We start from the raw sequence: 1,153,433 nt of genomic DNA, 5'->3' as shown, positions 1-1,153,433 counted from the left end.
CATGCCATATATAAGGTAACAAATGGTAAGTACAGATAATATTTTCAGAGGAGCTTGGAGACATTGAAGGCAAATGACTTGGCAATCAAAAAGGATACCAGAGAGAAGATGGAGCTAGAGTTGGGTGTGGAGGAAAAGCAACACTGAGCCCAGAAGTGCATGATGATCACAAGATGAATGTAGGTTGAGGCTGATAGGCTTGGATAGGCCTGAGTGTTGCAGAGTTTGCAAAGGGGCATAAGGGAACTAAATTAGGAGTATTAGTTGAGGTTTCAATTTTGCAGTGCATTTAAAGTAAGACTAAAAAACTAATGAAACTGCTATGAAGGTTTTCTTAGCAAAGAAGTCGAGTGATGAAAATAAACTTTTAGGAGATGTAACCTGGGTGTTAAAATGTTAGAAATAAAGACACTGAAAAAAAAAAAAGAACCAAAAAGGGAAGCTCTCAGGATCCTCTATTAGTTTGGTTTTATTTACTCTTTCCTGAAAACTTATTGTATTCTGGATGCTTCACAGAGAAGGTAGAACCATTTTTGAGCCAAGGTTTCACTAGCTCTTTCTTTCTCTCTTATGAAGCAAACTGGAGTCCATCAGACATGTCTTTGGTTTGCACATCTCAAGGTCCACCATCTATCTGTCAAAAACTAATTTCTATACTTACATTGACATTATTTATCTTAGAAAATGGAAGTTTCACATTTTCCTAGCAGGAAATTACATCTTTAACTCCATCAAACCATTCATCCTCACTAGCCATTCCAAGAGGTCTGTTTCTCACTAGCAGATGGACCCCTGTACTCCCTCTTTGTGAAATGACTTTAGAAGTGGGAACTTCAGGATCCCACTTTCATTATTCAAGACAAGAAATATGAATTCTCCCATCACAAGCTTTTCAGATTTTGTGCAAAAGAAACATGTTATCATTATGTTGTTACTGTACCACTATTGAGAATATTACATTTCAATTCTATAATACTTTTTATTTTCCAAGTACTTCTAAATAAATAATAAAACTCTCTAAACATCTACCAACTGTGGTAAACACCAGTATGAATTAATGGAACATCTGAATTCTAAAATGTATTTTTAAAAAAGCAATGCCATTACAGGAAAGATTGGTTCAAGCAGTAGTTGCTGGGGGATGTTACCTGCTGATGTAGACTATCAGGCCCTCTCTTATTTTCAGACAAGTGTTGATACAAGGCTACCCAAATAAATAATAGTTTTCATCTCAGCTGATACAAATGGCAGGAACAGCCAGGGTGTGTTGTAGTGCATGGGCTGGCATATGAGATACTGTCCTTGAACAACATCAAGTCTGCCAGTGGGACCATCCAGCTTTTCTTTTCTTTTGCCACGATTCCAATTATCCTATAGCTGACATTCTGTATAATGTGAACATGTCAGCTATTACAATGGAAGGAAAACAGACATAGAGAGGTGACGTATCAGAATAGTGCAGGAGAGGCATTTCATTGTTTAGAAAGGAATCAGCACTGATACCACACATTTATCCCAAACTAAAAACATTTCTCTCAAATGTGTATGGCTATGACTCAACCAATAAGGAATCTTAGGGAAAAGAAGATACTAAAAAATAGTAATAACTTTTATGACCTCCGTTTCAGTTAATTATCATAAGAACTCAATGAGGTAGCTATTATTATCCCAATATTATAGAGAAGGAATTGATGCTCAAAGATATCAAGTAACTTTCGGGGATCACACAGCTAGTGAGGATTGCGCTAAGGATTCAAATGCATATTTGATTGTATACCATGTGGCCTTTACCTATTCAATGAAAAGTTTCCTGAAGAAGAATTTGTAATTAACATATAACGGGAACTTAAGGGAACACTTCTATGGAGCCTGTGGAGGCTTGGATATATTATGCTCTCATAGGAAGCAAAACACTTTTTCAGTGATCTCTTATACAGCCTCCAGTGTCCAGACAGGAAATATAAATGTATGAATGGGGTTGGGTGACTGTTCCTGAGAAGATGTTGGGGTTGGACAGGAATGGAACATCCTGCCCTGCTAATGATAGCAAAATTGGTGCTTTTACAAACACTGTGGGGTTAAGTAAAACTTCAGTTTATTATTCAGTAACCTCACTTTTCCACTGATGAATATTCAGAATTATCACATGTATTTTTTTCCATCATACATGTTAAAAAGACCAGAGCCTTGTATAAGTATGAACTTGTTGGGACCAAATCAGGGAAGACCTTTTTTTTTTTTTTTTTTTTTAAATTTAGACCCAGAACAATAAAACTAGAAGTACTGGGAAAGTATTATGAGCCCCACGGTAATGTTGGGCCAACCTACAGATGAGACATATGCTGCACAGCTCATAAGTCATAAAGTTTGTGCCCTGGTTCAGAATGGATGGGGACTAGTTGCAATGGAAGTTCTCCAATCTGATGCAGTGAGTGGTGACATGCTGGTTGACTGGCTGGAAGTTGGACAAGCTTCGGCAGCTAAAGACAGACAGACATACGAAGTAGAACAAATGTATATAATATTCTGAATAAGTAGAAAAACTTTCTTAAAGGATTGTAACATAAATATTTTTGAATATAAAGAGTTGCCTATATCTTCATAAAATTAAAAAGACATTAGTGTGGTAAGAATTTAAAATGATGTAATCACTTGGAAAACAATCTGGTGGTTCCTCAAAAGTTAAACATAGCATTACCATAAGACCCAGCTCCACTCTTAGGTGTATACCCTCAAAGAATTAAGACAACAACAACAACAACAACAGATGTTCAAATAAAAGCTTGTACATGAATGTTCATAGCAGCTCTATTCACAATAGCAAAATGGTGGAGACAACTCAAATGCCCATCAGCAGATTAATGGATAAAAATGTGGTCTATGTATACAATGGATGTAATGGAATCAAATATTATTTGGCCACCAAAAGGTGTGAAAGTGTTGACACCTGCTATAACATAGATAAATCTTCAAAACATTAGGCTAAGGGTAAGGAGTCAATCACAAAAGACCATATATTATATGATTCCATTCATATGAACTGTTCAGAATAAGCAAGTCCATAGAGACAGAAGGCAGATGTGTGGTTGCTTAAGACTGGGGATGATGGGGGAGTAGAAAGGTGGTAACTAAAAGACATGGGGTTTCTCTTTATAGTAATAAAAATGTTGTAAAATTGACTGTAGTGATTGTTGCATATAGCTGTGATTACACTAGAAACCAATGAACTCTAAATCTAAGTGAGTGCATTGTATGGTAAGTAGATTCTATCTCAATAAATCTGTTTTTTTTTTTTTTTTTTTTTTTTTACAAAAGATTATTATGTCACATGGGACTCCATGCAATCCAATCCTTCTAAGGCAGTTCTGTATTCTATGTTTCAGCCATGTGTGGTACCGGTTGATTGCAATGGCCTATGCTTGGGTGGCACCCTTCTTTCAAGGCTGTCAAGCAGTTTTCAAATGCTAATTAAGCCAGTACTACTGGAAGATTGGTAAACATTGTTTTACTTCTTAGACAAACATTCCAGGAAAGCTGCTCTGGGAGTCCCTGCACTGGTGCAATTGATGTAACACTTTTCCTCCTGCTGGTTGACTCTAGAGCATTTTTAAGGATTAAGGATGTAGAAAGGGAAATCATACTTAGTAAATGTTTTCTATGAATTTCCCATTGCTGTAGAACATACTATGAACACTATATGTCATTTAGCTCTCACATCAATTCAGGAAGTAAGGATAGTCACTATATCTCATGTAAGGAAATTGAGCTCCAGAGAAGTTGAGTGTATCAGGGTGCTTGGTTCCAAGCAATAGAAATCAACACTAAGTTGAAGCATCAAGGAATTATTTTAGGATTCCTGATAGGATCAATAGGGAAGGTTGGAGCACAAAACACGAACTAACTAAGGGGGAATGTGGGAGCCAAGAGCATAACAGATTTTATCATTGGTACCCCCATCTCCAGTACACTCCACACTGCCACTGCAAGTATTGCTGACCCTGGACAATTGGGGTCTATTCCGTAGGCTCTTAATTAAACCACTGTCTCTGTGATTAATTTCTGATGGTCACTATATTTTGTTCTCAAAATATAGACTCAAAGTTCTAAGCCCATGCATGTGATTTGCCAAGCTTAAGTCACACTGTTTCACTGCACAACCAAAGTGCAGATATATGGGATACCACTCCAATTTACCTTTTATAGGGAAGGGAAGGCCTATCCAGGCATCCCCAAAGAGGGCAAAGTTCAGTGACTGTATAGCCAAAATGACACAGAAGATGTGAGCATCTGATTCTAAGTCTAGTGTTCTTACTAGTAAGTCTAGTGCACTTACTATTCATTGGGTAACTGCAAGCTGCTGATCATGTGGAGAAAGGAACCACACTCTCCCTTATTCAGGTTTAGACCAGTGGGGGAGATGGTGAAGGGGAGGCAAAATTAAAACGTAATGTGTCATATGGAGATATTTCCAATGGTCTATGTGAGCATCCTGGAGGGGTTTGTATTCCAGACCCCAGGGAATCAGGGAAAGGTATAGACCAGTTTAGGGAATGCCTTCAGCACAAACATTAGCTTTTGACTAACTTTCTCTCCTGTAGATTATGTGGTTTCCTCTTTCCTATTAAGTATTTGCTGAAAGTGTATTTATCATCCTAGTCACCTGCCATTTGAATCCATTAACTGAGAGTGGATATATTATACTTAATGAAGAAGATTCTTATTATGGTGAAAATACTACACATGTCACCAGGGATGGTTTCCTGCTTGTCGTGTCTTCATCAGGCTATCAACACCTTACCTTGATGTTCATTCATTCATGTATTCAACATATATTCATTGGGCATCTGCTATTTGCCAAACCCGGTTCTAGGCACCGAGGATGCAAAATAAATAAGACAAAGTGCCCACCTACATCCTAGTGGGGAAGGCATGCAATAGACAAACAGATAACATTTTGTCAGGTACTGATAAATGTTGCAATGAACAGTAAAATCGGGTAAAGTGTTAGAGATTAATAAGACCGGAGTGCCTGATTTTCTAGATAGAGGAGTCAGGGGCCAAGTAGTTAGGGAGAGTCACATGCATAGCTAAGTTTTTTTTTTTTTTTTGATTGGGTCAGTTTGAAAGTGTTTGAAAAGGTGGAAAGCTTTCTTTGCAAATGACTGTATATGCATTAGTTACTCCATGGAGTGTCCAAGTAGTCCAGTTTGACAGGATTGTAGAAAGCCAGGTAGGTGAGAAGTGAGGTAATGTTGAAGAGGTAGGTGACGGTCAGACAGTGGAATACCTTGTGCACTGTGCCCAAGAATTTGACATAAATATATGTTGGATCCATACAACTAGAAGGCCCTAGGAAACACTAAGCAGTTTGAAGTGGAAGGGTGCAGATGTGATCAGATTTGTGTTATAACAAAGTTTAATCCAGTGGCAGGATGGAGACATTATTTGAAGTGGGGACAAGAGCAGAGTCAGGAATACTGGTCAACATGTATTACAGAAATCCAGACGAGAGATGCTGAGGGCTGGGCTGGAGCACTCAAGGCAGATGGAGAGGAGGTGTGGATTGTTGTTTTCTCTCTGATGTTATCATCAAGAATGCCCTGGGTACAGAGAGAATTAGGCCAACGGTATCACCATATTTACACCATTTATTGAAAACTCCAATGGGACAATATATTCTAGGAGACTGGAGGTAATTTTTTCTTTTCAATGTAGATTTGTGAAGCCCTTAAATATATTAGTATACTTGGTAACCGTTTTAAAAAATCAATTTAGCTTATTTAATTGTGCAAGTGTCTCCCCTATGACTGTGTCTGAGGTGGACATGCTGTAAGTCTCAAGGATTTTCCTTTCTCACTTTGCTCTCTCATTGCTTGTTGGATTCTAACAGGAATTGAGAGAGAGGACAGAAACTTCATAAATACTTTCCTTTTTATTACTACCTCTCTGAGGTTCCTTCATTCCTAAGGCAGTAGAATCTAGCATCTGACCAAATCACTCTATAGTGACTGTAGTCAGAGATATTTTATTCAGAGTTCTGTTTCCTCTCATGGAAGCCACAGTTGGAGCACAATGACAGTGATTTACTGGTGTTCAGTGGTCCAGTTCATGCTGGAAAAGCAGCTGTCTCTGAGTTGCATGCTATGTGTCACCCAAGACCCAGGTTTTGTAGTCATAGGTGGGCATTCTGCTCTCTTACCCAGGTACCATTAAGTATAAGCCAAACAAACTGGGGATGGATAGAGGAGTCCTGTCTCATTTTTGGGCTGGCCAGGAAGTGCATTGCTTTATATTTGGGACCCAACAGAATCAGGAGACTCAGACTGGGATCTTTGAGGATGGAATCTCTTGTAGACTCAATCTGGCTCATAATATCTGGCTTTGCTAACTCATTCCTATTTTCCTTTCTTCCACAGATTATGGTCCACTATGTGCCAAACATTGTTATAGACACTGGTGTGCAAAGAAGAATTGGCTCCTGCCCTAAAACTGCTCACAGTTTGTTGGTAAAGAATGATAAATAAACAGATGACTAAAATACAGTAAAATAAGCACTGTGGTGAAGATTTATCTTTTCACTTTTAGAAGGTTTTTAAAAAAATCCAGAGAGGCTTATAAATTTTACTTTAATTTCCTGTTAGAGATATATTTTAATGCTTCACCAACCCTATATCAAGAAAAAAAAAACTTACCTTAATCTGTTCATCTATATTTCTCCATAAGAGCCAATTGCCATTTCAAGAGTCACAAACACCCATGTGTCCTTAAGGGCCAGGCAGGTGACATGAATGAGTGGAGAGGCTTCATGAGAGAGATAGAGACGGTACAAACTGAGGAGTGCTTTTCCAATGGGGGCAGCTGCTACTCAGAGAAGGCAGATTGTTGCATGCAGAAATACGCATCCACTGATGCCAGCTCTTATAATTTTTCAAAAGAAACTGGGTTTTATGTGAAATCTCTGATTTTTAAATGTTAGCAACCAACTGCAATTAAAAAAAAAAAAAGATGAGTGCCAGGGAATGTCTTCTTGGGCTGTATTGTCCAGAGCAATAACAGTATTGTCAGAGAAAGGTTTGTACCAACTCCTAAAGATGGGTGTGAAGACCATGGCAGAAATGCCTGGAGTTATCAAATAACTCTCATCCTTTGTTTTGGAGAGACAGAAAAGGAAACTCAAATACTTGTCATTTGCCTTCTTCCCTTTGTTATTGCAAAGCACTTTGCAGTATTTGAAGAAAAACAACTCAACTAAACAACACTATTTTTCCACTGAAGATGAAAGACATCCCAGAGCACATCCACTGGAGGTTTTTACTAAATCTGACCATTTTCATGCATCCTCTGACACCCACATTGAGTGACCATTACACTCTAAATTCTCCTTTATAGAAGCAAGAAGAAGTACTGAAAGCTAAGGGGCACTGGCCAGCCTGGGGAAGTTTCCCTTCTCCCAGTAGGTCCACCCAAAGGACTTCCTGGTCCTTTGATTCTGAGGACTCTGCCTTCCTCCCTCCCATTCTGTTAACTCTCTTTTGTAGCACTGCTGAAGGGAGCATCTGGGATGGAGGATCTATCTTTAGGGCTGTGCCCCTTTTATCCCCACTCCCTTAGGGCCAATATTTCTGTGTCTGGTAGCTACAGCCCAAGTCAGGGAGACATGCTTGATTTTGGACTATTTGAAATATAGCTGGTGTGACCTTCCTTGAAAGATGAGTGGGGCACAAACCACTGTGAACTGTGGAGCCTCCCTCCCTCGTTAGGGAATGGGATGTAGTGTGAGAGGTAAGCTTCCGACCTGGGGGCCTTGCTCCTTTGGCAGGCTGTATTCTCCAGACTGTCAATGGGTGCCAGCTGCCCTTTTGCTTTGCACAAGCCAATGGCTATAAATACAGTCACATTTCCCACATACTGTATTTATGTTTCAGAAAATGTCTGCGTTGCATACGTAATGGAGGAGATATAATTATAATATTTCAAAACTGGCCAAATTTCATGAAATATAAAATAACAGATGGCACCACACAATATTGGTGTGGTGCGCTTCATTTAAATCATAACTCAGGCCTGAAAATGTTCCCATTTGGTACAGGGTGGTGACAAGTGTGTATGTTCTGGGAGTTAGGGGGTGGTGTGGTTCCTCTTCTTTGTCCTCTCTAAGCTTTTCAGGGAAAGTGGAGTTACAAAGCTATACATTCCCAGGAATATCAAGTTTAGGTCTTGTCCATCTATCATTTTATGCTGCTTGGTATTTCCTTTAGCTGGCAAGTAGGAAGCGTGACTTCTAACTTGGGTGGTATTGGCCATTCACCGTTTTCCATTCTTACTTAAGCACCACCAAGAAGTTGTTGCTAAATTTTAAAAACTTCAGATACTTATTTTCCATCTTCAGCAGCAGTTCCAAGAGATGTTCCCGTGTTGTGGGTTGTGCAGGATGGATGTGTTGGTACTTGCTTTGTTTTTACTCAATTGCTTGTTCCCCACCTTCACCAGATTCCAACACAATCTGAGGTCTCACTGATCCTCAGAAAGCCTGTGGCATGCTGGAGTTTAAATGGTAAAATTTAGTAAGCTCTCAAGGGCACACAGTCTTATCCAGGAGCAAGGTCAGAGTAAGAGACACCCACACCACCTGTGCTGCTCAAATCTTGTGCTAAACCAAATGACTCATTGATTCAGATAGATAAGGATTCATAAAAACTCTTCTATACAACCCAGATTCTCCAAGTGGTAGTATTTCGCTCCTCCTTTTTGTTTGTCATCTCAATTGCTCTTCCCATCTTACTGAAGGAACCATAAAATTTAGCAGTAAGGTTTCAGACTCCTAAATTGTTGATGAACAATACAGGCTAAGGAGCCATGAATGCCTGTTGTTGGCTCTCCCAGACTATATGTGAAGTCTTTCGTAACAGCCTTTATTGAATCAAAGGACAGCATAATAAGCCCCACTTGTGCTTCTGTGATGGCCTCTGTGTGTCTGATAATTCTTTCCTTGTTCCAGTCTTGACTTAGAATGAGCTACCAAAAATCTGCTGGAGAAGTTATGTGTTTGCAAAGCTACCTTTAAATTTATAGCATAACAAGAGTCAAAAGGTAAACACATTTTATTTTTCTTCTCTATTTTCAGAGAAAAAAACCTCATGAGGTCCAAATTAGCCTTAAATTCCCTTCTCTCAATAGATTGAGATGTATCATTCTCTTTCTGAGTTTTCTTCTCTACCAGTATCTCCAATCAAAGTTGGAAAAATGAGTCTATCCTGTTGTGCTATGATAGTGTGCAATGAAAGTAGAAATCTCTTTATCAGTGCTAATAGAATGTTTACATTGTAACAGCTGCGGGGGGGGGGGGCAGAAAAGGATTGTGTGGTGGCCCAAATGAGCTCTAGGAAAGTAGTGAGCTGACTTCTGTTTGAGACAAGCAAGTGGAGGCCATGGCTATGGTCTATGCTTTGTCTGTATTTATCTGGGGCAGCACCAATTTACCACAAAGAGTAAAAATAGTTACTGGGTGTGCTTTTGGATTCTGTGTTTACCATTCTGAATGGAATTATGTTTTATAGCTCCTGCCCATCACACATACCCCGCCCCCCAGTGATTTGTGTGCACAGTAAAATCTGAGAAGCACTGTTGTATAAGATTCCTTTTAGGGGCGCCATGGTGGCCTCTGTCGGTTGAGCGTCTGACTTCAGACCAGGTCATGATCTCACAGTTCATGAGTTTGAGCCCTACCTCGGGCTCTGTGCTGACATGACAGCTCAGAGCCTGGAGCCTGCTTTGGATTCTGTGTCTCTGTCTCTCTCTGCCCCTCCCCCACCTTCAAAAATAAATAAGCGTTATAAAAATTAAAAAAAGATTCCTTTTAAGGTTCAGATATATTTCTAAGTAAACTGTGTAAGATGCATGGGTTTTACCATGAACATATGATTTTCTTTGGCACCCAGCACCTACTCAATTAGAGAAACCACATAAAAAGAGGATGTGAGGAGATTCCCAAAGACTCCTTCATTCATACATACTTTGATGAATTGGAATTAGAGTGTTCCTCCCTATCTTCTGTCCTCCACTCCACTGTAATCTACCACATGTGCTAAAATCCACACCACAAGTTATTCCTTTGAGTGTGAACATTGAAGGACAACATGAAGATGATAACATCTAAATTAGATGGGGTAATGCTTTAAGCTATTATTACCAATTAAGTTATTAATGTTAATTAGTGCATCAATTTGTTATCAGAGAGCAGGGATTATCATCTTCGTATTCCTACTATTTAGCATGTTCCTGACAAATGTTAATATATAATTTATTTTCTATGATAACTCTTTCCAAAAAAGGATTTAGGATGGCATTGTCTAGACTAACAAATACATGTTGAACTGGAATGGTTCAGACTCTGTGGGAATAAGTCAAGGGTCAAGTGGGTGTTGGGATTTTTCACAGTGGAATTTCTGATGATAAGGTTCCAGAGATGTTGTCAACCATGGGTGGCACAAAAGAGGAAGAGAAGAGAAGTCATGGAGAGGAGTCCCTGCACTGACATGCACAGATTTAAAAAAAATTATACAAGAGTGCATCTTATAATGTTTCTGTTTTTCTGTACATTTGAAATACTTTTTGGTTAAAAATAATTTTGTAAACTTGATTATTTCTTGAGAAGCAGGTAATAATTATATGGTCAAACTGCAGAGAAGACTCAAGTTGACAATGTCTCTATAGAATCTTAGTGAGTCACATAAAAATGTGCTCCCACTGCCTATATGCTCCTTGCCTTTCCTATAATGGACTCTAGAACTGGAATTGTGTGTCAGCATTTACAAATCCAAATGTGATACTGTAAAGTGGCTAAGATTGTGAACTCTAGGGGCAGAATATCTGCGTTCAAACTCTGGCTATCTCTTGCTTGAGTAATAGCCTTGGGCAAGTTACTCAGCTTCTTTAATCGTCTGTGTCTTCATCTGTAAAATGAAGAAAATAGTGGACCAACCCACAGTGTTGCTAAGGGGATGAAATGACATAATACCCTGTGCTTTGCACAGTGCCTCACTCTTAAGTGGTAAGCAAATGCTAAATGCTCTTGTCACTGCCATTGTTGTTATTATTGTCTTCTATGGCATATTGCCCAAGCTATTTAAACTTGCAGTCAACTATAATCATACACTTTAGTAGCCTCAGAATGTCGCAGATGATTTTATTACTTCTTAGTACAACCTAAAGATTTCAGAATCTGCCGTTCCCTATGATTGGTTTGTATACTTTTGCTACAGACTTCACCATTCTTTTGCAGATGCAAGTAGTTTCTTGGAAAATCTTCATTCTTTATAGGGGTATGGAAGATCCGTATTCCCTTATAATAAAGGGACAAAGCTAGAGATATTTTATTTAATATTCATTGCCATGTGATTGTTAAATATGCTCTCCTGGAAGCCTTCAGGGATGAGAACAAAATACTACAGATGGAACTAAATAGAATAAGTTGTGATCGAGCTCCTTACACATCCTGCAAGCAGAACTCTCCCCACATTTAAACAATCCTGTGTGAAGGAAAACTGGGTGGGGGTCCTACAAAGGAGGTAGCCACCTTTCTCTTAAAGTTTTTTTTTTTTTTAAGAAGGCTAACTTGTTTAGTAAAAAGACGTAAGAATGTCTCAGATATCATTTGACCTTTCCACACTTTTCTGTTGGACTGCTTTGGAGGAAGAGATTACACATCTCTCAACTGTTTCTAAGAAGTGAGAGTCTTGGGTACAAGTGGTAGGGCTCAGTGCCTCAGGTTGGGTGCTCTAAGGGCATTTACCAGTTTCCCCACTAATTTCTTTCTTCTGTTCCAGAATCCCATCCAGGATACCATATTGCATCTAGTCATTATGTCTCCTCAGTCTCCTCTGGTCTGTCTCCAACACAGAAATCCAATTTTGTCAACAGACATCACCACGAGCATGGGGAAGGATGCTGCCTGTTTCTCTGTTATTTTACAATCACTTATTGAGTTGCTACTATGTGACACAAGTAAAAATGATTAAATCCCTGCCCTAGAGAAATTTACCAGCTGAGGATGGTTATAGATAGGTAAAGAAATAATTACTGTACCTTGTGATAGGTAATATAACAAAACAAAATACTCGAGGTGCTATAATATCCCTGCAAAGAAGGGATGACTCCTGATGATCCTTGCCAGGAAAACACAATGACCCAATTCATATTTTCTGGTAGAGGACTCATTGGGATGGACCTCATGGTCAAATGAATCAATTGAATTAGGATATTCAATTTATATAAGAGATTGTGTTTCAACACAGTTCTGAAGGGAAAAAATGTCTGTAAGCAGTGTGCTTATGCATCCATGATTAAGAGGGGAGTCTGGCATGGTAGTGGGTGTGGGGGAATTAATACACAGAGCCAAGCTTTTCCAAATCAGCTGTGAAATGCATACTAGGGATTCCTTGGAACAGAGATCTAGATTTGGTTTTTAGAGAGATAAATTACCACTCTTTCTCTGCTTTTCTAGAGCTTAATTTCTTGAAAAGTTGCCATCTGAACTTTCTCCTTTTCCTCACCTTCCAGGCATCTCCCAACCTACAGCATTTGGGCTTCTGTCCCTCTTTCTGACTATATATATATATATATATATATATATATTTATTATTTTTTTTTTACCAAGACCTCCCTGACAATAATCTAATAGAAAATTTTTAACATTCATCTTACCCAACTTCTTGGTAACCTTCTGCATTGTTATTCCCTCCTTCCTCACACTTTCTTCTCTTGGATTGTGTAACACATTTCTGTCTTAATATCACTCCCCTTCCCTTGTCCTTGACTAGTCCTTCTTTAGTCAGAACATTAAAAAGGGTTAAGACTCAGTTCTAGACCCTCTTATTCCTGTACATTTTTCCTGAGATTATCCCACTGACATCAGCGATTGCTTCAATTACTGGTGGGATTTAAAAGGCACAATTGATAATTTCTCTTCCCCTACCAAGGTCCGAGCCAACTGAGAAACACAAAGTCAAGCAGGCATCAAACTATCAATTTTATTATGGGGAAAGCTGAATTGCAGAATGTGATCTTGATTCAAGTCCAAAATGAGATTCTCACTTAATACCCTTCTTTCTCCCAATTGGTTTTATTCACTCGGCCACAGGCAGGATAATTTGTCAACTGTAGCTGTAGGCCTTCCCCTGCAGAGACAGGACCTGACAGGGAGCTTACCATATAGAGGTGGATGGAACAGAAAGGAAAACACATATGAACTACAGATAGTCCTTTTAAGGGGAAAAAGGGAGGCAGAGGGAGGGAGGGAAGGAAGTGGGGAGGAAGGGAGAGGGAGAGAGGGAGATGGAAATGGAGATGGAGAGAGAGAAGGGGAGAGGGAGAGAGAGAGAGAGAGAGAGAGAGAGAGAGAGAGAGAGAGAGAATATGAATGCACAGAGCCTGGTAACACATTAATCCTGCTCAGCAAAGAATCAAGGACACAGACATGTCAGACCTTTGTCATCTTTCTGATCAGATAGGTCAGATAAGTCAATCTTATTCTTGTAAGGGGAGAAAAACAAAACAGTGAGAGGTGAAGCAAAAACAGCCTCTTCTTCTCCAATACTTTTTCTGAGGAGGCAGAAGTTTCTATTACATAAACCTGAAGAAATTCAGAGAGAAGGAAAGATTACTCCACTAATTACTACCTACACTAAGATAGCTCACAAATCTTTATCTTAGTCAAAAACTCTCATCTCAGATGCAGGTTTGAATGTTTAATTTCTGACTTGATGTCTCCATTTGGATGTCTCAAATGTATTTGTGATTCAACATGCCCCCAGATAATCCTATTAGAAACCAAGTATTGAGTTATACTATGTGCCAGGCACTGTGATAATAGCTGTATGTCAGTTATCTCATTTGATCTTCATACCAATTCTACAAGATAGGTGGGGATCATTAATAAAATGGAGCTTTGAGAGTTTCAGACTTGCAAGCAGTAGATAAGAGGTTAGAACCCAGGTTTCCAACTCTAGAACTGTTAGCTGCTACACTACTTTCCCAACTGAGTCCATAACTGCTGTCTTAAGTTGGGTCCAAATCCAGTAAATCTTTTCTCAGTTATTGGCATTATGTCCATCCAGAAACCAAACTAAGAACAAAGGTATGAGTCTTGAAAACTCTGTTTACCTTATTCCCATCTCCACCAAATCCTGCAGATTATATCCCCTAAAAATCTCTATGGTCTATCCAGGGGCATCCACATCTGTCACAATTGATTAATACTTTTGACAAAGCTCTTCTCATTCTTGCCTGGATGGCTGTGGTGCACTTCCAAATGGCCACACCATGTTGGCTCCCTTCCAGTCCAATCTGGATGCTGCCTGCAGTGTGGCAATGCATGTTCCCTTCCCCCACCTGAAATCTCTTGCAAAACTCCCCATCAGCCATGGGATGAAACAAAGCTGCTTTGAAGACTCTGTTGATCTCTGCGTGATTTGGCTTTCCTCTCCTCTTCCAGCCTCCTCTGTCCACTCATTCCCTATCCTCTAGCTATCTGCACCTTCTTTTAGTTCCTTAAATGTTCATTGTCATTTCCCACATGTGCTGTTTCCTCTACCTGGTATACTCCTCTCTCACCAGATTTAATTAACTTCTCCTTCTTCAGATCTCAGATGAAATATCTTCTCCCCAGGGAAGCCTTCCCTGACCTGTTTAACTAGGTCACACTTCCCATTTCTCCTCTCTTAATAGAAGATATCTCCATTTCAAGGCAATCATACAAATTGTAATTGACATCCATGTATGTGATTATTTGACAAAAGTCCTTGCCTCCCTCTAGATTTTAAACTCGAGAGGCCAGAGTCTCTGCTTGGTATTGCTTTCCATTGTATCCCAAGTGCCTAGTATATGGTTTAGTACAAGAGTTGCTCAGTGAATGATAGTTGGATCCCCTTATAATGATGGTTCCATCAACTGGGTATTTTCTATATGCCAGTCATTGGCATATAGAACATTCAACATTGTGTTCAGTGTTGAACACATTTTGTCATTCATTCTCTCAGTGGTGTGGGGAAATAGCTACTTTGCTTATGTCCATTTTGCAGATGAGGAAACTGAAGATGGGAGAGGTGTGGCACCCTGCCTGGAGATACCACATGTCAGAGCCAGATCCTGAATCCAGGTCTGCTTGGTTGTTTCCATGAAGATCTTCCATCTCTGTGATGTTGATTGCTGGGCCATCTATTTATTTGAGAGCTTGAAAGAAGAAATCAAACCCATAGTTATGCATAAAATGGCCTAGCTCTCTATTGCATACATATTTTAAGTGTAATTTTACTTGACTGAAACAAAATTATTTGCAACTGTCTTAAACATGAGTTTCCTTGTTTCTGATGTTTAATGATTAAAACAGGACAATGAGAAACACCAGACAACATACAGTCAAGCAAAAAGTGCCCTAGGGAATGCCACAGGGAACACGCTAAGAAAAGAGCACAGGGACTCAAGGAGACAAGTAGGTAAGAAGCTGGAAAAGACAAATCAAGAAATAAAAGAGGGAAGAATCTAAAGTTCAGTCAAGAGAACTGGAAGAGCAGTCACCTTGTGGCTTTATTCAAACCCAGGCTCTGGAGGAGAAACTTCTCATCAGCATGACAGTTCAGAGAAAGAGCTTGATGAAGAGTTCCAGAAGTGAAATCCTGGGAAGCAATCTGCTCAAGGTCACTGTGTGGGAGAGGAGTAGTTTCCATCTGGCATATGAGCCAGGAAATTTCCAACTGGGAATCTGCAGGATTGGCCTGAGATTGAGACTTTCTAGAAATCAATAAGCCAGGTTGTTGCAGGGCCAGTAATGACAACAGTTGACATTTATTGAGTTCTTAAGCACTGGGCTAAGTGATTTACAGACTTTCTCTCACTAATCCTCATGGCCACCTACCCAGATGGACATTGTTATCTTAATTCACCAGGTAAGGAAATAGAGACTCAGAGAGGGGAAGATGTTTGTCTAAGGACACACAGGTAGATTCCAACCAGACTGAATTCCAAAATCTCTTTGCCATCTGCATTTTGCCTGAGTATGATCTATGGCTTATGATGCAAAAGTGGTTTTATATGAAGCCTGGCATGCTCATTCATTCATGCCTGCATTTATGCATTCATTCCGTACACATTTACTGAGAACTCTCTGAAGACGAAGACTGGGGATCAGAACAGCAATATTGAGAATGCCCTAACCCCAGAGATGCAAGAAGCAAATGTGGTGATCATGGCACCCAATGTGGATTTCCCGTTTCCTGGTGTTCCAGTTGCTGACATCACAAGCTGTGATAGGATACCTTTTTCCAATGAAAGCAACACAAAGCAAGGAGCTTACCCAAGATAAGGAAGCTGCCCATGATCCCTCTCACCATCCAACAATAAAAGAACCCCAAGATGTTACACACATCATCACTAGATGACTATTTCCATGTCTGTGCTATTGGGAACTTCTGAGGACTCGTGACTCAAATGAGTTCCTTGCCAATTAGGTGCTCCATGGCTTCTACCATGTGCTTTCTCAGCTTGACTTCTTGCTTCCAAATGCCCTGTTCTCCCAAAGCCAAAATCTGTACCTAGCTGTGCTTGCTTTCATTCTGTGGAACCAGCTGCTTCACTACCCTCCACTCCCTCCCCACCTTATTTATTTCCATCCCTGGGGGGCAATGGGGACTTTCCCTTAAACCATAACTCAAATTTGAGAGTCCCTCTGACAAAATTTCTGCTTAAGAAATGAGATGAAGAATCATAGAAAATAAGCTGTTTTTTTCCTGTGTGTGTGTGTGTGTATGTGTGGTGATGGTGGTATTTCGAACAGTTTCTTTCCTGCCTGAATACATCACTGAAGAATTTTGCTCTTTTATTTTTGCATCTACGTCCTGGAAAATGATTTGGGTATCACTAAGCAGACCCTTCCTGGGGACTTCTTCCTTCCCCTGCCTGTTATTAAAGCCCAGCTGACCTGCCCTGAACGAGTAATGGAAGCTGTTCTTTTCATTTTATGCTGGTTTCTCTATCTGTGTGTGCCTGTGAAGGTCACACATGACTTTTCACCTCCCCTGTCTCGTTTTCCAAGTTTTCTGGAACATGAACATCCCTCTTGGGAGGACAGTATTATCTGCAACTTATTATAGAAATGTAATGAAAGCATCATGAACAGCATACTGAGATATCCAGATGGGTAATGTTGAGCCCTTGCAAAATGAGCTCTTTACTATTTATCTTACTTGGGGGGAAAGTTTGATCATTTCTAAGCCTCTGGTGGTGTTTTCTTGGGTCAAGATAAAGGCATTCTCTGCTTGTTAGCTTATAATAATTATAGAAGGAGGGTGAGAGAAAGAGGGAGGAGGGAGAGAGAGCGAGAGTAAGAGGGAGAGAGAGAGAGAGACTGGAAATTTATTCCATAGAAGCAGATGAGGCCTGAGGCCTGTGGGCCCAGGGAAGCCATGTAGATAAATGCAGTAGGTCTGGTGAGGCAGCAAGATGGAGGATGCTTCCCTTTATACAGGGGCAGCTAGAGCATCAGATGATTTTTATTCAGACAGAATGAAGAATCAGCATGACCAGGTCTTCTCATTTTTCAAGAGTAACTGAAAATCTGCATGAGCAGATGTTTAAATACTGGCAACATATTCCATTTAAAAAGTACTGCTGGACGTAGAAAGTGTGTCTGAAGGTCAGATCCAGCCCTCAGGCTGCCATATGCTATTCCAAAAGAAAGGCATTGGAAACTGTGGATCAGGTCTTGGGCCTTCTTCATGGGAGGCAGTTAGAGAGGTTATCTTTCTTTAATGAAAATTCCAGTGGAAGAAATGTTTCCTCTTTGTTGTCAGAGATCAGAGCACTGGCATTAGGAGGTCCTGTGCTCTAAGGTGGTGGCAAAAAGGTGAAGGCTGAGACACTCAGGAACAAGAGGGCCCTTTGGCATTGTTGGACCCTTTGTTGTCTGTTGTGTCCAGGTCTGTATCCCTTAGCTCCAAACCTTGTCACTGGCAGCTTCTGGCAAAAAGCCCCACTGGCTGAGTTCCACCTAAATTGCTGTCACATGTTGGTGGGAAATTCTCTTTTTAGGACTTTAGAAACTTCTAAGGCCAGGCTGTAATGGCAGGTGGCTCCTAAAGGGACAAGTGGTAATATGGTTCATGAGTTATTCCCTAAGTGACCTTGAGGAGTCCATGGTAGCTTCCTAGGAACATGGGGACACTATGCAGAGGTCTTTCTGTGTGCAGACTTAGCTGCAACAAACAGACTCCCTCAGCGTCCATAATGGTGTTTTGCCACAATATTAATGAAGTTATTTTCTCCAGCCACACATTTCTGATAAGAACGTATGCATTTAAGTGAGGCTCTGGAAATATTGATGTCAGGCAACAAGAGATTCATTTGGAAAGGAGGCCAATATTCATCAATTGATCATTCTTCTTGCTCCAGGGTGGCTGGGGCCATAGGCCCAATTTTCCTGGAGAATTCAAAACCTGTGTTTGTGTTGGAAGTAATGAGAGACACACAGTTTCTGTTGAAAATAATAAATAAAAGGAGGGCACGTCCACTCAAAATTCTGCTCTATGTGAACGAAGTCCACATAACTTCTTCTTCAGATTCTGATCTCTCATTTTATATCAGCTTTTGTGTCCAGGCATGATATGACAAAAGTTTGGGGGACAAAAGTTCATTCCAGGGACTACTCAGTGTGCCTTTCAGAAGCAAAAGAGGAGAGAAAGAAAGAAAGAAAGAAAAAGAAAAGAAAGAAAGAAAGAAAGAAAGAAGAAAGAAAGAAAGAAAAATTGATCCACACTTCCCCTTCTGACAATTGCACTTCAATAGTATAGCCTTCTGAGTAGGGGTATCTTTAGGTTAGCATCCGAACATGTGAGCCTTTAGTTTAACTGAACTTTGGAGCCTCTGAGGCTCTTACATCCTTCAAGGAAATACTGAAAGGAGAAGAAAGTGTGTCAAACACAGGTACCTAGTGAAGCTTGAAGAATCTAATTTTGCAGGAGGGCATCTTCATATAAATGCTGCAGTTCTGCTGTAAAGTAAGTCAACCCTCTGCTGAGGAGGGAAATCAGATTCATTTCAGTCTTGAGCTATCCACAATTTCCCATCCAAATAGATGGAGCTTGAGTTGGTTTTTTTCCCTGTCATTACTACTCGGTCCAGTGTTTCCATTTTAAAAGGTGTGCATGTGGACTGAACCAAAACAGGGATTATTTAAAATACTGTGCCTGCTGATTTCATTTAAATGGACCCAATATCTTTGGCTAATAGTAGGTGCATTTTTAGGAAAACACACAGATTTGGCCAGGCCTAGTGAATTTAATACCGTTCCCAACAACAATACTATCGGGCATTTTTAGGACTGGTTATGATTTCTGAGGGTTTTCCCATTCATCCCTGATTTGCTCCCTCCCTTCCCTGGGAAATGTAGAGCAGGAGGGCAGGGCCATGATGTTTTCTACAGTCTTCCATTCAAACCCAGTTCTTCATGTGTACAGTGGGTGTTCAGCAATTAAATACTCAGTAAATGTTACTTGAAAATAAGCTAACATGGCCCTCAATTAGATTGTGACTTCATTTTCGATGTAGATAGACACATGGAAAATTAGGTTCCTCAGCCACTTTACCACGTAGAGTATGTGATACTCCCAGCCCCCAGAGGTGACAAACTTGTACCTGCATCTCTGTGCAGTTTTTGAATGGTATAATCCTTTAAAGAATGTGTGCATTGCCTATGCATTGAATGTTGGTCTCTGGAAAAGTCGAATATGGAATTAAGTACCTCATGGCTGGAAAATGTCAGAACCTAGATCGTAACCTAAGTGTATGATCCCTAGTTGTATACTTTTTAATTACCTGAACTTTATTTTAAAATCGGTTAGAGCAGCAGGCACAACCCTGAAGTCACTGTCATGTAGTCTCTGGGGCCAGCCTATGCTAATAAGACCTCCTGCCTCTCCTGAGCTCCTATACTGCAAGAACACTTCTTTGGGTCTCCAGTCTCACACAAAGGGTCAGTGTCAGCAATGTCTGAGCATACGAGTGGGGGAGGGGTGAAGACTGAGATGTTGTCTCTGTGCTGGACGCCTCTCAGCAAGTGGGCCTGGGCTGGGTGGGGGGAAAACAGCAGCTGGTGTGATGGAGAGGCTGGAGGAGTTGGGAGGCAGAAAGAGAAAGAGACACAGTTAAAATTCTTTGCCATTGCCTGACCATGTCCCCTTGGTAGCCATGTAGTCAGGGAATGTATGGCTGTGTGTTTTTCTTTTTCTTCACCCCCCCCTTTCTCTTTTTCTTCCCCCAAATGCAAATCAATAGATGTTTATTCACAGACTAACATGATGTCAAGGAGAGAAGAGTAGCCTTTTCATCCAGAGGAGAGTGCAGGGAGCAGCCCAGCCCCTTCACACAGGGAGGAAAGGAAGACAGGAAACGAAATGTGGGGAGAAAGGACAGAGAGAGAAAGGGAGACAAAATCTGGGGAGAAGATGGTGGACAGTGTTCTGGGTAGGCATGGGCGTTTGGCCATGCATGTCCACTTACACGTGGTGTGGGCACCCTGTGACTTTTTTCTCCACTAGCTAGAATATTTCAGCTCTTTCTTGAAAGTTGTCCTGGGGAAAAAAAAAAACGCATATATAGGTGAAAATTGTATGCCATTTTCTTCAATACCTCGCTAAAATTTGATCAGGCATATCTAAGTGGAAGGCTTTATGATAATGTGAGATTAGATAATATATTATCTTGAATAAATCTAGCCAGTTTCTGAGCTGTAAGTGAACCAGGGCAATACTTATGTAATTAGTAACAACAACAAGAACAATAATAATGATTGAAAGGAGTACTCATTGTTGGAATTAGCTGATCACTTAAGACTTAAGTTAGAATATGTGGATTTTAGTCTTGGCTTCTTCCCTCTGGGTCTTTTGAAATATATATGTAAATTTCAGGGGCACCTTCAGGTGCCCTGGCTGGCTCAGTTGGAATAGTATGTGACTCTTGATCTCAGGATTGTGAGTTCCAGCCCCACTTTGGATATAGAGATGATTTAAAATGAATGAATAAATTAAAACTTAAAAAAATAAATTGCAACGTCTCCTTATTTCTCTACCTGGAAAATAGAGCTAATTAACTCCTTCTCTATGTTACTTCATATGGGAGTGAAACAAATAAATGAGATTATAAATGTCCAAGTCTTTGATATGTACATCAGCAACATTAGCTCCTATTTTAGTTACTTCCATTTATGAAGGATTTTAGCTTTATATTGGAAAAACAGATTTTTGTGCCAGGTGTTTTGAGAATTTTGTTTGTAATCTTTTTTGCTTTATGGTACCAAGTGTATGAACTAGTGTTCAGTTCATCATGGAGAGCTGGCTGCCATCTTGGTCTTCAGTGTCTTCTCAAATCTCATGAAAATGATAACAAAGGATTAAAAAGGTGCAAACCCCAAGGGCAAAAAGTTGGAAGAAAAAATAATAATGGGTGAGAGTGGGTTTTTCTTTGAAAAGAAAAGGAAGAGTGGCAATTGATTTAGTAAAACACACACACACGACAACAACAACAACAACAACAACAATAAAACAGAGGTGTAAGGCATCTGCAGAGGATGTATAAATAGAACTATGTGGGTTTATACCACTGAACCCAGGACAGCCCAGGAATGACAGCTATAGGGTACTTCAAAAGGCAGAAATTTGAAGGGATGAATTGAAAGCCTGTATTAGACACACCCTCACTTCATTCTGCTTCTCCTATATCCCGTGAATGAGAAATTAACTTTTTTGAAGCAATTGAAGAAGAACAAGAGACAGTTGAAGTAACCTGGTGAAAATAGAGAGGTTGTGGATCTCCAACCTGAATGGTAAAACCCACTGGTCACCTTTAGAATATTGGAAAACAGGATTTTACCATCCTGGTGGGTGAATGAAGGCCTCTTTTGGAAACCTGAGTGACTCAAGACAAACAGACCTACAATACTGACATTTGGAGGAAATGGTTCCAAGGCCATTCCTTGCCTAATAATCTTTAAAGCGTCCACTAGTAAATAAACTCCACTGGAAAACACAGATGCCAGCCAGTCTATTGTTGCTTACTCTTAAATAGGAAAAGAAGACCAAAGATCACCAGACGGTTGAAGAAGCTTTCTTACATGAAAGACAAATATAAAAACAAATAAGCAGAATAAAAGAAAATTTAAAAAATAAAATAAAACAAAGGAAATGGAAACAGTGCTGACAGTAAAAGGAAACATCACCAAGTGTTGATTAACATTCTCAGAGAAGATATTGTAACTATAGAAAAAGAATAGGCACTATAAAAAATCAGACAACAACGAAGTTTTGAAATTAATAATTTGATAATAATTTTTTAAATCAGTAGGATAAATGGAAATTAAAATAAAGAATACTTATAAGAAAAAGAGGAGTAAATATAAGAAAATTAGGGAACTAATCCTGAAAACTAATAGTCACTTAATAGAAATTCCACAAAGAATGAATAGTATAAAGGAGAGAAAACTTTCAAAGCTTTGAAAAAAAATAAATAAAAATACCCAGAGTTGAATAAAATGAAATTTCTATATTGAAAGAGTATACTGAATGCCTGATACAATGGAAGAAAACAGATCCACATGAAGAATTTCATCTTTGTGAAATTTTGGAAAGCTATGGATAAAGAGAATATTCTAAATGTTTACTGAGAGAAAATCAAGTCATTAACATACAAAAATGCAAATTGATATAAATCAGATGCTTCAACAATGTTTAAACTTAGGTCAAAATGGAGAAATGGCTTCAAAATTTAGAGAGGGTAATAATTTTCAACCTAGAATTCTCTGTTCAATGCTTATTTATTTATTTTTAAAGAGAGAGAATGTGTGTGCAAATGAATGGAGGAGGAGCAGAAAGAGAGAGAGAGAGAGAGAGAGAGAGAGAGAGAGAGATTGAGAGAGAATCCCAAGCAGCCTCTGTATCATCAGTGCACAGCCTGATGTGGGGCTTGATGTCAGGAACCATGAGATCATAACCTGAGCTGAAATCAAGAATCGGACTTTTAACCGGCTGAGCCACCCAGGTGTCTCTCAAACTAGAATTTTATTGGCAGCTGAACTAACCATACTTCAGTTGAGTGAGATTAAAGACATTTTTGAGTATTCAAGGTCCTGCATAATGGCCATCTATGAATGTTTTCTCAGCAAACTGTTAAAAGCTGTGTTGAATTAAAACAAGGAAGAGCACCAAGAAACAAGACCTAGGTTACATGTCCGACTTCAGCTCAGGTCATGGTCTCATGGTTTGTGGGTTTGAGCCCTGCTTCAGGCTCTGCACTGACAGTTCAGAGCCTACTTGGGATTCTCTCTCTCTCTCTCTCTCTCTCTCTCTCTCTCTCCCTCTCTCTCTTTCTCTGCACACCCCTCCCGCTTGTTCTTTCTCTCTCAAAATAAATAAAATAAACATTAAAAAAAGTGATACTGATAGATTACTAGATGTATTTTTATTTTTTTATGTTTATTTATTTTTGAGAGCAAGAGAGACAGAGCACAAGCCAGGGAGGGGCAGAGAAAGAGGGAGACACTGAATCTGAAGCAGGCTCCAGGCTCCAAGCTGTCAGCACAGAGCCTGAAGTGGAGCTCGAACCCACAGACCACAAGATCATGACCTGAGCCAAAGTCAGATGCTTAACTGACTGAGCCACCCAGGTGCTCTGATTGCTAGATGTTTTTAATTATACTGAGATGAATTATAGAATTCTACAGGGCAGTTGGAGACATTTAAATATAAGTCCATAAAAAATTCAGCAAATGAAACAAAAAGGCAAATATCATCTCTGGGAAAAGCAAAAAGGTACACAAGAAAGACAATAGTTAAATAATCATAACAATGTAAATACTAAATATTGATGTATTAAAAATTGTGACATTTATATCAGGTTAATGAAAGATTTGTGGGGGTTAGTGGTGAACAGGACTAAATCCTTATCTTCTGTGGTACAAAGTCAATAGCTAATTTTAAAAAGATCATTAAATCAGGAAATAAAAAATAAGCAGATTAAAAAAAATTAATGTTTATTTATTTTGAGAGAGAGAGACAGAGCACAAGCAGGGGAGGAGCAGAGAGAGAGAGAGAGAGAGAGACACAGAATCCAAAGCAGGCTCCAGTCTCTGAGCTGTCAGAACAGTGTCCAACATGGGGCTCAAACTCACGAATGGTGAGATCATGACCTGAGCTGAAGTCAGACGCTTAATCAACTCAGCCACCCAGGCGCCCCATAGGTTTTTAAAAAGAATAGGTAGAAGAGATAGAAGTGGCTGCTTCTGAGGAGTGAGATTTGGAATCCTGTTTTCAATCATAAGCCTTTTAGTACTAGTAATTTGGTAAATCATGTAATATATCTTTGATTAAAGTTTTTTCAAATGAAAAATAAAGTGTGATGGAAAAAATTCAGTCTTTGGAGTCAGATAGTTCTAAGACAGCTCTAAGACAAATCTTAGCTCTGTCAATTCTCTGCAGGGCCTTGGGGAAGTCCTAGTTCACATGTCTGAAAGATGTGTGTCATGGGTCTATTTTATGGAAGGGATTGGTTTGCAGTCCCTGGGACTTCAGAAGTGTTTACTCTTTCAGTCATAAGTCAGTTGCTTAATCAATTCTTGCTCCTTTGAACTAAATGGTACCTTGTGGTTTATGGGAGTTATGGTACCTTTCAGAGTCTTCAGCTTGCTCTGAGGGAATCGCTTGTAGCCCAGGAGGCTCCAGTTCATTTTGGAATATTTAAAGCTAAAATGACAGAGTTAGGTTTTAATCTGTAGTATTTTACCATCTGTACCTTTTTTTTTATTTTTTACAAGAAAAAATTCCAATGTTACAATATCTAAAATTCTATCCTTCCTTGTCCCTTAGTCAGGCTGCAAATGCAGTGATCCATCATTCTAACACTATTTACTGAGTTGATTTCAGTAAAAGTTGCTGAATGTGAATTGTAAGAAAGAGCCTTTAGTGTCTCCGCAAGTCAGGTCCCTGCACTGGGGCTTCTGCACAGGCTGTACTTTTTGCTAGGAAGAATCTCGGCTTCTTTCCTCCTGGCCAGTGCCTACTTTAATTTCAGTTTAGAAGTCACTTCTTAGGGCATTTTCCCACACTCTCCATCTCCCCTTTGTTTTGTGCTCTCCTACCAACCTGTATTTTTTTTTTCTATAATCACTTATAAATGTGGTCAATGATACAATTAACAGATTAGTATTTGTCTTTCCTATTAATCTGAATTTTAGGTGGGTGAGGACAGTCATAATTTTATCTTGCTTTATATTACATGTCCTGTACATCACTCATAGTAGATATTTACCTGACCCATAGCAGGTACATGATGAATATTTATTCCATGAATGAATGAGTGAATGAATGAATGAATATATATATAGTACCAAAAGGTAGTATACACAGTTTTTAAAAATGTGGATCAGAGAGTCCTTGTATTCTTTACTCAAGGCCATACAGCTAGTAGGGAAAGAGGTAAGACAGTGACCCAGGTTTATTTGTCACAAGAGAAGGCCCCAGTTGTGCCCCAGCCTTCCCCATTCTACATCTAGCTCTAAGAAGCCAGTCACTGCATTTGAAGAGGTATGCCTAACAACCATCCCTGGTCCAGAGGAAAGAAGCATAGGCTGGAGTAAAAGTGTGACAGTCAGCCTCATTGCACAATTGCCTGGTTTCAGTTGGTTTGTTCCCCTACCTTATTGCTATTTAAATACAGTTTTGATGATTTTGTTTGCTTTAGAGGAAGAAAAAAAAATCATAGAAGGTATAAAATTGCATATTATTTACCCCAGAGAGGAGAACAGTCCCCTTAGTAAATATGCATTGAAGCATTTTTATTTGTATTTGTATTTTTTTAAGGTGTTTAAATAGACCCAGTAGACTGTAATATCTCTTTTCAGAGTTGGTGCCATCTATTGATTAAATATGTATTTATACATTTCTTCTTCTTCTTTTTTTAAATAAAAGAGACATATTTTAATCATATAATAGACCTAGAAGAATTGATCAGTAAAAATACATATTTATGTGTTTCCTTATGGAAGATTTTATTAGGCATAACATTTTGAAAACTAAAATATTTCTTGATATATATTGATGTTTCTTAAGTGTGAATTTAATTAAAGATCCAGGGTGTGTGTGTGCATGCATGTGTGTATTAGGAAATAGTCTGGTTGAATAAATGGGGTGTTTTAAAACAAAAAATGTAACTCACAGGAAGTAGAGAAAGAACATAAACTTTGTTATAAGAAAGAACATAAACTTGGTTGTAACAAAGACCAAAATTTCTCCATTACTTATCCTTGGAGAGGGAACTTGGAGATTTCTATAAGTGTGTCTATTTCTTCACCTGTGGAATGAGGGTAGAGATAGGGGAGAAAACATACATGAAGTTCCTAGCATTGTGTCTGGTCCAATAAAGGGAGATAAAGGTTAATTCCTGTCTACCCAAATAGCTCACAAAGGGGTAGTGTGTGTGTCCTTTTACCTAGAGAGGGGTTAGTCTGCCCTACGCATCTCAGGGTAGCCTAAAATAACAGCACATGGTTGGCACTCAGGGAGTGCCTGCTGAGGGCGTAAAAGTCCTTCTCTCTCCTCCTTGTGGTGAAAGCCCTGTTGGTGAAGGCAGACCTGGCCCCAAACCCCGGCTCTATGTCTGAACAACTCTGTGACTTTGTGGAAGTTATTTAAGCTCTTTGAGCACTATGGGAATAATAATGACTAGTTCACTAGCTTGTTGAGAAGATAATAAGGGATATATGAAGCCAATGACAGAGGACTTGGCACGCAGATATGAAATAAAATGAGAGTACTCAGAATTATGAATTTTTCTTAGGGAGGCATTCACTTTGGAAACCGAAAAACCTGGGTTTGCATTTTAGCTGTGTCATTAAGTAACTGTGTGGCCTTGGATAAATTACCTAACCTCTCTGAATCTCGGTTTCCTCATCTCTCAAAAAGTTATAATGACACTTTCTAGGAAGACAAGTCTTCAGATAAAATGTGATTGATATATTTCAAAATCTTGGTCCACAGAGGGTGCAGAAGTGATGTCTATGATTTGTATGAGGCCTTTAGTTGCTGAGACTGACTAATTTTTCTGTTTCACACCCAGCCCCCAGCTTTTCCTCTTCCACTGTTACCACCTAGTTCCAGAAGGTGTCAAATCTGGGCCAGACCTACTAACAAGTACCCCAGCCTCAATAGACCCTGTTCACCTTATCCAGATTAACTTACATAAATAAACTTCCCCTTATTCATAGAGCTTCCCTGCTTAAAAAGATATAACTTTTTTTTTCTTAACAGCAGTAGGGAATTTCTAAATATAATTGATCTGGAATTCAAGGCCTCTTTTACTCTGTCTTCTGTTTACTCCCCAAAGTCCTCCCCAGTTTTCCCCTAAAGGGTTTCTGTCTGTGTCTCCTCAGCTTCTCCAACTTGGCATATCCATCTAATTTCTCTGGTCTACCTCCCTTTTCAAGCCAGTTCTGTTCTGCAGCAGGTTCAGCAATTAGTTATAATTCTTATAAACTTCTATAGGATTCTAGCATGGCCAAAGGACTCACAGATCGATTTTTCTGTGAATGGCATGTTTTCAACTTTGGTGTGTAGATTATGTGCGTGTCCATTATCTTCTACATAGAGTCAAAAGGTATTTTAATTTTTGGCTGGTCTTTTCAAATATATTGTATACCCTTTTCAAAGAAGAGCAAATTATATTCTTTATATTCCCAGCCTTAAAAAAGGACTTTATATTAAGTACATAGTTTGTAAGTGCCAGGTGATGATTATATATATTCATCATGTATTTTCTACTTGACTCATAAAGCTTTCAGACTTGTTTATAAGAAGGGAAGTAATTAATTGTCTTACTTCTTTAAAAACAAATGGGGTTCCTTTTGGAAGAAGAGAGGAACTCTGTTAGACTGCAGTAGCTTGCTGGTAATTGATTGAGGCATAACCACTTTAGTAGAAATGGTGGCTTTTGCTGTAGGACAGACCTGGGTTTGAATCCCAACTCTTATTAGCTGCATGGCTTTTAGTAAGTTGCCAAAGCTCTCTGAACCTCAGTTTCAGTCTATTGAAATCCAGGAGTGGCAAAGCCTATGTGGCAGGGCCATGGTGAGGATTAACTAAAAAGATACATGTGAATACCTGTGCTGTAGTAGGTACTTGGGGGAAATATTAACCATTGCAGTGGAGGAGGAAGGTGCTCTTACATGGGGGACAGGCACTTAAGATCTCCAACCCTGCACACACTTTGAGATGGGAGGGAATTCAAGGCACTGTGGATCTTTGGAGGAAAGCCTGGGACAGAAGTTGTGTTTTAATATATCTGCTCAGTTCCTTCTATAATACCTGAGGATCTTATCACAGATCCTCAAAGTCCAAAGAATACTTCAGGGGTAGCATTTACTCAGCAAGCAAACCATACTGCTCACAAGCATGCTTTAGGGAAGGCTACAGGCCATGTTAGAGCAGGTGCTGAGCAGGAGAAATTCTGAGGTACATCACATCCAGAACTACTGTGGGACAGGCTGGACTGTGAAATGGAAGACAAGAAGCCACAGGTATTCTTTCATGGCCTCTTCCTGAAGATTTCTGATGACTTCAGCAAGTTTCCTTTTCCTTGAGATCTAATCTGAATATATCCCTGCCTATGCTGTAATCATAGCAATTGTTTGGGCTTCTATAGCATCTTGTCTTGGTAGAGTTTCAGAATGCTCTAATTGTGGGGAACTGGCCAATTCTCTGCATCCTTGGTGAAAAAATCCTAACACACCCATCTTCCTGCTGGGAAAACTGAATTGTTTCCAAGTGCTCTTAATAGCAGAATGGGGGAGCAGGGATAGATTTAAAGGTCTCAGTGTTCTCTGTGGGTTATGGCTCCTTCTGCCTCCCTACCTGGAGACCAGGAAGACAGAACAATGATAAGGAATGGATTGGCCGGGGCTTTAGTAACATTTCCTTTCTTGTTGTGTCCTGAGCCCTGCTTGGGTAAGGATGACACCAACAGTTTCAGCCTCCTCCCCACTGCCCACGGAGGCGCTCCTGTGTGCCCACGGAAGCCACACTCTGGCATACTGACACAGACACCGGTGCACACTGCCGTGCTCGGGTGAGGGGTGAGGAAGGGACAAGATTCAACTCCCCTTGGAGTCAAACCTCCCAGATAGGAAAGCGTCCGGGTGTCGCTCAGCAGAGTGGAGCCAATGCGTGCTTTGGAGGAGGTCTGCTTTGAGCCCTGTACAGATTGGTGCTGATGATTCTTACCAGTTGTGTGTATGTGCAAGAAAAAAAAAATCAGAGAGGCTGCCTGCCTGCTCCCATCTCTCGCGCGCTCTCTCTTGCTCCCTCTCTCTTTTGCTCTCTCCCTCCCTTTGCAAACATTGGATTTAAACCTGCTCAGAATTCAGCACAGAGGAAGGCAGCAGCGGTAGCAGCAGCAGAAGCAGTAGCAAGCCCAGCAGCTGAGACACCGCAGCCTCAAGATGTACCACCCCGCCTGCTGGATCGTCTTCTCCGCGACGACCGCCCTGCTCTTCATCCCAGGTACAGGGAAGGGGTCTTTCTCTTCCTGGGGCGATTTGGAGATGTTAGAGCAGAAGAAGAAGGGGGAAAGAGGAGAGCCCAGGAGGAAGAGAGGGAGTGGGAGACGCATGTGGGGGAAAGAGGTAGGTTTGCTGTATGCACGCACACACATCCGCTCCCTCACTCACAGGCACGCAGATGCTTGCAGCACAGGATTTGCTCTCTGTTCCCGGAGATGCGATCTGTGAACTGGGTTCGAGAGCTGCACCCTGCTGTGAGGCACCTCTGTTTCTCTGCAAGGTACCAACTGGCATTAACCAGTTGTGGTCCCATGGGTCTGAGAAGAGGGGTTGAAACTCCCAGTTGTAAATCCTTGTCGATGCTTGTGTTGGGACCTGCAGGGCAGACGGGGCATCCTTATTTCTCTCCCCATCTGGTGTCTCTCTGTTTCTGAATCAGTGTCTACCTCTCCACCTCCTATATCTCTGTTTTTCCTGTCTCTCTTCCTGTCTCTTTTCTCTCCACTCCTCTCCCTCCACCCCTTCCTCCCTCCCTTCCTCCAGAACCCTGCCCCCCCCCCCCCCCCCCCCCCCCCCCCGTTTCCCCCTGCTCTTGTATTTCTTGCCTACCACTTCTCCTTTCTTTATCCTTCCACCAAATGGGCAGATTATGCCTTTGGAATCCACAATCTTCTCCGTGTCTTCTCTGACTCCTCACCTGGGAAATGTGAATTTCCCTTGACAGAATTTGGAATGTTCTCATGGGGAAGGCTGGGAATCTGGATTTACCTGATTCTCCTCAGCACCTCCCCTATCTTATCTAATGATTTAGATGTGATTCTAGCTATCACAGCAGTTACTTGTTTGGGGAAAACAAATCTGCAGTGACATAGGTAAGATGCTGCAATGCTACCAGAAAAAGCTTAGTGGAAGTGTTGCAAAACCCAACACGTTTTAATAGATTTGATAATTGCACGCATGCTGTTCTCAAGCAGACAACTGAACGCCTGCAGGCATCCTTCAAACAATGCTGAAGGGACTGGTTATGCTTGCCAAGGTTTTAGGCAGCATCAAAGGGTCTGTGGGGTTTCCATACTAAACCCCAACCCAGTAACGATTTTCTTTTCTTTTCCTTTTTTTCCCCCAAATTGAGATACATGCATTTAGGTAAACATTCGCTTAAATGTAAAATCCCAGACATATATACACAGACACAAATTCTGAGGTTCTTAAACCTTACATATCCTGATATAGGTAGAGCATATAATTTTATATTTTTATATACAGAATCACTGGTTTTGATTTTTATTCTCAAGAAATGAAAGTCCTAAGTATTTCTAAGCTACCAAAGTGAAATTCGAAAAATTAAAGTTTACTGGGGAGAAAGAAGAGAGGAGTAACTTTAAAAAAATAAGAAGAAATCCCTTGTATGATGTTTTCTAATTTTTTTTAATTGTACTTTTTGTAGCAGAGATGAGCTCTGCATAACCATGTTCTTGGCTGTTTTAGGCTGCAAAGTTCATAGTGCCAGATGCTTCTTCCAGATTCAAGCCTGGGAGGTGGGGGGGGGGGGTGGCCAGACAGGGTTGGGGGAGGGGGGGGAGGCAGGGTAGGGAGGGAATACTCAGTACCTGCTCCAGCCTGATAGAGGGAGCCAGGTGGGCTCTTTGGGTCCACAGTGTGAGAAGACAAACTTTCTCCTGTGTGAGCAAGTCCCTGACTGGCTGGCAGCTATTAGGGCCTCCTCTTGCCAGATTGCGCTCCTCCCACTGTGCTGGGGTCCAAGCAGGCAGAGCAGCAGAGCTCAGGACCCTCACCCCAAGTGTTCTGGGCTGTGGGTTTGCTCTTCTTCTGGCAGGAATCAGAAAATTACATCTCAAAAGGAGAGGGGGTGAGTCCTAGTCAGCTGAAGCTGCATTGCAGTGCACCCTGAAGGAATCAGGGTGATACCTCCCTCTAGAGGTCCCATGGCACCCGAAAACGCAGCTCTACTCCATTGGTGGGGAGTGTTGGCCTTGCTTGCTGGAGAAGCCTCCATACCTAAAGGCAGCTGTGCTCAAGGGAATGACCCTCACCTCCAAGCACCTTCAGCTCTCCCTGGAATAAAGTGTGGTGGACGCAGAGCAAAGGCAAGACACAGGGGAGAGCCTAGTGTCAGTCCTGCTTGGAGGCTGCTCTCTATGCTGGTTGTGCCAGGAGTCTGGCCTGAGAGGTCTCACAGGGAGGAAGAAAAGTTGGCTTTGTGAAGTGTATGTGGAGAGAAGGAAAACATCACTTCATGAAGGATTCCTGTGGGAAATGAAACTTGGCTGTACCCAAAAGTTCTGATTAGCAGAAACGGCTTACTTGTGACTTCCTCCTTGCTTCTCTTACTTCCTTCATTAGGATTTTAGACTTTTCTTTTTCTTTGTTTCACATGCTTTTTCTCCCATCGGGGTTAATACCAGCTCGTTAGCCATTTACTTTTCCTGTGTCTAAAGACAGAGGCTAATGTAATAATGAAACCCTGACCTGGTTGGGCCTCGATGCCATTTTATTCTGCAGCTTTCTGTTTCTTGGTAAACATGTTTCCATCCCAGAATAATTTTAAGGCTAATGTTGTTGTCTCTTGGTGCCTTCCAGGAGGAGACTGATGTTCATAAATTGCTTTTCTGGGCTGACTCTCTGGGATAGGAAAGACAGTAGCAAGTGGAAACTATAATGAACCCCCACCCAAGATTGGGAGAGGGCATAGGCTGACAATTCAAGTGTCACGCCAAGGCTCAAGAAGCTTCTGAGGCCATGAGCTTTAATGGTCCTAGGTAGGAGGAGAGATGGGTACCTGGGGGAAGCAAGTCAAGAGAAACCTGGAGGAAAGTACATTTGCATCTGAATCATGGAGTGGGGGTGGGGTGGGGAAAAAGGATTAAAATGCAGACTCTCTGCCCCCATCTCAGACTTGCAACTTTAATCAGCATCCCAGAACCTTCTGAAGCGCTGTAAACCCACTTGGTCTGCAGTTTAAAAACTATGTGTCTATGACCTGCAGGACTCTTGTAGAAACCCATTTTCTGCCTGCCTTTTCCCTTCAGCTGTGAGAAATGGCAGGATCCTGGGGGTGAGGAGGTGTTGCTATGTTTAGTGGCCAAGGCTCAGTTCCCTGGAGCACAGCACAGTCCCTCTTTCCTCAAGTTCAGACCATTACCTCCTGTTTGCCCCCTTCTCCTTGGCCCCGTCCTGCTTGTGGCTTCTATGCTGTGACTCTAAGCAGGGAAGTTAGCTGTGAAGCATCCCCATCTACCTGCACTGGACTGAGTTATGCCCCATGCACAGTTCTGTCAGCTTGGATTCACGGCCACAGCCACATCTTCCATTACTTAATCAGGCTTGGCCTGAGAGCACTGGACTTGCATAGGCAGTTCTGTGAGGTACAGGGTTCTTCTTTTCCCAGCACATGTGCTTCTTACATCTCTCTTCAGAGAAGTGCCCTGGGCCTTGGGCTCTTTGGGCTGGAATGCTTGGCTTTGGGGTGAGTCCTGGGGTGGGCTCTATAGCCAAGTTTCTGTGAATTCTTTCCCCATCCCTTGCTTCATCACCAGCACAGAGTTGAGGAGTTGGCTAAGATTGCCTGGTTTGCCTGAGAGACCGAGTAGGAGAACCCTTTGCCATTAGGAGTATCCGAGGCCTAGACTCACTACAAATGAGATATGAACAAGGAATGAGGATCCAGTTATGATCAAGACCTAATCATCCTTTTATCAATCATAGATTTGTGCCTCTTTTTCCCAACCTACCTTGTGGCTTTCAATCCCTTACAAATAATGGGCATGTTAATAAGGTCAGACTACATGCTGTCAGCACTCAGCACTGGCCCACTGGCAATAGCAGGTCTGAGAAGGAGACAGGTGTCGGCAGCCTCATAAAGATGGCTTTTTCAGTAGCCTGGAGCCAGTCAGTGTTGCTCAACCTGAGATTAATCAGGGATAGATCCTGAGTGGCTTGGGGTCCTGGCATGTTGCTTCAATCCTGTCTGCTCTGTGCTTTCTCTCATTCTTAGAACCCTCTGCCATGTCTCAGTAGCCTGGAAAATTACAGAAGAAAAGTCTTGAGACAGTTGGCACTTGCCTGGGTTTGTTATTTAGCAGTTCTGGGCCTGGGCCTCCCACATCAGCTACTGACAGCTATACCTAATGCTCACTGTGTCAAACCTGTGTCAGAGCTTCATGGGGCAGAGTGCACATATCATGAGGTGGGATTCTGCCCAAGCCTCCAAAGGTGTGAAAAGCAGAGGACTGACAACTCTGGTTAGGAGCGCTTTGAGGTTTCTTTGGTTGGCTCAAGGTATTCTCTTGAGTCTCAGCCTACCAATCTGTGGAATGGGTTCCAGTGACATATGCTCTTGTTCCATTTAGACAGAGTAGCCAAAAGTGTAAGACAAGAGGAACATGTCTGAATTTTTGTCATTAAAAACAAAAACAAAACACCTCATTCTGGTCTCCTAGCAATAGGGCAAAAAAGAGGCTTGTGCACAGAAGGAGACAGCACTCTTTATTGCTGAAGGAGGAGGAAGACAAGCCTGGCCCATACCAGCTCACACAGGGCTTTACCTCAGCAATGAAAATTAGCAGAACATAATTCATCCATTCATTTACCCAGTAAGACAGGTTCTAATTAAACAAAATCTATTAAGTAAGATGCTCTCCTGCCCCAAAAAACACAGGTCCAGTAAGACAGGAAATTATTCTGTATTCTCCTTTTGGACTCCCAATGAGATATGCATGCTGACCTTGAGCTTCCCAGGCCTTGGTTTCTCTGCATTGAAAACTAGGGCAGCAGACATGGCTCCAATGGTCTCCCAAAACATTGCTTTGCAATATTTTTAGTGGGGTGCTATGGACATGGAATTATTAATCAGCACTAGACAGTGCCACTCCAGGAACCCCATCACCCATGGCCCTGTACTATGGCTTGCCTGTCCCTGGCTCACTAAATAGCGGCCCATGGCCTGCTGCCATCTGCTTGCAGCTGGCTAGCACTGGGGAGAGAGGACAGTGGGAAAGCAAAGCTTGGCTATTCCTGTCAGTGAACTCAAGTGTCAGCCCACAGATGGCCTGTGGCTGCTGACAAGCCGGGCTGTCAGAAGCGGTGGATATTAGCACATCTGGATGCTGAGTGGCACCTTCCAGACACAGGGGCTGAGAAGGCACTCAGAGGAAGGAAACAGGTTGGCATCACCTTGGGATTGCTCTGCTCCACTCTCCCACTCCTTCTGACCCTGCTATAGACACCAAGCTCCTGGGGACATTTGTCCCTCTTGCTTTTTTATTCTGCTGGTGGGAAACAGAGACTTGGGCTTTGCTTCTTAATCTGTGAGACCTTGGTTACCTCAGCCTTTTCCTGAAGGGCAGGGAGGTGATAACACAGTGGGGCATGGATATTGTTCCATTTACCAGATTCCTATACCACTTAGTTCTGTACTGAGACAATGGTGCTTGTAGGGCTTGGGGCAAAATTGAAGTACTTCTGAGGATAGGGAAAAATGAAATCCTATAACCAGAGAAAAACTTTAAGACAATTTGCTTACTATTGCCTTCCTGGAGGTTTGTGAATCACATTCCCTCCTTTCTCTACCCTCCCTTCTGAATGTCAACTCACACACACACACACACACACACACACACACAGTACACACACAGATGAGAGTTTAGCTACCCTTAAAATCATATACATAACTTCTTAAGGAAAGCAAGCCACTTCCTCTTGACTTCTGTCTCTGCCTTTCCAGAACTCCCTTCTGTGGCCTCCAGGCCTTGGTGCTCTTCCTGTGGGCACCTATGGCAAGGAGCCTACAGGTTGTCTCTACCAGATACAACCATGACCAAGATGTGTGGGTGCTTCCCCTAGTGATGCAGAGACCCCTTGCAAATTGACCCCCTTACCTCTGAGCCCTTCCAGCTGGTGCTGGAGGCAGGCCTGTTTGCTGCCTTGTTTGCTATCACCTCTCTCCTACCCAGACCCTTTGGTGCTGAGACGTAGGGACTCCCCTGAAGTCACTAGACTAACTTAATTAAATGTTTGCAAAATGCTTTGAGACACCCCTGGGCAATGTGCTGGGTAAGTGCAGAGCATTATCATTATGATGCAAGCACATTTCCTTTAATGAGCAGAGATGCTGTGCAGAGAGACCCCTGTAAAGGCCAAGATGAATCAATGCATTAGGACACAGGCCATTGATTGGAATGGCTGCTTGTATGTTAGTGGGGGATGATAAGTGACAGCCAAATGACACACTCAAATCCAACATGGAGAAAACCAGCTTGTTTGTCATTTCAAGAGAGAGTTTCTGAAATGGTCTGCGTGGTCACTTTTGAACCTTTATTTACAGGGAATTTTCACAGGCTTTACCATTCATGGAAGTTTGCTTAGTGGTTACACGAAGAATAATGATGGTCTCATGTTCTATGGTTTACCTGGAAAATTTATCTTTGGTCTCATTTGTTCCTCAAAGTCATCATGACATAGGCCAGGCAGATATTGCCCAATTCTGATCTTTGCTTTCCTTTGCATATAACACCAGGTAGACTTCTGGTTGCCTGTAGAATAGAGTCCAAAGTACTCAACATAGTTCACCAGCCATGACCGGCCGTGGTTCTCATTTTATCTCATCTCACACCTCTCTCCCCTCCCAGCTGGTGGCTTTAATCACTCTGGAGTGTCTCAATCCCCCCAAGCACACCATATTCTTTCTTTCTTCAAGGGCTTCATCTGTGAGGTTACCTGATCCTCTTATCATGTTTCTGGCTAAACTTCCATTCCATCCTTCAGGGCTTAGCTTAAATATTGCTTCCCAGGAGAGCAGAGCATTCTCCATGCTCTACACTAGGTTAGCTCTGCCTCTTTTTTATGCAAGTCCATGATACTGGGTGCCTTCTTTCTAACATTGTGAGTCTGTATATTTTAAAGTAATTCTTTGTTTTATGTCTCTTTTCTTTCTTAGACCATGGTCCATAAAAGTAGGGAACATGTTTTGTTCTCTAGCATATCCTCAGTGCCTAACACAATGGCAGGTATTAAACAAGTGCTCCAAAAGTATTTGTTGATTAAGTGAGTAGGTGAATTGAATGGACAAATGCACAGGTAATCAGCCAAGGTTACACAAATACCAAGTGTCAGATCATCTATTCTATCATTCTGTTCCATTCCATTGAATACTCATAGGCATCTGGGACCCTGGTTCTCAGCCTGCGCATCCACTTCCCCATCTGCAGAGTAAGGACACAGAGGCATGGAGATGTGCTCTGCTAATGGCAGATGAAAATGTGCAAAGAATGCTTATAATGATTACTCACTCCAGTGTTCATGCTTGTCAATAAACACCAGCTCTGAGCTACCAACCAAACACACAGCAGCTTGGAGCTAGAGCTGCATGTTTTCAGATCTCACATCACATGGTGCGACAGACATGACTGACAGTGAGAGTCATTCCGTAAACACAGATGTGGGTCCTGATGTGGGCTCTTGGTTTAATGCAAACCCAAATTACTTAGCAGACTTAATCAGGGTGTCTGTTGAAATGGCCCCAATTATTTGAAACAGAGTCATGCCTGTGGCACCAATAAGTATACCCTTTACCAGTACAAGGAGGAATTGTGTTGTTCACAAGAAGTAAAATGTTGAGTTACAGATAGTAAGATGCTAAGAGTGGAGGAGTGAGTTATGCTTGAACAATTGAAACTTAAATGGGTTGATGTTCTTATGGAAAAGGTAAAAAAGGGGTTCAACAAATCAGAAGAAATTGAAAAAGGCCTTTCTCATTCCTTGTACCCAGTCATTTTTTGTAGCCTTGCCTATTTCAGACTTGGTGTTTCATGGCTGTGGGATTTGGAATAGGAGGATCTTGCATTATTCACCTGGAAGTGCTCTAAGCGCCAAGCACATTAACTTATTTCACATGTTATTTATTGAGTGATTACTATGTGGCAAGCTCTATGCTAGGCACTAGGAATTCAATGCCTGAACAAAAATATTTATGGTCCCTGCTTTTGCGAAGTTTACAGTCTAGTGAGTGAGACAGATATGCATCAAATAAATACCTATATGGTTGTGAAATCACAACTGAGAAAAGGCTTTGGAGGGGGAAATGTGTGCTGATATGATTGCCTATAAGGAGGGCTTGATCTTGCCAGGGAGGCCAGCAAAGCCTTTCCTATGAAAGTGACAACTGGGATGAGCTGTGAAGGATGAAGAGTGAAAATTATCCAAACTCAAGGGAGGAGGCAGAGGAAGAGGCAGAGTGAACAAGATACACAGAGACAACACAGTGGAAATAATCTGAAGACATTCTATTGGGCTGCAATGGAGAGGTAGCGAGTGGAATGCAAGATGAGATGAGACGTCTAGGAAGAAGTTAGAAGAATCAACATCCTCCTCACCCCTAAGTTCATGTTTATCATTTTGGTCTTTATTCTAGAAGTGATGGAACACCACTGATGTGACTCATGTGGTGAGGGTGAAGATCATAAGTTACATTTCTGACTCTTGTTCTTGTTGCATTTGCAGAATGGACTAGAGGTGAGCAGACATGCAAGAGGTAGGCCAGTGGGAGGCTACTGCAGTAGTTCAGATGGGACAAGGCTGGTGGTGCATGGAACGGGGAGATATGGATGACCTGAGAGACTTTATAGAGATGTCAGAGGCGTGCCTTATATGTTTGAAGAATAAAATCTAAAAGTAAACCCACAATAAGCTGACAGCCTTTTTGGGGAGCATTAAGAAGAGAATCTGTCCTCAAGTTCCTGCTCACAAGCCACATTTTTCAGTTTAGGTGCAATCTTTATATGAGATAAGGAATAGACTGTTTTTGGAAATTCCATCATTTCTGGAAGTCTAATAATCTCAGATCCTTAACTGGTGTTCTCTCAGTGGTTTACTGTGGAAGCTTAAGATTGCATCACTCAACCCCCAATCCATCAGAAGGATAATAAAGAGCTCTCACTGTGTTAACTGCTAGATTCTACCCATAGCTGTTTCCTCCTGGAAGAAACCAGGCATTTTAGAGTTTTGATTGGGGTCTAGAGTGATTTTGGAGCATGAAGATGCAATCATTTCATAAATATTATCATGATGATAGGAAAGAATGCCTGACCACTCCCCAAGATCAACAAGTTGGATAAATTACATTAATTTATTTAGAAAAGTAAAGGTCACTGGAACTGAGAAGGACCTTGCAGATTATCTAATCCATTCAATTCATTTTATAGATGAAGACACTGAGGCAAAGGGAGTCTAAGTATCTTATTCATGGTCACATTATCACATAGTGACTGAGCCAACTTTTGAACACAGCATTTTCAGTAACCTGTGTTCATAGCCTGCCTAGTGTCATTTCAGCATGATAGTGAAGGGATGAGTTGAACTTTGTCCCCCTCTCTGGTACACTATTGGAAAATGAACTTACAACCTTGGCCACTACTCTGTTTCCCTAAAGCTCTCTCATCTTAGTGCACAAAGAACATCGTGGAACAGGGCAACTCCACAGTATCTTTTACACAACGATTCAGGTGGGGGGTCAAGAAACAAAAGAGAAACCTTGTCCTTTTCAGAGGCTTTCTCATACTTTGAAGGACCTTTGTAACTGAACTAGGAGACATCTTAAAATCAATCATTTCTTGATATGCAGAATGATATGCTCAGGGTAGTACAATATTGAATTTCAGACATGTGTCCACCTGACTTGCTTAGTCTACACACTATGAAAGACACCTGCATCTATCATCACTAGGCCATCAAAATACCTATTTTAAACTTGTCTATTCAGTCTTGGCTCTGAACTAAGAAAGAGAAAATCCACATTAAGAATGCCTGAGTCTCTATATTAATGATTCATGTTTAAATGGTGACTTGCAGTGTACAAAGCACATCCACGTACATCATAACTATCTTGTATGCTAGTGAGTGAAAGAGCCAAAACGTCTAGGTCTTTCTACTTCTTCACTCCTACACCATCACACTGCCTTTCAGAATGGACAACATGGGGATGGGTGGAATCAAAATAGGTTCAAAACAGCTATAGACAAATGCAGAATGGAAAGCAAGAGTTCAACGATATGCCAGATATGACCAAGGATGGTTGCAATGATATATGTAAGATGGCAGGATTGCTAAAACATGAGAGTGGTGAGGCCAGGCACCTATGGGCATTTCTGTTTCAAGAAAGACAGGCCTAAAGAAGCCTTTGGCTTCTTTGAACAAGCCAACCTTATTCTTCCGCATAGCCAAGTGCCAAGGGATTTCCCACTCTCCTCAAAGAGAGGAGAATGTTGGAAGAGAGAATGTGGCAGATGGAAATAGCCCGTCAGCCTACAAGCTTCAAGAGAAGCTGGAGTTTCCTTGGGAGTCCCCTGGCTTTATCCCATGGAGAAGAGAATGCCCAGTCTTACTTGGCACTGGGGTGGATGCCTCTTTGGGTGAGGCCCAGATGGGAAAGGATGATGAAAACCACTATCAGGATTTTGCATCTTTCTCTTATGGGCCTTTTCCTCTTTTTGTTTGGGACAAAACCTTGGGAGTAAAAGGTAACTGCCTTACAACTGCCACCAATTTAGCTCACATGATGTTCATGAAGACTGGGCAGCTTTTTTATTATGACCTGGGCAATTCTTTTTCCTTGTTTCATTTATATTATTTATTTTTTAAGTAGACAATTAACCCTCTCCATTACCTTATGGGAAAGCATGAAAACACTGGCTTAGAAAGCAAAAGACACTGTCTCTGGCTTTGTCTCTGCATTTCTGAACTGAAATGTGGTGGGCAAGTGGTTCAATGTCTCCAAGACTCAATCTTCTTCGTAAAATCCTCTTTGTTTTGCTTCTTTCTTAGGGTGGCCATAAGGGTGGTAACAAATGCATGATAGATGTGCCCTCTTGGAGATGTTCTACAGTTCTAACTTGCCAGGTCTTATTTTGTCTGTTGGGTTGGCCAATTCTGTCTGAGTATTTCTCTCTTCTTTTTCTGTGTAAACTTCCTTACTCCTGATTTTCTGTCTTGCTTTGACTGTCGTGGGTTATGGTTATAATTGTCAGTGGAGCATATACCAAATTGCCTGTGACATTTGTTTTAGAGGAAGATGCCTATTTCAGGCAACTCCTGCATTCACTCCTCTAGTCTTAAAGCAATATTTGGTTGTTTTTTCCTTTTTCCATGGAGAGTACTGATAAGTGCTTTATGTTTCCTCAGCTGAGCTACTTTGGCTCTGCTGAGAACATGAACTCTGCTTTTTGGGTTGGGGTGAAAGAGACCCAGATGGAGTTGAGAAGAACTCCAGTATGGAGCCTAAAGTCAGGCAAAAAAGAGCTCTTCAGCTCTGTGAATGCCAGGCCTGGGCTAATGACACCTGCCTCCGAGATGTGCTGTCACAACTTAAAGTAGAATTTCTGGAAGCAGTGCGTTGATGAAGATAATACTTTTGTGGAAAGAAGGGTTCTCTTTGGCTCTCCTAAACACGTAATGGAGAGGGGACTAATTTGTCCCCATATGGGATAATTAAATGAATACCTAGAGATTAGAGTCCTCTTTGCCCAGGCATGTAGGGAAACTGTATAGCACAAACCCCCACAAACCCACACAGGTCCCCACAAACCCACACAGACTATACTGGGTTGAATCCAGAATGAGATCCATTGATTCAATAGTGTTCCTTGGGTGGTAGAAAGAGGGTAATCTCATGAGTCACATACCTGTCTTGTACCCTGCCCAAATCCAACATGTTCAGTTTAAAAAGCCTCAGAAAAAGACCCAGCTTGAGTGGAGATGGTGAGGTGGCCCACATTTCTGGAAAGGGCCTTTGAGACCAAGAATCTTCTAAGCACATTGCACTTGATAAGAGTCTTTCTGTCTATCTTGCTGGGCTGTCTTCTGAGTAGCTAAAGCAACTGGACCATGACTATAAGCTTGGTCTCTGGAGTAGAATACAGCTTGCTTGAACCTTAACCACATACTGAGTCTTTGTCTTATCTTAGGTGAGGTAGGGCATAGCTCCATTTTGGAACTAGAAAATTATTTTTTTTTCATCATATTTTAACATCTATAAAGATCTGTGAGAGTAACTTTGGGTGAGCAGACTTTCAGAGATGTAGGGCTGCACCATCTAGCTTTGGTTTTGAACTGCTCAGTTCCCAACTCCCAGCCCTGGGTCTCACTCATATGCATCAGAAACTGTGTTGACATGATCAAATTCCACAGAAACAGTGGATGCTTTTTTGGAAGCCAGTTAGCCAGGGCAGAGTATGAAATTCAGGCAGGCACATCTACTTATAGATTAAAGAGAGAGGAACTGCTGACATTTCCACAGGTTAGACTTCCAGATGCATCACTGAAGTCTTTGTGCCTGGGAGGGCAACAGGTACCAAAAAAGGTAGCAGAAGTAATGGAAGAGAGATCAGGAAGATGGGGGAGAAGTCAAAGATACATAATAGCTTTTTCCCCCTATAAATGAACCCTACATTCTCTATTCCTCTTTATTTTCAATTCTTCATGACTACATTTTTCTTCTGCTTCTTGATGATGGCATCTGGGAAGAGAGTGGCTGTGATAGATTTTTTTCAATGGAGAGAAAGCCCGCCCGTGTAACTTATCTGTCTGTTATGGCTCCCAGATATTGGCCATAGGGCTTGGTTAGCTATCAGCAGATCTCTCACTTAGGCCTGTGATTGGATTTCATTTTGTTCAAAGAAATGGATACATAAGAAATATCTTAAGTACTCTCTCAAAATTCCTTGAGGATTTCTCCTCTTTTGTATTGCACTGGACATTTGGTGGTGGATGACAGAGTCAATGTGAAGCCAGGGAGCAAGTGTCAGAGCTGGAAGGAAAGTTAGAAGAAAGTGGAACTATGCATCACTTAAAGTCAAAGACAAGGAAGGATAAAGATGAATCCCTAGGCTACCAAGCAAGAGGATGCAGGAACAGAGACAGGCAGAGGAAGAGACAGCTACCCAGTGAGTGGAGCTGATAATGCATCAGGGAGAAAGATGTCTGAGTCCTGAAGATGTTCCTGCCTCAGAGCAGGGTACCTTCCCAGTGCTGAGGTGCTATATAGTGACTTTTAGCCACTGAGGCAAACACGTCTGTGGACAGACAGATGCCCAAGTTATCAGAGGGCAAGTCATGCAATTCAGAAATATCAAAAACCCTAACGAGTAAACACAGGTCACCTGGGTATGTACAATAACTGCCTGCCTTCCAGCCTACCCCTACTTACCGCCCACCCATAAGGATACATTGCTCTATACCTCCTCTTCATTAATAATTTCTGCTAGTAAGTTAACCACCCCTCTTTTCTGCATTAAACTTGCTTTGTCCAAAGCCTACAGGCTTGGTTGCAGCTAAGTAGGTGGGAATCGATCTCCCATTCACTGAAAAAAGTATTTTTTTTTTGTTTTTTGCTTTTGTTTTGTTTTGCTTTGAAGGTTATGTCTCTGTAACATCAGAAACAGAAATGTCATAGGACTCCACTTTTTTCTAATCATAGGATGTTAGAAATGGAAATAGATTTAAGAACTCTCTAGTCTTCCTTGCTAATTTGGTAGGTGATGCTTACGGAGAAGGACATCCTTGCTTGTTCCCTTCCTGCACTCACCTATGGCTACAGATGTCCCTTTTATTAATGTTTATTTATTTTTATTATGTTTATTATTATTTTTATTAATATATAAATAGTAATAATATTTATTATTAATATTTTATATTAATAATTTAATAATTAATAATTTATTATAGAATATATTTATATAAATTATTAATAAATTAATAATTTATATAAATATAAATATATAAATAATAAATAAATATTATTATGTTTATTAATAAATGTTTATTTATTTCTGAGAGAGAGAGAGAGAGCATGGGCAAGGAAAGGGCAGAGAGAGAGGGAGACACAGAATCTGAAGCAGGCTCCAGGCTCTAAGCTGTCAGCACAGAACCTGACATGGGGTTCGAACTCATGAACCTGGAGACCATGGCCTAAGCTGAAGTCTGACACTTAATTGACTGAGCAATCCACGTGCCCCTACAGGTGTCCCTTTTAAAACCTACCATAGTTATTCATCTACTCAGTTCTGCTAGGAAAAATTTCTTATCTCCAATCGCCTCTTCAGAACTACTTTACTCTTGCCTACGATACTTCCTCTGTTCAGTTCTATTGCCCAGCTCTTCATAGCTGTTTGGACTCTTCATGCTGATGGCTTTGCTCAAGAGTTTGCTCAGCTCTAATTAGTTTTCTTCCGCCAAGACGATGCCTCTCAGATTACTTCCAGCAGCTCCATATCCTGCTGCCTATGGTGTCCTATTTGTGTTGTTCAGAGCCCTAAGGTTCTGCTGAAGCTAAGTGGATGGGAGTCTATTCCCCACTCCCTGACCACAGCCGCCCTTAACCAGAGTAGCTTCACCTTCACTTATTTTATACCATCACTTTTTGCTATTAAAAAAAAAAAAATTAAGACTCACAGTATTATCAGTGGTCTCTGAATTTTTTTGCTTTAAAGCATGTACACACAATCTATTTATTTATGTAGAAATGATAATATGTTGCCACACATGTATGATGATATAAAGTATAAGATAAAAATGAATAATAATAGGTATTCTAATATCCCTTTCCTTCACATCATTGTAACATCAGACCATTCCTGGGGGCAAGCACCACATTGGAGACCACTGCACTAAGTCATACTGTGTCCTTGGGACTAGAATCAAGACAGAAATATCAAATCATCCTTGGCAAAATGATTCTAATGGCTCAGCTCTGGCTGCTTATCTCTGGGACTTAGCATGGGGATGTGTCCTTGGCTACAGATCACTCTGGATATTGGTACAATACTGTTGGAGAATATTTTGCTCCACATTCTAAACTTTCTAGTTTGATGTTATGCTATCCATCCCACTCTGCAGAGTTGAGTTAGGATGCATTGGGCATTACTGAGATATGTGCGGTTTTCAATACCAGTAGAAACTTGTTTTTTGGGACTCTCTTAAGCAGAATCCAGTAGCCCTGCTCCTTGGAGGCCCTATTCTGACCCTGGAATAAGTAAAACATTTTTAAAACATGTCTCTTAAAATTTCTCACCTAGGTTTCTGGCTTTTCTGGACCTTACATTCATTCCTCATTCTCCTGGTTTGTTATCTACTGCATATCACTATGTAGCTCATAAAGCTGGTTCTACCCTTCAGTAATGCTTCAGTTTGTAATTGTTATGGTTTTGTCTTAGCTTCTTGAACTCAGTTTTCCTAATGTTTCCATGGCATGTTTTTTTTTTTTTTAAGTTGGCATTATTGACATTTTAGGCAGGATACTCCTTTGTTATGGGACTGTCTATACATTGTGGGATCTTTAGCAATATTCTTGACCTCCTTTATTCATTAGATTCCAATAGCACCCTTTAATTTGTGACAATCAAAAATGTCTCTAGACAGACAAGTGTCCCCTGGGGAACAAAGTTGATCCCAGTTTAGAATCACTGTTCTGTGGTTTTCGATGGTCAGTACAGCATGCTAACAACCCCTCTGACTTATGTCAGTTTTCTTTTCTTCAGCTAATGAAATATGGGCTTCTTTTTTTTAAGTTTATTTATTTTGAGGATGAGAGAGAGAGAGAGAGAGAGAGAGAGAGAGAGGGCATGAGAACATGGGTGTGGAGGAAAAATGGAGAGGGGGAGAAAGAATCCCAAGCAGTCTCCATGCTGTCAGCGCAGAGCCTGACACAGGACTCAATCTTATGAACTGCAAGATCATGGCCTGAGCCAAAATCAAGAGTTGGATGCTTACCCAGTTGAGCCACCCAGGTGCTTTTGGACTTATCTTCTTATTTCATAGGCATGCACATCTGACCTAGTCTAGTTTCAAATCTATCAGAAACTTCTAGTTCTCAGTTTGTTTGTTTCACTGAAAATTTTGTTTATTCAGAACCTGTAAATTAGGTAATCATCTTTTTCATCTGTGTCAGGTGGCTAACAAGATGAAAATATTTGATAATAATATTAGACATAATAGTAAGCTTGTTCTCTGGAATGGGATATATGGATTAAAACAGGTATGAAAAATCTAAGCCCTAATTACGTTATCAGTCAGATTAGCTGGACTGACTCTCTCATTGAACAATTTTTATTAACCAAACTTTTCTAGCACCTTTTCTTTAGGGCAGACTTACATTTTAGTGTAATAGCTTGAAAGTGGTCAGAAGTGAGAACAACAGCCCAGATATGGTTCCTGTGCACAGACCTAAAACTAAAACTAAATGCAATATCTAGAAATTAGTGCATTGTAAATATAGGATATGCCTACCTACAATTGTGGCAGTAGAATTTTGAGATCAATGAAAAGTATTGTGCCGCTTTGAAAAGAAACATGTTCCTACCAAATCAAGAATGGAGAAGGGTCCTAGATATTAAAAACAAAGCCACACACACACACACACACACACACACAAATTCTTGACTAAAATTTCTGGGTTACTTATTAATGAAAAGGAGGGATATTTGGCAGAACATGAATAGTCCTGCCCACAATAATTTTGGTAACAGAGGAGTCAAGAGCTTCAGGTAAGGGGGAGACACAGGTAAGGTGGAACGGAATGTCAGTTCCAAACAAGTAGGGATTTTTGATTGATTCCTTTCCTTTAAGCTTCTTTGGGAGTGACCTGTAGCCCAAAGCATCAAGCCCATATTCAAAAGGTCATTGTCTTAGGACTCCAAACCCAAGGAGCAGCCCAAATGTCTCCCTTTAAGTAACTATTGCAGAAAGTATATCTGACAATTATTTGACCAGCTGGCCCCGTATTGGTTTCTCATTTGGATGCAAGCTTCTTATGACCCCTATTGCATATACTGAGAATGTTGGAGCTCTTAAGATCTTGTAGATGCCAGATGATATGATCTCTTACTATAGCTCTTGGATGTCTTTCTTATGGTCTTGACCAGTCTTGAGGTATCTCTTTATCTTGCAGGATGTGCTCTCCAATTCCCTGTTACAGAATCCTTTATAGCCCTAGAGGGACTTGTTGTCTAAGGACTGACCCTTTGGGATTCTAAATCATATCTTTCTATATTCAGCTGGCCTCACTGACCTGATTTCTCTGCTGCTATGTTGTTGACGACAATAATTTTAGAAGCTAAACTATTAATTTCTGGGATCTAGCTTACTGATTAGGATCTTTTCAAGAACCATTATAAATGCCAGATTTGGTTTAGATAAAAGTTACTTCCTTGTGAAACACCACATACAGTTAATAATTCTATAAGGTCATTTGTATAACTGGCCTTCATTGAGTGCTTACTCTCTACCAAGCACCAGTGGCCCAGGATAGCAAGGTGACTAAATCAAGGTCACTGTCATTGAATGCTCCACTTAGGAAGAGACAGGCCTATAAACTTATAAACACATTACAGTGTGTTACCTCAGCAACCTTTTTCATAAACCATGTCATGAAAGCATTTAAAGAAGGAAGAAACTCACTCTCTTAGTTTCCTCAGGGAGGCTTCCCAGAAGAGGGGACATTTGAGGTGAGGTTTTAAAGAAGTGGAGAACTACTTCATGGAGAAGATGACCAAGAATTCCATTAGCCACATGCATTGATGTCTGGGAATTGGCTGGGAAATAGGGAGTAGGAGGTAAAGCAGTGAGAGAAAGGTAAGGGAATGATCTAAGACCTCCAAAGTACAGTGTTGAGAACGTGGCAGTGCTTTGTAATCCAAGCAATAATGCTCTCATTGTGTTGTGGATTTATGTTGTGTAATTTAAATGTCAAAGACATGACTGGCAATACTGGTGAAATCTGAATTTTTAATATTTCCACAAGTTTCTAGATGTCCATGTTATGAATGGAGTCAAAGGGGTGAAAGAAACTTTGTGTGTGTGTGTGTGTGTGTGTGTTCTGGATTTCACACATTATCAGAGACAGGGAGCATTTCTCCTCAGATTCTTCTGTTTCTTTCAAGATGGACTTGCAACCTGTAGGTTTATGAATTCCAGAAAGCAAGACAAGTAATATTAAATTCTGATTTATGCCTTGAAGGGTTTGTTTTAATTGCAAGTTATGCTCACCTTCCAGAATGAAGGTATATTTAATTGCTTACTGAGTTCTTGAAGATGAATTTATATGGTGATTGCTCTTTAACTACATTCACTCAACAAATATGTAGTGAGGGCCTAGCATGGGTCAAGCACTGTTCTAAGGCTTTGGGATTCTTCAATGAATAAAACAAAGACTCCTGCTCTTAGGAAGCTCATATACTAGTGGGGGAATCAGATAATGAGCAATAAACATAATACGTATATTTTATGGTATGTTAGATTATTGGAAGTAATACAGAAAAAAGAAAAGTACAGAAGAGTATGGAGACTGGCTTGGAATGCTGGGGAAGAGAGTTGCAATTTTAAATAGGGCAGTCAGGGTAGGTTTCATTGAGATAGGTGTAACTGAGGAAGTGTTGGAAGGAGGTGAGGAAGTTTGCCATGAGGACATCTGAAAGAAAGAGCATTCCAGGCAGAAGCACTGCCTAATGCACAGACCCTATGGTGCAAGTCGAATCTACCTGGTTTATTCAAGAAACAGCAAGGAGGCAAGTGTGCTTTAAGTGGGGTAAGCAAATAGAAAGTAGTAGGAGATGCAACCAGATCAATAATAGGGGACCCAATTAAATAAGCCTGTACTCCTCTGTAAGGAGTTTGGCTTTTTCTCTGAGTTACATGAGGAGCTTCTTCAGATTTTTGAGCAGAGAATTTGTTTAAAAATATCATTCTGGATGCAGAAGGGTAGAAGTAGGCAGACCAGTCAGGAGCTATGGTCATAATCCAAGCAAAGGATAATAGTGGTTTCAGCAAGGTGAGGTGACAGAAGTAGCTAATAGCTAATATGTTAAATGCAGAGCTACAAGGCTGGCAGATTGAATATGGGGTGAGATAGAATAAATAGATCTAGAATAAATAGATCCAGGGGAGGACTCCACTTTTTTTTTTTACCTGAACAGTAAAAAAGGAAGGATCTATTGGAAGGATAGATTTGGAAGGATAAAGTTGACATCAACTGTGATGAAAATCTATGGGTAGAGCAGTGTTTGGGGGGGAAGGACCAGAAGTTTATTTTGGACATGTTGAACTGGGTATGTCTCTTGGACATCTTTGGAATGCATGGGAAAGTGGCATGAATATGATATTTAAAGTCAGAAGGCTAAATGATCTTACAGAGAATAGAATAGAATAGAATAGAATAGAATAGAGAAAAGAGAACTCCAGACCTTAAGCTCTGGGAAACTTCAATATTAAAAAACGATGAAGGAGGTGATTACATACAAGTATGAAGAGTTCATGTATAGTAACATGTAGGTAGGCTGGTAAATGGGTCAAGGCAACAACCAATAGGTGAGTGACAAGCAAGGCTTGTTAGGCACACAATTCTTGATCACATGCCATTCCAAATCACTGCAGTATACAAAAGGTGGTGTTATTAAAGTACAGGACACATTCATAATGCTATCTTAAGTATTTAATACTAGGGCATGAAGAGAAACCCAAGACAGGGGGAGGCTAAGTCTATGCCCACAAATGTTGAGCATATCACAAGGGACATTAAGATCATTTAAGCCAAACAACTTGATTTACAAATTAGAAGACTCATGTCTCAAAACTGAACTGGTTTAACCAGGTTCACACAGCAAGCTATGGGACAATCAGGTACAGAAATGAGGTTTAATTTTTCCCTATTTAGAGGACTTCCCTCTCTACTATCTTCCAGAACTCACTGAGAGTCTACTATTGATCATACCCAAGAAATAATATTATGAAAATCTGAAAGCCTTCTCTGCTTGGGCAGCCAAGCTTTGAGCCACAAACGTAAACAACAGGTCTTCTAGGCTGTTGGTCTTGTGCTACTCAAACTTGCATCTTGTGGTCATGTACTCTCTGCTCAGTGACCAGCTTAGAGCAGGTTGAATGACTGCACACGCCTGCATTTTAGAGGTATAAAATTATCAGCAAACCTTTAGTGGAATTCTCTGTTTAAGAACTTCTCCATGTGACCTCAGTGCTTTTCCTGTGGTCAGTGGTTTGACTAGTGTGTCTGATCTGGGGAATGAATGTAGGCATGAGGTAGATTCCAACAGCCTTTAAGAGGAGGCACCCAAGAGGTGGTGCCCTGCACGTAAAAGGCTCTCAGTAGATATTTACTGAATAAATATCTTAATGGGTGACTCCACCCAGTAGAAACATCTTATGTAAGCAGGTTAACTGGAGAGTAGAAAATCTGCAATGTTGCTGATTACCCATATGCCTTTGGGCACCTTCTTAACCCCTCTGAGACTTAGTTTTTCTGCCTAGAAATAAGATTGGAGCTGCTGACTTAGATCAATGGGAGAAGGTTAGTTGAAAACAGTTATAGAAAGCATAGAAGAGCATTTCAAGACAATTTGTAAAAGCTGAATGTCATCGTCACCACAGCCAAATTAAAGAGGGGCCTTGAGTAATTCAGGAAGTGTTGGGAAGTGCAGCCCCCTTCTGTCTGTCCTGTCCTCGTAACTGGGTGGTGATGTGGTGATGCCAAGAGATCGGTGGGAAGCCCAGCATGCTTCCAACTCCCACTTTAGAAGCCCTTAGTTCTTTCCTTACTGTTGTTGGGTGTGTGCCCAGTTGCATCCAGAACTGAGGGAAGAGCCTGCTGACAAAGGCAGATGAGATCTGTGGTGTAAAGCCACAGGAGAGATGATATTTGACAGATCTCTCCACAATTATGTCCCTTCTTCCCACTCCCTCATGCAATTAGGGGTCTGGGTCCAGTTCCTTACTAGGCCAGCAACTTCAGCAACCCCAACCCCCCAGTTGATTTCAGTGTGGAGTCAGATAAGCAAGAGTCAGGTCTGCTGAGCTTGCAGGCTTCTGTCTCCAAGGGCATGAGACCTTTTTAAAAAATGGTCTCACCTACTTCATATGGGAAACTGGAGGCAAAATTGTCCTGGATCATTATGCAGAAGATGGAGACAAAGGCTCTAAGAAGACACTAATGTTGAATGGATCTTGCTACTCAAAATGTGCTTCCTTGGTCAGCAACATGGAAGTGAAGAATCTTGGGCTCACCCTAGGTTCTTGCCCATCTCTCCAATTTCAACACAAAACCCATTTCAAGTACATTTTCTTCCAAGCAGCCTTTCCTAGACACTTCATCCAATAAGAATCTCCTTCCCTCTGACCTCCTAGAGAAAAAGTTCAGAACTTAGCTGTGCATCAGAATCACCTGGGGGAACTTCAAAACCTAATAGATGCCTACCTAGAGCCTGCTCCCCAAGATTTTTATGTAATTGGTCAGTGTAGAACATCAGATATTAGTATTTTTTAAAAGATCCTAGTATCTGTGTTGGGGAAAACTGTTTTAAACATGCATTATCAGCCCTGACTTATTTAGGATTTTAATGATTTACTCTCTCAACAATCACTTTTAAAAGTGTCTTTAGCTTGTCTCTATAATCAGAGAGTAAACTACTTGGGAACAGGGATTCTTTCCTCCTGTTCCCCCCAAGTGAACACATGTGGTGCCAAGGAAGAAGCAGTAGGAATGAGGACCTCTCAACTCCGTTCTTTCCTGGGGGTGCCTGGCTGTGTGACCTTGGGGCAGGGGTGAGGGCATCCATTGGGCTTTTCTCAGCCTTGAATTCCTTCTCTACAAAAGAAGGTTGAGTTAGATGATCCCTTAAGGTGCTTGCCGGCTCTGATGTTTTGTAATTCTAATGAGCACTTAGAAAATGGGGATTGATTGCAGCCAGCCCACTGCCTTGAAACCTGGTATTTGACCCATTTTAGCATGTTGTTGCCTTCCTCCTGCTCCACGGGGGTAAGATGCTGGTACTTCTCACCTCTGAAGATGTGTCTTCTCAGCTGGCTATTAGGATTTTCATGAGGTCACTTCTACTAAGCCTTATCCTAGTCCATGGTGTTTCTCAGTCTGCATTGCAGCAAAGAATTGATCAGGTCCCCAGAATGAGCTAGCAAGACAGTGGAAAAAGGTCTTCTCTGTCCTGACTCCCACTCTATGGAGCAAAGGGAAAACAGGCACAATATTTAAATAGACACACACAGGTTAAAGAAGGGAAGCAGGAGAAGGATCCATACTGCAAGAACAAGAACAAAAAAATCAGAGATGTCAGGTGCCCACTGGACTTGGAGGGAAACAAGTGAGTGACTGGGGAAACTATGGGAACTATAGATTCAAGTGGAGAAACATGATCCAGTCCAGAGGAAGTTAGCCACTCTCCAGCCCTGCACAGGTGTCATCTTTGGAGGCATGCAGAAAATTCATTCTCTTGCCCCTGCTCCAGCACAAAGCATATGAGCAATGGCATTTGCCCTTGCTGGTTAGACACTAACTATTCTGTTTGGGGATTCCAGGATAAAGTTTTTTTGTTTTTTTTTTTCTGTTCATATGGTTAGGGCAATGTCCCCTGCAGCAACTACTGTCTCATTTTCTCAGAATTGCTAGTACCACTTCATTCTGGCTTCTGCAGCTAATGTTTCCTTCCTATTCCTGCCTTCCCACACAGTCCTCCCAGGATGCTTATCTCAGGCTTATCTGAAATTAAAAAAAAAAAAAAGAAGTATTGCTAAACCATGCACACATTTCCTAAAGGATCATGATGACAGAGCAGGTAGAGGAATAGAGAGGCAAAGGTAAAAAGACCATCTTTTACTACAGACTGCACTGGAAGCTTTGGGAAGTAGTGAGCTCATGTCAGCAAAGCCCTCTGAGCTATTGCTCTTTACTGAGAATTTTGGAGGCTCTTATGTGCCAACCTATTTGCAGATATTTAAGAATTAACCCTCTCACAGCTCTAGAGGGGTGTTTTGTTCTGCTCTTCAAAACTTAAATGAAGTGATTCCAAATTTGAAGTAAACTTAGAGATAAGATATGTGGCTTTTAGTCCCTCTTAACTATGGGCTGTGGAAATTTAGATAAGACATTTTCTTTGCTGGGGTCTTGGTTCATACTTATTATACAGGCTTGTTTTTTATTTGGTGAAAACAATAGTCCCTAATCTCAAAGAGAAAGGAAATGGTGCCAACTTCCAATCATAGGTAGTAGTCCCATGGACCATTTGGCTCACTGGGAAAGAGGCCCATGATTAGTTAGCAACTTCTGAAGAGGGTGTGTGGTGAAGGAAGCTGAGGTGGGAATTCAATACATTCAGTCACTATTCCTAAAGGGACAGGCTTCATAGGGCTTTTATCGGCAGGGTGGGGGAGGGGAGTAATGGTGGTAGTTAGAATTAATGTCCTTTTCCCAAGGATACAAGGGAAGGATTTTGTTCTCTTCCTTTTGGCGGGGGTTGGGGGAGTGGGGGTGGGGAATAGTACATCATTGCTTGTTATGGTTAATGTATGTAAGAGTAGGGAGGGTATTAAAGGCAAATATCCATTGGTAGGAATGAGAAACTCAGTAGATGGATAATATGTCACTGGAACCAGATTTCTGGTATCAGTCCAAGGTGTCAGTGGGAAGTGGGAGTGAATGAAAGAAACAGTGAAGAGTGAGGGGTCAAAGGGAAGGTGGGATAAAATGACAGAGAGTAAATGTATTGGAGATGAACCCGTGTGTATGATAAGGGTTCCTGGGATAAGTGTTGAGTTGTAATCAGAATAAGACTGAGTTGTAATCAGAGCCCCTGTCTCCATATCCCACACCTGGGCTCCCTCCTTGTAGAAGATCTTCTCTCTGGCCAAGGTTCACCTGTTTGAGCAAACCAGGAACTGACCATGTGAGGACATTTCTGTGCTGGTCAGATGCAATTATCTCTCTGAACAAAGAAGCTTCCTGCCCCCCTTCTCTCCAAGGGACCATCCTCAAGACTGTGGCCATCTCAAAAGACCACTTCTTTATTCTTTCCTACTTAGAATGAATGCTCTTAACAGAGACATGAAAAAGATTATGTTACTTTCCCATTGTCCTAGAGATGGAATTCAGGGGTTTGGTGAGGTTAAGTGCCTTTTCTAAGGTCATGCAATGTGGGGCAGCAGAAGAGCTTGTCTGAGTGCCACAGCTCTGCTATGGCCATGAGCGGCCTGTTGCTCAGTCACTGTGCTTGTTACATTCATCTTTCCTGTCTCCTTAGGGGGTGTCTCAACCTTTCTTAGTCTGTCACATATAAGGTCCCTGTTGGCCATTTTTGCTTCTGTATTTTAATGGTTGGACTAATTTCCACTTTATTTTTGTATTTATTTTAACACAATCACTTATAATGAGGCTAATGACATTTTGTCTCCATGGTGGCGCATTTTAATTTGGTCTCGGAAATGTCAAAGCGATCAGACAATTTTGTATCTCAGAAACACAAAATGTGGCAGGGACAATAGATTCTTCTCCCCATCACTCCATCTCCCTTGTTATCTGCTAGCTCCTGGGGCCATTCTGTCCCACTGGCTGCTTCTCTATGCTGGCATGGGCAGAGATCAGCCACAAAACATTGCCAAGACAAGAGACGAGAAGGATCCAGCAGACGGACAATTTCCAGCAAGCACAGTTAACACAATTTATTAGATTTCAGCACCTGAGCTAAGTTTGTTATGATAGAAACATGGCATTGTTTTCCTGGTGCCATTTTGTATTGATCCTTGTCCATCTATCCATCTCAGTCTTTCTTTTGATCCTGCATATAGCTTTCCACATCTCTCCTTTAAGACTAGGTTAGTCATTTTTTTTCTTTTCTTTTATTTTCTTTTTTCTTTTTTCTTTTCTTTTTTTTTTTTTTTTTGAAGTAAATAGCTTGGGCTTTCTTGGCCTCATAAAGTCTCTCTGTCATATTCTTCTTCCTCTTTTTACAACCCTTTACAAATGTAAAATCCATTCTTAGTTTGCAAGCCGTATGAATTATCAGGCAATCTTGGATTTGGGGGTTTTTAGGGAAACTTTTAGCAGTATTTGGATTGAGGAACTGAATCCAAGTCCTTTCCAGCATGGAATTCATTAGAGTATCTATCCTGTAAAACAGAGCCACTAATAGTTGCCTGTGCTGAGGTTGGGTGGTAGGTAAATTCTCTAATGATGTAAATATATAACACATCTCCATAGAGATGGTTGATTTTAGCTTTGTTGGAAATGTAGGATTCAGGGCTTGATGGGTTTTCCTCAGGAAGGTTGTGTTGTCCCGTGTTTATTCTAAAAAACTGGTTAGTGTCAGGTCTGAATTTGGAGGTCTCTCATTCTGGACTTGCCTTCCCTGCCTAGCACTTCCCTGTGGCCAGCCTCCTCTCCACCCTGCTTTGTCCTTGAAGGGAAGGAGATGGATGGTGTCTGCAGATGGGGCAGTGCAGCCCTCTCAGCCCTGATAGCAACCACATTAGTCTTCACTTCAGCACCAAGGCTCGTTTCTTGGAAGCTAATCTCTGAAGTGGAAATCAGAACAGTGAAAGGAAGAGGGTCCTGGTGTGGCGAAATCTTCAGGCCGAATCCCGGAAATTCACAGCATAACCCAGATAGAACCCGTGCCTTAGGAATGGCCTCAGTCAGGCGTCTATTTAGAAGCCATTTTGTCAATTTCTTTGCCAGCTTTTCCATGTAGTAAGGATACTTTATCTCTATAAAGCAGCAATAAGTGGACAGTATAATATATTTCACTTTTAATAAGGTGTTGCCAGTTGCACACACTCTGTAGAGCAATTAGTGTCAAAAGCTGCTAAGCAATGGAGGGAACTGTATCTGAGTGTTTACAGACTGGAAGGATTTACAGCTGGGTTTGGAGGAGCCATAGCCACAACATGGAAGGCGGGGAAGCAGATATTGACCAGCTGAGTTTAAATCCACTGATATGGGCGTTTCTGAGACTTCTCGAAGGCAGGCCCTTGCATTGTGTTGTGATCTTTGCTCCTGGGGCTTGGAGATAGTGATTGTCCTCACAGAGCTAGCTCACGGGGCTGGGGAAAGAGCATGGGTTTAGTGGTGCCATAGATATAAGCCGCAAACTCAACTGTGCCATGTAAGGATGACTCCTTGGCAAACATATTTTATGAAACACATTTTCTCCATCTATAAAACTTAAATGGGAAAATCATCAGAGAATTTAGAGTATGGAGCCTTTTTGCAGTTTGTAGCCCTTAAGTCAGGCTGTGTCTTTTCAAATTGCATCTTTCCTGTCCCATCAATGCTAATAAGGATGGGACATTTTCAGAAATCAAGTCTAAACTAGATTATCCACCTTGTGTCAGTTTGCCCAAAACTCTTCTGACTTTGAAATGAAAAGCCCTACACCCTGGGAGCTCTCAGTCCCAGGCAGACTGGGATGGTGGATCATCCTGTCTAGTCTAGAAGAACTTCTCTTCTGTCAAGTGATGAGCTCAAGTATTGACAGCATACAAGTCAGGAATTCAGACCATGCATTTCACTGCACACAAAACACAGGCAGAGGCAAACATCTGTGAAGGACAAGGGTAGAGATCTTTGACAGGCTGGGGGACAATGGGTCCAGTGATGAAGTGAGCCTCTGGACTAAAAGTCAGAGAATCTGGCTAAAAGGCTCTTAGATTCATTTTTTCCCTGAGGATGTTATTTTGACTGTTGGAAGGGAGAAGAGGCATTTGTATTTCCTTGTTCCAATTTGTTTGAATGTTTTGAGGTTGTGTCCATGGATTCATGCCACACAATGAAGCTACTTTTCTAAATCATGTACAGAGCACCCCTCAATCCAACCCAAGGTTGGTGCACTCAGGTCATACCCTGAACACCACTCCAGAGTGACCCCTACTCCCCACCTAGGGAGCTTGTCTCCTACTTTGGAAGAAAAATGTCAGGGAGCACTGCTCTGGTCTAGGCAGCTGGCCAGCTACCCCATATCTGTCTGAACCTTTTGCAAAGTGGGGACAGAAGAGCCTTCACTCTGGCATAATGCTCCTCACTTTATCAATTAGGAAACAGACTGAGAGGAAAAGTTAAAGAAAATCCCAAGTTGGCTGGGTTCAAACCTATGTCTTGAGTCTTGAGGGGGCAGTTTCTTCTCACTTTTTCTTTTGTCTTACTTTTGCCAAAAAGTATAGTTGTCTTCCATGACAAGATATACACTTTGCATATGGAGGGAATTTAGCAGGGGTGAATCATCTAAGATGTTGAGTGAGAAGGGATGGCTGGTTGGTGAAGAGAAGGGGTGACAGCTGGTTCTTGAGGGTGGTGGCTGTGGAAATGGCTGAGGAGTGGGGGAGACTCACTGTGCAAAGGGAAGGTGAGAATGAGCACAGAATGTAGGCAGACAACAGGATATAAGATTAGAATGAGGGGTGTGGGGGGCAGATGTGAAGAACCTGGGCTGCTTAGTGAGGGGGGCTTGCTTCTTGGAGGCCTTGAATGCCAGGAAGACCACACTGAAGATTATTCACGAGCTTCTGAAGTATCTTAGTCACAGAATGGTTTGCAGCCCTACTCCTGCTTTTTGTGAAGTAAGTTCCCCTTTAAGTAACTATGGGGGCTGGGGAATATAGAATAATTCTTTCCAAGTACTTCCTTATGTATCCAATGGGAGTGAGAGGAAGTGTGGTCTCACTGGATACATATATTCTGAGTTAATTCCATGGGACTATGTCTTCCTTTTCTTGTGTAACAAGATCAGCTTTAAGGATGTCAGAGCACCTTATTTAAAATGTTATTTCAAATATTTGTTGGGTACCTTCTTCATTTAAGTTTTATAGGGGAGAGTATGCCAATATGAAAAGGTTGTGTAATTAATTTTGACCACAAAAGCATAAATCAGCACTGTACTTAATTTTGTAAGTGTTACCTGGTTCCTATGTATGCTTGGACTTTACATGTCCATTGCAAGGTGGTGTCCCATTGGCTCTCCTAGAAAATCTGCAATGAAGGTAAGGGCCTCCTGTAAATCAGTACACAGTTCACACTGACCACAGATAGGTTGCTGAATTCGGTGCTTTTCTTTCTCCATATGCTGCTCTTTCACTAGATCCCTTATGGTGGGCAAGGATCTTAAAGTATGCAGGCCCTACAGAAGTTAGGGTTCTCAGAGCTTTCTGTCCAGTTTAATGTCCGGCAGGCCTTGGTGCTGGAGCTCTTACAGGCTCTGTTTGTTTCTCTTTTCCTGCTGGCTGTCCCAGCTCCAGGGCTTCCCCCTGGGTCCCAGTTGCTCATCCCAGGGACCCTCACTGTGTGCTCATCCTCTGCAGACTCCCTAATTGCTTGAGAACTGTCCTCCCCTTCCTGCTCAAACTCCTCCTCTCTTCCCTCCAGCCTTCTTTCTCAGTTCAGTTAAGTCCCTATCTCTGGGTTTGTTCTCAAAATTTGAAATTTGAAGGTTTCTATTTTCACACCTCAGTAATTGGTGCTATCCGTTGAAAGTAACTCTGTAACTCCAGCCTGCTGGGGTCAGGAAGAGCTGAATTGAATTAAAAAGAGTAGAAATTGGCTAGAAGCAGGAGGAAGACTTGAGCGGTGTGCTTTCTCTCCTCCATGTGGCTAGCAGTCTTTGGGCAGGAGCCTGCCTTTAGAGCTGGCTGGTGGATATCCCACCTTATTCCCTTCACTTGATGGGGTTCCTGCAGAGGAGGTGGTAGAAGGGAATGAGACTCCCTGCCTGGCATACCCTCAGCCCAGGGAGTGACACTGGGGACCCAGGAAATACACGCCAGCAAAAAGTATTATGTCAGTGAAATGACATTGGACCCATTAAAAATGCAAAACACTCCCTGTTTTAATAGCATAATGGTGGGGAGAAAAGCTGTCAGAAGCCAGGAGTCTCTTCGTGACAGCAACTAATCCATCCACAATTCATGCCAGGATGGCAGATACAGTCCCTTGAACCTGGGTCATGGTAAGGCAGGCCTGGATCCCAATTCAGACTCACAGATGCTGCCTGCTGGTGCCCAAATGAGAGGAAACAGTGTTTTTTTATGATTTCTCTTTTGATGTTAAGAATTGAATTAATCCTTAGATTTAAAAAAAATGTATTGTTATTTTCTGCTAGTGTTGTCGATCATTTATTTTTGGTCTCCTGGGAGATTTTTCAATTATTAGAAATAACTCTTCTACTTCCAGGCAACAGGTGTGTCATGGCCATTCTTCAAAGCTGTGACAGATTTATTCTCACCCAAATCCATCAGTGGGTCTACCTCCAGGGTAGGGATGAACTTTGGGTGTGATTCAGAATCTCGGAGTCTCAAAGAATGTGCTTCCCTTGGGGCTGAGAAAAGGTCAAAACAATGAACTTCCACTGTGGTTACAGAAGTTATTATTGTTCCAGTGCCCCCCCCGCCACCCCCCCCCCACACACACACACAGGGTAAGGAGCGGATCATTAAAATACATACAGGTATTTTTCTGATTAGAAATATGTCTCATGTTAATGGTGGAATATTTGGATAGAGGAAGAAAATATAAATTATTTTTCTTTGATGTTTGGAGCACTGGTAGAGATTTCATAGAGGGAAACTTGCTTTGATGCTACCTCTGATTCCTGCCACCTGTCCCCTTCTTGCCCCTCAGCATAGTGGTGGTGATGTTTGCAAAGGCTTTCCCCTCACTTTTCACTTTCTGTAAAGGTGGGTTTGGTTCCAATTCAGCAAGAAAGTTAGGGTCTAGACAGACTGGATTGTTCTTCAATGCATCTTCACTGGAGACTGTCTTTCCTTCAGTGACTAAATAGGTCAGTAAATAGTGGTAAACATGGTGGTTAGATGTCTGAGAACACATGCTGGTCCTTTCCCTTCCTGGCTTGGAATTTGTGGACACAGATACGTAACAGAACCTCCCTGTGCCTCAACTTCCTCACCTGTAAAGTGGCAATAATGCTACTACCTTACCACATGGAGTTCTTGTGGAACTTTAGTACCTCATTCGGTGTTAGGCAAGTCAAGCTCCATAACCCAATCCACAGCAGTTACTCTTACATATAAAGTTACCACGAGGGCACCTCTCATCCTGCCTCTTTTTTACAGGTTTAAATTTCTAACAGTTGCCTCCTTTTTACATTCTCCTTGGGTTCCTGGCTAGTTACTTTTCATATTCTTCATGTCAAGTGGAACATAAAATTAGATGCACAGCTCAGTTGGACTCTGATTCTAATAAGACTTGAGTCTGTATTCCTGAATGTGGACTTTAAATCACTGATTTAGCCACATTTGTGTAAATAAGTAGAGAGAAGGACTCACTGTATTTTCAAAGTAAAGTTGTCTCAATGCATCCAGAGATGCCCAGACCAGGCAAGACAGGGTGCCAAGAAGGGGACGTGTGTTCTTTGTTGTTGTTGTTTTTTTTTTCTTAATGTTGATCCGGTCCTCATTCTATCCAATTTTCCTTGGTCTCTGCATGGTTTTCCCTGCTTCAGCCTCTGTTTCCTTTTCTGTTTGTCTCTGGTCCTGCATTTGACTCAAACATTGTCTCTACATCATGTCTTGATGCAGCACAGAATTTCAGTTCTTCCTTGCAGACTTGGGGATGGAGTCCAACAGACAGTGCAGAGTACGGGGTGGGGGACTGCTTGGAGGAAAGACACAAGTCCACTTTGGCTTTGAACTGGACACCCTCCCCCCCGCCCCGAGATCCTGTACCCACTCAGAGATATTTATGATGAAGAGGAGCAATGGAGTAGCTGCGGCTTGCCTGCTGCCTGCCTGTGTTCTTTCCTTGTCTCTCCCTTGGTGCAGAGATGCTGTGCAGCCCTGGCCCCTGCACAGCCTGGCCTGAAAATTATACAAGTGTAGCTGATGTTCTTTTTTAAATTGATAAAAGCAGAGGATGGAGCCTGGGAAGCCCTCTGACCCTGGAACCTTGGTCCATGAAAATTACAGGCGGTGTGCAGTGCTCTGTCTCTTGATGTGTACTTGCAGTGGGGAGATGCTGGTTAATTTCTCAGGACTCAGAGGTGACCCAGGTTTAATAAAGAGGATTAATGGATTTGAGCTAAAGGTCCTGGCTGTTTCAAGCAGATAGCCTCTTCCTCCTAAGACAGTTTGCAGGCTCTTGTTCAGTTCCTTCTCTTTGGGGAAAAAGCTCAAGCTGCCTATTTAAAGGGGCCTTCCTCTCCCTTCCTTCTCGACACTAATTGGACTAAGGTGGCCATCTGTCCTTTATGCACACTCCAAACCAAAGGCACGAGGGCATTCCTGCTGACAAGAACATCAGCAACAACGAAAAAAGGGACACTTTTACATTCTGCTAGCCCAAGCTACCACTTTTCCAAAAAGCATTTTTGTCACAAGCATCAAAACTTAAAAATATTGTATATACTCTTCCACACACCAATTTATTTTCATGATTTTATGTTATGGAGTAATTAAAGACGCCTGCAAAGATGTTTACCCAAAAGATACTTATTTAAAAAAAGAAGAAAAAGAATGGGGATCAAGAGATGTGTAACAATAGGGATTAAGTTAAATATTGTATATTATACTAAATTTATGAAATGGAGTAATGGCCATTAAGAAAATATGTTGTATTTTTATTGACTTGAAATGTTCATAGATTCTAAACCATTATGTGTAAAATGGTTATGTATACAGTTAAGGGATGGAGACCAAGTGGCTGAACAATGAGATTCAGAATTATTTTATTTTGATTTTATTTATCCTCACTTTCTAATTATTTCCACAATTGTATGTCACTTGTGTAATGACAGCAGGGTGAGACATGAGTGGGATCTCCCAGAGGATGCTGGGTAGCTCCTCTGTGTGTCCTGTCCAGGCCCAGTACACTCAGGTCAGGGCTACTTCTTGTCCTCTTATCTTCTCTCAGGAGAATGTAGATCATAGGCTCCTGAGGGACAGCAAGTGGCTCTCTGGGTGGCAAGGTCTTGATTTGGCCAAAGGCACACTTACTATGACTGGTCCCAGGCAGTCTCTCCCAGAGTCTCCAGGAGAGAAAAACCCTCCACTGGAGACACAAGGGCTGAGACCATGGGACAGAGTGACCCTTCCCAAATGGAGAGGTTTTAATCAAGCCCCTCTGTTTGACCCTCGTGGAGGTGCCTACTTGTTTCCTATCATGTATTCTCAGATGTGCATTTCCAATCCTGTTTTAAATGACTCCCATATGGGTGATCCTGCCATATCCCCAAAGGAGTCTGTTCTGTTTCTAATAGACTATTCTGCCATCTAATAGACCTCACTGTCAGGATATTTTCCCTTGTTTCCATTAGTCACTAAGTGCTTATATGTTTTTACCCTTAAAATTCATTCCAATTTTTAGTGGGCACTGAATTTGGACTTTTTCAACAGTAATTGCCCTCTTGGCTCTTCTTTCTGATATTAACATCGGGATTACTTTTTTATGTTTTCCCTTTGATAGTTTGGCATCATTGTCTCCAATGTAATTCTTCTGTAATCCTGAGATGTGTTTTAGTCTCTAATGACTTATCTCTCTATTCATATGACCGTGGCTTAATTTGCCATTACAAAAAAATATCTTCTGAGTGGCTTTTTACCACTGATTTTAGCTTCAAATCTTCATGACGTTGGCATTGTTCCTCTCTTTGCTTTTATGTGCTTTGCTGTTATCAAGGGTAGAAAAGGGGTGAAAAGCTGATTGGGGAGTGACAGTTTATCTCCTAGGGGACTAAGTACGAAAAGGAAAAAAAAAAGGCAGAATGCACCCATACAAAGCAAGGCTTCAATACTCCGCACACATTTGTGAAATGGAACCTGTCCCAGAGTGCCACAAACTAGCCCAGCAGGGAGGTGGCTACCAGCTGTGCCCCAGCTCAGCCACAGCTCCCTTCTTTCCCCCACATCCAAGGATTCCACAAAATTGGCCCGGCCAGGTTTTTGCTTGGAGCAGGACAGAGAACTCCTGATATCCAGCCGTGTAAAAAGCAGGGTACCCAGAAATGACATGGGTTCCCCAGTATTCTACCTGTGGATTAAATCTTGTGTGTGATTGTAGAGTATTGTTTTAAATGTGCTTACCTCATCTCCTCTGCTGCCTACCCCAGTCTGTTAGGAGTTTGAATCAACGTGTAAAGCTTGCTGGGAGATCCCAGGACAGAAAGGAGCTATAAGTGAGAAATACAATAGTTCTGCTATTTCTGGGATGGCCCTAAGTTGGGTTCCTGATCCTTTCACGCTTCTGGCTCCATTTTCTCTTTGGCTTACCTGTTCAGTTAACTGAGTTATAAATGCTCAGTGCTTCTCCCTTCTTTAAAATACGTCACCCATTTCTTAATGTACTGGAAACCACTCTTTCTCCATGGCACTGTGGCCAGACGGAGGCTTTAGTGTGTACCAGGAGATCCAGGAGAGTATTTCAAAGCTGATAGTGCTGCCACAAACTGCCTCAGTCACACTGTGTCTCTAGGTGGTTTTCTGGAATTTCTCACGTGGCTTATGGGTACTCCTTGTCTATGTTTCTCATCTCCCAATCTTCTCTAATGTCTTCAGTGAAAATGGGAAGTAAGGATTCATGGCACAGGTATATATAGACATGATAAGGGAAATTTTGTTTATGAGCAGGAACTAAGCTAAAACCAGATAGTAGATTTTTTCCCCAGCCTGTTCTTTTCCCAAGAGGCTCATTACAGTGAAATCGATCAAACGAGGTGTTTTTCTCTCCTCACTGGGTGTGTAGTGATGCCTTCCAAAAATGAGTGGAAAGAGGCACTTTTCAAGGCTGAGTGATGCTGAGGTAAAGTGGTAAAGCGACTGAGGTGGGGAGACACCAGCAAACTCCACATACGAGATGAGTTACCCCTGGACCAGCCTAGCACCTCGTCTGCCTTCTGCACCTCCACTGCCTTCTTACGGCTGCAGCCCCCAGTCACTGTCCTGAATATCACTGCTCACCACATTCAACCTTTGCTCAACTTTATTAAAGAATTTTGCAGTGCTGACTCAGTCAATAAAAATTTACTGAACACCTACTTCTGTGTCATGCACTCTTCTAGGTACTGGGGATTCAGCAATATACCAGGTAGATCACAATTCTGGCTTTCATGGAGCTTATGTTCTAGGGGTAAATCACATGATATGCTATCAAGGGGTAAGAGCTAGTGGGGAAAAAAAATTAACCAAGGTGGAGGGTGAATGAAGATAGTATTTACCTAGGATTTCAGAGGGATGAGATAGTAAGCTGTGAAGATATGTGGAAAGCAGCCTGTCTTGTGCATGTAGGAGCATATCTGGAACACTTGGAGAAGTAATGAATGACTGGAGAGACACAAACAAAGGAGAAAAAATACACAAATTTGGTTTTTATTCTGGTTGAGAGGAAATAATTGAGATGGGAGGCCATTGGAATCTTTTCCACAGAGAAATGACATGGGTTGATCCATGTTTCTATGTCTAGGACAAATGGCACCTCCTCCTTTATTGGAATTTTCTCTTCTACTTGGCTTCAGCAATTGCTCTCTTAAGTCTCACTTTACTTCATTGACCCTGCCTGCCATCCTATCCTGCAACCTTATTTCACCAATACCTTTGTAAATATATTTCTTATAGAATATGAGATGCAGAGGATATAAAAACTAAAAATATAAAATATTCAATATAAAATGTATATTCATATACATTTACTAAAAATGTAAAATATTAAGCTGTACAAAAGGCAGGTCCTTTGGTGTTTTCTATGGTTCATATGTAGGTCTGGGATGGAAACCTCATGACAGTATGTTCTTGCTGAGAGTTGCAACATCCTGTCACCATGTTTCCACTCTCACCCTCAAAAGTTTTATCTCACATGTGTCCTTGTCACAATGTCATGCTGATAACAACCAGCTATCTGAAGGACAAAAAAGAAGCCCTTTTACATGATTGTCCAAACTTGGAAGCAGCATGATGTGTTTTAGTAGTAGGTGAATGGATAAATAAACTATGGTTCATCCATACAACAAGATACTATTCAGTGTTAAAATGAAAGGAGTTATTCGCTGGAAAAAGACATAGGGTAACTATAAATGCATATCACTAAGTGAAAGAAGCCAGTTTGAAAAGGCCACATACTATATAATTCCAACGATATGATATTCTGGAAAAGGCAAAACTCTCAGACACAGTAAAAATATCGGTGGTTACCAGTTACTGGGGAGAAGGAATGTATAGGTACAGCACAGGTGAGTTTTATGGCAGCGAGAATACTCTTCATGATAGTATAATGGTGGATACATGTCTTTATACATTTGTCCAAACCTATACAATGTATAACATCAAGAGTGAACCTTAATGTAAACTATGGACTTTGGGTGATCATGATGTATCAGTGTAGGTTCAATTATAACAGATGTACCACTCTGCAGGGGGATGTTGATAAGGAGGCTATGCATGTGTAGGGGTAGGGTTATCTGGGAAATCTCTGTATTTTCTTCTCAATTTTGTTGTGAACCTAAATCTTCTTTTACAAAAATAAAGTCTTTTTTAAAAAGCCTTAATTCATAACATTTGCTGATTCCAGGGTATAAATACTCCAACTCTGATTAATTTCAAGCCACCAAAGAATGTGGTGGGAGGTACCTAAGTCCCCATTAATATGAAATAACCACTTTAGCTGTCTGCTAAGTTCCCATATATAGGTTTTTTTTCTTTACTTTTACTTTGACACCATTGATTTATTTGTGTATCCCTGTGACTGAACCATCCTACTTAGAATAATCATAGAAATCATATGTTCATGGGTCATCTGAGTGGATCAGTTGGTTAAGTTTCTGACTTTTGATGTTGGCTCAGATCATGGTCTCGCAGTTCATGGGATGCAGTTCATGTTGGATGCTGCACTCATAGCAAGAAGCCTGCTTGGGATTCTCTCTATCTCTGCTCTCCACCCTGTCTCTCAACAAAACAAAACAAAACACAACACAACACACACAAAAAAAAAAACAAGAAAAAACAAAACAAACTAACAAACAAACAAAAAAGAAATCATAGGTTGGTTAGCTTAATAAAGTTCATCCAGACCAAGTCTTACTGATTAGTCAAGTACCAACTTTACCAGAATTTTGATTGGGGTTACTTTACTTTCTTTTTAAATGTTTTAATGTTTAGTTTTGAGAGGGGGTGGGGAGAGAGGTGCAGAGAGAGAGGGAGACACAGAATCTGAAGCAGGGTCCAGGCTCTGAGCCATCAGCACAAAGCCCAACATGAAGCTCGAAGTCATGAACCATGAGATCATGACCTGAGTCAAAGTCAGATGCTTAACTGAATGAACCCCCCAGGCACCCCAAATTGTAGTTTACACACACACACACACACACACACACACACACTTAGCATCTCTACGCTATTGAGACTTTACAGTAAAATGACACATTCCTTCAATGAATATTTATTTAAAATCTATTATGTACCTGAAATTACCCTGGCTCTGAGACAGACAAAATTGCCAAAGTTTTTCTCTAATAAAACTTACATTCTGGAGGATGAAATGGGGAAGTCTCATGATGAGCAGGTGAATAAGAGAAAAATATCAAGACCAACCGTGGTGAAAAGACTATGGAAAGGAAAATAACAAGTTAATAAAATAGAATATGACTAAGAAGGAGGTGCTTTTTTTTTTTTGTTTGTTTGTTTTTGTTTTTGTTTTGGATTGCATATTCAGGGAATCCTCTCTGAGGGAGCTGTATTTTAGCTAGTACCTGATCATGAGGAGTCAACTAAGAAAAAATCTGAGAGAAGAACATTTCAGAGCTATCAGCCAGCACAAAGTGCCTAGGTTGGTAACTACCTTGTCAGTTTCAAGAACTAAAAAAGACAACAAGGTGCAAGATAAGGTATTTTGTCAGTGATCAGAGATATAGACAAAGATAGATCATGTAGGGTGATAGTAAAAGATTTAGATAATATTCTCAATACAATACAAAGCCTTTGGAGGGTTTTGAATAAAGTGGAATCATTTGATTTGCAATTTACCAGCCCATTCTAGTTTCTGTGAGAACAGATTGTATGTGTGTTGGGGAGAAAATAGAGAAGGTAGGAGTTGTTTAAAAAATAGTTGCCGTAATCAGGATAAAAGATGATGGGACTGTAGATTATGAAAGAAACAGTGAGGTGGAGAGATGCTAATTGATTTAGCATATATTTTCAAAGTAGAGACAGGGAGTTTTCTGATGCATTGATTGTATGGAATGAGAGAGAGAGTGAAGAATAAGAAGTGGCTCCAAAGACTTCAGGTTTGAGAAGCTAATTGAATGAGAAGATTGGAGAGGTGAAACATGTGGGTCCATCTAGAGTTGTTCATGGATTCTGTGCTAACTCTAAAAGGTCATCCATGTACAGATGTCAGGAAGTAGTTCTGAGTCTTGAGGAGAGTTCTGCTGGCTATAAATGCCTGAGAATTGTCAGCATATTGTTGTCCATTAAAGCTATTGGTTTGGAAGAGATTCCCAGGGAAGAGGCTGATAAGAGAAGCAGATTAAGAGAGTTCCAAGGAACTCCTACACAAAGGTTGAGGAAAAGAAGACAGTAAGGGAGGCTGTGGAGGAGCAATGATGGAGATAGTGCAGTTTTGAGAAAAACCCAAAAAAGTTTTTTCAAGAAGGTGTGGTTATTGTACAGAATGTTGTGGATGGTCAATGTGATGAGGGGAGAGAACAGATGTCTCAGACCCTTGGAATTGGTAACTGGCGACCTTAGCCAGAGTTAATTATGATGAAATGATGAGTTCAAAAGCTTGCCTGGAGTTGAAGAAAGAATGAGACATGAAGAAATGAAATACAGTCAATTTGCATTATTTGTGGTAGTTATGTTCGGTAAAATCACCACAAACACTATACTAGTGATTATGGAACCACTTCTCCTAGGTTCCTAGGTCTCTAGGAAGGAGCCTCTCTTTATAACATTTTTATCAACCAATCAATACATAAACTCATGTGCATTTCTCTGTAAAGACACTTTACTACTCTATATTGTTGATTCATTAACATTGAACTCATGGTAAACAGCACTATAACTCATCCCTGAACATTTTTCTCATTAAGGTACATCACAACTTTTTCACTCTTAAGGACATTAGAAAGCAACTCAGCACTAATCTTGGGTGTTATTTTAAACAGCAAAATCACCAACAAAAAAACACAAAAATGGAGAAAACATGGCACTTGATAGACCAAGGAAAGGACACTTAGAGTTAAGAAAGCTGGAACAGAAAGGCAGAGCATGATCTTGTTAAACCTCAGATGGAAACATGCATGTGAGGTGACTCACATTTTTTGCTGCTCGTGTCCATGAATGACTACAAAAGTGCCATAAGAACTGATTTGGGAATTACACAAAAATTTAGCAAATAGGCAGCTAGGCATATAAAGAATCTGTGAATTACGAAGATTGGCAGTAGGAACGATAGGCAGGTCTTTGGAGATATATTAATCTGAGGTTTTGTGTGGCAATGGAGGTCTTATTTTGCTTTTAATCATATGGATGATACTAAAGTGTGTTTTACAATGAGAGAACTTCACAGTACGGACAGAAACCTGACAATGCAAAACGGAGAACCATAGGCCAAGCAAAGTCTCCAGTAGGTAGGGGCGAGGTGGAATGCAAATCATCAGTGTAGGAGGATACTCGGATCAGAACAGTAACTGTTCATCATAGCTGACTATCATTCAGGGCTTTTTAAAATGTTCTTTCATAATGTTTTATAGTTTCATTTATATAGCTCTTGTGAATTTCTTATTAAATTAATCCTTATTCATGTTGTAATTTTTGACATTGGTTTGATTTTTTAAATGTTTTATTTATTTTTGAGAGACAGAGAGAGAGAGAGCGAGAGAGAGCGAGCATACATAAGCGGGGGAGGGGCTGAGTGGGAGACAGAGGATCGAAGCAGGCTCTGTGCTGACAGCAGAGAGCCTGAGGCAGGGCTTGAACTTATGAACCATGAGATCATAACCTGAATGGAAGTCAGGTACTCAACCGTCTGAGCCACCCAGGCACCCCAAATATGTTTTTAATAATTGCACCTTATAACTACTTATTGCTGGTATAAAGGAAATCTATTGATTTTTGGTTGTTTATTTTTTGTATATTCTTTTATATCCAGTCACTTCACTGATGTTTTTTGTTTTTGTTTTTATTTGTATTTATTTGAAAGTTTTAATAATTTGCATTTCTAAGGAGACACTTATATTTTTGTTACATAATAATAAATTTATTTATTTATTTATTTTTTGTCTCCCCAACCCTCTCCACCCTCATGTTTATTTAAAATCTCTAGATGGGTATTCTTTTCTTGTTCATAATTTTATGGAATTGTCTTCTGTGTTTCAAGATTCAATGAGGTTTGCTGCTAATTTTTGCTATACAACTTTATGAGCTTTAGGAAATTTACCTTTTTTCCTAATTTGCCTAAAGTTTTCATTCTTTTTTTTCCATTGAATAGTTGTTAATTTTAACAAAACTTATTTGGCCATCTAATGATATTATTACATGATTTTTTTTCCTCTGTATTTTAGTGCAATGCTTTATCATTGATGGATCTAATATAGTTGAGATCTGGTATACTTGGCATGAACCCTACCAAATGTGGTACAATTTTTAGTATGCTGCTGAATTTTATGTTATTACTGTTTTACATCATATTATGTAGTAATTGATTTAAAATTATTTTTTTTGTTTTTTTCTAGGTGGTTTTGTAGCAGGGTGGGTGTAACCTTATTAAATAAATTGAGAAAGTTTCTATTGTTTTTTTTTTTTCCTGTGGTTTTCACTACCTCTTCTGTGTTCTCTGTCCCTCCTGCTTTCTTTTCTTGGCTCTATTCTTTGGCAATGTTATCTACTGCCTAACCACAGATTTAGCTATCACTTCTAGATGTGCCTTTGCCAATCCCTCCTCTATGTCTCAGTTCTCTAAGTTGCCAACTCCTATTTTCAACTACTGGTTGGATCTTTTTTCTTTTAATTTAGAATCTTAGGTGTAGACGATTGGGTCTCATATTCACGGGACATTATCATCATTGGACAATGCATTAAGGCCCCTTTTTCTGTTTTATTTATGTAGTTATTTCCTGTTATCCCCATATCTGATAGCTATGCCCCCATTAAGGACCATTCAAATGTATTTCATGTGTATCCTTTTAAAGCTCTTTGATCTCTCTCTCTCTCTCTCTCTCTCCTCTCTCGATAGATATAGATATAAACATATAGTTTTTATGTAACATAAATGGTGATGTGTTACATATTATATACTGTTACTTAATTTTTTTCAGCACTGTTTAAAACCCAATAATGTTTTTATGTAACTTTATGTAACTTTTAACGACTTTTAACTTTCAGTGGGGCACATCTATCAAATTTCACTTGTCCACTATTCCAGTGATTGACACTTGTTGCCTTCAGTATAAGTGCTAAAATGAGCATCTTTAAGCATGGTTTGAAAGAGGCCTGTGTAAGAATCCTGTAGGTTTATATACTTAAGAGTGGGATGAATGGTTCCAGACTGTACATTGCTTTATCTGACTGCCCTATGCTGTGGCAGTTCTATTCTGCACTCCCACATACAGTTCTGTGGGGTATTTTTCTCTTCCCTTTCTTCAATATTTGGCTTTATCCAACTTTCTAAACCTTACCAGTTAAGCAGGTTATTAATTGATATCTCATTTTTGTTTTACTTTGAAAATTTGCTGATTACCCATTAATTTCAGAGTTTCTTTATATACTTCTCAGCGTTTTGTGTTTCTCCTTCTTTAAATACATCATTTACATTTTTGCCCCTATTTTCTCTTAGGGTTGCTGTCCTTTTCTGTATGCATCCCTGATGTATTCTAAATAGTAGTCTTTTGTCAGTTTCAAATACTTCAGATGTCTTTTCCTAATCTATCACTGTCTGTTAATTCTATCATGGCTTCTGTTGAAGTACATACTCCAATTTTGATGTGATCATATTTGGAAACTTTTGCATAATGTTTTGGGCTTTTGTTTAAACATTTGGTCTCTATCCTTAGGTTACAAAGATCTCCCTCCATATTTTCTTCTATTATATTTCAATTTAACTTTTTCATTTCAGCCTTTAATTTATGCTGCATCTACCTTTGAATATAGAGTTAAATAGATAAGAAGTTTTACTTTTCTCCATTTAATAAACTGGTTTTTATAACATCATTTTTCCTTTCCTCAGTTATTTACAATGCCATCTTCATTGTATCTGAAAGCTCTAGCAGCTGTTTGCAGTGGTGCTAGAACAGGTGAATTTTGCCAAAAGGCAAAATAAAATGAAATAAGAGAACTTGAAAGCCTTCCTCCAACTTACCCTCTCACTCCCTGTCTCTGCTGTCCTCAAACCAGGGGTGGGGGCACTGCCCCTGTTCCAAGCTCCTACAATAGAACCACTCAAGGTTAAGACGATGTTCAGATTTTCTAGGGATTTCTCACAGGCATTTTTGATAGTTTTGTCATCATAACTTTGTAAAACCGATGCTGTCCTCTGTATTCTAGTTTCCCCATGGTTGATTTTAGGAGAAAAAGTCAGAAGTCCAAGCTGTGTTGGTACTTTGACAAGGAACACCTTGCTGGACATCCTTAACTACATGTCACCTACCACCTCAAATTTGGAACAGCTAGATTCAAGCTCACATTTCCTCTCAGAAGTTCTCCTTTCATGTCACTGACACCATTGTTGACATTGTCATCAGCTCTTCTCACCAGCAGGCATGTAGGTCCCATCAGCTATGGGGAACTGACAGTTCTGCATCGAAGTATCCTGCATTTTCCCCCAGTTACTGCACTTATTCTAACTCCATTGCCTCCCTAGTCTGTGCACTTTAATGGCCACCTTATCTGCTTTACTCTGATCATGGTATCTCCAGGTGCCAAGTGCCAAAGTCTATAATTTAAAGACTACTGCACAGACGATACTATATAGGTTCCTTCTGGACAGGCTCCTTCACGTGGTACTCCAATCCCATCATGTTATGACCTCAGCCTTCTCCCTCATCTCCTTCTAGAAATATGAATTCTAGCTAGTCTACTTTACTTGGCAGTCTCTGAGTAGAAGTTCCTCAAGGTCCTCTCCTCCTTCCTTTGTGCTCTTCTCTCCCCTGTAGATGGTTAATACCTTGAATTTGTTTTATTTTGTTGAAGGTTATGAACACCATCCTGTGTATGATTTCATTTAGGCTTCCCCCTTATTTTTTTTTCCTGTTTCCTGTCTCAGTCTGTTGAAATTTCTACTTTTTCTCAAGGCTCCACTCAGATATACTTCTATAGCACTTACTATAGTCCTCACTTATTTTTCATTTGAGGATAGAATTTTAAATAAACAATGATTCCTGTAGGGACTTAAGGACATGATCTTTTGTGGACTTCTGCTACAAAATAATTCCCCTCAATGGCCTGAGTGTTTTATCTTTTCACTAACTGAAATTGTAGCCACTGTTACATTGGGTTTTGTTATTCTGGGAAGAAGGGTTGTGATACAATGAAACAGATTCAGGTTCTAATACTGGATGTGCCCCTAGAGAGCTGTGTGGCCATTGTCAGTAGCCTCCCTTCTCTGGGTCTCACTGTTCTCTATTGCAAAATGAGGTGATTAGATTCCTATTCTCCAAAGACTCGTTAAGCTCTAATGTTATATTTGATTAGTGTAAGCCCTTTCGGGACAGAGGCAGCCTTATGCATTTTTGCATATAGAAGCTGTCCAATGAATGTCTCTTGAATTGAATTAGCTTCATGATAAAATTCTAGCCTTAAATTTGTGCAATACATTCACATCCATATACACTTAATCTCAATAAAGCTGTTTATCATCAGTGGGTCATATTATCTTGGTAATAACTTTAATTCTCCTTGTCACCTATGTATGCATCAGCCTGGTTACAGCCTCACGAGTGCCTGCCTCCACCCCCACACTCAGTGTGAGCACAAGCCCTTGCATTCTTGATAATCCCAGTAAGACAAGACAGTAAGACTTTTTGTTGATACTCTCAGACTATGCAGTTCATTTAGTTCAAAATTATTCAGTCATCTCATTCATATTGTACCCGTTATGAGTAGAGCACTACAGAAGATGCCACTGAGCTTAAAAAGACCAATATAGCATGATACTCTGTAAGGAGTTTGTAATTTACCTAAGAGAGTCAGATATGGATGACACTGAAACATACACATAATAATAAAGGATAGTAAGTAATTACAAAAATGATTTCAGTAGAAGGGGATAGTGTTTTGAGGAAAAGTGGCCAGCAAGAGCTTCATGGGTGATGTAAGTTTTAATCTAGGCCATGGAGAGAATGGTTAGGAGTTTACAACCAGGAAAAAAAAAAGATATTGAGTCATGTTACCTGTAGGTACAACTGCAAGTCTCAACAAGGGACCAGTACACAGTGTGGGGACTCATCAAGGGCAAGAGAGTAACCAGTCAGGAGGCAGCAGGTCATCAAAGGCACCTTAGCTACAACACCTGTCAGGTGAGGATGGAACCAAGTACATGGTGACCTAGAGCTCAGAAAAAGCAGAAACCAAAGGGAAGGACTTCAGGGTGAAGTATAAGGAGGGTGATGCCAGGGTTCAAAAGCTGATGCTACCACTCCTGAGTGTGTGGAGAGGATAAGTGAGGTGACTACGTGGACATTAGTTTTCTCATCTGTAAAATAAAGATAGTAGTAGCAACTGCTTAGGATGTAAGAGATGTGAGAGGGCTAACCAAAGCCAAACATTACTTCCTGGCCCAGAGTAGTCCCTGAAGAAATTTTGGTTAATTGTAGATATAAGTGATCAGACTGAGGGAAGGGAGGATGGGATGTACTTGGACACCTGCCTTAAGAAGGAAAAAACTGGGCACTAAAGTTGAATGGGGAGACTGGGGCACTGTTGTGGGTCAGGGTTCACAAAACAAGCACACAGAAGTCATGCTTCAGTCAGCAAGAGCCCCCCTTTGAATCCTTCCTCCTTTTCTTCATTATGAAGTGACAGGCATGGTGGGCTGGCTCCTTGGGTAGATGCTTAGCAGGCAAGATTTAGACTTCAGGGCTGGTGCTGATGACTTTAAGTAGGGATGCTGCATTAGAGCGGTGCAGGGTAAGGAGTAGAAATCAACGATGGGGTGACATTCTTTGATGGCCATGCAAAAGCCACTGTGGTATGGGGCTGGTTCACAGCACTTGTCTCACTAGGGGTGTGTGAATTGGTTGGGGCCCAAATGGGCAAGTACCACTCAGGAGCTAGAGCCGTGCTAAGGTCAATGCTGCTAGACCTTATCTGAGTCACTGTAGGATATAGAGAGAACGCTGCCTCCTTACCTCTGAACTCCCTGGGAAGCACTTCTGGGCCTGCTGTGCACACACCAAATCTGTATGCAGGGGGTGCTAGGCCAAGGCTGTATTTCTGATAATAATATCACATTGACAATGGATATTTCCAGGTTGTTCATTTACCGGGTTTTAACTTTCTCTTTAACATGCTCTGATAATGACTCAGGCTGAGGTAGGGGGTAAACCCACCCAAGAACACTCCTTATGTTTGGTGTAGCGAGTTGTTCAATCCTAGTGCTCTAAAGGGAACTGACATCTCTTCTAGTGGCCCTGAATGGTCATAGTGCATGAGAATCACCTGAGGGTGCTTGTTGGCACTATGACACCTGGGCCGTGGTCCAGGGTACTGATCCAGTCGTCTCTGGTGGAGCTTAAGAATGTGCATCTGTTATATTCACTCCCAAGTTGTTCAGATATAGATGGTCATGGGCCACCTGAGGAAGACTGATTTACTGAGCCCTTGTTTATAGGCCAAGAACTGTGAGCTAAACTCTAAATAAATTATTTCATTTAATCCTGATGTATCCTTTAAGATCTACACAGTTATTATCTCTAGTTTACAGATTGAAGGTGAAAAAAAGCAACAAAGCAGCCCTGAGGCTTAGGTAGATTAAGTGATTTGCCTAAGATAACAATGCTACAAGGTGATGGCCCAGGATCCATTTAGGAGGATGGGACTTTTTTTCACTTGACTCTACCTCCTTTGATGCCATGGTGGTGGGTGGGAGTGGGGGGGTGGGGAAGTGGAGAGAATCTATTAGATAGCAGGGAACAAAGTTAAAAAATGAAAAATGGTTATGGCATCAGCTTTCAAGGAATTCAAAGCCTAATATTAGAGACAGACAGAAGCAAATGTTAAATGAGGAAACATGTAATTGAAATGTCAAAATAGTATATCAAATGGAAACAGAGGGCAGAAATTATTTTTTTCAGTTTGTCTATAGTTTAGGTTCATCCCGATGGCCTTTGGAGGAGGTAGATCCTGTACTCCAATTATAGGTCTGTCATTTGTCTTACGTAACTTATGGAAGAAAGGTGGCTTGAAAGAAATCAATCAATTTACAATATACCATGAGTCCTTAAGCATTGCAGGCAGTATGTTTAGGCTCAGGATAGTGAGGCTGTTATGGGCTGCTCCTTCCCCACGTGGGATCCCAGACCAATGAGAACACTGAGGCACTGTGTTCTCCAAGTTCAAGATGCAAGGCCCTCAGTCAAATCACTGTGGTCTCTCACTCAAATTTTTCCACACTCACATAGGCCTGCAACTTCCCTCTGAAGGACTAAAGGCTGGGATTCTGGGGAAAAGCAGGGGGAGAAGAGGTGGAGAGGGGCAGGGGGAGCCACATCACATGTTGTTTGCTCCACCCTCCTTCTTTTCCCAGCTCCTCAAAGCCCAGGATGATCTCTGGGTAGATTTTGGACTCTGCCTTTTACCCCAATACACCCCATCCCGAGCAGATTTGCCCCTTTTTCAATACAGGCAAACCAAAATTAAATCTATAATTATCATTACTAATTCCACTTAATTAGTCACAAGCCAGCAGCCAAATTGGCTTTCTCATAATTATCTGATAAGCAGTAAGCACATCTCATAGATTATAATTAACACTACTTAATTAAAATCTAATATACATACACCCTTTCCTCAAAATACATCTAATTGGGTTCATAACAGCAGAAGATAAAAATTCCTCTTTGGTTACCCCTCCATAAGGATTTCAAATACCCAATTTCTTTTCTTTCATTCCCCTCTGAGAGATCTGAAGGTGCACTGCAGATACTTTTGCTGATTTGTTATTTCAGAAAGTTATAAATACTCCCCCACCCCATTCCCTCCCCAGGGGACTGAGGAAAGTCTCTCATCTTTCCTGTCTCTTGAAGTGTCTTCCCTCAAACTAAGAAATTCTTGGCCCACAGTGGCCACACAACTGGTTCACACTTCACACCAGGGAAATTTCAGCTCCCAGCATAGATTTCTTTACAGTTTTGTCTTACTGTGAATAGTGTTGAAAAGTTCCTGTCCACCTCTAACCTGGAAAAAAAAATCCCTATCAAACTTCCACCAAAAATCCTAGCAAAATTTTTGAAAGTGAGTAGGATCCAAAGCTTTTTTGAAGTTCTTAATGGCTGTGATCTGTATTTTTCAACCACTTCCATCTCCGGCAAGGCTATAACACAGGTATCTGATGTTATATTCCCGTGGGGGTGCTAGCTGGGATTAGAAGGCAGAGTATTCAACATCTTGAAAGTAAAAAGACTATTCTACCTGAGATTGCTGTCCACCCATTCCTTGGGAGGCAAGTTCAGAGAATAGGTCAAAGAGGACTAAAGATGGTTGTTATTTCATGTCTTTACAAGTTAGTGCTATACTATCCAGAAGGCAAAGAGCCATGGACATTCTTCATGTGCTGAATGTAGAAAGGGTAAAAGGGAGAAAAGAGAAGAATAAGTGGATAGAAAAGGAACAAAACTTTGTCGAATGGAAGTAGCCCTCTGATTGGCACAGTGGCAATGCTGTGCTTGTAACTGACTTTTTGTTTGCAAACCACAGGGAGATTTATGCATGACAATGCTGTGTCTTTCCCAGGGACTTTCTACCACTTGTATCTTACTTGTCTCACCCTGCTTGCCCTCTAGTTTAGAGCCAGGAAATGGAAGGGAATCGATAAATAGTTTCTGTATTGATACCTAGGTGGTAGATGGTTTTATACCCACTTTTCAGAATACAGAGAAATGCCTTAGAGAGTCAGCTGAGGTGTGGCAATGAAAGTACTAGAGCCAGCTACCCTTCTGGTTACTTCTCCCTGGTCACTTTTCTCCATGACACTCATGTTATTAATCATTACAGTGTAAATTCTGCCCTCCCTGATAAATTATATGTTTCATGAAAGCAAGACCTGGGTTACTTGTTCACTGCTGTGTTCCCCACCACCTCCACATTCTAACATATACTAAATGTCCAACATATTCCTGTTAACAAATAAATTCATTTCTTATGACTTCTTTCTTATTTAACAGCAAAACACACAAACAAACAAACAGCAAATTCATTATCAATTATCCCTGCACAGGGCAAATACTTGAAATCTGTACTGGGAGATTGATCACTTATTCATTGCTACTAAATTTCTCCTGTGAAGTCCATTTTGAATCATGAAAAACTAACCACCTAACAGTAATCAGAAGGGAAAGAATCTGCTTACAACTTGTCTTGGTATTTGTACCTATCTACCTACTTATTTCTCCAATCAAACTGTTTGACCAGTAGGTCGATCATTAGCAATTTAAGCTGGCTCTGGGAGAGTAATTAGATGTTGAACAGTCCATCTATTTATAGTCCACCAAGGAGGTAGCTATAAATGCCTTGGAGGATGATCTTGTATGATGAAAATCACCTTAATGGGTTTTGATCCAAATGCCATTTCTCTTCTTGTATCTTGGGTTTCTATTTACTTAGCCAGGTCAGTTGGGTGGTGACAGCTGTGTGAGTACAGGGAGACCTCTGTCTGGGCAAGAGTTTTGCTCGTGGCCCTTAGAAGCTTTTGAAGCCTTTTGGCTTTCATCCTCTTTCCACTCCCAGGGAGCCTCCAAATGAACACAGCTTGCTACTCACCTCCCATGGCCCCTGGGAGGGCCCTGCAGCCATCCTTCCTCTCTCATCCTTTTTCCCACCTGGCAAGAGCTTTTTAAAAAATTTCAGTATCTTGGAGGAAAGCATTTTCATCCTGTAGGAATGATCTCAGGGGAAACACTCCGTTTATCCTGTTTCTTTGACGCCGCCTTGGCCACCTAATCCCCCACCCACGCTGGGCTTTCTGTAATACACTGGGCTTGAATAAATTATATTTTCAAAGGTTAAGACTGGATTTAGTAGTCAACTGTCCTGCTGATGTCTCTGTTATTTTCTGAACGCAAGCAAAATGGTGAGAACGGGTGGGCATATTATAAAGGGAAGAGATCTCTTCTCCAGTGCCATCCCTGGGAAAATTTTTTCTTTTGCAAAAAATTGAATTCTGTCTTCTCCTCCAAGTCATGGCTGTGGGACTGAGAGAACTATGTCTCTCTGGTGCTTCTTGTTCTGGAAGTTCATGGACATGGGTGGCTCCTGTGACTTTGCCTCTCAGCCTGTACCAGTTAGTGCACAAGGGAAGAAAAGGAGGGAGAAACAAGATGGAGAATGGTTGGAGGAGAAAGGTGCAAAGGAGGAAGAGGAGTAAGCAATTGAGCAGCTATTTGTTACACTGGCATTTGCATCTTATTTGGCTTGAAATATTTACCTTCTCTTGGATATGGTACCAGGTGGCAAGAAAGAGAAAAAAAAAAAACACATGCGTGTGCACACACACGCACACATCCACAACCAAAAACAAACACTTCTAAAACATCTAGTTGTGTAGCAATGATATTAAATAACTACAGTGTCTGCCAACATATTTCTGGAGCAGCATCAGGGTAGGGAAGGGCAACCAGAGCACACCTAGTCTAGCTAGTCTCAGGGCTAGGGTGTGAAGGTGGCATATTCCAGGTATAGTCTGAGACTTTGTTGGTAGTCTCAGGAAATACGTGTGTGACGTGGCAGGCTATGGTTCCTTGGCAGGAGCATTCTGTCTGCTATGCTTGCAAGTCCTTCCACAATTCCTCAGCATCCTTTCTCTTTGACATTGTCTCTGAAGGAAGAGGACTACTTGCTGAGCACACTCAAAAGCCAGTGCCCCAGCACACCTGAGATCCCCTACCTTCCTCTCCTGTATTCTTTCTTGCCCACTTCCCTGCCATCTGTCCTTTTGTGCAGAGAATGAGTCTTGAAATGCATAGGTTCAGACCAAGTCTCAGAGGGTATACAGAGTGAATTGGGTCCTGGGTTGTTTACAACCAATTGGCTTTTTGACTTTGATGTCCTGAAAGGAATTCATAGTCGCATGAATCAGTGACTGCTTGTGGAGTAGTTAGGCTCTACAGAGAGAAAAATCTTTTAACACTGGAATTCTCAATACTGTTGATGTGAAATTAAGATTAAATACTAAACATGAAGATCATTTCCTCTCACTCTGCATCCCCATTTCTTCTGTCACCAAATACTATTAATTCAATATCTTGAATATTCCCAGAGCTTCTCTACTCCTCTCCTTACCCACTACCAGTATCGCAGTTTGGGTCCTCATAATCCTTGCCTTGCTCAGGTTAGCATAGTCCAAACCTGTGTGCTCATCACCGTTTGGGAGTGGCTTGCCTGTAATGCCAAGCTGATCCTGTCTCTCCCCTGCTTGTAATCCTTGGACTCCCGGAGGCCTGAAGATTTTTTTTTCTGAACTCCACAGCACAATATTTGAAAGCTGGCCCCTGCTCACCTCCACAGCCTCATATATCATCAGTTTCCCCACCCACTCACTCACTATTACTGTAAATAAGTAGATTGGACTCCTGTAGCTCCCCCATATGTTACATGTGCTTCCTCCTCTCTTTGGATTGTTCCTCTGTGTTTCTACCAATGCTTCTCATCTGTAGGGCTCTACTTCTCCAGGAATAATTATTACCTTGTTCTAGCCTCAGTCTTGGTCTGAGATGCCTCCCTAACCTTCCATAGCACCCTGTGATTTTACTCATATTTAAACTTAGTTCAGTGCAGGATACTTCTCTATTTCTTATAGTTCTTTTATTTTGGACTGTACCGTCATAGAGGATAGCCATGCTTATCTAGAACAGTTGCAGGTAAACAGTTGTTGATTAATAAAAGATTTCTGAATTCATAAATAAATGGCACCTTTAGTTGCTCACTTTAGAAGGTGGAGATCTGATAAAAATGAGGGAAATGAATGACAGCCTGTGATTTTACAATCAGTGCTGGAAGAGTCTGTATTTTCTTATCTGGATGTTGCTCTTTTTCTAGGAGACTGTGATATACTTGGCTTGGACCACATACTGTGTACTCTAGTTCAGGCAGGGACTGGCAAATTCAGAGCTTTCAAGAAATATTAAATTAATGTTTACATAAAGAATATCACCTTTGCTTATATGGCAATCCATAAACTAATTTACTTGTCAATAAAAATAGAAAAAAATAAGAGCAAGTAGGTCAGAAAACAGAATGTAAAAAAAGGAGGTCTTGTATATACCAGAAGTATCCTCTTTCTTTTCTTAACTAGTCAATAACAGCTTTGCCTTAACTATTTCTAGTTCAGCCCATGTTCACCTGTTTTCAATGTTTATTTATTTAATTTAGAGAGAGAGAGAGAGAGCGAGAGCGCACACTTGCATGCATATGAGCAAGAGAGGGGCAGAGAGAGGAGACCAAGAATCCCAAGTAGGCTCTGCACTGATGTGAGGCTAGAACTCACAACTGTGAGATCATGACCTGAGCCGAAATCAAGAATCAGACGCTTAACTGACAGAGCCATGCAGGTGCCCCTATCTTCACTTTTTAAAATACATTCCATTTATAAAGATTGTATTCTTGTTAAAGTGTTACTTCCTTTAAGTAGCGTGGACATTGGTTTTGTAAATTTGTACAGCAACTCATCCCTCTTCTGGTTGTCAGTGTCCAGATAGTCTTGGAAATGAGCCCTCCCACCAATTCAGCCTGTGTGTTTGAATGCACTGCAACAAGCCTAGCTTCAGAAATGGGCCAGTGACCCAGGGTGGCCCTGGTCTTTTTTCTAAATAACCCATTCAGAAATAGAGACCCTGGGCCTCTTATTCCCCACCCCCTCATATTTGCCCAATACAGCAAAAAGTGCCAACTAAGCAAACACCAGAAAGATCCCCAGTGTGAAATCCAACTTCCCAGAATGTGATAGCCTCAAAACGACCTCCTTTTAATGAGATTAAAAGTGGCAGTAGAGTAACTAATGGATGAAATGAATAAATTTTTTAACGGTGTTTAACGTTTTTATTTATTATTGAGAAACAGAGAGAGACAGAGCATGAGCATGGGAGGGACAGAGAGAAGGGGAGACAGAATCTGAAGCAGGCTTCAGGCTCTGAGCCATCAGGACAGAGCCTGATGTGGGGCTTGAACTCATAAACTGCAAGATCACGACCTGAGCCAAAGTTGGATGCTCAACTGACTGAGCTATCCAGGTGTCCTGAAATGAATAAATTTCTATTTCTTAGTCTTGAGTACTTGTAAGGCTAAACACTCTCCGCTGAAAGGAATCAAGGCACCTGGGTGTAATGGTTGGTTGGTTCCAGGTCTGGGGCATGGAAAATTCAAAGTGATACTGAAATATTTTGTACCAGAAAACATGAAAATACTCAAAAACTGACGGGAATGTGTTAAAACTATAGAAGAGGCAACCTGAAGAGGGTTACAATGGCTAAAATTTGGTAACATTTGAGTCTCAGAAAGAATAATGATAATGACAGATTATAACAGTATGGGTAATAAAACAAAGACTCTTGAGTCCAAAATATTACAGAAATACAGATAAGCTCTTTTTATGGAAGAATGCCAGCCAATAGTTATAGAAGGAATGATAAAATTATAATATAACTATTTTATAATTACCAAAATAATTTAGGCAAGTATCAATGATGGGTGATAAAAACCATTGGGTGAATGTTGTTGTAGCAGGATATTCACATCGTCTGACAGTATCATCCCACAGGTTATATATTAATTACAAATGAAAACATGTGACACTTTGCAGTGCAGAAATCCAGAAGACACTTCTCACCAGCTGAGCATATTAGCATCATCAACAATGAAAAAAACTGATACTCTGTGTCTCTTGATTTAATATAGTAAAAAGTCACAACAACACCTATGTAATACTCTTAGGTAAGAATGTTAACCTGAATCTAATCATAGCAAAGTAATCACATAAATATAAATTATGGGATAATCCACAAAATAATTGGCCTGAACCTTTTAAAATACCAATATTATAAAACATTTTAAAAAATAAATAGGAGACTATTCTTGATTAATAGAGTTTATGAAGATATATCAACTAATTCAATGCATGACCTTTGAATTCTGGGTCAAATGAAGGGAAAAAGCTATGTAAGAATTTGTTCAGAGAATTGCAGAATTAAATATGGGCTGTAGATTGGAAAATATCCTTTAAAACAAAGAGAAAATATTCTGGTATTGATGTTCACTTGTTTTGAGAATTTTATCATGGTGCTTTTAGGGGACACTTGCTATAGTATTTGGGGGTAGATTTTAATCCAAATGTCTACAGTATACTTTCAACTGGTTTGTGAGGGACAGGGAGGGAAGATGGGAGCATAGAGAATGCAAGCACACATAACAAAATGAACAATTGGTGAATCTGAAGGAAATATAAGTGAATCTTCATTATAATATTCTTTCAATTATTTAGTAGGTTTTGAATGTTTCAAAAGAAAACGTCGAGGAAAAAAAAAAAAAAGAAAAAGAAGCAAAAGAAATAAGCCTGGCCTAAACCAGTCCTGTGAGACATAATTCTAAGGCTGGTGTGGAATGGTTGGGAATATTATGCATTTGTACCTCCAGTGACTTCCCTTCCTCCTTGACCCTCTTCTGATTTTGTTTTCCTTTGTTTTCTGGTTTTTTTTTTCAGTGACAAAATATGAAGCAACCTTATTCACCAACCAACTCCTATTTCCTCATTTCCCTCTAAGTACCTGACTCAGCAATCCAACTTTTAAGGAGTTCAAATTATGGCAATGAGAAAGAATGAAGTCATTCCATTTGCAGCAATGTGGATGGAACTGGAGGGTATTATGCTAAATGAAATAAGTTAGAGAAAGACAGATACCATATGTTTTCACTCATGTGGATCTTGAGAAACTTAACAGAAGACTATGGGGGAGGGGAAGGGGAAAAAAGTTACAAACAGATAGGGAGGGTGGCAAACCATAAGAGACTCTTAAATACTGAACACAAATTGAGGGTTAATGGGGGGTGGGGGAGAGGGGAAAGTGGGTGATGGGCACTGAGGAGGGCACTTGTTGGGATGAACACTGGGTGTTGAACAGGAACCAATTTGACAATAAATTTATTAAAAAATAAATAGAGGTCAAATTATTTAAAACCACAGACTACTGTAAAGTCAACAAACCTAGTTAGCATCACAGTTTTTTAAAATATTTTTTAAGTTTTATTTATTTATTTTGAGAGACACAGAGACAGTATGAACAAGGGAGGGACAGAGAGAGAGAGAGAGAGAGAGAGAGAGAGAGAGAGAATCTCAAGCAGGCTCCACACTGTCAGCGCAGAGCCCAACGTGGGGCTTGAGCTCATGAAACCATGAGATCATGTCCTGAGCTGAAACTGAGAGTCAGAAACTTAATGGACTGAGCCACCCAGGCACCCCAGCATCACAGTTTTAAAATAAGAACAAACACAGATTTTCACAGGGACTTGGATGCCACTGGAGAAACAGACATAATGGGCTTTTTCTTTTTCTTTCTTTTTCTTTCTTTCTTCTTTCTTTCTTTCTTTCTTTCTTTCATATAATTTATTGTCAAATTGGTTTCCGTACAATACCAAGTGCTCATCCCAACAAGTGCCCTCCTCAATGATGGGCTTTGTTTTACACCTCCTTATTCTTGGCCCTCTATCTCTGGATTTATTTAAAGTTTGAGACTGGGTTAGGTTTCTGCACTATTGTTCTCTGCTATCAACACTCTTGGACCTCCTGTTATGCCACAGGGTGAAAGGTTATCTATTGAAAGAAAGCCAAAGCCAAGATCCTAGAGGTGGTCTAGATAACACTCATCCTCCCTGAAAATGTGATCCAAAGTCCTAGCCTCTGTGGGCTGAAATGGACCAGAGGGAGAGACAGTCCCAGGCACAGAGAAGTGCCACCTTTGGCCCTCGGTTATCTGTGGGCATTTGTGTGTGGAAGGCAGAGTGGAGGCTGAGGGAGTGCAAGAAGAGTGGTTGCAGGCAGTGTTCCTGGTCCAGGTAGTAGGATCAGGTCACTATCTCCACACCCAAGGGAGGATATTGCTAATCACTGCAGGGTCTGCTCACAGATCTTTTCAGGCAATCTCAGGCTTTCAGTTTTCAGAAACACTGGAGAATTTGTATGCACAAATGAGAAAAATGCAAAGGTTCCTTGCAGTAGGAAGACAAAGTATAACTGCCACTGGTTTCTAGATGGATACAGGCACACTATTTGGGGCTCTGCTGGCAGTCTCAACATTAAAACTCAGCAAGATACCCCCTGAGCCACGGTGATGCAGCTTTCAGAGAGCTCCTCACCCTCCCAAAACAACGGTAGGAAGAACAGTGTGTCAAGGCTGTGGCTCCAGGTGTAAGATTGGACAGTGACCCACCTGGGTCACATTATTATGGGAGGAAGAGTGATATGGTTCATGGTAAATAGAGAGCCTGTTCTCCAGCTTTGCCCAGGTGGCAATGACTATTTAAACTCTTGTTCCCCAAATATTGTCAAGATTGTCTTGTGTCTGACTCAGGCTATCTGAGTAGGGTTGCTTCCTCCAAAATTCATGGCCCATAATCTCTTCTTTGTAATCATCAGAGAGATGTGTTTCTATTGAAAAGGCCATTGTGCTATTCAAAGTTTCACCAAGGAAAGGTTTGGCCTGGCTTCTGGCATTTGCAGAGGATTTAAGGATTAGTGCTAAGTGTTGTGTGCAGAAAAGAAAAGCAACTAAAAGACCCTCATCTCTGAAACAAAGTGTGTTAAAAGGGTTCACTTGTCTTTTTGCCAGTAGCAAAAAAATCAAATGTAACTTTCCATTCTCACTTCCATCTTAATGCAGGAGCCATATGCTTGGTCTGCTGCTGGAGCCTTCTGCCATCAACATCTCCCTACTACAGCATACCTGCCACATCTGTACCCATATTCCTAAAATAAACTATTTGCTCTTAGCCCACCTTCGAGAGCACCCATGGTCACTTTCCATTTTACTACTTCAACTCTCCCTCCTAGATCTTTCTGGCACAAGCTTTCTGTTTCAGCTCGAGGTGTAGATGTGATATTTTTTCACTCATTCCATTCCATTCTCTCTCTCTCTCTTTTTCAAAATCAGATGTTTCAAATTCAAAAGGCAGAAAAGGGATAGAAATGCCTGTGAAATGTCTTTCTTCCATCCCTGTCACTAGCCAATCAGTTCTTCTTTCTCAAGGCAGTTAATGCCATGAAAAGTCTTCTATGAACACATAAGCACATATTTTCTCTCTCTGTCTCTCTGTGTGTCTCTGTCTATCTCTCACACACAGAGATGGTAGCCTACAAGACACCCTATTCTGTATTGTGACCCTTTATTTAACAATATTTATTGGAGATCATTCCATATCAATACATAAAGACCTTCTTCACTCTTTTTAACATATCCTTTTGATTGCTTCTGCATTTCATTCTTCTGTTCCTCCAAAATCTTTTTTCAAATCTTGAACTTCAAGGCTACTTTTCCGGGGAAGTGTTTCCTAGTGACTCCAGCACCCAGTGTCTCTCACAATGCTCAGCCAAGGATTTGTTGTTTATTTCTTTGTTTTTTAAACTACTTATTCTGTGTATTGCTAGCTTTCTTTAACGTTCTTGGCTACAGCTTCCCAGATAGACTGTGATGTCCTTAAGGACAGGGGCCAGGTCTTATCCTACTGTGTAACTCTTACTATACTACCCTAACAGAGGGCCATGTCCTTAGTAGGGATACAGTTAATTTTTTGATTTGATAGCTCAAATAACAGAATGTGCCAATTTTCTTCCTTGTTATAGAGTCTGTGTCAGAGACCAGGTTTGTTTGCATTGACCCTGAATGATCTCTCCAGCCAAAAAAGCCTTCTCAAGCATCTCTGGTAATGTAAATGTGTGCTTGTCCTAAGCAAGGCATAAAGGGCATTTCCACGCTTGTTTTCCTTCAACAATCAATTGCTCTTTCCATTTTTTTTTCCTCCAAAAGTCAACCAATGGGTAGGTTCTGCCAAAGCACAAAGTACAGAACAGAAAGATCAACTCTCTTGGTCAGAAGTGCTTGGGGTCAAGCCCACTTCAAGATGACTGGCAGAAGTATGGCATTCTGTCAGGTCTCCAGAAATCCCACTGCTGTTCAGGGCTACAGAGACAAGGGCAAAGTGGGATATCACATTTTACCAACTTTCTTACCTGCCCTCATTCCAAGTGATGGCTGTCGTGGTGTCTGAGACCAGCTGTGTACACCTGCATCAATCACAGGGATAGGGAAAGCTGTGGTTTCTTCCCACACTCTGGTCAGTTCCTCCCTGGGGAATTTCTCCACTATGAGATTGTCCCCAGATAAAGTAAATAACTTCACATTAGTCTAATTAATTCTAATAGACTCATTATTTCAGTCTTAGAGCTCATTCCCAAGGGAGCAATGGTCAAAAGCTGTGAAGTGTATTTCCTTTGTGAGAAAATCATGTTTTCTTTCAAGTTGGAAATCCGAACTTGGCTTCTTGGACTTAAAGAACATGTCTAGTTTCTTGGAGCATCAGGAATCTCAGTCCAGATGCACAGAGTCAATATGCTCTGGTGAAGGTGTCCTTGCTGTTGCTGCTCTGGGATTTCAAGACAGAGTAAATCAGCTTGCAGTGTCAAAGGACTCATTATAGTTAATGAAGACTAAGCATGCACAAATAAAAACATAACTAATATATGGCCTGAGTGTCACAGAAAGGAAGTGTTTTAATTGTTTGGAGGTGGGATAAGTTCAGGAAATGTTTCCCTGGGGAGCTGGACTTGGAAGACCTTTTAAGAATGAGTAGGACTTGGGTCACATGGGTGGCTCAGTTGGTTGAACATCTGACTTCGGCTCAGGTCATGATTTCACAGCTTGTGTGCTTGAGCCCTGCATTGGGCTCTGTGCTGACAGCTCAGAGCCTGGAGCCTGCTTCAGATTCTGTCTTCCTCTCTCTCTCTGTCCCTTCCCTGCTCACACTCTGTCTCCCTCTCTCTCCAAAATAAATAAACATTAAAAAAATTAAAAAAAGAATGAGTAGGACTTTATGAAAGAAGAAGAAAGGAGGAAGGAGTTAAAGGAACATGTGTAATCCAGGACCCAGGACAGCCTGAGGTTTTATCACAGAATGGTGAGGGAAGCAGTCTAGCCATAGGGGAAACTTTGTGTTGGGGCTTAGGACATTGACAAGCTTCAAAAGGCAATTGGAGTGTGGTGGTCAATTGAGGAGTGTGGTGGTCAAATTTACAATAGTGGATTCTTTCTGAAAACAGTGAAAGACTCCTGAAGGGGTTGTTGTGAAAAGAGGTAAAACACTGAGAACAACTGTTCAGGAAAAGCAAAGAGCTGACAATGTGCAGAATGAATTGAAGTGGGCTGAGGCTAGGGCAGGATGAAGCCAGAGAAAACAGGTGGGTTCAGAGGCATTTGCATTACTATTTCAGGTGATTTGTCAACAATCCAAAGGAGGTATTATGCCACAAATATTTCTGAGGGACATAGCACTTATTTGGTAATCCATACCTTAGTGTGAACAAGCTGCTCAGAGACTAGGTGAGGAAGTGCAGCCAGCCAATCCTGGTGTCTGCTCAGGGTGGTCAGCACCCTTGAATCTGGGGCCTTCTGTTCCTGGGTGTCCACCTGCCTCTTGTCCCATAGGGGAACTCGTGATACACATTCCTGGTTATCAATAATTATTGTTTATCCGTAATATCCTTGGCCCACCACCAGAAAGCAGCGTTGCTGAACATATGGCACTGATTACCTTCACTGTCTCCTCCACCCTAAAAGAGGGGCTGCAGATCATTTCAAAAGGTAGAAAAGGGGGCTGGGGAGTAATGAACAGAGCATTACTGCAGAATTCTCATGAATGCTTGTCAAGAAGCCTTTTTCTCCTGGACATCTCCATGGAACCCATTATCTCTCAGGGCCATGGTGCCTGGAAGGGCTTTACGCCAAACATGATTTTGTATTCTAATCTCATTTGCTTTGGACGTTTTCTCCAGGGCTGTACTGTCATTGTTAAGTCTGGTTCTGGGAATGCATCAGAGGCATTCATCCAGCTTTGGATAGACCAGTGCCCTGCAGCCAAAGCTACCACAGGCTAAATCTTAGTTTTGGGAGGCACTGTCCATGCCTGGTAGCAACAGCAGGAGCTCACACTTCCCATTCCAGGGCTGTAGAGCTCCAATGTCACATGCCTCAGGAAGATCTGAGTATGTCACATGTCCCAGGAAAGTCTGAGTGTGCAGGGGACCATTTCTGCCTTAGGTTATCTTCTTCCAAGACCTCAGCCTCTACTGTCTGCAAGCAGGATTCCTTTCCCTCCACAACTGTCACACAAGAGAGGGACTCGACAAGCACAGGGCTGTGTTTTGACTGTCCCATGGGACGGTGGGGAGGGTGGCAGAAGATCACGTCTCAACTGCCACCAGTGAAAAGTGAGGAGAAACCCCTTGAGTTTTGAAATTTGTTTTAAAACCTTTACATCATTTCAATTTGCAGCCATTTATCAAGAGCGTTTACCGTGTGCCAGGTACCAGGCGTCTTACATGAGATGTTTGCCATCCCTGCTGTAGAGATGAGAAAATTGCAGTGCTGGCAGATCAAATTGCCCAATGCACAGAGATAGTAAGTGGCTAAGGGGGAGGGTGCTGTAAATTCATTATTATACAGATAATCCATTATTATATAAACAAAGCTTCCACTCTTTCCCCTCCACAACACTGCTTCTCAAGTTCAGAGGCTAGATTGCTTTATTCCCTTTTACTTATTTATTTTTATTCATTTATTTTTTAAATATATGAAATTTATTGTCAAATTGGTTTCCATACAACACCCAGTCCTCATCCCAAAAGGTGCCCTCCTCAATACCCATCACCCAGCCTCCCCTCCCTCCCACCCCCCATCAGCCCTCAGTTTGTTCTCAGTTTTTAAGAGTCTCTTATGCTTTGGCTCTCTCCCACTCTAACCTCTTAGATTGCTCTATTACATTGAATTCACTGTTGTCTTTTTTCAGCCTGGGGAATGAGCACTGAACAAGTAGCCAATGAAGTAGAGTGCCATAGAGTCATAATGCAGCAGAAAAAGGCTGGGAAGTCAAAGACATTGACTTATGCACCAACCCTACCATTTGGGACATGCAGCATGAGGCAGGGTACTTACCTTTTCCTCAGTTTGGTGAAATGAAAATGACCTCTTTATCTACAGGTGTGTTGTAAATATTGACCAAATAAACTATTTGGCACCTGCCATGAGAAGAATGGGAGCACTCAGTAATTCTTAGTTTCCTCTCTGGTCTTTTTATTTTATTTTTTGATGATTCTCTTCCCCTCTTTAAAAGTATTGTTAATCTAAGTGTGCTGGAGCCATTCAGTTAAGCATCTAACTCTTGATATTGGCTCAGGTTGTGATCTCCTGGTCATGAGATCCAGCCCCACTTCAGACTCTGTGCTAAGCATGGAGCCTGCTTGGCATTCTCTCGCTACCTCTCTCTGTCTGCCCTTCCCCCGCTGGCACGTTTTCTCTCTCTCTCAAAATAAATAACTAAACACACACAAAAATAAAAGTGTTTTTAATCCAGTGTTTGGGCTGTTGTAGATGTTCAATATATAGCTGCCAAAGTAATCAGTAAACATAAATACACAAATGTGTGTAATTTTATTGAATTTGCTTGAGAACTTTTTTTGAGACTTCTCAGATAGGCTACAGACAGGGGTAGAGGAAGTGATTTGTAAAACCAGGTGTAAACAGCCTGAAGGCACTTATGAAATGCATGAGATCTTCCCTCCATATCATGGATTTTATCAGATTTTGCACTTGAAAAGAAAGAGCAAGGATAAAACTGTAAGCTCTTTAAGGCCAGGACCTTGTGTGCCTTTTGCCTTTTGCCCAACATTGGGTCTGGCGATGCAGTGTAGGGGAAGCAATTGTCTTCCTAGCACTGAGAATGGCCTCTTTGTATCCCCAGTGCCCTTAGACTTCATCAAGAATAGCAGTGGGTTCATACATGGTTCACAGATGCTCTGCATAACAGATGCAAAATGCAACAGCTTCGTCAAATGAATTTTTTTGGGAAGGGGTAAAAAAAGTAGTTGACTTTTTTTGTTTTGAGTGCAAACTAAATATAAATACTTGTTTTTCATTTTTTGTTTTTTTTTTGTAAACCTGTAACAGAGAAATGACAGAAGTGTTTGATGCAGTGGGTTTCCATTTTCTTTCATAGGATGTTTGGGATGAAAAGCTCACTTGGGAGCATTGATACCATCTGTCTTTTCTGTTAGATATCAGCTAGGATACCCGTCTTTTTCTCCCGTTCTTCCTGTCTCCACCTTTTTGTTATCCAGATTAGTGAATCTGAAGTATTAGTGCATTGCAATTGAAATTCATCCAAGTTTACTATTATGTATGAAAAAATGTTTTTGTATATTTTCTGGAGTGAAAAAAAATGTAGTTAGCATTTGTACTGTAAAGATGAATCAGGGCGCCTGGGTGGCTCAGTTGGTTAAGGATTAATTATAATTCCTTGGCCTGATATTGAATATTCTCATAGTTTAATTGTAAAGCATTTTGTTGGCTTTATTTCCCACTCTTCCCCAGAATGGTCTTTTGCTTCAACAAAACTGTTTTCCTATTCTCTTCATCTTGTGACTCCACTGGCCTCCTGCTTATGAATCCTACTCATTTGCTAATGTCCTCATTCAGATTCTATTTCTTCCAGAAGAGATCAACAAAACCACAATGACCTCACCTTCCTCGATTGCAAATTTACCAATTACTCGCAAATTTACCTGTATCAATTACTTATACTGAATGGTCTTGTGACTTCTCTTTTATTTTGGTCTCAGATTGCATTTTTCTTTAACCTTCCAAATATTTGTCTTGTCTTCCATATAGATTCCACTACAAAGTTTTCTTGGACTATCTCCTTAATCCTACATAATCTCTGTGAGGTCCATGATATTATTATGTCCATTTTACAGGTGAGCAAACTGAAGCTTTGGGAGGCTACATAATCTGCTCAAGGTCAACCAAAAAATGGAGAAACTGGGATTTGAGCTTTCATCTGACTCCAGACCCAAGACTCTGACTGACCAAATTCACTCCCTCTCAGATATCCTATCACAAAACTCCAGACTCTGAATGACCAAATTACTCCCTTTCAGATATACCATCATGGAATTTATGATATAAAATACATGTGCTTGTTGACCTACAACAACGTGAACACCATAAAAGAAGAAAGCTTACTGTTATAACCCCAGCTCCAAGGACAGTTCCCAACCTAGAGCTTAGATGCTCAAAAAGTATTTGTTGGGAAAGTGAACTGAAAACATTCTGCACATATGATGGTGGACAGAATAATGGTGCCTCAGAGATGTCCAAATCCAGATTGCCAGAACCTGTGAATAATTTACCTCACATAGCAAAAAGACCTTTAAAATGTGATTAAGTTAAGGATCATGATATGGGGAAATCATCCTTGGGGAGGCACAGTGTAATTATAAGGGTCCTTATGAGAGGAAGGAAGGTCAAAATCAGTAATAAAGGATCTAAAAAAGTGAGAGTTTGAAGGGATCTGAGGGAGAGGCCAAGAGTTTAGGAATGCAGGTAGCCTCTGGCAACTAGAAAAAAAAACAAGGAAACAGAGTCTGCTCCTGTAGTCTCCAAAAGAAATTAAGTTCTGCCAACACTTTAGTTTTACATGCCTGTCCTCCTGAACCATAAGGAATAAATGTATGTCGTTTAAGCTGCCACGTTTATGGTAATTTGTTACAGCAGCCATAGGAAGCTAATACACATACCTGCTCTTTATTCTCTTCTTTAGTCCCTCCAGCCCCTCATCTGCACAGCACTGTCAGAGCAGGAGCCTCTACTGCTGCAGCACCAGCAAAGAGGAAGTAGGGTTGAGTCCTGCTGAGATCAAGGGCTGAGATCAAGACTTGTCCTAACCTTATTCCTCTCCTTTAACTAAATGCCAAATCCTTCTAAATGTCTCTGTTGTGCCAACCTCCATCCCTGCACCCCATCTTAGTTTACACCAGTTTTCTCTTAATTTAGATTTCAGAAAATATCTTAACAGACCTTCCTGTCGCCAGACTTCCTGGTAAAATCTGTTATCTACATATATCACCCTCTGCCACACTGACATTTTCTCAGTTTCACACAGACCTCCGCTCTTGGGCCTTTCTTTCCACAGACTGTATTTCCTGACAGAAATGTCTTGACTCATTGCTCTTCCATTTGCAAAGATTCCAATTCTTCCCCAATGCATTAGTCCTTAGTTTAAATATGACTTTTAAAGGGAACCCTTCTCCAAATCCTTCCACATCAAATTAGTGTCCCCTGACACATCTTTTTACAAAGTTTATCTTTTTACACTTGTATTTACTTACAATAGATTGTTTCTTACCTATATTTTTGACTATTAGCTCTGTATTGCTTACCACTATAATCCATAGATTAGAACATTGCCTGACATCCACTGAATATTTGTTAAAAGAAAGAATAAATACAGGCATGGGAGAATGAATGTGGACTACTTCAAAGCAATAACTAGAAAATGGGGATCCTGGGAAGATGGCGGCGTAGGAGGACGCTGGGCTCACCACGCGTCCTGCTGATCACTTCCACCTACATCTGCCTAAATAACCCAGAAAACCGCCAGAAGACTAGCAGAACTGAGTCTCTGGAGCCAAGTGCAGACAAGAGGCCCACGGAAGAGGGTAGGAAGGGCGGTGAGGCGGTGCACGCTCCACGGACTGGCGGGAGGGAGCCGGGGCAGAGGGGCGGCCCGCTGGCCAAGCAGAGCTCCTGAGTCTGGTTTGCAAAAACTGAGGGGCCGGATAGAGTGTGTTCCAACAGCAAGAGGGACTTGACATCTGGAAGGTTATAAGCTAACAGCTCTGCTCAGAGATTGGGAGGGCTGGAGGACAACGGGAGGGAGAGTTGTTGAGCCCCAGATGACAGAGCTCAGCTTGGCAGGGAACAAAGGCGCTCACCAGCACCATCTCCCTCACCCATCCCCCAGCCAAAATCCCAAAGGGAACCAGTTCCTGCCAGGGAACTTGCTTGCACCGCGCAAACACCCAACACCGGCTGTGCTTCTGAGGATCCATCCCTCCAGTGGGTCTGACTCCCTCCTGGTGCCACAGGGCCCCTCCCAAAGCAGACCTCCGAAGGAAAAGTGAGCTGAGCCTGCCCCTCCCGCCCCTGTGCACCTTGCCGATCCACCCCAGCTAATAATGCACCAGATCCACAGCACCACAAGCCTGTCAGTGTGCAAGTAGCCCAGACGGGCCACGCCACCCCACAGTGAATCCCGCCCCTAGGAGAGGAGAAGAGAAGGCACACACCAGTCTGACTGTGCCCCCAGCGGTGGGCTGGGGGCAGACATCAGGTCTGACTGTGGCCCTGCCCACCAAAGCAAGTTATTCAAGACAGCACAGGGGAAGTGCCCGGCAGTCCCGCACAACTCCAGGGACTATCCAAAATGACGAAACAGAAGAATTCCCCTCAGAAAAATGTCCAGGAAATAACAACAGCTAATGAACTGATCAAAAATGATTTAAACAATATAACAGAAAGTGAATTTAGAATAATAGTCATAAAATTAATCGCTGGGCTTGAAAACAGTATAAAGGACAGCAGAGAATCTATTGCTACAGAGATCAAGGGACTAAGGAACAGCCAGGAGGAGCTAAAAATGCTACCAATGTGTTGCAAAATAAAATGGAGACAACTATGGCTCGGATTGAAGAGGCAGAGGAGAGAATAGGTGAACTAGAAGATAAAATTATGGAAAAAGAAGAAGCTGAGAAAAAGAGAGACAAAAAAATCCAGGAGTATGAGGGGAAAATTAGAGAACTAAGTCATGCACTAAAGAGAAATAATACACGCATAATTGGTATTCCAGAGGAGGAAGAGAGAGGGAAAGGTGCTGAAGGTGTACTTGAAGAAATAATAGCTGAGAACTTCCCGGATCTGGGGAAGGAAAAAGGCATTGAAATCCAAGAGGCATAGAGAACTCCCTACAGATGTAACTTGAATCGATCTTCTGCATGACATATCATAGTGAAACTGGCAAAATACAAGGATAAAGAGAAAATTCTGAAAGCAGCTAGAGATAAACGTGCTCTAACATATAACGGGAGACCTATAAGACTCGTGACCGATATCTCTACTGAAACTTGGCAGGCCAGAAAGGAATGGCAGGAGATCTTCAATGTGATGAACAGAAAAAAATATGCAGCCGAGAATACTTTATCCAGCAAGTCTGTCATTTAGAATAGAAGGAGAGATAAAGGTCTTCCCAAACAAAAACTGAAGGAATTCATCACCACTAAACCAGCCCTACAAGAGATCCTAAGGGGGATCCTGTGAGACAAAGTACCAGAGACATTGCTACAAGCATGAAACCTACGGACATCACAATGACTCTAAACCCATATCTTTCTATAATAACACTGAATGTAAATGGACTAAATGTGCCAACCAAAAGACATAGGGTATCAGAATGGATAAAAAAAAAAGACCCATCTATTTTCTGTCTACAAGAGACTCATTTTAGACCTGAGAACACCTTTAGATTGAGAGTGAGGGGATGGAGAACTATTTACCATGCCACTGGAAGTCAAAAGAAAGCTGGAGTAGCCATACTTATATGAGACAAACTAGACTTTAAATTAAAGCCTGTAACAAGAGATGAAGAAGGGCATTATATAATAATCACAGGGTCTATCCATCAGGAAGAGCTAACAATTATAAATGTCTATGTGCCGAATACAGGAGCCTCCAAATATATAAAACAATTACTCACAAACATAAGCAACCTTATTGATAAGAATGTGGTAATTGCAGGGGACTTTAACACCCCACTTACAGAAATGGATAGATCATCTAGACACATGGTCAATAAAGAAACAAGGGTCCTGATGACCTTATGAAGATAAAGAGCTTCTACACAGCAAAGGAAACAACCAACAAAACCAAAAGGCAACCAACGGAATGGGAAAAGATATTTGCAAATGACATATCGGACAAAGGGCTAGTATCCAAAATCTATAAAGAGCTCACCAAACTCCACACCCAAAAAACAAATAACCCAGTGAAGAAATGGGCAGAAAACATGAATAGACACTTCTCTAAAGAAGACATCCGGATGGCCAACAGGCACATGAAAAGATGCTCAACGTCGCTGCTCATCAGGGAAATACAAATCAAAACCACACTCAGATATCACCTCACGCTAGTCAGAGTGGCCAAAATGAACAAATCAGGAGACCATAGATGCTGGAGAGGATGTGGAGAAACGGGAGCCCTCTTGCACTGTTGGTGGGAATGCAAATTGGTGCAGCCACTCTGGAAAACAGTGTGGAAGTTCCTCAAAAAATTAAAAATAGACCTACCCTATGACCCAGCAATAGCACTGCTAGGAATTTACCCAAGGGATACAGGAGTCCTGATGCATAGGGGCACTTGTACCCCAATGTTTATAGCAGCACTCTCAACGATAGCCAAATTATGGAAACAGCCTAAATGCCCATCAACTGATGAATGGATAAAGAAATTGTGTTTTATGTACACAATGGAGTACTACGTGGCAATGAGAAAGAATGAAATATGGCCCTTTGTAGCAACATGGATGGAACTGGAGAGTGTGATGCTAAGTGAAATAAGCCATACAGAGAAAGACAGATACCATATGGTTTCACTCTTATGTGGATCCTGAGAAACTTAACAGAAACCCATGGGGGAGGGGAAGGAAAAAAAAAAAAAGAGGTTAGAGTGGAAGAGAGCCAAAGCATAAGAGACTCTTAAAAACTGAGAACAAACTGAAGGTTGATGGGTGGTGGGAGGGAGGGGAGGGTGGGTGATGGGTATTGAGGAGGGCACCTTTTGGGATGAGCACTGGGTGTTGTATGGAAACCAGTTTGACAATAAACTTCATATATTGAAAAAAATAAAATTAAATTATAAAAAAATAACTAGAAAATGGGAAGTTTGAAGCTTTTGGTGGATGACTGAATAGTTTGAAATGTTGGATTTTACATTATTTTAGGAATAATAAAGGATAGTTTCAGGTGGTTTAAGAAGGTGATGGGACATGAGTAAGTTGACTCAAGTAAGTGAAACTGCGGTTTGAGTGTGGTGCAGACTGGAGTTAGGAGTTCCTTTTAGCAGGTAATCTCTTTGGGAGGCTGTACCATTGTGTTGAAAGCAAGAATGGGACCATGAGATAGATATGATTTCAAGGGGAAAAAAGAATTAACAGAACTTAAAGACAGGTAGAATGTAGAGGGGTAGAAGAAGACATTGCCCAGTTCTATTGCCAACAAACACCTGTCTTGTGGGATGCCTTTTTGGATATTCGGATTCTCCTGCCTCTTTCATGTAATTTCTGGTTTTTTTTTAATATTCCAACTCATTTATCTGATGATTTAATTCTTCTTGCTTTTCTTGGAAGATAGAAAACTAAGGTATAAAATACTTCTTTGCCCCAAAAACCCCATCTGCTAAATTCTGAGTACTCTACTGGGCACATAGTAAGGTATTCAGTATATTAATTGATTTAACACATTTATTGAGAATTCAGTATAGGCCTTTGTGCCCTGTCAAGAGATAAGATCTGGAAGGATTTACTTTGAAAATTATTTAACTAAATGGTATTTTTAATATTATTCAATGTTGTGAAGTGGAGGTCTTGTACTGTTGGTAAGAGTAGAAGTAGTAAATCCTTTTAAGAGTATAATATGTATTAAAAGTCTTTAAAATAAATTTAAATGTCTTAAAAACATTTAAAATGTTGCTTTACATTTTTAAAACCATTTCTAATGGTTTATGTATTATGTATATATACATACTATAAAATTGATCACTGTAACCATTTTTAAACATATAGTTTAAAATCTTTAAGTACCTTCACATTGTTGGAACAACCATCACCACCATCCATCTCCAGAACTTATGCTATCTTCCCAAACTGACATGTTGTACCCATTCAATGATAATTTCCCATTTTCTTCTTCCTCTGTGCCTCACAATCACCATTTCACCTTCTGTTTATATGAACTTGGCTACTTTAGGTATCTCATATAAGTGGAATCATACAGCATTTGTTCTCTTGTGACTAGCTGATTTTACCAACATAATGTTTTCAAGTTTTTATCCATATTGTAGCATGTGGCAGAATTTTCCTCCTTTTTAAGGATGAATAATATTCCATTCTGTGAATATACCACATTTTGTTAATTCATTCAGCTGCTGTTGGACACTTGGATTGCTTTTATATTTTGGTTATTGTAAATAATATTGCTGTGAACATGGGCGTATAAATATCTGTTAATGTCCCTCCTTGCTTTCCCTTATTCTGGGTGTACACCCAGAAGTGAAATTGCCAGACCTCATGTAATTCTATGTTTAATTGTTTGAGGACTCACCATACTGTTTTCCATAGTAGTTTTGCAGTTTTACATTCAACCAGCAGTGCACAAGGAGTCCAATTTTTCTACATCCACACCACCACTTTCTTATTTTCTGTTTCTTTCATAATAGCCATTTTAGTGGGTATGAAGTGGTATCTCAATGTGGTTTTAATTGACAATTTCCTAATGACTTGTGATGTTAAGCATCTTTGCATGTGCTTATTGGCCATGTGCACATCTTCTTTGGAGACATATCCTATTTTTTTAAGATTATTTATTTATTTATTTATTTAGAGGAGAGAGAGAGAGAGAGAGAGAGAGAGAGAGAGAGAGAGAGAGTCTATGTAGGCAGGGGGAGGGGCAGAGAGGGAGGAAGAGAGACAGAGAGACAGAATTCCAAGCAGGCTCTGCTCTATCAGCATGGAGCCCAAAGCACAGCTTGAACTCACAGTGAGATCATGACCTGAGGTGAAATCAAGAGCCAACATGTAACTGACTCATGAGAGCATGAGCATCAGGGGAGGGAAGGAGAGAGAATCCCAAGCATTCTTCACCCCATCAGTGCGGAACCCAATGCAGGACTCAGAACCCATGAATCCTGAGATCCTGACCTTAGCCGAAACCAAGAGTCACGCTTAACTTACTGAGCCACCCAAGCACCCCTTGAGAAATATCTATTCGAGTCATTTGCCCATTGTAAAAAGTAGGTTATCTGGTTTTTTGGTTGTTGAGTTGCAGTTGCAGGTGCAAATATTTTTTTTCCCATTCAGTAGTTTACCTTTTCACTGTGTTCATAGTATTCTTTAATGTATAAAAGGTTTTATTTTTGATAATGAATCCCTATTTATCTATTTTTTGTTTTGTTGCCTGGACGTTTGGTGTCATACCCAAGAAAACATTGCCAAATCCAACATCACAAAGATTTTCTCTATATTTTCTTCTAAGAGTATTATAGTTTTAGCTCTTACATTTAGGTCTTTGATACATTTTGAGTTAATTTTTGTATGTGGTATAAGATAAACATCCAATTTCTTTTTCTTTTTTTCTTTTTTCCATGTGGATATCGTTTTCTTAAACCATTTATCAAAATGACTATCCTTTCCCCATTGGCAACCTTGTCAAAAATCATTTGAGTATATATGTGAAGATTTATTTCTATAATATGTATTTTATTCCATTAATCTATATGTCTATATTTATGCAAGTATCACACTGTGTTGTTTACTGTAACTTTATATTAGGTTTAGACATTAGTAAGTGTGAGACATCCACGTTGTTCTTCTTTTTTCAAGATTGTTTTAGTTTTTTGAGGTTTCTTGAGTTTCCATATGAATTGTAGGATGGATCGTCTATTTTTTACAAAAAAAATCATTTTGATTTTAATAGAAATTGTATTGAATCTGTAGACTGTTCAGGGTAGTATCAACATCTTACCAATACTACATTTTCCAATTCATGAACATGGGATATTGTCCATTTATTTGTATCTTTAATTTCTTTCAGACATTTTGTAGTTTCCAGTGCACAAGTCTTTTTCTGTTTTGGTTAAGCTTATTCTTAAATATTTTATTCTTTTTAATACTATTGTAGGTAGAATTATTTTCTCCATTTCCTTTTTGGATTATTCTTTGTTAATGTACAGAAATGCAAGTGATTTGTGCATATTGATTTTGTATGCTGTGACTTTGCTGAATTCATTTATTAGCTCTAATAGTGTTATATATGTTTGTTTATATGTGTAGAATTTTGAGTGTTTTTTACATAAAATATCATGTCATTGGTGAAAACAGATAATTTTACTTCTTTTTAAATTTAAATGTTTTTTATTTCTTCTTCTTCTTCTTCTTCTTCTTCTTCTTCTTCTTCTTCTTCTTCTTTTCTAATTTGCTCTGACTGGTACTTTCAGTACTATGTTGAATAGAAGTAGTGAAAATGGGCTCTTTGTCTTGTTTTTGATTTCAGATGAAAAGTTTTCAGTCTTTTGCCATGGAGTGTTACTTTAGTTCTAGGTTTCTTATAAATGGCCTTTTTTATGGTGGACTAGTTTCTTTGTAGTTTGTTGAGTGTTTTTATCATGAAATGGCATGAAATTTCACCAAATACTGTTCATGCATCAATTGAGATTATCATTGTGGTTTTTCTCCCCTTTAATCTATTAATTGTAGTGTATATCATTGATTGATTTTTCATATATTGACCTATCCTTGTATTGCAGGAATAGATCCTACTATGTCATAGTGTAACAAGGTAGCTAATATTCTGTTGGATTCTTTGTGCTAGTATTTTGTCGATGGTTTTTGTATCAATGTCAATAAGGGATATTGCTCTATAGTTTTCTTGGAGTGTCTTTGTCTGGCTTTGGTATCAGGGCAACATAGGTCCTCTAGAATAAGTTAGAAAGCATTCTCTCCTCTTCACTTTTTTGGGAGAGTTTGAGGAAGATTGGTGTTAATTTTTCTTTAAATGTTTGGGAAAATTACTAGTGAAGCCATCTGGCCATGGGATTTTCTTTTTGGGGGAGTTTTTTTGATTACCGATTTAATCTTGTTCTAGTTATAAGTCTATTCAGATTTCCTATTTCTTCATGAATCAGTCTTGATAGGTTGTATATTTCTAGAAATTTTTTCAGGTATGGTATCCAATATGTTGGCATATACTTGTCTGAGATGCTCTCATATGATTCTTTCTTATGTTTTCTATTTCCTTTTATGCCTTATTATATCTTTTCCTTACTAATTTTACAGAAATAATTAAAATTGGTGGTAATGTCCTTTCTTTAATTTTTGATTTTAGTTATTTGAGTCTTTTCTTTTTTCTTAGTCCAGCTAGCTAAAAGTTTGTCAATTTTGATCTTTTAGAAAAACCAACTCTTGATTTCACAAAAATTTCTACCTTTATTTTCTATTTTATTTTTGTTTAATTGTTATCATTCCCTTTCTTCTGCTACCTTTAGTATTGGTTTATTATTTTTGCTAGATTCTTCAGTTTGAGATTTAAGTTTTTAATTTGAGATCTAATTTAATGTTAGCTTTTATAGCTACAAATTTCCCTCTTAATGCTGTGTTTGCTGCATCCCATAAGTTTTGCGTGTTGTGTTTTCATTTTAAATTGTTTCAAGCTATATTATAATTTTCATTGTAATTTCTTTGTATTGTTTAATTTTCACATATTTGTGAATTTCCTAGTTTTCCTTCTGCTATTGATTTCTAGTTTTTATATTGTGATTGGAAAAGATGCTGGATGATTTCATTTTTTTTTTTAATTAAACTTGTTTGATGGCCTACCATATGACTTAATAACATATGGTTTATCATGGAGAAAGTTCTACACTCACTTGAGAAAATTTTGTTTTCTGCTGGTTCTGGGTATAGAGTTCTATATATGTATGTTAGTTCCAATTGGGCTATAGTGTTGTTTAAGTCTTCTATTTTTTCTAAAAAAAATAATGTTTATTTTTGAGAGAGAGAGAGAGAGAGCAAGCAGGGGAGGGGCAGAGAGAGAGGGAAACACAGAATCCGAAGCAGGCTCCAGGCTCTGAGTTGTCAGCACAGAGCCCGACATGGGGTTCTAACTCAGTGAACTGCAAGATCATGACCTGAGCCGAAGTCAGCCGCTCAACCAACTGAGCCACAGGGTGCCCTTAAGTCTTCTATTTTCTTATTGATCTTTGTCAGATTTTTCTATCCATTGTTGAAAGTACGTATTGAAATCTCCTCCTATTATTATAGATCTATTTCTCCCTTCAATTCCGTCAGTGGTATTTGAAGGAGAGAGAGAGAGAGAGAGACAGAGAGAGACAGAGCATGAGTGGGGGAGGAGCAGAGAGAGAGGGAGACACAGAATCTGAAGCAGGCTCCAGGCTCTGAGCTGTCAGTCAGCACAGAGGCTGGTGTGGGGCTTGAACTCACGAACCGTGAGATCATGATGTGAGCCAAAGTTGGACGCTTAACCAATTGAACCACCCAGGCACCCAAACCCCTTTTATTATTATATAATATCTTTATTTGTCTCTTCTAATAATTTTTTACTTAAAATTTATTTTGTTTCCTTTTTATATAGTTTGCTCAACTCTCCTTTGGTTACTACTTTCATGCAATATCTTTTTCTATCCTTTCACTTTCAACATATGCATGTTCTTACATCTTAAGTGAGTCTTTTGTCGACAGCGTATAGTTAGATAATATTTTTCAATTCACTCTGCCAATCTATGTCTTTGGTTTGGGAGTGTAATTCATTTCCATTTAAAGTAATTACTTCTACAAAACACTTCCTTTTGCTATTTGTTTTCTGTATGTTTTAGAGTTTTTTTGATTCCCCATTTCCTTCATTGTTTTTTTTTTTCATTGTGTTTATTTGAATTTTCTTTTATAGTGACATATTTTGATTATCTTCTCATTTTGTTTATAGTCTATGTATATTTTATTTGTGGTTACCAAGAAGATTACATACAACATCCTAGAATTATGACAGTTATTCCTTTTTTTAATTTCTTTAATGTTTATTATTTTTGAGAGAGAGACAGAGAGCAAGCAGGGGAGGGACAGAGAGAGAGGGAGACACAGAATTGGAAGCAGGCTCTAGGCTCTGAGCCGCCAGCACAGAGCCTGCTGATGCAGGACTCAAACTTACAGAAGATGAGATCATGACCTGTACTGAAGTCTGCCACTTAATGGACTGAGCCACTCAGGCATCTCTTATGACTGTTATTCTTAAGTTGACACCAACTTAACTTCAACTGCGTACAAAAACCTTATTTTTTAATAGCTCCTCCTCTTCCCACTTTACATTATTCATGTATTGTTACATCTTTATATATATTGAGTACAAATATATTTATTTTTTTTTGTTTTTGCCTTTTAAACCTCATATAGTAGTTAGAAGTGGAATTAAAAACCAAAATTGCAATGATATTATTTTAAAATTATTGTCCATGTATTTACCTTATTGGAGAAGTTTATGTTTTCATGTGGTTTTGAGTTACTGTCTAGTGTCCTTTCATTTCAACTTGAAGGACTCTTTTTAGCACTTTTTTCTGAAGCAAATGTAGTGATAATGAATTCCCTATGCTGTTGTTTACCTGTGAAGTCTTAATTTCTCCCTCATTTTGGAAGCAGTTTTTTCTGGATATAGAATTCTCAAGTGATAGTTTTGGGTTGCTGTTGTTTTTGTTCCCTTTTAGCTCTTTAACTACATTATCCCTTTTCCTCTGGCCTGTGAGGTTTCTGGTGAGGAATCTACGGAAAGCTTACTGTGGATCATTTATGCATTATGAGTTACTCTTCTTTTCAAGATTCTCTCTGTTTTATTGTCTTTTGTCAGTTTGACTATAAAGTGTCTTTGTATGGATCTCTTTGAGTCCTTCTTATTTAGATTTCTTCTTGTATTTGTATATCCAGTATTTTCTTCATTTCGGGAATGTTTTCAATTATTATTTTTAAAAAATAACCTCTGTTCCTTTCTCTCTCTCTTTTCTTTTTGAAACTCCTATAATACATATATTGGTCCACTTGATGGTATCTCTTAAGTCTCCTAGGTTCTACTCACCTTCTTTCGTTAGTTTTTTTTTTCTTTTTTGCTCATCAGACTCCATAATTTTAAATGACCTGACTTCAAGTTTATTGATTTTTTTCTTCTATCTGCTCAAGTCTTATGTTGACCTTTTCTAGTAATTTTTTTAATTTAGTTCTTGTATTTTTAAGTTTCAGAACTTCTGTGGGGGGCTTGTTGGGTGTAATTTCTCTCTATTTGTTGATATTTTCATTTTACTCATATATTATTTTCCTGATTTCCTTTAGTTCTTTGTCCATATTTTCCTTTAGCTTTTTGAGAATATGAAAGACAGTTGTATTTACATCTTTGACTAGTAAGTCTGATGCCTGTGTTTCTTCAGGAACAGTTTTATTCCTTTAGTTAAGCCATGTTTTTCTGTGTCTTTGTATGCCTTTTAATCTTTTCTTGGCAATTGGGCATTTGAAAACACAGTTATCTTTTTAATTTTAGCATACTGGCATGGAAGATCACAAATAAATAGTGGACTTCTGAACATTAGGATCAGCCTGAGGTGAAGGCTTGAGATCCCAAGATCTTCTAAAGTCTTTTCTGGGCTTGCATAAGTATTTGTTTGTTTGTTTATTTCCAATTTTATATTTCCCCTGAATAAATGGCTACTTTTAAGTTTCTTAATTTTTCAAGTGGTCTCATCCAAGCTTCTGGGGCTTTTAGATGTTCTATCATATCCCTCTGCCTTAATCTCTTGCCTACAGTTATCTGTTGGTCTATAACACCCATCTTTTTTTTACCTACTGCAGCACCTGCCACTGCCTCCCATGGCTTCCACCAGCCTGAGATATAAATTATGTCATCATTCCCATCTAAGCTCCAAGTCAGGTAGGATAGAAACCAGCCTTTTGGACAGCCCACAGACAGAGTAGGACATTGTAATTATGTTTTACTCTGGTCCTATGAGACCTAGGAAGGAAACCAGGAATTGAGGCATTTCTTTCCAACTGCATTAACCAGGGAGGGGGATAGAGCAAAGATGAGTTAAAAACACCATAAAAACAGCCACCTGGGTGGCTCAGTGGGTTGAGTCTGATTTCAGCTCAGGTCATGATCTAACAGCTTATGAGTTTGAGCCCTGAGCCCCACATTGGACTCTCTGCTGTGGGCATGAAGCCAGCTTCAGATCTTCTGTCCCTCTGACCCCGTCCCTTCCCCATCTCTCAAAATTAAAAATAAAACATTTAAAAAAAAACATGAAATTTTCCCCTATTTAAATGTGGCTTTTGGGGAGCCTGGGTGGCTCAGTCAGTTAAGCCTCTGACTTTGGGTCAGGCCATGATCTTACCATCCGTGAGTTCAAGCCCCACGTCGGGCTCTGTGCTGACAGCTCAGAGCCTGGAGCCTGCTTCGGATTCTGTGTCTCCCTCTTTCTCTGACCCTCCTCCGTTCATGCTCTCTCTCTGTCTCAAAAATAAATAAACATTAAAAAAATAATTGTGGCTTTTTCTCTATTAGGCATTCACTTGGTTACTGTAGAACTTTGACTAGTTTCCAGAGCTGGTATACAGTTACTTTAGTCAGTCTATCATTGTTTTTATTAATTTTCAGTGGGGTAATAAGGGCAAAAATCTTTGTAGTCCACCATCTTGTTGACATCATTCTTACAAGTCACTTTTGCATAGTACCTGGCTAGTAGAAAGCATTGTTATTAATTACTATTGTCATTACTTTTTCCAATTATATACCTATTTCAAACTATTTATCCAGGCAGTTAGGAAGGGACACAGCAGTGGTAGCATACTGGAGAATTATTTGAAAAAACTGTACAGAGAGAAAATGGGTTTTGTGACATCCTTAAATTGTACCATGTTCATATCTGCCAAATATCTTGCTGGAGTTTGATTTTCTTAAGTGAGAACATTCACTAGATCTGAAGGCAACCCCCATATGGCCTCTAGTATATAACCCAGAAGTAGAATATGCAGGAATCACAATAATGAAGTGAGAATTTCTTAGATAGCTTTTCAGAAGAAAGCTGGACTTGAATAAAGAATGTAAGAATCCACACCACCGTCTTTTGGTATTTCCTATTCTAAGAAGGCTGACCCCATATCAGGGTGATCTGGTAGCAATGTGAGACATATTTTAAGACTAGTGTTGATAAGAATATTTTATTCTAAACCTTCAAAAATCAGTAGTTAACTTTGTCTTTTGGTGATAAAAGTGTGTTTTTTAGCCTCACAAAGGAAGCAAGACAAACTTTGGGTTTTGATGAATGAGTTTTGGCTCTAAGACTGTGTCTGTTAAGTCATATGGTGCAAACTTCCAGAGGTGAAAATAATCCTGATGAGGAAAAAAAAAAAGAGTCTTGTCTCATACTTGTTTTCTCCCTCTCTCTGCATAAGTGATGAAAATACGTGAACTTTTAGGGCCGTTCATTCTTTTACTCAACTCTGGTCCACTCCACCTCTCCTTTTATAACATCAAAGAAGGAGATATTGATCATGAACAAGTGACATCTTTCTTATCAGGCTGTGTTTTTCTCAGTTCAGTCAAGAAAAATGAATGTTCGACCTATTCTTAAAGTTCTCCAAAGAGATCATGATATAGATGATAAATAATTTCTTCTATCACATTTATAATCAGGATACAGTTTTGCTTTCTTCCCCTCTACACCTTTTATCTCCTTTTATTCTATTTTCTGGAATTAAATTAATCATCATTGATCAACATCTTATTTAAGATAATTTTAATGTATTAGAAAATAATTGAATTCTACCTCAGGCTTGTATTCACTCAGCTAAACAGTTCCAAAACTCTTTAACCTTTTCCAGCATACAGTCAATGATCAATGAATATTGACCCCATTTTCCAATATTTTAAACAATTTTGACTCGGAAAAAATTTAACAGGATTCCTAAATTCAACTATATTTTTTTGGTTGCTAAACTAAGACTATGATTCCCATTAGAACAGAAACCATCCATGTGTTTTAAACTCTCTCACAAACAACAGTACAAGGCTAAGAACATACTGACCTATATCTTATCATTGCTAGGCCTAATGGATTAACACTACATTTTTGGTAAGTCATATCTGAGACATATAAATATGTTCAAGATGAATTTTAAGAACCCAGAATTCAGGACACTGAGACAATTAGGATAAAAAGAATATAAGATGTGATTTCCAAAGCTCTGCAATTTTTATTACTTTGGTAACTAGTGAACCTTAATTTGGCTCTTCTGGTATGAATTCCTAAAATATTAAGTATTGTCAACTTTCAGGATTCTTGCTTTGGGAATGTAGTTGGATTGGATGGCCTCTAAAGTTCCTTCCAAACCTCAGATTATGTAATTCTGTGAAACCACAGTGGACATAAATTCTTTTTTTCCTTTCACTAGATTCCTGTGTGGATGAACTTCCTTTCATCTACATGCACATATCTCATTAATATCATCACTTTAGACAACCTGTGTGTTTGAATTCACATGTAGGCTCTGTCCCCAAGCATTCATATTTATTTTGGCTTTCTTTCATCTCCATCTGTACGATATATTTCTGTGTTACTTATGGACATATAGGTCTCTTATCTGTGGCAAAGCTTATGCCATGTTTGTAAACAGTCATCAAAAGAACATTTTGAAGATTCAGGGTTGATGAGCAGTGCCCTGGACTAAATTGAGAAGTTGTGGCTGAGCTGTGTTTGGAAAGCTAGTGTACCCAACACCAGCCCACAGACTCCCTGAGGATAGCTAGGGTTGTCAGCTCAGCACAGAGAAATGAAAAACAGTGAAGTTTTAAAATACACATCCATTTTTAAGCAATTTATATATATTTGGCTTGTCTTCATTTTTGGCACTTGTTTGTCAGAGGAGGAAAGAAAACAAACTTCTGGGAAATTAAATAAATAATCATTCTTTATAAAAGGGAAAAGTAAAGCAATAAATTATAAATACTTTTTTCCCCTGTCAGAGTTTAACATTCCAGTATCTGATCAAAAGTTTTAAACTTCCTTTTCTATGCTTACAGTACATTAGATAAATAGGTTTTTAAAATGCACATACTCACAACAGAACCTCATTCTGATTAAATTTTCAACTCAGTCACCACCCACTTTATTTTTGATGGGCTTCATAGGAGAAACTTTATAAAGAAAATTTGATGCTTCAAGCATTGTTGGAACTTCCTGTGATGTGAGTTGTTTTGATTTCCAAATGCAATTCTACTAAATGTAGATTGGGAGAGAAGTAAGATATATGTTTACTCTCAACTACAGCATTTAGTCCAATGCTCTTTAAGACCTTTTCATGAAGCACATACTAGGGTCTTTGTGGGGTAATCTGGGAACTGGGCTGGGACTATCTTGTATTAATCTATAGAGGAATTACTGAAGATTATATATGTTTGGTTAAGATTTTCTGGTTTCTTTTAGTTCAGGTGTTTACAAAAGTAGAAGACCTGTATGTTGGTCTTAACCTTTATTCTAATTAGTTTGAGGACTGCTAACAAATCAGCCTTAGAAATTTAGCAAAAGGCTTAGGTATTTAGCAAAAAGATTATTTAGATCCAACCTCACATTTGATAGAGAAACACAATAGTGTCCATGCAGACTAAATGTCTCACTCAGTGCCGTAAAGAGACTTTGGTAGTTAAGATTTGGTTTTCTTGACTCAATGTGCAATATTCTTTCCTTTTTACCAGACTATCTGCTACCATACTTTTTAACCTCCAAGATAACACATGGTGACCAGCTTTCCATGTTGTTTTTATTTAGAAAAAAATAGACGTGGAATTATTTTCAAAAATATAAAGCGGATTATTAAAGTGATTTCATTGTTCATTTTTATAATTTTTTATTTCCCTGCTGATAGTTTCTCATTGTTCATTCATTTTCCTTCTTATTATTGAGATAGTTGTAATAGCTGCTTTTTGAGTCCTTGTGTACTAATTCCATAATTCGTGTTGTCATAGATTTGGTCTTCATTGATTACCTTTCTTCTTCATTATGGGTGATATTTTTCTGTTTCTTTGTAATCTAGTAATTGTTATCATATTCTGTACATTGTGGCTGGTGCAAAACTCTAGATTCTGTTGTGCTCCTATGAAAGTATTTTTTGTTTCAGAAAGTAGTCCACTTGGCAAGATTCAAACTCCAAACTGTCTCCCCTGTGGTGGGCAGCAATAGAAATCATCGTTCAGTCTTTTTTAGCCTAACTGGGTGGCTTTTAGTCTTCCCTGTACATGAGGAGTTCTGGGATAAGCTAGAGATTTAAACAGATTTTTTTATGCAGAATTTAGGACTCTCTCTCTCTCTCTTTCTCTGTGAATATCTCTATTTATGGGATTTCTCTTCTCAATTTGTACCTGCTGTGGTCACTTCAAACTCTACCAGTAAAATTATAGGTATTCTTTTGAGTTTTAGTAACTCTATTTGATGCTGACTAGAACTGCCTTCAGACAAAAGTTCATAAAATATTGGAAATTTACCCAGTCCCATTCCATTCTCTTTTTTTTTGAGTGTAAATTTTCCTCACGTTTGTTTGCTTGCCATTGCCTTCAGGTAATGTGGGGGTTTCTCCCTTTAATTTGCTTGTTTGTATATGTGTATGTTTGTGTGTCCAGATTTAATAGCTACTATCTGTGTAAAGGTAAACCCAGTAGAAGCTATTCCTCCATTACCAAAATGAAGAAGTAAATTTTCTTAAAAGAACTTCTCTTAGAAGTAAATTTTATAAATTATTTTTGAGTTTTATAGTCCTTTTACTTCCCTAATTACATACAAAATAAACACTCCTAGTGTAAAAATGGTAGAAAGTTTTATATGACATATCATTTTATTGTATAGATTACATACACATATATGTAGCACATTTAACATTTACACTGTATATATACATTAAGTATGGAGAACACATGTTATATGACACACTTTTAAGAAATACGCTGTGTACTCAATGCTTTATTTTGTTACCTGGACTGGCATACCAGACCTTTGATCTGCATGCTTCCTTGTCAGCATCCCTGGTGCCTCACGGTATCACTGGAGTTATCTGGGACAGCTATTTTACCTCCAGACTAACCACCACCTCTCCCCTCTACCTGTGCACTCTCCATCTCTGCTTACAGCCATGGTCCTTTTCTCTTTTTACCCATAGAAGTAATAAGATGTAGAGGAATTGCTTCCTATACAGGTTAGCCTTCAAAGTTAGCAGAGAGAAGGAATCAGTCTCTCTCATTTTTAAATATACCTCCCATTTTATTTTCCTTTTTTTCTTTCTGGATGGTCCCATTTTTTGAAGAGAACTGTTGCCATTCCCACTGGGTATTCCAGTGCTTTTTCTGCCTAGCCTCCATATTATGTCCAAGCATTAAATTTGAAAGTGGTTATAGACTTTGTGCTCAGCAAGTCAATGTCAAAGTAAGAAAATTTGAAAAGAAAATGGATTTGTACTGATGCTTCTTCTAATACTGGGGGCCAGATCAACAGCTTCCTGAGTTGCTATGACTTCCAGTTGTTATCTTCTGGAAAAGTATCGTAGAATACTTAGGATGATTTGACTGCAAGTAATAGTAAACCTGAATTCAATGCCTTAAAAATAGGGGTTTTATTGCCTCTCCTAACAAGAATCCCCAAATTAGGAATTTGGAAAGTTGGTTAATTCAGCATCTCCATGATGAACAGACATATCAGCCATGCTGCACTGCTCCTGGCTTTCCCCTTATACCCACAGATGATTGCCTCAACTCTTAGTATCATATCTTCCTGTGATAACATTCAGATACAGGCAGGTATAAAAGTTGCACCTGTACTTTTTTTTTTTTTTTTTGTAATCAAACAGAACACATTTTTCCGACATCACCCAGTAGATAGCTTTTTTGGTCTCACTGGCTAAAAGTGACTCATACGCTCTCTGCTAGATAATTACTATAGGCAGGGGCAATGGGATTATCATCACTGGCCTGGATTAGGTTGAATATCTCTTCCCAAAACAAACTCATATCCATGTGGAATGTCACACTGTGACCTTATTTAGAAATAAGGTCTTTACAGTTGAATTATACATGATAATAAGCAAATAGTTAATTGTCCACACTTGTAATCCAGTAAATTCATCAAATGTATAGGCTCCCAGGTGGTTTTTATTATTAATACAATTGTCAATAGTACTATATTTTATGTGTTAATATTTTACAAATTTGGCAGAATAAATATTCATAGTGATAATCTTGATATTATAGATTGTGTATACAAAGTACAAGGTTACAAACATTCCTTTTTATATTTTTGAATCTCTAGATGATGATATTCAAGACGTAGGGCTAAAAATACTGAAAAATTCTGCAATAAACAACCAAGGGTAGTGCTTGTGCAATCTTATACATATAGCTCATATCTGCAAGTAATAGTGATAGTAAATCAAAATGTGGAATCCAGAAAAAAAATCCTTGTAGTATTCTATTGATTACCAGTAAAGATGCCAAGGGTAATTTTACCCTTTTAACAGGTAAAAGATAATCTTTTCTACAAATAGTGTTAGGACCATTGGATATCCACTTGCAAAAGGAATAATTTTGATCTTTGCCTCACACTATACACAAATATTAGCAAAAAATAAACTGTAGACCTAAATGTAAGAGCTAAAATTATAAAACTAGAATAAAACATAAAAGAAAATCTTCATGACTTGGCTTAGGAAGACAGTTCTTACATATGATACCAAAAACATGATTCATAAAAGAAAGAAATAATAAATTGGACTTTTCAAAATTTAAAACTTTAAGCTTCTAAAGACACCATTAAGAAAATGAAAAGACAAGCCACAGTTAGGGAGACAATATTTACAATTTATATATCCAATAAAAGACTGGTACACAGAGTAAATAAAGAACACTTACAAGTCAATTATAAGAAGACCAACAACCCAACTTAAAAATAAACAAATAGTTTTTCTCCAAAGAAAATATTTGAATGGCACGGAAGTACATGCAAAGATGCTTAACATTACTACTCATTAAAAAATGCATATTAAAAACCCAATGAGAGGGGCACCTGGGTGGCTCAGTCAGTTAAACATCTGACTCTTGATTTTGACTCAGGTCATAAATTCATGGTCCGTAAGATCAAGTCCCATGTCAGCCTCTGTGTTGACAGCCCAAGGGCTTGCTTTGGATTCTCTCTCTCTCTTTACCCCTCCCCCATTCACACAAGGGCTCTCTCTCTTTCTTTCTATCTAAAATAAATAAATAAACATTAACCCAATGAGATACCATTTCAATCAAAAAAGACAATAACAACATTGGCAGGGTGTAGAGAGACTGGCATTTTCATACATTGCTGATGGGAATGTGAAATGGTATGGCTACTTTGAAAAAGAGGTTGGCAGTTTAATAAAACTTTCAACATCAATTTACTATATGATCCAACAATTCAACTTCTAGGTTTTACCCAAAACAAGTGAAAATACATGTCCATAAAAAGACCTGTACACAGAAGTTAATAGAAGCATTATTTATTATAAACAACAATTGGAAACAATGCAAGTGTCCATCAATAGATGAATGGACAAGGATAATGAAAGGACAAGGTATTCTGTACAATGTACTATTCAATAATAAAAAGGAACAAACTATGGAAATATAAATAACCCTTGAAAAAAACCATGCTATATAAAAGGCACCAGAGGGATGCCTGGCTAGCTCAGTTGGTAGAGCATGTGACTCTTGATCCTGGAGTCATGAGCTCAAGTCCCACATTGGGTGTAGAGATTACCTAAAAAAAAAAAAAAAGAAGCACCTGACACAAATGGCAAAACGTGTGATTCCATTTTTATGAAATGTCCAGAAAAGGCATATCTATATAGAAAAAGTTGCAGGGTTGCCTGCAGCTGGGGCTGGAAACAACTGGGAACATGAGACCTTTTTGAATGCTGGAAAGTTTCTAAAATTATGATGACAGTTGTGCAATTTATAATTTATACTTTAATGAAATTTTTTAAAATATATATAACAAAGGTATTTTTAAGAATCTGCACATATCTAACTTTTGTCCAATAGAAAACATTGATGCCAACTAATAAAGTTTGTAGACTGTATCGATTGCTATCTCACCCAGAAAACTGATTATGAAAGGGTTGAAGGGGGATTGGGGATTCTCGTTCTTGTCAAAGAGATGTTTAAATCTCATAACTATTGTGTAGCTCAGAGTGGAATGCCTGAGTTTCCTGGCCTCCCACTGACCCAGTAAGCAGGGTAAAAAAGGAAGAATCCTATTAGCTGAATGAGCAGAACATACCTTTATAGCTTTCCTCTCTTTATTTATTTTACCTTTATACCATCCTGTGATGTAGGTTGAATAGATGTTTTTGGTCCCCTTTCAGATCCTAAAATCAGACATATCACTAAGATAAACTCATATCTGACTTTTTAAACAGTCTTGGGACGTCCACCTTACTTTTCTTACTCAACTCCCTTTTTCCATCTTCCTAATAAAGTCTATATCTTGTACCAATATTACATTTAACTCTTTCATTTCTCCCTTCTCCTTTTCTCCTCAGAGAAAAAACCTATAATCCTAAATTCAATCTGTTTAAAATCTACCCTGGAATGCAGACAAAGCCAGTTCCAGGAAAACCTTTTAGCCAGGAGGTAAATTACACTTTGCAAAATTATTATTTTGTGAGTTTCCCTCCTTTACCCAAGTTGAATCTAATTTAAATTAAATTTGACCATATTCTCTAGACTATAAATGATGAGAGGACTTTGTTGCATGGTATAACAACTACAACATTTGTAAAACTATTTAGTGAGTGCTAGGCAGTCTAGGAGAAACACTTTGCTTGGATTGTCTCATTTACTCCTCATTCCTGTTCTTTGAGACAGGTGCCTTTTTTTCCATTTACAGATGAGAAAATTGGGACTTAGATTATATTTAGCTAGAAAGTGGTAGAATGCAGATGTAACCCAGATCTTCAGAGTTCTAAACTCTTGTCCTTAATGCTTACACAATGCTGACTTCTTGTCACTTGGCCGACACATGTTTAGGGAGAGAGAATTGAACATCATGATCTCTTGGTGTCTTTTCTTACTGTTTTAGTCTGCTTCAGCTGCTATTACAAATATTATAGACTTAGTGACTTAACAAACATTTATTTCTCACAGTTCTGGAGGCTGGGAAGTCAAGATCCCAAGGTACCAGCAGATTCAGTGTCTGATGAAGCTTTCTTTCTGGTTTGCAGATGGCCATCTTGCTGTTATTTTTACATGACCCCATGGAGAGAGAGAGAAAGAGAGAGGGATACAGAGAAAGAAACAGAGAGAGGGAGAGAGAGAGAGAGACAGAGACAGAGACAGAGGGAAAGAGAAAGAGAAAGAGAGAGAAGGAAATATCTTTCTCATGTCTCTTCTTACAGGAGTCTTAATCCTATCTTGGGAATTCCACTTTCATAAACTCATCTAAAGCTAATTATTTCCCAAAGACCCACCTCCAAATGCCATAAAGAATTAAGGCTTCAACTTGGGAATCTTGGGGAGAAACAAACATTTAGGCACGGTTGTAATTCTACAGATGCATAGACTAATCTCTATTCACATCCAAAGACTATCATGAACGCAGCTGTGTAAGAAAAACAGTCCTGAAGTTAGAAATAGGCAAAGGGATAACTGCATGTTTTTTCAATGTCATGCCTGAACATCACCTATTAGGCTGACCGAAGTTTATCTAGTCCTCTAGGGGGATGATTGATTCTTTGTTTGATCTACTTCTTATTATTGATTAGTATATTTTATCCCTCTGTGGGAGTAAATATTAGCTTTTATAAAACTGATATCAGTACAAATTATTCTTGTTGAAAGCAAGAAGATATAGCCTTAGAAGTTACAGTTTTATTGCCCTGTAGGATTTTAACCAGTTTTGTATGTAATTTAGCAATCTAGCATTTTTTTCAGAACCTACATATAACTAACTTAGTCCTTCAAGTCCTCTTTGAACTAGCTTTACCATTCTTCTGGTTCTCCCATTAATGAGTTAAATAAAACTTTGACATGTGTTCACTTAATATTTGTAGAAAGGCCTGTTTAACTTTTTTTTGAAAATTATACTCTGATAGCTTTACACTTGTTGAGAGCAGGAAAACTATTTTTTTTTCTATGCCACCGAGTGACTAGTATATTGATTTTACTCTCTAAAAACATATTACATTCTACATTTTTTATTCCCTACTCCTCTTCTGCTTATACATGCTTGGGGGCAGCATGGGGAAGGGTGAAGACTGTTTGCTGTGCTCCCATCTGCTGCCTCTACTTGAAGCATATGGAAGCATGTAGAAGAGGTTTGGTGTCTCCCTCATGCCCGGTTGTTCCCCGTGCAAACAGGAAAGCTGATATCTGGGTGCTGTGATTCTTCTGTTCTTCTGGGTCCCAGGCATGTTGCCCAGTAACATGTTAATAAGACATGCAAGACTTCCTTTCTAAATACGGGGCACCTGCTGTGGACATCCACACTGATGCTTTTGCAGGCAGCTCATCAACTGGGACAGAGGCTCAGCAAACTTGAACTACTGCTTCTCACAAAAGAAGTGCTGCACACACAACACTTAACCCACTTCAGAGCTGAATGATCCTGATTTGGAATATTGGTACCAGGAGGAAATAATAGGTGCTAACTGCAGCAATGAAAGGCAGAGTAACCTGGTTACTAATGTACAATGGGGCCTATTATTTTCACCCAGGATGAAGTGTTGTGAGTCTGATTAACTGTAATGAGCAATGCTGTGCATGTTTTAACAAGGAAAAGAGAATAGAAATCTAAAGTTCTTTCTGCCACAGGTACCTCTGCATCTGTCTGTGGTATTAATTCAGGATCAATCTTGTGTTAAGGATGCAGCTTCATGTTGGTAAAATGAGAGGGAATCTGAAAACTCCAGGCTGAATTGCCACCAGATCTTAGTAAAATGATTTGGCATGACATAAAAAACACTCAGCACAGAAGCCATCTCTCTCCTAAAATAGAAAGATGTTGTGAAGTTTGTATAATAGATTGATTTTGGCTCTTTTTCTTAAATAGTTAATTCTAGACCTCTAGTGCGATAGATCACATTTATGTTCCAGATTTTGTAGATCCTTGCCATGACCCTGAATTGGGGTGATACATGCAACACCCTGAATTGGGGTGATTGATGCCAATTATATGCTGCCAAAGGTTTTTACCTTGTTGTTTGTGCTTTCTATGGCTTCAGTTTCAATTCCATTACTTTACATTATTTATTTTTCTTTGTATTCTTGTTGTTGTCTTCATGACATGAGCATCTTCTCATTGTAAAAGATTCAAGGAATAGATATTGGTATTCAGTATAAAGTTAAAGTTTATCTTCTTCCTCTCTCTGCCTTCCATCCACATGATTCAGTTTCTCTCTCCAGCAGGAAACACTGATCACAGTGAAAAGTGCTTGGTGTGTGTCTTTTTAGTTCCTTTTCTAAGCAATTACACACACACACACACACACACACACACACACACAAATCCCTCTTTCCACCCTTCCCTCCCTCTCTCTCCTTCCTTCCTTCCTTCCTTCCTTCCTTCCTTCCTTCCATTTTTAAAAATCTGAAGGTTTGTTTCTGCAATTTGCTTTTTTCAGGGAACATTAGGTCAATCGGCTTTGCAATCATTCCCTATCAATTCTACTTCATTCTTATTAGAGGCTGAATGCTATTTTATTGTAGAGACAGCCCCCAAATTGTTTCACTAGGCTGCTACTTACTGACAGATATGTTGGTTCTGAGTTTCTAATCCTACAACTATTGCTGTCATAACATTCTATTTCAAACATCTTTTGCATATGGCAACTATTTCTTAATGATAACTTCCTGAAAGTGGAATTCTTGGGTCAAATGGTAGGCTTTAAAATGCTTTTAAAGAGTCTGCCACACTACTCTTCAAAAAGGCTTTATCAATTTATACCTCCATCAAGAATGTTTGAGAATAAAAGTTTTCCCTCATCCCTACTAACACTGAACGTTACCAGTCTTTTAAAAGACTTAAACTAATTTGATGGAGAGAAGAAAAAACAAAACAAAACACGGCAGTGTAGTGAACCAGTTTGTGAGCCAGACTGGCTTGGTTCAAGTTCAAACTATCTCACAACTATCTGTGTGCTGTGGACAAGCTCTTTCAGTTTTCCACATCCTCTTTTCCTCTCTTCACAGTGGGGCACACACCCATCCTGCAAAGCCTGCTGTAAGGCTTCCATAATCTGCACAGGCCAAACCCACAGACTGGTGGGCCAGGACAAGCACTCCACAATGTTAGGTATACTTATTATTATTAGCATTAATATTATTAAAGCACAAATGTTAGGTATACTTATTATTATTATTATTATTAGCATTTTGTTGACTCTAGTAGAGCTTTATATATTTGCATATATTTATATATACGCAAAATCTTATGAGAATTACTTTTTAATGTAATTTGTGTTCTAGTAGGTGCTTTAACTTTTTCTTAAAAATTTGAAAGTACATTATATACACCCACATATATGTATGATATTAAATATTAAACTGTTTTCTGATTTTATGTAGAAAATAGTTTTCACAGCTATTCATATGTCCTATAATGTTGCTGTATTATTTTATAAAGTTATAGAAGTTATAATTTTTATTTTCATCAAATTTGGTCTGCCTTAACTAACTGTGACTTATGATTACAAAGCCTAACTTAACTGTGACTGAGGGAAACCTCCCCAACCAAGATTTTTGGGAAAAAATCATGAAGACATATATATTTAATATTTAGTTCCTTAATCCTTTTGAAATTCTGAAATTTATTTGAATATAGTATAAAAAAGTTCTGCTTTTATTTATTTTCTTACAAACAATTAATTGCATAGATAGTACATCTTTTCTGTACTTACTTGAAGTGACACCTTTATGCATTATCATAAAATAAGTGCCTATGTATCTATGGAGTTGTTTCTCAATTCTCAAATTCTGTCCTATTTTTTTATTAATAGTCCAACTGTTTTTACTACAATAGTTTTTTTTTTATATTACAGATAGTAAATTGATAGAACAATTGACTTCTAACTTTCTTTTCAAAATTTCCATGGTATTCTTGGGCTTTTTTTTTTTTTTAATGTTTTAATAGTGTGTGTGTGTAGGGGTGTGGTTCTGTATATAATCAGGATTTTTAAAAATTACATTTTCTAGTTTATGCCATATGCTAACATATAAGACTATTACTGATTTTTCTACATAATGATGTGTCTGTCATTTTATGGGGCTTTCTTATTCTAATAGTTTTTATCTGTAGAGTCTGTCAATTCTTTTAGAGGTGGAAGATCATACTGTAGAAAAGTGTGACAGTTTTGTAGCTGCCTTTATGCCCTTTACACCATTTACATATTTACTTTGACATTTTCATGGCTAGGCCTGCAGTGTAATGTTGAAAGGAATCTCTTTCCCCCCAAACTCCAATAGGAATGGTGTTAGTGAGTCATCTTATATATAATTGCTGTAGGCTTCTGTAAAAAGCCTTTGTAACATTGAAGACATTCCCATCTATTTCCAACTTGCCAAAATGTTTGTTTGCTCAAACATGGCTGCTAGATGCTATCAAATGCTTTTCAGTTTTTATTAAGATGATTGTATTGGGTTTCTCTTTGAATCTATTATCATACCTAATGATATTAATATATTAATAGTTTTGGTGATATTAAATCATTTTGGTATTCCAGAGTTAAACTTGTCACCATACAGTAGTCTGTTAATTCATAAGTGAATTTAATTTGCTCATATTTTATGTAGGAGTCTTAGAGAAATTAAATTACTCTTTTAATTTCTTCTTTGTAGTTTTTGCTTGATTTTGGTATCAGAGTTAGGCTGTCCTCATAGGAATTTCCTATTTTCTGAAACAGCTGGAATGTTTTTATAAACTCATTTCAGAGTGGTTTTGTGATTTGTCTTTATTTTTGTTTTTTAGAAGATATCAAATGATTGGAAACTTTTGAGAAAGCCATAAATATTTTTCTGCTATTATTTGTTTATTCAGTTTTCTGAATCTTCTCAACTGACTGGAATAAGTTGTCTTTCCCAGAACATATCCTTTCTCCCTCTCTCCTGCACTCAGTCTCCCTTTTCTCTCTCTTTCTCTGTCTTCCTCTCCTGACCTGTGTCCATTCCTCTTTCATTCCTACTCTATCAACAGTTCTCGAAAGAGGTATGGTTAAAGTTCCTTCCATGTTTGAGGATTTTTTAGTTTCTCCTTGCATGTTTATCAGATTTTGCTGAACACACACACACACACACACACACACTTGTGCATATTTAGTTTTGCAGCTAGATGGATAAAAATTTTTGACTAATTTCATCTTATTAGATTACATGTTTTATTAATTCTGGGTATTCACTTTATCCTATTAAATACTTATTACTGTATTCCACTTTTTGTTGGCATTTACCTAGTAAACATTTTTACACCCTTAAAAAATCCATTGTCTTTTAATTTCAGTGGGCATGTTGTAGTCTCCATGTAGCCAATTTTTTTTTCAGAGAGTTTAAAATGTACATTATTTGTGGTTGCTAATATACTTTGATTTTACTGTGTTTTTGTTTCTTTCTATATTACCCTTTGCTGAATTGATTATACATTATATAATATATACTTATATATAATATAATCCCGTTAAATTTTCTCCGTAGTTATTTGAAATTTATATTTTTCTATTTAAATTTATATGTTTCTCTTTTTCTAGGATCACACATAGTTTTTAACAATTTTAACAATCTGTCAATAGCTTAGTACTTATATCTTCCTCTTACATAAGAATAAAAATTTTAGTATTCTTGCACTTCCCACTACCCTCTCTGGCAGACTCCATGTTGAGAACATCTGGGATTTTAGTTCCAGATGGTTATTTTATACATTTTTAAGTAATCGAGCATCAACAGTTATTTAATCCATCTATAACTTTTAGTGTTTCCTTTGATCATTATTCTTTTTGGTATCCTTTTCTTGGTTTTGTTATTTATCGTATTGGTTTATCCCTTCATCAATTTTTTCAGAAGTATTTGCAGGTGTCAAAATTCCCAAGTCTTTGCAGGTTCAAACTTCTTCTTTTTTTTTTTTTTTTTTTTTTTTTTTTTTTTTTTTTTTGTCTCCATACTTGAATCTAAATTCGACAGGGTATAAAGTCTGGGTTTCGAGTAATGACATGGGGTTTGTTTTCTTTTAGCATCCAGTATTGCTATTGAAAAATGGGATGTGAATTTAATCTCCATATCTTTGTAAGTAATCCATTATTTTCACTTTAGAACTTTTTAGGATTTTTCTTTATGCATCAACCGCTGTTTTGACCTTGTGTCAGTTCCACAAGCCTACTTAAGATTCTCTCTCTCTGTCACCCTCTGTCCCTCTCCTCCGCTTCCACTCTCTCTCTATCTGTCTCTAAAATGAAAAAAAAAAATTAAGGAGCTATGTATTCACCTCTAAGTAAATTTCAACGATGCTGGTATTCCTCTTCATTCTTCTTTTCCAGAACTCTTCTTCTTGTCTCTTCAATTCTCTTATGCTTTCTATTTCTTTTTTTCTTATTTATGATGTTTTCTAGGAGAAACCCTTAGCTTGATTTTCCAGCTTACTAACTTATTTCAGTTATATATTTTAGTATTTATTTTACTTTAAAGATTATATATTTTTTTTGATCCAAAATCTAGTTGTTTCTGTTTAAAGATTTCATACCTTCTAACATAACTCTAAGGCCATTAGTATAATTTAAAGTCTTCATCTCTGTTCTACTAAGTACTTTTTAAAAAATGCATGTTGGTTTCCTTCAAATGGTGTGTGAGTCCTGATTGTGTGTGTTTTCCTTTTTATTTGAAGTTGCTTCCCCTTTTTTGTCTGGCGCTAGGTTTTCTTGACTGTTCTGGTTTACGTTACTATGGGAGAAGGCTAATGATGTACTGTTGAGGGTGATATGGCAGGTAGGGTTTGACGTTGGGTACAAGTATCTCTCATCCTGGAAGAACCCATCCCCTAGGTCTCAATTTCTTAATGCTCACAGAAACTGCTTTTCAGTGGTACAAATGCTAAGGAGCTCTGCTGATTTGGTCAAGAACACAGGTAGAGAGACCAACAGACTTAGTGACTTTTTGCACATATCTTAAATCACCTCTGAACAATTTTTCAATTAACTATGCAATCAGAACTCCTTGCATATTTCATTCCACAAGCCTTCTCTTCATGAGTCATGCACTTTTGGACTCTTGTTTTACCAGATTTCATTTTTTTTTTTTGTAACTCTGATTCTATCTGCTTTATATTGTTTAGAGAATCATCAAAATCTGTTGTTCACTGTTACAACTCTTGTTTCTCTGTACTCTTATAGGTTTTCTCTCACCAGCCCCCACATATGTTTCTTGTTACTCCATAGGATTTGGGATCGGTTAAAGGGAAAACGCACATGGTTCAAGCTTATCTTCTTAAATTTTCTTTTTAATGTTTTTTTTTTTTGAGAGAGAGAGAGACAGAGACAGAGACAGAGTACAAGCAGGGGAGAGGCAGAGAGAGAGGGAGATAGAATCCACAAAGTAGGCTCCAGGCTCTGAGCTGTCAGCACAGTCCCCAATGAGGGGTTTGAACTCATGAATGAGATCATAACTTGAGCTGAAGTTGGACGCTTAACCGACTGAGCCACCCAGGTGCTCCAGGCTTATCTTCTTGATCAAATTTTTGTTTTATCTATTTGAGATGGTCTTCCTCTAGGGAGCAAAGCCTTAGATTTTCTAACTCTTTCAATGTAAAGTGTCTTTCCTTCATCCATTCATCAATATTTACAATATTTGATACATACAATATTTGAGTATGTGTTATGTGACTGACACCTTCCTGGGGAGGAGTATGGGTCTTAAAAGACTGTGTAAGATTTGGATCTTTTCTCTGTAGAGTCAAGCTCACTTGGTGTATACTTCAAAAATGTTTCATGATGGAAAAAGAGTCATGGGTAAAAAGATGATAGAGTGACAAAATCTTCCATTAGGGAAGATGTGGGTAACTATTTCATAGATAAGATGAATTTTGAGTTGTTTCTTTAAGGGTAAGTAGAAGTATTCAGTCAGAGAATGTGGATGGGTGAGTGTCAGAAGTGGGGAATATGAAGACATTCCAGGCAAGAGTGAATAGTTGAGAGGTCTTGAAGTGCATGGTGTATTTAACAAATGCTAAGTGATCTGTTATCTTGTATATTTGAAAAAGGGAGAATGAAGAAACCACTTGGTTGAGGGGTGATAGACCTCCAAAGGAAATATATACCAGGTGCTAATGGTCTCCAATGGGATTTCTCTACAGGTGGACCCACAATTTCCCAAGTGTGCATGATATTGAATCATTTACATTGTGGACTCCAATACCTGTGGATTTTCCAGGAAGGGACTAAGAAGGGGTGTCCAGAGAGTAGGTAGAAGTGGCTCTTGCACTTCATCTCATCACAGCCCCTACTGACATTATTGATCATGGCTTTTGTCTGTGGCAGATAATATAGACTGCATAATTCCCTATACCTATCTAATGGCAGTATTAGGCTTGGCTGATATATAACATGCTATGATCTGGACCCTGGTCATTAAGCAACATTATCAGTTAACAGTATATAAATATTGATTTACTGTCAGAGAAATAAAATAACATAGAAATTAAATAGATGTGATAAAAACTTGAATAATCATTAAACTTATATGAAAAGAAATAAGTATGAATATGTATTAATGAACCAAAATAAGAAAGCATTCCAACAGACTGCTGGGTGATAACAAGGGAAAGGAGGCAGGACTATTTAGTCATGCAAGGGTTTTCATGTAAAGTGTTACCCTGGCTCTGCCGAAGAATCATGTGAGTTACATTCTATTATCCTCACTCTCTACCTAACAAAGCTGAACATTTTAGTAACTCTTTCAAGCTCACACAGCTAGTAAGTAGTGCAACTGGGCCTTAAGTCCATATTGCTCTAATTGTATGCTTTCATTTTCACAAGTATCCCTTCTACCAAACATGTTATGTCATGGTGCTCACACACACGAGTGTGGGAACTCTTCTTATGCAATGATAGACTTTGAGATAATATTTATGAGCTTCATAGAACTCATCCCTTTCAAGGGAAAAGTGAATTGAGTGAAATTGTTAACTCACTCAATATGGGAAATTTCACTTTAACTATAATTCATATGCAGACTTTTTTCAGGGTAGGGGAATTTTATCCTAAGAAAAGTCTTGGAGGTAGAGGAACAAAGGACAAAAAATGGCCATGTGATTTCCCACCCACTGCCTTACTGTATTCCAAGTTGTTGCTTTGTGCCAAGTAAGAAATAAATTAAGTGGAATTTCCAAAACTTATCATCTTTTAGCATTCATTTAATGTCACTAACTGATCCTAGTCCTTTCTTATTTATTTTCTTTATTTCTTCCTTTGAAAATGACAATGTAAGCAATGGACCATTCTGTTATTGTTCTTGCTGCAATGTTAGGTTTCTTTTTAATTATAGGAATTGAAAAATTTGTTGCCAGTTCTAAAATACATCTACTCAATTTTCAATTAGGTATTTTGTGTATATGTTTGTATGTGGTTGTACAAGTGAGTGTGTATATGAGTGTGCATGTATATTTTGGAAAATGTTATTTATGCTCTTAATTAGTATTTTTTTTTAATTTTTTTTCAACGTTTTTTATTTATTTTTGGGACAGAGAGAGACAGAGCATGAACGGGGGAGGGGCAGAGAGAGAGGGAGACACAGAATCGGAAACAGGCTCCAGGCTCCGAGCCATCAGCCCAGAGCCTGAAGCGGGGCTCGAACTCACAGACCGTGAGATCGTGACCTGGCTGAAGTCGGACGCCTAACCGACTGCGCCACCCAGGCGCCCCTCTTAATTAGTATTTTTAAAAAGAACCATACAGGCTCAGTACTTTGTTTTCAAATGTGAGCAGCTGAAATTAGCTCCTTCTTACACCTTTTTGTAACAAAACTGTGTAATATGCATAATGGCTGTCTTCACCCACCCATGGAGAGTGGAAGTGGTTAATCCTCTTCACAGGGGCTGAATTGGAAATGAAGCTTTGCAAATGAAGACAGAGATAATTTCCCATCTTCATTATTTATGAAAATCAGCTACTTAATTTTAATTATCCACTGTTTGTATCGTCCACATAAAATGCCATTTCTTTTATTTAAACTGTGAATAATTTCTGGTAGAATTATTCATTGGAAATTGGAATCCACTTTTTTGATCTCTAGAAAGCCTATTAATAATGAATGAGGATGTTATTTATTTGTTACAATTTCACAAATGGAAACTGAAGAAAGACTCTATATTCCTCACTTATTCTGATGTTACTTAAGTAAACTCACCTAAAAAGAAATGCAAGAATGTGGAGAAGCAATGTAAAAATGAGAACAGCTTCCATTTTTCCTTCATTTTTTCTTCTTCTTTCCTTCCTTCTTTCAGCAAATACTGACACGTGGTTACTTTGGGGAAAGCACTGTTAGTTAAAAATGAAGGAGAGGAGTTAAATGCTGCCTAGGATCTAAGAAACATTCATAAAATCCTTGACATTCACAAGGGATACACCCTGAGACCTTCTAGAATCCCCATATTTATAAATCTTACTGTTGCATATAATTTCCTACATAAAATGCAATAAAATATAACTGAAAAATTTAAGTGACCCCTTTGAACCCTTAATGATTCTATAAATAAAGGATTCAAGTAATTTATAAAGCCATTAAAATAATTTTTTCATTAACATAAACTCCATACCATGTATCTCTCACTTGAGCAGTTTTGGCACTATCCGCAGTACTTGCTAAAATAGTTTCATGGATTATTTTTCTCAGTTTCCACATAGAATGTGTGGTAGAATCATTCAAGTCTGAGCAACTGCAGAAACTGAATCTTTTGAAATCATAAATTTATTTTACAAAATCTATTTTCTGGCCGTAGCCATCACTTGATTGGATTTCCTCATAATCTCATCATGTTCATTACCAAGAGTAGAAGATAATTTTCTTATTAGGAAGCTGGGTTTTTTTTTTCCCCCTTGAGAGAATCAAAGTTTTGCCATCTTATTAGCATGTGTATGGAGATAAACATAGATTAACTAGGACATGGATGCCCAGGGCCTTCCCAGCTGCCCTTAGGAGCTACTGGAATCACTTCTCACAATAGCCATGGAGTATTAGATTCAATTTTGGGCATCAATACTAAAGTATAATATCAATAATGAAACTTTGAAGGCTTTGCAAATGATCAAAGCCCTAACTTCTATAATCACAAGTGAACAGTGTCTACCATATTTAGATAATCAACACAGGAAAGAAAAGGATAGATTTCCAAATGAAAGGTACAGATAAATTTCTAAATTAAGAGCTGCAAGAAAGATTAAAGAATGCTTCATGGAGGAAGCAGCATTTGTCTTGGACTTTGAGTACAGGTAACACTTAGAAATGTGTGAAGGACAAAGACATTTTAAGTAGCAGAACGGGATGATCAAAGACATGTAGGTGAGGGTGTAGGGAGCTTACACAAGGAAAACGAATAGTATATTCCCACCTAATTACAAAGATAATGTATCCTTGATGTAGAAAATACAGGAAATCTTTCTCTTCTTTTAGCAATATGGCAGACGAGGGATCCAATATTACATTGTTATTCACCAAAATTGTCTTAGTGCTTTAATGTTTTATTATTTTATATTTAATATTTTAAAACATCTGCAATATTCTTTGCAGTATGTACTAATGTGAATATCTATTTTAATTATATTTCCCAAATGTTTAACCCTACCAGTAGATCCACTTTATTCCCTATTTCTCTGTTCCTCTTTAAAGCAAAAATCTTATAAAGAGTTGTCTCTACTGAGAGTTGGCTGTTAGATCCCACCTTTCCACCAAATTACCTCTTATCAGAGTCACCAATGAGATCCACTGGTCAATTTCTAGTCTTCATGAAATTGATCTATCAGTGGCATGTGCATGTTTGATCACAGCCTCTTCTGGCAACACATTCACAACCACAACCTCCGACCTCACTGACCATTCCTTCGCTGTCTTTTTGTTCATTCCTGCTTGTGATATCAATGCTAAATGTTGATAGGCCTTAGACCTCAGTCCATGGACTTCTCTCTCCATACTCACACCATCAATGATTTTATCCAAACACATGGTTTCAAATAAAATCTATATATTATGACTCCCAAATTTATACCCCTAACCTGGATATCCCCCCTTGAATATACAATAAGTTTCTCAATATTTCTAACTGGATGCAAATTCTTGATCTTCTCTCTCCAAACTGCTGTCTGTGAGGCCATCCCAACTTAGCTAATGGAAACTACATCCTTCCAGTGCTCAGGCCAAATGCTTTAGAGTCATATTTGTTCTCTCTCTCTTCAGACCTCACTTTTACTCCTTCAGTAAATCCTGCTCCAAAATTGCCCTTATCATCTTCACTGCTATTTTGTTCATCATATCTTGGTTGGATCATTGCAATAGCCCTCAACTGATCTTCCCAATTTCCCTCTTATTTCTTTACAGTCTATTGACAAAGCAGCCAGAGTGGTCATTTAAAAATGAAAATCAGGTCATGACATGCTTTTGTCCTCCTGTGAGTGAAAGTTAAAATCCTAGTGCCTATCTAGCCCCGTTTCCTACTACTCCCCTGCCCTGCTAACTCCAGGAGGAGGGATGGCTTGGTTTCTTAGTTCTTCCTTAAACAAATCAGGGCCATTCCCAGCTCTGAGGCTTTGCAGCTGCACTTTTCTTCTAGAGGCTCTCCCCCAAGATATAAGGGTGGGACACTCGTCATTACTTCATCTTCTCCAAATCCTTCTCAATTTACCTTTCCAGTGATCCTTTCCTCACCATCCTCTTTAAAATTTCAATCTCTCTCCACACCACCATTCCCTTTTCGGACCATTGTTGTTACCCTTGTCATCTAACACATTATTATATGTATTAGAGTTTAATTCTTAGCAAACTTCATCTCTACTGATCTTTCTGTCAATTATTGAACCCGTAGATCTGCTTTAATCATTGTGATTTTGTAAAATGTACTTAATGCCTAGTGAAGCAAGTCTTCTTTATTATTGTTCTTTTACAAAATTCTCTTGGTTATTCTTAGCTTTATGCCAGCTTAACCTTAAAAGTACTTTGTCATGTTCTAAAAGAAGAAAAATCAAGTTGAGTTTTTTATTGGAATTTCATCATACATGCACATTCATTTGGAAAGAATTAATGTCTTTACATTATTCATTCTTCCTTTCCAGGAATGTGATATGCTCCTCCATTTATTCAGATCTATTTTCTTTTTGGTATCAAAATTTTAGAATTCCACATTTTTTATACTTCTTACATATTTCTTAAGTTATTTGTTTTAGTCAGTGTTTCCCCCCAATACGTTTCTATTGTTGCTACTTTCTTCCATTATATATTTTCAAATGGTATTCTTAGATGAATTTTTTTTCAAATTTGTGTCCAACAATATATTGTTCAACGATCTTCTTAGTTGCAGTAGATTTTCAACTTATTCTTTTGGTTTTCTAAGTAGACATAATGATAATTCTGTCTCTTCTCTTCCTCATATTTTGTCCCATGGTGTAATGCCTTGGCTAGACTTCTGAAAGGATGTTGAATAACTGCAGTGATAACTGGTCTGTTCCTTTTCTTCTTCTTGTCATTCTGGAGTCTGTTGTTGACTTTTTTTTTTTTATAGTTTTTCAACAGACCAAACTTTTTTTTTAAGTTTATTTATTTATTTTGAGAGAGACAGACAGCACAAGTGGGGGAGGGACAGCGAGTGGGAGAGAGAGGATCCCAAGCAGGTTCTGCACTGCCAGCGCAGAACCAGACTCGGGGCTCAAACTCACAAAACTGTGAGATCAAGACCAAAAGTCCATGCTCAACCAACTGAGCCACCCAGGTGCCCCCTTGCTGGTGACTATTGGTTTAAGATGCCTATCTTTCAGGTTAAGTAAATATCTTTACATTCTTATTTCACTAAAGGCTTTTTTGAGAAAACAAGGAACAATTGAGAAGTTCATCTTGTGCTTTGTGTTTATATCAATTGAACTTAATACCACCTATTGATTTGATGAATAGATTTCTCCATAATAAATGACAGAAATGGCTCTCATGAGTGTTTTTTTTTTTTAAATTTTGTGGAATTTAATTCTTAAATATTTTTTTATTTTTTATTTTTTACATTTATTTATTTTTGAGAGAGAGAGAGAGAGAGAGCACAAGCGGAGAAGGGGCAGAGAGACACGGAATCTGAAGCAGGCTCCAGGTTTTGAGCTGTCAGCACAGAGCCTGACTCAGGGCTGGAACCCATGAACCTTGAGATCATGACCTGAACTGAAGTCAGATGCTCAACCCACTGAGCCACCCAGGCGCCCCAAATTCTTCAATATTTAAATGAGGATATTATATCCATATCCACAAGTGTCTCTGATCTATACTTTTCATATCAGTGCAATCTTTTGTAATTTGTTGGAATCTGTGTTAGGGTATTTATAAAACAAACTGAAAAGCAGTTTGTCTTATTCCATACTTAGGGTAGAAAAGCAGGACATGTGTGTCTGGGTGTGTGCATATACATATATACATACATAAATATTTCTATGGTGATTACCTGCTTTTAAGAAATTTGACAGGATTTATTGTTCAAAACTACTTAGTCTCAAAGCCCCATAGCCCTTTTGGCTAACTTAATGATTTTTTTCTATGTCTATTGCTATATATCAGTATTCTGCTTTTTTTTTTTTTAAAGTTTATTTATTTATTTTAAGCGAGAGAGAGACAGAGAGGGAGAGACTGTGAGTGGGGTAGAGGCAGAGAGAGAGAACCCCAAGCAAGGTTCATGCTATCAACACAGAGCCCGACATGGAGCTTGATCCCAGGAACCATGAGATCATGGCCTGAGTTAAGATCAAGAGTCAGATGCTTAACCCACTGAGCCACTCAGACTCCCAATGTTCTACTGCTTTTAATAGGAATCTTTATAGGTTTTGCTTTTCTAATAAATAGTCTATTTCAACTGAATTTTTAAATTATAACTGTGGAATTGTACATAGCATTCCTTATAGGTAATATATATATATATATATATATATATTCTGAATCTGTTGTTTTAGCCTATACTCATTTCTTAGCTTTGTTTATTTTTATTTTTTTTTCATTTTTCATATTGGTTTTTCAAGAGGCTCACCTTATTAATTAAATTTTCCTTTCTAAGAATAAAGCATTTAAGACCTGTAAGCCAATATTTTGATAAGTTTTGACATCAGTTCTTTTTTAATCTTTCAAAAACCTGGCTTCAAATTTAGTTTGCCTGAGATATTATATATATTGAAGAGAGTGATTTTTAATTTCCCATTGATTAAGCTTTTGTTTATTTGTTAAAATTATCATTCTTATTTTCTCTTCTTATTTTAGTGTAGTCTGTGAATGTGGCCCATGTAATTTTTGCTACTGAGATTTATTGGTGCTTTTTTGCAATCTAGTAGATTAAGTTTTGTAATGGTTAATGGTTACTTCAAAATAAGGTGCTTTTCAGGGCATCTGGGTGGCTTAGTCAGTTAAATGTCTGACTTGATTTTGGCTCAGGTCATGATCTCATGATTCATGAGATCAGGCCCTACATTGGGCTCTACAATGACAGTGTGGACCCTTCTTGGGATTTTATATATATATATATATATATATATATATATATATATATATATAAAGGTGCTTTATATATATATGTATATACATATACACATATATACATGTATACATATATACATATATATGTATATATATATATATATATATATGGTGCTTTTCTAATTGTAGTGAAGAAAATTACATTATTTCTACTTCTTGAATTATAAGATCATATTCTGTATTTGGTTAGGGGCTATTTTATGTCTTAAGGTGTTACAATTTCCTGCAATAATATTTATGCTGATTTTGCCTCATTCTGCCAACTGGTTATCTGTTTCACTTTATATATTGATTCTTCAATTTTTTGCATACACATTCATCAGAATTCAGTATTTTTAGAAACCTACTTATGTTCTCTGTACTATGTAACCTACATGAAATAGCTTCACAAATTGAATTCTTCTTTCACTGATAGTAATATTTTTTGTGTATTTATTTATTTTGAGAGATAAAAAGAACAAGTGGGGGAGGGGCAGAGACAGGAGAGGGAGAGAATCCTAATCAGGATCCGCATTGTCATCACAGAGCCCCACGTGGGGCTCCAACTCATCAACCATGAAATCATGACTTGAGGTAAAGTCCGATGCTTAACCGACTGAGCCATCCAGACACCCCCTAATATTTCTAACCCTGCTTTCTGCCTCTCCTTTTCAGAAAAAGTGAAAATCAACCTTCAGCATTTTCTGATTCTGGGACCCTACCCTTCCTACAACATTTGAAGTGACAACATACCCATCGAAGATTCCCCGCCCGCCCCCACCCCTACCCCCACCCCCCGCATTTCTGCTCCCTTGACTCTTTGTTTCTTTTCTGGTCACAGCATTTTCTGTACACATTGTGGTAGTAACTCTATGACTGCTTTCCATGGTTTCCAGGCTGCTGTGGGCTGTGGGCCCCTGGAGCAGGGGGAAGGTGTGGCTTCCTATTTCCTTTTGCGTCCATTATTGGCACCTTCACTGTTTCATCTGTAGGCTTCTTCAACTCTACAGTGTGTGGGAATCACCCTCACATTCCCATAATGAGTCTGTCTGCTTTTAGGGATATATTATGTTTCTTTTTTCTTCCTTTTTCTTCCAGTATTTTAATAGACATTTTTGTGGACAGTTGATAGAGACAACATCAGGAGCCACTGGTCTAGTAAAAATAAATAAAATAAAATAAAATAAAATAAAACAAAAATTTTTGCTCTTGGCGTGTTTCTAAGGAGATGTGGAATATTTTATCAGCTGTGTACTCCAGAACTCTCACCTGGTCAGAGTGTAACAGAAGGCTGACCTGGGAGGAAAGTGCAGCAATCCTCGAGAGGTCCCAGGTCCTTGTAGTAGGGATGGACCATGGAGTACATGGACAGATGCATTAGGGGGGCGGAGTCTATAATGTGGAAAATAAATACTCTTGTACATACATGTACAATCATGAACTGAGGGTTGGGTAGTAAGAACAAAATGTGTGGGAGAGCTCACATCCACACTGAACTTCTCAGCACAAATTAATGGAAATGTTTGGCCTGTAGTATGGAAATGTTTGGCCATACTGCCCTGAACACGCCCGATCTCATCGGAAATGTTTGGCATGTTGCCAAAGGAAGAACAATTTTGAAAGAAAAATAATTGTAGTAATGCAGAATAAGGGTTTCATTTTATTTTTTAAGGAATTTCATAGGGAAGCAGTAAAATGCAATGTTGTAGAAAAATAGCTGAATTAAAGATGAAAATATGTTTAAAATGTTTAAATCAAGGAAATGGGTATGTTTATATTTTACTTTTTTTTTTACTTTTCTGTATGTAGAGAACATTTTCATAATAAAAAGCACGAAGGAAAGAGGAAAGGAGAAAAGTGACCTAGTTTGGGACACACTGTCTTAGGCTGCTAATAGAGCCGCCTTCTCCAGGTGAAATGGGCAGTGGCCACTGGAAATGTGAGAATAGACACCCAGTGATAAAGTAGGAAGAGTTGTAAGTATACAAGTTGTAGATGAAGTTATTATATGCTGAGTTCATGAGACTTTCTAACTATGTAACATTAATGTCATCTTCTGTTGCCAGTAAGCTGTGTGGTTGTAGACAGTTTCAGTTTACAGGGGATATTATGATATGGATTATTTCTATTAGATTTTAGTGTTTGTGGCATACTGCTGCCTTCACAGCAGATAACACCCATTGTTTGGTAAAGTTTAATGAAGCTTCTCATTCATTTAGCAATATGTATCAAAGGCCATAAAATAATCTTTGAATGAGTAGTTTAACTCTTAGGAAGCAGTTATTCAGAACCATGAAAGACATGGACAAAAGATGTGAGCAAAGATGTTTATCATCATACTCTTAGAACAGAAAATGTAAAGTAAAGAAAGTGATCTTAAGTGGGCAGACAGAAAATAGATGATGATTTAGCCACAGGAAGGGGCACTGTGCATAACCAGGAAGCATTGTGGTTTTGGCAATGATGTGGGAGATTCTCTCCAAACTAGATGAGACCTATTTCAGGGTTACAAGATGACAGATTTTTGTCTTCATTTTTGTAATTTTCTGTATTTTCTGTAAATATTGAAAATAAACACTGTTGGGGCACCTGGGTGGCTCAGTCGCTTAAGTGTCCGACATCAGCTTAGGTCACAATCTCACGATTCAGCTCTGCATCAGGCTCTCTACTGTCAGCACAGAGCCTGCTTCAGATCCTCTGTCCCCCTCTCTATCTGCCCCTCTCCTGCTCATGGTCTCTCTCTCTCTCAAAAATAAACATTAAAAAATAATAAACACTGTTTTTATCAGAAAATAAACACTATTTAAATAATAAAAATAAAAGTAAAGTGGTGGAAAGGAAGTCTCAGTGCCTTCCAAAGAGAAAAGGAGTTTGTCTATCTCTCTTTATACAGCAAATGATGCAGTAGAGCCAGGGAAGTCTAAGTGAAAAACACTCTAGAAATGGAGAGTTGGTTTGGGGTTCAAAATCGTTCTAGACAATGGATTGTTACCTGTGTTAATACATATTAGCACATTATAGAATATGACTCTTGCTATCAGAAACACTATCACTCAGTGCCCTTTGGTGACAAATAACATTAAGAATTCCACAAAATACTCAGCAAATGTACTTATTTCTCCTTGTTTCCCCATCCCTCATCACCCTTATCGGATCTACTTTTTAAAAAAGAATTGAAATTCCTTGAGGATTTCTCACTAGTGATTATTTTCTCTGCACTGGGAACATCTATGACCCCTTGTTGCCAGGAGGGTAATAGAATCCAGAGAATTTAAATAATTTGCCTACAAATACAATATAAACTGAATACCCTGGATCAGTTGTCATATAGGGGAACTTGGAGTTATGATCCACTATTATTTATATGCAGCTGCAGCCCAAATGGCCAACAGATGATGAATGCTAGCTGGATGTCCATTAGAAGTGTATTTAACCTACCTAAAATTCTAATTGTTGAAATGAAGAAAATAAATAAGGTATAAAAACACCAGAATGAAGCAATTAAAATGATCAGGAAGATGATTGGGTGCTGAAGAAAAAGATACATTTTTTTTTCAAATGGAAAACTAAATGCTGAGAGAAGATGAATGTTTATAAGATTATGAAAGGCAAATATAAACCCATTTCTTAATTCTGGAGTACACATTTGAGGGTATAACTTGAATTCTAAAGGAAGTAAAAAGAAGAAGAAAAGATCTTTGGATGGAGCAATGAAGAAGGAAGTAAAAAGGAAGGTATTTTGTACACATTCTGTCATTACATGGCAAGCTATCAAAGCATGTTGTTACAGTTCCAACTCTGCCACCAGCCATTCACCTGATTTTCATTTGTTAGGCCTCTCATTTCTTTTGTATAGAATCGGGAATAGAATCAGTTGGACTTGAGAATGTTTTCTGATTCAAAAAGATTTTTTTTAATTTTTTAATACAAAAAATTATAAATATTCCAGTGTTACTTGTTATTCTCCAAATATCGTAAGTACTGGAAATGTGAAAATATCTGGGAAGTGTTTATATATGTTTGGGGTTGCTGGTGACATTATAATTATTAAAAGAAAATTAGTGGGTCCTAACAAGACCCAAACCTAACATGGTTGCAGGTTTCCTCTCCCAAGATTAGTACCCAGGCAATGATAGATGGGACACAGATTTGATGCAGTGTATATATGTATAATGTCTTGGTCTGAGAAAAAGTGCAACATGATATGGCTTTCCCATGAAATGGGAAAATAATTAAACAATTCTGTTTATTCCTCTTACTCCATGTCTTTGTGCCTAACAGTGATTCCCACAACACACTTGTAGCAACTCAGATCCTTGTTACAGGGGTCATCAGGTATAAAATCAGTGAAGAACTGAGGATTTTTACTTGTAGGGAGTTACAATAATGCCCAGCCCCACCCCCAAGCCTATGAATTACAATCTAAACAGTATGTACATTTAAGGATGAGATTCTAAATCAAGAGTTGTCTTGCCCTGTGGTGAAGAGCTGACCACTTCCCTGGCTCCTAGTTTCTACCTCCTCTTACCCTCAGAGCCATTGAGGCTGAGGTTAAACTATGTTTTTGTTTTTGTTTTTGTTTTTGTTTTGAGAGAGAGAGAGAGAGAGAGAGAGAAACTTGCAGTAGAAAGCGCTAGCAGTAGAAAGCACTAGCAGTAGAAAGACTTGATCTCACAAGGCTCAATTTCACGATTTGGAGATCATGACCTAAGCTGAAATCAAGATTCAGATACTTAACTGACTGAGCCACTCAGGCACCCCTGAAGTGTGGTCTTTATAGTGAGATTTGCCTGGGAGTGTAGTTAAAGCCTCAGAGGAAAATGTGCTTAAAGATATTTGAGAAACACGACTATCTCAAAAGAAATATAGATACCAGATTATAGGTTCCATCAGAAGCAAAAATACTAGAGCAGCTGAACCAAAAAATTAAAATTAGTTTGAAAAACAAACAAAAAAGAGATTAAAAACTTGAAATAGGAACAAGAAAACATAAAAAGAACAAAAAAATACCCCATTAAGTATGAACGATGTATTAGTCATATTTTAAAAACAAACAGTAGAGGAATAAATAGCTGAGGAGCTAATTAAGTCTTTGGAGGATCATAGTAACCAAATCTTCAATACGGAAAAAGGAAAGACAAATAATGGAATATATAAAAGAAAAGCCAAGAAGTATGAAGAATATAGATAGTCAAGGTAATGTGTGGAAAATAGAGATATTAGAAAAACAAATTTTAAAATAGAGATGAGAAAATATTTAAAATAACAGATTTTAAAAAATTAAAATGAAAGATTATAGTTGGGAATCATTTAAGGAATATCAAAGGAGAAAGAGAAGGAATGATTCACTCATAGAAACAGAAAACATTAAAGTGAGAGAAAATTCCAAAAGCTTACAGAGAAAAAAGAATAAAAATCAAATGAACAGCAGATTATTCATCAACAACATTGGATACAAGAAGACAAGTTTAAAATCTAGAAGCATCTATATAGTCAAGTTTTCACTGAAATATAAAGATATGATAAAAATATTCTTATAATTATAAAATCTCAGAAAATTTGTCAGAATTTCAGAATCAATTGGATTAAAATAGATTTTATAAATTATTCAAATAAAAGCCAAGACAATTCTGGAAGTTGTCACAAAAGCTATAAAAAAATAAAGATGACCAAATATTTTGGTAATGTTTTTAATTGCATTTTTAAATAGTAAATGAAACAAAAAAGAAAAGTCTAGATCTGTACTAATATGACAACTGCTAGCTATGTGAAATGTAGCCATTTTAAAAATTTATAATGAAAAATACCTCAATATTTTTATATTAATTTCAATTTGAAATGATATTTTGAATATATTGGACTAAATACAATTATATAATAAAAATTAATTCATCTTTTTTTAACTTTCTTTTATGTGTCCACCAGAAAATTTAAAATTTTTTCTGTCTCAAAAATAAACAAAAACATTAAAAAAAAAAGGGGGGGCGGCTGGGTGGCTCAGTCGGTTAAGCGTCTGGCTTTGGCTCAGGTCATGATCTCACAGTCCGTGAGTTCGAGCCCCATGTCGGGCTCTGTGCTGACACTGCAGAGCCTGGAGCCTGCTTCAGATTCTGTGTCTCCCTCTCTCTCTGCCCCTCCCCTGCTCATGCTCAACCTCTCTCTGTCTCAAAAATAAATAAAAACATTTAAAAAAATTTGCATATGACTTGCATTTGTAGTTTACATTTTAATTAGACTACACAGATACAGATAACATCAACATGATAGGAATTGGAGAAAAGGGAAACAAAAGTTCTAGTCTTATCAGGTCTAGTCTTACAGGTCTCAAAATAAAAAGAAGTAAGAATAAGAAGTAGAAATAGAAAACAAATTAGTATGATAGAAACAAATCAAGAATTATAATAAGCATAAATGGACTAATTTTATATTTGAAGATAAACATCAACTAACTGGATTGATTGCAAATATGTAGAAAAAATAGATTCTTTACAAGAGATATAGTCAAAGCGTAAGGATATGAAAAAGTTAATAGTAAAAAGATGAAAAACAGACAAATTAGGCAAATACTAACCAAATAAAGGTGGTATGGCTATATTAATATCAGGTGAAAATGAGGTTAAGACAAAAAAATCAATAGCGAGATGGAATAGAACTTATATGTTCATATGATTATATGAACTTACATGATCAATTTGCTGAGACAATATAATAGTTTTAAGCACAAAATATAGGCAGGAAAAACTGACAAAACTACAAAGAAAATGCACCACCATATTGGGAGATATCAACACATATCTCTTGATAATTGATAGCTCAAACATCCAGGTTAAAGAAAAGAAAGCAATATAAACAAGAAGACTGATCTAGTGGTTTCATATAGAATTCTACATTCAGTAAATAGAACTGACAAATTTTTATCAAGCATGCATGAAAAAAAAGAAAGCATATATTTGGTCATAAAAAAAGCCTCAACATATCTCAATAACAACAACCTCAATAACAAATCTAAATAATAACAATACAGACCATGATCTTTTACTACAACATCATTAATTTATAAGTTAATAGCAAAAAGAAATGTAAAGATCCCCACATATGTATAAGTTCAAAAATACTGATAAATATCACATATTATGAAAGAAACTATGAAAAAATTAAATAATACATAAAACTAAATAATAAATATGCTCTATAGAAACACTTGTAAGATTAGCAAAAATGGTGGTTCAAAAAAGTATCATCTTAAATATTTATAATACAAAGGAAAAAATTGTCAAAAATAATGAGCAAAATGTTTAGCTCAGAAATTTTAAAAAGAGTGATAGAATAAGCCTAAAGAAAAGAGAAAGAGATAATAAATAGAAGTGTAGAAATAAATGGAATAGAAAAATATATTAAAATTGAGATCAGCAGAGTAAAAGTTATTCTTTGAAATACAAATGCTGTTACAATGGATAAACTTCTGGCAAAAGTAATCAAGAGATAAAGAGAAAAGGTAAAAATATATACTATTATGAAAGACGAGGACATAACAACAAATAAAATGAAGATTTAAAAGATGAGAGATTCGGGGCACTTGGGTGGCTCAGTCGGTTGAGCACCTGGCTTCTGCTCAGGTCATGATCTCACAGTTCGTGAGTTCAAGTCCCACTTCAGGCTCACTGCTGTCAGTGCTGAACCTGCTTCAGATCTTCTGTCCCTCTTTCTCTCTCTACCTCTCCTCCACTCATGTTCTCTCTCTCAAAAATAAATAAACATTAAAAAAAAAGATGAAAGGATCTTAGCAATCTTATGGTGAATTTTGAAAACTTTGACAAAAAAGACAAATTCCTAAAAAGGCATACCATACTAAAATTCATTCCAAAGGGATCAGTAACTATTATTACTTATAACTAGTAAAACAAATGAAAAAGAGGTTAAGAATTTTGTCAGAAAGAAAATAGTATGCCTATATAGTTGTGTGGACAAATTTTACTAAGAACTTACAAGAGAAGTTATTCCAATTTCACATAAGCTTTTCTAAAAATACAGAATAAATGAAATACTCTGCAGCTCATTTTAAAAAGACAGCATTAATTACTAAAACTGTACTTTTAAAAAACGAAAACATTTTCCCATAAAAATGGAAAGAAAGGAAAACTATTAATTCTTTTTATTCTTGAATATAGATGCAAAATTTGTAAGCTATACATTACCAAATTGAAGTACTTAAAAAAATCATATAGGGGTGCCTGGGTGGCTCAGTCAAACTCTTGAGCCCTGCATTAGGCTCTGCACTGAGCATGGAAACTGCTTAAGATTCTCTCTCTCCCTCTGCCTCTTCCTTACTTGTGCACACTCACTCTCTCTCTCAAAAAAAATTAATTAAAAAAATCATAGTATACCATGATCAAATTTTGTTTATCCTAGATATTCAATAATTATTTATTATTTAAAAAATCCATAATATAATTTGGATTAAAAGATGTAATTGGATAAAATACATTAAAAGACAAAAAGACAGAAAACCATATGAATATCTTAGTAGACATATACAAAGTGTTTAATACAATTCAGTACTCATTGTTCACTAAGAAAAAAATACCATCAGGAAATTAGGAGTACGTGAGAACTTCTAAAACCTGATAAAGGGTGTGTTAGTAAGAGTTCTGCAGAGAAATAGTACCAATGAAATGTGTATACATAGAAACATTGACTTATAAGATTATGGAGGCTGGAGAGTCCAAAATCTGTAGGGTATGCTGGCAGTCTGGAGAACCAGAAAGAGCTGATGTTACAAATAAGTCCAATGGCAGTCTGCTGGAAAATTCTCTCTTATGCAATGGATGCTGGTCTTCTTGTTCGCTTTAGGTCTTCAACTGATTGGATGAGGCCCACCCTCACATGGAGGGAAATCTGCTTTACTCAAAAGCCACTTATTTAATTGTTAATGTCATCTAAAACACACTCACAATAACATTCAGAATAATGTTTGGCCAAATATCTGGGCACATTTTGGCTCAGCCAAATTGATGTATAGAGTTAACCATCACAATGAATATCTAAAATATATAACAGGTAGGGGTTCCGGAAGATGGCGGCGTAGGAGGACGCGGGGCTCACAGCGCGTCCTGCCGATCACTTAGATTCCACCTACACCTGCCTAAAGAACCCAGAAAACCGCCAGAGGATTAGCAGAAGGGAGTCTCCGGAGTCAAGCGCAGACCAGAGGCCCACGGAAGAGGGTAGGAAGGGCGGCGAGGCGGTGCGCGCTCCACAGACTGGCGGGAGGGAGCCAGGGCGGAGGGGCGGCTCGCCGGCCAAGCAGAGCCCCCGAGTCGGGCTGGCAAAAGCGGAGGGGCCGGACAGACTGTGTTCCGACAGCAAGAGCGACTTAGCGTCTGGGAGGTCATAAGTGAACAGCTCTGCGCGGAAAGCGGGAAGGCTGGAGGACAAAGGGAGGGAGAGCTGCCGAGCCCCCGGACGGCAGAGCTCAGCTTGGCGGGGAACAAAGGCGCCAGCGCCATCTCCCCCGCCCATCCCCCAGCCAAAATCCCAAAGGGAACCAGTTCCTGCCAGGGAACTTGCTCGCTCCGCGCAAACACCCAACTCTGTGCTTCTGCGGAGCCAAACCTCCGGCAGCGGATCTGACTCCCTCCCGCTGCCACAGGGCCCCTCCTGAAGTGGATCACCTAAGGAGAAGCGAGCTAAGCCTGCCCCTCCAGCCCCCGTGCACCTTGCCTACCCACCCCAGCTAATACGCCAGATCCCCAGCAACACAAGCCTGGCAGTGTGCAAGTAGCCCAGACGGGACACGCCACCCCACAGTGAATCCCGCCCCTAGGAGAGGGGAAGAGAAGGCACACACCAGTCTGACTGTGGCCCCAGCAGTGGGCTGGGGGCAGACATCGGGTCGGACTGCGGCCCCGCCCACTAACTCCAGTTATACACCACAGCACAGGGGAAGTGCACTGCAGGTCCTCACCACGCCAGGGACTCTCCAAAATGACCAAACGGAAGAATTCCCCTCAGAAGAATCTCCAGGAAATAACAACAGCTAATGAACTGATCAAAAAGGATTTAAATAATATAACAGAAAGTGAATTTAGAATAATAGTCATAAAATTAATCGCTGGGCTTGAAAACAGTATACAGGACAGCAGAGAATCTCTTGCCACAAAGATCGAGGGACTAAGGAACAGTCACGAGGAGTTGAAAAACGCTTTAAACGAATGCAAAACAAAATGGAATCCACGATGGCTCGGCTTGAAGAGGCAGAGGAGAGAATAGGTGAACTAGAAGATAAAGTTATGGAGAAAGAGGAAGCTGAAAGAAAGAGAGATAAAAAAATCCAGGAGTATGAGGGGAAAATTAGAGAACTAAGTGATACACTAAAAAAAAATAATATACGCATAATTGGTATTCCAGAGGAGGAAGAGAGAGGGAAGGGTGCTGAAGGGGTACTTGAACAAATTATAGCTGAGAACTTCCCTGAACTGGGGAAGGAAAAAGGCATTGAAATCCAAGAGGCACAGAGAACTCCCTTCAGACGTAACTTGAATCGATCTTCTGCACGACATATCATAGTGAAACTGGCAAAATACAAGGATAAAGAGAGAATTCTGAAAGCAGCAAGGGATAAACGTGCCCTCACATATAAAGGGAGACCTATAAGACTCGTGACTGATCTCTCCTTTGAAACTTGGCAGGCCAGAAAGGCTTGGCACGATATCTACAGTGTGCTAAACAGAAAAAATATGCAGCCGAGAATCCTTTATCCAGCAAGTCTGTCATTTAGAATAGAAGGAGAGATAAAGGTCTTCCCAAACAAACAAAAACTGAAGGAATTTGTCACCACGAAACCAGCCCTACAAGAGATCCTAAGGGGGATCCTGTGAGACAAAGTACCAGAGACATCACTACAAGCATAAAACATACAGACATCACAATGACTCTAAACCCATATCTTTCTATAATAACACTGAATGTAAATGGATTAAATGCGCCAACCAAAAGACATAGGGTATCAGAATGGATAAAAAAACAAGACCCATCTATTTGCTGTCTACAAGAGACTCATTTTAGATCTGAGGACACCTTTAGATTGAGAGTGAGGGGATGGAGAACTATTTATCATGCTCCTGGAAGCCAAAAGAAAGCTGGAGTAGCCATACTTATATCAGACAAACTAGACTTTAAATTAAAGGCTGTAGAAAGAGATGAAGAAGGGCATTATATAATAATCACAGGGTCTATCCACCAGGAAGAGCTAACTATTATAAATGTCTATGCGCCAAATACCCGAGCCCCCAGATATATAAAACAATTACTCATAAACATAAGCAACCTTATTGATAAGAATGTGGTCATTGCAGGGGACTTTAACACCCCACTTACAGAAATGGATAGATCATCTAGACACACAGTCAATAAAGAAACAAGGGCCCTGAATGATACATTGGATCAGATGGACTTGACAGATATATTTAGAACTCTGCATCCCAAAGCAACAGAATATACTTTCTTCTCGAGTGCACATGGAACATTCTCCAAGATAGATCATATACTGGGTCACAAAACAGCCCTTCATAAGTTTACAAGAATTGAAATTATACCATGCATACTTTCAGACCACAATGCTATGAAGCTTGAAATCAACCACAGGAAAAAGTCTGGAAAACCTCCAAAAGCATGGAGGTTAAAGAACACCCTACTAACGAATGAGTGGGTCAACCAGGCAATTAGAGAAGAAATTAAAACATATATGGAAACAAACGAAAATGAAAATACAACAATCCAAACGCTTTGGGATGCAGCGAAGGCAGTCCTGAGAGGAAAATACATTGCAATCCAGGCCTATCTCAAGAAACAAGAAAAATCCCAAATACAAAATCTAACAGCACACCTAAAGGAAATAGAAGCAGAACAGCAAAGGCAGCCTAAACCCAGCAGAAGAAGAGAAATAATAAAGATCAGAGCAGAAATAAACAATATAGAATCTAAAAAAACTGTAGAGCAGATCAACGAAACCAAGAGTTGGTTTTTTGAAAAAATAAACAAAATTGACAAACCTCTAGCCAGGCTTCTCAAAAAGAAAAGGGAGATGACCCAAATAGATAAAATTATGAATGAAAATGGAATGATTACAACCAATCCCTCAGAGATACAAACAATTATCAGGGAATACTATGAAAAATTATATGCCAGCAAATTGGACAACCTGGAAGAAATGGACAAATTTCTAAACACCCACACTCTTCCAAAACTCAATCAGGAGGAAATAGAAAGCTTGAACAGACCCATAACCAGTGAAGAAATTGAATCGGTTATCAAAAATCTCCCAACAAATAAGAGTCCAGGACCAGATGGCTTCCCAGGGGAGTTCTACCAGACATTTAAAGCAGAGATAATACCTATCCTTCTCAAGCTATTCCAAGAAATAGAAAGGGAAGGAAAACTTCCAGACTCATTCTATGAAGCCAGTATTACTTTGATTCCTAAACCAGACAGAGACCCAGTAAAAAAAGAGAACTACAGGCCAATATCCCTGATGAATATGGATGCAAAAATTCTTAATAAGATACTAGCAAATCGAATTCAACGGCATATAAAAAGAATTATTCACCATGATCAAGTGGGATTCATTCCTGGGATGCAGGGCTGGTTCAACATTCGCAAATCGATCAACGTGATACATCACATTAACAAAAAAAAAGAGAAGAACCATATGATCCTGTCAATCGATGCAGAAAAGGCCTTTGACAAAATCCAGCACCCTTTCTTAATAAAAACCCTTGAGAAAGTCGGGATAGAAGGAACATACTTAAAGATCATAAAGGCCATTTATGAAAAGCCCACAGCTAACATCATCCTCAACGGGGAAAAACTGAGAGCTTTTTCCCTGAGATCAGGAACACGACAGGGATGCCCACTGTCACCGCTGCTGTTTAATATAGTGCTGGAAGTTCTAGCATCAGCAATCAGACAACAAAAGGAAATCAAAGGCATCAAAATTGGCAAAGATGAAGTCAAGCTTTCGCTTTTTGCAGATGACATGATATTATACATGGAAAATCCGATAGACTCCACCAAAAGTCTGCTAGAACTGATACATGAATTCAGCAAAGTTGCAGGATACAAAATCAACGTGCAGAAATCAGTTGCATTCTTATACACTAACAATGAAGCAACAGAAAGACAAATGAAGAAACTGATCCCATTCACAATTGCACCAAGAAGCATAAAATACCTAGGAATAAATCTAACCAAAGATGTAAAAGATCTGTATGCTGAAAACTATAGAAAGCTTATGAAGGTAATTGAAGAAGATATAAAGAAATGGAAAGACATTCCCTGCTCATGGATTGGAAGAATAAATATTGTCAAAATGTCAATACTACCCAAAGCTATCTACACATTCAATGCAATCCCAATCAAAATTGCACCAGCATTCTTCTCGAAACTAGAACAAGCAATCCTAAAATTCATATGGAACCACAAAAGGCCCCGAATAGCCAAAGTAATTTTGAAGAAGAAGACCAAAGCAGGAGGCATCACAATCCCAGACTTTAGCCTCTACTACAAAGCTGTCATCATCAAGACAGCATGGTATTGGCATAAAAACAGACACATAGACCAATGGAATAGAATAGAAACCCCAGAACTAGACCCACAAACGTATGGCCAACTCACCTTTGACAAAGCAGGAAAGAACATCCAATGGAAAAAAGACAGTCTCTTTAACAAATGGTGCTGGGAGAACTGGACAGCAACATGCAGAAGGTTGAAACTAGACCACTTTCTCACACCATTCACAAAAATAAACTCAAAATGGATAAAGGACCTGAATGTGAGACAGGAAACCATCAAAACCTCAGAGAAGAAAGCAGGAAAAGACCTCTCTGACCTCAGCCGTAGCAATCTCTTACTCGGCACATCCCCAAAGGCAAGGGAATTAAAAGCAAAAGTGAATTACTGGGACCTTATGAAGATAAAAAGCTTCTGCACAGCAAAGGAAACAACCAACAAAACTAAAAGGCAACCAACGGAATGGGAAAAGATATTTGCAAATGACACATCGGACAAAGGGCTAGTATCCAAAATCTATAAAGAGCTCATCAAACTCCACACCAGAAAAACAAATAACCCAGTGAAGAAATGGGCAGAAAACATGAATAGACACTTCTCTAAAGAAGACATCTGGATGGCCAACAGGCACATGAAAAGATGTTCAACGTCGCTCCTTATCAGGGAAATACAAATCAAAACCACACTCAGATACCACCTCACGCCAGTCAGAGTGGCCAAAATGAAGAAATCAGGAGACTATAGATGCTGGAGAGGATGTGGAGAAACAGGAACCCTCTTGCACTGTTGGTGGGAATGCAAATTGGTGCAGCCGCTCTGGAAAACAGTATGGAGGTTCCTCAGAAAATTAAAAATAGACCTACCCTATGACCCAGCAATAGCACTGCTAGGAATTTATCCAAGGGATACAGGAGTACTGATGCATAGGGGCACTTGTACCCCAATGTTTATAGCAGCACTCTCAACAATAGCCAAATTATGGAAAGAGCCTAAATGTCCATCAACTGATGAATGGATAAAGAAATTGTGGTTTATATACACAATGGAATACTACGTGGCAATGAGAAAAAATGAAATATGGCCTTTTGTAGCAACATGGATGGAACTGGAGAGTGTGATGCTAAGTGAAATAAGCCATACAGAGAAAGACAGATACCATATGGTTTCACTCTTATGTGGATCCTGAGAAACATAACAGAAACCCATGGGGGAGGGGAAGGAAAAAAAAAAAAAAAGAGGTTAGAGTGGGAGAGAGCCAACGCATTAGAGACTGTTAAAAACTGAGAACAAACTGAGGGTTGATGGGGGGTGGGAGGGAGGGCAGGGTGGGTGATGGGTATTGAGGAGGGCACCTTTTGGGATGAGCACTGGGTGTTGTATGGAAACCAATTTGACAGTAAATTTCATATATTAAAAAATAAAAAAAAAAAGAAAAATAAAAAAAAAATAAAAAAAAAATAAAATATATAACAAACAAAAAAGAGACAAGAACAAACGATTGTAAATGGAAAATGTTAGAAGCATTTAGTTTAAAGCTAAGATGAGATCAAAAAGTGACTAATAACACATATATTTAATATTGTAGTGACTCCCTTGCTAGCACAATGAAACAAGAATAAAGAAATTAGAGGCATATAAATTAGAAAGGAAGAAATAAAAGTGTCCAAATAATTTATATTGAAAAAACAGTCAATAGGTGAATTATTATAAGTGGGGAGAATTTCAAACATAGTTGGATACAAAGTAAAATACACAGTCAGTTGCCCTTTTGTACACCAGTGACTAAAACCCAGAATATGTCAAAACCAATATATCATTTACAATAGTAGCAGAGAATACCAAGTACCTACAAAAAAAATCTAACAAAAGTTGTATAAGATCTCTACGAAAAAAATTGTAACCTTTATTTAGAAATGTTAAAAAAATCTAAATAATTGGAAAAATGCATCATATCCATGGGTAAAAAGAAAATACTATGTAGTATCAATTCTCAAACTCACCTGGATTCAGTACAATTCAATTAAAATGTCAGCAGGGTATTTAATGGATCCTGATAAGATTCCTCTAAAAATCTTTATGTTTGATAAAAGAATATCATTGAAGAGATGAACTACAATGAAAGACTTGTCCTACACAATATCATTTATTTTGAAAAGATGTATTATAAAAGTGTGATAATTAAGATAGTACAATACTGACAGAATTAAACAGAAAGTCCAGGAACAGACCATGCATACATGGAACTTTGATATAAGACAGAAATGTTATATCAAAACATTAAAACATTTTTAAATTAAAAACTTAATATTGATAAGAAAAAAATGTAAAATGAGGGGCTCCTGTGGCTTAGTTGGTTTAGTGTCTGATTCTTGATATTGGCTCAGGTCATGATCCCAGGGTTCTTGGGTTTATCCCACATCAGGTTCTGTGCTGAGCATAGAGCCTGCTTAAGATTCCCTCCCTCTTTCTCTCTCTCTTTCTCTCTCTCTCTTTCTCTCTTTCTCTCTCTCAAAAAAAAATAAATAAATAAAAAATAAGAAGAAAGAAAGTAAAATTAAATCCCTGCCTCACACAGTAAAACAAAAATCAACTGCAGAGTGATTAAGCATTTCAATATATAAAAAGTAAAACTTTGGAACTGTTTGTAGAAAATATGTGTGAAAATGTTTTGGACCACAGGGAAGTATTTTTTTTAGGACATAGAAAACATTTCTGTAAGGACATTGTTGAGTTGACCAAGTGATTCTACTCCCTTCGTCTATACCCAAGCAAAATTCAGGCATATGTACACTAAAGGAAATGTTTAAAAGTGTTTAGAATAGCACTGTTCACAATAGCACTGTTACAGCAAAAGCTGGAAACAACTCAAATGGCTATCATCAGGAGAACGGTGGAGCAAACTATTGTTTCTTCACACAATGTAATATTATACATTGATCTAAACAAATATAGTACAGAATGTGGATGAATTTTAGCAATAAATATCAAGCAAAAAAGTAAATTCCAAATTATATAGCATCATATGTCTTATAATCACATATAAAAAAAAGAAAGCAATGAAATGATTAATATGGAATCCAGGATATGGTTTCCTTGGATGATGTGAGGTAAGGGTATGGGGACTACCACATAATTACATATAGATTATTGTGAAAGTCATATCTTTTGTTTTGCATTCTAGGTTCATGTGTACTTACTATATTATTAGAATTAACTGTTTTATGTTTTTAGTCAATTATGAAAACGTAGTCCTTATGCCTAATTCTACTCCAGTCAATCATGCTGCAGACATAGTATATCTTCAGTTAACTAGAGCTGTGTTACTTACCTATTGCTACCTAAAAACTATGCCCAACGTTTGAGGCTTAAACCAATAAGTATTATTTCTCACAGTTTCTGTGGGTCAGCAATTCAGACAGATTACAGTGAGGATGGCTTGCGTCTGCTCCATGGTGCCTAGGGACTCAGCTGGAAGACTCAAAATCAATTGATATCTAGAACATTAAGGACTGTTGTCATTGCTGTGGTCTGTTTGCTAGGATGTTTATCTTAGTTACTCCTTACTCGCAAGAAGGAAGGCAAGTTTCAATAAATAAAAGGTTCATTTAGATCTAAGAGGAATAAAGTAAGAGTGAACAACTGGGCTCTTACATTCAATGGTTATTGAGGTTAAAACTCCCAGTTCTCAAATTGTCTTTCTATATAACATAAAGTAGCTGAACCAACAATCCCAACTCTATAGTTTGAAACAGTTTGTGTGAAGACTGAGGAGGAAAAACAATCAAAGTGTGTAGATAACTATAAAAATGATAATTTTAGTTTTATCTCTGAGCTCCAACAAGAACAACTGGTGGGAAACAGACACAACCAAGTCTTCACTTTTCCTTCTTATGGTCCCCATGAGGCATTTTGTTCACCATCTTGATGCTTGTGATCTTTTCCTATATATATTCCTTTAAATTCATTCCCTTGGGATGGCCACATTCTGCAAATGATGTTTCTTCATATATGCTTAGCAAGATGAGCCAACCTTGTGCAGTGGGACATGGGGCTTGCCTCTTAGATAATACTGCTTTTCACCTTGGGACTAGGGACTATCATTATGTTTTCCCAACAGTTTGTCCTTTATTAGAGTGTGGAGAAAATTTATAGGGTTAGGTTGGAAAACATTTGTGTAACATTGATGTATTAACCCAACAGTATGATTACCCTGAGATAATCAGGCAAGAGCTCAAGACACAATGCAGATGTCATGGTTTTATCATACTTTAGTTGAATTCTAGCCTCACAAACCACTTTTTTCACTCATGCACTCACCTGATTCAGAGGTCTCATTTTCCAGGCAATTATCAGCCACCGTGATCCTTTTTACTATTTTGCTTGAAGGCTTATGGACACTCATAAACAGAAATTTGTTTTGACTACCAGGACATACCAAATTTACCTTGGTGTGAAGTCTCCCTATATTCTTCTAGTTTTCAACTAATACCAGATTAGGGAATCTTGAGTTTTAACTTGAATGCTGAATTCAATTACTGTATAAATCTAATTGCCAAGCTCTTGGCATGCCCCTGAACAATTTTTGGCCTGCTTAGATTCATCCTTTTTCAATTTGCTGATTAGAACCAAAACTTTCTGAGGCTCCTATACCCTTAATCCCATGATCATTACCAAAGATAATGATAAATGATAATGTTTCAGTGTTAATGAGGGAGTAAATAGCATGCTAATGACGTTTGCAGATGTATCTAAATTAGGAGAAGTTGTTAACACCAATGAGGACGGAAAGAAAATACTGGAAGTTCTAAGAAAGTGGAAGCATGCAGAGGAAAAAAAATGAAAACAAACTGAGATTCAACTGATATAATACATATTATTGTTATGAACAAAGAGCTAATGGGAAAATAAAAAACAACTACTGTCCCAGAGACCTGAGGAAAGAAAGGAACAGCAAAGGCTATCTAAAGAGAATTTTCCCCATGGCTTAAATATAAAATTCCAAGGATTTTATAACATGAACTTTTAAAAGTATTCTTTCTTCTTTGATGATTGCTGTCCTGGTAAATGTTTAACAAGTGGATCTCTGACCAAAAACAAACAAACAAACAAAAACAAACCAAAAACAAAAAAAAAAAAGGAAAGAATAGAAAAGGAGAAATGTGTGTGCGTATACACACACATTAATTATTATAACATTTTCTGGCATAAAGGATGTATAACACAACACACCATTTACAAATAATCAATATGTAATACCCTTTGTTATAAATTAGATATAAACGATTGATTCTCATAGAAAAAATTCCCTTCATTTTTGCCAAACTTCTATACTCATAGCCCATCTATGATGTGCAAAAATAATTCCAACATTGATTCTGGTTGATATTTTCATCTACATTGAATAAGATGAAAGTAAAATAGTAAAGGTGTATGTCAGAATTTCTTTTGTCTGTCAATGACTTAAGCAACTTTTTTGCTGAACCAAATAAATAGTCTGAATACTCAAAGAGTATGTCCTCCATTTTTGTGCTATTCACTATATGATGGTTGCATACATAAAACTTTTAAATTTAATGTCTATTATTAACATTTTCTTCATCACTTTCTTAAGTCTAGACAATCAACAAAGCAATTAATCAAGCCTTGATTTGTAGTTTTTGCTGATTTCCATGGTTTAAATACTCTTACTATGGATAATTTCAAGCTATCAGCCTGCTGTCACTGATCATGGGCTTCTGAAAAGATGCACGGTAGCATACCATTACATATGGTTTTTATCATATAATGAACATAGTTATAAATAAATTTAAGAACATAGATAATAGAAAACTAGTAAAATGTTGAAACTTATGGCTTTTGTATTCATTGTCTTTTAAAACATTATTTAGTTGAAATTTTATGTGATTTAATTTTTAATAATATCTGTGTTTAATAGCTGGCTCATAAAATTTTTGAAAATTTAACAGCTGACTCACAAGTCAGTATGAATAGGTTCTAGCACATTCCACTCAGTGACTTTACTCCTGAGACTCAGGCCTAGGGTCTAGTTTGTGCTGGAAATTATAGGATTCACAAATTCAACATGTTCAAAAACAAATTAATCTACGTGCTACCAGTGATTACTCTTATTCCCTTATCTACCTAGCTGCACAAGATAGAAGCATGGAAAACTTTAAGACCGCATCGTATTCAGCTCTCAAATCACCAGTCACCAATTCCTAGGTACGGTGTTTCTGAATTAGCTCTTGAATTTTTGTCCTTTCTATTCCTCATCATCTAGTATAAATTCTTACTAGAATAGCCCTTCCTTCACAAATCTCCCATATTAGTCTACAACAGTGTTGGCCTTGGCCTTGGCCTTGGCCTGCTTCAAAACTGATCAATGTAATAATTAGGTGACTACTCTATTACTCTGCTATGGCAGACAGTTGAGAGAATTTCTTGTCTTTATTGCTCATCTCCTGCCATTTTCCCCATAACTCCATGTTCCTCTGTTCTTAACTCCATACCTCTGATGGCATATTCCACAGGTAATGCTCTCAATTCAATTACTTCTCCACCTAGTATGTTCTACCCACTCTTCTCCATCAGAAGAAATTGTATTTGTTTTTCAGAAAGCAATTCAAATGTAAAGCTTTGCTTAACTCTCTGAAAAAGAGTTACTTATTCCCTCTTCTGGACTTCTGTTACTATTTTTAAAAATATTTTTCTTAAATAATGTATATAGCATGCTTTATACAAGACATAGCATGTAGTGAATATTTGCTTGGTAGTCTCTCTTCCAAACTTCTAGTGGCAAGGGCATGAATTTAAGAATTCAGGTCCCAGTGACTTGCTAGCTCTGTGATCCTGGGCAAATTATACAACCTTTGTACATTTCAGTTTCTTCATCTATAAAATGGAAATAATGATGCTATCTTTTAGAGATATAGGGAAGACTAAATTAGATATAGCTGATAAAGCATGAGGCCCATTTTAAGTACCTAGTACATGTTAATTCTTTGTCTCTCGAACCCCATTTTTTCCACTTTATATATTATTTGTTCTCATGTTCTTCTTTCTTATAAGACTATGAGTTTCCTGGGTGCTGAGGCCATCCTTAATTTTCTGTGCTTCAAGCTGACCTGGTGTAATCCTTGGAATATGGTGTATACTCAGTGACTATGACATGAATAAAGATGGAGTATGTCTTAGATTTCCTTATTGTGTCTAGATTTAGTATAAGCAACCTAGAAATCTGAGGGCAACATGAATCCATGGAATGAACCAACCACCTGGTAATAAGTGAGCCTCTACTATGGGCAGAATATGAGAGAAACTTAAGACAGTTATTGTCTTAAGTGAGTTTATGGTATAAGTTGGGAGACAAGATATCTCTGTATAAAACTTTAGACGAAGAACTTGATAAGATCTTTCATGTGCAAATTCTTCACTATAAACAAAATATCAAGTAGAATATAAGAGACTGGCAGGTTTCTCTGGTGGGCAAACACATTCAGGCATTAGTGGAGGAAGTGGGATCTTAGGAACCATGTGTACTAGATTAGGTAAAGTGAGTAAATCTTAAAAAGCTATTGATGGTTCTTGAGCAACAACAGGGCATAATGAGAATTCATTAAACAAATTAACATGTTCAAGTTCTGCACAAGAGTCTGAAGAAAGTAGCCATTTGAAGTGGAGTTTTCATTAAAAAACAAACACAACTGAATGTTAGGAGCTGAATTGTGTGCCTCGAAATTCATATTTGAAATTATAACCTCAATAGCTCAGAATGTGACTGTATTTAAAGATAAGGTCTTTAAAGAGGTAATTAAGTAAACTGATATCATATGAGTGGTCACTAATCCATATGCCTGGCGTCCTCATAAGAAGAAGAGATTTAGGACACAGATGGTACAGGTTGAGAAAAGATCTTGTGAGGACACCGAGAAGGTAGTCATCTGGAAGCCAACCCTGTTGAACACCTTGATCCTTGACTTCCAGCCTCCAGAACTATAAGAAAATAAACTTCCATTATTTAAGCCATCCTGTCTGTTGTTTGTTATGGCATACCAAGCAGATTAACACATTGAGCAAGGTTGACAGCAATAAATTCCTAAAAAGAATGGAAGTGAATCTGAGGTTCACTGCAAAGGAACCATGAGAAGGACCGAATGAAACACTAGAAATTGGGGGTCAGCATTTAGGACGTACACCATAGCAAACTCATCTGGAGGGCTGTGACCCTCCCAGGTCCCTTTCAGTAGTTTCTGTTTACTTCCTGACATCTTCCAGGCTTCTACTCCTCCTTCTCCCACAATTCCTTGTTTTGCTTTCTTTCAGAAGTCTGCCTAGTTTTTCCCATGCCCCTGTCAACCCTCCTTGTAAGATAACTTGTTCCCTGTCTCATTACCCTTCATACTGACTTTGCCACAGTCTGTAGTCTAGGGTCTGTCTCCCAGCTAGTTGTGAGCTCCTGATGGATGGGGTCAGTTTTAGGTATATTTATAGATCTAGAGCCAAACACAGCATTTGACATGTAGCAAGTGCTTAATACATATTTCTGGCCAGGACTACACTTGGTTTATGCCTTAATCTTGATACTGTTTTATGCCTTGACATATGCCTTTAGTACTTTATATGCTCTTTAGTGGAATAGAAAATTGACATTTTGGGTTGGTTTATTTCTTCTTACTGCTGTTCCTTTGTGCCCTTCCTCCTACTCCTTCTCCACTGCTCCCACCAGGCAATCTAGGCTATAAAATCACTGATGGTGGAATTTGTTGTTTCATTATCTCTGCCCTCTTGTCCCTTGCCACCTCTCTGAATCAAGAATTCTGCCCCAGAGTTGCTGCTGCTGGTGCCATTGGTCAAATGTAAGATGAGTTCACAGGTCTGGGCTTTGAGAGTTTTCCTTTCTAGCTCTTGTTTACAGAGTTTGGGATACAGAACTCAGTTTGAAATCACAGTCACATGAAAGGGTAGATGATCATTCAATGAACATTTGCTGGGATACTGTTAAAGGAGTTGGAGATATAGGAGAAAGAAAAGAAGCCTGTCCTCAAAGAGCTCACAGTGAAGGAGACAATAACAATAAAGCAACAGATTGTAAAACAACAGTATTAAGAACAGTGTATCAGTCACCTGACTCACATTAAAGGTACTCAGAGAATGTGACATCTGTACAGGACACTCTTCATGGGGAAGTCAGAGTTAGTCAAGTTTGGTTGGACAAGAGAAAAGATTGTACTGGTAGAGATGGATCAGGTAACTAAGCACAGACAAATTATAAAGACACTTTTATTCCTCTACACAGATTTAAGCCATTAAAGTGTTTTAAAGGAGGGTAGGGGATTATTATGTTCAGAAGGAAATTTTAAAAAGCTCTCTCTAGCTTCTGGGTATAGTGAATCAATTACAGAAAGAGACTAGAAGCAGGGAGATGAGAGATCAATTTCTATTTTATCTTGAAAATAAAGGAGAACTTTCTTATATTTTTTATATTTACATGGGCAGTCATTTGCATGGTGGTGTATTAGTCTTTTTACCACTGCAAATTATCCCAAATTTAGTTGCTTAAAACAAGAAAAAAATATTATCTTCCATTTCTGTAAGTCAGAAGTCTGGTATGGGTCTCAGTGAGCTAAAATTAAGGTATAGGCAGACAGTGTTCTTATCTAGAGGTTTTAGGAGAGACTCCCTTTCATTAATCATTCGAGCATTGGCTGGATTAGTGTTTTAAGCTTGGCCATGCATTTTTAAGATCGAGGCTTCTGAATCTTGCTGGCTGTCAAACAGGGGTCACCATTACCTCCTAGATGTCTCTCTTCTTTATTTGCACATAGGCCCCTATGTCTCAGAGCAGTGAAGGGTTGTCAAATGCTTCTCATTATGCCATTTCTCTGATTCAACCAGGCAAGTTTCTCTGATTTTGAGGATTCACGTGATTATATTGAGCTTTCTGAATAATCCAGGGTAACCTCCTCATCTCAAGATCTTTAAATCAAATCGGCAAAATCCCTTTGCCATGTAAGCTAACATATTCACAGGTTCCAGGGATTTGAATATGGATATTTTTGAAGAGCTATTGTTTTGCTTATCACAGGTGGTGACCTTCTGTCTCTCATAGTCCTGGCTGACCCTCATTGCCTGTAACACTGTTTTGGCTCTCGGTGCCACATCTTGATTTCTCTCTCTAAATCTTTGTCACTTGAAGTGTGATTGAAAATGTGGAACCTTGGACCTCACCCTAAATCTACAGAATGAAAATCTGCATTTTAGCTACACTTCCAAGTTATTTATATGGATATTAAAATCTGGGAAGCACTGTTCTATACCCCCCTCTATACTTAGAACATTTCAACTCTTGTTGTCTAGTTGAATTGAGTTGTGGAAAGGAGATTTGGTCAAGCAGATCCCCTGTGTTGGCGACCGATATTTCTTTATGCCTTCTCATCATTGCTAACAACTGATGCCATTCCTGGGACTGGCATCAATATCTGCCTTTCTAGAATCACAAAATCTCCAAGGTCAAGATGTCACTGCCTGCAGGGGGTAGAAGGTATAGTGAATTCTGGGGTAGAAAGGAAGAAAGGGAAGTATTTTTAAGTGGCACAGTCTGTTCAAATCACTGTGCTGATGAGTCAGGGAAGAGCAGAGAACTAGGAATTTCTGAATCCAGGCTGTTAACTGGGTTTTATGGGGAGTTGTCAAAGCCTGGAGAATTGGCTTCATCTAAAAGTCTATGGGGTTAGATGCATTCTTAAATTCACAGGGCCAGATTGACTTGTTGGAGGCTTTATGTAAAGAAGACTTTATTTTAGAGCAGTAGTTTTCAGTTTATTTCTGTCATTACCATACTTGAGGACCTAGACTCACATCTATAACTAACCACAGCCCATTGGTCTCAGTTTGGTGTGTGGATGAAAGAATGACTGAATGCAAAGTGATGGTAGTGATGCTGGGAATTTCCCCTATGCATTCTGCCCACTCCCCCAACCCTACTATTCTGCCAGCCATAGGATGGCATATCAATGTTTCTGAGAATCTGGGGCACAAAGAAAAAAGTCATGAAAGTGATTTTGATAAATCCCTAGGAAGATCATGCTTGCCAAGAATTTCTTAAAATTTCATGTATTAAGGTGAGAGGTCCCATTATAAGCCATGGAGGCTTTAACAGGCCTGACCCTCTTGCCTTGATGATTCAGAATGCTGGTAAGTTGGGTTGCTCATTCCAGTGCCCATACACACCACAAGGAGCAGAGTGCTTTGTTTAAAGTAGCTCTAAGTAAGGAACTGTTGAAAGAAAAACACACAAATGAGTATGAACCATTATATTTCTTCTGTATTGAAGCCACCACACTTCTAAGAAAACACATACATTTAAGTAGCCTCAGGGAGTAGGAGAAGGAGAGGGAGCACTTCCCTTGCTCATTCATATTGGCTTGTGAGGAAACATCTCCATAGACTCCATAGTCTGGCTCCTTTGCTCCATCCCGCTCTTCCTGGGCTCTCTACTTTTCTCCAGCAGCATGTCCTTGGGCCACCCATTGGACTGGATGAAAGGAACTTTATTAAGTTTCCCTTCACACCCTGACAAGTGCAATCACTCTTGTAGGTTTTAATTAAAATGTTTAATTAAGCACAGTTCTAGTGGCAAAAAGTTAGCTCTCATCCTGGCAAAATCCCCAGGCTTGGAGTTGTAGAAGGAGAAAGAGAATGGAGGAGGTGTAGCAGGAACCTTTACAGTTTTCCATTATCTAAAAAATATAACATGATGAAGTGAAGAGAGACATTTTGTTGTTTTTCCACTTGATATGGGTTTCAGGTCAAATGAGAAAGAAATTAATTTTTGCTGCAGTATTCTCCTGTCCCTACTTTTGACAACCCTCACCCCCATGGATGGGTCTCAAGGCTTTCTGCATTTCTTCAAAGCCCCCTGCAGCATCTTATCAATTCCATACAACATTCCATATTCTCTGATTTTCCCCAGCAATAACTGTCCTGTCCATACACACTGTCTTTCCCCATACTTGCCCATCCTATGTCATTTTCTCAGGCCCCTGTCTCTGATGAAAGTCAATGGCTTGGCTGTGAGTACTAGACTGAGTGATGGTGCTTTCAAGCCATACCTTGATCTTAGTGACAAAAAGCCTTGCAGACTCTCCAAGATAAAGGAAAGGATTTTAGCCTTAAGGGGAGATAGTTTTGATCAAAAATAACCTTTTGGCACTCCTCAAGTCAATTAAAATTTACTAGTTTTAGAGTGGTGGGTCTTGTATGTCGTAATCACTCAGTAAAGAGGCTGCCCAGACTCTCCATTCCCTTTCCAGGCATATTCTCCCTTGCTGATAGACACCTTACTTCCTTCCCTTTCCAAAATTGAAGCTGAAGCAACTACAAGCAAAAAGAGCAAACCGTACCAGGAAACTTTGTTGAGAATACAAAGAGTAGATAGAGCCATAAATGTGCTGTTTTTTTTTTCTTTGTCTTATAAACTTGGCTGATGGTAATGAGACAGCTTCTATTTTTTAGGAAATAGTTTTCAAATAAAACCTCCAAAACCAATGGGTACCATAATATAATGAAATGGTATCATGATGTTAAAGATGAAGATAAAGGTGTTGCTAGATACCTTCCACATCGATCTCTAAAGTGCTGTATGTCCTGAATAGTTGACCTCAATAAAGCATATCAACATGCTCTCTTACCCTCTGGTTTCCAATTGGCTTGCCCAAAGTAATTCATTGACAAGAGTTAGGAGGGTGAGAGTAAGGTCTAGGTATTGATTCTCCCAATTCCTCCCTTGGCTAAATCATATTTCCTCTTATATGAGCATTTCCAATAATTCTTTTTTTCTAGGTCACTGCTCCAGTAACTATTTCTACTTTAGGTCTAGGGTGGTAACAGTGTTTTTAATGACCAGTTCTAAGGTACTGCATTTTTTACACATTGGGGTTTCCTTATAATCCACCTTTGCTTTGTAGCTAGTGCATTTATTACTCACCTTAAATTAGTCCATTAGAATATGCCATGTGTTTCCTTCTGGTGCCCTGAAAGATTCAGTGGTAAAAGGATAGATATGGAGGGACTGGTCCATAAGTAGTCAATTTGATGAAATCAATGGCAGAGCTGATAAGCATTTTCTGATTCTTGATGTGTGAGAAAAATCCCGTTTCCCTTCCCAAACTTTTGTCTTACATAAGCATTGTTTTACATATCCACTTAAAGACAACAAAAGAAGGTAGCACTGAAGGTAGAGGTATTCCTTCTCTTATTTTCCACAACAAGCAGTAAAGAAGCATAGAAAAATCTGGGAACTGAGAGAGTTCGAGCTATATCTTGGATTCCACTGGCTCATTAATAAATTGAGATAATAATACCTGTCCACCTACTTCTGAGGTTTGTTGTGAGAATAGCATGAAATAATGTCTGTGAGCACTCCAAGTTGCTGAACAAGCCATCCAGGTGCTTCTAAGATTGAGAGGTGATAGGGCCCAGAATAAAGGAATACTGTGAGACCAAAGTAAAGAAGACTTTCCTCTAAAGTAAGAGCCAGTTAGGCCTTGTAATCTTCATTCTGTTCCAAGGGTTTCTTACCCGTCACCACTGGCTGCTACTTTCCTCTGTTGGACTGGAACTTTTGCCATAAGTGGATGCATTCTAGGACTGTGCTGTCATGACTGAAGATGCATTCTGAGGAAAGGTCAGATAATTACTGTACTTTTCTTCATTAAACCACTTTTCAGCAACCATTTCTTTAAAACAATGGCCAGGGAGTGAGAATGAAACTTTTTCCAAAAACTCAGATATGAGATATCACATGTACTTAAATAAATTCTTTTTTAAATCATACTAAATCCAAGTTTGAGACTGTATCCTCCCAAGTTGACAGGAAAATCAATCACAGTCTTTCTTAATCCATCCCTTCCAACTCTTCTCTCCATCCCCAGTTGTCCAAAGGTCTCTGAAGTCTCAGGAAGAACAAAAACTCCATAACATGTACTTTCTACTTCATACCACTGAGGCATGCATTATCCATGTCCTCCATGGTCTCTGAAGTCCACCAGCTCAGTTGCTTCCATGCTAAGCTTTCGAAATGAAAAGTCTTTGCCTAGACTCCAGCACCCCTTTGGAGTAGCTGGCCTTCATCCACTGCCTCTCTAATATCCATCTAATTCCATAGGTTCTTGTAAGGGAGCTCCTCTCAGGTCTAACTACCTGAGAAATTCAAAGACTTTTATTTGTCCTATTGGTAAGCTTGAGGAGATCTGCTACCTCCTTTCCTGCTTCCATTTCTCTTTTCCAATGCCACCCCTTCTCTCTTCTTAATACCTTATGAGCACAGGCCTTCAAATAGGAGGGACAAGAGGTTATCCTTGAATATTTTGGCCTAACATGCAAACCTCTCCCTTAGGCAAATAGGCAAAAGTTTGGTTGCCTTATTTAAACACAGGTAAGAAAAAATAGAGAATGAATTCCAAATAGTACTGCAAAAACATCTTGCCACAATTGTTTTCTGCATGCAGCTTGTCTTAAACCAAGGAAGTTAAAAGTGCATGGAGGCTGGGGCACCTGGGTGTCTCAGTCGGTTGAGCATCTGACTCTTGATTTTGGCTTGGGTCATAATCTTATGTTTTATGTGATTGAGCCCCACACTAGGAACGTAGAACCTGCTTGTGATTCTCTCTCTCTCCCCCTCTCTCTCTGTCCCTCCCTTGGCCCTCTCTCTCAAAGTAAATAAAATGCAAGGATGTTTGGCAAAAGAATGAAAGGTGTTGGGATAACTTTTGGGGACCATGCTTGGTTCTGATGCCTCTATTTTGAGGTCACTGGGGTGGGCGATTCTATAGTTTCTAAGAGTTAAATTACTCTTCTAAATTACTTGTTTACAGGCCCAGGAAAGCTCTTCCCTTGCAGAAGGAGGATCAGAATGTATAACACATCTCCAAATGATGCTTTCTGCTTTAGGGTTTATTTAAAATATATTTCTTCTTTAAAGCCCATTTGGAGACTCGCTATTGCTTGCTTTGTCTCCCAGCAACTTCAAAAAAGCCGATGGGAATGACATTTTTTTTTTCTTAACGTGTGCTTTCATTCAAGGGGAAAAAAAAGGCAACAAAAACCTTGCGACTTCTAAACCAGATCCCAAAATAGACCCAGAGAGAGAGAGAAACCAAAGCATGCCATGCAACCCTTCTTAGGGAGCAATTATAACCTGGAGAAAAAGACACAATGAGTGCATGGCTTCCAGAAACAGAACCTATTACAGAGGCATATTCTTTTCCTATTCTCCCACTAGACACAAACATATATCATAGCAAAAGCTAGGTTTGTCTAAAAAATAAATTTACCAGGACTCTAAGAAGATTGTAGTATTAGAACTGTTCAGAGAATTTTGGACAATCATCAAGTCAGGCCACCTGGAGATAGGGCTGGAATCTTGATGTACTCCAACATCCATTTATTCACATATCTACCCAATAAGGCATTGAGAGGTGATTCAATGGGCGGGCACTATGGTAGGCTTTGGTGATATAATTGGAAATACCTTTCAGTAATGTAACAAACACTCCAGTCACTTCTTTCATCACTTCCTTCTATGTTGTATGGTGCGTACCAGTCATATTTGACCAGGAGTTTTCTGACCTTATTTTTGTTCTTGAGGCTTTGCATATGCCATCCCTTCAACCTGATACATTATTGTCTCTCTCTCTTTTACTTTCCAGTGCATCTTTCCCTTGACTATTACCTGACCCAATTCTACAGGTAGATGTATGTCCTACTTGCGAGTTCTCATAGCATACAGTATTTGTTTTTGTAGTACTTAATCATGGTTCTGAGTTTTCTGTTTGTCTCTCCACAATCCCCAGACTGTAAGATCTACAAGGGCAGATATTTTATTAGTTTTTCCATCTGTGTTCTGCAGGCCTAGCATGGTGCCTTTTGCTGCCTAGTAGGCATTTGACTATTACCTAATTATGGTTTAAGAAGTTAATTCTAGAAACTAAATTCCTTGTTCTGAATAGGCAAAGGAAACATTCAGACTTACAACTGTCTATCAGGCCTCAGGCAACTCTCCAGGTCTCAGTTTTACCAATTGTAAATTAAGGATGGTAATATCTTTTATGATTGGTAGAAAAACCTAAGGATAAAAAAAATATGTAAGACATCTATCATGTGGCACGTAATAGAAGCTCAATAGTAATAAACATTATGATGCTTAGATATAATGTTAAAGAAAAATTTTTGATGTTTGAATTCTTCATTTACAATGGGAAACCAGGTGCTTTTAATTTCAATTTATGGATTAAATATTTTCACTGGCAATACCACCTTCTTAGCAACTCATGCCATAGAGTTTTCTAAATTCTCTAATCACATCATTATTTTCATATGTCAAGGTTTTATGAACTTACAAATTAGGCACAAAATAACTCTGGAGTAAGAATTAAAAATGGTACCTCTGTGACAGAAGTAAAGAGCTCAGGCTCTGAAGTCACACTGCCTAGAATTGAGTTCTAGAAAGCTGTCATATATCTCTGCGCCACAGTGTCCTTATGGGTATCATGGTGTATTGATTGGTTCTTCTGGAAAGAGACCCCTGCTCTAAACAGTTACAACGTCCTTCCTTTGACAATCCACATATGTCCTTAAAATTTCCTGTTCTTTGCTCAGGTACATACAAGTGGCTGTTTTTTCCAGGTGTTGAGGGATATGCATGAGGCCTGGTTGATATTTAGCAAAACTTCAAGGCATCAACAGACAATAAGCAATGTTTGGCTGGGATATAATAGAGGGTATTTGATCACCATAGGATTGAATGCCATAAACTTTCCAATCCTCAGGTTCCATGATTATATTCTAGGACAGCAAATTGCTAGGCACACAGTGAGTGCCTGGCTCTTAAAATGGGTCTCAGAATAACATGACTTTATATGTGGGAAAATCTTAGAGTTTATCTGCTCCAGTGGTCCCTAGCTGAGGGTAATTAGAATTAACCAGAAGCCTCAGTCCCTTGAAGTACTGGTTCAGGATAAAGCTCACATAATTTTTTTAAAAGTGTGCTGGGTAATTCTGTTGACACCCTCTGATCTATAGTCCATGTTTCTGTTCTCTGGGGAAAGCCTCTAACCTGTAAAATTTCCTTCCTCTAAGAAGTAGTTATAAAAGAAAAAGAATCTGAAAGTGGTAGACTTCCAAAATCTGACTAAGCAACAGACCCCTGTCCACATTTCTATTAGATGGAAATCCACACTGGACATTCTTGGCAAAGATGGAGACACAAAGGGAATGTAGATCTCATCACTGTGCTCAGCATTGAGAATTGCAAGGAAGCATCCTTCTGTCTGCCCCACCACTGCATGCTGGGATGCATTTCCATAATCAAGCTCTCTCAAGCACAAAATGTGCATCTAATAGAATATCATTTTTCAGGGCAGCAAATTCACATGTAAGCATCAGATTTTTACTTTATTGCCTTACATCATGAAATACAACTATGTCTGCAGATTGATTACTCCAGTTAACCCTCTACTCCTAATTCCTTAGATAAATATTGGACACTAATTGAAACTTTGCCTTCTGATACTAACTCTAGATGTTGATTTCTTGAATGCTAATAAAAGCCTTTATCCTGTGGATTATTCTCAATTTTAGACCCACCATTCTAAGACAGATTTGTATTATCTTGAAATGTCAGGTGGATGGGTTTGATCTGAGACCTAGAGGGGAGAAATAGACTGCTTAGTAGTTCAAAGATGAATGAAGGTAGTCAAGACAAAGTCACAATGTGGCTTCCATACCACTACAATGTTGAGTGGAAGGTTTGGGAATTTGTGGCTGGAAAACCAGACTTTTCCAGGTTGTTTTTCATAGGGTGATCACTGATATATTTATTTCTCTGATTAATGAACTTTGCAAATTAACCTCCATGCTACTCTGTAATTGTGATTTAGGTTTCAAAAAATCACTTAGGCATACGGTTCCTTTACTCCTGAGTCTATTCCAGCTGGATGGCCAGCTCACTGTGTTGATTTCACAAAGATACTGCCAGTCTCCTGACCTCTGAGTTTACAATTAATTATTGCATTCAGCACCCAAATTACCCCCAGCCTCCATGTGTCTGGCTTTATCTCTCTGCACACACAAGCCTGGCTTTTAATTAAAGGCCCTCCAAATTAAATGAAAACAAATTCAATTATTACATCTCATTGGAACAGCTTACAGCATATCCTGACAGCATTTATCCAATGGACAACTCAGGGAGAGCTCAGCTCCCACAACTGAAATTAATGTGCCCAGTAAATGATTTTTCTTATCATTGCTTGAACAGGCTTTTTGCCATTGGGTCAGCCCTAGCTGTGGTCTTTGCTGCCTCTGAAGCAACTAGGTTTAATAATTTTTCTCTTCTCTCAATCTTTTCTAATCTCTACCTAGCTCTTATTTGGTCTGCATGGAAAAAGAATGGCCTCATGTTCTGCTTCCTCTGAGGCTACAAGATAATTACCCTCCAGTCTCTGCAGGTTCAGAGGTGCAGCTCAGAGATGCACCCTTTAAATTCAGATCCTTATGCAAAGCTCTTAGATATATACAAGGGACTTGGTATATGTTTCTTGCTCTCTATGCTGCTCAAAGTTTAGAAGAATGTGCATTGAATTGAGATTATTGTTATGATATATCATAACGATAATCATAATAATCGTGTTTACTCAGGACTGTAATGTGCCAGGCAGTGCAAACAGCTCACAATTGGACACAGTCTGTACCCAGTGGGCCTATTACATAAATAGGAAGCAAGGCAAGATCCAAACAAAAGGAAAGATAGAAATGAACTGAAGGGGGAGTTGAAAAGGGAGGAAACATGATTTCTTTTGATCACTGCAGACTGAGTCTATTTTGCTGAGGCTATATCACTTAGACAGCACTTTTGTTTGTTTGTTTTTGTTTTTAGGTATGAAACTCTTCAGCTAAATGGCAAGTTGGGACTAGGATTGGAGGATTTGTAAGAAGAAAAAGATTATTAAGAGGCAGGGAACTGGATCCTTTGGCTTCTGCAGGGATTGACATAGTTTGATCTGGAAGAGGCTTGTTTAGGTATGGGTACAAAACAGATGATGTTGTGCCTGGCAGGAGCCCAAGGTAGCCCATAGGCAACATCATCATCCTACTTCCCAGGCACAAGGGCTGGACCATGCAAAGTGGATACAAGTGAGGAGAAAGGCTAGAAATAGAGTTCAGTGGATTTGCATGGAAAAAAGTAGTTCCCAGGTCTTATACCTGAGGGTACCCTTTTTTAAAAAAATGTTGATTGGATTTGTCTTATATCCCATGTTGCTGAGAAAGAAGACCCAAATGTTGATGAGAATGGTAAGAAAACATGTAGATAATAAAAACTTCCTAACCCACTCACAACCCAGTAGGTAGGGAAAAGCAAAGCAGGAAAAAGAAGTATGGGCAAAGGAGAGGGAGCTGCAATCTGAAGTCCATGGCTTCCAGAGAGTCTGTGTCACATTTCATATGCCCTGAAACATAGGCCACACTCCTCAGAGGAAACAGGTTTGCCTGGAGAGCTCTGTTGAGTATGTGAAACTCCAGGAGAGGGGACATCATGTCCCTGTGCTCAGCATGCACAGGTGTCACTAATAGCTCCTGGGTTTGTCAAGCAGTTGGGAGAAGCAAAGACTTTAGGGAACAGCACAGCTCATGCTCTATCATCTTTTCTACATCCTTGGTTGAGCAAACATCCTTAATAAGCACTTTCCCTGAGTGTCCTATGTGCAGAAAGCATTGCAAAACCCTGTTTGGAATAGATACAAGGGAAATGGAAGATCATCTCAAGGTATTTATAATCTGATTGGGTGGTAAAAAATACACAATCATGCAGGAACTCTAAAATGTCAAGTTGCATCTTTCCATGATGATTTCCACAATTTCCACATATGTTTGCAATTCATCTTAACACTTTGTATTGCAATTGTTTGTTTATATCTTATTATTCTGCTCTAGACTAAGCCTTATCAGCACAAAGTCTACTTTGTTTTGTGGGTTTTAAAAAAAAGTTTATCTCCAAAAATTAGTACTGCCTCTGGCATTTGGCAATATCTATTTACCTTTGAAGTGTATAAAGTAAAAGTCTAGTTCAAATGCTCCCATCCAGAGCAATATCAGCCTCTCTGGTCTCCTGTCACACATTGTTTATGCTTCTTTTATCATTATTATTTAATCAGCCTCATCTCACCTACAGGTTGTAAGAGATAGTGTAGAAGAGGATTTAAGAGGTCAAACATCAAAACCAAGTTGTCTGACCCTGGACAAGTTACTTCATCTCTCTGGTCTTTCCCTGTCTATAAGTTGAAAAGGATGACAATAATATTCACTTTATAGACTTATAATAAGGATTATTTGAGTAACATATGAACTGTAGCAATGCTTGGTATATGGTGAGTGTTGTATAAGTGTTACCTCTTCTTAGTATTAGAACCCTAAAGGGTACTTACTCTGCGTCGGATTGTGTCCTCCAAAAAGATATATTCAAGTGTCAACTCCCAGTACCTGTGAATGGGACCTTATTTGGAAACAGAGTCTTTGCAGAAGTAATCAATTTAGGATGAGGCAATACTGGATTAGGATGGGCTCTAATCCAATGACTGGCGTCCTTCTAAGAAGAAGGAAATTTGGATACAGAAACACACACAGAGGGAAGATGTAAAGACACAAACAGACACAAGGAGAATGCCATGTGAAGATGGCAACAGAAATTGGAGTGATATGTCTACAAGCCAAAGAATGCCAGGGATTGCAAGCAACTGTTGGAAGCTAGGAGAGAAGCATGGAAGAGATTATCTCCCTCAGATCCTCCACAAGGACCCAACCCTGCTAACAACTGGATTTCTAGACTTCTAGCTTCCATAACTAGGAGAAAATAAATATATGTTGTTTTCAGCCACCCAGTTTGTGGTCATTTACAGACTAAGCAAGCTTTATCTTCTTTGTATTTATCCAACACAGCACCTAGTAGAATGCTTGGAGGACAGAAGATCTTAGCCAATGAATATTTCCTGAAATGGATAGAATTAGCTACGTGATCATTAATGTGAAGACAGAATTAAAGAATAGTTTTAGAGTAGTTAGAGTTTACCAGTCTTATTCTAGGTATCACCTATTTGAAATTAATAAAAGGGCAACTTGTTATTGGTATGATGATATCACATATAAAGTTCCCTTTAAAATGTAATAATAAAAGGAAAGGATGTTGTCATAAAAGGGTAATATTCTATGGGGACCTGTTCTTAATTCATTCCCCACCCCCAATTCTTCCCAGTATTCTGCAAATTCTGATTTCTTCCTATGATTCTAGGAAATTCTTAAATGATAATTGGTAATTCCGCATAGAAAAAAAAAGAAAGCAAAGTATGATGTATGTTTAATATTATGTTGGTTTTGAGCAGAATTTCATTCATAAAAATTTATCAAATGGCTTATTGTGTGCCTGGAGCTGTGCTAGAGCAAGAGAATAGGACAGAATGAAAACAATGATTAACATTTTATGAAATTTTTATTATGTGCCAGGCAGCATGCTAAATGCACTATTTTATGTGATCCTTTCAATAACTGTATGGTTAGGAAAGTCCATTTCATAGATAATAAAACATGCTTAGTGAGATTTAGACACTTGCCCAAGGTCATAGAGTAAATGATAGAGACCCAGTTTTATACCTCAGCAGTCTGACTCCAGAGCTTTTCAATCACTGCAAAGAAATTAGATACCTTTTATCCTCATGGGGCTTATGGTATAGCACTAAAACAGGTAAGCAGAGTCATGGTTAAAACATGGATAAGAATACTTGCGGCAGAGAACCTAACTTAGGGTTTTCCTGGGTTCAAACTACATACCAGCTAGGGCAAAGAGAGAGGGAGCCATAGCTGTGGCTGACTGATCCTTACAAATCCTACCTTGGTTTGGCCTCAGGGGTCCAGCCTCTTGGGCTTTTGTGGGTTAGAGTTTCTGTAGACGCCTGCAGGGCAGAAACCAGAAGACCAGGTTTCTCAGCAGTTTTTAGTTAAGAGCCAAAGGTAGGATCAGGGGCCTGAGCTGGCTTATCTCAGGTTCTGTCTGCTTTCTGTCCAGGTCTGTTTGTCTTATAAAGATCCAGGACATCCGATGTTGACATAACTCCAGGCAAGGCCCATTTTTTATGGTAAATTGAAAAGAATCTCTTGTCCTTGCCAAGAGATGGTAATCCAAGGTGAGAAACTGTGTTTTTAGGATAGAGTCATCATCTACATGGCATAGCTGCCTTCCTTCTACAGATTTCAGCTAATCTTAGAATGTACAGTTTCAGGAATCTTTTTCAATCTTGTTGGAGTCTATGCATTTGACTTTCCCATGGCCCAGTTGATTTAGAAGTTGACAATCAGCATTAACTCTATCAAAGCATTTGCTAGGCTGCTACACTGAGAACTCACTGCCGTGAGCATTGTCTCCAGTCTCAGTGGACTTTCCAGGGTTTCCCTTAAAAATTCCACACTCAACAGTTTCTCACTCACTGAAGGCTTAAAAAAGGATACTCTTAAAAAGAATGGCTATTTAGTAGGGAGTCAGTTGTAAAGAGATTATTAGTGGGAGAGTCAGCCTGAGGGAAACTAGCATCTTCCCAGCTATCCTGAGCTTTTTTTCTTTTTTTTCTTTTTTTGGAGTGTATGTCCCAAACATCAGTCATATTAAAACCAATCCCACCAAAACTCAACTTGCATAAAGAGGGTTAAAGAACAGTAATATCAACCTAGCATTTAACAATAGAAGAACTGTCTAGGGACCCAGCTCTTCTACCTAGAGACTCTGTGACCCTGGGCCAAAATGCAAACCCTCTATGCCTATTTCCTCCATCATAAAAGTGGAATAATAACAACAATAATAGTTTATTTCGCAAGGTTTTGGGAAAAGTCAAATGAGATAATGTTTGGACAGTGTTTTGCAAATTGCAAAATATTGTACAAAGCTTAGTTATTTTTACAGAAAATACATATGGATTTTCTGCCCTTTTGAATTATTCATTTTCCATCTCTTTCTAGTGGTCTGAACAATTGGGTATTTGATTTTTATCTTATTTCCTGGGAACTCTCTGTACTCTCACATCAATTATTTCATTTCATTTTCACACCACGTCTGTTTTACCTACAAAATATGGAGTGTGACTGAGTTGTCTAATATTTAAAATAAGTTGAGCTCTGACTTCTAAGCCTCTTGGTATTTATTTTTTAGTTACCTTTCTGATGTGAACTTGGGGAAAATTGTTAGGGTGGATAGTTGGAGTATTACTTATCAAAGCAAACAGACTTAATAAATTACTTTTTCTTCAGATTCGTAATATTTATAAAGAGGAAAGCAGTTGGATGCTGGAAAGAAAAGAGTTCCAGTGTCCCATGTGTCCAGTGATTGTTTTTCCCTGAATATATGGCATTTTTAGAATGTAAGATTTAGCATCCTTTCAGGCAGACTTCTCAGGAACTTACTAGCTTAGGGGCCCAACATGAGTTTGGGTGCAGATGGAACCAGTCTTAATGAGCCAGACCATCACAGGGTCCAGAGAACACATCGTTCAGTGGGAAGAGCCTGGAACTGAGGATCAGATGAAGGTGGTTGATAATGGAGGGGTCAGTCCTAGCTGGATTACTTGCCTTAAGCATGTCACTTCCCTTTACAACATTACCCATCTACCTCAAAGACTGTTTTATTTTTAATTAAAATTTTTTAATGTGGTAAAATATACATAACATAAAATTTACCATTCTAACCATGTTTACATGTACATTTCAGTGGCATTAAGTACATTCACATTGTCATACTCACCACCAGTCATCTCCACCACTGCAAAAGGTTGTTTTAGAGTAAAATGAAATAATTTCTGTAAAAGCCCTTAGAGAGGCATAAAGCACCATCCAAATGCAAAAATACTGTTATGACTCTTTTTCATCCAATAGTTTAGCAGAAGGGGCAAAGATGGGGTTAAAAACATTCCTTAACTTCTAACTGGTTAAAGGAAGTTGAATGAACTATCTTTTTGGAAGGATTCACATGAGTAGAGATGCCCTCATGGTCAGGACATGTGGACAATTTGTTGCCAAGGGCAAGAAGTACTACCTGTACATTCGAAGTCATTTCCAACTTGGAATTTCTACAAATTCACAGCAATCACTTCTTTGCTCTAGTCTCAGTTAGAAGATGTCATTCCCCCCCATGTTGGGCATTTGAAACTTACAGATCAGATAAGTTGGAACAGCAAAGAAAGAAGAGCATGTGATGCCTAACAGATAAATTAAGGGATAGTTGGGGGAAATCACTCTATAAAGTGAAAAGTTTTGATGTTCTTCTAGATGATGAGTAGCTTTCTAACTTTATCCAAATCAGTTTTTTTCATCCTAAATTCACAGGAAGGCTTTCCTAGCTTGCCAAATGCAAACTGGAGCAGACCTTTGCATTCATTAGTAGACAAATGCATAAAAGCATTCATTCAACAGTATATGTACTTTCCTAATCTGGTTAAGTTTAGGAAATTGGATTAAAGAAAAGACAAATCTAGAAATTACATGCTGCTTAAGGGAGTAGAAATCCAGTGGCATAGGACTCTGTCTGGGGGTGTTGTGCTTAGGTTATTTTGAGAACTGCCATTCTCTTTTGAAATTAACTTTGTAGAGTAAGTAAGGATAATTGTTGCTTCTAGCCAGCTGTCTATGTCCTTCTCATCTAGAGTAGTGGAGTAGAGTAATGGTGTATGCGTATGTGTTGTTCATTGGACTCCCATTGTCCTGGGGATTCATAACACAGTTGTGCATGGCAATGAAGTTGGTCTGCAAAAGCACTGTGAGAGGAGGAAGAGAAGATGGTAATGGTGATGATGAAGGCAACAACTGACACTATTAAGAACTTACTATATACCTACCATTTTGCTAAACATGTTAGCTGTTTTTGCTACTTAATTATTGTGTTCACTGAAGCTTAAACAGGTTAAGCAAACCTCACAAGGTCAGTGTAGCCCAGGCTTCACTTACTGTTAAGTCCAAATTCCACCATACACCATCAATGGAGGTGAAAAAAAATCACAAGTTTGAAGAAAGTACAGGGCAAGTTCCCTTCAGTACCTTTATTCTTTATATTAACATTTCTTCCTTAAACCTCTTTCTACTTTAAAGAGGGATTTTTTAAAAAAGCATATATAAAATAATTTCAAAAAAGAAGTAAAGAGTTTCACAATAAATACCAAGATTCCTGCTTAAGGAAGAGTATACCAACACAATTGCAGATCCAGGTGTATCCCTATCCCCAGGATGATGCATATAGTGAATCTGGTGTTTCTTTGTCTTTGGCAGGAGTGAGTCCTTTAGCATAAAAAAGTCTTGCAGACTGGACTTAAACTCTATACTCTTTAGTAATTTTCAGGACAGTGATTCTCAACTCACATGGGAAAAATAGGACTAATAGAAACAGATTTGGTAAAGGGTGGCTGATCAGAAGGAAATGGTTGGCACTTGCATTTTATGTGGTTGAAAATGGGTGTAGGGGCCTGGATTGAGAAGTATAAGGTGAGGGTCTGGGGAAAGGTTAATACTCTCTAAAGTGCCTATATAACTTAGAATGTGGTTAACACAGCTATTTGGTTTGTTAAAAACTAATTTTTGAACATTGTATCTTTTCTGTTTGCATCTCTTTAGATTGCTTTATTCAAAAATATTTCTAGTCTTGTCCTTCCTCTCAGATAGAGAGAAGGAATATGTATATCTTAAGGTGCCACTTTACTAAATGGTCCTCACAGTTTCTCCTGGGGGAAGAGAGAAGAAGCAACTCATTTATTCAATTAGTATTAACTGAATCTTTACTATGGACCAGACATTGCAGTAGATGCAGATATCAAGAAGAAAGACATTCTCACTGCCTATGAGGAGTGTGCAATAAAGTGATCTTTGAGAAATAACCCTGTCCTAAGCCAGGAAACAAATGGTTAACATAGACCTGAGTAGGAAGTAGTTTTCTAGAAGGGCTGCACTGGACAGTACTTAGTAAGACACCTGAGAGATTCCATCAAAGCTAAAGATCAGAGACAAAACTTAGAAACGTCAGTAGAATAGGGGTGCCTGTGTGGCTCAGTCAGCTAAGCATCCAACGGTTCAGGTCAAGATCTCACAGTTTGTGAGTTTGAGCCCCGCATCGGGCTCTGTGCTGACAGCTCAGAGCCTGGAGTCTGCTTCGGATTCTGTGTCTCCCTCTCTCTCTCTCTGCCCATCCCCTACTCATGCTCTGTCTCTCTCAAATATAAATAAACATTAAAAATTTTTTTTAAATAATAAAAACAGAAATGTCAGTGGAATAAATGTTACTTGCCATGAGCAAGGTTTGAGTTTTGGGCTGACCAGTGTAATTTTATTAGGGGTCTGTGATTCCTAGGCACAGTCTCCCAGGCCAGGAGATCATGCCCCTTTGTATTAGTGGCAGTAGATGAGGTCTCTCATTGCAAACAGGTTTCTGCAGGAGCATGCCCTTGGCAACACAAGGGACTAGGTAAAAGGGCAGAATTGGATAAGCTCATACCCATCACAGCCCCTAGAAAAATATTTCGGAAAACAGGCCATACTAATGATGGTCAAATTGTGTCATCTTCCTTGAAGAAATGCCTTTCCTGCATCAGGACCTAATGTAATACCCTCAACTTTTATGTAGGATCAATATGAGACCTGGCAATTGAAGAGAATTTCTCTATGTTCTATAAAAATGGGGTTGAAAGTATTTTTCCACTGTGTCAGTCAAAGTCCTTTTTATAAATCCTGTCGATTGCAATCCACACTATCTCTCACAGTTAATTTCTGCTTAAGTTTGGTTCCAAGGAAAATGCTGTCTGGACTGATGAATTTGTCCACTTTCTGTTTTTAGAGAACAAATGACATAAGCCGATGTCCTTTCCATTTGCCTTAGCTGGCACAAACTTAGAACCAAATGCATTACCCAAGTGCTATCTGCCCAACTCAGGTAGCTAGAGCACTCATCCTTCTACTTCCTCCAGATGACTCCCATTTTTTTAAAAAAATTTTTTTTTTCAACGTTTTTTATTTATTTTTGGGACAGAGAGAGACAGAGCATGAACGGGGGAGGGGCAGAGAGAGAGGGAGACACAGAATCGGAAACAGGCTCCAGGCTCCGAGCCATCAGCCCAGAGCCTGACGCGGGGCTCGAACTCACGGACCGCGAGATCGTGACCTGGCTGAAGTCGGACGCTTAACCGACTGCGCCACCCAGGCGCCCCCAGATGACTCCCATTTTGACTTACCCTTAAAAGACTTGCTTTTCTTGACAGGGCCAGCTCGAGTCCACTTAGTAGGTAAGACACTTTTTTAGTTAGAAAGATATACAGTTTTACTTGTTCATCTTTCTATCTGAAAAGTAGCACAGAACCAAGTGAAATCAGGCCTTCTTGAGTTATTGGCCAGCAGGATGGCATTTTACTGATACTTGAGAATAAAAAAAATATAGATAAATGGAGAATTTTTTGAATATAGATGATTTCACATTTCTATACTGGTTATTGAAAGAGAGAAGAGAAAAAGAAATAGATATAGATGTTGCACTTGGAAGATAGCAGTCCAACCAAGGTGGGGGGACCACCTTTACTTCCATTTCCTCTCCACTTGCACTCACTAGGAAGTAACTCTGGAATATCCATCAGTTGTCTGAAAATAAGCACTAATTATAGCAACACTTCAATGACTAAGAATATCCTTCAGGACCACTTCTTTAAACACATGGACATGGAACCCTACAATGTGCACACTATTAAGGGGTGAAGGCCATGAGTCACACTCAGTTTTTGTTCTCAAGATCTGGTAGTCAAAATAGATGTTACAACAACTCCATGAATTTCTCTAATATGGTGGAATGTAAATTCCTCGGTAGAAGTGGGAACATAGTTCAACCCAGAAGAGCAAAGTATCATTTTTTGTTGTTGGAAGATCAGGAAACGGTTTATAGATGAGGTGATATTGCGCAGAAGGACAGTCTAGGTTGAGCAAGCAAAGATATGAAGAAGAGCAACTTCTGAGGGTGTTCAAGGATAGTGGAAGTACCATTTGTCTCATAGTTATCTGACGGGGAGAACAGTAAGAGAGATGAGTGATGAGTTAGGAATACATCACTGCATCCTTGAGAAGTTGTACTAAATATTGTAGTTAAAGGAGAGCTATTGAAGGTTTTTGAGCAGAAGTGATACACTAGAATTGTCCTTCAGAACAATGGAGTAGAGCGCTGTAGTAAAGAAATACCAGCAATTTACAGTCCAGAGAAGTTTATTGTAGTAACATGGAGGACAAATAGTACTCCTTCATTGGGAATTGTTGATGGGAATGAGAAGAGATAAGGATGGATGATACAGATGTGGGAATGATTGTTGACAACATAACTCAGCAACTGATCCTATGTGGAGTAATGTACAAGTGCTAGCCACAACCTGTGATGACCCTGAGCTTGGGTGACTACAAGTCTCATGATGCCATCCAGGAGGAGTGATGGGGGGCCAGGAATAGAAGTTTATTGAGAGGGCTTAGATGAGGGATGGAGGAAACCTGATGGGGCATTTTGCAGATGAGGAGCTGCTGAGAAGTATCATAAGGGTAATGTGCAGTGGGGAGGCCTGCTGGGCTGTATGGGAACAGGTGGGGCATCATGGAGAGAGGCCATTCTATTTCCTCAGCACTGGGTGAGAGAAATGGAGGGGAGAAATGGAGGAGTTGGAGATCCTTCTTAGTTAAGTGATTGAAACTTCTTTAAACTCCTGAGCCAGATATGAGGGGAGAGGTCTGACAAAGCCATAGTCATCACATTTTCTGTATTAACCATCCTCCGGACAATCCTCTGGAGTTTGGGTTGTTCCTGAAATTAGCTCAACATTTTGCCAAGAAGTATACCCAGCCTGAAAAGGAAACAGAAGATCAGTGACTGGCTTTCCTGAGACTGCCATGCTACCCCAGTGAGGGCTACTGGTGACAACAAATTCACAGAGGCTGCGGTCCATTGAGCAGCTTACTCACTGCGTACCAAATATCACACTACACACTTTATCTCGCTGACCAGTTGTAACTTGATTAGGCAGATTCTATGATTATTGTCATTGTATAAATGAGATAACTGAGGCTGAAGTGGATTTTTCAATGTCATATAGCTACCAAAGAGAGTAAGCAATAGCCAGGCACACTCTGGGGTGGAGGAAGACTATAGTCAGTTTTATTGTTTGTAGTAGTTTTAAGGCATCTCAAACACTGAATTAGCAAACACTGAACATTGCTCCTGAGGGAAATAAAGAGTTAGGGTCCTTCGAGGCTCTGGTCACATTTTTGTCAACCAATCAATACATGGTCTTGTCTTATGTGTATTTCCTTTTAAAGTTACCTTATTTGATATATACTTTTCACTTGTTAACATCAAACTTGGCCAACAGGACTGTAAGTCATGCCTGAGCTCGACTTCCCTAACACATGTATTTCTTTGTAAGGCACATCCTAGCTGTCTTGTGATCAGCACTAGACAGCCCTTCTGCAATACATGTGGGGCCACTTTACAAAGGGAAACTACCATGAAAAAGTGCAACAATGCAAAAAACATGACACTGAATATACTTCAAATGGGACACTGTTTATGGTGGGAGAACTGAGACAAGAAGGCAGGATATTGCCTTGTTCCACTGCAGCTGGGAACACATACACTGGTGACTCCGGTTTTTCACCACTCTGCCCATGTCTGCAAATGTCCGTGAAAGAGCCACAGGTATTGATGTTGGGGTTACAAATAAATTTTGACAAGTAGGCAAGTTAGAAAATGAAGAATCTTTGCATACTGAGGAACAACTCTACCTCAGGCCATGGGCACATTTCTTGAAATCTATGCACTTTCAAGAGAAACCTAGGGAGAAGTGACCATGTTTTATTTTGCTTGCTCTTGTATTTTCTACCTTCAGCCTAGGATTCATCATTTCCTTGTTCCTGAGTGTAAAGAACAGCCTCCTTAGGGGTAAGTTGCAAGCCCCGAAATGAGCTGCAGGCCCAGATCACATGGCCCTCAGCAGAAGTGTCAGACTAGGACCCAAGTCCTCCTGAAGACCCACAAGGGAAGGGCAGGGTGACCCAGCAGGTGCTATAGGACTGATGAACCCAGCACCTTGCATCCTCCCTCCTGTACATTCCGGACGCTTATTTACCCTTTCTTGATCTCTTTTGGGTTTGACAGCAGTGAGAGTTATAGCAGTTATTCTAATGCTAAAATTCATACTCATATAACTGTTTATGATTGTTAGTATGTTACAGAATATGGCAGGTTAGGCTGAAAGTTTTAGAGTCAGAGAGAGATATAAATTTATTCCTGGTTCTGACCCTTAATCCACTGTGATCTTATATAAATACTTTAATCTTTTCAATCTTTGGTCTCCTCATCTGTAAAATGAGGGTAACAGCTTATATGCTTCTTTTATTTTTAGTGAAGATTAAGTGCATTGATTTATGCAAGGGGCTTAGAATGGTATCTGCAATATGACAAACACTTGGTAAGCATTAGCTTTTAAAAATTTTATATGTAATTCAAAAACAGTGCCTCTGATTTTTTTTTTTTTTTTTGCTTCTACAATCTAATGATCGAGAATGGGCTTTGAAGTCATATCTCCCCAATTCTGCTCCTATCTTCTCCTTTCTCTATCTGGATAACTTTGGATGGAACTTCCTTGAATGGATGGAACTTCCATTGAATGGAACTTCCTTGAATCTCAGCTTCCTAATTTGTCGAAGATGGGGGAAATGTCTAACACTTGGATTGTTTTGAATGTTAAACAATATAATATATTTAAGAGAATTTTAGCACTGGTTCTGACACATGAGAAGCCTCACTAAATCCTTGCTGCTACTGTTATTACTAATATTATTAATACTAATATGGTATCTGCATTTTGGAGAGTGCATCACAATGCATTCTGTAGATTTAGGACTTATTTCTTACCTTTGTTGACACAGTGCATCAATGGAATGCACCCTGCTTCTTCATAGGATTGCTGTATGGTCCTGCTGAGCATTGTCAGTGGAAGAGGGCCAAAGGTCCCTCCAAGAAAGGGTGGCTGGGGCTGGAACTGGAAAGGATGGTGAGACAGCACAAGTTCTGCTGGAAAAAAAGTTTTTTGCATCCTTAACTTCCAATTCTTATCTGTCTGGGGGATCATGGAGGAGGACAACTTCTTACAAGGATCTATGTTTATACATCATATAGCCCCACTGGTTAGTTAGATGCTCAGAGCTTCTGGTACACCAACCACAATGACAGAAGTCCCTGAAGAGACTGATGGGTCCCCTTGTGTGCTTGGAGAAGCAATGTCAGAGAGCCAGTAGGTCACTTTGCACTCATAAATGTGTCTCCACCAGTACATCTCACTACATGGATGATTCATCAAGGCTGCTTGTCCACTGCTGCTTAGCAGGACAGCCACATGCAAGCCACTGCATCACACCATCCTTGAGGACACACCAATTGATATCACACCAATATCAACTGCAAAACTGTTGATATTCATTCTGCAGCTGACCTTTTCTTTCCCCCTCTCTCTTAGCCAAACTTCTCCTTCCACGAGTCCTGTAGGTGGGTAAATCTTCCTATGCTACATCCCCATGCTGGGGAAATTGGCTGGCTCTGCTAAGTGTGATTGGAGCCGTTTGTTTTTAAGCTGCACATAAGCATCGGGTGAGATTTATAACACTTTCCTTCTTGCCGAATCGACCCACTGGGAGCCATTAAAGTTTTATTGCTCTCTGCAGTTGCCTGGCCAGAGTGGAATTGAGGGGGCCTGCAGTTGGAAAAACTTTTTCTTCCATTGCCTTATTCACAGAGAGCATTGGGGGCAGGGAATAGAAGAAATGGTGGTTTTATTTGGTCTCCCCATTTTGGTCCCAATTCTTTTCCAAACTGCACTGAACTTTTGCAATGACCCCTCATATAATTTGCACTGCATGCTATACTTTCTCCTTCTCTCAAGGCTTCCCAGGGTCCCACCTCTTCCAGGAAGTCTTCTTGTATTGATCAAATGAAGGCCAAGACTTTCTCTGAGATCCCCCTTACTTCTCTTGGCTGGACACCAAGCTCTTTTTCATTTCACTGGTTTTTGTCCCAGATTTTGATACCTATTTTCCTTCTGACTTGCAGATACCTATTTTCATCTTATTGGATAAATGTACATGAATCCTAAAGTTGTAGGATCCTAAATCTGGAAGAAGTATTAGAAATTCTTTGGTTCAACTCAAACAGTAAATTAAATTACTTAAGTTCACATAGCAATTAAGGTATTCTTATCCCTGTCCTCAAGGGGAAATTTTGACAAGGAATGTTCATACACTAGGTTAAATAAAAAGAACAATATTTTAGTGATGACTTCAACTATCTCCCACACTCTCATTGAGCCTTTAGATGCAGTACATAGGCCTGGCTTGATTTTCACTGGAGGAAGACATCCTAATTCTCTGTCAATCCATAATAGTTATTCCATATTTACCAGGTTCCAAGCACTCAGGAGGTCCTGAGACAATAGACATATAGGTCCTATATTGAAGATGTCTTGTATAATATCTTCTGAACAGCACCTGGCCAGGGTCTTGTGACCATTTATGCAGCTATGAGGGCCAGGCTTCTATCAAAACCAGTCTTTAATACAGTAAGATACAGTTTATATTGATAGCAATAAAGACCATTTTTGAGCATCTATTTTATTCAGGCACTGCACTAAATACATAAATAATTTCATTTTTATTCTGATAAAAACCTCCTAAGATAATTGTAGCTGCATGCTATCTATAAGGAAACCAGAGATGAAGAAGGATGCAGTGACTGGTCCATGGTGGTACAACCATCAGGTGGTGGAGCTGGGCCTAGAGGCCAGACTCAGGCCCCATACATCTATATACTCTGTCTCCTGTCTCATCGCAGACCTGTCAGCCTCAGGAAACTCTCAGAGTCATTGATCCCTCAGTGTGATGTCAGGTTGCTATTCTCCCTTCCTTACATATTTGCATTCAGTCAGTTCAGCATCTGACTCTTGATTTCAGCCCAGGTCATGATCTCATGGATTGTGGGATTGAGCCCTTCATCATGCTCTACACTGTTAGCATAGAGCCTGCTTGAAATTCTCTCCTCTCTCTCTCTCTCTCTCTCTCTGCTTCTCCCTCCTCAAATAAATAATCATTTAAAAATTTTTTTTAAAAAGCATAAATGTTTTAGATGGGATGTAAGATTTTATTAACAGGGATGGGAATTTTAACATAAGCACTTTGTATGAAGTCACTCCCTAAGAGGTCTACTTCATCAACTGTCATCCCAACAATCATTGATAACAAGGACATTCCACTTTTATTGGAGATTGACAGCAACATAGCAAAACAGTTGAGAGCCCAGTGCTGAGGTCAGGGTTCCAGTGTTTGATTCTTGGCCACTGTCACTTATTAGGAGCTAAGTGATCTTAACTTTCTATGGGCCTCAGTTTCTTCATCTGTACCATGGGAATGATAAAAGAATCTACTGTACATGGTTAATGTCATGGCCAAATTAAAGCTAATACATCTAAAACACTTATAACTATATCTGGCATATAATAAATTCTCAATTAAATTTGATTTTTATTTTCTCTCTTTCAAGTGTCTAAAGTCATTCACATTATCATCACATTTAGCCTCATATTCTGGGATAAAAGCTATCATTAAATGATCACTTAATTAAGGAGGCATTTGTAGACAACAAGGAAGACACAAGTTCACAGGCACTGGAATTCACTGAGATGAACCAAGGCAAAGCAGAGAATTTAAAATTCCTCATTACAGATCTCTCTCTAGAAGAAACCCATCTTCTCAATACTGTGGATGTAGTATGGTGAACATTCTGGATCAGCAGCCCTTCTAATTTTGGGACTAAACTGAAACGTAACATTTGGTTATGTTACCAATTCTCTTGACAGAGACACTTCCTTTTCCCAGTCACCTAATCCTGCCCCAGGATTGTTGGTACAATGTAAACATCCAGAACTCTTGTATCTCTCCAGTGCTCTGTTTATTCCCTTTTCCCTAACACATCCCAAAGGACAAGGTCAAAAGTGGAATACAAACTCTTTCCAAATAGTTCTCAAATTTTTTACAATTCCCAGATTGATAGATGAGGGGTAAACTGGCAAAATGAAACCAGTGGGGAACTTCAAAATATGTAGCTGTTATACTTCGTGTAACTCTGTGTGCTAACACAAGCCCACCTCTCTTTGGCCATTGTTATCAATATAATAGTTTTAGTGATATAAATATAATAATAATTACTATTGTCACAATAATTTTTACTGGGCATTTCTTTGTGCCAGTCACAGTGTGAGGCAGGTGGATCCAAGAGATGAAGGCTTGCAACAGTCTTAAAAGGCAAATACATCTGCAGCAGAGCTTTTCTTTAGATGCAGAGTAGAAACTCTGGACATACTCTAAAACTGAATGCCTATCTGACCCTTCATATCTCCAGCCTCATTCGACCACTCTCACCACAGCTTTCTTGCCCTCCCCAAACATATAGAGCTGGCTAGTTCCTGTTTCATTGTCTCTGCATTTGGTATCCCTCTTCTGGGAAAAGTTATACTGGACCATGAGATGTCTCACTACCTTTTGAGATTTGGGTCTTGTTCCTGTTGTTGAGGCAGGTCTGCCCTTACGCCACATTCTGAATTAATCCCCTCACCTTTAGTTTTATTTATAGCACATTTCTTTATGTATAGAGCATGCCATGCATTTGCCAGTCTAACTTCTTCATTAGAATCACAAGCCTGTGCAGACAGGGATTTTGTCTGTTTTGCTCACCCTGCATTTCTATCTACAGAAACACTTGGAACGTAGCAGGCACTGAATACATATTTATTGAATAAACATAAACACCAAATGAAGGAATTAATAAACTAAGGGAATTAACTTCCTAAGTTTGCACATCTGGTGATTCTGTCAGTAACTTCTTGTGGGAGAGCCCTGGTATGGGGTAGGAAGCTTTACCTTCGGTGCCTGGAGAAGCTGTCTCATCCAGTCCTCTTATTGAAAAGGTGAAGAAAGGCAGGCCCAGGCCCATAAGTCATGACTGCGACATGGTCGACCATAGTTTCCCTCTCATCCATAAAGTCTCTTTATGTAATGGCCAAATGCTGATGCCATTAATCACACTTAAATGGCATCTTGCCTCTTCATCGGGCTGGCCCCCCTACAAGTGATTTGCTGGTTCCTGAATAGAGGGCAAGTACAGAATGGTGACTTAGGCCACTGCCCCCTCTCCACCCGAGGCAGAGCCTCCTTGATCCCTGAGCCTGAATCCTGCCTCAAATCTAAGCCAAGGTTAGTCCCTTGTTAGGAATTGTCTCAAATTCTGGCCATGTGTTTGATGAACAGTTGTATAGAATATGGTGCAAAGGGCACAGAATATGGTGCAAAGGCCAGGGTATCTGAATTGAGGGATGCTGCCTGCCCGGCCAATCTAGAAAGGGTGTTTTCATCTTGTCAACCTCAGTTTTCTCAGCTGAGATACGATGGACAGGTGGCACCATCTGCAGCCTTCAAGACTCCTGTCAGCTCTGAGGGACCCTCTCTAGTGTCCACCTTGTTCTGCTCCTATTACTGTGTGATGCTCTGCTTGCCAGTACAGACCTGGCTGCTTCTCTCTCCCAAAGACCCTGGGGTGAAGCATGGTCACTCTGCCAAGAGCCAAGATGCAGAGAGAGAGAGAGAGAGAGAGAGCGCACAAAGGCGGAAGGATTGTCACCTATTAAGCAGTCTGACTTGCTTAATCTGACTTGCTTGACTCTTTCCTGCCCCAGTGAATTAGAAAAGGACATCTCAGGAAAATAGAAGCAGGGGGACTTAAGCAATATTTTTATCCTGCCAATTATCAAGAAACTGTAATCATGGGAAACACCTAGCAAAGTCTACAGCTCCTCATGTGCTTGTTCTCTGAGTGCAGAGACCGCCCCCACCCCCAGGATAAGCAGAAAGGGGAGGGAGCCCTTTTGAGAGAGGAAGAGGAAAAAATAGTTCCTTAGAGCTGGGAGCTGGCCAGTGTGTCTTCTAATTTAATTACTTATCTTTCCCTCAAATTGTTTATGGTACACTAGGCTATTAAATGTGCCATAAGCAAACTGCTCTTGAAAGAGGAAGTGGATTTATTTGTTTTAGTTACCACTCCAACAAAAGTCTATTTCTTCCGCTAATTAAGATTCCATTCGCTAATTTAAATGTTATGCTAATTAAAGTATAATTCTGGAAATGTAAAAAGGAGTTAAAAAAAAAGAAAGAAAAAACTGGGTTGGCCTTTAGGAATTACATTAAATTTATTGCGTTGTAACAATGGTAAGCTGGGTGATTATTTCATTTGCCTCGCATGCTGTATTCACGCTTCTGCTTATTCATACCCATTCTCTCACTTCAGCTCATTAACACACACTTCCCCACTCCCTCTCTAATGGGAGTCTTCTTGTGATGGTTTAAGATGAGTTGTGAGTTAGATCCTTGAAGCAATGTTTAGAATTTCTTCAGCTGGGCCACACAGAGTGTTGCAAGCTGCCGCCCGACTTGATGTTTAGAGAGAGAAAAAAGAAAACATCTGGATTTCTGCTTTGTAACCAATTTCTGGAGCCAAGTTGCTGCTGCTCCAGCTTTTCCTCCATCCTCTCTGAAGTCTGGGTATGTTACAGATAACAGAGATTATAGTATTTTACAAGAAAGAGAATGATTTTCCTTGGTCACGTTAGTGCCTGGTGCTTCTTTTCTGAGCTCAGGTGTGGGACTCTGGTGACCTCAGTGGATGTTCATGACATGGGCAAACCCTTCTCCTAAACATCAGCTTCCTCATCAGAAAATGCAGGTTGTTAGTAGGATTGAACACACTGAAGTTTAGGAAAGCACGCATCACAGCAACTGGGACATAGCAAGCTGCCCATGTGTCCACTTTCTTCCTAATTTTGAGACTGTAGCACCAGACCAGAAGCTAAGGCTCTGGAATTTCTCAGCTTGAACTTTGCCCTGCAGGTGATCAAGAGAGAATACTTAGCTTCTGCCTCCAATTAAGGCAAAACACATGTAGCCAAATGCATTTGTTTTTTATTGCTGCATAACAAATTACCCCACAATTTAGTAGATTAAAGCAGCAGACACTATTATCTCCATTTCTGTGGGTCAGGAATCTGCAAGAGGCTTCTCTGGGCTTTTCTGGCTTAGAGACTTTCAAGAGACCTAGCAATTAACAGACCAGCCACAGCTGCAGTCTTCCGGCCTGACTGGCCTTGAGGATCCAAGTCCAAACTCACAGGCTGTCAGCAGCCAGGAGCTTCATGGTGCGGGGGGTGGGGGGGGGGAAGGGTCTCTCCAGAGGGCAGCTGGCTTCCCATCTACATTTCCTCCTTCTTCTATTCATTACTAGTCACTAAGTACTACTCACAAGCAACAAGGAGGGGATTTCACAAGGATGGGAACCCAAGGCAGACCACAGGATCATCTGAGAAGCTGGTGTGCCTTTTTGGGGTACTTACTTTATGACTCAGTGCTTTGGTCTGTCTTGCCCTCTTCTTGTCAGAACAATAGCTTATGTCCATCCATCTCCCCACTGTCCAGTATGGACATCTTGGGATGGAAGTCTTCAGACTCTTGCTCAGAGTCAGCTGTCCAGGGATGTGTGATGTGACCACCACAGAGGGACTTAAAAAGGACTATCACAAGGGTGTGTGCAAGGATGAGTGTTGTCTGTGTGTGTCCTGAAAATCCATAGGTGGACTCTGGGCCATATATCTGACGATGCTAGCAGCCTTCTGACTGTGGGACACTTCGGGGAAGCAGTTGGAACTCAGTACAAGAGGTTGGGGCAGGGAGGTTTCTTTTGCGGTAAGGCACAGGAGCTAGGACTAATAGAAAAGGAAGCTAACAAAAATGAATTCACTTGCATCTCAATTTGACTTTCAATGCCAGAAAGGAGAAGGAAAACAGCATCACAGAGTTAATTGTCTTTCATTTCTCATCTGGTTAGGTTGGCTTCTTCTTTTATTAGTGTCTTTCTTGCCAACCCTTGAGTGAGATGTTAACACTATAAACCTAAGGCCACCATCTAAGTGAATCTTGACAATTCCTGCTTTCTTCTGGCCCGTGGCTTGGAAGGGAGAGGAAGGTGATAGGTGACAGGTGGGAGGGGGCCGGAAGTAGGAAGTCAGTGCTGGGTAGTTGGCGTCCACAGCAGAATAGCCTTTGGCGGGCACATTAATCTATGGGGCTGTTGGAAAACTGCTCTCAAAAGTCTCCCCAGAAATTGTATACACTGTTGCTAATTGAATCACACAGCTGGGGTAGTCTGGCATTTATACTGGCAGACTACAGGAATATTTGCTTGTCTTTACTACTAAAGGAGAGGAGGACCAGGTGGGTGGGGAAGTGATATTCAGAATAGGTCCACAGGTAAGCAGAGATGGGCATGATACCCTTCTGGGACACCACTCACACATCCCTGCTGTGCTTGGGAGAGTAGTTAGTTTGCCCTGGTCTGTCATACACCCCTCCCTCCACTCACTGTGAGTGTAGACTGTGTTTACCCAGGGTGTGCAACACAGGTGGACTTATTCCCTACTCACTGCTGTCCTCGTGTGAGACTTAGGAACATAGAGTCTCAGCCAACAGAATGGACCCGTAAGCTCATTTATCGCTCAACAATGAATAGCTGGTTCTGATTCTATTAGGGTTTATAAATCACCTTCTAAGAACCTCAATTGCTGTTCACTTCATTCACACTTCACACGATCTCAGGATGGAGTTTGTGGTATGTTTAGTGAGTAAATATTTACCAAACATTCCCTAATATTCTGAGTGCTGTGTTTGATGCTGGGAAATGAGTGGTGGTGACAAAAACAAATGCAGTCTGATCCCTGTCCTCAGTTTACATGAAGAAGGGATAAGTGTCTCGGGTGGGAGAGTGGTGGATTACTGATGGTCCAACTGCGTTTACATCTTCACTCAGATACCTGCCAGCTGTGTGACCTTGGGCAAGTTACTCAAATATTTCTAATCAGGAATGAAATGATCAGATCTGTGTTTTAGAAAGAGCGTTATCACCGCAAGTCCAGAAAGCTGATGGCTAGGGTGGAACCAGAAAAAATGGTTATCAGTTAGTGAACTCTTGCAGTGGTCAGTGTAGGAGGTATCAGAATTTGAACTAAGAAGAAAACAGGATGAAAGTGAGGTGCATTCAGGAAGCAGCAACTGTTCGGGCATACAGGAAAGAGAGGGAGGCATGCAGATGGCTCAGGTTTAATCTCTCGGTGACTGGTGCATGTTGGTGTTATTAACTACGGTAGGAAAAGGAGTGCAGAAGATGGGAATGTGGCAAAGAGAAGAAACTTAGAACTTGCCTTTGGGATGAGTTGTACTAAGGGCTCCTTGGTGTCTGTGCTATGATCTGTGACCTGGGTTCTGTGCTCCAATTCCAAGGAGGTCACCTAGAGGAGCTGAGGATCAGAAAAAAAACTGTGGAGGAACGGGATTTTGGTGGCAGTTTTAAAAACTCCTTTCATAAGCAGTGAAATAAATCTGGAGAGATGCCCTCCTCTCCCCTCAGAGGCTTCTTCTTTGTCGGGCTGGATGGAGTGGGGTGACAGAACATTGATCGGTATGAGATAGATGGGAGGAAAAGCCCTCATTGCCTGCTGAATCAATGCTCCCTTAAAGACTGCAACAAACAGGATTAAAGGTTGAAAGACATTTATTGAGGGGCGAATCTGAGTGTATGTTTTATTAGTCAGCCATGGTCCTGGGTTTATAGAAATGCCCAGCCTAGACACTGCCAAGAGCAATAAATCAGGGCTTTCTTCATTGGCTGGCTGCCTGGGCAATGATGTGGGGGTGTGTAGCCCCAGGCCAGAAGGATGGAAGAGAGTGTTGTCTCTAGTCCATCTGGGGTGGGGGAGGGGCTGGGGGAGGCTTGGCCAACACGGGCTCCTGGCTTCCTTCCCCAGTCACTCACAGACTTAAGATCAAACATACTTACTGCATGGGTAGAGGCCTCGGGGCACTCTCAGAATTAGGATGTTCCCCACCCTTCCTGCCAAAATCATTTGCCTAACCTTTTGCCTGAGTGATTCAGAAGCTATTAAATATACAACATCCACACAGCTGGGCATTAATTGGAGGCCAGAGCTTGATTAATGAACATTATGCTAATGTCGGGTCAGGGGGCAGATTATGTGTAAAGGGCCAAAACAGTAAGCCGAGTCAAAAGTAATAACACCACCTTTCCATCCCTCCGCCTCCCCAAATTAGTTGGCAGCTGGAGGCAAGCAGAGAAAAGGCATATTGATGAGATGGTGCATCACAGTCTGGCACTTGCCCTGGCTTGAGACATCCGCAGAGGATCATCGCCCCAAGGAGGAGTGGCAGCCACCCTGGAAAGGTGGGCTCCTGCTCCAAGCTTCCCTCTGGGAGGTGCAAGTAGCTATGGGTTGCGGATGTGACACTTCTCAGGCTAAGTGGCTCTTTCGAGGACTCTGAAAACTTATAGAGATGAGTAATAAAATATCCCACTATGAACATGTCCACGTAAAGTGTTTGTATCTGAACACTGAAATGAACTTGGACAAACAAATCCTTGATCAGTCACTCCTTAGAAATCTTGTTTCATTTGTCAGGTAGAATACCACTCACTTCTGAGCCTCCATGTGCTTGCCTAAGTGTTCTGTAGTCTCTCTTCCTCTGATTCCTCCTCCTGAGTTCTCCCTTGAATACAGAATTTCTATCATGTTCTTTCTTCTTCTTCTTGTCTTCATGCTCCATGATTTCTCCAGGGCTGAGTGTAAGTTATCACAGGTGACTTTTTATGAGGTAAGTTATCACAGATGACTCCAGAAGGTATATGTCTGAGCAACACGTCTCCACCATAGATTTGTTGCCAACACCTCTGTGTGTAAATTCTGTAAAATCCCTAATTCACTGTACAACATGCTGAATTCTTCTTCTTCTATTACTAACATACATGTACTTGCTGCCTGATATAGAAACAGAAGTTTCTGTTTGGGCTTCCCCCTCACTTCTTTTTTAAAGTTTATTTGTTAATTTTAAGAGAGGGAGAAAGCATAAGTGAGAGAGGAAGAGAGAGAGAGAGAGACAGAGAGAGAGAGAGAGAGAGAGACTTGGAGCTCAATCCTAAGAACGATGAGATCATGACCTGAGCTGCAATCAAGAGTTTGATGATGCTTAACTGACTAAGCCACCCAGGCAACCCTCCCCCTCACTTCTTAAACTGCCCATGACACTTTCTCTGCCAATTTCTACATTTCCAGTGTCTCTGCCACTTGTGGAGTTCAGAGTCCCACCCTCTCATTTATGCTATAGCACGGTCTCTCAACCCATCCCTCCTTACCCAGTCAGTGCACCATCCTGATCAGCGGATGTATTTCTCTCCGTGTTGAGCCTAACAGTGCTTTCCCACTGCCAGGCTCCCTAAAGGAATACACAACCTTCAGACTCTGGGTTTAACTGATACTTAATCACATTTCATGCCCTTCTCACCTTTCTCTCTTCCCTTCATGCCATGGGGCTAATGGCCTTTCTGGAGGATGTAACCCACATGTGGACCTCCTTGGCCTATACGTGGTGTTGTGTTGATGTGAGTGTGCAGGACCTCAGGTTTCTGTCCTAGACCTGTCTTGGGAAATGACTTCATAGATGACTCAAATGAGGGTACATATAACGATAAGCTAAGGCATACCTACAAGACTGGGAATGACAAGAAGCTGGGGGGAGAGACTAAATATGTTGGATGACAAACTAAGAATCACAAATGAAACTGACAGCCTGTGAATGGAATGTAACCATATTGAATTTAACAGGAATAAATATAAAGTCACATTTTTGGGTTAAAAACAATCTTTAAAAAGATACAGGATAAGAGAAATATGGTTTAGCTAAGGCACCAATTAAGAAAATTTCTATTGACAGCAAGCATAATTTAGGACAATACAGTCCAAGTTATCAAAAAAGAAGAGAGAATTTTAGGCAATATTGAAATTTTCTACCAGAAGGATGGTGACAGTCTTCATTGATTCCATGTTAGGCATTGTATATTCAGAGTACTATACTTTTCATAAATTAGACAAAAGGGCATGTTTTATGAAGATTAATTAAAGAAAAATTATATATATGTATATATATTCATATATATATATGAATTATTGAAGGAATTAGGTGTCTCCCTATCCCTTCCAAAATTGAAACTGTAAATGGTCTTTCTCCCCCTAACTTCTGAGGCCCTTTGAAATATTCTTTATTCTTTTGATCTAAATGAAATGTTATTCCTTTAAACCCTCCCTAGTACACTTCATGTGAATTGACTGCATCCTCTTTCATGATCCCATTGCATTTTGCCTGGTCTTGTATTTATATTCTGGCCAGTCATTTGTATTTCAGCCACCAAGTTTTAAGCCATATGAGACTCAATTTGATATTTCAGAATCAAGCATATAATTAGTAAATGTTGAACAAATTTACATACAGAGACAATATTACCCTTTAATCCAATATTTCCCAAACTGTTTTCTAGCTGTGTTCTGAAAGCTCTAAGAGAAGCATAGTCTCACAGCTATTAATACATATTCCAGAAAGAGTTCTGTGGTCAATTAAATAGGGGAGGTGTTAGGTTAATTAAGGTGAAACTGGTTTCTTTACTACAGGACATTTTGGACTCTTTAATATGTTAATGTAACCTGTGAATCATCAACAGATGGCTATTATATGCAGGGTCTACCAAAATCATTTAACTATAGAACACAACTTTTATGTAACACCATTTGACATTTAGTGGAACATAGTTTGAGAAATGTTGAACTAAGTCTACCTTTAAAGAAATGGAGCATAACCTGTTCAGGGAGGGCCAAGAGTTAAAGTGAAAGGGGTAAGAATCTGGGAACTCACCTTATAAAGAAGGAGATACTACATAGCCATGTACTTGAGACTTCAAGCAAATATGTATTTAAAATTTGATGGCAATGTTAGCCATGATGATAGCTAAAAAAGATTGGGACACTCTGAATACAGAATCACCAAATCTCCTGATAACTAGAGAGATAAGTGGAACCTTTAAAGAAACGGGTGTGACCACAGAGGGAGATCTCTGAGTTCAACCCAAAGGCTGGAAATGGAGACAGAAATATACGAGGTAGAATGTACAGAAATGCAGCAGAGTGGGGGAATCAACACACAAGATGGTGATGGCCCAGGGCAAAGGGAGCCAATTTTTAGACCAAATCATTAGTGTGTGAACTAATTAGAAGGCGCACAGGTTCCTTCAAAGTACATACAGTAACCTGTTTTGGGTGGCTGATCTGGAAAATCATTATGCATGGATTTTGATATAGGCCCGTTTTGAGTTCTGCCTTTTTCAAAGATTTAATGGCGAAATAAAAGGCATGATTACCAAATTTGCATACAGCAAAAATCTGGATAGTTAACAATGTTGACAAAGGGAAGTCAAGATTTAAAAAGATTTCAGTTGCTGAGAATAATTGATCAAACAATTACAGAATGAGAGCCAGTAGAGATAAAGGTGAATATTTGCAATTAATTTCCAATTTGCAGGGGTGTGGGGTTTGACTTGATTGTATGTGGAGAGGGCACCCTTACAAGGCTATTGGCCCAATAGGAGGAAAAGCTGACCACCCCGCCCACTGCCAATACGTACCACAAATGTTAAATCTAATACAAGTGTGATGTTTTGGGTAAAGGAGGTAGTGGTTTTACTGTTCTCCTGAGAGGTCATACAAAATGTGAAATGTTTTGTTCTCTTTTGGGCAGGATTGGAGATACATATTGACACAAAACTTTGGTCCAAGGGAAGTGGCCTAGGAAAGTGAAGGAAAAGATAAAAATCCTATCTGAAGAAAAATGGTTGGAAGGACTGGAGATAATTAATTTGTAAAAGAAAAGACTTTGGGGAGACACTGCTTTTTCCAAACATCTGAAGCATAAAAAGATAAATTGGATCAACTGGATGGCTTCTGGTGTTAGAATAAAGAGTAATGCCTGGGATTACAGGGAGGTAGATTTCAGCTCATTGTGGTGTATTAAACTTTTTAACAACTGGTGCTATTGAGCAAAGAACTGATTCACCCTAAAGGTCTCGAATGAACTGCCTGTGATTAAAATGAAGTAATGTGCTAGCAGCACTGAGCATAGTTCCTGACACAGGGGAAACACATGCTTCATGGTTATTTTTCCTTCTCTCTCATAATGTTCATCTGTGTCCAGTGACGAAATGGGAAACCACACTATGTATTTCCAACAGAGAGAATTCAATAAAGAGAATTAGCTACAGCAGTGTTGGGGAACTAAAAGATCCAAAAGAAATGAATATGTGCCCCCAAGATAACCATAGGAAGTAGCTACCACTCCATGGAGATGGAGGAGAAGGGGAAGGGGTGGAACTCGGGACATAGCAGCTCAGAGGACAGACCGTTTGGAATTAGTGCTCAGATTTCTGAAAATGGGGCACCTGTGGGAGAACATGATGAGATTAGTTCTGGGATTTCTAAACAGAAGCTAGAGGTTGAAGCCAACTGCAGCCACTGGAGGTCTTCTGCCAATTCTGGATACCCATGACAGAAACACGGGAAAAGAGGAAAAAAGTAGCCTTCTCATACCCCACCTTTTGGATTCAATTTGTACTCTCAATTGGCAGGTCTTATGAGCTGACCAGAAAGTGTATTTCTCATTATTCCAGGTATAGGGCAAAGTCTGGAAGGTAAATTTGGAGCCAAAGGAAAATATTCAGCACAGTTGGCCCCTTGACTACTCTGAATCCACATACACCTTTATATACTTTACATGGGTGCCCTGCAACTTCATGCTTCAACTAAACTTTCTCTCATGCATTGCCCATGACATGTGCCCGTTGCCCTCAGGCAGCACCTCCACCTGGTAGGATTTCCTATCTGGTGGGATGACTCAAATCTCCATTCTTGATTTGCTTTCGTTTTGTACCAACATTGACTACTGGACATAGAAACACTAAGGCAGATGTGTTCCCTCCTCCTCCTTCCCTTCCACCATTTCTCTCCTTTCTTTTTCTTCCTTTTACCCCCTCCCCTTCCTCCTTCTTTCCTATTGCCCTACAAAATACCTGGAGGGCTGTTGTGGAGGGGATTCCTATAGTGGGTGAGAAGTTAGATCAAAATAGTTTTCATGCTTCTTTAATGCAAAATGTTCAAGGTTTTAATAAAAACAGATTGTTACTATATTGTGATTTTGTATTAACTAGTTTCACTGCATTAGTTTCTCTTTGCCTCTGGATATCTTCTATCTGGACTCCCTGATTCACATGCCTGGCTATTCCCAATTACTCTATCAAATAGATCATATTTAACGGTCAAAATTTAGAAAGTGCAGGCAAACAAGAAGACTACAAACAGCTCATAATATAATCTCAACTCCAAGCAGGCATCACTGTTCAACTGTTGGTAAATACCCATGTAGTCGTATTTCTATATTTATGAATTATATGTAGATATAGATACAGATATTTGTATCATTCACTACAAATGGTTTTATAATCTTTCTGGTACTTTTTGGTAATTTTTTATGTATGTGAGTATTTTCCTTTTACAAATAATTCCTATACTATTTTTAATCTCTGTATAGTACTGCAGCATATGGCTGTATCATAATTTATTTAACCAATCCTCCATCACTTGGGCATTTGGTTGCTTAGAATTTGTTGCTGTCATAAATATTGTGCATGTTCTCAATGATCATTATGGAATAAAGTCTTTATTGCCTACCCTCTTGATGGTTAAACAATTTATAACTTTTTAATTGCCAAAATATGTACACACGATTTCATTATAAAAGGCCTGGGAATGAAGAACAATGAGAAACCAATAGTTCTGTCATGAGATTCCCAAGGCACCTTATTTAATGAGCACTGTGTGTCCAGCACCATGCTGGGTGCTGTAAGAGCACAGATATGTGGTGTTTCTCCTAAGAGAGATAATAGCCCCATAGAAGAAAACGAGGCAAGAGACTATCAGAAAAGTGTTATGATTTAAGTAGAAGTGAAAGCCACAGCAACAGCTCAACTGAGGATTAGGTGAAGCTTACAGGAGATAATAAGAAGATCCCAAGTTCCGTCTTGTTAGGCAAGCCACACAGAGTGGTCATGTCAGGCCATGGTACCAGACCCTGGACACTGCCATTTGGGCATCAAGTTTATAGTTCTGTTCTCAGGTCATCTCTAAAAATAGTTCCAGGGTTATTTTCTTCTTGGAATCTGAGAAATGACACCTAAATCATACCCAGAGGAGAGGGTACCTGGGATTCTTCTTTCCCTTCACCTGAAAACAAGTTTTTGTGGCACATTGTCTGCAATGTGCATCTGCCAGGAGACGGTGAAGACAAAGGTGAATCAGGAAGTCCTGTCTTTGAGCAACTTACCAAAACACGTAGAAGGAAGTTATGTGCTTATATGGCAAGCATACAAACTTAAGTATGTGATAAGCATACAAGTGTCATGAGGTAAGCACATCTCACAGATCATGAAAATTCAGATGTAGACTTATGGAGGAAATGGTCATGAAGGGTGGGCAGAATTGTGATATGTAAAGACAGAGAAGGGAATGGCATATATGAAGTTTGAGGAATGAGAGCACAGTTTGAGGAATGTCTAGACAGAGTAATATGGTGTAAACTAACAGTTTAAAATTCTGCTTTGAAAAATTTTATTACAACATTTTAGTCAAATAATTACTACCCCATTTTACAGATGAGGAAATTGAGTGTCACACAAGGAATGACTTAGTTCAGTGTCATTCCCACTTGATTACTCAGTTGGCACATGCTACACGGACTCCATAAAATAAGTAGAGTGTAGAAAGGGAGGTAGGGGCCAAATAATGTTGGTTCATGGATGCCAAAATAAGCAGTTGATATGGAGAGTTCACTAAGTGAAAAATGAGGAGCAGATGAAAAGTTTTGATCAGAACTGAGCTTGAGGAAGATTAATCCAGCAAAAGGGATAGTGTATAGGAAGGTCAGATTGGTAGCAGGGCAATCTGTTAAGATGTTATGTTTCTAATCAGTGCCCAAGGCAAAAAGATTCTAAGGAAGGAATTCCACTAGTTCACAGAGACACTTCTCACCATTTTGAATCACTTTATTGAAATATAACTAACACACAACAAACTGCACATATTTAAACAAGTCAATAGGTTGTGATATATGTACACAATCACCACAGTTAATATAGTGAACATATCTCTCATCTCAAATGTCTCATGTCCTTTGGTAATGCCTCCCTACTCCCTCACTCCTGGGCAATCACTAATCTAATTTCTATTCCTCTAGGTTATATTGTATTTTCTAGACTTTTATATAAATGGAATGTTATAGAACAAGTTCTTGTCTAGCTTTTATGGATGAACTTAATTATTTTGAGATTCATTTACGTTACTGTGGCCATTATTTTTCATTCCATTGTATGGATGTACCACAATTGAGCCATCCATTCACCCATTGAGGGATTGATTATTGGGTTGCTTACAGTCTCGGACATTATAAATAAAGTTTCTATGAACAGCTGTCTTTTTGTAGACATACACTTTCATTTCTGTAGGTTATTGACCTAGGAGTAGAGTGATTGCATCATATAGTGGGCATATGTTCAAAGTTTTTTAAATTAGCTGCACAGCATTTTTGTATTAGTGAAAAATCAGAAGCAATTTAAATTAAATGGCTAAGTGCATATGATACATACAAATGATGAAAAAGCCTAATGAAGGCTTTGTATTTGGCAGAAATATGACTGGAAATATGGCAGGTTATAGACTCTTGTGTATATATATATATATATATATATATAGGTGAATATGTAAAATGTGGGTATACTTTAATGTATTTTTAATTTGCTTTTATAATAAATAAAACATGTTTATAATCTGCAAAAAACTAATAAGGCTATTCTTATATTGGAAGTGGAAAGAAAAAAAAAAAGCTTACACAGCTTCAACTAACCAAATAGTCAGAGGTAGGCAGGTTTTGGAGTGTGGGAGCTTCTGGAATGGGAAATGAACCATAACCACCTTGTATTGTTTTTGTTTTTGGTCTTTTTTGTTTTCATTTTTGCTCTTTATTTTTTATTATGAACTATATGCTTTTCTCTGAAAGAGAAGAAAATTTTATTTTTCAGAATACAGGAAGAAAATAAGAATGAGTGTTAATAATAGCTTGATTATTTTCAACTCAAATGCCTAAGTAAAGTAACAACTGATGTATAACTTATGCAGATCTATGCAAACAATTATTTAAATTGGAAAAGGAAGGATGGAATACACAAGAATGGCAATATTTGCCAGATTGTTAATATGTCAGGCAAGTTCTTTGGTACAAGGCCACCAGAATGAGGAATGAAGGACATTTAGCTTTGAGAAGGTCCCAGCTTGTTTCGGTTGGAGGACATTGGGAATTTCAAGGTTAACCTAATATAATGACAATCATTTATGAAGTGGTTTATTGTTTCCCAAACACATCCATATACATGAGCTTGCTTAGTCCTGAGAAAATCCTGTAAGGAAGCAGGAGAGGGATTTCATTTTAACCCGAATTTGATAAAGGAGAAAAGTCAGGTCCATAGACATTAAATATAGTAACAAATGTTGGTATAGCTCCTCAAGGTTTACTAGGAGCTTTCCCATGCATTTTTTTCATTGAATCCTCACGACCACTTCAGGAGGAAGTAAAATGTGTAGTTATTTTTAACCCTTCAACCCATTTCTCAGGTAAAGAAATTGAGTTAAATTATAAGTTGAACAAGGGACCGATGGTGGACTGGTTGTTATAAGATATTAACTTTAGATTTGGGTTCCAAAGCCAATGTTCTTTCATTTGCTCTTTAACCATGGCACACCTGAAATCCCAAGCTGGTGAATAATGGAGCCAGTGCTTAACTTCAGTTTTCTGACTGAATTTAATGCTTCTTATCGAATACTGCATGGTCAGGTAAGTGTTAAAGCATATATTCTTTACCTTTCATCATTGTTTTGTTTAACATAGTAGAAAGTTGAAGTTGTGTGTGTGTGTGTGTGTGTGTGTGTGTGTGTGTGTGTGTAAGTAATGGTATAGAATTGGGGACTCTTTTCAAATCCATGGAGTTTTGAGTGCATGGCATGGGGTTGTGGAATGATGTATTGTTCCATTACAGCTCATGACTCCCTGTACTTTGTGACAATATCTTATGTCATGATGAAATATGGTGTGTGTGGTTAGAAAAGTGCAGATATGCCAACTGGCCCTGTGCTTTGATTCAATTATTTACTGCTACTACTCTTATCCTACTAAAAAGCTTTCCTCTTCTGTAGCATTTCTCAATAAAGCTAATGACTTGGTCTCTTCCTTCTCTTGAAAATCCTTTTTGGAAAGCTTCTCCACATTGACAAGTTGAGGATGATGTTTATTGTGGTATTGCCTACTAAGAGTGAAATTATTGGCTTATCATTGTTTAGTAATGCATTTCTCTTTTGTTTTTGTTCCTAAGTATTTTTTAATAAGGACAAGAAATTCCTAATTCATTTTAAGTTATTGTGTAACAAATTATTACTTTTGTTGCAAGCTAAATCAGGACGCATACGTTTCCTTTTCTTAGAAACAAGAGGGCAGACAAATACCCTTGGAATTGATTTAGCCTTGCAATCACTTGAGACTTCGTTCCACCAGATCTGATTGGTCTGAATATTTGTAGATGGGACTTCCTGGCCCTCTGCCCAAGATCGAGAATGCTTTTGATTTTTAGCATCACCATCCTTTTGAAAATCTAGAAGGCATTCTTACAGAAGTTTTAAATTCATTTAATTGTATAGCTATGTTTATCTGGCATAGAGAAGTCAAGTGAGGAATCAGATATCTAGGACAAAGTCTTGAGACTTGGAATCCAGTCCTTTACTCCACTGAGCCGAAGAATAGGCTGGATAGTAACAGCATTATTCTAAAAGTGTGAGTCACATCCAAAGTGGATACCTAATTACTGTTTCTATATCTGCCCATTGAGATTTTTAATGAATATCATAAGAGTTCTGGATTTTTAAAACATTATAAACATTATATGACTTTATCTTTCATCCCTCTTCTCTCTTGTGCTTACTTAAATACTCTTCACAGATAATGATGGGGGCTGGTGATTGATTGGATAGTCTCAATTTGTCCATTGTTTTGCTTGGCTTTTTTTTTTTTATTAGTGCCAATTTTTATTTGTGCTCATCCATTATTAATCAGAGCTTGTCAGCAGTCTGAATATGGCCTGAACACCAGCACTAAAAATAAAGATGACAGTAAACAATTAGAGGCTATTGGTGTAGATTAAGAGACAATGAATGAGTTCAACTTACAGATCTCAGTTTCTTAGGTCCTACTTTTTCCCTTTGAAGCCAGAGAATGACAGCTTGAAGTCCATCAGTTAAAATCTATTGGTAGAGCCCCTCCTGATCCCATGACCCCAGGAGAGTGTTAATACAACTGCCAAGGCAAGAACTTAGAATTTGTTTTTAAACGTTTATTTATTTATTTTGAGGGAGAGAGAGAGAGAGAGAGAGAGAGAGAAGTGCAAGAGGGGGAGAGGCAGAGAGAGAGAGAAGGAGAGAGAGAGAATTCCAAGCAGGCTCAGTGCTGTCAGCGCAGAACCCAATGACACAAACCATGACATCATGACCTGAGCCAAAATCAAGAGTCAAAAGCTTAACTGACTGAACCACCCAGGCACCCCAAACACCTAGAATTTGGATGCAGGGTCATAGGAAAGTTGGGAAGACAGGCTTTGTTTTGATAGCAATGGGATATTTGTTGAAACAAGTGGACAAAGAAGAGAAACAGGTCAGCAAGAAGCTCCATGGAGCTGTCATAGGGAGAGTAAATTGCCCTTCATGGATTGTCTCAAAGTGTTTGACCTAGTTGGGAAACTCCAAAGATCTTTTCTGTTTCTATTCTATTGCAGGATTGGAGAGACAGGGATATACTTACCTTGGACCAAAGAGGCTGGGCAATAAATAATTTTACATTACTATAGTGCTAGGTTCCCTTTGACTTTAATGGTTGAATCTGATCCCCCACTCTGTCCCTCTGTTGCCATCCCCCAACACACTCACACAGAACATTCACAAATTTTCCCTCTCTCCCTCCTCCTTCCTCTCTTGCTTTCACATTGGACTGATAAGAACCAAAAGGAGTGAAAGTGTGAGGGCTTCTAACACCAATTCCCAACCTGCAGTAATATCACAGAAGCTCAGTGAACAGCCCTGGAGGGGCACCTTCCTCCGAGGACTGCCGAGGCTGTTTACACCATTTTCTTACCAATTTTTGGAGGGTATGAGGAACAGATAATGCAATTTCCCATCTTGGTAGCTAGACAGAGACACAAGTTGCAGGCACTGTGGAGACTCATGCTGAGTCAGGAAACAAGTCCAGTTTTCACTCAAACATCCCCACATTTGTGCTCAGATGCAGGGCTGCTCTGTGCCAAAGAAATGGCTAATGGGGTGCTAAATCAGGAAGCAGAGGTCAGCTCCCTGAAGGGGAATGACAAGTTCTCTGTGGGTGTTTGTGAGGGTGGTGGAAGAAGGGCCAGTGTATACAGTTAAAAGAAAAGGAAAAGAAAATAACTAGTCTTTGGGTTTTGCAAAACTCCTCAAGTAGAAACAGATGGATCTGTGTCTTAATTGAGCTATTATTAGACGCTAAATTTGAACCACTTTTAACTGTGCCACCTTCCCTCAAATTACCGATTTACTCAAAAAGCCCTGATTGTGTTTCTGTGGTTTTTGGCAAAGGTAAATTGAATGAGCAAAGATGTCAAATTTTAATTGTCTTTTTCTCCCTTATGTCAGCTGCTGAAGGAGGTGTTATTCTCCAAGAGACAAAAGTGGACGCTGACAGTGGGGATTTTTTTTCCTTTTCATTTAGAGTGGAGTCAATGAATTTCTGGCTCTTGAAGAAGTATCTCCACCCTCAGCTTCCCTTGATGAGCTGATTGTGTGTGTGTGTGTGTGTGTGTGTGTGTGTGTGTGTAGGTAGGTAGGGGTGGGGAGTGGGGAATGGAGTCAGAGAAAAAAGTAACATACGTGCTGTTTCTTTAGCTACCTGAAGCACTTTACTCCTGTCTTGGAAAGTACATTTTATGGTGTGGATGATTCAAAGGGGAGGGTGAATAAAGACACTCAGCTCAGCACATTGGGGATCCTCTGCGTGGCTCCTCTGCACCTTTAGTTGGCACACCCTGGGTGTTAGCATTGATGTGTGGTGCGTGGAATCTTGGACACGATCATAGCTTTGTACTCATCTCTTAAATGCAGAGCTCTTACATGTGCATGGTGAAAAGACTAAGTAATCTCAACATTAAATCACTCTAGAAATTAAACATTGCAAGTATGAGAACAAAATTTATTGTTGCTAATGCTAAGGAGTAGGAATCTGGACTGGACATTGTGATACCTATTCTGCAGAACTTTCTGCATCATCCTTCCCTGATACTTTCCTGGCTCCTCCCCCTTACCATGTGGGTATAGTTGTAAAGATAGAAGGAAGAGAAGGAACTGATGGTTTCCTCCCAGACTTCAAGCCCCAGCTCAGTATAATTTTGGCCTTTGTCTTGACACTTTCTGTCATGTTCTTCGGGCATGTTGAGTTCTGTTCTTTCCCATAGGGAAGGGGTGAAAAGTTCAGCTTTAGTTCAGGCCAGGCGCCCTTCTTTTTTCTGGTCTCCTGAAAAGAGTTGCTGATGCTCGCAGTTGATGTCACTTAGTCATGCAGCCTCATGCTCTCGACCTGCTCACCTTCCATGCCTTCAATAAACAGTGACAGGGCTGGGCTCACGTCTCCAGGATCTCCCAGCAGCATTTGTATTCGTGGACTGATTTACACTTTTTTTCTCCCTGCCAACAATTTGTGAAGCATTTGTTGAGATGTGAAAAGTGAGGAAGGTGGTAGCATGTTTCTCTGGCCATTAGCCTATGTATTTCAAAGACCAGCACACTCTAAGTTAAGAGGAAAATGGAAGAAGGAGGAAGTGTGGGTTGTGGGAACACTATTGGGGGCCCTAATACCCATGCCCCTTACTGGCTCATAAGATCCCTGCTTGGGGCAGCTGGTGGCCTATCCTAAGGATTGACCATGCTTCCTGATGTCCCAGCCTCCTCTGCACTGCGTTTGGCCAGTGGGATGTAAGTGGGAGTTGGTTTCCAGGAAAGCTTTTCCATAATGAATAAAAAGCTCAGTTACCACTTACATTAGCCTTTTCCTTTTTTCTCGCCTTGAATGTCAGAAGCTATTTTGTAGGCACAAGGTGGCAAGTGTGAACACAAATGTTGAGGGTAGAAAGCTAGAAGGTTGAGCCTGGACCCCAGATGGCCTCTCTCAGTATCTCAACACTAGTAACTTTCTTCCCATCCCCCAACTTCATGTTCCAAGAGGAGGGGAAATCTCTATTCTTATAACCCACTTTGCATGAGGTTGTTACTTCCCATTGGAAGCACTCCTAACAGGTATTGGTACAGCTGTGTGAGATCCTCTGAGAGGATGCTGAGTAGGTCTGTGTAGGTCCTGCTGACTACACATCTGGACATGGCAAGCTGATGCTCAGAAGTGGTTCCTAGGGTCTGAGAGAGAGAGAGAGAGAGAGTGTTTGTGACAGAGAGAGAGAGAGAAAAGGGGAGGGGGAGAAAGGGGGAAAGAGAGGGATGAAAAGAGAGAAGTAGAGAGGGAGATAAACAAAGAGAAGAAGAGAAGGGGAGGGAGTGGATGTAGTGGGCAGAAGCATAAGAAGAAGAAGAAGAAGAAGAAGAAGAAGAAGAAGAAGAAGGGGAGGAGGAGGAGGAGGAGGAGGAGGAGGAGGAGGAGGAGGAAGATTCCAATCCTTGGAATATTTACCCAAATCAAGTATTTGGAAAAGAGGTAGCTTAAGAGCAAGAGTCACAATAGTTTGCTCTCAATTTTATTTACCATTTTAAGGCTCACCCTCCGCACCCTCACCTCAGTTCTCTGTCAGGCATTTCCCCCTTTCAGGAGGAAATCTACTTTTTAAAATGTATTCATTCTACAGAAATTCAGAGTCCTCACTCAGTGACAGTGTTATTCTAAAGACTGAGGGAACAAATAAAAACAAGGGCTAGAGCTCACATTCTTGGCAGTGCCTATTTATTTTGCAACATATTTTAATGCTTGAAATAATATTATGAAATAAACAGTTTTTTTACCACCACTTTACAGATGGAAAAAGTGAGTATTGGTTTGAGGTTAAGTAACTTCCCCCAGATCACCCAACTAATCATTGTTGGAGCTGGCATTTACAACTGTATCTAAATGCAGAGTCAGCTTGTTTTCTGCTGAACTATCATTTTCTGCCTTTTAGGGGTCCCACTCTAATGGGGTGGAGACGATAGGGAATATACTAATGAAGAGTATGGCTTTGGAGTCAAAGGGACAAGAGTTGGAGTCCCAACTCCAGCACTAGTTAGTTATGTATATTAGCATAGTTTAGCCTTTGCTTCTTTATTTGGAAACTAGAAATATTAATGGCCAGAATTTAGTAAATATTAAATACATGATAGCTTTGGTATAGTGTGTGTGTGTGTGTGTGTGTGTGAACCAGATGACTGAAATATAATGTGATAGCCATATTATTTGCACTTACAAAGCACCTACAAATACCAGTAGGTACCGAATAACTGAGGGAAACCAACAACAACATCACAGAAAAGGGACATGTGAGCTGGGACTTACAGGATGACAAGATCTCACTAGTCTGAGAAGAGAGAGTGGGAAGGGGAGACCCTCTGAGCAGAGAGCTTGTGCACAAAGATGGAACTATGAGAGAACATCAGGTGTTAGAGTCATCGCCTGTGCGGAGGCTTGGGTGTGGCCCAAGGAGCAGGGAGAGAGGGAGGTGAGAATAGAAAACTATGCTCAAGGTCAGCCTATGAAAGTTCTTGAGAGCCATGCTGAGCCAAAAGAGACAGTGAGCCTGGATGTCAACTCTTTTTTTTTTTTTAACACTTATTTATTTTTGAGACAGAGAGAGACAGAGCATGAATGGGGGAGGGTCAGAGAGAGAGGGAGACACAGAATCTGAAACAGGCTCCAGGCTCTCAACTGTCAGCACAGAACCCGATGCGGGGCTCGAACTCACCGACCGCGGGATCATGACCTGAGCCGAAGTCGGATGCCCAACTGACTGAGCCACCCAGGTGCCCCCTGTCAACTCTTTATTAAGGGGAAACAGAGAGCCTTCTGTTTGGTTTAGAACACAGCTTCCAGGTGCTGACACGCAGGTGGGTAAGCTGATGGAATTCATGAAGGTGTCATTCAGGATGGTGAGGGTGATTCCTTTCTCCTCCCTGCCCATCCATCCTGCCACATTTCCCTTCACAGCTCATGTACAGAATTGCTGCTTTTTCAAACAAGCATGAGAAGGCACCTGTGTGGGGAAGATTGTGCCTCTGCATCTCCCTATCAAATAGCATCTCTTAAGAAGGTGATAGCTCTAATGGGTGTCTCTATTATAGTAATAGCCAAAGACATCACCCTGCAAGTAGTATTAAAAAGGTAGAGAGAAGATAAGTCAACAATCTGTGTTTTGGTTGGGGGAGTGTAATCTTCTCATACAAGGAGAATTTATCCAAAACATCTGGTACTATTTCATGAGAAAACTCACCAATATGCCATCGTTCAGCCCCAACCCTTGACCTTTCTAGTTGGGCATTTCTATTTTCCATCATCATATTCTATTCAGCCCATGAAACCTCCTAGAATATGTGTAAGTAGAGCTATCTTACTCTGTCCCTGAGAAGCAAAGTGGAACCCCATGCTCATTCACATGACAGTGTTTTCAGTAGCCCTTGGTTACCCCCCCCCCCCGTCCTCTTTCAGTCACAAAGAAAAGTGCTTCTTGTGGCTTTCCCCACAATTTCTCCCCTGAGTGATCTTTCCATGGGGGCAGGGTTTTTCCAGTGTTAGGATGCCTGGCTGGCTTAGTGTAGTGCCCTTCTCAGAATCTTACCCAAATAGTTAAGCTGCCATATGATAATTCAGTCTCACATGAAGACACAAGAGCATGCTTGCTTTCTCTATATCTTCTTCTAAGCAGTGTTAGAGTACAGAGCTGTTTCTGTGAATTTTCTCACTCTCCACTTTTTAGGAAAAATGGCTTTGCCTCATGTATGAGCCCTGGGGAAGACAGAAGGTAAGTAGAAGAATTACAGGGTGGGATGAAGTGCTGATTGTTTCACCTTGGGTCCTCAGTTTTAATGCTGTTGGATCCTGTGGGAGTTTGGAACTGTGCTCTTGTAATCCTTCTTTCATGGCCTACTTTATTTCTCATTTCTAGATTCCCAGCCCAAGGCGGGGTTAACATGTGTGACTAATATCATATCCACCCAAGATGCTTCTCACCTCATTCCCTTTAGCCAGCCCCTGCTCTTCGGCCCTATGTCTCCTGTTACATTTATCTCCATCAGAAACAGATGGAATATTGTGATTATGGCAGCTTGACAAGGTTCTGTTTTTTTTGAGTGAATAATCCCAGAAGACCCAAGCCCTCAAGTCTGAACCTCCCTTGGTGTGTCTGTAGGATAGCCCAGTCCTGTCTGATGGCAGGCAGCTTCCAGGGGTGTGGGAAGGGAGGGGACAGCATGAGAGGGGAAAGCAATTCCAGTGGGGAGGGAGCTGGGTCTCTTTATTCTAGCTGTGCAGCTCTTTGCAGTACAGTCTAATTGTGAAGCAGTCATTTGGCTTACTGAGCCCAGTCCCTTTCGCATTCATTCTTCATACCACATGCCCTTTCTCTCCACGAATCACCATATTTTTCAAAATCCCAAGTAACTCTGCTTCTTTGCAGGAAGCCTGTTAGATGGGCTCTGCTTCTGAGGGAGATAGTTATGTGCCAGTGAGAGGAAAATACATTTAGTAGTGAATGGATGATCTAACTTCAAGACTCAGGTCTTATGTCTATGCCTTGTTTAATGCCTAAAACCACCATAGTAAAGACACCATCCCATCTAGGCCTCACATGAAAGTGCCCTTGTACACTTCTCAGATGAATATTGCCATGCCAGTACTTTACCTTTCAGAGAGATTATTGCTTTGTGAGGGCCTTTTGGTTATTTTATGTAGCTAAGTGTTTCCCTTGAGAGGCAGGGTTGAGACTCATACGGCTTCTCTGTCTCCCATGTTGAACATCTCACTCTTGTACTGAATACATTTTGAGAATTGTGAGCCACTTAAAGGATGAACAAATGTACCTGTTAGCTTTATTTTGAGCTTTCTTTTGAGTCACATACAATATGTGAGCAGGGGACGTGTTCTTGGCTCCTCATGCTTCTTTCATCGAATCCTAAGTGCCTCACTCAGGGTCCTGCTTGGAGTGAGTGCTAGCATGATGATTCTGGCCCTGGGACACCCACCAGCCTGCTTTCCTCCTGATTTGTATGGAAGCTGAGCCACATCACCCTTGGTTCCAGTAAGCCAGCAAACCATGAGCTGCCAAAGCCAGCTCCATCAATTGGGCTTCACCCTAAAGGGACTTCTCTTCTGAATAACCCAGGGGACACTATGGCCTGTTCGGCCCAGGGAACTCCCTAGAATTTCCAGACTGAGGTAAAACCATCCATCTGGGGGAGCTCATGGGCTCCAGGAGCCTGCTGGACCAGATGGCTAGCGGCTGCAGGCTCTAGCCCTACAATAAGCAGGGACCATAAATACCCACTGAGGCTAGGGACGCAAAGCAGCAATATGAACTGAATAAAGTTAACAAGGACGGGAAAGGAAGAGCATTGGAATAACAGTTCTGCAGTTAGAGGTGTATGGTTTCAAGGCCATCATTGTTTGAGCATTTTCCTTGTCACAGACTCCATGGCAAACCATTTGACCTTCATAATAGCCCTTAGTGTTGGACTATTAAGATCTCCATTTTACAGATTAGAAAATGGGGGGCATGGAGATGGTCATTTTCTTGGCCAGGTTAGATAGGAGCTGGAGCTGATATTTGAACTGAGATGAGTCTGATTCCAATGTTTCTGTCCTTAAATAAATATTCCCCTATAAAGTGTGTGGATAAAACAAATATAATGAATAATGGGAACAAAGAAAGCTGGGCTGGACAGACATTGTTAATCAAAATTAAGCATCATGAATTCCCTTCCTTCCTTCCTTCCTTCCTTCCTTCCTTCCTTCCTCCCTTCTTTTCTTCCTCTCCATCAACATTTATTAAAAGCTTCCTACCTGTGTGTTCCACAATTACTGTCAAAATCATGTTTTCCCAGCTATGGAGGCTCATCTCTCTACCTCACAGCATTAAAACTACCTCAACTTTCTATCCGCTTCTATTCTTAGTGCTAAAATCATCTTTATTCCTAAGCCCCAGGACTGTAGACATTCTGTGGAGTTTTTGTATGCCCTACAGGCCAGGGAACTGTATGGAACCTTGTGCAAGCACATTGTTGAGGCTTCTGTTATGATTATGTAGGTATAATGATAATATTAGGCCCCAGTTTGATGTAGTAGAGAGAAGAGGTTTGGAATTGGCCAGATATAGAATGGCATCTCAGCTCTGATACTTCCTTACCATATTCTTTCAAAAAATATATTTATCTTTTTTGATATTCAGTTTCCTAGTGTTTGATAATTCATTCTTATGGGTAATTAAACAAGAAAGTAGATGTCACACTGCTAGCACAGTACTTGGCATATTATTGGTGTACAATAAGTGTTAATTCCCATTTCTCTTCTCTGATTGGATTTTAAGTTTCTTGGGATCAGTGCCAATTGTATTTACCTTTGTATTTTCCACAACACAAACATCCACCTCTACATATTGGATCACATAGTTTTGTGGAACAAATAGACACAGAAATGAGTGAATAAATTTCAAAAACTGGGCAAATGTAAAGATTTTCATGGATGATGCCTCTGAGATCTTTCCCTTGTGATCATTCTCAAAGTTGTAGTTATATTAGCAAGTAATTCTTAAGCAACCATTCTGATAAATACTAAGGATAACAAGATGAATTAAATTTGCTCTATGCCATGAAGGAGCTTACAGTTAAATGAAGCAGACATTCAAAAATAACTACCTACAAGTGTATGAAAGAACACAGGCATCTGGGATAATGGGCCCTAATTTTTGCTCTTACTTGCAGTGAAGTAAGTTTTGGGAACTCACTTCACATATCTGACTCAATCTTTGCTTTCTCATCTGCAAGATGGAGGTAGGGATATATTCAAGTTTCTAATGAGAAGTGCCAGCAGAATGTCATACCTATTGTAGGTGCTAAATAAACAATAGTTGATAGGATGATTAGCTAGATATAGTCATCAGTACCATGCTCTAGGGGCTTAAGTTCCAAGAAGATATCACTCATTATATGGCGTTCTAATGAATATGAACAATTAAGAAGGAGAATAAAATGTATTCCTGAAGGCAGAAATATAATACATCAATTCAGCAGCCACAGGCAGAGACACCAAAAAATTTGGCTTGAGAAAAAAGCAAGGATATGAGAAAGTGATGGGGAAGAAAGCATAATTCTGTATCATAGAGGAATTTAAAGGTCAAGTAAAGGCATTTGGAATTTATTTTGAAGGAAATAATAAGCAAATAAAAAATTTAATATCAGAGAAATGTGATCAGAGCTGTGTTTAGGGATCATAATTTAAGATCCCTATTCAAATTCTTCTGATGACTTCCCATGTAATTCAGAATAAATTTGAACATTCTTGCCATGGCCTACCAGGCCTCCCTTCCCCATATCATCCCCTATATCTTATCCCTCCCTGGTCTCCCACACCCCTGCACCCCTGCCACACTGGTCTCCTTGCTTTTCAGAAGCCCATTAAGCATCACTTTGGAGCCTTTGTGCCTGCTGTTCTCTCCATGTAGGGTGCTTTCTCAGGAGATTTCTAGATGGCACATTCCCTCCATTCATATCTCTGTTCAAATGCCAATGAACCACAAAGGCCTTTCTCAACCAGTTGTCTAAATAGCACTACCCAGCAATTTGTGCATCCTCACCTACTTTGCCATCCCTAATATATACTTGTATCTTATTTGGCCTTTGCTTCCCTAAATTATAAGCTACATGAGACCAGAACAGAGCCCAGAAAAGAAAGATGCTCAGTTGATATTTGTTGAATAAATGAATGATCTAAATAGTGATGAATAAATAAGATGATTATCAAAAAGCACAGTTTACAGATGATGAGGCTCAACCAAGGGAATGATGGGAATGAATAGCAGTACATGTGTTTGTTAGTCAGACACTAAGTTTATGTTATTGAGTATCTAGTCAAAGCCCCATAGTAAGTGGTGAGAATACAAGACAGATGGAATCTTTGCCTTCTCTGAACTTAGACCTCACTAGGAAAGAGAAAAAACAATAGAACAGGTGATTATAAGACTGTACAATAAGAGATTTGGATAATTTTGGAGGTGATAGAGTACAGGGATAGATTAACATGATAAGAGTTGTCATCAATTTATTCATCATGGAATCTGTGAATCAATCAATCAGGCAAAGAAGGAGAAGGACAAGTCAAATCTGTTTCCATTTGGGCTTAACTGTGAAGGGGCTAATATATTATCTGAAATGAGAATGATGCCGGGGAAGGTAGGGGCAAGAGGGAAGGGTACCAGCTTCAAGTGTCTACGGTGTGCAGTGGGAAAGCTGGATGTGAGAAAGAAGTAGTCGGTGCATATTTCTTTTCCAAGAGGTTGGCGGTGAAGGTATGGAAAGAGTGAAGAAGAGCCAGCTCAGAGGGGAGGTTTTGGTTTAGTTTTGAATTTGGCTGTTTGTTATTTTGGAGGGATTTCAGTCTGTAATCTGGCAGGAGAGGAGTGAGCATGAAGAAGTTTCCAACAAGTCACTAAACTTGATGAAAGATCATGGAGGACACAGGAAGGTGAGGGGTTAAGAGCAGGATATTTATCCTTCAAAAATAGGAGGAAAATATTCTTCAGAATCAACACAGAAGTTGATTTCAGTAGCGGACACATTTTGATTTGGACAAGTTATGGACCCTCATGAGATCTTGGTCTTTCTCGTCGAAGATTAAAAGATGAGATTTGAGAAGATTGGATTTGAAAAGAAAGCAGGAGGTGGTACTATGAGGACTAGACAGCAGATCCAGTGGTGTCCTTAAGACCATTAAAAAGCAGCTGAAGTGAGCCCACGTAGGTGGAAAGTCTCCCCCCAGCCACCACATGCACTTCTTTAAAAAGCTTTGGTTTATCATCCACTTACTTATGCCAGGCATATACCCTTGGCTTTTCATATATTATTTCTGGTAATTATCACCACAACCCTATGGAGACAAGGGTACTTTCTACATTCTATGGACAGACAAAAAAATCTGAGAGTAACTTTAGCAGAGTTAGACAGCTACTAAAAAGAACCGGGTTTGAATCCAGATCAAAGCACACATCAGTGCATCCAAGTTATTAGGTTACTCCCTCCCGAAGGCCTCATCTGAGATGGTCATTTACCTAGCAATGGCCTCATCTGGGGTAGTGTATAGTACATGACGTGGGTATGATTTAAGTTCTGTAAGTCTGAGGTGGTTTTAGGAGCACTTTCAGAAATGACCATGAGTTTATATTCCTTTCACAGAGCAAACTGTAAAATGACAATTCCAGCATAAATCTGGATTTTTCAATACATCTCTGTATGACCATAGGGTGCCCTTTGTCTTAAGTGGGATTAGCTGGTGGTCTAGTGTTGATAGAACCAGCTTCTAAGATTACAAACAAGTTTCTTGATTCCTTCTGCAGGAAGGTCCTTTAAAATGAGCTGTCTGCTAAGCTTGGCCAGTAGACTGTTTGCATGAGCATTTATTTAAAAAAAAAAAATTCAAACCTGACCTGGAAGAGACCTTGGGTTTCCAGAATTAATATATGTCCTGTTCCTGCCACACCTGTGACACTGTGAATTTGTAACCACAAACAAAACCTGGACAGATTCCATGCCAGCCGTGACTTTAATTAAAGCTATTTGGAGGGGCTGAAGGCTAATTTAAAGGTGACTGCCAGATGGGTTTTCTCAACTCTAAAAGTGCTAGTTTGACGATTAATGATAGCGCAGGGCTTAATTGGCTAGAGTTAAACAAGGAAAAAGCAATAGAGGGAGAGTATAAGCTGACAAGGCCCTCTGTCCACATGGTGACAAGTCACCTGAAAACCCATTGCGTCTATTTCCTCACGTAAGCAGAAGAACAGAGAGGCAAGCATAGAGCTGGGTGTGGATAGATAATAGTGGGCAATCATTTCACTACATTTACTTTGCTTCAGTGTGTGATCAAACCCTGTTGAAACACAACTTTTTATTAAGATTTGGAAACTTGGTAGCTTGGAATATAAACTGTGAGGAACATAACCACAACATACAAAACACCCTTCACCTGTAATTGGATGTTAGTTCTATGTCCCAACCCCAGCAGAGATAGCTCCCTAAAGAGTTAGACTATAAAATATTTTTAAGAAACTTGTGAAAGGAGAAATTCCAGCTTTCTCCCAATCATATCTGTCATTGCTAATTGCTTGTTTTTCACCTAGTTCTACAACTGAAACTCTCCTCCCCACCAGCTTTTGGAAGCTTTCAGAGATTTTTTTTTTCCCTTCTGGCAAAATAAACTAGGTTACACTGAATGCCCACTCTATTTCAATCCTTCTGGCCTTTCTTCTAATACTAAGAGCGAAATAAAGCTGGTTAGTGAGGCCATTAGAAACATAGGTCCTAACTGTATAACCAGGGATTCTGTAAATTATAGACCTCACTCACTACAGCTGCAAATTTCTGTAACCTTTAGGGATGTGTATGAATTTGACTGAAATCTACTTTAAAAGACAGAATATATAACCACTTAAGATTTTTTTTATCAGCTGCCATTTTCTTTGTAGTAGTTAGACTGAATCACTTCAAATATTTCTTAGACTGGTAGAGCTAAAAGTTAGTAATGAAATCACCTGATATGGGATGGAGAGCACTGGGCTGCAGTTCAGGAGAGATAACATTCCAGACCTAACTGTGCCACTTGTTTATCAATGAGTTCTTAGGCTAAATTCTTCCTCAGTATCTCAGTCCTTTATCTAAGTGTTGACTTTGCTCTAAATGACCTAGGAGTTTCTTTACAACTCTATATTATTTCTGTAACTCTAGTTCATGGTCACCAATGAAGTTCCTGGATGACTTGAATTTAGAATCCTGGATTCTGACTTGTAACCCAGTGCTCTGTGCATTCTGCCAGATAGAGTTGAATTATGACTCAGAACATGTTATTAAAATTGGTTAATTCCATTAACAGTTACTGGGGATCAGAGAAACAGAATGTGCTAGAAGGATGAGTTGCAACAGAGACCTCATTTTATTCGGTCAATTAGAAAATAGATTTGAGGTTTCCAAATCTATTCCTTGTGGGCAGCTGCTATTTGACCTAATTTGAAAAGTCATTGGCATTGACTTCGAATTTGTAGAACTCCACTTAGTTAACTCAAAGCCCTTAACCTTGTGTTAAGCACTTATTACCTTTGTTGGGAAAGGCAGACCTTATGACCTTTCCCTTCTAGGTAAATGGAATCAAGAAACTGGTAAGAAATTTGTGCAATTTAGTAGCTAGTCATTTTTTCCCAACTCTACCCCATCGTTGTCCTTCTTTAATTCATGTGGGATTTTTGGTTCTGTTTAAGAATATCTAGAAGTTTATCTACTTTTTAAACAAATTATTTGAGAAGAAACATTCTTTCTATAATTTCATGTTCCACATGCATGTCATGTCATTTTTATTTCTGAGGCATTTGCAAAGCCAAATTCTTGAATGGAGTACCTTCTGTAAATACACATGTTGTGTCACTCTGCAGCCACTAATCCTGGGGTTAGAAAAGTGTGTTGAATAACATTTCATTACATACTATGCATCTTTCTTCAATAGCTCTCAAACATTGAGATATTACAAATAGAATACAATTGTTACATCTCCCAGCTTACAAATGGCAAAATAAGAGTATTTTTAAAAGTTGACCAAGGTTAAAACAGTCTTTTAGTTAAAGGCTGGTATTCTGTACTTAGGCTGAATAGATTGAAATCAATTAGAACAAGAATTCAGTTCCGCTGCTTGCTAGCTAAGTTAATTATAGAACATCTCTGTGCCCCTGTATTTTTTCTGTAAAATGAAGATAATAATACCTCCCTCATAGGGGTGTTATAAGAATAATATTTTACAGTAAGCATTCTGTACGTGTTAATTCTTGTTTTCTTCTTCCCCTTATCACCATCACTACCACTACCACTTCATCACCACCACCACCACCACCATCACCATTATCACCTGCACAACCTCCACCACCACCACCACCCTCCTTACCACCAACACCACCACTACACCACTATCATCACCATCACCCTCACCATCATCACCATCATCAACATCATTACCACTGCTACTACCACCACCATATGTGTAACTATTTACATTTTGGAAAAATGGCCTATGAGTGTTGCAAACCTAAATCCAGAACACCAGAAATACAAAGCAGACACAGACTTTGAAAATATGTTTTGGGCTACAGTAAAAAGAGACTTTGCTTACACTCTGGGGGAAGAAACAGAATATCTGATTCCACAGCCTGTAATAAGTGCACAGAAGTGTGATAAAAGGAATAATTCTTTTTTTTTTTTTTTTTTGAGGGTGGGTTGGGAATGGAGGACGTCATCTAAATTAACCAGGTCCACCAGACAGGTAAACTTCCTATAGCTTGAGCCCTGCCTAGCCTTCTTCCTAGAAAATTGAGGAAACAGCAGGCATGAAACCTCAAATTTTGTTTCATCTACATTATCCAAAAGTTTGAATCCCTGTGATACCCTGGGATAAGGTCAATCTAGAAGGAATCTGGCTTGGTGGTATAGTGGCTGGAAGCAGAGAGCAGGCTCCTGTCTGCCAAGCGAGGATCTTACCAGTTAGATGGTGGTGGAGGAGCAGTGAGCTCACTGATTTACTTGGAGAAAAGGGACCAGAGGATTTACACAGACTGATTTCTTCTCCATCATCTGGTTTTTCAGCCCCCATTAGCATGGAGACAAAACACTTAAAATATGCAATCAAACCAGATGCTTCCTTCCATCTCTAATGAGAACTGGCCAAAATGAGGGCTTACAGTAAAAAGCCAGAATCTTTTGGATAGATATGATTCTGAGGCAGATTCTAGGGAAGAGGATGAAGCCTCCATCATTGGAATTGTTTCAATATGGGAATAGATATTTAGATATACAACCCATAAGTGAGACAAAAAATACTGAGCACTAGTTGTAACTTAGAGACTGAGGCAATGATTACTTAATTAGTCTTCATGGTAATTGTAGGGATTATTATTTTCATTTAGTAGATAAGGAAACTGAAGCCCATACTTTCCTCAGGTCAAACAGTTTGACATGAACCTAGATTCACTGGTTCCAAGTCCACTGCTTCAGTGATATTTGTCTAAGCCCTAGGAAATGTTACTTTTGGAAAATAGGGATGGAAACTGACTTTTTGCCATCCTTCAATTCTAAGTATTCTTGTGTCCAGGGAAATCTCATTCATGCATTCTCTCATTAATTCATTAATTTATTCATTCAATAATTTTTATAATCTACTATTCCGTGAGTATATTAAGTACAAGGATATAACAGTGAAGGAGGCAAAGTCCTTATTATCACAGAGATTCCCCATTTTTATTCATGCATTAGATATAATAAACATGTAAACTTACATAAGTAGATTTATTCTGTGAAGTAGGCAGTGGTAGAAAAAGCCACCAGTGATGGGTTTGAGATACTTGAGCTCAAGAAGTCAGAGAAGGCTCAGTGAAGGCTACTTTGAGAATAAAACAACTACTTTATTATCTATGGGAAAAGGCATTCTTTATAGATAAGAAAGCAGGCACAAAAGTCAAAGAAAACAATGAGCATTGCCTGTTTTGGAGGAATAGAAAGAAAGTCAGTGATGTGGAAACATAGCGACAATGGGAACATTTCAGGAGATGGGGTCCCAAAATTTGCCTCAATCAGTTCATCTAAGGCCTCATAAGCAAGGTAAAATAATTGAAGTTTATTCTAAGTTTAATAGTGGAGGCATTAAAGGTTTGGACCATCAGAGTGAAGTGATCTGATTTGAATGTTAAAATTACCCTGACTGATAGGTAGAGAATGAACTTCCAGAGAGAAAGAGGGAAATGGATTATAAGGCTATTCCACTAATCCAGGTAAGAGACAGTTGTATAAACTATGGTGGTAGCCATGGAAATAGAAGGAAATGGAAAACTAGATATTCATTGGAAGTAGTATGGAGAAAACTGACCAATGGATTGAATATAAAGTAAGAAGGAAAGAGAGAAATTAAAGATGATTCCTCATTTTCATCTAAAGAAATTAATTGGTAGATGGAGGTGTCATTTGCTAAGACAGAAGCATCTCAAGGAAGGAAATATATATGTGGCAGGGGTGTGGTATGCCATGGAATTCCATTGTGTGTGTGTGTGTGTGTGTGTGTGTGTTAAGTTTGAAAAGCCTGTTGAATTCAAGTGGACATTTACATGTATGAACTTTGTACTCTGGGAGACGAACTGGATTGAGAATAGGCAGTATTCTCAATGGAGTAAGCAGAATACAAATGACATTTAAAACCATGGGCTGGCATGAGGCCATCCTAGCAGAGAGTGTAGTGACAGGAGAATTGGGGACTGTGGTACTCCTTTTAGAGGTGAGGAAGAGGAGAGGCAGAGACTATCAAGAAGGGACAACTACCTAGTGGATGACAGGCAAATGAACAAATGAACAGGAGAGTGTGATGTCACAGAAATGCAGAGAGGCAAGTAATTCCTTTAAATGTTGATGAGAAGAGAGCAATACAATGGGAAGACTGAAATGACTTTTGGCAATTTGGTAAGATGGAGTAGTTGATGATCTCGATAACAACTGTTTTGTTGGAAAGGATGGATTTGAAAGCTCAATTGTAGTGGGTTGAGAAGGAAGGTGAGAAAGGGGAGAGATGGAGAATATAGACAACACTCTCCTCAATCCACTCCTAATTACACTTAGTTCCATACCACAAAAGCCAGATATTGACAAAACTTTGAAAGGCCATTTACTGCTCCTAAAATAACCATGGCAAATGGGGGAAAGCCATTTTGTGGTACCTCGTTGGAACTCAGTCCATTTTTAAACAACTTTCACTGTCAGCAAGTTTTTCTATCTATTGACCTCAGAGATTTTTATCCATTTTAATTTTATGAAGATAGAGACATACTAAGTACATTCACATACTGCTCCTTATGCCCATGTTTCCATAGCTTTCCACCTTTCTTGACTGGGCTACCCCCAGCTCTTCATGACTAATACCTCCATGTGAGCTCCCTGCAGTTTCCAGTCTGTACTGTGTGTATTGATTTGTATGTTGGACTCTTTCACTAACATGTTAAGTTCCTGGAGAGAAGAAGTGCCTGCTATCAAATGTGTATACCTGGCCCATGTAGATAATATTTTTTTAGTATAAAACTGGTCTTTGGTAACTTTTAAAGTCTAGATATATTTGCTCAGTTTTTCTTAAGTTAGAATAATGGTATTCTAGGCCACCCACTATACATGGGGTATGAGATTGGGGTGTGATTTTTTTTTCCCCATTCCCATCCAAAATTTCTTAACTCTGTTCTTATTCTGGTGGGGGTAATACTCCTATGCTATTATTTGTTCTACCTTCACATTATGACTTTCCATTTCTAGAAAGAAGATAAATGTGAATTTCTTTACAAATAGGATGTGCTTCCTCACATCCTACTGATGTTTTCAGTCTAAGGCCAGGGGTGGAGGGGACAGCAATCTGGATGATTCCCTATTAGAAGTGTGCTATTAAGTTGTCAATTTCCTGAACTACATGGTTGAAAAACCATCATTCCCACCGCCCCCCCCCCCCCGGGTAGTTTACCCTAAACTATATACCTGTCACCAGGCAGTGTTCTAGCGTGTGGGTACAGAGAAACTGTGGGAAGATCTGCGTGGCACTTAAATTACATTCTCCCTTTGATTTTGAAGACATTTAGTGCCATTTAGTAGAATTCCAATGCAGTTGGTTCCATAGAGGATGGGGTTGTGCCTTTTAGAAGTGTCACTGCTGCAGTGACTAAGAAAAATAAATAAAGGCATCAAAACAACAGGGTAGCCTTTTTTTATCCAGATCATCATGGAATTCTGTGGCTCTACTACAATCTGGCAATGGTGTTAACTGCTTCACATCTGTTCCAGAACTGGATAGACCAATCATCCCACATTTTTCTATCCCACTATTTGGGCACTAATGTTTCCAAGAAAAGTTGGTTCTTTTAAGAAGGCAAGTGGGTAAGGACAAGAATGGATTTCATGCAGAAGATTGCTCTTTCTATCTGGTAGTTTCTAGAGAAAGTTTGTTCTGTGCATAAGTCAAAATATTGTTTTGATTGCTAAACATGTTTCACTATTTCCATCTGAGATCTGAGAGCACAGCTGTATTCTTCCTGTCTCACACCTCACCTTCAGAAAGAAAATCCTCCAAAGGCAATGTGGTCACAGACTGCACAAAATCTACAGGGAAGAAAGATACCACGTTGTGATTGCCCAGGCATTTTAAATAGATTCTATAAAGGTCATGGAGATATGGGTCACTATCCCTGAATCAGAAGGGATTACTGGTGTATCTCTGGCTGGCACCATGCTCTGCTTGTAATATGAGGTATTCTCACTCAGGGTAGACCTAGCTCAGAGCCCATCCTGTGATGAGTTCTGTTTGTCTACATCTCTGAATACTATTTTGAAAATAGTATTTTCAAATGCTATTCAGTTTTTGAAACAGAACCACATGGTTTAAGTACCTTCCAATGCAGTATCTGAAGGAGTTCTTTCTTCAGAATGAAGAGTTGAGAATTTACACAATGCTACATAAAGAATTAGCACTTAAAATGTTAACGTTTTTCCTCAAAACTGCAGATGGCTAAGTAAACAGTTAACAATTGCAAATTTAGAGCACAATTTACAGATACAAAGGTATTTGTTTCCAATCCATACTCAAGAAGGAACTGTGAAATAAATATTCAGTCAGTTTTGGCTGAGGAAATGGTTTCCATCTTGCCCTTTGTTAGGTTCTTATCCTCTCATAAAAGTAAACCCTTGCATTTATTGACTGGCTACCATGTACACGCACTGTTTATAAAGGCTCAGAAGTGGATACAATTAATGCTATTTACAAAGTGAGACTTAGAGAAGCCAGGTCACATGCCAAAATGTCAGTGTCTGAGTTACTGAGGTGCACAGCCTGTGATTCAAACCTGAGCCATTTGCCTTCAAGGTCCGCATGTCAAATATGTCCACTCCCTGGTGTCTCAATTCACGGTGCTCTTTCTTTGCCACTAGACTGTGAATTCTTTGAAGGTCAAGGACATGTATTTTTTGTCTTTGCATCCAGCTCATGGTTGGTGCTTACTAACTATGGTTTAAATGTTGATTGAATCTGTCTCACATGGTGTACTTCCCCTTGACATGGTTTGACTTATAACCGTGTATCAGGATTTTTATACTAACTGAAATGAATTCATGACTTCTTTATCTAGAAGCACACAGATCAGATTTTAACACAGCATTTTTTCTGTCAGTTTTTATTGCTATTAATGCTTAATCAAACCATGAAATCTTAGAACTTGCTACTGAAGTTCAAAGGCTCTCAGAGACTGTGTGCCCATCTGTTTGTGAATAGTTTCTCTGAGTAGCAGTAGTGAGGGGGTTGGGGGAAGTAGACACCTTTCCAGGAGATTGAGGATCTCCTGAATAGGCCCTTCTAAATGTTTCCCTATATGTACTGCATGCATTATATTATCAAACATTTCTCTTCACTTAAGAAAGCTGTCTCCTATCAGTTGCTCTATGCAAGGCATCATTCTAGGTGTTGGGGGGACTCAAAGGGAAATTAGCCATAGTCCTTGCCTACAAGAAGCTCACAGCTGAGTTATGCTAGATGAGATTCAATCGGCACCTGGGCTCTGGTGAATCAATGACTCTCATTTGCAGTAGGTCTTATTCATCATCATCATGGAACTGGGATAATAATAATTCAGGCGATCTGAGGATCATTCTTTCTTATCTTATCCTGGATTTCTACCCCAAGTACGTTCAGTGTTGAAGTGAATGAAAGCAATTCCAGTCCCATCAGGCAAAGAGAAATTGGCTAGCAGAAGCCTCCTTTCCAGGTCAAGATAATCTCTCTTCTCATTTGGAAATGAAATTAATGTTTTTTTTCTGTGTCTAAATGCAGATGGGATCTTCACCCATTAGAAGTCCCTGGTGTACATCTTTAGCCTTAATTTCAGAGGCCAACCTGTATTCTGCCTCAGTAGATAGTGAGTCACATATTGGATGTAGGACAAAATTCTCATAAGAGCAATTGAATGTTTTATATTGCTTTTCTGCTCTTAATCTAAGCCTACTTTTGGTTTCCAGTTACCAAAATCTCAATTTGGAAACTTATCAGTCCTGTGATCTTCCAAGTGTGTGTCCAAGGAAATGCCACCAGTTTTAATGACCTCCAAAAGCTATCTTTATAATTCTTGCATGTCAGAATAAAGTAGATGCAGCTCCCAAAAGAATTATTGCAGTTTTGTTGGGCTGCCCTCTAGGGCAAAGAAGTAATTAAAGAAGACATGGAGAGGTATAGTAACAACATGCCACTCTCTGGCCAAGTGTGCTTTCCAAGTGGCTTAAAACCGAAGCTAAAGCATAAATCAACAACTACTTTCTGAAGAACAAACAAAATGGTACGAGTAATTAGTTCTCTGGCAACAATAACAACAAAAAGTAAATAAATAAGAACATAATTTTGTGCTCAAGTTAATGCAGGAATTTGAATGCATTTATTGTCTCCACCTCCAAGTAGTATGCACCCCCATTATCCTTTCAAAATAATGTGAAGCCATTCCTTCTGGAGGGCTGCCAAAAGTTACGAAAGATGGTCTTCTGTAGGACCTATTATAATTATAATTATAATAAATTATACGAGATCTGCATCAAAAAGACCACAGCTAGCAATCTAGTTGAGAAGTTTGATTTTATGGATGAGTTTTTATAGAGGTTAAATAAATAACCTGAGCTCATATAGCTAGTAAGTGGCAAAACACAGTCTGAAACCAGGTTTCTGATGCACAATTTTGTGTTCTTTCTACTGCCACCATTTTGTTTTGAATCTAATGCCTACTTGAAAATGGATATGGCTGAAGTACCTATCTAATCCATGCTGGCCCTTCCAAAAGCTGATATGAAGAGACTAGATACCCTGGTGGCTGCATATCCTTCTACATGCCTTCATATTTCCAGTGAATTGTTCAGTAGGGTGCATTTCAAAAACTGCATTTGCATTTCTGTTCTTCTGTAGCCCTCTAGTACCATTCACATCTCGAAATATTGGCCTGTGTTCTTTCTTCTGCTTTTGGAAGCAAGAATTACCTATCAAAAGAATGGGAATTGCCTCTCACATGCTGAGGCTTAGTTTTCATCAGGAATTTGGCTGACTCATGAGCATCCTGCTTGACATTCAGGGATGTGTACCTGCTGAGGGGTTGGAGGAGGAATCAACCTAAGCCAGACCTGTCAACCCCCCTTAGGGACTCGGACTCTTTGCCTACGACAATGGTAATGTTGATAACCAAAGTCCATTACAGCTAGGGGAGCCCATGTCACAGTCTAGTTCCTGTCAGGGCCTATACCAAATTATCCAAACTCTCAACACTCAGTTCATCATTTTCATGGAAATAAACAAATTTTATCATTGGGTGAACATTAATAACCTCAACGTTAGTCAAGAACTACTTTAATGCTGATAAAATTCTCAATTATTCTAGTAAAATCTCCTGGCTTCTTATTGGCATACCAGTGGCCAGAGCTACAAATGTAACAGCCTTGCTTTAGTTTAAATTGGTTTGACCAGATCCAGAGTGTCTGTGTTCCCTGCAGCCACCATGCTTTATGAGGTATATTGATAATTGAAGAGAACCAAGCAGAAGGGACCCGGCTGTTACTAGAATGTGAAATGTCATCAGAGTAATCATTGAAGGCTCAAGTGGATTTTAGCCTGCAGGACATAATTAGAAGAACCATGAGAACTTTCTTCGTGTATTTGAAGACTGATTAGTTTGCTCCATATAGCCCTAGAGGACAAATCTGAAAGTTCAAGAAAGAAGTTATTTTGTTAAATGCAACAAAGAATGTTGTGGTAGGGAAATGACACAAGCAGTAAGTTCTCAAATCAATTATGAACCCAGAACTGATGTAGAGGGGAGCCAAACATTTAATGAAGGATTGGGCTGAGTGATCCTAGACCAGTGTGTTTCATGGAACATTACTACGATGAGGTCATTCACTACAGAGAGTAGATGACATGGTAAATATGTTTGGGGAATAAATATACTGTATTTATGGAGATACATGATTAATATTAAAAACAGTAAATAAATTTGTTTACAGTTGGTTCATGTAGGTTTTCCCAAATGCATTGGGCTTTCATGACTGCCTGTTTTTAAGTAATGCTGACTTATACCCTTTGAAATACTTCCCTGTAAGTTCTTTTCCTATTCTGAGATTTTATATATTTAGAAATTCTAAATTCTTTAAAACAGATGTGACTTTGATTCAATGGCAGCCCTTGTAGACACTGTATGGTTTCCAGTTATGAGAGTATTATTCTAGGACGCTGTGATTGATGTAGGGTCAGGTTGTTTATGTTATGTGAGATAAATGTGATTGCCTAGATTAATTCTAAAGAGAGATAATGGAAGCCATTCAGATTGTAATGGTGAGGAAGAGCACAAGGCTGTAACTATCGATCTGCTGGAGGAAATCTCTGTATGGGACATAGCTGGACAAATCCACTCACTTTTTATTCTTTCTTCTTTGAGGTTTTACAATTCCCAGAGAAGCAAATCAAAGAGCACATAGTGCAAGTCTCCAGGTGCTGAGGTTTGCAACCAGAGATTTTTATGGGACTCTCATGAATGGAGGTGGCATCATCTTGAGGTTTTTCTCTTAGCTGGATCTTCCAAACTTTCAATAAAGCAAATGGTAGTCCTGTCACTGAATCCTGGTATGCAGAGTTCCACCTTTTGATATAGTCGGAGACAGAAGGTTTTCAAAAAGAGAGAAGTGGAGAAGTCAGGATTCTTGAGTTGATTTAGTCAAAGGTAATGGCTAGCATGCTACCTGTGAGAGAGAAGAGTGTGTTTGCTTCATTTGAGCAGCATGTTTTCTAAAGCATCATGGGAGCTGGGGGTAGTGACTTGGGGAGATGGGAGGGAAAGAAAGTCTTGACTATATGAATGAACTGTGGTTTTGTCCATTGTTTTAGGAAAGTGTAGTATATGTGAAATGTTCAAAGTACAGTGGAGAAGGGTATCCTGGACATCAGGTGGACAGGGTGAGGTCAAGAAAGAGTTACAAGCCAGAACCATACCACTGAGTCATGTACACCTCCTCAAAGACAGAGAGCCTGGCTCTAGGGGCTAAGCTCAGAGAGATGTCAGTGTATTCATCTTTTCAACAGTCAGCAGGAGCACTGTAGGCTGGACTGCCAGACCCAGTCCCTCACTCCCGCCCTGAACTGGGGCTGCCACTGTGTAGATGTGACTGACCTGAGTTTAGGAGCAGGCATGCTGATTATCCCATGGATCCTGACTAATAGAGAGGGCATTCATCATGCATTGCTGAGGTGGGTGGAATTTAGAGTCTGCAGCTCACCTTTTAAATGTGTTTCCTTACGTGCTTTAATCTTTTATTGTGAAGGCTATTAGGGATTTCATCACATGCTGCTTTGGCAATTAGTTCAGAATAAACTGAGAAAACTCCAGGGGCATTGCTGGGGAGACTTTAGCCTTTGCATTGACAGCATCTTTTTTAAGTGAAATAATGAGTGTGTTTAAATTGTACAGAGATATTTCTAAGAGTGATGAATTTTCAAGCTGCTGTGAGGAAGTGTAGTACAGAAGAAGAGAAGGAGGGGGGAACACAACAACCACCTTGCATCAGTTGTTTATTCCATTCCTAAAGTGATTGAGCTTTATTGTAAACATGGATGTTTTTTGTTAAATTCATCCTAATGCTAGGCAGAGAGCTGAGAAGAAATGAGTCAAATCTTTAAGTGTTAGTGAAATTTAATCCCACTACTCATTGTTTTGAAGTAAATATCTTGGTTGGTAACAGTTTGGAAACTGCTCTGGCTCTAGGGGAGAAAAGCCCCTCAGCTCGCAGGATGGGAGCTCCTGTCAGACAGCCCCACCCTGCAGCTCTCTTTGATCACAGGCAGAAGAAACCTACAATAGAAGGTTTGGCTCTGTGTCAATAAGCCATGTGGCCTGATAAGGGTAATTGATTTCCATTACTTTAATTAACAAAATTTAATTTTTATCTAATGAGGGAGACTTGGGTGTGACAAGGGTAGATGGCAAGCTTCCAAGTGCTTGGCCCCATGGTTTAAAGGGGGAGTGAGGATGACTTGGGCCCTGTGAGGATCTAAGGGGGCAACACAAAGGAGTCATTAGAGATAGGTCACTACACCAGTAAGCAAGCCAAGCCTCCTTCTCTTAGGACTTTTTGCAGCCCTTATTGGAAAGGACTCGGGATCTGTTATTCCCTTGTGATGCCAGATTTCCGAAACCCATCACTTCCTCCTCAGGAGTCCCCAGGCTAATGATTCTCAGCAAAAGCTCCACAAAAGGCTGAGACACCAATTAGTCTCCCCCCTCCTAGCTTCCCCAACTCCAGCCCAGTCTCTTGCTCTCTCTCAACACCAACTGCCTTCAAAGCCAGCAGGGTCCCAGACCCCAGCTGCCCTCTGACTCTCAATGGCCACTCAGTGTCCCTGCCTCTTCACCGGCTCCAGAGTGCCATACATCTTCCCCAGTCTCAGCACCAGCTCATCCTGCGGGATGACTTACAGCCAGCCTTGGGTATGTGTGTGGCATCATCAGTAGGCAGTAGGGAGATTTGTTCCTCATTGGTTTGATCAATCTCTCCGCCGTTGAAGTCTCTCAATGAGTTAAAAGTGATTTTCCCCTCCATATGTACAGGTGGGAGTAGATCACTTTCAATTTCTAGTGTAGCTCCCGCGGTGCCCTCGCAAGGTGCCACATTGCATAACCATGAGCGCAGGCGTTTCAAGTGCACATGGACTGATGGCGATGCTCGGCTGTGTGATCTATCTTAGCCCCGTTTGCTGGAGTGCTTCATGTCAAAGGCACAGCTATTTCTAGTGCGTTAGTTCTCCTCTTCCCTCTGGGGGTCTCTGAAATACAGGAGGCCCCTAGCGATGGTTAAAAGAAAAACTGCAAAACTGCCGTGATTAGTTCTGATACCTTAGGAAACTCACGCATAGCCAAGAGATATCACACGGAAGCCTCAAAGCTGTCTTCCCACCCTCCCTAGAAACACGTTTTCACCCTCTTTAAACAGTTTAGACAACTTCTTATGGTTCTCCTCTGTGGGACATGGTAAAGACACTCTGCTTCTTCTGGCTTCATGGTGTTAATCCCCAGTTCTGTTTCAGAGGAATAACTTGGCAAAGGCATTGTAAGGGAAGCTAATTCCTCTTCCTCCTGCAAAACCAAAGGGTGCGATCTGGGATTGTTTACAAGGAAGCATCCAGGTAGACCTTGCTACTGAATGCTCCACCCATCGAGGGCTGTGTTTTCAAGGGTGGAGGGGAAGTAGCATCACCAAGATCACCCAAAAGTCATTTAGAGGGTAGGACCTGCTGCCCAACTTGTTCACATCAAGGGGATTCAGGGAGACTTAGAAACAGGCAGTAATGGGTTGCTAACCTTGTTTAGCTATCTCATTTTACAGATGAGAAGGGTAAAACGCACAGAGATGAAGTCATTTTTTGAGGTCCCTGATTCGGTTAGCATTAAATTAGAATTAGATTCAGGACTTTTTTTTTTCCCCAAATCTACTTATTAGAATTCACTTATGTGTTTATCTAACAATTCCTCATTGATGCTTTATTAAACATCTGTGATATTCCAGGCGGGGAGGCTTCTAGGTCTTTGGAATACAGAAATGAATGAGCTGGACAGGACTCCTACAGTCATGGAGCTCCCACTCTGGGAGTGTGTATGAAGGCAGAGGAAGAAATGCACGCAGGGCATCAGCAGTACCACTGCCATGATAAAAACAGAGTGGGAGATTGAAACTGATGGGGGTACCACTGCATAGAAAGCATTAGGGAAATACCTGTCTAACACTACATTCAGTAGAGACATGCAGAAAGTATGGAGCAGTTGTGTGGCCCCTGGAGGGAAGACCACTCTAGACAGAGGGAATGGCAATTGCAAAGGTCCTGAATTCATCATTTTTTTTTTTACCTGTCATCACAGAAACAGGTGTCAATTTATACACATTCTTACACATACAATTAAGCCTCTCTCTTTCTTTCCCTCTCTCTCTCTCTCTCTGTCTCTCTCTGTATCTATCTCTCTCTTTCATGCACATACAGACACATGAATACACAATTAGTGGGCTACAGGGGTTATACACAGTTCAGCTGTTAAAAAAAAAAAAAGAAAAAAAGAAAAGAAAAGAGAAGAAAGGTGATGGGGTGGGGGAAAATGTTTAGGATCTGGAGACTGTCCATGGATATTACAGCATGTACCACTTAGGCACCAATTGCTGGTCTACTCTAGGATGGATAGGCAGGTAAAGAAACTGAGAAGTGCATTTTTGACAGCTAGAATTGGCCAGGAACACACTGCATGTATCTGGATTATCTGAGAGTAAAATGATCCTCTTTGGGGCTTGGATGTTGGTTCTTACTTTGTGTTTCTTATATATTCAGAAATCAGTGCCAGCAGAAAAGGGGGGTGATGTCCTATTTCAAGTCAGAGTCCTCACTGTCACATAAACAAAGGCAGACCTTTGTATAGGCACACCTGGGTATTCTTCAGAGTTAGAAAAGAAAACCATTTTTCCCAGCTACAAACAGAGCACCAAAGATTGTAGGGAGCAGAGGTGCATGTGGTTTGATTCAGCCATGTGTGGCATTAAAGGCACAGTAGATTATGGTAGCCCGTTCATTTTCTCTTACAGTTTTTGTGAGACATGGGGGTTAGAATATTCTCCGGAGTCCCACACTAGGCTGATCTAATTCAATTGAGTATTTGCTATGTTTCTCATATTGGCAAGATTTTACAAGGGATATAAAATAATATATGACAGTTTTCTTTCTATTAAATGGCTCATAGTCTCTGATAACAAGGCAGTACACAGACATAGACAACAGGGGCCATCACGCAGTGACTCTGATTGTGTGCCACAGGGTCCAAGGGGATGCGGGTGGGCTTGGATCCCTCAGAGAACATTGCAAAGCAGACTGGACTTGAGCCAGTCTTTGAGAAATGGTAAGATTCAAATAAGGGAAGACATAACAGGCCAGATGGGAGAAGGGATGAATGTGAGCATGGTTTGTTGTATAAGACAATGAAGTGGCTAGCCTGAATGGAATGCAGGCTCTCTTTGGCATAGAGGGGGCTCTGGGTGAGAAATTGAGAGAAACAGTGGGCAGGCTTCCATGCCAAGTAGAGAGTTTAATGGTGAAGAATATGGGCTATGGAATGAACCACCTGGTTTTAGATCCTGGCTCTAATACATACTAGCTGTGACCTTGTCAAACTGTAACCTCTCAGAGAATCAATTTTCTTCATTTTTAAAATGAAGAGGATAATAATACCAACTTAGAAGGTTCCTGTGGGAATTAATTAATATGTGTAAAGTTATAAGAAAATTTCTAGCATATAGTAAGTGCTCAGTAAAGTGTCATTGACATTAATAGAACAGCGTATTTTGCTTTAGTGAGGATGGGCGGGCATGAGAGATGATTAGATAGAGTTGTGACCTAATAGAGGATCAGGGGAGGAAAGTCATGTTACAGGAAGTGGCGGTGTGAAAGGTGGTTCTCAACAATTGAGAGGTGAGAACAACAATGCTGGCTGGCCAAGCTCAGGCCTTGCAGCAGGAAGGGTGTTATAAGAACAGGGAGGAGGGGGAGAATCTCGGATATATTTAAGGAGGGCATCGGCAACTTTCCTTTTGTGAAAAGTCACCTCCTTGAACATTTATTCCCAGCTTTAAGACTCACAGAGAGATGAGGAGCCAGCTGAGGAGACACATTCTTCACAACACTGGCCAGCCCAGTTACTGGTGCACAAAGCCTGTTCCAGCAGGAAATCTTCTTTCCAAAGCCATTTCTAGGGATGATTGGGGTGAGGGGATGCCTATTTTCCCTTCTCACAGACCAGAATGAGGCATCATTTTGAGCTTCTTTCTGTTGTTCTGACCTGTCTTACCTACTTTAGCCCTAACCAAAGTGGCAAATGTTACTACAGATGCTTTTCTTCTGCAAGCTCGGCACAGAACAACCCTGCAGCGTGTTGGGGGCCCAAGGGGCTGGCAAAAGTGAAGTTTCACTGTTGGCCCTTGTTATGTAAAACAATCAAACCAGAGTTAAGGAGCCAGAATAGCAGGAGCCCAAGCACGGACCAACACACTTCTCTTCCCCAAATCCCTCTTGTCTGCAGCATGAAACCCCACACAGTCATGGAATCGCCCATCCTGTCCCAGGGGACATGGCATCACCCATCTGGCTTAGTCACCAAGGCCCAGGCTGACCGGAAGAGGGGCTTTTTTAGCCAGTGGATGGTGATGGGTAAGTGCCTGCTATGCTGTTTTCCATACCACCTCTGAGATGAATTAAGTGTCTGCAAAATTGCGGCATTCACAGGCTGCCATCCAAACAATTGCATTCGAAGGAAGAAAACAAACTCCCTGTCCACAGGCAGTCATGTTTGGATTCTGAAGAAACAGTAGCAAAGCTGATGGAAAGGGGAGGAAGCAACCAAGCTTTCTTCCCCCACAACGAAGAATTTGGAGATTTGATACCCCGCACCACCCCTGTTCTGCATCAGCTGTCAGGGGGTGGTGGGGTCTGGCCAAGGGACAAACGCTCTCCAAGTGGAGACAGAAAACTCACTGGATATCTAAGTGGTTGGAAATGGTTAGTGGGGAAATTGTGTGCAGGACTCTGCAATTTCAGAAGAAAGACTTGATATGCTGATCATATTATATTGATTTAACATTCTTTCCTTTTTATTTAAACTTGGTGTTTGCAAAATTCTAAAGCAACTTGTGAGTTTCTGGATACCCGGTTTTCCCCTGGGTGAAAGCTAGCCCTGTGTCCTTCCTCCCAATGTTATGTGGAGGCCACACTTTTACATGGAACTGTTGATGAGGAAACACTGTGAATGTGGCCTGGTGAGGTAGGAGTGAGTATTGACAGAAATGAGAGCTGGATTCCCTTACTCAGAAGTCAATTAACTGTGGAATATGCAAGGTTTCTTCCCACAGCAGATAAAGGCACTAAAGTGGTTGCTGATTTCCCCAAATAGCTCAGGAATCCACAATGTGTGTCAGAAGCTTAGGGCAACTGAGCTTTCCATTTCTGGCGTTGCCTTGGCCAGGAGGCGGACCCTGCAAGCCTCCTGCATGAATCCCTGGTTCCCCAGGCAACTAGGCTATTGTTTCTGGTGCCTTGTAAGACCAGACTTCTTTTGAGTGGGTGTTTATCAGTAGCAGCCCAGTGGATGAGCAGGACAGCCAGGTGATAGTATTTAGAAAGTAAGGGCGTCTTTGTACCTCTAACAGCTGTAGAGGGGCCTGCACAGGTGACAGGTGTAGGGAAAATCTCTCTAAATAGTGGCTGACTCCTTGGCACCCCTTGCCATGGGACAAGCAAAGGAATTATTGACATGTCATGTCTTACTTATCATATCTAAAAAGGATAGTCTTTCCCCAACTATCTATTTCTATCATCATAAAATATCTTTCCAGAGTGTGCTGTGTGTGTGTGTGTACATGCACACACGCACACACATGCACGCACATGCACACAAGTGTTTTCCTTTTGCCTCCAAGATACTGTGCCCCATGTTAAGTAATTCTTCATTATACATTTATTTGGTTCTCTGTTGCCCTTGCAAGCTTAACAACCTTAAAAATTGGATGCTTCTCACTGGTTCTATAATGAAGTAGCAGTTTGTCTCTAGATCCAAATCCAGGTGTAGCTATGCTAACTTGCAGCCTGGCCTTGAGCATCTGGCGAATATTAAATATCTCTGGGTGTAGGAAATTCTTGGATGTCACAAAAAGGGGGAAAAAGTCTTCATGCCTTTTAATAACATATGGAGGTGAGAGGAAGTGAGGAAGGAGAAATACCAAGAGCAAGGACAGTCACTAAAATTAGAACCTCTGACAGTAGCAGGAACCCACCTTTCCTTCATCTCCTTCCTCCCACTTCAAGTGAAATGTTAAATTGAGGCTGGGAAACAAATTATTTTATTTTAAGATATTATTGCTGAATTTTTCCTATGTTCCAGGTTTAAGGGTTTTCTATTTCTATTGCCTCATTTAAATTTCTCAGTCCTATGAAAGAGATTCTATATTGACCCCCACCTTAAAAGCAATGACATCACATGCTGAAGATAATAAGTGCCTTTCCAGGGCCATCCAGTTGTCTGGTGTGCAGACTTTAACATAGCTTTACTTGTTCCTATGTTCTTAGCTACCATGTCCTACTTCTTGAGGGTTTGTTATTGTTGTTGTTCAATTAGGAAGAACTAAAAATTCTATGACACCCAAAGAGGCCAAAGTGCTTTCTCAAAGTTGGCTTGGCTCCCAAACCCTGCATCTCACACCTGACAAGCCTTCTCCCCTCTGCGCACCATTCCCATGGTCCACACTGTTCAGAGACAGGGTGTGGGCTAATTCTGACCCTATACCCTGTGGATTCTTCATCAATTGACCTTTGCTTTTTTTAAACTTTGATTGGTACCTTGGTCCTGACCACAGACATCCTTTCTATTTTGAAGTCATTCCCATAACAATATTGATTCCATTCTCTGATCTGGTCTCCTAGTTTCATCCTGGGTTAGTCATCCTGGGTTGCTCTTAATGGTCCCTCCAATAACTGGGAGCTCACCCTGACTGGATCCTCTTTAAACAGAGCCCCTAGATAGAGACTCCTTTCTTTCAGGGTATCCATATTGTTTTATCATATCCATATTGTCCTATCAAGGACATCCTCAATCTTTATTCAGCAAATCCAGCTGTTAACCTTCTGCTTGGGTATAACAATTCCTTAGATTAATTCCTGGGGGCTGCATTTGCCAGAGAATGAGCCTCTGCTGTTAGTGCCACTGGGCCAGCTTTGCTGCAGCCTCACCTGGGCAACTGTCCAAGATGCTCTGTCTTGTGGAGATTCAGAAAAGAGAAAGGAGAGGATGTTGAAGGTTTACCAGATATGACTCAATGGTTGAATTAGCTGCTTTAAAGTCAGGGCAACTGGGTAGCTCAGTCGGTTGAGTGTCCGACTTCAGCTCAGGTCATGATCTCATGGTTTGTGGGTTCAAACCTCACACCAGGCACTGTGCTGAAAATGCTGAGCCTGCTTGGGATTCTCTGTCTCCCTCTCTCTTCCCCTCCCCCCACTCACACTTTCAATAAATAAATAAATAAATAAATAAATAAATATGTCAACTTGTCCTCTAGTCCTTCATTGAAAACTAGGCATTAGGGAGGCTGATGACTCTTAGCCTCATTTAATTTGTATAACACCATGGTCCATAGAGTTTGTCAACACCACCAGCAGCATCTTAGGCAGAGGCTTTTACTTCCTTGGGAAGCATCTAACCAGTGACATAGCCTGGGGGGAATGCTGCAAAGAAAAATCTGCTATTCTTGTTCTCAGGCAATGTCCCAGTTACTTGTCTAGTACAACTATCAGCATAAAGTACTGAAGGGAGCACTGGATGCTCCTAGATCTAGGTACTACTCTACAACTCTGTGTGATGTCTGCAAGTTCACAGCCTCTTGGCCTGAGTGTCCTTCTTTATAAAATGAAGAGGGGTAACAGCTGTCTTGTTCATCATGAAAAATGGACATAGCTCAGGTCATGATCTCATATAGTTCATGAGATGGAGCCTCACAGCAGGCTTTGCACTGATAGTGAAGAGCTTGGTTGGGATTCTCTCTCTCCTCTCTCTTCTCTCTCTCTCTCTCTCTCTCTCAATAAATAAACATTTGAAGTGGCCATAGGATTAGATAAATCAGTGTTTCTCAGCAGGGGGTGATTTTGCTGCCCAGAGGACATTTCACAATTACTAGAGAAGACATGTTTGATTGTCACAACTTGTCTCAGGAATTGCTACTGGCTTCCCAAAAGGTAGAGGTCAGGGCTGCTGTAAACACAGGTACAGGAGAGCCTCCCACAACAAACAAGTATCCAGCCCAAAATGTCAAGAGTTCAAGCTGTTATATGGTTTCATTTAATCTGTTTCAGGTGTTATGTTCCAGTACCAAACAGCACCCTATTCTTACCAATCCTACAAGGAAGTAGCAGCAGAGAGTTCCACATAACTAATAGGACATGTTCCTGCTGCTCCCTCCCAGGCTCCACCCAAAGGCCTCCCTAAACTGACTGAGGACATCTGCCATGGAGACTTGGAGGCCACAGATGAATCCCTACAAAAGTTCTAAGCTTCTATACAACAGGCACTTTGGATTTACTAGAACATGCAACTGCAGACTGGTCCTGGTCTCTGACTTCCACACCCACTGCATTAGGAGAAAGCTACTTTAACTTGTGGTAAAAAGGTTAGATTTAGAACTCCTCAGACTTGAGCCTCAGCCCTGGCTATGCCACTTAATGAACTAACTGAATGTGAACCAATTGTCTGGTTTGTTTGAGTCTCATATTTCTGACCTATAAATTAGAAGATATATTATTTAGCATGGTTTCTCACAAATTAAGGCTGAATGATAGTAGTAGTAGTTGTTGCAGCAATTGATTTTATTCTTATTTATATTGGTAATACTAATATTATTTTTATCATTATGCTATGAACTGAGATCTTTTTAACCTGCTCAAAGGGAGACCTTATATTCCAGTGATTCTTAGCCTTGGACACCTATTAGTCACCTGAAAATGTTTTTAAAAATATTGATGCTTGCTCTCTCTCTCAAAAATAAATAAACACTGAAAAAAAATTTAAAAAATGGGGGGCACCTGAGTGGTTCAGTTGGTTAAGCATCCAACTTCAGCTCAGGTCATGATCTTGCAGTTCATGAGTTCCATCCCTAGGCCGGGCTCTGTTCTGACAGCTTAGAGTCTGGAGACTGCTTCAGATTCTGCCTCCTTCTCTCTCTGCCCCCCCCCCCAAAATAAATAAACATTAAAAAAAATTTTAAACTATTGATGCTTGAAGCCCACCCCATGCCCATTCACTTGATTTCTCTAGAGGACAAGCCTAGGCATGGGTCATTCTAATTCTAATAAGGTGATCCCCAGGTAATTCTAATAAGTGACCAGGATTGAAAACCTATTGTTTTAAACAATATCCTGGGCCTAACCTTGCTGAGGACACAGATGGCACTGAATATTCTATTAGCACATCGAAAGAGGGAGAGTAGAGGTCTATTCAAACTTGTGGACCCATTCTGCCTATAACAGACAGTCTAGGACAGTCTAGCTCATGGACAGCTTATAGGAAGACCCATTCTGTATACAGTAACTCCTGGTGTCTTCCTGTTATTAGAGGAAAGCATGAGCAGATCAAACTAGAAGAGGCCTCCAGCATCTGTCATTTGTAGGCTTAAGTCCATCTTAATAGTTGATGATTACCATCATTTACTAACAAGACATTTTATGTGTACAGTGCTTTATAGATTAAATTGCTTCCTGCTTATAAATTTATTTAATTCATGGGTGATCTGAAGTCACATGTTTCAGTAAATTAAAAATGCCCTCTATAGAGGCTCAGAGCTTTCATAAGGATGAAATTGTGCAACTCCAAGTATCTATGGCAGAGATTTGTGGAGGACACTTTTCAGCTGGTTGGGATAACCTTGTGTGGAGTTTGTGGGACAGTGGTGAGAATAACTGTTGATCATGCTCTCGCTATCTGCCCTTACTTCCTGGTAGACTCCATGAGAGGTCACACTGCTCTGGACCCGAACATCTGAAAAGAGCCTGATTAAATTTTTTGAATGAAAAATTTACCACTATGATCATGCTTTTTATTGGTTATTATAAATAGAAATAAAATATAAGATAAATTCAGGTCACAATGGGAAGATATTTTATATATATATATATATATATATATATATATATACACACACACACACACACACACACACACATTAACTATAATAAAAATAGGAAGATAGGAGAGAATTCTTTACAATTGCCAAAATTGCAAATAGAGATAAAGTAGAATTGTAAAATAGCAGTGATCAAGTCACAAAAGATAAAAGCTTAAGAGTTACAAAATAATGTATAATATATGAGATTTAAAGATATAAGAAGGCTTTTAGAAGCCAATAAAATACAAGATTAAAAGATCAAGACAAAAGGCTAAACCCATAACATAAAAAGTTAAAAACAAAGAAGTATATAGAATTAAGAAGCAGAAATAAACAGAAAATTAAAATTAAAAAATAAAAACATGGAAACTATTGCAGTACTTTTTTAAAAGAGCTTTTTGATGTGTGTGTGTGTGTGTGTGTGTGTGTGTGTATTTAGTTTCTTTTTTTTTCTTTTTAAGGAAATAAGCTAGTGTTTGAAAATTAGAGAGAATGAGTAAGAAAAACAAAACTTTAGTTAGAAGCAGACCTGAGTCCAGGGCTGTAAATGAGGCCCCAGGTGGCTCTGATTCCCCTGTGGAATCCTGCTAGGAATCACAATATCCCTCCTGGGCAGAGAGACCGGGATGGGGGCATTGCAGACCCCTGACTCCCACATGCAAGCCCACATGTGGCATGTTCCATGTCAGTTATTCCTATCAGCCCCGCTGCTAAGAACATGAGATATGGGAGACCCTGGACAGGTGGGGAAAGCCAGAGTCCACAGCCAACTCTTCTTTTGAAATTTACCAGCTTCCCAAGGGACAGTACAGTCAATGGGATTTCAGAAGTTCTGATCTCCCAGTGCTGGTTCTGAGTCTACTCCTCTCCTCTGTCTTGCTCATTCTTGAAACTTCTGACAGAATAAGGCAACATATAAGTTCATGAGTGACCAAATCCAATTTCTCTTTTGCTTTTATTACTGGATCTATCTATACTAATTGCTATGGAAAGCAAATAGAGGAAATCCTTTGTAATAACTTGGATTTAGGTTCTAATTGCACTTTTGTCAATTAACAGCTGTGTAACTTAGACACTTTATTTATTTGAACTTCAGTTGCATCATTTAAAAAAGAGGAAGAATAAAAAAGTCTACCTCTCTTAATTATACAAGTGAAGAATTTTCTAGATTATAAGCTAGTCAAGGTCATGACCATTTCTTATTTGCCTTTATGTCCTCAATACTTGGTAAACTGCCCAGTATATGTTACTTAACATATCAATGCTTGTCTGATAATAAAAATAAAAGCCATTTTTTAAAATTATGCATTGCTATGTGCCAGGAATTATGCTATGCATTTTACTATGATTATATCAATTAGTCATTATAAACACACATACAAGAGGTTTATAATCTCACTATCCCATTCTACAGATTAAGCCTAGCAGTTAACTTGTCAATTCTCAGCTACTTTTGAGTTTTTAACCATAACTTAATGAGTATCCAGATCTTTGGTAAGCACAGGAGTTGAAGCAGGTTAAATAGGAACTTAAGGATGGCTGGAATACCCAACTCACTCTTACCATAGTGTTTTCTGGAGCTTTGCCCCCAGTACCTCAAAGTGGCTTCCCAGTACTCATGGTTAAAGTCCCTGAGCATTGCAGTATAAGCCCCATGTTGCTCTGATCAGAACCCAGGGGCATATCAGTCCCATCTCAGGTAGACTGTTTTGGGGCCTCAAAGTGGGATCTATGTCCATGCGTCTTGGACTCTCCACTGCAGCCCCACCCTGCTGGCCAGGATTGAATGGTCATTCTCTGCCTATCAAGAGAAGAGGGGCTTCAGTGCTGCTCAAAAATCTGGAGCTATAAAATTGGGTCCGTAGACTTCCCCATATCCACTTGGTCCTAAAGGAGAAATTAGGTAAATAAGCTTATTGAGAGAGTTAGAAGAGAAAGTGAGCATAAGCTAAGTAGATGTGGGGTGGGGCAGCTTTATCAGAGCCTGAGAGCTCTCCTCTTAAACAATCCAGTGCTCACCCATAATAATTTTCTCTTACTTCCCTGTGTAGGAGTCTGACCCTGAAGAATTACTCTGAGCTGTTACCACTCCAGATGGGAATATAAGACCATTTTATCCCTGCAGTTAGCATAAACTGGAGCATAGCCACTAATTCCCGAGTCTGGGCAAAAACTTCATGCCAAAATATACCAAATGGACGCTTCTAGTACATATTGGGGGCTTAGTTAAGTAAAAACACCCTCAATTCTCTCCCCTGCCAACACACACACACACACACACACACACACACACACATGCATGAATCTCTTTTCTTCTATTTCCCATACAAAGGAGGGGTAAAATTGGGTGGAATAAACTATCTTGATTGTTTTTGGAGGAAAAGAACATTAATGAAGTGACAAGCTATGAAGTGTTATGAAGTGACAGGAAAATAAAGCAGCAAGAAAAATAGGTTCTGTACTGCACTCAGTTTTGCTGAGGAAAACAGGAAAAGATGAGCGAGAAATGAGGCTTAATTTTAATGAAGGGAAATTTGCTGCTAAGTAAAGAGATTGCAGGAAGTGGGGGTTAATGGGTTTCAAAGAAGAGCAGGGCCTTACATTTCATTGTGATGGACAAAATTTTGTTCCTGAAGAAACAGTCTTAGCACACAAAGGACTGAAAACAGAAAATGCTGGAGGTAGAGTACAAAACAGACTTCTGCAATGCAGGGAAGAAGAGACCCACTTTCTTCCGAGATGAGCTCTGTGGAGGTCGATTAAGGATATGCCTTTCTCACTCTGAAATTCCTATTTTTTCTCCACATGACTGCTTTGAACACGCAAAAGATGCTGCATATCTTGGCAAGGACTCATCTCTCTTCCCTAGAGAAACTTGGTCAGATTTCCCATTCAGGGGCTTCTGGGATATCTTAACAATCTCATTACCATTTATCACCTATTTATAGAATTAAAAATTTATATATATAAACTTATATAGTCTAATATAATAAAAGTAGTATATATATGATATATATGTCACTATTTGGGGGCTCTTTTTGCATTTTGACAGGTGTTAAAATTACTTCAGTGGTAATGAAGTTTTGTTGGTGTAAAAAGACTAAGGTAAATTTTCTTCACTTACTAGTTCAAGTTAATAAGTTAACAATAATCAGAGTAATTACATTTTCAGGTATTTAAACAGAAGTGGATTAGTGAAAGATGGGTGGGGTCAAGAATGATTTCTCTAAAATAATGCAGCCTAGCAATATAATATTTGGAAGGGTGAACATAGAAGATAAAAAGGAATGCTTTGGTCTATATGTATGCCAAATCAGATCTTCTAATATTTCCAATCAGAATACAATGCTTCCACAGCAGTATGTACCGGAAAATTGAGGCTTTTGATACTAGAGCCTCTGCTAGGAAGTGAGTCTGGAGCCCTCTGGCTCAGTGCTCCCAGAACCTTGCCATTCCCTGTGCTCCAGGACTCTCCCTACTTCTCTTGGAGGACAGTCTTCACGCAGAGGACACCTGCAAAGTTTCAAGTATCTATCTGGAATGGAGATTACAGTATTGCAAATCTTAATCATAGATGTAGTAAAAGAAATTCCAGGGTGTGTAGAGGTATAGATGTAGAGTATATGTAATACTACATGTGGACTATACATAGAATTGTATGTATAATACTATATACAATTCTTTTTCTATATATATATATATATGTATAATACTATAGATACAATTCCATATATAAATATATATATACACTTATATATTTATAAATATGTAAATGTATACACCTATATATCTAAGCTAAAATTTAATTTAGCATTTAGTGCCCTGATGGAGAATACAGCAATAGCAGCTTTGTTGTAGTTTGGGACTGCTTAGTGACAATTTAACATCGCAAAGGCAGGGGAGTAAGACCAGCAACGACGGAGAAGTGTACTCATTAGAGGATGTCACAAGGCCTTCAGAAAGGCAAGTTAGCTGGGGTGCAGTCAGATTGTGGAGGCTTCTGAGCAGTTAGTTTCTTCTCAAAATGATGTCCTTCCCTTCCCTAGCAATAAGTGTTTTCTACTGACCCAGAATTCTTCATTTTCTTAGAAGTTCTAGGTTAACTGTAGACAGTAAAGTTTTTTCTTCATCTTGATTCCAGCCCTGCATTCTTAGATAATTGATTTTTTCACTTTGGCTGAGCAGAGGCAGTATGGCTATAATTACAAAGTGGTGGCATGCCATCCCTACATTCTTTTTTTTTTTTTTAAATTCCCCCAGAAATGGCTCACACCTTGGATTTGAACAATGTGGAGGCAATCTCTTCAGACAGTGGAAGAGGCAGGGATCAGACCACATTTGCAGTTAAAAGGAGGGAAAAAAAGACCCTACTCAAATATTCAGGGAGAACAACAAAATGCTGAAGTAAATCCTCATCAGGAATTTTAATGAGCAAAATAAAATGTGAAATCTCTGTGATTAAAATCAAATCTTTCCCCTTCTGCTCTGCTAGAACCCACTGCCAAAACCAAGGCACAAGGAAGGCGCTGAGAGGCCTTTTGTATTTAATTACTGCCAGGGTTTTTCCTGGGTTCAAAGCAATCTCCCAAGCCCCCACAGGGGTAATAGAGAACTTGAGAACAAATAAGCTCTCTTCTGAGTGATTTAGAATCCTGGACAACAAACAATAAACATTTTAACTGAATTGTAGAGATCCAAGCCAGCTTAGAATTTGTGTCCCGGTTGGGGAGGGGGACATAGTGACGTCTGGAGGAAGCTGGAAGGTTGGACCACTATTTCCCTTTCCTGGACCATCCTTCAGGGGCCACTCAGACTTTTTGTTTTGTCTCCTCCTTTGATCTCTTCCATAGTCTCTGTATGTATCTCAAACCCACAAGTTTGGGAGTTGAATAGGAGAGATATCCATCCATAATAATCCAGGAATATCTGGAATATAATATTCATCTCTCATGCCTAGTGGCCTGGTTGGTGCCTCAGCTCATTTGGAGAAGTTACTTCTGTCAGCTCATCTCCTAAACTCTCAGTGCTGTCTGAACAGCACCAGTGGAATTACTCAAAAGGATTGTCCTTAACCCTGAAACATTTTCCTTCTTTAGTGGTTACAACAGCTGTTTTTGTTGGGGTACCTTTTGGGGGCTTGTATATTTGAGGTGACTATGCAGTGTCTGTCTTTTCAGTTCAGACATATTATCTTTCCATTTACATTCAGATTTGTTTCATTTCAAGCAGCGACTTCACCACCTTTGCCCTTTGTGAGGAGCAAGGCTATTTTGTGTAAGCTTTCAGACTGGATAGAACACATGTGGGCTGTAGAGACTCTCCAGAAATCCAATCCTCTGCTTCTCAGATGAGGAGGCGCTAATTGATATCTTGCCACCTGATATCCCTGTGTGGACTGTGAAGATGGTAAAGCTCTGGCACATGCATTCCCTAGCTGTACGCTTTTTAGTAGGAGGGAAACAGGAGATTGGGCAGGCTTGGACCACAGGTTTCCACATCTCTGGGTGCTCTGTGTGGCCAGTGTACCATTGGGATACTTTTCTTCCCTGGTATTTACTCCAACCCTTAGACATATTATTAACCTTTTTTAATTCAGTGTCTACTAACATTAATTCAATCTTATACATACCAGGTCTGGTGCAAGTAGTTGAAAAGTACATCATGAAGAATGGCTCAATTGTTTTTTTATTCTCTCAAAAAATGTGTATGGAGCAGGTATTATGTGTCAGTCACTGTGCTAATCCTCGGGAACAAGGCAGTTGGTGGGCAGGGGATTACAGCTTGGACTACATTGGTATCTGTGAAGTTGACAGAACATGTGCCTGAGAGTGTTTTGGAGATAGATCCAGGAGCACTGGTTGGTGGGCTAGATGAGGAAAGCAGGTAATCAAGGATTATTCCTATATTATTGGTGATAGCAATTGTGTCAATGGTGGTACCCACTGACACACCCAATAGGTCTTGGGAAAGACCAAAGACTCTTCTTCAGTGCCAAAACAGCTGCCATTTTAAAATTCCTTTAATGCAGTAGCTTAATCAGTACATATCAGAATTAACTGTTAAGATTTAATTTTTTTTTTAATGCAATTGAATTGGACCCACCCCAAGTCTTACTGAATCAGATTATTTTGTTGGTGGGACCTAAGCATCTATGTTTGAAAAAGGTTCCTAGACATTCTTTGCATATCTCTGGTTAAAAAAAAAAATTATTGCTGGAAAGCATCACAGGAAACACACGTGGGTATTATGTGTTTGTGTATCAATATTCACATAGGTCTGTATAATCCAACTGTGATATGTTTTTAACCTCAAACTGAGTTCTCCAAATAACTGTCTTTAATTAATCTCTGCCCAATTGCCATCAGTCAATGCATCTTCCTTGCCTTTGAATAAATAACTGAAAGCTGATACTGTCTGTTAGTATAAAATCACATATATAATTTTTATTATTTTTCAGCAGAAGCCTTCTGTCTGGTGCCACACTTTTTAAGACCATTTGACTCCTAAATGCAATCTTGCTTGAGTTTTGCACTCAGAAGTGATCATAAACACTCATATCTCTTCACATGCTTAAAATAGTAATACAAGTATCTTCCACAGTAACCACCACCCTGAATCCATGGGACCAAGCTTGAGTTTCTAATAGCTGGTTGGCACTTAGTACATATGTGTATTATTATATATTCCAACTACATTAGAGTCAACAGCTAACCTGCATTGATATATGGTAATGAGAAAAATGGGTATTTGCTGCATAGGAAATCAGAAGCAGAGTTAAGATTCCTGGTTTTATGCTTTTGCCATAACCAAAATCACAGTATAATACTCCCATCCAGAGTGGCCCATACTGTGAAAATTCCTTTTCAGTCCCCAGATACCCCCAACCATAGAAATATTTAGGTCCACACACACCACGGGGGGGTCTGCTCTTGCAGCTTCATATGTGCTGACAGCCTGATACGATTTATCTTTTGAATACCCCATCTAAACCAACTATGAAAAAATCAATTTAACCAAAATCAATGTTCTTTTGTACAGCTGCTTAAAATCTAAGTGGAAGTGAAATCTTTGAAGCTGCCTTCCCTCAGTAAATGCAGCACTTACTGAGCTTTTGATGGTTGCAGGCACCTGTGGAATCCTCCTGTGTCAGGTGATTTGGCACCTACATTCCGGGAGCCGGACAGTAATTAGGGAATGGGCAGAAATTGAATCAATTATGGATTTTTTTTTTTTTTTACAAAACGTTTCTTCCTCCCTAGTCCTGAGACAGCCCGGTGTGTTTGTCCCAGTATTCTGTGTATCTGGGCTGATGTATCTGTAGACTGGTGGGTTCCATAAAACACTTTGCTTTGCACACTTTACATACAGCAGAAAAAGAGGACCTGAGACAACATCCAATTCTAAGTTGTGGGATGGCCAATGCCATTTATTTACGCATTAAAAAAGTTGATTGTTTTCCAGAACGAGCATAATTTTTAAGAGCTTTTATTTTAAATTATTAAGTCAATACTTCATGAGCAACAGAAAGGCATTTATAAGATGTTAGCATTCTGAAATTGGTGAAAATACTTAACATTTTAATTTATGAAGGAAGAAGTTGATAAGAACATTTATTAGACGTTTATTATGTGCTAAGTACTCTGATACTTGCTTCATGCAAATTATCTCATTTAATTACAGCAAGAAACTCTGAGTTGGGTGGGGTTATTATTCTCATTTTATGTGTAGAATAGATGATTAGAGGATGTTTCAAAAATGTCACATAGAATGAGAAGCAAAACCAGGACTCTAACCCCATTCCATCAACCTGACTCTCTAGTTCATGGGATAAAGAAAGACAGCTATCATTAAAAAAAAAAAAGAACAAGAAGAAAGAGAAGGAGGAAGAGTGGGGGGCAGAGGAGGGGGAGGGGAGCACTAAGAAGGAGGAGGAGAGAATAAAGGAAAAAGCCCAAATTATCTTTTCAAGTAGATTGTCTCTATTCATTAAATTAACTACATAATTGGTCAAGTTATAAAAATTAAGTGTGTCATTCAGTGAGTTTTGGTACATATTAGTAGGAAGTAAAATGTATATAGTGTTAAACACAGCAAAATAGTCAGATGGAATGAAAAAATGGAATGGTGAGGAAAACATCCCCGTTAGCATGCCCTGTGACAAGAACAGAAGCTGCTTCACCACTGGCATTCATTCAGTGTCAAGGACAAGGTCAACTCAAAACAAATTTTTCCAGGACATTTCCTGGAAAGCTTCGAATGTAAAAGAATATGGTTCTGCACCACCCTAATGCCTTGGAAATTTCAGAAAATGCAGTTTTCTCTGAATTACTCAATTAAAGAAAATTGGTGGAAGAGTTTTATCAGCACAGAGGTGCTTTTTGGTGCTTCCAGGGGGCTGTCTCCAGGAGCTGCTGGCCATACCAGCTGAGCTGTCCTAAGTTAGGGACCCTCCTGACACTGGCATCTCTGTGTTTCTTACTGTGTACCTTTATTTTAAATTTGCTGGATAGGTGGTGTTAATGCTCAGACAGGCCCAGACTTAAAGCAATGGAAAATGTGTCAGAGTCAAGAGTGAAGGCAAAACAACAATCTTTTCTTTCCTGTTTTTTTCCCTCTAGGCGATTAGAGGATCCAGAAAATAAGCGTCAGATTGATGCTGGTTATGGGTGATGTTTTAATTCATGGGTAATCTTCCCTTTTGGGAGACCACAGCGGGGTTGCCACTAAATGCCACAAATTCCAAGTGGTTCTGAGCTACGATTTTGAGCAAAGAATTTCACCCTGTCAGGAGCTCAAAAGCAGCCTCTTGCTGTTGTTAAGGGAGGCATATGGAACAGCTGGGTGGTCTGTGAACTGTGCCACGTGCAGTCAATTCTGATGCAGGGCAGGTAAAAAGGGTGCTCTGATTTTCCATTCACGTGCATCTCACCTGGGTGCACAACTAGACTGGGCTGCTGGAATGTCTTGACTTGTCAACAGGATGTGCCCTGAATTTTGAAAAGAAGGCACTGAAAAGGACAGAGTAATTACTGTCATAGGTTACAAAGATCAGGCTTGAAGTAAAGAAGTCTCAGCATCTTAGACCAGTGAAATCACTGAAGCTGTGAGCAAAGCAAGTTTTGATACCTACATCATATTTAACTTAGCTTGTCTAGTCTTTCGAGCTTTGGGCTTATGGGATGGAGCCATGCACTTGGCTGGTTGGGATGGAACACAAATATGATTGTGTTCATGACTGCGCAAGATGAGACAGGGTGATCCAGCAATTGTAATGTGTGTGTGTTCCGGTGCAACAATTTGATTCTCATAGAACAGCTAGTATGAAGCATCGGAATTACTGACCACCATAACGTGGAGGCTATTTTTCTGGGGTTTTGTCTATTGACAAATAACTGAACCTGTCTATGCTTCTGTTTCCTCATCCCATCCATAAATGGAAATAATAATAATGATAATAATATTATCTACTGCATAGGGTAGCTCTGAAGCATAATTGCACATGATAATCGGCATGTAGTAAATATTAGAAATTATTATAACAAAAAAGTTATATAGGTCTGGTATTTCCATGAACTTACGATTTTAGACTAACACACTAGCACTGACACACACACAGCACCCACAAGAGAAGCTTAAGGAGCAGAATTTGGATACCCTGCTAGAAGCCACTAGTGTGGATATAAAGTAAAGAAGACAGCACTGGTACAATCACTTACCATGCTGATTGTTGCCGACCTCTCTCATACAGTTTTAAATTTATACGTGGAGTGTGGCCAGGTAGAGGCAATAGGCAATGACACATCAGCATATAAATATCCCATGAATCTGTAGCGATAATATCACTATGATACTAATTTCTAGCTCTGCCACCAGTATTGCAATTACCACTTCCATTAATGAATATTTTGTTCTTGCTATCTCCCCTAAAGACAGTATCTACTACGTAGTAGAAGCTCAACAATTACTTGTTGAATTTGTTCATTGATGATGAAGATATTGATGCTGAGGCTATTTATAATATAGGGGAACAAGAATAGAGACATGAAGTGGTTTTAAAGTCTCTGCTCTAGCAATGGCCTCAGGTGTGAGTTTCACCTTGAGATGACTTTGGAAAGAAAGAGAGGTCTTCTAGTTCATTGTTGGTGGGGATTTGCTCATATATCAATCCAACATATATGCCTCCTCTAAAATTGAGGAGTCCTTCCAGTGGGAGAGTTATTTTTATAAGCAAATGAGTTTTGTAGCACATAAGTTAATATGGTGTCACAAGAGTAATATGTCCAATGCTGACTAGGCCAATTGACTTTTATTGCCATTAGATTCCACTTTAGAAACTGCACATGCATTAACTTTCATAGTTTAAAAGAGGAAAGGTAGATGCATGGTTTTTCTGGACCCATTTGAAGCCTTAATTTTTTAAGGTTAGAAAAAATCAGAAGTGAAATGGTGCTAAAAATGTTTAGGAGACAAGCATCTAATTTATTTATTTATTTATTTATTTATTTAAAAAAATTTTTTTTTCAACGTTTTTTATTTTTGGGACAGAGAGAGACAGAGCATGAACGGGGGAGGGGCAGAGAGAGAGGGAGACACAGAATCGGAAACAGGCTCCAGGCTCCGAGCCATCAGCCCAGAGCCTGATGCGGGGCTCGAACCCACGGACCGCGAGATCGTGACCTGGCTAAAGTCGGACGCTTAACCGACTGCGCCACCCAGGCGCCCCTCTAATTTATTTTTAATGAACTGGTGAAGTTCCCTATTTTACCTTATTCAGTTAGTTTTTGATTAACTTTTTTAAAGTTTTTGTTTCAAGCTGTTTATTTATTTTTAGAGAATAAATAAAGGGACAGAGACAGCATGAGTTGGGGAGGGGCAGAGAGAGAGAGGGAGATAGAGAATTTCAAGCAGGCTCTATGCAGAGCCCAATGCAGGGCTTGAACCCAGGAACCGTGAGATCATGACCTGAACCAAAACCAAGAGTCAGATGGTTAACCAACTAAGCCACCCAGGCATCCCATACTTGGTTCACTTTTTAATTCTACAGACTACTCAGTATACATAGTCTTTCTTTAAACATATACATATGCATAGACACCTGCACACAGACACACGTACACAGGCATGCACATGCAGACACACATACACAGACTCATGTTGAGGTGTGTTTTTCAAGGTCCTATCATGTTTAGCAAATATTTCATATGAAACGATATGTTCATCTGTTACACTGATTGCCAAGATTACAGCATGACAACAGACATTATTTGGGGGATTGAAGCTAAAATTACAGCCCACTCTGCAGCGATGAATGGATGCATGTTAATTTTCTGCAGCAATGTCCATTACTTTAGAGCGAGGACTCCCAGGGCATTAGTGTCACAGCCGGCAGGCCGGATGGCTCTATGGTGGAGACAGATGAGCCAGTGGGCTGTTGAAGGCTGTAACAATTAGTGTTCTCAGGAAGATGCAGATACCATATGAAAAAAAAAATGTGCTGATTATGAAAGGCAACATGGAAAGCCATAGCAGAGGAAGGTTTTGGCTCCAGATGTACAGTGCTACCCACTGCTTAATGAATAGTATGTGGAAGCCAGCCACATTTTTGGAACAAAGAAATCAATGGAGGTTTCAAGTTTTCCTTATAAGCACACACAGAGAAAAACAAATTGTGCAGTCATCCCCAAGTTTTTAAATTCTCTAATTTTGGCCCTAAGTTTGGAGAGCTGTTTAGAAGGAAGTTTATGGAATCAAGTGACTTTTTTTTTTAATGTCAATGAATTTTTTTTACAATGTCGAAAATCCTATTCTGGTAGCAAATAAGCAATGGACTTCCTCAGACTGACATTAGTTTTCTATCACTACTGTAACATAGTATAACCAATGTAGTAGCTTGAAATAACACACGTCTGTTATCTTAGAGTTTGGTCCATCAGGAATCTGACTTGGGTCTCACTTGGCTGAAATCAGGGTGTGGGCAGGACTGCATCCTTTATGGGGGTTCTAGAAGAGAATCCATTTTCTCATCTTTTCCAGCTTCTTGAGGCCATTTATGTTGCTTGGATCATGGCCCCCTTCCTCCATCTTCAAAGCCAGCATCATACTGTTTCTCTGACCCTACCTATCTCACATCACTTTCCCTGACCACAGCCTGGAAAAGTTCTTCACTTGTAAAGATCCATGTAAATAAATCGGGACTGTCTGATAAATCAGGATAATCTCCCAATATATAGGTCCTTAACTTAATTGCATCCTCAAAATCCAATTTTTTAAATAAATGTTAATTCATTTTTGAGACAGTGTGAGTGGGGGAGCAGCAGAAAGAGAGAGGGAGAGGATCTGAAGCAGGCTCTGTGCTAACAGCAGCGAGAGCCCAATGCGTGGCTTAAATTCACGAACGTTAAGATCATGACCAGAGCTGAAGTCGGAAGCTCAACCAACTGAGCCATTCCAGGTGCCCCTGGAAAATCCATTTTGCCATTCACCGGTTTTGGGAATTAGGAGGTGGAAATGTTTGGAGGACATTTTTCTGCCTACCAAAATTATGTGGGAAAGACCCAATATGGGTGTCAAATAAAATCTGCCTCCATCATTTTTAGAGTTTATTCATTTATGAAGAGTTAGCATACCTTACTTGGTTAAGGGCATAGGCTTTGGAGTAAGTTAGATCTGAGTTCAAAACTTGACTGCTGCATTCATTCATTCATTCATTCATTCAACACATATTTACTGAATGTCTGCTAAATGCCAAGCTTTGTTCTGGTCACTGGGGATGTAGCAGTGAATAAGACAAAAATATCTTTGCTGCCCACAAGATATTTATATTGTGGTAAGGGACATAGATAGTATAAATAAAGAAATATATCATGTAATGTCAGATAGTGATACATACTATAAAGGTAAATGGTAGTACAGGCTTATGCTGTTCATGTATAAAAATTACTCAGTTACTGTAGCCATGTGTCTGTTCATTCATTTGTGTCACCATCAAACTTTTCGCTGAGAGACTGATTGTGTATAAGGCATTAGAAAAGAGTTTCAGTACACATTTTGCTTTTTTTATATTCAACATAAACCTAGGAGATCGTTGGTGTTTTCTGACTTTGTTGATGAAAACACTGAGGGTCAAAAAAGCTAAATGGCTTTTTATCATGTGGTAGAGCAATACAATGAACCAAGTTTGAAGCTTGTTTGCTTTAATTCTGTTTGTTCTCTACCAAAGCAAGGAATGACCCCCTTGTAATTGTAGATCGGAGAAAAAAGCCTGGCATGGCATTTGAAACACTTTATTTTCCTCCAAACCTGAGATAATATGATTTCTTTGAGCTTCCCCTAATTTCCTTTTGATCATTATGTGACTATTCTATCTTTGATCAATCATTTAAATCTGTGTTTACACAGGCCAGGGAAAAAGGAAGAGTAAGACAATTACCCATGCCTTGGAACTAATCTAAACAGCCTATTCAGGGCTTCAGCTCATCCTCTATTATTTCATTCTCTCTGCTCAGATACAGCTGCTGTGTACACACAGATTGGGTGAAATGAGGGAGAGGAGGTTAGACGAGAGACTGTACAAAACAAGAGCCTTTCAACAAGGTGTTTTACTATTGATGCCATTGGTAGTATTGGTGGCTATGCTTTGCGGGGGAGTATTTTCTTCTCTTGGTTAATTAGATGTGCTTATAAGCTACATACATGTATTATTTGAACATATTCTCCATAAAATATTTTTGAAAGGATTTGGATATAAATGCATTCTCAATGTCTATCTCACAGAGGAAGCTATTTAGTCTCCAACTGGCTTTTTTCTTTAAGATATCTCCTTCTATAATCTGATTGTGTGTGTGTGTGTGTGTGTGTGTGTGTGTGTGTGTGTGTGTAATATTATATATATAGCATAACATAATCCTTAACTTTCTGTCCTTCCTACCCTAACAGAGGTCCCTTTCCCAGGTCTGGTTGTGAGCCCTGGAAATAATTCTGCAGTAGAGAGTTAATGAATCCCACTGCAGTGAATAACATGTCTCAGCATAAAGTCTACTTCTGTGTCACTTCTGTTCTAACTTTTGCCCAGCTCTTGGTGGAGAAGGATCCCAATGCTTCTGTCATACCATGCCTGCATGCCTGCCTTCATCATTTTTCTCAGGTCTCAGTTACTGCAGAACTTGGCCTTTGCTTTGACTTGCTCCCAGACATTGGACTCCAGTCCCATGGTGTGGATCCTCCTATCTGCTTCCAGGCCATATCTAAATCTCATCTTAGCCTCCTAAACTCTGTGAAATTTCTCTTTCTGGACCCCTCTGAATCATATTTAAAAAAAAAAAAAAACTTCCTACTTAGAGCTTATTTCATCTCATATAGCTGGGTTTGGCCCAAACACCCCTTCCCACTGTCCCTGAGCTTCCATTTGAACACCAGCTGGGCCTTTTGCTTTTAGAATCCTAAGACTCTACCACTAATGATGCTGTGTTCTTGCTTAAAACCTCTAGAAAGTCTGGGCCAAAATCTCAATGCTTCCAACACACTGAAGGAAAGCAGCATATTATATAACAGGAAGAAATAGATGATGTCTTGTATCCTTCTAGTCTTTCTCCCTCTCACTTAACCACACTTCCCTTTAAAGTCTACCCCTAGAAGTGTTTCAAGGGAAATGGCAGTAAGTGCAAAGATTATAAATTAATAATCCACAGCAATACTTTAAAATGAATTTTTTCCTGAAGTGTTAGCATGAGAAAAAAAAAATTGAAAAGGGGGGGAGTGGGTGGATAACTATTCCAACAGTGAAAGAACAGGATTCTGAACACAATATCCTCCTAAATGACACACAGAAGGAGTTGGAGCTTTGTAATACCTTTTATATTGCTGCCTGCCATCTGGTCAGCAATTCTTAAGCCTAAAATATTCAGGTAAGCTCTTTTTTCCCAAATAGAGTGGTGTATGGGGATTTCAGCAGCCACTTGTCTTTTTAAATATCATTATATTTTACTGTTTTCCAGGGCAAAACAAACCACGTTAGCAGGATATTTGCATAGCATGCAGAGAGTTACATTGAAGGTACTGGGGAGGACTAGGCAGTGTTTCTGTGCAGAGAGGATTTCTGCATGAGAGCAAGGTGTTCTGTTTGCTCTTTGAGCCAAGAGTTCAGATTGAGGATTCTCATCTGACATGGATTGACTCATTCATCTGAATCCTGGCTGGAAACAGTCTTCTCAGGGAGGAATGACTCTTGGACACTCAACAAGAACAGTAGGAATTATTAAATCATCTCCTTTGTTATAGATGAGGCACATTGGCAGAGTGTGGGGCCCCAGGCCAAGCATTTCCTAGGATTTTTTTTTAATTTTAAGACTGCTTGTTGATTATTTTTATCATCCTCTTAGAAAGTGGTAAAGGAAATAAATAGGTCATATATTACCTGACATTATACTTTTAAAGTATAATTTACTTTGAGGTATCAGTTCTATCAATAAGCTAGATATTTAAACTCTGGGGAAAGGCTTTTTAAATAAAACCTGAGATACAGGGATGATGAACAGATGTAATGAAATATGCTTAAAGGCAGATTTAAACATCTATGTAATACAGGTGTCTGAGAAGATGGAGTTATTTCTTCCTCCACACATATGTTTAATACACTTCATGGAACCACTTTTTTTTTTTTTTTTTTTTTTTTGCCAGGCACAATACTAAGTGGTAGAACACAGATATGAATAAGCTATATCTCTTGTTTGTAAACCGAAGTAAATGTGAACAAGAGTTAAATTTCAGTTTCATCCTTGAGACATTTTTCTCTTCACCACTCATGTTCTTCCTCAATGATTCCATCCATTCCCATGCCTCCAGCTAACTTCTAGATGTTGACTTTTTCACAATTTATATTTCTAATTCATCCCTCTCTCTTAGAGTCTAGACACATTTACCAAACTGACTAAATCATGTGTCCATCTGAATTTTCTAGAAGCACCTCAAACTCATCATGTTCCCAAATGGAACCCTCATTACCCTCCCACGCCTGCACTACTACCTGACTTCACCATACTGCTGAGTGACCACCATTATCCCTGACACTCCACATTTCATTGATCACTGGTCTTATAGATTCTACCACCTTTCTATTGTTCTCTGGTTCCACTCTCTACAGCTTTGTTTAACTTTTCTTTCTGAAATAAAGTTAAACAGGCAGAAAAGTTACAAAAGTAGTAGAGAGAGTCCCAAATACCCTTCACCTATGTCAACATCCTGCATAATCATAGGATAATTATCAAACTAAGAAATTAACCTTGGTACAATTCTATTAACTACAGAACATATTCAGAGTTCACCAGTTTCCTCACTAATGTTTTTTTCCGTTCCAGGATTCAATGCAGAATCCTATGTTGTATTTAGCTATCATGTCTTCTTAATCTTCTCCAACCTGTGACAGTTTCTCAGTCTTTCCTTGTCTTTGGTAACATCAACACTTTCAAAGAGCACTGTTCATGACTCTGTGCAATATCCTACAACTTAGTCTTTACTGATATTTTCTCATGATTAGCATGAGATTATGAATTACTGGGAAAGATGCCACAACAGTAATGTGCTGCTAAAAGTCCACAATATCAGCAGGTACATGATATTGATATGTGTCTTTCACTAAAGATGTTATCCCTGGGAGTGTTAAGGTAGTATCTGCCAGCAATCTCCAGTGTAAAGTTACTTTGTTCTCTTTGGGAGTACTTAGGGTGAGAAACATCTCCTGTTTCTGCTTAAATTTTTGCCCATTAATTTTAGCATTGATTGGTGGTTCTTGTGGAAGCAATTATTACTGCATGCTTTTAATGTTGCTTTTCCGTTTCTGTCATTTATTTTCTCCAATTGTTCATTGGAATCCTTTTGCAAGAAGGAGTAGTCTCCTCCTCCTGTTAAGTGTATATTCAGTTAGTTATTTATATCAATATAGACTCATGGCTATTTATTTTAATCTTTGTTATTTATTTTGTTTCTCAAGTTGTTCCAACTTTAGTCATTGGGAGCTCTTTCAAGTTGGCTGCTGTAACTTTTCAATATGGACACATTCCTCTCTTTCTTTAGGCACTTTCTTACTTTCTGGTGCCAGAAAATGCTACAGTCTCATCTTATATTTTCCTTTCCCTCTCCCTGGAATCTACCATTTCTCTAAAGAGCCTGGTTACTTTTTATTGGACAATGGTATTTAGAAACCAAGGTGTAAGTGCTAGGTGTGTTTGTTGCTGCTGTGGGGTGACTGCATGGAGTCTGTCTCAGTGGAGAGGGCTCATGCATAAGTGAAACCCACCCCTATCTGTCTCTCTCTATATATCTGTAGATATATTTAAATCCTTTGACTCCACACTGATACCTGTGACTCTAATGAGCACTACAGTGCTTATCCTTGTCTTTTTCTTTCCTTATCTGAAGCCTCTTTCTCCAATGGTGAGAAACCTGGCTCTTATTATCTACAATACATTGGTTTGTTTAACCCGAGTATGCAGATAAAATCATTTCAGAATTGTTAATCCCTGCCCCATAAGGAAAAAAAAACCACTAAGTACAATGTTTGGTTTGGGTTCTTTTGTTATTATTCTTACAATAGCTTACTGCCTTAAGCTTTCCTCATTTCTCTGTGGCTAGCCTGCTGGAACTAGAATTCCTAGTGAGTTTTTCCTACCTATGATGCATTCTTCACATGGCAGTCAGACTTGATTCAGCCAAAATAAAAATCAGATTATCTTACTCTGCTGCTTACAATTTTCCAATATCTCCCTTTAGCCCATAAGATAAAGGCTCGAGTTTTTGGTATTGCATATAAATCCCTTCCCAATATGGCTCTTATCTCATCATTTTGTTATTAGCTCTCTAGCTCCTTGCACTGAACCTGATTCAAAACTCCCTGTATGTTCATTGACAAATATATATATATATATATATATATATATATATATATATACATACAGTCTTTGATTGATAAAAGTGCTCTGAGAGCACTAAGTCCATGACAGTTTTCTTGAAAGGTAAAATAGAAAAAGGGAACTTGGAAATAAGAGAGGAGAGAAATAAGATGGTGGACCTAGTACTTTAGAAAAGTCATCTCCTACAGCCTCTTGGTCACTCTGAATGTGGCACAGTTAATGGTGCAGCTCCTGGGAGCAAAACAGACCTGAGTTCAATCCATTTGCCACTTGCTAACCACACCTGGAACCAAAGCTGGTGTTATTGTCCTGACACCATGCTCTTTCCCTTGGAAGTAGTTAAGATGGTGGGGCGCCTGGGTGGCTCAGTCGGTTAAGCCTCCGACTTTGGCTCAGGTCACGATCTTGCGGTCTGTGAGTTCGAGCCCTGCGTCAGGCTCTGTGCTGACAGCTCAGAGCCTGGAGCCTGTTTCAGATTCTGTGTCTCCCTCTCTCTGTGACCCTCCCCCGTTCATGCTCTGTCTCTCTGTCTCAAAAATAAATAAAAGTTAAAAAAAAATTTTGAAAAAAAAGAAAAAGATGGAGGCTCAGAGGAGACACCATCTGACCTGAGTCAGGGAGGAAAGAAAAGCATCCAACCTAGACATGTGAGCGACCAAAAGAAATGCTCAGGAAAGGGCAAAGGGATTACCTAAAACAACAAACTATCCATTTCAGTCTTCTCCCTAGCTACTCTTTTATGTATGTATTATATACATGTACACTGTGTGGAAAGAGACTTTGCAATATAATGTAGCAGAAAGGATATAGAAATCAAAATTGGAAGTTTCATTTCCAGTCTTGGCTGTATCCCTGACTAGCTGTGTAATCTCAATCATGCCATTTCATCTCCTTGAATCTCAAATTATTCCTATTTGAAACCCTGGAAGCTGAATTTATGACCTCTCACATCCCTTCCTTCTCTTTGCTTTTAGGATATTACTCATTTCCCTAGCCTTAACTACCTCTGCTCGTCCCACTTTGCTCTCCTTGACACTCATGTAACTTTACTTGCAAAATGGACTTATAAATGCTGTGGGATGCTGTGTCTATGACTTTGAAAGAGGGAGGAGGTGAAGGACGATGGCATGAGATAGGGGAGAGCAAAGCAGTGGCCACTAGGTGACCATGACCAACTGACCCCAGCTTCAAGTCTGTATCATTACCAAGCTACCAAGTGTTCTTATAGATTCCCCAGTGTATCCACTGTATAGGTGATGCAGGGTTAACCGACTACAAAAATACTGCCCCAAAGTTGACTAGACAATTTTGAATCACAGAACATCCTATTATGTGGCTGGTTGTATGTGTCTCTGTTAAGGTAAAACAATAAGAAATAGAATCAAATTGTGGAACAAAAAATTTTATGCTAGCCGTGAGGAGAAATCTGATGTCAGGCAAATAACTCACAGGCATCTAGTTTGTAGAATATCTTTCCCTTTTATCCCTTTCACATTTAACTGAACTGCCAAGAGGTAGGATAGACCAGATCACTCCCTTAACGCCTGTCACCCCATTTATAAAAATACCAGATTTTTCTTTCTTTTTTTTTTTTTCAACGTTTTTTTTTTTTTATTTATTTTTTTTGGGACAGAGAGAGACAGAGCATGAACGGGGGAGGGGCAGAGAGAGAGGGAGACACAGAATCGGAAACAGGCTCCAGGCTCCGAGCCATCAGCCCAGAGCCTGATGCGGGGCTCGAACTCACGGACCGCGAGATCGTGACCTGGCTGAAGTCGGACGCTTAACCGACTGCGCCACCCAGGCGCCCAAAAAATACCAGATTTTTCTACATTTATGTAACATTTGGATTTTTGCCATTGTATGTTAATAAAATCTCTTACCAACTTTCACAGAAGATGGGGACTACAGGTCACATGTATACACTACTACTTCTGGTAAGCTGTCCTGTATGTCCAAAACATTTCATAGCAATTATGTGAAAAGAAATTGTCCCTTGTAAATTGAAGTCAAAGTCGACTTTGGACTAACTGAATCACATTATCATTAAAACTTAAATCATCATCACCATTTTCTTAAAATAATTATGTACAGTTATGCAATTGTTTTTGGTATTTTGCATTGCTTCTATTTTATTTAGATCATGAAACTTCTGAATTATTTCACTGTGGTATTTAGAGCTTTCCTAGTATACTCAGACATACAGATACCCATTTTATTGACTTGTAATATAGCCTGCATATAAACACACAGACATGATTTTAGCACCGAGAGGAGTCCGCCTCAGGATCGTTCCACTGTTACATGCCAGTTAAGGCTCTGAACAGCTACATTATTGTGTCACCAATTCAGTCAGGTTGCAATATTTAAGAGAGTGGAAAAATACTACTAATGGTGATATACTTTTAAGCACCTTTTTAGCTCTAAAAGGCTCTTCAGGCAATACACTGATGCTTTTTCAGTTGAAATAAAGATGTGAAGGTCCTTATTATTTAAGACTTTTAAATAAGCCAGATTTACCAATGTCAAATTACTGGTGAGTCGTTTGACCCCATATTTATTTCTAATTTCCACAAGCTGTTGGTAAGAGCTGCTGTAAATCAGGTTGCCATTGATCTTGGCTCCCGCTCATGTAATTCTAAGATGAACTGCTTATGATGAACAGTCTTTTTCTAAAGACTGTCGCTCTGAAGAGAACACCTGCAGAAGGAGTCCCCAGGACACCCTGGGACATGCATGGGTGCCGGCCATTCAGAGAATAGAGGAGGCAGCCACCTGTGCACTTATGTGGGGTGGAGGGGGACTACGAAGTGAACCTATGCATCAGGACATCTGAGTGTGGAAAGCAGTGAAATTTGGCCTTAGAGGAGGCATTAGGGAAAATGATAAGCATGACTATAATACACCATCACTTAAAACTATCGATTTAATTAAAAGTAACTGCATATCCATGTGCAGGGCACTTAAATGATTCTCACTATCAGACCTCCTATACGTCATGGTGTTTTTATTTGAGTACTCTGCTTTCTTAGCCAGAGGGAAGGCTCTTCGATCTCCCACAGGCTTTGCCTATTTCCACATGCAATGGAAATTGTCTGAGTCAATCATCCTTTTCCAATGTTGGCATCCTCGGGTAGCTGTGGCCATCCTTGGAGAGGAGTGCAGGGGAGCCCATTGTCCGAAGAATAATGTAATAATCAGCTTTCCTTAAGTCCTTCTAAGACTGTCATTGTGCTCCTTGCTTCATGGCTTTTATTGAAGCCTTCAGCATCTCTGTGAGATACGTATGAAGAGAAGGTGGGCTTTTCTCTCTAGTTGGGAACAGGAGAGAGAATGATTTGTGATAAGGGAGAAGAGTTAGGAATCATGCTCTGCTTATTACTCTCTGCATAAAAAAAAAAAACTATGGGGGAAGAAGGGGCAGGTTGCTTACTCCTTCTGAGCCACAGTGTCTTGAGGCAGTGACTGCTTGGCAATTTGGAGCCCATATCTTGGTGCAGGTGGGTCTCCTTACACATAAGAGAGAGCTCAGGAAATTCAGCTGGAAAGCAAATTGCCATAAATGAATCCTATTTTCTACTAACTCCCATTACATAATTTGAGATTCGTTTTGACTAGAAAAAACTCTTCAAAGGTATTTTTGGTGAGGAAGAAGTTAGGTGGTGGTAAGATATCTGCTTTAGGATATCCGTTGTTCCCTTTCCATGGCAACATGTGTGGCCCTTAATTCTACTGTTGGGTTCAGGAATTTTAGACTGCCTTTCCTTATCTCAACCCAAATGCTTGGGGAACCCCATGATTTCACACTTCTGCTTTCAAGAAAGCCTTGGCTAAGTGAATGGTTGTGGAATCCAAGTATAAGCTGGGGAGCTCGAGTTGTATATGCTCTCTGGACATTGTCTCTGCATCTAGAAAATAGAAATCACACCAGTTTGCAGTCCACGATCCTTGTAAAGTGCTGAGTCCAGTGTTTTCTGTTTGCTGAGTTTATTCTGTTAATTTTGTGGTCTGTCAGGTATTTGCTATTCTTCCAAGGAAAGGGGCCAGAAAACAGATTTTCATAAATTTCACCTGTTATTCAGGTACTCTGTTTCCATCCTCTTGTTATCTTACTGATGACGGGGTTGGATTGTAGTGAATAGAAGTTCTACTTCACAATAGGTGTTTGCTGTGTTCCTGAGTCTAGATGTGGTATAGCTGTGATCTACAGAATCATACCTCACTTGTGGATTCAGCCATCTAGCACACTCTGCTTCTTTGTGTGAACACATCTGATTTTCAAAGAGTTTGTAAACTAGAACAACAAATGTATCACCAATATCAGTGAAAACATTTTACACATAAACCTTACTAAGACAGAATGGTTTTCACGCTAAGTTTTTCTGGTACTTATTAAAGTTTTAATCTACAATCAAGAACATAGGATGAGAGCAATAAAGTTTTCAGCTTCCCATTGTTCACAATGGTTACAAAGGATAGCACAAAGAAACTTGCTACAAGCATTATTTTCTTGCGTGACTCTATGTGGAACTTTTCTTCATCTCAGCAGTGTTCTCTCTCTCTCTTTGGTTTCTGCATACTTTTTAGAGTTCTCTTCTGTGTATTTCAATCTACTATCTGACAAATAATGTATGCTAAATTGTAGATGACTGATGTCAGCTTATAAATAACATGCCATCAATAACAGATCAAGGTCAATCCTGGAACACAATGGTAGCACATTTCCTAAACGCCTCATTCAATACCATACAGGATTCAAATATCCACTGTAACACAAGCTATTAATAGGATCCAGGTGTTCATTGTTTTCTTGCTAGACTTTCTAGTTCTATTATTTAGTGAAAACTAAAGAACCAACAGGCTAACTGCAATGAATAGCAGACTCAGCAATCAGCAGTCATGAAACCATCCAGCTTACCATTTGCATGCTGTTATGCAGTAGGTAGTTGAAGGTGGAGACCGTGTGATAAGGCACATTTTTGTTAGATTTTTCTCTTCTCGTGCCATATGTATGATTGCCTCCTGGTAACGAAATTGGTTCTACATGCTTAAATACTTTCCAAGTGCTGCTTTCCCCTTATGCCAATTTCCATTTCTGTGTCTTAATTGTCTTTCCTGTGCACCGGAGGGCCTCACATTTTCCCTCTTTTGCTCCAACTTCATTATCCAAAAACAGACGTCAGTGTATTTACTTTTGGGTTGCATATTCTTTCTTTCTTTCTTTCTTTCTTTCTTTCTTTCTTTCTTTCTTCTTTCTTTCTTTTTCTTTTCTTTTGTTAACTTCTATTTATTTGTGAATAGTTCATAGTCAAAATCAGACCAGGTCACCCAATGTTTAGGTACCTTGAACAGTAATCAATATCCAAACATACTCCTTTGATGAGAGGTGTTATTCATGGGAGAGCTGGAAATTCTAGTAAGTTGGCAAATTAATCATTCCTAAGCTGCTTATGGTTCAGTAGTACTAGAGATGAAAACTGTTTTGGGTAATCTTTCCTAATTAAATTTATTTAAGTTAATTTTATTTTGCTCCATCCCAATGTATAACATTGCATACCTTCAACTTGTGAGAATATAATCTAATTGGCTCAATTCACAAGAATTTAGTTTCAGAGAATAGGTTGAAAGTTTCATATTAGTCCAAGGACTAGAGAGTAAGGAGCTCTAAGTTCCGTGGAATTTAGAAATACTGTAACGTATATAACATATATTTTAAAGCAAATTTAGCAGTTCATATTGAGTAAGACAAAGGTGACATGTGATGTTCTTTTCATATGACACGTGAAATTCCTGCCATACACTATTTTCCCAGATTGGCCTTGCACATTCTTCCCTCTGCCCCTATTAATACCAATGTGAATCCCATGCTATGTATTCAAATTCCAGCACAAAGCCCAACTCTTTATGAAGCTGTTCACAATTATCTTAGCACACAGTGGACTGTCCCTTCTCTTAATGTTTCTGGTACCTGCAGTTAATGCCATATAATTTAGCACAATAAAGCCTTGCATTGGCTTTTGATAGGTTAAAGTCTTCCATGTTTCTCCGAACCTTCCATGTCCCCAGTGAAATTGTAAGTAGACCAGAAATTGTCTAGAAAATAGAATATATTTTATGCTGTTTGCTTCATTCCAGTGTTTAGTATATAGTGATTTACACTCATACATCATACTTGTTACTTGATTCATGTAACTGCTGGCTCTGGATCCTAAGGATTTTATTGGTTGGAATTATGTTAACTTATTATTTTTTTACATGCATACTCATGCTATTTCATATATAGTCAGTTAAATTGCTTCCTGATTGCCCCCCCCCCCCACCTGGACACACACACACACACACACACACACAAATATGCACAAACAAGCAGATATTTACTTTGACAGGGTCCGTGTACATCATCTTAGCAGTGTGTCAGTAGTCATTTCAAATGGACCTTCCAACTTCCCTCTTCCATTCTCATCAAATATGTTTATGTAGATATTTCCTCTGACATAACCCCACAAAAGACATAAAACTGTATTTACTTAAACATATAGAACAGGCCCCTTATTTGTATCAAAAATGTTATCAATTTTGAAAATCTAGTCTGAGATTAAGATCTTTATTCATTTTCAGGACAAACCTCAGGTTTTGAGTGAAGCCAACTTGAAAAACCTCACCTTCGAGCAACAAATATCTCTGAGCATGTTCTCTACTTCAGTCAAACAAACTATTTCCTTATTTCTAAAATTCATATTTAAAATTTTTTAACGTTTTTGTTTATTTTTGAGACAGAGAGAGACAGAGCATGAACGGGGGAGGGGCAGAGAGAGAGGGAGACACAGAATTGGAAGCAGGCTCCAGGCTCTGAGCCATCAGCCCAGAGCCCGACGCGGGGCTCGAACTCACGGACCGCGAGATCGTGACCTGAGCTGAAGTCGGACGCCCAACTGACTGCGCCACCCAGGCGCCCCTAAAATTCATATTTAAAAAAGCTTGTGAGCAAATCATTTCTAAAATGACTGGGAATTTTCTTCTTTACTTCAGAAACTGTACACTGCTTGCCTACAGTAGGCATGGCATTGTGTTAAGTGTACTGTGGATAACACAACAAAGATTAAAATATCGTCTGCATCTAGGCTGATCATATAATTTTTCTCTAAACTAGAACAGTTAGGGAGTGAAAGGGGAGCTATTATAATTACACCAAGAGGATAGGCATACAGCAGGGCTGTCCAGGGAGATTCTGCTCCTATAGTCACTTGATATATTCTGTATTAGTTTCTTAGGGCTGGTATAACAAATTACCATACACCTGGGAGGTTGAAACAATAGAAATTTATTGTCTTACTTTCCAGAGAAGAGCAGTCCAAGATTAGTAATGCTGAGCCGAGATCTTCGTGTTGGCAGGGCTGTGCTCTCCACAGACTATAGGGGAGGGTCTGTGTGTTGCCTCTTCCAGTTTCTGGTGACTGCCAGCATCCCAGGGCTTGTGATTGCATTGCTCCACTCTCCGTCTTTGTGGTCACACAGCTTCCTCCTCTTCCATCTTGATGAAATCTCCCTGTGCCTCCCTGTTATGAGGAAACTTGGGAGGGAATTTAGAGCCTACCAGGATAATGAAAATTAATCACTCAATCTCAAAATCCTTAACTTAATCAGAGCCTGCAAAAACCCTTTTTCCTTATATAAAGAGATGTTTATAAATTGAGGAATTAGGACATGACATCTTTGAAGCCATTGAATAATGGCTTCCACACCATCCCTGCCCTTAATGTATTCCTGGTGTCACCAAGGGACAAAATACACAGTTAAGGAATTAGAAATCATATCAGGGAGTATTCATGACTCAGTTCCCCATGAATGGTGTGGACCGTATTGTGCTGTAGTAGAAGTAGAAATGAGGTAGACTTATCATTAAAGAATGACAGAATTTGGAAGGATGTGGGAGAACAATTGAAGGCACACACAGCCTGAGCAAAGTTTGAGGATGGGCATGAGCAGAGAGGTTTGGGAGACATGCCTTAAAAGCAGAGGTCATGTTAGGAGCAATGGAATTAAGTTGAGAGTGAGCCTGACATCCTACGCCAAGCAAGTCCTTCACATCCTCCTACCTTATTTATTCTAGCACTCCTTCCTTTCAGCCTCCCAGTCAGCTCATCCTCTTTAAATCTCCATGATTCATCTGTTCTTTTCTCTTTCACAATTTTTGTAACTTTGCTTCCACATCCTGAGTCCCACTCACCCTGTTCTGCCTGCCAGGATGATTTCTACACCTCAGTCCCACTGTTCTTTTTTTTTTTTTTAATTTAGTTTTGAGAGGGGAAGAGAGAGAGAGAGAGAGAGAGGAAGAGAGACATGAGCATGAGTAGGGAAGGAGCAGAGAGAGAGGGAGACACGGAATCTGAAGTAGTCTCCAGTCTCTGAGCTGTCAGCACAGCTGTCAAACATGGGACTCAAACTCACAACTGCAAGAACATGACCTGAGCCGAAGCAGGACACTTAACTGATTGAGCCACCCAGGCACCCGCCCCACGTCCTTACTACTTTGCTTTGCAAACCTGTTGTACAAGACTATGAACTCTTTGAGAGAAAGGGCCATGCCATGTGCATCTTGGTATCTCCAGTGCTTTATTAGCACAGGCTAATAAACGGATATATAGATTTATACCAAGGACACTGAGACTCCTTTGAATGTCTTCAATTAATAAGAATGATAAAAGTGGTGGTGGTATTTGTTTTTTGTAAGGTAGTGATCCCTTCTCTTCCACCAAAAATGAGTCTGTAACTCCTTAGACATCATCTGGGCCAGCCCAATAATTTCACCCTCAGTCTACTTAGAGGTAATAGCAAATTATCCTTGTTAGAAGCTATGTGCAGTATGTTCTTTCTAAAGATATTTGGAAGTGATACAGATGATTTTCTTCTATCAATTTCAAGCACGTTTTATCTCACTTCCTCCTTCATGTTACCCACTTTCATAATCTACACATTTTCTCTTGTTCTGCCTTCAGGCAGTTAGGAAATAAGTAATTAGCTACTTGTTCTTGATAACCCACAAATGATATTGGTTTCTGGTCACTGTAATTAAAGGTGACTTAAGTAGAAGAAATTGGGTATCTGCTCATTAATAAGCAAGGTTATGTTCATAAGCTGCTTTGCCACTGTCAGGCTCCTAAATCCAACCCCAACAGCTTTCCATTAAAACAGGGGATTAACTATCGGTGCAGCACAATGGAAGGGACAAGAAGAACAGCTCCTTGGGTCCCAACAACAAATTACTTCTGAACCAAACCTCTGATTAATAGCTCCAGAGTTGCCTCTCTGCTTTGCATAATTAAGTTTCATGGAATGTTACAATTAACAGCCTTGCCATCACCCAGGTAGACACAGCCACCATTTATTTGGCCAGCAGTGTCAAAAAGTGCTGGGTGGTGAATAAGAGGCATTTATAAGGGGATTAGGTGCATTCTGGTCATAAATTGAATAAGACTATAATAATCTTCCAACAAAAAGCTACAAATATGATGATCCCATGATACCAACCCAAAGTCTCCTTTCATTTTTTTTTTCTGCTGATGTGGGTGTGAGAACTCCCATCCCTAGTCAAATACTAGCTATGGTGCTGTGAAACTTGTAGATATGCATGCAATTTGACAGCTTCCTCTCTCTAATATGTCATGGCCTTTCTGAACCTCCAATGAATAACTGAATAACTTGTTTTATACCATTTATTATGGTGGCATTTGTTATCACACAGGTAGTCAGACATGCACTGCAGATGTCAGGTAAGCTTCAGACTCTTGGAATTATCTGGGAAGAAAGCCAAGATGTCATTAGAAGTACCAGGATACAACAAAATGCTGAGTGCTTTGTTGGTTGTGAGCAGGCCAGGAATTAACCATTCATCAATGCCTGGGATTAAAACATGACCAGAAAATATCCCTTTTAGAGTTTCTTTTCTTTTTTTTTTTTCTGTGAAATGTCCTTTCTCTGACACAGTTACTACCTTGACCAATGTTATTTTTTTTATTTTTATATTTTTAAATGTTTTTATTTATTTTTGAGAGAGAGAGAGAGAGAGAGAGAAACAGAAAACTAGTGAGGGATGGGCAGAGAGAAAGGGAGACACAGAATCTGAAGCAGGCTCCATGCTCTGAGTTCTCAGAACAGAGCCTGATGTGGGGCTCGAACTCACAAATTGTGAGATCATGACCTGAGCCGAAGTCGGACACTTAACCAACTGAGCCACCCAGGCGCCCCAATGACAAATGTTATTTTGACATTTCAGGCAGATAAACAACAGCCATGATATGGATGATAGCCTCTGTATAGTCAAGTTCTTCTTAAGTCAGTAGACATGAAGGAATGGATGATAACAACTAGTTTTATGGGGTTTCTTACTGTCAAGTGTTTTTCCGTTCTTTTTACTTGCACAAATGTGTTCAATAAAGAACTTGTAGCATATTTTATTAGCTTTAAATCTTTCTGCCTTTCCTACTTCCTTACCCCTTCCTTCCTTTACTACGCTCCTCTTCCTCAATTTGCTCATTCCCCCTTCTTCTTTCTCTTTCTATCCTTCTCCATGTTTCTTCTTAGCTACCTTTATACAATGTCTGAGATTTGATCAAGAGTGAATAATGGGAAACCAGGAAAGCCAAATTCGAGTCCTGGAACTGTCATTCTTTCGGAGTCTCGTTTTAGGAAAGCTGGTTAATTAGACTAAGTCCCAGGTTGCTTACTTCAAAAAAAAAAAGGGGGGAATAAGGAGAAGAAAGAATGGAGGATAAAGAAGAGGAGGAGGAGGGGCAGAGATAAAAAAAAACAAAACATGTTGTACCTACAATAAAATGTTGCTATGAAAACCAAAAGAGATGGTGTCTGTGAAAGCCCTATGTAAATTGTATAAATTCTACAAATTTCACTTGTTTTTGCTAACCACCTAATAAATATTTTCAGGAATTTTACTAGGTTTTAGAGCCAGGCATATCTGAAAAAAAAAAAAAAAGACAGACCATGCTCTAGACAAATTGGGTGCCTCGTTACGCACTTACCAGGAGGAAAATGCTGCCATTGCTTGCTAAAATCCCATTTGTCTTGCAAATGTCTATAATGAACAGATTTTGGAATAAATACCATGTAATCTGTGATGACAGTTCTCTCATTTCTTTTTTATTAGTTCAATCTTCTCAGCATCTGAACCACATAGCTACAGAACCTCCATAATCATTAAGGCAGCTGGGTCGTATGCATTTTTCCCCTTTTTTTGGCACATAACTGAGTCCCCAGCCAGTCTCTTGTTACTAGGCCCATGTTCTGGTTGCTAAATGCACCTGTATAAGAACACCAAATCGGAAAATAAAAACAGTGAGCTGTGTGGCCTTTGCAACAATATGCCATTTCCCCACTGACCTTTACCTGGGTATAATTAAAACTTGAATTTTACTTGGAGCTTGTGGAGAACTTGAATTGCATTAAACAATAGATTATCTTAAAATAGATCATCTCTATGGAACATAATGTGGTTGTGGTAAACGCTAATCCTTCTTTTTCTCTATGCTTTTTCTCTTTTGTCTTTCCCTAGGTAAGTGATTTTTGATTATTGTTTCGAGCTTCTTCAAGAGACAGCTCAAAGGCCTGCTCAGTTCTCAGTCCCTTTGGAAGGAAGTCTTTGGCCAGTTACTATTTATTCTGCTCAGTGGTTCCATTTCATCTCTTGGATTCTACAGCATGACAAGGCACGTGGAGGTATGGCTGTTTACCATTAATGGTTTTGCATCTGTTCGTGGTAAAAGGAATGTGAGTATTGGATCATTGTCAATGATACAGTTAAAAGAAATTGCTAAGGATTGAATGCCAGAAGACAGTCATTTTACCTCTGCCTATCAACTCATTTTATAGATTCTCATGAATTCTATGTGAATCTAATAGTAAAAATAAACTTGGTGAAACATCTAAGTGAATTATAATAATTTCATTTCTACTAACTAAAGACTTTATAAATAATTTTTACTTCTTTTTAAAAAGGAGAAAACAGGTTTAAATATATTATTTTGTTTATAGACCAATTGGGTACATATCGGAGTGTGAGTATTCTCAGATGATGGCATTCAGTATGCTTGGACATATAATTGAAAACATTAGGAAAATACAAGTATAGAGTGTCAATGGATAATTCACTTCAAAGACTAAAATTATTCATATTCCTTGTGTTTTTGACTTTTAGCACATTAAGTCCTTGCCCTATAAAATTTACTGTAGAACTGTTCTATCAACTCTGAAATCAGAATATTTAATGGAATTGCCAAGAGGACATTCAGAGTCATGAATCTCACCCCACAGCACCTGAAGAGGGTCTTCTAATTCAGGTGGTTGTGGAAGTCAAAGCTGGGCTAAGTGATAATGACAGAATCTGTAGCAAGAGCAAATGGTGATGACATAATAAACAGTTAACTGCAGACTTTAATCTAGATGAAACACAGGTATGATTTCATTGTAGTATTTCTACTAGAAATCTCCTCTGTCTGCTAAGTTGATAGAAACTTTAATCAGGTGTGGCTAAAAGAGATTTCTTACTCTGATTCAAGTGGAAGACATACTCTTCCTTCATCACCGTGGTCCTATGTCATTCACTGACACGTTCCATGATAGTCTATGTCATTTCCTTTATTATACTAAATACATGGAGCATCCCTGTCTACTTTACTTGTTAAAAGATAATTCTCAGAAAAGGTAAAATGATAAAAGCAATATTTTTTTATGATAAAACATGAACAATTTATTGTTTAAATCATTATGAATGAAGAAACAGGGAAGATGGTATATATGTTCCAAAAAAGAAGTCACAGAAGTTCAAATGTGTGTAGAATAAAGGAATATGGAAATCAATTTGAAATGAACAGGAGACTGGATTTTTCCAAGGGAGAGAAGGAAGTTGATTGAAACTGCATGAGACTGAATTTATTTCCACGTCTGTAGATGGAATTGTGTTTGCAATGCTATCAGTTATCTATAATTTACAGAGTTGTAAAATATCACAAAGGCTAGAATGAGATAGCCCAGTAGGGTGTGCTCTAAACAACTCACCATTTTCCATTAGACACTCTGTAATCTCATTTGCTTGTTTCAAATTCTCTTACATACTCAAAAGTGTCAATTTTAAAACAGGAAGTCACCATCTACCATATTTTCAGATTCTGATAATCTATGCTCCTATTTATTAAAGTTCAGATCTGTGCCATGTCTGGAACTTCAGGTAGTACAAGGCTTCCTTTGATTTTGTGAACAATTCTACCTTACTTTGTGTGTGTGTGTGTGTGTGTGTGTGTGCGTGTTTTCTGGAATGCTTAGTTTTACCACTGCTATTAAATAAATTCTTAGTATTTCACTAAAAAAAGTACACATTCATAAGAAATGTTTGCTCAATCAATGAGACCTTTAAAGCTATGCATTAGCTAGAAGCTCTTTACTTTTTGATTATTTATTAAATAGTATTATTAAAGTATTCCTCCAATGGAAAAGGTTGGATTTGAAACCTTATGCTTGCAGTACCTTTGCCCTTGAACACATTTTGTCCCTGTTAATTCATCTTCCTAAGTAGTGTGGTGTTTCGCAGATCTCATATCTGTTTCATATCAGTGAGATCGTGATGTAGCTATAGCATATTATCTAGTTTTGTTGGCTGTTTTTCCAATGTGGATGTGCATCAAGGCATCTCATTCACCAATTTGGGAACACTTCCCCAAACGGGTAGGAACCAGAGGGAAAAGAGGTGGCCCAAGCTGAAGGGGAGAGAAAGGCAAGCATCACAGAGGCATGGGAGGTTGTCTTCACAGAGGAGCACTGTGATTTCAGCTCCCAGTCTCATGTGGCAGGGGAGTCTGTGGGTGTGATTGCCTCCCAGCAGACGTGCAAGAGTTGTTGCTATGCAAGCCCATTTGCCTCTGCAGAATTCTGCTTCACGCTGTTGTCACTGATGAAAATCCCTCTCAGTGGGCTAAGGCTATAGTGCCACGAGGACCCACAGTGATGACTGTTTCAGGAGAGGCAGTGCTTCTTTCCAACACTTCCCAGAAAATCATATCATTTTCACTGTTAGCAACTCTCCCTGAGATTTCCCTAACTCCTCTCACGTAGAAGATCCAGCTGTGCTGCTGGGAGAAGTTTGAAAGTGAAAGACCTGTTCCAGTATTTTTCTTCCTCATAAACCATCTGGATTTTTTTTTCCTTTCTGAGATTGTTTTCTTTTTAGGGTGCAAAGAGGAAGCTCCCAAAGAGAACAGACTCATCAGCCAAGACTTCCCACTGATTCGATTAAACTCTGATGGGAACCTATGTGCTACTGGATTTACTGTGTAGATTCCTCTTAGAGTGTACAAGGTCACTGCCATGACATGGTTCATCTTTGAACTTTTCTTTTTTGGTGTAAATTGGAACCAGAAGGTTTGACTTGATTAAGGCAATAAAGATGGCCATTGGTGCGACCGAGTCAAGAACACCAATCTGTTTACTCTTTGTTATTTCTTTGTTTGATTCTCTATGGCATATGCAATGTGAAGTGTAGATTCTAAACATTTAGTGTTTTACTGTTTCATAGCTGATTTTACTTCCAGTTTCGTGAAGGGGCCTTAGATCTCTACACATTACCTGTCAGACATATCCTTGGGATGAGGATAGCCATCAGCCTGAAATCTATTCACTTTTTGTGAAGTGATTTACTAACAGCTCATGCAGTTCTGAGATAATCCATTTTCTGGCTTTAAATTCTAAAAACCAAGTGTGTGGGGTGCCTGGGTGGCTCAGTCAGTTGAGTGTCCAACTTCAGTTCAGGTCATAATCTCACATCTCGTGAGTTCGATCACTGCAGCTGACAGCTCAGAGCCTGGAGCCTGCTTTGGATTCTGTGTCTTCCTCTCTCTCTCTGCCCCTCCCCTGATTGCTCTCTCTCTCTCTCTCTCCCAAAAATAAATACACATTTTTAAATTTTTAAAAAAATTTAAAAATATTCAAAAATCAAATGTGTTTTGTAAATAAATAAAAAATATGATTTCTCTCCCATGAATCCACTGAAGTCACAGAGGGTGTATGTCTCCAGGATGATAGGAAGGAAGGCCTGAGGCATGTGATGCCTGTCATTCGTGCAGGGCTGCTTGGCCGTCTCAGTCCCTGTTCTGTCCTCCTACCTCATTCCCGTTCACAAACTCTACCCAGCTCTGAAAAATACTGAGATTTCCAAGGGGCCATCTCCCATACTGAGAGAGACAGGATTATTAGGTGGCTGTGGCTTATTAAGCTGTGCATATCTGTGTTCTCGGACTTCTTTACAGAGCAGGCAGTCATTGGAGCACAAGGCTGAGTGATCATCCCTTCCTCCCCCCATAGCTTCTCTTCCTTTCTTTTTAATTCTCTCAGTATCATATCATACCCCTCCTGCCTGAGCCTGCAGTCCAGAGAAGAGCAGCCCCATGTGCAAATTTTAGCTGCAGATTGATTTCTAGAATCATGATGTGAAGCCACAAGCAATATGCCAGGTGGAGGAGAGTGTGATCTAGCTTCCTTATATAACCCTCTGTAGCTCAGTCACTGAATGTCACTATTTCTCAAGTCCATATATTATCTCACTATAGCAGATGCAATAAGGCAGAAATACAGGGTACTTGGAATGCAGTTTATTAAGACATGTTTTGGAGCCAGTTGGAGGGCACTGGTTAGAAATGTTAATCACAGTAACCACCAGGGTATTGACCTGCTTGCTGTTCTCCTCTGCCTTGGGGGATTGGAACAGGGCACCCAGCCCCTATCACTCGAATTCTGGTTGATTATGATTATGACTTCCTTCTGGCATGTGTATCAAGCTGTATCTTTTTACTTATTTGGAAAACAACAAAATAATAGTGTGGAGGTCACAGCATACTCACTGTACTAGAGTAGGAAAGAAAGAAATTCCTGCAGGGAGGAAAGGGGCAATTTTTTGAACCTCTAGGAAATTTTCTGGATGTTGGAAAGAATCTGAAAAGCCACAATCAAAAAAGCAATATTGCATCTATATCGCAATGAGCTTTTCTAGGAGCTGAAAATGGCATTATTACTCCTGGAGAAAAGAGTGCTTTTTTCCCCTCCCTTTTGATTTAGACTTCTGTGAGTTAAAGTGTTCTGGTGTTTTAATGGTCTGTTTTAAAGATGGAAAGGGCCCTTATGTGTCAGAACACAAGCCTGTCCCAGTCAGCACGGGGCTTTGTTTGATTATGAAGCTTGTTTGGGATAGATGATATTTTTATAGCTTCTGCTTTGCTTCACCGACAGCCATATTGATGTAGCTCTCCAGGACGGGCCTAATAAATAGTTTATAAAACTGTAAGACCATTCTCTTGGGTAATCTACCACTGTGCCTTCCCAGACTGCAAAATTGCACATCCAGAGTGAGCTGGCTTCTCACACACACAGCTGGCCTCAGGCCTTGGGTAGGAGATTTCATGGTGTGTGTATGTATATGTGTGTACCTTCAAAAGCACTGCCTGAACTTTCTTGTGAACATTTTAGAAGAGCAGTGGAGAGTGAAATGCTGAGATGGAGTGTTTCATTAATGTTGCTCAATCTGTGCTCAGATATTGTGGCTGCTGGGAAAGCTGGGGCCCAGGAAAATGGTGGAAAACCCTTCCAAAGTGTTTTAAGCCTCTGTGATCTCATTATTTGCCAGAAAACTAAGAAGGAGCTGGGAGACAGTAGAAAGATGGTGAATTGGACCTGCTGGCACACCAGGATAGAGGTGGTAAGAGGTGATCAAGCACACAGCCTGCTCAGGACCCAGGTGAGACCTGCAATTCCTTTAAGGAGGATGGCAGAGGCTAGCTCCCCCTGGGCAAGGATAGGGACTGTGCCCATGGGGGACACTTTTATAGCAGCACGCTGACAACCAGGGGAATGGGGGTGGGGCAGAGCTCACCGAGGCCATGGATGCTTGCATGCTAGGACAGAGGAGGCTCTGTGTTGACATTAGTAAGTATCTGCAGATATCTGTGCCAGCAGTTCTGCGTTCATCATCTACCTCAATAAATTATCACAGTGTCACAATGTTGAAGATGAGGAAATTGCTTCAGAGAGGGTTGCAGAACAGACAAAGCAAACTTACCAAAACAAAACAAAACAAAACAAAACAACAGCAGCAACAACAACACCTGAAAACTTGCCTCACGGTGGTTCAGCTAACTGGCAGAGTCAGAATTTGAACCTGTATTTTTGTCTGACCACACAGCCTTGCACAGTGAACTATACATGACATGAGCAATGTTGGTGTTCTGTGTAAGCTATGTAGGCAACTATTTATGAGATATGACTTTAAAAACTTGGGGAAATGCCCTTGCCTAGAAATCCCCACTGCTCCAAATACCTGAGCATTTCAGGCTGATCTGTCTGAAAACATACCTCTAGTTTGAGGATTTCAGACTTATTAAAATTCAAGTGTCCCTGGGAGAGATAAAACATAAGCTGCTATTTATTCTTGAAACTCCATTCCGTTGGCTTCACCAGAGCAGGGTTTAATGGAGTCACAATAATAGTCCCAACAAGTCTTTCTCAAGCTCTGCCCCCACCCACCCAGTGGGAATGGAGGCTCTTCTAAAGGCCCTTCCAGCTAGTTCTGGGAATCCAAAGCACGTTGCAAATGAATTCCTGGAGGAGCTTCTTGGTTTCTTGGGATTGTTTATTGTTTCCTGTTCTCATCTCTTTGTTCTGGTCACATCTCCTGGTACTCCTAATCCTGTGCTAGCTGTAGGTTCTCACCCAGAGATGTGCTGGCAGGGGCAGCTGCCTCTGACAGCCCAATGTGGATGGCAGCTGTTTGCCCCTACTCTGCATGTGCCAATACCTCCCATTCATTTACACAGCATCCAGTCACCCACTGTAACTACTAAGCTGCTAGCCCCTTCCTTTTGGGTGGTCCATACAGGATGGAGTGAACTAGCTCATTTAGTTTTTAGTTGTTCCTATATTGAAGTCAAAATCACCCTAAGGCTCAAGCACAGGCCATCAGGCTATCTGAATCACAGGTAACATTTTCTGTTGAGGATTGCCACCCTAATCCAGCATTCACCCACTCTTGTTGAACTCAGCTGTGTGACTCACGATCCCTCATTCAATGCTTGACACTCTGGGTCTCCAGAGAGTCCCAGATATGTCTGAATACCAGTGTGAATACAGGATAGCTGGAGAGGTAGAACTTTGAGATGCTGTAGGCAACAGGTTTTCCCGAGGGCTCTTTATGTGAGGTCCCACTTTCTAGATATAGCCTTTGTCACTGGAATGAATGAATAGAAATGCTGAGAGTGAATTGTCTCAGTGGGTTAGAAAGGGAAGTCTCTGGAAGCTGGAGTATTGGGGAAGGGGCTTTGTGTTTGTCTCAGGTCACGTCTTCCTCCCAGGTACCTTGCCCACCTCCACACCACTGGTGGTCTTGTCAGGGTAGCATAGGCAATGAGTGGCTGGTGACCCCCAGAGTCTGCAAAGACCCAGCATTCTTCACAGGTAGTTCTTCACAGGCTTCTGTGGACCCTAGAATTTTGTAGTGCCCAAGGAAAAGGAAATAAGAATGTAAACCCTTGTCCAGGCTTGCACATTAACTAACTGTGTGACCCCAGCCAAGTCAGTTTAGCGTGACTAACACCAGCTTATCTCCTTACCTGTGACTAACAAACAGGAATACTGACCCTACTTGCCAAAATTCAACTAATGGTAAATATATGCAAATAAATATCACCAATTAAAATGGAATTAAATTGCCATCCAAATATAAAGCAGAAGAAACCTAGAACATAAATATTTGTCTCATCTCTCATGTGAAAGTTTCCTAAATCAGTGTTTATCATCCAAAGCAAACAAACAAGTAGTATCAACTTAATCCATTATTCATTATACCCTGATTTCAACAAAGCAAACATCATCTAGGATAAATCTGGGCCTTGTTATTTCTTTTTTTTTTAAGTTTATTTATTTATTTATTTTGAGAGAGAGAGAGAGAGAGAGAGCATGAGTGGATGGAGGAGCAGAGAGAGAATTCCAGGTAGGTTCTGCACTATCTGCACCAAGCCTGACACAGGGTTTGAGCCCACAAACTGTGAGATCAGACCTGAGCCAAAGTCAAGAGTTAAACACCTAACTGACTGAGCCATCCAGGCACCCTTGGGCCTTGTAATTTCTTATCCAAGTTACTGCTATGATCTTTTAGCTCATTCCTAGTGCCTTTAATATATTTCCCACACATCTGTGATAATGCTCTTTTTAAGGGTTCATCAAAAGCAAAGTAAGCCATGATGGATCTGGCACTGTGTTAGGCCCGGTTGTGGGATGATATCGAGTTGAATCTTCTATATTCAGGACAACTAAAGGCTATGCATGTCTCACCTTTTACCACTCCCTTCAAACTTCCAAGAGAAACAGCCAAGAGGCAAGGCCAGGCAAATGTAAAGTACTGACTTTCATGAGTCTGCAGCCTAAACCTCAACACATTTGGTCTGCCTCAAGCTAGCCTGATGGTTAAGAGCAGAGTCTCTGCTCTGGCTGTTCATGAGAATCACCTGGGAGATCTGAAAATAAAAAACAAACAAAAACAGTGGTTCTCAGGCTTTTTCTCACAGGATTCCAATTTAATTGGTCAGGGCTAAAGCTTGGGCATCAATGTTCTAAAAGTGCCCAGATGATTTTGATGTGCTGCCTGCATTGAGAGCTATGGATTTGGGGAACTTTTGCAGGGGCTATAGCCTGGTTTGGACCCCAGACAATCTATTTTCTATTTCTTCCAAGCCCAAAGCAGAGTCTGGCCCCTCTCTTTTAAAGCACTTGACTTGAAAGGAAATAAGCACTTTGGTTGAATGGAGACTGAGGAGCTATAAACCTGACAGCCTGTGGAATTTGCCCAGTGTCTAGGAGCTGCTTATAGGTGCTTGACTTCTGGATGTCTCAGGTTGGGATAGCTCCCAGCAGGACTATTTCTAGGTCTTCATAACCTCTCCAGGCTCTAGGAAGCAAGAGTCCAGAGAGAGACAGAACAAGGGGGCCAGGAGCCTTCTGGTACCTTCCTAGAGCTCTTCTTCTTATGCCAAACTTAGCCTTGAAAGAATGGAGTTTAAAGAGAGAGTCCTTTACAGAAGTCCAGGAAGTTTCACTCTTATCACTGATGCCCAGAACTTACCCACAAGAGGAACTCCATTTGGAAACAGCATGTAGCTTCCTTTATCCAGAAGTCAGCCAGACAAAAAACATGTAAGCCTGTCTTTGAGGGGACTGTAAGCCGGGACAAAAAGACTACAATCTATAAGCCTGTCCTTGAGGGGACTGTAACCTAATGATGGGGGCCAGAAGTCAGCTGCAACCCTGGCCTCCCCTCTGCCTTTGCAGGATGCAATCTGAATTCCAAAGTCTGACAGAATTGGTGATCTGATGGTTTCCTTCTTGTGAGTTTTCTGTCTCTGGCCATCCCCCATACACACCTAAGTAGTTCTCTGCATGATTATTTCCTACCAGTATCTCATGCAGATCCTCTGCCTTCTCCTGCTTTTCCCCATGGCTACTTCCTGCTGGCCTGGAAACGTCTACCTCAGCTGTTTCTTCCTCTAGAAAGCCTTCCCTGGCACCTCTCGTCAGTGGAAAGCTCCTCTCCTATGCTCCAATAACATAGTATGTACACTTCTTCCCCAGAAAATTCCATATCCAATTTTGTTTGTTTCTTTGTTGGTATTTTTTAATTCCACTTTCTGATGGAAGAAACCAGCCAGTAGCTATAGATGTTCTGCCCAGTGTGGTGGTCACTAGCCTTATGTGATTTTTGAAGTGTGGCTAGTACGTACCCATGTTGAAAAGATAATATTTTTAATATATTAAGTTAAAAAAATATGTTAGAATAATTTAACTGTATATTTTAAATTTTTTTAATTTAAATTTATTTTTCTTAAATAATCTCTATGTCCAACATGGGGCTTGAACTCACAACCCTGAGATCAAGAGTTGCATGCTCTACCCACTGAGCCAGCCAGGCGTCCCTCACTATATATATATATATATATATATATATATATATATATATATGTAACTATTTACTATGTGGCTACTAGAATATTTTAAATTATTTTTATGGCAAAAATTATATGTGTGGCTCATATTATATTTTTATTGGATTGCTTTGGTCTATAATATGAAATAAAGGGTCAGCCACTGCCCTTCACATTGTTCCTGTTTATATATATATATATATATATATATATATATATAATTTTATTTTTTTTTAATTCTTTTTTTATTTTAGAGACAGAGAGAGCAAGAAGGGTAGAGGGGCAGAGGGGGAAAGAGAGAGAATCTCAAGCATGTTCCATGCTCAGCACAGAGCATGACTTGGGGCTTGATCCCACAACTCTGGGATCATGACCTGAGCCAAAATCAAGAGTTGGACACTCAACTGACTGAGCCACCCAGGCGTTCCTATTCCTGTTTATATCTTATCTTTTCTTCCTGTCCTCATCCTCCAACCTTTTCCTTCCAGATAGCGAGCTGGTGATAAAAGGATGAATAAGATATTGCCCTTGATCTTTTAGTTTTTATGGAGACATATTTTACTTTTGCAAATCTTCTAAACTTCCTTTCCATGGTGCCTACAGTAGAGTCACTGCTCCACAAGTAATTATTGGTCAATTCATTCGTGCAATTATTATTTATCCAGAATTATAAAGCATGGTTTTATGTAGCTCTTTTAAAATTTAAATGGTCCCTTTTTTCATGGAGTTTAGAGTCCCTCACCTTTATTTCATTTATAAATGCATTTATCTCCTTAACACACTTGAGGTTAGCAAAAGGGTGTGCAGTCAGGTTCTGATTTTATTGGTGGGCAAGCGAATCATACTGAGAATAAATTAGCAATGAGGAAGGGATCAGCCACAGATCCTCACATTATATAACACACTGCTAATTCAGTTTATGGACAGAAGAGCCAATATTTGGAAACTAATCAGTGAAAAATCAAATGAAATTGAGGTTGTCTTGAATATGGTATCTGCTCCTAAGTACTTTGTCAGGTGTAATGCTTCCTCAAGTGCCTTTGAGGGAAGGATTTAGAAACTAAGTGCCCCACTAAGGTGGGGCAGAGGGAGGGTCCTCTCTTGAAGCAGATGAATGTACCTGCTTTTACAGTTCCACTCATGTCTCCCTCTCAGGGAAACCTACCCTTCCCAGCCCCTCTCAATCCTTTCTCTACCTCAGAGTTCTGTAATACATTTATTTTGCAAATACATATGTTTTGTGCTATTTATGCTATTATTTTGGGTGGTCAATGATCTTTTGAACTGCCCCATACACATGGTGTGTGTTTGTGTCTCCCCAGTGTGGCAGTCAACTCATACAGGATGGGACTGTATGGTATGCTGCCCACGCCCTTGCATACAGACTTACACAGTGTGCAGACCTATGGGGAGTGAGAAAGTAGCATGGTAATACACTTAAGAGAGGTTTAGGAAGGGGTACAATTTCATATACCTTTTTAAAGGAGTCAAATCATTAGCCAAATCCATGGAAGTTTCTTAAAGTTTATAAATTGTTTAAAATTAATTAGGCAAACAAAGTTCAGTTCATGAAAAGTGGTATCACAAATAGGTCTGACTGAAGCAGAAATAGCACTCTCTCCTCTAGCGGACTCCCTTTAGCAGCTGAAGATTGTTCCGTTGATATGACGCTTCCTCTCCACTGTCACTGTCATTGTCCCTTCCTTAATTCCAAAGCTATTCCAAATGAAGCATAGCATTGTAACAGCAACTAAAGCACACCCTATGACAAAGATCTCATGCCTACAAGTCTCCCAAGGCCTCATAGCCAGTGTTCATTCAGATTGATCTTCAAACCACCTGCTGAGTGGTATTTCTAAAGTCACTCCAAGGTTGAGAATGACTTCAAAGGGTCCTCATTTCCTGTCTGTGTGAGGGAAAATCCAGATAAAGTAAATCAGCGTACTGACCCTGTGTCTGTCTTGCTGCCTGTTTATCCTCCCCACACACCCTCTGCTTGGCCATAAACATCTCAGTTGGACAAACACATCTTGCTTGACTTGCCTTTCTGAAATCAAACTTACTCTTCCATTTCCTGGATCCTCATCTGGAACTCCCTCTTATTTCACTTATTACTCATTACTTATTTCTTATTGCTTTATGCAGAATTAGTTACTCCACTCCTTGTATTCTAACTCATTCATTTATGTATCTTCTAGCATATGAAATTGCAAGTAACTGTGGTTCTCCCCTGCCTCCCCAGAGACTCCAACCTCCCAAAGCAGGAACCTTGTCTACCAGCTCTTGTTTGGTGAGTGCCTGCCATGTGGCAGGCATTTTACTTGTAATATCTCATGTAAATCTTTAAACTGTTTTACTGGGTCATGTTATTTTCCTTGGTTGAGATCAAACTGAAGCTCTGGGATTTTTTGTCATTTACCTAAATCATAAGTAAAGCCAAGATTTGAATCCAGGTGTGTCTATTCTAAAGCCAATGACTTTTACCAGGCAACGTGTTACCTTTCTTAATTGAAATTTATCTGTCTGTGCCTAACATGCAGAGTTGGTAGCAAATGAACTGACAGCTCAGTGAACGAGGCCAGATTTCCAGCGCCCATGGCCCTTGAAGGGAGGTGTGACACTGGACCTTTTCTAGTTTTCTCTTCCTGTTCTTCTTTTCCTCCTCCTCCCCACCCCCCCGCACCCAACCCTGTCTCCATCTTGCTAACCGTGTGGGTCATTTTCTAGTTGACTGTTTGTTGTTTGTTCTGCAGACATTACAACTGCTCCCCAGCCCTCAATGACATCTCCCATACACTCCCTTTGCTTTCTGACATTTTCAGTGTCTGCTGCCAAGACCTGCTGTGATCCCTGTGACAGTAGCTTTGTGTGTGAGCTTGAGGCAGTCAGAAGGGCCTCTGACAGAACAGGTCATCTCTAAGCCTGTCAGGATGCTGGGGCATAATGAGCTTGCCATTTAAAAGACCTGAATCCCAGGTTTTGTTTGGTTCCTCCTCCCTCTCTTCCTCCCCTTGCTACTTGATGTGGATTGGCACAGACCAGGTTTTTCTCAGTGTAAGAACATAAAGACATGAAATATTTTCAGAACAGGAAAAGGCCACACAACTCAATATATTGACCTCTCCTGTTAATATTTCCACTGATTCTTCACTTTGGTAAAAGAGTTTTGCTGATTACTAATGGAACAAAGCAAAGGAGTGAGAAGTTTCTTTTGAGTCTGACGTTTGGGTATTAGAAGGTAGGAGGGGTCTGCACGAGTGTCAGGCCCAACTCCTCACTTTAGAGATGAGAATAAGTGGCTCTTGAAGGAGGTGAGATTTCTCAAGGAACACAGGTATTTAGAGCTGAGCTCAGATCCAAATGGAATTCGTAAGTCAGGAGGCAGTATTCATAGCACAATCCCAAACCTCTGCCCACAGCAAAATGAACCACAGCCATGGAAGGTTTATTCTCTCAGTTTGCATTTTAGAATTTATTGGGCAGAGCCACTTGAAGACTGGGATTCAGCACTCTTCTTTGATCTATACTAAGTTCAAAATAATCTGGTCCCGCAAAGATCTAGGATGCAGGCTGTGGATGATGACCTTCTTTTTCCACAGAGGGCTTCCCCATTGCAATTTTTCTGCAAGGTGTCTCTAGAGCTAGGAGTGAGCTCCAGTAAGGGACACAGTCTATAGGATAAATCAGCCCACAGTAGACATTTTCTTGTTCTGACCATTGCTGTACTGTCTCTGTAGAAATTCTTTAGCTACCAGGCTAGAATAATCTTCCCTAATGGATTAGAACAATTCCAAAGATGTTTAGGATAGTGAGTGGAATTTACGAGGGGCAGGACCTGACCACTGCTCTCTCCTTGCTCTTGGTGAGAACTGCTTTCTCACCAACTGCCATTCTGATTAGCAGTGGGTCCCAAGTCATAGGGCTTCCTTACTCTCTTGAAAAACTTGACACTCTCAGCACCACATCATCATAGATAAAGTGGTTCACAAAAGATCTCAAAGGTCTTATTATTTTTATGCAGCTAGGGTAACAATTTATGTCAACATATCAGTCCCCCATGTGCATTGCATGCTTCCTCCTTCCTGAAATACATATCTGTCACTTACTACATGCAAGGGACAAAGAGTGCCATTATTCAAACATGCATCCTCAAGCACGTGTTGGTCAACAGAGCAACTGTTAAGTGTTATTCTAGAGATATGCATAAACATTAGGGGATCTAATTTTGTCTTGCATGTAGTGGGAGGAGGGAGCAGAGTAGACTTCCCGAATGAAGTGCTCCTCCAAAGCCATCTGGTAATTCATATTTTAGCTGAGGCAACAGAAGATCTGTTAGTTCATTGAAACCACTTTCTCCCTTACTACAGGTGAAGAATGTTAGACCAGTTTCTGCTCAATTTTTTTCTACTGCAACATCAGATGAAATTTGTATTCTTAAATCACTTCCCTGGACACTTCTAAGATTATGCAAAGTTCTGAACATGAGAAAAGGAGGGACGGGAAAAAGATGAAATTTATTTGCAAGGCTTAAGTAAATGGAAGCTACAATGAGACATATAGAATGGTTTCATATGCAAATGTAGGAGGGTGAAGCTATTTTGTCTGATAAGTATAAATTCATTGAAAACAGAGGCCATATCTGTCTTTGCCATGCATTCCCAATTCAACTGCTGAGGCTCAAGAAATACATCTACCCTATCACAACTCAATTCTTATTCTGGCGTCTCCCTTTTAGTCCTGCCTTTTTATTGTTATCTAGGTAGAGGGATGGTGACAGTGTCTGGAGGAGAGGCCACAGATAACACCTGCCTGACTATTTCCTCCAAAAAAAGAAATTAACTAATTGTGCACCAGTATTCACACAAATATCTTCAGCTTCTCTAAGTTACGAGAGGAAATTTAATTCAAAAAAACTTGGATTTCTTTTTTTATTCTTTATGAGCCAAATTGTTTTTCACTTCTTTGCTTGAGAAGGGGAAATAATTGAAATAGGGGAACATTTCATTCCCCTGCCTGCTGTGGAAAGACATTTTTCAATCATGGTTGAGGTTCTCTGAAGTGGTGTATGGCCAGGCTGGCAGAGACACCAGCAGAAAGCAGTGGAAGCTGGGGCCTGGACTGGGGGTGAAGGGGAGGAAGGGGGGCTTGTTTGAAAATGACTCCAGCCATCATCCTAAGACCTGGGCAGCAGCAGTTGGAGAGAGGAACTCTGGCAGGGAGGAACAAAGTGGCAGGCTTGCTAGGATGGGAACCTGCTTTTCCTTGCCCTCCTTAGCCAGACAACTGCTTATCAGGAGCCCTCAGACTAGAAGACAGGAAATTAATGCTGGATTGTAGGGTCGTTTGTGCTAAACTGCCCATGGTTGCTTAGGAGAGCTCATAGGCACTGAGCCCTGGCCACACCTCTGTGCCTGCAGAGAGCAGCACCAGGCATTTCATAGCAAGAATTTAGACCTGAAAAAGAAGTGACCTGTTCTGAGTGGGTCATAACATGATGCCTACCTTAGACATTGAGAGATTCATGGCATGCAAAATGCTCTAAGTGAACAGATTTAAGGAAGGAGACTGTTGTTTATTTATTTATTGCCATATGACTGGGGGCCCAGGTTTGGGATTGCTGAGGCTCTCGCTTCAGTTCCTTCTATCAACCTTGGGCTACCAGTGGCAAAGTCAGAAGAATAAGACCTTGGTTCTGTGAAATCACCCAGGGTTAAGCGCCAGCACTATAATTCAGTGGGTGAATGCACAGGCGTTGCAGTTGAACAGACTTGGGTTTTAATGCCCAATCTGCTGTTGACTAGGCGAGTGAAAGTAAGTTACTTAGAGGCTGTAAGTCCCAGTTTTCTCATCTGTGAAATGAAGATAATATAGACCTCAGGGAATTTCTATGAGTGTTGAGTTTGGGACCTTAGAGTTAACATACTCCTTTATTCTTCACTGCTGAATTTGGAATCAATCAAGCAGATGATAGACAGATTTGTTGCTGTTGTTGTTAAGAAACAAACAAAAAGATTAGGTTTATTGCTACTAGTGTTATATTAGAGAACAAGCTTGAATCCACAGATAAAATTTGGGCTTTTTAATATTCTCAGAAGGAAACTCACATGTCCGGAAAAGCAGACTTCTGTCTCTATCCTCTCTTTTGTGTGCACATGCACACACACACACACACACACACACACACACACACGGGGTGGGTATTTCTTTCAGGAAGCAGAAATTCCCCATGGGAACATAAAGACAGGGGACTATGAGTCCAAGCTGACAGTGAGAAAGGTGAGTCAAATAATTACTAGCACCCTATTATTATTTTATTGATATAGCTTCTCACTCATCTCTAAATAAACGGGTTCATGAAACACTTAAAAAAAAAACCAAAACAGTAACACAACAGAAAACCACATATATGTATCTTTTCTTCATTTCCTGCTGTCTTTGTGTTGGTTCTCATAGGGACCTGAAGGCAGATACTGATATTCATGGTTTCATTCTCCTCAGTCATGACACATGGGTGATTTCTATGCAAGAGTTCCAAGCCTGACATCCAAACAGGCTTTGAAAAGCTAGTCGTGGTGTGGGTTGGGTATACACTACCATGGGACAATGGATATTACAGCCAATATATTCCAGATTTACTCTCAGAGTTCCATGACCCATTGAATCACACTTCTAGAAAGAACCACAACATTTAAAAGTGGCTTCTCTGGCATTCCAGAGAGAACTATAAAGCTGGAGTTGAGATACATGCTTGAATCCTACCTCCGCCATGTACTAAGTGAATTTAGACATTTCTTATCTTCCTCTCTCTTTACTTCATTCTCCCTACCTATAAAATACAGAAAATAGGGTTGCCTGGATGGCTCAGGCAGTGGAGTCTGCAACTCTTGATCTTGGGTTTGAAATCAAGATCTTGTGAGTTTGAGTACCATGTTGGGTATGGAGATTACTTAAAAAATAAAAAGTCTTTAAAAAATATGGACAATAATACCCATATCACAGGGTTCTTGACAGGATCAAATAAAGTAATCCTTGGTAACAGTCAGTTTCATATGCATATATGTCAGATCTGGAAGGAATACATATAGAAAGGAATCACCCAGTTTACTCCCCTCACCCCCACCCCCAAAACCCCACATGACTTGAAGGGGAGGGATTTGAGGGCAATATAAAACAGTTATTTTGCAAGCTCATATGGCCAGTCAGCAACATTTGTTTTTCAGTACCATTTCTGCATGATGGTATAATGTTATCTAGAAGTGACCCAAATGCCTAAATGAATACAAAACTTAATGAACATATAAAAATGTTTGTCTTTTTATATCAGAAAAAATAACATTCCTTTGGCCATAAAAATGTATGACAGTCAACTCCTCATGTTGATCTATCTGCACATTTTATTTAATTTAAGATAAGTATGAAAACAGGACTTTTGGACAGGGGAGAAAATTGATTGCAACTGTGCAGGCCTGGTTAGGGAATTGGTAGTAAGTTAAAGCTGATGGCTGAGATTGACAAGAATTTGAAGATGAGAAGTCAGCCAAGCATAGAGAGGAGTTGAAGATGACTAGTAAGTTTTCAGTCTGTGTAACTTGGCCTAGGGAGTGAGAAAAGGGTTCTGGAGCGTGTTGCAATGAAGAAATTAAGGATACCAGGAAATAGAATTTGTTTCTGACTAAAGTAAAGGAGTGGATGAATTTAAGATACCTGTAGGAGATAATAGATGATAAATAAACAGATGGTAGATGATAGAGTTTGAAATATGTCTGAAATTTGAGATTTGCAAGTACTAAGGAAGTAAGTGAAGCCATTGAAATGGATGGGGTCATTCAAAAATCTGGAGTAATGGCTAAAATTACTGACAGGGGTGAGAAGTGGATGGAGAGATTTGTTTAAAAAAAAGATGGAAAAATCAATAATCTGGGTGGTCCAATGGCCTCAGTGTCATGGGAGAAGAGCATTTCAAGAAAGGAATGATCAGGGTCAGGCCCTATAGAGATTAAGAGAAATAGAATATAAGAAAAAGGTCTCTCAATTTGGTATTTGGAAGTTGCCATGGATTTAGAATATTTCCACATTCCAGGGTGCTAGGGATTAAGGAGTGGATAAACATAGGGGTAAAGGCATTAATATTCTTTTAAGAAGACTAGGGTAACAAATGAAGGAAAGAATCAGTTTCCTGAGTTTTTTGTTTGTTTCTCCTTTCTTTGTAAAGAAAAAATTGGACATGAGCATGTTTATAGGTAGAAATAAAGATGAGTGGAAGAGACTGAAGGTCTACAAGTGGGAAAGGACCAAGATCCTATAGGATCTGGAAGGATGGGCCAAGAGCAAGGGAGAAGTGGAGGAGGGGCTAAGGGGGACAGACATGAGATAAGCTCACCTCAAATGAATTTACTGTTATAAGAAGTGGGATCCTCTCTGAGATGGCAGGATAGATAAGGATGAGGTTTGCAACAGCCATCAGGGGAATGAGGTAGGAATTTCTTGAGAATCATGAAGGGAACTCCAACAGTGAGCACTCAGCTGATGCTGGAAACACAGTGAACATCACAGTCAAGTTCTTATTTTGCTCATCACTTCATTTTATTTGTATAACATGTTAGATTTGCCAAGGTCAGAATTTATTTTTCAGTGCTGCACTTTGGGATGCATAAGGAGCCACCTATATTTTTTTAATAAGTACCCTCCTAATCATGTTGACATTTCTGGGTGAGTTTTCTAATATAATTGTCATTTATAAAACATTGGCTGTAACAGATAGATACTTGATTCCAAGTTGTGTATTTTCGCAAAGATAGTTTCCCATTATTAGTACTCATTCTTTATTCTGAATCTTGAGATTAATCTTAACTTTGAGACTTTGGCCACTATTCACCCTCTAACCATCTCTCTTTGGTTTTATTTTGTTTGGTCATACTTTAGTGGGGATGTGGACATCCTAAACATCCGAGAATGACCAAAATGACCAAAGGGTTACAAAAAGGTAATAGTTTGGGTAGTTTAGTGACATTGATGCCAAGAGAGGAGATGAGAACAGCATCAACAATTATTCCTACAATTCCTTTCTTCTGTTTATCAACAGATACATATTTAACACCCACGTACTGGGCACTTTGTTTGATGCAAGTAATACTTGGTGGATGAGCAGATCTTCAGCTCCCAACATGCTTAGTGTCCAGCAGAGAGAGGGAATGTTTTCAACCGTGGTATATTAATCTCAAATTGTCATTCTCCTGGTGGGGCTGGAGCTCATATCAGTGTTTGTGGAGCCAAAGCAAGATGGATAGTGGTAACATTCTTGAGGTCATGGTTTCTAAATGCCAATCCAGGGACTGATGCTCGTCCATAATGGAACCGCAATCTGTGGAGGAATAAGAAAAAATAAGGAGATCAATGTCAGTGTGAACAACTGTCCTTTAAACTGAGATTTTATCCCCCCCCATTTGTGTGATATAAAAATGCTCGCTTTGTTTTTAAGAATTAGTGGTAAGAGAGAGTAGATATTTACTTGGCAAAATAAAATATTTGCCACATAATTCTGTCTTTTTTTTTTTTTACCTTTTAAATTTTATTGGCCTCTACAACTCCGAAGTCTAAGAGTGTCTGCTCAAAATGATCCCTGTTATGCAAGCAATACATCTTTTTTGAGGAAAGAAAAACTCCTCAGTTCGGAAAATCCAGGCTGAGTTGAGAGTTGGTCCAATTTCCCTGTTTCCCTTTGCCTGGATAGAGTGCACATTCTGCTAAGGAAACCCACTATGAAGCGGAGGGGTGGTTTGTCGGTAAATCAACTTGTTAATGGGGGCCCGACCCAGAAATGTTCTTGGGACAACTAAAATCATAGCTGCCTCTCTGACCATAAGGACAGGAGACTTAAGTTTCAAAGACAAAATCTAAGTCAAGTGTCCCAAGGCAAATTAAAACAAATGATACCTGGGGCGCCTGGGTGGCGCAGTCGGTTAAGCGTCCGACTTCAGCCAGGTCATGATCTCACGGTCCGTGAGTTCGAGCCCCGCGTCAGGCTCTGGGCTGATGGCTCGGAGCCTGGAGCCTGTTTCTGATTCTGTGTCTCCCTCTCTCTCTGCTCCTCCCCCTTTCATGCTCTCTCTCTGTCCCAAAAATAAATAAAAAACGTTGAAAAAAAAAATCTAAAAAAACAAAAACAAACAAAAAAAAAAAAAACAAATGATACCCACCCAGAGTTTCTGACAAAGAGAAGGTGTTAAGCTTTTCAGCTGAATTGAGTTTTCCTTTTTATCTGACTGCCCTTTGTAGGATTAAAGGTGGGAATTCTGAGAGAAACTTTAAAGTTGGGATTCAACTTGATTAATTCTTTTCAAAACTTCTGTGACTCAGTAGCAGTGTGGGGGGCTACTGTTGGGTGGACTCTAAGCTTCTGGAAACTGGGAGCTAATCATGTTAATCAAACCTAGCATTTCAGTGTTGGGTCAGTTTCCTAGGGCTATTGTAACAAAGTGCCAATAGCTGGGTGTCTTAAAACCACAGATTTTTATTGCCTCACAGTTTTGGAGGCTAGAAGTTCAAAATCATGGTATTGGCAGGACCATGGTGCCTCTGAAACCTATAGGGAAGACTCTTTCCTTGTCTTTTCCTAGCTTCTGGTATTTTATCAAAGATTCTTGGTGTCCCTTGGCTCCCTTCAATCTCTGTGACTCTGCCTCTGTGTCTCTTCTTATAAGGGATCCAGGCGTGTTGCAGTATGGGCCCACCCTACTCCAAAGTGACCTCATCTTAACTAATTATATCTGCCTTGACCATTTAGCAAAATAAGGTAATATTCACAGATACTGAGGGCTAAGGCCTTAACATATCTTTTTGGAAGACACAATTCAACCCATAAAAAGTACTCAGTAATGGAGTATGAATAAACAATTCTTGGAACTCCTACCAGTTAGGACTTTGGCTGTGAGCATGACAGATAGTGAACAGAGAAGTGTATACTTTCTCTAGATCTGAATGTAGCTATGAGCATGTGTTTGCATGTGGGTAAAAATATTTTGTTGTATTTGGATATTACCTATGTAGCATTTAAGATTATATTAAAAATTTGAGTTTGTGTTTTTGAAAGATCTAATACATGGATTTCGAAGTAGTAATAATTGAACTTGCACATATTGTGGATCTTGCCCATGGCCTTACAATTTCACACTCATGAAGTTTTACCTTATTGAAAGACTCCATTTGTACTGAGGGAAATCAGCTTGCAATGGGACTGACCATTTTCTCTGAGAACAATTAAGTACTCCTGAGGTTGAGAGGGCCTCCAGAAAAGGTAAGTGGTTCTTACCTGTTTTTTAAGAAAACAGGACTCATTCTTCCTCTAGAAGGAAGAAGACCATCTCTCTTTGGCTTCTGGCTTAACAGTTCCCATGAGGAACTATTTAAAGCCCAAGAATAATTTTTACTAATTAATTTTTTTTAGGTTTCTGGAAAAAAAAAACACTTCTGTCTCTTGAACTCCAGTTCTGTAAGAGAAAGAACACAAGGTCCTCACATTATTACAAAAATGACCTTTCATGGAGAGGCATAATGAGACAGAGGAAACAGTTTGAGGGGTGTGTGTGAGGACCAGTTCTCAGCTCCTCAGGCCTCTGAAGGACTTGAAAATAGGGTTTGGTGTGTGACAGGAAGAGCTGATCCTCAGGTCTCCAGCCTCTTGTACTTGCTCTTGGGTTTTCCACTTTCTCACGTGTATCATTTATATCAACATCCATGTTCCTCCAAAGCTCAGAGGCCTGCTAGTGTTTCTAGCTTGTTCTTAGGGCATTTTCTTCCCTTTTCACACCTCCCCATTTTTCCTGTTCACTTCGTTGCTTGAGAGAATGTGCTGATTTGTGTCTGCTCTGTGATGCTAGCTAGAATAAAATAAAAGGAATGGTTTCACAAGTCAAGAAGCTTTTAATTTCCTTGCATGGTGACACCCACTTCCTTTGGTCCACTGCTGTCTCTTGATCTGTCCATCTGTACTCGACACTCCTGGCAGCCATCTGAGATTAAATGCAGAGCTCTTGAATAATCCAAACCCAGCAAGAGCCACTATCTCAGCAGCAGGCTGAGTGTTCTAGACTGTCATCATAGTAAGAGCAAAAGGGAAATTTTTGACTTAGAGGAAGGCCCTTAATTTTCCAACAAGGAGTGGAAGTGATAACATTTCTTCCACCCCCTGCCAACTTACCACTTTATAGAAACTTGGCTTCTCCATGTCCCACTCATTCTATTGTGCTTGGATATTTTGTCAAAGGCTTTCACAAAGAGATGTTCTTTAACAAGAAATGCATTGAACCTGTGGAAGGGAACAAACTGATGTATATTTGTGAGTTTGGCAAAATAAGAAAGATATGTTCATCAGGAGACTATAGATGCTGGAGAGGATGTGGAGAAATGGGAACCCTCTTGCACTGTTGGTGGGAATGCAAATTGGTGCAGCCACTCTGGAAAACAGTGTGGAAGTTCCTCAAAAAATTAAAAATAGACCTACCCTATGACCCAGCAATAGCACTGCTAGGAATTTACCCAAGGGATACAGGAGTACTGATGCATAGGGGCACTTGTACCCCAATGTTTATAGCAGCACTGTCAACAATAGCCAAATTATGGAAAGAGCCTAAATGTCCATCAACTGATGAATGGATAAAGAAATTGTGGTTTATATACACAATGGAGTACTACGTGGCAATGAGAAAGAATGAAATATGGCCCTTTGTAGCAACATGGATGGAACTGGAGAGTGTGATGCTAAGTGAAATAAGCCATACAGAGAAAGGCAGATACCATATGGTTTCACTCTTAATGTGGATCCTGAGAAACTTAACAGCAACCCATGGGGGAGGGGAAGGAAAAAAAAAGAGGTTAGAGTGGAAGAGAGCCAAAACATAAGAGACTCTTAAAAACAGAACAAACTGAGGGTTGATGGGTGGTGGGAGGGAGGGGAGGGTGGGTAATGGGTATTGAGGAGGGCACCTTTTGGGATGAGCACTGGGTGTTGAGCACCCATTGGATGAGCACCAAATTGACAATAAACTTCATATACTGAAAAAAAAAAAAAGAAAGAAAGATGTGTTCTCAGCATGTGATTCTACATGTTCAGACCTAGCTCACCTGTAACTCCTCCAAGCTACCCCCACCTCCTGGCTCCCTTTCTCTTGACTCACACTCTGTACCATGACATCACCCTCCTTGGCTGAAAGGGAATGGCCATGCCTTTTATGTGACCACAGGGGCTGAGTCAGAAACACAAATATGATTCCATGACAAGGAATACTGTTTAAAAGTAGTGTTGTGTACATGGAAAATCTACATCTTGATATATGCCCCATAAATATACTGCCTTGTGGGTCTAGTTGCAACAAATTTTAGTTAGTCAATAATCCTATACAATATTGTCTGATAAGAAGTAACTGTAATTTGCATGATGTTCTGGGCTGTTATATCTTTTCTTGTTACTCTACTAGCAAAATGCATTTATCTTTCATTTTGTTTTCAATTCAAATGTCCTGCAACTACTTTATAGAGCACTTCAACTTGCCATTTATCACTAATCTGAAATATGCCAGAAAGCAGTATAAGGGCTAAGAGAAAACTGTCTCTAATAAGAGGTGAAGCAATAGTTTGGGGACTGTTAATACAGATAGTGACTAGATAGTAAGCAGCCCTCTCCCCTTGGGAATGGTCTCCAATCTCCGATGAACATCACAGTGAGACACACAGATGGGGATGTGAGTGGGGGTCTAACCCAAACATGTCATCTTGTTTTACTAGGTTTGTTTGAACAATTTAGGTTCAGGGACTGTATGTTTTCATCTTTATAACCCTTGCCTTTAGCATACTGCCTGGCACATAGTGAGTGCTCACCTAATTTTGTAGAATGAATCAGTACACAAATGAATGAGGAAGTCATTCTGGATTCTGTACAGTATATCAGTGTATAACTGACTCAGGTATAAGGCATGATTCTAGTGGCAATTTTATATTTGTACTAGTTTCTGGAGTATTGCCATTGTGTAGTAATACTGCACAAGGTTAAGAATGTTAGTTGGAGCAATTACAGCTTCTAAGGTTCAGTTTCTTCTTCTGTAAAATGGGAGCCACAATCCTAGCTCCTTCATAGTGTTGTATGTGTATGTGGTCAGTGAAGTAATGCATATATTTAGCATGGCACCTCACAGACAGTAAGGGCTGCTCCAGTGGTGGCTAAAGTGGTATCATGATTATTATTGAGACTATGATCATATCCTCCCCTCTTCCTACCATTTAATCTGACTAAATTTTTTTTTATCTCTAATATATTTAAGACCCACGTGCCTTCATGTTTTCAATTTACATTCAGGCTACATCCATCAACATCAAAGATCCAGGTGTTAAGAACTGAAGAGTCTGTTCTCTGTGTATGTGCATGTGTGTGTGTTAGTCTTCAAAACCTTACAAATGTCTCAAGAGGACTACTATTTACTGGGTGTTGAGACTCTGTGCGAGGCTCTGGAACAGCAAGACACTTTATAAATGCTATCCTCTTTAATCTCTATAATTTTTTTTTTTTTTTTTTTTTTACAAATTAGGGAATTTCAGCACAGAAAGCAATATACAACTCACTCAAATTCTTATGTTAAGAAAATGGCAGGTTCGGGCTTTCTCAGCTACAATAGCCATTCTCTTTCTGCCATGTTAGATCAGCGTGCCCTTCCTTTTAGACTCAGAGTGAATGCCAAATTGGTGAGCCTATTTTAAGAAGTAGCTCAGAATCAAATATACAGATCTTAACTAGGATACGGCAGACCTGATACTTAGTCAACCACTTCCTCAAGCTGAAGCTTCTGGCGATCTCTCTGAGCCTCCTAGGCAAAGATGGTAGCACAATGGGGACCATGGCAAGTAAACTCAGGATGTCCTTTACACAACCTCATACCTATGACTTCAGACTTGGAACGCGTCAACCTTGTGACAAGATTAGGATAAATGTGAATCATTTAATTGGAGAGGAATTTTCTCTTTCCTTGTCTTGGCTGTCTGAAATTCTGTGAACCCCTGCATTCTTTAAGTGTAAGTTGCTAAAACTAGCTGCTTGTAGTGTTCTCAACCTCTCAACCAGTAAAATTCCATTTTGAATTACACAAGAAATTGTTATGGAAATGCACACATCTGAAAGAATAAACAAATACCAGATATCTATGTTAAATGGAAGCCAAAAATATGTCATTGGTATTTCGTATTTCTCTAGTTAAATGCTCCTAAAATAGGTCTCCAGGAACCAGAGAAACAGAATTTCAGACCCTGGAGGGACCTGAGATAAGATTTGTCTAGGCTTCTCATTTTCCAGATAAAGAAAGAGGTTCTTTTCCCAACTGTATAATATTTTTAAGTTCTCCAGTGGCCTAATTCCCCATCTTGCTAGTGTTCACTGGTGTGAGGCCACATGGAGGAAGTATTGAGAAAGTCATACATTCCACAAAATGCCAAATGGGTTATTGCTCTGTATTTTCTGTCAATCAATTAGTCAAGCCAACCAAAATATCTCATCAAAATAAACCTGAAATTAAACACAAAAATTACCAAGTAACAAGAAGTCTGTTCTTGCTATCTTTTCTGTAATTGTTAGCACCTCTACATTGAAAGAGCCATGAACTATGATGTGAGAATTAGATTCAAATGTCTGCATTCAAGAGCTCCCAAGTATCATCTTTTACTTAAGATTTCCTGTATTTTTAAGTTATACCTTGGAGTTATCCAGCCACAAAAATAAAATATATAAAGTCACACCTCTTGGAGGTATTTTCCTTTTGTTCATTCCTTTCATTATCATGAAGAACTTTCCTGCAGGGATGCTGAGGTTTGCCAGAACTCTTGTATACTGCTCTCTTCCTTGGTAAATGATAGGGTATTCTTCTTCCTCTTACAAAAAAGTAATCTTATCAACAATGCTTCCCTAGTTAGAGAGATGGTTTGCTGCATATGGATGATATTGTCTACTTCTGATATGGAGTTCAGCCCCCACGTGCTCCCAAGTTTAGCCTGTTAATGTGAGTTTTTGCCACTGCCTAAAATGGATAGCACGTGGGCTTAAATGAAATTCAGTGTTCTTCATTCTTTTTTTTTTTCAAACTATTATTAAAAAAAAAAAACTAGTAGAGAGAATCCAGTCCATAGCAATATGATAAACTAGATTGGCTTTTGGGAAATAGAATGTTAGCACATCAGTGAGCAAGAAGGCCATAGAGTTCCCAAACCAACTACGCTATCTTCCTCAGGGGGAAAACACCGATTGCTCTGAGGTCTTTTGAAAAGCATCTTTCCTCCCTGTTGAGAGTCACATACAACTACTCTCTGCAAAATGTATGTGTCCAAGTTTATTTTCCACTTCCCCAATATCCCCCCCACCAAGGGAATTGCAGTTTGGAATTGGATCAATTCTAATGTTTGATGCTATCACTGAAAAAGCCATGAACATAGAGTGTTATTGTTCAGAGATGTCTTCCCAAATAAGTGAACCATCACTCCTAGACATAAAGTGAAGTCTCCAAACTAAAGAACTCATAGGTCTTTGGTGATCTCACACTTGCGTCTGAGCCTGTGGATCTCACTGTCTCTGGGAAAAGGAAGGTTCTGGAGCCACCAGCTGCCACAGAGCACTCTTGTCAAGTATATGTCATTTACATATACTACAGTGTAAATAAATGGTGCCCTCTATATTGCAAAAACACAATACCAATTGACTGTGCACTTTGCATTCAATGCAAATCCTTGGGACCAACATTTTCTACTCTAAGACTTAAACATCATGGTGGCAAAATCTACCTTTAGAGAAATGCATGCACTACTTAGCCATTTTCATTTCATTTCATGTTAAAGGAGAGATTATCTACCCATATCATACTCAAAGCTCTTCTGTCTCTATTCATGCTAAGTTATTATATTTGGAACTTATAAAGTCTCTTTTATAGAGGTGGTGAATTTAACCTGCTCAACACTAATCATAATTTTGGAAACATTTTTTAATATGTGCGGTACCTAAAATTTGTTAATCTACAGTCTTGCACTTTTTCCTGTCGATCTATAATTAAATCATCTGAAAACACACTGATTTTACATCATTATAATAAAGGTGTATTCTGATGTCTCTGATGACTGTGGCTCCCTCACATTCATTATTTAATTGCTAGACATTTTACTATCAGCTCACACAGTGTTATCTAAATTAATTGTGAACTTTAATATACTTGGATCTAAAAAGGAAATCAGCTGTCTCCTCTGTAAAGAAGTCTCAAAAAGCTGAATAGACCAATTTTATGTTAACAACCTAATATCCTCTTATGGTTAGGAACAAAATCTAAATGTTTGGGGAAATGCCCACTTTATAGGAGGTTCTAAATTGTGACATTATTCTATCAGTTTATTGGATATCAGTTTTATTGAACTGTTTGGTGAGTGTATTTCTAAATCAATTTCAAGACAGCAAAATCCATTTAAGAAGGTTCCTTAAGTGCACATGCACCCCAATGTGTATAGCAGCACTGTCAACAATAGCCAAAGTATGGATAGAACCCAAATGTTTATCAACTGATGAATGGATAAAGAAAAAGTGGTGTATATATAAAAGGAATATTATTGGTGATCAAAAAGAATGGAATCTTACCATTTGCAATAACATGGACGGAACTAGAGTGTATTATGCTAAGTGAAATAAGTCAGTCAGAGAAACACAAATATCATATGACTTCAGTCCTATGTGGAATTTAAGAAACAAAACAGATGAATATAGGGGAAAGGAAACAAAAATAAGATAAAAACAGAGAGGGAGACAAACTATAAGAGACTCTTAAATACAGAGAACAAATTGAGGGCTGTTGGAGGGGTGTTGGGTGGGGGGATGGGATAAATGGGTGATGGGCATTAAGGAGGGCACTTGGTAGGATGAGCACTGGGTGTCATATGTAAGTGATGAATCACTGAATTCTATTACTGAAATTATTATTACACTATGTGTTAACCTGGATTTAAATAATAATAAAAAAGTTCCCCTAAATATGGTCTGAATATCCAGACCCCTCTACTTGGGCCTGGAGAGTTTGCTGGAAATTCTTCGCTGGGCTAGGAAAGAGACACAGGAAGGAACATAATCAAGGGAAACACCAGTGATACTCATTATCAAATCCATGAATATAGAAGCTGCAGATCATACAAAAAGAAATATATCTATTGGATGGACTAGAGAGGGAAATAAAAGGCACAAAACAGTTACATTTTATCATGGATCGGGACCAAAAATATTTGAAAAAAATTATTATCAATATAATAAATGAATGGTAAAAAATTCTGTTTGTCCTCTGTTATGATTCAGACACTCAATTAAAAACTTTAGTATGTATCTCCTTTAATCCTTACATTGTGTATGTAAGAAGATTTGTTCCATTTTACAGATGACAAAACTGAAGCTCAGAGTGATCAGAAATCTTTCTTAGTAGCACACTGCTAGAAAGGGGTAGAGACAGGATATGGAATCCTTTTTTTTTTTTATCTGCCATTGATAGTAATTATTGAAACTCGTCTGTAATATAATATTAATTTGTATAACTCTATAGCAGTGCTAAGAGTTGGGCTGAGAGTGACTGTAACTTGGTCCAAATCACACTGCTAGTAAATTGCAGAGCTGGGATAGGAGCCAAGGTCATTTTAATTCCAAAAGTTATGCTCTTTCCAGCATACTGCCTTCTACCGTCTACAAAAGTCCTCTCTGTTATACTAAACAGTCTCTCTAGGGAAACAAACAATTATTTATCTTCCCAAGGTACAGATTCATAGTTCTGCCTTTAAGACAGACAACACAGTAGATATATCCTGCAGGTCTTTATCTGTCCAAAGTTTGACAAGCAAGTTTCCGAGATCATATTTAAAAGGGGGCTCCCCCTTTAGACATCTCACCCACCCTGAAATCTGGGGAAACGAAACTCTCCAGCATAAAATAATCTATTAGGCTGGGATTCTAATCTAAAGCAATAGCATATACCATGGCACGAACCATAATGTTCTGGTTTGGAATGTTAAAGCTTGCTAGTTCTATTCTTACTTTATGCTCAACACTTACTCATTCCCTTGGACCGCATGTCTGTGTTACCCACTAAATTGAAAGCTTCCTCAAGGCAAGGAGTGTGTCTCCAGTTAGTCATGCAATATACATTTATTGAGATCCTGATATGTGCCAGGCATTGTTCTAAATCCTGAGGATAAACTGTTAAGCTGGACAGACATGTGTTCCTGCTTGCACATTTTAGGAGGAGATAACAACAGACAATGAGAGCAACATCTTGTGACAGAGTGTGATGAGAAAGAGTAGTATATTGTGGGAGCACATATAACCCAGATTTAGAGGCCAGAGGAAGATTCTTGAGGGAACATCTAAGAGAATCCCAAAAGGATAAGCCAAAATCAGTCATGAAAATTTAGGGTCATGGAGGCTGGTGAGGGCTTATAGTGGAAGGAACAGTCTGTTTGAAGGAGTGCAATGAGCAAGAGAATGGGGTATTCAAATAGTTGAAAGGTCAGTTTAGGTGCATGTGGTCAGGGAGGGCTAGAGGCAGGGGAACACTGGGAGCCCACTGCTACCCTCCTCAAGTCCTGTGGGGCTTGCATAAAAGATTCATATATCTGTTTGCATGTTTGTTTGGTTGGTTTGTTTTGAGATGCTTTGGATTGGTTACTTCTATTTGGTATTTGATGTCTACTTTCTTGGCTTTTTCTTCCAGTGCTGCTATCAAATTGCTATTTTGATCTTTGGCCAGGTTGCCTCATGTTGCTCCACTCCCTACTCGTTTTGTAAATGGAGGTCTATTAATACTTTATTCACAGTGAACTTGTCAGGACTAATTATCTGATGCCTGCAAAGCCTTGTGAGCCGATTGGCTGAGAGATGTGCCACCAAGTCTCATTGCTTCTCAAAAGCCCTGATTGCTTCCGGCACATTCTCCCCCTTCTGTTTTTGTGGTCTGCAGCAGCAGTTTATCCCAGTGCCTGTTATTCCAGAGTCTGTTACTCATGAATCATCTGACACCTGGGAGGGGTGCTGGCAGCATCTCTGATGTGCAGCCTGATTCCTTCAGACAGATCTTCACCCACAAACAGAGAAGGGATGCTGATGCCCCTGAGACGGAGACACAGCCCCATGTTTGAATTCTTGTGCAAGAGCAGAATCAACTTCCCTACTCCCCAACCCTCATTTCCCTGTCTTGTTTCAAAGTAATCAAATCCTGCTTTCTCCTGCTCTCTTGGATATTACATCCTTCAATACTTGTCAGAAACAATTAATGGTGAGTTTTTTCCCCTACTTTTTTTCCAGAGGAGAAATTAATAGTAATTATTCAGACCTCTCCCCTGATGTTGAAGTTTCTGGAAGACAGAAAAGAGAAAGTGGCAGCATCAGAGGTAGAAAATGCCTATCAGACTGTCAAGACACATTTCACTCAGTGATGAGGGATAGGAAGTGCCAATGCAAATAGCCCAGAGATCAGATACTTGAGGAACTTGGCTGAGGAAGACAGATGCTCACTTTACTCCATTTCAGGCTCATTCTCTGCCCCCCTCTCTACCGGCTGGTTTCAGGATCACACTGTGTTGATCATCTCTTCCAAAGAGTTCTTTAAAGTAAGGTCATTTGCCACTGCATTCCCATAGTGTGCTTTTTCCAGTGGATGGATGGCAAAGAACAGAACTGGGCTCAATCCTCAGATCTCCTGGGGGCTCTCTGTGGGGCCCTGTGCAGGTTAAAATCTCTGAGATTTTCTTCCCTCCATGTAAAATGAAGAGGCGCACTAGATCTACAAAGGTGGCAAAAAAATTCTAACACATAATTAACTTAAAGGGTCTATTACTTGAAGCAAATATTAGAATCCTATCTCCTTAAAGTATTTAGTTTACTGAATTTTTATGCACTGTTTATAATTAATTGTGATATATTGGTGACAGTTGTAAAGCCGTGTACTTTTTTATAAAGAGCTACTGTATGCATTTTTTTCTGTTGATTTGCAAAAAGCCCTGTGAATTGGATAAAGGAGGTATTCCTATCATCTTGATTTCAAAGTTGGGAAATCTGAGGCTTGCACTTGTTTCTGAGTGCTGTTATAGGCTTGCCATCTGTGCCTTAGTTAATGGTTAACTCCAGCATGCAAGTTCACCCACAGAGCCCAGGAGGTTGGCTATGCAGTGGTCATGGTGGGAGGAAGTGCCCTCTTGGTTAGATCAGACACTGACCAAGAGAAAGACCTCCATTCCAGGGCCCCACACATTTGTATTGAGTACACAAGGGTAGATGGAAGTTCTCAGGTACTTGGTTATAAGAGGAAAGGCTTCTGAACATTTCCCTCTTGAGAATTCACTGAGAATGCTTTTGATTGTGTTTGTCAGCTTCATCAAATTTGGGAGATGAGAGCATGCTTTTGTTCGTGAAATGATAGCATCCTGTCCCACATGTAATAATTTTCAATATGGTGTTGTCATCACTTGGAAGAAGTTATTTTTTTCTCAGCATCAGTGCTTACTTTGGGGATTCTTTTCCTTCAGGTATTAATTGGTCTTGGTCTTTACATTTATTCTTATTCCTCTTATATCTCTAAATAAAACCTTCCAGTTTTCCCCACCTTCCATTCTCAACAAATCCAGCGGTGGATTTTTCTTTCTATTTTTCAGTATCAAAATATTTATTTTCAGTGGAATTTTTTTATTGTTGCCTTTCAATTCTAGGAGAGAAAACAACGTAAGATGGTATCTTTTCTCTGTTCTGTTTTAAACATGATATCGAGAGTCTTGAGGACAGGTGTGTAATGGAATTGTTGCCATGCTCTCCCAAACTGAATCATGTAGAACTTTTACAAAATGACTGCAAATGCAGTTTGGAAAGCACCAGGTCTAAAATATAAGTCAGATTTCGGTATCTGCATGAGAAATAAAAGGAATTATATGCTATTATGTATTTCTGGTATCTGATTTCTCTTCCTGGGTAGATCTTTCTCATGTGTCTCAAGAAGACCTAAAAGCCCATATTCTGTCATCAAAGCCATGTCCTTGGCTAGTTGTCCATTAGCAATGGGAATTTCATAGATGAGTAAACATAGGCCACCCACCCCTGCCTCCTCACAGAAATACAAGTCATGATCCAGTGCAGCGGTTAACTACTGGAGTGTCTTTTGCTTTATACAATTTTTTTTTAATCTCTGAAAAAACCTGTATCAGATATGTAACATTATCTTCTATCATTTACATTTCAAAGAAGTCACTTTTTTGTGTGGTGTCACATCATGGGAAGTTTCTGAGCTAAGATCCAACAAGGTACCCTTCCTTTCAGATTCCATGCTTTTTATACTACATGACCACTTCCCCAATTGGCTTGGGATAACACTAAGTTGGGCATCCCTTCTTTTTATCCCTAGAAGTCTCAAGGTATCCTCCCCAGTTCCATCCTGGGGCATTTCTCCTAGACATCATTGAACTATGGATGCTGGGTCAGTGTAGGATATCTACCAGCCATTTGCTGCTGCTAGACACTCCCCTTTGGGGCAAATCCACCTTCAGGCCTGAAATCCTCTTCTCAGGGACTTCACAGGCAGTATCCCTTGGCTGGAACGGCCCTGCTGCTACTCTCTAGTCAAGATATCCTAATATAATTCTCGACTAGAAGTACATCAAGGGAGCATGCTGGTAAGAACTGGATGGGAATCCCCAGAACATTGCTAAAGTTATTCAAGCATTGACAAATGAGGCAGTGCCTGTAGTGTAAGGGTTTCCAGATGTACATTTCTATCCTCTCTGTTCCCTGTACCAGTAAAGATGCCTCACTCTGCAAACTATTTGAGAATGATTGCTAATGCTTCTTGAACACATCCTATGTTCAAGAATGTTTCTTAGCATTTATAATGCATTATCTCATTTAGACACGAGAACCTGTTTTTAACAGGTGGATCCTATTATTAATTAGATTTTACAGAAAATTGAGGCAAGGAGGAGTAAAGTAGCTGTGCCCCATGTCAAGAAGCTGAGTGAGTGCTATAGCCATCCCACATACAGGAAGGCTAGGAGAAAGGGGCAAATATGTGATCAGGAAAACCAGGATGCTAGGAAGCAAAGCAGAGGCAAGGAAGAGAGAGTCTGACAGTAAGAGGAGAGGCTCCACAGCCCTTGCTCCTGTGCATGGCATTCCACTACAGCTCCTCCACAGCCAGAAGCCAAGACTTCATGTGGCCACTGAAGGTGTATGATGATTGAAAAAGAATAGGCCCAGAAAAACTTATTCTCTCCTTCTCTTCCTCCCTTCCTCTTTCCATCCCTCCCTTCTCCCATCATCCCCTTCCATGTATTGTGCATCTATTACATGCTGTTCTCTAGACATTGAAGACACAACAGTGAACAAGAACAGTGAGAATCCACCCATCCCAGAGGTCATCTGGGGAGGCAGTGCTAATGCCTAGATGCTTCCAAACAGGTAGAGATTGATGTAGCCCATGCTGTAGCTTCCAGGACTCTTTCCTGGAATGCTCTTTCCAGGGATGCTAGCCTGAGCATAGATAGAGATACCATGGTTCCATTTGATATTCAGCTGCTGAAATGTTTCCAACAAGAAAACAAGACTGAAGAGACAGGACAGGGTCAGACCTCCTAGGCTCTAAAGCAAAGGAGAGTTATAGGAAGAATCAATCACCTATTGGCCCAGAGAGGGCAGTTCAGGAATGAGAAAAGACACTCCTTTCTTATTCAGAGGGCCAAGGAGTGGTCAGATCTGGACTATAATTCAACCCAGTCCTGGATCTCACATCCTGAGGCTTTCTTCACATTTAGCAATAGGTCCAATCTGAGACTCTCAGCAGTGACTTGGAGCACTTGCCTCTGCACCTACAGCAGGTCAGACTGGCTAAAGAACTGAGTTCATAAGTCAAATGTACTGAGCAGCCAGGAGACCTGTGGTGTGTAACAATAAGAAGTTAGTGTTGTAGGGAGTACTCTGTCCTCTGTGTTCCATTTTTCTGTTTCTCCTCTTTCCTTCTTAGTCTGATTTGGAAAAGACCATGTTGTAAAACATGGAGGAATAAAGTAAATTTTCCTATGTGTAAATCACGGGAGCTCAGAGGAGCAGAGTATCTACAATCCAGAGGCAGTTGTGGCAACCGAAATCTGGGCTGGGGCCATCTACTCTGTCTCAAGTTTTAGTCATCTTGACTCCTCACTCCATCTCTAAGACAACCTCCCCCCGCTTCCTCACCCCCACAATCTTGAAGCAAATCCAAGTGGCTCTATCTTCAAAGCCTTTTTAGAGTATGATACCTCATCACTGCTTATACTGTTACCATTCTGGCCCAAGTCTCCTGGGCCTTGGCTGCCCTGCCTGGTCCCCATCATCAGCCCGGTCCCCCACAGCAACCAGAGGGAGTTCTTCCAGATGGAAAGCAGACCATCTAAGTCTTCTGCTCACATGCTCCATGTATGCTCCAGTGAAAGCCAAAATCTTCAAAACTCCCTCCAGGACAGCACTTGATCTATATCCCACAAGCTTTCTGGCTTGGCTTCTTTCTCCCTTCACCTCATTCACGTGGCACTAGCCCCACTGGCCTCCTGCTTTCTTTGAAGTTGCCACATATGTTTCCACTTCTGGTCCTTTGCAAGTTCCCCTTTCCCTGGAGCTCTCTGCTGTTGCTAGGTATGGGCTGACCCCATATTCACTTAGGGTCTTCACTGACGCACCTCGATAAAATCGGACCCTCCCCTGCCTCCTCTCCTTTTCTTTGAATTATCATTAGCCAACATATTACATATTCTGATATATTTCTTTTTTGTTTATTGGCTGTCATATTTTTGATTAAAATATAAGCTCTATGAAGATGGGGGCTTTGTTATGTTCACAACTGTCTAGAACTAAGAAGGTAATAAATAATAATAAATTGATTTAATGATTAATAACTAAGTAGTTAATATTCATTCAGTGAAAGTTCCTAGGGCCTAAAGAATTGATTTGGCCTTCTTGTTGCTAACTGACCTTATATTATGGTTTCCTCTCAGGCAAGATAAGCTTGGCTTAATAATTAACATTCTAGTTTTTTAATGTAATTCTCATTTTTTAATTTTTTTAATATATTTTTATTTATTTAATTTACATCCAAGTTAGTTAGCTTAGAGTGCAACAATGATTTCAGGGGTAGATTCCTTAATGCCCCTTACCCATTTAGCCCATCACTGCTCCCACAACTCCTCCAGTAACCCTCTGTTCTCCATATTTAAGAGTCGCTTATGTTTTGTCCCCCTCCCTGTTTTTATATTATTTTTTATTCCCTTTCCTTGTGTTGATTTCCTTTTTGCTTCCCTTCTCACACTACTGCATCAAATATTGAGAAGAATCAGCTTATTTCTACCAAATACAATTGACGTTTGAACAACACATGTTTGAACTGTGGGTCCACTTATCCATGGATTTTTTCTTTTAAAAATACAGTGCATTTGGGGCACCTGGGTGGCTCAGTCGGTTAAGCTTCTGACTTCAGCTTAGGTCATGATCTCACGATTCGTGGGTTCGAGCCCTGTGTCGGCCTCTATGCTGACATCTCAGAGCCTGGAGCCTGCTTCAGATTCTGTGTCTCCCTCTCTCTCTGCCCCTATGCTGTTCATGCTTTGTGTGTGTGTGTGTCCCTCTCTCTTTCAAAAATGAATAAGCATTAAAAAAAATACAGTGCATTTATAAACATATTTTCTCTTTCTTATGGTTTTCTTAATAACATTTTCTTTTTTATAATTTATTGTAAGAATGTAGTATATAATACTCATAATACACAAAATAGATGTTAACCAACTATTTATGTTATTAGTAAGGCTTCTGATCAACATTACTCTGTCAGCACTTAAGTTTTGTGGGGAGCCAAAATCATACACAGACTCTACAGTGCCGGGGGTGCCGGTATCCCAATGCCTGTGTCCTTCAGGGCTCAACTGTAGATAGAGATACGTGTGCTTAGATGGAAATGCATGGGCTTTTATTACATTAAGTGTTCTCACATCTCAGACTTCACAAACTAGCCTTCCTTTGAATGGCAGAGTATTATAGGAAGAAATACACTGTTCTGGGTTGCAGCCTGGTAGTGGTGAAAAACACTGACTTCATAACCTCACTACTGAAGTTCAAATATCAGCCTGTTTCAGTCACATACTCTGTGACCTTGAGGAAATTACTAAATCTCACTGTGCCCCAGTTTCTACTTTTGGAACCTAGAGAAGGTAATGATGGTATTAGTTACATAATCCCACAAATTTGAATTGAGAATTAAATGCGGGAATACTTGAAACGTATTTTGAGCCAGGCCTAGCATAAAAAATGTTTGTTTGAGAAACAAAAATGGGTGCCTGGGTGGCTCAATTGTTTAAGTGTCCAAATTTGGCTCAGGTCATGATCTCGTGGTTCAGGAGTTCGAGTTCGAGCCCCACATCAGGCTCTGCGCTGATGGTTCAGAGACTGGAGCCTGCTTTGGATTTTGTGTTTCCCTCTCTCTCTCTGCCCTTCCCCGCTCATTCTCTCTCTCTCTCTCTCTCCCTCCCTCTCTCAAAAATAAAAACATTAAAAAAATTAAAAACAAAAACATAACAAGGCACTTCCTTTTCCTATATCTGGGATCATGAACAAGTATTTCCCATCACACTGGGCCTCAGTTTCCCTATTATAAAGAGGGATAGGAAAAATTGGATTATTTCTAATTGTGATTTTATCCACTCTAACATTAGAAGTCTAAGGTGAGGTTGTCTAAGAGCCAGGAAGACAGATTTTGTGCTTCTATTTTAATTTAATTTTTACATTACTTCTGCCCAGACCTTGAGGTTTCCAATGGATTATCCTGATTTCAAATCCAAACTCTGGCAGGCCCTTCTGCTTCTCTTGCAGTTTCTTCCTGAAATACAGAGGGGATGCATTTACAGAAGCTGCTGAGGAGCTGGGCTGGGTGGGGTGAGGCCATAGGGTCTCATCGCGTCCAGGACCCCTTAGCTGTTGGGACTCCTGGGGAGCATTGGGGGACATTGGATCACCAGAACTATGTGTGTTAGTGGGGTGGGCCAAGGGTGAGAGGGTAGCATGTGTGTCAGAAGAAGTTGGCAGAAGTCTTTCCAGAAGTCCCCAGTGACACTGCCCAGCAAATCTCCAGGGTTGTGACTAGCAATGTTAACCTCTGCAGGAGGTTTTCCTGAGAAGATAAAAAGAACCCAATGAGAACAGAACTTTGGGTGCAGAGGCTGAATCATTGTAACATCTGGTGGGTCTTCTCACTCAAAGTGACAAGGAGTTCATTGTCACTGCCTGCATGATAAAAGGGGAGTTGAGCCTATAACTCCTATGCCCATAGGCAAGAACCTAACTTCCTACTCTCACTGACCAGAGCCCACTAATTCTCAAAGCCTTGAACAAGATGCCTAACTGTAAGGCTCGCCTTATAGAGCCAGTTTTTTTTTTTTCTACTCAGATCATTTGTTTGTTCATTTCCTCCATGCCCCATTCACAGAAATAAAAGGATCTTTGTCATTCTATACTGACTGTGACGTGTGTGGCCTTCCAAATCTGGATGTTGTTCAAATGGCAGGGACTGGGGCCAGCAGGATGTGCCAGCCTCTCTTTGTCTTTACCCTTGGTGCCAATGTCCCCGCCTGTGTGAGCTAAGGCACGAGGACCCTGGGGAGACGCTCCAGAATACATTGCTGTTTGTGGCTGTCATGCCACCATGAGGACAGAGGGATTTGAGGCCAGTGTTGAACCACCTGAAATTCTCAACAGCTTAGTACTATAGAGTTTTTTAAATCACCCCCAGATACAACCCTAGAGCAAATCTTAAGGCCAATAAGCTTTTCCAGTAATCAATAGATTTAGTAGTCCTGACCTTGTCCCAAAGGTGTTCAGCTACACTGATCTTCCTGAAGAAAGAAAAGAAGGGAAAAGTGAGATAGGTAGGAAAAGAAAAGAGAAAAAGGAAAATAAAGAGCACCTGGCATACAATAGGGTCTCAGTAAATTTTTGTTGGACAGGTCAGTGAATGGATGGCGTGAGTCATAACAAGCTTGTTGTAACAATGGAGAAAAGAACACTGAGAGTAGACACCTATGTTCTTAATCTGCTGCTGCTATGCTGCTGTCTAGTGAGGTGTGACCTCTGGAAAAATCCTTCACTGCAGCAGAATTCAGGTTTCCCATTTGTCCTTGTAGGGAATCAATCAACAGAATACCTTAAATTCTGCTGGCTCTAAAAGCTGATTGTTTATTCACCCATTCCACAAACATTTGTGGAGTGTATGCATCTTCTAGACTCCGAGAATAAAAAAGGAAGACATTAAGGAGTTGAAGGAGTTCCCTACCATGTGGGTAGGGTGGGGTGGCCCTGGGTGAATGGCTCCTGCAGCAGAAGTCCAGAGACCACGGTAGAGAGGACTTGCGCCTGGCACAAATCACAAGTACAAAACAAGTGACTGGAATGCATTCCATCCTTCTTATTGGAGAGGTATTCCTCAGACACCATGGCTCTGTTTCAAAACACAGTGAAATGAGAGTCATCCCACAGGCTACCTGTTCTCTACCTGAATATTGCCCTTTAATTTAGGAACCCTCGCTTATTCCTAAACACTTGGACCCCTATTCAGAACTAACCATCTCTTGCGTATTTTTGAAATTGTAGATCATTGAGATAGAAATACAACCTACGGAGACAGAATGTTGAATGCTATTTTTATACCTGGTTTTGTCCACTTCAGTTCCCAAAATCTTTACTTTAATAGTTAAGTAGGACAGTGGTGTTTCAGAGCCGTCACAGATCAGTGTGTGAGGAGCTGATTGTTAAATATTCAGGGATTTTGTAGCCCAGTTTAAATTGTTGGCAACTTCAAATTGGCCCTAGTGGGAGTATTTACCTCACAGAAATCAGCAAGCAGTACAAATCAGAGCTTTCTTTTCTTTTTCTTTCTTCTTCTTCTTCTTCTTCTTCTTCTTCTTCTTCTTCTTTTCTTCTTTCTTCTTTTTTTCCCAGAGAGTTGGTTTACCGGCCTGAGTAGAACCTACTTTGTGTAGGTACCAGTTAATGAAGTCACCCAGAGGACTATTTCAAAACAAGCGTATGCAAAATAATTGAAGCAGTGCGTGAAAATAATACAGAATACGAATCATTCCAAAACTTCAGGCATTTCCAGACATTGCATTCTTTGCCATATTTGTACTAACCTATATCAATATGTTTACTATTTTCTAATTTAAAGCTAATAATTTTTATATATATTTTAAAGGAATTTTTCTTATTGCTAGAAGTGAAAAAAAGTATCTCTGTTCTTTTTTTTTTTTAACATTTATTTATTTTTGAGAGAGAGAGACAGAGACAGAGTGTGAGCCAAGAAGGGGCAGAGAGAGAGAGGGAGACACAGAATCTGAAGCAGGCTCCAGACTCTGAACTGTCAGCACAGAACCTAACATGGGGCTCGAACCCACGAACTGTGAGATCATGACCTGAGCCGAAGTCCGGCACTTAACCAACTGAGCCACCCAGGCGCCCCAAAAGTATCTCTGTTCTAATTGTAATAAATGAATAACATTAAAATAATCTCATATAAAAATGAAATAAATTTAAATAATCTCATATATATATAACCATGCATATATAGATATATAACTATATATAGATAGATATACAACTATATATAGTATAGTTATATATCTATGTATAAAACCACTTAAAATCATCCCACATACCATCAGAGGTGAGGAAAATGAAAAATAAGATTATAAAATGAGCTCTTATCATAGTCTTCCGTGTCTTTTCTCTAAGGAATGATCATTGCAAGGGTTATGATACGTATATTAATGTATATCACATATAGTTATATATACATCAATACAAGTGCATTAGTTACAGATATGAACTCATTTAAATACTGTAAAAAATTCTTTGAGGGAGATATCATACTCCAGTGTTAGAGATAAGGAAACTGAGCATGGAAAGTTGAAATAATTTGCCCAAAGTTTGTGGCAAAGCCAAAATGGAGCCCAGGCAGCTGAGCTCTTGAGCTTGTGCTCTTTACTTCATGGGTAGGTCAGTCCATGTGGTGTGTCTGGCTCTTGATTTCAGCCCAGGTCATGATCCCAGGGTCCTGGGATTAAGACCCACATCAGACTTTCCACAGAACATGGAGCCTGTTTAAGATTATTTCTCTCCCTCTGTCCCTTTTCCCCTGCTCATGTGCTCATTTTCTCCCTCTCTCTCACTTTAAAATAAATAAATAATAATAATAATAATAAATAAATAAACTAAAAATACATATAATACTAGGATTTCGTTAGCAATCCTAAATCTTAGAAGACCTGGAAAAAACTATCCCATAAAAATAAAAGCAATATAATTAAAAGTATGTATTTTTGACTTGTGCTATTATAGTTTTGGCAGCAAAATAAATAAATAAATGTCCACTAGTAGGTATGTTACCAAGAGTGAGATGGAAAAGGAAAGAGGCCTTGGTTCTTTTTGCTGCCACAGTGAAGAATTGTAGGGCTGTGAAATGAAAGTAAAGCAGAGCAAAGTTTTATTAAAGTGTGTTCCAAGGAAGGAGCAGGGCAGTCAAAAGAGACAAGGGCCCTGAAAAGTCTGGAGTGTGAGGTTACCTCATTTTTTTTTTCTTTTGGGTGTGTCCTAGGGTGGCAACTTTGAGTGATAAGCCTGTATTACACAATAATTAGCTAATTAGGCGTGTGCTTTCCCAAGGTGAATTCAAAATACTGTATCTGCAAGGGGTAGAAAACTGCAACGTTGTTTCTGATCTAGAGACAGAAGTCAAATCAGAACAAGCAGCTGCTTTCTGCACAGTTCAACACTCTTTAACTCTTCCTCTGCTTGGGTGTTCCTCTGACTGGTAGATGGGTGGAATGGGGTGGTCCCTGGGCGATCTCTGGGTGGGCATCTCCATCAGGACGTCTAAGGTCATCCTCCGGTCACTCAAGCCTCGCTTCCTGCCAAAAAGGTACATGGTAGAGTGAATGAGGTTATACTTACAGCAAGGAATTTATGCAGCTTCTAAAAGGATAAATTCAAACTAGGCCAGAAAATTTGGAGGGATTTCCATGGGGTACCACTGGAGTAAGAAAAAGAAGATAGAGACAAACATGTACAGTCCTCCTGGTTTTGTAACATCACACTGAAAAAAGTATTCTTTCCCTGCCAGCGGTAGGTGGTCTCAGCCTTGAAAGCATCTGCCCAGTCTTGAGTGTGGAGCAGCAGGCTGTGATTTGTGTTTCCCAAACTACTGCAGAGATGCACACAAGTTCATGTCACCTTTCCATTTGTACTTGTTCTGTGAATAATCCGTTTGTTGCACATTTTAATTTGTTTATCAATCATTTCTTTTTAATTTGCAAGAGTTCTTTTTTTTTTCTTTCTTCTTTATTTTAATGTATGGCCTCTTCTTTGTAAATCTCTCTCTCTCTTTTTAAATAAATCTCTTATTCGTCTTTTGACTTTGTCACAAAGTTTCAGGTTTTCATGTAGTCCCATATGTGTATCTCCTTTTTAAAAAGCACTTGTTTGTTTTCAGTCTCAGGTTAAAAGTAGAGAAAAGGAAAATAAAATAGAGGCAAATAAAATCTTGGTTGGAGGGATCCTCTCCTTCCTAATAAGACTATGAACCTAAAAGGAATCAATCTCTGTGCCATACTCTGACTCTCCCTGTAAAACAGCATTAAATCCCTTTCTCAGGCAGCAGGGGAGAAGACGTTACTATTTAAGCATTCTGGGGCCCAGTTGTGTGCTGTATACCTCCATTTCTGTCTACCAACCAGCTCGTGTCATCACTGGACAAGTTTCCGATAGGAGTGTGAGAAAAGAAGGTGGCAGGTTGAGTTACATTAGCATATCGATGGCACAGCACTCCTTATATTTTATTATCCTAATTAGATGGGTATTAGGTTATATTTAAAGCTTAATTCTTCATTATACCCTATTACTTTTGTGGATTTTTAAAAATCCAACACGACTTTGAATCAAGGCAGATTCTTAATTTGGCTTGCCTGTCTATTATTTTGTCTGTTTGCCAGATTCTTCCCACTTTTTGAACTCAGTGCTATATTTAATGGGCTCATCAAACATATATATAATTTAGTGTTCCTTATGAAGATTCTCTGGGGCCTCATGAAGCAAGGTAAAGATTACCAATTCTGTGGCTCCCCTCTGCTTGTGTCACTTCCAGTATACTCCCATGCAAATTTGTCTCCCTCCAGCTACCCCCGGACGAACAAATGCCCCAGCTTGAAACTATGGATTCACCAGACTCCTCTATCCCTTCACCCCAGCCATTTAGGAGTCAAGTACAGTCTAAGGAGACCTGTCTTCTAGCTGGCCCCTCTCCTCTCTTCTCTCCTCAGGCTTATCCTCAGCTTCCTTGGCCCTGGACTGTCATTACAGCATCAGGCGCCCACCCAATTCTCCATCCTAGCCTCCATTTGTTCCAGAGCTGTCCTTCTGGACAACACATATTTTACCATTCTTCTTTGAAGAACCTTTCGTGCATGGAGGATAAAATCCATGTTCCTTGGTGTGGCCCCCGAATGCTAACCTTATCTGACCCCAAAGTTACCCTCATTGACTGTCCCATAGACAAGTAGAAATACCCTGGTAAGATGAGTGTGGGTTGAAGTGTGAAATGGAGCAAACTCCTGCTAATCATGATTTCTTAAGGGGGCTGCTCTTGCTTTCGAGGCTGCCTGGAATGTCCTTTTCTTTTTCCCTGGGGGATTAAATACTCGTTATTTAAAGCCCCATTCAAGTGTCACCTCCTCTCTAAAGCTTTCCTAATAACCCTAGTGAAAACGAATCCCCCCTCCTTTGATGTTCCTTGAAAATTTCTAATACCAGTTTTGTTGTCACTCAGCTGATTGCATACCTTTGAAGGTAGAACCAACATCATGGTCATCTTTGTAGATTTTGCCCATAGCACACTTGAGTGTAGTTGTTCCTCACTGTAAGTATGTGGAAGGAAGGGGGAAAGGAGTGGGGAGAAGGGGAGGAAAGGGGAGAGAGAAGAAAAGGAAGGAAGGAAATATGTGGTAACCTTAAACAAATACCTCCCTGGACTCCACATATCTTGTTTATTTCTTGCTTGCTTGCTTTGTTTTACTTCTTTGTTTATTTTCTTATTTTTTTAAATGATAAAATAAGCACTACCACCTAACTGTGGAGCTTCAAGTTTTGCTTGTAGTGAAGATTTAAAAAGTGACTTGCACTGTATAAGACATATTGTAGTCATTCCAAAAGATCACTTATCATTATTTTCATCATTAATCACATGAGCATTCCTATTTTTATTAATTCCAGTTCTTATTCTAATGCATTCTAAGCATAAGAGAAAATAAGGACACTTGCACAGAATCTAGGGTCAACATAGTCTACCTATATTTTGCTGTACCTCATTAAGATATTGATCCCTATCCCTTCTACCCAATCCCCTACTCAGCAAACAGGGAAAGAAGAAAAGGCCATGATGCTGGCATTTTTGACTAGAAGCACAGGGGAATGGGCAAAAGCCAGATGGGAGGTTCTGTGGAGCAAAGCCCAGTAGCTAATAATAATGAGATTCCTAGAGAAGATAGTCAGAATTAAAAACATTTAGGGCAATGCTGAGAACCATCTGAACTAAGAAAGTTAATCAGAAATGGGGCCTCCAGAGGTTTGCCCATCCCTAGCTAAGCATTACAGCACCTGATCAGGTGACTTCAGTTGCTGATGGGTGACAGCTTAATTTACAAGAATGTAGAGCAACAGCAAATTTGAAAATAAACCAAATATACACTTTATAAGGAAAGGGAAATGTGATTCTGAACTCCATTGCATAGTTTCCCTGAAGCTTCACCAACCTTATAATTAGATGATACCAAAACTGGATAAAACGTTCATATTAAATATTATGAGAAATCTATTGGAGATTGTGCTATACCTTCTATTTATATTTCTGGTCTAGTTTGTCTGTCTTATATTAGTAGAGAATATGTATGCATGTATGTGTATATGTACTTTAGAAATTTCCATTAGGAATTATTTCTGATGTCTTAAAAAGATTAACCTTGCTGGTACCTAATATAATTTATTTTAAGAAATGAAATTTCTACCACTGCAGAGGTTTTAATGGGTAGGCTTTCTTGGTATCCCTCCAGAAATCTCCCTGCCTAAGGCTGCAGTTTTCCTAAAAGATTCACTCCCTGCAGATTCTGGTGGGAAGCTTGCCTGCACAGCAGCTGTGAAATCAAACCTTACTTCTCAATAGAATCCCACTCTCAGACAAAAGATGGGACTCACATCTACCTAAGTATTTTGCGCAGTCTGAAATAACTATTTATTAATAGCATGAGCCTCTGTGCACCTTTCCAGCCTTCCCTCTCTGGGTAACCAAGAGGCATTTGACTATTCTAGAAAGACAGACAAGCATTAGACTCCACATTAAGGGTGGTTCAAAGGACTGAGAACTTAGCTCCTCTTAAAGCCTAGTGCATTTTGATTCTCTGAGATATGACGTTAGCAAACTCTTTGATACTGACTTTTCTGAGAAATTGTGATTCCAGCAATTGTATGTGTTTCTTTACACAAACCTAAGAAAACTCTTCCAGGGCTTCCAAAATTACACAACGAGGTCTGGTTCGTGTGGGCACTTGAAGGGTAGAGGATGAAGGAACAAGGTTGGGAGTTCCTCATCTTTATCTATCACTTTCTGTCTCACAGAAAAGGTACATGGTTCTTTTTGCCTCATCAGGACCATCCTGCTGTTTTCTAACAGATTCAGAAAGGCTTTGCTTTTCTGTGTTCTCCTAATAAGTGCCAGGACAGCGCTGTTGACTAGAATTCCACACCATCTAACATTGAGAATGCACAATTGGCTCTGTTTCTGTCCCTATAGATATTTGTCTGTTTGGGACACTAAACCTTCTGCTCTGTCTCCAATTCTGCCTTATACTCCTCTTTTTCTGCCCTGTAAAATGGTCCATGTTCAAACCCAGAGTGTCTTAAAAGATTTCTACATAGAGTCTTCAGCTCTCTAAAAACATGTTTACTGAGCATCCTTGAGGTTTCCTGTGTTTGCTGAGAAATTTCCTTCTCCAATAATCTTTTAGCAATCCATGTGAATATGGAATTTTTCATATAAACCAGGTAGGGTCACTAACGTGTCCATGGGTTCATACTACTCAAAGGACAAAGGTTTCTCTTATTCCCAGTGGACATCTTTTCCCCAAAGACACACTAGGGCCACACTAGGCCCTTTTCCCCTAGGGCCACACTAGGACATGTTGCAGAAATCCAGTCCTCCTCCTTCTCAGTACAGTATTGTGTTGACAGGTGCAGCAGAGATGAGAAGTGGAAAGGGACTGCAAGGGTGGCAAGCGTTTTGAATCCTAGAGGTCCATTGCTAATGATAGTCATAGTAATTCAATTAAAGAAGAGCTGCCAATTACAGTTCTTTCTTTGCTCTTTAAAAAATGTTTTCTTTCCTTTCAGGTGTCCTTTTTATGAGCTTGAAAAAAATTCTAATTAAGGAAATCTCTCCTGATTTGGTCCTTAGTAAACACTGTAGTCTTTCAGTCCAATAGAGGAAATAATAGGATGATGTTTCTGCTTACTTTCTTAATTTACTGTCACAATGAACTATGTTAAAAATCTTCCATGTTGAAGAGATTTTTGTTTTATCTCTTTGTACTCTTCTTCTTTCTTTCCTTCTTTTCTCCCTTCTTCCTCCATCCTTCCTTTTCTTTCTTTTCCTTTCTTCTTTCCTACTTTATTGATGGAAAATTTATTTCATACAAAACCTGGATTGCTAGTTTGGCTGATATAGAATTATAGGTTATTGTTCAAAAAACATGGAAAGATTCACTCTTTTGTAAACCTCTTCCTTTTTAAAGTAAATGGCTCAATGAATTATATCATAAATATAGTGGACACAAATGATAAATGTTAAGCTTAAAGAAAAAATTATTTTTTTAAACTCTTTTTTAATGTTTATTTATTTTTGAATGATAGAGTCCAAGCAGCAGAGGGGAAGAGAGAGAGGGAGACACAGAATATGAAGGAGGCTCCAGGCTCTGAGTGGTCAGCATAGAGCCCAACGCAGGGCTCGAACTCACGAACCATGAGATCATGACCTGAGCCATCACTGAAGTCGGATGCTCAACTGACTGAGCCACCTAGATACCCCCAAGCTTAAAGAAAAATTTAAAAGATAGACATACCCATGTTATTACCTAAGAGGGACCTGGGGTCACATGGATGTGTTTACTTTGTTACATTCTGAGCATCTATGATGTGTGGAACAAACTTGTGCTACATGAGGATAAGCTGAATTTGGCTCTTTGGTTGATTCCTTCATTGCCTCCAACCAGGGAAGTTGGGTAACTGGGGGTTATTAAATGGTATCTCCCAAGCTCAGAGTTGGCAATCTGAACTGTGTTGTTTCTTCTTGGCTAAGTCCTGATCTAACTTCTTCCCATAGTCCATTTTCTTTTCATCACGCTTCTGACAAGTCTTGCTCAGACTGTTGGACTGCCTTCTGGCATTGTTATGTGAAAAAAAAAATTAATAAGAAGAGTCATAAAGTGCTTTGACATTCTAAAGTGCTATAGAACTGTTTAATGATGATAGAATTACCATGGAGCTGTCTGGTTCCAATCACATCTTCAGAGGGAGTCTAGATTGAATTGACAGCTCTGGTAGGTGAAGTTTAAAATATGAACTGTCAAAAAGATCAGAAATGGGTGGTGACATTGTCAGCTTTCCTTCTATTGCCTTTGTCTGGGTTGCCTCAACCCTGTTGTAAAGTATCTCTTCTAGAGCAAGAGATATATCAAAAAAAAGTCTGTTTGTTCAAGAGTCAAATGGGATGGGCCAGTAGCTCTTCTTGTTGTGGGTTTTGTTGCATGGGCTCCAGGTGGTTTCAAAAGAGGGGCTAGAAGAAATAACTGATTTTGTATGCCCAAAGAACTCTACAGTGGTAGGTAATGAAATCCTGCCATTTTTCCCAAACATGGTCACATTCAAGTAGATGACACATATAGCACTTTAATCCCATAACTTCTCTTGTATTCTGAAGACCTTCACCTTCGCTCCCTTTCAGCAGTCCACTCTCCTGACCACACGCTGAAATTGGAAGTTACTTGAAACTTCTGTGACTTTAAACTCCACTGTTTGATACTATCATTTCCTCTGTCTATGGACCCTGATCTTCTATCATATCCTCAACTCTTCTACCATTTCTAAAAAGTCCTCAGATTATTTCCTTTTGTCCAGGTCTGCCAGTTTCTTCTTGGTTCCACCTAACTTCTGTATCCATTTTAGAACACACTCAACTTACCTACCACCTTTTCTTTTTGCCACAGATGCCTTGAACCACCTCACTGCTGACCCTCCACATCATCATATCTTCTTTATATCCAGGATTCCAAGCACTGCTGCAGGGAAATTATTTAGCTGTGTAGACTGGTATCCTTATAAAGTTATGACTGGGAGCTAAATCTGTGCCCTTTGCATTTCTTGGTACATCTCTACCTTGACTATTTCAAATCTACCACTCCCTTCAGGCTTCCTATACATTTTTTTTTTTCATTTTCAACAGATGACCTTGCCCCAAGTTCATCAATGAAGTAATCATGTATAACTTCCCTCAAATTATTTACCTGCCTCCCATTTACAAATTTATCTGCATTCATATCCCCCTTGCCTTCTTCCATTCCATCTTAGTCAAAGAAGTGGCTCTCATCCTGGTTATAGGTAAGCCCACTTCATATGAAGTCAACTCCATTAGTGAACCAATATGCTCTACTTATTTTCAAAATTATCTATTTAGTCATTTTCTTCAAGTGAAACAATATGTTCAAGTCGTTCCCATCTTTTCAAAAACCTCCCTCAACTTTCTTGCTCTTTCACTGGGTGAAAGCATAATCTATACTCATTATTTGTTTCCTCACTTTCTGAGCACTCATCAAGCTACAGGAGTTTAACTTCTTTATGTCCTTGTCTGCTCACGTTCCTTTCACTAAAACCAGAATGGTCTTCCAATGCCCAGTCTTGTACTCATCTTATTTTACATTTCTCTGGCATTGATGCAATCAACTGCTCTTCCCCTTTCTCTTTAAAACTCAAAGCCTCCTTCCTAACACTGCTTGCAAAAAAAAAAAAAAAAAAGTACATTTCTGTGATTATTGGATAAATATTCATCTCCCCAATTGTACTGTAACTACATAGAGGGAGAAATCATGTCTTTATTGATACACATTTTAAACCTACTGCCTAGCACACATATTAGATTTATGATTTATGTGTAATTGAATGGGTGGATGCTTTCATGGAAGATGTAGCACCATTCTTTCTCCTAGTGTTTCTCTTACTTTTCTGGGCTCTCCATTTCAATTTTATACCTAGCACACTCTTTACATGTTGGTGTTTCTCAAGGTATCATTTAGCATCTTTATTCTCATTCTTGAGAGCATGCTTATATATCAATCTACTCTGTGTCCATATTTTCAAGTGTTCACTCTCTCCTGAGCTACAGCCTTATATAGCTGTCTTCCTATTGGATGTTTCATTTTAATTTCCATAGATACATTAACTTCATCTCCATCAAACTTGATGTCTTCATCTCCTTCTACTTTCATTCTTGTCTTATATTATAGTCCATATCATGGCTGTTGACATAATGTGCAATGCCACAGCCCAAGAGGCTGGCAATGTTGGTTCATGCACATCATCACCTCAGGAAAGACTTTTCTGAACTAGCATGTATTAAAACACTCCTTTGTACTTCCATAGATTCTTGCCTCTCCTTCTATTTTGTGATTATCACATTGTTTTCTATGTAAACTATTTTTGTTTCTCTATCCTTCTACTAAATTGAGAACAATTTGAAGGCAGAGACTACATATCCCCAATGCCTAACAAACATGGTATCCATAATATAAGAGTTTAATAAATCTACATTGAATGGATTTTGAACTCTTCATATTTGTGTGCCTATTATGAAATAATTGGACCATTTTCCCATCAAGCCTCTTAATTCTGGGAAAGAGAACCCTGCAGTTGTTTGAGGTAAAAGAAAGAATGCATTCTCAGCCACTGTTGAGCTGTAGGAAGGATGTGTTGAAAATTTCAATACATTGGAGTCAAGGAGGTTTTAAATCAGAGACTCCAAGACTCATTATTTCCTGGGGCCAACAAGCTGCATTGGGTGTGCATGTAGTCCTCCACATCAATGGCCAAAGTAATGGGAAGCCCAGATGGCTTCCCTTACCATTCAGGCAGCTTTGATCTGTCTTCTCCAACAGCCAGCTGGTGTGTGCTTAGGGAATAGAGACCCGTTTTAATACTTCTCTAAGAAAATTTGCTGTGCCTAAGTGTACCTAAAAGATAACTGTAAAAAAAAATTGAATTATCCAAAGGTTTGTGCGTTCCTACCTTTAATCTTTCCCAATAGTGCAGACAGTTGAGAATTGACTATGATTAAAGTGACACATTGTTCTGTACAGCCACATACTCCAGATAACTAGGTGAGAGGTGTGTCCTTAAGATCTGATCACAAATTTTCAGTAAGTCATTTTTTATACAATGATAGACTTTAACATCTGCTAAGTACAATCATGAAGAAGATATCCTTAAGGGGAGGTTGCTCACATCCTTGTGAATTACTGCAAGAGCACAGAGATTGCCTATTTCCTGACAGGCTGTAGGGTCTCTGGGAAGCATTCTCCTCCGTGACAACTTCACATTCTATATTTACTCCAGAACTTACCTGTTCTAGGCCTCATGCATTCAGGAACACACTCTTCGCTAATTTGGTAGGTTAACACATTGGTCGTGATCATATTGGTGGTTAACAATACAAATAACTAACATTACCGAGTGCTTAGCAAATACTCAGAGCATTGCATAAATTCACTTCATCCTACCTCAGCCCTTTCAGGCATGTCCATGCATTACTATTTCTGCTTTTTCAAATGGAGAAATTGAGATATAAAAGATTAAGTAACTTGGCTAAGGGCACTCTACTACTAAATGGCAAACTAGAACTCCAAGCCACACTGTCTGATTCCAAAGTCTGTCTTTACCCTCCAGATGTTGTGTGTACCACCTGTGTCCTCTGAATTCCTACTGTTAGTACCTGGGTTTCTCCACCTAAATATGGAGCCCACCCATTTACTGCTGGAGCCCACTCTGTGTCCAGGAGACAGAGCAGAAGGGCTGGGAGGTGATGTACCCCCATCCACCTCCCAGAGCAGCCATCTGCCTGTGACTGCAGCAGTTGGTGCGTGCACTTTGTTGTGGTTCTTGCCTGCCTCCAGTGGGATAACTGAGGTGTGGGTTTTATGCTGGCCCTCGAGTTACCAGATGGGATGAAGGTTGCCCTTCTTTCCTTGTCTCAAGACCCTGCTCCCCCACAGGTGTTTTTCTTTACCTCCTAAATAAACAAACTGTCCTTATACCCTTATCTCAGCAGCTGCTTCTAAGAGAATCCAAATCAAAGCGAATGACTTGCTGTGTTAACCACTCCCAGATCCCCTGCAAGGACTTTCAATGCCCTAAATAGAGCAAAGCAGAGACTGACATGGGGACTTTGAAGCCTGTGGGAGTGTCTGGCTTCTCTGTCTATCCAGAGCCCTGGCTCTGCCTTTCCCTGCCTCTCAACATTATCTGCTTTTCTCCCTTTCTAAAAGCAGATGTCTGGTCCCTCTACAGGGCCTCCTCACCTTGCTGTGAGCACATTTGCAATAAGCCACTGTACCTCGCTCCATTGCACCTGGAAGGATAAATGGTTCTCACCTCTTGTCCCCTGGATCAAGTTATTTGGCGGCTGGTTATTGCAACAAAAATAACTACAGGTGAAAGTGGCAAATCATCCCCACTCTTCTCTGTGTGGCTCGCCTGGAAGCCCAACCCACACATTTCCAAGAATGGCTCTCTCCATCCCCACAGCAGAAACCCCACTCACCTCACCTCATTTAGCATACTGACTACCTCTGGGTTTTTGGTACCGTACTAGACACTCTCTCAGGCTTGCACCTAGTATTAGAAAATAGTTATTCTCAAGGATACCTTGTTTGCCCTGAGCCCTGGGCTCCTGAGTTTTTACCAGATTCTGGAATTTCACAAGAATCTCCCTGCTCCAAGTGATTGCCTGCAGCAAACACAAGATGTGCTCCCCATTTCCCCGACACAAAGAGTCTGGGGACAAATAAAGACCAAGAAAAAAGAAAGCAGAGGCAACAGAGCGAAACTTGTTTTGATTGTACTGCTGGATTTTGTTGGACGTTTTTCTTTCACCTTAAAAAAAAGAAATGTATCCTTACTTCTTTTGAATCTGGGACTTGGGAAAAGTTCAAATATCTCTTGTCACTTTAAGCTGGAAAACAAAGACAAACACAAACAAAGGAACAAAAAAATAGAACAATCACAATATTCCCTCTCCAAAATTAATAGGTCAGTTTCTCAGTTACACTTAGTATTTAGTGTATATATAGCAATTATGTGCAAAGTGCAGTAAGAATACTGTTATAAGCAGACTGTGTCCCCTCCAAAAGCCATACATGTATTGAAGCCCTAAGTATCAGTTCCTGAGAATGTGACCAAATTTGGATATAGGGCCTTTAAGGAGGTAAGTTAAAATTAGATGGTTATGGCAGGCTTCATCTAACTGACTGATGTCCTTATATAAAGAGGGAGAAACACTGGGGACACACACAGAGAAAATGTGAGGCCACAGGGGGAAGGCAGCCATCCTCAGGCCAATGAGAGAGGCTTCAGATGAGAACAAACCTGCCGACATCTTTATTTTGAGCTTCTAGGCTCCAGAACTGTGAGGGAATAAATCTTTGTTGTTTGAGTCAGTCAGTCTATGTCATTTTATCATAGCAGCCTTAACAAAATAATATAAATCCTCTAGTGTGAATCGGGGCACCTGGAATAGAACCAGAGCTGTGACCTCTAATTCACTCTTTGATCTTGAGAATATCGCTTGTCTCTCATAAGCTCAGCTTTTCTAACTGATAATGTAATTATATGATTCTCTAAACCTTGGTAAAATGACATATTTATAAAATGTGCATGAAGGTACCTACCCAGCACACAGGGTTCTCACATGCATGCTTAACACATATTGGTGATTTGTTTTCTGGGTGTCAGAAGAGGAGACAAGATCCAAATTTTTTTACAACTTAGCTGCCATGTAAGTCACAAACATTTATGAAGGCTAACTAAAATATACGACTTATGTGTGAATGTGGTGATAAATACACCTTAAAAGATTGCAAGAAGGGATGTTGGTGTATGATGTTCTCTGGGTGGGTACCAGGGAAAGATTTTCTGAAGATGCACCCTGATCTAGACCCCATATGATAGGTAGTATTGGAGAATCGTATGGAGAGAACAGACTGTGCAATGTGTCGCTGGAGTCATGTAAGCTGGTGGCAGCAAGGAGTTCTGCAGGTCAGAGTGTGCCCTTTGTTGGTGTCCCATAAGAGATGGCCTACAGGCCAGTGGGCAGTGCCATGCTTTTCTCTTTGGATTTTGGGAAAAGGGCACCCCAGAAGAGAGTCTGACTTTGGGAAGGAAGTTGTTCTTACATGGTCTATGACCTCCTTTGACTCTAAAATTCCCTAATATGACATGAAAGTTAGTAGGGGCTAGTTTGATACATTGACAGACTTTACCATTGGGTAATTGGAAGCAAATTTTTTTCTTTCTTATAGGACATGATCGGTGATGTTAAAATGTGCTCTAACAATTCATCCAACAGTGCACTGGAAGTATCTGCCAAGGGGACTAGTCTGCAATGCAGCAGAATGAAGAGCTAGGTCTTGCCTCTGGCTCTACCATTCACTAGCTGTGTGACCTTTGGAATATGATGTCACTCATTTACTTCCATGCACATATTTCACTCATTGGGGAATAATTTAGTTTGTGCTTTCCATCTCACAGGCACACTGCAGAACAATGAGGAAGTGGTGGTAAATAGTTACTGATCACATGTAACCAATACCTAGTGTTCATGACAGAGAAAGTGTTGAATGATATAGGGGTTAAAAGAAGCACAAAACTGGTCTTCAGGGATCAAGGAAGTGATATTGAGGCTTCCCAGGAAAAGTATGTGAAATGAGCCCCCTTTCCCCTACCTACTGAAAACAAAAAGGAAGGAGGGTATTTTGCCTGCCTATTTCATCAGTTTCCTAAGAGCACAAATAAGAGGAATGTATGAGAATTGTTTAGAAGCTCTAATTGCTAAATGAATATAGGGTATTATGCTTCAAAGAAAGAATTGGCAGAACTTCACAGCTGACTGGATATGGAGGAATGATAAAGCCATAAGGAAAAGTAGGCTATAGTTTTCAACCTGGAGAAGGGAAAGATGTGGGATATTTTTAAATTCTTTGAAACTAAGTGGAATGGTTTAAGAACAGACACTTGTTGGCTGAGGAGAAGGGGCAGCAATGAGAATGATGTTGACTTTTGAGGTGATCTATGACTATATGATGAATGTGTCTGAGACAGGTAGGGCTCAGCTAGAGGGGAAAAAAAAAGGATTACCAATATAAAGGTGATGTCTGGGAGCTAGGTCAGTGTTCAAATAAAGAAATGCAGAAGATCTTTCCTTATCTTGATTTTAAAAAGAATGTTAGATAGAACATTGGAATTATATATCCCCCACACGAAGCCGAAGCCTGGTGTGCTGTCTGCTGGCTACTTTGCTCTGTAGTGGGTACTTCTGGCTGCAGAATGCAGGCTTGCAGGGGTGGGGGGAGGGGCGGCTGGAGGGAGACAGAGAGACCATAGCTCTGATGACTGGTTTAATGGACCCACAGATAAGGATTTGTAATCTACTAGCTGAAGAATTGTGGGTGAGAAGAAAGCAATTGATTGAGCCCTGGGGAAAGCCCACACTTGGTGGGCAGGAATTAAAAATAGTTGGGGAATGATGAATAAAACATTATGGATAGATTTCCTTAGCATGAGATAGGGTGCATGCAAGTCTGGTTTTCTGCTCCGCTCTATGACAAAGGGTGAGGGGTATTCAGTCCATTCCACACAAGACTCTTGTACAGGAAGGAAGCAGCACATAAGACAGAGCATTTGCCGGGAACAGTAGGGCTTCTAGGGAGGCCTGTGCACTGTGCACATCTAATGTTTTTGTTGGAGCCATTTCCCATTATTTAATGTTTGAATCTAATCATTTCCTTGATTTAGCAAATCAAAGATTTTTTTCCCTCAATGGCAAAATACCTTCATTTTATTTTCTTCTCCATAATTAAGTAATTTCTTAATTAGTAATGTTCAATTTATCCAATCTGAAATGACACATTTTATTTTATTTTTTTATAAAAGCTTGCATACACACACACAGCCCCCACCTGATGGTGGAGTGCTTGTCACTCCGGTGCTCTTTTGTGTCCCTGAGCTCTGCCCCCACCCCCCTCATTCTCTTTCTCACTTGGTGAGAGATTAGGCATCTCCAGCAGTTCTTCCTGAGCAGTGGGGAATCCAGCTGTGTCATCTCACACTGTGACTTCCTGGTGGCTTTAATTAGCATAAAGGAATTTCTCCTCAGAGGGGATGTCATACTGTGGCTTTGCACCTGGTGGGCAACCCTACTTTTTGGTCTTTCACACTTGGCAGGCAGGGGGTAGGGTATCTTCTGGAGAGCTGACCCAGTGGCCTTAGTTGTGGCATTCCTCAAGTACTTCACACCTGAGGCTGGGCTGAGGTCAGGCTGCAGGGAGCTTGCATGGAGTATGCCCCCTTTCTATTTTTGCAGGCTTTCTCCCTTTGCTTGATTAAGCACAGCATCAGATGTCACTTCCCTCATGTCAACCTGCTGTAGGCTCCAGGAAATGGTAGGGGTCCTAGCAAAGGCTGGTCTGATTGGACTGAACATCATATTTAAGTGCTATGTCCTGTGTCAGGCTGTCTTGTCTGCCACCAAGGTTAACAATTCCTGACAGATAACCTTCTCCACCAAACAGCTCAGTCAACCAGCGAGCACCTGAGTGCTTGTTAGGTGTCAGCTCTGTGAAAAATTCACAGGGAATGCAGAGAGAACACTGAGGAAGGAATTATTTGGTGCAAGTTCTCAGGATCCCCCTCTGTATATGTGTGAGTCCAGTCCTCCAAGATAACTTTACCTGAGACCCAGGCTGGATGCAAGGAGGGAAGCTCTCCCCAGCCTGTGTCTACTGCTCTTCCCTGACCACAGGCAACCTGTTACTTTCTCTCTCCCCAGCTACTCTCAAGCCTGGTAGCAAGGGAGATAATGATTCAGTGCTCCAATGAGGCACAATTAATGTTAAAGTAATAGAACAATAATGCCTGCCTGTGATAGGGACTTTGAAATCTCCAGATGAAAGGCCCACAGAAGTACAGAAGTATAGCTATTATTAGCATTTATGTAGCACATTTCATCTTCAAAGCACTTTGCAAATATTAACTAATGAACACAGAATACTGTCTTTTTTCTCCCCTCCATGAGCCTCTGATGAGTTTCCACTTAAATGGAAACACTACTCCATGACATAGAGGCCGAGGAAACTCCTCTCAGTGGCCATCTTCAGTCTGTTTAGGGACAGTCCATGGAAAGGAGATGCAAGCCTGCTGTTTCCCTATGGATGTCTAGGAAATCAGAGCACCAGCTCAGACCAGTGCTGTCCAATAGAAGTATAACGTGAGCCACACATGTGATTCCAATTTTCTAGGGCTAGTCTTTAAAAAAGTAAATAGGTGAAATTGGCCTTAGTAAGTTAGCTTACATGACTTATCCATGATATTATAATTTTAGCAACATAAATTTATTGAGATATTTTATGCTTTTTTTGTACCGTCTTTGAAATAAGCATATATTTCATACTGAGAGCACATCTCAGTTTGCACTAACCACATTTCTCATGCCTAATTGCCACATATGGACAGTGGCTACTGTATAGGATAGCACAGATCTAGACCCTTTTTGAGAAGGAAAGCCCAGAATGCCTGGTGGTTTCATCCAGGGCTATAACTCAAATGGCAGAGTGGACTGTGGTCAAGTGTGGGCCATAGTTGAACAAACCTAAAATCCCATCCTGATTCAGAAACCAACTAGCTGTGTGACACTGGACTTATTTAACACATTTGAAGTTCCCCATGTAGAACTATGAGTACTACTACATCCATTGTCACAGTTTGTATGAGGATTAGATGAGATTTTTGTAAAACATTTAGTGTAGTACTTAGCATGTAATGACAATGCAATGAAAAGTAAATATTGACATCTGATCAGAGTAAGCTCCTATTTCAGGACCTTGACTATATCTCATTCTCCACTAGCATCAAATGCATCCTAGTTCTGTCTCTGCATTTGGTTGGGTTTTGGCAATGGGGTGGATAGATGCAGTCTCTCAGCCTCAACCCACAGTGGTCTGTGTTCTCCACATGAATATACACTCACAGCTTTGTATGGCCAGGACAAGGACCCCTTGTAGGGTCACATGACTTGAAAAGAGGAAAGCTAAAAGGGGGCTGGAATCTGAAAGTTATTTCTTCAAGTGTCTTGGAGTCTCCAATTACTTTCTGCTGTCTACTTAACAAGAAACAATAGCCCTTCCATAACTCTCGCCCACCTTTAACCTGACCTTGCCCCTCCCATGATGCAGGCACTCCAATCCCTCTATCTAGAAAAGTTCTTCCAACTCAACCCACAGATCTTGTGTTAACTTTAATCCCAGCACTTGTAGCATATCATTGCATTTACTTCTTCAGGGCAGAGTTGGATGTACTAACTTCTCAATAAATGCTTACTGAATCTTTGCTAAGTTACAGGGAGGGTTGTTAGTGGTATGGGACACACCTGCCAGGGGCATGCAGGCCAGGCCTCCACACCCCCTCTGTGCATATTGTGGGTGCTCTGTGCTGTCTCAACCTGAAGCTCAGTGTTATTTACACAAACATTTCCTCCTGTTTAAATAATTTTAAAATAAGAAACAGCAATGGAATTATAACTTGTCCTGTTTTAAAATGTATCACTTCTAGAGACATCTTTTCAGCAAGAAGCTTTCATATTCTAAAGCATTTCTTATGGCTTCTCAGCTCAGGAAGTGGACCTCTTGCTCACAATCCTAGATATTCTAACACAGAATGTGCCCTAGCTCAAGCCCTCCCACTTACAAGGAGGAGACCAGTGCTCAGCTACTTCCAGTCTGAGCTGGTAACTGATCCTAGACCTAGACCACCCACTGGTCATAGCTCTCTGACTAGATAAATCCAAAATGACCATAGCATCCAGTTGTCGACAAGGAAGTTCTCTGGTCCCTAATGGGTGTCTCTCTTTGTTTAGGACCACAAGGAGTAATCCAATGGGGGCTGTTGAGCCTCGGTTCATTTTCATAACAGGATGATCTCTCCCAGCACTACAAGCAGCTGCGCGCAGTGTGCTCTGACGTTTGTTGCATCTTGTAAAGCAGCTTGGGTGCTGGTGCTGACATAAGCTTTGCTGCTCTGCCCTCCTGTCTGAGTTGAATATGTTTGATTCTTTCCTACTTGCTTTTTCCTTCCCCTCTTTTCTCTTCATTTTCCTTTCTTGCATTTTATTTCCCTACCTTTGTTCTCATTTCCCTCCCCCCATGTAAATGTCTGGTGCTAGGGTTACAGAATAATCAACTACCTGTCAGGAAAGGGAGTGGGAAAAATAGGAATTGATTTTCATGAGATAAACTGGCCCAAGTTGGACTTGTACCAAGGGTTCCTTGCCTCCAGGAATTTCCTCTGTTGGGCTCTTCAGAGCAAAACACAAAAGCACAAGACACAACTGACCAATTGTACAGAACTATTTGTAGGGAAAGATAGTGTGGTCGGGTGGGGAAAGGAATTCTTTGTAAACCCCCCCCCCCCCCCCCCCCGCCCCAGGTGGCCAGCCAAAGCTACTGAGCCCCTGAAGCATGAAATTTGATTACTCTTATCTTGGTGCACAGCTCCTGATAACTGCTGTCAGTCATTCAATTACCCAGCAACCTCAACAAATGTCTGCAACAGAAGGTAACACAGCATTAGAGTGGAACACTCCACCTTCCTCAGGTGGTACCTCTGAAATGGCAGCAGACCATGGGCAACATGGAAATGGCTTGGCCAGGGACGACTCAGGGCTTTGATTGTTACTCCTAGGCGCTTCCATCAAATGAATGCTTTCTTCTGCTTTGAAGATTTTGTTGACTCCCTCCTCAGATCAGATACATAACAATGGCTTGAAGAGATTCCAAGGTGATTAAGGAGTTTGGAGAATAAAAAGCTCCAAAGAAAGGCTAAAGAACTAGCATTATTTAATGTGGAGGAGAGAGGCTGAGGGTGATTTACTATCTTCAAACGTGCAGAAAGGCCCACAAGTTGGGAGATGATCAGCCACTCTGAACTATATCCGAAGAGGAATTGGGTCCCCATGGAGTGCAGGATACAAGTGCTGGTCTGGACAGTTGGGAGACCTTTTCCCAATCGTGTCCCTTCCATTAGAAGTTCTCTGTGTGACTTTGGATATATCCCTTAGCTTTCTGGGCTTCATGCTAGATGGCCTGCTTTATTTCCTGAATTTTTTATGATTCTATGAGTCATTAGGTTAAAATAGTGGGTAGCCTGAAAAATAGCAAGTTTTCAATGGCTGATAGAATACTGCCCAGAAGCAAAAGAACCTGCTAAATAATCCTTCAACTTTTTAAAGGCAGTTTCCAAAGATTTTTGTTAGTTATTTAAAAATGGAAATTGAGGTGTTTTTGAGGGAATTGAGGAACTGGACTCTTTCAAAGAAGAACTAGGTCTGAGGAACAACATCAGCTTCCACTAAGACAGACAAAATCCCAACAATTCTGATCTCTGTCCCTATAACAGTATCCCCATTGTCTTGGAGCCCGAGATGGTCTAGTTGGGAACTTTAGGTTCCCAACTCCAGGTTAATGCTGGTGGCATTTCAGTTGTGCAACCATTTCAATTATCTAGCACATGACAGGAACTGGAGAGCAGGAGAGAACAGCTGTCCTGGTTGTTCTGAGTGTTGTTTAACATGAGCCAGCCAATGGTCCAGGCAGGTGACATGCCCTGGGCAATCTGGGTTTTATCAGAAGAGGAGGAAAGACTTTTCCTTTACCCTTTCAAGTTCTATAATTAGGACCTATGACTTGAGTTGACAAGATACAGTTTCATTGGAGAAAAGCATATAAATTTTACTTGATGTTAATATTTTTTTCTTAATTTTTTTAAACATTTTATTTTATTTTTTGAGAGACTAAGATAGAGGGCAAGCAGGGAAGGGGCAGAGAGAGAGGGAGACAGAGAATCCAAAGCAGGCTCCAGGCTCCAAGCTGTCAGCTCAGAGCCCAATGCAGGGCCCAAACCCACAAATGCAAGATTATGACCTGACCTGAAGTCAGATGCTCAACCAACTGAGCCACCCAGGTGCCCCTTGATGTTAATAGTTTTTACATGACACTGGGGGTCTTCATAGAAAGAAGAGGTTAGACCCAGGGGCTTATCTACACTTTAATAAAGAGCAATATGTTGTGGACACTAGGCAAGACATAGTAAAAAGGTGCTTGGGTGAGGGACAGTAAAATTTGGATAGTGACTAGAAAATACATGAAGGAAACTAGTGAAAAATCAGTGTTATTTTAGTACATCTGTTTGTACAGATCCATTTTGGTGCTCCCAGTCCTTGGTGAGAAGAATGTTCTTCTCTTCCTAGTACAGGGAGATTTTCTAATGGGAAATTTCATGTCCTGCATTTAGGTAGAAAAGGGTGGGGGGCAGAGACCCCTCTGTGCACCTGCTGTTTCTCAAGTGCCTTCAGCCCAAAATAATCAATGTGACAATGCGGTATATTTTGGGGGAGCACATTCCGAACCCCCTCACATCCTTTCTACAAAGGCTAGTGCAGCAGCTGGGAAATGCAGCTGCATCCTCACCCTCCATGACCCTCTCTCCAGTCCAAAAGGAAGTGCAACACCTATTTTGGCCCATAATTTATTTGGATATATTTCCACAAAAGTTGCTGTTGTTCTTTGTAAAAGAATCTATCTGCTACACAGTCCAATGTGGGATGGCCCCATCAGGCCACCAGGCTAAGAAGAGCCCCAAAGAATGGCCCAAGCTCCCAGGTGCCATGACAGTGGAAGCAGGTGTTATTTAGCAGAAGTCAACAATACCCCTGACACAATCCCAACTACAAAGGCAGTATATCCTAATTAACTGCAAATGTCTTGCTCATAAACCTGTCAGCACTGGGCTCTAATGTCTGTACTTTTAATGATGCATTTGATTAGTAGGTAGTTTTATTCACTCGGTGGCAGTCAGACCTGTTTGGTGAAGGTATCTTTCCCCTGCTCTTTCTCCACCTTTCTTCTCCTGTTCAAAACATTTGTAAAATTGTGATGCCCAAAACTATCTGATAAGTAAATAAATAAATCCACAAAGCAATGTCACAAAGACTGCTCAACACCAGCCTGTGTGTGCGTGTGTGTGTGTGTGTGTGTGTGTGTGTGTGTTGTTGTTGTTGTAATGGGGTATAGTGAAGTGTGATTTTTCTCATTTCTCATAAGGGCCCACACCTGAAATCTCTTCTTTTCCAATCTAATATTCTTTTCACTCCAAGTCCAAATAATTAACAAGGCTTCACAGAGCATCATAGTTTTCACATTGATTCCATGTTCTTTTATTTTATTTACCTCTAGCAATATACCCATGAGATAGTTGTGCCTCTGATGTTGGAAAAGAAATTCAGAGATGATATCATCTGTCTTGGGGACCCAGTCAGTAAGTCAGGAATTCAAAACCAATCCCAGTTTAAATTCCAGGCTTTCTCTACTACACCACACATCTTTCCAAAGAATAGTTTTATCTCTTTTCATTGAAAAGGAAACATGAGGCTGACCTGTACTGGTAATTGTTGCTAGAGGACACCCAGGGAGAGGTGTGGCTGGGTCCAGTCAAGATTATGCACCTCCTAGATCCCATTTCTTGCTGTGGAAGCATAAGGTCATGTTTAAGGTAACTAAAAATACAGATTTTGGAGTACATCCAGAAGCCCACATGAACTGTGCTCCGCCTCTCTCCCTACCCTGCCTCGTCCCCCCTGTTCTTCCTGAGGGTGCATGGTCTCTTCCATACAGGATCTGGGCCTCTTGCATCTCTGGATTCCATTCCCATCTCCTTGCATGGTTTCTTCTCCTTGCATGGTTTTTACGTGTATCAGCTCCCTTACTCTACATATAATGTAGACACCGTATTATCCCCTGAAGGAAACTATGTTCTCAAGGTCATCTCACCCAAGGTTACAGAGAGGGTGAGTGGAGGGGCTACCAGCATGACTCCATTGACTGAGGTCTCCATTGCTGCTTGTGTGAATAAGCATATTGCTAGCAGGTATCTGATGTGCTTTACACTGAGTTAAGTGCTATGAGAGGCACCACAGGAAAAATAAGAGATGATACATAATTTTTAACTTGGGATCCCAGAAGAAGAGCACTTCTCTAAATTACCATTTAACATCTGTATGTCAAGGCACACACACTCTCACCTAGGAATCTCCAAACACCACGGCCTGAGTATGGAGTGTTCTGTGCTTCTCTTTTACCTTGTTTTGTAATTGAAGGTCATAAAGGTTAAGTGGCTTTGATTTGTGTGTTGGTTGGTGGTTGGTGGCAGTGCAGGGATTCTATACCAGGTTTTGGGGCCCAAGGGCCAATCCTCTCTCCACTTTACTGTACCTCCTGTCTGTATTCATCAAGGGGCAAAACAGAAGAGTCTGCTGTGCCCATCTCCTCTGAGCTTAATTTTTATTCTGAAATGTTTCAAGCCTAGCTACTCTTTAGGTGGTTGATTATATTTCTATGAAATCTCCATTTGAAGGAAAATTGTATCATGTGTTAGAACAGCGAAGAGAAGAACTCATGACCTTGCATTGCTTTGTATTATGTCGCCTTCCCCGATATTCTCTTGTGCAGCTAGCAGGGAGTTTGACACATTGAGTCAGACAGCCCCTTATTATTAAATCTGTTTGCAAATGTGTGGAAAGTGCCCTGCACACCCACCCTCGTTATGAGTGGTGGCAGGTCGTGGATATGAATCATAGGCTCCTAGAAGCACTTGCCTTCTCCCTTTCCTTAAATCAGATTGTCAACATTTCAAAAACAGTAATGGTAATAATGTCGGGCCATCTGAGCCATTGAGCTGCATCCTGCAACATGGGGCACATCACTCTGAAGAAGTGGACCACTAGGTGAAAAAGGTTCATCTTTCAGTGAAATAGGTTCTACCTCACCCCCATTGCGCTAAGATGGCGGCATTGTGTGTGTGTGTATACCATCTACTTCTATGATGACCTTGATTGTATGGAATTAATTAACTGAGTTATGATTACCAAACATTCTAGAAATGTGAAATGCTGGATAAGACCTTGTTAAAATAATAATCTCATAAACTAAGCAGGTTTGAGTGCGGTGGGTGCCCAGGGGAAAGCCCCCCTGGGAAAGCTTTCGCTCCAGTTCTGGTTCAAAGCCTGTGTTCTGTTCCTTAGGTCAGCATCCCTCCCTCCAAGTCTACAGGAGTAGACCCAGGGGCTTATCTACCACTTTAAGATAAGTACAAAGTATAGCAGCTGCTGGCTCTCCAGTGCCTTGCTCTGACCAATGGCCAGAGTGGAATGTGAACGCCTTTCCACAATCTACATCTCAGGCAGGGCTGCCGCTTCACATTCATCTGACTGCCACGCGATTCCCCCCACTCTTAGCCACCACTGCACTACATCAAGATGAGACTTTTCGTTTCCACTTAATTTGGAAAGTAGTGTTTCCATACTTCTGCTAAAATTCATTCAGTTCTTCATTCATTCAGCAAATCTCCAGACAGCTGACTGTGTGCTTAGCAATATGCAGAATTGCATGTCAGATGCATTGGGGCACGTTTTTCTAATCCTATGAATTGATCATTTTTTCCCACTCTGGATAAAAATCAGCAAGGCAACTTATGAAATATCTAATATAATCAAGACACGGGCTGAGGCAGTCATGTAAGAATACATGCATATAGTAGGGCTTCTTAGGTGAGGAAATTATATATTCACACATACATGCCATGAAACTGACAAGGCAATGTACGTTAACTGTACTCTGTAAAGGACTCTGGGGATTTATTAAAAGGATTGAGAGTCCTAGATGGGTTGTTCTGGGAAGGCTTCATGGAAGAGGTGAGAACAAGGTAGAGCCTTGAGAGGTGCTAAAATCTTATATTCAAGATCTCCTAGGCTTTGTCCTCCAATAATGAAATAAATTTTAAGTGAGTGCTGAGCATCCTGTCCTTGCCCCAGGCAACCTGATAACTGCAACTTTAACAAAAGAAAAGCAATTTAAACAGGCTTGGCTTCCTGGAGTGTCCTTTGCAGTCACTTTAATGCCCTGGACCTGCTTCTGCTCTGGCCTCCTCCAAGTCCAGCCCCTAGGTGAAGCCTCTTCCTAGTTTCTAGATTTTTTTTTCTCATAAGGAGAAATCTGGAGATGAAGTACAAAAACTTACTGAGAATTATGGGGTGCCATTGGGACACTTTGGTTTTAAATTGAGACCTCAGCACATAAAAAGTCTGCTGCAAACACAGAGGTTTGGCTTCAGAAATTAAAGGCTGTCACTTTAAACTGATTTCCTCTTCCTGGGTCTGCTCTCCTGGCCCCAGCCTAAGGCAGAGGAGAAGGGATATTTTAAAGTGACAGGTTTAAACAGCCTCCGTGTGTGCGGTGCAATCATTTTTCACGTGTAGCCTCCTGGGCTCCTGCTGAGGGGCCCTGCAGGATCCAATCTCCCTCTATAAATTCCTGGGAAACCCCATGCTGCCTGGAAGCAAGAACTGGCAGAAGGGGCTGCCTGAGGCAGAGTAAGGGAGCAAGAAGGCTTGAAGAAAAAGAGTCTCTGGAGGGCACTGCACCCTCAGGCCTCCATGCACACTTTGGCTGGCACCGCTGAGCACCAATGGGCACCTCACAGTTGGCCCATCAGAGGTGAGGAGTAGATTCTGTGAATGCCTTTGAAAATTATGTCTGAGAGTCTATTTCCAGGAGGTATAGTAGAAAGAGAATAGAAATTAGAAGCAGAAAGCTTGGTATCTAGCCCTATTTTGTCCAGTATTTGTGCCGTATTGACCTTCACCAAGTTCTACTTTTCCAAATCTCACACTCCAGATGCCCCTCAGGGCCTGTTTCAGCTTGTACACTGGAGGTGATGACACCTGCCATGCTCACCTCTCATGTTCCTCCAGTTCCTGGAAGGAACCCCTGAGCCCTGGATCTGAAAGAGTTTTGTACAGTGTAGTGTGGTACAAGGAAATGGCCTTTATTGCGTAGCCACAGTGACACCTGTAGAATTGGACGCCAGTGGCAGAGGTGTGCACCTAACTCGCTGTTCTCACAGCATAGTAGTGAAAGCCAGTCTCCTCTTAGCACTTACTCAGAACCATTACTGTAAATAATGAATGGGATACTCCCACCTCAAAGGCAAAGGTCTCCTAATAAAGATGAGATCCTCAGCTAAGAAGTGAAATAATCCCAGCCCCAGCACTCCAGGCAGAGTCCCCAGGATTCTGGCCTTGGCCATTGCCCTCTGGGCATGAATGGACACTGGGCATATTGCCCTCTGGGTCAGAACCTGACCCAGCTTCCCTTTGCACATGGCCATAAGGCCCTGCTCCCGACCTCAGGAAGTCTTAGATGCAGAGATTTAATCCAGTTCCTGTTTGCCTGGATCCCAATGAAGCTCTCCCCCCTTGTCCTGTAAGGAGAAGAAAGCTGTCTGGGAGAGGCAGGTGGCTCCTGGTCACTGTCTGGCTCTGCTCCACAGAAGCCCTTCGTGCAGGTGGGCTGCAGAATTTCCAGACAGAGCCACAGGGAACCTAGTCTAATGGGTGGGGGTGGAAGAACTGCCTTTTTTCCCTTCCCTTGCTTTAAAACCCTGTGATTTTTCTGAGCAATTCTTAGCTTGCCGGCTGAGCATCGCAGCCACTGATATATTTAAACTTTCGGTATTAAAGATCTCAGAAGCCTCTCCCAGGAAATTACCTCCCCAGTTCAAGTAAGCCAGGTGCCCTCTTGAGATGTGTGAGATTCATGTCCCCAGCAAAAACCTTTCTCTTCAAACTGGTAGATGGCAGTGCATAGGCCTATTACTGGAAATAGATGCATTTATGAATTTCAACATCCTATTAGCAGTGATGATCTGACAAAATCACGAGAATGGAGATATTTGGGTGTAGTGCTGACAGATGATTTATGTGCTCAGATATCACGAGGATGTTGAGTGTGTCTCCAAAGAGGCCCTCCAGGAGACAGTGCGGGTGCAGCCTGGGGTGGGGGGTGCAGAGATCCCACCATTGTGACACAGGGGCTGCCTTGGAGTTCATGAGGCCCCTTTGGGACATTCTTGATGACCACAAAGCTCAGGCAGTGACACAAAGGGGTGTGCAGGTACTGGAAAGGAGGAGCAGCTTGTGAGGACAGCACTCCTCACTCACGCGCCAGTCTCCTTGAAACAGGTTTGAACTGACACAGGCAGATCAGCCAAGGTAAATTTCTTTTCCTCGGATGTAATAATTTAACTGGAATTGATAAAATGAAATATATTTTGGAATCACTATCTACCCCAAGTGAGATTGGATCATGACAAGAATATATTGAGTTATGCATATCTAAATGTGGCCGTTGAGGGACTCCCTCTCCCGATGTCCATTGGACATGGGCCCTGCTATTATTAATTGCCTGATTTGGGCTCCTATGGCTGTGTTGACTGTTTATCCAACCCATTCTCCCACCCTTTTCCCCCAGAGCAGAGAGTTACCTAGATCTTTATTGGCTTTTATGCTTTCTCAAGCTCCATCCATAAGAGAAAAATTGAATTGGTCCCATTAGCTTGATTTTAGTAGTCATGGAGAAGGTAATGGATTCCAGGCTCGCTTGCCATTTAATTTAGATGTTAAAATATTGCATATGATTGACCTAGATACATCACTGCTGCTGCCATAGGGAGTTGGAAGTGCACAGGAGGGAGTACCAACAGCCCTTGTAGGTCATCAGTGACCCCATTTGTGAAATATCTAGTAAATTAAGTGAAGATGGTCACCAAATTGAATTCCTTCAGGGATAAAAGAGATTGGAAAAATAATTTGTTATAGCTGGCTTTCTTCATCTCAACCATCACCATCTGAAGAACATAAAAGGAAGGGAGCTTTGTCATCCTGGTGGGAACAGAGCAAATCACTCCTCTTATCCCACCAACTCACACACAAATTGCAGTGTTTTAGAATCATGGACCACAGCTCCCAAAGGACAAAAAACATGCCTGGCAGGTTCACTGCCATACCCATAGTGTCTCTCCCTGTACCTGAGTGGGGTGGGAGTGGGAATGGGCTGGAAAGAGAGCAAGGGTGTGGAGATTTGGGAAGTATTTGTTGAAGATACCATAAGGTTGGTAGATAATTTGGACTTCATCCTCAATTTAATCTCCTACTCAAAGAGGGCTCTGCAGCCAACTGGAAACTTTCAAATCCCAGCTTTGCACTTAATTGCTGTGCAAACTGCTGCAGGTCACCTAGCCTCTCTGTAGAGTTTCCTTATCTGTAAAATGTCAGTCCTAATGATACATACTGCATACAGATTTTTGTGGGCTAGAATACTTATTGCATGAAAAGCTCTGTGAAGACTAGTGTCCATTATAAACATGTTAGTGTCACTTGGTATTATTATTAAATGGTGCTTGCAATTTGCTTTTCACTCATCTGTCTATATGCCTATTTAAGATAGGAAATGCCAAATTGTAAGAATTTTCAATCTATTTTGTTATATGTTAAACCACCTTTCCTTATACCAAACTCATAAAAGTAACACAAATCGACTATCAAAGCTACCTGGGTGACCATGGATAAGTCTCTGTTCTCTGTGGACCTCAGTTTTGCTTTGTTTTATATAATGTGGAGGCCAAGCTACATCATCTCCAGAGGACTCTTTCAGCTCCACTATGGTTATTATGGGCCATAGAAGCAGCAGCTACACTTAAATTATTAGCTAAGCACTGTTGTCTTAACTTCTTTAATTCATACAATGATCCCACTCAGGAATTTCTTTTTTTTTAATATTTTAATGTTTATTTATTTTTGAGAGAGAGAGGGGGTGGGAGGGGCAGAGAGAGACGGAGATACAGAATCTGAAGAAGGCTCTAGGCTCTGAGCTATCAGCACAGAGCCCACCGCGGGGCTCAAACCCATGAACCACAAGATCTTGACCTGAGCTGAAGTCAGATGCTTAACCAACTGCGCCACCCAGGCACCCCTGCACTGAGGAATTTCAATGTATATCTTCATCCTGAAGATGAGGAAACTGAGGCACAGAGTTCAGGTAGCTTGTTACGGTTGCCCCAACCGTAAGTAGAGGAGCCAATATTTGGATCTAGGAGAGTCTGTGAGTATATGGAGTAGAATCAGTGCTTCCATGGTTTTCTGTTACTATGGTTTTGTGAACCTTCCTGAACTCAGGGCAAATCTAGAAATCAGAATATTTCTACTCTATTGGCTAAAGGGACTTGACCTTGGCATCAAAGAATATTTTCCATCCATAAATAGCGAAACACATCATTGCCAAATAAATTAGAGAATATTTGCTACTGTGAAATGTCCCCAACAAGCTGAGTTATTACTACTGTGTCATGATTATAACAAGAATAATGTGCATTTATGGAACACTTTATGTCCTCCAAGTACTTCATGGCCGTCCTAATTAGGCAGTCTGTTGACACATTCCCAGGAGATGTCTGCAAATGTTTATTTCAATGCTTTGGTGCCAGAAAATGTAGAAGTCCCTCTCAGCTTGGGATGGAGAGCTGGGGAAGAGGTATAGGAAAGCCAACAAGGCTGAGTCCCAAACAATGACTGAATAAGGATCAGACCTAGTATGTTAGAAATGCAATTCTTGATCCAAATCTCTTTGGACTGTGTAAATCAAAAGTTAATTACTGGGAGGGCCCCATTTGTATTTTTATTGCTCTATTTACATTTTATGAAACCATCTGGTATCATTAATATGCTCAAAGTCAGTTTAGCTTTATTTGTAATTTTACAGCAAAAGAAAAAGTTCATTCTTCCTTAAGTGTGAGAAATCACAGGCCTGGGGGAGGAAGGTGGCTGGCATGGGTGTGGCCTTGGCTGGAACAATGACCAATGGAGTGGCTCCTGGGGTTCTCTCTGGATGAAATCTGGGCAGGTTTCCAGGGGTCCTGGCAGCTTTTTGGCTGGCTTAGTCTCGTGGAGGGAGGGAGGTGACCTGAGCTGAAGGATAATCTGCATCTCTGGGATTTGGACTTCTTAAGAGTTGTACAATGACAGGTTGAAGACCAGTAGAACAAGCCCACCAGCTGCCCTTTCTGGGCACCAGGCTACAGTGAACCAGTCCAAGATATCACTGTCTCCAACCAGGCCCATCTGCAGAGCATCCCAGGGGCCACACACATGGATGGTGCCTACAAGCCCTCTTGTTCTTTTTCTCTTGTTCAGCTTCCCTAGGACACAGCTGAGTGGCCCCCTTGGAGGTGGCTTAGGGAGATGAGGAACCACCTCCAGCCACTCTTGGCTCAGGGATTAATGGCAAAAGGCTGCCTCCCAATCTCAGCCCAAAGTGAGCAGCTGCTGGAGGATTACAAAGCACTGGACCTTCTCGTTTTCATTTTAAATGTTATCTCAGCTGGGCAGTTCTTGCAAATAAGCTCTTCACCCTCCCTTCCTTTCTAATTTCCACTCCCTCCACCCCACAACAATCAACGTACACTCTACCCAAATATGCTCTGGCCAAAACCAGGGCCTACAAGTGGTGCACATTAACTAAATTGCAGCTTACTGGCTATGTTGGTGATGTTCCCAGATTGAGTTCCTCTGGCTTAACACTTGGATGCTAATGACAGGAACTGGTGGGTCAGATGTGGCAGAGGGATAGCCTTCAAAACCTAAATGGGAAGAGTTAGCATCGCGGAGCTTCAGTTTTAAACTAGTTCATGGATCCATAAGTAAGGTACAGTGGGGGTGTATTTCTTTTAAACAGTGAAAACATCTTTCTTTCTGCTACAGAAAAACTTGTACTTCATAACTGTCTGCAATCGTGCCCTGCAGGTTTCAGAAACACAAAACAAAACCTTTTATTGATTCTGCTGAAAAATAACCGTAGTTTCTTTCTCTAAGTGATCCCCCGGTGTGGTTTCTTCCCTGTGACCCCTGTCTCCGTAGTTTTCCTGACTCTGCCTCCTCCTCCCATCCAGTTTTTTCTCTGCTACAAGATAGGAAGGGGAGGGTGGCAGTAGGGGGGCGAGGATCAAAGGCTTTGAACAGGAAAAAGAAATAAGAAAAACAGAACAACAACACAGTACGTACTTGATCATTTCTATCAGATACTACAATTGCTTGGGACCCAGAAAGAATGTTTTGTCCGTCCTTCCCTATTCCCAGCTGGAGGCCATTTCCACAGCTGAAACTACAACAGGCAGTGAACAAGGGCAATGGTTAAGGAACTGAACTCACTCACTGGGCACTGGAGAGTGGAGAAGGGCTTCTGGAGTTAGGGCTTGGTCTGGTACTCCATGAGGAGCAGAGCAGAGACGACTTCTCTCCCTGCCCAGGGAGGCGCCATTGCCCCTGCCTGAACTGGTCAGAGTTCTGGCCCAGCTCTTGGCAGGATGCTGCCCTTTGCGCTGGTGTTTGTAGTTTCAAAGGAGGTGGAAGATCTGGCATTCTCCACATGAAATCCAAATGCCCAACATCCATGAGTCTGGGACCCGGGGAGGGTTGATCAGGTGCTCTTCTAATTCCAAGTGCTTTCCAACCTGCCCTTTTGTTTCCTCCTGTTACTGTGCAGTCCATGTTTGATTCATGATGGGGTCCTCGCTTCCTAATGCCATCCCTTCCTTCTTGCCCCCTTATGCCTCCACGCATGTCCATTTTAATCCTCTCCTCCTTCCTTTGGCATCTGGTTTATTTTGTATATAAACTGCTGATGCAAATGTCCAAAATAAATTATGCTGAATAATAGATGAAGACAGCTACATAATTTATAATGCTAGAGGCCAGTTAGAGCTGCATGGGCTGTGTTCAGGCCAGCGGCCCCTCCTCAGGTGTTTACCACAGCCTACTGAGTGTTTACAGCCTTAATGTTAGGAAGCAAAAGGGCCCAGTGTCTGTGGCTCAGATGGTCTTCCTTGAGGTGTGTGTCTGCCCTCACGTGGACCCAGACTCTTCCACCCAAGCAGCAGCTGTGCACTCATAGAAGGACTGGGTGCCACATCTGCCCATCAGCCCAGACCCTGAACCTGGCTCTTCCAGCACCCCTGGCCTCCCAGCCTGCAAGCCCCACCTGATGCTCTAACCACTACCCCTCACCTGTGTCCACACTTCTGAGTCTTCTTCCTTGCTTTCTTGCTACACCTAGCCTGTGTGCTGTTTCAGCTTCTCGTGTGCTCTTCCACTCACCCATACCTGGCAATGTGGTTGTTCATGGGCCTATAAATTCACATAGTCAACTTCCCTGTCAGGGCACCTCAGCCCTGATCACCCACAGCCCAGGAACTCAAGTGTGTGGGCCTGCTGGACCTGTACTGGCTGCAGGCCATATACCTGGGGACTGGCAAGTCTTGCCTGTTTTCCCTGCCCTTGGGAAGCTGCAGGTTGGAGCAAGTGCATAGAACTGGTGTTGAAAAGGGGAAGAGAAAGTATCCTTCAGCTTTGCAAACCCAGGCAGCTGTCTCTGCTCCTAGAAGACATCTTCAGAAGAGGGGGCCATCAGTTATTTTTCCCAGTCCTTGGTGTCATATGATAATTGAGAATTGTGGAATGGCTTAGATCACAGCACTACGTGATCAGCTAACAAGAAATCCTAGTTGTGTAATTATGACAGCAAATTCACACAGGTCAAAACTCATTAGCCAAAGTGTAAAAACAGCATCTTTTGCTGTTTTTTGGAGTATATTACGGCATTCACTGTGTAGCCATGTGCATTCAACTTAATTCCCATCATGCCTCAGAATATCAGCAGATGACACCCTCCCCACATGTGCATCTGTTGCTCCCTGCCTTGTACCTTTGCAGATGTGGCAGGTTTCTAAATCCAGGAGCTGTGACCCAGGGTTATGGGCACCATGCTAAGAGATTCCGAATTTCCTCAATGCCCACTATGGTCGAGGAACTGTGCTGGCACGTGAATAAGTGTTATCTAATTCACGCCTTAAACTACCCAGGAACTGCTGTCTGCTCCATGTTCCAGAGAAGGAACCCAGGCTTTGAACTAAGCAACACTGTTCAGATCACACAGGTGGCATGTAGAGGAAAGGGGGATTTGGGATGCTATAGAAAGGGTCAGAGAGCAGGAGGCTGAGGTGTCTTCCGGGACACAGCTTTCTTCATAGGTACCAACCAATTCCAACCTGTTCATTCTGCAGAAGGGATTTATTTTCCTCACAAGAGCTAGTCACCAGAGCCCTGTGCCATCATGTGCTGGTACCTTCTCTATCCTGAGCTGCTGAGAGAGCAGTGGATGGAGCATTACCAACCACAGGCTCAGAAGAGGCATCTTGTCAAACCCTTGCTATGTAATGTAGACAAGTGACCGGGACAGCAGCTGCATTTGAGAAGGCCTTCTGAGCATTGGAAAATAGTTTGGGGATCTAAAAAAGGAAAGCGCATTTGGGCCATGAGGATAGTTGTGGAATGATTTCAGATTCTCATTTCCGACAAAAAGATAGAAAGGCCATATAACTGTGAGATTAGTTCTGTCCACTTTCACATCTGTGACTCACCAGCAAGGCCTGGGGGATCTTGCACTGCTAAACAGAGAATCCAGAAAAAAACAGTTTTGTAAACAGACCCCAACAGGGGCAAAGGCCTCTGGATTTGGGGGCCTTTCATGCATTTAGAGGCTCCTCCAGCTCCCTTGGAGTTGTGGCTTACAAATGGAGTAGGGGATCTGTGAGTGGGACTTTGCTGTCTGAGATCTTGGGAGAGAATTTAGTGGTGGCACAGGTGGAATATCTGAGTGATTTTAAGACCTGAAGTAAGAACAGCCTCAGGCAGGAAATATCCAGAGTTTGCTATTCTTAAGCAGGCTAAAAGTGACTTGCATGCCTTGAAAACCCATATGCTTGCTATGTGTCCAGAAGGCACAGTGACAGCCAAGGGGAGGCTTCCCTACTCTGGCCTCTGCCTCCCAGGGACTCCAGGTGCCTGTAGCCCCTCTCCTGGAGGTTCCTGTGTGACAGCTTGGAAGCCCTAGGAAAGCAAGGGCAACCGTGACAATCACCCACACAAAGCTGAAGAAACTTCTTCAGAAGAATAGCAGGAGCCCTGGCATTTCTGTGACCTTAACTCCTATTTTATTTCCTAATGCGCTTCTCAGGTTAATGTCTCCAACACAGCTCCTTGATGACTAACTCTCATGTGATTCACATGCAAAAATTAGACACCCCATGTACCTCTTCTCTGAAAGATTAGATAAGGAAGCCATTTGCGCCTCTTGTCTGGCAGGCTTTTCACCTGTCAAGCAAGTGCTCTCACTGGGACTTGGTGGCCTAGGGCACACCTGTCCCATCTCCCACTGCAGAAACCTGGGGCGGGGGGAACCTCACATGCCAAACCCCAGCATTTAACTTCTCAGTTTGGAACAGTCTTAGTGTTGATGGAATAGATGGGTATTATAGCAATTGGTTGAGGAATAATGGCACAGCCTGTTAAGGATATGGGGTAATATTGAATAGAAATGATGTTACTGCAACCACTTTGTACTCAGAATCTGATCAGCATGAGCAATTAGCAGGATTTCTCAACTCTGGCATTACTGACATTTTGTACTGTATAATTCTTTGTTGTGGGGACTGTCCTGTGCCTATGGTATTTAACAGCATCCCTGATGTCTACCCACTAGATGCCAGTATCACCACCTGCCCCCAATTGTTACAGCTCAAAGTGTCTCCCGATATTGTCAAATGTCCTCCAGGAAGAAAAATTGTCCCTGGTCCCATAACTACTGTGGAAACTAATCTCAATCTTCTCCATCAGAGCCAAACAAAGTGAGGTCCTGGGACGTGTAGCAGTGGTGTCACCTGGGGGCTCCTTACAAATGCAAATTCTCATATCACACCCAGACCTCCAGAATCAGAAGTTCTGGCTCTGGGACTCAGGGTCTTATGTTTTAACAAACCTTCCAGGTGATTCTTATCCATGCAAAAATTTGAGAAATATTGCTACAAGGTAGCCACTTCCCATTTGTGGCTATTGGAATTGTTTCAATTACATTAATTAAAACTAAAAATTCAGTTTCTCAGTTGCTCTAGCCACATTTCAAAAGTCCAATAGCTACATGTAACTGGTGGCTACCAATACTTGCTAAGACAGTCATAGAACATTTTCATCACTGCAGAAAGTTCCATTGGAGTGCACTGTTTTTCACCATAATGAAGTTGCTGCCAAAATGTGGATGCCTCCAAGAACCATAAGACTGTCACTTTTGCTCTCAGCCAAGTCTTATGGAATAAGCACTGGCTACCTTATGGTATTATGTAGCTAGATATAGAAGCAAACTGAGAGAAGCCACATTTCTTCCTCGCCTGTATTTGCATGTAAGATAGATATAATAGTATTTACCTCCCCCACAGCCTATCTATGGTAACAGTCAAGGCAACTGGCCAGAAGAACATAAAGTTTGGGGTAAAATACACAATACAGAGCAGGCCCAAGTCTTACTTTAAGGGAATACATTATGGTAGGGAAATAAAAACAATTATAAATTCAACTATAACTACATTGATAACAAAGGACATAGGGATATGGTGTTAGTTACTTTGGTGGGGCGCTGGGCTTCTGGTAGGATGATGGTGGACTAGCTCATTCTAGTGCCTGTACTACTGGCTCATGTACAACTGATGAACTTGGATGAACACTAATCCCCACAACTTCTGAGGAGTTAATGTAGGGCTCTTACTCTAGCAAACTCAAAAATAGAGTTTAGCAGCTCCAGAATAAGACATAATAATTCTCATAGCACCAGACTTCCAAGCAATCCCTGGAGTAGAGTAGCTGTAGCACATTCACCACCTCTTCTCCCTGCCCTGCTTGCTACAGACATCATTAGTCAATTGAGGATGCAGTCAGTACCAATCAATCCACATTTACATGCACAGGATGCCACCCATTCACAGTCTTTGTCTAACTAAGATTCTCTTATTTACCTCTGTTTCTTTTTGAAATAGCCCAATGCAATAAGATGTTCTACCACATTTCTCCTTTAGTGACTAGAGTATTTCTTGGCTTCTAGAAGGTGATCACTAAATGTTTACTGTAATCATTCCTTCTCTATGGCCAAACCCTGTGTTTTGGCATAAACTGTAACTCACCGTCCAACACTAAGCAGCTGAGCCCCTGGAGCTGCACAGACACAAGTCTACATCTGAGGTACTCCTGGGTTGGTTGATTCCAATTTGGATTATACCAAGCCTGGAGTTCTTTATGATTTATTCTCAACTAGAAATAAAATAAAATAAAATAAAATAAAATAAGACTTATAAAAATGCACAGGACATTCCCACCCCAGTCTGTAACAGTTCAGCAAGACCTTCTCTGCAGGAACCCAGTCTTGAGTGAAATCTGCTCAATGAGGAAAATCTCTTAAACCTCTTCCAGACAGCTCATCAGGCTCAGTGCTATTTGTCTCCAGCCTCCCTCATATTCCCAGAGACAGGCTGGGAAAGGGCTTCACTGAACAGGAAAATGTAAAAGGTACTGACCCCGTTGGCCTGGCTGCAGTGGCTGGCCAACTGGGGCACCCTCCACCCAGACTGATGGTTCCTCCTGCTACTGTCAGTTCTCTGGCTGACTCAGTCCTCTGGTTACCATCTTGGGTGCCGTAATACTGTGTCCTCCTTTTGGACTTCACTCTCGTCCCCCCACTGTACTTAAATTAGAAGTACTTTAAAGCATAAGAACAAGCAGTGAGCTTCTGGCATGCTCATTTCCTGAAGGCCCCCAAAGTGCATGAGCTGAATAAGACAATGAGCTTCCACTTCTACCTATGGGAAAGAGTGAAACTGATGAACATTTAAAAGAATGAAGGTTCATCCCTGGTGACCTGATTGTGGGAGAGTGCCGATAAACAGCAAAGGGGCTGCAGCAGCAGACCAGGGTGCTAGAGAATTCTAGCCAAGAGACATTGTGAAGGTTGACTGGAAACTAGAGGAACAGGTATGTTTGGTGGAAATTGGGCCATAGATCTGAAGGTGAGGGATTGTCCCTATTCTCTAAAAGGAAATGACAAAGTTCCTACAAAGATGTGGGATGAATGTAGTCAGTTGATTTGGGGTGAAGTTTTTTTTAATGTTTGTTTATTTTTGAGAGAGAGAGAGAGCAAGAGTGAGAGAGCAAGAGCGAGAAAGAAAGAAGGGAGGGGGCAGAGAGAGAGAGGTAGAAAGAAAATTCCAAGCAGGCTACGCACTGTCAACACAGACTCCAAAGCAGGACTTGAACACACGAACCATGAAATCATGACCTGGGTCAAAATTAAGAGTCAAATACATGGGGCGCCTGGGTGGCTCAGTCGGTTAAGTGTTCAGCTCAGGTCATGATCTCACGGTTTGTGAGTTGGAGCCCTGCGTTAGGCTCTGGGCTGACAGCTCAGAGCCTGAAGCCTGCTTCGGATTCTGTGTCTCCCTCTCTCTCTGCCCCTCCCCTGCTCATGCTCTGTCTCTCTCTGTCTCAAAAATAAATAAAACATTAAAAAAAAGAGTCAGATACTTAACCAACTGAGCCACCCAGGAGCCCCTGAAATCTTATTCTTCAATACAAGCTACAGATTACACCAGGCCAAGCCACGTGCTCTGATTAGCTCTATTTCTGAGACATACAGAGTATTTGCTTGTGACCCTATACCTATTTATACATGTACCATACATATTGATACATAGATTTCATATGTTTATTTGTATGTAAATTACCTATATACACATACATATATATAAGCACATTATTTATATATAAAGATATATGTATATATATATATCATGATAAAAAGGTTTGACTGCAAAATGTCTATGTATATACATATTTGTACATATAAATGAACATGTGTGCAAATTATGAGATCATAAAAAAGGCATAGTCTTTGCTATGAGATAGTTTCAATTTTGAGTCCCAGTTCTGTCACTTAGGGGCGGTGTTCCCTTGGGTGGAATATTTAATTGAGCCTTAATTTCCTGTTCTGAAAATAGGTATAATGACACACATAAATTTCATACAGATGTTATAAGGAATAATATAATGAATATAAAACATACGGAGCAGGCAATGAATGGTAGATATAGCTATGTGCCCACCTTTTCTGCTACTACATTGAGTTGAAGAATGACTCTCTTATTCTCTTGGGTGGGTAGTGAAAATAGGGCAAAGTTGGTGGCATTTCTGTGAGTGAGGAACACTCATCCAGAGTGTTCCTAAGGGATATCTTTACTTTTTTTTTTAATCAAGTTGCTTCTATTGCAAGAATGACTCATTTCTATTTTATAACTGGGTGATTTATTGGAGGTGTTCCTTGTTGGGGTTTGTAAACCACAAGGATGCAGGTGACAGCTTGTAAATTCAGTTTCAGGGAGTTAAATATCAACTCCATACAAAGGAGAACTTTCTAAGACAGTTGCTTCTAGAGGGAGTGAGTTCCATGTCATGTTCAGCAGAGTCAGAGAAATCATATTGGGAATTTAAATATCAGATGAGTGTTGCACTACATATTTTTGAGGGTCCCTTGGAACAAGAAATCCATATATTCCGTGGCTTTTTAGATAGTGCCTTCTGAATGTGGTGTGCTGTGATTTCTGTATTACCTGCACCCCCACCCTCACTCCACCTCCCTCCTGGTGGCCTCTATTCATCAGTTACAAGCAAGGCCTGAAGGAATCCAATAGTGAGGAGGTGAGATTACATTCTGAGGAAATGGGTAAACTGAAATGGGCCTGGGATTGAACTCAACCAGGCAGCCAGCTTCATTTAGCGGCTAGGGCAGTCTTATTAGGAAAATGCAACGATCCAGAACAGCAGCTCTTACCTGCTCTCCTGGTGGCAGGAGGGGGCGAGGCTAGGCACGCTGCAGTTGGAGGATGCAACCCTTTGCACTGTCTATGAGCTGCCTCCCTACCAAGACAGCTCCCCTGGGCTCAGCTCCCTTCGGTGATCAAAGGGTACGCACATCCTGATGCAATTCAGCCCCTGACTGCCATGTCTGTTCTCTGGGAGCTTCCTTCCAGATGAATTTCTTGCCTTGCCTTGCCTTGCCTCACTAAGTGTTCTCCCCAGGCCATTTCTGATGTATGTTTCTCTTCACTAGTCTACAGAATAAAACATGTTGCAGTGGACTGGGAATAGAAGGTAGACTACACTGAATATCTAGATCAGAACACTCATGAGGGGAAATTAGAAAATGACATATGAAGAACATTGGAAACATCCATGAAGACAGTCTCTGTCCCTTTGAGGACAGGCAGCGAATGAATAAGGACAGAGAGTAACAACTCAAACAGAAGCTATTCAGGTTCATCTTGCTAAAAAGAACGCCTGGAGTTCATAAGATTTCAACCCCAGCTATTCGTAACCTCACAAGCCACAAGAGAAGGATGTTTCTGCATTTCTTCAATCCTCAGGCTCTCCTCTCACCCTCTAACTCCTTGTCTCTATTTGTCTGCCCCTGTCTCTTTGTCTCTTTATCTCTCTACCACACACACACACACACACACACACACACGCTCAAAATACCACCTTTTCCTGAACTCCTTTGAGCTTTACAGGACCATAAGCCTGGGAGGAAGGACTTTTAGTTCCCTGCTTTATAGTTGCTTAAGCCTTTCCCATCTATAAAAAGGTAGAAATATTTAAAGATATGACTAGGTATTTTTGTGTCTGTGGCACATTCAAAGATATATGCTCATGCCATTCTAAAGGCAGCCATGGCAATTTTCAGATGAAAAATGTCATAGAAGTTTGAGATTCTGTAATTATCTATTTATATGCTATGGATGCCCAATGAGGAGTCCAGAGATTGCCTCATTTGCTGACTAGATAGCTGTTCATAAGTAAGTGTAATGTGACACACACCCTATATTGGTTCATAGGGATGGGAAAATTAGTTATGTCACATCTGAAAGCCACTTTACATTCATAGGTCATAAACCAAGAGGAAAAATAACCCAAAGTTTCAGTATTCAATTTGTTTACTCTGAGCAAAATGCAACCTCTTAAGCTGATGAGCAGAGGGTGGAAGAGATGGAAACGGCTTTTAGGAGCTCACTTTAAAAGCTCAAAAGGTGTCTGGGACATTAAATAGCTGTTAAAAGCTCTAGTTGGATAATTTAGGTGTAAATGAGTATGAACTATATGGATTAAATTTGCCTTAAAATACCAGTCTGAAAAATTAAAGAAAGACTATTTGAGACAAACACAGTTTGCCTTTTTTCAAAACCTGAACGTTTTGAAAAAAATAATTCAGAGTCTCAATGAAAGCTTAAATGCAGTCAGATTTAACTGTCCCTAATGATCTCCCCATTAAAAGCTACAATTCAGTAATAATTACACCGCCATTAAAATAAGTACATGTGTTTATACACACACCACATAAAGTGTACAGATTTAGTCTAAGCTTTTAAAACCTTTTCTACCATAAATATATATAGTATATATAAATACACACACACCACACACACACACACACACAGGAAAGTTCAGAATTTGAAAATGTGGATTAGAAAAAACTTTACAATTTACTATGCTTGTTTATTTTGTCCTTTTGGGTACTGTCTTATTTTTATTATTATTAAAATTGTAATATTATACCTTTATTGTATATTTTGCTCCCAAATTACTACTAAAGTCTCTCGTTTTGCTAAATTAATATATAAAGAATTTTTGTGCTTCCTTCTGAGAATAGTCACATTTGAAATACTGTTACACTAAAATACCATGTTTTCAACTTTAATTATAACCTGTAGAGATGACTTTCTACATTGTGTTCCTTATGCAATGAAGTCATCCATGAAGGAACATCTTTTTAATTATTCATTATCATTATCATTATTGTTCTATTAAGACCATACTTTTGCTTGATTTTAATGTGTTTTTCTTTAGAATTTAAACATTATGTGCAACATTTGGCAAAAAAAAAAATTCCATTTCAAATATCCTGTACTCTGTAAGGCCCTGTTTTTTAGAACATGTTGCCTTTTCTCTCTTCTTAACTCATCAGGGTGTTGTGGGTTCATAAGGAAAGGGAAGAAAACTTGAGAAATGAGAAAATTGGGTCACAGAAATGCTCATGACCTTGCCCTAGGTTACAGTGGCAGCTAGTGGAGGTATTAGGCTACAGAATGATTTACTATTCTTTCAATTTCCAGGGTTCCATTGCAATATACCACTAAAGTTTAAGGTGTCTAGCCTAATATCATTGACACAATTTTTGAAGTTTTTGAAGTACCATCAGAGTAACTGTTTGATGTAAGTTTGAAAAGGATGATACAGATAAATACCTGGAATTTTAGTGTCTGGAAATCCACACTAACGATGATGTGCCATGAGATTACTCAACCTCTTAACAGTTCTGAGACCAGGTTCAGTCCCAAAGGGTCTGACACATGCGAGGGCATCCCTGGATTTCACACTAATGGCTCATGTGGCCTGTGACAATCACCATGGCAGTATCAATTTAAAACTGACTCTAAACCATAATTTCTATGAAATCATGGGCTTAATTTTTAAAATACCCCTTTTGAAAATATTCACTAAATCAATATATAAAATTTTTTCTAAATTTCCACCCATATACCATCCAAAATCACTATGCATGGCATGCACCCTATAATTTCTAAAACACCAGTCTAACCTATTAGTCTGATAGAATGTCTTTGATTAAATCCAATTAAATTCAGCAGACATTGGCTTGCTGTGTGCCAAGATCACAGAAACCCTTAAGATTTAAAGGTGAAAAATACTCATTTCCTGTATTTGAGGTGCTCATTGACTCTTTATATTCTGGTAGTAACATACATCTTATGTATCACTTAACTTGTGCTACATGACAAATTACCCCCCCCCCCCAAAGCTTAGTGGTTTTAAGCAGCAAATGTTTATTGTTTCTCAAGGAATCTATGGATAGACTAAGAGCTAGTTCTAGTCTGGGCTAGTTCAGCTGATCTCTAAGGTCGGCTGGAGGCTCAGTTGGGCTAGATGATTTCACTCATGATTTTGGCTTGATGTCAGCTAGAGTAACTGGAAGGCATGGCCTTACATCTCTCTTCATTCCACAGACTAACAAGGGCTCATCCCTATGGTGGTAGTCACAGGTGTGAGAAAAGTCCCAAAGAGTCAGTGTTATGGGAGTGTCTTCTAGGGCAACTTTGCTAATGTCTCATTGGCTAAAGTAAGTCCCGTGGTCAAGCCCAACCTTAGGGAATGAAGAAATAGACTATGTGTTTTGATGGAAGTAGCAGCAAAGTCACATTACATATGAGGATATGAGGAATTTGTGGCCACTTTTGTAATCTACCACATCGCATTACCACATAATATATCTTTTAACATACCCGAGTAGAAATCAGTACAAGGAACTAAAAAAGGAATCAGACTTGATATATTAAGGAAGACTTTGCGGAGTTGATGACCTGTGCATAAGATTTTGGAGGACAAATGGAAGCTCTTTGAGTTTAAGAAATCTGATTAGAAGAGCTAGAGCCAGGAAGGACAGAGACAGAGAATCAAGGAGTCAGAGTGCACACAGAGAGAGGTAATCAGACTCCACTGTCCTTGCTGGAGGATAAGGCTGCGCTAGAATCGTGATCCTGAAATTATATACAAAGTACTGTATTGTTGCTATTTAAATTTTATTATTATAGGTTTTTTCCCTAATTTTAGATTTTCTCTCAACACAAATAAAAATTAAATATCTTATTGGTAAAGGAAATTTTTCTTTTTCTTTTTCTGTTCTAAGGTGTGTTGTTTGCAAGCTGTCCTTTGCAAATTAACTATAAATATTAAGTTTGCTTTTCTTTTGAGCATCTGGAAGACACACACAATTAAACCAAGATCTGGATGCTCTCTACAGTATAGATTCTCAGAACTTAATTTTTCTGAGCTCCTCCTTGTGTTCTATCTCAATTTATTAAAACATTAAAATGATTTCTTAGCCACAATTTGACTCATCTCGAGTTGTAACTGGATGTTTCATTTTAGTATTTAGAGCCCTGAGTGTTGAAAAAAAATAGGTTAAGCAAGATTACTTAGCTCAGTCATTCACACAAATACTATTCTAGGCACCGGAGTAAAATAGGCACAGAGCCATAGAGTCATGGAGCTTCTCGACTAACAGGAGATGGACAATAACAACACTCATAGTAAGGAAGTAAATCATACAGATTGTTAGATGACGAGTGCTTTGGAAGAACTACACAAATAGAACAGAGTAAGAGGAATCAAGAGTGCAGTGGAGTGGGGAAAGTAGGCTGCAGTTTCAATAGGTTGTTCAGGGTTGGCTTCCTGGGGAAAGAGACAAATGAGCAAAAGACTTGAAGGTAAGATGTTGGCCAAGCTTTCAAGGAAAAGAAAACAGGGGGTGCAAAGATCTTGATACAGAAGTGCACCTGACATATTTGATGAACAGCAAAAGGAATCAATGTGGTTGGGATGAAGTAGCAATGAAGGAAAGTGGTAGGAGTTGAGATCTGAGACGTGATTGGGGAAGAAAAGAGACAGATTATATACAGTCTTAGAGACTATTGGAAGAACTTTACAAACTTCACACTATCAGATAAATAAAGCTATCAGATTTGTTTTATTGTTGTTCTTGCTAATTTGGTTGATTGGGTAGTTGGTTGTCATCTTGTGATTGAGGGTATTATGGGTATTAACACATTCAGGTTCAAGTACGTGAAAAATCTTGACTCCATGTCTCACTGTGCTAGTATACTCTATATCTTTGAAAGACTGCTCACAGTGATATATACTGTCAAGGCAACAGGGGGCATGGCCAGGCTGATGCCACCAGGGTTTGTGGCACCGTTTGAGTACATGGACTACTTCATAGTATTTGTGATCAAAAGTTCCAGAGTCAATGTCTTGGTTTCCACTCTGCATTCTTTCCCTCCCTAACTATGTAAGTTTAGGTCAAATGCTTACACTCTTAAAGCCTTAGATTTGTCTATAGGGTTTTTTTTGAGACTTTTTAAAAGAGGTATTGTGTGAAAAGCATGATGTGATGATTATAATGGTGATGATGGTGATTGATGATGATGATGTAATCAACATACTCCGTTTTGCACAAATCTGGATGGTTCTCTGTCCTGGGAATGTCTCCTATCACAAGATTCACAGGTGTAGATATAGAGAAGGCCTCTGAGTCTCTTGACTTCCTCCTGGGAAACTACTTTCCACTCTATTGTGCCAAATCAGAGCATGGTCACAAAGTCTTTGAAGAATTCAAGGTTTTAATAGTCTCCAACACACACATACACTTATGTCACCTCTGGCTTATATGCAGACTGTATGTGGGAAAAGTCTCTAGGGGCTCAAGGCTGTTTATTGATAATGTCTCATTGCAGTACGGTAAACACTTTCATCACAGATGTAAAGCTTTGATGCCCCATTGTTCTATGTCTCTGTGTGACAGAAAGGACTCAGAACTTCCAAGAGTTCAATCACTAAAGAAATCAAAGGGACACTTTGCCTGGAGAGTGAAGTTTGGGGCACTGGGAGCTGTTGTCTCACAATGTCCTCAAAATGATAAATAACAACAAACTACCTTGCTCCCTGGGCTCCAGAAACCATCATTGGAAGGCAGAACCTGAAGGGATCTTGACTAAATTTTCCAAACTTATGGAAATATTTGACTCCTCCTGAGAGGCTTATCAACCAGATGATGATTGGAAAGCTGAGGTTGCAATGGACAGGCCTCCATTTGGAATGATGCTTCATTTTATCTCTATTAGTAGGTAGTTGTTCATAAAGAAATTTCCCTGTATGTCTTCTTTTATTTTGCTAGATTTTTTCCTCTTATGAGGATAAGAGAATTATGGCAATGATTGAAAATCTGGGATGAAGACACGTTACCAGAGGGCACCAATGTGTAAGAGACCCAAGTCATTCTTACTGTGCACCTGTTCTGCACCAGGCACCATAGACAATCCTTTGTTGCCTCATAAAAATAGTGTGTTCAGTAAAGCAGGTTCAGAGAAGTTAGGTAAACTTCCCAAGATCATATATCTATTAGGAAACAGAAGTGGAATTGGAATCCTAGTCTTTCTGAGTTAGGGTCCAGGTTGATTTTCACTAGAAAACAGCTTAATTCCATCCCACATTTCCCCCAAAAGAAAAATAAATTGTAATACGTATAGGGACCCCCAATTCCACTAAAACTATTTTTTTAGTCGTTTCCACTGTGATGAAACTGGGGATGAAGAAGGCAACAAAGAAGATATGTTCCTTTGAGCCTAGTTTCCATGGTTTTGCTAGCCAAAAGGAAAAGAGGTTCAGTCAAAGCAGCACACAATTGAATATAGGCTTTTTTAACATAAATCTCAAGAGGAAGTTCATCAGAGAGAGAACACAGGCCAGCAGAAGGAATCTTAGCCAAGGAACTCTGTTGTGTCAGTAATAGTACAGCTGCAAAATACCACAGTGGGGCAGTCCTGGAAAGAGGGAAAGAGAAAGGAGGGTCAGGCAGGAGAAAGAGAAGACAGGGCATCAGAGCAAGGAAGAGGCACATCATTTTCTTTATTATCCTGTCCATTTGCCTTCATTTTCCTGATGTTCTGTCCATAAGTTGCTAACACCTAATTCTCTAAAAAATAAATACAACTTGAGCAAATTAAGTGAAAAGGCTTTGGAAAGCCCAATTACTCTGTGTCCCCCAGTTGCTTGGAAATGGACTTCATTTCCCTGTAATGAACAAAATGGTGAGTGACAGCCTGGCCAAATGAGGCATGTCCCAGCTCTGGCTTCATCTGTCAGGCACAGGCAGAGAGAGAAAGACTTTATGGATTGTCGCTGCAGCACACACAAATGTGTGTGAGTGTGTGTGTGTGTGTGTGTACACATGTATACTTAAACTAAATTGAAAGACACCTGCTCCTGGGAGAGCTGCTATTTTTTTCTAACCAATTCATCATAGCATCATAGCAGTTGCTACCTCTTGAAAATCTAGTAGGTTTCTGAGAAAAGTCATGTTTATTATGGAAGTCATTTATTAATAATAAATAGAGGTGAAATGCAGAAACAGAAATATTTTGCTTCCCCATACCTAATATGAAGGCATTAATGGATAACTTCCTTCTACCTTACAGACTGGACTCATTGTTTTTAGTTACTTCTCTAGATATTTTTGGTTCATTCATTCATTCATTCATTTGATACTTAACAAAAGTCTACCCTCTGCCATGACTGTAATAGGGGCAGGGTGGTTGCAAAGCTGATTAAACAATATTTCCCTACAAGAACTTCTTATCTGTGAAGGGATACAGACATATAAAAAACAAATATCTAAATTATAATGTGTTATATGTAATGCTAGAACATTCCCTTTGAAGAATGATATGATATCTTTCAAATTCAGATTGGTAGTTTTTGCCCTTTTATTTTGATGAGTGTGCTATTTGCCAAATTATCTCAGGGTAAACACACTTGCATTTCTATTTTTGACCCTAACTTTGGCATTAGGGCAGCTGACAAGTGTGCCTTTTCCTATGTGTGATGTGAGACTTTCATTCTTAAACTTCTCAATACTGAAAATAATGTAGTTTCTTTATCATCCATTTGACAAATAATTGTTGGGCATCTCTTCCATTCCAGGTATCATATTGGATGCTGGGATTTTAGAGGTAAACCTGACTCATGCAGTCCCTACCCTTATGTAGTTTCTAATCTATCAAGGGAAATAGATATTAAACAAATAATTACACCATAATTATTTAATTATAGGTGTAATTAAGTGATGTGATGGAAAAGAACAGAATGCTTTAAGAACGTATAATAAGGACCTGATATAATTTGGGGGAAGTGAGGGAGGGTCCACGAAAAGCTTTCTTGATAAATGAAATCTATAATGAATTGATCACATGGGAAGGACATAGGACGTCTTTTCAGGATGATTTCTTTTATTGTTGTTCCCATAGAAGTATCTTTTTCTGAGAGTGGGTGGGTTTGATTCTGAGATATCAGTGGGTGTGTGTGACAGCAGGGCTACCTCGAGAGCAGTTAGAACATGTAGTCTGCAGTGGCATGATTTATTGGGAATGGGAAGCCCCATACCCTGAACTATCACCTGCTCCAGCCCTTCATATATTCCTTTGGTTCTGGATGAGGCCATTGATTTAGACAAAATGTTTTTCAGTCTTATAGCATCCTTTATTCATGTGGGCATTCTTCTAGGATAGCCAAAACTTGTAAATTCTTGAATTAAAAGAATACAAGGTGCATGAGGCTTAACAGCAGAAAAAGAACACATAGTAGGTGAGATGTGTGTCAAATGGGTATCAGAGACCATCTCTTCCTACTCTGTGTCCATTAGTATAGATATATGGATAGCAAGTGCTGGTGTTGGTTATATTTACGATGCCCTACCAACATACGTCATTTAACTTTATCATTCCAAACTATTCATGCAAAAATTGAGTAATTTAGAGAGGTTTAATGAGTTACTCTGTGTCATATCCTGTGCAGAGTTTACTTGAGAGATTCAAAGTTCTCAACTACTGTTCTTTCTATTATGGCCCAGTTGCCCTGTCAAAAGTTCATAAATAGCAGAAGTAAAACCAATGAATCACTGAAGTATGAATTAATAAATGTTTATTGTGCACACACCAAAAAGACAGTTTGTAAACTAGGACCACTCAAACCAAAACATGAAATGAGGCTCAGAGTTATGTTGTTATAAAGCAGCATATATAGTGAAAAGCAGTGACTATATATTCTTCACAGTAATTGTTTACAATATTTACAATATTAGGCTTTTCTTAAATGATAGAGAATTGGCTAGTGGTTATATCATGTCACCCTGGGAACCAGCTTAAGCTTTGCTTACAATTTCCAGAGGCATAAGCAAGAAATGACCCAGGTCAGGTTAGGTCTTACAAAATAATCTAAATTAAATTTTATATGACTAAACTGGTCTTATCTGCTCAGGGAATTTCAAGGTTGGTCTCCATTGTTTTTTATTGTAATCGCCTCTCCACAATGATTCTGACTATAGCAAAACACGTACAGTACAGACTTCTTCCCTGCATCAATTTACCCACTCATGTATTTATACTCGATAATACAACACAACAGAGTACAAAGCAACACACCACAACATGACACAGTGCAACACAACACTACACAATGCAACACAACACAATACAATACAAATACAGTACAATAAGTGTTGCTAAGTAGTTTCTATGTGCTGAGCAATGTTCCAAGAACTTGGGATAAAATGGTGAGCAGAATAGACAAGACTCTTGCCCTAATAAAGTTTATAATCAAGTTAAAAAGAGCAATAACTCTTCAATATAGGGTGATAGGTGCCCCTATGTAGAGAAAGTATAAGATGCCATGGAAACTCAGAATGGGGGATGCTTCACCTTGCATGGATGGTTAAATGCAGTCTCAAGTGTTAATTATGTGCCTTAGAGGTGCTAAACAGATGGGGAAAAGGAAAAGTTCAAAGTGAAAGGACAACTCAAGTGAAGATCTCATGCTGGTTAGAACAGAACATATTGCAGAGTTCAATATGACTGCAGTAAAGCATGAGGGGGGTAGTGGCAAGAAGTAAGGACATCACAAGGGTTGTCTTATTTTCTAATATTAAAAAATGATCATAGTGATAGCAATGTATCCAGAAGCCTGGGCCTGAAAATTATATTTAACAGTTTGCCTTCTTCCTCTGTTGATATTGTTTTCTGAGAGTCCATGTACTACACCACAGACTTACGGTGCTTTTGCATCTAACAGTTAATGCTCATCTCAGCAATAGGCTTTTTTTTGAATGAACATATGATTAAAAATAGAATTTGAAGAAATCCAAGTTCTACCAATCCTGTCCCAATTCCTGCAGATGAAAAAACTGAGGCCTAGTGATAGTGAATTACCCAAGGTCACAGAGCTACAGGCACATCTGAAGTTACAATCAAAATCATGCAGCCCAAAGCCTTTAAACTGGATTATGATTATTATTATTCATTATTAAGGAAAGTGCCTAAAAACTCTAATATTCAATTGCTAATATTCTGAATTTAAAACCTGTTAATTTGTTCAGTAGCAAAGCCACTGACTTGAACTGAGAGTTTTTATGGCTTTCCTCTGGAAAATCAGGTTAATGTATTGCTTGGTCTGAAGCTTTACTCAGCACCCCCACACTCCCTTAATCTTTAAGCCCTAAGACTCTGTCAGTGGGTCATTGCAGCTGTGAGTACATAAGTGGGAGCAGAGAGGGCAAAAATGTGTGCTCTATTCATTCACAAATTTGCTGACCAGAAGGATCTTCTGAATTAGTGTACTTCTGGTTTCCATTTTGGCCCCAGGGATAACAGCTGGTAAACAAGTATACCTGTGATACAGGAACAGAAGGTGCATAAGGTAAGACAATGTGATCAGCCCTAGTAATCTCTCAGAGTAACACTGGACACTTGCTTATTGGGCTAGCCTATAAATGGCCTTTCAAACCCACTAGGCTTTATGTACTTAATGGCTTAGAATTGCAAATGTTTCAGGGGCACAGGATGTTACAGAGGAGCGATAGGGAACAGTAATTCTCTTTGTTCCCTTCCTCTCTAACACATTCTTTGTACTCTTACTGAGGAGTCATGGAATCCAGCAGTTTTACAGCTGAAAGAGCCTTTGATTATTTAGTTTTTGTATTTTATAGCTCAGGAAACTGAGGACCCCAGAAGCTACACAATTTCCTGAAAGCTCCCTAGTTACATGGTAGTAAATACAGAACTGAGTGTATCAATGTCTCTGAGAAAGGATAGCACACACAGACATAAATATGGTAAGTTTTTCTTACTGTTTGATTACTCTGATTTTTTAATAGCAATGGTTCCCATCCATTGAGTATTTATGATTGTTAGGCACGATGTGAAGTATTTTTGGTTCATGGTCTCTTTTAAGCCTTAAAATAACATTATGAAGTATAGCTAGTATCATCATACCTGTTTTACAGAGTAAGAGTTGATTATTAAATGCTCACTGTGGGCACCAGACACTGTTCCAAATCCTTTATGTGCATTAGCTCTTGTATTATTCATAACAGTATTGCTAGAAATCCCCATCTCACTGATGAGAAATTGAGGCAAAGCAAAGGTGCATAAGGTTTCCAAGATCATAAAGCTAGCAAATATTTGGAGGCAGGATTTGTACTGGAGCCCTCACTTCGCTGAATCTCACTTCACACCATTACATCTTCATGAGGCAAGATGTGAATTCACATCTGTCAGAATCCAGAAAACTTGCTCTTTCTCACTGTACTTTATTCTTTCTAAGTTTATAAACACAAAATATAACATGCCAAATGACATCTTCTTGAGATTCTTAATGACAAGGGATAATACAAACAGTAATCATTTCTTTTTTAAAAAAAATATTTATTTTTGAGAGAGAGAGAGTGGGAGAAGGAGAGAGAGAGAAAGAGAGAGAGAGATCAGGGGAGGAGAGAGAGAGAGAGAGAGATACAGAATCTGAAGCAGGCTTCAGGCTCTGAGCTGTCAGCACAGAGCCTCATGCAGGGCTCAAACTCACAAGCCATAAGATCATGACCTGAGCTGAAGTCAGATGCTTAACCAACTGAGCTACCCAGGCACCCCTCATTTCTTTATCATGAACCAATTTAAGGTCAGTATCAACTGATGAACTCTGATCTTCACCCTTCTGAGAAAGAACAGCTACAGGACATCAGACATCCTCTATAGTCCCTAACCTGTCATTTTCCTGCCTTTTGGAAAACTAAAATTGCTTTTTTTATTAACAAGTGCATATAATCCTAAAGAATCTGATAACTAATTATATTCATTGTATTCCCAAGCCACTCAACATCACCCCCACCAAAAATAAACAAACATATATAAAACTTCCTATTTGTTTAGTTCTATTGTGTGTGTGTGTGTGTGTGTGTGTGTGTGTGTTTCACAGATGATTGGCAAAGGTTATGCTGTAGTGTGTGGATCAGGCCACAGGGGAGTGATGAAGTATCAGCCTATTAGCAGTCTTTACATCTTCCTTGGTGCTCAGCTATCATAATTTCCTTCTATATAAAGGTTTTCCGTGCATCACATGATTTGAATGCCATATAATCCATTCATTTTCCATGTTTAGAGTAACAGAGAATGGAGAGTAAGTATAGGCTTAAGTGGTGAATATCAAAATAGAAATGTCAAATTTGGTTTACAAATAATTTTCAATGTAAGTCAAATGACCAGTTTATTCTTCTTCTAATTTGGCATTTAGATAATAACTTTGCCCAATTCTGTATTGTTCTTTTATTTTCAGAATATATATTTTACATAGTTCAAATAGTTCGTAATTCATGATGCAAGTTCTCTGTTGAGATGAAAGAGATCCCTTTTCCAATGTATATTTTTAAATATTTTTTTAATGTTTATTTTTGAGACAGAGACAGAGTGTGAGCAGGGGAGGGACAGATAGAGAGGGAGACACAGGATCTGAAGCAGGCTCCAGACTCTGAGCTGTCAGCACAGAGCCTGATGCAGGGCTTGAACTCACAAACCATGAGATCATGACCTGAGCCAAAGTCGGACACTTAACTGACTGAGCCACCCAGGTGTCCCTCCATTGTATATTTTTAAAATTATCTTGCAACAAAGATAAATTATGTTATTTAAAAACACTTAGCATAGTCTGACAGAAAGATACAGTATAGCCTTATTAACTTGGACTCCACAAATTCAGAATTTTATAATAATTCGCACATAGGACTGGCCAGAGATTGCAGATTATTTACCCTTATTGATAATTCTCTTCCTAGTTCCACAACTTTATACAAATAATTCAGAACTACCTATTGGCTGTATTTTGAGACAGAAAAATATTGTATGGAGAGTCTCTGAACTGAGCACTAATACCTCTCTTCCCCTCTAGCCTTCCAGGTCCTTCATGGATTTCACTTGGAAAGCAAGGATACTCCCTGTTGGCCATGTAGACATTCCAAGACAGTGGTTGAGGGAGGAAACAGTAGCAAAGGGAACAGTACTTCAAGCTATTGTTATCCTATTCTACAGATAAGGAAAATAAAGTCCAAAGAAACTGAGTAACTTTTCCAGATTTATGATGGAAAGCTTGGGATTTGAAACTAGATCTGGGTTTGAATTCTAACTCTACCTCCAGTTCCCATCTGGCTTTGGGGTCTTGAGCAAGTTACTTATTATCTTTCTTTGTGCCTCTTTCTCTGCATTTGTAAAATGGTGACACAATGGTACTTCATATGTAATAGTAGAACCTCATGATGTTCCTGTGGCAAAACGTAGATAAATTCCACTCAGCACTGGCACATAGGAAGTACTAAACGATGGTAGCTATTTTTACTTATTGTTCAAGTATTGTTCATACTGCTTGTAAGAGAAGAAATGAGGATAGAAATCTAGGAGGGACATTCCAAAGCCTGAGCCTTTCCCCAGTGCCTACTCCCTTATACACATTTGTCCCAGCATCTAAGATTTTCTGGTGGAATGAAGCTGTGTGCAATTAATATTGGGTCCTAGCAGTTTCCTTGGGAACTGTGACAGAACATACGAGCTTTCCACAGATTCCCTAACTCAAAGAACTAAGCAGGTCATTACTTGAAGAAGTTTCTCTGTAAGGAGCAACACCTTGAAATCATCAAAACCACAAAGATGGAGCTTCTGGACAATTGATCCTTGTCCCAGGCACTTAAGCAAGACAAGGGATGACAGAGGCCCTTAGACTTGCTGCTCCTGCTGCTGCTAAGTGGTCTACATGGTCCTTTTTATGTTAAAGACAGCGAGGTACCTCTGATAGCACTCTTATTTTGTAGAAACATGACACCAGAGACTATTATTATTGGTGGAAGGACTAATTAGTGGAAGTCATTAATTCAATTGCTTACACAAATGAGAAAAAGACACAGGGAGTAGAAATATCTGCCCAAGTTTATAGAGCCAATTGGTAACAGAAAGGAAAGAATGGAGGAGGTGGGGGCAGGCAAAATCTCAGCAGTCTTTCCATTCCATCTACTAAATGAAATATGATTTCTGCCATATAGTAGCATGTCTGGCCTTGTCACTGCACTCAGATCTCTTGGCAAACATTACATCCTCTGAAGACCCTACCTTGATTATTAGTGCAAAATCTTTCTCTATTTCTTGTACTCTTATTCCTTTACTATTTAATAGTGTTACCAGTAGCTGACAGTGATTATGTATTTTATTATGTAACTTATTGTCTGCTTGTTCCATTGGAGTATAAGATCCATTATGCAAGGAACTTTGTTTTGAAAATAGCTTTATCCCCAAACACATGGAACAATACTAGTAGCATAATAATAAATATTCAATAAATTTTTCTTGAACGACAATGATATAAAATACTAACCCAAGAATTTAATAGGTAAATATTGGGAGGTAAGTTTGGAGAGGCAATGAGAAAGAGAGCAAATTTTCCATCCTTGTCTCCTGGTATGGCTCTAGAGAGTGCTGAGTATTTGTAGAGGCAGACACAGTACAGGAATAAAGTCTTCCAAGTTACTCATCTCCTGCTACTCTGCAACCTCAGCTTTCTGGAAATCCGGAAAATCTCACCTTTTCCTGTTTTTCTTTATTTACTTCCTCTCCTTTTGCCTTCTTGCACTCTGTTCTTGATTTACAACTGCATATCTTCTGAATAATGAATCTTTCAGATTGTCAACATCTTGCTCACATGCTACGTACCTACGTACTTGTGATAAACTGAAGTGAGTTATGGTTACCTAATTAATCTAAAAAAAAAAGCTTAGAGTACATGAAGAGAAAATATTCATCAAAATGTTTGACCACCTGGAATTGTAAGTAGGACCTAGTCATTTAGCATTGTGCTAAGTCTTAGGAATCCACAGTAGATTACATTGTATAAAATATACTTCCATGCTATGGAATCATATTCAATTGTAAACAAAACAAACCAAAAAAATGTGTTATTTTCTGTATATACTGACATGGGAGATATCCAGGCCATATTATTAAATGAAAACAATAAATAAATTGCAATTTGGTATACATATATTAAGAACTTGTTTTTAAAATATCACAATTTGTATCTATTTCCGTATCTGTATGTCTATGCCCATGCCCATATCTCATCTATATCTATAGATTAGATATATACTCAGAGATTTTTGAGTGATAATATCTACAGAAAAAAATACCTTTAAAACAGCATAACAATTTGATACTAGTGGACACCTCTACAAGAATGGGATTGATGATAGCAGACTTTTGCTTTATGTACCTTGCTATTTTTCCAAACATTTTATGTAATGAGAATAACATTTATAATTAATTTTTTTAATGTTTATTTACTTTTGACAGATAGAATGACAGAGCATGAGCACGGGAGGGGCAGAGAGAGAGGGAGACACAGAATCTGAAACAGGCTCCAGGCTCTGAGCTGTTGGCACACAGCCGGACGTGGGGCTTGAACCCACAGACTGCGAGATCATGACCTGAGCCGAAGTCTGACGCTCAACCGACTGAGCGACCCAGGCGCCCCTAACATTTATAACTTTAAAACAAGAGGTAATAACAACAAAAATGGTTGTGCAATCAGCGTCTACAAAATTGCTCCCATATACCCCCCTAAATAAGCTATGGCCCTCTTCTTATGGGAGACAGGCACATATAAATAATTGCAAGCCAGTGTGCAAACTATTGCACATCTGAGATGCATAAAATCTTATGAGATTACATGGGGGGGAGGGGCTGTTCTTGCAGCAGTCAATGGATGATTTCTCAGATTATTCTTGAACTGGTTCTTAAAGCGTAAGTGGGAGTTTGGGAGGCAATTAGGGCTTCCCACACCCAAGGGAGCATGCAGACAGGCTTGGGAACTTGTCTGAGAAGTAAAGAGCAATTCAGCATGGATGGACGGCAGGGTGTGGCTGGGCAGTAGCTTGAAGAAGGCCAAAAAGGTAGGCTGGGTAAAGACTTAATCACTTATCCTTTCAGAAAGCCCCCAGAAGTCAGTGCAGAGATTGATTCACTTTATTCTTAAATTTCGGAAAATTTTTTGAGCATCCACTTGGTTTTAGAATTTTACTATGTGTGAGGACTTAATAATAAACAAGAAATATAGAGACCTTGCCTTTTTGGAGACTCTAGTAGTCTTAGAGATTTTTTTTTTCTTCTCAAGAAAGACAAGAGATAACAAATGATCATATGATTTGTAGGTAGTTAAGAATTAAGAATTGGTGAAATCAGGTGTTGCTAAAGGACCAGTGATTCAAATCTATAGCTTGGACATTCCATACTTTGGGGAATACTTGCCAAGGATTAAAATGTATAGGTAGAGTTGATTTCTTAAAATCAACATTGAAATGGAACAGAATAGAAAACTCAGAAATAAATCTACATTTATATATTCAGTGAATCTTTGACAAAGTAGGAAAGAGCATCCAGTGGGAAAAAGACAATCTCTTCAACAAATGGTGTTGGGAAAACTCGTCAGCTACATGCAAAAACAAATGAAACTGGACCACTTTCTTACACCATATACCAAAATAAACTGAAAATGGATTAAAGACCTAAATGTGAGACTTGAAACCATAAAAATTCTAAAAACAAATACAGACAGTAATGTCTCTAACATTGGCCATAGCAACATTTGTCTAGATATGTCTCCTGAGGCAAGGGGAATAAAAGCAAAAATAAACTATTGGGACCACATCAAAAAAACAAAAACAAAAAGAAAAACAAACAAACAAACAAACAAACAAAAAAACTTCTGCACAGTGAAGGAAACAATAAAAGGTAACTTACTGAATGGGAGAAGATATTTGCAAATGACATATATGATAAAGTGTTAGTATCCAAAATATATAAATAATTTATACAACTCACATCCCCCCCCCAAAATAAATAATCCAATTAAAAATGGCCAGAAAACATGAACAGATATTTCTTCAAAGAAGACATCCAGAGGGCCAACAGACACATTAAAAGATGCTCAACATCACTTATTATCAGAGAAATGCAAATCAAAACTACAATGAGATATCACCTCATACCTGACAGAATGGCTAGAATCAACAACAAAAGAAACAAAAGGTGTTAGCAAGGATGTGGAGGTAAAGGAATACTCTTTCATTGTTGTGGAAAACTGTATGGAGTTTCCACAAAAAATTAAAAATATAACTATCCTATTATCTACAATCACACTACTAGGTATTTATACCAAGAATACAAAAACACTAATTGAAAGGGATACATGCACCCCAATGGTTACACAGCATTATTTACAACAGCCCAATTATGGAAGCAGCCCAAGTGTCCATCAGTAGATGAATGAATGAAGAAGATGTGCTAATATATCTAATATAATCTTGTCATTTGCAACATGAGTAGAGCTAGAGATTATAATGCTAGTCTCAATAAATCAGTCAGGGAATGATAAACACCATGTGATTTCACTCATATGTGGAATTTAAAAAAACAAACAATGAACAAAGGGAAAAAAAGAGAGAGAGACAAACCAAGAAACAGACTCAATGAAACTATAGAACTATAGAAAACAACATGATGATTACCAGAGAGGAGGTGGGTGAAATAGGTGATAGGGATTAAGGAGTGCACTTGTCATGGTGAGTACAGGTCATGTATGGAAGTGTTGAATCACTATATTGTAAACCTGAAACTAACACAGCACTGTATATAAACTATACTGGCATTAAAAAAATTGAAATAGCTGCAGCATTTATTCTTCTGTCAATTGTATTGAGAGTAGAGAGTTAATTTGTTTAGCTCATCTGTCTAGCTAGCTACTTTCCTCTCCATGTTACTGTTATCTCCATCACTCTGTGAATAGAGAGTCATGGGTCTGTGTTGGCACACTAAACAGTGAACCTTATATTAAAAAGAAACAAAACAAATTCTCTTAAAACTAAAAAAAAAAGGAAGAAAGAAAAAGGAAAAGAAACAGAAAAGGAAAAACTGATTACTTGTAAAACAATAGTAGAAGCAAAGATAATTTTCAAAGGCAACATATAGAAATATGTTACTTTTCTCTTTGTTCTCCCCCAGAGCTAATTTTAAGCCAGAAACTGTTTTCATATCCTCTAAAAGAAGTTCACTTAAAATTATCCCTTGTCCGCCCTCTCCCCAACTTTTGAATAAGATCAGGCTATTCTCATTCTTTTCGAATTTCATTGGCTCTTGAGAACTTAAGTGTGCCAAAACTCTCTGTAAACTAGAGCTTTCTGTTCTTTTCAATTAGCCAGTTTAATATTTTTCATATCCTTTTTTATGTGAATTTTTCCCTCAGGAATTAAATCTTGCCGTTCTCTTTTCCATCGTGTTGTTTGTACCTTGTGTATGGGGGAATATGTTCTTTATTTAAATACCTTGAGCGATGTATATTCCCATATAAAGTATTTTGATGTACAAAAAGATTGATTTCAGAGATTCATATACTTTTATTATTAGAGTAAAACTATAGCTCATCATTTGATATGACCTCAATCCAATATGCATGTTGTCTACAGTCTTTCCATTGAGTACTCAAAGAGCCTCTGTTTGAGCATCCCTGAGGACATGTCTTCTACTTACAACTCATGCCATTCTACGTAGCTATGGTTTTTAGATGGAGTTTCTTCCCATTACAATTCCATGGTCCCCCAGTAAACACCCCCCTGTCAAATATTCATTCAATTTCGGGGAACATATAGAACAAATGTGATCCACTTCCCCATCTATTCAAAGGGACCTATGTTGTGTCTCTTGGCATTGCTCTTCTTCATATCCATCAAGAGTCTGATAGTGAGGCCCTCCTTAATTCTGGTTCTTTTCAGGCAATGGTCTTGGTTTGTACAGGCCTTTATTATGTGTTGTCACCAGATATAGTCTGATCAATGGAACTAGAGTCTTTTTTCTTTTGTTTTTATACTTTACGTGTTTAATATGCCTACTGTGTAAACTACATGAAATCTATGATAAAATTTACATTTTAAATAGTGATTTCATCATTAAAATTTTAACTCAGGGCTTTGAGAATACTATAAAATTGTTAAGAATCTTTCACACATATTACTATTACAACACACCTTCTCATTGAATTTTTAAGTTATTGTACAGGAACCTGCTTCTTTCTTTGTAAGAAGCAAAATGGAATAGGGTTTTACATAGTCTCATCAAGTTAATCCATATACAAATCATTAAATGGGACATAAATCTTTTGAACCCATTTTGGAAGGATACAGAAAAGAGTTTTTGTTCTAGGAAAGCTTAAAAATAACAATTTCATTCATTTTTCTACTAGTATAAAAAGTATGGCTACCTTATGTTGGGAATGAATAACTTAAAAATAGGTTGTCTGTCTGGGTTGATGACTGTTTTTGAGGAGGGCCTGGTGGTTGTGCAATGGAACCTCCTGCAAGAAATAATTTTAGTATATGGCACTCCTCTTTTTTTTCTGGCTATGCCAAGGCCTAAATTTTCCATAAAAGATACCTGTTTTCTCCCTTACTCACTTGCTCCTTGACTAAAAGCTGATTTGGGAGACATCCCACTCAGATCATACCTGCTCCATTTAAGCAAGGGATCAGTAAAGTCGATCACACACAGGCACTTTTGAAAGATCTGATAGCTCAGACTCTCTGGATCCCACTCTTGCTGGATCAATACCCACTGAAGCAGTGTGGCTATTGACTCAGAATTCATTGCCATAAACACCATTTGTCAGCCTTCCAGAGAGAAGAGTTCCATGACCAACCTAAAGACTGACTCACTCCTGTGATTAGTCATTCTAACCTAATTGCAGTGAATAGTTTATTATCTCAGCACCTCCAGACCTTACTCACTTGTGAGAAGCAGTGAGGTGTGGAAATGAGTCCACACTAGCATTCTTACTATTATGGTAGTTCTGCTATTGTCACATGTCTTAAGCAGGTACCCATGAGCTAAATTTAGTACAGAACTTTGAAATGACATGGTTTCTGCCTTTAATAAGGGGAAAAATTAAGGTTTAATGATATTTTACCAAAAATCTGATCCTTTTGTAGGTAAAGGGCAATATATTACTCTAGAAGTAGAGTTGTACTTTATACCTCTCAAAACCTTTCAGATTTTATACAGCAAGATTCCAATGGGATCCATTATACCCTGATGCTATCATTTAAGATGCTAAAAGGGGAAGAAGTATCTAGTGGAGGAAAATCTTACTACTAAAATGCTGTATTATTTGTAGTGAGTATAAAATATTGCAGAGATGATAGATTCAATATTCCAGTGTGGGAAAAACTTAATTTAACTTAAGACAGCCCACTTCTAGTAGCATACTGATTTGGATCAAGATGACACACTCAGAGCAAGTCATTCCCAGTTGACTGGCTTCCTTAACTGTGTAGTCCCTGCACCCTGTCTTTATCGGAAATGGTGAGATGCCCTCTCTTTGAGTAATGTCAAATTGTACACAGAATCACGCCTGCTTCCAGTAAGCCTTTGGGTCACGACAGTTACAGGAACAAGTCCTTATGCCTCAGACATGTAAATAAATAGCTCTTTAGTATTTCAGATTCTCATCAATTTACAAGTGTCCCACCCCAGTGTGACTGGGTAATTGACCATGTATCTTGGCTCACAAACTGTTTTTTCTTTTATTTGGTAGCCCTGCTCCTAATTGTTCCTCACTCTCCTCACTAACATTTCCCTTTCTCCCATTATTCTGGAAGAAATAATATTTGATTGTCAATAAATCTCTCAGTGAGCAGTGCTATTAAGGGGCAAAATATTTTTATTTAAAAGTCTGGTTCCAGGCAATGGAGACATTTCAGAATTGGTACTTAGATTACCAAGCTATCCCCTCTGGTATCAAGAAGCAGACTGCCTGGTAAGAAAGTCAGAAAATAACCTTCACCAAGGGCATTAGATTTTGCCTTGTCATCTTTGCAAAGATTAATATGCATGAGCATTTCCCAAGATTCTATAGAATAATTGTTGGATGAAGGATGTAAACCCAGTCATTGTAGTCCCCATGGAGAAGAGATAAGGAGTCAGAGTGAGCAGCTGCATGAATGGATGTATTAAGCTGATATTAAAATCGCCAAGGTGGTTAAGAAATCCACTAATAACACCTTGCAAGGCTCAGGGGCAGATTTGACTTAGGGAGTTCAGGAAATTCCACACCTGGCTTGTTGCAGTAAACCCCAGAGTCATTATGAAGAATTAGTTAAGCCCCCTTGTTCCTTATACATTTATTTTCCTTGATCCTATTTAGTTCTTTCTTCAATTTGCTAAGACACAGGTGTACACTGATCTCAGCAGCCCATGAATATTTGAAAACTAAACTTTCTTGTCCCAAATCACTGCCTTAAATTTGTATTGTCTGATCACTTAAGCTCAAGGAAGCCTTTGGGAATGCTTCAATTTAGAGAGAGAAAAGGCAGAAGGAGTCTGGCCCATAATTATTCTACTTCTAAGGACCAAATTTAGTATGACAACAGAGTTCATTCATGTCACAAATATTTATTCATTGAGTGTATACTATATTTCAGTACTTGGTTTGGTGCTGAAGATCATGACCATGAAGACAGATGTAACCCTTGTCTTTATGGAGTTTATAATCTAATCAAAAAACAAAAACACATAAGCAGGGAATTTTAATATGTAACAGTAGATGTGATCCTTTCAAAATAAAGACCATTTTCATGATAATTTAATCCTGTGCTTCTCCTTCCCACATTAATTTAATACTGTACAGATACCATGATGTGATTGATGACAGAACATAATAATTGATTCTTGTCAATGATACTTGATTGGATACCATAACGGATGCTAGAAATAGAGTCCAAAAGAACTTCAATGTATTAGAGAAATGTTTATCAAAGTCAGCAAGAACAAGCAGAATTTTACAGAAAGGCACAGATTATACGTGTTGAAGACGCCAGCATTTTTTCTCATGGTTCTCACCCTACTTTAACAATGGACTGTTAATGAACATTTATTGAACACCTAGTGTGGACCATACACAATACATGAGTAAACTTTTACATATTAGAGAAATGGTTGTTAAGATGCAGCAAAATAAAGACATTAATATGGTTTTACTTAAAGCCATAGGTCCTAACATTTCAAGATATTGATGTTTTCCCCATGGGTGTCCTCCCCACTGTAGCAATAGAATTCAAAAATATATATATTAAACAACTACTACATACAAAACTCATGTACTCTGGGGTCTTACAACCTACTAGGGGAGAGTTGTGTATACATTTAATTTTATACAAAGGGGGCACCTGGGTGGCTCAGTCGGTTAAGCGTCCGACTTCAGCTCAGGTCATGATCTTGCGGTCCGTGAGTTCGAGCCCCACGTCGGGCCCTGTGCTGACCGCTCAGAGCCTGGAGTCTGTTACAGATTCTGTGTCTCCCTCTCTCTCTGACCTTCCCTGGTTCATGGTCTGTCTCTCTCTGTCTCAAAAATAAATAAAAACGTTAAAAAAATAATTTTATACAAAGAAGAACTAAAGAAATGATCTAAAAATGCTATAATTATGATTGCACTGGAGTACAAGGAAATCAGGGATCAACACTAAGTAAAGGGACTATGAAAGGCTACATGAAAGAGTTGAGATTTGAGCTACACCTTAAAGAAGAATCTCAGCAGATAGGGAAGTGAATTCCATGTGGGAATTAGTCTGAACAAAGTCACAGACATACGTAGGTGCATCAAGTGGGAGGGTCATTATAAGTATGCCAGTAGAAGTAGGTTCTGAAGAGAGAATATGGTGCAATGTGGAGCTGAAAAGCTAGGGTGAAGACAGGTGATCAACACAGATTTTTAATTTCATTTCTTCAATTTGTTATTATTGAAGGATCTTGAGAAAGGGGTTATCTACGTTTTATGAACCTCCTTGTGTAGGGAAAAAGATGGATGTGGAAAATTCTGGGTGTAGGAGGTAGTTATGAGGTTATTATAGCTCATTATAACCTCGTCATTATGAGGAGATGTGGCCTGAAGTAAAGCTAGGGTGGTCATTTTCCATGACTGAAGCAATGGACTCAAACTTCACCTGTGAGTAAGCTGAGTCTGGATAGGCTGAGAGAGTCACATGGACTTATGTTAGCTTCTCTCCTCAGTTAGGATAGGCAGCCTACCTCCTTAAAAAAAAGTTTATTTATTTTTGAGAGGAGGAGGGACAAAGAGAGGGAGGGAGAGAGAATCCCAAGCAGGCTCCATAGAGCCTAATGCTGGACTTGAACACACAAACCATGACATCATGACCTGAGCTGAAACCAAGAATCAGATGCTTAATGGACTAAGGCACTGTGGTACCCTTAGACAGCTTACCTTCTTCAGAAGCAAACAAAAGTACATTTATATCTGAGACACATCTGTTCCTGAATCCAGTAATTTAAAAGTGCTTGTGAAATCTTCCTCTTTTTCTAAAATAATAAGTTGTATTATTCTAAGTGTTATTTTCTTTTCCTTTATTTTTTATTATAAGACATTGATTATTGTTATTATTATAATTCTTAAAATTACATTTTCTTTGAATCATAAATCTATGGATTATCTTCCCTCAAGACACTTCTTCTATTTAAAAAGCCAGATCGATTTTTACAGGATATGCCAACAATAAATCTTTAGGCACTATTTTTTCCTCCTGAAGACTTTTGGATAAGGATTATTATTATCATTATTTATTATTTATTGAGTGCTGTCAGTGAGCTTAGCAATATACAAATATAAATGGATAAACATCATCATTAAATTTGTTTCCAAAAGGAGCAGGTGTTTATCATTTAAAAAGAAAAGTATTTGAATTACCAAAATAATATCCATTAGTGGTTTTCAGTTCCTGGAAAATATTGCCTTTGTGGTCATTCAACTCCTGTGGCATTTCAAGTGGAATAAGTGGGAGCAATTTCTAATTTCTGATTCATTTCCAAATTGGGAATTACCTCCTGCTTTTTGAAAGTTATCCTTTATTTAATCGGATTAGCTTTGGCGTGATACCTTTTAAGATTTTCTCTTCATTAGTGACTTAAAGCCCAGCTCCCTTCTTCAGGGGAGAAGCTTTCATTTACCTCTTGGTCTTCTCCCTGTGGCCACCTAAAAGGAAGCCAGCCCAACCAGGAGTTGCCTTCTTTTATGCCATTTATGATAGTTAACAAGAGGAGTGATTATAGCCTGAGCAATACAGGTCCAGAAATCTTCTGGTTCTATGAACTGTGAGTTGGAATGGGGCAAGTTCTATCACGTACAAACTGGAAGAATGTGGTAGTAACCCCCTTTCTCTCACTAACACCTCAAGGACCACAATTAACGAAAGCATTCCCTGTCATTCTTTTGGGTCAGATTTATGCAATATCTAGGTATCCATAGAACCATTTTCCCTTAAACTCTCCTATAGTCTGTGTTAATGGAAAAGAAACACAAGGTCAAGAATCAACCATTTATCTCTAACTTTTATTTTAGTCATTTGTTTTAAACTATTTCCAAATGTCACATTAACAAAGCTGTAAAGGAGAAAAAAAAAAGCAGAATAACTAATGGGTTGATTTGAGGTTGCCAAATGATAATAGCAACCACTGGTAACATTTGTTTTGAGTTTAACTTTTTGCAAGGTACTCTCCCTTATTACCTCAACTTATATTCACAACCATCCTGGAAGGGAGGGTAAAAGCATATTATATTTAACATCTCAAATCTATGGAAGAGGAAACTGAGACTCAGAGAAGTTAAGTGACTTGACCACAATTAAACAACTAATATGTTGCAGAAATTGAAGCCCTGTCCCTTTTTATTATTTTTTATTATTTTTATTATTTTTTATTATTGAATATGACCAAGTAAGGACCAAAGGACAGGTAACCAGCGTTAGAAACAAAGGAAATACAAGGAATATAGTTAGTCTTCAGAGAATAAATGTTAAGGGCAAGGGTGGTGGAACTGCTAAATAAGTTACTTTTAAACATCCTTCTAGATCTGAGTAAACAGGTGGTCTGATAATCACGCATGACTTAGATCTGTTTACCTTCCCAGAACTAGATAAAAACCATCTCATGTATATATAACGACCTACACTGGGAAATAGACATATTTATAGATAGGGCTATCAATCTGTAAATGAGCTTCTCTCCCTGATGAAACTTGGAAAAATATTTAGGACCATCAAAACATTAGTATTATTGGCTCTGGATTTGGAAGAGCAACAACTCTCTGACCAAGAATGAAATAAATCTGTCTTTTCATCGGCTTTTCTAAATGGACAAAGCCAAACATTTAAAACCAAATGCTTCCCAAGAAATTATGGGCATTTCATCACGTCAACTGACACTTACTGAGCACTTACTATGTGCAATGATGTTTTATTGTTCTTTTTTAGTGTATGTATCTCAAATGAATATGACTTCAAATTTGCCTCAGGACTGAACAGTGGACAATTCAGGTGTTTCTGTATAGCTCTAAGGTTTTCTACCAATGAACACACCAAGGTTTTCTACCAATGAAGTTTCAACATGCAATACCCATGGGCATGTCAATGGGAATCTATGGGAATTTAAGAGATGAGAAGAATTATACGAAGATATGTTCATTCTTTGGTAGAAATCAGAATTTATCTTGTTCTAATGATTTTCAATGTTGTGAAATATACATTCAACTTTATAAATTTGCATCTAGAATCATTAGCAAGAAAGCAACAGGGAAAAACTCTTACAACTCACTAATAAAAAGGCCAATAACCCAATTTTAAAATGACCCAAGAGTTTGAACAGACATTTATTTGAAGAAATACACAAATGGCAAATAAGTATATGAAAGATGCTCAGCATCACTAATAATTAGGGAAATACAAACCCAAACCATAATGAGATATCACTTCACACCCACCAGAATGGCTATAATAAAAAGGAGAGATAATAACAAATGTTGAAGGGGAAGTAGAGACATTGGAGCTCTCATATAAATGCAAAATGGTCCAGCTGCTTTTAAAAAAAATCCTGGTTGTTCCTCAAAGTTTCAAACATAATTACCTTATGAACCAGAAGTTTCACTCTTATACATATACCCAAGAGTAATAAAAATATATGTTCACACACACACACACACACACGCACACTTAAATATCAGTATATATAGCAACATTATTTGTAATGTTTAAAAAGTGGAAACTGTCCAAATGTACAACCGATGAATGGATACACAGTAAGTGGATGGATGAATAAGTAAAATGTGGTATACCCATACAAGGAAATATTATTCAGAAATAAAAAGAAATGAAGTACTGATGCATGTTACAACATGGATGAGTCTTGAAAATAAAAGCTAAATGAAAGAAGCTAGCTAGTTACAGAAGACCACATATTGTACAATTTCATTTATATGAAATGTCTATGATAGGCATATCTATTAGAATGGAAGTACAAGTAGTGATTACCTACGGCTGGGGATGGGTTTGAGAGATTAAGGATAATTGCTAAAAGATATAGGAGTCTTTTTTGAGGTGATTAAAATGTTCTAATTGTGATGATGGCTGTGCAAGTTTGTGAATGTACTAAAATCCATTGAATCACACATTTTAAGTGGATGAATATATTATATGAATATACAAAAAAAATCAGAAAGCAACTGGAATTCATAGACAATGGTCATCCTTAGATATCACCAAAATATTTGTGATGCACATTGATTCCCTTCTTCCTTCCTCTTTCTTTAATCCCTTAGAATGGCTCTGGAAAAAGCAGCAATTATGTTTGTACATGCTGCCTTGCAAGATGGAAGCAAGACTATATACAGCTTTTTCATCTCTTGTCTCCATGGGGAAATTTTAGATGTTGGGGACTTATAATAGCTTAGAGCAAATTCCCAGCTGGTCACAGCGTGTTTGGACTCTGGCTTTCAGGATTGGAATTCATCAAGAACTTTTGTGTTTGCTGCTGTCTGTAGGATTATATCTTTATTGATCCTCCCTAATACCGATGGGAACTACGTGGAAAAGATAAAGCCCTTTGGAAAGAAAATTCAGAATCTGGTGAAAACTAACCAGGTCCCACCAGGGGAGGATGAAGCATCTGTGTGGAGTCTGTTCAATACAAAACAACAACCATTCCTTGTTTTCCCTGTTCAATTAGAAGAATGTTCAATTGCCCTGGCTGTAAGCAGCCCCTAGGGATGAATATGGCTTTCCCCCCAATTACTTAGACAGCTGGTTCATTTGGGAATCAACCATGAGTTGATTGTAGCCATACCTGATGAATACCCTCTAACTTATTTAAAATGGCAAATGGAAACTATACCATAAAATGGCATATGGAAACAATGGATGGGAAGGGATGAGGCATGGGATTATGAAGCTCTGTGCAGCCTCAGAGTACCCCAGACACCTGATATGTGAGGATATTGGGAAGGATTCTTGTTTGTAATCAAGAAGAGAAAGGGACCACATGGCTTTTCAAAATTTTGGTATTTATAAAAATGGGTACTATACTTATTTATCAGGTAAAATTTAGCTGATATCATGTATACAATAGTTCCTAATTAAGACTCCATTTTCCAGTAAGTGTTAAAAATATAAGAGATGAATATTGAAGGGAACATTAAATACCAGAACTTGCCAGTGTGTATATAATCTAGAGCTTTCTACCCTGATCTTCAGTTTCCTCATCTATTAAAAAAAGTGAGTATTTAGTCCAGATGAGCTCCAATGCAAATTACACACCTAATATCCAGAACTTATGTCAGCCTATGAAAACCATAATGTTTTCTGTTTCTTTATCAGGGTCTTGATTTATCCATTATGTAGCAATACATAATGAGCACTTACTATATGTTGACCACGGTGTCAAGAATTGGGACCACAGAAGTGAAGTACCTGCCCTCATGGAATAGGCACTAGAAAATAAGCAAGAAAATACACAAACTGTTTATAGAATCCAGTGATTACACCAAAGGGAATAAACAGGTGATGTAACAGAGGAGAACAGAGGTACAGGTAAAAGTTTACTTTAGAATGGGCTTATAAGGGAAGGCTTCTCTGGGAAGGTGGTATCCAACTCAGTGATAAAGAAAGGGAACAAGACAGTCATTCTAAGTTTTTAGAGACACAATAGGTGGAGGACAGCAAGTTCACAAGCCCTGAGAAGAACATAAAGAAGACATGTGACAAGAGCCTGGTCACCAAGTCAGAGAGGGTAATGGGAAGCTGGAGATATAGGAGATATAGTTAGACTATAGAAGGCCCTGGAAACCCTAGCGGGCAGAATAATATTTATTCCAGGAGAATGAATATTTTAACTTGACTTACATTTAAGAATGATTACTGGGGTGTCTGGGTGGCTCAGTCGGTTGAGCGACCAACTTTGGCTCAGGTCATGATCTCACAGTTTGTGAGTTCGAGACCTGCATTGGGCTCTGTGATGACGGCTCAGAGCCCGGAGCCTGCTTCTGATTCTGTGTCTCCTTCTCTCTCTGCCCCTTCCCCACTCATGCTCTGTCTCTCTGTCTCAGAAATAAATAAACATTAAAAAAAGAATGTTTACTAGCTATTTTGTGGAAGGTCAATTTGGGAGTTGAAACTGAAAACAAAGAGGCCAGCCAGGAGGCTATTGTATAAGTCAAGGTGACAATGGTGGCAACTTTGACAATGGTGGTGGCAGCGGAGAAGAAGAAGCAAATTTAGAAAAAATATCGGAAGAACAAATAAAACATGGTGATGGATGGGAAGTCGGGGTGAGGGAATAGAAGGAAACAAGGATGAGCACCTGGATAGATGGCTGGTATGATTGACCAGATGGAGCAGAGCAGGGAGAAGCATGTCTGAAGGCTGGCGACAGGTGGAGGACAAAGTCCAAGAGCTCTGTCTTGGATGTACTATGTTTGTACAGGGATACCATCAGAAATATAAGCTGAGATAGCATGTGTATAGTTCTGCATGCAAGTCCATTGCTAAAATGGCTTCCTACTCTGTCAAAGTACAGAAATCAGGCCTGGAGAGGAAGTAAGAGGTACAAAGGTGAAGTATTCAGGGTACATGCACTATGTCACATCTAAATGCGGCAGAACCGCACTAATGGGGATGATTTAAAGACCTTCAATCTATAATTTTGAGGAAGGTAGAGTACCTATAGTTAAAAATAGAAAGTAGAAGGGAAGATTTTCATCACTTTCCAGTTATTAAATTTCTTTCCTAAAGCCTGGATGCTCAGCTTTCTGTATTTTAAAAATGTTTTCATATAAGCACATTTTAAAACAATAAATATATATATTTTTTCTATCTCCTGTGTCTATGACAATTTTCTCTTATCTTTCACCTAGGACAAATCTCAAACTATTGTCTTTTTTAATCCAATCTTCTACTGTCTATGAATAAGAAATATTCTTTTCTTATTTTTTTCTCATTTTTTCTTTGTTTTTCTTCTTTATTTCCTTCTTTTATTCTTTCCTTCCATCCTCGCTCCCTCCCTCTTTCTTATTCCTTCCTTCCTTCCTTCCTTCTTTTGAATTAGGCTTGTAGCAATACAGATAGTTATGGGCTTGATAAATTTTTTCCCATTGTTCCTCAGAGATATTATTATTATTTTTAAAATATAATTTATTGTAAATTTGGCTTACATACAACACAGAGTGCTCATTCCAACAAGTGCCCTCCTCAATGCCCATCACCCACTTTTCCCTCTCCTCTACCCCCCATCAACCCTGTTTGTTCTCTGTATTTAAGAATCTCCTCAGAGAAATTATTTTATTCTGAACAGGTAATTTCACAGAAACAGTCAATGGTAAGGACAAAATGAAGAAAAGCTTGCCCAAATATTTGTTCCTGAAGGTAGGAAAGCCCCTTCTAGTGTATGAAGACATCCGGACCAGAGTTCAGTCAATTCTTAACGATATTTGTGATGTCAGTTTGTTGGGAGATAATTTCATTCTCTGCCATTCAGCTGATTCTGACCAAAAATGACCCTCTTTGTGGATTGGTGTAATTTTCTCTTGCGAGCAAAAGACTAGTAAGATTTTAAAGGTTGGAAGCTAGGGAAAATATTCCTGGACCTTCAGCTGGGACAGAAGTTTTCAAAACCCATTTTCTTTTGTCACCCAGAGCTGACTCAATGTTCTGGAGCATCTTGCTTCAGAAGTATAACAAGTTGGAAGTGTGTCTTGACTCAATCACTTGTCAGCTGTGTAGTCTGGGACAGTTTATTCTGTCATTCTTATCTCCAGTTTTACCTCGTTATCAGTTGGGAAATATAAAAATCTATGTGACAGTTGCATCTGTATGACTTACTTCACAGGGATATTATAAAAATCATGAGAAATGAAGGATATACTAACCCTTAGAAATTATTGTACACAATATATGCATAACAGTATACCTGACACTGGGTAAGGAGATGAGCTATCACATTTTCTAAACACAGTAGCTATAGTAGACTACATTGTACAGCTGCCAATGGCCCATTTTCTGAAAGAGCTTAAAGTCCCAATTTATCTTAACTCTGTTTGCTGCTCTTGGCATCTGCTCACACCCTTCTCTTGGTGAGCAGAAGGGGGGTGTGGTTTGGAGGAGAATCTGAAGAGAAGGAAACAGTCAGATCAAACAAAGATTAGAGACTGGGTGGGTATGTGAGTTTGGGGCAGACGGCTAGCTGATCCAACATCTGGCTGCTAGAATTCTCAATAGAAATCCTCAGGGGTGAAGCCAATGCACTGCAGAGCTGATTTTGAAACTTGGCTCTGGACCATCCAGGAATTTCTTTTGGAATTCCTGCCAGAACTGGAGCTGATATCCAAGTAGAAGCAACCTTGAGGAGACCTACACCCCAGTGAAAAGATAAGGGGAGTGTATTTTAGGTGAGAACATAAGTGTCAGTGTGTAAATGTGGTTTTAGGTGCAAGTCAGAGGACAATATCTGACCACCACTCCCCACCTCCATTACAACCACACTGACAGGCAGGGATTACTGCAATTGCCTCCTGCCTGTCCTCCCTGCTGCTATTCCTGTTCCCTACAATCTGTTATCGATATAGCACCCTTTATGATATCAATCAGGTTATGCCCCATCTCTGTTCATAGTGTTGTAATGGCTCCCTATTCCACTCAGTAAATGTTCAGGTCTTAATGGGCTCTATATCTTCTGGAATCCCCCACACTTCCTTCCACATAACCGATTCCTCTTTACTTCCATCCCTTATCCTCCTCTTCTTCACTTTTCCAGCCACACTGATTGCCTTGTTATTCTGTGGTTACCCCAGGCATACTCTGGTCTCAGGGCATTTGCTATAGCTGTTATAGAATATTTTTTCCCTAGATATTTGCATGGGTAGTCCCCTCACCTGCTTTAAATCCTTGTTTAATTTTCACTTCTTCAGTGAAGCCTACTCTGACAATCATATTTAGGATTATAGACGTTTCTCGAGCCCCTGTCCTCATACCTTTCCCTATTTGAAAAAAAATCTACAATAGTTAACACCATTTAAAAGGCTGTCTGATTGGCTTATTTATTATGACTTGCCTGTACCTTATAGAATAGAATATATGAGGAGACAGATCTTTGCCTGTTTTGTTCATGGGTATAACTGAAGCAACTAGAACACCTGGATATTGTAGACATAATAAATATTTGTCAAATGATGGAGAACAGAAGCCAAAAAGACACAGAGTAACCCAGTAACCCAAGACAAAGATAATAAAGAGACATATGAAAGACAAGGCTTTTCTCCTTATCACTCCCTTCCCTAATCTCCATTTCCCCTATTTCCTCTTCCTTTCTTTTCTCAGCTCTCTCTCACTTCTCATATGGCCAACTTTGTCCCATCTGGTGTGAGCATCTACGGCAGAGGCTACTGAGGCAAACAAGGGCCTGGACATGAATGACTTTTCACTGTTAGGTCACAGATATACTCACAAATAAATATGTATCCCAAACTGGTACAAGAAAATGAGTAATGTGCCCTTAAAATCTACACTTTGGGAGACCAGTTACTTCCACCTTATTGTGTCCATTCTTCTCCATTATACCACTTATAGGAAACTTCTGTGCTAGGACTTACATGCACAGCCTGTAGCTCATCCTTTGACATATTCTCAGAAGTAACAAACCTGATTTCCCTCAGAGTGGGACCACTTTTGAGAAGCAGTGAAACATCACAGAAAATCAAGTCTGACACACAAGCTAAAGGACCAAGCTGATGATTCATATTTGGATCAGAGCCAATATAACTACAAAGGCTTAAAGCTAGGTTTCTGGTCTACTAGGTTACTATGGAAATACTCAAAGGTAACTATAGATGTCCAGAACTGTGGTTGTGCCATCATTGGAATAAGAACATATACTCTCAAAGTGACTACTTTGACAAACAGTACTTATGAATGTCTTCTGAGAATATAATTTAAAAAATACATTATTCTACCATCATAAATCCTACATTTTATAGAATTCACAAACCATCTGACTTTGTTTATGCATTGGTAGAAAGGGAAGAAAGATTTCTTTCCACATCATACTAGGGAAATGGAAATATGAGGAGGAAAAGATATACTTGCCATAGTTCTACCATAGAAAGGTAACCATATCAACCATGAATCGTTTTTTTTTTTTTATCCTGAAATAAAATAGTCATGGGACCAGAGAACCAAAATACACTATTTTTCTTGCTTTCCATTTTTCTATCCATCCCCCACCTCCTCCTTTGTCTTTGAGTTTTCTTAGTAGCTTTATCCTTCTGGATTTTTCTCTGTGCACAATTGTTCTCTAATTCCCCCATCCTCCACATCCCCACTGTGCCACCATTTTGTCCCTCCTGTTGGAATCCATTGTAGGTGGCTGTCTGCCTTCCCTGAGATTGGCTAGAGCCTGCAGCAGCTCTCAGAGAGGCCCTGCTGACACAGTGAAATAAAGTCAGAAAGCTACATTAATTTAAATGACTTTTCTTCACATTTAGGACTGCTATTATGATGTTGATGGTAATAAACGACCTTTTTAGTGTGGGAAATCAAATAATCTTACACAAACATAAATGGGTCTGTACAATAATTATCCTAATGTATTTGGAGAGTGAACTCTGATTATGGGTGTCAGTTCTTGCCTTTCTTAAGGTATTGTAGGGCTAATATAGCAATTGATAGATTGACACTCTTTGTAAGGTGTGGAGTTTATCATTAACATGCTGCATTTCTTACATTTGGCTTCTCTCTAGCTAAGACGTTTTTGAGGATGAGTTTTGATAGCTTTGTAAATATTGGTTTTGTAGAAGTTTCCAGAAATTTTTGGCAGTGAAGTATGAAAGTATCAAGATTGGGGGGAAAAAGTCAATCTGGTCATCAAAGTTTCTCTATACAAAGTGTGCTCATCACTCACTCATCTCTCAAGAGAAGTAAAGGAATTTGCATTTAGGGAGGAAACGTGTAATAGAGACAGAAATGTCCTGTGGGAAACAATTCCCTGTTTGTCAGTAGACAAAAATTTACCTGCCTAGAAAATGATTTCCATTCATCCTGGAAAATGTCTTTGCTCTACGTTAAATAACATATGGCTAAAAACATATTTGTTGAGATTTATGTTTTTATTTTTTTTTCAATATTGCTGAGATTTAATAACCCTGCAATCAATGTCTTCTGTGAATAGCTGACTAGTTGGTAATAAAGATCTACTGTCCTACTGAACTGAGGCAGAGCTCCCTGTCTTAATTATTTTAAATAGATAGTTAATTTAATGGACCTGGGTTTTATGGATCTGCCAGTGGTGGTTTTTATGTGTACATAATAAAGGGCCAACAGACAGACTTACACTTTCATCTAAGGGACAGGTGTTAGTGCCAAGTCCAATCTTGCTACTCAGCCCATTACACCTTTACTCCCTTTCTTACCTCCTCACAGAAAGCCCTCTCTCTCCTTCAGCTATCCTCTTCCCCATCCCTTCCAGGCCATGTCTCACCTACCACATCCTATGAGGCTGAGACCCAGAAGGCCACCTCATCCAGGAAGCCTCCTCTGATCTTCCTAAGAAGTCAACTCTTCCTCCTCTTCTTTTTTTTGGTTATAGCAGTCATCACTTGACCCCATTTTGTATCATATTCACCATTACATCTCCCTGAACATCTAGTGGTGTCTTATTACAAAGTAGCACTCAGTGAAGGTTGAATGAGTGAGCAAACAGATTAATGAATGAATCTCACACTGAATACTCTGGTCACTCTTAACCTGAAGCATCTATCTTTGTAAACCTCTTTATTCTGCTCCAGGATTAGGGTCCCAAGCTGAGGCCCTACTTCCTCAACTCATTTATTTAATATCAGATTATATCTGACAAGCTTGACAACTAGAGTGAATATTATCAAACAGGACAATGGTTTGTGCTTCATAAATAAGTGGGCCTCTTAGGTGAGAACCAGTTAATCATATCTCAATGTGAGTGAATGTAGGCTTGAACGTGATTGAAAAGCAAGACATTTGTTTAGAGTGGATGTTCAGGAAGCACTCTGCAGCTCTTTCGAATTCTTTGAGTTTATTTTCTCTTCAGGGTGTGAATTTCTCTCAGGCTTATGAGCTGACTAGTTCATTAGGCCCTAACTCATACACTGCCTTTTACTTTTGTTTATGTATTTTTAATGTTTGTCTAATATCTCCAGATACATTATGAGCACCTGGAAGGCAAAAACTAAACCTTACAATTCTTTGTATCTCTTAAAACAACATGGCCATGGTGTAATATAGTACACATTCTCCAAAGTTTAAGTAGGATTTTGCCTGTACAGTGGAGTGTAATAACTGAGTGGAAGAGAGAGGTTGTGAGAAAGTTTGTTTTAATGGGGATGATACTTATCTCACAGAAGTTAGAAGAAATTATTTTACAGTCATGAAATTGTAATTCAGCAATATTATTTATTTATGCTATCTTATTTCTCAGCTCAGAATTCTGCCACCAACCAGAATGTTTTTACTTTAGGAAATTCTACTCTACTATGTGGAGTAAAAGTTTTCCTAGGTTGTGAGATGTGACTTTGCAGAATGAGATTGGATTTAAGACATGATTTGAGATTACTAACAGTTTTTCCTCTCTCTGCTTTATCCAGCAGAACTGCACAGCCCGTGAACATTTCCTATTTACTTTTGGTAGAGTCCAAAAGGATTTAGCCAGAAACAGATTTTATTTCTTAGACTCTCATGTCTATCTATAATTCCTATAAGATTGGAATTCATGAGATTTTCTTTTCAATAGATATTTATAATCAGCGATATGGACCCACAGAAAGCTATAATAATGAGATTTTATTGTGGGCTAAAAATGGCACCATATGGCCTCTTTGCCACCCCACCTTATACAGTGGTGGTGTTGATAAAATTAGCACCTTTTCAATTTTCTTGACACACTCTGGTGATCACCTTGGTTGTTTATGGGCTAGAATTTTAGACTAGTCAATTGACTTGGGGTAGACTCCCTCATGGTTATCTAGGAAGAAAGAGTTTCTTTCTTCTTTGAGAGTACAGGGATTTATGACCATTCTCAATATCCACCACATGCACTTTCTTTTGCTTCAGTTCCACCAAGTTCCTTGACACTCTTATAATGTAAACCTTTATTAACCACAGAGTTTTAGACCCACTTGAACAGGAATTCAGTTTTTCATGTCATTTTGCTTTTCCTTTTTTAAATTTTTTAAATGTTTATTCATTTTTGAGGGACAGAGACAGAGCACTAGTGGGGGAGGGGCAGAGAGAGAGGGAGACACAGAATCCAAAGCAGGCTGCAGGCTCTGAGCTGTCAGCAAAAGGCCCAATGCGGGGCTCGAACTCACAGTGAGATCATAACCTGAGCCGAAGTTAGATACTTAACTGACTGAGCCACCCAGGTGCCCTTCATGTTGCTTTTCTGAAGGTAAACCATACTTTGGCATCTTGGCTCTGGCTTCCTCACTTTCTCACAGGTAACCTTGCCACTCTTGGCAGTCCTGGAAATTCCTAACACCTGGCAACTCTTGCTGGAGGTTTATGACACCCCTTCAGAGATAAGATAAAGTGACATTCTTCTAAGCTGAGCTTTCATTTAGTGGCCTTCTTGTGCAGGAGGAGTGTCTCTTCCTTTCCTTCACTGCTATGTCATCCTTGCAGGACATGACTGGTGGTCAGCTGGCAGCTGTGCTGGCCTTGGGTTGATATTAATAAGAAAGAATAAGAAATATGTTCAGTTTAGATAACCATACAAATTGCACCGCTGCATCTTTTCTCGACATTTTTAAAAGGTTAAGATGTTTTTCTAGTTCCAAAATAATAAGAAATCAAGGGAATGGCTAATCTTTTGGTCCCACTTTAGCATTGATTTCAGCTATAGGAGATGAACCATCTCTCAGAAGATTGGCATCTTGCAGAGGAAGCTTTTTATTCCCATTACATGGATTTTCCTCGAGATGCTGAATCTTCAGCCACATCATGGAGGAGGATGTTGTAAAAGAGAGTAAAGTGCCAGCAATGAAGGGGAGAGTCGACATGAGGGTTGCCCTCCAATTACTTTGCTGAGGAATCAGTACCAGTCTGTTGCTTTTTTGAAGATGGGGCTTTGAGAAAGTGGCCAGTAATGAGAGTGCAGAATGTGCCTAATTTATGTAAATCTTCACCATACACCTGAGCACATGGATTAGTGATTTGTCTGATGGCGGCTTTTTGCCAGTCATATCTTTGGCTAGACTGAGGACTCAAAGCACATTGACCAACTGAGGGAGATCCACTCATATCCCATCCAGAACAGAGTAATTCCTGATGAGAAAGGACCACACTAGAGTTTAACTTTGAGACTTATAATTTAAGGAAGAAATGAACATTTCGTCTACAGAACAATGGTATATTGACGGGTAAAGTTTGCTTTCCCCCCCATATCATTTTTTATTAAACCTTTTTGAGTTAATTTTAAATTTGCATGCTGTTGTAAGAAATAATATGGAGACAGTGTAACTTTAACTCAGTTTCTTCCAGTGGTAGGTAACACCTTGTAAAACTATAGTACAGTATTACCACCAGGGTCAAACATATAATCCATCCATCTTATTCAGATTTGTTTTATGTACTTTTATCATACACATAGTTGCCTGTATCTACCATGACAATCAAGATACTGAACAGCTTCAACAACATAAGGATTCCCTGAGTTGCCGTTCATAACCACTCTAGCTTTCCACCCTCCATCCCTAACCCCTCACAATCACTACTCCATTTCTATAATTTTATCATTCTGATAATTAAATCATAAAATATGTAATTTTTAAGACTGACATTTTCTCACAGCATAATTTATCTGAATTCATCCAGGTTATTGTGTGTACCAATAGTTGATTCCTTTCTATTGTTGAGTAGTATTCCATAGTCTAGATGTGGCACAGTTTATTTAACCACTCACCTATGGAAGATCATCTGGGTTGTTTCCATCTTGGGGCAATATAAATAAAGCTAGTATAAACTGTCATATATAGGTTATGTGGATGTGACAACCTCTGGGAAAGAAGGTTGTGTTCACAATCGTAGCTCATGGGCACAGCATATGCATCTTCACAGATTGTGCCTACTGCATGGATATAATCAGGTGTTCACCACTTTCCTGCAGTAATGATGATGAACAAGGTCATGCCTGTGGTGTAGGTGGGAAACTAAGACAGGAAATACAGGGGCTCACAGCCTCTCCTTCTGATCCATGGATCAGAAGTCTGAGCTCCATCTTTCTTTAAAAACCCTTGCCCCTCCTTTCAGGGTCCATCTCATTTCCCTTACCTCCGGTTGAAAGGAGCATTCCCTGCAGAGAGAGCAGAGGTGATGTGGTTCTCATGTCCTTTCAATGACCTTGTACCAATTGCAGATGATTTACATGAAGCCCACATTTTTTCTCGTTTTAGTTGGATTGACACTGAGGAGGGACATGGGGTGGTGAAAGGGAGGGAGGTTCCGGGAAGAAGCAAGAGCAGTTCATTGATTGTTATGCATTTGTAATCAACCTCTGATGTTACATGCTCATCTCTACATGGCAAGAACAGTCTCTTTCTCACTCTTACCAGTGGCCAAAAAAGCATTTTATGAACTCACTAATGGGTCTGAATGAAACCCATGAGGACTCACCTGGGCAGGGTGTACAAAAACGCTGGCACTAGTTCCCTGATTCATCCAACCCCTTCTTGTTAAGGGTGGTCATGGGAAGGTATGGGACCTGTGTGTGAAGGGCCATGCTTAGTACAATTATCTGATAGGCATGGAGCTAAGTTGCTCATCACTGCCATCCTAGTCTTTTAGCCTCTTCTTGTTCTCACTGTCTTTCCTACGCAGGGACACAGATTCATGTGTTGGTCCTCTGGTTACCTTCTGTGGGTTTCTATTGGCCTCAAACAGAGGTTCTATCGTTTAAGGCCCTCCATCACCTTCTCAGTGCCACCCCACCCCTCTGCTACCAGGAGCCAACTTGTTCCATTGAAATTCCCACAATCATCTCTTCATACCTTATTCTTCTTACCTGGAATGTCCTTTCCTCTGCTCTTCCTAGAAAATTTCTAGTTCACTTCCGGGGCACAGTTCCAACATCCTGTCTCCTGTCTTGCCCACACTTTTTGCTTTTGGCATGTATCAATATCACAGTGTTGCTGTGCTTCTAAATTTCCATGGACTCTGAGCTCTTTGACAATTGAAATGTATTCTTCTTTGACCTCATAGTGTCTAGTATTTTATAGCCACCTAATACATGTCTGCTGCATGAAGGATGGAAAAGAAAGAGACCAATGTCAACCTGGTGACTCCCTCCTTGGACTCAGAGACCTGCTTCTTCTGCTCACCATTTCCCTTCCTCTGTACAGCAGTAGGGAGTGCCTTCCCCAAGTACCATGCAGTATCTTTGGACATCTGCATAGAAAAGAGGCTTTGTCCCATTCAATGGGAATAAATTCCATGGTACCTACACACTCCTGAAGTTCCAACCAAGTCCTGTAGTGTCTGTTATTAGTAGTCATAGTAAAATGATTTCCCTTTTTAGGAATTCCCTTGTGGAGTGTTACTCTTGCCTTTCTCTGATTTTTTTTTAAATTAGTTAATTATCTTATTTATTTATTTATTTATTTATCTTAACCCCACATTTATATCCTTCAGGTGCCTATGTATTTGCTGAACACATTCCCAAACCAACAATACCACACAGACAAAAATTAGACAGACATTTCCTCCAGGGTTTCTGTTTGTGTGAGGGACAAAGGTGGCTTATTCTGGCTTACCAAAAGAATAATAAATAAAATGGGTGTGGTTCAGAGGAAAAGAGGCAGAAATATATGGGACAGCAATTTAGAAAAACACCTTTTGCCTACTTAAGAAGCTTTAAGTCAGAGTCTTTACCCCTCTTTAGAATCACGGAGGAGAAGTAATTTTTAGATAGAAGTAATTTTTCTCTGAAACATCTGCATACTGTACATGCTGTGTAGTGGTTCTTTCCATTCCAACATATTGTTTCTTTCAATACTTTGCTTTCAGGTGAATATGTCTTATTTCCCTCAACTAGTGCACAGTCTGTGAGAGATAGGAAACATGATTCTACTATGTACTTTGTACCTAGCAAGTATCTAAATATGTATATGTATATATTCATATTCATATTGATTATATATGAATAGTATATCTTATTATTATTTATATATTATATATATTCACATGAATATATATGAATGCATATTCATATTAAAATAACAGACTTCTGGGTTGCAGAGGGTCTCAGAGGCTGGGTCCGGTCATTTGGGAAGGTCACTGTGACCCATTCACTCAGAGCAGGCCACTCTGAGTGATGGATCCATGTTCACATCTGCAGAATAGCACACAACATACTAGTGTTAACACCCTCCAACCTCTGCCTAAACAAAAAGCAAAGAAACTATGCTTCCAGAAGGCAGTTTCTTACAGTTGTCTACACATCCAAGTTGTATTCCCATTTTATGCCTGAGGCCAATGAGGCCGAGGGACATTTCATGGCCTCATTGTATTAGTACTAGGATTTGTAATGGTAAGAGCTCCTGACTTTAAAGTGCTCATGAATTTGGTCGTTTATTGTCATTTGTCCTTGGAAAATAATATCCCTTGTCTGATCCAAATTAATCCTAAAATATATGTATCAACAAAGCTATCATAAGTTGGCCTTGAACCTTGGAATTGCCTCCTGCCAGTCCTCATTTATTCAGTGTGGCTTAAAAGAACAGAGGCATCTTGAAAATGGCCAGATGGCCCTACACGTCAGTCTCCTTTCTTCTTTCTTCCTCACAAAGTAAATGAAAGTCTGCAGTAAGTGATTCTGAATGTTTAATTCGATGCTTTGATATCAAAATTTGGAGCCATTTCTGTGAATGTGTGGCACCAATTCCATAATGAGATCCTGCATTTGCTGCAGCAGCTGGAAAAATCTGTGGATGTTAGTGTAGCACCCACTGCTATTCAATTGGCAGTTCTGAGAAGTCATGTTCTCCATGAGAATCAAGTCATGGGAAGAAAGGGAAGGGTCAGGGAAAGAAGTGGAGTTGGATTTATGTTTTCTTACACTACCTCAGTAAGTAGATTCTAGAGTTTCTCTCTCTGAGAAAGCTTAGCCCTGGTGCAATCTTTCATGTCCAGGGGATATCAGGATTCTGATCTGTTTATTTATTTGTTCAGTCATTTCAGTGGATTAGCTAAGCTTAATAAAATTCAAGCAACCTGTCCAAAATCATAAATTAGCATTAGTGATTCAAGAATACTGATTTCCTCAGGGTTCTGGCAGAATTTACAGCCATCTTCACTTCCTTCTTTTAAATTATAGAATCTTAAAAAGACCTTGGAAGTCATGCAGCCCCACTACCACCCCTTATTAGATCTCTATTAGGCATGCATCCAGACCCTGCTTGGATCAGTGGCTCTCAACAGGTATGCAGAGATACATCTGTGTTCCTTGATCCCTTCACAGGTGTGCTTCTAAATATTAATTAAGGAGTAAACTTTATATTTATAAAACTAACACATGCAGTATTATGGTGATGCCTGACACTTGACCTCACATGACCTCCCATTGAGAGGATTGCAGTTTGTGCTAGTAATACCACGGGAGAAGCTGAAGCTGGTGCTAAACATAGGTTGCATGCCTCAGGAACTTCACCTGGAAGATGTCTAGACTGTGGAGAGCAGAGTGGGGGCAGACAGCTCTGTTCACACTGCTGGTTGGTGCTCAAATTTGGCCAAAGGGTTGTGGGACAATTGTGGAGGCTCTTGTGGACAGGGCGACTTATTTTTAGACCATGGGAGAGATTGTGAAGCAATTATTGCTGACTTGCCTAGAAGATTCTGTGTTAAAATAGTGCCATGAATACAAAATAATTCAAGACTACTGCACTGCTCCCTTTTCATGATGGAGTCTCATTACCTCAAAAAGCAGTCTATTCCAGTTTTGCCCAGCTTCAGTTTTATACAGTTTATATTAAAAATATTTTCTAATACCAACATAAAATCTGGCTGTCTATAACTTCCACCCAAGAGTTTATGTTTTGTTTTTGGAATAGAAACAAATACATCAAACTCCATGTTTACCAAAACTGGCTGTATACTGAATCCTGTAGGAACCCACTTTAAAGTTTGGACTCAGAGATTCCACCCCCAGAAATTCTGCTTGATAGTGGTCCAGGAGATCCTTATTTTTTATTAAGCTTCATAGATACTGCTAATGGACAGCCAAGTTTGGAAAATACTGATGTCTTATAATCTTTAGCTGGCAGCTAATTGTTTTAGGTTAATTGAACAATTTTTCATAAGCTAAAAACCAGACTCCCAACATATAGATCTTATTCATGGCACATTTTCATGCCTTTCATGTGGGTGTATGCCTCTCTTCTATGAAGGAAAAGAATTTAGGTTCTGAGTACATACATTTACACCATGCATACCTGCTCAGTGTGGGTTGGTCCTACCTAATGCTGTCATCTACAGACACTTTAAATCCAGACTCTTAAAAAAAAAGACACACAATCAGTGAATTAGAGTATTTTCTTTTAGGGCTCATCATCCTTTGTTGTCCTTTCCTTTCAATTTCAAGTTTCCTAATTAAATGTGTGAACAGAGAAACTGTGTTCTTGATAGATATTACCTGTCATGGGTTGTAGTCCATAATAGAAAACCTAGTTGTTCCATGGGTTGTAGTCCATAATAGAAAACCTAGTTGTTCTTTCTCCTTCTTCTTCTTCTTCTTCTTCTTCTTCTTCTTCTTCTTCTTCTTCTTCTTCTTCTTCTTCTCTTATACTTATAAGCCTATACCAAAGTAAGTAAGGTATAAACATGTTTAGTAACAAAAATAAATAAGCAACAGAGGAGATGACTCATCAGACGTTGAGTGAACTTTATCACTATCAGGCCTAAAATAGAATGCGCTGTTACTGCTCATGACTCCAGCAGACTCTTAGCAGATACAAGTCCTTCCTTTTAGCCACATCCTTTCTGATCGTTGTGTCTTCCATTTGAATTGAGCTGTGGTCTTCTGTCTGCCCACATAGTTCTTGTTCCTTTCAAATACAACATAGTCTCCTTTTTACATCTGCTCAGACTGATCCTCTAACACCAAGTAAATCTTGTAAAATACTAGCAAGCTCATGACAAACAGATCTATATTCTACTTCCAGGATTTGGGAATTCTCTTTTCTAGTCTTCACTGAGACTATTCTTAAAGTACTTGTTTTCTAGTGCACAAGAAATAGATATTCATCACAAAGAACTAGAACACAGATTTTAAGAGACTAAAAAATAGGCACAGAGATGAAAATATAGACACACACATTTTTCCCAGACAACAGCAAAACCACACTATACATTCTATTGTCTCTTTTTCCCCACTAAACAATATTCCATGAACAATTTTCCATACAAATGAATCATTTTGCATACAAGTAAATACATATATTCACCATAAAGACATAGCACAACTACTTTTACTGTTGTTGGGTATTTTGTTTCTAGTTCTCCACTATTATAAATGGTAATGATCATAATCATCTCTTAACCATAAGAATTTAATGTTAGTATATATATTTTTTAACTCTGCCAAGAAAATTATTCTGTCTTTCATAGTTGGAGGTGGGGTTTCAGTGCCCTTCTTTCCACTATTAAGTTACAGAATATGGTTCTTTTAAGAAACTAGAAAGTAGTAATTTTATCTGACCTGGAACTTGGGTTCATCATGAGGTTCTTCATGTCTCTAAGTTTGGGAAGAATGGTGCTCATTCTGTTCAGCCTTCTAGAGTCTACTATGGTGCTCCACTTGCTTCTTCCTTTCCTGGTGGTGGGGCGCAGCACTTCTTTGTGTCAGAGAAGGTGGGGAAGGAGGGTGAGGGAAGACACAAGGGACAGCCTGACAACACAGAAAATGCTGACATAAATTAATCAAACAAGGCATCTCACAGGATTGAATTAGTTCCTGATTTATGGTTGCAGTGCCGCGGCTGCCAAGCCGTTTCTTCATGCTCATCTGTTGTTGCCCCTGATTTATGTCGGAGTCTCAGTGCATTGGCTGACTAGAGATCCTTGCACGATGGATGGAAGGGAGAGGGCTGCTCCAATAGTGGCCGTCCCTGGTCCAATCTTCATTCCACCCTCAGAGGGCAGACCCATCTATCAACTTCATTATTTGCCTCATAAACTCAATGTCTGCATCTTTAGGCTCTGTTACATTGCCATGCAAGTCGGGATGGTGATAAAGGGAAAAAAATATTATTTTTTGACTTCCGTGTTCTTAGAAATTCTTAAAACTGGATAAGATTAAAGCTAAGTCTGTGCTGATGTTATTACCTGTAGGGAGTTGCCCACCCTTCTGTTAGCCACCTTAAGAAACTCTTAATTTTTGCAATGAGAGACACCTGGGGGGTGATTTGTACAAAGATGTGGTTTGGATGCTCGGGGGCTTTTTCCTTCAGAGAGAAAATTTACCACTGCCACACTTTGTTATGGGAAAAAAATTGTTGGGAACACTTTGCTGCTCATTCTAGAAATCTGTCTGTGGCCTACTGGATATTCATTAATTCATTTATGTATTCTTTTTCAGAGACCTTGCTAAATGCTGTATACTGATTTCCTGCACTTTTGTCTATATTCTCTGACTTCCAGTCTTTAAGAATTCTATGGCCTACAGGAGGAGACAGGCATAAAACATTTTATCAAATAATCATATGATTGTAGATGTATAATTGCTAATGGTAATAATTCTGGTAAGTGGATTCAAAGTTATGCAGAGTATGTCTAATTTTTTTAAGTGAACATGGAAAACATCAACATCTTTGGAATTCATATGAAACATTCTTTTAAATATATTTAGAGTAGGTAGTGTTGTTTTTGTTTTTGTTTTAAACATATGGTTGGTTGTTGGAAATGGCTAATGTTACTTTAAAACAAGCCTTATTGATAAGGTGAAAGATCAAGTTCACCAATAGTAACTGTGTTCACAATTATCTAAATGATGTGTGATTGCCAAGGCACAGGATTATTTTTATTAGTCTTTAAATGTTATGACTATAATTTCCAAATCTATATCCTAGACAAAACTGTAAACATCTCTAAAACTCATTGTTCTCATCTCTAAATAGTATCTGATTTATAAAGTTAGTGTGAAATAAGATATTTAATATACTTAGCACAACAGAGATACCTGGGTGGCTTGAGGCCCCTGGGTGGCTCAGTCCATTGGGCATCTGACTCTTGATTTTGTCTCAGGTCATGATCTCAGAATTTGTGAGGTTGAATCCTGTGTTGGGCTCCGTGCTAACAGCACAGAGCCTGCTTGGGATTTTCTCTCTCCCTCTCTCTCTGCCCCTCCACTGCTTGCATGTGCATGTACTCTCTCTCTCTCTCAAACTAAATAAATAACCATATATATATGTATATGTATATGTATATGTATATGTATATCTATATCTATATATATATATGTATATCTATCTATATATATACACATATATATAGATAGATATACATATATATATGTGTATATGTATGTGTGTGTATCTATCTATAAATAAATAAATATATATATCATATGTATATATGTATGTGTGTGTATCTATCTATAAATATATATATATATATATATATATATATCATATATATGTATATATGTATGTGTGTGTATCTATCTATCTGTATATAAACCTAGGACAACAATACCTGGCATATAGTAGATATTTGACAAATTCCTGTTATTATTTATTGACTTATTTCTAGCACAAATATTTCTCCTATGTTTAAGAATCACATATTATTTATTGGATATCACCAACTGGTATCCTATAGAAACTTCAAAATTAGAATATTAAAAATAAACCTGGATTGATTGTCTTCTCACTCCAATCTGCTAGTACTGCTACTTGCCTTAGATCAATGAACAGCTTTCACCAAAAACATAGGTGCTCCAGTAGGAGTCTAGTTCAGTCTTCCCATGTATCAAAGTTCCAACCATATTGAATGCTTTCACTTCCTCCACCCTGCCATGGTTTTCTCCCTCAGAGCCTTTACCTATGTGGATCCCTCTGCCTGAAACACTCTGTCTTCCTTCATTTCAACTATGTATCTACTATGCATCCTTCAAGTATTAAGTAGACAGCACTTCTTCCAAGAAACTTTATTAAACCTCCGTACCTTTTATGGGATTCTTCTAAATATTTCATAGTACCTTATAGTATTCCGATTATGGCACATAACTTCTTATATAAAAAAATAACTATTTTTTGTTACTGAGTCATGGTCTCTACTATTCAGTCACTGAAATACACATTACACTTTATCCCTTTCATAGATTGAGGACTAGGTGCTTGGTACTGCACTACTGAATGAATGAGTCTATCTTCACGGTCAATTCCAATACTTAAAAACTAATTTAAAGGGTATTTTAAATTAAAAGAGAGGTAATCTTCCAATTGAGTTCAAAGCATCTGCATATACGCACAGGCGGCTTATGCTATGCATTCACATAAGTACCATGATTCACTTTTTACAGAATGAACAGATCAACATGAAATCAATTTCCATGAAGTTTTCCAAGAACTATAAAATAAGCCAACTACAGTAACTAGATTCTAACCATTGGTTTTCTTAGCGTCACAAGCATCACACTTTCTGCATCTCTTCTCCCCCAAACACCCCCCCCCAGGTAGTTCTTATACCCTGGGAAAAAACAAATATCCTTCTAGTCCCCCAACCTTTGCTATTTCTTTGACATCATTCATGAATTTCAGTGTTAAAGGGAACTTTAAAAGTTTTGACCTCTTCTCCTGGGAGACCCGATCTACAGAAGAATTCTTGAGGTAAAAGATAAGCAGTCTTAGACTTTGCAAAATTTTTCCCTACACAACCTGACATCAGACAGAAGAGCAAACAGAGCTTTTGGCTTCCTGTGGGATATTGATTTTCCCTCTCTGCTACAGCATTTTCCTCATCCTCTTGGCATCCTCTGCAAAAATGAAACATGAGACTTGAAAAACTAAAAATACTGAAAGTGACAGGTTATTCTGGCATCATGGGTTATGTGAGAATTCTAGTGGAGAGGGGACCGATGTAGCACACTATTGCCCTTCAGGGGTCATCAAGTAGGCTTTTTAGACCCTGGAGAAGATTGACATAAATAATAGGTATTAGGAATGGCAACATAAAAGCCTTTTGGAAAAGTAAGCTAGAAGGACATCAAGAAGCAAATCTGAGGAGATAATGGAAGACAGAGGTAATGGCCCCACAAAGCAAACAAGAAATGTCTTTTTGAGTTCCTCTAGTAGCAACAGAGCAGGTAGCGGCAGACAGGTAGAACATGTGAGTCAGGATGACTGTTTCTTAAGTAAAACAATGAGGTATTGGCCAACTTGTTCCCTGAATCTTATCATCAGTTTGATAGTGGGTGGCTCTCAGCTCTCGTACTGGTGAGTCTCCCAGATGTCCTACTGGCCTCTCCAAGGCTGACTGTGCCTATAGTTCAGCCCCACTCCCATAGTCTGTGCTGAATCCCATTTTACAGAAGGAAAGATTTGAGAAGCTCTTGCCTCATGCTCAGTACTTCTATTTTCAGTCTCACCCACTGTCTAACTGACTTTCATTTAGCACCCATGTTCAGTTAACAAGGGAATTGTTCCAGATACCTGTTGCTCACCTTGCCCTACAGTTCTGAATACTAAATTGGGTTCTTTCTTTCGACAACTGAATCCCTGTATTGACAACTTCTCTAATACTTCAGTTCCCTCTTAGTTTTTACATCTCTTCTGGATTGTGCCTTGTTTCTAGTGGTTGAAAAAAAAATTATTACTTTTTGCAGTCTTATTTCCCCAACTATCATGATCTAAAACTTGACCAAGCCACCCATCTGTTTGCTGTCTTTTTCCTTTGATATTTTGTCTTAAGGTCATATCAGACACCCAGCCAGTACCTGGTCACTTTAGTGGAAAGATTTAATCTTGGGTTCTATCCCCCATCTCACTGTAATTAAATGGTTCATGCCCTGTACCTGGACATTTGAGACTTGTCTTCTCTGCTTTTCAAACTGATCATTTAGTCTAGCTGCACAAAGACCTGTACATTATCTTCTGATTTATATGTTAAGCTGTCCAGTGGACATATTTACCTGCCTTTATTATGGTCAACTCTAACTCAGTGTTTAGGAGGCCAAAGTGTATCACTTTCCTTCAAATTCTGCTTCTCCTTCTCTATCCTCTTTTGGTTAATGAAATCACCATCTGTTTACTAACTCAAGCCAGAAACTTAGGCATCAACTTTGACTCACTTTTCCTTTCACCACCTATTCCCTAGGTTCTCTATTCATATCTGTGACTTCTTTCTCCATGAGTGACCTCATCTGATCTTACAGCTCTAAATATTACCCATGTTTTGATGAGATCCAAAACAATTAAAAATAATGTGTGTGTTAGTGTGTGTGCATGCGTGTGCATGTGTGTGTCTCCTTGATGCTCGATAACTGACTTGGCTATCTAACAGTCATCTCAAACACAACATATTCAAAGCAGAACACTTCCTGTCTGACCCCAGCACAAGTCTACACTCCCAACAGTCTTCTCCCATCTCAGCAAATGGCATCACCATGTTGCTCAAAGCCAAATTCTCATAGTTAGCTTTAATTCCTCCTACTGAAATGTAGGCTCCAAGAGAACAGGGTCTTCCTGAGTCTGGCTGAGCACTGTATCCTCAGTGCCTGAAAATACTACATACTTAATAATATTTGTTCAATTAATTAATTGATAGTTAATCAACCCCTATATCTTTGCTTGTTAAATTATCATTATTTGACCTTTCTCTATAAATAGTAGTTTAGCCATGTTTATAACTCTTAATTTAGCTGTATTTAGAATTCTCAGGTAATGTTTCCCTTTTATCTTTTTCAACAGCCCTAATGAGGCAGATGCAGGTATTTTCTGGCAACAAATGAAGACAGTGAGCAGAGAGATGTTAAACTAATTATCCAAGGTCACTCTGCTGCCCAGTGACTGTTTCAGGATCCCACCAAGGAGAGTCTACATCCAGATTTCTCCTTTTCAACCAGTCTCATGAGGAGGCAGCTAATCGTTGCTCTTCTCAGGATAACCTGCCTGGCCTTAGCTTCCAGGTTTTCACCAGAATCTAGCTCCATCTAGATGCAGGGGGCTTGTGGCTGGAGGTTGTCCTTGACTGTTTCCAGTCTCATAGTTTTTTAGGTCCACAACTTTTACCTTCTTTAGAGCTTCAAGGTAAAATACAGAATATCTGTTTAAATTTGAATTTCAGATAGAAAATAAATCTTATCTTTTAGTGTAACTATGTCCCATGCATTTCATCTGAAACTCAAGTTTAACTGTACATTCTATATTTTTATTTGCTACATTGGGAGTCCCTACCCCTCCTCACTTATATATTTGCCTTTCTGTTCTGACCCATGAAACATTTGGCTTGCTTTCAAGTGTGGCTATATCCTTTTATTCTCTCTATAAATGTAGCTTAAGTGTAATATATATATTCCTCCGGTTCTTAAATTTTTTTAATGCTTATTCATTTTTTAAGAGAGAAAGAGAGAGAGAGCATGTGTGCACATGAGTGGGGGAGGGGCAGAGAGAGAGGGAGACACAGAATCTGAAGCAGGATCCAGGCCTTGAGCTGTCAGCACAGAGCCCGATATGGGGCTTCAACTCACAAACCATGAGATTATGGCCTGAGCCAAAGTTGGACACTTAATCACCTGAGCCACCCAGGCGCACCATAAATTTCTCCAGTTCTGAGTCTTAAATTGTATATATGTATATATAATTTATTATTGTTGGGTCTTTGGAATAGAAATTAGTGACCACAGTGTAATTCATTGTAGCATTTTGATAAGAAATCTACTTCATTTTCAAAAAAAAAAGCGTATCTCAAATTTTATAATACTTTCCCTCTTTTAGATACAGAAAAACTCATATGATGTTCCTTGATCTTCATACACCACCAGAAAAAGTGATTTCCTTAAGTTCTAATGTTTGGTACTAATATAAAAATAATGTCTGTTTTGCTTTTCAAATGTAAATTTATTATAAAACATGTTTTTCTTCAACTATCTATGTTTCTTCTAACAAGATGGGTCTCAAACTTCTTTAAAATGATTCTTAAGTACCCCTTCTACAAGAAACCTTCTTGGGCTCTCTCAGGGAGAGCTCATCCCTCCCTGCTCTGGGCCACAGTGCTCCTTCAGATCCACCTGTCAATTCCTATTGAACACTTTGCCTCTGAATTTATGAATGCATTGAACACTGAGGTGCACATAGCACAATGTTTTGTTTTGTTTTCACCTCTATGCTCCCAGCCCCTTGCAAATTCAATAAATATATGTGGTCAATTACTTTTCTAATAAATGTTTACAAGAATAAAGAAGAGCGATATGAGAGCAGCAAAACTTCTATCCCAAGCAAGAAACAATTGGCTCCTCAAAGTTATATTTTTGACTGAAAATTGGCAGATATTAGTGCCAAATAGTCAGTTAACATTGTTTCTCTCATCTATGCTTATATTTTATATATTTTCCTTTGAGTTTTAAACTTTGGAAAAGGGCATTTATTCTCCTTTCTTGTGTAGTTTTCGTGAACACATATGACAAAGTAGATAAGAAATTAGCATCTGGACCCAGACTGGTTAGGCTCAAGCCAAGACTCTATTACTTTCTAGCTGGACAATATGGGAAAGTTGCACTTTGTGCCTCACATTCTTATATGTAAAGATGGATTATTAACAAGTGCTTTCTCATGTGGTTCTGGTAATAGTAGGTGGATTAATACGTATAAAGAATTCACACAATTCCTAGAACACAGTGATGAGCATGATGTACATGATGAGAGCATGCAGGTCTACATGGCCCAGCTCTTTTCTGAAGCATCACTTTTTACTTTTGGAAGAGTTGTTGGTTTCTGAAGGCCTGCGGTAAGATGTGGTGCATGTGCTCTTGTGCAAGATAGGACAACCCAGAGCTTGCTGTCCAGCAACTCACCATAAATTTTCTAAACTGTACAATATTTCATATTGCTTGTTTTAATACTTAAAGTCCTCTGTCAGCCCGACCTCTGTTTTATTCCTTCAGCTTTCTGCTTTCTTTGTTCTCAGAACACCATTTTTTGTCATTCATTGTTGACTGCTATGTACCCCCAAACATCATTTTCTAGAGCATTAGCCCACATGAAAATCTTCTGGGTATTTCTGATCATCTAATCAGAAAAGGCAGGACTCTACTGCCAGAACCATCTTCCCCACTTTCCTTTTCACTCACTGACTCTTCCCACTTCCAATTTTCCTGTGTTGGCCTTTTGGAGGCCATTTTGCTAACACTTTTTTCCCAACAGCAAAGCATTCCCAGTCTGGGAGAAAAAATCATCCTGGCACCTCTTCCTGATGTCATTGTTGCTGCTGTGCAAATTAGGAAGGCATGTCACCTGGTTGTCCCCAAGCACACAAAAAATTAAGATTGAATATTCTGGCTCCCACCTATAGTCAAGTGAATTATCTTCCCATATTTCTTATTGGGACAGGCAGCAGAGCTCATCTTTTTCCGTGGAATTTTTCACGGGAATTTGTTGACATGCCTTTGTTTCCTCCTATACTTGTGAAAATTGAAATATAAGTGAACCTAATACTCTAGGAGGAAACTGTTTTCCTTAGTTTTCTTGAAAGAAGGAGGAAGAGAGAAATGAATGGACGTGTGAATTAACACACTGATAGGCGTGTGAAAGAAAGGGATGGGTCAAAAACACATGCAAGTTTCTGGTTGAGGTGGACAGTTAGATAACAACTGAGATAGAGAAAACTGGAAAAGAAGTCAGAGTATGAAAGGTTATGTGATAGACATGTTGAATTTGCATTAACTGTTGCGGAAAAGTCTGTGCTGAAAAAGGCTAGGGAATCTCCAGCATGTGGGTGATGGTTGAAAACCCAAAATGGATACTATAATCCTGGAGGTTATAAAGAAAGAGCACGAAAGGTGAAGCCTAGAAAAATGCTAGCATTGAAGTCATGATTTCTTCAGGAATGGAAAAGCTTAGGCATATTGATAGCCTGAGGAAAACAGCAAAGAAAATTATCGCAAGAAATTCCCATACATTGCTCACCTGTGGGAAAGGCATTCGACACGGTCCACGGTGGTCAAACCTCTGGCTCAAGAAGTTAGAAGTTAGAAGGTGACCAGCTTTTAGATCTGCTTGGAATTCAACTGAGTTAGACAAGATTGTGTTTACCCATAATAGCTAACATGGGTCCAGTGGTTTCACTTATTTATTTCATATTTCTCAACAACTGTACAATTTAGGTATTATTCACTTGTTATTAGAGATAAGAGAAACAAATAAATGGAGACCCAATGGATGAGGGTACATGCCCAAGCGACATACCTAGTTAGTGCCAGAACTGGCTTCCAGCCCTAATCAGCTGACCCTAAATCCTATAATTTTTAAAGAAAACACTGTGCAATTTTTTGCTTTATAGCAGCTACTCCTCTAAAATCATTTTGTGGCTCTTTAACTCTTTTTACCTCTTGCTTTTATGTGCTGATATTTTACTATTCTGATAAGAACCCTAGACTGATAATAAGAGGATGGGGACAACAAAACACCAGGGAGAAAAGGCCAGCCTATTTGCCAGTAATCACACACTTTTCTTCTAGATAATATGCAAGCAACAACGCAGAGGCAGTGATCCAAAACAATGCCAATACTCACTGAATGGAATTGCTAAGAGGTTTCAGTGCTCCCCCCAAAGAGGACAGGTCTGGTAATTGCAAATGAGTTTAATCTGTTTCACATCTGAATTATCCTGGGCTTAGTATCCAAATTGGCTTGCTTCTCAAGTTTGTCAGGTTGGTCTCCTGCACGCTCACCTTTGTCAAGGGAGAAGGAGGTCTGATGAAGAGCAGAGCATGGCTTGGAGCCAGTCTGCTCATCAAGCCACTATATATTGCACACCTATCCACATAAGTCAAATATGATTTTCCTCGGCAAATCTCCTGCCACCCCATTTCTACCCTAGCAGAAGTAATTGCTCCTTCTGTGTATTCCTACTGCATATGCCAACATTATAACATTAACTCTATCACACATAGACTAGTGTTAAGAGTGCAGATACTTCCTGGGTTTGACAGAGGTCAGCCATTATTAGCTATATGACCTTGGGTAGATCATATATTCTCTATGTCCCAGCTCCATCATTTATAAAATAGGATATAGTTCTTGTGTAGATTAAATAAGCTAATATGCATAAGGAACATGTAAGAGCTCCTAGGATCTAGGAATTACTATTTAAAGGTTAGTCATTATCATTAGTTTCTTTAAACATTACCTGTTCCACGAAACTGTAGGTAGTGGTCATTCCTTAATTAATTTATATTTCTCCTCATAGCACCATCTGAGATAGAGAAGATGTTCAGTTACTACTGGCTGCAAAAGGAGAATGAATGATTCTCATCTTGGAATGACTAAGGCAGTGTCTGACAATTAGTAAACTGAGCAAGGGAGAGAGTGAGGACCGAATGAATGTAAAATCTGTGGAATGGTAGCTGACAGCAGAGTTGGCATTCAATACACTTTTGTGTCCATCACCAAGCATCTACCTGCTTTTTAGGTAGGTCCCATTAAGTCTTCCAGTTGCCTTTGTCTAGGTAGTATGTATCTGAGGTGTACCCCACCAGAGGACTCCAGTGTTGGGTTTCAGGCTCTGGAGATGAGGGTGGCCTACAGCTATCAAAGAAGCATCCTGGAGAAAAACTCTTACAGTGATCCTAGAAGGATAGACAAGTATTAGAGACCATAGCAGGAGGGGAGGGTCTGCCAGAACCAGCAGCTTCCATCTTCTTTTGCTTGGTGCTGTGTGGTAAAACAAACATGAAACACGGGAAACAAAAACCTGAAAGTACAACCTCCACCCTCAGGGAAAAGACCATTGTATTCATTAGATAAAAGCTTGGAGGACATTTATTCTGCTGGACTCTTTAAAACTGAGAAATTAGAAAACATTTTATTTTTTTTAATGTTTATTTTGAGAGCAAGAGAGAGAGTGCACGTGCACAGGCAGAGGAGGAACAGAGAGAAGGGGAGAGAGAATCCCAAGTAGGCTCTGCACTATCAGCGCAGGGCCTGATGCTCTGTGAACCATGAGTTCATGAACCATGAGATTGTAACCTGAGCCGAAATCAAGAGTTGGACATTCAACTGACTGAGCCACCCATGAACTCCAGAAAACTTGAGACGTATGAAGGTGTAGGTTCAGAGACAAAGAAGGAATGAGTACTTTTGATAACCCTAGTTAGCACTAGGAGCTGTGTTTGCCTGAGTTTGGTCAATCAAGACTCCTCATGCAGGTTCCTAGCCACTGAATTGGAAGTTGGAGCTTCGGGGTACAAGTAGACGCCTCTCCTGAGCTCACTACAGTTGGGTCATTGTGGTTCAAATAAGCCAATTATCCCCATGGGACCCCTTCTCATGGCTTCAGTGCCACAGCCTTGGGATAGGAAAGCCACTGTACTCCAGCAACTGGAGAATGGACTGCTACTGGCTGAAGCCACTTCAAGCTTTGTAAAGACCCAAGACCACATGGCTGCAGTGGGTCTGCTGGACTGTGGCTCAATATGCTCTATGAGTGTTCCAGCTGTGACCAAATCACAGACATATTTTTCTCTTGAGTGTGTTCCCCCTTAATTTTAAAATGTATATGTATTTCAAGGAAAATTAAATCCATGGGTTTCTAGTTCATTTACCCTTAAATCATTAAAATGCCGTTTAAGAACATTAGGCATCCAAAGAGCTTTGTGAGCCATTCTAATAAGCATTTGAAAGACTCTTCTATGGTTTCCTCTGGAGCAAATGGATGTGGAGTTTCACAGGATGCAAGTGTGATTTGGAATTCTGAATCAATGTTTTATATAAGGCAAAGGGCCTTAAACCAGATGAAAACACACTACTCTCAATACAGGGAGGTCATAAAAATAATTCTGTTTATTCTACCAACTATGAGTCTAGGAGCACCTCCTGGGATTCTTGAGGAGTAAACTTAACACGAGGTCACATTTTCAGAGCACTGAATATAGTCAGTCCCTGGGCTCTGTGCCTTAATGTCCCTCACCCCTACAGCACTGCAAGGAAGAAATTGCCCCCATTATTTGAATGAGTTTGAGAGAAATAGATTCTGTTACCTGAGATCTCAGGGTGGTAGCCCTAGGATCCACCTTTCCAAAAGCACTTACAATGTGTCCAGAAATTTACCAAACAATCCATTCAATATATATGTTTATTCATTTGAGACATATTTATTCCAGACACTAAATTAATCCTTAAAATAACCCAGTGAGATGGGCATGATGGTTTCCATTTAACAAATAGGGAAGGGGGGGGAAGGCATGGGGAACAAGAAAGGCTCAGAGGATTAGTGGCTTGTCAAAAGCCACCTATATAACCTGAAAATCCTGTGTCACTCTGTGCCATTGCCTTTTTAAGACAGATATGTCTCAGGCAAAGAGTTACCTGATTGTTACCACACTGTCGCTGCTCTAATTTAGACAACTTCTTAATAGCAACTTGGACGTTAGTTCATACAGTTGGGTGGTTTCATGCAACTGACAGAATAGCTGCTGTGTTTTAAGTAGAATTGTTGGGGCTAAGACATCGATCCCTTATTCATACAAGGGGAAAAGCAAATGTATTGGGTTCATTAGCAAGGAGAATTTATTCATATCACATAGACACTAAGTTGAAAGCTGTATGGTAGGTTTTTAATTGAAAGTCTGGTCAGTGTTGCTGTGATAGCAAAAGCAAAATGAAATTTGGGAGGGGCTAATGGTGACAACTCATTTGAACTGGAGTTGTTATTTATCTAATATAATAATTGCAGGGTTAAAGGAGACAGGGGCACATCTCTGTAGTACTAAGGATAAAAAAAAAATGGAAGAACACTCTAAAATTAAATCAAGTCTTTCTTTCAACACCCATGCCTACATACTTGGAAAAAAAATGTGGCCACTAGAGGGTACTGTCCAAACACCCAAAGAGATGGAAAGGAGGTAGCTCCTGCTGTATATTTGAAATCCAAAGGAATAAATTAATTCAAGAGGTACTGCAATGAATAGTCTGTGACCTTCAAACTATTATTCCTGAATCACACATGCCTTGTGAGCCTTTTACTTTTTTTAATTTTTTTAATGTTTATTTATTTCTGAGACAGAGAGAGACAGAGCATGAGTGGGGGAGGGGCAGAGAAAGAGGGAGACACAGAATCCAAAGCAGGCTCCAGGCTCTGAGCTGTCAGCACAGAGTCCGAAGCGGGGCTCGAACTCACAAACCATGAGATCATGACCTGAGCCGAAGTCCGTCGCTCAACCAACTGAGCCACCCAGGTGCCCCATCTTTTGCTTTCTTCATGGGACTGAAGAGGAAATTTTCACTCATTTGCATCATATCTCGTTGCATGTGCTCCAGGAACAGTAACTTTCAGGTTTATTACATTTTCTCCCTACCCAACTTTTATCCTACAGACCACACAGTACAAATCTAACCTTAGCATAACTTAATGGTCCCAAAATATTTTATAAACCAGACTTCCAGGAACATGTACTGAATACCTTCTGATGTGTTTACTGTGTTATAAAATGATAACCCCAAATTAAAAAAAGAGTGGCTTTTGGCTAAGCAACAACTTACCATCTAAAATAACCAGAGTAGATGGAAACACAAGAAACATGCCAAGAACCAGCATACATATAATTAGTATTTCTGTGCCTATATGATCTCCCATTTGGAGAGCAATTTTTGACAACTTTTCATCTATGTAGCTCATGTGATCATTTTATCTTTATACAGATGTCATGATTTAGGAGATCCTTTTTTATCAACACACCCATTTTATAGAACCATAAACAGAGGCTCAAGGGAGTAAAGTGGATAAGACTGGTTACTATAAATCCAGATTCAAATTTCTTTTTTTGAATCTAAAAATGCTTCCAATACAGTGAGATGCTTCTTGGTTTTCAGTACACATATCAATGAAATAGATTAATTCCTGATTTCAGTAACAAAACAAGGACATGTGCATTAAGCAAATTAAGTCAAGAGCAGATCAGGAAAGCTATGCCAGCCTCTGGGATATCTTTCCAGCTGACTTGACCATGACTCTCTCTTTTTCTTCCCTTTTGGCTGTTAACTGCAAAATTTCCTATATGTGGATTCTGTTGTGATGAATGTCACAGCTGTTTATTTACCATCAAATCCAGTTTGGTATAGCTCATAGTGGGTAAGTTCCTAAATAAGCCAGCAGTGGAAGCCTGCAGATCCACAGACTCTCTGGCTAAACCCCACCAGCACTGATTCCTGAGGGATGTCTTGCTAGTCTTCCAGCCAAAGTAAGGCAAGATGGATTAAGACAGGGGCCTTTTTTTCCCCCCTGCAAACATGAACTAGAGCTGCCATACTTCAGTAGTGTTCCATTTTACCTTTGTACCAATAAAATCTCACAGTAAAATGCTCAAGTGGAGGGCAAAGTCAGTGGCCAACTCATCACCCTGAGAGTGCTTCCTTATAGGACGTGGCCAGCCAGCCCTTGCTGCCCTCAGGTTCTCAGGGCTGGCTCCTGGTTTGATTGATTTTATCTGCTGCAGGGCCATCTGCACATCTCGCAGACCTCACTCTATAGTGAGGGTTCTCTGTGCTCTCCTTTTTTCTTATTCCTTCAACTGAGTTGGTTTGTATGCACTTTCCCTTCCCCTTCACTGCCAAGATCCAGGTACAATGGAGAGTGACAAGCCTGAGATTCAAAGTGGAAGAAAAAAGGAAAGAGGCTGATAAACTGTGGATGCTGAACAATTTAGGAAAAGCTCAATCTACGGACATGTAGGATATGCACGTAGCACAATTTTATGCAAAAACAAAACAAAACAAAACAAAACAAAACAACAACAACAATGACCAAAAAAACCAAAAACCACAAGAGACCTCCTATCCTGGGCTAAAAATAGTCATCCTTGTCTATTTGTTGTTTTCCCTGATGGGGCTAGAATAAAGTGTCGCTGGAGGGCTAGGTGCTGTGCTGGGTTTTGAAAATGTTTTTCAAGTTTTGGTTGTCCTATTTTTCAGCTTTATTTTTTTCTGTGTTAAAACAGTATTTATTTATATATTTGGCAATTGCTGTGTATGTGTTGAAATCCCATGACATACATACACTTGGGCTTATCCAAGGTAGAGGCTACAAAGAAGTATGAGTGAGACCCATGCCTTCAAGACAAGACACATCTATGTATATATTTACTACATTAATAAAAATTAAATTACAATACAACATCTATATCAAGCCTCTTAGTTGGACACCACTTATGTGAAACACTATTCCTGTTATATGGTGAACTCTCAAGATTAAGTAGGCAGAGAACTTTTAAAAATCATCTATGGATTTCCCCTAAGCTGTCTTACCAGACTAAATTCCCACTTCATTCATAAAGATGAACAGACTCTGCTAACCATCAGCTACAGATGTTCTGCCTATCCATACCTCTGTCCACACACCTGTCCACACCAGAGCTCAGTTCCCCACTATTCCTGCACACTAGGGTTCTCATCTTCTGGTACTTAAGCTCCACCTCCACTATGAACCCTCTCTGTGGTCATTTCAGTTAGAAAAGCTCTCTCCCTCCCCCAGAGTCTAGTAACAGGTATGTTGTTTGACAACTCTTCTACTGAATTCATCAACTTCTATTTTAAAAGAAATTACTTAATTTTTATTCTTTGTATTTTATGTCTTGCCTCTGCAATGGGCCAGAATTTCTACCTCTGACTTCCTTTCTATCTTGGAGGCCACAGAGTCTATGGGGAAACACAGTAAAAGCTGTGCCCGGCTTGCCTGATTTTCCTTCTATGGATTCCCTTTAGTTAAATACAAAAATGAAGGAAATGTAAGACAGGGCCTATGATACTTTCATTCGGCCTGCTGCCTGCTCCTTGTTGGGCCTGCTGCCTAAGTTCTGTTTGGCTTGATGTACCTGGGCTGGGGCTATTTCCAGGGCAGGCCCCGTGCCGTGAAGAACATGGCAGACTGCTTGCTTAGTGAGTTGAGCCATGTGGCACTATAGCACTCCATATGCTCATTGGCTTTGTCTGTTTCCAGTACTTCATCTGACTTTTCTAGACCTCTTCCAGGAATGAAGGCAATGTCTACTTTTCATGGCCTCAGCACAACCTGCCAAGATGGGGATAAGTCTAGTCAAGGTTACTCAGGCTTGTAAGTTCCTAGACCAATTCTGGGAGGAAAACTTTCTTTACCAGGCTGATAGTCTATGGAGGCACTGTACCAGAATAGAAAACTGGAAGGTTGGCAACCAGGAAAGAAAATCAGGAGGCATGGTGATTTAAGGTAAAGCTGCCTACCAACTTTGTGGACCAAGGCAGGAAGCCTGGGGCTCAAACAAGGATCAAAATAGATACAGATAAGACAAGACATGCTCAGCTCCAAGGGAGACTCAGGGCTAATGTGGCCTTTAGGTCAGTCAATGGCAGAATCTTTCTATTAGGCTAGAATCTGTCTATTCTTGGGCAAGACTTGGGGACTGAACATTAATGCCTGGCACACAATAAGTGATCAATGATTATTAAATTGTGTTTCTTCTCATCCTGCCCAAGGGCCACCAAGGCTTTGGAAGTAGATGCTCACTGTAAACTAATTCACTTAGTTCCTTTTACTGGAAATAGCTGGGTAGGTTCAGTTCTATTTATCATCAAATGAGAGATCTGGCGATACTGTAAAATTGGTAGTTACACATTTCACATTAAAATTTCCTAGAAATTCTTCACTGAGTATAATTTTGAATTGCTGAAGTAAATAGAACATAATAGAGCACATAATCCCTTCTTCTGGGTTTGTTTAAAAGATGAAATGTCAGAAACCAATGTATGTTTTCCTCAAGCTTTTACTCAGCTGAAAGGGCCTTTTGATAGCCAGTTCTTCCTCCACTGTTTATGTCCTCTCTGTCTTTGATTATCCCTAAGACAAGGCTGAAACCACAGTGTACCAAAAGGTGGCCAGGTAGTAAATGTTGCACAAAAGATAAAACCCTACTGGTGATAATTTGGGGTGCCCTGGGACACTATGGGCTGGAATGTTGGATAGGTCAGGGTGGGTACACAATCTTGAGCTTGTTTTGTAACGGGGCTGGAGGACAGTGCTTTTGTGAGAGACTCCACAATGGTGGGCTCATTCCATATTCCAAAGATGACAGAGCACTGACTACTTTGTTAGGAGATTGCAACAATCTTTGTAAATATTTGCCTTCCTTCTCTGTGAAATAATGAATTATTGCCTTCCTGTTGAACTCAGGAATGGCCACATGACTCGCTTTAGCCAAGGAAATGAGGGAAGAAATGATAGTGTCAGTTCCAAGCAGAAATTTTAATCCACGATTCCTTCTTCCTCCTCTAATGTGAGACTGGCAATAGACCATTTAGAGGTTGCCTAGCCACTCTTGGTCTAGAGGGAACACACTGTGGAATTGGATGGACATCTACTCCTTAGCACAAAGTACAGAGCTGCTTGTCACATCCTCTAAGATTCAGGGTCATTTGTTATCACAGCATAACTTAGCCTGTCCTGACTGATGTATATACCATACCCCAGAGACCTCTGACCTCTCCCTATTCCACACTGCAGAGCACTCCTGAGAAAGGAGCATCACATTCAGAACACAGAGTATGTGCTGGTTATGTTTTCAAATGCCTAGATGTGTGAAGAATTTCTTGAATATCCCCTGTGGCATCAGTCTCAATCAGGATCAGGATCAGAATCGATCTTAATTCACTTTCAGTTAGCTCAGGAGCATTTTGCAGACGAAACCCAGGAAACGGCAAGGAGACTTCCTGAAGAATTTTAAGAATTGGGGAATAATGCAACTCTTAACAAATCCATGATGAATGGAACAGAACGTGACACCTAAGTGTGCAATCTAGGTATCTCCATCTTGCCTGGTGCAAATCAATGGCAGGAAATGGACTACTGACCGCATTCCCACTCTATTGGGTAGGGAAAGCCAACCTTCTAGACAGAAGAGAATGGGTAGCCCAGCTTGTGCTATGTTCTTTAGGATTTTCCTCCCATTTCTCATTAGGGGCTTTTACACCTCTTGGAGCTTACCTTTGGGAAATAAACCTTAGACACTTAGACACCTTTCTTATCATTTGCTGATGAGGTTTTGTTTTTGTTTTTTGATATCTCATCTAAGCTTCTCATTTATATTTTGTTTTGAAACACAAATCATCTTTGGTATCAGGGAGAGGCTTCATTTCAGGAATGGAGAAATTGAAATGTGAGAAGAGGCTTGCCCCACATTTCTGAACTCAGTGTGTAGAACACAAGAATCTGATAACCCAGTTCTCAATGCTAAGTCTCCACATTAAGCCAAGCATCCTGCCCTTGCTTGAAAATGTTTGTCTCGGCCTTTATCTTCCTCCGGAGCTAAGTTCCAAATGTACATTTAAGGCAAAGCTGAAATGTTTGTTTCACTTTTCCCCTGCTATTTTTCAATTTCCCATGGCTCTGCACTTCCTGCTGGCCCTTGCTGGAGACCTTAATACAGACCCAGGAGGAGTAGCCTCTTGCATTACCAGGGTCCCAGGAAGCTGGCAGGATGATTTGTTTTTGAAGATGTGCTTTCTTTCATTTCTCATTTTCTAGGATCAATGCAGAGGAAGAGGCAGTCCCGGGTCTCAGGTTTTTGGACGATAAAATTAAATTAGCAAGCTAGGTGGACAAACCAAAATTGGACAGTTTAGGTCCCATTTTCCTTGGATTGTTTAGACAGATTGGTACAATTTTAGTTTGCAGTTTGATCCAAAGAAGGAGTTGATTATTGGCTCTGAAATGAGCTTCCTTCATTCCCTGCGTGAGCTGGTTGAGAAGATGAATCCTACAGCAGCCAAAGGAGGCTGCTAACTGAAAAGAGAGAGCTGAGGAGGGTTGTAGGGACAGGGGAGGAGGAGGGGCATGAAGAGGGGGGTAACAAAAAGTGGGAAGGTTGTGGTGTTTCTTATTGCTGCCCAGCTAAGCCTGCTGGTGATTAACCTGGTAATAAAAGTCAACTCTGTGAGGCATGCCTGGAAATGAAAAGAGGGCCCAAAGTGGATATAAAACAATCTCCCTTTGCTTAGAAATTGACAGCTGATGTTGTGTCCCCTCGGGGAGCCTGTGGGAGGCGACCAGCCTGTTAGCATTCTGAACAGGGCTCCTGCTGCAGCCGCCCGGTCCTGATGAACTGCGAGATGCTTCCTTACAAACTCAATAGGACAAAAGTTTTCTCCATGGCTTTTAATTTGTAAGGTCTGGTGATGGTTTTTTATAATTATGACAGCCTGCCCGTGGTGTCTGCGGTACACCGTGCGCACTCCGACTTTTTCTTGTCCTTCAGCAAGAGCTATTTTGCTCATTAGCTTCAGTATGAGGGAGAAATTGCCGGCTCCCTCTGAAGATTTTGCCATTGGGTGACCTGATAAGCAGAATGCAAATGTGCAAATGTAGCTGGAGCCCAGCTCTGGATATCTCTGTGGCTGTGAGGGTGAAGTTTTCTAAGCGGTTTCATGGACTGGGATTTAGGGGCAGACAGGGAACAGCCTACTGTGAAGACTGCTGAAAGGGACCAGAGCATGCCAGCCTTCCTGATTTACTTAGTCTAGGATCCAGCATGAAGTACGTTGTTTTGGTGTCAGTGTCAGATTTTTTTTAAGCAAATATAACAACAACAAAATACAGTAGTTTTGATTTTGTTTTAGGGCGTGTGTAGGTTTTCCTGCGTTGGGGATTAAAATAGCCATTTACCCAAGGGACCCTTATTTGGAAGACATCTTTTTAAGTAAACACTGGTTTTTATTCATAATTCTTTGTAGATAGCCTTATGGTTAATTGTGTGTGTGTGTGTGTGTGTGTGTGTGTGTGTGTGTGTGTGTGTGTTTCGGTATAGTTTATAAACAATTCAACAAACTTTTTATTAGTTCCTATAAAGAGACAGACACTTTACTAAGAGATGATACAAAAATGTGGTTTTCCTCTTCTCAGCCCAGTGGAACAATCAGATGAGTAAACAAAGATGCTGGGAATGCATATGGTAAGTACTCTCATAGAGGTAGATTCTTACCCAGACAGAGATAGGAACATGGAGGAGGGGCACCTGAGGAACTATTCCTTTCTGCAGACAGTGACAAGAGAGCTGACTTGTGCAGGCTAGGAATGGGCAGCTAGGTAGACAAGGGAGTTCCCAAAGGAATACATGTCTTCAGGTAGCTGCTAGAATCTTGAGTTGGATAGAGTGAAGGGTGTAGGAAAGAGGGGCTGCAAGGAGATGAGGATGGCCATGAGGTGGGGGATCACATAAAAATGGAAGCTCTGTCCACCATGCTAAGGAATTGGGATTTTATCCTCAAGAACAAAGGGAGACTTAAAAATAATTTAAGCAGGAAGGTGATATGATCAGATTTGCATTTTGTAAAGATACTCTGACAGCCAAGAAAAGGGACTGGTGAAAATTAACACCGGTGGCACAATATCTAGTTAGTAGACATGCTGATAGGTTAAATAGGAAATTCTGAGGCTCTGACCTTGGACAAAGACCAGAGGATTACAGAAATAGGAGGTCTGAGAGATAGTGGGTAGAAAGGTGAGGATCTGTTATTTGGATGATGAGAGGGAGAAGCAGGCAGAGATGGTCCCCAGGATTGTCATTCTAGAAACTGGGTAGATGAACAAGTCATGTTCAAAATGGGGACTAGAGTAGGAGGAACAAGCTGGGAGCAGGCACTGGAGGAAGATATAGGTTTAAATTTGGATCCGTAGAGATGAATAGCAGGCAGTTGAATAAATTTGAGTTCAGAAAAGAATTCTGGCCTGGATATAGATATGGATACAGACATATAAATGTATAGATTATATATAGTAGACTGACGTAACATAGCTGATGCTGAGTGTGTGAGCGGAGGATGTACAGTGACAAAACATGTTGAAAAGCTGCAGGTAAAGGAGCACTAGGGAGCACTCCCATGCAAGAAATTGTAGATGTCCCAGAAAGATGGAGGGAAAGCTATGGCCAAGAAATTAGGAGAAATTTTAGGAGATGATTTCATGAAAACAAAAGTGTTTCAAGAACAGAGCGGTCAGAATGATCACAAAGAGGAAGACAGGCAGTAAAAACGTATCTTTTGAACTTTCTAACCTGGAGTTTCTTGGAGGTCAATATTGTGTAGGAATAGAAACCAGTTGGCAGTGGGACTGAATGAAAGGTGAAGGGAGGTAAGAAAATGTAACACCAAAAGTAGACCACTCTTATGACATTTCCCTGTCGGTGGAGGACAATCAGAGTCCTGACTCTCACAGCTTCTTGGCCTTCAATAGCAAGGATTTCTGTATTCCCCTCCAATTCTCCACTCTGGCTTTAAGTGGCTTTTCTAGTAATGTAAGGGGCAAATTTCCCCTAAGTGCACATTTACAACATGCTTTTTTTTTTCCTGTGGAAACCCTTAGCAACCTATTTAACCAAATAATAGGATAAACAGAGTAAAATTTGATCCTATCTTGTATCACTTTTCTAGAAAGACACAAGAAACAGTACTAATGCAAAGTTCTCTGAGGTAAGAAAATGGTAATTCAAGACATTGCAATGCCTATGTCTTCCATTCCCAGAAACCTAGATGCTTTCACTCACAAAGTTTAGCATTTTACTATTTTATTTTACTATTATTCACACTTATCTGCTCTTTTCTTTTTATTTTTCCCCCCATTGGCCATCTTTCAATTTGGATTTATTCTCAATTCCTAACGTCCCGTCAATCCACTCATTACATGTTCAATAGTATTTTTCTGATGTGCTGGAGTTGTTTCCCTGATGAATGGTTTTTCCCTTTAATTTTCAGGCGGCCCTTTTAAGATATTGTAATGCTGATAATTAAAAATAACAGTAGGTTAAAGACACATTTTCCCCAGTGAATGAGGTTTCCCAAATATTTGGACAGATAAAAATGAAACTCAATTCCATGTGGAAGCATAGTCACAGCTGCATAATCTGTTATAAAAGTAAGAGTTCCCAGTGACATGAGAAAGTGGAGAAAGACTAAAGTCACTGAAACACACACTTTTATAAAATTTAAAGAAAAAAATAATGATTAGGTGGCATTTATCAGGTGACTTATTTTGTCATATTTTTTGCAACTTGCTCATGACAATGTCTTCTTTGGAGAAAATAAAAATGAACTCTATGGGGGCATGAACGCACTTGGGAAGATGGTGACAATGGCATTCATATATACCCTTTCTGGTCTGTCTGCTCAGCAGCTGCTCTAGAAACCTGACAGATGGGGACCCTGAAGTGGATGGGGTTGAGCTCTCTGGATGAGATGCTTCTAGGCATTATTTCTGCAGGGCTACCCTGGTGACTAGGGGAGCCCCAATCAACCCCCTGCCTCCTAAGACTTGCTTCTTCTTCCCTAGGGCCTCTGATCAAAGAGGAGTCCCTTCCAATGTTCTCTTCAAAGAGCAGGAAGAAGTGTCAGTTGGTAAAAATATATCTTCTTGGCTTACTTGTATGTGCATCTAATTAAAGGGACTTTAACTGCATTATCTAAATGCAACTTAGGTGTGTGGTACTGGACATCGATGGGCCAGTCATCTTACTGCACTGTTTAGGAGGAAACCAGCACTCTTTCCTTTTTCTTCCTACTTTTAACCTGGATAATGAGAGGAGAAAATGAAAGCCTAATGAGAACAGTATCTGGGCTGGAAACTAGAGATGTTTTCATCATGCTTCTGACCCTCTGCTCTTAAACCAACTCTTTGGAAAGAAAAACTGAGTAAGGTAGGCCTAGATCCATCCTTCAAATAAATGGGGTGGTGGCAGAAGAGCCAGCTCTTTAATGAGGAAGAGACTCTCCAAGCCACCAGGCCTTGGGGATGGAGAGCTTTTTAGCCACTCCACAGGAAACAATGCCAGGAGGAGTTTAGAATGTGATCTAAGCACCAAGCTACAACTGGCTTGCTGGGCAAATGCCCTTAGAGCCCCCACACCTCGCTTCAGTGTGATTGCCCAGAAATGGGAAACACCTGAACCTGCCATTTAGGCAGCTGGGTTCCCTTCTCTCCCTCTGGAAGATTAGTTCCCCTGTGGAGAAGCCTTCTTTGTGACTCCAGCTCTGGTTTCTTGCAGCAGCCTCAAGCCCTCTCTGTAGCTTCTGCTGGAGGTGAGAGAAATGGCCTTTCACTGCCTCCCCTTCAGAAAGTGTTTCCAGGTATCTGGCTGTGGGGCTGGCTGGCTCTTCTCCACAGCCCCAGAAACTGCAGAAATTTCTAGTGCTTTTCTTCTGGCTGCAGGAGGATGTGGGAGGCTTGATTAAGTCCTGATTGAGATGCCAAAGCAGCACTCCCCACGGCACCACCCTCACAACCTGATGGCGACCCTTGCAGGCAGGTTGCAGAATGCCACACAGGGAAAAGGTCACTGAGGAACGTCACAGCACTCAGGATACTGCCCCTCACCAATCGCTGCCAAAGCTTTCAGGCTGTGAAATGAATATTTTATTACCTTATGAAGGGGGAAAAGATTAAATTAGCAAAATGACGATAAAAAAGGGATAACCTGACTTCAACCCTTTTATTATGCTTCACACAACTAGACAGCAAATTGCGTTCTGGGGCTTCTGCTTAGATGGCTGTAAAGAATCTAACTTTTGCTTTCAAATTAACCTGTCAAATCATATATTTATAAAGGAATGAAGGGAAGAAAATGAGGGGCCTAGGCAGTCCCACGCATCAATTAGAGAGAAATTAATTACAATTTATGTGCATTAGCACAGGAACACTCCCAGATTACTCAAGAAATGTCTCTGTACCAGGAAAGGAGTCAAAACAGACCACGTTGGAGGGTAGAGGGTGTCAGGAGGGAAGGGGTTAGGTTCGGCCCAAAGCTAGAGTGGAAGGGGTAGGGGATGATAGAGACGGTCATGGTTGCTGGCAATTAGACGCTCTTCCTGGTGCCTGCTGATGCAGGAGCCTCTAATGAGTGACATATTTTGAGGAAGCAACCTTAGAAAGATCCCCCACACTCTGAAATTATGAAGTGGGCATCCGCATACAATAATACCACACTGCTCCAGATAAAGATAGAGTGTCTCGTACTGTCAGTGAATAAGAAAGAACCACATAAAGAAAGGCAAACATCCTTCTTTCTCTTCTTTTGGGACACTGCTATGTGAGGGAAACTTAGTGGCTGCCCAGAAGGTTAGGAAGGAAATTAGAAGGGGTGTATGATGCTCCTTCAAGTAGTTTCTCAATCTGGTGGATGGCATTGGAATCTGAAGAAAGTCTGTGAATGTCAGAAAACTTCACACTCAAGGTCAAGACAGCCCATGAGAAAATAAATCAACAAGTTAGCAGATTAGACTTTAAATCTTTGTCTCTGTTTTTCATAACTGTGAACAAGGATAATGTTTTGTTTCATATAAGAATCACAGAAGCCTTCTGGAAGGTCAGGAATTGGAAGCACTCTCTTCCCTGGGGGCCCGGCCAAGGTGCCACGACGCCTCCTCTCTATAGGTGCTGGGCTGGGAAGCTGGGTGGACACCCTCTGTGACTAACGTCTTTCTTCATGCCTGGGAACTGAGGCTGGGATCTGTGCTGGAACCCAGACAACTCTAGACCAGAGTCCCCACCTTGGTCTCCCAGCTATTTCTCTAGAAGACCTAACAGCCCCTGCGATGGAAGGAATACGGGAACCATGAGGGGCATCTGTGGGGTGTGAGGAAAGCCTCCTGGAATGAGGTGCAGAAGACAGGGGTCTGTGTGGTCAGCAAAGCCTTAAGCTCTTGAAGATGTTTTCTCATCTGAAAACATTAGCTTAATTAAAATCACACTATTCTCACTCAGTTTGTTTTAAGGAGCAAAATGTGCATATGGAAACTTTTTGTGAAGTCTCAGGAGCTGTACAAATTTAAGGTCTTACTGTTATAGGCTGCTCTCACTTTAAAAGGTGTACTTTTTTAAAGCAAATGCTCTTTTCCCTTCCTCCTCCATTCCCCCCTCCCTCTCTTTCCCTCCACCCTCCTTCCCACTTCCCCTCCTCCCTTTCTCCCCATCTTACCATACTCCAGCCTATGAATCTGAAAACGACCTTTACCAGTTGTGTGGGAGTCTCTTAGGCCCATTAGATCTTTGTTTTCCTCTTTTTAAATTTTTTTTATTTCCCCTCTGGAGTTGATGAATTATTCATGTCTTTGAAATAGTTTCTGAAGCCACTGCCTCCAGAGAAAGGTTCCCTTGGCAGGGGACCCTGTGGCTTGCTTATAGAGCTACCAGCCCTTCTCTGATACCCTTCCAACCCTGCAACCTCCACACACTTGTCCGGGTCTGCAACCCCTCAGTACAGCCTGATGGCTTCTGCAATGCTCCAGATACAAGTGCCACTTTTATTTTCATGACTAGGATCAAGGGGTCCATTTGACATCCCTGTAACCTGGAAGAAGGGAAGAGAGAGAGGAGAGAGGAAGCCACTTTATAAGATGCCTGGCAGAGACGTGCAAAATGGGCAATGGGGTGTACAGGGATTATTGTCTTTAGGCAGCCTGGACCCTGCAGGGGTTGCTGCTGAGACTGGAAGGGGGAACCAGATGCCAAATCATCATAGGGCTTAACTTTTGAAATGGAACCATATTGAGCAGCATAAAGCACATCAAGTGAGAGAGCTTGAGAGAGAGTATGAATTTTGAAGACTATACATATGGGTTCAAATTCCTGCAACCCTGATATTTACTCACAGCACAGGCTCTGGAGTGCTGGATTGAAACCCTGCCTGCACCTTTTAGTAGCCATGTTAACTTGGGCAAGGTACATACCTTCTGTGAGCCTGGTGCTCCCCCTTTAACTGAAGATGATGATGGTGCCCCTTGGGTTGTTGGAGGGTCCAGTAAGATCATCCACACAGAGGTTTAGCACTGTATCAGGCAGAGAACGGGGGTCCAATCCACCTTAGATGTTGCTATTACCCACTGTGTGTCTACAATGTGTTAAGTGATGTATCTGTGAAGCTGTGTTTCCTCATTTGTAAGTTAGGAGGTGGTGACAGACGTATAAATACCTAAGACACCTTTCCCAAAGCTACTGTTTATGTTTTAAATGAAATAGCAGAAGAAGACTACTCATACTGAGCCTAGCCCAGAAGGGAAGGGATGACCAGGGTGGGCAGGGTTAATCTAGGAACACTTGCTTTCTGGAGGCCCTGGCTTTAGCTCCACTGCCTGGTGCTCTCCTGTAGGCAGGGATGAAGCTCTCTTAGAAAACAAGTTCTAGATGGTTGCCTTCACCAGTGCTGAGTACTAGTGTTATGGTCTCTTTAAGCATTGCAATGGTTCATCCTCTGTGACTTGTCTCCTTGGGCACAACCACCCTCACTGCCCCCGCCTCCCTCCCAAGAAGGCTCTCCTTTGATCTCACCAGACAAGCCTCCTCTCAATAGTCAGGCCTGGAATCCAAATTGGATGTCTGCTGCTCAGACTGAAGGATTACCCAGCTGATAGGATGTGTGTTCTCAGCAGCTTCAAAGGTCACCTGTACAGACACTGAGAAGCAGGCTGGGGCTTCAGTGAGCAAATAGCACCACCCACACCTGCAAGATGCCCTTATAACTAAATGGACAAGGTGTTCACAGTTGATTATTAAACTGAAAACTGGTTTTTATTACCTCAATGGCAGGAGCAAATGTGGAGGTGGGGATTGAGGAAATTTTCCTGGACAAGTGGTTTATCAGTAACAAACTGAACAGCAGAGGAGATGAAAGACAGGACACTTAAATTTTATGTCTATTTTTTGCAACTAAATTAACATTGCTGTCCTTGAGGTGGGAAGGATAGGAGTTGCCTGGGGCCTCTCTCTGCCTTGACTCAAAGAGGTAGGCTGGGAAGAGTAGAAATGGCCCTTTGTAGGGGAAATGTATGGGTTTTATGTTGCAATGTCAGGAATATTTTCTCATCTCCACAAACTGGGGCTCATCGTGAGTCTCCTGTAGGACCTGCTCCAGATGGTACCATTACAAATTCTTAATTTACATTGCCCCATGTGCAAATATTGTTGTGTGTCACAAAGTTAGAATGGACAAACCACAAGACCTAAATAACAGACCTTCAGAAGAGAAGACGAGAGCCATCAATTTAGATTTTTAAAGTGCTAAACAGAATTGAGGTGGCTGTCTGGGTATACTGCTTTTCGGGGAAGGAGGAGAATAGGGCTGAGGGTGGGTGAGGGATATTTCTTTCTTCTACCCTTTCCCCTCTGCCTTATCCTATCTCCTTCCCACAATCTAGTGTGCTTGGTTAATCAGGATCCTAACTCCTGCATCTTGGTGGTTGCTCTCTCCATGTGCTCTTTCCCTGTCTAAAATCACCATTGCCTGTCTGGTCTTGGACAAATCACTTAAACTCTGCTCCTTGTCCCTGGTATTTGTAGGGCTGGAACACTAGGTCTGCCTTCCATTTCCAACCCTAGAGGGTCATGGTGACAGAATGACAACTGACTTGTTCTCCTTGGAGGCACCACCCCTGTGTCCTCTAGGCCTGGAGGCCAAATCTCCCTGATAGGTGGGCAGAGCTTCCAAACCAGTGCTCCAGGGCTACAAAACCCAACAACCTGGGTAATTCTCCTTTTGCATTTTAAGGGAAGTTGGAGTGAAGTAACTCCTTCTCTTTACTGACTAGCTGAGTATTCTCTATCCAAGTTATCTCATCAAAGTCACTGGGTCACAAACTCAAAGATACAGTTTGCAGTGGGCAAATCTCCCTTCACAGCTCTTGAGCCACAGGAGAGGGGCCCTTCAGTTGGCTGAGCAGGAGAGATTATTGAAAGACCCAGTGACTTTCCTGAAGAGTAGAGAGAAATGAGATTCCTGGTTCTTTTTTTTTTCTTAAGAGAGATAGAGAGAATGGCAGAGAGAGAGAGAGAGAGAGAGAGAGAGAGAATCTTAAGCAGGCTCCATGAGATCATGACCTGAGCTGAAACCAAGAGTTGTATTCTTAATCAAATGAGCCATCCAGGCACCCAAGGCCCCTGGTTCTAAAGAGGTTAACATTTTGCAGAACCTACTTAGTGTGCTTCTAAAGATAATTGCTTTGGGGACAGACTATGGTAAATCTGGCAGCTCAGATCCCTGATACCCAAAGGTAAAATTCCCACCTTTAACACTGCTGTCCTCCCTGCCTCCCTCACTCTGTCAGACAGATCACCAGGGAATTGGCAGAAGACAGGCAGGAGGAAGGCATTTGCTGAGTGACTACTGAAGGACAGGCAGTGGGCCGGGTGATTCTGAGTTAAATGTGATCTTCATTCCATACTTGCAGATAAAGGATGGATGGAGGTTATCAAGTAGCTGAGTTTGCACAACTTATAAGTACCAGAGTGGTGGACTGGATTCCATAAGTGACAGGGATTTGGTACAGCCGGGGCCAGCCTTCTGTGAGCCTGGCACTTGGTGGGCACTGATTTAAAGATTAAATAAAAGAAAAAGACATGGTGAGTTGACATTAGGTACATGATGTTAGCATTTGCTAGCTCCCTAGAAAGTGCCATGCAAACCACCTGATCATTTATATATATATATTACTTCATTTAATCCCCACAAATCTATCCCAGGCAAGCATTATCATCCCTATCTTACAACCCCATACTTACTTGTTAATGTTCAAGTAAATGTTATTAGTGATTTTGGAATTGGCCTTTATCCTGCTCACATGATGTGTTCTTCACCTTTGGAAGCAGGATGCATTCTCATCTACTGTCTGCTCAGAAGTTGCCTCCCTTCTCCCAGGTGCTGAATCAGCCAGCTGTTGCTCAGCCTAGATTTAGTGCCATCTCAAACTCATCATTCAGTCCATCAAAATCTGAAAACTCCTCAAATATCCTGTGACCTACGGCTACTCTGGTATCCTGCCACCTGCCTCTCTCCCTTCTGAATGACCAGTAGGCTTCCTGTTCCTTTATGTTTTGTCAGAGGTGCTGAAGCCAGAACCTGCATATGGAAAATGACACAGCAAGAAGGCTTATAACTTTCAAAACAAAAATATTCCTGTGACAAGCCATTTGAAGTTCAAGTGGGAAGGGAGCTGGGAGGCCCTGACACTCAGGAATTGGGCCCCATATTCTACTGCTGACTGAGGGAGTTGTACTCTTCATGTTTGATGAGGATGCCTTAGTGACGATTATTTGAGTATGCTCCATTCATTGAGCTCCTACAGATGAGAAACATGCTGGGGGAGGCACCACCACTTCTCAGCACTCAGCAGAGGTCAGGAGGGGAACAGCTGACAAATTGGACAGCTCTTTTTAGAAGTTTAATCTCAAATGTGATTTTTTCTCCTTGTCTATACTGAACACTTGCACTAGCCCTGTCATGTTACTAAGCCTGGGAAGTAAGTCCTCCGGTTTTGCAGGAGATGGACATGGTGGGAGATAGAGTTTTTGCAGTGAAAACGTCTGCACTCTAATTGATCATGGCTTCTTGTTCCCAGAGCTCAGAGCATCTTATCTAGAGGTCCGTGCATTCATCATCCCCATGGCCTTATCAAGCAAGCCATTATTGGGCATCATTAGCCCCATTTCTCTGTTATGCAGCCAGAGTCCCAACAAAGCTGAGTGATATATCTGGCAGTATACAGCACAAATGGTCAGCCAGGAGTAAAATGGAGTAAAATTCAGCTCTCAGAACTTTAGTTTACTGCTTCAGTCATGGATTCAAGCTATCATTTTATTTTACTTTTAAAATTGTGTTTATTTATTTTGAGAGAGAAAGAGAGAGAACGTGCACACACAGAAGCAGGAGAGGGGCAGAGAGAGAAAGAATCCCCAGCAGGCTCCACCCTGTCAGTGTGGAGCCTGATGCAGGACTTGAACTCATAAACCGCAAGATCATGACCTGGGTTGAAATCAAGAATTGGTCATTTAATCGACTGAGACACCCAGGCACCCCCATTGCTAGCATTTTAAAATAAGGATAATAAACCAGTCTCACAGAACTGTCATTAATAGAATTGTATATGAATATCCTTAAACTTGTCAGGTGTTTGCTAATGTTATGTCTTGTTCCTTTACTTCTTTTTTTTTTCTTTTTTGCAACATATTTGAAGTTTAGTGTAGAGGCCTTTAAATTATTGGAGTCTAGAACTGATACACTGACATTTGTAATGGTCAGAACATTTGCTGTTGAACTTAGTATTGACTCTATTCATTCTTTTCAATAACCTGTGTCCCAAACCCAGAACTTTATAAATCACAAAGGAAGCTGTTAAATCTGGGGTGTCTGCACACAGTGAGAGTCTCTCTCCCTGATCCAACTGGCCAGGCTACCAGAGATGGGCCATGATGGGGACAGATACTGGAGGAGACATGGCATGTCACCAGGAATACACATTGTCCAGTGAAGACAAGAACCTTCTCCAACCATTGGAGGGAAGTTCCATTAACACATGTAGATGATCAGTTAATAGCATTCAAACTTAACCATGTATTTAGAATAGAAGAAAATCTCTTATTTTTCCTTCTCTAATGCCCTAATAAATCCACAATAGCCCCTTCATATATTTGCCACTCCTTAAAACTCCCAAATCTATCTCTGTCACCCTTTTTCAGCTCCAGACCTCTGCCATTACTCTAGAGAAAAAAAAAAAACAACAAAAAAAAAACAGGAACCCACCAGTGTCAACATACTCTCTTTGCACTTCACGACTTTCTTAATGGCATCCTCCTCCTCCTGGTCACTTGGGTTCCATCTCCTAGAATTTCCATCTACTTCTGCCTCTCTTTCATACTTATATTCAGTCAGCAATCACAGCCTCCTCATCTGGTCCTGCCCTTGAGCTCAGGCCCCTTCCAATATACTTCCAATAGCACTTCAATAGCTCACAGCCTCATGGCCATACCTCCACTTTCAAATTAGTCCTCCTAATTCGAGTCCTTTCCTTATGTGACATATCTTGGGCATTACCTCCAGAGCAACCTTCCTAAAATACAATTTTTGTCCATAACTCCTATACTCACAAGCTTTCAATAGCTCCTTGTTATATTCAGAACAAAGCATAAATGCTTAAGTTTCACATTTATAACTCTTAACTATGTAAGCCTATCAAACTTTCCAGTCTTCTTTACAATAAAACTTTTTATTCACTCCTATACCTAATTTTCCTAGGCCAATTTAATAATTACCTAGGACATTCCTTCTTGTTCTTATCTCTTTTCTTATCTTCTCCCTCTCCTATAATTTCCAGCCAACATCATATCTAACTTACAAAGCTTAAGTAAATTCCATTTCTTTTAAATGTCCTACCATATATACCACCACCCCGACCTTGACAAAATACGTCTTTCACTTACATTCCCATAGCACTTTGTAATTCTAGTGAACCACTCATTATTAATCATAGTCAACCTTAGATTAATTAGTAATAGATCTTTATCTCTATTGTTTCTTTAACAGATACTGGTGAACTAAGTTCTCTTTGTTTCCTCCTAAGGAACAAATTATTGTTTATTTATTCCCTGAATTTGGACCCACAGATCCTTTTTTTCCCCACTAGAAAATGAAAGACATATATCTCCCTTACTTATTAATAATTAACATGTAAAAATTAGCTGTAGCTGTTAGAATATAGATATTTGATCATTTGTCTCAATTCACTTGAAATAAGATTGGATATCAATGGACAAATATACCATATAGAAAGTAAGACTGTAGTCAAAATCATGCATTAACTTTTCCCTCAGAAAACATTTATTAAGCTTTTGCTATGTGCCAGCCACCATGCTAAATGCTGCTCATGTGTAGAAAAGTACAGCTGAGACCTTCCCTGAGCTCACAGGTAGGCTACTATTGGTAGGTCCACTCATATCAAATCTGTTCCTACTTTGCATCATTTCTGGATTTAAAGGTATTTGAAACTGATACATCAGCCACCTGAAGAAAAAAAGTCAAAATTTCTGAGAAAAGTAAAAATGTAACCCACCAAGAAAGAAGGACTCCATGTTGCTTGATGGCACTGGCATGTCTCTTCCTTTGGGCATGCACCAGGTTCTACTAAGAATTTGTGGCAGGCAGGTGGTAAGGAGAGAGACTGTCGGGGTAGGGGCTAGATCCTTATTAATCCCTGGCAACTAGCCCAAGGAAGAGAGCACAGGGAAGCAGAGAAGGGCTGCTGTTTTTGCTCTTTTCTTCCAGTGACTGAAATATCCATTGTGCAAGGAAAGGGAAGTTACCCCTCCTTGCATTCCCTTCTTGAAATTCTCCTTAAAGTCCTCTCACCACAAGAGAGAGGGGGACAGGATACAAGGAGGCAAGCAGACTCTGACTAAGAGGCATTTCTTAACGTTCAGATATAAAACAAGAACCAGACAAAACAGTGTGTACTCAAGGGCCAGCGTGAGCTCTCCTCCACCTTCATGTAGCAGATCTCAAGAGCCCTCTGCCTTCCTCCTCTCCTCCCTCTTCCTGCCTCTAAAAAGAGCGATGTGATTTATAAACCTGGATTGCAGTTGGTACCACAGAAATAGAATGTGTTGATCTGTGGAAGAAAACAATAACAGTGGCATTGAACAATAGTTTTTCTATTTAGGAGAGATAGTGTGGTCAAGTAGAGAGAGAAGTAGACAATTTTCCCCAAAGTCCTAGATTCTAATTGAGGGATTTAAGACAGGCCAAGTAAACATTTCTATCATCACAAAGAAAATAGCATGTCAGACTTATCTCTCCTTTATCCCAGGTTTGCTCTGTGGTTTGACTGAGACAAGCAATGTGAAAGTGCTTTGAACAGTGTATTAGTTAGCCTAACCAATACTAACTGTTATAGTAAATAACCCGCAGATCATAGTACTTAATACAAAAATATCTCACAACAGTTTGTGGTTCAGCAAGTGCTCTCTGCTCCATGTATTCATTCAGGGCCTTGGGCCTACTCACATTGAGGCTCTGTTGTGCCTCAATGCCATGCTGGCCATTCCAACCACAGAAAATGGGAGAGAGGGCAGGGCTTTGTACTGGAATTGCCACTCTTTCATCCCATTCCATTCAGGAAAGTGGATGCTAGTGTTCTAGCTAAATTCAAGGCAGCTATGAAATATAGTTTGTGTTAGTCCCAGAAGAAGTGGGTCTGATGACCATCTTGCCCAGTCACTGGCCCAGTTGCTGTAGGTTATGATTCAAATGCCATCCATCATTCTATCTAGCTAATAATAGGTTGTGACACCTCATCCTCATGGCAACCATCCAAGGTCAACTATACTCTGCAGTCAGATTCACTAAGGCCACACACATGGAGTACACACTGTGGCTGACTGCTCATGAGACATGTGGTCTCTGACCACATCTGAGGACAATAGCAGCAACATGGCCTATGCCTGGGCTACACAATTACTTTCACATCGAAGGGTGTGTGATCCAGGAATGTGATAAGACCTTTGGCGGTCTCTTCTCAGACTGCGTCAGACAGACAGCTATGGAGTTAGAGGGCTTGGACCTTACCCTGTAGCCATCAGAATTCCCGTTATCAACAGCTATCTCTATGCCATGCTCACCCACTCACATGTAAGCTCCTGCTTTATCTCTTTCATGTCCCTTCATATCTTTGCCTTTTATTTATCAATCCCCTAGTATTTCAGCAGAGATAAACACCTCATTTACATTTAATTAACAAAAATAATTGAGAACCTACTGTGTGCCATATTACTGCCAGTGCTACAGATGTAAAATCAAATTTCAGACATCTGCGTTCTTATATTTTAGGAATAAGAACAATAAACAAAAGACAGTATGCAATAGTATTAAATTGGTAATATTGACAAAAATGCAAAACGGGGTCAGAGGAAATTAAAGTTACAAGCAGCCCATTGGTGCAATGTTTTGAGTGGGATTTTTGGTTCCAATCAGAAGGTAGACTTAGAAACAGCAAAGATTGTAAATCGATCACTCTGACAGGACTAGAATGCAGATAGACTACTAGGGAAAGTGCTTAAAAAGACAGTGAGGGCCAGGCTACAGACATTTTATTTTATTTATTAAGCATTTTGGAACCTTTTGTGGTTTTAGATTAGTGAAATTGTATTGTCATAATAGTGTGTTAAGAAAACTATTCTTTTGATAGAGAACATGATGGATTGGAATAGATGCAAAACTAAGGGAAAATAAGTAATATTAACAAAATAACTACTTACTAAGAATTTACTCAACATGTGACTACTTAATCAAATCAACCACTTTATGGGTATGTATTATTGTTATTTTATTTAATCAGTATAACAAAGTCAGAATTTGGGCAGTAGCCCAGCTGGTTCATACCTCTAAATGCTAGTAACTTGGCAGAGTAATAAGGACATCTTGAAATTCGGGATGGTGGTAATGAGAATACAAGGAAAGATGAATGAGGCAGAGATTGTAAAAGAAGAATGGATCAGCTGTGTGGATAGATTGGATTTAGGGAATACAGGAAAGGTGAAACATTATCCTCATTTTCATCCTAGATGAGTCTAGAAAAACAAAAAGTATCATTAAGGAAATTAAGAGGAAAGCATTTTGAGGAGGAAGGAGAAAGTAATTTAACCTTCAGGTATATTGAGTTTCAGATGCACATGGATGTAGATAGTAGCTATGTTGGTGGTTCAGTGTGACAATTGATCCTCATCCAGGAAAGAAAAGAGATTTCAGTTCTTGGCTGGGGATACCCAGGTACAGTGCCCAGGAGGCGGTGGAAATGTGGAATCAGTAAAAGCGTGGGAGTCATTTACGTAGAGGTGACAGTCATAAAATACAATAGTCTGTAGGAATTTAGGGAGAGATAGAGAGGATTAGGGCTTCAGAAGAGTGAGAAAAGCTGGCATCCCCCTTGTCAAGGGAGGGCCAGGGAACCCAGAGAGATGAAGGCTATCTTGTCCAATAACATGTGGATACTTGTTGAAACTAGTTCTGAACACAGGGGATCTAGTGAAAGGGACAGGCAGACCAAGAGAAAGAGAGAGAAAAATGTGAGCACATCATGGGATGGGTCTAGAAGCAATAGCAAAGGATGCCATTTGATAAGTGTGCCATGGTGAGCAAGACTTGAGAGCAATGCCCTAGCTGGAGTGAAGAGAAGCTGCACACTTATTCTTTTCACTGCTCCTCCCCTTTCACATGCTGCAGTCATGGTAAATCTACTTTATGAGGCAATCTCTCCCAAATTCACACACTCTCTTTTAACTCACTTTTTTTCTTCCTTTTCTACTTCTAGCTAAAGACTCCCCAGTAACCTCAGGAAAACCACACTTGCTCTCTTCTATTTTCTTTTTTTTTTTTAATTTTTAATGTTTATTTATTTTTGAGAGACAGAGTGTGAGCGGGGGAGGGGCAGAGAGAGAGAGAGAAAGACACAAAATCTGAAGAGGCTCCAGGCTCTGAGCTGTCAGCACAGAGCCCGACGTGGGGCTCGAACTCACAAGCCATGAGATCATGACCTGAGCCAAAGTCGGATGCTTAACTGACTGAGCCACCCAGAGGCCCCCTTTTATTTTCACTTGTAAGGGAAAAATGTCAAAGACTAGCCATGGCTGATCCAAGCGAAAAGAGCTTTAGCCGTGCATCTACTACAGGAATACTCAAGCCCTGAATCCAGATGGAAAATTAGACACAATAGAGGTGGTGTTCCCAGTTCCCATCACCTCCAAAATGCAAAACATTTCCATTAAAGAATATCATTCTAATCTGCCTTGCTTTTTCTAATTAAGCAAGCATCAGAACACAAATAGATGCATAGCTGTTCCTTTGCATCTATATATTCAGTAGATAACTTTTCATTGCTTTCTACAGCATATAATCTGGAAGCAGACTGAGCTTAAATTCCAGTTCTATCACTTGCTAACTAGTTCACACTGGGCAATCTTTCTGGTCTCAGTTTCTTCAGCTGGGGATAAGAGATCTTACCATATTAGGGGCGCCTGGGTGACCCAGTCAGTTGAGTGTCTGACTTTGACTCAGATCATGATCTTGTGGTTCATGAGTTCAAGCCTCACATCGGGCTCTGTGCTGACAACTCAGAGCCTGGAACCTGCTTCGGATTCGGTGTCTCCCTCTCTCTCTGCCCCTACCCCCCCATCAAAAATAAATAAACATTAATTTAAAAAAAAGAGATCCTACTTTATTAGGTTGATGTGAGGAATATATTAATTAATATATTAAACACTTAGAATAGTATCTGGCACACAGTAAGCACCACATTAGTGCTAGCACTATTATTGCTATTATTATATATATACATATATATATATATATATATTATATATATATATAATTATAGCAATTATTGCTGCTGTTGAGCTATGCAAAGATAAATATGATGTGTTTTCTATCCTCAATGAACTCTCATAGAAAGAAGACTGATTTATTTAGCTTATTTTCACATTTTTCTTAATTATTAGTTTAGCAGGGCCATAATGAGAGTATTTCAATGACATTAAGAATTAAAAATATTTTTATTGGGTCAGTGGAAGACTCTGACAATCATTTATGGCATTATATCTAGAAAAATGCATACCGAGCTCCATATAATCAATACACAAATACCTATAAATCACATCCTATTGTAAATTTGGGGTCTGTTTTTTTGGCCAGAGAGGAGACTCATATGTCAGAGTGACACTCCTTGTAGGTTTGTGAATGGGAAGAGGCTTGACTACCTTTCAAGTATCCCTGGAAATGGTTGAGAACCCAGGAAAAGAAGGTTTACTACATAGTCATCTCCAGGAATGCTGTCTGGGAGGACACCTCAAGGATTCCCTTTAAGGTGTGGATTTAGAGTCATTACAACCTATAGCATCTACCAGTGACGGGACAAGAGATGGGTGGAGGATCTTTCTTTAAGGCATACATAGGATTTGGTAATCAGGGGTTGGGGAATGCCTATGAAAGGTGAGTTGTGTACTATGGTACACATGTGTACCACAAGTAGAGAACTGAACAGATTGTCCTACTTTGCAGATGAAGAAACTTGATTTTGAGAGGTTAGGAAACTCTCTTCAAATCAGAACCAAATCCTGGCTATCTGGCCGCCATGAAAAAGATCTACATTTGGGGCAGAGGCAGAGAACAAGCTTACAAAGATTTTCCTTACCCCACATGGCTAGTTTGACTGAACACAGGCACCCTTACTTTTCTATTAAGGACTCAAAAAGAACTGTGTTTTAGCTGCTAGGTGCATGTAATTTGCTATCTGTAAACTTCTCTGAAATATTCCCGCCTTAACTTATAGAGGTTGATTTTTTGATTGCTAGAAAGTGAAATTTGCTGCTAAAATGTGAAACTTCACCCTGAACGGAAAGGGGAGGAATATGAAATGACCACAACATTTAGCTTATTTTTCTCAGGGAGGAGATAGAATGTTAAGGTGCAGTGAGCCTCACTGCAGACCAGGACACCGGCCTGTTTCATGCACTCTTGACATTCAGAGTGGGTTTACAAGAACAGTATGACATGATAGCATGCTGATACACCACACTCCATGTTATGAATCTGACAGATATCAGAAGCAATATGGCTCGCTTTACATTCATCCTTATGAAGCAATCTAATACGTGAGAGCCATCTTGAAGTCCTTAACATTCCTTTTATTCATCAGTCAGTCCTCCCAATTTAAAACAAACAAACAAGCAAAGAATATTGATGTGATTAGGAGTAAATTCTTGACTCCTTGTTGTCTTCTTTGTGCCTAAGTAAAATTCCAGAATAATATAAACAATTTTAAGCAGAGTTAAAAAAAAAAAAAGCAAATGAATAAAATTAAGAACACCATTTATATGTCTCAAAGAAGATTCCATACCTTCCAAAAGAGTGATTTTTTTTTCCAGGCAGAATAGCTGATCAAGTTTAAACTCGTTATAAATAGCCAAGATTAGAAAAGTTTTCCAAGAGATGCTCATCCAAATTTTCTGTAAAAATATTTCTCTCTCGGGGCGCCTGGGTGGCTTAGTCCGTTGAATGTCAGACTTCGGCTCGGGTCATGATCTCACAGTTAGTGAGTTCAAGCCCCACATCGGGCTCTGTGCTGACAGCTCAGAGCCTGGAGCCTGCTTCAGATTCTGTGTCTTTCTGTCTCTCTCTGCCCTTCTCCAGATCATGCATGCTCTGTCCTCTCTCTCTCTCTCTCTCAAAAATAAACATTAAATTTTTAAAAAATACTTCTCTCTCTTCTTTTCTCTTTCTTTCTTCTTTCTTTCTTTCTTTCTTTCTTTCTTTCTTTCTTTCTTTCTTTCAATTTCCGCAAGTACCTAAAGCTTCCTATTGTTAAATGGGCCTTAAACCAGTAATGACAAAATCGTCCTTCACATTAATGGTACTTTTGGCCTTTTTGGTCCTGAAATATGAAAATTCCTTGGAAGATATTGGTCATAATTGTTTCCCCCAAATAGTTTACCTTTTCAAAGGCATATTTCTGATAATCATTCTCCTTTGCTAAAAAATATCCCCTGAAACACCCCAAAACATATCAAACTCTGCAGCAAACACATGAACATACACAATGACTTCAGTGGCTTTCCTTAATTAACAAATAAAGCACATGCATTCCAGGTCCTTCAAAATCCAATCACACCCTAATTTTCTGATTTATTTTCTTTGTTGTTGTTGTTATTTTTTAGAAAGAGAGTGAGAGCCCATGCAGGTGCATGAGCCGGGGAGGGTCAGAGGGAGAGGGAGAGAGAAAATCCCAAGCAGGCTCCATGCCGAGCACAGAGCCCAATGCAAGGCTCAATATCATGACAGTGAGATACTGACCTGAGCAGAAATCAAGAGTCAGACACTTAGCAGACTGAGCTACCCACCCAGGCCTCCCCTGATTTATTTTCAAGTGTAGCATCTTCTCCTCTCAACCCTCTCCATCCCTTATTCTCTCTCCCATTCTCTCAGAGATCTGACTCTCCCAGCTTGCATGCCTTTCTGCCTGGGATGGCCTTCCTTCCACCTCTACCTCTTGAAAATCTACCCAGCCCACAAGGAAACAGCTTTATTTTTAGTGTTGGAAGATTCCAAGCTACCATCACCTTGTGGTGTCCTGCCAAGGCTTCAGTATTGATCTGGAAGCTTGGAGGGTCCTTTCTCTGACTCTGTAGTGCTTGCAAACTCCCCATGTTCAAGGCAGTGAGGAAAGAGCCACTGGCTTGCCTGATGGAGATATACTTCCACCTTGTTTGAGGATGAGTTTGAGTTTAGCAGTAGAGGCTTGGACCTCAAAGTCAAATGTTTTATTCCCTCCCTGCCCTTGCCTTATTTCTCATCATGCACACCATCCCAAACTCTTACCACCCTACCTTGCCTCACAAGAGCTCTTCTTCAGAGATAGAAATTAAATGGGTTTTACTGTTTGCATTATTAATTTTTCTTGCCTGTCTCCTTCTCTCAGACACTACATCCCTGAGTATCTGCAAATACCAGTAATGAATTTCTCATAATAAGTAGTTAGATCCTAGGTCTCTTGAATAAATGGGGGTGAGGAACAAACAATCAGAATGGGTCTGTGAAGGGTAATACGATATTTCTTGGTCAATATTGCTTTTTTGTCCCACCATGGAATTCTGCAGCTGTCGTATATGGCAAGTTTCTAATTTGGGTAATTACAGTCTGCTTACCTCTGTTTCTCTTGTGGTTCAAATATAACTTATTTTTCATGTCCTTTCCTAAATAAAACAAAGAAGCCTACTTGTGGTATTGCTATTTGCAGAAACAAAGGGGGTGGAGAGGGGTAGAAGAGTAGAAAAGAAAAGTGCTTTCAGAGTCAGAGGCACAGGCCTTGCCATGCATGCTAGGAGGACCCTAAACACTGAAGACTCTCAGGTTTTGCATCTGTAGTTTGGGAATCTTATCCTGACTGCTGAAGGGATTACATAGGATAATGCAGCTACATAGAAACTTTAAGTTGGTAGGAATAGGTTTAGCAGAGCATTTCATGTAAGCAAGGAAACCCTCCTTTTTTCTGCAGTGTACGTCCAGTTCATACCAATTGTTAAGAAAAGCACAATGAAGTGGAGGAAAGAAGAGTAATCACCATGACTACCTCTTGCGCAAGGAGATAGCTAACCACTATGGAAGGAGAACCAGCACAGGAGTTAAGAGTCAAGGGGTTCACATCTGGTTGACCTCAGCTGCTAACCAGCTAACCACCCATCAATCACAAGGCCATTAAATTCCTCCCTAACAATCAGGGAAAAGTAACTTCAGTTGTTACTTATTGTCACAAATGTTGTTGTAAAGCTCAGAAGAACTGACATAGGTGTGTGCACAATGATCAAATATAAGTCCTGTGTATTCATTAAGTAGAGAGGAAGGCCAGCCTTAGTAAGTTAGGTAACCAGTAAGAGCGATCTCTTTCAGATCATTTCAATCATTTCAACGATTGTACCATTCTGTGCACTCCGCTGGCTTCTAAAATGAACCTGATGGGGCCCTTGGGTGGCTCAGTCAGTTAAGCATCTGACTATTGATCTCGGCTCAGGTCATGATCTCATGGTTCTGGGTTCGAGCCCCAAGTCAGGCTCCATGCTAACAGTGTGGAGGCTGCTTGGGATCCTCTCTCTCTCTGCCCCTCCCCCACTCATTCTCTTTCTCTCTCTTAAAATAAATAAACTTAAATAATTAAATAAAATGAATGTGAGGTTGTTATGCAATTTAAGAAAAAAAAAGGAATCAGTAAATTTGGATAAAATGTGCAGTAGAAAATTAGCCAAGAAATGAAGAGAAGGCAGTTCTGGAAACAGAAAAAAATACTCCAGAAAATACTGGTAAAGGAAAGTGACTACAATAAAGCACAGAAGCTCTTATCAAAGAACCTTATTGGTGATCTCTGCCCCCTCCTGGCTCTGGGGTCTCTCACTCCCTCCTGAGTATGGATTTAGGGAGAAGAGCTCTACCCAATTCTACCAGCAGAATGCTGCCCCATCTGTGTTGCCTTCACAAGTTACACAAGATTTCCCAGTCAAGCAAAAAGCCAAAGACCAGGACTGGGACACATTATGGAGGCAGCATCCAGAGAGGAGCTTCTGAGCTGATAGGACAGGGCAGGAAAAGAAGGCTTGGAGTGAGCCCCCAGGACTGACCCATCCAGCCCTCCTGTCCTGTCTCACTGCCCACACAGGGGTGAAGGCACCCCCACCCTCTGCCCAGGTCTCCCATGGGAGACCTCTGTGAGTGATTTCAGCTCACTCTTAAAGAGTCTCCTGCTCTTATTTTATATGGATTTCATTTTGTAGACACTAAATCGACCTGCACACCTTTCCCTAGTTAAGTCTACAAGTGGGGAAGTTAAGCAGGCTTTGCAGTGCTTGCTATGTGAGCAGGAGAGGGGTGTGGGGGCACTGCAGGAGGGGGATGTAAGACCCAAAGGAGCCTTATTAATAGTTAAGTGGACAGGGCTGATAATGGTATATCTTTGTATTGTCCCAACAGATAAGTTACAATACACAAGCTTGCAGGCAGCTCCCGTGATTTGCATTGATACAATTCAGGCTGAGGTTTTTCATTATATGGCAGGAATGATACAGGAGCCTGTATTATCAAAGACAGCTGAAAAGCGCTCGGCAGCTAGCTCATATTCTGTGTGTGCTTATTCATTAACAGTTAGTAAGGTGCTTTGTCCCCGGTGGTATTGGATGTTTCATGGTGAATCATTAACAACTTGAACAGCTTCATACATATGTCTTATTGATGTGTAAAGTTATTGCAACCCAGGCTTTTTTTTTTCTTTCTTTTTTCCTGAATGAGTGAATTCTGCTCTACTCCAGATTTTGAGGAAAGCCTAAGTGACACTTTCAGTGATTCAAGGATCTTTGAACTAGAGACGGGCTGCTATAAGGCAAGCCCCCAGGAAGCTGACAATCTGGCTGATGAGACAACAGGTGGATAGATTTTTTAAAAAGAGTATGGAGCAGGAGATGCTCTGTAGCTATTCCTCAAGGGCAATAGAAGGGCAGCCACTGCATTGCCAAGCAGACAACATAAAATGAAGACTGTGGACAAGGGTGACCGGTAGCCCCTCTGGACAGAGGGCAAGGCGGGGAAACTGAAACCCTAAGCATCCCTAAGGCAAAGGAAGGACTATGTGAAGGAGGGAGTGAAGTCTCAAGAGGATGGAAGAGACAAAAATGCTTAGCAGCTGACAGTAAGAAAATTTGGAAGCTAAAAACAAAGGAGCCAAGGCAGCTTTTCCTGGCTAGGGATAGAAAGAATAAATGGTATCAGAGTTAGAAACCAATTATCTCTGATTGCACAATCAGGAACCTGCTTTGAGCCAGGCTCCAGCCCCACCACCACCCAGGGTCTGGGGCCACCTGAGAATGATGTCAGACCCCAGGAACTGCTCCATCCTATTTACTTAAGTCTGGATTAGCATTAGACAACATTTGGGGGCCATGCCTTCTGAGTTCTAACAAAGCAGAGAATTTCCTGGCAGTTGTCAGAACTATTTTGTTGGCAGAATTTCAATTTCTGAGTCATTAGGCACCAAACAATCCAAAATATATTTTCTGATTTCCATGACTTTTGTTCCAAGCCTTCAAAGAGCTTCTTCAAAAGAACACATACAGTTGACCCTTGAACAACACACGTTTGAACTGTGCAGTTTCATTTATATGCAGATTGTTTTTATAGTACCATACTATAAATGTATTTTCCTTAAGATTTTATTAATAACAGTTTCTTTTCTCTAGCTGACTTTATGATAAAAATACAGTATATTATACATACACAAAATGAGTCAATCAACTATGTTATTGGTAAGGCTTCTGGTCAATAGTAGACTATTACTAGTTAAGTTTGGGAGAGTTGGGGCATCTGGGTGGCTCAGTCTGTTGAGGGACCAACTCTCGAATTTCAGCTCAGGTCATGATCTCAGGGTATGTGGAATCGAGCCCGCATCAGGCTCCATGCTCACAGTGCAGAACCTGCTTGGGATTTTCTCTCTCCATCTCTCTCTCTCTCTCTCTCTCTCTGCCCCTCACATCTGTGCACGTGCGTTCTCCTTCTCTCTCAAAATAAATAAACATTTTTTTAAAGTTTTGGGGAGTCAAAATTTATATGCAAAGTTTCAACTACAGAGTGTAGGTGTCCCTAACGCTGACAGGGGTCAACTATACTTTATGCTATCTCTGAAGCCACTGGTCTCACTATTCTATATGTTTAATCACTGAGTGCCTTTGTGTCTAACCTGCATTAGGCCACCACTGTCTTCCTCCCCAGTCCCATCCAACCAGATGTGATCTACTGCAAAATCCGCACAATTGCTTCATGGTCTGTTTTTGTTTGTTTGTTTTTTTAACAGTTTTATTGAGATTATAATTGACATACAAGAAACCTCATATATTTAAAAGGTATAATTTGATTAGTTACAGCAAATATATATGTCCATGAAATAATCGCCATCAACATAATGACCTTACAACACCCACAAATTTTGTCATTTCCCTTTGTAATTCCCTTCTCAAAGCTGGAGGACCACTGATCACATTAAATAGTTTACATTTTCAGTATTTTAAGATATTTCATTTATTTTAATAAATGGAATCATGGAATATATAACTCTTTTTTTGTTTTTGCTTTTGTTTGTTTTTTGTTTTTGTTTTTGTTTTGTTTTGTTTTGTTTTGTTTTTGGTCTGGCTTCTTTCACTTATCACTATTGTCAAATAGTATTCCATTGCAGAAATATACCAAACATAGTTTGGATATCCATTCACTTATTGATCAAATTTAGTTTGTTTCCAGTTTGGGGCTACAATAAATAAAGTTGAGATGAACATTTTTTAAGTTTATTTATTTATTTTGAGTGAGAGAAAGCAAGAGTGAGTTTGGGGCAAAGAGAAGAAGAGAGAGAGAATCTCAAGCAGGTTCCACACTGTCAGTGCAGAGCCTGATACAGGGCTCGAACTAACGAAACGTGAGATCATCACCTGAGCCGAAATCAAGAGTTGGACGTTTAACTGACGGACCCACCCAAGTACCCAGTGATGAACATTTGTGTATAGGTCTTTATGACCATATACCTGAATTCATCTTGGAAAAATACCTAGGAGAGGAAAGCCTGGTCATTTGGTGGGTTTACTTCTAACTTTTTAGGAAACTGCCCAAATATTTCCCAAATTGGTTCTACCATTTTATATTTCCATCAGCAGTATAGGGGAGTTCTAGGTGCTCCAATCCTTTCAGGCACTGGTTATAGTCAATATTTTAACATTACCCATTTGAGTAAGTGTAAAGTGGTTCTCACTGTGGTTTTAATTTGCATTTTCTCTAATGACTAATGAGATTAGGCATCTTTTCATGTGCTCATTTGCCTTCAGTGTATCTTTGGTGAAGTGTTTTTCAAATCTTCTGCCAATTTTTAAATGGGTTGTTTATTTTCTTACAATTGAATTTTGAGAGTTGTTATATATTCTTGATATGAGTCCTTTACTAACTATATGATTTGCAAATATTTTCTCCCTGTATTTAGTTGTCTTCTCATTCTCTAAACAGCAATTTTAAAGGAACAGTTTTTAATTTTAATGAAGTCTAATTTATAAATTTAACCTCTTATGGATCCTTCTAAAAGTTTTATGCTTTGTATTTAGATCTGGGTCCATTTTAATTTTTGTATGTGGTCTGTATTATGATTTGAAGTCCATTATTTTGCATATGGATATGCAATTTTTCCACCACCACTCAGTGAGAAGTGTGTTCTTTCTCCACTGAATTGCCTTAGCATTTAAAAAAATGTTTATTTTTTAATATAATTTATTGTCAAATTGGCTTACATACAACACCCAGTGTTCATCCCAACAAGTGCCCTCCTCAATACCCATCACCCATTTTCCCTTTCCTCCAACCCCCCCACTCCCTCCACCTTCAGTTTATTCTCTGTATTTAAGAGTCTTTTGTGGTTTGCCTCCCTCCCTCTGTGTTTGTATCTATTCCCCACCACCACCCCCTTCTGCCATGGTCTTAAGTTTCTCAAGATGCACATATGAGTGAAAACATATGATATCTGTCTTTCTCTGACTGACTTATTTCACTCAGCATAATACCTTCCAGTTCCATCCACATTGCTGCAAATGTCAGTAGACAGAACACGAGTGGGGGAGGGGCAGAGAGAGAGGGAGACAAACAATCTGAAGCAGGCTCCAGGTTCTGAGCTGTCAGCACAGAGCCCCATGTGGGGATAGAACTCACAAACCATGAGATCATGACCTGAACCGAAGTCAGATGCTCAACTGACTGAGCCACCCAGGGGCTCTGTGTCTTAGCACATTTATCAAAAAACACTTGTCCATATACATATATATTAGTCTACTTCTAAATTCCCCATACTGTCCCAATGATAGATTTCTCCACTTTTACATAAAACCACACTGTTTGGATTGTTGTAACTTTATTATACTCTGGACTTAGATTGTGCTAGTACTCTGACTTTGCTCTTCTTTGTCAAGGTTCTTTGTTCATGCTGGGTCTAACATTTTCACATAAATTCTATAAAAGTCAGTTTGTCAATTTCTAATGATAACGATAATAATAATAACAATAATAGTAACAATAATAACAATAATAAACCTGCTGGGATTTTCATTGGAAATGCATAGAATTTAGAAAACAATTTGGGGAGAATTGGCATCTTTGATTAGTTTTGGTGTTAGGCTTAACTAATAAATTGAGTTGGGAAATCTCTCTTTTTCTAATTTCTGAGTTTGTGTAGCATTAGTGTTATTTCTTTGTTGAGTATTTGATAGAATTTACCACAGAAGTAATCTGGGACTGGAATTTTCTTTCTGGAAGGATTTTAAACTATAATCTTAATTTCCATAATGGGTATAATAGTATTCAAGTTACCTGTGTCTTTATGAGTGACCTGTGGTAGTTTGTGTCTTTGGAGAATGTTTTTTTTTTTTCTTTTTATTTAAGTTGTTGAATTTATTGGCACAAACTTGTTAATAATATGCCCTTACTATCCTTTAATTGTCTGTAGAAATTATAATGATGTCTCTTTTGATTTCTGTTGTCTCTCTCTGTTATTATTCCCTGATCAATTAGAATTTGATCCTTTTGGGTTTTAATTTTAAAATTCCTTATGGGTCTTGCTTTTAAAATTTGTTAGGCTGAACTGGAGTTATGCACTCTCTATGGCTAATTATTTCCTACTACTAAAGATAGTTCTGTGTACTCTACCCAATGTCCTGGGAATAATGTGTTCTTCCAATCTGGCGGGTAGCAACAGGCACTTTTCCTGACCCAGTGTGTTGTTACTGCTAATCACTTGAAGTGATCTTTTTCATGGCCTTGGGTACCTTACATGCATGTTCTGATCAGTACTCAGCTGAGAACTTCAGGGGAACTCTTTGAAGCTCTCTGAAATTCCCTCTCTGTGAAGCTAGCTCTCTCCTCTCCAGCACTCTGTTCTGCAAACTCTAGCCGCTTTGGTCTCTCCCGACTCTCAACCTAGTCTCTTCATTTCGGAGAGACCTCAAGGCTCCATCTATTTCTGTAGCCTGCATACTCCTCTGTATCACTGCAGAGGTTACTTTCTTTGTTTTCCATGTCTTATGGGTCACTGTCTCTCACTGCCTGATGTTCAGGGCCTTGGAAATCATTGTTTCATATATTCTGGCTGTGTTTTTGGTTGTTGCAGTCGAGAGGAAAAAACTGGTCCCTGTTATTCCATTGTGGCTGGAAGCAGAGCCTTTGATATAGAGAAGACTTCCCAGAGCCCTCAAGAGAAAGAAGGCTGCACTGTTTCATTTCTGCTGGCATTTTCTTTTCCATTCTCTTGGCCTTCCTGACAGCCCTCCCTCTCCCAGGGTCAGTGAAAAGCTGTTCCAAAAATGCAGACTATCCAAAGAGCTGTGCTGATAGACCTTCTCTACCCTGGAGTTCTGCAGTCAGCAAAAAGTTCCCACCCATGGGAAGCCTGCTTTGAAGCCAGAGCTGTGGTGAGGCTCTTCCTCTGACTTACTTTTCTGAGATATCTCCAGTGGTTCTTTTCACTGCCAGGGATTACACCATTTAAAAGTCAGAGCCTTCTCCTCCACAGGAGGGAAAACCTCATTTTGTGGAGCAAAGAGTTTAGTTTAGAGAACTATACGTAAAAAATTTGACTTTATAAGGAACAAAAGGAACTATTCTCCAGGGATTATTTTCCTCCCTTTGTCTCTTCTACTTTTTACATTTGAAAGGGATGGAAAGGCTGAGAAAGGTATCTGCCAGATCCTTCAGGCTGATTCTGCAAAGCCAGAGTCCAATGACTGTAAAAGCAGCAACAAATCAGGATTCCACCTCCTTAGAGGTGTCCGCAGAATCCATCAGGTACGAGGTTGGAGAGGGGTTGCCAATCAGCATCCTTCACTAATTCCTTTATTCAATAAATTTCTGCTGTCTTTAAATCCACCAGTCACTATGAGATGCTGAAGATAAATGATTGAGAAAACCTGGTATAAAGGAAAATATCAGGAGTGAGGGCACAAAAGAGGAGACTTTATGGAGTATCTGGAAAAAAATTCAAGGGAAATTAGTCCTACTGTGTTACTATGGACTGATGGTTATTTACACTGCAGAACCAGCATGTCCTAAAAATCACACTGTCTTCTGGTATGGACTAAAGCACATGGCTATTCCCTTCTTTTTTGGCCAACTCTACCTGTTTCTGAGGGCTTGGTTTGGAAGCCTCTCCTATCTCTTATGTCTCCATTAGGTGCCTGTCTTTGATGCTTCTGAAGACCATTATATTTGCCCCTTAGTAAAATACACTTTAATGTTCTACTATTGTTTTTTTTTTTTTCTCAAATAGATCATAGGCTTCAGGAAAGCAGCAATTCGTCTCCTTCATAGTTGTATCCCTACTGCCAGCACAAGTCTGTGCACATGGCTGGTAGTTGGTAAATATTCCTTAAATAAATGAATGTTGACTCATTATTTTTTTTTCCCTTCAAGTGAATCTGTGAGATAGGAAGAAGACCTGTAATTATCATCATTTGACAGATATGCAAAGGAGGCCCAAAATAGTTGGATCCTGAAATCTTAGAATAATAGCATTTTAAATTCCTGGGGATCTTGAAGAATGTGCACTACAGGGTATGGCAAGACCCCTTTGAACTTTGAGGTACAAGATGATGAATCAAAAGAGAGAAAGGAGCCACATCTAAGGGCAGCTCAGGGACACACTTCTTTTCTAGTTTCACATATATTACCATATTCTTTTGAAAGTTTGAGGATGGGAAAAGAGGACATGCCAACAGAGTTGGAAGTACAGTGGAAACATGGAAGCCACCTCTGAGCACTATCCAGGCACTATTTCAGAGCACTGGTTTTTTTAAAAAAAAAACACATCTTTCCTTACCTGCTACTTTTCTAGGCATTGTCTTTTTTGGTAGCGATTTTGCATCTTTCCCATTCCTACTTTTCTGTCAACCTTCTGCAGGTGCATTTGTGTGCCCATGGCTCAGAAATCCAGAAAGGATGCCTGGCTGGTTTAGTCAGTTAAAGTGTCTGACTTTGGCTCAGGTCATGGTCTCATGGTTCGTGAGTTCAAGCCCCACATGGGGTTCTGTGCTGAGAGCTCAGAGATTCTGTGTCTCCCTCTCTCTCTGCTCTCAAAACAAATAAACAGTTCCCCTGCTCTCTCTCTCCCTGTCAGAAACAAATAAACCAAATTTTTTATTAAAAAAAAAGAAAAAAAAAAAGAAATCCGGAAGGGATCTGGCATTCCAGTCTGTTTCCCCGCTTAACTGAGTAGCAGTGAAAAAGTTATTCAGCTTCCCCCAACCTCATCATTCTCCACAGAGAAATTATAAAAATATGGGGAGGAAGAACAAATGTCATCTTCAGGATAGTGGCTGCCTCTGTAGGATCAAAGGGGTGAGATTCAAAGGAGATTTCAACCCTATCTGTAAGATTTTTCATTCTTGAAAATTTATGAGGAGCACCTGCGTGGCTCAGTCAATTAAGCTGCTGACTTTGGCTCAGGTCATGATCTCACGGTCTGTGAGTTCGAGCCCCATGTCGGGCTCTGTGCTGACAGCTCAGAGCCTGGAGCCTGCTTCAGATTCTCTGTCTCCCTCTCTCTCTGCCCCTTCCCCACTCATGCTCTGTCTCTCTCGCTCTCAAAAATAAATAAACCTAAAAAATTTTAAAACACTTATTAAGTAAAAGTGGGAAAATGTAATACTTCTTAATTTTCAGTGCTGGGTACATGAATATTTGTCCATCATCCTCTGTACTTTTCTGTATGTAGTTTACATAAAAAACATTAAGGGGTGGCAATAGGGTGATAATTAAAGTACCTTGCAGAGTTTGGGTAAAATATGGATTCTGTATGTAAAACATTAATACACAGCTGACACAGCCATGGCGGGTGGTGAGGGAGAGAAAAAGAGTGAGTTATGAACAGGTCAGGGAGGTAAAGCTCAAACATAGACCCCGAGAATGGCTTTGGTCCATTAATCCAGGGAAGCAATTATTTCACTTATGGAAAATAAATCTATCATGGATATTTTTAAGTGTCTATATAAAAACCTTGTGCAGGGGTAAGCCCATTGACTCCCTGGGATTGGCTGCTCCCTGTACACATCCTTAACATCAGGAAGGGAGCTGGTCTCCCTGTTGTGCTACTAATAACCATGAATACAACCAGTTGGTGCATCTCCAGTGGTTACACCTTCCAGTTCCAAGAGGTTGCTTAGACAACAGAGAACTCAGATCACTGCGCCTTTTTGTTCTTATTTGCATTAATTCCTGGCCCACAGAGGGTTTAGCCAGAGCCCACTGACCAGTACACCAGTTGTGCACAGGTAAGAAATGGCTTCCACTTTGTGTCCACAGGAAACACCTTGGTTCTTTGGGTCTCTTCTGTCTCATGTAAATGGCCAGGTCAAAAGGAATTGAATGAGTGATTATTCAGGTTTCCATGCTACTGTGGAAAAGACTGTAGGCAAAGTGTTTGCAAGGAGATGTTGAGGAGGAAGATGGCGGGGAGGACAGAGATGAAGAGAATATTTCAGGCACCGAAATGGGAAGGGTTTCTCAGAGGCACAGGAGACCTCAGGGCTGCAGGAGGTGGGGCCTGTGTGAAGCTGAAGATGACAGCTCCATCTCAATGCCACCACAGTGCCTGCTCGGCCCTGCAGTGGGGCTCTGTGATTAGAACGGGAACCTTTGCCCTCTGGGGATGCTCAGCAAATGTCAGGCTTTAATGAGATTTCCCACTCTGTTGAAGGGCTCTTGTGAAGTGTGTGCCACTCACAGCAAGAAACCAGCTGGAGGTTGCATCGACCTGCCACTCTGGGAAAGGTCCCCTGAACCTGCGATGAAGCATAGAAACCATAGAAACATGCCCAGGGCCCCTGGGCAGAGGAGATGTCCAGGACTCCATGCTTCCATCCTAGGCTGTCCCTGAATTTGCTGAAGGCTTTGCACAGAACTCACAGATGGGGAATGCTGTGGTAGAGAAAGAACCATAAAATGTCACACTGCTTAACCTTCTACCTTCAGGAAATACTATACTTTAAGCAAATCAGAGAACATATGCACTTTCTTAAAATGTCTTTTTTATTCCTTGAGGGCATAACTTAAGTACTGGAGAGAAATGGACAAATTCTCTCCCACCCACTTTGCACTCTTCATTCCACATTTCCTTCCCTGTAAGACCTAGAAGGCTTTGGGCTACCCAAGTGCAGAACAGAGATAAGACCATTTTCTGTGCCTTAAGGGCATGGTAGCCATTGCTGGCATTACTGCTGAGGGACAATAACCAAATTGAGAACCTTCAACCTGAACGGTGCAAGCTTGCATTGGGAGCTTGCTCTGTTAGCATACTCCACATCCTTTTTTCAGATTTATTTTCTTGAAGGCTCAGATGAGATAGCAAGGTTGATATCAATGATATTAGTACTTAAAATAATTATAATAATGCATTCATTAAAACCCCACAATGCCTGAAATCACCAGGGTACTGACTCCAAATGAAAAATCACAAAGAGAGAACCAGGAAGGATGCTACTCTGGTCGAGGTGACCTTTTGGCATATGGTGATTCAGAGGTTGGGTGCATTGGTTCTTAAAGAACTCTCTAAGAACCCATCCATCTGGACCCCTGTGTTGCTCCTCCAAGCATTCTGAGCTGACCATATGGCCCTTGATAAAGCAGCTACGGAAGAGGGAGGTAGGGAACCCATCCAGAATAGCTTGTCATTCTCAAGGCATGCTGCCCTTGGCTAAGGCACATCCCTTGTTTAAGTCTTAAAAGCAAAAATATAAATAAATAATGTAAATTTTAAAAATATACCTTAAAAGAAAAGTTTTTTGTTCGTATGTTTTGCTTGTATGTGTTGTCATTTCTACCAGGGCAAACAATAAAAAAGACCGCCCACCAAATATACATTTGAGTAAAACACAATCGGACCTTAATAAATAAAGAAATGGTCTCTAGCATGAGAATTTCTCCACTCAGGGACTCTGTTTAATATGCATGATCATTTTAAAATCTTTTAAAGCCTGAAAAATGCAATGGTAATTCAAGGGCAAGAATTATCTCTCACCCAAATGGGCTAGCTGACCCCAAACCATACAATCAATACAGAGTCTGGAATTGAGAGAATTTCTTCCTGAATGATGTCATAGGTGAATGTTCTTCAAATCCATGTCCTTGGGGTTATCCTAGTGTACACAGTGATCTGAGAAGGAATTAATTCTATGGATTAAAGTATTTTTTCCTGGTGAGTTTTCTTAAGAAGAAGTCATGGAGAAACATAATTTCTGCTTTAAGAAGACTTTAAGAAAATTGTAGAATATATCCTCCACAGTAATTTAGACACACTTTGATAGTAATTTCCAAATGAAAAGACTCTTTAAGTACCTTACAGGGAAGAAAGCAGCTGGAGAATGGAAGAATTACATGCTGGTCATTGGATAAAATGCCATAGTAGTGAAAATGAGCTTTTGCCAAGTCGTTATTTAGAAACACACTATAGATTCCAACATACCTTTGGAAGCAGGTATATTGGATGGCCTAGCTAGGCTTCTTTGAAGGGTGATCGAGGTACATGTTAGAATAATCAGAAAATTGATAGCTAGGGGAATTGAGGTTGAGTCATGTTGGAGAAAAGAGTTAAAGTGGAAGGAGGGCAAGTATATGTTGACTAAAAGATCCCTGGATGACTCTGACGTGCTGTCTCCACACCTCACCCATACTCTATGAAGAACCACTATCCAATTATGCTCAATGCACATAAATGTGATAAACCTAAAAAGTCAATAAAAATAAGAAGCCTCCTGTCCAGAAATGTAGGAGGAACTCAATACTATTATTTTGAAAGTGAAACAGAAGTCAGGACATTTCTTGCCTAGCACAAGATTGTCAATAACCAGCAGGATGACTTTGCAAAAACCCATTTTACATAGAGATTATGTCACCCTATAACTCTACTATGGCCAAGGAAACTGAAGTCCCAAGAGGATTGTCACCCCTTTATCCACTACCTTTCAAGGTCAGGCAATCATTTAGTTAGCAGAACTGGAACTAGAATTCAGGATTCTCCAGCTCCATTTGTGCTTATACAATTACTGCCATACATGTTCTTTTCAAAAATGCATCGCAATCAATAAGGACAACTCCCTATAATCCATAAGGATCATCTCTGTTATTACCAGGAATAATAGCTTTACTATTCCCAAATGACTTTCACAAATGTAATATAGATAAATATGAGGATATGGGGAACCTTGACAATATGGATCTTCAAATAAGCATTTGAGCAGACCCTACATCAAGAAATACAGCTTTAAAATAATCACAAGGAAATGGCACTGGTATTTTGTCATTTATTTGGGTCAAAACAAAATGCAATTACACATGATTACTTTCCTGGGAATGAAAATATTAGCATTAGATGTTCCTTAGGGAATTTTTTGAGATCATTTTTATTAAATATTTGTACTCATAGAAAAGTTTTCTTTTGGGGCGCCTGGGTGGCTCAGTCGGTTAAGCGTCCGACTTCATCTCAGGTCATGATCTCGCGGTCCGTGAGTTCAAGCCCCGCGTTGGGCTCTGTGCTGACCGCTCAGAGCCTGGAGCCTGTTTCGGATTCTGTGTCTCCCTCTCTCTGACCCTCCCCCATTCATGCTCTGTCTCTCTGTCTCAAAAATAAATAAACGTTAAAAAATTTTTTAAAAAAGAAGTTTTCTTTTTAATTTTGAAAACTTTAGAAGGTCTTAAGGATTGTCAAGAAATGAAATGGTATTCATCTGGAAAATATGCTGGCAGATTTCAAGAGCTTTAAGTGGGGTAGGCAAACAACAAAGTCTAATGTGATCAAGTATATATTAAAAGATCTAGGTGAGTGAAATCTAATATATGTAAAATGTTTTCCTAGATCTCATCAGTTTGGGGGTAAAAATAAAACTATATGAAAAGTAATAAACAGATACAACAGTCTTTACTTCTTGCTGATCCTTGGCCAGGACACCTACAAATGCACTCCCTTCCCAGGTATTTCAGGGCAACCAAATGCCTATTAATCCCTGCCAGTCACTCACTAAAAGGGCAGATGAGTAAATATCCCAAGTTTTGATGATTTAACAAAAGTTAAAAAGTCTAAAAAGTTCCTGCCAGCCATAGGAAATGACTCTGTGTAGATTTAGACTAATTGAAATATTATGGTTTCCTTCATAAATGCCATATATATTAATACAATGGGGTGTTTGGTGAATTGTAATAAATAAGGGAAACTGAGAAGTTATCAGAATAATTTAATGGTACATAGCATCTTCCTTATAGTTGGAAGCTCTGGTCCTGGAAATAGATCATCTCTAATCACTGGAAAACTTTTAGGGTGCACATGATAATAGTAGAATGGCCAATGTATGAGTTTTTGAGACAGATCAGAATCAGAGTGATGTTTACAAAATTATTTAGTCTCTCTGAACTTTGACTTCATCCTTTGAGGCACAGATCTTTTCCTATTTAAAACTATTAGGTGGATGGCCTTGGATAGCTTCCTTAACCTGTGTTTACTTCACATAGTATGGAGTCAATCAATATACCTTCTAGAACTGAGATCAAATTAGTTGATTTATGTAAAATGATTAGAACAGGACCTGCATCACATGGTAAGAGCTCATTAAGGCTTAGCTCTTGTATTTTTCCAACTTGATTTTAAACTCCATGAAGGCATGGATTTTGCTGCATCCCCAGTGCCTAGAACACTGCCTTGTCCATATTACATGCTTAATAAATATTTAAATATTAACTGAACTAGTCTTTGCAATGGAAATAATACCTACACATATCAAGATGCAAAACATTTTCTTCTGTGTATATGTATATGTATACATATATATATATATATGTATACATATATATACACACACATATATATATGTATACATATATATACACATATATATATACACACATATATACATACACATATATACATATATACACACACACATATATATACACACATATACACATATATATATGTGTATGTGTGTGTGTGTGTGTGTGTGTAGCTTATACACACATACACTCACACACACACACACACACACACACACATACATACACCCTGGGGAGATTAAAAGGCTTAGAGGATCACCATAGACAGGGCTGGCACTTTAGTTCTGGGCCCAGAGCTCAAGAGCTTTGATCAGTGGTCATGGAGCAAGTCCCGCAGTTATGCTGTCCCTGAGCTTCAGACATCCAGGTTAGGTCCAAAGCTCAGAACAAACAAAGCTGGGCCTGGAGCTGTCGTTTCCTAGGATTCTACATGATTGTTGATTTCCATGTTTACAAGCCTCCACTGGTTTTCCAGTGCTCACAGAAAGAGTCTGCATCTGCCAAAACAGCACCCATTGCCTTCCCCTCCAGCCTTGCCTGCCTGCCCAGCACAACTTTCCCCATGCCCTTGCTGCTGCTTTGCACCATGTGTGATGTGAAAGTAGACTCAGCTTCCCTTAGCCTAACTCCCAGGCCTTGGGAAAGCTGTTCCTTTCCCTTCTCTTCTACTGGCAAGTTTCTCCTCATTTGTGATTATACTCCATTGCCTTCTTGTGTTTACCTCAATTTCCTTCCTTGGTGTGAATTTTATCCTTTGAAAGTATCCTGCAAGATTCTGTGTATACCTTTAATATTCCAAATGATATTTTGAACTATATCTGTTTCCAGATTCATATGAGTTTCTCATATATATTCAAGTGTATTACTGATCTTGGTGTTCTGGTGCTTTGTCCTGGGCTTGGTACCAAGAAATGCTTGGTGAAGATTTGCTGAAGGAACATTCGAGTGAAGAGTTGATTTTATCCCTGGTCCCACTGGCCAGCCAGGTATTTCTAGCATAGTTTCCTACAAATCAGGGACAAAGGGCCCTACTGGGAGAGCATATAATTGCAAATATATCTTTAAGGAGATACAGATGTAGAGATGTGTGCCCCTGATAGCTGAGTACAGGAACATGGACCTCCAAGGAGAGGCCATACCTGAGCCACTTAGGCCTCTTCTCTCACCAGAGAAGAGACGTCTCTTGTCCAGTATGTTCATCTCAGGCTTGGCTGCAGTGATGAGGCCCTTCCAGTGCCTGAGGCATAATGGTGCTAGAAGGAGTTTGGACTGATACTGATAACACTTGCCAAGCTATGGCATGATGTGGTATTTATATGCCCAATAGGCCTCTAAAAAAGTAATTATCTAAAGGAAGGAATTGTTTAGAGCCTCAAATTGAATTCCAGTCTTCCTTTGGCCTTAAGGGCTAACATTGCTAATCAGTGCCAAATTACCACTATTTTAATACTTGAATTAAAAACAAGACCAACCATTTGCTCAGTGGGAGGTCTTAACTGGACCATATCCATGCCTGGGTCTCTGTAGAGGGCACTTTGCTATATTCCTGGTTGCCAGTGAGCACTTGTGGACAGAAGCAAGGCCAGGAAAACTGCCAGCCAGCTTCCTGCTTCCCCCACCTCGTCTCTCCAGTGGCAGGCCCTGCGTACAGGGGCAAGTAGCAGTTCTGTGGGCAGAAACAGTGAGTAGATTGGAATTGAAGAATTGTATTTTTTGATATGATAAAATTGAATTTCATGTGAGAGGAAATTTTCTCACGAAGACAGATGGTCACAAAGGCAGCCTCTAGGAGACTGCTTCTCCACCTTGCCTACCTCTTGCTTTTCATGCCTTTGTGATTCTTACTACTGAGCTCATCTCTCTTCATTCTGTCTCTTTGACCAAAAGATGGTATAAGGGGAGGTCTTTTCAATATTCTTCCAGTTCCCTGTCCACTTTAATCAGGGCCATTGGGTAAATGCCATGAAACAAAAGCCACCCCTGACTCTGATAAAGACTCTAGTTTATGACTCTCACTATTAAGGAAATTAACTGCCATACTCCAGCCCTGGGCCTGAGCTCTACAAGGATAAACTTTCCTTCAGAACAGCTTCTCTATGGCTTTGATGGTGTGAACAAAGCCCGGGACATAGACATGTCTCAGATATGTCCGATGTAGTCTCTGGAAAGAATGAGGCATCTTAACTATGGAGACAGATGCCACACTACCGTGTATAGAGTCATATTCAAAGGCTGTTAGTGTAGTCCAAGATTTTTTACCCGAGTTACAGTTAGTTAACAAGGGAGCTGGGACTCACACTGTGACATGTTTGTTTGTTTTCTGAGGAGTGTTTTCACCTGCTGGAGAAACATTGTACCTTTATAGGCTTAAATTGAAAACAAAGGCTATTATTTGATAATTATTTGATATTGTTTGATATTGATAATCCTCGTCCAGCTCTCAAAGGATGGTGGATTTTGAACAGAACCTATTTCCTCCTGGAAATATCTGTTTGCATATTACTGTAGACTTGACTTGATAAAGTCCCTGAAAAGGTTCCAGTGATGCTTTTACAATCTATTGATATCATTATTATTACAATCATTCAAAAGTTAGAGCATAGTCTGCTTGAGATCTAAGCAATTTATATAGCTTCATTTTCCATTGCAGTTGTGCATTACTTTCATTTTTATTTTCTGTAGTTGAAAATAGTTGTTTTTCACTTTGAAAGTGATTATCAGACTAATCACTCTCAGCCCAATTACAAGGTAAATTGTCTAGTATGTCCCAACATACTAGGTTTAAAATTAGGTTCTCACTTGAGCAATTATCTAGTTAAACAACTTCTCATATGAGCATTAGATCAAAAAGTAATCTGTGCTAGACATAGACATGTGGGAAGGAAGGAAGGAAGGAAGGAAGGAAAAAGGGAAAACATAAAAGGGAGGTAATGAGCAACTGCAATAGAATATTAAGCTAGGGAAGTTGCTTACATCAGAAGCAGACTATGCTCTAACTCTTAGAAAGAAAGAAAAGAAAGAAAGAGGTAAGAAGGAAGGGATGAAGGAAGGAGGGAAGGAAGGAGGGCAGGAGAGGAGGAAGGAAGGAAGGAAGGAAGGAAGGAAGGAAGGGTCATAGAATCTAAGTCTAAAATTCTCTTTTGTCTAACAAAGGAGCGGACACAGGATTAAAATGAAAGATGGCTATTGTCCTGGGAAAACACACACACACACACACACACACACACACACACACACAAAACAAGAGCCCCCGAATAAGGGTCCTTGCCTCATATTTATTCAGATCAGAAGGCTTGCAAATGTGATGGGTGTTTACAAAGAGACAAACTAGAAACTTTAACTTGTGGATGTGAGGAGGAAAAGGGGATTTTGAAGATATACAGTGTTTGGGGTTTGGGTCAATATAAAACAAAATCCAGGTGCCAGGCAGATGAGTAGATGGTTGTTAATGGCAGACAGGAGGCGTGCTATCTGTTTATCTTTGCCAGCCTAGGGGATGAGACAGACAGGGGAATAACCTCAGGGTTAACAAGACACCTGTTTTTTTTGTTAACCATGTCTGCTCGGGGCTGCTTTGCCTGAAGCACAGCGGTCCAAAGTCCAATTCACCAATTTACCTAACCTGGCCCTATTCTCCTATGAAAGCAGCTTTCTGCTGTAGTACTAAACTTGGGGTGCTTTCACCCTGAATTTCTAATCTTGTTATTCCTATGCATTGGGCACCTTTGCGCCGATTCTATTTCAGGCCTTTGCCTCTCTCTCTCTATTTTTGGGGGTTCAGCACCCCCCTATTTTGGGGTGCCTTTGCACCTCCTTATTCTTGGCACCTTTGTGCCTCCCTATTCTTAAAGTGCCAATCTGGTTACCCAAACTCGGGTGTGAACATTTTATGACTTTGTGTTTCTTTATGCCTTGTTAACCCACTGGTGTAGGCCCCAGGAGATTCCTAAGTTTATCCCCCACAAGGAGGGAAAGAAGGAAGGATGGAAGGAAGGAAGGAAGGAAGGAAGGAAGGAAGGAAGGAAGGAAGGAAGGAACGGCCATCTGCAATAGGGCCAGGTCCGGTTCTCTATGGTCCCTTTATAGCCCAACATTAGTCTTCTTTCAAAAGTCTGTGGGAATCCTATACGACCATGGTTAATGGAAAAGATCAACGAAAGCTCTGATTCATCCCAGACTCTCTTTAAAAGTAGCCAAAATTCAAAAACGTTCAAGTTAATGATATATATGAGGTGGGAAAGAGCTATATACTCTACTCAAAAGTAGTCTAAACTCCTTGCTGACATAGATGGATCCAGGGCTGAGGTAAAGGGTCTACAAAATGAGTCTTGAACATTTTCATAAGCCACAAAATAAAGATAATGCTCAAGAAAACAATTGGAATATTTATTTTTAAAATTATTTAGTGTTTACTTATTTTTGAGAGAGAGAGAGAGAGGAGAGAGAGAGGGCAGAGAGAGAGAGGGAGACACAAAATTCAAAGAAGGCTCCAGGCTCTGAGCTGTCAGCACAGAGTCTGACATGGGGATAGAACTCACAGACTGCAAGATCATGACCTGAGCCAAAGTCAGATGCTTAACCAACTGAGCCACCCTGGAACCCCAACAGTTGGAACATTTAAAATGACATGGGAGGCAGTTTACAGAGGTCTCCCTGAACAAATCTGAGATAATTTGAGCATCAAAACAAAACAAAACCGTTTTTAAAAGCTTATAACATAAATAAAAGACTTTAATCCCTGAATAAAATAGAATCAAAGAGTCTGTATGGATTTAAATAGAGGGATGAATGAATGAATATATGAATGCATGAATGAATGAATGGAAAATATCTTTCTGGCAGTATAATTCTGACTCAGAATGCAGAATAAAAGAAGAAATTGGAACAGCACCTTTTGCAACATCCACAGAAATAATTGATACAGGCAGTAATCATCAGCAGTACTAAAACTAGCTGATGAATGTTTGATGAGGAATAAGACACGGATATAGTTATAAAGTATCTTCTCAGAAACTACTTATAATTTACAAAAGAAAAAGAATATTCACTTGACATAATAAAAACCCACCAGACCCTAACCAAGTAATCAAAAAGTTAACATCCCCAGGAATGGTTCAAACCTATATCACATACCTTTATAAAGAGATGCATTCAAGAAGAACATGGTATCATTTCTATTTATTCCTGTCAAGAATGTGTAACCAGAATCTAAAACTGGAAAATATTTAGCACACTTACATTAAGGACAATTCTACAAATTCACTGGTCAAAATCTTCAAAAACATGAAGGTTTGAAAGAAAGCAAGCTTGAGGAATGGTTCCAGACTAGAGCAGTGCCAAAGCTATTTCACAACTAAATGTAACGAATCTGTTCAGATTGGCTTCTGAACCTGGAGGATAGAAAACTACAGGGGATATTATTGAGAAAACTAATAAAATTTGTCTGTAAATGGTGCATTTGATATTAATGCTAAAATTTCATGATTTTGAAAATTGTACTGTGGCTATGTAAAGAACACCCTCATTTTAGGAAAGAAGCACTGAAGTATTTCAGGGGTAAATGGACATGATGGTTCAAATTTATTGCTGATTATTAATAAAAATGTAAGAAAGCAAACACATTAGCAAAAATACTAAGAAAAAATAGGTACAATATTACCCAGTGAATCTGGGTAAACATATGAAAGATTTTGTATTTTTTCCCTAAATTCAAAATTATATAAACATACACTTAAAGGGGTGGCTGGGTGGCTTGGTTGGTTGAACATCTGACTTCACCTGAGGTCATGATCTCACAGTTTGTGAGTTTAAGCACCGCACTGCTGTCAGTGGTAACCCACTTTGTAACCCCTGTCACCCTCCTCCTCTGCTTGCATATGCTCTCTCTCTCTCTCTTAAAAATAAATAAAATATTTCAAAAACTTTAAAAAACATACACTTAAAAATAATTTTTAAACTGTTCAAAGCAGACCTAAAAAGCTATAACAATTCAGCTAAATTTATAGTCCCTTAGTCTTTAGCCATTTCATAAGGCTGGTTTTATCATTAATTTTTAGTAAGAAATGGAATGTTTGTCAAAGTGATGCAGAGGAATGGGTTTCTTACATCTCAGAAATGTTTGTGAATGTTTATAAGACTCCAATTACTTTTTACTTCTTTAGACCTCAGATAGATCCATTTTTTGTTAGAATGGCTTCAGAGTAGAAATTATAGTCACAAAAAGTTAGTTCCAGGGGAGATTACCTTCTCAGCACCCTCATTTGCTTCATAACCCCTACCTGCGTGGGCTGGACCAGCACAGTGGTAGATTTGCAAACAGCTTAGAGGAAACACCCAGAAAGCATTGCTACAAGGCAGACAAAAGTGCAACTACTCTCCCAGATCTGTAACCTGACCCACAATGAGGTTTCATAATCTTAGACCAAGATAGCAACTCCCCTTTGTGAATAGTGTCAGGATAGTATAAACCTTGTTGGGGGACCTCAGGACTGGAATGTAGATTGAATAGCTACAAACAAGGAAGTGATTGGTATATAGGCAAATGTCAGTGTCAGCTTGTGATATGCTCTTCAACCTCTCATTCAATGATATACAAATAACTTGTAAACAAAATTGAACAGACACCCTACATGATCCAGCCTTTAAAGAGTGTCAAGTCAAAGCCACATTATACTTACAGAAAAAAGTAGAACTGAAAACAATTTCAATTCAATTCTAAGAAAACACGAAAAGGGAGGGAGTGACTTTTTAATATACAACAAGACACCTTAAATATCCTTTACCCCAAACCACTGCTCTCTCTAAAACTCTCAATCCAGTCTTTGAGGCTCTTAAGTCTGCCTCCTTATTCACCCATCCAACAAGTATTTAATTAGCACTTACTTCATGCCAAGTACAATATTTTGCCCTGGAGATACAGTGGTGAAAGAAATAGACACAATTTTCTGTCTCTGTGGATTTTGTATCTGATAGAAAAAGTAAGCATTACATGAGGAACTATTGCATATTTTGAACATGATCTGGCTTAAACCTTTAAAAAATATCTCTGGCCATGGGTTAGAAAAGGGCTTCAAGGCAATTGAAGAAGAAAATGGAAGACGATGGTTTGGTCCAGGATGATAACATTAAAGGTAAAGGGTAATGATAATATTCTAGAACTTGAAGGTAGAGTTGGCAGTATTTGCCATGGATAAGGAATGGGATATGAAAAAAAGAAAGTAATCACCATGGCCACAAGATTTTGGCCAGAGCAACTAACGAGATGCTATTAGCACTTCTAGAGGCTGGGAAGACAGTGGGAGGAGTGTGCTGGGAGAGGCCCAGAGTTCAGCTTGGGTACCTAGTAGGTAGACTTATACACTGTGAAAGCAGTTCAGGGGAGTAGTTTGTGTTGAAGATGTCACTGTGTGCATAATCAGTGTAAGTCTTTCACATAAGCTTTTTGTGAACAACGGGATAATAAAGCAAGTAGAAGGTCTTCAACAACTGTAAATATGAGGAATTCTTCTTATGCTTGCTTATGCCCCATTTCTGATGAAAGCAGAGGGTAACGTGTATAGACCCTGGTGTGTTTCAGAATGGCCTCTTTCCAAGCATGGGTCCACAATCTCACAAAAAATCACAATTTGGTCTAAATGCTCACACTGTTTTGTTTTTTGTTGTTTTTTATAAAAATGAGTCTTTCAGTAAGGTACAATGCATTTAGTTTTATGCTAATGAGGAAAGAATCCTATTTGTGCTTGAAGCTCAGAAGTCAAAACACTGAACTGGATAATAAAAATGAGCAGCCTTATTCACACATAGGGGGAGAAAATCATAGTTTATTATCTATGGAGGGGAAACTAAGAAAAATCATATAATTTCTTTAGGATTGGTTTATTCTTCAGCCCTTAGTCATTAGTAAAATTGCCTTATCCTTTAACAGAACAGGAAATCAGTTAGCTATTGCCAGCATTTGGCTTCAGCCACAGTTCAAGTTTCTTCTTTCCTCTTGAGCTATGTTTCCATTCTATTGTAAAAAAAGCATTGAACTTTCAGTCAGAAAACCTGAGTGTATATCCTGACTCTATGTGACCTATGAACATTAGTTTCTTGGCTATGATAAAATTTGATGTACGTATCCCTTAGAGGTTTTAAAAGAATTGAATAATGATATACATGCATGAAACCATCATAAAAATGAAAGCAGTTCTATTATTTTTCTCTCCTTCTTCTTTATTTCTCTATCTTCTGCTCAAGTTTCAAATTCTTAAGGCCTAAAACCATGCTGTAGGCAAATAAAAGAGTGACCAATTGGTTGATTTAAAAGATTATTTTTAATGGATTGCATTTTCTGAAAAATCTTCATTCTTTCTAAATAGTAATTCAAAAAGATAATGTGAAACCATGGCAAAACGGCAAAGCAGATACAAAATAAAGCAAAGGGAAAGAGCTGGAAAAAAATCGTTTTATACCCATGCAGTTTAGCTCTGAGCAGACAAAACAAAAAGGCCTTCTTTTCACATGGTGATGAAGAGGAGACTCACCACTGTCACTGGGCTTTCAATGAGGCATTTAAAAAATACATTTGGTGCATTTTCAATTTAGCTGGGAGAGCGAGAAGGTTTTCACCTTCTCATGTACACTGTAATTGCAAGTCAACTGCAGGTGGGAATTGTAAATACTAGGACTTGCCTGGATCTGGGTGGAGCAAGGGAAAACATAAGTCACAGCATTTTCCTTCAGGGGCTGGTGGCTGAGGCAGACACAGTGAAATCCCCCAAAGGGCAAGAGGATGACAGTTGTCTAGTCTTGAGCTTTGTGCAATAAATGAGTTGCCAAGTGTCTTTTCACTGGCTTGCTCTGGGCTCACATGGAGCACTTCTGAAGGTGGCAGGATGATGTTTTTACAGAAGGCGGGTGGAAGTGCTACTGAACTACAACAAGATAGAAAGAGGCAACTTGTTTCCTCCTTAGCTCGGACTTGCTAAACCTGGGGACATTGATCTATCCAAAAAAAAGTATAAGGTAAATACCCCCTCATCTCGGGTCTGCTATTAGGACACCTGTTATTCTAAAAAAATGCAATGTCATTTTTTCTCTGAAAAAATAAAATACATCTAAAGGACAGCAGCTCTTTTTGCCCATGTTCAGAAAATTGTTTGAAATTGTTCTGACAAGGAAAAAAAAAACAACCAAGACCAATCCGGTTATACTCTTTATTAATTACTTCTTTACTTACTTTGAACTAATTTCCAATCTGTTAGACACTCAGCATCACAGTAACTGAGTTTTAAGATCAACATTCATTTTTACGCATTTATATTCCATAGAGTTCTATAAGTAATATTTTTTTTTCTTTTAATAATTTCTTCTTTGGGAGGCTCCTGGGTGGCTCAGTCTTAGGTTAAGCATCTGACTTTGGTTCAGGTCATGATCTCACAGTTTGTGAGTTTGAACCCTACATTGGGCTCTGTGGTGTTTCAGAGCCTGCTTGGGATTCTCTCTCTCTCTCCCTCTCTCTCTGTCCCTCCCCCACTTGTGCTCTGTGTCTCTCAAAAAGTAAATAATAAACTAATTTTTTTTTAAAATATTTTTTCCCTTTTTGGCCAGAAGTGAACAAACTTGAACTTCAAAAAGCCTGAGTCTTCTTCAAAATTCTTATAAAGTACAAAGTCAAAAAAAAAAAAAAGATTTGATGAAACCATACTCTCTGGATTAATATAAGGAATCAATAAGTTTGTCATCAAGCTGCCTATCACCATATCAAAACTAGGGTAATGAAAGTGCATAAATGCATTATTTGAATATTACACACAAGCTTGGCAATATATTTCCTAAGAACCAGCATGAAGGTGGAGGTACAGGACAATTTCCCCAGTCCAATGTCTGTAGATCTATAACAGCATCTTAAGAAAAAAATAATATCCTTCACTGCTGCCCTTGAGTGACAAAGCTGATGAAAAATAAAGTCATAGATAACTCTGGCTGACAATATAAGCATCTTTTACCCATCTTGCAGGTTATTAACAGGTGTCAATCACAGGTGGGAATCTAATCAAATATCAATGTAATTCCCTAGGCAATGATAAGACCAATATCACCTATGAAGGATCAGCTCATCCCCCTCTCCAAACAAACAAACAAACAAACAAACAAACAAACAAACAAAACCTTTCCTGGAACTGTGTCTTATGGGAGCCCTGTCTGCCTAGGATAGAAAAGTTACCCAAGTTCATTGTTTTTCTAGACAGGTGGTGTTCCATGAGTTTGAAGTGGGCTCCAGATGGGCAGAGATGATGAAAGAATCATCCAAGTGAAACACATCCCTCCTGGGTGTTAAATAGTGCATTGACTGTGTCATGGAGCTTTGAAACCAATAAGGCTAATGACAGAGCTGGTATCTGAGAAGGCTTGCACTAACATCGGGGAAACATGTCAAGTGACCTCTTGGAGAACTGGGGACAGAGGGAATATGATCGTGGAAAGTCTTTCTCCCCAGCCATAGCAAAAGAAAGGGATGGATATTTTCTCAGGGACACTTCAGTTTCCATCTAAGTTGCAGATGCACCAGAATAGACAAAGAAACCAGTTACAGTGCCAGTAAGCGAATGATTTGTATTTTACTATTATGTTGTAAATGGCCCAAGAGTATTCTGCTGGGATTATAGTAGATTTGTGTGGTTTTTTTTCTCACTCACATGAATTAAGCATATTACCCCAAACAATGTTCAGCGTTCTCCTTTCTGCAGGGATCAGACTGGCTTGGAGAAGAATACTCCTAACCTTTGACCCAGAAACCAAATCACACTGGCTGGTCCCATTTATTTAGCTCCTTACTCAGGGCTGTCTTACATACGTTTTGCATATTATTTCAGTTTTGCTGCCAACAACCATGTGGGTCAGTATTACTATTATTATTCCTACCTCATACGTGAAGGGAACTGAGGGCTAAAAAAGTTAAAGAACAGCCTGATAGCATGGAGATGATAAGTGGCAAAAGTCAAATCCTGTCACAATATGACTCCAGAGTCCATGATCTTAACCACCACACCAGATTTTTCCCAGTTAGTTAGTTTCTGTGTTCCACACTATCTCTGCCCTTAGTACTATTGATCGTACTCAGTTCATAAGGGGAAATGCTGTTACATAACTTGTTTCCCACCTGGCTCTTAGAACTAGGAGGGATATTGGGGAAGGAAAAATAATCTTATAGATTACCAGAACTTCTACCTTTGAAGTGCAGGGTTACCATTCATTCTGAACCCCAGAATGAAGAAGACAGAGGTTGTTCTAGGTAATGTAAAAAAAAAATCCTACAGCTGAGCTGAAGAGCCAAACATCTTGACTTTTAGCTCAAAACCCTTCTCAAAACACTAAACACTGTACCTTCTCCTCTGATATAGGAACTCAGTTTATGGTCTCAAGATAAATGTAAGATCACTCACAAAGATCTGTCACATCTGCTACATACTCAGAACCTGAGTGACTTAACAGTGCACAGAGCTCATACTGTGAGAACACCAGACTGAGGCAAGACTCAGGAAGCCTTGTCTTTTCTGTACCTGATGAATATAAGGTGTTCTTTGGGGGGGCAGGGTGGTATCATATTTACTCATTAATATTTAAATATAGGAGTGCCTGGGTGGCTCAGTCAGTTAAGTGTCCAACTTTGGCCCAGACATGATCTCATGGTTTATGAGTTCTAGCTCCAAATCAGGCTCCATACTGTTAGCATGGATTCTGTGTCTCCCTCTCTCTCTGCCCCTCCCTGCTTTCTCAAAAATAAATAAACATTAAAAGAAAATATTTAAGTATAGTCACATAATCTTCACCTTACAGAACACCCATTATCCTAAAGTTTCTGCTCTGTGGAGAATATACTCCAGAAATGTAATGTAATTTTATCTCTTCAATTCCATCCTTGTCTATGTTATGTTGCCTTAATAAACTAGAAAAAAGGTTTTCCCACCTTTGCACTATTGACTTTTTGGACTGAGAAATTCTTTACATGTGTGGGCTATCCTGTACACTATAGGATGTTTAGCCTCCCCGTCCTCTACGTACTGGATGCCAGCAGCACCTCCTACCCAAGTTATGCCAATCAGAACTATCTCCAGGCCATGCCAAATGCTCTAAGGAGGCCAAAATTGCCCTTAGTTGAGAACCACTGGGCCATAGGCTTCCTGAGTTTAAGTTCCATGCATTCTATTTGCTTTCTATTTCTGCCTCACTTTCTTCGATTGCAAAATTGGATTGGATGAGATAAACTCTAACTTACCCATTTTCACATTTTTTAAATGTTTATTTATTTTTGAGAAAGACAGAGTATGAGCAGGGGAGGAGCAGAGAGAGAGGGAGACACAGAATCTGAAGCCAGCTCCAGGCTCTGAGCTGTCAGCACATTTCCTGATGTGGGGCCTGAACTCATGGACCACCAGATCATGACCTGAGCCAAAGTCAGACCTTAACAGACTGAGCCACCCAGATGCCCCACTTACCCATTTCCAAATATAAGGACTCATCTCTCTTTTGGGATCTGATCTTCCAGTGCTCAACAATATTTTCTGGGGGGCAAAACTCATAGATAAGTTTTGGGGCAAGGCCAAGATCAATTTACCCAGTGTACTAACCAAATGCATTCTTTGGGGGTTAAAACTGTAAGTGATAAGGATTTCACTAGAAAACACAGAAGGAAAGCTAGCTAGAGAGAACCAATTAACCCACCCAGAAGATAGGAAGAGCAAGCAGGAAGTCGGAGGAAAGAGCAGGAAAGTCCCAGCCTTCTGAAGCAGTCAGCTTGGATGTGAGTCTTCCTGAGGCCTGGAGGCTTGCAAAGGGCTTAAAGCAATAAAACCACAAGACTTCCTGCATGTGAAGATACACATGCAGGAAACATCAGTAAAACCTTTCCCTACCTAGTATATTTCATAGAACGTGCTTCATTGTATATTTAACATGTATTTTTGATCACCTATAGCTTTCAAAGTGCTCTCTTTGATAAAAGGAAGGTATAAAGATTTATTAAATCTGCTTTATCACAAAAGGACTTAAAATTAGTGAAGGTGATACATTTGTATTCAATCCACAGAAGTGAGTAAATGGTAACCCAAGGAAAGGCAGGCAGGCTTAGTGTAGACTCATTATGGAAGACCCAGTCGTATGTGTAAAGTGACTTGTTTGCTAGAACCCCAATGTTTCAATTTACCCCCCTGAAAAGCTCTAGTGCAGAACATTCTAACACCCTTGGGATAGTAAGCTACAAGGGTCTTTCTTCCTCGAAATATAATAAAGAGTTGACTATAATTTTATTAGGAAGGATTGAATTTTCATTTTGTATTCTTAGACCAACCAAGTAAATGTGTACCCATAATCCTATAATTTAGTAATATATGGCCACTTAGAGGACTAACCACTTTCTAAGGACTAAGAATAGAAGTAGAGTTGCATATTAATTCATAGAAAATTTGTCTCTTGGTCCAACCTGAAAATATATCTTGACACTGATCAGCAAATGTATGCCAGCCTTTACTCTGAAATTAAAAGAAAAAAAAGGTAATTTTCAAGGCTTATTTCTTTGTTATACTTCTGTCTTGATCTAAAGTGAACCCTCTCCTGCTATAAACAAGAATAATTTGGCTTCTGTGCTTTTGTGAGTCCCGAACCCTTTCCTTTAACAATCTTGATGAGCATGTGGGGTTGTGTGCTGCATACCAATAGCCACTCCAAGCCTGAAAAAGAGGTAGTCAACCCAACCCACACCATCTGTGGTCTCAGCTAGATTTGTGGCATGTCTCCCTGAGCTGAAGCAAACCTCCCTCTGTCTCAAGTACATTGATAATCAGAAATAAAAAATAAATTAAGACAAGTAGGCAAACATTAAAATGAGTTGTTACAGAACATTTGTGTACATTCCAATCTTCATGTCAAGAGAGCATCATTCTGTTATAATGGCATCCTTTCCTGAGAGCACCTCATGGCAGTCAGTCATAAATAAGAAGCCATTGAAATAAATAATAATGGGAAAATGGAAACTGAGTCACTAAGGATCTTTATTACCATTTAGACAAAGCATCGGTGACTATGAAGAGGGAAAGACAAACAAAAACAATGAAGAAAAGAAGTCCCACTATTGTATTGCTGTCTTGTCTATGTCAACAAAAAATCTGTCTCTGTTTGGCTGACAAGTTGTCTGAATAAATAAGTTAGAGCCAGAAGTATTCATTTGTGATGAGAAGTTTCTTATAGCCTGTATCAGGAGTTCCAGAAGCCCTGACAAGGACAGCACTGACTCTATAAATCAGTGAGGTCATTTTGTCTTTCTCAAAAATATTATCTCAGGGTTCATCTGGGCAATTTTGAAGGGCTCTCTCCCTCCCTTTTATCAGAGAGCAACAGCTTTAAATGCAGAGAGACACCCTCTAATAAAAATGCAAGCAGAAGTCTTCAATCTGTATTAAGTTATGGTTAATCATTTATTTATACGTACTTTGGCATTTCTATTTAAATATATACCATTTGTTTACTACCACCATTCCAAAAGTGGTCACAGTTATGCCTGGGGTAGGCATCCCTTGCAATTCTCCTCTTGAGTAGAGGAAAGGAGTCTGGCCTGAGGTTAGGGAGAGTTTTAAGTCTTGATCCGGGCATGATTTACCTACAGGCCCTTGGCCTTATTTTCCAAATGAGGTTGCCTATGACTGGAATATATTACCAAGCATCTTATTACCTACTGAGTTAACATAATTGATAAAGAGCTCATCTCTCCCCCTAGTGCAGTGAGTGGTTGATAGTCTCTTTAATGTTGAGTGGGGTCAGACCAAAGGAGGCTTAGAGGCAAGAGTGGGGAATGATGACTGATCTGAAAAGCACTGAGTGCTCTTTGGAAGTAGTATCATGCATTTGTATTTATGTTTATGTAGTGTATATTTACTTTTTATTTTTGTCTCCTCCTCCCCCATCCCAAGCAGCTGACTTTGACATGTGCTCCATTGTCTGGTCCTGGATATGTCATTTGTGCTTACATTTGCTTTGCGGTTTGCTATTTGAAGTATCATTAGTTGCTTCCTCATCCTGGCTTTACCATCATCCCATTTGCCATCTGGATGGAACACATTGCTATAAGCACTGCAGCCCCATATACACAATTATGTAGTTCCTTACACTGCTGGGGGGTTCGTTATTTCTTTAGAAAACAAGGATGTGATGTGCATAAAAGCGTTAGCTCTGATTTTACCATCTAAGACATATGATAAATTCTTTGAGACTATTTCTAGTTGCCATCATCATTTCTTGCAGAAAATCTGCATTATGTATCTGCATGGTGCTTTACAGACTATGCAGATATCGCTAAGTGCAATGTTTGTCTTCTAGAAACCTGCAGTTTCAAAAGGACAGGATGAACAAATGTTGGTAAAGATACCCAACTATACAGTGCACAATTTTTTTTTCTCACAAGTGAGTTTTTGTGAAAGTAAGTTGATAAAAATCACTGTTAAATTGGTATAAGTGTACATGTGCTATTAACAATTATAACAACTGCTTGAGAAAATGAGGAATTTAAGACATTAAAATCATTCAGTTTAGCCATAACAATGCTGGATCTAGATGGAATATTGTTATTTTCAAATAGTGTCATTGAACATGATTTTTCTACAAAACTATTCTTTTTCTATTTGTGACCCCATAATTCCAGTTGCCCTGGCTAAAAAGCTCCAAATCCTCTTTGAGTCATTCTTGTTTTTCTTCTACTAAATCAAATTTGTTATCAAGTCCTTTCATTCAGAATGTGTCTTAATATTCACATTCTTTCCATCTCTATTTTAGACCTATTCTGAATTTTGGCAGCTCTCCCCCAGGAGATCTCCTTACCATTGTTTTCCACTCATTTCAATGTATCTGCCCACTGACACTAAACAATGGCTCTGACATGCACATATCACCAATGATTATACATATCCACATCTTTTCTTCATTTCTTGAAGGTGGAAATCCCCTCTTTGTACCATTCAGTTACACAAATCTTATTTTCACCTCATGACCCCATCAACGAAACCCTCAGCAACTATACTTAGTCTGATTAAAGCTTTCTCTGCCTTGAAATTTGTGCTTCTAGTCAGAACCACAGTTACATAATTAATTGTTTTCTTAATGATTTCACATATACATTTCTCCCTAGCTCTGGCTCTAGGTTTTACATTTCATTTTTAGTTATCAGCTCACCAAGCATAAAGTTGATCAAACAGACATAATAGGTGGACAACAAACCTTTGATTGTTTTTCCAGGCATATCTCTAAACCATAAAGTTCAAAGAGACATAGAAAATTCTTAATGTGTCTAACAACCCATTATACACCTACAGCATATAATTGGTTCAAAATTGTTTTGGCCTATTAATATTTTGCTTTACATTACATCTTGGGTTAGCTGGCATTAATGGCTGAAATCTGACTGAGAGTGACCTTTATAGGAAAATTATTCCCACAGTTCCTGATTTGGATTTGAGTCTTTAATATTTTTCTCTATAGCTTGGTTGTGAACTATGCTTGATTTAATTAAAATCCACTTTTAGATACAAAAGAAATCAACAATCTGAAGAAAAGTGAAATGTCATATTCTTCAATCCTCTCTCTTGAGTGCTCTGAATTTTTTCTTAAAGCATTTGCTGAAGGCATTTATAGGCCCTTTTCACCAGAAATAAAACCTAACACCAGCTGAGTCAGAATCAAGATTAGTTCAAATCTTGGACATGTTTTAATTTCAATGTTTTTACATCTTAGCAACATTACAAGAACATATTTTAATTACCATATGTATCTAGGATGTATACTTTCTAAAGCACAGGGAGATAGAATGCCAAACCATCACCAAATGGACAAATGCCCAAAAAATTGGTAAGTATTGCTAAAGAATTTGTTTTCTGAAAATTTATTTCTTTTGCCAGGATACCATGAGGTTAGGGTATGTTTATGCTAAGTAACAAAACATTTAGAGGTTTTGGGGAGCTAGACTGTGAGATCCTTGAGGTTTCTGGCTCTCAGGCAGGCCCAGCCCTCTGTCTAATGAAGGGAAAGGGGAAGAATTGATGATGACTCTTCAGTACATTGGACAGCTCCTGCTGCCAGCCTGCCATGGAAAAGCTTCATCAACAGATTGCTAATTTCCCTCCTTTCTCCCTGAATAGCATTATGCCTTCTGGCAAGAAGCAGTGTGTTGCATCCATCCACAAGATCTCACCTGTGGACATGTGAAGCTATCTAATGGGCTCCTGCTTTTTGCCCCACTGGTCTGTGACTGAGCAGGGAGACAAAGCTGCACAAGTTGCTAATTGTCTCAGCCTGTAACTCTTGAATGATGAAAAATATTAAAATGGAAGGAAAACAGCTATTATATCTCTTTCTTGAAAAAACTTGCACTGTGAAAGGCTCATTAACATCATTAGTGTTCCATTAACCTCTAGCTAGACAAATAAACTGGAGGTAATTTCAGAGTAGAGAGAGAAAGAGAGAGCGAGAGAGAAAGGAACTTAAAAATTATCCAGATCTAGGTGACATTTTCCAGCTACCCTGACTGAACATTTGGACAGACACCAGGAACTTTACTTACTTTAATGCCAGCCTGGCACTGGAGTATAGCCAGAACCCTGGCTGCTAGAGAGGGCTGTAGGTAATAGCAAGTGGGGAGATTCATTGATTGGGACAAAATGAAATTCATTTTAACACAACATATTAAATCTTGCAAAGGAACACTGTGTGATACAATACAAGCTTAAAAAATATCTACTACAAAATTATGTTCTATTGTATGAACAAGAGGCTTTTTCACCTTGTAATTTTTCCCCATCACATTTTGTTTTATTCTAATCCACACCTCCCTACCTGGCTCTCCTTGTTTGATCCCCATTCTCAAAGTCTACTACAAATCTGGAAGTTAAATGCAAGCATTGCAAAGGCTGTTAATCTTTAGGTTTCTTAGTATAGGGTGTAATTTTTTACATGGGAACAAATCTTAGGTTTTGTTTTTGACTCAGTCTCAAAATACAACGTGGATTTTGTTGATTGCATTTTTCCTTCTTTAAAAAAAAAAGATCTTTAAGTTTTCTTGAGTACTATTTGTGAAAAATATAGATGTATAAAGTTTGATCAAAGTATAATAGGTAGCAAAACTATAGTTTCGCAATTATCTAACATAAGCCTAAACAAATACATAAGTTACAATGTCTGCCTCAAAATAGAAATCCTCATACCACTGTTATAATAGTGTTTTTTTAATGTTTATTTTTGAGAGAGAGACAGACAGACAGACAGAGAGACAGACAGAGCATGAGTGGGGCAGAGGCAGAGAGAGAGGGAAACAGAATCCTAAGCAAGCTCCAGGCTCCAGGCTTTGAGCTGTCAGCAAAGAGCCTGATGCAGGCCTTGAGCTCACTGATCGCAAGATTATGACCGAAGCCAAAGTTGGACTCTTAACTGACTGAACCACCCAGATACCCCACAATAAAATAGTGTTTTAGTTTTATTATTAATTTTAGATATAACAATTATTTGCATTATTTCCTTATTTTTGTATCCAGGTATGAAAAGTTCATGAAAATAATTAAGGCACCTTTATAGGGAGGGACACTTTCCCCAGTAACCACTGACCATCCTCTCTATTATTTCCCAGAAAAGGGATGCTAGCTGTCTGTTGAGAACTTGATATGGCACCTGGGGTTTTACTCCAGCTTCATACTTCATGGGTCATAAACTTATCTCATTTAGAGAGATTTCAGTTTCCATCCATACAGACATTTACGTTGGATATTCAAAATCAAAGTTGGCTTAGTCATGGAGCATGTATTTCTCTACATATTATGTACTTAAGAGTATTTCTCAAACTGAATAATTCTCTTAGCTTTGATGGAATGGTTTAGCCTTTTTGATTATAATTCAAGGCCACTGAATCATTAGTTTCAAATTAAATCTTTTTCGTTTGCATGCCAGATAAATTTTCTTTTCTCACTTGGATCTGGGAAGTAAACTTTGAACTTATCTCTACCATAGAAGACTCTGGGTAAGGTCAGATCCATAAATAGATAATCTTTCTGAATTCTCATTTGAAGCTCTTAAACCTTTTCTTTCACCACACAACTGTTCACTTACTTATTCCTTCCCTAAAAAGTGCCCAATAATTATTAGGCAATATGCAAGACATTAATGATCTAAATATCATGAGTTCCCTCTAACTCCTCCCACTAACCCAATTCTCAGATGATCTCCCTTCTTCTCTTTGTCTTCTTAGGTCCCATCATCTTTATTCTGTCCTGTTTCCCCTAGCCAGAAACAGACATGCAGTTGCAAAAAACATTTGCATTAAAATAATTTTAGCCTCAACAAATCAGGCTAGTAGGGCTGTTTTATGGGAATATATGGCTGGAAAACATCTTACTCACCAGATGAGGAAATGCATACAACTCATTATATATTGATACACTGAGATACTGTCTGGCATCAGTAGAACAGCTAGATAAACAGTGTCCTAATGTTGAACCTTGACACAACCATAACACGCAGATACCCAGTATCTAAGGACACTGCTGATTTCTCCTTGGAAATGTAGCGCGTTATATGATAGGATGCTCTGGTGTTGGTGCATACATAATTGAGCTTTGTACTAAATATCAGCAACCAGATGAAATATTTGCACAAAGCTGCTGGTATTTGAATGCCCAGCAGCACTAAAGTAAAAAATTAATGTTATATCCCAGTACTCTCTTTATATTCATGTTTTCATGAAATCTCCTTCTCAAGCTCAAACATCTGCTAGATACATGCTTCAAGACCCTGCGGTTGCTAACTCATTTCCAGCATCTCAAGAGAACTTTAAGGCAGGTGTTTGAATGTGTAAGCATATAGTTCATTCCAGACATTGATTCCCTAATAAGTTGTCATTTGGTACCGTCTTGCTCTTTCCTGCTATTCCTTGAATAAACAAGATATTGTCCTTAGTTCTGGTGATTTGAGCATTCATCCAGACCCTTGCATCAAGATAGAAGTAGTAGATCATTGTCTAAAAGCAAGATAAAAACTCAAATGATGCTTCTGAACAACTTGCATGTGTAGAAGCATTAACAATGCCATGTGTCACCTACTGTAGGTCATTCTAAGAGAAGCATTGCAAAGAGCTAACAAAGGACAGTGATTTGCCAAGGGATTGGAAAAGTTGCTTCAGGCTCTCTCAGGGAACCATGGGTTGAAGACTTGAAAATAATGTCTGGACATTTGTCCCCAGTTTTGCAAATTTTTATCCTGGAGTTTTCAGCAACATAACCTTATCTGGTAAATCTGGCCTGTAAGCAAACAGATTTAAATCAAATATATTCATTGGTGCATGGGTGATTTCTGTTAAATGTATTCTTGTGACTAGCTTTCTTGACTGAAACAAAAACCACTTCTCCATTTAAAGAAACTTTGATCTGAAAGCCTCAAAGGCAAAGTAATTAACAGTTATTCTCACATCACACAGTACAGGTAGATAATTATAGCCACACCTATATTTTTTCAGAAACAGTTTATCCCAGATTCATACAAGTGGAGTAATGCTATTAAAATAAGGGCAATATTTAAACACATCAGGGGGCACTTGGGTGGCTCAGTCCCTCTGTTAAGCATCCAACTCATGTCATGATCTTATGGTTAATGAGTTCGAGCCCTGTGTCAGACTGTGCTGACAGCATGGATCTGCTTGGAAATCTCTCTCTTATCTTTTCTCTCTGCCTCTCTCCTCCTTTCTATGTATCGATCTCTCTCTCTATATATATGTATATCTATCACTCTGTCTCAAAATAAATAAATAAACTTATTTTTTTAATAAAAAATAAACACACCAGGACTCCTGATTTCTAGCACTCAGATCACAGCTAGCAGAAATGAAGACCACCTGGCCAGTGAAGCCACTGGACTTATTTATCAACTCATATTCTTGGCTTTGACTTAACTTTATGTTTCTTGTAAGAGAAAAATTAAGATTTGTCTATTTTTTAAGTGAATTGAATTAACTGAAGGAAATGCAGAAGCATCATGTGCATTGTGAGCCCCTTTACCACCACACTCAAAAACTCTAGCGGTGGTTGTTCAGAAAGTTAAGTACAGATTCCTAACTTTGGCATGAAAGACCCTGATCAGCATAAGTCTGCCACTTTCTTTGGAAATAAGCCCTTGTACTCCAGTAAATCTATGTATTTTTAAAGCTATTTTTAATGCACATATACTACTTGCTTACTACTTGCTTTCAAGACAGATGGAATTGTGTTTGAATTCAGGCCCGTTATTTTCTGAGAATAATAATAATCTCATAGATCTTTGTGATAATTATGTAAGATTCAAACCGTAACTTACCAAAGGTTGTGCTGGACGCGTAACAGGTGATTAATAAATGATAGTCATTACAGTTACTATGCATTCAACAATTACTATAGCTTGGTTGCAAGCTATAGAATCCAGTCAATCGAGCTTAGAAAAATAATGGGATTTATTTGAAAGACGCTGGATATTTCTGATAAGCAAGCTATGGGATGGGAAAGTGCACAGCTAGACCTCAGAGATACCTGACATTAACAATTCAAACACTGTTACCATAACTCTTCTGTTTCTCTTTTGTTTCTCACATTCTTTTTCTTTTGCTCCTTCCTATAAGTTGGATCTCTATAATGTTTGTATTGTAGACTGAACTCCTCTGCGTGAAAAGAATAAGATAATTGAGAGTTCTTGGGCTTCATTTCATGATTGACTCCCATTCTCTGTGGTTCTTACTCCAAAAGTAGAGGCTATCCCAGAGTGCAAAGACTGTTATCAGATGAGAAGTGCCAAGGATTATCCATTATAATTATTGTAGAATATGAGCATATAAAGATAGCATAATTAAATCCCTATCTTCAAATTACTTAAAGTTGTAATTAAAGTAAAATAATGTTGTTGAGAGTTATGTTAAGAAAGTCAAAAAGATTAAAGTGTAGACAAAAGAGTGCCTAACTTGGAGGGGATGGGAAGGCAGGGAGGGTCATGATTTATGTGGGAAGTGAGCTGATGACTGAAAGAGTGTGTGCATGTATGTGTGTATATGCAAGCACACACAGCTGTGCAGGAAGGAACTATTGTGAGTAAAGATATTCCAACCAAAATGAGCATCATTTGTAAAAGTACATAAACCTGAGTAAGCTTTCTGTCTGTGGAAATTCCTGGGCAGTTTCTTATGGCTATTTATACAGTCTGTTAGACCCTGTGTACATGGAAGAATCTTAGCAGGAGAATTCATACTTTGAAATGCCTTTTATGAGATGTGATGAGGTTGGATGATAGATTATAGATGGTAGGATCCATTCAAGTATTTAAATTAGGAAAATGATATAATCATATTTACTTTTTAGAAAGATCATTTTGATAGTGCAAAGAATAGGTTGGAGGGGAATAGGCCGAGGACATAAGAGAATCTGTATAACTCAGGTAATATAATGATAATATGAACTATGAACAGTGATTCTAGAGATAGTAATGAGGCAGAAATGATAAGGCCTGCTGACCTATCAGACTTCAAGGAGAAGAACAATAAGTGTGGCTTATGTATGTGTGGGATGCATGGAATAACAAATGGAAAGAAGAGTCAGATTTAGAAGAGAAAAATTTGATTGAGCTCATATTTGGATAAACTGAATCCAGGGTATTTGTGGATTGAACCCACCCACCACTTCTCTTCACTTCCCTTATACTACACTTTCAGTTCTTCAGACTTTCCATACGGGCAGGTACATGCACTGCCCTCTCACTACTGTGGTCTTTCCACTGTCTCATCAACTTAAGTGCAACCTGTCTCTGAATTGCAATTCAATATTTATTTTCTCTGTATATACAGTCTTCCTTGTTTCTCCTTATCCTATGGTATTATGGCCCCAGGTATCTCTTCTTCACAAGATTATCATAGTTATAGTTTCAGATTTTGTTAGAGAGAAAAATTACACCCGATGTTTGTTAAAAATATCAAAGAATACTTTATTCAAGATGATTACAGTGAGGGTCAATACTATTAGGATAGGGGAGAGAGAGATTAAACTCAGCTCTGAATACAATAGGGCCAAGAAGGAATTTGAGGCCAAGGAGCAGATGGAAAATCACTTAAGAGGAACTTGGTTAAGGTATCAAGGTTAGAGGAAGGGAGGCGAATTAGCTATCAAGGTGAGGAGTTCTTCACAGACTGGCTCAGCAGGCCAAGGACAGGGCCAGGGACAGAGTCAGGAAGAGAACACAGAGGAGCCAAATAAAAGTTTGGTCAATGAAGGAGTTCTTGTCAACTTACATGGGTGAGTTTTTGATAACTTTGTATCCTCCATTAGAATGATAGCTCCGAAAGATTGAAGATCCTGTCAACTTCAGATCAGCCTTTATTCCCAACCCTAAAGCAATGTCTGGCACATGGCATGTGCTCAATAAATAACTGTTTAATCATGGAAATAGATGTCAAATTTAGAGACTCAATCACAACTTTCTACACACAACTCTTTCTGCTTCAGTCCCCCCCCTATCCAGTGTCTCTATCCAATCATAAGGCCCTGGGCTTTCTTTTGGGGGGTGGTTGAAGTCCCCACTTGTCAACAAGTCTTCTCTGATATCTTTAGTTCCAAGTATATCCTATTTCCCTGAACTTCAACAAGTCCTTATTATCTGTTTTATTTATCAAGCACTTAATCATATTCTTCCTTATTTTTTAATGAATTCAGTGAGACTCCCACAACAACTAGATGATGTGTCCTTAGAGAGCAAGAAACTTGTCAGAAGACTTTTGCTTTAACTTTAGCACAGAGAATGCTGCTATCACCTGGTAGTTCTCAGTCAATATCTCCAAACAAGTGAGTGACTTCATTAATTAATACAATTAATTCTTATCCCTAAAGAAGTTTATAATTAATAAGGAGCATAGGATAAATATTTATTATTTTTCTTACAAAAATAATATAACTTATCTGTCTAGGTAAGTAAAATTGCCTTCAAAGAAATCACCTTGGGAAATAATACACTGTTGTTAAAATATATTCATTGCTCAGAATGTACTCAGAATTTCTCTTTTGGCATAACATATGCTGTTTGACATATTTCCAGATGCTACGTGTTATATCTATACTTGCCACGTAGTAGCAATGATCTCAAGAAGGCAATTGGTCCTGTTCACTTACTATTATCACACAGAATGGCTCAAGATCAACTGTTCTTCTTCTTCTTCTTTTTTTTTTTTTTTTGGCACTTTTCTTTCAAAATTTAATTGGCTTAGATCCAACAATTCTTGATAGTGGGTCAAATCATTCCATTACCGTGATACATTTGGCAGTGTATATCAGCAGGTTCCCCAGAAACTACATTACTTACTATTGGTCTTCCTATGGGAATTTGTGGAGATATTTTTATTGCTGTGATGGACGATTGATAACACTTGCTTTGAAATTTTTCTGGGATAAAATTGTAGTCACTCTGCTTTGTGTATTAAAAAAAATGGGTACTTGATCACCAAATATCCCTGTTTAATATAAGTTTCCAACCTTATTCTTCACTCAAATTGATGGTCAAAGCATCTGAATCATTCTGGATTGGTAACAACATAGACTACCTGCATTCTGGATGTTTGCCAGAAAGCTATGTTGTCCTTTTTTTTTTTTTTTTTTTTTTTTTTTATTGTTCTACTGTCATTAAAGTTCAATTGCGGGAAGAGTTATTTATCCAGATTGTGTAATCCTTTAGTTGAATTAAATTAAGACAACCTCATGTTTTAACTTAGTATCAAATTATTTTTATTGTAATCCCCTTTTATATTATTACCTAATTCACTGAAGGCCAAGGGAAGGTGATAAAAGTTGTTTTCTATTGAAGAGTGTTATGGAAGAAAGTGCCTGCTGTCACTTTTATTCACTGCTCCCACTTTGTGGGCATGGCACTCCACCCAAGGGCACTTGCATCTTCCCACTGGATGGAAGAGGACATTCTGACTTACAGCTAAAGTATCCAACTAAGGGGCCAAGGTGGATCTCAAGCCCAAGTCTATGTGACTTCAGAGTCTATGTTATTTTTTTCATTAAAAAATATATTTTAGAGAGGGATAGAATGAGCAGGGGAGAGGGGCAGAGGGGGAGGGAGAGAGAGAGAGAGAGAGAGAGAGAGAGAGAATCCTAAGTAGGCTCCATGCTCAGGACAGAGCTAGACATGGGGCTCAATCCCAAGACCCTGGGATCATAACCTGAGCAGAAACCAAGATTCAACACCCAACTGACTAAGCCACACAGGCGTCCCTCAGAGTCTGTGTTCTTAAGACATAATGAAAAACCATGGAGTTTTCTGATAGACTCAGTATTGAAAAGAAAGAAAGAAAAAATAAAAAGAAGAAAGGAAAGCTGTGGTTCTCTTGAGAAATGAGCTCACTTTTACTTTACCAACTACTTGCCTGTAGTAAGAGCATGTTTCTCTTTCTGAAGTTGATAGCACACAGTCAAATTTGCCACCCACTGTTCACATTTGTATAAGATTTTAAAAGATATTTCTACAGTGATTTTCTGTGTAGTTGCATTTTTTTCTTAACCTTATTTTTTCTGCACACACATTTTTCCATATATTTATTTCATTATGCTCTGTAGTAGATACTTTTGCATGTTGTCACAAACTTAATGTGATAATTACAGCTTATAAGTTTTACTCACCTATACCATCTACTAAGGTGAGTTCCCACTTTACAGATGAGAATTCAGGTTCCTACAGTATAATCTGTATATGCAATATTACTGAGCCAGCAAGTATGGGAAAGAACCTATCACAAACCTGGGCTGACTTCTGCAGCATTGGAGTAGAAGGTAACATTTCCCCAACACTGTTCTCTGGTCACTAGGGTCTGAGATGTGGTAATAGATACTTATAAAAAAATAAGTTTTGAAAGGCCTGTGGTCACATATGTGGGTCAAAGTATGTATAGCATCTCTCGCTCCCTCTCTCTCTCTCTCTCTCAGGGAGTTACCAAAAATGAATATTATAAATTCTCTATGAAGACCAGTAATAAAGAAACCAGTAAGCAAATTTATAAACTACTGAGTCAAACTGGTACTTTTAAAGTTTATTTGGGGGGCGCCTGGGTGGCTCAGTCAGTTAAGCGTCCGACTTCAGCTCAGGTCATGATCTCGCGGTCCGTGAGTTCGAGCCCCGCGTCAGGCTCTGTGCCAACAGCTCAGAGCCTGGAGCCTGTTTCAGATTCTGTGTCTCCCTCTCTCTCTGATCCTCCCCTGTTCATGCTCTGTCTCTCTCTGTTTCAAAAATAAATAAAATAAACGTTAAAAAATTAAAAAAAAAATTAAGAAAATAAAGTTTATTTGGTCCTCTTTTTTCTTTTCATTTAAAATATCTATTAAAATCTTCTTGGGAATTGTTATTTTTAAAAGCACAACTTGGAAAATGTTGGTAAATGAAATAAAAAAATATCAAAGCAGAAATATAAGCAGCAACTAGATGTTAGCCTGAGCTCTCTGCTAACCAGCAGTGTGACCTTCATTCAGTCACTTAACCTCTTTGGGTTGTAAGATCATCCTGTGTTAAATTATAGGTTTGAACTAGATGCCCTCAAATGCGCCTCTCAGTGCTAACATTTTTGATGCCTGACTCTAAGTGCAATCTCATTTGAGGCAGGTTCAAGTGTATACTTAGGTTTGAGGGTTGAATGTAGCATCTAGAGGAGTTTTGATTCAGGAATGAGCTCAAAAAGAGTAAAGTCCTAGTTCATCAAGATATATTAGGAAGCACTTCAAAGACACAAAGGAAGAGTATCATGGCCCTGTCATGGGGATGGGGATGAGGAGTAGGGAAGGAGGAACACAAGGAGCGGCAGAGAATCTTCCTTCTCCCAAAATGAAAAGGCAAGCACAGGTCCTTTGGCAGAATTTTCAGCTGCAAGAAGGAGATGAAGTAAAGAAGAGGATATTTATTAGATAATAAATTGATTTTTTTTATTGCAAACTGGAAATTGAACTTACCTGCATTTCTTTTCCTATTTATAATATTCTCCAACTTGTAGGAAGCTCGGAGGGAAAAAAAAAAAAAACAAAACTAGAATACATAAAAAAGTTGATGTCCCTTGCAAAGTTAAAAAAATCACATCACATTTTATGTTAGGCTTTTAAAATAGGGAAAAAATAATTACACCTTGAATTGAGAACATTGTTTGACTGTAATATCTCTTTTCAAGTAGATTCTACTAATTCCAGATTTAGAAAATGAAAATGTGTTCATAGAAACCATCAGAGCAAGGCAGATGGAATAAGGTATTTGAAAAATCTTAAAGCTGCACTTGAATTATCACCTTCAGATCTGCATATTTGAAATATATTATTAAAAGTCTTTCTCTAGCACTGCTTTATACCGCCTTCTGATATGTACAAAGGGGCATCATTAACTGTCCTCTATTTTCTCTGAGGACTGAATAAAGGGAGGAGAGATTTTAACAGCAGCAGGAAGAAGCTAAGTTAGCTATTAGATGAACTGGCAGGTTAATTAAATGATGCAACTACATAAATATATGCATGATCTAGATTCCCTTCTATTTCTATAATTTATTCTCAGATTGGATTTGCAAAAGGACCCAGAAAGTCTTTATTCTTCTACTTCCTTTCCAACATGGAATACCTATTTAGCTCTTTGCCCAAACCCCAATAATTCTTTGAGGTGCACATAGATGCTTCTTCTTCTTTTTTTTTTTTTATATATAAATGGTTCTTTACTTCATGTAACACTCTATTACATATTGTTCTTTCTTTTCATCAATAACATAAGCTTTGGCACTTTATATACATAGAGTATGTAAATGATGTTACATAGGCTACAGCACTGACTTATTAGTTAATTGTTACTTATGGTTTGTCTTGCCAAATGTACTGAAAGTTCTTTCAAATCAATTCAATAAAGAGTGTCTTCTCTTTGTGCTGGGTACTTACAAGATCTTAAAGATAATGGGAACCTCCACTGTCCCAGGTCTCTAGGAGCTTCGGTCAAGTGGGGAGTGGCATGCTTGCAACTGATTAGAACACAGAGCAGCCCAGAGCAAGGGTGGAGAAGAAAGAGAAGGAAGACATTTTATGTAGGAGGTAATGAAGAGAAACTTCCTTCTGGCAGATTAATAGCCCTACTATGCAACACAATGGCATATATTAGTTACTCATGGAATACATTTAATTGCATGAATGAAAGAAGAGAGGAATGTATGTTGATAGACAAAGACATGAGGGGAGTGAAATGTAAAATGAAAGATAAACATTAATATTTAATAGTAAGGATTCCATTTAACTGGCTTCTATAAGAAGGGAAGGTAAAGGAGATAAACTTGGAAAATTGGGTAGGAACAAGGTATTTGAGTGCTTAAATGACAAAATATGTGGTTTATTCTTCATTCTGTAGGTAATGGGAAAAAAAGGTGGAATTTGAGCAGAAGAATGACATTATGGAGGGTTTTGATGTCAGTATTTTTATATCATGATTCTTACAATAAATGTGTATTGCATGGTAGGTGCTTACTAATATCTGAATTACTGTTTTGAGTTCTAATTTAAAAAACGGCAATGGGTTAGATAGAAAATGCAGGAGTCACATTCATATAAAAAAACAAAACAAAACAAAAAAACCCTGATCTAAGAGGCAATCTTGCACTCACTGTAGAGAAGGCTATGGAAACCAAATGAGGTTCAACAAAAGAGCTAGGATCAGAACCCAGGTGTCCTGTTTCCAGGTCAAGCACCATCCTACTGGTTTAGGCCCCAAATGTCCCTCCGGGCAACCCACTCCCACAAAGGCTTCCAAGCAGAGCCTAATCTCCTTCAATTTCACTTGAAAAGATGAAGTGCTTCAAGTTTCAAACTTAGACACCCTCTAGAGGTGCCTGGGTCAATATTTGCCTCCTGGGTATGAAGTTCTCTGTGTCTAAGCTGTATCTTACTGCTAAAGCCTAAGACCAATTTATGAGGAACTAAAATTTGAATTTGAAAATTGACCTTCATCAAATTTTATTTTACATCTTCAAACATTGATGGTTAAGGATAATAAGACTCAAACAGCATTTATTGAGCGCCTAGTGTGTACAAGGTACTGTGCCAGGGTCTGTGGGGTGGGCTGGAGTAGAACCTTCCCAGTGCAAATCCTAGTTATGCCACATACTAGGTGTTCTTAAATGAGCTATTGCCTTCCATTAGTCACTTTCCTTAAAATGAGAATAATAAAACCTACTTTCCAGGTCTTTTCTGTGGTTAGATGCAGTATAGAATTTTGTCTTTTCTAGCCAGATAAAAATAGCCAAGACAGGTCTCCACTCTCAAAGAATTTGCTGTCTAGTTAGGGAGACAAGGCTGGAGCATGCAAAAAGTTAATTAGTAACAAAAGATTAAAATAACAGTTCCAGACAACAATAGGAAAGATGTCACAAGGCTGTATAAGATTAATTGCCAAATGAATTCTTTACACAATAATAATCCAAAGAAAGAACGAATCATTTAAGATTCAGAAGCCAACCAAATTCATCACCCCCTCCTTCAATACTCTTCTATAGGTGGGGGTGGGGGGGGATGTTCCTACACCCAAATTGAGAAGCCCTGGATTCTCAGAGCTCATGTGGAACTCTACCCTGGTCTTGAGAGCACTTGACCTGGTCTTCCCCTGAGTTGGGTATGTGATGGCATCTTCCCTAATAACAAGGCCATGTTCATGCTAATATTTCCTAGGGTACCTAGAATATAAGGCATTTATTCCATTAATAATGCATTACCTGGTCTTTTTTTATTAAAAGTGGCAAAAATGCAAGTAACTCAGCCCAGCTTTTTTTATATGTGAATTTATTGGCTCAATGGCTGACAAAATAGAGGGTGCAATTACTGGCTTCAGGTACCCCTGGATTCACAGGGCCAGGTGACCTCATCAGGACTCTGCCTCTTTTCATCTTTTGTCTTCTCTCTTTATTGAAGGGAGCCCCCACTCAGGTAAGCTTTCTCCACAAAGTGAATGCACATAATCCCCATAATCCTAATAGCTGTTAACCACAGAGGAAAGAGCACCAGCCATTTCTCCAGTCTCAGGACAAGTCCCTTCCAGGATGACCTGGCATGGGAACATGTGAATTACCATTTCTTCAGAATCATGGGGAGGGATGCTGCACAAAGGAAAAAATTCTGGGCTGACAAAATAGCAGTATATGGCCACTTCATAGTAAATTCTAAGCTTGTTCATATTTTTTATCATTGGAGATAGAGGAAAAACTACAAAGAAATTTGTACCTTGATGAGTGTGCATACCCAACTCGTTGGTGTGTGTGAGTGTATGTGAGTGAGTGAGTGTATGTGTGAGTGTGTGTAGCAAGCAGGTGGGTAAGGCTGATGGGGATTACTAGCATTGGTGCTCAACTTCTCCCTCACACAAGACTCACCTGAGGCTCAAAGTCCTTCAGATGGAGAAAAGATAACATAAACTCATCACCATGGTTTCCTATTATTTCTCTTATCTCCTGCCATGTTGCAAAGAAATGCTAGGTTTGAATTTTCCCAGGACTACGAGAAGTCTTCATGGATTTCCATGTGTCCATGAGGACACAGCCTTGGCCAGCTGAGCTCGGGCAGCCGGGGGGGGGGGGGAGAACAGATCCCCTGACTGCAGCAGCCTAGTTGTGGAGGGAGCAGGTTGCACCCACTTTGTCACCTTGTGCTATGCTCAGCCCTTGAGCATCTGCTTGATTGACTCGCTGGTGCCTGTCCAGGGCATGCTGTTAAATTCCTTGGTCACAGTCCTGTTTTCCTTTTGGCCAGAGCCCTTGTTTTTAAAAATGGATGCCTGGTCTATAATGAGCTATACAGCTCAAGGGAGGTTTAAAGACTTTCTGGGTCAGTGAGCCAGAACGAGGTACCAAAAGCAGGGGCAGATGGCAGAAAGGACGGGGACCTGTGGGTGGGGCTGCAGTGTGTCTCCAGACACAGCCTGTGTGTGGGTTTCAGTGCCCAGGTGATGGGCTGCTGACAGGATCTGCCAATCAGAGGGGTCTTGCAGGTGTAAGACAGCTCTCCTGTTCCCATATGACTGTCTGGAGATGCGATAATCAGTACTATGGCTGAGGGAAGGTGAGCTCTGCAGCTGCACTGACAACCTAGGGTAGGAGGGGAGGTCCTCCAGATAGAGGAAGGCTAGGCAGGAGCCTTCAAGAGGTGTCCACCTTGAAATGTATTCCAAGGAAATGAGCTGGAACTGAAGAAGGGAAGGTTAGGTAGTGCTGCATCACAGACTCCTTCTGAGGGCATGTATTCCTTCTCTCAGGAGAGAAGTGGCTTGATGTCTGCTCCTGGGACTCCCTGGTGCTCTGTCCTGGAAGAACTTTTTGCTTTCTGTGATCTAGAGCAATGCAGGAAACTCCTGGCAGTTTATTTGGATGCAGGGCTCCCTCCAGGGGCTGTTATGGGAACTGAAGTACTAAGCAGGGTCAGGCTTGTTCATCTTCTGGGTCTGTCCAGGAAGCACTGGGCCAGGCACTAGGCATTCCAGGACCAACCAGACATAACCCTTATTTTCAAGGAGCTCTCAGCAGAGGAATGAGCTCCAATAAACAATTTAGCACAGTAGCATAGGAGTAAAATGGAAGTGTATATGTGCATACTCTGGAGGAAGGGACCAGAACTCCTCAGTAATCCTAAGGATGCTTCCCAGAGGATGTAGCACTTTAATTGGGGTTGAAAGAGGGAAAGACTTTTGTTTGATAGAGAAGAACATTCCAGCCAGAGAGAATGACCTCTGCAAAGGCAGAGAAGACCATGTTTGAGGCTGGTGAGAGGTGGGCTCAGTAGGGTGGTAGGATGTGTGCAGTAGAAGTACTCAGATATGAGTGGAGGTAGAAAAGACTATCTGGAACTTTACACACTATGTTCATGACTGCATCCAGAGTCTTCCTTCAGCCTCAGTTTCTTTTCCTAGGAACGAGATTCTTGACTGGGTGATAAGCACAATTGAAATATGCCTCAAAACCTGGACTGTCCAAACTTCTCAGCTGAAAGGGTCCCTCGAGAGGCCCCACAGCAGGGCCCCACAGTGAGAACCCATGGCAGAGCCCAACAGTGGAACCCTACAGTAGGACTCCTATAACAGAACCCCATAACAAGGGTACATTGTATACGCTACTGGGCCTTTCACAATCTACCTCTGAGGTTGTGGCAGAAGCTACTATCTGCCACCTCAAGAGGAGGTAGGACCTACCTATGGATTGGTCAGTGGCTCTTACATGTGCCACCAGTCCCACACGTAAAAGTCAAGAGATGGGCTGTGAACATCAAATACATTACTATGTGTCAAACGCTTCATTCACTCATTCTCTCACTTATTTCTGAGTTCAGCAAACTTTTGTTGAGCTTGTACATCACAGCACAGGTCAGCTAGGTGTTGAGAATACAAAGGAAATGGGATTTCGGTGCTAAGTCACAGAACTTGTAATTTTGAGGGAGATGTTCACCTGCATGAATAATTAGGATGCAGTGTCCAATGAGATGCCTCTTAAGTATCTCCACAGTGTGAGGGCATCCCTGAGGAAAAAGGGAAATAAACTCTTCACAGAATGCCAGGGAGTTTTGGAGAAAAGCTTCCATCAAAGAAAAGTTCATAGAGTCTTTCCAGGCAGAAACACTGACTTCTAACTTCATGTACCTCATACGGTCTCCTCCACCACCCATAATTGATGCTAGAAGGGCCTGTAGCCCTGAAATCCTGAACACAGCCTGGGGGATGCTGTGGCAGTTCCTACAGAGGATAGCAACATTGAATGGACTTCAGATCCCTCTTAGTCTGTTCAGGCTGCTATCACACCAGGTGGCTTAAACAACAGACATTTCTTTCTCACAGTTCTGGAGGCTGGGAAGCTCCAAGACGAAGGTGCAATAATGGTCAGGTACTAGTGAGGGTTCTCTTCCCAGCTGGTGGAGGCCACGTTCTCACCGTATCCTCATCTAAACTTAATTACCTCCCAAGTCCCCATCTCTGAATAGCATCACGTTCGAAGGTGATGGATTTGTGAAGGACATAAACATTCAGTGGTCCTTTCCAATTCTAAATCTTCTGATTTATATATTTTAATATGCTTTTGCAAATCATTCCCACCAAAAGCTAGGTGGGGCCTCACACTCTCCACAATGCATTCTGCACCCACACCTTCTGCCACTTCCCATCCATCTCCACTGGACTGTGAGGTCCATGGACAAGTCTTGTTCTATGCTGAAATGCCAGATACTAGACCAGAGTTTGGGATGTAGTAGAAGCCTTGAATAAGTAATGAATAGACAAATATGTGAAGAAACAGACACTGGAGAAGTGGTGAACACACCTAGTCCTCCAAAACAGTGTTAGCTTTTCTCTATCTTCAAGTTACTCACAGGCTGTTTTAAGTGAAAAGACAGGAGTACAGTGAGATCAGGTACCTTGCTGGCTTCAAGGCAGGGACGAACTTGTTTAATGAGATATGTGAATATGAACCCCGGGGCTGTGGGTATCCTCACAGCCAAACCGTGGTCTCAGGCAATGTTACAGCTAAAATCTTCCACAGAAGAGAGGAGAGCCTGTTTCAGGGAGAGCCATTTCCACAAGAAAATGGAAATGACTTATGGGTCCACTTTGCATATAGATTTTATGCTCCCTCCTGGTCCACACAGAAGCTGAAGTAAACAATTCTTAGAAATGAAGGGACTCAGGTTACACCCAGACCTACCAAAGCAGAACCTGCATTTTGACAAGCCTGCCAGGTGGCTAACCAGTGTGCACCTAACAGCATGAGAGTCACTGCCCTGTGGTCCATTTTTGTTTTTTGTTTTTAACATTTATTCAGTTTTTGAGAGAGAGACAGAGACAGAGACAGAGACAGAGACAGAGCATGAATAGGGAAGGGGAAGAGAGAGAGGGAGACACAGAATCCAAAGCAGGCTCCAGGCTCCAAACTGACAGCACGGAGCCCGACAGGCGGGCTCAAACCCACAGACCGTGAGATCATGACCTGAGCCTAAGTAGGACACTTAACCAACTGAGCCACCTAGGCGACCCCCGTTTTGTTGACTCAGGGTCAGTTCTTTACCTCTGACTGTTTGCATGTCTGGCTGGATTGCTGTAGGTAGCTCTACCTACAGATTGGTCAGTGGCTCTTGGTGTGGGTGGGTGGGGACAATCTTCCTAACCCTTGAGGAGTTTTTCTGTAGTGGCATTCTTCTGCTCACACTCATCCACAACTGGGCTCTGAAACCTCTGGTAAGATGCTCTCTTTCGTGTCAAATCAATTCTGTAAATCTGTTTTGCTAACATGGTTGAAGTTCAAAAGGCATTCCCAATGAGCTGCTTCATTAAGAGGGAAGAGTAGAGCCTACCTTCCTGTCCTCCAGGAGAGGCATCACAGCATGCCTGCAACATCTACAAGGAGAAAAGGCAGACCCTGCCGCAGGCTGGAGAAGATCAGGGTAGGAGAGGTGGATGGAATGTTGGAGATCTCGCCATTCATTCCAAACAGAGGGTGGTTATGAAATTGATGAGCTCACTCGATGACCTGGTGTGAGGGTTGAGGTGGGAATGAAGCCTGGCCTGTCCAGAGCCTCCCGCAGTTCCCATGGGGCGTAGCCACCCTTGACTGTGCTCTACATGGAGATTTCCACAATCACTTTCTCTTCCCCCTGAGGACAAGCTCCGAACACTTCGGGTGCATTTTTTACTTTCTCCCTTTTCATAAAGAGGATTTTAATTCATTTTTATTTCCTTCAATCCTGGATTTATTTATTTATTTATTTATTTATGTACGTATTTATTTATTTTAAATATAATTTATTGTCAAGTTATCTAACATACAGTGTATACAGTGTGCTTTTGGCTTCAGGAGTAGATTCCCACGATCCATCGCTTACATACAACACCCAGTGCCAGATAGGAGATCACAAGTTGTTTCCACTAAGACCAAAAACAAATTAATGGTTAGTAATAATGGTAAACATGATCTACTCCAGCTGTGTATCAAAAACATGGGCCCTGTCTCCAGCATTCCTGCATCATTGATGTGTGGCCTTGAACACTTCTAAGAAAAAAGGGAAATTATTCTGGAATAAGAAAAACCCACTATGAGCTCTAATGAGTCGTATGGTCACTTTTTCCTTCTGTTGAGCTGAAGTATGTCTCTCTTGATTTACACTAGCACAAATGTGTATCAAAAGTATCTGCAAAGACATATCTAATACTTTTCCCAACAACCAATGTCTTCATCCTGAAGCAGGGTCAGAAGAGCAATTCAGGCAGATGTGCATGCAGAAAACTGCGTGAGGCAAGATGGGAAATGAAGGTGGCCAGAACGAATGCTGGAGTGGGGATGATCCAGGATGATAAGAGGAATAACAAGCACGGCATTTCTGGGGAACACCAGGAAACCAAGCCACTCAGTAAAGAGGCTTTTTCTGGCTCAGGATTTTCATCTGCCATTCAAGACCCTGTAATAAGTGTATACTTTGTATTTGTCAGGAAGTGAAAAAATAGAATAGAATAAAGGTCAATAAAGGACATATACGTAATTCTGGTGGGAGTCATCCTCCAATATGAGAGGTTTCTTTTATATTTTAAGTTTTGAGAGACAGCCAGGATTATGAAAATCCATGGGCAGAGAGCGCCCTCTTGTGTCCTACAGGAGTCAGTACAGTAAGTGAATTACTGTGCTAGGGAAATGAGTTTAAGGAATGTTGGAGTCTTGGACTGAAGGTGATTTCAGGGCTTGTGTTCTTCCTTCACTACACAGAAAAGGAACAAGGGACTTGGACAAGAGGAATGGAGGATCAAGGGTAGAATGTAGGTTTCTAAACGTCCAAATCCTATTGCCTTTCATTTTACTGCATTCATTTTTCATTCAGGCACAGACCAATGAATGAATCATACTTCTTCCTTTCTGGTATGTCATCATTCTGGCTTGCAGGAGGACTCTCTCATTCCTTCACCCCTTCTTTAGTTTCCTCTAATCCATATTCTCCACTCAAATCACTGCACACAGGCAACGTTGCCTCTGTTTGCACATCTAGTGTAAAAAAATATATATAGACATTCAGCTGTTGACAACATTCAGCTGTTTAGGTAAGTGATGCTGTTTGATATCTTGTTCCCATTTTTGCCACCCAGAGTCATGTTGTTGCCCTGTGTGTACTGAGTTAATGGCTTCTAATTGCTGTTCTGTGCTGTGTATGTGCACAATGTGCTGCCTCTTGACCACCCAGCTGACGTGCACCACGAATATCTGCAGCCTTCTTCCACCAGCATGTCCGTGGGCATTCTCCCAGGTGCACCCTTAAGGACACACATATCTGGAGCTGATCTGGACCCAGAAATGAAATTGCTGGGTTACAGAATATCATTTATTTAATCTAAGTGCTTCCGGATCTTTCTTCAGAATAACTGCTTCCACAAGTTTTCTGATATTTCCTGTATCCCCTACAACACTTGATATTATCCACCTTTCCAATCTTTGCCAGTCAATTAAGTGTAAAGTTATTTCATTCCCTTTTCTCATCATTGTAATCTCTATTTATTGGATCACCAATGAGATGAAGATCGCTTCCTGCAGTGATAGCCACGTAAATTTCATCTTTAAATTGCTCATATATTTTGCCTATTTTCCTTTATAATTCTTTTCTTTTTTTAATGATTTGAATAATTTATTTGTAGAAACAAAGTACTAACTCCTGGTTTTTTTTAATTCATTACAAACATCTTCTCCTAGTAAGTCAACTATTTTTAAAACGTTTCCTTCATTGACCAGAAATGCTTAATTCTGACACACTTAGAGTCATCAGTTTTCCTTGTGCTTTTGCTTTTGAAGTTATTTATAGAAATTCAGAAAACTCTTCTCCTGTTCTAGTTCACAAAGACGTGCTCCAACATTTCTTTCTATTGATTATATAATTTCACTTCACATTTCACTTTTTAAATCACACAGAATCCAGCTTTGATAGTGACATTAGGCAGCAAAGGATCTGACTTATTTCATTCTTGAATTCAAACTGCTTTCTACTTGTCACTTACACAAGGCATCACACCAAGGCCACAAGGAAACTGCAGGCAGATCTGTAAGCCTTAGACCTGATTCCACGTGCTCAGCTCCCTACGTCGAGGGAACAATCCCAAAAGCTTTTTTCAGGATGGGCAGAACCCACGATCTCTTTCAAGTACCCCCAGGCATTCCTAGCCTTCATGATATCCCATCAGGAGTGGGTCCTTAAAGTCTCATGTTGCTATATGAGAAGCTTGTAAGCTGACCTTACCTGATTTTCTCAATGTCACATGAGGGAACCGAGGTCTCATACAGACTGGCTCCTCATGTTCAGAAATCAGTGATTTTTGTCTGTTGCAGGCCTCTCTCAAGGAAAAGGCATCAGGCACCTTTTGTAGGTAGGTTAATAAGGAAGAGCAAAATAATCCACATGTGCCACTTACCATCATCCCCTGAAGACTTCACTATCAGAGGGCTAAGTATTTCCCCACACTATCTTTTAAATATTATGTCCCTAGGAATCATTCAGAGCTTACATAAGAATTGAAATTGACTTGGGGCTTTTGTCTCCTTGAAGGAAGAGAACTGGGTGAAATTCATGTACCAGCATATAAAGGATTATGAAGTGGGAGGCAGGAGATACATTTTTCTTCCAACCTGAGCACTGATTTCAAATCACTTAGTTCCTCTGAGCCTCAGTATCTTCATGATAACGACAACAATGATGATGGTGGTGGTGGTGGTACCATCACACGTGGTTTCACAAGGGTGGGCCAGTGAAGGTGACAGCTTTAGAGGTCTACAACACAGAGTAGTGATGAGATCCAGTGATTTGTCCCAGAAATGACCCTCTCCTCCAAAACCTGAGTCATTAAGATGGAAACATTTTTGGAATAGGGGACAGGACAAATTATTTGGACAAGTAAATGTAGAATTAGGCAGAAGTAGCCAGTTTGTTTACCAAAGATATACATGTAATGACTTGAAAAGATGTCTACAAAATATTAAATAAATAAAACATAAATACATTGTTTTTTTATAAAACATATTTATTTATAAAAACATAAATACAGAGTATTGCATCCCTCTGTCTATTAAAAAAACACAAGTGGGTGCCTGGATGTTCAGTCAGTTAAGCATCCTACTTTTGATATTGGCTCAGGTCACGATCCTGGGATCATGAATCCAGCCCTGCATCAGGCTCCATGCTGGAGCCTGCTTGAGATTCTCTCTCCCTTCTCTGTGCCTCTCCACTGCTTGCATGCTCTCCCTTTCTCTCTAAAATAAACAAAGCAAGAAAGGTGTACAGATTTTATATACATTTTTTCATGAAAAGAATAAATTATGGAAAGAATATGCAGTATTTTTCCAAAATTCTAAAACATTGTAATATCAGTATAGACGGGAGAGGCAAAGACTATGGATTTTACATTAGATTTTTTTGTATTTTTCAAGGTATTTCAATGAACATGCATTAGGTTCAAAATTCAAATAGCAAAACAAGCTATAGGATGATTGGGATTTTGGAGACAGATTCAATTGCTGTTGGCCCCTTCCAGTTTCCATATAGATTTATACATATCACCAGAATCCATGCCTCAAGAGGGCCCCACTCTTCTAGGCCTTATCTATGGCTTTCTGTTGCTCCAAAGGTCAAGTGTGCCTGAACCATGAGGAAATGGGACTCTCTGGTGTCCTGGCCTTGCCCTAAAGAATATCCTCTTCCTGATTAAGTGGTCAGAGTCTTCAGGGAAAATGGGTTATGTGTTTTTTTTGGCCAAGTCTTTTAGGGCCTCAGGTGTGAAAGGCAGCACTGCCAATAAGCAGTCTGTGTGGCAAGTGAGGGTGTTCAAACCTGCAGAAAATAGCAGTAAACCCAGGCCTTCCATGCAACCTTTGCACCCCTACACCATCAACAATATCCCACAAGTTTTTCTGAACACCTCCCAACAAGCGCCTCTTAGAAATGCCAGCAATTCTTTAGAGAGTCATAGGAAGAATGAAGGGATGTGCCTGTTAGAAAGCCTTCTCACGTTTGTGTCTCTGTTAAGGAGAAGCTCTAAGACCCAATGAACCTGTTCTCAGGCCCAGTCCTGGGAGAAAGTTGGCTTTTCTACAACCTAGTAATAAAAGTCTGATAAGCATATAGCAGATTGCCAAACCAATCTTGACAGTGTCATAGAAATATTGATCCTACAGTCACTTCTGATATCTGTCAGTGTCAATATTTTGCATCCTTGTGGTTACTTTGAGAGAAAGAATGAGAGAAATGCCTGCTGCATTCCTCTGTCCTGTGTGACAAAATGCAGCTGAGGCTGACAGGAACAACAGGGAAACTTGAGAGGTTCACATCTCTGCTTTCTTCTTCTTTGTTTTGATTCTCTTGTCCTGAGGTATTTGCCATAGACACCGTTTGGCTAGGACCTGAAAATCCCTGCAGGAAAGTGTGAGGGTGGTGCACAGGGATGGGGCAGGTTCTGTGTATGATTATTGACTCTGTCCTTCACTGTTTACAATTTTTGAAACAGGACTAGAAGATATGGTTTCCGATTGCTTTCTTTTCAACTATATCAACATTTAAAGCACTTAGAAATCTGTGTTGCAAAGAAACTGGGTAATGATGAATGATCATGGATACAGCCAGATCTGTTACTCATATTTTTGTAAGAGTAAATAAATTAGATTAACAACAGGAGTGTCCTATCACTCACCCTCTGCAAACCAGTCTAATCTGGCCAGTTCATCAGGGATCTTGGGGTCAAGTTCCACTCACTGTTGGCTATTACTCTCCCCAGCTCTCAGCTTCCCTCTTCCTGGGAGCTGGAATAAAGGGTCTCTAAAGTCAGGTGGCAAAGTCTGCATTTGTCCCCTTCAGGCTAAGGGCTCACATTTTCTTCTCCACTTAAAAGGGAGCTGAACACACAGAAATGCATTATAATGAACTAATACCAGAAATATGTGTAAGTAAAGTTTCTAGAATTCTGAGCCGCCTACTAGCCAAAGTAAAGACAGGAGTCACCATTAAACTAGCATCAGAAGAATCAGATCTCTGAATCAGAAGGAAATTTAGAGGTCTTGTAGTATAGCTCAAATATGATACATAAATCCCTCATATAACATCTGAGGCCATATGTCAGGGAAGCCAAGTAGATCTGTTACTTGGTGGTCTTAGAAAAATGAAGGATTAACATTTAAAATGAGTTCTAGAAAGATATAGATGTTTCAAGTAGATTTGCATATTGAGAGGAAGAATGTGGATTGACATATTCTGTAGGGCCCTGAGGGCTCTCTAAAGATTGAACAAGCTATCTCGGCAAATAATGAATGAGATTCCCATTATTGGAGTCATTCATGTAGAGAATAGATGGCATGGGATGGAGGATAGATTAATATTTAAGAATATACGTTTTGGAATAAGTCAAACTGGTTTTGAATTCTGGTTGTGATAGATACCATCTGTGTGACCTTGGACCACTATTCTAAGCTTGTTTTTTTATTCACAAAGTAGATATGGTTATTCATTGCTCTACTTTTAAGGGATTTGGGGAGTTTTCAAAGAAATACTGTGTATAAAGCACATAGCATTTTACTTGGGTCAATAAATGGTAAGTTTCTATTGCTATTGTTTATAATTGGTTGGCAAAAGTATTGTTGGGAGTTAGGATGTCAAGACCAAATGATATTTCACCTTCCTCCCAATGCTATGACTTCACACTCACAAGCTGTTTATTGAGAATTTGTTGTGTGACTGGCACTGAGAGAGGCATGCTGAGTGCACAGGGTCGGTGAGGTTGACATAATCCTCACTCTCATGGAGCATGCAGTCTAGATTCTGTGATGGTTTGTGTGAGGGGCAGGAGAAGTACTGACTTCTGTTCTAGTGGCAATAGATTGACTTAGTGCTGAGAGCTCCCCACATCTCATATCTCTTGGGTTCCCCTTGTTAGAATATTGCTAATATAGTCGCTTAGCATTCCTTCTCTTTGGCCCAAGAGGTCTACGGGAATATACTGTATTGGACACCTGCTGTTACCCAGTTCACATTCTTTTCCTCTGTCCACCTTTTATTTCAGCCAGTGCTACAATGAGAAGCTTCCTACAGATATAAACGAAAACCATCTCACTTCAGCTGCACCTTGCTTTTCTGCTCCAGGGCTTTGTGGTGCCTACAGGAACCTTCTAGGCACTCAGACAATAACGTGAGTGTGAGTGAGTTAACAACCAAGGAGCGACCCATAACAAATGAGGAAGTGGAGGTGGAGGATGTGTTCTTCCCTCTCCACCCCTCAGGCAGGTCATCCTGAGATGCATTTACATGGCTCCTTAGAAGAAGTCTGCAGGATTGAACCCCACCTGAACCTCAGTTTAGATTTAGAGACTAAGTCAAGATCTCTCTTTTGTATTGACTTTTTCTCCTTCCAGGTTTCACCCTTCCTGGTCGCCCACACCTGTCACCTGCAATCACTTCCACAAACAACCTGTCTTCACACAAACCCTTGTTTCTGCCTCTGCTCTCCTGCATCAGTAAAGTCTGTATCCCAACACTCAGTCCAAGCCCCTACTAAATCTCACTCTTTGCAGTGCCTGGCTGGCTCAGTCAGAAGAGTGTGTGACTCTGGATCTTGGGGTCATGAGTTCCAGCCCCATGTTGGGTATAGAGATTACTACAAGATAAAAATAAAAATATGGGGCACCTGGGTGGCTCAGTTGGTTGGGTGTCTGACTTTGGCTCAGGTCATGATCTCACAGTCCGTGAGTTCAAGCCCCGCATGGGGCTCTGTGCTGACAGCACAGATTCTGTGTCTCCCTCTCTCTCTGCCCCTCCCCCGCTCAAGTTCTGTCTCTCTCTGTGTCAAAAATAAATTAAAAAAATAAAACATAATAATAAAAATAAGAATAAATAATATTTGGTATTCAGAACCCAAATGTTCATTGAAGAAGAGGTTGTGTCGGTGGTATGTCCCAGACCCACTGTGGAGACTCGTCAGATTATTAGAGGCACAATGCCATGCCCTGTGTTTATCCCAATATTATACTCAGAGTTAACTCACTTCCTTAGTACTTAACTTTTCTCTAATGCACAGAGAATTATGCTTTCTCTGTATATTATATTATATATAGCTATATAGGTAATATTATAGCAGTTCCAAAAATATAGTTTAGACTTTGCAAAGTTATTCCACCTTTGATCACTAAGCAGTTCCTAGAAGTAAGTAGGGTAAGTACAAGAATGAGTTTTCCTTTGGGTGATATCCCACAGGTAGAACTCACCAAAATCTCTTTTTTTGAGATTAATAATACCCACTTTTTTTATTTTCTTAAATGCTTTGCCCCTCCCTAAAACTCATAGGAAGATTATGTTGTTATTGTTTTTCAATTATAGTAACTGTTTAGTCTCCCATTTATTTCCTTAAACACAGAGTTCTTTAACAACATTTTGAATGATTGTCATAGTAGTTTTTTAAAAATTAAGATATAGTTCACATACCACAAAATTGACCATTCTAAAGTTTACAATTCAATGTTTTTTAGCATATTCCCAAAGTTGTAAACCCATCACCATTAGTTAATTCTGGAACATTTTTGTCATTAGTAAGAAACCCATATGCATTAATAGTCTCATAGCCTCACCAGTTGCTATGTTGCTATCTTCCCACTGCATAGCTTTATTTTGCCCATTTCAGAATGAGATTTGTGAATCAGTGCACAATGTTCCCTTAGGAATACAGAGTGACAAAAGACTGTCCTGGATGCACAATCTTAAGTGCTTTGCTAACTCTTTGACTTTGGACAAGTATTTGATCCTTTCTCAGCCTGTTTCCCATTTGTAAATGAGAAGACTGGGCTATATAATGAAGACTACTTTGGGATTTGCAGGATCTGAAGAATACATTTTCTAGGAGGCAGATGAGTGCGAAGTCTCCAGAATTTTTAATGAATGTTGATAGATGCATTTTTCTGAATCCAGATAGCAAAATTTTGAGAGAGTCTAGCACCTTCTTCACCACTTAAGAAATGAACAACTAATGGACTTGCCAATAAAGCTCCTTTTGCAGCTCTAACATCTCAGTAGTGTCTATAGTTTACCTTTGAGAAATAGTTTCAAGAAGTGACTTGCCCAAATCACCCAGAAGTTACCACAAGCACACAGCACATGTCTGAATCTTGGGCCAGTGATTTCTCTGGGTCTTTGCTATTCCTTTGATAAATGTTGTGCTTCAAAATCAGAAAAATCTCCAAGTCTTATTTTATACACCTAAATATGCAATGAATACTACTCATCTACTAGTAATACTAGTTGCCCCTCAAAGAGACAATATGAGGATTTTAAAAAGGGCCCTTCGATGGAGTAAACACTCAGTAAATCACATTTTTATTCTTTGCTTTTGAGAAGGGATCGTAGCTACATGTTTTACAAAATACCCCTGCAGCACACTTACACACACGTTGCAAAATTCCTTGCTGAACTAGTAGGAACCATATACACAATTTTTTTTTCCTGACTGAGTTGTGAAATTGCTTGGATGTCTGAGCTCTGTGTTGGTTCTCCTGAAGCACAGTAAAACTTTTGGGTGTCTCAATCCATCTCACTGTGCTTAGATGGGGCAAAACCATCATCTCTGGTAAGATCTGAGGAGCTGTGAATTTCCTGCTTCTCTTGCACAGTACTTCACACACACCAATGTGGAATGTCTTATTTTTTCAGATGAAACATATCTGGGTGTATTTAAAAACATCGTCTCTCGTTTGACCTTTTAAGACTGTGCACTGCAGGGAGAACCACTGTTCTTTCCCCTCAGTCCCTTTGCTGGGAACATCCATATTCACCTGGATGGATGGAAAAGAGCCTAGTTTGCTGGCAAAGGATGTGTGGTGCCTGTCAGGAGATTGGTGGCTGCCACTGTGCTTGTAGGAACATATGGAGCTCAGAGTGTGACCCCGCCTGTCCACCTCCTGGTCTGCACAGAGTCCTGGGAACTAACACCAGTCACCCCTAAGCTCATGTCCTCTAAGTTATGCCTGGTACAGTTTCATACTCATACTTCCCGCTGCCTGCCCTGACCACCCAGCCAGCGTGAGCCCAGGCGATGGGAGCTAATTATAACATCAGCTTAGACACAACATAATTATAAAGGAAACTGCAACAAACAAGATGGATTTATGCATTCCAAAATCAACTGAATATTACCTTAGGTTGTATCCTTTTTAGGAATAAACCACTAGCTAGTTCTCTCCATGGTGTTCTAACATCTGATAGTAGAGAGTAGATGTGTATAACTATGTCCCTTTGTCTGCCTGCCAGAGGATTTAGAGCTGGGCCGCTGTTCATCCATGTCCCCAGGTGACCTGATATCCACTTATCCCCAGGGGGGAAGTTGGACAGAGATTGTGAATTCTTGAGCCTAAATCATCCTGTAGGAGAGAATTTAGCAACTGGCAGAAGTAGGGCCAAGGGGTTCCAGGAGCTTTAGACAGAACAGGGACACGCAGTGAAGCACAGAAAATTGACATTGAAAGTTGCCTGTTTGAAAGACACGACAGCCTTTGCTTGCTGCAGAGCTAATTATTATGCAAATTTATGCTAATAAACTCTGCCTTGAATGTTGTTGAGAAGCTGCCTTTTCCCGTTAACATAGCTGTAATGAGAGGTAAATTTGTAATGCAGATGCCCGAGGTAATATATCCTAAATCACTTTATGGTGTAACGGACTCTTTCTCACCCCACCCCACACAAATGTCAATTTAAATTAGCTTTTGCTTTGCATATTTATTGAAGCTTTATTTATTGTTAATATGTACTAAGGACACCAACTAAACAGCCCCCCACTATTTGTTAGAAGTGGAATTTAGCAGAGAGCCGGGGATTGGCATTTGTTCATCAGGAGATGGCAGATTTTTTTTTTCTTCTCCCAGACAGAGCCACAGTATCAGCTTGGATGGTGCCAGAATTGCTCACATGCCTCCATCCTCCTCTGAGTTTGCTATCATATCGGGTTCTGCAAGGAGAGAGCAGTTCTAAGATGGTAATTATCATAGGGCATTTCTCCCATCCAAGTACTAACCAGTCCTGACTCTGCTTAGCTTCTGAGATCAGATGAGATCAAGCGCGTTCAGGGTGGTATGACCGTAGACTATTATAGAGCATTTCTAAGAGTCAATAGTCTTTGCACCTCTACTTCTGTGTCTGTGATACCATCCAGAGGTGCAGAAGCTTGCTCCTGCCCAGGAAAGGGAGTGCAGTTGACCTCTTTGGAAGCTTACACATGTACATGAACACATGTGTACACACACACACACACACATAGGCACTTAGGTCCACATGCTCTCACACACTCTTATCTACATGTTATGGCTCATATACAGTGTCCTGGCCCTGTTCCCCTTGTGTGTGCTCACTCCCATTTGTGTAGACCAGGCACACCTTTATTCTGATAGTCTTGTGCAAATCTTTTCTTGGGGTCTACACCTGGGGCCAACACACACAAACCACCACTCCCCACGTACCCCAGCTATGGTCTTGGGGTACCACTCTGACTGTCATGAATTGGAAGGCGTGGCATATGTGCTCTGCAAAGTTACTGCAAGTAATTCTGATATGAACCTTCCCTGGCTTGGTAAAGACACAGCACTAAACCATGAGTAATTTTCTTCTAGCTCCGGTTCTGTACCTTTTTAAAACATAGAATGACTACTATACGTCAGTCATAATGTTAAGCATTTTACTTGCATTTTCCCCTCACAGCAGCTTTTTTCTTTAACTAAAGTACAGTTGATATAGTGTTACATTAGTTTCAGGTGGACAACACAGTGATTTGACAAGTCCATATGTTATTATGTGTTCACCACAAGTGTAGTTACCTCTGCCCCTATACAACACTATTACAGTACCATTGACTATATTCCCTGTACTGTACCTTTCATCCCCATGCCTTATTTATTCCATAGTTACTTTTGATTTAGCTATTATTATGCCTATTTTGGAGATGGGAAGACAGGCTTTGTGGTTTAAATTAACCTTCCCAAGGTTCTCCACTTATTGCACACAGTAAATTAAATCTAAATACATGTTATTAGGTTCCAAAGCTCATGTTCTTTTCACTACACCATTCTACTTCTTAGCTAATATCTCAGTAAATTTATATTTTATCTCCCTCTATAAGTTAAGATGTTGGATTTGAAGATCTCAAAAGTTCTTTGATCCCTCTAGTGCCAAATGATGTTATTCTATGATGATGTAAGTAATTATCTCTTGATTCTAATCTGGTCTCTTCATCTTTCATTGTGACCTAAGTGTAAACTGGTTACTCGCTTAAAGATCTTTGAGTGCTGTTACCTACCTCTTTAGTTGCTCATAGGTTTCTTCTAGGGCACCTTGACCCTTACTAGCATGGAAAATGAGCATATAAAGAATCTGGGCTAACTGAACACAGTACGATGTCAACCAGATGTGTTCATTTATGTATACATAATTCAGAGAATGCCAAAATATCCATCTGCTAAGAATCGTCTCAGGTATTTATGTGTCACGTCCCTAGAATTTTCTTCATTTGCATAACTCCTTTGAATCAAGCTATCAGGACGCTTGGGGAACATGTAAATCCACATGACATGGGGCAACATATCAAATGTTTGTGCCAGATAATTCATGGATATATATTTATTAGAAATCAGAAGCTAAATAGGAAGCATTGCAAGAACAGAGACATGAATTTTGATGAAGAAATATGCTGAGAACTGGCTTTCTCCTCTATGGTTCCTACATCAAGAAGACTATTGCTGCTATAAATCACCCCTATGTAAATAAAAATCCAATTAGTCAGATTGTTTTTAGCTCAGATTTATTAAGGAAAAAAAATCATCTTGTGGCAATTTAGGGCAAATTATTGAAGCAAGCTTTGAGGTCTTCTTCAACTCCCGGTACTCATGCCCCCGCTGCCCGAATCCTAAGCTCTGTTCCAAATAAGCCAGAATGTCTTGATTTCACATAGAGTTTCAGAATGTTGGCTTAAGGAAGTACACTAGGTTATAATGCTGAGCTGGAATCAATACACAAACTATCGGCATCAATCTTTGATACCTTAATATAAATAAGTTTATCAGATCAATTTTGGCTGTGACAACGTGCTGAGAAAAGGCTTTTAAAAAGGCATATTATTTCATGTTTAGAAAGAAAATACATGGGTGAGTGGGTGAGATCAAGCCCTGTATCAAACCCTGTGTTGAGCCCAGGTCAGGCTCTGTGCTGAGCGAGGAGCCTGCTTATGATTCTCTCTCCCTCTCCCTCTGCTTCTGCCCCTCCCCATCACTTGTGTTCATTCTCTTTCTCTGTCAAAAATTAATAAAATTTTAAAAATAGAAAGTACATTTTCTTTATTAAAATTCCCCAAAAGTGAAAACACTGAACAAAATAGAAAAGAAGGTAATAATTATCTATAACTCCACCCTCAAAAATAACCATTCTTGGGTCACCGGGGTGGCTCAGTTGGTTAAGTGTCTGACTCATGATTTCAGCTTAGGTTGTCATCTCACAGTTCATGGGATTGAGCCCCACATCGGGTTCTGCACTAACAGTGCAGAGCCTTCTTGGGATTTTCTCTCCCTCTCTTTCTCTCCCCTTTCCCCCCCCTTGCACACACTCTCTCAAAATAAATAAATTTGTAAAACTGATCATCCTTCAAACTTCTCTATATACCATAGGGCAGAGTTAAGATATTGCATGTATATATCATGAATATTTTCCCAAGGAAGAACGGATTTTGAAATGTAGGATATACAGCACCTCACTCCAGGAACCGGCAGAACTGGGTTTGAGCCACATAGAGCATCAGGGATGACCATGCTGATCCCTGAGGGAAGGAAAGCAGGATGGCAGGAGGGAGCAGTGAATGGGACAATGGAAGGTTACAAAAGACACCTCTATCCAAGTCACCATTTTGCCAAAGTGCAAAATTTGGGCATACAATTGATTCAAATCCCTCAGCCCTTCTGAGTCTTAGTTTACTCCTTGGTGAAATAAGAAATTCAGGCTAGCACATCTCTGAAGTTCTCTTCAATCTAAGGGTTTGTTCCACTTGAAAACAGATTGCAATTCTGCTGACCCTGAGTTCTTTCAAAGCTTCAGCCAACATCAGGGGTCAGAGCTGCCAGGTTCAACGGTCCCTCACTCCAACCCCCAGAGAGTCCCTCTAAATAGATTAGAATTTGTGGCTTTTAATGGGAATACTGAGCAGTGGTTTGCAGTAGGAAGAGCCTGGAACCTGGATACAGAAGGTCCTATTCAGATTCAAGCTATATCCTTTACTGACTATAGAACTCTGAACAAATGTCTTAACCTCTTTGAGCTTCAGTTCCCAATCTGGTAAATGGCACTAATTATACATACTTAAAAAAAATGGTTGTGACACTGTGCTACTATATATATATATATATATATATATATATTATAATATATATATAATATATATTATATATATAACCATGTTCTGCAATTTCTAAAGTACTTTATACCTTAATTGAGCCACAAAGTAGAGAATAAGAACTCAGTGATTCTTGGGGTGCCTGGGTGCCTCAGTCGGTTGAGCGTCCGACTTTGGCTCAGGTCATGATCTCGCAGTCTGTGAGTTCGAGCCCCGTGTTGGGCTCTGTGCTGACAGTTCAGAGCCTGTAGCTTGCTTTGGATTCTGTGTCTCCCTCTCTCTCTGCCCCTCCCTGACTTGCACTCTGTGTCTCTCTATCAAAAAATGAATAAACGCTAAAGAAAATTAAAAAAAAAGAACTCAGTGATTCTTTGGAACCAATTGTACAGCTCATTATTGACCTTTTTTTTTCTATTTTATTTGTTTACTGGTTTTACTGTTCAGATCACTTTCATCTTTATCATCTTAGTACAGTTTTACAAGGATGTGGGGGATACCTGACATGAGGTGGCAGCATCATTTGATGGATGAATGGAACCCCAGGGTATTCCAATGGCTGCACATGGTATACAGTGACTTCCTTGTTGCTGACTGCCAGAGTCAGGATTTGGAAGTGTATTTAGTCAGATGTATTGAAAATATTTCAAGACTTAGGTCAGGTACTCTAAGTTTGGTTCCTTGAACTAACAAGGAACCTCTAGCAAGTGTTGTATCCTCTCTGGACCTAAGTAACGTCTTCTTTAAAGGATAGTGTATGGTGGGCACTGGCATTTTCTAAAGTCTCTTTCCAGTACTGTTAGCTCATTATTTTGAGTGTTTACAGAGTATTTCTACTGTTTGGAGAAGGGCTATGAGTTAAAGTTTCACTTTGTTCACTGGTTATAGGATTGGCTTCCCCTCAAGGGAAATGGCTGTTAGCATGAGCAGAGGTGAGATAAGCCAGGGTATCTCTCACTTTCCCATTCACCCTGGATATGCTCCCCTTCTTGGTAAACAGTGCTATCGAAAGGCGGCTGCTGGCCGCTCTGGAAAGCAGTGTGGAGGTTCCTCAGAAAATTAAAAATAGACCTACCCTATGACCCAGCAATAGCACTGCTAGGAATTTATCCAAGGGATACAGGAGTACTGATGCATAGGGGCACCTGTACCCCAATGTTTATAGCGGCACTCTCAACAATAGCCAAATTATGGAAAGAGCCTAAATGTCCATCAACTGATGAATGGATAAAGAAATTGTGGTTTATATACACAATGGAATACTACGTGGCAATGAGAAAAAATGAAATATGGCCTTTTGTAGCAACATGGATGGAACTGGAGAGTGTGATGCTAAGTGAAATAAGCCATACAGAGAAAGACAGATACCATATGGTTTCACTCTTATGTGGATCCTGAGAAACATAACAGAAACCCATGGGGGAGGGGAAGGAAAAAAGAAAAAAAAGAGGTTAGAGTGGGAGAGAGCCAAAGCATAAGAGACTGTTAAAAACTGAGAACAAACTGAGGGTTGATGGGGGGTGGGAGGGAGGGCAGGGTGGGAGGGAGGGCAGGGTGGGTGATGGGTATTGAGGAGGGCACCTTTTGGGATGAGCACTGGGTGTTGTATGGAAACCAATTTGACAGTAAATTTCATATATTAAAAAATAAAAAAAAAAAAAAAAAAAAAAAAAAAAAAAAGAAAGGCGGCTGCTGGCACACAGTCCTAAATGGACTGAGGAAACAGGATTCTGGGCCTCTCTGGTCTTTATGCCCAGGGGATGTTTTTCTCCTATCAGGGAGTTAAGGAACAACTAAAGGAGCCTTCCTCTCAAGTGGAGTACACTGTTTGGGGAGAGAAGAGGTAGTCACAGGAAAGATCTCATAAGACAAAATGGGCTGCCAAGCTGTACGTGTTGGGGTTCAGCCTCTGAGCATTCGTGTTAAGAGGAGGCTCAAGGAAGGTTTCATCCAGGATTTGAGGGATGAAGAGTTTAGATAGGTGGAAGGAGGAAGGAGAGCACTCTGGACAAAGGAGCTTAGGAGCATAAGCACATGCTGACAATGCACCTGCCTGTGAGTGGGCAGGTACCTTGGCCTAGATGACCAAGGCAGTATCTGAACTTTACCTCTGTAATCATTCATATCCCACCCCACCTTGTAAGTCCACTAAAAGTACCCTGTCCACACTGAGAAGACACCCAGGGAGAGGCTGACAGAGGGCCTTTGTAATCTTTGTTCCCTGTCTGCAAAGACTGCAGACAAGTGTAAGACTATCATGGACCACAGGGCTCCATGATGAGGCTTATTGCCAGTGCCCTTTCTAGCCAACTTTGGCCACTGTGCTGGAAGAAAAAACATAACAGTGTACTTACATAGGAGAAATAACATGTAAGCATTCACTTGTTTTTAGCATTGTCACATGTTCCGGGCTCCCCTGTGCTATGGGCAGTGCCGTGGAGATGGCCTGCCTCAGGATGGAAGGCTGACTAGGTGACAGAGGCCCCCCAGGAGCACAGGCAGCAGTGGGGTGCATCCTCTAAATCCACCCTTCGAATGCCACCTCGTTACATTGGTGGGTTGGCAGGCACTTGCATACATTGTTTAGAAGTGCACTTTCCCACTTTGCCCTACATCTTGTAGCTCTACTTCAGCTGCCTGGCCCAGGGCTTGGCACAGGGATCCACTTTCTCTCATAACAATACCCCTGTTCCCCGTGGGGCTTCACACCCACTCACATCCAGCACAAACACAATGATTCCTTTTCCAAGCACCAGATTGGAACCATTTCCTATACATCCTGCTCTCTTCCATCTGGGGCCACAAGCTATGTGCATCACTGAAGATATCAATCCTTATTTGCACCCCACTTCAGACCCCTGGCAATTCCTCCATCCTTGTTTTCTTTTTCTCCTTGTACTTATCATTATTGAACATATTTTACAGATGGAACTTGATGAATGTCTACCTCAGTGACAGAATACAGACTCCAAAGCAGGTTTTTATCTGTTTTGGCCAGTGTTATATATCTTTAGCACACAGTAGGCCTCCAATAAATGTTTTTGGAGTAAATGAATAAAAGCTTTTTAAATATTTCTTACATTACATTCACTTTCTTACATTCACGTGACTATTGCATGCCAGGCAATGTAGCTACAAAAACAAATAAGATTCTGGCCCTGCGCTCAAAGAGATCTATAATTTGTGAGGTTCTTACTAAACATGATCCTGATACAGCCCTATAGTCCCATTCATCTGCTCCTAATGAAAGGCAAGCTTGGTGTCAATCCATCCTAGGAAATAATTTCACAAAGCATATTCACAACATAGAGTGCATTTCTCCCTCCAATGGACTTCTGGGGTGGGAGGCACCAAAGAAAGATGGCCTCTGAGTGGCCACATGGGGACTTCTAAAAGACACAGTCTCTTGTAGAATCCAGCTTTTAGCTCTTTCTCCCCCTTTGGCTCTCCACACTTTTCCCGGGTCACAAGCAACATTACCAAGTGCTGTATAGCTGCAGCAAACTTCTTCGCTTCCACTATGGCAGGGCTACCCACCCACCCATTGTCTGGCTGACAGGTACTGACTCCTGTCCTATGGGAAGGGCAGCTGCACTTGGGCCTCAGCCAAGAAGCCCCATAAGGTTGATGTACAGAGTGGATGTGTAGTGCTAGTGACTGCCCACCAAGTGGAGACAAACCTCTATAAATGAGCTAAGAAACTGCACTCTGATCAGGCATCATTTCTTCAGCTCCTCAGCCTTCTCATGACAGGAGTCATCTGCTTTTCCTGTCCCTGCACATCAGGGCCATACATTTTCCCCCTCCTCGCCATGCCTGACTCTCTACCTGAACCTTACCTGCCACTCTAATGCTTATCTGACTCTATCTGGGGCCTTATTGCCCCCTCCTTGCCTTGCTTAACTGCCTAGCCAGGCCTTAACTTCCCCTCCAAAGTCTTGTCTGATTCTCTACCTGGGGCCTTACCTGCCCCTCCAAAACCCTGACTCTATGTACCATTCTTTCCTTCCTTTGCATCAGGGCCACCTCTATTTTTTTTTTTTTTTTTTTTTTTTTTGCCTCCAGCCCTTTCCCTATAATCGGCCCAAACACAAGGGGCTTTAGGAAACCATTTTTTGAAAAAACAGATGTTAAAGCAGTATCTTCCCAGCTTTGTCTGCATCTGACACATTCAAGTGATCAAATCCTGCTCATGGTTAACCAGTTTGACAAAAACATCCAGGAAATTTTTCTCAACTCAGAAACTGCTTTGAAGATCTGTCTCATATTAATGATCACAAACTGCTCTGTAAATGACCTTTTTTTGAGAATGAGGCTGATGAAAACCTTACAGCATATAAATAAGACCCAAAGTCATCATTCAAATCCTATTAAAAGAGTGCTAACACAGACATGCTTCACAGTCTCACTGCATGAACATCACTGAAAAATCTCACAGAGCCATGGAATACGGATCCATAAGACCTTTTATAAGAGTACAGTGTACCTTTATGCCTTTTTGACACCATGAGATGCTGTCTAGTCTGTTGTGCTTAACAAGAAAAACATGACAGGTGGAAAAGAGACCTCTGGAGAGTAGCCAGAGCCTGAGAGAACCAACCACTGGGTTCCTTCTCTCTCCCTTGGCAGGACACAAACTGTCAGTTCTAACTCAGGACTTCACCACTCTGGTTCACTATTATAGACTGGTGCAATCAGAAAGGGGCAAGAAGGAGAAGGACAGACTAGACCTGGCCACTGGCATAGCTGGTGTCTTGACAGACAGATCCTGAGGTGCACCAGGAGGTGCTGACAGAGTAACTAGAATACAACAGAAAGACAGCATGATATCTAAAAACCCAGAGAAGTTCAGTGTGGAATGATGGTGATGGATACTAGGCAGATATAAGGATGGAGCAGTTGTCTCCATAGACACTGGGGTTCTGCAGGGGCATCTGGGAGCAGCCACACCCGGGGAGCCCAAGGCTACTCTTGCTGCAGGCTGGCTACATGCAGTGGTAATAGGAAAAAGACAGAAGCCCATTTATAGACAGAGAAGTATGGAATACAGTCTACCAAAGCAGCACTTCAAGCATAAGAATGATGCCTGGGTGGAGTTATCAAAATTGGTGTTAGTGGTGTGGTTGTCAAGACAGTCTGAAATCAGAATGGGGACAGGAGCAGTGCCTGGGTAGCTCAGTTAGTTAAGTGTCTGCCTTCGGCTCAGGTCATGATCTCACGGTTTGTGAGTTCGAGCCCCACATTGGGCTCTCTGCTGTCTGTGCACAGCCCACTTCAGATCTTCTGTCCTTCCTCTCTCTCTCTCTCTCTCTCTGTCCCTCCCCTGCTCATGCTCTCTCTCTCTTTCTCAAAAATAAAAATAAATAAATAACTTTTTAAAAAAAGGAAAGGGGACAGGAGATCAAGCCTGAAATAGCAGTAAGAGTGATGTGGTGTCCCCTCCTAGAAGATTGCTCAGTCAGTCCTGTCTTAGTGACATGTCAAATCGATGAGGATCAGAAGACTTCATCTATTGAGAAGAGAGGGTACAAAGTAGAGAAAGGACAAGGCATAACATTTTGGGCCCAGAGCTTTTTTGCAAATCTTTGGCATGGAAATCCTAAACTGGAAACCAATATGTTACAAGAAAGGACGATCTAAGCCCCATTTTGTTAGATCCTATTATTTGCAAATGTTTCTGGGAAAACTTCTCAGGCCCATTTGCAATACTGGTGGTGAAGTTCAGGGTATAAAGAGATACTGATACTGACTTCACTTACGCGTGGACAATGAGGATCCATGAGATTTAACATAGTGAGGCTCAACAGATTATCATGAACCTACTTTCACTCAAGTTTTGGCCAGTTTGGAAGAGTCGAGGCTAGGCAGTGGGGGTGAGATGTTTAGAAACAGGTCTTCTGAAGGTATGGACAGGAGTGAGAAGCTTGGCTGCATCCTATTGTTGGTGGACACCTGAAGCTTGAGCACCATTGAGATTAGCACAAAATAGCCTTGGAAATGACACTGAGCATAGGCTGGATTAACAGACCCCCTCTAAAAGGTGTCTTCACACTTATTTCTAAGAATTTTTTGGAAAATTATTTTTAGTGTCCCTTCTTGAAGCTAAATAAGACCCCATGCCCTCCTTCCATAGGGTTGCCTCTAAAGCACTATTGAAATTCTCATTTTTAAAACCCCATATTCCCTTTTGATTTACTTTTTGGTTCCATTTATGAACATACATAATGTGCATGGATGGAAAGAAGAAAATAAATGAAATCAAGGGCCCCCACCTAATTATACTTGTGGAAAAGTTATCCGAAGAAAAGGTTAGAAGACCCCTTTTGCATGGCACATTAAAATAATTTATGGAGAACCTCTCCCTTCCAGCTGAGGAGGTGGTCAAGATGAGAGGATAAATCTTTAAAAGAATAATGTTTTCAAAATCAGATTCCTTGTCCTCAGATCCTTTGATGTATGAGTGTAATAGTAGGTAGGACACATAGTGAAATATACATGAGATTGTCTGAGAGCGCAGAGCTCAGTGGAGGAAATATTAGTGTTTACATCAAAACTCAATTGGAACACTCATTTCAAGATGATAGTTTGTTATGTTGAATGCAATTTAGCTCCACAAGGATGTTTTCTTGCTGTCTCTAGGACTCTCCCCATTCCTGCCCCAACTCTGTCCCCACTTCCCCTCTCTTTTCCTCCTCCATATCACTATAAGGAAGCAAAGCACAACTACCTTGTGATTTGTTCTTGTGGCTGCCAGACTGAAAAGAGAAGGAAGAAAAGGAGATAGAACACTTGGACATTACCAACAATTCTCTAGATTTGTGGCGACTTAATCAGACAGTTTTAAACAAAGAAGAAATTAGTACAAAGGGGATGATTTCCTTGTAGAAAACCAACCAAAGAAACTAGCTACAGGCAAGAATATCTTCCTCCTCCCTTTCCTCAGCTCTTATTCCTCTTGTCCACACTTTAAGATACTTCAACGATAGTAAAGAGAAGTGGTGGCGAGACTGACCTTGTTGGGAGAGCCAGCTTGGTTAAGAGCAGCTTCTGCAGCCTCTGAAGGCAGCAGTCCCATTGGTTAATGCAAACTTTGATGCAGGCAGAGATTGACATGACCATCATCTCTGCATGCAGTCGGTCCCCCAGTCAACAAGCATTTAGTGAGGAACTGCTGTTCACAGCCTTTCCAGACCTCCGTGTGGGGCCCAAAGAGCAGTGCTTTTAAAATGTGGTAAGGCTTTTCAGCATCCTTCACTTACACTCTTGAATAGGAGGCTTCCTCCTCAGCAGGATGCTTGTTTTTCTCATCAGGCAGTTTCTGTCAGTCTGCACTATAGGAGGACTGCAGGTGCCTTGGCCCAGTGGAGCTGGCAAACTGAAGACATGGTGGTCGTTTCCTCCCCTCCACACCTGGCTCTCACTGAGTATCTCCCTCCATCCTTTGGCATGACTTTGCCCTCAGCAGGGAGTAGACAGGTCTGAGCAAAAACCCTTAACACAGGTGCTAAGTTATAATTCAAGAGTGGAGGAGAGCTGCCTTTCTGTGTGTGGTTGGCTACATAGGTAATGTGTGGCTATTGTGATGTGTCAGGATCTCTTGTTTCCAGACTCTGATGGTGCAAGGTCCAGTAATAATGAGGGAGACAGTTGATTCCCTTCTAGAAGTTTTGTGGACTCCCTCTCGACCCTAGTAGCAAATATCCTCTCTTCTTTCTGAGAAGCTTAGAAGCTCTGAAACTTGAGTATGAGAGAAGGAAAAAAAAAAGAAAGGACAGGACCGAAGATGAGAGAATATAAATGTAAGAATTAGAAGTAACTGCAAAAAAAAATCCCTTATCCTAACTTAATTTTGTTTTTGAATTTTGGAATGTGAGAGCCAGAGAGAGGAGTGGCTTAACAGAGGTTTTATAGATAGTTGGCGGCAAATCTAGAATTCAAAATCATGTCCCTTAATTGTGAATATCACCACAGATCTCATTCATGAAGTCTGAGTATTAGAAGCTGTTAAGACAATGGGAGCTGATAAAAGTTTTCCAAAATTCTAATTTTCACCTGAAAATTTTGGCATTGACAACAGATACAGGTTTTTTTTTTTTTCTATGAAGTGATTGGCTTCCTTCCTTCACTTTTGAAAAAATGACTGGCAAGTACCCAAGTCTAAATAACTATGGATTGGCCATCATTTTTTCAGGTAAATATCATGCTCTATGAAAACAGCAGCTAGTTCAGCTTGCAACTCAGACACAAGTGCTTTTCTTTGTGACATTGTACTTGAGTGTGCAGGAAAAGTGCTTTGTGTGAAATTCCCATTTCATTATACAGAATACTAAAAACATTTATACTTAAGAGATTAGATCTAATAAAATTATTTTTTTTTAGTATTTAATGAAGGACATTATTTTTTTAAGTTTATTTATTTGTTTATTTGAGAGAGAGAGAGAGAGAGAGATGGAGTTGAGGGCCTGAGAGAGGGAGAGAGAGAATACCAAGCAGACTCCTCATAGTGAACATAGAACCTGATGTGGGGCTTGAACTCACAAACTGCGAGATCATGATCTGAACTGAAGTCAAGAGTCAGATGCTTAACCAACTGAGCCACCCAGGCTCCCGTAATGAAGGCCATTCTTAAGTAAAACTGGCTTTGGGGAGTTACAATGTTTGGAGGTGAAGACCATAATGACACTGGCACAATTCACTGCTGATCCTGTGGTTTGTGCTAAGGCCCTGGAAGTTTTGCTTTTGCAAAAAGCAAATTGGTTTCTGCCACATGAGTGCAAATATCAACATGATAAAAAAAGTAAATAATGTCTTAATATCATTATGAAAATAGCTGTGCTCTCACAGATACCCTGAAAGGTCTTGGAGACCCTCAGAGATCTATGGATAATACTTTAAGAACCATTAAATTAAAGAATCAGCAGATGTTTTGAATATCAGGGTGCTGGGCCCAGAGACTTTTGCGGTATATTTGATCTATACGGTAACAAGTGTCAGGATGGCAATACAAACTGCAGACAGGTCCATAATGTTTATCTGTGATATTACTGCATTGATCTCTGAATGATACTACATAGAATCAATAGTTCCTACCACTGAGTCTTTAGGATAGAAATCCACATGGTAATCGTGGAGAAAAAATTGGTTAATTTCAATGACCAACAATGCAGGTCTTTTCAAATTATCATATGTCTGAAGCTTATAGCAAAGTTTCCCTGGCACTGTCATTTCCTGGTTTAACCTTGGCCCTACTGGAGGTGACTTAGGTTAGTGAGGCTACAACTGATTTGGAACCCACTGTGAGAGTATCTTCAAAAGCCAGGCTTCCTTTGTCTCCTGAAGTGCAATTATTACTTCTGTATATTTTATGCAAAAACAACTTGCTGTTTTATTTTTATCCTTATCTTCAAAATACTTAGGTTTCTCTCTCCTGTCTCTCTCTCCCTCTCTCTCTCTCTCTTTCAAAATAAAGAAACCTAAAAAAAAAACATTAAAAAAAAACATGAAAAAGTGGCACCTGGGTGGCTCAGTCAGTTGTGTCTGACTCTTGATTTCAGCTCAGGTCGTGATCTCATGGCTTGTGAGTTTGAGCTCCACATCAGGCTCTGCACTGATAGTGTGGAGCCTGCTTGTAATTCTGTCTCTCCCTCTCTCTGCCCCTTCCCCACTTGCTCTCTCTCTCTCTCCTCTCTCTCTCTCTCTCTCTCTCTCAAAACAAATAAAGAACCCTTAAAAAGTAAAAAATAAATAATATAAAATACTTAGGTTATGCATAGACTCTTAGCAATGGACAGAAACCTAAGCAAAAAGCTGTCTTGTCCTGGGAGATGCTGAGAAACACAAAGGAGGGGTGGGGGCATTTGGGGTGCTAACACTAGACAGAGCCCTTGACCTCTGAGATTGAATTCTTTCAAGATGCTGTCATGGTGGGAGGGGGACTGCTTCTTCTTACTGAAACAAGAAGGCCCCTGTAATGGTACCATAATGTAGAAATCGAGGCAAGAAGAGACTCTCTAAATTATTCCCTGGTGTGCTGCATTCTCAGTGTAACATGTCTTTCCTATCTTACTTTCCTCTACTCTTCCTAGGGACCCCCATGTTTCTGTATATCAGATAATCAGGATGTTCACCAGCACCCCCCACACACATCATGATCCTCTATATATTTGCTGCCCCATGTTCAACCATGTTTCCTCTGTTTGGAATGCTCCCTTATGCCCCCCTTACTTTCTGAGAAGCTTCTATTCATTCTTTAAGTTTTATGTCATGTCACCTTCTCCCCAAGATTTCTATTCTCATGTCCTCATTCTGACCAGTCAGAATCAATCCCTTCCTCCTATATGTTGTGATAGCTTCAATCATGCTACAGTTAAACATTATTATATTACCATTAAGTTTTCACCTGGCTTTACTAGTCAGCTTGAAATTTTTCAAAAGCACTGACAAATGTACATCAGCTTAGTGGAAGGTACTGGCCATGCACTGGGTGGATATATATTGAGTAAAACAGACATGGTATTGGCAGTCAAGATGTTCCCATTCTGGTGAGGAAGGCAGATAATAAACCAGTAAAGATAAAGTATACTATGATGTGTTACAAAGAAAATAAGCTTATAATGTTAGACAAGGTATGATGCTTTATTAGTTTTGTGTATTACAAACACTTAGAATATTGCCTTATATGTTGTACGAGTTCAATATAGTTTTGGCAGTGCATACACCCTCAATGGGCACACGAAGACCAGAGAAGACTGTGTAGGAAATCCAATACATTTATGGAAGAATATGTAATAAAAGGACTGTGACAGAGATATGGGCAGAATTCAGGAAGCAAATGTGATGATGAAATACTGGTGTGGGCTATTGCTTTGAGAAAAGGACTGTTCAACAGCAGCTGGGTTAAGGGTCTTCAACTCCTCTCTCTTCCCACCTGCCATCTTCTGCTGGAGGAAAATATTGGCCAAACCCAACCACAAGCTGAAGGCAAGGGAGCCTGGCTGATGATGTCTGTAGAGATCAGTCTCCAAGGGCACAGAGCAGGGCAGAAAGGGTGAAAAATGGAACTAGAAAAGCAGTTCACCTAGAAGCAGAAGGACCAGCACATGTGATCAAGTGTGTACCCATCATATCTAGCTATCCTTTGGCCTTGCACAATTCCTAATCACATTCCATGCCAATCTGAGGTCTACACTGTCCCTCTGGGTAATGGGGTTTATGTAAGGGGTATTCCCTTAGGCCCTGGAGCCAAGCACTTGACATAAGATTCTGGCTACCTGTATACAGGGTATAGAACCCTGCTTGAGTAAAATTAAAGACAGAGGCTAAAAGAGTGAGAGATGTAGTAATATCTCTCCCCTAGAGGAGTTGTAAATCTGTTTTATGAAGAAAACAATGTCCATGAATGAGATTTTATACTTACTAAGCCATATATAATAATTAAAAATTAATATAGTATCATCTGAACACTGCACATGTTTGAGGGCTTGGCAGAGATTTACCGTGATCAGAATCAGGTTGAATTAATCAGGCAACAATGTCTTAGAGTTTAGGATAAAGTCCAGTCAAGTTGAAGTTAAAGGAATGTTGCCCTGCCCTGAGAACAGATATTTTCTCCAGACATTTAATTTGGGGGACCCTTGAAATTAGTAGTTAATTTCATAGTAGATTTATTCTTTAATGTGTCCTGGTTTATTTCCATTTTCACAGAAAGAGACATTCTCTCTATGATTAGAGATTTACTGAATCTTGGGAGAGATTTAGCATTGATCTGGCTTACCTTATTGATTTCCAATTCCCCAGAGACTCTCAACAGGTATTGATTGAGATGTTTATGCAGCTAATCATTCTGTATTCATGTTCCCTATGCCTGTCTTTTTCCTATTAGGGTATGAGATAGTTTATGAAATTACAATCAATTTCATATCAGATGTTCAGGAATGACCACAGATGACTTTTTATTCAATGCCAAATATAGCATGAAAATTATTTGTAACTTTTTCTCCCCCCTCCTCTGCCAAATCCCCCCAATCCATGATAGTTGGAGTACTTTGAGTGTCAAAATTTTAAAATTATTATTTCTCTTACATCAAAGGCAATTCATCCAGGAGGTAAGTCACCACTTGAAAGTATGTTTCTCAACTCAAAGTTGCAGAGTAGGCTGAAAGGAGACAGTTGAACTCTCCACAGTGTTATGAGTAGAGAGAAGACTCAGACGTTCCCCTGCTGCTCACTGATAGATCAGAACAGTCCCTGCCAGTGCTTTTAAATCCCTATATGCCTTTCATCTATGCTTATGTGATAATGTACCCAACCAAGGAAATTAGCCAAAGGATAGGTGAAAATAAATAATAAATAATTTGAAGACAATAGAGCACAACACAAGAAAGAGAGTGAATAGAGATGGGAAAGAGACTTTTTTGGGTGGCATGGTTGGGCAAAGCCTCTCTGGGGAGGAGGCATTGGAACAAAGAACTATATGATCAGAAGCCAGCTGTGAGGAGACCTGGGAGCAGTGGTGAGGACATCTGGAGCCTCCTGCGAAGCTGTGGCACAGTGAGGAAGGCAGGCAGGCACAAGTAGGCAAGTGATGGGCAGAGCAGCCTTCCAGGCCACATAAAGCATGGTCTTAGGGGAATGTTCAGATTATATAATAGGCATAATGGGAAGCTTCTGAGGTTTTGAGGCAGCAGAGACATGATCTGATCTCTCAGCATTAGGGGCAAATATGAAACATGGGAACCAGTAGGAGGCTGCTGCTGTGTGGTCCTGTACTTAGACTGAGGAAGGAATGGAGCAAATGGGGAAGAATATAATTCAGGACTTAGAGTTTGCATCTGCTGATAGATTGGACATGATGATGAGGAAGAGAGAAAACAAAGATGATGTGTAGAGTTTGGCCTGAGAAAGTAGGAATGGCCATGACATTCACCATCATGGAAAATACAGCAGGAGGAACAGACTTGCTGGAAGGAGAAGGATGGCGGAACCAACAGGTCAGTTGTGCTCAACTTGCATGTATTTAAGGGCCTTCCTAGCCATCCAGGTGATGTCGTGTGGATGGTGAGACGGAGGAGGGAGCCTGGCACTAGAGTGTTTGTTTCACATGGACCACACAAGAAGAAGGCAGATTAAAGTAGAGAGAGATGATCAGAAAATGGAAGATGAGTCAGCAAAAACAGAGAGAAAGTAGAGAGAAAGGTTGTAGAAAAGCCAAGTGAGTGGTTTACCAGAATCAAGTAAGGAAAATGCTTCCAGGGAAAACATGCATCCACTGTGATCAATGCCACTGAAGGGCTGAATACAATGAGAGAAATTTTAATCATTGTTTTTGGCAGGAAAGAGTTCACAGGCGACCTTGACAATAGCAATTTCAATAACATAATGGGAACAAAGCCTGATTGGAGTAGATGGAAATCAGGGGATAGAAAGTGAAAAGTGCAAAACAGAACACAACTTGATTTTTAAAACAGGGTTTTATTGTGAAGGGGGGCAGGGAAACAGGGCACTTGCTGGAAGGGAGGGCGTGGAACCAAGGAAAGGATTTTAATGTTTATGATGATTATTATGATAATAACCACTGTCATCACAATCATAATGCCTACCATTTATTGAGTGCTTACCATGCGCCAGGCACTGTGCCAGGCTTTCTCCATACATTATCTCCTTGAACCTTTCAGCAAACCTAGAAGGAAGACTCTGAGATTATTATCAGTTTTAATGTGTGAGAACAGAGAAACCAGGGTCCTAAATTTGCTGAGTGATAGAGAGCAATCCACTCTCTAAACGTACCTCATGGATAGGGTCACTTTAAAAGACCAGCTGAAAATGGGTGAAATTCCTAACTGCCCTTAGTCAAGATCTATTTTGGTTGCAAAGGATAGAATCCCAGCTCAAACTGGCTTAAGAAAAAAAAAAGTGAGAGAAATTTAATTCATGTATCTCAAAAATCCAGAAGTAGATCTGATTTCAGGTATAACAGGATTCACAGGCTCAAACAGTGTAATTAGGATTTAGTCTCTCTATCTCTGCACCACTGGGCTCTGTTTTGTACTCTGCTGACTTTATTCCCAGGGAAGCTTTCCTCACGTGGTGGTCTCCAGCTGCTCCTGGCTTACTTCCAACAGTTTGGAAAACCGGTTTCAGGCGCCAGAGTCAGAGTCACGGCATGGGTTGGGGCAGGGGGTTGAGGGTGGAGGGAGATGAATCTTCTCACAGGACTTGAGTCACCTCTTCATCGCTGAAACAATTGCTAAACCCCAAGGGCACAGTGTGATCTCAGGGTCTGGGCCTAGGCCCCGAGCCTGCCTCCAGAGGCTCAGGACTGATGTGGATGTAGAGGTTGCTCTGTGAAAGAAATATCTGTGTGTTATTCACCAAAAAAGGGCTATGGGGCAGGCCAAAAGGGCAGATGCCCAGTGAACTATGAATGCATTCAGATGTTTCCTCTTTTCTCTTTTACAAAGATTTCTAGAATATAAATTCTAAGAGGACAGAGGTCTTTCCAGTCTTACTCAACAAGAATAAATAGTCTTTTAGCACCTGAGTGGTACTTTATAAGTTCAGGTTCAATCAGTTTCAAACATATAAATATATATGTATGTGTATATAATTATATATATTTTTATTTACTTATTTATTTACAAAGTTTATTTATTTTGAGAAAGAGACAGCACAAGTTGGGGAGGAACAGAAAGAAAGGGAAGGAGAAAAAAATCCCATGCAGGCTCTGCACTGCCAGCGCAGAGCTCAACATGGGGCTCAAACTCATGAACCTGTGAGATCATGACCCAAGCTGGAATCAAGAATCAGATGCTCAGCTGACTGAGCCACCCAGGTTCCCCTATTTATTTATTTGAGAGAGAAAGAAAGAGGGAGAGGGCATGCATGCAAACACGTGGGAGAGGGGCAGAGAGGAGAGAGAGAGAATCCCATGCAGTCTACTTGCTATCTGTGCAGAGCCTGATGCTGGGCTTTAACCTGCGAACTGTGAGATCATGACCTGAGTCAAAGTTGGACACAAACAACTGAGCTACCCAGGAACCCCAAATGTGCGTGTGTGTGTGTGTGTGTGTATACACATGTTCATTTATTTTGTGAAAGAGAGAGCATGTGTGTGCGCAGATGCACAAATGGGGGAGGGGCAGAGGGAGAGACAAACAATCCAAAGCAGGCTGCACACTCAGCCTGGAGCCCTATGCAGGGCTTGATCTGAGGACCCTGAGATCATGACCTGAGCCAAAAATCAAGAGTTAGATGCTTAACTGACTGAGCCCCCAGGCGACCCCAAAAGTATTTTTTTAATGAATGAATGACTTCAAGTGATTCTCCTATAATGCTGTCTGTTTCACTGGATTTATTTACTTAATTCTAGTTGGACAGCTCTTTATGTATTTGAAACACATGATTATTTCTCCTACCTGAAGTTTTCCAACTTTCCAAAACCCTTAGTTTATTTGGAAATGGTATTTTCAGTTAATGCCCTCCTCTTCAGAACAGTGTTTCTGATGTTATTTTATTCAAAGGGGAAAAACTGCCTGGGTACAAAAACTGCAGCTCTTGCTGTGATGTCCCCTGAGGGTTAGAACCTGAAGGTTTAGCCAGAATTGAAATCCCCACAAATTCTAATGAAGCTTTGCTTTGTCTCACCCCTGGGGGTTTATTTTCTCCCCACTGACTCCCATAAGGTGAGCAGAGCTCTGGGGAAAGACAGGTACACGACAAAAAGCTTGTTTGGGTGCATTTGCTTCTGAGGCTGGAGTGCCTGTGGCAGAACCATCCATCTGGAAAACTCTCAAGTGGGTGGAGAGATGAGCACTGCACTATCTTCATAGGCGTTCTGAAATTTTACGTTGTGTAGAGTGTCAGTATGAGGATGCTGATAGCCCTTTAATTGTAGAAAAAGAAATCTGAGTTTTCTGTAATGATGAGGGGAGCTTATAATAAAAAATCAGCATGGTCCATTGTGTCCTACGTAAACTGAATGCCTTCTTGAATGTTTAGAGTTTTTTTTTTTTTTCATAGCAAAACCTTATGTGGAGCTATATGGAAGAGAGCATGGAATAGTATCTTGGACAGAAAGCAGCAATTTATCATAAAGATAAAGGGCATGGGCTCCAGAGTCAACCGCCCAGCTTCAAACCCTAACTCCCCTTTTCTTTAATTAGCTGACTGCAAGCCAGATGCTAATCATCTGCATCTTAGTTCCGCTCTTGGTAAAATACGGACAATGAAAAAGTAGTACTTCATAGATGGTAGACATCAGTTGATATATTTAAAGAATTTAAAACAGTGCTTGGCACACAGGTAATCAATATATGTTTGTTTCTACTGTTATTATTTTGAATGGGAAAAAGATAGAAATGTAAGTATGAGTGTGCATAAAAAATTGGGAGCTTTGGTCTGAATATTCAGAGGAAATGTGTGTGTGTATGTGTGTGTGTGTGTGTGTGTGTGTGTGTGTGTGTTGAGGAGCAGGAGGAGGACGAGGAGGAAGATGGGGAGAAAAGTTTGGTTTTGAGGCTGATCTCATCTGGCTGTTGGCAAAATATTTTCACATTCTAGGAACTGAGAGCACCTGTTGGCTGTTTCACAAGTTTAAGAGCAATTGCTCTGAAGTCAGAAATGGAATTAATGTCATGGAAAGAACCAGAGGCTGATGTGAATAATTAAGCCTCCTAATGAGAACATTAATATTTCCCCAATAGATTGATTTAGTGTTTCTCTTGCTGGGATTGTTGCACAAACTTACCTGAAATGCCATTTATCTTGATTGCTCAGGACAAACTGCACCGGCAAAAAAAATAAAATAAAATAAAATAAAATAAAATAAAATAAAATAAAATAAAATAAGTTAAAAAACCAGGTAGACCACCTAATGTTATACCAAGGACCCTAAAAATGTGGGAAGAGAGCACTTCACCTAGGAAATCATGAGCCCACAGGATAATTCTTAGTAGTAAAGATTTCCAAGCAAAGCATCTCTGGGCTTCGGCTTACTATGCTTTACTAATTTTTATGTGAAGATGGGCTTACTTGCTTAGCCTCTTCCTATGGCATTTAAAGTGCTAGAAATTTGGACCTCTCAAGTTCACTGATGACAACTTTGCTTTGACCATGAGAACACTCATGCTACTCGAACAAGCAGGCTAGGAATGGTGCTTTAGTCAGCATCCAACCACAGCAGTGGGGCCAGGAGGAGACATACACATATCTAAATGGATTTTTCTGAGGGATGGCCTACCCAAATGTGGGCTAAGTAAGTCCAGAGTTCTTAGGGTAGGCAACCAGGAAGGGAAAAACATGAATAGGCAGGAACTTTACTGGCATGAGCCAAAGTTTGTTGTCCTAAGGTGACAATGAGGAAGGAAGTTCTAGGGAGAAGGGAGAACAATTGTGGCTCTAGGGGTCCAGTCTCCATCGTGGAGGGTCTAAGCTTTCCAATGGTTGAGTTAGACCCATATAGGATAATTCGTCCTTTTGATTAACTTAGAGTCACCCACTGGGGACTTCAATCATATCTACAAAATCCCTCCACAGCAGCACCTACATTACTGTGTGGTTGAATAACTGGGAGAATATGTATGTATGATACAAGGTGGCAGCTGCTTCCTCTCTGTCCTCATGTTTGCCTGAGAGAAACTCCCATGTACTCCAGCTAATGGGAAACATACGAGAAAGAGAATTCTGGGGGCTGGAGCTCAATCTATCCAAGCCAACACATCAAAAACTAGCACAAATGGTGTGCAAAGGATAGGAGTGAAAAACAGTTCCTAAGACAACTTTGACCTGCACATTGTCAAGGAAGCAGATCAGGTTTTGAGGACACATTGATCCCAGTTTACACATTATTTTATTGGTATCAACATCTCACATCTCTGAGCTAGTTCATAGATTCCCAGCAATGCTCACATCTGCAATCCATTTCCATTTTGCTTTGTTTGGCTTCGAGCTTTATCTAACCCTTTCAAATAGCTGCTGTGGGTATCATTCTCCTTCATTTTACAGGTAGAGCCTCTGAGGACAAGGGAGTAAGTCATGCAGTCAGTGTGAGGTAGGCCAGATAAGCCAAGATCTTCTGACTCCAAATCCAAGGCTCAAGCCATGTCTGTGACTGTCCAGGATGAGATTCAGCTTGCTTGGTGTCTTGAGCACTATCTCCTCTGACAACACTTTCCATTACTGCCGAGTCTTTAAATGAATAGGAGATGATCCGAGATGGTTGTGTCCAAAAAAATGACTCTGGGCTCTCCTTGTCTATGGATAAATTCTACTTTAGGTAACTAATAGTCTCAGAAAATTAAAGACCACACAGAAGCTAATGTTATACTCATAGGAAATTCCATATTCAAAAGACAGCCATTAGATTGTAAGCCCCATAAGGGCAGCAAGTTTTATCTGTGTTATTCACTGTTGTATCCATTTGGGCTCAGAATAAAATCCATCAAATAGCAGGCTTTCAATAAATAGTTTTGAATATAGATTAATGTAAATGGAGCTATGAATCCTGAATCCATGGGGAATCCTGAATCCATGGGGAACTCAATGTTATTGAGTTTTTGTAAAGTAAGATCTCCGGGACTTTTAAATATACTGTGTTAATTAACAGTACTAACTTGCCATTTCGTGGTCAAAGTGCACATTACACATGCTGGGCATCTTGGGGCACATGTTCTAAACATCCTCAAAGAGTCAGGTCCTAGAATAATCCAGGAGAATTCAGAGCTCCATGTCTTAATCTCACAAGACAAAGTCTCTCTGGGGCACAATAGCAAAGCATCTCTTGGTATCAGCTGAATCTCCTAGAATTAACTGATGATTTGTTGTGGGGTATCTTGTAGGTAGGAACCAACCAGGAGCCCATAAAAAATGATAGATTTTTCCCCAAATAAATATTTGCCATAGACAAGGGGAAACTTTTACTTCTTTTGAAGGCAACACGAAGTCACAAGTTTAATTAACCTGCAATAAACTGAGAGCTGCTTTTATCCAGTAACCACTTTCTATCTGTTTAGAGTGTGTAGTTTCTGGCTCCAAATGGTATGTGTTCATTGCTTTTTTTACAGGATTTTAGCAATTTTTTGTAAGTGGAAAATCATCCTTGTGATGGTCAGTAGAGAGCAGGGATTGATGCGGGCTGCTCTGCCATCATCCTGCTTGCCTTTGAACATGAATTTCAAAGTTAGTTCACTTCTCTGATAAAATGGGAATGATAAAAGTATTTGCCTTACAGAATTGTGAATATGAAAATGTGTTAATCATGTAAATCATGTAGAAGAGTGCCTGGTCTGGCATAAGTTCTCAGTATTATCAGTACTATTAGTATACTGGTTGAAATCCTTATTGAATTAGCAGGACATAATATTTGGGGAAGAGGGAAGTCTGAACCTCTTTAGGAAGCCTGGGATCTCAAGTCCTGCACAAGTGTGTCGAGAGAGGGACAGTGGCCCCATGGACTTGCTCCACCAAGGGTGTCAGGGCTTTCAAACAAAGACAGACAGGGCAGGAAGCACCCCACAGTCTCCTGGCTGTAACATGTTACAACGGAGAAATTGAGCACGTCCGATTCTCAGAGGAAGCCTGGCTAATATCTCCCAGGGGATTCTTCACATTCAGAATTCAGACAAATTGCTGCTTTTTAATTAACAGAGCCCCAACAACTCTGTTATCTGTCTTCTCATGAATCTATTTTCTCTCTAATCCCTTCTCGCTTTCCCACCCTGTCTGCTGCTGAGCTGTAATCTTTCAAAGCACTCCCTGAGGAGTGGAAGAAGGAAGGAAGGAGCAGAGAAAAGGGTGGCAAACTTTAGGCAAATGATGGATGGCTTGTGACCAATGGTCAGCAGTCCCCTGACTATCTGTTTACAGCTGCAAAAGACCCATGACTGAGACCCCCAAAGTGAAACACGTGGGCTGCAGTGTGGTCTGTGAGCTGGGTGTTATTAAAGATCTAGCAGAATTCCCTTGACAGGAACAAGTAGAGAAAGCATTAAGGGATGTCTCCCAAATATCCCATTAATTTAAATTTAATAGGACAGTTATTGAATAATAAATAACAACTGAATTAAGGGGATATATTTATCAAGGATTTATGCCCAGATAACACAATAGTGGCCACACCAGTTGAGAAGCCATAGTATTAATGGTTGCATCTTTGTGAAAAGATCCCCCAGTGATGGTGAGGATAAACTCAGAGGAACACTCAAGGCTCTACCTTGTCCTATCAACCCTCCAGGGTTCCCAGAGGAGTGGCATGTTTTTTCAGGCTGAGGGAGCCTCTTTTGCTGAGAAGGTGGACACACATCTTCACACTGGGGCAAGTGAAGCTGTGATCAGGTTTTGTTTTCCAGAACATCCACCATGAGGCCTGTGTTATGGAAATGTAAGATATGATCACCTTATCTCAATCACCATTTCATGTCTGTCCTATGACTCTGTTTGATGCATTCTCAGTTTCTAGAAAACAGCTTATTTCCAGCTCCATTCCCAGCAGGGTACTTCAAAATGACTTTTGAAAAAAAAAATCTAAAGTTAAAAATATCCCCTTCCACTTTCCTGCTCCTAACTTATTAGAACAACGCCTAAGGCAGCCGGGGTGTCATTGGCAGCTCTATTTGTGATGGGTCTGGAAGAGTTGATATGTTTATGAATATTTACATCTCCAAGAGGAGACTGCTGTTAAGTAGATTTTTTTAAATTCTGTAAATCTCTTCTCCTGTCATTAAATGCTGTAAGCCACAGAAAGGCAGAGGAAAGAATGCCAAGGAAAATGAAGAATAGGCCACTATGGGCACCCCAAAGACTGTGCTGCACAGACACCTACATGGCAGTGGATAAAAAGGAGGAGGGCATGGGCAAGGCATGTTGTGCAGTTGTGTTGTGATCCCTCCGCTTTGTTTTCATATGATGGGGCTGATGCTTTCTGATATTAGAGAAAAATTCCTGGCATTGCAATCTATTTATAGAGGACAGAAGAAGGAAGGCAGTGGCTCATTCATGCAAGAGCCAAGTGTAAGAGGCAAGAAGGCAATCATCTGAGGTTGCATGGAAAGGGCATTGGGATATGTTCTTTAGTCGACTAGCTACTTTGAAATTTAATGCTTCTTCATTTTCATCCTGTTACCTGTCTCCACATACATACTGCCTCCTTCCAAGGAACCTAAGCATTTACATTTTTTGGAAAAGTTTCAAAGGTATTCACCTGGTACAAAGTTAGGTTACAATGCTCTCCTCTTAGTGATCCCAGAATCTAAATAAATCACTTGAGAACACACAGCAAACTGAGAATCAAAGGTTGTGCTCATCCCCACAGTCATCTTCAGGCCATCCCTCGGGCTGGTGTCTCCATAGTATGACAACTACAAAACCGTGTATTTTAGCATCACGACCTATAGGAGAGCAGAGAACAGGCTATCTTCCCTTTGCATAACCCTCCTTCAGGGAGGCATCTTGACACCTTGTATTGTTAGAGGACTGTCAGGGATTTGGGTCTCTTCCTGCTTGGCTACAGAGGCCATTTGAAGCTGGTGACTATTGAGCCATTACTGTGCCCTAATTTGCAAGTTACTTTGCAAAGATGCCTTCCCCTTAGCAGGCTCTCTAAGCATTATGAAGCTGTCTATCAGTAGGCAGTCTTGTGCACATTTTCTAGTTAATTTAAAAAAAACCCAGAGTAAAAGTTTCTAACATTCTAGAGTAGATGTCTCTAACTTGTAGACATCACTAGATGTACCTTGTTCAGTGAATGTGGTGTCCAATTATGGGTGACACTTCTGATAGGGGAGGAGGAAGAAATGACACAGTCTGACTCATAGGGCATTAGCTCTCTAGCAAGGAAGCTTTGCTGAGCCTTGGCCAACCAGTGGGACCCTGACTCCTTATCTCCCATTGTAGACTTTAGAGAGACTAAATTCCCCATTTCTCTCTTCATAATGACCATGCCACTTCACTGAGCATCTGCCACTCCATTTCAGGGATCCAGTACGACAGCCCCTGTATTTTAGGAAAGAAAAAAGATGAAACCATCTGTGACTGTTCCTCTGAGATGGGTATCTCCTTTGTCCATACAACAAATGCTCTTAAGTACCTAATGGAATGCAAGACCATAGAAACATGAAGAATCCTACAAAACTTTTTTTCTGACATGGGAGGAACCAAGCATCAAGTATAAGGAAACAAAATTCATACACAGGAAATGAATCAGAATCCAGCGTGTAAGCAGGTCCAAAACAATAGAGCTCAGAATTGATGACATCATTTCTAGAGGGACCCAAGTGTAGCAGGTGAATGAGGGAGTACATGTGATTTGATCTATTCCCACATTCTCAATTTGTTCCCCATGCTAGACAGTCCCAAAACTTGACCTGCAGCCAGTAGTGTGCATGAGATCCAATGGTACATCCCCTTCCCAGCACTATACTCAATGATATCACATTGGTAGCTTGAAACTGGCCATGGCAGGAGGACATTACACCAAGGAAGTAGAACAACACTAAGAATCAAGGGTTTTGTTCTCCTTTCAGAGAATTGGTTGCCACATTTACCATCACGCCTTTGCCCCAGCCTGCATCTCTGGAGTTTCACTCCCATACATCTGAATGCTTAAAACATGTCCACTAGCTGGTTTATGAATACTTTTAGCTCAGTATATTTAGCCCCAATTTATTTATTTGTTTTCTTTATTTGTTTCTCCTTTGATTCCCTTCTGAGACAATAGCACCCACTTGTTCATGTAGAAACCCAGGAGTCATCCAGACTATTTCTTCTCCCATACTTCCTAAATCCTCTAAGCCAAAGTCCTATTGATTGTGATAATATATTTCTTCTTCTGCTTTCCATCCACTGGCCCTATCCTAGGTCAAGACACCATCATTTATTGCCAGATAACATCATTATCAGTCTTGAAAAAAGGTTTTTCTGCCTTGCAGCTAACCTAGTTTTAATCAATGCTAAAATCTACAGCTAGGTAGTAAATTTTTAAAAACCACACATGGAAACATGTCATTCCTTGCTTAACCACTCTACCCCCAGTGATTACTCATGTACTTGTTAGAAGTAAATAATTCTTTACCACTCTATTATAGCTTATAAAGCATTGCATGATCTAACCATTGTTTTTCTCATTTCTTACTGTCTTCCTAACACATAATTTTTTGCTTCTACACATATTTCTTACCTATTTTTTCCAGCTCTCATCTCAAGCAAAAGGATGCATATGAACATACACCCATGCATCCACACCCACACCCACTTATACACAAGCATGTGCACTTGCAAGTACACGTACATCCTTTTCACCTGGACCATTTCTACCCATCTTTGGCTTCAGCTTAGACCCAGCTTTCTTGTGAAAGCCTTTTCCTGATCCTTTCCATGTGATCGCAAAAATCTTGGATTTCTCCAGCATAGCATGTAACACCCTACTATAAATGTGTAGTAATACATCTTCATTTCCCTCAGGAAAGCAAGTGTGATGAGAACAGTCATTGCTGTCCCCCATTCAACACAGTGCCTGGCCTCTGGAAGGTGACCAATAAGTATTTATTTATTAATTCAATGTATGCATACATGAATGAAGATACCAAGATTAATTCACTCCTAGATATACTTTTTTATTGAAAGTGTTTACTGGCTCACAATTATTGAGATCTATCTGCTATGAACTATTTGTCTGGATTTCTCCCATTATTTTTCTTTTTCTTTTTTCCCTGTCCTTTTTGTAATGCATAATACAAATGACCTCACACAATCACTCACAATTGGGAGCATCAGCGGATGGACAAGAATGCGTGAGGGAAAAAAAATGCTCTGCATGGACAAAGACGGATTCTGTTTGTCAGAACACGTATTGTCAAATCCCACACACATCAACGCTGTGGACTGGAGCACGGATCCTCCTAAAGCAATATCATGGTGAAGCCGGAAATCTATTTTCCTGGGTGTGCACAGCTGTCTCCTAGCACTTTGGGGAGCTGCAGGGGGTACACGAAGAAGGCAGAAAGGGAAGTCTGGTTAATTTAGGAGTTGAGGAGCAGAGCAGCCTAGTGGGGTGGAGGCCTTTGGTCAGCCCGGCTTCCTTAAGGAAGGAGGTAATGAGAAGAATGGCTCCTTAAGAATGCTTGGTAGGGGTTCATATGTGTTCTCTCACGATCAATTCCAGGGGAAATTTAGGCAGGTTTCAAGTCAAAATAGGATTTCTCTAACAGCCAGAACAGAAAACTGCACCTGAACCCACCATCCCAGCTGAGCTCTCTCCGCCTCTTGCATCCTCCTTGGTAATGAAGATTCTCAAATGAGAGGAGAGTTGATAAGGTTGACGATGAAAGAGAATCCATTTGGGGTTTACTTCAGCCTTCTCTGACATGCAGGGGCCTGAACTTGTGTGTGCTGGGCTAGTTGGGAGTGATGGCTGAGGGAATGTGGAAGCTTCTTCACAGAGAAGACGTAGGGCTTCTGCAAGTGTTTTGCAGGAAGCCTTCTCTGTGTGGAATGGTGCTCGAGAGGCACTTTCTTTCTCTCTGAATCTCATCCCCTAATTTTCTCCCTTGATAATTAAATTACAGTAACAGGTTGACACCAAAAATAGAGGGGGCGGCTTGAATGTCTTCAAAATTAAATTCATCCTGTGACAGAAATATGATTTGGCTCTACCGAGGCTTTCTGCTTCAGCGAGTAGCTAAGGGTTCCAGTGTTAACCTCAGCAGTTAAAGGTGCCCTCTGATACGTTTGGAAACTAGCCAAGGTCTCACCATTTGGCTCCCCTGAAGAATTTAACAGCAGAGCTAGCCTAGGGCAAAATACAAAAGGAATAGGGCAGCAGTGACAAGAAAGGAACAACACATTAATGGTGTTCTTTGAGCTTCACGAAGCCAATGTGGGGATAGCACTTGGGAACAGAAACCCTCAAACCAGACCGTTAGGGCAGATGTGTGGTGGGAAACAAGCAGTGGATTTCTGTGAGTGAAACACTGCCACTTGCATTTAGTTATTGAGTAATTTCTGTAAGCTCTATCCCTCCATGTGTAAAGTGCAGAATATGATTCACCCACTTAGCAGAATTGTTGAAAGGCAGAGTATGCGTCTGTCAGAGGTAAGGTGTTCGGTGCTTGGCACACAAAGGCTGCAAGTTTAAGTTTTCTCTACATTGCACACATGAGGCCATTGCTATCCATTAGGATCCCAGGGTCCTTTCTAATTAATGCTGGGAAAGGCAGCTTTTTGTGGAAGATGAGCAGTGAAGGCGTGAGACGGGTTGCTGAGTTGGTGCGGCCGTTGGCATTCTTAGAGCATTGCAGCCCTCGCATACCCCAGGAGCCTGCCTTCATTAAACGGGAGTGGGGGCCTCTCTGCCTTCCCTTGTCACATGTGAATGTGGGCCTAATGGTGGTGATTAGTCAGTGTCCAGCGAGGGAACGGGTGGGCTCCCACTGCCCCCCACTTCTGCACAGCATGCTGAGTGATGCATTGGATGAGGGGATGGAAGGGTCATTAGCCAACAGGACTGGATATTGATCCAAAGAGTGAGATCCTGGGATTTGGAGGCAAGTCACAGCCCCTTCTTGTGGAAAATAAGCAGTTATGCCTTCTTGGAAGGCTCTGAGCACCCAGAGGGCCAGGAAGACCGTTTGGAGTTGGAGTCCCAAAGAGAACCCCTTTTCCAAACCCAAATCAGTCTGATTGTATACAGTAATGTCAGAGATGCCTTGAATTCTAGTTTTTTTGTCTTTTTAACACGTTATTCCATATTTGTTCATTCTTTTTTAAAATGTTTGTTTTGAAAGAGAGAGAGAACACAAGCATGAGGGAGTGGGAGAGGGGCAGAGAGAGATGGAGAGAGAGAATCCCAAGCAGGCCCTATGTTCTCAATGTGAAGCCCAACTCAGGGCCTGATCCCAAGAACCAGGCGATCATGACCTAAGCCAAAATCAAAAGTCAGATACTTAACTGACTGAACCACCCAGGCCCCCTATCTTTTTCCATTCTTAATTCATATACAGTAACTGCATTCCCAGGAGATGCTCTCTCACTGTGCTGTTAGAAGAGCATGTCAACTGAGCAGTACATTTCCTCTGAATAACACTAAATGTCATCCTAGAGTTAAAAGCAGAGGGTATATGTGACACATTTGCTGCAAGAGGGCAGGCTACAATACTTGGAGAGAGACGACATGATGTTCTTCTTTCCTAGAAGTTGTCCCTCATTTCTTCCTGACAGTTCATTTAAAGGCCATTGCCAAGCACTGAAAGAAACTACCAAGGGTAAGAGAGGTGGTTGAAACCCTTGGAAGCAGGGCTGTAGCAACTACAGAGGAAAAAAAAAGTGAATACTTCAAGAAGTAGATCCAAACCATAGCCTTCACTTGTGTTTGAAAGTTAATTCAGTCAGCAACAGTAACATGGTGCCATCACCTAAGATTTACTTATACAGTGAACACTTAACTGTGTTCCAAAAACCTTTGTCAAGTGCTTCATGCACATTATCCAATATTATCCTCATAACTACCCTAAGAAATGGTTGTTATAGGGGCACCTGGGTGACTCAACTTGAGCATCTGACTTCAAGTCAGGTCATGATGTCACGGTTCATGGGTTTGAGTCCTATGTCAGGCTCTGTGCTGACAGCTCAGAGCCTGGAGTCTGCTTCAGATTCTGTGTTTCCCTCTTTCTCTGCCCCTCCCCCACTAACACTCTATCTCCCAAAAACAAATAAACATTAAAAAATTTAAAAAAATATAAATGGTTGTTATTGTTACTTCCCATCACCCAGATTTAAAAAAACAAAACACACACACGTGAATAAGTAACTGAAATGTAGAAAGTCTCAGGAATTTCCCAAGGTCACTAGCAAAAAACTGCTTGAGGTTTAAGTAAGAAGCTGGGATTTGAACTCAAACTGTCCCCGTAGTTAATCCTTTCATCTGGCTCTTTCCCGGGTTACTTGCAGTATTTCCAAGACTTTTATAACCAAAGCCCCTGCAAAGTTTTCTGATTCCTTCCCCTCTGATCTTTACCAGGTAAGAAGATACTGTGTCTGGTTGTATGTTCTGCTCTTTGTATTATGAAATCCACAGGTATTGTGTTCAGATGGCACAAATCACCCCCCAGAGTGCTTGATATACACCCTCCTTTTCTCCGTTTCTCCTTCCCCTGTCCTAGTGGCATTCATTCATGTATTAATATGACAGCATCTATTGAGCCCCTATAGTGCCTATAGGGAGAGACAATCATACAGTGATGCTCTGGATGACTCCCTGCCTCCCAGGCAAGCAAGGGACCCCCTTTCATGCAGTGGGTGTTCCAGGTGGGAGCAGGGCTACGTGTCCTCCCACCACTTCTAGAAGTGAACACAACTCATCTGTCTGCATTCACTCCAAAGCATGCTCCTGTGGGATGCCTTTTCCAGCCACTGCATGCCTTCTCCTCCCACACACACATAGGAATTAAAATAAGACATTCCTATAGGGAAGTCTCAGAAAATCAAGTTGGAAAGACAGGTTCGGCTGGATGAGAAAAGGTCTCAATTGATAGACAAAAGAGCTTGGCCTTAAAACAATAGGCAATAGGAAGTGATGGAGGGCATTTGAAAAAGAGAGCGGCATTTAGCGATATGGAATTAGGACAAGACTTATGGGGCAGGTGGATGAATATTAAGAATGAGTTTAGGAGGAACCAGACCAGATTAGGGGCATAGAGGAAGGAGGAGGCGATGTGAGGCATTCTCAGACAGGAGAATATTCTTATTTGGAACAGGGGCAGGAGTCAAATAACACTGTTAAGAAAATGCAGTGAAAGTCAACACCTTTTATTCACCATTCAGGATTAAGGAGTTGACTTGAGGATGCCAATAATTTAGGACATGTTTCATTTGGCCAGTTGAGGAAGAGAGAAAAGGGAAGTTCTTCCTTCCCAGATCCTCATGTGACTGATGAGCCTTCCTTTTAGTCTGTGGCATCTGCCCTCTGATTGGTAATTCAGGCATGCCTGTCCAGATTGCCAGTGAAGACAATGTGGTTTGCAGTCTGGGCTCCAAGACTTCTGGCTCCTGCACATGATGCACTTCCTATAGAGCCCAGACCAGGTGCTCTGAGCTCTTCTGTGTATTGACAGACAGCCTGTCCACCTACGTCATACTCTTGGCCTGCCATCCCCACCCCATGAAGTATAGTCCCTCTGTGTGAGAGGATACTGAGTTCAGAATCCACCTAACCTGACACCTCTGGTAAGCGCTGGAGGCCTTTGGAAGGCATACAGAGGAAGGACTGAGGGACATTTAGTGAACATAAAACTATTATTCCCTGATTCCCTATGCCCATCCCAAGGTCTGTTAAAGATGCCTTGAACGAGGTGGTTCCAATGGGCTAGAGGCTGGCACCTGCTGGCCAACCCAGGTGTTTCTGTTCACTGTACACTCACATGCTCAGGGACATAGATACCAGCATCAAGCTGTGGGGAGAGTAAAGTGTATTCTCTTTTCCCTTCCTGGCATCTCTAATCCTGGACCTGTGGAATTCGTTCTGAAGGCACCACAAGGCCTTGGAGTTCTGAAATCTCTAAACACATGGATAAGAAAACAAGTCCCACTCAGCAGGAGAAGTGGGAATGGGAGCATTTGCCACTTTCCTGCTAACTGCTTTGAAAGGAAAAGGACAGGTGTGGGTCCTGCTGATTCCTGAAACTGTCACAGATGAGAAACAGCATGAAATGGCAGGACAGCTTTGTAGATCTCAGTCTGGCACTCTTGCCAAGATCATAGAGACTTGGGGGAGGAACTGTTTCAACCAAAAGAAGCAGCGGGATTTTGGTTTGTTTTTTGTTTGTTTGTTTTGTTCTTGTTTTATTTGTTTTGGCAACTTAGAGGCAACAGTGAATCAAAATGGTAAAAGGAAACTAACCCTATTACAACCAGTTTTTTTTTCTTTTTTATGTGGCCTTGCACTCACTTCTTCAGACAGTGGAGGGTGGTGGGATCTTATCCCAGCTCTGCTAGCTGTGTGGCCTAGGTATTCATGCTTACCCTCTCTGGGCTATGACTGCCTCACCCATAATGAGGGTAATAATAACTCCCACACAGGGATTTTTGAAAAAGTTAAGATAGATATCACTTTGGACTAGTGCCTGGCAATCTAGAATAGCTCAATTTTTGTTGTCATTATTTAGAAAAAAATATTTATAAGTTTAAACATTTATAAAAAAATATAAATCCTTTTATATAGATAACGTTGTATATGTTGATAACCATGGTCTATTGAAATAACTCGTGTTTGTTAAATAACAACCTTGAAGCAGGGAAGTTTTTATTTTTCCCACATTTTATAGCTAAAGAAACCAAAGCCCAAAGAGGGAAGGTTGGCAGACAAGTGCCCCACCTGAGCTGTAAACAATCTCTGGGGGGAATGCCAGGGCAAGAGAAAGGATTCAGGCCACATGCTGGGTGTGTGAAGAGACATGACAGATGCTCAGGTTTCCTATTCTCCACCTGGAGCTCTTCTTGCCCTGCTCCTTTGCCAAGAGCCAGGCAAGTATCTAGGGTAAGAATGAGGCAGCCACTTCCCCTGTTTGCAGGGACATGGTCCCAGAGTTAAAGGGTCTCTAAAATCTTTCTGCTGAAACATGAAATTTAATATGGAGAAATATTTCACATATCCATCCTCATAGTTTGCATTTGTTAGGTCCTTCAGTGGACCAGACACTGCAGTCAAAGTGGGGCCTTTCCTCAAGGATTTGCCCTCAAGCATCTGGAGTGGGCATAGTAGACTCTCAGACTCACGCATTATGATCAAAAGTTGTCCCAATTCACACAAATTCTAACCATTTCATCATGTTGGCCCTTCTTCTGGCCCCTAAGAGTTCTAAGCAGCATAGCTCAGAAGAGAGAGGTTGCCTTGAAGGTCAGTGCTAATTGCAAGGTGACCGTGACCCTGGCCCATGAAAGGGTGATGAGTTTAGGCAGCTGAGTTCTCTTTTTCTTCAGCAGGATCTGCGTTCCCTATCCAGCAGCTGTGGGTGCCTAAAATTGACATTTGAGCTATGTATAAATTTCACTAGCTCTCTAAAAAGGTGGCAAAATGAGCCCATATATAGGATTGTGTACTTTCCATGCCAGCCTGGCTCCAAATTAAAGAGTCCAACTAGGTTAGAAGAGAATACAAAATTTAGAAGCCACATTGGAGGTCATTCAGCCCTACCTCCTATTCAATGTTAAGAATCCTTTTTGCAAGCTCCTGCACATGGTCTTGTAGTCTGAACTTGAATACCTCTAATAACAGAGAGCTCAGTACTTGGCAAGATAATCAAATTCAATTTTGAACACTTTTATTTTTTATTTTTTTTTTTTTGCTTAAAATGAATCCCATCTTTGGGATTTAAGCATTTTGCTTAAAATGAATCCCCTATAACTCTTACCTGTTGGGTTTCTTCCCAGGGTGAATAGAGTCTATCCTCTCAGTAGTGTTCTGAATTGTTTTGAAGTAGGCTCTGTTGACTCAAATAAGTTTTGTCTTTCTACTTTTGTTTTTTACCATTTATTTAGCCTTATGATTTAGTCCTTATGATTTTCAGCTATTCACTCTCTAACCTCAATGTCCTCTGCTAGGGCACAGGATGAACCTCATATGAATGCTTTCCAATGTAGCCAGGCAGAGGGGTCAGGGATGAAACCCTATACCATCTAAGTTGACTGAGGACAAAGCTCATATGCTGGAAGGGAGAACAAATGTTATGGTCACAAAGATCACTCATTGCATGAGCCCCAATGAGGAAGCAAGCCTAGAAATGTAAGGGAGAAAGTATAGCAAATGGACAGAAAGAGGCAGAGAAGTAGAAGCAGGATGGCTCAAAGATCTAGATTTGTTCTCTTGCTGATAAATGAGGCTCCCTCCCACTTCCCGCGTCAGCAGAGACTAAAGCTGTCCATTCTTTATCCAAATACAGGACATTGTCCTGAATCAAGTGCACCAAATTAGTCTTGGACCATTGTCCCAAGAAATCAAGATCTTTTTGAATCCTGATTCTGTCTCTCTGGATGTTCATTATTTTTCTCAGCCTCATATAGTCCATAGGAGACATTAGCATACATTCCACATCTTTCCTCAGGTCAATGCTTAAATTAAATATCCAATAAGACAGGGCCATGTGCAGAACCCTGAAACACATCCCTGTGTTTAGTATGTATTAGACATGCTGAAATATACCTATTGTAATATTTGGTGAGTGAATATGAGTTAAGGAGAAGATAACAATGTAAAAGAAATATCAGATCATCTAATTATAGCATGTAAACAAATATGAACAATAAAATTTAACATTTATTTCATGAGACCATGGAGAATATTTTATTGATCTTTGTAATCTTGGCAGCTAAGCAGTGCCTGGCACATAGTATGAATTTACTCCATGTTTATTATTTTTTTTAATGAACACATACACCTTCGCATCATTCTAGGAAAGAATGGGGATTAGGGAGGCTCTCAGGTCTGTTTCTCTAAACTTAGGGAGGGACCATGCAAAGCAAACATAATTCATCATCCTCCAGCCACCCCTGCCTCTTCTCTCACTCTCACTTTATCTGTAGAACTTGAATTTTTAGTTTATCAAGGTCCCAACTATCTTGAGAAATTCTATATTTCTTGGTAGATGTATGAGTCTACTCAGGCTGCCATAACAAAATACCACATGCCCAGAAAGATATTTCTCTCAGTTCTGGAGGCTGGAAGTCCAAGACTAAGGTGTCAGTGTGGTAAGTTTCTCTTGAGGCTTCACCCCTTGGCTTGCAGATGGCCATCTTCTCGCTGTGTCCTCACATGGTCTTTCTTCTGTGTGCTCTCCTAGTGTCTCTCTGTGTGTCTCAATAATCCAAGGTATAAGCGTGAAAATGGAATTTGCTGGAGAGATCTGTGAACATGCACCTGCAATATTCTTTTTGCAGTTGATGTAGTAGAAAGTGTCTCTAGGAAGAGGAAGATTTGCTGCCACTCTGGTAATTTGAGAGAGAGGGTGCCAGGACACTCTGCACACTCCTCACCTGTGAAGCAGACTGAGCCACGATAAAGATAATCTGAAGGCAAGAGTTCATGCCCTTCCTCCATATATATCATAAGGGGCAGAAAACTTAGGGAAAGTGACATTCCCAATGCATCCCTACTTCCCATCTGGGGCATTATCCAACTGGTGTTGAAGGTCACATCTGACAATGGTGAGGGTGGGGGACATGAAGGGGAGGAAGGAAGGGATGATAATCCTTGCAAAGAGTTCCCCTTCATCATCCCAGTGTTAAAAACCTGCCTTTTCTTGTGCCTGTAGGAACTGGTGTTGTCAGTGTGCAAGATAAAATAGGGTCTGGGTTCCAAAATGGATTTTCCAAGTTAACATTCAGGCTATATGTACCTCTTATGGCTCAGTTCTTATACCTTGGTTACAGTGATTTAAAAGTTAAGTTTATTAAACCCTTATGATAGCTCAGTAACAATTCTCAATGTTCTTACATCACACTCACAATGCTCAATCCAGTGGCATTCTACTTTGGGGAATACTGAGGCACACTGAGGTTAAACAACTTGTTCAGGGGCTGACACTTGGAAAGAGATGAGGCTGGCATTCAACCCCAGACAATCTCACTCCAGACCCCATGCTCTTAAAATGCTCCTCTACTTATGAATAAAACCTAATAAAAACTTATTAAGCACTAGATGTGTGACAGGCACTGGTCTAAGGTCATACAACTAGTAATTGGCTTTCCAGTATCACATACATGCTTCTCCCTCTCTGTTTTGCTTTCTCTGTCTGACACACACACACACACACACACACACACACACACACACACAGCTCCTCTTCTATTTGGAATCAAGCCACTCATCTTGGGGTAACTGCTTGGGATTTACCCCTCCAAAAAGAATCCAGACTGAGGATGAGTGATAGAGGCATACTAGGCCTTTAGGACAGACCAAAGCAGGCCTACCTCCTGGAAGAACATCCTTTCCACCCCCTTTCTCAAAATAGCACTGTTGCAATCATTCATTGGCAAGCACACTCTTTCACACTTATTGGATGGGAAGCATGCCCAAATTAATTGCTATACTTATTTCAATCACAACTAAGTCATTTTTTTCCATTTGCATCAAGGAGCCAATAAAAGATGACAGTTTAAGACTCCTGTTTTTGGAGACAAGCAGATTTAGCTATGCCTTATCTTGCTTGTATTGGTGAGTTGGTTCTCTGCAAATTAAGTAATTTAACTGTTTCCTGAAGGATAGTTGCCTGATCTTACAGTGGGAATACCATACCTACCTCAGTCTTACTGTGAGGTTGATGCCCATGACCACACAGCTGGTAAGTTGCAGAGATAGGATTCAAATCCAGTTTTGTCTGATTCCACATCCATGATCACTAGTTGTTGCACATGTTTGTTTTTTTTTTTTAACTTTCTTTAGACTAAATGTTCTCTTTTGTAAAATGGGCATACTTATTCTCACCTCACTGATCTGTGGTAATGAAATGAAATGATATGTACAAAAAAATACAGCGCTAGGCACAATGGGTTCAATGTGGTAACTGTTGTAGAAAGATCAGTAGAAGCTATAAGAGAAGGTTTATTCCCTGCAAGCTGTAAGTAATAAGATACTTATATATGATTATGTTCTTACATCTACTTTTGCTTTTGATTTCAGAATATATGCATATGCATCTACTTTTTGATTTCAGAATATATGGATATGAATGATATGTGTAATTTTTAGAGTGTCTGAGATGGCAAGTAGTCAAAGGAGCTAGACCAGTAGAGAAGACATAATGAATGCATAGTCCTAAGTGGGAATGTATTTATTCTGGAATGTGACCCGCCTCATGCACAGAAGGACGGGTGAACTGGTTCTGCTGTGGAGATGGAGTTGTAAGCTTTGGAGCAATCAAGGCACTTTGTCTTGTCAGCTTGCTGGTAATTCATCAAAGAGAATAAATGGACAGAGTACCCTGTGTGAATCTAATCTCTCCTAATTTACCAGACTCAATTCCCAAGAAGGCAGGAGATAGAACCCAGACCAAAGCACAGGGTAGAAAAAATGAAAGGGACATTTCTGTGGTAATATCTCTACGTTCTTTTTTTTATGACTCCAGTTTTAGTCCTTGAACAAATGGACATAAATAATTCCAACCATTAGTAGCTAAAAATGGACAACCATTTCTGGATCAGGAGAGAGACAGACTAATTATATTAATGTAGAGTAATTATATATATTTATGTTCCATATCCTCACTGCAGTTCTGAGATAAAATTCTCTTTGGGAGGGAATTGGTGAAGTCAGAGAAGCAGTAGGGCACTAGGCGGATGTTTCAGAAATTCCAATTGTTTGAAAGTAGAAGAAATGTCTGCATTTGAGCCTTTAACTTAACACTAAATGCTGGTCAGACTAGTGCGCTGGTCGCTAAGGAGCCTGCACCAAGTGATAACTGTTAGATACCAGCTGCTGTGAGAATCCAAGGGGAGTCGCTTTTAATTCACATCTTGCATTAGGTTCTTGATTTAAAAAGAGAGTGAAGTTCTGCAGCTACCTTGTACATGTGAGGGAGGATTATTGCTAGAAAAGGAAGATGCTTAAGTGGAGTTTTTGGCCATTTATTGCTGCTAGTTCTGGACTGCCTGCCTCATAGTCTCACATAGACTTGGGGATTCAGCCACCAAATGATGTCCCCAAGGTTTTACAGCCAAGACCAATGGGAGTGTATGACAATTTCAGTTCTTTTGTGAACCCTATTTTGATTTGAAAGGTGGATGTGTATGCTGAGTGGGGCGCAACTTCACATCCTGCATGATGACTGAATCACCAGTGAAGGCAATGTCCCAGGATGGGTGCGCTGATTTGGACCTCACTATCTTGTGCAGGGTACAACTAACAGACTGAGGCATTATGGAAGGGGGAAAGTGGGGGAGGGGGTTGTCTGATCAGTCAGACTTGGGTCATTTGCTCAACTTTGGGTCAGTCATTTGGTCCAGAGAGACTAGTAATCTGACTAACTAGGTCTAGGTCATGTGACCTCTGTTCTATCTAGAAGAGGACTAGTCCCACCAGAACCCAGTGAGCAGGAGATGACAAGAGGAAGTCTCCATTTTCAGAGCAGATAAAAAGGGGGATGTTGGGGAAAAAAACACACTATAAAATACCCAATCTCACCATCTTTCCCTGTGTGATCTTGGGCAGAGAGAATGTTATCTATTTTAGCTCAAGATAAATGATGATGATAATTTCTCCCTCATAAGGTTGAAGATTAAATGAGTTAACAGACATAAAAAAACAAAGTACTGTGTTTGGCATGGAGTAGGCACTCAATAAATGTTAATTTCCTTGGTACTAAACAGATACCTGTATTTTAATACTTTTTAAGAGGTCTTGAAGTGCTAATTTGAAAGCTTGGTTCTAATGTTTCTGACCAGGCTGTGATTCAGAGAGGAAGGAAAGAGGAGAAAATACTTTTTTGTCTGCCATACTGCCCTGTATTATTAGTCCAGATCATTCCAAAACTTCCCTGTACCTCTCATCAACCATCACTGAAGCAAAAGCTATGGCTATGCCTTCTATTACCATACTTGCTCTTTGGAAGCTTCTCATCCATCCATCCTTCCATTCATCCATCTGTCTTTCCATTCCTTCAATAGGTATATTTGAACACCTATTAAATGCAAAACACTATGCTAAGTACTGTCTTTACAGGCATGTTTTAAACAGAGCCCTTGCTTTATGGAGACGTCTTTGAGGTCACTTTTCAGAATTTATATCCTACTCTATCTATCCTATAGATTGTGGGGGTGAGTGAACAGACAAAGGACCTTCCCTAATAGAAGCTATTGAAACTTCCAATGTGTAGTTACTATACTTTGAAAAAAAGAAAAGCCCAAACTTTGAGCACAGTACAAAGGTTAGTCGAATGTTTTTCGATACCTCTGCTTAGTAGAGAGAAATTTATTATGGAAAAAAGAGGCAGGAGTTCAAACTTTCCTGGATAGCTTTTTAAAAGGCCCAGACTATCAAAATCATCTCCCAAATAACCCTTTTAAATCCAAAAATAATAGTCTTGCTAATTAAATGTTTAACGAATATTATAGCTGGCATATCAATTGTAGGTAAAATTTATGAAGCAGTGGGCTGAATTTTATATGCTGCATTACTTTATGGCTGTTGTGAATATTAACACTAGTTTTTACTTTACTGTTTTGGCCTCAATGTGGGTTCTTTTCTTAGAGCTTTGTGATAGTTCTGTTACATAGGGCAGAGTGCCCCATCCTTATGTTACAAATTAGGAAATGAAGCTCAGAGACCTGGAAGATGAGATGAGTCACACATTTTTACACACTTTGTAGACTTTTGAATATAACTGCTTTAACCTAGTGTTTCAAGGACTTTATTTGTCTTTAGAGCACATTATTTGCTCTGTCTAAGGCCTTTTTAGCTTTGAGACCTTGATGACAGCATGATCTGGTATGGTGCTGTTGTTATAACCAGAAAGTTCATCCACCTTGGAGGACTTTCAAAGGCATAAGTCTCCAAATATGCCCCTGTGCTAAGGGTCTGTTGTAGCAGATGTCAGAAACAGGTTTCTGGAGCCAGTCTCCCAGGCCCGAATCCTGGTGTCTCATTTTAAGATTATGGGGAACCTGACTGACTTATGTCACCTCTCTGTACTTCATCCCCTTCCTCTGTAATATGAAGATAATAGCATTTCCTATTTGGATTGCTATGGACATTAAGTGAGCATTATCAGCTGTATGGGGGGCTAGGTATTCATGGGATTCCTTCAGGAATCTCTCTCTCACACACACGCACACCCCTCCCATCAAATAACTCAAATTTGCACACTTGTTACAAACACATTATAAATGTGTGCACCTCACAAGAAGTCATGTGAAGATTCTTGTCAGAATGAATGAATGATGGGATTTGGACAAGATAATTATCTGAGGAAGTTTCTAGTGAGAAGATGAGACAAGAACTGACTTTTGGCAACTACCTGGAGGACAGAGTGGTATAGAAAAGCACCTTTCCAAATATGTCCTTCGCAGCCTGTCACCCGGCCTGACATTCTGCCAGTAGTAAAATATTCCATTAGGTCTTAGACTTTTTTTCTCTAATGGACATTTGAAGTGCAACACTTACAAGCAACCAGATTCTCTAGAAGTATAACAATAAATGGTGTTAAATTTGAAGAGACACGAGTAGGAAAAAAAAATCACTGGTTGAGGAGAGATGTGGGAGATTTTACAGCTCACAGATAAATTCTTCAAACTTCACTTTTGTACCTGAAGAGGGGCTAAGCCCCGAGTAGCTAGAAAGTAGCTTTTTATTTTTCCCTTTTTCTTATTTTTTAAATTAATTCACTACATGAAGGATTTGTAAAAGCATATTCACATTTGTTAAACTCTGACTTAAGATTTATGAATCTCCCATAAGCCTCCTTTACCCAAGGAAGGCTTTTATTGGCATGCAGATGAAGCACACACACACACACACACACACACACAACATGCATCACACACACACACCACACACACACATACACACCAAACATAGATACTCCTTACACCACACCACACTATACACTCACATACACAGAAAATAGCCCAGAATCTGTAAATCTTAATCCCCTTCCATCATTTCTTGCTGTGTGACAATGTAGGAGACATTGAGGAATTAGGATAACTAATGTCTTCCCTGCCTCCCTCACAGAATTGATGGGAGGACTGGGATGTCACGTGGAAAAGTGCTCTGTAGCCATGCAGAGCTCTATAGAGGTCAGTCAGTGCATTCTTCACTGAATGAGGTTGTGAGCAGGTCTTCCCCACAGACCACCATGAGGGGTCATTGGGACTGTCAATCCCTCTCAACCCATGCCCAGGGCTGGCTGTGTGCTGATGAACTGATTCATCGATGGCATGACCCAGGACACCACAGACCACGCAGGGGCACTTGGGCAACACTGCCCTGGCCTCATGGAGAAACTCTCTTGTAGGGAATTGTCTTTGCACTAAAAGTATCAGCTGTGCAAATCCTGTTAAGACCACTGTCAATTCTTCATTTTGCTTTGACCAGCAAGTCTTTGGCAAGTGCTTGCTTTTAACCTATATTGAACCTATGTCATATAAGAAGAGAAAAATTTCTCTCAGCACTTTCTTAGCACCTAGGAATTATTTCATAATAACCCCATGGGATACATACCATTACTATTATCTCCTCTGTGACATACAGGTGATGAAACTGCCAGGACAACCAGCCATTCTGGCTCACCTGGGTCTGAGGGAAATCCAAGAACATGACATTTTCAGTGTTAAAACTGTGGAAGTCCCAAGGCAAATGATGACAAGTGGTCACCAGAAAACCGGGGCGCAGAGAGAGGCTATGTCACTTTCCTGGGGTCACACAGCTAGTAAGTAGTAGAGCTGAGATTTGATGCTACTCAAGCATTTCAGTTATGGATCCCTCAATCTTAAGTTCCTATTTGCCCTCTGTGACCTGGCTGAGCTCTTACAATTTCCCACCATGGGAAATTTTTTTAAGGTTAATGATATGAAAATTAAAATTAAAATTTATCAAGGTTAATGATGTATCTCATAAATTATTGTGTACATCAGGGCACTCTTAATATATTTGTCTAAACTATCTATTAAGCATATGAAAAAACAATGTATTATAAATCTAATATTTTTCATGTAAAGCACAAATAAACAAATACAGGCATAACATGCAGTCCTGAAAAGATAAAAACTGATCGAACTATTTATTTATTTTTTAAATTTCTTTAGTGTTTTTATTTTTGAGACAGAGACAGAACATGAGTGGGGGGAGGGGCAGAGATAGAGGGAGACACAGAATCCGAAGCAAGCTCCAGGCTCCAACCTGTCAGCACAGAGCCCAACGCGGGGCTCAAACTCAAGGACCATGAGATCATGACCTGAGCTGAAGTCGGATGCTTACCCGACTGAGCCACCTAGGTTCCCCGAACCATTTATTTATTTTTGATTGAACTATTTAAAATTAATTACTACTAACCACCTAGGAATCCAGAAAACAGAGAAAGCAGTGAGAGGCCGGTCATGAGAGAAAGCACTGTGAAAATGTAGGACCTTAACTGAAAGGTTTTGTCTAGACCAGATTTAGATATTTGGAGAGGAGAAATTTCTAGGTAGAAAAACAAGGGGAAAAGCACACATCCAAAACACTGCACAGCATATACCACACACATAGTACACACACCATACATACATGTCAGGCAAGAGAAAACCTACTGTATCCAGATACTTAGGATGAGGTTGGGAGCTAATAGGAAATGATGATGAGAAAGGAGGGTACAAAAGGCTCTTATAGAATTTTTTAAAAATGTTTTATCTTAGAGAGAGAGAGTTCAAGGGGCGGGGGGAGAGGGCAGAGGGAAAGAGAATCTCAATCAGACTCCTCACTCAGTGAGGAGACCGACCAAAGCTCCATCTCACAACTGTGAGATCATGACCTGAGCCAAAATCAAGAGCACTCAACCACTGAGCCTCCCAGGTGCTCCCAGGCTTTTCTAAAGAAAAGGCAGAACAGCTGTCCTCAGTCATCACTCAGATGACCACAAACTGTGGTATTACAATGGGTCATTTTCCAAAAAACCTGATAAAATTCTTTATTCCTTGAATAAGCCAAAACTCCAAATCCATTTTGACATTTTTTTACATGTACTATTTGAGTATGGGGAGGGATTCTACAATCCACTTCTATAATTTTGTTCAAAACTTTATAGATTACAAGTTTTCACCATTTTATTTTTTTATGTTTATTTATTTTTGAAAAAGATAAAGAGACAGAGAATGAGTGGGGGAGGGGCGGAGAGAGAGAGAGGGAGTCACAGGCTCCACTCTGAGTTGTCACCACAGAGATCACCTTGGGGCTCAAACTCACAAACCATGAGATCATGACCTGAGGCAAAGTTGGAAACTGAACTGATTGAGTCACCCAGAGTGCCCCACAATTTTTCACCATTTTAAAGGCTCCTAAAAACAAAAGAATTATTCAGATAGGCCGTATTTCTTGAGAGTTATTATGTACAACAGAAAACTCTAACATATTTGCCCAAATTACTTGAGCTTCAATGAGGGAAACAATAATATATTAAAAAATCAAATTTAAAAAGCACAAACATAGCCGAATAACCCACTCTTTTCCAATTTCCAGCCTTGCTTTCAACTGAAGAATCCAGTGTTCCTGAGAGACCCTATTGACTGACTTACCAAATAGTTAAGGACCATAAATTCTTAAATACAGTTATCCAAACTCCATGTGAACCACACATTTTGAGAGTACCTTTGCCCAGCAATGGTTTTAATCCAATAGACATGAAGCTGTATAATCAAGAACTTCATCACAGTTGTAATCACCCACAGAAATGCCAACATTGAAAACAGTCCCAATACTTGGGACTGCAATTCACAAGTGAAACGAGACTGCATATATTTGCTCAAAGAACAATCATTTACATTTCTGTGAACTATAGAATGAGTCACTCCATATTTATATATTTATGCTTATCGCTGGGTTGTATACTGCAGCCTAATATTCTAATTACTCCCAAATCAATCCCATTTTTCTCTCTATGGAGGGAAATGAGCTATAGGCTCATCTATGCATATTCTGCATAGAGCCCTCAGCACATCAGCCTACAAGTTGTCTTAAAGTAGAGTTTGAGGGTTGCTTACTTTTGAATCGTCAGGGTTATGTGATAAAACGTAAATTCATAGGGCCTGAACAGAACACAGTTTCAGGAATCTGAATACCTAAAATCTGTTCTCTAGTGACCTTTATCCACTCTAGTCTGAAGGATCATTGGTATAGAAAGTGCATGAAAACAGGCTCTTTTTCTCACCAGGTCACCCATGGCACTGTTAAACTGAGTTCTAGAAGGTGATTTTGCATCTAGGTCTTTGACAAAATGGCCTTGCTAACCCAGCTTCAAATGTTGGAGGGCTAGCAAAAATGCATCGCATGGGAACTTTCCCCAGAACCTTTTATTGATGAAATGTCTTCACCACTACCAGAATTGTCTGGGGAAAGTATGAGACTTGCTTGACATGTTTTGCAAGCTGCAATTAAATATTCACAGAGCAAAAAGTCATATGTAGTTCTTTGTTGTACATGAATTACGTGCAAAGGGTATATTACAGTAGGCAAATAACATTTCTTAAACTGTACATCTTATTGACTGTGAAATCCAACCCACACTGCCCTGTGAGCATCTGCTCCTCTTCTCTTTTTGTGTGCTCCACCTGCATTTCTTCTGTATTTACACCTCTCCGGAAGGCTTGAATTCTGATGAGTTAAGGGTAGTGGATATGTACACTGGTTCACCTGGTAAAAACATGTCTCTCCCAAAGAATGCTCCTAACTTCTATCAAAACCCCTCAACACACTTGCTCTGGTAGCCTTCTCTTACTTTCTCTTCATTGCTACCAACTTGACTGAATTATCTGGTAAATCATTCCACCCTCCCCACCTTCTGTCTTCTGTAAAACAGCATGGGGTGTCCCCAACTTATCTATGTAGGTTTCTGTAACACTTACTCATGTGAACTGACACTCATCTTTGCTTCCCCATGGACCATAGTGATCTCAAAGGATGGAGGTGTTCGCTTCTTCCTCTGTCATACCTAATGATAACCAACTCAACATTCTGCACAATTAGCTCTGGGCCTCTGTGCATAGTGGGTGCTCAATCAATGCTGCCAACTGACTGACTCAGTGATGGTTATTCTTCCTTCACCTTATTGCTTAGAAAGGCAATTCTCTCTGCCACCCACAGAACGAAACTTGATTTCCCCAAGCATTAATTTTATAAAACCAGGAGAATCCATCTAATATGAGGCCATCACTAGGAGTTAGCCTCATAGCTCTCATCAAGAAAACTCATGCAGGCCTTTCTTTTCCTTTTCTTTTTTTACCCCTCACAGACTATTTTTTAAAACTCTCAGTAAATACATTTAATAATCAGTTGGTAGATTAGCATACAAAACTAGTCTTAACTAAATTAGAATTCAATCTTTATTTGAGTCAGTGATGGCTAATATTGACTGTTGCATAGAATTATGAGAAACCCCTGAATAGTGAGCTCCAGTGGAGCCTAGATCTATTTTTTAAAACCAGTTATTGATTTCTGCAAATAGGCTTTCCTTGAGGCTCCAGCAGATCATGGTCTTTAGGTGAAGTGTGGTGAGGTGATGGATAGTAAGGGAGAGTACATTTTCCCTTTGTTCATCTACATTCTTATTAATAATAATATCTTTCATTTATAACTCCTTTCATCCCCAAGCATCGAGAAGTGCCTTGCAGATGTAATAATACTGTATGGAGAAATCCATCACCTAGCCTGGAGGCAAAACACAGCAGTTGTCTAGCTACACAGCTCAGATGAACCATAGCTTGGGACACCAGGAGGAGGTGAACATCCAGCCAAATATATTTTAAGAAGACAGTGACAGGTGCCTAGATTGGAGTGGGGCTAGGCCCTTTGACCTAACCACCACCGGTGTGATGAAGGGCTCTGCACCTGAATCCCCAACCACTGTACCCAGTGCAGGGTGGCAATTGAGCATGTTATCTCAAAAAGATAAACCATTTAAGAAGCAAGGTCCCATTTCTCTTCCCCCCACCCCCAAAATAAAGGAAGGACAGAATTAACTAGGCAAGTTTGATGGAATGCACTATTTGTAGAAATGTGTGCCTGCCCTTCATCCACAGGCAAGTTGAACTGTAATAACATCTTCTGTATTGCTGTGATCCCAGCTTGTAAGCATTTCCTCTCAAAGCCTTTGTTTCTCTTTTAACTGCATAAAGGCATATATGGAAGAATGACTATCTGGGCATAATGGGTAAACCTCAAAGAGGAGGTTACATTAGTTCACTTCATCACTTACTGATTGTGTAAACTTAGGCAGGTAGCTTAACCTCTGTGCCTCTGTTTCCTCATCTGCAAGAAGAGAGTGACAATCGAACCTATCTCTTAGGCTCTTTGAAGACTGAATGAGATGGTCTACGTGCAGTGCTTATAGTATCTGCCACACAGTAAGTGCTAAATGTCAGTTAGTATTAGCATTATTATTCTGTAGATAGAGTGGAAAAAATTTTGAGATTAATCTTTAAACCCCTTATGATTAATTTTTATCTGGATATTTTCCTCCAACTTGGTTGATAGCACATTATAAATATTAAAAATATATCTGTTGGTTAAAAAGCAAAATAAGAAAACAGAAAGGCATGTGTAGGCAAGAATAAGTTCATCCATTAAGTTTCCCTTCAGAGGAGGTTGCCATCAGGATTTATAGTTGATTTCTTTTAAGTGTTTGTTGTATGAAGTCATTTTTTTCTGATCACTTGGACATCTTTTGAAACCCAGGAAAGCTTGCCATCTTGATCAGCAAGGAAATTGCCCACCTATATCAGGAGATCACATGATGAGCCTCCCAGGTCCTACTGTTAATTAGCAACCCAGATTTTTCCCACCCCCAAGCAATCCATTGACTCAGTCCTGCGTAGGATGCCAGTACCTTTCTCTCCTGTATGGCTTAGTTTAATGGTTTTACTTCACTGTGCTTTGACCTATCCATGTGCATTCAAATCACCACTAGTGCTTAGAAAGCAGTCTTAGAGAGTAAGCATTCAGTCTGCTCGGTTCTCCAGCACAGGGCCCACAATGTTGTCGTGTCATGGGCAAGTGAACACTTAAATGTCCCCTGATGCCAATGATTCAGGTGGTGCTATTTTGCTGTATGCACTGAATACAGATTATTTTTGACCAGCTTAGTAGCTGCTGTGTGAGCAAGACACTGGCTTAATTACCTTTCCTAATGGCTGATAAGGATCAAAGGATGGGTGAGCTGGAATGCTGAGTGGCACCAGCTGCCATTTCCCATTTCCTTACTGTCCCCAGCCTTGTCCATGAAAGGCAAGATTAGAAATGACATCCACTTATCGCCACTTTTCCTCCAATGACATGTGGCTCATACCTTTAAGTGAGCGAGTTTCTCCCTCCTGCATGTGGCAAAAGGAGAAAGCTATGTACTCCCTGCTCACTTGATTATTCTCTCTCCAGCTGAGATGCAGAAACCTAATTGCTGTTGAGTAAATCTTATCTACAACTGAGCTGACCACACAGGACAACAGAGTCCTCAGCTCAGGAACTGGGATATATTACAAAAAAACTGGATTGTACAACAGATTTCCTTCACTAGAGACATACACTGAGGGCTCTCTTTTGAAGTCACCATTTGCCTTCTGAGACTCCTCTCTGGAGCTATAATTATTTCTAAGCAAATGCTCTGGCCTAAAAACTTGGGAAAATATTTCCATATCAGAAGTCAATGATCTCTGCACATTATTCTGTTCATTCATTTACATAGATGTATTCACTTACTACACTGTAAGCCCCATGAGGACCATGGATTCTCAATTCCTAATATCTGGTCCATGACAGGTGCTTGATAAATGTTTATTGGACGTCTGAAAGAATAAAATAAGGAGTGAGTTCTACATTAGACATAAGAATGAATACACCAACGAATGAGCAAACATATATTTGCATTTTTGGCTAAATGTCCTGTGATGTTGGTTAAAACAATCTACACGAGGACCCCTGGGTGCCAAGTTGGGGGAATTGGGGAAAAGATTAAAATCCATTCTTTGCTCAGGTCACTAATACAAAATTTTCCAAAAAACATAGGAAAACAACAGAAAAAGAAAATTTCTTAATGGGATATGTTGCAATTGGTGTGCATGTGCCCAAATCTTAAAAGGAAAGCCTTGGTTCTCCATACCATTAAGTAATTGTTGGACCCTGAAGTTGTTTGTTCTCATACTTTTAGCTCAGAAAAATTACCCTCTAATGTCCCTAGGTGCCAGCCAAGAGCTTTAGAAGTGGGTTTATTTTTCCCCATCTGGAGCATCACCCTTTGCCCACTAACCGCAAGTGTCTAGAAAAGGAAAGGAAGAGAAAGAGTCCCAGCTGCTTGTGCAGTGCAGGCAGCTCTAGGCAGAAGAAACCACTACCGAAAGCACTCTTAGGGCAACGGATAGCCCCTCCTTCTCAGGACACTTCCAATGGGGGCAATCCTCTTGACGTAGGCACTAAAGAGTAGGAACCAGTTAGGTCAGAGGCAGCACAAGGTTTGAAGTGGTCCATAGCAGACTGACGGTCCCAGTGTTTGTGGGGAGGGATGCGAAGACAGATGTAGGTGAGATTCCAAATTGAGGTGAACTGGCAATCCATTTCAAATCCTGGGAGGCCACACCTCAGGCCTGGCTCATTGAGATGGGCAGGCCGTTTTGGAAACTGTCTTTCTATGTATATTTATGTAGAACACCCAGCATCCCTGCAAGGAGCTGTTGCTTGTTATTTTGACTGATTACAGCAGAGTGGCTTTGTTGCAATGGCAGCAGCCACGCATTAGCTCTGGTGAGCCAGACAGAAACCATCAGCTCATTCCGACCACATCCACCCCTGGAGGTGAATATTCAACAGGAATTGATCTCCTTAATGAGAACACAGCCCACACTGCTTTGATTAGCAGCAGTGGAATTTTAAATAGTTAATTATGACAGAGAGTTCAGCATGTGCACATGTGTGCACTGGGGAGCATGCGCATGTATGAGAAAGTTGACATACAGATGGTAAGTCAGCACTCAGCCAGTGCCTGGGCCTGGAGCCTTGCAGGATGTCCAGGGAGGGTAATGCCAGAGAACAACACCAAGCCACTGGTGGTTGGAACAAGAATGGCCCCGCCATCAGAGAAATCCCTTAAGGGAAGTGCTTGATGATGTGCCCTTCACTTGTTGCCCGTAAGAAATGCTTTCCAGTACATTCTGTCCAGACTCTGTCTGATGTCCCTGTCCTCTGATATGGCCATGGGACATATGGGATGATGCAGATGAATGCAGTGGTTTAGGAGAGCAGATCTGCCCATTCCAAACAAAATAGCTCCCTTTTTCTAAAACTTGGCTGAAATACCTCCTCCCCCAAACCCAATGAACATAATTAAGAATAAGCTGAAATGGACAAGAAGACATGATAATTGATTGTGGCCTTTCTGCCTGGCAGCTGCACTTAATTAACCTTTAGATTCAAATATCAAGTGGTGTCTGCATGGAGAGACTTGGGGAAGGAGCTGTCTGACCACACTTATCTCTGCTCACTGAGGGGCTGGTTCAGAGGTCACCCTGGGGATGAGCCAAATCTCAACCATCCATCCCCATTCCCACCAAACATCATTCAGATACCAAGAGTTTCCTCTCAAATCTTCCAGGACATGAGAATGCCTAACATGTGCCTGTGTTTTTGCAGCCTGGTCTCTAGCTTTGAGTCATAACACTTGCAAATGAGAGTTTATTACTTGAGATCTTCTTAGCTAGGCTTTTCAAAAGGCAAACAATGACACAACCCACAGACAAGATGTCATGTGTCCAGAAAACAAAAGCATGACAGTCCTGCTCTGGTCTTTTTCATCTCACCAGCCTGTGGAGATCATGATCACTCAGTCACATCCCCTTTAAGAACAAAGCACAGCAAACGTGAGAACTGCAGGTGAACACTGGGAATTTGGGACTCTGCTCAAACTCACTCAACAAACTGAAAAGGCAGGAGCAGCCAGTTTCTCAGCAGCATCTGTGTGGCTCATGGGAGCTGGACACAGCTTTGATTTTGTCAGTCCTTGTTTAAAGGCTGACCCTGGTGCAGTCACCTCAGCCTCACTGTTTTTGAGGCATGTTTCTGGGGATGACACAAAGTGTGCTTCAGGGCATATGGGGCCAGGGTGATGCACTGTGTCCCCAGACTTCTCTGCCCCCTGGGATCAGGTGGAAGCTGGTTCTCAGCCCATGCACGGTTGGAGCTCTTTACTGTATGGCTTCTCAAGGACTGGTGTGAAACCAGCAGCAGGACAATGGACTGTCTGACCTCTAAATACAGTTCAGAGCACAACTCAGGTCTCTTTCCCTCGTCTCTCACTAGCAGTCTGGTTTCAAAAGAGGGTCAGACTCTACTGACCTACAAAATGGCATATCTAAATTGTCATACATTTTGGAGGGTAATGTCAGTGTTTCTGGCTATGCTTTGCCTGTCTTGGCTAGCCACATTTAGAAGAGGGAAAAAAAGGAATATAAAAAAGACAGAGTAAGGGAAATAACATAGGAAAGAAAAAGCAAGAAAAGAAATAAAAGAGGAAAGAAGAGAAGGAAAATATAAACTCATATTTCCTCTCCTTATTTCCTACACCCATTTTTGGTACCTAAGTTTCCCTGTTCAGTCGACATCTTAATGGTGGACCTATTCCTCCCTCTCCAGCATTTTTTCAAAAGCAAAGTAATAAACCTAGCTACCAGGCTTTTAAATAAGAGAGTAATTACTTTTAACAACAGGACAGGGATAGTAGGCATACTGTATGTCACAACAAAGAGCATCCCAGCTCTTCAGCAGATAGCCATCTCCCTAGCAAGTACTGCCTTCCCATCATGGCTCTAGTTGTCGAGTGCCTGGTGTCCTTCTCTCATTGGGTTTGGACCCATTTTATAGTTTCTATAAAACCAAAACAGTCATTCAGAATAACTCCTGACCAGTTACTCATTGATCACTCCAAGAATGTGTATATTATTATTCTTCCAACTTCCAGTAAGTGGTGTGACAATGGTAGAGTCATCTGTCAGCTGAAATTCAGGTATAAAGAAAAGTTGGCCATCAATTGCCCAACTGAACACTGACTGGTATCATGAATAAACATTAAAGATACAAAATATCATCTAAGGAAGAAAGGCACCCAGAGTGGTGGTTCTCAAATATTAAATTACCTAAGGGTGACCTAAGGATCACTTAAAAATGCATACTGAAAGGCACCATCCTCAGAGATTCTGGTTTATTAGATCTCAAGTGGAGCCCAGACCTCCACATTTTAACAAGAACATTGGGGTAATTTTTCTTACATGTGGTTCCCAGGTCTTACTTGGACAAACATCAGTGAAAGTTAACAATGTATCGTTACTCTTTGTCTTTTCTGAGGATATTTCTCCAACATTGCTTTGGACCAAGGACATAGGCCCAGTTATAAAAGAACAAGGTGGACTGTGCCTCCTGGCATGTCATAATGTTTGTAAATATATGTGAGGATGCTTGTGTGTATACGTGTGGGACAAGTGAGTGTGCTGAAATAAGACTTCCTTTTTCTCTCTTCCCTCTTTTCTTTTTATTCACTATGGAAGATACTGAATGTGACAGGGAAAACTTCTAAAATGGCCTCCTAAATATGCTTCATCCTGATTCCAGGTACTTTCAAATATGATATCTATCACTCCAGTGATTATGTTATACGGTGCAGTTGACCTTAAGATAGGAAGACTATTCCTGGATTTTCCATATGGGTCCAATGCTATCATAGGAATCCTTAAAAAGCAGAGAACCTTCTACAGCTGGTGACATAAAGAGACATCAAAGAGATCTGGACCACGAAGGGGAGCTGAAAGGTCTTAATTGGCTTTGAAGATGGTAGGTAGCATATGCCAAGGAATGAAGGTGATCCTTTGGAGCTGGGTGCCAGCAAGGAATCAGAGACGTTAGTCCCATAACTTCAAGGAACTGAACTCAGCCAATAGCCTGTATGAGCTTAGAAACAGATTCTTCCCCAGAGTCTCCACATAAGAGCCCAGGCTGGCCAACACCTTGTGAGACCCTGAGCAGAGAACCTGGCCAAGCCCACCTGGATCTCTGAGCCACACAAACAGTTTTAAGCCACCAAATTTTTGGTAAATTGTTTCACAATAGAAAACTACTACTCTTAGGGAATACCAAATGGATAAAATATAACCCTATCCTTCAGGATCTCATAATACAAGAGAGACCAACAATACACTGCAAATCAAAATGTGATGTACTAAGCATCTGTTAAAGAGATGAACACAAGGAACTATGGAAACTGGAACAGAACCATTCTTGCTTGGTGTGCTAGGAGTCAAGGGAGGTCAGCAAAGTTTCCACAGAGAAGGTGAATGGGCTGGTTTTAGAGGGTTTTGTTAGGTACAGAAGTAAGAGGGGACATAGGTTAAGGAAAGAGCAGAATCAAAGGCAGAGTGGTCTGAAAGTACTTGTCAGGATGGGAAAGGAAATTCAGAGCCAAGTGTAGCTGGAACCTATATGGACAACGACCACAGATGATGTTGGAAGTCATGCAGCAGTCAGGGGGAGGATACTTCACATCTTGAATTTGTGATGGGGAGTCCTGGAAGGTGGTGAGCATGTAGGAATGACTAGTCAAATTTTCCTTTCTGTGTGCAACTCAGGCACATAGAATGGGATTAATTACAATTATGGGTTCATGCCACACTCACAATTGTGGCTTTTTTCTCATTCTTACTTTCTTCCTCCTTCGCTCCCTCCTTCTTTCCCCTTCCAAATATAATGCATACTTTTGAACACTACACCCAGCACAGAAGCCAGAGCACTGGCAACTTATCTACTCGTGTGTATCCTCCCCTATCCTATCTCGTATCTAATGATTGATTAATCAATAATTTTATCAATCAATCAATCTTCCAACCTACTTATCTGTTTTTCTCATATCTATGTGCATTTCTCATTTGTAATTGTTTAGGTATTTTCTTTTTAATTTACAAGAGGGCACCATGCTGTTCATAATCTTTTGTATTTGTGATTGAGTTACTAAAGTTTCATCCCATATGTTGCCTGGAGCTATACTTCATTCATTTTGATTGCTGTACATTATTACATTGAGTGCATATGCTGAGATGAATTGGCCTATTCTTCCATTCTTCTAGATCTGGCAATTTGGGAGGTTTATGCAAGAGTTCACCTAGCAGAAAATATGGCATTGGGATTAGGGCAGTAGATGTGGGTTGGAAAACAGAGGGCAGGAGAGAAACATAGAGATAAATTGGTCATGATCAGTGTTCAAAATGGCTAGCATAGGAAATAGTTGAGTAAAACATACATTAAAATCCTATAGTTCTGCTTCCCACTTCCCCCACTGGACTTCCCGTGTGCACACAAAAGGAAGCCTCATGTGGTTGAGCCCTGTGGTCCAAGAGAACACAGAAGAACATGTATCTCAAAGTAGTGCATTCTATGCATCACAGAAGAAAATCAATGGATCTTTTCCTGCATGGAAATATAGATGTGGGCAGCAGCACTCTGGATCCTGCTGGTAGATGGATGGTAATATTTCAATGAACTGGGAGGCTTTAGAATCCTTGAAAAAGGCCTGTGGTAGAATAACCATCTTGAGATGGAGAAGCAGCAGGAACAGAAAATCTTGCAGCCTAATAGGCAAGAATTGGAACTGAATATAGAGCTATGTTTTTATGACATTTGCCCCAGACCAAATCACCACTTGCTGCAGGTATAAGTACCCCTTGGAGTTCCAGTAGGACACAGGGCTCTTCTTCACTCACTGCTGTAAGCAATTCTGAAGAGCCCTGACTATACAGTGTTAAGTGGATTTAGGAGGAGGTGGATCGAGGGACATTTTTTACCATCTCTCTTTTAAAATATGTTACAAAGTAGGGTGGTAGAAGAGAGGCTTTTAATTTTTATTAGAAATTATACTTACATTTAATTCCTTCTGTCAAATGGACCATTATGCTTACAATGAGTAATTATCTTTATCATCCTAAAATACTTCATCTTCAAAAGAAAATGTTTAAATAAACCTTTGTTAGAATACTTCAATATAAGAAGCTTTAATGAGTTTCACTTTAATGAAATTTGGCCTTCTTACAGGACTGGTAGTAATTGGATGTGTACATTGTTTAAATTCATTTTTCCTAATTCATTGCATTATTTTAAACATTTTATTTTTGAGATATTGTACACTAACCAAAAAGTGATTTAGGCCATGAAAAAAAGGGAAAGTCCTTGTAATTTTTATATCAAAGAGATGTTTTATCTTTTGATAAGTAACTGTCATTGTCTGTACAACAGGGCCTACATGGTGTGGGGGAGTTCAGAGGGGCCTCATGGAGAAAAATAGTTCTAGATTCAGTCCTACCACTAAAAAGCTAGGTGACCAAGAGCTAGGTACCTGACATCTCTGTGCCTGTTGCCTTGTTTGTAGAATGAGGGGGTTGATTAGATAACAAGGGTGCTAATGCCTGGGGGAGATGCCAGCCCAACTCACAAGCCAATGGAAGTGAGCCATCTGGGAGTCCTGTTCCAAATGCTAAAATATCCAGGAAGCTATGAGAAAGTCCAACTGCAAGCCTATTGTTGTTCAGCATTAGATGATCTCGATTTTACCTTTGTTTTTAATCTAACAAATTTAAATTATGAGTTGAGTTTCTGCTATGTGTAACATATACCATTATTAAAGAAAATGCTTCTTTGATGAATGTTTACATTGAATTATTTTACCATTTATTTGAATTAACTGAAACATTCACTATTCCCCTCTTTGTTTTCCAAGTGCTTTGAACCCAAATCTTCTGGGGCTCCAGAAATCAAGCAGGAGGTTGAGCTTGATGCTGAGGAACTCTGATAAGCAAAAGGGATTATTTATTTTGTCTAGACCAGTGCTTCTCAACCTTGACACTATTGACATTTTGATCTGATAGTTCTTTGTTGTGGAGGACAGTCCTGTGTATTGTGGGATGTTTAACAGGGTCATCCCCACTCTCCACCTCCCGGGTGCCAGTAAAAGAACATCACGACTCCCAGTTGTGATAACCAAAAATGTCTCCAGACATTGTGCAATGCCTGTATGGGGCAAAATTGCCCCCAGTAGAGAATGATTTGTCTAAATCAGGAACCAGCAGACTATAGCCTGTGGCCCAAGACTGGCCAGCCACCTGTTTTCTAGATTAAGCTATATTGGAACATAGTCATGCTCATGTGTTTACATATTTTCTATAGCTGTTTTTATGCTACATCAGCAGAGTTGAGTAGCTGTAACAGAGATCATATAACCCACAAAACCTGAATATTTACTATCTAGCCCTTTACAGAAAAGCTTATCAGCCTTTGCTCTAGACCAATACAGTGAGTGAGGCAGGTGCTTTCCCTGCCAGGCAAGAATACATTACAGCTCCTTACAGGAGAATGAGTGATGCGGGGGATGTAGGTGAATGAAGGAGTAAGAAGATCTAAATAGTGTTAGTGTCAGCACCCACAAGGATGCCAGGAGCACGTCAATACTGCAGGGTACTTAGTCAACTTTTCTAGCAGCTTTCAGTACATGCTATTCTATTTTACTTTTTAACACCTTGTAAGATATGCAAAAGAAGTGATGGTGGGCCCATTTTGCAGATGAGCAAATTGGTTTAAGAATGGCTATATGACTTGTCACATTCTGTCAGAACTTAGACTATAAACCAATTTTGATTGTCCCAAGTCTTTCCATTTTACTTCAGAATCCTTGATGCTGAAGGGACTTCGAATATCTTCCATTCTAGCTTCCTAGCTTCCTATCAAATACAACTCTCCTTACTATAACAATATTTCCAGAGGGAAAGAGAAATCACTGCTTATTCAATTTTTAAATTGAATTTAAATTGAATAAATTTAAATAACTTTAATCTTTTTTAAAATTTTTTTTAAGGTTTATTTATTTTTGAGAGAGAGACAGAGTGTGAGTGGGGTAGGAGCAGAGGGAGAGGGAGACACAGAATCAGAAACAGGCTCCAGGCTCTGAGCTGTCAACACAGAGCCCAATGTGGGGCTTGATCTCAAGAATCATGAGATCATGACCTGAGCTGAAGTCGGTCTTTTACCGACAGGGCCACCCAGGCGCCCCTAAATAACTTTAATCTTAAGAGGGTTTGCCTCTTAAAGGGGCGCCTGGGTAGCTTAGTCAATTGGGCATCTGATTTCAGCTCAGGTCATGAACTCATGATTCGTGAGTTCGAGTCCCATGTCAGGCTCTGTGCTGACAGTTCAGAGCCCGGAGCCTGCTTTGGATGGATTGTGTGTCTCTGTCTCTCTCTGCCTCCTCTGGCCCCCATGCTCATGCTTTCTCTGTCTCTGTCTCTCTCTCTCTCTCAAAAAAAATAAACATTTTAAGAAAAAGAAGGTTGGCCCTTGAATTAATCTTAGCCATAATTTTTGGAGTTTATGTCTCCTCCAGGCAGAATCACAGAGGTCACTTCCTGAGAGAGTCTCAGGAACCCCAAAGACTATGGACTCCAATTACCCATGCTGTATGTGAATCTAAAGCAGAGGGTCCCCAATGGGTGTTAGTCTCAAAACCCTTAGTCACTAGTATTAAGGGAGCTCACTTTTCCCCACAATGGCCAACACCAAGGTTGCATAACTGTGACTTTAAGAATTCATCATCCTTCTACTAAATAGAAATAAGTTTTCCTATACCTGCTACCATTAAACATCATTCTACTACTTAAAATTGACAGAGTCTGATCCTATTTGCTAGAAGCGAATCCTTCAGCTCTTACTCATTTAACAATAGGATCTCTACTAAATGTTCTTGTCTTTGTCTTTATCCTGCTGGATTCTTATTTCCTTAAATAACATGGTTTCAAGGACTCTAGCCATGTTCTGTTGTTCTGTCCTGAACCCCTCTTGCAGCAGTTCATCTACATCCTTCTAAAACATTTCCAGGTATTGTTGCACTACCAATCATGTTTCCTAAGTTTGCAAGTCGATTCAAGATATGAACTCATTATCAACTTATCCTCAACTGAATTCCCTGTGGATTTTTACAAATGCTGCAGCTTGGCTACACGTTTCTCATCTTCTATTTTATAGTTGTTTCGGGATCTGAAGGCATGGCTTTCTATTTCCCTCTTTTTAATGTCAGCTTGGTAAACTCAGCTCATAATTCTAGCCTCTTGAGATATTTCTAGATCCTGTTTTTGTCTTCCAATTTATTTACTATTCCACTTGGCTTCATGTCATCCATAAATTTTGACAGTATAGGTTTTGTATCTTTATTCAAGACATTGATAAAAATATTGAATAGGATAAGGCTAAAGACAGTTATCACTGGGAAACTCCTTCCAGATTGCCAGAAATTCATTAATCAGAAACTTTTGGTCACAGTTATTAAATTAATTACAGATTCACTCCATTAAACTATGATCCAGTCCACATTTCTTTATTGTGCTACAAGGATACTTTAATAACTCTTTAAATATTTGAAGACTCTTCAACCTCTTCTAAGTCTGCTTACCTCTAAGCTGTCCCCTCTTGCATTTAGAATTTGCTTCTTAGCTTCTTCATTTGTTCATTTTTAATTTGTCTATTTATTCACACATCTCATTCAATTACCAAATACTGATAAATACTTTCTGTATATCAGACACTATGCCAGAAACTAGAACTACAATGATATGATACACTGACAGCCCTGTGTCAATTAGCATAACTAGAAGAAGATGAGTCATGATGAATGCAGTGATAGACATATGGACACACTGTCCCTGTGTTGCACAGAGAAGGGAGCCACCAACTCCCCAGATGTGGAAGAGTTAGTTTCACTGAAAAGGTTGTTTTCAAACTGTATCTTGAAGCCTGGAAAGGACTATTCCAGGTGCAAAGGACAGTGGGGACTAAAATACAAAGGCACAGGGAACATGGATCTGTGACACTCTTTGGTTTTAATTGCAGATTATGAAAAAACACCAGGGAGACCTAGTCCTCAAATATGTGAATTTCTGGATCTTTCTCCATTCTGGGCATCATGTACTGAATGCCCTCTGATGTTGGTACCTAGCACTGAACCCAGTACTTCATACTGTCCACCTGGTGCAGAACACAGCAAAACAATACCTCTCTTGGTCTGGATACTATTCAGCTGAATCCAATCATCTAGATTTTTTGCACTTTTATCGTTAAGCCAGGTTCACCAATCTTCTATCAGTACAATTGATTTTAGGAACTAAAACACCAGACTTCCTTAATGTGCTCCTAGTAATATAAATTTGTTATATTTGGACAGACCATGAGCATCTTTTTTATTCTAGATTCTGTTGTTTCTCACGTTAGCCAGCTCTTCTCAATGTGTGCTATTATATTTTTGACAAGCAAGTCTTTTATGTCTGCTTACTTACAAAATTTGAAATTTCATGAGATCAGAGATTGTATCTATATTGGTAGATACAACGTGCCTTTTTCTTGAAAGGATAAAGAGTAAATAAATGCTCATCTAAGTTATTGTTTATGTTAAACAGGAAAGCATCAAAGAATGCTTTTAATTCCACTGGAAACTTCCGTACATGCTGACTCTGGTTCAGTAATCAAAACTTTTTATATAGATGTCCTAATAATAATCACTCCACATCAGTACACATAATCCATACTAACACCCTTAGCAATGTGGAAAATTTACCTAGTCTTCTTGCTGTGACTTCTTAATCAGGCATGTTTATGAAGAGATCACTCATATTACCAGATATCTTAGGGTGAGTTCCATGGAAATAGATTCTCAACTGGAGAATTTTGTGCAGGAAGTTTATTCTTGAGTATGCTTGGAACAATATGTGCAACAAGGGAAAGAATCAGAATTGGCCAAAGGGAAGGCTGGTTTCATGTAGTTTACCAGAGGACTCAGTCAATACTACAGGAGACTCTGGAGCTAAGATAACCCTTTAGAGTTGCCCCAGATGAGGAGGGAAGGGTGCCAGAATTTTGTATCCCCATACAACTTGGGCCCTGGAAGTGGGCTACCCCATTAATGTGAGGTGATCTCGGATGAGATAGCCTGACCTCAGATAGAGCAAAATGACCTTTGATGAAACAAGGTGACCTCTGATTAGGGCATTTCCCAGAGAGACGGTCAACTGGTAGAAAACTTCCAGGATGAATATTTCTGGCATTTAGGAAAATGAGTGCCTCTCCAAGGATTTGTGTAACACATCATGGCATCCACAACAGCAGGAAAAATAACCCAGGGAAGAAATATTCTCAGTATAACCTTGGAACTCTTCAGAAATTTTGCTCTGATTTTGATGGGAATCTTTTTTTTTTTTCACCACCTAATTTTCATTTACATTTTAATTGTCTACCAGTCCACTGGGATGTGTAATGATCAATTGTCAACTTCCTATGACGCACTCGTTCTCTTTCCATAACTCACAAGTGGCTAATCCATAAACAAACTAACCTTAATTCTGTAGCAAATGGGACAACCCAGGGATTCCTGGGATACTGATGCTATTTTAAAGCCATATTTCTACCCAAGAGACTTGGAAAACTGAAGAGCTTTAGTAGTTGGTGAACTCTTTGGAGAACCAGAGAACATGTAGCCATATTACAGGGTTGCACTGACTTGATAACTCTAATGATAAAGCACCCTGGGCACACTTTGAGTATTTGTATACATGTGTCTGCCCTCATAGAATTTTCTGCATTTCTAAGAGGATAATCATATAATTGTAATAGCTCCCAAGTACAGGACAATATATGCAAGAAAAATATAAACGATTTTTCCCCAGAATCCTTTGTTTGTGGATAGTATTGTCATCTGTTTTGCAATGAAAAAAGCTGAAAGAAGATAGGAACCCAAGAAGACCTGATACATGTGCTACACTATTCATAATTTCTATGCCCAGCCTTTCCTCCAGGCATCCTGGGCTTGGGTCTGTTTCTATTACACACTGAATTTTTTCCAGCCTAATTTATTTGTCTCTCCATGTGCCTTCTATTTCCGTAAGAGATTAAAAGACAACAAAATGAAAACAAGCACCTGTATCTCAGTTTCCACAGGTACTTCCAAAGTTTTAAGCTTCAGCTCTGAGGGCTCAAACCCCTTTAAATGCTCAATTTCCCACCCTGCCTTCCAAAGGAACAGAGAATCTGTCTACTGGACAGGTTCATTAACAAATTAATAGAATAATCAGCAGGGCTTTGTGTGCATTTTGGAGATAAAAAACTGGTAACAGCATTCTTTGACTCTTTAATGGGCTGATAAGCACCAAGTATCTGCTCTGTGGCTGAGCTAATCACACAGATAACGGAGGTTAAATCAATCCAGAGTTCTGCTGAGGTCATTTATAGATGGAGCTGTACTCTTGCACCAGCTAGCAGAATTTCAGGCATTTTTGAATATGATAACAGGGAGCTGCTAAAAGCAAGAAAGGGGGCAGAGAAGGCAAAACAAAACTCTAAAATGAGTCTTGTTAAGCTGTGTGTATGGGGGAAATCCTCAACACCACAATTTGTGGGGTTGAACCCATAGAGGTGCCTGATCAGTTTGGGGGCAAAAATGCTTTGGGGATATGTCTCTTCTTGAATTGGTTTGACATGTGATCTGAAAGTCAGAAAAGCGAAGGACTTTCCTTTCCCTGCTTTTCCCTTCTCTGTTTTAAATTAAGTGACTATGATTGCTTTTGAGAGTGAAGGATTAATAGCTCAGGTATTCTGTAGATGATTATTAGGCAGGTCTCCAGCTCAGACCGCAAACACTACTCCATCTCAGCCAGCCCCTTGACAGAAAACTGCATGTGCCTGGTGTCCTCCACCTCTGTCCAGGGATGTTTGGCTGCATTCTGACATAATTGTCTTGGCCCCTTCCAGGGCATTGTCCCTACCTCCATAGAAGGAAGGACCTGGGAGCACATGGAGGGCTGATGTTGTCAGGCCAATGCATAGACGCTTATAACTCACAGGCAAAAAAGTGTAGGAACAATTGTAATAGCAAAAGTGGAAATGGCAGACACATGGGACTACAAAAGACGGTATATATATATATATATATATATATATATATATATATATGATGAATGCAATGTACATAAATATTTTCTAAACACAACAGTGAATTATTTGCATTTTTTGCTAATGCCTCTACTTTCTTTGGCATATAGAATGAGCCAATGAACCTGTGTCCTGTGGAAAATGTATAAATGTTGTCTGATGTTGCTCTTAGATATAATGCTGACTAATGTTAAATCACAAATAAACAAACAGTGTTTTAAGTAGAAAGAAATGGTGTGTTTTACATAGTTCTGGCCAGCAAAGCATAGCAGTCAGCCATCTACTTTTGACACTTCCTGTACCAAACATGTGCAAAATCGGAGTTCATTATTTCAAATTAGGTTAATCTATGACAAAAATATTATGATGATTAAGCAAGACAAGACTTTCTTGTTCATTTAAAAGTAAAGAAGCAGCTTGTTCAAGGTCTTACGGTGACTTAAAGTCAGAAAAAGAACTAGGTCTCATTGTTCTGCTGTGCACTCTCTATTTCCAATGTCACTTTAGGATAACCAAATAGTTAATCTCACCGGGTCCATGAAGTCCACATTCCAAACAGGAAGAAGGAAGAAGTACAGGAAAAGGGGTGCTCTTGCTTTAAAAACTCATCCTGGAAGTGCCACACAACTTATTTGTCAGAATTTAGTCATAAGGTCACAGCTAACCCAACAGATGCCTAGAAATTCCAGGATTCTGTGATTAACAGTAAAGATAAATATGGATACTGAGTAACAATCAGCAATCTCTGTCCCACAGGGCCAAGGGAATGCCCATCTCCAGAAAGGAAGGAGATTATAGAATAATGGAACTTGGAAAGAAAAAAAGATTACAAAAAAAATGAGATTCACAGAAGAGATTCATTGGGGAAATCTGGATCAGATGTGCATAATACATTGAGAAATATCTCTCCATGCCTAACAGTTTCTTCTTGGGTCACTGAACTACCAGAAAGGAATGCTGTGAAGGTTTGGGATATATCTGTAGTCCCCGACAAAAGACAACATACACACAAAAGACATCACACACACACACACACAGACAGGTGTGTGTGTATGCAAAATCTTTTAAAAAGTGTATCTTGCCTCTGGAAATGGCAGAGGAGACCAGAGGCACTGGTCTCATCCAATATGATCTGCCACATGTTCCTACAGAAGAAAAGAATACCCAAGTGGTATGGAGGTAGTGGTGATGGAAAAGTGTAACTTAGGTAGAAACCACGTTTGCCAAATATACCCACATCACATTTGCCACCTCTGTATTTCCAAGCAATCTGGGAACAAGACTATAGACATTCATTCATTCATTCATTTGTCCCACAATTAATCTTTTAGAATCTCCTCTTCCCCAGGAGCTGTGATTGGCAGTAGGAATGTGATGGAAAACAGTGTCCAGGGATATTGGTTGGAGAGGTAGGTGAGCATCAGAGCATACCATGATTTAATCTAAGTTTGTATTTCATTCTAGCTTAATGTGTAACCATCAAGGACTTTAAGCATATGTGAAAGATGGCTCTGACTGATGAGGGAATGGTTCAGAAAAAGGGAAGGATGGAAAGAGGCAACAGTGGAGAAGCACTCACAGCCCTCTAAATGGGAAGTGAAGGCAGTGTTAGACTAGCTCAGAGCAGTGGAGGTAACCAGAAGGCAGAGCCACTGGAGAGAGTCCACAGAAGTTAGTGAAGGGATAAAGAAAGCAGAAGCATCATAACCCACTGATATCTGTATGGGAAATGGTATTTGATCCAGCTTCTCTTAATGCAAGGGAGGGGCAGAGCAGGAGGAATGCAGTGGAAGGAAAGAGAGACAGTCTCAGTCCCTGTCCACCCAAGGGCCTAGTGTAGACCGAATCTGTAGAGGGCTAATGTCAGCTAACATCAAGTGGACCCTGAAGTGAAGCAGCAGCACAGATCTCCTCGCCTGCTGATGGGTAGAGCAGAGCAGAGCACTTCCTCTGAAATGGGCTATGCCTATGTTGGCTTTCACTGGAAGGGATTAGAAGAACTACAAAGCAAAGTCAGCATGACAAGGTCAGGCCTCAGTAGTCTGCAGAGGGCATTTTCAGGCTGGACCCTGCATCCCTTCTGCCAACCACCCCACAGCATTCCTCTATTTTGCTCATTCTTGGCTGTCAATTGCAGATGATAGACAGGATTCCAACTGACTCTAAGGAGAGCATGGAGCCATTAACAGAACATCAATACCACAGGAATCCAAAGGAGCCTAATAATAATAATAATAATAATAGCTACAGCAAAATCACACTTTCTTTCCTCACTAGAGTCTCTAAGGAGACAGTTCTGTCCCAAGGGGCGTTGACTATGGGAAATGATTTTCAGGTAAGGTGGATGGAGGCCGTCTCAGATTAAATAGCAGACACAGAGTGGGATCTACTCTCTGGAATGCTTGCTCCGGCTGTGGGAATGTGTGGGTGCCCAACTTCCTTCCAAACTGGAACACAGCCGCCAATGTCCCCACTCCTTTGCCTCTTCATCTCCTCTTTTCCAGCTGGCTTTTCAGCCCAACTTCAGTGGGTTGAGAGACATGTGCCAGCTTTAGTGGCAGGTGAAGAGACTGGGGGTAACCTACTGCATGCGGAACAGAATGACAGGTACCCCAACCTATGATTCCAGATGCACACCGGGAGAGTGAGGGATAGTCTGACATCTGTCATAGGTAGGGGGTAAGAGCACAAGATGTACGCAAAGACCTGCTTTGTTCATTTTTCCATTTCTTGGAGAAGATTTGTTTTGTTAAAAGTTAGATATTCAAGAGTTAGGGACCTTAATTCACTACAAGAAGCAATAGCATGCTATGTTTTCCAAATATGCTCCTATAAAATAATGGAATTATGTGATAGACTGAAAAATGGCTCTCCAAAGACATTTACATTCTCCTCTGGGAACCTGTGAATGTCAGTTTATATGACAAGAAAGAGATTTTGGAAGATGTGATTAAGTTAAGGATTGAGATAGGGAGATTATCCTGGATTACGTGGGAGGGCCCTAAACACAATCACGTACATCCTTACAAGAGAGAGGTAGTGAAAGATTTTATGACACAGATGAGAAAGTGATGTGCTGATAGAGCAGAGAAAGATTTGAACATGCTGACCTTGCAGGTTGGAATGGTGTGGCCACAGGTCAAGGAATGTCAGCAGCCAGCAGAAACTGAAAAAAGCAAACAAAAGATTCTTCCCTACAACCCCAGGAAGGAGCATAGACTCACTTGATATGGGCCCAGTGATGCTAATTTCAGACTTCTGCCTTTTCAAATCTTTGCCCTATGCTAACAATCACAGATGAATGAAGAAATTGTACTTGATATTTTGTGGCATATCAAAAAAGGCCCTGTCTTACAGGTCTCATTTTCTCCCATTGATGTAAGGAACATAATACCTACAACTCATGGGGTTATTTCATCAAACGAGAGATCAGTGTTTGCAAGTAGTCTTGAAACATTCCAGCATCAATCACGGCAAATTTGATTATAAGGTCTTATCAGATTGGTTAATTCTAGAATAATTTACAATTATCCAATCTCACTCTCTTGCTCTGTCTCTCTCTACACACACACACACACACACACACACACACACACACAACTTATGGAAAATAATTCTATATTTAGGTGAACACTAGGTTTATAAATGTGTCTTACATTGAATAACATGTTACAGGTTACTGAGAACTTTTACATGTACCATCTTATCTAACCTCACACTACCCCTACAGGCACACAAAATGGGCATCATCATCCTCATGTATAGGTGAAGAAAGCAAAGACACTCCCTACTCTTGGTAGAAAGTGTTGAGACTTACTCAGGGTAACATGGATATAAGTGGTTAGCCAAGATTCAAAGACAGATCTTTATGAATGCATGAATGAAGAACTGAAAAGCCTTTCTTGTCTGTTTAATTCAGTGACAACTAAGTAGGTACTTTACATTCAGATAGACCTGGAATGGAATTCTAGCCTTGCTCTTAGTAGCTCTGTAACTTTGGTTAGTTATTTAACCTCTGTGACTTCTTCGTCATCTATCAAACTGGGATAATAGTGCGTATTTTATCAGGCTGAGTGAATATTCAAGGCTGAATAAGTTAAGGGGGAATCCCTGGATCCATTCCTGATCTTAAGAATTGTCCTTTCAGTGGGCTTGGGTGGCTCAGTCGGTTGAGCGTCTGACTTCTGCTCAGGTCATGATCTCACAGTTTGTGAGTTCAAGCCTCACATCAGGCTCTGTGCTGACAACTCAAAGCCTGGAGCCCGCTTCGGATTCTGTGTCTCCTTGTCTCTCTGCCCCTCCTCCACCCTCCCTCTCTCTCTCTCTCTCAAAAATTAATAAACATTAAAAAAATCTTAAGAAAAAGAATTGTCCTTTCAAAATTATAAGGTGGTTTTTTTTGTTTGTTTTTTGTGTTTTTTTTTTTTTTTTGGAACTCTTGTCCAGACCTCGAGTTCAATCCCAGTCTTAGCATCTGACCTATTTATTTAACTCCTTTCAAAGCATTTGTGCTCAACTTTTCTCTCTTTACGTTTATCAAAAAAGTAAAGTTATAATCTCAGCCATTTGTTACTTAAAAAATAAATTTGTTAATTGTAATTAAAATGACTCGTTGCAATGATTACACCATATTAAAGCAAGGGTGCTAGGAACACCACTGGCAAACGGTTAGGATCTCTTTGAACACATCTTTCTTATGCCACAGCTACAGAGGAGCTCTCTCCTATAGTTCAGCTGAGCCTGGGGTCCATACTTATGTGCTCTGAGGCTGAGCTGACCTAGAGATCTCTATCTCTGATCTCAGTACCTTCAGCGGTCCCTACTTTGGACAATGTTTGATTGAAGTACACTTGGAAGGCTGATACTCAAGATGATCCCAACAATTTATTTATTTTTTTGATCACACTAGGTCTGTGACATGATCACTCTTCCACCCTCAAAGCAGCCGCAGTAATGTAGCCAGCTATTGACTGGGTTTTAGCTAGTAGGAAAGGTTTGGTGTGGACAGCCACTACTTAGTGTTCAGTTACAACCAATGACCATGGTGTGAGGGAAAGACTAAAGGTTAATCCACACAAGAATACAGTCTAGTGAAAAGCTCGGCCTAGTTTACCTTCTGCTGAGACTTCATTCTGCCAACTGGGCCTGAAAACCAGGGACTGCTTTTCTGGTTATAAGGTTTCACTCTTAGGAAAGAAGGAGTCCTGCCATCTCAGGAGCATTAGTTTCTCTGTGTGTGTGAACATAGGTATGGGTGTGCTAGATATTGAAATTAAGATTTCCAGTCTGTTGTCTTGGCGCCTGGGTGGCTCAGTCGGTTGAGCTTCTGACTTTGGCTCAGGTCATGATCTCACGCTTTGTGGGTTCGAGCCCCACGTCGGGCTCTGTGTTGAATGCTTGCTCAGAGCCTGGAGACTGCTTCGGATTCTGTGTCTCCTTCTCTTTCTGCCCTTCCTTTGCTCGCACTCTGTCTCTGTCTCTCAAAAGCAAATAAAATGTAAAATAAATTTTTAAAAAAGGCTTCCAGTCTGTTGAGCATAGTCCTTAGTTATTATTATTTTTTTCTTCTTAAGACTCCTGTTTAACCATTCCATATTCTTTCTCAAGAAGTTCTTTTCTTTCTTTCTTCTTTCTTTCTTTTTCTTTTAATTGCAGGGCATTGGCTTATCCTTTGAATGACATGGAATTATGGTTTTTATGTATCCTTTATGACTTCTCTTCCATTCTGGAGTTTTGCATATTTCCTGGAGGATTTTGCTAGTATGAGAAATGATAAAAGCAGCTGCAATTATAGATTATGGACATCCCCCAATGCAGACCTTGAAAGCTGATATCATTAAACATGGATTACTATCTATTAAGTATTTGACTTGGTCAAGGGTATTTTATAACAAATATATACCTCTAGGTTTGGATTCTGCAGTTTTAACACATCCTTCTCTTGCGTCAACTTTAATTTTTATTCATTTGGCCTATTGAAGTATATGTACAGGAAAATGGCTCCCCATGTCTAGTGGGCTGAGTCCAGGCAGACTTCCTGCAACAGGTTGCATTTGAGATGTTCTGTGGTAGGAGGCTGAGATAGTTTGGCAGAAGAAGGGGGGAGTTTAGACTTTCTGCTCTGGGATAGACCCCTATCTCCTTTCCACTGTGTTGCCAAGGGAATTATCCAAAAATTCCATTTTTACTATCTGGTAGCTCTATCTTTAAGGGAGACTCAAGCTGTTTAAACCCAGGTTGGCAGCCTCCTTGGCACCTGAGTTCCTGACATTTCTGACACCCGCCTCTGGCTGTACCACATGTACATGCTCATGGCAGCATGCAGAGGTACAAGAAAAACCTAAATTTAAATGTTAAAAAGCTTTTGTTCATTACTGGTGGCATTCCCACCCCCCCGCCCCACCCTCCATTTGTCACTTGGAGCGGAGCTGTGACTCTTTTAATATCAAACAAATAATAAGCTCCCTCTAAAGTGATTTTTCTGACAAGGAGCTCAATATATTAAACTTTATCTATATTTTAATAGCCAATTTCACACCAAACTGCCTTCTTAATAATGTATTTACCACCTGGGGATATTATTCCAACCCATCTGGAAAGAATTGGAAATTAACTGTCCCTAAACTGAGTCTGTATGTGCTTTACACTTGCTGTAGAAAACAGCAGTGTCATTTCTAGGGGTGGGGGCGCTGGGACAAGAGGGAGACTCCCCACCTGGGGAGGGTGCAATCTGGAAGAGAAATGATAGTAGGCTTCGACGCATGCATGCATGCATGCATGCATTCCTTCTCCAGAGGCAAAGCTCATCCCCATGATGAGCTGAGAAAACCTAGTGCCAGAACGGGTAGGGGTGCTGGGAGCAAGGAACTATCCCAACCGTATTTTAAAGAAATATGGACTTATTTTATTACCAACTGACAACACGCAGACTTGAGGCAAGTTTCTTATTGTCTGACCTTTAGTTTCCTCATCTGTAGGAAGGGGTTTGGCCAGATGACTCCAAACAACTTTTGTGTATGTAAAACATGTAATGCACATTGGAGGCTTGTGATCCCTCCAGAAAATGCTTTCTTTACCCATTCCTAACCATAATGGGAGTTGTTTGGGGACTATTGTTTTACCATTTTGGTCATTTATACCTATGGAAATTGACAGAGTGAGAGGCTCTATAGACACTAAAATGAATAATGAGCCTTAGGACCATACAGAAAAGCTTCTCACTAGGGAGTTGTAAGTCCATGGTCTGCATAGAAAGAAGTAAACATAGGCTCCCTCCCAGTGATAAGGTGGAGAAAATGACCAACCTGTGTCTAACAAAGCCATTGAGTGGGGCTGTCAAATCATGCAGATTAATTCGGCAAGCCCTACCTAACTTATATTCTATTGGTGAAGACATAAACAGATTGTTGCATGATTATGTGATATGTTTTATAAGGAACAGAATATGACAGGGCACAGACGTGGAATACTTCTTGGAGCACTCAGAGAAGTCACCCAGAAAATAGATATTTCACCTGATTCTTGAAAGATGGACAAGTGGCCACTGTTCATTCAGATATAGGGAGTGGACTTATGTCCCAGCCCTACTTGATGGGCTCTGACAAGGAAGCAAGAAGAAAGGTCTTTCTGAGGGTCAGGAAAGTTCTTGGTTCCAATTTGCACAGAACATGAACCTCTGGTGTTGGGCTAAAACCAGTGCCAGCTAGATTTCAAAGAAACCAGGGAGAAACTTTGGGTTTTGTGAATCTGGAGACATAATTTGTGTCTGGAAAAAAATATTGGGTCTAAGATGTGGTGAGTACAAGTCAAGATTTCAAGAGTGGGAGAAACAGGTAACTGAGGAATGAGTTGAAAATTGTGGGAAGCACACAAATTTGCTCTTTGAAGCAAATAAAATGAAAAGTAAGATGAATCCTGCTGTGGCTCATGTGGGCTAGCCTCATCCAGGAGTCTTCTCTTGAGATCCTATGAAGGATGGTGATGAGGGTAGCCTCACTCTCTCCTACTGACATCCAAGTGTCCTTCTTGGCTCCATGACTTCTGAAGATCCAGTGCATCTGGATGAGTGCTGCGTGGATACTATGTTCATCCCAGTCAAGCCCAGGCAGTGCAAAGCAGAGGCAAATGTAAAGAAGGCATTCCCAGGAGGAACAATGGTAAGACAGCAACTCATTGGTCTTCTTGGAGGCAAATGAATTTGATTCATCCAGACCCAGACAGAACAAAAAGTGTAGTTGGGAAGGGAAAACCTGATGGGATGTTTGGTGGCTTGGGCTGATAGCAAAACCACAGAAATACCAGAAAGTCGTGGTGTCAGAAGCCTGCCATATCTAATCTTGTGTGCCTGTCTCCTTCCAGGGCCTGAGGAGCACTCAGGTGCCCATGTATGTGGGGGTGAGGAGAGAGAGGTGATAGCTATCTTCCAGGTCCTAAGGACCCAGAGTCCCAAATTAATCAGCAATCCAGAAGACTAACCATGACAGACAGGTCAAGGAGGAAAGAGGTAACAGTCTCCTTTAATCCTGTGATCGGAGGATGTGCATTACTGACAGTTACCTGGGGACCCAGAGATACCAGATTCCCTAACTTAATCAGACAGATAACAGAGCAGCCGTGGCTGAGGCCTCACCAGGAAATGTGCAACAATAGGAGAAGTCCCCTCAGGGCCTGTGCTGCTACAGAGATAATAAACTATATAAAAATCTGTCACCAGGCGATAAGTGATGAATTAGAATCAATTATATGTTTAAAATAATAGACATCACCAACTTCCCTACTGGAAGTGCCATGGTTTTGTCTGGCCTCAGAGGTGGTAACAGAAGGATGACTCTCCATTATGTCGTCTGTACTAGGTGGACGAAAAGTACCATATAGACAAGACTTTTTCAGGCCAGATTGACTGCTTTGTGGTTAAAAGAAAGAAAAATACACAGAAAGCTGTGAGCCAAGTTTCCATCTTTACCCCCTCCCCAATTTTGTATTTGCCTTTATGTCCTGTGTGCTGGGACTGAAACACTTGATGAGCAATTGGTGTAAGGAGGTCTCCAACAAGGCATTTGCTCTGTGCCTTTAAATTTTTCCAGGTGTACAACATGCTTAATAACCTAATCTCTGATGAAGATTGACATTTGTTAAAAATATGCTAAAGTTTGTAGAGCATTCTATGCAGACTCTTAATCCAAAATGGATACACAGCAGTGAGGGTACATTTGGAGTGCTGGTTGAAGTCTTTTCCATTCTCCCCTACCGAATCCCTCCCTTACTGAGATGAACACAGCCTACATTTGAAAAAGAAAAAGAAAAGAAAGAAAAAATAATCAAGAGCTTTTAAGTTTCTTTAGCACTTTGGATTCCAATTCCAAATTTCCACATTTTCTTTTATTATATTCTTACTGTTATTGTTGTTTCTACTACTACTTCTGCTGCTATTTAGGAAGAGCCTTTGGTCCCTAGATCCAAGTTCTGTCTTTGTAAGTGATGGCAGCCACAGCTCATTGAGGTTTTCATACACTCCATTAGTAATATCCTCCCTCTCATCTTCCTGTCTGCCTAGCAAACTTCTATCCATTCTTCACATACGCAGCTCATCCTTAGTCCACTTGGAAAGCTCCTCTTTGGCCATCACATCCCTCCATAACATTGAATACCCTTTCCTTTATACTACTGCAGTTGCAATTTACACACTGGGCTATGATGCACTTACCACAGTGCACTAGTAGACAGAAAGGTGACGCATACTCAGGGGCTTGGGTTTCAATGTCAGCTATTTACTAACTACAAACAGTTGTCTTTTTAAAATCTCAATTTTCTCAGCCAACAATGGGTATTATGATGATAACATTCAAATCCCAGGGTTTCTTGCATATTAAATGAAACAAAGCATGAAAAATGCTTCTATGTATTAAATGCTCAATAAATAGTGGTAGTTGATGTTATTATAATTCTTTCTTATAATGTCTGCATTAGTTTGATTACATGTCTGTATTATTTTCAATAATGTATCTTGAAGGCTGGAACTATGTTCCATTCAACTGGTAAAATTCTAGCGCCGAGTACAGAAGCTGAAGTCAGGCTTCCCTATGTCCCATTGGGCCCTCAGAGATTTCAAATGCCTGTGGACACTTGAATATCCCTGCCCTTGTCCTCTTACCAAATTTGGGACTACCCAGCACCCTCTGATCTACTCTGCCATCACTCTGCCCCCTCGGCCCCACCCCTGTCTCCGCCCCTCTCCTGCTCACCCAAGCCCGCTCTCCCCCACCTCCTCCTCCTCTTGCCCTTCCCGCTGGACTCTCTCCCTCTCTGGGACACCCCCAACTCAGCTGTACCGCGGCCAGGCCACTCCCCAGCCCGCTCGGCTCCCTCTTTCCTCCCACCGCCTACGCACCCCTGCCCCTTCCCATCCCGGCCCGGCCCCACCCTCTCGACCCGCCCCCTCCCGCCTCCTCTCCTGGGCGGTGCTCGGGCTGCCCCTTTATTCTTCGAGAGCACCACCCTCTTGTCTCCTTTGCTCCTCCTCCCTGTACTTACGCTGACCTGGTAGATTTAGTCTTTTGAGTGGTTCTGTATCAAAAGTTTAATTAGAAAATCGCGCCTGGGCTTTTTAATAGCCTGTGTTCTGGCCGTAAAGCCCTGGACGTGGTCCCGAGCGCGCGCGCCGGGCGCCGGCTAATGGCAGGAGCGCGCCAGCCACCGCAGCGCGCTGGGACTCCCGCCCTGAATCTTATTTACATTCGGACTAACAATAGCTCTGGAGCCGGGCTATAAATAATTTCTGGGGAAGAGTTGTCTAATTAAACGTGCAACAGTAAGGAAAGTGCTTTAACCACAAGGCTGGTGTCCTAATGAACGTAATCACTGGATGGGGACAGCTTAGGAATCACATCTAGACATCTCCCAGTGGAGGCAGAGAGATGGAGGGAAAAATACTCGGGGAGAATTTCCAATCAATATTTAATTGTGCAGTGTGTTAAACTCGTTAGAAGACCTCTTTTTTCCTTCCATTTTCCCATACCCAGAGGTAAAAAAAAAAAAAAAAAAAAAAAAAAAAAAAAAGATTTCAAAATGCAGCTTTGTAGGGTGGTCTCAGTCTCAGACTGCAGTGGGAAAATTGTGTGTTGTCAATACTGAATAAAAATTAACCGAACATGTAAGATGTATGAATTAACAAGTAGCGGCATACAATCTTGATAGATGCTGAATCAAAGATAAAGATGAGTATAAGGTCTGATTCCAGAGTCTTTTTGCCTGACCTACTGTATTTCTAAACTCTAGTTTCCTAGAAGTCAGGGGCTCTGAGCGGTGTGTTCTGCCCTCTTAAGCATGGAGTTGGGACAGGGGCCTGCTCCCAGCAGTGAATGACGACTACGGAAGGGCAGCTTTTCCCACAGGGATCTTTATGGAGGGCACCATGCCCCTGTCAATATCTAAGCGGCTGCCAGCCAGCCAGGAAGTAAGCCCAAGGCAGCCATGCTTATTTCTGCTCCATTAGAAACAGACAATATAACATCAGCCAGATGGAAAAGGACAAAATCAGAATGCAGTGTCATTATCTTTCCACGTTCCTAATACTAAACTCCTGAGGACAGAAAGTGTATGAGGCAAGGAAGGACAGCACACCATCAAATTGATTATGTGTAGGCGACATGGGAAATACACGTGTACACAGATTCACATAGATACCTAGTAAACACAAATATATATATCAATACATCAAATGAATAGAGACGCACAAATACATATGATAACACGCAAGCTGGTGAAACTCAATCAACCCAGTGTAGGAACAATGTAAGGACGATGACAGGAAGCTGAAGCTGGTGAGGATGTGGTTCTACAGAGGACCTCCTGCTGAACTGTGGTAACAGACTAGTAGCTAGTATTCATATCCCTGACATCCTTCCCACATGCCATACACCATACCCATAGATGAAAAAAAACAGTGTGCCACCTGTGATTAATCTAGTTCACCACTGGATGTCAACGTTGCTCTAGCCAATTAAAGAACAAATAGAAATCCCAATATCCTGTCTTGTAAAAGGAGAGTTTGAGCTCCAGTGATGTGTTGAAGTTATGAATGTACTGAAGAAGAGGAGGGTTGGATACCCATCCTCTGATAAAGTCCAAAAAGGAAAATTATCAATTTTTAAATCCATCCTGTTCCCCTTTCATCTCAACCACTACACTTTTCCCAACACTCCCAATTCCCTTTCCCCAGCTTATCATTCCCCACAATTACCACTTCCTAATATACCATATAATATTCTCATTTATTTTGCTTACTGCTTGTCTCCCCCAGTTAGAACATAAATCCCATGAGGACACGGAACTTTTTTTTTTACCTTGTGCTGTACTCTATTCCTGATGCTTAACACAGTGCTTGGCATCAAGTAGGTGTTTGATAAACATTCATTTTGAATAAATAATACATAAAGGAATTAACGAAATTTGATCAATAAATACAAACGCAACAGAGACCTTATTCCGATACTTCTGGAAATTCTCTTTCTTTCTCTGGAAGAAGCTTAGATGGCTAGTGAAAGGGTGCAGAAGCTGAGACCTAAACTCAGGAAATATCAGACTTGGGAGAGATTTCAAGGCTTCATCTAAGTGTAATCACAAATTCTGCTTCTACCTTGTTTTGTCCACTTGGGAAGATAGCACATCCTCCCTCAGCCTTAGCTTCCTTATTAATACAGTGGGATAATCATGATAATATTGGCCCCACCTACCCTTTAAGGTCTTATGAGGTCAAATGTCACAGCATTAGTACAAAATGTCTTCTCTTGGCTAATATATTCCAGATCCTCCCCAAATTCCGACATTCATGCAGTAAACATTGAAGCCTGTACACATGGTACTGACAATATAAATATTATAATCCTTTTCCAAAGATGAATATGGAATTTATAAACCTTCTTGAAATAAATCACTTGACTCAAAGATCTTAATTCAAAAACTAAACTACAATGAAAACAGGCATCACAAATCAGTCTTGGATTGGACAATAAACGTTTTGTCTACCCCAAGATATCAAGGGATTGTAAACAGAGCATTTCCTTCAGAGGCAGGAGCCTCAAGTTTGCTGCCGTTTCTGTATCTCCTATTTTAGGAATATATGCAAGACTTGGGCTGCCATGGAAGCCGAGCTAGCATTTTTCTAAATCTATATGTTTAATTTTTAATAAATAAATTAAATTAAGCAAAACTAGGTCTACAGTGTAGACCCCTTTCAAATTATTTACTATGCTGTCACTTTGGGCTCATTGATGCTTGTTAATATTTCAAATTCAATGATAAGCACCATTTATAAGCTAAATAAGATATTATTAGCACAATAATGGTAGAAACATATGAGGACACTGCTAAGCTAAGGTGAAAAATGCATTATTGAATGAAATTTAATTAGCAGATTTTGTTCTATTAATGGCTTATATATTGCATTTATGAAAATGAATACAAATATGATCCAGGCAATCTTTCCACTGAGAAAATGTCACTGGTAATCTAACTTCACTCCTACTCTTTAAAGCAGATGCAGGATGAAAATTGATGTCCTGGTCTCTTGCCAGTCAAAAGATTTTTTAGTTTGTGGTTCTAATAATAGCCAAGCAGTGGAGACAGATGTCTTATGTGGAGCTATGGCAGGTGTGAAGAAGGCTTTGTGGTGAGAATTAATTGTGGACTCTTTTCTTATGGCAATCCTTGGGGCAGTGGGTGTCAGAATGGAGCTATAGTTGTGCATTGCTTAGCTGGTTAAGTCTGACTTATCTTCATTATGTGTTCCTATTCCCCTGTTGGGCAACATGGCTTTGGTAGAAAGGAAAGGACTTGGAATCATATACCATGGATTCAATACTTACACCATTTATAAACTTAGTGCGACTTACCTTTTTTAAAGCAAAGAAAACACATTAGCTGTCTTACTCTTCCTGACAATAATTCCATGAGGTTAGATAATATTAAAATCTCTGTTATATAGATAAGGAAGTGGAGCTTTAGATTCTTGAGTGCCTTGCTCTAGGTCACACAGCTAATAACCTAAGGTCTCTGAAGTTTCCATTTTCTTCTTGCAAGGGAGATAATGATATTGCCTACCTCCTAGGGATATTGTAAATATTAAATGAGATAAAGGTTGCAACGCAGTGACACATGTATTCAACAAACGTTAGTCTGAACTCCTTGTTTCCATTTGGCTCCTTCCTTTCTATAAGGCATCTTGGAAAGGACATGGAAGGTCAGTGACCAGAATTCTCACTTCTAGGTGGTCAGTGTGAAGTCTCTCCAGATGTCAGCTCTTCCTTATGACAATAAGAAAGCAAAACCCCTACCCTTCTTGCTGAGGTCATTGCAAGAATCAATTGGACAGAATACCAGAGTGCTGTTGTTAGTGCAAGTGACTATTCTCTGGATTCTGTGCCCAGATGCACTGACAGGCATGCTGGGAGAGGAGATGCCCCAGACCAATGCTATAAGAATATTTCTTTGCAGTAACTTTGGGCTTAAAGGTGAATGCAGGTGCTCTGCTACCCCTTTACCCATCCGCTCCAGCAAGCTATGCCTGAAAATCTGTCCCTCTGAACAACATCTTTCTGGAATCACCCAATCTATGACTCTGTAGCTGGTATGGAGATTCATCTGACCTCAGTTTTCCTCTTCATAAGCTCTTGTGCTTCCACACAAGGATGCTATGCCCTTTTGCCTGTATTTCAAGATTAGCTAACCTCAGACATTCTAATCCATTAGTAACTTTTCATGCTATTATTTTGCCTGTCTTTCTTTTCTTGCCACATCTTTGGTAAATCAGGAAAATCACCCAATGGTGATAAAATAAATGCTTTTGTAGGGAATTATCTAAATTAATGATAGATCAGAAGGACATTAAAAAAAAACAAACAACCATTATAAAGGAAAAGACGTTTGATGGTCAAAGTTTTTCCTTTTCTAAATGAACCTCAGGTGGACAGACTTACATTATTTATAACCATTGGTCCAAGATACACTTTCTTCATTATTCTATGCATGGAGTTATTTTATTTTTATTTTTTTAAAAATAGCATAATAAGTAAACACAGGTCCATAACCTCTCCAAAAAATGCAAAGGGTAAGACCTTGTCATCAATATACAGCTCAACCAAATGGTCCCTCCACCAATCCCTCCTCTTGCCTCCTTTCTACTTCAAGACAGTCATCATCCAGGATTCTACATTCATCTCATGCTTTCCCCGTTATACAATTTCATCCCATATATATGAGTCTTTAAAGTTATTTTTTTTTTATTTTTTTATCTTCATAAAAAGGGCATGCATTCTGAGATACATAATTTTGGGGATTTTCACTTCTGAGATTTCTCAGATTCTCATATTTTTGTATTTTGCTGGAGTTCGTTTGCTTTGACTGATGTATATTATTCTGATTTGTGAATATACTTCAATTGGTTTGTCCACTTTTATGTTAATGGGTATTTAGGTAGAATTCACATTTTTTTCCTATTATAAACAAGTAACATATATACTGAGGAGTGAAATTGCTAGGTAACAGTTTGGGAACAATTAAATATGGAAGGTATTGCCAAACTACTTTGGTAAGTAGCACTGGCTTATACTCTCACCAACAGGGTATAATGATATAGAGGAATCACATATTCTCCAACACTTAGTGATAGCAGACAATTTAATTTTTACAGAATGATTCTGCATAAAATGCTATGTAATTACAGCCTTAATTTAGAGTCTGTAGGGCATCTCTTCATGTGTGTTTCCTCCCCTCTTCTGTGTCTAGTCATTTTATTTGCCATTTTTTTTTTTTATTGGTTTGCTGTGCTCTTCTCATTGACTTATTGTCAGGAGTTCTTTAATATTCTTGACATTGATTTTTGTCAGTTTTATGAATAGCTCCATTTTCAATCCAAGTGAGATAATTAGCCTTAAGAATAAAAGAAGCATGGATTTGTTTTATTCTTTGATCAAATAAACCCACTATTCTTGACCTCACCCCATCACCTTTAATCTTCTATCCTGTGACACTAGCACAGGGAATGGAATTGATGTCAGAACTAGAAAGAAGACTATATTCATTAGTACATTCCAAGAGGAAGTGATAGACTCGGTAAAACCAAAGCAAAACTTTGTTTTATTTATTTTAAAAGAAAAGTGGAGCAGTCTTCCCAATTCTGTCCGGGTTTAATTAATAGGCCTACTTGATGCCTATACCATCTTCTCAAAAAGCAGACTATCTTTCCTCAAAATGATCAAAGAACTACAAATGAGTAATTCTTGCTTCTGTACTTCCCTTGGCAGAGATGAGACAGACATTGGAAAAGGCATATAGGGATTCATTATTCATGCAGATGAGTCTCACAATTCAATAGAGCTAATTAGGAAAATGATGGAGTAAATTAGCACTTTATGCAAGTGTATTAATATTAATAAAACTGCCATTTTACCCTGAGGTTAAAACAGATAAAGAGGATAACACGTACCTGACCAGTGGGTGGACTGTCAACATGGTTGCTTGCTGGAACACTGACCACTCTCGTCTGTCCTGGAGAAACTTGTTCCTTTTGTGTTATAAAAATTTTCCTAATAAAAAGAGAAATCAAAATATTTCAAAGGCAGGGGTGAGCTTTCTTTGCTTTAGTATTTGGGCTGTTTGAAAGAAAATTCTCCATTTTCCTGTCTTGTTGACAATCATAACTAGCAACATGTGCATATGGCAGTTTCAAAACCATTGTCTTATTTAAGTTTGCAACAAATGTATAAGGTAAATTATTAGTATTTTCCAATTTTTAGCTTAATAATCTGTCCATATGTCTTCAGATCATTCATTTTTCTCCATACCCATTCCATGATTATTGCCTTAGCTCTAGATGCCATCCTTCTCTCTGTTGCCCCCTAGATTTCATTCTCCAAACTGTAGCTAAGATATCAATTGAAATCACAACTGATTGTGTTTCCCCCACTCCATCTATAAACGTTTGAGTAGTTCAACCTTGCTTTCAGAATTGACCCAAACTCTCTAGCACTTGAATTTTTGCCCAGTTGGGGAAAGTTCAGGTCATCCCCACTGTCACTATTCATTTTGTCATATGCCAACCACAGGGAACTACTTGCTGTTCCAAAAGTATACAGGGATCTCTGGGTCTTTGTTTATGTTTTCACCGCTACCTGGAAAGTTGTCTTCTCTCAGGCTCTGTCACAGGCTCCTCAAGATGTCAGTAGGGAAGTCTCTTTTCCCAAAGGCCCTCCTTTGCAGCTTTCTTCCACAAAAACTGTTCTCAAAGAACTTTCTACTTTTCTCCTCATAACCCACTCATGTGCTAAAGATAGAACTTCTCATTTATCAAATCTTGTATTTACTAATCCTTCTATATAGGACAGTAAATTCCTAGAGATAGGGGTCATTTCTTGTTCACCATGATGTGAGGAGGTGAACTGAAGGAGGATTTAGAAACCTGTCTTGAAATCCTGTGCTCTTTCTAATATTCACATGGTGTCCTTGGCTCATTCAGGTTCATTACTTTTAGGGTGCTGGTTTGTATAACCTGTAAGATTACTCATTAGATGGAGTTTAAGAGGTTGAAATTTTACAAGACTCATTATTGGAATTCTGTCTACATCTTCAGTAGATTTACTTAATTTGCCTCCAGAGTATCATGGAATCTATAGAGAACTTCTGATTTTAGTTTATGGGACTTTTCTTTTTCTCTGATCATAATTAACTCTCTATTACCCATTCTTGTTTTGGTATTCCAAACCCTAAACCAAGATTCAATTTCCATTTAATTAGAAGAAATATTTCTAAAGCTACAAAGATCCAGAATCTTTAAAATTAATTATAATTCCCTATATGGTTTCCTAATATAAATTATTTATTTGTTTGAACAATTCTTGATTTCATTCAAAAACTTTTATCATGTAGCCCACCTATTATTATCATCCAGGCCAGATATTACTTCCACTTAGGGATTAGTTTTGGTAATAGTCATGGCACATTCCTAAATACGTGATCTTGGATGTCCAGTTTTGAATTGCTGGATGGTTCCTCCATCTGCTGGAGATGTGTTTCCTATCTCCCGTTCTGACTCTTACTGAGTATGTGATATTCAGTGACATACTTAACCTTAATTATCCTGTTTCTATAAGTGTAAAATGATTATTATGCTTTCATTCATATAGAGAGTGTTTATTTGGTAACTCTTGAGGTAGTAGGTATTTGGTTTTTTTAAACGCCAAGGAAGATACTTCCTATGATCTGAAGGAATCAAACTACAGTGATAGAGGAATAAATTAGTGATTAGTCCACAAAGAGATAAATGCTGGGTTAGAATTTGCAAGGAATGCTGTGGGGAAAAAAGGCCAAGCACCAATCCTAGAAGGCATCTACCCAGCCTTGTTGTTGGGTGACATTTCTCTGTTTTTCTTTGCCCCCTTGTTTGGGGGAAAGGTCACTTGACAATGGCTTAACAGAGATTTTGACAGGAAGAAATGCCTGGATGACTCTTTTTCTTAGAAAAGTAACTTTTGAAGCTTGAGAGGGAATGGGTACCGTTCTGCCTGTGGTGATTGAAGACAGAGCATATCACTAGCAGCTGTTCAGAGACAAGAAAGGCAGCTTCATTCAAAAGCCATCATAATTTGGCAAGGAGTGCTCCAATCAGTAGCCTTCCTAATGCGTGTAATTGTTATGCAAATAAGCCACAGTGCATTACCCAGGCTGGGAACAGGAATATCAATTCTGTGATTTACAAGGGGCCCAGAGTCTAAGAGAACCCTGGCATGCATCCCATCCTAACGGGGCCTGCTGAGCTGTCTTGATGCTAGGCTTATGGTGAACTAGTTTATTAAAGTTGATCATTGGATTGAAGCTGATTCCTTAAAAACTGAACATATTTGAGTTTAATAAGGTGATCAAGGCCTGGATTTTTAGTTTCTGCCTGCAAATATCAGAAACAATATTAAAATGCACCATGGTTTCAGTGATTGCTGGATACCCAAACCCCTTATATTTTGGAGGAGGAACTGAGTCCAGAGTGGTGAAGTGACTTGTCCAAAGAAACTGGCTTTCTTGCCTCCAAGTTCAGGGTAAATTTATACCTCACGCTACTGCCCCTTGAACGTGCATAGCTACAAGACATGTCATTTCTTAAGCCCAAGACCTTTTCTTTCCTCCCTTTTTTTTTACCTTCTCCATTTCCTGTCCAACAAATTCCTATTATAAAATAATTATGAAGATTACTGGATAGATAAGAAATCTTATTTAATTCTCAAGAAGATGCAACCTAATATTATAGATGAGACAAACACCCAATAACTGCAATATAAGTAGCATAGAGAAAGGTAGAGAGGAGGTAGAGCATGAAAAAGTTTCATAAGGCAGATGATATTAGGAATGGTCCTTTAAATCTTAACTGAGACAAGTAAGGAAGGAGAGGAAGAGACAGGGGATGGTGGGAATAGGAAGAACAAAGGCAGAGGAAGCTGGGGCTTGCAGAAGGAACAACAGTTGCAACATTTGTCTGGAGTATGGGGGAAGTGTGGTAGAGTAGAGGTGGATACATTTAAAAGCATATATTAGAGCAATAAAGCCAAGACTAAGTCTCAGAAGATCCTTAGACATTGGAAATAGCCCTGGACTTAGAGCCAAATGGCTGTGTTTCGATCTCACTTCCACCAATACCCAGATATGTGACCTTGGACAAATAACTCAAATATCTAAACTTGGACTTTTTCCCTCTCACAAAGGTGTGGTGAAGGTTAAAAATATGAAATGCCTAATACAGTACCTAGCATCTGATATGTGCTAAATGAAAAATGTTTCCCTTTTTTCCTTCATTACTTTGGTTTGGTTAGGAAACTGAGAATTATCATTGAACCTTGACTTTGCTGTCATGGTTTTTTGTCCATTCTTATTTGGTGGTGTCACTTACTTTTACCTTTAACACTCTTTTTAGAATTAGCCAAGTGTAAGTTCATTTAATAAACCAAGACTCTAATAATTGCTGTGTTTTCATTTCCTTTTTAAAACTCTCTTCTCTAATTATTCTTACCTGTAATGTCAGATTAATTTTCCTTAAATACTTCTGCAGCCACTAGTCAATTGTTAACTGTTTAGAAATGCGGAAGGGTTCCTATTTGGGCCCTATTGTATCAAATCCACGTTCCTCCCTCAGTCAACCAGGGCCCTTGGCCATCAGCCTGCCATACTCCTCCCAGGTCCCTGAAAAGCCCCCTCTATGTTTATGTTAGGCCATTTCAAGGTTTGTCCTCAGATATAGTGAACACATACGAATCTATTATGTCTACAACTTTCCCTTTCATCAACTAACACAGACTTGGCCTTTCAGTGCTCATCTTTGTATATGAGGCCCATCTCCACCATCTTTGACATTCCATAACTATAATGTGAACTGTCTGCATCACAGCATTACACTGTTAGGTATAGCAAACCATGTCTCATCTTTATCTGTCTTATGGCTGCTGTGGCACTGAATATACCTTATTTTTATTTTTTTAAGTTTATTTATTTATTTTGAGAGAGAGAGACAGGGGTGAGGAGAAGAAAAAGAAGGGGAGGAGAATCCCAAGCAGGTTCTGTGCTATCAGTGTGGAGCCCAACATGGGACTGTATCTTATTAATCGTGATATCATGACCTGATCCCATGTCAAGAGTCACTCAACTGAGTGAGCCACCCAGTTGTCCCCCCTCCTCTTTTTAATTTATTGAACATACTTTATTTATTATTTTAATGTTTTTTTTTTATTTTTGAGAGAGAGAGAGAAAGAGAGAAGAGAATGCTAGTGGGGGAGGGGCAAAGAGGGAGACACAGAACTGGAAGTGAGCTCCAGGCTCTGCACTGTCCACACAGAGCCTGACCCAGGGCTCAAACTCAAGAACTGTGAGATCATGTCCTGAGATGAAGTCAGAGGCTTAACCGACTGAGCCACCCAGATGCCCCAAACATACTGCAAAGACCTTTCAAATTCTCTGTGTATCCTTCCTTGTGCCTCACACCGTGCAAGGCATAAAATAATGCTTACTATATGCTTATGAGATATATAAAGCCACCATTGACCTCAAACTGAGAGAAGACATTTCTTTCTTGCCCACAGGGACACAGCAAATTGAAGGGAAACCCTTGGGCCTGTTTTCCCAGTTCCAGACAGAGTTTGAAGATGTGTCATTTTCCAAATTATCTCTTGCCTATGAACTGAGCAGAGATGGCCCAGACACCACTGAGAGAGAATAAAGATGGAAATGTACATGCTTGTTTGTAGAGTCAATTTTCTGACTATATTATGCACTTAAAAATTAAATTTGCTAAAGGCATTTCAAGTGCCTTTCATGCTAACACTTCATTATAAGGTACTTATCAGTAATAAATCCACAGGGCCTATGTTTTTTTTTAAGAAAATAAGAAATACTAAGAACAAATAAAAACATCTTTCTTTTTTCCCACTCCTAGAACTATTTTTGTTCTAGGGGAAACAAGTAATTTCTAGTTGAATATATTAAAAATGTCAGCCTACTATTAATATAGTATTTTTAATAATAACACAAAATGCCAAACTTTTCTTTAATTCCTCTTGCAGGAATTTAATATAAACTGGTAATTAAGAAAGTAAGGGGTGTTTCTTGCTGACGTCATATGTCAGTTTTTGATTATCCACCTAAGATTTCTCTCTGGCTTTCTTTTCCTACTTCCAGATCATAGCTAGAGGTTGGTGACACCTTAAGAAATACACTGTCTGCTTATACACCTGTCTTCTGTTCAGCATCCATCTTGCCTTCTGTCTTCCCTTCAGAGAGTTTGTGAAAGGGAAGGGCTACATTTGCTATCCATATGTCTTTATTTCTCATTTCTCTCTCAAGTCTCTCTCATATTGTAGCTTCTGTTCAGCTAAAAGTGATTTGAAGGCCGCCAATATCCTATCAAGGTCCAGACTCAAGGTGCAGTGTTTAGCTTTTATCTTACTTAGCCTTTTAATGACACTTGACAAAATGGCTAAATCTTGTGTTTTAAAACCCTCTACTCTTTCATTGTGGCATGTTTTCTTCCTAACTTTATAATTCTCCTTTCTGCTTCTTCATTAGCATCCTTTCCTTCCCACTTCTCTTAAGTGGTTGTTTCTCCCCCTCTAAATCTTCCGGATGAAACACATCCACTCTTCTGAGCTCAAATGTTACAATCTGAGGTCTATCAAAGCTGCATGGCCACCTGCCATGTTTCTCTTGAGTGCTTGTGATATTAAGCAACCTTTTCTTCCAGTGGAAGAAACAATAAATGCACTAATTAGTAAATACATAAAGGAAAATACAGTACTTGGTGGCAATATACACCGGAGCAATAAAGCTGGGGAAGAGTGGGAGAATGTGAAGCAGGGGCCTCACAGCCAGAGAAGATGACACCGAGAAGGTGATATTGGAGTAGAAGCCTTGAGGAAGGGCTGGCCATGTGGATGTTTGGAAGAAGAACTTCTCCTGAAGGTGGGGCTGCAACCTTACATGCCTCAAGGCAGGAGTGTTTAATAACATGGAATAAGGAAATATGGCTAAACTGGTACAGTGAAAGAGGAGGGAAAGTCAGAGGAGATGAGGAGCCAGATTATCCAAGGCTCTGAACTGCAGTGAGATGGGGTCAATGGAGTCTTTGGGTCAGAGGAATGTCAGAATCTGAGTTTTAAACAGACTATTTCTACTGCTGTTCTGCAAATCCATTGTATGGCAGACAGTGTAGAAGCAGGAGACCACCAAGAAGCTATCATAGTGATCTGAAAGAGGAAGAGGATTTAGAGCAGGATGAGACCAGCCAAGGTGGTCAGAGAAGGGATGGGATTCTGAATATATGTTGAAGGTAGATCTGGAAGTATTTGCTTATGGACTGGGTATGACAGGCAGACTGGGGACAAGGATGATTACAAAGTTTATATCCTGAACACTGAAAAGATCAAGTAACATTTGCTGAGATGTGAAACTTGCAGATGGAAGTTTGGAAAGGGTGAAAATAAGGAGTTTGGGATTGACACCTCAGATGGCTGTCCAATGGTTTTAAGATGGCTGCTTACAACCCAAATGGAGAGGATAAATCAGAAGAGTATTCAATTCTGGAATTCAGAGAAAGATTTATATGCATATATCATGTGAGTTGTGAGCATAGGTAGCAGTGATCTCTAAGCCATAGGACTAGATGATCTCCAGGGTAAAGCCTGTAGATAGGGAAGACATTCACAGTGTGGCGCCTTCTCCCTCATCCTGAACATTGCCTTAGTTGAAAAGCTTTGCCAATTTAATCCCAGAAATATCTTTTATTAATACCCTCTTCAGAATCACAATCAGCGCACCTCCAGGGGCATCCTTCACATTATAACCTATTTAAAGGGAACCTCTGGAAGACATTTACATACAATATGAAGACTACGGATTTTGCTCCAGTGCTGTCTCTGCTTTACAGACTAGTTTAAACTCTTGTCATTTTAAGTCCTCTCAATGACAAAGGCTTCCTGATTTGTCCCCCTGCTATCAACCTCTTATTTCCATTGTGACAACAGAGTAACTATTTTAACCAAAATCTGATCACACCATAGATTTCTTAAAATCCTTTGTGTCTTGCTTATTTGAGATTAAAAGTTTCTTTTAAAGCCTTCTGGAGCTTGGTGCAAACTATTTCCCTACCTGTATCTCCTACCTGACCACTCACTGTTAATCAACTCCTGGCATTTCTTTCTACCACCTATGCTCAGAATGTGATGTCCCTATCTTTCAGACAGGAGTGCTAGGTGTCCCTCCTGCATCCAGCATTTATTTATGCCTCTACCATTCTGACAATGCCATTTCTCCATTCTTATTCTTTCCTCTGAGTGTCTCCAAGTCCACAAAACATTTTTGGTCCAGCTCAGCTCCCACATCTTCTACCTGGACTCCCATGTGTACTCTGGCCCATTTCAGTTCTTAATCAATCATGTATCATCTCATGATGTCCTCCAGTTTTTTTGTGTGCATAGCTTATCTCCCCAATGAGATTATAAGCTCCTTTAAGGCAAGAAACTGCACCATATTTCTTTCTATTCATCATAGCACCAAGCTGCAGAGAGGCATTTTAATAAACACAGTTTTGAACTGAATTAAATATATTGAACCAGCTTCTGATTTTAACAAGTTCATAGATCAGGGGTGTCACCAAAGACTCCTATATATGCTCTATATGATTCTGTCTACCAGCTGTTGTTGTGCACAGTAGCTTCTACTGCTCCTAAATATTTCTTCCTTATATTTACAGTTCACAGGTTCGATGACACAGATTCTGCCAAAGTGTATTTATAAGAATATGAAACTCTGGCCACATGAGCCTGAATTTGTGCCTTCATGTATAGTGAGTGTGATACATGATTTCTTCTGATTTGAGAAATGCAGTATAAAGAGATAGCTAACTTTAAGCTAAATCTAGGAGGAAGCTGGCCCAGTTCCAGATTCTGGGTATTTTGGTGTATTATTTAGTTATTATTGACACAGTTGAGAATTCAGCTCAGAGATCCAACAGTGAGAGAGAAATCTTTCTTAGGAGCCTAGGGCAGGGGGAGCAAAGAGACTGTAAATAGCTTAGCAATCAGTGCTTCATGTTTGAGTGTTTCCAACAAGCAAAAACAAAACAAAAAACAAACAAACAAAAAACAAAGCCCTTCATAAACAAAAATAACTAACATCCATTGAGCCTGACAATTAACAAAACATGTTCACGTTTATTATTTTATTAGACATACCAACTACCTAGATGATGAGAAGAGATGATAATCTCCACTTTTATAAACGGCAGAATCAAAACGCTTAGTTACTGAGAGACTGGTCCAGTGTCACCCAGTCAGGGAGTAGGAGAGCAAGTATACGGGGCAAACATCTTCAGGGTCAATATCCAGTATTTTCTGGGGTTTAGTATGTTGCTCCCAAAACAGTGGAAATTTAAAAAAGTTTAGATGATTTCATCAAAAGCTTCTGCCTCTTCTCTCCCTATTTCCTTTCAAAATAAGAAATTCTATGGAGACCCTATCACTCACACATATATTTGGCAGCAATGTGAGAGCAATGTGGGTTTTTTAAGCTTTAAAAGGTAATTTAATAAATAAATATGAAACAAGCTGAGAAGAGTAGCTGAACCAGGTCTTATATTTCTAATAGAATCATAAATGCCAGAAAGTGCTGGGAATGATTTATTATCCTGTTATTATAAGTGACTGGGAAGCTTTCAATGGAGTCCTTGCTAATTTCTAACAGCTGCATTAAATCAGAAACTCTATTAGCTATTATAAAATCATCATCCCATTTTTCTGCAAATCAACTTGAACACCTGATGGGAATTTGGAGCTGTTTGTTACTATATGTGCTAACTTCATCTTTGGCCTCCAAAAAGGAAATAAACACAAGGCAGGGGTGGCATGATTTTGATCACATCTAGTGTTAGGGATTAATAAATGACTCTCAACTTTTTTTAAATTTTATTTATTTTGAGAGAGCAAGTGAGCATGGGGGAGGGGCAGAGAGAGAGAGAGAGAGAGAGAGAGAGAGAGAGAATCCCAAGCAGGCTCTGCACTGACAACATGGAGTTTGATCCCATGAACCGTGAGATCATGATCTGCGTGGAAACCAAGAATCAGATGCTTAATCGACTGAGCCACCCAGGCACCCCAACTGTCTACTTTTTATAAGAGATATTTCTGATAAAATAAATAGTTTTCTTCATCAAATACCACCTCATTAATTAGAAGGATCTGAGACATCATCAAATACTGTGTTCTGAGTTGGAACCCCTCCCTCAGCTTCATTCTACTCAACCTTACACCCAAATCTAGAAGCTGTCCACCCATTGTGTGAACAGGACAAATAACCAACTATATACAAACTAAATTGGAAATTTCTGGCACCATTGCCCTTCACTCTGAGTTTTACAATGGAATATACCTCCAAGGACTCATTCTTTAATGACCAGAGAAGTAACACCTTATGCTGAGCAAGTAACAAGAGTCAGAAGCAGATATTACTACATCTTTGAATACAACTTTGGCCTTATGGCTCAGGAATGAGCTGGCCAGGTAAAGGTTAAGTGCAATCTGATGGAGGCAACCAGGAGAAGCCACTACCTAGGAGATATATGCCTGCTGTGTTAGGGAAGATCCTGGAGTAGGAACAGCAGAGTGAGAGGAAAAGAGGCACCTGCTGATAACAGCAAATGTCTAACTAGGTGGAATAAAGTGGAGTTTTCAGAGAAATAAATTTTACAGGATTTAGTAATGGACTGAATATGGAAAGTGTGATTTCTTGCTTAGAAAACTCAAATGGATATTCAGGCTGAAGGAGTTGATTAAATTGAAGGAAGCTTTAAAGTTATATTTTTATGATGAGTTTATATGTCTATATATTTACCTTATATGTTCCCATCAGATTGTCTTTATAATTGCTATGTTCTGTGCTTGAAATTATTTTCCTCTAAAACTTCACATAGTCCATTCCCTCATTCTGAGTGTTTGATCAAATATGACTTAATCAGAAAGTACTTCTATAACCTCACAATTTAAAATAGAACTTTTATCATTTCTTATTCTATTGCCCTGCTTTAATTTTCATCAGGGCACTTATTGTTTACTACTGTTATATTTTACTTTAATATTTTATTTATTTATTGTCAATCATCCCACTGAAGGTCACATTAAGTTTGATCTGGCAATTACCTTGTGTATTTGTTCACTTTTGTATTACCAATGCCTAGAACAGTACCTGGTTCATGGTAGGTGTTCAGTAACTGTTGAGAGAATGAATAAATGAGTCCCAGAAGTAATGTTAAAATGGCAAATGTGTATCTACATAGATAGATAGAGAGGTAGATTGACAGATCAATGTAGGTTTAGATATGTAGAGGGCTCTAAGCTTATAAGATAAATTGGTGAGTTATCTTCGTATGAATAGCAGCTGAAACCATACACTCTGGAAAAAGTATAGAATAAAAAGATAAGAAGGCCTTGAAGAACCTCAACAGTTGAAAGCCATGTAGAAGATGAGGAGTTTGCAATGAAAACAAAGATAAAACAGGAGGAAATCAGTAGTGTCTGTCTGTAGGAGGAGAAAGGGTTGAAAAACACAGAAAAAATATGATGAATATTGAAGAATATCCAGTGGAAATAGTATTATTGAAGTCACCTGTAACCACAGGAAGAACTTCTCTGGTGGGGTGATGGGTTAAGAGCTGTATTGATGTTGGGGAGTGTGACTGGGAAATGGGAAAGAGCATCTTTAGAAAACTCTTTGAGATACTTGTCTGAAATGAGAAGAAGAATAGAGAAATAGCTGTAATAAGATGAAAGTCTAGGTATTTTTTTTACTTTAGTTTAATTGTTCATATATTTAAAAGTCAATGGGAAGGATAAACTTGAGAGAGTGAGGCTGAAAATACAGTGGATAGAGGGAGTGCCCATTAGAGTTTTCTGAGAAACCAAGAAAGATGGAATCCAAAGAATGGGTAGAGTTATTAGTGAATACATGAGGAGACATAGCATCTCTACAGTAACCAAAGGGAAGGAGAATCTAAATGCAGACAGTTTTACATGCTTGGTAATGGAAAGTTAGGGCATTCCCAACTAGTGGTTTCTCTATTTCTCTAAAGTAAAAGGTGATCATCTGCAAAGAGCAACAGGATATGAGTGGGAATTGAAATGATGGAGTTGAATGGAGAAGGTGAAAAAAAAAACACTGCAGAAAGTAGCAGTATGAGTTGACCAATGAAGAATAGAAAGAAAAATTGTAGGCTAGCTGTGATGAGCTGATTGACTCTGGTGAGCATGACCTAATAATGGAATCATTCTGCCCTGTTGTGTCCTTAACCATGCCCAGAAAGCTGAGTTCATCCAGTGCTATAAGCTGGTAAAAAGTTGTGGCAGAAAGAGTAATGAGCAAGGGAGTTTAGGGTACTGGACCAATTGAAATATGGGACCATGATATCCAAACTGTTTAGGAGAAAAGCACAGAGAATGAAGGTCTTTAGAATTCAACAGAAAATAGGGGAGTCAATGGTCAGGAAGTCCCAAAGTAGTTAAAGATGCATCATAGTGGGGATGGTTGGACAAACACCCAGAAGGAGAGGGAATTGAGGTATAAGCATGGACTAGTCAAATTAGGAATTTTGTGGGAGGTGGGTGATAACATTTTTTGACAAGGCCCATTTGTTCAGAGCAAGGCTGGCATCATGCATTCCTTAAATCCCTCAGAATAAGGACAACATTTATCTTAAAATCTAGACTAAGACCTAATTTGAAGTAAGGATGAAAAGACCTCACCAACGAGTTGCCAAAGTAGGCTCTGGCACTAGTAAACAAGTTTATTAAAAATAAGCAACAAATACAGAACTGTCATACTTGATGTTACTGTTTGGGACAGAGAGATAGCTGGAGGTTGAATTACAGGACTTAGGAGCCTTAGGACTCCTCCTAAGGAGCATAAGGTGCTCCTTAGACCTGGGGACACACATATTTTCTAACCTGTGGTTCCAGGTGGCAGACAGATCTAAAGAGTGAATACTGAGTGCTTTGTCTCATCAACAAAATTATGTGCCAAAGGTACCCAACATCTGATATGAGCACTTGGTGCCTCCAGCAGAGAGAGCAGAGGGCTCCAGTTTCCCATGAAGATTGCAGAACTTATTGAAAACAATAAAAAGCCTGTTTCCCATTCTGTTTTTATTCAACAGGAAACAGAGCCACTTGTCAGGCTGAAGGTACTTGTCCATTGCCACTGCAGCGATGGTTTGAAAGAGGGTAGAGGGAAATGGAGGAAAAAGACATTAAAAGGAAAATGTCACCATTTCCAAATGCCATATTATTTGACAGTTTCTCTTTATGTTGCAACAACTGCTTAACATGACAAATGATGGCTTTAATAAAAACGCACACAAGGAGATGCAGCACCAGAAAATGAATAATAGAGCTTTCTATTCTGACATGTTGTGGAGCATATTCACTCAGCAATGAATAGGACTCGGGGAACTGTATGTTGCTTGTTGCTTTCAGACAACTCCTGGTAGGTGGTTGGCCCTGTGTCAGTTTCACTTGTGGGAAGCAGAATACAGTGCAACTGATTTTAGCAGTGAAGTTTGGGTAGGGAGCATTAAATGGCTTGCTTAATCATTGGAAGGGGGTTGCTGACAAAACAGGTCGAACTTTTAGAAAACTGCATCACAGAACTGGAGTAACCAACAGATCCCATTTTACAACCTAGAAGCTGCCACCACTCCTAGTCAAAGCCACCAAAATCCTGAAGCCAATACTGTCAGGAAACTACCGCCTCTAGGAAGCTTCCTTGACCAGAAGGCCATACCATGTGTGCCTAGGTGACCAGCATCAACATGGTTGACCCTTTCCCTGTCTCTAGGTACCTGAGACAGAAAATTCTTGGGTCCCTGAACTCTTGCTAATGCTGCCCAGAAAAATTAGGGGCAGTGTTTTCCAAGAGGAAGAGCAGCAGCAGCAGCAGTGTGGTGACTCTTGTACCAGTAATTGAAATATAGTAAGTTTCACATGAGGTGTGGGGGCTAAGTTCGGGCTGGTAGGGTTTGATGATCTTAGGATCCTACAAGTCCAGATTTGATATTGATAAATCCAGTATTGGTGTGGTTTAGAGCAAGAGGGGTAGATAGTAATTAAGAGGGTGGGAAAGTGAAAGCACAGGGAAAAGCAGACTGTCTTCAACCCCAGGACTTCAGTGGACAGGGATTCTTTGGAGTTTGTTAACCACGTGTCTTCATACTTCACTTACTGTCTTGTCACCAATGTGCAGTCACATAGGGGAGGAAACCCTCAACCATTGAAAGTTCCACAAATGTGCAATTCCAAATCACTGTTCAGAGTTAGATGCAGAAAGTTAAGAAAAGCTACAGTAGCAACACACATCAATAATGCAGAAAACCCAGAAATGGGCCTGGTTGGAATCATGGGAAGAAAGGCATGTTTGTAGGGGAGTTGAAGACTTATGACATTGATAAAGCCATGAAGGTCTGCCATAGTTTGTTTTAGCACATTGGGAAAATAAGCAATAGTTAGTGCAAAGGAACAAAGTGGGAGGAAAATGGCACAGCAAAGTATATGTCAGTCAACAGCGAGTTTTATTCAATTTTTACCTATCATCTACTGTTTGCTAGTAATTAAAATGCTGAAAATAATATTTTGTCTGCATCCTTAAGGGAATTTAGACATTCATTGATCTTGTCAGAGTCATTACATGAAGGAATTTAAAGGATACGAATTTTTAGCCTGTATTCTTTCTCAACATCTAGAAGAAAAGACATCTTTATTACAGCTAGTCACTATATGTAAAGGGTTAAAAGCCCTACAGCACTCTGCTGTGAGGAATACAAAGAAAAGTAAAGACTTTATTATTATACCCAAGAAGGTAATAGTCTATTTGAGGAGTTAGAACACACCAGGAAAAAAAGTGGTACATGTTTTAATTGGCAAAGACTTAGTAAAACAGAGGACACAAATTAATGAATTTCTAACTGCCAAAGGTAACGGATACAAAGTAAATGCTTTAGTAGATAAGAGAAATTAAAGACCATTTCCGTTTGGAGCGCTGAAAAAGTTTTCACAGTGGGGTAAAATTTAAGCTGAATTTTGAAGGAAGGACAGAACTTGCTCTGATAAAAAAGGAAGAGGAAGATTGTGCTGAGTAGGAAAATAACACAAGGAAAAACATGGATGGGAGACAATGTGATGTTTCCACTGAAATGAGGGTTTATAGGATACACAGGGAAAAATGATTTCATTAAAAACAAAACTATTAATAGTTAGGAAAAATAGGACTCTTATTATTAAACAGCCACAAATGCCAAGATAAATAGTTTGGCATATGTGCTGTGGGCACTGGGAATATTGACATTCCAAAGGGGATCCACTTGATACGTCCAGAATCAAGTGTATGTGATCTGGAATTTTTAGACCATGATTACAGTTTGATTTTCTTTTTTTTAATGTTTTTTTTAAATTTATTTTTGAGAGAAAGACAGGGTAAGGGCAGAGAGAGAGAGGGAGAGAGAATCCCAAGCACACTTTATGCTGTCATCATGGAGCCTGAACTGGGCTTGACTTCATGAATTGTGAGATCATCACCTGAGCTGAAGCCAAGAGTCAGATGCTTAACCAACTGAGCCATCCAGGGACCAGAGTTTGATTTCCTTTTTAATTGAAGCAAGAATTAGGGTTTTTGAAAAAAATGTTTCTACCCTTTATATTTTTATCTATATGATTACATTAAAATACACCCTCCCAAAAGGGTGCTTATGTTTTTTTTTTTAATGTTTATTTTTATTTTTGAGAGAGAGATAAGACAGAGCATGAGTGGGGCAGGGGCAGAGAGAGAGGGAGACACAGAATCCAAAGGAAGTTTCAGGCTCTGAGTTGTCAGCAAAGAGACCGTACGTGGGGCTTGAACCACAAGTTCATGACCAGGGCCAAAGTCAGATGCTTAACAGACTGAGCCACCCAGACACTCCTTGGGTGCTTATATTTCAATCAAAACATCTCCAGGGGTGCTTGCATGGCTGTGAATCTGTGATTTCACCATAGGTCATGGTGCCAGGGTCATGGGATCAGGCTTCACATCAGGCTCTGTGGTGAGCTTGGAGTCTGCTTCAGATCCTTTCTCTCTCTCTGCCCCTCTCTCCTGCTTGCATTCAGTCTCTTTATCTCTCTAAAATAATAAAAAATAAATAAAACATCTTCAAATATAAATAAAATACTTTGTATTTGCCTATATAAATGTCTTCAGGAATTTTAAAGACAAGATAAATTTGAAAAGAGAAATGCATACTTTGAATCTATGAAAGGGTATGTGAAGAAAAGGTGACTTGGTGCACATGGTACTTTTACAGTGGAAGTTGAAAAAGCACAAAGAATTGGAACCCATAAAGACATATATGACCAACTCACTAAACACATAAACAAGCAAATGAAATACATCCTAGAGAGGGTGTGGGAGAATCAGTATATAAAGTTGCCACAATATTATCTAAACTATATACTTTTCAAAAAAAAAATTATAAGACATGAAAAGAATCATAGTGTGGTCCATACAAAGAAAACAATCAGGCAACAGAAACTTCCCAGATGTCATATTTAACAAAGACTTCTAAGCAGCCATTATAAACATATTTGAAAAACTAAAGGAAGCCATGTTAAAAGAAGTAAACGAAGGTATTATGACAATGTCTCACCAAATAAAGAATATGAATAAAGATATAAAAGTTATAAAAAATAATCAAATAGTAATTCTGTAGTTGGAAACAATAATAACTGAAATTAAAAATTCATTAAAGGTGCTCAACAGTAAATTTCAACTAGCAAAAAAAAAATCACCAAACTTGAATATAGATTGATAGAAATCATACAATCTAAAAAACACAGAAAAAATAATTTAAAAATTGAACAGAGCCTTAAAGAAATATGGGATACCATTAAGCACATCAGTGTATGTGAAGAAGGAGTCTCAGAAGGGGAGGAGAGAGAGAAAGAAGCAGAAAAAAATATTGGAAAAAATAGTTGTTGAAAATTTTAAAAACATTGATGAAAACATTAATCCACGTATCCAATAAGCTCAACAAACTCCAAGTAGGATAAATACAGAGACATAATAATAAAAATGTTGAAAGACAAAGAGAAAGTCTTGAAAGCAGAAGGAGAAAAATGACTCATCCCATACAAGGAAGCCCCTATAAGATTAGCAGATGACTTTTCATTAAAAACAATGAAGGCCAGAAGGCAATAGGATGACATATACAAAATGGTTTTTTTTTGAGTCAACTAAAAATCTTATATCCAGCCAAATTAACACTTAAAAATGAAGGTGAATAAAGACATCTCTATACAAACAACAACTTAGAGTGTTTGTTGCTTGCAGATTGCCTTATAAGAAATACTAAAGGATGTTTTTTAGACAAAGCAAGTGACTCTAGATAGTAAGCAAATCCACACACACACACACAAACATACATACACAAACACAAATGTCACTGATAAAGGTAATTATATGATTATAAAAGGGTATAGATGCTTATTCCTTATTTCTTCTATTAAATGATATAAAAAGAATTATATAAAACAGTGTGTATATAATTATATTTTTGTGCCTATAACATATGGGAATGTAATATATTTGACAATAACAGTCTAACAGGTGACTAGAAGAAAAACTATTTTGGAGTAAGCCTATGACACCAGACAGTAACTCAAATCCACAAAAACAAATAAAGACAACCAGAAATAGTAAACAATATGGTTAACATGACAAACTCTATAAATACATACATGTTTTTCTTTCTTCCCTCAGTTCCAATAAAAATCATAAAATTAATTAAAAGAATTTATAACAATGTATTGTTGAGTTGAAATATAAACAGATTTATGTGTAAGAATAAAAGCACAAACAGTAGAAAAAGGGAATAGAGCTATGTAGGAGTTTCTATAACTCACTGGAATTAAGTTAGTATAAATCTGAAGTTGATTCTGATAAGTTAAGGTGTATATGGTAAGTCCTAGGGCAATCACTCATAAAATGTCCAGAAGTAAATTGTAAATTGTTAAAATCATTAAAATGTTACATTATAAAATATTCACTTACTTCAAAAGGAAACAGTGAAGGAGAAATAGAAGAATAAAAAAGACATGAGATATATATAAAACATAAACATAAATCTAATTATATTAATAGTAACATTATATGTTAATGTATTAAACAAAATAATCAAAATGCAGAATTGTTAGAGTGGATAACAACAAGATCCAATTATATTTAATCAATGGGAGACCCATATTAGATATAAATGTGTTAAAAGTAGCAAGATGGAAAAGATATACCATGCAAATGGGAATAAAAAAGATGGAGTAACTATTCCAGAAAATAGACTTTACAACAGAAAACTGACTACAGATTGAGGGACATTTTAGAATGATAAAAGAGTCAATCTCACAGGAATATGTAAAAATTATAAACATATATATATATATATATATATATATATATATATATATATATACCTAACCACAGAGCCACAAAATATATAAGCAAAAGCTGACATAAATAAATGAAAAAATAAACAATTCAACAATAACAGCTGTAGACTTCAATAATTCACTCTCAATAATAAATATGAAACTAGGCAGAAGATCAACAAAGAAAGAGAAGACATGAATACTGTGAAATAATTAGAACCAACAGACATCTTTGGGACACTCCACTCAACCATGGCAGAGTATAGATTATTCTCAAATATATATGGATCATTCTTCTGAATAGACATATGTTCAGCCACAAAACAAGCCTCCATGAATCTTAAAGGATTTAAATCATACAAAGCGTAATATCTGACCTTAATTAAATGATAATATAAATAAATAACAGAAATTAATTTGGGGAATTCACAAAATGTGGGAAGGTACAAAATCTTAATCAATGGATCAAAAAAGAAATCACAAGGGAAATTAAAAAATACATTGAGAGGAAAGAAAATGAAGTCACAACACAGAATAACATATGGTATGCAGCTAACACATTGCTTAGAGATAAATTTATAGATGTAAAAAGCTATATGAAAAGGAGAAATGTCAAATCAATAATCTAACTTTTTATCTTAAGACAATGGAAAACAATAGTAAACTAAACCTTTAGCAGGCAGAAAAAGGAAATAATAAAGATTAAAAATGAAGTTAGAGAAAAAAAGAATAGAAAATAATAGACAAAAAGAAATGAAACTAAAAGTTGGTTCTTTGAAAATATCAACAAAATTGACAAACCTTCAGCTGGGTTAAAAAAGAAAAAAATAGAAAAGACTAAAATTGCAAAAAGCAGAAATAAACAAAGGCCATTATTAATAACCTCACAGAAGAATTGCAAGGGAGTGTTATGTATACCAATAAATTAGATAACTTAGATGAGATAAAGAAATGCCCTGGTATGACACAAACTACTAACATTGACTCAAGAGGAAATAAAAAATCTAAGTGGACAGTAAAGAGATTAAATTAGTAATTCAAAACTTTCCACAAAGGAAATCCTGGGACTAGATAACCTCACAGGTGAATTCTACCAAACATTTAAAGAAGAATTAATATTTCTTTACAAACTCTCCTCAAAAAATAAAAGATGGAGAATACTTCTTAAATCATTCCATTAGGCCAGTATTATTCTGCTTCTAAAAGTGGACAAAGGCACCACAAGAAGTACAACTATAGACCAATATTTGCTGTGAATTTACATGCAATTTTTTTTTTTAGAGACTAGCAAATTGAGGAGCACCTGGGTGGCTAAGTTGGTTAAGTGTCCGACTCTTGATCTCAGCTCAGGTCTTGATCTCAGGGTCGTGAGTTCAGGTCCTGGGCTGGGCTCTGCACTTGGTGTGAAGCCTACTTAAAAAATAAATAAAATAATTTATGCAATAAAATAATTAATGCAATGCCCCCATATTAATAGAACACATGTGTTCTACAGAACACAAAACGCAAAAACTACAGAATATTATAATAGAGGCATCAAAACTACTCAACAAAATCCAATACCTTTCATAATAAAGATACTAAATGAATTATAAATAAAAGGAAATTTCCTCAACTTGTTAAGAAAAATCCAGACCTAACATCATACTTAATACTAAAAGACTGAATATATTTTTCTCTAAGGTCAGGACAAGTCAAGGATATATGCTTTTACAACTTTTACTCAACATTGTACTGTACTAGCCAGGGAGGTTAATCAATAAAAATAAATAGAAGGTATACATATTGCAAAGAAAATAGTAAGACCATTTGCAAATAATATTATCTTATATAGAGAAAATCCTAAGGAATTCACTAATGTACTAAAGGAACTAATAAAAAAGTTTAGCGAAGTTTCAGGATGAAAAGCAATACAAAAAAAATCATTAGTATTTCTATAAACTACTAATAAACAATCCAAAAATGAAATTAAGAAAACAATTTCTTTTATAAAAAGGAAGAAAAAAACCTTAGGAATAAATTTAACTAGTAAAGTATAAAATTTTTACTCTCAAAACTACAAAACAGTGTTAGAAGAAATTAAAGAAGAACTATATATGTGGAAAGACAGCCCATATTCATGGTTTGGAAAACTTAATATGGTAATATTCCCCAAATTGATTTGCACACTCAATACAATCCACATCAAAATCTCAGCTGGCTTCTTTGAAGAAGCTGTTCTTAAAATTTATATGGCAATTTAAGGGACACAGCATGCTCAAAACAATCTTTAAGGAGAACAAAGATGGAGGAGTCATACTTCCCAGTTTAAAACTCACTACAAAAGTACCGTAATAAAGACAACATGGTACTGGAATAAAGAGGGACATAAATATCAATGGAATAGAATTAAGCATCCAGAAATAAAACTGTCACCTTTACCTTAACCTGATTTTGATAAAGATACAAAAAATATTATTTTATCAAAAAAAATGGTGCTGGGAAAACTGGATATATAAATGCAAAACAATGAAGTTGGTCCTTTATTCACACCATACAGAAAAATAACTTCAAAATGGATCAGAGACCTAAATGTAAGAGCTAAAATGATGAAACTCTTACAAGAAAATATAGGACTAAATCTTTGTGATCTTAGTTTAGGCAAAGACTTTTTAGATATGACACCTAAATGATATGGCTTTCCTTTTGGGGGCAATGAAAGTATTATAAAATTTATTGTGGTCATAGTTGTACAACTCTTAGATTATACTAATAACCTTTATGTTGTATGGTATGTGAATTATATCTCAGTAAAGCTGAGTGTGTGTGTGTGTGTGTGTGTGAGAGAGAGAGAGAGAGAGAGAGAGAGAGAAAGAGACAGAGAGAGACAGAGTGAGGAAGAGAGAGAGAGAGGAGCGTGGTAGAAATAAGAAACAATGAGTATAGAGTGTCTTGGGAGATAACAGTCTCAGGGAAGTGAAAAAGTGGTAAGATAAGGGTTAAGCCAGATATTAGAGTGTATAACTGAAGATGAATCCCTTAGAACTCTGGGAGATAATATGCAATACGGGCTTCTGAATTATTCCCAACAAAGGTTAGGAGCTGATTTATTTATATAGTCATACCTGTCAATTATTGATTGAGGGCTGCCCTTGGCATTTTTGACCTGTTACATGCATTGTGAAAATGGTTTTCTGTGGTTCCATAGAGGCCCTCAGGCACAGAGATGCTGATACCAGAAGTAGGAAATTATCTGCATCACATTGAAATGGTAGGGTCCAAGGTACTTTGGGTGGGGCACTAAAATAATTAGCAAGATTAATAATAAATAAGAGATGACATAAAATAATTAATATTTTATCTCTGATTTAGACCATGTATTGAGAACATAAAGCTTTTTGGTGTCAGCATTTCATAAAACTGGTAAACTGGTGATCTCTATGGTGGTGGTTTAGAGATTTCTTCTTCCACTTTTATTTTAATATCACTGGCAACATTACTTAAATGAAAACATAAACAAATATGAGGCATCAACTCTCATCCTTGTCATGTGAATAGCTCCCATTTTTATTCCCCACAGTGACTCCTCCAAACATGTATTTCCCTTCTCAAGCCCCTGACCTTTTCTCACATTCTTCAAAATTGATCTTGATTCCAACAACTTCAAGACAATGGAAATTGCTGCATGCAAATTATTTCCATTTCCATCAGTCTAATTAATATCTCACTTAACATCAAAGTTGAGTTTTTAGGATATTTTTAGGGAGTGCCATTTAGAAGGGATGAAAGAAAAGGGAGCAGTAGAGACTGAGCTACTGTGTAGAACCAATAGCTTCAGCCAAACCTACTGAGTTCTAGAGTTAAAATGGACTGGCAGAATGTCGCACCAAAATGCCTTGGCCTTTAAACTTTACCTCAATCACTCATTGATTGAGAGTTTTTCTAGGAAGGCATGACTTAGAGCCAGGAAGTTTCCTGCAGCAGAAAAAATTCCCTGAAGGGGTTGTTAATACTCCTCATACCAGAACAACACTACTAATTGTTTCTTTAAAGGAGGATTTGCATAGCACCTCTATATATCCTTCAGAGTTCATGTTTATGCCACTCAGATACATTTCCTTACATATGTTGAGAGAGTAGCATCTCCAAGATTCCATTGCGCTTTCTTCCTGAAGGAAACTTAGAAGATCAATGTTAATGTGATAAACTACAGCCCTCACATCTCCAGCTGGTCCTGAGATCACACTTGATACTCATCATCTTTTTCCTCCATTCTTCATTATAGATAGTCTCACTCTCACACCTCAGCTAGTTCCTCTGCTGCATCTCCATGGCTTACCTGGTGGTGTGACCCAGACACTAATCACAGTGAGCTTTTTTAGCCCAGGGCTACTGCATTTACCCATTCATTATGACGACTGGGCAAGGAATGCCAAGAGGTGTCCAAATGAATAACATACATTGCTCCCTGCCCCACTGAGTCATAGCATGATGATCAGGTGACATGGGGAAGCTGAGCTAACTTCCATGGAATTGCAGCATTACTGTATCCTTATAAGAAGGCATTACCTTAATTTTATCCAACTTGTTCCTTCCAGTTTCTTTCCTACCCCCTCTCATTCCATCTGGAATCTAGCCTCATATATTATTTCTTCTTTTTTATAACACCTTTGTTGCTCTTCCTTCTTATTCACCTACAAATATATTCAAATTCCGAAACAAATTAAAAGCCAAACACACAGCAGGGATGACAATAACAAATTTCTCTCAGTACTCCCTCACTTTCACGTTGCTTATCTATTTCTTTTTCTCTTTATTATAAACCTTTTGAAGGAATAGTGTATATGTTCTCCTATACTCCATTTACAATTGGCTTTTTTGACCCATTTGAATCTGGCCTCTCTAGTACCATTATCTCCTCATTCCAAGGTCAAAATTCTGACCTCCTAATTGCCAAAGATAGAAGTTAATGTGTGTCCTTCATACTGGACTCCGCATCACAGGACAGAACTGCCCATGCATTTTTGCCTTTTCCTTCATCTTAGTTTCTCTGACATTTCCTTTGTTCTCAGGCTAAACTTCTGAGGCTACGTTCTCCATCATCTTCCTAGGTACATTTTCTTTGTCTTTCTTCCGGGATGCCACCAATCTTCAAGGCTTTGTCTTCTGCCTTCTCTGTCCCTGCATTTACTGGCCAATTTTATCACTCATTTACAACCAGTTCTATTCCTAGATAACCCCAGACTACCTCTACATCTTACAATTTTTAAAATGTTTATTTATTTATTTTGAGAGAGAGAGAGAGGAAGAGAGAGAGAGAGAGGGAGAGAGATTGAGAGAAAGAGAGACAGAAATACACAAAATCCAGTTTCAGCTCAGAGTCCGAAATGGGGCTCAATCCCACAAACAGTGAGATTATGACTTGAGCTGAAACGGAGTCAGATGCTTAAGCAACCGAGACACCCAGACACCGATACCTCGACATCTTAACTTCTCTCCTGCTGAAGGAAGTTCCAATTCCATGTGGTATAAACAATCCACTAATTTCTTTCAAATCATCTGATGCCATTAAGATATCTACTCTCTTGTTTGATAATGGTATCATTAGCCTTAAATATTGAAAGAATGACTGAGTGGTACTAACTTCTCTCTTTTTTTCACTTTTGTTGTCTCTGGGGTTGTTTATCTTGGAAACCTGTCTCTTGATTCACACCTTTCCTCCAATTCCCACAGTTATTGATCAGGGCCTATTCTATATTGACTGAGCTTATGTGGTTGAATCTGAGTGAGTTTCAATCAGGCCTACTCAGCCTTCGGCAATGGCTTTAGGACTCATTTTCTTCAGGCAGAGCTCAGGGTCAGCTCAGGTTTTGTGCTCAGTCTGGTAGAGTTTGTTTTGTTTTGTTTTGTTTGTTTTTATTGTTTGTTTTTCTTTTTATGCTTTTCTCTTCACGGTGAAGGTGAGCAGAACTTGAAGATTCTACATTTCTACCAAGGGGTGGAAAGAGGGTTGAGACAAACTGAAAAGCTGTCAGGTAAAGTGGGATGAATTTTGGCTAGGTATGTACTCTGGGAAATGAATTTTTCAGAGGCTACAATTGTTTTTCCTTGAGCACATGGAGTTAAAGAGAACTGGCAGTGTAGAATCAGATAGACACACATGACATCTGTAATCCAAACTGAGGACCTATTATGGCCAAATCATTCAGTTTCATCTACAATGTATAGAATATATTATACACACACACACATACACACACATACACACTATATATATATATATATATATATATATATATATGGAAACTACATATACTATAAATGAAAATGAATATATATATATATATATATATATATTTGAAATAGTATGTTGCTCCTTTTCACAAAAGATTTTAGTCAAGTGTTTAAAATATTGCTTTTATGGCTGCTTGGGTGGCTCAGTCAGTTAAGCATCAAACTCTTGATCTCATGGTTCCTGAGATTGAGCCCTGTGTTGGTCTGATCTCTGCACTGACAGTGTGGAGTCTGCTTGGGATTCTCTCTCTCTGCCCCACCTCCCCCACTCATGCTCAGTCTCTCTTTCAAAATAAATAAAAGACATTTAAAAAATCTTTAGGACATCTTTATCTCTTGGTATGCTGGTATAATTATTATAGTTAAAAAATAAAAATTTCAGCCATGAGTAAAATAATATGTAGTAAAGATAAAAAACTATGTTTATGAAATAATTTCAGAACCTTTGCAAACATTTATGGACCAGTGTTGCTGTGAGAGCAAAGGGCTGCTGTAGAATGCAGGGGTAAAGGGAAGTGATTCTCAGGATAACAATTCCTTCTTCCAGTGGCCAGAAAGCCTGGTAATCATGGGGTTCTCTGCTCACAGAACCTCACCTCTGCTATCTCTGGCTCACTGCATTTTAGGTAAATCAATTGCCAAATATGCATAGAACTCTTGGGACTGTCTACCAGGAGTGTGTGTGTGGGGGGAGGGGCTGTAGCAATCACCAATGCACAGCATTTTACTGAATACTAACTAGAACTCTTTGAGGTAAACTTACTTGCAATTAAACAGAGGCTTGGAGGAGCTGATAATGATCGTGATGGTGATAATGGCTATGGCTGTCCCAGGTTGGGTTCTCTGAGATGGTGGTTAGTACATGAAGAGTTTATTAGGAAATTCCCTTTGGATCAACAACTGTGAGGGGATGGGGCAGGAGCATGATGAGCAGAGGTCACGGTGTGACAAAGTCTTATCCTATCTAGTCTGTCTCTTTTTGGGTGGAAATAACCAGGTCTGTACTTTGAGTAGTCATTGGAGGGGGGCCTTGTGGGAAGGTCATGCACTTGGGGAGAGGTCTCCTTGCAGAAGAGGAAATTCCTGAAGGCTGGCTTCAAATAGCACTGCCAGTAGCTAGGCAAGTAAGTGTTTCCTTGAAGAAGAACACAACCAGCTCATCTCTATGTCTACCACAATTTGGGAATTAAAATGTATAAGTACTTAAGAAGGATTAATGGATTTAATACTAATAGCAACCCAGTAAGGTAGGAACTCTTTTTTTTTTTTTTTTTTTTAATCAGGTAAGGAAAATGAGGCTTATGAGGATAAGCAAACTGCCCTGGGTTGCACAGCAGAGAAGTGGTAGCATCCAGATTTGAACTCTGGTTACCTAAACTTGTTTTCCTGCAGTGCATCACCCACACAATGAGAGCTACAGGAAAGTACAGGGAATTGTTAATATCCTGAAAAAACAAACTCTCCAATTAGACATATAAGAATAACATCCTTGATAAACAAGAATGCAAAATATGGCATGTTGCAATATAAAAACAGCAGGGAATAGGAGTCAAATGATTTCAGTTTGAATCCACCATGGCAGACAGTGATGCTACATAATGGCACAAGTTGAACTTACATACTGCAGGGATTCAGAGGAACTCAGTGAGGACTGGAAGACCATGGAGGAAGGGGTATTAGGCTGGGCTTTAAGAGTGGTGCTGGGGAAGGAAGAGGAGGAGAAATGTTAATAGGAGAAACTGGTGAGAAGGTTTAGAGGTGGAGAAGGCACACTGGCTTTCTTAACCAAGGTCTTAGACATTCCAAATGCCATCTCATGAAATCACCTCACAGCCAACTAGGTAGGTGCTGTTGCCATCCTCCATTTTCACATAAGAAAACTGGGGCTCTGAGAGGTTATGAGATATGCCTTCTATTGATAACCTCTGTGGTGGAACAAGGATTTGAACCCAAATCTGGAGAATTCTAAATTCCCTGCTCTTACACTAGTGTCAGGCTAATGTGTGCTCCATATGTGTCCATAGCACATCTGTTAGGAAAAACAGCAGCAATCGTGAGGGGGGAGGTGAATCCAGTGTTTAGCTGGTGAGTCTCTCTTCTTGTTCAAGTAGCATTTCCATGGGTGTTTAGAGTCTGGACTGTTCGGACAGGGTCTGTGCAGAAGGGGGCCTTTCCTATTACCCATGTTTCCCCCTTCTCTAGTTTTATCCATCATTTGCTTCCCTGTGCTGGGCATTTCCTGGACTGAACCTTTTTTTCTCACATCCATGTGTATGTCTTGCCCTCTGGGCTCAGCACAGAAGGTTTATCTGCCAGCCTTGAGGCCTCCCTCATGCACACAACTGCTGTTTGCAGGGTGGGCACAGGCTTGATTCTGCAATTCCGAGCCAATATCCAATGCACAAAAAACTAAACTCAATTCCAAGTGTGTGAAGTTGGGGGCCAGTGGAGGGAGATTCCAGACACAGTTCAAGGCCCCCTTGAAACCTCGAGGGCCTACCTCTAATGTGTAGCTAGGACAGAGACAATATTCAAATGTAAAATAGACATAATAATGATAAAACCACCACAGCCACCATGTAGTAACCAGTAATAATATTGTAATGGTGATAGGAAAAAAACTAATATTTATGGACAACCTAGACCTCAGCATCCTTGTTGCCTCACATTTTCCTTCTTCTAGGTCAGAATAGTAGAACAAAAGGAAATAGGAAGAACATTCTAACAGCAAGTGCTGCCTGTCAGTATTGTAAGACCATCTGTGGTGCGTGACCATAGAAATACCCAAATGAAACCTGGTGACCACCAGCCAGGCATTGTATATAGGAGTTTCCAGCATTAACTTCAGTTTAACAAAGCTAAGCTAATGTCTAAGTCCCATCCCCAATCCAAAATTCTATGATACAGTGATTTCTTAAATGTCTATTTCCCAACCTGAAGCTGCTCTATCATGCCCTTGAGGACTGAAATGTGGGGTGGATAATGTCATGTCAGTTTCCATGTCTCGAGGTGCTGGGGCAGTATCAGATGTCAGCGCTGTAGGTCCACATTTATGGATACCTATGTGCTCTGTCAAGCAGCGCTGTTGTTCCAACAGATAAACCAGTCTCTGTGTTTGTTTCTCACCCACCTAGGGAAGTCTGACTAATGGGAAGATAATGTTTTTGAGGTCAAAGTTGCTGAAGCCAAAAGCTACGTTGGTGGAGAACCCCTGTTTTAAAGTACATGTTGTATAAAATAAGGCAAAGACTGAAAAATCGAATGCAGTTAAGTGTCTGCTTGTGAATGGATCCAAATGATGTTTCCCCCAATCTTTGTCAGGGCCTTTCCTGAAAGGTGGACTGTCTTTCAAGTTGGAACAGTGCAACAGTGGTCTTAGCTAAAACAGTAGTTTTAAAGATGGATTTGCATACTGAAGGAGTAACTATAAAGAAATAACGGACCATGTCCTTAATTTGGTGCCCTGTTCTATGACAAGTATAAGGATAACAGACAGGGTTTTCCTTTGGACCACAATTTTCCATTATCTCACACTATGGTCTAGACTTCAAATCTTTCCCTCAAGCTCTGAGTGGAAATCACTGATTAGGCAAACTGCTGATGTACGAGCAAAATTAGACTGTTTACCATGTGGGAGCTTGCTAATTGCAAGGAAACGTGAGTTCCCAGGCACACTCTCCTTTGTCTGTTAGATGCTGTCTTCACCATGACAGGGAAGTGTGTACAGTCAGGAAGAGCCCAGGCAGGGTGGGGTATGATAATTGGGCTAGTTTCTGTGCTTTGCTTTCCTATGATGAGATGATTCATCAAGAAGCCTCCTTGGCACTCCATTGTGCTGTGCTCTTATACATCCAGTTAAAAGTCAATGCCGCTATGAAAATGGATCTCCTGCAGAAAAATGGCACATTCATTCATTTAGCAAAGCTTTACTGAACACCTTTTTTTTGTTAAGCATTGTGTTTGGTGCTGAGAATAGAGACAGACATGATTCTCACTAAATTAGCAAAGAGAAAGTGTCCTGTACTCAACTATGTCAAATGTATTGTAAGATTATAGTAAAGAAGGATAAAATTCTGAGGAGGTACAGAAGAGGAATGAGTTACTCATGCCTAGGAACTGGGGAAATGCCCAGACAAGGTAATATTTGAGCTGGGTCTTAAAGATGAGCTTTGGAATTTCATTGGCAGAGGAGGGGTTTTGGATAGAAGAGGCATCATGGGCTAAAGCAGAGAGAGATGCAAATGTGAACATTATTGTGGAAGGATCCAGTGGTCCAGTGATGGTCATGGATCTATAGGCTATTACATCTGAAAGTGGATTTGCAAATGATCTAGTTCAATAGCTTATTTTACAGTTGAGGAAACCACAGGCAGGAATGCTGGACTGACTTCTCCAAAGTCTGAAATTGATCTGCTCAGTTCCTTCCCACCAGCTCTCTGTGTACTTGCATCTACCATTCTTTGGATATATTTATGCAATGGATGGAGTTACTTACATCTTATATCAGTGTGCTTTGCACTGGCTTTGTCCCCTTGCCAAGTCTACAAATAGCATTCTCTTGGCTCTTCTACATTAAATACATCCACCAGTCCACCAATCAATCAGTCTATCTATCAAAAATGTATATAGAAACTACCAGTCCACCAATCAATCAGTCTATCTATCAAAAATGTATATAGAAACTACCATGCCTGGAACTTTATACACTATTTGTTTATTTCTTCTGCTGTTTGGATCTACTCATTTCTTTGTGTTGCTTATCCTTAAAATGCATTTATTCTTGATTGATATAAGATGCGAATATCTGAATCTATACTTCAACATTTCAATGCACTGAGAAACATAGGTATTTCAGAGCCAAAAAGATGCTGGGATATAACTTGGTGTACTGTTTATGTGTGTTCCAGTTTATTCATTTCCAAGAAAACTAGTTTTAAGACCCCATTCCATCACCATTACTCTGAGTTAATTAAGATGAGAACAATGAGAATTCATTTCTGACAAACCCTTGCCACCTGCAGAAGAAAGTTGCCAATGCCCTATTCTGGAATCTGGGAGTTTGGTTGCCTGTAGCAGGCAGCACACGATTATTATGTGAGTCCCCTGATGCTTCTCTTCTGGACCCTCCCCTGTGTCCTCAACCTCACTCTCACCCAGCCTGGCCACAGTTACAAGGTTGTCCAGCTGTAGACCTGGTCTCTCTTCTCTGCAGATTTGCAGTGACATGGGCTTATTGCATACACAAAGATGTCAGAACAAATAACTACGTCTGGGAGCTGTCTGAATAACAGCCTGTGGAATAAAATGCACACGTTGTCGAAGCAATGGGGGAGGTTAGAAAGCAAGGATATCTTGACAGAAAGAGAAAAGTGTTGGAATTAATTCATAAACGTGTTGGATGGAAATTAGCAGATGAAGATTTGCAAAGGGAGTAGAGACAGTGGAAGAGAGAAAAGGGAAGCTAGACAGATGGAGAGGGGGAGGGAAACAGTGGAAAAGAGAGCAGAAGACACAGCTTTATTTCACGGTCTTGCTTTACCCTCAGCTGAAGCAGCCTGTGCTTTTACAGGGATCCCGCTTTGCCTTTTGTCTTGTGTTCCCCTCTTAACCTCCACCATCCTCCATCAGCACTCCTGTTCCTGGCCTTGTTCCAGCCTCCCACCTTCCCTCACAATTGTGCTTTTTGCACTCATGGGATTCCTGATTTCTTGATAAGGGGACTCTTAAGAGGCTAAAAGCACCAAACTTGTGGCTCAGGCATGGTAAGGAGGAAGGACTGGGGCTTTAGAGGAGCTCTTATCTCCTGACACTCGGGTCTGTACAGATCACCCACTCTGAGCCTCAGGTTTTCAACCTGTCAAATTAGGATTGTTGGCTAGCTGATGTAATTCTGTTACATGCCATTTATCTTAGAATCTGGTATGTTGTATGTATTCAATAAGTATCATTATCTCATCATCATCATTCCTATCATTAATAACAGCAGTAAGAGTAGTAGATTCTAAATTTTCTCTCTAGTGTTTTATACCTAGTAGTTCAGTCTTTCTGATACAAGTCAAGAGGTCGAAGCTGTGTGTTTAAACTCTGTTTTAGAGCCAAAATGGACACATGCTTCCCTATTTCCATTCCTTAATTGATGGTTGGAGTTTTGCCACATGACAGTAAGTCTGTTGGATCATGTTCCATTCTGGATCATATACAGGCAATCACCCAGTTTCATTGAAGGAACAATTGAGATTACTATGTGTGATATAAGAAAAGACTGCGTTCATTTTTTCCCTCTATTAAAAGAGTTTGCCTTGAAGTATCTTCTCTTAATTTCCTCTCCACCTCCCCAGATTCAGGTAGCACTTCTGTACCTGTGCCTGCATATAGTCTCAATGTATGTAGATTCTGAGTTTTTCCCAAAGTAGATGCAGATACGTCCAGGCCACATGCACAGTTATGCTTTTTACAAAGTTATTTTTCACCTCTTTCTGCTCCATTTTCTTCCTCTTTCTCTGTGGCTTCAGAGTCCTTGTTTCTCTACCACTCTGCCTTATGGCCTTTTCCTTCCACTTATGAAAGGGAACAACAATTTGCACTTTCCATAAAATCCACTCACACCAACATATGAACTCTTTTCAAGTGTCTTGTGATTGGAATTCCTTAAACTCTAATTGGGCTTTATTTTTTGAGAAAGAAATCAGGCATTAGCTTGCCCAAAGTAAAACTATCTGGGGAGGGGTAGAGGTCACTTTTCCTCCCCTTCCTTTTCTATGACGTCCCTGAGAGAAAGCACATTTTAATCCTTTCAGTAGGGCTGCTTCAAAGGGCAATTGAGATGTGTAATGGTTAATTTTATGTGTCAACTTGGTTAGGCCACAGTATCCAGATATAGAGTCAAACATTATTCTAGATGTTTCCTTGAAGGTGTTTTTTAGATGAGACTAACATTTAAGTCAGTAGATTTTGAGGAAAGAAGATCACCCTCCATAATATGGGTGGACTTCATCCAATTAGTTGAATACCTTAATAGAAGAAAACTGACCTCCCTTGAGAAACAGGGAATTCTACTAGGAGACAGCCTTCAGATTTGAACTGTAACATTAACTCTTCCCTGGGTCTCAAGCCTGCTGGCCTACCCCACACACTTTGGACTTGTCAGCTTCCATAATCACATAAATTAATCCTTAACACACACACACACACACACACACACACACACACACACACACACAGAAGGACAGAGACAGGGAGAAGTAACATATATGCAAAATTCTACTGTGTCTGTTTCTCTGGAGAACTCTGACTCATACAAGATGCCTGGACCTGTCCTCTCTCTCCCCTGTAATTCTCCTTTCTTTCCTTGTCTTCTGCTTTTGTTTTGCCACTTCCTTTCCCTTTATCTTTCCGAAGACTTCTTGACCCCTGGAGGAGGGAAAGTCAAACACTGATTTTGTCTTCTCCCTTCTCAGGAAGGGAAAGACTTCTTGCCACCACAGGCAATTTACAGCCCCATGATCCAGGGAGGTTTTTTGTTGTTGTTGTTGGTTGTCTTCCCCCCCACCATGTCTCAGTATTTGTGACACTGAATGCATCTAGTGAGGTAACCCGGAGCTAGGAGCTAGAGCAACTGGGATGAGATGAGACAGAATTTTCAGGATTACAGTCAGCAAAATTTTGGTGCTAAGTTAAGAGGTGGGTGGGGGAGCATTCCTGGTGATAAAAAAGAGGTGGTTTGTAGACAAATCCTAGATATTTCTGAGGCAGTGGTGATGATGCTTACAGCCCAACAGAATTTTAGAGACTATTTCGGCCAATGCACCACAGCCTTTTTTGGCCAAAAATCACAATAAAAATACATTTTAAAATGTCACTATACCACAAGTGCACACCCGAGAGCCTGAGAACTCATACAAGTAAGTGAATAAAGTCTGCACTCTGTGATGTCATAATACTTTATGAGAGGCTTACTCATTATGCTAAGTGACCATATATCACAGTGATTATGTAAATCACAAGCTATGCTTCTGATTAATATGGCTATGTTTTATTAATTAGGATATTCATATCTGAAGCCCATCCACCTAACTTGTTAGCCATGTCATACAGCAACTCTTTTCCTCCCATGAAGAGCTTCTCACAATATAAATAATAGTATGGTCCAGCATCAGTCATATATGGGCACAGAGCATATAATTCTAATTCTTTTTCTTCACCTCAAGCTAAACTGCTATCAGTAAAATCACATCCAATGTCTAAATGAGGATAAATATATTCAACTATGTATTATTTGGTGTGTGACTCTTGAATAGCTATGATACCTGTGAGATTTCAGAGTAAGGGCTGGAGACACATGACTATTCTTTATAATTTATTAAATAAATATTTATTGAAAATCTGCTATATCCCAACAATATTGTTATGGGCACTGGTGACAGGCCAGGGAACCATGGGGGCGGGGGCAGGAAAAGACTTAGCATTTTCTACTTAGAGTTTCTAGAAATCACTAGGAGTAATCTTTCTTCTCTATGTATCAGTTTTTTAACCAAATAATACCTTCCTAATACAGGTGTTAAAATAATTATATGAAATTGTGAGGTATATATTCTGGTGTGATGATGATGATGATGATGATGATTATAATGATGAGGAAAGCCACTGTCAGTTTTTAAGTGTTGGTTGGTTGGGCAGTTGGGGAACCCGGGTGGCTCAGTTGGTTGAGTACCCGACTATTGATTTCAGTTCAGGTCTTGCTCCCAGGGTTGTGGAACTGAGCCCAGCATTGGGCTCTGCACTGAGCATGGAGCCTGTTTAACATTCTCTCTCTCTCTCTCTCTCTCTCTCTCTCTCTCTCTCTCTCTCCCTTGTTCCTGCTCCCTCTCTCCAAATAAAAATATAATAAAAAATAAAATGAATGCTGGTTGGTTGGTTGGTCTGTCCCTGAGTGGGTCCAGACATGGAACTTCTAAACTGAAACAATTAATCCTAACACAGTTATTAATCATTAGCCATGTTACAAGATGCTGTGATTAGCACAGGCGGGTCTATGGCACCTCCAGGGAACTCTGACTTCAGATACTACATATCAATATTCAAGTCTCTCATGCTGAAGTGAAATAAAACAAAACACAGCACTAACCCCTTCCAGACCCATATCTCTGTCTAGTTAGAGCTGCGCTTTTTTTTTTTTTCTTTTCATTCACTCAGAGGTGATCTTGAAAGCCTGGCCACATCTGCTTTCTGCACTACTCGTATTCCATCCCACCTAAGTTCAGCACCTAACTTCCACAACCCTGCCAGAGAAACTGCTTGTGCCAATGTCTCCAGCATCTTCCACTGTGCAGGACCAAAAGCCTGATTGTCCATCCTTTGCTAACCTGAATTCTCTAGCATCTGACACTGTTAAACAATCCCTTCTTCCTGATTAGCCTCCGCCTTGATTTCTATGCAGCTATCAATCCCTGATTTTCCTTCTGTTTTTTAGTTACTCATCAGACTCCTTCATGGGTTCTTCTGCTCACTCCTTAAATGTTTGCATTGCCCAGAATCCACACTAATGCTATATTCCTTCTAACTCCACTGCCCTTGTTGACTGACTTTATTCTTACCCAGGGCTTCAGCTCCCACTTTTACAGAGGTGATTCCAAAATCTGTAACTGTAAACATTGTCTCTTTCTCAAGCTCAGAACCTAAATATCCTCATGCCAACAGAAATCTTTACTTGGATATTTCACTGGCAGTTTCCATTCGGCATTTATCATTGGTCACCCTCCACTCAGTATCAACTCCTCTTGCTGTTTCTCTGATTGGTAACATTATCTGCTCTGCTGCCAACATCAGAAGCCAAGTGGCAGCCTGAACCCTAAAACTTCAGCCTATAGGAGTGAATTTAGGGCTCACTTCCTTTGATCAGCTTTCTGACACCCCAAATCCAGTTTAGATGGTCCAACTCTGAGATGCTGAGGCATCCTTGCATACTGTTACTTTAAATCTTATATTGTACTTCAAAATCTGATTTATTTGCCTTACTAGGCTATAAACTCCCTGGGGGTAGGTAATATATCATATTGTTAGTATCCCCAGGCCCAGTAAAGTGCCCAGATATTCAATTAATATTGGTCAAAGAACCCCCAAAACCAAAACCACAACAATGAATGATTGAATGAACTGGTCAACAAAATAAACAATATAAAACAAATTGGCCAATGTGATAAGATTGTGATAATATAAATGCACAAGTTCTAGTTCCTCTCTAAGAACAAGAGAGAGCAGTTTCGTTTTAGCCCAGGTGAAGTAGCATCCTGCTTATTGATACTTACAATGTGTCCAGACCTCTGCTAGGTATTTCATGTAAAACTTGTTCAATTCTTCAAAGAAAGAAAATAATGTTAATGTTGCCCAAATAACCATTGAGGAAACTTGGCCCCAGAGAACTCTGGCCCATTGCCCAAGGCCCCAGCTTCTCCGTGGCAGGTCCAGATTTAGAGCCAGAGAGATTGATCCCTCTCTCCTTCACACCTTGGTTCCCTGAGTGGAATGATCCATTTCCCACCCATTACAGTGGAAGCATGAGTGAGACCTGGGAGGAGAAAGACTGTAATAACTCCTATTGAGCTTTTAAAAATTCATTTTATGGTTTGTAGTTCTCACTATAATGTTTTTGTTATTTGATTTCTAGAATTATATGTTATTTGATTTCTAGAACTCATTACTATTAAGTAATGAGGCTTTGGAAATTGGTCCCTTTAAAGGAGTCTCCATTTTTTCTAGAAGGAGTTACTTTAATGTGGTTGATGCTTTGTGATGTCCCACCCTTGGCGAGTTTGGGGGCCAGGGAAGAAATGAGAGCATAGTAAAGAGAGTCCCTGGTGGGGATGGGGTTGGACCCTCTGCTGTCCACCTCACTGACTTTCTACAGATTATGTATAGTGGACATCAGTTCTCTCATGCAGCAAATATTTGATATTTACTCTGTCCCAAGCTCTAGTCCACAGTAGAGGAATCAGGGATGACAAGACAGATATCCTGCTCTCACGGACCTTGCGTTTCTAATGGAGAAAGATAATTAAATGCATGTGCACATATGCCACACACACACACAAACACACACATACATTTTAAAAAAAAGAGAGTAAGATAAGGAGGATGATACATAGACTGGATTCTACAGCTATCTTTAGATCACTCTCTATGTGTTGGGGAACACCTCACCTATATATTTTTACAATGCAAATATTGTGTGCCTTATGTTTTCCTGTTGGCTTTGTTTATTTTAGTTTTTTGCTGCTGTTTTTGTTCATTCCTTGGGCTATTTTTGTTGTCTTACTTGTTTTGGTTTGGTTTGGTTTGGTCAGTTTTAATAATTTTGGCATAGAGAAGGGGACTTGAATGCTCACTGTCACTGATAGCTGCCATCAGGCCGGGCACTATAATAGGAGCTTTCACGTGTATCATCTGTCTTAATTCTCACAGCAACCCTTTGAAGAAGCTCTTATTAACCCTGTTTACAGATGAAAAGATAAAATCACAGTGGAGACAAGTAATATGCCCAAGATCACAGAGCTCATAATTGGCAGAGCTGGGATGTGAAGCATGAATTTTAATTCATGCCCAATATTGGTTCTTTTTACCAGCTCAAGCAGATGAGCCCTGTATTAGAAAGGATGTGAAATGGTCTATGATGAAAGAAGAACAGATTAAGATTCAAGTGACCTAAAGTCTGGCCTCAAGTCAGCAGCTGACCAGGAAAACCGTTTGACTTATATTTGCTTCATTTGCAGAAGTTCAAAGAGACAACTGGAAGTGAAGTTCCTCATTCCCACCTAGCAATGATCACATAGGTAGCTATTATATGGAAACTGCTTTAGGTTTTACAGAGTTCACTACCTGTGTCTCATTCATAGTATTGTGTTCTGGCATCTGTTTCTATTTCTTGGAACTTCCTTGACCCTAGAAACTGAAGGCCCAGTCAGTTCTTACCTCTCTGATCACTAGCAAACATTTCTAGTTTACTACACCTCCAGGTCCTGAGGACCTTGAGAGAGCCACCTTCTATAGGCTAAGTTACAAAGCCTCCTTGATCGTTCCACCCCACTGGGTCCTTACTGATTTAGGTAGGTTTTTGTAATATAAATAAGCATCATGCATGGGCTTCTTACTTTATGTTTATTCCTAATGCACACACAGAGCAGCTGGGTACAATTTTTTCTCAGATAAACACAAGCTGTAAGTTTTCTTTATTTATGAATAACACACAGTTTGAAGTTGCTTTTACAACTGGATACAAATTTCATTAGGCAAATTCAGATATGTCTGTTGGATCCAGAATTCCCCCAAAGTCATCCTTTCCTAGGCAGCTTCTCCACGGTAAAATAAAACCTTATTAATAACCACTTTTGATCTGTAAGTGATCTTTTGGTGACTTCTAATTCTAAATTGGCTTTTCTTTGAAATCATAGAAATACCTATCCTGTTTCCCATATTACACACACACACACACACACACACACGGCCTTCAAACAAGTGGGAATTTGCCTGTTCTGCACCCTACAGCTTATCTGTCCACATAACCACTTCAGGGAAGAAACTTGTGCATGGGGAGAATTAGGCACTTTGTATAGGTAATAAGAACTAACATTTATGTTGAGTGCTTACTGAGTGCCAGACAGGATGCTGATGACATTACATGCAGTATTTCATTTTAACACTCACAAATACTGTATGTACTCAATATTATCATTGTCTCTACTTATAGATGGGAAACTGAGGATTAGCAAAGTTAAGAAAATTATAAAAAGTCACACAGAAGTATGTATTTAGAAGAAGGATTCAGACAGACTCCAGTGTCCCTGTTCTAGTCTTACTACACTTTAAAACAGAGGCTTTCTTTCAATTGACCTAGATCATGGTAGACACATGACTTAAATTTGGGCCATTTGACTCTTATTAAGGGGAAGTGAGCAGCATGTTTTCAAAAATGGACTGATAACTTCATGGCCTCATTCTGAGTCAATCTTAAAATCTACTCTCAAGAGTTCAAATGTAGCTAAGGAGAGGAAATAAACTAAGAGACAAATTGAAATCCATGGGATTGCTTAAATTCTGAAGCTTAAGATAAGGGGGGCTGTTTCTAATGTACAAACAAAGGCAGAGGGGTTCCTAGATCTGGGATAAGGGTTCCATGGATAACATGCCCCCCCAAAAGAATTTTACCACATCTTTTAAAATAGTAAGCTTGGAAGCAGGTTTCCTATGAGATGCTAGTGTTGTCCTCAGTCCTGTATAGTAAGCTTCAGACTCTTTTCTCCCACTGTCGACCTCATATCTCCATCTGACGGTCTCAAGGAGCTTTCTATTCACTCTTTCAACTCCTGATTCTCAAAATCTATTCCTTCTGGAAACATCCCCTTCACAGGAAATTGTACCACCCAATATCCAGTTACCAACCAAAACTTAGAAGTCATCCTCAAACCCTGTTTCTTTCTCAATCCCAAAACCCAAACTCTCAGAAAGTTCCTAAATGCTGTTCATCCAAGATATACTCCTTACATTTTCATTTTTATTATTTTTTAAAATTTTTTAATGTTTATTTATTTTTGAGAGAGAGAGAGAGAGAGAGAGAGAGTGAGAGAACATGAGCTGAGGGTGGGCAGAAAGACAGGGAGATACAGAATCTAAAGCAGGATCCAGGCTCTCAGCTGTCAGCACAGAACCTAACGTGGGGCTCAAACTCACGAGCTGTGAGATCATGACCTGAGCTTAAGTCAGATGCTTAACTGACTGAGCCACCCAGGTGCCCCACATTTCCATTTTTTTCCGTCATCATTGCTACCATCATTATTTCCTTCCTGTTCTAATCTTGAAAATCTCCCTGCTTCCATTCTGTACCCTTGCAAACCATTCTCTACATGACAACCACATTTCAAAACTATCATTCATTTCATGTCACCTCTCTGCTTTAAGTTTTCCGAAGTGACTGCACTGCATTGGATCTACCTCTGCCTTTTCTATTGTAAATCACCATGAATATCAAGATGTCTGTAGATCTGAATCAAATCTCTAGTTTGGACATGGGACATTTATAATTTTTCACTCATGTCTTTCTACATGTCACAAGTTGTTATCACAGGAAAGTGGTAGTTATATTGTATAATCATAATTTATGATTACGAAATGCATCCAAAGTGCTGAGTTCTTTCGTGATGTGCTACCCATATTGTCTCATTAATTGTCACCTTGTATTAATCATGTTTTTAGTATTTTCTGTATTTTATGATGCCTTGACATCTGGGAGGCTTGCTAATACTGGATAAACTGCCCCTTCTAGGGTTAGCTAATTCCTAGAAGCAAGCAACTTGCCTTCAGCATGTCTTTTATAGGCAAACCAATCAAGTATGAGCCCATACCCCAAACCACCTTTTTTTTATTCAACTGTTACACACCAATATATTTCCTCTGCCCTAACTCACCTCAGGAACACTAGATACCACCGTTGTAGCCCAGAGTCTGCCAAAATTACTCGAACAATCTGATCCTAAGCTTGCTCAAACTCACCAACCCTGCCTCACCCACTCCTTCTCATGGAGACTGCAGCTGAGGCTCTGGGCTTTTGCTTTCTCTTCTCTTGACTTTTCTCTTCTTGACCCACCCTAGTGCTTTCATTCGTGGCTCTGCACATCCTCTCCTCTTGGGAATGATAAGAAATAAATAAATTCTTTCAAGGAAGCTGTCTCCATGTCTATCAGCATACTAGATCTCAAAACAAAACCTTGGGGAAATTTCAAGACATCCCCACCCCCATAAGATAGGTATTAATAGGTACCAGTCACACAGCTGGAGGCTTGAGGAATCAGTATTCAAAGAGACAGTCCAAATTCAGAACAAACACTCTTAGTACTCTTAATCTGTCCTCATACAATTTGTCTTCATGTATGTGGATATATATCCAAGAGGGGTTTAATTGGGAGTCTCCCCATCATGGTACTCAAGCAAACATTTCTTAGAGAACCCCCAATATAAACCACTGTAGTGCTTGTTCATTGTGAACCTCACCTCTGTTTTCTTTCCCATTCCAAATTGGTTGGGCTTCCTATTCTATAATTGGAATACAGGCCCCTAGCAATGCCTTACACATGAGTGAAGTCTCCCCTACAAAACTGCAGACTGGCAAAGATTAACATAAGGATTAGGTCACTGCAGTCATTTCTCTGATTCACTAGCTCTTGAATTCAGCCATTTATTCACCCACAAATATTGAAGTTGGGAAGCCAGCTTACAGAAGAGAGCAAACACAATAAGCCCTGTTCTCTAGAACTCCAGATACCCATAGTTGGGGAAAGCCAGCCCAGCAAAACACAGATACTTATCCCTTCCTTAAAAGAAATATTTATTACATATTATTAAGAATATATATGGGGCACCTGAGTAGCTCAGTGGGCGTGGCCGACTTCAACTAAGGTCATGATCTCACAGTTTGTGGATCTGAGCCTCCTGTTAGACTCTGTGCTGACAGCTCAGAGCCTGGAGCCTGCTTAGGATTCTGTGTCTCCCTCTCTCTGCCCCTCCCCTACTCACGCTCAGTCTCTCTCTCTCTCTCTCTCTCTCTCTCTCTCTCTCAATAAATAAACATTAAAATATTTTTTAATAAAAAATATTAAAAAAAGAATATATAATGTCTTGCTTCAACTTATCTCTGCTGCTCTTCTTTTCTTGTCCCTTCTGTTCTTTTCCCAGCTGGACTTGTTCCCCAAAAACTTTTCCCACTTCAAACAATCCTTCATAGATTAAGTTAGCATTTAGCAACAGCCCCATTTGCATTTCCTGAGAATCACTAGGACCAGACCTACAGGTGCATTAGTAGGAAATGCCATCTGAGCCCACTACAACCAAGTGGCAAGTGCTGACCCAACCCCATGTCACCATCCCCCAGGGTTCGAGATACAAAGTATGTAATTGAAGAAAATCATAAGCACAGTCTTATGTTCTCAGCTTTACTCAGGTTAAAGCACTGAAAAAAGGCTTTACAGTCTGGTGATAACGGATAAGAGCATCTCAGAGTTTAGAGGATTTCATATAATGTGTATACAGAAAACCCAGGTACACTCAAATCTTAAGGAAAGATGTATGCCATTAAAACTGGCAGGTGGTTCCAAAGTAAGTAGTTTGGCTGCTTTTTGAGGCCTGAGCCTCTCTTCTGGGCATCTTTTCTCCTCCCAACGTTGTAGCCCAAGAAATCAGGATGAGTGTCCTGCCTAACTCCTGCCTTCATTAATATCTCCTCTCTGGAAAGGAGACGGTATGTGTTTTTTACTATATTAAAAGATATAAAGCATACATAGCAACACTGGTGATACATATTCTTTTTTCCTGAGGTGTAATGCTCTCATTAAAAACTTTAAGCCTAAGAATGTATGTGGGCTCCCATTTTACAAGGGAGGATAGGGCAGTATTTATTTGTGTTCAGTCCCTCATAACCAAGAGCAGGTATGATGTCTTTGTATCCTTAAACAGCTAAAGTAATGAACAAGAGTTTAAAGCTTATTTTTGAATTAAATTCCATTGTTCAGAGCCCTGCCTAAATTAACAAAAGGATGTGAGAAAGAATAAAGAAAATGCACATAGCAACCATTAAATTATGATATAGAGTATAGGCTATGCTTCTGTCAGGTATGAAGTGGCTTCTGCCAGGAGCGACAAGAAAAGTGACAGGAGAGGCCCAAAGAAAGCCTGAGCACTCTGGTTTAGAACTGAACTAAATTAATCTAAGCCCCAAAGAAACTGATAAGTTGGCATTTAGGATAGCCTATCCACCAAGTCCCCTCCCAATACCATTATGGGGCCAATTCATGTTGAGAGCATAAAGCCATAGACTTTCTGAAAATCAACTCTAATACTTTTTAGGATCTCCATGTGTTTTTCCTATCTCTTACTTTTTTTTTTTACAATAAAATACTTGAATAATACGCATGGAGCAGGTTGTGGACCATTCTGTATGTTGTACAGTAAGAAGAAATTCAGAATTGCCAGTTTGGGAGACAGAGTCTGGAGCCAGGCGTAGCTCAGAGGTGGGTCATCTGAGCAGAGAGTGTACTTCATCTTTTTACAAAAGCTTCGGGGAGCTCTGCCATAGTACTGTATGCAGCTTGGCGGGGTGGCAAACAGCGACAGTGGCGAACACGCACACACCAGTTTAGCTACCTCCTAGGAAATGATGTTCAGTTCTCCAGGGCAGGGTCTGCCAACTTCTGCTTGAGCACGGGGAGGGAAGGTGCGAGCATCAATTTTTCATTTGCTGCTCCCCCCTGCCCCCCGCTACTGAACTCTCTCTTCCCTCACTCCCCTCCCCTGCCCCCCCCCCCACTCCGCCCCTTGCAGGAGAAGCCACCGAGAGGGGCGCGGCATCCTCTCGGCTAGCTTGGGTGTCAGGGGGAGAGGGAAGCCGGCTGCTGCACCTGCCTCCCGCCGCTCCGCGATACAGCCCGTGTGGGCGCGGCAGGGGTTAAGGTGGGCGCCCGCGCCCCGAGCCTCGCGCCTCGCGCCCACCCGCCGGGATGAGCGCGCAGTCCGCCCGCTCGCTCGGCGCCGGCCCAGGAGAAAGTGGCGGTCAGTGATGGAGCTGCTGCCATGACAACCCAGGCGGTCGGGGCCCGCGCGCTTCTGGACTGCTCCCGGGAGGAAGGCTGCGCGGAGGCCGGGGGCGGCCTCTGAGCGTGGCGTCCGCGCGTCCCCGCGTCCCGTGCCACGTCCCCGGAGGAGGCGGGGGCGCCGTCCGCCAGCTCCCCGTGCGCCGGGAGCCTGCGCCGGGCGGCGCTCCGCGGGCTGGCGACGCGGGCCGGGCTGGCCACCAGTCGCCGCCCGGGCTGCGGTGGAGGACGCCCACGGCACCGACGGATCCTCGGGCTGAGACGGCCGCCGGTCCCCGCGCTGGAACTTTTTGCCGCCTTTGGGTTCCAGATTCGAGACTCGGGCTGGTCTATAAATACATCTATACATGTGTGTGAGCTAATAAAACATTTTCTCCTCTCCTTGAAGCGGCAGCTTTTAGGACATCTCTTTTATGTCAGAGACACTTGCCTTGCTTCTTTGGGTTATAAACTTTTGATGCCAGACCTCTGCAGAACGTGCCCAACTGAATCTTAAAGTAGCATCTTGAAGAGAGAGGCAGAGAAAGAGCAATCTGTGACCTTCATCCCTGCACCTTCCTTCTTCCTCTCCCTTCCCGGCTGCCTCCCTCTTCCCCAGGGGAGCGTCAAGAAAGCTCTTTTTGGATGCAGGAGGGGGCATCTGGTTCTGCTAGGCTGGAAAGCTGAGGCAGGATTTGAGGAAGAATCATTAGACTCCGGAGAGCCTGGACTCGTTTCTCCTCCTTCCCCCTCTCTGCTTCTGGCTTGCTCCATCCCCTTTCCGTCTCCCCACACCACCGCCTGAGACCCGCTGGTGTGCGGGGCGGGGGACAAGGACCGTGCCTCTGCTGGAGTTCTGGGAAGTTGTGGCTGTCGAGGATGGGGGTCTGTGGGTACCTGTTCCTGCCCTGGAAGTGCCTCGTGGTCGTGTCTCTCAGGCTGCTGTTCCTTGTACCCACAGGAGTGCCCGTGCGCAGCGGAGATGCCACCTTCCCCAAAGCTATGGACAACGTGACGGTCCGGCAGGGGGAGAGCGCCACCCTCAGGTAGGGAGATGTACTTCAGCGGGGGACTGAGCCCCTTGGATGTGAGGATGTGGGTAGGGGCCAGCCAGACAGGGAGAAAGAGAGAGAGGGAGCATAGGTTTGGGTGGGGAATTGGGCGTGTGAAGGGCCTTTCTGCAGCCCCAAGAGTTGCCCACTTGAAGACTGTGCCTGCCAACACCTATTTTCCTGGACACGTTTGTCATTTGTTCTGGCTTTTCTGGTCCAGGATGGGATCCAGGACAGTGAGGTCGGTTCTTGGGACTCCATGTATCTATGGGGCAATGACATGGCTAGATTCACTTTTGCCCTGGCACCAAGGTGAGAACGTGAGAGCCCTGCCAATTGCAGTAGTGGGGGTTAGTCTAAGATCACTGAGAGCTTTGGTGGCTCTCTCACAGACCAGAAGGTATGTGACAAAGCAAGATAGTCTTCCGGATGGGATGGCTTGCTCCTACCAGAGAGATACCAAAATGTCAGGCTCTGGAATTGCCAGTGCTGGGCCATGGCCCTTTATGAGTCTGCTCAAGATGCATCCATCCATGTCAACCGTGTGTGGTGCTCCTGGGACCCCTATTATAAATTATGAGGGCAGTTTTATCTTTGCAGGCTATGGCCAAGGAGCAGAAACGTGTAGCTTTTATGCAACGACATCACTCCTGTGCGAAAAGCACAATAGAAAGCTTTTTGTTTTACCTTAATGAGTTACAGAGAATCACTTACATGCTCCAGGCAGAGGGGTGGAGATTCTTGGAATATGAACCTTTGGGGACTGGGCCCGCTGCAGCAGAGACTTTAATAAAAATGCAGCCACCACTTTCCACCAGCTCAGCAGATATCATCTTTTATCCCTTTAATGAGGCAGTTCTGGTCCTGGGAGACAGATTCAGGGACGTCCCAGCTTAACTCTGGCTCACAGTGTACACAGGCTGAATGTGTTTGCCCTGTCTATGACTTTGATGGTTATGGTGAAAATAAAACATGCTGTCCCAGATTCTGCAGCTGAGAAGTCTGGCTTCTCCAAGGAACAACTGGGGATGGGGCTTCCTTCTTGTTCCTTTGGCTTTCCTGGTTGAACTCTTTCTGTTTCTGGACAAGCTGCTCCCTGGGTAAAGAAAGAAGAGACCTCTTGGGACACTGGCTATTCTTCCCTAAACTCCAGGTTAAGGTTGGATTCTTGCCACTTTGGGAGATTCTTAGCTGCATCTTCTTTTGAGGAAGAGAACAGGCTTTGCAGTCCTGTCTCCTGGTGCCCTGGGGGCCCTGGAAGAAGAGAGAAAAAGGGAGGCTAGGGAAAGACTCCCCTCCCTAACAGCAGGAGGGGAAACCCTTCAAGCCATGTGGGCACTCCTCAGCCTGTCCCAGACTAGAGTGCAATGTCTGATTCAGTGTCCCAAGAAGTTTCAGGAGCCGAATCCCTAAGAATTAACTTGTGGGATACACATTTGCAACACACCTGTCGACTCAAAGATAAGAATGGTACGTGGGCTACAACACGCATTAACCATGGAAATGTTGGTAAATGTTAGCAGATGTGAGGGGATGTCGATGCTGCCACCCACCTGTCTTTATCTTCTAATCTAGTATTGGGAGCAAAGAGGCATAGCACCAAATAAGGCCTTCTTACTGAATCTTCCAAATCTTCTGTCCCTTTCCTGCCCCTGAAAGTTAACGCAGAAACTTAAAAAAACTCCAGCTTTCTGCTTTCTGGGATGCAGTAGGACTATTCCACCAGCAGAGGGCCAGCTTTGCTCTACCTTTTTTTTTTTTTTTTTTATTAGCTGCTGGCCTGGTTTCCTGATCTTCAATTCAAATGTTCAGCAGCTGGGCTCCGTAATGGGAATGGGAATAAAAACGGGAAAAGCTGAATAGTTGCTTTTTGTGCTTTGTGGAGGAAAAAAAAAAAAAACCTTACATGTGCGAGTATAACTGTTATCTGTTACCTGATTGCATGCTTTAGTTTTTAAAAAGTAAATACGGCTTGTGTTGATTTTGCCTCTCCTCCTCTGTATAATTTGCTCTGAAATAGAGATTCAGCACATTGTCCACATTGTAATCTCTTTATATTCTCTTCCTTTTGCCTCTTGTGTTCTTCTCTCTTATTACTTTAATCTTCATTTTTATCAGGTGACTCCAAATTACATGCTTTTGCCTATAATGTGTTCTCTTCTCCCTTTTTTGTCTTCATCATTTAATTTTTATTAATTTCTGATTTTTTAAGTTTTTTTTTTTAATTTTTTTTTCAACGTTTTTTATTTATTTTTGGGACAGAGAGAGACAGAGCATGAACGGGGGAGGGGCAGAGAGAGAGAGAGACACAGAATCGGAAACAGGCTCCAGGCTCCGAGCCATCAGCCCAGAGCCTGACGCGGGGCTCGAACTCACGGACCGCGAGATCGTGACCTGAGCTGAAGTCGGACGCTTAACCGACTGCGCCACCCAGGCGCCCCTCTGATTTTTTAAGGTTTTGATTTCACTCCTGTCAGAATGTTTCTTAAAACAACATACAAATCTCCTGAAGTTTTCTGGGGGTCCCAATCCCTCTCCAAATTTGTGTGCACTTCTGCTTTATTGGCTAACAGCTGGGTGCCCACGTCAATGGAAAATTTATTTGTCAGTACTCAGAGGGGGAGTCCTGGCTTCTAGTCTCAGGAAGTCCTTAGCCTCAACTCCAGATAAATGTATCATGTTTTATTTTGTGTTGTATTTTTCTCTTAAAAAATTGTAAGTATGGTCACACTTCAGTCTCCTTAAAGATGTTCCCTTGGGAATGCAGGGTTTGGACATTTAGCGTTCTGAATGCATCAAATATGCAAGAGTTATTGAAAAAAAATCAAATGATTCCCAGGCCTGTCAGCCAGACAAAGTCTTTTCGTATGTGGCTGCCCTGGATCAAAATATCCCAAGTCTCTATAAATCTTGAATGAAGTCACATAGGAGGCTAAAGACCTAGTAGAAAAGCAAAGAGTGGGGAAAACTGGGTCCCTGTTTGAATTTTCCAATGAGAAATAGCAAGGCTCAGAGAAGGATGATTTCCTTCCTTGGAGATATCAGTTTTGTTTTGATAGATCTTTGATTGTATTGAAGGACATTAGGAAGTGATGTGCCAGAGATCACACTGAAGTTTTGAACGTGGATAAAACTCATTTTCTATAAGTGAGGCAATATTATCTTCCTCATAACTACTTCACAGGGCTGCTTGAAAAGTAAAAATAATTATTTGAATATTGAGTAATTTTGCCTTCTTGGAAGAGAGATGATATGGAAAATGAAGGTGGTATTCACTATGGCTGAATTATAGCTTCTATGAATCTGATTTGAATTCATTATTACAAATGGGCCCTCTTGGCCAGAATCATTTCATTACAATTATCTGCTGTTGGGTTAAAAATGTTCTGTGCCTTTCCATTAGATTAGATATGACAAGTATCTAGAAGTCCTACGTCTGAATCAGTGCCCACATCAGGAAAAGAGTCCAGGATGCTCAGTGTGGTCAGTTGGGTCCTATTAAGCCATTTCAGTTACATGGATGATACCAAGATGTGCTTTCTTCCTGGGTCTCAATCTCCTCTAAATTTGTTTTAGTTACTTAGTCGAACCACATCATCTGTATACAGGAGTATTGTGAGGAGCTTAAGTAGGATGGAGGTAGGGCTTGCTGCTGTAACAAACTGGTGCACTAATGGCAAAACTTGCCAATAACATACTGTGTGTATGTATGTATGTATGTATGTGTATTATATGGCAGGATTATCATTTTTGCTGATCCAGGCTTTGTGATCTGGGATTATGCTTAATAATTCTTTTCTAAAATGTCCCTACATTTTCGTTTGGTGTTCTGAGCTAATCCATTTGGAACCAAGTATTTGAGGGTTAACTACTGCCAAGGAATAATCTGAGCAGCAGGATTTTGCCCAAGCAACTGGGGCAGTCAAACTCCCAAGGACAATGCACTGTTGTTTGCCTTGGTGTTTTTCTCTATTTTGCACTCACCCTTAGTGGCTTTTCTCTTTGTGAAAATTAGAAAACTCAGAGCAGCCACTCTATTGTTGGAAATAGGTGCACGACTTGTGCACATTGCAGTATTTAAGTTGCCCAAGCTGAATAAGGTCATGGGTAAGTGCAGAGTCTTCACTATTGGTCTGGGGAGATGAAGACATAAAAGGACACTGAAGCACGTACTGGTCTGTAAGGAACCCCGCATATGGTGATGCTGCCCTGAGCTGCACACTGGAGTTTCCTGGGATGCTTTAAAAAAATTCTACCGCCAGCCTTCCAGACCAATGAAATCAAAGTCTCTGGAGTTAGGCTAGGAGTGGACTTGTGAGATTTAAAAAATCTCCTCCATTATTTCTAGTGTGAAACCAGAGTCAGGAACCACTTCTCTTTCCTTTCCTGCCCCCAGAGCATCTGAACAAGTGGTTTTCCAGGGACCCTACCTCTACTTAAGTGTCTCCCACGTGCATGCACGTACGTCACCACTCCCGGGCTGTGTTAGTGCTCTAAAAGAGGCACTGAGTTCAAGGGCCTGAATACCTGGGTTTGATTCTTATTCTACCCTCAATAGCTACATGATTTTAAGCACTTCGGTCCAACGGTGTATATCTAGAAGCAATGTCTGCTCAGTGTGTGACGTCAGGTGAGATGAAGTATATGGTATTATTCTAACTACAAAGCAATGTATACACCCAGGTTGTCACTGGTGCTACATGGGACTCCTCAATAACAGCCCATAATACTCTCAGTCTTTTACAGTTTCATGTGCTCTGCCTTCTCCCCCTTCCACCCTCTCCCCCCATATATGTACAAACATTTAAAATGTGCTAGTTTCTTCCCACTTCCCCTCAGCATCCTGCTTTACCCTTGAGGACAAGAATTACCTTCAGTTCCAATACCATTTGCTAAGTATCTCTGTTCTAGCAGATATACACCATGGGCCTATCATTTAGGTGTGGGCACAGTTAGACGGGGAGCTCCTGGAGGTTACGAGCCATGTGTTATGTACCAAGTACAGATATCATGATGGATACAAAAGATTAACAAATAAGTATTGTTTGGGGGCACCGGGGTGGCTGAGTCAATTAAGACTCCGACTTCAGCTCAGGTCATGATCTCGTGGTTTGTGAGTTCGAGCCCCATATCAGGCTCTGTGCTGACAGCTCAGAGCCTGGAACCTGCTTCAGAATCCGTGTCTCCCTCTCTCCCTGCCCCTCCCCTGCTAGCACACTCTGTCTCTCTGTCAAAAATAAAATAAAAACCTTAAAAAAAAGTATAGTTTGAATGCTTGAATCCTTTTTAATGGGACTCAATCTTTTATCATGTATTATTACCTCTACAGCAATGAAGTGCCCATATATACACGGTTCCGTTCTTTTCAGAAGATGACGCTGGGACACTCAGGAACAGCAGTTGGTTAGAGGTCTTGGAGGGCTCAGGGGATTTTGGATTCTGCTTAAGTCCCTTGCCAGAAGGGGCACCTGAATCCACCAGTGGTCTCAGTCTGATCTGAAACTATGCAAAAGGCCCAACTATCCCTGAGGGCAAGATGCTGAACAAGGCAGTAGGATTGAGAGGAATGTTCTTTTTTTTTTTTTTTTAATCTTTTAAAAAAATGTTTATTTATTTTTGAGGAGGGGAGGGGCAAAGAGAGAAGGAGACACAGAATCCAAAGCAGGTTCCAGGCTCTGAGCTGTCAGCACAGAGCCCGATGTGGAGTTTGAACTAAAAAATCTTTGGGGCGCCTGGGTGGCTCAGTCGGTTGAGCTTCTGACTTTGGCTCAGGTCATGATCTCAAGGTTTGAATGACCCTCCCCCATTCATGCTCTGTCTCTCTCTGTGTCAAAAATAAATAAACATTAAAAATTTTTTTCAATATATGAAATTTATTGTCAAATTGGTTTTCATACAACACCCAGTGCTCATCCCAAAAGGTGCCCTCCTCAATACCCATCACCCACCCTCCCCTCCCTCCCATCCCCCATCAACCCTCAGTTTGTTCTGAGTTTTTAAGAGTCTCTTATGCTTTGGCTCTCTCCCACTCTAACCTTGAGAGGAATGTTCTAAGGGGCAATAGACTTATATATTTATTTATTTTTATTTTTTTAATTTTTTTTTTAACGTTTTATTTTATTTTTGAGACGGGGGAGACAGCATGAATGGGGGAGGGTCAGAGGGAGAGGGAGACACAGAATCGGAAGCAGGCTCCAGGCTCTGAGCCATCAGCCCAGAGCCCGATGCGGGGCTCGAACTCACGGAACGCGAGATCATGACCTGAGCCGAAGTCGGATGCTTAACCGACTGAGCCACCCAGGCGCCCCAATAGACTTATATATTTAGAAGTGAGGCTGTATCTGCGAATTGCCTTGCTGGAGTCGCGAGGAGATACACAGAGCAGGAGGTAGTAGGGAGCAGACAGGGATTCTAGCCTGGAAGTTGGTGTGTCAGCACTGGGGCAAGGCTGCAGGAGTCAGCAGGCTGGGGTTGGGGGGTCGCAGGGCTGCCTGGTTGCTGATGCTCCCTGACTCTCTTTGAAGTCACTGATTGGTTGGAATCTGTGTGCTTCTCCCAACACATACACCAGGTTCTGCATGTCAAAGCAGGGGAAGGAAGTTTTAAAGTGTTCATGACATATGCTCCATTGGCTTTCTGGATTGCTGTGGAAAACTCAACACTTCTTGTCATAAGCCTTTTTGTTCTTTTTTTTTTTTTTTTCTTTTAGGTAAATTTGGCTCTTAGGTTCAGTTTCAGTCTGTTCTTTCCTTCCAGCTTCTGAAAAGGGACTGTGCCCTTGGCCTGCTGACCATGCTTACTATGTGGTGGGCTCTGAGGGTGCTGGGGAAGACAACAGCACTGGCAGGCATGTGCTATAGATCTAATGGGGTCTGGTAGTGAGAGGAGGAGCCAAATAGGTCTTATTTGACCTTCCCAAGGGAGGACTTTGAAAATTACTTATTAGTGGGAAATAGTCTTCACGGTCCTGAGATAAGAGGAATTATGGACCAAGACATCTTTAGGGCCAGCAGAAATTTGCATTGTCTATTAAGTTAGGAACCAAGTATTAATCTTTTTTGATGTTTTAAAATTCAGACAAGAGAGCACCAGTTCATTTCAGATTTTTTTATTTGTTTATTATTTTCCCTGCAGGGAGTTGCTGTTGCTGATGGTGGGTCTAGTTGAATTGGAGAGAATGCCGGCATGGGGTGGGCACTGGGGGAAAGGCTGCATTATCAGTCCCTTCCCACCTCCCAGTAAATGGCACCTTCCTGCAGTTCTTTGTACCCTGGTGTATCTTTTTTAAGATGTGAAAATTGAATTTGTAATATCTCTGCAGCTCAGCACTTACCCTGCCTCAATCCGTGTGTCATTTCCTTGGTAGAGGTTAGAGATGGGACATGTTTGAGCCTTATGTCACTCTCCCTGCAGGATCATACCACAGACCCTTTAATAAAATTGGCAAATCAGGGGAGCTTTTAAAACAAACACACTCTATTATCCATGATTAAGTGTGTGTCAGAGGCCAGACCAATTATTTATTGTTTCATGTGATTTTCAGAATAATTATTATCCCTAAATACAGCCTCAGAGGCTGAGGTTTAGAAGAGTTAAATCACTTGCTTTTGGTCACATGGTTATTATGTGTCTGTATTTGCTCCAGGAAGACGTTTTTCTTCTTCTCAGTTTTAGAGGAACCCACACCCAAGTATAGAGAACAGAGAAAGTTTCCATGTGCTGCCAGCAGGAAAAAAAATTAAAAAAAAAAAGCACCCTTCCTGTGCCCCAGACCTGCGCCTGACAAAAGGTCAGGAAATCTGTGTTTCAGTTCAGGGCTGTGTGTTGATCTACCTTAGTGGTCTTTGCTTTCTGCTGCTCACCTCCCCTCACCTGCATGTGAGTCTGTTGTCTGGGACAGGACTTGAAGCGAGATGCAAACAGTTCACAAAGAGACAGCTGCCAGGAGGGTCCAGGGTACTATCAAGCCAATCACTGGTGGTCTTCACTTTGAAGCTGTCCTACAGGTTGTACTCTCCTGTTGCGTGACATCCCACAGTATGCCAGTGTCTCCAAGGACCCTGCAAACTAAGACAAAGTGAGCAGGTAATTGTTGACAAGAGTTCACCAATGCCAGAGCATTTCTTGTAAACCGTGAGGAAATGAGTGATTTATATGGAAGTATAGAATGAAGAGAAGTTATTTTTCTAAATCCTAAAATACATGTCATGTCACAATTCCCTGTCCCCATCCTTATATTTTAGTTTAAACCATTCAGCTGTGAAAACAGAGAACCACAAGCTTTGTACTCACCTTGCCTCTGATTCATACCCTGGAGGAAATCATGTGACCCCTTTTGGCCTCCTCTTCCCTGGAGACTGCACATTTTGCTTAAATCAAAGAGATGCTGAAGGACTTGACCTGGCTTCCCATAAAAGTGCTGATCAATAAAATGTTTAAAAATTAGTTTTGAATATTAAACATTTTCAGTGGATATGAAAATTTATGGCATCTCGATTAACCAAGTTTCCACTGCATAATGGGAACAAAGAATGTTTTATAGTTGTTGCTAAGTTTTCTGGCTAGCCCACAGAAGATTATTTAACTCATAATTATCCAAAATAAGATATACTAGCAATGAAGAATAATAGAAAACAATGTTGTTTTAGAAGAAGTAATTACACAAAAATGAGAAAAAAAATGAATATGACAATTTTCTATTTATCACGAATGCCAATGCTGAAGATAAGTAGGCATAATGAGAGGAAGATAATATGGAAACATTTTGTCAAAGATATTTCTGAATACTTTCAAAAGTTTGGAGTTTGTCTTGTTTCTGTTGTGCCAAATTCAATTTTAAGATGTATAGCTTTCATCTTATTGAATTCAAGTATATGTATACATTTGCCACTTCTCTGATGATTGGATTTTTTTCATAAATATAGATGAAGAAAGGAAGATACATATAGGAAATGAAAGACAAAAATGGAAAGAAGAGAACACGAGAGAAATTTTCCCAAGGTGTCAGCTAAGAGTTGAAGGAAGACACAGAACTAAAGAGGAAGGGATAGTGTGTAGTTGTGAGAAAACAAAACAAAATAAAACAAACAAAGAAACAGCCTAAAGTGGAATTACCTAGTAGTCAGAGGTAGACAAAAGAAGGAGAAAGAAAGTGGTAGATAAGAATCAAGAATTACCAGGCCCCATCTGCTTAATATCTGGTGTGTGAATGCCTCCATCCCCTCTGTCCAGGTCATAGGACCACACACACAGGTGTCCAGTGCCCATGCTAAATCAAGGCAAAGAGCTACTTAGGGCTTAGATTCTCACTTGCTGCTAGGATCCAGCTCTTTCTGAACCTGGTTTCACACCTGTTCTGTAGCTGTTGATTCCCTTCTTGTTACTGAGTTTTTAGTCCATATCTTATTACTCTGCGTTGTACCTACCATAGGCCCTGGGTGATTTGAAGTCCTGCCCTGTCTTGCCAGGACCTCTTCTCCGAGAGACCAGGTCTACCCTTGACCCTACTCCTAGAAGCCTAGGTGTTCACAGACTTTGCAATGCTTACCGTTTGCCCACCCACCCAAATGTCCGTTTTGGAGACCATCTCAGTGCACGTAGCATGTGAAGTCTAGGCCAAGTCATACTTGCTCCTGTGCAGTTAAACCATTTACTCTCAGTCTTTCTCAGATATGGATTGTCATATGAGCTATTTGTCCACTTTGACTGGGATGGGTTGTGATTGATGCCATCACAGCATAAGGTCTCCTGGTCACTGTTTGGAACTTCCCACGATGGATAAAAGGCAGAGCCAGCTTCTCTTACACAAGAGGATTCAGTCAGTCAGGTGTTTTATGGGAGTGGCTGTGCTCACGTGGAGGTATATTCTATAAGACACTGTGTAAGAAAGAGAAGGGAATAATGGTATTCGCCTTTGTATTTTGTTGTGCTTTCTGTGCCATCTGAAAATATTCCTCTTCCCCTTGTTGTTTTTACTACTTTCTCCATGTCTTTTGCTCAAAACATTAATATGCACTCTTGGCTTTTGTATCCCCAGTGTCCAGTACAATACCTAACATGTAGTAGTTGCTCCAGTTTGTTAAAAAGGTAAATATTTGTCCTTTATCTCTATCTGTCTCTTTCTCCACCCGCACACATATGCGTGCGCGCGCACACACACACACACACACACACACGTCTACTTTTTCTAATGAAGATATTCTCACCCATTTTGAGGTAATCGGGAAGTCGCTGAAATTACAACCAGAGATTCTGACATTTGAATCCTAGTTGAGATAATGACCTCTCCCTAGATAGTTGGTATTTAACTTGTCCTGTCTCCTCCTGCTTGTTATAATTGCAGTATTCACCAATTTCAACAATATTCTTAAAGGCACTGGCAGGAAATTCTGATCCGTTGCAAGGGAGGTGTGCCTTGCTCCTCCCTTTTTATCACAATTACAAAAGACATGAAGTATATCCAGCACATTCTGGAAGTATATCTGCAAACTTTAGGGGCTAGAAAAGCCAATGTGAGTAATCTAAAATTGCAGGAGGCATTTTAGAATGAAGGGATTTATGGACCCATTTTCCCAGCCATTTGAAGTACAGCTGTTTCTGTGATAAGTTCTCACTGAGACATCCATGAATGTCTCAGGAGCCCATAGGTCTGCCTGCCTGGATAGGTACAGCAGGACCAGTTTACAGGTTGTTCTTGATCATATACCTCATTTATAATTGGATAGTCAGAGGCATTTAGTGAAATATAAAGTAAAGCATAAGCATAACCCCTATCAAAAGGTTTATAAACACAGATTTTACAGTGAAAAAGGTTCATTTCTAACCCCAGCTCTGGTGTGTATTGGGTCTATATGGTTGGAAATGACTAAGTTTCTCTAAGACCCAATTTCCTTATTTAAAAAAGAGGACTCTGTACCTACTTCACTGTGCTGTTAGGGAGGCATACATGGTATCCAGTTTGTAAGAACTTAAAGTCTGGCATGTAGTATGTTCACAATAAACAGTAGCATTACATTAAAAAATAAGTTACTGAATTAACAATTTTGTTTATTTTATTTTTTTGTTTCATTTTTGTATATTTTTTAAATGTTTATTTATTTTGAGAGAGAGAGACAGAGAGAGAGGAAGCACAAAAGTGGGGGCAGCAGAGAGGGAGAGAGAGAATCCCAAGCAGGCTCCATGCTGTCAGTGCAGAGCCCATCTTGGGCCTTGATCTTACAAACTCAGGTCATGACCTGAGCCGAAATCAAGAGTTTAACCAACTGAACCACCCAGGTGTCCCTTAACATTTTTAAAAAGAAGGTTTTGTTAACCACTATATGCCAAGCACTATACTAAGCAGTGTGGATATTACATAGTTGAATTAATCCTAGACTCTCCTCTTTAAACACTTAACATCAAGTGAATGTATTAGCAGGATAAAGGGCCCACAGATCAGGAAGGAGAGGAAAAGACAAGGAGAAAAAGGGAAAAGGGAAAGATAATTTACTTAAAATGCACCAAATTAAGTGTTCACTGAAACAAACTTGGACATTTGTATTCACCCATGTAACCATCACTCCAAATGGAACAGAACATTTTTATCATCCTCAATGCTTTTTGTATTACAGTAAAATATACATAACATGAAATTTACTTTTTAACTATTTTTAACTATTTATTTATTTATTTATTTGAGAGAGAGAGAGAGAGAGAGCAAGCAGGGGAAGGGGCAAGGTGGTGTGGGTGGGGGGGAACACAGAGAGAAAGAGAAAGAGAATCCTAAGCAGGCTCCACACTCAGCGCAGAGCCTGATGCAGGCTTCATCCCAGGACCCTGGGATTATGACCTCAGCTGAAATCAAGAGTTGGATGCTCAACTGACTGAGCCACCCAGGCACTCCCCCTTTTAACTTTTTTTAAGTATACAATTCTGTGACATCAAATATATTCACATTATGTACAGAAATTACCACTGTCCATGTCCAGAACTTTTCTCACCTTTCCAAACTCAAACTCTGTACCCATTAAACACTAATTCTCCATCCCCTACTTCCTGCAGCCTCTGGAAACTATCATCCCACTTTCTGTCTCTATGAATTTGACTACTTTGAGTACCTCATGTAAGTGGTATCATGCAATATTTATCATTTTGTAAATGTTCTGTTCCACTTATCATAAAATCTTCAAAATCCATCAATGTAGTAGCATGTATCATGATTTTTTTTCTTCTTAAGGCTGGATTATACACACACACACACACACACACACACACACAGTATCTATATCAGTATGCCCATCAACAAGTAAACGGATAAACAAAATGTGATACATAATTTTGTTTATCCGTTTACTTGTTGATGGACATTTGGGTTGCTTCTACCTTGTGGCTCTTATGAATAATGCTGCAATGAACATGAGTGTACAAATATCTATTCAAGTCTTTGTTTTCAATTCTTTAGGTATATACCCAGAAGTAGAATTGTATATACCCAGAAGTGAATAATATGGCATTCTATTCAATTTTTGAGGAGCCATTGCACCAGTTTCCATAGTGGCTGCACCACTTTACGCTCCTTCCAGCAGTACATAAAGGTTCCAATTTATCTACGTCCTTGCCAACACTTAATTGCTATTTTTTGATAATAGCCATTTTAATAGATAATGTGAGGTGTTATTTATTGTGGTTCTGATTTTCCATTTTCCTATAGATTAATGATATTAATATGATTATTGGGCATTTATGTATGTTCTTTGGAGACATGTCTATTCAAATTGATGGCACACTTTTTAATCAGGTTGTTTGTTCTTTTGGTTGTTGTTGAGTTGCAGGAATTCTTTATTTATTATGGATATTAATATTTTATCATACATGTGATTTTCACATGTTCTCCCTCTGTAGATTGCCTTCTCATTTTGTTAGTAATGTCTTTTGATGCATAAACATTTTAAATTTTGAGGTCGTGCATTTTATGTGTTTTTCCTTTGTTGCTTATGCTTCTGGTGTCCTAACTAAGAAATCACTGCCAAATACAATATCATGAAGCTTTTTCTGTATGTTTTCCTTTTAAGAATTTCATAGTCTTTGCTCTTACATTTAGGTCTTTGGCCCATTTTGAGTTAATTAATGTATATGGTATGAGGTATGGTTCCAAACTAATTTTTTTGCATGTAGATATGTGATTTCCTCACCACCATTTCTTGAAAAGACCATTTTTTCCCCATTGAGCAGTCTTCATGCTATTGTTGGATATCATTTGAACATTTATGCAAGGGTTTACTTCTGAGCTTTCTGTTCTATTCCATTGGTCTATGCCTGTCTTCATGCCAGCACTATACTGGTTTGATTACTTTAGCTTTGTAGTAGGTTTTGAAATCAGGAAGTGTGAGACTTCAACTGTGTTCTTTGTCAAGATTGTTATAGTTCTTTGGGATCCTCTGATATTCCATATGTATTCTAGGATGGATCTCTGACATTCCATATCTATTCTACGATGGATCTTTCCATTTCTGCAAAACAAAACAAAACAAAACACCATCACACTGAAGTGTTCATAGGGATTGCATTGAATTTGTAGATACCTTAAAATAGTATTGACATCTTAACATCTTAAATGTCAACTTAAGTCTCCCAATCCATAAATGCAGGATATCTTCCATCAATTTTTGTCATCTTTAATTTCTTTCAGAAACATTTGGAAGTTTTTGGTGTATCTGTCTTTGACCTCCTTGGTGAAAATTGTTACTAAGTATTTTATTTTTTAATATTATTATAAGTGAAATTGTTATTTAATTTCCTTTTTGTATTGTTCATTGTTAGTACATAGAAACACAACTAATTTTTATGTGTTGATTTTGTATCCTGTAATTTTGCCAAATTCATCTATCATTCTAACAAGTTTTGTTCAATCTTTAGGATTTCCTGCATATAAGGTTATGTCATCTGCAAATAGATAATTTTACTTCTTTCTTTACAATTTGGATGGCTGTTAGGTATTTTTCTTGCCTAATTGACATGGTTAGGACTTCTAGTATGATGTTGAAATGAAGTGATGAAAGTAGGTATCCTTGCCTCACTTCTGATATTAGAGGAAAAGATTCAGTTTTTCATTATTTAATAAAATGTTAATTGTGAGTATTTCATTTATGGGCTTTATTATGTTGATGTAGTTTCCTTCTACTCTCAATTTGTTGACTTTTTACCATGAAAAAGTGTTTAATTTTGTCAAATACTTTTTCTGTATCAGTTAGATTATCTTTTTCCCACTTCATTCTACTAATATGGTGTATTACATTGATTGTTTTTCAAATGTTGAGCCATTCTTGCATTCCAGGAACAAATTCCACTTGGTCATGGTATATAATCTTTCAGGGTCCTGTTTGAATTCAGTTTGCTAGCATACTGTTGGGGATTTTTGCATCAATGATCATAAGAAATATTGGTCTATAGCCTTCTCATCTTGTAGTGTTTTTATTTGACTTTGGTTTTAGGATAATGCTGACATCATAGAATGAATTTGGAAGTGTTTCCTCCTCTGCAAGTTTTTGGAAAAGTTTGAGGATGACTGTTGTTAGTTCGCTAAATGCTTGGTAGAATTAACCAGTGAATCCATCTGGTCTTAGGCTTTTCTTTTCTGGGAGATTTTTGATTCAGTCTCCTTATAGTTATGTATCTGTTCAGATTTTCTATTTTTTTCAGGATTCCATTGAAGTAGGTTGTGTGCTTCAAAAAAATTTGTCCATTTCATTTAGGTTATCCAATTTGGTGATACAGTATTATTTACATTATTCTTACAATCCTTTTAATATCTGTAAGTTTGGTTTAGTATTCCTTATTTCATTTTTGATTTTGGTTATTTGAAAATTTTTTTTCTTAGTAGGTCTAGATAAATGTTTATTAATTTTGTTAATCTCTTCCAAGATCTAACTTTATAAAGTAACCTACACTCAACATGAACTCACAATCATAAGATCACGAGTCACAGACTCTACTGACTGAGCCAGCCAGACACCCCTCTCAAAGAACTAACTTTGTTAGTTTTGTTGGTTTTGTTGATTCTATTATTTTTCTATTCTCTATTTCCTTGATCTCTGACCCAATTTTCATTATTTCCTTTGGTATGTTGATTTTGTGTTTAATTTGCATAGAGGTCCTGTAAATTTCTTCTCTTAAACTATACTGCATGCCCAATGAGTGGAACAGAGACAACTAAAACACCATGCTTTTCTTAAACAGAATAATGCATTTTTAAAAAATTTGACACTTACTTGGTTGCCAAAGATCTTTGATTGATTTTCAGAGTCCCTATAAAGTCACTCTATTCAGTTTCTAATTCCTTATTCAATGTTTCTGTGGGTAAAAAAGGACTTGAGGCTTTCTAGTCTGTTATCTTGCTGACATCGCCTTCCATGCCCTTTTGAAGTCAGTCCTTCAGCACTGGGCAGAAATCCATTTCCAGAAACTGTACATTAATTTTGTCTGTTCTGGAATTTCTTATAAATGGGATGATACTGCATTATACAGTACTTTTATATATGGCTTCTTTTTCTTAGTATAATGTATCTGAGATCCATGCATGTTATTGCATATAGTCATTCCTTTTTTGACTGCTGTATTCTATTGTATGGATATACCATTATTTTTTCCCTATTTATTTGTTGATGTCATTTTTTGTTCTTATGAATTAAGGTACAATGAATATTTGAATATAAGTCTTTAGGAGGAAATATATTTTCATTTTTCTTAGGAAATACCTAAGGATAGAATTTGAGTCGTATGGTAAGCGTAGGTTTAACTTCTAAGGAAACAGCTAGACAATTTTCCAAAGTTATTATACCAACTTTATTCCCACCAGTAATATGTGGGATTTCCAGCTACTTCACAGTCTCAATATTTGGCATTGTAGGCTTAAAAAAATTTTATTTTTAGCCACATGAGTGTGTGTATTGAATAGTGTACCATTGTAAAATTTTAATTTGCATTTTTGAAGGATTAATGACATTCAATATCTTTCTGAGTGTTTTTCATATTGGTAATTCTTATATTTTTTCATAGACCAAGGGTGATTGATGTATTAATCCATCCATTCATTTAACAAATATTTCTTGGGGTGTTTGGGTCATATAGTCAGTTAAGTGTCTGACTCTTGATTTTGGCTCAGGTCATAATCTCACGATTTGTGAGTTTGAGCCCTGCATTGGGCTCTGCACCGACAGCATGGAGCCTGCTTGGAATTCCCTCTCTTCTTCTGTCACTGCTCCTCCCCCACTTGTGCTCTCTCTCTCCCTCTCAAAGTAATTAAACTTTTTTTAAAGGAGAAAGTATTCCTTAAAAAAAAAACAAAAAACAAATAATTCTGGAACATTATGTTCCATGTACTGTTTTCTAGGGAATGATATAGGAGCTGGAGTTATAGTGGTGAACAAAATAGACTAAGCTTCTGCTGTTTTAGAACTTACATTCTAGGACAGCCAGATATGTGATAAAATATAATGTTAATAGTAATGTATGTGTTAAAGAATAATAAAGTAAAGCAAATGAATTGAAAAAGACAGGTAGCTCTAATTTAGGTTAGAAACTGCTTATTTCATGTGGTAATATTTGAACAGAGTGCAGGAGTGAGCCAAGCAGATGTCTGGGGGAAAGGTTCCAAGGAACAGGAAAAACAAAAGCAGAGGGTTCATGGCAAGCATGTGTTCAACATATTCTGAGAATAGTGAGGAGGGGTTGGAACAGAGTAAGCAAGGGATTGAGTGATAAAGAATAATAAAGAGTCACAGACTAAGACTTTAAGTTCCTGGTTGAACAAAGCAGATTGGAAACCAGGACCTCTGTCCTCACAAGTAGAGAAACCTGAACAAACTGAAAATGAACAGCTCTTCACTTAGATCCATCAGAGAGCTGAGACCATGGGATAAACCTCCACCCTGAAACCTAGAGACAGATACAGAGAATCACAACATATTCTGAGGTGAAACCACTGCTTTAGTCAGATTCTTCTAGGAACACATAAAGGGTAATTGCGAGAGATTGATTGTGGGCTACCTTGAGAAAAGTCCAGGTGTCTGAGTCTCGGGGGTGGGGTTCACACTTTTGTGAGATGTACCTCCAGAGGCCCCAGCAGGTTCTCAGGGTGAAAATGGGAGAGATAGCAAGAGGAAGTAACCATTTTGAAGTAAACCCAGGACCTTCTATTCTCTTTAACAGAATCTTGCCCTCAAGGAAACTAGTTTACCAGAGCTTAACTACATTGGGGTTTGCTAATGCTTAAACTCCAAGGGAAAGGGGAATGCCCAACTCCAATCCCCTCTAGCTAAAAGGCAAAGAATAGTTTGGAAATCTATCACCAGAACCCGACTCAGATATTGCAGAGATGTTGGAATTATCAGATCGGAAATTTAAAATAACTATGATTAATATGCTAAGGACTCCATTGGGAAAAAAAAAAAAAAGGAAAACAGGCCAGAACAGATGGGTAATGTAATCTAAGAAATGTAAATTCTAAGAGATAATAATAATAATAAAAGAAATGCTATAAAAATTGTTACAGAGGGGCACCTGGGTGGCTCAGTCGGTTGGGTATCCGACTTCGACTCAGGTCATGATCTCACGGTCTGTGAGTTCGAGCCCTGCATTGGGCTCTATGCTGATAGCTCAGACCCTGGAGCCTGCTTTGGATTCTGTGTCTCCCTCTCTGTCTGCCCTCCCCCACTCAAACTCTGTCTCTGTCTGTCTCAAAAGTGAATAAGTATTTAAAAAATTTTAAAAAGTTGTTATAGAAATGAAGAATGCCTTCTAACAGCTCATTAGTAGATGGGACATGGTTGAGGAAAGAATTAGTGAGTTTGAAGACAATGTCATTAGAAACTTCCCAAACTTAAAAGGAAAAGAGGAAAAAAAAGACTGGGTAAAAAAGAAACAGAACAGAATATTCAAGAACTTTGGGAAATTTACAAAAAATTGTCATGTCCATGTAATGAAAATATCAGAAAGAAAAGAGAGAAATGAATAGAAGATATATTTGGAACAATGACTAAGAATTTTTCAAGGTTAATGTCAGGCATCAAACCACAAATCTAGGAAGCGTAGAAAACACTAGGAAGGATAAATACCTAAACATAACAAAACAAAACAAAACAAAACAAAATCAAAACAAAAATTATATTCAAACTGAGGAAATTCAAAGGTAAAAAAAAGATTCTTGAAAGAAGCCAGAGAGGGATGTGCGGTGGGGGAACGGACATTTTAGTAGACCAAGGGTAAGAATTACCCCAGACTTCTCTTCAGAAACCATGCAAGCAAGAAGATAATGGAATGAAATATTAACTCCATCTGCCAGTATTATAGGTATAGTTGACTTTTTGGCAATGAAATTGTTCATTCTCTCTCTCTCTCTGTCTCTCTGTCTCTGTCTCTGTCTTTCTCTCTCTCTCTTTCTCACACACACGCACACACACACACACACACACACACACACTCACACACACACACACACACACACACACAGACACACACACAGACACTTCTTTTTTCTTCAATTGGATGTTAGTACCTCTGGGACAGGAATAGGATTTCAATTCATTTGTCTCAAATACCTACAATATTCTGCAGATGGAGCATATTAATCAGGTCTGCTTGACAAGAAGCTGGTAGATAGCATCTATCTCTCTGTTCTCATCTCCTTCCTCATTCTATAAGTAGGGGTAATGCTACATTTATATTTTTGTGACCATACAAAAATAGCAAAATAATAGACATAAGCAACTTTTATTTGTGTAATGATGTACAGTTTGCCCTTTCTCTTCCTGAAAAATTCTTTTGTAACCTCTTTCTACATATGAGAGGTCTTATTCATCTTTTAGCCCCCTAAATGTTACTTCTTCTGTAAATGTTCTTCTGTAAATGTTCCCTGCTTTTCCTCAATAGCCTTTATCTCAATGGTTTCCAAGCCTTTCAAGCCTGGCTAGGCATCATAGTGACCCAAGAAGTATTTTAGAATGCATGTTCCTGTGCCCAGTGATAGACATATAGAGTTAAAAATGCTGAGACATATATTTAATAACCTGATCTTCATGCAACCAAAACTAGTTCTGTGTACTATTCTTTGGAAATATTGCATCTGTCTTTCTTAGTGTTTCTGAAGAGGATGCTGAAGGAATAAACTAGCTGTCTTCTCTCCCATATGTCAAGTTCTTAAATAATATTTACCTGTGTCTCACAATTGCAGGACTTAAGTTCCTGGAAGGCAGGGAAAATATCTCATTCATCTTTGAATCTATGGTTCTGAGTACAACCTATTTTTTTTTTACCTTAGTCATTTTGTAAACCTTATGAAAACCTACTCAAATTATTTAAACAAAGAAGTAGTCTCTGTTATAAGGACCATGGAACCCAAGAGAGGTGAAGAACATTGGCTTCTGAAAGGAGACAAATTAAGCCACTTTGTGTGCCTCTTTCCGTGTGGTCACATGGTCTCTTATTCCTGCTTTTCCTACACATCTGTTTTCTTTATCCCTTAACCTTTCAGCTTTCTGCATTTCCACAAGGTAGAATATGGCCACCCTGCATCCTCTAAATTCATAATTCTCATTTTTTAAAATTTTTTAAAAATGTTTTCTTCATTCTTGAGAGAGAGAGAGAGAGAGAGAGAACAAGAGCGGGGGAGGAGCAGAACGAGAGAGGGACACAGAATTCAAAGCAGGCCCCAGGCTCTGAGCTGCCAGCACAGAGCCCTACACGGGGCTCAAACTAACAAGCCGCGAGATCAACCGACTGAGCTACCCAGGCATCCCCATAGTTCTCATTTAAAAAAAATTAACGTTTATTTATTTTTGAGACAGAGAGAAACAGAGCATGAACAGGGGAGGGTCATAAAGAGGGAGACACAGAATCTGAAACAGGCTCCAGGCTCTGAGCTGTCAGCACAGAGCCTGACGCGGGGCTCGAACTCACGGACCGTGAGATCATGACCTGAGCTGAAGTCAGCCGCTTAACCGACTGAGCCACCCAGGCGCCCCCATAGTTCTCATTTTAAACTAGTTTCCACTGATTGTCTAGAATATCTTTCTCAATGTAAAATTTCCAGGAGATAAAATCTGATGGTCTCAGCTTGGGTAGAGCATACACCCCTACTCCAATCACTCCATGGCTGGAGGAGGAAAATCCTTGGATATTTTAACTCCAAGTAATAAAACATAACACTTTTAAGTGATGTACATCACTTTTAAGTGGGGTAAATAATGGCAATATTTCTAATCTGACTTGATGAGGATGCTGGAGGGAGGCAGTTCCAGGGTTGAGTGCTGAGGTCATTGCCTTTTATGGCCACAGCATTGCTGGAGTGGCTCCAGGCATCACATTCTCACACAACAAAGTCTAGAAATAGTCATTAAGGGCTTGTGGGTGTTTCTTTTCAAGATATTTTCCAGAAAGTCCTTCTCAGCAGATTTATATGTCTAGTCTCTATCTGGAAGAGTGTGCTTGGGAAATAGGCATTTTGGGTTTTCGACACCTACAGTGGGAGGCAGACCCCATCAGCAAGTTATTGGTGGGAAGCTTTTGGGTTGGCAAATTGTAATGTAGTGGTATAAATGTGGCTTGCTAATGTGGTTGGAGGGACAATAGAGGAGAAAGTGGTCAGAATTCTCAGAGAATGGTAGGTTATGGCCTGGGCAGGCCCCCGCTAGGTGCTTTAATTTAATACAGGTGGGTTGAAGGGACAAACCAAAAAAATCCATGTCCAATTTGACCCCTGTGGTCCAATCTGATAAAAAAAGAAAACACCAAAGGTGCCTCGCTTTATATGGTCACTGATGACATCTGAAACAATACATACACATTTCAAAAAACAAAAACTGAAAGGAACATGAGAATCAGGAAGACTCAAGGCCAATGAAAGGAAGTTGTAAACAGCACCCCACACTAATCAGAAGAGGAAACAGGCATGGTAGAAGGAAATGGGGGGAAGCAAAAGGGATGGAGAGAGACAACCGAGTTGGGTGAAAGGAAGCCTTGGGGAAAACAGTGCGCAGTGGGAAGCTTCTGGAACTGAATGGGTCAGAGCAGTACACTTCTTAAATCATGCTGGGCAAACCAGGAGACGAACTGGAGGACAGGAGGGAAAAGGTGCGGGGAGGAGATAGCTGAGATTAATGAGGACAGGCAGTGCCAGGCTCCTGCTGGCCAGGGCCGGCGACATGATAGCACAGGCCCGGGATGGCTCCCCTCTCTTTTGAGGTCAGTTATTTATTTATTTTGTAACGGAACCTAACAAATTTTAAAACCAGATAAATCCAATTACCCATGTTTTGCCTTCAGGGAGTGTGAAAGATTAATGGTGGTATTTTGGCAGTAGCATAAAAAGAAATAGGTGGTAATAACAAGGAGGCTCATAAAAGGAGCTCGTATCCCAGGAAGGCCCAGAAAGCTGGCTGTAGCTCTGGCTGGGGCACTGGCTGCTTGTCTATACTCAGGATGCTATTTGCATCCTCCATGTTTTCAGGGCTTGGGAGAGGGCCCAGGGAGACCATCCTCCTCCGCTGCCAGTGCCAGGATCAGAGACAGTGGAGCAAGGGCATGGCGTCCTTTCTTAGGCTGTGTTCTTTTTTACACCCTTTTTGTAGATACCCCACAAACGACAGTTTTGGTTTCTTATGTTTTAGAATGAACAAAATATTTCCCCAGGAGTTACCTCCATTGGTGTTCTCGTAACTCCTTGGGGGGCTTGTTTGGCAGTTGTTATTCTCTTCAGTTTATAGATAAGGAGGCTGCATGATAAGGTTCTACTTCTAGAACCTACTTCTGATACTGTTTTTGGTTTTGTGCTCTTTCTTAAGCTGCTATTAGTATAACTATTTTTGGAAACATTGACACAGAAACAATAATGCCTCTAGTGCAGCTTGTTACAAACTTCCTTAGAGCCAGGCTGCCATTGACCAATTGGTTCAGTGAAACCTACACAAGGGGGTAGCCATTGGAATGTTCTAGTCTTTTGTATTTGCTGTTTTCGCTGAAGTGGCATTATGTAAGACTGCCAGTGTCATCCCAGAATAGCTTTTGGCTTCTGAAATGTTTCTTCCAAAATGTCTTGCTTGATATTCACACATTTGGCTTTTTTTAAAAACATAATTATTTTTATTGAGATATAATTCACATATCATAAAATTCACCCTTTAAAAATGTACAATTCAGTAATTTTTAGTATATTTCTAAGGTTGTGCAACCGTTACCACTTTCTAATTCCAGAATGTTCTTGTCCCCCCTCCCCCTGAAAGAGACCTCATACCCAGTTGCAGTCAATCCCGCTGCCCCTTCTGCCTTGTCCTGGGCAGCTACATGTCCTCTTGCTGTCTCACTGTCTCAATGAATTTGCCCATTCTGGACATTTCACATACGTGGATTCATACAGTACATGTGCTGTGCTTTTCACTTCTCTTTCATCCATTCTTTCATTCATTCCCTCTCTCATTTATCCACAAACATTTTTTGCACTCCTATACAGTCCAAGCATTTTGTTAGGCACTGTGGGAGGACATAAACAAGCATGGTCTTTACTTTCGAAAAGCTTGTACTTTTGAGGTGGGGAAGGTAGAAGCAAGCAGTTCAACATCATGCTAAGTCATCCTTTCCCCCTGAAAAGGTGCACATGTATTATCAGGATCTACTTGTTTCTCCCAGTTGTGTTCTAGCAGTGACTTCGCCTGGAACCAGCCATTCCACTGCAGTGATGTGCCTCGATGAGGCCTCTTTCCCCAGGACTCAGTACTGCCTTCCACAATTGTAGCCCAGCTTTAACATTACTGCCTAAGAAACAGGCTCTACTTAGCACCCCAGTCCTCACTTCTTATACCACTGGTGTCCAAACTGTAGCCAGTATTGGGATCACCTGGAGAGTCTGTTAAAACAGATTACTAGGCCTCAACCCCAGGTTCCTGATTGAGTATGACTAGGAAAAGGCCTGAGAATGTGCATTTCTTGCATTTCCTGGTGATGTTGATGCTGCTTGTCCAAGGACCACATTTTGAGAACCACTGTTTTAGAATATACCCTTTCACTTGTTGGTCCCTGTCCTGGTAGCCTGCCAAGTAAATTAATACCTCCAGAGCTGAGACTCTTCTTTTCTCTTACTAGTCTCTTATCACAGACCCAAGCCTTGCAATTAAGTCTTGATTATTACCTACTTGCTTATATTCTCAAACACTGTCTATTTCTGGCTTTGATGGTCTTCTCTGATGCCAGTTCATATACTGAATCTGGCCACTTTTTATGTATACTGAGTTCTGTCTATTGTATATTTTACCAAAATCCACACACAGTAAGCTCTTAGGCCTAATCCAGTCTGATTTTTCTCCCTGTATTTAACTGGCAACATTGCCCAAAGATAAGGCATCAGTCAATTCAAGATGTCATTGTCAAATTTCCTATTCCCAACTCCCTGATTTTATAAAATGGATAAATGACAAAGATGACATTGTTTTTTGTTTTGTCTTGTTTTGTTTTGTTTTTTACTCACCTCTGGCACTTTATGTTGGCAAATCCAAACTGAGAAGGAGGATGTGCAGTAGACATCTTGCTACCTTTGTGGTTAAAATTTTCTCATATAAATCCACTTGTAAGATTGGCGGTGATTGTAGAGTCATAAAAAAGAATGTGTTGGTTCTTGGGAATTTAAGAAAGACCAAAACCAGCTAAACATATTTAAAATAGGATTGCATTATTGGAGTTAACGGACTTAAAAAAATTAATCAAAGACTCCTGACTTTGATATATGCATTTTTATTTTTATAAATGAATGCTTCTCAGACATAAAGGTGTACACACTGTATGATTCCAATTTTATGAAGTTCAAGAGCAGGCAAAACAATTCAATGATGGTAGAAATGAGTATAGTTATTTCAAGTGGTGGTAGGAAGAGTTTTGAGAGTTAATGCCTAAAAACTGGCATGAAGAAAATTTGGATCATGGTAGGAATGCTCTATATTTTGATCTGGGAATGCTCTATGTAACACAAGTGTATGGTTTTTTAACCATTGAACTGTACTCCTAAGATCAGGGACCTTTATACACTTTAATATTTTTTAATAGTTTTTTAAAGTGTATTTATTTAATTAGAGAGAGAGAGAGAGAGAGAGAGAGAGAACATGCACAAGTGGGGGAGGGACAGAGAGAAGGAGTGACAGAATCCCAAGCAGGCTCCACACCATCAGTATAGAACCTGATGTGGGGCTTGATCTCATGAACCATGAAATCATGACCTGAGATGAGATCAAGAATCCAATGCTCAACTGACTGTGCCACCCAGGCACTCCAGTGCACTTTACTCTTTAAACATGAACCTCAATAAATAGAATACTAAAAAATGATGCAAAACAGTTTAAAAATGAATGTTAAAATAAGCGTTAGAGGAAAGGTAAAATAAGATTTTATTTATTTAATTAAATTACCAAATTAAAGACTATGTTGTGCTTCTTGTGAGATTATTTGAAGAGTAGTGGCATAGCAGCAACCTCATAACATAGGAAAATAGCAACAGCAACAAAAATGTATACTCCACAGAAGGATGGGGATAGAAGTGGAGAAGCTTCTCTCGAAAGTCATGGTGTGCCAGAGATTAAAAGCTTGTTTTACACATAAAGAACCATTAAACTTAAAGTCTTATTTATTTCATTTCAGGGTAAAGGTAAGGGACTTCGGAGCAATCTGAGTAGACCCTTGAATTGCATTAACCATTGCCACCATCGCCACAAAAATCCTCGGCCATCACTCTCCTATATAGTAGGGCATGTAGACTGATAGGCAGAGTAGCAAGCTCTTGATTCAGACTCAGGGGAAGGTTAATGGCTAACCTTGTCCCAGGTACCATGACAACCCAAAAATCTACAACTTCTAAACTTGGAATCTCTGTAGAGGAAACCAGGCACCTCAGAACACTGTTCTGTGGTTTTCTTCTTTCCCAAATTCCCAGGAAGCAGCTCCGTCCATACTCCTCACTTCATCTTTTGCTAGGCCACTGCCCTCAGTCCAGCTGTCCTTCAGGAGCAGAAAGACTTCTTTAAAGCATAAATAAGAAGGAGCATGTCAGGCTCAGCAGGAGAACATGCTAACTGCTCTGCAGTTAACCAAGAACATATATGCCTGATGCCCAGACTTAAACTTTAATCGATAGATATTAATTAACAGAGAGAACAATAACTGTCTTATTAAATCAGGAGTGATAAAAAACAGGCTATAGATACTACTGAATGCTAATTGTCAGTTGATGACTCCACAGTTTCCGATGGTGAGCAGGCACGTTCAAGGTATAACACAGCATTTCCAGTACATGCCGTGATGTTAAATCCTCGCTATGGTGTCTTAATAATCAATTGGAATTTAGCGTACGATATTTGTCTAATTAACTCCACATCGACAGTCGGGAGCCAGGCTTGATGGCCACAGATGATGGATTCGTTATGGTATCTTGGACTTGATTATTGGCGGGGGTACATTTTCTATGCGCTGGGGGGCTCATCTCCAGAGGCCAGGGTCTGTAAAATAACCTCAGGGCCTGAGCTGAATTTTGTATCACATTTTACAATAAAATATGAATGAGAGGGATGCTATTCCTTAATTACAGTTTAATTTTCCACTTATGGGAAGGGCCTAGTTTCTCATCTGCCTTGAAAACCACCATATCTTGCACCCCCCAATGAGTTCCTGAAACCCTTACATAAAGGCAGAGGCCGGTGGAGAGGAGCCCCACCCTTTACTTTCTGTCTGCTGCCTTGAAATGCCCCCTACAGTCTTGAACAGTCTTCTGTGACATCCTTCTCACCTTAACCCTCACGTGGCATATTTCCCCTTCTCTCCTAGCAGTTCATACCTCTTCCTTCCTTCAGCTCCCAAAAGCCCGAGTACACATATTTGTGCACATTCTTTCATCCTTGTGGGCCATCTTCTGTTTTCTGCTTCCTTTTCACATCTATTGTCTTGGGTATTTAGCTTGTATGTTCAAGTTCAGGAACTGTGAATTTTATATACTTTTCTCCATCTTGACAATTACACAAAGGGCTTCTTCAATGTGACTGTTCTAGAGTGCTTGTGCATGAACAATGGAAGAGTAGCTGCACAACTCTTCTTTTCATGCTTTTGGTGCCATAACTTTGCTAGGCTGTGGACACCCAGCGTCAGGAAGAAAAGCGGTCCTGGGTCAGGGATGTCAGTGCAAAGCTCTGAGAAGGGACTAAATCTCTTGGTAGTGACATCATTATAAAGGTTTTTAATTACTTACTTATAGTGAACTTTTTCAAAGAAGTTTAAGTAGCCTGATAAGGACACAGATATGTCATATGTTAGTATAAGTTTAAAGTTAATAAGACTGTACCCCATAATAGAATAAAAAAAATAAAAGGCAGATGGATTGAAGAGCCAAGTATTAATATAAATATAAAAATTCTGACAGCATCAGGAAAATAAAGAATTTTATAAATGCATGTACATGTAATCTTGGGAATGGGGAAGTATTTTGTAATTAAGATGGGAAACCCAAAAGCAATGAAGGAAAAAAATTGATATATTGATAGAATGGCCTCATTAAATGCAAAAGAACTAAACAGAAAGAGATAATACAAGCAGTTAAAAGGCAAGTTGTAGACTTGGGGAAAAATGGTGAGCAATATTTATAACATTAATATCTGGACTATAGAAAGAACAGCTACAAATCACCAATGAAAAGATAAATAACCCATTAGAAAATAGACAATGGATCAGCAATTCATTGAATCCAAATTGTGCATAAGTATGTGAAAAGATGCTAAACCTCATGAGTAATCAGGGAAATATAAATTAAAACAGAAAAGACAAATTACCTCTCAAAAACTAATTAAAAATACAAGCTTGTGTCAGTGAGGACTCAAGAAAAGGTAATTTTTGGACACTATTGGTGAAAATATAAATTTGTTCATCTTTGGAAAAGGTGATACCTATGAAAATTAGAAATTTAAATACCAGTTGACTTCCGGATTTAGAAAAATCTTTTGAGTAGTACTCCTGGTGATCCAACCCCAGGCAGAATGGAGGCTGGGAAAAAAATTGGACACAAAATATGACCACTTAGTGTGAAGCTTTGCCAACCTTTGTATGCTGTGCCTTGCAGCTCTTAAAAAGAATGAAATACTGCAGCTTTTATGAACATCAGAAATGTACACATTTCACTGGAAGGTAAAAAAGCAGATTGTATAAAAACACATATAACATGTTTACAAAACAGTTAGATGTATATGCACATCCCCAAATGTAATGTTTGAAAATGGGTAGAGGACCTCTGAAAAGTTGAATAAAGATGAGATGGTAAGATAAAGGCAGGGTTCCTGTGTTTTGTATGCTTCTTTATTTTATGAATCTCTTAGATATACTGAATTGATGTCATTCAAAAAATGTTTTTAGAAGGAAAGGAAAATGGGGGTACCTGGGTGGCTCAGTCAGTTGAATGTCCAACTCTTGATTTTGGTTCAGGTCATGATCTCACAGTTTGTGGGATCCAGCCCCGCGTCATGCTCTGTGCTGACAGTGCGGAGCCTTGTTGGGAAATTGTCTCCCTCTCTCTCTGACCCTCCCTGCTCACTCTCTCTAAAAATAAATTAATAAACTTTTTTTTAGAAGAAAGGGAAATGAAGAGTAACAAAGATAACATAGCTGATACACAGGACTGTGTAGCTGTCAAAGCCCAGAGAGTTATGCACCAATTATGTCATTCATAATGTCTGTCTCATAAAGATTAATCAGCTTCTGGGGAGAAGCATAACTGTTTCTAAAACTAAGACCATAGCAAAGCTTTTCCAAGAGTCACACAGACCTTGTGATGTATAATAGTGTATATAGTCTTCCATCCTCTGCATGCTCAACCAGCTCCTCAGGGGATTGATTGATTCTGTGCCTCTATGAGGATCCCCATCCTTTCTGCCCAGTTTGTTCAAAACTCAGTGGCTGCTCTGGGTTCACACTGGAATCAGCCAAACCGTATACAATTGGATGTCCTGGTCAAACAAGGAGCTTGAGTGAGGTAAAACCTGGCTGGCAGCTTCCATGGGACTGAGATCCAGTAGGGAGCCTGCCTTCTGGAACAGCAGCTCACTCCTCTGTGGTTATACTTTGGCGTCTTCACCTACTCTCAAATTCAAATATCAGGGGCAAAAGGATAAGGATATTGAGGCCTTAGTAGTAACTCAGTTGAATTTAGTTCATTCTTCCATACACAGAATCAAGAAATTCAATAGCATTTAGTACATTTAAACAATTACATGAACATTATACTGGAATAGGAAACTTATGGTCACAATGGATTGACCACATTACATAGTAAGATAAACAGCCACAGTATTTACTGTTTTTTCTAAAGAGTTTCAAAAATAATGAAGATGTGCAATCAGAGGTGCACACTTAGCTGCACTGAGTTATCACCAGTTCAGAATGGATAAAACAATGTTCACTTAAAACTGGGAGGACCAGCACTGTGGAGGTAGTGAGGAGCCCCAGCATGGATCTGGGGCAGAGACCTAGGGTGTCAGCACATTGCCAAGGGTTGTCAGTCCTCTCTTTGCAGCAGGACAATTGGGAACTTGCTTTGTGAGATCAGTGAGATGGATTATATGGCCTGTGGCACTTTGAGACAATCAAGTTGTCCTTCACACTCCAAGTGGATGTAATTAACTGCACTGATAGGATGTTATGCCAATAGCAACACAGAAAAGAGCGGAAAATGAGTCAAAAGGATGCCTAGTGAAATGACGAAGGGGGGTATTGAGTTAGCCAAGTGTGCTAGGTGACTCACCCTCTCATGTGTAGCTTAGAGAATGCCTTGAGTCCCATGACTTTCTAAAGCAAACATGAATTTTTGCTCCAAAAAAGGAAAAGAGAGTGTATGCCCTTTGGTTTTCTGAGTTATGGGTTATTTCACGAGGAAGCCATGCTCAGAGAAGTGACTATTCTGAAAGCCAGAGTTTTAAGATACTGGTTGCAGGATCACCAGCAATTGGCTGCGACTTCTTGGGCAGCCCAGTTCACCTCACTGAGCTTGAAAGTTTAACTTGTAAAATGAGGAGGGGGAATCCGATAACCTCAGCCTATCTTCCAGCTCTTATGGTCTCTGGTTCTTCATGATAGTAATTCACAGAGAAAGGCAGAAAAGGGGAATGTGAAGTGAAGTTACTTTCAATGACATAACATTAGTCATTTTGTTTCCTGATGAACCGTAATCAGAAGTGATATTTGTAAGCAAAGTGTACCAGTGTTTACTATCGGATCATAATTGTAAGTAATTAAATACTAGTTAATTGGTTTCCTGAATAATAAATTTATTTTCCAGTAATTGTCCTCCATTAATGGATGCACTCTTTTAAGTGTTTTTACTATAATAAGTCATTAAGATTTCCTGAATAATTTCTCTCCAAATCATTGATTTTAAGTTACTTTTGCTAACGCAAATGCATAAAATCTCATAATGTTGCCATGTATCAATTTCAATCAATGTAGCTATGACAATTTGTAATTTGTTTATGTTTTAGTTTTAAATAATAAAAGAAGGAATAGGAAAGAAGATTACCATAATAGCTAAAATATTTTCCAGGTTGCAGATAACATTTTCCAAATTGTGTCTTTAGGCCACTCTAACTGCATCAAATCCTCTTTAAAGGATTATTTTAAAGATCTCTCAAGATTATAAACATGAAAATATCAAATGGTTCCTGACATACATTTGGTATATGGTAAAAATTTGTCTGCTAATTTGTTTATTTGTATCCAGAAGGCCTGAGGAAGACATAGCAATGGATTTTATCCTATGGGGAGTCACTGAAAGGTTTTGAGCAAAGTCATGATGTTTTAATATATCATTCTGGCAACAGTAGATGGAAGATGTAATAATGTGGGCTAAAATGAGAGTCAAAAATAAAAGCAAGCGAACACTTCCGGTTAGGATGTTATTCAAACTAGTTGACACAAGAGATAAAGCCCTAAACTTGAGAAACCTGTGGGTGTGCCTAAATAAAAATGATTGTTTTGCGAGCTGCCCTAGGAGTTAATTCACAAAACGTGGGCACCATATTGGATCTGCTGGTAAAGAGAGAATCCTGTCCATCTTTTGACGACTGTTCTGCAACTGGTTCTGATACTTAATTATTTAAGTATCCCAAATCCAGTTCAATAGAACCTCTTCTCTCTATCTCCCTCACTATTCCCAGAAATTATTCCTTATATTTCAGCTTTAGGAATGATACACACAATGGAAGTTATTAAAATAAATGAAGAGGGGTGAAGGAAGACAGTGAAAGCAAGAGGAAAAGAAGGGAGGAAGGTTGCAGAAGTGAATAAACATTCTGGAGAAGATTATAATGAAGAAATATCAGCTTCACTGAACTTTGGATAATCCAAACATAATATTTTTGAAATGATTGAATAAGGTAATATTTTTCCATGGCAGTACCTGAAAATACAGCCAAGTCACTCTTTGAGATATTTTAAAATAAAATGTTTTTTTTTTCATTTTTAAATAAACATATTGATTACTGGTTTCCAAAGATTTAACTTGTTTTGCTTAACTGCTTTATAAAAATATAAATTTTATAATAATGGCATTGTTGATGTGTAATGACTACAAATTGTGGTTTTCTGATCTCATAACCAAGAGGTAGAAAGGAGTTCATCATATCCTGGTTACCTATGTATATCAGTCCACATGTAATGATTTCATTATTATTCAAACTATCTTACTCACCTACTGAGTTCATAACTTACTATGTTATATAAATATTTTCTGTATGATATTTCACCATTGTAATATTTAGTTTTATGAAAGGTCAGGATTTTAATATTGTAGTGGAGAGTCTTATAATTTTATTCATTTTGGTGTCTTTCCTTTTTTTATTGGAGTTTATGGGGCCTCAATTTCTTCTATATGTGAAAGATATTCCATATTATTCTATGGTTTTGTATGAGAAGGGAAAGATTCATTGTTCTAATGGTACTCTGAGCCTAATACACAATATCTAACTGGTATATCTCAATTTATTCCATTTTTTTTCAAGATGATTAATGTCTGCCTGCTCCATTTACTCTGTTCTGAAGAAGACAAAAGGAATAACTCACCAGATATATTTCTCTCTGTTTGCTTTCTTAATAAGTATGGAAATAATTGAAAGTGCTTTATATTTATTTAAATAAACAGAAAACTTCCAGATATATCATTTTCAGACTCTACATGGAGAAAGGTGAGACTTTATGCAAGGTCTCTGAGCCATAGCTCTGCCCTTTAGATGTCCTTGTGGTTAAAAAGGCCATGGAATGTGAATACAGGGGTGAAGGTCCCATAGTTGTGTGTATGTTGCCAAGGCCCCTGGTACATTGTATAACTGGAGAGTCACTTAACCTGGTCTTTGCTGTTAGGTGGTGCCCACTGTTATCTGGGTTTGACTTTCTTTTGCTTATTAGGTCAATCTACTCACTCTTAGATAATTACCAAAATAATCAGGAAAATGCTCCTTGGGATGTCTGGATGAATCTGTGAAAAGTCAGGATATTTTGCCAATTGTGCTTTGATAGGAAATTATACATTCCAACTTCCTTGTGTTCAGTCCCTTCCTAATACCATAGAATGCCTATTTGTGGAGTCATTCTGGGTTCACAGAATTGGTGGCTCTTCTTCTGGTTATTTGGCAGCCAAGAGACTGGAACACATATTTGTTGCTCAAATTTCTGGTTTCCAGCTGTTGAGGTAGTCAAAATTCCCTTGTGACTTTTTACCAAAGGTTGATCCTGCTCATTCAAGATGGTGGTGGTTAGGAATGAGACTGGAAGTGACCATTGTTTACATGTGGACTTGTTTAAGAACTGGCAGAAGTATTAGGGAGAAATGTAGGATTTCTGGAATCAGAGATTTTTTAACTGCAGCTCTAATATCCAAATCTATAATCTTAGATAATTGCATAGCATTATTGGTTTCAGTCTCCTCATCTTTAAAATTGGGGATTTGTATTAGATGGTCCCCATCATTATTTCCACCTTTACATTCCAACATCTATTTTTCTCCAATTTAGCCTGAGTTTAAGTGACTTTAACACTATTTACCTAGAGATAACATCAGATTCCACAGGTAAAGGGCTCAGGCCCTCAAGGCTTCCCTCTACTTCAGATGTCAATCACAAGGTCAGATTGTTACCTGTGCTTCTGACCAATGCTGTAAATCAGGGGTACCACAAGTCCCTCCTTGGGTTCTACTAATTTGCTAGAACATCTCACAGAACCGAAAAAACCTGTTTACTCACTAGATTACTGATTTGTTACAAAGGATATTGAAGGATACAAACCAACAACCAGGTGCAGAGAAACATAGGGTGAGTTTCTGAACAAAGAAGCAGCTCTTCTTGTCGAGCTTGGAACCTGGCATGGTGGCCCATGGAAGCGTTCTGTTTCCTTCAACCTGGAAGCTCTAGGAACCTTGCCCTTTTCGGTTTTTAGGGAATCTTCATTATATAGACATGATTGCTGGCTATTGGCCACTGATTTAACCCTCCAGCCCTTCTCTCCTCCCCAGAGGTCAGGGGTTGGGACTGAAAGTTTCAACTCACTATGTATCGTTGAGATGTCTATCGAGGAAGAGTCGGCACTGAAAATAGAAATCCCTCTTTCATGTGAAATCCTGGTAGAGGAAGCTTTCCTCCTCTGTGAACTGCCTTCAATAAACTCTTTTAATTGCGGTTAAAACAACCAAAGGACAAAGGTAGTAAGTCCTTTCTCCACTACTCATCCTTAAGTGGGGACCCAAAAGTCACATCATTAACTTACTGATTGTTCTCTTTACTGAAGGAATTCCAAGGGCTTTGGTAGCTGTGATCCAGGAACCATGGACAAAGACCAAATATATATTTCATATTACAAATCACAATATCACACGGATGATGGACTGTATAAGTGGAACAGAAATGACCTACAAATGTAAAGATTTTGATTCTCCATTAAGTTCCACCAGAATGAAAATGAGCTTATTTTCTCTGTGTACACTTAATTTATATTTAAAGCTCTCATAATAATAATACCCAATTTCTACTTCATAGAAATAGTAAGGAAACGATGTGATGAAGGGATCATTTCTCTCTCACAGGGTATAAATTAATCCCCTATACACATGCTTGAGGAGTCCTGATGGAAGAATTTTGATAAAACAGAAGAAAGTGACACCATCCCCACCACACCAGGGGTATGTGCAGGGCTACCCACTCTGCACCGTCCCCATGTGGAGATTTTAGAATTTCCAACTTTTATTCTGTGATATCCCTGCATTCAACTCTGCCTCTGGCCGTAGGAAATTCTGAGACTCTCGGCCGTGTAATTAACTTCACATTTGAGAAGTCACTGTTGTGCAGAGCTTTGGGTCCTTGCCATTGCTTCAGGCTGCTCAGGGGCCAGGCCTGCCCACATGGGGTCATAGTCTGTGCCAATGAGTCTGTGCCAAGGCTCCCTCGCCCCCTGTACCACTGCCAGGCCCAGCACCCATGGACTGCACTGGGGAATGAGACTGAGTCTTACCTTTGTCCTGTGGTCGCTTTAATCACAGTAAAAAGAGTTTATTGAAGGCAGTCCGCAGAGGGGGGAGGGCCTCATCTACCAGGATTTCATTTGCAGGAGTGATTTCTATTTTCAGTACCGACTCTCTCGATGGAAATCTCTTTCTCCCTGGCTCACTCCCTTTCTGCTGAATAAAAATTCTCCACACAGTGATGGTTAAAAACATCAATTAACTCTAAAACAATTATTATTTTTTGAAATGCCATTTTATAAATGTAATAACACGACACAATAATCCAGGGTTATTTAACAGAGCATTTACCCTGAAAACAGTCATTACTCTTTAAATGCAGTAGACTCTAGAAGCCTCTTAACATTAAATGGCAAGTGAGGCAGAAGCAATATTGTCAGAAATGCCACATCCGCTGCATATATTAGCAAGAGAAGGCTGGTGATCACCCTGCCCACTGGCTGCCATTTTCTTGGCATTTCTTGGGCCCCAAAGCTTTCTTTCTGTGAGTGACAACAGTCAACATGATGTGACAGGCTGACAGTTGAAAGAAATGCCCTGTGAAGTGTTTCCCCTCATGTGCTCATCCTCTTGGTTTTCCAGGAGGGACAGAAATCTGACTTCATGGTCAGTAGAGAGGTGCTTCTTGCAAATTCTCTGTGGAACAAACCACAGATGGCAACAACAGAAGGATTGGGGATGTTGTCACTTAATGTCCCGTGGGTTGTAGGTGTGCGGTCATCTCCCAGCAACCTTTGGCACAGGATACAGAAGCTTTCCTGGCTCAATAAATTTCTTTCAGAAGAAATGCCTCCTCATAGATTTTTAGCTAAACCTGAACTTCACTTCTATTTTTGGATCTGAAGAACACATAAAAGTGTTTTGACCTACATGAAATTTCTATGACACTCAACGCTAAAGGTCTTACAGTTGCATGTGGAATCATTAACAAACCATTAGACTGTTTTTTTTTTCAAGCGTAGGTGTGTGAAATGTAGAATAATGTGCCCCTCAGTGTAGCCTCCCTGCAGGTAACTGTTCACACTGTGGAGCCAGGAGGGACTCCAAAGGATTGCAGCTAACTGCCCTGCAACTGCCTGCAACTGCCTGCAACTCAGCTGTGTGTGGCTGGCAAGCACCCTGCACTGACATTTCTGTCTCTGAGGTGTCTTCGCCCTTTTGAAGAAAAGTGAGCAGTGACACCAGAATGATGTTCTAAGTGGTACTTGCAGAGCTTGGGAAGCCTGTGATTCATGTGGCAGAACTCCTCAAGGTGGCTCCCACAGTGGGCTTCGGGCAGCAAGCCTTTTATGTTTGGAGGCTCAGCACTCTTGGCTGTAATCCCCAAAACACAATGCCTAGAGAGTCCGAGTAGATTCTGTCTAAGAGACTCCTCTATCTTCATTTATTAATATGAACGTGCAAAATTCGATGCAATTTTATTGTACAGACAAATCAATTAGTTAAGTATTTCAAACCACGAAGCATCTTGTCTCTGTGTTTACACTAAAGAAAGCAAACTGGCTGGCAAGACTTGATGGGACTGTAGTCAAACAAGGGTTGCCGAACACACTGGTCATTCTGGATCCTTTAGGCTGTGTCACCTGAACAGGAGCTCTGATTGAAGACTCTAGAAAGCTAATGGAAAACCCTGGGAAAGGACTTACATAAGCTTCTAGAGAAAGCATGAACTTAGATTTCATATACGTTATATATTTTTAATTTTAAAATAATGTGTATACAAGGGCACAGAGAAATTGAGTGGTTTTCCTGAGGTTTAACAACTAATCAGAGTCAGGGAATCTGATGTGGGGCTTCTTGCTTTAAGCTGTGTGTGTGTGTGTGTGTGCGCACATGCACATGCAAGTGTAAGCTTACACTTCTTGAATGTGAGTAGATTTCTTTCATTTTTGTTTTTAATAACATAATGGCCCTTTTCTCAGTCTCCTGGTTACTAGGCAGGCTACACTTGATAGAAAGGACCTCATCCTCTTGCTTTTATACCATTGTTGTTCTTTTGGTCTCCCAGAGGTGCACACTACTGTTCAGCTTCTTTTTTTTTTTTAATGTTTATTTAGTTTTGAGACAGAGACAGAATGTGAGTGGGTTAGGGGCAGAGAGAGAGGGAGACACAGAATCTGAAACAGGCTCTAGGCTCTGAGCCATCAGCACAGAGCCCACTGCGGGGCTCGAACTCACAGAGCTGTGAGATCACAACCTGAGCCGAAGTCAGATGCTCAACCAACTGAGCCACCCAGGTACCCTTTTTAAAATTTTTTTTTAATGTTTATACTACTGTTCAGCTTCTTTTGGGAAATACCTAATCCTGGTATCAGACCTCTGACCACAAAATATTTCAAAAGACAAACATAAATTTCCCCATGAAATAGCCTCTAGGAGCACTATATGTTTTTGTAACTCATTTACTCAGGCTTTTATTTTTCACTGATGCATTGATTCTTTGAACATCTTTTTCCTGTCTACCATGGTTCAGAAGATGTATGAGGTATGGGACTACTAAAACCAATTAGACAATGCCTCTCCTTGCAAGGATGTCATCATTTAATGAGGGAGGCAGTCACATTAACTACCAGCTAGACTGCAGCGTCCTGCTGGTGTAATAAAAAATGTGCAAAGAGAAACCAGATTGTGTGTGAGCAAGTGGCTTATTCTAACAGAGTTGGGGCAAGGTCTAAGGGAAGACGTCATGTGGGGAGGTCACATAGGTGGATTCACATTTACAAGAAGTTGCATTTCTTGCTGGAGACAAAAAATAAAGTGGAAGGAAAAACATTTCAGGAGAGGGGAACAGCACAAGGAAATGGATACAGCAAGGGGAGCCCATCGAGTGACTAGGAAATGGGAAGTATCAGAGAGTAATAGAAAATAAGACTGAGAGAGTAGATAGGGACCCTATTGAAGAAGGAAATGTGTCCCCTGATGGGAGCTAGTGACATGAATAGTTAATAGTATTTCAAGTAAAAAATGGATGGCCATCTGCAAGATATATTAGAGGGCTCGAAGATAATAAACAGGAAGATCCAGCAGGTAGGAGGTGATTGGCATATTCTGGGTGGATGTCAGTGGTTAGGGTAGGAAATGGTCATTGGTTCTAGGGAGAAGATATATTTGAATCATCACGTATAAAAGTGTTATGGTTGTTCTTGCTTAAATTAATGTGAATATCTTTTATCATTCTTGATTCTCCATTTTGTTTCAGTCCCCACCATTCCCTATTGCTTATACCTTAAGCAGTCTCATCCTGATTCCTGTAGCATTTTGGTTTTAACCAAGGAGATTTTAGTGGGGGTGCAGAGGTGAGCAATCTTTGCCAGCCAAGAGAGGTATTTAGAAAAGAGGCAGCATGCTCCTTTCTGGAATATCTAGTTCCATTTTTAGCCTTCCCCTGAGTTTTCCCAGCCCTGTAGCAAGGGCACTGCCTTTTCTCCTTTCCTGTAGACTCACTGACCTTTTCCATGGCATTGGGAGAACACTGCTTGCACTTCAAGGGTATGGATTAACTAGCTGCTTCCTGTGAAGCAATTTTGAATGGCAAATGAGCCTAATGGAGTAATATTCCTTTCCCCTGTTTCTGTGCTGCCACCAAATAAGAATTAACATTACCCCAATGATTTGACTCCACCAGCACAGAGACCCCCCAGAAAGATAAAGCTTTGGTAGGAAACACTTTTGGGGCTGTACTTGGGGGAACAAGGACCCCTTAGAGCCGACTGTTCACAGAGCCCTGAAGATAAAACAAAATAGCTTTATTTAAAGATTTATTTAAGATGTTTTAAAAATTGAGTAGAACATACATTTTTAATACTGATTGATATTATTGTAAAGCATTCTAATGAGAATCTGCCCCACGGGCCCTTGCTGGCTACACAGACAGAATATTCCTTTTCATTCCTAGCATGAGTCATATTTTAGCCATGGACTAATACATTGATGAAAGGTGCCCCTGTTCTGGTAGGAGCAGAGGGAAAGAGAATGTAAAAAGGCAGCAGGGAGAAGAAAGAAGGAGAGAGCCGTGGTGTATAAAAGTCACGTTTTAGGCTGCATTTCAAGAAACCTTTCCAAAATACAGAGGCTTCATGTTCACATTCTGAAACATTCCTTGTAGTTTTGAAAATGTGTGCATTTAAGAAGTTATTAAAGACTGTGAATGCTAAGACATGCGCTGTTTATCAAATTATGGTTCCAATTTACTGGACATCGACTAGGTCCCAGGTTCCTGTTTTTAGATACATTAGTTCATTTAATTCTCAAAGCAGCCATGATTTTATTACCATTATACAGATATAAATGATAAGACTTAGAAGCATTTGATAGTTTATCCAAGCATGTATTATATATTGTAAGAAAGTGCTAGAACTAGGATTTATAAAAAGTAATTTTGACTCCCAAGGCCCACTTTTTTTTAAGACATTAGGTTATCTTGACTCTATTGAAGTCTTCCTAAAATGAAATAAGTCGCATAATTTTGTATCATATGAACTATTGATCTTCCATCTTCCATCTTTGGGAACTATTGGCATAGCATGGTGATTAAACTTTGAGCTCTGGAGACAGAACTGTTTTCCAATCCCAGTTCTGCCCCCCTATTTCCATGGAGCATTGGATAAATTATATAATGTCTGAGGCTCAGTGATTATAAAATGAGTGTGGCCTTGCCACCACCTCTTAAAAGTACAGGAGGTGGTCCATGTAGGATTTATACAATGCAAGGCATCACATCTCAGTAAATGCACTCCCCAAAGGAAGCTAAAATTCTAAAAAGAAAGGGAACCCAGATTACTAAAGCCCATTTGCTGTTTCTGAGTGCACCTGGAATCTTTCGGGTCTCCAAAAAATTTGGCTTCATGTGGACTATTTTGGCAAACTCTAAGTTGTAAGGCTACTCAAAATCCCAAATACAAACAAGTTTGCCACCTCTGACAGGGTTTCATTAGACAAGTTTTCCACAAGCGGCTCTAATCACTACCACTCAGATGGCCCCAGGAGAGTAGCCTGCTAACTAGGTGAGGATCCAAGGAGACTGCGTGGCCAGCTGTGTGTGGGCAGTAGGCTCCTGGTTCCCATCCTGAGCTCAGGACCCTTCTGCAGGCTACTGTGGTATGTCTTGCTTTTGAATTTACAGAAGCATTAGTCTGGAATCCAAATAAAACACCTAGTTTTAATAGCTTAGTCAGTAGGTAGTTCACCAACAATTTCAAAAACCAGAAGCAATAGTAAGTTCCCAGAGGAGTAGCAGTTGTTGCTTGGAAATAATTCTCCAAATTGCATTTATTGCACAACGGTCTGAGGTCACAAATTCAAGAGCAATCAGGACTCTATTCAATTAGACACCTGGATCAGTAGATCTGTCAAGAGGACATTCTGTCTAAAGGACCGGTTGGGATGGAGAAACAATTTAGCTGCTGCTACTGTTTATTTAAGTCTTTTATTATTATTTTACAATTTATTGGGAGTTAGGAAGCTGGCTGTGGATGAGTGCTGGGCAGTTCAAGGCATTTGTCATTCGATCAGATAGAAATGCATTCCCCACTTTTTGGTGTTTGTGCTGTATTAATGGCCAAATGGGTGAAAAGTATTTCCTGAATGGATGGAGAAATAACTGCTAGCTCCAGAAGGGATGTCCATGATTTTTTCCAGCTGTGTGTCAAGCCATCTCTTCTCTCCTCTCTCCCCACATAAAGGACGGCCCATCTGTGTTTGCCAGCCCAAGGCAAAACTTCCAAGACTCATAAGGCAGCACTGGCCCCTGACCCAGTCACCTAGGAGTGTATATTGACATTAAAGTATTATAAGATAATATGTTTCCTACAGTCACATAGCCAATTTCTAATTTCAGGTAGAGCAGACCATTTATCAAAGACAGATCGTGGAGCTGCAATTTAAGAACACTTCCATCAACCACTACCAATGGAAACTACACACACACACACCTTTTTCCCCTACAATGATAGAAGGTAGAATAACAGTGAGTGCAGAAGTTAGGGAAGAATATTCCCTAATATATTTCTTGCTTTACTGTTGTAGTGTTCTATTATATATACATATACATATATATATAATTACATATATTATTCTATATTCTATATATGTTCTATTATGTATATTATATATAATATATATATATATAATATATATAATATTGAGCCTGACATGGGGCTCGATCTCATGAACCATGAGATCATGACCTAAGCTGCAGTCAGACTGAGCTAACCGACTGAGTCACCCAGGCATCCCTAGTGTTCCACTATTGTAATCTCAGCTGGGAAAGTAATGATGGACTGACCTCAAAGCCCCGATTTATCCCTAACCCCATCCATTTTTTTTTTTCATCAACAGTTGGAAGTCATAGTTCATTTTGAAAGAATGCCTATGGTGCCAGGAACTGTGTCTGGTGCCAGAAATTTCTAAAATTCTTAGGGCTAGAGAATGCATGAAAGTTCATCCACTTATACTCCGTTGTATTGGAGCTTATCCAGTTGGAGATAACAGTGGCTCAAAGAGGCTTGGGACTTGACAAGGGCACTGTGATGTTCATGGCAGGTTCCACGTATGACCCAGGATCATGGCCCAGCCTCTTCTTCTCATCATTGCCACTGCCTTTTGGAAGCCACATAACATTTGACTGCAGTCAGGCTTCTGAAGCTATTGGATGCATGGAAGCAGGGAAATGATAGCCAGTATAGTTATAGAGCTCAGCCTGGGTGGTTTACTGCATAAATATTTTCTCAAGATCTGTTCTCTGGTCACATGTGGGCAGCCTTTGACAACAATGTTGTAACCCAATAAGAAACTCCTATTACCATTTTCTGAATTCCTCCTGTCTTCCCTCTGCCCCAGGTCAGAGCCCTTGTCTGGCTCTCTGGTCTTTGTCCCTTGGTTCAGGGTAAACCATACCACCAGCAGTTGAATAGCTCAGTCACAGAATAGCTGAGTCACATAAACACCCTCAATGCAGACCCACCATTTGGCAGACACTTTCTAAGTACATGGCACCGAGCCTCTTACACAAACTCTCATGAAGTCTTTTATAAAATTTTTCTTTCTCCAAGCAAATTAAGCCATTAACCAACTCATTAGAGAGCCCTGACTTCTTGAGCCTGATTCTCACAGGATGCAACTTCGTGTGTGACTTACTAGTACATCCCCTCAGCTCATTCAGTCTTGGTTGGTAAATGAAGAATGTTCAAGTTGAAGGTCTCCCTGGGAAGGTCCAAGAGGCTCCAGTGCTATCTATCTATAGATGCTTGGGCCTGAAGCTTTGATTTATTGAATGCTTCCTCTGAGCTGGCCTCCATGTTGATGGCTTTCCATCAAAAACTAACATTTAAAAGTCTCTTAATTTACATAAAACATAGGTAAATTTGCCCCAGTCTGGACTAAAAAGGGATTACATAATGCCCATGGTACCTACACAAGAGGGAGAGGTTAGTCATCACGCTGGTAATTCTTTTTCCAAAAGAATTCAATAAAGGATCTCTTCAAATACCAAGATTCCCTTGTGAATTCAAAGTATAATTCAGTTTACACATATTTTTCAGGAACACATCTGTCATGTGTAAATCAAGATGTATTTGAATAATCCACTTGCCATCCTAAAGACTGTCATTTCTCTTTCTTTTATGTATCTTTATCTTTTCTCTTCCTCTACCTCCTGATGACTCTTCTGTCATATAGAACTAGAAAGGCAGGGTAAAATCTGAGGATGCACAGTGTCCATTTTTGAGAAAGACTTCCATGATGAAAAAGGAATGCCATGCATAGTAGGGGGGAATCTTTACCACACATTTGTTGTCCTTATTTTAAATCATGGCTAGTTGTACTTCACCATCTGGCTCCATGCCATTATGTGTGTCTATTTTGCAGAGAAATAAAGAAAGCTAACCTTTACTAAGAATCTGTTACACAGAAAACACTAAGCTGGGCTATTTGGATATATGATTTTATTTAATCCTTAACAGAGTTCTGTGTAATAGTCATTGTCCTATTGTCTACTTTTAGGAAACTGAAGCTAAAAGAAGCAATATGATTTTACTCAATCATTTATTTAGTTTAACAATACACTGTGTTGCCCTTGGTAATTCATTTTGGTGAGATTTTAATTACTTAACCGAAATTTATTTAGCTTCCCTTGTGTAGCAAGTACTGTTTTGACCACTGAGACTGCAACAGGTGCAAAAACTGGGTGTGTGTGTGTGTGTGCGCGTGCAGGGGAGACATTAAGGAATCACACAAATCACACAAGAGGCAATTGCAGTGGCACAGGGAGAGTCGGTGAAGAGACACCTGGCACTAGGGGAGCAAGATTTAGAGGATTAGCCTAGTAGGAAATACCCAGGACAGGCTCCCCTCAACCCAGAGCTGAGTGAGTTGAAGTAATTTTGTTAGAGATGGTTTCTTACAGAAGGACTAGAATGCAGAAAGGTCCTAGGGCAGGAGGGCCTAAAGGAGACCAGCATAGCTGGAGTTCGGAAAGTGCAGACATTGCAGAGTATGATAAGGCACATTTCAGAAGTTCATTTTTATTAAGCCAGTAGAAGATATGAGAATGGATGGGGGGGGATGACAACGTAAACAATTTTTAATTTAATTAAATTAATTAATTAATTAATTCATTTTTAAAGATCATTGGACTTGCCATGTGAGAAAATGAATATGAGGGCACCTGAGGGCACTTGGTAACACCTTTGGGATTCAATGCAGTAGTTCATTTGAGGGATGATGGTGGCATAGATAGAATGATTGGTAGAGATAGGGAAGGCACACAGACTTGAGCACTTCAGAGATAAAAATCAATAAGACTTGGTGGTTTTCTGGGTACCAGAGAGGATGAAAAGAGAGCCATCAAGGATGACACCAGTGTTTCAGCTTGCCTAACTGAATGGCTGCTGGGCCAAATGCTGAAATAGAAAGTGCATAAATAAGACCCAGGTGGAGAGTACATAATGAGCCAGTCATGAACCACTTTGGACCTGGATGTTAAAAGCATGCAAGGCATACACAGAATAACTTTGACAGAGCTTTGGTATTTGGTGGCTTGAGCCTAGATTAAAGAGGGACAAGAATCAGCCAGAAAGTTAGCAGGAAAACAAGACTCTTAAAATATGAGAAGCCCCAGGAAGACTGCTTGAAGAAGGAGAGAATAGTTCATAGAACCAAATGCTTGCTGGTAAGTCAAGTACAACAACCTAATGGATTTAATAAAGATAATTGGTGGCATTAATATAAAGTATTGCAGTCAAGGATAGGACCAGAGCTTTGATTTGAGTGTGCTGAGGACTGAGTGGGTTGAGAAATAGAGACAGTAAACATAGATCATTCTTGTGAGACACCTGGCTATTCAGAAGAGAAAAGAACAGAAACATGACTGAACAGTGAGGTCAGCCACTGTGTGTGTGTGTGTGTGTGTGTGTGTGTGTGTGTGTGTACATGTGTGTGGGTGTGTGTTATAAAGACAAAGACCTTACCTTTCAGATATTAACAGTTTAATGGAGAAACCAGACACAGAAACAATCATATAGTACTTTGATAAATGGGAACATGTAAAGACAGTCTCTAGCTCTGTCATGAGCAATCTTTTGAAACTGGCTTAATATGGGATTCTTTTCCAGCTTTGACTGAAGCCTCAAAACAGTGAGTGCCAATTATGTCCACATTGCAGAGCAAAGTGCCTGACTAATGTTAGTACTTGCAGAGGAGCTGACTAAACAGTTATAAAAGTGGTTGTACACTATCAAAATGGCTCACTTCTAGCCTTTGAGGCTGGGGGTTATTGGTGAAATGAGATTTGGAAATTAGAGAGGGGTACTGATACTTCCTTCACATATGGCAGCTGATGATGGTCTTTGGGTTGTGCTCCTCCTGGGGGCAAGTACTGTAGAAAGTACTCTCACCTCAAGACTAGATGGAGAATCTACAAGGAGGCAATATGAAGAGCTTGATGGTTCCAGGGGACCAAACACAAGAGCACAGGTGCTGGGCTGGCAGAGGGCCTCATGGCAGCAGAGAATGGGCTGCATTTGGGGAATAAATGCGCTACTAACAATGGAAGTTTAAGAGTCTGTGTTTCCTGATGGTGAAATATGAGCCATGCCACAAGCTTAGGCCTTGGGTTTGTATAGATTTTGTCCAAGACAATGGCCAAATGATTTAGTATCGCAGAACAATTAGAGGCCAAAGGCATCCACTGCAGTTAGCCAGGATATTGGTGATCTTAAGAAGAGTGATTAGTGGGGGTGGAAGACTGATGGCAGAAGGGTCAAGTGTCAGTTGGAATTGAGGAAATATATACAGTGAATGAGGACAACTCTATTGAAGTTGAGCTAAGGAGAGAGATATATGACACCAGTTACAGGAAGGGTTTTGATTTGATTTGGTTTGGTTTAGTTTAGTTTGGTTTAGTTTGGTTTCAAGAATGCTAATCATGGGGTGTAACCCAGATGAAACTGGCTTTCTTACTTCCAAATTAGACCCTGCTTCTATATTATGAATCATTCAGATGGATAGAAGTCCTGCAAGCTGTAACAAATAATATTGGAAAGCAAATGAATCTTTAGTTTTGAAAACGAGAAAGGGTCTCTTACTCCCTTTATAATACGTATCAAAGTATCTTAAAGCCCTTTCTTTCTCCCGTATTTCTTTAAAAAAATTAATGTTTATTTTTGAGAGAGAGAGAAAGAGAGAGAATAAATGAGGGATGGGCAGAGAGAGAGGGAGACACAGAATCCGAAGCAGGCTCCAGGCTCCGAGTTGTCAGTACAGAACCCGACACGAGGCTTGAATCCACAAACTGTGAGATCATGACGTGAGCCAAAGTTGGATCCTTAAATGGCTGAGCCACCCAGGTCCCCCCCCCCCATATTTCTCTTAATGTCTTATATGCCCAGCATTGTCTCCCCACCCCAAAGAGCTTTCTTTTCCTTCTTAACCACCCAAGCTCTCTTCTGAACCCAGTTGGAATAAGTTCTTGATTCTCCTACATTCTTCTCAATACACCCATGCTGTTCTTCTACAAGGGGAACTCTGCCTTTTCCACTTTAAATTTGTTTAGTTCTGACCTTTCCATCTTCCCAACCCCCTTTTAGCCCATTACTATTCAACATAATGATAGACTCTTTCTGGATAATGATATAAGAAATGAAAACTTTTACCTCTTCGGGGGATGAAGGATAACACCTTGAAAATTCATGTTTCAATATTTTAGCTTTGCTTTGACATAATCATTCTTTTTTAAATTTATTTTTTAAATGTTTATTTTTGAGACACAGAGACAGAGCATGAATGGGGGAGAGTCAGAGAGACAGAGGGAGACACAGAATCTGAAGCAGGCTCCAGGCTCTGAGCTGTCAGCACAGAGCCCGATGCAGGGCTTGAACTCACAGACCATGAGATCATGACCTGAGCTGAAGTCATAAGCTCAACCGACTGAGCCACCCAGGTGCCCCTTGGCATAATTATTCTTAAATATTGCTGGAAAAAAGCCAGAGAAAATGGAACTGGTGGGTTGGTACAGCAGATCCTTAGGAAGAAGGAAGGGTGGGACCAGAACACGGGTGAGAGGAGGAACAGAAGTAGGACCCTTCCTTCATTGCAGCAGGGATGGGAGTTGGACAGGCTGAAGGGGGACAAAGAGAAGATCTTTGCAGGTGACGTTTGAAGTAAAGGAGTCTGGATGTTAAGGGATTTCTTCCATGCAGCTGATTTACTCATCCAGCTAACAAAAATAGTGAAGACAGTATTTGGTCCAAATTAGTGAGGACAAGATTTTACCCCAAATGGTCATTCATTCACTCATTTGTTCATTAATTCAGCAAACTTTCATTGAGCACCTACTCTATTCCAGGCCACATATTGGCAACTGGAGGCATAAGAGTAAACAAGAGAGACAAAATCACTATTCTCATAGAGTTTATGTTCTAGTAAGTGTGGTGTTGGAAGAGACCATTTACCCATAAACAAACTAAATTTCAATATTGGTAAGTGTTTTAAGGAACATAATACAAGGTGATGGGAAAAAAGAAGTTGAGATGGCACTGAGAATGGCTACTTGAACTTCAGTGTCAGAGAATATCCTCCTGAGATAATATGTGAGCTCAGATCAGATGTAGAAGAATATTCACAAATGTTTTGCTCCTAAATTGTCAGTGAAGTTAACAATTGAACCAGGAGAGATAGACACTTTGGGGAATGGAACATACTTGTTGTAACATAGACTTGCAAAAATGTAACCAACAGATGCCTAAAACTACCTTACCTGATTTATTTAAATGTTCTAAATTATGTATGTGCCTTTCTCTTTAAGGCGAATAAATTTGGGCATTGTTTATAAATTACATAATCCCAGCAAGCAAGACAAAAACGTGGTAAGATTATACTGACATACCTTATGGGAGAAGATAAGGGGTGGAGATGTAAAGAATGTTAGTATTAAGTGGAGATTGGCAAATTATGACTTTGTTCTCCCTATGTCTTATCCTAAGGTCAATTTTCTTCCTTATTTTTAATTTATTTTATCTTGTTCTTTTGTATTCATCATCGCTATTCCCCTTAAATTCTTTAGGGTAAAGAGTTGTGTTGATAAATAAATAAATAGCGTACTCTAGAAACTGAACTGCTTTTCTCTTCTGCTTCTTTACTTCTCTCATCTCCAAATACTGATGTGGAGGTATGCATCTATCATGCTGAATTAAAATGAAAGAACCCTGTATTTCTAACATGTTGACTCTTTTGCACCTTGACTCCCCTAGAAGCTGAGCATGAAATTTGAAGGGCGAAAAAAAGGTGTTGTCAGTAGAGATAATTCTAGTATTATAGGACTTCTTTGTAGAATATAAGGTATTTTAATCAAGACCCATATGCCTTCAAGAATACCCCTGATATCAGAATTTCCTTAAAACAGACAGTAGGGCATTAAAAATTAGATTATAAAAGGAAGGGGAGGATGAAAGATGGAAAAAAAATTACAAAATTCCCTGAAAGATAGAAAGTTGCATTGCTAATGAAAGTGGAAGCTTCATCCAGAAACTCTTGCCACAAATATGAAATTTCAGGTTTTGCCACTCTCAAAAAATAGCCCATTTCTGCCTGCTAAAATGGGTACATAGCTTACAATGTCCACTCCCTTTTTGCACACATAAGGTGAGACTTTTGACTTAAGTCTGTGGTTTCTACCAGCATTGTACCAGGCCATATGGACAGAATTTATTGATACAAACTCTATCCCCATCCTAATTGTAATATGAAATTATAATGAGTTCTTCTATAAGACTGCTACCCCTCTAAGTTCCAGCTGGACAAAACGAAATCATGGATTTGGAGGATAATAATATTGATGACAGAATGTACTAATGCCAGTACTATTCTGGGCACTGGCTACTGGAAGGAAGCTTCTGAAAGAAAAACCTACTGGTTGTGCTGTGTTTTTTGCTATCTATTACTTTAACCATTCAGTGACCACATTTTCCTTTCTAATGTGGTAGGTGATGCTTGCAGATTCCAAGGTCCTCAGATGGAAGGTGACTGGCTATATTGGTAGTGCATTGTTGCCATCCTTTATATAGATTTAGAAGTCTCTTCTGGGTGAATATTCTCCATTCCATGGATGCAGAAACACCTGCTTGCTAAGCATCCACAGATTATGCCTGATGCACATTTGAACATATGCAACCTCCTGGTTCTTGACCATGCTTGGCGGGAGGATTTAAGAGGGTGTCTGAACTCAAGAGCAGCAGGAACCCACATCATTGTGACACCTTCCTTTGCCCAGAATTTAATGTGAGTTGTCCTGAGCAAATCAGCTTTCTTCATGTGTTTATCCTGGAGGATTTCTTTGAAATGGTATCTAAAGATGGAGTTCTGAGGCAAACAGGTAGATGTTCTCTCTAGACCCTCTGAAAGCCACTTTTTTTTTTCATTCTTATACCTTCATCCTCCCTTTGTGCCTGGAAATAAGTCTTGAGAAAAACCACCTACTACCAGCTGTCCTATAAACCATGGCACCAACTTGTGGATGAAGAAGTAAAATGTATGATTTCTAAGAGTTTAGGACTTATTTGCCCTTTTCATCTATTCTGATATGATTTAATGTTCCAGGACTTGTAAAAGGAACATATTTTTTCTTTTTTTTCTTTTTTTTGTTGTAAAATTTGTGAATAATTTATCAAGTGACTGAAAGAGCTGCAGCTTTAAATTATTAAAATGCATTTTGGTTTTGAAAGAAGACATTAGAGATGTTTGCCTTGGCCCATTGTTATGCCTTTGTGCAGCAGCAAGAAACTCCTACAAATTCAGGGAGTGGTAAGGTGATTTGCAGTGATTTATGGGGTGACTGAGAAGGAGCCAAAAAAAAGAACCAAACAAACAAACGAACAATACAGACAACTTTCATTTATTTAAGACAGAGCCTTTTTCCAAAGCAAATAACCTTTTGTCGCATCTCCAGAGAAATGACATTTCCTTTCCCTTCTCCTGCTTTGCAAGGACAGCAGATAGGTGGGGGAAGAAACTGAAATAAATGAAAAGAAAAGCATTTGCAGACTCTTTCCCATTCCTTCTCAGTGTCCATCCTTCACCGAGCAAGTTGAAAGCATGGCTGTGTTTCCTTCTATGTGTCACACGTCAGACATGGTGCATAGCCTCTGATCTCCAGAGAATATTATCCATTCCATTTAGTCTGACCTAAATAATAAATCCATACTGGGCCAGGAAAATAAACAGAAGCCTAGAATATTTCCCATCTGGCTTGGAGGTCCCCAGTCTGGACCAGCTGTCTCAGCCTTGTGGGTGTGGCCTTTACAGCGATCTGGGAGCTCCTATCAGTGACAGAAAGGGAGCCAGATACCCAAACCACTCTGCCTGTACTTGGACTCATTAGCTCCTACACCTTGCTTTTCCTTGTTCCTTCCCTCTTTTTCCACTCTTCCATCTTTGCCCGTAGTGTATTTTAGTGGTGCCATGTGAGGGCTACTTTTTTCTCTAAAATTCTCCCAAATCTTACTCTTATATGGAAAGAGGACTTTCTTCCATCTTGATCTTAGAAACAACAAGACATAGCCTCTGGCCTGGCCTTGACCTTTCATAGGTTAGATATAAATCCCTAAAAGGAATTGTTTGTGGAGTTGGAAATACATCTTAGACGACACAGTTTAAGAAGAGTAAGTACAAAGCTAAAGCATAGTAGAAAATTTGGCAGAGGTGTTGAAGTGTGCACAGTGTGGTCTTTAAGAGAGCAATCCCTCATGTTTTTGACACTCTTTCTTAGATAGAAAGCATTTCTTATCACACAAGCACTGCCCATTTCTCTCACGTTCCCATTCTTTGCTCTGAAAAGGAGAAGTGAAATTTACTACCCCTACATTCTCTTTTGGAAACTCCCAGCATAGGGAGCAACATCCTCACTTACAAGTTTGCAAACATTGCAGTAGGTTTTTTTCATCATATGTGGTGGCTAGGTGGCATGGGTGGAGTCATGCTCAGGTTGTGTGATGGATATGGAAGTTTATTCTATGTGGTTAGGCCCTGCCTTTGGGATGAATTCAACAAAGACTGGGAAACAGGAGCGGGGTTCTGTCCATTCTATCTTTTGTTTCTCCTGCTCAGAGTAAGGAATTGGAAGATGAAATATATGGATTGGGTCTTAGAACAAAAGAACTTTATAATTTGTGGGAGGGTCTTGGTTTAATCCTTTAATTTAGTTTAATCCTTTCCTTTTAATGATGAAACTAGGGTTCTGAGACTTTCAGTGACATGAATTCATTCACCAAGGAGCTGGTGCTCTTTCCATTTTATTACACTATCTCTGTTCTCTCTAAGCAGGGCATGACAACATTCTGGGATGCATACATGGGAAATTAGGAAACATTCTGTCAACAGAGAGCCTATTTGTGATGGCAGGAAGGTTTTTACAAAGCACAGAAGCAAAGGACCATGATTTAAGACAATTGCTCCAGATTGTATTTCCAGAGATGCTGCAATGACATCTCCCATCCATGTGCTTTTCTTCAAAACTAATGTAGCTACTACTTTCCTGGCAAGATAAAAGGAGTCTACTTCCCATTTGCATGAGCATGGTCTGTCTTTGTGACTTTCTCATAATCAAGAGAATGTGGTGGAAGTGATGATACATGGCTCTTAGGCTAGGCCAGAAAAGGCCATCAGCTTCTGCCCAGCTTGCCTGAGGTAGTTGACTAGAGGAACCAGCACCCTGGAAGAAGTTTGACTGTCCAGAGTCTATGCTGGGGCGGCCTCCAGATGAGCCAGTCCTTCCAGCCATCCAGCAAGTGAATGAAGATGCTTTGTTGGATATTAGAAGCCCCATTGTTGTGGTTGCTCTAGTCATCTGAGGCTCCTCAGACGTGATGGAGCACAGACAAGCCACCCCTGACCTGTCCACATTCCTGTTCAGAGTCTGTGCCAGTAATAGCATGGTTGTTTATGTTTACCAACTTTGAGATGGCTTATTACACATTAACAGATAACTTGACAGTAATAAATATTTATAAGATAAATATTAAAATAAAAAATACTTGTAAACAAAAATAATTGTTAAAGTTTGGCCAATATAGGACTGACTGGTTATATAAAGCATGCAGTTACAAAGCAACATGTGTACTATGACATTGTATGTCGAAGGAAAAGGAAATTGTGTGTGTGTGTGTGTGTGTGTGTGTGTGTGTGTGTTTCTGGGCGGGGCTTATATATGCACAAGAAAATTCTGGAGTGATACACAGAAAGAAGACTCTTAAGTTTTAACTCTGGATAGTGGGAATGAAGAGTGGGATCAAGGAGGTGTTAAGTGACAAGATAAATTTTCTTTCCATGTTACTCCCTTCCCTACTGTTTGATATTCTACCATGAGTTTGTTTTCTGAAATTAGTATTTCCCCAAATTTTAAGGCAATGAAAATTCTATATGCTACCACCAGAGAAAACATTTTGCTTTGTTGCAAGTGCCAACTGAAATTGTGTATTTCAACTATAGCACAAAGACAGTGACAAAGATGTTTCTCAATATTTGAGAAGACCCTTTTTCCCCTAATACCAGCTTCATTTTCTAGATAGCTCAGTCCTAGGTATCATGCACAAAATAATATAAAATATGATGTCATGTAAAACAGATGATATTATTAGAGAATTAATTATATTTTTTTATGCACCTCCTGACCCCCAACGAAAGCAATATAAACAGCATGTTTAACCACAGACAGAAATTAACTCAGTCACCCAAAGAGAATGGTAATTAGCAAGATGTAGTTTTAGATTATTGGACATGCCAGCTCTTTTATATTAGGTATCTACATTGTGTTTTGCAGCCATTAAAATGCAGACCTTACTAGTTTCCCACATTTTAGACATCTTTTTCAAGTGGCATCCATGATAGTGCTCTGCAGTTAATGTCACAGTCCATTTAGGAAGCGATCTTATGCTATGGCTCATATGGAGGTCCATAGTATCTGGTGGTGGGGTGCATTTGTGGCTCATTAATAAGTTGATTTATACGGTGGAAAGAGGAGGTGGAAGAGAAGGGGTAGAATATGATCTTGAGATTTGCCATCTACTGCTCATGATGAACATCCTAGCTAGAGTTGCATAGCTCAGACTAGTCTCGGGCACCTGGGTATTTTTGCCAGTCTTTAGTTGGGTACAGAGTTCTATAACTGAGCCTTTTCCCTTTAAAGTCTCCTATTAGAAACCACATTTTCTTAACTGATGTGTCACTGATCTGAGCAACCATTTCCTATTTCAGGGAAATAGCACCTTTGGGTGTATTCACTATATATTTTAATAGAAACAATTTTGTGATGGTTTTGAATTCTTCTCTCTGTGTGTATGTGAAATGTAGTAGATTTTTAGTTGTAGCCACTATTGAAATCTTACATAAAAATAGGAAGATTGCTCTGAATTTGTATATAGCTGTCAACAGTTTTCATCTCAACAAACCAAAACCCTATGCAATTTTGCAACTTGTGATATCCTCTCTTTAAACCAAACAGAAAACAACTAAATAGCAAACCAAGATATATCTTCACAGAATTCCCACTTTACATGTCTCCCATATATTATATTTTCTTTTCCAAGATCTCATCAAATGAAAAAAAAAAAAGCAATCTTTCTCAACGTTGCTATTTGTCTCTTTGTATTATTTTCCTTGTTTCTTTGACAAGTTCCAAGGCAACCAAGGCACTATTAACAGCCATGGACAATCACTTCATTTTTTTTTTTTTTTTTTTTACTTCTCAAAGCCATTCAAAAATTTTGATTACCCATTCCTAACCATCTGTTGACCCTGGTGTGAGAGGCATCTCACCATCTCCTCCCCTTTACAAGAAACCACTTCCCTATCTTATTAGTGAGCCTCATTCCTTCACTCATCCCAGAAAGGTAGACACACATAAAGAATGGCAATTAGGCTTCTAATATACATTTTCTCTCATATGGTGATTTCATTCATGTCCTAGTGAGTTAATCTTCCCATATGGACACCCTCAGCTTTAATCTCTTTCTGGAACTTTGGTTCTATGATTATGTAATTTTAAACTTCCTTCCAGCCCTATATATTTATGATCCTGTTATGTCTAACTGCTCACCAGTTATTTCCTCTTGGATGTTCCACTATTATCTCTAACTCACCATGTCCAAATCTAAACACATCATGTTTCTCTTCAGAACATTGGAAGTATATTGAAAAGAACTAGGACAGTGTAGCACAGTGGATCTAGGATTCAGTTTTGGCTCTCCAATTTATTTAGGAAATTTGTACTACCTCTTTTTTTATTTTTTTTAATTTTTTTTTTGATGTTTATTATTAAGAGACAGAGTGTGAACAGGGCAGGGGCAGAGAGAGAGGGAGACACAGGATCGGAAGCAGGTTCCAGGCTCTGAGCTGTCAGCACAGAGCTCGACATGGGGCTCGAACTCACGAGCTGTGAGATCATGACCTAAGCCGAAATTGGGGCTTAACCGACTGAGCCACCCAGGCTCCCCTGTACTACCTCTTTGATTTGCAATTTCTTTATCTGGAAAAATTATTTTTTTTATCTTATAGGGGTTTTAAAAGGATTAAATGAGCTAAATAATGTAAAATTGATGGGTAAATATTAGAAATCCAAGTCATCACATATGTTAGTTCTCTTTCCCCTGTGTTCCCCCATCTTCCTGATCTCCTTGTCCTTGTCATTCTCCTAGTGACCCAGACACAAAACTTTAGCAGCATTCTTGGATATCACCGCAACCTAAATCAAATCAAGTTTCAGAATGCAAAATGCCATTTATATTTATATTTATGTCCCCTTGAAATCAGCCTAGCGGAGAATTTCATCTCTTCATGCCTGGTATATTACACCAGCTCCCTACAGCCTTCTACAACAGCTTTCTGGTTTCCAGGGCTGATTAATCCTGCACTCCCTTCAGGTATCTTCCTAATTCCCCTGTCTGTGCTTTCTACAATGGAAGACTAAATATGTGCACCACGCACAGCACAGTGCCTGACCTAGAAGTTATTTAGATTGTTTCCTCCCCTTTATTAAAAAATAGCCTCCATCATCTGTGAAATATTGTTCTTAGGCACTCTTGTCTGTATTTTACTTCTGCCTTCCCGTGGCTTTAGTTAAACCAGTATATTCATTTCTCGCATAAGGCACATGCAATCCACTATCATGCCTCTTGTACAGGCTCTTCCTTGCGGGAATGCCTTGTCCTCAAATCTGGCCACTTTGGCCTTAAGAAAGTCTCCCCTCCTCTGTGAATTCTTTCCAAGTTATCATTGTGGAAGCTCCTTTATCTTTATTCCCATAAATACATTATATATTTTTGGATCTATTAATTGGACAATTAAACCCCGGGATGTAAATGCTTTCATTTGCAAAATTCCGACTACCTGGAAAGTCTTCTCACCATTTATAGAGTTAGTGAACTCCTTACTCTTTTAGTTTGAACAAGATGAAACATTATATTCTTTTGTGAATCTTTAATTGCCTCTTCACCATGCTTTTTCACTCTTCAAGCTGATCTAGGCGTTTGGTTTTTTGTGCATCCATGACATTCTTCCCATGCCTCTCTTCTAGAACTGACTAGATTGTGGTCACTTTCTCTTTCAGTTTTCCATGGATTTCTTGTTCATCTTCATACCCTCAACCACAGTGGACTTCCTATCACACAAGAAGTGCTTTACAGGCATACATTAGATGAGGTAAAGGGGTGGAGTGGGGGGAATTAGTGCAATATGATGTGCAGGAGCATGGGAATGAATGTCAGGGTTCCTGAATGATCTAGAAATATCAAGTATCTCTCCAGAGGGATAGGAGGGCCACAGGAATAAGAGCATAGGATGAAAATCAAAGACTAGAAAGCAAAGACAACCTACACCTGGCCATTTGCTGCCTTCCTTCAAGGTTCCTGTCACTGGCGAGGGCTTCTTCCTGTCTGCACACCCATTCATTTCCATCCTGATACGGATTTGTATGTTATGAAGAGTGTGGTGCACTGAATTTGGTTTCACACTATTTTTGTTTTGTTTAAAAGTGATTTGCCTTTTATTTGCTTCTCAAAATACTTACATGGTTAATTTTTTATTTACCTTTTATCAAGTTGACATTTTAAATTTACTTGTTGGGTTAGGAAATACACAGCCATATATTTCTGGATATTATTGGTTATTCCTTTTGTTTTCCCTCTCCCTTCCTCCATAGGAGGGAATGTCTCTCTTGAAATGTCCCCAGAACACCAAATGACTTCTGGCTCCAAGGGGAATCAGCCAGAAGGAGGAGGAAGTTGGGTTAAGTCTCCTTAGCCCCTAACCACAGGGCTAGAATTGCAATGACAGTAAAATGTACTAATTTATCTTATTTTACATAATTAGAGTTAGGGGCTATTGAACACAGAATGCAAATGTATGCTAAATATGCAAATCAGCCACATTTCCCAGATTCAGAGAAGGGGAAATGTGGTAGCCTTATGTTGGATGTTCTCTCTTATCTGTGAACACAACTTTTCAGCACTACAAATGCGAGCAACTGCACAGTCACAGTTGGGGCTGCTAATTTGGAAATCCAGTTTAGGCTGATTTGAAAAGACAACAGCATTTTTGCAATCACTGGTGTATCTTTTATGATGGAGCTGGTTCTGCCATTTCTTCTTTTCTGAAGATAGAATTTTTTTTTTTTTAAGTTGGGATCCTGCCCAGATCTTGAGTACAAGGTCTGGGCCTAACTAAAAATGCAGAGTTGAAATTTACTGGGAATTCCCTCAACCTGACTGGTTTATGCAGAGATGAACCCTTCCCAGACTCCTGCCCAGATGCAGGGGCCTGTGGCCTGCAGACAGGTCTGCAGATGTCACCTCCATCAGAGTCCTCTCAGCTGTAGTGAAGCTGCTTCTGTGTGGCTCCATGCCCCTCTTCCAGGGCAGCTCATGTCCAGTGACGAAGCTGGGTAGGAATATAAGCCTCGGGTCCCTTTGGCACATGGTGAGACATCTATAATGGGCATTACTGCTTCAAAGCTCCCACTAGGTTGGCCAAAATTGTGCTAGGTCTGCATTGCTGGTTGACTAACTTCTTTCTGACCCTGCTTCCTTCTTCCTTTCCCAGGTGCAAATTCCTAAAAAGTAAATCTTGAACCTCAGATTTCAATTTGGCATCTGCTTTCAGAAACCAAATCTGCTACAGAGACCATTCCCTTACCGATTTCCCCCCAATTTAGAAAACTTTTTTTTTCTAGGCATCTCCTCCTGTCCCAAAAGCCCTTGTAGGTGGATCAGGTAAATTACTTTCCAGTGCTTTATCCTAATTAAGGTTTAAACAGTGGCATTTTAAGCTGTCATGACTGCAGAGTAGTGAGGACAGCTTATTTGAGCTCCTTTCAAACCATGTCATGTGGATGACCACACCATGGTAAGGTCAGATTTATAAAACAACTGTTTTTAGCGTTGTATGCCACCTTACTATTACTCTGGACAAACTTTGCATGAGGCTGGGAATGGAGAGTTGGGGTGGGAATTGTCTGCAGGTTAAAGCAATGTCAAACTTTATTTCAAAGGTAGGGGAGGAACTATGGAGATCCTGAATGGGTATCAGTTTCAAATTACTATCTGGACTCTGTCAAAGAAATTACTTGCAATTGGTATGCAACATTATTATAAGGAGTAGAATAATATGACCATTCTACCAGTAATTTGGTTAGTAATTTGTAGTAATCTCTAGTAATTACTGTAAACGCTAACCAGTTCATTTCCTGAATCACATTTCCTTTTGGGTGTTCACTTTATTTCGTACACTTTAATTGACTTTTTTGTAAAATGTACTAACAATGTTTTACATTCCATGGCCTCACCTAGGGCTGAGAGGCAGAAAAGGCAAGCTAGTATTCTGCATTCTATTTTGAGCATCTGTATAGTTGCTGATTAATTCAAATTAATCCCTGTGAGTCTTGGTTATGGTTTTAATCAACTAAGGCTTTTTTTTTTTGAACACTGAATATCTTTGTGATATTATAATGGGGGAAAATAAGATACCAAGTTAATCAAAAGATAAGGTCCACTGGGTTTGCAATTGGAAGAGATAGATAGGCACAGACATACTTAGATTTATAAGAGTTTTAGCAATAGGTGATAGACACTCAAAAGAGAGTCTGTGTGCAGTCTATGTGTGTGAGCATGCACAGGTTTCAATTATTTAATTTCATGTTCTTAGTGACTTTACAAATTGATTAAAGAAAGCCTGGGGACCTGAAAGAGGGAAGTTAAGAAAAAAATAAAAAGATGAAGGGATATTAACATGATGATATGTGCTAGGATTTGGAAGTAAGGAAAAGTAGAAGCATTTAATGTCTATCTGGAATGAGCTCGATTATAACTCTGCAGGTTAAGGATTCGGATTAATTCTGGAGAGAGGAAAACCTGTAACTGGCATGTCTCTGAAATCTTTTTTTGTGAAATAGGACTTAGAATATCCCAAATACCAGGGTTACTATAAAGAAGGTATGATGGAAAACTGCGTGTTTTTGTTGGTTTGCTGTTTGCCCAAAATGATCCATGCATGAAATAGACTCTCAGAATAGATCCTGCTATTATCACAAATACAAATAGAAGAAAAATCTACTTACTGACCCTGAACTGGCCTTAGTGTTAATTCATTATGCTCTTTCTGAAGACAGCTGTTACCTGGGAGTTACTTTATAGCTCCTCTGTACAAGGGTTTTAATAGATGCTCAGTGCAACTTTGCACTGAAGTTTGTTATTCTCACCCGTCATATTTTTATCACAGAAATGTCACTCTGAAGGCAGAAGCTCACTTTTCCAGTATCTTTCCCACTTTAATTCTTGCAAAATGTAATTTGGTTCATGGGCGGCTACTAATAACTTGTAAAGTCTGACTTCTATTTTAAACCTTCCTTTCTAATAACACTTTATTTTGTTTTTGAAATCTGCAGAAGTTTTTGTGATTCTTTGCCTGTCTTTAATTTGTTGGTTTCTGAAAAGCTAAGAAGTGGAGAAGGTCCGAGTGGCCTTCAGATCCTTCACCCTGTGCCTTATCACTCATGAGGTTATTCTATGGCTTTGTAACATTGGCTGTGTGCTTTTGATATTTTTACTAACAATATTTCATATATCTTTCTTGTCTAAGTGCCTAGTGCAATATCTGACATACAGTAGAACTCTGAATCTCTGTAGAACATAATAAAAACACAATCAGCAGTTCCCATTTTGCTTTGTTTTAGATTTTTGGCTCCAATAAGGAGAACGACTCACTTATCCTAATTTCATTTATATGAAGTCCCTACCCCTGAGCCATGTGAAGTGATGTGTGTTGAAAAAGCTTATTCTGATACCTCTTGTCACCCACGTTAAACAATGACTTCAACCTAGTGCATGGGCCATTCATTCACCTCTGAGTGTTTGATGAGTTTACCCTTTAACCAGAGTATACAAAATGGAATGTGAAGCACTTAATGGTCAGATCCTCGAATTTTATTCATGCTCTGTGCTGTATTCATCATGGTACCTGAAGAGAATGCTTGGACATTCCAGATCTGGAGGTATGGCCAACACTTCTATGCCAGCCATCATCAGAGCTACCACAAGCCCATAAGAAACATTCTACCTAAAGGGTGCAAAAATTAATACCATTATTTATATTTGTCAGAGAGGAGAAAAAAAAAAGAATAAAATGGAATGCAAACAGTTAGAAACTTCTAGGTAATATTCCTGTGACCACATGTCTAAGCTTGATAACAATTCACATTAATCTGGTCAGTAGGGTTTATTTAGGTCCTCAGTATTTTGGGGAGAAAAGCTGCTTTGCATGGCCCCAAATTTGAGATTGGATGAAGCCTGGGATAGGGTACTGTATTGACAAAGATGCTGGTAAGATCTTCCTTGATGTAGTAAAAGAAGCAGGCCACATCTCCATTCCACACAACTTCCCACAGGACTGGAGACTGCCAGCTGAGAGATCCGGGGACTTTGAGAGCTTTTGGTCCTTGCTTTTAGTATTTTAAATATTATATATTGAGACTTCTTAGAACAAGTACAAGAAGTAAGTAGGACAACTATTGCTGCCTCTTCCTACAAATAAGGAATTAAGAACTGAAGAAGTCAAATGAACTCTTGAGGTAACATAATTAATTTGCAGGCATGCTGGGACCAGACTCCAGTGTCCCTGGTGTTGGGTGCTGCTGTATGCTCAGTTCATTGACACCATGCTTGAATTCTTGATTATCTGAAGGCCTCATGTTTTCTTTCATCCTTACTCAAGTGAAGATTTCATCACCATTTAAAAAAAACTATCTCTTCAGTTAAGGTATTGTTATGCCATTCTCTTTTCTTTTCTTTTTTTTTTCTTTTGTTTTGTCTTCTCTTCTTTTCTTTTCTTTTCTTTTCTTTTCTTTTCTTTTCTTTTCTTTTCTTTTCTTCTCATTTCCCCTGCTGGACAGCTTTGTTCCTGTCAATGACTGCCATCAAAAATGCTGACCATGAATTTCAGAACAGAATGACTTAAACTTCTCTGAAGGTTGAAAAGACAGATCTCACATTTTTCACATCCATCTCTGCAGAATGTGGCTGCTTCTCCTCACTTTTGTGGGACATAGATCACTTTTAAAAGGCTACTGCTGCCTCTTGCACATTGAGGAGTGGTTGGGTAGCTTTCTGTTGCAAAAAGTAGTCGGAGAATTCCACGGCAAAGCCTCTGTTTCTTTCCTCCCTCAAGGAAAACCACTACCAGTCATTCTTCCTGATCTAAAATTACTCCCTGGAGAAAATTAGGCATGTTTTTGGTTTACTTTCTTTAATGGCCTGTGGTTGCAGCCGCTCCCTAACTGTACCTGTCTTGAAAAGCAAAGACCACATCCTTTAGCCCTAAAGATCCAGATTGACATTACACACACACACTCCCTTCCTGAAGCTGCTGTGTTCTGATTCCTTCGAAAGCACCAGGCATATTTACCTTTTATTTTCATCTTCAGTCTCCACCTACCATTCAGGGCAGGTCAAGATAAAACTGGGGCACTAGCTCATTCCTAGCCTTTCCAAATATCCTACTGTCGGCACATTTATATTAGATATTGATTTCTGTTTAATAGAATAAGCCAGAAAAAATCACACTCTTTGTTGGCGTTCAAAGGATGAACCATAAAAGCCATTAAGAAGTACTGTAAGTATGAGGATGATTAATGGGACTTGAGGTGCTGTCCACCGACTATTTTCAGATAATGTCTTTGAGAGATTCCATTGCTTCTGGCTGCAGTTTCGAACTATTTATTTGCAAGGTGAAATTCTGAGTAATGATGTTTCCCATGTAGCCCTGACTGACAGTGTTAAAGAGACAGAGCTGGATGGCCCTGAACTCAAGTCTCTTCAAGGGTTTGTGCCAAGGAGTAGCTAGGATTACTTCAGAGGTCATAGTTTGAAAGACCTAAGGTCTGCCCTCAAAATGCCCCTCCTTTTGTGAGCCGGGAGTCTCCTCTCCATGAGGACCTGCTGGGATGAAACTTTATCAAGAGGAAGTGATTGTCAAAACTTATTGATTCCCAACTTGTGTGAAACCAGTGTGGATTTCTTCCTTCTTCACATTGGACTTTGTTTGGATTTAGCAGTAGTAAACACCCTGAAAACAATGCCATACCAGAACACACCAGGATTTTACTTTACTTTTTTTTTTAATAGAATCTTAAACAAATTACTTCAAATGTTCTATCATTTCTCAAATTTTCCTTTTATTTGTTAAAATGATTCCATTTATGTTCATGAAATTTCCAATACTTTTTTATTGACATCTGGGCTGCAGCAAAGTTGTATATATATCAGCATGCTTTTTGGTGCTTGAAAATTTACCCCAATCCTTCCAGCAAAGCAATCAGAGGATCCCATATTATTTTGATAAATGGTGAATCCCAACCACACAGAATAGTGTCTGCCATGGACACTTCAATAAATGTTTATTAGATGAATGAATAAATGGATGGATGGAAGCTACCATTTTTTGACTATCTATAATATTGTGTAAATTACTGATTTCTGTAACAAAGTACATGTTTATTATTATTATTCCCATTGTCCCAATGAGAAAATCAAGACTCCACAGTGGCTTTTCCTAAGTGATAAAGATAGGGCTTAAATGTAAGCCTATTTCATTTTTCAATCTAACACAGAGAAGGGGGGTTCAATAGTATATAGAATGGCTACATTATACTTTGTACTTTATTTAAAAACAAGTAATTATACATTATTACAATAATGGAAAGTTTCATGTATTCCAAAGTACACATCCTCTTTTCTTTGGGAATATTCCAAATATAATGATTGGGATGCTTAAAAGCTTATGAAGATTATACATCAGACAATCTTAACATTCCATTAGGATCTGAGACTGTTCCTTAAATATTTACTTGGGCTGGTATTTACCTGAAATCTTTTCTGGTAGTCGGAAAGGAGGGAGACTTTAATTCTATGCAGAGAAAAAAAGGCACTTTTAGCTGTTGTAAGACTTGAACCCATATTTCTCAACATTAGTTTCCATTTTGACTCACTGTTAAAGTAAGCATCTTAGATTTCTCACCTACCCCTGCTCTCCAGACCTTCATGGCCCCAGGTACCTCACCTGGGGTCAAAGCAATTATTTTTTTCCACTTTTGAGCTTCGTTCATAAGGTTTCCTCCAGTCCCAATGTTACTTAACCAAAGCCCATCTATTGGTGGTTTTACCTGTCTGTTCTGAGTAGTGTAATGACTTTGTTTCCTCTTTAGACCCAGAGGCAAGAACAGGAAGAAACTATTTCCTAAGAACAATCCAAAAGCCACTCTGGGAGTATTCCCAAACAGCTTGTGGTTGAAATACATCTTTCCAAAGAAGATAGCTTGTCCTTTAGGGAGAAAAAAATTGTTACTTATTACTCCTTTGGATTTCAGTGATGATTTTCTCTCAACGGCTGCAGGTTTCTTCAAAGTAATCAGTTATGCCGTCCTGAAGTCCAAGATACAGATAGGTTTTCTATCAACTTAGCCAGTGTGTCTTGATAGTTTATCACTGAAAACAGTAATGATAATAATAATAGTAAAACCCACTCTGATTATGATTGACAAAATGGCATGGGGAGAAAAGGAGGGTATCACTGATGGTAGTCATTAAATATAGATAGGGACTCAAGTGCGAAACCTGCACCCCAAAAGGACACAGAATAATAAGAAATCTGACCCCGGGCTGGTGTGGAAAAGGTGAGGCCCTGATTCAGAGAGTGACAGTATTACTCATTTCTTTAGCAACTGATTTTCAAAACTGCATAGGGGCAAGGAAGAGAGGTAAATTTGTTGTATCTGAGCAGTATTTTATTTTTTAAAACAAGTATACAAAACTGAATCACTAATGTTTTGATTACATTTTAATCTATCACCTTCTCCTTTGACTTAAGAAATTTCTTACTGGCTTTAGTTACTTTTCATCTCTTTTCACATTTATTACTTTTCACTATTTTTTTGAAAATAATATTACCTTTCTGGGGCACCTGGGTGGCTCAGTCAGTTAAGTATCTGACTTTGGCTCAGGTCGTGATTTCACGGTTCATGAGTTCAAGCCCTGCATAGGGCTCTGTGCTGACAGCTCAGAGCCTGGAGCCTGCTTTGGATTCTGTGTCTCCTCCCTCTCTCTCTGCCCCTCCTGGGCTCACACTCTGTCTCTTTCTCAAAAATAAACATTAATATATATGTATATATATATATATATATATATATATATATATAATTACCCTTCCACCTTCCCCCCACCGTGCAACCTCATCCCAGCCTCCGACTTAATTTCCTGTCTTTATTCTTTTATCTTTATTGTTCTTTATACCTCTTCTGGTTTTCTTCTCCTTCTGCTTTGCCTTAGCTTTGGTACCTCTTACCCTCTTCCCTTTGCCATTGCCACACCCCTCTACACTGGGTGATAAGGATGACTTTGTTCCAGGATTTTCATCCCACCAAGCAAGCAAGGACTTGTAACCTATTGCTCTCTCCCAGGGGGAGGACTGCAATATGGAGCAGGGGCCCCAGGGAGAACATGTCTACAGCAGCGTCCACAAGTCTCTTACACTCAGAAAGAAACTAACATGGTCTACTTGAAGGAAATATGCCCTCTAACTTGGTTCCAGAGTCATCATTAAAAGATTATTTAAATTGACTAGAATGCTTGGGGCACTTGGGTGGCTCAGTGAGTTAAGTGTCCAACTCTTGACTTCGGCTCAGGTCACGATCTCATGGTTTGTGAGCTTGAGTCCCATGCCAGGCTCTGCATTGTAATTCTTTCTCTTTGCCTCTCCCCTGCTGGCGCTCTCTCTCTCTCTCTCTCTCTATCTCAATAAATAAATGGACTAAAAAATGGTTTAAAAATTTACTAAGATGCTTAATTTTTATCTGAATGTACAGAAATATTGATCAAAAGGAGAAGAAACAGAAGCTATTAAGTAGAATCATATAGTGGTTAAAGTGGAATTTTTATGAAATTTAAATTCAGCCCAGTTTACAAAATGATCACGGGAATCTATCAGTTGGATTTTTGACCACTTCTGGAAGGAAAAATGAGTCTCTTTCATGACAAGGTAAGAAGAACCCCAGCCTGAAGGGTAACCTCAGCTTTTACAAGACAAGGCAGAGGGTTATACAATGGATCCCTCTGCACTGCGGGCTTTGGTTTTGAGGATGACCGGCAGACCTTGCATTTCCTTGCAGGAAGGGGTGTGTGTGTGTGTGTGTGTGTGTGTGTGTGTGAGTTAATTGTCTCTGCACTGCCGGCCACAGGACTTCTCAGACATTGAAGCTCTTCCTGGAAGAGAGAGGTCTCATCCTATGGATAACTAATGACACTGAGCAAATCAGGGTCAGGGGCGAGGTAGCATGGCAAGAAGAGAAACTGAGTTATATAGGAAGGTAACAATGTCAGGAATGCAGAGCCCTGTTCATAAATTCCTTTATCCATTCATTATCACCTTACAGGTATATTTTTAGTATCTCAGAATAGCAGTTTAAACAAACCGGGGATCTTAAATCTTTTGCATGTGACTAGTGGGAAGTTACCTAACAGTTCTGGGGCCTCAGAATTCTGCCTATAAACTGGGAATGAGCATGGTGCCTCCTCCTGGCTTCATTATGGGATTGAGTGGTCAGAATGCAAATCTCAGTCTGTTAGGTGCTAGCTTGGCAAACTGGACCAGAAGGGCCTGCTCAGTCTTTGGCTCCTTACCTGCAGAGTGAGGTGACTTAGTGCCCTGCCCTCCTCTGTACAGGTTGCCAGGTGTGGAGGGGCACATAAAATCGTTATGTACTTGGTAGCATTTTAGACCTGTGATTAGTTCATCAACATGCCAGATCTGAAGCAGCCCATTGCATCTAAGTCTCCCAGAAAAGAATCACGTTCAGAAGGCTGATTAAATGACAGCAGAATATTTAAGAAAAAACAAGTGCACTCTTAAAATACTTTTAGAGTATAGGTTACACTCATTTGGATATCTCTAAAGTTGAAAAAAATGTTTCCTTTTGTTCAAGAAACAATTTTTGAGCACAAACTGTACGCCAGGCACTGTTGTACGAACTCAAATGTAAAGAGCAAACAAGGTAACAAAATCGCTGCCCTTGACAGAGACCAATGAATAATTTAAAGTCATGTAATATGCTAGAAGGTAAACAATGCTAAGGGAGAAAAATAAAGTATTGAAGAGGGATAGGAAGTTCTGGAAAAAAAGAGATTAAATTTGAGTATGGAAGAGGCTGAATTTGGAAACAAGGACAAGTCAGCCAGATTCAGGTTTGACGAAGTGAGTTTGATTATCCCCTTGGGTGAAGCAGGTCTGGTTTAACAACAAAACAAAACAAAAACACACATACATGAATGATATATGTTCACAAAGTAAGGAGAATCATGTCTTCTGGAGGGTTCTGCAAAGCTGAAATTGATTCCAGCAGTGGCAGCTGAACACATTCATTCAAAATACGGTTGGTGACTATGTACTCTGAACCGGGTGCTGCTGCAGGAGTGTCCAAACTTCAATGGGCATTGAAAATTACACAATGGGCATAGCAAATAAGTAAACGACAGTGTCCACTGGCTTACTTTGCCCTCAAGTAACAGTGCAGTACTGAGGCAGTAATGTCACATTTACTGGAAACAGTATGGGTTCTGAGATCAGGTAGATGTTCTTGTAGCTACTATCTAGCCTTCTGTCTGTCTTTGATCAAGTTGCTTAGGCTCTTCCAATGTCAGGTTTTCTATTTTTAAAATGGCATTAATAGTATCTCATAATATTAAAGATAATATGTTTCTGGATGCTGAAATATTGTCACATGGTTAAAGAAGGTAGTGTGCGGTAGGTAGGAGAGAGTACAAGAGAGAGTAGACCATAAATATTGTTATTTAACCTGAATAATGTAGAATATGGTAATAATTATGATTTCTACTTAATTTAGATAATTTTTGATTGTTTTTCTTTAGATGTTTTTAATTATTTTTTTTGCTACACGTTGTAAATGGATATGAATATGAGAAGTGCATCTGTGCTCAGACATGCCAATGACATCTAGTATTTTTCTAAATCTTTGAGACAGTCAAGTTACCCATATGCATTGTGGCTGACTTTATGGAAGGTATACTTGATACACTAGGAAAGTGCAAAAAATAAGCTATCACAGTTCTGCCCTTCAAGAATATAGCTGAGGAAATGTAGTCCCTGTAAGATTGCTAATGCAAGGTGATATACTGTATCAGATAAAGGGTACACATGATGCTATGGCATTTCTTCTGTTTATAGTAATGAGGGTAACATCCATGGTGTGAAAGTTATTAAAGGGAAACCTCACTAGAGTGGAGTCGGGAGACTGAAAGGAGGAACAGTTCCACTAAATGTCAATTACAGGCAGAACTGTCAATTACAGACCCCAACAGAAGAATCTCAACGGGCAAGAATGATCAATTATGGGCCCCAGCAGGAAAAGATGCATATTGCATCTCCTACTAGAAATTGGCTACCCCTGCACCTCAGACAATGAGAAACTGTCATCACGCTGAACTCTTGCTTTTCTTCAAAGGACTTCCATTCAAAACGACCACTCCCCTCTTTCTCCTCCTCCATGAAGCAGTGTTCTCCTCTTTTGTTTGTTGGAGTTGTCTATAGTTTTGCCTTAGCTTATTACATGTCCTGAATTGCAATTCTCTGCTTTCCCAAAATAAACCTATTTTTACTGGTAAAATAACTTTTATTTTTAAGTTTAACACTAGCAAATTACCAAGTTTTTTTTTTTTTTTTTTAAGATAAAAGACCTGTTGTCCCACTGTCTGATTTTTACCATTTCTGGGTCATTCCTCCCAAGTGGTGGGTATTTTTTTAAGATGCATAGGTGTATACATATATTTACACACATACTATGCAAAGATGTTTGTACCTTGTTGTCAGGCACACTATTATGTAAACACAGTGTTTTGTCCCTCACCCCTGAGAACCAGGGGATCTGCTCAACTCCCCTGGATCTACTCTCACTGTTCCCTCCCCTGCAGCTCTGGGCAGCCCTGGGTCTTCCTGAGCCCGGAGGCAGATATTAGTCTGATGTAAGCCTTTGTCTTTACACATGATTGCCACCTCCCTGGCTTCCCAAGACTCTAATTTTCCAGTTTCTCCAACACAAAGCTGGAAAGACAAGACAGACTTAACTGAGAATCTAGGGATGCTTCTATGAAAAAGAAATAGGAAAACAACACCACAATGTTACATATTATTCTAGGTCAGTAGGAAAAAAATAGATTAAATTCCCTGTGGTGGAATGGGTGGGGCATGTCCCCTTACACTCCAGTTTCCAATCTTACCTCCTGTTCTGAGTTCCTCAGAAGGAGCCTTTTCTTTGGGTGTTCATGAATTGAATTGCCACACCAGCTGCTATGGAAAAAAAAAAAAAAAAAAAAACCTCCCTTCCAAGCTCAAGAGACGCAGATACCCTTCCAACCAAAGGCTGCATTAAGCCACATACCTTCCATAGCTGCCTCTTTGTGTAATGAGGGGAGAGTTGTGCCCACAGCCTGCCTGCCTGCTTGCACTGAGCAAATTGGAGATCAAGTTCACACATGCACATGCACACATGCACACTCCTGTGCATGCACGCACATGAAAAACCCACTCAAAATCAAATGATTCTCAAAGACAGTGTGATCTAAATCCACAGAAACCTGTTCTTACCAGCAATGTCATCTGGTACCATCGCCCTGGGCATAACGTATCAAGACACAGCTTCTCCTTGTTCATCTCTCTGTTTTTGAGCCCATGGTCCTTGAGGCTGTAAGAAATGATGGTCCTGTAAAGCACCTTTCCCAAGAGAAAATCAGCATGAAAGTTTTCCTTCCCCAAGGCCAGAACAAAATCATAGGCTGGATTTCACACTTCACTCTGACCACTTATTCCCATTTGAGACACAATCAAAGGAGGAGATGAGGTTCATTCTAATTATTTAAAAGGCATGCCCATTGATCTATAGAAAAATTAAGTCACTTACCTAAAACAGTATGATGCCTCCAATAGTGCCACTGTTTATGATCCAAATCATATGGTTATTCATCTACTTTTCTTTTCACTGAATTTGATGCATTCCATGACCCTAAGCATATATATAATACACCCTTATTTTAAAAAAATCATAACAGCAGTAAAAAAAAAAATAGAAAACAAACATGGTTTTGTTGGCTAAAAATACCCTTAATATATCCTTTCCTCCATTTATTATTTAAATTTTAAAGTTTATATATTTATTTTGAGAGAGAGCATGGGCAAGGGAGGGTCAGAAAGAGGGAGAGAGAGAGAATCCCAAGCAGGTTCCAAGCTGTCAGCACAGAGCCCAATGCGGGACTCAGACTCACGAACTGTGAGATCATGACCTGAGAGGAAATCAAGAGTCAGAGGCTCAACCGACTGAGCCACCCAGACACCCCTCCTCCACTATTTTTAATCCTTGTCCTCATTGCCCAAATTGGGAGAAATTGAGAAGAGACAGCTGTTGGTGCCTCAGTTCCGTTTGTGAAACTGAGAAACTAACACTTGACATCTTCCATTTCCCACAGAAGTAGGGAGGCTTAATAAGTTAATGCAGGAAAAGCACTCTGCACTCCAAGAGTACATTTCACTAAGAATATCAAAGTATTACTGTGCCCATTATTAATAAATAGGATTGGCCTGAACATGGAGCCCCATGAGAACTCCATTGTTACTTCCTGGCATGTAGATTGGGTGCCATTCTCTAGGAGCCTCTTCATTTTGCCTGCCAACAACCTGCTCATTAACCTACATAACAACACTGTTTTGTATTTTTCCACTGCTTTTCATTTAGGGAATTCCAAATGCCCTGCTAGCACTATTAAATCAAGGATCGTTACACATAGGTAAGGTGTTACAAGTGCCATTATACTTAGCAGGTGGGTGGATAGAGGGATCTGAGGAATAGAAAGGTAGGGGCAGGAAGTAGTTGTGACTTCCCGAGCCAGCCCTGCTAAACTGGCTTTCCGCACCTGCCCCAGAAACTTATACCTCCTTGGCTGTGGGTCTTTTCATCCTCCCTTCTTGAAAGCCCACTCTAAAGTGTAAGAAAATTGCAGTGGATTCACGGGCATGCTCTATTTTCAGCTACTTCCATAAAGAAATCAATTCAATTTGTCTGACAGTCTACTTTTCCTGAAGCTCTGCTGGCAGAAGGTTTAACTTTATATCATCTTCCACAGCCCCAAAACAAAACAACCATTTTATTCCATCCTCAATGAAAGTAACTTCTATTTATCTTGGTGAGGCTCCCATGCTAGCTAATCTATAGTCACCCGTCGGATGGCCTTTGTTCTCAGCACCTTTTGGCTATTGAATCTTAGTGCATGAGACTCTGAGTCCGTGACAGAGGAAGCATGCTGTCACTTTAATGTATGGAGTTCTCTTCCAGTGCCACTCTTCCCAACAACGGGCCACTTCCATAGCCATCAAGATGTCAGATGCAAAATAAAACCAGTTGTGGCATAGTACTGTGCAAAAGGCAATTCAGATCAGTATTGAATTGTGTGGCTGGAAGAACTTTGAGAGATGCTTTGCTCATCTCTACCTTTTTGAGACTTCCCTCTAATTGGAACAAAATTATCACCAATTACAACGTAGCTTTTAAACCTCAAAGGATCTAAGCAAGTGGAAGGAAATGGGATGTGTGAGGCGCTGTGTTAAGAAAATAGCTAAGCCTGGGCCTGTTTCTCTCAGCACCTAGCTTTTGGCTGCCATCTCAAACCTTTAGAAGTCAATTAGTGAATACAAATGAGCAGGATTATAATGTGGCAGTAAGAACAAGGGGTTTTCAGAGCTGTGTGATCTGAAGAAAGTTACATGGTGTCCCCAAACCTTGCTATACTCCTCTTCGAATTGCAGGTAATGAAACCCACCGCGGGGTGCCTGGGTGGCTCAGTTGGTTAAGTGTCCAACTTCGGCTCAGGTCATGATCTCGTGGTCTGTGGGTTCAAGCCCCGCGTCGGGCTCTGTGCTGACAGCTCAGAGCCTGGAGCCTGTTTCAGATTCTGTGTCTCCCTCTTTCTATGACCTTCCCCTGTTCATGCTCTCTCTCTGTCTCAAAAATAAATAAATGTTAACAAAAATTAAAAAAAAAAAAGAAACCAACCACCTCACAGTGTGGAAGTGATGACTTGTGAGGGAACATTTAAAAGTCTTTTGTATATTCTACAATTCTATGCATTATTAATATTATGAGTTCGAACTTAATGACAAGGAAAATCCACAGTGAAAAAGGTGAGGTGCATCTGAAGCAGACAGAAAAGACGCTTTGCCATCTACAATCATCCCTGGTCCATTATGAAGACCCACTTCTTTTGGTACAATTTGGGGTGAAAAAGTAGAAAACTGGCAAGAAAAGCACTAAGATCTCTAGGTGACTAATCAGGATTCTCTTCCTGGCACGGTGCTTTAGAAGTAATTTCTGCAGTGCTTAGAGAAGTGTTTTAGTAACAGTAAGGGTGCATCCATGGCTTAATACCACTAGGATTAGTATTTGATAATTTAGTAATGAACTTTATAGAGTTCCCTTGGTTTTTCAGAATCCCTAGCTTGACAATGACTTCACCTGGACAAATGACTTAACCTTTTTTCTGCCTCAGTTTCTTCATGAATAAAACAATTTATACCCTTTCGCACCTTTACCACATAATGTCATAAGAATCAAAAGCAATTATATGTGCAAGTATGCATAAATGCTCACTATAATTTAGGATCTCATTAAGGTTGAGTCTTGATTTTTTATGTGCTATCATTTTTAGGCTACTTTTCTTCCTGCAAGGCAGAGAAAAAGATGGCTAGGGCTGATGCTAAGAGTGCTCCAAGGAGATGAAATTTCTAAGAGTAACAGGATGAAGTGAATATGAAAAATGTCAGCTGACCACCAGGAATAAACAGATTCCTGGCAATAGCCATTATTAGATCGTGGAATTGCTTCTCTCAGGAAGTGGTAGAAACATTTACTGCTCAACTGGATAAAGTGCTCTCAGGGGCCAGATGACCTGCCATTTCCTTCTACATTATCGATGAGTTTCTTCTAATAATAACAAAACGGCTGAAATTGGCTATAGTGCTCTAATCACTCAAGTATAGGTTTCTAGCTACATCATAATTATGTCTGGCCATGTTCTCAGATAAGTTATCTCTATTTGGTCTTGGTCTTGGCAACTTCTCCAATTTGCTGCTGGGTCTGCATCTGCAAAGGGCTACACTAATGTCTACACTAGCATTACATGCATTTAACAATGTTGAGTGACTAGAGAGGGAGGGAGCCAAACCATAAGAGACTCTTAAAAACTGAGAATAAACTGAGGGTTGATGGGGGTGGGAGGGAGGGGAAAGTGGGTGATGGGCATTGAGGAGGGCACCTGTTGGGATGAGCACTGGGTGTTGTATGAAAACCAGTTTGACAATAATTTTAATATAAAATAAAATAAAATACAAAATAAATAAATAAACAGTGGTCTGGGTTCAAGCAGCTTCAGACACACCACGAAAACATTTAAATGCTAATGCTGAGACCAGGGAGGGATGGTACCTAACTGGGAGTCAGAGTGCCTCTGCTGAGTTAAGCATATGATTCAGCTTCTTCTATTTGTTCAATTGTAGTAAACATTTTTTCATGGACTTTTTACAGGGTTTGCAAAAATGCCTCTTAAGCAAAAATAGAAATGTGTTGTTTCTTTTTTGTAACGGTTTTCAAACATATACTTTTTGAATTGAAAAAGCTTATGGAAGAATGAGGAACTTCTCAGGAAACAAACGACATTTTATATTTACAAATGTGTATTATTGTTATTAAATTCAGTTTGTAAGAAGGTATATATTAATATATAGATCTATTACTCTTTTCTTTCTTTCTAAAACTAAATTTTGAAGCTGGGGTTTTGAAGACTCCAGCAATTTCCCCAAAGCTTTTTTTTTTTTTTCATTTCTTTTTTTTTTTTTTGGTAGGAATACCATGTTTAGAATTCTAGCCCCTCCTTTGACTTGCCAAAAAAAGGAGCAGATCTCACTTTCAGAATTGCAAATATTTTTTTAAGAGTAACTATGCCTGTTTCAGTAAATCAAAACCTAAAATGATGACTCATGCAAGAAAAGGGTAGTGACTGGCCCGGAAAAGCCTCCTATTCTGCTTCTGCCTCACCTGTTCCTGGCAGCCAGTCCCGCTGCCCGTGTTCCTGCTATCATGTGACTCCTCAAAGCTGGGCCCGGCTTCATCCAGCCTGGTATTTCTGGCTCGTAGCAGAGTGCCTGGCACACAGTAGATGTTCGATAATTGTCTGTAGTAATGAGCTCTGAGGGCCTTTCCAACCATGTTGTTGCTATTATTTAAAAAAAAAAACACTCTAGGAAACACTCTCAAAGAGACTTCCATAAAAAAATAGTGGGGCACCTGTGTGGCTCAGTTGGTGAAGCTTCAGACTTTGGCTCAGGTCATGATTTCATGGCTCTAGAGTTTGAGCCCCATGTCTGGCTCTGCTGACTTCTCAGAGCCTGGAGCCCTCTTCAGATTCTGTGTCTTCCTCTTTCTGCCCCTCTCCAGCTCCTCTCCCACTCGCATATGTGTTGTCTCTCTCTCTCTCTCTCTCTCTCTCTCTCTCTCTCCCTCTCTCTCTCTCTCTCTCTCAAAAATAAATAAACATTAAAAATAGTTTTTTTTCTAGAGAATTATTTTGAATTGCAGTGTGAAACTTGTGGTCTGTCCTTCCCTTGTGACTCCAGATTTTATACATCTTTCTTTCCTTTTAATCTGAAGTACATTTTCCTATCCTGTTTCATGGTCATAATTTCATTCAAGTTTATTGAATTTCTGCTTGTAATTTCTATTATATCCTACACTTTGTAGACAACTGATGGCACAGAAGTTTAGACCCCATATTTACATTATACTTTGCACTTAAAGCACTTTTTATTTGCACTTTATCCAGCAAATCACTTAGACTGAAGTGGAAGCATAGGTATTATGACCTACATTTTATAGGTGAGGAAACTGATGTTCTGAGATGTGCAGTGAATTGACTGAAGTTGCATAGTGAATTAGTGACAGATTTGAGACTTAAACACATTATCCTGACTGCAAATCCAAAGCTGTTTCTGTGATGCCACAGTTGCTGTAAGCAGCTGCTGACTCTTACATGTTGTTTACAGTATTTCTACCTAAGCCATCAACCTGCCAATGTCTAGATGGCAGAAGACTCACCATCTCTTGATGGTCTTGCCATCTTGGACTGCTCTGACTAGAAAGTTCCCCAGGTCAAAGTCTGTGAAATTAATTTTCAGTCAACAAATCAATTCAAGAATGTTATTGAAGACCTACCATATGATGGAACCACTCTCTCCCTGTCACTGGATACAATCCACATGTCAGGAGTGCCTAAGGTGGTCAGCTGGCTTAAATCTAGGAGCTTCAACAGCTGTAGCCTCTGGACAGTGAAACAAAACCAAACAGAAAAAAAAATGAGGCTGGGACATAAACATGACTAAAGAAAGAGAAGATAGAGGAGGGAAAGGGAAGGATACCCAGACAGAGGGAGAAGGGAAATTAACTCAAGTGCAGTGTGGACCAGTGGGAGGATGTGATGGGGACATGGAGAAGCCTCAGATGGATGGAGAGAAACTGGGAGGAGAGAAAGGGTCAGAGTCCACTTTTGCGCCAGCGCAGAAAGCAAATCACTGGAAAAGGATCTGCTTGTGAAAAAGTATAATCAAGAGATGCACCGCAGCTCAAACACATCAATTAATTGTAAATCACTTTTGTTGTTGTTACCGTGAGCTAGTCTAAAAGAGTGTTATCCACAATTCCACTTGCTATTTTCTGTGTCTGGACATGAAATCCACTTGTCCCCCAGGCCTTCCGGCCTCTGTGCACAATGACGCACATCCTAGTGGCCCACATATAGCCATCAAGTTTCCTCAGAGCCTTCCCAGGGTGGAGGAGCATGTTTGCTCTGGAGCAGATCTGTGCCTGTTCTGTGGATCCATCTCATTAACTCTGCAGCGTGTTTCCATGTTGCCCCTGTGGCCATAGGCATTTTATGCTAGTGGTTGACTGGGACGTCAGAGCAGCAAATCCCAAGCTATGCTGTGGAGGCAAAATTTGGGGAAGATGGAAAAGAAGGACATTTTTTCCCACTTTATCACCTGGGCCCCAGAGGATACTGCTTGTGTCGGAACATTATATAGCTTCTTCTAACATGACTCATCTAAACTGAACCCTTCTCTTTGGAGGTACTTAGAACCACTTCATCAGGAAAAGGGGACACACACACCATGCCCTATCCTCACCACACATCCCTGTTTTCCACTGAATATGTTCATTTGTTCCTCTGTTGAAAGCTTCAGTATATATTAATTTATGCAACTCTATTTCTGGTTACCAGAAACAGCAAGACTGGATACCAGAGTGAGCTCAGTGGGTTCAGGATTCCCTGCTACAAAAACATTGAAGGCCAAATAATGCCCCTTGTAGCCTAACTACACGTAAGAAGGGTCTGACCTGTAGTGACCATCCTGTGAAGTAGATATTGATCCTGCCCCCAACAGAAGTGCATACATTGTACATGGAGAGTCATCTTGAAAGCAGTAAGAGGGATGCTTTCTATAGAGAAAATATGTTCTTAACCTCAAAGAAATATCTTAGAGTAACCATGCAAGATAAGGTTTTGCATAAAGGGTTAGCTTTATGATTTATAATCTTCTTTTATGAAAGAATAGCCTGGGAACTTTAGGTCACACTTGTGTCTAAGGATTTGAGATATTTTAATCCAAAGAGAAAAGCTTTCGGGAAGAGTTTAGGTGCCAGGGAATTTTTTTTTTTTTTTTTTTTTTTTTTCTGTAGCACTCAAGAATGAGGCAAAGGAAGGTTAGCATAGTCCAGGAGATGGGTCCCATTAAAATCTTATTAACATGCTTTGAAGTTACAGTGTCACCATGTCTGGCCTATTTTCTCAGCCCACTGTCTGCCCCAGCTAGGATACTTGGCCACAAGTAGTGGAAGGACCCCTGAACTTGGCACTTGTTCAGTCCTGAATTCAACCCAGCTAGTAATTTGACCTGTGAGAAATGATTGTATTTCTCTGGCTCTCAGTTGCTTTACATGTAAATAAAGGAGTTAGAAGTGATGATCTGTAAGCCCTGCCCTGTGAGCATCTATGAGGGATTTGCTACACTGCTTTCATTGGTTAGAGACCCAAATACCATGGGATATTTCAAAACAAAGCCAAACTGGAAACAGATGATGAGCCCGGATTACTCAGACCTCAGTTTCCATCTGTGGTGCAAATATAGACAAATAAACAGCTTAAGTGGATAAGTGCTAAAAATACTTGGGTGCTTTATAAAATACTAATTATTACAAGTAATAATCAGTACATTGGAAAGTTATCTCTGAGATGCATGGTATTATTTTCTCCAATCACAGTGCTCCCTTGCCAGCTATTTAAAAACCGGATTGTTCTAGTTTCTTGGCTGCCTTTGTTTTTCATTCTTAGTTGCAAAGTTGGTAAACATATGAAATGGAAATGATCACTAATCCAGGTTAAGAGTATGTTCAGATTAATAAAAAATTAACTTGAGAAATGATTTAAAGGAGAAAAAAAAATCAAGGCTAAACACAGCCAACATCCAGTAGGAGTAAATTCATTTCAAAACCAATTTAGCTTGCTTAGGGAGAGAATAAAATTAATAAAACAGTTTTAATTAGTGAATCTCCTACTCTGTGCCAGATACTGTGATACACACATACAAACATGTATATGTGTGTTTGTGGGAGAGTATGTTTGTGTTTATACACATGTGTATACGTGTAGGAATACATAGTTATTTTGAGTATTCAATATGGCCTTAACATATAGGAGTGATTTTTTCTAATTTTCAGTTAAGGAAACTGAAATTCAGGACTGATTCACCTGCTGCCCCTCAGCTAGTAAATTAAGAAGCCTAGAATTTAAAGTGGGTGCCTGGTCCTAAAGATAATTGTTTTCACATTATACCCTATTTTCTGAAGTGAGGGCCTTCTTGTAAAACATCCTGAGGGCTTGCTGTTTAGAAACTATTAAACTTAGCTTAAATAAGTTACCCAAGTTATTTAACATTTTGAGCTTTGATTTCTTTCTCTGTAAAAGGGGGGACTAAAAATATCTGCCTTAGGGGACTGTTGCCTGGAATAAACAAGATACAGTTAATGAAAGTGTCCACCAAAATTCCTGGAAGTTCACCAGCTTGTGTGATGTATCCGTGACATTTTCTCCAACCCCCTTTGGACTTGGACCTTCGTGTCAGGTTAGGAAAAACAATTCTCTTATTATCAGCAAGAAGAAGAAACTTAATTGAATGTCTCCTATCATGCTACAACTTTGTGATGAATCAACGTTCAGAGTTGGTCAAGGTGCCAACTGCAGAATCTTTTGTGGGGCGTCGTAATAGCTAACTACCAAGTTCAGTCTCTTGGACCCCAGGGCTTCCAGCATCCCCAAGAGTTCAAACTGAGTTTTTGTTAAAATTAACTCTGGGATACTAAAAATAACCTTACTCTTTGCCTTTCCTACTGCGTTGATCCTTCTAGGCAGTTTTCCTCTAAGGGCTTTGACAGAAAAGCTTTCTGCACGTCACACTCACCTTGAAGCTGGACACAATAGATGGTGGTTGCCTTTGCCATGCATCTTGTCTCAATCTAGGCCTTCAGGGGACAGACCTGGTACATTACCCAGTCTACAAGCGCAGGTAATTTAATAAGGTTATCATATTTTGCCTCTATAAATTGACTCAAGAACACCCTTTTAAAAAAGTCACGTCAGATGGTGTTCCATTTATTTTATTTTTTTTAAATATATGAAATTTATTGTCAAATTGGTTTCCATACAACACCCAGTGCTCATCCCAAAAGGTGCCCTCCTCAATACCCATCACCCATCCTCCCCTCCCTCCCACCCCCCATCAACCCTCAGTTTGTTCTCAGTTTTTAACAGTCTCTTATGCTTTGGCTCTCTCCCACTCTAACCTCTTTTTTTTTTTTTTTCCTTCCCCTCCCCCATGGGTTTCTGTTAAGTTTCTCAGGATCCACATAAGAGTGAAAACATATGGTATCTGTCTTTCTTTGTATGGCTTATTTCACTTAGCATCACACTCTCCAGTTCCATCCACGTTGCTACAAAAGGCTATATGGTATTCCATTTAAAAATAGGTTCCCAAATCAGGCAGGTGGGACAGGAACCAGTGGACAGTGGGTATAACTCAGGTTTTAAGGAGAGAACTGGATCTACAGCCTTTGTACTACATCAGGTTTGGAACATAAGGAATCTTGTGGCTGTCCCTAAGTTATTAAGGTCTCTGAATTAGAATGACATCAATTAGACCATGCTGGCAAAGTCCCTTCAACTTTCATACATTAAACTTTTAGAAATATTTACTTACATTATTATATCTTGACTCCCCTAAACTGCTTTGCATATGCGAAATTCAGACTTATCTGAATTAACACAGTCCCTTTTAAGGGATCTTATGAAGTATTGTCTGTCAACCCATGGTCTAATTTCCTTCCATCTTTGTATAGTGTGGTTTTTTTTGGTATAATTATTTAATTTTTTTAATGTTTATTCATTTTTGAGAGAGAGAGAGAAAGAGAGAGTGAGAGAGAGAGAACACGAGCAGGGAAGGGGCAGAAAGAGGTAGACACAATCCAAAGGAGGCTCCAGGCTCCAAGCTGTCAGCACAGAGCCTGACATGAGGCTCAAACCCGCGAACTGTGAGATCATGACTTGAGCCAAAGTCGAACATTAACCAACTAAGCCACCCAGGCACCCTGGTATAATTATTTTAATGTTTATTGCAAATTTCTTTTATTTCTTTAATGAATGTAAAGCAAAAACAATGAAAGGATTGGCATTAGAGTTAGGACGCTGAGATACCTATTTATGTATAGCTGAGCTCATAGGTAGTTTAGAGAATGAGGGAAATGAATCATTTATAGCTTTAAGAACACATAAAAACACTGGAAATGTCAAGAATTGTCTCTGAAATGTAAAGTGTAATTAGGAAAATGATAATATTTTTGTGGTGTTCTCTTTTAATCAGGTTTTACAAAATATAAGCCTGTTTCTGACCTTTAACGTTAGAATTTCATGGGAACATTATAGAAAGCTCTGTCTGGCAAAGTAGGGTGCTGTCTGTAATTGTCAAACTCCTGCTCTTTTGACTGCAGCCTGGTTCTTCTGCAGGACACAGATGCAACTCTGGGAGCGTTCTTGGACAGAAAAGATTTCTCTCATTACTGAAGGCCACACATGTTTCCTCATTATGGAAGAATGCATTTCGGGATGTAAAATCTAATGTATACAGCTGTATATGGTTTGGGACCCAGTTAACTTAGAAATTGATTCTCTTCCTCTGCACAGTCCAGATGATTGAAATAAGTTGAATGTTTTCTTCCAATACAATCGCCCACATTTGAGGCATCATAACATAAAATTTTCCCCTGAGAAGTCACATCTCTGAAAATATGTTACCTTTAGTCCTTAATGCTTGCTGCAGAAGCACATGGAGAAACACAGCACAGCATACAGAGTATACTTATTATTTTGTGACTGCATGTGGGTATTTCCCCTTCCTATACTGCCTTCAATCTGCCTTCCCCTAAAGTGACATGCACTTTCATTCATCACTATCATCATCATCAACATCATCAAATTAAATTAAGAGATTAAATATTCATATTTCAGAGAGAAATCCAACCCATTTGAGGGGAAAAAAAGGAACATATTTAATATTTAAATTAACTGAGCTCTAGGGGCGCCTGGGTGGCTCAGTCGGTTGAGCGTCTGACTTCGGCTCAGGTCACGATCTCGCAGTCCGTGAGTTCGAGCCCCGCGTCAGGCTCTGGGCTGATGGCTCAGAGCCTGGAGCCTGCTTCCGATTCTGTGTCTCCCTCTCTCTCTGTCCCTCCCCCGTTCATGCTCTGTCTCTCTCTGTCTCAAAAATAAATAAATGTTGGGGCACCTGGGTGGCGCAGTCGGTTAAGCGTCCGACTTCAGCCAGGTCACGATCTCACGGTCCGTGAGTTCGAGCCCCGCGTCAGGCTCTGGGCTGATGGCTCAGAGCCTGGAGCCTGTTTCCGATTCTGTGTCTCCCTCTCTCTCTGTCCCTCCCCCGTTCATGCTCTGTCTCTCTCTGTCCCAAAAATAAATAAACGTTGAAAAAAAAAATAAAAAATAAATAAATAAATAAATGTTAAAAAAAAAAATTAAAAAAAAAATTAACTGAGCTCTAGTATCCTTGGATCAGAGAATGAAGAGAGTGTAGAATGCCTTGTTTTGATTTCCAAATGTATACATTAACAGCGATACTTAGAAACTTTTACATTTTTCTGCTGAATTACCCCATGGCCAAAGTCATTCATGTTTGTTTACGAAATACTCTTAATAACCCATTGAGTTAGGTTTGAAAAACTGCTTTCAGACTTAATAAGAATAACTTACACTGATAGAGTATTATATTTAAAAACATCTGTGTAAGTATTTCTTCAATTAATATGAGAAGAATCCATAACCCCCGTATTGTCGATAAGATGTTGAGACACTGAAAGGCTAAATGAAGCTGGCAGAGTCAGGACTTGGATTAGATTGCGAACACCAGAACCAATATTCTTCCTGTTATTGTAAAACAAAGGCCCTGTAGGAAATCCTTCTGGGTGGTGGCCTCACAAGCCTTGAGGGGAGGCTCACAACATTCCCTTGTGGGTCCCTTGTACTGCCCTTCCCTATTTCCCTGCAGTATTTAGCAATAAACCATGATTTTCAAGGATACCTGTGCTTCCTTTTATGCAGAACAAGGAAGGGATGCCTGAGGAGGCTTCATGCACCTGTAGCAAGATGAGAGGGGGCCATGCAGGTGTTTTGAGGGAGACAGCCCAGTGGCTGGGACCACTGTAAAAGAGAAGGAAACCTGGGAACGCTGCCTGAGCTGGGAGAAGCAATCAGAGTAGCCAGAGCAGAGCCTCAGTGTGGTGTTTTGGTGAGGAGCCCAGAGCCTGAGTGATGTACAGTACAAGTTGTGGATCTGAATTTTCTTTGTGTGTCTAACACTGCACTTAGTACCCAGAGAACTAGGTCACACGATCTCTTCCTTCCTACCTCCCATAAGTGAGGGGCTGTTTGCATACATGTATATTGTATCCATAAGGATACCTGCAAGTCCTCCCCAGCCCTGTCCCCCTGAAGATACCTCACCATCTCCCCTAAGAAGGATAGAGCTGTCTTCATCTCGTGGGGTCCCATGCCCACCTACCTTGTCTTTTCAGGGGCTTAGATTAGCAATTATCACACTTTTTGGTTGCAGGACTCCTTTACATTTTTAAGGTGATTGAAGATCTCAAAGAGCTTTTGTTCTTATAGGTTATATCAATACTTCCATATTAGAAAACTGAGAAAAACTTAATGATTTACTCATTTAAAATTAACAATAAGAGCCCAGTACATGTTAACACATTTTCTCCTAGTAAATACATTTACCCCCCAATAAATTATTGAGAAGAGTGACATTAAATTTTTGAAGATCTTTTGGCAAACAGCTGCATTCTTATATGTGCTTCTACATTCAATTATTGCAAAATATTGTTTTCTTTGAAGTGCATAAAGAAAACATGGCTTCACAAAGATTATATTTGGAAAAGTAATGACTGTTTTAATAAACTTTTAAGGTAGTTATGGATTTTCTTCTTTGATACTCTATCAAAACTCAGCAAGGACAATTTCTGAAAGAGAAGTTGCAATCTGAAATATGAAACTGTATCAACTAAATTGTCTTACTCTGTTACATTAAAATCTGCTGATGGGTATACTGTCTTTGCAATTTCCTGTGAGTGTGTAAGTACTTCAAAATAAAAGGTTTTTTAAAGTGGGTGAAGAATTTGAATACACACCTGTCAGAATGGCTAAAATCAACAACACAAGAAACAACAGATGTTGTAAAGGATGTGGAGAAAAAGAAACCCTCGTCCACTGTTGATGGGGATGCAAATTGGTGCAGCTACAATGGAAAACAGTATGAAGGTTCCTCAGAAAGTTAAAAATAGAACCACCCTAAGATTCAGCATGTGCATTAGTTGATATTTCCCAAAGAATACAAAAACACATTCAAAGGGGTACATGCACTCCTATGTTTATAGCAAAATTATTTACAATAGCCAAGGTATAGAAACAGCCCAAGTGTCCATCATATAATGGAATATTATTCACTCATGAAAAATAATGAAATCTTTCCATTTGCAATGTCATGATGGAGCTAGAGAGTATAATGCTGAGCGAAATAAGTCAGTCAGAGAAAGACAAATATGATATGATTTCACTCATATGGGGGATTTAAGAAAGAAAACAAATGAACAAAGTGGGGGAAAGAGACAGAGAGAGACAGAGAGAGAGAGAGAAAGAGAGAGAGAGAGAGAGAGAGCAAGAAACAGACTCAACTCTAGAGAACAAACTGATAGTTATCAAATGGGAGGTGGGTAGGGGGCTTGGTCAGGTAATGGGGATTAAGGAGTGCACTTGTAATGAGCCCCAGGTAATGTATGGAAGTATTATACACGTGAAACTAATATAACATTCCATGTTAACTAACTGGAAGTAAAATAAAACTAAAAAACAAAAACAAAAAAACAAAACTGAATAGACTTTTCTCAATAGCAGATATACAAATGGTGAATAAGCATATGAAAAATTTTCAACATCATTATTCATTAGGGAAATATAAATCAAAGTCACTGTGAGATAGTACTTTTCAAATCCACTGTGATAGCTATGATAATTTGGACAAGAGCAAGGGTTAGGGAGGGTGTGGAGAAATTGGAACCCTCGTATATTTCTGGTAGGAAGTTAAAATGGCATAGTCATCTTAGGTATTTATCAAAATATTAAACATAGAATTACCATATGACCAGCAGGTTTTTTTAAATTATTTATTTTGAGATGCGACAGAGACAGCACAAGTAGGGGAAGGGCATGGGGGCAGACAGAAAATCCCAAGCAGGCTCTGCACTGTTAGCATGGAACCCGATGTAGGGCTCGAACTCATGAAACCGTGAGATCATGACCTGAGCCAAAACCAAGAGTTGGATGTTTAATTGAGTCATCCAAGTTCCCCATGACCAGAAGTTTTAGTCCTGTGTATCACTATAGAGAAATGGAAGCTTATGTCCATACAAAGATGTATATGCAAATGTTCATAGCAGCATTACTAACAATAGCACCAAAGTGTCCATCACCTAGTGAATGGATAAACAAAATGTGGTATATCTATGTAATGGAATACTGTTTGACAGTGGAAAAGGATGGAGTACTGATACATGCTACAGTGGGTATGAACCTTGAAAACATCCTTAGTGAAAGATACCAGTCATGAAGGAATACATACTTTGTAATTCTACCTAGGAGATATCCAGATAAGGCAACTCTATGGAGAAAGTAGACTAGTGGCTGCTTAGCACTAGGGGTGGGAGTGGAGAGCCAGTGTAAAAAAAAAGCAGTTCATTATGGGCTGATAGGAATATTCTAAAATTAAGTTCTGGTGCTATGGCCCAATTCTGCACATAGACTTAAATGCATTGAATAGTACACTTAAAAGGGGCAAATTTTATGATACGTATATTTAAAAATATTCCAGTTTTTATTTTTATTTAATTTTTAAAAATTTGAGTACAGCTGACACACAATGTTACATTATTTTCAGGTATACAAAATAGTAATTCATCCTCTCTCTATATTACCCTACGCTCATTGCAAGTGTAGCTACCATTGGTCACCATGTCTCCTAAGGCAAGGGAAACAAAAGCAGAAATTAGCTGTTGGGACTACATCAAAATAAAAAGCTTTTTCACGGTGAAGGAAACTATCAACAAAACAATAAGGCAATCTACTGGATAGGAGAAGATATTTGTAAATGATATATCCAATAAGGGTTAATATCCAAAATATGTAAATTTTATCCCTATCATCCACTGGTCTTTCTTGCACTTGGATATTTTGCCATGCCCAATTTTGAAAAACCACATGATCTTTTGGAACAGAGTAATACAGATTTTCTGAGTATGGGCACACCTCATTACACAAAATTTAAAAAAAAATAACATTTGTTAATAATACCACCAATATCATCTGAAAAGTGTTTAGATACTCAGAGCTGTCAAAGTCATGGTGACAAGTTCAAGTTTTCTAAAATTCCTATTTTCCCCATGAAAGTTCAAATTGTACCACTGGCAATAAATACTACTAATTGTTTTCCTTGAAGTGACACTTCATTCATTTTTGAAAAAATACCTGTGAGATACCAATTCTGAATAACCAGGGTTTGTCCACATTTATTCAAGGAAAAATAGTTTGTCTTGAAAAATTTGGTAGTGTAACTCATAATTCAAGTGACCCACAAAATTGCTTTTCTCCTGCTGGAATTTTTTGCGGGAGAAGGGCCAGAGAGCAAATATTTTAGGCTTTGTGAGCTATAGGTCAAGCCAGATGTGACCTCAGACCAAAGCTTGCCAACCCCTACTTCTGCACAATCACCATTCTTTGGTATATAGAAGTGCTGTTTTTATGCTTCCTGTTTTGTCACGAAGAGTGTTAAAAATATGTACAGTCAAGGGTCAAGATTTATATTGAAAGTATCAACTTTCTTTGCTTTATAAAGGACATTCTTAAGTGAAACCAGCACCCTTTCATCCATCCTCCTTTTCTTTTTCTTTCTTTCTTTTTCTTTCACTCTCTCCTTCCTCCCTCCCTCCCTTCCTTCCTCCCTCCCTCACTTCCTTCCTTCCTTCCTCCCTCCCTTCCTTCCTTCCTTCCTTCCTTCCTTCCTTCCTTCCTTCCTTCCTTCCTTCTGTGAAGGCATGGTAGTGAAGCATGCAATGCCAACCAATACACTTTGGTATCACTGCTTTGATTCACACCAAGGCACACAAGTTTTAACGCCTCCCCCCCCATTGCTTTTGCACCTTTGGTGAAAATGCTAACACAATGAAAAAGGCAAATATGTCATGGAATTATTCTGACAACAGTTTTGACCTCACAAACCCTCTGAAAAATCTCAGGGAGCTCCAGGGCTTTGCGGACCGTGCTTGGAAAACTGCTGGTCTAGATGTCTTTTTCGCATCCTTCCTTCCCATCATGTTTTCAAGAGTGAAAGAGTAATCACATAAAAACAACTCCAAGAACCTAGTTGACTTTAGTTGTGAAATGGTCTAGTTCGGTATTCTTAGGCAAGGTACTTGAACTTCTGAAACTCAATCTCCTCCCCATCAAATGGGGAAAATAATAGGAGCCACTCATTTTTTTTTTTTAAGTAAAGAAATTTTAAGTAAAATACTTAGCTAAGTGCCAGGAATAGTAACTGGTTTGTTGCCAATTATATTCTCTTCTTTTCATGTTATAAATTAATTTCCTGTGTGCTGTTAATTATGTGTATGAAGAAATATCAGTCTCAAAGTGAACACTCTTGCTGGTAGACTTTTAGGCACTGTAAAGAGAAAACAGAGGAAATCTATTTGGGTGTAGCCGATCCATACTGGACCCCCGCCCCCAACAGAGTCTCTTAGGAATGGCAGGAATGGCAGGAATGGCTCTGGAAGCTTGGCGTTCATCATTTTTAAGCTCTTGACAACCTTTGACATATACATAGGATTACAAAGAAAGCCGATTGTATTTGGGTTATCAAATATTTTAAAATGAGTTTGCATGTGCCTTATGATTAATGCATTAAATAAAGTCTAACAGTGAGTCCAACATAAATTTGAAAAAATGTCGAGTGAAGTGGGATATTGACAACAAGTATAATATGATAAGAAAATAACTGTGATTTCTACAGTGATAAAGCTACAGGCACTGCTAACACTACTGTGATAAGTTCCCTATATTCATAACTGCACTGCAATTAGAGGGCAGTGGAAATAAAGTTGTAAGTTTCCTCATCACTGAAATTGATATACCTTCCTGAATTCTATTCACAGACCGCTTAGGGAAGCCATAGACCCTAAGTTATAACCTCTACTCTATATTATCTCCTTTTGCATTTTTGTTTGCCTATAGTTAGAAAGTATGTAAAAGACAAGGAAAAAATGTTGGAAAATTGTCAGTTGTTCGATGAATTTGGGTATAAATATATATATATAATATCCAAATATATATATATATATATATATATATATACACACACACAAATATATAAATACCAGAGGCATCTAGCAAGGTCTGGTATTTTTTACCTGGATTATGATTATTTGTATGCAGAGTCTATTTGCTGAATGATTCCTCATCTCCCATATAAATTTAAACTCAGTTGACCAAGGTTTAGGAGATAGGAAAGCTACAATATGCTTAATCACAATTTGCAAAGTTACAAATACAAGCCTTTTCTGACTCCTCAAATGGTAACTTCACACTCAGTGGGTAGTTTCTACTCTGTTCATGGATTGAATTATACAAACTATACACGAGTGATTTTAAATCTGAACTGAAATGTAAACATACACACACACACACCCTTTCCACAGTGTGCAATCATAAGATAGACAAATTATTTAACTTCTAACACCCTGTCTGGCCCTAATTGATTCTTCTTACCTAACTGTGCATTTTAGCATGTTCCAAGTTAGAGAAATCTACCAGCACTAATTCGATGCTGCAACTGTTTATGAGCCTTTTAATGGGCAAAGGGGGATTGATCTAATTTCTCAACTCATCTGGGGACTATGTTAAGTGGCACCTGATTGGTGTACTGGGATGAGGTAAGAACAGTCATCCATAACCACTGGGGGTAAGAAGGGCTTATTTTCATTCCACGAGAAGCAAATTCTGACAGAAAGGGAAGTTTTCTTGTAGGGATTTGAGACTTTGTTAATGAGGATGCCTCTTTGGTGGATTATTTCAGTAAGAGCAATGGCTAAATACAAGACTTTAAATGAAATGCACACAATCCAGTTTGAACTTTCTAGTTGGGGCAGAACAAATTTGTCCTCCTCATTTTCACTTTAAGATTTAAGATAAAACTACTTAGGGAAATAGTTAATATATAAGGTGAAACTTGTTAAAATGGACTGGAACTGGTTAATTTTCCTGTTCAAGTGAACACACAAGGAACTGCAGAGATCCATGAAGTTTCACATCATTCAGAATAAAATCTTAGGCTGACAGGGACCTATGGACTCCACCTCCCCATCATGCACACAGCCTCATTTGCACCTTAAAATACTCTTATTTGGTCAGGTGACCCACTTCAGCCACCCTGCCCTTCTTGCTTGTCCTGGAACAAGCCTGCTTGGTACCACTTATGGGTTGTGCATTTGCTTGGTGCTCGCTGATCCCTCTGCTGAGAACACTCTTCCCTAAGATATTAGCATGGCTCCATCTGACCTCAGTGAGGTTTCTGCACACACATCATCTCCTCACATAAGACTCTTCTGATATATGGAGCACCTGGGTGGCTCAGTCGGTTAAGTGTCCGACTTCAGCTCAGGTCATGATCTCAGTCTGTGAGTTTAAGTCCCGCATCAGGCTCTGTGCTGACATCTCAGAGCCTGGAGCTTCCTTCAGATTCTGTGTCTCCCTCCCTCTCTGCCCCTCCCCTGCTCATGCTCTGTCTCTCTCTGTCTCAAAAATAAATAAAAACATTAAAAAAAGAGACTCCTCTGATATATAGAATAATAGCATTTTACCAATCCTGGCCCTCTCTGTTCCTCTTGATTTTGACCCATAGCACTTAGCAGTGTTTGGCACAGCATAGTTATGTGTGTTTATTTGTTTTTGGCCAGCCACCCTCCTCTAGAAGATCAGCTTCATGAAGGCAAAAGCTCCTGTGTGAGCCATTGGTGTATCCTCCATGCCTAGAAGAGTGCCATGGCATACAGTGGGTACTCAGTAAATATATGCTGAATAAATAGGTGAATCAAATAGGCAGTTGGTTTCCTCATATGATAGGACCAGATCACATTAAACCTCACTCTTGAATTCCTAAGGTCTTCTAATAATCAATGGTGTGACTGAGAAAGTTACTTAATTTCTCAATGTTAGTTTCCTTGTCTATAACATGGAGACAGTAGTGTTTATACCTTGAGATTGATAAGACAGTGCAAGGAAGAGGACATTGCAAACTGTTTAGCATCATGCAAACTATATTTTAGTAGATAAGAACCAAAGCCCAGAGAGTTCTGGTCCTATATGATGTTAAGTTCTTCATGTTGGTGTTCCATTGAGCGGTACCAGTTGCCCAGTGCTATGATTGTGTGTGAGAACAAGACAAGGATAGAGGAAGTGGGGCAAATCATTCCCTTCAACAACTCTGCCCAGCAACAGATCTACCTTACATTTGGAGAGGACATTAGAAAATTTTTGTTGGCATGATCCAACTTGGTTTTCATAATTACTCTGTAAAGAGTCATGAGATGCCATAATTACCATTTTATAATAGGAAATGGAACACAGAGAAATTAAGAAATTTGCTCAAATCACACAGCTGATAAAAGGCAGAATAAGGACAGACATTCTTGATTTTCTTAGTCAATTCCAATATTTTATTTACTATATCTTATTACCTGGAATCAGGAAAGGACTTATGTCGGGATCATTAGTGTATCATCTTCATGAAACTCAATGCTCTGTCCAAATTTGGTCCAGTCACAAATTCATGCTCTTCTAGTCCTCACAAAAATCACCAGTACATTGAGGAAATGCTTGTAGCTCTCACCTCATCTCCTCAGAGACACTGATGTCAGAGCACAAGCACACACAGAGATCTCAAGACTTAAAGGAAACATCAAGTATTCCTTGCACACACACGGAGCAGAGAATCTCGAATGATTGGCTTGCTTGGAAGGTCTTAAGGGATGACTTTGCTATTTTCCAAGGCGGGTGGAAAGGTGTTTGAATATATAATAGAACACAATGGAAACCACCACCTGTCACCTTTGCAAAATTGTATAAATTGTGTTTACGACAGGGAGGATATTCCTTAAAGGTGGCATTATACTTTAGAATAGCAATATCATTTGTTACAGAAATGTGTAGGAGCTGTCACGGAATACCTGGAACCAGTGTTTTCCCTTGAAAGACATAAGCTCACATGGGAATATTTACAAACTTTTTCCTAATTTCCTACTGTCAACTTATGAAATTTAATCATCCTGATCCCGACAGATCCAAGTAATGGTGATTTAGTGCTGCATGCTTTTACATTTTACTTCCTGATACAGTGAGTGTTTGATCAACACCACTGCCGGGCAGTGAATTGTTTCTTGATGAACCTGCATTGAGACTGGGGGCGGGGTGGGGGGATGATGTGCAGGTTCTGGCTGAGTGATATCCCTGACTGCTACAGAACTCTTTCTGACTGATTGGGGAGCTACAAGTTGAAGCATCTGGTGCTTATGTACAAAACAAACATAAATAAGAAATCATGTACAGATGTGACTCTAACAAATCCCCAGCAACAAGAAAAGAAGTAGCATCAACAAATGAAAGGAGAAAAATCAATACTAAAAGAAGAGAAGAAAAGAAACAGAATCCTCCAAAGACTATACTTCAGAAGTTTAATTTCAGGCTCAAATATCTGACCAAAAAACAGTATTTGTAGTGATATCTAAGATTCCTGAAAAAGAGTTTATGAGACCAAATTAGAAATTGCCTGTTCCATTCTGCTGTCTCCCTCTAAGGATTAAGAGTGATGCTTACCCAGAACAATGGATGCCTAGAGAAGAAAAATTAAGTATTACAGATCACTAACACCAACATTTTGTATTGTCTAAAGGAGGCCCCATAAATTCTATCCCCATATATCCATATATTCTATTAGGTCCAAGTAAAGGAATGTGAGTTGGATTATTTTAGTTGTTTAATGCTAATTACAATGTAAAAATTAGCACAATTCTGGAATCTTACTCCAAGAACATTGTTAATGTATATTAACAGGAAGATATTCTTCTTATTCTAATGTAATGGATATATATTTGACTAGCAAAAGAAATATTTTAATAATATATAAATAAAATATTTAACAAAATAATGAGGAGTCAGATTGTTGGCTCAGAAGTATCCTATGCTTGACCATGAGAAAATACCAATACACCTCTGTCACCATGGGTCCATGACCTTCTGCAGGGTTTTCCTTTGGGTTCTGAGAGACAGCCCAAACTCTTCAAGATGGGTCACAATACCTATGCCCCATGAAGAATGGTATCATCTCATACTTTTACTAGCACTGGGGGAACAAATTTATATGTTCTGCATACCATTTTCTTGGGCTTTATACTACAGTTAGGTAAAGTATACCATGTGGATCTCAAGGGATAGAATTAGGATCAATGCATGGAAGCTACATGAATAGCTTAAGTAAATATTTAAGACACACAGAGCTGTCTTAAGTAAGAGTAGTATACATGCTAAGTTTTCTGTCACTAGAGATTTTGAAAATAGAGGAGAAGGAACTTTGAGAGGCTCGCTTCTGTAACTCTGGCATTTATCACAGTACCTGACACATGGTAACTTCTCTACAATCAATTATTGCCTGATGACTACATGACCATTTAACAGGTTAGGAGAAGATGCTATGCCATTGAACTAGATCAATGCCAAGGCTCATGTCAGCCTAAGATTGTATAAGTTACCATTTTTTTGGCCTTGTGTAAATGGTGTGGTGCTATAAAGTCATTTCTTAGGCTTGTTCTATTTTGTGAGTATTTGAGGGATTTTTTTTAAATTATGTTTTCCTCCTAATGTCTACAAACATGCAAGTCTTTATGAGAGAGAGAAGTAAAAATATTTTATACTATCTAGCTAAAAGGATTTTTTCCAAAAACTTTTGACTTTATCTCCTTACTGCCAACTAATTTGACTAGTAGAACTCAGGAACCATTTTAATATTAGTGTTTTCAGGCTGAAATGAGAAAGTTTTGGAGAACCATCCATGTGTGGGCATTTGTCTTTTGCAGCTGGTTACTTTTTTGTGGGGCCACATCTTAGTCCATTGAGACAATGGAACCCATGGCTGTAATCCTGCACGCTTATAAACATTAATCTTGTAAATCTTGCACTATTTCCAAGAAGCTCAGTGAAACCCTGCAAAGAAAAATCTGATCAACAGTAGTAAAAATATACTATAAATGAATTTTCCCTTAAGTGTTATGATGCTTAATGGAAATGTGCCTGCCCTTTTCTTTAATTAACTTTTAATTTCCATGATATTGTGAAGGAGTGATGATGACAACGTTATTCTAAAGCATGATACAGGAGAGGTCAAAGTTAAGCATCCATATTGAACCAGATATCTTGGTTCAGCCCAGTCCCCCATGCTGTATAGCAGCCAATCATGTGAAAGAACTCTTCATCACCTGGAAGACTAAACAGGGAGTAGGGTATATGAACCTACATTCATCACTAGGTCTAGAAAAAAATAGTAAGGCAGAGAGGAGGAAGGGGAGAGAGAGAGGGGAGGAAGGAGAGTAAGGAAGGAGGAGGGGGCTTTCAATTTGTCTGCAAATGACATAGAGTGGAATCTAGATGGAGTAGAATATAAGAGGTTTCCAGAAGGTTCTTTTGGATGTGAATGGACAGAAGTCTGGGAGTCAGAACTTAGAGAGAGAATGTAGAGCCCTACTAGGGAACATCAATATTATCCACCTACTGAAGCTCCTTGTCCTTGGGTACCTAAAGAACATTTGGGGATGTGCAAGGTAATCCCTACCTAAGTCTATTTGTAGCTTATCTTCAGTGCAGTTACACTGCCCTATATAGCATTCTACACATTTTTAAAGGATATTTGAAGTTGAAATGTGATGTTTTGCTCCATATTTTCTTTCCTATATTTGCTTTTCTTAAGCTGTTGTTAAAAGGAGTTTGCCTTCATCAGTGATAAATAACTGAGGTGGCCCAAGCACATAGTGACAATGAAGGGTTATTCTACTTGCAGAAACTCAAGTACTAAACTTATTAGGAGAAAAAAATTACAAATGAATTTAGCATGAATACTGATGACTAAAAGAAAACCACCAGGAATCATGCCAAGTAATGATTTTAGATTCAAGTTACAATGACCCACTTTGTGGTTTCTCAACAATGATTTTTGTAGAGCTTCTGTTACTTCACCACTAGCAAAGGAATTGGAGAGGTATGTGGAAGTGAGTACGTGTTTGTTGTCTGTGAAGGTATATCTCTTTTTATTTTTAATGTTTACTTATTGACAGAGAGGGAGAGAGAGAGAGGCAGAGAGAAAGGAAGAGATAGAATACCAAGCAGGCTCCGCGTTCATCTCAGAGCCTGACTTGGGGCTTGAACTTAACAACTGTGAGATCATGACCTGAGCCAAAATCAGGAGTCAAATGCTTAACTGACTGAGCCACCCAAGTGCTTAAAAAAGTCTTTTTAATTTCTTTCCAAAACCATAGTGTACTTAAAAAAAATTCCCTTTTATTTCCTGTAGTTTTCTTACATATCTTTTAATATGGGTAGCGACTAGTCATCTATATAGATCCACACAGGACCCACGTATATAGTGACCCATAAGGCATGATTCCCTTGGCCTAAACCCAGGGTGGCACACTACAGCACAGGAACCAAATCTGACTCACCACCGTTTCATAGGATCAAAACCTTTCTTGATCTTGGTACATATTTTCTATGCGTGCTTTCCAGCTACAACAGAAGGGTTGAATATTTGCCCTAGAGACTGAATCCTGCAAAGCTTAAAATACTTACTACCCAGCCCTTTACAGAAAGCATTTATTTATACTTGATCTAGACTCTATAGATACTAGATCATCATCATGGCTCATCTGGATTAATTACAGAAATTCCTGAATTCGTCTTATCTCTCATCTTTCTAACATATGTCCTATTTTTGTAGGGATCTTCTTAAAACTTGAATATGATTAGGCCGCTCCCCTTCCCATTGTTTGCATAATGCAAATCTAGCCCCCTTTTTGGGTGAACTTTCCAAAGCCATTTCTCATTGCTTCCTTGCCAGTCAACTCTCTACTCTCCTCAAATGCGCCATGCTCCCTTTTCCTGAACCCGTGTGATCACAAATACTGATTCATTTTAGAGTGATTCCTTGTTCCTTTTCTTGTATCACTCCTTATGTGAAACCCAATGCAGACAGAAGTCCACCAGGGAAAGTTTTTATGACCTCTGTGCCTGTAGCACCCTTTATATATCTCCATGATAACATTCATTTATGACACTATATTGTCATTTCCCTACTTACTGGTCTTTTCTCCTAGTAGATGGCAGGCTTTTAAAGGATAGACCCTGCTCTGTTCTGAGTGTCAAGAATACATGTGTTCTATATGCACACATATTCACACATGCATTTAAAATACTGTCAGTCTTAAAAAGAGGTCCTCATTCTATTTATGTGTGTATCATTTTTTTGTGAACTACCCCATAATAGTTCTATTGCATCAGAATCTTGATGGTAGAATTTGTTTATTTTGGAAAAAAAGATTTGCAGGTGAGTTTGATGCTTCCCTCTAATTATGAAACACATTTTACAGTATCAGAAGCATAGAAGAGTAGATTTGGTCCTTTACAACTTATTTCTACAAATAAATGTAATATCTTAGATGGATTGATTAAGACATTTTTGAAAGCCGAGAACCACCTGAGCATGGGGAGCTGGGGAATCTGTGTACCTGAAAGCCAGCACGTTAGGCTGATGAACATAAACATGTCATGGAACTTTTCTAATGTGCAATGTCTTGACATCAGTCGATATTTTAGGGTGTATATAAGTCTTATGTATCAAAAGTGAGGACTGAATTTTAAGCATGTCTGCATTTTTGCAGGAGGTCTTGGCCATGTGTGCAAATAGATACCTGTGACCAAGATCGACAGGAACCCTTGAATGGGTTTGGTGGGAGGAATCTTTTCTATCTATAAGGCCAGGAGTTGGAGACAGTTCCCAGAGGTGGAAAAACTCTGACAGGCAAACATTAAATCGCTGAAGAAATCTTTCTTAAATTCTAGTATCACCAGGGTTTCCCCCTCAGGGCTGAAGGGGCTACTGCCTTCCTAAACCCTGTGGCTAATAATAGCACAAAGGCAAATGACTTCAGTTCTTTGGTCCTCAACCAAGTTTGTTTAGCCCTTAAGCTACTGTGAATATTGCCAGAAAGAAGGAAAGCTGTGGTCAAAGCTGCAGAGTAATGTGGTGACAGCTTCCCTGAGTGCCTGCTAATACAGATATCATTTCATCAGTGTGATCCTCAGCGACCTCTTGCAAGGATTAATAATGGGGAATAAATCACTTGAGGGAGACTCAGCAGCAGGCCCCTCATGGGAGCTCTGGGTGACTACACCAGAATACTGGAGAAAGAAAATGAAGGGGAAAAGTGGCAAATGGGATTAACAGAGAAACACATTGCATCGGGGGGGGGGGGGGGAGAGGCCCTGGTTGAGGGAGTGAAGCAGGCCCATGAATAAAAAAGTGCAGTGCTAGTTCTTTCATTTCTGTGTTCGCCCCATTTCCATGGCTCCTGAATCCACCTGTCTCATGGGAACTTTCCCTGCAGGATGTAATTTGAATGTTATTCTCTTTCTATAGGTTGCAGAGAGTTTGGCCTGGTTCTAACCAAGACAATATCTTGTCCTTTTTTGAAGCTCATTTTATAAAACAAAGACTTACCCATTGTTAATGTCAATTGCTCCTCCTTGTCTTAAAGTATATTGTACTTTTGAGGGACTCTATTTCCTAATGTACCCAATCTCCTCTCCCAGCCCGGGGAAGTTTTTGGATGTTTTCAATAAACAGTTACAAAGAAATCTTTTTTTTTGTTTGTTTGTTTTTAATATTTGTTAGAGAGGGAGAGAGACAGAGAGAGACAGAGAGAGACAGAGAGAGAGACAGAGACAGAGAGACAGAGACAGAGAGAGAGAGAGAATGAATCTTAAGCAGGCTCCATGCTCAGCACAGAGCCTGACACAGGCCTGATCCCATGACCCTGGGATCATGACCTGAGCCAAAATCAAGAGTCTGATGCTCAATCAACTAAGCCACCAAGTCACCCCACAAAGAAATCTTTATTTTCAATTGAAACCCTTGTGGGCCAGGCAGCTCCCTCACAGGCCATGTTAAGAGTGGTCTATCTAGCCAGCCCCATCCTTGTCAGACCCTTTGAGTTCACAATTTTATTTTCACTCTCTGGACCTGGAAGTCCTATCTATTCTCTTAGTGAATAGGACCTTCCCCTTCTGTTCTCTCTAGATAGGGAATAATTAGTGGTACCATTGGGAGAGGACCAGGGGATCAGTGGGTGCTAAGTAAGTGAATTCCAAACTTATGCATTATATTTAAAAAGGGACAAGAATGTGGCATTTTGGCTCAGAGGAAAACACAAGTGCCTTTCCCCTAACACAGTGTGAAGTGTGGGATAATTGCATGCAGCATTTTTTAATGGCTAATTTAATGGCTAATGCTTATGAAGCCCTTACTTGTGCTAGGTACTTTATAGGCATTCTTCTTCTTTTTTGTTCATTTTCGAACAGCACTATAGAGTAGGTATTATTTCCCCTTCTTTAAAGATGAAGAGTATGTGGCAGGGAGGTTGGAGAACGTGGCTGGGACCACATGACCAGGGAAGGGTGAGGGCCTATCTGTGGGCTCACTGTGGAGGCCCAGACCACCTCACTTCACCTGGGCCCTGAGCTTTTCTTCTGTGATGTACCTCCACCCACCCTTCCTCTGCTTCTCCTTCCCCTTCTTCCCTTCTGATGCTGTGCTCTGGTCTCCCTCTGACCTCATTTTTACCTCTATAATCAGTCTTCTCCAGCCCTACCATGTTCTTTATATTTCCTGTCTTCCTCAAAAAAGAATTATCATAGTTTCTTAGGAAAAGAAAAGATAAAATTATAAAAACAAATGTGAATGCCATTTTACAATTTACTGAGCATTTAAAGACAGATTTCATACTTTTGAGCAACTGCATGATAGAAATTTTATCACATCTTTCTTAGAGATTAGGGAAATGAGGTTTAGGACATGAAACCCCTGTCCCAGATGCTTCCATCACCAGATGAGGCCCAATGTAAAACTGTATCTCTGGACTGTGAAGAGTTTTCTACTTACTAGCAAAAATTTCAAACTCCTGTGGTGGCACCATTAATGAGAGTAAGCAAAAGGGGCCCAGTGGGGGTATTTTGGGAATTCCTGCCTTCCACCTTGACCGCAGAGTGGCTGCTTCTCAGCCCCAGGCTGCTGCTGCCATGTGGGAAAGAAGGCACAGGGTTGACAGATTCTTTCAGCATCTCAAAGGAAGGCAGAAATCAGAATGGTTAAGAAAAATTCCCTGATCTTCATTTTTTGTTTTTAGTTTATTTATTTATTTTGAGAGAGAGAGCATGAGCAGAGGAGGGGCAGAGAGGAAGGAGAGAGAATGCCAAGCAGGCTCTGCACTGACAGCACGAAGCCTGACATGAGGCTTGATCTCATGAACCGTGACATTATGACTTGAGCCAAAATCAAGAGTCAATGATGCTAAACCGACTAAGGCACCCAGGTGCCCCTAAGACATCCTGATCTTTAAATGTCAGTAACTACTCCGCATACCTGCATGAGATCCCAGGGGAGGCCAATATGTGCAAGCTGTGTACTGTCCCGAGACCACTAGCTCACAAATTCTCCACCAGACCCCATGACTTCCCATCTCATCTTAAATTGTCCGATTCCCACTGTGACCCCTAGTCTCATTTCCGTTCCTTTCCCATTTGCATTCCTTCTGCTAGCTGACCATTTTCACAGTAAACAGCCTCCTATAGTGTTCTCAGGGGCTCCCTCCTCCCCTCACATGCTTCCTCCCAGCAGCTAAGATGCTTGGTGATAGAATCAAGAATGGCTATTTACAAAGAAGAAGGAGGTAATAGGACGAAGGAGGCTCTGTCCACAAAGCAAGAAACCCTCTATTCAGGCAGTCGACGAAGGGAAACAGAATTGGAAATGATTTTTATTTCAATTAGATTTTAATTAGCTTCTGTCTTGGAACTATCGGATCGGTTCCCAAATAATTGAAAAAGCAACCGTATTTACATCTGTTGCTCCTAAGAATAGCAATTTTGTAGCATCTGATCCATATTGTATTCAGAGGGTGAGAGAGAGGAGGGAAGTTCGATGGGGAGAGGATTTCAGATGAAATAATCAGTGCAACAAAAGCAGTGCAGCGGGTCAGCTGGGAGACTGTATGAGCACTCCTCTGTAGCCTTGCCCTAATTTCACATGGAATTAATATGGGATGGGTGGTAAGAAGTATTTCATTAGCAGCTTGCACAAACTTATTATAGAGCTCTAGCAACTCTGAATCAAGCACACTGGAGAATTAAGAAAAGCAGATATTGCAGTCAAGTGTGTAACATACAGGAGGGTCAAGTGAGGCATCTTAGGGAGGGAGTCAGGAATGTGTCCTTGGGGCCAGGTGCTCAGCATTGAGAGTGTGTTGGCTCCAGCTGCAGCATTCCTAGTGAGTCACATTTCTCTGTGCTTCCTCCCTTATGGTCTGCTGAGATGAAATATCATGCAGTGAGTGGGGCTGAGACCTGTGTCCCACCTGATTTCCGAAGGCCATTCAAAGATTCTGATCATAACTTTGCAAGATCTCTTTTTTTCTGACAAGACAAACAGGGCTTGCAAGGCTATGAGGTTGATGAAAATGCTTTCCCCATGGGAAAACACAAGTGGATAGCTCTGTGAATTTTCTCTTGAGGAAAATGTGGTGTTTGGGAGGCTAAGCAGCTCATGGCCCCAGTTTCCTCCAGAGACCAGTTTCCTGTTCACAGAATAGCGTGTTTCAGAAAAATTTCTCAACAACATTTTTCTCTGTTGGTATGTGGTTGGTAATGTCTTTGAATAAATACTTAAGGATCCCCTTCCTGCCACAAATTAACCATATACTTGACTACACTTCTTCCCCCTTCTTAGAGGATGCTAGAAAGATGATTGCTGAGTCCCGGTGCCTGAGTCATCTCTTCAGCATCTCTTCACAGTTACGCAGCTTCCTAAGGCCCAGGAGAGGAAGGTCATGCAATTAGTGATTCTAACCCCTAAATTTCCTCTCTTGCTCTGTGTATTTCTCTGGTGCCTGAATCTTTTGCAGTGGAATGCATTCATGTGGTACTTGCATAATGCAAAAATAAATTTTACAAAGTCTGCTGCCTGAAAATAAATTTAATATAGCAGATTGTGATTGTGTTTTATGCCATCAGAAATAAAATTATGTTAATAATACTTTCAAGAGTCTTATATAATATAGTTATTGGTCCATTATCACAACTGTTAGTTCTGTCTCCAGCATTGCCAGTAGACAGGTGGTTCTGCTGTAATACCATAAATTACGTGTAAGCAGGGTCTGTGCCATTTATTCAGGACAAATGTCAACACAACATGCATACATATATTCTTTCAGAGTTTTTTTTCCTTAACTACCCTATGTAACTTTATATTCTCTACACCCCAGCACCATTCCCTTTATTCTGTCCTGTTAGATTTATTTTCTTTATTGAACTTATTACTCTTTAAGATAATTATGCATTTTGATTGCATATGAACTGCCTTGCTCCTCTTGACTGTTAGTACCTCGGGGCAGGGACCATATCCCCAGTGTCTGGCTCATAGTAGGCTTCTAATAAATATTTGTTTAGTCATTCAGTAAGTATTCCTAGAGACCTCCCATTTAGCCAGAATATTTCAGGCATGAAAACATAGACATGAACATGACCAAGAAGGCTCCTTCTCTCATCAAATATACAAATTAGTAGGGAAGGTGGCCAATATGCAGTCAGTTAAGTAAAGGAACAAGATATGAAATAGAAACATGTCATAGAACACCAGAATCCCGAGGATAGGATAAAACACAGTGATGTGACAGTGGCTTTGCACTGCACTTGAGGTGTGCCAGCTTCAGATGCCAGGGAGAGGAGGTGGAGCCTCACAGCACCCCCAAGTAAGGGGCAGAACAATAGGTTCATGTTGTCACAAGGACACCAGTAGCCCCTGTTGGATCATCCACACCTCCCTTTGCCCTGGCATGCCCTTTGTGTCTCTTCTGCCTGTTGGATACCTATTTTTCCTCAAGCCTTCTCTTAGGTATCATTTTCTCTGTGAAGTCTTTCCTGTTCCCTCCTCCCCGAAGAGAACTGGCCACTGTCCCTTTGCACATATATATACTATCATCCCCTACACATATTTACATTGTCACCGTGACCTACCTTTCTTTCTCTCATATGTTCACATATATTTCTTGATGTCCTGTGGTACTGTAAGTCCCTGTTAGACAATAATGACTCCTCCTTGTATGCCTAGAGTGTGACACAGACACGGATTTTAGGTTCTTGATAATTATTTGTTAGATGAAGAGTGAGGTTGGTCCATGTAATCATGGATAAATATATAAATGAAGGAAATGGAAGGACTCAGAAAGGCTCTTGCATTGCTAGGATTTCACAATTACTGTTTTTAAAAACTTGCCCTTCCTTTCTCCATCCCAGGAACCTTCATTAACTGCATTTTCTTTGGCTCCTTTTGTATTTGTATGTATGATATGTAGTCCACAGCTGTTGTCATCACATAAATTATAAAATTACATTGAATCCACTTCTGCCTTAAGTATAAGTTCCAGTGACTCCCCACCCCCACCCCAGTACACACCCATATGCACCACTCTGTTCTTCACTATGGTCTAGAGTTCCCTTACTCATTGATTTTCCTGCTAGGGCTTAAATAAATTTCAAGTCATGAACATTTCTGCTTTCAGCTCTCTGTGGTTGACTCTATCTGTCTTTTGATGTATGTATTAATAGAGAACAAATATTAGCAGATAATGTATTGGTGGCCAAAAGATGAAAAGAGGATTCCTGCTAGTGTAATATTCGTGAAAGTCTTGACTTGAACTGTCATAATCCAACAAGGCTAAATTTATCCTTAAATAGATGAAATAACACCAGAGATTCCCCTAAAAGTTATAACATCTTAATTACTGCCATTAAAATCTCATATCCACACATCATATACATCTTGAACTTCAGTCTTAAAACAGATACGTTATTTTTCAGAGAATCCTAAGGGGACAGAAGTCACACAGTACTGCTGAAGCCTGCTCATACTGGACAAATAATTTTTGGCAGAACACTCAATCTAACCTAATAGATAATGCTGAGCAAGCAGAGCCTTTAGTTCTTCGAACACTGATGAGATTCTATACAGTGTTTTCCTTTGTGTAGTTTCATTATTTGGGAAAGGCCAACATAATATTTATCTGTGGATTAGGCACCATGGACACAGGCAGTAAGCCTTTTAGATATGTCTCCCTAAGTTCCCTATTGAAAAAATATAGGTGGCTAGCGTTCTTGCTGGTTAATTTTGCATTTTGAAATACACAACTTACCACTGGTTTAGGAGCCAGCATATAGACTCATGTGTGAGCATGTTAGGACACAATTGTGCAGAATGAATTCCTTCAAGCTTCCACTTCTCAACCAAGTATGGCAGATAATATGGAACAAAAGGAAGGACGTTTTTATATAGATGGTGCAGGTCAAAACCTACCTGATTTTTCATAGGTGATAGAAAAGAAGAGAGATAAAAGATAATGTTTTGGGTTTTTTAAGGATCAATATTTTAGTCTATGAGTGATGTCCCCATCAAATAGTGAACACAGAGAAGGAGGTGGTGTAAGGGGTACAATGATTCACTTGAATGTTGACATATTGCATTTGAGTTGCACGTGGCCATCAAAGGCAAGATGACAACAAATATTTTCTGTGTGTCTGGGCCTCTTTTAGGGTCTGGGGATTAAAAAATGAAAGTAACACATGGTATCTCATGGTGGAGGGGCAGGGTGTTTATAATCTTTCAGGGAGCAGAGATGTATAAACATACAGCTATAACGCAAATGCAAATAGAAAGTGCTGCTTGAAATCTAAAAAAAGTAAACTCAGAACAGGAACCTGTCCCCAGGGTCCTGATATTGTCTAGGGAGAAATAAACTTCAGTTCTAGATTACTGATCTCAGAACTTTAACCTATTCAGTGGGCATTATTAAGTACTTCTTGTGTACGCTGTGCTCCATTTCTTAATTATAATGCTTCTGAAATGGAGAAGAGCAACTTTTGATGCTTTGTAATTTAATTATATTCTTTAGGGATATTACAACTTCCTTTTGTACTAAGCCCACACTTAACCAGTAGTTTTCTCCTCTGTAATTTGTTCTTTCCAGTATATTTGCCCAGGAGAAGGGCCTGGCCACTGTGCATGAACTCCCCATTTCTCAGACCAGGGAGGAGATTTGTGAGTAAGTGGTAATGGATATACTGTCGTGCTAGTTCATAAATCAGTCTTCTGTCAGCTAGGTGGGCATGAATCCATCTTTCAAAACTTGATCACCTTTGGTTGAGCTGATTAAATTAATTTTATGATTCTGCAGAGTGGAGGTCCTGGCTCTGGAAAGGTGGTCACCGCTTGGCTGCTCCATTTCTGAGTGCTTCCATCCAGGGGACTCTTCCTGAAATGACTAATTGACCTCTTCGTGTAATGGCAGAAGTCACTGCTACTCATTTCCAGTTCCAGATTGTCTTTTTAATTTTTTTTAATCTTTATTTATTTTTGAGAGAGAGAGACAGAGTGCAAGCAGGGAAGGAAAAGAGAGAGAGAGGGAGATACAGAATCCAAAGCAGGCTCTAGGCTCTCAGCTGTCAGCACAAAGCCTGATGCAGGGCTTGAACTCATGAACTGAGAGATCATGACCTGAGCTGAAGTTGGATGCTAAGCCAATTGAGCCACCCAGGTGCCCCTAGATTTGTCTTTTTAATACCAATGTCATTGCACTGGTAAAATTTCAAGCTAATACAGTGTCATGGGTTGAATTGTGTTCCCCCTCAAAACAAAATATGCTGAAGTCCTAGCCACTGGTACCTATCAGTGTTACCTCATTTGGATATAGGGTCTTTGTAGACATAAGCAAGTTGAGATGCTTTCATTAGGGTGCATCCTCATCCAAAATGACTGATGCCCTCATAGAAGAGAGAAATTTGGACACATACACAGAGGGAAGTCAGCTGTATGAAGCTGGAGAAATACACTGGAGGTTTGCTGCCACAAATCAGAGAAGGATTGGGGCTACCAGAAGCTGGAAAAGGCAAAGAAGGACCTTTGATGTTTTAGGAGGGAGCAGGATCCTGCCAACACCTCAGTTGTGGACCTATAGTCTTCAGAACTGTGAGCTGATCAACTTCTTTTGTTTTAGCACCCCCCTCCAGCCCCCACCCCCCTCAGTTTATGGAGCTTTCTTACAGCAGCCTTGAGAAACTAATACAACAGGTTATGGTTAGCTCTCAAGTTGGATTTAAGAGTTCACTAAGAATTCCAATTGGATTTAGGGTTTCAGATCAGATTTCAGAATGTTTCTTAAGTGTGTCTTCTCTGGAAGGAAAGGTTAAAGTTGAATCCCAAGGACCCTGAAGTCATTTTGGATCTATCCACTGTGACTCTCAATATGCTCTCTTCCTTTGCCCCTTTATGAAGAAAACCCCTTCTTTATTGAGTGCAGTATAATCCAGCATCAGAGAACTTCCCAGAAAAATAGAGCTATGAGCTGGGAATTAGTGACCTGCAATTGTAAAAGAGCAATTCATTAAATCAAACAAACTTTCCTTAAAATTTATTTGGAAGCAGGATACCAGTAAGAGTTAAGAGTTACCAACTCTTTTTTTCTAAATTGTTGAACATGCTGGGATAAATGGGTATTTTTTGCTTTTACATGCTTCATTTATTTTTATGATTAGACCCTTCTCTAAAGTATGGTTCCTCCTAAATACATTTATAGAATTGTCCTTAAATACCTAAATCTATATATCGTTATGATATATGGTTATATATATATGGTTTTGTGTGTTTAGATGTGTGTGTGTATGTGAGTGTAAGCTGCGTACCATTTCGGAGGCTAACAAATACTGTCTGAAGCCTACCCATGGAGTGTATGGGCTAAATAATTGTCCACAAATAAAGGGTATCTATCCTTTGGTTGGGATAAAGAAGTCAGACAGAAATCACACATTAAACTTTACCATAGCCCTAGTCTCTTCGATTTGTGGTTTGAAGTTTGGGCTTCCACCTTTAAAGAATGTTGGTTTGATCTTCTCTCTTCCTTTATTTTGGACTCTTCTTTTTTCCTGGAAATTTAAGTAATATTTTTTTTCCATCACAAGCAAAGAGAGAGGTTGGGAATGAACATGCAATTAGATGCCTAATTGCCTTTTGATGAGGCTGCGGGTTGTAGAGTTAGGGCATGTGACTAGGGATTCTTTAGCTACTTAAAGCATTGCTGAAGAGGCTGTGGTTCAACAGGACCACCAGTTTCATGGTCACTCTTTGAGAGAGCTGCCTGCTGTAAAGACCCAATAGGAGAGGTAAGCATGGTGGGAAGGACTTGGGGCATGCCTCTTTCCCCTTGAATGGAGAGTAAGAGGGTACTGAAGACCAAGAGATGGTAGAAGCAAGAAAGTGAAATGAAGAGGGCAGACAGGAGGTACACTTGGGAAGACAAAACAATTGCTATTTAATGTGCATTATTTTGTAGGACAAGATGAAAAAGAAAACTCTTCACATGGCAATAAAGGTCTCCATTGCCACAAGGTTTGTACAGGGTTTTTGGGGCCTACACCAATTTGACAGCCTAACTTTGAAGTGTTTAAAACTTGAAGGGAGGAATGCAGAAAGGCAGCAGTTATGCGGGGGAGGTTGCATAGTAGGGAGAGGGAGTCAGGAGAGAGGGTCAAGAGAAAATGACTGCAGTGGTCATTTCTGGCCCTATTACCAATTATGATGGATGATTTTGGAGAGGCAGGAGGAACAGTGTCTATTTAAAGATGGCAATTAAGAAAATATGTCTAAGTAGAGGGAAAATGGCAGTTCCGATTCTGGCTGTTGATGTGTCTGATGAAGCAGGACTGATTCACCTACAAACTGACACAGCTGCATTAATGTGGCTGAAAATAGCAGTTCTCATCTGCCTGTGATGGAGCTGTGGTGGAGAGTGGCTCATCACCTGTGGGCTTATGAATGTAGATTATTCCCCTTTGACTGAAAATCATTTCTATCTGGTTTCTTCCAAGGGTGTTGAATCACTGCCTTCCATTGTCTGCTAAATGAGCATTTAAACGCCAATTTGTTGTTTGGAGTTTGGACCTCTGTTCATTGGGTGATAGTGAGGTATATTAACCTTATGCTTTTGAAATTTTCTCTTGTATTTTGTGTGAATCTTTTTTTTTTAATGCCAAGTGTAATTGCTGTGATTTGCCCAATTGCTTTCATGTACATGTAGTGAGACAGGTTTATGATACTGGGATATACGAGTCAGTGAGCAAAATTAAGCCTTCATTATCTGAGTCTATGACTGTAGCTCAGTTATAAAAAAAATGCAGGTGAAAAAAATTTGATTCTGAACTTAAAGAGACCTTGTCTCACACAGACATATTTTAAATATATCCTATGGCATCAAAACTATTGAATTTAGTTATGCTTTCTCTGCATTTTCTCTCACCAATACTGCTGAATATCAGGATTGCTGGGTGTAAAGAGAAGCATTCCCTTGTAGTTTTAAATTAAAACACATTTCCATTTTTCACTTAGGAGATAACACCCATGTATGTTTCTTGTCCTTAGAAAGGTAAGACACATGTACAATTTAAGGGAAAAAGTAGAGAGGCAGAATTCATTAGAGAATGGTAACCCCCTACCTTCTGCTTTTCATGGGTTATGCTCCACAAATGAATCTTCTTAGAAATCTCTCTGGGTTCCATCTACAAGCCAGCACCTCCTGGGGTTGTCTGTAATTGGGCATTATGATTTCGGATTCTGGTATTCTTTGAGGGAAGAGCACAAATAAAGGGTCTGATGATAAAGTGAGAATTGCAGAAGGGATCTTGGTGAACCAACACACCAGGGATAGAGTGTACACGTGCAGAGAAAAGCTCACACTGTGAACTGGTTAATCAAATCAAGGCACAAATAGGTACTTCACACGCTGTCCCTGTCCCAATCTTACATGTCAAAATGGGGGTACTCCATTTAATTAGAAGGTACAGTCCAACACAGCTTTCTGAATGTTGAGATGAAATTACAAATCACATACTTACCATTTGGGGAAGTCTAAAAGCTCAGAGAAGTTGGCATAGTTCAGGTTTGATCTCTATAGTAATTGGAAGGAACACCAGATGTGCAATAACCTTATGGGCAATTGATGAAAAAACATTACAGAGGCTAAATTGATGAATAGAGAGGAGGAGCAGTGCATGAGCAATATGCATATGGAAATAATACAGACTGGGGAAAAAAAAGTGATCCAATACAGGTTCTGTTCTGCTATTGCAGACCAGAAGTTTTGCACAGCCAGCTATCTCCAGTGTCATTGAGCTGCTGTAAATGTTAATGGGAGTATTTTAATTTCTCTACTGTAGAAATATCTACCGATATTTTCTCTGGACTGAAATCTGGTTTGACAATACACAGCTAACATTATAATTAACATTAAAGATATATTATTAATATACAGTTAATATTAACAGAGGTAGATAGCCAGGGACTTGAAATGCAGACCATTTATGAGAAAGACATGAGAAAAGTATAATTTGTGAACTCTAACTATAGACCAGGGAGGTTTTGGCCAGACAGACATAAAGGGTAGCACCAGATCTGAGGCGTAAGGCTGTTGATGTTGGCCAACAACAGACGCCAGGTTTAGAGAAACGGCCCTATGCCTTTAGATCTTTGATCTTTTTGCTTCTCCTCAGGAGATGAGTCCTTTCTCAAATACTATCTGGTGGGAGATCAGAGGCCTTTCTCAAATACTATCTGTGCACTGTAGCTATTTTATAAGTTTCAAGGCTTGTGTTTTTGTTTTTGTTTTTCTGGGCCTGTCCTGCTTTCCCATCATTCATTTACTGACACATTCAGTAATGTTTACTCATTCGTTTATCCATAACAACAGCTACCATTTCTCGCATGTCCACCCCCTGCCGCTGAGCTTTACTGTATTATTTCTGAGCCTTACTAGAGAGAGAGAGCCTCCAGTAAGTTATCCTTTCTTTGATTCCATTTCCTCACCTGCCAAATTGAGTTAGAAATATTATCCACCTCCATAAGGATTAAACAGCTTCGTCCATTTGAGGCATTTAGCACATGACAATTACCCAATATTTCCGAGCTGCTCTTATTTTTTTTTTTTATTTTTTAAAGTTTATTTACTTATTTTAAGTAATCTCTACACCCAATGTGGGGCACAAACTCACACCTCTGAGATCAAGAGTTGCATGCTTTTCCGACTGAGCCAACCAGGCACTCTCAAGCTGCTATTATTTTTAAATCAAATTCCCATTTGAGTTAGTTCACTATAATCACCTGGAGCTAATGTGTCCCCTCCAGAAATGCCAAATTATACTTAGGTTAGCAGGAATAGACATAGCTTGACCTAATTCTTCTAATACTGGAACAAATAGTATCCTAACTAAAACCTTCTGATAAAATTAGGTGAATTTTAAAGTTGGAATCATCTGGGTTTTTAATGTCAATTATTTCAGTTCTTCACCATGCTGTTGGAAAAGTTATTTAAGCACCCTGTGCCTCTCTCTCTCTCTCTCTCTCTCTTTTTATTTCTCTCTCAAAGAAGGGTAGTCTTCAGAGGGTACCCTTTCTGGAGACCACGAGGCCACCTGCTCCGTTCATTGTCTGGCCTACTGTACAGCACATGGTCATCCACTTAAATCTAGTTCCCTGCCCTCTGCTGCCTGCCTACTTCATCATTTATTAGGAAATTTACTGAGCTTTCTATGATTTCTAAATAATAAATAGCCGATGTTCTAGATAACTTCAAAGTAAGCATTGGCTTTCTTTGGGGCAAAACTGAGTTTTTTTTCAGCTAAGATGTGATGTCCAAAAGTTTGCCATTTGTATATAGCATAGGACAAAACTAGCAAACACTAGAAAAAATATTTTTCCCTCTATTGGTAAACAATAGAATGATTTTCTTTTCTTGTTCCTTGAACTTGTTTCGTGAATGAGTAGATTCTAATTTTAGAGCAGCTTTAGGTTCATAGAAAAATTATGTGTGAAGTACAGAGAGTTTCTGAATTTTCCCTCTTTCCCTACACATAGCCTTCTCCACAATTAATATTATGCATTAGTGCAGTTCATTTGCTGTAATCTATCAATCAACATCGACACATCATTATCAACCAAAGCTCAGAGTTTATACTAGGGTTCGCTCTGTGTGTTCTACAGTCCATGGGTTTTAACAAATGCTTAATGACATGTATCCACCATTATGGTATCATATCAAATAGTTTCATTGCCCTAAAAATCCTCTGTGCTCCACCTGTTCATCCCTCCCTTCCACTTAGCCCCTAGCAACCACTGATCTTTTTACTGTCTCCATAACTTTCCTTTCCCTGAATGTGTTCTAGCTGAAATTGTACACCACATAGCCTTTTCAGATGAAGCTTCATACTCATTTCTTTTTAGCACTGAATAATATTCCATTTTGTGGATGTATCAGTTTATTTACCCATTCACTTACCAAAGAACATTTTATTGCTTCCAAGTTTTGGCAATTACGGATAAAATTGCTGTAAATATTTATGGGCACGTTTTTTGTGTGAACGTAATTTTTCAGTTCATTTGGGTAAATCGCAAGGAGTGTGATTACTGAATCATTTAGTAAGAGTAAGCTTAGTTTGTAAGAGAGCCAAACTATCTTCCAGAGCGGCTGTATCATTCTGCATTTCCACCAGCAATGAGTAATGGTTCCTGTTGTCCCAGCTCCTCGTTAGCATTTGGTGTTGTCAATGTTCTGGACTTTAGCCATTCTGATAGGTATGCAGTGCTATCTCATTGTCCTCATTTGCAAGTTCCTACCGAGGAGTGGTGGTGTTGAGCATCTTTTCATAGTCTTAATTGCCATCTCTATATCCTGTTTGGTGAGATGTATGAACCTTTGCCCATTTTTTTTAATTGGGTTGTTCATTTTTTTTATTGTTGAGTTTTAAGAGTTCTCTGTAGATTTTGGAAAGCAACCCTTTGTCAGATGTGTCTTTTGCAAATGTTTTCTGTTAGTCGGTGGCTTATCTTCTCATTCTCTTGATGGGTCATAGAACTTTCAAAATTAATTTACCAGTCATGAAAAAAGAAAAAAAATGTGTAACTAGAAATCTTTTTTAATCTTAAATTAAGTTACAAAGTGTTAGGAAGAATCTGATGCTGAATGGGTCGATATTTAGAGACTTACTGTCCTATTACTTTTTTTTTCTTTTCTTAGTTGTTCTTTCTTTTTGCCTTCACTTTCAGGAGCTCTGACTTCGAGAGTGGTGATTCCTAGTACAGGCTATTTATAGTCGCTAATTGTATTCAGACAAGCCTCTTTGTATGTGTTCACACAAGCGAACCTTGTTCGACCCTACCTCGTATCAGAAAAAAGGAACAACAAATACCACCTTCCCTATAGCTACATATTTTCTTATGTATTACCATGACTTATAAGAATCATGGGTATAAAAGAGAAATTCTGTGGAAATAATGCAGTAAGAGATAAGTTGAGAGAAATATCTTAACAGACAAGTGGACAGTTGATCATTAAAACACTGAGGCCATTTGGGGAAGTGCTCTGGTCATGCTTTATGAACTAGGCTTTTTCTGCTGTCTGGAGTAATCTTGGCATGAGCAGAAAGGGAAAAAGACAGATCACATGGCTGTGGGACGTGTCTATAAAAGCAAACACAGATGCCTTTTGCATTCTCCCCCTGACTTTGCCATTGCCATTGACTGGGGGCCCTTTCACTAACTGTGTTCAAAGGAAACTATCACTGTTCCACTCATCCTGGCAGACTGGAAATTCAGAAGATAAGAAAGCCTCCCTGGCATGAAATGCACTGTGAAATGTGTTTGAAAATAAAGTTGTTAATGACAATTGCCATCAAAACCAGTTCTTTCAAATGCATTTTTCATAGTTTCCAGGCCAAAAAGAGCTTGTCTTGTATTGAAATTTCAGATGGTTGGCTAACTGTGTGACAGACAAGCAAGCATATTTAAGTATGTACAAAGACACATGAAAGAGCACCTGTGCATCTGATTACCTGTCTATAAACTAGATCCACACATACTGTTCCCAGAGACACATGAGATTTAATAGTCTGGGGAGCTTCTGCTCACAGTCACTACACCTCTACACCTGGATATTTGTGGAAACTGCCTTCTGAGAGAGAATGAAAAAAAAATCCTAAAAATAAAATAAAAACAAACAAACCAAAAACCTGTGTGCTTCAGAAGGTGGTGGCATCAGATATGGACAGAGAGGGGGAAAAATAACCTAAACAGCAAGGAGAACAAGAACAATTAATGTGAGGCGACCCCACTGGCCCATAGACACATTCCTTTGTTTTGGCCTAACAACCTAGCCCAGAGATATATTCCCTTCTCTGTCTGAACTCCCCCCACCCTTCACTCTATTAAACTAATTGAAGTCCTACCAATTAGTAATGCATTTAGGTTAATAAGCTTCCTCTGGGATGACTAAAGGGCTAAGAGGCATTTGTGCATTGGTGTAAATTTGTTTAATTAGAGTTGTTTTTTAACAACCCCTTTTCAGATGGCAAGCTGAAATCATCTACACTGTGGAAAGAAGAAAGGAATTGCCATTTATTGAGAGCCTATCATGTGTCAGGCCTGGTCACTTTAGATTCTTTATTTCATCAACTCTCCCAGTAGTTTTTCAAAGTAGGTATTATTTACTGTTGAGAAAACAGAGACACGGATGGCTTTAAAAACTTGTCCAATGACACCTGTCAAATGGACAGGGTGAGGTTTGAATACACGCTGATCATGTGGAGAGATGAAGGAGTTGGTTCTAAAATATTTAGGGTAGGCAGAGTTGATGTTTGGGCAGCCTAGATTACTGTGTATCTAGAGGCCCATCTACAGTCATAAAGTTGGACTCAAAGTAATCCATTCATTCATTTAAGAAATCAATATGTTTTAAATTAGACCACACACCAGATACTTTTAATAGTTCTGGGGATATGGATACTGAATAGGCAGGTGACTACTGTCATGAGGCTCATTGTGTAATAAGGGGAGACAGATAATAACCAAGTAAATGCATAATTTAAAATGTAGCATCAAATAATGCTAAGGGCAGTGAAGAATGGAAAAAAAAAACAATGGGATAGAGGCTCATGGAGGTACGTTGAATTGTGACTTTGGATTATATATCAGATTATTCCCTCTCTGATCTAAGACCTAGAAGACAAAAATATCTTCCTAAGCAAATATCTATGGGGAGAAACTTCCAGACATAGGGAAGAGAAAGTGCACTGGCTTCTGGTGGGTGGAGTTGACTGAAGGCCAACGTGAGGGGAGCACAGTGAACAGGGTAAAGTGGAATGAGAGGGAAGCTTGGTAAACATAGAAGGGTGCTCTCTCTCTTTTTCATGATTGATGTTTAAAGCCATTGGGAGACTTTTTGAAGGCAAGTGCTCTCTGGTTTTCTGATTAGAAAGGTTGCAGCTGAATAGGGATTGTATGCACAGAGGTTAGTGAGAGCAGTGAGGCCAATTACAGATTATAGTGCCCAAGTGAGAAGTGAGGTTGACTTGGCCTGAGAGAACAACAAGGGATGGAGACAGATGGGGGAGATTCTAGATATATGTTGGAGCTGGAGTGGGCAGTGACAGCTGGTGCATTGGGTGTGAAAAAAAGGCAAGAGAGAAATCAAGGCGATGATTAGGTTTTTATCTAGAACAATTACATGAACGGACATTGTGTTTGGTGAGCACAAGCCAGAGAAGGACTAGGTAATTTTGGAGAAGGGTGGGTGATGGTGCAGAAAGCAAGATTTTAGATAGAAGTAGTGATTCGTATTAGACATTCATATGGGAAGGTCCAGTAAGTGGTACACACTCACGACTCAGAATTAAATTGGGGAGTCTCCAACACTTCAAATTTTTACTGACAAGATCAATGAGGGAAGGAATTAAATTGGGGGATCTTCAGCACTCTGATTTTTTGCTGACAAGATCAATGAGGGAAAGATGTAGGCAGAGAAGAACCTAACTCTTCAAAGTTTAGTTGTCCAACAGAGGGGGGTTGGGCAGTGAAGGACCCAGAGTAGGATAGTCAGGGAGGTAGAAGAGAGTGTGTGTCACAGGAAACATGTGGTATGTTGTTGTTGTTGTTGTTGTTGTTTTTAAAAGACAGTGGTCATCTGTGTGGAATGCCAGCTCATCACGAAACAAATGCTTTCAAAAGTATGGAGGTATTTGGTGATCTTGAAGAGCTGTTTCAGTGGAGTGGTTGACATGAAAGCCCAAAGGGGTGTGTTCAAGAGAAAATGCACTGAGAGTAAGTGGAGACACAGAGTGTGATGTGTTGCAGCATGGCAGAACAAAGGAATGAGGTGGTAATGGAGAGAGATGCAAGTTAAAGGAAAAGCTTCTGCTTGTTTTGTTGGTTCTTTATAAAGGGAGATGTTCCAGATAATGTTTCCGTGTTGATGGGAATGACCAAGAGAAAAGCATCTTTGATAATGCAGAGGAGAAGTCATGCCCACAGTCGTGAAGCTCTTGAGCATTCAGGCAGCAGGAACCTATGGCACAGGGAAATGTGTTGGCCCCTGAGAGTGGCTGAGACGTGTCTTCTCATTTATCAAGTGGGAGGAAGAGTGTGTGGACAGGTGGTTGTAGTTTCCTAAATATACTGACAGTAAGAAAAGTTGGTCTCTGTGTGAGTGCTTCTGTGCTCTCAATAGTTTATGAAGTGAGATTTTAATGGCCGGGAGGGATGGCAGGATGTGCAGAGGTGAGAAGGTTTGAGGAACCTAGGTGTAAATGGTGTAGACACAGAGTTTGCAAAGGAGCAAGTAAACCAGAGAAGCAGGGTAGAATGACCTGGCAAAGGTGGGAGCCCATTCAAATCCTAAGAATAGGATTTAGCATTCTCTTGAGATTACTGGCAAGGCATATAATCTATGAAGAAATACATTCAGAGATTGAAAATGGACAATCTACATACATTGCAGTATAATAATAATGAATATTCATTAAGTGCACTTGGCATGCATTATTTCACTTAATCCTTTCAACTTCATGAGGTGGATGCTATTAGGGTCTTCATTTACAAATGAGGCAATTGAAACCTGGAGAAGTGAAGTGAGCTATAGAAGGTCCCACAGCTAAGGGCTTTGAGACAAGCAGGGTAGAAACCAGTCTACTTAATGACAAAGAGGTGACCTCACATCTCCATGCTCAACCACCTACTCAGAGCACACCTGGACTGTTCAAAGGCAAGGCCTTCACTTGGGTGGGAACACAGACATATGGTACTTTTATATTATTAAAAATCTCAGCTGTGTTGCACAAGTACCCCTAGGGAAAGTGAAGGTCTTGTTTCCGGATTTTGTCTGCTTTATTCAGCTCTCTGGGATCTGGGACTTAGGTCACCAGGAAATGAGGGGCAGGCTGACTGAGCCATGGGACCTGCTTTTGCAAGGCAGAGTGCACACATCCACATACCTGCTCTCTTGTCATCTGCAGCAAAGGGAAAACCTTTCTCTCATGTTTCTCCTTGTAATCTATTCATCACCCGAGAGACTCCTATTTCCCCAGGGGAATGTTCCAGATCTGCCTGGTATCCCTGAGGGCCAACTGGTGCTGGGAGTTGGAGTCCTTTGCGGTGTGATAGGGAGTGATACAAGTGGTAGGAAGAGATATGAAACTGCTTCATCCATCAGGGAAATGTATGAGTACCAGTGATGCAGCAGGGGCGGGGCTGCGAGTGATCCCTGAGGTCCTAGAAGGCTGAGGGTCCTCAGCAGCTGTGCAGCTTTGAGCAGGCTCTCTTGATCTCCCACCCAGGAGAAGGCTGCTCTGCACATCATCTGTGTAGAGTTAGCTCTAGTGGAATCCCAGTGAGTTACACAAAATACCATCATGGGGTCTGTAATATACCCTGAGCCAGACTTGCTGGCCTGAGGAGAGAAAGTAGGCAAGGAAAGGTGAATAAGAGACAAATCTCCGTGTGTTTACACCACATTTTAATAATTGGCTGATTACGGTCCATTTGTATTTGGTTTCACTGGCCGTCAGATAGAAAGCTGGGATATCCACTCACACCTTGTAATTGCCACTAATTTTTTCCCTTTTCTCTGCACAGTCAAGACAGAGTTGGCAGAGAAGCCATGGGAGGTGGGATCAGACTGAAGTCAGATGCATATGCATGAGACAGGACCAGCCAAGGTTCTGAGGAGATGTTTGGTGGGGCAGGATGGGAGGGGAAGAAAGGAAGAAGGCTGGAGATGGAAAGAGAGGGGGGGAAATACCTTGAATTGGAGACAAAGGCAAATGGAAGAAAGTGTCGAAGTCAGCACAACAGCCTTGCTAGCTTAATTACCATAATGATGTAAAATAGCCCAATCAGCAATCTGGGGCTAATCTTTCATGTATTACAGGTCTCTCCTTCGTAGAGCTTCACAGCTTAAATGCATTTTTAATGAAGATATTCGAGGCAAGCAGATAATTTCCTCATCTTTACAGGAGAGAATCAGAGCACATTAAATGGGCTGTTCCTCTTGCCTGTAGCTGTCCAAAGTTCTGGCTTTGCCTGTCACATGAGAGCAGATCCTCTTCCAGAATGGGTTGCCCTGCTCTCCCACCCCTCCTTCCAGAGGCAGTTGGGGAATTGCTTAGATTGACTGACATGGAGGGAGAGCTAAAGCTCATCCCAAGGGACCTGTGCTGTGTCTTGCCCAGTGCCTAAGGGATGTCTGGATCTCCTCAATAGGGATGAGAGAGAAAGGACTCCAGGGACATTGCCAGCCCCATGCTGTCTCAGCAAGCAGAAGCTCAGCCTGTTTTGCCTGTGTTATGCTAACAGTCCAGATACGACTGGCAATCATTGGAACATGAAGCCTAGACTTAAAAGTTCATCTGAAGAAGTGCCTGTGACCCTTGCATGTCAGCAGGATAAAAGAGCAGTCCAAACCAGCATCTCTAACCCCACTACTAGCCATGGCAGCTGGACAATCCCAACATCTGAGGTCTCATTGTTTACAACACATTTAAGTGATTATGGAATCAGATGGATTTGACCAGTGTAGGGTTTTTGTGCAGGGTTTAATGACGTTGGGACAGAAGCCGAAAATGGCTGGGCTAAACAAAATGCTAGGTATCTGTAATAGGGCTCCCTTGAAAGGACAAAGTTGGGGATTAGGTGAGGGGAAAGAAAATACCAGCTACCGATTGTGAATGTCCTGGTAAGGCAAGGGCAGACTAAATTCTGGGAAAGCTTTAATTATTCCTTTGCTAGCATATCCTCCTTTCACCAAAATGCCTAAGATAACAACTTTAACTCTTTTGATGTGTGTAGTGAATTCAGCAGAGTTTCTGGAAACCATGCCTTCAACCCCCTGCCCCACCATTTCCCATTAAACTCCCTGAGTTCTAGTCAATGGCATACATCTTCTCAGTGGATCAGTGTAGGGTCTCGCACTGTACAATACATTTTCAAAAGTGAACTCTATCATCTGTCTCACTGTTGATCTCTATTTATCATCTATCTCTTTTGCTTCCTTGAGGTGGGAGCTTGAATGTCTCTCTAGATGTCTATAAGACACTGGGTAACCTAATTAATTCAACCTCAAACATTCATGTGTGGAATATGAAATGCTTTGCTTCTTTTCCTACTTTTGTGTTTTGCAGAATGATGACAAGGTGGATAGTAAGAACTTGCAGTGTTAAGGTTATCAGGACTCACATGTGAAAGTAGGTTCTTCACCTTCTAGAGGTTAAGGGTACTGCCTATTAATGATCCCTAAGACCTCAAGATGGCAGACACTCTTCATGTTCTTTATCCCTTCCTTTGTTTGATTCATCTGTTCATTCTTTCATTCATTCAGATCTTACCATGTTCAGGCTATGTGTAACACCCTCTAACATGTGTAAGACAAGGAAGGTGCTTGAATGAGAGGGATAATATAAGCATTCAGAACAACCTCCAGACTCTGAAGATTGTGGTTTATCACACACTATGAAAGGAAGCTTGATAATGTTGTTCATTCAGGCCATTATGAACAGACTAGCAGCCCCCAGTTACAAACATGCTTTGTTATGTAAGTTTCTTGGTTGGCTCTTTGGAAATAAAAAAATATGCTTAAAATAATGTAATGATGATGTCCCTTATTATATTCCTTGAAGAAAGCATATAATAATTAAAAGAAGAAAAGTAAAATCACTCATCCTACAAATGGAATTAAATACTGGTACCTTTGGTACATACATTGTGTCTTCCCAACATAAATGGGAGAATACAACTGTTTGTAACCCACTTTTTCACTTCATAGAACATGTATATTTTTGTGGCATTAAATATTCTTCTATCACATAATTTGCAATGGCTGTGCAGTAGTCACCATATGGCTATACTCTATTTAATTTAATTAATTCCTGCATAATGTTTTACTACTATAAACAATAAGAAATACCCTTGTAAGTAACATCAAATCACATTTCCCATGTCCAAAAGCCTGCTCAATACATAAATAGCTGAAATGTACATTTGTAATGAAAAATGCAGAAGGTGTTTTTTTTGCAATGAATATTTTGAGGCTTTCCTATTGATTATTCTATAGCTATTGATTTTGTGCTCACCACTGCCCCATTGTTCTGGGGATGTCATGTAGAAATAGAGTTGCAAAGTTCCTCTTCTTTTGTAGCTTACAGTTCTCTAAATCACTTAATCCCTTCATTTTGTCCAAATATAACTTTCTCATTACTTTTTCTTTCTTCTAAGAGACGAGTTTTTTTCAAGGTTAACCCAAAATGTATCATATGGACTTCTTTTCATATAGTGAAGCTTTATGTAAATTTCTGCTGTTTTTATCACTCCGTGGTATAGTTATCTCTCTCACTTTCTCTCTTTAAATACCTATCATGCTTATCCTTGCTTTTTTAATGCACTGGAGGTCAAGAACCTGGCTATCTTTTTCACCATTGTCTTTTTAATGCTGCACATAGTGCCTGACACATTATAGGCACCTAGTAAATTCATTGAATTAATGGATGAATGAATGAACCAGTGCCAGTTTTGTCAATTTGTTTAGCAAAATATTACACACATCTTGTGCCAATGTGGTGATATTAATCTCCATCCATAAAGCTACCACTTATCTTTTATTTTCTCTCATAAACTTTTCATTTCCCCACCTTCCTCAATTCCTGTAAGGGTCCATTCTTCCTCTAACAAAGCACATCACACCTTTTTGTTTAATTTTATTTTACTTTATTGTTTCATTTTCCTTTGGTAAGCAGTAGAGTAAAAATTCAAAAGGAACACAATGAAAATAGTGAAAAGACTCTCTCCCACTTTTGTTTTTTTAGCAACCCAGTTTATGGAGACAATCTATTACTAGTTTTGGGTCTAGTGTATGTTTCAAGAGATTTTTTAGTCATAGAAAGAATATATAACTTTCTCCTTAATGCCCAAGTGGTAGCATATTGTATAACACTATTCTTTCTTATCAGTTATTCACTATGAGTATTTTCCATTAGCCTATGTTCCAGGTTGCAATTTCCATGTCCAACCACTATTAACTCCATCTTTTATATTAATGATTTTAGCCATTGTATTTTTCAGTTCTAGAATTTCTGTGTGATTCTTTTCTAACATATTAAAACATTTTGTTAAAATTTCCAATGCTTGTATATATTTCATCCATTTGTCGCTCTACTGTCTTCACTAATCATAGTTATTTAAAAGCTTTGTTTGCAAACTCCAACATAAGTACCATCCATAGGTCTGCTTCTATGTCTTCTTTTTTATCACTGATTAGCAGTGATACTTTCTTGCCTCTAGTGATTTTGTACTAAATACCAGACATAGCATATGAAGGAATCATAGAGGCTATAGATGTTATTTTTCTACAGAAAAGTTTCCATCACAAAATTTCTGGCATTAAAAATAATGTTGGATGCATGAAAGGACAAGGTCATATGATTGGTAATCAAGAGAAAAAATGATAATAGAAATAGATTTATATATGACTCCTATATTGGGTTTAGTAGACAAAAAAATTAAAATAACTATTAGGGGCACCTGGGTGGCTCAGTCAGTTAAATGTCCGACCTCAGCTCAGGGCATGATATTGCGGTTCTTGAGTTCGTGCCACACATAGGCTCTGTGCTGACAGCTCAGAGCCTGGACCCTGCTTTGGATTCTGTGTCTCCCTCTCTGTACTCCTTGCCCACTAACACTCTGTCTCTCTTTCTCTCAAAAATAAACATTATTTTTTTAAATTAGCTATGATTAATATGTATATTAGTCAGCGTTCTCAGGAAAATCAGAAACAATATGATGTATGTGTGTATGTGTGTGTGTTTGTGTGTGTGCGTATGTATGTGTGGGTCAAAAATATTTAAGAAATTGGCTTGCATGATTTTGGAGTCTGGTTAGTTCAAAATCTTCAGGGTGGGCTGGCAGTTTAGACACCCAGGGAAGAGCTAGTGTTGCTGTTCAAATGCAAAGGTCCTCTACTGCAGGATTCCCTCTTGCTCAGGGGAAATGAGTTTTTTTTTTTTTTTTAATTTAAAGAAATTTTTTAAATTTATTTTTGAGACAGAGAGAGACAGAGCATGGGCAGGGGAAAGGTAGAGAGAGAGGGAGACACAGAATCCGAAGCAGGCTCCAGGCTCTGAGCTGTCAGCACAGAGCCCAAGGTGGGGCTCGAACTCACAAACCGCGAGATCATGACCTTAGCCTAAGTTGGATGTTCAACCAACTGAGCCACCCAGGCGCCCCAGGGAGATGAGTTTTTGTTCCATCTAGGCCTTCACCTAATTGGATGAAGCCCACCTACATAATGAAGGGCAACCTATTTTACTCCAAAGTCCATTGTTTTTCATGTTAATTTTATTAAATAAAAACAAAGCAAACAAAGCACCCTCACAGAAACATCCAGAAGATTTGACCAAATATCTGGGCACTATGGCCCAGCTAAGTTGAAACTTAGATACAATTAACTATCATAGGGGTGCCTGGGTGACTCAGTTGGTTAAGTGACTCTTGGTTTTGGCTCAGGTCATGATCTCACCATTTGTGAGTTCAAGCCCCACGTCAGGTTCTGCACTGACAGTGTGGAGCTTGCTTGGAATTCTCTCTCTCCCTCTCTCTCCTCCTCCTACTTGCCCTCTCTGTCTCTCAAAATAAATAAACTTCAAAAAAATTAAAAAAAGAGATTTGAAATAAAATAAAATAAAATTTTATTCACTATCACATTTATGAAATAGAGAAGTATATGAAATAGAGAATTGCAACAGAAAATTAAAATCTATAAAATGAATCAAAGACCTTGAGGGATATATTTTCTTCATAAGCACTGCAAGACTGCACCTAATTTCATTTGTCCTTGCAGAAGTTTTGGACCTAGCTCCCCAGCTTTCTGTGCAGCCTTAGAACACAAGGTATTTCACAGTGGAAACTGCCATGCATTTGAGGTGACTGAAAATTTCAGTTTGTCACTCTGCACACTACTGGTAAAATCTTTGTTGCTTCTCTTTTTCTCTTTTTTTCTTTTTTCCTGTTTTCCTTTTGCCATTTTTCATGGAGTTATTCTCCCTGAATAGAGTCCCATTTCCTTCCCACATTTCAGATGGGGTGGTGAAGGAAAAGAGGGTGATGATCCACTCACTGGTTTTTCCCATTCTGGAGCTGAGTTTATTCATCTTTATGTCTGCAGCTCTCTGGATATCTTTAATTTACACAGCCTTTTAAATTGTATTAGGAAGAACATTAGTCTGTTATGACTATTATATCGTACCCAGAAACATAAGTTTTACTCATTTTTTGTTCATATAATTTAGTGATTCTTGATTATGACTGCTCATTAAAAGCATGTATATGAAACTTACAAAAATGAAACGTCCAGGTCACATGCCACACCTACCTGATTTTGGATCCATAGCTACCTTTCCGATGACTTACTATTTGTGACTTCTTTTCTCTATATGCATCCATTTCCTATATAAAATCATGTCCTATCCTACCTACTCCCCTCTCCTCACATTCACATTCTGTGGACTGCTCTAGCAACAAAGGAAGGAACCAAAATTTATTTATTGTTAGATTTCACCCATGCTTTATGTTCCACCCAATTTTGATGCACAAATCAATGCTTTCTTATTTCCAACTTGGCTCTATTTCTTGATCCCTTCCTTTCCTTTGTCCATTTATCTAACAAACATTTATTGAATACTTTTTACAAATGTCCTTGACAATAGGTTTAAGGAAATAAAATAAGACATGTAACTCAGCCAAGCTAGGGAGATGACTGCTTAACAAGTGATCACAAAATAGAGTGTTAAAAACTATTAGTTGGATGTTTCGAAACAGGGCAATGCAGGAGAGTGTGATGAATCGAATGAACTATGGGTGAGGGCAGGGAAGTAAAAGAAGGTTTTTCAGAGAATGCAATTCTTTAGATTCATTTTGGAGTTCTCTGTTTTCAGTCTCAGAGTTTCTACAGTTTCTCCATCTGTTAACGGTGGGTCCTGGACCCTCTTCTAGTTCTCAGCATGGCTCAACACTGTTAGTGGGGGTCCAACAATCATGACATATCTATTCTCAGGGTTATTCTTTCTAAATCAAAATGCCTCCTTCTAACTTCTCTTCTATCAGGTGTTACTTTAGAATGAGTTCCACACTTGTAACTGCTCTATTATGGTCATTACTTCATCATGTATTGGTGATACATAAATGACTTTAGTTTACCTCTTTGAAGTTTAATGTTCACTTTGTATATTGCAAATACTGTGCTCCTTGCATTGATACACATATGGACTTCGGTAGCCATAAGTATTTTCTCCTGATAATTACTAAGCACTTCTTCCATTACACTGTTTTTTGTTAGATTGCCCTTATTGTCTTCTGAAAATATAGTTTTATTTAATTTCCCCCCCAGGTGCCCCTGAAATTTAAATTCAAAGCCCTCCTTGTAAAGCTAAGTTGTCTCCTGCCAAATTCATTATTCTATTTTTGGGAATTATGAAAAGTTCTCTGTCCTTGTCTTGGGGTCACCTCTGTGATAGTACAAGCATCTTTCCAGAAAACCAAACCTTATTTTCCTTCAGTATCCTCTACCTAGCCAGCTGTCTGCTTCACAAATCCTATTTTATTTTCAAAGACAAAAAAAAAAAAAAGAAGATATGAAAACACCACTTATGGTCCGCAGTCCTTCAGTTTCCTACCTAGGACTATAGTACAGGGTCAATAGAAATGCAAAAAAAATTTGTTTGGAACTCCACATTAATAAATTATATATACTGACCTCCACTGGATGGGTGGATTTGAGTTTTAAAGAAACTTTCTCTTTTCATAGTGGGTCTTCAAAAGCAAAGCAATATTTCACTTCCACCCCACCCCAGTCATTTGTGACTTTCTATTGTATGATGACATGATAGTTCTTCCTTCAAGATTGAATATGAAAGCCTCAACCATCACATCAAGCCACAGATCAATCATAGCCACCACACAGAGAAAATTACCATTTGACCACATCCATCATCTTTACAAGGGCTACCCACAACCATTATCACCTGAGCCATCATCCGTTGTTGCTACTTAGTCCTGTTTTCAGTGAGACTGCACGTCAACTAAAGGCTCTTATTCCATTTTTTTTGAGACAAGACAGAAACATAGAAATGGTTTTATGATGGGGGAACTCCAATCCTGGTGTCTGTTGATGGCATCTCCTGATGCTCTGCTCACCTGTGATTTTTATGACATCAATAAAGAACTGAGATTACTCATTATTTAACTTGCTATATTATACCTCTCTTCCCTTTGTCCCACTGACTTTGAAAAAGACGGGTATAGCTATGGAGAGGAGACTCTAGTCTAGGATGAAGAAAAATGCAGAGTGCACATCTGTTTTATATCTGGGTCATGGAAATGTTATAATGCAGCCTGACAAAAGACCAACACATCTCTCAAGGCTCTTGAACTTGCTTTGAAAATCTCAGTTCTCTTCATCTCCTGTGAGTAGTAGCCTTGCTCCCTGAACACCCAGGTATAGGGTATCTCTTCTTACTATAAACAAGAAGTCTTTTCCACAGTTAGAGATAAATGTACATGTCTTTAGTGTGAAAGTTCAGCCATGAGAACTGAATGAGAAATAGAATGCATAGGCACTAAATAGATGTGAATATAAAACTACATGAATTTATGCATTAGGGCATTTGAGATATTCTAGGGAAAGATCAGGAAACTATGGCCCATGGTCAGCAAACCAGCCCATTCCCTAATGTTGTCATCCATGAGTTAAAAAAAATTGTTTTTACATTATTAAATGATTGAAAACAAATCTAAGGAAGAATAATATTTTATAATACATGAAATTCATATGAAATTCAAATTTCAGTGTCTTTAAATAAAGTATGGTTGGTACATGCTCATCATTTACATATTGTCTATAGATGCTTTCAAGGGGCAGAATTGAATGTTTGCAACAGAGACCATATGGCCCACAAAGCCTAAAAATTTATTATATGATCTCTTATATAAATAGCTTGCCAAGCCCTGTTCTAGAGCAGAAGAGCTATCCTAGGAGAGGCTGTACATCCATTATAATGTAAATCACAGTACCATGAAAATGAGAATCAATACTATCCCACATGATTTCTCATGATGCTTAGAAACTCTCTGGGTCCTCTGCCCAACCCTTCTCTTATTTGAGAGAATGGCTATCCCAAACATTTTCATTCTCTCCCATCTTGCAATCTCCCTTGCTATCTTTCAGAGTCTCATGAGCTGACCTCATTTGCTGACCTCCATGTTTCTCATAGAGGAAAATTAAGCCATCAGTTGTGAACTACCTCAAGCTACTTTTTCCTTCCCTTCTCTTATTTGCATCTGGTACCCAGCTAGTCTCCCTCTGTACATCTCAGATTAGCATTTAATATATATCCCTCTGTCTACATCTATTCCTTTCCCTTCCATGGTTTTATTCCATCAAATATCCTTTTCCTCCTTTAGATATCCACCTTCAACTGGCGTTTTATGTCACAATATATGAACATGATTAAAAATATGAATAATAATTTTAAAAATTATCTTAACCCCATTTTTTCTGTTAGTCATCATCTTCTTCCTTATTCTCCTCATAACCAATCTACCTGAAAGAGTACTCTGTATTCATTCATTCTTCTTCTACTTCTTTGTTAAATTTATTTGTTAATTTTAAGAGAGAGAGAGAGAAAGCATACAAGCAGGGGACGGACAGAGAAAGAAGGAGACAGAGAGAATCCCAAGCAGGCTCTGCACTGAGTGCAGAGCCCAACATGGGGCTCAAACCCATGATCTGTGAGATCATAACCTGAGCCAAATTCAGGAGTTGGAACCTTAACTGACTGAGCCCCTCAGGTGCCCCTATATTCATTTTTATTAACCATCCCATTCACTTCTCAACCCACAGAAATCTTAAAGAGACATGAAAGAGCATAAAATATTTGAGGAGCAAAAGAATCTAAGATTGGGGTGATGAGTCAGGCCCAAAAAGACCTTAAATTCAATTGCTGTGAACTTTGAATATGATCCTAAGAATGAAGTCAGTCATTGAACTAAACCTTGGATTGAGAGTCACTTGTTCTGTGAGTTTTCTACAAGATAAGAAAACATTTCTAATAAATTTTAACTTGATAAACAAGTGATGTCTTGCCATGTGAGTAGTATGTGACACCCAACGTCATGTAATCACAACTGAGCCAATGGTTCTTGAAATTCACTTTGATATACAAGTGCTTTGGAGTATAAGCATATTTCTGGAACTAATTGTGCTTACAAACAAAGGTTTTACTGTACTTAAAGCTTTATCTCTTACCTATTTTTTTATTTTCCTGATGCATGTTATGTTTGCATAGCCCCCCTTCATATCACCATGTACTTCATAAGAAGTTCTTGCCATCTGAATTATAATCTACGATTCTGCAAATACTCAGTAGACCAGTAAGTCAAGATGATGAGCCTTGTATTCTCCTAGAAATACTTGAACATCCTGGTGGGTCATCAAAAGGAAAGACATAATCTGACACATGTTTTAGAAAAATCACTCATAAAAGAATAAGGAATGAATTTAGTTTGGTTGACCTGGGAGCAATGGATAAATTGGGAGTCTATTAAAATAGTCCAGGTGGGTAATAATGATGGATCATGCCAAAGGCTTTAACTTATAGCAGAGGTTTTAGGGGGGTGGCTAAAATCAGATAAGAAATAAAACTGAACACTTTGGAGAAAGATGCTTTTTAAAAATTTATTTATTTATTTATTTTTGAGAAAGCAAGCGCAAGCAGGAGAGGGGGGAGAGAGAGAGAGAGAGGGAGGGAGAGAGAGAGAGAGAGAGAGAGAGAATCCAAAGCAGGCTCCAGGCTCTGAGTTGTCAATGTAGAGCCTGACATGGGGCTCAAACTCATGAACTGTGAGATCATGATCTGAGCTGAAGTTGATCCTTAACTGACTAAGCCACCCAGGTGCCCCGGGGAAAGATGCTTTATAAATTCACAATAAGAGCTTCACAATGATTAAGTATAACTTTTTTACTTCTAAAGGGGTCATATTCTATTTAGTTCAGAAAACTTATGAGTAGCTACATACTACTGTCCATTGTAGGTAAACTACTTGGTAGTGTCTTTAGGACCTCCCTCATCCCACTTGCTTCTTGTGAAAGTGCTGTCACAAGGATCTTCTATTCCAGTGGAGTGTGAAGTCTAAAATCCTAATGTTCCCATAATGCCCTACAGTAAATTCTAGTTACAATGAACTCCATTAGGGGACGCGGTGAATCCAACGTAGTCTCCAGTGTCTATGATACACTGTTCCAGTGCCTAGTATCACTTGGTACACAGTAGGCCTTCAAAAATATTTTGAGTTAATGAAGGAAGGAAGGAAAGAAGCAAGGAACTTGTGAACTTGGAAATGATTACTATAATTCATCCAACATTTACTATTTTATTAAACACATACTGTATTCAGAACTGTTCTAGACATTGGGGTTTTAGGATGACAAGGACAAACTTAATATTTTTAACAGGCTTAAGGTCTAGTTTGTGGAGGAAACTACAATCAATACAGTGGACATGTTCTTTGAAAGGGTGTTATTTTCAAGTATAAAAGGAGTACCTATCTCAGAGAAGGGAGAGGATCTGGCTTCCAGAATGGGTTTGTGTTTAAGCTGAGGCTGAGAGCAGACAGTAATTGGCCACAGAAAGGCAGTATTGGGGAAAGCAATACAACAGGGAGGCAACAGAGATGAAGGGAAGATGGGGAGTTTAGTGGACTGAGGTAGTTTGGCATTGCTGGAAGGAAGTGTTTTGCAGGGTCAATGGTGAGAAATGAGGCTGGAGAAAAATCAGATGGTGAAAAGTTGCTATAACAAGATGTTTGGACCTGATACTGACCACCCTGACATGGTGAACCTTTAAAGAAGTTCTCTCTAATTAAGACAGAACTCAGATAAGAGTGTGAAGACAAGGGTACAGAAGAGATGAGAGAGCTCCTACTGTGAGCACTGTGGTACCAGTGCAGTGTGGTAACTGATGATGTCTATTTCTGATGAAGATAGCTGGATTTTTAGTGTACATTATACATTAACATGATAATGTAGATGGTTAGTGTCTACCATTGTACTGTAAAATTAAAGAAGCTTTTGTGGGTTTACTTGGTAAATTAATCAAGTCTCTTAATACTCTTTCTATGGGAAAAGATGTTTGAAGTTCTAATAATCACTTTTGAAAATGGACTTAAAAATACTATCTAATTATAATTCAGGGATTGTTTCTAGGTATGTTATACGTTTTTTAAAAAATATATTTTATAAAAATGGACATGACCTTTGAACCAAGATTTCCTTAAGGCAACATCAAAATAGAAAGTTATCTAGAAAGAAATGTAGCGGAAGATGGCAGCGTAGGAGGACGCTGGGCTCACCGCATCCTGCTGACCACTTAGATTCCACCCACATCTGCCTAAATAACCCAGAAAACCACCAGAAGACTAGCAGAATGGACTCTCCAGAGCCAAGTGTAGACGAGAGGTCCACGGAAGAGGGTAGGAAGGGCAGACAGATGGTGTATGCTACATAGACTGTCAGGAAGGAGCTGGGGCGGTGGAGGGGCAGCCAGCCCACCCGACAAGGCAGAGCCACTGAGTCTGGCTTGCAAAAGTGGAGGGTCTGGATGGAATGTGTTCTGACAGCCAGTGGGACTTAACATCTGGAGTGTTATAAGTCAACAGCTCTGCTCCGAGAGTGGGAGGGTTAGAGGACAATGGGAGGGAGAGTTGTTGAGCCCCGTAGGACAGAGCTCAGCTTGGCAGGGAACAAAGGTGCTTGCCAGCGCCATCTCCCTCACCCATCCCCCAGGTAAAATCCCAAAGGGAACCAGTTCCTGTCACGGAATTTGCTTGCATCCTGCAAACACCCAATGCTGTGCTTCTGTGGACCCATCCCTCAGATGGGTCTGCCTCCCTCCCGGTGCACCACTGCACCCAAAGTGGACCACTGAAGGCAAAGCGAGCTGAGTCTGCCCCTCCTGCCCCTGTGCACCTTGCGGCGCCACCCTGGCTAATACGCCAGATCCCATCGAAGCAGTACCACAAGCCTGGTAGTGTGCAAGTAGCCCAGACAGGGGCCACACCACTCCACAGTGAGTCCTGCCCCTGAGAGAGGGGAAGATAAGGTACACACCAGTCTGACTGTGGCCCCAGTGGTGGGCTGGGGGCAAACATCAGGTCTGACTGCAGCCCCGCCCACCAAAGCAAGTTACTCCAGACAGCACAGGGGAAGAGCCCTGCAGTTCCAAGCCACTCTAGGGACTATCCAAAATGACAAAACAGAAGAATTCTCTGCAAAAGAAACTCCAAGAAGTAGCGACAGCTAACGAACTGATCAAAAACGATTTAAGCAATGTAACAGAAAATGAATTTAAAATGATAGACATAAAATTAATCGCTGGGCTTGAAAAAAGTATAGAGGACAGCAGAGAATCTATTACTACAGAGATAAAGGGACTAAGAAACAGACAGGAGGAGCTAAAAAAATGCTATAAATGAGCTGCAAAATAAAATGCAGGCGACCACAGCTCGGATTGAAGAGGCAGAGGACAGAATAGGTGAATTAGAAGATAAAATTATGGAAAAAGAAGAAGCTGAGGAAAAGAGAGATAAAAAAATTCAGGAGCATGTGGGGAGATTAGAGAACTAAGTGACACAATTAAACACAATAATATATGCATAATTGGAATGCCAGAGGAGGAAGATAGAGGGAAAGGTGCTGAAGGTGTACTTGAGGAAATCATAGCTGAGAACTGCCCTGATCTGGGGAAGGAAAAAGGCATTGAAATGCAAGAGGCACAGAGAACTCCTTCAGACGTAACTTGAATAGATCTTCTGCATGACGTATCATAGTGAAACTGGCAAAATACAAGGATAAAGAGAAAATTCTGAAAGCAGCTAGGGATAAACATGCTCTAACATATAAAGGGAGACCGAAAACAGTAGTGACGGATCTATCTACTGAAACTTGGCAGGCCAGAAAGGAATGGCAGGAAATCTTCAATGTGATGAACAGAAAAAAAAAATATGCAGCCGAGAATCCTTTATACAACAAGTCTGTCATTTAGAATAGAAGGAGAGATAAAGGTCTTCCCAAACAAACAAAAACTGAAGGAATTCATCACCACTAAACCAGCCCTACGGGAGATCCTAAGGGGGATCCTGTGAGACAAAGTACCAGAGACATCACTACAAGCATGAAACCTACAGACACCACAATGACTCTAAACCCATAACTTTCTATAATAACACTGAATGTAAATGGACTAAATGCTCCAACCAAAAGACATAGAGACTCATTTTAGACCTGAGGACACCTTCAGATTGAAAGTGAGGGGATGGAGAACTATCTATCATGCTATTGGAAGTCAAAAGATAGCTGGAGTAGCCATACTTATATCAGACAAACTAGACTTTAAATTAAAGGTTGTAACAAGAGATGAAGAGGGGCATTATATAGTAATTACAGAGTCTATCCACCAGGAAGAGCTAACAATCATAAATGTCTATGCACTGAATACAGGAGCCCCCAAATATATAAAATAATTAATCAGAAATATAATTGATAAGAATGTGGTAATTGCAGGGGACTTTAATACTCCACTTACATCAATGGATAGATCATCTAGACACAGGATCAATAAAGAAACCAGGGCCATGAATGATACATTGGATCAGATGGACTTGACAGATATATTTAGAACTCTGCATCCCAGAGCAACAGAATATACTTTCTTCTTGAGTACACATGGAACATTCTCCAAGATAGATCACATAGTGGGTCACAAAACAGGCCTTCATAAGTATACAAGAATTGAGATCATACCATGCATACTTTCAGACTACAATGCTATGAAGCTTGAAATCAACCACAGGAAAAAGTCTGGAAAACCTCCAAAAGCATGGAGGTTAAAGAACACCCTACTAAAGAATGAATGGGTCAACCAGGCAATTAGAGAAGAAATTAAGAAATATATGGAAACAAATGAAAATGAAAATACAACAATCCAAATGATCTGGGATGCAGCAAAGGCAGTCCTGAGAGGCAAATACATTGCAATCCAGGCCTATCTCAAGAAACAAGAAAAATCCCAAATACAAAATCTAACAGCACACCTAAAGGAAATAGAAGCAGAACAGCAAAGACACCACAAACCCAGCAGAAGTAGGGTATAAATAAGAAGAATAATAAAGATCAGAGCAGAAATAAACAATAAAGAATCTAAAAAAAAAAAAACTGTAGAGCAGATCAATGTAACCAAGAGTTGGTTTTTTGAAAAAAATAATCAAAAGTGATAAATCTCTAGCCAGGCTTCTCAAAAAGAAAAGGGAGATGATCCAAATAGATAAAATCATGAATGAAAATGGAATTATTACAACCAATCCCTCAGAAATACAAGCAATTATGAGGGAATACTATGAAAAATTATATGCCAACAAACTGGACAACCTGGAAGAAATGTACAAATTCCTAAACACCCACACACTTCCAAGACTCAAACAGGAAGAAATAGAAACCTTGAACAGACCCATAACCAACGAAGAAATTGAATCAGTTATCAAAAATCTCCCAACAAACAAGAGTCCAGGACCAGATGGCTTCCCAGGGGAATTCTACCAGACATTTAAAACAGAGATAATACCTATCCTTCTCAAGCTATTCCAAAAAATAGAAAGGGAAGGAAAACTTCCAGACTCATTCTATGAAGCCAGCATTACTTTGATTCCTAATCCAGACAGAGACCCAGTAAAAAAAGAGAACTATAGGCAAATATCCCTGATGAATATGGATGCAAAAATTCTCAATAAGATACTAGCAAATTGAATTCTTTATACTAGCATATAAAAAGAATTATTCACCATGATCAAGTGGGATTCATTCCTGGGCTGCTGGGCTGGTTCAGGATTTGCAAATCAATCAATGTCGTACATCACATTAATAAAAAAAAGGATAAGAACCATATGATCCCGTCAATCGATGCAGAAAAAGCATTTGACAAAATTCAGCATCCTTTCTTAATAAAAACCCTCGAGAAAGTTGGATAGAAGGAACATGCTTAAACATCATAAAAGCCATTTATGAAAAGCCCACAGTTAATATCATCCTCAATGGGGAAAAACTGAGAGCTTTCTCCCTGACAGGGAGACGACAAGGATGTCCACTCTCACCACTGTTTAACATAGTGTTGGAAGTTCTAGCATCAGCAATCAGACAATGAAAGGAAATCAAAGGCATCCAAATTGGCAAAGATGAAGTTAAGGTTTCACTTTTTGCAGATGATATGATATTATACATGCAAAATCTGATAGACTCCACCAAGAGTCTGCTAGAACTGATACATGAATTCAGCAAAGTCACAGGATACAAAATCAATGTACAGAAATCGGTTGCATTCCTATGCACTAATAATGAAGCAACAGAAAGACAAATAAACAAACTAATCCCATTCACAATTGCACCAAGAACCATAAAATACCTAGGAATAAATCTAAATAAGGATGTAAAAGATCTGTGCTGAAAACTATAGAAAGCTTATGAAGGAAATTGAATAAGATATAAATAAATGGAAAAATATTCCATGCTCATGGATTGGAAGAATGAATATTGTTAAAATGTCAATACTACCCAAAGCTATCTACACATTCAATGCAATCCCAATCAAAATTGCACCAGCATTCTTCTCGAAGCTAGAACAAGCAATCCTAAAATTTGTATGGAACCACAAAAGGCCCCAAATAGCCAAAGTAATTTTGAAGAGGACCAAAGCAGGAGGCATCACAATCCCAGACTTTAGCCTCTACTACAAAGCTGTCATCATCAAGACAGCATAGTATTGGCACAAAAACAGACACATGGATCCATGGAATAGAATAGAAACCCCAGAACTAGACCCACAAAAGTATGGGCAACTAATCTTTGACAAAACAGGAAAGAGTATCCAATGGAAAAAAGACAGTCTCTTTAACAAATGGTGCTGGGAGAACTGGACAGCAACATTCACAAGGATGAAACTAGACCACTTTCTTACACCATTTACAAAAACAAACTCAAAATGGATAAAGGACCTGAATGTGAGACAGGAAACCATCCAAACCCTAGAGGAGAAAGCAGGAAAAAACCTCTCTGACCTCAGCCTCAGCAATTTCTTACTTGACACATCCCCAAAGGCAAGGGAATTAAAAGCAAAAATGAATTGTTGGGACCTCATGAAGATAGACAGCTTCTACACAGCAAAAGAAACAATCAACAAAACTAAAAGGCAACCAATGGAATGGGAAAAGATATTTTCAAATGACATATCAGACCAAGGGCTAGTATGCAAAATCTATAAAGAACTCACCAAACTCCACACCCGAAAAACAGATAATCCAGTGAAGAAATGGGCAGAAAGCAGGAATAAACACTTCTCTAAAGAAGACATCCAGATGGCCAACAGGCACATGGAAAGATGCTCAACGTTGCTCCTCATCAGGGAAATACAAATCAAAACCACACTCAGATATCACCTCACGCCAGTCGGAGTGGCTAAAATGAACAAATCAGGAGACTATAGATGCTGGTGAGGATGTGGAGAAACAGGAACCCTCTTGCACTGTTGGTGGGAATGCAAACTGGTGCAGCCGCTCTAGAAAACAGTGTTGAGTTTCCCCCCAAAATTAAAAATAGACCTACCCTATGACTCAGCAATAGCACTGCTAGGATTTTACCTGAGGGATACAGGAGTGCTGATACATAGGGGCACTTGTACCCCAATGTTTATAGCAGCACTCTCAACAATAGCCAAATTATGGAAAGAACCTAAATGTCCATCAACAGATGAATGGATAAAGAAATTGTGGTTTATATACACAATGGAATACTACGTGGCAATGAGAAAGAATGAAATATGGCCTTTTGTAGCAACGTGGATGGAACTGGAGAGTGTGATGCTAAGTGAAATAAGTCATACAAAGAAAGACAGATACCATATGGTTTCACTCTTATGTGGATCCTGAGAAACTTAACAGAAGTCCATGGGAGAGGGGAAGGAAAAAAAAAGGGGGGTTAGAGAGGGGTAGAGCCAAAGCATAAGAGACTCTTAAAAACTGAGAACAAACAGGGTTGATGGGGGGTGGGAGGGAGGGGAGGGGTGGCGATGGGTTTTGAGGAGGGCACCTTTTGGAATGAGTACTGGGTGTGGTATGGAAAACAATTTGACAATAAATTTCATATTAAAAACAAAATAAAAAAATGTAGCAAATGCACAGAAGTTAAATTTGAAGGAAATCAAATTATAAAGAAAGAAAACAAATCTGAGTCAAAAAGGGAATATTTTGTTGATTTCCATTGAAGTTTCATTTTATATTAACTTGAGAGTTTATATCTTACATAGAACATATTAATATATTCAGGGAGGTCTCATTTACTAAATCACAGATGCACAAAGTCCTTTTCTTTTAAAAAGGCTTCATGCCCAGCACAGAGCCTGACACAGGGCTTGAACTCATGACCCTGAGCTCAAGACCCGAGCCGAGATCAAGAGTCAGATGCTAAACCAACTGAGCAACCCACCTCAGCAAACTTCTAATTATAGGACTTCCATGAAGATCTAATCTTTCTTGCTTTCAACAAATATTTTTGAGCAGATACTATATGCAAAATCACTATAGAAAGTACTAGGGAAACATAGAAAAGTACTAGTGAAAATAGATGACCACCCTCAAGGAAAATTTAAGTTAGTAAGATAACTAATAACACAATCTTTGTAATTGTGTAATCTTTGTAATAACAGAGTAGGAAATGAATTAGTAATAAGATAGTCAAGATCATTGTAGTTCTGAGGAGTGAACAATTAAATTTAGCTGGAAGTGAATATTAGTTGAGCTCTAAATCTTGGATCCATTTTCAATAGGCAGAGAAAAGGAGGAATATCATTTGGTTTTCTACTTCATCAAGCTATTGAAACTATACTTTAAAACATTTTCAATAACCTTCTAATTGCTATCTCAATAGTCTTTCCTCAGCTTTCAGTCTATATATATATATATATATATATATATATATACACACATATATATATATATATACACACATATATGTATATATATATATTGCAGAATTTAACAGAATTTAAAACTTTGTCCTCCCTGGTGTCTGTAATGTGAAGTAATGTGGTTTTTCTAAGTGCCAGTGAAATGCTAGTTCCTTGGTTGCATTTCTTCCTCCTGTGGTGCAGGTCAGGAACATTTAGTGCAACAGACTATATTATTCCTACTTTTTATTGCCTCCATTGGTTCATCTGACACAGGTAGTAAAATGGAGGAAACTTATTTGCAATTTGCAATGACCAGTATAAGGACAGTCCTGCTAGGCTTCTGGGAGGTGGAGTAGATCAGTGGTCTTCAATCCTGGTTGCTCAGGGGGGAATGGTCTAAATCTTAATATCCTTCTTTCAATCACCTTCACTCCTTAAAATTCCAAATCTGTAAGGTTGAATTAAAAGGGATCTGTGAAGCTGATACATAGCTAACAATGAGAAAATTTAGGTTAAAATTTGGGGGGAACCATTCTAGGACAGATATTTTTGCTGCCAGCCACAATATCTAAGTTGGAGTAATGAACAAAGATATAGAATAGATGGCAAATCACTGCATATATTTGAGCATAAGCAACTAATTGTTCTGTGATTATGCTCCTTTCTTCCTATTACCAGGTTGATACTTTAATCCACCTGCCTATTGATGGAGTGTTATACTCTTAAAACTCATGGGCTGTTGTTGTTATGTTTTTAAAATAGGATATGATTGTGCTACCATGTCTGCATTTGAACCCTTGGTGGGCACTGACCTTTCCAGTCTCTGAGTGATTAAAGCACTTATTAATTTCCTGTAGGGATGCCAGCACTCTAACGCAGTAGATTGGTGGGAGTTCATCAACATGTGGGGCTCTAATTAGCCAGCAAAAGAATTGTTTCTGTCCTCGCTCTGTATCTAACACAGCTATAAGTATAGACATATGAGGAAAAACATGAAACCATAACCAAAAGCAAGATGTGTTGATATGTCCATGACAGATCTTTAAACCACAACATCCATGCTGTTATTCTCCCTCACATTTTCCTGGGATACACTCAGGCTCCTCTATAAAACTGCATGTGGATGGGATGGCATGGTATAAAAGAAATATGAGGGGGGTCTAGATCAGCCCTGGAAATAATAATCAGTTGGGTTATTTTAAGACCCTTCTGAATCTGTGATTCTATGAATAGCAAGTCTAAGGAGAGTTAAAAAAAAAAGTGAAGTTATTTGGCATTGAAAAGAGAAGAAAGAAATTTAATAATAATCTTTATGTCTGAATAGGACATAGAACTCATGATGACCACCTTCTCCATTACCCAAATTAGAGAGAAGCAATTTTAGATTACAGCTGGGGAAAGTTTGATTGGCTAATTAATATTTTGAGGGTCCTTTCAAGTTACTAAGGCTTGTAGAGGGAGCTGGTAGTGCACATCTCTGGGGGAGGGCACCTAAAACTGTGCTAGATGTGTATACAGAATATCCTCACACTGACAGAAAACCAATTAGGTGAGGCTCCAGGAGGCACTCTGAAGATTGTTAAATGCTGGAGTGAATTCCCAAGCAGACAACATTTGTTCCTTCCCCTCTAAATAATCTTATAAACAAGAAAGAAATCCATCAAACTGAGAATAAGGATCTGACCTGACTTGAGATGGAGAATTGGTCTAGGATTCGAGAGAGGTGAACCTCTCCTCCCAACCACTTGAGGTACCAAGAGCACACATTCTAAAGGTAAAACTACAAATTCCATGTTCAACCTTGCTTTTTTGGTGTTTTCTTCAGATTGGAGTCTAGACATACCGGTGCTTGGAAATCTCCATTACTAGAATCCTTCCTTTCTTACCACACCTGCAACCATCTAGGTAACATTTACCTGGAAGTGGGAATTCCAAGTACCTAAGAGAAAGGTTCCCAGGGCAAAACTTTTATCTGTAGTCTGACCTGCCATTGTATGTCCACAGTGTCTTGATCTCACTTCATTCATTTCTGGCAGCCTGCATGAAGAAATGGCCTTCAGAACCCCGTTTGAGAAAGTAGGAGAGAGAGGAGCCTTTTTGTACCTGTTACCAGGTGAAATAACTCAGCACTTTCAGATATGGCTTCTTGGCCACCCTGTTCAGAATCTCTGTGCATTAAATGGGGATGAATATGTGCAATGCAGAGACCAGTTTTCATAGAACTTAACTATAAATCATGAATAGATACTTGGAGATGGCATTTTTTTTAATTAAAGTTTTTATTTTTTAAGATGACATTTTAAATAAATGGGCTAACAGTGTATTATGCTTATTGGATACTCCAGTCTCTTATTAACTCTAGGGAGCTTTTAGAAATATAATATTAAAAATGGTGTTAAGATTTACAGTCTGTAGCAAGGAACATAAAAAAAATAAGCTCGATAAGCCCACATGAGCTTAAATGAAATAACCCTGGTAAAGTACTTAGCGCAGTGCCAGGCACAGAGTGGGTGTACGGCAGGTGTTAATTACTTCAGGTAACTGCTTTGTTCAAGCGAGTTTCCTAAGTCAGCACTCCATCATGGAGTCGGGGTGAACATGTCCCTCACATTTGTGCTTACTGCTCCCCTCCCTCTTCCTACCTCATTAGGCTGTTTTTCTACCTACCAAATGCCACAATCCATGTGGATAAGGGAAAGGAGTCTTTTAGTCATTTTTGCTGTTGCATAGCTTCAGTGACTGATTTAGTAAGGAAGATGGTTAACACTATTGATCAAAATTATTTTAGCATTAATTTTGCTTCTTCTTCTGTTTGTTTTGTTTTGTTTTATTTTGTTTTCTAATTTTAAATCCCAAAAGTGACATTTCCTGTTCAGTCTCTCCAGACAGCTTCTTTTAGTGCAGCCTTCCAAGGACCACTATTGTAGGGGGGTGGGGTGGGAGGGAAGTGGGGAAAGATAAAGCAAAACATTTCTCCTTGGACTTTTAGTATAACAAGGTATTGACATCTGAATTATATTCATAACTGAAAGCGTGCACTTTGGACAGCTCAGTGTAGTGGTCTGGCCAGAGGCCCTGGTTTTCACTAAGAGACCCTCTCAGTGGAGGCTCAGAGGCACATTAATAAGTCAATCAATGATGTGTTACAGTGTGTTAGATTCCTTTCTTCTGCATTTCCCCATACTTTGTCAAGAGAACTTCCATGCAATCCCAAATTGCTTCAAATCTCTTTTTATAATTAGTCAGCAGCAAGTATGTTGAAGGAGAAAATAATGTAAGGAAAGAAGACAATCATACATAGTCACAGTCCTGTTTGTTTTCCACTAATGAGTGACTTGGATACTTCATTGCTTGGATTATATCCAAATCTGGAAGGTCTGATCAGAAGATTATCATCAACTTTCTTTGGAAAAAATGTGGTGACCTTAAGGATCCAGCCTGCAGCCTTTTCTGCACATGCCGCAATACCATCACTGCCCTTGGTCATTTCCATTGTGCTTTTTAATGTTTAGATATAAAGAATCTTTTCAAATTTTCCTTACCCGGACTTTCTTATAGCTTTAAGCATTCACACATTCTGTTCCCAATGCCTGGAATTTCTCTCCTTGTGATTTTCTTATTGAACTCATACTCATATTGCATGTCAAGACGGAGCAGATAAGGATTTCCCTTCCATGCTCTCCCAGCACCGTGAAAATGCCTCATCCTGTTAAAAAGGCATAGGGCTTATCACATTTCCCTACAATCATCCATGTAATGTCTGGCCTACCTTCTTTAAATCATGAACCTCCCTAGGTAGAGAACTGTATTTAGTTCATTACTGTGTTCTCAGTGCCTAATATAAAGTTGAATCAAATAAAATTTCTGGTGTTTGGCAGTTTCTTAAACCTACAGCTATATGGTACAGGAATTTCAGATGTCAGATTAATACATTGTGGCATAATATCACGTAAAATGTTTCACATGAATGAATGAATGAGTGACCAATACATATCTATATATGTAATATGTAGATTTTTTTCATTGTAATGTCTTTGTCAGGTTTAAGAATTAGAGTTTTGTTGGTTGCACAAATGTGTTGGGTACCATTCCCTCTTTCCCTATTTTCTGAAAGACTTTGTGAGATATTAATTTACACATATTTTGTGTAAATATTAATGAAGGAAGGTATTAATTCTTCCTTCAATTAATGGTATAATTTACTAGTGAAGCTAAGCCTGGAGTTTTCTTTGTAGGAAGTTAATTTTCTTTTAAAGTTTGTTTACTTGTTTTGAGAGAGAGAAAGACAGACAGCAGGAGGGACAGAGAGAAGGAGAGAGAGAAAATCCCAAGCAGGCTCCATGCTGTCAGAGAAGAGTCCAATGCAAGGCTCAAACCCACAAACCATGAGATCATGACTTGAACTGAAATCAAAAGTCAGATGCTCAACCAACTGAGCCACCCAGGTGCCCCTGTGGGAAGTTAATTTTTAAAAATCTATGAATTTTATCCTTTTAGTTGATATGGGGCTTTCGGATTTTTCTATAAAATGTGTTTGTTCAAGGAATTTTCACTAATTTTACTCTTACATTTATCTTCTTTTGTGTGTCTAAATACTTAGATTTGCTATTTCTTTTCTATCCTAAGGGTGGGGGACATAGATTATTGATTTTATTTCTTACTTTCTAATATAGGAATGTTGAAACGATAAATGTCCTTATGAGCCTTGCTTTAGCTGCAACCCTCAAGCGTTGATATGTTAATTGTTATTCAGTTGGAAATATTTTATACTTTCTCCATGATTTCTTCTTGACCATTGGGTTACTTAGAATTCTTTTAAAATTTGATTACTGGAGCATCTGGGTGGCTCAGTCGGATAAGCATCTAACTCTTGAGGTTGGCTCAGGTCATGATCTCATGGTTTGTGGGTTCAAGCCCCACACTGAGCTTTGTGCTGACAATGCTAGTACAGAGCCTGTTGGAATTCTCTCTCTCTCCCTCTCTTTCTGCCTTTCCCCTGCTCATGAACTCCATCTTTCTCTCTCTCTTTCTCTCTCTCTCTCTCAAAATAAATAAATAAATCTAAAAAAATAAAATTTAATTATCAATTCAGGCTTTGAAATCTTCAGATTTATTTTATAGCCAAGAATGTAGTCTATCTTGGTGAGTACTGCATGTACACTTAAACAGAATATGTGCATTCTGTCACTTTTGGGTGTAGTGTTGGTAAGTGTCAGATCAAGTTGCTTAATGACATTGTTGAGCTATTCTATTTTCTTGCATTTTTTTGGTTTACTTTTTTCTAACAATTAGTGAGTAGAATAAAAATATCCAAGTTTAGTTATGAATTTGTTTATTTCTGCATTCAATTTTGTCAGTTTTTGCTGCACAGATTTTGATACTCTTTTCTTGGGTGAATACATATTTACAATTGGTTTGCCCTCCAGGAAATATTTTTAATCATGTAATATTTCTCATTGTATCTTCTCATTACCTTCTCTATATTTCATGTATATACTTTATATATAGTGTATATTTTCATATTAATGTAGCCCTATCAGCTTACTTACACTTACTGTTTCTATGGTGTGTCTTCTTTATCCTTTTATGTGCACCTGTCTATATCTTTTTATGTAAAATGCATTTTTTCCTCTTTTTTTGTGTTTTTGTTTTATTTTTTTAGCGTTTATTCATTTTTGAGAGACACAGAGAGACAAAGCACAAGCAGGGGAGGGGCAGAGAGACAGGGAAACACAGAATCTGAAGCAGGCTCCAGGCTCTGAGTTGTCAGCACAGATCCCGATGTGCTTGAACCCATGAACCATAAGATCATGACCTGAGGTGAAGTCGGATGCTTAACTGACTGAAGCACCCAGGTGCCCCTGAACTGAATTTTTTGTTTGGGCACCTGGTTGGCTCAGTCATTTAGGGGTTTAACTTTGGCTCAGGCCATGATCTCAAGGTTGGCAAGCTCAAGCACCCACATAGGGCCCTCTGCTAATGGCAGAGGATCCTCTGTCCCCCTCACTCTCTGCCTCTCTCTCTCCTTCCCCCGTTCTCTCAAAAATAAAATAAACATTTAAAAATGCATCTTTTGTAGATAGGTTATAGTTGGGTTTCACTCTTCTATTCATTCTGGTAATCTCTGCTTTTTACTGAGATTTTAAATATATTTGTATTTCATGTAATTATTGTCTTGGTTTAATTTAAGTCTATCATATTGCTATTTTCTTTTTAATTTGTACTTTTTGTTTTGTTTTGTTTTTCTATTTTTCCTTTCCTAGTCTTCTTTCATGTTAATTCAGTATTTTTAGAGTTCTGGTTTATTTCTTCCATTAACTTCTAGCTATATATATATATATATATATATATATATATAACTATTATTATTTTTAGTGCTTCTTCTACAACTAACAAGATGCATCCTTAATTCTTTACACTTCACACCTGACACTCCTTGATTCTCACTTCCCATTGTCCACTTCATTTACCTGTCCCTGGTTTCTGTGTGATTATTGCATATCTTTTTAAATTTTTTTAAAACATTTATTTATTTCTGAGAGACACAGAGTGCAAGTGGGTGAGGGGCAGAGAGAGAAGGAGACACAGAATCCAAAGCAGGCTCCAGGCTCTGAGCTGCCAGCACAGAGCCTGATGTGGGGCTTGAACTCACAAGCTGTGAGATTATGACCTAAGCCAAAGTTGGATTCTTAACTGACTGAGCCACCCAGGTGCCCCTCAAAACTTTTACTTCTGCATGTGTTTTGAGCTCCATCTTATACTGTTATCATTTTGCTTGAAACGGTCAGTGTTTTTTAAGTAAAATGTGAGAAGTAAACATAGTACTTTAAATTTACTTACTTATTTACTATGGCTGGTGCTCTTCTGTCCTATCTAGATTTGAGTTTCCATCGGTTATCATTTTCTTTTGAATAGAAAAATCTTTTAATATTTCTTGTTTTGCAAATCTGCTGGCAACAAAATTTCCAAGTTTTCACTTACAGAAAAGTTCTTTATTTCACTATTGCTTATAAAATTTTCACTCGTCATTGAATTCTGGGTTGACCCTTTCTTTTCCTTTGGCAATTTAGAGAGGTTGTCCCATCATTGTCTTCCATACTCTGTTTTTCTGATGATAAGCCAGAGTATTGTGATTGTACCTATATTTAAGGTGTTCCTTTTCTTTGATTTTCAGCAGGTGACTACGGTGTGTGTGTGTGTGTGTGTGTGTGTGTGTGTGTTTGAGTGTATGTGTGTGTGTGGTTATTTTATATTTATCCTGTTTGATGCTTGCTGAACTTCTTGGATCTATAGTTTCATGCGATTTTTAAAATAAAATTTGAGAAGTTCTCTGCCGTTATATTTTCAAATATCTGCCCACTATCATTCTCCTTTTTGGGGGGACACCAATTACATGTAAATTAGCCATTTTGATAGTATTTTATGTGTCCCAGAAGCTGTAATTACTTTCATTATTTTTTTTTTCTTTCTGGTGTTAAAATTGGATAACATTTATTTGTCTGATTCCCAATTCACTGATTTTTTTTCATGAATCTGCTAGAGTCCATCCCATGAATTTTTAATTTTAGTGGTGTAATTGTCAGTTCTAGAATTTCCATTTGGTTATTATTTTTCAATAGTTTTCATTTCTGTGTTGAGGTTCTTTATCTGCTTATGCATTTAGACTATATTTCCCTATAATTTGTGAACACATCTTTGTTTAATTCTTTGAACATATTTATGATAACTGATTTAAGTATATCTGCTAAGCCCAACGTCTGGGTGTCTTGAGTTCAGCTTCTATTGGCCGTTTTTATTCTTAAGTATAGTTCATATTTTTCACTTTCTTTTCATAAATATTGACTTGACTGAATATTGAAATTATGGATAATACATTGTGGACTCCCTAGATTCTATGACCTTATTCTGAAGACTATCGCTTCTCATTTTAGCAGGCAGCTCAATCACGGACTTGATCACATCGACCTAACTTGCCAGGTTTCAGCCTCCCAACTCTGTATCCACTTTAGATCTTGGTAGGGCTTTATTTTAGGCTTTGCTGAGAGCATCTAGAGTAGTTGTTGCTCTATTGTGGCTCTGACTCTTCAGGTCCACCCTTTTGGTGTTTCAGCTGGAACCCAGTGTGTTAAAAAGTAGATCTGATCCTTCTAACAGGGTATAAACTCCAAATCTCTGGGCATTGCTTTCCCCCCCAGCACTACCTGTGGTACCTAGGTTGTGTTCTTAACTCCACAGTAGCTGTTATCTGGCATACCTTTGGCTATCTTGCCCAATCAGCGACTCCCTCAGCTACAGATTTGTAGGTGACTCCCCTAGTGATTTCTACCTGTTTGCACGGTTTTCTCCTCTCCAAGGCCCTCCCTGTAGATCCCAGCATCTCCAGCTTTCCTGACTGTGATCTCTGCCACCTTAGCTCAGCAGGAACACAGTACTCTGGTGTGACACTGGGCATCGACAGCGTGTTTGGGAATTTGTCTTGAGATAGAACCCTGGGCAACTGTGGGACTTACCTCTCAGCCATTGCAGTCTTGTGCTGCCTGTTGTTAATTATTTGAAAACAGCTGTGTCATATCTTTTATAACTGTTTATGACCGTAGGGTTGGTCTAATGTAGTTACTCCACCATGGCTGAAAGTGGAAATTAATTACATAATTGTTATCAAGTATCCTTATCAGGAATGATAATTTTTCTTCTTAATAAACATACTAAGAAAATAATAGTTAACATGGCTTATAATATGCCAGGAATTGTTTTGAATGTCTTGCTTATTAAACTCATTTAATCCTTACAACAATTCTCTAAGTTAGGTACTGATGTTGTCCCTATTTGTATATTAAGAAATTGAAACAGAGAGATTAAGTAACCTGCCTAAATTCATACATTTACAAAAGTACTGAGTCATGTGCTGGTTTGAGCTCCTATGCCTTAGTAACCGTACCATCCTGCCTTTTCATAGAAAGTGGGTCATGATTAAACAAGAGGAAATGATCAGAATAAGAAGTGAATTTAAATTCATTAGTAAAGTGTGCGTATAATAAGTTGAATCATGGCAAGTCTGGGCTCTAGGGCTTTGGCTCCCTGCTACCCCGTACCACCACTTTTACTCACCAGGTTGTTCTATATTCACCATTAAGTACTACATAAATACAGAAAAAGTGCTTGGAATAATAGTGAGATTCATTCTTATTCTCTTTCACACTCCCACCCATTGCTTTTCTTTATCTTAGTTTGGATGTGAAGTCATAAATGTGCCACCCAAAGAACCTAGTTGAAAATGTAAACCTTTAGGTGGAATAATATATGTTAGATTGGTCGTTTGATCTATCTGTGACAAGTGTTAAAACACATGTGCATTGATTTTTTTTTTTTGAGGAGTGTATTTCTAAGGGTAATTTAATAGTGGTATTGAGCATAGCTTTTACTGGTAGGGAGGAGGAGGGGAGAACAGATGAAGAGAGGGAGCTGCTAATGGCGTTTTCCTAATTCAATTGCTTAGGTCAGTGGAAAGCTGTCACAGCTTAATGCACTTGCTGTTTGAGGATGCTATCATGTATAGGATTAAGCCATTCCAAAACATGAAAACAACAGCAGCTTGTTACAGTGGGAGCTTGTTAAAGACCTTCTATCAAGCAGTTCTGATCATTTGAATAAAGAAGCTATGGTTCTTATTTCTCCCTCCTTTAATTCTAAGTCAAATCTAAGTGCTAGGAAGAAAAATCATTCCACTAGCAAAAGAGGGCCACAAAATATATTGCTTCAAAGACGATTCTCTCTCCTTCCCCATCTACCTGTGGAAATAAGACTTTCTTTCTGGAAGGAATTGAGCATTTTTGCTCTAATATATTTCTGGAACCAGGAGAAAGTTTAATTTCTGAAATATCTTGACTTGATGCTCAGTGCTAGTGCTCAGTGTGAAAGTAGACCTTCATTGAACCCACATCTTCTGATACTGAGAAAAATCTAATTTGGGGGTATATTTTAAATTCATATTTATTTTCTGTTGTTGGTTTTTGTTAGGTTCAGGATATACAATTCAGAAAGTCTCTGTGATAGGGAATTAATTAAGAAATCATTGGATCATAAAAAGGTTTTAGTAAGAAATCTTTAAGGATCAATTCTTCATTGATCCCTTGAACAAATGACCACTAGGTACCAAAGAGCTAGTGAGCATAAATCATATTGAGTAAGTAGGGGAGTGACTCATGATGAAGCCAGAGAGACAAAAAAGTACTAGGTATGCAAGTCTGTTTCAAAGAATTTAGGCTTAATTTTACATACAATAGAAAGCCATGGAAAGGCCTTAAGAGCCAGGAGGGGTGATATGATCTCATTTACATTAAGTAAGGATCACTCTGGATTCTAGGTAGAGAATGGATTGGAAAGGAGGGAACAGAATTAAGAGCTCAGAGACTATGATGATTTGGACAAATGAAGGTGGAAAGAGTGAATTGATTCCAGATATAGATTTGAGTCAGAAGCGAAATATTTTGTGCTGGTTATGAGGAAAAAAAATAATCAAGGATGGCTTCTAGGATTTGGCTTGAATCTGGTGATTGGTCATATATATTGAGATGATGATGACTGGGTCTTAAACCCTATAAGGTGGCATGGGTGGTAAAGTGACAGATTTGTAGAGAGAGGAATCAAGAGTGGTATTGTGAGGTGTTAGATTTTTTGGAGGGATGGAATGGTGTTAGTTATGAAGTGTCTTAAAAATACTGATTTCCAAAGTTGAAAATTTGATTCAGTACAAAATGTAATTATTGAGGGTAGGAACATCATCTGTTCTGTATAAGAAGCATATAGAATCATGCATGGTACACAATAGCTCACAATAAATATTCCTTGAATTAATGAGTGTAGAGCTCAGAAGATAGGCTAAGACTTAAATATAAGAAATGACAGCATCTATTTTAAACACAAGAAAGAGAAAACTTGATATAAGATAAAGTTCTCATTTGTCTCTAAAAACAGTTTCAAACTGTAATCTCAGAATTTTCTAAACTGCTCATATTCAATGCAATTGAAAGTTTCTTAGTATTATGTAACAAAACAACCTAATTTGTGTTCCTCACATTTATTATACTAGGAACTGATGACATCTTATTCTGGTATATAACGACAGTGAAAGAGAACTGCTTTTCCCATTCTGGAAGACCTCACACTCTCTATAAGCATGAATCTTTAGGACTTCTGGTATAAAAAATATCAAATGGAAGTCTGTGTCAAAAATCATTCTAAAGCAGAACTACCAGTGGGTTCTTCTAAAAGGCTGACAAAATCAACAAATCTTTTTTTTTTTTTTTTTAATCTGAGTATAGTTCACACAATGTTACATTAGTTTCAGGTGTACAATTTCATAATCGACAAGTGTGTACTTTACGCTATGGTCAGCACAAGTATAGCTACCCTCTGTCCCCATACATCACTATCACAATATCATAAAATCCTTAGCTAGACCAATCAAGAGAAAGAGAGAGAAGACTCAATTTACTTAAATTAAAAATGAAAGAGGGCACATCACTAGTCACCATACAGAAATAAAAAAGGATGGTAAGGAAATATGATGAACAACTATATGTCTTCAAATTACAGAACTCAATTAAATAGACAAACTCTAAGAAAGATGTGCACTGCTAAAATTAACTCAAGTAGAAATTGAAAATCTGACTAAACCCATAACAAGTAAATAAGTGGAATTAATAATCAAAAAACTATCCACAGAGGAAAGTCCAGGTACAGATGGTCTCACTGGTGAGTTCTACTAAACAAATAAAGAAGAAATAGCATCAGTTCTTCACAAACTTTTCCAAAAAATGGAATATCAGGAAATATTTTGCAATTCATTCTGTGATGTCATTATCACTCTGATACTAAAAATAGAAACTATGAAGGAAAATTATAGAACAATATCTCTTAGAATATAGATTCAAAAATTCTCAACAAAATATAAGCAAACTGAAGACAGTGATATATGAAAAAAAGATTACACTATGACCAATAATTAGAGTTTGTTTAATATCTGGAAATCAACTAATATAAACCATCATACTAACAGAATAATGGGAAAAAAACACACATGATCATCCTACTGGTACAGAAAAGAATTTGACAAAATTCAACACCACTTTTTTGGAAAAAAAAAAACAAGCAAGAATGTGATAAAGGTCATCTATGAAAAACTCACAGTTCACATTATACTAATGCTGAAAAGTCAAAGGCTTTTCCTAAAAATTAGAAACAAGGTAAGGATGTCCACTCTCACCACCTCTATTCAACTATGGGTTCCAGTTAAGGAAATTATTCATAAAAAAAAAAGGCATTCAGATTAGAAAGAGATAAGTAAAACAACATCTTCTTTACAGATAACATGATCTTGTATGTAAAAAGTCCTAAGGAAACTGCTATAACTCTATTACAACTACTGAGAGAGTTAACCAAGATTGCAGGATAAATCACTATAAAAATTGCTTACATTTCTATACACTATCAATGAGGAATTCAAAAAATGACATTAAGAAAAAAATTATATATATAATCACATCAAAAAGAATTAAATTCTTAGAAAAATATTATCAAAATAATTGCAAAATTTATGCTCTGATAAGAAATTAAGGAAGACCTAAATAATGGAAAGATACCCAGTGTTCTCAATGCCCATGGACTACAAAATTTAATGTTACTCTGAAGGCAAATTGATCAACATTCAACATAATTCTTATCAAAACCTCAGTGGACTTCTTTTCTGAGTTGGATATCCTTATGATAAAATTTATAGGGAAATATAAGGGTCCAGAATAGCAAAAAAAAAAAAAAACAAAAAAACAAAAAAACAACTTACAAAGTAACAAAGTTGTAAGAATCACACTTCCCAATTTCAGAACTTACTACAAACCTGCAGCAATCAAGAAAATGTAATACCAGCTTAAGGGTAGACAAAGATCAATGAAATAGAATTGAGAGTCCAGAAATAAATCTTCACGTTTGTAGTCAATTGGTTTTTGACATGGTTGCCAAGACAATTCATGGGGGAAAGAATAATCCTTACAATAAATGAGGCAGAGACAACTGCATAGGCACATGCAAATAATGAAATTGGAATATTTTCTCACACCATACATAAAAATTAACTCAAAATGAATCATAGACTGTATGTAGGAGTGAAAACTGTAAAACTCATGGAAGAAAAATATGGGAGTAAATCTTCATGACTTTGGGTAGTGAAAGGAAATCTTAGTTTCTCCCTCTACTGACCACTCTATCTACACCCAATACTTCCTAGAACATTTCAGATACCAGATGTTTTTTCCCACACCAAACGATTCTCCAACACCAGCTGGGTGTCCTAAAATTTAACACAATTCTGGCATGAACTGCCTGGAGTTAGTACAGACCTTCCAGGCTAAGGGCTCAGTCCTCCAAGATGCCCCCACCTCACCCCTGCAAAATAAACTGCAATTGGTCTTCGGGTTAACTACAACCGCTATGCAACTTGGCTACAAATCTGAGTTTCCTATGAACCCCTCCACAGGTTTGATCATTTGCTAGAACCACTAACAGAATTTAGGACAACAGTTTCCTTACCAGATTACTGGGTTATTACAAATGATATATTAAAGGGGCGCCTGGATGGCTCAGTCCGTTAAGGTCTAACTGCTGATTTCGGCTCAGGGTCATGGGATTGAGCCCTACATAGAGCTCCATGCTGAACATGGAGCCTGCTTGAGATTCTTTCTCTCTCCCTCTGCCCCTCTTCCCCACTTGTGCTCTCTTTCTCAAAAACAAAACAAAACAAAACAAAACAAAACAAAAAACAAATACAAAGAATATATTAAAGGATGCAAATGAATAGCCAGATGAAGGGTGAGGTCAGAAAGGGTCCCAAGTACAGGAGCTTCTGGGATTGGGACACTCTCCAAGCAGACAGATGTGTTCTAGTTCACCAACCCAGAAGCTCTCTAAACCCCATACTTTTGGGGTTTTAATGAAGTCTTCCTTTTGTAAGCACGATTGATTGATTAAATCATTGACCATCTGGAATTAATTCAACCAACAGCCTCACTTCCTTCCCTGGGGGTGTGGATTGAGGGGCTTAAAGTTTCAACCCTTCTATCACAGAACTGGTTCTTCTGATGACCAGCTTTCACTCTGTGGTTATTTAGGGGGTATCCAAAACTCATTTCATTAATAAAACTCAGATGTAGTTGAAAGGGGATTGTTTTGAATTAAAAAAAAAAAAAGACATCTTTATCACCCTGGAACTATTTCAGGAGCTGGGAACAAAACCTAAGTTATAACAGAAGATACTCTTATCACTTTGGAAATTATAAGAATTTTTAGGAACTGTGTGCTAGGAGGAGCCACATACCAAGAAGAAAAAATTAACTAAATCACAATGCCATAGGTAGGTGAAATCTCCTGTATATCATACAAAAGCACAATTAACAAAAGAAAAAAAATTAGATTTTATCAAATTTATAAACTTTTGTGTTTCAAAGGGTACTATCCAGAAAGTACAAAGAAAAACCACAGAATGGGAGAATATGTTTGCAAATCATATACTGAAAATGAACATTCATCTAGAATATGTAAATAACTCTTAACCCTCCATAGTCATCAGACAAATAATCTTAAATTTTAAAATTAGGCAAACAATTCATATAGATATTTCTCCAAAGAAGATAAACAAATGGCCAACAAACACAAAAAAAAGATCTTGGAGTTAGCCATCAGGGAAATACAAATCAAAACCACAATGAGAAATCCCTTCATACCCACTAGGTTGACCACAACCAAAAAGACAAATAATAATGAGCATTGATGAAGATGCAGATAAAGTGGAACCCCCATAGACTGCTGGTGGTAATGTAAAGTGGTTCCACCTCATTGGAAAACAATCTGGCAGTTTCTGAAAGGGTTGAACCAAATCATCTACCAATTCCACCTCTAGGTACATAATCAAGAGAAATGAAAACGTATATTCTGATGAAAATTTGTACTAATATTCATAGCAGCACTATTCATAATAGCCAAAAAAGTGGAAACAATCTAAATGGTCATCAAATAGCGAATAGATAAGTAGTATTTGGTACATCCATACAACTGAATATTATTTAACCATAAAAAGAAATGATGCACTGACACATGCTACAGCATGGATGAACCTTGAAAACAGTATGCTAAGAAGCCAGTCACACACACACACACACACACACACACACACACACACACGCCAAAACCCCATAGTATATGATTCCATTTACATGAAATATCTAGAAAGCAGATAAATGGTTTACAAGGGCATGGAATGGAGGGGCGGTGAGGCAAATGGAAATTGACTGCTCAGTGGCATGGGGTTTCTTTTGGAAAAGATGGGAATGCTCTGAAACTTTCTATGCTGGTTGTACAACTCTGTGAATATGCTAAAAACAGTAAATTGTACACCTTTTTAAAAAAATTTATTTATTTATTTTGAGAGAGAGAAAGGGAAAGCGACAAGGTGGGTGGGAAAGAGGGGAGGGAGGGAGAGAATCCTAAGTGAGCAGAGCCCCATGAGGGGCTCAGTCCCATGAACTGTGAGATTATGACCTGAGCTGAAATCAAGACCTGGATGCTTAACCAACTGAGCTGCCCAGGCACTCCAATTGTACACTTTAAATGGTTGAATTATATCACAATAAAACTGATCCAGTATACAACAACAACAAAAAAACAGAATTTCCACTCATTTAAAGATCTATCTTATATAATTATACAAAGTTAATCATTACTAAATTTTAAAAATTCTGAAGTATTTGAGAGAAGGGGAAAATTCAAATGTATGGAAAAATGGCAGCAAAAACTCACTCATCAGCCAGATATTTGAAATGTTAACATTTTTTTTGCATTTTCTACCACACATATTTATATATAATATAAATAAAATAAATAAGATGTTTTTATTACATACATTGGTGTATAAAATAAAATAAAATGAATAGGCATCAGTGAAGCCCTTTCCATACTGTCTTCCCCAATCCTGTTCCCATGTCCTTCTCTGAAGGTTACTGCAATGTATAAATGTGCAAAACATATTTATCTTTCCCCCTAATGGTTGACATTTTAGGATGCTTCCAATGTTTTGCTCTTATAAAGAATACAGCAATTTACATCTTTGTACAGATAAATACTTCTGTATATGCAGGATACTGCTGCTGCATATGAGTGATGGATTCTCTAGGGCATATGTGAGAAGTGTAATTGTTGGATTGTTTGAGAATTTTCAGTGTCATGAACTAATGCCAAATTCCTCTCTAGTTTTTTTTTTTTTTAACAATTAACAGGAGCATGTAAGATTTCCTCTTCTCTATGCATTTTCTGAACAACTTTTATTGTCAGCATATTCTTTCTCTTCCCCCTCCTTTCCTTCCTTCCTCCCTCCCTCCCTCCTTTCCTCCCTCCCCCTTCCTTCCTTCCTTCCTTCCTTCCTTCCATCCTTCCTTCCTTCCTTCTTTCCTTCCTCTCTCACTTTCTTTTTCCCAAACTGAAGAGTATGGACTCACCACATTCCCAGATTTTCCCAATCTGAAGAGTATGGACTCAACACATTCTTTTTTTAAATATGTTTATGTCCCTTGGTGCCCGGGACTGGCTTGTCTGCCCAGGGTTCATCAAGTTGCTTGTTGATATATACATGTCAAATATATACATGCCAAATATATACATGCCAAATATATATACATATATATATATGTATATATGTATATATTACACTAATATATATATTATACTAATATATATTACTAATTACTAATAATATATTACTAATATATATATACTAAGTATATATTATATACTAATATATATTATACTGATATATATATTACACTACAAATATATATATATATATATATTATATGTTTGAAATGTATATATGTGTCTATGTGTGTGTGTGTGTGTGTGTGTGTAGTTCCTCATTGGAAGGAACTTTTTTTAAAGTTTTTATTTTAGTTCCAGTTAGTTAACATACAGTTTTATATTAGTTTCAGGTGCTCAATACAGTGAGTCAACACTTCCATACAACACCTGGTGCTCATCAGGGCAAGTACACTCCTTAATCCTAATCACCTATTTAACCCATCCCCCCACCTACCTCCCCTCTGGCAACCATCAGTTTGTGCTCTACAGCTAAGAGACTGTTTCTTTGTCTCTCTCTTTCTCTCTTTTTTCCTTTGGTCATTTGTTTCTTAAATTTCACAAATGATTGAAATCCTATGGTATTTGTCTTTCTCTGCCTGACTTATTTCACTTAGCATTATACTCCCTAGCTCCATTTATGTTATTGTAAATGGCAAGATTGCATTCTTTTTTATGGCTGAAAAGTATTCCATTGTGTATGTGTGTGTGTGTATATATATATATATATATATATATACACACACATATATGTGTACATATATACATATGCATACACACATGTATATATATATATACATGTGTGTATACACACATATGTATATATATGTATATATGTATACACATATATATATGCAGTTATATAATGGAATATAATTACTTTAAAGTGGAATTTGGCATTAATTCCTGGAACTGAAAAGTATCAAACAATCCAACTATTACATTTCTCGTATATGCCCTAGAGAATCCATCATGCATATGCAGCAGCAGTATCCTGCATATACAGAAGTATTTATCTGTACACAGATGTAAATTGCTGTATATATGTGATATATATACACATCTGCTTTGTCCATTCATCAGTCAAGCAGCACTTAGTCTGCTTCCATATATTGGCTATTATAAATAATGCTACTGTAAACAGGGGTGCATGTAGGAGGAGGGAAGGAGGGACCTTACTGTAACATAAATGGTGAGTATATATTCTCTACTATATACAGACTGACTAGCATACATAGTACATATGCTTAGCTTAGATTATCTGGTTTTGCATTTGGCAACTATGGACTCATTCTTAATTTAATTTACATTTCTTTGCTTCCTATAAGCCTGAACATCTTTTTGAATATTTATTCTTCATCCAAGCTTATTCTTCTGGTTATTGCCTATTCATATCCTTTACCCAATTTTCCCCCGAATTGTGTTTTTTACTGTGTGTTAAGATTATAAAGATTTTATATGACACAGGGCTCAATCTCAAGAACTGTGAGATCATGACCATAGCAGAAACCAAGAGTTGGACACTCAACCAACTGAGCCACGCAGGAACCCTGTATAACTTTTCTTTTTTATAATCTTTCAAAAATGTTTTTTTACAGAACTGTTTTCCTTATCGATTTTAGAATTATTTCTAAACACCTTAATTTTTTACTACCATTTTAAATGGCATTTTATATATGTGTCACATATCTAAATGGAATGATATTTTAATACATTTTTGCTGGTATATGGAAACACTATCACAAAATGATAGTACATTTTGTCTACTTTATTCTGAATTCTTAAATCTTTTAAATTTTATTAAGTGTAATAGTGTCTATGTTGTATTAGGGTCTCCAGAGAAACAGAACTAATAATATGCACACACACACACACACACACACACACACACACACCACACGACAGAAAGAGAGAGAGAGAGAGAGAGAGAGAGAGAGAGAGAGAGAGGAGATTTTACAAAACTGACTCATGATTTCCAAATCTTCAGGGTAGGACAGTAAACTGGAGACTCAAGGAAAAGTTGCATTTTGAGTCCAAAGGCAGTGTGCTGACAGAAGTTCCTTTTCATTAGGGGATGTCAGTCTTATTCTTAAGGTCTTCAACTGAATAGATGAAGCCCACCCCTGTTACAGAGGGCAATCCTAGTCAAAATCTGATTTAAATCCTGTTGGGGTACCTGGGTGGCTTAGTCAGGTAAGGATATCACCAGAATAGGTCATGATCTCACAGTTTGTGAGTTTGAACCTCACATCGGGCTCTCTGCTGTCAGCACAGAGCCCACTTCAGATCCTCTGTCCCCTTGGTTCTCTGCCCCTCCCTAAGTTGAGCATGCATTTTCTCTAAAAATAAAAATTTAAAAAAAGTTAAAAAATAAATGTTAATCCCTTCAAAAAATTAACTTCCGAGAAACATCTAGAATATTACTTGATCAAATATCTGGGTATCATGACCTAGCCAAGTTAACACATAAAATTAACCATCTCGTGTTCCCTGAGATGTTTCACATCATAAATAATGACAATTACACTTAAAAATTTCTTAAAGATCCATTTCTTTGGGTGTTTTTATACTATAGTCTTTATGCTTAAGTAAAATGTTGAATAGAAGTGATTGCAATCATAGTTTTCTTGTACCTCACTTTGAAGAAATGCTTTTATTTATTTATTTATTTATTTACAGTATTCTTTTATTTTTTTATTTAAATCCACGTTAGTTAACATATAGTGTAATAATGATTTCAGAAATATAATTTAGTGATTCATCAATTGCACATAACACCGAGTGCTCATCCCAACAAGTATCCTCCTTAATTCCCATCACCCATTTAGCCCATCTCCCCACCCAACACCCCACCAGCAACCCTCAGTTTGTTCTCTGTATTTAAGAGTTTCTTATGGTTTCTCTCACTCTCTGGTTTTATCTTATTTTTGCTTTCCTTCCTCTATGTTCATCTGTTTTGTTTCTTAAATGAAGAAATACTTTTAATCTTTTATCACCAAGTACTATACTTACTGCAAATTCTGGACAGAGGTGCTTTTATTGGGAGTGGAGAATTATTTAAGGATAATCCTTTGTGTTTCTAGATTTCTAAAGTATTTTTTTCTTTCTAATCAACAATTGGAATTTACTTTTATTACATTCTTTTACTATATCTCTTGAAATTATGTTTTTTTCTTCCATAACTATCTGATTCCTAAATTGCACCTAATAGCTAAATTCCTAAAATAAACTATTTTATTTATGTCTGATTTTACTTGTACATACATGCACACATGTTCATACACATTGCTGGATTTGATGTACTAATACTCAGGATTCTTTCACTTTTGTTTGTAAATCTTGTCTATATGTTTTCTTTTTGTGTATTATTTTTTATGAGTTTAGGTATCAAACTCATATAGTAATGAGTTAGTTGCTCATCGTTGCCCATTAGCTTCTGTCACAGCCTCTTACAAAATTGCAGTAAAGATATTGGTTGGGCTACAATCATATGAAGGCTTGAATGGGACTGGAAAGTCTACTCTCATGGCTGGCACATTGGTGCTGGCTGTTGGCCAGAAATTTCAGTACTTCTTTATATGGGTATCTCTCAGTATTACTTGTGTATTCTCATGGTATAGCTTTTAGTTTCCACCAGAAAAATAATTCAAGACTGAAACTGCAGTGTGTTTTATGACCTAAGTTGAAGTCATAGAGTGACACTTCTGCAGTTTTTGATTGGCCATACACCAACCATGATTCATCATGAGAGGGGCCTAAACACCAGGAGATGAGAAACATTGGCTCACCTTAAAGCCTGGCTATTAAAACTACCTGTATGTAATGTGTGTGGTTTTTCTCATCAGCTGGAAGAACTTGCCTTACGTAGAAGTTATTGATGTTTGAAGAATTTGTAAAGTCCACCAGTCAAACCATATGGTGCTTTATTTTGAAAAGAAAAAATGCCTTTTGATTGAACATTTTGCTGCTGATAAATCTACTCAAGTTTTTTTTTTTAAGTTTTCTTTGAGTCAATATTAATCATTTAACATTTAAATAAAATTTACTTATTTCACATACGTTTTGCATCATAGGTATTAAGTTAATCATGGAATTTTCTTTTTTTAATTTTTTTTAAGTTTATTCATTTCTAGAGAGACAGAGAAAATTAGTGGGAGAAGGGTAGAGAGAGAGAAGAAGGGAAAGAATCTCAAGCAGTCTCCACACTGTCAGCTCAGAGCCTGAACGCAAGGCTCGAGCCCACGAAATGCTAGAACATGACCTGAGCCCAAACCAAGAATCAGATGGTTAACCGACTGAGAATCATGGCATTTTCTTATGTTTTAAGCAATTGATGTTGAATTTCTGGCATATACAGTCTTTCATTACTAATTTTCTTACCTTCATTTTACCTTTATTCTTGATCAATATTGGAAAAATGTATCTTTTTAATTATTCTTTTCAAAGAAATAGTTTTATTGATCCTCTATTTCATTATTATTTATTATATAAATAAAATCACATTCAACACCTATACATAAATTACATTATATTATATAAGTACAAGTAAATTTATAATAAATGCAATATATTTTCATAATATAAATAACATATAAATAGATAACATTCTTAACTTTATTTCATTTCTTTACTTTTTTATACTGTTATTTTCTAATATTTTCAATTGAACATTTATATGATTAATTTTCTTTATTCTTGCTTAATGTATACAATGAAGGGTACACATTTCCTTTTATGTAGTACTCAGTTTTATATGTACCATTTTGTCATTTGTGTCTACCTATTTTATAATTTTTATTATAATATTTTTGATCCCTGGGTCATTAGCCCATGCTTAATATTTCATACCAACTTCTAATGATTGACTAGCATTTGTATTTCACTTTTTAATGCTATATGTTCTCTGTGATGGTGCTTCTATGGTATTTTTCCAGATTAAGCTTATGTCTTAGAATGTGATCAGTATTTTTAAATATTTAAAAAGAACATTCAGTCTTTAAATTTTGTAGTTCAGAGTTTTAGATGTTTATTTGGTCAGATTTGCTTATTATATTTAGCTTAGTTGATGTCATGGTTTCTGGAAGATATGTACTAAAAACTAATGCTACAATTTTGGACTTTTTCAGTTACACCCTATAATTCTGGTAGGATATACCTCATAATATTGCCTTGAATTAATGAGTTAATTACAGGGCTTAGTGTGATGCTTGGAACATAGCCATGACTCAAAAATGTCAGTTGTGATGAGTTTTGCTACAGGTTTATCAATTTTGTTGATCTTTTCAAAGAACCTGCTTCTGGTTGCATTGATCTGTTCTATTGATTGTTTTGTTTTGTTTTGTTTTGTTTTAGTTTGTATTTCATTTATTTCTGTTCTAATCTTTATTATTTCCTTCCTACTACTGTTTTGGGGTTTTATTTGTTGCTCTTTTTGTAGCTCCTTTAGGTGTAAAGTTATTTATTTGAGACTTTTTTTTGAGAATTTTTTTTTAAATTTTTGAGGTAGACCTGTATTGCTATAAACTTCCCTCATAGAACAGCTTTTGTTGCATCCCAAAGGTTTTGGACTGTTGTGTTTTCATTTTCATTTCTCTCCATCTATTTTTTTATTTCCTCTTTGATTTTTTGGTTAACCCATTCATTGTTTAATAGCATAGTATTTATCTTCCTTGTATTTTGTTCTTTCCATATTTTTTCCTGTGGTTGATTTCTAGTTTCATAGTGTTGTGGTAGAAAAAGATGCATGGTATGACTTCAGTCATTTTGAATTTGTTGAGACTTGTTTCATGGCCTAATGTGTGTTCCAATCTAGAGAATGTGACACGTGCACTTGAAAAGAATGTGTATTCTGATATTTTAGGATGGAATGTTCTGTATATATTTGTTAGATCCATCTGGTCCAATGTGTCATTCAAAGCCACAGTATCCTTGTTGGTTTTTTGTTTGGGTGATCTATTCATTGATGTAAGTGGAGTGTTAAAGTCTCCTACTATTATTGTATTACTGTCAAGTACTCCTTTATGTTTGTTATTAGCTGCTTTTATGGACTTGGGTGCTTTCTATGGCATGCATAAATATATGCAATTGTTATATTTTCTTGTTGGATTTTTCCCTTTATGACTATGTAGTTTAATTCTTTGTCCCTTGGTAGAGTCTTTGTTTTAAAGTCGACTTTGTACAGTATTAGTAAAGATACCATGGCTTTCTTTTCACTTCTATGTGCATGATAAATGCTTTTCCCAGCCCTTCACTTTCAATCTGCATGTGCTTTAAAAAAGGAGAGAGAGGACTCAAACAAAATTAGAAGTACAATATGAGAAATAATAACCAATACCATAGAAATACAAAGGATTGTAAGAGAATATTATGGAAAATTATATGCCAACAAATTGGATGAAATGGATAGAAGAAATGGATAAATTCCCAGGGACATAACCTCTCAAAACTGATTCAGGAAGAAGTAGAAAATTTGAACAGACTGGTTACCAGCAATGAAACTGAATCAGTGATCAACAAATTCTCAACAAACAAAAGTCCAGGACCAGATGACTTCACAGATGAATTTGACTGACATGTAAAGAATAATTAATACCTATTGTTTTCAAACTATTCCAAAAAATAGAAGAGGCAGCAAGACTTGCAAATTCATTCTATAAAGCCAGCATTACTCTGATACCAAAACCAGAGAAAGACACTATAAAAAAGAAAACTATAGGCCAATATCTCTGATGAGCATAGATCAAAAATCCCCAACAACATATTAACAAAATGATTCTAACAATATATTAAAAAATCATTCATCACAATCAAGTGGGATTTATTCCTGGGATGCAAGGATGGTTCAATACTTGCAAGTCAATCAACATGATACAATACATCAGTAAGAGAAAGGATAAAAAACATGATCATTTCAATAGATGCAGGAAAAGCATTTGACAAAGTACAACATCCATTAATGATAAAAACCCTCAACAAAATAGGTTTATAGGGCACATACGTCAACATAATAAAGGTTATATATAAAAAAACCCAGAGCTAACATCATTTTCAATTGTGATAAACTAAGAGCTTTCCCCCCAGATCAGGAACAAGATGAAGGTGTCATGTCTTACCACTTTCAATCACCATAGTACTGAAAGTTTCAGCCACAGCAATCAGACAACAAAAAGAAATAAATGACATCCAAATTGGTAAGGAAGAAATAAAACCTTCACTATTTGCAGATGACAAAATATTATCCTAAAGACTCTACACACAAAAAGACAAAACAAAACAAACCAAAAACAAAAAAACAAAGTAGAACTGATAAATTAATTCAAAAAGGTCACAGGATACAAAATCAATACACAGAAATCCATTGTATTTCTAGACACTAATAATGTAGCAGAAAGAAAAATCAAGAAAACAATCCCATTTACAAGTGCACCAAAAAGTAAAATGCTGAAGAACAAACTCTACCAAGGAGGTGAGAGACCTGTACTCTGAAAACTATAAAATATTGGTGAAAGAAATTAAAGATGACACACAAAAAAATGGAAAGATATTCCATGCCCATGGGTTAGAAGAACATTGTCAAAATGTTCATAGCACCTGAAGTAATCTACATATTTAACGTAATCCCTATCAAAATACCTACAGCATTTTTCACAGATCTAGAACACATAACCCCAAGACTTGAATGGAGTCACAAAAGACCCCAAATTGCCAAAACAATCTTGAAAAAAAGGAACAAAACTTAAGGTATCACAAACCCAGATTTCAAGACATACTACAATGCTGTTGTAATAAAAACACAAAAATAGACTCATAGATCAATAGAACAGAATAGGGAGCCCAGAAATAAACCCAAGATTATATGCCCAATTAATCTTCAACAAATAAGGCAATGATAGGCAATGGGAAGAGTTCTCAATGGTGTTGGGAAAACTGGATAGCTACATGCAAAAAATGAAACTGGAACACTTTCTTACACTATACATAAAAATAAACTCAAAATAGATTAAAGACATAAATGTGAGACCTGAAACCATAGAAATCCCAGAAGAGAACACAGGCAGTAATTTCTCTGATGTTGGCTATAGCAACATTTTTCTAGATATGTCTCCTAAGGCAAGGGAAATAAAAGCAAAAATAAACTATTGGGTCTAAGTCAAATAACAGCTTCTACACAGCAAAGGAGATAATCAACAAAACTAAAATACAGTCTACTGAATGGAAGAATGTATTTGCAAATGACATATACATTAAAGGGTTAGTATCCAAAATATATAAAGAACTTCTATAACTCAACACCAAAAAAAAGTAACCCAATTAAAAATGAGCAGAAGACATGAACATCTGAAAACATACAGATGGCCAACAGGTACATGAAAAATGCACAACATCACTGATCATCTGGGAAATGCTATTCAAAACTATGAGATATCACCTCACACCTGTCAGAATGGCTACAATCAACAACAAAAGAAACAATAGATGTTGGGGAGGATGTGGAGAAAAAGAAACCCTCACACACTGTTGGCAGGGATGCAAAATGGTGCAGCCACTGTGGAGAACAGTATGGAACTTCCTCAAAAAGTTAAAAATAGAACTACTCAAGGATCCAGCAATCTCACTAAGGTATAGTTCTCATAAGAATACAAAAACACTAATTCAAAGAGATACATGCACTTGTATTTTTATAGCCACATTATTTACAATAGCCAAAATATGGAAACAGCCCGAGTCCATCAATTGATGAATGGATTAAAAAAAAAAAAGATGTGCCATATACAAGCAGTAGAATACTACGTATCCATAAAAAGAATGAAATCTTGCCATTTGCAACAACATGGATGGATCAAAAGATTATAATGCTAAATGAAATAAGTCAGCCAGAGAAAGATAAATACCACATGATTTCACTCATATGTGGAGTTTCAGAAACAAAACAAATGAAGAAAGAAAAAAAAGAGACACCCCCCACCCCGCCACTGGAAATAGACTGTTAACTGTAGAGAACAAACTGATGGTTACCAGTGGGGAGGTGAGTGGGGGCAAGGGAAATAAATGAAGGGGATTAAGAGTACATTTATCATGATGAGCACTTAATAATGTATAGAATTGTTGAATCACCACATTGGACATCTGAAACTAATATAACACTGCATGTTAACTACACTGGAATTAAAATAAAAATTAAAATTAAAAATATTAATTTTTTAGCTGTTTTATTTATTTTAATTGTATTATTTTTGCTATACCAATGACCCTTTCAAATTATTGACTCTTCCCATATTTTTTTTCTCTAAACTTTAAGATCTCTATTCCATGTACATTTTGTGAATAGCACATTGATGGGTGATGTTCATTTTTCCAATGAACACATTTAAGATATTTTACCCCAAATGTAGAGGATACATATTATTTTCAAGCATATCTAACACATGTAAAAAAAAAAAACTAACCACATTCTAGCCTATAAGGTAATATATATAAATATAGATATATAGTATTATATTATATAATACTTTATTTTTAATAATTTAAATAATATGACTCTGATTTAAATTTTAAAGTTAGCTGATGTCTTAATTTTTCCCCTAAACAATATTAGGTCCACAGAATATTTTGATTCTTATCATTCTTTTTCTATATGTAGCTGTAATTACTAGATATCAGTGTATTTATGAATTTTTTTGACCAGTGTTTCAAAACATTCTGTTTTTCATTCTGGGCTCAATTTCTTTCTTTCTTTCCTCTTTCTTTCTTTCTTTCTTTCTTTCTTTCTTTCTTTCTTTCTCTTTTCTTTTTTTTTTTGAAATATAGTCTTTAATAATGGTCTGAAACTAAACTATAATTCATTCACTTAAAATGTGCATTTCAATTGTTTCTCTTAGCCAATGCACAGATATGTGCAATCATCACCACAGTCAATTTTGGAATATCCAACCACCACCGCCACTACCACCATCACCCCCACCCACCGTCCATAAGCAACCATTAATTTATATTCTGTCTCCATAGATTTCTTTATTTTAGACTTTCATATGAATAGGATCATATAATATGATTCTATGTTGTATATATGTTAGTATTTATATACATATACACACACACACACACACATATATATTAGTATTTATATATAAACACACACACACACATATATATATTAGTATTTATATACATATATACACACACACACACATATATATTAGTATTTATATATAAACACACACACACACACACACACACATATATATATATATATATATATATATATATATATATATTAGTATTTTGTTCTTTTGTGACTCGCTTCTTGGAGCATATATCAGTACTATATTCCTTTTTGTAGCTAAATAATACACCATTGTATGAATTTAAAATTTTTGTTTCTCCCTTCATCAGTTGATAAGCATTGGGTTGTTTCTACCTTTGGGCTTTTATGAATAATGTTGCTATGAAAATTCATGTAAACATTTTTTGTGTGGACATATGTTTTGATTTCCCTTGGATATATATCTAGAAGTAGAATTTCTGGTTCATACAGCAACTGTATGTTTTGACTTTTTAAGGAATTATTAGAATGTTTCCCAAAGCAGCTGAACCAGTTTACATTCCCATTAACAGCATGTATGTGCTTTAACTTCTCCACATACTCAGCAACATATGTTATTATCCCTTTTACTATAGCTATCCTAGTGATTGTGAAGTGGCATGTCATTGTCCTTTTGACTTCTGTTTCCCTCCCTCATGAAGAAAGATATTTAGCATTTGTTCATATGCTGCTGGTCAGTTGTACAACTCCTTTATTTATTCTTCTTTGCTGGAGAAATGTCTATTACAATCCTGTGCCCATTTATTAATTGGGTTGTCTTTTTATATTGAGTTGAAAGTGTTCTTTATATATTCCAGATATGTCTATTATCAGATATGTGATTTGTAAATATTTTCTCCCATTCTTTGGTTTTTTCTTTTTCACTTTCTAGATAGTGTATTTTGAAGCACAAAGCATTTTAAATTTGATAAAGTCCAATTTAGTTATTTTTTTTCTTTTTTTGTTCATACTCTTTGTTTTATATCTAATACTATTTTTCCCAATTCAAGGTTATGGAAATTTACCCCTGTTTTTTCTTCTTAGAATTTTGTAGCTTTAGCTTTAACATTTAATTCTATGATCCAATTTGAGCTAATGTTTGCATATGGTATGAGATGGGGGTTCACATTCCTTAGCATGTGGCTATCCAGTTTTCTCAGCACAATTTGTTGAAAAGACTGTTCTTTCCTCATGCAGTGGTCTTGGCACCTTAGTTAAAGATCAGTTGATCATAGATACATGGATTTATTTCTGTACTCTGAATTCTGTTTCATTTATCTCTACATTTATATTTGGGCCAGTATTATAGTTTCTTGATTATTGTTGTTTTATGGTAAGGTTTGAAATCAGGAAGCATGAATTCTCCTATTTTGTTCTTTTTCAGTTTTGTCTATGTCATTTGCAATTCCATATGAATTTTAGAATAAGTTTGCCAATTTCACAACTTCATTATTTGCCTGGGTGATAGAGGTTTTATTCAGGCTTTTCTCATGTACAGATTACTTGAGTGTCAAATTCTAGATTGAAAGTTTTGCTTTGTTTTTAAATTATCATTCTGATTTAGTTATTTGATGGTTTTCTGCTTTATGCTTTTGCTGATAAAAAGTCTGCTGTTATCAGTCTAATTTTTGTTCTCAGGTAATCTATATATTTTTTTTCTCTCTCGTTAATCTTTAGGGAAATTCTTTGTCTTTGGTGTAATAGAGGTTAATTATGATATATTCATGTTTACATTTGTTTTTTGGTTTTTTCTTGCTTAAGATGAAGTATACTTTGTAAATCTAAATCCCCATGCCTTGCTTCTAAAATTCCTATTAGTAATAGGTTAGACCCTTGCATTTATTTACTTATTTATTTATTTAGAGAGAGTATGAACAGAGAAGGGGCAGAGAGAGAGGGAGAGAGAGAGAGAATTCCAAGCAGTCTCTGCACTGTCAGTGTAGTGACCGATGCAAGACTTGAACCCATGAACCATGAGATCATGACCTGAGCTGAAATCAAGAGTCGGATGCTGAACCAACTGAGCGACCCAGGGGCATCTGGACCATTGGATTTTAATCTTTATGACGTTCATATCCTCCACATTTATTTATATTTTCTACATCTTTTCTCCATGAGGTGGTCTGTAGGAATTCCTTATATATATATTTTAAATTTCCTTATTGTTTTCCTCAAATGTATCCAATCTTCTGCTGGCCACTGAGTTTGATTTTAATGAGTATCCTTTTCATTTCCTGAAATTCCATAGTTGCTTGTAGTGATAAAGAGAAAACTCTCCAAGATAGTCTGGGTTTAAATTCTGACCTTAGTCCTCAAGAGGTGGAAGATCTTGAGCTATATTTAATATCTGTGTGTCCAAGTTTCCTCATCTCTAAAAATGAAGTAAATATAGTATCTACCTCAAAGGACTGTTGTTAAGATTAAAAAGATCGGGTGAGGTAATACATATAAAATTCTTGCCAGTGTCTAGCATTTAGTAAAACCTCTGCTTTGCTTGTTTGTTTGTTTGTTTTAAACAAGGTTTTCTGCATTTTCTTAAAACAATCTCCCATTATTTGTATTTCTTCTTTTGTTGTTTTAATTGCTTTAAACATAATAACTGTGTTGTCTTTCACCTCTGAGTTGGGTGTGCTAGTAGACCTTTTGTTTCTTCACTGACTCATGGCACTATGGTTCTTTTCCTCAGTGGTTGCAGTTTTCTGGGCTCTGCTTGTTTACTTGTTTTTTCTGTTCCCTGTAGGAGTTCCACTTATTACTTGTGGGTTCGGTCTATTCCCTAAGGGCATATTTTGCATATGTTTTACTGGAACCTCCGGTGTTTCAGAATTTGCAGTTTATGTGAAATTTTAGTACCATGTGATTTCAGACACTACATCTATGTGTGACTAAGTTTTAACAAATTTTTTAGTCACTTTTACTCAGAGTACAGCTCAGGCAGATTCTCTGCTTCTCTGGGTTGATAGGTAGAATTTCTGGGTTCTTTTAGTTTGTTTCCTATGACACAGACAAACCTTAGAGAGTAGTGTCTTCATGCAAGGCTCTAAGTTCCAGCTTCCAATTGAGTAAGGACCCTTGGCCACATCTGTTTCTGTATGGATTTTTTAAACCTTATCTTCCAGGTCCAAGGTCCATATCAAAGTTTAAAAAACCTCCCACAGTATCAGCTCACTGGAGTGTTCTGGTTTTAAATCACGTCTTGTTTTGTTTTCCTGCCACTAGGGAATTATTTTATACTTTGAGATCAGGTGTATATTTAATTCTTTTTGTCATATTATATCTGACATTTCTATGTGTTTGCAGAAAGAAGACATAAGTCTTTAATTACCTGAGTTTGCCATGTTACTGAACCCTATGTCTCCCATTGCTTGCATTTTCTGCTTGGGTTTATTGAAGTTCAACAAACACTGAAGTGCCTACTCAGCTAGCCCTATAGTCTGCAACTCACAAAATTGTCCTCAAAGGTATGGAAGCATGAGTTAAGAAAGATCAGTGCCAGAGTCAGTGCTAAATGTTTTACTTATAATTTTAGTGTATAGTGTTATTACTATTCCCACCAAATAGGTAGGGAAACTAAGGCTCATAAAGATTAAGCCTGATTTAGAGTTTATGTTCTTTACATTATGTCAATTCTATATGCCCTTAATGCACAAATGAACTCACTAAATAAAATATTTAATTCTCTAACTAAACTTAACAGGTAACATTTGTGATAATGTTGAAATACACTATATTTTCCAAACTCAGAGCTCCATCTTATTGTCCTTAAATGGTACAATTAGGCTATGTATTACCCATTGTTATCCAGCAAAGTAAAATGTCATGCATGCTTGTAAAAATGATTTATTTATTCTTTTATTTATTTATCTACCCAATAATTATTGAACTCCTCTTAGATGCTAACAGTGGATAGGGTTAGGGACAGGATTGCCCTTGCCTAGGCAAGAGTGACATGGGCACTGGATGGCCCCACCTTCCTCCCTTTGCTTGTGCCTCTTCCCTGGAAGGAGGGATATACAGATCTGAAGGACGTGGCCACCTGTAATCTCCCTTTATAAAGTGTTCTGCGTACTGAGATCACAAATCCCTCACCAAAATGATTCCTAGCCCCTCCCCCAAGGCTATCTTTCCTGAACAGATACCCAGGGGTCATTTGCAAAGGGTGGTGGGCAGAGCCTGGAGGTGTGGCCTGAGGTGTCCCCACAGGTATACATAGATCCTTCTCAGAGCGAGGTGGATCCAGGGGAAGAGGAGGATTAAGAGAGGGTCAGGATCCAGGACAGTTAATCTCATACCATATTCCTGGCCTTGGGGAGTCCAGAGGTTCCAAATCTAGACCTGGCCTTGTAGGCCATTATAAAGGAGTACTTACCAAGGTAGGGACATAGAATATATTTTAATTATAATGTGATGGCTTGATTTATAACTTTAAAATGTATAGGCTTGGCATGTGGGCCTCCATTTGAACTCTTGCCCTGGGCCCTGCAGATGTTAGGAGTATACAACATTCAGCTCTAGTATCAGAAACAGATTCTTAAAGAGAGCATTAGGATAAAATGTGTTAAGTGCCACATGGAGATGCTTAGTGTATCATGGGGATATAGGGAAGAGCACTAATTCAGCTGTAGCTTCCATGTGAGGAAGGAGTTTGCCTGGAGACACAGGGGGTTTGGGGCTGCAGATATTTGAGATGAACAAACAACAGCATGAGGATGGAAATAGCAAGACAGAGTGGGAGGTGGGTTTCAAGAGGAGCTGCATTGTTAAGGCAAAATGAGTGAAGGAATGAATATCTGGAATTATCTAGCAAGAAGGTGAGGCTAGAGTAGGAATTGGTTACCCTGGAGGGGCTTTGGACGGCTTACTCCAGTAGCTGACTCTCTATGGGTGTAGGGAGCCACCACAGCAGGTCTGGAAGCTGCTAGAGATGCAGCCAGGCCCTTGTGTCATGTGAATGCTATTGGGGTTGCAGAAGCAGTCTTTGGCTGACAAGATCTAACGCCAGGAGACTTCTTTAGGAAGTTGTTAGGTGGGAACTCAGCAGGGGTCTTAGTCCTATTGAAAAATGGGGACAGTTGAGAAATATTTAGGAGATGACATCGTCATAGTGAGGATGTGCTTCCATCAGGCTGACAAGTGCATGTGTCCTCGGAGGTAATCACTTTTCAGGCTACACTGAGGTTAGAAAAACAGAATTGGCATCAACCCCAAAGAGCAATAAACACCCTCAACTAATCAGAATTGATTTGATCCCCTTGCCTGGTACTAATCCTGCCTCTTTCACAAATGATGTTGAAAAATTTACAGATGCATCAGATGTATTTCTCATTGACTTTAAAAACAGGGGAACAGAATCAGAGGCCCAAAGAAGTTTCTGCCCTGGACCACCTTTTAATATTTGGTGACGAAGCCACATCAATATTTTCCTGTACAATATAATAAGTGCATGCACAAGACTTTGGATGGATCCTGACCTTGGCAAAGACAGTGGTGTGTCCCTATTTCCCCCTGATTTAGGACTGTTGTGGTCCTTGGGGCCTGTGTGGTTGCTTCACCTACCAGGCTGTCAGGTAAGAGATGCTTGATCAGGGCAAACAGGGCCGACACCCATCAGTGCCCCTGGTGCCAGCACTGGGAGTGGCTGGTGGCCATTCTTTCTGGGTGGTGGGGGTACAGTGCAGCTGAGGGTGCCCAAGACTACAATCAATAGTCTCCTGAGAAGCTCAGCCCTGAGTCGGCTGCCCGCCTGTATCTCCCTGATCTAAATTCACAGTGCCTGCGTCATGTAAATGGCGCTTTATCCGGCTGGAAATGTGAATCCTGTCAGGAGCACTGGGCTCTGTCATGCTTATCAGAAATACATTATCAGGTGGGGATTAGACAGAGGCTGGTGCTACTGTGCTGTCCATGCCCGGCAAGTAATGAATAATGAAAATTCCATGGGCTGGAGACAAACACAATTGACAGGCAGGGGCTGCTGGAGACACCCTTTCACTCAGTTTAATGTGACACACTGAGCTTCTAGAAGGCTTTCCACTTCATTCACCAGGGCTGTGGGCTGGGCGCCCCCCTGGGGGGCTGTAATCCCTGCCTCCACACCCTTTCCAACCTTCCTTTCTGGCCTGCTTCTCTTTTCTTTCAAACTTCCTCTGCTCACCAAAGGTGTCATTTTAAAGGCACCTGTGGAAATATAACAGCAGAAAGGAAAACTTGTACAAATGCCCCAAACCCTTTCACATGGATGTGGGGTGGGGCTTGAAGGGATCAACCATCTCTCTCCTCTGAGAAAAGCCAGGGTGGGGATTACTAAAGGCCTTAATTACTTCAAACTTCAAATTCATCACTTTTTCTTATAATTGAGTTGGCTTTGAATGAGGTGGTTCAAGTTCTCAGTATAATGAAGTGTTTACAGTATATAGATCAAAGTTTATTTTAATTCCTTTCACTACCCCCTCCCCCTTTATTTGACAGGGAAGACCCAGGTGGTGGAGTAAGTAGTTATAGCACAGAAAACAGCAATAATTACAATAATAGCAATAATTACCTCTCTACAAAAACAACTCCCTTTATTTTTATATTGTAAAGGTAGAATAAGCAAAAATCACAAAGTCCTATTTTAAAGAAGACACACACACACATACACACAAACAAAGAAAATGAAGATGCTTCCCACTAGTTTTTATAACCAAGTGAAATGGTTCAAACAGAGGCAGGGTTCTCTTACCAAGAGACATTTAGACTTGAAACCAAAGGTTTGGCTTTTATTCATGACTCATTCACTCATCCATTGCTTTATTGAGGAAAAATGGGTGCTATTTGTTAAGTCTGAAAGAGTTGTGCTACACACAGGGCCAGAGCATGAACCTCGCCCATCATTTGCCCTGGGAGAGCTTAGACCCCAGCAGGAGAGAGGGCATCTGGGGAAATATTCCAACACAGGCTGTAGGTAACATAGGAGAAGAAATGCCATGCTCAGGTGAGTTGCCCAAAGCAGTAGCAACTTTTCTGGCTGCGCTTGTGTGATCCTGGAGAAGTCATCCCAAGCTGAGCCCCACTCTTCTTGTCTTTAAAATGTCATCGTTTTGCCCAGCTCTGCCAAAGGCACAAGGTCCCCTGAGAATGACAATCCTTTTATATAGGCTGGAGCTTTACAATACCTCACAGCCCATCCCAGGAGAGGATGGGTTTAAAAAAACTGTAATATGCCAAGTATACATAAGGAGATATTACCAATATTATTACTGCCACTGCTGCTACTATTTATATACTAATTACTCTTCTAGAGCTACCACCATGGCTTTTTCATGATGTCCTCACGGTGGAGCCAGGAATCTAAATCTCACTTCTCCCTGGCCCTGTTTTCAGTGTGATTTCTATGGTAGATGACACTGTTCTCACTCCTCTAGTGTAACCAAAATATTGGGAGAGAGTTGATCCGGTCAAGTCAGCAATGCAAGTTGGTCTTTGCCTGAAAGGCATGTAGATGTGTATGTCAGCCTTGGATTGAAGAGGTAGAAACAAAGCTTTCCTAGCATCTGCTGCTTATGGCAGATCTCTTCCACTGAGGTTCCTGCTAATTGGTGAAAATTCATTTCAATGAAAGCCACGTGTGGCATCCTGCATGGCAGAGACAAGCTCTTAGTGTTGCCACAACCCTGCTGGATCACAGAGAGGATCCTGGAATTGCTAAGGGAACCAATAAGAACACTAGCAAAAGGGAACACATCCCCTATTGTTCTGCGATGTTTGGATTGACTGCCTTCCTTCCTATTCTCCACATTGATGAACAATTTTGAACTCTGTGGTCTTGATTCCTTGCAAGTCCTCTGAGGTGTCTTACTGGGGTATCAGAGATAATACTCCAGGATAAGGGCGCTGTGGTCTAATGCAGCTGCCTGAAGCAGGGTTCAGATGGGCCTTTTGGGAATTATGTGCCTGCAGCCACAAAAGTCTCCAGCCAGATCAGGAGGGCTGATGCCGATGTCGGCTAGTTACACATTGGCTGCAGCAGGCAGCCTTGCTTATAACAGTATATAAAATGCGTTTTGAGTTTCTTCTATGTATAATATTTCAAACTCCCTTCTTCCTGCTATTTGAAAAAAAATGTTTACTTATTTATTGAGAGAGAGAGAGAGAGAGAGAATGAACATGAACAGGGGATGGGTGGAGAGAGAGAGAGAGAGAGAGAGAGAGAGAGAGAATATCCCAAGCAGGCTCCATGCTGTCAGTGCAGAGATTTACTCAGGGCTAAATCTCATGAACTGTGAGATTATGACCTGAGCTGAAATCAAGAATCAGATGCTTAACTGACTGAGCCACCCAGGCACCCCCTTCCTGCTTTTTTTTTTTTTTTTTGAGCTCTATTTCTTAGTATTCCCCATGGATTTTTTTTTTCCCTGCTTGGTTTTGTACGTACACCCTCTAGGTTTAGGCCTAGAGTTCTCTGTGTCACCACTACATTCCTCTTGGTCCATTTGTCCAGAACTAGCTCACATTAGTCCCCTTTCGTAGGTTCCTAGATGAGGCCAGTATTAAATTCTGTCCTCATCATCTTTTGTCTAAACTAGCTCAATGGCTTCCCTTGTCAATTCAACCTCTCCTCACTTCCAGCTCTTTTTCTAAGCATCCATTGCCTCTCCTGACTCTCTACTTCCAGTCTATTGGCAACCCATTTTCCATTTCCCTATTTATTGTTTTCTGTTAGGATATTTATGCTCATATTACACTGGGCTTGTCAGATGCTGCCGACACAGCAGTGAACAGGACAATCTTGGCCCTGCCCCCCTGAAGCCAGATACACAATAAGCCATTGCACAAACACATACTTAGACATTATGTTGAGTGCTATCAAAGAAAAGACAGGGTATAATAAACACAACAAGTGGAGACTAATTTAGATGTGTAGATGTGTAGAGAAAGCTCCTCAAAAGCAATGAGATCCAGTGGAAGGGACAGCATTTTCAAAGACTCTGAAGCAGAAGAGCACTTGACATGTGCTGACTCTCCACACATGGAGGAGAGAACACGTGAAGGTAGAGAATGATACCAAGGCCAGGTTGTATGAAGCCCTAAAATTCTTGGTGAAGATGGCAAGTTTGATTCAGAGTCAGTGGGAAGCCATTGTAGAGTTTCATGGAAGGAGTGACATATCCAGGAGCATGGTAGAAGAAGTATAATATGGTCTGGATTTTGTCAGACTGTCTGGGCTTCAATCACAGCTCTGCCCCTTAAAAGTACTTTGGGCAAGTTACTTAACTTTGGGCAAGTTACTTAACTTCTCTTTGCTTTCATTTCTTTATCTCTAAAAAGCATGATGATAATACTTCAAAGGTTGTAGTTCTTTAATAGATAAAATGTTCTTCCTAAAATGTCTGTCCTAGAAAGTATTATATGAATGTTAAATGGCAATGATGACAGTGACAATGATGATGGGTATGACAATGAACTTTCAAAGATATTCTAGTGTTTGTTGTCTGGAGGTAAGGTTATAATGACAGGTTGGTCAGGGGAAGAGGGGAAGTAAATGGACTAAGGGGAAGTGCTTTTACTAGTGCAGGAGACAGATGATGTTATCCTACATCAAGGTGACAGTAATGGGATGAAGAGAAGTGCATGGATTAGAAATATATTTGGGAGACAGAATCGGAAGATGATGGATTGGATGTGGAGTTGAGATTAAGGAAGGTGTCAGATGATTCCCAAGCTTCTGGCAACATAAACTGGGTGTACAGAAATGCCATTTCCTAGAGGAAGAGTAGATTTCAGAGAAAAACAAGCAAGAGTTGGGTTTTGGAGCTGGTAAGTTAGAGATGCCTTTGAAATCTGTAAGTGGGGATGTGAAGGAGCTTGTTGGATGTATAATCAGAAGCACACAGAGATCTGGGTTGGAGAAACACATTTTGATTCTTAGAAAAGAGATTGGATTGGCTAAGTTCACTTAGGATAAAAGAATAATCAGAAGAGAAGAGGGCCCAGGGCTAGTTCTAAAGAACTTTAGCATTTCAGAGTTAAGCACAAGAGTGCAAAAGACAGGGATCTTCTTTGGTCAACTGTAAATAGGCACATAATAAAATATTATCAGGAACTATTTAAAGCTTGCACACTACTTTTGGTGTTCAAATCACTCTTAACATCAGCTGATCAGAATCTCACTGTGGACCTGTTGGTTAGATCAGTCAACATTATTCTCCCCATTTTACAGATGCGAAAACTAAATCAGAGTGTGTGGTTTGATCTCAGTAAAGACTTTGAATTATGTGTAGAAAGTATTCATAATGTACTTTTTGTTTACAGCAAAAGGAATTATAAAATAAATTTTGTATGTCTTTACATTAATGAGGTGCATATTTTTGTGTCAGGAAAAGAAACATAGGTTCAGGGAAGTTGCTTACACTCATACAGTCAATAAATTTAAATATTTATGACTAACTCTGGAAAACAGTCTGGAGGTTCCTCAGAAGGTTAAAAATAGAACTACCCTACTATCCAGCAATCACACCACTAGGTGTTTACCTAAAGGATACAAAAATACTAATTCAAAGGGATACATGCACCCCAATGTTTATGGCAGCATTATCAACAGTAGCCAAATTATGTAGAGAGTCCAAGTGCTTATGAACTGATAAAAGATAAGGAAAATGTGCTATATTTTACACGCAATGAAATATTACTCAATCATCAAAAAGAATGAAATCCTGCCATTTGCAACAACCTGAATAGAGCTACTTTAAGCTAGGCGAAATGTCAGAGAAAGACAAATACCATAGGATTTCACTCATATGTGGAATTTAACAAACAAAACAAATGATCATAGGGGAAAAAAGAGAGAGGCAAACCAAGAAACAGACTCTTAACTATACAGCACAAAGTGATGGTTATCAGAGAGGAGGAGTATGGGGGGATGGGTGAAATAGGTGATAGGGATTAAGGAGGGCATTTGTGATGAGCACTAGATGTTGTGTGTAAGTGTTGAATCACTAAATTGTACACCTGAAACTAATATTGTCCTGTATGGTAACTAATTAGAATTTAAATGAAAACTTAAAAAATGAATTTTTATACCTAATGCTCATGTTGAATTTGGATGCTATTTATGTCACAATGCACGCTAGAATAAGTACCCCTACTTACCAGAGAATGTTGGAGATTTCATTTAATCTAGATAGCTCATTCTTTTTAATGTTTATTTATTTTTGAGAGAGAGAGAGAGAGAGAGAGAGAGAACGAGCAGGGGAGGGGCAGAGAGAGAGGGAGACACATAATCTGAAGCAGGCTCCAGGCTCTGAGCTGTCAGCACAGACAGCTTGAATGGGGCTTGAATTCACAAACTGAGAGATAACAAAGTTAGATGCTTAATCGACTGAGTCACCCCGGCACCCCCCCCCCCATTTTAAAGTCTGGTCATCAGACCAGCAGCAGCCTCACCTGATAAGTTGGAGATGCTGATTCCTAGGCTTAGCACCAGATGTACTGAGTAGAAGCTCTGGGTTGAGGCCCGAAGACCTGTGTTTAGGGAGGCTTCCAGGTGATGCTAATGCCCACATTGCAAGTTAGGCTAGTCTAGACTAGATGAACTTCCAGTCTGCCTGTTCCATGCTGTTTTCTCCCTTGACAGACTCACTCATCAACCTTCCTCCCTGACCATTACTCACTCACTCTGTGAAGAACACAGGATTGCAAGGCTTTCAAGTTTATCTGTGCAATTCCACGTGCTAGGAGCCATTTTTGAAGAATGATAAACAAGCAGTGTTTATATGTCAGAAGTGAAATATATTTAGTTCAGCAGACACTGCATGAGACCTACTCTATGCATGTCTGGTGACTGGATAAAGAAACTCCTACATCTCACAATGAAGTCCACAAATTATAGCAACCTAAATCAGTGTTGTAATAATTGTCTGCTCCCTGATGTAGCTTTCTCACAATGATCTCAAAGTCCCTCTAAAATATTAATATTCCTGAGAGGCACAAAAGGTAAATGTTATTATCTTTCCCTTCCAGGTGGGTAAGAAAAGGTGAAGGGAATCACACTGGGAAATGCCAGATGTCAGAATCGGAGCTATTCATTTTCTTTGGAAGTGACAGCAGAATCACTTATTTTATTTGAGTTCTCCAAAAGATATCTATGGCCTTAATATCATTTTCCCATTTCTTTTCATTTTAGTGATTACCTTCGATTTGTACTATTGTGTGCAATTTTAAATTAATTATTACACTCTAATGCCTAATTTTGGTTAGCACTTTAATTATGAAGTCATTTGAGCTTTTAGATGAGTTACAGCTGAAGTTAATGAACAGTATTTACTTTCATTAATGACAATTTTCATTACTCTTCCCTTCCACGATCACCACATAGTGAAAGCTTTCAAAGCTAGAGGAAAAATCCAATAAAGGGAAAATTCTACAGGCCCCCTGTCTCTGAGGAGAGCAGATGGAGCTGAAATGGGCCACCTTGTGATATTGTGGGGGGATGGGGTATTTAATTGTGTTGAATATTGTTTACAGAGCTTGCTTTTCTTCCACTGTCTGTGTAAGCAGTGATTGCCATCCGAAACCCAGAGCTCCACAGACTTGGAAATCTGAGCATGAAGGCCTGTATTCGTACAACTCTAAACTCCTTGGATGGAATATTTTAAGTTTCTATTAACCCACTTTATGATTTGCTTATATGGCTAGAAACAACTGGTGATTTGGAAGGTTTAGATCTAAGGCGCATGTCAGACTCCTCTGTGGAAATTCTCTACAAGGTGCACCTGCCTGCCTCCTGCTCCACAAACGGAGCCTAAATCCTGGGGATCTGGGGCAACACCCAGGCATGTGCTTCCAAAGCAGTGGTGTGGTTGTGCTGCTCAGAGTTGGTTATATAGAATGGTGAATAAACTTTTATTTTTATCCCTTAAAAATATCTTGTGTTCTGTAGATAATTTCGGTTGCTTGTTATATATTTAATAGGGGATATTGCATTGCATCTGGTTTTTGTTGTTATTGTCTCTCTTTAGATGGAAAAAATGTAAATCTGTTGCTTTTTATGGAAACATTAATGCAAAATTCCTTGTCCTATAGGCTTCTTTTCTTATTTCAAACCAGGACACACACTCTATGGATTTGGACCATGTCCACAGGGGTAAGAAGCAGGGATGCAGAGGGAGTTTGCTCTGGGAAGCCTGGGTCTGCCACTTGCTAGCTGCTGGCACTTAGCATGTGCTTGACCTCTCAGGTTCCTCCTGTGGTAAATAAAATAGCCCCTGTCTCATAGGGCTGCTCTGAGAAGTGAATTAATTCATATGTGTAAAGTGCTCTAATCAGTTCTTGGCACACAGTGGATAAGAGTGGATCACGAGTTGCTGTGTGGTGGTCACCATTATGACTTTGGCATCAGTATTATCATTATTTTGAAAATGCTCTGTGGACTCAACTTCAGGGTTGTCTTTTTTTTTTTTTGGCACAATATAAGGAGAAGCTATTTTCTAAACAAAACAATTAGGTGTAACCCACTTAAAAGAAAATAAACTTTTTAAAAATGTTTATTTTTTAGAGGAGCGGGGGGAGAGCAAGTGAGACAGAGAATCCAAAGCAGGTTTCCCACTGTCAGCACAAAGCCTAGCATGGGACTTGAACCCAAGAACCATGAGATCATGACTTGAACTGAAGTCAGACGTTCAACTGACTGAGCCACCCAGGTGTCCCAGAAAATAAACTTTTAAAAGAAATTATCATTGTGGAAACAAAGACCAAACAAATGAGAACAAAGACTGTTTATTCGGAGCTTGCTGTGGTAAGGGAGTCAGCCACTATCACTTGTATTTTGTGGAAACTCAAAGCAGAAGAGGAGTGGGAAAGCTTTATAGAAGATAAAAGGGAAGGTGTCAGGGGTGCCCTGATGGGAGGCTATTGGCAAGTGGTAAGCAGGCAAACTAGAAGCAGGGTGTCCCATATGACTGATTAGGGGGTGCATCCTTGGTTTTTTCTGCTTTGTCCAAAGTTGGAAGCAGGAACAAAAATTAGGGAAGCTGTCACTTATCAATGTTTTCATGGCTATTTAGGGCCAATTGTTAGAGGGGCCATTGTTTCGCTTCCTGGGTTGCTGGGAGAGATAACCAGCTGTCTTCCTGCAAATCTGATGTCTAGAATGCTGGATCCCTAGGCTGGTTACTATAGATACTAGGCTGGTTTCTTGGGCAAGTTTCTGTAGGCTGTGGGTCAGAAGTCTAGTTCGGTATATGTTCTGGACATTTGGTCTCCCACTCTATTCATTGTTTGAATGCAAATAATTTTGCTTCTCAGGCCTATCTGATCATTAAATCAGAGTGGCTAAAACTTCTATTTAGAAATTCTGTAAGTTAAAAATATCTACTTAAAAGTAATAAAGTTGTATTGATTTTTTTAGAAATATTCCCATAGCAGTTGCTAGATGAATAAGTATTTTGGATCGAATTGATTTCAGAGCTTATTTTAATGCATGATGGCCTTTCTCCCACTGGGCTTAAAGTATTTCTTAGATTCACTTAGATTTTTAATAAATTTAGCTAACAATTCTATGATCCTAGAGTGGAGGAAAGATAGTAAGTTAGATCATCAAAAGGATATATTTCTAGGAAATAAATTACTAATACTTTTGAGGAGTATTATACTGTTAGTGAGTTTTCACCTGGAGTTTTTGCTTAGTATGTATTTACATTTTTGCTTAGGATAATTTCATGATTGAATTATATTTCTGGGGAACTCAGTTTGGAAGATAACTCTAAAATGTGTTAGTTGATAGTGATTAACTAGTTTAGGAGTGAATATTGACAAGGAGCAAGCCACCCAGGGAAATCAACAGTCAATTGTTTTAATATGAGGATCCATTGTGAAATTGCTATGATATGATCTTTAAATTTGACCTCTTGTGTTATATTTCATTGCCTTTGGGTATTAGCCTGTGATGAATATGACTTCACTCTGGTAAGGCAGAAAGTTTGATACACTAAAGGGGTGAAGATATAGGTTCATGGAAACTTTATGACTCTTTGTTCATCATGAAGACAAACAAGGCTTAGAAAGCTGTTTTCATATTTTATCTACTAGTCCCGGGATCCCCTAGTCTGACTCTTTTACTCTAACTTGCCTCATGTAAGAAGATGAGGGACTTTGACACATTTAGAAATGAAATATTGTAGAGAAAACTCTTCCAAAACTCTAGTTGAAGCTGAATAAACTTCATGTAGTCTGTGTACACACACACACACATTAAACAATGAAATTATCCCCTTGACTCTTCGCTCCACCCTGCCTCTTGTTATAAAGAAAAGGAGAGAAGCATTTCCCCCCATTTTTATGTGAAAGAATCTTCAGGAGAAAGTGCTTTTATTCTTCTGAGAAGTCAGGGTGGTGGTTGACAAGCCATTTGATCTTTATAGCTCCTGAAACTAACAAGTAACAAAACCAAAACAACAAAAAGATGACAGTGGAGGAGCCAGAACCACCATCATCTCCTGTATAAGTGATGTCCTTCTTAGTATAATTAAATGCCTTTCCAGAATTACCATTTCTGTGGCCAAGGTTTCTCATTGCTGAGCCTGCAACAAACATCCATCCTGCAACAAAGAGAGGAAAGCTTGAACCTGTGAGAACTGCAGAAAAGCGGGCCCTCGTTCACATAATCCATCTCCAGTGGTGAGCAGGCAGATGCCATGAGTGGGGCTGAAGGACTGGCCTGGGCACCAGCCTACCCAGCCGTCTCTATGGAAACCCAGTTGGCAAGAGTGAAAGATGCCTTCGCAAGGAGACACACCTGCAGCTCTTAAGTCTCAGCGAATTTACTTCCTCCCTCTCCCTTCATTCACATCTTTTCATTAAATGAGCTGATTTGTCACCACCGACTCTCTCAGACAGCAGCCCAAGGTTTTGATCTACTGAAAAAATAAAACTTTCATTTCAAAAATTTGCAGAGGTTTCGAGTAGTACAGGGCTGCTGTAGATAAAACTAAGGATGTGGCAGCCCTCTCTGGATTGAATGACTTAATTATTCTGGCTGTTCTTTCTCTGAAAAAAAAAATTATATATATATATATATATATATATATATATATATATATATAGCAGAAACAGCAAGCTATCTTGACTATTTCTGTCACTGAAGTCACTGATAGAAGAAAACGTTGACCACTTTAGGTCTCTGGTCTCCTGGGTGTGTTAAATTTGTACTGAGGTCTGGTCTAAAAGTTTATTTAACCTAAAGATTATTTTCATGCTGGTTTCAAAAAAGTTTCCAAAATGCCCTCTCTTCTGTAAAGCCTTTCTATATATTATGTTCTGAAGAAATAACCACTGCTCTTGCCAAGACCTGAGTGTAAGATCCCCTGGTTATTTTCTCTGTTCTTCTTGTGCACCATTGAGATGTTAACATCTAAAATAGCCCCAGCTAGGTGATAATTCTTGATAAACTGTCTTAATTCATTTATGGGAAGGGATGTAACATAAATAAATGAATGAATGTAAAAACATATAAATTGGTAAAATTTAATCCTTTACAACATTTTCTTTTTAATAGCTAGTGTATGTAAGTTTCTCAGTGAGTATTTGCAAGCCCCCTAGTCAGGAATTTAGAGCATGTACACTAGGTTTATCCTTCCTTGTTTACTAGCTGAGAGAGTGTCATGTGCAATTAGCTAAATTATGAAGGGTTTCCAAAATTAGATAAATAAAACAGTCCATCCTCTCCTACACTTGTCAGCATGTGGTAAAAACCAAAATGGGGCCAAACACATATACACACATTCCCAACACCCCTCTGCTATGGGGATGTGGGCTGCTTACCGATTTCCATAAAAATCCTTACTTACAATCTGCTATCTCTCAGACCCATCCTGAGTCCATTTGAATCTGGAACCTAATGAATATGTGAGAGAGAGACCAGTGATTTTTAATCCATATTTTTCCTGTCATCTACTTTTTTAAAATCCCACAGCATCAAGCACTGGTTATCGTATTTTTTCAGAGATCAAGCTTGGAAAAGGGTGTGAAAGGGGCATTTAGGAAAAAAAAAGAACAGAAAAAAGAAAAAAAAAACTCTGAGAGAAAACAACCCACTATTAGTACACTAGGGTGAAAGCCCTTGAATGTCCCATCAAAAAGCTTCTGTACTTGGACTTCCTACTTCTGGCACCTGCTTATCCTACTTAAAACCCCCTGCATTCATTAGAGCCAGAAAATGCTTCTCAGAATCTTACACACAATGTGGGGCAGAGATCTTCACCACTAATTAATGTGGCAATCTCCAGCCAGCAAATGGGCTCATGTCCACAGTACAGAAGGTCAGGAGAAGCACATGCCCCCCCTTTGTTTACCAAGCTGCACAGTGTTTAAGGCCTGGTCATGCTTTTTGATGGGTGTCGTGATGACAGATTTGGATTTTAGAAGCATTTGGACTTCTCTTGGGAAACACGCACACACACAAACACACATTCTATTTTTCTCACATACCACATGATCTACACCAGAATCAGAGCAGCAGTTACTGAATATTAAATTAAACTACAAAAAAAAAAAAAAAGGAGGGGGAGAAGAAGAAAGGAAAGTCGGTATGCATGAAAACAAGCTGGAAAGGTTAAGAGCAAAAGGAGAATTGTAGAACAGTTTCGGTCTGTTTGGAATGAATTAATCAGACCATTAAACAAATCTTTTAATCTAAAGTATCTCTTTCATTTCTGTACCCTGTAAAACAAAGTGATGGAGAGTTGATGGCAGAATCTGCCATTGCTCCTTATTTGTATTACACAGGCTGGAGTTCTGGCTTCATTAACATTCCACCGCAGTCAAAGACCACACATTCAGGCTGAAATCTGGACTAAAAAGTCTGGGGGGCCCTGAGGTCTCTTACCTTGATATAAACCACCAAGTGGTCTGTTCCTCTTATGCTATCTATCTATCTATCCATCATCTCCCATGACTTGGAGAATATGATACAATCTCTGAGGAGCTCCTCCTCCAAAAAAAAAAGTATCTAAGGCTCTACATTCAAATTTTGAACACAATTTCAGAGATCCCCTGAAGCCCATCCATTGACTTTGAGGTTAAGGGTAAGAGGAAAAAAGGGTAAGAGGATATTATCTCAATATCCATACTAATATTATAGAGAATCTATCTTCAAATCCTTTCAATGGGACTTACATTGTGGCACATTTCAACTTATAGAAATACACAACTTAAATTCAAGTCACAGTGTTACTAACTGAATATCAGAATTAGATGAAAAAAAAGATTCAATTAAAATTCATTTCTGTTTTTTCCAAAAGGTCCATGGATACCAAAACCATTAAGTGTGGGGGTAGGGAAACCCATATCTAATTCTACTTCTTCCAATAACAGGCTAGGATTATGGACAACTGATTTAATTTCTCAGGGTCTTGTTTTTCTTCTCTGCAAATGACTTGGTGCAACTGAGTGACCTCAGAGGCCCACTTCAGTTTTTGATTCTACCTTATTTGCTGAGAGAATTACAGTGACAGTAAAAAGGGCAAATAAATAAAAGAAACAACAAAAAACATAATTACCAGAATGAGACAGTAAATATCCTCAGAAAAAGAGGTAAAATGCATCTGAATTTTTCTTGCTGTAGGAATAATTTTCCCATCTATATAATAGTTGATGCTACTTCGTTCCTTAAGTTCATGATTTGCATTTGATTCCTTTTTTAAAAAAAATATTTTAATCACCTATATCCCTTAGTATGGTAACTACTTATTGCCAAGAAGATGCTCAAGAGATATTTGTAGATGAGCAAATGGTTGTGTAGATTGAGAGGTGGGAAAAGGTTTGAGAGAACCCTGTGGCAGTGCAGGCAGCTGGGGGCCAGCACAGTGACTGGTGGAAGGCCAACTCAGCAGAGTTCTTGGAAACTGTAAGTTTTTTGGAGCTGTTTGATTAATGCAAACAGGGAGCATTTGGCAAGCCCAATGGAAAAGGACATTTTATGTAAAGCTATAATGACACAACAAGCATTCTCTTCCTGGTTTATCCAATCACATCTGCATTTCAATGCTGCTGCTGTCCTGTGAATCTCATAAATTATTGTCGCTCAGTTTTCCAGGAGAATACAAACCTCACTCTTCTTTCAGGAAACAAAGAGAATGCTTGGCTTAGGTGTCTCCTGGAAGTTACTAAGGCTCATTCCTATCCAGAGGAGAGGAATGCCAGATGGAAAGATGAGAGCTTTCTGTCCCTTGAGTAAAAAGAAAAAGGAGAGAAAAGGTTTATCTCATTACTTGGGGATAAAAGAACTAAGCTAGCTTCAAAGTGGTATGCCTTTAAACACCCATCAGAAACCACAAGTGTGGGACCAGATGGAGTAAGAAAGCCCCTTTCCCCAATTAGCTTGCAACCTCTCCCTTTCCCTCTCCTTCCTGTCTCCACCATTCCCACTCTTTTCCTCCCCTTTCCTGAATCCAGCACGATTAAGTGGCTGACTTATCTCCTCAGTGAATTTTAAAGGTAACAGCTAACTGTGTGATCATATGATTAATATTTATACCCTGTCACTGAATGTTGACAGATTAATTATGCAACATAGTATAAAAATCAGCAGGCAGTGTAGGCCAGCAATTGCAAAGTTAGGAGCTCAACTAGGGGTCTGGCAGGTGCCCCAGGGGGACAGTAAGCTCCGGAGCCTCATGTCCCAGCCCCTCTCAGGTAAAAGGCTCACTGGCTTTTTCCGCTCCTTACAGCTCAGCATGTCACCTTTGTGGGCATCAACGAGTAATGTTCATGGAGCCCTCCTTGGCTGCATTCTAGCTGAATCTCTCTGGGATTTGACCCCCTGAACCATACAGCCCTGATGCAGATGTCATAAATGGGGCACATAGTATTGAGCAGAACCAACTGAACTATAATGGTGGACACTTTCCGGACTGAATTCTCAGTCCAGAAGTCCTTTTCATGGAATATAAATAATCTGTGATTGATTTGGAAGGATTTTTTTGCATATACTGTTCCACTAGACAGAGAGTACAGCAAAGTAAAATGGGTTCCAGTCCTTAGGGAGCCTTTAATTCAGTCTGGGAAGCAAGGCTTCAGTTCAGCAAGGAACACAGACAAGGGTAATGGGAGATGTCCTCCCAACTTTGCCACTAATTAGTGTTCTATCTGGCAGAAGATACTTTTCCCTCCAGGACCTGCAGTTCCTCTCTGGTGGTTGGGGCTTTACAGAGTTCAATTCTGCGGGACTCAGAAAAGGCAGCAAGGAGCAATGACATTGCTGCCACATGTCTGGGACCCAGGGCTGGCAGGTCACTTGGGCAAAATCTGGAGCCCCAGTTACTTGTTTGTGAGATGGAATGACAATGTTGTTTGTGAGATGAAATGACAATGCCACAGGGTTTATTATGTAGGTTATATATATATATATATATATATAGTGCTTAACTGTGATGTTAATAGCTATGCCATACATTGTTAAATCACTGTGAGAGATGTTTCTGAAAGAAATGGGTTGCATTGAGGTCACCTGACAGCCTCAACTGTTTTAGATTTTGCTGCTTTACACTTCTCTTCAACTTGGCCTGTGTGAACTTGTATACTTATGGAGTGGCATTGTGTGGTTAATTATGTGGCTGGCACCATTTCTGCCATGTGGTACTGCTGGCGTCTCATATTATATCTCTCTGTGGAAACGTATACTGGCACTGGCCCTCTTTGAAAAAGCCCGGCAGCTCTACTATATTCCATGAGCCTCTGTAGGGCACACAGGGCCCAGCATCATGAGACATGTTAGTAAAGGCTGACTGAGTAGCAGAAACATGAACAATGACAGAAATCTTGGTGGTAGGATGCCCCTACACATGCTGGAGGAGATTCTTCAATGGCATTTGACTAGTAGCCTGTTCCAGAGAGTGGAAATGCTATCTCAGAGTGCCTGGGATGCTCGGGTGACTGATGTTATGTGTGTAGTTTGTCATTGTTCTTTTCAGTGAGTTTGTATGTGTGTGTTTGGTGGTTATTGAAGGCAGACGAATAGATAATTCTACAGAGAAGTTCACTTGAACCAATCAGTTATCAGGTCACATAACAAAAAGCTGTTGCAATCACAACACATCAAATCAATTCTGGGAGCGATATACCTTATAATCACGCAATGCAAATAATCAAACCCAATAAGCAAGCAAACCTTCAATGTCATCAAGCAAAACTCCAACTACAAGTAGCTCTGATAGCCTTAAATCAGCTCTTTACCCCTTCTGCTCCAGGAAAGCACTCATTGATGTGCTTTCCAAGCCAAGCTGGATAATTTAGCATCCACAGAGATGATGCTCCAGTTAACAATTTATCTTTGCATAGCAAGTTGACTGATTAAATTAACTGTTTAGTAATACTCTAAGATCAGCTGTGAGTTAGAAGGAAAAAAAAATCCACTTGTATGTATAAAGGGAACTGTTCTAATATTCATTCTGACAATAATCTTTCCTGGGTGTTCACCTGTGCCAGAAACCACCTTAGTGGGTTTGGATTAGAAGAAACAAAATAATCCCCAAAGGCAAGGGAATTAAAAGCAAAAGTGAATTACTGGGACCTTATGAAGATAAAAAGCTTCTGCACAGCAAAGGAAACAACCAACAAAACTAAAAGGCAACCAACGGAATGGGAAAAGATATTTGCAAATGACACATCGGACAAAGGGCTAGTATCCAAAATCTATAAAGAGCTCATCAAACTCCACACCCGAAAAACAAATAACCCAGTGAAGAAATGGGCAGAAAACATGAATAGACACTTCTCTAAAGAAGACATCCGGATGGCCAACAGGCACATGAAAAGATGTTCAACGTCGCTCCTTATCAGGGAAATACAAATCAAAACCACACTCAGATACCACCTTACGCCAGTCAGAGTGGCCAAAATGAAGAAATCAGGAGACTATAGATGCTGGAGAGGATGTGGAGAAACAGGAACCCTCTTGCACTGTTGGTGGGAATGCAAATTGGTGCAGCCGCTCTGGAAAACAGTATGGAGGTTCCTCAGAAAATTAAAAATAGACCTACCCTATGACCCAGCAATAGCACTGCTAGGAATTTATCCAAGGGATACAGGAGTACTGATGCATAGGGGCACTTGTACCCCAATGTTTATAGCGGCACTCTCAACAATAGCCAAATTATGGAAAGAGCCTAAATGTCCATCAATTGATGAATGGATAAAGAAATTGTGGTTTATATACACAATGGAATACTACGTGGCAATGAGAAAAAATGAAATATGGCCTTTTGTAGCAACATGGATGGAACTGGAGAGTGTGATGCTAAGTGAAATAAGCCATACAGAGAAAGACAGATACCATATGGTTTCACTCTTATGTGGATCCTGAGAAACATAACAGAAACCCATGGGGGAGGGGAAGGAAAAAAAAAAAAAAAAAAGAGGTTAGAGTGGGAGAGAGCCAAAGCATTAGAGACTGTTAAAAACTGAGAACAAACTGAGGGTTGATGGGGGGTGGGAGGGAGGGCAGGGTGGGTGATGGGTATTGAGGAGGGCACCTTTTGGGATGAGCACTGGGTGTTGTATGGAAACCAATTTGACAGTAAATTTCATATATTAAAAAATAAAAAAAAAAAAATTAAAAAAAAAAAAAAAAAAAAAAAAAAAGAAGAAACAAAATAAATACAAAATGTGGTTCTTTCCCTCTACAGTGAATTGGGATAAATGGCATGCCCAAAACAAATAAAAATACAGTGTGGTAAATGTGATCTATATATACTGATCAATGTCAGTTTGTTAAACACCTACTGTGTGTCAATCTCTGACAATTTGCACAGTTCCAGAGGGACAGAAAACAATCTGTGTCCTGAAGGAACTGGTAATCTACTGGAGAAATAGAACAGCGGAGAACATGGTGAGGCTATGAGGAAGGGAACATTAGGTGAAGTCTAGGAAAAGGGAAGCCAATTAATCCTGAATCCTGCAAATGCATCAGGAATTTTGTGCAACATGCATGTGTGACAAATTTCCGTTGATAATCTTGTTACCCCTTGGAGTTGTAGGTCGTCAAACTTAACTCTGTTTTGCAAGCAGAGTATGAGAATCACCAAAGGCCTATGTGTGGATACCCACAGTAAAAAAGGAGTTGCAGAGGGGACTAGGTTTCCAATTTCCCACAGACATTCCACAATTGTTATGTTGTTCATTCTTATTGGTCAGAGCCTGTAAGATGAATAAGCCACCCTGTAGGTTGATGAAAGGTACTTGGGTAGATAATTTAGTACTTTAAAACCATTAGAATGTCATTTAGTGCATTAGTAATAAATTAATAGTTAACAAGAGTGGGCAATTATTTCAATGTGTGGACCAGAACAGCAGGGAAGAATAGACCAGGCTGCATATTTGGAACCTATCAGCACTGCATTTGTATGTGCCAGGTAACCTTCTAGAAGGTGCTTCTTTGTAAATGGGCCCTAGTGAAGCTTAACTTGTAGAGTGCAGTCTGTTCAAAATGACCCACACTATAGGTAAATTGGATGGCATGACACAAGATTTATCCAGACAGGCTGTGTTGTAGGACATGATTTCGGACCAGAAATCTTTGAAAGTCAAATCTTTACTATTCTACCATGACTACTGACTAGTGGGTGCTGAGAACAGAGCCTTTTCTCTCTTTCTCTTTACAAAGCTCAATTAAAATGTGCATGAGCAATAATCTCCCATTCAGAGCTCCCGTGGTGATTGATAGAGTGATTTCCAAGTGTGTTTAGGCTCAGTGGAATCTATCTCTTAACCCATTGTGGGGCCAGCACAGAGGAGAAAGAAAGGAGGGCAATACAAATTAAAAAGCCAGAGGAGGCAGATTACATTCAGAAGAAATGGAGTACAGAAAAGATGACCTACAACAATTAGAAAGGAAGGAGATGGGTCCTCTGAATTGTGCACTCCAGCCATTTTCAAAAGTAAAGAAACTTCTAGTAGCAGGGTAAGAAACAGTTTTTGATGCAAAGCTCACTGCATGTTTACCAACGTGAAGGTTAATTGTGAGGCAAGAAAATGCCACCACGAGGCTGAGGCTTTTCTATTGCTGCTTTTTGTAAGTATCTCCAGGAACCTGCAAACACAGAAGAGGTCCTTTGATAGCCACGTTGGCAGCCCACGTTGCTCACTGAGATCCGGCAGGTTAATGTAGCGCTGCCAACCCTCCAGACTGAGGCAATCAGAAGCACTGCTTGATAGAAATAAAATGAAATGTGGTGGGAGGAGGGAGGGAGCCTGTGGTTGGTATTTCAGCTACTGGCAAAGCCCTCCTCAAATCAAACCCTCGGTGGAGGGCGGGTATTAGCGGAGTGGCTGAGGGGCACCTGCAATGCCGAGATTAATCCCCTTTTTGTTTTCTTTCGGGTCTATCTAGGCACTGCTGAGTGGGAGAATTTATGTTGGCCTCCTTCCTGGAAGGGAGCTGCAGGCTGAGAAAAGAGGATGTGTCATCATATGTCACTTCTCAGTGTGCCTCTGTCGCTGTCTGTCTGTCGCTCTGCCATGCTAGATCTCTGCCCCTCCCTGCCAATCCATTCTACCTTCCTTCTGCTTCTCTGTGATTTGTTTCTGTGCCTTGGATTATTATCTCCTATCAGAGCAAGACAACTACAGTCTCTGATGACAGAGCCCCAAAAGGTGGCTTTCTTCTATCCTCCAGAGCCTGTCAGGTCACAAGTTCAGGGCAGGCATTAAAGTGACTAAGGGAGAAGTAAGCTGGCCTTTGATCACACTCCATCTTGGAGCCCAGAGACTGGGGCCAGGTTATGCAGATGTCGTTTGGAAATTAGCTAATGCTCTGAGAGATATCCCTGGGGGGGGGGGTGTCATTTTGAAATGCAGAAAAAACCCATCTCTCATAGCAGACTTCAATGCTTTTATTTAAGCAGAGGAGTAATTTTTTTTTTAAATAAAATACCATTTATAACATCGATGTATAAAGCAGAAGTGGATGTGTTCTGACTATAAAAGGGTGAGAGGGTGTTTGGGGGAGCCTGGAATCAGCCCAGTGAGCCACTCCATCACCCAGAACCCTCAGAGCCATCACATCCATACCACTATGCAGATGGTATTATCAGCAAGCCCTGCTCCTGGGCCTCTGACTGTAACATCCCAGAAGAAGAGTTTCCTTGCTTACATTCCCACAAAGTTACCCCCTATGAGCTGGCAGAAGCTGTGCCTGATCTTTAAAATGCATATTATTACTTGCATGAGGACTCTCTCTGCCTCATGTTCTAAGGTAGGGTCACATTAGATTTTTACAAAGGAGCTGCTCTCTCTCCTGGTATATATCTATTAGTCACCATGGCAGGCGCCATTTTGTTGAGTATCTTACATGGGTTTCCAGACAGGTACAAAGGTACAATTTTAAATCTTATATCTTGGTAGCTACATTCTTCCTATTCCAGATAAGGACTTTGGCAAAATTAGTAGTTGCTAGATATTAACTATTCCTCTTCTTACTGTATCAGACAGAAGAGAAGGTGAGTTTATCTCAGTATCTTATCTTGCCCAGAATTCCATCCCTCATCAATGCAAATAGTGGATGCATTTTTGATGTAAGAGTCAGTATTTTGGAAAATGGCATTTACCCTACAATGGCTATGCCCCAGGTAGAATTCTGGGCTTTGGGTTGCGTGGCTCAAATCCAGAGAACAGAGGGGGGACAGTTGCTGGCTCACGCATGAGCTGCTTCAACATCCTGCCTAACTGAGCACAGCTATGCTCCATTTACAAGAGGCAGTGTTAGCGCCTATCTCATGTGGTTTTAAATAGATGCGGGATGTAACCCTTCTTTTCTAACAGCACAAAACTCTTTCCCGAAAAGTCACCTTCAGGAGATACAGTTTTTTGTGAAGAATCACTGTGTAGTTAAGTCCAAGGGCCATAAAACAGAACTCTGAGTTTATAGTCTGAGTGCTTTCATTGACTTATTCTGTGGCTTTTGGGAAAATTGCAGTTCCTCCTTGTTATTGTTAATTGGTGAAGTCTCAGAAACTTGGGAATACCACAGATATGGGAGGTGCTTTGTTTATGAAAGATGCCACATAGAGATATTGATGTGGTCACTGGGAATTTTCGTTGGGGGTCTTGGGAGTCTCAACATAAAATAATAATAATGATAATAATAATAATAATAATAATGAGGTCACATTGCTCATCTTCCATTTCTCACTTATTCCTTTTTCTGCCTTCAGAGTCCATAGTAGGAACAACTGGTGTATTTAACTGTATTTCTTCTGCTGAATAATCGGCTAATTGATTTATTACAGGCATGGCCTTTCTGTTCTCTGTTCCTTAGCATCCTGCAGTGAAGTTTGTTACCTTCTCGGCCCTGTTTATTGCATCCCCATTGTGAAAGTAACCAGAAACTTGGCACTAAGCAGATGGGGAAAAATGCATTCTATAGATATCAAAGCTGAGTGGTTAAATGTTGATCTCTTTGGAGGTAGATGGCTCCCAAGACCCTGGTGCTTTTTGAAATATGTTCTAAATAACCTATTTTTCTATGTGAACACAGGGCTCAGTGAATGGAGATTATTTTCAAGTAGGCCTCAAGGTTAAAGTTGGTTGCTCTTCCAGATGGTTTCTATCTAATGCTTTGGATTATGATATTGAACCACCCTGTGATCAGAACTCCTAGTGCCAAGAATAACAAGAAGTGGAAGCCAGCCGCAGCAAGGGCTGCTGCTTTGAGGGCATGCCGAGATGTAAGGGTCAAGTCCAGACCATATGGTCTATCAAGGTCCTGCTGCAGTAACCCCAGGAAATACAAATCAACTTGCAGAACTGCTCATCATCTCTGTTTCGTATTGCGTCCGTCACTGTATCTTCTGAGTGCCCCCTTCCCTAAACCCTTCTTCTGCTAACTCTTTCCACAGGCTTCTTTCTGCAGTAGCTTGTTTTATTCCAGCTGCCACAGATTCTAACAGACTCCTCAGGAACTTGATACAGGAGGGCCACATGGTCTAACAGTATAATGAAGCAGAGGGGGCTCCTAGGTTGCAGATGCAAGAGTGAGACATTTTATTTAGCCTAACATTACAGCAGGTGATATGGACTCCAGGTCTCAGCTACCCTGCAAGAAAATCGTGTGTGAAATAGTTCCCCAATGAAAGGCTTACCATTTCTGGGTACTTGGACCCTACAATGGCAAGTTGAGGACAGGTCCCTTGAGAGAGTAGAGATGTATTTGAGTTTGTATTGCTTTTCCTTTTTTCCTTACTCTGAAAGCAGTTATTTCAGCACAAAGCTAAGTGACTTTAAATATTTGCTTCCTTTTCAACAAGACCATGATGAGGCTATATGCATGCAACTAAAATGCAAGTTCCATGAAGGCAGGAATTTGTATCTGTTTTGTACTGCACTATCTCCAGCATCTAAAATAGTTCTGGGAACACAGTAAATGTTCAATAAGTATCTGTTGACCTCTGATAATAAAAACTGAACCTTTTTCTTTCTCTAATACTCTTCAAAAATCAAGTCTGAAAGATCTTGCTTCAAAATCATTTAAAACTGCTGTCAGTTCCTTACCTTTCCCAGTGTCCCTCCCCAGTATCTGAACAGCACACCTGCCCAGGGTCGAGGCATTCATTCTATCTTTTCCCTGTTTCCCCAAAATTCGTCAGAACCACATCCAATGCTGCATTCACGTGGGCAGGGTTTCAACAGCTTGGAAAGGTTAAGTTTCCATAACCCATATTCCACTTATTTTATTTCTGTAAAGATGGTGGGGAAATGGATTAAAGTTGTGTTTGCCCCTGGCTTAGGGACAAGATAAGAGAGGAGCCAGCACTTGGACCTTTAGTTATCAAAATCAGCTATGGATTATCTACGCTCAATTTCACATGTACGCATGCTTCATTCTGTTTTCCTCCCCTCCTCCCTTTTATATGTTGAGAATTTTTTTAAGATTTATTTATTTATTTATTTATTTATTTATTTAGAGGATCCCAAGCAGGTTCCATGCTATCAGCACAGAGCCAAATGTGGGATTTGAACCCATGAACCATGAGATCATGATCTGAGCTGAAATCAGGAGTTGGACACTCAACTGACTGAGCCACCAAGGGGCCCCTATGTTGATGATTTTTATTGCTTGGCCATGCTACTTAACTTTAGCATCCACAGGCAACATCTGTTTGAGGGAAGAGGGCACACAACAAAATAGGAATTCTGTCTCGTAATGGACAATGGACTAGTGCTAGGGGAGGGCACAACAGCCTGATGCTGAGGAGGGTGTTTTCTCTTATTGAGAGGGTTCTAGCATTAAATTGCCACTCCTTGCCACTCCACTCACAGACTCTGGTTTGTGTAGATGTCTGGATGTTTTCCTTTATAGAAACCCCTTTGCATATTCATCCCCGAGTACCACAGTGGGCAGACCCGCTTCCCCCACACCCATTCCTATTCCCAGTAACACAGCAGCCACCACAAACCCACTCAGCAGAACAGCCTTGTCCCCCGAGGGAGCACTTATGGAGCTGACCTTAAAGAGCAATTCCAGTCAGGAATAGAGAGGCTCAATTGTTCATAAACCTGACGTTTATTACTTGGAGATTCTTTCTCTACAGAACAAGCTTCTTTTTACAATTTTATCAAAGAAAGTGCTCCTTTCCTTGGCACCCAGCTTTCTCCTCTGGGCTTCCTCCTACTTCTCACCACTCCCACCCACCTGTGGGCTTTGCATAGGACAGCAAGGGAAACAGTGGGATTCATCACCCATGAAGCTTGTGGCTCTAAGGAGGGCCAGGCTGGCATGTGGAGCAGACGGTGAGCATCCTTTTCCCTCCTTTTACTTAGGCAGCAATTAGTGAGAGAGAAGAGAGATAATGATGCTTTTGCCACTTTGAAATGCATCAGCCTTTATGTGGTATTTTCTATGTTGCCAGGTCAGACCAACACTTAGAGTCAATTTATTATAAGCATTCAGAGCCCCCAAATGCTTAACGAATGGAAGCAACACACATTGGTTGTTTCCTGTGTTGAAGAAGTAAAGGACTTAATGTAGATCCATGTGGTTATATTATTTTAATTAACAGATACTCCAATTGTAGAGATTCCTGATGCTCCCCATTTTGACTTAATTGGACTCACGTTTTGGGGAATGGATAGGCCAGTGGTCTGAAGGCAAGAAGAGGAGTTAATGGATCACAACAAATCCTACTTATATATTAGTCAATAGCATCATATGTAGACAGAGAGAATCAGAGGCAAGTCCTCCCCAGTTCTGAATCATAGACGGCCTTCATATAATCCAAGCCTTCTGGGCAGAGAACTGGGATGGTCTAGTCCTTTTTATATTTCAGATAGGAAGAACAGGTGCTTTGCTATTGGGAAAAAAACTATGTACAGTAGTGATTCATAAACAATGATATAGGAACACTGTAAATTAACAAAGCATGTAAATGCACCTTCATTTGACTTCCAACAGAGTCAAAGCCTTTTCTCTGAAAATGATTTAGTTGACTGGAAATTGGTGTCTTCTTGCACAGACAATATTCAGAAGTCAACGACTATGATTTCTAGTTTGGCTTATTTAAAGTCAGGCATGAGGGTGATGGTTGTAGTGGTGGAGCAATGTGAGTACAAAACACTTGTAGACTTTTATGGTTTTCTTCTAATCTATTACAATTTGTTCTGCCATGTAATGAAACTATAGGTCTTTTCCACTTGCTGTTACTGAATCTTTCCAAAGTATTCTATTTAGTTTTCATAGAAACAGTAATTCTCTCTTCATACTCATATTGATCAGTTTATGAAGAATTTAGGTAAAGGATGTAATTATATGAAAAAAGTACATCTGGTAAGAACAGATTTGGGAAAAGACACAGCCGACTCTTGGTAAGCATATAGCTCAACAAGTGAATGTGTTAGTGCTTGGGTAATCCAGAGGGAAGGACCAGCATAGCAGGGAAATTCAGTGTGCCGTGGACGTCAGTCAGAATGACTTGCAGGGAGGACAGAGAATGCCAGTGAACTCAGCATTCCAGTTAAGTGGAAGTTAAGCAGAAATTGGTTAAGAGAGCTTTTAGTGCCTGGTTAACTTGGATTCCAGGTTTCTTAATTCATGTGCTAATATTAGTTATTGACCTCAGACAAATTACATAACCTCTCTGAGCTTCAGCTTATTTATGCATATAATGAGGATATTGCTAACTAAACTGTGTGAATGTGTACCCACATACACACCACCACCACCACCACCACTACTGAGGGCTTTTTTTAAATTATGATTTTATTTGAATATAAATAATAACACCAAGGGCCCTTTTGAGAAGATCAAATAAATGAATATTTATGGTTGTTCTGGTAACTGTAAATGCTCTACAAATTTAAACTTCTTTTTAGCTTTTTTTTTACTTTGAAATAATTTCAAACTAGAGAAAAATCACAGGAATAGTACAAAAACACTAACCTCTAAACAATTTGCCTACTGTTAACATTTTGTCACATTTGTTTTATCATCTTCTGTATGAATGGACAGATGGATGGATGGATGGACAGGAAGAGTACACATTTGTATATATTAACCTTTCTCTGACCATTTTAGTGCAGATTACAGACACCATGCCCCTTTGCCCCAGCACATCAGTGTGTATTTTCTAAGAAGAAAATAGACTCATATACTTACATAATTAGGATATTTAAACTTAGGATAATAACCTTGAATTATTATTATTAAAAACTTTCCAAAGTTCCCAGTAATGTCCCTTATAACATTTTTTTTTCCCAATCTGGGATCCAGTACAGAATCACACAATGCATTTCATTACCATATCTCTTTAGTCTTGTTAGCCTATCTTTCTCTTTCAAGGCACTGACATTTTTGGAGAATGTCTCTCAATTAGAGCTTGCATGACAGATCCTCATGCCCAGATTCAGGTTATGTAACATTTGATAGGAATATCATCTATGTGATTGTCCTTCTCATGTTAGGAGGCACGTGATGTTGGTGTGCCTCATTATTGGTGATAATAGTAATCACTTTCTTAAGTTTTTCTCCCAGGATTTTCCACTCTAATATTTTTCTCATTGAAATTGGTAAGTTATTTCTGGCAACATATTTTGAAGCTATCTAAATAATTTGCCTGCATCAAATGTTTACCTACTGATTTTCACATCCATTGATAATTCCCACTTAATTGAATTGTTACTATATGATTGCAAAGTGTTGAATTTTTTTTTTATTCCATGATTCCTTATGCATTTATTAGTTAATATTCTACTGTAAGGAAGAACTTTCTCTTCCCCATTTCTTTAGTTGGTTTCTTGTTTATTATTATTATGGAGTCATGAAATTTCATTTTATTTTATTCAGTGGATTATAACCAGTGTATTATTTTTTTTCATGTTTAAATTGGCCTCAATTTGGCCACTTTGTGTTCCATCAGGCTGGCTCCTCAGCCCTTTTTATGTGTCCTTACTGTTTTTTGCACACTTCCTTTTTTTCTGGCACAACACAATATTTTAGGCTCATCTTCTGCTTTCCCTTCTCCAGTCCTGAAGCCAGGCATGTCTCTAAGTTCTGTTGAGTGGGTTGTGGTATTTAGAAACCAAGATCAGGTTCCAGATGTGCTTGATGCTACCAGGGCATCATTGTTTCCAGAAATGAGGAAAAGGGAAATACAAGTAATTTCTAATAATATTTCTCTGGGATTTTTTTCTTCTTTGAAAGCATTGTCTTTGCACTGATATGCCTCCTTGATAAGAAAGATTGTTGTAAATTTGGACTCTTCTCCTATGTATCCTAGAAAGATATCCACATCACTATTCTGGTTCTTCTGATAACTAAGAAATAAAAACTTCCCAGGACTAAACTCAGGAGCATGCAGCATAAGGGGGTGCCCATGTCAGGGATTAAGAGGAACTAAGCAGGGAGTCTTGACAGATAGCATTAAAACCATAATCAATTCTCATACGTGTAGTCTATCTAGTATCCCAAGTTTAGAGATTCCACATTGATGTTCAAAATTTCCTAGGACGACTCCTCCCTTAGGTGATATTTTGGATAATAAAAACATTATTATCAGATATTCCTAATTACGATGGCATTACAGGTTTTATTCAGTGATTACATTTAATTTGACTTATTACTCGTATCAGCCCTCCTCTTGAAGTCCTGTGACAATGAAGAACAGAAACAAGACTGTGGGTGTGGATCAAAGTACAGTCCCAGCTATATATCTGGAACCCAGGGCTCCTGGCCTACCATCTTGGAAGATGCATCTGAGGCCTTGTGACACCATATTGAGATCTGTGACCTTCTCAGGGAGAAGCTGGGCCAGTGAACCAATGATTAAACAGCCTCACTCCTATCTCTGAGTGGAGAGTTGTATCCTGCTTAATAACCTTAATATCCTGCTCAAATGCAGGGGAGAAAAAGAGAATGAAAGCAAAGGGGGCTTTAGAACCACGTAGAAGGTAGGCCTTTGCCCCTGTCCTAGTGGCACTGTTTGTGCAGAAGCCCCAGTGAAGGGGCTTGGGGAAGGTCTGCCTAGCTAGAATGTGGACTTGGTAGAGCAAGGGGACAATACCGGGCTACATTTGAGCTTAATTGCCCTTAAATGTGGACCGAGGAATGCCAAACTCTTACCAATCAGTGAAGTCACTCCTCCTTCATTAGAGAGGAATGAATGAGAGGTTTGAAAAAGCTAACAGATGTGTTTGTCCAATCCTACTTTCTTCTGCTAAATGGAATAGAGGTCTATGGAAACACAAGAGGGGTAGAATTAGAGAATAAGTATTTCCCCTAAATTCTTACTACGTGTCCAATTCTATAAGAGCTTTTCATACATTACTTGCTTTAATTCTCAAGAGAATAATAAAGTATAATCCTATAAATTAATATATCCATTTTATAGACAGAAAAACTGAGCCCCAGGGGTTTAGCCATATCCCATGCGTGGCTCATACATGGAAAATGTCAGACCCAGGTCTTCTGCCTTCAAAGTCATGTGTTTTGCTCCTGATGTTACCAATTTTAGGGAAGATTACTTTTCCAGTAGGTAGGATGAGGCAAACCAGTGAGGAAAGGATCATAAGCTGAGCATGTATGTGTTGGGTTGGAGAATAAAGCCAGTGGGGCAGGGGGAGCTAAGAATGCCTCAAGATAAGAAGCATTAGGCACAGAATTTCACCCCCTTCTGGCTGGCTCTGAGTCACCTGCACACTAGTAACTACTCTTCATTCAGAGCTTACTACCAAAGTGAAGATGATAAGAGGTATTTCTTTCATTTCCTTATAATTTTCCCCTCCCTCTTTAGAACATCTCTGTGCTGGGAAATCAATGCCTCCTGCTAATCAGTTATCCAGCAGCTTAAAGAACATCTCAAAATACTCATTTTAATTTCCTTATAATAGCGACTGTCATCATCCCTTTGAGTCCTAGAGATTTGGAGCCTTGGTAGTCTCCAGCCAAAGCAAACCTTCTGAGACTGGGAGATTGTTGGCTTGATATTCACAGACTGGTTTCTTTAACATTGGATTTCTGTGTTTGTGAGTAAAATGAATTATCTTTGTTGTAGTATGAGAGCTGGGAGAGAACAAAGGATGACTCTGCAGGAGCCAGGGAGACACCAGTTTATGGTCGCCATGTTCCTAGGGATGACAACCCATCTACTGAGCTAAGCACTGCTAATAACATGACCCAGTGACACTCTCCAGGGCTCTACCACACAGACACCTGGAACATTTAAGCAGCATGGTTTCTGTCTGCTTTTCTTCCCTTTCATTTGCTGTATTAATCAGACATTTACAACTCATGACATCAGATGTGGTCATTATATGTGACACTAGAACTATCTTCCTAGGGATACCCCCTCCTCCATATAACTCCTTCTGGATATGTTACTGAAAAGAATATTTTCTTCATAAGGAGCTACAGAGCATGGTGGAAATAGCACCACTTTGCAAGTTAAGCAGATATGGGCATAATCCCAATTCTGTCATTTATTGAGCTGTGAGATTACAGGAATTATCCTAACTGCTCTGGATGTCAAAGTCCTCCTCCATATAATGAGAATAACACTTTCTTTTCAGTGTTATTGGGTAGATTAAATAGGGTAATGGATGTGAAGACCTTGAATAGGGGCTGTTTCTTAGTAGCATACTCTGTAAATTATTTTAATTACCATAGAAATTATTTATGCAATTCTAATATCTCACTTGTCCCATTTCAGGGGTGTGGTTTTGATCTTCATAAGAGCCTTAAAAACATTCATCACTTTATTTCTCATGCTGCAAAGCACAATGCCACATGCATGATACACAATGGGCACAGGTGTTTAAAGTGAATGAGCTAATCTTGTAGGTATTCTCTTTAGCATGAAATTTTAAACAAGCTTGCATCTGGTGGTGATGACAGTGATGAGGATGGTGATGGTGATGATGATGATGATGGTCATGGTACTGTCAACAATTTATTATAGAAGGAAGTGCAAGCCTGCAGAAGTATGTGCTCATTGTGTGTCTTTTTGTCCAGGCTGCCAAGAAACCCAGGCTAATGCAGCATTGAAAAACATGAACTCTTTCATTCCAGATTCCTCAGTTATTTCTCACCTTTTAATATTTTCTGCTCCTTCTCTGTCCTTATTATAATGATTCTGTTCAGAGGGTTTTATTATTGGGAGCATCTTTGATATCTGTTCTTTTCTTTTCCAAGAACTAGATGGGAAGGCACACCTCCACCCAATCACATACATGCAATTAGTACTATTAGGGCACTACACTCATTTACTTGATTTCTGCAATTGATTCTTGAGCCATAGGGCCCTCTCCACTCTAGTCATGGGGAAAACATGGTGACTTGTATTTGCACCACAGCATCTGACTGAAACCGAACATCCCAACAAAGGCTCGTAACAGCCCATTTATAGGATCCCAAAGGAGTGTTGCTTTCCCAACTGACTAGTTAGCCTGGGAATAAGATATTACCTTATATTTGCTTGGCAGCCTGAAAGACTTCCTTCTGTATGCTATCTGCTACCCACTGTAGCACAGCTCTATCACAGCCAACTCACTCTAGTTGAAGAGTGGTACATTCCTTACCAGAAATACCTATGAATAAGAATAACCCTAATTTGATAGTACCTCATATATACATGGTTGTTTTGTTGTTGGTGGTTGTAGTTTTATTTTAACTGTGCAAAGGATTTATAAGATAGTGACACATTAATGACCATTAGTTCAGTTTACCTAATTGAAAGAATGGGTAGATTTAGACTATGTTTAATTCTTATTTTACGAATGAATTCCTTAGTGATACAAATTATTCTGTCATTTAGACTATATCAAGATCCTTATTTTATAAATAAAATATAGTATCCAAAATCAACAGTTTATAAACTCCTTTTGCTTAAAGAATATAATAACTGAGTGCAATCTATAGTTCTTGAGAGGACCCAAGTTTGATTAAATCAAGAGTGAAATATATGTTTTAGGCAACTGGAGATATTTGAATATCTGGACTGATTGTTACTTGATATGGACATTTGTTTATTGTGTTAAGTACAACTACATTGTGTTTATGTAGAAATATACCTATATTTTAGAGATGTGTACTGCATACTTATGGGAAAAATGCCATAAAGCTGGAATTTATTTTAAAATATTTAGGGGAAAATAATGGAACAAATATGGTAAAATATTAGCAATTGTTAAACCTACATGATGAGTATAGGACTGTTCACTATATTTAAAGTGAAGCCTATGAAATTACCTGTATTAGGCCATTTTGACCCCAAAATGACAATTTAATATGGTCCAACCTTTTACTGGTCTCTAAGTTTATGTGTATTTGAATTTGTTGTTGTTAAAACAACAATTAAAAGTTCCTATGTGTCTGTAAGTAGAATTCCAGATATGCTAGTTATTATGGTAGAAAAGACAGCTAGTGGCCTGGTCTCCAACATGGAGACTGTGAGCCCACTGTGGAGGAAGCTTTGGTCAAACCTCCTTATTTTGAAACGCTTGATTTTCCTAAGCAAGCTCAGTCTTTTCCTGTGCCTTTGCCTAAAGTGTTCCCTTTGCCTGGAACATCATACTTCCACTTACCATTCTGAAAGCTACTTACATCCCTAACTCAGCTCACGAGTCACACTAATTTTGAGTTTCTGATCTCATCTCTCCCATAGTTTCTTTCTCCTTGGCCTCCACTGCAATAGAATCTCTCGGTGCTCATTATGCATCATTGCAGGGATGTTTTTCAAAGCTTTTCCCCAGTAGACTAAGTTTCTCAAAGGCGAGCTTAACCCCTTACTAGTCTTTGTGTCTTCAGGAAAGGTCACTTACTGTCCACATTCAGGAGGCTAAAACCAGAGGGTTGTCTTTCCACCTGTTGTGTGCCCTGCAGCTGCACAACATCCTGCTGGCCTTCCCTCAGTAGAGCTGATGAGTTTAGCAACAGGCACAGGATCAGACCCTGATAGATGCCAGCTTGTTGAATGAATGTGCACATGTTGGGTTCTGACTCCAGTAGGTCTTCTGGCCACTCGTCACTTAACATGGCTCTTTCTTCCTGATAGGAAATAAAGTTAAAATCAATGGTCACAATGTGGACAAAGCCCAGGAGGACAGAGAGGTAAATGTGTAATCAAAGGCACCTGGGAATTAGAGGCTTTTCTTGATCTTGTGAAGGTAACCTTGGTGGCTTGATAAATAAAAGATTCTTTGAATCATTCTTCAAGTTCTACTGCCTCCTTGAGAGTTTTTACCGATCACACCACCTACAATGACTTTATTTTCCTAGTGATGTGTGTATGCCAAGTACTCAATTTACAATTATGGTAAGCATTTGTATCTACATTTTATTTTACTTACCAGACTGCAAGCCCCTTGAGGGCAGAAATGATAATTTACTAAATTGTATTCCTCATGGTACCTAGCAGTGTTTTTCTCTAGAATAATAATAATAAAGTTACCAACAGCATTATATGGCATTTCTGTGTACCAGGTACCTTTGTTAATGTTTTATGTATATTACTTCATTCAGTCTTCATATCTCCCATGCATCAGATACTATTGTTAGTTACATGAGAATATATTGTATATGAGAATATTAAAAGGGAAAACAAGACTTTAGTAATTGGCCCCAAATTATTATTCAGTTAGAAAGTGATAGAGGCAGGATTAAATACCAGACAGCTTTATTAAATGTGTGTATATATAGCTGCACACAAATTGTATACAATGGATACTACATTTATATTGGCCAAATAAGAAAATGCATGAAGACAATTATATTTTCAATAGCACTCTCCAGTATATTATTCTGCATCTTTCATAATATTCAGGAATACATTATGGAAATGAATGGGAATGAAGGAGATAGACTTTAAATTAAATGAATTAAAAATAATTATTTAATTGTGCACTCTGATAAGTGCTCAGAAATAGAAGTACCGAGTGCTGGCAGAGTGTATCAATCCAGTCCCTGCAATAGACTGGCAGCCAAGGAAAGAGGATGGCCTTCATGTCAGCTGTAAAAAGACCTGAGAGTAAGGGGGAGTGGTGAGTCACAGGATGTGGAGACTTTTGAGGAAGGTGACCATGCAAGTTATCATACAAACTGGTCTCAGATCATATAAATGGAATTTAGGTGCTGTAAATTACTACCCTGTATCCACAAGTCAATAGTGGATGCAGGGAGCCAGAGACAGTAAGGCAGCTATTACAATAGTCCCTGAAGGAGATGATTAGTAGCTATGATTACAGAGGTGGTGATGAGAAAAAGACAAGCAGACAAATTGGGTATATGTTAGAAGGTCAAGTCAACAAAGCACACCGAGAGACCTAAACAAAATTCTCAGGAACTTCTCAAGAAGTACATTATCTATCTATCTATTTATCTATCTATCATCTATCATCTCTCATCTTTGTCCCTGTGAAAGCTTCAGTTATGGCACAAATTTGTTAATATATGCCAATAAGAGGAGCAAAGTCCATCCAAACTTACACTGAAACTGATTCTTTTTTTTTAATGCGTTCAGTAAGTTGGGAGCTAAATTCTTTGTAAGAAATTAGATAGAATGCTAATAAATCTCTTACTCAAGGCTCTAGAGGATCAAGTTCTACAGATTCTTTATTTTCTCCGGATTTTAGTGGGGGATTTTTCCTACTATTCAGTTCTATGGCAGTGAATCACATTTCTCTCCAAGGCTCCTCAACAAACAATTTACAGTGTAAATATATTTGTTGGCATGCAAATCACTCTGCATTATGAGTCTTGATTAATATTATAATGTGTTGATGAAAGCCTGTAAGTGGTTCTTGGAACTAAGGTTTCAGACAAAGATGTGCTGTTTGGGTGCAGAATGTTTTTTGAATATTAGATTAGGTTTTTTTGTTTTGCTTCTCTTTCTTTCTCTCTTTCTCTGTCTTTTTATTTTAAGGAGATGCTTGGTGTGAAGTGGTAACAAACTTCAAAACACACAATTAATTAACACAACCCATCTATTGCCCAAACTGCATAAAAAACACTCCTCCCCCATGCACACATTATGTCTGATCACACCGAGGCTGCTTTTGAGTCTGTGGGACCTTTGGTTTAGTTGTTTAGCCTCTTACTCATTGCCAACATCCTGTCTCTTGAGGAGTATTGTTCTATAACATCTTGTGCCTTTTAAATAGTGTGCATGCATGTGGGTTGATTAGACCCTGTGCCCAATTCCCAATCTACCCACTGAAATGCAAAGATACTATTACTGGGCTTTGCTTTTGTGAAGACGGGTTTCTCCTCATTAATAGGTGTAAGCAGATATGCCCAGAAACAGAAATGGACCCTCCACCTCAAGCAATGCAAGTATTGACTGGCACTTTTCTTTCACACACATAGCTTGAATAAACAACAATTCAGTGGAAGGCACACAGACTCAGAAAATAATCTGTGATTAAGAGAATTGGGTTTCGAATATGGATAGAATTTGGTTTAATTCCAGCCCTGCACTTAATAGCTGCCTGACCTTGACCAAGTCATGTAGCCTCTCCAGGTTTATTTTGTCATTTTGAAAATGGGGTTAATAATTTCTATTTCTTGAATTTGGAGTGAAAGTTAAATGAGATCCTGGATTTAAAGTGCTTTCCTGGACACAAAGAAAAAAATATATACCCAGTAAATGGAGGCTATTATTATTAGCAGATTCCCAGCCTCTGGCTCACTGATACTAAGACAATGAAGCTAGTATTTGACCTCTCCTCAAGGTTTGTGGATTTTCTTATATCCAATCATTTTTGAGCCCTCACAACCAAGAATTCCGACTCTCATCTACACTGCACCCCGTTTTGCAGATGGATTTCTGGGGTTTTGTGTCAAAGTGCTTTGCAAAACATACTCCAGCAGCTCGGAAACAGAGTGCATATTGCTGCTACATGAGTGGGTACCCAGGTACATTCCCAGAAAGGGAATTCAAAACAGAACCAGAGGCCTTATAGAATAAAATAAGGAGACACAGAATGATATGAGGTCCACAAGTTGTGTTTGGTAAAGGAAAGCACAAACAGAAGTGGAATTTTGGCCCAAACTAGACACATAGGCATGCTCGGGTTTTGCCCTTGCCTTATGACCCATTGAAGAGATAGCATTTGAGAACATATGTGTTCCATCCTCTAAGCAACTGGTGAGTCACTAAAGCCTGTTGGCCGATTATTTGCCTCCTAAATGGATGTGAATATCCATCAGAAACATAGGATGTATGCTTTGTAAACAGCCCTGAGGCAGGCCTGGAATGACTTTGGTGGGAGGGCAGAGTAAGACTTTTCCATGCATAGAATGTTCTGTATTGCCAAGGTCGGCATCATTTATAGGTGAGGATTATTGTTTCCACAGGTTAATATCTCTTGTTTTCCTTTTATCAATAAAATGTCATGCATGGATTGGTACAGAATATTCAGATTCATTACTAGACCAATAGGCATGTGTGCATAAGTGAAATTCAATAAGATGATCCTCAGATCTCGACTCTTTCTTGCGCCTCCCCATTCATGGCTTGTTGCTTTTGCGCTAAGAACATGGCTGCTGTCATAAGAGTGTGCACATACCCTTGCTACCAAATCTATTAACCCAGTACTTTGCCCGCCTTTCTTTGGGAATGGATGACCACCAAGTTTTATGTTTTGTTTTGTTTTGTTTGTTTTGTTTTAATCACAGGCTAAGCCCCTTATGCCCTGTCTCCTTCCTTTGTCCCTTCCTGCATTGCGAATGTCCCTTCTCCATGGGATGGTTCCCATCAGCAGATGCATATGTGCTAATATTTTCCATCTTTGAAACCTTTCCTGACCTCAAAACTGCCTTCTTGGGAAGACTCACATGCAGGTGATGGCTGATTAACTTCCTGGAGAGAGCCCTCTCCCTGGCTGGTAGACAGCCCCCTCTCACGGCACTCTCACATGGCATAGAGAGACAGCATGTTCCTTCTGGGATGGGATAAGAGCAGTAATCTCATCCTGAGGCCCCACCCTCATGATCTCCTTTCCCAAGTAACTCCTAAAGATCCTCATTCTAAAATATTATCACATTGAGTGCTGGGTTTCAACATATGAATGTTGGGGGGACACAGTCAGTTCATAATACATACCTCTCATTTTAGCAAAACTTCACTTGACAGTGACACTAATAACTTCTTACCAAATTCTATGGTTCAGTTTTACACAACTTCCACTACTCGTTTTTTAAAACTATTTCTTTCTGTGGTCTCTGGGACACCAGCCACAAGCCCCTGCTATTCCTCCTACTGGCTTTTCTTTACTGAGTTCTCATTTCCCAGTCCCTCCATTCCTTTGTCTCTGCTAGCTGCCTTGGTGACTTCATCCAGGTTCATGGTTTTAAAAACCATCTGTATGCTGAGGACATCCACATTTGTATTTTTAGCCCTGAATGACCTCTTGAAATCCAAACTTGTATTCAACTGACTACATGACTTCTCTGTTTGAATGTCTAACAGGTTTTCCAAACCTAACTTGTCAAAAACTAACCTCTTGGGTGTCTAGATTGTTACACCTCCACCACCCACTCGAACATCCTGTCAACCTGCTTCACCTTTGGTCTTCCCTGTGTCCTTGGACATCAACACTATTATTCTGATTCCTCAGGCCCAAAAGCCTAGTTCTATCTTTGACTACTCTTTTATCTCTACTTCCAAAATATATCTAGAAAGTTTACACTTCTTAGCTCCTTCATCCCAGCTTCCCTGGTCCAAAACCCTATAGTCCCTATCTCAGAGTATATGACAATCTTCCACCTGGTCCTCCAGCTTCTGCTCAGTGTATATCTTCCCAGCAGAGTAGGAGGGAAATCCTGTCAAAATATAGAGTAGCACATGTTCCTCCTTTTTGTTCAAGACCCTCCAGTGACTTTCCATATCCCTCAGAATAAAGGCCAAAGTCTTAGCAATGGGCAGCTACCCCTGCAGAATTCATCCCTCCTACCTCGCAGGTTCATCTTCTATCACTTTCTCTGATGTTCACTCTCCTTCAGTCACACTGGTCTCTGCTTTTACCCAAGCACAGTACAAACCCAGGCACTTTGCATCACTTTCTATTTTATTTTTCTTCATAGCCCTATGAACATATTTTTATTTTATGTTTTTAAACTAAGTCCCCACTAGAAGAAAAGCTCCACAAAGCTCTGTTGAACTCATTATTGGCTCTCTAGCCCCTAGAACAGCACATCGCAGGTAGCAGGCACTTAAAAATATTTGTGAATGATTGAGGGCATAGAAAGAGAGGAAGATGTGGTGAAACAAATAGGATTCCATAAAGTCAGCTAGAAGCAGAATTGATATGGCTAACTATTTATTTCAGAATGAACAGAATTCCAAAATCTTGTGTTAGTGTTTCGGCAATCCTCTAATGAATCATGTGCATCCTGAAACCAATCTATTATGATAACACTTTTGGAAGAATGGGTGTTGAACAATCTCAGGTTCACTTTTGCCTTCAACCTCTTCCTTTTTTTTTTTCTTTCAAAAAAGGCAAGCAAGTTGAAGGGAGAAAAGAATAATAAGATGGCAAAAATAGAACCTATTGGAGTAAGGTAAGAGGTTGGTGTAGGATGACACAAACTCTTTTGAGCACTTGCTTGCTAATCCCATTAAAATATCACTAAGTCATGAAGACAGCATATTGTATCCTCTATTAACCTGTCTGAAATCTACTTCAGAAAATGAATTCTTCTTGACAGAGCTAATACTTCTTTATTATCCAAGTTGATCTAGTTATCTTTCTGTCACTTTATAATTTCCCCTCCCTTCTAGAGTTCTGTCTTCTGAGGTTCTGCTGGTCTTTTACCTGTGGCATTCAGTAAAAGATATCAGCAAACATAGAAGGCTTGAGGACTGAAAAATATGTTCTCTATCGATTACAAATGCTTACATCATCTCCCAGCGGGTCCACTTTGGTCCCATGGTTTACTATGACAGGAAGTTTGTCCCTCAGGTTACTAGAGGATCCTCTCTATTGGGATCTAGTTGACAAAAAAACAAAAACAAAAACAAAACCTACAGTGATTGGATCTGATTCAGGTAATGAGTGATAGCTTTAGGACCTTCTGTAACCAGAACCATCATCTCAAGAAAAGTTTTTCTCTTTCACTGTCCTACAAACTACTGTTCTGTCACACAACAGGCCTTCTTAAACCTACTTATTCCCAACTTCACACTTTTGCCCATGAGTTCCATAGCTGCCTGAAATACCTCTTGGTGGATTGTTTGTTTGCTTGCTTGCATCTAAAAACCCCACCTCAAACTCAGTTCCTTGATGAATTTGTCCAGAACACCAACTCACATTCATCTCTTTTTCATTGATAGTTCTGCAAAATGACCCTCTTGTTTTCGAACTTAATCCTATTATATCTTGCCTTTCTGGTTCATTATTATCATTAAAAATACAATAAAATGAAATCAAAATAGTAACAGCTACCATTAATACCTAATGTATACTCTGCTTACATTATTTCTTTTAGTCCTCACAGTAATTTGAGGAAGGCTTTAATGTTATTTCCACTTTACAAAACAAAACAAAACAAAACAAAACAGCAACAACAACGACAACAACAAACTAAAGCTCAGAGAACTTATCCAAGGTCACACAGCCAGCAAATGCCAGAGCAGATAAGCATTCCTGGCTCTGTAGATTCCCAAGGTTCTTGTTCTTACCACAAGGCGTGAACCACACTTGAATTTGAAGGACAGTACTCTATCTCATGCTTCCTTCTTATTTTTTGGAGTGTCAAGCATATGAGAAGTCCTCAGTACCTACTCCTAAATCAAAGAATTTGAAAACTTACTTCTGTGACACTAAATTATTGAAATAATATCAGTAAGAAGGAGATTCTGTAGGATTCTTCTTTTCAGGTCAATGTCACTGAGATGGGTGGGTTACAAAAGGCTTATCCAAATCTATTTGTCATAAAAAATCTAGTCCCAATCACTGGTTGTCCTTGTCTCTTTGCCTTTGGTAGGTGATGCCACAGAGGCAGCAAGGCCTGATGGAAACAACATGACCTTTTTGGAGTTAGACCAACGTGTGTTTGAAAGCCAGCTCTGAGATACCGTTGGACCTTGGGCAAAAATCTTCACCTCTGAGAGTCAGGGGGTGGGTGGTTAGGATTAAAGGCAAATGCAAATAAAAATGGTATCTACCCACAGAGCTGTGTGATTCCATGGGACTTGAGGGCACATGTGAAAATCCTTTAGCATGGTTCCTGACATACTGTTGGTGCCCATTATTTGCCCTTTCTTTCATGAAACTGGGTCTTTAACAAACAGTTCAAGAATGGTAAATCAACGCCTCAAGTCGTGACCTTTGTTAGCTACAGTTTTGTTCCTAATATGACAGAGAGTCCTGTAAAACATCCTATCTCTTCTTTATGTGCTTCCTGGGGCCAGGAATCTTAGGGTAGGTGAGATAGGGCTATCTTCTGTTAGTAGACAACACTTTACCAAAAGCCTGGGAAGGCAGGGCAAACATGAAGGTGCTGGACTTCCACAGTTCCTCAAAATAGCCACTCTTGTTCAGTCTACGCAACTCTCCCCCAGGCAGAACATTCTCATCCTTCATCTCTCTGAGCTGACTCCCTTGGAGTGGCAGCTGACAGCCAGCATCACTGCCTTTTACACAAGTCTCTTCCACAGATGAGAGGTTCGAAGGCAGGACAGGAGTCTTACTGAAATCTTCTGTTGTTATATTTCTGCTTTGAGTACCGCTCTCCCCCAGTCTCAGGGCCTTTTAGCTGACCTTGAACGCCTAACCATCATCTCAAAGAAGTAGCTTCCACCTGGCCTGGCACCCACCTCCTAAATTACCCCACAGTTGCTCATTCAAGGGGAGCCGGCACTGAAGACTGCAAAACCTCCCAGAGCCACAAAAGTGGTTGGGAAGATGGAGAAAAACCCTAAAGAAAGAAAGAAAGCTTAAGACTATTGTCCTTTCTTTTTTTTTCTTTTCAAGACAGCAGTGCCTTTTGCAGCACTTTTAAATGGTTGCCAGGGAAACAGAGCAAGGGAGAGGAGAAAGGTTATATGGATACTGGATAAAACTAATGCACTTTTTAAAAACATGAACTAACAAGTGCTTAAGACTCTGGAGGTTCTAGTAACAACTCATTTTCAAAATTCCCCTTCAGAGCCTCAAGTTCCTTGATATCATCATTAACAATATCTTGATCGTTTGTAAACTCTAATTCATCTCCATCAAAGACCTGTGCTGATGGATTGTATGGAGCATGGCCTTATGAGTCAACTGTTAGGGGGTACTTGGAATGAAGTGTCTGGCATGTTGGACCATGAGTCCACAGGCTTTGACTTAAGAGAGTTTGGCTCCAAATCTCCATCCCTTCTCCCTGAGCAAGTGGGCAATCCCTAAAATAAAGCAAACTGCCAGGAAGCCTCTATTAATTGGTTAGCCTTATGTATGGTCATATGAATGTGATCATGGAAATGACTGGTAGAAATAGACAATATGTGTGTGTTCCCACTGGTCTGCTAGAGAACATTTATCCTGCGGGGTGATTGCTCAGGGACCCGCCTGCTCCTCCATGTACTGAATATTTATGAGAGCCTGTTCACTTCAGTGAGCATGCTCGTGAATTTTAGTTCACACTGAGTTTCGCCATTGTGACCTCCAGTGAGTATTTATAACACTTGCTCTCTAGAGTATTGTCCCACTTTATATTTTCTCTGTCCCCTAAGCATTCATTTGCTCAATTTGTACTATATTAATTTGCACATGGTTATTTATTGTCTTGGGTTCTTAAGCCTCTGTATGTTTCCCAGTTGAGTCTTGTGTGGTTCTTCCCAGCAGTGCCTAACACAGCTTAAGTCTGAGTCAGTGAGCAACAGACATGGGATGTTCACTATATGGCATCTGTGCACCTCTGGTACTCATTGCTTCCTCAGTTGCAGGCAAGAAACTCTGCTTAACCAGTTGGCACTGGAGCTATCTACAATGCCATTGTGCCGGCACTCATGGAGGCCTGGCTGGCATCAGCCGTGGTTAGAAGGGAAACACAGACCAAATTCTTAGGAGAAGGCTAAATCCAAGTATTAGGAAGAACAAGTTGAAGACTCTGGCGATGGACAATGAAATGATATTCTAAGAGTTCAAAGCAGGGAGCCAAAAGCATTAAAACCAAAGTAATGTGAGGCATACTTAGCCACTGGTGGAAATGTCCAGCTATAATTCATGGATTGTCTTTATGGACAAGGAAGTGCATAAGAGATGGACCAGGAACACTTTAGACCAGAACAGAGAGGTTAAGTTGGCTGGTCCAAAATCAGGAGAGAAAATGCAACACAGGTACGCATTTTCTGTTATTAAATTATTTGCTTATGCTTTACTACTTTTATGAAAGCCATAATATATTTTCAAATCTAGTGGATATTAACCATGGACTGAATAGTCAAATGGGGCTTTGGTACCCAGACCACAGTAGATGTTAAACCACAGAGATCGTTTAGCATCAAGTGGTTAGGATGGGTGTACATAACACAAAACATTACACACAGGTACACATTATTGCAAGGACCTTCTGCCTAAGAAAACCATTTTCTCATCTAGTTTCTTAGAATATGAGCTGAGTTTGTGGCAAGGTAAAAATGACATAGTCCCCCTCTTATCCTTGGGGGATCCCTTCCGGGACCCTAGCGGATGCCTGAAACCAAAGATCATACTGAACCCTTTATATACTATGTTTTTTCCTCTACAAATGTATCTATGATAAACATGATAAAGTTTAATTTATAAAGTGGGCACAGTAAGAGATTAACAGCAACTAATAATAGAACAACATACTGTAATAAAAAAGACTATGTGAATGTGATCTCTCTCAAGTTACTTTATTATACTGTACTCACCCTTCTTGTGATGATGTAAGATGGTAAAATGCCCATGTGCTGATATGAAGTGAGTGTGAATAGCTGAGGCCCTGACATGGCATTGGGCTACTATTGACCTTCTGACACTATGTCAGAGGGAGGTCATTTGCTTCCAGACCATGGTCGACCATGGGTAACTAAGACTGTAGAAAACAAAACCACAGATAAGGGGGAACTACTGTACAAACTCTTTTGTCCCTATGTGTTGTGTAGGTGCTGCTGTGGTATAATGGGAAATATTTAAGGTTGCTTTTAATATGAGCATGGAGGGACATCTCGGCGAAAAGCAGTTATGATCTAACCTTAAGAGGGCAAACCCCTATTGTGAGGAAAGTGGAATGAAATGTTAAACCAGCATGCTTGGTCCATTCATGTTGTATCCTGTCATCCAAAAGAGAAATTTGAGTTTTCCTTTTGATTCCAGAAGAAAAACTTATTTCATTCCGACCTCACCAAGGAGAAGGGAAGGGTAATTATTTCTTCTCCTCTCCCTCTTCTCCCCCTCCCCCTTTCCATTCCTTTCTTCTTCTGATACTTCTGCTTCTTCTTTTGCTTCCTTGCCCTTCTCTTCCTTCTTCTCCTTCCTCCTCTTCCTTCTTCTCCTTCCTCTTCTTCTTCATCTTCCTCCCTACTCCTTTTTCTCCCCCCTTCTCCTCCTCCTCCTTCTCCCCCTCCTCCTCATCCCCCTCCTTTTCTTCTTCTTCTTCTTCTTCTTCCTCTTCTTCTTCTTCTTCTCCTCCTCCTCCTCCTCCTTCTTCCTTAACCAAACAGAAGCTTAATAACATGTATACCTCTTGTGTACATTGGAGATACCCAAGAAAACTGAGTAACTCCCAAAACAGCTCAAACTATCAAGTTAAATAGCACCTTTAGCTAAAGACAAAAGAAAGATTTGGGGTGTTGGGGAGGCCAGTTAAAAGAGGTTGTCAGGCAAAGTACAGCAAACAAAGGCAAGATTTTTATACAGATTTAAGTTTGGACTTTCTCCATTGATAAGAAAGATCAGATTTTGTCATCTTTCTGTCCCTGGCATATGTGCTGCCAAAGGAAGCATATCTTTCTGTTTCTGGTACGGAGAGGAAGACACCCTTATAAATGGAGATTTCCCTTATGAATGTAAATTTCCCTCACAAAAAGGCAATTTATTCTGTTTTCAGACATTCTCCTACACGAGCTCTTTTTTTAAGTTTTTATTTTAATTCCAGTTAGTTAACATTCAGTGCTATATTAGTTTTAGGTGTACAGTATAGTGATTCAACACTTCCATACAACATCCAGTGATTATCACAAGTGCCCTCCTTAATCCCCGTAACCTATTTAGCCCATTTAACCACCCATCTCCCCTCTGTAACTTTCAGTTTGTTCTCTAGAATTAAGAGTATGTTTCTTTGTTTGATTCTCTCTCTTTTCTCCCTTTTGCTCATTTTTTTTTGTTTATTAAATTCCACATATGAGTGAAATCATATTTGTCTTTCTCTGACTAATTTCACTTATATTATTTTTATCCACCCATGTTGTTGCATATGGCAAGATTTCATTCTTTTTTATGGCTGAGTAATATTCCATTGTATGTATGCCACATCTTTATCCATTGGTGGACATTTGGGCTGTTTCCATATATTGGCTATTGTAATTAATGCTGTTATAAATATATGAGTGCATGTATCCCTTGAATTTGTATTTTCGTATTCTTTGGGAAAATACCCAGTGGTGCAATTGCTGAATCCTAGGGTAATTTTATTTTTAACTTTTTGAAGAACCTCTGTATTATTTTTCACTGTGGGTGTACTGGTTTGTATTCCCACCAACAGTGCAGGAGTGCTCTTTTTTCTTCATATCCTTACCAATGCCTGTTGTTTCTTTTGTTGCTGATTTTAGCCATTCTGAGAGGTGTGAAGTGATATCTCATTGTAGTTTTGATTTGCATTTCCCTGATGATCAGTGAGGTTGAACATCTTTTCATGCCTGTTGGCCATTTGTATGTTTTCTCTGGAGAAATATCTGTTCATGTCTTTTCATTTTTAATTGGATTGGGTTTTTGTTGTTGTTGTTGTTGTTGTTTGTTGTTGATTTTTATATAAGTATATATATATTTTGGATACTAGCTCTTTATCAGATATGTCATTTGAATATGTCTTTTCCCATTTAGTAGACTGCCTTTTAGTTTTGTAATTCTTTCAGAGAATAGAAGCTTTTTTATTTTGATTTAGTCCCAATAGTTTATTTTTGCTTCTGTTTCCTTTGCCTCAGGAGACCTATCTAGAAAAAAACTTGTTATTGCAGATGTCAAAGAGGTTACTGCCTGTGTTGTCTTCTAGGATTTTTATGATTTCAGGTACCACATTCAGTTATTTAAACCACTTTGAATTCAGTTTTATTTATGATATAAGAAAGTGATCCAGTTTAATTATTTTTCATGTAACTGTCCAGTTATCCCAATACCTTTTGTTGAAGAGACCATCTTTTTCCCATTGGATATTCTTTCCTGTTTTGCCAAAGATTAATTGACCATATAGTTGTAGGTTTATTTCTGGGTTTTCTATTCTGTTTTATATTGATCCAAATGTCTATTTTTGGGCTAATACCATACTGTTCTGGTTACTACAACTTTGTAATATAACTTGAAATCTGTAATTGTGTAGCCTCTCCAGCTTTGCTTTTCTTTTTTAGGATTGCTTTGGCTATTCAGGGTATTTTGTGGTTTCATATAGATTTTATAATTGTTCTAGTTATGTGAAAAATGCTGTTGGCATTTCAATATGGATTGCATTAAATGTGTAGATTGCTTTGGGTAGTATAGACATTTTAACAATAATTGTTCCTCCAACCCATGAGCATGGAATGTCTTTCTATTTCTCTGTATCATCTTCAGTTTCTTTCCTCAGTGTTTTACAGCTTTCAGAGTCCAAGTCTTTAAACTGTTCGGTTAGGTTTATTCCAGGGTATCTTATTTTTGATGCAGCTTTAAATGGGATTGTTTTCTTAATTTCTCTTTCTGCTGCTTCATTATTGGTGTACAGAAATACAACAGATTTGCACATGGATTTTGTATCCTGAAACTTTACTGAATTAATTTATCAGTTCTAGCAGTTTTCTGGTGTAGTCTTTAGAGTTTTCTAAAATAATATCATGGTATCTGCAAATAAGTTAAAGTTTTACTTCTTCCCTACCTATTTGGATGACTTTTATTTATTTTTGTTGTCTGATTGCTATGACTAGGACTTTCAGTACGGTGTTAAATAACAATGGTGAGAGTGGACATCCATGTTTTGTTCCTAATTTTAGGAGAAAAGCTGTCATTTTTTCCCTATTCAAGATGATGTTAGCTATGGGCTTTTCATATGTGGCCTACATTATGTTGAGTTATTCTCTTTTTTTCTTAGTCAGCCATAAATAATCCTTATGTCAAAGATGCATATTTTGGGGTAGCATATTCTGTTCCAATTCAAATGAATATAAGGGATAATTTCCTTTTTGAAATAAGTTTTCAGGAAAGAAAATTCCATGATCTCACTAATTATTTTTGTGTGATTGCTAAAAATATTTGCTGGTAGAAAGACCCAGCTATGATCTTAAATTGCAAACTGAGTAATGATCAGTCTCTTCCATATTTAGTGTAATAAGTGCTATGTTCATAGGCTCTGGCTTCTTTTTTTTTAATAATTTTTTTTCTTAATGTTTATTCATTATTGAGAGACAGAGAGAGACTGAGCATGAGCAGGGGAGGAGCAGAGAGAGAGGGAGACACAGAATCTGAAGCAGGCTCCAGGCTCTAAGCTGTCAGCACAGAGCCCGACTTGGGGCTCGAAGTTGCACACTGCGAGATCATGACCTGAGCCGAAGTCAGATGCTCAACCAACTGAGGCACCCAGGCGCTCCGGATCTGGCTTCTTATTAGAAGCTCAGCTTTGTTCTAGTTTTGCTATTTGAAAGGTCAAAACAACATTTCAGATGAAAAGTGATGTCATAATTTATCACAGGCTAAGATGTGATGAACCTAGATATGCCCAATTCTGACCTTCATGTAATCTCTTCATGGAGGGCTTCTAAGGGAGATGTGAAAGGACTCATAGCGGGAGATGAGGTAGGATGTATCACTTTATTTTTGGATGTTCCAATTCCTAACGAATTCTAAGCAGATATCTGGTAGAATTAAGCTGGGGTGAGCATGTCCTTAATGGGGCCTCCTACCTCTTTTTGAACCTAAATCTTAAGTATTTGCCATTTGCCATATGGTTCAGCAACTGGAAGTAATAACCAGCATTATCAAGCAGAGAGAAAGGGAGCCCAAGAAAAAGGTCTTGGCTCAGCTTACCAATTCCTGAACATAAAGTGGAAGAAAGTCCCATCCAAGTGTATAACATTTTAATGATCCAGAACACTGTCTATTAGGAATATGGCCCCATCAGTGTTTTGTAATATGATCAATCACATTGATGACTCCATTTGTCTTGGGAGTTCATAAAGAGTTGAGAAAGAAGTGTAAGGGTAAGTGGGCAGAGGGCAAATTTAGAGAAAATTCTTACTGTGGCATGTCACTTCAGAATTTCCCTGAAGTTGAGACCTAACTTGTTTTGGATTATTGATGAAAATAGGCATCTGAATATATAATATTCTTGCATTAAAGTACTTTACTTCAATGTTTTGAAAGAGTTCCTATTGTGTGTGTGTGTATATATATACACACACACACATATATATACATATATATACACATATATATACATATATACACACACATGTATATACATATACACATATATACACACACATATATATACATATATATACATATATATACACATATATATACATACACACACATATATATACATATATATACATATATACACACACATGTATATACATATACACATATATACACACACATATATATACATATATATACACATATATATATACATACACACACACATGTATATATATGTATCTCATGTGAACATGTGACTGGCAATTGCACTACCAATGCGATCACCATCATGCTTCTGTGGTGATCTGTTAGGATCTGTACCTGTGGGCAGCACATTGGTGCTATCGCTGATCAGACATTCACAGCCCAGAGAATCACACCACTATCTTGCACCATTCAATAAAGCAAGTCATTTTTAATTACTATAATGGCATGATTTTTAAATGGATGATCATCTTAAAATACATTTAGAACAATGCCATTGTTTGCATACGTTTAGTGATTAGAGTCAAAATCATGGTATTATATTATTAATGGCTTACATTATTATATGAATGGAGCAAAGAACATTTATTGAATAACTTCAGTCTTTGGCACTGTTTGAAGAGGATTTTCATGTGTCCTCATATAATTTTTTTTAACAGTTCTAAGATGTTAGAATTAATTTTTTTATTATTTATTTATTTATTTTTTGTAGGAGAAATCTGGTCCTGTTGCTCACTATGCTCCAGCAACAGAGTTGGGATTTGAACCCGTATCTTTATGACTCCAAGGATTATGTTCTTTCTAATATCCTAAAGCATCAAACATGTTTCCAGATTTTTGACCTAGGTATGCTTGGAAGAAAGCAAGCATTTAGGTAAGGAAGTGGGTTTATTGATGAAGATGTTTCACTTGGCTCTGAGGTGCCTGAGTGTGGGGCATGCAGAATGTCAGAAGCTAGAGATAGCAAACTGAAGGTTGACTAGGTCTGGTCATCTCAATTTCAGCCTCTGCCACAGAAGTGAATGCATAAGTCAGGGTTAGTTCTATAAGACTCAGAATATACTAGGCTGCTTATATCAGAGGCTTCCTTAAGTAGCATTAATTATCAAATATATAGACACCAGGAAAAAGTAAGAAATGTAGGATAATACACTCTAAAGAATCTGGGTTGATACGTAATGGGTGTTGGATTTGAAACTTTGGATCTTATATCATATTGTAGCCTCATCACACGATCCCTTACATACGCTCCTTTAGAACAAATACTAGGTGCTCCACGTTATTGTATCTCAAGTGTTTGGCATGATGTGTGACACAAAGTAAACACATAATAATTATTTGCTGAAAAAAACAAATAAGTGAATCAGTAATTGTTTTGGAATGAATGTAGATCCCTGGTTGCCAACTGCCCTGGAAATACTGTGGTTTAGAATTGCGTTCTTGGCTTTGTAATGTATTCCCTTCATGGACCATGTATATTTTTAAAAATTAAGTTGAATGAAAATTAATTTTATTTTCAGACTATTTAAAGACATTATGGCCCCACAGAGATACTCTGGAATATTATGAAACAAACTTTGGGAAATCGCTGACCTAGATACAGTACCAAGGTGATAGGTGCTACATAAATATAATAAATTATACTGAGAGGGCTCCCTAGGCCTTTCTTTCCTACGAGTGCAGATGGTACAGAAATAGTCTGAAGAAACATTGAATAATGTCTCAGGGCAGAAAAACTTAACACCTTGTGCCGCTTTTTCCACCTATATTCAAGTTATTTTATTTAATATCAAATTCACACATTCAACAAATGTATGCTGATGGAATGTGTATGCTTATGATGTGCCAGACAAGGGGCAAGGGTTTGGGAAGGTAATGGTGAACCAAACTAGTCTGTTCCTCCTTCTTCCACAGAGTCTATGGTCAAGGGGCAGGGGAATAATGGACGTTAATTAAGTGAACACATAAATAGATACATAATAGATGTTACTACTCATTTTACTTCTTCAGTTAAAAAGCAGGTACTGCAAATAAATCTGTTCGACTCTTAGCATTTTCCCTTAATTGTCCTTTGACACACACTTTCTTTTCTTTTTCTAAAACATCTGACTCTTCTAAGCCCTATTAAAATGTGGAAGTAAAGGGTAGGTAATATTCAAATGTTGAGTTTGGCTTTAATTTTGTTTTTCTGAGGGGGTAGTAAATGAAAAAAAATAAGGTATCTTGTCTGATTTATTTTTTATTTAATTTTTGTAATGTTTATTTATTTTTGAGAGAGACAGAGACAGAATGAGAGTGGGTTAGGGTCTGAGATAGAGGGAGACATAGAATCTGAAGCAGGCTACAGGCTCTGAGCTGTCAGCACAGAGCCCAACACGGGGCTCAAGCTCACGAGCTCTGAGATCATGACCTGAGCTGAAGTTGGACACTCAACCGACTGAGCTACCCAGGGGCCCCAGATATCGTGTCTGATTAATAATTGTATTCCTATAGTAGAAGCTGAATCAGTATTTGTAGAAACAAGTGGAAGACACAAGACGGAGACCAAGTGACTGGGTTATACCATAAGTCAGTATCAAAATGGATGGGGTAGAGAGAAGCTTTGATATGGATTGTATCATGCAGCTTATAGAGACTTGTGGATACCATTGATGGTGGTGGTGAGAAGCTAGCTTTGGACTCTGGTACACTTGAGAGATAACATCATTTAAGAATTCAGAAGATGAGGGGCACCTGGGTGGCTCAGTCTGTTTCAGCATATGACTTCAGCTCAGGTCATAATCTCATGGTTCGTAGGTTCGAGCCCCGTATGCGACTCTGTGCTGACAACTCAGAGCTTGGAGTCTGCTTCAGATTCTGTGTCTCCCTCTCTTTCTGCCCCTCCCCTGCTCATGCTATGTCTCTCTCTGTCTCTCAACAATAAATAAATGTAAAAAAAATTAAAAAAAAGAATTCAGAAAATGAATCATGAGCACAAATTTTTACCCTCATCTTTCTTTTTTAATCTCGTTACCACACAACAATTTGCCCTGCTCCCAGTGTAAACAAATGCACAGCATCTTTGTCATCTGGCTACAAGTTGGTGGGTTTTTCCAGGAGACAGCTGTTAGGTTGATATTATGTCTCATCCATGGCATTTTCTGTATCCACAGAAGCTCTTTCCTTGGCTGTATAGCTGCTGGATTGGTGCCTCTGGGAAGTTCTTTTCCAGACCATCGCAGCTGTTTGTGAAGCTGATTCCAGAATACCAGTAACCCTTCTCACATTTTCACCTTCCTGAGAGTTTACAGTATAATGTTGAATGCACCACATGCTGCTAAAGTTGCTTTTTTTTTTTTAATTAATGTAAAATAGTTGATCCAAATACAAAATAATTAAAGGGCTTAAGAACAGGCTACTTTCAATAAAAGACACATCTGGTATTTTGAACACACTGGAAGCAATGCATAACTACAGTATGACAAACTAGTTGGTAATCTGTAGAAATCAAAGTGGGCTGCTTTCTTACATTGTCTGTAGCCGGAAGCATAGCACAAGTTGAAGGATCCTGAGGCTGGTGGGGGACAGGTTTTATGTTTCTTACCATGGGTCACACTTAAAGCTGCACACTTCTGAAGTTAAAGAGCACCCTTTGCAGAAATAACCATTCAAAGTACTCTTTGGGCATCTGAAATCTGAAGAACAGCATAGGAAGATTACCCTAGTGCAAGAGGGGTGCACTTGTGTGCCAGGGGAGAGAGAGTTTAAATTTCTTAGGCCAAGGACTAAGCTCTATACTTCATCAGGTAAGCCTGTAATTCTCTGACACTTGAGAATCTTCTGGTCCTTAAGTATGAGGTAGGAGATGCCACCATAGACTTACAATCACATTCACTAGAAAGATGGGAAAATCAATCCAACATTTAAAGATCTGATTTGCAAAAGAACTTTGACATAAAACTTTTTTTCTTTCTTAGTTTGGAAAGGAATCAACAAGTGATGTGTGGATTAGTTTTGATTATAAAACATTAAACCCCTGCTGACTTGATGTGCTGTGAAAAGAATGGACGTGCGTGTCGAGGTTTTGAGGTTCACTAGTTCTTCATTACTCAGACAGAGGCAATCTGCTCCACTTCCCAGCCTGTGCCTCTTTTCTAAAGTGAGAATAATTACATGTATCATTCTAGCACAATGCCTGCCAGATACTAAGTGCTCTCTTCTTAATTTTGTGCAGTAGAGCTATCTAGTATCTTCCAGGCTCTAGGCTAAGTGTCTGGTTAAAACTGACCAATCACATAATGGGTGTGGTGGAAGGGTGGGGACATTTTATAGAGGTGAAATGTAGGAAAGCTTCCCAGCTGCATTCTGGGCATAGAGATGCTAAAGGCTTTAGTCTGACAAACATCACACAATTTCTCCCTGTGATCTGTGGGATGGTCGTTAAGTAGGTAGGAATTTTCTGCTGCCCAGCTCTCTTTTTCTCCTTTTCCATTTTAGTTAATCCCCATAGCATCTTGGAGTTTATTCTAAGTCTAGACTAGAAGGAAAAAAAAAAAACAAAAACTTGTTTTGTTACTATTTTATATGGCCAAGGGCCTTTCACCAAGTAATTTCAGCCAAGAAAAAAAATTTACATGAAGAAATAACTCAAAAGTAAGAGGAAGGTCTCTACACAGCATAATTTTTAATTGGGGGAAAATGTAAAAGTAAAAGTCAGCAATATGAGAAGGGCTACACAAACCATTCTATATTCATTGAAGGAATTCTTTTAAATTGAAATTATGAAGAAAATATAGTGTCTGTAAGTTATTATAGTGGAGTAATCACTTAAAAGGAAAATATTAATTTTACTTATACAGTAACTACATAATTTTTCACATAATCAAAAATATAAACATATGTAAAACAGTCTGAAACATGTAAAAAAGGTAGGATTGTATGAGTTTTCACACTTCTTGTCTTTATGATTTCTATTATATTTGTGAAACAACAAAAATTCAGGGGAATGAGTATTATGGGGCACTAAATTGAATCCTAGGAATTAATTATTCACCCTTGTGAAATAAAATAGGGAGATATCCATCATTTTTGAATTTCACTTCACTATGCTTTCTATCATCATTTTTATAATCCTTGACTTCCTTGCAACCCACCAACCCATACTCATTGAGGAATTTGGAACCTAGGCAAGTGTATTCTGTTCCAGGTCATACTACCCAAGAAGCATCAGTGTCCACGTGGAAACAATTCAACACTCTAACTTTGAGACATTACCTTCAAATCCAAGGAACAAAATCCATCTTACTTTCAGCATTCATACTCCACATCCATAAGCTGAATATTTTATCACTTGGGAATTGTAATAATGATCTATTATTAGATAAAAATTACCATTAAAGTTAACTTCCTAAAATAACGATAAACATTGATAATCTCAGTCAAATTCAGTGACTCAGGCACCCCAGCCTGGCTTACCTGGCTGGTTCTCACTCAGAGTCTCTCAAGCAGTTGCAGTGAAGATAGTGGCTGTCGGGGTGCCTGGGTAGCTCATTTGTTTAAGTGTCTGACTTTGGCTCTGGTCATGATCTCACAGTTTGTGAGTTCAAGCCTTGTGTCAGGCTCCGTGCTGGCAGCTCAGAGCCTGAAGCCTGCTTTGGATTCTTTGTCTCCCTCTCTCTCTTTCCCTCCCCCACTCATGCTCTGTCTCTCTCTCAAAAATAAATAAACATTGAAACAAAATAATAATAATAATAATAATAATAATAAGATAGTGGCTGGAACAGAAGCCATAAAGGCTCAACTAGGGCTGCAGGATTTTCTCGCTAGCATCCTGGCAAGTTGGTGTTGACTGTTGGCAGGAGTACTCATTGCCTTACCATGTCGACCTCTTCACAAGACTGTTTCATTGTCCTTACAACATGGCAGTAATCCAAGAGAGAGATCATGGGAGAAATTGCAATGTGTTTTATGACCTAGCTCTAGGAGTCACAGACTCTTGCTTCTGCTGTGTTCCATTGGACACAACAGACAGCCATAATTCAGTTTAGGAGAGTTCTATCTAATTATAAGGAGGCAAGGATGGTTGGGGGCCTTTCAGAGACTGGCTACCATAGTTCACCTCTGGCCCTTAATGCTTTACATCCTTTCAAGTTTAATATACACTCACCCCCTCTCAAAGCACTGAAGTGTCACCCAATTATAGCATTAGCTTGAAGTTCAAACTTTCATCATCTACATCAGGCAGGATGTAGGTGAGGATGATGCTCCTCTGGTGTGTTTCCTAGACTATATCTCCTTGAGTACAATTTATCTCAATCCAAAGGCCTGTGAACTAAAGAGACAGTTCTCTGTCTAAAGAGATAACTAAAGAGCCCCACCACCACAACACACACACATCCTCTCAAGTGCAGTTAACATGCAGTGGTGGGATAGGCATAGTGTTATTGGTATAGAATGCTCCCTTCAAAAAAGGGAAAACAGGATGTATGTAGGATTTACTGGTTCATAACAATTCTGAAATCCAGCAGAGGACTGCTGACGTTTCCTTGGTTTGGATTCATGGCCTGGGAATAATTCTCCATGGTTCTTGGTTTTTCCCACTAAGCTCTTCGTTTTACCTTATGAGTAATCCTAACCTTTTTCCATTAAAGGTGGCTTATGGTTGCGTCTGAGTTTGGTTTTTTTTTTTCTGCCTATTTCTAGTATGCAGAAGTTTAGGGATCCAAAGACCCCTTTTATTTTGCACTGTCTCTTTTTGATCCAACCTGTCAGAATTCTTGCCAATATGATTCTTTTAAAAACTTAGGTTCCCTTTGTTAACATTATTTGGTTCATTATATTAGGCAAAAGCAATATTCGAAAATATCTTCTAGGTGAGTCTTTGTCTTCCCTGGGCTTTTGCTGAGGAACAAAACCTTTAAGCTTCTTAGAAACCTTATTGTTTCACTGAATGGTTCTCTGAGGCACCAACCTAGATGTATCTTGGAACTTAACAAAGGATTTTGTAGACACACCTTCGGTTTCATTAATACCAACTTTTTCTGACAATTTCCCAGGCTTTTTTATTCCCAGAAGCTAACTTTTAAATTTTTTTTATGTATGTATGTATTTATGTTTAATGTTCATTTATTTTTGAGAGAGAGAGAGAGCGCAGGGGAGGGGCAGAGAGAAAGAGAGGGAGACACAGAATCCGAAGCAGGCTCCAGGCCCTGAGCTGTCATCACAGAGTCTGTTGTGGGGCCTGAACTCACAAACTCTGACCTGAGCCGAAGTTGGATGCTTAACAGGCACCCTTGTTTTTATTTCTTTTTGAGACAGAGACAGAGGAGAGAGAGAGAGAGAGAGCAGAGCAGGGGCAGAAAGAGAGGGAGACACCAGTCTGAAGCTGATTCCAGGCCTTGAGCTGACAGCATAGATCCTGATAGAGGACTCAAACCTACCAACCTTGAGATGGTGACCTGAGCTGAAGTTGGACACTTAATCCCCTGAGCCACCCAGGCACCACACCCAGTAGCTATTTTTAAATTTTAACATCACCTGACATCTGGAGATTCTAGGAATTTTCACCAGTGAGGCTTGGCTCCTTTACCTTTCACAGTCCTTGCTTTGGGGTATCTCTGTTCTCTCTCATTTTACTATAGACATGAAAATCAAATGGCAGCTTCAACAGCCTTCCTTGAAGTCTTAACTAGATCATCTAGTTTATAAGGTACATTTTCTACTTTCCTTTTTTTGGCAAACAGTGTTGCAAAACTTTTTTCCTTACATAAAAAAAATTCCATCTCTTTCCATTTACAATAACATTTTCCTCAACATTTCTTTAAAGTCTCATGATGACTTTCTCAGGGGTCATGGCTTGTGCTCCTCAGGCTCTCACTCACACCCATCTCAATATTCTTACAGTTTTTGCATTACCTGCATTTTTCTGTTTTTATTATTGATAACACCCCTTGTCTAGGTACCAAATTATGCATTAATTATTTGTTGCTATGCAGCAAATTACTACAAACACTTAGGGGATAAAAATAATAATAAACATTTATGATCTCACATAGTTTCCTTGGATCAGAAGTTCAAAAGTGACTTAGCTGAGTGCAGACTTGAGTTTCTAATGTAGTTGTAGTCATGATGTCTGTATCTGAAGGCATGACCTTGACTGCAGGATTTACTTCAGAGATGGTTCACTCATATGGCTGGGAAGTGGGTGCTGGCTGTGTGTGGGACCCCCCAGGTCCTCACCATGTGGACTTCTTGTGCTGCTTGAATGATCTCATGACATGGCTGTTGGCTTCCTCCAGAGTGAGTGAACCAAAAGAGTCCAAGATGGAAACCGTGGTGTCTTTTATGGCCTACCCTTGCAAGTCAGATGCCATCATTTTGGACATATTCCACTGGACACATACGGCAGTCATGATTTAGTGTGGATGGGTTAGGCCTAAGGATGTGAGGATTATTGAGGGCATTTTGGAAGTTGGCATTAAGGAAGATTCTTTGCCTCAAAATCTGAAACTCCACTATGTGTGTGTATGTGTGTTTCCTGCCATTTACTGCATATTTACCATGTATCAAGAATTGCCATAAGTGCTTTAAATGTATTACTGTGTCTTCTTTTCACAGAAAACACTGAGATAAATGTTATCTTACAGATAATAAGACTGAGGCACAGAGATTTTAAATAATTTTCTCTGGGTCATATGTCTAGTAATGGAAAAACTGGAATTCAGTTTCAATTGTACCTAGTTCAAAATCCTGAGATTTTAACTTGATTTGATACTTGTTTTTCTCCCCAGCCACAATCTCCTTTACTTTTAACTGTTTCCCAGTACATGGTTTTCAATCTTAGAGATTCTAGGCCCTTCTTTCTCCCCCGATCTATCAGCATTTCCTGGACTCATTTCATTCCTCACATAGCTCTTATCCAATGATTGATTACCTCAGCTATTTCTCAACATGGCTCCCTCCCTTTGTAGCCTTGTCCTCCTACCACACTTTCCATAGAGGTTCAATATGACAGTCAAATTCTTGGTTCTATATTCAGGTTACTGATCGCAGCTGAAGAAAATCTCCTAACACTGGATTTATGCCACTATAAATTTGTTGCCTCCATACTTAGCTGGGTCTCCAGGCCTGAACAATTCTTTCTCTTGTCCTTGGCCAGACCTCTTTTTCATTCTTCAGATTACCATTCCAAACCTTCACCTCTCTCCTTGAAGCTCTAATCTTCACAAGTGGACTGATCTCCCAAGTCAACCACATACACATGCCAAGAAGTTTATCTGTACCCAAAATCTTTCCTCTGGTCTCTAAAAATGATGTTCATCTTACTATGCAAGATAGCACTCCCACGTGTCTTTTTAATCTTCTCCCTGCTCATCGACTATAGGTCATTGCTCCATTAATTATCTCCTCTGTCTTTTATCTATCCCTCTCTTCACCTTTCACTCTCTGTTTTCTCCTTTCCCTCAGTCCTATGCCTCCTGTGACTTTAAAACTCTCTAAAACAGGTTCTACCAGAGGCCTCAATTTTCTTTCAGAGTCATCCATCTGCATTATGTATGTGCTCAGAGAATCATTTTATCTGTGTGGTGATTTTTATCTTCATTTGTGCTTATCTTTATTTGCATTTTTAATTATAAAATCAAACATATGGTTCAGATAATGTGGAAAGGAGTGAAAATTTATACAATGTGAAAGGCTTCTATTCCCCGCCTTCCTACTAGCCCGTCTCATCTACCGGAGAAACTACCTTTTATAATTTACTGTTTCTCCGTCTAGCCATGCTACATGCCATAATTTTATTTCTTGTACTTTCTGTGCCTCCTAAACCCCATGTTGTTTGGTTCCTGTTCCTCATGTAAATTTCCCTGATGCTGCCCCTGCAGAGATCATCACTGCCTTCCAAATACTGAATCCAATGGACACATTTTAGTCCTTATCATTCAAGACTCATTTGCTTTATTTCATGCAGTTTAGTTTTTCCCTGTCTCCTTCTTTCTTACAAATCAACAGTCTCTCATGGTTTTCTGTCCACTTAGGACATTTATTTCTTCTGTGTCTTTTTCAGAGATGCAATTTCTAGAACTTCCCCACACACACTGGGGCTCCCCGGGGTTCACTTTTGCCTCCTTATTGTTCCCACTCAGTCTACCTCAGAATTCATATCTATTGGTATGGTGTTAATGGCAAGTTTGTGCTGATGACCCCTGTATCTCTGTCCTGAGATGTGTGTATGGAAATATCTGAGACAGGAACATCAAACTCATTATGTTCAAAACAAACTCATGAAGTGCCTCCCTGTTTGCTGCTGCACTTATAACCCCTATCTCTCCTAATGACACCAAAATACTACTCCATCACTTCTGCCGGAAACCTGGGATTTTTCCATGATTCTTCCTTTCATTTGTCCCCCACATCTATGTAGTCATTGAAGACAGACTTGTGTTCTTATATGTTGTTTGAATCATTCACCTCATCTCTAAGTTCCCTACCAGACACTATCATCTCTAATCTGAACTTAAAAAAAAAAAAAAAATATATATATATATATATATATATATATCTGAACTAGTATATCTGCCTATAAACATTCTCTCATCACCCCATGCCTTATTCCACCATACATCCCCATTTTCCCCACAAATAAAGATTCTATCATTTTCTGTGTACAAAGAGTGTGATCCATTTAAAATAATAATTATAACACCACACATAGCTTTCCATGCTGCAGCAAATTAAAGTTCATTTTCTTAGGATGTATGGTGCACTTAGTATGCATGGTGATTTTTCTTTCCTTACCTTCCACTTCTCCTTCTGATCCCACCACCTATACCCCTACTTAAGCATCCTGATACACGTAGTTGCTTGTCAATTCCTGCATGTGTTTGGCCATTTTACTCCTTTTTGCCATTGCTAAATTGTTTTCTCTCCTTAGAAGGTCCGCTGTTGTATCCCCAACCTCCTTAGCTGCCTACTCATCTTCAAGAATCAACTCAAGGGTCACACTTTCTGACAAATGTTTCCTTCATCCCTTATCACTGTTAGAAACCCTTTAGTGTACTACTACTGCACATTCTGATTACTTCAAACACAAAGACACATAACCTTATAATGGCCTCATCCTGTGCCTTATACAGAGTAGATCTATCAAATACATGTGCCGATTTTAGCGAATGAGTTCACAATATAAAGGTAGCTCAGCTGTCAATCATGGATGGACTTGTGTTATGTAGGATATAGGGCAATGCATTGTAGTTCACTTCTCTGCCTTGGTCTTATCTAAGAGAGTCAAGCCTTTTTGCTCTTTAGAGTGAGATGGACTGGGGTTGGCATCACTGTCAGATTTATTAGGACTGTTAGGTTCTTCTAGTAATTGCTTTTGTCTATTTGCTTTCAGTACATGCTCATCTTTAACCTCTAGTTGTCCTGAATTATTTGGATATTGTTTTGGCTCTTGAGCCTCTTGATTTATGCTCATGCGGTAGTCACTAGATATGGGTGACTATTTAAATTAAGTCAATTCAAATTTAAAATTCATTTCTTTAGACACACCATCCACATTTCAGGTAACCACCAGCACATGGTAGTTTCCTTATTGGACAGTACAGATTATAGAGCATTTCATTATCACAGACAGTACTAGTGGACAGCACACCTATAGATGTAAACAACAGCCAAGCAAATGAAATGAAACAAAACAACCATAACTTTATCTTCCACCAAAAGTTCCTTCCCTATATTTCAATTGCCCTAAACACATCCTCCAAATTCTTTCTTGACATGTTGAGTTTTCCCAACTCATATTCACCAGCTGATCCTCTCTTATTGCATATGTGGGCTCTATGTGATGCTGTAAGGCAGCTTTAGGTTTTTATCTTCCCAGAACTGGGCTGAATGGAGTCTTAGTGTCTAGTTCCTGAAACTCTCCTTTGTTGCTCAAACAGATTTTCAGACACTTCCTGTTCACACATAGTGCCTGTCTTAGAGTTTGTACTGAGGGACACTGTAATTTCCAATTTATTTTTGAAGTGGAAAAAACATTCACTCTTGATCCTGTAAACATTCCACCTTCCCTTGGTCCAGTTTATCAGATCAACTCTCTTCCACAGATTCTCTTTGACAATTCATCACTCAGGTGCTTCTCCAGGGAATGATTTTCCTGAGTACCATCACCACATTTTTATACTATCAAAATTACATTTCACAGAGAAGAAAGTAATTGGCATAATATCTATCAAGGGAGAATCAAAGTCATTTTCCCATAGCTGCTATACTCCGTTTGCTTTTAGAGCATTTTAACCCATATGTGCCATTTTATTAAGAAGACATTATTTGTTTTGGTTTTGTTGTTGTCTCTACTACTGTTGAGGTAATTACCATCAGAACATAGTCCTAAACTATGTCTCCTATATGGGTGCATTTGTGTTGTTTATTAGCATTCATTGAGTTAATCAATCAACTGCTATATGCCCAAATAGGCTGCATAAAAGTCATGATGGCAAATACAAAATGTACACTCTTCTTCAAGAATTCACAGTTTGTTTGTCTTAATGGTGATGATTCAGGTTAGACTGTCTTGGGAAAGCATCCATTTAGCAACATAAGAGAGAAGGTCTACTTGCCTTCTGTAGGGGAGTATCCACATTTTTTTCAACCCCTCTATAGTATATCAGGAGTTGGGTTCTTCCTTTACTTGAATTCTGACCACTGCCCATACTCATCAACCAACAAAGGCAATCTTATGCTTTCTGACAAACCCCATGACTGTTACTCAGAAGGCAAACCATATGGACTAATTTCTAGAAGCATTAAGAACCAGCCTGATTCCTTTCTCATGCTGGACCCCTTTTCACTGATTCTATGTAATGGCTTCAAAGTATTTCTCCAATGGGAAACCATGATTAATCTGTGACTAATAAAATTTAGGAGAATAACGGAGATAACATATCTGTCAGGGAGACCCAGAATATGTAGGAATAACAATTCAAATCTTTTGGCACTCTGATCCTGACCTTGGTTCAACCTTGGTTAAACCATGTAACATTTGTCAGACTTTGAGGAGGGTGGGTATGAGTGTGTGTATGCATATGTGTGCATAATCTGTAAAATGGGAATGTTCCTTTTTGACTTATCACAGCTCCAAGATGTAAGGAGATATGACAGTAGAATGCACTATTGCTATTTTTAGATTTGTCAAATGTGAAGACATGAAGAATCTGCAAAGTCGTGCCTAGGTATGCACACAGTGTGGTTGTCTTCACTTGAGTTATATAAAGATGTTTATAAAATTTGTTAGGTGCAATGTGAAGTGACCAGGAGTTCAAGAATGCAGAAAGCTCCCTGACCTTTGTTCATATTTCCCTGAGACTCGCCATGTCTCTGTCACCAACCATCTGAGAAGAGTGGCCACCCTCAATTCTCTCATCAGCAGTTCCTTCATATTGAACCTGTTCATTGTTATTCTGCTTCTTTTTTATCTCCTTTCTCCTTGCCCCTCATCCTCCTCCACCTCTTTTACCATTTTCTTCCTTTTTTTGTTATTTCATTGATCACAGCATTGAGATAATAGGAGTAACACAGTCTTGGTGGCTGAGAAAATGGAATTGGATTTTTTTAAGTATTCTTTTTTTAAAGTTTATTTATTTATTTATTGAGAGAGAGAGAGAGAGAGAGAGAGAGAAAGAGAGAGAAAGTATGCACATGCACATGAGAGATGGAGAGGACAGGGAGAGAGAATCCTAAGCAGGCTCTGCATTGTCAGTGCAGAGCCCTACATGGGGCTTGAGCTCACAAACCATGAGATTATGACCTGAGCAGAGAAGAAGAATCATGTGCTTCACCAACTGAGCCCCCAGGTACCCAGAATTAGAATCTTCACTCTGTTATATAGGCCCTGGATATTTGGGGAGGGGGGGAATTTATGTAATTCATAGCCTGCTTCCTTGGCCCTAAATAACATTAGTTATGTCTACCTTTCAGGGTTATTATGAGGATTAAGTGAGTTAATGTGGGGTAAGCACATGGCATGCGAGTAGTATTTTATTTTAATTATTCAGCAAATATGTATTAGCATCTACACTGTGCCTGATACTGTTCTAGGCACTGGGGTTATAGCAAGAACCAGCCATGCCCTTTTAAAATGGAGGCTATGCCAGAGTGGGTAGAGAGGTCAAAAAACAAATAAATCTTACATTGTCAGCTGATGAAAAACACTAGTGAGAAACACAGTTAGCAGTCATAGTATTATTATTGCTGTTGTTATTGTCTTAGGTTATCTACTCGTTTACCCCTTTCTCCTCTTCCAAATTCAGCCTTTCATTTTCCCTTGCAGCTCTGCTCCCCCACACCATGCCTTTGCGTTGATTCTAGGGCACAGGCTCCCCAGTGAGTTGACATTAGTTCCCTTGAAAGAGAGATTAAGTACAGAGAAGGAATGATTTATGAGACTTCTGTCACCCAGATAGGACATTCTCAGCATATTCTCAAATAATTCACAACTCATTTTCTGCCTAGGGCTAAAGGAGCCCAACCAAGGGAGCCAGACATTCCGGGTCACCCAGACAGGTTGGCAGCTACAGTATGGGCATTCTGAGGGAGCCCAGGGGGTTAAGGGAGGGTCGTATGCTTTAGTTTTTCACCAGTTTTCCCTGTAAATCAAACTTTGATGTTCTTGGAGATCCCAAGTGAGCCATGCGGCCAACATGTTTCTTACTCTTTCTTACGCCCGGCAAGAGCTGGGGACTGGGCTGCATGCAGATGAAGGCTGCCTCTGGGCTCTTCCTGAGCATCAGCAGATTCTGTACTTGCTCTCAGCCACAGCACTCCTGGATATTAACAGAATGACTATCTTTCTTTTTAAGGGGTGACATTTTTAAAAATAGGGAACTAATCTTCCTCAGGAAATATTTTAAGTGAGTGTAAATGATGTTTCATCCTGTGAAGTATTTTCCAGATTGGTTATGCTAGAGTACAGGTTTCAACTCTCAGGAGATTTAAAAAAAAACCTAGTGTCCAAGACACACCCAGGGCTGATTATTTTTTTTAATGTTTTTATTTATTTTTGAGACAGAGAGAGACAGAGCATGAGCAGGGGAGGGGCAGAGAGAGAGGGAGACATAGAATCCGAAACAGGCTCCAGGCTCTGAGCCATCAGCACAGAGCCCGATGCGGGGCTCAAACTCACAGACTGTGAGATCGTGACCTGAGCCGAAGTCGGACACTTAACCAACTGAGCCACCCAGGCGTCCCACACCCAGGGCTGATTAAATCATGACTTCTGGATGTGTTTTTTTATAAAGGTTCCCAGGTGACTCCAGTGTGCAGTTGAGGCTGAGGACAACTGTTGTGCGCTCCAGGACCCCAGGTCAGCCCTGAGAGCAGCCTCAGGAGCAGCTTTGTAGCCAGGGGAACAGTTGGGGCTCCTGTCCATGAAGCACGTCCTAGGTCTTTCCTCCTGAGGAGAGGTTTCTGGCAGTTTAGAGTACGCAATACCTATTTGTTGAGGAAATGGACAGATAAACCCAGCAGCTCATAAGATTCTGGGAGAAACAGGGATGGGAACCCCTACTGTAACAAAGTGCTATGTGTGGGAGGGAGGTTGGCATGCATGGTGGTGAGTAGTGGCTCCACACTCAGACCGCCTGGGTATACAATCCACTAGCCCAGCTGTATGACCTTGGGAGAGCAACTCCACCTCAAAAGGTTGAGGAAATTAGTTGACTGATGTGTATATACAGTGCTCCTGACAGTGTCTGACACAAAGGAAGTCCCCCATAAATGCTAACGATCAGTGTAATGGTGAGTGCTGATGCATGTGCGCTAGGTTGGAGCTGCTTCAGGAGCACAGTGGGTATTAGGCTAGCTCTGCAAGGGGTCAGGAAGGTCCATGTGCAAGGGACATGAACGTTGGGTTAGATATAGGACTCTTTTATACTGACAAACCTGCCGGATGATCGGGCAGAAAGCGTCTATCTAGGGTTGGAAGGCATTCCAGGCATGTGGAACAATGGCCTGAAAGTTTGTTGAATGAGCTGTCACTTAAAGGAATAGAAGCAAGCAAAGCAGACTGGTCATTTTCTATCATGAAAGATTCTGGTGCCCGAGTCTCTGCTTCCACTTTCATGGACCTGAGTCTGGGCCACAACAATTACTTTGCCCTGGAGGAGACAGCAGTTTAGTGGCAGATCCTGGATCCCACCCCAAATCTGTTTGGCTAAAAGTCTTGGACACTCTGCTATAATGACTCACCTCACCTACAGTGTGGAGTTATGCAAGAAACCAAATGAAAATTCTCAAAATATTGTTGAGAAGTTGACAAGAATACATATTTTTGGTAAATAAATGCATATTTTAAATGTGCTAGGGTCATTCTTTACATAAAAGCATCCTGTGGTGAATTCCTTTGAAGTGCAAATAACCATTTCCTAATTATCTGGCTCTTTGTTCTGTTGGCTCAGTAGATTTTGTAGATCAGGTTGTGTTTAGAGAAGATGTATTTTCAGGGTCTCTTATTGGTCTAGAAGTTTCCATTCTCTGTAATCTAGTAGAGGCAGCTCCAGAACATCATCCCTGGAGGCACATTGATGTGATCCAACCAGCTTCCATTCCTTCTGGTTCTGTCCATGTATTTTCATTTAATTATAGGGTATGAAGAATATGCTGTGAAATTGGCATGGATACAAAGGTAACAAAATATAGGACATTTTAGTAACTACAGCAGGATAATGCTAAAGCTCTTCCCCTTTAGATGCGGGGCAAGGCCTTGAAGGTCTGTCCTGGGGATTTGTCTCCCCTTCCTGCTCTTGCTCCAGCCTTCTGGAGGACTGAGAGCCACTTACAGGTCTCCGTCTTCCCACCAGATGCACAGGCAGGTGGCAAGATAAATAGCTGCCATAAAAGGCAAGTATATCAATTAAATATGATGATACAGTAAACTAGTGAGTTCTTGACTAGGAACTGTGTATTTCTCTAGTAGTCTGGACTGACCAACAACTGGCCATGTTTGTCTTTTACCAGCTTGGATGTCATTTCTGTGGTTCTCCCTACATTTAAGACACACAAGAACATGCTAGGAGATTGGAGTCATTTCTTGAAATACTTATGTTTTTATCTGTTAGGGTTTTTTTTTTTTGTAATACAAGAAGAAATAAAAACAGACATTTTAGATTAGCATGCTTTTTTAAAATTCAGGAAGTTTCTTCACCAGGATGTCCCCTCTCTGGAAAACAACTTTATAAAATGGATGTGATATGAGTTTAGATACTTGTTAGAAAGAAAGATGAAAGAGAAAATACATTCTCTTTGCTCCTGCACATAAATGTCTCCCAACTTAAAAAAAAAAAATCCCCATATAGCTTCAAACAGGTACCGTTTTCAGTCCCTGATCTCTCTCTCTCCTTCCCTTCACCTCCAAATGTCTTGAAAGCTGGGCTATTTTTGTTGCCTCCACTTCCTATTTTATTTCCTATTCAGTCTCCATTTACTGCCACCCAGACTCCCACCCACCCCCACTGCTCCTGGAAAACAGGCTTGCCAGCGCCTCCTCGCTGACATGTCAAAAGTGCGCTGCGCTGTTTCATTCCCCACATTTTGCCTGGGCAGCTATCCACCTTCCTACCAGCACAGAAATCTTCCCCCAATACAAGGTGGAACATCATACTTACTGGCTGAAATTTCTGTCTGGAGTAGCTGGCACCCAGAGGTGCATTAGGAATTCTTCATTCTGCATTGCAGGTCTTTGCCCCTTCCTCTAAGGGCCCCCTATCCTGCGCACCCTGCCACACCATGCTGGCCCCCTTGTCAGTGGTAACTCCTTCAAGGCTTTGTTTGCCCTGCCTACTGATTCTGCATGCAATTCCCTTGCTTTCTTTGCTGATGCATTTAAGCTGCTTGAACTTTCGCCTCTTCTACAGTTTCTCAACTGCACTCACCACACATGACACACATGACTTGAACATGCATCTATTGTAACCTGCATCACATTGCACTAAGTGTCCTGCCAGTCGCGCACACACACACACACACACACACACACACTCCCATCCACTACGGCCTCGAGAGTTGGGACAGTATTCATTTCTCAGTTTTGTGTCTCCGGGGCTGAACAAAGTCTCTGGCTCATAATGTTAGATGAATGAATGGATGAATGAATGGATAAGCAAACTACATTTTAGATCCTAAAGTGTTAGTCTGTGTGGGATAACGTCAGAGAGCAGAAATCTGTATCATACATGAGGGATTTGGAATTTAAATTTAATTTTAAATGATTACTGGTTGAATTATAAAAGAAGATAATTTTAGTTGATTTATTCAGAACCATGTGATCATTTTGCCTTATGTTTAAAAACTATACATAAAACTATTAGGAGAAAAATACCAGACATGTATTGAATTATAGTTATGAAGGTAGTCCACATACACAAGGTAATGATATCATTGTGTGACATTTTATGAAGAATTTTATAAATAAGCCACCTCTGACTATGCTGTGTCTCCAGCTAATTTTCTTGCTAGTTATCTCAATAATTGGATCCTAGGTCAGTCTTTAGTCATATAAGAAGATTTGACAATAAAATGAACATTTGGAAATTGTATCTCCATAATTCCAGCCAGAATATATTCCCAGATAAATAGTGAGCCAATTAGGGAAATATATGTGTGCTGATGAGGTTTCGAAAGCCACACCAGTGAACTAGTGGGGACTTTTAAATGCCTGGATCCGTCAGCAACTTTGAATTGACAGCTCTTTTTGGCAAATCCAATTTTTAACTGCAAGTAGCTTCTTCTAGAGATTTTAAGAAGAATGTTTGGAGAAATTCTTTCAGCATTTAAAATGGTGATCGTTTATCTTTTCCTGGCATTAAGTAAAAACCGAAAAACAAAGGCAGCCAGAATAAGGCTTGCTAGAGCTTTCAGGAAGACAGTCTGCAGTATCTTTTGGAGAATGGGCTGTGGCCAGAGCCTGGCTAACAGGCTAGATCCCAGGATGCCGACCAGGATCATAAATTTTGACCATTGGCCTTGGTTCAGGCTCTGATCTTAAGCCCTATTGGGCTAACACCTGATTTAAACCATACACCCAGAGTGAATCGGTCTCTCTCATGTGGTCTAAATTCATAAAAGGGCTAATTCATCCATTTATCATGGGGTGTTTCTTTTTCCAGTGTGAGGACTCTAGTTTGTAGGCACCTTCAGCACAGAGTAAGTTTTGACCCCTGATGACATCTTTCTGTGCTATGCTTGGTCCTTGGAGGATGCCCACATAATTCCAATCAGTTCCAACCAGTTTGCCACATCAGACATCTGTGGGAGACTACCCTAAGCCTTCTGAGAACTGCATGTGTGAGAAAGAACCATTCAAGGCCAAAACTTACCCCAGGAAATGGGGCTTCTTTGTATAGCAGGTGGTAGAACCCTGATCCTGCCTATTCTGGCCCATGTAGTAAAGTTTAATAAGCATCTCCTCAGACTTTTTATTAGAAAAAGGTACTCATTTTTATGACTTTTTAATTTCAATATTAAAGGATTTCTGAAAGAACACCACTTCTTGCATCTTTCGTAACCCCTCTTTACCTCTCCCCCTGGAAGAAGAGGCTTTTCTGATAGGTAAACTTGTGAGAAGGAATCTTTCTTTGTGAAAATCAACCACTCCTAGGTTCTCCTTTGCAACATCCTGGCCACATCATTCTGACATTCAGGTCTGCTCTCTGTTATACCACAAGAGACTGGTTTCTGAATGAATATATGATACAGACATTATTTCAGGTCTGGGGTAAAGTAAGAGGAGGCCCCTTGTACCTACACCCACAATACCTCCTCTTACATCAGCAATACAGTTGACACATTTGTCCCTGGCCTCTCTGTCAATCTCTCAACTCCAAACACAGAAGATGAAGATGATACTGATATCCTGCCCCCAACACTGACCAAAACCAAAGAAACAAAGCATTTACCCTGTAGGATATACCCTCACTGCATATAAAGTATGACCTATTTCTCTGTCTTATCAAAAATGTAGGGGAAAATGCTTTCCCTCTGCCTATGCAGAAGGTATGCATGATAGAGGGTCCACCAAAGCCCCAGAACAACATGCCCATGGCAGCAAGCTGGTAACTATCAGTCACTGACCCCTTGCCTGGCTAATCTGGGGTCCTGTGCCTATAGGGAAGCCCTCCCCTGCTACAGTGCATGTCCTGCACTCTGCTCTGGGAGGTGAGAAGACTCAGTGCTCTATGTGGAATCACCGTCTTGTGCTGCAGGCAAAGCCTCATTACCCTCTCATTCCAGTCAGAATGGATCAGGTTAGGGGAAGCTGCATGAGGAAAATGGAGATTGGTTTAGAAAACACACCGATCTGTGGCTGTTACAGACTTCTGTGCACAGTGAGGTCATGGCTATCCTGCAAAGGGCTGAGCCCCTGGAGTTCTTCTCCCCGCATCCACAGTGTGGCCCATCCAGGTGACACATGAATGTCTCACCCAGTGCCTCCTGCTAAAGGTGTGCAGGGTTGTAGGAGAAACAAGCCAGACTGGAAGATTCATGCAGTCTTAGAGGGTAAATTAACAAGTGAAGGATTCCATTCTCACTGATGTCTAGTCAAAATGGGGTTTTTCTTCCTGTTGGGAATATACACGATATAGCACATGCATTTATAAACATACCCTACAATGGTTTAAACTGTATAACATACTGTGGTTTATTCTATCCTTCTCAATACTCATTTTGTACTCAATTTAGGACTCATAATCTTCCATTTTCTTCATTGGAAAGAACTCTCCCCAATTTTAAACATTTCAGATATCACAAAATACAATTAACAACCTCATGTGCTCTACTCCTTGAGATAAAGGAGAATCTACTGAGATATCAGAGAGATTCAGCACCAAGTAATATTCAGGGACAGAGGAGGAAGCAGGGATAGAGAATATGTCACCAAATTACAGTGAAGCCGCTCAGCCCTTAAAGTCTGTGGACTTCAAATGATCTTTGTGTCTCATTTTCTTTGTCTCACCCGTTAGGCTGGGAAAATGAGATTTGCTATCACTCCACCTTGTGGAAAATATGAAAAGGAAGATTTTTTTTCCATGCAGTTCTCAGTTCTCTCTCCATGCATCTCCACAGGATGCAAAAGCCTGTGTGATTAGGCATCATTGGTGACTGCAGGGCCATCCATCTGTCCTTTGTAAACTTGACCCCTTAAAGATTCTCAGCCTGTACCCCTCCTTGTTCCTCACATAGCACAGCTCCTAGACTGTGGCTTTTATTATGTTTTGAAAGTTCCAAACTTTAAAAATTTAAACCTTATTTTTTTTTCCCTTCACACAGAAGGAAGCAAACATTGGGTGGGAAGAATCCATTTGGTGGAATTATCTCTTTCAAACAGTTATATTATCTGAGTCCTCTTGCTTTCTATTTATTTTCTGAGTTTGTTAATCTGCTTAGGATGAGGGAGGATTTATATAACTTTCAATTGTTTCTCTTATTGTAATATAATACATGTTAACTTTAGAGAATTTGGAAACTATGGAAAGTATGAAGAAGAAAAAAAATTCAATAATTCTACGTCAGAGATAGCTAACTATTACAATTTCGATATATATCCTGCCCGTATTGTTTTAGGCATGTTTATTTCTCTTGTATAGTGTGAATAATATTTGTGTACTATTTTATATCATGTTTTTTTATTCCTAATTCTGTGAACATTTCTCAAGTCATAAGATACTTTTTTAACACTAATTTGTAGTGGCTGTGTAATATTCCATAATACTGATGTAATTTCTTCAGTCGGTGCCTATTGTCGAAGAGGGGATTGTTTCTTTTTTTTTTAACCATTAGAAATTATACTCTGATATGATACTTGAATATAAATTTTTACTCTCATCTTTGATTATTTCCTTGTAATAGATTCCAAAATGTTAGATCATTGGACCAAAAGCATCCAATAAGGTTTACAATGTGTTCATCATCCATGAATGCTGGTGCCAGTTCCACTGGACTCTTCTCAATATTGTGCACTATTATTATTTTTTATTTGACTTAAAAAGTCTTATTATTTGTACATTATTTTTATAACATGAGAAATGTCTAAAGTATCTTAATGTTTTAATTTCAGTTATTAGCTCAAGAGTAAGGCGGAACACTTTTAGGTGTGTTTATTTACTAAATCCTTCTTCTTGTCAAGTTTTTCATGCCATTTATCCATTTTTTACTGGGGTAGTTTAAAAAATATATATCTGTAAGAGATAACTTGTCTTATCTCATATCTTGGGGACATTTTAAATGCTGTTTATGTTAGGGACTCACTTTGCAATTCCCAGTGTCAAGCCTATACTAGGTACTTAATAAATGATTATTCGATTTTAGATTTACCTGAAAAATTAATTTAAATTGTGGAATTAAACTGCAGACTGCTGGGTTTTTTTTTTAATAGAAATTACATCTACCTCTGTGTTGTAAAAACTAGGTATTAAATGTCAAATAGGAAGGGTGCATGTTTTGTAGGGAAGTTCTATTAAATTGGATTTCCTAGAGAAGTGATTTAAATTAAAATTTCCTGATAAAGTTTTTATCCCTATACAACCCTTCATAGGGCTCATTTTTCCTGGGTCACTGAGAGCTGTTATTATTAAGACCATTATGGATGGATGGATGGATAGATAGATAAATGTCATAGGTAGGTGATAGATAACAAATATCGTAGATTGATAGACAAGTAGATAAATGACAGATGATGGACAGATAGGTAGATAGATACACAGATGATAGGGAGACAGATGATAGATATCACAGATAGGCAGCGAGATGATAGATGATAGATATCAGAGAGGGAGTTTCTGTGTCTCCACTCTTCCAGCATGAAGCACCCTTCCTGCAGCATATATTATTTAAACCTGTAGTCTACTTCCTGGACAGGGTTTATGAGCCTCAGGGATTCTCAGATTAGTGGCCCTGGGGGTCCAGGATGTGGTCACAGGTCCTACGCCACTGCCATTGCCCACCTGGACTTGAAGGTGTGGGCTAGAGTGTGCAGACCTTCAACTAGCCCCAGGAGCAGCTTTCTCACCTGCCCTTTCTTTCCATAGGTAGATACATTTGGTGTTATAAGCTACACCTGTGCTGACTGCCCTAGGGGATGGATAACTGAAATTAATTGGCACTGACTTTTCTTCTAAGAAACATAAACTTGTTTGGGAAGTCAGGCCTGTCATTTAAAAAAAAAATGCCTTCTGCTGAGCATTAACCACCAACCATGTCTCATCATGCACCTTACATATATTTACCTCTATTTTCATTATCCCAATTTTACAGATGAGGAAATGGGAGGTTAATTGTTCAAGTTCACTGAGCTAGCAGTGGCAGAGCCTGGAATGAAATCCCAGTCTCCCTAGTCTCAAAGTCTATGTCTTGAAACCCCAGCATACTGTCACGTTGTGAATAGCTCATGGGCAGAAATTATGTATTATCCCTCTGCTTGTCTGCAACATTTAATATGGTGCTTGGCACATAGTGGATGCACAAAAAGTAGGTATTGAATAAATGAGTGAGTGGGTAAGTTAAACTATCTTCTAGGAAAAGCCACTGTTGAGCTACTTTCTGTCTGGTTTGAGATCAAGAGAGGGAGGGGAGGGGTCAGTAAGAGAGGAGAGGAACAGTGGGAGTAAAAGTTCCTTCTTGGGACTTGGTGATGTGTTGTGTCTGCAAGCTTCTGGCCCCGTCCCTCCCCATGGGCAGGGAGTTGGCAAGGATGCATTAGGTGTCACTAGGACCTAGCAGCCCCTCCCACTTTGTCTCCAGGGAGCCCTCCTTTCCTTTGTAGTGTGAGCTGTTTTCTGCTCCATTTCCTCTCCAAGCCCTCAGCTCACCCTCAGAGCTCTCTGCTATCTTCCATATCATCCTAGCTGGAATAAAATATAACTGTGTCTGAAAAGTACAGAAATCAAAACTCCCCTTAGGGATTTTTTCCCCGTATCACCTGTCGAATTGAAAACCGGTGTGTCCTTGAAAAGTTATGTATTTCAGGCCGCAGGGGTGCTAATTTGCAAGGCCCATTACTCAAATAAAACATTAAAACAGTCTTCGATAAGCCAGTGCTCTTGGCCTGTTTCCACTCCAGCACCAACATCACCGACTATAGGCTTCCTGTCAAGCTTCAGAGCCCAGAGTCAAGATTTATCAATTGATATTTTGACTTTAACTTTTACGCTTTCATTATGTCACTGCATTGCGAACTCAGCCACAGTTCTCTCTAGCTTTTGCCATTTTCTTTCTCCTGTCCTTGAAGCTAATGTAGAAGATGGAGTTTTGAAGCATCTTCCTAGGTCTTCTGTGTGAAAACTGCTGAGCAGCTAGTAGATGATTTACTTTAGACTTATTCACAGGGAGATAGTATTTCATGCAGATGCAGTGTCCACTAGTATTCAGTATGTCCAACATTGTGGATAGCCTTGCAATGCTTTTTACTCAGACTTGTTAAACCAAAAATGGAAATAGCTTCATTAGACATGTCTTCATGTCTTCAAAAGAGAACAGAAAAAAAAAAAAAAAAACATAAGAAAATAGAGAAGTTGTTATTAACCATACCAACTGGAGAGAGGTAAGGAAATGTGTTGCTGGATATTCTTTCAGTCTTATATTGCTTTATAGGTTCTGAATTATACTGTTTTTATGCTTTTATGCTATAACTTAAATTTTCACATATAATTCAAAATTTTGTAAGCATTTTCTAAAATCTATATAATCATCTGTCCTTAGTACATAGCGTAAGTTAACTAACCAGTCTCCTATTACTGTTTCCTTGCTATGACTCACACTTTAATGACATTTTTTTTTTCTATAAGACAGTTGCAGGGGAGATCAGAGAGAGGGTCATTTCATAGGAAATTTCCCCTGCTGTACAATTCCTGGGTCAATAATTAGTATTGTTCTGATGCTGTTACTAAACAGCTTTCCACAGGTGGAGGACATAACAAAATGACACCTGGACAAATCTCGTTTCCTGCCTGACATTCATATTGGTAGCTTAGGGCCCAGCTGTTGACCCTGAATGCTGTAAGAAATGAGATGGAACACCAATTCTCTGACCAATTCCAGATTTCTAGCTGAGCCCATCTTGGATCTGGGGTCTGAATATATCAAACAACATGACTTTGCCTTAGGATAGGAGATTTGGGGCAATTGTTCCCCTGTGTGTTTTAAGTCATCCATAATGATATGAGATGATTTTTTTATAATTTTAAATATTTTTCAAAGGAAATGCTGCACATTAGGGCCCAGGAAAGCAATTTCTATGTGTAATGATAAGGCATGTTTATTTTGTAAAGTTCTTAGATTTTCCTACTGCATATTGGTTAAGGGAGTGTAAAGATATTCACCTTAATGATAAATGAGATGATTCTTTACCAAAACCTTCCTGGAAATTGGAAAAGGTAATTGTAATTTAGAGCAATTACCATAAAGTATTGCACCTGTAGAATTAGAGGCCATTATCCCGGAATCTTGGATGGATTCATTAATGAATCGGCAAATAAAGCACATGATGAATTACAAAGCACAGTGTCATTATAATTTTATGATAAAGCGTCTTGTTCTGGGTGACAGTACATTTTCAGAATGAAATAATGACTGGCTCTCTCAAAGTCTTGAAGGAACTCCCAAGCTTTTTCAGATAACAAAGGGAATAGGAACGTAGAAAAGGAGGAGGAAAAAGCAGATGTCTTTTTAAATGAGTATATGCTGAGGTGTGAAAAGCATATCCAGACCCTGGCCCCAGGAAGCAGAAATGAACTTTGTTTAAATGCCACACTTTCAGAGAGAGACAAGCCTCTCCTATGCCAGTAATGAAGAGAGATGTGCTTTAAGCCGATTCAGGACAGTAGGATTTAGAATTTTATTTTATAAGTTATTATTATTATTATTGTAAATCACATGTTATTTCCCCTCTCATTCCCTGACCACCAGGTTGCCCAGGGCCAGAGCCCCACATCAAAACTGGAAAGCCTGCAAGAAGCAGGACCGAAATTGCTTTTTGGTGGGCCCGATTTCATGCTGAGCGGGAAGCAGCAGCTCAGAGATGAATTGGAAAGCCACGCTTGTCAGCGAATGAAATGTGATGAACCTCACATTTTATTGACACGCGGCGGCGGAGCTGTGGCAAAGCAGCTGGCACAGCGTCTTCTTAATCCTGTGTTCTTGGGGTGGGAGTTTGACCCAGTACTTTCGGTTAGAAGTGATACATATTTATTAGACTATACTGCTTAAAAGAGAGAGAAGAGTGTGCCCAGTGTCAGACACTATTGCAACCAAACCTTTCTTTTATTAAAATAAATACAGACAATTTCACTATGACAGTTCTTCCACCAAAGGGGAGCTTTATTAAGTGGTGACCTTCATTCTCTCCACGGAGACAGGCACGTTTGTGCCAGACCACTTGTTGGGGAGGAGGGATGTGGGGGGAGGGTGGGGGCACCTGTGGAACATTTTATGGGTTTTGAGAAAACCAGCCTGAAGTCCTGAGTAGCCTGCAGCTCCATTAATTACATTCATTCTCCCATTCGCCTCTACAAAACCAATTGCAAACAACATCCAATCTCATTTTCCACGGTACATTTCTGCAAGATATAGCTGTACAACCAACTCTTTCCTCCTTTCTAGGAACAGCTACCTGCCACCACCTTATAGCACAAGAGTTTTCAGATTGAGGGAATATGAAGGATAGACACATAATAATATTAAATCCTCCAGATTTTTCATATAGGCTAGCCAATTATAAGTGCTAGAGCTTATGTACTTAAGGAACACTGTTGTGATTTTGGTTGAATATTCACTCCTTAAGCTATCCCTTGTGTGTATCATTATTGATGTTAATTTTGTTATTTTAAGGGAGAGATGGTGAAACAGGAGTAGAGAAGAGTAGGGAGGATCTCTTTGCTTATGAACATGTATGGTACATAACCATAGGTACAGTATACATGTTCATATATATATATATATATACACACACACACACACACTACACACACACACAGCATGGGGCTGCTTGCTGTGACGTCAAAAGACCTCAATCTGCCAATCGTTAGCTCTGTTTTCTTGGATGGGTCAATAACATTCTCTGAGCCTAAATGCCTCTAAGTTAAATAGACATAATCCCCAATTCAAGGGTCTAGTGTGAAAAATCCAAATCAGGTAATTAATTTTAAATTGAGAAATTTGTGTCAAGTTCAAGAATCTTTCTAATATTCATATGCAGGAACCAACCCCCTTATGTTCTGGACAGTCCTATCTCTCCTTTAAGTGTGCTTATTGTATTTGTCCTATTTGAATGTTATTCTCTTGGGTTCTTTCCATTTTTTGTATTTGTCAAATTTTACATCAGTTCATTGTCAATATTAATTGAGTGTCTTGGTCTTCAGAGAAATATTTGGGGTATTTTGACAGATAAAAATAGTAAAAGATGGATCGTTTTTTACCTTCAAACAAACAAACAAACAAACAAACAAAACTGTCATTAGGCTATCCTTTTGATGCTCTCTTGTTTTATCCACATCAAGTTCGGATGCCTTATCTAGCTTTCAGTGTCCTCCCCAGCAGATCTCATTCATCTACCCACCTCTCTGTCCCGGTGGTGATTATGCCTTGAATACTTTCTCAGGCTCTTCCTTCCCCCACTTCTCCTCCTCCCACATTAAAGGTCCATCTTCCCTCCCCCCCTTCTCCTCCTCCCACATTAAAGGTCCATCTTTAATCCAGCCTCTTTACAAAGCCTCTCCTGATTTTCTAGGCCCTCCCTCCCTCTTTTCTTGATTCTTCAATGACTTTTAAAGTCAGTCCTAACATTGACCATACAACAACTATTAAACAGTTAATGAACTAATCATTTTATCTTTCCAAGCAGGCTGTGAGCAACTCTGGGCAGAGCCAAGTCTTACATATCTTTGTAATATCCTTTATAATGTGTGCCATCATGCTGACCATGGCAAAGGTATTTTACTTAATGATTATTTGAGTGGTGGGACAGCTCTTACCTTCAGGAAGTTTGTATCCAAATAAATATCATAAACTCTATAATATACATAGTATACCAGTTTATACTCTGTCATTGGTTACTGTTTTAACTGAAAGAAAACAAAGACTCTTCCTAATAGACAACTGTCACTCTTTTGGTTTACATCAGATTCTAGTCCACTTAAATATGTTCTACATTAAATACATATTCAGCAAAAATATTTAAGGCCCATGGGGCACCTGGGTGGCTCAGTCAGTTAAGTGTCCAACTTCTGCTCAGGTCATGATCTCATGGTTCTGAGTTCGAGCCCTGCGTCAGGCTCCGTGCTGACAGCTCAGAGCCTGGAGCCTGCTTCGGATTCTGTGTCTCCCTCTCTCTCTCTCTCTCTCTGCCCCTACCCCTGCTCATGCTCTGTCTCTCAAAAATAAATAAATGTTAAACAAATTTTTTTTTTAATATTTAGGCCCCAGGTCTCTGCATTTTTAACAAGCTCTATATATGACACCAATGTACACCGAAGTTGGAGAACGATAACAAGGTGTTCATTGTATCCTAGCTTACAAGTGTGGAAGGTTATTAGATTACTGGCTATTTTATGGACACTCAGTAAACACTAAACATTTGTTTCTTACTAGAGATAATATTATATGGTAATTTATTTAAAACATGTTTATGTAACACATTAAAGTAAACTTGTGTTGAAAATAATGCCTGCTCGGGGTGCCTGGGTGGCTCAGTTGGCTGAGTGTGTGACTTCGCCTCAGGTCATGATCTCCCAGATTGTAAATTCAAGCCCCATGCTGGGCTCTGTGCAGACAGCTCAGAGCCTGGAGCCTGCTTCATATTCTGTGTCTCCCTCTCTGCCCCTCACCCACTTGCGTTCTGTCTTTCTCTCAAAAGAAATAAGCATTAAAAAAAATGTAAAAAAAAAAAGAAAGAAAGAAAATAATGCCTGCTCAAGACAAGATGGACTGAGGAGAGTTCAAATTAGTGGGCCAAACTTTAAGGAGAAATAGGATATTTGCATAACTTCAATGTATGTTTCCCCAATGAATGTTATTCATTGTGTTTGTTTTAACAAATCACTTTTTTTTTTTTTTTTTTTGCTATTCTTCTTTCCAAGAAGTAGAGCTTAATCCTCTTCCCTTTCACTGTGGGCTGAATTTAGTGACTATCTTCCAAAGAATGGAGTGCACTTGGGGAAAAATTTTAAATTTACGGTGGAGAAACCTGACAGATGCCATTTTCCCAAGTGACCAAAATTGCCATCACGAGTAATGTCATGTGGATTTCATGTTTTCCCAATATTATGCAGTAAGAAGGAACATAAACTCTGTGGTATCCTTACTCAGTTTAATCATGAGAAAATATCAAACAAACCCAAATTCAGGGACATTCTACTCTATACCTGTCACTACTATTTAAAATCAAAGTCATAAAAGAAAAGGGAAGACCAAGGTACTGTCAAAGATTAAAGCCGACCTAAAAGGCCAACTGGGTGCAGTATGGATTGATGGATACAGTCCTGGACATCAGTAAGAAAACCGGGAAATGTGAATACAATCTGTAGTTTAGTTAATAGTACTGTACCAATGTTAATGTCTTAGTTTTGATTATTGTACCATGGTTATATAAGATGTTAAGAGAGTGTTTACAAGAGCTCTATTATTTTTGCAATTTCTCTACTATAAATCTAAAAGTATTTCAGAATAAAAACTTCGGTGTTGTTGTTGTTATTAAGAACCTGAAAAAAGGCAATGCCTGCTTGAAAAGCTTTACCTTTTATCACAAACCATACTGGATTCTGACCTGTTTCCATCGTACAAGTAAAAGGGGCCCCACTGATGTAGGTGGAGACACTGGGTTATCCACTGTGCATTATTGACGAATATCACTGCAGGGGGTTAGAGCTTGTCAGAGAATTCCAGAGAAGGGAAGTGACAAAATGGCAAGGTTCTCTTTCTGTTTCTTAAATACCTGCCTCTCTTACTTGAAGGGAAGTGAAGCAATGTGTCCTATGAGGCTAAGAATAAGAAACTCATATCAGGAGACAAATGGCCATTGCATTTAAATATGCTCAATATCAAATGAAAGAAATTCAGAAAATAAGACCTATTAACATGTTAAGTCTTCTCACTTTATATCGTGAGGTATTGATGGCCATATTGTATGTGTAAAGGAAAGGTGTTATTTTTGTGTGTGGCTGATTTTTAGAGCTCTCTGGAACTGCTTTATTCTGATTCATTGAGAAAATTTCCAGCTTCATCCACCTCTCAATTAATGAACTTTAAATGTTTCCTGAGGAGCAAAAAATATATTAATCTTTTCTGACCTTTTCTTTTGACGGAGTCTGAGTAAATCACTTGTACTCCAATAACACCAATAAAGTAAGGGGGATCCAGGTGAGTTTTAGCTCTGTTACCTACTATGTCTGATTTTCAATTCTTTCATTAATAGTAAATTTTGCCCTTTGGTCATAGCTGAGTAGAAGGAAATAACAATGATTCTTTTAGCATCTCAAATTACACCCCAGATAGAGAGATCTGCACATATGGAAGTGATAATTGACTTTTGAAAGGTTTTTTTTTTCTTATTTTTCATGACACTTCTGTGCAAATAAGATACTCTAACTCTATTTGAGGGATCTTGGACTACAAAGGGAAGAAAGATAATGTGATTGGGAAAACAGAAAATGCTAATTCCTGTAAGTTAAGTCATTAGGTTTGAGATTTTGAGGATCAATAGTCATAGAATTATAACTGAAGAGTAAGAAGGAACTAGAGAAGTTCCTCAGTCTACCCATTCAGCGCAAAAATCTGTTTTCCAATATTTCTTGCACAAATGCTTATTTAGCACCCACTTTAAATATTCATTGTGACAGACACACACTATAAATAATAATGCCTCAAAATAGGAGGCACATTCTATCATGCCACGTCTCGATAGTTAAATTTTGGCTGAATATAAATTTGCCATTTCTATCATCCTGGAAGCTCTGCCTATTGGTTTCACTCATTTCTTCTGAATAATTCTCTCTCTTTTACATGACAGACCTTCCTCTAACTGTCACACCTGCCCCACGTTGAAGTTCAGGCTCAATATCTCCAGTTCCATCAGGAGTCCTTCTATGACATTGTTTCTAGACACATGAGTATTTATTACTGTTCCTCTTTGAAAGTGCTACCCAGACCTGAATACAATCTGAATCATCACCAGGTAGTGTGCAATATGTTTGTACATGTCAGAATTGAAATGTTCATACACACTCATAGCATGGATGAAGAAGAGGCCTATAAAGCATGCTATGGATGGTTATATTAGGGCACTTGATCTCACTCCATTAAATAAGCCTACAGATTGATGGAAACAATCACCCCTTGAGCCATTTCTCAGGCATATTCCTGAATAATGTAATAATACATCTATACAAAAAGTCCTCATTAGTATGCCTGATTTTTGTTCTCATCAGCTTGCAGTGACTAGAGAGATATCATTTGGTATATTCACGTAAAACTAAGATATGTTAAATTAGATCCTGTACCTAAAGTGCCTAGCAAAATGCTGGCAGATCCTAGGTATTAAATAACAATTAGTTCCTCTCCCCCTCCTCAATCTCTGTTTTGAGCGATAATGTCATTTATTCCTTAGTCTCTCACAGTCTGCTGGAGCTAACAAAAGGCTGGGGCATATGTGTCTGTTGCTGTCTGTTTTGGGCATTCCAATGGGCCTTGGCTCTGAAGCCCATGGATGCAGTTCCACATATTGCTATGCCGAACTTCTCTTTCATACAATGCATCATCTGGTTCATTAGCTCTGTCAACTTTCCAGTCACCTCTCCCTCAACACCCCCCCCTTGATCCTTTTACCTGTGGAAACAGTATCTGACTATTTTATCATCTGGCTATTTCAATTGAATTACATTAAAAAAGCATACAGTAAGGTTAAAAATGATCACTATATCACTCCAACTTTCTTCCATCCCCAGAAGGTTAATTGAAAGGCGGCCATCTTGGCGACGTTTAGACAAATGAGGATAATTATGTGTTCTCCAGCTCTTTGAGAGGTTAATTGCTTAGATGTACGAAGCCTTGAAGAACAAAGAAGGAATAAATCAGAAGCAGTACTATGATCTGATAATGTAATTTGGTATATTCATGTATAACTCAAACAAATAAACTCCTAATTAGATGAACTCATTCAGTTGCATGGACACACTGCCAGTTTACCAGGGTCAGGCACCCCAAATCTATGCACTTTATTGAGAGGCCTCTGAGAAGGAGGAAGGTGCTAAGAGGAAGCAGGGTTCAAGTGGGGGCTCCCAGGGTGTGGTACAAGGGGCCCGAATGATGGAATTTTACTATACTATATGAACCTCTAAGTAGATTTTCATTTTTTACTTCTTGATGAGAAGGTTGACTTCTGCTGGCCTCCTCAGATACAACATCTATTTTTCTGAAGGCATCATTTTGAACATCCAGGGAGAAGCAAGGAAATAGCATGAAAAATTGCTCTGAAAGCAGGAACAGGCACCTATGTCTGGTCGGGAGGGCCAAGACTTTTCCATCACTTTTGTTCTCAGTGACAGAGTCTTAGAGTCCCAATAGGGGTCAAGTGATTGACTCTAACAAGTATGTACAATGTGTTCAACTATTTTATTTCATTTTAGCAAAGTAATACATCCAGTATCTGGATCTGCACTCCAACTTTTCAATGACATCTGTTTACTCACCACTTATAAGATGGAGCTCTGAGGCTGGACAAGTCCATTTAACATCCTTCACTCCTTGCATCTCTAGGCCTCGGTCAGTGAACATTAACCCTCTGTTTGTAACCATATTCCACTTCATGTATTTTGTCTCTAAGTTGATCCTAAAGATTTAAAGAGCCATTGAATTATAGTTTTATAAACGGTGCTTTTTTGTAGGTTGACTTTCCTTCTCAATGGCTTAGTGGGACAGTCTCTAGACCATTTGACTTGAAATGGCCTTACTCCCAAGGTCAAATGCATTGTTTTTCATTTGGAAAACAATGGAATCCATTTCTTCTTCTTTTTTTTAAAATTTTTAAAAACATTTTTAACATTTATTTATTTTTGAGAGACAGAGAGACAGCACGAGTGGGGGCGGGGCACAGAGAGAGGGAGACACAGAATCCAAAGCAGGCTCCAGACTCTGTCAGCACAGAGCCCGATATGGGGCTCGAACTCATGGACTGCAAGATCATGGCCTGAGCTGAAGTCGGCCACTTAACCAACTGAGCCACCCAGGCACCCCGTTAAAAAATTTTTTTAATGTTTATTTATTTTTTAGAGAGAGAGAGAGAGAGAGAGAGAGAGAGAGAGAGAGAGAAAAGCATGAGTGGGGGAGGGGCAGAGAGAGAAGGAGACACAGAAACTGAAGCAGTCTCCAGGCTCTGAGCTGTAAGCACAGAGCCTGACACGGGGCTCAAACTCTTGAACCATGAGATCATGACCTGAGCTGAAGTTGGACGCTTAATGGACTGATCCACCCACGTGCCCCAACCCATTCATTCTTCTTAAAGGTATTTTTGAGTACCCACTGGCTTCTGGTTCTTATTTGGATGGCTTGCTTTCTAGGCCTGTCATTCTGCTCTTAATTTAGGTTTTACTTCCATTAGTTCCTAGTTTAATCCTATGTCTTTTATCCCACATCATCCTCTTTCTTCGTTTTCATCCTTAGGCTTTAGTACATAGTCAAATAACCTCCTCAAAAAATTATGTGGGAGTTAAGCTTTCTGGGTTTTTTAATATACATTTGATATTTTCCTAGAGGCAATTATAGAACTTAGTTTTAAAAATTGTTTTGCTGGGGGACCTGGGTGGCTCCGTCAGTTAAGCATCTGACTCTTGGTCTTGGCTCAGGTCATGATCTCACACTGGGTGGCTTCAAGCCCTGTTTTGGGCTCTGCACCAGCAGCATGGGACCTGCTTGAATTCTCTCTCTCTCTCTCTCCCTTTCCCTATGTCCCTCCCTTGCTTGCACTCTCTCCCTCCCTCTCTCTCTCTCTCTCTCTCAATAAATAAATAAATAAATTTAAAACATTGTTTTGTCACATTTACCTTTGTTCATCCAGGGTTCAGAATAAGAAAATTGTTTCCAGCCCAGGTAATTGATCCTTTATAGATTTCCAATACCTGTAAGCAGACAAATATATCTATTTTTCTCTAGAAGCCATCAGGATGTTTCTTTATTCTTAAGTGTTTTGAACTTTCATGTACATGATGAATTTATTGAGTCATTTTTTTATTCATCCTGCTTGGTAGTCATCCCAATTGATTTTTTTTTGAAAAATTTTCTTCTATTATTTCTTCAATAATAATTTTCTCTTCTGTACTTTCTCCATTTTTAATTCTGCAACTTTTATGGGTCAGTGTTGGGCTTCTTGGGTTGAATCTCTCTCTCTCTCTCTCTGTGTGTGTGTGTGTGTGTGTGCGCGTGTGTGTGTGTGTGTGCGTGTGTGTGTGTGTGTGTAAGTTTTATAGTATTTACTATCTGACAGGAGCTACTCTAACCAAACCACTTACATAAACTCATTCATCTTTATGACAATCCTAACAGGTAGGCATTACATCCTAACTCAAAGATAAGAAAATCGAAACACAAGGATAAGGAGAAAATTCTAGGTCCCAGCTATTAAGTGATGGGCAGATTTCTACCTGGTAGTCTGGCTCCCCAGGCTGTTCTCCTGACCATGTCAGTTTTTGCTCCCTCATACATATTTTCTGTCTTTGTCTTCTTTTTGCCTCTATGTTCTGGGAGATTCCCTGTATTTGATCTCATACACTGTTAATGTTATTTTAATACAATAATATTTTTAATCCCTATGGGTTTGCTATTTGTTCCTGATTATTACTTTTTAGTATCTTGTTTTTATTTTATTGGTACAGTACCTCAAATTTTAAATCTCTGAGAATTTAAATTAGAGACACTTTGAAAAATACTTTCTCTTCAGTTTCCTGTTTCTTCTGAGGCCAGTTCTTTTTGTTTATCTTGGCTTTTTTTTAAGTGGTTTTCATTTTATAATTGTCTTATATATTTAACCAGATACACATCTTTATGAGAAAGTGGACTGATATTCTAGGATAACCAGTGTGGGTTTTCTCTTCTCTTGGAAATGTAGAACTTTTTTTTTTTTTTTTACATTAGATTTCTGCCATGAAATCCAAAGTTGCTGGATGTGATCAAGCTTATTTACTGGCAGGTCACACATTTGTTAATATAGATATGGAAATGACCTTTAGTCTTAGATATTCCCAAATGCCAGAATGCAACAACCTTCTTGGCAGCTTGTTTAATTTTTAAAAGAGAAGCCATGTGGCCTATTTGCCTGGGATAATATGGGGCTGCCTCCATTCTGTATGTGCAGGGAGGTAAAGAAAAGACTTAGGGAAGACATTAGTAACATTGCTTTGTGGATGAGCAATTTCTTCCTTTGTTTTCAACCGTGCTCCTCATTTCTGCCCCCCATACCTCTGCCTTCAGTCCAAAGCCCCTCTGAAATTCTGTTTGAGGGACTAAAAGCACCTTCCTGAGGTGTGACTGCTTCTACTCTCGTGTTCCTCTCTTTCTATGCAGCCAGGGATTGATTGAAATTCCTGGTCTTCTGATGAGCCCTCTCCTATTCTCTTTGATGTGATATGGCTATTTTTTCCCCTTTACTATCATTTTAATGTGGTGTCAGGAAGGGAAGGTAACCAATGCATGTGCTTAGTAAGATCAGCTAGAGGTAGTGGCTCCTAATTCGGGTTCTCCTACCTTGTCCAAGAAACAGATTCCTCTCATTTCACTGTGTTATTGAATAAATATACTGAGTGCTCAGATCTGACAAGTTTCTCTGATGCATCAACTAAGCCTAGATTTGACTAGTGGAGTTATTCAGCCCCATCATGAAAACCATTTGTCATCTCACTAGCTCCTTCAAAATAAAGCCTGTGCTTCTTACTGTGTTCTACAAGCTCTTAGCACTTTGCCCCCACTTACCTCCTTTCCCCCAGCCTCATTCTCCTTATCCCTTTGAATTGCATGGTTTTATAAGACTCATGCCCCCATGTCTTTGATTATGCTCTCTTTGTCTTTGGCCACACCTTATCTTAACTCCCTTCTTTACCCAACCAACAATATTCATCTTTCATGGGTCACACAGCATATTATGTTTCAGGAAGATTTGCTTGACAATAACACCCAGAAAGGACAGGCAAAGTGCCAAAGTACAGTGCTTCCAAAGAACAGTCTCTCTTTCTGGCTGTCTCTTTATCTTTCTTGATCCTTCTTAATCTTTCTTTTTTTCTAGATCTTTCCTAACATTCACAACATTTTACTGTAACTGATTTGTGCATGGATCTGCAACCCCCTAAGAACGTCAGGGCATGGACATATTGCATCAGTTGAAGTTGTATTTGGCTGCAAGTAAGAAAATCTGAACCAAATAGGAGTTGATTTTTCTCAACAAAAGATTCTGAAGCTATGCTTTATGGAGCTAGGCAGAGACTTCTTTTGTGTCATTAATGTCCCAGATACTGTTTTGTTTTGTTTTGTTTTGTTTTGTTTTGTTTTGTTTCCCTCTATGTCACCTTGAGTCTATGGTTTTTATTTTAACTCTTGTCACCTCCTGGTCTCAGGATGCCTGCTCCAAATCCAAATTTTTATCTTCATTATACCAGAATGGAAATAAGGAAAAAAGGGGGAAAATAGCAGCATCCATATCTGGAAATTTAAAATTCATATAAAATTCAGATATATTCAGTAAAAATGCCAAAATTCCTTGCCCAACTTTTGTCTACTTCTCATTGGACAGAATTGAATCACATGGTCAGCTTTGGCTACAGAATAGTCTAGGGAGATAAGTGTTTTAGTTAGGCACATTGCCACTTGGGGCAGCACTGGGATTCTCTTAGTAAGGAAGAAAGGAAGACAGGATATTAGGAAGCTATTTGCAGTAACTTGCACACAGTGGTTGCTTATTTTAGTGTCTTCTTTAGTTAGCACAGTATCTGGCACATAGCAGGCACTCATTACATATTTATAGAAGAGGATGTTGATTTAAGGACATGGAAAGACTCATTCTCTACCAAAGGGAAGTTGAACTCCAAAGAGTTTAAATGACCTCACCAAGATCCATCGCTACATGTGGCAGAGCCATGAGAAATTCTAGGAACAAAATCAAACCTGAGCCTCTAGCAAGCTTCCTGCAGTGAGTTTACTTTGCATTCTAATTTATGGAACTAATCTGATATGATAAACCAGAATAATGAATCCTGTGGGTTTTTGTAGTTTAAGATTCTTATTATTGGTTCACAACAATCTCCATCCAGACCCACATGACTCCTATTTTCATGCTGAAACCAAATCACTCAGAGACTACTCTTTAGATGTGTCTGACTCCCTCCCCTGCTGGCCCTTGATTATTTCTAACCCAATAAAAGAGAATGGAATTTCAATTTCTAAAGGAAAATAAAAACACATTATAGTAAACCTTAACAAGAAGGAGAAGGTGGTGGCCTGTCACAACTCCACTTCCTCAAATGGGTTATTTGATTTTGCTTAATTGTTGGTGAAATTTTCTCAAATTGGCAATTATAATCTGGAGCTGATTGCTTACCCAGGTAATTTACAGATTTCTCATTTGGCAAGAATGCTTCATAACACTTCCCATGAAGTATGACTTCATCATCTTTCAGCTGAATTTTCCTTTTTGTATATATTCTTTGTTTGGAGGAAGTTATTACTTTTGCCCACAGGAATTTTAGGTGTTAATTCTGTTAGCTGCATGCTTCTGATGAAATCAAGTCATTGTTTTTTGTGGGTTTTTTTTTTTGTTTTTTTTGTTTTTTTTGTTTTTTTTACAATTTGTTTCAAATCATTTAGGGCACCAGTGGAATTGATTAGGGGTTTCCCAAAGCATACTAAATAATTAGGTTCAGATAGAAATTTATCAAAATTAGTTGCAAAATATTAATAATAAGTTATTCTTTTGGTCTCAATGAGGGATTTTATGAGGTAACTACTATGCTGTCTCCCTGTGCTTTCTATTTTTAACAGTCTCTCCACTCACTCTCCTTGTCAGCCTAGTCTGAAATCAAAGTTTAATTATCCTTATTTGCTCTTGTACTGTGCATTAAGATAGAGTTTATCCAGTAGTCCAGCTGTTTTGAAGATAATTAGTCAAGAATTCAACCTGCTGTAAAATAATCCTTCTGGGCAAAGAACTGGGGACTGAGGGCATATTCTCCAGGGATACCAAATTCTCCATTACTTGTAAGAGTCACATATTATCTATCTCCAGTCAAGTACTGTGAATTGTACTTTCATGTTAAGGGTTTGAATTACAGAGCACAGTTTCCATTGTTAATAAGTGTCTGCTTTAGGATAATTACATTATTTCCATTTTGGGGAGGGGACATTTAAAGTCAATGGTAAAAGTTGATGTATTGTGAATTTCAATGCAATAGTCAATGGACACTTTTAAATTATTATTGCATGAACTTGAGTGGTAGAAGGCATCTTTGCATGTGGTGCCTGGTTGGCTCAGTTCGTTGAGTGTCCAACTTCAGCTCAGGTCATGATCTCGTGGTTCACTAGGTCAGGCCCCGCGTTGGGTTTATGCTGACAGCTCAGAGCCTGGATCCTGCTTTGGATTCTGTGTCTCCCTCGCTCTCTGCCCCTCCCCCACTCATGCTCTGTCTCTCTGTCTCTCTCAAAAATAAATAAAAACATTAAAAAAAGAAGGCATCTTTGCACATAAAAATTGGTGTTGTCTGATTTGTTTAATTATTCATTCAGCAAACATTCATGGAGCACCTGTTATTAGCCAGAAGCCATTCTAATTATCTAGGATGAAGTTGTGGGTAAGACTTACTAGTCCCTGCCTTCAGGAAGCTTAAAATGTAGGAGGGATGATGTTTCTGTGTTTTTTTTCTTGTAGCACTGAAAGTGTCTCCCTTGGGTGATTTGTTAATTTTCGAGAAAACAGGCCAGGTTCTTGGTCTGAGCCTGCATAGAGGGCAATGTGGCCGGACCCCTTTTAACACAACCTACTGGTCTCATCTGTCCTATGTATTCAATTCTGTAGCTTGGAGGGAAACCAGCCAAGCTCCAAAATATGACTGAGCCTATAGATGCAAGAGCTGGATGGCAAGGAATGCTAATTACCAGTACCTAATTTCTGTACTCATTTTATAAATGTAGCACTGGACATGCCCAACCTTCTCCCACTTTCTATGCGAACAGTAGCTCACCCTTTCTGTAGCATTCCAACAAGAGGAAGAGGAGCAAAAGGCGAACCTGATCTTCCTATTGAACTTCAAGTTCTTGAATTTTCAGGTCTGCTAACATTGCTTGCAATAAATGATGCTTTTCTTCTGCTGCTTTTGATTGAAGAACACTAGAAATCAGTCAGGAGCAGGTGCTGCATTGTGTTAGATTAACGATGATTGAATTCTTACACAGCCAGCTGATTGAAGCACGTGTTCTGCAAGCTTATGATTCTGCAAACACTAGGTTGCAACCAGGAGGGTATTTTGCCATATCATGTCCCTTAATCAACACCCTCAAATCTGTCAATACTGTCAACTAGAGTTTAGATTCCTCCACCCACTCTGTGAAATAGCACCTTAAGCTGGTCACAAGCACAAAAATGGATCTCTGGGAGAAAGAATAGAGTTGGTTTCAAATTCTGTTTCCTTTTCAGGCTGAGTTAGATGAACATTTAAAGCATGAAAATAATCAGATGTTCATCAGACTTGGTAATGATACTGTTTGGACATGGGCCTTTAGTCTCCATTTCAAAGCATCCAATTTGTTAACAGGATGAAAACACTATAAGTTATTAGCACAAAATCCTTGCAACCCCCCAACCCCACCCTGGAGTGCGTCAGGTGCTGTCGCTGGGACAGCACGGCCAGCACCGGATGTATAGGAGATGCTCAATAACCATTATCCCACATTTTAAAAATGTGGCTTATGTAAGCTCTGGGACACTTTAGAGGCCATCCTGCTGGGAAAGGAAATGGAGTTAGTTGCTAGGAGAAATAATGCAGAAGTAGATGCAGTTGAAACGAGGGCTTGGATAATCCTGTGAAAATCAACAGACCATTTTCTTCAGGGACTTTGATCTACTCTTAAATTGTCCCAGAGGGTCCCCAGCAAGCTTGCTATAGTTCTGGCTGGGGAGTGGAAGACCACAAGGTATTATCAATGAGCAAATACCTTCTCACACTCAAAGCATGCTAGTCCATCATTCATTCCTTAATATTTCACATATTCAAATGTTCTTCATCACACATACATTGTATAACCTATAAAATGATCTTAACAGTAAAGCAAAAAAAAAAAAATTTGTTCCTCCATTCTTTAAATTTTAAATGGGGGTTCTGATAGCACCTTACCTCATAGGATTGTTGTGAAGTTAAATTGACTAATGTCTGTAGATTAGTGTCTGCCATTTAGTAAGGCTTTCATAAATGTTGGATCTAGGGTGCCTGGGTGGCTTAGTCGGTTAAGCTTCCAACCTCAGATCAGGTCATGATCTCCTGTTCATGAGTTTGAGCCCTGCATTGGGCTCTGTGCTGACAGCTCGGAGCCTGGAGTCCACTTCGGATTCTGGATCTCCCTCTCTCTCTACCCCTCCCCAACTTGCTGTCTGTCTCTGCCTCTCTCTCAAAAATAAATAAACAAAAAAAAAAATGTTGGATCTTATTAGTGCTTAGAAAAGGGAATGAATCAACCATGAAGATTCTGTAATTCCTATTTCCCATATTGTCTTTATACAAATGAATTGTTCTTCATGGAAGTCTCATAATTTCTTATGACATTTCCCATTAAACTAATAGTTGTTTTCCAGTTGTACATCATAGTTCAAAATCCTGTTTCTAAGTCTAGAGGTGAAGCAAGACTACCATCACCCCTGTTCCAAAACCCTTGTCTCTCTTCTAAGCTATAACCAGAATCTAGCACTATGCCTGGTATGTGCACACACATGGGCACGCATGCACACAATCAAGCATGCCATGCACACATAGTATTTAAATATATGATTGAATAGATAAATGCATTAGCAGTGAAATTATAAAAAAATGACTTGCTACACTACCCACGCCATTTCTCTTCCTCTGCGTTAAGCCCTGGTTGGTATTCAGAGAGAAAGAAGTAAGCCAATCATTCCACACAATAAGCTTTCTCTTAACTTTCCTTTGTCACACTCCCATGGTCCTATTATTACACTAATAGGCACTGGAAGATTTCATTGAATTGTCTAAACCATTGGCCTCAAAGTGTGCTCATCATAAGAGCAGCATTAGCTTGACCTGGGAACTTGTTAGAAATGCCAGCTCTCTGGCCCCACTCTGGCTCTACTGATCCCCAAAATCCAGAAATGGGCCCCAGAAATCTTGGTTTAACAGGCCCTCCAGACTATTCTGATGTATGATGAAGTTTGAGAACCACCAACTTAAGTGATATCTAACCCCACATTTTGCTTGATGTTTTGAGCCTAGACAAGTGTGGCCCAGTACTTTTGGATATAAAGTCCATGAAATTTGCTTAGAATGCTACTTTTGTTGATTTGCCTACCACATTTCACAGAACAAGTCACTTTCTCTCAGTATGAGATGTGAACACTCCCATAACTTTGTTCTCTACAGACATTATCTGAAGGTACTGTGCAAATTTTAATTCCTTCTCAACTTCTTGATAAAGTTGGCTTGGCAAAAAGAAAATATACCATTTCATTGATACATTTTACATAGCTTATCTCATGTGATAAAATGTGTTTTAAGGTTCAGCAACTTGCACAAGGTCTCGCAGCTAAGTAAATGACCAAGTTGGGTTTGAATGCAGATGTTCTGATTTTGTAGACCTATGTATTCCTGAATTCTATATAATTCTGTTTTTCATGGCTCATGACATCTCCTTGCTGCCCTTCAGAATCTGGTTGTTAAATATCATTTTTTTAAATTGAACCACCTCAGTCAAAATACAGTTACTCAAATTTTCTTCTGAATCATCCCTGATTCTGAGACTACTTTTGAGCCAACAAATAAGGAAAGTTGTATATATATTTCTCTTCCAATACCCCTTGGGATTGGTTTGGTTTCTAGAATCACAATTTTCTCAATACACAGTCTTTGCCCTACTCTTCAGAAAAAAAAACCATTTCTGTTAACTGCCAAATTTGGACTGTCAGACATCCAAACAATCATTGCTCTTCATAAGCTCGTCAGCCCAAATCAATGAGAAAACAAAGAGGGGTCTTATTCTAAGTAAGGAACCTTCACTGCATAATCCAGTGAAAATCCCAATGTAATAGGCAAATTACCCTTCACAATTTAAATGGCTTTATTGAGCATTTTCTGTGTATATTTTGAAAATAGGCCTAGAAGTGTATTTAAAAAATAATTACGAAGACTGACATTGTGGATTGAGACAGTCTCAGGATTCATAACATGTTGTGTATAATCAGTGGGACATCTCAGGAGCTAAAAAACAAAAAACCGTCAACTCATTTTATTAAAACTTTCTCAAATTTCTCAAATACACAAAAAGGAGCTCTTTTTTTGTTTGTTTCAGTTCCATTAGGCAGTATGCGCTCTTGCTGAAGTTGTACCCTGGTTCTACTTAATGTAAGGTTATTCAGTACTAAGTCCATCAAAAATAGTAATACCATCATTATTTTTAGGCTGTGTTAAATAGAATATTCTTCCTTAAAAGAGGTTAAAGAGACAAAGTTTAAATTATAGCTTCCAATTCAGAAGGTCTAGGAGATCATTGCATCTAACATCCTGGTATTCCGGATTGGATAACTGAGGCTTAGCAGCTCTGTTTGTTTTCTCAGGGCCATACATCTGGTTTGAGGCAAATTCAGGACTGAATATGGCCATCAGTTTAGTGGCCTTTTTCTCATTTCATTTAATACCTGGTCAGAGAGGATGACTAATGACAAATATGTTACCCATTCAGTATTCCCCTCCCTCCCCACATAGAAAGAACTTCAGGCTGTAGCTTTATAATCCTAGAGGGGGTTTAAAATTTAGTTTTTTTACAAGAATCATTAAAAAGAAATTACATGATTCCTCAATTTAAAAAAACAATAAAAGTAATTATTATATATGTTCTCCATCCAAAAAAGGGCAACATTTGTTAATATTTTTTTTAGAAATTGCACAAACTTCTTTTCTACTGAAGAAATAGGTGGTAGGATCATCTTAGGAAAAGAGAAAACCAGAATGGTTAAGTGACTTTATGTGAATGGCACAGCAAGCTTTCTCTTAGCATGCATTACACATGAAATCACAGAGAGTTCAATTTGCAAAGCAAATTAGTAGAATATCTGTTTTATATCAAACATTGAACTTAAAAAAGTCTAGCCCTCTGCTTTTCAGAGTGAATGGAAGCAGTTGCCTGCAAAAGAAAGTGACTGATGTAAATTAGACTGGAGACATTACAAGAACCAAATCACTTTCTAAATACTTGGTACTTAGTACTTCAATTTGGAAGTTGATTTTGTGACAAACAGGAGAGTTGCTTTCAGATGGAAAACACCATGATAAGACATAAAATGGTGAGATTAAGATCGGAAAAGCTGATTTAAATATGAGTTTGCTTTTTAATTCCCTAAGTATTTGAGAGATTAAAAGGCAAAAAAAAAAATAGAAAAGAAAGAAAGAAAAAAAAATAGTTTTCTATGCTGAAGAAAGGTTGTGTTTCAAGTTTTGCAGAAGAACATAGGATTTATGTCAGGGATCTCAAATTGCAAATCAATACGGCAGTATTTCTTGCTATCTAGATGAAAAAAATATATCTATATATGTAGCTTAAGGGAGAGTGGTTTGTAAGAATGACATAGATTGAGAAGTAGAAGTCCAACCCTTTAGCAGAGCATTCAAATCAACAAAATATTTAGTACAATAAAACTGGCCTTAATGGGGTAAAGCTAAATCAAGGAAATTTGGTCTCATAGTGAGGGGGGAAATTTCTTTATTATATATGAGACATATAATACATGTGATACATATGGGACAGTAAAGTAATTTCCTAAGGGGATTACCATTCTTTGTATTGCTCAGTTTATTAAGTTCCTACAACATTTACAAATCCTATTTAGAATAAAATTACAGTCAACCCTTGAACAATATGAGTTTGAACTATGTGGGTCCACTTATATGTGAATTTTCTTTCAAAAATACAGTACAGCACTGAAATATATTTTTCTTCCTTATGATTTTCTTAGTAACATTTTCTTTTCTCTAGTTTACTTTATTGTAAGAATACATTATATGATACATATAACATGCAAAGTGAGTGTTAATTAGCTGTTTATGTTACCAGTAGGGCATTCAGTCAATAGTAGGCTATTCGTAGTCAAGTTTTAGGGGAGTCAAAACTTTGTGGGAATTATTGAATGCAAAGGGAATTGGAACCCCTGATCCTTGTGTTGTTCAAGGGTCTGCTATGATTACAGTCTTTGCCCCACGAACTCATAATATTTGTGTGGCTGATGAAACTGAAGTAGGCTCCAAGCTAGCTAGAAATTTCTTGAGGGACAACTGAGTAGTATTGAAAAATACTCCTGATATCCAGAATGGATATCCATTTTCAGCAGAGCAGAAGCCCTATTTTTCAGCAGAGCAGAAAGGGATCCCCTATTTTTTAAGCAAATCTGTTTATAGGACTGATTTTATGCACCACAGCCTTTTATCTATGATCTCCTTTGAGGAATGTTTCCCTCTGAAAATGGGGTTTGAGCAGGAGGGTCATATCCATGATAGACTTTTGGGTGATATGTCCAGACTAGGGCATTCTAGACATCCATATAAGAGAATAAAGTACGTAATGATACACACATAAACTTTTAACTGTCTTAGAAATTCAAGGAAATTTCTTGAAACACTGGATAATAAAAACAGAAAATGTTCCCACTGAAGGGTTTTGCATACCAAAGAAATTAGAATAGTAAGAGGTGTCTACACGTTTGATCTAGAGAATTCACGTGCTGACTATAAACCAAAACTGTTTGCATAAAGAGTTCTGGAACAACTTCACTTTTGGAGTAGGGGTTTAGGAGGGAAGAAGTATTTGTTCAATGAAGTCCATCAGATTCCATCATTTGCAAGTTAATGTGGAGTCAGTTTTGATAGACCACAGTATGTTTTCTCAGTAGCTCTTTTGGTGAAGACAGATCAAACTTTCATTGATTCAGCTAGTCTTAGCTTTCGGCTGAAAGCCTAGAAGATCATCCATTTTACAATGCAAGGCATTGCAATTTCTGTCTTCATTTTCAGTGTTATTGTATTTGGAATTGTCATGTTCCCCAAAGGCAAGTTGCACAGTCTGAGTTAGAATTGATGATCTGCACACATCTGCTTCAGGGAACCTGGGGCCAGCACCTGAAGGACAGCCTGATGCTGATCAACCGGAAATAGACCAGAAGGTTTGGAGAGAGATCACAGATGGACGAGAATCAAGGAATGGACAACTCTATAGGTTAAGTAGACAATAAAATGGCAATAGGCAGGAATGGGCATCAAGTGAACATGCCCCGTGCCCGTGACTCAAGATAAATACCAACAAAAACAATGAGAGAGGTCCAAAGGAAGTTGCTTTTCCTTTTGGGATCCCTTGTTTAAAACCCAGAGTTACACCCTGCAGATGCCATTGAACCCCAGGCTAATTTAATGATTTACATTGTTGAGAAAGGATTAGTGAAACTTCTCATTTCAATGGTCTGTTCCTAATTTGCATCTTTAACGAGGTGGGATGCAAGCCAGGTTCTGTTCCTTTGTGTTTATTTTGCAGGAACCGTGTTTATTTCTGATAATTACAAATGAATCTTTCTTCCTTTTCTCAATTGACTGAATAAAAGATGTTGGGAGTATGTTAAATTCATAGCTAGAATAACTATCAAGAAAATAAGAAGTAAAAATCCAATTATAACTCCTTCAAAAATGTAATTAATGTTTTCTTCCCAAAGAGGATGGTTGCTACATTTCATTTTAAAACATTTGTCTTCTTCTTTGTAGTTTCTTGCAGCTTGTCTAAGAAAAACTTACTCCACAGGGAACAGTGACTCCAAACCAGGATGTCATGACCGGGTGTGTCATGAAAAATGATAGAACCAGGGAAAATGTAGGTTAGAAAGAACTAGAGAAAAACCTAGACTTTAAATGTGATAAAGAAGTTTTCTGATTCATCTTCAAAGAACTCAGAAAACCAAAGCATATCTCTCAAAGTTGACTAATTTTAAAGGTCTGTCACACAAGCAAGGGGGAAATGTCACATGTACTTCTGAATTCAGCTAAGACTTTACACCATTCAGAAGTATTTAAGAGGCATTTCAATGACCACAGAAACTGAAAGGGAAAATCTGGTTCTCATCTACTGAAATGGACTTGGTTTGGGGTGGTGGGGAAAGATGAAACCTCATTATGAGTGTTTCTTGGACCAAATCTAATCCCAAAATTCTCACTTAAAAGTTCCATGGACAATAGGTAATTTAATCAGGTTTAGGGCATTAAACCTGACATAAAATTAAAAAAAAAAATCAGCCCTATATAAACACGACTATCACTAAGGTAATTCCATTATCTTTTAAAAGGCAAAGATGGATTAATTAAGAGAAATATTAGTGACAATTGCAAAGACTGTGACTTTTACATATCTAATAGTTGTGCTAGTCTTGAGCTGTTATTTATTTTTTCTATAGCTTTAAGACAAATGAGAAATTCAAGAGAAGAAAATCAAGCTGGGGGAGACATTCATCATCCTATAAGTGTCACCACAGAGTTATTTATTTGTCTGACTGTTGGTTTTTGAGAAATACATATCAACAGCCAAACTCTGTATGAGAAGACTTTTGCCCTTTTTTCATTGCTGGTTCTCTGTGTATAGATGTTGTTCAGCACATTGTAGGCACTCAAGAAATATTTGTTGAATTAAAGAATCCATTAAGTTTATAGTCTTTATTTTCATAACAAGAGTAGGGTCTTTTCTTTTCTTCTATGGAGGTAGAAAAATATAAAGTTCATAGAAGCCAATCATGAAATTTAATCTAGATTTAATATCTTTGTCCCCTATGAAAATGGCTTTATGCTCTGTGTGTCTATATATTCTGCCTTATGTTAAAGTCATGGGATGTAACATGAATTAGATTTAAAGCATGAATTTTATACTCATACTGGCTCCACCACTTAGTAATTGTATGACCAAAGGCAACATCTCTGACCTTTGTGAGACTCAGTTTACTAATATGTAAAATAGGAGTAATTCACCTGTCTCATAGTTCTTGAAAGTATGCTTGTCAAGGATCTGCACACATACACACTAAGCACTTAAATACTGACAGCAGCTAACTTGGTTTTTATTATCATCAATATTAAGTTGCTGGTTTCCTTGACTAGGTTATATAATTCATTAGGGACAAGTATGTTAAGTTCTTTATTTTTCCCCTCTCGGTTGTTTCTCTGCATTCTATAGCTGCTTGAACATGTATTTATTTACAAAAGTGATTTTTGAAAAATGGAGTTGAACAGCATTGTATTATTGGCTATTTAATGCAGGATGATGGAAATAGAATAGCAGGATATTCAAAAGGGTTAATACTAGTATACAGTTAAAGACAGGCATTCAGAAAGAGACAACTCAGAGAGACAGAATAAGAAATAGCTGTGAATAGAACTCAGAATCACAGTCTATTAAAGCTGACAGAGATGTTTGATACAATGTAACACAACCTATCCTTTTTCACACAGTGACCCGCCCAAGGCCCCTTAGGGACCTGCTTTGCATTTCCCCGGGGAAGCTAACTGAGCCAATCCTTGATTTGGCACACATGTGTTTAATATCACTCAGAGATGAGGTGCTCTACTTCCTAAAGATGTAGAGGAGGCACAATGGCAGGAACATCAGGCCATGGTAATTAGCCAATTGGGTTCATGAGTTCTGACTCACAAACTTATGTTATTGTGGCTAAAGATGGGATCACTACGGTTTTAAAGATGTGGAAGTTGAGGTTGGGGAAAGTTATTTAACTTACACAAGGTCTTATGGCTGGTAAGTAGCAGGTCCTGTACTTGATACCTGACTCGAAATGGCCCACTTTTTCCAGAATGGGAGCCGTATTTTTTGGAGTTACAGAATCATCTTAAGTTTTAAAAAATAAACCAACAGACTTCATTTTCTAAGAAAATTTCATGCCTATCAAATTTTACTTTTTTTTTTCTTTTTCATACCATTCTATTCAATACCTCCATTAAAGCCTAGCATAATGTATGTTAAAGCTTCTTCAACTAACGTATCTAAGTTGGTTGTTAAATTGACAGAAATATCCTGTCAAGGATCAGAATCAGTGAGTGTGAGGCTTAATTCTTTTGAGTGACCTTGAAGACATCATTGTGCCTCTATTCCCAGTCAGTGTGATGGGGAATCTTTGCAAGAATGGTGTGTGTCAGTGAAAGTAGAAGAGGTAAATGGCACCTTCGGGACACAAAGTGAAAGAGGTCCACTCATTGTAAGGGCCTTGAGAACTGAAATTAGTATCTGACATTTGCTCTGTTGATAATGAGAAGAAAGTCTTCTTGGGGAGAGATCTTTTACTTTTATTTATGGCTGATTTAGGTTCCTTACATAGGTCCTGGCCCAGAAAATTCCCTTCTCCTCTTGGATGCTCTCTCGAGGAAAGGTTAATTACCTCCTTAGCACCTCTTTATAGCTCTGTGAGCACAACTGCATAGGCAGACCTTGGCTCTGAATGCATTTTCTCAATATGCAGGCGCCTAATTAGTATCCCAAAGTTGATTGCTTTCTCTTAACTCAGTTTCTATTCCCCTTAGCAAATGTTTTAAAGAGGAGGCCCTTTGTATTTTTAACTTACAAATGTTAAAAAAACAAAGCAAAACAAAACAAAACAAAACAAAAACCAGGAAAAGATTTAAAAAAAACTGATATGTTATAAACTGTAAACAAGATGTGGAGTTCTCCTCATGGCTTTCCTCTGAGTAACATGAGTTCCCTTGGTCTTTGCTGTCTCGTTTGTTAGTGACTGTCAGCTTAGGTAGATACACCACCAGAAAATGAGATTTTTGGGGCAATTATTCAGCATCAAAACATGATGGACATTTTTTTTTTTTTTTTTTTTTTTTTTTTTTTTTTTTTTTGCCTCACTGTCTTCTGGTCACCTTGTCCTTCAGGCTTGGAAAGGACCGCCAGTTCCAAGCATTCCTGGCTGATGAAATCCTGGTGGTTTGGGAGATTACTTGACAACTTCAATGATGCTCTACCTTCACTCATGCTGGGCTGGCTCATTGCTTGCCTGAGAGCAGAGGCCACTGAGCACATACAGGGAGGAAGCCGAGCAGCATGGGAGGGGAAGCAGACAGCCTCTGCTGCTGAATCTTCCTTGTCACAGGCAGCTTGTCAATATCATTAATGAAGGCCAGCACACACTGCCAGAGTGATTCAAATGGGGGCCTGGCTAATAGGCCTCCAGAGCGGCCACTGACCAGTTTCTCTACTGGAATATAAAGAGCTTATCAACAGTGTTATCTGTATTGTTGACACTAAGTAAAATAATTCCTTGGAAAACTTCAAAATTAGTATTTAAGAATGAAGAATTGTTACAATTACAGCAGCGATAGAACCACCACTGCTGGCCCCAGCTCTCTACACCATGCATCTTCTCACTTGACTGCGCTCAGAGCCCGGCCCTTGTCTCTTTAAGGTTCCTGAACCTGAAATTTTTATTCTCCTACTCTGAGGAAGATGTATCAGGTCTGTCTTTATGTGGGCAAAGGGAGCAACTGCCTACATGGTAGGCTTACATCTTAGAAACTCGCAAAGGACTGATTTCCCCTCCTGTTTGGGAGGAAATCTTGCCCATTACTATCATTTCTTTTCGCCAGGTAATTCTGAGAATTGCCCAAAGAAGATCATTACTAAGTTACTTGGATATGGATTAATGAGAGAGACCCACACTAAGGTTGGCATTAGCCTGGATTAGGGCCATTGTACTATTTGGAGCCCAGCCCTAAGAGGATGGGTGAGAGGTGGGTCAACCCAATGGCTTGAGCATGGCCATACAGCTCCCCAGATAAACAGAGATGTTCACAGCACTCCAAATGTATCACAGTTACATGTAATCTTCCAGCCCGTAGACCTGAACACATTCTTAAAAAATGAATGGGTTTATAAAAGTATTTTAAATCCACAAAGGAAAAGAAACATTGAAAGAAGAGGAAATTGGGATCAAGTTTTCCCTACTGGTGAGTCTGCAAAAAAAATATGTATTTGTGGATGCACATCACCTCCCCTGCTTCCCCAAACATTTTCCTGGGATAAACATCTAATAAAACTCACACATTCACAATCGTAGCATGAATTTTGATTAAATAAAGACCAAATTAAAAAAGCAATGAGGAAATCTCTTTCAATAATATCATCCTTCATGGTTTAAGCATGTTCTCCCTTTTTAATAATGACTTTATTGAAATACAGTTTATACACCATACAAGTCATTCATTTGAAGTGTACATTTCAATGCTTTTTAGTATGTTCACAGAATTTAGTATGTTCACAGCAACTATCTGCACAATCCAGTTTGAAACATTTTTATCACCCCCAAATACATGCCATATCTATTACCAGTCACTCTCCAGTTTTACCTACCTTCCCTCCCAACCCGGGGCAGCCAATAAGTCATTTTCTGCCTCTGTGGATTTGCCCATTCTAGATATTTCATATCAATGAAGTAATACAATAGGTGGTCTTTTGAGACTGGCTTCTTTCACTTGGCATAATGTTTTCAGGGTTCATCCATATTAGAACATATGTTAGTCTTCCACTCATATTTACGGCAGAATAACATTATGTTGTATTATATTTCATGGACATTTAGATTGTTTCTGCTTTTTCTCCAAGATAAATAATGCTACATGAATACTCATATACAAGCTTTCTGTGGACAAATGTTTTCATTTATTTTGGGTATATACCTAGCGGAATTACTGGCTCATATGGTAACTCATGTTTAACTTTCTGAGGAACTGCCACATGGTGTTCCAAGAAGCCCCTCCATTTTACATTCCCACCAGTGGTGTTTAAGTGTTCAAATTTCCTCACATTCTCACCAACACTTACAATTTTCCTTGTTTCTCTTTCTCTTTCTATTTTCTTCTTTCTTTTTTTCTTTCTTTCATTATACTCACTTTAGTGGGCATGAAGTGACATTTCAGTACAATTTTCATTTAGATTTATCTTATAACTAATGATATCTACCTTATTTTTATGTGCCTATTGGCTGATAGTATATCTTCTTTGGAGAAATATCTATTCAGATCATTTTTTTAAAATGTTTATTTATTTATTTATTTATTTAGCATGCATGCATGCATGTGGAAGCAGGGGAGGAGCAGAAAGAGAGAGGGAGAGATAATCCCAAGCAGGTTGTCCACACAGAGCCCGTCACGGGCTCACAGTTCCTGAGATCATGACCTGAGCTGAAATTAAGAGGGAGACACTTAACCAACTATTCAGATATTTTTTTAAAAAGATAGATTTATTTATTTATTTATTTATTTATTTATTTATTGGGAGAAGCAAGTGGGGGAGGGGCAGAGAGTGGGGGGACTGGAGGATCCTAAGTGGGCTCTGCACTGACATGCTGACAGCAGCAAGCCTGATGTGAGGCTTGAAATCATGAACTACCAGGCTGGGACTCACTAACCACAAGATCATGACCTGAGCCCAAGTCAGATGATCAACCAACTGAGCCACCCAGGCGCCCCTATTCACATCATTTTTAAAATAGTTTACTTGTTGTTGTTTGTGGTGGTGTTGAGTTGTAAGAGTTCTTGATATACTCTAGAAATAAGCCATATTTATTGTTTGCAAATATTTTCTCATATTATGGAGTTTCTTTGACTTTCTTTATTGAGTTCTTTGATGCACAAAACTTTTTTTAATTTTAATGAACTCCAGCTTACTAATTTTTCATCTGTGTTTGTACTTTTGGTGTCATGTTAAAAAAAATGACTAATTCAAAGTCTTACACAACCTTTCTTCTAAGAGTTTTAAAAATTATTTTTTAATAACAGTACAGTTAACATACATTGTTGTATTAGTTTCAGATGTACAAGATAGTGATTCAGCACTTCCATACAACACCCAGTACTGATCACAATAGGTGTCCTCTTAAGCCCATCACCTATTTCACCCATCCCCCACCCACCTCCTTTCTGGCAACCATCAGTTGTGCAGTTAGTTAAGAGTCTGTTTTTCTGGCTTGTCTACTTTTCTTTCTTTATTTCGTATCTTAAATTCCACATATAAGTGAAATCGTATGGTATCTGTCTTTTTTGACTGACTTACTTCACTTAGCATTATAGCCTGTAGACACATTCATGTAGTTACAAATGGCAAGATTTCATACTTTTTAATGGCTAAGCACTATTTCATTGAATATATCATATCTTCTTTATTCAATTCATCTACCAGTGGACACTTGGGATGTTTCCATATCTTGGCTATTGTAAACAATGCTGCAATAAATATAGGAATGATTAGATCTTTCCGAATTAGTGTTGTTTTTTTGTTTTCTTTGCATGAATAGCCAAGAGAAGAATTACTGAATCATATGTAAATTCTATTTTCATTTTTTTTGAGGAAATTCCATATTGTTTTCTACAATGGCTGCACCAGTTTGCATTCCCACCAACAGTGTACAAGTGTTCCTTTTTCTCCACATCCTCTCCAATGCTTATTGCTTCTTGTGTTTTTGATTGGAGCCATTCTGACACATGTGAAGTGATATCTCATTGTGGTTTTGATTTGCATTTCCCTGATGATGATGATGTTGCACATCTTTTCATGGGTCTATGGGCCATCTATCTGTATGTCTTCTTTGGAGAAATGTCTGTTCATGTTTTCTCCCCATTTTTAAATTGGATTATTTGGGGTTTTTTTGTGTGTGTGTGTGTTAAGCTGTATAAGAGCTTTATATATTTTGAATACTAACCCTTTATCAGATATGTCATTTGCAAATATCTTCTCCCATTCAGTAGGCTGCCCTTCAGTTTTGCTGATTGTTTCCTTTGCTGTGCAGAAGCTTTTTATTTTGACACAGTCCTAATAGTTTATTTTTTGTTTTTGTTTCCCTTGCCTCAGGAGACCTATCTAGAAAAATGTTGCTACAGCCAATGTCAAAGAGGTTACTGCCTGTGTTCCCTTCCAGGATTTTTATGATTTCCTGTCTCACATTTAGGTCTTTCATCCATTTTGAATTTATTTTTGTGCATGGTGTAAGAAAGTAGTCCATTGTCATTCTTTTACATTTACTGTCCAGTTTTCTGAATACCATTTATTGAAGAGACTGTCTTTCTCCTATTGGATATTTTTCTTGCTTTGTTGAATATTAATTGGCCACATAATTATGGGTTTATTTACACATTTTCTATTCTGTTCTATTGACCTATGTGTCTATTTTGTGCTAGTAATATACTGTCTTGATCACTACAGCTTTGTAATATAATTTGAAGTCAGGAGTTATGATGCTCTAGCTTCCTTACTTTTTTTTTCTTTTTCAAGATTTATTTGGCTATTTGGGGTCTTCTGTGTTTCATATAAATTTTAGGATTGTTTGTTCTAGTTCTGTGAAAAATGCTGTTAGTATTTTGGTATGAATTGCATTAAATGTATAGATTTTTTTGGGTAGTACACACATTTCAACAGTATTGTTCTTACAATCAATGAGGGTGGGATATCTTCCTATTCCTTTGTGTCATCTTCAATGTCTTTCATCAGTGATTTATAGTTTTTAGAGTGCAGGTCTTTCACCTCTTTGGTTAGGTTTATTCCTCTTTTGGTTAGGTTTATGGGTTTTGGTGCAATTGTAAATGGTGTTGATTTCTTGAATTATCTTCTGCTGCCTTATAAAATGCAATAGATTTCTGTATATTGGTTTTCTATCCTATGACCTTACTGAATTCTTTGATTCATCCTAGCAGGTTTCTTTTTTTGTTTTGTTTTATTTGTTTTTTTTTTTTTGTTTTATTTGTTTTTTTTGTTTTTGGTAGAGTCTTATGGTTTTATGTATAGAGTATCATGTCATCTGCAAATAGTAAATGTTTTATTTCTTCCTTTCCAATTTGGGTGGCTTTTATTCCTGAATCTTCTTTCTCCTTTTTTTTTTTTTTTTTTTATGAGACTGGCTAAAGATTTATCAGTTTAATTGAGCTTTTCAAAGAAGTAGCTTTGAGTTTCACTGATCTGTTTTATTGTTTTATTAGTTTCTATTTCATTGGTTTCAGCTCCATACTTTTTTATTTCCTTCCTCCTACAGGTTTTGGGCTTTGTTTGTTCTTCTTTTTCTAGCTCCTTTAGGTGTACAGTTAGGTTTTTTATTGGAGATTTATCTCACTTCCTAAAGTTGGCCTGTATTCCTGTAAGTTCCCTCAAAGAACAGACTTCCCTGCATCCCAAAGGTTGTGAACTGTTGTGTTTTCATTTCCATTTTTCTCCATGTATTCTTTTTTTGTTTCCACTTTGATTTCTTACTTGAGCCATTCATTGTTTGGTAGCATGCTGTTATTTTTTTAATATGAAATTTATTGTGAAATCGGTTTCCATACAACTCCCAGTCCTCATCCCAACGTGTGCCCTCCTCAGTGCCATCACCCACCCTGCCCTCCCTCCCACCCGCCATCAACCCTCAGTTTATCCTCAGTTTTTAAGAGTCTCTTATGCTTTGGTTCTCTCCCTCTCTATTTTTTTTTCCTTCCCCTCCCCCATGGTCTTCTGTTAAGTTTCTCAGGATCCACATCAGAGTGAAAGCATATGGTATCTGTCTGTCTCTGTATGCCTTATTTCACTTAGCATAACACTGTCCAGTTCCATCCACGTTGCTACAGAAGGCCATATTTCATTCTTTCTCATTGCCACGTAGTATTCCATTGTGTATAAAAACCACAATTTCTTTATCCATTCATCAGTTGATGGACATTTAGGCTCTTTCCATAATTTGGCTATTGTTGAAAGTGCTGCTATAAACATTGGGGTACAAGTGCCCCTATGCATCAGAACTCCTGTATCCCTTGGGTAAATTCCTAGCAGTGCTACTGCTTGGACATAGGGCAGATCTATTTTTAGTTTTTTGAGGAACCTCCACACTGCTTTCCAGAGTAGCTGCACCAGTTTGCATTCCCACCAGCAGTGTAAGAGGGTTCCCGTTTCTCCACATCCTCTCCAACATCTACAGTCTCCTGATTTGTTCATTTTAGCCACTCTGACTGGCATGAGGTGATATCTCAGTGTGATTTTGATTTGTATTTCCCTGATGAGGAGTGATGTTGAGCATCTTTTCATGTGCCTGTTGGCCATTTGGATGTTGTCTTTAGAGAAGTGTCTATTCATGTTTTCTGCCCATTTCTTCACTGGATTATTTGTTTTTCGGGTGTGGAGTTTGGTGAACTCTTTATAGATTTTGCATACTAGCCCTTTGCCTGATATGTCGTTTGCAAATATCTTTTCCCATTCTGTTGGTTGCCTTTTAGTTTTGTTGATTGTTTCCTTTGCAGTGCAGAAAGTTTTTATCTTCATGAGGTGCCAATAGTTCATTTTTGCTTTTAATTCCCTTGCCTTTGGAGATGTGTCAAGTAAGAAATTGCTGCGGCTGAGGCCTGAGGTCAGAGAGGTTTTTTCCTGCTTTCTCCTCTAGGGTTTGGATGGTTTCCTATCTCACATTCAGGTCCTTTATCCATTTGAGTTTATTTTTGTGAATGGTGTAAGAAAGTGGTCTAGTTTCATCCTTGTGCATGTTGCTGTCCAGTTCTCCCAGCACCATTTGTTAAAGAGACTGTCTTTTTTCCATTGGATAGTCTTTCCCATTTTGTCAAAGATGAGTTGGCCATACTTTTTTGGTCCAATTCTGGAGTCTCTATTCTATTCCATTGTCTATGTGTCTGTTTTTGTGCCAATAACATGCTGTCTTGATGATGACAGCTTTGTAGTAGAGGCTAAAGTCTGGGATGATGATGCCTCCCACTTTGGTCTTCTTTTTCAATATTACTTTGGCTATTCGGGGTCTTTTGTGGTTCCATACAAATTTTAGGATTGCTTGTTCTAGCTTTGTGAAGAATGCTGGTGAAATTTTGATTGGGATTGCATTGACTGTGTAGATAGTTTTGGGTAGTATTGATATTTTAACAATATTTATTCTTCCAATCCATGAGCATGGAATGTTTTTCCATTTCTTTGTATCTTTTTCAATTTCCTTCATAAGCTTTCTATAGTTTTCAGCATACAGATCTTTTACATCTTTGGTTAGGTTTATTCCTAGGTATTTTATGGTTCTTGGTGCAATTGTGAAGGGGATCAGTTTCTTTATATGCCTTTCTGTTGCTTCATTATTAGTGTATAAGAATGCAACTGATTTCTGTACATTAGTTTTGTATCCTGTGACTTTGCTGAATTCACGTATCAGTTTTAGCAGACTTTTGGTGGAGTCTATCGGGTTTTCCATGTATAATATCATGTCATCTGCAAAAAGCGAAAGCTTGACTTCATCTTTGCCAATTTTGATGCCTTTGATTTCCTTTTGTTGTCTGATTGCTGATGCTTAGAACTTCCAACACTATGTTAAACAACAGGGGTGAGAGTGGACATCCCTGTCGTGTTCCTGATCTCAGGGGGATAGCTCTCAGTTTTTCCCCATGGAGGATAATATTAGCTGTGGGCTTTTTATACATGGCTTTTATGATGTGTAAGTATGTTATTTCTATCAGTAGCATGCTGTTTAACCTTCATGTATTTGTGATTTTTCTAGATTTTTTCTTTTGGTTTACTTCTAGTTTCATAACATTATGGTTAGAAAAGATATATGGCATGACTTCAATCTTTTTGAATTTTTTGAGACTTGTTTTGTGACCTACTAATGTTATCCTTTCTGGAGAATGTTCCATGTGCATTGAATGAATGTGTATTCTTCTCTTTTAGGATAGAATGTTCTGAATGTATTTGTTAGATGCATCTGGTAGTCTGTGTTATTCAATGCCAGTTTCCTTGTTGAATTTCTGCCTGGGTGATCTATCCATTGATGTATGTGGGATCTCCCTACTATTATTATATTACTATCAAATATTTCTTTATGTTTGTATTTGCTGCTTTATGTATTTGGGTGCTTCCATTTTAGATGCATAGATATTTACAATATTATACCTTCTTATTGGATTTTCCCTTTATTTTTTTTTTTATTTTTTTTAAATTTTTTTTTTCAACGTTTTTTATTTATTTTTGGGACAGAGAGAGACAGAGCATGAACGGGGGAGGGGCAGAGAGAGAGGGAGACACAGAATTGGAAACAGGCTCCAGGCTCCGAGCCATCAGCCCAGAGCCTGACGCGGGGCTCGAACTCACGGACCTCGAGATTGTGACCTGGCTGAAGTCGGACGCTTAACCGGCTGCGCCACCCAGGCGCCCCGGGATTTTCCCTTTATGACTGTATAGTGTCCTTCTTTGTCTCTTGTTAAAGTCTGTTTGAAGTCTATTTTGTCTGTTATAAGTACTGTTACCCAGACTTCTTTTCTGTTCCATTTGCATGATAAATACTTTTCCACTCCTTCACTTTGAATCTGCATGTGCCTCTAGGTCTGAAATGAGTCTCTTGTAGGCAGGATATAGACATCCTTTTTTTAATCCATTTGTCACTTGCGTCCTTTGAGTGGAGTGTTTAGTACATTTCTACTCAAAGTAATAGGTATGTACTTACTCTCATTTTTTTTACTTGTTTTGTTTTTGTTTTGTAATTATCTGTTTCTTTCTTCTCTTTATTTTTTTTTTCATTTTTTAAATGTTTATTTATTTTTGAGAGAGAGAGAGAGAGAAAGAGAGAGAGTGTGAGTGGGGAAGGCAGAAAGAAAGCGAGACACAGAATTCAAAGCAGGCTCCAGGTTCCATGCTGTCAGCACATACCTTGAGGTGGGGCTCAAACTCAAGAACCATGAGATCATGACCTGAGCCAAAGTCAGATGCTTAACCGGCTGTGCCACCCAGGCGCCCCCCTTTCTTCTCTTGCTCTCTTCTCTCGCAATTTGCTAGCTTTCATTACTGCTATATTTGGATTTCTTTTTTCTGTATTTTTTTCATATCTCTTACCAGTTTTTGATCTGTGAGTGTCATTATGTTTCTATATAACAGCTTATGCAGATAACTATCTATATTCAGGTGATTGTTGCTTAAATTTGAGCCCATTTTTATTCCTTTCTTCCCCCATGTTTTAGGTTTATGTTGTCATATTCCATATTCTTTTATTTTGTGAATCCCTTGACTAATTCCCTTGACTAATATATATATATATATATATATATATACATATATATATATATATATATATATACTTATTTTTACTGCTTTTGTCCTTCCTAGTTTTCTTACTCCTAATTGTGCTCTTTCCTTTACATTCAAAGAGTCCCCTTTAATAATTCTTATAGTGTGGTGTTAGTGGCCATGAATACTTTTAACTTTTGTTTGTCTGGAAAACTATCTCTCCTTCTATTATGAATGACAGCCTTGCTGGGTAGAGCATTCTTGACTTCAGGGTTTTTCCTTTCAGCACTTTGAATATATCATGTCTCTCCCCTCTGGCCTGCAATGTTTCTGCTGAAAAATGAGCTAATAGTAATGGGGTTTCCCTTGTATATATTTTCTTTTTCTTTCTTTCTTTCTTTCTTTCTTTCTTTCTTTTCTTCTGCTTTTAAAGTTCTCTATTTACTGCTAGTTTTTCCATTTTAATTACTATGTGTCTTGGTGTGGACCTCCTCGGTTGATTTTGCTGGGACTCTCTGTGCCTCCTAGATCTGGATTTCTGTTTCCTTCCTCTAGTTAGGGAAGTTTTCAACTATTATATATTCAGGTAAATTTTTTGTGCCCCTTCTCTTCTCCTTCTGGGACCCCTATAATGCAAATATTATTACACTTGATGGTGTTGTGTGTCCCTTAAGTCCATTTTCATTTTTATTATTATTTTTTCTCTCTCCTCTTCAGCCTTCTCAGTATTCATTACTCTGTCCTCCAGCTCACTGATCCATTTTTTTCTTTTTTCTAGTTTGCTATTTATTCCATCAGGTGTATTTTTATTTTCAGCGATTGAGTTCTTCATCTCTGATTGGTTCTTTTTATGTTTTCTACCTCTTTGTTAAGGGTTTCACTGAGGTTGTCCACTATTTTTTCAAGTTATATGATTATCTTTATGGTCATTACATTCTCTATCAGGCATATTACTTACCTCTGTTTCATTTAGCTCTCTTGCTGTGATTTTGTCCTCTTCTTTCATTAAGGACATATGTCTCTGTCTCCTAATTTTGTTTAAATTTTGGTGTCTGTTCCCATGTGTTAGGAGAATGAGCTATGTCTGTGTCTCCTGCTCTTGTCTAGTGGCCCTCTGAAAAAAAAGGTCCTGTAGTGCCCTGCAGTGCAGTGTCCACTATTCACTAGAACCTGGCAGTTCAGGTGTCTCCTATGTGTGTTGTGTGTCTTATCCTGTTGTGGCTGAACTGCTTTTGCCTTCAGTCCAGTCTTCTGTGATGGCTCTTTTTACTTATTGTGAGAAGAATTTGGTCTCTGTGTCGTTAATGGGCCAGTCTGGGGCTGCTTTGAGCTTGAGTTGAATCAGACCAGGCATTTGCCAGAGATTTGCAGGGCATTTTGCCTGTGCTGTCCCTTGAGAAGCTTTCATTGGTAGGTGAGGCCTGTAGTCAGACCAGATGTCTGCTCCCAGTCCACTGCTGAGGCTGCAGTTGTACCCATGTGTGTGGTTACCTTCCCTTCTCATTGGAGCAGTAGTCACACTGGAATGGTGCTGGTCCCTGTCACCACTGCTTGCACACTATGAGGCTTGTGGCACTCCAATGGATGGGCTCAGACCCAGGGTGTACTGGAAGGGACAGGTCCACAGAAGACTGTGGGGGTAGGGTGCATGGTGTTAGCAAGGCATCTGCAGGTGTGCTGTGGAAGGGGAACTGGAGCAAAGGTCTGACTAGAGGGGTCCTGTCCAGAAGAATGTGGGGACATGGCACATTGTTAGCAAGTTAGGTAGCAAGTGTTAGCACTGCACTGGTGCCTGCAGGTGTCTAGATGGGGGGGGGGGGTAGGAAGGAAAATGGCACTCACCAATTCTTTTGTTCCTGGAGAAGTCTCTGTCATGGTTATTATAGTTTTGTAGTGGTTTTGAAATCTTGAAGTGTGATTCCTCCAACTATTTTTTCTTTTTTTCCCCAAGATTGTCTGTTTTGGGTCCCTTGAATTTCCATATGAATTTAAGGATCAGCTCATCAATTTTTGCAAAGGAGACAGCTGGAATTTTGAAAGGGATTTAATTGAATTTGTAGGTCAATTTGGGAAACATTGCCATTTTAACGATATTAAATCTTCTGATCCATGAACATTAGATTTTTTATGTATTTACATCTTTAATTTATTTCATCAACATTTTAGTGTTTGGGGTACAAGTTTTACACTTTTGATGTTAAATTTAGTTAAAATATTTGTTTTGTGTGGCGCCTGGGTGTCTCAGTCAGTTGAACATCTGGCTCTTGATTTCAGTGCAGGTCATGATCTTGTGGTTTGTGAGTTCAAGCCCTGTGTCAGGCTCTGCTCTGGCAGTGCACTCTGCTTGGAATTTTCTCTGTCTCCCTCTCTCTCTGCCCTTCTCCTGCTCACTTTCTCTCTGTCTCTCTTTCTCAAAACAAATAAATAAGATTTTAAAAATATATATTTTTTGGAACTAATGTAAATAGAATTATTTTATAATTTTATATTCAAATATTTTATTCCTGGTACATATAAATACAATTAATTTTTCTATATTGATGTTGTATTTTGAAATGTGGCTGAACTTGTTTATTTATTTTAATAGTTTTTAGTACATTCCTTAGAATTGTCTATATAGAAGATCATGTCATCTGCATAAAGATAGCTTTAATTCTTTCTTTCCAATCTGGATGATTTTGGTATCATTTTCTTGCATAATTTTCCTGGATACTACCTTCCATACAATGTTGAAGACAAGTGCTTAAGCATCTGTTAATCCAAAATAAACTTAACTACACAACTAAACATCACATTGGAGGGTGAGAGTGCTATTAATGTTATGCATTACTATAACATGCAGTGTATGTGTGTATAGAGCATTGGCATAAAGTGCATGTATGTGCTGTCATAACTCTAAGTGTCACAAATTAAATCACTAAATATATTTTCTAGTTGCTTCCTAATGTGACTCATCTTTCATGTCTGGTCTTGCTTCTTGGAGAGTATTGTTTTAGCCACACACACAGGAACTGACATATGAGTAGTACCTTATTTTAAAATCTAAATAGAAAAAGTTTAACCTCAAAATTAAATAACTTAGAATGGATAACATAATTTCTTTCATCTTCATGAAGGATTACCATAGGGAAGAAGCACTGGATGTATTTGCGTTAGAAGGGACAGAGCTAGAACCAGTGGGTAGGCATTAGAGAGGTAGATTGCAACTCAGTGCAAGGTCTTTCAAAACTCAGCTAGTCTACATTGGAATGAGATCTTTGTTTAGTTAATAAACTCCTTTTCATAAGCTTCCAGAGCCATCCATATAAAGTGACAAATTTTACTCAGAAGTATTATGATCTTAAGAATATAATAAACTTTAATAAAAAGCAGCCACTATTACCCCTCAAAGTTATTTTTTGAAATTAATTTAATTTTATAAGACAAAGCGTTTTTGAAATTAATTTAATTTTATAAGACAAAGGCCACCCCACTTTGGTCCTCCTGGAGTATAACCATGGTTTGGGGGCAAATTTTCATCTTTATCATGAGATCAGCAACTTAAACTGGCCTATTTTCCATTTAAAAAATACAAAACAAAATAACTCTGATTATTCACTGGGGCTATCCCCTTGCCAAAAAAGTTCAGCCTTGAATGATGATGCCAGGTTTCCTCCAGGCCATCTGTTGGGTCTGGCTTAGCTTCCTGCAAATTTAAATGTTTTAGATGCTTTTGAATTTCCGTTCCCTAGGTGGCCCTTCCACCCACAGCAAAATTACAAGCTTCTCTCCTATCTCTTCTTCTGCTCTCCCTCTTTGCTCTGACACGAAGGTTTCTCTTTTGGATTTACAACAGTAAAATTTCTTCAGAGGTGAATGGGATGCCTTGAGGAGAATGATAATGTACGTTTGCCTTTGTTGTTAATTAGATTCCTTCAAGGGAAAACCTCCTGGCCTGGTTTATTATCTAGCTTTGTCAGAGCTTGTCTGCTTTATCTAAACACTTTGAAAAAGTCTCTTTACCGATATACCGTCTGTATGCTTACAATATAGATTTTCATAATACTGGTCAATTGGAAAAGTGTAGAAGTAAGTAGCACTGATAAAGGAATGCCTTAGGATAAATTGCTAATAGTTGAGAGGGAGGGAGGAAGATAGAAGGAGAGAAAGATGAAGAGAGGGAGGAGGGGAAAGAGAGGGAGAGAGAGAGAAGAAGGGAGAGAGAAGAGGGTAAGGAAGGAACAAAATCAAAGGAACAAAGGGAGGGAGGAAGGGAGGAATAGGGTTAAGCTTTACAGAATTACAGAGAGTATTTACCTTTTAGATTCCTACTGTGTAGTTACTGTTTAATTTTTGGCCCTAACTCTGCTTCTGAGAAAATATAAGATCGCTGTTTTGACAAGTCATCACAAGGTAGGAAAGTATGGATGGAAAAATTCTCCCCACGGAGTTCTAAATGGGTAATGACAAGGGCTGCCTGGGTGGTTCTATTGGTAGTGTCTGGCTCTTGATTTCAGCTCAGGTCATGTCTCGTGGTTTGTGAGTTTGGGCCCCACATCGACGGGTCCAGCTAAAATCTTGGGATTCTTTCTCTCCCTCTCTGTCCCTCCCCTACTCGCTTGTGTGTGCTGTCTCTCTCTCTCTCTCTCTCTCTCTCTCTCTCTGTCTCTCTCAAAAATAAATAAACTTTAAAAAAATAAAGAAAGAATAAATGGTTCCTGGCAAGTGTTTCTTCCTGTCTACATCATAGCTCCCAATATCTAGTGGTTAAGCAGAATGTGGCTTCCCTCTGAGGGTGCCCTCCCCCTTTTAAAAACAGGACTCCCATTAATTTCCCCTGGTCCCCACTGTAGCAAGAATGGAGCTAATAAACCTGGATTTAGTTGAGTAGCTTTATATGGTCTCTTGGTCATCAATGTAATCTTGAACTCTTGCTCAGGTTCTTGATTCTTTCTTTTTAAATTTTTTTTAACGTTTTTTTTATTTATTTTTGAGACAGAGAGAGACAGAGTGTGAACAGGGGAGGGGTAGAGAGAGAGAGGGAGACACAGAATCTGAAACAGGCCTCAGGCTCTGAGCTGTCAGCACAGAGCCCGACGCGGGGCTCAAACTCACAGACCATAAGATCATGACCTGAGCTGAAGTCGGACGTTTAAACGACCTAGCCACCCAGATGCCCCAATTCTTTCTGTTTACAAATTACTGTTGGTTGGTTCCTTCCCTGTGTCTTGAGACCCAGTTATAAAGATATTCTCAGATGTTTGATGTCCCACCTACCCCAAGTCTCTTTGGTCTTTTCCTCCCTATATGTTCCACTGTTTCATCACCATTGTTATCATCGTGATGATGATCATTAACCATCTCTATGTTTTGTTTTGTTTTATGAGCCTCAGTTGTAAGTGTTGTCCTATAAAGGCAAGCTAAAGGTATGAGTAAACCATTAATTGCCCCAGTGTAAGAAAGGATGGAACCAATCACACAGGAATAAAGGTGTCTTGTGCAAAACACAACTATGAGCTTTAAAACATTAACTTTATTAATAATAGTATAAATAATTGAAAACATCAACAAGACAAATGACAGGATTTTTTTTTTCAAAAAAAATTTTTTTTAATGTTTATTTATTTTTGAGACAAAGAGAGACAGAGCATGAACAGGGGAGGGTGAGAGAGAGAGGGAGACACAGAATCTGAAGCAGGCTCCAGGCTCTGAGCTGTCAGCACAGAACCCGACGCGGGGCTCGAACTCCCGGACCGTGAGATCATGACCTGAGCCGAAGTCGGATGCTTAACTGACCGAGCCACCCAGGCGCCCCAGGACTTTTTTATTTTCTAAAATTCAACAGATGAAGGCATGGAAAGAGCAAAATCTTATGTTGGGTAAAGGAGTGAAATCTAAGACCTCAGACTCTCTTATTCCCCTTGTTCATTTACCCTGACACACGAGTGATGGTGAGGCTCTTGGTGAGCATTTTCAAAATGCCTCAGCCTGTTTCCTTCTAAGCATGAACAAATAACAGTGACAGTTAAATCTAGTAGGAAGCAGTGAAGAACCAAGCTAAACATGTTTTCTCTTTTAAGACGGGTTTGATCTACCCTTAGTAGATAAGAATCAGGGGTTTGGTGAACATGGTAGGTGCAGGGCCCTGGAGGAGCTTTATTGGTTTGGAAACAATTCTTACTCTCCTAATTACCTCCTGAGGATGGCTGCAGAAAGCAAAGTGGAGGTCCTGCTGAGCTCCTCAGGTTGCTTCAAGTGACTTTGGAGCTACAATAAAATAACAAATATGTTATAAACAGCCTCATCTTTATGGGGAGCTGCACATTCAGAGCAAAGAGGGAGGTGGAAGTGTCTGATTTAAGCCTTTTATTTCCAACATCCCCAACTACCTAATTCTTAATGAGGGGAGGAGATGGGTCTTTGGAAATGCGTTAGATTGAGTATTTATAGGAACCCAGATGCACCAGTTGTCTCCCTTACGTATTACTGCCCTGATTCTTCAGTGCACAAGATGAATAATTTACCAAAAAGCACATGTAAGTATCTCTTTATTATTCATTATAATGAACTGAGACAGGAGTAATTCTCCACTCTGCTCGAATCCCCTAGGGCTTAACTTAACCAGACTCTGCTTGCTTTCCCACAGTTAATTTGAGTGGAAGAAAACTCTTTCTTGGACATGTGACCTATCTAGTTAGGACTTGTGCTAGGTGAGGGGTGTGTGACAGGAGGAGTGTGGGGCATCCAGGACCACTGATGGCAAGGACAGTGTAAGGTCAGGCTTTAAGGGCAGATCTGTTGGATGCCCAGGAAATGAAGTGTTTCAAAGGAATTGTCAAAAAATAACTGGAATCAGTCAATGTGTGCTTGGAAAGTACATAATTATTCTTAACATTCCCCTGAATAGAACACAATTAAGCAGGCACATCCATCGGCTGAAAAGTATAAAGTAAATTAATTATATATGTTTTCAACCAATCTAAAGATTTATTCTTTTCTGTTTCTTCTTTTATCCTTCTTCCCTTTTCCTTTTTTTCTCCCTCTTTTCCCCTCTCTCTTTTTCTTTGTCTATCCATTTATTTATTTAAAATTCGTGAATAGGAACCTCAGCCTTTCCACATTACAAGGAGTAATTGGGTTTCATGGCAAACCTTTCTTTAAGTAACAAGTTTCCATGAGAACATTCTCTTCTATACACAATTCCATAAGCTCAGCCTGGCTTAATGGTTTGCAAACGTGTTTGGAGTACTATCCATACAGGTTTCTGCCCTTAACACAGAAGTCAAATAGGGGAAGGCCAGAGAAATTCAGGGTGCTTTCAGATAAGACTTCCTATTCTTTTGGTTCCCTCTGAGAATCCAGAGAGTCCCAGGAATGAAGAACACCCTCTCTATCCCAGACTGGCAACCTGTGGCACAGAACTATAGGTGATATAAATTAAAAGCAGCAACTTTCTGGGCCTACACTGGAAACATTTGCAAAAATTAACCCTGTGACTTTACTGCCCCCAGGGAGTAGCTCTCTTGGGCATCTCATGGCCCAAGGAAAGAGTTTGCCTGCCTTCTATTTTATTTTTTAAGGGGAATTAATTCTCATAATCTATACAAAATAAGCCACTATTCCAGAAAAGATGATTGGTGTATTAAAAATATATGACATATATATTTTTAAACAGGCAGAGTTGACATTCTACAGAAGTGCTTATAAGAATGGAGAAGCACTGGAAAAAAGTATCACTTCCCATCCCTCCTCCTCCATCTGTCCTTGCCCATCTGTCTATTTAATGAGGGTGTTATTTTTAAAAACTCAAATAAGGTTTTGTTCAGATGTGTAGTCTGTTTAGGGTGGCACAAGATGAATCAAACAAACTTATTGGCCTCCTAGTTGGCCATGAAGCCACAATTACTTGAACACATGCAATATCTACTTCCAAACTTGAGACAGAATTGTATATGTGCTGAGATCCAAAAAAGTGCACTCCTTACTTAATTTTCCAAACTTTATAATGATGTATGTGTACATTGGAAAATGAGTACTAAGGGCAAGTCAAAATTATTATAATGTTTGGTATATCATTATTCTTTAGTTTTGAGTAATTACAGAAATGTAATAGCAAACATTTATTAACTACTAGGCTCTCAGAACTGTGATAATAGTAAAAGAATTATTTTTTAATATTTGCCATATCTATGATTTTAAATGCTATTTCCATTTTATAAATTAGAAAACTAATGCTCATGAAAGACAAGGAGTTTGATAAATTATAGACCTGTGATAGAATTAATATACCTCTTATTAAAGTATTTATTCTCTTAATTAGTATATTACACTGAAATCCTGTAGGATAGCATAAAAGCTCATCTATTTCCAGCATAATTTTTGGTTTCATAAATAAGAAAGTCCTTTAGCAGTTTCTGATAAGTTTCACCTGAACTCAGAAGGCAGGAGTTTGTTTATGCACAATTCTGGAGGAAGAAGAATGACCTTTGAGGTTTTGCCTGTCTTTGGGATTCCATGATCCCTTACATTATATGTGGGAAGGTATTTGCAGGGAAATCCGTGGGCTGTAATTTCTGCCTTGCCAGAGTCTTTGCTCCCACGATACTCATGCTGGGAGCCTGTGGCTGACTTGCTCCATTCTTCAAAAAGATATCAAGCTCCCCAGACTCTCTGCTTTTAATTTAAAATTTTAATTTATACTTTTCCATGGATGATACTGAGACAGACATGGCCGTGAGTAAATATGTCAGGATAATCTATTGAATGGAATTAAAATGGTGTGTGCTTGGGAAACATTTTAATTTCATCTTGCTCCCTTCTTTTGCCAACTATAATGAACAAATCGGGAGGCTGAGTTTTAAAGCTGTTTAGGATTTGGAGGAAGGGACAGCGGAGTTGGAGCCAGGTGACAAATAAATAACGTGAATTGTTCTGAGTGGCTTCTCAAGGCATCCCTGTTCCACAACGGGGCTGTCTCTGTAACAGCTGTCTCTGACAAGTGGGCAGGTGTGACAGCGAATACCCTCATTGCCTTTTACAACTCCACTTGGAATTCTGCACCATTGGCAAGGACCAAAAGGGCAAGGGACATGGGGCTGGGTGACAGAAAAGGAGAAACTTTTATCATTCCTGTCTTTTAAAAGACACTTCTTCTTCACCCAAGGGTTCTTAGCTTCTGAAATGGCTTTGCCTTATGCTGTAGCACTACTTCTTAAGATATAAATTTGCAAGGAAAAAGGTAAATACAGAAGGCATCCCAGAGCCATACCATGTTTCTGACTAGTAGATAACCATCCACCGATGGCTTGCCCAGTGCCCAGTTTGCCCTTTGCTAAAATCTGTACTTATCCTTCATCTATCCTAAGATGAATCCTTACTACTGTCTCTAAAACAATGCTTCACCAGCTGGTGGTGTTTCCTTGGGCTGGAAGTGAGGCCTTTTGAATAATTTTCACTTTTCCTTAGTGTCCAGCAGTATCTGTGCAGTAGATGTCTCTTAAAAGAATTCAATATATTGCCCTGAAGTTTCTGACTTGAAACAAACCATTCAGCTTTGATCTTGCCTCCATTACCCCACCACTCTCCTGTCCTGCAGCATGCCTTAGTCTGCTCTGGGATCTGGTCTTCTGGACTAACGTTTGGCCCATTTACACAGTGAAGCTGCCCAAGACAAGGACACCTCCGCATGAGCTACTAGGGGCCTGCGGGGCAAATGAATTCTCTTGCAGGTGTGCACGATTGTATTGATTGATCTCTCAATTATGTATTTTTAGAAATACAGCATTTTACCAACCACTGGTCATCAATCTAGAAACTAGCCCATCAACCACTGTGTCAACACACTGTGGACAAGGCCTGATAAAAATACAAAGTTAGAGTTGTCTCAGTGGCTTTAGCTAAGAAAATAAACCTTAGAGGGAAATGAAATCCTACTGTAGAACTCTACATTGGCCAAGTGCAGAATACTTCTGAAGAGTTAGCAATTTCCAGAAAAAAAAATGAAAATATTGGAAGTGAAAGAATCTAGAGGTAAAATGTAAACGCACTGGATTGATTTTCTAGGTAACACTAAAAATGTAAATCTCATGTTATTTCTGATCTATTAGCCAGTAGAATAACCAGTCTTGAAACTGTGTTCAAACAACCCTAAAGCAAACACCATTCTTTTTTTTTTCAATCTATTTATTTTGAGAGAGAGAGGGAGAGAGAACACACAGAGGAAGGGCAGAGTGAGAGGGAGGGAGAGAATCCCAAACAAGCTATGCACTGTCAGCAAGAACCCAACTTGGGGCTTGAACTCACAAACTGTGAGATCATGACCTGAGCCAAAACCAAGAGTTGGACACTTAACCAACTGAGCCACCCAGGCACCCCAGACACCATTCTTTATGGATTTGAAAATATAGAAAGAGAAGTCTTCAGAATGCCTTGGGAAATGATAAATAAATGGATTCAGTATCACTTGGTTAAATTAGCACACACTCCCAGATAATAGAATTCTAATAGAATTATAGTTTTCCAAATGAAGCAACAGAGCTCTTTGACAGTAGTAATAGAACAGGCTCTGTTTAAAGAATGCTTACTATTTGCAGGGTACAATTCTGACTCTTGTTCAGGCATTACTTCATTCAGGCTCATAATAATATTGAATAATACTGTGAAGTAAATATGTTCATCCTACTTCACAGATGGGGAAATGAGGTAGTGAGTGGTTAAATTAAAGGCTGTTCCCAGGGTTATCTGCTAGTAAGTAGCAGAGCCCTTATCGGTTTGATGCCAGGGCCCTCCCCTTAACATTATAATATACTGTGTCTACAATGCTCAGTTTACATATCTCACTGAAGTTCATAAAGAGCTCTTGACTCCCACCATTCTTCTCAATATTGTCGAGATCCACCTAGATGATCCACCTAGATGATTAAATACTTTAATCCCTCATTGACAAGGGTCATGTTTATAATGTCACTGAATATTCTTACTTTTAATAATGTATAGTCTCTTCTATTTCAGCTCATTTACTCAAGGAACTTATTAAGTCTTCCAGTGCATCAAACCCACCAGGTTCTCTCTATCCACCAGCCCCTCCTATCTTCTTTTTTTACTCAAATTTTCAGTTCCTCTAATCCTCATCTTCTCTCTTGCTCATCTGGCATACTCCAACACTGGATGATCTCAAATCATCTACATTCTGTACGCCTACATTTGAGCAGTGTTGGAGAATATCTTCAAAGCTGGCAGAGCACTGTCATGATAAATCCTTGGCCATGAACTACAAATGAAGCTCAGCACAGCCTGGGAACCTAGTAGAATTCCCCAGTAATATTGCTCTCATTTTCTGCAACAGCTCTTCCCCTTTGTCTTGCATCATCCTTCCCCTATCTCCTACTCTCCCATTTACCTTCGGCTGATAATTTTGCCCTTTATTTCAGAGAAAATAGAAACCATCATTCAGTAACCTCCTTGATTTCCCATGACCAGATCCACAAACATACCTATTTCCATTCTTTCTTTATTTCCTTTTCTTTTTCATGGGTTCTAGATCCATAGTTTTTCACCTTTACAGTAATATCAATGAGCTATCCCCTTTTTCTTCCTTCCATCATCAGTTGCTCCATTCAGTAAGATCAGTCTTATCAGTATATACTTATATATTGGAATGTAAGAAGGTCCTTGTCTTATTCACAGTTGCATCTCTAGTACCTAAACTTGGGCTGCTCAAAGGGTGGTCCCCAGCACATCAGCATAATTACATAACTTGTTAGGAATGCAGAATATTGGGCCCCACCCAGACCTAGTGAATTCGTAAGAGGCACAAGCAATTTGTAGGCATATAAAAGTTTGAACAGTCCTAGAACCCAGTAGGTGTTCAACAAATATTTATAAAATGAATGAATAAGTTCTCAAGTATTTCTAGTCTGAAAAGAAACAAGCAAACTATCAAATGAAAACAAAACAAAACAAAACAAAACTCTCAGGAGACCCTTGTGCCCTTGTGGGCTCCGTTTCTCTTTCCACCTTTGCTGACAACATTCTTGGAAGCATTGGTTGCCGATATTGTCAACACTTCACTGTCCATTCATGCCTTACTCCCTTTATTCATTCTGGCTCCCTCACCCTTTCCTTAGGCTGTGGACCCTGTTGTCACATAACTCTTCTCTCAAGTCTACAGGGATACAATAGTCCTTCTGCTTCTTGTCCTGCTACAGTTCATTCTTCAATGAAAGACTAGCATTTCCTTATAAAAAGCATCATTTAGATTATGTCATGCCTCCACCTAAACCTTTTCAAGGATTCCCCATGACAGCTAGAGTAACATACAGACTTTTTTAAAGTAGAGATGTATACCTGTCAGCCCCCTGGAATCTACCAATTTTCCCATCTGCCTTGCTTAGGCCACTGTAGCATCCATTCCCTTCCATACCTGAGTCAACCTTTTACTCAAGGCCTGCACATCTGCCCTGTCCTCTACCTAAAATGCTCTCTGTAGCCAGTACATTGACCTGGTGTTCTCAGTTTTCAACCTTAGGTTAATTGTCACTTGTTCAGAAAATGCCCATCTGTAGACTGTGTATCTGAGCAGGGCTTTCCATGCCGTCCCCTGTATATGACTGTCCCAGAAATCATCCCAGTTCAATTTGTAGCAAGTATACAAGTATACAATTTGTTGATTGAATATTTCTCCCCCCATCTGAAAAATGCCATGAGGGCAGAGACGGGGACCAGTAGAGTGTCTGACACTTAGTAGGTACTTAATAAATATTTATGAATGGGTGAATTTACACTTTTTATTATATCCATGAAAATGAAAAATATCTTTTTAATGTTGTTTGTATCCTATCATTCACCTAAGATCATAAGAATCTTGAAGGCAGACACTGGTCTCTTATTTTGGCCTTGCTCTTGTCTCCTTGGGAAACCAATATATTTTTAAACACATTGTGAATTTACAGAATAACTTGAAGTCTGGGAAGAAGCCAGCTCAATCTTTCATTGTTTTGCTCATAGAACTTTCCACTGACCCTTTCTTTTCACAATTATGTTTAGCTACCCTATGTTTTACCTTCTGTTACCATGATAGGAATTCTCCTCCTCTCTCCTCCCACAGCCATGCAGTTTAACCCTCTTTTGTGATTGTAAGCGATTTCCCGTCTTTGCACAGCCATCTTTCCACAGAAATCACTCCCTTCATTTTCCTTCATCCTATCAGATGCTCTGTTCTGAACTGTCTTCTGCCTGACTGCCTCACTTGGGTGGTGAGGTGTGTGAAGTTGCTCTCTGCATTCAGGTAGAGCCCTCACTGTGTTTGTGGGGAAGGAAGTTCCCTTTGCTTGCTTCAGGACACAATGAGCACTGTTCTGATGGACTCATATATCATCGGTCATGGCTGAAACCACAACACATCATCATCCTGCAGCTGATTTTCTGCTTCAGGTGACACCATTTTCAGGAGACCCCACACATTCCTTAGTTTGGTTTTAAATGCTGTTTTCTCAAGAGCCCCATCCTGCATGCATTTGTATATGTTTTCTCCTCTTCTCTGGAGGACACCTCTTCCCACTTATATACACACATGCACACAAACTGACACATGTATTTCTGTGTATTTAATATAACTCCCCAAATCCAGCCACTGTTAGTGTGGCACCATCTTCCAATTAGAAACAATCTGCAGGTGTCATGTATCTGTCAGCCTTTGAAGTCAGTCTTGTGCTGGACTGAAATATTTCCATACTGGACCTTCTCTAAGTAGCTCTATTCCACCCCCCCACCAAATCTTCCACAGAAGCTCTCATATATATTCTCCACCAATACCTTATTAGCAAATATTAGCTTTAGCAGAGTTATTACTTTCATTGAATTTTCAACTATCTGAATCATAAAGATTTCCTTTACATAATTTAGGGTCCTTGTTGATGCTCTAGAGTTGGCTATATTTGTAACTCAGGAAATAACTGAGTAGTTAAAGCTTCCCAGGAGAACAGCTATGTGCAATTTAGAATACCTTGGGAATTGAGCTGCAAATATTTCATTTTGGTTTGCCTCCTCTCCTCTCTTTTAAAAAATTCATTTATTATTGGTCTTTGAATTCTCTAAAACAAGATCTTCTTCCTCTCATTTTTCAAACTGGTATTATTAATATGTTTTGATACATGTAAAGTTCTTAACTGAAATTCAATTAACTCAATTTATGAAAAAGGACAAAGACATTCAAAAGCAGAAACAAAAAAATGAATATCATAGGTAAATATAAAAAGAAAATTCAAGGAAAATGCATATTGGGCTTTAACATTCAACTCTATCACCTTTATCAGCATTTCTAAATTGAATACTCTCTAGAAGGCCCTTTTGAAGGCAGGGGCAAGGGTGGACAAAAACAAGATTTCAGGATTTCCCAGTTGCAACATTATTTAAAAAAAAACATTTTATGCATAAAATCATAAAACTAGGTATAAATCCCTTAACCTTTATAGACTTACATGACTCTAAAATCTGGTTTTAAATCATACACATAGGTAACCACTAAAATTAACAACATTAATTTAATGGAGCAGATGATATTTTATTAAAATTAATTTCCAAGTTGCAATGTGAATATGGTCCTGACTGCTGCCAGAGCATCACTTTTAGCTTTGGTCTGTGCCGTATGACAACAGAGTTCTCTTTCCACATGGCTTCATTCCAACTTTTGAGAACCTTCATTACTATAGTGGACCCTGGGATCATTCAGCGTTCCTTGGGAGAAATGTACTGCTGAACCTTAAGTCCACCTCTGTATTTTTTCATTATTCTGAAACAACAGAATACATACTCTTTTATGCTATTGTAATAATAGACACAAGTCTGAACATTTAAATCTAATTGTAGTCATAAAACATCCAGAATATGTATATATTATATTTTTAAAGAATATTTTACAAATAAAAACACTAGATTAAAAAAATACACAAGTAAAAATCCCATGGGTGCTGTGAGTGTGTGTGTGTGTGTTTGTGTGTGTACATAACTTACAGAGTCACACACATAATATCTCCAAGGACATCTACTTCATCTTATGTAGGTTCTTTTTTTTTTTTTTTTGAGCTTTACTGAGATATAACCGACATATAACATTTTTAGGTTTGAAGCGTACAACATGTTGATTTGATGAATTTATGTATTGCAAATGACTACCACCCAGCAAAAGCTAACACTGCCATCTCATCACATGATTAGCCTGTCTTAGTTGTGGTGAGAAGATACAAGATCTACTCTCATTGCAACATATCATTATTTATAATCTTTGTGGGCTTTTTTATGTCTTTCTTTTTTTTAATGTTTAATAATTTTTGAGAGACAGAGCCTGAGTGGGGGAGGGGCAGACACACACACACACACACACACACACACACACAGAACATGAAGCAGGCTTCTTGCTCTGAGCTGTCAGCACAGAGCTGGATGCGGGGCTTGAACTCAAGAACTGGGAGATCATGACCTGAGCCGAAGTTGGATACTCAACTGACTGAACCCCACTATAATCTTTGTAGGGTATTTTGACATCAGTTTGAAAAACATTGCCTTACACCTTTCCATCATTATAAATATGTACTGGTCACCTATAATAGATACCAGATCCGCTGTGGGAGGTTTGGTGTTAAAAAATGAAGACCACTGACATGATTCTTATCCGTGTGGTATTTACAGCCCCAGAAAATAAGTGTATAAATAATTAAATCCAGTGTTGTAATTCTATGAAGAAGTCCAGGATCTTCTCTATTAACATTGCATTCCAAAGAGAGTGGAAGTTTAAAATGACGAGTCTGTATTAGAGGTTATTCACTCTATTCACTACTGTCTACTTATTAAAGCAGAGAGGCATGCAATGTATTTTAGGTATTATCCCAATAACAAGGGTGGAAATATAAAGACATTTTCTGATAAACTTTAGTTTCTCAAAATGCGAGTTTTCAATTTTTTGAATACTAGCATCTACAGAGTTATCCATACAAGAGAGGCACTCTTCGTGAGACTGGTTCAAAATACTTGTAATAATTAAATAGTCATGCTCTAGGTATCCATGTTATCTAGATGCTCCTACACCTATCTGTGTATATAATTGAGATGTGACTTTTATTTTTAAGTACACATTATTTTTATACATGCACTGTACTGCATTCAGATGTAAGGTTGTAAAACTTTCAGCATCTAATATACAAGCCCCAGGTGGCATTTACTAACCCCTCTGTCTCAAATATGCTCCCAGTCCCCATGGCACTCACCATTCCTTAACCTGCTTTGCATTCACCACTTGTCATCCTCCAAAACTAATATGCTTATTTACTTATATGCTTTCTTTGTCTCACTGGACATAGCCTCAAGGATCATGACCTTTGCCTGTTTGCCAGCCAGCATTCTCAGCTCCTGGAATATTGTCTAGTGTACCTTAGATATTGATTAAATATCTGTTATGTGAATCACGGTGTTTTTTTTTGTATTTTCAGAGGCAAAATATAAAAACAAAAGCGGACCTAAAGAACACAAACAAAAACCTTAAAGCTACCTAATTTCACTTTTCAGGAAGATTTTATTTTGATTGAATTCCAACTTGTCTCTTGTCTGATTTCTTAAAGGCAGTGGTTGTCAGAGTCTTCAGACCAGTATCAATGGCCTCACCTGGGAACTTTAAAATGCATATTCTCAGCCCCACTTTGAACACACTAAATCAGAAGAACTTGGGAGTTGGGCTCAGCAATCTGTGTTTTAAAGAACTCTCAGAGTGAATCTGATGCACAGTGAAGTTTGAGAACCACTGCCTGAAAGCATGGATTTCTTCTATCTGCACTTCTTCCTTAAAAACAAAACAAAATGACCCTGCATCTTAACCGCATGTCCCATGTTTAGTGGAATTGAAAATGACAACTTTGCCTGCAAAATTCCTTTCCTCCAATAGCTTTTGGCATTTCTTTGCCATTTCTGAGTATTTCCACTCTTCACAAATAGCTAGAGGTGGTTTAACAATGTACAAAAGTCATTTCCAAATATCTTTCCTGTTCTCCTAAGCTATTTTATGAGAAAATTAAATGCTAAAATTAAAAACTGAATACCATAAATTTGTGGGAAACTGGATAATACCAATGAACTCCTCCTGGTCTTATTACTTTGAGTCTTGAGCCACAAACACTTTCTTTTTAAGGAGAAGCCAACAGCCCTTAAGTGCAGAAATTCTACACAAGGCTGAATAGGTGTAAATTCTCTACGCTGGTTGTACCAGCTGTTCAGAGTCCTGAACCTCTCTGCATCTCGGTTTTGTGATCTGTAAAGTATGATAATAATAAAGCATGTCTCAAAGGGTAGTTATGAGGATCAGGTTATTTAATATATGGAAAGTTCTTAACTGTGCTAGGCACCAATAAGCACTATGTAATTTGAGACATTACCATTGAGTTGTAATGAATTCTACCTTATGAAGGGCCACTAGATAAGATTTGCTTAAGGGTAAGAATTTTAGAGACCTAAAAGAGTTTTCAAGAAATTAGAAGGTTATCATTCATGTTTCTTGATTTTCCTCTTGGATGCCCTTATTTAACATAAAAAATTCTCCTCCATGTGCTTCCTATAAATGAGAGTTCAACACAGCCGTAAACATCAAGGAAGGAGCCAGGTTTGTAAGAACACTTAAGCATTTTTTAAAAAGTTATTCTCTGAGCTCTTCTTCCTGCTGTTCCCTGTTGTCTCCTTCTTTTCCCTCAAACAACATCATCATTCTCACAAGTGACTTTATCATTCTTTAGGTTCTAGTACTGTATAGACTCAATGAATGGTCTCTGCCCCATTTGGAGAGATAGATTTATCCAGTTACTCCACTCTATTTGCCCCTGTCCATGCCTGCTAATGAAACCCAGGTTTGACAGCAGGTAAATTGGGCTGTGGGTATCTGTCTGGGGTATATCTACCCAAGGAGTGCACAAGGCTTCCCAAGGTATGTGTGGCAGGGCACTGAGAGTCTGTTTTGCCCATGGAGAATAGATTTGGACTGACCTGTTTCAAAGTCAGTCCCTGCAAGACTCCTGGTAATTTGTACTGGTTCCATGCACTTAAGAGGATACATTCAAGATCTCAGATTTCCTAAATCAATCTGCCTAAGAAAGGCACTGAGATTGAATTGTAATTCTAGTGATCCTTTTGACTGTTCCCATTTTTATAAATTGTCCAGGAAATAATTTACCTTTATTTGTCACCATCATCCAACTATTACAAAAAAAAAAAAATCACTCTTGAAGGAGAATCCCACCAAAGTAAAGCATAGGTGTAATGAAGGGAAAGGACAAAGACATCATAGCAAAGCACATATCTTCTCTATCTTGTAATTAGAGAAAGAGACATTTTCTGGTAGAGAACAATGTGATTTGGCATATTAAAATAAACAGCATTCAATTTTACCCACCTTTCTGGGTGTATTGGGTTAAACAAGGTCCTTCTAAGTAAAAGAGAAATACATCTTTAATAGTCATTTGATAAAGCCTGGTAAAATGTTAACAATATACTGTCCAGATATTGTGAAATTAAATGAATTTAATACTGAGTTACAAAGCCCTTTGCAAGTCAGGTATTTTTCAATTCATTGCTTTAAAAAAAGCTGAAGGAGGAACTAATTGAATTGTCAGCTGTGAGATCATTAAAATAATTTTTGAAGCTATATTTCTGTGTGATTTTTGGCACATATCTTGGAAGAGGTTCAAAGAATTGAGTGGCACTGCTATACAAGATTCTCCCTCGCTTATGTGAACTAGGTTTCTCTCAAACAAAAATAGAAGTTGAATCAGTCCTGAGCTCTATCTTATTCTAGCAGTAAGGTTATTTATTCAAGGTATGATTTTATTTTTATTTATTTTGTTTCAGTTTATTTATTTTGAGAGAGAGAGAGAGAGATCATGCGAGCAGGGAGGAGCAAAGGGAGAGGGAGAGAGAGTATCCCAAGCAGACTCTGGGCTGATAGCATGGCGCCTAATTCGGGGCTCAAACTCACTAACCATGGAACCATGACCTGAGTTGAAATCGAGAGTCAGACACTCTACCTACCAAGCCACCCATGCACCCCTCAAAGTAATTTTAAAAAACCTCATCTACCCCATTAAGTACTCTATATCCAGCAAAAGTTTACTTTTTATGTTTAATTATTACTTAATAAGATGAACAATATATTTATGTTGTTTTATCAATATTGTCCTTATAATAACTAATTTTAAAAGAAAATAGCATTACTCAGAGCTTTATGATTATAGAACATATAAGAAATTTCAATTTCCATCTCTCTCTATATATTTGCAAATAAATATGGTAGCTTATCAATAAAAGGTTTTTAAGTATGAAAGATTACATCAAGACAAAATCCTGCAGAAGACATATATTGGAAACACAAGTTCAAGTTTTAAAAAGGAACAATTCACATTTTATGACCAATAAGGAACTTTTTCATGATTTTGAAACTAGATAATCAAATCAGTATTGCATTTAAATTTTATTGAAAATATGTGTGTGTATATAGATATAGATATAGATATAGATATAGATATAAATACATATATAAAGGAATATTGTAACATTTTAATTTTAAAATTGTGAATATTCTCCACAGGCCAGAAGTGCATCCTTTTAACTTAAATTTTAAAAATTATATGACTTAGGGGCATCTGGGTGGCTCAGTTGGTTCAGTGTTCAACTTCTGCTCAGATCATAATCTCGTGGTTCATGAGTTCAAGCTTCACATTGTGCTTGCTGCTGTCAGAGCTGAGCCCAGTTTAGATCCTCTGTCCCTCTCTCTCTGTCCCTCCCTGACTTGTGCCCTCTCAAAAATAAATTTAAAAAGTCAAATATATATATCAACTTAAAATTTTTGAGAGGTTACATAATTGACCAAAATAAAAGCAAGAATATTTGTTTGCACTTTGTCACTTGGGTTTGTGTGGTTCTGGGGACTAGAATGTGACTCCCTTTACTCTGAGTTTACCATCCACTTCCAGGCTTGACAGTTCCTGGCACTGAACAATTAGAACTTTATTGTTAGAAGTTATTCAAATAGAAATTTGGTGTTTATGAAAACACAGCTGTTATAAAGAAAGGTTGCACAGGAAACTTCATCAATCATTTTCAACTGAAAGTGAATGAATGTGTTTATCTTTTTTGTTCTTTTTTTCCCCTAAGAAATGCTGTTGAAAGGGTAGAGTGCAAGGTCCATTAAGAGCTTTTCAGTTTGCATTAGGGAAATGGAAAGTTGCTGCAGAAGGACAAACTGCAGAGTGAAGCTAGGGTCCCAGGATATGAAGGAAACTGCATACATTCAATTTTTTTTTTATCACTATGACACACCTGTGAAGGTGGCAAAGAGTCAGTGATACTTGAATTATTACTAATTTTAAATGTGGTTGAGCCTCCAAAACTCATCTTGCTGATCTTAGACTTACTTAGAAACAATTACAAAAGTAGGGGCACCTGGATAGCTGTCAGCTGAGCATCTGATTCTTGATTGTGGCTCAGCTCATGATCCCAGGGCTGTGGGATTATGCCCTGTGTCTGGCTTCATCCTGAGCATGGAGCTTGCTTGAGATTCTCTCTCCCTTTCCCTCTTCCCCTCTCCCCCACTCCTGCTTTCTGTCTCTCAAAAAAAAAATACAAAAATAGATCTATAACTACTGGCGTTAAGGGATACCTGTGATAAAGTTCCAAAAAAAAAAAAAAAAAGCTTCATAGGAATATTAGAGTATAATTCTATTTCAGGTAAATAAATCAACACAGTCTTTATTTATGTGAATATGTGTATGTAAAAAGTGAGATGTAGAAGGAGAGGTAACAAGAGTGTTACCAAATTAAGGACCTCGTTTGTTCACACATTTAAATATGGTTATTTTATTTTTGTAGTTTGAAAAACAGCAAATAAAGAAAATTTAGAAGAGAAAGGTTTCTTCCTGCCGTCCTGTGAAAGCATCTAATTATCACCCCACCCCTAACTCAAAGCTGCCGGAACCTGCTGAATGACAGGTGACCTGTACATACAAAGACTTCTGTGATTGGAAGCTAGTATTATTTCTATGTGTCCTACCAACCAGGGAGAGTACTTTGCTAGACAGAGCATTTTCCTCTTTCAACAGAAGCTGTCATTTTAGTGCTCCAGTATTGTTCTGCTCCCGTGGCCATTCAGGCTGTGTCTGGCTGGCCATTTTGCTAAGGGAAAACAGCATGTCCAAAAGTTCATGCTCTCTCTTCCATTGTCAGTGTCTTTGGTGTTCTTGTCTCCTGAGCCTTGTAGAAAGATCTCTGCTTTCAGTCAAAATGGGATCAGATTTGGTGAGATGAGGCAGTGTTTTTTTTTGTTTGTTTGCTTTGTCTTCTCATCTGGAGGTGCTGGATTGATGTTCCTTGTGCCCAGAAGGTGGGCCTCAGACCTGTTTGCTGGGACATCTTATGGGAATCGCACAGCTATAACTGGATCTCACTATTTGCCCAGATACCGCAACTCAGGTTTAGACTAGAGGGGTGAGTGGCAGGTGGGCATATACCTGGGGCCCTTGAAACACACTCTTCTTTGCAAGCCCACATTTTCAAGGGATTCTCTTCCATTTTCTTTCAATAGATTTAAAATCCTGGGGAACATATGCGAATTTTCCTTCTGACCACCAGGCATAAATATTTCTTCATTAAACCTAATACCCTGCAAGTCATTCATACCAAACAACAAATTCCACTTACATTCACAGCTTCCAATTGTTGAGTATGTGCGAGGTTGAGGAAGTAGAGGTTAGCTTTTTTTTTTTTTGAGATTAGCTTTTTACCATAATGATAACCCATGTGACATCAGCCACTTTGTTTTCTGGGCTGGGGGTGGGTAGGGGGTGGCAGTAGGAGGGAAGAGGAACTCTGATCATTTTCTTCTTACCTCTGCTGACATCTTCAGAGGCAGCCAGGACTTCCTAAAAATTGATGGCTTTCTAAGGTGAATTTTATCAATCCATGTTATAAATTATAATTTGCAGAATTTGCGTAGCTTAGGGGTAAAAGGAGATTATCAGTACCAGGGAGGGCTGGTGGTAAATATGTCCAATTTTTGACTAACAAGTTAGGTATTTGCTTTGTAGATTATCTGTGACCTATTTGAAATACTGATCCACTTTCTTGCCTCTATGCCCCTGGGCCATGTCTCCCACAAGGTGGTAAATGTGCTCAAGAAATATAAACTAATTTTCATATAAGCCTGGGGGGAAAAATAAGATGGAAAGCAAATATATGACAAAGATCTTCACATAATATGCTCCTAAATCAAATAGAAACGATTTTGTATCATCAGTTCTTCAGGATAATTCAGGCCACTGTTACCCTATACTTAGGAAGTTTCATCAATAATTGATTGTTTCCTTTTAGCATGGGGCTATTTTGTTCCATTTACTCCTCAGAATACAGCAACCACATTTATGACACAGCCTCTCAACACTCTCTTCTCCCTTTCCCCACCTCCATTCCTCAATGTTTCCCTCCCTTACTCCCCTCCCCTCCCCCAATGTCCTCCATCTCCACTCCCCACCCTCCTCCCTCACAGGTGTACCATAGATGACCGAGTCACCCGGGTAGCCTGGCTAAACCGCAGCACCATCCTCTATGCTGGGAATGACAAGTGGTCCATAGACCCTCGTGTGATCATCCTGGTCAACACACCAACCCAATACAGCATCATGATCCAGAACGTGGATGTGTATGATGAGGGCCCATACACCTGCTCTGTGCAAACAGACAACCACCCGAAAACTTCCCGGGTCCACCTCATAGTGCAAGGTGAGTTACAGCTGAATTCGGGACTTGGTGGACCTGTCGATGATGGAAGGGAAACATTATCTCAGTCTTTGCTTCTATTCTTGTGTGAAGACATGAGAAACATTTTCCTCTGTGGAACCCAGAGACTGAGTGTATGTTCTAGATTCCTTCCCATCTGCTGAATTCTTGACTAAGTACTGCATATCTTCACAGTCTCTCAATTGTACCTTTGGTCCTTCTGTTCTTGTTAATAAGTTGTTTGGCATGTGCTTGTTGAGCTTTCTTAAGTTACTTAGCACTCTAAAGTAGGGCAAGAAACACTAAAAAATAGAGGTGGTATTACTCTCTGTGCCTTTTAATTATCTTTCACAGGATTATTTCATAATAAAAGGTTAACACTGATTTGATGTTATATGACTTGTGACTAGTTTTGCATGGTTGTTGGGTGTGCATATTCCAGAAGGGGTTCTGGATTCTGCATTCGAGTACAACCCAGCATGGTGGCTGGGTCTGTGCATCCCGTTAGCCTCACAATGGAGTGTATATTAAGAGGGATACTAGTCAAAATGCTATCTCCAGGTCTATGTCAGAAATACATCCATATAATTTTTAAAAAGGGGAGGTTTTCCTTAACATCCCCTCTCATTCTCTCTTTAAAAATCTGTGTCAGGATACTCAAACATATTGTACAATAGTTTTTCATTAGAATTTCACATTGTAGGAAAAAAACTAAGGCTGAAGAAATGTCAGAATCCCAGATATTAACTATTAAATATTAGGAATTAAAAGCACATTCAAATAGCAGCTATGAGAATTTGGGAGCGATTTTAAAACAAGGAAACAATACAAATTAACTTATTTTGAACTACCCCCAACTAACATCACCCCTCTGCCCCACCATTTCTATGTAAAGTAATTTATCTCAGGTGTTGACTCATGGTAACAATGAAGTACTAAGGATACTACTGGCCATCCCCCAGTGACGCAGCCTTCCTCCACCAAATGAGAGACTTGGGTGGACCTTTCTCAGAGTCTCCTATACTTACCTCTTGGAGCTGTACACTGAAATCTCAGAAAGGTCCCTGTGTGTGATTCAGACTTTAAAAAGTGCCTTTTATCAATTCCCATATGTAGTATATTTGACGAATTGTTTTCAGTTTATGAAATGTTTGCTGCATCCTGGCTTAGATAATGTGGATGTTTTCACCCCTACTTTACTAAAAAAAAAAAAATACTTTACTCACATCAGTTGGTTTCATGGAGAGTTTGAATAGGGGTTAGTGTCTTTTCACACTTCATTCACTTGTAAAAATCAGGGTGGCCATTCTTTCTTTTGGCTGAAACAGCTCTTTGCTAGCTTAACATCCAGGTCTCTGGTTCTTGGGACATTTGTAATGGCATTGTGCTGGATCAGAAATCATTCTGCTGCAGCTTTCTTTTCCACCAGGCCCTGGGTGCTGCCATATTGCTTGAAGCCCAGCCTCAGTTCAGCCTCCAAGCCCTTGTCTCATCCCCAAGTGCTTTCAGACACCCACATTGGCCTGCATACCACAGATGTCTGTACACTCTGCTGTTTCCATTCTCCACTCATGTCCCACCCAGGGGTATGGCTTGGTGATGATCACTGCTTTGGAACTACAAGACGGCCTGCCATCTGGAGATAAAGGCAGCTGTCATGTCTGATGCTTCTTCTCAGAGGATGGTGGAGGCACTTGGTGAGATCAGTTATCTGAGATGAGCTGGAATGTCTGTTGAAAGTTTCTGGGGGTGCAGAAAACAAGGGGGTGTGAGTTCTCACTACCCCGCCTGCCACCTGGGCTTAGTTCCAGAGGAGCTGAAATTCTCAGCATTGGAAGTGACGCCTCCATGGCACCTTCATGGCCTTGACAGCAAAGTTATCTTCAAATTCAGGAAATGCAGCACTGAAATAAAAAAGAACTGTCAGGCACTGTACAGAAACAGACTCAAACAGAACAAGGCTATCACTTTTCAGGAAATAAGACAGATTGTGTAAGCATGTCAAAGTCAATACAGGCCATAAAGTGCTAGTGATGGAGAGCTTCAGGGATAATGTGCTTCATAAGGCCCTTGGAGCAATTCGTTGGGCTGGATATGGAACCCAGTGGTGTTTCCCTGTGGGCTTCATAGGTTTGAGTCAGCAAGAGTCCAAGAAGAGGCGAGAGCAGAGCCATGGAGTGACTGCAGTTTCAGAGGTCAGTTCCTCACAGTCTCCACATTGCAGACCAAGAGACTCTTATAACTCTGGACAACTGAGGTGTGAAATCCAATGCAAAAGATCAGGGTGGGTGGAGGTGGGAGGAGACAACCTTCCCTTGAACACTTAGCAGATGGGCCTTTACATTTACTGAGAGGTAAAAAGAAGGCACTCACAGAGCTGCATTCTCTTCTGTCTTGGTTAGCAATGGGTGACTTGTTCTTTCTTTGGAGACCAGTTGAATTTCTAGTGGGAGGAAGCAGAGACCCCACTGCTCAATTAGAAAGAAGTCCAAGAGTCCTCCTTCTTCCCAGCAGCTATCGGCTTTTGTCCAGTCTATAGATTAATTTTTCAGACTTAGTGTTAGTTCAGGTTAGATAAAGATAATGAAAGTTTCCTAATCCTCTTAAAGAAGATTTATCTGACTGAGTAGAAAGCTTTTGGAATACAATAAGGCATGTATAAAACTGAGGCCTAATCTTGCCTTTAATTTCAAACTGCTGATGGTTATTGATTTTGCAATGAGAAAAACTGAAAAATTTCTGAGCTGCAACATGTCTGTTTAGAGAGAGAGAGAGAGAGAGAGAGAGAGAGAGGTTGATTTATCTTCTGTCCATTTGAGAATGTTAGAATCTCGTCACCTCTGCCAACCAAGTGCCATTAGCAGAAGGGAGAGCAGTCCCATGGGGCCCTGGCTTTGCTGCTCCCTGTTGCCGCAAAGTGAGGAACTCAGAGAGGCTCTGTCACTAACCTCAGAGCCTGTCCTTTACTGTTTTATAAGGTGGCCTTTGCCACATACCTGATAGCATTAGTTTCCAAGTCCTCTTCAAGAGAGCTGCATTCGTTAAAATACTATCACTGATACCCATGACACATCTTGACCTCTGAGGGAATAATTTTAAAAAGCACCATGTGAATATGTATGATAATGTGACCTAGACTGTATACTTAGGTATTAAGAAAATCCAGGGCAAGAGAGAGGTGTTGCTGTGGAGTCAGATTAGTCAGGTAGGAAAATCAACCTGGCAGCTCTGTTGGGGATGGAGTGAAGTAGAGAGAAGCAGAAGTATTGGGGAGGAGGTTACTCCTGTCACCCCAATGTGTGATGTGAGTGGGTTGTATGTCTACCTGTGGAAATGGAGAAGGTTCAAGATATTGTCCAAGGGAAATTGAGAGGATTAATCTTAATGCCTTAAAAGAGGAAGAATTAAAAGGATATCATTTCCATTTTTGAGTTTGGGGAAATATCAACGGCATGGCTAATAATCATGGAATTAGGATCCTGGGCCTCTAGGATAGGAAAGCATTAGTCTTGCTAGGTTTAGGGACAAGGAAAGCACAAATATTAAACATGTGCTATAGAACTAAGGTGTAGCTCAGGATCAGAAAAGGTATATTTGAGATCCATTATGAACCTATTAACATGACAGTAGGTAAGATTTCTGAAATTAACTATTCCTACAGAGCAACAGAGACCATAATTTATTTATATCCAACCCCAGCACATAGTACACTGTCAGAGGCATACTAGGCATTCGGCAAATGTTTGTAAAATGAATGGAAGAACAGATTGATACAGCTAATGAAATGGCATCTGAAGGCAGTGATCATAAAGCCCCTTGCAAGCAGATCGGGGTGGGGAATGAGCCAGACACTGTCCAGATAACTTGGAATGGACAGTAATTGGGAACAGTTCCCTGGAGGGATAAGGGTCTTCAGTGTGACAAGCTAAGAGATATACCAGGGATAACATGCATTTATTTAGCACTTTACAGCACTGGTCACAATCTTTGTCTCATTTGACCCTTACAACAAGCCCTGGGAGGCTGAAGTGCAGTGACTGTTCTCCTCGTTTTGCAAATTAAATAACTGCAGTTCATGGAGGTTAAGAGAGCAGCCAGGGTCTCCTGTGAGTAAGTAGCAGAGCTGGGTCTTGAACTATGGCCATATGACTCCAAGATCAATGTTTCTCCAGCATGCTCCAGCATCCCCCCTGCCAGCCATGTCTGAGGTTATTTCTCTAATTTAAATCCATGGGAATTTTTCAGTTATCCTTTCTTTCCACACACCCCCCTTTTTTCCCTGCTACTGATATTACATTGTATCATCAGAAATTGAGGACAAAGCTCAAGAAGAAAATTAGCAGTGGGGGTGGGATGCCAAAGCTACAACAAATGGTATAGAGATGCTGAGTGAAGCAAAGAAGATAATTAATTTACTAGTAGCTCATCACTTCAGGGATACACGTTTTAAATGTTACCTCTTTATCCTATGTAAGTACTGAAAACTCTGGCCCCTCTGAGAATCCAGTATCTAATTGTGATTCTAATTGTCATGAAGTCTTCAGCACTCTGAAATTCTGTGGATATCTGGTGTCACCATGGTCATAGTCTTTGTCCAGGATGGATCGGCAGGAAGATGTGCTGGCTCTTTGCTCCCTGGATGTTGACATTTTCTGTCTGCTTTCTTGGCTAGTTCAGAAATCTGTTTACTACCAGGTACTTCTTTTCATGGAACAAACTCCTCTTGCTCAGCCTAATTTTATGCAAATTGCCAGAAATGCCGAACTATGTGAATTTCTCACATCTGAGACTCCACAGCAACATCATGCAATTTTTGTGTCTGCAAAACACTTTGAGTCTTTGAGCCTGGAGTCAATTCAGGTGAGACTGGTTGGTACCCAATGTTGAGTTTATAGAAGTCTGATTTGTGAACCAGTCCAGTCCTAGATTCTGCTGAGTACCAGCCAACTTCTGAATTGGGCACATTAAGCATAAACCTTAGCTCAGTTGATCCTCACACTAACCCTACAAAGTCTACATCAGATTTACATTTTAAAAATAAGGAAGCTGAGGCTTAGAGAGGTTAAAACTGTCCAAAGATGATGGCACCTACTAAATGCTTTAAATTCTCTTCACTAGATTTGTGTCTGGAAAACAGCTATCAAAATAGAGTAAAAACATGTTACTTACATAATCTTTTGATTAATTCTTCACAAAAGCCCTGGGAGACAAAACAGAAAATTACCATATTCCAAGAAAAGAAATTGAGATTCAGAGTTGAAGTCATTTGTCCAAGTTACCCTGGCCAGTAAGTGGCAAAGCATCACTTAATAAAAAATGCCAGATGATATGATTCTAGATCCAGTATGTTCACACACCAGACTGCTACTTCATAGCTAAATAAAAGGACAGGTAAATGTCACTATTAGTGAGAGAAATATAAAAAGTTCTAAAGTACTGCTAAGAAGAGTGGATACCAAGGAGATTTGCTGGGGTGGAGTGGCAAGGCTGAGTCTGAGGCCGGGGAGCAGATGTGGGGCAGGGCTCTGGGGGAGCATGTGCAGCAGGCAGGGGAAGCAGGCCCTGCAAGTCAGTTGTGCCAAGGAGCAACCTATTTTCAGATTTTCCTTTGTAACCAACCTCTTTTCTTCTGCTATTTTCTCCTCTTCTCCCAAATATTACAGTCATTTCAATTAACGTGTAATTTTGGGCCTAAAGAAAAGCAACCAGTCAACCTGAAATAAATTTAATTTATTCAGTCTCTATTTTAAATTATAATCACACTTGTTCTTCACAGAGTCAGGGTGGAAAAGTAGAAAAGAACAAGACTGCATCAGAAAACTCACTCCCCAGCCTGAGTACTGCTCTTGACTTCCAGGACTGTATTTTTAGGGTTCCCTTCCTGGCTTCTTATCCTTGGGTGAATAATAAAAGTCAGTGTACTTAATTTTATTCAGATACACATGTGCATACCTTGATCTTATATATTATGCAAATTATATTTTGCGTTTGAAAATAAGATATTGAGAAAGGGTCTATAAGCTGCAAATTCTATGTGCATGTGCAAATAAAACACACAGGCCAAAGAGTCCATAGTACAAAATAAGTTAGAAGACTTTCTCTGGGCTTCATTTTCTCTATTTTAAAATGGAAGTGTTGAAGAAATGGTAAGGAAGTCCTTTCTAGTTATTATATTTTAGGATTTATTAATGTAATTTCTCTGGAGGATTTTTGTATAGCCAGGCATCTCTACTCCCCGGCTTTTCCTCCTTCACCCATTGATGGGGAAGTCAGAAAGGTTTGCTCTTATCCTCTTTCTCATTTGTATTTTCTTCAGAGACCTTAAGATTTGAGGTCCCCTTGCTCACACCATTTTTAGTGGTGACTCTGAGCATTGCTCACCCACAGTGGTTGTGGCTCAGAGGATGGAAAAGAAAGACATCCTCTCCTTCCCTGTTCCACTCTGATATTTGTAAGCCGCCATAACCCACATCCAACAGTGTAATATATGCGAACATTCTTTTTTCTTTAAGGATTATTTTACTTATTTGGGGGCGGGGAGAGACAGACAGCATGAACAAGGGAGGGAGAGAGAGACATTCAGTGAAGAGCCCCAACATGAGGCTTGATCCCAAGAGCTGTGAGATCATGACCTGATCCAAAATCAAGAGTTGGATGCTTAACTGACTGAGCCATGCAGGCGCCCCTATGCTAACATTTTTAGTTTAGGGACTGGATAAACTAAGAAGGCAACTACAACTTAGAGGGGATAGGAATGAAGTTCTTGCCCTCAGAATACCCCCAGAATACAATAGAGGAAGGTACCTCAAAAGCCTTCTTTCACAAGAATGGTATCCCCACGCAGGCTTTCTTCACACTTGACCTGGTCTCCTTCTGCCTCAGGGTTGGAATGAAGCCCATGCTCTCACTCTCCATTCAAAGATTCTATCCCTTTCTTCAGACTGTGTTACTCAACTGTTATCTGACTTTGTCAGCCATGTAGCTGGAGCTGGATTGATGTTCACTCCACCTAGTCTCCCAGGTTGCTACACCTCTCGTGACATCATGTGTAGTTGGCTACAACACAGTCCAAGACACATTTTGTAACAAAGAACATACCTCCTTTTATCAAGTTTCTGCTCCTGTCCTTGTGAGGAGAAATATGGGACTTTGTTCTGCTCTGCTTAGAAGCTAAGATCATCACACACACAACACACACAGCACACGCACACACACACACACACACAGCCACTCATGGTCACGCATACATGTACACACAGTTTTCACAGGCTTCATGGCTATTTTTTGGCCTGTGGAATTCCGTCCCACCCTCCATTAAATATATATGTTCAGCCAAGACACCTGGTTGGCTCTGTGGGTTAAGCATCCTACTCTTGATTTTGGCTCAGGTTATGATCTCACAGTTCATGAGATTGAGCCCAATGCCGGGCTCTGTGCTGACACCACAGAGCCTGCTTCAGAATCTGTGCCTCCCTCTCTCTCTCTGCCCCTCCCCTGCTCATATGTGTCTGCTCTCTTTCTCATAAATAAATAAATGTTTAAAAAATATGTAGGTTTAGCCTCCCTCTAGAAAAGGCTGGGAGGGGGAGTATATGCTCAATTTTTCTTGTAACGCTTAAAATCTTTGAGTTCTAGGAATAGGAAGAGTTGGATTTTCCATGGTGAATGAGACCTGAGCAAAATTAGACACTGGATGAACACTTTGTCAGGGCTGGAGATGGTATGACCCTGTCTGCCAAGGGGGCAACATTTTCATTTGAGAGTTCTGGCTTTTAAAATGTGTGGGCTTATACTGAGGCACAGACACATGATCTAAGACGGTGCTACCAATCCTGGCACCTAGTGATATATACAGTAGCCAGAAAGAGAAGTGCCAGGGCCTGGGGCTGTCATCTGCCTTATTTTCAATGGAATTAAAGAAATAGGGGGTACCAAGTTGGCTTAGTCAGTTGAGCTCCTGACTCTTGATTTAGGCTCAGGTCATGAATGATCTCACAGTCGTGGGATTTAGTCCCAAGTTGTGATCCACACTGAGCATGGAACTTGCTTAAGATTCTCTCTTTCCCTTTCCCCTTTCCCCTCTCCCCACTCATGCTCTTTATCTAAAATAATAATAATAATAATAGTAATATAGTAAGTGAATTAAATAAATGGAACAGTCATAAAGTCTGTTCTCAAAATCATCACTAATGTGGAGATGGAGAAGAAAATGAAATGCCTGTTATGTTCTACTCAATTTGCATGGTGAGCTCAGCTCATTTCCTAAGAAGCTAGTCTGTCAATATCTCAAGTAAATACAAGAGGATCTTTACTGTTGTGGGCAGAGGAAGCAATCACACTTTAGAAGAAGATAAATTACTAAATGTTCATAAACTCTAATAGATTAAAGTTCATCATGGCTCTCATATAGTCAGGATCCTACATAAGATTTCAAACTTCACCACCCACAAGATTAGTCATAGCTTAGAGACAGAGTAATATGTAAATTCAGAATACTGATATTTTCCTATATGTAGTGTGTGTACACATATTTGGAGAGCCTGACTTGTGTTCTGAAACCTGGAGTTGTGTCCCTAGTTAACAAGTTTTATCTCACACACAGTGTCTTGGCAAAAATAACTATCCTCTGTACTTATCCTAGTTTGGCTTCTCATAAAGATACCAAAAAGCCTTTGACTATTTACTCACTAATAATTCTCCTCCATAGGTATAGGAATTGAAAAGTAATAGTAGTGAAGTAAAACAGGATTTTTTTTAATAATCATAAATCATGGCTATCATGCACTGAGTATCTAGTATGGCAGTCATTTTACAGACATAGTCCAATTCTATTTTCCAGTTAAGCCCAGAAGGTGGGATATATTTTCCTACTTTTCTGAATAAGGAAATAGTCCAGAAGGCTAAGAAGCTTGCCTTGGGTCACCAGCTGATAAGACCTGTGATTTCAGCTGTGTCCAGTCTGTAGGGAGAGCCCACACTAAACCCCCACTTGGAACTTCCTCTCAATTCCATCCCTTTTATATAGGCAGGCCAGACTGCCACAGCAGTTCATTTACAATACACATACTTTCCTTGCCAGGTTATTTCTGGTTAAAGGATTTCAGTCTAATATCTCTAGAATTAGGGTCTCTCTTCCTTAAATCTTTTTCTATCCTTCTAGTTATCTTAGTAATTACAACATCCTTCTCAAAGTTAATATCAGGTTTATATCATCCTGCTAAATCAATATTTCTGGTTGTGAATTGCTTCCATAATTCTATCCTCTAATTTCTGATTTGTCCCTGAACTCTTCAAATTGGGCATCCATAGGCATTTTTGCATGTCCCATGTTGTACTTAACCTTCTTCGCTCAAAATCTTGTTCTTCCTCTTTTAGTTCATATTCCTATTCATAGACACACCATCCTTGTACAAAACTTTTGCATAAACTTTGACCCTTCTCTTTCTTTTTCTTCTCTATCAAAGCAGATATGTCCAATAAAGTTATTGTCTTCCTTTCTGTTCCATCAAAGTGCAAAATCTTACTCCCAAGCCACTTTTTAGTCATATCGTAATTGCTACACAATCCTGTCTCTGTCACCTCTTAATTGAATTTAACACCATTGTCTAAACATTCCTGATGCACACATCTGATCATGTCACTCCCCCCTCCTTATGATTGTAATGACTCCCTATTGATGATAAAGTCAAACCCTCTTAGATCGCTTTTCCAACTGCTAAACAATTAAAAGCCAAGCCTACTTTCCACTCTTGCTTTCTGTTATTCCATTTGTGTATCCTACACACAATGTAGGCAAACTTGTCTTTGTAAAACCCCTACCCACAGTGCTCTGCCTGCTTTTCAATTTCTCACACCATCCATCTGTCTTGAATGTTCTTTTCTCTGAGATTCCAAATTCTGCAGACCCTTTCAAGCAGCACTGTCCCATAGACCTCTTACCTGCCCAATAGCCCTTTCAGTGATGATGGGATTGTTCTATACTTTCACTGTCCAACATGGTAGCCATTAGCCATAGGTGACTATTGAGAACTTGAGATGTGGCTAGTAGGACCGATGAACCAATTTTTTAGTATTATTTAATTATAATTAATTTAATTAAAAATAGCCACATATGCTAGTGGCTATAATATTGGACAGTACAATTTTAGATTTGTTAAATATCCAAAGCCAAAGGCTTTCTTTGGAATTCTAATACCATTTTACCTACACTCTCTTAGGATAACTGAAACTTTTTGTTTTATATTTCAGCTATTGGTGGATTTCACTCTTTTCTACCTCCAGATTATATTTTCCTTGAAGACAAGGGCCAGAGTTAGTGTCATATTTTTTTTTTATATGGGTGCAATCACAATCTGAATTGGCATGACCAGTTACCACATTTATATTAAATGTTTCTAATCCATAAAAATAAAGGCAAAATATCCTATCTTGGAGGTTATTAGAGACCATATCACAAAAAGCAGCATCCACCTTGGATTTGTTACCTTTGCCTTCCTGTGCTTAGGGTGGATTGATGTCCACTGTAGGCACTGAAAATATTCCTATTGAATAGAGTTCTTAGTGAAACATTTTTTTTTAATTTCAGAATTCAGAGCTCAAGGGGAAAGATCTGATATAACCACTTTCTTCTGGTGGAGTTGGAAATCACCTCTAAACAAGATGCCTCAGAGGGCAGCCCTGGCAGACAGAGCTGAAAGTGTGTGCACCCAGCTTGATGCAATAAACATAATGGGATGGGCGATGTCTTGTGATTGGCCAGCAAGCAGACATTAATGACCAGTTAGCAACTGTGTTCAGGTCAATTAATTTATATTTGTATTTTGCAAACTAAAAGTTGCCCTGTTAGATTATTGATTCTTTGTCCCTGTATTCAATTTGTTTTTAATTGCACCATTGCTGGGCCAAGCCCTCCCTCCTGGCAAGCTCACAATAAATCTGCCACCATCTCAACAATCAACAATAAATGTGTCTCTTCATGTCATTATTAATATGTCTCTTGGATTGGTTCATTACCACGGTTAACAGTTTATAAGAGCAGGATGGCACACTGCCAGGAGGATTCCTTTTCCCAAGGGCTATTTTGTCGTGACAGGATTGATGTTCTCAGAGCTGTGAGTGCCTAAGGAAGGCGGCCTAGGATTTAATTCAATATAGCAGGAATACAGGGTACCTAATCCTCTTTTTATCATAAACAGCTTTAGAAGAAGATATTGTTGGAATAGATTTTACCCTCTCTTACAGTTCTCCTTCTCCTCACTTCCTATTCTCTTTATATCTTCTTAATTCCTTCTTAATTTCTGTTCAGATAGACTCTTCCCCCTCAAAAACAACATAACAGGTACCTGGCTGATCTAAAATCCTCAAGTAAGGGTATCCTCCAGGAGTTGGAGTTTTATGATTGTGTTATTTATTAGTTGAAAGCAGAGGGGAGTTCCCTGTATTTGATGTGTGAATTGTGATTAACAGACCTACAGAAATACTGCATTCAGAATGTCACCTTAATTGAGGTGAGTGCTGTAAAAAGAAAAAGCTCTATCTTATAATAGAGATAATAATTAATTATCATATTGTTATTGGCTCTTTTAGGTAGTAGAATTTTTCAGGGAGAAAGCACAGATTTTAAATGAATTTGTAGCTTGACAGAAGAGATTCTCTGTGTCCCAGAAATGCCAAGTGAGAAATCTGGATGGAGCAGAGTGCTTTATAAAACTCCTGCACTGGCCTAAGATCTAATAACAGTCCAGACGTTTTTCATTTCCAAGGCACAAGTTGCTCCAGGACAAGAACTGTGGTCTCCCTCTGACACAGAGTTAACAGTCAATTTTTGGTTCAGAATATAGATTTTATGCTTAATTTACTACTAACAACACCCACGCACATAACTTTTCTCCTTTGCACAAAGTTCTCCAAAACAGATCACACTGAGCTAATTGAAAGAGAGGGATGTGGAGGAGGGGGGGTTACACCTCTTGTTTCACTGGATAGGAGTTTAAGTAGCCCATGGAAGTGGAGGGTAGAAGGAGTGGGGCTTGGGCCAGGAATATTTAGGAAAGAAAAAGGCGACAAGAGAAGAGATGGAAGAAGATCCCAAGGATGTCTAAGGAGGGCCACAAAGATGCAAATAGTGGATGCCTTTGTAAATAAAGGAAGCAGAGAAGGGGGAGAGTGGTCAAGAGAAAGGGAAACAGGGGAGCCCAGACCTAGTATACTGAAGATACCTACCCTTATGGAGGTGGCGACGCCATATGCCAAGCTCAGCTGCCTTTGGTTCCTGAGGCTTTCCGTGTGGGCTTCTCCAGTGCAACTCATACTTCACATTGGTTCCCAGGACACTCCATGGCCTCTCCACAATGCCTGCTGTCACTTGTTTGTCTGCTACTCTGCTTTAGCTCATTGAGCATGTCCTCTGCAAGAGGCGGAGAGAAACTGATGCAACAACTCATGTGGAGCATCAGGCTCAGGCAAGGTTTCTGAATCCTTTCTGCCATCTTCCTGTTCCCCAGACACCAACAGTGAGAAGTGGTCACATCTCAGGCAACTGATGGTTGGGTTTACGTTTCTAAAGTGCTGTAAGACCTAGAGAAATCCAACAGAAAAGGCAGTGTTGATAACCAAACCTTCATGAAAACATACACAGAAAAGAAACCCACTCACCAGGCTACTTGGAGGTAGGAGGTCTGCAAAACATAACTTATGGTTTGGCTGCTTGTTTTGTGACCTTAAAAGTATTACCCTAAATTTCAGTACCTTCATCAGTAAGTTGTGGGAAATAAAGACTGTTGAACCTCCTTCTTAAGACTGTTGTGCATTAAATGGATAGCACTTCATACTTTACTAGATCTTGAACAAAGAAAATATTAAAATTTTAAAATGTTAAAAGTATTTTAGGATACTAGGTTAATTTCTAAAAATGCCTCTAGGTTTGCATGACAGGCATTACGGAAGGGTGATTCAGGAGTACTAAGAACTTACCCTCTATTCATCCTGATACAGTTTTAACACATAAAAATATAGCCCATTGGCCTCCTATGTTTTAATAAATTATATTGGATTTTATGGATAATGATAGAATTATGTCATCTTCTGAATATATATAAATCTATGTTTGTGTGTGATGTCTCAATAGTTACACTCATTGAGAGAAAATTAAGAGATAAAATAGACAACTTTGAAGCCAAAAAGAAAAAAATCACTGATCATCAAAACTTTCATCAAAGACTGTGTTTTCCTTAAGAACCTTCCATCCTTGCATAAATATGACTTATATAAGGAAATGCAAAACATGGATACCTTCTGAAGACTCCATCTTTTAAGGGTTCACTACCACATACAAAATAGTATTCATTTGTAATAGCTTCATTTGTAATTAATTCCCCTTTTTGCATCACATCCAAAGTAAAGTAAATTAAAATAAAGTAAAAGTAATATAATATAATATAATATAATATAATATAATATAATTTAAAGTAAAGTAAAATAAATAAAATAAAATAAAATAAAATAAAATAAAATAAAATAAATAAAATAAAAAGTTTATGCTCCAGTTTAAAAAAATAAGTCCGTGGCTCCAGCTTACCCCCCTCAAATGCCCACTTTTAACACACTCACTGTGTGAGTGTTGAATGACAAGCCCTGAGCCCTGACGACAGCTAATCCAAAGCACCAACAACCAATAACAGAATCAGAAAACGCAAAATAGCTCCTTGAGGAATAAAGCTTCCCAGTCTTTGGTTCTGCAACAGCAGGGTAGAAAGTGAGGGGACAGGAAAATCAAAGTTGCTTTTAAAAAAATGATCACACATAGAGGCAAAATGTCCCCACAGCAGGAAGGAAAGTGGAAAACACACCAAATCAATCACCTTAAAAATAAGGCTTAAAATCTTCTACTACATAAGATGTAGGTGGGGAGGGAAGAATGGGCACAGCAGCTTGAAAATCTTTTATTAAACTGCACGCTGACTGCATGGCACAAACAGGAAAATGCAATTAAGGTAAGGCCATTAAAAAGACACCCAAGGATAGCTCTGAGAGAGACCAGGGATCAATCAGCAGGCACTCAGGCAACTTGCAAAGGAAACTCTCTTTGAGAAAGTGCCAGGCAGGGGGTGGAAACACCTCAGATGAGACATTCCTGGAGTAAGAGCACTTTGGGGCATGTAAGAAGTTAAGGTGTGACAGCCTTGATGGGGGAGAAGGTGGGGGTGAGAAGGTAGGGCCTCCCAGTACCCTCCCTCCAGCTGGTGGAGGACAGGCTCTCACCAGTATCATCAGAAGCCTTGGTGCCTCTGGGTCTATCTTCATTTCAACAGCAGAGCCCTCGATGAGTTTTGGCTATTGTGCTCCTAAGGAACATATGTGAGCAGGAGGTGATGACATTTCAAATACAAGTCACTTGAGCCTCCCCATGGCCTGCCTTTCCCTCAGACTGGGTCCAGTCCAGGTGGTACCTGCTGACTAGGAATTGGCAGATGAGAAGCCCTGGGGAGTACACTCACCAACCTGCTCTGAAGGCACAGAACTAATCTGTTAATGAGGAGCTTGACTTCTCATTAGAAGCTTTCCAGAAATGGTGTCAAGAGAAGTCTCCAGGTTCAGGGGCCTTCACTAGGCAGTGCCATTTCCCTGGCTGGTTACAGAAGGCACAGCCTGGTGGGGACCACCTCTCTGTCTGTCTCCACCCATGCAGCCCATTGTATCTCACTTGTGTCTGCTTAGTTCAGGGGCTTCCCCTATGTGTCCCTGCAGTTGTTACAGGATCTGAGACCTTCTAAATTTCACCCCCTGCCCCAGGCTATTGTTCTGTCACACTGGGCTGGAACCATGGAGCTACATACCTGATTGCCCCACCAAAGAATAAGCACTGTGATGATGGGGACAAAGTTTGCACCTCCCTGTGGACAAAAATTTTTACTTCCCATGTGTGGCACAGGACCTGACATAGATTAGATGCTCAAAAATGCTTATTAAATGTATCTGACATGTAATGAGCAATCAATAAGTATTTAATGATAAGATAAGTAAAAATATTTGGTTGAGGGAAACTGAAAAATATTGATTTTGGCATGTGTGTACAAGCAAAAATAAACTATGAGTCACATATTATTCAGGGATAGCTGTGGTATGAGTCTGGTGGTAAATACATATCCTTCCTTCCTCCATAGGCTTTAAAAGAATTCTTCAGTCAAGACTGGTTAAGGCGGTGTTGATCTCCATTGCAGCCCGGGCCTGTCTCTAATCTTGTGCTAATTTGGGGGCTCCTAATTCTTTCTTCCATTCTCCAGAGCCCAAACCACTCTCTGAGATTTAGCATCCTACACCACAATGCTCATTTCCTTTGGCTAAAGATGGCATGCTAATTGCTGTGGGTTTTCAGTGTGTCCTCAGTGCTCAGCCTCCATGACACTCAAGAGTTCATCTATTAAATGTATCCTGCACTAGTCCTTTCTTTCTTTCTTCTTCTTTTAATGTTTATTTATTTATTTTGAGCGAGAGAGAGACCCTGTGAGCAGGCGGGGACAGAGAGAGATAAGGGAGAGAATCCTAAGCAGGCTCCACACTGTCAGCTCAGAGCCTGACACAGGGATCAAACTCACAAACCGTGAGATCATGACCTCAGCTGAAATCAGGAGTAGGATGCTTAACATACCGAGCCACCCAGGTGCCCCTGCTCTAGTTCTTTCTGATTCCTACTTGCTACTGCAGGAGTCTGTGGAGTACCTCCCGGGCTTCCCTGCCAGTGTGAACAGGTTCTGGTAAGGTTTCTAGCAGAAACAACATCAACTACAAAGTGCCCATTTGGGCTATGGCAAGAAGGGTTTTATAGACTTCTCTGACTTTAGGAAGGGGAAAATAATTTCTAGGTATAATACAATTTGGAACATGCTCTCATTTTCCTCGGAAACTATTCCCTTGTAGTGATTTTCTGTCTCAGAGAGTAAATGTTCCCTGGGCTGCAGCTACTGTGAATCAAAGCAGTCCCGGTGGTAGGTGAATGGGGTTGGTTGCTCAGTCAGTTCTTGCCCACTTACTTGTGGCCTGTGCTAACATCTCCTCCCCTCATTCTACTGCTTTTTGAAGGTGCCATTGTTCCCTTTCCTCTTCTACTGATTCCTTCATCCCTTCCTTCTTCCTTAATCCTCTGCCCTCCAAGCAGGCAGTGCTCACTTACCTTCTGCAAGCAGGTAAAGCCTCTTCGCTTTACCTGAGGGCCAGGCCAACTTTGCCAGTACATTTGCATACATTTACATTTAGTTGGCCTGCAAACATGATGATTATGCAAAGTTCTGCTCCTGGCAGGAAAGGATTCTGTTTGGATTCAGGAACTTTCAGTTCCACAGAACACAACTAGGTGAGAGAGGAGCTGCAGTCATTGCTATTCCACAGGAAGGGTGCCTGAGTGTTATTGATGGTAATGAAGGTTGGACCCAAGTGTCAGTGGGACATCTCCAAGTACAAAAGTCACCCTGCTGGGCTCCTGCTTCTGTATCCACATCTCCCCAGTGTCATTTTGTCCATAGTTAGCTTAAGAGTTAGGGGACTGCCTCTCACATTTTGATAGCATGCCCTCTGGCAAGCTGCCTGAGTGGCTCTCAGTAAGGCCTATGTTCTCAAGGCTCCCCTCCTCTCTTCTAGTAAATTCTGCATATCTCTGCAGAAATCAGCTTTCAGACCACCAACCTGCTCTTTCTTCATGTGTTGAAAACTTTACTGGGTCCCTGATCCATTTTCTTTCTTGTGAGTAACAAAAGGTCCTTAGGTACCGCTATGGTGCCAGCATCTTTTTAATGCAAGGGTCCAATGCCTGGTTTGTAGAAAATAATCACTTGGTTATAAGAACATAGTATGATGAGTCAAAAGACATAGAAACTACTTCAGCATCCATTACTTGTGCTGTCTTAGGCATATGAATTAACTTTCTTAGATATGTTTCTTGCTGTATAAAATAAGAGAGAAATATATGATCTTTGAAATCCATTCCTGCTCTGAAATCCTAGATTTTTATGCCTGGAGTTACATATTTTATAATCACAGATAGATTTATATTGTAGTCTATCCACTGTTTTATCTGCTTGTTCACTAAATATTTAATACCTACTAAGTGAAAGCATATTCAATGAGAAATACGTTAAGCGTCATCTCTGCATTAAGTGCTTTGCTACAACACCAAGGATAAAATAATGTAAATCATCAGTCTGCCTTTTACAATGATATCCACACCTCCTTCCTTGGGGTTTTTACACTCTGTCCTTGGGGAACAAAAGATTGATTGTGTCAACCTGAACACCTAAAATGTGCAATGTAGATAATAGCACTCAATAATGTTTGCTTGAACAGAATTAAGATGAACCCCACTTGAATTCTAAAATTTGTCCTTATTTTTACATTTTTAGTGTGGAGCAAGAACAATGAACAGGAAGACAATAGTCACAAATAAATTATAGTTTTCTTTTGTAGTAATTAAAAATGTATTTGGGGAAATATTGTGGCAGGTAAGTTGTTAAGCCACCAGTCTAGTCTTACCTTAAAAATTCCAAGGTAGTCTGGGTAAGATTTTGTCCCTTGGACACCAGTCACTTCTTAAAAAACAAATTCACCTACTTAATCATTTATTGAATGTTTTTATATTTATGATATGATAGGAACTATGGAAAGAAATGGGGGAAGAGTTCAAGGAGGTTTTCATTCCTGAGGGAAGACAGAATATACCCTCCTAAAACAATTAGTGAAAATTGTTTGAACTAAGCAACAGGTAAAGTGTATATTTTGCCAAAACATATATTTAGTGTTTAGCATTAGCCTGTGAGTGTTCATTTACTTTACAAGTAGACTGACTTGATATCTGGTCTTGGATGTCTGGGGGACACCTCAAAGTCGAGATGTCCAGAATTGAACTCAAATGTTGCCTACACAAGTGTTTGGCATCACCATACACTGAGTTCCATGAACCAGAAATATGATCATTTCCTTATATACCTCTCTCAGTCCCTTTAAACATTGGCACTGTTTTAATTAGTTTGGTACATAACAAAATACCACAGGCTGGATGGCTTAAACAATAAAAATTATTTTTTTTCACAGTTCTGGAGGCTAGAATTCCAAGATTAGGGTACCATCAGGGTTAGTTTGTAGTGAGAACTCTCTTCCTGGCTTGTAGAAAATGGCTTTCTAGCTGTGTCCTCACATGGCCATGTCTCTGTATGCATGTACGGAGACAGAGAGAGAGAGAGGGAGGGAGAGAGCGAGAGAGAGAGAAGCGAGAGAGATCTCTTATAAGAACACTAATTCTATCAGATTAGGATGCCATGCCTGTGGCCTTATTTAACCTTAATTACCTCCTTAAAGACCTTATTTCCAAATACAGTCGCATTGGGTGTTGGGGCTTCAACGTATGAAATTTGGGGATCATAATTCAGTCTTAAACAAATAACAAGTAGGGTAGCTCCAGCTTCTCACAGCTCAAGCTATTAGTGGCTTGACACAATAAAACTGTATTGCTTGTTCAGATATTCCAATTATCTAAAGTTGGGAGAGGGCAAAGTGCTAGGTTCCATGCAATCATTCAGGATATAACCTGATTGAGGTTCTGCCCCTTTCAAAGCCTGGCGACAAGGTCAACTCTGGTCCTAACAGGCTGACTGGCAAGGAGGTTAAAGACTGAACATAAAAAGATGTGGCCTGTTGTTGTTGTTGTTGTTGTTGTTGTTGTTGTGAGAGAGGCTTGTTTTCATATGTTTTTATTATTATTTTTTTAATTTTTATGGGCTAGGCTTCTTGGAAGTGGTATATATGACTTCTGTCCACATTCCTTTGGCTAGAATTCCCTGGCATCTAGAAAATATAGTCTAGCTGTGTGCCCAAGAAGAGAAGAATAGGTTTGGTGAATAGCTAACTTGTCTCTCACATACGAAGTCCAATCCACCATTCTCCAAAAATACATCTTAAATCTCCCCACCTATTTCTGTTTCCATCACCCAATAATCTAGAATAAGATATTGTTGTCAATCACTTGAATTACTGCAAAAACCTACTAAGTGTTTTTTTAATCTATATCTTTTCTAAAAAAAATAAATGGTAAAATATACACAAAATTTACTATTTTGTACCATCTTAAAATATATAATTCAGTGACAATTAGTATATTCACAATTTTGTACAACAATTACCACTATCAATCTCTAGAATAATTTCATAATCCCAAACTCAGTACCCATTAAACAATAACTCTTTATCCCTTCCTCTCCCCAGTTTCTGTAACTGCTGTGCTTCTATTTTTGGCCACCATGCAGTCCAAATTATTTCCCAAAAAGTCTAATCACACACACACACACACACACACAGTGTTTTTGTTTTTTAAACTTTTATTTAAAATTCTAGTTAGTTAGCATATAATGTAATATTGATTTCAAGAGTGAAATCACTTACATGTACTACCCAGGGCTCATCATAATGAGTGCCCTTCTTGATGCCCATCACCCATTTAGCCCATCTCCCATTCCATCAACCCTCAGTTTGTTCTCTATTGTTAAGTGTCTCTTATGGTTTGCCTCCCTTTCTCTTCCCTGCCCCTTCCCACATGTTCATCTGTTTTGTTTCTTAAACTGTGTAAAATATGGGTGAAATCATATGGTATATTTGCCTTTCTCTGGCTGACTTATTTCATTTAGCATACTACATTCTAGCAATGATATGCAAATGACAGGATTTCATTCTTTTTGATGGCTTAGTAATATTCTATTGTATATATTTGCCACCTCTCCTTTATACATTCATCAGTAGATGGACATATGGAATCTCTCCATAGTTTGGCTATTGTTGATAATACTGCTATAAACATTGGGGTGCATGTACCCCTTTAAATTTTCATTTTTGTTTCCTTTGGGTAAATGCCTAGTAGTGTAATTACTGGGTCATAGGTAGTTCTATTTTTAACTTTTTGAGGAGCCTCCATACTGTTCTCTAGAGTGGCTGAACCATTGTAACCTGTTTGTAACACACTCTATATTTAGACCCTTACTTAACTCCCCATTGGTCCTAACAAAATTATAAAACTCCCTAAGCTAGCCTTCATCCCATGGGAGCTCTGATCCACAGCTGCCTCCTAGCCTGATGTAAACACACTCTCCCCTTCAGATTCTGTGCTCTCATTTAGAACTTCCTGGCTCTCAAGTCCCCACTCACCTCTAGGTCTTTGCATTGGCTGCCTTCTCTCTAAGTGTTCTCACCTCCCCATTTGCCTTGTCAACTCCTATTAGCTTCCAGATCTTATCTCAACTGTCTCTTCCTCAGCAGTTTCCTCTCAAACTCCTGACTATGCCAAACCTGCCTATCATAGAATTTCCTAGCATTTCAATCCTCTTTTCCAAATGCTTCTTGCATTATTGTTCATACTTTCAAAATTTTGTAGTATGTACATCTCCTCCCAATGAACCTTAAATTCCATAAGGGTGGATACTATACGGTTTATGTTCAATGTTTTATTTCTAGTACCAAAATAATGCCTGGCATATAATAGGCACTTGATGAATAAGTTATGAGTGAACAGATGAATGCTATCGGCAGCAGAAAGGGTTGAAATCAGAGTGACACAGAAGATGACTTGGAAGAAAGGAGCATGAAAACATTGATAAAATTGGCCTACAACAAGGAAGAAGCCATTCCCTGCTGGATGAAGTAGCATATTTTTTTTTAATTATATTATTTATTCATTTGCCATAAAGTCTCTTTATCACATCACTTCTTTTTAAATCTTGGTGATAATGATTTGATGATCAGGATAATATTGCAAAAAAAGAATCTTTCTTAATTTTAGAGCATGCCTTTCTTTGGAGAGAAGCGAAAGAAAAACAATATTGTTGAATGATAACTACTGAGCAAGCAATTTCACATGATACTATATTTGATATTAAAGTTCCTTTAATAGAGTATCTTTGACATTTCTACTACATCCTTGAGAGCTTTTAAAAGAAATGAAACTATAGCCTCACAGCCATAGAGAAATGCACTGAAATCACAAATAGGAATGCCAAGAGTAGAACTTAATTGTTCAGACTCTCAGATAGGTTTTCTTTTCCTTTTTAGTCTTGGTGTCCCCCATTAACATCCTCATATTTCAGTTCTCTAGAAATTAGATGAATTGATAATATCAGTCAAACTGATTTAAAATCTTAAGAAGTGTTTTAGCCAAGCTTTTAGTTATGGGTCCCTGGAAAACAGATCCTGATTAAATGCTGATGTTTCATTTTTGGGGTGAACTTCCAGGGCAGAGAGTGAAAGCAAAGGGAAGTGAGGAAGAGAAAGATGGGAAGCAATAGGAGATGTTACCTTATCAATACTGACTGCAGATCGATGATGAGCAGTGAAGATCTGTAGTTGACCACTTGCCAGGTGTTCCCACTCAGCCATGTAAGAAGTGTACGAACCAGCTCCAGGGAGAGACTCTGCTTTGAAACCATCCATGATCAGAAGAATGAAGAGAGGACTTACTGACCTGATTCGCTCCTTGACTCATTTCCTATCTTCCTTTGGTATAAGTTTATAGGGAGTTAACTACTCAGACCTCTGAGTTTCATTGCATGGCCCCTGCAGCAACCACTAGGGAAGCTAGATCTCGTGTCTTGAAAGATGGCATTTCATCAGAAGTTGAATGTGGTAGAGGATCCAGAGACTTTGCATGCTCAGCTGGTCAGCTTGAGGTCAGCCATGGGAGCTTAGGAAGCCGAGCAAGAGACCAAAGATTTGGGAGTTAAGGAGGCCAAGAGAATTTGAGGAGCAGTATATATATCTTACATATCTGATACACAGGCTTTTGAAAGACTGCAGGATTTGGTGCAGTTGCCTTTTCAACCTGAATCTCTCACGCTGGCCAGATGGCAAAAATGAAAAGACTGATAACATTTTCTTTGTGAAAATGGGTATCAACTGAAACCTCAGACACTGTGGCTGGGAGTTGCCTCAACTCCATTAGAAAGTTGCTTTGTAATTTCTATTAAACCTAAACATGCATCTATTTTATGCCCCCCAGATTCAACTTCTAGGTATTTTTCCAAAAGAATTTTGTATATGTACACATTAGAAGACATGAATAAGAATGCTCAGAGTGGGAATTTTTTTTTACAATAACCCCAAACTAGAAACCACTCAGTGCCTATCAAGATAATAGATTAATAAGTTATGGGATAAGTACAGTGAAAAACTACACAGCAGTTACTAAAGAACGAACTACAAATACGGACAACACATGGGAATCTCACAGATATCATGGTGAGTGAAGGAAGTTACACACAGAGGAGTACTGCTTATAGTCTTCCATTTATACAAAATTCAAGAGAGTCATATTAGTGGCAATCATTTGAGGAGGTATTAAAGAGGAAAGAGCATTAAACTCTGGAAGGAGGAATGTTTTTTTATCTTGATCTGTGTTGTGGTTAAATGGGTGAATACATATATACAAGTCCACTGACCTGTACACTGAAATCTATATTCTTTGCTGCATCTAAGTTAAACCTCACACACACACACACACACACACACACACAATCTCAATCACTATAAAAACATACAGACAAATAATATCAAAGCCTGCAGCTTTGGGAATTGTTGATTAAAGCCTTTTGTTTAAGAGACATGGAGCAAGTTTGTCCTCCATGGAATTTGTAGATTCTACAAGAAAAGAACTGTTTTCAGTTTCTGGGAAAGGGACCATCCATTGTCTTCTTCCATCTCTAGAGCCCTGACAGCTATAATTAAAATAATGAATGATCAAAGGAAGAACAAACATTTAGGTCAAAACACAAGCCACCAAATGGATCATATAGACTGGTAAAAGATATTTTCTTTTTGCTCCAAGAAAAATGATGAGGGGAAAAAAAATTGACTCACAAAGAAAATACAGAAGGATGACAAAGCTTTAGTCCAGCAGTAAAGATCAAAATTCAAGTCCCTAGAGCTACAAGAGAAGAATCTCAGGGAGAATAACAATGAATAGAGGGGAAAGGCATCCTAGAAAGAGGAGTCAGACAAACAAAGAAAGGAAGAAAGAGGACCTTTTACAAAAGAACCAAACATGAAAAGAAGAGAGAGAGGCACAGAAATCTATAAAAAGGCTACTGAAGAAGCGAAAAGCACACAAAAAAAGAAGGACTTGAGATGAAAAATAAAAATAAAAAAGATTAAAAGGAAGGGGTGAAATAACAGAGGGAAAAGGACTCACCGATTGCTCTGAGGAAAAACATGGCTGTGCTAGAAAATCGATGTTTGCAGCAGCAGGGGCTGAGCCTGATGTGGGTCAGGAGGCCAGCCGCCATCCACTGGCTCTGATTTGGCGTGGACGGCCCCGGCAGATGGAGTACAGGACCACCATGGAGAAGAGTTCCAGGGACCTGGAGCCATGACAGTCCTTGTTAGATTTCACTAGCCCTGGGATGGGCTTTAGGGTACTGATCTGAGAATTCTATCTCCAAGGTACCACATTTTGTTTGGGAGGTGATAGTATCCTTGTCTTCTGTTTGTCAATGGTGAAAGCATTAATCTTAGTTAATTGGTGTTGGAAAAATATCTTCATACAGTGGAACAAGAAAAAGAACCAGAAACCTGGGCTTGCTAACTAGCCCTCTGCTTATTGTGGAGGCTCAGGCAACTGATTTTACCTCTTTGAGCCTCTACTTTCTCAACTGTAGATTGGGAATAATGTCACTTGGGCAATACTGCAAATGGGATAGCAAAGAAGAAAGACTTCATCCATCATAAAACACTATCAAATTTAGTCATTTATATTGTTATATTATATTAATTATATTATATTATATTATATTACATTACATTATATTATGTTATACATATCTGGTTATCTTTGTTAGTTTTGTTATTGAAGGATGCTATGTGGAGACCTCTGGTCATTTGCTAATGAACTTAACCAGGAAAAGCACATAGATTCTGCAGGAGTGTCTTGGGTTTAATGGTTGTTGCACAAGGGAAAATGCTGGCATCTGTTTCTGAGTGTTAAACCCCTGAGACAGTGTGCATAAAACCAACTTTATTGAGAAGTGTGACTACCTATGCAACGCAAAACATCCTAGGCTCTAAGCTTCACTTCGCCTAGAAATTTTAAATGGCTCCTTCATGGCCTGCAGTTGTGCCTGTCTAGGGCATTTTGAAGAACTGAAACATTAAAAATCAACAACAACAAAGCAGAGCTGATTAATTACTGCAAAAGCTGTTTTAGGGGGGAAAAAAGAGAAAAGTTGTTGTCCTATTATATTTCTGGAAAAAATGAGCATTTTATCGCTTCTACAAATTGCTCCCTGGAAAGTACTTTCATTTTCTAATTGTTCATAAATTTACTGACAGGTGGTTACACAGTAGGTGTAACATCATTATTTTCATTTTATTATATACACTGTTTTAAAGAGAAAATCTGGAAGGGCTGGGTATTGTATATCATTTGATGTACCCTGAAAATGTGTGGGTGGGAAGGCGTAGCCTAAGGCTGCTACTTCCCCATATATGTCTAGGTCTCTTTTCCCTCACATGGGGTCAATCTAGACAGTTGTGACTCGTTAGAATACATTAGGATGGTGACAGTAAAACTAAATTGTTTTTCTGTGGTTACTCTTTTTCTTAAAAAAATAAAAGATATAAGAATAGTCTTCACTTTCACTGAAGGATCTGTCACAGGTTTTCATTACTAGGGACAAAACAAATCTCAAGTTCATATGGACACTGAAAAGTTGGTATTTGGTGACAATTAGTTGTGTTGGACAGATTGCTCTGTTGAAATTAACATATACTGGTACATCTACTTGAGACTGTTAACTCTGTGAAGCTCGGAATTATCCAGCATTGTTTAGCATATCTGTAGCACCTAGCATTTTGGCTAGATTATTGCAGGTGCTCAATAAATATTTGCAATTTACTGTTGCAGTTGTGAACCATAATTTATTTGCAGAACTTAATATATAAATTAATAAAACTATCCTCTTGTGGAAATAATAACCACGATTTACATAAAGACAACTATAGGCAAATGAGTTCAGCAGCCAGGTTCAAGGGTTTATGAGCATAGAGCAGGTGGAAAGAACATGTATAATTGGTTTCCATCCCCACCTTATTGAAACTTAACATATCAAGGTTATCATTAACATCCAAGTAGCTGGACTTATTTCTTCACACAGTTCCTCCCTCAATAGATTTGGAAGCTGTTAGCCACTTTTTCCTTATAGAAATACTCTTTTCTTGTTTCTACGATGTTATGCCACATTGTTTACATGCCTTTACCCACTCCTTTTCATTCTCTTTCAAGAATACTTCCTCAAGGTTTAACCTGTCATGGCAGGGCTCACTGTAATTCCATTAATGCCCTCCTTTGTGCACACTAATTCCCTGTATTGATCTCACTGATTCAAAATCTTCATCCTAGTTCAACAGTCTGGACAATTCTCTTGAACTCCTAAAGCAGTCATCTGCTAGATATACATGCTGAGTATCCTGTCAGTCACCTCTACTCAATAGGTCCAAAATGAAGCTCTAAGTTCTCCTTATCTACTCCTCCTGTTCTTCCTATTCAGTTCACTATATCTATGGCTCCATGAAAGTGGCCACATTTAGGAAAAACAACAACAGGACACTTTTTGTTAAGCTTGAAGTTCAGAGAGGCAGCAAATCATTTTTTAGTATTAGTATGTCCCCTTCAACATTTTTTAATTTTCACTTTTTAAATTTTATTTCTTGCAGCTTTATTGATTTACAATTGACAAATAAAAATGGTATGCATTTAGGATATAAAAGTGATGATTTGACCAATGTCATTCAATACTTAAAAGCAAATATACCTGAGTGTCTTGTATTTTATCTGGTCACTGTATCTCCTTGCTAATTACCAAAGACTGAAACAAGGGGACCATCTTTGACACTTCCCTCTCTCTTATGCCTTCAAAGACAATCATCCGTGGGTTTAAGTCCACTTTTCTAGTAGTTTATTTACCTGAATAATTTTCTTTATGTTTAGAACCAATATCTTAACACAAATTCTTTTCACTTCTTACTCAGATACCCCCAATTTTCCTGTTCTTCCTCCTGCCTCACTTCCCTTCAGTCTATGCTCCACAAGACAATCAGAGTGACCTTCTAATGTCATATTAAGTTATATGAACAGTGACCATCACAGGAGAACTAATGCAGGCTTTGATATAGACCACTGGTATGAAAAGCACATTTTAGAAAGCCATCCATGATGTCAGTAGGACTTGAAGACTTCTATCAGCTCATATGCTTCCTCTTCTACAGACTCTAAAATCAGCTCTGGTATTTATTATACTGTCTCTAAATCACAACCATGATCTTCACATCTCCAGGCCTTGGCAGTTACTTGTGACTTTGGCAGAAACATCTCTGCTCATGCCCTCAGAATGCAGATTAGATGTCATCTCTTCAGGAAAACCTTTCTTAAATTTGAATGTTAAATAAAGTGTCTTTCTTACACCACTGTGGTGAAACTTATGTGCATTGTAATCGTCTGCTTATTATCTGTTTTCAAAATCAGACCATGAGCTGGTCTGATTTTAGACTCAGACATAATCTTTAGTCTCCATCTATCCAACACCTAGCAAAGTGCTTGGCATCAGTGAGCTCTCAACTCGTGCTTGTGATGGGAATATAAAGGAGGCCAAAATCCATGCCTGCAAATATCTTTCACAACCCCTGTTATATCCTTAGGAGTCCTCACGGCTCCTGGCCATTTTGAAATGCCCTAATAGAGCTGCTGGAACTATAGGCTACCTTCTCTATTCATATCAGACATACTCTTAGAGTAGCATGTATATTGTATCTTATTTATATATTTAAATACCTGTCTACATTTATTTTTTTCTGGAAACATTCAGGGAGCTCCTGTGAGGTAGAGAGCAGGTCCAATTCAGTCCCTTTCTCCAGGAAGTTTATAATCATTAGTATAAATAAACCAAAATACTGATAGATACCCCATCTTGGGCACTAGAATATATGCATGAACCAGGTACAATGGGGCTAAAAGAGGAAATGGTCACCTTATGGGGACAGCTGGATACATTTGATAGAAGGCTTGACACTATACAGATCCTGGAAGAACGATGCAGAATAACCCCAACTAACAAGGGAGAACAGGCTTGGGCCAGTAGACTAGCAAGCCCTATTCAAGATACTCTAAGAAGCTATGGATGGCTGGAACATATTAGGGGGGAGATAAAGCTGGACAAAAGGCAAAAGTCAGATGCCTTGGGGAACTAAATGCAAAGATAAGGAATTTGGAAACCACAGAAGAATTTTAAGCTGGGAGAGAATTATGATTAATGTGACCAGATTTTGATTTAAAAACTATATGTATGTTATCATGAATGCAGATAAGGTGTACAGAAGATATGGGAAAGGCTGGTAGAAAATGAAAAATCAGCTTATCTGTATGAGTAGGTTTTCCTTTTAGAAATAATGATCACTAAGGGCATCCTGACATGGCCCAAATAAATGAGTCCACCATAAGAAGTAGGAGTGGGCCTAGGATTCAAATAAACTGGTTTATTGCTATATGGTATGAGATTCAAAAAAAAAAAAAAAAAAAAAGGAGAGACAGAGAGACCGAGAGTTACTAATCAAGCTGCCTGGGTTTTGGATTATAGACACTTTCACATTTGTTTTATTGCTGAAAATATCTCTTGTGTACAGAACATTTTTAAGGGAACATTCCCTCTCTCTCTCTCTCTCTCTCTCTCTCTCTCTGTGTGTGTGTGTGTGTGTGTGTGTGTGTGTATATATACACACATATATATATACTTTAAAAAAAAACTTATGATATAGTCAAATGATGAAACATCACACCTGCCAGCCCTGAAAGGCTATAAATACAGAGTGAAGTATAAATCTAGAGAGAAAAATAACCATATCCATTATATATTTATTGCAATTAGGAGATAATTTTGATGGCAGACTAAAGATAAATGGTTATTGATTTGCTTAAACCACATAAGAACATGAAATATAAGATATGTAATAACCAGAAAAACTATACATCTATTGGAAGAATTATTATAAATTAATTGGATTTATTAACTTGTATGTGAAATGTAGTGTTCTGCAAGAGTAAAAATAGACAGAAAATAAAACAGAATAATCCAAACCAAATTATTATAGCAATCTGTGCAGCAAGAATATTAGAGGTGGTTGTTGTATTCAGGATTCCTAGTCTTAGCTATTCATGCTTCAGATATAGAACACCTTCTGTGTGTGTACAACCTGTCAAGGTATGAAGATGTGGCCACGTATAAATTGTGGCTTCTTCCCTTCCACAGTTTACACTGTGGTAGTAGAGACAGACATCGGAAGTAGATAACTATAATCAAATGCTGAAGTACAGTTGTGTTCCAGGAGAACATTATGGCTTTTTATAGAGGAGAGAATGACTAACTCCCTGGTGTGGTCCTGGAGATCTTTAATGAGCTGAGTTTCAGATGATAGGTGATTTCCAGCTGGGTAAACCCTAGGAACATTCTCCCTGGAGAGAACTTTATGCAAAATCTCAGTTGTGATGAAGTATTGTTCTAGCTTAGCAGTGGAAGCAAGATGCAACACTTGCCCTCAAGGAGCATCCAATTGGAAGAGAAGGCTGATGAATTTCAAATACACACTAAGGGAGCAAATCCAATCAGAGTTAATCCGTATAACAGTGGGAGGAGGAAATTGGGGAGAATAAGATATTGCTTTGAAATGGAGATGGAGCTTCCACTGGGCCTTGAAGAATGGATTGTACTTGGAAAGAGGGTGGTAATTAAGAAAAAGAAAATTACAAAGAAAGACTCTTTTAATCTAAATTGGAGACTTTCACTTGATATGAAAGAAAATAGGGGGTCATTTAGAGGTTTCCAAGTAGATGAGTGGCCTGAGAAAAACACTATTTAAAATTAGGCTGTGGCAGATATGCAGAAGAGTTGCCCAGGAGGAAAGGATTCAGGAAAGTCTCATGGGAGGGAATTGCCGTAACCAGGACAGAAGTCATGCAGGTTGTAAAAGAAAGATGAGCAGAGGAGAGGGAGAGAAAAATATAGAGTATGTTTCAAAAAGATAGTTTGGATAAAGAAGTTAGAAAAACATTTGGAAACTGTGTGAAAAGGAATGTTTTTCAAGTTCCGTTTGCAGCATAAAAATGTTTGAGAAGGGAGTTCCTGTTAACATATGTATTAACCCTGATTTTATTTTCTGCATTTGGCATCAGGGTTCTTGCTGACACTGGAGGAACTGGATCTGTCCTGCCCAGGATTAACCAATTCCTAGAGATAGTAAACTTCTTTGCAAACAAGCACATCTTTTTTATGCAAACCAACCAATCCAGATCCCACACCTCCCAACCACATCTTTATTGGGGTCTCACACTTAGGGTCACCATCCACCTGCCCTAATAACCCCAGGACCAGGTACCAGACAACACGTGTAATCTAGATCCTGCAGAAATTATTCAAACTACCCAATCCTAAACCTGCTTCTCCTGCTTTACTTTGCCTTTCCCATGGACACCATAATACAGGCTCTAACCAAGATTTCCTTCATTTGGCCTTCTGACTGACCCTAGTGCTTCCGCATGTGGCCTTGTGTGCTATGCTGTGACCTATGGATTTGTGAGTATAATAAACTTCTAGGGACCTGTGAGTATAACAAACATTTTTACCTTCAAATCAGGTATTTCTGTGTTTGTGTGTCTTAACATACCTGATCAAAATGAATCCCAGTTATCTGATTAAAACAATATATTGCCTGCAGTTGATAACTCTGGGCTTGCTTATATAGCCTAACTGATCAGAAGAAGAACATAAATACCCGTGAGAAGTGTGTACATCTAAAGCATTGCGGTCACTTTTGGAGTATATAGATATGACCTTAAATATGATCAAATAATTTATATTTAATCCTTAGTGTGTTTTTATCTGCATTAGTGATGTCTTTATTGTATTTAAAACTAGGGATGATTCTAAAGATACTTGCAAAAATTAGTAACAAAATGCTGCTACATAACCATTTTTTTCTTTATACCAATAAAACCCTCTTTAAAAATGTCAGTAACACCTAAAAATGATTTTTTGCTTTATTTTGCTTTTTCCTAGTTGGCCCCAGGTGCAGCATTGAGTATATCATATTCTTCAGTTTATGACACGCTGTCATCTTTGCTCTGTAGAAAGTTGTTCTATTTAAAACAAAATCAAACAGTTGAGAAAACTGGAAAAATTAATTGACTGCAAATATGTTAAGCAGAGGGTTAATATCATTATTCTATAAATAGGGAATAATTAATTCAAGGAAAATAAAAAGTACTAATAGATTAAAAAATAAGAATGGGTATTTCAAAAAGAGGATATAAAAATATTAATACAAGTGTGTTCATAAAAATAACTTAATTCTCTTATTATAAAGATATTACACATTCAAATGCCATTTTTCAGCTACTATATTGGCATTTAAACAACATTAGAACACTCAGTAGTAGGGAGGTTGTGATAAAAAGGTCAAACCGTATCAGTGCGGTGTAAGTTATTGTAGAAAGCAATTGGCAATATGTCCCCCAAACCTTTAAAACATTCTTATCCCTTAAGCCAGTAATACCACACTTGTTAATTTTTACTATAGAAATAACTAAGCACCACATGACAATGTATAAAGATGTTCATTTATTTTTTATTTATTTAAAAAAATGGTAAATGTTTATTTTTTAGAGAGAGAGGGAAACAAAGCATGAGCAGGGGAAGGGCAGAGAGACAGGGAGATACAGAATCTGAAGCAGGCCCCAGGCTCTGAGCTGTCAGCACAGAGCCTGATGTGGGGGGCTTGAACTCAAGAACTGTGAGATCATAAACTGAGCTGAAGTCAGACGCTTAACCGACTGAGCCACCCAGGTGCCCCTCTTTGTTATTTATGATTAGTGAAAAATGTTTTTCTAATTACTAAAACAACAACAACAACAACAAAAGGTAGTTTCTATACAGCCATTGTGTTTGTAAAAAACATTTGGTGATATGAGAAAATGTGTGTGTTACAATAAGTACAAAGGCAGGACAACTAGATATGTATATTTGTAGGTATGATAGATGAGTGTGTATATTTGTGTGTGTGTTCCCATGGTTGAAAGGATATACCACTAAACAGCTACTATAACAGTTAAACTTGAAAAGACTGGCAATATCAAGTGTTGGTAAGGATGGAGAGTAAGTGAAATTCTCATCTACTGTTGGTAAGAGTATACAGAAGAACAGGGATTTTAAAACCATTTGGTAGGTTCTTATAAACGTCAGTGAGCATCTCTTCCAAGACCAGCAATTCTACTCCTTGGTATTTACCTAAGAGAAATGAAAAAAAAAAAAAAATCCACAAGAGATTAGTATAAAAATGTTTATAACAGCTTTATTCACTATAACACAAAACTGGAATTACCCCAAATGTACATTGGAGAAGGATAAACAAATTGTAATATATTCATACAGTGAAACACTACTCAGCAAAAAAATTAAAGAAATAATCAACTGCCAGCATATACAACATAGAGAAAAATTTCAGAAACATTAGGTTAAGTGAAAGAAGCCAGGAATAATAGGTATATACTATTTGAGGCCATACCTACAACTCAAATAAGCAAAACTAAAATGTGATAGAAACCAAAATAGTGACAGAAAATAGAGAAAAGTCACAAGGGATCTTTTCTAAGGAAATATTGTCTACCTGTTTTAGATGGTTACCTGAACATATAAATTTTCAAAACTCACCCAATTGTACACTTAAGATCTGTGGTTTGTAAATTTTATCTCAACAAAGAAATCCAGATGAATTTAAAAATGGATTAAATCCTTCAACATTTAAAAAAAAATAACTTCAAAAGATCATTTATATGTTTGTTTACCTAGGCTATAGGTATCCCAAATTTTAGGAAGAACATTTACTTATTTATTGTTTGTTTGAAAGAGAGTAATAATGTGAGTGGGGGAGGGGCAGAGGATGAGGGAGAGGGAGACTTAGGCCAGCTCCATTACCAACATGGCAGACAGTCATGGGGCTTGATCCCATGACCCTGGGATCATGACCTGAACTGAAATCATGAGTCCTAGGGGTCGTTCAACTTACTGAGCCACCCAGGTGCCCCTAGAATATCTGTTTTTTAATTCAAGACTAGAAGTCTAAAAATGAGTTTAAAAAGGAAAAGATATTCATATTTGACAGTGTTTATTAGAAAAATTATCCTATGGCAATAGTATAAAAAATGAGTTGACTAACAGTAGGAGGAAATATATTTAAAAGCATAAAACAGATAATCTATAAATAATATAGCATAAGGAGATGTATCAGAGATTTTCTAAGAGCACAGGTCAGATAATACTTTTGTTGTTTTTTCTGTTAACGACCAAGTCATTTTTGAATGTCGAGGATCTGTCTATGGAAGGTGACCAAATCGTAACTTCCGTCAAGGTTTGTTTTGGCAACAAAGCACCTCACTGGAAATGAACATCTGGTAGTCTTATTGACCTGGATGAGGCTGCTAAAATGAATTCTATCCTGAATGTGTCCCTCCTATAAATATCCCTAGGATAGGGAATCTGGACCCAGCTGAACAAAACAGAAGATAATCATGGGATGAGCACATCATGTAGAGATTTAGGCAGTATCCTGTTAGGGCCCTGAGGGAACGTCCGACATTCTATATGAGCAGCTGTGTGTGTGTGGAGAGGGGAAGGAGGAGGGGCAAGAATGAGATCATAAATTTGTGGAACTGCCATCAAAGCAATATCTGACATTTATATAATACTTTATGATTTGAAAAGTTCTTTTGCATTCATTAACTCATTAGACCTTCACAACTCTGTGACATAAGAAGAGCAGGTAATACTATTTCCATGTTAAAGATGAGAACATTGATATTCAGCAGTATAAAGTAATTTTTGTAAGGTCAGATATATTTTAAGTAATAGAGCTGGGACTTAAACTGAGGTTTGCCTCTCCCTATGGCTTTATTATTTCCACTGTGTCAATCTATCTCCAGGACAAAATCATGTAGCCTCAGAGAAGTCTCTTCCTGAAAGATTCCATGATATTCAGCCTTAACAGTGTCTACTTCTTTCTGTCTTTTTCTGTTTCCCCACCTTCAGCAAGGCTAGGTAATCACTCTTCTTAGTATGTGAAACATATATCTACTCTGTCATATCCGCCTCTCAGTTGTCACTTAGCCAAACTATGCAAATTCCTCTGTCTGCACACCTCTGTGTCAGCCATTGCCTTCAGCAACACTGTTGTTCAACTCTGGACTCCTTCCAACTGTTCAGATGGGCAGGGAGGAGTTTCACCATCAGAGAATATAAAGAAACATGACTATTCAGCCCTTTTTATGCACCTATTGGATACCTAACTAATGATGTTCTCGCCATATTGAAAACAAAAATCGAGGATGACAAATTTATTTCAAATGTCTTCATGACAAGTCAGTCAGTTCATCACCAGCCAGAACTACGTGTGAGCTGGATGCTGACCTCTGAGCTCAGGTAACAGAGGAACCTGAGGAAATGATGTTTGTCTCAGCTTTAAAGGGGGTCCTCTTCTAATCACAAAATCTGTACACACAACATAACAATATGTTTTCTGTTGCAAGTAAAGCAACATTGGAGGGGAGCTATTAGTAATATCTCTTTTCCCTGCCCTTAAGTTTCAGAACAACTTAAGAGATAGATAAGGGGAAAATAGAGCTAAAAATAGCACCTTCCTTTGTGACAAAAGTTGAAAGTGGATAATGTGGTTTATATCTTCAGGCAGATGGCCATTTTAGTTCTAAATCTAAGCATTAGATGCCTGTAACCCTAGTGACAGGAAGTGTTAGGGAACTCTAGGCCACCCAGGCCAGGCCCCGTGTCTTGTACTGCACAACTCCAGACTTCTGTGAAAATATCAGCTCCCAAGAGAAAAGAAAGGCCTGACAGTTCCTTCTTTTTTCCTTACCAAAATCACTCATTAGATTGAGATATCCCTCCTCCTTTGGTGGTGAGGGTGTGTATGGGAAAGTCCAGGGTTTCCCTCAGATATAAGGAACAACAACAGTGGTAAAGCCGGGGGTGGGAGTGGGGGAAGGGTGGGAGGGGTCCTTCCCAACACCAGCTGAAAGGGATTTAACCAAGAAAAACATCGTGTTATCTCAAAGTCAGAGGAAGGGTGTAAATCACGACCAGAATTGTTGCCTTAAAATCCGGACTTTTTCTGTCTTCTGTCACTATGTGTATTTGGTCCTTAGGTTTGAACCATCACAGCGAAGAGATGGTGATAGCATTTGCAGACAAACACAAGGAGACAACAACATGTAGGGGAAGAAAAAAGAATGGAGATTTTGCTCTTATATCTCTTTTTGTGAAGGAGGGAATGTTTCTCCAGATATCTTCCCTTAAACTTTACCTCAGATCCTTCTAATTAAGATTAGGTGACATTCCCATGCCCTGCCTGGATGCAGGGGAGGCTCAGAAAGTGAGTTTATGGTATTTGAGCCTCTTTAGGGGAAGGTGGCCCCTGTCATACAAAAAGAAGGCAATTCGGTGGTGGTGGTGGTGGTGGGAATAGTTATTGAGTAGGTAAAAAACAATAGCAGGCTTAATTACATGTAAAAGCTTTCCCAAAAAGATCTGCAAATATAAAAAGTTCCTGCACAGCAGCTCTCTATATAGAGCTCCTAATAACTAAATATACTTTTGGGTTCATATTATATTTCTGAAAAAAAATAAAACACAAGTAAATCCAAACTTAAATGTTATTGTTGTTCCTGGGCCCATGACCTATTATTTGCTTCAGGAGCAGGATCAACCATTGAACAGATTGATAGGGTATTAGATCTATTCCTAGATGGTTTCTTAATCCTGCTTCCTCATTTCTAAAGATGTCGACAGGAGGTTCCAGAAAATTAAATCATTTTTTTTTCCATTGTCACCAGTTCCTTAGTGAGGATTAATTGAGCCTATACACTTAGGACCAGAACACAAAATTCTATCTCAGCTTTATATGCAAGTTAGGAATATAACACTCCTTTACTTATATAGAGATCTTCTTCAGGGAGGTACATGTTCAAAGAAGGACATTTTCCTGGAGATCTCAGTGGTTCAGGATCCATACAATTTGGCAATTCAGTATAATTTTCAACTGTGAGAGAGAAATATCACACATGAGTTTGCAATATGGAGCAGCCCTTCGGATCAATTTTGGGTGTAGAACAGTGATGAGCAATTATTTAAAGGCCTTCCTCCCTCTAAACATCTGTAAGCACTGTGAAAATCCAGATTCCCATGTTTAAAACCATGGGATCTGCTGAATTTTCTGGTACAACAAAACTTCCCCTGTCATTGCAAAATGAAAACTGGTATAGATTTGCAAAGTGCTAAGAACACTTAATTTATTTCCAATCTATTTTCTTATATTCCTTGTTCTTGCAGGCAGAAGGAGACAGGGAAGGAAACAACTTTAGACAAATGCTGATAGGGCTCAGGAATGATTGATGGCTCATATAAAAAGTCCTCTTGGAAGCATAGGAGTTTGAAAGAAAAGTGACTCATTTTTTTTCTTTCAGGATATTTTGTCACAGACTTTTTTTCTTTCTAAAATGGTGTTTTATTTAAAAGAATAAAAGCAAGGACTTATAATGTATGTCTTGCCTACTAGAAAAATTTGACAAAAAATAAAAATAAAATTTTTGTTGCCCCAAATCTAGCTGTCAGACATATTTAATCTATTACCTTGATAAAATCAACTTCAGGGAAGATCTCAGATTGTGCTGTCATCAAAATTGATTTTATCAAACAAGATAATCTTTGCTGTCAACAAGCGGCATTTTCTTGAAACCCTTAACATTTCTTCTATTCACTCTACTCCACTGTCCTTGGAAGCCAAAATGAAGGTTGCAAGACAATTATGATCATAAGTCATCACTTAGAATCTCCCAAACAGAAACAAGCAGCAGGAGGTTGAACTTGAGCTAGCAGCTTGCAGACCAACTCACATTTAAGGAAAAGAAAGCTGAAATGGTAAGTGTATAAAGCTACACATTGAAAATAGATGCCCAGGATACAGGATGTCCATTGTTTGAAGCAATCAGGTGCAAATGAAACCCGCCCTTGCATGCACAATTGGGCATTTTCTTCCATAAATGCCTGATTGTGTATGCAAATGAGTGTTTTGTGCATCCAGTTACCTGTTTGCTATATTCATATTTTTAGGGTCAATGTAAGTGCTTTTATTATTTTGTTTTAATAAAATTGTTCTAAATTGTCTGTGGATGAATGATGCTTTGTTATTTCCTTAAAATCCAGATTTAAACAAGCATCTCTGAAACCTTTCAAGGAATAGATCTGTATTAGTAAAGTGAAGTACAAAATTAAAGCAATTATATGGGTGATTCAAGGTAAACATGCTACCATGAATATATTTGCTGAATTTTTCTGGAATTTTAGGTTGAAGAAAGGCCTTAGATCACCCCATGCATGTGGCTTTGCACATCCCTTAACCAGTCCAGACACAGCACCAGCAGGGCTTGGGTATATGGGAACTTTAGACTCCTCTTAGAATGTATTCTGGTGTAGAGAAGTGGATCCATTGCCCCCAAAGTGATCACATGTCCAAGCAAATAAGCTTTCCATATAATTCATCCTGACTTGCATTTCCAGCTTTTCTCAGAAAAGAAATCGCGAATGTGAGGATACACCAAATTAGGTTACAAAACTGTGAGTTGAGAGAAAAATTTCTGAATAATTTTCTTGACACTGCATTCAACTCCTTCAGGACCCATGGTGATAAAGCACTGAAGATTTATTTTAATGTGTAAAAACCCTGCTCTGCTCCTCTGGGAGATTGTAAGGAAGACACTGGGAGGCTCAGGAATAGTTTATATTTATCAAGTAAAGTGCTGTCTGCTCGCTAATAAGCTTCATAAATATTTCTCCCTTATGCTGAAAAGAACAAAAAAAAAGGCCAATTTTGTAATCTTCAAGAGTTTTTTTAAAGAGAGAGAAAATAAAAAGAAAAAAAAGGCCCTAAATTTTGAAAAGTTCTAACGCCTTAGTATAAAAATGTAACTGAGTCACTAGCTGTCTTCTTGGCAAGACAATATCACTGATGTAACCCTGGCTTCATCAGCACACCACTAACTAGCCAAGCATTTCAGCACCCAGATAGATGACTAGCTCAGGCTCATGCTGTATATTTATGCATTTCTTATCTCTGTAATCATTAAACCTAGAAAAAGACCCAGATTTTTTAAACCGGATTTAAAGCTGATTTCTTCTGTGGTTCTATCTAGGTGAAAATCTCAGTCTCTGAGATGTACAAAATAGTCCCTTTAATGATGTGCCTGCTCCTTCCTATTTCTGTTTTTTTCTAATGCTAGCTGATTAGACCTTCTTAAGTGTCATTACTGACAACAGTCCACCTCCATATTTTATGCCCAATTCTATCCCTAAGTGGGAGAAATGTCTGGAATTGTATGCCAGCCTTTCTCTGAGTCAATATCAAGTCAGCCTTGCTGATAAGGCTGTCCAGCCCTTGGAAACCTCAATCTTTCAGTGGCAACAGTCACTACCCTTGAACCTCAGCTCCAAAAAGAATGTAGCCCTGCAAGTCTGTACCTGATGCTATGCTCATCACAAGGGTAGCTACTGTCTATTTCCATATAACACTATTACAATACCATTGACTATATTCCTTGTGCAGTGCCTTTTATTCCTGTGACTTAATCATTTTATAACCGGAAGCCTGTATCTCCCACTCCCCTTTACCCATACTGCCCATCCCCCACCTTCCTCCCCTCTGGAAACCATCAGTTTGTCCTCTGTATTCATGGGTCTGTTTCTGCTTCTTTTGTTGCTGTTCATTCATTTGTTTTGTTTTGTTTTGTTTTTTAGATTCCACATATAAGCGAAATTATGGTATTTGTCTTTCTCTGTCTCAATTATTTCACTTAGCATAATTACTATGTTGTACACCTAAAACTAATGTAATGCTGTGTATCAACTATACTTGAATTGAAAAAAAAAAAAAAGAACAAGAAAAAGGAAAAGAATTTAGCTGGTAGCCTTAGTCCTACATGTTCAGCAGTTTTACATCCCCAACTTTTGCTACCAGTTCTCTCTGATGCTGAATTTTATTATCTTAGCCTATAACTACTTCCAGACTGACACCTTAGCTTTTGGTCTTTGCTTGGAACTATGTTTATGGTATTTAAGTTCCACCTGCCATTTCCCCTCTTAATTAATTAATTACCTCACATTTCCACAGACATTTATTAAGTGCCTTTTATGTTCCAGGCAAGTATTTGGCACCACCAGTACACAGGAAAAATAGGCTCTACCGGCATGGAACTTGCCTTCACGTAGATTCTCAGTGACTGATCAGATGCCTACATTTACAGCAGGCTCTTCCAGGATCCATAGGTCAGTCTGGCTTTACAAGCCCACTTTGCCATATTATGCCATTAGGTGAGTCCTGTTCAGGATATTTCATGACTTCAGGGACCTCCTTGTTTGGGAGGTCAGGAAGGCTCATTTTGTCAGAGTAGCTACTTCTGTCCCACCCATCTCATTGGACATGTTGTTGGAGAGGAACACAGGTCCTAGGTGCTAATAATATGGGACCCTAAAGTGAAAGTGGCATGAGGGAAAAGCATGAGTTTCTATATTCATTTTTAATAAGGGGAAATAAACAGAGAAATGCAGAGATAGATATCAAAACAGAACAACTTTTCTTAAGAAAACAAAGTAGCTACAGTGTGTAGTATGGGATAGATAATGTTCAGTAACTCAACAAACATTTATAGAGTGACTCCCATTGGTCTGGCATGTATTAAGTGCTTAGGAAAACAGAAATAAAAGAAATAAATAAAAAGTATTTCCTTGAGTGATTAGCAAGTGATTGCAAGTAGTTGTATCACATTTTTAACTATATTACTATGTTTAAAGGCCAACAGAAGGGATGCATGTGAGTGCCTCTGTCTATACAAAGCTTTATAAAGTGAGGGAAGTATAAGAAGCATGTAGGTTATAATCTACTTTTTTATATTGTAGAAATACAAATTAGCCAGTTTGACCTAGTCCCTATATTAATATAGATCTTATAGCTTCTATATTCAGACCTCTACGTTTAGTAGATATAATAGAAATCACCATGACTGGCAAAAGAAGTCATGTTCTATAGCTTTATGTCAAGAGAGAGCTAGATTTCAGTAGCACAAGCTATGAATTTTGTACACAGTTTGTGCATTAGTTTAGCCACTATGTATGTATGAAAATCTGGTGGGTTTCCTTTTGCTGCCCAAGGCCTTTCCTTAGCTAACACAGCTCATATCCCATTTTAAAACATGCTGCGAGGCGTATCTCCAAAGATAAAGGTAAAACAACATGGTAAGTACCACAAAACATTTTTGTTGAGCATAAGTGGAATTACTCTGGATTGGTCAGCATCCTAGACAAGATGTTCTAAGTGTTCTCTTTATTCCTATCCAGCTAGGTGTTAGAGAACAAGGTGCTGTAAATGGACCTATTTCTTCAAAGTGTAGTCACTGGTTCTTCTTCTTCACATCACTTGGTTTTATACCACTAACGATTGTGGCTTTTGTCCTCAACAATCTATTTCTCTCCCTCTCTCTCTCCATCTCTCTTTCTTTTTTTTCTTTCTCTCTCTTGGCTGCCATCTTGTTCTCATTTCTGAAACATAGACTTCACCTAAGGTTCTTTTCTGTGTAGACTGCATTCCTAAAACTAATCATAACTTGGGGCGCCTGGGTGGCGCAGTCGGCTAAGCGTCCGACTTCAGCCAGGTCACGATCTCGCGGTCCGTGAGTTCGAGCCCCGCGTCAGGCTCTGGGCTGATGGCTCAGAGCCTGGAGCCTGTTTCCGATTCTGTGTCTCCCTCTCTCTCTGCCCCTCCCCCGTTCATGCTCTGTCTCTCTCTGTGCCAAAAATAAATAAAAAACGTTGAAAAAAAAATTAAAAAAAAAAAAAAACTAATCATAACTTACATTTATTGAGTTTTTGCAATGACTTTTGTGAAATATTTGCATGTATTACCTCATTTAATCCTTACATCAATTCTTTGATGGCAAAACCATTATTAGCCCTATTTGACAGATGGACCAAAACATAGACAGATAAAGCAATTTTCCAAAGATTCTACTACATATAAGATGGAAGAATAAGGACTTATGCAAATTTTAATGAGCTCTATAACTTGGAGTCTTTCCCCTTATGTTTCAATGATTTACTCAGTCTCAGTCCACAAATATCAACTTCCTAGAACCTTAGCAGAAGCCAGTAGTTCACTTATTCTTTTTAAATCATTATTTTCAACCTATCTAATCTGTTCTACCCCACACCATAAACACAGTAATAAAAAAGTAAGCTCCTTGAAGTCTCAAAGACCATTTTTTCCCATTTTAAAATTCTTTGTAGTATCTAGCTGTCCTTTGAATAAAATATATGTACATTATTCATATGTGCAATAAATTTGTCATATTTTAATTTGAATTGAACACTCCAGCTAATCAGCCCCTTGGCAATAAAAACTGTCAAACACTCAGTGCAGTGGTAAAAGTTAGGAAATGCTTGTTAAAATAATCAGATTTAAAACATAAAAAATGTAAACCCCAGTATGCCGTTGGACTTTACAGTTCATGACAAGAACAAATAGTTTCCAGATACCTAATTTCTCTCAGTTTTAACCTCTACCTTTTGATATCTCTGATCAAATTTTATTTGGGAAATGCCTGTGCTTTTAACAATGCCATTCTAAAGATCTTACCTCTAACTGCTGATCAAATTTGAGGGAAAGGTTTTGTTTTCTATTTATCCCAATAAAATAGGCTCATATGCACAATGGTTTTCCTCTAGGGTTTTCAAGAAATCAAGATTTCAGATAGATCTTGTCCTAAAGAAGCATAACATTCATGGTAAGAGAGCCAGAGTTATGAAGAAGATGATGGCACGAATAAAGAATTGTAGTGTAAGAATACTCACTGCATGTGACTAAGAAGGGCCAGAAGAGGAAAATGTCACTGCTGCCAGTTGCTTATATAATCTTGAGCAAGTCCAATGTCTTTGGGTTTTCAAAGATACTAAATGAGGGGTGTGGCTAGGGGTGACTCCATTCTTTTAGCTCAGAAACAGTATGATTTTAATGATGACAGAGTTTCATCAAGGAGGTAAAGTTTGTGTTGGCAAGATGTGATGGGAGGTGCAGCTAGAGGGTGGGTTGTTCACAGCAAATAAAAGTAAAGAGAGTAAGGCAAGCGGGTAGAAAAGCACAGACTTTGTGTCTAGGAAGCACAAGTAGGTAAGTTCAGCTGATGGAAGAGAGGGTCTTTGAAGAAGACAGCGGGAGGTAAGGAAGAGGAAAGCCAGTAAAGGTCCAGATGTTGGAGGGCTTGAATGTGTTTTTTCCACTTGGACACAGTCATGGAATACCACTTCAAGTTTTTATCAGGTCTATTTTAAAGTAAGAGTGTGTTGATTTTGTTGACTGGTTATTTGGTAAATAGATTTAAAAAATTGTGTTTGGTAATGCACTTCATCTCTAAAATTAAGTAATTGAGAACAACCCAACAAACACATCAAGTACCCCCAGAAGAGATTTCAGGAGACTCTTCATTCCGACATTACATGCAAACATACCCACATACCATATGACACCAGGAATTTAACCAAATCCATCATTTGCTTTTCCCAAGTTCTTCTTTGCCCAACCATTCTCATGCCTTTGCAATACTATTTCCATTTTTCTAAAGTGAAAAAAAAAATATGTCTATTCTCCCAATTCAGTGCAAAGTGTTTTATGCTGCTCACTCTCCAGACCCATAAAAAAGCCTTTCATCTTTATGTTTCACCATTTGCAGATACTCCTAACAGGGAGGTAGGACCAACACCCAAGATCCCAATATCTATTTCTTTGACTTTCTTTAGGATGTTTAGGAACAGTTTCAACTGTTCAGCAGAGGCGTTTCCCAAAAGATTTCTCTTATAAATGAATACCTACATACATAAAATCAATTAGCTATTTTGTATTGTTTATGCATATTTTGAGTTTATACAGTTCTCACAACACCCAAAAACATAGCTGACTTTGATGTTTGTTGGAATTGATCCAAGGTTCAGTGAAGATGCCCTGATTCAGATTCTTGAACAATGAGACCCTCCTTTTGTAAAAGTGTATATATCCTGTATGTGAACGGGCAAAAGATTACCCAATATGCCATTTTTTTAAGAGCAGGATTACGATGCCTTTTTGCTTTTCTCTGGGATAATGGCAATTGGCCAGGTCTTATGAGGCTCTTCAGGGGGCCTAGATGTGCATAAAGTGGAACATTGCTGAACAGAGGCTTACCCCATGCTGTTGCCTCTGCAAGAGAAAGGGATGATTTTTTTCCAGTTTCTTTTCATGTGTTCTACCTTTTCTAATTTTAAATGACCCTTTTGGAAACAGGAAATTGTCCAGGAGTAAGCTTCAAATACATTGCTTGGTCACAGAAGTCCGCTAAGCATCTTCTGGTTGGCTGTCTAGAATGAGCTGAAGCTGTGCCTTGAAACCTGTGAGAAGCCACTTCTGGAGCATTTATGGCCCTCCAGGGCCAGAATTTCCTATATAAAATAACAACAAAGAATAGGAGAGTAGACAGCAGACTCCAACCAGCTCCCAGCACTGCTGTAGGCCCTACACAAACACGTTTGCTCTGGCTGTAAATGAGACACTTCCCTCGGCTTCATTTCATCTTGATTGCCTACAGTTCCTCAACCTTCCCAGGATCATTTGTTTCTGGTGGTGCCTGCTTTGGCTTCTGAAGTCTCTGCTTTTGCATGACCACCCATGTCCATTGTGACTCATTTTATCTTGCCAGCATTTGTCTTTTGCCCTTGTCTGTTAGCAACTCCCAGCCTCCAGCCTCCAGCCTCTGTTATACTCTCCCCTCCCATAGCTCCCCAGTTCTGATGAATGGAGCATGACTGAATTGGCACACTGACAAAATTCCCAGGATAAATCAGGTTTCAGAATCTGCCTTTCACATAAAACTTGAGAAAAGTCAGATGAGGTAGGTTGGCTCAGTTTGCAACTTGGACTACAACAGAAAGCTGTATTAACTTTTCCAGTTAATATCAGTTATTTGTATCACATATGCATACTTAAGTGCATGTTCATTATTGAGTACAATTAATCCATGCATAAAGTTAGTATCTCTATGGTTTTTCAAGAAAAAAAGAGTTTGGATATAAATGACTCATTTTATTTTCTAGATACTTTAATGTCAGTAAGCTCTTACTGAACTTCCTAAATACTTCTTGATAAAACATAAATTAATCCAATTAATTCTATTTTTTAACATTTATGCATATATAATGTTTATTTATTTTTGAGAGACAGAGAGAGTGTGAGAAGGGGAGGGGCAGAGAGAGAGGGAGACACAGAACCTGAAGCAGGCTCCCAGCTCTAAGCTGTCAACACAGACCCCGACATGGGACTTAAACTCACAAATGAAACCATGAGATCATAACCTGAGCCAAAGTCAGAGGCTTAACTGACTGAGCCACCCAGGCGTCCAAATTAATTCTATTTTTGATGTCAGTAATCATGTAAACCGCTGGCTACCATAGCCCTTAATAGCCATAGAGAAATTTGGAGGAAATAATTACACACTTTTTTGACAGTATAAATTATCAAATGTCGAGGTCAGCAACTCTGGGCTATGGCTTTTCTGCTTTCCTAAAGGGAGACTCTTCATTCTGCACAAGCAGTAGTTCTTTCCAGTCCTGGCTTCCAGACATCCTGGCCCCTAACATGGCATGTTGGCCTCCTCAATAAACAGGTAAACAGCAATGCCTGTTGTGATGTTCAGAGGTGCCCATTTGGAGGGCAGCCAAGTGGTATGAATAAGAGTAGTTTATGCCAGCCCCCAAGCCATTAGCTTTCCAGACAATGTGCCTCGTACAAGATCTACTGTCATCCTCAATTTCTCTTACCTGCCCATCGTCACAATCTACTTAGTGAATTTGAAACTTTTTGAATAGAAAGGGAAACCAGTTCTCTAATGGCTGATAGACACTGAAACACTGTTTCTCTCTAGAAAACATGGGAAGGATTAGGGGTTGGTGTTATGATAATGGTAAAGGGAAGTGTCAGAAAGGGGCTGCCCACCAATCCACATAAACTGTTGGCAAATGTCCCTCCTCCTGCTCTCCATGTCTCCCATTTCTGGTGAATGGATTTATGAAGTTCTTACTCTGATCTGTCTTTACCGAGCCCATCTTCCTTTCTAGGCTTATGTCCCACTATATACTTGAACACAGTTTATGCTTATGAAACCAGTCTATTCAGTGCTTCTTCAAAGAAACCCTGTAATATCCTCCTCGGGCTTTATACAAGCTGTATTCCCAGTGGGATGCTTCCTCCCACCCCTTTTGTAAGTAAGCCTCATCCTTGAATTGGTCAATGAACCCATGAAGATTTCCCAGGGACTTTCTCAGTGATAACATGAAAGTACCCCATCCTGTGGAATCCTTTAGTCCCAGACAGTTGGTCACCCAAACCTTGACATATTACTGGTTCTTCTAATTACATTATTATATTTGCATTTGAATCTGTAGAACACTTGGCTTTTCTCTTCGAATAGTGATCATTGTCCACTTCAAATTGTAGTCTTCCCCCTCTATCTACATACACACCTCCATCACAATATAAATACTTTGGTGAAATTTTTCTTTCATTAATTTAACATTGGGTTTCAAAAACCTACTGCGTGCTTTATCATAAGATAAAATTTTGTCCTCAAATAACTTAAAATCTAATTGGGAATAGAAGGAAAAAAAGCAATAACTATACCATGAAAACATTCTGGAAAAACAGCTGTTATGAAATTCAGTAGAGACATGATCATTTCCAGTTATCATGGGAGGCTGCATAGAGAAGAAAGGATTTGAGTTAATTGCACTAGATTTTGGTTAGGGAAATAGGTAAGGACACATTCCAGGTGAGGAAACCAGAGGAGTCAGCATTTGTGAGGATTTTCCCACACTCACTTAATGTCCCCTCTGGGGCTAAATTTCGGACCCCAAATTATTCAGTTATATTTGCCAAATGAAAATGAACACATAACATTGTTAGAAACAACAACCAAACCCATTAAAAATTATCATAGCTTCAAGCTTTGCATGCAAAACCAAAATGGACTACGCCTTCAAAAAGCCCAGAGAAACACCACAGAGTTCTCCTGATTAAAGTCAGAACCTAATTTTCAGGTAATTTTTTAGGAATGTAGCAGAAACAAAAATAAATCTTGAGGACGTGGCAGGAGATCAGCAGGACCAGAGAGGCTGTATCTGGCTGTGAAAGGGGTCTTTAACTGGGAAATCTCCCCTGAAGTATAGATCAGATCAGACAACAAAGCCATAGGGAAGACAGAAAAATCATTTTAAATACAAACTGATCAAACCACTTTAATTTTCTATGTAAAATGTTTTTCTTTCCAGTGACTCAAGGAGGTTGAGGTTGATAGCTTCTTGCAGGACAGATCACAAATTTGCAGTCATCCTTTGCATTTGAGAAGTAATTAAACATTTGTAAAATGACAGTTTTCAAATGAAATGTCTGACCAGAGTCTCCTTCAGAAATAATGATGCGGTTTCTTTGGCTGCAAGTATTGACACAGGCAGCAGAGCCTCTCCTCACCCTGTCCTCCCTGCCTTAGCTGCAGTTTTCAATGGCGGTCACTGGTGATGCTCCTCTCTCTGAGTTTATTTTCTCCACACCCCCACACTCTGATAGCCCACTCTCCTTTGAGATAGCATGATAGGAATACCTGCATTTTGCCATGGTTTCAACCTCTTCCTTTCAGTGTGCTTTATTTTAAATGATGGCATCAATGGAGATGGGAAGCCTGGAGATGTGCAGCTGAAGGGTCAAACTGACAGAGCTTTCATCTATCACCTTGTGTTGGGAAAACTTTAGCTAAAAGCAACTGGCAAGGGAGTTCCAGCCAGATATCTGTATTATAGAAGTGTGACTCCTTCAGTGCTTGTGGCAGCGCATGATCTTAAGAAATAACTAAGAAATCCCCCCTTGATGCCAGCACTTTGTTATATTATTGACAGGGGGCTTGAGGATGTGGTCGTAGGTGTGCTTCATCTAGTTCATAATTTAGCTGGGTGCCAGCACGTCTATGATTTTTTTCCTTTGGAAACTGGGATATCAAGTAATTGATTCTCATGTGCATGTGCATGCATGATTGTTTGATTCATATAGAGCTGATTTAGCCTTTTTCTTGTTATATTTATTTGAAAAATGTTAACTCAACCGAACCTGAATTCACAAGGAGAAAAATGTATTTTTGTGATGGTTGCTACAGAGACAGACAAGTGTCAGTACAAGGAAAAGAATTTCTGGTATTAATGCTTTATTATCGTGCAGTCAGAGTAGATTTGAGTACCTTCCATATACCCCTTATTGGGCCAGGCATTAGAGATACGGATACCGATCAGCCAGTTCCCAGGCATTGAGTAGATGAGGGCAGGCTACACGTAAGCAAAGGCAATGATAATGTAGCATATATGCATATGAATATGAATGGGAGGTATGAATGATAGGATAATTCCTACTGTAAAGTAGCAAAGAACTAAGAGCAGTTAATATACCTAATAGGTTTCCTGGATGAGGTGACATTCCAACTGATCCTTTCAAGGAGAAGTGGGAATAGAGGCATAATGAGAAAGGATGATGGGTAATGGTATGATAGGCATACAACAGTCTGTGCAAAGGCATGGAAGGCTGGATATTAATATCTTGGTGAGTAAGTGTGCATTGTTTAGAATGGCTCCACCACAGGGAGAAAGAAGGTAGGCAGAGGAAGAAGTGAAGCTAAAAATGTACAGATGGTTTTGAAGTTCTGGTGGAAGAGTACAGGTTTGAAGGTTAGACAATATGAGTTCAAAAATTCCCTCTGAAACTTTCTGATTCTCAGTTCCTTTAAAGTGGGCCAGAGAATAAAAATAAAATTTATTTTGTTACACCACTGGATTAAATTCATGACACTGAGTTAGTACCAACTGGTAGTTCTCTTTGGCACTTTTCCTTTGCATACCATCCATATAAAAGTTTGGGGTTCGGGGTGCCTGGGTGTCTCAGTCGGTTAAGTGTCTGACAGTGGATCAGGTCATGATCTCACAGTTTGCGAGTTCAAGCCCTGTGTCGGGCTCTGTGCTGACAGCTCAGAGCCTGGAGGCTGCTTCGGATTCTGTGTCTGCCTCTCTCTCTCTGCCCCTTCCCCACTTGGGCTCTGTCTCTCTCTCTCAAAAAAATAAATAAACATTAAAGAAATTAAAACAAAGTTTGGGGTTTATTCTGCATGTAGCAAGAAGATAGTGAAGGATCTGAATTAGAGAAGTCACAGGGTGGGGTACTTGGGTGACTCAGTAGGAGAAGCGTCTAACTCCAACTCATTTGGTGATCTCACAGCTTGTGAGTTCAAGCCTCACGTTGGGCTCTGTGCTGACAGCTTGAAGCCTGGAGCCTGCTTTGGATTCTGTGTCTCCCTCTCTTTGCCCCTCTCCCACTTGTGCTCTGTCTCTCTCAAAAATAAATAAATATTAAAAGAGAGAAAGAGAGAAGTCACAAGGTTAGCTCTTGGCTTATAAAATTATCAGTGTCACATTTCTATGAAAGAGGGCTTACCATGTGGTGACACAAAAGACAAAGAGATCAGTCAGAAGCCTTTCGCAATTTTCCAGAAAAGGACTAATAAAGGCTAGAACCAAGGCTGTAGTGGGGATAATGATGAGAAAAAAAAAAAAAAGATTCCAGACATGTCAGAAGTCACTTGAATAGAGATCTGTAATTGAGCAGGAAAAATCAAGAATGAGGTGACTATTTAGCAGTGGCCAAAGGAACTCCTTGCACATTCATTTGGAATACCCAGACACTTACTGAAGACCAGGCAGCCCTTAGAAGGGCTCAGGAGGGGCTGGTTTCCAGGAATATACCCACTGGTAAGGGGTAGTCTACCCTCCAGAAGCTCTAGCCCTACATTATTATCATTGATTATTTCTGCTGCAATCATATTTGTGAAGAGTGATATAATCATCTTTTATTAATTCTCCTCCACAACAAGATGCCAAGCTAGATTGCCCAGCAGCATCAGCAAAGCTGGGACTAACACCCTGGAGTCCAGGTTCAACCACTAACCTCTTCTCTATTACTTGAGCTTTACTGAAGTAAGTACGGTAAAGCCTTACTTAATTAAAATCAAGAAAACAAGCTGCAGTGACAGGACTTGAACAGCTTCCAATGTAAGGAGGAAATAAAAATATCAGTCCCTCATCCCTGGACTGGTCAGAATTATAAAAAAAAAAAGACGTGGCAGTGTGTCTCTGAGCAGGATGCCGATCTGAAGATGCAGGAGGCTGGCTACTTATGAAAAATACATATAGATCAATAATGGCATATACAAGTCAAACAAATAGAATACATTTGAACAATTGCTTCCTGCCAAGCATTGTGGTCCATATTTTATACACAATTGGTGTATTTAACCCTTCTAATAAGTCTTTATCTAATCCTTCTGGTAATACCATCAGTCATGTTGATTCACAGAAAAGGAAACTAGAATTTAGAGAAATTAGATATGTTACCTAAAATCGCACAGATAATGAGATCATAAAGTCAGAACTGGAAGCCACATCTGACTCTAGAACCCATGTCCTTCACCAATGTATGATGTGTTCTTAGTTCAGGAAAGCAAGTGGTTTAAGGATGTGCCTTTATTCTTTGTGTGATTAAAGTATATACTTGTGAACTTCTATTACCAGTTCCTTATAATGAGCATCAGAGACAAAAGCAGAGGCTATGGACCTTACCAAACTCAACTCAGCCCAATCAATATTTATTGGGTCCTTCTTACAGTTTATCCAGACAGTATTTGGCCATTCAGGAAGAGAAGCACCCTGGGAAATATTCTGACCTTTGTATTGTGTATATTTACACCCTAATAAGCCCTAGAAGCAACCCCAAAATTTCATGATGCCAAACCTTTACAAGCCGGGTACCCCACCATTCCAGAGAACACCCCCCTTTCTGGCAACAATGATAAAAGACAAGGGGCTAATTGACTTCTAAGATATTCCCCTCCTGGCCATGTTATAATCTTCAAAATGATAACAATAAGAGCAGCATGATATTATAAATAATAACAGCTAGCATTTGTTGGGTATCTACTGGTGACTCAAGCACTCTGCTGGTAACTTTAGTCACTTACTTAATTAAAGATGGGATTTGGAATTAAAATTCGAGTCTGCCTGAAAACAAAATTCCATTACAAGTCAAAATGTAACCCTTTCTTCCAAGTTACCTCACTCTTCCTTAGGGAACTAAAGCCTGACAGATCAAAACACCTAGGAAGCCATTTCTGCACACTGTCTCTCAAAATGGGATCTAAGAGTATTAATAAAAATAGTAGATAAAAAGGTGATGTTCTTCTGTTCATTCATTTATCAAGCTTAGTCCACGTCTAAAAGATTTTTCCTTACTTTACTTGCAGCTTTTTCTTTCATTCCAATTCTCAACATATTTTTCTATTTTTTTTTTCCTCCTAAGCTAAGGAACAACTCCAGGTTGGTTCCTGGTTGGAGACATAGTCCCATTGTTCCAGAAACAGGAAAGGGAAAAACCTTGGAGATTGACACAAGGATCCCTGTAAAGTGGCTTTGCTTCATGAACAAAGAAAAGGGAAGGTGGTGGGGGTGGTGCTGGCCTGCCTGCTTGGATCAGCCCTTCTAGGAAAAGGCTCTGACTTCCTGCCTTATCCCCCAAATTACAAAGCCAAATCAGCCAGTCATTATCCTGTGAAAGAAGATGCTCAGACAAAAGGAGGCAGGCAGTGGAAGTCTGAAGATAGCCCCATGGAGGTCAGGGAAGTCAGAGCCCATCTGGGTGGTTTGAGACAGCTGCCATTGTTGGAACAGGAAGAGTGTCTCCCCAACAAGCCTTTTATAGGGCTTCTAATTGTGCATTTCTATGTATATATCCGGCTTGAGCAAGGGCAACTGTGTCCAGAGTGAAAGCCAAAGAGCTGGTGATGGATTTAGGAAGGCACAATAGATCCATAAAAGTAGATGAATAAATAAAGACATTAACTTTTAATGTAAATAGAACTGAAGCATTCTTATTACCTTATTTCTTGAAGATATAAGAGGAAATTCCTTTTGCCAATTTGAACAGCTTCAAAGTGTACTTGAAAGCACTTGGAAGAAGAAAAAGGACCCAAGTACCAGATAATATCTGCTTACAGGTGCCAAGGGTAACTCAAAAGTGTTCCTAAAACTGGAGAAGTGTACTGATGTTCAAATAGTCATAAACATTACTAACTGCATTGAAAGGATGCCAGTCACTAGGAGAGAAAGTCCAACTATGGACTTTGGCTCATTCATTCATTCATTGGATACATATTGAGATCTTTCTATGTGTTAGGTGCTGAATATGTTTTGTCAATCTAGAGATGAACAAGCCATGACTCTGCCCTCAGGGAGCTTGTGGCCTAAATGGAAGGGAGCAGACAGAATGTCCCTATAGAACATTGATTGAGACCAAAAGTGTCCAGAAATAGTCTCATCATTCTTTGGGGCTAAGTTAAGTTGCAGCCAGAGCTGAAGGCCAAAGCATCAAGAAATCAAGGAAGGCTCCTGGTGAGTAGTAATAATTTTTGAAGCCCTGAAGACAAGTTATTTAGTGCTTCAAATGTGCTGGCACTATCATATGCACTTTTGGGTGCACTATCTCTAACCCACAGAATGTTCCTATGATAACTATTATTCAATTAATTTCTAGAGAGGACACCCTCAGAGAAACTCTGCCTTAACAAAGTCACACAGCTGGTGACCGAGCCATGGAACTAAAGCCATGATCCTTTGTGCTTGAAATTTTTATTTTATTTTATTTTTTTATTTTAGAGAGAGAGTAAGAGAGAGCATGAGCTGGGGAGAGGTGCAAAGGGAAAGGGAGAAAGAATCTCAAGTAGGCTCCATGCTCAACGCTAAGCCACACATGGGGTTTGATCCCACGACCCTGGGATCACAACCTGAGCCAAAATCAAGAGTTGGATGCTCAGCCCACTGAACCACCTAGGTGTCCCTTGTGTTTAAACTTTAAATAGCACTCTACCACCACCATCCCAATCCTTCTGCATGCCTAGACCAGATTAATTTTTACTAAAACTCATTTCTTATATTAGTATACTCACCAACTCCAAAGTTTCCTTTCAAAAGAATTGCCAGCTCCTTGGCTTGGAATTTAAGGCTGTATGGCAGCTGGTTTTGTTCTAGTATTTTGGTTTTACCTTTCATCAGTGTTTTAACCTATCCTGCACATCAATTAAACCAAACTACTTGTCGTGTCTGAAAACTTCGTTAATTTCTCCACATCCATATTCATTAAAAAGGTTGTTGTTACTGATTAAATGTGGGATGCCTAGAAGGAGAAGATGACAAAGTTGATTCTGCATTTTCAAGGCTGAATGATTCAGAATGCTGGTGCCATCAGATAAAACAGGAAAGTCATAGAGAGGGGTAGTTTGGGGGGAAAGGATAAATCTTGTGTTAGCGTCTTCTTTGAATTGACAATAGAACCTTCAGGACAGCAGCCTGGCCTCCAGTTAGAAAATTGGCCCCAAGTTCAGAAGGATAGTCAGTGCAGGAACTGAATTTGGAATCATCTGCAAGGAAGTAATAGGTGCAGCTTATGGGTGTGAAGGAAGTGACTCAGGAGGGAGTGAGATGGGAACAGAGAACCACAGACTGAATCTTGGGGGAGAAGGTCCAAAGGCCTCTTTTGGTTACAGGTGGACAGATAGACATTGGCGTAAATAAGAGGAAAACTTCGAGCAAAAGCACAAATTCTTCCCAACATTTGTAGGAAAATAAATACAAGCAAGAGAATTAATTTGGTTCCCAAAGTGAAGCTCTTCAATTTGCCCTAATTACTCTCAGGAGCTTCTCTTAACCATTGAAGATAGAAGCATGGGACAAACATATTATATGTATCTGAGCTATTGCTTATCTTCACATTGTGGACCTTGTTTTTTAAATGAGTGTTTGGAAATGCTCGCTATCAGAAATGGAGCAAGAACCTAGAATTCTAGGCACTGGGTATACAATGGTGAACAAGATAAAATCCCTGCTCTGATGGAGTCTGCTTTGCAGTGGATTATAGCACTTGCAATTATACCACTGGGGTTGGGGACAGAGCTGGCACACAGCATCATGAGTGTTAGGGGAACTCTATCAAGGAATGATCCTGGAGTTGGATCTTACAGGGTAGAAGATAGTTGCTAAGTCTGGATGTAAGATGTGATTGAGTTAGGTAGGTGGCATGATCAAATTAAAGAGATAATAAAAGCAACATCTATGAAATTACCTTCAGACAGTTCAGTTTACCAGGAAGGATGACAGTCTTTAGGCATATGTGAGATTACAAGGAAAATCAGGGACCAGGCTGTATACGATGCTAAGGAGTCTTGATTGTATCCTTCAGATTGAGCAGCCACATTGTTCTGATTATGTTTTAGAAAGATCTCTCTCATAGATGGAAGATGAACTGGAGAATGTGAAAATGGGGACACTTTAGGAAGCTGCTTCAGTTGTCCAATGATGATAAGGGTTTGAACCACAGTAGTGATGGTAGAGATAAAGATGTATGTATGGATTCTGAACTTTTTTGGAAACAAAATTGCTTGAGTCGGTGATACACAGGATGTGGAGGAGAGCCAGAGCCACAGAAGACATGTGCAAGTTGATTTGGAGTGACTGAGGGCATTGTAGCACCAGCTACAGAGATGCCAGCACAAAAAAGGTATTATGGTCGGTTTTGCTGGTGTCGATTTGAAATTCAACAGTATGTCAGTGGGAAATACCCGGCAGATATGCGAAGATACAAATGTAAGTCTTGGCAAAATCTAGGTTGGACATGTAAATTTAGGAAGAAGAACACTGATCCTTGTCCTACACTAGCATTTCTGTGGCAGCCAGAGAAAGAGCAGGTCTGATGGAAATAAAGGAAAAGCTGTCAGAAAAAAAACTAAAGTTTGTACAAATTTCATAGGAGTGAGGAGAGCATTGAACTCCAAGAAGGAAAGGGTAATCATCCCAAATAAAACAGAGAGGTCCACTGAAAAGACAGCTGAATGCATAAATGAACATGGTGGTCTCCATGATGCAACTATCCTCCCTCCATGACACCAGCACTTAGCTATGGGTTCAGGGCATGAGCACATTGGTATATGCAAGCACTGTCTGGCCACAGTAGGGTTTCTACCATCCCTTCCACTGTAATTCTGGACTCCAACAGACCTTAAGATTGTTCTGCATTTCATCGTGGAGTGGTTTTAATTTACATGGCACAGAAGTGCCCTTAGTTAATAGATATGGATGAATCTGCAGACAATGCAAACGTCTTCACAGGCAAGATTAATTTTAATGAAGTTGTAGAGAATGGGAAAATGTCTTAAAAGTGAGACACTGGGGACCCCATACGAAGGAGTATGAAGGCATTACCACAGTAGCAGCTTCTGATCATGATTATTCGTTATGTCTGATGAAAGTAAACTCTTGCTATCTGGGACTTAGAAACAAACATATTTTTGTAGTAGTAGAATGCACACTGGTATAACACTTGCTTCATATATTAACCTATAAATCCAAGGTATTTCTAGATTTTTTCAGGGGGAGAATTAAATGTATACTTCATGGGAGGTGTAGCATAAAAATCTATAGGTTTGAGCTAAGTTTCTCTTGCTATTTCTTTGAAAATAACACATCTTGTAGGTGAGAATATATTGTATAGATGGTAATTGGTTTTTTGCTAGAGCTACATTTTCATCCTCCTCCCTTTCTCCTCCAATATTAATTATCAGGCCTAAAAATAGTCCATTGTGGGATCTGTGTGCCTTGGGGAGGCTTCTACGGAAATCTGACATCTGTGCAGAAGGCTCCACTGAGATTGTGTTTCTGTGAAGCTGTCTCATGTTTGTGAATTCAGTAAACACTTGCATAGTGAATGCTGAAGTGTCTGTCTCTCACAATGGCTGTGAGTGGCAGCCTGTGAGAACAGTGTCTTTCTGAGTAGACATGACTCACAGTGCCTGGAGGGAATAGAGAATGCATGGAATATTTATGATTCAGACCATTAATGAAGATAGAAAAATATCAATACAGTAACATACCACAATGTAACTATTGTTTGCAAACAAAATGCCATGGTCTTTTGTAGTTTCTTTTTTTGTATATACCTATAAACAGATGTTCACAACCCATATCTCATCTGGAGAAAAAGCATATGAGGAAACTTAAAAAAAAAACAGAAAAAAATAATGAGTTGTTTGTATTCACAGTGAGTTAAGGTGTATTTGGATACTAGAGAAGTCTTCATGGACCAATATGGATCTTCTGGAATTAGAGACTCATGGCTTTTCAGTATGCCTCTTCCTAAAATTACAACTATCACTCTTGGTAAAATTATTTTCCACTTGGTAAGATTTAATTCCATTAGATATTCTTTACTTATATTTCTGGAATGAATGGTACTTTGATGAGGTGTGAGCTGATATGAAGGAGAGAGGGATAACTTTGTAGTACGGAAATATCAGTCATGTTTCCTAATCAGGACACATGTTTTGACAAATGAGTGTACTGCTAGTGAAAGTAAGATTGATTACTTTAAAATTGGGCTGTTCCTGAAAATCTGAGACCACTCAACTATGGGGGAGTGTCTTGTTAAGAAAGCTTAGGTGGAGTCTCAAAGTGGGGAGCCCTATATATCGGGGTGCAGATGGGAGCCACACAGAGCATTCTCAGAGGAAGGCATGAGATAAGAAGAGGAGGTAAAGGTGCAGGAAAAGGAGGCAGAAGGTCTGAGCAGAAGGGCCTATTTCACAATCATGTTCATATGAGGATAGTTTATGGACAGTTGTTCATGCTACAGAATTTTTTGTTTCAATATTTAAGCTCAAAAGATCACTTTACCATCAACTTTTGATCAGCTTTCTGGATAGTACCTAATGCCCTCACGTTGTTTTAATACGTATGTGCATTACATACAATTATATATAACATACAATTTGTGTATATATTACATACAGTTGAAAACAAAATTTCATTAAAATTAATTATTTGATTCAGCAGGTATTTTCTACTTAACTATTAAGTGTAAAATGATATAAGTCACCGAGAATTGTGGAGTATGTTTTGCATTTAAAAGTTGAGGAATTTCCCCATTATAGAAAATAATAACTGGGGTATTTACCTACTCATTATTACTCATTTAACAGAATATGAATATAGTCCCATATTGTTTCCTTGCTGTCATACATCATATATCAGTGTTGCTGGCTCTTTTTTTCAGTTGCTGTGTGTAGGAGTTGAAAATGCACTTTATTTTTAGCCTAAGGAAAACATAATTTGGAAGACAAATTTGTTGCAATTAATTTTTTTCTTACAGTTCATCTCATATCAGATAAATTACTGTTACTCATCATCCTGAATACTAAGAGAGGTACCTCCACATGGAGAAGCTGAAAAGACTTGCTTTGGCCTTTGGTCCTTCCACAGTCTACCATATGTGAAGACTATGTCCTGAATGTTACCCTAGTTGCCATTTCCACAGTCTTCAGTTTTGTAAATATCTCAAGTTGGAAGCTTAAATATATCCTCTCCAATAACATCTTTACTGATCTCTGGACCAATTGGTCAGATACCTTTATTGCTTAGAACAGAGAATCCTTAGACTTTCTGTCCTGGTCTTTTAGTTTTTCCAAGCCTTATTGTGAGAGCACAAGGATTGGGTCAGGATACCTCAGAAGCTGTTGCCGTAGCGTGTGGGGCAGAGCTGCTTAGGGAGAAACCCCCAAACTTAGCCAGTGGGGTCCAGACCCTACACACAATCCTGCCCTGAACTTAACTTTGACCTACTACATTCTGTATAAAATTTCATTTTTAAATAAAAAGTGATTATTCAGTTTTATAAGTTTGAAAACCATTGACTGAGATGATCCATGAATATCTCTGAGAATAACCTAAAGGTTCACCTAAAAGGGAATATTTGAATAGGTCATAGCTCAATATTACTATCCAAAAGAACATATGCTGTTGTATAAGATGGTATAGTAAAAGTGTTAAGTTTTAAAAAGATAAGTTGCAAAACAATATTTACAGAATGATCCCATTTGTGTAAAAATACGTATAAATCAAGACTATAGACTCCTTTACATACAACTAGGTGTAGGTATTTGGTGGGTTCTTCAAGTTAATGTTTTGGTAATGAAATAAGTGGGAAGCACCAAAGTCTGCCTGGGAAAGTGAAATGTGATTCTGTCATTTGTTGTTGTTGCTGTTCTTCTTCTTCTAAGTAAGAGTCCATTGGTTTGTGCTTGGCTCAGGTTTTCACCTGCTAACAATGAAATTGATCACAGAATTAGTAAAGCCTCCTTGCTTGAAACTTGGTTCTGAGTGAAAGGGGAGAGAACAACCTCTCACGTGTAAACCAAGTTACATTGAAGAAAATCTTTTAAAAGGTTGGCTTCAGTATAAAAAAGAAACTAGAAAATGCGCACAAATATTGACCAAACTGTGGGAGAAGGAATATTAAATGACTCATATTTCAATTTATAAAGGACGATCAATCAGGGAGTTATTTGTATTAAATTCAGCGTCAGACCATTTTCATTGCACTTCTGTCCATGGCCTCTCCAAGAAACAAATTATAGTGTAAATGTATTTTTTGGCACACCAAACATTATGTACCAGCTTATTCTTGATTAATATTACAATGTGTTGATGAAATTTTCTAAGCACTGCTTAAAGCTGAAATGAGAGTTTTTTTTTTCTTAAATAAAATATGTTGATACTTGTTTTTGTGGCGACTATTAGTTGCATATTCAATTTCATGTTCATAGAAATGGTTTTCTGGGAAATTATTTTAATCATTGGAAATATTGAGCTTCTATATTCCTCCCATGCCTCAGCTTTCTTTTTTTTTTTAAGTTTTATTCTGTTTCAACACATTTATTGAGACCTACTATGTTCTGGGTAGCACACAGGAATTAGAATGCAGTGGTAATTTTAGAAAAAGCTGTTTCGGGGCGCCTGGGTGGCGCAGTCGGTTAAGCGTCCGACTTCAGCCAGGTCACGATCTCGCGGTCCGTGAGTTCGAGCCCCGCGTCAGGCTCTGGGCTGATGGCTCAGAGCCTGGAGCCTGTTTCCGATTCTGTGTCTCCCTCTCTCTCTGCCCCTCCCCCGTTCATGCTCTGTCTCTCTCTGTCCCAAAAATAAATAAAAAACGTTGAAAAAAAAATTAAAAAAAAAAAAAAAAAAAAAGCTGTTTCCCACATCAAGAAATTGATTATCTAGTAGGTGGAATAAACACACATTAAAAATGGTGATAAAAAGTGATAAGTATAAAAAGAGGTTGGCACACTGTGACATGGGGGAAGAGGTGAGCTAGACTATGCATTCCACATGGGCAGAGAATATGCTAGTAGCCTCCTGTATATCCAAGCCCCGGCACAATGCCTGATACCTGGTATATGTTTAATAACTATTTGTTAAATGAAAGAATGGTAAAAACCACGAATGAAAAAGACTTGTTGGAACCAGGCTCATGGAAGATATGACCTTTACGCTTGGTCTGAAAAGAGAAAAATAAGTAAGGAAAGTGGTAAAGGAACAAGAAGTTATTCCAGGTAGAAACTTGAATATATATACTTCCTGGTATGTGAATAGAGTAAAAGAAAATTCTGCAACATTAACATGCATATACTTAACATGCTAAATAAAACACACATGTGCATATTTATAAAGCACATTTTTATTATATTTATTTTATCCTTGTGTGTTTTATCCAAATATGCTGTATCTTATATATACAAACTCAAAGATTCTGCAGCTGTGAAGACATCCATTCTGTATGATTCATTGTGACCAGGTCCTACTTCATATACTTTCTGTTTAACAGCATTTACCTCCTCTGTTGTCACTATGTTCTATGTAAACCTCATGCTTTTCAACCCTTGGTCTTATTTATTTTAAAAGTCACTGTCAATATTAAACACAGAACCTTTTAGGATCTCAAAGCCATAATTGGAATGTGATCTTTTCTTCTCTTTGTCTTGGTTCTGATAAAGTTTGGGGCTATTCAGAAGGTTATTGGCAGGAAGGAATCAAGCATAAGAGGCCAGTAGGAGCCCTTGAATCATCACAGGGCAAACATATGTATGTAAGCCATATGTTGAAAGCCCTTCTAAGTAGGTTAAATATAGTCTTTTTTAAGTGCCTTGATATCATCCTCTTTTATTTTAGCTTTATTCATATTCAACAATAAGAAAAATGCCTCTGTTATTAACTATCTTTGCATATGGCATGTTATGAAAAGAAATAGTAATAAGAAGTCTAAATCAAGCTGTTCAAAAACTAGGGTAGCTGGGGAAAAGTTACTAGAAGAATAGAAGGAAAAACAGGTTAGACTTCACAGACTAAATGGCATATCGGTTCTTTCTTTGATTTTATATATTATCAAACACTTTGAGTAGACATTTCTTGTGTTCTATATTTAGCCAAAAGGATAGTGCCTCAATAAATGCTAAATGCTGTCTACATAGGTTCTATATCAGACAGAGGGAGCAGAGGGAGCATGGAGGGAATGTGAGGCAGCTACTGGAACTTCGAGCCATTCAAGGGGTGGGTGTGCCGGAGACATCTATGTGAGCAAAAATACCAGCTATAGCTCTGCTACCTGGGCCGAGGGAGGGCAGCCTGCTATTCCTCTGAAGCAATCTAGTCCATTTATGATGTTGTTATTTCAATGGGAAACCAATTCCTATGGATTCATTTTGTTACCCTTTTTAAGCCAAATGCCATTTCCACATACTTTGGGAAAGGCAGATATGGTGCTTAGGACTCAAGAGTAAAGGAGAGCTTTTTTTTTTTTTTTTAAGACTTAGGAGCCCTGTTCAGGGTAAGTGACATGTCTGCTAATCACAGAAGCAAGAAAACCATCCTCACATCCTGGATATGTTGTAACATGACCTGGCTCACACATCTCCCTAACACACACAGTCTTGACCCTTAGAGGTTGTTACTCCACCCTTTGAGGACCACAGGAGGGGATGGATATGTGAATTCACTCAGTTTCCTTGTCATTTCCTCTCCTTCAGTTTACTTTCTTACCATTAAGAAATTGCTTGCTTTTACAGAATAACTGTTGTTTAAGAATAAACAAGCAGAACTTGAACTGGTAGTTTTTGTCAAAGAAGAAACAGAAGGAAGGGGGAGACACAAAAAAAGAAACACAAACAGAGGCAGACATACATCTATTCAAAACTATCTGGTCTCTTAGGCATTTTTGTAATTGATACTTTGTCCAAGCATAACAATAATGCCCAAAGTTTATTGATTACTTAACTCTGTGTTAGACACTGTGATAAGCACTTTACAATCATTTTCTAATTTAATCTGCACAAAACTCTATGGGCAGAATGTTATTATGCTGATGTTACATATATGAAAATTGAGTCTTAGGGAGGTTGAATCACTTGTTCCATTGTCACATAGCCAAGTGATTGAGTCAGTATCATATCCATATTTGACTTGTTCCAAAATCACTTCTCTTAATCATAAAAATGTACCACTTATTGTAATTATAGCCAAATACAGTAGATGGTATCTGTTAGGAAAAGCTATATTTGATTCACACACCAAATCAAACAATGCATATGCTATCTATCACTCTTAGCTGATCCTACTTTTGTCATTCCCTGGGAGAAACAACACAGGCAGAGGGTATACATAGCTCAAGAAAGCAAGCCAATGCTCACATTCCATGGCTGATTCCTCTGCTCTGTCCTATTGATGTTTAAAGCCTTAACAGCCTAAGTGCTAGTGTTGATTTCCTCCAAGACCTTTAAATATCATGGAAAGAAATTTCAATTTTGCTCGGGATGCACAGGTCCTAATTCTGTGGGGTTCAGAGAATTCTGTGGAGTCCATGCAATAAGCTCATGTCCCATCTCTCCCAAATGCCTTTACCTTTTAAATGCTGTAGTTGCTTGTCTGTAGGCAGCTTCCAGAGCTGAAATGGGTTTCAGAATCTTCAGAGTTTTCATTAATGGAAACCTGCAATTCAGCAAAAAAAAAAAAAAAAAAATAGAGGAAGTAAAAGGGTTGTGATATAGACAGGTGTTAGAGAGAACCATCTGCTTGTTAATAACTTGCCCACAGATTTTCATGCAGCAGGATGGGTACACATTTATTATGTGATGCTGGGCCCCATTCCATTTCACTATCATTTTTGTAGAAATATTATTACTTGCACAACGTGGTATATTTTTTAATTTACTTTTTAAAATCCTCCTCTCCCTGGATCATGTTCTCAATATGCTTTTCTCCTTCCTCCCCCACCTCCTCCTCCTGTTTCCTGATGCAGTTTTCTTTTCCAACCCTCCTACAAACCACAGCACAGGCTGCAAATAGAATCCATCACCCACAACAGTCCCTCAGTTCACTAAGAAATGAAACTCTGATTATATATATTGAAAATGGTATTTTCCAATGCTGGTCAAAATTTATCCCAGTGATTTCAAGTAAAGTTTTTTTTTTTTTTTTTAATTTTGATTTAATTTTGTATTATGTGTACATGCCTTGAGACAGATACAGCAGTTGCTATACACTAGCAGTTAGGAAATTTGAGTGATAAAAACATCACATGTTGTTCTGGCTGTGCCATTAACCAACAGTGTGGAATTATGTTTTATCTGTAGAGTGAGTGCCTGGTACTGGGTTGATGAATTGATTGATTCATTTATTCAGCAATATTTATGTTTGGCTTTCCATGGGACATACACGGTGCTAGGTAGTAGCTGATAAAAGTACAAGGTATGGGTTTTGTTCCCAGGGATTTTCCTCAGGAAAGGAAGAAGCAGAAAATTGCAAAAGTGATGTCTTAGGTCTTGTGGTTGACATATGTAAAAGGTCATATGGTCCATATGCAGATTGGTTCAAAAATTCATAGAGCTATTTTTCTTGTATTGAAATCTGTTTTAGTGAGATTTGTCCAGGGCAGCAGAACCAGTCTTTGGCATCTTTGATGACATGGTAACAATAGTAAAAGGACAATTCTTTTTATGATCCCCGTCATTCAATTAAAGGGAATGTCCTCTTGGAAGATATGTTGATGTACATCTGAAATAAAGGTTAGTTCATGAGGATCAGACTGTGCATTATTTTCTCCAGACTCAACCAACTTAGACTTTAACAACTTTTTTGGACTTGGTGATGTAATTTGATATTCACCCAGAATTAACAGAATCTTTTGAGTGAAACCAGCCCATCCTTTTGGACACTTACACTATTTTTTTTCCCTAGTCCTGATTATATGATATCTATTCCATAGCTTATTTTCATTAGCTTTTCTGAAAGAAATAGGATACTCATGATTTGACAAAGTTTTTTTTTATTGGAAATTTATAGATATGAAATTTCTTATAAAGGTGTATATTAAAATGCTAATTTGTTTATTTTAGAAAGAGAGTACACACCAACTTGGAAGAAGGTTGAGGGGGTGGGAACACAGAGAGAGAATCCTAAGCAGGCTTCATATTCAGCACAGAACCTAAGGCAGGGCTAGATCCCATGACCCTGGGATCATGACCTGAGCCAAAATCAAGAGTCAGACACTTAACTGACTGAACCACCCAGGCACCACAGAAAGTTAAGTTTTGAATTTTGAAAACATATCTCAATATATTTTTAAAAATACAAATATTATTACCTAATTATCTCATTATTCTATTACAACTATTGCTATTTGCTGTAATTCTTCTCAACTTTTTCTCATATGTATATTTTTTAAGGAGTATAGTAATTACCAATATCATTAGTTACCATATTCCCAAGTCTGTGTGAAGAGGGGATGCTATTACAATTTTTTTTTTTTAACAAATCAGTGAGTGAAAACTGTTATCTCAATGTTATTTACCTTTCATTTATTTAAGCACTCATGACCTATGCATTGCCTCTTTTTATATGCCTTTTTTCACCAAAGGTAAAAAATATTAAATGTCAGCAGAGTATGTATTTTCTCATATCACCATTTGGGTAGTCAGCAGCTTTGTGAACTCATTGCTGGGAGACAGTGTAGAATCATGGTTAAGAAAACAGGTGGGGGTAACACCTGGTGGCTCAATTTGTTGAGCGTCTGACTTCAGCTCCTACCTCAGGCTTTGCACTGACAGTTCAGAGCCTGCTTTGGATTCTTTGTCACCCTCACTCTCTCCCCCTCTCCTCTCTCTCTCTCTCTCAAAAATAAATAAACATAAAAACAAATTTTCAAAATGTAGTACAGGTTGGGGACATCCATCCTTACTTTCCTCCTTACTATTTGTTTGGAATTAATAAAGTTCATTAACCTTTCTAAGAAGTGGAGTGACACACAGCTTTTTTCATTACTGTTATGAGAAAATTGGATGAGACAATATATTTATACTCATGGCACACTGTTTAGCACTGGCAAATCCTGTTAAAATGTTAACTATTGTGATCATCATCTTTTTCCCCCCTTGATCTAATAAAGCTTTCTTTCTCCTACAATTGATTTTGCATAGTTCCAGGACAAGGAAAATTAATGAATTAATTAGTTATGTGACTCATTAACTAATTAATTAGTTCTTTGTTCAACCAATCCTAGGGGTCATCTCAGCTGTCTTCCCCAAGTCGCAATCCACAACACCAAATTAATTGTTGGTCTTGTGGCTACACTTCTACACTTGATCTCAAATCTTACCACCTCTCTCCCATATTCACTCTTACAATGATTTATCTTTTGATTTATCCAAGCAGTCTCCAGGCTGGCCTCTGGTTCACTACAACTTCCCTTGTCCAGCCCCAATAGTCCATCCTCTGCTCTGCTTGCAGATTTCTTTCAATATGAACCAGGAAGCATCACTTTGCAGAGTAAAGCCTTGAATGTGGTCTCATTGTGTTTTAAATGAAAATCAAAGTCCCTGCCATAGCCTGCAAGATACTGAGTGATATCCCCCTGCCTATTCTCCCACTTCATTTTCTATAGCTCTCCTCCACAGTTGCTTCCCACCAGCCATGCTAGTATTTTTGCTGGTACTTAAACATACCAAGCTCTTGCCTTCTGCATGGCTATTGAAATTTCTCTTCACCCTGCTTGGAGTGCATTTCTCCCACCTTCACACAGGGTCTACCTAATTCCACCTCTTCCCAGATTTTTTCCCTGACTCCCCTACCTAGATTTCAGATACGTCATGTACTTTTAGACTCTTATTTTCTTAATTGACCCATAACTATCTCAAGTTATTGTCATTTTTATGTATCTATTCATGTGCTCCTTTTCCGTTCATCTCCTATTTTCAAGAAAATACATGAACATGTTTTCTCCTCAAAGGGAAACACTATGTTCTATTTATTGCCGTATGCCCAGCACCTGTAACAGAGCAGATTGTTAATAACAATTAGATAAATAAATGGGCAGCTATTTTGTATGTCTACTGTATAACAGGCACATCAGAATTACTAGGCCTTGGGCTAAGTGGCCCAAGGTCATAAATGATGCATGATTTGGGTCAGTCTTCCCTTGATCTTTGCCCTCTCTGGACCACTCCTTTGTTTTGAGAAACACACAATGAATGTAGGTTGTTGTGTGACAGAGAGGAAGCTCTGGAAGCTCTGGTATAGGAATCCCGACTACATCCAGAAAATTCCAGCAAAGCACATCAGGGGGCTCAAAGGGTAGGGTCTCATGATGCCCAGCCAACCCTTCAGGTTTCTTGCCATCAAGATGCTCAGTGGGCAGCAACTTGCTCACTGAGGGAGAATTCCAGTTGATATACATCAGGTAATTCAGAGCCTCTTCATGGCCTGAGCCTGGGCAATAAAACGTGTTTCAGCAGGGTAGACCCCCAGCCCTCTTTTGCATCTCTTGTACACAAAGGGTAACTCAGATCCCTTTACTTGTCTGTCTTCTCTCCCAGGGCAAACCAGGCCTGTGACTAATTCTGGACTGGGTTCTTTCTCCATCTGGGTTCCTACCTGTCATTGCCCCTCCCCCAGTCCTGACCCAGGTGGCTTTCCATCTCTCATGATACCTCCACATATGTCCTAATGTGACCAAAGAAAATGCATGTTATTAAAAGCAGCTTATAGCTCCTGCTGCATTTGGAACATATCCCTTACTTAGACAAAGTACAGAGTGAGGATTTGCTCTTATTTTAGCTTGATGAGTTGATATTGGTCCTTGTATAGCTTTCTATTTGGAAACAACTCTGTTTATGTAGCACACATTTTCTGTATTTCTACTCTCTCATTTTTTACTATTAAGGACACTTGCCTGGAAACAGAATCTGTATTTTTTTTCAAGTGTTCATCTCCTCTGGCTGCCTGTTCCTCACCTGAGTATATCACATTTGATTGCTATGCTATAGAGTTCTGCACAGCTTTATCCTGCACTGTATAATATCAATCTGTTTGCCCATCTATCTTTTTTCCTATCTTTATACACACGTGAACACATAAATGTCTCTGGTGAAATGTATGTGTGCTAAAATATCTTGGAAATGCAGGAACGATACTTTCTTTTATTTTCCTGATAATACAGAAAATAATACCTAGCAGTTATGGTAGCATCTTATATATTTAAAGTAATTGATCCTCACAGATACCCATAGAGACATGATCCTCCCTTGTTCCCATTTTAAAGATGAAAACACTGAGACAAAAGGAGACACACTTACTGTTCAAGGAGGTATAGAAGCCACTCAACACAGTGGGAAATTAAAATTCAGAGTGGTGAACTCCCTAATCCTGTGATTAGATCATCAGACCATGATGCTGTGCATCAAACCTCTTTTAGAACTTGAAGAATCAGGTGCTTAATATTGCTTAAGGAAATTGATGGAAAGGTCAAACATAAAAGATACAAAGAGCAGGTCCTCTTCTACTCTACACATAATGAAGCAGATTTTTCAGTGTTTAATTTAAGAACCACTCTATATATGAAATACATTTCTCAAAAGAGAGAGAGAATGATTTCGTGTCTGGACTCCTACACTTTGGGATTAAGAGCATTGTCTGGCGGGAGGACCTGCGTCTCTTCAAAGCTCCTGTCCTCTTGATGCACCTCCCATTTTCCAAATGCACCCTGCTGAGTTCCTGTGGAAATGGTTACAGAACCACAGACAGGAGATTATATAACCTCAGATCAGGGATAACTAGCAGAAAGAGATAGATTCTTACTGAACAACAATCTTGCTTTGTGCAAATCTGAATAGGAGAGAAGAGGGAAGGGAGGAGAAATACAGGCTACCTCTGATCTAAGGGAAATTGGTTTTAAATAGTTTGTGTTTTAAAGGTTTCTGGGAGATATTTGTTCTTCCAGAGAATTACAGAAAGCATTGAGATAATTACCATAGCCTTAGAAACTTAAAATAAAAAAAAGGGGGGGCTTTTCTTTATATAAAAAGTGTGTTTAGGGTTCAGCAAGCTGTCAGAGGAATTGCCAAGGAAACCAGAGTTGAGGAACGGGCACCCCACAAGCAGAGCACACAAGGAACGTGCTGTCTTGGATAGTGACCACACCCTGGCCCTGGCCATCACTCAACTGCTCTATTGTCTGTGCTGGGATCATGTGTGCAAAAGAAGCAATACACACATAGCTACCGTTTGGCTAATTCTCATACAGTTGTGCTTAAGAGCAGGACTTTGGAGTCAGGAGAAACCAGTGCTGTCAACTTCCTGAGCTGTTTTTCATCAGCTGTAAAATATGAAATTTACCTATCTCATGGCATTGCCATACAGTTTAAATGAAACAATGCATTAAAAAAAAAAATTCATTGCCTGGTAAGTTGACAGATGATTGTCCTGGTTCTTGTTGTGGTCATTACAAAACAAAAACAATAGAGTGTTCAGCAGTCTGCTTCACATGCTTGTTCCTCTTCATTGCCTGCCCACTATATGGTGTCTGTGTGGACATTGTCTGGAAAGAGGCACTTTTGCTTTAGCCTTAGAATTATCCATTCACCCATTCATTCATTCATTCATTCATCCATGTGCACTTAATTCCAAAAAAAATATTTGGAGTATCTTAGAGAAAGATATAAAATAAATCAGATCCTTATTTTTAAAGATGAAGAGATGTGGGTAAAGACAAAAATAAAGTTTGAATAACAACCTGTTTTGGTAATATTTCTTCCATCATATCAATAATAGGAATGTGAAATTTCTCACTTGTTCACCCACTCACCCATTCAGTTGTTTGTTTAATTCTTCAGTGAGAACAGGCCCACGATTAATAATCCAATATCTAACCTAGTATTGATCACAACATTAACAGTAAATAAGTATTTTATGAATGCAAAACTAATAAAGAAGTTCAATTTTCCACTTTTTTATAGCATCTCCATGTAAAGTGAGGGCAAATATGAATGTGTTCTTTATTAAAGTGCTCTTGATGGGGTGCCTGGGTAGCTCAGTCAGTTAAGCGTCTGACTTCTGTTCAGGTCATGATCTCACCATTTGTGAGTTTGAGCCCTGCATCGGGCTCTGCGCTGATAGCTCAGAGCCTGGAGCCTGCTTCGGATTCTATGTCTCCCTCTCTCTCTGCCTCCTACCCCCCACCCATGCTTTGTCTCTCTCTCTCAAAAATAAATAAACATTTATATATTTATTTTTTTAAAGTGCTCTTGGGGTAAGGATACAAAGTGTAGAGGAGATTTGGAGGTTGGAATATAAAATAGTGGGTTCTATGCATTCTGGTCTGGCTGAGTCTAAAATCTAGAAGGCCTAGGAAAGTGGATAGACTGCATATCTGTTAGATGATCTTTTATTACCAAATTTTGATAACTGTTGGAGGTCATAGTCACTGTCAGTCTACAGATGTTCTTCATTGGGAACAAAACGGATATCAAGTTACTTTGTGCTAACAAATGACTCCTAAATTATAGCGGCTTCACATAATGAAGTTTCATGTCTCAGCTTTGCATTGTAGTTATGCAGGAGCCTAGGCTGATTATTTTAGATTCTGCTGTTTGGAAACAGACTTTGAGACAGAATTGCATGCAGAGGGTTGACTGAGGAATACTTTTGGGAGATACATCAATAAAGAACTGAAGACAGGATTGAGAAGAAAGAGAGCTGATCTACACTTTGTTTGGTCTCAATCAATCTATGGTAAGACCTTTGTTTTGTGCTCCCTCTTGAATGCACACAGGCTTAGGCCAGGCAGGTCACATCTGATGGCAGTTCCCAGTGAGGGACTCAGTCTGAGTTACCTTCAGTGGGTACCCCACTGGGTATTCTTACTAGTTAAGTGACAGTTACATCAGCCCTAAAGAAGGGAACTGGGAAGAGTAAGAGGGTCCACCCTTGTGCTGTATACATTTACTTGCTACTTAGAGTGATAACATCCATCTGGGGACAGCTATTCCAGGTTTTTGGGTGGTTTTGTTTCTTGGGTTAAGGGGATGGGTTTGAAAACCCACTTCTGTAGTGATATGAGGCTGAAATTGATGCTCATTATTCACTTCCACAAACACCCATTCTGGATTCCTCCCATTGTAGCCAGCACATCTGCTGGTCTAGACACTTGGCCTTGTGGGATGACCCAGATTCTCAGGAAAGATTCTACCCTGGTTTCTATAAACTTCTTGGGCTATGGCTGCTACCATTGTCCATTACCAGTAAAACTGGAAATGGGGCACAAGAGATGCTCCAGTGGACCACTGAACTCCAAACGTAGTCTTATTTGATCTCCCTGTGGGGTAGCAGCAGCATCCCTCTGGATGATCAGAATCAATTCCCATTGTCAATTTGGTGACTTCTCTTCTTGTTTACTGATCTACTGGCATGAAGGTCATGATGTGATCTGGTGGCAACCATAGCATAAAGTCTGGTAGGACTCTTGCATTCTCAGTTACCAGCTCTTTATCTCTGGGAACCAACCTTGTATACCTCTGTACATCTAAAGTTACAAAAATGGGAAAAATTGATTCTCCATGTGGATCACTGGGGGTGATGGTAAGCAGGGTCACTCCTCCTTCTAATTCTTGGTTTCTGTACCCATGTATTCCACCTCTTAATAAACCAACCCCAGATTGATACTTCAGTTCCAATTTTAAGAAGTCATCTACAATTCCGTTAGATAGAGAGGTTCAGGAAAGTTTAGAATGTGATAGAATGAAAGGATTCCCTTGGCCTCATTCCCGTGGTTGCACTTCCCTTTGTTGTAAAATGGGTACTCTGGTTCAAAACAACATTGTGTAGAGTCCCTATCAATAGATGAAATATTCAGCTACATCTATGAACCATGCAAGTCTTTTGTCTTCCTTCTGCAGCTGGTCACATCCGCAGCACCATTGGTGTGAGCAATTAAAGGCACAATTGCAGTAGAGATGGATAACTCATGACTCTGAGCCACTAAATTGTATGTGTGATAACTGCCTGTGCCTGGTCTTATGATGGATTGCTGTTGAGCCACCCAACCTCATGACTTCGTGTGTCTGCAGAACTCAAATCATAATGGACAGCTTTGAAAACATGGACATTTGATATTCTATGGGCAGTTGGTCTGTTTCTTCCAGAACCAAATGGCATTCCTGAAGTTGCTTTATGAATGGTGTATAATTTTCTATTAGATATGGCATGGTCTTTTCCAAAACTCTAAATGTCTTTGTGGTGATTCTTCTACTGAGGCTTGCCATAAGCTTCACATTGTGATTCCCCATATTAGGTAGCTCCAATACCATAGGACCTGTTGGTCTTATGGTGCATGCACTACAGCCAGAACTTGCCAAGGAGTACCTTTCTATTCTGGGCCTCAGCCAAAGCTGGCAGTCTTCCATGTCATCTAATAAATAAATCAGATTGGTATGACCAAGTGCAGAGTATGCTCCTTTCAGAACCTGCAGAGGGCTCCCAAACCTTGTGCTTCTTTATTAGTGGTGAGAAGTATGAAATGCAGTAATTTACCCCGTATGTTTTAGCGGATGTCCCATCATGTCTCAGAGTCCCTAAAATTCAGCAACATTGTACACCTCCAAGTCTTTTCAGGACTTATTTCTTTTCTACAGAGTAAATTCATCTTACCAGGATCTCTAAATACTTTCCACTCCTTGATTCTCTGTTCTGGTGAACATGGTGTCATTAATCTAGTGGATGGATGTGATCCTCTACCTTATGTCCAAGCAGTCCAAGACCCTTCAGAATATGTCAGGGGTTATCATAGACAGGCAAACCATAAATGCATAGTTGCTAATTCCACAACAACACAAAATATTCTGATTCTTCTTTTTGATAGGAAAGGAAGGAAATGCATTCACTAGATCACTGGCCATATACCAAGCCCCACAGTCTGTTTTAATCTGTTCTAGCAAAGATACCACATCTGACATGGCAGCTGCGATGGAGATTACTACTTGGTTAATTTTGTGGCAGTCCACTGTAATCTGCTGTGATCCATCTGGCTTTTATAAGGGAAACTGTCATGAAGTAAATGAGGATGTGACAGGAAACACTCATATATTCTTTAAGTCTCTGAAATTGAAACTCTCTTATTAGTACCTGGGATGTATGTTTTTTACTTGAATGGAATGAATGACATTGGGGTGGGAGCAGGTATGGAGATTCTCACTTGGCCTTTTCTATGGTAGCCCTTAGTAGGTTAAAGAACCAATGTGAGGGCTTTACCAGCTACTATTTGTTCATCTTATTAGACACTTGGGGACTGGTGAAGTGACCATGATGTGGTTCTTTGGACTCAGAGTACCTGCTCAGAGCTGGGCATGGGATGGGAGGACATTTGTCCCCCACTACATTTCTATTCTAAGAGGCAGGCATAATGGTGATTTGGATCCTGAGTATCACTGTCAATTCATACCCTGTGTCCAACTATCCACTTTTCTCCAGATACTTAGATGTCTGAACAAATGGCTTGAGATCCCTTTAGGAAGGACTGATGGAATTACTATTAAATATATTTACTAGCAGGTTGCAGCATCTTTTCTTACTAAAAGCTGGATCTCTTTCCTTCAATGAGTTCTGAATCTGAAAGCCATTTTATCCCAGAACCTGGGCAAAAGATAGTTACTTTTTCTAATGGTAACCATTCAGACTCCTGATCATCTGTATTTCATTTCCTTAGTCTACATCTTAAGCAAAACGTCTCTACTTATGCCTCTAGAAACTTCATGATTTAACCCACATCTCCATAGCTTTTGGAAAACTGGACTCCTTCCCCTCATTGCCACTGAAATCTTGTCACTTACAGCAATAATTGTTCCCATTTTTCTATTGAAGATTATTCACTGTTATCTGGCTCCTTTTATTTGGGTGTCCTGTCATCTCACAGTCACTACTTTGGGATCTGATCTCCACTGTTATCAGGGAGTCCAGTTCTGCAACCACATTCCATGCATTATCCATGGTCTACAGAGAGCAACATTTGCCCATAAACAGAAACTAGATTAATGTACTGTTATACTTTATAGAATTGAAACCCATATTTTATTTTTTTAGAAAAGTGCTAATGTGCTTCTCATTTGAATTTATCAAAAAAGGAAAAAAAAAAGAAAAGAAATTTAAGTGCCAATGAAGAAATAGTGTATCTTCAAATAAATATATTACTTCTGAAACTATTCCTCTACTGTTAAGGAGATATAACTATGAAAATTATTTTTAAGTTGGCTTCACTGTATCTAGGTTTATTTTTTAATGAAATATGTTTTATATTTAGGTCATATCAATTGACTCATCTTCAGTGAAGATGAGGGCACTACCATATTTACATTTTCTCCCATCATCACTCCTACCATCACTTAATATCTGTTAATTATATTATGTTTATATATTCAGCCACATAAATTGCTTATTTTGTTTTGTAGCCATGATTTCCCATAGTTATTTTTTTTAGGTTTATTTATTTATTCTGAGATAGAGAGCAAGGAGAACAAGTTGGGAAGCGGGGCAGAGAGAGAGGGAGAGAGAGAATTCCAAGCAAGCTCTGCACCATCAGCATGTAGCCTGATGCAGGGCTTGAAATTACGAACCTTGAGGTCATGACCTGAGCTTAAGAGTAGAGGCTTAACCAACTAAGGCACCCATAAGCCCCTCCCATAGTTACTTAAATGGCCTTACCTTACCATTCTGTTTTTTGTGGGTTTTTTTGGTCATGTTTTCTCCATTGTCAAGTTATTCATTTTGATTTATGAATCCACTGAATTTTGTTGTCATGTAGGGATCTCCTCTATGCATGAGCATTGATAGATGGGATGCAGTATCTATCAATGGTTTTTTTTTCCTGTCTAAAAATGCTTGCATTATGCTTAATTGGTGAATCAAAGAAACTAGACTGAGTATAATAATTGTGTACTAAACATGTTTTATTTAAAAATTTTAAAGACATTCCCTACTGTCTTTTACATTGAATATTGCTATGGAAAAAGCCTAAGGTCAGTCTGAATATTTCCCTCTTGTTGGTGATTTGCTTTACTGCCTCAATAACTAAATAATTATTTTTCTATCTTTAAAATTCATTGGCTTAAACGAAAAGTATGTTTCAGTATTGACTACTGAGACATATTAAATTTTTCTGGAACTCTATGTGATCTTTCAATATTTAGATTCAGTTTTCCCTTCATTTCGGTGAAAATTCTCTTGTTTCATCTTTAAAGTTTTTTTAATGTTTATTTTTGAGAGACAGAGTATAAGCAGGGGAGGGGCAGAGAGAGAGACACAGAATCCTAAGCAGGCTCCAGGCTCTGAGCTGACAACACAGAACGTGATGTGGGGCTCAAACCCACCAACTGTGAGATCATGACCTGAGCAGAAGTCGAGCACTTAACCAACTGAGGCGCCTCAATGTTTTATCTTTTAAAACATCTTCATTTCATTTGCTTACTTGAATATTCCAGGAGCCCAAATTAACCTAACTATAGATCATCATTGCCTGCCTCTCATATATATTATTGCTTTTCCAACTACTTTAATGTATTTATTTTTGCTGTCATTGTTGTTTGTTTGTATGATGGGGATTAGGTGAACCTTTCTGCCATGCTAGAATTTTTATTTTCAGCGCTGCTTATTCTATTCCTTGATAATTTTAATTTATTTTCTGCAGTTTTACTGTTTGGTCTTCAGCTTGTTTACTTATGTCTGTAATCTTTTTAATGTCATTATCCTCATATAAACTTCCATTTCATTGAATAAACATTCTTTTTAGGCTGTTCTATAGTAGAAATTATAAGAAAAGTATGCTCCTTCCCTCTTATAGATAGGATTATTTGGCTTTTACATGCAATTTCTTTTCTATCTCCCACACACATACACACGCACGCACATACACACACATTCTCACACACCTTTATGTAGACATAGTTGTCACACAACTCTTTTTCATTTTGTTCACACTGGGACAGTGGTGTCTGGGCATGGAGGTATGAGTGATTTATTCCTACTGAACCTGAAACCAGTTTGTTTCACTGAGAGCTGCAGTTTGTGAATTGACTGCTTACAGATATGCCCAGGTTTCTAGGACTGGGGATAGGATGGTCCCGAGCATAAGGGCCATAAGAAAATCTGGAATTTTTCAGCTATCACTGCATCAACTTGTGATGTGTGTCCCTTTCCTATGAGATCATATGCTGAGGTTTTAGGACATCTCCTAGCATCAAGTGCAAGAATTGTCACCTCAGTCAAGCAGAGGTAGCCCCATTTTTCAATGTCTCCAATAAACGTTGCTTCTAGTCTTCTATCCAAAAGGAAAAAAAAAAAAAAAAGATTATCTGGCCAAGTTAGAATTAGTCATAAAAGATCGCTGGGAACCCTGTTCATGTTTAAAGGGAGGTGGAGACATGAGTAGGAACTGAGCCTCCCTCCTCTGCTTCAGTTTTCTGCCCCACCATAGGCCAGCAAAATAATTCAGTTTTCAAAATAAAGTTTGGTGAACAGAAATATGTAAGATACAGTTCTCCCTCTGGGAGATTGTCATCCAGTGGTATGTTACTTCATACGTAATCAGAAATAAGCCAAAGCACTAGAGAAGGATAGCCCCCAGTCTTTGTGATCTGATTGGATCCTTGCATTTGCTGGGACTAAAAGCATGCATAGGTTAAGGGTCAGGATACAGTGAGCACAGGTGATTTGTTTAGTTCTATTGAAACATGACTGCTTTTGATATTAAGAAATAGATGGGCATACCTCAGAAATAATAACTAAGTACACAACATATAAAGGAGTTATTGTTGTACTGTATAATGATCCATAGGAAGCAATATATAATTCTTGGTATGAGGAATTGAATTTTTCTGAATTTAGACAATCCAGACTTAGTTACCTCTCTATAATTGTATCATGTCAAAGGCCTGTTCTTATACAGACTTGAAATGTTATCGCCCTAAATGTGTTGTCAGTCCAGACCCTCTTCCAAAGTACATACAGAACCACGTGTACTAGTCCATGGTCTGCTCAACTCCTACCCACTAATATGATTTAATCAAATTTTATCCTTGTGTCATTTATCTTTTACAACATTATTTGAAACAAAACAAACCAAAATAAAATGGAATGATGGCCCCTATGGAACAAATGCTTCTGCCAGACCAGTACATATTGACATGGTTAAATTAACTTTAGGATAGGCAAGAACCAAGTTTATTTCTTACGGTGCTGAGAAGTGAGCAAAGTAATAGAGAAAGTGACTGAATCGTGGGTGTAAGAAATGAAATGACTTTCCTCACAGTTGTGCTGTGACTTTAGCTTTGTAAGAAAATTAAGTGTGTGAGCTAAAAATATCAGTATGAGGTAATGACTAAGCAAGAAAGGCAAAAGGTGTTAATAAATTGAGTTAGCTCCTGTTGCCCATAGTTTGCTAAAAGTATATGCCTTAAGAATATAATGTTACAACAATGCTAAAGAGAATTTGCCAAATGAAAAAAAAATCCCACATAATGTATTTCTTCTTGCACAACGAGTTCCAAGCTCACATGTGACTTTCCAGTCGTGAGCTCTCTAAATCTATAGTCTTCCATCTACTCTAATCGTGTCATAGTCTACATTTTCACTGGACATTAAACATATATATTCCCCATTTTTTTTTCTATTTGGTCTGTATAATCATTGCAGTAGATTCATCACATTTCATTATGAAGGCATTTGTTAATTTATCAAACCATTTCCATATTATTGCATAAATAAGTTGTTTTCTAAGGAGACATGCAAAATTGTTCTCCTAGCAGATATGGAGGGACAGAGACCTGGGGGAAAACGGATCTGCAGGAATACAGACCCTGCAGGATCCCACAGGACCAAATAAGAACTTCTGAACTGTTCTTCTCCTCCCCGTCTGCAAAGACTTTGCGATTCTGGGGAGCCTGGGTCAGGTGATGTGGATGTTGCAGGACTTGTGGTCTCCAGGAGGGGCCTGCATCTGCCCTTGATGAGAACTCCAACCAGGTAAGGCAGAGAGCTTCGACACTTCAGCTCTCAGTGTTAACTACATTTTTCACAAGACACCAGTGAACACTTTTCATTTTTGGATTGCTGGTTTCCCCTTAAGGACTGAGACAATCTCCCTTTGATATAACAGACTGTACTTCTATATTAATGTGTCAAGTTGCTGTGAAATTTACTGCCTCGCTGGGCCCATTAGACTGCTGAGATTCAACTCTGTCTTCAGTGCGTCTCCGTCTATCAGAGCATGATCGCCTTTCTCAGAATGGCTCGTCCCCCTGTGCCACTGTACTGAGCAAAGCTCTTAATAGGATGAGTGCAGATGAATTCCTCAGGCTCCGGGGATCTTTGGGGACAAGGTGATGCACTCTCCCTGTGACCGTAGGCAAGCAAAACCTCTGGCCTCCAAAGGGCTTTCAGTCAAGAGTTTTGCCTGGTATTTCCAGACACTTCTAGTTATCTGCCACTTGTCCATAAACCATCTATCACCACTGTGGCTGAAAATTATACCTGACCTGCTACTAATCTCACCATTCCCAGCCTCCCCTATTCCCTACACATACACACACACACACACACACACATGCATACACACACATTTTAAGCTGCTTGCCACCTTGAGAATCCCACTCAAGTTATGGAAATATGTCACTTTGTAGCTGATTGTTCTAAGGAAAACACCCTTTGTAGGAGAAAGCAAAGTCCTTATCGCACTGTAGAAAATGCACAGAAGTGCTTGATGAGAAGGGGAGACAGACACATATAGACCACCTGGAAACTTGGATGGCACATGAGACACTGAATTTGTGCTTTATATTACCAGATTATTTTGCTTAATATAGGCTCCCATTCAGTCCTTACTGTATACTCCAGAAAAAAGGCAGAGATAAAGTCAGGGTGGATATTTGGTTTGTTGCTATCCTTTTAAGAATAAGTAGATAACTTTATCACTTAGAATGTTGCTTTTATTTTTTTCCCTCTAGTGTGGTAAGGTGGGGACTTGTTAATTCAGAGAGGAACAGGAATCAAGCCTGCAGAGTGATTTCCACAGGGTAAAACCCAAGTGTGACTTCACAATCTTGTTTTTTGCCAGCCATGCATCAATTGTTGTCAGTTCCTGAATATGTAATATTGTGTATGATAATGCTCCCTAATGGGTGTTTGAGATAGAGTCAGAATATTGTACAGCAGCATGTGTCATTGGGTATTGTTAGCAAGCTCAGATGAACACCGTTGTTTTCTTTATTCAAAAATCATCTGTATTGCTTTGGCACAATGTGGGTAGAGCTACTGGTACAATTTTATTTTTAACATTCTGAACCATTGTAAGCCTAGTGAACTGTTTAATATGTTACATTCAGCAAGGATGGCTTATACATTACCAAGGCTTTGGAACTGTCATACCTCAAAATGAATACAAGTATGGACAAAAGCTTTTTGTTATGAAGCTCCACGAATGCAAACCAGTTACCATTAGGACTTAAGAATAAATCAGGAGTTGTTTTTCTTGTTTTTGTTGTTGTTGTTCTATATTTTTCAATTTTTTGTTTTGTGATGGATATGTAATATACTATTCTGCTTCTAGAAGAATTTACTACTTTTATTTTCCTTCGAGCTCTTGCTATGATTTGGTTTTTGGTTTTTTGTTTTGTTTTGTTGTTTTCTCTAGGAATGTGATTTGCAAACCCAAAAGAATTGGTGAAGAATATACTTTTAACTCAGCAAACTCAATTTGGACAATAACATTCTCTAATTGCACTTGTAAACAAACATGCAAGACATTGCAGGAAAAGCTAAGTGGGCTGGGCACTTATATGTGGAATCTAGAGTAAGTAATTCATTATAAAAGCCCAGAAATTCAAACTCAAGGGGCATTCACGCACACATAAAATTTAGATGGATCATGGGTAAAATCCTCTCTTAGAAGACACGGTTAAATACCAGTATTAAGTTACATATTCATCTTTTCAATGTGTCTTTTATACCTGCTTCTATATACAGAGTAGTCTTTTGGCCTGTCAGGGAACATTACCCGTTTGATCATCTGTTATGTAATGGTATTAGTATAACCACGAACATAGCCAATACACCAAAGGATGTCCCTTCCTAAGCGTTAATAAGAAGGGGACCTAACGGTCAAAACTTAAACTCAGAATTTTAGTGAAAGAAAAGATTTAAAAAGAAACAGAACCCTGTTTCTTTCCTATTATAGGCTTCCTGTAGAATAGGTTTACCAAGTAACCAATATGGCTTCTTACATATTATTACAATCTGAACAGCAGAGATGGTATTTACTAAACTCTCACCAAAGGACGTGGGGTTGTCCAGCCCAGGGGGAAAGTCTCATTTCTGGTCTGCTTCTTGACATCATCACATCATTTTTCAAAGGGAATAAAATGACCCATAAGTTATCTATCTGGGCATTTCTGTTCCCTCTTGGTAGGATATTCATTGCTGTGCCTGTGTTTTATATGCTAGGGCCATGGAAGTACTGCTGTTAAAATTTGATATATATGCTTCCAATCTGCTGTTTATGTGTGTGTGAGCATGTGGTCATGCAGATCTAGCTGAATTGCAGTCACACTACCCTGTAATCTTTATCCAAGGTCATTGTTTTATTTTGAGAAATTAAGATTAAGGATAACCTTGAAACAAAAACTGTAATCCCCATGCCTAGAATTGACAGCAGTTGTCATTTTGCTTAGAGTAGTTTCTTCCTAATATAAACAACCATTAGAAAAATATGGTGATTAAAAAAATTACAGACCCTTCAAACTCTTCCCCAATACCCAATCCCTTTCCCTCAACTCTTTCAGTACTCTTAAAATACTTTTAAATACATATATATCCATGAAGCACATTATATATTTTCTATTTACTGTTATTTTTCCTGATTTTTCCCTGACTTTCTACTGATTTATAGTTTTTAAATTTTAATTCTTCTGCTTTTTTTGAATTTGCAAGTTTAATAATGATTTTTTTCTATTGTTTTAATGGTTACCTTTAAGGTTTTCATATGCATGCATAGTTAAATTTATAGTTGTTAATGACATTAAAGAAAATCAGCATGCCATGCCTCCTCTCAAAAATGAGGACCTCAATAAAACTTCATGTCTCCTATGTCCTCCAATCATCTCCTCAGATATTTCTGTGGCAGCGTGATCTACATCAAGGATCCACAACTTTTTCCTGTAAAGAGCCAAACAGTAAATATTTGAGGCTTTAAAGGTCATTCAGTTTCCACTGCAACTACTCCATTCTGCTGTTATAGCATGAAAATGACCCTTGGCAATTTGTAAAGGAATGAGTGTGGCTGTGTTATAATAAAACTTTTTTTATGAAAACAAAAGAAGGGCAGATTTGGCCTATAAGATATAACCTGCTGATTCCTTATCTAGGAGCTTAGATTCACACATTTTTAATTTAAAATTATTATGATTGCAGTCAATATTTAGATTTGCTTGTATTCAATTGGTTTCTTTTTTCACCTCTGCTTAAATCCCATTCTTTCATCTTAATTCATTATTTTTGTTGTTGTTGTTTTTCACTGAATATATCTTTTAGGACTAAGGTCTCGGGGTGACAAAATCTATCATTCCGTGTGTGTGTGTGTGTGTGTGTGTGTGTTTCTGCAATGGGGACATGTAGTGTATACAGTCTGTAGAACATGCACATGGAGATATCCATTAGCTAGTGGCACAGGCAGGTCTGGAGTTTGAGACTTGGAGGATAATAAAGATGTTGATAGTAACATGTAGATGGCAAAGGTGAATTTATGTTGTTTATTCTTTTTATGTTTTAATATGATTTTATCTACTCCCCTCCAGATGATATTATAGCTGGATATATAATTGTACTTTGGCTGTTGTTCTTTCCTGAACCTCTGATTGCAGTAGGTCATCGTCTAACATTATCTATCATTGCTGCTGAGAAATCTGCTCCTTGTCATTCCTTTGCTGGTAATCTAAATTCCCTCTGGAAATTTTAAGATTTTCTATTTATCTGCATGCTATATTCTGAATCTTTATGTTCCTCCAGATTCATATGTTGAAAACTAATTGCCAATGTGATGGTATTGGAAAAGGGAGCCTTTAGGAAATGATTAGCACCCTACAAAAGTGACCCCAGAGAGCTCCCCTGTCCCTTCAGCCACATGAAAACACAGCTTCAAGGTTGAAACAACATAAGTTTATTCTGTCACAGTTCTGGAGGCTTGAAGTATGACATACAGGTGTTGGATGGGCCATGCTCTCTCTGAAGGTCCTAGGAAAGAATCCTTCCTTGCCTCTTCATAGCTTCTAGTGTTTGCTGGCAATCTTTGGCATCTTTTGGCATACAGCTACATCCCTCCAATCTCTGCCTGTCTTCACATGGCATTCCTTCCTTGGGTGTGTCTGTTGTGTCCACATTTCCCTCTTTTTAAAAAGCCACCAGGGGTACCTGGGTGGTTCAGTTGGTTGAGCATCTGACTTTGGCTCAGGTCATGATCTCAAGGTTTGTGAGTTTGAGCCCTGCGTCGGGCTATGTGCTCACAACTCAGAGCCTGGAGCCTGCTTTGGATTCTGTCTCTCTGTCTCTCTGTCTCTGTCTCTCTCTCTCTCTGCCCCTCCCCCACTACTGCTCTGTCTCTAAAAAATAAATAAATGTAAAAAAAATAAAATAAAAAGCCACCAAATCACTGAATTAGGACTCACCCTAATCCAGTATAAGTACATCTGCAAAGACTCTTATATCCAAATGTCATACACTGAGGTTCTGGGATAGACATGAATTTGTGGGGGATGCTATTCAAATGACTACAGCTGTACAGCATTCTGTGTTATAGATATGATTCATATAACCAATCCCTAACCATTGAAAATACAGGTTGGTTCTAGAGCTTTAGGTTTTTCTTTCCTTTTCTCCTTCTATTAAAAACATGACAGTAAACCACCCTACACAAGGAACTCTATGCATGTGACTGATTATTTCTTAGGGTAAATTCCTGGCAGTGAAATTACTCAATGCTGTAGTTTTTACATCCATCTATAACCCTTGGCATTTGTACACCTATGCAATACATTTTAGTGCTAAATAGAAAAGTGGTCGCTTTCTTGTTCCTCCTGACTAATCAAAACATGAGACAGAGAGAGAGAGAGAAAGAAGAGTGAGAAGGAAGAAGCTGAGAAAGGAATTGACCCTCCTTTGTTCTGTGCCAAGGGTTCCATTTCCATGTGTTACATTAGCTGCTGAGTTACCTTCCCCTGCACATCCTAATTATGCTAACATTTGTCAGGGCTTCTGCCTGTGGATCCCACATACAGGACCAAAATAAAACAATATAAAACACCAACCTCCTGGCCAATACTGTCATCTTGCACCAAAGCTTTTTAATTGCCTCCAATATATCCCCTGAACTACAGCAAGAATGATCTTTCTAAAGGACAAATCAGATCTTACCTACTTCTCAATCCAACTTTAAAACAAGAACAAAACTACCTGACACTCTCTCCCACCTCAGAATGTTTTCTCATTGCCTCAAGGGTAAAAATCCATTATTTTAAATATAATTTCTTAACTCTTTTATGACCTATAATTTTAAGTAATATATAAGCTTCTAGTAATATAATAAGCTTCATGATACACATCATTACCATGTATAACAACTTGTAGTTCTCTATAGTGAAAACCCACCTGGCTATTTTTCTAGCTCACAATGTTTTCCACTTTTGTAGTAAAATCACCCTCCTCCCCCCCTCCCCTGCACATCATTCCCCAATCACCCCACCCTGTGATAGGTTGTAATGGGAAAATCATGTTTGTCCAGTAGGGGACTTTATCCTTCCATTATAGTTTATTGGAACTTAGGTACCACCTGACCTGGGTTAAGCCAATGCCCTCTTTTCTCAAAGTATTTGAAATAGGAGCTGTAGTACACTTCAACTGTTTTCAGTGATGATGATGGCAACTCGGTGGCTATTGGCAGTGGTAACAGCTTCACCAGGTGAGCTGAAAAGCCGTAAAAGTTTTGTTACCACCAGAGAGAAGGAGAATAACGTGGTGAGAAGCAGAGGTAAGAGATGGCAAGAGAGAAGACTCTCTGAGTCCCTGCTGAACTCTTGTCCCTGATCCCATTGCATTCCTGAGGCGACTCTGTTTCTGCCGTTGGGACCTATCATATCCATCTATATCCTCATCAAAATGTTCTCCTTTTGCTTAAACTTGTTCCACTAGTCACTTGGAACAACTTGTTCCACTAGTTGTTGCCAACAACAACAAAAAATTCTAGCTGATTCGCTCAGCATAGGCACTATGCCCTTCTTTTCCTCTGGGTTTTGCATATTCTGGTCTCTGCACCTGGGATGCTGTATTCATCCAATACCTTCACCACTAATCCAGTTTTGCCCCAGTAATAATTACTTAATTTTGCATTTGTCTCAAACATGGTTCTATTATCTAGAACATCTTCCCCCTGACATTCCAAGGCTGGTTGGGTTTTCCTCAACTGTGCTTCCATAGTACCTGCTGCCAAACTCTGTAAGAACACCATGCATAGCAATAAATGGAAAATAATAATTCAGCATGATGTATTGTCCAGTAGCACATAAGCTTTTTGTGGGTTGTCTTTCTCACCATTGTTTCACTCAACATTATCACAATGCTTGGAACAAAATGATCCTTCAACAAAAATTGTTGATGAAAATTGAATAATTCATTTGTGACTATTCACACATTTCCAAGGGACTGTATCTTAATCTCTGTGATAATTTGGAACATTTTAACCCAGTAAGTTGGTCTATTAACAGCTAGCATTTTCTCGCTGTCCGCCTCTCTTGATGTACTATTAGGGTGATTCAGGGCCAAACACCTATAAAAAGAGCTATGCTGAGGGAATAGAGGTTATAACAGATAAGCATTCCAACACCTTACTTGTCTGTGCTGTGCTCACAAAGACAACGTAATTCAAATTTCAAGCCCTATGTTAGGCAGCTCTAAGTTCCTTTAATTATACATTAACAATGGTATTGTCTGAATTTGGACCCAAGTGTTTCACCAAAGGATTAAGCAAAGTAAAAGAAAAACATTTTAGTTTATTGCTTCAAATTATTCACATTTTTCTTTGCATTTCTCCCTTACCAGATTCTATCACCTGCAGTGACTAGCACCATGCTTTGATACAAGTAGTGAAAGTGAGGGACACCCTGGTTTTCTACATATCTAGAGAGTTAAATGCAATGATGGATTCATATGTAACTGGGAAATGTCAATCACAACTATTGAGGTGGTTTGGGGAGTGCTACAAAATTCTACTCTCTCTGGTGGTCAGTGTTGAGCTTGATTAATAGTTGAGGTGAGGGCCTGAACAGGGACACAGCCAAGGCAGGTATTTTTGAGTGGGTATTGGAGATATTTGCTCTGAGAACCCCTGTAAGGTTAGTGGAGTCATGTGAGGGCTAACTGTTTGGATAAAGTAAAATTTGGAGATAAGAATGAGTCTACATGGTTCCTAAGTTCACATTCAAGAGCAATGAGTAGCAGGAACTTGTTCCATGTGTGGGAATTATTGTAAAGTCATCCAGCAGATTTTAAGGTATATATCAGAGATACAAGCCAGAATTGAGAAAGTGAGCATAGCATGTATGTTTTGGAAATATTTTGATAATATGGAAAAAGGGATACTTGGGTTGAGGTAGAATCTGATAGGTAAGGGAGGAGACTCTGCAGAGGTCTCTATGAGGCAGAAAAGTTTGGTGGTAGATACCTAAGTGACCCTTTTGATTTCTGATGTTTAATGGTGCAAGTTCCAACAGATTGTAGTGGTGTGTTATGATTATTTAATAACAAAATAATTTCACAATCCAAAGCTCTTCCCCTTACATCTTGTTGGAACCTAACCATGACATTACATGATTAGACTTGCTATCATTATGTCCTTTTTACAGATGGGGAAGGAGAGTTTCTATAAGATTAAGTGACATGCCCAGGACCCTATTAATAAGTGTGGAGGAGTTGGGGGTAGAGACTGATCTTTTGTGTATGAATTATATGTTTGTTTGTTTGCTTATCTACTACACTCCACTGGCTTTGTCTAGTCACCAGCATTGTGACACCTACTGAGCTACCTTAGCATGTATAACCCAACACATAAAACACAAACACAGAGACCAGAAGTGCTGTTTTTTTAACACTATGGAGTACATAATGTATAAATGCATGCACACAGGGGAAAAATCCCTTAGAAGGGAGTGCAAATAAATTCCTTCACATCACAGCATTTAGGCAGCCCATTTTTCTGTCACACTTAGAGAACCTTGGGTGATGCTTTACAGTGGGGTTATTTCCTCAGTGTAACCAGTTTATACTGTGCTTCTGAAATGGCAGCCTCTACTAGTTACTCAGTGAATAATATTTACCAAGCCTTCAGAAAAAAACTGTGGAGAGATTCAGAAGAAATAAGAGATTAGATCTTTGAATGCAGAAAACAGACAGTCTTGGAAGAATCATCAAAATATGCCCACATTTATGAGGTGACACTAAAGCAAATCCTAGGCTCTATTATCAGGCCTCTCACTGTGCTTAGAGAAGCTCTTGGCAATCTTTCGATACTCACAAGTGAGGGCTGTGGCTTAGAGATTTATTTCACTACAGAACAAAGGAAGAGAGGGAGGACATACAGACTCTTAGAGACTTTATTCTTACCATCCCAGAGTCATAACAACACGGTTAGTTCAAGGGAGCCTCAAACTGAGCTCAGTCAGGATATCTAGCTTCAATAACCATGATCTTTCTATGTGATTTCAACCAAGTTGCTTCATATCCCTTGACCTCAGCTTCCTCATCCATATAAGGAATCAGTAAGTTGATATCCCTCAAGAATTTGATGTTGTAAGTCTCCCTCTTTAGATGGTAGTAGTTGGCCACAGTGTGGTCATCCAAACTTACTCACCTAGGGCATTACTATCTGGAAGTAGTAACATTTTTGTTGCCATCAGCATTTTGGATGTAAATCATGCAACATCTCCCTGACCTCCACTAAAAAACAAAAACAAAAACAAAACAAAAACACCTATTTAGAAACTGCAAAGCAGTAAAGTTTTATCATAATGCAAAAGCTGACAATAGCACTTCAGTGCTTTAAAATAAACTTGTAAAAATGGCTTCTGCAGACTGCTTTTGTAAGGGATAAGTGGACACTGAAAGTACCACTCCTTAATCAAGTGGTTCTAATCATGGAAGGACTTTGGAGAGGGTGAATTGTAAAAAAAAAAAAAAAATTATTGAGGTGAAATTTACATAACATAAAGCTAACCGTTTTAAAGTTAACAATTCAGCAGCATTTAGCACATTCACAATGTTGAGCAATGATGAACTGTATCTACAATTGACTCTTAATACAGGTTTGAACTGTGCAGGTCCACTTATACATATTTTTTTTCAGTAAATACAGTACATGTACAGTAAACGTATGTTCTCCTTTTTTTTTTATTTTAAAAAAAAATTTTTTTTTCTAACGTTTATTTATTTTTGAGGCAGAGAGAGACAGAGCAGGAACGGGGGAGGGTCAGAGAGAGGGAGACACAGAATCCGAAACAGGCTCCAGGCTCTGAGCTGTCAGCACAGAGCCCGATGCGGGGCTTGAACTCACGGACCACGAGATCATGACCTGAGCCGAAGTCGGCCGCTTAACCAACTGAGCCACCCAGGCGCCCCACGTATGTTCTTTTTATGATTTCTCGATAACATTTTCTCTCTTTATTTTAAGAATACAGAATATGATATATACAACAAGCAAAATATGTGTTAATCAGCTGTTTATGTTATTGGTAAGACTTTTGGTCAACAACAGGCTGTAAGTAGTTAAGCTCTAAGGGTGTCAAAAGTTATACAGAAATTTGTTTTATTATTTTTTTTCAATTTTTCTTATTTGTATTGAGAGAGGCAGAGACAACATGAGTGAGGTGGGGCAGAGTGAGAGAATCCTAAGCAGGCTTGGTGTTGCTAGTGCAGAGCTGGACACACGGCATGAACTCAAGAAACCATGATATCATGACCTGAGCTGAAATCAAGAGTTAACAGCTTAAACAACTGAGTCACCTAGGTGCCCTTACACAGGTTTTTGACTGTGCAGGGGATCGATGTTCAAGGGTCAACTATAATTTTAAAATATATCCATCACTTCAGTGGAAAACCTTTTACCCCTTAAGCATTTTATTTTTGTTTTTGTTTTTGTTTTTTTCAGGAAGAAGGTCAATTATGAAAGAGCCAAAAAGTAACCCAGAGGCAATGGGAGGTGAGAATGGCACCACCCCAACACACACATACATGCATACTCCCTTCATTCTCATTTACAGCTATGAATTCAACAGAAATTCTTTAAGCATCTTGGCATAGTGTTGTCCCATAGCATAACAGAGTGCTAACAAGTACACAGTGTGAGGTCAAACTTCACACTTCAAACCCTAAATTTGCTACTGACTGTCTGCATAAGCCTCATCTCTATTCTGGGGTAATAATTCTGTATCTCAGAGGGATATTATGCCTTAAATTAATAATGTGTATAGTCATTTATTTTAGTGAATAAAAAAAATAGCTATACCCAATAAAATAAGGGTTGTTTGCCAGTGAGGAATAAAGACAGGCACTTCCTGTATTAGTGAAAAGCAACAAATGAATATAGCCTATATGAGGTCACCTCCCCTATTAATGTGTTATGGGACCTCTGTCTCCACTTACTGAGTTCAGTGTATATTTGAAGGCACTTCCATGTCTGAGGCCATCATAGATGACATTTGCATTTTGCCAGTTTCTAGTTTCACTGTTAGCCAGTTGGTTTAAATTTGCTCGGTCTGAGTCAAATGATTAGCCCTATGATGAAGTGAGAACCCCAACCTAAAGGTCTTCTTTCACTTCTACTTGGGTAACTTCCTGCCAGGACTCATCCAGATCAAAAGTTTCTCCTTCATAGACTATGGTTTCCCTCTCCTCACATGTCCTCATTATTTCTCCCTAATTATATCCTTAAGCACACCAGGCTATTAAACAGACAAGAGAAGCTTGGAAGTAATCTGTACATAAATCAGATACAGTACAGGCTTACAGTTCTGGATTTTATCAACCACTCCAGTTCCATTTTTTAATTTAACTGGCACTTGACTTTAGTTACTCTGGACTATTAGGAAGAACAGGTCTTTCGTTTGGGCTATGGATTCCCTCTTAGTCACAAAAAGGTCAGGAGCCACTTTCTTGTAGCCACCCAAATTTCAACATCACTCTTTGGGTTTACCTCTGATTTTTTTTTTTTCACACAGCTTTTCTTTTCTTTTCTTCCTCTCTTTCTCTCTTTTTCTTTCTTTCTTTCTTTCTTTCTTTCTTTCTTTCTTTCTTTCTTTCTTTCTTTCTTTCCTTCTGAGAGCCCTAGTTTCCAAGTAGTGCTTCACAGAAGATCTCTGTGCCCCTACTTTCTTAATCCATCATTTCTCTCGAAGCACTAAGTAACGACAGCCCTTGCCCTGAAAACATCAATTTCTAGCGCTGCACTTCTTTAATTTTGAGGGACCTATGTTGCCAAGCCCTACTTTTGGAGTGTTAATCATCTCTTTTCAAATAAGAGTCCATATTATAACTCAAATGCATTCTTCTCTTAGTCTCTAAGCCAGGGATTTCCATCCATGCATGACTGGGGAAAAGGAAATGTACTACAAATTCCTTCAAGAATTCCCTTTAACACTGTAACCCTTCAGTTTGTCCAATCCAAGTGCAACTGTTTTGTAACTCTGTTTTTGTCAAAGAATTGTTGAGGATGTGGTTATGTGGGCACCAGACTAGTAGCTCTACAGCCCAGTGATTTCAATTGGAAAGGGAAATATGCTGCAAAATGAATCATAATTTGTTACAAATTTTAGCATCGCTACATGTATTTGGCTGTCCATGGCCTTACTCCCCCATGCTGTCATTGGCCACTGAGTTACATGCGGTGTTTAGTAATTATGTCTCTTTCTAAGTGAGCTCATGATTCAGAATTTAAATTCACAAACTGATTAAGAAAGACATGAATTCATTTTACACTGAAGCCTTGAATACTTTTCACAGTGGATTGGAGCATGAGCTATATCATGGCTTCCATTAGCACAGTGAGGTAATGAATCCTTGCTACTGGCAATCAACAAGCATTTCTTTTTTTTTTTTTTTAATTTTTTTTTTTCAACGTTTTTTATTTATTTTTGGGACAGAGAGAGACAGAGCATGAACGGGGGAGGGGCAGAGAGAGAGGGAGACACAGAATCAGAAACAGGCTCCAGGCTCTGAGCCATCAGCCCAGAGCCTGACGCGGGGCTCGAACTCACGGACCGCGAGATCGTGACCTGGCTGAAGTCGGACGCTTAACCGACTGCGCCACCCAGGCGCCCCTCAACAAGCATTTCTTGAGTGCCTATTTTTCCAGGCACTGTCCCAGTACCTAAAGAGACCCAGCCAAGCAAGATACAGCTCTTGCCACCAAGGGGCTATTTAGTGGGGCTAACAGGGCATCTTGTCCTGGAACCCAGGGCTAATGCAAGAGTAAAACAGTTGATGAGTCAGTAGAGGGGCTAGAGGGGAAAGAGTCTCATTGTTCTAAAGAGTTTGGAAAAGAGAGAAAGAACCAGTGAAGGATTTTAAGAAGCAGAGCTCAGTGGTCACATTCACCTTTTAGAAATACTGCTTTCTCAACAATATGGAAGATGGAATAGAAGAATCTTGAGGCAGGCAGGAAAACCTTTAGGAGTTAGTTGGAGTAGTTTATGTAAGAAATGATAAGAGCCCCATTCCGTAGTAGTAGAATGAAGAGGAATGGGGAACTGCAAGTCATTTTAGACCATGAATATCACCAGATGTGATCACCTATTGGCTGTTGGAGTTAAAAAGCCCTGAGGGGACTAAATGGGCTTTTAGGTGTCAGGGATACAAATGAATGATTAGGTATTTAGGTGGGTAGAAAGACGTGTTAGATTTTGATTTTTGATAATTACTAATAATTTGATATATCCAAGAGACATAACTTTATAGGCAAATGAAAAAAAGATGACCAAGTTCTAAAAGGTGTCTGTGTGGAGTCAGTTACTAACCCCAAATTACAGTAGAGATTTTTATTACCCAGGAAATGGTGATGAGTCCACAATGTGGGAGGAAAGCTCATGGAATTATAGTATATAGGTATTATTAATGTCATTAGCATTTCCCATAAATATGCACATATAAAAACAGCTTATTAAAACCTACATTTCAGATATGTATATTTGTGGGAAATGATGCTAGCTTTACATAAATTTGCTTTAGAATGAGCCTATAGCTAATGTGAAGTGAGGGATACTTAAAAAATGACTTTCTTTCCTGAAGCTTCAAAGCCTCTTAAATGGCTCCATTTAAGGGTCACAGTCTGGGTTTAAACCAGAAAGTATACACTGCCTTCTGTGGGTTTTAACACAAACTTCCAAGATGCAGCCAAGGACAAGAGTGGCTCTGGGAAGAACAGGACATTTATCCCTCCAGGTGTTCATATATTGTTGTTTCCTTTTCGTCTTATCTTCTGGAAATCTCCTCTCACTTTACGAGTTGACACATGGGGTGAAGTTTCCCTCATGTGTTAATATAATCTCTGAAGGAGTCAAATTCCCTTTGCTTCAGCTTTTATTAATTTGTTTCTCATAATTCTAGTGATGTGTTTAGATAAGGGGAAAAATAGAAGAGAAAAAAGAAAAAAGAAATAATAATAAAAAGCAGAATGCCCCCCAGCGGCAAGCTGGTGGCATCCAGAGGTTGCAGATAATGGATTAGCTTTTACCTATTTCCATAGCAACAGCTTAGCTGCTCTTAAACACTTCTTTAAAAGCTTCTGATAAATGTATCCTGTGACCCTGAAAACTTTTCCATCTCCCTCCTGACTTCTTTCATCTTCAACCCCTCCTTTTCCTTTGCCCCACAAAAACATCAATTATTACCCATAACCTTGTAGCACTTGTCTTGGTTTTCTGCAGACCTGCTTCCTTTAACTGCCTAAACTGGATTTGGAGGCAGGAATGCTTCTTTCTCGCTCCCTGACTCTGGCCTCTTGCTTCTCTCTCTCTCCCCCTCACTTCTTTCTTCTCCAGCATTGTTCCTTCTTCTTCCTCTTTTCCCTTTTCTCTTTGTTCTCATCTTTCTCTCTCCCACCTCCCAAACTAAATATACATGGAAGTCTTTATTTATATGAATCTCCACCTGCAACTGAATTGGGAATTCTCAAACAGAAGTTTTAATTGAGCACTTTCTTATGATGAACCCTGAGCTAGGGTCTCTGATGGGGGAGTGGGCCATGTGGATGGGATAATATCAAGAGTCTAGAAGACTGTCCTTGCCTGAACCATTCATACATAAATCAAGGTTCTAGTTGAAGAGACAGAACATTCAACAATGAGACAATAATCAAGCAGGATCATGGGGGAAAATGGATTTGGAATATGAAGACAAGACTTTAGCTTCTGGCTATACCACTTCTGTATCACTTAGAACAATCACCTATGGTTAGCTTTTTATTTATCATTAGCCATATTCATTTGTTTTCATCTATAAAGGGAGGAGTTTATACTCCAAAAAGGTGTTATGGAGATTGAACTGGATGATTCCTGTAAATTTCCTTGTATCTCATAGAGGTCAATTTTATGTTGTTCTTGTTGTTGATGTTATTGGCTTAATATCCATTAAAACCAGAGAAATTAGAAGTAATTATGGGGCAGAATGGTCACAGAAATTTTCAGGAACAATAGGGAAATTTAAGCTGGGTCTGAAAAAAATAAAGAGAGTTTAAATATGTGGAAGAGAGGAGAGAATTCAAATAAAAGCAAAAATATCAGGGACAAGGGAGGCAGGCAGGACCTAAGCTTCTCCTCACAGAAACTTCTTTATCTACTGACGTGCCCAGCAGATAGTAGGACTAAATAACAAGGTGCTTGTATGGGTTTTCCTTTTGTTTCATTTGTTCCACCCAAGAGAAAGAAAAACAACAACAAGAGCAACAACAACAACAACAACAAAAACAAGGGGAAATAAGTGTGGAGATTTTAAACAATAAATTAAAGCTAGTTATTCTATAATTACCTCCAACAAAAAACCACAGTGTCACCCCTTCTGTGAAGCCTTTCTTGAGTCTACAGGTACACACCATACCTGTGTATCACACTGTGTGTGCTTCTCACATTATCCTCTTACAAATAATGTAATGTAAGAATTGAGCCTTATCTTCATTTCTTACCTCAGTGTCTGGCACTGTGCTAGGATATAGGAAGGACCTCAGTTAATGTTTGTTAAATGTAGGCGTAAGTTAAGGATTGCCATGAATCAGACAAGGTTAACCGAGAAAGGTTTTCTTGAAGAGCTGAATTTTGAACTGGATTTTTGATGAAGGCTGTGGATTGAAATAGGCTTTGGAGGCCCTTCCTCTAATGGCTCAACCCACCAAATGACATAATAGGCATCTCCCTTCCTCAGAGCAGGGGCCACGGCAGCCAGAGAAAACATCCTGTTGACCAGGCTTCACAGGGATATAGTGAGTCATCTCTCTTTCTGTCTGCAGGGTTAATAAGGAAGAAAGAAGATCTAAAATCCCCAAACCCTGATTTTGCTCAGCTTAGTTTGTATAGATACCTCTTTAGCTTATTTCTATGGGACGTAACACTACTCTCTCCTTGACTGAGGGAAAAACACCTTGGAATCCACCACTACCACCCATGGCCTCTTGTGCAGAATTTAAATGGTTTTTTGGCTTCCAGAATCTAATCTGGCACTTCCCCCATGCATTATATTTAATAAAACAGCTGTAAAGACAATAAAAAAGGTAAAAATAGTGTTATTTGTTTTATTATTATTTAGTCTCCCTAAGTTTCATAAGTTTAATCCTTGACTCCTACCAAGGATTAGGAGTTTTATTTTAATATTCTTTTCCACAAAATCAGTTTCATGTATAAAATAAGGAACTCATTCTCAACTTGGGAAATACTGAGGCCTAACTAAGCACATATTTTGTGAGAAGGAGACTGACCTCTCCTCCTCATGGGATTTCAAGTGGGTAAAATTCCAGGTTGAGGGTAGTTTAGAGGAAAAAGTAAAGTCCAATAGGCTTGTAGGAGAGTCTGGCCCAATTCAAATCATGCTTTCTCCTTTCCTGCAATACTTTGTGCAGGTAAAGCTAATGTCCAGAGTATCTTTGAATAGGAAATGGAGGTATAATAATGGTGCTATCACAAAGGTTACAAAGAACCTCAGACCAGCTAAGGAGAGGATCAATGGACAGAGAAAGGGAAAGTGGGAGATATATGTCCATCATCTTTAACTCTGTTTTACTGGCAAGAATCTGCTGAGCCATCTCTTCTTCCTTCTTTCCTAGGAAGTTTTGGTTCTGCTGCCAAAAGCTTGTTAATGACATGCAATTCCACAGGCTCTTGGCTTTCGGTGACTTTGGAGGCCATGTGTGTCTGAATGTTTGTGTCCTCCCCAAATTCCTATGTTGAAATCTTGACCCCCAAAGGGTATATGGCATTAGGAGGTGAGGACTTTGGGAGGTGAATAAATGGTGAGGGTTGACCCTCATGAATGGATTAGTGCCCTTATAAAAGGCCACAGGGAGCTCCTTCAACCCTTAACTTGTGAAGACTCAGCAAGAGGTCTGCCCTCAGAAGAAAGCCATACCTGTCCACCCTGGTGCCCTGATCTCAGACTTGCAGCCTCCAGAAATGTGAGAAATGAATATCTGTGTTTTATAAACCACTCAGTCCATGATGTTTTATTACAGCAGCCTAAATGTACTGAGACAAGCAAGTGTTTTCTCTCTGAACCCTGGTTTTTCCTCATTTGCAAGATAAGAGGATTTGATCACTAGGAGATTACTAATGTTACCTTCTAGTCTAAAATTCCATGATTCTGTAAATTGAAGGAAAATCCCCAAATGTCCTAAATGCTTTTGAAGATCTATGGGCAGTGTTGTAATACCAAGAGAAAAATCAAATCAGAATTGTGTTTCTTGTAAGTGATCTTAATTCATTTTTTAATGAATATGTTCTGGTTCCCTTCATATTAATACTTATAGTTTTAGTAGGATGGGGAACATTTTTGTTGAGTCCTTTAAAATTGTTTACATGGAAAGAACATTAGAAAGAGTCCATCTGGGGGCATGTGGGTGGCTCAGTCAGTTAAGTGTCTGACTTCAGCTCAGGTCATGGTCTTGTGGTTCACGGGTTCGAGCCCAGTGTTTGGCTCTGTGCTGACTACTCAGAGCCTGGAGCCTGTTTTGTATTCTGTGTCTCCCTCACTCTCTGCCCTCCCCCACTCATGTTCTGTCTCTGTCTCAAAAATAAATATAGAACGTTAATAAAAAGGTGTAAAAAAGAAAGAGTCCATCTTTTGTTTATTTCACTATACAACAGTTGGTATGCAGCCTTACAGCAGATACAAGGTTGGCAGGAAGAAGATCACAGAAACTGTTACGTGTTCAGACTGATGTGCACATGGGCCTAGAATTCTGATCAACAATGACCAAAAATGAATGGGGGGCATGGTTGCTCACTGTCTAATCTTCAGAAGTTTATATACCTTCATCCTTCTTTTCTTCAGACTCATGGATATGTCAGCCATGAGAGTTTTCCAAGACTTTCTAGAGATAAAACCACCTCTCCAGATAAATATAAATTAAATTCCCTAGTTCTTCCTAGTCAAAAAATTATGTTTTTCTCTCAAAAAAAGTTGAGCTGACTTACCAAACGTGATTTTTCTTTACATTCTATTGTTTGTTCTCTACCCACTCAAATGGGTCATGTTGGTCTGAATTTTTCAAGGATCCTACCATTCTTCCATGGATGAGTTGATATTCATGGACTCATCAGAGTGTGCCCCTGAGGGTCCTGGAGTAGAAACATTATTCTCATTAGGTATACCCCAAATAGTTCACAGAACACTCCCAAATAGATAAAAACAGTGGATCTCAACTCTAGGGCTATCTTAGTTGTATAGCTTGAGGCAAAAAATAATATTTTACCCCATGTTTCCTCTTCTTTTTAGTTTCATTTATTTATTTTTTTTAATTTTTAGTGGAAACTATAATCAAAGAGAAACTGGTACTTAGTAAAGTAAGTACATGGAAAGAGACTTCAGTGTCCTTCCTTTTTACCAGGCTAACTCTTCAGCTAAAGCTCAACGCATTTGGGACTTTCAGTGAATTATGAAACTCAGTGTGAACCTGATCTGGGAAGAGTGGAGAAGGGTCATTGACACCAAGACTCTCAAACCCATGTGGTCTGGACCTGACAGTGTTGAGAGACCCCATTTGCCCTCAACAAACCTCAGCCAGGTCACCATTTGGTGACCAGTTCCTGCTCTTCTCCTTTATGAGTGTGTCAGTGGTTCTCAGGAGTGAGCTGGCTTCTAACTCTTTTGTTAACAACTTGCTGGAAATGACTCTTTTGTTTATGCCTTGGGACTTACTCTACATCTGGGAGACTTTGGTTTGACTCTGTATTGAAGAGTAACTACTAGGCTTATGCCAGGGTCAGCTGCTTTTAGGGTGAAGCAAGAGACAACAAAAGATTCTGTAGGTTTGGCTGAGAGATTTTGCTCAAATTAAAGCCAGATATACTTTATAAACACAGTTTGATGGCTGTGGAAACAGCTGGATATGGAAATAAGGAGAGCAGGATTTGGCTGATATCTGTCAGCAGAGCTGTGGAGGGGGCACTTTTATCCTCAAGTTTAGAAACATAAATTTCAGGTCTCAGCATGTTCTCCTTTGCTCTAACATCTGCAACCCCCAGGAAGTTACATCAGGACAGAACATTCCCACAAAGGTCACTTGCAGGCTTGCTTTCCACAGACAAGCTCTTCATTGCCCTGGGCACTGGGCAGAGATGGCAAGGAGAAAAAAATGGTGGGAGAGGATGGAAGGATGTCGTGGATGGTCATTTCCAAATTAATATCTTTTCTCCTCTCATTCTGCATTCAAATCCAAACATAGTGGATCCAATTCTGCTTCAGGCACTTTCATCTGTGAAGTCAGATCAACAGAGTCTGGAAAGGCGAAAATATGGGGGAATCCAGGGAAAATGTACAGGAATGCATTATTTATTCCACAGTATCAGATAATGAGATGTTCCAAATGAGTGAATCTTCTAGATAACTGCATCTTCCTTTCTAAATATTAAAACTTTCTTTACATTTTAGACTATATTTATGTACTTTTTAAAAGGGGGGTTATAAGCCTTTCTGTCTTGAAATAGAACACCTTATTATAATTTTACCAAATCTTGCTTAGTTATCATCATAGTTTAAAGAGAAATTAATTATATCCCTCTGCCTCACAGAGGTGCCACCCAGGCATGCTCTTCTGTGGCCCCACATATTTTATCTCTTTTTACTGGTGAATCTGCTGTGTTCTCCCCTGTGGGGTGTCACTTGTCAGTGCATCAGCTTATAGCACTCTGTCCTCTTCTTACTTCTAATCTTTTGTCCACAATGACTTAGGAATAAATGGATGTCCCCAGGGAAAGGCAAATAACCAAAGCCTATTAAATTGGCAACTTTATTTCCTGTATGATTCTACATTGCTATTCAGTTTAGATCAACAATTATTCCAATTCAGTTAAGTGAGGATGCTGTGTTTGGTACTGAGGATTATCAAAAATGCCCTTGAGTGGTTGCCATCCATTAGAGGAGGCAAACAGATGCCTCCCATTTTCCAGGGATATCAAATAGGTAAGGACCTTAAGTTGAGTTCGTTATGTGAAGTGTATCAATGGAAGAAAGTACAGGGTAGAGAAGTAGAACAGAGTATTTAATTCATTTTGGTTAGAGAGGGTCCAGGAAGGCATTAAAAAGGAAGTGATACCTTAAAAAAAAGAAAAAGGTGTTATTGGATCAGCAGGAGTTCTGTATAAGGGGAAAAAAGGAAGATAAAATATGTCCTAGCCACAAGGAACAAGATCTATGTTCATAAATTTGAGAATGCTAAAGTCTATCTTTGTTTCTGTCAGAGTCAACCACAACAGTCAACCACTGTTGATTGCATTCAGGGTGCTTTTTTTTTTAAACTATTTTCCAGGGGAAAAAATGTCAAGTAAGTGAAGTTACTATTTAGTTACAACTTACAGTTAAATGTGGGGGATATTGGAGAACAAGAGAGGGATCAAATCTGTGAGGAAGGGACGTGTCCATTTCCTCCTAAATTGGAAAAATCTTGCATATGAATGGGGGAGTGGTCTCAAGTAGTATTTTACCAGCCAATTTTAACAAAGGTGCCTTGTGGGTTTCCAGTCTGGAGATCTCACAATGCAATCCCCAGAATGGCAGCATCTGTACCACCTGGAACCTGTCAGAAATAGAAATATTCCATCTCCACCTGACACCTGCTGACATGACTCTGGGGAAATGACCCTTCCATCTGTGTTTTTCCCTAAGTCCTCCAGATGACTCAGATATACCACTGCTCAGAGAATACAGAGATTATAAGGGAAACCCTGGAAAATCAAGATCTGAATTGAGGAAAGTACTGACAAAGCCATTTCTTCTCTCCCTGCATCCTATTTCCTGATTCCAGAGCACATGGACTGGTGGAAATGCCACACTGTGGGGAGGAAGAAACTTCTTAGGCAGGGCGCACATTCCTCTTAGTTTTGAAGGTTCAGAAGCTTTATTTTGTGGTACAGTAAGAAAGGGTAAGAAGGGGCCTGCCTCTCAGGAAGGCTCACAGTCAGGCTTTTCCAAAAACAAACTGGGGAAACTCAAATGCTGATTTATTGATTTGCAAATAAGCCAAACCTGCTGAATGGGCTACCCCAACAAATCTCTCCGGGAGTCCCTTCCCATTAGAAGGCTAAATGGGAAACTAAAATTAAATCAGAAGTTGGCAGAATCAGGCAGAGGGGACACAATTGTTCTATTCAAATATTTTATGGCATCTGGTTATTCTGCCTAATCCACTTGATCCATAGAAATTATTTCTGATGCAGAAACCACGTGGGTGGATTCTACTAGTCAGGACACTCCTTTCTCTTGGGCAGCAGTGGGTGGAAACTGCCCTCATCCTTCTCTCAGACTCCTCTGTGCTTCTGGATTAAGAGACGCTAATATACATTAGGTTGGGTTCATGTTTCAATGCAGCCTCAGGAGCTCTTGTGTGTGTTTAAACTGAGTTTATATTCATATGATCTCACCCATTGTGTGTGGCATTTATTAATCAAGTTCACAGAGGAGGAGAGGTGACTGTCCTGTATACAATCTATGCATTAATATGACTGTATTCCAATTACACTAGCCATTGTATTATGATGATAGAGGGCTGAAGAAGGAGAGAGAAAATGAAAGATAAAGAGAAAATTGACATGGCCTGAGATGCCTTCTGGAAAACACATAAAGGATTAAACACACACACACACACACACACACACACACAAAGACAAAAACAAAACAACAACAAACCTTCAGTTTTGAATTCAATGTGATTCAAGTCTTAAAGTGATGTACTTCATTCTTTGGGAGTTACATATTTTTCTTAAACCAGGGGATACCTTGAGATCTCTTGATTTTTTAAAAATATTTTAAGAGAATTGTATAGAGAAGAGTTTCTTCATTACCAGAGTCCACTGTGTTGCCATTGTGTAAATACTGTTACTTTATACATTATTATTAATACTACTTTGTTGCTTTCTCTAGCTTTTAAATGCTGCTTCATTCAGGAGTAATATGAGCAGATTAATGTAAATGTCTTTGGGGGAGGAGGCCGCTGAATCCCTGCCTTAATAATGCTCTCCCTGCCAGAGTCATTATGGTCCCAGTATTTACCTTCATCTTTGTTTTTGAGTCAGGAGTGTGTGTGTGTGTGTGTGTGTGTGTGTGTGTGTGCATGTGTGTGTTGAGTGGAGCAGGAATTCTGTACCTGATTCTAAACTGGGACAAATTTTTGAAAATATCCACTTTTATTTTTGCCTGCTTCCTTTCAATCCTACCCTCTTCTTCTTCCAATCTTTTCATTCCACTTATTTCATGGACACTTCTCCCTGCCCTGCCCACCTTCTCCCTCCTCCCCCAGCCCCTGTAACAAGCCCACACCAGCTTGGCAGGTTGGTAAGCCCTGGTCAGAATTAGAGGCAGAATGCAGGATAAGCGTTGAGTCTACTGCACACACATGCAGCCTATTTATAAGCCTGACTCTCTGCTCTGAATTTCCCAAATGCTCTGTGTTTCTGCTTCTGGCACTTTCAGTAGAAATGTCTCCAACTGTAATGAGTTTTTATCACCTTGAGAAGTACCACAGCAGGTTCCAGGTCTAAGCTCTCATTTTTAAACCCGTAGGAGAAATGAAATCCATTGGAAATTAATCATCCATCGTTTGAGGGCTACTTTGGGTCCTTTCCTCCTCCTGCCATCAATACATATTGCTCCATAGCATCTCCAGTGAAGGAGGGTCCTCCATGTACAGTGGATAAACATGCGGTTGTCTTTAGGACTGATAGCACTGTCCGGAAACTTTCTTCATGGAGGTTTTAGCTTCCCCACTTCAAAAAAGTTAGGAGATAACTAAGTTAAGGATTAAAATAAACCCCTCCCAATAAAGTTGATGATGTGTAAGATAATAAATCTGATTCATCATTACACTTGAAGGAGATTTTTTTTAATGTTTATTTATTTCTTTTGAGAGAGACAAAGCCTGAGCAGAAGGGTGGAAGAGAGAAAGGGAGAAAGAGAATACCAAGCAGGTTCCCTGCTGTTGGTGCAGAGCCAGACTTGAGGCTCAATCTCAGGAACTGGCTTGATCTCAGGAACCTTGAGATGATGACCTGAGCTGAAATCAAGAGTCAGATGCTTAACCAACTGAGCCTCCCAGACACCCCTCACTTAAAGGAGATTTTTATATTCTCTCAAAGTAACAGGCTGTTGTCCTCTCTATTGGATTGGGGACCTAGTGGTTCACTTTGCCAGGTTCCCTGACTCTGCTATTTCTGAGACTCTCTGGCCATAGCCATTCCCTCTGCCTACCATCTTAATATATCTACAGCCAAGGGGTAGGATTGCCCCATTCCTGATGGCCCAATGCCCATGGGCCATTATTGTCTAGTTCATTGCACCCACTTTGCCTTGTCTGATAGAGGAATAGTTAGAGACACAATAAATGCCTACGTGTCAAGATCAATTTTGCTGCTACCACCCTACCTATTTCTGCCCTTAGTTATGGCATCTCCCCTAAGTTGTAGTATTTCTTCTCTTATATTTTCAAGGAAAGAGAACAATTTTATCAATTGTAGCTCAAATAAAATGGGGGCCGCACTGCCTCACTTGAGGACATGCCAAACATGATTTCTACCCCATTCACCTTACTGTGTCCCACAGTATCTGACATTTACTCTGGTAACACATATTTAAAGTGGTCTCTATGTTTGGTGCCCAAGCTTATAGGAAGTGCCAGTCCACAGATATCTTGTTTTGCAGAGACTAATTATTATCCTGACTCTTATGAAGTGCCTCTGGTCCCCAGTCATTTCTCCTGCTCCATGGCAGTAGGATTGCCCAGCCATTCCTTTGCCCAATGCTGTCATAAACCAGGGCACCCAATTTACGAGACAGGACTGAGCACCTGGAGAAATTCATAATGAGCAGAATCTGAGACCAGTAGTGTCTATAAGATGGCCTACACCATTGTTACTTAATATGTGTTGACTCTTTTACTCCTTACAAAACACTCCTGCCATTTGGGTACTAATTTTATGTCTATTTTAGAGTTAAAGAATATTGAGGCACAGATAGGTTGAAAAACTCCCAAGGTCACAGAGCCAAGAAATGGTAGTACCAAGAAACAGACCAGGCCCCCTGTCTCCTGAGGCCAAGCTCTAACTAACACAGTAAATTAACTCTAATTGACATATAGAGAAGGGTGATTTATTAAAAAGGACACTGGCAAGCCCAACAAGCTTAGGCAAAGGACACAAGGAGAGAGTTCACAATGTTTTACACATGTGAAATGATGAAATCAAAACCACACAGAAATAACATCTCTCATTTATCATATTGGAAAAAAGCCAAAAGTTTATTAATACATGCTGCTGACAAGATGGTTGGGAAACAGGTAGTCTCATAGATTGTTCCTGGATGTGAAAGATAGTAAAATTCCCGTGGAAAGAAATCTATCAACAACCATCAAAACTACCAATGCATCTACTCTTTAAACCAGTACCTATTCTGGGACTCTATTATTCCATACACACATTTTTCCATGTCTAAAACACACATGTGGATGTACACACATGTGTACATACACACACACAAATACAAGGTAGCTTGAGTGTCATTGTACTAGCAACAGACTGAAATAGAGATTAACCCTCGTATCTGTGAATAGAATGCTAGTTAGATAAAATGTAATACATGTATACAAGGGAACACAGTGCAACTCTGCAAATATATTAGGTATATTTTTATAAATATAGAGACAACAGTATATATACTCTGCTACCTTTTGTATCAGGAGGGGTGATAATGTAATTTTCTTATTTGCTTGTTTTGCACAAGTAAACATTGGACAGATAAGCAAATACAAATAAGTTATGGGAGTCCATAGGATAAAGGGGTATAGAGGTGGGCATCTCTACAGGTGGGCATCAAAGTTTTCCATGTATACTTTTTAAAGTAGAATCATGTTTGAATCATGGATATGTACTAATATTTCAAAAGATTAAATTAAATAATTTGAAAACAGGATGCTATGTAGCTCATACTATCCTGAGGTGCTGAGTATCTGATTATAACGTATCTCTTATTCTAGGCAAAAATAAATGTTCTCCATCAAACCCTTCACCATGTTACCCAGATCTTCTGACACCAGGCTATGGAAGTGAAACTTAGTGAAGTGAAGCTTACTGCTTGTTCTTCTTCACAATAAATGAAATAGTGGGAGTGGGAAGAAGTATTTTCGTTTCCAAATATCCCCACTTCACAGCCCTGCAATCAAGTTCAAGTGTAATGACATTACTTGATGTGCCCTGGAGCAAGAAGACTTGTACATATAGTGTGTTATTAGGCTCCTGTGAAATTATAGAAGGTGATTGCTCCCTTCCCCTGACAATACATATGTGACCATTATCTGGGAAGTGAAGTGCATAAAAATAGACAATGTTAATAAAAGGATTGAAAATATTATTAAAAGGTGCATCAAATTAAGCTGATTTAAAGGCTGCAAGAGTCTGAAATTTATGGTGAGTATGTCATGGGCTCATTGGGATTTTAATTTGGAGAATCCCTAAAAAACCTGGACTGGAGCCATCCTTTCCTACTCAAGGCAATTTTTCCTCTAAGCTTCCCTGAATACAAGGAGAAATGTCTTGGTGTGTGACTTTTTTCTCTTCTACCTGAGTGCTGGTGTGTCAGATATAATGTAGAGCATACTGATTCATATGAATAGAAAGTAAGGACCCAGATTTTCCTCCTTCACACAGCCCTGGAGGTTCAGGGAAAGTCAGAGAAGAGGTTTTTGTTTTGTTTTGTTTTGTTTTTTCAGGCAAAGTGTCCTCCTTTTGCACCAGAAAGTACTGAACTTGAAGCTACTATCGTAAATATCATTGCCTTTTTACCTGTCATGCTGGTTGAACCTTATTAACCTGAAATATTTTCTGGGCTAGTGACACTGGAACCTCTAATAACCTTTTAGTCCACTGCCTTGATACTTAATGTGTTTTAAACATTTTTGGCACAACTGCTTTCTGAAAAGTTTTTTGCACAATACATTCAGCCCAAGCTGTCTACGATATTACAGAGCACTTGTTGCTGGAAATAATATTTTCCACAATAAAATACCTGCATCATTATGACATGTTAAACATTTAAAGATAGTTTCCGATGTGTTTTGTTTTTGAAGGAAACAGAAGTGTAAATTCCTTGTGGATGAGTGGTGAGCACAGGAGACCTGACCCCTCAGCAAATGACATGAATTATTCCATTGGAAGCATCCAATGACACTGCATTTTGGAGTACTGGAAAGCCACATTTTTTTTTCCTAACGTGCTTTAATTGCTTTTTGCTGGGGCCAGGGATATTTATGGGTTAGGAGATTGCCAAGTTATTTATTAGATGGAGTATCTAGGGATAGACTAATATAAATCACTTAGGCTGGTATTGAATATAGCAGACACTCAGTAATTTAAAAAGCTTTAATAAAAATGCTAAAATATGAGACTTGTCTTTGGCTGTAATGAGACTCAGTTATCATGTTTTTATCAGCGATATTCAGTCATGGGCCCCTCCCCCTTTTCCTAGTGTAAGAAAATGAGGATGCAACCATTATTTCCAGACTCTCCAGATTTGTTGGAATTGAGAAAGGTTTTACAAATTTGAGGAAAGATTCAAATGAGAATTATATTGAGTATCTAATGGCTGACTTCCTCATACTAAGAAATCTAATATGTTTTTCATAATAGAAATCTTGTCTTTTGTGGATCTAGCATGTTGGGAGATAAGCAAAAAGAATATATAAGATTCACTTGGCCTATAGAAACCTTACGTGGTGTATCTTTTCTGTGATACAAATCACATTATTGTGAAAGCTGTAGCCAATCCCTGCTTTGCAAAAAGAGTCAAAACTTATCAAGTTTAGAACCAGTGGAATCCTGGAGAACCAAGGCAGTAGATTTATTTTCTTTAGTGGGAATACTGAATTTTAGGTATATAGAATTCTATGGTTTTTATAGTGTACTTTTTTAATATTCTCCTTTTTTTAAGTTTTTATTTTAGTTCCAGTTAGTTAACATACAGTGTTATGTTGGTGTACAATGCAGTGATTCAAAAATTCCATACAATACTCAGTGCCCATCATGATATGTGTCCTTCTTAATCTAGTTCACCCATCTCCCCACCTCCCCTCTGGTCACCATCAGTTTGTTCTCTATAGTTAAGAGTATGTTTGCCTCTCTCTCTCTCCCTTTGCTCATTTGTTTTGTTTCTTAAATTCCACATATGAGTGAAGTGATATGAAGTTTGTCTTCAAGTGTACTTATTTTTATGATCTTATTTATTTATAACTGGAAACTTTTTAAGGAATTTTATCATCCTTATGTCACAAAAGACTGAAAAGGTAGGTCATGGAGGTAATTGCCATTTTCATAAAATTAATGAATGGAAGAGAGAGAGCCGAGTTTTCTCTACCCTCTTCCTTCCACAGCAGCATCCAAGTAGGGATGAGATTATGCACAAGTGCCCATTTCTTCCTGATTTCCCAAGTGTCACCTTTCTCCCATGATGAAGAGTTTCTGCATGTGATTCCATGGAACTCCTGTCTTCAACTCTATCTAAGACCTGCGGGTTGCATAATAAGTGCAGGAGTGAGTTGCAATGACCTGTCATGGTGGCACAGAGCAAGTGGAGAAAAGTAGAGAAGAGGGAACATCCAGTTAGCCGGTGGGGTAATTATTGGGGAGAATGTGAGACTGATTCCTGATGGACTTCCCAAGGGCTATGCCATGTCCAAGGGGGTGGCCAGCTTAGTTGAGATACCATCCATGCTCTGAGGTTGCTATTCAGTTGAACAGAGCATAGCAGAAACTTGCAGCTCAGCCTTATAATCAGAGAGCTCTGGGGTGGGGTGTGGGTTGCACAGAGCAGGGAGAGAGCAACAAGGTACTAGTCTTTAATATGGAGCAAGTCAGGAAGGCTTGGAGAGGTTGGGTGAATGTGCCCCAGGCAGTTGCAGCCGTCCATAGGGGTGCTCCAGACCTATGTGGAGCCTGGGTATTGGATAAGGTTATGGGACACACTTTGAAGAAGGGCATGAAGCAAACCCATTTCCCTCTCCTCTCCCTGTTTAAAATGAGACATATAAGATTTGGGATAGGAAGGCAAGTTGGACACACAAAGGTAATATCAGAGAGTACCTGCTGACAGGTCTGTTGGGCAGAAAAGAACTCACAAAAGACAGGAGTTGATGGTAAGGTTGGGGTAAGGTCATTAAATCCTAAGAGTGGACAAGATTGGCCTAATTCTCAGCCCAGCCATGCCTCTAGCCCCACCTGTCCCAGCCAGTAAGGGCCTAAATAAAGCAACACTGAGGCTGGAGCATCACAGACTCTGTGGTGAAATGTTGGGGTAAACACTAGGTGATAGTGTCCCTTTTTAAACTTTTTTCTGTGGTGATATTCTGTGACACGGGAGAAATAAATAAGGAGTCCAAGAGCTTGAGGCAGGAAATGGGAAGAAATCATGGTTAAGAAGATACTGGAACATTACCTGCATTATCTCATTTAGTTTTACCACTTACTCAGTGAGGCAGGAGTTTTTGGTATTATCTGCCCTTTCAGATAATCAGTGTGAGAGACACTTCTCCAAACCCTACAAGAATTCTCCATTGCCTACCATGCCATGTCCAACTGGGGGAAAAAAAAAGAAAAACAATTTCTGCTAGGGGGCAGAAATCATGGCTTTTGGATTCAAGCAGACTTGAATTGTGCCTTTGTACATGGACTGAGACCTTGGGTTCTGAAGTCAGTCAGAACCAGGTACACAAATCTAGCTTTTCCTTTTTCTGGCTGTGTGTCATTTGACAACTTATTTATTTACCCTTCCTCTGCCTCTATTTCCTCATCCTTAAAATGTGAAATAGTAATCTGGCTTCATAGGGTTTTCACAAGGATAAAATAAATGGTACATGACAAATTCTTTGTATGGTGCCTCCTGACATGAAGTTCTCAGAGAGAGAGAGAGAGAGAGAGAGAGAGTTGCTGATAAAAAAAAAAGAAAGAAATAGAGAGACAGAGAAGAAGGAAGGAAAGAAGCATGAATCTAGAAGTGGAATTAAAGAGTCCATTATATTGACATTTCCCATGTCCCAGGCACCATAATAAAACACTTTTCCCCTTTTCTGTTCATTTGCCCTTTATTCCTCACAGGGCCCTATGAGTTACCTGTGATCACCACCTTGCTTTGCAGTTTGAAAACTGTAGGTTAGAAACCTTTAAACACTTGTTCAAGGTCATGCTATGAGTGAACAAGCAGGGGACCCCAGGTTGCAGTAACAAAAGAAGCTATGACATAGTTAAAGAGGGAAAGTAGAGAAGGGAAGAGGTCTGAAACCAGAGCCTAGGGGTCCAGAAATTCCAAGGGGTTCTGGTGTGAGAGACATGTGGGCTAAGAGAGATTTGGGGACTTCCCTCCACCTCTTGGCAAATACTTGACAGAATTGGGGCTAGAACCAAAGTGAGCTGCAAAATGAGGAGGTTGTGCTAGATGATCCCTAATGTCTCTTTTTGACTTTAAAATTGTATGATATAAATTAAACTCTGTGATTGTGTGTGTATGTGTGTGTGTTTGTGTGTGTGTGTGTGTTTGTGTGTGTGTGTGGCAAGCATTCTCAGGGGGAGGCAGCATGTCAGCAGAGCAAAGAACAAAAGGAGCCTCCCAGAAGAAGGGCATCTCCATGCCTCAGAAAGAACAGGACCATATGAGAAAGTCTCTTTGACTGCATGTAATTTCTCTGATCATGGTCAGTTGCTGGAATTGTGCAAATTAAAAATAAGAGATGTGTGCCTGAGTCTATAAATAATTTCTGTAAGTGATGCTGTAGAGACAACCCTTACAAACAAACACAGCAAAGCTTGTGTGGTTTGTGATGCTTCCTGGTTCCTGGTGTGTGTTTATGTTTCCATAATTCATAATCATTTCTTCTCATTCCCCACCATTTCTCTCATCATAATAGAACCAAGAAGAGGAAAGCAATCAGAGTATAGCAGGTCTAATCTTATCCGGCATAATATAAAACTCTATCACACCGGGACATGTGGGGAGGCTATGTTCACACTCACAGTCTATAAAACCAAACAATATGGATCTGGCCCTGCTTCCCAAGCAATGGGATGTGACCTCATGCAAATAAGACTAGTTCTTACTCTCTAGCTTCCCCCACTGGATCCTGAGAGGTTGCATTACCTGGAAAATCTCTTGTACTTATCAGTTAAATTCAGCACACATTGAGCACATACTAGATACCAGGCATTAAACAATACCAGGGATATTGAGATGAACAAAATGTAATCCTGGATCACAAAGATCCCCCAGTCCAGTGGGCAAAAGAGATGTAGAAATGAATAGAACACCCTGAGAAGTGCTTTGAACTGAACACATAATGATATCAGTCACCAAGATTTGTTCATCTTACTTCTTTTTTTTTTTTTTAATTTTTTTTCAACGTTTTTTATTTATTTTTGGGACAGAGAGAGACAGAGCATGAACGGGGGAGGGGCAGAGAGAGAAGGAGACACAGAATCAGAAACAGGCTCCAGGCTCCGAGCCATCAGCCCAGAGCCTGACGCGGGGCTCGAACTCACGGACGGCGAGATCGTGACCTGGCTGAAGTCGGACGCTTAACCGACTGCACCACCCAGGCGCCCCTGTTCATCTTACTTCTTAAGACATAAAATGCCATCTCTGCCCATCTCTCCTGCTGGTACACTTGTCCAAGCTGCTACCACCTCACTGCTGGACAACATCCTAGCTAGTTCTCCTGTTCCTATTTTGCTCTAGCTCCTTCTGCTCTCTGTACTGTAGCCAACAACAACCTATTTTCAATGAAAATCTGTCCAGTCCCTGGCACACATCATCATCATCATCATCATCATCTTTAGACATTCTAATGCCTTCTGCAATTTCTCTTATAAAAAGGACCCAAACCTTAGCATTTCCTCCAATAAACTACAAGGTCTGGCCCTGCCCATCCACTCTCCATTTGTGTGATTTCACTCTTTTGACTTCAGCCACAGGCACCCAAGTGAACCATATTCTGTGTCTTTGCAGAGCCTGTACATACATTGGTCCCTCTGCCCAGCTCTGCCCAGAACAAACCGTTCACCCAAACTCATTGACCAGGACAGACCCCCTATTTGGGGCTGTCACACTTTGCACCACCACATGTAGCACAACCACACATTGATTCCTATGATTATTTGTCAACATCAGTTTACCCTTCTAGACATTAAGCTCCATAATTCACACAAGAGAAGGACCTTTCTGTCTACTCTTCTACCCAAAGATAATGCCCAGGATACAGTAGACAATAAATAAATGTTTTATAATGAATGTATTACATCATTATGTGCATGTGGCCCTGGGGCACAGACTTACATTTGTCTTTGGAATGGAAAGAACTGACAGAGAGAGGATTATATCTCAGTATCAGTTCTCAAGTATAAGTAGGTCTTGTGCAGGCAGATGCAAGGGGAAGAGACACAGGCACAAAGGGTACAGCGTATGCGCAAATGTGGAATTGTGCTAAGCAGGGAAGTTTCAAGAGTTGCAAAACAGGCTGATGGGTAGGGTAGCATTAGCTATCTTGATGAAAAAAAAGGAAAGGGGAAACAGTGGGCACTATTGAGAGACAAAGAGATTAGCAATTGTAGGTTAAGCATAAAGCAATGAACTAGCAATACATGAAAAAGGTATTTTCTCAGAACCCACAAGTAGCAGGTTGCCTTTTCTCCTCATATAGCACAGAAACTTTTGATTCTTCCTATCCACAGCTGACAAGCCATGATTCTTTTCTTTTTAATAACATTTATATCAGGGTTATGATTTATTTACCAGAATTATCTTCCATAGATCTTCAAGGTTTTGCAACAATCATTCCCCTCCAATTCTAGAACATCTTCATCACTCCAAAAATAAACCTTGTGCCCATTAGAAGTCACTCCCTATTTGCCCCTTTCCCCAGCCCTGGCAACATATTAACGTACTTTCTCTTTCTCTATAGATGTACCCATTCTGGACATTTCACATACATGGAAATCATACAATATGCGGCATTTTGTGTCTGGCTTCTTCCACTTAACATGTTTTCAAGGTTCACCCATGTTGTAGCCTGTATAAGTACTTCATTTTTTAAATAGATGAATAATATTCCATTGTATGAATATACTACATTTTTTATCCTTTCAGCCATTGATGAACATTTGCATTTTTTTTCCATTTTATGTCTATTATGAATAACGCTGTTATGTACATTTGTGTACAAGTTTTGTGGGTTTGTATTTTCATTCCTCTTGGGTGTATGCCTAGGAGTGGAGAATATGGTAACACTATCCTGAGCCCATTGAGGACCCACCAGACTGTTCTGAAGGCAGCTGCAACACTGTGCAATTCTGCCAGCAGTACATGAGGGTTCCAATTTCTACATGTCCTCACCAACTTCCATTGTTCTTTGTCCTTTTGCTAATTACAACTATCCTAGTGAAAGTGATGTAGAATCTTACTGGAGTTTTGATTTGCATTTTCATAATGAATTATGATACTAAACACCTTTTCATGTGTATAGTGGCCATTTGTATATCTTCTTTGGATAAATGTCTATTCAAATCTTTTGTCTATTTTTAAATTAGGCTATTTGGTTTTTATTATTGAATTGTAAAAGTTTTTATATAGTTTAGATACTAGTCCTTTATAAGCTGTATTATTTGCAAAAATTTTATCTCATTCTGTGGCTTCTCTTTTTCACTTTTTCTATAGCACTCTTTGAAGCACGAAATTAAAAGCTTTCTTTCTATTTTGATGATGTCCAATTTATCTATTTTTTTCTTTTGTTGCTTGTGCTTTTGCTGTCATATCTAAGAAACTGTTGTCTGATCCAAGGTAAAAAAAGATTCACACCTGTGTTTTCTTCTTTTAGCTCTGACTTTGAGGTATTTGATCCATTTTGAGTTAATTTTTGTGTAGAATGTGAAGTAGGAGCCCAACTTCATTTTTTGCCTGTGGATATCCAGTTGTCCCAGCACCATTTGTTGAAAAGACTATTCTTTCCTCATTGAATTGTCTTGGCACCTGTTGAAAATCAATTGACCATAAAAGTATGGATATATTTCTGGACTCTCAATTCTATTCCATTGATGTATATATCTACCGTTAGGCTGATTTTTAAAAGAGGGTGCTTCCTAGGAATATGTTCATGATTAAAGGAAATAATATATACAGAGCAATTAATACTAGGCTGAAAGAACTAAACACTAGCAATTTTGTGACTGCCGCTGGTGCTGTTACTGCTGTGTTCCCAGTACAACACTCCTGGACTGGTAATGTTGCTAGAAGATCACCAACTGGCAGAATTTTAAACCAGAAAAGACCTGAGAATTCACAATTTATTTTTTTCACTTAGAACCAAGCAACTTAAAACAAACAACTGAACACCACCACCACCACCACACAAATACACATGTGTATATGCACATGTTAGCCAGAGGGGTTAAGCGATTTACAAAAGATCATACACCTATGGAGGAACCAAGATCAGATCATTTGTCTGACACTTCATGTCTTGCCTTTGGCACCATATCATTTCTGTATACAAAATATGGCATGACCTAGCCTGTCATGTATGCTATAATTCCCAAATTATTCTTACCTACACTTTATGAAATAAACTTGCTTATTAAAATACAAAACAAAAGTTAACCCTACAAGAATAAAACACCAATTCTTTTATGTATTATTTTTTTTTAATCAGCTTTGAGTATAATGGAGAACATTTCATATTTATGTTAGCTTTCACTTGGTCTCTTAATATTTTGTTATTCCCTGAGGATAACAAGAAGGAGAAGAAGGAGGAGAAGGAGGAGGAGAAAATAATAGTAATAGCTATTTAAGTCTCCTTAAAACATTTTCTCTAATCTAATCTCCATATTCCTGTGTGATGTATCTTTTTATGCCCATATTAGGTAGGGGAACCTGAAGCTTAATCACATCATTTTTTTTTTTTCAATCACACAGAAAAAAGTTGGGGAAAAAGGTATTCAAACTTTAGCCTCTATTACTCCAAATTATAATACTTGTTAAACAGTGCCATCCAGTCATAAATAAAACACTTGCAAATACTGTGGCTGGACAGAGTCAGAGTAGGTTTGAGATGGGTGAAATTAACGTCCTTGAAATAATGGCACATGGTGCTAAAGCCTGTACTCAGTTCCTTCTACAAACAGAAACAGACACCCCCTAAGAGAAAAGAGATAAGAAAAAGCCAGGCAATTTCTTTATACAAATCTGTGATTTGTCCCACTCATTTGCTGAGGCTCAATTATTCAGCTAAAGAGGAAGAAATTGATATTTATTTAATATATACTTTTTACCCTGGAAGCATATATAATGAAGTCTTCCCAGTTATCCAAGGTGAACATCAACTATATATAAGCCCTGATTTAAAGTTGAAGGAACTGAGATGTAGAAAATGAGCAATTATGCACAGACTAGGCTTATTCTAAATGGCATGAATAATATCAAAAATGAATATATAAAAATAAATAATAACAACTAACAATTATTAAGTACTAATTTCCAGGCCCCATGCTAGTGTGCTATATACATTGCTCCTTAATTTTAACAGCTAGAATTAATCATAGACAGAGAGAAAAATGCTGTCTTAATTTTATAGATGAATAACTGGGGGTTCAGAGGAGTTAACCCAAAAATATCCAAGGTTGCACAGGTCTTTTGGAACCTGGAACCTAAGCTATGGTAATGGCCTTCTCATAAGCTATTTCAACTATATTATAATCAACTTTATGTAAGGTGGTGTTAATATGTCAGAATGTGTGCATTTTAACCCCTAATTAACTCAGGTTTGCTCTCCCACAAATGCAAAATAACATGTATAACAAACTACAATTGACCTTTGAATATGAGGGATAGGGGTGTCAACACTCCCCCAATAAGGTCAAAAATCCACATGAAAACTTTCAACTCTCCAAAAATTTAACTGTTAAGAGCCTAATAACATAAAACATTGGTAGCAAATATTTTATATGTTATATGTAGTTTTTACTATATTGTTTATAATAAAATAAGCTAGAGAAAAAATGTTACTAAGAATCAAAATGGAGAGAAAATATATGTATAGTACTGTACTGCACAAAAACATTATATGTGTACTCAAATCTGTGTTGTTCAAGGCTCAACTGTATATATAGTAATCATTTATTTATTCAGAAACATTTTATTAAGCATCTGTTATATGCTTTATTAAGCACCTGTTATAGTTCTAAGTACTAGTGATATAATGGTTTATACAGCCTATAGTTTTGGACCAGAGAGACTTTAAACACATAATTATAAAAATGAATATAAAAGCACAAAACTATATAGGAATCATTAAGGAGAATTTAAGGTTGAAGGAAATTATAATAAAATAATATGAATTAGATGAGTTGGGGGTAGGAGTCAGGTCAGTAACAAAGACTACTCTGAGGAGGTAATGTCAAAACTGAGCCCAGAAGGAAAAAACATAAGCTTAAGGTGGGGGGGGGGGGGTACTTCATGTAGAGGAAACGGGAAATGTCAGATCTCTAGGATGGAAAACACTTAACAGATTATAAGATATCCAATTTAAAAACTGATTCATTCATACATTACATTTAGAGGGGAAAAGGATGTTACTACACGTCGGGTTTTGTGTTATATAACAGGAATACAAGGATAGAGCAGATTCCTTCCATGGAATAGCTTAGTTGCAAAGATAAATTGTATGATAAAGACATAAACAAGAATGCCCAGGGAACAGAAGAGAAAACAACTAAGGCTCATAAACGAGCTCATATGTGAGTTGAGTGTTGAAGGATGAGGTGTTCAAATGGCTCAGAAGTGGGCAAGTGCTTTCCCAGCAGAAGGGACAGTATATGTAAAAGCAAAAAGATGAGAGAATGATGTAACCTTAGAGAAGTATCTGGGGTCTACTAGTTAGAGAAGAGGCTAGTAGGCTATGGCCAGACTGTGAATGGTTTTGTAAATCCTGCTAAGAAGTTTGGATTTCCCAGTCTTAGCAAGGGGCAGATTGTTGGAGGTATTCGACAGAACAGAGATATTTAAGAAGTGATTGTGGTAGGTGTATGGGGTTTGAATTATAAAATGGAGGCAAGTTGAGAAATGAAGAGTTTTGTAACATTCAAAGCTATAGACAATAAACTTCTCATGGCCATGTGATTGGAGAAGATGTGCCAGGTTCAGGACTCACTGGTATGTTTAAGAGCAGCTGGCCATTCTGAGGGTAAAGATAGAATTTGTATATACCTTATGGTAACCCAGAGCCCAAAGATACTTTTGCAAATCTGCTTCTTCCTCAAGATAATTCATTGCTATCTGATAAAATATTATCTGTCTGTCACTTTCTGTGTGTGGTATGTATATGTGTATATACATACATAGACTGGCAGACAACATTTTATTTATGTCTAATTATACATCTAAATGTCTATATCTATTTAACTATTTTTATCTATTTATGTTAAATAACTACAATTTGAAATTCTTGTAGTTGTCCTTTGAACAACATGCACTATGGAGACCCTATTGTATGCAACCCACCACCATCAAGGACAAGATAACTGGATGCATTCATGATCAGCAGAGGTGGGGCTCCTAATATCTGCAGATCTGACTAAAACACACTATGCTATTTGTCATCTTTTAATTAAACTTGTGTAGGTCCTGTCATTTTCAGTGAATAATATTGGTTTTTGGTTAAGATTTTTGTGTTTATATATATATATATATATATATATATATATAGGTAGCTATAGATGGATATAGCTATATATAGGATATAGATGGTAGCTATAGATGGATAGATAGATAGATAGATAGATGATAGATAGATAGATGGATACATACATACATACATACATATATACATAGATTGACACATAAATTTCATAGATACTTAGAAACAGATAGCATTTGCCACAGATTAGTGTTTGCAAATGGAACAAAGGTCTCCTGTAAAAATATGTAGAAACATTTATTCACTTCCAAGAGTTCCTTCAAAAAATTATCATGCTAACGAGGGGAGGGTCATAAAAGTATTGCCAAATTAAATTCAGATTTAAAATTAAATTAAAAGCGTTGAGAACCTTCCTTGAAGATGCTGCTTGTCAAAAGCACACCCTGGGGGAAACAAAGATGTCTAAGATGGACTCCTACCTTCAGTGTAAGCAGTGTGCTGGGGAAGCAACAGGAATGAGGTGGTTTTGTTCCTTGTGGTAAGTGCTGTGAGGGAACTTTTTAAAATTTGTTTACAAAGTTTATTTATTTTTGAGAGAGAGTGAAACAGAGCATGAGCAAGGGAGGGGTAGAGACAGAAAGGCAAACATAGAACCCAAAGCAGGCTTCAGGCTCTGAGCTGTGATCACAGAGTTTGACGCAGGGCTGGAACCCACAAACCATGAGATCATGACCTGAGTCGAAATCAGACGCTTAATCTACTGACACACCCAGGCACCTGGGAATTTTTTTTTTTTTAATGTTTATTTATTTCTGAGAGAGACAGACAGAGTGCAAGCAGGGGAGGGGCAGGGAGAGAGGGAGACACCAAATCTGAAGCAGGCTCCAGACTCTGAGCTCTACCTGGGGCTCGAGCCCAGGAGCCGTGAAATCATGACCTGAGCCAAAGTCAGAGACTTAGCCTACTGAGTCACACAGGTGCCCCAAGTTCCATGAGGGAAGATGCACTGGAAGGTCATTTGAAGCGGAGGAAACAGACTATGCAAATATAGTGTTTGGAGCATTGATAAGATGTTAACCAAAGAAGCAGCTTAACTTAATGGAAAGAATTCGGCCATTTACTAACCATGGCATTTTGGGGAGTTTACCTAACCCTCCACATGCCTCAATTTCTTCATTTTTCATGGTGAGAATATTTGTTTTATTTTATTTTTTTTTTAATTTTTTTTAACGTTTATTTATTTTTGAGGCAGAGAGAGACAGAGCATGAACGGCGGAGGGTCAGAGAGAGGGAGACACAGAATCCGAAACAGGCTGCAGGCTCTGAGCTGTCAGCACAGAGCCCGACGCGGGGCTCGAACTCACGGACCGTGAGATCATGACCTGAGCCGAAGTCGGCCGCTTAACCGACTGAGCCACCCAGGCGCCCCTATTTTTTTTTTTTAATTTGTGAGGAAACCATGAGATAATACATGTGCAAGCAATTTAAAAATAAGCATTGTGTATTAACACACATAATTACGTTTGCATATTAATAAGGTTATCATAATTGAGAACATAAAGAACTTTTCTTCCTCTCAATCCCTTCTCTATGTTTCCTTTCTTACTGGTATCCATACCCTTGAAACTATGGTTATCTTTCCTCCTTTGAGAAAGTGGCAGCACCATTCCTGAAGTGCAGGGGGTGGCAGTTAGCGCTGCCTGGGGCTTGGTGGAAATGTTTGGATTAACCTTTGCAATGCCATTCCAGAAACCTGCCTCCTAATGGGTGACATTGACTGAGCACCTGGAGAATGAGGAGTTCATGCTAAATATCCATGGAATTTTACAAATATCTATTAATCCAGGACTCCTTGAACTATCAGAGGGAATATAGCATGTACAGAACTGATGATTCAGACCTGGGGGTCATGTTGGGAGATCTGTCCCTCAGCATCATAGCTGCAATGCACTAAATTCTCCTCCACTAACTTGACTGTATGAACTCCTCTCCTGAACTGTATCTACCTTAAGACCAGCACCAGGGAGACTCCTGGGTCCAGAGAAAGAAAACTTCAGATGGTCTAACACAACCAGCTAAAGCAGACATTATTCTGAGAATATTGTGGAAGGTGCACTGAAGTTGTTGCTTTATAAAAGTGAAAAAAGTATTGACATTTCTAAGCCCAGAACTATTTTTTAACAAGCTAGAAAATACTGAAAAACAGGTAGTACAGTTTTCTCAAGAGAATGCATTGTAGTTAGAATGCACACTATTTTTTCCCAGTGTGTATTTGGGTAAAATATGTTCAATGAAATTTCAGGCCAAATCCTAATGCAGAAATAATCCAAAATATGGCAGATTTATAGGGTAGGCAATTTTTATTTATTTGCTAATGGGGATTCCCTTAAGAAGTCCAATGTTCTACATGTTACTTATGGCTTCTCCTTGAAAAGACTTACCTCTAAGGTCTCCGCAGCATAAAACTTGAGGCTGCAGAATTGTCTGCATCAAGCATCAGCCATAATTCTCCTTTGCCACTGACTCAGGGTGGTTTGGAATCTACCAGCACTCTACCTGTTTGGTAATTAATAATTCATAATTAAACTGGCAGTTTGAATAAATCAGCATAGCCGTAGGCTTGGAGCCTCTCTTACCGTCCCTTTGAGAATGTGAATATAACAGAGAAGAAAGCTTTAGGTATCTGAAATCCTCCATGAAAAGGTTTGACCTCACACCCCCACACCCATCTCATAGTTTTTGGATTTGTTTAATCTGTTCTTTGGATCTTTCTTTCAAAGAGGAATTAAGCAGGTACCCTTGTCAGCCTTTGTGCCAGACACTGTGGAAATAGAGATGTATGTGACTCCATCCTTATCCTCAAGCAACTAAGTCTAGGTAAAAAGACAGGCATGAAAAAAAAAAAAAAACAGCTGTGATACCACATACTCAGTCCCCTCCCCATGGGAAGTTCAGACAAATACAGTGGGAAAGACAGGTGATTATCTTTTTTGGATTTGGGGAAAGTTAGGGAAAACTGTGGAGAGGACGTGATCTTTGAGGTCCCTTGAATGAGGAGTTGTATCTTTTCAGGTAGGCAATGAAGCAAAGAAGAGGAAAACAAAGCTATGCAAGTACTTGCACTTTTGCCACACTCTGGGGAGAGCCCAGGTTGAGCAGCTGAACACTAGCAGTGTGTGGTGTAAATGGCCACATCCTTGTCAAATCAATCAATCTGAATATTATTACTGAGAATAATACTTACCATAAAAACATGCTATGCAAATATTTATAGGCCAATACCTCCTTTTGAGTACAAGGAATCATCCTCATGTATTTCTTTTCTCCTTTGTTTCTTTACAGTTCCTCCCCAGATCATGAATATCTCCTCAGACATCACTGTGAATGAGGGAAGCAGTGTGACCCTGCTGTGTCTTGCTATTGGCAGACCAGAGCCAACTGTGACATGGAGACATCTGTCAGTCAAGGGTAAGGCCTTTACCTGTAGGAATTTTTCAGCATTATTCTATTATTCTATTAAAGACTCTGTTCTAATACACAGCAAAATTTTGGGAAATCAGAAAGTAATGCTGTGTTTGTAGCATAGTAATGTAAAAGCAAACAGACCACATGCATCAGTCACCAAGTACTCCATTTAAAAAAAAGGATTTATAGAGATAAAATGTGCTGAATTATTTTTCTTAGTCCTTTTTATGACCATAGAAGACTTTTGTTTTCCCAACCAGGAAGAACAGAGGTGCCATAAGAATAACTTCCAACAAAGACACAAATTTCTCATCTGGAGACCCATGGGTGAAATGGTAATTTGCCCTTTCTCTAAAGAGAATGCTAGAAGGCTAGAATGTCCATTATAAGTGTTGGTGTCACTGTGCATCCAAGAGAGAAAGGATCTCCTCACTCAGTACTTTTAGGACATTTCCCCAGAGCCATACCTATTTGACGTATACATAAATAGTCCTCCTGGGTGGAAGAAGGAGGCTAGAAATGGTGAAGCACCCCTAGATATGAATGTCCTGGGTACTCGATCATTGGTATTAAACATCAGTTATGATCATCTCCACCTTCATAGGAAGGAAACCAAAAGAATGGTTCCTTATTCTTTTGGAACTAAAACTTACTCCAAGTTGAACTTGAAGAGATGAACACAGAGTCACTTGGTATATTTACACATTAGTAGAAACTATGATTAAGTCTAGAAATTATACAAAAACAAATGTTCCCTCAGGCATTAGAAAATCCAAACAGAAATTTCAGTGAATAGGAAAATGTGTGGGGTATGCCTGTGTGTGATGAAAGAATAGCCTAGATCTAGAGGAAAATGTAGGAACAATCTTAGTAACCTTGAGATAGAGAAAGACTTGCTAGGACATCAAAGGCTCTAATCATAAAAGAAGAAAACATGAATAAATTTGGTTTGGCATTATTTTCTCACAGCTGCTGTAACAAAGTACTACATATGGCATGGCTTAAACAACAGAAACAGAAAACAACAGAAACAACAGAAACTCTAGAACTCTTATAGTTCTAGAGGCTATATGTCCATGATCAAGGGTAGGGAGGGTTGGTTCTTTTTGAAGGCTGTAAGGGAGAACCTTCCCAATGCCTGTCCCCTAGCTTCTGGTGGTCGACTGGCAGACATTTGTGTTTCCTGGCTTGTAGATGCATCACCTTGATCCCTACCTTCATGGTCACATGGCCTTCTCCCTGGGTGCCTCTCTTTGTGTCAAATTTTATCTTTTTATTAGGACACCAAGCATATCAGATTAGAGCCCACACTAATGATTTCACCTGATGTTGATTAACTTTGTAAAGACCCTATTTACAAATCATATTCTGAGGCATTGAGGTTAGGACTTCAGGGTATCTTTTTTGGAGGAGGTGCAACTTAACTCATAATGGCTTCAACAAAATTAAAAACACCATTAAGTGTAAATGAAAAGACAAGCCATAGACCGGAAGATAACATTTGCCATACATATATCTGACAAATAATTTATGAACTTTGTCTGGGCTATATGTTTGGGCTTTACCTGGGCTATATGAAGAATCCTTACAACCTAATTCTAACAACCCATCTTGAAACCAACAACAACAAAAATGAACAGACAATTCACAAAGTAAGATATATGAATAAAAATAAGCACATGAAAATATACTCAATATATTTACCACAGAAATGAAAATCCAATCATAATGAGATGCCACTACACTAAACTGCTGAAACTTTAAAACAAAAACAAAAAAAAAAAAGAAAAAAGAAAGAAAGAAAGAAAGAAAGAAAAGGAAAAAGAGAAAGAGAAAGAAACTGACAGTATAAAATGTTGGTGAGGATGTGGATCAACTGAAAATCTTACACATAAATCCTGGGACTGTAAAATGGTATAAGCACTGTGGAAAAGAGTTTGGCACTTTGTTATGAAGTTAAACATATACTTAGCATATGACCCAGAAATTCTGTTTCTAGGTACTCACCAAAGGTAAATTAAAATGTATGTCTACAAATATGAACATACACGTTCATAGCAGCTTCAGTGATAATAGTCTCAAACTAGATATAGCCACAAACCCTCAACAATTAAATAGACAGATTGTGTATATTTAAACAACAAATACTTCTCAGCAAGTAAAAGGAACCATATCATTGTTACATGTAGCAAAATAGATGATTCTCAAAATCAGGCTGAGCAAAAGAAGACACAAAAGTACATAGTGCATGAATTCATTTATAGAAAACTCTAAAACAGGCAATACTAATTTGTAGTGACTGAAATGAAGTCAGTGCTTACCAAGAGCAGGGATTTGGGGAGATGTGACTACAAAAGGGCCCAAGGGAATTTTTTTTTCAGGTGATGGAAATGTTTTATATCTTGAATGGAGTAGGGTGCTGGTTATGTTGCTACTTACATAAGTCAAAACAACAAAGTGTACACTAAAAAGAGGAACATTTTATTGTATGTAAATTAGAATCTAAATGAAATTTTAAAAATACACATATAGCAATATGGGAAATAATGATCTGAAAATTTGCCCCTAATTTGTAACATCATTTATGGAAGCAGTACTTCCTACCTGAGAGACTGGATTTTTCTGTTACTAAGAGCATCAGTTAGGTGTTCACTCTCTCATTTCCTCCATGTAAACCAAGATACATATGTCAGTCCCTGCCTTGTGGTAGGGAGATAATAAATAAATCCACTAAACATTCTTTGTATACAGAACTCAGATATCAAAAATATACATAAGAGATATCAGAAAGCCTAACTTTAACATAAATGGAGCAATAGCTTATGTTACCAAAGGCATAAGCCCCATGGATATGCTTGGACTGAGTGACAATTTTGGATTTAAATTACATACAAAACTATGTCTAAACACCAGACCAATTTTTATGTATCTGGTAAATTCAAATGTTTTTGTAAATGCTTGACATCCAAGAATGCATTTATTTAATCCTAAATACATAGTTTTCTGAGCCTAGAAATTTTTTGAAAGGCATTTCACCTTTGTGTAAGTGTTTTGAAGGAACTCCTTATAATGGTACACTGGTAAGGTTTTCCTCTTAAAATAAAGGAGATTCGTCCATATTCCCAATCTTTTATACAACATAGTAGTTACAAGTCAGCCTCAAAAAAGCTCAGAACATCCTACATTTAAATGATGCCTCTCCTCTTCAAATCTCCCAGGCTATGATCTACTTTCAGTTGCCTTTCCTTTTCTCATGGCTTTGGCCTTCACTTTGCTGTCTTTAGTTCCCTATTGTCTCTTTCCCCCTCTCTCAATGGCATTTAAGCACTTAAACTCAAAGCATTGTTTCCCAAATTTGAAAAGCTTTGGAACCTGGAGGATTTGCAAGTTTAAAATGTGCATCTGCAGAGTGTCTACCAATATTTACTTTTAGAATGCTATTTCTTCTCTCACATGGAGTTGAGAAGGCCTTGGAAAGTTGTTTTAAAGGTCTAGAAGAGCAGCCAATAAAACTTGAATGTCAAATAGCATTTTTTTTAGAACAATGTGGTTAATTCAGCATGTAAGAATAGGAAATAAAAGTTGGAATGACATTTCCTTTGAAATTCCCATAAGATTACAGTTGAGAATTTAGCTAACTGGACAGCCCTGTTCCCAAAATGCTGATGCAATGCTTGAAATCTGTTGGTTAAATGTGGGGATCTATATAACAGAAATGAATAACTAAACTTTCATTCAGAAATAGAACATTTTAATGAGCAATTAAAGATTAAGAATGGTAATACTTATGGTTTAAAAAGACAGACAAAACACATGCCACCAATCCCTAGAAATTATAGGAAAGAGGTAAAGACTAATGATCCAACAAATCCATTATCACACTGGAGAATAATCCAAAGCTTGCATGTATCAGAAGCTATATGAAATCTAAAATATAAAAAATAAACAGATGTAATGAAAAGAAAAAAAAATAGTTCAAAATACATGAGTATGAACTATACCTGAAATGACATATAGTTGAAAGTGGAAAGTTTTAGGGGAGACTGAGTGGCTCAATCAGTTGTGTCTGACTTTGGTTCAGGTCATGATCTCGTGGTCCCTGGGTTCAAGCCCCATGTCAGGCTCTTTGCTGAGAGCTTGAAGCCTGGAGCCTGCTTGAGATTCTGTGTCTCCCTCTCTCTCTCTCTCTGCCCTTCCCCCACTCATGTGCTCTCTTTCTCTTTCTCAAAAATAAATAAACATTTAAAAAGTTAAAAACAAAAAAGAAAATGGAAAGGTTTTAGGTCTTGGTACACTGGCAGATGTTTAACACTGATTGGAACTGAGGTAGGGAAGGCAGGGGTGCCTGGTAGCATTTGCCGATTTCCATGGTGTAAATATTCCTATCATTGCCACTTTCCTGGGAACCCCTTTGAAGTCACTGTGTATTGTAGGCTCATTTTCACTTAAAAGTGAACAAACAAACCACAAATCAGTCCTTCTTATGAAAGTAGGCTGAAATTTTTTGAAAAAGTCACCAAGATGTCAGATGTAGATCTAAAGTCTCCCCAGCATCTGTGTTCTCCAGACACAGATACCCCATTGGAGAACTATGGCCTTCCAGCTTCCTTTGCAATCTTGGAAGAAGAAACTAGGTTTTCCTAGAGGACATCTGCCTCACCTCTGAGGCAAACTAGAGATTTTTTTACAGGATCATAATTATTAAGCATTGTAAACATCTCAAAGGAAAGTGCTGTGCAAACATACATTCAGAGGTTTTGCAACTGACATGGAAACCACTGAACATTTGACCATGTATTTATTCTTTATCTTCAGATATAAAAAGGTATATTTAATTTATTTTCAGAAGCAGATAATGGGTCTTTAAAAAAACATTTATTTATGTGGATTTGTTAGAGAATATAGTGCTTGTTTAACAACCTTCACGCACATAAAATCTGTACTGGGTGACCTCCATCTTAGGAATTAAAATAATGATGGAATCACAGGCTGCTGCCTCAAAGAATTTCCCCCCACACCCCGTAGAATGGGCAGGTCCTAAAACAGGCAAGCAAAGTGGACTGGCAAGTGGCCAGTATGCTTGGAAAACATTGCAAAACAGGTGAATTCCAAGGATGGTTTTCTTTTCTTCTCCTAAAGGACAGGAGAAGGGGCACTAAGCCAGCATTCACGGCAAGTCCCATGAACATAAAACCATGAATAATGTGAATCCAAAGTTTCTTAGTGTCTTAATCCTAAACTGCAAAGATGGGTGTGGCAGAGGAGACAGTACAGGCCATTGTGTTCTAAGGAGGGTTGTTGTTCCCTCTTACAATGCCTTTGGAATCCACTAGAATGTGTTACACACCTGGCCCCATTTCCAATGACATATTTGGAAAGGCCAGATGTTCTGGGAAAATAATAAAGTCTTCTTTTCTGTTTCCTCTCCACGGAGATTTTAAGATGACAGCTATTCACCTGTGAGTGAGTTGCTCCTACAATCTACTCATATGCAGTAATACCTCAGGGAGCAAGTGAATGAGTTATTTCACAGAAGTGAATTTTCCAGGTAACTGAAGCTGACTCCTTTATCATTGACTTGAGTCATTTTTAATGGAAACATTTTAAAAATGTATTGTGTTCTCCTCCGTTTCCTTGAGTACAGTGAATACTATTTGGTCTCATCTTTATATTGTAACACCAACATCATGCATATCAATTGTTTGTATCTTAGCATTTGGGGACTGGGATAGCCAGGAATATAGCCCTGAAATATTGTTTAAATTTTTGTGACTGTTTTTATAGTTCCTGTATCTTTCCTTCCTTCTCTCCAACTGACTATTAATTGCCAATTCTTCCTAAACTCAGCATACCTGCCTTTTAACAGCCATGCTTCTTCTGATTATTTAATTCTAATTTGTCATAGGCAAGAATCTGTATAACCCAGTTGATTAGTCCTGAATAAAAAAGGTAGTGATGGGACAGAACCTTCTCAGAGGAAAGGGCATGAGCTTTCATGAATGTGATAAATGACACTGAGCATAGCTATTCTGGGGGAAATCATGTTTGGCTTTTGTTTTACATATATGAGGTTCCTGGATGAGTGAATTGCATGTAAGCGAAGAGAGCTAATGCTCGCTAAATCATTTTCCGTGGTTCTGACCTTACTGGGCAGCTTTTTCTATCTTGTATTCACTTTGCTAGCTGTTGAGGTCATAAAATGTATTAGTCCAAGACTGTTTCTACTACAGCCCTTATTTTTTATGCTAGACATTCCTGAGAAGAATGTCTTAAAAGAAATTGCCAAATCCTTAACATTCCAAATAAAAGGAGTGCTAGCCTGTGCTCATGTGTGGGTGTCAATTCTGTTTGGCTGGTGGTTCTATCTTAGACAGAACATGCACTTTAGATTCTTACAGACCTGAGATGAAGTCTGGCCCAAGCAGTTAACAGTCTGGGTGACTTTGGAAAAATCACTTCCTCTGTCTGATCTCCTGGGCTACAAAATGGGATTATTTCAACTCATTTAATTCCCTAGCAGTCCTGAGAGAAAAGTGCTCATATTTATTACTATGCCTCATTTTATTGTTTATAATTATTTCTGTTATGGTGTCTATCCCTACCTCTTATCCCTTGACAGTGTTGGGTCATTCATTAGTGATGCAATGTCTGTCTGTTTCACTTAAAATCCTGGAGTGACATAGTTTTATTTGTAATTGCTGAACTTGGCAACAATCCAAATGTCCTCAAACAAACTGTGGTACATGCACATCATGAGATGCTATGTAGCAATAAAAAGTGATGAACTCAAAATACACTCAAAAACTTGGATGGACCTTAGGGCATTTGTGAGTGTACAAACAAACTGTGGTCCATGCGCACCATGAGATGTTATGTAGCAATAAAATGGGATGAACTCAAAAACTTGGATGGACCTTAGGGCATTACACTGAATGAAAGGAGTCTGTCTCAAAAGGTTGCATACTGATGATCCCCCTGTTGTAATATTCTCAAAATGACAAAATTATAAAGACATGCAATAGATGAGCAGTTGCTGGAGGTTGGGGCGGGGAAGAGGAAGGAGCACCATGAGGGAGTTGCTTTGCAGTGATGAAATGTCATAGAATTATGCACAAAGACAGTAACAACGAGTACATATAAAACCTGGTGAAATGAAAGGAGGTTCCATAATGTAGTCAATTGCACTGTGCCCATTTCAATAGCCTGGCTTGGATAATGTACTTTATTATATAAGATGCCATCACTGGGGAAGCTGGTCACAAGCACATGGGACCTGTGTCTATTACTATTGCAACTTCTTATGAATCAATAATTATTTCAAAGTAAAAAGGTTTTTTTGAATAGAAATGATAAGTAAAATGAACCTATACTAACACACTTATATAGGAATGTATTATTTATAAAATATTGTCACATGCACCATTTCAAGTGAGTTTACAGCAACTCTCCTACAGGTCAGCATGAATATTGTGCCTGCTCCACAGGTATGGAAAAGACTTGGAAAGGTTAAGTAATGGTGAATGGTTCTCAGTTGACTAAGGTGGTGAATATATGAAAGGAGCCTAGTTCCTGTTGTTTAAGTCTAGAGCTCTTTATACTGTACAAAGATGGTGCCCATGGCTTGCCATTGGAACAGGTACAATATAAAATGATATATTTTATCAAATTTTCCTTGTTATCTGGGGAACCCAAAAGTGCTCACTAGCTTTGAGCATCACCCATGCTATTATATTTCCCTCCCTAACTCTTCGCCTACCTTCCTATACATAGGCACTTTCTAGCTATCACTCAGTATTGTTCTAAGGAAAGCACAGCACAGCCTCCGAATGAAACTCACATCCGTGCTGTTGTCTGCTGTAGGTCCCTATTGTTTCTCTCCTTCAATTAAAATCAACCCGCTGAGACCTACCAACCTCATTTCTCTTCTAAACCATCCTAAGTACAAGTTCCAGCCACTAATAGGAATTGCCTATTAGTTGACCCACTGCATCATCCAGTCATGCTACTACTTCTTTGTTCCTCTCCAAGGCATCCAGGATCCTTGTTTCTAATCTGAAGTCATGTTTCGAGCCTAATTAATCCCCAGAGTGTGAGAAAGAGGTGTCTAAGATGAGAAATCAAGGTTATACATATCTTGCTCAGTGGAACAGTTATGGGCAAACAAGCTGTTCCTCTCACATTTTTGCAAAGCAAATTTATGTTCACTAACTTTGGTTCTTGTTGTAAATGAGAAGTGTATGAAGGTCTAGCAATGCGCTTTTCACCATATGGGTACCCATATGTTTTCCCCCTTTGCTTGCGTACATTTTCGCTTTGGCATGCACATATGCTTGTATTTTTGCAACTTAACAATATTAAAACTAATCCCATTTATGCTCCTTTTGGGTGAGTTGATTGAGTCATAAATTCCTGAGAATCTCTTCCTTGGGAGGCTGAAGTTCTTTTGTGTGAGCAAGGGGAGGGCATGGCAAGATATCCTGGCAGACCAATGCAGGAAGCCAACATCATTTTGTAGCTGATACAGCTGATGGCCCTGACCCTGGCTCCAAAGTGGGGAAACTGACTGTGGAACACTAGGAAATATGGGTGCATAATGCCTCAGTAGTGTTCCTCTCTGTTCTTTCATATGAGGGAAGGCACTCACTATGAAATACACAATAATTCCCTGGGGTTGGTTCTGTTCCTAAGGGTATGGGTGACATAACTTACCTTAGAGCAAACAGTCATGTCTTGAGTTCTTGATATGTGACTGTGCTTCATACTACTCACACTCCTTACACAGAGATGAGAAACTGTATATCAGAAATGGGGCAGCTGGAAATGAGGCTTGCTGTGAAGTAATGTTTAGCCTCTTCAGTAGGCTTTTTAGATTATAAAAATAAGAATGGATATTAACATGTATCATACCAAGTGAAAAGCCCAACTAATTCAAATGTAAAATTGGAGCTGGAAATGCTGTTTGATGTCTTTTGTAAGGCCGCTGCTATTTTTATCTCCTCTCATGAATTCATTTATTCATTTGATGTATTGTTCGCTTGCTCTTATGACAACAATGTGTAAAATAGACATGATCCCTGCTCTTATGAAGTTTATAGTCTAGTCAGGGATAGTCATTAATCAGATCATCAAGAATATATAAGTTCAACATGTGGTAACTGCTATGACAACGGGCAGCAGGAAGGTGTGAGCTAGTCTAGGTTGAATCTCTCCTGAGATAGTGATGCTTGAGCTGACTGGCATATGAAGATGAATGGAAGTTAATTAGGGAGAGGGATTGAGATTAGAATATGTGTATATGTTGGGGGTGGGCTATATAGAAACCTTCCAGGTGAGGGAGGACAGGGTGTGAAAATGCCCTGTGGTGAGAAGGAGTATGGGTCCTCAAAAAACAAAAGAACTATATCTTGAATGTATAGAAATGGGAGACATTGGCCTGAGATGGGATAATTAAGGGTCATATCACACAGGGCCCTTTAAAGTTTGGTCTTTATTCTATGAGCACTAGACAATACAAAGAAAGTCGCAAGTGAAAGAACTAAGAAATGAGATGTTTACGTGTCAGATTTAACTGGGAACATTTCATTTCTGATCTACTCATTCTCTGTGTAAATCTGGCAAACCACTAAATCTCTGTCTCCATTTCCCCACCTGTAAACCAGAAAGGAGTTATTAATAATATGCTCCCCTTATGGAGGAAGAGAGAATGGAATTTGATAGTATCTATTCCAAATACTTTTTAGATTATAAGAATGGATATTAAAATGTATCATAGCAAGTGAAAAGCCCAACTAACTCAAAAGTAAAATTAGAATTGGAAAGGCATCCAATGCTGCCTGCCGTCTGTTGTAAAGCCCTCTCTTTGCAATTGCTATATCAAATTATGCTATTGAAATCAGTTGGACACTGATAAAATTGAGACCAGCTTTACAAGTTCGTAGATCTAATTGGCCCCAGCAGTGGGTCCACAGTGACTCTTGCTGCTGAATAAAAATCATAGGCTTCAATAGAAAATAATAAGCAGCCTTGTTCCACACTAACATACTGCAGCCACCTCTGGAGATAATGCATTTAATTTAGATACTGGGCTCCTTCATCTGGCCAGATGTTGAAGGAAACTTAGAGAAGTTTCTCCCCCGCCCCTTACCTCCTGGATGAGCACGTTTGATAGTAGATTCAAAGGACTTTCAGGGCCAGCTGTGTGTACCTGTAGTCCTTGATATTTCTTTTCTCACAACCTTTTACATCTTCTTCTAAAAACTTCTGCATCTCTAGGGCAAATGTTCCTGTAAATCACCTTTTCTTGCTCAAGCTATTTTAGTTGGGTTTCTGTCACTTACAGCAAAAATAGTTCTGATTAAATCCACCACGGAATGTATGAGGCAATATGCTACTGAGGTGAATAGAGCATAATCCCAGCTATAAATCAGGTGTGGGGTATGGGAGAGACATGTAAACATAACATTGTCATGCAGTATGGTTGGAGCCAAACCACCTCTGAGAAAGTCTCTTTCATATATGAAAGAGACAGGGAGGGCACTGTCTGGGGTCCTGATTAAATTTATAAAGCCACTTTATTTTTCATGTATTGGAGAAAACCCTGGACGTTGACCAGGAACTCTGGGTGGGTTGCTGAGGGGATTCCACACCCACATCAGCTTGAATCAGGCCAAGACAGACACATGGACACTGGCTATGAATTATGGAGTAATCAACACCAGGTCATCACCACCTCAGTATATCCAAGTGCACAACATTCATTTAAGCAATCATAATTAAGGTTGAGTGAGCCTGCCTTAATGGATGCACTGAGAATACAATGAGTGTCATAAACCTAGCCTTTGCCCTCACTGAGCTCTGGCTACTCTGGAAACAAACAACATGTGGATTGTCCTAATTAATTGACTCATTAATTCACTAAATTTCCTTGAGTTGATGTGCTCCGCCCTGGCCAGCAGTAATTTCTCTCCTCTCTGTATGTAGGCCATTTGAGAGCAGGTACTGAGCTTATGCAACTGTGATGCTCTGTAGCACCTAACACAATGTCTTGCATTTCAAAGGTGACCAGAAAGTACCTACTGAATGAATACATGTTTGTCTATCAATCCTGTACTGATTCTCCAGCAAGCCAGAAAAGAATAAAGGAGACAGACAATAGGGATCTGTATAGACTAGTCTCCAGATCTATGAAACACTATCTGGTTGACCAAGGGGAATTTTGATGTGTAGAATGATGGCCTGTTTGGGGAAGGTATTCAAGTTTGATCTGTATCAGAAGGTTGCAACAGCTTACAGTCTTATCTCTAAAGTGCTTTTCTTCCCCTTTCCCCACCATCTCTCTTAGTTCCTCCTTCCCTAAAAATTGAATGCTGTACTGGGTACCAGATATTAGTACTGCTAAGGTTTTTATTTATATCATATTTTAACCCAACAGTGATACTCCAGCCCAGGCTTCCAGATGATATTAGTTGGTGATCTGAAAGGTATGCCTCAAATCCTATCTAATCATGTTCTTAGGGGAAACCTGTGACTTGTGTGGAAAACCCATTAATTTTATAAAGGGGATACATACGAAGAGTTGGGATGATTTGTCTCAATACATTCAGTTCAATTTGGACAAATTGGGTGAGCGCTTTTAGCATCTTATGTTCAGGAATTTTCCTGTGTGACACCATAATTTTGAGCTTCCCTGTCTCTGCAGGCTCTTCCTTCTGTCTTCTTTCTCAGAGCACCTGCCATCATAAGCTTCCAATGGTGCTGCGTCTTATCTCCAACATGATGGAGGCTGAAGTATGAAATGATGGTAGTGGGGGAAAATTCTTTCCTCCCCCTTGTTTAAAGGTAGTGAAGATGTTTAGTTAGCTGCCTCTCTTCCTGTGAGATCAGAGCAGGAAAGGAAAGGAGAAGGAAACAGGTGATTGCTTGAAGGATTTTAATTGGAGTGGGGCCCTCCAGGCAAATGTTCCAGTCTCTGAGAGGGAATATCCACTGGACATAAGCAGGATCAAGGGAAACTGATCTCATTAAGCAAGAGTAGTTCATTGTGACTTTGAATCTGGGCTTCCCAGTTGGAGGTTATGATTGACTCATACTTGAAGGGGAATTGGAGTTGAGTGAGGAGGTGAGGGGATTTGACCTCCCACGGAACACCTAAAGTGTAGCCCATGGGGCCCTCACTCTGCCCCTCCTGGTGGCCTGCAGAGCCTCATTAGCCAAAGGAGACAATCACATAAGCCTTTTCCTTATGCTTACTCTTTTTTCACCCTTATCCTTATTTCTTTCTGACACTATCAACAATTTCCTCACTCTAGAATCACTTATTGGTGAGAGTAAACCCTCCTGGGGCACTGGAAGTGGTATGTGTTTAATGATACTCTGGATGATTTTGCTTCCTAAGAGAAATGTTTATAAAGTACCTGATATAATCAGAACTAGCAGCTCTCTGCTTTCCCCCTTCTCTTTCTTTCCCCACAAGCTTTGCTCCCCTCAACCTCTGTTCTCCACACCATTGCCACCTGGAAATGCTTTTTTCTTGGGCCTCTCTAGGGTCTTCACCTGCTCCACTGAGCCTACACTGATTTGTCCGCACACAATTGGAACAGGATGCAGTAATTACATCTGCAGTGAAAGGTTTCCTCCCCCCCCCTTAAGGGTGGTAAGGAGGTTGCCTGTGCTGCTAATGAAGAAATAAGCTTTCCTTTCAGAGCCTCAGGGAGCTGCAGGGAGCTCTGGGACATCACACTGTAAGACATTTGGAGCTTCATCTTCCTGGGCTAGGTTGTACCCCCAAACACTCATTCTCTCCCTTCCTCAGCACACTTTTCTTAAACTTCTTACTCCTGACTTAGCTCCACACTTCCCATAACACCCCAGATATATTTTCAGAAGGCATTTCCTGTCCAACAGGGCATGAAGACAGTTGGAACAAAGGCAGGTTGACCATAACACTTTGAGTCATGTTTGAGAATCTCCTGTATTCTGAGCACCTCTGGTTCTGCCCAAGGTATAATGTACCTAGAAGTCTCGAGTGTCACATTTAGCTGGAACGACAGTCCTTAAAGTCCCGGCCCCAGAGTTTCTACCAAGAATGCAAAAAGAGGACAAGGAGATAGCACCTGTGCTGGTGCATGGGGCTGGTCTGCATATCCCTGTTTCCTGGTGTTGCTGCCTCAGATCACGTGGTCTGTGTATTCACACTTAGTCTTCCTTCACTCTTAAGACCTGCTGATTCTTCCCAGCTTTGTTTCACTGGACTTCCTCCATGGCTATGTCTGATCATTAGAACTTGCCACACCTCCCATTCTTGCTGGACTCTCTGGACTCTCCTTGTCTGTATGCTTTGACTATACGTTTCCATCCAATAAAACACAGTGACATTGTCTTCATTGCACATTGTTGTCACCAGTGACATCCCTTAAACTTACTGAGTTGCCACTTCAACTTAATCTCATTTGGCATTCACAAAGGTCTTCTGTCAAAATGCAGACAGAGAAATAAAATAAAGATGATAAAATGATAAAAAATAAGATAACATAACATAAACACAATAAATAATAAAAGACAGGGATAGGAATACACATTTTACATAGGAAGAAACAGAAGCCTGGTTAAATTGATTGCAGCTGGAAACATTATTCTTTCAATTATTTATCCATGCACCCATTCAACCATTCAAGAAAGAATTAGTGGGTGCCTATTACATGTCAGGTACTGTTCTTGACACTGGGGTTAGAAAGGTAAATAGCATTATACTTTTCATCAAGGATCTCACAATTAGACACAGATATAGTAACATATAGTTGCATCACAGTGCGGAAGGTGGATGAGTAATACATTCAGAATGTTGTGCATTCCAAGAGAGGATCATCTAACCCCAACTGGTATCCCCAACTGGGAAATATGGGATAATCAGAAATCACTTACTGGAAGAGGTGGCTATTAACCTGAATCTTAAAAACTAACAGCCAAGGAAAGAGAACATTATGAGTGGGGTGGGGTGGGGGGGAGAGGAATATCTCAGGCAGTGGGGAAGTAGCATGATGTCATTGGACATATAGGAACAGTTTAGTGTTGCAAGGACATAAAGTGTGAAATTATTGTCACCCAAATAAAATCTTTGGATCACTTGCAGCTTGTCCAACTATGTCATTGCATCATAAGGACACAGATTTAGTCACACTCATTGAGGGGAAAAAAAAAAAACATTCTATGTAAGCTAAATCTTTACCAAATCTTTCAAAGTGACCCTAACATGTGTTATATAACAGATAATAAAATCATTGAATGATGTGTTTTATTACTCTTTTCTCTACATTTCACTCCACAAAAACACTAGGTGATCCAGATCTCTGATTTCTTACCTAAACTATCTCTCTGGCCTCATCTTTCAGTAGTAAATTTCTCAACTTTCTAAGGTCAAAAGATATAGTTCTTCAACTCCATTCTGCAGCTTTGCTCATTATTTGATCAGCATAAAGCCTAAGAACCAAGAAAGCATCTATAATTTGTTATACTTTTTTTGTCCTCATGAACCTGATATGGGATGAGATTTAGATAGTGTATGAGAGGCAAATAACCAACTGCTAAGTAGATGGTGAATAGAAGGTAAAAACGGACTTTTTATAAAACCAATTTTTGTTTGATCATAATTTACATAAAATAAAATGAACTCTTTTAAGTGTATACTGGTGAGTTTTTTTTTTCCTTCCAGTGTTATTAAGATGTAATTTAAGTACATACCACACTGTGTAAGTTTAAGATATATGCCATTATGACTTGACATACATATTCTGTGAAATGATTACCATGATAAATTTAGTTAAAATTTAGTTAAAATTAGTTAAAATTAGTTAAAATGACTTTTTTTTAAGATTCCACATATAAGGGAGATCATACAGTATTTGTATTTCTCTGATTCATTTCACTTAGCATGAGCCCTCAAGGTCCATCCATGATTAGTGAGTTTTGACAAATGTATACATCCCTAAAACCACCACCCTAATTAAGATATAACACATTAGTACACTACTCTCAATTCTACCCACAACCTCACCCACAATTTGAGACAAACACTGATCTGTACTATATACTAGACTTTTTCTGGAGTTTCATACAAACACACACACAATATATTTATACTCTAGAAAATATATAACATTTATATACTCTTAGGACATGCACTCCTTTGTAATCAGCTGTTTTCAGTCAGCTTTTGGCTTTCATTCATGTTGTATGCAGTTCCTTCCTTTTTATTGCTGAATAGTATTTCATTTTAGAAATATACTAATATTTTACTGATTTGCTATTTGATGGGAATTTGGTTGTTTTTACTTTATGACTATTGTGAATGAAGCTACATGAACATTTATATAAAGATCTTCTCAGGGACATATACTTTCATTCCTCTTAGGTAAATACTTAGGGGTGGAATTGATGAATCATATAGCAAGTTTATACTTAACTTTGCAAGAAATTGCCAAACTGTTTTTCCAAAGCCATTTTACCTTTGTAAATTCCCTTCACTATTGCATGAGAGTTACAGTTCCACAAGCTTGCTAATATGTGATATTCTGTTTCTTACATGTTATCTCTTCTAATAAGTGTATAGAGTAAATCACATTCTAGTTTTAATGCATTTCTCTGAAGATTAATGATGTTGAGAATCTTGTCATGTAATTTTTGGCCATTGGCATAACTTCTCTTATGGAGTGTTGGTTGGAATCTTTGACTATTATTAATTAGGTTATCTTCTAATTATTGTGTTGTAATAGCTGTTAATATATACCAGATACAAGTCCAATGTTATATACTGAGAATACTTTCTCTTAGCCTGTGTCTTGCCTTTCTCATTTTCTTAATGGTGCTTCTCAATGAACCAATGTTTTTAGTCCAATATATTAATATTTTTACATAGATATGGCTTTTTATTTCTTATTTAAAATTCTATGCAATGTCAAGTTAGAAGATAATCTTCTATGTTTTCTTCTAGAAGTTTTAGAAATTTATTTATTTATTTATTTATTTATTTATTTATTTATTGGTATAAGATTCACATAAGCTATTTTGTGTGCATGGTGGGAGATAAGGTCTCAAAAGAAAATGAGATTCTTTTCCCTTTTTCTTTCTCTGTATGGCTATCCAGTTAATTGAGCACCATCCGTGGAGAACACTACTCTTCCTAATGAATTTTATTGGTTTCTTTATCAAAAACCAATTGAATACTATTGGGTTTCTTTCTGGACTCTCTACTTTTTGTTGTTGTTGTTGTTAATCTATAAATCTCTCCTGTTTTGTCAGTATTGAATCATAAAAAGTCTTAAAATCAGATAATATATCAATTTTGTTCTTTTACAAGATGCTAGCCAATTCGTGCCCTTTGTATTTGCATATAATTTTAGAATCAGTTTGACAATATGTTCTGACAAACAAAAAACTTGCTACGAATTTGATTGGAAATACATTGAAATTATACATCAATTTAGGAACAATTGACATCTTACCCATATTGATTTTCCAATCCATAAATGTATTCTTCCACTTATTTAAGTCTTGTTTAATTTTCTCAATATTTTATAGCTTTCATTATATAGTTTCAAAAAGTTTCATGTTTTTGAATGCTATTGTAAAGGTTGCTTTTAAAATTTGAATTTCTCATTGCAAATAGATAGAAATACAATTAACTTTTATGTATTGACTTTACATGTGTGGCATTGGTAAATTCATTCATTAGTTCTAGTAATTTTTAGATTAATTAATATTTTTTACATAAATGATTCTATCTTCTGTGAATAAAGACAGTTTTACTTCCTCGGTACCATTTGGTAAGGCATGCCTTACCATTTCTTTTTCTTGTCTTATTGCACTAGCTAGATTCTCCAACAATGTAATGTTAAATGTAAATGATGAGAGCTGACATCCTTGTTCCTGATTAGAGGAAAAACACTTTACTGTTTTCCTCTTAAGTATAATTTTGTCTGTAGATTTTTCACAGATGGCTTTCACCAGACTGAGGAACTTTTCTATTACTAGTTGCTGAAAGTTTTTTTTGTGTTTTTTGTTTTGTTTTGTTTTCATTATGTGTGAATGGATGTACCATTTTGTCAAATCGCTTGTTTGGCCCCTATTGAGATGATGATATAGTGAATTATACTGAGTGATTTTTTTTAATGCTATAACAATTTGCATTCCTGTAATAAACCCCATGTGGTCATGATACACTTTACTTTTTTCATATTACTGGATTGGATTTACCAATAATTTGTTAAGAATGTTGCATCTATGTTCATGAGGGCTGTTGGTCTGTGATGTTATTGTCTGGTTTTCAGGTCGGGGTAATTCTAGCCATGTAAAATGAGTTAGGAAAAGTGTCTTCCTAATTTATTTTCACAAAGAATTTGGGTATAATTGGGGTTAGTGGTATTCCAAAGCGATATTTAATAATACTAATGGTTAATGGGATCTGCATCTTTTCATCTTTGTAACAGAAATATTTCTAGTGCTTTTCTATTGGGTACAATGCTGGTTTCAGAGAGGCCCTTATCATATTAAAGGATACTCTCTTTCTATTTCAATAGAAATATGCATACAATATATATAAAATTGAGCATATATATGTATCCATACACACATGCACACTTAACTATACATACTTCATATAGTATAAAATACTTCATTAATACCATATAATGGTATAGGGTAGATATACATATATGACCAAACAGAAAGATAGTTCTATTATTCAGATTATCAATAGTCATACTGAATCATTTGAAACTGAAAGTAATTAATACCAGATTTTAATATACTATTTTCATGCATTTCTGCTACTTTTTGCCTTATGTGTATCATGTACAAAGTTTAAAAATAATTAAAAATGCACAAGGAATTGCTCCCTTTGTCAGTATAAATGCCTTTTTTACCATTTAATGTTTTTAGTTGTGCATTTAACTTTATCTGACATTAATATTGTATTCCCTGCTTTGATTTTGTTTGTTAGTACTAAAAATACATTCGCCCATTCTTTAAAAAAAAAAACATGCTTGTATTATTCTGATTTAGGTGTATCTTTTGTAAATAGAACAGTAATATATTTTTTTCTTTTTCTTTTTCTAATCCTATCTCAGCCTCTATTTCTTTTTAATGGGAAGTGTAACCCACTTGCAGGTATTATTAAAACTGATGTGTTTGTTGCCTGTCATCTTTTTGTTTTCTGCTTTTGTTCTGTCTAGCAGTCTTCATGTTCTATACCTTGTGCTATTTGAAACACATTTTCTTTGCTTTTGTCCTCTATATTTTTTTGAAATGAATATATCGTGTTTATTCATACTGGTACTTACATTTAAGTTTCCCAGAAGTATTTTTAACATATGTAAATCTAATTATTCAAGCTGAGTAAAGGGTTTTTTTTTTCATGTTCTCTTATTTGTGACAAAAAATGTGATAGGTATCCCTCCATCCTCACTCATACCTTACCACTTATGTTTCTTGGACTTTATCAAAATCACATTTTGAACTTGTAATGCAAGATTATGTATTGAGACATTTGTACTTTATTTAGCTTGTGAGATTTATAACAATTCCTGAGCCTCATCTTTTTAAACCAGACTCCACTTAGGCCTTTCACAAATCTCCTGCAGGTATCATTCATTAGGTTTTTCTTTTGTTTCATCTTGCAGTTGTTTGGGATAATTTTCAAGAAGTTTACCTAAAAGATAGGTGAATGGTGTATTTTCTGATTCTTGGATTATTTCCTATTTCATGTGATAAATATTTATTGGAAATGTGTTTTGCAACAATAGCTATGGTAGGTGTTAGAAATATAGGAATATATGACATAGATAACCCATCCCTCAAGGAATGTATAACTACAAAGATATTTTTGTTGTCACAAAATATGATTGGCATTTTTTTCTGAGTGTAACATCCAAAGGTCATAATCTTTATCCTCAAAACTCCTGTAGTTACTCCTCCCTTATATTTGGCATTAAGTAACAAAGCAGAGCACTCCAAGGCTTGATTTTCTGATTTTTGTAACTTTATGAGTAACTCATTTACTTCTTATGGGAATGAAGATATTCCTTTCTTTATCTTTGGATTTAGAACTCTTCCCAGAGTGTGGAATTGTCTCTCACAATTGACCTCCTCCCCTAGCATATGATGATGACATCATTACATGCATACAAGCCTTTTGCAGCACAAGAAAGTGTGTCTCTATTAAGCATGATTGTTTGTTCTGGGTAGTGTGTTCTGAGGAATCTTAATTGGTGGCTCTTCATTATCTTTCTCTCATAACTGTAATTTCTCTCTCTCTCTCTCTCTCAATAATTCCTTGATCTGTCTTTTCCTGTGTATCCTGGGAGAGCTTCTCTAAGCTTTGGTCTTCATATTCATTTTATTTTTTTAAGCTTCACATTTAATATGTTTTACTTCTAATGTAGGCTTAAGATGTAATGTTGATTTTAACGCCTTGCTTGTTCTCCTTTTCTATCTGATTGGACTCTTTATTTCATTTTGTTAACTTCTCAGATCTATGTCATTCTATTTTCCAGCTTTGCCTCCTTAAGACTTTTAATAGAGAGAGGCCATCTTTTTTTCTTCTGTTGAGGTTGTCAGATAGTCTTTTAAATTTTTTATTAGGGTCCTGGAAGTCAAATTTTTAATGTGATAAAATATACATAGCATAACACTTAACATTTTGACCATTTTTAAGTGCATAGTTCAGTTGCATTAAGTAAGTTCACATTGTCATTCAATGGAAGGGAATTTTTAACTATGCTTTTCCTAAAATTTTTGTGAGTGGTCTTCCTTTTTATTTCTACATTTTTTTTCTTAATACATATTCTCAGACATGATACGACCTGTGTGGAGAGTGAATACCTCCTTGCCCCCTACTCGCTGATCTTTATGTAATGCTTGAATCCCATTTAGTTCTATTCCTGAAATACATATTGAGATGTAGACTCCTGATTCAATTCCCAGCCTCTAGATGGCTTCCAGTTTCTTGTGCTTCTGTTTTATTGAAATGGTACTTTTTTCTTTGTCCGCTGGGATTTCTGATACATAGTTGTGGTTGAAGAAATCAAATAAATGAAGGCTTAGAGATGCTTATTTGCTAATTTAGTTTGAAGCTGCATTAGTAAGGCAAGACCATAGTGTTTCTTTAGATAATCTATTATAATAGCTAGCTTCCTATAAGCTCACAATGTTCCCCATTTCCTAATATTCATGGCTTTGTGGAGTTCTCTACCCTTTTTGCATAAGCATTGGTCTGTGTGACCATAGCACATAGCGAAATGATGACATGTACTCCCAAGGCAGTCATAAAAGGCATCCTTGTCCTCTTTCTTGGACAAGTCACGCTGAGGGAAACCAGCTGCCATGACATGAGAACATGGAGAGTCCTTGCAGTGAGAAGCTGATTTCTCCTGCCAAAAACCAGTACTAACATGCCATGCATGTGAGTGAGCTATTTTGGAAGTGAACCCTCCAGACCCAGACAAGCCTTCATAAGACTGCAGCCCCAAACGATATCTTGACTGTGGCCTCATGAAAAACCCTGAGATAGAACCACCCAGCTAAGTACTTCCCAAATCTCTGACTTCCAGAAAGGATGTGAGATAATAAATATTTACTGTTTCCAGCCACTAAGTTTTAAGGGGACTTGTTATTGAACAATAGATAAGTAACTAACGCACATATCCATTTGAGTTAGCTTTTGTATTACTAATGGATGCTCAGGTCTCTCTTACTTGAAGTCTTATTACCCAAGTAGAAAGATAGTACTGGAGGTGTATGCATTCTTCTTGCCTCCTTTGCAATCTTGTTCCATAAAGATAAGTTATGCCAATTTTCCAAAATGTCTGTATTTACTCAATCCAATTCCATTTCCCTTATAAATACTACAAATTCTGGTTAATTTGAGGAAATACATTACTCCTCAATCTTAGTTTTCCTAAAAATAGGAGTATTATTTTTATTTCTAGATGTTTGTTAGTTATTTTACTAAGCAGCTAGGGAAGATGCATTTGGGTCTTCTACTTTGATATTTTTTATCCAATTGTTTTTAACTTTGATACCATTTTGAAAGAGATCTTTCCTTGCTCTTAAGAAGGGTACAGAAAAAATACTTTCGTATCTTTAATATGCTAGGTTATTTTAACAGATATCCAATGTATAATATGTATAATACTATATTCTTCAATTTTTCAAATAAGGTAAATATCCTTGGGTTCTTGAAGTAGAAAATTATATCAGATTTTTTAAAAGATTTTAGTTTTAGGTAATCACCACACTCAGCTGGCACTCAAACTCACAACCCCAGGATCAAGAGTCACATGCTCTACTGACTGAGCCAGCCAGGCACTTCCCCAAAATTATATTCTTTTTAAGTAATATGATTTCGGTCTTCTTTATGTATTCCTTGTATTCCTTTTCCTGTCTCATTGCATTGGCTATAAAGTCCTAAAACGTGTTGACTATTAATAATTATAATTGGCATGTTGTGTCTGTTTTCTGCTTTCATACAATTGCCTCTAGTGGTTCTTTCCACTCAGTATAATGGTAGTTTTTATTTTCAGAGAGCTCTTATTTATTGAAAGATCATAAATAAATGTTTATTTCTATTAATTCACTCTTTTTTTTTAGGATTTTTTAGAATGATTCACGCTGATAATACTGGCACATTTTTGTATTCTTAGAATTAATTTCAGACACATTTTATTTGTTTAATGCATTGTTAGGTTCTATTTGCTAATAGAATTGTATTCTTATAATTAAAGCATTATTTGCAATAGTGGAGACAAGAAACTGTACATTGCCTGACAATACATAGATGATCAATACATCCTAGCGGTAATTACTACTGCAGTGAATGCTGCGAATTATAGTTTTTCAAGTACTGCATCAGTTCAGAGCACTAATAATGGAACAAAGGAGAACCTTGGAGGTAGGGTAGCAATTTTCCTGCCACCAGGCTTATCCCCCAAAGTTACAATTAAATGTCATCAGCAAATGGAGGTACAAAAATTATTTTTTAAACCTCAGGTTCTTCACACTGTAATCAAACCTTTTTCATTAGTGCAGCTATCCTGATTCTGGCTGTGCAAAATAGGAGAAAGAGCCCCAGGTATCTCTACTATTTACCAGCCAGGAGATCTTGAAAAAGTCACTACAATTTTTGAGCCTCTTTCATCCGTACAAAGGAGTTAGCCAAGGCGTGTGACCTTGCATTTTTTGGAATATTTCTGAGGATCAAATATGATGAGAGGAGTGAAGTACTTTTGAACCAGGGCACCATACACACATAAAATTGGTGCGACATCATCATCATCATCATCATCACCATGCAGGAATAATATTAAGCCAAGGCTCACCACTCCCTACATAGAACAGGATCTTTTGCTTCCATATGTTATTACAGGCATTGTGAAAGATTAGTTTACATTTCAGTGCTACTTAATTACCCTTCCTCATCTCCCAGCCATTTTTACATTTAAATAAAACTCTCATTTCACTTAACAATGGAAGGGCTAAAAATTTGCATATTAAGTGTGAGTCAGTGGCACGGATATCTAATTAAAACCTTCTATTTTTTTTTCCTTTTTCCCTTTTTCATTTTTTCTCCCCTGAGCCGCTGACATTATTGTAACTGTATTCAGTGTCCCCATTCTGTCAGGCCTGTGTGCTCTGAGGAAAGCAACCCAGAAGAGTACCAGGGAAAGCAGGAGCTTAAGAGAAGCAAGGAGGGCGGGGCAGGAGGGAAAGGGGCCCAGCAACAGCAAGACAATGGCAAGCACAGAAGGGATGTGAAGGAAAGATCATACAGAAGACGAGCACATTGGTAGTGGCTAGGTGAGGCTATTGATTTTTAAAAAGAGGGCAGGGTGAGGAATGGAGTGTGTAAAAAATGGAAATTTATCAGAAAGGAGAGAAGGGTAAGAATAGAAAGAGAAATAAAGGAGCGAGTCTTATGAAGCCAAGAGAGAAGGAGAGACTGTTATTAAGGGGCACATATAGTCGACCCTTGAACACCATGGGTTGGAACTGCATGGGTCTGCTTATACATGGATATTTTTCAATAAATACAGTGCAGTACTGTAAATGTATTTTCTCTTCCTTGTGATTTTCTTAATAACATTTTATTCTCTCTAGCTTACTTCATTGTAAGAATACAGTATATAGGGGGCACTTGGGTGGCTCAATTGCTTGAGTATCTGATTCTTGATTTTGGCTCAGGTTGTTTATATCAGGGTTTGTGAGTGTCAGGTCAGGTTCTGCACTGATATGACACAGAACCTGCTTGGGATCCCCTCCCTCCCTGTGTCTCTGTCCCTACCCTGCTCTCTCTCTCCCTTTCTCTCAAAATAAACATTCCAAAAACCAAAAACAAAAAAGAATATCGTATATAATACATATACAAAATCTATGTTAATTGACTGTATATGTTATCAGCAAGGCTTCTGGTCAACAGTAAGCTCTTAGTAGTTAAATTTTTAAGGGAGTCACAAGTTATATGGGGATTCTTGACTGTGCAGGTGTTCAATGCTCCTAATTCCTGCATTGTTCAAGAGCCAACTGTCCTTCAAGGGGGTTAGAAGAATGGTATCAGTCTAGAAAATTGCAGTAGGCAAAGGTCTTTGGATCCTTTGGGAAATCACTTATATAGTTCTGTGAATAGTGTCTATCACACAATAACATGGAAACATGTAATAAAAAGTAAAGTCTGTTGGTCTCATTTGAATATTTGTCTTCTCCCCCGCGAAAGCTTCAATGGCATCACTTAATAATGCAGGTATATTCCACAACAGAGATTTTCTTTGTTTTTCCTCCATAGACTTCACACAGAAACAAGACTCAGAAATAGATTCCTCTGAAATTGTATACCTTTAAGAAATAACCAAATATAAGCCTTGTTTCTCTTTTTGCTCCTTCCTCAACCCCAAGACCACACCAGTATAATGAACTAAGCATTAGTTAAAATCATCTGTCCAATAACTTCGTTTGCCCCCTCTATTCATTCAAACATATTACTTATTTCTTTTTTTTTAAGTTTATTTATTTATTTTGAAAGAGAGGAAGCTGAGTGGGAGAAGGGCAGAGACAGTGGGAGAGAGAGAATCCTAAGCAGGCTTCACACTGTCGTTGCAGAGCCCAATGTGGGGCTCAAACTTACAAACTCTGAGATCGTGACCTAAGTTGAAATCAAGAGTTGGATGCTCAACCAACTGAGCCCCTCAAGTGCCCCCAGATTACTTATTTTTAAAACTATACAATTATGAAGCAAATCAGTTATTGGTAATGGTATATGGTGAGAAGTGTGGCTCAAGCCAGGAGTGGTACAACTTTGTGGTGCTGTGATTGACAGTCATGCCTCTTGGCATGCAAAACTGTCCATCTGTCTATATCCAGTTTCTTGGGCAAATATGGACTAGATCAACTGAGAGATTGGACTGAATCAAGGCCATTTGGCAAATGAGAGGTCCCAAAGGGAAAAGTAAGGTGGAAATTATGCTACTGAAGTACAGGCCCCAGCACTATGGCACCAGGACCTGGAATCCAATTAGATGAAGAAAACCATGTGAATCTAGATTGTAAAGGGACTAGACAACAGAACCAAAAGTACAGGTGGTCAGCTTCTTCAAAACCCTTTGGTCACCATTGAAAGTTTGCAAAGCAATTCCTACAACTCATGGTTAAGTTCAAGGATTACCTGTCCTCCTGGTATAGTGTTTCCCAAATGGCTTGATCATAGGAATTTCTTAGGCTGTTTTAAAATTATACATTTCAGGCCCCACCCCAGACCTATCAAGTCCAATTTTTTTAGGAGACAGCCTTGAGGATTATATATTTAATAAACAACTAGGCAAGATTGGTAAATACCAATTCTTAGAGGAGATGAACAGTCTCTGGTGAAAAGGAGTGCTGAGTGTTATAAGACCAAGACCTTAAAGCCCTATCTAATGAAGAAACTTAATATTCCTCCCAAACCTAGTTTTCACGTGTTCAGACTTTAACAATAGTGTCCTGACTCAATCTTGGTTTAAAGCATGAGGTAATTAAGCAGCTCTAGATTCATGTTTCATAACTTATTACCTCCATCTTTAACATTCTCCAAACTTGGCTTTAAGTTCAAGACAGAATAGATGCACCTGCACTTTGGTTCTTTTGGTCCCCCCCCTAAAACCCTGCCTTATTATTTCCATTCTACTTCCTAGAAATTAGAATATTGTCCCTGAGTATTGGCTTGGTGTTTGAAAATAGCTTGCTATTGACAGAACATACCTTGATGCAAACTGCCTGCAGTTAAGACAAAAGCTGGCAGGAGTTTAGCTCTTATTGTGTGCCAGCACGTCCTTGATAATAACAGCCCATTTTTTTCCTCAAGATAACCTTATAGCATAGTTACTGTTAATATCTCTGTTCTTCAGTTAAGGACACTGAGGTAAATCAGAGTCTTTTAGAGACTCAATTGCCCAAAACCACCCAAGCAGGATGTGGCACAAAAGGATTCAAACCTAAGCATTCAAACTCTGGGGTTTGAGGTTTTAAACATAAAATTATTCTGTCTCACCTTAAATGTCTCATTACTCTGCTTATCTCACCTGTGTGACATGAATGGTTTCCAGTTTGAACTGTTTAACTCCTCCATAGACAACTGGAGGACTGTTCTTGGTGATCATCATACTGTGCCAGGCTTAGCAAGTGTAACTACAACATAGTACCAAGGAAGGACTCTGGCCTCTGACAAGCCCTCAGTCTCAGCTTCCTCAGGGAGCCAAGATGATGGTCTTCAGAAGCCAAGCTTAGTCATGGTGACTATTGACTTACCCTATCAACTGAACTTCAACTGCTTTTACAGACTGCCCATCTGTTTTTTCCTTGGGTACTGCTTCTGCTTCTGTACCACATTATAGTTGGCAGAGGGATCCCTCCCTCATCTCCTTATAGCTGGAAGCATCCCATCTTTACCTTTAGCCTGAAGTGACCTTTTCTAGTTCTGGTTCTTGTCCTTCTTTATCCTGACTTGCCTTGCTCTATGTCCCTAGTTAATTTCAAGATGTGCTATCACCCATAAGGGAAACAGAGTCACAGAATTCTGAAAGGGTAGTTTTTGCTTAAGACCCCAGAAGGACCAGAGTATTATCTCTATAAGAAATGCACTCACATTTGAATTCAAATCATTTGTGTAGCACATACACACTTCTGCTGGTTTTCATTTTTTCTGAGATTTGGAACAACCAAGTTTTCTCAAAGTGTGAATTTTCATTCCTCTTCAAATCCACAGGGTGCCCCATTACCAATAAAGCAATCTACTGCATCTTGATATATATCATTTTTAAAACATCAGTAGCCTCTTCAGATTCCCTCCCAAAGTACTAAAAATGAAAATTCAAACCTTTGTGTAGTAAGAATATAGCCAAGTAATCTGGACAGGTTCCAGCATCCTCAGACATTGTTGTTGGACACTCTCCTGGATAAAAATCTTCTAATTCCTCTGTCTTAAATTACAAAGACAAATCATGAACCTGAAGCTGTGTGGCAAAAAATTGTTTCATGATTGGTGGCTCTTTGAATATAATAAATGCACAGTTAGAGCCCATTTAAAATGGGATGGAAAATATGGACACCCATGGATATATACTAGGGCTGTGAGACTTAAGAGGAAGAATAAAAGCTTATTGGTGACCTTTATTCTTGATGTCTAGAATTTCAGTTAGCCCGTTAAATCTGTGTGCACAATCTCCTAGTTTATTTTCCTTGAAACTCTAAGCAATGTAAACTCACTTTAAGACATTGTTTCAGTAATGCTTTCAATATTTTTCTTTTGATTTGCAATGGAATTATTTAAATATAAATATTTTCCTTTCTGTTTTGTAACTTTAAGGTACAGGGTTAAAATAAAACCTAAAAATCCCAGATAGTATATTTAGACCAATACCTTATGTTCCTAAAAACCATAAACTTCATATTCCACTTTCCATTTGATTAAAGAGGTAGAGTCCTAATCAATCTATTTGGAAAATTTTCAGAGAGATTTGTTCATGTCTGTTGACTATTCACAGGGATACTTAACTACCAAGCACAGGTATATATATGTATATGTATATATATATACATATATGTATATATGTATATATATATATATATATAACTAGATATCAATATTGATATCAATATCTAGATATATATAGAGAGAGGGAGACAGAGAGAGAGAAAAGAACAGAATGTTTAGCCTCCCATTTTGGAATAATATTGTAGTTTTTACCTGTATCTGTAATAGTTGTTTCAAAGAATGAGAGTATAGAAGTCAAAGGCTTCACAATGGCCTGAAATACCCTGGGTCATCTGGCTTGGTTACCTCCCTGACCTCACCTTCTGTCATTACTCCCCTTACTCCCCCAGAGTGAAAAAGGGTTTCTTTCTGTTTGCTAAGCATGCTCCCACTTCAGGATATGGGTACTGGGTCTGAGACTTTCCTCTGTTTGCAAAGTTCTTCCTCCAAAAATCCTCAAGGCTCATTCTAATATTTCTTTCTGGTCTGAATCAGTGAGACTTTCTCTGATCACATTCATAGAATAGCTATCTTCGCAGAAATTGCCATCCCTTTACCTTGCTTTATTTTTTCCACCACCACCACCACACACACACACACACACACACACACACACATGCACACACACACACACACACACACACACATGCACGCACACACACATTTTCTTTATATTGTCTGTTTACTGCATAGTAGGATATGAGACATTGAACAGAGTCTATTTTGTTTACTAGGCTCTATCTCTAGTCTCTGGAAGAATACCAGAAAACTAGTATACATTCAATAAATTTTTTTGTGTGTGTGAATAAAGGAACATGTGGATGTGTTTGACTACAAGGAACAGACAACTAGGAAGTGGCTTAGAGATTTATTGGTTTCACATAAGAAAAGTAGAGAGTCCCAGGAGTGGGGAGGGAGCTCACAGCATGTCCTTTTCATGACTTTTTACTTCATGGTCACAAGATGGCTATTACCTTTACAGACATCATACCCACATGCAAGATAAGAAAAAAGAGAAAGGGGAACAAAGGAAAAAGGGATTTTCCCTGAGGGAAACTTGTCATTTTATTCATAAAGTGAAGGCATCCATAGCACATATGGCCATGCCCAGTGGCAAGAAAAGCTGGGAAATCTAGTGGTTAGTTTGTCTGGAACACAGTTTGTGAAAAGGGATTTGAGATTGCATGTTGAATAAACCCATGTACAACATCATTGTTAGCCTTAAATGAACCATTGTTTATAAGATACACGCACATAGTAATCATTGAGGGAATGACAACTCATTATTGTCATTGAAGGCTGTATAAGATACCATTGAATCCATTCAGACCACCTCTTTGCTTTTTCCTACAGAGAATAATTTCCTATACCCATTCTGAGAGTTTCATGGCAACATTTTATGATATCATACTGACACTTTTAGTCTTAGAATTGTAAAAATTATGGTTTTACTTGGTTCCATATATTAATAAATTCTGAGTGGAGCTAACCCCACAATTCCTCTCTTGATACTGTTTTCATGATTCTGAACTCATTCAAAGATTTGGATTTTGGAACTACTTGGCCCAAGTTGATGAGAGCATATCTGGGGCTGCTTGGGTGGCTTAGTCAGTTAAGTGTCTGACTCTTGGTTTTGGCTCAGGTCATGATCTCATGGTTTCATGAGTTCAAGCCCTGCTTGGGATTCTCTGTCTCCCTCTCTCTCTGCCCCAACTCATGCTGTCTCTGTCTCTTCGAAAATAAATACACTCAAAAAAAAAAAAAAAGAGAGAGAGCATATATGATTAGTCAGATTCAGAATTTTCACTGGCCAATGTATTCTGTTTTTGTTCATGCTCTTCACATCTCAAGAGGAGAATACAAGTGTCTCAGGGAGAGCCAAATTTTTCCTCAGTAATAAGAATCATGAAACATTGGGATGAATTTTCAGAATTACATATCTATATATCTATATCTATATCTATATCTATATCTATATCTATATCTATATATCTATATCTATATCTATATCTATATATCTCTATCTCTATCTCTATCTCTATCTCTATATCTATGTGTGTATTCACCATAATTCTGACACTTCTCAGAAAAATTTCTGTAAACAAAAATAAATATTCTAGGTGATGCATATCACCAACATGCTTTGAAATGCTACCACAACTGATTATAATAAACCCTCACCCTTCTTGGACTTTCACATCTCTTAGTTCATGCCATCACACAACCGGGAGAGGGAGGAGAGCTGACTCCTCTTCCACTCCATTGAGGCCCTGAGGGGTGTGACAGCCACCCCTTGGGGCAGGACTGGGCTGAGGTGTGCATTGCTTAGGGGGAGGGACTATTTTGGGGTCTTCATGACTACCTCTTGTGCCTGGCACAGAACCTGGCACAGCGGGGGTACGTATGTTTCTGTGAAAGGAATCAAAGGAGACACAGACTGGATGGCTTGGCTTAACTGTTCACTTAGAATGCTTATTTCAAATGACTATATAATATCCATCCCATAGAGGCCACAAGGAATTTCAAAATTTAAAAATCACGTGTGAGTGTGTCCTTGTCAAATATGAGTGTGGTGAGGCTGCAATGACCCTGAGCTATCCCGAAGGGAGTTGAAACACATATTCTGGTTTGATGCACTCCTGATTAAAGCTTCACTTTTATGGGTTTGATTTCTGAGCAAAAATCTGTATTCTAATGTCCCTGAACAGCCTATCCACAGCTGTTTCAACTTCCTCCTCTTAATCCCCAGAGTATGTTTTGCACATCTCTTTTAAAACATTAATATTCTATTTGATGTTGTCGCTGCCTTATGACAGTCATCCATATCAGTGTTATTGCCCTGTCACTCCTACTTAATTGAGAGCTCCTAAAAGTCAGAGACAGAGTCCTAATGGATGCAGGCTGAATAAATGTTTGTTGAGAGAAATGGAACAGAACAAAAAAGGATGGAAGGAATAGAGTGGGTTGGAATAACCTAAATGCAAATTGAATATATAGGTAAACTACAGAAAAGTGACAATGATGTAGGACTTTATGAAAAGTGTGGTCTATGGTTGGTGGGGGGCGGGGGAGGGGAAGTAGCCCCAATTGTTGAGAGAAAAAAGAAACCTTTTTAGTAGAAATCTGTTCCCCATAGTGTTTGAGTTCCATTATCAAAGCACAGGTTGTTTGAAATTGAATCTGAGCCAATTAAGAGCTTCTTCCTCTTGTTTCTCCTAAAGGAAAATACCTTACAGGGTATCATGTTCTGTTCCCCCCGGGACACGTCCTGGTGTGGTGTTTGTCTAGAGGTAGATGAAGGGATGTTTCTGAAACAAATGCTTTTTTAAAAAACAAGATTATTTGGTCTTTGGTTGGGGCGCTTTCATAGAATGGCCATGTCCTCAATGCTGGATTTAAATTACTTGTCAGAAAAAGCATGGAAATCGCCCAAAATGAAAATGCTAGAGATTTTTTTCTTCCCTTCTGCTGACTGAAGACACCAGAGTTGTTGAGCTTTTTGTCTCTCGTCCTCATGCGGAACCAGCTTCTTAGAGAATGATTAGGGTTTTGCTGACATCGATCCAGAAAGAGACAGGACGGGAAAGAACATGGGATTGGGAGGGGGAAAAAAAATTCCTGTTTTTCTTCTGCTGTCAAAAAGAGAAGAAAAAGAAATACCCTAAGATCAGTTTTCGCTTGAAGTCACTCTGAAAAGAAACAAAGTTTATTTCATACTTTTGCAAAATCCCCAACACCATGAGCACTACTGAAAACAAGAGAAAAGTATCTCTTTTTAAAAGGATAATTGTTACATTTTTACTGTAAGTAGGGGCTCTCAGGGGAATGGGCATGATTCATGGCTGTACTGGAAGACAAACCAACACATATCAACTGGCATCTTCCTTCTTATATCTAAAGAAATATGATTGAGAATAACTTCTTGGATTTGAAAGAAAGCTGGCAACAGGCACCGCTACTTCCTTGGGTCTAAGGTGACCATAGCAAGCAAAAGTGAAGTAGATTGCTGATCAGGAGGCTTGGCAGGTAGCCAACGGCCTAGCTGGGTGGGGAGGGCAGAGAGCACAGCTGGCAACAGCTGGAACACTGCTCACAGGAAGCTCAAGCTGACGTCGCCAGTGCTCCCACAACCAGCTGAAATTGTTTTGCACCCAGAAAACAAAACAGATGAGAAAAGAGGCATAGAGGAACAGGGTAGGAGCAATCATCCTGTTATTTTTGAAGCATGGGATAAACAAGCTCCGATGCCTTGCATTCCAAGTCCCTTGGATCAGGGTAAAATTGAATTGAACAAAGCAAACTATGTATTATTAATGTTAGTGTTTCTTTTAAAGATTTGATACGGGCAGACTCAAAACATTGCAATAAAAAGGGAAAGGCTCTTCAAAATTGGCAACCCTTTTTCTTCAGTTCTCTCTCAGTGGGATGCAATATGCATCTTTTCTCCCTTTTTACATTTTTGGGAGCTTTTTGAACAATGAAACGGGAATCCAGGAAGCAGAGGAAAAAGGAAGCAGCAAGGCAGAGCGGGGGAAGGAAAACATAAAAGCTACAAAGGGACATAGACAGGGAAGCAGAAGGTGAAAGCAGTTTGCATTAAAAATTAGAGAGAGGGGAATAGTAACAGGACAAGACATTGATATATTTCTAGAATATTCATCTTGCACCCTGGGGACTCAGTGTAGACATGACATTACCCTTGGGGAAACATTGCACATTTCTTCCCTGTGTGACCATGAAGGAAGAGTATCTCTGCAGTTGTTTAGGTAGGAGGAGGGGATTGCTTCATTTCAGGGCCTCCCTGTGGCCCAGCTCTATCTGGCCCATCCTAGTAAGACCAGTCATGGCATATTCAAAAACTCTCAAGTTCTACACTAAGCTGTAATTACCAGCCTGATCCAACTTCCTGTCTACCCAGTTTCAAAGAATCCTCCACCAGACTCACTATAGCCCTGAGAAAAAAAGAGAGATGAAATCATGATATTCTGTAGCTTTTTGTTTTCAAATCTTGTCGTGAGACTCCACTTCCTTTATTGGATCATGTTTAATCTGTCAGTCATTCATTTTGTATGTACTGAGCAATTCACATTTACTAAACACTAGTTCCTGCATGCCTGGTGCTATGCTTGCCCCTCTGGAATCATCACTCATTCATTTGTCCAAAATACTTACTGAGCAACTACTATATGCTAGGCCTGTTCTGAGAAAATTACAGATAGAACAGCACAAAACAGGGTTCCTACCCTCATTATGGGGCAAAAAAGCAAATAAACAAACAACAAAATAACCCATGAATCTGGTGTCATGGTGCTTCATGTCATTTATATGTTGATGATGCCTGAATCTCTCCCCTGAACTGCTGAATCATAATTCAACTGCCTACATGGTACTTCCACGTGAAAGTCAAATTGAGCATCTTTAACTTAACTAATGTTTCAAAACAAACCATTAACTTTCTGGCCCCTTCTCAACCTGTTACGTCTTCATTCTTCCCCATGTTAGAAAAAGACAACACTATTTTTCTAGGTTTTCAGACCAGAAAACCAAAACAAACAAACAAACAAACAAACCCACAAGCAAACCAAGGACAGGTATCCTTGATTCCTCCTTTTCTCATACCTTGCACCCAGTGCATCAACAATTCCTGTTGATTCTACCTTCAAAATTTATTGAGAACATGGAACCTTCCCACTGCATTCATGCCCATCACTGCAGTGCAAGCTTCTATCATCTCTCCTAGAGGCTGGCAGTGGCTGTCTAACTGTTATCCTTGCTTCCATTCTTGGGTCCCTCTATATTGTACAATAGAAGTCTGATCATGCCACCCTTCTTAGAAAAGCCCTTCAATGACACCCTTCTCCCTCACAAGAAAGGCCAGAATCTTTACAACAAGGATTGGGATCCCACATGACCTGGCCACTGTTCCTCTCTGACACTACTTTCTACTACTCTCACCTTGATTCCTTGCTTTAGACACAGGGGACCTTAAACTTTCTGAATATACTTCTTATTGTCTCCTTGGATTGTTACCTTCTCTCCCTGGCTATACCTAAACCTCATACTCACTCTCACTCCCTTCAACACCTCTCCTCAGATGTCACCTTACCTACGAGCCCCAGCTTGTCCACTAGATATTTTAAAAAGCATGCCCCCAGACCTATATTTCATATCTCCTTTGCCTTGAATCATTTTTCCAGCATGTACTGTCCCTAGCATGTTATTTATTTACTTACTAGGTCAATTATAATCTATCTTCCTCTAGCAGAGTGTAAGTCCCTTATAAGCAGGACCTTTTTGTTTTTGATCATTGTTTTAGACTCAGCCACTAGAACAATGCCTCACTCAAAATGGGGGCTCAATATATATTCATTGAATAAATGATTGAATGACTGAATTAATTAAATATATAATACATTTTCAGGCAGTCATTGATGCCATGAATAAAAATAGAGCAGGGAAAGAGAAAGAGAATGCATGGATAGGATTCTAATTTAGATACTGTGGTCGGGGAAGCCCCTCAGAGGAAGTGATACTTGAGCAGAGATCCAAGTGAACTGGGCCAGTGCACCAGGCAGGTGGGTATTGGAAATCAGAGAAGTCCACCAAAGGGAATAGGATGCAAAGTCTGAGGAAGCAGTGTGCTTGGCAAACAGCAAGGAGACCATTATGCCTAGAACAGTGAATGAGACGAGAGTGTAAAAATGAAACAAAGGAAGATCATGTGGAACTCTGCCTTGTGAGGGATTTGGATTTTATTCTAAGTGTGATATGAAACTCTTAGTGGGTTTTGAGCAGGAGAAGGACATAATCTGACTTCCATTTTAGAAGTCGCAGTCTGCAAGGACTATGGTGAACACACTGAGGGGAACAATTTGGAACCAGGAAACTGGTGAGGACACACTGTGGTCAGGGGAACATAGTATGGGCTGAGACACGTTGGGCAGCGTGGATGCAATGGGAAAGCCAGAGTTAAACACAGGGTGGATGTGGGTTGTAAGGGAAAAGGAATAGTCAAGGATGGTCTGAGGTTTTTGACTTGAGTTACTTTGGTGAATGTTGGTGACTTTTACTGAAATGGAGGAAATTGTAAGGGAAAGGTTTGTGGGGGAAAACACACAAGATTTTGGTTAATACAGGATAAACATGAGGCCCCTATTATTTGAGCATAATCAAATTTGGAATATATAAATCTATATATTTATATATTTCAGGGGAAAGGTCAGGGCTGAAGATACATGCTTGGAAGTCATTGGTGTATAAAACATATTTAAAGTCATGACACCTGGCAATAAATACCACCTAAAGAATGGTTACAGAGAAAGGATGGCTGAGTCATGAGCCCCAGAGCACTTCAACATCCAAAAACTGGGAAAAATGTGTAGACTAGCAAAAGAAAACTAAATGTCAGTCCCAGTGAGGTATGAGAAAAACCAAGAAAGTATTTTCCCTAGAACATGGGACACAAGTTCTTTCAAGGAAGGATGGTGATGAGTAGAACACAATACCTCTTCTCAAGGTGTTCTCAGACTTGGCAAAAAGGATCACTGTTCAGGAGGAGAAACTGTAAGACAGGTGAGAAGAAAGTACTGAGGATTCTCAGTTCTTTGATTAAACTCTGCTTCTATGGTAGGAGGTGATCAAAGAATGTTTCACATAAGAAGTAATGTTTCAGGGAGACATCTCAGGAAGGGTAGACATTTTCTGGGTATAGAAACCCTAGGCTTTCCTGATAGAAACGTGAGCATGTACAAAGGCAATGTGGTAGAAAAGGTCTAACATGCCTGAGGCATCAAACGTAGAAAGTCATGTGGCAGAAAATGAGGCCCAAAAAGAAGGTTTAAGCCAGTTTGGTAAGACCCCTACACATCAAGTTAAGCTTAGATTTTATCCTGGAAACAATGATAGAACAGAGTAAAACAACCTATATCAACAGAAGTGCTCAAGGCATACTAGTGGTACTAGAATGCAGATTAGAAAACAGTAAAGCATGTTACTATGTATAAAGATAAGAATCACGGACATTCTGGGGCTCCTGGGTGGCTCAGTCAGTTAAGTATCTGACTCTTGATTTTGGGTCAGGTCATGATCTCATCTCAGGTCATGTGTTCAAGCCCTATGTTGGGCTCTGCACTGGCAGTGTGGAGCCTGCTTGGGATTCTCTCTTTCTCCTTCTATCTCTTCTCCTCTCCTGCTTGTTCTCTCTCTCTCTCTCTCTCTCTCTCTCTCTCTGTGTGTGTGTGTGTGTGTGTGTGTGTGTCCCTCTCTCTCAAAATAAATAAAATAAACATTAAAAGAAAGAATCATAACCGTTCTGGAATGATGTATCTAGCCCCACCCTTTAAAGGTTCTGATCATAAAATGTCCTTGGCAATAAGGTGAGACTGAATTAGAAGATTTCTGAGATCTCTTCCAGCTCAGGAACATTTCTATAACTCTATGTGGTTAGCTAATATGATCAGGGAATGTTTCCTGAAGACATAAATACAAAATTTGGTATTTAATGAAATGTAGACATTTTACAAACTAAAAGAAATGGAAAAGGTAGTCTATCAAGGGAAACATCATGAGGAGAAAGAATGAGGTGGTCTTTGCTGCAAATAGTAATCTCTATGTAGATAGGAGCTACATCTGTTATTCATAGTTGCCTAGCACCTTCCTGGTCCAGGGTCTGATAAACAATCAGTTCTGGAGAAATGTTTGTTGCATGACTGTGGGAATAGATGAATAAATGAAAGAGGGATGGACCTGTAAGTATATTGGAGGCTATGGCAGATGATGCCTCCAGGTCTGACAGGACCCTGTCAAGGAGGACCTAGAAGTCAATAAGGGAACTGTACCATGGGGACTCCTAAAGAGGAAGCCATGATGTTGACCATCATAAACATATTTTAGAAAATCCCAAAATTAGATTTGTCTCTAAATACATGATGAGCTGAGCAATAGTCTCTCAGTGACCCAAGACAACCTGTTTTTCTGTATGTAGCAACTGTTATTTGTTTCAGGGTGAAAATTCCCCACTGGAGACAAGAGAGCCCAGCTGTGTTTGGGTTTTACAGGCTGTCTCAAGATTTCTCTCAGATGTTTTGGTTTATGGAAAAGTTGAAAATACAGCATTATCATGATCATTATTACCATAATCACTTATTCAACTACCACTAATAATTAATGTTTACTGAGTACCAATAATATGTAATGGGATTCAATAAGCATTGAATTAGACTTGGCCTCTATCCAGTGGGCTTGTGGTAAATAGGAAAACACAAACATGGTTTATATATTGGCTTCACAGGCTCCCCTTGGTTACCACTTTGCTAAACTGACTGAAACCAAGAAAACTGACTTTAAGGTTGCCGTCAGTGTTTTATACTAACATTTCCCAAAATATATTTGGTAGAGAGAACATAGATAGATTATATATATATATATATATATATATATATATATGTGTGTGTGTGTGTGTGTGTAATCCCAAACAAATTTGGAAGACAATAGTTTGAATAAAAGTAAAAATATTCACAACTGTAGGATTTTGCTGAGGTTTAAATGGACTAATATGCCTTGCAAGCACCAAGAAAAGTAAATAATACATAGCATTTCCTAAACTTATTTGGACATGGAACCATTATATAAAAGACTGTAAAATTGCAGTTCAAAAAATAAATTCTAAAAAAATAATTCTAAAATTCAGAATACTTTTTTTTCATTTAAAATATTTATTTATTTATTTATTTATTTATTTATTTATTTATTTATTTTGAGAGAGAAGAGAGAGTGTGAAAGCTAGGGAAGGGCAGTGAGAGAAGAAGACAATCCCAAGGAGCTCTGTGCTGTCAGTGCAGAGCCCCATGTAGGGCTTGATCTCACCAACCATGAAACAAGGACCTGAGCCAAAATCAAGATGCTTAACCAACTGAGCCACCCAGGTGCTCCTAGAATGCTTTTTTGTTTGTTTGTTTGTTTGAAGTTTATTTACTTTGAGAGAGAGAAAGTGAGAGAGGGAGAACACATGAGCAGTGGAGGGACAGAGAGAGAAGGTGAGAGAGAGAGAAACAGAGAGAGAGAGAGAGAAACAGAGAGAGAGAGAGAGAGACAGAGAGAGAGAGAGAGAGAGAGAATCCCAAGCAGGCTCCCTGCTGCCAGTGCAGAGCTTGACACAGGGCTGGATCCCACAAACCATGAGATTGTGACCCGAGCCAAAATAGAGTCAGACACTAAACAAACTGAGCCACCCAGGTCCCCCAGAAGGCTTTTTTTTTTAAACAAGAAAAGTATTTTATTTCCCAGATCTGGTTGGGTTGCTGTTTTCTCAATTCACCAACACATTAGTAACATGTTACCAAGGAACCATTGTGGAAATGTGCTTGATCCAAGAAGTGGTTCCCAGAATCCCCACAGCATTGGGACACCCAGGAAATTGGATGATAATGATGCCAATCTTTTTCAGTGCAGCATAAAGATTTGAGGACCATGCTTTAACAATTATTAAGACAGTTGGAATTCCTGACACACACAATGGTTAAATAAGTAAAACTGATCATACATGTTGGTAAGGATAGAGAGCAACTGAAACCCTCCTACCATAAGAGTTATTGCTGGGGGTGTAAGACAGGACAGATACTTTGGAGAACCATTTTGCACTTCCTTAGGAGGTTAAACACTGTACTATACCAGAACAATTCTGCTCCTAGGTATTAATTTAAGAGAAATGAGTAAACATGTCCACAAAACATTTTATTTTTAAAATCCTTAAGTGGAAACAGTGTAGATGTCTATCACTAAGGTAATGGATATACAAATTATGCTATATTCATCAGCAGAATACTACTCAGCACTATAAAGAAACAACCTACTTTCCTACATAAGAGCATGGCTAAATCTTAAATAAATAAATAAATAAATAAATAAAATAGTAATAAATTAGGTTAAGCAAAAGAAGCCAGATATGAAAGATTTTACATTGTTTGATTCTGTTGATATCAAGTTCTCAGAGTCAAAACTAATTCACAGTGATAGAAATCAATCAGTGGTTGCCTTAAGTTAAAGGGGAGACAGTGGCAAGGTGAGTGGAAATTGGAAGGACCTTGAGGGAATTCTGTGAGGTAAAGGAAATGCTCTATTTCTTGATTAGGGTGTTAGTTACATGAGTGTTTATAATTGTCAAAACTCATCAAATGAAACACTTAACATCCCTGCATTTGATTATATGTAAACTAAAGCTCAATGAAAACAAAGAAACAAAACTATTTGGAACCCAAGCCCCAGGCAGCAACTTTGTGTGGGATATGTCCGCACAACAGCCATTAATTTCACGAATGCTTGCCTATGAAATATACAGAAAATTGCAAAGTAACCCTTTTGTTATGACTCAAAGGATAGTGTTCATGCTAATCTTTTGGGATGAACATGGTTAATGCCAACATCCTCACACTTGGATAAGCTTGGACAAGTCTCCTGAGGAGTGAAATTAAGAACCAATTCCATGCATGTTGTGTCCATGTGCTCCAGCATGTCTCCTTATGAAAGAACATATTTCTGATATATGGTCAGCTGATGAGTAGCACTTTATTTTTTAATTAAGATCACTGACTCTTATGTTTAGACCATATTTTATATTCTTTTTCTCAGCCTGGCACTTTGTTTATTCATTGGTGGCTGCTGTCCTTAGACTCCTAAAGCAGCCAATCAGCATTAAGAACAACACCAATTGGAATGCTAGGGTGGCTCAGTCGGTTATGCTTCTGACTTTGGCTCAGGTCATGATCTCATGGTTTGTGGGTTCGAGTCCAATGTCAGGCTCTGTGCCGACAGCTCAGAGCCTGGAGCCTGCTTCAGATTATGTGTCTCTCTCTCTCTTTCTCTTCCCCTCCCCTGCTCATGCTCTGTCTCTGTCTGTCTCAAAAAATAAATAAACATTAAAAACTATTTTAAAAAGAGCAACACCAATTAACCTTAGAATCTAAAGAATCAACACAAGCAAAATGAATAGCTTTATCAGGCTCTTCTAGTATCACATTGATGAGAAGGCAACAGTCATCAATTATTATTTAACATGTCATTAAACTAAGAATAAAAGAATCAGCATAACCATAGTCTACACATAAAGTTAGGATTGATGAATAATTCTATGTTTTGATTTTTTTAAGAGAATTATTCCCTCAATATTGCTCTTAGATTCTCTGCTTGGACTATAAAATCCTTGATTCAGTGCCTCTTCAGGGAGCACATGAGAAGGGAGAGTTCATACATCGCCTTCTCTATCTCTAGACTGTTCCCTCAACTTTCTTCTTTCCCCTCTTCTTCTTCCTCCCACCTCACCATCACCACACTTCACACTTAGTGAGCACTTACTGTGGACCAGGTACTCTGTGCTCTGTACTTTAATTTATATACATTTATTTAATTATTTCTTAACTTATAGTTGGAAGTGGTGTTATTAACCCAATTTACATGTTGAAAAGTGAATTGGAAAACACATGTAACTTATGGGAGAATGCAAAGTTTAGACTTAGAAGTTGGTGTTTGTTCCTAGGTCTGTTTGATTCCGGCTGAAGTTCCTATACACGAGAGCATATCACTTCACACGCTTTGTCCCTTACTTTGGTGTAGGTATGTTTTTTTTAATGATTATTTATTCTTGAGAGAGAGAGAGAGAGAGAAAAAGATGAGGGGAGGGACAGAGAGAGACAGAGAGAGAGAGAGGATCCAAAGTGTGCCCTGCGCTGACAGCAGAGAGCCTGATGATGCAGTGCTCGAACTCATGAACCCTGAGATCATGACCCAAGTCAAAGCTGGATGCTTAACAGACTGAGCCACCCAGTGCCCTTAGGTAATGTTTTAACATGTATGTTATTATATCCTGTATGGTTGCTGGAATTTGAACTGGCTAGCACTCCTTAACTTTAAATACCTGTCACTGTTATGTTTGTTTGCTTTTACTTAAAAGGCTTCCATGCATTTAAAATTGAATAAACTAACTTCCCAGTGAATTATTTTATTTTATGTCACCTCAGATATAACAGTGAACTTCATTTGATACAGTATTTGCATTTTAGAAATGTTTTCAGGGAGTTCTTTGTATATCAAACTTTTTCAAGTGAATTACTTTAGATATCCTGAGAGAGTTAACAAGTAAAAGGAAAAAAAAAAATAGAATCCTCTTCCTGAAACAAGTGATTGCTTGAATACACCAGTCCATGCTCCCTGACTTTCTGAATCTTTTCACCCCACCCCTCACCACACCAGGCACTCTGAGAAAAAAAAAATACAAACATCCTCCAGAAAAGTGTGTGTTCTTTATTCCAGGTGAGATTTGCTTCAGGCTTGACCCCCAGCCCCATAGTCTGTGTTGGAGATTAAGAGTGTTCCCCTTCTCTGAAGTTTGCACTGACAATAACACGGAACAGACTTGACCACTTCTCTAAGCCACATCTTGGCCTTTTTTTAGTTTTCCAGAATCAAAGCTATGTTCAACACAGAAGACATCCCTAGCCCCAAAAGGCCTCCCTAAGACAAGCCTCCAGCTCCCAGTTCAGTTGAACTAATCTCACTCCTTCCTGAAGTCCTTGTCCCTGTGTTACAACCTCAATCTGAGAGGGATGGGGGCATCTACTCGCCCTCCACCCTGAACAATGGGTCCTCTTTGGCTGTGATGCCTGCCACTATCCGGTTCTGTCCAGAAGAGGGCAGGTTGGCTGTGGAGGAGGGTATGTAGCCAGGAGACTGGGGTATGTAGCCAGGAGACTGTAGTCAGAGACCTTCAGGTAGCATTTGGAGACTTGGCTTTAGGAGCCATCTTAGGCAGGGCAATCACTCTGGCCCTCAGCATCGTCACTGGAAAACAAAGGGTCTAGACTCCATCAGTGGCCTTCAGCCTGGGGAATGTGGGTCCACAGGGGTCCAAGTGGGGAGCATCAGGGTTCATGAATTATTTTTGGTATTTCAGAAGCTCATCAAGGTCCACAAATGGTTGATTTACCTGTTTTGAACTGAAATCATATCAATTAAGCATAATGAATACTCAGACTAAAAGGACACCTGCATCTAAAAATTAAAGAAAAAAAAAAAAGGTTGGAAAAACTAATACAATTTGTTCAGTAAGAAAAATATTTTAAAATATAGGATCCATGGGGGAATACTTTTTGAAAGGAGGCTTAATGCTGAGAAGGTAGGGAAAAACTATATAATTTCTCAGATTCCTTCAAGCTTTAAGAGTGTGGTTCTGTGATTTGAAGTTTACATATGGATATAATATATATGGTAAAAGCATGAGTGTGTGTGTATATACTATTTGAATCACTTATGCTTATAGTTTCAAAGATTTTTAAGGGCTCTACACATCTGCACAACAAACACTGAAGTAGATACTCTTGCCATCCTTATTTTACAGAGGACTTGGGGAGAGGTTAGGGCACTTGACCAGGGCCACACAGATCTATTTGTCTATGTGTCTATTATGAATTTATATAGATGCGAAGACCTGTATATCTATCTGTTTGTAACGTGTCTATATGTGAGACATAGAAGTTTCACTTGAGTTCAACATCCCTACAGTGTATGAAACAGTATTGCACAGTGCAGTTTTTTTTTGCTGAAATGGTGGTGCTCAGGCATCCATGAAAAAATAACCACAGCCTATGTGACATCAACAACAAAAACTTATTTTCTCACAGTTCTGAAGGCTTGAAGCCCAAGGTCAAGGTGCAAGCAGAGTTGTTCCCCTTTGAGATCTATCTTGTGGTCTTGTGGATAGCCACCCTCTTGCTGGCCCTTCTTCTGGTCTTTTCCCTGTTTTCCTACATTCCTGGTGTCTCTGTGTGTCCTGATATCCTTGCATAAGGACAACAGTCTGATTATATTAAGGCCCATCCTTGAGGCCTCATTTAATTTAAGTACCTAATTCAGGGTCTCACCTCCAAATTCAGTCACATTCTAAGGTATGCGGGCTAGGGTTTCAGCACGTGCATTTGGGACAGAGGTGGGTAGGGAATACATAATTCAGCCCAGGAGAGAGGTGAATAGATTTCCCTAATTTGTGCTTTACAGCTACATGTACAAGACAAATTAAAAAATCCCTGTAAGTGACACTTTTGTTTCTATGAACTCAGTGACCTATTTAGTGGAAAACAATAGGAGAAATGGGAGAAGCAAACATGTCATAGTGCTGGGATTAAGGCCAGTCTTAAGATCTTCTGAACTTTCACACAGACTCCTCCCAATCCATCCTGTGTTTTAATCCCATGGGCCCTGCTATGACTCAGGAAGGGAGCCCAAAAGTGAGTGGAGAGAGGGAAATAAGAAAGCTCTAGTGGGCCAAGGCTGATGAAATAAAACAGCAGTGTGGCAAACAGGAGCAGGACCTCCAACCATGGTCAGTGGGGAGACTCGGCAGACAAGTGGGGGCTAAGACAGACTTGTGCAGGGAACCAAAGATTATGGCTGCTGTGCACTCAGGACAGGTGGCCCACAAAGTTGAGGTGCCAGGTACAGCTATTCATTTTACCTGTAGTGGCAACAATTGAGGACTTTGAAGGAGAGATCCGAGCTCGGTAGGTATCCTGGTTCCAATAATACATTCTGAGGTGTGGAGTGGACTTTTGCCCTGGTGAGTCATGAGCATAAAAGAAACATTGAGACAGGAGACTGATCCCATGAACTAAGTATAACAACAGTGAGCTTAGAAAGAGAAGCCACAGGATACCAGACATTTTGTGGTCACTGCAAACAACTTTCTGTTCTGCACATTAGCGGGAGGCTGAGATTTTGAGTACACAGTTTACCTTGATCAGGTACAGGATGGGGCTGGGCTGGGCCAAGTCTGAGGATGCAGGTCTTTTTGCTCCTGGGTATGTCTGGGACAAGCAAGGACTAACAGGGATAGACCATAGGGACACTGAGGTCTCCTGAGGTGGGGGTTTGACCTTGTTGCTTTCCTGTATTTTCCTGGATTTTTTCCCTCTACTTTGTGTACAAGTCCAGTTCCTCTTAATTTGATTTCTCCTTGACTGCAAGTTCCAGAATGCATTCTGCCCTGGTGCCTTCTCACTGAAAATTATAAACAGGATAAATACCAGGGCAAGGAATTTACTCTGGGGAGCAAAGCTGCAAAGGCAGAAGGCGGGCTACCTGACCCAATCGGTCTGTTTCCATCTCTAATGTTTCTGACTCTGTGATTATGGTTCTATGAATATGATTGCTGCCACACATTTGGTCTGCCTGCTTAGATAAGGTAGGCCACTTTGCCCCTCCAGAGAGCAAGAGCAGGCTCCTCTCCCTCACCTGAGGTCACCCATCTCTCCCATCCTTTCTGCTGCTAGGCCCAAGGATAAATCAGCATGTGTGATACCTGGTACATGCACTGATGGCTCTTTTGAATGAATTGGCATTGGGTTGCAGGGAGTTCTGTTGCTGTCTCCAAATAGAGGGTCTGGTTTGAATCTCCCCTTCTTTTGTGCCTTCTGGGTCCCTTGCAAAGTTGTTCCTTAATGTAGTTCTAGATTATGAATGCTAACTTGAGTGATGGCAGGAAAGGACTGACTCTACCTTTAGGAAACTTCTCCCTTTCAAAATGCAATCTCCTGGGCTGTGCCATAGTTTTGCACAGAACACAGGGGTCCACAGTCATGTCCTCCTCCATACCACCAAGAGGGAGGGAATTGGATTATTCATACAGATAGAGTTCCTTTAGGGACAACCTTTTAATCTGTGTGGGTCTGTGAGATTGCCACTGCCTCACTTACAGAGTAGGGTTTCCTATAAGGGAGGGCCTGGAATAGGTGGGTTCTCTGTCCTTAGTTGCCCCAGGACTCTCCTGCCCTTCAGCTAATTACCCACTTTGTGTGCCTTGCATTGGCTGGGAACCCTGCTCCTGATAATGGCTCTGCTAAAGGTCATTCATTCACTCGGTGGTTGCTGTTTGGCACCTCTTGTCCTTGATGGAGGGGTTACTGATTTGCATGTGAGGTTTTCATTGCTGTGCATTAAACAGCTGTTCCCTCTAACCAGATGCTTAATCTGGTTCCCCTTCCAAGCTGAGTAAAGGGAACAGACTCACTAGCTTGCAGTTGAGAGAAATGATCTGAGAGGCTAAGGATACATGAAAAGAACTCCTTGGTGGCTTGGGGTAAAATCTTCTTGGGTTAATTTTGAGGACATAAGAAGCATTTTTTTAAAAAATGGGTGTGGGAATAGTTGATTGATTGGATTGGTAGCCTATTGGTGTGCTGATACTGAGCTCTCAATGCAGCACTTTGAGGTAGTGAGATAGACGCCATGTGGCCATGCCTTCACTGCCCCATGGCATAATGAGGCAGGGAGTCCTGTTGCTGGGGGCTGTGGTACCAGTGGGGAGCCATGGTTCAGTGCAAGCCCACTGCAAAGCACAGTTCCTGTGACTGGAAGTTCACCTCTACTTATTCCACTTATCTGAAATCCTGGCCCAGGCTGTGTGCTGCAGTGATATAGTTGCCATGGAGAACTTGTATATTCTTGGCTTCCTTGCTGCTTTTACAGGCAGAATTACAGAAGAGAATGTCTTTGCTGCTAGGAAATATAAATATTACACAGAGATGCTCATTTTCTCCCTCTATGATGATTATTACCAAAGATATGCAAGAAGACTTCATTATAGAACATTGTCCTTCATAATGAGCCCTCCGTACACTGTTACAGGGATGAATAAGCCTGCAAGGAATGGATTGTGTTAACCCTCAGCTATCTACTAGACAGATATTAACTAGAACTATTTATATATTTAATAGATTCTTATAGAATGCTTACAATATACAAGACCCCAGGGATACAGAGACAAATAAGATATTACCCTGCCTTCAAAGATCTTACATTTTAGTAAAGGAAAATAGAACCACAAACAAATAAATCTAAAAAAAAAAAAAATTTAACATATGTTACAATAGATTCCTATACCAGGTGCAAAGAAGAGGCCTAAAATATATATATTTTTTCCCCTGGGGGATTTGTCAGGAAGACATCCTGAAAGAGGCATTCCTTGAACTGAGTAACAAATATTCCATAAAGCATCCTAGATATATCTTTAGCACATAAGTTTTGCCCTCATCGTATACTGGTACTCCTCCTCTGAACATTTATGTCCATAATTTATGTCCATGTTCCAGACAAGGAAGTAGGGGAAGGTGAAGGCAAAATCTAAAGAGGTATATGTCAGCTGAATCTGCTCTCAAGCTTTCCTGGAAGTCCTGTTAACTAACATGACCTACCCAACTGCAAGACAGCTAGAATTGCTCAGTAATTTTTAACTGGGCACATGGATATTCTGAATATAATTGTAGTTTGGTTAGTAAGGCTTGGTAATCAGATGGTAAGAGAGAACCAACAGTCTTCAACTCCTGGTACTCATGTTCTTGTATAATCTTCTCCCCCCCTGAATAAGGCTGAGTTGTGTGACCAATAGGTACAGTGGCAGTGATGGTGTATGCCTTTCAAGGCTGGGTCATAAAAGGCATTGCAGCTTCCACCTTGACCTCTTGTTGTGAGGATAGTTAAGCAGCCCTTTGGAGAGATCCATGTTGAGAGTAACTAATTTCTAGTCATGTGAGTGAGCCCATTTGTAGTGGATCTCATAGCTACAGGCAAACTTTCAGATGACTGCAGCCACAGTTGACATTTGACTACAACCTTATGAAAGATCCCTGAGCTAGAAACATACAACCAAGACACTCAAATCCCTGACCCACAGAAACCATGAAACAATAAACAATTATTATTGTTTCAAGCCACTAAGCTTGGGGTCATGCAGCAAAAGATACTTAAATAATAAGGAAAACAGGAACACTAGCTAATGAGCAGGCAACTAGAAGGTTGACCATACCGACCAAATGGCCTCTATATGCATTATATAGATAAGGTGCTGCACCTGCTATCAAAGCCTCCTCCTCCCCACCCAGCTGGGAGTTTTGGGCCTCCTCCCCTTTTGTTTGCTCAAGTACATTACCACTCTGATGAAATGTTTATCAAGGTCAATATTGAATAATGTGTTACCAGATCCATTGACCATTTTCCATGAAATATTTTTTCATTTTCCATGGAACAGTTGACCATGATGAATCACTCTTTTCTTGAGTTTTAGTACCTTCAAATTCTCATGGGTTTCCTACTAACTTTCTAGAAGCTCTTTTTGTGTTCTGTTTGAGGTTCTTCTTTTTTAGTGTTCAATTGATAAGTGTTGGCATATTGAAGATCTAAGTCCTGAGCTGACACAAGTTTATTTCTCAGTCTATACCTTTTTAAACATAATCCCAACCGGTATTCTGACTTTAAAGACCAATTACAGTATTTGTAATTATTAGTTAATGATTCCAAAATTCATATAGAGAGTTCAGTGTACTGGTTTAAAGCATCAACTTTGGGACCAGACAACCCGGGTTTCAATCCTAGGTCTGTTACTTGAAAATTTGAGTGACCATGGACAAATTACCTAATCTCAATTTTCTCATTTATGTAGTTAGGGCAAGCATAGTATCTATAATCACACTTAGAAGGCACTCAAACATGAGCTGCTCTTACTACACTATTATTATTACTTTTGTTACTGGGCGTCTCTACTGGGTATCTAGTGGATATCTTAAATTTACATCAAAAACAGAATGTTTGGTTTGCCATGGACCTCAACTGCTTCTCTCTATTTACTCTGACTTAGAAAATGGTAAAACTATCCATATGGTCACAGCAAATATTAAAAAAATCAGAGTCTTCCTTAATTCTTCACCTTCCTTTATTTCAAATAATAAATGTAATAGGAAGCCCTGGTGTCCCTATCTCCACAGCACATGCTCAATCTATTCATGTCTCTCCATCATTCATGCTGTTACCTTCATCCTAGCTACTACCATTTTCAGCCTGAATTACCAGCCTCTATCCTGGTCTCCATGCTTTCACTTTTGTAGCCCTTTCCCAATAATATTTTCTCAATACAGCAGAGTTGTCTTTTTAAAGCATAAATCAGATCACATCACTTATATGTTAAAAATCCTGAAATGTCCAAGGGCATTTAGCATAAAATTCTAGCATGTCTTCTATAGTTGTGTTCTCAATACAATTACCCATTTTTTTATATACATTATCAATTTTGTTTCCATCATCATATATTTTATTTTCATTTTTCTATATTTTTTGTCCTGGAATTTTCTGTTTATTTTATTTGTAACTCCCCCTATTAGACTATAAATACAATAACAACATGGGTCTTATGTCTCTGATTCATTGATATATGCTTAGCACTCATAATTCTAGATATCTGAATTTGAGGGGGGATGTCTGCATGTGACTGACTCAGTATACAATTAGACTCATGATTTTGGAATGCAGAATAGTTTTGGGAGGTATATACAGTTTCGAGATCCATTTGTATTTACCATAAATGACCTAACTCAATATTAGACTTACCCTTCACATTAGTCCCCAGAAAAGGGAAGAGCTGTTTTACCTTAGAGTCCATGTGGAACATTCTGTAATCCAAAGTGCTCTCTTAGTTACTTATGTAGAGCAATAGAGTAATGTTTGGGCAGACACATTAACCTGAAACTACCTCAATCAATGTTACTTTGGGATACTTAGGAGGTCATTTAATAGAATCAACTGAGAAAAAAAGTTAAAGATTTTTAACACTGATTTAAATATTTTTTGAAGCTGCTACCTAATAATTACAAGTGTTAGAAATTATTATAAACAGAATTTTAGAAATAATTTAAAAAAGGAGCATAAATAGGGATCACAAATATATACTTTATGAAAAAAAACAAAACAACATTTTTATGCAAATGGATACTAATGGTTCAGAGTTTAATTTCCATTTATGGCATTATAAGGGGATTCAAAAGGTCAAAATGTGCTCTAGCTCAAATATTGGAATAAAAATGATATGTCTTGGAAAGCTGTGCTGCATCCAACATTACTTCCCTAGGGATATCTAAGAGACAAGATATCATGATCCATGGGCATAGCTGAATTGGCCATGTCAGAAAAACAGTGACATTTCTGAATTAGTGTATTGGTTTATATGTTATTTTACTTTATTTTTATTTTTTATTTTTTAAACTTTTTCTTTTTATTTATTTATTGAGAGAGAGAGAGAGAGAGAACAAGAGTGAGCAGGGGAGGGGCAGAGACAGGAGAGAGAGAATTCCAAGCAGGCTCTGCATTATCAATTCAGAGCCTGATGCAGGGTTCGAACTCATAAACTGTGAGATCATGACCTGAACTGAAATGAAGAGCTGGATGCTAACCTACTGAGCCATCTAGGCACCCTGGTTTATATGTTATTTTAAACACATATATTAATTTATTTCAAAGAATTAAATATGAGTACATAAACATTTGATTATATCATTTACTTTCCTAAAAATAGTCAAAATTCTGTTTTCATTTGAAAAATGTAAGGTTGTATGATAGTCATGGTAGTTTCATTCTGATCTGTACAGTAAGTGGTAGCTGAAACAGGAAGAGGGTTTCATGGGGCATAAAAACAAAAAGGCTGAAGATAGAGTGTTAGGGGTTACAAATACTAAGAGATCAGGAAAAATTCTATATAGAAGAATTGACAGAAATGAGAATTTTAGGTAGGAAAATTAAGAAAAAGTAATGATGTTGAATCTAAGAGAAGAGATCATATAAAAAATAAGGTTTTTTAAAAATAGCAGTACAAATAAAGGAGTGGTCCATGATGTCCTGGCCTTTTCTATGGAGAGGTCAAATGAAGGCAAGGCTGAAAGAATTTGTTGCATTTACATAGTAAACTCTGATCACCTTGGCCATGACAGTTGGACAGTTGAAATGGAATGAATAATAAGGTCAGAAGCCTGTTGCAAAGGTGAAGAATAGAAGGGAGGGGAGTACAGATACAAAGTGTATATTCTTTTATAATTCATTTGACTGTAGAGAAGGAGAGGTATGTAACTTGGCTAAGAGGAGATTTATAGTTTAAGGAGGTTTTTGTTTGTTTTGTTTTTTATTTTGTTTTGTTTGTAATGAGGGGAAAGTATTGGATGTCTATATACATTTCTTCAAGAGCCAGCAGAGAGCAAACAGTTCAGAAACTAAAGAGGGCTGCAAGGTCTGAGCAGAGAGAGCAGGAGAATGGATTGGGCAGCCAGATGAGGAGATTAGTTTTGTCTAGATGAAGGAGCACTTCTTCCTTTGGGCCAAGAGGTAATGAGATCAGGTACAAATACAGTTTTGTGAGCTGGGAGGTCAGAAAGTAGAGGATGTCACTTGGCTCCTAGAATTTACCTAAGTCAACCTTGGCAAGTACCTCGAAGTCAAGTACGTTGTTCTGAAGTTACCAGCACTCCTGTACTTAGAAGCAGCTTGATCAGCAGATGGAAGAGTCTGAATTTTCAGTTTAGTTGCACATAACATTGTTAATAAGATTTTAGAGAAGCTATGATCTCCGCCATGTTTTAGTACTTAGTTCCCTTTCCACTTGACCTAGAAACCCCTTTCTCACAGTGTTGCCTTGGGGAGAAGGAGGAGAAACTTCATTTCCCTACCCAATATTCTCAGCTGAGCATAGTCTCTGTGGCTTTCTGGGCTTCCATGTGCCAGCCTATTAAAGGGAGTGTTAAACTTCATCTCTGACATTTTATATATCTATAAACACTTAGCTCATATGATGCCTTTAAATAATAAAACAAGGTGGAATATAATTAAGGGGCAAAATGAGTTGTACAGACAATTTGTGCTGTGAGCAAGTCTTTTTAAGTTGACTAATGTGACATTATTCTCAAGGAAAAGAAAACTTCAGCATTTTATTTTCAGAATTACCCTGATCCAAATTAGGTCATGGATGTGTGAGGGGGGAGGACTGGAAAAGTCCCAGAGAGCCTCTTAGGTGATATAAACTCTTGATTTTCTTTGTAATCCCACTGAAGGGAGAGGAAAGGCCAAAGCAATATGGCTGCGGCTGAGAACAACTTTGCTTCTGTCTGAGGCACTATTTCTGCTTGCAGAACAATAAGCCTTCAGGCCAGTGGATGAGTCTGTTATCAGTCTGCGGCAGGCTGAGAAATAATCTCCAACCACTAGCAACAATGGGTGCCGTATCTCAGGCCAGGTAATGAGTAGTCTTTAAACTGCATCAGCTCGATTGTATTATCTTTTGGTTTTACACTTCTCAGCCTAGAATAGTCTTATCTTTTGCTCTTTTTGTTGTTCTCTGGAGCCCCTCCCCCTCCACAAAGGAAAAGATATTAGGTGACCTTTCTTCCTTTTCTTCCTGTTTCAAATTTGAAGCCACAGCAGTATAATAAGTCTCTATAAAAATACACATATGTTCTTGCATAATTAAAATTACCTGCCTCAGTTTCTTTTGTTCAGTATCTGAGCCAAAATAGCCAAATGCATATCAGCTACATATTAATGACACAGACTCAAGGTGACAGCCCTGGGTGCTTATTGGGGTCATGATCTCTGAGCAGGCAAAAGATTACATCTAGGCAAATCCCTTGGATCCTGTGTTGGAGACATTTCCCACACCAGCTTTTAAACATGCTCACAGACAACTGGTAAGAACTAAGATCCTGGGCTGCCAAAGCCAACTGTTTCCACACTGCAGATGCAGTTCAAACCATTAATTGGTTCTTTCAATTTATTCCATTTAAAAGCCATTTCTTATTTCAATAAGAGGTGGCCATGCCTGATAAAAGTTTATTTTTTCATACAGAGTAACTTAGACTTTCTCCCCTGACCTCTCCCTCTGCTATTGTCTTGTATCTATGAGGCATTCTTCCTGAGTCTGAAGGGAAGGATGGCTCAGTGGGAAGAAGGGAAGTTAACATACTCAAGAAGATCGCAATTTCTCTCTCTAAGTGAGTGTGCGTTTGGTAGAGGCCAAGTCAAAATTATTTCTTTTTTTAAAATGTTTGTTTATTTTTGAGAGAGAGAGAGAGAGAGAGAGAGAGAGATAGTATGAGTGGGGGATGGGCAGAGAGAGAGGGGAACAGAGGATCTGAAGCAGGCTCTGCACTGTCAGCAGAGAACCTGATGCAGGGCTCAAACTCACGAACCATGAGATCATGACCTGAGCCGAAGTTGGACCCTTAACCAACCGAGCCACCCAGTTGCCCTCAAAATTATTCCTAATTCACAAGAAAGGAAATGACAGGAATGTGAAACAGTGACCCAAATATGTAAAATGAGTCTACAATCAACCTTTTTTTTTTTCCTTCCATTTTTAAAGACATGTGTAGATTAGTGGTAAAAAGCAAAGAATTTTGTTTCATTAAAAAAAAAAGCATTTGGAATAATTTCTATTCCAAATGAATTTCTAAAGGACTTAAACAAAAAAAAATGCGTTTGAAAATATGTTGGATATTTTTATAACCTTGAGTTTGGGAATAACCTCTTAAGCAAGACTTTAAGTGCAGATGTGATAAAGAAAAGGTTGACAGATTTGACAATGTTAAAACATATTACAATGAAATAGAGACTCATCAGAGGAATAAAAAATTACAAGGCCGTCTGGAAGAAAATATCCTCAATATTTATAAGGAAAAAAAGAAGCAAACACAGAATATATACAGAATTCTCATAAATCTAACACAAGGGAAAAAAACACAACTCAATAGAAAAAAATGAGTAAATAAATAGGAAATAGTAGAACAAAATAAATGAAAAATATAAAAAGATGATTTATTTCAATAGAAATAAGTCATTACAAATTATGACAAGGAGATATTTTAAAGCAATGCTATTGGCAACATATAAGAAGATAAATTACATTTGATTTGGGTGAGGACCAGAGAGGTGGGCATCCTCACGAACTGTAGGTGAGAGTAATAATTTGCAAGCCCAAGGTAGGCCAATTGGGCAGCATTGATCACATTTTATTTCAGCATTTCTAAGAATCTTTTCTAAAGACATTCTTGTAACATGACCAAGCAGAGATGTAGAGGGGTGTTCATGGAGGCATAGTTAACTGAGGGAAGTTAGAAACAATCTAAATGCTGATTAAGATGGGGAACATTTAAATAAAATATGGTATGTCTTTTTATACAACCAATAAAAAGAATAAGTAACAGCCATAAGGACACAGAAAGGAATGTCCTGGAAAAGATGCAGAGTAGTAAATATATTATTATCCCATGTATATAAAATTAAAAAAAAAATCAATGTGTGTATATGTCTTTCTATCTGTGTATCTGCACAGACAATGTAATACTAAGGATGTAGCACACATTGTGAACCATGCTTTCCTCTGGGGAAGGGAATGAAGAGAGAGTATGAATAGCAACTGATTTATATCTTACACAACATACTTCTTCATTACTTGAATATTTTACCAATGAATCTATTCACCTATTAATTGCATAAGAGGGAAGAAAGAAAAAAATGCAGATCCCAGTCATAAGGTTTACTTATTATTAATAAATAGAGCAGGTTACTCTACATGGAGTTAATTTAGAATGCCCTGAAAAAGGATCAATGCTTTGGTTATCTTCCCAGATTAAAGGTAAGATAAGGGTCATCAAGATAAGAAATAACTAATGAAAATAGAGATATCTGTTTAATGGAAAAGGCCATATGCTCATTCATTAATTTGACAAATAAGTATAGAGCAACTTTCGAAGCACGAGAGACACAGAAAGAGCAAAGCAAAGTTCTTGACTTCATGGAGCTTAAATTCTAGTAGCCAGGTGGAAAGCAGTGGGGGTGGGAGTGGGGGTCAGACAATACATAAGTAAACATGTACATATATAATGTCAGATGGTATGAAGCCCTCTGGCACCAACATAGACAAAGTATGGAGGCTGGGAAGTCTGATGGTTGGGAGTGTGATTGCATGTGAGGTAGTTGGTTAAGGTCTCACTTCTAAGCAGAGGCCTGAAGGAAGAAACTAGCTCCATCTGGAAGAATTTACCAGACAAGGACAGCAAATGCAGAGGCCTTGAAAGAGGAAGTTTCTTGATGTTAGAAATGCAGAAAACAAAGAGTGGTATGGAGCTCAGGGAAATTACAGGGAGATTGGGGAAATAATGAAACGAACTTTGTTTATGTGCTAAGTGATTTATATAAATTATTTAATCTTCTAGACTCCAGGGAGTTGATAATAATATTTCCATCTTCAGGAAGAAGAAACTGTCATTCAAAGCAGTTAAGTAACTTTCCCAAGGCTACATGGCCTTTCCTATTGTATGACGGAGCTATATTTGAACCATGGTCTCTTTGAATTTGGGAAATATGCCCAGGTCTAGAATAGTAGGACCCAAGCTTATCTGCATTTCAGAAACTGTGGAATTAGAATTCCCCAGAGAGAGGCCCAATAATCTGTATTTTTAGAAATCTACTTAAATGATACAGATGATTGTTCTGCCAAGTTTAGGAACCAAGTACCTCATCTAAGCCCTGCCCTCGTGCAGATGAGAAAATGGATGTCCTCAAAGGTTTAATGGCCTATGAGTTAACCCTCAGTGTGTCAGAGCAGGGACTAAACCCAGATCCCCAGACCTTCAAAGTTTCTAAAAGTTTGAAGTGCAGAAAGGTATTTCTTCTCAAAGGGTAATATGCCTAAGAATCACCTGGAGTCTTTTTACACTCCAGAAGCTGTTCAGTACACCCAGGGAAGGACCTGAGATTCTACAGGTTTAGCCAGCAACCTAACAATGCCAGCGCTTCTGGTCAGGGGCCACATTTTAAACAGCAAGAACTCAAAGGAACCTGGGTGGCTCAGTTAAGTGTCTGACTCTTGATCTTAGATCAGGTTGTGATCTCATAGTTCGTGAAATCGAGCCCCACATCTGGCTCTGTGTTGACAGTGTGGAACCTGCTTGGGATTTTTCTCTCTCAGTCTCTCTCTTCCACTCCCTTGCTTGTACTCTCTCATTCTCTCTCTTAAAATAAATAAATAAACTTAAAAATGTTTAAAAAAGTAAATAGTAAGAACTCAGAGTTTCCTGGAGAGTCTGTTAGAGTGGTCTGGGCCTCATCCCTAGACTTAGAGATTAGAAAATGAAGTACTTCATTTGAGTATGTGACAAATACTATCTTTGACCAGTTGTATAAGTGTGTGATGATCTTAGGGGAAAAGATGGTGGTTGAAGGGGACAAAATGAGAAGGGAAGGAAATGAACTGATGTGGGCCAAGGAGGTAATGAATTCTCTAAAGCACAACTCCCACATTATGGTTACACAGAAATTGTAAGGAGAAAGTTGAGGCAATTATGCACATAAGTCAAACATCCCAAAGTTCTTACTTCATGGATCTGGAAAAGTGGATATTTTTAAACCTGATTAATCCAGATAATTGGGGTGGGGAAAGTCGGTTAATCAGTTCCTATACTTGCCCCACCAGACAGTGAAGCAGCATGCCGGAAGAGTGTTAGAGGTCATTTCGAAATGGTTGGCCCTACTTTCCTGAGGTCTAGGAATTTTGCCATCTTTTCTACCCTGGCCTTTCCCCCTGTGTGACCTTCAGGGAAAACTTCCATCTGCGAACTCAAGCACTGCTTTCCAGCAAAACCTAATTATCCAGTCCTGGTCACTGGCCACCCTCTCTCTGTGGAAATTCACTTCACTGCCATGAATTGCATATTTGCCTAAGAGATGGGTCAGGCAGATTAAGATATATTGTCTTGATTGTTGGATCCCTGTTCCTTCTTCCCTTCCAGGGAAGTTAGGAAGCAAGGTAATTGAGGGTGTGTTCTTGTGTGTCTTGTGGCAGAGGAACCTACTCTCAGGGCCCTTAACAAGGTGGCTCTGACCAGGGAGCAAACCTGACTGCATTATTTAGATATTATAAATCATCATATCTCCTTCAGTGCTGCTGGCTCCCAGCTCAGGATGACTGATGGGCAGAGATCACATACAATGTCTCCGAACACCCAACTTCCCTGGGCCCTCCTGGGTGGAGCTCGAATACTTAGATGCTGAGGTTTTGATTTCACAGGTGGTGCATCACAGTCCACTGGGCAGCTTCAGGAGGTGGGGGAAGCAGTGGCTCATGAAGGGACTCAAGATTGGACCCTCACTGTATCTTTTGGTTCACTCAGTATCCACATGGCCATCATTAATCTCCTTCAGTCCTACTGCCCATCTATTAAGTGAGATATGTAGTCTTACCTAATTCATGGACTCTTATTTAATTACTGAGACGCTTTGTTTTTCTATAACCTGATATGAGCTAGTTTACACAATAGATACCTTAATAAAACCTCAGAGCAATTTTTAAAATTTCAGTGATTGCTATGGGAAACTTTTTGAGGATTTGTTTCTGAGAGATATCTTTCCTTTTCTTGGCTTCTTAAACATAGTATATTTAATGTTTTTTCACATTGTCTTAATGACCCAGGGTCATCATTGTGAACAGCGCCTATTGAAAAATGCTGTGTTTTGAGGATGCTGTCTGGAGCTATTGAAGTGCATGATTATTTGCTCCTATTTAAGATAACCCCCAGTTGCAATGCTGTTGAGTTCATGTGTCTACTCTTTATAGTTTTTCCTTATTCTTCTTTGCTGTGAGAATGCCAGTCATCATTTTTTGCTGCTGAAATTTAATTTATCTTGACACAAAATATGTCTTCCTGCTCTGCCCACCTCAGTGCCTCGAAGTTTCTATTTTGGCAACAGTTCTGAAAGTGTGATTCATTTACCCTGTGATCCCTTGATCCCCAAGATGCCTTCAGGGGATCTGTGAGGTCAAAACTGTTTTCATACTATTAATAAGACACATTTTGGCTTTTCAAATGTGTTGATACTTACTCTGATGGTACAAAGGTAATGGTGGGTATACATGCTGGAATCTTTATTTTTAATTTTTGTCTCATTTTAATGTTTAATATAGTAAATATCAAGAGATATAATGTAGTAAAGCACATTCTTCCAGGTCCTAAATCAATTTCTAAGTGTCAGTGGATACCGAGACCAAAAAGTTTGGGAACTGATATATTATGGTGACAGATTAACTCTTACTCCTTACATACTATTGCCTCATTGGAACGTGAAAACAATCATGAAAGAGAGGCTGGTAAGGAAATAGTGTCCTCAACTTTCTGCAGAAGGAATGGAAGAATAATTACGTTGTAAATCTAGATTTGAATCTACTTTTTCCAGACCTGGTCAGGATACGCTGCACTACAGTTAGCCCAGGGAAGGTGACACAGCCAGATTTATGCAACTTTGTCTGATACTAGTATTAAGTCAGGTCTGAGTGGCCTCCTGAGGTGTTCTTTTAGTTGTTTGTGCTCTTTGATGCATAGATTGTATGTCATTCGTTTTTTTCCTTTGTCTCCCCAACGACCCCCACGTCCTCTTGTGTTATTTTCCCACTCCCTGTACGTCTCCTCTTAAATGCTGTCTTACCAGAGAGGTTGTCTCTGACCACCCAGGATAGAATAACATGTACTTATAGCTCCCCATGCACTTCAGCCTGCTGTGTTTATTTTCTGTGCACCACTGGCACATCAGTTTGTTGACCAGTTCTCCTCTCTGAAATCTAAGCTCTTAAGTGTGTGCTCGGGTCTCTGTGTGCCCCCATGTATAGAACTTCACCTGGCACAAAAGAGGTGGTCAATATTTGTTGAATGAGATAATTAATATTTTGAGATGTTTGGGATGTTTTTTTGGAATCAGTGGTCATGTCAGATAAGTACCCTCCAAGAGAAATTCTGGATTACTCTGTATTGGCTGCTATACATCTGTCACCACCCTCCTCTGAGCAACAATAGCAGTAATTGCCTATCCTGCTTAGGAAAGAGTAAAATGTGGGGATTAAGAGAACTCCTTCTTAACTGTGTGACCCAGGTCAAGTAATGACCTGAGCTTCAATTTCTTGAATGATTGCAAGATGTCTTAGGTTGCTTTCCTCAAGAAGCAGTCTCTGAGACTGAAATAGGAGTTTTATCAGGAGTCCAGTCAACAAACACTCTGTGAGGGGATGAAGAACCAGATCAGGTGGCTTGGAGAATTTGAACTGAGCAGCAGTCGTAACAGAGGTGTGAGCCCATCTTATGTTGTGTGTGGTGCCAAGAAAGCCTTTGAAGCTGACCTTGATGAAAGCCAAGAGCCCATCTTCTGGAGCAGCCAGTGGTTGGATGCATTCATTCTGCCAAGGAAAGGGGCATAGCATTGGGCAGGGCCACTCACCACCCCAATTTCCTGAGGAGACTCAGCAGACAGCACTCTTCACAGCTGGGGAAATGAGTGTTTCAGTCCAGAAGAAGGAACCTGTGTAGGCACACCATGGCCTTCACCATAGAACATGAAATGAGAAGATTCATGGCAAGTGCTTGTCAGACGGTAATTACTTGATACATTTTAGTTATTATTATTACTGTTGTAAGATTTCTGCACAGTTCTTATTACTGTCTGATGTTATTGTTCCTCCACTAGAAGACAAGAATTTTATATCATTCACTGAAGTATGATCAGTAATTAATCAGGCACTGGAACATAGTAGGCTTTCAATACATATCTTTTAAAGGAACAGATTGTGTTATGATTAATGCTATGTGTTTGTGTGTGTGTGTGTGAGTGTGTGTGTGTGTGTGTGTGTGTGCATGCCCTTACTCACCCACTAGTGTAAGCTTTTTAAGAGCAGGGTATGTGTCTTATACCTTATTATTGTCCTTGTTACCTGTTTGAAGGGGCCATTCCTTAGGTGCCTTCAAGGCTATTCCCATCTGGCCCCACCTCTGCTTCTAGGCTTTCCTAGAGGTCACACTCCCTCCTGTGTCTGTATATTGAACACGGCACCCTTTCTGCTGGGACTGCCATATCTGAACTTCTTGGATGTGCTAATTTCTCTTCACTCACCAGCTCTCGAGTCATATAGGACCCTTCCACACCAGTCTGGTTCTGTCCTTCCTGTCTGCTTCCAAATCCTCTGGCTTCCCCCTTTGATGCATGTACCACACTCCATGTTACAATCATCTTTATGACCCTAAGACTTCAACAAGGATTGTCTCGTTTGTCTGTATTCCTACTACCTGACACAGGCATTGGTGGTCTAACAATGTGATTAATATGCTTTTATATAACCAAGGAATTGTAAAGAGTATTATAAAAAGTATTGTTTAAAACTTCAACTAATTTTAACTGGACGATGCTGAACAATACAACAATAATACCACAAATTTATTTGATAACTTTCCCCTGACAAGTTCAAAGCACTATGCATGTTCACTATTGTTCTGTCCTCCACACTTGATGACTTAGGTGAATTATGTTGCTTTTTGATGGAAGTCAGCTGGGCTTCCACCCTCAGCACTGTCTGTATGAAACACAGGTAGAATCATTTATCATTTACTGAATAAATGGATGAATAATGTAGTTATGGGCTAACTAGGAAGACCTAAGGTCTTTTTGACTCTTTTCTATTGCTCCTGACAACAGCATACTTGGAAGTGAACAAGATGTATCACAACACTATTAGACTAGATATAGGGAATTTTCTTCCAATTAACATCCATAAACCTTAAAATAATTAACTAAATCTTAAAATTTCCAGCCTAGTGTGTGACCTTTCCTGCCTTAAAACTCCTTTAACAGTTATCAGAATTCTTAGCTGTTTAATTCACACAGTTTTGGACATCTTTCTTTTGTTCTGACTTGCTACTTAAATCTTCCATTGTCATTTAATATTATATCTGTTTCTGTATTGTTTCCCCTTTTATGCTGTGTTCTGTATAACAGTGGGAACCTGTTTATCACTAACTGCAGTTCATAAAAGGCCTAGAAGTTCTCTGACCCCCTACAGATGCCTCTGTGAAGGTTAGAGAAGGAAGGAAGATAACAAGGGAAGAAGACAGAAAGAGGATACAAATGGCTGAGGATGGACCCTGCACTTAGGTCCTGGGCTCCTCCACAGTCCCTACCCCAACTGCAATGGAGCAGCTCAGCTTTTATAATTCAGTGAATTTCCAGTGTAGGATTTCTTTGGCAGAGAAGGTTCTGCCACTTACAAACATGTTTCATAGCCACAAACAACGGACACATATGAACCAATGTCAGTTCTTTCCCTACTAAAATCTAAACTCCATGAGGGCAGGGACTATAGTGAGTATAGTAGGTAATCTTTCATATATAAGATGAGAGAATAAGTTAATTTGACAAAGAAGGAGTTATACAAAGATGGTCTTGATTGATATCTGATTGGCTTAAGATATTTAAACATAAGGGGTCCCTGGGTGGCTCAGTCAGTTAAGAGTCCCACTTCAGCTCAGGTCATGATCTCACAGTTCATGAGTTTGAACCTTGCATCAGGTTCTGTGCTGACAGCTCAGAGCCCGGAGCCTGCTTCAGATTCTGTGTCTCCCTCTCTCTCTGCCCCTCATCCACTCACGCTCTGTCTCTCTCTCTCCCAAAAATAAATAAACATTAAAAAAAAATTTAAAAAAAGACATTTAAACATAAGAGGGTTTTGAAATTGGGATGATTTAAACATGGCATTATCATAACATTTATTGTTTACATTGAAACCATTCATAATTACATCAGTCAACAGATGTAGACAATGGCTGCCTCTAGTAGAGTAGGACATAATTGACTGTCTTGAATGACATCTCAACGGGATCTTGCTTGAGGGAAAATTTTAAGATTTAACCTCTGGCAAAAAGGATTTCAGGTCCTATTAGTTTCTGCCTTGTAAGAGTGGTTATTACTTAGAGGACACATCCAGTGTTGGTCTTGTTGCAGATTACTCACTTCTCCCAATGTTTAGGTGTCTGAAGATTGGAACTACAACCAGAAGGATAAAGGTTCCTTTTGGGGCTGAATGAAATATCCTATCAACAGTCCCTGGCTCCTGTCTCTCTGACACTGAGGGAGGCAGCAGTGAATATGCTTTCAAGCTGACAGGGAGAGTAGCTATTATATGCCATCTCTGTTACCATTCCCCTCCCAAGCCTTTCATAGAGTCCTATCCATGAAAGTGGATTGGTTATTCTAAGGGCAATACCAGAGATGAGAAGACAGAGTCAGGGAACCACCATCGCTAACAAGGACATTACTCTGGCAATGGGGTGACTGAGGTAGAAGACCCATGGCTGTAACATGGAAGGTATCTGGATTCAGGGGACATTCATTTTCCAGCATTTCCCAGGCACCCTCCTCATGTGTGTATGACAGAGTGTGTGATCATTTGCCACATAAAGCCTTGTGGTTGCCTGTGCTGAATTTAGGGAGTTCACAATAAAGTAGAAATGAGATGAACAAGCCCAGCAAAACTCCTTTTCAATGTTGGTGTTAGGATCATAGGATTTAGATCAAGCCATTTCAGAATGCCCCTGTTATGTTTTAGGAAACGGTTTGACCTGTAATATATCCAAGTTTATGTGATACATTCTATTATAATCCTGTTACACTCTGTTCATAAAATTACAAATGTCTCCCAGGAAGAGGGTGAATCAGATGTTTTATTGGCACTGCCCCTGGCATGTTTATTCGGTCTGGGGTCAGTGCATGATTATTAAACCCTACTGGAAAAAAAAATAAATTGACATTCTGGACTGAAAATCACATCATTGCCAGGTGGTGTGCATACTAGCTGTGTACAGATATTATATGTCCCTGCAGTCATGAAGCAATTTATGTGCTGGTGTGGATTTCTCACAAGTTAGTTCATCCTGTTTCCCATAGAGCAGCTTGATTGGATGTGAAAGTAGCCTCTCCCTCCTCTCTGCAATAGGCCTCCTAGAAACTGGTTACACAAAACCACAAACCCCATTTCATCCCAGCAGGGGACAGCTGCCATCACATCCCCCAAAGGCGTGGGGTGCTGGCTCCCTTCTTCCTATCTGCACTCTGTCCTCATCCCAGAGCCTCTCTGAGGGGCTGTCACTGTGAGCAACTTGTGGAAAAGGCACTGGAGCGTCCCGTCCCCACTGTGGAGGGGCCGCCTGGGGGGGATGATGAGGTGCTTGGTGGCTTCTGATTAGATATTAGCCCACTGAAGCCTGACCTCAGAAAGGTGGCCTCTGCCTCACTGAGCACCCTTCCTTACCCTTCCGAATCAGACTTCCACAATCAAACTTTTAAGATGATTTCTCTTGTTGCTGATCTCTTGGAGTTCTTGGGCACAAATGTTGATTTACTCAGACCTTGTTTTCCAAGAACAGGTTATGGCCTGAAAGAAGCTGGGTCTGTAAAGCTAGAAACAAAGTGAAAGGGGAATCTAGTCATTTGGAGTCTAAAATTAGAGACCATACAAATGAGACCAGAATGAAATGACGTGTGCAAGGGTATTCTATTCAATAGATATTTACTGAGTGATTTCAATTTGCTAGGCCTGGTGCTTTAAACCTCACTCCACTTTACCCCATCTCTCTCCCCCCCAAAAAAACCACCTCTGCTGCCTATAATGTGCTTGGCACACAGTGGGCATCTTTTCTTGCTTATCGTAAGAAAATTGGGAAAAGTATGATGAGAAAGCAAAACATGAAAATATCCATTGGCTCCTAACTACAATTTCCCTGAAGTCGTTTAACAGGGCAGAATTTTCCCCTGGAGCCAGAATCCTCTAACCGAGAGCCATCAGTAATTTTCCTCAGAAAAGCAGTCAGAGTGATAAAATAACTTACAATTCGCTTTCCAGAATCGTCCTACCTCCTCCGCTTCCTCATGCTGTTTCCCTGCCTTACATGCTGGTCCAACTCTGCCTTCTGAAATGACAATATTTCAAAGCTGCTTCAAGTACTACCTGCTCTACATCTTGAGTTCATCTCTTGGCACCACCATCCCCCAGCTAAAGAGTACAAGATATTTCCTTTAAATCCTGATGAGGGGTTCAGACAGCACGCTTTTATTGTGTTATTTCTGGCTAGGTTTATATGTAGGTATGACTCGAGCTGTCTTATCCTCAGCATTGGACAGTTAGATGATGAAACACAGGAAACTGGGTTACATTAGTGCATTAAGTAATTGATTTTTAATACTTTTCAGCCACTGTGTGTGAGGCCCTACTCTGTGTCAGCAATGGCACAAGGCCCTGGGGAAGCCACTGTGCATGGCATGGATAGTCTGGTATTCACTGAGCTTCCTTTTAGAGGGAGATTCAGGTGACTGAACAGGTGTTTACACTCTTGCAGTGTTCGCAACCTTAGCACTATTGATATTTAGGGACAGAAAATTCTTTCTTATGGGAGACTGCCCTGTGCACTATTGGGTTTTTAGATCTCTACCTCTGACCCTGAACTCTACTCCCTATATCTCAGTAGCACCTCTTTCCTGACCCCTAGTTTGACAACCAAAAGGGTTGCCAGACATTGCAAAATGTTCCTTGTGGTGTCAAGTCACGAGGTTGAGCATTACTGCTCTAAAAAGATAAATGTAATGATAAGTACGGGTTCTATGGGAGCCTTGAGAAAGGATATCTAAGATTTTAAGGGTCAAGGAGTCAGGGCCCCAGCAGGAATCAGACAACACATTGCATTGTGAAGAATTATAGGCAGATTTAATAAGGGGATTATTTACAAGTTATGGAAAGGGTATAGGGAACCCACACCCAAGGCTAGTAACAGCAGGATTGTTCTTACCCCAAGGTTAGTAACAGCCAGAGGGGTGAAGTTGGCAGTTGCTGGATAAATGGGGAAGAGTTATGTGGAAAGGGCTGACTGGAGAGAAGCCATGCTCTTTGGTGAAGTGACTCAGGCATGGGACATGACCCTGCTGGAAAATTCACATTTGAGCTCCCTTCCCTTCCTCTACTGGGCTTTCTAGTGGTCACCCCAACCAGAAACCAATGGCAAAGACCCGGTTCACAGAGCCCATGTAAATCAGACACTCAGAGAAGAAAGTGGAGCAAAGAAGGCTGACAAGCATTTCGAGAGGGTTGAAGAGGAAATATCTCTTGTGGCAGCCTTCCCTGAAAGAGTCAAATCTAGGTTAAGACCCCAACGGATAAGTCAGAGTTAGTTGGGAGAAGGTAGGGGAAATAACACATGTGATTTCTATTCCATAATATTCAGTTATAGGATCGTTGCTACATTTATAGTTAGTCTCTTGAGCCCCTGCTACCCTGACATGTGAGAAATTCAATCTAAGTCATGTTTGGGGAGACACCTTTCTTCTCTGAAGTATCTAGAATGCTCAGGAGATGGTCACTAGTTGTCAGTCCTCGGTGGTAGGAACAATTAATTCCTTGAATAAAGGAAAAAGAAAGGGAGGGAGTGGGGACAAGTAGATTTCAGCTTCTGGATCCATCTTCATTATCACCCGGGTGAGGTGCTGTCAATTACCGGCATTTGCATAGGAATTGAATATGTGATCTGCTTTGGTGGAGATGCCTCTATAAACCACACCACCTGGCTGTCCATACTCCCCACTCACCCGCACCTGGCTGGCCCATTCCCGCCTCACTGAGTGAAAACTCTTTGTTTTCCGGTTTCTTTAAAACAAAAACCTGGATGGTAATCATCTTCTAGGTGCCTAGCAACTGCTTGAGACCCCACGACACAAAAGCCATTAACAATCCTGATGTAAGAAGCTCAGAATGGAAAGCTCAAAAAGCCTGGCACCTTTTGGGGATTGGGAACAGGGAACCCCTTTGATTCCTTCTAACCTTCTATGGCTTTGAGGACAAAGCACACATCAGTTTCTTGGCAGACCAGCCTGCTGTGCTACAAAGTGGGGGATTGAACCAACCTTTGGCAGTTTGGAGGAATCAAGGCCTATTCATTATGGCATAGAAATCCACTGGGGCCAGAATTTTACAAAATGGTAAGACAGAGGAAGATAGAGTACAGAGGACCAGAGAACCTAGTAAACCACTAGAGTGGTAGAACTTTTTATTGAGACCTGTACCATAACCCCAGCACAGTAGAGGAGTACACAAAAGTCTTTTGTATGTGCTTTTTTCATCCTCCACAAAGGTACATGAGATTCTAATGAGTCAGGCAGTTTTTACTTTGCACCAACACAGAAGCACCCAGACGGTAGGTATGTAGGTGGGGAGCACACAAAAGCCAGCAGTCAGCCATGCGACCCAAACCCAAAGCTTCCTCATGGTTAGGCCCCAGTGAATACAATAGTCTTTACAGAGCTCCTTCTTGCACAAAAATTAAACAGGCAATAAATTGTGCATGGCTTTCTTATTTATTTGTACCTGTTCATGTGTTGACTCTTTAGAATGAAAACATGGGAGCCAAGTGTTTTCCTCAACACAGCAGGAGCACTGACTCATCGGTGGCTGACCACAGGTCTCCTTCTCAAGTGCTCTGTTCTTCCATCTCAGGAATTAACCTGGCTACCTCCTCCTGTCTTTTCTGTATCCCACTTCCCCATCATCTCACTGGTGTCCTTGCTAATTCGACAAAGTTAATACCTGATTAATAACTCCTATGATAGGAGAGTTCCTGGATGAGCTGTAGCCCCCATTTACAATCTGCTGGTGATTGAAAAATTATGTTCAGTTCAGTAATAATTGATGGAAATGGTCTCTTCTCTTCTGCAGCTGATTGGCTTTGTAATTGTGATTTAATAATGTAAATACCACTTGTTTTCTTCTCAAGATGAATTACCTTCTGATTTGCTAAGCTCAAGGCTCATTGCACTTTCTTATATCTTTGTCCCTTATCATGGGATTATAGGTGAGATCTATTCATTATTTTGCTATATTTTCTTTGCGCGCACACACACACACACACACACACACAAAATACACACTGAATCAATGGTTGGAAAGAAGACATTCTTTTTTTCAACCAGATATTGATTATCAAATGTTAAACCTAATGCTTTTAGAAATAATTTAGAACCAGAAGGCCTGGGTGGGTAAGCAGGTGTACACAAATGTATACAGTTAGAGGTTTCTCATAAACTAGTATTGTGCTATTTCCTAAATGATGAGGAAAGCTTGAAAAAAATAGCTGTTATTTTGTGATTTATGATAAGAAAAACATATTTGGTCTTTGCTCAGTTTCTGACACAGAGCTCCTAAAACCCTTGAAATTTCCTGTGATGACAGAAAAAGTATCTTCTGTTATGCTAATGATGTGACTTTGGAAGCACCTAAGGATGGAGAATGGTTGCCAGGGGAGCCAATCCTGTTGTTAGAGGGCTGAAACTCTCAGTGTCCCCCATCCCCATGACTCCACATCAGGCAGGGGACAGGGGCTGGAGACTGAGTTCAGTCATCAATGGCCAGCAATTTACTCACTCATGCCTACATAATCAAGACTCCAGAAAACCCCAAAGGGCAGGGTTCATAGACTTCTGGGTTGGTGAACACATGGAGATTCAGGGATAAGGGAGCACTGAGAGGACATGGAAGCTTCGTGCCCCTTTCCCCATGCCATGCCCTATGCATCTCTTCCATCTGGCTGTTTGGAGTTACATCTTTTTATGATAAATAAATAATCTAGTAAGTTAAATTTTCCCTGGGTTTCATGAGCCACTTTACCAAATCAATCAAACCCAAGAAGGAGTCACTGGAATCTCTGATCCATAGCCAGTGGGTCAGAAGCAGAAAGAACAGCCCAGACTTGCAATTGGCCTCTGAAGTGTGGGATTAACAGTGTCTGTGGGACTGAGCCCTTACCTGGTGGTATCTGATGCTATCTCCAGGTAATTAGTGTCAGAATTGAGTTGAATTGCAGAACCCCCAGCTGGTGTTGAATTGCTTGGTGTGTGTGTGTGGGAACCCACACAATGGAATTGGTTTCAGAATTGCAATGGCTCTGTATTTTCCTTTCTATATTGAATGTTGCTCTACTGCTATGCATGCATACCATATGTGTATCTGTGTGTTCGTATGTGAATAACATGCGGCGTGAAGTAAATACCACACTGTTATTTACATTAATTTTATGATGTACCATTGGGGTACAATGTTCTATAATTGAGAAAACCTCTAGAGTTGTGTGTAACTAGAGCAAGCTCAGGGCCACAGAAAGAAGGTGGCTGACACTATGCATCCTGACTCATTCTCCTAAGAAGCTCCCTGTCTGGATAGTCCTGGAAATCCACGGGCACCATCTGTTTAGCTACCAGGCTCTAGGCACCTGCCCTGCATGGCATGGAACACAGTAGCCCCTTCCAATGTCCTCATTTTTGTACACGATACTTCAATCCAGGCCTGCCCTGTTGGAACCCAGTCACCCTTACAATCCTCCTTGCTTTATTATATATATATATATATATAATATATATATATATATTATATATATATATAATATATATATATATAATATATATATATAATATATATATATATAAAATATATATATATTATATATATAAAAATAAAAATATATATACACACATATATATGTCAGTACTCTTCTCCCTCTCTGGGTAAGATGTGTTAATTTTGACAGAGGCCTGCTGGGCTTATGTGGCCACTAAGTACAGGGAAACCCAGCAAAGGCAGGCAGGAAGGGTGGCACAACAGGGGCATGGTGAGAGTAATTTTAGAGGCTGGCAAGCCTTGCTTGAGCCTTCACATCCCACCCAGTGTGCTGAGCTGTGGCATTTCCCAGAACCAGAGACAGCCCCAGGTTTCAAGGGTAGAAGTAGGATTCACACTCCAGACTTCCCTACCCAGGGGCTTCAGGACTTGATCAAATGCTGGTTGCTATCCAGAGACTGATGATAAGAGCCCAGCATCCCTATGTACTGGGCCAGAAGGACTGCCATGAATTAAGTTGAGAGAAGAACTGTGGTTAAGGGGCTAAGAAATAAATGGCCCAGTGCCCTCATTTTGTAGATAAGGAAACTGAATTTTCATGAAGTGAAGTGGATTGTCCACAGAACTCCTGGCTAATTAGTAGCGGAGTGAAGACCAGAACCTTGACCTCATAGGGTTCCAATAGGCCTGGGTTCTCCAGAGAAACAGAATCAATAGGGTAGAGAGAGAGACAGATAAGATTTGTTACAGGAATCAGCTCGTGTGGTTATGGAGATAAGAAATCCCATAATCTGCCATCTGTAAGCTGCATATTCAGGAAACCTTCTGGTATAATTCAGTCTGGTCTGAAGGTCTGAGAACAAGGTGAGAAGATGGTGTAACTCCCAGTCCTGAGACCAAAGGAGCCACTGGTGTAAGTGCCAGAATCTGAAGACCTGAGAACCAGGAGCTCTGATGTCCAAGGGCAGGAGAAGACAGACATCCTAGCACAGGAAAAGAGAGAGAATTTCCCCTTCTTCCATCTTTCTGTTTTATTCAGGTTCTCAATGGACTGGATAATGCTTACCACATTAATGAGGGCAATCTGTTTTACTCAGTCTACTGAATCAAATGCTGATCTCTTCTGGAAACACCTCACAGACACACCCTAAAATCATATTTACCAGCTATCTGGACATCCTTTGCTCAGTCAAGTTGATACATAAAATTAACCATCACATGGCCCCTCAGATCTTGGTTCTATTCTGGTGTAGCCATAGATCAATTCTGACAGTGGAGGTGCAAGGGAAATTTAAGTTGTAGTACTGTTGGGCCTTTCCTACTGCCAATGCCCTTTTCCTTGTTTCTCAGTGTCTGTTTTCTGGTTGGGAAGGGATAGCAAGATGAGCCACATAACTAAGAAGGGATATTTTTAGCAAAGGTAGGGGAGGACAGAAAGCAGAGAGAAGCGTCATTTTCCTGCATTTGTAGTGTACCCTCAGATCCACGAAAATGGGTCTCAAATCATATAAGTGGATGATTAGTTATACCTGTAAGACATTACTCCAACCTACCCATCGAGAGGAGGGAAACAAGAACAGCTACTTGTCAAAATCTGCATGAATAGGATTCTTAGAAGGGAATGAAAAGAATTAATTTCCCCCATTAATAGAAGACATTACCCTCAGGCACACACAGTCTTTCATAATTGTCAAAACCTCTTTCCTCCTCATCACCGAGCAGCAACAGAACAGTGACAGATGAGAGCCACCTTGAAATTGCATGGTGTCTTTATTATTGTGCCTGCATTGTCAAGACCCCAGATAAAGCTAGGGTGGCATAGGTCAATTCTGCAGTGTGCATGCCTGACTGCAGGAAACTTCTTATATTTCCATATAGGCCAGTGACCCTGAGTTTCTGGGTTGGAACTTTGCCTATCAACACCATGGTCATAAGATTTCTAGAACTCAAAGAATTATGCAGGATTCCTGGTCATAGACTCTATTGCTAAGTTATGAAAGACTATAAATGACCTTAGAAATCATCTAGAGCAGGTTTTTATTTGATAGGAGATAAATAGTTAAGGCTTGGGGTGCTAAAACACTTACTCAAAGTCACATAGCACATTAGTGGCAATGCTGGGGTTAGATACAGGTCTTCTGATCTCTAATTCAGTAGTTTTCTCCACTTATTCATGTTCTTGGCAGAGTCATAGAAGACTGTGTGTATGGTGACTTCTATGGGGACTAGGCTAAGAAGGGAAGCCAAGAAGATAGATGTCTTTTGTGAGAGGTCAGGTTAATAAGAGTCCAAGTTGGATGATAAGAGGCAGACAGACTTGCCTAGAATAGCACAAGGTGCAGATGTAGAGAGTCCTTGACAAGAAAGTTTCCAAAGGGATCCAACCTCACAATAAGGGCTCTGGGCCCCAAAGGCAGAGACATTGCCCATTGAGTGCACAGTTCCTAATTCTTCCTTTTCAGCTGCTGCTCTGAGTGTGTGAGCAAAGCTATCTCCTGTGATGCTTCAGAGCTCAGGCCCTCCAATTCTGTGAAGTGTGCAGAATGTCTCAGATGCGGCCAGCATGCCAAGTGTGCTGCTTGGCTTAGTGGGTGTTTTGCCTGGAAGCTAATATAAGGATTTCAAAAATATTAATGAACATTGATAATTAGCATCATTGTCATGTGGCTGTGCTGTTGGGAACTAATACTGGGAGAACATAAAAGGGAGAGAATAAGAGAAGAGGAAGGAGGAGAGAAAGTGAGAAGAGTCAGGCTGCATCAAGGCTTCAAGTGTAGAAACTGGGCTACATTCTTCCTCAAAAGAGCATCTCCCCAATAACCTGAAAAGGCTCTGGCACTGTGTCCATGAGTTCTCTGGGCCATCCTAACCATTTTAGAAGGTGCAGGTATGGTAGATGACATGCCAGGAATTTGAGCCAGGATTTGTTAAACCCCAGATGGGTTTCCATCCTTTGAACTGCAGTGCTGATCCCCTTGTTGCAGTTGATTTAGTGTCCAAGCAGCTGCTCTAGTCTATAATCTCATGGAAAACTGTAGTTAGCTCATGGGTCTCAAGCTCCAAGGAACAGAGCACTTGAAGTCATTATTGACCTTCGTCTAGCAGAATCTTACATCTGAGAATGCACAATTTCCTTGGGGACCAAACCACTTCTTATTGACTTTAAAAGTGTGGGTGTTGGGACAGCCCCACAGGCAGAGTAAGGTGCAATCAGCAGCCCAGGCCGATCCTGATGGCAGGACTTTCCATGCCCTGGGAGTACAGTGGCCACATGGATTATCATCCAGAACAGGATACTTTTGAGAGCAGAAGGTGACCATTAATAATTAGGCTTGGAAAACAGGTGTCAACTGACAACTTGTCCCAGACAAACTTAACTATAAGGTCACCCTACTTATAAAAATAACAAAGACGTCCTTGGTGTTGCTATACAAAAAACATTAATCCCCAGGGAAAACAAGCCATGTGCAGTTGGTATTGGAAGGAAAGATTTAATTCCCCCCAAACCACATAAGGAGCACAGCATTCAGCCTATGTGCTCTGTTATTAGAAATAATTTGAAGAGTTTGGGCACAAGCTGAACCCCAATGGATTTTGACCCTCTAGATTTGCGGTGGGCTCAAGAAGCACATTTTTTCAAAACACCCTTAGGTAATTCTGGTGTTGGATACTCACTGACCACACAGTGGCATGGGACATTTCCATACCTCCAACATATTGTTTTCTGGGGCACTTCCAACATATTGTTTTCTGGGGCACCAGGGTGGCTCAGTCAGTTAAACATCTGACTCTTGATTTCAGCTCAGGTCATTATCGCATTGTTCATGGGATCGAGCCTATCAACCTGCACACTGATGGCTCTCTCTCTCTCTCTCTCTCTCTCTCTCAAAATAAATAAATAAACTAACCAAATAAATAATATATATATTGAAACTGGAGCTGGGTAACTCGTCATTCCTGCTTAGGCTAATGCAGGCAAGATCAAATCAAACTTTCTTAAGACGTCTATAAGACATACACAAATGAAACAAGTAGTACCTATTCAGTGCTTTGATTCGTTTTTTTAAATTATTGATTATTTTTTAACGCAGTAGTTTATTTCAACTAAAGTACAGAGTTTATTCTCCTTTTAGTTGTTAGTAATGAAATAGCCTTGTTGGTTCAGAGTGCAAATAATGGTAATGAAAGAAGAAACCCTGTAATAAAGAAAAACTTTTCAAATGCCCTTAATGGTTTGTCAATAACTTAGCTCTTTCGGCTGTGCTTTCTAAAAGCAATGATTTTGTTTTCTTCAACCTCTATGTCTTTTTGGTTTGAACTGTTTATATCTGTCTACATTTGAATACTTTGTAGAATATAAATGTTAGCTACTTCTTTAATTAAATAGTCTGCTTTGTTCTCCAAATGGATTTAAGCTTCTGCCCTCAGTCAATTGTCTGCCTCTATGGGAAATCCCGGAGTTTTGCATTCTGTATCCTCATGTTCTCTGTCTTCCTCTCTCACTGTGTGTGTGTGTGTGTGTGTGTGTGTGTGTGTGTGCCTGTGTGTGTGTGTGTGTGTGTGTGTGTGTTCAACTCCTCTCTTCTTTGTCTGTCATGCACTCTGGACTTCCATTGCAAGGCTATGGGCCACATCTTTGCCAGTATCCTGACTTTTTCCGTATCATTCACTCAAGACTACTCCCTCTGGGTCAACAGTATCATCTAGATTATAAAACTCTCATGTCCTGGTTCTCCTTGTGGCTAATGAACCAATCTCAGAAAAGAGACACAAGTAAAACCAAACTAACCACATGTTTTCACTGTACTTTCGACAGGAGCAACTCTTGCCTTGATGCTTTGTGTTAGTAGATCTGGGCATTCCCATCCATTTTGGGCTGATGAAGGGCATTCGACACTGTCAGGCCCAGCCCTGGCTGCCAGTACCTTGCAGTGTGGCAAGGTCCCATTTGCCAGACTCGCTTGCTGGCATTCCAACTGTATGTCTCTCATGGAGGCCCATGGACAGTCAACAGAAGGCCTGAACACACTCTGAGTATGCAGAGCCTTATGGACTGCTAGGTCTTGAGTGCATTCTCAGCAGAAGAAGCCTGGGAGTGTATAAGTAGAACTGGCACTTGGTAGATAAAGGCCACAGGAGCCTCCCAGTCTACCAACTAGGGATGTAGTCCCTTGTTGTGTGTCAGGGTCCCCTGGACAGTGTTTAGAGGATGCCAGTGATGGCACAGTTCAGCCAATCTGTAAGCATGGGCACAAAAGTATGTTTTCATAGTGCTCCTTGGTTGATGCTATGTGCCACCTGGGACAAGACCTCTAGGCCTTCCCTCCTAGACCTCACTGCAAAAAGGTTTCTTGACACTGTATTCTCCTGTCCCCACATACCAGACAAAACTCTTCATATCCCCTGTATTTGGCTTTCCTCCTCCTGATAAAGTGCCCATGTACCAGAATTTATCTTTCTGGATAGTCCTACCAGATGAGTCATTTGAGCCCTTCTCTTCTTGTGTCATCCCAGGTGTTCCATCACAAAAAGGGAAAAAATTTAGGAAACTCACCACTGCCAGGAAATTCCTTTGAGGCCCCAGTTCCCCAGAGCATTATTAATGTACTCTTTCCCCCACTAGAAGCTCAGTTGACTTTCCCAGTCACACATTGATCTTGTCATTAGCCAACTTCCTGTCAGCCTCAGGGAAGGCAGCCAGCAAGGCAGTCTTGGAGAGGAGCACACCACCCTTCCCTCAGGCAAGGTCCTGGTGGCCACAGTCTGAGAAAGGTTGTCTGAGTCCAAGACAAAGAGCTTCTGTCACCACCAGCAAGTGAGACATTGACCCAGAGGCTCAGTCTCCAGAACAAAATGACTTTAGCACAATTCAATTTATTGTATTAATTAAGGGAAAATGAAACCATGGGTTTATCATACTTTTCATTAACTCCAATGCAACAAAGGGATGTATCTGGGAGTTGGGAGCAAGTTAGGATGGAATATACTGCTGTCCATACTCCCTGGTTTAATTAAGGAGGGGTAGCTCAGAGTTGCTTATTGTCAGCAGCATTCTAAAGAGAGTCAGAGTGTCAGGGAACACAGAGATGTGGAGCAGTCCTGGCAGAGAGAGAGATTAAGTGGAGAGAGATAATTTGGTGAGGGTTCAGTTTCCAAACCTTTGGCAATTGGATGTAGAATGAATAGATACTGTGTGTTCATCCTACATGAGATGCATATACAGCTCAAGGGAGTGGAAGGTGTAATCTCATCTCAGTGTGTTCACAATTTAGAAATGGAACACCTACCTTATCAGAAGCAAGTGCAGGCAATACAAGACTGAGGTCACATGAGCCAAATTGTACCAAGTGCTGAGATTTTACTCCAGTTCCCACTCAAACTTGTTTCTAATGCTTCTGTCATTCAAGAGGAGGCTCTTGTGTTGAGAGGTATGTGATTTGAGAATGAGGCCAGGAAATCCCTAGGGAGGGTGAAGAAACCTACTCTCCAGCTTATAGGTTTCCAGAAGACAGTTCCCCTGTACTCCCTAGGAGGAATAAATCCCTCTTCTAAACTGGTCACTCTTTGTCTCCACGGATGATGGGTGACTAATGTCACTGTTAAAGCTATTTGCTCAGCAGCCCTTGGACCTTGTCAAGCAGGGATAAGTCCATTATCTAGAAGTGAGGCAGCACATCTGATTCTCCATCACCTTCTTAATCTACCTCTGCTTGGGTCAAAGGGTTCTCCTTACACTTGATTCTCTATTCCAATACAGCCCTTATTCCCAGGTCCAGCATTGGGCCTGTAGCTGAATACCAAAAGCAAGTACTCCTACTGCAGTAGTCCAGACACCTTTAGTTCATAGGGAGAAAGGCAAGAACCTCTGTCAGTCTTGGATGCCAAGCCCAGATTGTAGGCCAACCTGACAGCAGTAAAGCTGGTATTTTGATCTGCTTGTGGCTCACTTTATGTGATTATGTTCTCCTGGCCAGAATCCTGGAGAGAGAGATGGATGAGTGACAAGATTGTGGCACATATCATCACATGCACTTCTGACATCTACCTTGCCCTACATACCTCAAGGGCACAGAAGCCACTGGGAGGGAACTACTCCAGACAGTTCTTTTCCTTGACCTTATCTTGCTCCAGACCTCTAGGATAGGAGTTCCAGAAAATATACAACAAGCCAGCCAACCCACACCTTGTTTGATTTACTAAGCACTCCTTATAGAAGCAAAATCTCAGTTCCTTGCTAACTTGAATGGATACTTAGTTTTGGTGAATGGACAAGAAGCTATTGTCTAATATAGATCAAAAAGCCTAGGTGAGGCCTAAATAGGTCAGAAGCATTCACACAAGCACCTGGACTTTGGATTCCAACTTTCCAAGTTTAGTATTAATAAGGAGCATCTATAATAGCCCTTCTTGCTGAGGGAACAGGGAAATGTCTGTTCTTGCTTTTCGAGAAATCCTATCATGGACCCTGGGGTGTCTACACAATTCCCACTCCCAGTGGCTTCCTTCTCTTCCTCTTTCTCTTTCTTCTCTTCCTTTCTCAGCCATCTGACTCCTCTTTCCCTCCTCTGGCTGTTCTCTTCATGATGCCATTTTCTCTCTGTCAATACCTCCTTAAATTCTTAGCCCTCCTCCCCCTTCTCATCTCCTCATATTAATTTCCTCTAAGACACCCGCCCCTAGGCATGTGCCACTGTGAGCCATCTCCTGACAGATCTCTTGGCAAAAGCTGTGACAGGTGCTGACATTTAACCTCACAAAGCAGTTTCCCTGGATAGAGCGTCAGCTTTCAGCGGCATATGAGGAGGGACACTGGGGTTGGGGCACCCAGAAGGGGACTTTTTAATTATTTCAAAGGGAGAAGCCAGTCAGAGTTTGCCTCAATATGAGGATGCTTGTTTTGGATGGTGTGAATAGTATGGCAACAGAATAGACTTCCTTCTGAAATCATCCCTGGGGATGTTTGCACGGAATGGGGAAAGATATTCTGTCAGAGACAATAATCCAAAAAATGGAAGGCTAAAATCTTTGATCCTCCACGGTGTTTCCAACTGAAATTCTAAGGAGTTGTGTGAGGAAAAGAAGGAACGATTAGGCATAAGAATGGTGACTGAGATACAGCTGGCATGGGAGGACAGGATGTGAAGGGAAAAAGAAAGAAGAGGAACAAGGTCAGAATCCTTCCAGATTTTACTCTGGATTTCCCATTTGGTCTCCTCAGAGATGAGGATGATGTTTAAGTTTCTTCCAGCTCTAATAAATCTTTCTGACCCACTGCACCTTACGAGAGGGATCTAAAAATGATTAAGAACACTGAAAACTGAGCTGAGGGACAGAAAAATATACAGTGCTCCAGTTGTGGGGTCATGAGATTATAGACTGCCCAGGGTCAAGGACCTTGTCTTCTACATCATCTCCACCCCACATACAGTGTCTAACCCAGCCCTTTTCTCAAGGTACATGTGAGTAAGATAACTGCAGGTAATATCAGGGAAAGCAGATCATGCCAAGGATCCTTCCCTGAAGCAGTTTCTTGGTCTGCCCCTCCGTTTCTAAGATGCCAGACCCTATGCGTGGACACTGTTTGTTCTTTGCCTTCTGTGACTGTGTTAAGTCAGAATATGTGTCTTTGTAGAAGAAGCCCCCTTGTGCCCACAGAACCACGGGGCTTGCTTACTCTGTCCCCAGGCACATGCCTTGCATCTAAGGGGCCCTAGTCCAGGGACCTCCCACATCCCATGATAAATGGCCCCATTTGTATTCTTGAAGATCTTAATCTCACTAATATAGTGTATTGACTTTCTTAAAAGTACTCATCTAAGGAAAGAAATAGCACATTTTTAAAAAATTTTTTTAAATATTTATTTATTTTTCAGAGAGAAAGAGAGACAGACCATGAGTAGGGGAGGGGTAGAGAGAGAGGAAGCACAGAATCCGAAGCAGGCTCCAGGCTCTGAGCTTTCAGCACACAGCCCGATGTTTGAACCCATGAACCACGAGATCATGACCTGAGCGGAAGTCGGATGCTTAACAAACTGAGCCACCCAGGCATCCCAGAAATAATCCATTTAAAAAAATATATTTCTGCCAATGGCTTAGAATTCACTTACTTTTCCTCCCAATCATGTTATATTGGGATGCCTGAATGCATAGAGCAGGTTGATAATGCTTTTGGGTTATTGGCTTATTAAGAGACATCTCACCATAAAGCAAAACTGTGAAGCAGATTTGGAACTCTCATTTTCATGCATTTTGTCAGAGAAAATATCGTAGCCCTTTAGGCTTTAGTCCTTTTGTTTTTTTCTTTAATCCCTTTTGAAAGTGTCTTCAGAATCTTTCCTGTGGCACCTGGGTCATCTTGCTTGCACCCCCTCTACCTTTCTTTCCTTCCTCCTTCTCCTCCTCCTTCCTCTCTTGTTCCTCCCTCAGGTGTTTCTCCCTGCCCAGTTCCCTTCCTCTGCTTCCACATCAGCAGTTTGTCTTCTTGGCAGCCAGCAAAGAGGATTAAAACATGTGTTGCCTTCTGCCCTTTTCTCTGCAGCATGGAATCAGGATTTTCCATTGCAACCAGAACTGGAGAGGGCAGGGAAAGCATTAAACCCTGCAGTTTCCTAGGTCTCTAGGCATTTAGCAACCTAGATTTGTTCACCTAGTATTCAAAGCAGTAACAAAAATAACATCTCAATCACCTTCAGTGGGCTTGAGATGGGGAGGGATTTCAACATCCTCTTTCCATTTCTTAGCAAAGAAATCCGTTCAAGAGAATGAACACTTTGTAGTAAGATCATAAACACTCAGTGAACAGTTCGCTTCAGGGGTCCAGATGCCCGGCTTCAGTCCACCTTACTGAGCGCTATACCCCCAAGAGGGTGTCTTTTGAGATGCAGACTCCACAAGAATCCCCTTTCTGAGGGGCATTCAGTAAGCTCTGTTGACCAAATGGCCACTTCACAGACCCAGACAGTTAGAAATGTGTGACAAGAGAGAGCTGAGAACAGCACGTGGTGGTGCCTTATAGCTTCACTGCTCACTGTGTGGGTCCCAGACCTGCAGCATGGAGATACTCAGGCATCTGTTAGAAATGCAGAGTCCCAGGCCCTGATCTAGACCTATTGAATCAGAATTTCTATATTTTTTAGATCCCAGAGGAATTTATATGCAAATTAAAATCTGAGAAGCACTTACTTTATGGTACAAACTTGACAAAATTCATTTTATCACTTAATGAGGTAGTATTATCATAACGATCCCTATTTTGCACAAAACACTCTCTTCCTTCTTCCTTTTTTTGCTGTCATATAATTGTTCCATAAAAATACCATTACAGATAGTGAAAATACATCCCTGCATTCCAAAGGGTGGTTGTGTTGCCCTGTAATTGCTTCATGAAGAATCCAGAATCTGCCCTACTCATACAAATGCAGAGAATTACTCAGGGCCCCAACACATTGACCTCCACCTTCTTTGAGGCTATCCTTTCCCTTTGCACAAACCAACACTTCTAAGTTGACTGGCATCCATAAACTTGCCTTATCAGGGACTTTAAGACAGCTGTCTGGTGTATACTGTGTAGCATGATATAGATCTATCTCATTCTCTCCAAGGTTAGCAGGTCAGTAACCCTGCCTGAGGCTCCTGCCAGGCCCTACTGCAGGTGGCTCCTTTGGTCAAATGAAGTGGAGTTTAATTACTTGTGGTAAATGCACCGCAGCACATTTTGAAAAAATAATGGCCTGTTAGTAGTATGAAGGCAGACTTTCAATTCTGCCATATTTATTCACTGCAGAAAAGGTACAGTGCATTTGGGAAGTTGTTTTGGTGTGATATCGTTGTTTGATCCTTTAAAATACTTAGATTGGTCCACCAACATAATTTCAATAAGTGAGGCAATTTTTGTCTTTATAGACTTCCTGAAATAGGTGGTCTCAGAATCTTCTTCAACTGTGAGATTCTGTTAACCCTAAGAGAAATAAGGGGGGAAAAAGATGGGAAGATGTTTACATCCCTCCAATAAATCTTGAGGAATTAGTATATGAATTAGCGTGAATGACCAAATGTCTGCTGTGGTACAGGGCTTGTGACCAGCACCACTACCTTGGGATCCTGGTAAATAGGGCCCTACGACCCTATTTCTCCCCTTCAGGGTGTGTTTCCAACCTCTACCCTCAGCCATTCTTTTTTTTATTTTATTTTATTTTATTTTATTTTATTTTATTTTATTTTTGGGACAGAGAGAGACAGAGCATGAACGGGGGAGGGTCAGAGAGAGAGGGAGACACAGAATCGGAAACAGGCTCCAGGCTCTGAGCCATCAGCCCAGAGCCTGACGCGGGGCTTGAACTCACGGACCGCGAGATCGTGACCTGGCTGAAGTCGGACGCTTAACCGACTGCGCCACCCAGGCGCCCCTACCCTCAGCCATTCTTCATGTGGGTTCAACTAGATTCCCCAAGATTCCCACACTCATGCCTGTGGGCTTGTACTGGGACCCAATCAACAGTTTCTGGTTCTAGGAGCGTGACAAAGGATTGCTCCTGCTGGAAGGCCAACATTTCTTTCATGTAATTACATGATATTGGGCTACCAGAATTGGTGACTGCAATTGTTTATATATAGAGGGTCCCCTTGAAAAATATTTTGCCAGGGACCCCACACCTTCTTGGGATATACTTGGTAACTAATGGAAGAGCTTGGGTGTTTGGGACTTAGGGTGGGAAGAGGAGGCAATGAAGGTCACATGAGGTGAAAAGCAAGTGGTCTGGGGAAATGGGCAGGGTGGGGGAAAACTCCCCAAGGCTTAGACTTGAATCAAAATCAGGTTGTTAAAGCACCTGTCTCTCTACCCACTGCCCATCACCCTACCCCTCAACTTCCTGCTGTTTCACATCCATAGTGGACCTAAACTTAGTTGATGGAGCATCCATTGGATAGGAATATGTTTATATGTGTGTTTGAGGAAAATTATAATGAGTTGTTATCTTCCTAAAACTGTTTTCACTCTAATGTCTGGAGCACAAAAAGGAATCAGGCAACAGGCAGAAAAGAAATGCAAATGGCTGTACTTCCTCCCTGGCCTTTGTGTTGGCTGGGTTTTCATGGGAGCCTAGTGCTTTGACAGAACTGAAAACATTTGAATTTCAAGGCAGAGGGTCTGTTCTATTTGTGCTGAACCACAGGGATGGGGATAAGGGACAAGACAGAGGGACCAGATTTTTGTAAGACATGTAATGGCTGCAAACAATATACCTTTTACAAACCCACAATATTTTGTATCATGAATTCCAATCCTCACAAGTGCCTAGGAATAAAGCCTCCAGAATGTCCCACAAAGTCAGGTATTAAATCCATAAGGCTGTTCCAGTAACTCTGGATCCATCATTTGAGGCCACCACTGTTATTTTATGTTGGCAAACATTTATTGAGCACATCCTGCAAAACAGTCACAGAGTACTTCTGTATTCACTCTTTCTCCAATTTTTCTTCTCTAGTACAATTTGAAAACAAATCTAGTGCTTTACATCTGTCTATATTAAAATATTAATTTATTTTGATTATTTATTCTACAAGTAGTTAGTATTTTGTGCTCTGTCTCCAAGGGAATTTCTACATAATAAAAAAAATTAAGATGCCCACACTAACATACCCTAAAGTTATCCTTACATTTTTATTATGTTATTAATCATAACAATTCTCTTTAAAATATCAAAGTTTACTAGTGTGTTGGGCATTTCACATGTATTCTCTTAGTTAATCCTCATAATAATCATATAGGAAAAACAATGAAAGCCTCTTCTTTTCAAATGGTCTAAAAAGTTAAAGTGACTTGGACAAAAACACATTGACGCAAGACTCAAGCAGAGAATTTCTTTCTTCAAATGCCATACTATTTGGTCAACATGGTGTCTTATAATCTTTGACTCGATGTTCAAACCCCATTATTACAGCTTTTTGTATTCCTTTCCTTACAAGCTCAAGATATGAATATGGTTCTGTCCCTGGTTTCACAGTTTCTTGATTGTTTCTGTCTCTTTCTTTCCTCCCAGAAGGCCAGGGCTTTGTGAGTGAGGATGAATACCTGGAAATCTCTGACATCAAACGTGACCAGTCTGGGGAGTATGAATGCAGCGCCTTGAATGATGTTGCCGCACCTGATGTGCGGAAAGTAAAAATCACTGTAAACTGTGAGTTGACCCATTGTCAGGAAGTTTCAGAGGAAGAAATAATATAGGTATTAAGAGAACAAGTTGGTCATGACAGTGCCATTTTCTGATAGTTCCAAATTGTTTCCAACAGGAAAATACTTTCTCAGATTGTTTTGCACCATGAGTGTCCCCATTGCCATTTTGCCCCTGGAGTCTACCTGTGCCTGTCAGAACTTTTAGCTAATGGGGAGAATTGTTTACTTTGAATTGATTTCAAGGCTTAAGAAGATGCTGGGGTAAATGCAATATCTTTAAGCAAGAATTATTTTCCTAAAATAAAGGGTTATTTAACTGGGAAGGTAGGGTGTCACAAGAAATCCATTTGCATAACAGGTGACTAAATTCCCCTTTCGTCTGTTTCATGAAGTCACTCTGCATTTTCCTTCCACAGACCCTCCCTATATCTCAAAAGCCAAGAACACTGGTGTCTCTGTTGGTCAGAAGGGTATCTTGAGTTGTGAAGCCTCTGCAGTGCCTATGGCTGAATTCCAGTGGTTCAAGGAAGATACCAGGTACCCTGAAAATGGAAATAGGGCATATCTGATGCAGAGCCAATGGATCATTCCCCACATGGAAAAAGAATGATAAAGTAAAGGAGAACGATATGGCAAAACCAAAATGCGTTAGTCCCCTTTATAACAGTGTCTCCTTTTAGAACCAGGAATGAAAAAATAGAGGAAGCTGGAAAGTGGGAAAATGAATTGACCTCATTTCAGAACCTGAGATTAGTTGTAGACATGGCACCCATCAATGACTAGACACCAGTAAATTTCACCTTTGAAGCATGAATATTCTCTCCTTTTTCCTCCTGTGGAGGCTGTGGTACTTATGTTTTGAATTAGAGACACTGGCTCAGTTAGAGGAAAGGTGTCTGTGAGGAGGGGAGTCTCCTTATAAGATTCATCTCTGGTATCTATCACTTTCCCCTGCTTCTCTGTTTGCTGTTTCACTCTATCTGTAGAACCAGACCAGCAATACCTTCTCTTATTGCAGGCTAGCCACCGGCCTGGGCGGCGTGAGGATTGAGAACAAAGGCCACATATCCACTCTGACTTTCTTCAATGTTTCAGAAAAGGATTATGGGAACTATACTTGTGTGGCCACAAACAAGCTTGGGAACACCAATGCCAGCATCACACTGTATGGTGAGTGCAGGAAGCCTGGGTGCAGTGGGATCGGGGCATGTAGAGGGACAAAGGCTGGATTTGCTTGGCCTATGTTCATCCATACTGTTCAACCCACCACCCTTAGATATGAAATGCTTCTCCCTGTCATTCTCCTAAGCATGAACAATGATGTTTGCAAGGTAATTGATATTTCATGGTCTACTGAAAGGCAAGGCTTGCACCTCACAAAAGGAGTAAACCCAATTCTGAACCAAATTGAATGGTGGTTGCCATAAAGAACATAGAACCAGGGAACAGTTTGATTGTAGTACCTAAAGGTCTGAGGGGGTAAGTTAGATATAATTTTAAGATATCTTATATAGTAAGAGTCTATAATTCTGGGGGTTATATTTATGGATTTGAACTAAGTCAACTGCAGCCATCACGATTCTCATATTGATTGTCATGTCATGTTCTCACTCACTGAGTGGACAGAGCAGTAGTCTGTGTCTTCATCACGATGGCTGCTCTGTCCAAAGCTGGAGCATCAAAACCTTCCCTGAAGGTCCTCCCATATAAATGGAGAGGTCTCCAGATTCCTGACTGGCTCCCTTAGAAGCCCTCATTTCTCTCTCATCCAGCCTTCCCACATTGTTGTGTCCATCTCTGTGTGTAGCATTTCACACCATGGGCCAGGGCCAGGTTGTTGTGATATTTCGTGTGTGTATGTATTTGTTTATTCACTGAGATTTGGTTAGAGGTGAGTGGGATGAAAAGGTATTCATCTTTCCATGTGTACCTCAGACCCTGAACAAGCTTTCAGCACTGACATTAACTAAATTTTGTCCACCAACCATCTGAAATGTGTGATCTATGTCTTTTGTTTTCTCTCTGCATTGTGTGTGCATTGTGCTGTGTGTGTCTTAGAAATAAGCCCCTCATCAGCAGTGGCAGGTGGGTACAGCATGTTCCTTCCTTCCTCTGCCTGCCTGAATGCCTATGCTTTTGAATATAAGCCTACTTTAAAGATAGGCTTGCCTGCTCGACCTCCCTGACTTATTTACCCTTAGTAGATAGATTTCAGGGAGTTTGGTTTGCACAATTTAGGTAACAAGCATGTAGAATATGATGGCTTTCACATAAACACTCACATTATTATACATATTTGGGGAAGAGGTTCCCCCCAAAATCAATACACTTTGACTTGGTGGCCTGTAAAATAAATGAATATTCTGCTATTTCTGCACATAGCAGCACCAAGAGGAATGCAACCAAGAGACCAAATGGATTATCAAATGATTGTCTCCATGGGGAAGTCACCCTACTATGAATATTTTATTCTTTTAGATCAAGGCAAAAGGGGAAAATGATTTAATTCTATAAACTTCATTTTAAAATAGAAATATTTGGGGGTCATTATCCATAATAATAGTAATAATATTTACCATTTACCAAATATTTACTGGTTTCTATGCATTATGTTAGCCAGTACTGTGCAACATAGGTTACTAAGTCCATTTTAAAGACGAGTAAAAGGAAGACCAATGAGGTTAATTAACACTGAGGTACACATACCAGTGAGTAGGTACTGGATGAAACCCAGAAGTGGATGCTTCTTCAGATCCTGGGTAAATAGCATTCAATGAACACATGCACACACTCACAACGATGCAGAAGTACGTGCTCATCTGTGCTTCCAGAGGCAATAGCCTTACAGCCCTATTTCCCTATGCTCAATCTCAATCACAAAGAAAGTGGTGACATTTAAATTTTTCAGTCCTGGAATCAGCTCTGTAACTGTCACTTTTTATAGCTCTGGATCTAGGACAATTACAGGCCACCAGCACTGCCCACACTTTAATGTCTATGAATGTCCACGTCTTGGTCTTGATTAAACGGAGGGGAAATGGTGGGATGGGTGTGATGCTCTGCTCCTCAGCCTACCATGACCCCCTCAGAAAGGTCATGAGGGGTAATGAATATGGCCAAGAGAGGGAACCTAGGACTGACAACTGAATAATCTAGGTTCTTGCACCTCCCAACCACTAATAAAAGAGGTGTATCATAGCAGATAACAGCAATGTATCTTAAGACTGTATCACCATGCCAGGGCTGCCATAACAAAATATCGTAAACAATATAAATGTATTTCCTCCCAGTTCTGGAGGCCAGGAGCCCAAGATAAGCCAGGGAGACCTATCATCTAGTTTTGATGAGGACTCCCTTCCTGGCTTATAGATGACCACTTTGTCCTCACATGGCCTTTTTTCTGAGTGTGTGTGGTGTGTGGAGAGATATAGACAGAGATGGCAATGGAGGGGGTGAGGGAGAAAGAGAGGACTCTCTCATATGCCTTCTTACTAGGGCACTAATGCTATTGAATTAGGGCTCTAACATTATAACCTCAGTTAACTTTAATTACTTCCTTATAGGATCCATCTCCAAATACACATTAGGGGGTTAGGTCTTTAACATATGAATGTAGGGAGATACAATGCATTCCATAGAGAAGACCTAGCTTCATCTCCCAATTCGGCGGGCCACTGACAGCTACTTAACCTTGCTTATATTACTTTCCTCAGATGTGCTATCAGTACCTTCCTTTAGAAAGCTGGTGGGAGGACTGTATAACATCTTATAGACAGAAAGCCCCACAGATGCTATGTTTAGATGTGTGACTTAGACAACACACAAAGTCTACAGGCCTCAGTTTACAAAGCTAAAACTGGGATGATGTTTCCAGGCCTGCTGACTGTCATTAGGAATTATCAATAAGACAATGTTCATCATGGAGGCATAACAATATGAAACAGCTGAACAATATGAAATAAAAGTATTTTTCAACACTTTGTGACACAGCCCATCTTCTCACTGCTTCCCTTGGTATGGCTGCCAATATTGTTGCTCAACTGGACTGTATGTTCCTTTCTTCTGAAGTCTCTTGTGCCCTTTACTACAGCAGTACTAATCCCCAGGATCCTCCCAGCCTGCTTTACCTGGTTAGTACTCACTCACCTAGGATCCCTTCCTGAGGAAGTCTTCCCTGAGTAGGTCAGTGCTCCATTGCACTCTTTCTCATACAATGCTTCTGGAGGTTGCTCTCACCACAGTGCTCTCCCTAGCATTTGTCCAGTAAGTATTTGCCAGTATCTGCCACAAGTCAGGCGCTGTTCTCAGTGATGAGGACACAGGGCTGTGCCATGGCTACAATCCTTTTCTCTGTAGACTTCACTTGCTAGTTGCAATTTTACTTCTGCTTCATTTATGTAGTTTGAATAAAATCTTCCCTCCCTTTTAGCCTGTATGCTCCATAAATGTAGGGACAATGTCTGGTTTGATCCTTAGAACCTAGCACAGAGCTCCATACACATTTGTGGGTAAGGAAAGTCTTGTTGAATGAATGGATAAACAGAGATTGGACGGTTGCATTGATGATGCCAGCAGCAGGAATTCAGCTGTTCAGGAATGAAATGTAGAAAAATGCAATAGGTCGGTAGTCTCAGAGCCTCTCTGAGGCCAGGCTCTGCTGCTCACCAGCTGAAGGGCTCTGGGAAAGTCAATCTCCATGTAACTTATTTTTCTCCTCAGTGAAAGCATTTTAGAAAATATGTCCTGTAATTATCTGACACTATGCCTGAGTGGAAATAACTTGACACAAGATCAGAATGACATTGTCCAGCTGACTAACCCTTTCTGCGGACCACGGGTGTTCCTTCTAGGCCTCAGTATTCCCATAATTGTGTCTAATTAGTGTTACCAACGATTTACTACATGCAGAGCCACTAAACTAAGTGTTCTAAATAGGTTTTTTTTTTAGTTTTTTTTTTTTTTTTGACAGCAAGAGAGTGAGAGAGTGGAGGTGGGCAGAGAGAGGGAGAGAGAGAATCCCAAGCAGGCTCCGTACCTGCAATCAGCACAGAGCCTGACATGGGGCTTGAACTCATGAACGGTGAGATCATGATCTGAACCAAGATCAAGAGTCAGATGCTTAACTGACTGAGCCACCCAGGCACCCCTGTTCTACATGTTTTATCTCATTTAATGACTCTAGGAATTAAGTACTATATTTATCCTGATTTTACACAGGATGAAACTGAGAGATTAGGCAGCTTACTTACTCATACTATCTTACAAATGTTTGAGCTGAGATTAAAGCCTATGTACTCTTGTTCTAGTATCTGAACTCTTTTTACTGCTTTGATACAACTCACCATACTTGGCAACTCATCATGGACATTGGTAGACGACTATCCAGATAGAAACCCATATCAACAATTAGCCTATGTGGGTCTGTTACCTATACCAGCATCTCCACTCATCCATCTAAATCTGATCCCATTCTTCAGTAAACATAAGGGTGCATATATCTTTTTGAAAAAGTGTTTTCATTTTCTTTGGGTACATACCCAGTAGTGGAATTACCAGATCATATGGTAATTCTATTTTTAGTTTTTTGAGGAACCTCCATACTGTTTTTCACAGTGATTGCACCCCGTTTGCATCCCCCCAACAGTGCATGAGGGTTCCTTAAAATAATTTTAAAAATTCAAAAAAAAATTTGATTGCATTCTTGTAAAAGACATTTTTTACATTTACAACCCATATACTCATACTTCCCAAATACACACGCCTCCACATTCTCAGGCATGCAGCGGTGTTTGGCCTCAAAGAATGTAGGATTGTTTTTGGAGACCCTTTTGACTCTGCACTGTGACCCCATCACAACACATACTCAGAACAGGCCTCTCACACAAACATACCTTTATCTATTTCCTACCTGCATGCAAAGAACAAGGGAAAATGGGATGAAAGCAGTTTCAAAAGAACACATAAGACAAAGCTTGTGAGACAGTAGGTTGGGGAGTGGGGTGAGGCAGGACACGATGGGGCAGACTGTGAGAGCCAACATAGGTGGGTGGGCGACGTGCAGAGACAGATCAGTGGATGGCACCCACATGAGGTGATTCTTCCCTCCACGCCAGCTGCTGCCCTTCAAAAGCCACACTGATGAGATAGGTCAGGCAGACAGAGTACAACTCACAGTGGCATTTTAGACTGCCTGGAAGTTTCTTAGTGTGGGGCAATGGCAGGTACTAGAAAGACCACAGAACGTTGAGAGACCAGGAACAAGAAAAACAGAGTTCTGGTCCCGACCCTGGTTCAGACAAACTGATGCTCTCTGTTCTCTGGTTGTCTGTGAAATGTAAGAACAGAACAAGATGGACTCTCAGTTGACTTCCAGCTAAGTGTTCTAAAGTTAAGAAACAATGGGGAAATAGTATTAAAGGCAGGTCTCCAAAACTTGTCATTCACAACCTTGGAAATGGCAGCAGTCAAAATGCTTTTTTAATGGAAAAGCAACCTGCTCTAAATATAAGTAAGTTTTATTGAGCGGATGCAGCTATTTGCAGGCCCACCTGGAGGGCTGGCACCTTGAAGTCTTGCCAGGCCTGCAGCAGCAGAGAGATGGCCAGGCTCAGCCTGCTGGCCCCAGCTCTGCCCCTCCAGGAAGCCACTCCCTTCTCTCAACTTGCCAACCCACTTTGCCTCCACTGAGTCCTGAGCCAGAGAGGCCCCATCCCCCTGTCTTTAAAGAGTAAAGAGGGAAGATACTGAACTTGATTACATCCAGCACTGCAGAGAGTGTGATGCGCTTAATGAGCCATATAAACGCCTGGATTACTGGAACTGGCAGGGGAGAGGGACAGAGAGGGCATACAATGCCAGAAAGGATGGGGGTGGGGGCTGCAGAGAGAAAAACAGATTTCTCACATTTTATCTGTGAAATTGTAGTGACACAAATTAGTTTCATTAAGAGTTAAGTATCAGGAATAGGGACAACTGATAGGAATCTTGTCATTGCAAATGAAAATGGCAAAATATTCCAGTTAAGGCAACATCTGGGCTCTGGATTTTTTCCTCAGGCAATGCCTCAGCCCCACTCAGAGCAGCCAGGACTCCAGCTTACCTCAGTGGCCCCTGGAAGCCATGAGGACATATCTATATTTTCTTTTGCTAATGGCCATTCCTCCAGAATAAATATACATATCAGGTTGGCTCTTCAAACTGGATTTTCTACAACTACAGGCAGCACCAGCCAATGACTCTCAGCCTCCACCCTTTGATGATTGCCCCATCCACTGCGCACCCCACTGGTACCTGTAGGCAGAGCCTCAGAGCCCCTGCTCACCCCACACCAACACCCTCCTGCCTCTACCAGCCTTCTCCACTGCTTTATTAGGGTGTGCTAAGAAGCACACCTTGCCCCCACGTGCCTCCAGAGGAGATCTGGGGAATGGGCATGAGGAGTCTGGGGATTGTCTTTAGTGTGCCCTCTGTGTACCATCCTACATCTTCTTTGGCCTTTTCCTCCAGACCTCTGACAGGGAGATTCCTTGTTCCCTTCTCCACCTCTTCCAGCACCATCACACCTCAGTCTTCCATGTTCTGTCTCCCTCCTAAACCCAGCTGAATCTCAGCTCCAGACTTCCTGTTGATCCCCAGCACCCACTCCTGGCTTCTGTGATACACCTGGGTAGTGTGTTTCTTACCTTTCTGGATTGCTCTGCTCCTGGACCCTCCTCCACCTGCCCCATGAGTCTGTCCAGGGAGCATATCATCACAGTGGGAGGAGAAGGGATCTTCTATGTCTTCAGACAACTTACAAAGTAATATCGTAGCCTTCACTGCACTTGCTTTGGGTGCTTCAAAAATGCAGATTCATGGGTCTTGCCACAGACTCATTTTATCAAAGTCTCCAGGGAAGGTCCTGAGAATGTGCTTTTAAAGCAAGCACTCCAAGGGAATCTTTTGCACACTGAAGACTGATGGTCTCTGACAATAGCCTGATAACTACGAAATTTGTATCTTTATAACTTTCCTTAGTTCTGAGCTACAAACCACTCTCCGTACTTGTATGCACCATGGGAATCACAAATTCAATCTTTCCAGACATGCCTCTCACTCAATTGTATACCTTGTCTTCTCACCTACACACTTTCACTAGAATCTGTCTGGTGGTTCTGACTTCTTCCTCTCCCTTATGCTTACACCTGGTACCAGCTTGCAAGTGGGCCATGGCTCTTCTTCTGGACTGTGGGCTCACCATTCCATTCTCACTTACACTGGGGTGTTTGCCTTCCCTGAAGAGTCATGCTATTCTCTTACCAATTCCTGCGTGTTTGGTGAGCCCTTTGCCACTGTGGGGCCAAGTGACATTTCCAAAACTTAAACTGCACCTGTTTATGTCCTGATGAAAATTGCCTATAAGGAAAGAATGGCCTTGGGGTTTGTTCTTGCTCTAGGATCCACCCACCCTTATACTTCACGCTCTCCTACTTCCTTGTATGCACCCATCATGCTAGACCACCTGTGTCAGAATGCCGATCCTTTACATATATAAGACTTGGACCATGCTTCTTCATCTCTTCTCATCCATCAATCCATTTGGATTGAGTTACAAAGAGGAACAAAGTCCACAACTCCATACAAACAAGTAAATAGACAGTTACAGTAGAATAGTAGAATATACTAAATGAAAAGGCTACTAACTATTGAGTGTCAGCCAGACATGTATTAAAGAGCTAAGAACACTTTGAGGTAGGTACTGTTATTATTCTCATTTCAAAGAAGAAGAGAACAGAGCTCAGAGAATTCAGGTGATTGGACCAAATTCTCACAGACAGGAATTCTACCACAGGAGGAAGTGGAAAGACCAGATTTTGCATCCAAGTCTGTCTGATCTTAATCTCATGTTTCTTTCTAATCTATACATATATTATGTCTTCCAGGATGCTTGCCCTCTTCTCTGATAAAACTGCACTTCTCCTTTAAGATTGTACTCAATGTTACCCCATTCATAAAATGTTTCTGAGCCCCATTGAAGAATCACTTTTCTCTTGGGATTTCAGAGTAGCTTACACTTAGGCTTATATCTTGTGTGTATTTTTTTCTGCACTTACAGGATGCAGCACTGTATCTTGGAATGTTCTTTCCCCAGTAAACATTTGTCAAATTAACAAAACTTCCAGTCAAGGGGGGAACCAATGGTAGTCTGTATACAGTGTGAAACTCAAATAGCCAAAGAAAAGCCTAATACACAAAAGGACTTGTGGTCTTCTCCTTCCAGGGAAGTCAAATTATTATTTCTCTGACACTCTCCCCTTGCATTCCAGCTTCCATATATCCTATTTGGAATTTAGGTATCCCTCCCAACCCTGGGTCTTCTTTCTGAGAGAGACTTTATTAAACATTGCAATTCACCATTTAGGAAGATGTTCATCAAGTGACTTCTTCTTGCAAAGACATCTAAAGCTGTACATATTTGTCCATTTCCTGTTGATAATAATGTATATGATTTTTATTTTTCAAATCCACAATTTAAATCCAGGTGGGAGGGAATGAGTCAGAGAGAAATACCAATTGCTTTTGGCTGATGACAGCAGTGTAATCATTTGTATTTTCCCCAACCTGCAAAATGTCAACATATTAGAAAAAAAATGCAGACATTTCACATTTCATTCCTGATGAGGTTCCTTGTTGTTCCCTCACACCCCACCCTCCTCTATCTGAATCATTGACATCTGGCTATTAGCCTAAGCATTTAGAACATAACACTGAGTATTCAGGGTGTGCTGATGTCAGCACACACACAAGAGCTTGTGGTTCAGCTTAGACCAAAGTCTTGTCTCTTTCAAGTTTGTGATGAGCTGACAGATTGGAATTAACTTCTGATATTAACTTCTTCAGCGCTTGTCTTTGTGGTAAATACAAAACAGGGAATACTAAAGAGAACAAAACAAAGATAGCTGCCTTTTTTGGCCTCTTTATCCACAAGTCTTCACTCTGTAAAGCCCAGTTAATCTTCCTTGTAAAACAACATAGTGCCATGTTTTCCACTGTAATTAAAGACAATGGAGGAAAAGTTCTCTTTGAAGGGGAATGAGGTGCCTTCATCAGCCAGCACTGCTGAAAATAGGTTCCTGTTTCACCAACAAGTGTAACACATGCATCCTCTAATTAGATTTCCTTGCTCCTCTTTTAATCACCAAGAACATCATTATCCTTTTGGTTCCTCATTAGGAAGGTCACCTAGTTCATATTCATACTTATAAAACCCATCCAAATTTCAGAACAAAACTGTATCTTCTTAGACTTCAGATACTTCATTGATCTCATTGTGCTATCACCAAGTTCAACTTGCCTGTGGGTTTTTTTTCTTTCTTTTCTTTTTTAATGTGATCACCCTACCACCTGCTATTTTAGTAGAATTACAGAGATACACTGTAATGTTGCTGAAGAACCATGCCATATTTTCATGGCAATCATGGAAAGGAAAAAAAATAACAGTGACACCTTTCAATACCTTTATTGCCAATTTTAAGCTTCAAAATCTCTTGCAAGGCAAGATCTCATCAGTAAGCTTAAATATATTTGAGGGGAGCTTTGTGCTGAGTTTGGGTACTTTGATTTTCAAAACCTGCTCCTCCAGAGGGTTATCATCCACCGCTTGAATGCAGCAGCAATGTCTTTCTTCCAGAGCAGCTAGCTAGGCCTGTAGTCTGATTCTAGGTGAAGCCCTCAACCAAATTTGCTTTTTAAAAATCTAATATTTAATATTGAAAAGTTAACCACCTTCTCAAAAGTGGACTTTATTTTATTTATTTGTTTGTTTGTCTATTTCTTTATATCCTTCTCTGCTGAGGTTCACATCTGGCCATAAAATCTTCCCTCTGGCCCAGAGGGCACATGTCAATTGACCTCCATGCCATTTACCATTTCTTGAATTTATCTCTTGTTCATTTCTGTGCTCTGTCTCTTCTTTCTATATTCTGAAGACTAAAGAAGTTTTGTCTGCATATCTAGCCCCAAGGTATTTTGTAGTTGTCATTGTTGTCATTCATAGTTTGGTTTGTGGCTTTGCATTATCATTAAAGCTTTTATTTTAACAACAGTTAGTATTGAAAGGGTGGAGAAAGGACTGGATCAGGGGAAAGGGCAAAAATCGACGTTCTCACTTCCAATTTATGCCTGAAAAATATTTAATTAAACCTGATATTTGTATTAACCATTCTAATTGAACTGAGTCATTGTTAACCATAAAAATGATTCCTTAAATGTGCCAGTTGCCCAGAGGGCGTTGGGCCTCTAAATACACTTGCTTCCCTAGGAAGCTTTAATCTATTATTTGTAGCCACTTCAGGTCTTTTAAGGAGAGACCAGGTCACTTGCTTGCTCACCGTAGCCAAATTTGCTTTCAGCTGGTGTTTGACAGTTATCCTTGACAACCTAGGATTCCACAAGGTCTCTTTATTTGAAGCAGGATCCCCATAAAAGATCCTATTTTAAGGATCAGCAGTTACTGTCCTGGTTTTAATTCACCTCATATTTATTCATCCTTTACTTCAGTGATCTTATACATCATCTTTATTTTTTTTTAGAGTACGTAATTTATTTATTTAAATTCAAGTAGTTAACATACATTGTAATATTGGTTTCAGGAGTAGAACCCAGTGATTCATCACTTACATATAATACCCAGTGCTCATCCCAACAAGTGCCCTCCTTAGTATACATCACTCATTTATCCCATCCCCCAATGCAATATCTCTCCAGCAACCCTCAGTTTGTTTTCTGTATTTTAGAGTCTCTTATGGTTTGTCTCTCTCTGCTTTAATATGATTTTTCCTTCCCTTCCCTATGTTCATCTGTTTTGTTTCTTAAACTCCACATAGAAGTGAAATCATATAATATTTTTCTTTCTCTGACTTATTTCGCTTAGCATAATACACCCTAGTTTCATCTACCTTGTTACAAATGACAAGATTTAATTTTTTGATAGCTGAGTAATATTCCATATATATTATATTCCATATATATATATGTATATGTATGTATATGCATAATATATATATATATATATATATATATATATATATACAAAACCACTCTTCTCCATTCTATACATTAAAAAAAAAATGTTTTAGAGAAGTTGATTTTCTTGTCCAAAGTCATCCTGCTAGTGAGTACCAGCGTCAGAATTCAAATTCTGTTCTCTCTGACTATTGAATTAAATTCTCTTAATACTCCAACAGGAAGGGTATTATTGAGATGAAAGCAATTTTGGTTATTTGTTCCAAATGACTTTCTACTCAGAATCTGGGAGGATTTAAAAATTTTCCTTCCTTCCTTCGTTTCTTCCTTCTTTCCTTTTTTCCCCTTCCTTCTTTCTTTCCCTTTTTCAATTGTTTGTTGACTGATTTAGACTGGGAGAAAGGATATTCCAGGTCCTATTAAAGTATAAGCTTTGTCAAAGCACAGACTGTCTGCTTTTCTCTCTGAAAACAGAGACTGGCTCACATCAGCCTCCAACCAATACTTGCTGAGTGAATGGCAGTGGCTTTCTGAGGCTAGTGTGGGGTCCCTTACTCTTGCAAGGCTGATCCTTTGCCTTTGGACCATGCATGGAACTTGGCTTTGGACTTCTCCTATCATTCTGCTCTATGTCCCATATCTTTCCATGGTCCTCATGGTCAATGGCCTCTCTCAGCAACAGACCCCCAACTCAGGATCTCACCTCCTCTCTTCGTCACCAGCAAAACCACATCTCAGGTTTAACATACTTGGGAAAAATTGAAATGAGCCAATATTAGCCTCAACTAAGGAGTGGAAGGTAGCAGGTGTGGAGGCGCCATAGTGGTGGTTACCATGATCACATGACTGGCTTGTACCAGGCACTATGCTAACCAGTCTGACTTTTTAATTATTCTGTAAATTCAGTATTATTACCTCTATATTCAATAAGAAAAGTGAAAACTACCTTGTCTGAGATCATATAGCTGGCATGCCACAGAGTCAGGACTTAAACCCAAATTGGTCTGATTCCAAAGTTTCCAGGATTGGTTGCACTTTTATAGTGGTCATTGCCTTTATCCCAAAGGATATTTAAGGCTGCAAAGATGAGACAGCAAAGCCAAGGGGTATAGATGCATCTAAATCCTTTCTTAAATTTCATAGAAGATTTCTATTTTACCTTTGCATCCAGGGATTCTGTTCCTTAGACATTTGGTCCCATCTTTCTTTCAAACCTTTGTCCTTTATCCAAATGTATTTCAGGGTTAGTTTTTTGTAGTAGAACACATAATTGAAAATCTACCTCATGTTTCCAAATTCTGGATTCTAAGTTTGAGATAAGAACTAACTTTCTCCCTATTTCCACCAAGAAGAGGTGGGGGGAGGCAGATGAAGAGGAGGAGAAAGAGGAGGAGGAAGTGAAAAGGAGGAGGAGGAAGTGGAGGAGGAGGAAGAGGAGGAGGGGAGGAGCAGGAAAGCACCATTTGAATTCCTGACCATGTTTATTGAAATTAATACTAGTATTACTTTGGATGCCAAGTATTTGGAGAAGTCCATGTAGTTGTTGTTACCTGAAAAAACCAAGTATAGGAAAACCATAGTCAGCTTGACATCTGAAGATGTGTGTTCAAGCTTTAGTACTACCACTGCTAGGCTCAGGTGAACTGTTCCTCCAGTAACATGCCCTTCCCTTAACAGATTCATTGAGCTAACATTTGCAAAAGCCTCCTACCAGCCTAAGGGACCAAACATAAGTCCTGAGTGATCATGGAATCACACCAATTAGCTAAACAGTGGTAATCTATATTAAAGCACAAAGAAGCACATCACTAATCAGGTGAGTGGCCTCTGCAAGAGGAAACCCTAAGGGAGACACCCAAACCAAATGCTTTCTTCATTAATAGTAAAATCAGGGTTACTGTAATGATGATATTAAAAAAAAAAAAAAAAAAAACAGCTCATAGCTGATGGCTTTTATTTCACATTCCTCGAACCTAGAGAGTGGTACACAGATGTGAGCCTCTGTTCCTGCTCTGAACAAGGTACAAGAGCCCTCCTATATGTCCCTCTACTGACATTTGGTCCAGCTACCAAAACTTTTTTTTTTAATTTTTTTTAACGTTTATTTATTTTTGAGACAGAGAGAGACAGAGCATGAACGGGGGAGGGTCACAGAGAGAGGGAGACAAAGAATCTGAAACAGGCTCCAGGCTCTGAGCTGTCAGCACAGAGCCCGACGCGGGGCTCGAACCCACGGACCGTGAGATCATGACCTGAGCCAAAGTCGATGCTTAACCGACCAAGCCACCCAGGCGCCCCTAACTACCAAATCTTAAATGTGTGCAGGATCCATGAGGAAAGAGATGCTAATTTTAATCTCCGTTGTAGTGGATTAGATTAACTCATTGGCCAGACTAGCTCAGCCACTCCTCATAGATTGATTGGCCAAAGGCAGTTTGGCGTTAAATTACCATATTGTCTGATATATAAAGCAAGGCTTATCACACCTGCTGAAGAGTAAAGCTCCTTGGAGCTGCATAGAAAATGTGGCCACAGAAAAGGAAGCCCTGGGGTCCAGGAATGTTTGGTGCCCTCTTGCTGTTTTAGGAGATGACATGCTGAGGTGCAAAAAGCCACAGTGGTGATGGTTTTGTACCAACTGGAAAGGGCCATCTGGTTGCTCACCAGCTGCCCCTTCTAGTACCAGATGTAAATTTTCCATTCATACAATTACTCAAAATGCTAATAGGAGAAGAGCTTTAAAGGTCTCTGACCCCAACCTTCTCTACTTTTTTAGATGGTAGAACCAAGGCCAGAGAGGGGATGCCGGTCAGCTAGGGAGCAGCAGAGTCATACAGAGAAATTAGGTCCTCAGATTCCTCACCAGTTGTACTTACCAATTCATATGGCTGTGGTCCTCAGAAAACATGCACAAAGGGTCATTTTCCACAGAAAGGAAGTCGAGTGGAAACAATCAAGGGTACAGGCTCTACAGAAAGAGTGACTCAATTCTAATCCAGCTTTATGTGTATAAGTTGTGTGACCATAGTGAGGTACTTAACTGTTCTGTTCTTTAGTTTCTCCATTTATAAAATGGACATGCCAGTAGTCCATAACTCATAGCCTTTTGTGAAGATTAAATGAGTTAATATGTGTGTAGCATTTAGAATCCTGCTTGCAACTTAGAGAACACAATGCAAATGCATGTTACCATCATCATCCTAAGCAAGCTGAGCAGTCTCTATGTCTGCTAAGTCACACTCACAGTTTGGCTTCCACTCTACGGAACACTCAACTGAAATTTAACTGTGGCTATAAACCCTCTGCCTGATCAGTAATGAACATCTTATTGCAACTGCCACACACCACCAGAAACATTCATTTCTCTTTATGATTCTGCCTCCTTCTCTCTCTGTACCTCACCCTTCATGCTTTGCCTTCCTCATATACTGTTTTTCTTTCCTGCTTTGTTTTAGCTATACCCCACCTTGTGCTGGTAGCATGGCATCTACAGAAATGCTTAAGTCCACTGGTAGAACTTGGAATAAAGTGATTCCTACACTAAAGATCTCTGTCTCTTTAGGGTGGAGCTTATTAATCTTTCAATTGTTTCTTAAGTTAATATCAGCATCATGAATTAGACAAAGATACACACAGACACATAGTTTAATGCATGTCCTCTCCATATATAACATTATTATTATAATAAATATTATGTTAAATATATAAATAACATATAAATATATAAATAACATTATAAATATTATTATAAAATATATTTGATAGATACTCTTAAGGAGACATGTATATCTTACAAATCTATATTGCTCATTTTCTTATAAACTCATTTAAAAAATGTAAGTCTTTCATTTTTTGAAGAACACAATATAGATAATTGCTTTGGGCTCCATCTTGGGCATTTTTCAACTCCATACATTCTGTAGGCCAGTATGGCTCCTTAGGATATATGTCTTGACTGATGGAGCCTCCAGAGTCAGGCTACTTTTCATAAATATGTATGGAGCCTTCCTGGAGATGATAGCACTGGGCTTGTGACTGGATCCTGCCCTTTTTTGTGAATGCTCTATAAAAAAAGTGTGCAGCAATATGAACCAGACTCTCAAGCTAGCAAATAAATGTGAATTTTTAGTCAATAGGAGAACTGTGTACATTGTAAATCAGAGGAAGGAAATATATCCATGTGAAAATCCGTGGACTGGGAACAGTTACATGCTCATTGCTAAAGTGAGGGGCCTGTACTTCCCAAAGCAAAAGGTTAGCATCAGTCCCATCCTAGGCAAGGCAGGGATCCACAGCATCATGCTGTCTTGAGACTCTGTACCAACTGTGCTTCTTAAAGTAATCATGTCTATTTCCAATAAGCCAATTTGCTTCTAAAAGGATCAGGGAAGTCCTGTCTTGAGAAGGTAAAAAAAAAAGCCATGCTTGTCTTGTCTGCAGCTCCCTTTCTTTGCCACTGGCTCTACAGGAATACCTCTTGATGGCTTCTTACCCCTGTCTTATACTCGATTCCAAGTTCCCTGGAATCCTCTCTGCCTGCAAGCTACTGGTGTCTTGCTTATGACTGCAGTTTCTTATGCTTTGCAAATAAAGGTGATGGAGGAATACAAAGGTGAATTAGATGCTGATCCATGTGCCCTGGGTCCTTGAAACAGACTAGGACAATCCCATTTCATGTGGTTTGTTTTCTCAAAGGTAGCAGATTAAGTGAAAGGACCAACACTTGTGACTCAATGGTCTTGTTTTACAGTGGAGCATGGATGACTCACTAGGGGCATTTAAAAGAGCCAAAGAGGCCAGAAGAAAGGGCAAAGGGAGAACTCCATCAGGCCACACCATTAGGTGGCAGTGTGGACAGAATACAGAGTCTTTGTGGCCTTTGGAGAGGCACTGCTACTGCTGGGATAAACCCAATCATAGTCTCTAAAACTCTAGAGTGTAACAATCCATTCTTCCTCAGCTACCTCAGGAGGAGCTTCCACAATACCTAAGTCATACAGGATAAAAAGTTGGCCACACCAACACATAGACTCCTGTTGCTCACAAAATGTTCCCATTCCTGTATCCTCCTTTCCTCTACCTGCTTCTCTCCACTGTGGACCGTCTCCCTCCCCTGTTTTGCTGCTCCCATCCCTGTCTGTTCTGGACACCTTTTCCACAGTTAGAGGTGCTGCTTATGGAGCAGCAGTCAAATCCTGCCATGCCACTTAGCTCTGTCTGCTACTCTAAATTTTCAGCCAATAGGCCTAATGACTGCCTCTATCCCTTTTATTTTTTAAACCCCAGTCTTTGAGAGCAGGCTGTAGTGGTGGGTATGTGAGCGATTTGCCCCTTTGAGTTTCTAAATATTCCCAGTGGGTGCTTTCCATTTTTCCATATTTCAAGGGATCAATGGTGGGAGGTGGGAGATGGGGGAATGCTCACAGAGAAGCATGTTTGTATATCTGCTTGTCAGGGAATAAGTATGGTATCCTTCAAGTGCGTGCTAATGGGTCTGTCTTTCTTTCCCCTACACAGGGCCTGGAGCAGTCATTGATGGTGTAAACTCGGCCTCTAGAGCACTGGCTTGTCTCTGGCTATCAGGGACTCTCTTTGCCCACTTCCTCATCAAGTTTTGATAAGAAATCATAGGTCCTCTGAGCAACGCCTGCTTCTCCATATAACAGACTTTAATCTACACTGCGGAGGGCAAACAAGTTTGGGCTTCTTTTTGTTTGTTTTTGTTCTTCTTGTTTTTTTGGGGGGAGGGTTGGTTTATTTGAGTTTTTCTCCAGTTTGAATGAGTGGGGTTGGGGGATGGGTGGGCAGGATTCTACCATGTGTAGGGTAATCATTCATTGGTGTGTCCAAAAATGGAATCTATCCCTGCTACCTGGGCCCTTTCCTTTCCTCTGCTCCTCTCCCCATCATCATCACTACGAACCTCTCCTCCCCCAACACACCAAACCATAAGCTCCATTTGGGCAAAAACGTGCCTCATGATAAACACCCTGAAGACACAACTTGACTTACAATGTAGTGCACAGCAAGAGTTATATCCAAGTGTCCTATTATCTGTGTCTTTTAAGCTTTGGGCCATTTTCTTTATTATAATGTACATATCCCTCCCTCCATGTTTACTATTATCTAATTACATTGGGGTTCACATCCTTTCTTTCTGGGAAGGTCTGAATACACCCATATCCATATATGTGTATATATGGATATATACACATATATATGTGGATATATACACATATATGGATATTCTTGTCACCTTCTCTAGCCACTCTGTCCTATTCACTTGCTCTATTACTATGTGGGTTAGAGGTTTGGGGTTATTCACACAACCTAAAAGTAAAAGTTTAGAAGTCACTTGACCAAAAAAGAGGGGAAGCATTTTGACGACAGTACTTCTTTTTTAAAAATGCTGTCTAACTCATAAAACAAAATGATCTATGGATGACTGATTATTTAGGGCTTATCAAGCTATCACAAGAATCATATGGTTATCCATCTACTTGACTGTGTGACTTATCTCTCCCTCCAATTATCTACCCACCCATCTTTCTCTGTAGCAATCTATTTACTCTATTTATCAATCTATCAATGTAATTATCTAACACTTCTCTATATTTCTTCCCTACTACTCACTATCAATTCATCACCATATTAATTTCTAATCATATTGTGTCTATTTCACTATATTCATTTCTCCTCTACCTTCAGCAGACACTGGCATCTTCAAAATTACCTATCAACTTTCATATGAAAGCCAATGGTCTCACAGGCTAACAGCATAGAAAAGCAATATGTCGTGGACTCTTTGGAAGGTGATATCCCATCTACCTTCCAAAGTAGATGCCATTAACAGATGGACCAAAGTAGCAATCTAAGGATCAGTCACTCACCATTCCTGGAGTACTGTGTTTCCAAAAGCATCTTCTTGGGAAGCAGATCAGCCCTGGAAAGGCCTTGATCAGTGCCATGTTTTGTTTTGTTGTTGTTGTTGTTGTTTTCCTTTCATATTTGAAGGATCAAGATGCCAAACTTCATGTTTCCCTCAGCCTTCCAAGAAAGTGTGTGTCAGAAACCTATGGGATTTACTCCATGGCTGGCTTTTCTTAATAGCAAGAACAGAAGAGAGGAAACACATATCTGTCTCTGCAGTGAAGAGAGAAGTCTACCTGTCTGAGTGCAATGAATTCAGCTATTGTCTCCTCCCTCTTCCAGTTTTGGTTTAATCTGTTTGAAAACTATCCAGTAAAAAGCTGATGAAAACCAATTACATGGCGGGTGTGTTGACAACTCTGGTATTTGTTTCAGGAAGCTCTTCTGAGCTGAGGGCACTTGAGCAACTGACTTAATTTCCAAGCACTTGATTAACACAACACTGCAAACAGGAGGGGAAAGTGTAAGTGACACACAATTTCCTCTGATACAGGCTGCTTCTCCAGTGGCTTTGGGGAAGAATGTCCTCAGTTTTCCATTTTCAAAGCAGATCCAGCAGACAAACAAGAGATGACCTGACTTTTATGCATCATTTCCTGAGACAAGAAAGATTCAGCCAACAAGGGTGCCTATAATCCAAAAGAATGGCATTGAAAACCATGCAAGCTTATGCCTCTCTTTACCCGTGCTGCAAGGGCTGACCTACTGAGATGATGAGAAAGGAAAGAAGCATCAACAGTGACTATCTCACAGACCTGCTCTGCCTCAGTGGGAAGCTTTCAGGTCCACAATCTAAAAAATAATAAATATGAGCTTTATAGAGCTCCATTCCCTTAATGCTTAATTGATCTTCTGCCTCCAATATAAATGGCCTCTTTGTTTTGTCCATAGTGGCACATGAACATGACATACACAGTGGGGTAATATATACTTAGATATGTATGACATACATAGATACCTACATGTATACAAAGGTAGGTAGTCTTGGCATACAAAATGCTAGGCACTTTTGTAAGAGTTGGAGATGGTGTGAGTAAAATTAATATTACATTTGACAGCTATAAACAGACATCTGCATTTCCTAGTGAGCTGCCAGGAGCCAGATTCTGGGAATATAAATGATGTGCCAAAAGCAGTGTATTGATTCCAAGTTCCAGGGACAATCATGAGCAGATGCAAAGTCAGAATTAAAGGTCGGACATCAGTGTTTCAGATCTGTCATCACATTCTGCACCCGGAGTCAGGTTGGTGTCAGACATTGTATGGGGATTAAATTCATCATTTGAGTGTTCTACTGATAATAAATGTTACTTTGGAGTAAAGTAAATGTGGAGGCTCTGGGGAGTAACACAGTGCTTGCTGTCTTGGAGAACACAGTGCTTGAAATGGACAAGCTATACATGTTCTTCATGTCAAGGGTTGTTCTAGAGGAAGGGACCCATCCTCCTCTGGCCAGGAAGATCACCAGAACCTTTTGAACATGATGAGGCTGGGTCTCAGAGTCACTATGGAACTCTATGCCGCCCTCTTCCACTGGATACCAGGAAGCACCTCTGGTGTTTGCCTATTCCAACCATGTTTTAGAGGGAAAAAAAAAATCCTACAGTCAATACTCATCTGTCTGGGATAAAGAAAATCAAGTAAATAAGTAAATAAACCAAGTAAATAAACCAAGAAAACTGGGCACTAGGAAAGAAAATGGCTCTTCTTCACTATAAACATACTCCAGCTTCTGTGTTGTTTGGGTTACTTTTGTGGGGATGGCTCCAACAAACAGGAGCTGTTACCCAACATTTGAAGCGTATAGAATATTAAATGCTACTAAGGACAATATCCACACTCACACATGCTTTTTCAGCTTCCAATATGGAGGGTAGATAGATAATGCCTGTTGTATAGATTTTTTTAAGGTGCCAGTGCCAAGAATGGGGGTAGGGGTAAAGAAGGAAGGTAAACAAAACTCTGGGCAACTTATAACTCTCCATGGGTTTTTCATATGGGAAGGAAACCAAATAAGACTTATCATGAGATTAGGTGTGACAAATTCAGCAATGTACTTACTCTGAAACCTTCCCCCTTCTTAAAACACAGTTAATATGTATTGCCACCAAAGTAATGCCAATGAATGAGCTAGTGTTAAGGCTCTGGTCAAGCTTGTTTTTCAGTAGTTTATTGTCAAGTGCCTGATACAGTCATCTGCAAGTCTAAGCAAGTGTGTTTAGTTTTTTGTTTTTGTTTTTTTTTTTTTTTTCATTCTTGTTTTAACTGGGGGAGAGGGGACATTTAGGTGAGCAGTGGTCAAAACATGCACATATGTTATGCAGGGAGCATTGTGCACGGCTGTTCTACTGCAATTGTGCTAGCTGAAATGGAAGGAAAGTTAAGGCTTTCTATGAAAAATAGGCCTTGGTCTTTGTCCCCTGAAACCTATGTCTCATACTAGATGATACATTCCACAGGTTGGGCAGTTTTTCTCAAAACCTGGGTGTGAAGTGTGCTCCACTGGGTGGAAGTGGACTCCAGAAACTCCACAACCAAGGCTAAATTTAAGGGCCTGTTTCTGCATGGATCCAGTAAACTTGATCTCAACATGGAGATGTTAACAAGTTCTCCTTATTTTGGAAGAACTCTTATGTGAAAAGAGCAGAGAACCTCCAAGTGGGCTGTCAACATCAAAGAAAGCTTATCATTGCCATCGCGTCCAGAAATGGAATGCTCTAGTTTTGGTTGGTACTTCCAATGCCAAAAGGAATGTTTTCTCCTCTGTAGTTGTGTATGGATGTCATCAGAGCCATGGGGAGAAAGAGGGTAGGAGTGGCTCAAGATAAGATGGATTATGGGAGGAGTTTTTTTCCAATTTGACCCTGAGTCCTCACCCGGAACCGGCCCACTTTCCCTTCCCACCTACCCACCTCCCCAACCGCAAACAAACAAACAAACAAAAACTTATTTAATGTAAAGTTTAATATATTTGAAATTAGGGAAAGGAGCATAAAATTCTTCTTGTTGGCAAATTTACTTTTTTGTCCTTTTCTCCAAGAGCGAGGATGTTTTGGTTTTGTTTCACACAAGTTATATTCCTAGAAACTTACACCCAATTGCCTCTTCTACCATCCAGAGCTTCCCTTTTGATTTTAAGACAAATAAGTTTGAGTAGTTTCAGTAAAACTTCACAGGTGTGTAACTAGGAAAGCAACATTTTCAAAAGATACCATATGATGAGGACTCCTAATGATCACTAAAAGCAAACAAATAAAAATGCCACTCTCATTTCCCTCATTTCTTACTTAAGAGAAGAGAAGTAAATGAAAGGAAGAAGAAATAGATTTGCAATTAAAAGATAGGGCAGAATGACAGAGCTGAACCAGTGCAATTGAGCCTTCAGGTGCAGGAGCCTCAGAGTCCAAGGGGATGTGGAGTGGACTTAATTAGGCACCATTGTCTTCATCCTAAAAGTAAGCAGCTAAGCCTCATTTCCAATATTTTAAAGAGATTCCTTTTTGTTTCTTTCAATGGTGCCCTTTTAAAGGCATACAATTGTTCCATGTCACTGAGTGGAGAAAGAAAGATTGTGAACCCTCTACTATCCTTCTAGGGCCGCATTCTACATTATTGGCAGATTTATAAGGATATCAATAATAGCAATGATAAGTAATAATAGCTGCCCTTGTGTTAGTTAAAGGGAGCATTTTTAATCATTCAAAAATTTTTGTGACCTGTAAAGTGCAGTTGTGAGGAATGTGTGGGTGTACGAAAAAATGTATCTGTCAAGTTCAGAGTCCTTTAGATTAAAAAAATATATATATATGACTTATCAATGGTGCCGTTATAGCTGTGTCAGACAATGGGTGTGCCCATTCTCACAATTATCCTTAAAACAAATCTATGTTTAAATGCTTTAAAAATTATCACATGATACAAGAGTATAACTTCTAGAGTTCTTTTTCTTTTATTTTCTTTCTTATTTTTTCCTTCAAAAATCAATGAAGACTTGATTTCTGTCAATAATTGTATTAAGGGTGAATATACTACCTGAATTTTGTGCATGTTACATTGTAGTTGTAACCTTTTCTAATTCAGGATGAATACGAGATGGTTGTGATTGTGCAGTGTATCAATAAAGTTCAAAGAAATTTGTAACATTTGGGGGGTTGTTTATTAGGACATCTTGTTAAGTATCCAGGAATGGAGAAAAACAGGCTATGCTTTTCCCATATGCTTCTCCCATATGTGTGCTTTAAGCTTTGGGGAGTAGATGCAATCAGAAAACTGAGTAGCCTATTTCTCTCTCTCTCTCTCTCTCTCTCTCTCTCTCTCTCACACACACACACACACACACACAGAGTAGAAGGAAGTCTAGGCACGTTGCATATTATACCTATATATTTGAATATCTATGCCATTTACAAATAATAGAAAATGTAGCTGCAGCCTCAAAGTCTAAATTATGTCTTGACCTAATCTAAAATGAAATCAATAGAGAAGTTGCAAGAAAAAAAATGACACTCCTTAACAGTTCATGTGACTTGATTCCACTGAATCATAACCGCTTTGACAAGAGTACATATGTAGAAAATATGGTGGCTATGATGTGCATTTATTCTTAAGAGTGTATGTAATTGGATTGATTGTTTCTCCATCTTAGGTTTTTACTATAGTATACATATGGGAAATAGCATAAGAAAGGGATCGGGAGAAGAAGCTCCCTTTTTCTGATTGTCTTTTCTAAAACATCGTTCTCGTTCAACAAAACTCCAACACCTCTATCTTCATCGCTTGCCCATCTGCTTTTCTGAAGGGATGGCTATTAACCTCTTTCTTACAATTCAGCTTCTCATCAATCATTTATACATCAGCTAACCCTTCCAAATTCTGCCATTAACTAACTATGTGATCTTGGACTGGACACTTGACCCTCCTTTTCTTTGACTCCTCATTTGCACCATTTTTGAATTTATTCTTGTTGGTATGTTCTATTTCAAAAATTTTAGGACAGTTTTTATTTCTCATTCAGCTATTGGATTTCACAAGACTACCCCCACATGAAGCCTAGGGCCAATGGCTAACTATGGTTTTGAATACAACAGAAAGTGTGTTAAAATTCTCCAGTTGGCTTTACATAATAGCTAGCTCCTCTGGCTATGACCCTGAGCTAGATTTATGAGGCTTATTTCTTATTGGGTTCATAGGTAAACAATGGGTCATTCCTAAACCTGTTAAAACTTAGTCTCACCCAGGATGCGTGGGTGGCTCAGATTAAACATCCGACTTCAGCTCAGGTCATGATCTCACAGTTCTTAAGTTTGAGCTCCACATTGGGCTCCCTGCTGACAGCTAAGAGCCTGGAGCCTGCTTCAGATTCTGTTTTCCCTCTCTATCTGCCCCTCCCCACTCAAGCACATCCTCTCTCTCTCTCTCTCTCTTTCTCTTTCTCTCTCTCTCTCTCTCTCTCTCTCTCTTTCTCTCTAAAATAAATCTTAAAAAATTAGTCATCCCAACAGAAGATGGAGCACAGATAGCTTGATAAACTAGGTCATGTTCTTTGTAAATTAAAATACCAAGAATATGGTGGTACCAATGATTGAGAGTTTCCAATTTCCTCGGACTCATTGTAAAATTATGACTTGTCAAGGTAACAAATTCCAGTCCCCCTTACCATCATAATACCTTTAGTGCTACCCTTTCCTTTCTCCTCTTTCTTCCTCCTTTTAATCATCCTCTTCCCATCCACACCTGACCATCTCCTGCTTCTGTTCATACCACAGCATTTACCCATCTATTGGCTCTCCTGCTGAGGCATAGACATTCATTGGTCTTTCATTCCATCTGGCCACTCAGTTCCATCAGTCTTCTGTGTACCAATTTATTCTTCCATTAGCAAACCATTCATCTCTTTATTCATATATTATCTCCCCATTTATCTAACTCCTATTCTATCTATATACTCACGAAACTCCCTAATATTACTATTCTCATTTATTTATTTAAACCATGTATATTTCCCTTACCTGTCAATCCATCCACCAAGATTTCTCCAACTAGCCTTTGGTAGACATACCTATTTATCAAGCCACTTCAAGGTAATGAAAATCTTTGCTGCTATCTATTCATTCTGCAAGGGAGCCTCTATCTGGTTATTCTTAAGCTCGGCAGCTAAATTATTGGATACATTTTTGTTATCTTCACCCAAAATACACCCTATTAAAAACATATCTACAGAGAAGGGCTTTAGTAAATATATTAAGGGCATACTTTGTTCCTATCAGGATATTTTACAGTAGGAAAAAAGATGGAGAAATGGAGAATTGGGAGCTGAGTGGAAACACCCAGATGAATAGACATTGATGTTGAATTTTCTAACACTGAGAATGCAGTCTTGCAATGAACATAACAAATGGCTGAAGACAGGAGAGATCTCAACTGGCAATTCTGCCTTCTTTTTTGTTTTTCTGTTAAATAATTTTGATGAAAATGGTGGGGGGTGGCATTAATTGGTACCAAATCTTATCAGCTTTAGAAAACAAAAGTTTCAAACTAAAAATGATGCTACTTTCATGGAACATGTTCATTTGATCAGTAGGAAATCTTTTTTTTTTCTTAATTTTTTTTCATTTATTCATTTGTTCATCCATTGCATTTAGTGAGGAACTCCCTTTAAGGAGCTCACATCTAAGATATGGAAACAGCTATATGAAGAGAAAATTACAGTATAATATTGCAAGAATTACAATACAGATATGAGAAAATGAGTATAGCAGAAGCAAATATTGGGAAGTGATTAGGAAGCTACTTTTATCCCCCAAGGATGAAAAGCTGAGAGGTAGAGAGCTACTATAGGCAGTGGATGTGGTGAACAGATCTATTACTACAAAAATAAATGGGGTACCAGGGCCAGGGCACATTCAGTGTTCAAGATTTTATTGATAGAGTGAATGATATCAGTTGGATAAATGAATATCATGAAAGGCATTCAACTATAAATGTCCAAAGGGCCACATGACCCAATTGGTGAGAAAGTTAACAAAATTTCCCAGAGAGGGAGACGAACCACCTATAATGTCAATTCTGGTTAGAATATAAAGTTTTGTTCCCACATGGGATTATTGAGCATATTGTCTTCCATTGGATCTCAAAGCTCCACGATACTTTCTGGTGGGGACAAGAGGAAACAACAACTGTGAGTACGAGCATAGCAGAAACTTGAAGGGTGACAGGCAAAGATAGTGTGAACTTGCTGAATAGTTTCCTCTAAACTGAGTTCCTCCAGACAAGAATTTCCTAGAACTCTAGGATTTAGGATGGAATACCTGGCTCATTTGCATCTAAGTGTTCCACAGCAGCTCTTATTTCAAAAGTAAGAATAGTTTACAGTTTTTATCTCTTCACTATTTGCTATACCCTGTGAGACATATTTTCTTTTATTTAGTTTATATGCTCAAACCATGTATTTTCTCTTCAGAGACATAATGTGTTGTAGTTTGAGGGAACTTCTTTTACACTCTGACATCACAAGTTACAAGGTATGTGGCCTTGGACTAATTTCTTATCCTCTCTGGGCTTCAGACTTATCTTTATTAAGATGGTGGTCATCATATCTACCTCAGAAGACTGACTGGGACATTATTGGGTGTGAGTAGGTAAGGATGTTCAAGAAATTACATAGTAGATATTAGTTGCAAAATAAACAATCCCCTTTTCTTCCTATTCTTCCCTCAGGCTTCCTTCAGTGCCCTCACTTCCCTGAGCTTTTATAAAATATAATTTCAACTGTGTTTGCTTCTTTCAAAAAATGTAAATTATATTTATATGTTAGTTTTTAATTTTTTTTAACATTTTATTTTATTTTTTTGAGAGAAAGAGACAAGAGTGTGAGCATGGGAAGGGTAGAGAGAGAGGGAGACACAGAATCCAAAGCTGGCTCCAGGCTCTGAGCTATAAGCAGAGAGCCCAATGTGGAGCTCAAACCCATGGACATGAGATCATGACCTGAGCTGAAGTCCGATGCTCAACCACCCAGGTAGCCCTATGTATTATTTTTTTATTGAAGTTTAAAAAGGAGAAACAAACTCTCTGAGTCCTAGATCACTCAAGGATGTAAACCTAGAAAGTGGAAAGATTTTTGGTAGAATCCCATGGGAATTTTGAAAAAAAAAATAGAGAAAAACTTAAATTCCAATCTAATAAATACGTTTGGAGAGCTAATATATGGCAAGTACAAAGGATACATGTAGGAGAGACAGAGTGTCTATCTTCAAGAAGGTCTAGGTCCAGTGGAGGATTTAAAACTATAGCACAACATGGTAGGTGTTGTTCAAGGCTAGAGGTGCCCAGCAGAGAGCTCATAACCAGACACTAGGGCTCCACATGCACTTTCAGAAATGATTTATGAAGGAATAGAAGAAAAGCTAAGAAAAGGGAGGGAAAAAGTGAGTCATACAGAGGCTCATCCTTCCTTGATGAACCAGTGCAGGCATGAGAAACATAGCAAAGTCAAGAAAATGCAAGTGCAGATTATCTCAAGACAGTTGAGGGCAAAGGTTAAATGGCAGGAAACAAGGTAGAATGAGTATGTAAGGGTGAGATTCTTAATAAATTTACAAGAAATAATTAGATATTGGGATTTGTCCTAAAAAAGAGAAAGAGGAGACAGAAGGATTTCATCAGAAGAATAACTGAATTGGGTGGCAATTTGGAAAGCTTGCCATGACAGAAGGGTCAATTAATGTTTGTTGGTCACACTGGCAAGGAAGACACAAGTTAGAGGCAACTGAAATAATTTAGGTGAGAAATAATGAAGAGTAAGAAGAAGCAGGCAAGTTGGGATGATTTTTAGGGGGTGAATCAGAGGGACTAGATACATAGGGTGATGGGGAATGTGAAATATGGGGAATATTCCAGGTTTCCAACTTAGCCAATTAGGTGGAAGATAATACCATTCTATGATTCTAAAACTTAGGAGGAGGATGTTCTAACCAGTTTTTGATACATCCATTTTCAAGCACCTTTAGACCCTCCAGGTGGAGAGGTTTAAGCTCTCTCAGCATTTTCCTGAGCCATCTAATTATATCCATCATCATCAACAAGGGATGCCTGATTTCCTTCCTGTGCCTTCCACTTTAATTCCATAGGAACTCTAGCTCCTTGGATAATCTGCAACTCATTTCTGATCCTCCATTTCCTCTGTATCCTGATTTTGTCTTATAAAGGTACTGTTTTTGTTGCTTGTTATGATGGAAGGGTAGAGAGTAGTTCTCTGATTAGGCAGCCAGGAAGTAACAGATGATTTAAGCAAGGAAGGGGGGAAATGGCACAGCTGTCCCCCTACCCAGATGGGATTTGGCACTTGTCAAGTCTATTGCAAAGGGCCAAACCACTATTCACTGGAAAACGAGAGAATGTTTGAACGTGTTTTATTACAATTCATCTGTTATGTTACAGTGAGGCAAGTCCTCTTTGTGTTATCATATTATCTGATGCTCAGTTGCTTGCAAACACATTTCAGAAAGGTTCTTAAGCTTTCAAACCTCATCAGAGAGCCACTGTTAAGAGGAATACATTCCATTTGAATGACTTGAGGATACAGATATAATTCTACCTCTGATCAATTTTTCCCCAATGATCCCAGAGAGGCCCTCTAAGTCTGGGAAGGCTGCATCTCAACAAAAAGCCATTGGTGTCTGGCTGCATCTCACAGCAGCATGATTCTGCAGGTGGGTCTATCAGTATATGACAACACAGAGCCGTGTGAGTTTGCACCCATCTGTACATGCTGCTCTGAGGTGAGGCAGCAGATCTGCAAGCAAAGAAGAACTTAGTTTAAATCCTAATTCTCCCATAGACTAGTCGTGTGCCTATGGGTTTATAGCACAACCTTTTGCAGGCTTGGTTTTACTCATCTGCAAAGTAACATTAGTAACTATGCCATGACACTGCTGTGAGAGGTGTATGATAGAGTACAGTGGGGAAGTACCTGGCAAGTTCCTGGCCTGTAGGTGCTTGACACAGAGAAGTCACTGATAAGTGAATTCTCTTCATTCACCCTCTGCTCTGTCTTACCACACTTACCACATATGATGGCCAGAAGGCATAGTGTAAGGGATGGTTCTGCTTAAATATCATTCTCTGATTTTGTTGTTGTTGTTGTTGTTGTTAAGATCACATGAAATAAAACTTGTAGAGTGCCTAGAAAAGTATCTAGCTCCTTAGTGTTAAATAGTAGCCATTTCCTTCTCCCCTTTCTCCTGTGCCTCCATGCCATCACTAGAGTGTCAACAATCCAACTACAAATGCACAGAGGATGTCTCTTAACTCCCTGATGCCTGGACCCTGTGGGGTGTGGGGTACTTTCCGGGTTCGTTGTTCCTGAGGAAGAAGGCAGGCTGGCACTACCCTAGGAGCCTGCTCCTGTGCTCTTGGCACCGTTCCCTGTTCCGTGGCTTTGCAAGGATGGTTGCTCTGGTTACAAGACCAGATTACTTCAGTTTCTGTCTCTTCATGGGTAAAGGTCTCAGGGGAATCCGCTTATTAGAGAAACCGTTGCTGTGTGGTTAAGTCAGTGAGGACAGTAAAGAGACTCATCGGAGGTTCTCACATACAAAGGCACCAGTTCTCTTGATGAAGCCAGGGTTCCAGTCTCAGTACTGCAGCAGGCAGCTTGGACACCCCCATTTGTGATTTCTCCCTGTCTGTTATTTGCCACCTTGTGCAACGGTGCCTCCAGTACCTGAGTTAGTCTGCTTGTTTGAATGTGTCCCCTTTGATGTCAATTCCTTGTTGAGTTACTCGCAGAATTCTCTATTGTCCCTGCCTTGCTCTTTCCTGTACTGATCTGTTCTGTGGGCAGTTTCAGCACTGTTCAACCAGTCCCCCTCCCACCTCTTAATTCTTACCTTAAGGAACTTGTAACTGCTGCAGAAGAGAATAAGACAAGAAGTGGAAGGTGCCGGGGGGGTGAAGAATACTGTCTTGTGAATATGCTTTTTGTTTTCACACAGTGCAGTTCACAGGTTAATGATATTTTAGCAGACCCATTCCTTGTACAATAGCATTACAACAGCAGCAATGTGTGCACAGGGGCAGACAGCAGGAGGCAGAGCAAGGGCAAAAAGTCTCTAACACTGATATTTTTATTGAAATCACACAAGGAGCTGGGAGCTTTAACATATACTAATTTATATAATATTCAAAGCAACCTCAGGAATGATGTATTATCCTCATTGCAGCTCAGAGGCACAATGCTGGAGATCAGCAGGGTTAGGAATCCAATGCAGGTCTATTCGATGTCCTGTTGCATGCTCTTTCCAGTTCAACACCAAAATGCCCCCTCCCCCATTCTCAGGCTTGACCCCATGTTCCTAAATGCACTGGAATCTATTTACTGAACCCAAGAGCAGGTCAGTTAGGTCTTTTGTAAGTCTGCCTTCTTTGTGAGCTTCCATGATCAAAGTTGAGGGGGTTCTGTCTCATGTAAAAAATGTCACTGAGTCCCTAGACAATGCCCTGTGATCTTCAGCACTGACTCTTCCCACTTTTCCATTGAGGAACAAGCACGTGGTAGTGTTGGCTTATGTGTGTCTGACCCTAAACTATGCACAAGTCTGAGAATAACAGAAAAGCAACATGTAGGAGGGAACTATAAATTGTACAAAGAACTGAGGAGGGAATGTAATTCCAGGCTCCAACTCTATGATACAGTGTCATATAAGTAAGAAGGAGTAGCTTTTATCCAGTTTGGATAAAACAGGAAAGATCCACAAAAATCTGCCTAGGAAGGTAGATTATGGACAATGGAATATAGACCCTATTCAGTCAAATATGACTCCATTCAAGCAAATGGGAACCATTGACTTTAAATAAATATAAATGGATATGTCTATGTCTAAATGTCTCTCTCTCTCACTCTCTCTCTCTCTCTCTTTCTCTCTCTCTTACTTCCTCTCCTTATCTATCATCCTTCATCATCCTCCATGAACCTAATTCAGTGACAGCAGGTCATTTATGTCTTTGCAGTTTCCTAAACATGTACAACAGTGTCTGGCACATGGTAAACTCAGTGTCTATTGAATGAGTGTATCTATGGCTTTTGAGTTGAGAAATACCATGAACAAAATGTTCCTGTGAGCAGAGGCCTGGTAGAGATCTGCTGGGAAGAGTGAAAGAGTGTCAACACTTGTAGGGTGGGGAGTAGGGGAAGTAGAGAGCTCTGTGTGGTCCATATTTATGATCATGAGTGTCTGCTGTAGGAGATAGTCATGGGTTGGAAAGGAACTTACAGATATTGAGAAGGGAGAATCCATTGTTTTCATCTACATTACTTCTTGTCTAAAGGGAAATAGAACTGAATAGAAACAGGTAATTTATTGATTGATTGATTGATTGATTGCTTGTTTTGTTTGTCTTCAATGGCAATACTAATCTTAAGTTTTTATAAGTGCTCACATTTTAAGCAGCTTAGGTCCCACCATTCATACTTTTCTGACAAAGCATATACACATTGGAGGCCAGTGACTTATCCTAGGTCTCACAAGTAGTTAGCACCCAGATTTAGAACTGGTGTTCAGGTTCCCTGGTTACTGTTCCTTTCCTGGTCATCTCTCCTCCCCTGATCTGCTTCTGTTGTCACTCTAGAAGTGCAGTGTCCTTGAACCCTATCTCTTGCTCACGGGAAGTCCAACTTCTATTTCCTCAATGTATTTTTCTTCTCAGTCACAGGTAAGTCCCATGACCCCCAAAAGGGGAACGTATGCTCCACCCTCATTTCCATTCAGTTTATACTGCACCTTTGTATCTTAATTAAACATTAGGGAGAATTCAATAGGAGTAGAACATTCAACTGGCCTCACTTCTCACGGAATATCATGAAAAGGGCAATGCAAGGAGGAAGCAGATTGGATTTCAGCCTTTGTACCAGTGGATTCCTAATATCCATGCCCTCCTTTTAAGAGCATCTACAGTGTGCCAGCACCATACAAAGTCCAATAAAAAATCTAGTGGTATTAAATGTGGTCCCTGCCTCCTGGGAGTTTAGGCTAGAATTAGGAGGACCACAAAAATTGATGCACAAATTCAGATCATTAAATCTTTCAGCAGTGAGGTGCGGTTCTCACAGGTCACATCCCACTGGGAGAAACTCCGAAGAATGATTAAGTCACAGAGATTACTTTAGATGAATAAATGCCTTGCTTTTCTATACTTAGGCTCTCCCACCTAGGCAAGCTCAGGGAAGTCTACCTTAGGGAGTGAAACTAAGAAGGAGGGCTAATCCCCTTCTCTTCCCCACCTAATCCTAACAGTAGCCCTCAGGGCTCCATTGTTCTCTCCTAAACATTAAATAGCACTCACAGAACAGAGGGAGGTCCAGGGACTGGAGTGGGTGAGCACCCAGCTGCTGCCCTGTCCTCAACAGCCACATCAGTAAACAGCACCACAGCAATCAATTTGGCTTTTTTGATGAAGACAAAACCATAGAGGAAAACCATTAGAAGAGGTAATAAAGGCCCTTCTTGTACAGTTAATAGAGAGCCTCCTGGATGGAACAAGCCCAGCTGTTGCTGCTGAAAATTTACTTCTGTTTTCAAGTTCAAATAGAGCCTAAAACATTATCTTCGCGGGAATTGATTTTACGTCTTCCAAACACATATGCCACCTTAATTGTGATTTGTGTGATAGTTCAGCTGCTGAAAGCTTTCGTTTATCTCTACCTGGTTAAACAACTTTAAATAATAACAAGTCAATATATCTGTCTATTGACCAGGGTTCTTCTTGCATCCCCAGAGCATACTGTTGACGAAGAAAAAGGTGTTTAACCCTTCATAGCCCCAGAATCTGTCCTGCATCCATTTCCCCATGCTCCTTTAAGTGGAGAGATATAATCGTTTAACAAAGGAAATGAACAGAAATATGCAGGACCTGCTCTGATATACTTTCTCTGGCAGAGGCTGTTTTTTCTTTTGATTGTTTGTTTGTTTTTTAATTTGTTCTCTTTTATTTTAGCCTCAATACATTCATTAAAAGAAAAAAAATTCTGATTTTTTTCAAATTGATTTCCTCATTCATTTTAGTTACAATGTTTTGGCATTGGGCTCATGGAGAGGATATTAAAGATGGCAACTTGTTTTGGAAGACCCACCTAAAAAAAAATCCATGGGTTCTCCGTAGTGTTTCTTATAAGATATACTTTTTTTATAGGGGTGCTTAATGGTAGATAAAGTAGGGTGAGGAGGTGAGGGCAAAGGGGGTTATTTTATTCACATGAATTTAGCCTAGAGTTCTTTGGAGATTTGAATAATTTGGTGATAATGGTGGTGATGGAGTAAAGTTTGGGGGTTTTATATATATATATATGTATATATATATATATATATATATATATATATATATATAATGAGCTAAATCACTTGTCAGCCAATAGGAAGGTAAGAATGGAGCAGGCCAGAAACATGAGAGCTCATCTAGCCCATGGGCAGAAAGTAGCCAGTAAGTGGCTGTCCCCCTTTGCAAGGGTCAGCAGACTGTCCTCTGTTCAGTGGTGTCAAGGGCCAATAATGAAAGGGTTGGAGTCTGTCTTTCCCCAAGCTGTCCCAACATTTCAGTAGGTGGCAAGGAGGGGCCCTGCCTGAATCCCTAGCTCTCCATGGAACTAGAATCCCCAGCTCCTCCCCCTAGGGTTGGTCTTGCTTCTGTATCACAAGCAAATAGGGAGTGTATGTGGAAAGGAGGTGATGAGATTTCACATGCATCTGGCCTGTTGGGAAAAGCATTCTGGTGTCATCCCAGCATGAGGGTGCAGGGAGGACCAGCATGCAGTTTCTTCCGGGGGAGAAAGAAATGTAAATCAGACAAAACATACCATCCTTAGGTAGACTGTCCTGGGTATGGGAGCTGGAGGGAGGCTGCTGGTAGCAATGGGTGAGTTTAGTATTAATTTGTTTGTTGAGGACTCTTTTCAAATTTTCACAAACTCTATTTTAGAGCTTTGTTTTTCTATTGATAATTGCAGACCAGACCTCCATTTAAAATACACCCTCCCTGCCAGGTCCTCACTCTCTTTTCTTCCTCCTGCTTTTCCCAGAAAACCCTATACACACAAAGTAAATACTAATACTAATAATAATACTACTCCTCATAACTGACAGATTGCTTATAAACAGTGAGCTGTGAAGATGGGACGTTATCATTAATTGCTAATTAAGAAAACGCTTCTCTTGGGTTTGTGTTCATCTGATAAAGAACATTTCTTGACTGTTTCCTGTTTGTTCTCCCTGAGTTTTCCTCCAGGGCATGGACTGTGTATTAATTATCTGTGTATCTTCAGCTGTGAATGACTGACTGAATGAATGAATCTATTTATTATTTTTTTTTTTTATTCCATAGCTTGCTTCACTGGGTGCATGAACTTCCTCCTTTAATGTGGATATTAAAATGGCATCCCTGGCGAGACTTTCTGGCTGGGGTCGTAAACGTGACTCTGTGCTTCCCCCTGTCTTATGGCAACTCTATGTCTAATACACGCATTCCATCTATACACCCTTGTGATGGGCTGTATGTGTGTCTGCATAGACGACATTATAACACTGCACGTTGCTTACTGCCAGCTTCCCAATACCCTATTAAATCAGCTCTTGTCTTACTTTTGTATTTTCTATTCCTCTCCAATTCTTGTCCTCATGCACAGTCTCACAGAGATGTAAGGATAACAGAGATATAATTTCGTATTACAGTTAACTAAGATGCAAGTGGATGTCTTCTCTAGGTGATTCATTCGGCTGGGGTGGGGTAGCGGTGAGTTCAGCAGTATCGCGCTTGGCATATAATGGTCACTAAATAAATGTATGTTGTTGAATTACATTAAAGGAACAAAAGTGCTGCTCACCTTCTTGGATAGGAACTGAATCTCCTTACATGGAATCTAAGGCTGGAACCACAGGAACCTCAGGAAATGTCTCCTTCAGTTTTGTAATCTAAAATAAACGATCTAACTCATTAAACTTTCTGAATTCTTTGCTACTGACTCCAAGGGAAAGGTGAGATGGAGGAGCAGCCAGGGAGAGGAGCTGAGTGAGTATCACTGTCCTGCAGAGCTCTGGAAGGACCCAGCAGGGGGCAGTGAACACATGACAGGAAGGTCAACTCCCATATGATTCAGTATTTATTTTGCAGATGGAGAAATTGAAGTCCCAAGAAAAAATTGTGCAGTGACACAAAACTAGGCAAAAACACTGACATCTTCAGCTCACACTTTCTAGCCTGGGGCTCTTTCACCTACATCAGGCAGCCCTTGCACAGAGCCCTGGCCAGGGAGTGAAACCCTTGTTCATCCTCTGGAGGAATTCTCAGCCCTTCCTTGTCTACAGCACACCCTTGGAGGACCTCTTGAGATCTTATGGATCATGCCCAGGACCAGAGACACTCACTGCAGCAGGAGATGAGAAGGGGAAGTCTCATTCTGGGCATGGAGAACTGCTTAGTTATTTTTTACTCAGATTAAAGAAGCCCTTGCAAAATTTTTCTTTGGGGAGTCAGCAATGAAATGCATGCTCCTGGTGGAGGGCACTGATAGCTGTGGTGCCACTCCCCTTTACCCCATAAAGTGCTCCACTTCTTCCTTTGTGCACAGGGGGGCACTAGCAATACACCAGCGGCAGCCCCAGAACCTCAAGCTCTGCAGCTGCTGGGGAAAGACTTAATTACACCCACTTCCCAGTGAGCCTAGCTTGCTCTTCAATGAGCCAGTTCTGCATTGCAGCAGACCTGCTGGCTATGCTGGCTCAAATGCCACCTCCTTTAGGAAATCTGACCTTCTCTGATTAACCCCACTTACCCAGGTCACTCCTAATCCTCCTGTCTCCCGAGGTTATTGGGTCAGTGGGCCCTTAACTTGTATGTCAAACATGCTGCTGTTTAAAGCATCCCTAGACATTTCTCTTTGTCTTCTTTTATTGTAAACTCCCTTTGTGGAAAGGCCATGTTTTCTCGTGTTGGTCTGATAGAGAGCTGTGTCCATGCTGGGGCAGTCTGTAAATGTGGTGTAAAGAAAGCATAATCCTAACACCCTCCATTGCCATGTAACCTCAGGCAAATCCTTTTACCTCCCTGAGCCTCGGTTTCTCTGTCTGTGGAATTAAGAATAATAGTATCTCAGGGCTGGTTTGAGAATTACTGAATGAAAATTATGTGTAAGTACTTTGCAGGGGGCCTGAGCACAGAGGCACTTTATTCTGTTCTCTGGATCCAGGTAATGCCAGAATTATGCCCTCACTCAATAGTGAAAAGAATGTGTAGTTTCTGTGTCATTTATTTATAGTCAGCCCTATGCAGGGCACCCAGTGCAATGAGCTCCCTAAGGAAGACACAATTCCTGTTCTCAAGAAGCCCAGTGGGGGCAATTGACACAAGGGCAATTAAATGTAAAATAATCTTGCTAGGGTCAGGATGCTAGGAGAAGCCAGTGGAGGGATGTATCTGTACCCTTCTTGAAGAGAGAGAGGAAGGAAGAAGAAAAGTGTAGCCACTCCTTTTCCCCAGAACTAAGGCAACTGAAATGTGAGTAAGGGATGTGTGGACAGCTCTCTTCTGTTATTTTCAAACCCCACCCATCAGGGCCCTTAGAATGCTGCTGACAATAGAGTAAGACAAAGAAATCCAGTGTGGACTTCTTGCCCTGTCTCTGACCCTAAACAGTGTTCCCCCTTGACACACTCTTTTACCTTTGTAACTGGAGAGAGTCCTGACACCCACGGGGTTGGAAAAGATTTCAGTCAGGTACACTCTGGTAATATGCAAGGCACATAATTAGTTTCCTTTCCCTTCCCTGATGAGGACCAAAGTTCACAGCTACAGCATCTCCTTAGATTTTCCCTTCTTAGTGCCCCACACTCAACAGTGCTTCCACTTTCTTCTAAGTGCCTCACATGACTGCAATCATTTTTTACCCCAATCCTGAGAACTGGAGCAGAGAAAAGGCAACGGGATTAGTTGACAGAAGACACATTGAGGTCAGTGAATGACAAATACATTTGCTCTTTCAGGGTTTATTTGCATTTCAGACAAATAATTCTGCTAACCTTGTGACTCTCTAAGGGGTAGCATGTAGACAAAGATCATGTTGAGTTGGAATTTTGGGGTTTTCCATCACTTTAGGCCAAAGTCTTAGACCACCTGAGTTGCCACTATTGTTCCAATGTCAGAAGAAAGTGGGCCAATTATTTGGATCCTCACATCTAAAAGGTTGATTGCCTTGTCTTTATGTGAATTGCAGGAAACTTGAATCCATTTGTGGAAAGATACCTTTTTTTTCCCTCTGATCTCTTCTATCTTCCAAGAACATTCCTATTGTGCCTAATTTTGAAGAGAAGACAGAATTCAGTTGGATTTTAACTTGACATGAGCGACCCCCTAATCATTTCTTTTGACCAGAATGAACGTTTTAGTTTAGTGAACTTTGTGCAAACCCACCCTTCTTTTTAGGTGACCCCAAGAGACAAGGGTCTTTTCCACTCTGCCTCCCCAAATTTAGGAAATATACTCTTCCTGCAGAAAATGTCTCCATTTATTTTAAGGGACTTCCATGGACCTTTGGTTGACCTTGGCAAACTAGAAATGAATCTGTTGATCTCTGCCTGACCCCATTCCCCAGGACCCACTTGCTCCTTCTGATTCTGGCAATGCTGAATAAGGACACCATGACATACCAAGTGTGCAGGTTTATTCCATTAGCCACTCATAGTAATCACAAACTGTTTTAATTCCAAAATGCAAACTTGTCTAAAATTTAATTGAGCTATGGAGAATTGGGATTGTCAAAGCTTTGCCATCTTCCTTGTCCTAATCTTGTCCCTAGAACTTTCCATGGAACAAAATCATCTCAAACTAGCATCTCCCTGACATGCACTTCCCATTGTGATTTGACTCAACTTCTTTTTAGCTTCCTCCATATAAATCAGTTCTCCTGGTCGTGGCTTACCTGTTTTCTGTGAGTCTTGCTTTCTCCCTCTGAAATTGTGGCTTTAGGATGCTGGCAAAAAGTGGATGAGTTTTCCCATTTATACTTTTCTGTGATAGGTTGGGGTAGGTTGAATAATGATTCCCTAAAAGGAAACCCCTGAAATCTGTGAATTTACCCTCAGATGGAAAAAAGGGTGTGTCTTTATATATGTAATTACATAGTTAAGATCTTAAAATGAGGAGATTTTCCTGAATTATTCAGTGGGTTCTAAATGTCATCACATGTACCCTTATAAGAGAGAGGCAGAGGGATATTTGACATCCAGAGAAGGTAATGTGAAGACAGCAGAGGGAAATTTGAAGATTCTAGCCTTCAAAGTTGAAGTGATGCAGCCACAAGCCAAGGAATACTGACATCCCCAGAAGCTGCATGAGGCAAGCTAGGAGAGCTGGATTCTCCCCTAGAGTCCCTGGAAGGAGCATGGACCTGCCAACACCTTGATTTCAGCTCAGGGATACTGATCTCTGACTTCTGGCCTTCAGAACTGTAACAGAATAAATAGGTGTTGTTTTAAATGGCCAAGATTGTGATAATTTGTTATAGCAACAATAGGAAATACAGAATACTGTCTATTACTTCTTTTGAACATTTGGACATGTTTCCCAATACTAATTGCCTTTTTAATCTCACCACATTCCTAAATGACACACCACATTTACACCACTGCCACCACCATAATTGTGATCTCTGAGCCTATGATGTTATCCTAGGTATTTTTAAATGAAGTTAGAGATTTATAATTCAAAGTATACTGAATTATAAGAAGCCATCTTCCACTTCAAACACATAAAAACACTACATAAAAAATATTTTTAAAAGAAATAAAATATGTAGCCAAATGTGGAAATAAAAAAAAAAAAAAGGACTAACTACATTTTCCAGAGGAAAGATGGAACACATGGTAAAAAGGAGATGTTGAGATCATAGTATCCAGGAAGGAAAATGGACAGGGTATATACCATTGGGGTCTTAATGTATGTGTTGAAATGGACATCAACTTCCAGTCCTATGTGTGTAGGGCAGCTGAAAATATGCTCCTTGGAAAAAGCCAGGAGCCTGGAAAATGTGCCTACTTAGAAAAACTTCACTTCCTGGCCTGAAGAAGGCAGGGAAACAATACCTCCAGCTAGACCACCGGGGGATAATGATTCAGCTGCAAGAAGTCAGAGACCTACGTCTGAACTGTACTAAAATATAAGACCCCGATTTTATATGAAGTAAAATTGGTCTGGGATTGCAAAGTTAGCAACAATTTCAGAGGCAACTAGGAAACCACCTCTGTGGATGCTTCTGTAGTCCATAGAATATTACAAAGCCCCTACAGAAGAAAATGTCTGGAATAATGAGCTCATAATTCAAAACGTTATAACACATATGGAAATCCAACATCACAATATTTAAGGTAAATAATACAATGATTGGGAGATACCTAAAATTCCTAAAGTGGAAAGACATTGTGAGCACACACCAAAGAACAAGTGGTTTAAATAAATAAGTGTAAATATGAATGTATGTTTGAGTATTGATGGTAAAGAACAATTAAGTCATTGTATTTACTCTCCTATTTATTCAACAGATACTTATTGAATACCAACTATGAGCCAAATAGTCTTTTAAATGCTGTGATGCAATGATGAATAAAACATTACCGCAACCTTTGTGGACCTCATTTTCTAGTGGGAAATACAGGAACTATTTAAGTAAATATGTAATAACTTGTCAGTTAGTGATCAACTGCTATGAGGAAACATAAAATAGCCTAAAGGAGACAGACCAAGCAGAGATGTGAATGTTGTGAAGGAGCAAGCCAGAAAGGTCTTAGAAAAGAGCACTCCAGACACCTGAAATAGTCAGTGCAAAGGTCCCGGGGTAAGCACATGGGTGTGTGTTGGAGAAATAGCACAGAACTCAAGCTAGATGTATGTGAGTAAGATAGAGAGGTAGCACATGAAATCACAGAGGTCACTGGAGGCCTGGTTATGTAGGATCTTGTAAGTAAAACTATTTATTTATTTATTTATTTATTTATTTATTTATTTTTACCTAAGTGGGTTGAGAAATCACTGGAAGCTTCTGAACTAGAAATGACATGATCTGATTTACATTTTTAAAGTAGTATTTCTGGTTGCTATGGGAAGAGTAGATTACAAGGAAAAAAATAAAGGAAGAAAAGGAGACCTGTTGAAGACTACTGAAGTCATCCTGGTTGAATGTGTTGGTGGCTTCTCCTAGGTGCCGATCTGGGATGATCGTGAGAAACACTGGATTTAAGATTCATGTTTAAGAAAAGTCTAACAGAATTTGCTGACATGTTGGTGTGCCAGAGAAAGAGTAATCAAGAAATCAAAGATGCGTCTTAACAACTGTCCTTTCTGAACAACTGGAAGAAGGATGATTCACCGTGTGTGTGTGTGTGTGCCCATGTGTGTCCATGTGCATCCATGATACATTTGAGGTTTCTCTCGGACATCCAGATGTCGAGTGGCTGAATATATGAGTCCAGAGCTTCAGGGGAAATTGGAGCTGGAGACACAAATTTGGCAGCCATCAGGATATAGATGAGATTTAAAGCCAAAGTCTCAAAAAAAAAAAAAAACACTAGGAAGAAATTATTGCTAGAGATGAGAGGAGGTCTGCAATCCAACCTTTAGAGATGAGGAACAAGAGCATAATCAAGTAAAGGAGAGTGAGAGTGAGCTGACACTGAGGTCAGAAGGGAACAGAGAGGGACAGAAACGAAATACAAGATGTGTTTCAAAGCAGTGACCAATTAGGTCAAATGCTGCCAAAAAGTGTAACAAGATTAAGATTGAGCCTAGACTGACATATTTGGGGTAGAAATACATTTTTAAGAGGAAGGACACTGATATGCAGTTTCAGTGATATGAAGCAATGAGGAGAATCCCTGGCATATGTAAAGAAATAACAGATGAAGAGGAAGTGGAGACGATAGTTACTTCACTGAGTTTTGCCTTGTCTTTATGAGAAATAAGTAGTAGCTGGAGGAGGAAATGAGGACAAGGGACAGGTTTTTGAAGATGGGAGATGCTGGCATGTCTGTGGTCTGAGGAGTGACTCCAGAAAGAGCAAGGAGATAATGCAGGAGACAGTGGAAATAGTGACAAGACAAAGACTTGAGACTAAGTGGGAAGATAAGGGACAGATTTTACTGTCCCAGGAGAGATGCCTTCAAATGGAAAGAGTGGTAACTTATTTCTTGGGAGGGGAGAGAAATCAGAATGCGTGTGTACAGAGGAAGGCTCATCTCCTAGTCAGGATTCCTTAGAAGGCAGGAACTGCCAATGCTTCATTTGGGTAGTGCAGGCACAGGGCAACATGGATGAGGAAAAAGGAATTGTAGTGGTAAGAGACCTCAAAAACAGAACAAGAGGATGCTTTACTATTCTGGCTACCACTTCACAGTGAGCCCAGCAAGGAGGAAGCAAAGCAGGTCACTTAGCAGTTGCTGCTGCTCAACATGTGGGCTTTCTCTAGATAGTTTCCATGGAAGAACTTTGCCTTGCAATAATCCATGAGAGGGAGAGAGACGAGGGGGAAATTATTTTCCCAGCTGCATTTCATCCTCTGCTTTTCGTTAAAGTGTTCTGTGTGCAGTGTAAAATCTCTTGTACTTCTGGGTTGTATCACCTGACCCCTTTGGCAGCTACTTGGGATATGAGATCCCATGCCATGCAGTGTGGTGTTTCACCCAAGTTTGGAAGTGTTACTAGTAGCTGTGAAAAAGTTGGTGTGATAGTGGCTAGGGAGCAGGGCTTGGTAGGAGGGCAGTAGCAGAGGCAGGAAGCATGCTTACCCGTTACATACATCTTCCTTCTTACAGTATACGACTTCTACCATATATTCACGTGTGCATATGTGTGTTGCAAGAAAATTACATGTTCACACATTCCCCAAAGGACAGGGAGTTGGGGCATGAGTCCAACTGCTCACAGAGTCTCATTTAAAATTATAGCCAATTGTGAGCTCTTGCAACACTTAAGCAGAGTCAATGATGTAAAGAACAGTGCTGACTGCTACAGTACCTGGCCCCAAGACTGAAGTTGTTCATCATCTCTCTCCTCTGCCAGCAATGCTACATTTTCTTTCATTCTTGGAAAACAATTAGGTTGGTCAAGGGTACATGTCTGGTAGGGTGATCCAGACTCTGACCCCACAGTATCTAAGCCCTTAGTTTCCCTATACTTTTTGGTTTGTAGTTGCTATATTTGTTCCTTGATGGTTATTACGAAGTCTGGAAGTTCTAAGAGACACCTTAGTGAAGTAACTCTGCTCTTTTACCTCATCTTGTAGTGACAATTCTAGCTCCTCACGGTAAACAAGACCTATTAATTCCACTAGTTACATTAACTCCTTTCTTTTCCTGTTTATCCACTTACATGAGAAGCCCAAATCAACAAGGTGACAGTTGCAGCTTCTAGTTCAGTGGAACATTTAATATATCCCCTGGCAGCCTTATTCACACCCTGTGAGCCCAAACCTCTCTCTCAGCGTATCTTAAGGTTGACTAAATAGAAAGCTGAAACTCTGTGACTGAGCCACTAGGTGTGATAGTGAGCCAAACCGTTTCTATTTCCAATTTTGTCTCCTGATCCCATGTATTCTAGCTCTTAGAATTACAGAAACATATATTGGTAATTGATTTAATACACCCGCCAAGTCCTGGAGGCATAAGCCACAATGGGCAACTGTTACACTATTATTTCAGGCTGGCTACTTCTGGGTAACAGTATAGATAAGAGCAGGGAACCTTGTGGTTCCATGGGACTGTTGTCAAATCCCCTTTGCTGTTAAATGTGTCCTTCAACAGGAAGCACTGTGATATGGTAGCATGTCTCCTAATGAGGTATTCTGTAAGGCATGGATGGTTGTGATGGTAGAGGCACATGTACATATTACTATTTACTCTCATAAAAGCTAACTTATACTCTTTCATGATGGAAACAGTCCAATGGAATTGATCTCTGCCAAATGGCTGGTAGGTTCTTCAAGATGTAATGTCCCATGTCTATTTCTGCTGCTATCAGTCGCATTAGCTAGAGAAGACTTGATAAAGACAAACTTAGATTGCTGGATGCATTCATAGTCCCATCTCTGTCACCATGGCATACTGGCCATGCATCAGGTGGTTGAGGAAAGAAGCTGACTCACATATGCTTAAGAAGTCAACCTCTTCACCTGGTTATTGAGCAGCTACTCTATAATGCATGCAATGGGGCACTGACATGAGACAGAAAGACCTCTACACTTTGTTCTACACTCAGAGATCCATCCACACAATTTCCCACCCCCCCAGGTCTCCTCATCTGTATTCTTCTAGTCTTGCCCCTTTCAAGCCTTTGGTGAATCATTCAAGCCATTTTGTCACAAGTCAGTCTATATCTTTTCTTCTCCCACTATACCATTTGGATGGGTAGCTCTGACCTAAAAGGATTTGCTTTTACTACTGTCCATCACCGCTTTGAGACCATGAGGCAGTAGTTCATTTCATTTTAGTGCTATGATTTTGTGCTGACCCGTCTAGGAATCAGGTCAAATTTCAGTAAATAATTTCAGTAAGTTGGTCAAAGGAAACTGCTTACATCACAATGAGGTTTTAAGTATAGATTGAGGGAAAGGATGATAGCAAATACAGATAACATCTGTTCACATAACACATTTGTACTTCTGGATCTGTTTTAGATTATTCATAAATGTGCCGCTTCCATTCCCTGATGGTTTTCTGATCAGCTTGCCCAGCTTAATAGTTTAGTGGGTGTGATAGATTGTGTTATTATTTCCTAAGTTTTTTTTTTCCTTTTTTTTTTTTTGTTTTGAGAGAGAGAGAGCAAGCAGGGGAGGGGCAGAGAGAGAGGGAGAGAAAGAGAATCTCAAGCAGGCTCTGCTGTGGGGCTCTATCTCACAAACCATGACATCATGACCTGAGCTAAAATCACGAGTCAGACACTTAACTGACAGAGAAACTCAGGTGCCACTAGCTTGTGTTATTTTAAAGAAATCATTCTCCCACTTCACCTCCATACATCCCAATTCCATTAAAGTTTGACCAGGTCATGTGACTTCCTTTGACCTCAGAGTGGGCAGAATATACTTTCCTGCCCCTTGAATTTAGGTTAGGTTGGTGACTTTCTTTGGCCAGTGGAATGTTAGCAGATGTGACTGAAGAAGAGCTTGAAATGTGCCTTTTTGTTTGGGCTTGTCCTCTGGCTCCTCCGACATTGCAGGTTAGAGTCATTTCTTTTCTACAATCAGGTGCTCAGTATTTACTATACCCTAATATCCCACTAGAAGCTGTTTTTCACGTTGAAAATAGTTTTCTATTAGAGAAGTCATGGCTTTGGGCCAAAACCTTAGATGTCTTCTCTATGACTTCTAACAGAGTTCAGCAAAAACTTCTTATAGCATCTTTATTCACCATGGGTCTTCTACCACATGAATTATATGGCCAAAGGGGAAGAGCTGTATGTACTGTAGTCTGAAAACTACTGAAATCCCTTTTATGACACTCTATGGATGACTCAATAAATACTCTGAGGCAATATTCCCAAATGAAGTTTATCTTACCTCCAAAATCCAGAGAGAACAAACAAATGCTATGCCTCTTGTTTGGTTGAGGGAGATATGAAATGCAGCAAGTAATAGTCTAAAATGTCACAGTATATCCCAGATCACAGGATAGCTAAGATCTTCATTGATATGCCATGTTTCTGAAGTGCTTAAATTATTTTATTTCTTTTTTTATGGTTGATGCATGCATTTGTGTGTGTATACATATGCATACATACATACACATGTACAAAAAGCCAGATAAAAATACATATATATTATATATGTACATGTATATGTACATGTGTATATATATATATATATATATATATATACTCAGGCATTTAGAAGGGTGCCACTCAAAATATAATATTCAAACTGCTGCTAGTTTATGAACTATTAGATGAGTCCAAAGATAAATTAACGAGTCCACTAGATAACTGAGTAAGTACAATGACAGTGATTGGACAATTTTACATATCATTCTGACTTTTCTACAACATCCAGGCTTTTGGTTCTGTATTTTACAAAAGTATCAGTTTATGAATAATTTTAAAAATTAAAATAAAGCAAAGACACAACAAAAACTTTTTAAACTGACATTTGCTACAGATCATATGAGAAGCATGCTTCAGGGACCCTACCTATGATTCTGCTCATCAGCTTGATATTCCACACAATATCAGGACAATCAAAATCTCTGTGAGCTGACTACATTACAACATAAAGCATACTATTTAACAAAAGCAAGAAAGTAAGGTATACTGCTTTCCTTGCCATGTAAAGGCTAACTGCTTTTGATCCTTTTCATTATCAAAATTAAGACAACAGACAATAGCATTTTCCAAATTATTACCCACAAACCAAGTGGCAGAAACTGTGTTAATCTTCTCAATAAAGATGACACTTGAAACAGCTGGGATTTTGACGGCCATCTCATTAAGTTCTCTTTTATTCTACAACCATCTGCCACAATCCATTTTTCAGGGTCAGACAGATAAAAAGGTATGATAGTGCTATCACCCTTGCATCATTTTATGTCTTCAGTGGTGATATGAATATATATGTTTCCTCAAGGAATACAATATTTTTGGGGGGTAACAGGGAGAGGAGGAATGATGGGGAAATCATTTCAGAAGTTTCTGCTTAATAGTGCATACTGTTATACCAACAGTTCAGAGAACCAAAACTAAGGTTTTCTAGATGCTAAAAATATCTACTCCCAATTACACATTTTGTATTCAACAAAATAACCACAAGATGAATCTGCTGACTCAGTGAAGCCACAATGGAGATAATCTCAGGCCAAAATCTATTTATCAACTGACTTCTATGAGCCCTCACCACAATTATAGGATCCCTATTGGTGTTTTTCATTTCAGATGTAAGTGTAAGTTCAGACTCAATAGTTAGCAAGTCTGGAGATATCTATTTCCCCACTGCATAGAGAAGATTTTTCTTAAAATCTTTTTGGGAAAAAAATCAGAGAAATATTTACTGAAAATACTTACAGTAGCAGGGCAGTTCCGGATGGGGACATAACCTTGTCTATAAATAGTGAGTTCTGATGCTTAGAACCAGTTTAGATCTGATAATGAGACAAGGAGCTGTGATTTATTATTTTATTGTGGCAGTTGGCATCAATCTGCTACTTGCTATCTCTCTGAAGTTATACCCTAGTCTTCTACCCTTCTCTCTTACCCTTAAAAACACCATACTCTATTGGCCACCTATATTCCTGTAAGTTGAGGCAGGCTTACTGCCTATTGCAGCAATTATATTCACCTTGCTTATGACGGTTATGTGCTTCCATGAGGCCTTTGTTATTTCATGATCCCATTATTGATGTTGATTTGAAGAAGGCCAGTTGAAAGGTTGCAACACTTAAAATCTACAATAGCCTCCAGAAGGTAGCTGTGACTCAAATTCTGAGCAACGTCCATACACCTATAACCAATGCATCCATTACTGCCCTAGTGAAGTAAATGTCTTCTGACCTTCCTAAGAAATGCAATCAGATGGTAGGATCAAGGCCACACATAATAAATTAACTCTAACATTCCTATATCTCTGTCTTCTTATCTCTTCTTCAAAACTGACATATATGCATAATTTTGTACAGGTCATTGCTGAGTCCAGGTTTCAATAAACCAATCCAACCAAGCACTGTAAGTTTTATTCCAGAAGTCCTTGCTAAAGTATTGACTCTTGCATTGTGGCACAATAGCCCCAATTTAGTGATTTTCCAACTATCTTGTTTGATACTTTATCCCAACCTTGTTTTAATACCTCCAAGACCTACTGCTGTGTGTGTTCCTCTGGTTACTGCTATACAAATCACCAGATACTGAAACTCTTTTGGTATGTAGATTACACCTTCCTGGAGAAAAGACTGTTTTCTTCCATTTTTTTTAGTATGTGCTTTATTATCAGTCTGGAGAACACAGTGAGGAGGGATCTTGTGGAAAGTAAAAGCATCCAATGAAGTTTATTCTTTATACAAGATTATCACATGGTCTCTCAGTAAAGGGAGGATATGTTTTATTCAGGAGAAAAGGGACTTTTTTACTCTTGAGAATTTTCCAGTCAAAAATGTTCAGGAAAACTTGTGAATTCAATATTTTTAGGTTCATGGGTAAAAATGACCCCATATGACATCTCTAGATCCCATCTCAATGTCAGGACACTGACATCAATAGTGGAAGACTTCTGTGGCTACATGTTTAATCTTCTATGCATCTTTGTTACTTTACATTCAGATCTAGGGTCTGATTTTCAATTTAGTCTACTCTGAAACTTTATAACTTAAGAGTCTCTTTTAAAGCTACCAAAGAATCCCTCTAGTTTTAGGACATACTAAGGTGTTGAAAAACTGTCCTCAGCATGGTATTTTTTCAAAGTCTCTACTGACATCACAATCACCCACCTGCTCCACAAAACTTGTAATGCTCATAGTTCCCATTATAATTGACTTTGAAGTACCCTTCCAATGCCTTGCATTGTAACTACATTTCATCCCAATTAACCAGCAATGAATGTTTAGATCAATTGTGAAGTTACCTCATAGCAAAGTGTATCATACCAGTAACTACCAGCAATAAAGTCTATATTAATTCTAGACAGGTAGACAATCTGACTCAAAAACAGTCTGAAGGATATGCTTTGCAGATTTTACTTGCAATATCAATTGCCTTAGTCTGGTATTCCTAGCCAACAGAACCTGAATTAAGCATTAAAGTGTTGACTTTCTATTTAAGTGTTGCAAACCAAGGTTAGTGAGAGTGAGGTAAAGGGAAGTGAAACAAGGAGAAATACAAAGCAATGCAAATAATGTTTTACTGACCTGCTTCCATTTTGCAGTGAGACAGGAGAAAGATACATCCTGTTTCTTAATAGGTGAATTTGCTCAGCACCTGGTGCTTCTTGGACTGCTCACAAAGAAAAAAATAGTGGAATAGCGCTGGGGGAAGAGGAAAGGGGACTGAAAAGTTAGGACTTGTTGGGGTGCCCACAAGTCTTGCTGCACAATCCAAGTCCAACTCAGTCCCAGCTTCATTTTTGAGCTACCAGATAACACTTGTCAGCTCTACCTGAAATGTCCATGGAAACAAGACTGGAGCCTGACATCTGGAACCCTTCCCCCACCCCCTTGATTTCTCCAGGGGGCTTCATGCTACCCCTTCATATCCCCTCCACAACTCCAGCACAAATGCCTTGTAAGAAAACACCTACTACTATATAGTCAAATTGCAGGTTGCGGCTAAAGTAGTAATTGGAGGGAACTTTATAGCTTTAAATGTAATTTTATAGCTTTAAAAACACAAAATTAAAAAAAAATAGGAAAATCTGAAACTTGAGTTATTCATTGATGAGTTATGTATTCAATAACAAATCTACACCAATAGAAATAAAACAGAATAAATGAAGGAAATAATAAAAAAATAAAATAAACATGATTAAAATAGAAAAAACCTAAATGGATCTACAGAGATTTTCAACAAAACCAAACACAGATTCTATAAACTATAATGACATAACAGAAAACCTATTGTAAATCTTCAAGAAAGAGGGACAGTAGAAATAGAAAATTTCTATTTTCTATTTCTATTTTCTATTTCTAATTTCTATAGCTGTTCAATGAACCGCTATACATTGATTCAGCCTTAGTTAAAATTAGAATACATCATAGGCTACTAGTTTCAATGCTAAATAATAAAAAAAAAATCAAGTAGAGGGATTTTAAAGTAGCTGGCTTTTTATCCAGCTGGTGTAAGGTTTTAAAAAAATTATATTTATATTATATTATGTTATATTTTGCCACAAAATTGTTTTTATGACTAGTTTATTTGTAAGAATTCTCCTAAGAGATTCTCACCAAAGTGGTTTGTATTTATAACTTCAAGTTTATGATCAATACAACACTTGTTATAGTTGTCAGTTATGAAAAATTGTATAGACTTACTTGGTATTTGTTATGAAGGTTGAATTTACTCATAAATCTTGTATTGCATGTACACTGATTAAGTTTTCAAAGACCTTTTAAGAATTACACTTAAAAATGTAGGTTTCTTGGAATTAGGAAAAGTCATTTGCAAGTTATTTCTTCTTGTATACATCTAAGTAAAAGTAAATGTTTATGATAAGATTCATTTTTAAAACATTATATATAAATATAGATCTTCCAAGACAATGTACATGGGAAAAGGTGACATACTTATAGGTTTAGTTAAGACAGTACTTCAACTATTACCACCATTAAAAAAAAAAAAAAGAAAGAAAAGGAGTATGAAGCATATAGAAATAATCACAAAACTGACTCCAGAAGAAGTGGAAAATTTGAATATATCAATAATCATGAAGGAATTAAGTCAATAGTCTAAATTTTCTTCTTATATGAAGGCATCAGTTGCAGATAATTTTACAGATTTCAACAAATCTGCAAGAAAAAAATAGATGATCCCTGTCTTTTAAGAATTAGATATTCCTGTCTTAATCAACTCATTTTAAACATTTGTATATCAACCAAAGCTGAAGAGTGACTATATGAAAATTATAAGCTTATGTAACTTATAAACATAGAAGTGATATTCTTAAAATATTGAAAATAAAGGGCATTAAAAATGCATTATGTCTAAGTATATTTATTCCATGTATGCAAAGGCATTCAACATGAGATAAGCCAGTATTATACTACATTAAGAAAAGAAGGAAAATACTAGGGACATGTAAGTAGGTCTCAGAGAATACTATGCAATTTAATGCTCAGTTATGATTAAAACAAGCTCTTGGCAAAGTAGAATCGAAGGACATATCCATGACTTGATTAGAAATTCCTTATTAGCACTATCAAAACTAATCTCTGTGCCTATATACTCAAAGTCATTACCTTTCACTTGCTCAAGAACTTCTACAGTTCTTGTCTCCTACATCATTAATTTTTCTCTTGCTATTGGATATTTTCCATCAGCATATAAACACACTATTTGTACATTTCTGTGTCTTTATTTTTCTTTCTGTAACTGTCTTTCACAAGTGCTCTCTCTCTCTTTCTGTCTCTCCTCCTCCTCCTTTTGGCTACAGCCTCAGTTTTCTGCTCTCCTTTATAATGAACTTCTAAGTTATCTATGTTTACTATGTCATACTTCTGTCTCCATTTTCTCTTCAGATCTCTCAAAGAGTGTTTTATCCCCATTGAAAATGAACTCATTAAGTTCACTGATGACCTCCATATTATTACATTCAATGGTTAATTCTTAGATCCATTGTATTTGACCTGTCTATAGCATTTTACACTACTAACCACTCTCCTCCTTGTCACATATTCATTTAGTTTCCAGATTGCCATAGTGTTGGTTTTCCCCCTAAACTGGCTGTTCTTTCTCCCTCACCTTTCCTGCTTCCTCATCTTCTCTACAATCTCCTAATTTTAGAGTGCTCCAGGCCTCAGTCCTCAGGCTTAATGATTTCATCTTGTTTCCTGACTTTAAACACTTTCTATTTGCCAATAACTCCATCCAGAACTCTCTTACAAACTTCAGACTATCAAATTCTTCTCTCAACATCTCTTCTTGGGCATCTAATTCACATCTTAAGCTTTCCTTGTCTGAAGTTAGATTCTTGATCTTCTCTTCCCTAACTTATTTAATTTCTGTCTTTCCCTTCCCAGTTGAGAGGACATTTATATTTCTTCCCAGTTGAGAGGACATCTATATTTATATTATTTAGGTTGAAATTTTTACAATTTTTCTTGGGAGTTTTCTTTCTCTCAAAAATGACACTCAATCCAACAGAAAATCCAAAATTCAATCACTTATTATTCACCTTCCCCACTGCTTTGAAACTTGTCTGAGAATTTCCCTCTACCTAGAATGTTCTTCTCCCAGATGTTTGCAAGGTGAACTCCTTTACCTCCTTCAAGGCTTTTCTCAAATATCACTTAATTAAAGCCTACCTTGATAATCCCATTTAAAAGGGCAGCTGGGGCCCTCTTATATTTTTCTTATAGAATGCATGATTGTGTAACATGATATACATGTGTGTATACACAGATATAAATGTTAGTATAAATAATATTTATAAATTTTTGACTGTTTCTTATTAGTATATGGGCAACACGAGTGAAGAAATATTTTTCTGTTTTGTATACTATGCATTGCAAACATCTAAGTAGACTCTGTCATGTCATAAGTTCTCCATAAATATTTGCTATAAGAATGAATATTAAGCATTTTATTGGAGGTCTTAAACAATAACAAAACAAGAAAGAAAAAGAAAAGATGTTTAAAACTGGAAAGGAGGAGTGCAAATTCTTGTTGATTCACTTAAATGTGATTCAATATGTATAAATCCCAAAATAATTTATGAACCAAAAGTACAGTAGAGTTGCTGGACATAATCTGAGTGTACTAAAGACTGTTCATTTTTCCCAGGTATGATAAAATAAAAAAATGTAACAGAAAAGAAAAATCTTATCTGTAATAAGAACCACAAATTATAAAAGTTCCTTCAGAAAAATCTAACAAAAGATGAGCAAACCATTATGAAAATAAATATAGAACTCTTGAACAGCATTCAAGAAGACATAAATAAATAGAGAGATAGCCATTATTCTGATAGGAAAATTCAATATTATAAACATATAATCCATCCAATTTAATCTTTAAATGTAATGAAAATCATAATCTCAAAGGATTTTTGTGATATTTTAAAGATTTTATCTAAAATAAAACAGTCAGTGAATAAGAATAATCAAGACAGCTCTACAAAATAAGAACAAAGGGAGAGACTCATATTACCATTTGTTAACATTTACTTTAACGTTATAGTGATTAAAAGAATGTGGTATTTATGCAGGGAGAGAGACCAAAAAAAATCAACAGAGCAGAACAGAAAATCTAGAACTACAGCAAAGCATTTTAAAAGTCTTATTATTTAATAGACATGGTTTTAAAAATCAATATGGAAAGCAGAAATGGTTTAAAATGCATAAAAATAATTTTCTTTCCATATAGAATAATGCATGTCCTCATTCTACCCAAAACTCAATTCCACATGGATTTAATTCAAATCCATAAAATTATTACAGAACACATACGTAAATATCTTATGGACTTGATAGAGGAAATAATTTTTTAAACAAAGACTGAAACAAAAAAGAAATCCATGTATTAAATAAAAGGTTGATTACACTAATTTACATCACAACACAAATTTCTGTATGGCTAGTATACTATAGACAAAGAAAGAGGCAAAACCCAAGCTGAAGGAAATATTTGCAACACTTATAGAAAATGAGAGGTAAACATCCATATAAAATTTTTTAAAAAGCAATAAGAAAAAGATAAGCATAATTGAAAAATGTGCAAATGATATATGCAGGAAATTCAAAGAAAAGAAAGTCTGTATGACTAACGAGCATATAAATAAATACTGTATCTTATCAATAACCAATAAAATGCAAATAAAACAAGATACTATCCTTGGTTCCCACCATCCTCAGGAGCTTCCCAGGTGAAATCTGAAACTCACCCTTACAGTCAGAGGTCAAGGTCCAGCTCAAGATGAACCTTTCCAACACTATTTCCACTTACCTGTTATAAAAATATATTGACATTTATTATATCTAAGTTTTTTTATACACAGTTGTCTTTATATAATTTTCTGATTAATCCTCAAACCCATCCTTGCCTGCCTGAAAAACAAACAAAAAAAACAAGTATTTGTTTCATGTAAGGAAATTGAAACTCATGCATTGCTAATTAAATTTAAATTATTGTTGGTATTTTGGAGAGCTAGCAATTTCTTGTAAAATTGAGAAACATTGTGCCTGCTGAGAGGGGAGAAGTATTTACAGGGTCCAGATCCATCACTGCAGAGCAGGCAATGAAGGCTGAATTTGGATGTGAGAACCAAGCACTTGTTAAATGGTACAAATGTTACTCATACAATTTAATAGTTCAGACCTAAACCTGGTGAAATTTCTTAAGATTGACTTATAGGACATAAGAACATGCATGTTTACATGTTCAAAGAAAACTTCTTACATGATATACAAGAAACTGGTAATGATTGACTTCAGGGAGGAGACCAGGAGAGCTAATGGAGAGGGGAAGTAGGGAGATTTGATTTTTTTTTTCTCCTGCATATCCTTTTGTACCATTTGAATTCTATACCATGTGCATGCACTATTAAAGATACTTTAAAATGAAAAAAAAATGAAGGGTGACTGGGTGGCTCAGTCAGTTGAGCGTCCGACTTTGGCTCAGTCATGATCCCATGGTTCATTGGTTCAAGCCCAAAGTCTGGCTCTGTGCTGACAGCTTACTCAGAGCCTGGAGCCTGTTTCAGATTCTGTGTCTCCTTCTTTTTCTGTACCTCTCTTGCTCATTCTCTGTCTCTCTCTGTCTCTCAAAAATAAATAAATGTAGCATTGAGGAGGGCACCTGTTGGGATGAGCACTGGGTGTTGTATGGAAACCACTTTGACAATAAATTTCATATTAAAAAATAATAATAAATAAAATCACTTCTAAAGCTTAAAAAATTAAAAAAATAAATGTTAAAAATGGAAAAAAGGGAAAAAAATGATTCAATATCACTAAATATCAGTAAATGATTTAATGACTCAAGCTAATACCTTCATATGCGTACAATGAAATATGTACAGAAATCTTTATGGACACATAGTTTTTAATGTTGAAAGCAACACCAAATGTCCATTAATGGAGGATGAAAAAATGAAATCAATATATAAAGGAAATGTATATATAATTATATTTATATAATTTATAATTATAATTTATAATTTATATATAATTATATCCGTCTCGTTGAAGAAAGAAAATAATTATTGTCTAAAGGAAGCATGGACATACATACATACATTTTTAGTAAAAGTGGAAAATCTTGGACAAGGGAAATACATACCTAAATTATGAGAGTAATTGTTGAAAGGGAGTGAGAAGGAGAATAGGCTTGTAAGGAGATCAACTTGAATATATAATTATCTCTATATTACATAATCTGAAACATTTGCAACATTAAGATCTAGGTGTTGTATCCAGGGCTGTTTGATATATTAGTTTCTGTATTTATTTTCCCCCTAAAATAAACAAGATCAACTCAAAAGGGAGGAGACTGACCAATAAATCCTGCCATTTCTAAGTTTACAGATTCTGTCAGTTATCTATAGTTTTGTAACAAACCATCCAAAAACAACATGGTTTAAAACAACCACATATTTAACTAATGATTTTGCAGACTAGCTGGTGGTTATTTTGGTCTAGGCTAACTTAGTCTTGGTAGTCTCTGTCGGACTCTCCTAAGACTGAGGTGAGTGGGTGAGTGGGCTGGGGTTTGGATGATATAGGATGGACTCAAGCCTATGTCAGGCAGCTGGCAAGTCAGTTGTTCTAATGGTACTGCCAGTGGAGTGGCTTATGTCTACTTATCTCTGCACATGGCCTCTCATTATTTACCAGTCCAGCCTGTTCTTCACAGGGTGGCCACAGGGTTCAGTGGCAAGAGAGGACAAACCCCCAGGCCCAACACTTCTAATGCCTCTGCTTATGTCACATTTGCTGACATCCCATAAGCCACTGGAGTCCCAAGGCTGAGTCCAGATTCAAACTGGAAGGTCTATGAGTCACCCATCTCCAGGGGACATGGATGCAGGGAAATGAAAAATTGGGTCATTTTGGAAACATATCACATAGACCCTAACAACAGTGCACATAATGTAAGGAGAAAAATATTAAAGAGCTATAAGTATACATACATGCCTACATATACGTATACATTTTAAATAAGGAGACAGAAAATGTAATCACTTTGGAACTGGGAAAGAGTACAGAATAAAGAAATTGGTAAAAAGTGAAAAGATAACTAACACCCTTGTTAAAAGTATGATATGATATTTTTAACATGGTTATGGGTTTGGTGAGGAACCAAGATAGGAAAGAGACATATGGTTTATTTTTTTTGTTTGTTTGTTTTCTGTTCTCACATGTGGTATCATCAATAGAGGGTACTTTTCAGAGAGCAGACTTTCTTTGAGAATGTAAACCTAGATCATACTTCACATACTTTATGATATAAAGAAAACAAAACAAATTTACTTGTAGTAAACCAACCACCTAGTAACAAGGTGAGAGAGGAAGAGAAATGGAGAGGAAAAAGTCAGGGTAAGCCCCAAGGTTATTACCATTGCCACATCCCACCCTGGAGGACATAGTAGAGGAGCTAATTTTATATATCCTTTAGTTTACAGGCTTTTTCATGTATTCTGAACAAAATTTCTCCTATTCTTAAAATATATAGTGACAGAGATTTCATATCCTGCTTTGAAAACATATTCCCTGCATCTCATAGTCCTCACAATCAGTAAGTTTTTTCTTTGGTCTAGCCTTTATTTGTGTTGCTGTAACTTGCTAATTTCCTGTGAGGCCATGCCCTCTGTGGAGATGGTGAGCAATAATCCTCCCTATAATATTCTCTATTAGATCAGATATAATAGACTGAATCCCTTTTACATTTCTGCACATCTCTCTTGAAAAACTCAGATTCAGACCAGACATAATACAAGGGTCTGACCAATAGCATACACAGTGAAAGGATAAAAGTATCACCAGGTTTTGTAGGCAATTCACACACTTATTAGCACAGATGGCTTTTACCTTGGATTTTTTATAGTGGTGCCATATAGCAACCTCACTTGTTACCTACAATTTCTCCAATGTCAGACATCCTTGCTGTCATCTAGAGGCAGTGCAAAGCAATGGAGGGATCACTGTACTTGGAACCAAAGATTCCAGTTTAAGTTCAGCCCCTACCACTTATTTATTGTATGATCTTGGGCAAATGGCTTAACATCTCTGACTTACTTTCTTCATTGTAAGGATAATAATAAGACCTACCTCTCACTCTCTGAAAATTGATGGAAAGGATTTAATAAAATAATGTAGCTGAAAAGCATCTTGCAGACCGTAAAACAATAAAGCCATGTAAAGTATTAGCCCCATTCACAAAAACAACACAAGGTTGTTTAATCATGGGTCTCTAGAGTAGGCTTAAAAATTGTCAAAGTTACAAAATCTTAAACCCAGGGCTGTGGATTGGCTGTGTTTCTAAATTTTGTCTAAAAGGTTATTATTTGCAACTTGGTGTATGTTTTTATTATATTTTTCTTTATAAATAATTCTATGAACAGTAAATGTTCAGGTATCTCACAAGTCTACTCTTTCATTCAGTAAACATGGAGCACTGACTGCGTGCGTTCTGTTAGATAAAGGAATCATAAAGATGCATAAGATGGTCTCCACCCTCATGAATTTGCAGTCAAAGGAGAGAGACTGAGAAGCATATTGTATAATGTGCAAACCACTGTGATCAAGATGTGTGCAGGTGATAAACCATTCAAATATCCTTCATTGTAAAAACAAGTGGAAAATGATGCTCTTTCGATACGGCATAGATAACCCTATCTGGTTTAAGTCTGTTGTGTTCTCTCACCCCTTTGTATCTTTTATTTCCCCTGTCTTGGCCAATCAAAATAATTTCCAGTTTTTGAAATAGATGAAGCTGTTTCTAGTCTCTGAGAGGCTGACTATACTGTTCTTTTTTCAGCCTATACTTCCCTGCACCAACTATAGAACAATTATACATAATCAAGGCTGAGCTTGAAGGACTCAATGTCTTTTTAAAATTTCCCTTCTTCTTTGTCTATACCCCATGTCGTCCCCTGCTGTTCCAAATAAAACCCAAATATAACAGCAGGATGTTGTATGAATTGTTCTCAAAGATTTGGGTAATAGAGGCAAATAAGATAATGAAGCAAGTGCTCAAACCTTTAATGAATGAGGTGAAATGATCAGTAGGTCAATGAATGAGGGAACAAAGATGAAAAGGAGTAGATGTAGTTTAATGGCCAGATTCCAAAGGCTTGGGGGAATTTTTAGTAGGAAAGAAGTGGTTCAGAGGCAGCCACAGAGAGCAAGTAGTACAGACCCAGAGGCATTTGGGGCACAGTGAGAGAGAAAAAAAGCCAGTCTCCACTTGAGAGGAATTGGAGAGGTGGTATCTACTAGGGAAGTTAGAAGAAGAATATTAAAATCACTTCTAGTGAAAAGTTCAGGATGGAGGGGAATTTCTACTTGCAGACTATAAGTTATAGACTAGAATATAAAGGGTGTTGGAGACAGGTGGAAGATTGTGCCAGACTAATGGACACTTTGGCAATTTGGAGACTGAGTCTAGCTGATAGATATAGCCTATCTGGACTTCTGTTGGAGTCAAGCGAACAGGAATGTGTCATACCTTGGCCACAGCTGGCCATGGCTGCGTGAACCAATACACACAGAGAAATAATTCCTTAGAGATGTCCAAAATGAAACCTAAAACAGAGATTCAGGATGCTCTGCTGGCAAAATGTGTGACATGTGAGTTTTGTGAACTGTCTGTTGCTGGGTTTTCTTCCATGTAGAGAAGACTTCTGCAGTAAGAATGAATCCAACATGCGTAGAAGAGAGATCTGAAAGGTGGAATGAGCCTGCCCTGGGGACACTGGGTTCAGTTCCAGGTTGACATCCAACTGCACTCCTGCCCTTGTAGTTACATAAAGCTTGCAGTTCATTCTTCTTACCCAAAAAAGTTCAGTTTGGGTGTCTTTCAGTTGCAACAAAAGAAGTCTTAAGACATTAGTCTAATTTATAATGGAAGCAATCATTGGCAAAGTTAGCTACTTTATTATTACCAACAACTTGCTTGTGACCTGTCTCCAAACTGACTGCCACTGCTAATTAGTACAGATGTTGAGAACTACTTGCCTCAAACATGGAAGTGGGGACTCCAGCCAACTCCCCAGAGACCTAGAGCTCTTATTGTCTTTAGGTCCCATAGGTTCCCAGGTGAAAGAGCAGCAATCCTGCTATCTGCACCACTTTTGCATGAGCCATGTGTGACTCACACCTACATAGTGATGATCTATTCGGTTTCAGTCTGGGTCTCATCTACTTCCCCAATGAGATGTCATGACATAGACTCTCCTGGAGAGACTCTTCACTTCTGTGTCCTTCCCATAGCCACAACCTCAACTGAAAGATCCCCAAACTTCTACTTCACAGGGAAATATACTTCCTGAGACACTGCCTTAGAGGTATAATATTAAAACTATCACCATAATTTTCATATTTTTATGTTGGGGCACAGTGATGCTGGCTAATGACACACAATCTTCCTTGTAAGATTAATTAATGACAACATATGAGCAAGAGTAGCAGACTGCACAAAATCTCTGAGCTCCTAAATTTCTTCCATGGAGAGGCATGCCCCATAGTATGCTGTAATCAACCTGCTGCCAGGGTATGAGAAGGAGAGGAGGGGACCTCCAGAGTCATTCATCTGAAACCAAAGGTTTGTCTTCCCTTAGAATCCTATCCTCTGTTCTGAAGAATTTTAACTCCACTCTTCCCACTGTCCCACTCTGCATATTCACGATCCATATTCCTTGAATTTCTCTTATATTGAAAGAAAATCAAATGACAACTTCTCCTCCACACAAGGGGAAAGGAAGATTCTAAGGGTTAGTATTAATTTCATATTATACATTAGTGATAGTGTCAGTTTGAATATCAAATGATACCCTTATGACCTGTTATATCATTTTTAGTTACAAATACACCCGCATTTCTTTTATATTTTAAATTAGCTACCAAGGACCCTCGTGCCAACCCTAATAGAAAGTAGGACCTCACTCTCTAAAGGGCATAGCCTCCTGAATTATCTAAGACCCTAGGAACCCACTTGGTCCAACAGAGGAGTGAGTGAAGGAAACAGTGCTCTCAAATGCCAGACAGAAAGAGAAGAGGTACCCTACCAACCTTCTGCCATTAATCTTGCTGCAGTATGTTGTCACTGCTAAGAACAACTCTTGTCTGTCCTGAGAGGCTTTGCCAATCCTGCCAGCACAGCAGTGGGGATGGATGCTTAGTCTCCAAAATTACTGCTTTCTTAGTTGATGAGTGCACGCTTAGTAGCTTTTCTTCAAAGCATACCACCATTCCAGGTGGCTGGTTCCAAAGAGCTTGCCATCATGGCATACATGGCTACAACTATATCTTCCCTGGATGCTTGCTTTTGAACAAAAATTCCATATCTAGACTTATTTTCCCCTCTGGATAATGCCCTTTCTTATCACTAATCCTTGCTCAGGTACACCTGGGCTCCCAGTTTCAGGTCTTACAGAATCTGCTCATGCTTCTCTGAGGCAAGGTGACTTATATTTCAACAGCACTAAACCATATACTGCTTAGGGTGCAATATATTTATTAGGTATCAACACCTATTAAAGGAAAGGAGAGGAAGGAGAATTGGGCAGAGGGAGGGGTCAAGAAAGCCTTGGTCAAGGTGGTAGGGAGCGCTGAAGAAAGTCCTGTTTTTCAGAGTGTTCTACTTCCACCCAAAGTGGTTTTGAGCTTAGATCCTATTTTGTTGTCACTACATGTGGGCTGTTCCAGGCAGGGCATGGCCTTGAGCAAGGTGGCTCCTAGCAGTTGTGGTTGATTTTGAAGGAGCTGGCTGATCTGGGATATATGCTGATCACACTTCAACAGCGTGGCAGCCAGTTCTGTTTTGAAAGAGTTCTGGGCATTGCTCTTCCTTGTCTATTCCCAGAATCATGGTTAGTTTTCCTGGGCATAAAGCATATTTTTAGCTTTCTTAAACAGAGCCACCAGACAAGGTTCTTCTAGCCCAGCACAGGCTTCCTGGCATGAATGCTGTAGTCATTGTCCACTAGTCCTGTCTGGGAGACTCTGATTTCAAGTCCTCTTGTCTGGCAGTTGTTTTTGAATCAAAGAAAGTGAGTCTGAAAATGAGTTTTGGCTAGATGGGTAGGTATGGTTTCCTATACCCAATCTCAAGTTTCAGTTTTCTTTATTCAAAATTGTGGGTTTTATGCCAGCATCTGTCTGCTACATAGCTAGAGAAAGCCCCTTATCCCATACTTCTACTTTAAGAGTTTCCTAATAATTATCATAATAGAAACAATGCAGTGCTATACCAGCTAAATAGGATACTGTGTTACCACTGAATGCAGATGTCTGGCACAGAGAGCAATGTACTTCTCTCTGCCCCATGTTTCCATATTTTTCATTACTTCTCCAGGGTTCCATTCATCCATAAAGAAAAAAAAGACACCTTTCAATAAACTGTTTTCTGAACTTCTTTACCTGAAAATAACATACTGGTTTCTGCCTTGGGGCCTTCTAGTTTATCATCATTGTTCCTGAAGCACATGGCTTCAGAATCACCATAGGCCATATGATGCCTCCCACCCATCCTCAAATGTTTCCAAGTCCTAATTGGCACAGCTTGTGAAGATGTTACCTCAGTTGACAAAAAGTACTTTGCTGGTGTGATTAAATTAAAGGCCTTAATATGGAGAGATCACCCTGGACTATTTGGCAGGGCCCAGTGTAATCACAAGAGGCCTTAGAAGGTCAGAGTCTAAGAAGGCCATGTGAGAAAGGAAGCAGGTGTCTGAGAGTCAGATAGAGTCAGAGCTGTTAAACTGCTGGCTGTGAAGATGGAGGAAGGGGGTCACTGCAAAGCATGCATACATCCTCAAGAATCTGGAAGAGGCAAGGCAGTAGATTTCAACTTCAGAGCCTCTAGAAGGAATCAGCCCACTGACACCTGGACTTTAGCCCAGTGAGACTGATTTTGGACCTCTGACTTGCAAACAATAAGATAATAAATTTGTACTGTTTTAAGTCACTACATGTTTGTGTGAATATGTTGCAGCAGCCACAAGAAAACAATGCACCTAATTACACAGTTGAAGCACTGGCACTCAGTCTTAGGACTTTTCAGGAGGCTCCTCTTTGAGAGCTGAGTGGTGCCTTTCTTGGACTTGGTTGCCATAGAGGCAATTGCAAGGACATCCTCTGCAAGGGTTGAATCTTTTAAAATGCAAGGGTCTTCAGATTTGCCTCCTCATACACTAAAGGGCTATTTCTTTGGCTGATTTGCTTGTGTTCATATTCCTTAGCAAATTGGCATCACCAAACCCAGAAAGCCCTGTGTGGAGAACAAGAGTAGCTGCTCTCCTTCATGAAGATTTCAGGGTTACAGACTCACCCTAAGGTGCTTTGACATCCACATCAATCCTTACCCTTGAGGCCAGAGCTGGACCTTCAGTTGCTGCTTCTCTTGTCCACTCCTCTTATGTGAGAACCCTTGTCATTGGTTCTTTCTCTTCCTCTTCCCAAACTAACTTTACTAACAGTGACCATCCAGCCCAAAACATGAACTTTCAGAGCACCATTTCAGGTTAAGGAATGTCTAATGTCAAGAGATCCACTTGGACCCCTTTGCCCAGCTCCATCCCATGACCCCTTCTGCAAGGCCTCCTGGAGAAGCTTCTCTAATTTCATCACTTGTGCACGGTCTTCTCTGCCCCATGTTCCATGGAAAAGAAAATTGACACATATGTTCCTACAGCCTCTAAAAGACCAGCTGCCATTTAAGTGACGTTAAGCCCTTGGCGACAAGTACTGAGGCATTAGCAGTTTTGAGGTCACAGATGACCTTTTGTGCAGGAACTTGTAGACTTTTAAAATTACTATCTTGCTTTGCCTCAGGGACCTGCCAGTCTTGTAATATCTAAATGGCTTTGTAGAGTTATAGCTTAAAAATTCTTTTCTAGGCACTGTGACTACATTTCATGAAATCTTCTGTAGTTGTTGGTACTCTTGGAGCCTTACTCTGGGCTTCACTGCCTGCCACATTGCCTGCACAGGTGTCCATACAGTATAGACACAGTCTGACGTTCTCAGTTCCATGAAAGAGAGGTATATGCAAAATGACCTCCAAAGGCCAAAGAAGCCATAAGACCAAAGAAAAGGACCAAGTAGCCCAACCTGACAGGAAATGGTTCATTAAGGGGACTTACAGACAGAAGCATATCTTGGGTGACTGTAGGATGAGTAGATCTATACAACCCCACTTCCCATAATACCTGCTTTTATATCTCTAGAGGTTGGGGTGTATGTGCTGGTAGACCACCTGGCAAGAAATGTTTGGGATAATCATAACTTTAGAGCAGTTCAAGGACCTTAAGCCCTGGGGGAATAATTAAGGATGTGTATAAACAAAAGGAAAGAATGGGGGTGAGGGTGGTGCTATGAGAAGGTAGTCATCATGGCAGATTTGTCCCAAGATGTCATTTGTGCAAGATGGAGGTTCACACATCCTCTTGGTACATCTGCCATACACCTCCTTTCCAGGTTGAGCGATGCCTTCTATAGTTTAGAAATTGGGTGTAAATAGACACTGACATGTATATTACCCTCCAGGCTCTTCTTCTCTTGATGCTTTCAAGAGATTTTAATATATTTTACCATGTTAGAAATTTCATAAAAAATCACATAGGTCCTGCTCCCTGTATGATACATCCAGTTCGTAATAGTACATTCCTTAGGGGCATCAATTCCAGCATCAAAGTAGTTCCAACAACCTGTCTTTTCCCATAGTGTGATATGCCAATACCCAGCTGCTGAGGGTAAGTCTATGCTCAGTGGAGCCACTGGGCAGTTTGGCAGCTGTGGCAAAAGTGTACTTCTGGCTCTATTCTAAAAATAGTGATTAGTCATCACTTTAAGGGGTGCCAAACCAGAATCCCCCAAATATTACATCAGATCAACAAATATATAATGCAAATGATCCAGGCTGTGGATGCAGCCTGTGTCTCAGGAATCCTGTGACATGAACATGGCCGGCCTTTCCTACTTTCTGAGTAACTACAGGATCTCATGCCCACCTTCCTGACTTGTCTCTGACACCCAAGTTCCCCTGGTTTGCTTTTTTCTTCTACTGTGGCCTGCTTGATGGTGTTGGTGACCAGTCTTGCATGGTGAGGTACCACACCATTTCTATTGCTATTAGTTCCCTCTGTGAGAATGTTGGCTCTCTGGGAGCCTGGGTGGCTCAGTCTGTCAAGTGTCTGACTCCTGATTTCGGCTCAGGTCATGACCTTACAATTTCATGACTTCAAGCACCACATAGGGCTCTGCACTGACCCTTCAGAACTTGTTTTGGATTCTCTCTTCTCTCTCTCTCTCTCTCTCTCTCTCTCTCTCTCTGCCCTTCCCCTGCTGGCACTCTCTCTTTCTTAAAATCAATAAACTTAAAAAATATATATATTAAACAAAATGTTCCTTCTCAGCCTACAAAAAAAAAAAATCCCTGAGAGGCCACAATATCATTCTATTCCTTGGCAAATATGATGTTTCACACACCAAAATGGGCGAGACTACTTCCCCTCATGGGGCTCAGACTGAATCCAAGGGCTGAGGTAGAAGGAATGCCTTCAGGGCTCAACAATGACTTGTTCTCTCATCTTTTGCCCAAGCCTTAAGACACAAGGGTCTTCCTGAGTCCTATTTTTCTCTCATGCCAATAAAATCCTGGGGAGGTACAGGCCCTACCTCTTCACAGTCAGTGTAGGCTGAGCCAGGGACACCCTACTACAGTTTATACTCACTCTTTCTGTGTTCACAAACCTTGATTTTAGCTGCTGCCTCTCTCCCTTGTTTTTGTGTGGCTGAAACCAGGCATGTGGCCAAGTGCAATAGGATTAGCCTTAAAGGACTATTGGGAAAAATTGTCATAAGACTGGAAAAAAATTAACATTTATATGGTTTTGTTCTTTGGCTCTGGGAAAGTTTTGGAGGGGTAGCTAACATCCAGGAAGTTGTCTTCACCTGATTTGTGTGTTATCATGAAGGCATCCAGGCATTCCTGCCACTGACATGCTCAGAAGTCTCTGTGGCCAGATGGAAACAACCATGGAGCAGTAGGGAAAGTGTCAGATGAGAGCTCAAACACATTTTTTTTGAACTTTGACACTTTTATTTTTAATGTTTATTTATTTATTTTGAGAGAGACAGAGACAGAGAGACAGAGAGAATGAGCACAAGAGGGGCAGAGCAAGAAGGTGAAACAGAGAATCCCAAGCAGGGCTCCATCTCATGACCCTTGAGATCATGACCAAAATCAAGAGTTGGATACCAAAGCCACTGAGCCACCCAGGTGCCCCAAACTTTGACACTTGAGTGATAACATCAAGGACACATTATGTCAATGAGAAAAAGAAGAAATAAGCCATTTCTCTAATTTTGGTGACTGTGCTTAAATATTAATTTGCCACTTCTTTCCTTAAATGCTAGTTACTTTTGAAATGATGACGATGATTTCAAGAGCAAATGTGGAACTGAATCCTCAACTGTCTACATCAGTTCATTGGAGTTTGGCTGAAGCTTATTGAACTGGGTTTGGATGGTAAGTTTGTGATGGCATGGTAGGCAATCAATACAATTAGTGATACACTTGTGTTCTGGGGCAACTTTTCAGAGTCCTGATTTGATCTTTAGATGGCAGTCATATTAATTTCCACCCGTTACTCCTCAGATTTCTTTCTGGGATCAGTCACTGACACAAAAGAGTTATGCCTGAATTCTCTTACTGTCTGCTGCAGAAACCAGGACTCATTGATGCCAAGAAGAGGCTTCCCAGGCAACCTCTATTGTACATGGGCCAATGTGACAGTTTCTTCCCGAATAAAAACAGATAATGTGTGACTTCCAGGACAAAGTTGTTAAGAAACAGGTACACTTTCTACAGGTCATTCCTAGAAACCAATGTCAAATACAGCAAAGCCTGCCTAAACTGAGGTTCACAACTGACTGTAGACACTCCTGATGCTGACCAGGAACCTGAGTTGGGCTGCACCCTATGTAGGAAATGCAGGCTTGCTGTGTTAAGCAGCTGATTTTTCCTTTATTCTCAAAAGCACCTCTGTATAGGAGGACTTTGCACTCTGTCTGGGGCCAGGAAAGACTTTTCTCCCTGTGTGTTGCATGATCTTTTTCTCTGCCTGCTCCATGCTGGTGGCCTTTCCCAGACTTTGGTCTCACATGCACACACATGGTCACTTGGTCAGTTTCCAGGGAGGACTCCATGGGAACCTGTGTGCATCCCCAGAACACTCTTTCTGTACAGCTTTCTTCTCTCTGACACTCTGCCTATGATTCTGGCTGTGTCCACCTCCCTAAACTCTGAACTCAGCTCTAGAGACTGATGTTACGCCCTTGGTCTCTGCATGGAAGCCTGGAAACATGTTTTTTTTTTTTTTGAGTTTATGTATTTATTTTGAGAGAGAGAGAGAGTGCAGGGGAGGGTCAGGGAGAGAGGGAGAGAAAGAATCTCAAGCAGGCTCCATGTTGTCTGCACAGAGCCCAATGTGGGGCTCGATCCTGCAAACCATGTGATCATAACCTGAGCCAAGATCAAGAGTCAGACACTGAATGACTGAGCCACCTAGGAGCCCCTGGAAACTTTTTTGAGCAGTAAGCTGGGCCAATCGCTGACCTCACCCCTTTGTTTCCCTTCTCTTAGGGACAACTGTGCTACACTGCCTTGGCTATGTTATCCAGTGACTGAAATCTGGGTTTCTGTATTCAGCTTGTTTTTCTAGTTAAGTCAGGACGATAAATCCAGTCCTTGTTACTGCAGCAGGGCTGAAAGTGGAAATCCTCAAACTAGTCTCTTTAACCAGGATTTTTCTAAAAGCTTTTGGAAGGGGTCTGCCATTACAATGAAATAGATGTGTTCATTTTTCTTAGTTTAGCTACTTTATAATACTGGTAAATTCAGGAAAGTCTCCTTGGAATCACTGAATGGAGTGGCTATACTAAAACATCCAAGTGCTTGGGCGAGTCCCTTAGAAGGAAGGTCCTTCTGTAATCACTGAGTGCAGCTTCCTTTAGGAAGGCAGGGGTAGGGTAGGAGGGCTCTTTGTCCTAAGGAAAGGGTGATCAGAACTTTTGTGTTTTGTAAGGAAAAAACAAAGTGTTCCTGCTTGGGGCATGTTGGCCATGTGGGCAGAGGGGGTCTTGTCCTGGATCATGAGGCTGTGGGGACTGGAAGCTGGCCTGCTGATGGCTCCCTGTGGGTGGGACAAATGTCACCTGAAACATGGAGTCCTAACAGCACTGACACCTTGGGCTCAGGCATGGCGGCGGGTAAGCATCATAAACGAGGACGACAGGAAAGGCAGCCAGAGCAGAAGACTCAGCCTCCATCACTTACTTGCAGACCTAGCCTTGAGGAGGCTTTGCTAGTGTGAAAAGGGTCCACATCCCCAAAACTGTGTCTGCTCCCGTTTTACAGCTGCTTCAGGTCTTTCCCCAGAAAAAGGTCCCATTAACATTAGTTGTTTGAACACTTCTTCCTTTTCGAGCACTGTTTCAGTGCCTAGGGTGCTGGTTTTCACAGTGTTAATCCCTCCAATACTTCATCGGGAGGGGGGGGGTGATAGTCCTTGCATCTTTACTCCATGACCTTCCCATTCTTTATTTGTTTGGGAGTTTCGTTCTTCAGGTGATGGAAATAAACAAGTTTTAATAGGAAAGTCCCTGGATGATTTGACAGAGGATCCTGCACTGGGTATAGCATTGCTTTCAGATATGACCTGCCCCAGGCAGATTCTACTCAACTTCCAGGGCCCATCCTGTAAGCATATCAGGAGAGTCCTGATGAGCCATAGTGGACTCCTTTCAAACTAATGGTCCTCAGAATTGCAGGAGGCTGGATGCCCAGGAGGAGGTGTTGGAGTGCTCTAGGGAGGCTGATTAGACTCACCCCTTGCCCAGCCTGCAGGGCTCTGCACAATCTGCTCCTTGAGCACCTCTCCAGCTTCATCCCTCACCATTCACTTCTTTATGTGCACTCCAGTCAACCTTCCTATCCCATGCTCTCTGTCCTGTGGTATCTGCATGATGCCAGTTCCTCTGCCCAGAGATCTCTCCCCTGGTCTTCAATCAACCCTTGCCTGATTAATCCCGGCTCATTCTCAGATTCTGTTTAAATGTTTTTTTCTCCAGAAGGAATTTGTTGATCCCCAAGAGCAGGTTAGGTCTCTAGTTTTTCTCTCAATTCACACTATACCTTTCATTTGTGATATTCATATTGCTTATCATACACACACACACACACACACACAGTCATTTAATCCTAACAAAACTCAATGCCATCAGTACTGTAGTATTTGAATAATTATTAGAAATAGTTGAAATAGATATTGGTTAACTCTAGTTCCCTGTTGGAAAGTAAACCTAGTACAGAGAGTGACAGGGATATCTTGTTCAAGCTACTAGAACATAGTACATCCTCTTTGACATGTGGGAGGGAATAAACATCAAATGTAGTACTTTTTCATAATTGTCATCATTTTAAAAAGGAATGCTCCTCATGGTAAAGATTCATTCCTATATCTTGCTCCTCCTATATCCATATTTCTATATCTTATTCTGATATTCATATCCATTCCTATATCTCCTTAGTGCCTGATGCTGTGCCTGAAATACAGTGGATGCTCAGATCTGTCCTTTTGGTGGGTAAATGGATAAATGCCTCCAAAAGGTTTTAAATATGTACATGCTCTTACTTCTGACTATGGGGTAATGAGCCCACCGTCTCTCAGACCTTTGCCATAATTCTCCACTTGATTTGTTTTCATTTGTAATGAATTTACTTTTTCCTGGCCTGTAACTGGTTTTCTTTCCCCACTATGTTCATACTGTTGCAGGCAGGGATAGTGGTGGAAGGGATTCTCATCAGATGGGAGTTCATACTGCTGGGCTGCCAGCAGCTGGGGAAGGTCCCTCCAGGGACCTGTGCAGAGGTTTTCATGGGAGACACTGGTCTGATTGTTATAATTCAAACCCAGTCCTGGCTAGAGTTGAGGAGCTGAGCTTCAAGACCTCTGAAAACTCTCTCAAGAGCTGATCCATGATTTCATAGGGAATAAAGGCAATCCCTTATTTTGTATTGTAGGTCTGTATATGAAACAGCAAGTGATCACATTGAATGCAGAGCCCCCCGTGGATAGGTTCTATTCATAGACATTCATTAAATGCCAAAAACATGCTAGACATTGTACCAAAACAAAGAATTAGGTAAGGTCTCTGCTACGATATAGGCTCTTCCCAGGAAGCAGAGAAACTAAATTCATTGAGTCAGTGGAAAAAAAAATCACAGGTAAAGAACATAAATGCAGTCAGGGTTCTGACCCTTTTGAAAGAATTTCTTACATGTTTCCTTTATATGTCATGGTTTTATATATAGAATGTGGCATTCACCATCCTAAAAAGGAATTGTAAGCTGAAGCCCAAAACCCTTGCAGACAGGAAAATTATAATGGGCCATTTCATTTTACCTTCCTGAGTCTTGGTTTCTTTATTTGAAAAATGAGACAGAAGCAGTTAATGCACCGAATGGGGCTGACAGGCAGCCAGCACCCACCTGTATGATTACAGTGGCTACTAGAATATGGAAATGCTTCAATACTTGCTGGTGTATCACCCCTGCTGTAAGTCTCCTGAATGCCCACCCACCCTCCCATAGAGCCTCCTGGACTGCTCCATCATCAACTTATGGATCATTCAGAGTTGTTTTACGAGCAGGTGGCATGCCAAAAGAGCAGTTGAAAAAAGATTAATGTAAAGCTCAGGTACAGTGATATGTTTGGGGTTAAGAAAAATGATCAACGGATGGTAAGACATTCCACGTCTGTTGACAGTGGGAACCTGCCACTTCTATTATTTGGCCTGAAGGTTGAAGGCCAAGGAGCAACTATGGGAATTTGGTTAGATCTGTAACTGTGGCAAGAGCCAGCTGATGGGTGCTGAGGCCTTTATGGAAGAATGTAGCCACTGACAACTTCAGGTCAGCAAGGAGGAACCCACGGAATGAATAGCCCCCACCAGCCAAATCCAGCCTGTAGCTAGACAACGCATCTGGCAGTCAAGGTCAGCTCCATGGGTGCAGAAAAGGGTGGAGAAGGAAGGATATCAGTGTGGAGGAGCAAAAGGAACATACTCAGTACTAAGCATTTAAGGCTTGGCAGAGCAGGGGCTCCGCTGGCCACTCCTAAAGGGCTGGAGTCTATCCTTATCCATTATTGGCCTTGGCAAACCAGTAGTAAAGCTTTGTTTCTACCCTGACACCAGGCTCTTGTTAAAGAACCAAGTTTTAGAATATATCTCCCTTTTTCCCTTTGCATTAGTTTTTATTATTATTATTATTATTTTTTATCCTATTAGAATTTACAACTCAAGCAGGTAAAAGAGAGTAGGGTGTAGCCTAAGGATGAGAACAGGAAGTAACTCCTTCAGTTCTTCAGGTAATAAGTCTTTAAGCAACAGGCAATAGGACTGTGACCCACAGGAGAGCCAACCTGGCTCCAGGGCTAGTGGTTCTACCTGGTGTTTACAATGAACACTTTATAGCAATAAGCTGAGTGCCTTTGTCTGTGTGTCCTTTACCTTTGATCTGTGCTGATGTGCAGTAGGGAAAGGCAACATCTTATTAGTACTCAGCCATCTTTTACACTTTCTTTCCACTAAGGAAAGGTCTCATTATTCTGTTCATTTCCACCTTAGAGATTCCCGCATGTCGTTTCCCTACTGGGAGACCTTACCTTCTTCCTGTCTCCAACTCAAGTACTATCCATGACTTACCCTGCCCTTCCAGCCACCCACACCCCCTACCCCCATGTCCTTGGATATGTCCTTATATTCTGCTCTCTTTTTAAAATTTTTTGAATGTCTATTTATTTTTGAGAGAGAGAGAGAGACAGAGAGACAGAGAGACAGAGAGACAGAGAGACCACAAGCTGGGAAGGGGCAGAGAGAGAGGGAGACAGAGGATCTGAAGCAGGCTCCACACTATCAGTGCAGAGCACAATGTGGGGCTTGAACTCACAAACTGTGAGATCATGACCTGAGTTGCAGTCAGAGGCTTAACTCACTAAGCCACCCAGGTATCCCCATTCTGTTATTTTCTTAATAAATCTGTTTTGTGCATTAGTACTGTCATGAGGAGACTTTCTTGAGGGTGAGACCATGAGCAGCTCCCCCCAAATCTCCCAACACACCTCACACAAGATGAGTCCATGGGAAGAACCCCCAAAGGAACAAAGTCCTGCTAACTGACTCCTCCAGGTTCCTCTGGTTCAAAACACCTAGACACTAGATGTCAGGAGCCTTGCCCTCAGAACAAGCAGGTCTGAAGTCCTCCTGACTAGGAGATGCCATTTCCCCTCACAGATTCCTTTTGCTGGGTGAAGACAGCAAAGGACAACAAAGGTACAAGAGCTTGCTCCTCCACACAGCCCCCTCCTCAACAAAGGACATGAGGTGCCTGGGAGTTGAGGATATATGGATACCTTCTCATACACCAGTACCCAACAGCACCCTCGTGGTTTGCCATTTTCTCACTGTGTCCCCCCTGCTAAGGGAAATGCGTGTCTGGAGGAACTGCGATTTTTTATGCTTATTGCCTTTTCAATATTAGGCGGATGGAACTCTAACCCTTACAAAAGCAGCTTAAAGCCTAGAGGAGCTCTCATGTCAATTTCAGTTTAACCAGGTGTTGCTTTTACTCTGTCAGTTGCCTCTGTGAGACTTCCTTTGCTTAGCAACAACCTCAGCTTTTCATAACAGCTTCTCCCTAAGCCTCAGCGGTAACTCTGGAGCTGCCAGTAGGGTGAAATCCTCTTGGATTTAAATGGAATAGAAGGAAAAAACTCCCAGAGTCTGGGGGTTCCTGGAGGGTCTTAAAGTCTCTGGCATTACAGCTCTGTTTAATGGCTGGGCTGTTAATCCTGTTTAACATAAAGAGCTAGTACCCACATTGTATCCATGGGTTTTAGCCACCTGCTCTCATTCAACAGCGCTGGGTTAACCACACAGGATGTATTCTTGCCATGATAAAACTTTCTGTCCCACCTGGAAATCTCACCTAGGAGATTCATCTTAGCCAAAGAAAGAGAGCTTGTGAAAGTCCTTTTGAGTCACTGAGAGACAAAAAGCAGAGTGACAGTTGTGCAATATATTCTTACCCTGAATTTTACTCATCCAGAGATCAGCAGGTCATTCCTAGAAGTTTCCCAAAGCCCCATACTTTTCAAAGCTCCTGGGTTGGCATGGAATCTCCAGGGAAGAGGTAACATCCAGGTTTGGATGGTGAATTAGTTTTAACAGCTATGTTGCAGAGAGTTGCAGGGCCTCAGCATGAAGCCAAGTGGGCTATGTACTTCACCCACAGCTTTGTGACACATTCCTCACGTAGACCACGGGTAATGGTACCTGCCATTCTTGCGCAGTGAAGCATGGCTGGATTGATAGGGTCCAGATGGAAGGTTCAATCTGCTATGAGTTCTGTGGTGCTTCCAACATTGTATGTGTTGTAGCACACATAGAATGTATATACAACATTCCAGGATAAATGGACAAAGCTATTTACAGTTAGATGCTATGGGCCTAGAGGTTCCAGCTGCCCAGGCCCTGCCCTGTTCTTTTTCTGCGACCCAAACTTTGTATGCCAGGTGCCACGGAACCCATATTATTGAGCTCTGGTCTTACTAACATTTGAATAATTGAGTTGCAGGTTCATTATCACTCAGAAAAGCACTTCGAGAATTTGCTGAGACTCTTGACCCAGTATCTCCTTGGCTAATTCATGACTTTGCACTTGTCTAAAGTAGTCATTTCAGAACCCGGAGAGTATTCAGACAGAGGTACAATTAAGAAGATTCAGAGTGTGAAAGGCCAAGTCTCTGCATACATAGTTATAGGGAGATTTAAATAAATTAAAGGAGCTAGGGTATGTGAAAGTGCTTTGTAAATTGCCAAGAACAGATGAGTATAAATTTTTATTTTTAATACTATTACCAGTGTATGTTTGTATTGGCAGATATTCTTTACTCACTGATTATAATGCTGCAAACCACCAGATGTCCAACCCAACTCATCTGCATTAAGTAATGAATAAAATACATGCAAATTAGTAGAAAGGCAAGCATCATATATCTACCTGGTGGGAATTTTTTCTTCCCTCTAACACAAATAAACTTCAGGCTGTGTTTAGAAGTACATGACTCACAGTAGAGAATAATGGTGACTAAAATTAGGACCATCTAGTTAAAACCACCTACAATGATGGAAAATGGGGTGAAATGAATGCCTTTAAAAATTCTCACAATAGGAGTTCGAAAGAACTACCAAGTTTGAGCTTGGTAGCAACAAATTTCTTGTTGTTAAATAAGTTAAAAATATAATTAATTGGAGCCATAAATAATTGATAGCAATAAGAATAGTTTTATATTTTTCTATTGTTTTTTTATCCAAAGTATTCAATGTGCTGTACTGTTCCCTTACCAGCGAAGATTAAGCAGAGATGCCACAGCAGCTCCACTGACCTACCCTCGTCATTCCATGCAACAAATATTGTATTTTACTAACTCTAAGAGGTATCAGTTGTAAGACACACCATTATTTTAATGTAACACAAGAAAAACAATTACTCCAGTTAAACTGTGGTATGCCACTGATTGCAAGACATATTTCCAATTTGAAAGATTTTTAAGTAAAAAAATATGCATCTTAGAATTGATTTAAAATGTAGTCATTAAAGGTAGTATAGCTCAGAGACTGAATTTGCAAGTTCCAGAATCAGACCACCTGGGTGAAAATTCTAACTTCACTTCCGGTTACCTTGAGCACTCTCTGTGTTTGAACATAGGGATCAGAAAATCAGAGTTAAAGAAGTATTCCAAGGGAGAGTTGTTAAGATTTAATTGAATTAAAAAGGGGTGTCTGGGTGGCTCAGTCAGTTAAGCATCCAACTTTAGCTCGGGTCGTGATCTTGCAATTTGTGGGTTTGAGCCCTGTGTCAGGCTCTGTGCTGACAGCTCAGAGCCTGGAGCCTGCTTTGGATTCTGTGTCTCCCTTTCTCTCTGCTCCTCTCCTGCTTGTGCTCTGTGTCTCACTCTCTCTCTCTCAAAAATAAATAAGTGTTAAAATAAATTTTACAGATTTAATTGAATTAAAATGAGTCAAAAACTACAACGGGTTGTGAAATGATAGGTTGTGTGTGTGTGTCTGTGTGTGTGTGTGTGTTTTAATATCACTCCAGTAACTGTGTGGAGAATGTAGAAAACAAGAAGGCCAGTGAGGAGTTGTTGTGGAATAGTTAGGGAACGAGTATAGAATAGTTGGAGCAATAATGGGAGCTTGGTAGCAACAAAGTCAGAGAGAACTGGACACATGTGAGATGCACTGGAAATTATAGAATCTTCTGATGGACTTTATGTGGGTGGTGAGGGAGGGTAAGTCAAAGATAAGTCCTAGGGTTTGGGTTTGAGTCAAGTTTGATGATGCTAGTTATGAAGGTAAAGAAAATTGGAAGAACATGATTTTTTTTAGAGCGTTTGGGTTTTCTCATTTTGAGAGCTCACCTGCGGAAGTTGCTTAGAATACACATTCTGTGGCCTTCTCCCTGGAGATTCCAATGTAATACGTACCTCCCCCAGTGATTAAGATGTACTGCATTCAGATTTGAGAATAGTCTAAGTCTCATTATACACAGACAACCTTTATATTAAAAAAAAACAATAACAACAGTTCACTGTCATGTGTGTGTGAGATGAATGACAAGTATACTGGTTTGCATTCAATTATATGTATGAAGGTTACTGTACCTGAAAAGAAAATAGTAATCGACTGAAATGATGCAGATAAGAGGCCTAAAGCAAGAGATGAAGGGGGGTCTATTACACTAGTCCTTCCTCCAACTTTAGGGCCTTTGTATCTATAGGTCCTGTGTCCTTTGTCCCTCCCTCCTCCAACCCACACAGGTAACCCCTTCTCATCCTTCCTGCCTCAAATCAAATTGCACCCCATCAAGAAATCTTATTGGACTCCCACATAGCTCTTCATGATACATGTGTTCATAGCACCCTACACAGAGCACATTTATATTGTGTGTGAATGTTTGTGTAATGTGTGTCTCTGTGTGTGCAGTGTGTCTGTACAGTGTGTATGTATATCAGTGTGTGTGTCAATGTGTGCAGTGTGTGTGTCTGTGACAATTTTATCATTGACGTTCTCACATGCTAGACTGGAAGTGTCTCAGGAATTAAGCCATTTTTATTTTGCTCACCATTTTATCCCAGCACCTAGGACTATGTCAGGAATATATTAAGTACTCAATAAATAATGGGGGATACATTAACATATGTGGTTTCTTATCATTTCCAAGGGTAAATACTTTTCTTCTCTTCAGTGGCAGTTCATTGATTACCCTTAGGACTAGAATGCACCAGAAAGAAGATAATATGATTCCAAAATATATGGAAAATAATTAGACCAAAAAAAAATCTTTCCATAAACTTAAATGTCAGAAACAACACCAAAAACTATTGAATTCACTTTTCCACTCTCTTCCAAAAATGAGTTTTAAAGTCCTCTTTTAATGTCAGTGTTGAAGTGAGAACTTTATTGCCAGACCCTCTCACACCAGAAATCACTAGTCACTGGGAAACTGGAGTTTAAAATGACCCATTCATTCCCTTAAGGAACTCAACCAGCTTTATTGAGATATAATTAACATATTACATACATAATTACATATGAAAGTGTAAGTGTACAATGTGATTATGTGATACACTCATATGTAGCCAAATGATTACTTATATATAGCCAAATGAGGGGTAGTTAGCACCTATATCCCTTCACATAATTACTATTGGTTTTTTGTGGTGAAAACATTTAGGATCTACTCTCTTAGCAACTTACAAGTATATAATAAAGTATTATTAGTTATGGTCACCATGCTATACATATTATATATATATATATGTAATATATTTATATTGTTATATATTGTTATATTGCTTATATTTATATAAATATATTGCTACATATTGTTATATAATTATGTACCATAAATTAAAAATATAAATAGTATAATTATATAACAATATATAACAATTTCTTTATTAATTCATGCATAGACGGACATTTAGATTATTTCCATGTCTTGGCTATTGTAAAAAAATAACCCTTCAATGAACATAGAAGTTAAGATATTTCTTTGATATCCTGATTTAATTTCTTTGGATATATACCTAAAAGTGGGATTGCTGGGTTATATAGTAGTTCTATGTTTAATTTGGGGGGGAATTGCCATAATGTTTTCCATAGTGGCTGCAACAATTTACATTCTCATCAACAGTGAACAAGGGTTCTCTTTTCCTTATATCCTTGTGAACCCATGTTCTCTCTTTTTGATCCATTCTAACAGGTGTGAGGTGATACTTGTGGTTTTGATTTGCATCTCACTGGTGATTAGTGATATTAAGGACATTTTTACACACCAAAAGGTGTCTATCTATGCATGAGTGAATTAAGGTTTTATATATTTTATATATAATTATATTATTTATTTATATGTATTTATTTTATATATAATATATATTCATATATATTATTTACATATATTTGTAATTATATAATAATATATAACAATATATTTATATAATTATAAGCAACATAACAATATATAACAATATAAATATACATATATTTATACATATATAAAACATATATATCATGGTGATCATAACTAATAATACTTTATTATATATTCTGAAGTTGTTAAGAGTTTTGGCCATCTGTATGTCTTCTTCAGAAAAATGTGTATTCAGTTCCTCTGCCTTTTTTTTTTTTCTTAATCCAGTTGTCTGGGATTTTGTTTTTGGTATACAGATGTAGGAGTTTCTTGTATATTTTGGACAATAACCCCTTACCAGATAGATGGTTTGCAAGTTTTTCTCCCATCCTGTAGGTTACCTTTCACTTTTTTTGATTATTCCTTTTGGTGTGAAAGTTTTTAGGTTTTGAATGTAGTCCCACTTGTTTACTTTTGCTTTACTTGGTTATGCCTTTGGTATCATATCCAAAAAATTGTTGCTCAGACCTATGTGAAGGATCTTGTCTTGTATATTTTCTTCTAGAAGTTTCATGATTTCAGGACTTACATTCAAGTCTTTAATACATTTTGAGTTGATTTTTGTGTGTTGTTTTTTATTTTTTTAATTTTTTTTTTAATGTTTATTTTTTGGGAGAGAGAGAGAGGACAGAGCATGCATGAGCAGGGGAGAGGCAGAAAAAGAGAGGGAGACACAGAATCTGAAACAGGCTCCAGGGTCTGAGCTGTCAGCACAGAGCTCAATGCCGGGCTCGAACTCACTAACTGCGAGATTATGACCGGAACCGAAGTCTGATGCTCAATGGACTGAGCCACCCAGGTGTCCTGATTTTTGTGAGTGTTGCAAGATATGGGTCCAATTTCATTCTTCTACATGTGATCATTCAATAGCACCATTTATTGAAGGGACTACCTTTCCCCATTGAATATTTTTGCCATCAAACTTGAAATCAACCACAAGAAAAAAAATTGGCTTACTTTTCAAATATTAGTTGACCATATATAAGAGGGTTTATTTCTGGGCTCTAAATTCTGTTCTATGGTCTATGTATTTATTTTTCTTCCAGTACCATATTATTTTGATTGCTACAACTTTGTAATACAGTTTGAAATCAGGAGGTGTGATACTTCCAGCTTTGTTCTTTCTCCCCATTGCTTTGGCTATTTGGGGGTCTTTGTGACTATGTATGAATTTTAGGATTTCTTTTTGTATTTTTGTGAAAAATGCCTTTGGGATTTTGAATTTCATTTCATTGAATCTATAGTGGCTTTGGGTCATACAGACATTATAACGATATTAATTCTTCCAGTCCATGAACACAAGATATCTTCCCATTTACTTCAGTCTTCTTTAAATTTTTCATCAAAGTCTTGTGTGTATAGAAAAGTCTATATTGTGTATAGAGTTTTCACCTCCCTTATTAAATTTACTCCTAAGTATTTTATGATTTTTATGCTATTGTGAATAGTGTTGTTTTCTTTATTTCTTTTTCAGGTATTTTCTTATTAGTGCACAGAAACACAACTAATTTTTTATGTTGATTTCTTATCCTGCAATTTTAATGAATTTGTGGATTTTTCTGGTAGATTCTATACGATTTTCTCTATATAATATCATATCATCTGCAAACAAAGACAATTTAACTCTTCCTTTCAGATTTGAATATATTTTATTTAATTTCCTTGCCTAATTCCTCTGGCTAGGACTTCCAGTACTATATTGAATAGGAGTGGGCACCCTCGTCTTGCTCCTGAGCTTAGAGAAAAAGCTTTCAACCTTTGACCGTATATGAGGTTATGACCAATATAACCTCAAATGACCAATATGAGGGTGGCTGTGGGTTTTTCATATATGGTTTTTATTATGTTGAGGAGCATTCCTTTATACCCAATTGTTGAGAGGTTTTTTTTCTCATAAAAAGGTGTTGTACTTTGTCAAAATTT

At 39.5% G+C, this 1,153,433-nt stretch overlaps 1 protein-coding gene and 2 long non-coding RNA genes across 5 annotated transcripts; 2 read left to right on the top strand and 1 right to left on the bottom strand.

The window, feature by feature from the left end:
- Positions 1-170,177: 170,177 nt before the first annotated feature.
- On the bottom strand, positions 170,178-180,454 carry LOC122231148. Its single transcript, XR_006208315.1, has 3 exons — positions 179,384-180,454; positions 172,816-172,974; positions 170,178-170,746 (listed from the first exon to the last, which is right to left on the bottom strand). It is a non-coding gene; the product is annotated as an uncharacterized LOC122231148 (long non-coding RNA).
- A 111-nt stretch (positions 180,455-180,565) lies between these two features.
- LOC122231147 lies at positions 180,566-185,958 on the top strand. The gene is made up of 3 exons (XR_006208314.1): positions 180,566-180,654; positions 182,151-182,280; positions 185,676-185,958. It is a non-coding gene; the product is annotated as an uncharacterized LOC122231147 (long non-coding RNA).
- A 408,110-nt stretch (positions 185,959-594,068) lies between these two features.
- Positions 594,069-1,093,723, top strand: OPCML (opioid binding protein/cell adhesion molecule like). Of its 3 annotated transcripts, XM_042958908.1 has the most exons (8): positions 594,069-594,238; positions 882,097-882,329; positions 996,675-996,800; positions 1,075,969-1,076,106; positions 1,076,519-1,076,639; positions 1,077,121-1,077,272; positions 1,078,161-1,078,187; positions 1,093,623-1,093,723. In XM_042958908.1, the coding sequence occupies exons 1-8, from the start codon at positions 594,072-594,074 to the stop codon at positions 1,093,721-1,093,723; spliced, it is 1,065 nt and encodes a 354-aa protein (XP_042814842.1). In that variant the 5' UTR covers positions 594,069-594,071. The 3 variants fall into 3 exon arrangements, with proteins under 3 accessions (XP_042814842.1, XP_042814843.1, XP_007082730.1); XM_042958909.1 differs by lacking the exon at positions 1,078,161-1,078,187 and having other exon boundaries at positions 1,075,972-1,076,106; XM_007082668.3 differs by lacking the exon at positions 1,078,161-1,078,187.
- Positions 1,093,724-1,153,433: the final 59,710 nt, after the last annotated feature.

This window comes from Panthera tigris, chromosome D1, assembly GCF_018350195.1.
Source record: "Panthera tigris isolate Pti1 chromosome D1, P.tigris_Pti1_mat1.1, whole genome shotgun sequence".
NCBI classification, from domain to species: domain Eukaryota; kingdom Metazoa; phylum Chordata; class Mammalia; order Carnivora; family Felidae; genus Panthera; species Panthera tigris.
This window is presented reverse-complemented; position numbering and strand designations above follow the sequence as displayed.

Coding starts and splice junctions, on each gene's coding strand:
- OPCML (XM_042958908.1), top strand. CDS start 594,072: ATGGGGGTCTGTGGGTACCTGTTCCTGCCCTGGAAGTGCCTCGTGGTC. Junction 594,239..882,096: donor GGGGAGAGCGCCACCCTCAG/GTAGGGAGATGT, acceptor CCTCCCTCACAG/GTGTACCATAGATGACCGAG. Junction 1,078,188..1,093,622: donor CCCCTCATCAGCAGTGGCAG/GTGGGTACAGCA, acceptor TCCCCTACACAG/GGCCTGGAGCAGTCATTGAT.